Source organism: Sorex fumeus, unplaced genomic scaffold, assembly GCF_029834395.1.
Source record: "Sorex fumeus unplaced genomic scaffold, SorFum_2.1 ptg000035l, whole genome shotgun sequence".
NCBI classification, from domain to species: Eukaryota; Metazoa; Chordata; class Mammalia; order Eulipotyphla; family Soricidae; genus Sorex; species Sorex fumeus.
Genome location: NW_026606092.1, coordinates 9,611,939 through 10,765,371, shown reverse-complemented (window position 1 = coordinate 10,765,371; position 1,153,433 = coordinate 9,611,939). Strand labels below are relative to the sequence as shown.

At 37.9% G+C, this 1,153,433-nt stretch overlaps 1 protein-coding gene, 2 non-coding genes and 1 pseudogene across 3 annotated transcripts; 3 read left to right on the top strand and 1 right to left on the bottom strand.

Moving 5' to 3' along the window:
• Window positions 1-291,767: 291,767 nt before the first annotated feature.
• GALNT13 (polypeptide N-acetylgalactosaminyltransferase 13) lies at window positions 291,768-979,580 on the top strand. The gene is given in 13 exon segments (XM_056117614.1): window positions 291,768-291,840; window positions 349,958-350,203; window positions 544,748-544,916; window positions 679,156-679,322; window positions 680,379-680,566; window positions 680,568-680,590; window positions 685,811-685,981; window positions 697,113-697,230; window positions 728,742-728,922; window positions 894,956-895,095; window positions 923,018-923,116; window positions 962,957-963,091; window positions 979,191-979,580. Coding segments are annotated over 12 exon segments (1,674 nt in total). The 5' UTR covers window positions 291,768-291,840; window positions 349,958-350,061; the 3' UTR covers window positions 979,332-979,580.
• Window positions 339,157-339,260, bottom strand: LOC130027055 (U6 spliceosomal RNA). The gene has a single exon (XR_008792993.1). It is a non-coding gene; the product is annotated as a U6 spliceosomal RNA (small nuclear RNA).
• Window positions 580,551-580,656, top strand: LOC130027057 (U6 spliceosomal RNA). Its single transcript, XR_008792995.1, has one exon. It is a non-coding gene; the product is annotated as a U6 spliceosomal RNA (small nuclear RNA).
• A 41,214-nt stretch (window positions 979,581-1,020,794) lies between the features above and the next one.
• On the top strand, window positions 1,020,795-1,138,601 carry LOC130026839 (polycomb protein eed-like; annotated as a pseudogene).
• The last annotated feature ends 14,832 nt before the right edge of the window (window positions 1,138,602-1,153,433 follow it).

Below are 1,153,433 nucleotides of genomic sequence, written 5' to 3'. Positions count from 1 at the left end.
TCAAAGGCAACAAGAAAGAAATTCCTCTGAGATGCATAAAACAAAATTGGTAAGAGTCAAACCAGCCCACTTGCCACCCAGAGAAGCATGAAAGACCTCAGAAATAAAGAAACTTCAGCAGGAACAAAAGTCTATGATAAGAAAAGGGAAAAGGATCACCAAAAAATTCAAAACTCTCCTCTATGATGATGCCCTAGTTAACTTTATTTTCCATTTTCTCATTTTTATTTATTTTTGTATTAGTGAAACACCATGAGGTACAGTTGTAGACTTACAAACTTTTTTGCTTGGCTTCCAGTTATACAATGATCGAGTACCCATCTCTACACAGTGCCCATTTTCCACCACAAAGGATCCGAGTAGCCCTCCCACCCCCCACACACCATCCACCCCCACCCCACCCTGCCTTTGTGGCAGGGCATTACCTTTTGCTCTCTATTTTCTTTAGGGTGCTGTGGTTTGCAGTAGAGGCATTGAGTGGCCATTGTGTTTGGTCTAGGGTCTACTTTCAGCACGCATTTCACATCCCAAGCAAATCCTCCCAACACCCTTCACTTTGTGCTCCCTTCTCTATCTGAGCTCCCTTTTCTCCTAGCATGTGTGGCTGACCTCCAAGCCGTGGAGTGAACCTCCTGGTACTTATCTTGGCTGTTCTTGGGTGTTAGTCTCCCAATTTGTTACTTTATATTCCCCAGATAAATGCAGTCTTTCTATGTCTGTGCCTCCCTTTCTGACTCATTTCACTTAGAATGATAGTTTCCATGTAGAACCAATTGTATGTAAATTTCATGACTTTATCTTTTCTAACAGCTGCATAGTATTCCATTCTTAGATGTATCAAAGTTTCTTTAATCAGTCATCTGTTCTCGGGCACTGAGGTTTTCTCCAGATTTTGGCTATTGTGAACAGTGCAGCAATGAACATAGAAGTGCAGATGTCATTTCGACTGTACTTCTGTGCCTCTCCGGAATATATGCCCAGGCGTAGTATTACTGGGTTAAATTGGAGCTCAATTTTTAATTTTTTGAGAATCGTCCATACGTTTTCCAAAAGGCTGAACCAGTTGGCATTTCCACCAGCAGTGAAGGAGAGTCCCTTTCTCGCCACATCCGCACCAACACCGGTTGCTTTTGTTCTTTTGGATGTGGGCCAATTTCTGTGGTGTGAGATATCTCATTGTTGTTTTGATCTGCATCTCCCTGATGATTAGTGATATAGAGCATTTCCTCATGAGCCTTTTAGCCATTCGGAATTCTGCTTTGAAAACATTTCTAAAATAAAGAAACTAACACCCAAGAATAGCCGAGATAAGTACCAGGAGGTTCACTCCATGGCTTGGAGTTCAGAGGCACATGATAGGGGAAAAGGCAGCTCAGATAGAGAAGGGAGCATGAAGTAAAGGGTATTGGGAGGAACCTCCCAGGATGGGAGATGCATGCTGAAAGTAGGTTATAGACTGAACATGATTTCCACTCAATGCCTCTTTTGCAAACCACAGCACCCAAAAGGAGAGAAAAAACAAAAGGGAATGCCCTGCCACAGAGGCAGGGTAGAATGGGGGCATGAGGGGGTGGGAAGGGCACTGGGATCAGTGGTGGTAGAAAATGGGCACTGGTGGAGGGATGGGTACTTGAACATTGTATAATTGAAACCCAAGCACAAAAATGTGCAAATATACAACTGTACCTCATTAATAAAAATTTTTTTAAAAATTTCTGTTCATTTCATCACCCCATTTTTGATGGGGTTGGATGTTTTCTTCTTGTGGAGTTCAACAGGTGCTTTGTATATCCTAGATATCAACCCCTTATCAGGTGGGTATTGGGTGAATATCCTTTCCCATTCTGAAGACTGTATTTTGGTCACTGTTTGTTTTGAGGTGCAAAAGCTTCTTAGTTTAAGATAGTCCCAATTGTCTATCTCTGTTTTCACTTGCTTGGTCAGTGGCATGTCCTCTTTGAAGATACCATTCTCTTCAATGCTGTGGAGAATTTTGCCAACCTTGTCTTCAATGTACCTTATCGATTCCGGTCTGATGTTGAGGTCTATAATCCATTTTGATCTTACCTTTGTATATGGCGTTAGGTAGAGATCTCAGCCCATTTTTTGCACGTAGCTGTCCAGTTTTACCAGCACAATTTGTTAAAGAGGCTTTCCTTATTCCACTTCACATTTCATTCTCCCTTATCAAAGATTAGCTGATAATTAATTTGGGGGAGTGTCAGTTTATTCAACCCTGTTCCGTTGTTCTGCAGCTCTGCCTTTGTTCCAGTATCAGGATGTTTTAATTATTACTGCTTTGTAGTAGAGTTTGAGGTTGGGGAGGTTGACACCTTCTATTTTCTTTTTCCCAAAAATTGTTTTAGCTACACGTGGGGGCTTATTGTTCCATATAAATTTAAAGAGAGTTTGCTCCATTTCTTTGAAGAATGTCATGGGTATCCTTTTAGGAATCACATTGAATTTGTACAATTTTGACCATTGAAATTCTCCTTATCCATGAACATGGAATATTTTCCATTTCTTCATGTCCTCTTTTAGTTCCTGAACTAGCGTTTTGTAGTTTACTATGTACAGGTCCTTTATGTTCTTAGTTAAGCTGATTCCCAGGTACTTGATTTTCTGAGGCACGATTGTGAATGGGATTGTTTTCTTCATGACACTTTCTTCTCTCTCATTATTTGCATATAGGAAAGCCATGAACTTTTGGGTCTTGATTTTATAGCCTGCAACTTTACTATACAAGTCTATTGTTTATAGGAATTTCTTGGTAGAAGTTTTAGGGTTCTCTAAGTATAGTATCATATTGTCTGTGAATAGTGAGAGCTTGATTTCTTTCTTTCCTATATAAATACCCTTAATATCTTTTTCTTGCTTAACTGCTAATGCAAGTACTTCCAGTACTATACTGAACAGCAGTGGAGAGATCAATGAAACCTTGTCTCATCCCTGATCTTAGAGAGATGGCTCCTAATTTTTCCCCATTGAGGATGATGCTTGCCGTAGACTTGTGGTAGGTGGCTTTAACTATATTGAGGAAAGTCCCTTCTATACTCATTTTGGTGAAAGTTTTGATCATAAACGGTGCTGGACCTTGTCAAATGCTTTCTCTGCATCTATTGATATGATCATATGTTTTATCTTTTCTTTTGTTGATATGATGAGTTACGTTGATTGATTTCTGAATGTTAAACCATGCAAGCAATCCCCAGGATGAATCCCACTTCATTGTGGTGTATGATCTTTTTGATGAATTGTTGAATTCTATTTGCTAGTGCTTTGTTGAGAATATACACATCCGTATTCATCAGAGATATCGGCCTGTAGTTTTCTTTTCTTGTGGTGTCTTTGTTTCCTTTTTGTATTAGAGAGATATGAGCCTCTTAGAAACTGTTTGGAAGAGTTTGTGTTTCTTCAATTTCCTGGAAAAGCTTGAGAAGAACTTGCCATAGATTCTCTTTAAATGTTTGGAAAAATTCTCTAGTGAATGCATCTGGACCTGGGCTTTTGTTTTTGGGAAGATTTTTTATTACAGTTTCATTTTCCTTGATATTAATAGGTCGAGTCAGGTATTCCAGATCTTCTTGTTTCAACTTTGGAAAATCATAGGAATCCAGGAATTTATATATTTCTTCTAGGTTCTCTTGTTTTGTGGTATACAGACTTTCAAAGTAGTCTCTGACGATCTTTTGAATTTCTTTGGTTTGCGTTGTGATGTCCCCCTTTTCATTCCTTATTCAGTTTATAGAGTTATCTCTCTCTTTTTCTTTGTGAGTTTCACTAGCGGTTTATCAATTTTGTTTATTGTCTCGAAGAACCAGCTCTTGGTTTCATTGATCTTCCAGATTGTTTTTTGGGTTTCCATGTCGTTGATTTCTGCTCTAAGTTTTATTGATCTCTTTTCTTCTTCCTGGTTTTGGCTCCTTCTGTTGTTCCTTTTCTAATATCTTTAGCTGTGAAGTCAAGTTGTCCATGTGGGCTCTTTCTTCCTTCCTGAGAAATGCTTGCGGAGGTATAAATTTTCCCCTTAACACAGCTTTAGCTGCACCCACACGTTCTGGTAGCTCATGTCTTCATTCTCATTTGTTTCCAGGTATCTTTTTATTTCTTCCAGGATTTCTTTCTGATCCACTCGTTGTTCAACATTGAGTTGTTTAATTTCCACATCTTTGATTTGGTTTTCTGTGTCTGAAATGTTTAACTTCTACTTCAGTGCATTGTGGTCTGAAAAGATAGTTAATACAATGTCTATCTTCCTGATTCTTTTTAGGTATGCTTTGTGGCCAAGCACATTATCTATTCTAGAATTTGTTCCATGTGCACTGGAAAAGAATGTATTTGGGGGGGGGGATATAAAGTTCTGTATAGTTCTATTAGCCCTCTTTCTTCTATTTCTTCCTTTGGAGCCATTATTTCTTTGCTGAGTTTTAATCTTCTTGATCTATCCAGAGGTGATAAGCGGTGTTGAAGTCTCCAAGAATTATTGTGTTGCTCGCAATGTCTTTCTTAACCTTTCTTAAGGTCTGTTAGCAGATGTAGGTATTTGGCTGGTCCCTAATTCGGTGCATATACGTATAGAAATGTGATTTCTCTCTACTGTACATATTTTTTGATTAGTAGAAAATGGCCTTAACTGGCCCTTCTAGTCTCTTTCAAATTGAAATCTACGTTGTCCGATACTAGTAAGGCCACCCCAGCTTTTTGAGGGGATTGTTTTCTTGTAAAATTGTTTTCCATTGTTTGAGTTCGAGTCTCTGTTCCAACTGTTCATATGTGTTTCTTATAGGCAGCAGAATGTTGGGTTCTTTCTATGAATCTATTTTGCCACTCTGTGTCTCTTAATTGGTGCATTTAGACCATTGAAGTTGAGAGAGATTATGTTATGGCGTTTTGTGTCATCTTTCTGTAAGGGTTTGTTGTGCTTGTAGAGGTTTTTCTTGTCTTATGTAGTCCCATTAGCCCTTCTTTTAGGTTTGGTTTAGAGTCTATGAAGTTCCTGAGCTGTTGTTTGTCCACAACATAATGTAACATTCCTTCGAGTTTGAGTTAGAGTTTAGCCGGATAAAGTATTCTTGGTGAAGCGTTCATTTCTATATCCCACCATTGCTTTTGGGCTTGGAGGGTTTCCTCTGATAGGTCTACTGTGAATCCAAGGAATGCTCCTTTGTATGTGATTTCCTTTTTTGACCTTGCTGATTGCAGTATTGTGTCTCTATCAGCGGCATCCATCTTTCTAACTATGATATGTCTTGGAATGTTTTTGTTAGGGTCTCTTAGCTGGCACCCTTCGGGCACCTTGAATGTGGATGCCTGCATTGTCCAGCTCTGGAACTTTTCAGCAATGATTTCTTTAACAGTTGCTGAATGACAAATATAAGTTTGTGAGAATTATATTAATCTTAGGTGGTTCACCAAGATTTCCGTTTCTCCCTTGCCTTCAAATTTTAAAGATAAATAGCCTGGAGAAAGTTAGTCCTTGCCCAGCACAAAGATGACCATTTTTCTCTCTTGTGTCCTTCTAATGGAGACCTGATATCTAAACTAGGTCTATCACATTCTAAGATGTGATGAGACCACCCCAATAAGAGGTGGTAAGAAAAACATGCAAGAATGGATAGTGTGCTAACCTGCTTCAGAAAAAGAGTTCACTGTAGACTTACTTACACTGACCAATAAGTGACTTAAAGTGGGCAGTAGAAAGATAACTATAATCAAATTCAAAGTGGGAGTTCTGTGGGTTTGTCAGATGAGAGATGGTCTTTTCTGTAGTGGAAGATGATTATTCAAAAGTAGTGGAGAAAAATGTGAGATTATAAAATATCCAATTATTTTTGAAAAATTATCATATATAGTGAGATAACACAGTGTTATTTCATCTCAGTTCTTTGTAATCTTGATAGTAGACTAAACACTAAAGAAATGCTTATTGTTGGAGACCAAATGGTATCCTTTTATGTATCCTACTGTAAGAAGAAAAGTAAAATGTATGAGAGTAATATTCCAGTAATTACTTCATCAAATGATCATTTTGTATACCTTATCATATATTCAAGTAACCATTTATTACAAACTGAACAATATATACTATAAATAATACTTGCATTAACTCTTAGCTCAATACTGAATTATTGTAGCTGAGAAAGTAAGAATTGGCTGTTTTATAAGTATTATAAGAACAATAACTCTCTTTAATTATTCTACATTTATTATTGTTCGATAATGTCTGCTTGTGTCTTGTAGGTTATTAATAAATATTTGTCAAATTAACACATAATCACACAAACTCACACTTTGACAATCATTACTAAAAAAGTATAAAGTTTTCTATGTAAGCTCACTCAGGACTATAGTTAAAAACAACTAAAATTATTAGCAAGCTGTGTTCAAAATGTATCAATAAACAAGTCCTCACAATAAATTTTAGTTCATCTTAACAATGGAATGACAGTTTGATATTATAAAATTATTTGGTGTTCTTACTATAATTGTTGCACTATTATATTATGCAAATAGTTGCAAAAATGATAAAACTGAAGTCATTAAATATAAAATTTTAGACAAACTGGCAATTATATTTTATTAATTTTATGAGAAATTAAAATTTCAATTTCATAGGCCTTTTAAGTTAATATGCATTTTAATAAAAATCAAGAACAATGATCCCATTACTTTTGTTTAACATTGATAACAAAAGGAAGAGATCAAGAGTGTTTGTGGTCACCATCTTGTTTCAGCATAGTTCTGTAAGGATGCTCCAGCTTATTAGATAAGCAAAGTAATACATGTCATGAAAATTGGAAAACAAGATAAAATAAGGAATTATTAATTATAAATTAATGAATAGGAAACCTGTGTATCTACAAATAAAATCAGTGGGGAACTTTAGTAAGATGATGAATATATTATTACATAAGTCAACTTTTATTTGTATTTCATAAGAAATACAAGTATTTTCTTTAACATTGAAATTATATGATCTATATAATATAAAGATAATGCATTCTGAATGAGAGATCCTTTACATTTTTCTTCCTATGTAATGAGAAAGCATTTGTTTCTGGCATTATGACTGATCAGATTGATTTTATAAAATCCTCCCCTCATCTCTGATGTGTTACAGGTTGCATGAGTTTGTAATACCAGTTCAGTAATCTCCTAGGCTGAGATACATGGAAAGGAAATGAAAGAGGGAAGATAGAAATTTTTCCAGACTTTTGGTTCCTCTTCTGTTACTGCTATTATCCAGACTAAGAGTCATTTTTTGTAATGTACTAGTTTCCACTCTCATAAAATTGCCTGACATGCCCTTCTCAAACGTATCACCACCATCATCTCCAGAAAACCTGCTTTTTTGACTTAAAGATCCAGGGGATACTATTCAACCTTAAGACAAGTCATGCAATTTACTATATTACATGGATGATATGGAGACTATCTTTTGGAATGAATTTAGTCAGTGGCAGAGAGAGAGAGACAGAAACAAAATGATCTCACTCAGATGTGGGATGTAAAGAAACACAGTAGGTGAATGTTCAAAGGCAATGGAAACAAAGAGTATAAGGACCAGTCTTTGGTAGGAAGCTGGTAATTGGGGTGGGGGGATGTAGATTAGGGAAAGGACCACTGCAACAATGGAGGATATAAGTGGTCTCTCTGATGGGGGTGGGTGCTAAAAGGAGGTAAGGTGATGTGCATGATACCCTATCAATATCAGTATTGCACACGCAAGTGCCGAAAAGGAAAAAAGTGTGTGTGTGTGGGGGGGGGGGGGAAGTGCCTGCCATAGAAACAGGCTGGGGAGTGGAAAGCAAACTGGGTACATTGATGGGGGAGAGTATATCTGGTGAATGCATTGGTTGGAGTATTGTACACCTTAAACTCAATTATGAATAATTTCACAGTGATTAAAAACATAGTTTCTAGAGATCAACATTGGCATTTCACATGGTTTATAAATGCCTTTTTTAAGTCCAGGAAAAGTGTATGAAAATTAATTCTACATTCATAGGGGGATCAAGTCTGTGATAGTGCCAATTTGTCACTATTAACGTCTTTGACTTGTTATTGTCTTTGTTATGCTTCCTGAACAAACGTGCCTAAGGGGTAAAATCTGTTTCTATGCTTAGATTTTATTTTTACTATTTAAACCCAGTGGTGAGACATTTGACAGTTTGCTTCTTTTAAATTCATATAAGAGAAAAATCTATATGGCAAGTTTCCAGACCCTCAATATTGAGAAACATTCTTCCTACATAAAAATATTCATAAAATTAACTGTAAAGAGACATTTTTTCCAGATTATATCCTAAGAATATGAAGAATAATATGTGTTTTGTGGTAAAATACTTTGTGCTGAGCAGGAAGCTGATGTGGCTTTGTTCAGAGCTTGAGTTATATACTTAATTTTATACATTAAAATTTAATTAAGTTTTAAATATAATATGCTGACAAATGGAATTTGTTCTTCTTCTCCATTAATGTAATTTCCCAGTCTTGTAGGTTTAATACTGTGGAGCATTCTTTTCTTTCCTAGCATTCAATTTTTAAGACATTTTTATTCACGTCTCATTGGTTTATATAAATTTAAATATATAAACTTAAAATCAAAGAATTTGAATTCAACTTCTGTAGAAATTAAATTATGGTCACTATCAAAAGTTTAGTCTCCACCATACAACTGATCCCTTTTGGTAATTTTACCGATATCACAACACTCTTCTACTCTGGTGAATTACCAGTCTTCTCTGGATATGACTATGTTTCTTTTTCTTTTCTTTTTTTCTTGTTGCCTTGTTTTGTTTACCTGTTGATTTTGCTTCCTTTATGTCTCAAAAGATTGAATCTTTAGGTATTTGTATTTCCCTGACTTAGAAATATGTGAGGAGAGAGAAAGAGAAATACGTGCTCAAAAGAGAACATTGGCAGGTCAGAGGAGTAGTCAGCGGGAAGGGCTGACCAGGGTTTCTTCCACATTATCCCAAGTGTTTCCCCAGCATTCAGCATTGCCAGGGGTAACTCCTGATTACAGAACCAGAAGTAACCCCTGACTCAGGTATGACCCAAAGAGAGACAAACAGAGAGAGAAGGACAGAAAGAGACAGAGAGAGAATGAGAGAGAGAGGGATGAAAGGAGAAAGAAGGAAAGAGACAGAGAGGGAGGGAAGGAGAAAGAGAGAGAGGGAAGGAAGGAAGAGAGAGAGAGAGAGATCCAGAGTGGAAAAAGAAAAAGACACAAAGCAAAAAAAAAAAATAAGAGGGATACACAATTTTGTTTTTTAATAGACGAGTAGTATTTCAATGTGCATGTTTATGAGGCACTCTACATATTGTTATTTCATTGCTAATGGAGACTTAAGTGGTTTAAATATCTTTGCATTTGCAAATGGAGTGACAAGATATAATAATATAAATGAAATTTTAGTTTCCATTGCTTTTAGACACAGAGTCATAAAGATGTGCTAAGGTTGATGTCAAGGAGTTTACCACCTGAGTTCTTCTAGTTTAAAGTTTCATGACTTAAACAAAAGTCTTTAATTCCTTTTGAATTATTAATTAATGTGTTAATTAATGGGCTGTATCTATAGCACAGTGGGTAGGGCATTTGCCTTCCACATGGTCAACCTGCGATGACCCGAGTTTGATTCCTCCGCCCCTCTTGTAGAGCCCGCAATCTACTGAGAGTATCCGTCCGCACGGCAAAGCCAACCGTGACGTATTCAATATGCCAAACACAGTAACAACAAGTCTCACAATGGAGACATCACTAGTGCCTTTTCGAGCAAATTGATGAACAACAGGATGACAGTGCTACGGTGCAGTGTTAATAAATAATTTCATCAAATAAAGTAAATGAATAAATAAAATTTATTACTTTTTGGTGTGAACAATGAGGTAGTGGTCTTGTTTCACTTGCGTTTGTTCAGATTTTTCAATACCATTTAGTCAAGAGACTATTTAAATTTTTGTTTTGTTTTGTGCTTGGGCCACATCCAGCATTACTCATGGATTACTCTTAATTCTGTACTCAAGAATCAGACAGCATTTTGGAGAATATTTTGGAGTATATTTTGGAGTAAAATTCTGCCCATCATCTACATATATGCCATCACACCTACTACCTAAGTACCATAGTCAGTACAACTCAGTTCATTGAATCTCCTCCCCTTTTCAATATTCTCAAACTTCCCTCTCCGGTGACCTCACTTTAGTGATCAGAGTCTGAAGTGTGTGTGTGTGTGTGAGACACATCCTGCAGTGCTTTGAGTTTAATCCTGACTCTATTCGGGTATCACACCTGTCAGTTCTTGAGAGTCTATGGAGAGTTTGGGATTAAACCAGTCAGCCAATGCAAGAAAAATGCCTAAACTTCTGTACTATTTCTCGAGTTGTGGCCCAACCCTTTTTCCCCATGGACCTTCAAAAAACTGTGCTTTCACATTCTCATTGACAGTGAATTACGATTCCCTTTTTTCCACCCTTTGTCAGAACTTGAGAGTTTTGGCCGTTTTATATAGGCTATTTCCACAACTGTGAGAAGATATCTCATTGTTATAATTTGTATGTCTCTGATCATGAGTGATAAACAGAATTTTCATGTGCCTCTTGGTCATTTGTATGTGTTGGCAAAAATTTCGGTTGAGACTTATTCTTGTTTTTTGAAGGATATGTTTACTTTCCTGTTGTTGATTATTGTCAGTTATTTTCAGCTTGAGTATTACTCCTTTGTCAGATGCATGGTCTGTGAGTATGTTCTCCTGTTTAGTGAATATATTATGAACTATGAGTTTGCCATGTTGAAATATATTCCTTTTATACCAATTTTACTAAGAATTCTTTTTTTAAATTTTTATTAGTGAAACACCATGTGGTACAGTTGTAGACTTACAAATTTTTGTGCTTGGGGTTCAGTTATACAATGATCGAATACCCATCCCTCCAACAGTGCCCATTCTCCACCACCACCAGTCCCAATATCCCTCCCATACCCCATACCCCCATCCGACCCTACTTCTGTGGCAGGGCATTCCCTTTTGTTATCTATCTCCTTTTGAGTGCTGTGGTTTGCAAAAGAGACATTGAGTGGCAATCTTGTTCGGTCTATAGTCTACTCTCATCACGCATTTCCCATCCTGAGAGGAACCTCCCAACACCCTTTATTTGGTGCTCCCTTCTCTATCTGAGCTGCCTTTTCCCCTAGCGTGTGCAGCTGTCCTCAAAACCATGGAGTAATCCTCCTGGTACTAATCTCGGCTATTTTTGGATGTTAGTCTCCTATTTTGTTACTTTATGTTCCCCAGATGAATACAATCTTTCTATGTCTGTCCCTTTCTTTCTGACTCATTTCACTTAGCATGATATTTTCCATGTAGCACCACTTGCATATGAATTTCATGTCTTCATCTTTTCTAACAGCTGCATAGTACTCCATTGTATAAATGTACCAAAGTTTCTTTAACCAGTCATCTGTTCTCGGGCACTCAGGTTTTTTCCAGATTCTAGCTATTGTAAAGAGTGCTGCAATGAAAAACAAGTGCAGATGTCACTTTGATTATACTTTTTTGCTTCTCTGGGATATATTTCCAGGAATGGTATTGCTGGGTCAAATGGGAGATCAATTTCTAATTTTCTGAGGATCGTCCATACTGTTTTCCAAAAGGGTGGGACCAGTCGGCATTCCCACCAGCAGTGAAGGAGGGTCCCTTTCTCGCCACATCCCTGCCAGCATCAGTTGCTTTTGTTCTTGTAGGTGTGGGCCAGTCTCTGTGGTGTGAAATGATATCTCATGTTCTTTTGATCTGCATCTCCCTGATGATTAATGATGTAGAGCATTTTCTCATGTGCCTTTTAGCCATTCGGATTTCTTCTTTGAGAAAGTTTCTGTTCATTTTGTTGCTCTATTTTTTGATGGGGTTGGTTGTTTTCTTCTTGTGGAGTTCAACCAGTATTTTGTACATGCTTGATATCAACCCCTTGTCAGATGTGTATTCGGCAAATATCCTTCCCCATTCTGTAGACTCTTTGCAATTTGGTCACTGTTTTTTTTTTTTGAGGTGCAGAAGCTTCTTAATTTAAGATAGTCCCTTTTTCCTATCTCTGTTTTCACTTGCTTGGCCAGTGGCATGACATCTTTGAAGATATCATTAGCTTCAATGCCATGGAGGGTTGTGCCAACTTTTTCTTCAATGTACCTTATAGATTCCGGTCTAATGTTGAGGTCCTTAATCTATTTTGATCTTACTTTTGTACCTGGTGTTAGGGACAGATCTGAGCCTACTTTTTGCATGTAGCCATTCAGTTTTGCCAGCACAATTTGTTAAAGACGCTTTCCTTGCTCCACTTCACATTTCTTGCCCCCTTATCAAAGATTAGATGATCATATGCTTGGAGGGAGATGTCAGTATATTCGACCCTGTTCCATTAGTCTGCAGCTCTGCCTTTGTTCCAGTACCATGCTGTTTCAATTATTACTGCTTTGTAGTAGAGTTTGAAGTTAGGGAAGTTGATTCCTCCTATTTTCCTTTTCCCCAGAATTGTTTTAGCTATTCATGGGGGCTTATTGTTCCATATAAATTTCAGAAGAATTTGCTCCATTTCTTTGAAGAATGTCATGGGTATCATAATAGGGATTGCATTGAATTTGTACAGTGCTTTGGGAAATATTGCCATTTTGACAATGTTAATTCTCCCGATCCATGAACAGGGGATATTTTTCCATTTCCTGGTGTCCTCTTTTATTTCCTGAAGCAGCGTTTTGTAGTTCTCTTTGTACAAGTCCTTTACTTCCTTAGTTCAGCTGATTCCTAGGTACTTGATTTTCTGGGGCACAATTGTGAATGGGACTGTTTTATTCATGACACTTTCTTCTCTTTCACTATTTGCTTATAGTAAAGCCATGGACTTTTGGGTATTGATTTTATAGCCTGCAACTTTGCTATACAAGTCTATTGTTTTTAGGAGTTTCTTGGTAGAGATTTTAGGATTCTCTAAGTATAGTATCATATCATCTGAGAATAGTGAGAGCTTGATTTCTTCCTTTCTACCTGGATGCTCTTAACATCTTTTTCTTGCCTAATCGCTATTGCAAGTACTTCCAGTACTATATTGAACAGCAGTGGAGAGAGTGGACATCCTTGTCTCATGCCTGATCTTAGGGGGAAGGTTCTCAATTTTTCCCCATTGAGGATGATGCTTACTGTAGGCTTGTGGTAGATGGCTTTAACTATATTGAGGAAAGTCCCTTCTATCCCAATTTTGGCGAGGGTTTTTATTATAAACGGGTGCTGGATCTTGTCAAATGCTTTCTCTGCATCTATTGATATGATCTTATGATTTTTATCTTTACTTTTATTGATATGATTGATTATGTTGACTGATTTCCGAGTGTTAAACCATCCTTGCATCCCTGGGATGAATCCCACATGGTCATGGTGTATGATATTTTTGATGAGTAGTTGAATTCTATTTGCTAGTATTTTGTTGAGAATCTTCACATCCTTGTTCATCAGGGATATAGGCCTGTAGTTTTCTTTTCTTGTCGTGTCTTTGTTTCCTTTTGTTATTAGAGAGATATGAGCTTCATAAAAATTGTTTGGGAGAGTTTCTGTTTTTTCAATTTCCTGGAAAAACTTGAGAAGGACTGGCAGTAGGTCTTCTTTAAATGTTTGTTAAAATTCGCTAGTGAATGCATCTGGACCTGGGCTTTGATTTTGGGAAGACTTTTGATTACAGTTTCAATATCCTTGATGTTAATACGTTTATTCAGGTACTCTAGATCTTCTTGATTCTGCTTTGGAAGATGATAGGAATCCAAGAATTTATCCATTTTTTCTAGGTTCTCGTGTTTCATGGCATATAGGCTTTCAAAGTAGTCTCTGTTGATCTTTTGAATTTCTTTGGTTTCTGTTCTGATATCCCCCTTCTCATTTCTGATTCGGTTTATTAGGGTTCTTTCTCTCTGCTTCTTTGTGAGTTTTGCTAGTGGTTTATCTATCTTGTTTATTTTCTCGAAGAACCAGCTCTTGGTTTCATTGATCTTTCAGATTGTTTCTTTGGTTTCCATGTCATTGATTTCTGCTCTAATTTTTATGATCTCTTTCCATCTGCATGATTTGGGCTCTTTCTGTTGATCCTTTTCTAAGGTCTTGAGCTTTGAAGTCAAGTTGTTTATGTGCATCCTTTCTTCTATCCTAAGAAATGTTTGCAGAGCTATAAATTTTCCCCTTAATATGGCTTTTGCTACATCCCATATGTTCTGGTAGCTCATGTCTTCATTCTCATTTGTTTCCAGGTATCTTTTGATTTTGTCCTTGACTTTGTTCCTGACCCACTCATTGTTCAGCATTGACTTGTTTAATTTCCAGATATTTGATCTGGTTCTCCATGTCTGCGTATGATTCACTTTTATCCTCAGTGCAACGTGGTTTGAAAAGATGGTTGATAATATTTCTATTTTCCTGATTCTGTTGAGGTATATTTTGTGGCCAGCACATGGTCTATTTTGGAAAATGTTCAGTGTGAACTGGAGAAGAATGTATATTCTTTCTTTTTTGGATGCAAAGCCCTGTATAGGTCTATTGTATAGGACCATTGACAATGAGAGAGATTACAGTTATGGAGTTTTGTGTCATCTTTTTGTAAGGGTCTTTTTGTAAGGGTTTTGTGTCATCTTTTTTGTAAGGGACTGTTGTGGTTGTAGGGTTTGTCTTATCTTATAGTAGCCCCTTTAGCCGTTGTTTTAGGTTTATTTTATTTTATTTATTTATTTATTTATTTTTATTAGTGAGACACCATGAGGTACAGTTGTAGACTTACAGATTTTTGTGTTTAGGTTTGGTTTTGAGTCTATGAAGTTCCTGAGCTGCTGTTTATCTAGAAAATAGTGTATTGTTCCTTCAAGTTTGAGCGAGAGTTTAGCCGGATAGAGTATTCTTGGTGAAGCATTCATTTCAGTGAGTTTTTTCACTATATTCCCACCATTGCTTTTGGGCTTGGAGGGTTTCCTCTGATAGGTCTGCTGTGAATGTAAGGGGTGCTCCTTTGTATGTGATTTCCTTCTTTGACCTTGTTGCTTGCAGTATTGTGTCTCTATCAGTGGCATCCATCATTCTAACTATGATATGTCTTGGAGTGTTTTTGTTAGGGTCTCTTTTAGCTGGCACCTTTCGGGCTCCTTGAATCTGAATGTCTGCATTGTCAAATTCTGGGAATTTTTCAGCAATGATTTGTTTGACCATGGCTTTTTCATTGGGATTGTTTCCCTGAGCTTCTGGGACTTCTATTATTCTAATGTTGTTCCTCTTGGAATCATCTCCTAGGACTCTGATTTGCTCAGGAGCTATTTTGAGGTCTCTTGCCATTGTTTTCTGTTGCCTTTTGGCTTGATGCAGCTGATCTTTCAGCTCACTGATTCTTTCTTCAGCTGTGGTCATTCTACTTTTGAGGGCACAGAATAAGTTTTTTATTTCATCTATGGAATCTTTGATTCGTGACATTTCTGTGCATAGCTTTCCAATTTCTGCTCTCATTTCTTCCTGTATTTTCTTGATTGTGCAATCCATTGTTTTTTTTATGTCCTCTTTCAATTTACTGGATATCTGTCTGACTGTTTCATTGAGTTCATTGAACATCCTCATGACTTCATATCTGAATTCTATGTCAGAGAGGTCCCTTAGGTGAATAGCACCTACTGAGGCTTCTGGACTCTTTACATTGTCCTCTCCATGTGGTGGGGATTTGCGTTGTTTCTTCATGTTGGTGTGTAGGTATAGAAACTATGATGTGACACTAGATGTCTTGGTATAGTAAAATACCTGCGGCCATGTGAGCGGCTCCCTGCCTAAAATTAAGCCATGCCCACTTCTACCGAAGCCACAGCCCTTCTGAAGAGGCCACATCCCCATGGAAACCAGGTGTGTGTGAGGGGTGAAGGATGGGTTTGGGGGGAGGGGGGAGACCTGCGGAGCAGCATTGGGGGCAGGCGAAGAGGAAGGGGCTCAGGTCTGCATTTGTTCCAGGGTCTGAGAGGATGCCTGGGCCTTTGCAGGGCAAAGCCTAGTCCCAGATTCGAATGCTGGCGGATGGACTGACCTGGGTGGAGAGGAGACTGGCAGAGCAGAGTTGGAAGCTCCTCCTTCTCAGCGGAGCCTGAGAATTCTTATCTCAAGTGGGTAATGAATTCTTGTTGAATGCTTTATCTGCATATGTTAAGAAACTATTTGATCCTTATTCTTCATTTTTAATTTTTGCATTCTTTACCAATTAGCATTATCCCAAAGCATACTGGAGAAGTTAATATCACGGAATATTTTGTTTATGGATTCTTATGTGCATTTTATAGTTTTTTTTAATATCCAAGTGCTTAATCTATTTTGAATTAATTTTGTGCATGGGTTAAGATGGTGATTCAATTTCATTTTCAGCAAAAGGCTATCCAGATTTCCTAGCATCATTTATTGAAGAAAAATTTCTTTCTTAATTTTATGCTTTTGGCTTCTTTATTTAAATTAGATGAGCAAATACAAAAGGACTTTTTTGACGTCTAGATCTCAGTTCTCTGATCTGTGGGTTTATTTTGAATCCAGTACTACACTGATTTTATTTCTATAGCTATGTAATATAATTTGAAGTTAGGTTGATGTCTTTCCCCCCTCTCTTTCTTTTGTATTAGCATTGCTTTGGTTATTTAAGTTCTTTTGAGACTCCATATGAATTCCAACAACATTTTCTGTATTTCTGTGAAGAATGCCATTGGGATTTTGGTAAGAAGTTACATTAAATCATAATGTTTTGGGTAGGTTTCCTTTTTCAAACAGCATTAGCTCTTAAAATTCATGAATATGGAATGTATTCTTTTTTTTCACAAATGTATGAGTTTTAACTTTTTGTTCTTTTTGTTTTTTATTTTGTATATTTTTAGTCATGTACTATAATACACATTCAGTATTGCACAAGGGTTACTCCTGGTTCATGAGCGATAGCACACTGGGTAGGACATTTGCCTTGCACACGGATGACCCAGGTTCGATTCCTTCGTCCCTCTTGGAGAGCCTGGCAAGCTACCAAGAGTATCCTGCCTGCAGTGTGGAGCCTGGCAGGCTCCCTGTGGAGCATTCAAAATGCCAAAAACAGTAATAACAAGTCTCACAATGGAGACATTACTTGTGCCCGTTTGAGCAAATAAATGAACAATGAAGGACAGTGCTACAGTGCTGCTATAGTACACAGGGCTTACTCCTGTCTTCATGCTCAAAGATTAGTCCTGGTGGTATTTGGGAACCAAATGTGGTGCAGGATTTTGAACCTCAGTTGACAGCATGCAAGGCAAACTCTGTACCATCTCCCCCATTTTTGTTCTTTCTTGTTTTGGTTTGATATTTCACTTTGGACCACTCAAGATGGTATTTAGCAGCTGTCCTTGTCTCTGTGCTCAGGTGTTACTCTAGGGTTGTTTCAGCAGAATTATTCAGGGACTTGTAAAAGTACTCAACTTTTATTTGTAGGAGATTTTTTATTATTGTCCTAATTTCCTCAATAGTGATTCTTCTGTTTGGAATTTTGATTTGTTAGCAATATAAGCCTAGAATGTTAGATAATATTAAAAATTTATAGGGTCTGGTTAGTACAGTGGATAGGGATGTTTTCTTCACACATGGCTGAACTGGGCTCTATCCTTAGCACCCCAGATTGTTCCCCAAGTCTATCAGCAGCTATCCCTAACTTGTACATCCATCAGACCCACATCACCAAGTCAAGCATTACAGGAAGTGATACTGAATATACTCCCCCCCCAAACCACACACACACAGACTTGTGTGCATGCGCACGCACAAACACACACACACACCACAGCATATTAGAATGACCCCCTATAACAATTTTTAATTTCTCAAATTTTGTTTGTTGTATCCCCCAAATTTTATGTCATATATTTATTAATGCCCAGTTATAAAAAAATTGTCTGTTGATATGTTTGTTGATTCAGTAGTTGGGTAGGATTTTAGTTACTCTAATATATTTGTATTTTTGCAGCCTTTATCTTAGAATTGATTTCTAGCTTCATGCCACTGTGATAAAAAAATGATATATATTATTTCAGTAATATTAAATTTATTGGGATATTTTATGTCCTATAATATGATCTATCTTTGAGAATATTCTATATGCACTTGAGAAGAATGTATATTCTGCTGCTTTGGAATGGATTTTCTGAAAATGCTTACTAAGCCTACCTGGTCTAAGATGTCATTTAAGACCAATATTTATCTCTTGATACTCTGTCTGGAATTTTTATACTAATGCAAGTGGGATGTCAAAGTCTACATATAATTGTGTTATTGTCAATTTTTTCTTTGGGTTTTATATACTTTGGTGATTTTATTTTGGTGCATATTTCTTAATAACTGTTGTTTCTTGTAATTGTCCATATTTCTTATAAATTGGTACGTTGGTCCTTTTATATAATTCTGCCTCATATCAGTTACTAGCTTCGTTATAATCTATTTTGTCTAATAAGAGTATAACTACCCAGGTTATTTTTCATTTGTGTGGTGCAGCTTCTATATAACCCTCAACTTAAGTCTATGTGTGTTCTCTCATGCTCAGTCTCCTGAAGGCGGTAAAAGGTAAAGGCCCTCCCGTTGTTCGTCGATTTGCTCGAGCGGGCCCAGTAACGTCTCCATTAGAGACTTTGTTTTTACTGTGTTTGGCATATCAAATACATCACGGGGAGCTTGCCAGGCTCTGCCATGCGGGCGAGATACTCTTGGTAGCTTGCCGGGCGGTAGGTACTTGGATTTTTTGCTTTTCAATCCAATCAGTCACTCTATACTTTGATTAGACAATTAACATGGTGTAGTGCTCATTGCACAATATGTCCTTATCTCAGGAAACAGTTAATCATTGACAACGAGGTATTTATGCAATTTTTTATAGCTTTCTTGCTGAATTATTTACTTTTTTTTTTTGGTTTGTTTGTATTTGGTCTACAGCTGGCTGTGTGCTCAGGACTGACTCCTGGCTCTGCTCTCAGGATCATTCTTGGCAGGCTTGGGGCCATACAGGTTGTTGGAGATTGAACCTGGATTTGTCATGTGCATAGCCACCTCCCACCTGCTGTACTTCTCAGACCCCATCTTATTCTGATTCTTCTCTGTTCCTCTATTTCTCTTTTCCCTTGAGATTTGATGATGTTTAATATTGATGAGTTTAGATTTTTTCATTAACTTTTGTTTAATATTGCCCATCTCGTTTTCTTGGAAGTTACTTATGTTTGATTTTTTAAATTAAATTCTTTTTTCTCCCTAGAGAAAGGTATTTTGCTTTATCTTTATCTTTTCTCATGCCTCTTTTTATTTTGGGCCCACACCTGGAGGGCTCAGGGATTACTCATGATTTGTGCTCAGGGAACAATTCTCACAGGACTCTGGATTATATGATGTGCTGGCAATTGACTGGGTTGACTGAGTGCAAAGCAAGCACCTTATCTTCACTGCTATCTCTCCATCCCTCTATCTCTACTCTTTTAATGACTGTTTTACTTAGTCTTGCATTGAACCCCTATGTTGTATTTTGTAATTCTGTTTTTCCCTCCCTCAATCCCCAAATATTTAACATCTGTATGGATCTTTAAATATTCATCTCTGTAAAAATTTTGAGTTATTCCGTTTTCTGAGATGGTGATGAAACTTATAATCATCACCTTGAACTCTTCAACAGGTAGTTTTTCTATTTTTGTTTAAGGGCAGAATATTTGACTTTCTTTTTTCATTTGACTCATAGTCTTGTCTCTCCATTTTGCCTGATCCTTTATTTTTATGTATAAGGCAAGACTATGATAATCTTTAAATTTGAGGCAAAGGCCCTCTGGAAATAATGCACCATTGGAGTCTAGCAGTAGATTCTAAACTGGCAACCATACCTAGGGACTTAATGTGATAAAAGTGAAGTACCTGTCATCACATTCTATGGTAGGTTAATAGCTAATACACAGTGTGTGAAAAGGGATGTTGTATAAGCCAGTTTATGGTACATGGTTATGATGCTGGACTGTGTGGGCTAACCACTGACTCTAGTAGGATTGATGAAACATTCCAATATGATGTCCACCAGTATGTCTTACACCAATTATCACCTCAAAAGTGTCCTCTTTGCTAAATATTTCAACAATAATGAAAAATGGAATTTCTTTACATACTGCTTGGATAATTTTCAAATTTGGTATTTTTCTTATGGGTACTAAGGTAAGTAAATCTACATGTGTCCTCTTTAGGGTAGAGTCTCCCTTTTGGACATTTTTTTTGTTTTGTTTTACTGAGGATATTTCCTGCCAGTTTGCAATTCTAGATATTACTGGGACTTAAATTCACTGGTCAAAATCAAAGAATTTAGATGCCTAGTGCATAGTACAACAATCTTCATCTTCACCTTTAAAAAGTTGCAAACTTTTGATATCTCTCCCCAACTCAAACAATAGTGCCAAAAGAGGGCTTTCTTTCTTGGCTAGAGCATATATGTTCTTCATTGGTGAGGCATCTTGGTTCTCTCCTTTAATACTTTACTGTAGAGACTCTGTTCATCTTTTTCAGAGTTAATTTGTTCCATATGTAATTTTAAATTATCTGTGGGAGGAAAATATTTCACATTTCTCCCATGCTGCTATCTTGACTCCTCCTCTTTCCAACATATATTTAACTAATTTCATTGATTTTTAGAAGTTTTTACTTAATAGTACTGAAATTTATTTCCAAGTCTAACAAAACTTTGAAATATAGTATTTTAAAACACAATAATGTTTTGAAACAAAAAAATGAAATTATGTAATACAATATTTTTATTGAATCAAGTCTATGATCACACAAGCATAAGTAGCTATTCTTTACTCATCAGGATATATATTTCATAAAGTAAGTAGATGTTGAATTAGAGAATGTACACCTTGAAAAAATGTTTCTGGGAACCCAAGTGTGCAGGACCTGAGGCACAGATCTCCAAGCCTGCCCGGATTGGGACTGGGGCGTCCTCCACCCAGATCCCCCATCTTCTAGTATATAAGCGTTACACCCAACAACTGCCCCCAGCGCCGTGTAATACCATCAGCGGCCAAGACCCAGAGACTATAAAACCGGAAGAGAACAGTGCAGAGTCGCCTGCCTCCGCGCCTGACTCTCTTCGCTGGGGCCCCTTGGAGGAGGGTGGGTTGAGTTTCCCTCCCCAACCCGAGCAGAGCCCCAGCAGCTAAAGAACTCTGGTTCCAGCCACAGTCATGCAAAAGACCACTCTCCACTTCGGATGAGCCTCACGCATGAAGGAACCAGCAGAGGAACTCAGGTGTGCAGGACCCAGGGCGTAGATTTCCAAGCCTGCTCAGATTGGAAGTGGGGCCTCCTCCACCCAGATCCCGCATCTTCCAGTATGTCGGCGTTACACCCACCAACTGCCCCCAGCGCTGTGTAATCCCATCAGCAGCCAAGACCCAGATACTATAAAACCCTGCTCCTGGAAGCATGTGGCTGCATTTGAGACCGTGCAACATCTTATTATCTAGTTCTTACTCTGGAGAACCTGACAGGCTACCAAAAGTATCCTGCCCAAACAACAGAGTCTGGCAAACTCCCCGTGGTGTATTCAATATGCCAAAAAACAGTAACAATTATGGGTCTCATTCTTCTGACCCTGAAAAAGCCTCGAATGTGGCACTTTTTAAAATCTCAGGGCTAGGACAAAGGAGACGTTACTGGGGCCTGCTCGAGGAAATCGATGAACAACAGGATGACAGTAATACAGTGATGATCTGGAACAGATAGATTCTGAAAGGATTTTACTGGTGGGACAAAACCTTTCTTCACAATAAACTTCTTTCCAAGCATTTCTGGCAAGACTTTAACAGAATCTTAATTTTACATTCCTTTTCCCTGTGTATTTTTTATTTCACACTCAACAAATGAGGTGTTGAGCAGAGGTTAAAAAGTGGCAGGAAGACTGTTGTTAAACAAGGTAATTAGGCAGCCAGCATAATTTCAATTTAGGGAGAATGCTTAATAACTGAGTAAATGGGTTACCATTTATATGATCTCATTGAATTCTGCCTTGTGAGGTATATGAGGAAAAATATTGAAATTATTTCTATTTTCTGATTAATACAAACTTATGGAATGTATTGAGGGTATTTTATATATCGTAATAAGTGAAGGCAAAACTTGACTCTGAAATTCTTATTCCATATCTTTAGTCTTTCTCACTGTAAATGCAAACTCTTAAATAATTGTTGATGGATAAAATAAGAATATTTTCTTACATCCAAAGTCAATGCAGTTTTATAAAATTATTATTTTATTTTTTATTTATAATTTATTAAATATGGTAGGTGTTGGAGCGATAGCACAGCGGGTAGGGCGTTCACCTTACACGCGGCCGACCCGAGTTCGATTCCTCCGCCCCTCTCGGAGAGCCTGGCAAGCTACTGAGAGTATTCGATATGCCAGACACAGTAACAACAAAGTCTCCAATGGAGATGTTACTGGGCCCGCTCGAGCAAATCAACGATCAACGGGAGGGCCTTTACCTTACAATAGTGTTAAAGTATATAATACTTATGTACAAAATTAATTCACATCACCACGAAGTGCACAAGAACCTTTATCACTGTCATTATATCACTTCTAGTATCATCTTTATTACTATCCTCTGCTCTCCATTGATTGCTAATAAATTTTGTAATTCAAGACCAAGTTTTTTAATTGTTCTATACTGTTTTAATATCCTCCATGAAACAAGATTCACAAATATGATAAATTTAAGATTTTGGAGACACACATTTCAATGGTATTATTTAATCAGTGAAAGATACTATTCAAATAAAAGAATCTTCAAATTGTGTGTGGGCGACCCAATAACAACTCTGAGAAAGAATCAAATTCAGAGTTTCTTAACTGATGAGTTAAGATAAATTGCCTGTTCCACTAAGGCTTAAGAGTTATAAGATTAAAGCCTAGATATGTTGCACATTCATAGCTCCCATAGTTAAGGGATGTATGAGGAATAGAGGCTGACTAGACAGAAGTAATATTATTTATCTGACTGATGTGCAATAATAAAACAAAAGGTTGAAGTCTATCAGAAAAGGGTGGGATTACTATCTTAAAACATTAAAAATAAGTTTGAAAAATTATTAAAGAAACAAAGTTATGAATCAAATTTATACAATGAACTCTCTTTGCAAGGGAGAAGGAGTCGGAGAAGGAGGAGGAGGGGAAAGAGGAGATGGAGGGGGAGTAAGAAAAAGAAGGAGGAAGAAGAAGAAAGAAAGAAGAAGAAGAAGAAGAAGAAGAAGAAGAAGAAGAAGAAGAAGAAGAAGAAGAAGAAGAAGAAGGATAGTAAGCACAATTTGATTATCCTCAATAACAAAAATCAACTGTTGGTGTTTCTCAGTGGATCATTGTAGGATAGCATTGGTTTTCTGTTTCTCCCTTGCCACAGGGAGCTTGGGTTTATCAGGTTACATCCATCACAGTGCTCTCATTCCTTTGCTTAGCTGCAATATCTTTCTTTGTGCTCTTTTTTCCCAACTGCTCTATCACCATTTTCTCCTAATCAGACTCTGTCAACTTGTAAGCTAATATCCTTCTAAGGACACTGGACTTGTATTCATAAGTGAAACATTGCTTTTCTCCTTCTCTTGTGTCCTTTTGCATATTTTACTTTAAAGCAATGTCCTTTTTGTATAGACACTGGAAGACATTAGTATCATGTTTTTTAACTTGGGAATTAATTGACTCCGAATAATATTCAGTCCTGGGCATCTGCTCTCTCGACTTAAGCCTCAGTTGCCCTTAGTTCCTAGCACCTCAAAAGCAGGGTCCTGAAGGAACTGGATAGACCCAGGGCAAGCTGTGAGTTACCCTGGAATCAAAATGGGCCAAACGAAAGCACCACAATACTTAACTATAAGTTAAGAGCATGGTCATAGACAAATTCTGTCATGTTCCAAAAAGTAACGATGAGATTAGGACCCTGCTAGGGTTAGGAAAGACTAACTTGGCCTGAGCACTGTTGTCTGAGATCTATAAGGAGATGGTCCCAGGAGAGCAATCCTATAAGCTTAATGTATCGCTTACTGTGTCCATACAAAATGGCTAATATTATGAATGTTTATGTGTTTGTTGGACTAAGAAAAGAAGAAACACACCCATAGATGGAATTTCACTCTTGGGTGGAAATTTCACTCTTACTGAATAAGTTTGTCCTACAAAAGCTTCCCCTGAGGGAAGAATTTTACCTCTGTTGACTGTACAACCACACCTATGTGTAATCCTCAACCCATCATGATTGGAAATTTAACTAAGACTGTAACAGTGGGCTTGGGGAGGCAGAAGCAGGGAGGAGAAATATGAAGGAGCAGTACCCAGAGGAGAATGAAGGGTATCAGGGAAGGGGAAGATCCAGAGGAGAATCAGAGGAGAATGAAGATGAGGTTGGAATAAACTTCAATTGACACCAACCAGCCTGGCCCTTGTTCCCTCCTTCATCTGCCCATCACCATCAGCCACTCTGGGGGCGGGGAAGCGGTGTGAGATCACCTAATGTGGGTGGGGAGAATGCTAAGAAGCCTTTTGTAATTTATTTTATGCACATACCAGTCATGGTGAATGGATGAAAAGACCTGTTAATAGCACAGGGCAGAATAGACAATACCATGAATAGAATTCTCTCCTTCAATATCTCAGCTGCTACTCCCCTTCCCTAGAAGAGAGTATTTGGCTTACATGCAACCATACTTTTTTTTTTTAAATTGGATCACTATGAGATACACAATTACAAAGTTGTTCATGATTGGGTTCTAGATGTTCAGACACTCCTTCACCAGTGTACATTTCCCACCACCAATGTCCCCAGTTTTCGTCCTGCCAACACCCTACCCTAGGCTGCCTCTATGCAACCTCAATTTTTATTACTCTTAAATCAATAGTATTATCGAAGTAAAAAGTATTTGATATATTAGCATAGTTTGATTATAAGCATTGGAAGTACCATGATACAGGATTAAAATACTGTTTTCAATAATGTAGTCTTTTTCTGCATAACATATTGGCAAAAGTATTATAGCATATGGCACATGCTCACACAAATAGAACAGATAAATGCCATTGGATTGACAACACTTAAAACTTAAAATGTATAAAAGTAGTGCTTTCACAAATTTCAAAAGAGAATGTGTCACCAAAATATTTGTATTTGTATACTTTCTTCTGTTTACTGACACCAACAGAACCCTTGCATAATATACTCCTGAGTGATCAAGATGTAAAGTTTTCAGATATTGTCAATTTTATTGAGTCCCAAGTGGTGAAAAAAAGCCAGTAACAACATCAGAATCAAAGCCATCATTATGTAAAATCCTTTTATCTCCTATTCAAATCTGTCTACATATAATTTTTATTGTATGTGTCAATATAGGTTTTATATATTTGATGTAATTTTTTAAATTTTTCTAATATCTGAAGCTTATATAAAGTTTTATAATAAATTAATACATTCAAATATTTGAACTGTTCTCAAATTTTATTAGAAGTATGTTATAATTAAATTGAAAGTAATAATTTTATAAAATTAATATACTTTTCCAATTAGAAACACCAGTGACTGCTCTGTTCCTCCTTACTCTTGCTAGTAGTCAGAAAGTGTGAAAATGTCATTAATTCTTCCTAATGCAATTAGTCACACATACATTTATAAATACTTTCTAAGTTTTTTACCAACTTAAATTCTGATTCTATTTAAAAACCAAAACTTTTAATATTAAGAATAATACTTCATGTAAAAAAAGCATTTACAGTGCTTTACAAAACTTTGATAGGAAAATATCTGTTCTTCTTTTTTAAAAAATTGGATTTTCGATTAAGAAAAATGACAGTCTATATAGAAGATTTATGCTGAAGTTTGGATAGGTTATACTTGCATTTGGGTCAAGTTGTCAAGGAATTTAAGGCACTACAGACTGGCTATTTAAAAGTTGATACTAATGCAACAGTTGAGTAACATGTTTACTAGAATTTAACATGGGAAGAGCAGGAAAGGAAAGAAGAATTGTATACACAAAACATTTACTGATTCAGGAGCCAGAGAGTAAATACAAAGGGTAGGATGCTTGTCTTGCATGTGGCCAGCCAAGTTCCAGCCTTGGCATCCAATAGGGTCCCCAAAGCATGTCAAGAGTGATCCCTGAGCACAGAACCAGGAGTAAGCCCTGAGCACTGCTGAGTGTGGCACCAAACCAATAAAATCTTCAAAACATTAGCTGATTTATGCTTAATTACATTTTAATTTACTAGAGGGTGTTTTGCCTTATAATTGTTTCTGGTGGAATACTACAATGGGGGAAAATAGCAGGGTCTTTATGAAGTTTGCTCATTCGTTTTTCAGATGTGGGTATTCTTGGAAAAGATATGACTTTAGGTGAAGTTACATTGTTGTTCTAATTATAGTGCTTATGTAAAAACAGAATTCTTAGTTTGTTAAAAAAAAAACACTGATAGTGTTCCAAGACCACCAAATGAAATGCTAGGAATAGAACCAGGGTCACTTGAGTGCAAGGCAAATGCCTTATTCACTGTACTATCTCTTTAACTCAAGTTTAATTCTTTATTTTAATGAAATATGTACATAGATGAATAAATACAATAATTTCTCTAATCCCTAAGCCCTTACTCACTCAAGCTATTTTCTTTATTGTACTGGCAGATTTCTTGTATTTGTTTTTGTTTTTATGGCAGAAAAGTGTTTATTTCTCTTATTCTACTTCTCCACTCATATATCACACAGCGATAGCACAGCGGGTAGGGCGTTCGCCTTACAAGCGGCCAACATGGCCGACCCGAGTTCGATTCCTCCGCCCCTCTCGGAGAGCCCGGCAAGCTACCGAGAGTATTCGATATGCCAGACACAGTAACAACAAAGTCTCCAATGGAGACGTTACTGGGCCCGCTCGAGCAAATCGACGATCAACGGGAGGGCCTTTAATGAAAAACACTTTGATTAATTATTTGGGTCTTTTGATACTATATACACTCCTTTTTTTGTTGCTGTTATGACACAACCTAACCTCATGTCTTAAATTAACACATTTACTGTTACGTCCTATTGGTCAGAATCAAAATAAGCCTCTTTGAGTATAGTCATGTGTGAGCAGGACTCAATTCTATTTCCTTTAGCCCAGCAAAGGTTTAATATTTATTTCTAATTTTCTTTTGATTCAGATATTGATAGTAAGCATATAGTAGGTGCTTAATAAAATTTGTGAAAACTAAAAGTTACTAAAACTGAGGTGTAGATGATAAGCATGTGAGAATTTATCATTCCATTCTATTATGATATAATTGAGAATTTTTATGATTTTTAATATGTTGAACTATTTCATGAGCACATAGCAATTTTATTAACTAGCATACCAAAAATGTCATAAATCACAGAATAAATGTTGAATGGCAAATACATTTCTGAAAGAGACTAACAACTATCATTATAAACAAAATATTAAGAGATAAAATTGAGTACAAACAGATGTCATTCTAAATTATATGAATGAAGGTAAGATTATTAATATGCTATTTGTGGAAAAAGAGATCAGAATATTTTAAATGGATTATGTTGTCTATAACTGAGAATTTTCTTAAACATTAGTTGTAAATAATTAACTTGGTCTATGATCATTTTATTCCCATTGCTTAATAGGCAAGGTGTTTAATTTTGTTGTTTCAGTTATGTAAGAATGGGACTTAGAAACTATTTTTTTCATGCCATCTGAAACATTAAAATTGGGGATAATATAAAAATTACTTTATTTGGTTTTCTTTGGGAGGGCTATAGTTTTCAGCTTATGTGAATCCCTAAAGTTTTATTTAGCTATGTGAATTAAAAAATATATATACATATATATATGCCTCCTTTTAATACAAAGAACAAAAAAACTATTATGGAAATACTAACCATTTGTACCTTTATTCATTTTATCCTATTGGTTTTATGTTAAGACTCAAACTGCGGTTTACAATATATGAATATTGAGACCTATTGTATATTTCTTTTCTATCATTTCAAACCCATATTTGTTTGTTTGTGGAGTTAGGTTTGGACCATACCTGGCAGTGTTCAAGACTCTTTCTGTCCTCCTCTCTGTGCTCAGGGGACCAAATTCAGTACTGGGGATTTATCCAGGGTCAAGCTAAAGTGGTTGCATATAAGCCATGTGTGTTATCTTCTGTGAGACCTCTCTGGCCCTCTAATTCCTATTTATAAAGCTTATTTCAGAACAAGTTAATTGTGGTTTACACTTAATAATTTGTATTTTAATTTTTTTAATTCATGAGAACTTTCTTATCAATATTATGATGTACTGAAGAGTGTCACCAAAATTATAATGCTCTGAGTGGATGCTCAGGAATACATAGAAGACCACATCATCACCGTAGTAACAGTGGCTTAGTAGTGTCCATCATATAAAGGATATTTTAAAATTTAAATACCATGTGTTGGGCGGACCTATTGAGAGCATCTGGTCTGGACAAGGTTGCTCATTGTTGATCTAAATAACTCTGCAGATATTGAGACATAAGCTCCTTGGACAGACAACTTGAATGCAGTGGTACTACTAAATCATGCAGCAATTTTAAGATAAGGAAAGTATATGCCCTACCTCAGTGAAGCTATTCCATGTAGGCAGAACTACATTTTTTTTGTTGCGGTTATGACACAACCTTACCTCATGTCTTAAATTAACACATTTACTGTTACATCCTATTGGTCAGAATCAAAGAACCTAAGACAAAAACTTCCAAATCAGCCCACCTTCTGTCCAGAGTCAGTGATCTTGGTTGCTTGCTATATACCACACCAGCAAGGGATCTAAATTAGCTGCTGGTGTCCAACTTTTAATTGGAAGAACTAACTTTTCCAAGAACCAACTGAAGAAAAGTATACCTCAACTAGAGTTGAATGTTATTTTAGTCATTTCCCCTTTGCCAGTAAGGAAGTTATGTACTCCATCATTGATTTGGGTGTGTGTCTTGTATCAGCTTATTAAGACATTGTCATGTACATTATTTTTAATTTTTTTAAATAATTCTCATAGTGGGTTGGTGTTAAATTATCGGCAATGACAATCTACTCTCTAAGCATAATTTGACATAAAAACATATACAAAAGATCAATATTTTATACTTGCTAGTCAATGTTTATCAAACATGTGTCATTAGTGTAAAATTCTTTGAGATTTTATGAAGACAGAATTTTTTACAAAATGTAATTAAATTAAATAAGCTGTTTTACATAAAATCTCTAAGTAGAAAATTGTTTTACTATTATTAAACTTCCTTTCTTTCGCATTTACAGAACAACTTTGGAACATTTAAATGAGCAAATAAATAACTACATGCTATCTAAAGTTATAAAGTTAAAAAATGAACATACTATTATCTATACAGTACCAGGATTTTTATCTTCTTCACACAAAATGTAAATTCATGATGTCAGATATATTTCATTATTCTACTCTAATCAGCTAGCATACAATTACTTCAGAAAGCACTTAATAAAGACATACTAAATATTTTTATTAAATATATAAAAATATATTTCCTGCCCCTGTGCCTGGCTGTCCTCACCAGGGCCCCTTGGAGGAGGGCGGGTTGAGTTTCCCTCCTCACCCTGAGCAGAGCCCCGGCAGCCGAAGACCTCCAAAACCTGCCACAGCCGTGCTGAGACCACTCTCCACATGTCTAGACAAGCCTCATGCATGAAAGAACCAGCAGAGGAACCCAGGCATGCGGGTCCGGGGCTGGGATCTCCAAGCCTGCTGGGATCGGAACTGGGCCTCTTCCACCCAGATTCCCCATCTTCCAGTAGGTAGGCGTCACACCCACCAGCTGCCACCAGCGCCAAGTGGTCCCATCAACGGCCAAGACCCAGAGACAATAAAACCCAGCTCCCAGAAGTGCGTGGCTGCATGCAACATCTTATTATCTCATTCTTACTTTGGAGAACCTGGTAGGCTACCAAGGGTGTCCTTCCCACACAGCAGAATTTGGCAAACTTCCCATGTCATACTCAATATGCCAAATACTAGTACTGATGGGTCTCATTCTCCTAACCCTGAAAAAGCAGTGAATATACTCTTTTAAAATCTCAGGGCTAGAAAGAAGGAGACATTACTGGTGCATGCTCGAGGCAATCGACGAACAATAGGATGATCATGATCGTGATAAACATAAACTAACTGGTGACACTATGATTTTAAACATTAGTATTATTGACCTGATATATAGGATAGGAGGTAACATACTTGCCCTGATCAGGGCTAATCCTGGTTTGATCCTAACACCATATTTAGTTCCCCAAGCATCTCCAGGAGTAAGCCCCAAACACAGTCATATGTGACTTAAAAACTAAAAACCTAAAAATAAAAATTTAATATTATTATTATCTTTGATAAACTGTTAAAGAGTGGAATATTGAAATAATGTTTTTATACCATATCCTTTGAATGACCTAAACTTGATCGCACAATTTTTCTGATGTCTTCTGATAATAACACTAATAATTTTTATACAAATTGTTTATTCACTACATGTAATTCATCTACCCCATTTTTTTTACTGTTTAAAATACTCCACAGATATCTTTTGTACACAAATTGTGAGGTTGTTTATGAGGGGTTGTTGGACCACATCAGAGATGCTCAGGATCTACAGTATAGAATACCAGGAGTCAAAACAGGGTTACTCTGGAACTATATCTCTGACCCATAAATAGTGTTTTTAAAATTTGGAATTCCCTAATAGCAACTTTTGATTTTTTGACTTAAGATAGCTATAGGGTTTTTTTTACAGCCAAAATGATATCAAAATGCTTTGAAAAGATATTTTACAACAATACTTAGGTATACATCATGAACATGACTGTGTGTTTCAAATCAATTTATATGTATTTTAAAAAATTGCAAACATAAAATTATGAAAAATGTTTCAAAAGCGTATAATGTCACTAGATTATTATACTGTGGGGATCTGGTACTATAGCATTTGTGTACTTATGACCAGGAGGAAACTAAAATATGATTTTAATAGAAGCTAGAAAATATAGACGTTAAGAGCTTCTAAATCTCAATTATATAAGAAAAATATCATGACATTTAAGAAATTCTCACTTATAGTGGTAGGTTTATGATTGAATAGAAGGGGAACAGAAAAACAAAATGAGACTAGAAACTATGTGCTGTGTGAGGACAGAGACTACATCCTCACAAAAGAAAAGTCAACTTTTCTCTTGCAATCCACATTATATCTGGAATGTTATACACTCTCAAGTTTTTGACTCTGACAAAAAAATAAAAGGGAAGTTTTGTTAAAATACTGAGAAGTTTCTCTCCCCCATAGAACCTCAATGTGAATTACATCATAGGCAACATATTTGATCACACTTGCTACCCGTGACGTATTCAATATGCCAAGCACAGTAATGACAAGTCTCACAATGGAGATGTTACTGGGCCCACTCCAGCAAATCCATGAACAACAGGAGGACAGTGACAGTTGTTAAATATCATCTAAGTCATTTTAAAGCTTTTTCTAAGAGGAAAGAAAACCCACGGGGAAAAGAAAATCCACCATGATGAAGGATGTTATTATTTGAATGTATTACTGCAGTTTTTAGGTGACCACGTTAAAACTGAATAGAGAAATACATGTCAAATCATGGGTTGAAACATATGAAGAAGATGAGCAGCAAACTTTAAGATGAACTTTAAGAGGAGAGATCAAAACCTCAGGTGCAGTTGGAATAGGAAGTGTCATCCCAGCTTTAAGAAAGCGATCAGAAAAAAATGGAGCTTTAAGAAGCTTTAAGAAAGAGTTCTAAAAATATCTTGCATTCAGAAAAGCATTTATTTAAAAAGAATATGGCCTGCCATTATTCATTGTAGTACTCAGTACAGCAGCTAAGATTTGGAATAAACCTAATGTCCAAAGACAGATAAATGGATCATGAAAATAAGGTATATATGCACAATGGAATAGTACACAGTTGTAAGGAGTGATAAAATCATGCAATTTACTGCAACATGGATGGAAATGAAAGCTATCATGTTAAATGAAGTAAGCCAGAAGAAGAAGGATAAACTTATATGTAACTGGATGAGGGGATGCAATGTTTTAAAGGGGAAATGACCTGATCAACTTTGGCCCCAGAGTACAGGGAGGAAAAGGAAAGAGTGAAAGAGATGGGAGGAAAAGACAAATGAGAAGCAATGGGGGCCATGTAGAGGATTAAAGTACAAAGGAGGTTAAGGAATAATAGAGTCAAACATCCAAACTGCAGAGTTAACAATACTGAAATCAAAAGATCCAAATTTTAACAACCAAACTTAGGAAAGTATCTGTCAAGAGGGCAGACTGAATGAAGCATGGGGAATATGGGAGGGAACCTGGGATTAGTTGGGGAAGTTGACACTGGTGATGGGATTGGTGCTACAATATCATATGCTGAAAAGTCAGCTATGAATAACTTTGTAAATCACAGTGCTTTAATAAAATATTTTTTTAATTTACTGTATTTTGCTGCAACTTAAATGTAACTAAAGAAAGTCAAACTAAGTGAACTAAGTAAAAACATCAGGACAAATACTAGAAGATTTCACTCAGTTGCAGAATATAAAGAAACAAAATAGGATTGGACATACCCAATGGAAAAAAACTGAGATAGTGATATTAGAACTCTGATCTCAGGATATTATAAGGGCATAAATTGACCTTGGGCTACTGAAGAAGATTCTAGCATTCTGGTGTTTGGCATGTTATAGCAACACTGCAAATATAAAATAATATAATATTGGTACTATTTAAAAGTAATTTTGAATTACAAAAATTTAAAACAAAAAGGAAGGTAGAGGGTTATTGGTTGATATGGTGAGAAAGAAATATTAAGATAACAAGGTCTCAACTTCAACTAGTGAAGTGACTATACATTAAAGAAAATGGCGAGGGCGCTGGAGCAATAGCACAGTGGGTAGGTCATTAGCCTTGCATGTGGCCGACTTAGGCTCAATTCCTAGTATCCCATATGATACCCTGAGCACCACCAGGAGTAATTCCTGAGTGCATGAGCCAGGAGTAACCCCTGTGCAATGCCGGGTGTGACACAAAAAGAAAAAAAACTGGGAAGGAAATGATGACAGGGATGAATTTTACATGAGAATTGCAGGTGGTAATGATCCTTCAAATAGGTCTTATAGAGTTATTATTCACTTGGCAATAGCAAAACCATAGCATATTGAGGAGATGTATATATTTCACTCAGTTGAGTTTCATTCAAAGATTCCAGAACAAAATACACAGCAAAGTTAGGTTTCAGATAGAAAATCCAGAGTAAAGAACAGAAAATGCTTTTGTTTTTGGTTTTCAGTTTTGTCTTTGGGGCCACACCTGGCTGTGATTAGGGCTTACTCTTCATTTTGTGCTCAGGGATCATTCTTGTAGGTATTCAGAGGACCATACATGGTGCCTGGCACCAAACCTGAATTGACTATGTCAAAGGCAAGTACCTTACCCACTATACTATCTTTCTAGCCTGAGGGTAAAAAATTATAAGAAAGAAGACCAGAAGTGTGAAGTATGGCAGTTATCAGAATGAGCAGAAGATGACAATTAATTAAGGTAGCAGTAGGGAACTATAGCTATGCATCATAGAAATGATAACCCTTCATATATGACATACAAATGTTTTGATATACAGTGCAAAACATTTTCTATGTACTACTCAGCCTTACTTTAGTTTTCTAAAGAAGATTGTGATTTACGATAGCACAGAGGTAGGGCATTTGCCTTGTGCACAGCAGCCTTTCAGGCCGAGCCAGGTTCGATTCCTCTGCCCCTCTTGGAAAGCCTGGCAAGCTACCTGTGATGTATTCAATATGCCAAACACAGTAACAACATATCTCACGATGGAGACATTACTGGGCCTGCTCTAGCAAAATCGATGAACAACGGGAAGACAGTGAAAGTGACAGTGACCCCAAAACATGAGCTGCCTGGCTCTGTAGGAAGCAGCCACACCTGTTACAAATCCTATCACCAAATCCTACCTTAGAATTGAAGCCTGGGAGACAAGGTAAATGTCCTAGAAGACAGAAGGCTAAAGATAAAGTCCTAAGTAGTGTCTCTCTGAATATAAAGACCAAGGCCTCAACTACCAAGCCATGTGATCAGCATAAGAACATCCTACATCTGGAATTATATTCATTATACATTTTAGCACAAAATAACTCTGTGAATCAGGTTTTTAAATTTAACTTCTGTTTAAATATCCAATTTGTCTCTAATAGTATAAACCAATTAGGCATATGTTTGAGACAGATTTGGCAGATATCAGTATAATGTAGCAAGTCTGGGCTTTTATTTTTGCCTTCCATGTGTGTTCTCTAGAGCCTCTGGCTGACTTTGGCCAGCCATTTCATTTTACTGCCAACATTCTTCAATTGATTTAGAAACTCCAGGCTGATCTATTAATGTATTTAAGTCTACCTTCTGTGGTATAATTTTAAAATGAATTTTTAAGGTTCATGTTTTCAGGGAACTATGTTACTAGACATTTAACACTAAATTATCAAACACAAGTTCCAAAAAAATAATAGACACCAGTTCATTCCAGATTCATCAAGAATCTGTCTTAAAAACTAGCCACATATTCACCATTAAATATTTTATCTAGTTATTTAATTGTAATGTCTGACCTAACTGTCTTCAATTTTCTTTAAATGGTTGATCTCTATGGATTCCTTTTTCATAAGTTAATTGCTTATATCTATTTCACCCATTCTTTAAAAAACAAGGTCATAATTGACATTTGCTAGTGGCTAGTTATTAATTACTTTCCTACTAGGTATACGTAGTATTGATCAAAAGAGTAGCAAACTTATTAGTAAATTCACTTTTGACTTCTTTATATGATTAATTCTTATTATATGTGACCAAATCGGTCTTAGTTCAATAGCCATTGAAACAACCTAGAAAAAGATCTCAGTATTTCTATTATTTTTAGACCCATTTAAATAATTTTTTATTATTTTTTGGGTAACATGATTATAATAGTGTACATTTTTATGTGTTTAACAAAAGAAGTTGTTGTACCTACATCATCATCAGTGTTCCAAAAACCTCCACTCCATCCTCAGGCCACCTCTATTCTATCTACGCCTTCCTTAATACCACTTGACCCAATGCTTGCTCAGTTTTGCAATAAAAGGACAAGTTTGTCTTAATTTAACATTATGTATTTCCTTGGGTTTTTCTATATATACACAGATGAGTGAGATCATCCACTATTTTTTCTCCTTTGACTTATTTAACATTAAATCCTCTAATTCTATCCAAGTTGCAGCAAACTATAAGATTTCCTCTTATAGCTTCATAGTATTCAATAGTATATATAGACTATAATTTATTTATCCAACATCTGCTAGGCATGAGGGTTATTTTCTATTTTCTGGCTATTCTATTTAGCCTGGCAATTAATGTAGGTGTGCATGCATCCCTCGAATTATTGTTTTTGTGATCTTGGGATAAATATTAAAAGTGGGGTGGTTAAGTCATACAAAAGCTAATTCATAATTTTTAAAATTAAGATTATATAATATTTTCTATCAAGTCTGAACCAGATAACAGTTCATCAGCAGTGAATGAGGGTTCATTTTCTACCACATTCCCACCAACACTGGTAGTTCTTTTATATTTTGTTTTGATATTTTATATACTTGTTCTTGATTTTTTATATCAAGATATATAAATATATTTATAAGCTACTGAGAGTATCCCAATCACATGGCAGAGCCTGGCAAGCTACCCATGGCATATTCAATATGCCACAAACAGTAACAATAATGGGCCTCATTCCCTTGACCCTGAAAGAGCCCCCAATATGCCATTGGATTACGCCAGCTCAAGACAGAGACAAATGGAAATGTTACTGGAACCCTCTCAAGCAAGTCGATGAACAATGGGATGACAAGTGACAAACGATACAAGTGATAACAAGTATATATCTTTTATATACTTGTTCTCAATATTTTCATTCTTACTAGTGTGAAATGTTATCTTCTTCTTTTTAATAATTTGTATTTCCCTGACAACAAATGATGATAAACACAGTTTTATATGCCTGATAACCATGGTCTCAGCCTCTATGTTAATTGTTATATATTATTGTTTTGTACCACAATATTTTCCTATGAATATACAAGATGAGAAAAATCATTAAAGTACTATACATATATTATTATTATTATTATTAGATATAATACCTTATGTATATACTGTTGGGTTCAAAATTCAGGAATAAGGTAGAGAATACCTTAGGAAGTCATTTGGGCACTCATACTCTAAACTGGAAAAGATCACTTTGTATGTAGGGATGCATGAGTAGTACTATCAGATGTTTTATTTCTTAACGACAATCCAGAAATTCCATTTTTAAATAAAATTTCTTCAGTGTTGAATATTTGTTAAAACAAGTTTTAAATACCATGCAAGCAAAAATAAACACATCTGTTGGTCCATCTAATAATCTATATGTTTACACATTCTAAAGCATGTATATAAGTCATTTCAATACACTAAAGCACTGTACTCAAAAGCATATTATCATCATATAACGTATTATTATATACTATCTTCCATACACAGCAGAACATAGCAAAATTAAAAAGTACCTACCACTGCTATAAAATTTAATTACAAATCTATTTCCAGCAATATTTTGTGAAAGATATTTTAAGACACGCAAATGCTCTAGTGATGAAAAATTCAATTGCCAATTTGAGCATATATATTGCTGTTCCATTTAGAGAATTACTAATGTAAACATTAGTACTAATGTAAATATTTGTACAAGTCCATCCCAAATATCACTTGCCAGATTTTATATCTTGAAGAGTCAAACAATTGTTTGAAAACCAATGAAACATAATATTTGCTTTTCATTTGTTTCTTTCTTTTTTCTTGGGGGGGGGGGTGAGGGGACTTATTCTTGGATTTACTCAGGACTTACTCTTGGCTCTTTTTGGACTCAGGGGACCATCTGGGAAGTCGGAGATTCAACCTGACTCAGATGTGTGCAAGCTAAGTGCCCTGCTGTTATATTATCACATTGGCCTAATTTTTCTGTTTTTATTTCTGTTTCATCCCGGTCAACCAACATATACTGAATGTTTATTCTCTACCGAAGATGTTGAAGAGAACATGAGTAAAATGTTTCACCTGGTATATGTCTAGATTCATATCTTTCTATTTACTTACCTATTCTACCTGAAACTATACCTATTTAATCAAAAATTTGAGACAAAGCTTACCTCAAATAATTCCAACTTCTCTTGAGTCTAATTGAGGGGCAAGACAAATAATCAAATTAGTACCATAGATGCTATAATAAATTGTTTTAATGTAGTTCGCTGAATCATTACCTCAGTGTATAAGCATTGCAAGTATTTGAGAATAAAACAGCACAGTGTAATAGAAAGTAGCTTCTAAAAGCTGAAAGAATATTTAAGTTGACTATGCAAATTTATTTGAGGATATTGTATTTGAGCAGAAATATATTAATAAGTAATCGGATGTGTTCATAGAGCCAAACAGATACACAAACTTGGAATAGAATGTGAATAGAATGAAGACAAGCAGGGAAAATATCAGAAAGGAGGAAAAGATAGGATGAGACATAGGAAATAAAATCATATGGGGTCTCGTTGACTTGCATAAAAACATTTAAAAGTCATTTGAAGTGTGACTGAAGGCTTTAAGTGGGAGCAAACATAACTTGATTCAAGTATTAAAAGGTCACTTTGACTTAAGTGTCCTGTAAACAATCAGATGACATAAATTATTGAGACAGAAAATATTGTGGGAATAACAGATATGAAGTATGTTAACTTTTCTGTGCAATAATTTTTTAAAAAATTTTTGAATGGTTTATAGCTTCCTTGTAGTCTGTAAGTCATTAGAGACCAACTGTTGTGGGTAGGCTGTCTTTGTTCATACACAATCAGAGAGGAAGTGGACATGATCCAATCAGGACCTTTTCAAAGCATGAAGAAAAGAGCAGGAAAAATGGAAGAATTTTTGCTGAGAACTTCTATCTAAATAAGATATAGTAACATTTATTTCCACTGATCAGGTCATGACCAAGATAACAATGATATGACACAGTGTTCTTCCAGGAGGCAATGCATATCAAATAGCAATGTAATAGTCCTGTCATCAAAAAGATACTAAAGAAGTAGAAATATTAATTTCTCACAGAGGTAAAATGGAGATGTTTAAATGGTAAAAATATATAAGGTCTTGTTAGGGTCCAGAGTTGGCCACCCCTCTAGGATAGAGAACTGTCACTGTCACTGTCCTCCCATTGTTCATCAATTTGCTCAAGCGGGCCCAGTAACATCTCCTTTGTGACACTTGTTACTGGGTTTGGCATATTGAATACATCACGAGGAGCTTGCCAGGCTTTGCCGTGTGGGCAAGATACTCTCAGTAGATACTCTTCACTCCAAGAGGGGTGAAGGAATCAAAGTCGGGTTGACCATGTTGGCTGCATGCAAGGCAAATGCCCTACCTGCTGTGCTATCACTCCAGCCCAAGGATAGAGAACAGAGCCGATAAAACAAATCACATAGTGAGGTTTATTGTTCCAGCTAGCTGGGGTCCAAGTATCCTCCCAGAGCAGCAGGTTTCAATAAGGACCCAGAGCACAAGATTCAGCAAGTTCTTATACTTTCATTTTGGCAAGTAAGCATTTTTACTCAGAAAATTTCTGTTACCTATAGAGTACATATATTTTGTTGTTGTTGTTTTGGCCTGCAACATCCAGTCCATTTCCTGACAGTTACATTCCAGAGACCTAACCTCATTCTGGGGATGTAATCTTTGACAAAAGCATCTGTTTTTCTGCTTTTCTTGTTCCTGGAAGAGGCCTAAGTCTCTCAGAGTACCCAAAGCCAGTCATGGCAGTTCTCTGGCTAAGTGGGTCCTAACAGTCTAATATCTAAAAAATATTATTAGATTATAGGCACTTGTTAGGTCCCTAGGGACCCTGAGGGAGATTCCAGAGTTGAAACTCTATAAATTAGTAACTCTCCCTTTCCTGCCCTCCTTATCTGTTACCTCCCTTAAGAACTATTCCCTTATCCACCTCCGGAATGCAGGGCTGAGAATCAGAGGAAGCAAGGTGATAACCAAATGTCCAAGTTACCTGATGCCCACTAGTCACAATGCCTATGTACGTAAATGCTGATCTTTGAATCTATAGGCTAAGGAGTGATGTACTTCTACACGGATTGGTTAAGAAAGCATATGTTGTTACAAATCTATTGGCTATGAAATGCGCGGGCTTTGCTGTAACGGCCAGTGAAGGCCTATATAAGATCCCCTTTGAAGAAGTTCGGGGTCTTGCCTCACCTAACTGACCTGCGTGTCTGTGTAGGTGGCTTGACCCTGGCTAGCCAGTCTTACAATAAACCTTGCTTGCTGTTTGCAGTCTCTGGAGTTTCTTTGTCGTTAAAGGGAGATCACGATCCGTGCCCTAACATTTGGAGGCCCCAGCGAGATCTCCCGACGGCAAACGGGCCCAGAGAGCGGGTTTTGAAAAGGCCTTAAAAAAAAAAATTTTTTTTCTGGGGAATATTCCATCTGTTCTGTGGGGGGACGGTGTCCCCTTCTGGACCGCGGCAGGGAAGTAGCTAACCCTGTGAGGACTTGGGGGGACATAGGGTTCCCTTGGGTCCTCTTCTGTTCTGGAGGCCTCGTCTGTTCTGGACCGCGGCAGGGAAGTGGCCAACCCTGTGAGGACTTGGGGGGACATAGGGTTCCCTTGGGTCCTCTTCTGTTCTGGAGGCCTCGTCTGTTCTGGACCGCGGCAGGGAAGTGGCCAACCCTGACTGGGAGGACTTGGGGGGACATAGGGTTTCCTCGGGTCCTCGTCTGTCTGTTCTGGAGGCCTCATCTGTTCTGGAAAATCGGCGCCGGGAGAAGACCTGGAAGAACTAAACCCTCCGGAGGTGAAAATCACGTGCACGCCCTTTGGGCATATTCGGGAGTCCCAGGGTGACTGGTGAGTGTGGTGCGCACCCGTGTGAGAGAGTGGACCGGTCCGAGCGAGTGCAGGAGTGTGATCTGTGCGTGTGTCCTTAGTCTGTGTATTTGTCTTATTATCCTTCTCTTAGTTCTGTTTATTGAGATTGTTTAATATGGATCAGAATCAATCGACCCCCAAAGCTTTAATTCTTGATCACTTCTCTGAGATCCACAGGAAAGCTCAGAATCTGGGCTTGATGATCAAGAAAGGTAAGTTTGCCAATTATTGTTCATCAGAATGGCCTTCCTTTGGTGTGGATTGGCCCCCAGGAGGTTCCTTCTCTCCAAACCTTGTGGCTCGGATAAAGGAGGCAATCTGTGGAAGATCTGCTGTGAAGGTATGCTCCCTTGGAAATCTCTAGGGGGACTGGGGGAGGAAAGTGATAACCTCTGTGTGAATGTGTGTGTGTCTGAGCACCCTGATAGGTCCTCCTATCGGGCGTGATTTTGTAGCTCCACGACCTGGCACTCTTAAAGTCCCTCTAAAGTCACGGAGCTCGAGTGGGCTACCTGCGACTCCACGGAGAACATACGGTCAATGGTGGCACTGGTATAGCTACCGGTCGCAAGTCACAACGCTGAACCACTAAGGCTAAGTTCTCCACCGGGCAGGCAAGCATCTGAATGGTCTCTGCAAAGAGGCACCCCTCCTTTGTCTGTCTCGCGTCACCGTCCACTATGGGAGGAATGGGAGGAGAGCCCACTAGTGAGAAGATCCTGGTAAACTAAGGCAGATCAATTTCTAGTTAGAAATCCCTTTCCCCAAGCATTCTAACCAGCAGAATCAGCTAGAGGTCAATTCAAATGCTAATGGAGGCAGTCAGCAGGTTTAGCCCTAGGCAAAGTGAAGCAGAGAAAAAAAAAGGTAAAAAGACAGACAAGAAGTTTGTGGAAGAAAGCGTCAGCAGGGAACATTGGAATATGTGGCATGCTAAGAAAGGCAGAACTTTTCTCTTCTCCCCTTAATAGGCTTCTTGGAAACCCATGGCACTCTAGGTATGGCTCCACATGTGCAAGCCATGGTTGTGTGGACGCTCGGGAGGCAGGACCCAGGGACTCCTGGGGTGACTCAGAAATCTCTAAAGGAGACATCCTTTAAAGAGAGATTTTTCTGATGGGCTGGCATGCAGTTGTGGTCGTGTCCGCGCTCTCTCTAGAACCACAACACTAGAAACTATTAGGAGAGCTTGCTAAGGAATTATCCTACCCTAGATTTTTCTTTTCCCTCCCTTTCATAGGTTATTGCTGACACTTAGGAGATATGGGAAATTCTACATCAGTACCTAAATATTCTCCTTTGGGTTGCTCGTTAAAACACCAGAAGAGCTTCCAAGTAAGTAGTTTAGATAAGGAATATCTTGTTGACCTCTGTAACACCACGTGGCCTGAGTATAAGTTAGAATATTGGGAAGGATATACAGTGAATGGCAGTTTGCATTACCAGATCATTCTGCAGTCAGATCTTCATAGGTAACAAAAGAAATAGGATTATCAAAGCAGAGGAGGCAGGAAAATGCAAGATCATGATACTAGCTCCCTGCCTCAGATTTAGCCTTGGCCAAAATATGGTAACATCTTTGTCATAGTTTATTTTGCCGGCTTATATCAACAAAAGCGCTTTCTTGACCCATTTTTAACAAGCGGGAGACTGGGAAATGGGGAGCAGAGTTCCCAATCAGCGATAAAGTTTCTTCGCCCTGGGGACAGTCCCTTCCTTTCTCAGTCCATCAGTTTCTCCCTGCCATTTTTTTGAAGGGTCAGATTGATCGATCAACTACAGATATGTGCACATGTATGTGTGGTGTTTTAGTCAGTTCATTGTCTTGTTTATCTGTCTGTCTGTCTGTGTCTGTCTATGTGTCTCTCTATGTGAAACGCTAGAGTGTTGGGACCAGGCTGAAATCAGAAGTAGAAATTCTAGAGAAGTCAGTGATATGCAACTCAGTGATTTAAGAAATGCAGTTGTTTTTGGAACTTGCTAGACAAGGTGGTTTAAACGAAGATTTCTTATCAGAAGTTTGAGCTTACAGAGAAAGCAGAATTCTCAATCTTGATTTCTTATTAGAAGAACGTTAATGATTATGTGATTAACAGTTGAAATCCTTTTGAACTTAAGAATCTTGTACTATCTAGAAGAGCTATGGAACTAGAGCCTGAAACTTAAGTGAAATAAGAGTTCAGAGAAAGCAAGACCTTATCTTATAAGCCTCAGCTAACTTTAATGAAAAATTAGGCCGCTTTTACAAACTACAGAGGTAGAGAAGCCATTAAAATTAAGTTTCCTTGTTTTCCTAAACTGTGGCAATTTATAGGATAACAATTGGACTTGTCCATTCCTCCTTGACAGAAGGAGCTAAGGTTTATCATGTTACACCCATCACAGTGCTCCTGAGTCACTTCCATTCCTTTGTTTTTCTGTAACCACTTCTCTATGCTCTCCTCCCCAACCAGATAATCAGCTTTCACCCTAGTCAGAATCTGTTATTTTGTAAGATCAGATCCTTCCAGGACACTGAACTTGTATTGTAAATTGTGAGTTGATCTGTTAAGTAAGAATCTGTCCTAGAAGAATGTCCTGACTAGTTTGGATGAGGTTAAACATTTTTCCCTTTCAAACTGCCTTCAGTAAATAATTTCAGTATACTGCAAGAGGCAGCTTCCCTTATCTCACAGAGCAGATCTCAGGTGCTAGCCAGGCCTGATCTTTGGGATGTAGATTCCCAGCTCTAGCCAGGCTAGTCTTTGGTACTGGCCTGCAGATGTAAAGAAGCAATGTATGTTTTGCTGCCTCAATGTTCTTTCTCCTTTTTGCCCCTTTAGAAGTACCATGAGATTTTGGGGCTCTCTACTAGGTCTGAGAGAACAGGGGAAAACATGCTTGAGAGAACCTGAGTTCCTTTTATGGGATATAATGAGACTGTAAGAATGGGTGGCTAGGAGAGGCAGGAGAGATACGGGAGTGAATGGAGAGAGGATTGGAATAAACTGCAACTAAGATCAAGCAACCTGGCCATAAGATTTCCTTCCTTTTCTTGCCCATCTCCATCTACCTCCCTGGAGTGGGGGAAACTACCGAACGCGGGCGGTGGGAAAGATAGATTGTTGCCATCCTTTTTGTGCTCACACAGCAATTCAAATATTTTCTTATACTGATATCAAAGTTTGGTTAAAAAAAAAAATCCAAAGGGTTTTTTCTGTGTCTGAAAGCATGTTTGTATTTTTGTGGAATTGTTAAAAATGTCTGGTATAGAGAGCTCATGATTTTAAATAATTAAGGTACAAGAACTATTGAAATTAAGGCAAAGAAAGTTTTATCATGTTCTATAAAAATTGATTGTTTATAGGTCTTTTGCTGTTATGTTAATGTACATATTTGTATCTGGATTGGATTAGAATATTTGACATAGAAGGAGTTAAAATGACACATGAAAACAGGTTCAAAAAATAATGGTTTAGTTTAAACATGAGTTTCTAGAGTTATAAAATTGGTTGCAAAGTTTGTCCTACCAGTGCTCTATGTGATCTCTGAGACTCTTGGTTAACTAAAATTTCTAGAACTACTAAGAGTTATAAAATGGGTTCACCTCAGATGTCAGCCTTCTGTAATAGTTTCTGAGAATGGAGAATTGCATGGAAAATGTGGGAAATTTTACTAATTATGCTGTTAATCAGCCTGTCTATTGCTTAAAAGTGCATGCTATTATTTTGATAATTTTATTTCATGCCAAGCTTTGTCTCCAGGTATCAACCTAGTCCTGACCTTCACAGAACTTTGTACCTAAGTGTGAAATTCTTTCTGTTTCATGGTCATCTATGAGTGTTTTAATCTTTTTGTATTTGTGTTTTCCTAGAAATCAGAATTCTAAGATGTCTCTTGGTTAATTTCTAATGTGAAGTGAACTTCTGCCCAGTGAATGTATGTTGTAAGAACTTTAGTTGTGAGCATCTCTAAAGCCTTTTGCATACCTATAGAACTGATATAATGCTTTTGAAATGGTACTTCAGAGTATTTTTGTCAATGTTAAATGAGATGATTGGTAACTAGTGTCTAAACTTGGAAGATCATGTTTTACTAAGTTCAGTAAAATAAGAGGTTAAACTTGTGGGATGACTATTAGGAATATAGATGTGTGTCTTAAGTCAGAAAGATAATTGATGGAGATATCAGTGGGAAAAAGAAAAGGAATCCAGTTATAGAATGTTTGTAAAAGAAATGTGTATATGAGGTTTGAGGTTGGTTTAAGAAAAGGAACTGATCAAATTGTTTTGTTATAAGAAACTCTTTAAATCACATGCAGAATTGTTCTAATACCTTTTCAGTAAGATCTATGGAAAAGACGATAGGTGGATTATCCGGACTCCTGTTACAGTGCTCTTAGATAATTGAATTTTTCAAAAGTTGCAGAGAATCAAGGGTTTTGACATGGGATTGAAAACATGTTAAATGGTATGCTCTTTCTCTACAGATTTTAGCTTCTTTTGACTAGGACCCACAGCAAACAGGTGTATTACATCTCTGTGAGTAAAGTAAAATGCTTGCTTTTCTCTTCTTTTGCACCTTCAGTATGTTTTTGATGTTTCATGGCTCTATGTTGGTTTGCATAAATCCAGATAAGCCTTTCCTCTCTGTAATAGGGTCTACCCCTCATGCAGACAGGAAAAAAAAAAACAACTGTGGGACCCCAAATCCCTCTTCCAGGGAAACAGTCAGGGGATCTGTCTAAATGACAGGAGTAGGGACTTAACAGGTACTGTTTCAAGTACCCTACAAACCTCAGGGCGACCCTAGAGGCAGGCCGGCTCAAGAAAAGACCAGAAATTATCACTGCTATAGAGAATGAGGAATCTAGGACTCTGCAATGACTAACTCAGTCTGGGCCTACTCTCAGTGTCAAGGAAAAAAACCTGGAAACCAGGATTTCTCCCACCCCTGAAGAAGGGATGGGATGGACTCCTTTCTGCCAGGACATCTCTGTGGAATATGAGGCCTGAAGGCTAGAGGCCATCCAGTTCATCGTGGGACATCTTCTGGCTAGGCCTGGGTAGCTCTGATGTGCCAAATCAGATTAATGCCACTATTGGTGTGTCTCCTGTCTTTAGTCAATCCCCAGGACTTCTCAGTAAATAATGGGGTATCCGAAATGGAGAGTTCTCTAAGCTTACTGTGTTTATGCAAAAGAACAAGCCAGGTTTGTTAAACTATCTTGCAAAGTTTTGAAATGAAGGTGGAGAGAAAACCATGTTTCTGTAACTTGCTTTTTGTAAGAATCAGATTCTAATTCTACAAAGGTGATTGAATAAATGTATTTAATCTTGGTCTAAAAGGTAACCCTCTTTGGGAAATTTAGATAAAACCTGGTTACTCTCTGTAGGAAAACAGCCTAATCTATAAAGGAACTCAATGTTATACATGCTGTCACTAGTCTGATCAGAGCATTGGAAGTCAGAGCTTTACTAGGGTGAAGCTCATCTCAAAGTGCAGAATTGCTTTCCCCCAGTTTGTGAATTGGCAAAAGTGTCAAGAAAGGGCATCTAAACTGGTTAAGTTAGAATGGATTAATAGCTCGTTCTAAAATACTGTGAATTTTCTTTCTATACTTTTTGTATTGCATCTCATTTTCTGTGAACAGTTGTTTGGAGAGAACAAGGATGTTAACAGCTCTTAATTTTTGTTGCATCATGGGATTAACACCAGAGAGTATTTCCTCTAAGCCAGAATGTTCTGCAGAAGAACAGTGGACATAGTGGACATTGGAGGTTTCCAAAAGAAAGTTGGTTGATTTACCAACAAGGAAAGTTGCTAACTCCTGGACCAATGCAGTGGAATATTATTAAAGGGACTCAATAGCAAGTAAGGTAGAAGTAACTCAGAACTGTGCTTTCTGTGCCATTAATGAACCTAGTGGAAATCTTGATCCTTCTCTCCTAACACCTGTTCAGCATCAAGGAACTTAGAGGAGGATCGCAGCTTGGCTTTATGCAAATGATCAAATGCTCATATGTTCAAGGTATAAATATCTGTTGGTTCTTATTGATAGCTTCAGTGTATGGGCAGAAGCTTTTCCAATCTGCACTGAGAAAGCCAGAGAATGGCTTGGTGTTTCTGTGTCCAGTAGAAAAATCTGGACACAGGAAGTCATTTTTCTATCAGCCAAACCTGTGGGTAGAGAACTCTGTCCTTTTTTCATTTCATTTCATTTCATCATCCTGTTAATCGTCGATTGCCTCGAGCAGGCCCCAGTAACATCTCTTTCATCCTAGCCCTGAGATTATATTCAGGGCTCTTTAGGAGAATGAGACCCATCATTGTTACTGGTATTTGGCATATTTGGTAGGCCACGGGGAGTTTGCCAGACTCTGCCCTGTGGGCAGGCTACATTCGACAGCCTGCAAGTTTGTCCAAAGTAGGAATGAGATAATAAGATGTTGCGCGGCCGCGAATGCGGCCGCGCGGTTCCGGGATCTGTATTTTATAGTCTCTGAGTCTTGGCCGCTGATGGGATTACACGGCGCCAGGGGGCCAGGTGGTGGGTGTGACCCCCGCCTACTGGAATTTGGAGGATCTGGGTGGAAGATGCTCGACTCCAATTCGAGTAGGCTTGGAGGTCTCGGCCCCGGAACCCGCGTGGCTTTGTCCCTCTGCCAGTACCTTCAGGTGTGCGGAGAGTGGTCTCAGCATGGTGGTGGCTGGTCCTGGAGGTCTCCGGCTGCCGTAGCCCTGGCCGGGGCGGGGAGGAAAGCTCAACCCGCTCCCCTCCAAGGGACTCCGGGAAGGAACACCGAGGCGCGGGGGCAGAGACTGCACTGCTCTCGTCCGGGATCTGGATTTTATAGTCTCTGAGTCTTGGCCGCTGATGGGATTACACGGCGCCAGGGGGCCAGGTGGTGGGTGTGACCCCCGCCTACTGGAATTTGGAGGATCTGGGTGGAAGATGCTCGACTCCAATTCGAGTAGGCTTGGAGGTCTCGGCCCCGGAACCCGCGTGGCTTTGTCCCTCTGCCAGTACCTTCAGGTGTGCGGAGAGTGGTCTCAGCATGGTGGTGGCTGGTCCTGGAGGTCTCCGGCTGCCGTAGCCCTGGCCGGGGCGGGGAGGAAAGCTCAACCCGCTCCCCTCCAAGGGACTCTGGGAAGGAACACCGAGGCGCGGGGGCAGAGACTGCACTGCTCTCGTCCGGGATCTGGATTTTTTAGTCAGAGACTATAAACTCTGTCCTTACTGGGTCAGAAAGGAACTTCTACTCCTCCAGGGTCTAACCCTTTCAAAGTGATATCCCTCAGTCTAATCGAACTGATCTTTTCTTTCAGATAACTTCAGGAACCCAACCAATTCATTGCTGAGGGCCACTAAAAAGCTGAGGTAGCATGAGATTTCACCCCTTGTGTAGGCAGGGCCAGCGCCCCATTGTCAGCATGAAGCAGCTCCAGAAGATGGACCTTCTGCCATTCTCCCTTAAAGATTCAAGGTGGTGGAATCTCTGGGGGGGTGGGCAATAGGATGTAGGCAGGTAGATAGGGAAGGCCCCCTCCCAAGGCAATGAAGAATGGGGATTTATGTGTGATGTTGGGAGAAAAATGCTGCTACTCTATACTGATCACACAGGGATGGTCTGAGACTTCACGGCCAAGCTCGGGGAGGGCCTTGAACAACGTCGGAGAGAAAGGGAGGCCTGGGAGAATTGGTTTGAGTCTTGAATTTCCTCCTAATTCTGGGTAACAATACTGGACCCTGCCCACTGAGGAAATTACTCCTCTGTATGAAGAGCCCACTGAGGAAGATTCCTCAATATGAAGTAGAGAAAGGGAGGAATGTTAGGTCCCTAGGGACCCTGAGGGAGATTCCAGAGTTGAAACTCTATAAATTAGTAACTCTCCCTTTCCTGCCCTCCTTATCTGTTACCTCCCTTAAGAACTATTCCCTTATCCACCTCCGGAATGCAGGGCTGAGAATCAGAGGAAGCAAGGTGATAACCAAATGTCCAAGTTACCTGATGCCCACTAGTCACAATGCCTATGTACGTAAATGCTGATCTTTGAATCTATAGGCTAAGGAGTGATGTACTTCTACACGGATTGGTTAAGAAAGCATATGTTGTTACAAATCTATTGGCTATGAAATGCGCGGGCTTTGCTGTAACGGCCAGTGAAGGCCTATATAAGATCCCCTTTGAAGAAGTTCGGGGTCTTGCCTCACCTAACTGACCTGCGTGTCTGTGTAGGCGGCTTGACTCTGGCTAGCCAGTCTTACAATAAACCTTGCTTGCTGTTTGCAGTCTCTGGAGTTTCTTTGTCGTTAAAGGGAGATCACGATCCGTGCCCTAACACACTGAGATTCACAGTACTATTAATGGTAAGATTTCATGCATGAAATATCCCCAGACCATATCCTCCACTGTACCCCTGATGCCATGCTATTCTTTCCCTCAGTCCCCTTCCATGGTAAGTTTCTCACGTGTTTTTGTTAGTTTGGTTGGTTTTCTGCTGTGCCCAAATAGGCACAGAGTGTATTTCTCTCTTTATTCTCAAGAGAAACAACAATTATCCAGACAGAGTGGGTTATTTGTGAGAGAATCTAACCCCTGTATGGTGAGGCCGAAGTACCCACTGTACTTCAGTGACAGATTACATTGAACAGGTAGCCAAGAACATCCATAAAAGTCAGAGTGGAGAAAAGTGAGTGAAAAATTGATGTTAAGGTGAGTAATCACAAAATAAATATGAAACTGAGGCCCTCTCTCACTGCCTGTGTTTGGTGGTCTTGGGAAACTTCCCTCACCTAGGATGGCTGATGGCAATGGAAGGACAAAGGAAAAAAAGAGGGCCAGGCTGGTTGGTGATCAGTTGCAGTTTATTCCGTTCTCCTCATGTGCCTGTTCTAGTCTCACTAAGCTCCCCATTCTGGTCACACAATGCCCTTCATTGTCGTCTCCAACTGTCCTCCATGCTAGTCTCTCTGCGCTCCATTTTGCTGCCTTAGTCTCTCCCCCAAACTCAAAGCACTGGGATTAGCAACTATACCTGGGTCAGGTAGCCCAATCAACATATGAAAGCTTCCAAGGGAAGCTCTTCTAAGACAAAGATCTGCAGCCAGGAGATCCCCTCAAGGGCAAAATACCATCTATTGGTGTGTTTCTTCTTTTCTTAGTCCAACAACCATTTAAACATTCATCTAAATTCTACTTCTTAATAATAAGTCATTTTGTATGGACACAGTAAGAGATACGTTAAGCTTGTAGGGTGCCTCTCCTGGAGACATCTCATTATAGATCCCAGACTACACTGTTCAGGCCAGATTAGTGTTTCCTAACCCTAGCAGAGTCCTAATTCAGTTGTTACTCTTTGGATCATGGCAGATTTTGTCCATGATCATACTCTTAACTTACAGTTAAGTATTATGGTGCTTGGCCTGGACCATTTTGATGCCAGGGTAGCTCACAACTTGCCCTAGGTTCATCCAGTCCCTCGTTGGATCCTGCTTTTGGGGTGCTAGGAACTAAGGGAAACTGAAGCTTAAGTCAAAAAAAAGATGGCCAGGAGTAAATATTGGGAGTCAATTAACTCCCAAATTACAAAAGCATAGCATTAACTGTCTTCCTGTGTCTATACCAAAAGGACATTGCTCTGAAGTAAACTATGAAAAAAGACATAATGGAAGGAGAAAAACAATATTTTATTTACCAATACAAATCCAGATTTTTCTGAGGAACTTAATTTTACAAGGTATGGTGGCTGTGGAAAAAAAAAGATGACTGAATTGCCAGTCCAATCAAAGGAATGGGAAGATGAAAGCAGAGATAATATGTGGCCTGCACTTTTGATCCATGTGAATCCCTAGTCAGAGCAGTTGAGAGTCTGTTAGAGTCTGGAGTCGACCACCCCTCAAGAACAGAGAACAGAGCCAATAATGCAAATCAAATAGTGAGGTTTATTGTTCCAGCTGGCTGGGATCCAAGTATCTGCCCAATGAAGTGGATTTCAACAAGGACCCCAAGCACTAGGTTCAGTAAGTTCTTATTCTTTCATTTTGGCAAGTAAGCAATACTCAGCAGCATTCTATTACCTCTAGTGTACATGGGCTGGAGCGATAGCAGAGCGGTAGGGTGTCTGCCTTGCATGCAGTCAGCCCGGCCGAGCCGAGTTTGATTCCTTCGCCCCTCTCAGAGAGCCAGGCAAGCTACCGAGAGTATCTCGCCCGCACGGCAAAGCCTGGCAAGATACCCGTGACATATTCAATATGCCAAACACAGTAACAACAAGTCTCAAATGCTCCCACAAATCTCCAGCGACCAAGGGATAAAAACCAGAAGCCCCACCCTACTCCGCCGTGTCTGATTGCACCAACCTTTGGCAACCCAGGGATTCCACACAAAAGATGCACCCTACCTGTACCAGATAAATACTTCACCGGTAGACCTCTACTACATCCACTACCTCCAATACTCAGCAGCCTCCACTCTCCAGGACACTTTCTGGACCAAGCAGCCGTGACACATCATAAGGCACTTAATACTCACCTTTCAGGATTGCCACACCATATTTGATAGGGTTCAAATACGGTTTGAACCATGGGAACACCTGCAAGTGTGATTAGAGGTCCCACTAAAAGCCTCTAACCTTCTCGGAGAACCTGGCAAGCTACCAACAAATTCCGACCCTCATGGCAGAACCTGGCAAGCTATCCATGGCATATTTGATATGGCAAAAACAGTAAATACAATGGGTCTCATTCCCCTGACCCTGAAAGAGCCACCAATATGGCATTGTTAGAGAAGGATGAGGAAGGAGAGGCTGATAAAATCTCAAGGCTGAACTAGGTTGCCAAAATGGAGAAGGACAAAAATGACTGTCTGTACTTTCAAAACACATACACTGGCATCAGATGCATCCATCGAGGACATTCACAACGCCCACCTGTCCTTCGCCAACTACAAGACCAAGATGACTGCCCTCTCCGACATCCTGATGATTTATCACATCTTCCAGAAGGGCAATGGAGAAGATTATTCATGACTTCTACTCAGATCTCTTTAATAGCCACGTCCAATTGCCCACATACCACATTCCGCACAATGGATATATCGTTCCCAATGTTCTCCCTTCTGAAATTCAACACGCCATCTCGTTGGTAAAGAAACAAAGAGCACCTGGCCCAGACAAGATCAGACCTGAACACCTGAAGAACTTACCATCAGTACTCATCAATACACTGGCTCGGCTCTTCACATGCTACCTGTCTGAATGCAAGTTTTCGTCCCAATGGAAAAACAGCAAGACTGTTCTACTGTACAACAAGGGAGACATCCACGACATTGGCAACTATTGCCGAATCTGTCTGTTGTCTTCCGTCTAAAAGCTGTTCACTCGAGTCTTCCTGATTAGGGTTGGCAGAACACTAGATGAAGGACAACCATGCGAGAAAGCTGAGTTCCAAAAGGATTCAGCATAAATGACCACATCCACATGATAAACAAATCATTGAGGTTTCTTAGGAGCTCAATATGCCACTCTGTCTAACATTTATTGATTTAAAAGAAGGCCTTTGATTTTGTCAAGACTGAAGAAGTCATCCAAGCCCTAGCCAATCAGGGAGTTCAAACTCAATATATCAGGATCCTCCATGAGCTGTATTATGGATTTACTGCCAGTATCTCACCATTCTACAAGGAAGTGATCATCCATATCAAGAGAGGGGTTCAGCAGGGTGATACCATTTCACTGAAACTCTTCAGTGCCACCCTCGAGAACATTATACGATGATTGGAATGAGAAGGAATGGGAGTGAAGTTAGATGGTCAGCACCTACACTACCTCTGCTTCGCTGATAACATCGTTATAACACCAAACATTAGCCAAGCAGCACAAATGCTGGCTGACTTCGACCTTGAGTGTGGAAAGGTCGGACTACAGCTGAATCTCATGAAAACAATGTTTATGAGAAACAGACTCATTCCTGACATTCCATTTGCTCTCAATGGAACAAACATCTCCGAATGCAACAATTATGTGTACATAGGTCGAGAAGTCAACATGATGAACAACCTGGCACCTGAGTTGTGCAGGAGGAAGAGAGTGGCTTGGAATGCCTTCAAGAGTTCAAAGAAATAACTAATAGGACGAAGAACCTCTGGTCCAGGTACATCTCTTCGACTCCACCCTTCTTCCTGCATTAACATATGCCTCAGAGACCTAGGCCCTACAAAAACAGATTGAGAACGCTATTCGGGTTTCCCAAAGAGGAATCAAAAGAGCTATGCTTGGAGTATCATGCTTCACTCAAATGACAGATAGAATCCGGCATTCCGACCTCCTTCGACAGTCAAGAATCATGGATGCTGTCTCATTTGCCAAGGCATTAAAAATAAGAAAATCAGATGGGCTGGACACGTAATGAGATTTGGAGAGACCACTGGACTAGAGCCATTACCAACTGGATTCCAAGGGATTTCAAAAGATTGCATGAACGTCCATCAATGAGGTGGTCATACTTCTTTGTCAAGACCCTGAATGATCAGTTTGAGGCTCTTCATGTTCTTGGAATGAGCAGATGCCATTTGACTACACTAGCATGCGACAAAGATGAATGGAGATGTTATTGGCACCCACTCATGCAAATCAATGAGTAAGGGATGTCAAGTGATCAAGTTGTTTTGGCCTACAACATCCAGCCTACCTCCTTGAAAGTTACATTTCAGAGACCTAATCTTATTCTGGTTATGTAATCTTTGACAAAAGCATTTTTCTGCTTTTCTTGTTCCTGGAAGAGGCATAAGTTATTCAGAGCCTTCATGGCAGTTCTCCAGCTAAGTGGGTCCTAAAAAGTCTCCTGGATCCCAACAAGGGAACAATACTACACCATTTCCCGTGCCCATATGCATAACTCAAGATAGGTACTTGTGCTCTAAAGTATACCAATAATAAATAGTTTCCTGGGTCCCTGATTGATATTCTTACAAAGGAGGGATACCAGTGGGGCCATAAACAAACCAACTTCTCTAGCATATCCATGGTAGCTTTTCCTTCTTTATGTCCTTCTTGTACCTCACAAAATAAGTGCAGGTTATCATTTCCCATTTGCTGGAGTCTATAGTAGTCATTAGTAATATACACACATACATATATATGTATATATCTGTATAGATGAAAAAACAGACAAATAAGTGAAGTCAGCACAACATGATGTAAAAGTAAAAGATAAGAAACGTTTAGATTGCTTATTCAAATTTTTACAAAAACTAAGGATACATTTTTTAATGACAAAAGAGATTAGTTTTTCAGACAAAACAATATCAAGCAACGTGAGTTCTCAAGAAAATATGAAATGAAAAGGAAAGGATGAAAAATTTTCAGAAATCACACTGACAATATGGAAGATTTTAAACTTCTTAGAGAATTCAAACATCTCTCATGAAGTAAGCTTGTATCAATGGCATGTAAGAGAATTCAGGATGTAAATTTTTCAATAATAAGACAGAGTGCTAAAGAAAACATGAAACTATATTAAACCCAAATGAAAAAATAACAATGAGATTGGATATAGATAGATAAATGGAGTTTGGATGTGATAAATGGGGTCAGAGAGATCATACAACCTGGCCATAAATGATTCCTGAGTATATAACTAGGAGAAAGTTCTAAGCACCATTGGGCATGACCCACCCACCCCTCAATATGTATATGTGAAATAAGAGTTATCTCACATCATTAGGAAAAGGAAGATAGAGATTATGGGTTTAGTTGTAAAGAGAGATGATAGAAATTTTATTCAAAATAATAATAGGAAGTTAAAAATTTTCCTAGCCTAACATGTAAATCCACAAGGTAACACATTCATCTATCTATCTACTTATATAATAAAGAGACCTATATCATAAAACATACCAGTGAAATTAGACAAATAATGTAAATGGAATATAAACCTATTTTCCATATAGTTGAAGAAGTTTGCCATCTTTTTATTTTTTTGCTTTTTGGGTCACACCCAGCGATGCTCAGGGCTTACTCCTGACTTTGCACTCAGGAATTACTCCTGGCAGTGCTCTGGGGACCATATGGGCATCTGGGATGCTGAGAATCAAACCTGGGTCAGCCTCGTGCAAGGCAAACGCCCTACCCGCTGTGCTATCACTCCAGCCCCAGTCATCATTTTCTTATAAGGAATGTTAAAAACGCTTAGTCTTTCTGAACTACTTTATACTATGCCCTTTTAAATAGAAGGCTTTTTATTTGACTCAGAGAGTTTAAAATGAACTAAGTATAAGAAAGTATATTACTAATTTTATGGCAGGTGCAGCAGGCAAATCAAGAATACTATTCATAAAAATAGAGAATGTCAACCAAAGCCTGGTGGTTAGGTCATACTAAACACTTGAAAAGCTATATTCCCTTCCAATCTACTACTATCTAAAATGAAAGGGGCCTTTTGAAGTTATCTCAAGCACTCATGGTGCTGTAAAACTTAATAAAATTTGTTCATCTCTCAAGGATAAAATAAGCTTCTTCTACATCATCCAGTGATCAGACTGACAGAAAGCAAATAAAACTATTGCTGTGCCCATCAAGGACTTGAAGCTTCTCTTAAGAAAACCCCACGTTAAAAGCTTCAGTTACATGTATTAACTTTGAACCTGTCTTTAGAGCTGTCCAGTAAAAGCAGAAACTTAATTTCTTTTATAGCAGACTCATCAGAATGCAAATGAAAGTTATAAAAACTTATGCTTTGGCCATTATTTTCTTGTTCTCTAAAACACTCTGCCCTTTCTGGGCCAGGGAAAACCTTTATTCTTCTCTTTCCCCAGGACCTAATATATTTTTAAATGTTATCTAATCTATTTAATTTTTCTTTCAGACTAAAAACTCTGAAATCAAAGAAACTGTTGCCTGGGCCCCATTAATACAAAGTTAGCATGAGCTTCCATACCCTTACATAGGCAGGCTCTGTATCCTTTTGTCAGCATGAACAAAGTACAGAAGATTGGCCTTCACCCAAGTACCCCTTAAAGATTTAGGTGGGTGAAATGTTGCAACAGAGAGGTAGGGGGCCTTAGTAATGAGCTTTAGGAAAAAATAAAACAAAAATAAATTGCCCAACTCTGAAGAGGTCGAAAGGCACATCCCTCTGAGATGCAAAAGGTCACTACCCAGACCCCTGAGGCAAGGAGAAGATAAAGGATATTCTAAAGGCCCTGATAAGACTATGAAAGGACTGTCAAGAGCACAGGCTTTTCCCTGAGACAACACACAGATTAACTTTATTCAGAGAAATCCAGGCCAAGAAAATTTGGAGAAATTTTCTCAAAGTGTCAAAATTCAGTAGATAAGGACTTTTGTCTTGCAAAGAGCCAACCTAAATTCAATCCTTGGGCATCCTATAGGATGCCCAGCCCAAGTACTTCCAAGAGTAATTCCTGAGTGCAGAGCCAGGAGTAAACCCAGACCTAGTGACACCTTGTGAACGCCCCCCTTACCCTCTACCCCCACCCCACAATCCACAAAAAAGAAAAAAAGTCATTACTTTCCATCAAAATTATTCTGCAAAGAGTGTGTGCATGTGAGAGAGAGAGAGAGAGGGAAGGAAGGAAGGAAGGAAGGAAGGAAGGAAGGAAGGAAGGAAGGAAGGAAGAAAGGGAGGGAGGGAGGGAGGGAGGGAAAGAAAAAGAAAGAAAGAAAGAAAGAAAGAAAGAAAGAAAGAAAGAAAGAAAGAAAGAAAGAACAAAATAAAGAAAGCAAAGACATACTGAATGGAGATGGGAGGTCTATTTAAATTGAAAATGAGAAACTACAAATACTAAACAAAGCAATAAATAGAAGCAAAAAAAAAGAGAGAGAAAATGGCAGTAGCAAGACTTCTACCATACCAATAATCATGTTTGATGTTAATGCTATGCTCCAACCTATTAAAAAATACATGGTGAGTTGGATATAAAAACCAACCCCAACTACTCCACTCATATTCATATTATTAAAGTGATGGAATATGGTGCACTAACCCAATGAAAATGCTCAAAAAGAGGATCTACTATAGTTCTAGTGGAAAGGGTTTTAAAAAGAGGGACTACTATACATAAGTTAGATGAGAAAGAGTTTTGGGCCTTGTGGGTAAGGCACAAAGTCAAATGGTTAGATTCCCAGCACCACACATGGCTCCCCAAGTCCCACTAGAAGTGATTCCGGAACAAATAGCCAGAAGTAAGCCCTAGAAGAGAACTCTTGATACCTACACAGTAATATGAGTTACTTAAATTTTAAAAACCATGACAAATTCACAATCATAATAGTGAAAACCCAAAAGATTCTCCTCTAAGATCAAAGGCAAGACAATATGTCCATTAACAACACTATTATTCAATGCAGCAATAAAAACCTTATACAGAACATTAATTTATTTTTATATGCTCCCTTGTTTTTCTTTTGTGACCAGGACTCACACACAATTACAATGGTATGCCAAAGACAACAGACATTTTTGACCACACCTCGCTCACAAACGGTTGGCTGGCTAGGATTGCACTTAGTCTGTGGGGTTTGGACTTCAAACCTTTTACCATAAAACTTCATTTTACTAATGAACTACATTAGCAGCACTCAAAATTTTCATTATTTGAAAATGACACATATAGAAAATATAAGACTCAAAAAAGCTGTTATAAATACAGATGATAAAATTAATATATAAAAATGTTTCTATGTGAAAAATAAAGAGCAAAATACCATAACAATATCATTTACAATTGCATCAAAGTATAAATAAACCTTCTAATGCATTTCACCTAAGAATTTGACAATTTATTATAAAGAAGCAAATTTTATTTATACTTGTGCAATTAAAATATGAAAGGTGTCTAATGCAATAAAGAAATAATCAAAGTGAAAATATATTATATGAATGTAGGAAAATATATTAATTATAAACATTAATTGAAAGAATTGACAGAAGAAAGATATTTACGTTACCTAAAGTAAAAGAACTGTGAGTTACCGTGGATGGGCTTCATTGACATGATGAACTCAGACAGTCTCTCACCCTGTTCATTCCATTCAAGGCCATAGGTCCTGATGTGGAGTTCTTTGGCCCATCTTCTCGGTCCTATCTTGGCATTAAAATCACCGACAATGACCTTATAGATCTTTGTAGAACTTCTTTATAGAACTTCTCAAGGTCCATGTAGAACTTTTCAATTTCTTCTTCATCGTAATTGGATGTTGGTGTGTAGACAAACAAGATAGAAACTGCCAGAAGTGAGCAACATCTATTCAAGTGTAATCATCTGATTCGGGTTGTTAGGTATTCGAATGCATCAATACTCATTGCCAAGTTCATATTGATAAAGACAATGACACCACTGACACCTCTTTTGTCGCATGTCCCGAGGAACAGTTGTTCTTCAGTGTCAAAAATGGCATGATGTGGTTGATTCCTTTTCGCCTCAGTCAGACCAATGCTATTGTACTTGATCTTTCGCACTCTCACCATCAGGTCCTCAGTGGATGCATTGTATGCCAGCGTATGTGCATTGAAAATATAGACAGTCATTTTTGTCCTTCTTCATTTTGGCAGCCTATTTCAGCCTTGAGATTTTATACCCTCTCTTTCCTTATCCCTCTCTAATGCTGCATATTGGTGGCTCTTTCAGGGTCAGGGGAATTAGACCCATTATATTTACTGTTTGGGGCATATCGAATATGCTGAGAAGAGCTTGCCACGCTATGCCGTGTGGGTGGGAATTTCTTGGTGGCTTGCCAGGCTCTCTGAGAGGGATAGAGGCTTTTAGGGCAGACTCTAATCACCCTTGCAATTGTTCCCATGGTTCAAACCATATTTGAACCCCAACAATCTTGGAAGATGGGTATTAAGTGTCTTCTGATGTGTTGCATGGCCACTTCATGGCTGTGCAGTCCAGAAAGTGGCCTGGAGCGTGCCGGCAGCTGGGTAGTAGAGGTAGTGAATAGCCTAATCTAAATGTTGGATGTGGAAGTCCCCTGGTGGATGGTTCCACAACAAAATTGACCATGTTATATTCAATTGACCATTTTGTCTGTCCAATGTCGCTTTTGTCCCAAATTTCCAAACAGGATTTGGCCACCATCTCCTTCATGCAAAATTCTACTTCATGGAGTGTAGAAAAAGGGCTGCAAAGTTTATGAAGAGAAGTCCCAAAATGACCACCAACTGGCACTCTTTGGCACTACTGTGGCAACATGAGAAGATGCCGTCACTGACAACATTAACAAGGAATGCAATCGACTGATTCATAACCTCCATGTTTGTGTGAGGAACTGAGAGAGAGAGAGAGAGAGAGAGAGAGAGAGAGCCACAAAAAAAAACCTGTCTTCAAAAACTCTTGATCTCATTAACCAAGGTGGCTTGGCGTGACTCTAAGGCAACCATAAGCAAATGTCTGAGCTCGCAAAGCAGTGCAGAGAGGCAAGAAATGAAGACCTCAAAGAGAGAAGAGCAGCAATGCTGGCAAATGCGGCAGAAGCCAGGAATAGCATTTGCAATGCCCGCCTGCCCTTCGCCAACTACAATACCAAGATGACTGCCATCTGATGTCCTGATGGATCAATCACATTCTCTAGAAGGGCAATGGAGAAGATTATTCATGACTTCTACTCAGATCTCTTCGATAGCCATGTCCACTGCCCACATACCAAAATCCACAGGATGGATATGTTGTTCCCAGTGTTCTCACTTCCGAAATCCTACACATCATTTCGTCAGTAAGTAAGAGTACAGCACCTGGTCCAGACAAAGTCAGACCCAAAAACCTGAAGAACCTTCCATCAGTACTCATCAATATACTGGCTCATCTCTTCACATGCTACCTGTCTGAATGCAAGTTTCTGTCCCAATGGAAAACCAGTAGGATTGTTCTACTGTACAAGAATGGAGACATTCACAACATGGTAACTATCTCCCGATCTGCCTGTTGTCTGTCGTCTACAAGCTGTTCACTCAAGTCATCCTGAATAGGTTTGGCAGAATACTATATGAAGAACAACCATGCAAGCAAGCTGGGTTCCAAAAAAGATTCAGCATGATCAACCATATCCACACAGTAACCAACTCACTGAGGTTTCTCAGGAGTTCAAGATGCAGCTCGGTCTAATGTTCATTGATTTAATGAAGGCCTTTGATTCTGTCGAAACAAAAGAAGTCATCGAAGCCTTAGCCAAACAGGGTGTTCAAACTCAATACATCAGGATCCTCCATGTATTACGGATTATCCATGAACTGTATTACAGATTCTCACCATTCTACAAGGAAGTGATCATCCATGTCAAGAGAGGGGTTCAGCAGGGTGATACTATTTTACCAAAACTCTTCAGTGCCACCCTCCAGAATGTCATGTGACAACTGGAATGGGAAGGAATGGGAGTGAAGTTAGACTGTCGGCACCTACACCACCTCTGCTTCGCTGATGACAAGAATGATGTCATAACACCAAACTTTAATAACACCAAACTTTAGCGAAGCAGCAGAAATGCTGGCTGACTTCAACCTTGAGTGTGGAAAGGTCGGACTACAGCTGAATCTCATGAAAACAATGCTTATGAGAAACAGACTCGTTCCTGACGTTCCATTCTCTCTCAACAGGACGAATATCTCCGAATGCAACAGTTATGTGAACCAAGGTCAAGAAGTCAACATGACGAACAACCTGGCACCTGAGTTGCACAGGAAGAAGAGAGCGGCTTGAAATGTCTTCAAGAACGTTGAAGAAATAGCTAATAGGATGAAGAACCTCCAGCTTCAGGCACATCTCTTGATTCCACCATTCTTCCTGCATTAACATAAGCCTCAGAGACCTGGGCCCTACAAAAACAGGATGAGAATGCTTTAAGGTCTCCCAAAGAGAAATCGAAAGAGCTATGCTTGGAGTATCATGTTTCACTCAAATGAGAGAAAGAATCCGGAGTTCCGACCTCCTTCAACAGTCAAGAGTCAGGGACGCTGTCTCATTTGTCAAGGCATTGAAAATCAGATGGGCTGGACATGTAATGAGATTTGGAGAGACCACTGGACTAGAACCATTACCGACTGGGTTCATGGGACGACAAAAGATCACATGGCCGCTCACCTATGAGATGGTCAGACTTCTTTGTCAAGACCCTGAACGATCAGTTTGAGGCTGTTCATGTTCCTAGAACGAGCAGACGCCTTTGGGCTATACTAGCATGCGACAGGGACAAATGGAGATGTTACTGGTGCCCGCTTGAGAAAATCGATGAGTAACAGGATGTCAAGTGATCAAGTGACCAAAGTCAAAGAAATTCTACAAAAATAAAGTCATGAAGAAGGAAAAGAACCAAGTGGAAGCATGTTTTTCTGAGACTCAAACTATTCTATTAAGCAACAATAGTGTAGAGAGTAAAGTATATATAAAACAGTTACACTGATTAATGGAAAATAATTGAGAGTCTAAGTAAAATCACATGTGTATGGGCAACTAATTTATGAAAAAGGATCCAAGGGAGTACAATGGAACAAGCAAATTCTGTTCAAGAAATACTATTGACAAAATTAGATATCTACTTCCAAAACAACTAAACTAGATCACTTTCATAATACAGATAAATTAATTTAAATTTTGTTAAAATTTAGCTGAGTAGATAGTATATCTAGTAAGGTGCTTGTTTTGCATGCAGCCAACCTGGTTTGATCGTCAGATACGCATAGAGTCTCCAGTAATGATCCCAGAGCACAGAGTCAGGATAAAACTTGGCCAAAGCCTTGTTTGGCCCAAAAAACAAAAAGAGAGACACAAAAACAAAACAAGATTTAAATGTAAAATCATAAACTATATGAAAGAAATTATAAGTGATATTTTTCTTGACTTCAGTTTCAGAGATTTTCTTTGGGTTGTAGAACAAAAGGGAAATGGGTAACGAAGGAAACAAAAGCAATATGATATAATGAGACTACAGTGAATTTAAAACATACACGTGAAAAGAAATTGTCAGGGAAAAAAAAAGCAACAACATCCACATCCTTTGACTGGAGAGACAGTAGAAAGATTAAGGTTCCTGCCTTGCATGTGACTGACCCCAATGCAGTAACATGATTTAAAAACTTATTTGAAATTTAAACTTTTAGCCTTTTTATGCCACTGTATTTTTGTTCTTCACATATAAAATAATAAAGTTTTACTAGAAATATAATGTTAATTTTGATTCTCATGTGTTTTCTAAATTTAAAAATATATAAAATTTTATCTTGATAGCATACAATCTAGGTATGTTCTTTGAAAATTGCTTGCTCGCCTGATGAAAATTATTGATAGCTGAAGGTTAAAACTAGGAAATTAGTGATTTCAACTTTTATTCAGGCTTAATATTATATATGGATGTGGGTGGAAATGGCGTCCTGTCCATGTATGAGCTGGAGTACTTCTAGGAGGAGCAGTGGGAGCGCTTGGAAGCCATGGGCATTGAGCCCTTGTCGTTCCATGATCTGCTGTGCCAGATGCTTGATTTGGTGAAGCCAGCCAGCAACGGTGAGATTATAAGTAAAGGGGCATTTGTACTGTCCACATAGGTAAGACAATGAAGAATATGATCCTGGCTTTTCTTAAAAAAGGGAACACATTCAGAGTCTTCCATACAAAGACAGGTTTTCCAAAAATAGAAGTGTTCAGGTCTTTCCTTTGCTAATAGTACAGACCCAGGAATCTGTGGGGAACCAGCACGTTGAAGGGTGGAGAGAAAGAAAGGGCATCAAGGCACTTTCCTTGCACACTGCAGACTCTATTTCAAATTTGGGCACAGCCCCTGAGAACTACCAGGGGCCACTCAGCTCAGAGCCAGAAAGAGCCCCTGAATACTACTAGGTGTGACCCAAAACATCCACCTTACCCTCTTCACCCCACCCCAAAATAGGATCTCTATAGAGAGAAAAAGCAGATTACCAGGGCCTGAGATGAGGAGAGAGTGGGGAGGTGATAGTGTGAGGGGAAATAGGGAGAGATTGCTTGATATTTAGTTTCCTTTTCAGGTGATGAAAATATTAGGAACTCTATAATGGTAATGACAGCATAACACTGTGTAGAAAGTAAGAGTCACTTAAAAGTGGATTATATACTTTTATGTAGTGAAATATATGATCAGAGAGATGGTACAATGGAGAGATAGTACAAAGGGCTTGATTATCAGCAGCCCATGTGGTCCCCTGAGCCCCACCAGAGTGATCCCTAAGCATAGAGCCAGGAGTCAGCCCTGAGTACCACCAGGGTTGGCCCCCAAAACAAAAAATATAATAAAATAAGAACTTACAGTAGTAGAACTTGCAGGAAGTTTACTGTGTTTCTTCATTTATTTTTGTAGGCAAAATAACTCTACGAGATTTGAAGAGAGGCAGAATGGCTCACATCTTTTTATGACACTTTGTTTAATTTGGAGAAATACTTAGACCATGAGCAGAGAGATCCCTTTGCAGTCCAGAAGGTCCTTGTGGAATTTTAGTTTCTGTTTATGGGCTATAATATTCAGGGCTGAGTGCTATAGATAGTCTGATATTTGAGGAGGTATGTTTAAAACATGTTATGAGGGGCCAGCTAGAGCAACATTCTCAGAGCATGCTTTGTGTGCAGGAGCCCAGGTTTTATCCCTAGACTTGCCCGGTACCCTGAGCACTACCCAGAGCAGCCTTCAAGCACAGAGCCAAGAGTAACCCATAATCATGACCAAATGTGGCTCAAAACCAAACATGTTATCATATAGTGAAAAAGAAAATTATGGACCCCAGTCATCTCTCTCTCTCTACCCTTCAAGTTTGAGTTACCTATATCTGCCTGCCATTGAATTATTTGGCCTGTGTACTTACATATATTTTAGGCACTAGATATAAAAGTTTTGGGGACGAAGCGATAGTACAGTGGGTAGGGCGTTTGCCTTGAACATGGCCAACCATGGTTCAACCCCCAGCATTCTATTTGGTTCTCCAAGCATCACCAGGAGTAATTCCTGAGAGCAGAGCTAGGAATAACCCCTGAGCATTGCTGAGTGTGACCCAAAAGGAAAAAAGTTTTGAAAAAATTTGTTCTAATTTTAGAAAATATGTCAATGGGTATATCAGTATTAAAAAGTTGGGCTGAATTTAATTTACTATGTATTAATTTCCAGGTAGCATAGTAAAAAAGCTTTCTCCATAATAAATAAATGTTCTCCGTGACAGACAACCTTAGATAATATAACCTTTTTTCAAGTGCTAATAACTTCTGTGCATGGCTAACTATTTGCAGTTGTTCTACAATCTACACTTGGATAGAGAAGAGTACATTTTTTTTTATTTTTCTTTTTTTATTAGTGAAACACCATGAGGTACAGTTGTAGATTTATAATTTTTTGTGCTTGGGTTAGATTATACAATGATCAGATACCCATCCCTCCACCAGTGCCCATTTTCCACCACCATGGATAATATCCCCCCCACCCCCATCCCCTCATCCCCCCCTGCCTCTGTGGCAGGGCAATCCCCTGTGTTCTCTCTCTCCTTTTGGGTGTTGTGGTCTGCAAAGGAGGCATTGAGTGGCAAATATGTTCAGTCCATAGTCTACTTTCGACATGCATCTCCCCTCCTGGGAGGATCCTCCAAACACCCTTTATTTGGTGTTCCCGAGAAGAGTACATTTACCATACACAAAAACCTATAGACTGGAGTCAGAGACATAGTCCAATGGGTAGGGCACTTGTCTTGCATGCAGCTGGCCAGTATTTTTAATTTTTAAAGTTTTCACCTTTACTTGAGAGAGATGCAAATATTCGAAATATGTTTGCATTTTTTTCTTTCATGTAATATACTGTTAATTATACTGCTAATATATACATGAATATATCGCTCCCAATGTTCTCCCTTCCGAAATTCAACACGCCATCTCATCAGTAAAGAAACAAAGAGCACCTGGCCCAGACAAGATCAGACCTGAACACCTGAAGAACTTACCATCAGTACTCACCACTACACTGGCTCGGCTCTTCACACACTACCTGTCTGAATGCAAGGTTCCATCCCAATGGAAAACCAGCAAGACTGTACTACTATACAAGAAGGGAGACATCCACGACATTGGCAACTATCGCCCAATCTGCCTATTGTCTGTCATCTACAAACTGTTCACTCGAGTCATCCTGAATAGGATTAGCAGAACATTACATGAAGAACAATCATGTGAACAAGCCTGTTCCGAAAAGGATTCAGTACCATCGACCATATCCACACGATTACTAAGCTCATTGAGGTTTCTCAGGAGTTCAAGATGCCGCTCTGTTTAATGTTCATTGATTTAAGGAAGCCTTTCATTCTGTTGAGCCGGAAGCGGTCATAGAAGCCCTAGCCAATCAGAGCGTACAAACTCAATACATCAAGATCCTCCGTGAGCTCTATTACGGATTCACTACCAGGATCTCACCATTCTACAAAGAAGTAATCATCCACGTCAAGAGAGGGGTTTGGCAGGGTGATACCATTTCACCAAAACTCTTCAGTGCCACCCTCGAGAACATCATGCGACGACTGGAATGGGAAGGAATGGGAGTCAAGATAGATGGTCCACCTTCACTTTGCTGATGACATCGTTCTAATAACACCAAACATCAGCAAGCGGCACAAATGCTGGCCGACTTCGACCGTGAGTGTGGAAAGGTCAGACTACAGCTGAATCTTATGAAGACAATGTTTATGAGAAACAGCCTTGTTCCTGATGCTCCATTAGCTCGCAATGGAACAACCATCTCCGAATGCAACAGTTATATATACCTAGGTCGAGAAAGCAACATGATGAATGACCTGGCACCTGAGTTACGCAGGAGGAAGAGAGCAGCTTGGAGTGCCTTCAAGAGCATTTAAGAAATAATTAATAGTACAAAGAACTTCCAGCTACGAGCACATCTCTTCGATTCCACTGTTCTTCCTGCATTAACATATGCCTCAGAGACCTAGGCCCTACGAAAACAGGATGAGAACACCTATTCGGGTCTCTCAAAGAGGAATCAAAAGAGCTATGCTTGGAATATCACGCTTCACTCAAATGAGAGATAGAATCTGGAGTTCTGATCTCCGTCAATGCTCAAGAATCAGGGACACTGTCTCATTTGCTGAGGCATCAAAAATCAGATGGGCTGGACATGTAATGAGGTTTACAGACAAGCGCTGGACTAGAGCCATTACTGACTGGATTCCTCGGGACTTCAAAAGATCATGTGGATGCCCACCTACCAGATGGTCAGACTTCTTCGTCAAGACCCTGAATGATCAGTTTGAGGCTCTGCATGTTCCTAGAATGAACAGATGCCATTGGGCTATGCTAGCCGTCAACAGGGATGAAAGGAGACGTTACTGGCACCCGCTCGAGTAAATCAATGAATAATGGGGGATCAAGTAATCAATATACTGTAAAAATTCTTCTGGAGCTACAGATTTGATTAATCATCAGTGGCTTTTTATAATTGACCATGTCAATATATTATAATCCAATGATCATTTACATATTTATGTACATTAAGATTTCTTTCATAACATTTTATCTTTAAAAATGTTGATATATATGTTTGAATATAATTATTTACATTTTACCCACTGTTTCTTTGCCAAGGATATGTGTTCACTAATTTGAATTAATGTGTGCTATGATGCATTGCACAGATTTGCTCCCTAAGGCAATGGAACTTATTTCCCAGCTAATGAGAATGTCGATACCCCCTTCCTCTTATCTTGGTTTCTTTTCAGTCCTTACCTTTAACTAACCAGCACTGATCCCAGAAGTCAGTATTATGGTACAAAATTTAAAGTGTTATGAAAGTTTTTTTCTCTCAATGAGGACTTCCAGATCAATAACTGGTTGATTAAAAGGTGTATGAATATCTACTATTTTCCTCCAAACTGGGGTAAGTCTATAAAGGTATCTGAGTTCTGATACCCCAATATGATTGGCTGCTCCTTTGTTTCAACAAAAATGCACTAGCTTGCTTAACTAGGGTTCCTTCACTTTCTCCCAGGTGCTTATATTGAGATTGTTCTCCAGCAGACTATTATATATTTATCCTACAAATCTTCTGCTCTCTAGGGAATTTAGTTTGTGATGTTGACAGACCAATTTCATAGTCCCTGTTAAGACCTACCTTACAATTAGGAGATCTACTGTATCTGATCTGAGGGAAGGAGTGGAGTTTGGGCCAAAACTAATGGTGCTCAGAGAATATTCCTGACTGTGCTCAGAAATGACCCTCAGTCATGCTGGAAGAGAAAACAAATCTAAATATTGTCATGTAGATTTATGAACAAAGTCTAATGTCTACAGTATGACACATACTATCATCCAGGTTCATTCAGCAAATATTTATCTGAATACAATGAGGCCAGTACTTTGAATGCTTCTTCAGTTACTTTGTTTCAAATAATAATCTCCTATAATCAAATTATTCTGATATACGAGGTTCCCTCAAAGGCTAAAGGCTAATATGCTGCCTCTTACAGTAAAGAGACAACTGTTACCAAAATATTGCAGAGCCATAATTTACATTATTAAGTATACTAAACCCAAATTTACCATTTTTGTGGATATTTTCACTTTTGTTGGAATCCTACCATTTTACCTAAAACAATGTTGCTTTCTGGAGCAATATTAGTAAGGAAGGATCTGTCAAAAATATAGTCTCTTAACACCATTCTCAAGATGCTTTCACATTTTCTATGAAAGCAACAGACAGGGATTGTAAAAGGAAGAATGAAGAAGCATAAAGGAAAGAAAAAAAATTAAAAGAGATTTTAAAATAAACTACAAGATTGCCTTTTCAAGGACAAAAGGAAACAGTGAACTAATGATCTAGTTATCACTTCAAAACATTTACTATTTGTATAGAGATATCTACTTGGATGGAGATGTTTATTTTGAGATATTAAACACATAGCAATTTAATTTTACCTTTAAAGGTACACAGACAAGTAAAAATAAGTCTACGCAGAAGCATAGAAAAAAAATGCTCAGTAAAATCAGCAAAGTTGTAAGATACCCTAATGTTATCATACACAGAAAGCAAAGGGAACACAAAAAAAGCAAAGGTGTGAGTTACTCTATTACTATTAAAAGGTGTAAGTTACTTTAATGTTAAAAATTAGACTTTTCAAGATTTTATCTAAGTAGGTAGGAGGAGAAACAGAAGAATATATTCTGTTGATTACACTTCTTGCATTGAAAATAAATCACAATTTAATTTTGGCCATGTCAGAAGAAAAAAAGGAAAAGTAAACATTTAAATAGCTTAAAAGGTATTCTGTGTGCTGCATAGAAATATTATAGATTGATTTCATTACCTGCAAGTATCTGATTGACATTTTGAATGTCAGTTCAAAATGTGGCTGCCACATATCTCATCCAATTAAAGAATTCCCCCCAAAGAATAATTTTCTGAAGCGCTATACTAAGAAACAGCATTGTATTTAAGATAATAACATAGATGGCCTAGTTGACAGTGTAGTGCTTCTCCTTTATCATCTACATCCTGCCCTGCTAATGAGCTGGAGTTTACCCTCGGGAGAGCTCTCTATTTGCGGATATGGGAAGTTATTCTTTCTCATTTCTCATTGCTAGCTTGCTTCTAATTTCTCCTTGAAAAAAAGTGTCAGTCATACTTAATTACACAAAATTAGGTGTGATAGTTTAAAACAACCCAAGGTCTTATAGTCCTACTTAATCATTCATATTGTCACTTCTTTCTTGAGTCCCAATTTGGGGTTTTATGTCATTTCTGAGAAGTGTAACTGTAGGGAATTGAATGGCATGTGGTCCAACGTCATTCAACTTCATTTTCTGACCACATGTCATAATTGTTGCTAAGACTAATTAATACTACCATATGTATGGAGCTCTCCTAAGAATAAACCAGAACAATGGTGGTCTGGCATTGCCCTTTAGTAGAACTCAAATTAGACAAGTGTACTGATGAATATAATGTCTATATTAATTTGCATTTGATTTATTTTTAATCACTAGTTATTCATGCCCGAGACCATATATCCATATATTAAAGAAAAATTGCTGAGAAGAATGGCAACACAAAGATTTTACAGAGCAAACTTGCCTACATAGAGAAACATGCTTTCAAATATGCAACTATTTATTTTAGCAATAATTTATGTATGTCTTCATTCATTTAAAATTAGTTAAAAGTATTCACTGCTGCCTTCAGTGCTCATAACTGTTTCTTGGCTTTAGAAAATATGTCTTAGTAAGTAAGGAGACACAATTGCATTCTTTAAGAAGATTGTTTTTTATTTAAAACATATATACTTGCTACTAGTAAATGGCTTGAACTAATGATACATACACTTTCACATTTTTTTCTTTGAAAATTTTTTTTTGGGATTTTAAATTTTTGATTTTTCCAATAAAATTCTTAATTTTACCAGTGTAAAGTTCCCAGCACCAGTGTCCACGGTTTCTCTCCTATCACTTCCCACCTGCATGCCTCTATACCAGGCATTTCTCTCTCTGTCTCTGTCTCTGTCTCTGTCTCTGTCTCTGTCTCTGTCTCTCTCTCTCTCTCTCTCTCTCTCTCTGCCTGTCTCTCTCTCTTTCCTTTTGGTCATAGTGGTTTACAGTACAGATACTGAAAGGTTATCCAGTGTATCCCTTTACTATTTTTTTTTTGGCTTCTTGGGCCACACCCAGCGATGCTCAGGGGTTACTCCTGGTTCTACAGTCATAAATTACCCCTGGCGGTGCTTGGGGGATCATATGGAATGCCGGGATGAGGCCTGGGTCGGCTGTGTGCAAGCAAACCTCCTATATGCTGTACTATCTCTCAGACCCCATTTTACCAACATTTAACACTCAGTTCTTGTCCAGCATGATCAGTTCCAGCTATTATTTTCATCTGGTGCCTTCTCTATCTTACCTACCCTTCTGCCCCAAACAAACTTGTGCTTGATTTCAACCACTGACCCGCCCTTCTAGAACCTGTTTTCCCTGGTGGTGGATATGTCTTCTTCTATATAATATATATATATATATGTACATGTATATATATATATATATAAAACGTTAGACATTGGAGTATCCTGGTGGACAGTTCCAGAATGAAATTGGCCACATCATATTCAGTCGACGGTTTTGCCTGATCAATGTCACTGTTGTCCCAAAATTCCAAATGGGATCGAACCACTGTCTCCTTTGTGCAAAACTGTACTTCATAGAGTGAGGAAAAAAGGGTTGTAAAGTTTAAGAAGAGAAGTCCCAAAATGATCACCAACTGGGAGCTCTTTGGCACTATTGCAGCAACATGGGAAGATGCCATCATTGACAACATTGACGAGGAGTACAATCGACTGGTTAAGCACCTACATGATTGTTCAAGGAAAACCAAGAGAGAGAGAGAGCCACAAAAGGACACCTGTCTTCGAAAACTCTAAAGCTCATTCGCCAACGTGGCTTGGCGCGAGCCTCAGGCAACCATAATTGAATGTATGAGCTCGAAAAGCAGTGCAGAGAAGTGATAAAGGAAGATCTCAAAGAGAGAAGAGCAGCAGTGCTGGCAGATGCAGCAGAAGCCGGGAAAAGCATTTGCAACGCCTGCCTGTCCTTCGCCAACTACAAGACCGAGATGACTGCCTTCCCATATCCTGATGGATCTATCACATCTTCCAGAAGGGCAATGGAGAAGATTATCCATGACTTCTACTCGGATATCTTCAATAGCCATGTGCACCTGCCCACATACCTAATTCCGCAGGATGGATATGTCGTTTTCAACATTCTCCCTTCCGAAATCCTACACACCATTTCGTCAGTAAATAAGTGTACAGCACCTGGCAAAGACAAGATCAGACCAGAACACCTTCAGAACACCTTCTTCAGAACCTGCCATTAGTACTCATCAATACACTGGCTCGGCTCTTCACACGCTCCCTGTCTGAATGCAAGTTTCCATCCCAGTGGAAAACCAGCAGGACTCTACTACTGTACAAGAAGGGAGACATCCACAACATTGGCAACTATCACCCGATCTGCCTGTTGGTTTTTGTCTAATATCTGCTCACTCGAGTCATCCTGAATAGGATTGGCATAACACTAGATGAAGGACAACTATGCGAGCAACCCAGTTTCCGAAAAGGATTCAGCACAATCGACCACATCCACACGATAACCAAGTTCATTGAGGTTTCTCGGGAGTTCAAGATGCTGCTTTGTCTAAAATTCATTGATTTAAAGAAGGCCTTTGATTCTGTTGAGATGGAAGTGGTCTTCGAAACCCTAGCCAAAAAGGGCATTCAAACTCAATACATCAGGATCCTCTGTGAGCTATAATGCGAATTCACTACCAGGATCTCACCATTGTACAGGGAGCTGATCATTGATGTTAAGAGAGGGTTTCGGCAGGTTGATACCATTTCACTGAAACTCTTCAGTGTCACCCTCGAGAATGTCATGTGACGACTGGAATTGGAAGGAATAGGAGTGAATATAGATGGTCAGCAACTACACCACCTCCGCTTTGTTGATGACAGACATCCTTCTAATAACACCAAACATCAGCCAAGTGGCACAAATGCTGGCAGACTTCGACCGTGAGTGTGAAAAGGTCAGACGACAGCTGAATCTCACGAAGACAATGTTTATGAGAAATGGTCTCGTTCCTGACGTTCCATTCGCTCCCTTTTTTTTTTATGTATTTATTGAATCACTGTGGGAAAAGTTACAAAGCTTTCAGGTTTAAGTTTCGGTCATGAATCATCAAACACATTTTCCTTCACCAGTACTTATTTTTCACCACCAAGAACCCCAATAACTCCCCTCTCTCAGCCCTCCCAATGCCTGTGAGGCAGATGAATTCTAGTTAACACTCTATCTACTTTGATTAGATTCATTGTTTCAACAAACGATTTACCATTATTATTTAGAGTTTATACCCCAAAATCAGACCTGCTGAAAAGGCATTGTGAAATAATTTGTTTTCTACAGCTGGTTACAAGAACCAAATGATGTCACGATTTTGGATTTCTGGTATTTTACTTATTAAGCCTAGAAGTATTTCTGCTGAGAGTCAGATAATTATGAGACTGGTTTCTGTGGCTCCGGAGCCATGGCCGTGCCAGAAAGCCGCTCATGGGGGGCAACTCATGACCTCGGTAGAGTGTGAAGGACAAGCCAGGAATGCCCTCCTTCCCATGAGGTTTCAGTCGCCCCGTCACAACCAGCTCATACCTGGCTTTCCAAAAAGCTCTGAGGCGGCCACCATCTTACTTTCCAGACGGAAAAAGGCAGAAGGGAGCAACACCCTATCCCATCCGGGCAGGCATGGTGGCGTGGATTAACGCATAGTCCATTCGCTCTTAATGGGATGAACATCTCCGAATAAAACAGTTATGTGTACCTAGGTCGAGAAGTCAACATGACGAATGACCTGGCACCTAGTTGTGCAGAAGGAAGAGAGAGGCTTGGAAAGCTTTCAAGAGCATCAAAGAAATAGCTAATAGGACGAAGAACCTCCAGCTCCAGGCACATCTCTTCGATTCCACCATTCTTCCTGCATTAACATATGCCTCAGAGACCTGGACCCTATGAAAATAGGATGATAATGCTATTCGGGTCTCACAAAGAGGAATTGAAAGAGCTATGCTTGGAGTATCACTTTTCACTCAAATGAGAGAAAGAATCTGGAGTTCCGAACTCCTTCAACAGTCAAGAATCATGGACCCTGTCTCATTTGCCAAGGTGTCGAAAGTCAGATGGGCTGGACACATAATAAGATTTGGAGATAATCGCTGGACTAGAGCCATTACCGACTGGATTCCATGGGATGTCAAAAGATCGCTTGGCCGCCCACCTATGAGATGGTCAGACTTCTTTGTCAAGACCCTGAAGATTCGGTTTGAGGTTGTTCATGTTCCTAGAACGAGCAGATTCCATTGGGCTACAGTAGCACACAACAGGGATGAATGGAAACGTTACTGGTGCCCGCCCGAGCAAATGAATGAGTGACGGGATGTCAAGTGATCAAGTGATATAAACCACAAATGAATGTAGTCATTCTATACCTATTGCTGTCTTTTTGACTCATTTTACTTAGCATGATACTATCCAAGTCCATCCATTTAGAGGCAAATTTTATGACCTTATTTTTCTTAACAGTTGAGTAGTGTTCATTCATTCATTCATTCCCTTGTATAGATGTTTCATCGTTTCCTTATCTATTCATCTGTTCTTGGGCACTCACATTATTTCCAGATTCTGTCTATGGTGAATAGTGCTGCAGTGAACACAGGGGTGCAGATGGTGTTTCTACTGTGTATTTTTGGGCCCCCAAGATATATTCCCAGAAGTGGTAGAGGGATGGGTGTTAGAACACTGTGTGACTGAAACCTAATTATGAACAGATTTTAAAGAACTATCTCACAATAATTCAATAACTAAATCCTAAATAAAATAAATTAAAATACCTAGAGCCAAAACAAATTTGTTTTAAATCAGATGATTCATTCTAGTGATATTAAGCATTTCCTAGAAAGATTATTTATTATTTCATTATCTGAACTTAATATACGTATTAGAAAATTCTGAGATTTAAATATCACAAAATATTTATGAGTATATTGCCATCGATAGTAATGTGTGAACTTTGAGAGCACATTTTATAATACTAGTCACAAAATATGCTTTTTGTTAGTATATATTTACTTATCCAATAAAATTAATTTGAAAAAAAATACCTTATTTAGTATTTTCAGTCAACAAACTGAGTTTAGTTCACAGAAATTTAACAATACATTTACCATAATAGGTCTTTAACTTTCTTGAAATTTTTTTTTTTTTATTTTGTAACCGGGGCTGGAGCCATAACACAGAGTGTAGAGTGTTTGCCTTGCACATGGCCTATCTGGGTTTGATTCCCCAATCCCTTTTGGAGAGCCAGACAAGCTACCAAGAGTATTCTTCCCACGCAGCAGAGCCTGGCAAGCTACCGTGTCATATAACAGTAACAACAATTCTCACAATGGAGATGTTATTGGTGCCTGCTCAAGCAAATTGATGAACAACGGGAGGACAATGTTACAGTGCAATTTTGTAGCTGAGGTTTTCTATTAAGGTCTGCACTTGAGAAAAATACGAATGTCAGGAAGGGTCTATTCCAACATATAATCTCTAAGTTGTTGGTAAAGCTATTTCTTCTAAGTGGGTATTTAAACTACAGCAGGAAATGGGAACCATATTAAAACGTTGCATGATTCCACACATTCACACCAATAAAGAAGGATATTAATTTCTCTAAAATCATTGAAAAGTGAAGTCAGTTAATCCAACTGTTAGGTTGCATAGCTATTTGTCCATCTGCTCATCCAACCAGACATCCAGGAAACCAGCAATACTCAACAACATGTCTTCAATGAATTATCATACGTTTAGGAATAGAAAAATTATATTCACCATATTAAAAGAAATACACTTGGGATAGAGAGGAAATAAATAGAACCAGAAATATAGCTGAAGAAAATTAATTAAAGAATTAAAGAGGGCAATTTGAAATTAATAAATAATTTAATGGTTCAAAGGAAAAATCACACAGGAGGATCACTGTCACTGTCACTGTTCTCCCATTGTTCATCAATTTGCTCGAATGGACCCAGTAACATCTCCATTGTTAGACCTGTTGTTACTGTATTTGGCATATTGAATACGTCACGGGTAGCTTGCCAGGCTTTAGGATGTGGGTGCGATGCTCTCGGTACCTTGCCGGGCTCTCCAAGAGAGGTGGAGGAATCGAACCAGCTCGGCCTTATTCTATGAAATATAAATTACCTTAACAAAGATTTTTTGAATTAGTAAGTTTATTTATAAATAAATGGAATAAAAAATAGTAGACCTTTTTGGGGGTTGGGGCTTATGAGTCAGACCTGGTGATGCACAGGAGATACTCTTGGCTCTGTGCTCAGGGGTCACTCCTGGCAGGGCTCAGGGGTTCATATGTGGTGCTGGGGTTTGAACCCAGGTTGAGTGCATGCAGCATAAACACCTGCCTTCTGTATTCATGTATTATGACCCCCCAATTTTTTAAGTGAAGAAATAGAATCTAAAGGCTATCTTGGAGAAGAAAGCAACATGATCATTATTTTTCATATTCTAGAAAACACAAGGTAATTGGGAGATTGTTGAGTTTACATGAAGCACAAAATAAGAGAGTGTGAAGGAAAATACAGATCTTTAAGATAGTTTTCAAAGAATGGCTTCGAGTTTTTGACATTTTAAATTAAGAATTAAGGGTTTTCATTGAAACAGGGTAGATTTAAGATTGCTTTGGCCGGTAGAGTGAAATTAATGATATGTGAACCCAGATCATAAAATTCCATTCAACTACAGACTAGTTCTTGTAGAATGATAATTCTGATAGATGGCAAAAATCCTGTGAAAAGAATGACCACCTGAGCCTACTATGCTGGTAAGATTATGGATAAGCAGTGAGAGTGATGATCCATTTAAATCCCAGCATCAACTTTGCCCCTAAAATCTTGCCTTTGTTTCTTTTTTTAACAGTTTGTTGCCATACCATCAACAGCTATTTCAAAGTGAGAAATTGTCCAGGTGAGCCTTTCTAATGTTTCCATAAAGAAATTATGAGCAAAGTAAGATACTTGCTGTTTTATGCCATGAAGTTTTAGAGAAAACATTTCAGCAGCAGTAACAACTGAAACATTTTAGCAAACTTAACTAAACAGAAATTCCATACAAATGTGGGATTCAAGCTTGCAAACATATTGGATATCTGGCTTATTTAGACTTCTCAGACCTGTATCTGCACAGGAAAGGAAGAGCTTACTCTATTGGCCAAACTGATTGATTTAGAATTTCAGTGGAGAATTGTGATGCTTTATACAGAGGGAGTGAGAGTGGGAATTTCTGGAATGAGGAATATCCTAAAGTAGCATCTCTTATGTAGATTTTTAAAAGTCAATATTTTTTATGAAAACTTAAGTAGTCTAATATAAGCAATAATGTTGATATCTAATATTTTTAAGACTTTGGTTTTCCTAACTGTAGCCAGGTGAAGTGCTTACTACTAAGGTAAAGGTGTAGAATAAGTAACAGAAAAGAAAACTACTTGACCAGGATTGAGGAAAAAGCTCTGAAGCTTAGAAGTGTTTTTTTTTTTAACATAGGAGTACTAGTATTTATTCAGTCATTGATTAAATTGATTGAATTGTGCATGAACTCCACATTACTTCTTTTCAGAAGTATTTCTTATTGATTTGCCATTTAATATACAAGCATGACATGAATAAATTATCTTCTACAACATCTTCCAACAGAGAATGTGTTAATAGTAACTAAATTTATATCTAATTATTTAACTCTTAATATACAATAAAGAGAATGACTTAGCTAAGAAAAATAAACACATCATTTAAATTTCACTAAAAAGAACTCTCATTGGGGGCTGGAAAGATACTCAGGAGTTAAAGCATTTTTGTGCACATGGCCTACCCCAGAAGGACATATGTTCCTCAGAGCACTGCCAGAAGTGATCCTTGAGTGCATAACCAGGAGAAAACATTGAGCACAGTTGGGTTTATCCTCATAAAAAATAGAACTGATATTATTTAAAGGGTAGGTTTCGGGGGGGGGGGGTTGATTGGTTTGGCATAGTTTTATCAAAACTGAGAGCACAATTTGACTATTGTTATGTCCGTCACACTTCCTTTTACTGCAATTCACTGAACTTCACAGGTACTATATTTTACAAATTGAAGGATTATGGCAACACTCTGTCAAGCAGGACTGCCAGTGCCATTCTCCAAACAGCATGTGCTCACTTTTTTATCTGTTATCCTTTGCCTCTCAAGTCTCAAAATATTTCAGATTGTATATCACTAAACCATATATTATATAATGTACACCTATATAATGTTATATATTATACAAGTCAAATATGCATACATCATTTCACTTAATCACTTAAAAATCACTTAATCCCCGTTATTCATCGATTTATTCGAGCGGGTGCCAGTAACGTCTCCATTCATCCCGGTTGCGTGCTAGCGTAGCCCAATGGTATCTGTTCGTTTTAGGAACATGCAGAGCCTCAAACCGATCATTTAGGGTCTTGACGAAGAAGTCTGACCATCTTATAGGTGGGCGTCCACGTGATCTTTTGATGTCCCGTGGAATCCAATCAGTAATGGCTCTAGTCCAGCGGTTGTCTGTAAACCTCATTACGTGTCCAGCCCATCTGATTTTTGATATCTTGGCAAATGAGACAGCGTCCCTGATTCTTGGGCGTTGACGAAGATCAGAACTCCGGATTCTATCTCTTATTTGAGTGAATCGTGATATTCCAAGCATAGTTCTTTCGATTCCTCTTTGAGAAACCCGAATAGCGTTCTCATCCTGTTTTCATAGGGTCCAGGTCTCTGAGGCATATGTTAATGCAGGAAGAATAGTGGAATCAAAGAGATGTGCTCGTAGCTGGAGGTTCTTTGTCCTTTTAGTTATTTCTTCAATGCTCTTGAAGGCATTCCAAACCACTCTCTTCCTCCTGCGCAACTCAGGTGCCAGGTTATTCATCATGTTGATTTCTCGACCTAGGTATATATAACTGTTGCATTCGGAGATGGTGGTTCCGTTGAGAGCGAATGGAGCGTCAGGAACAAGGCTGTTTCTCATAAACATTGTCTTCGTAAGATTCAGCTGTAGTCCGACCTTTCCACATTCACGGTCAAAGTCGTTCAGCATTTGTGCCGCTTGGTTGATGTTTGGTGTTATTAGAACGATGTCATCAGCAAAGCGGAGGTGGTGTAGTTGCCGACCATCTATCTTCACTCCCATGTTTTCCCATTCCAGTCGCCGCATGATGTTCTCGAGGGTGGCAGTGAAGAGTTTTGGTGAAATGGTATCACCCTGCCGAACCCCTCTCTTGATATGGATGATTACTTCTTTGTAGAATGGTGAGATCTTGGTAGTGAATCCGCAATAGAGCTCATGAAGGATCCTGATGTATTGAGTTTGTACGCCCTGATTGGCTAGGGCTTCCATGACCGCTTCCGTCTCAACAGAATCAAAGGCCTTCTTTAAATCAATGAACGTTAGACAGAGCGGCATCTTGAACTCCCGAGATACCTCAATGAGCTTGGTTATTGTGTGGATATGGTCGATGGTACTGAATCCTTTTCGGAATCCAGCTTGTTCACATGGTTGTCCTTCATCTAGTGTTCTGCTAATCCTATTCAGGATGACTCGAGTGAACAGTTTGTAGATGACAGACAATAGGCAGATTAGGCGATAGTTGCCAATGTCGTGGATGTCCCCTTTCTTGTATAGCAGTACAGTCCTGCTGGTTTTCCATTGGGATGGAACCTTGCATTCAGACAGGTAGTGTGTGAAGAGTCGAGCCAATGTATTGATGAGTACTGATGGTAAGTTCTTCAGGTGTTCAGGTCTGATCTTGTCTGGGCCAGGTTCTCTTTGTTTCTTTACCGACGAGATGGCATGTTGGATTTCGGAAGGGAGAACATTGGGAACGACATATCCATCATGTGGTATGTGGTATGTGGGCAATTGGATGTGGATATTAAAGAGATCTGAGTAGAAGTCATGAATAATCTTCTCCATTGCCCTTCTGGAAGATGTGATAGATCCATCATGATGTCGGAGGGCAGTCATTTTGGTTTTGTAGTTGGTGAAGGACAGGCGGGCATTACGAATGTTTTTCCCAGCTTCTGCTGCATCTACCAGTACTGCTGCTCTCCTGTTTTTGAGGTCATCATATATAGTATATATATATATATATATAAAATATATGGTATATAATTGTATATTCATATTTACAATCACATTTAACTATATAAGAATTCGGAGAGCCCGGCAAGCTACCAAGAGTATTGGATATGCCAGACACAGTAACAACAAAGTCTCCAATGGAGACGTTACTGGGCCCGCTCGAGCATAACAACAAGAATCTGTTACCAGTGATCTTTTTATGTTACTATTGTAATTGTTTTGAAAGGATATAAGCTACACTTAAATAAATTCTAACATTGTCCTCCCATTGTTCATTGATTTGCTCGAGCAAGCCCAGTAACGTCTCCATTTTTTTGAGACTTGTTACTGTTTTTGGGATATTGAATACATCACGGGTAGCTTGCCAGGCTCTGCCGTGTGGGCGAGATACTCTCAGTAGTTTGCCAAGCTCTCCAAGAGGGGCGGAGGAATAGAACCCAGCTCAGCTGGACTAGCTGTGTGCAAGGCAAACGCTCCACCACTGTGCTATCGCTCCAGTCCACACTTAAATAAATTACTTAAATTGTAGCAGCACTGTAGCACTGTCCTCCTGTTGTTCATCAATTTGTTCAAGTGGACAGCAGTAATGTCTCCATTGTGAGACTTGTTGTTACTGTTTTTGGCATATCAAATATGCCAGGGGGATCTTTCCAGGCTCTTCCGTGCAGGTGGGACACTCTTGGTAGCTTGCTGCGCTTTCCGAGAGCGGGGCAGAGGTATCAAAGCTGGGTTGGTTACATGCAAGGCAAACGCCCTACCCATTATGTTCCAGCCTACTTAAATAAATTAGTAAAGTCATTTGTATGTGTGGCTACATTTATTCTGACTGCTGCGCTGACCATCTCTTCTCTCTCTCTCTCTCTCTCTCTCTCTCTCAAACACACACACACACACACACACACACACACACACACATACACACATATACCCAGGCACTCCTATTCAGTGAGACAAAACTATATTGAAATTTAGCCAATTCATAGCTCTATAATATTCGATAAGTATTAAAGTGAGATATTTGAACATTATCACTTTTAATAAAAAACTAGAGAAGATTAAGCTTAATAATAAAGTCAAGTCAAAATCCACAATAGTCTAAAACCTAAGATTTGTTAGCCAAGTTGTGAATAAAAACAAAATATTGTTGAATAAATGATCAATTATATTTCAATATGAAAATGAATAATAATAAGACAAAGGAAACTTATTGCTGATGTGGAGAAAATTTTAGTGAAAAATCAAAGTAATAAGAATATTCCTTTACACCAGATCCTAATTTAGGGGAAAATCCTACATCTCTTCAACTCTGTGAAAGCTTAAAGAAGTGAGGTAATGGTAGAAAAATGTCTGAAGATTGCAGGGTTTTTACATAAAGTTTAAGGAAAGAAACAATTACCAGGGCATAAATTGCAAAGTGTAAAATCAAATTTTAATGATGTAAAAAAAATTTCAGATCCAGCTAAGATAATTATGTTCTATGCCTACTAATGCAACATCTATTCTGCAACCCACTGATCAAAAGAGATTGACTTTAAGGTCTTACTTAAGAAATACATTTTATAAGGTTATAACTGCTTTATATCGTGTTTTCTCTAATAGATGTGGGTAAAGTAAATTGAAGATATTCTGGCAAGAATTCACCAGTTACATTCTATTAAGAAAATTTGTCAACCACAAAATTCACAAGAAGTAAAAATATTACCTTAACAGGACTGTAGAAAAGGTTTATGCTAAGCCTAGGAGATGGCATTGAGAATTTTAAGAATTCACTGGAAAATGGAACTGTAGGTATGGTGAACATAGTAAGATAATTAGAAGTGGAGAGTGGAAGTTACTGAATTGTTCAACCTTATGATAAAACTTGAATTACTAAGAACTTTTTATATGTGGATGACCAAAGAAAGTTGTTTCTTGAAACAAATTATATTCCAGGAATAAAGGCTGTGAACATTGTTGAATGATGACACAGCATTTAGAATATTATGTAGACTCAGTTCATAAGGTGGCAGTTTTTAGAGGGAAATTACCCCAATTTTGAAAGAAGTTTTTCTGTCAAGTAAAGTGCTATAAGACAAAATCATATTTGATAAAGGCATAACATTTTTGAATGGAAAAGTCAATCAGTGTGGCAAACTTATTGTCATAAGCAATTTTCACAGCTACTCCAACATTTAATCACAAATACCTTGATCAGTCAGTGGCCATCAAAATCAAAGCAAGACATCTACCAGGAAAAATGTTATAACTTATTGAAGACTCATACGATGGCTAGAACTTTTTGTAATAAAGTATTCTTTAATGCATGCATATTTGAAAGGAAAGCTATTATGTACTTGCCAGACTACTAAATAGTGAAAGCAACTTTTATATGCACTATAGCACTTAAATCTGTCCTGTTTCAGTTTTCTGGAACTGAAGCGATAGCACAGTGGGTAAGGCATTTGCCTTGCATGCAGCTGACCCGGGTTTGATCCCTTGCCCCCCTTGGAGAACCTGGCAAGCTACCGAGAGTATCTCACCCGCATGGCAAAGCCTGGCAAGCTCCCTGTGACGTATTGGATATGCCGAAAACAGTAACAGCAAGTCTCACAATTTGTTATGAAACGTTACTGGTGCCCGCTCGAGCAAATCAGTGAACAATGGGAGGACAGTGCTACAGTGCTACAGAACTACAAAAATCAGGTTATACCTGTACTTAAAGTTTTAGGTATGATTGAATGAGTTTGATTTTTAATGGTTCAAATAAGGTGCTAAGCTATCAGGAGATACATTGGTTACATTGAACTTTATCAGTTTAGCTAACCTGGAACTACCTTTTTCTATGATTCCTAGTAGTCTTCAAAAGAAATTGCCTAGGGTTTGGGAAATAGCAGCAACTATTTTATTATTTTATGAAGGTCAGGGGCTGGAGCGATAGCACAGCGGTAGGGCATTTGCCTTGCACGCAGCCAACATGGCCGACCCGAGTTCGATTCCTCCGCCCCTCTCGGAGAGCCTGGCAAGCTACCGAGAGTATCTCGCCCGCACGCAGAGCCTGGCAAGCTCCCCGTGATGTATTCGATATGCCAAACACAGTAACAACAACGTCTCCAATGGAGACATTACTGGGCCCGCTCGAGCAAATCGAAGATCAACGGGAGGGCCTTTACTTTACTTTACTATGAAGGTCAGGAGGGATCCAGGCACTTTTGAAACTCATGCACTTTTTTGTCATTTGCTGATTTACATTGTTTGTGTGGGTACAGCATATTCTCAGCTCCACCTTTAGTTTATAATCTGGGCCAGGTGCAAGATAACCTATAGAAAGAAGAAAGTCGATTTAATTCATAACACCCGTATCATCATAGATGGGGCTTGTACAAAGCAGGTGTAGTACCAATTTGTCTTGACTATTCCTCCTTGTATTCACAGACTTCAGCTTTTTCTCCATCCCTCTACATATGTTGACACTTTATATGTAACTTCCAGACACAGTAACTTCAGAAAAATACCATATAGAGAGGCAATAAATATCATAAGGATGACTGGATAAAGTCGAATTCCTATATACATCTCTTATTCTGTATTACTTAGTGATTCTGAATCTTTGATAAAAGCTTGACTGTTACAACTTCTGAAATTTAGTCTAAAAGTATATTTTGGCAAGAAAGTTCTGGTATTACAAAGTTACTGATAGTTGTGTTTCAGTCATACAATAATTCAACACCAATCAGTCGACCAGCGTCAACTTCCCTCCATCAGTGTTCCCAGATCCCCTCCCCATCCCACTCCAGTCAACTTGACAGGCACATTACAAAGTTTTAGTAATTACCACTTAGATCTCATGTTATCAGTTCTGCTGAATCTGTGTTTTTGAAATATGGCCATACTCCTCACTCATATCACTGGTATGACTGAAGTCCTGATGCCTATTAATCCCCTACTTCTTGTTCTCTTCTTTCTTTTTTTCTTCTTCTCTCTTTGATGCCTTTCTTTCCATCTCCTCTCTAAGCTTTCTCTCCTGCTTATATATTTGACCCACTAGCTATATTCGGCTACATTCTAGCAAATATTTTTACCTCAGTTTCATTACTTGGAAAAAAATGTAGTTAAATTCACTCCATCCTGTGTGTACATATTCCATAAGATACATGTGATCTTGGAGCCAGAGTGATAGCACAGCAGGTAGGGGGTTTATCTTGCACGAGGCAAGTTCATTTTCAGCCCATATGGTCCCCCAAGAACCACCAGGCGTGATTCCTGAGTACAAAGCTAGAAGTAACCCCTGAGAATCACTGGGTATGGCCCAAACACAAAATAAAAACATCTTTAATTATTGAAAATATGTACAAATTCAGTCCTTTTCTAAAATTGTCCCCGATCCTCCTTCATACACATAAAGCACAGCATGTCCTAAAATGATTTCAAGAACTTTCTTCTCTCAGGTCAATGTGCTGGAGCTCCTGGACCACATAGTCACCTGAATACTAGTAGGAATCCTGAGCATCATGACAGAAGTGGCCCCTTGCCACAGTCAGTGTTACACGTCCTTATTAAAACCTACCTTCCCATAAATCTTCTTTTTAAAAAAGAAAAACTAGTAATGGTATCACTATATTACTAGTAATCTGTACCTCAGTTTAATTCTGAAAATTACTATGTGTATCCTTTGAACTTGTCAATCTTACTTATATTATCTATTATATTCCTTTGATCATATTCTATCTTTCAATCTCAGTGTAAATTTAGTTTTTTCCCCAACTTTTCTCAGGTATTCTTAAAGTTATAGATTCCTTTCAAATAATTATGCATCAATGCAATTATTCTCTATTTTGACTCATAGCATGGCTTACCCTTTTGTGGGAATTATTACAATTTATGTGGGATTATTACCTTTATGTGGGAATTATTATAATTTTACTTCTGATCTGTACATTTGTGATTTAAACTTCCAGCTTCATTCCACAGGATTGTGGGTATTTATTTAGGATCTTTTTCATTTTCCACCAAAAATATTGTAAGTAAATAAATATCTGTTAAATGAATGAATGAATGAATGAATGAGTGAGTACAGTAAAAGTTGTTTGAAACAACATGTTTAAAAATACGTTGAGTGGAATATATTTTAGTGTCAAGAGAATAAATGTGTCAAAATATGTGATAATTGAAGAGTAGATTTATAGAACGATAACAACTGTTTAAGTTCTAGTTATAGAGTAAATAAAAATGCCTATTTTTACTATCCCAAAGGAAATTTTAAAAAATTTTACCCCCTAATTACAATAAAAATTGTATTAAAAATATAAAACAATAAATAAAAAGTATTAACCTGACACATACATATCTTACACACATGTTTATGTATATATACATATATGCTGACATATAAACTAGGATCATAATAAAGTTTGCACTGAAAAGTGAAAGTATGTTCAAGACATGTACCTTCAAAGAACCAAAAATATAAAATACCCACAAGCTGTGTTAAATTTGAACAGCTATGATTTAAACAAATTAATTACATTTCAGACTGGTATTTACAAAATAGTTTTTGTACTATTTTGTACAAAATACAGAAGTACAAAAGTACAAAAGTAAAAAATACAGAAATAGTTTTTATACTATTCTGTACAAGCTACAAAATATTTTTTATTTACTACCTCTATTTGTTCATTTAATGAGAGGGCTATATAGCTCTGTAGCACTGTAGCACTGTCCTCCCATTTTTCATCGAGAGAGTTGCTCAAGCGGACCCAGTAAGGTCTCCATTGTGAGACTTGTTGTTACTGTGTTTGGCATATCGATTACGCCACCAGTAGCTTGCCAGGCTTTGCTGTGCAGGTGGGATACTCTCGGTAGCGTGCGGGGCTCTCCAAGAGGGGCGGAGGAATTGAATCCGGCTGGCCCAGCCGCGTCCAAGGCAAATGCCAAAGGTATTGTTTTACTATTTTCATTCTAATCTAAATAATTAAAACAATGACTACATAAGCTCCAGATACAATTAATCTTCCAAAAATAGCCTTTATGAAGCTAGATAATTTCTTTTTTTTACCTTCAAAATCTTTCCTCTGACCCTAGAAAGACAAGATTATAATGATAAGTTCTCCAATAAGATGGCTCACTTCTATCAAATTCCCTAAAGATAAACACTCAGTAGTCATTCCTTGATTAAACTAAGAGACATACTCTAAACTATCAGGGATGGCAGTGGAAGTAAAAATCAAGCCTCAGTTCTGCAGGGATTGTATCTGAAATGTATGAGTAAAGTGTCCTTGACAAATAATAGTTTTGGGGGGGTTATAAAAAAATAAGGACATAATGAATCTATAACAAATGTATCTGAGGGGTCAGAAAGAAAACAAAATAGTATAGGAGTTAAGGTGCTTGTCTTGCACATGGCCAACCCTTGTTCATTCTATGTTATCACATGGTTCCCTAAACATCACCACGTACAACCCTGAAGGTCCCACAAAACAACCTTGTAATTCCCAGTGTTGTCATCGGAGGGATGCCAGCAACTTCTCATCTCCAGGATCTTGCATTGAACAGGCGACCTGATTGTTCAAGAATCAGCAGGAAAGACCTCATTCTGCAACATTCCGCCCCACATCTGCATCTCTCGTGAGTCAGAAAAAGAAAAAATTATACTTTGGAATATTTTATAGTAATTTTTGTCCTATAAATAATTGGGGAAATTAAATGAAATTTAGCACTATTTTTTTTGCCAGAATTTTTAACCACTTTTGATTTCTTCTGCAAGAGTACTTCATCTATGAGTTCCCCTTCTTGATTAATCTATTCAGTCCTTGAATCTACAAACAGCCACATATCCTTACTACCCATTATTAAAAAAGACAAAAACAAAATTTTTAAAAGAATAAAAAATATCCATACATTTCCCTGCATAGCACATTCTCAATTTCCTTTTCAAAGTTCTTTCTCAAAATAACCTTTAGTCACTATATATTTTCACATTCTGTTCCTCTGTTCTCTTTGTCAGTTTCCTCTGTTTCTGATTCTCAACTAAAAATATCCTTATCATTCAATGTGATCTTCCTTTCTATGAAATTTAATGGCTGTGTATTGGAACCTTGGACTTTCTCCAAAAGGTTCACATTTCTAAGGTACACACCAAAGGTATAATGTCAGGGTTTTCTTCAAGGAAAAGTGATTTGTCCTTAAAATGCTACCAGAATTTAGGCATCTTACATGAATATCAGTATATGGATATTGATAGAATCTTCAACCTTCTCTCTCTATGCCCTTAGAATTTTGATGTTGGAGGCTCTTTTATGGAGTGAAGTTATCAAATCTCCTTGCTCCAGCAATTAAATATCACAATGAAAGTTTTGAATTACTACTATACACTGCACACTGTGTACCGTTTTTCTTTGGAGAACTGCGTTGAAATCATCAGTGTGTATTTGGTAGCTTGCCAATTATTGTCCCATAAACCTTTATACATATCCTTATCTATTTTGATTTCATGGCACATTTTTAATATTGAAAATAATCCTTGATATCACTTTTAAAAATTATTAGTGAAACACCATGAGGTACAGTTGAAGACTTATAAATTTTTGTGCTTGGGTTTCAGTTATACAATGATCAAGTACCCATACCTCCACCAGTGCCCATTAACCACCACCAATGATCCCAGTATTGCTCCCACCCCCTCATCCCCCCATCCCAACCTGCCTCTGTGGCAGGGCATTCCCTTTTTCTCTCTCTCTCTCCTTTGGGGTGCTGTGGTTTGCAAAAGAGGCATTGAGTGGTCATCCTCTTCAGTCTATAGTCTACTTTTAGCATGCATCTCCCATCCTGGGAGGGTCCTCCCAACACCCTTTACTTCGTGCTCCCTTCTCTATCTGAGCTGCCTTTTCCCCTAACATGTGCGGCTGACCTCCAAGCCATGGAGTGAACCTCCTGGTACTTACCTTGGCTGTTCTTGGGTGTTAGTCTCCCAATTTGTTACTTTATATTTCCCAGATGAATGCAATCTCTCTAAGTCTGTCCCTCTCCTTCTGACTCATTTCACTTTTAGCATGATACTTTTCATGTAGTACCACTTATGTGTAAATCTCATGACTTCATCTTTTCTAACAGCAGCATAGTACTCCATTGTGTAAATGACTGGCTAAAGTCAGTCATCTGTTCTCAGGCACTCGGGTTTTTTCCAGATTTTGGCTCTTGTGGACAGTGCAGCAATGAACATAAAAGTGCAGATGTCATTTCGACTGTACTCTTTTGCCTCGCCAGGATATATTCCCAGGAGTGGTGTTGCTGGGTCAAATGGGAGCTCAATTTCTAATTTTTTGAGAATCGTCCATACGGTTTTCCAAAAGGGCATTCCCACCAGCAGTGAAGGGGAGTGAACCAGTCGGCATTCCCACCAGCAGTGAAGGGGAGTCCCTTTCTCGCCACTTCCACACCAACACTGGTTGCTTTTGTTCTTTTCGATGTGGGCCAGTCTCTGTGATGTGAGATGATATCTCTTTGTTGTTTTGATCTGCGTCTCCCTGATGATCAGTGATGTAGAGCATTTTCTTATGTGCCTTTTAGCCATTCGGATTTTTTCTTTGAGAAAGTTTCTGTTCATTTCATCACCCGATTTTTTGATGGGGTTGGATGTTTTCTTCTTGTGGAGTTCAACCAGTACGTTGTATATCCTTGATATCAACCCCTTATCAGATGGGTACTGGGTGAATATCCTTTCCCATACTGTAGATTTTCTTTGTATTCTGGTCACTGTATCTGTTGAGGTGCAGAAGCTTCTTAATTTAAGATTGTCCCATTTGTTTATCTCTGTTTCCACTTGGTTGGTCGGTGGAGTGTCATCTTTGAAGATTCCGTTAGCCTTTAATATTTTGGAGGGTTTTTCCGACCTTGTCTTCAGTGGACTTTATGGATTTTAGCCTGATCTTTAATTCATTTTGATCTGACTTTTGTGTATGGTGTTAGGTCAAGACCTAAGCCCATTTTTCTTTTTTTCTTTTTTTTTTTTTTGCATGTGGTTGTTCATTTATGCCAGAACCATTTGTCGAAGAGGCTTTTTTTTTGTTCCACTTCACATTTCTTGCTCCCTTATGAAAGATTAGATCTTCATACATTTGGAGTTGTGTGTATGGGTATTCCACCCTGTTCCATTGGTTTGCAGCCCTGCCTTTGTTCCAGTTTCATGCCGTTTTATTTATTATGACTTTGCAGTAGAGTTTGAGGTTGGGGAGGGTAGTGCCTCCCCATGTCTTTTTCCCAAGAATTGCTTAGCTATCCGTGTGTGTTTGTTGTTCCACATGAATTTAAGGAGTGCTTGATCTATTTCTGATCTATTTCTTTGAAGAATTTCATAGGTGTCTTTATAGGGATCGCTTTGAATCTGTATAACGCTTAGGGGAGTATTGCCATTTTGATAATGTTAATTCTTCCTAACCATGAGCAGGGAATATGTTTCCATTTCCTTGTTTCCTCTTTTATTTCATAGAGTAGCATTCTGTAGTTTTCATTGTAGAGGTCTTTTACCTCTTTAGTTAGGCTGATTCTGAGGTATTTGATTTTCTGGGGCACAATTGTGAATGGGGTTGTTTTCTTCATGTCATTTTCCTCTGTCTCATTTATTTGTGTATAGGAAGGCCATGGCTTTTTTGGTATTAATTTTATAGCCTGCAACTTTACTGTACAAGTCTATTGTTTCTAGGAGTGTTTTGGTAGTGGATTTAGGATTCTCGAGATATAGTATCATATCATCCGTGAACAGTGTGAGCTTGATTTCTTCCTTTCCTATCTGGATGCCTTTAATGTCTTTTTCTTGCTTAATCGCCATTCAAGTACTTCCAGAACTATATTGAAGAGAAGTAGTGATAGTGGGCATCCTTGTTTGTCGCTGATCTTAGAGGAAAGGCCCTTAGTTTTTCCCCATTGAAGATAATGCTTGCCATGGGTCTATTATACATGGCTTTGACTATCTTGAGGAAAATTCCCTCAACACCCATTTTGGTGACAGTTTTCATTATGAATGGGTGCTGGATCTTATCAAAAGTTTTCTCTACATCTATTATATGATCATATAGTTTTTATCTTTGCCTTTGTTGATATGATGTATTATGTTGATTGATTTCTGAATATTAAACCATCCTTACATACCCGGGATCAATTCCACTTGGTCGTGGTGTATGATCTTTTTGATGATTTGTTGGATTCTATTTGCTAATATTTTGTTGAGAATCTTCACATCCGTGTTCATCAGAGATAGCTCAAAAAGAGAACTCCCAGAATGACCACAAACTGGGAACTCTTTGGTACTATTGCGGCAACATGGGAAGATGCCATTGTTGACAACATTGACGAGGAATACGATCGACTGGTTCAGCACCTCCATGAATATGCGAGGAACACCAAGAGAGAGATAGCCACAAAAAATCGCCTATCTTCGAAAACTCTTGAGCTAATTCGCCAGCGTGGTTTGCCGCATGCCTCAGGCAACCGCAAGCTAATGTCCGAGCTCGCAAAGCAGTGCAGAGAGGCGATCAAGGAAGACCTCAAAGAGAGAAGAGCAGAAGTACTGGTAGATGCGGCAGAAGCCGGGAAAAGTATTCGTAACGCCCGCCTGTCCTTCGCCAACTACAAGACCAAGATGACTGCCCTCCGACGTCCTGATGGATCCATCACATCCTCCAGAACGGCAATGGAGAAGATTATCCATGACTTCTACTCAAATCTCTTCGACAGCCATGTCCACTTGCCGACATACCAAATTCCACAGGATGGATATGTCGTTCCCAACGTTCTCCCTTTCGAAATCAAACACGCCATTTCGTCAGTAAAGAAACAAACAGCACCCGGCCCAGACAAGGTCAGACCTGAACACCTGAAAAAACCTGCCGTTAGTACTCATCAATACACTGGCTCAGCTCTTCACTCGCTACCTATCTGAATAGGGTATATATTTTTTCACAGCATTATAAAATGACATTGAATAAAATTAATTTATTTGAGGATCCAAGGTTCTTGAAAGGCTTTTAGATAGAGAAGGAAAATGTGAAGCATACTAAGTAATACTCAATGTCTGATGTCAAGCATATCTGAGTTCAAATCTTGGTCACAACATTCCATAATGATTTTAAATTCATTGAACAATTAAGCTTTCCCATTATTATTTTCCACATTTTAAATAGTTGGGAGAATGAAAATGAGGCATACTTGCAATGTCTAGGCAGAGCTCTAGGCTTTCATAATAGCCTTTTCCTCATTGATGGAAGATCTCTCTAAATATAGAAATTATAAATGAGTATAATCTTATATGTGGTAGGTTATAATAAGTTATACTTATCAGTATATAAAAATTAGAAAAGAAAGCTTAACTTTTTCATTGTAAAATAGTGTGTAGGATCCAGAGCATTAGTCTAGTGGTTAAATGCTCGCTGTGCACGTGGCACACCCAGTCTGGATCTGTAGCATCCCATATGGTCTCCTAGACACTGCTAGGTGTGATTTCTAAGCACAGAGGCAGGAATAACCCCTGAGCACAGCCAGTGTGGCCCAAAACAATTTGAAAAAAAGAGAAGTATGTAGGGGCCAGAAGGATAGTACAAAGGATAGTGCTCTTGCCTTGTACACAAGTGACCTGGGATTGATGCCAAGTACCCCATATTGTTCCTCAAGCCCTGCCAGGAGTAGGCCCTGGTACAGTGCCAGGGGTAAGCCAGGTGTACCCCCAAAAAACAAACAAAAATCAATAAAGAATAGTTTGTATATACATAACTTGAATGTTTTAGTTTTATAAATTTGTTTCTGATAGTGTTCAAGATCGGGCTGTAGCTATAGCACAGTGGGTAGGGCATTTGCCTTGCACACGGCTGGCTCAGGTTCGATTCCTCCATCTCTCTTGGAAAGCTCGACAAGCTACAGACAGTACCCGCCCGCATGGCAGAGCCTGGCAAGCTTCCCGTGGCATACTCGATATGCCAAAAACAGTAACAAGTCTCACAATGGAGACATTACTGGTGCCTGCTTGAGCAAATCAATGAACAATGGGAAGACAGTGCTACAGTGCTGCTTTTTGTAAGCGTTTTTGAGAGAATTAATGATTTTTGCCATGGAAAGGCTGTTTTCTAATTCTTTTCTAATTCAAATGTCTTTTTTAATTCTATATGGTCTGACAAATAGTTACCTAAATACTATCTTATTGAAATAAATGAGCAGAAAAATCACAATACTAAGATCAGTGAGATAAATACACTTGGTCTTTCCTGTCACTCAAATTATACCTCTGCTTCAAGGAGACTCTCTGACTCCTGACCAGGGATTTTCCGTATGTGTCAAGTCTGAACTAAATGGCAATACCATTTTCTATCATTTTTATTCTTGTCAGGGTAATTACTTTTTCTGGGATCTGTCTATTGTGAATGACAAATACTTTATTATCTTCTTGGAGCTTTTGTCTTTTCATTTCACATAAAATGGTATAAAGAAGTAAAGAAATAGAAGAGTCAGAGAGATAGTGCAGTGGATCCTAATCCATTTGTCTTGCAGGCTGCTGACCCAGGCTTGATATTTGGCAACCCCTATGATCCCTAAACCCACCAGGAATGATTCCTGTATGCAGAGCCAGGAATAATCCTGAGCACTGCTGGGTGTGACCTACAACCACAATACAATAACAACAAAAAGGTTAAAAAGTATGGAATAGAAACAACCAGCCAATAAAACGTATCCAAATACCTCAGAAGCTCAAAGTCAATATCAATAAAAATCAGTGATGGGAATTTTTGGTGGAATCAGACACTTAAGAAAAGCTCATCGCAATTTTCTCCCTTCATGAGGAAAATACCAAGACATCTCTAACTGGGAAAAAAAGTCATAGTATTCATTTGAAAAATTTGATGTTTTACTTGGGAGAAATTAAAATTTGGCAGGAAAAATACATATGAGCAAGTGAGATTGTTAGAAGCAACAGTATAAAATTTGTTATGACAATTATGTGTGTGATTTTATCACAAATTTTCTTCATTTTGTTTCACATTTTTCACTGTTTCTAGTTTCCATAACATATGTCAGCATTGTTGTGTCTGCATTATGTATTTTCTGACTATTATTATTCATGAACTCTTCATTGCTTTATAGGAAAAACAGTATTTTATACTGAATGAATGCTATAAAAAGGACAATTAACCAATTTTTTTCTGCTTGAAAATCACATTACATTACATATTTAAATATTTGACTTAGGTGCCAGGGAGCTCCATTAAGTATTCACCCATGTGGAATGATAACAAGTGGTGTGAAACATCATTAGAGTCATTTATTTTTGGCCTCAATAATTCCTAAAATTATACATTTACTCTTGATTGATTTCATTGTTGATGATGTCGAAAGAAATGCTTAATTTTTCAGAATTCATTTTATTTCTTTTTTCCTGAATATTATATTTCTATGTAGTCTGACATTTACCCATATCAGCGAACTTTTTTATCTGCCTGCTAATTAAAATAATTTACTAAATCATCTACCTTGATGAAGCTTCTATAATTCAGAGTGCAATAATAAGAATCTGAGTGAAAATCAACCCCATCAAGAACAGATGATGATCTAGCATGTATAGAAGAATTTTCATCAGTTCAAAAAAATGTAAGAACTTTCAGAAAATACCTAACAGAATTTATTGCCATTAAAAGTTATAAAAAATAAGAGTAGGTGAAAAAGACTACTTTTGGTATATTTTTAAGATATATTCTTTTACTTGTCAGCTGATAAAAAATTCTCTTGATTTTCAAGATTTTATGCTTACAGAAAAACAAGGGTACTTAGTTAAATAGTGATATTGTTCAGAAAAGTTGAAAGTATGCCAAAGTAGCAACGCAGATATTTTTGTTGTTAATCTCAATTAAATCCTCATTTTTTTCTAGCTCTTATTTTTATTTAGAGTAATAGGTCAGTGAGCTATGGCCTACTGCCTATTTTTGCAAATAGTTTTATTGGCATATAGCCACATTCATAATTTACATATTGTTTACTAATGTTATAGTGTCAGAGTTAAGAAGTTGCAAGAGGTCATATAGGCTACAAAACCTCAAATATTTATTACCCAGTTCTTTTCAGAAAAAGCTTACTTTTCTTGTATTATCAGAAACTTTTAGTAGTTGAAAATATTTTTTAAGCATAAAAGGCTTTAAGTGCCACCATAATCTCATATCTAAGTAGTTAAATTTCCAATATCCTTAAAGATTTTTACTCTCGTTATATTTTAAAATATGGTTTTCAGTAAACATTTTTCTGAGATATATATATATATATATATATATATATTTAGAAGCCACACACATCACTTAATGTATAGGTTGATGACATTAAAAAGTCACTTTTAAATTGCTTTATAATGTAAAATACAGTTTAAATATAGGTTAAAAGTGATAAAATTTGCTTTTTGCAATCATATGACTTTCAAAATGAATTTCTAAAATATGAGTAAGAAAAATAAATGTTGAACAATTATATAGGAAGTCACTTACTGTCTATGTAATATATAACTTTGTTGGCCTTATCCACATGTAAGCTGACTTCGTTTGCCAGCAGAGATTTAACAAGTTGACAGACATGTTTGGCAACTAAGAAACCACTTATTTGTAAATTGTTGTTTAAAAGAACTTGAACTAACACTCCCTTTTAAAGTTTTGATACATTAGGGGGCTAGAGTGATAGCACAGCTGGTAGGGCGTTTGCCTTGCACGTGGCCAACCCAGGTTCGATTCCCAGCATCCCATATGGTCCCCTGAGCACTGCCAGGAGTAATTCCTGGGTGCAGAACCAGGAGTAACCCCTGAGCATCGCCGGGTGTGACCCAAAAAGCAAAATAAATAAATAAATAAATAAAGTTTTGATACATTAAACAATCATATTAGAACATTATTTGCATTTTTCTGTTCCTTCCTTAGCAAACAGTATCCCAAATTAAGGGTATTTCAATTCCAATTTTTGACTATATATTATAGATAAATAATTAAGTGCAAATGTTGTAGGAACATTTTTCTAGTCGAGCTATTCTCTAAGTGAACATGCCTGGCTATCATGATTTAGAACAGTATGTTGTTGCCATATGAAACTTCTCTCATCCCAGTTATTTACTACCATCCAAAAGCAACACTTTTTATGAAATTCTGTTTCCAAAGAATATCTCTCTGTATCTCTTCTCGCCTCCCCCCCACTCCCACACACATATAAATCCACACACAATACATATAATACTTGATTTACATGAGTTGTGTTTTCTATGAGAATTTGGGATTTTATGTTTTTATTTTACATATTTTGTTTTTGAGCCACACCTGATAATGCTCAGTGCATACTCTTGGTTATGTGCTCAGGGGTAATTCCTGGTAGTGCTCAGAGGAACATATGTGGTGCCAGGGATTGAATTGTGGTCAGTCACGTGTAAGGCATACGTCTTAACTCCTATATTATCTCTCTAGTTCCTATATGAGTTTAAGAACATTACCTTAAAGCAATCATATCTTTGGTGTTTCATAATATCTGATTTAATTTTTTCACAGTATTTGTTATATAATTTGGTTTACTACTCATTAACTTTTTTGTTTACTTTTATTTTCTTGAAGTATTCTATTTTATAAATATAATGATCCTATGTGTTACCTTGTTGATATATGTTTAGATTGTTACGTTTTGTGTGATTACTATAAATACTCTTATTTTATTTATTATTCATTTATTCTATAGTCAATCCAGTTACATTGTGTTGAGTGCATACCAATAAGTAGTAAACTGCTTGCCACTGGCATGTGTGCGCACGTGTGTGTGTGTGTGTGTGTTTATGGTAGAATTGTGTGTGTGTTCGCTGTAGATATGTGTATTTATGGTAGTTTTGGTAGATGTTGCCTGGTTTCCAAGGTGAATTATATATAATTAGCATACATAGATGGTGTATTTAATATCAACATGTCATATTGATCCAATATGATCCAGTTGGATCATATTCAACTGGATCCAATTTATGTCCAATACTAACAATATATTAGCACTAATATGTAAACCAACACTTTGTAATTCCATTTCTATAATGATCTATAGTGACAAATCTCTCAGGTATGTTGTGATTCAGAATCAATTATATAGCAGGATAAGGAAGCAAATTGTAATAGTCCTTGGTCCCTTTCCATATTTTTCTAAAATCTGTAATGGAGACACACATATGAAGGGCTGGGGCTGGAGAAATAGTATAGCAGGTAGGGTGTTTCCCTGGTATGTGGCCAGCTAGGGTTTAATCCCTGGTATTCCATATGACCCACCAAGCACCACCAGAAGTGCTTCCTGAGCACAGGACCAGGGGTTACTCCTGAGTATCACTGGGTGTGGCCCCAAAGAAGACAAACATAGTCATATATATATGTATATATATTAATCTTTCAGACACAGAGAAATAGAAGAATCCAGTAAATTCTCAGTTAAATACACAGGAGGATGATATATGAGGAAAATGTGGTGAAGCAGAGAGAGTATGTTTTATTTCATTTCCAGCACATTTCAGATCCTTCTCAGCACATGCTATATTTGAATTGACAAGTTTCCCATAACTGTGGTATACTAGCCAAATGGAATGCTATAGCAATGAAATTGATAATTTAATGCTATAGCAATGAAATTGATTAATCTGAAAGAGTGGTCAAACTTGTGAATGAATACTTATTCACTGAGATTGTTGAATCAATGAACTCAGAAATGAAAGATTTATAATGTATGTTTTTAGCTATATAAGATATAAAACCAAATAGCATATGTTCTATTGAAATTAGAATAAGTTTAACTTTGAGAGGATAGAGACTCAAAGCAGTGATAGGTGGGTTTTTTCTTTGTTTGTTTGTTTGTTTTTTTTTTACATTGTATGCAGTTGTTGAAAATTTCAGAATATTATATGTACTATATGTCAGTAAAACGTTTCATAACCATTCTTCAACCTTTATTTCTGATAAAATGTTTTGTTGAGAACTCATTAAAATTCATATATATCAATTTTGAAAAGACAGAAAAACATTAGAGAAAATGGGAAAGTATTAACAGAAACTTTCTTATAATGGAGAGTTAATAATCACAAGAAAATTCTTAATTGTATTGGTTATATTAAAAGTACTCTTACATTGTGATAGTACATGCCCTGGAAGGGCTATAAATGAAAAAGTTGACAAAGAGTGGCTAGAATTCTCATAGTCCATAAAAATTAGCAAAGCTACTTTGCAAGAAATATTTGATAATGTAGCACTGTCCTCCCATTGTTCATCAATTTGCTTGAGCAGGCACCAGTAATGTCGCACAACAAATTGTGAGACTTGTTACTGCTTTTGGCATGTTGAATAGACACAGGTAGCTTGCCAGGCTTTGCTGTGTGGGCAAGATATCCTCAGTAGCTTTCCAGGCTCTCCAAAAGGGGTAGATGAATTGAACCCGGGTTGGCCATGTCCTCTGCGTGCAAGGTAAATGCCTTACCCACTGTGCTATTGCTCCAGCCCTTATCTGATAATATCAAGTAAATATAAATATATATTTGCCATATTATGAGTCAGAAACTATTAAAAATACATATATACTCAAGAAAAATGGATACTGATAGTCTTCAATATTAGAGTATTTGTAGCAATACTAAACTAGCCCCAAACTGTAAACAATACAAACATCCATTGTTGGAGTACACAGAGCTTAGGTTTATCAGGTTACACCCATCACAGTGCTCCGAGTCACTCCCATTACTTTGTCTGTCTGTAACCACTTCTATGCTCTCTTCCCCAACGAATTTGTAAGGTCTCATCCTTCTTAGACACTGAAGCTGTACTGTAAGTTAATATTGCCTTTCTCCTCTCCTTATGTCTTTTGAGCAGTTTACTTTAATGCAATGTCCTTTTGTATAGATACAGGAAGACAATTAATTAATATGCTCCGTAACTTAGGAATTGATTGGCTTTGAATATTATTCACTCCTGGGCATCTGCCTTCTCAACTTAAGCCTCAGTTGTCCTCACTTCCTAGCACCCCAAGGGCAGGGTTCCGACGTGGGACTGGATGGAACCAGGGCAAGCCGGTAAGTTATGTGCTACCCTGGCATCGCGATGGGCCAGGCCAAGGTGCCACAATTCTTAACTATAAGTTAAGAAGTTGATCATAGGCAAATGATGTCATGATCCAAAAGTAAAGACGAGACTAGGGCCCTGCTGCTAGGAATAGGAAAGATATCTGGCCTGAGCACTGCAGTCTGAGATTGAGATGGCCCTAGGAGAGCAATTCTATAAGCTCAAAGTATTTCTTACTGTGTCCATACAAAATGATTAATATTATGTATGCTTATATGTTGGTTGGACAAGGAGAGGAGAAACACGTCCTAGAAGCAGTTTTCCTGTGTGTCCTGACAAGCTTGGATGAGACTGCTTTCTCCCCTTCAAACTGCCTTCAGTAAATGATTTCAGTATATTGAGGTAGTTTCTCCTATCTCACAGGAACCTAACTGGCCTTAGGTATACAGATCCCAGGTGCTAAGCCAGGCCTGATCTTTGGGATGTAGATGCCTGGCTCCAGGCTGGCTGATTTTGGAGATGTAGATTCCAAACTCTAGCAGACTGGTCTTTGTTGTGCTAATCTAAGTGCTTGTAGTTTGTAAAAAGGTGAGGCCAGGATTACTGGCCTGCGGATGTAAAGAAACAATGTATGTATGCCACCTCAATGTTCTTTCTGTAACTCCTTTTGATGACATCACTATATTGCGCCCTTTAGAAGTACTATGATCTATTTAAGGGAGATTTCAGGGCTCTCTGGGGGACACATGCATCAGAGAACCTGGGAAGATGGGGCTGAGGACAAGCTGAGAGAACAAAGGTGCACGTGCTTGAGGATTCCTGAGGCCTCCATGACATACATCTCTTCCATGTAATAAACGGCTGCTAAAACCAACCAGCCTGGCCCCGTTTCCTTCCTTCGCCCGACCATAGCCATCGACCTCCGTGGAGTGGGGAAACGGCCTGACCGCCAGCCTTTTTATTTTTTGTGTGTTTACACAATACATCTAGAGTAGCACTGTAGCACTGTACTCCCATTGTTCAATTCACTCGAGCAGGCCCAGTAACATCTCCATTGTGAGACTATTGTTACTGTTTTTGGCATATTGAATACGTCACAGTAACTTGCCAGGGTTTGCCATGCAGGTGAGATACTCTCAGTAGCTTGCCGGGCTCTCAGAGAGAGGTGGAGGAATTGAACCCAGTTCGGCTGGGCTGGCTGCTTGCAAGGCAAATGCCTTACTGCTGTGCTATCCCTTCTCAGAGTAGATTAACCAAATAATGTGTTTAAGTAATGGAATCACATATAAAAATGGAAACCAATGGACTATAACTCTACAGAGTTGTCACCGTCCCATGCTGACTGGCTCTCATGGTGCATTCAGGACCTTTAGTCATTTCCCCAACGGACAGACTGAAAAATTGATCTCAGGCTGAAAACTGATAACAATTTATTGAAGTCAGACTGGTCTAATATAGGGAAAGAGAAACTAATCTCCATAATTGGTGGGGAGATCTGGATTTACAGATAGGGAAAGTAGGAAACAAAGAAGTTAAACATAAACAACAGAGGATTGGGAGTTCCCCTGTGTAACTAACTGGATATGTCCCAGAAACACTATAGTGAATGCAACTCAATTAGCATAAACTCTCTGCCAGGGAGAAAGGGCAATTCAATGTCAAGCCTGAGCTGCTTGGAACTATAGAAGGACAAATAATTAACAGAACTACAGCAATTGCAAATTATGGGGATATGGAATCCCCTTTGGTGCTGTACTTCTCCATCTCCGAAGCAATGTCTCTGAAGCTCTATCATCTCAAGGATTATCCCCAGATGTTTACTCAACAGAGTGGCATCCATCTAGGTGGTTCAGGAAGAGTACTGGCAGGGAATCCAACATAGATAAACATAGATAAATTTTACAAAAAAAAAGAGATAAAGAAGGAAGAGATAAAAGAGTACAGTATGCTTTTTATATAAATTATTTAAACAAGGAAAAACATTCATTTTGTTAGGTATAAGAATAATGTTTACTTTTGGCCTTGGTAGTGAATAGTATTTGCTGAAGTACAATACTATGTTCATTGGCAGCTATTTATATAACTTTTTTGTGCAAGTGCCCAACAATAGACAAATGAATAAAGAAATTGCAGTGTATAATGGAATATTGCACACAATGGAATATTACTCAGCTATAAAAAATAATGAGATCTTATATCTTGATACAACTTGGATGAACTGTAGGGCATCATGTAAAGTCAAGTGAGGGAGAGGAAGAGAAATACCAAATGATCTCACTTATTTGTGCAGTATACAGAAATAAAACAAGAAAATTGAACATGGCAAAAGAAATCAAACTCTAGAAACTACTTAAATAACTAAGACCACCAACCTGCAAGGGGGGGGGGTCAAGAAAATATGTATGACCCGCCCCCCAGCGCCATCTTTACAGCACACAGTCGCAGAGAAGAAAGGCCACTGGGCAGCTCCACAGCTCCCGGAGAGTGCACCAGGTCCCAAAAAGAGCCGAGATCACGGGAAAGTCCCAGATGGGGTAGGTGCCGCATCCTACCTCCTCCAGATGGAACTCCAGTGACCATGAGCCTCTATAAGCATAGCTCAAGTATGCGGGAACCAGGACCTTTAATACAAACCTATATACAAAGTGATCGATGGAAAGTAAATCATCCAACGTTTCTCCCTGAAAATCAGGCTTAACTCTTATACAAACCACAACACCCAATAGGAGAGAGAGAACAAAAGGGAATGCCCTGCCACAGAGACAGGGTGGGATGAGGGGGAGGTGGGGAGTGGGATACTGAGACCCATGGTGGTGGGAAATGGTCACTGGTGGAGGGATGGGTATTCAAAATAAATAAATTAATTAATTTAAAAAAAAGAAAAAAGAGAATATGTATGGTGGAACTCTGATGATGGACATGGTGCAGTAACACTATAAGCCTAAAACATGAATATCCATACTATTGATAGCAAATCTTGATACACCAATAAAATTTGGATTGAAAGTTTTTTTTATAAAATTATAGATTTAGGACATTTTGGTTGTGCATATATATATATATATAGAGAGAGAGAGAGAGAGAGAGAGAGTGAGAGAGAGATGATTCTTCAAAAAGAAAGAATAGTGCTTTTTTGAAGGTAGCAGAGACATTGGGGTCATCTTCTAAGACTTGAAAGTTTTGATTCTTTATGGCCAGTGCAAAAAAAAAGTGTCTTCTAGAATGAAAATGCATTATCATAAACTTAATAGGGACTTTGATTTAAGTTGTTGCTGTTACTTAAGATATTGTTTTTTAAGTTCGAATAAATCAACTCAGACTCTGGCTCCTGATATACAGCTATTGATCTGACAAAAGCTATTTTCTCTATATTGATTGGCAAAGACCACCAGAAGCAATTTGCTTTCATCTAGCAGGGCTGCAGCAGACCTTGATTGCCTCTGTTCTTTGTGGGACTAGTTCCTAGAATCCTTGATTAACTTGCCATTCCACATATATTGAGATCATATGAGTTGTATTCTATATATTGAGTGATATTCTATACATGCTTGTGCCAGAAAGTGGAGAGTTTATGCACTGTTACCACAGGAAGCTTCTAAAGACTGGTTGGCAAGGTTCACTGAGATATCTCTCCATGAAATAAAATGCTGCCTATTGTACACATAACGTAAAAATTGGCACTACTTCCAAATATGAGGCAATATTGAATATATTCATGTGTGTTTAATGATCAAACTTTGGGTTTTAGAGCAATAAAATACTGAATTTTGTCCTAGATGCTCTCATTTTCTGACTCAGAAGATATGGTATTTGAAATTTTGTGATAGCTAAAAGTGTTTCCTGTCATTTTTTAGAAATCCCAATTTTCTTAGAAATTCCATGTGATCTTAATAAAAATACTTTTTATTTGGGTTGGGGGGAGTCAAGCCTTTTGCTTCAAATTAAAAATGTGTGTGTGTGTGTGTGTGTGTGTGTGTGTGTGTGTGTGTGTGTGTGTGTAAGCAGATTTAGGTATATTTTTGTTCCTATGGGATTTGAGAAACTTATCATGGACATTAATAGTTTTGTAAATCATGGTGCCTCAATAAATACTAGAGGAGAAATAAACATCAAACATGACTGATCTATGGGGTTAGAAGTCAGAATAGTGTATGCTTTGGGATAGCATATTAACACAAGAAATTTTCTGAAATATGAATATTTGTTATCTTAATCTGGGTAAATTTCATAGATGCTGCAAAGGTTATTGAGTTAAATGTCTAAGATTGCATATGTTTATTATTTTCAAATAATAATTAGAAATTAAACTGAATAGTTCCAAATATACTATTTATCTATGAAAGGAAAACATCCAATATAGTATAAGTGGACAAAAAGCTTTAATATACTTTTTTGTTTAGTTGTATAATGAAATATATCAGGGGAAACCAAGAAATCTGACAGTTTTCAAGGACACATAAGACACAGCATATAGTTGTATTCTCAAATATGCCCCAACAGTTCAAAAGAATGCAAGAGAAAAATCACCAAAGGGAAAAATGTCATATATGAAATCCTGAGGAAACCAAGATCTGAAGTATTCTTTCTCAGAGAGGTCACACAGGTACATTTAATTTTTCCAGCAATATATTATAAAAAGCAAGTCTAAAACATCTTCTATTCGGGAGTTCAACAGAGATTGTATTTCCAACGTGTTTATGTAACCTTCTAGGCATGTGCCAAAATTTCATACTCCCAAAATGAATGCAGATGTTCAACAAAAGTTGTATCCTTCAAACAAAGAGTTTAATAAGCCATTCATATCAGGAAATGTCAGAACCTCTCCCCATAATCAAATTCCTAGACACTCACGTGTCTTTCAAGGAGGTTTATGTAGGAGAGCAATTCCAGACTTGCAGTTTACTCTTTTGCATAGTGGCACAGGAGCCAAATATGGGCATGTTTAGCAGTGGCTCCAGTACTCAGGCATGATGATTTTATTACGTATGTTAAGTATCAATCAGATCAAATGCATTGTTGAAGGATAAAAAATGTGTGCTGCACTGGGGCTGGAGGAATAGTAGAGTGGGTAGGGCATTTCTTGCACATGGCTGACTCAGATTCGATACCTGGCATCCCATATGGTCCTCTAAGCACCTCCAGGAGTAATTCCTGAGTGCAAAGTCAGAGTAACCACTTAGCATTGCTGGGTGTGACCCAAAAAGCAAAAAAAAAAAAAAAAAAATGCTGAGTATGCTGATCATTGCCAAAACTTAGTTAAAAAGCAGGTGGGGCTCCTCTCACAGAAACAGACTGGTAGGTGGAGACAAATGTGGGTGGGTTGAGGTCACTGGTGGAGGAAAGTGGGCACAAGTGAAAGGATCAGTGATCAGTGTTGAAACATTACATGTCTGGAACTCATTCATGAATAACTTGGCAATTTCTATGTGACTAAGTTAAAAGTATTTAAAAAGAATTTTACAGAGAAAATAAGTGTGTGCTTACATATTCTATGATATTCGATCAAGTACCATTGATGACCCATCTCAAGCTTAGAAGAAAATTAGTAGTTGTAGAAGTCTCTTTCCACCATTATAATATGTATTATTGATTTAATTTATAGATGGAATTTTGAGTTTGACTGAGTGTGGGATAAGACTAAATTGAAAGAAGATAAAAGATAACCTCCTTTTAAAGGAAGTGAGTATATTTTGCACCCTCCAAATCAGTGCTCAGGAAGTCTGGAGGCCCACTTGGTGGCAACAGTAACCATACCACCCCTACAGGTGCCAGAGACTTACTGCTGCCACCAAGTGGGCCTCCTAGGACTGTGCTCAGAGATCACTCTTGCTGGTGTTTAGGGAATCCTATGAGAGCTGGGGATCCAATCCAGGTCTGCTGTGTGCAAGGCAAGCACAAGTACACTTAATTCTGCTTTAGATTTTTGACCTGTGGAGAGGCTAATAAAATAAAAAAATAAAATAATTGACTTTAACAATAAATGCAATAAAGGCATGTAAAATAGAGACATTGTCCATGGAACTGAGCTTACCTGGCAGAGAAAGTGGCTGGGAGAGGCCCAGAGAACACTGGTGGAGGGAGTGTTCAATCTGGTGGTGAGTGTAGTACTGGAACAAAATATTCATGTAAAATGGGGCCGGAGCAATAGTACAGCAGGAAGGGCATTTGCCTTGCATGCAGCCGACCCAGGTTCAATCCTCAGCATTCCATATGGTCCCCAAGCATTGCCAGGAGTAATTCCTGAGTGTAGAGCTAGGAGTAACCCCTGAGCATCGCCAGGTGTGACCCCCCAAAAAAATTCATGGGAAGTATAATTAACAGTATCCCAAGCCTAATTTTAAAACCATAAATAACAATAGTTTTTAAATTGACTTTTATTTATAAGGACCTTGAGAGCTTGTTTGGAGGTTCTAGCAGGGGAGTGCAGCTACTCGTATACTCTTGACCGAAGATCGGTCTGTCTCTATCAGGGAAGGCCGTCCTCTTCTACTGAGCGTGCAGCTTTGGGAGGGACGCACATGGAGCGGTGAGGGAGGAAGGGGACACCCGCCTAGCCAGCCAGATCAGCTGAATCTACCTACCCTGGCGATCAATGGGGTGACAGATGTTGCAGCCAGATAGCACAGCAGTAGGGCCTTGCACGCAGCCAACATGGCCAACCCGAGTTCGATTCTTCCGCCCCTCTCGGAGAGCCAGCAAGCTACCGAGAGTATCTCATCCTCACGGCAGAGTCTGGCAAGCTCCCCGTGACGTATTCGATATGCCAAACACAGTAACAACAAAGTCTCCAATGGAGACATTACTGGGCCCACTCGAGCAAATCGATGATCAACGGGAGGGCCTTTACTTACTTTACCTTACTTATTTATAAGGAATGTTATCTAATGAAAATATAATACCTATAGTATACAAATATTGATATCTATAGTATCCAATTTTCTCATATTAAAGCTTTAGTCTTGATATTAATAAAAATACCAATCAATATCAATTAATAACACTTAATAGCTTGACTTACAGAAGGCAAGTTTTAATTCATTTACAAAAATCTGTGGTTTACTTTGTGACCTTGGACACCAAGCCCAACCGGACCAGGAGCAGAGATACTCCGCTCATTTTCCCTAGTCACGGTGACCCAGCAGTCAAACTCATAAGCCAGCTCTTTCTGGCACCAGATAATCTCGCCATCAGCCACCGTCCAGATCACACAGCTGCTTCTCCCGAAAGGAAGTATAACATGAGGCTCCCATAACCGTGCCACTGGACTCCATGCCAGGCTGTTTCACAAGGGCACTCCAGGGGGGGAGGGTGAGAGCCCTCCCAAACCCCAGGGATCCAGCACCATCAACCAAAAACCTCCACAACTGAACCGCCACCACTATCAAGGCTGCTCCTCACACTTTCAGGCCAAGCCTCACATATGAGTAAACATACTCCTGAACCACATTGCCACAAAAGTGGCTGTGTGACACATCATAAAACACTCCTTATCCATTCCCCATAATTACCACACCACATTTGATGGGGTTCAGATAGTAGGCAACAAATCATAGAAGGAAATATATATATATGCATGTACACATATTTTCAGATATATATACCAAAGCTCACATCACCCAAACTTTAACAACATGTTAGTGATATCCTATAGAATGTCTTAATGGCTCCTGCCAAAATAGAGTAATCTTCATACTGTTTCCTATATGAACACTTTTTTGTAAGCATGTTCAGCAATTCTTTATGACAGATAATACAAAATATATTCTTTAGGTTGTATTTTGGGACAGAGATTTTGGTTTGGGATGGAAACATCCCGAATTTGGTGGTGGGATGGTGTAATGGTGTTTGAATGTTAAATGTAATCAAACATTGTGAACTAACTTAGAAAATTAGCACCCATTGTTCGTGGATTTGCTCAAGTGGGCACCAGCAATGTCTCCATTGTGAGACTTGCTGTTACTGTTTTTTGGCATATTGAATACGCCACGAGGAGCTTGCCACGTTCTGCTGTTCAGGCAGGTTCTGCTGTTCGGTAGCTGGCCGGACTCTTTGAGAGGGAGGGAAGGAATCAAACCCAGGTTGTTCACATGCAAGGAAAACTCCCTACCCACTGTGCTATCACTCGAGCCAAACTTATAAAATTAAAAAATTAACAAAAAAAGTAATGTGTATGGGGGTATGGTGCCACCAGCAGGTCAATCTGTACCTGTGAGGTGAGTGCATCAGCAGCCTGATGGCGCCTTCACACTTCCAGATACCCCAAAATTGCTGCTGTGCCTTTGACTAGAACCCAAAAACTTGGGGCAAAGTTTACCAAGAAAGTAAATGGCCAAAAGTTAGGTATGTGGGAAACACACCCACAAACCACCTCTGGCTCAGCTATATAATTAGAGGCATGGCCTCTGTTGTTCCTTATTGAACTGCCATGATCCCAGAATGAATGGCCATGATCCCAGAGACTCAGAAACAAATCTTGAAACCCAGTGGCTTTTGACAGAAATCACTCTAGATATAAGTGTTAAAATTTCGGAATTTCAAAATCACATGACCCTACTGCAGCCACACAACATCATATGTTATTCATAACCAGCAATAGAACACAAATTGTTTACTGTTGCCTTTTCAGCAGATCTGAGTGTTGGGGTAAAATCTCAAATAATAATGGTGGGTCTGGTGACGAAATATTGAATGTGATCAAAGTAGAGAGAGAGTAATGTAGAAATCATCTGCCCCACAGGTAGGGGGAGGGTGTTGGATGGGGGTATACTGGGGTTTTTGGTGGTGGAGAATGGGCACTGGTGAAAGCATGGGTGTTTCATTGTATGACCGAGACTTAGACCTGAAAGCTTTGTAACTGCTCTCACGGTGATTCAATAAATAAAATTATAAAAAATGAAAAAAAAGAGTAATGTGTAGTTCATGCCCAATTCAATCAGCTTAATCAATGGCTGAATAAATAGCAATGCTCCTATATTATAAAAAATATCTGTGGTTTCAACATCCAAAAGGAGAGAGAGAACAAAAGGGAATGCCCTGTCACAAAGGCAGGGTGGGATGGAGGGAATGGGGGGGGTGGGGGTGGGAGGGTTACTGGGACCCGTGGTGGTTGAAAATGGGCACTGGTGGAGGGATAGGTGCTTGATCATTGTATAACTGAAACCCAAGCACAAAAATTTGTAAGTCTACAACTGTACCTTATGGTGTTTCACTAATAAAAACTTAAAAAAAAAACGTGGTTTAAAACTCACCTATCTATAGACATATTAATTAACTTTTTACCTTTAAAGATTATTATTAAGAAAAATAATTTATTCACTTGATTAACACTAAATACAACTATTTTATTTGACCATCATCTAAACTTTTCCTGAAATACCTCAAAAATAATTTCTAATTTTATTATTTCAGTGTGCAGTGGGCAGCATAATTATAATTTTGTCACTGAAGACAATACAGATCATTCTCATTGTATACATTCATATTTGTTTTCAATAAAGGAGCAAAAATATACTACTCAAAGCTTTGGAGTTTATTTCACTTATAATAAAAGTTAAACTGGCTTTCAATTTAGAGCACATGAAACTTTGGAGAATTGCTTTGGAAAGAATAATTTCCTAATTTTTCTTCTTCTTAAGAGCAGCTACCTACATTTTGAGATATAAATGCCATTTGAAGAAAAATAACTTATTATTTCCACATAGTCGATACAGATTGAAGTCTTGGTCTTGTAGTTAGGTTAATAGGAACCCAAATATTTCCATACAGATGAATAAAACAAGGGATTATTATAGCATGAGAAGAGTATTATCTTTCTAAATTAAATATTTAAATACAATAAACAGATTCCAAAAGTCTTCCACCAAATAAGCTCTTGGATGTACTCACATGTCCTATGATAAGTACCACAGTAAAACTAGAATTATGGAGAAAATTCAAAAATCTCATTTATACCATACTGATTGAGTTAATTTTGGAATGATCATGTCAACTGCTGACCATCGCATGCCTCAGCATTCTTTATAGCAACCAATAATATTAAACTTATTAAACATTTTGCTGCATGTGTAGATTTAGGAGAAGAAGTCAATTTGGTTCAGAAATTTGTTCTTGCACAATCTATCAGCATACATCACGGTCACGGTCACGGTCTTCCCGTTGTTCATCAATTTGCTCGAGCGGGCCCAGTAACGTCTCCATCATGAGACTTGTTGTTACTGTTTTTGGCATATCGAGTACATCACGGGGAGCTTGCCAGGCTCTGCCGTGCGGGCGAGATACTCTCAGGTTTCTCTTCAAATCGTATAAATCAGCATACATATTGATGAAGAATAGGATTTGGAAAAGAGCACTGATTTGGGATATCAAAGTTGCTTTAGAGTTATGAGTCCTGTGCTGACTAGTCAGAATAAGATGGCTGATTTTCTCCCTATAAAGTCAGATTACAATACTATATGCCCTGACTAGTTATTAGGTTTGGAAAAGAGAGCCAGGGAGCACTCCTAGGTGAATTCATAAATAAATTTTTATAAACAGCAGCTCTCAGTTCAAACATCATAATTTAACCTAGCTTGGTGGTTTACGAATACTGATCCAGGAATGACTGCTGGTTGGCAGGCATAAAATCAGTTTGAAATCACTGAGCTAGTCTATCTTAAATGTAATCAGAACATTTACATATTAAAGTACAGGATACCTCAGGTGATATATTGATTACTGAACTGAAATTAGAAGACAGAATCTTAACCATTAATGTACAGTTAAAAGCACACAGGATTTAAAGAACATTTGAAGCATTGACTCTAATTACAGATGATGGATATACTGCAGCAATAGCAGGGAATCTCATAATCATATGACTGACTAAACCATGGCTTGTGGTTTCTGTTGAGTATCGTGAGCGTAGAATTGCAGTCTCTAAGCACCACACAAGTATACTGTAGTTTCTATCAATTATTCACCATTTTTGGACCACCATAAAGCTAAAAAAATCCTAAGTGCAATGCAGCAAATCAGTATATCCATATCTCAAAAGAGATAGTAGAGTCATAGAAGAGTACAGGAATTGGCAACTGGAGGGCTAAACAGAAATTCAGTTGATTATTGCCTCGAATAACAAACTGCCAAACTGCCACACAACTCAGTGGGCTACCATAATATACATTTATGTGTCATGCATGTATCTTGAGTTTGTTTGTGTTCACCTGATGTATACTCTAGTTATTGGACTTAAATTCAAAAAACTACAGGTAAATTGCAAATCTATGCCTTTCAATATCCTTGGTGCAACAACTGTCTGAAAGCCCCTAAGAGGAAAACCAGATGTACAAGAAGACAAGCCCAATTGTAAAAGTGGATCTTAAGTAATTACAGCATAATTTTGAACATTATATTGTCAAATCACATTAACATGGCATAAATCAGGCAAGGGAAATCTATTGCCCTTTGTTGAGGAAAGGGGGTTGGTTTGGGGACAAACCCTGATGCGCTCAGAGCTTACTCCAGGCTCTGTGCTCAGGGATCACTTCTGGTGGGGCTTCGTAGATCACATATGGTATTGGGGATAGAATCCAGGTTGGCTGAAAGCAAGGCAAGAGTCCTGTCAGTTGTACTAGTTCTCTGGCTACTCTCTCTCCTTACAGAAGGAATAGCAGAGTAAGAGGACAAAGGCTACACATTAGAAGATATACCTGTTAACAAAGAACTAATATGCAGATGGCAGTAGTAACAAATCTCTAAGCACTATTCCTCTTAAAACACAGTCATTGTATTTTCCTTTTCAATTTGATTTTATAACATGCATCTTTTTATTACTATATTGTAAATATAACATAAAATATTTCAATTTCAAAAAGTCACTGTCCCGATTCCAGGACAACTATAAAAATAAAAATGTACAAGAAGGTTGTCTTGAAATTAAATGTCCAATATATCACTTGATCACTTGACTTCCCATTAATCGTCGATTTGCTCGAGTGGGCGCCAGTAAAGTCTTTTGTCCCTGTCACGTGCTAGTGTAGCCCAATGGCATCTCTTTGCTCTAGGAACATGAAGAGCCTCAAACTTATATATTATCCAATATATAAGTAAAGATATTTGATTATTTAAATATTATCAAGTGAATTTATTTTAACATTTGATATCTCTGAGATGGACATAACAGGACTCCATTTATTCATCTCTACTAATTATTATATTTATGTGCATGAGTTTATTTGTGCAGGGGCAGATTTAATTTGTAGTATAACAATATAAAGCTTCATATTATTGAACATATATTTCATATGTCTCCATCTAAATCCTTTTCTTGGCATTATGTCCCTTACTTTTGGTCTTTCCCTTTTATTCCATTTCCTGAATATAATTTATACTCAAATTCTTGTTTTCTTCTTAGAATAGTGAAGAGAGGATGGGGTACAGAATTAAGTCCTCTGAACTTTACCACCACTGAATACCACCTAGATCTTACTTGTAAGCACTATTTTTATTGCGAAAAAACTTTGCAAATGTAAGGTTTCCAATGGTTGAATCAATTTATTTATATATTGCAATATGATTCCCATTTGAGCTTAAGCTAACACTTCTTAAACCATAAAATTACCATTCCTTTTTTATAGCAAGAACATTTAAGATCTAGTCTCTTAGCAACTTTGAAGTATGTTTTACAGTGTGACTACAATCATTAAGCTTTGCCATAGATTTGCATAATTTAGTTGTCTCTTAACTGCAAGGTTATACTCTTCCTCCTCCCTAAGTCCCTGAAAACCAGCATTTTAACACTGTTTCTATGCATTTGACATTTTTACATTTTTCATGTTAAGTGATATCATGAAAAATTATCTTACTCTTCTTGTTTAATCTCAGTAATGCCCTTAAACTTTATGCATGCTTTCAAAAATTTTTTTATCATTACTAAGTAACAGCATTTGCACCTATGTAGCACTGTAGCACTGTAGCACTGTCATCCCATTGTTCATCGATTTGCTCAAGTGGGCATCAGTAACATCTCCCAACAAATTATGAGACTTGTTACTGTTTTTGGCATATACAATATGTCACGGGTAGCTTGCCAAGCTTTGCCGTGAGGGCGAGATACTCTTGGTAGCTTGCCAGACGGTCCGAGATGGGCTGAGGAATCGAACCCAGGTCAACTGTGTGCAAGACAAATGCCCTACCCACTATGCTATCACTCCAGCCCTGCATCTATGTATATGTTGAAATACATGGCACATAGATATATGATATGAAGAATGTATGTACATATATACACATATATGATAATGTAGATATATTTTGTTATCCTGTTTTCATTTTATTTATACAAACACACATATATACATATATATAGTGGAACAATAGGGTCATTATGGATGGCAGGTATAACTTTAATCCTTTTTGGGGGGTCACACCCAGCAATGCTCAGGGATTACTCCTAGTACAGGACCCAGGAATTACTCCTGGTGGTGCTCTGGGGACCATATGGGATGCTGGGGATTGAACCCAGGTCAGCCGCATGCTGGGAAAACAGCCTACCCTCTGTACTATCACTCTGGCCCCTAATTTTAATCTCTTAAAGAATACCTGAACTGATTTTCACAATTACACAAATTACACATTCCCACAAGAGTGTACCATCATGTTCCCTTTTTTCATATAATCATTAATACTAATGTCTTTTTGTCACTGAAATTTAATAGCAACGAGGTGATAATCTCATTGTAATTTTGAATTTCCCTCATGAATAGTGAAGTCATTGTATTTTAATGCACGTGATTTGTATATCTTCTTTGGAAAATTATTAAATTCCTTTACATTCCTTTTGATAAGATTTTTATTTCTTTTAAAGTATTATCAGTTCCATATATTTTGTGTTATAATGTCTTTAGAGATAGTTTCCAAATATTTTCCTTGTTTTTTTGGGGAGGTTTGGGCAATATCCTATGGCTCTCAGTCTTACTCCGGTCTCTATGATCATTGATTACATTTGGTGATGCTGCTCAGGAGTCATGTGCGGTGCTGGGAATTACACCCAGGTCAACTGCATGCAAGACAAGCATTCTACCTGTTGTACTATCTCTCCAGCCCTTCTCATTCATTTTTGCAGTTTTCTTTTGCTTATTTGTTATTTTGCTATACAAAAGGTTCTGTAGTTAATGTAATTTACGTGCTGATTTTTATTTTGTTGCGTTTATTTTTTGTATTTTATCCAAGGAAAACCAATTGTCATCTAGGCTATCTTAAATTTTGGTTTCCTTGTCTTTAAAGTACCGTGGATAAATTTTCACTTAGAGTTGAAGATCAGTGGTCTTTACTTCTATCATGTCTGTAATGATCCAAGTACAAATGTCCTATCCCTATCTTAGGTACAGCATTTATTAAAATACTTAAGGAAATAAAATAATCTCAAAGAATTTGTCATACTTTTTGTTGTTATCAAACTTTAATATTTGGAGAAATAAGTTTTTCATTTACACCTGCTCAAACAGAAGCCAGAATTCTACTTCCCCCATTTGTACATAAAGCAGGTAAGTTACCTCAGTTCTACTCAGAGTATGTAGCCGAAGATCTCAAGGTATGTGCTTAGTACATCTGAGCCTCTCTGGCCTCACCCTAGTATACTGATTGCTTGAGAACTAGTTTACTCAAACTTTCAGAGAGATGCTTGTTGTCTTTATGCTTCTCTTTCTCCAACTTTCTTAGTTTTTTTATAAAAATAAAAGTACTATAAATTGCATTTTGTGTCACTGAGAAATAAACAGTATACACTTGTACTGTAACTGAAAAGACCTACCCTTAAAATAACATTCGTTTTAGGAACTTTTCTTTTTGAGTTTTACCATAGGAAATTTGTTGTATAAATTTATTTTTATAAATAAATTTGTTGTATAAATTTATTTTTATAAATAAATTTGTTGTATAAATTTATTTTTTATAATTTGTTGTATAAATTTCAGCTCTAAAATTATCTGTCTTAACTGTCCATTTTAAGTCATCACTAAAGCCAAGTGTTTGGAGGAGTCATTTATTAAAATAGCAAAATGGATTTATAAGAATTACTATTATGGGGGCTGGAGCGATAGTACAGCGGGTAGGTCATATGCCTTGCATGTGACTGACCCAGGTTTGATCCCTGGCCTCCCATATGGTCCCCCAAGCACTGCCAGGAGTAATTCCTGAGTGCAGAGCCAGGAGTAACCCCTGGGCACACTGGGTGTGACCCAAAAAAGAAAAAAAATGAATTACTATTATGATTTGGTCTAGATCTTTAGTTTTGTCTTATTTAGAGAGGACATGGTTTACATTAGTGGAAATATTAACTGAAAATATAACCTAGAGTTTGAACATGTCATCATCATAAGTAACCTAAAATAACTTCAGTTATTATTTTTCCTAAAAAGTAATTACAGCTAAATCTATCATGTATTATGTTTTTCAAAACGATGTAGTACACACTATATCCAGTCCTTCTTATCTCTCCAATTAATCCTTTCCGTCTCATTGTGATCATGTGCTCATTTCATAGATAAGTTTAATGGAAGTTAAAAAAAACTTGGGAATCTTGACAATGTCACCGAATCATAAAGGGACAAAACTAGGGATAGCTTTTTGACATTGAAGCTGTGTTTTCTAATAATTTCTTTAGCACCAAAAAGTTAAAGTAACTATATCAGGCAGGAGAAGTTTGGTTAGTGGTAGCAAAATACACCCCAATTCACAGTGATTCAATGTAACAAAGATATTCTTGCTAACTTAGTCCCATGTTTATCATGAATAAGTCAGGGGCCCTTATTTGTTATTTCCTTACTAGTTGATGCAAGTATACCAAGTCAGCCTTCAAATATTACAAGTTATTCTAACAGAGAAAAACAACATGAGATGGCACAGTTGCTGTGAAAGACTTCCCTTCTGTTCATTTTATTTGCCAAAGAAAATGTCCACACCTATCTTCAGAGGGATGAAGATACAAAATTCTCTTGCATACTAGCAAGAAAGAAGACCTAATCACAGTGGTCATTTTCTGAATAAAAAGTCATTACCTCTCTAAACATCAGTTCTTATATAATAAAGAATAAAATTTCCTTGGTAGTTTGCTACTGTACATTTTTCCTTCTTTAGAATTTTTAATCATGCAATAAAATATTCAGAAATTATCATAAAATGTACAGAAAATAATTGACAATTTTTATACAGCCAACTCTTATTAATAAAGTCAAAATTACCCTACAAGTGCAGTGGTTATATTTATTCACTATGTCAGTGAAACTCTTGAACATGGCATTTTTAGAATTTATGACTTGTCTTCTAAAAGAAGATACCAATGTGTTATAGTTCTTAAAGGAATGAAAAACTTACTAAGATTTAATAAATTCATCTTTTTGCATGTCATCTTTCTCAAGTCCTCACCAAAATCACTACTGTCTGTCTCTAATATACTTCCAGGTTCTTATTACCATGACAAGATGAAATTCTCTTACAATCATAAAAAGGGAATCTCATTATATGTTAGATTGTGACTGCATTCATTTATTCATTGTAATTAGATAATAAAGTATTGGTTGAAGAAAATAAATAGGGAGTTGTGCCAATACAGAAAAGTCTTATGCTTTTTGACTGGAGTTTTCTGGTTCTCTTGTATGCAGAGAAGTGAGGAGGAAGCAAAGGTCTTCCATTCCATCATATAATTATTTCTGAATGCATTCACCTGCAGCTTCATTGTGCACTTTATGGAAATGTTCTCTTGTAAGTGACACAGAGACTGCTTTCATGCCAAGGCCATCTAGTTTACCATCACTTATAAAAACCATCCTCAGTGACAGGTAATCGGTATCTAATCATGGCAGCTAACATTAGAGAATCAGCCCAAGCAGAGTTCTCTGCCCTCCAGAGGTCAAAATGTGTTGGTCACATTCTGCCCCAAAGGAAATACTAAATAAATGGATCCGTTGTAGAAAGGAAGAGAGGAATTTCCAAAACCAGCAGTCTGTGCAGTAAGAACTTGTTGTTCAACTGCCTAGAAGTTTCATCAAGGCCAGCATATGCTTAAGAAGATTCAAGCATTTTATTAATAGAACATCATTTGTGGTGCCTACAAAGCTTAATTATAGAAGTGTATGTGCTAAAGATTTGTTGATAATACAATATTATTCTTGGGGGCAGTAAGATGGCTTAAAATACTGAAATGTATACTTTTTTTGCAGGAGCCCTAGGTTTGATACCCAGAACCATACCATCACCCATGTACCAAACTGGGAGTACCCTAAAACAAAACAAACAAATAACAATACCAGTTAAAATATCATTCTTGAAAGTAAAGTCTCTGTCAGTATTAAATACTTTAATCACTTTGATTAGTTATAAAATCTATCTTATAGGGCCCAGATACAATGGCTAGGGCACTTTCCCAACAGACACTCAACCTAGGTATGATACCCAACATCACATGTTCTCCCAAGCCTTGTTTAGTGTAGCCTTGGTGACTTCAATCATAATCATGTATAGCCCCAGAAGTACTTTGAGCAACACTACATCCTTGGTTCCTAGCACTGAACAGCCAGCCTAATAATTTATCTCTGTATCACATAGAGTAGTGCCAGATTCCTGAACCCCACTGCGGAACCTCTCTCACCCCCCAGTAAGTGCATATTTAACTTTTTTATTATTTCAATCTTTTATGTATTACATATTCTTATATATTATCATTCTGCTTCATAGTAAATAGGTGGTGCTTTAATGTTTATGACTAAAGAGCCAACAAAGTTTGAATGAACATTTCTATGCTGTTTAGGCTCCATTATTCATTCAGGAACATGTTTGATTACCAACATCCCGATTTGAGATTCCCAAACCCTTTGGTGATATCCCTTCATACCACAATCTTACTAAAGTCACCTCTGTTCTACTGATCAAGATACGTATCTTATGATCCTTGGCTTCAGCATAGAAAGACTGGTTTCTTCAATAACCATTGTCAGTGGAAACTCTCTATAATCACAGTAGATCTCAAAGTACGTAGACCACTGAATTTGGTCTCTGTGCTCACCTTTGCCCTAGCTACAGATTGCCAGAACCTCCCAGGAACATCGATACTCCTCTAGAGCCATGATTCCTACAGACATTACCATAGAGAGAATATGAGTTGCATCATAGTTCTGTGTCTGGAGATCAGAAGTGTATCACTGCAGTACTATAGGACCATAGAGAGTGGAATATTTTAAAAGCCAGCACAGTGTCTGGTCTCCAATCAATCTGAAAAATAGGGCTAAAAATCCATTCCTTGGAACATTAATAGACCTTGCTACACTTTCAACTATAAGGACAGAATTATCCATGTATCTAGACAACAACAACAATTTAAAGAGGCATCAGGGGAAAATAATGTGGTAATGTTTGCCTTCTCCAGATGGAATCCTGGCAACCATGAGCTTGTACAAGCATGGCTTCTGTATGTGGGCACCAGGACTATTCTTCCGAACACAATGGAAAGGAGTTCCATCCTGGCTCCTAATCAGACCCTGATCCCGGAAGTCACACCCTCAAGCCCCTTCCAGCAATATCTTGCCGCACAGAGCAGTGAAGAAACCTAGAGGGCAGGCATCACAACACTGGAAGCACTCTCCAGGCCCTATACCAAGTCAATATCACCAAGAGGTTCCAGATGGGATAGGTGCAGTCTACTCACCTTCTCCAGATGGAATCCCGGCGAACATGAGTTTCTACAAACATGGTTTTGGTATGTGGGCACCAGGAATATTCTTCCAAACCACGCAGCTACATAAGGGGCCGCGTGACCTTTCCTCATATGCAAAGTGACCGATGGAAAGTAAGTGATCTAGCTTCTGTCCCTGGAAGGCATACAAATATCAAATCAGTGCATACAAATATCAAATCAGAGATGAAAAGACAACTTAAATGACTTTTGCACAAGCTTTGCATGTTGAAGGCCCAGGTTTGATCCCTGTACATGGTCTCCTCTAAGCAATGCCAACTATGGTCCCCAAACTACCCTCAAAAAAGCCTAATAATTGTGCTGTGTACTTAACACCAAAATACTGTATGTCAGCTACATTTCAACAACAACACAAAGAAATAGAATCAGGGTAATACTGTTTCGAATTTATGCCCTCTCTCTTCCTTTCGTTCAAGTCTTCCTCATTCCACTTTTTCTTAAATGTCAAGAAATGCAAGCAGTGAATATAAATATAAGCAGTAAATGGAGAGTCAAAGTATAAGGAACAAATTGAGAGCTAATATATAAATATAAGCAGTAAATTAAGAGCTAATTAAAGTTTGTTTCCAACTAGAAACTTCACTTTCTTTAATTCTTCAGTTTATGCCTGAATAAAATATGAGCCTGAGGGAATGCAGTGCTCTCTGACTGTGTCTAACATTTTCGACTCTGCCATGGTTTGGGGAGCAAAACTCTGAGGAAATGACCCACTTAGCAAAGAACAGGAGGGCTCAGCATTTCACATAGATTTCACCTCAAATTCTATTGGTTCAGCCACAGAACTCTGTTGTAAATTCACTTGGATGTATGCCGTTGGATTTCAATGAAAAGTAAAGCTCTATTGCAATCAAGGGGATTTTGTGTACCTACTAAGTGTTAACTGCTATACCTTTCACACTAATTGAGTATGGGAATGAAATTTAGAATAAACTGTCATTGGAAATACAGTGTCTCAGTGTCAGTGACAAATTTCTTTGCAGCCCTTCCATCCTGAGCTCTCGAGGGTTTTCGCTGGCTTTAGTACCCCCACGGTCTATCAGCAGCTCTCTCAGCTGTGACTTGTGCACCACCTTTTAACAGATTTAAGTGGTAGATGCTAATGGCTTTGCAGCCCTCCAGAGCTCCCAGCAGGATCTGGGATCTTGTATTTAAACACAATGTACTTGAAAAACCTATATAAATCAAGACTATAATTCCATCTCTAATCTTTGGTGTATGCTGCTTGTCAACTTTTCAAAACACCTAAAAGGCATTTTATCTGGCTTAGATCAAAGTGTTTTATCCAAGGGTTTCCCAATAAGGTCCCAAACTTTATGTTTGAATCCATCGATTGCTCTTTTCCTGTCCTACATTAACAGCCTCAACCATAAATTCAGTTTGGGGTATCTGTTATTTCCCTCTCTTATCTCTAATTTGCTTGATCTGAGTTATGCCTTGAATTTCAGAACTGAGAACGGCAAAGAATTTTGAACTGATACTTTTTTTTTCACTTTTTGTTAATTAGGGAAATGTCTAGAAAGTGGTTTTCTGGGAAAATGACTTTGGGTTACTGATTTTTTTTTAGGGTCTTGGTTTTTGGATCACACCTTGCCATGCTCAGGGGTAACTCTTGGCTCTGAACTTAGGAATTACTCCTGGCAGGGCTCAGGAACCATATGGGATGCTGAACATCAAACCCAGGTAGACCACAAGTAAGGCAAGGGCCCTACTCATTATGCTATTGCTAACTGAAAAACGTTTTTTGTTCACATAATACTAAAGACATTGATAATTGTTGCATTGTTTACAAGATTTTATAACTAACAAAAATAACACCTATTTTGCAACTCTCTACAAAGAAAACCCTTAATCTACTGAGTATCATTTACTTTCTCATCAGCATCAGGACTGCCTAACATTTTGGAAAGGAGCAAGTGGAGACCAAAGAAAAAATGACATGAAACGTAATAGTGTGAATAATTTCTCCAATGCTCTAAATCTCACTCAATGGGGAATGACAGTTCCCAGGGAGCCAAAGCAGCCGGTGATGACATTTAATTCTAAAGTTCAAAAATAATGTACCTTGTTAAAGCTCTGTGAGTAGAAAACAGTCTGTTGAACTCAGTTCAGATAAAATGCTTACATGAGGTGTTCCATTAATGGACACTTCACCATTTTTGCTCTTCACCAAAGATCGGACTTGTATAATGACTAAATTCAGGAACCTTTTAATAGCTCACTAATGAAATCTGAGTTTTGAATTTAATGACCAATGACCATTATTCAATGACCACCTACTTTAATGCTAGAATTTAAAAGACTAACATACTTAATAAAATGACAAGTGGATAATAAAATTCATAAAAAGTAAAATTAAAAAAGTACCTTCAGGGCCTGAGAAAATAGCACAGTGGTGAGGGTACTTGCTTTGCAAGCAACTGACCTGGATCCATCCTTGGCATCCAATATGGTCCCTGAGCCTCACTAGGAGTGATCGTTGAGTACCAAGCCAGGAGTAAGCTCTGAGCACTATTGGTGTGGCCTACAAATAATCAAACAAAAATTATGAACACCTTAACACCACCCACATCTTTTGACCCTAGTACCAAATTGCATCCCAGTTGACCTGATATCACAGGGAGTAGTCCAAGGTCCAAGCACTACTCGAGAGGCCCCAAACACACACAAATAGAATATAATAAGATAAACTTCCAACTATTCTGTTCTTACGTAAGTCAGTCAAAGAGGAGAGCTACCACTCAGCATATAACAAAAGTGTTTTTCATAAGGATCCTGTTCCTTCCCTAATGAATCCCCATTGTTAATGAAATCACTGATTCCAAATAGCATCGGTTTGCCTACATCTCACCTACCATGCTCCTTACACACCTTTTTTACTTCATCAAAGTGTAGCTGTGAAAATTAAGGAATAACAAGAGTTTTAATAACTTTATTCAGGTTTCTGGTGCACTATTTAGGCCTTGAAACTTCCCTGCCTTGGTAGAGTGTAGTTTCCTTGACTTAAAGCATTCCCTAATGAACCTTTCAAAATAATAAACATTCTGCTTTGCCTGTTTTTTTCCCCTTTTGTTTGTTGTTTGTTGTTTCTAATTGCTTGCTATGTTGCCACTTACAGGAAATAAAAACACATATTAGTTCCTTTTAAAAGCACATATTAGTTCTATAGAATGGAATTCCACATCCATTCTATAGGGATTCCTTTCCACTTTAGTATTCTTTCAGAATGAAACTGAATCTTACTTTCAGCTGCAGCTAAGGCATTTTTAGTAGAGATTTAAAAATCTGCAGAAGGGATAACTAATTAACTCTTTAAAGATGTCTGCTTATATTGTAAGTATTGCTCTTAGATCATTTTTTTGGAAAAAATATCTTAAACATGGTGGTAGGCAAAGAAAGAATTCAACCCAAATAATTATTTCCATACCATTATTTACATAATCAGTGGCTCTATTTAATATTTTCAACAATTTAAGTATTTTCTCATACAAAGTTGAAACCTTTTGGCACTGATGGAACAATTCAAAACAAAAAAGGAAGAAGCAGAACAGATGTTTAATATTTCAGTAATATGATGAATATTTAAATACAATGCTTTTGTGATGACTGTTAAATTTACTAATAGCAGTCGCTAGTTACCAACTGGCTTACTTTGAGTAACAATTGAACACATTGAATAGATATCAGCCAGGATCTTATTTAAGCATCAAGTCAAAAGTTTCTTCAATATTTAGCGCTGAGCTATTAATTATTTATGGCTATAGTTTCTTAGAAAATTCTCAAGCCTAGTAAAAGCAAACAAAAAGTTCCTAAAAATTAGTAAATATTTAATTCAAAGCTACATGACATATATTCCTGATTTCTTCAGCATTACTATGATCCAGAATTATTTTAAAATTTGAATACCCCTGACCTCTTTCTTTTTCCAAATATGTCAGTAAAATTTAATTTCATATTTTACTTTCTGAAGTCTCTGATTTTTGAAAAACAATTTTGAGAGTAGGCTGAAATAAATGACGTTTATTATGATTACTACTAATTGCTGTTATCAGAATGCAACCAAAAGTAGATGCCTCAAAATAGATAGAACATTAAAATTATTATATATAGAGAGATTTTTTTTTACTTACTGAAGTCTATGTTTTTTGGAAAACAATTTGGAGTGAGGCTGAAATAAATGATCTTTATTATTATAATTACAAATGACTGTAATTCAAGCCAAAATTAGATATCTTCAAAATTGGCAGGAACATTTATTTGAACTCATGAAAACATTAAATCAAAAGAACTGCACCCTCCTGATCACAGCAACTTTTTTCACTTTAGCTCAAACTGGAACTAACTAAAGTCTATCAGTAGTTGACTGAATAGACATTGGTATAAATGCTGATCCGTTCAATGGACAAACAGTCTGCCAATTTAACATGTAAAATCATGCCTTTTATGACAGTGTGAATTAAAACTTTAAGTGATTATGCTAGGTGAAGCAGTTTGGAAGTGAAAGTCAATTGCCAGATAATTTTGCTCATGTGTATAATATAGATAACCAAAGCAAATGAATTGATAAAAGGCAGTAAAAATCTGGCTCAGAGTTAGTGAAAACTTTGTTAGTGACTGCAATGAAAGGAATTGGGAAGTAGGAGGAATGAATTGATGGGTCCTTTTGAAATGAGAAACCACTAGAATTTAATCAGTGGCTGCCATGAATCTTAAAAAAGGTATTAAATCATACCCTGGTATTCTATAGTATTGTAACTAGTTAATTACAAGTCAATTAAAAATTTTAGTTACATGGACCACGTGAGAAGTGAAGAGTTAGAACTGGTGGACTAAGGTTGAAGCATATTGATACTTTGATGATGGTTATTATGTAGTAACCTATGCTTTGAAGAGGCATGCAACTGTATTCTTAAAGCAAATACAGTCATATAAACCAATGTTATCTCAAAAGAAAAGTCTGGTTAATAGTGAAACTCCAATATTATCTACAAACAATACTTCTTGGCATCTATCTCCAATATACACACACACAGACACACACACACAAACACACACATACAAAATCCATTTGTATTCAGATATCTGTTCTTTTCAGTGATTAGTATTACATTTAGTATATGAAAACAAACTCAAATGCCAAATTATGGATTAAAAGAACCAAGAAGCTATAGTATAACATAGATATATAGATAGATAGATGATAGATAGAAAGATAGATAGATAGATAGATAGATAGATAGAAAGATAGATAGATGATAGATAGATAGATAGAGCAAGCTATAATGGAAATGGAATACTATGCAGCTTGGAGAAGGAAAATACTATCCAATTCTGCTTTGACCTGGGTGGGACTAGAGGGTTTCATGCTGAGTTAAGTCATTCAGAAGGAAAAGGAGAGATGCACACAATCTTATGCATTACATTATGGCATATAATGTTGTTTTCAAGACATTATCATAGTTGGTTATAATAAAGAGATAATAAATCAGAAGGTATGGCTTAATATGGATAGACCAGATGTTATGTTGTTATAAGCATACACTCTTATTCTAGCATATTTCAAAGTAAAAATGAGAGTAATTACTATCTCAAGGCCTATATAGAGGGGGAAATCCATCTTCTATATTGAGATATTTAGGATATTTTTGATTACTCAAGCATTTCTTCCTTAAACTATCAAAATTCTGCTTAATTTAGGTAATATAGTTGAGGAATCAAATTACAAGGAAGGTGAATTTGGCCTCCAAACTGGAGATAAGTGTACTACACAGTATTAGTCATTCTAAGTGATTATCAGTCAGCGGGAACTTCTGTAATCTTTTCTTTCTAATGAAAATACTGAGACAAAGAAGTTGTTTCTTATCTGTTGCTACACACAAATTCCTTCTTCCTTTGAAGATGTTACACTACTTGAATTTCTAAAAGCCATATTGCAACCCTAAGGCAATGAGCCTAAGGATAGAAATTTGATGCATAAAAATAATGAAGAAAAAGAAGAGAATGGGATACTGAATCATTGGAAAAATAAACCACTATTAAATACTATTTATTGCTATTTTTCTTAGAGTGAGACGAAAAATACTATCATTTGATTGAAACATGTGTTGTGAGTCTGTAGCTAGAGTGCAGTATATAGGGTGCTTGCCTTGCATGCTGCTTCTCTGAGTTGATTCCTGGCATCCCACATGGCCCCCAAGCACCCTCCAAGAGTAATTCCCTAGTGCAGAGCCAATCATAAGCCCTGAGTATCACATGCCCCTGGCCCTGAATTTTTGTGTTTAAGAGGACATTTTGTGTGTTTATTTTTAATTTTTGTAAGGTTTAATAAATATATATGGGTATATAAATAGTTTTTTAAAAGTAAAACCCTTTAACAATTGTTTATAGAATAATTTTATGTTTCAGAAAAGCAAGACAGTTTTCTTTTAAATCTTTAAAAATTAGAAATAATAAATAAGACACTGTGATTTTCAAAGTTGTTCTTAGTAGAACTCTACTATGAACATTTAAGCGTATAATGTTCCAACACAAATCCCACCACCAATGTCCACTTCCTTTCACCAGTGCCCCCAATACCCCCAGCCTGTTCCCTTGGCAGGAAGATAACAAATTCAAAGCAAGGTAGTTTTTAGTGAATAAAATATGTTTAGAAAGTCATGAGGGGAGACAAAGAAAATATGTGTTCCAAAGAGAAAGAAAGGAATATGTATTCAAGAGAGAATGCGGTTTTCTCCAGTGTGGAAAAAGCAAGCAAGCAAAGATATGTGCTCAAGGGTGAACACCAGCCGAAAAAGCAAGCTGAATAATTTTCTTTAACCCATAATAACACTGGATACAGCCTCGCTTTTTCCTAATTACCCCCTTCACATCCAGTCCCCACTTGCATATGCATTTGCACATTTGTGTTGCTGTGTTTCACTCTGGGCTTCACATTATTTCAAGGAAACTGTTTTCTGTTCTCTATGTAAAAGCTAATTCTAGTAACTTTGAAATTCTGCCGCTTTCAGTGAAGACTTTTAGAATGAGTATTATTAAGTCTTAAAAGTAGCCTCCTCTCTGTGGAAGGCATTTACAGCTGTGCTGTTGAGCAAATGGCTATGTGCAATAACGTGGTGGTCTGAAAGTGGAGGCCACTTCAGGCATGCAATGGTAAAGTGATCATTTCACTACAGAGAATTTATGGAGTAAGATTTAATATAAATTAAGTCATTTGAGTAACACAAGACCAGGAACTTGGTACCATTCATGGTTTTTCTAGACAACTGTCCACTTATAGAAGTGGAAAAACTTTTCCTGTCAAGGGCCATTTGGCCATACATTATAGGCAGATGGTCCATGGGCTAGTAAGAAGTATACCAGGGCCAGACCACATGATTTCATAGGTCTTATATGACCTAAAAGCCACTCATTTCCTACTCTCAATTTAAAGAAGTCTAAATTCATTCCTCTAATCAATAAAATTAACTTTCTAATTTCTGAATTCAGAAGCATTTTTCCTAAATTTCTTTGATGCTTACACTTTATTACTTATTAAGAAAACAGTTCAGATTTCAATGGCGGCCTTCTTGATAATGGCATGGAATACTAGAGGCCAATTGAGTGTGAGGAGAGATGCCTATATTAGATGTGAGGCCCCCCACCCCAGGCAGGCTTTCCTGGCTAGCATGTATAATGAATAGTTCATTCACTCAGCTACTCAGGATTCAAAGAAAGTAGACCATCAGGAAAACTTTCAAGAAAGAAAGGGGACAGTATTACCATAAAACAAGAATTTTGAAAATTCGGAGAAGGCAGGATCCAGGAAAACATTAGGAAATTGTCTTCACATTTTTAATAATTCATTTTAGGAGTTTTTTATTTTTACCAATTCTATGCTTGCTTGCTTGCTTCATTTCTTGCTTTCTCTTGCTTTCTTCCTTGTTTGCTTTGTTGTTCAGGTTCTTCGAAAGTGGCATCAGGAGGTTTAAGGAGCCCCTCCAAAGATTTTCAGGGTTGCCGTGCTGCTCTGGCCTGTGATGCTGATTATCTGATCATCTGGAGATTCCAGGGGGGTGTCACACCTGATTGTGTTCGGATGCCTCTAGGGGTATCCAGTGACATTCAGTGAATCATATGATGACAGGAACCAAATTGGAGTTGGCGACATGCAAAGCACGGTCTTTAACTACCAGACTAACTCTCTAATTCTTACCTGTTCTGCTCTGATTATCCTTGTAGACACGTGCCCTTTACCAAAATACTGTCTATGCATTTATTTATCTATATTAGGACTTTGTACTTTTTGGTGTCCTAACATATTGTCAGTTTTTGTACATTTATTACACAATTTTCCAACAAACATAGCTTCTGTTTTCATTTTATAAAATTGATAGATTTACATAGATTTTATAAATTATTCATGATATACAGATTTTCTTTTCCTTGAGTTAAAAACTATCAAAGTTTTAGGCATTCAGCTGAAGAGAAGAACAACATGGAGGGCGGGATCCACAGATCCCGAAGAAAGAAAAAAAAAAAACAGGTTCCAAAAAGAGCCGAGAACATCAGGAAGCCCCAGATGGGGTAGGTACCGCATCCCGCCTCCCCCAGATGGAACCCCGGTGACCAGAAGCCTCTACAACCACAGCTCGAGTATGCGGGAACTAGGACTTTTCCTCAAATGTGCCGGGACTGCAACTCCCAGGTAACCTCAGATTCCGGAAATCACGCCCACAGCCCGCCCCGCAGCGCCATATTTGCAGCATTCAGCTGAAGAAAAGAACAACATGGAGGGCGGGATCCACAGATCCCGAAGAAAGAAAAAAAAAAAACAGGTTCCAAAAAGAGCCGAGAACATCGGGAAGCCCCAGATGGGGTAGGTACCGCATCCCGCCTCCGCCAGATGGAACCCCGGTGACCAGAAGCCTCTACAACCACAGCTCGAGTATGCAGGAACTAGGACTTTTCCTCAAAACTGCGTGGCCGCTCACGCGGCCGCGCGACATCTCTCTATATACAAAGTGATCCATGGGAAGTAAACCACCCAACGTTTCTCTCTGAAAATCATAGTTAAGTATGGAGCACGGCCACAGCCCCAGAAACACAAGGACTTAATGCATAACCCAGCAGCTTGGAGCAGAAAAGTGAACGGGCTATGTGTTAATCCAGGCCATCATGACTGTCCGGAGGGGAAAGGGTGTTGCCCCATTCGCCCTCTCCTCTCTGGAAAGAAAGATGGTGGCCACATGGGAGCCTTGTGGACAGCAGGTATGAGCCGGGGGTGTGGGGGCGACTAAAACCTCATGGGAAGGGGGGTGTTCTGGTCCGTCCTTCACGCCCTACCGAGGTCACCAGTTGCCCCCCACTAGCGGCTCTCCAGCATGGCCACGGCCCCAGAAGCACAAGGACTTAATGCAGAACCCGGCAGCTTGGAGCAGAAAAGTGAACGGACTATGCGTTGATCCAGGCCATCAGGTCTGTCCGGAGGGGAAAGGGTGTTGCCCCAGTCGCCTTCTCCTCTCTGGAAAGAAAGATGGCGGCCGCATGGGAGCCTTGTGGACAGCAGGTATGAGCCGGGGGACTGGGGGCGACTAAAACCTCATGGGAAGGGGGGCGTTTCGGTCCGCCCTTCACGCCCTACCGAGGTGACCAGTTGCCCCCCAATAGCGGCTCTCCAGCACGGCCACGACTCCAGGGCACAGAAACCAATTTCTTAACTATCTGACTTTCAGTAGAAATACTTCCAGGGTCAATAAGTAAAATAGCAGAAATCTAAAACCAACATATAATTCTTGAACCCAGCTGTAGAAAGCAAATCACTTCACAATGCTTTGTCAGCATGTCTGATTTGGGGGTGGGGGGGCAAACTCTAAATAATAGTGGTGAATCTTTTATTGAAACAATGAATCTAATCAAAGCAGATAGAGTGTTAACTAGAATTCATCTGCCCCACAGGGACTGGGAGGGGTGGGGGGTGGGGTTTTATTGGGGTTCTTCATGGTAAAAAATAAGTTTTGGTAAAGGGAAATGTGCTTGATATTTGCATGACTGAGACCTAAACCTGAAAGCTTTGTAACCTTTCCCATGGTGATTCAATAAATAAATAAATTAATTAAAAAAAAACTATTAAAGTTTTATATAAAAATTCAATTTCAATTCTCCTTTATATTCAAACAGTCTAATTTACATATTGTGAAGCAACATTATTTAGCACATAAAGCTCCATGAGAATTTCAGAGTGGTTAAGAGCACAGAGTCCAATTTGCCTACTGCATTACTTAATCTTCAGCTCTTTATCTGTAACCTAGAGATATTTGCAACTTCCTCATGAGTTTATTGTTTGCATCCAATAGCTATAAACTTTTCAGAATAATGTCTACTTACTATTCTACATGGTATGTATTATTATAAAAATAAATGAGTTTTGTTTATGGGGTTATATATTTCAAAATATGCTGAACCGTCTTAATTATTATTGCCCTACTTAATTTATTTTATCTTTAATTTCATCATATATTAAGTCTTTTATCTCATTTATTTGTTCTGTTTTCAGACTTATCTTTGTTTCCAGTTTATCTTTGTTCATATTTTAATTAAATATTTTCTAAACTTTTTAATATTCACGAATCACGAATCACGACCATCCTGTTACTCGTCGATTGCCTCGAGCAGGCCCCAGTAACATCTCCTTCATCCTAGCCCTGAGATTATATTCAAGGCTCTTTAGGAGAATGAGACTCATCATTGTTACTGGTATTTGGCATACTGGGTACGCCACGGGGAGTTTGCCAGACTCTGCCGTGTGGGCAGGCTACATTTGGTAGCCTGCCAGTTTGTCCAAAGTAGGAATGAGATGATAAGATGTCATAATAAGATGCCTTGCAGTCGCGAATGTGGCCGCGCGGTTCCAGGAGCTGGTTTTTATAGTCTCTGAGTCTTGGCCCTTGATGAGATTACATGGCGCCAGGGGGCCAGTTGGTGGGTGTGACCCCCGCCTACTGGAATTCGGAGGATCTGGGTGGAGGATGCTCAGCTCCAATCTGAGTAGGCTTGGAGATTCCGGCCCCGGGTCCCACTTGCCTTTGTGTCTCTGCAGGTACCTTCAGGTGTGCGGAGAGTGGTCTCAGCATAGTGGTGGCTGGTCCTGGAGGTCTTCGGCTGCCGGAGCCCTGGTCGGGGCGGGGAGGAAAGCTCAACCCGCTCCCCTCCAAGGGGCGCCGGCAAGGACAGCCAGGCATGGGGGCAGGCTGATTTAATGATTTATTATTATATAAATCATTTAGGTGGGTTTGGTTAGTAATGATTTAAGAACCTCCGACTTTAACAAATGATTAGTATATACCTGTACTGATTTTTATAATAGTTGGTATTTATATTTAGCAAATAATATATCTTTTCTATTTTTCTCTTTACATCCTTTTGTTCTCTATTCAATCTTTTTCTATTTTATATGCTTTCATGAAAATGATGAACAATGAGAGCACAGTGACAGTGACAGTGACATGAAAGCCACCACAGCGACAGGAACAATGTGCAATTCAGTTCTGCTAATTTCACCATAACTTCTAAAATATTACAAAATTGCTTTAGCCTGCATTTTAATAATTTTCTAAATTATTGACTTCCTTATGAATTATTAAGATATATTTTTGTTTTGTTCTTGTAACGGCAGGTAACAAACACAAGGCCTGCACATACATGACTAAGCTGTGTCACCTCAACCACTTTTTAATTCTTAATAACGTGAAAGGAAGCCTTGATTTGCTCTGTTACAAATTGCTCTCATATGTGCAATTGTTTATGTTTCTAATCATACTTCTTACAGTATACTTTATAATTATAAAAGTAGATAAATAGAACTATGAGACTTTAGTTAACAAAATCCATGAGCTATCACTGGAGCAATAGCACAGGGGGTAGGGATTTGCCTTGCACGTTGCTGACCTGGGTTCAATTCCTCCTTCCCTCTTTGGAGAGCCCAGAAAGCTACCAAGAGTATCCTGCCTGCACTGTCCTCCCATTGTTCATCGATTTGCTTGAGTGGGCCCAGTAATGTCTCCATTGTGAGACTTGTTACTGTGTTTGGCATATCAAATACGTCATGGGGAGCTTGCCAGGTTTTGCTATGCAGGTGAGATACTCTCAGTAGCTTGCCAGGATCTCCAAGAGGGGCAGAGAAATCGAACCCAGGTCAGCCAGGTTGGCTCTGTGCAAAGCAAATGCCCTACCCATTAGCTTATGTTGAGAAGACCAATTATCCAAATAAGCATTTTGATTTATTTAAACCAAAAATTAAACTATATTGGTGAAAAAACATTTTATAATCTATGAAAAGAAGTATGTCAAATTAAGTGCTAATATACTCTGATTTGCTTGGTTAAGTAAATCATTTAATGGTGATATACTTGGCTGAATTAATAGTTTCATAAAATAAAATTTTATAGATTTAAAAAGTCATGTGAAATAGTTTTACAAGGTCATAAAACTTCAAAAAGTTTAGACTTATCTCTTTATAGTATTACAATGAATCACATGCTACCTGTTCAATTCTTTTCAAATTTAGTCATGTGAACCTTTATATCTTACCATGAAGATCATTTTTTTTATATTTCAATCATTTATGCTGCTCTCTATTTGTATCTATTATCATTATTATTTTTGCTGTTGCTCCTGTTTTTGTTACCTAGGAAGCCTGATTACAAGAACTAAAGCTCATGGCATTGATGTACAAAGTTACTATGCCCCTCTATCAGCTAAGTGCCCAGGACCAACCTCCAATGACAGTCCCTGTGTCATCTCTAATCAGTTTCCATCCTCTACCATATCTCCTCATTGTTTATCAGCTTTGTAAGTTAAGGTCAAAACTTTTCTTTATCCAATTCTGTCTGTTTCCTTGTGTCTCTATTCTATGTATGAATAATATCATCCTTATCTCTCTGAATTATTTCAATTAAGATGATGCCTTTAATATTCCAGTGAACTGCATGGTTCTATCGTTTCTTGTGGATACATGTTATTTTGTCGTGTATATTATTTCATTTCTTTGTGTATATTTACCACAGCTTATATTGTATGTTATTGGGTATTTCCCCCATATCTTAATTTTTGTAAAAAGTAATGCAATAATAAAAGGCATGAAATATATTTTAAAATTAATATTTTTGTGTTTGGGAGATACCAAGAAGTGGAATTTCTGGATCATTTGATACTTCTTTTTATTTTATTTTATTTATTTATTTTTGAGAAATTATTAAACTGTTTTCATAATGGCTGAAACAAATAACATTCCTACCAATGGGTAGATGAGGAATTATTTTCCCCATACTGCCCAACGTAGACTTTTTTTCAGGCTGTCTAATATAATCATTCATATAAGTGTGAGATGATATCTCATTAGTGCTTTAATTTGTACTTTCCTGATAATAATTGACAATAAATACATTTTTATGTCTTCTGGCCAACCAGATGTCTTCTTTGGGCAATTTTCTGTTAATCTCTCCCCATTGGTTATTGGGTATTTTATTATTGGTTATTTTATTGTAGTTTTTGAAATTAGCTCTTAATCTCACGTATTTATGTGCCCATAATTTCTTTTCTTTTTTTTTCTTTTCTTTATTGAATCGCTGTGGGAAAAGTTACAAAGCTTTCAGGTTTAGGTCTCGGTCATGCAAATATCAATCACATTTCCCTTTACCAATACTTATTTTTCACCATGAAGAACCCTAATAACCGCCCCCCCGCGCCACTCCCCCAATGTCTGTGGGGCAGATGAATTCTAGTTAACACTCTGTCTACTTTGACTAGCTTCATTGTTTAGATAAAAGTTGCACCATTATTATTTAGACTTTACCCCCCCCCTCAAATAAGCCATGCTGAAAAAGCATTGTGAAATGATTTGCTTTCTACAGCTGGGTTCAAGAATTAAATGATGTTGCGGCCGCGCGGTTTTGGATTTCTGCTAATTTATTTATTAACCCTGGAACTATTTCTACTGAGAGTCAGATAATTAAGAGATTGGTTTCTGTGCTTCTGGGGCCGTGGCCGTGCCAGAGAGCTGCTCGTGGGGGGCAACTGGTGACCTCGGTAGGGCGTGAAGGACGGACCGGAACGCCCCCCTTCCCATGAGGCCCCTGCCGCCCCCACCCCCGGCTCAAACCTGCTGTCCATGAGGCTCCCTGGCGGCCGCCATCTTTCTTTCCAGAGAGGAGAGGGCGAATGGAGCAACACCCTTTCCCCTCTGGGCAAGCATGATGGCACGGTTTAACACATAGTCCAATCGCTTTTCTGCTCCAAACGGCTGGTTTTCTGCGTTAAGTCCTTGTGCTTCTGGGGCCGTGGCCTTGCTGGAGAGCCGCTCGTGGGGGGCAACTGGTGACCTCGGTAGGGCGTGAAGGACGGGCCGGAACCACCCCTCCCCATCCCATGAGGTATCCGTTGCGCCCCCACCCCCGGCGCAGACCTGCTCTCCACAGGGCTCCCATGCGGCCACCATCTTTCTTTCCAGAGAGGAGAGGGCGAATGGGGCAACACCCTTTCCCCTCCGGGCAGGCAAGATGGCGCGGATTAATGCATAGTCTGTTTGCTTTTCTGCTCCAAGCTGCTGGTTTTCTGTATTAAGTCCTTGTGCTTCTGGGGCCGTGGCCATGCCCAAAATTTCTTTCATTCATGAAAATTTCTTTTTATTCTAGACAGAGTATCATTTGCCATTAAAGAACATTTAAATTTAATGAACCGTATTTCTTTAATCATTAAGAGTCTGTGGATTACAATGCTATTAATAATGGTTTGTTATGCACATAAAGAATCATTTATTTTTCTTCGTACTGTTATTTCTACTGGAGATAGTTCATTGAATACAACTTTCAAGTCCATATTATGGAGAGTTTTCCCTACATTTCCCTACATAAATTCATAGTGTATTTTATGAATTCTGGTATATTATCGAGGTCTTTAATTCACTTTGAAATAATCTTTGTATAAAGTGTGAGTAGATACAGTCTTCGGTTTGTTTTTTTTGTTGTTGTTGTTTATTTTAGTTATTTTTTGATAACTTAAAAAAATCCAGTTTTTAAAAACTGGAATACTATCCAGATTTCTTTACACCATTTATTGAAGAGGCTTCTCTTCCTTCACTACATGAACCATGCCCTTAGTTATAGATAAATTGTTTACAAATGTTCAATTCTGTTCCACAGCTCTTGGATTCTATCATTATTCAAGCACCACACAGTTTTGATTACTATAACTTTACACGATACTTTAAAGTTGAGAAATGCAATACTTCACATCTTTTTTTTTTCCAAATTGATTGGGCTAGTGTAGGAATCTTATGATTCCATAAAAATTTAAGTGTAATTTGTTCTAAGACCTTGAACAATGTCATCAGAAATTTTTATGGTAATTGCATTAAATCTATATAATTCTTTAGGTATGATTACAATTTTGGCAATTTTGATTCTTTCCATTAATGACTAGCACAGCGGTAGGGCGTTTGCCTTACAAGTGGCCAACATGGCCGACCCAAGTTCGATTCCTCCGCCCCTCTCAGAGAGCACGGCAAGCTCCCGAGAGTATCTTGCCCACGCGGCAAAGCCTGGCAAGCTACCCATGACGTATTCGATATGCCAAACACAGTAACTACAAATCTCATGATGGAGACATTACAGGGCCCACTCAAGCAAATTGATGAACAACAGGAGGACCGTGATACATTCATGACTATGAAAAAATTCATCTACTGGTGTTCTTTAAAATTTGATAGAAGATGAAGCAATTGTAATTTTCTCAGATGGAAAAATCTCTCTTTCTTTTTTGTAAACTTGCTCATGTTAAAATTTATATAAAAATTAAACTCTGGTATTTATCTTCAATCAAATCTTGCAAATGTTCAAACATACTCTCAAAAAGTTGAAGTTGTAAGAATCATATGCCTTTGTTACAGAAGTAGAATAAATTCATCCATTATTTTATATTAATTATATTATTGTTTATTTATATTATCATTTTTTTAATAAATAGAGGAGGATAGAAAAAGTTTCATTTCTTTAAAACTACCAATGTGTTGATAAAATAAAGTCTTGTATATTTACAAAAGAAGTGATTGACCACTACATTCACTCTTCAAGGTGTATTTAGGACATTAATTGAGATACATCAATAGGAATAAAGTCAAGTAATATATTAACACTGCATGTAATTATTGACGTTAGGAAATTATTGACGAATTTACTGTGGCTATTTGTAATTTCGTTTTGTATTCATTTATTTTTTAATAAATTTATTTATTGAGTCGAGCAGGCCCAGTAACGTCTCCATTGGAGACTTTGTTGTTACTGTGTTTGGCATATCAAATACGTCACGGGGAGCTTGCCAGGCTCTGCCTTGCGGCCAAGATACTCTCGGTAGCTTGCCAGGCTCTCCGAGAGGGGCGGAGGAATTGAACTCGGGTCGGCCATGTTGGCTGCGTGCAAGGCAAACGCCCTACCGCTGTGCTATTGCTCCAGCCCCGCTCGAGCATTTATTGAGTCACCGTGAGAGCAGTTACAAAGCTTTTGGTTTAAGTCTCAGTCATACAATGATGAAACACCCGTCCCTTCACCAGTGCACACTTCTCACCACCATAAACACCAATATACTCCCCATCCCACCCCCCCACCTGTGCAGCAGATGGTTTCCACATTACTCACTCTCCACTTTGATTACATTCAATATTTTGACACCAGATCCACCATTATTATTTGGGATTTTACCCCAAAACTCACATCTGCTGACAAAGCAAAATTAGACAATTTGTTGTCTATTGCTGATAATGAATAGCATACAATTTTGGAATAATTTAATTTTGGAATTCCAAAATCTTAATAATTAAATCTGGAAGGATTTCTGCCAAAAGTCGCTGGGTTGCAAGATTTGTTTCTGAGACTCCGAGATCAAGGTTTAACCGCTTGTTGAGTAGTCAGAGGACTCCTTCGTGAGCGGTGACTCAGGGTCTCATTGGGGCTGGGAGGAAAGGGCTGGCCCTGCCCCCATCCCTTGAGTCCCCACATGTCTCTCTCACTGTGAGCTCCTACCCAGTTGTCCATTGGCCTCTGGAAGATGGTTGTCCCTGAGCAGCCAGGGGGAACAGGTGAAGGCACAAAAACTATTCCCACCTGGGGTGGCCCAGGGCGGTTCACCTAATGCGGAGTCCAGACGCATTTCTGCTAAAAGCCACTGGCTTGAGAGATTTTAATTTATTGATTGATAGCACAGCAGATAGGGCATTTGCCTTGCATGTGGCCAACCTGGCCGATCTGGGTTCGATTTCTCTGCCCTTCTAGGAGAATCTGGCAAGCTACTGAAAGTATCTCGCCCGCACAGCAAAGCCTGGCAAGCTCCCAGTGACATATTAGATCTGCCAAACACAGTAACAAGTCTCACAATGGAGATGTTACTGGGCCCACTCAAGCAAATCAATGAACAAATGGAGGACAGTGCTACAGTGCTAGATACATTGATAGAACTGAGGATATTGATTGTGTAATAGCCACACAGTAACCTATTCATTAGTTAATATGTTCTACTGAATTCTTTAATTTCTCCTAAGGGCAAAATTCTGTTATTAATTGGAAAGCAAATGTATTGTCATTTTAACTATTAACTTACAGAGGATAACTAATATTTCCCCCATATAATTTTTCTTTATTTTTCCAAACATGAGTCTACAGGGGAACAAATAGATTGTTTAAAATTGAAGGAAACATGGTCTATTTTTTTCTTGCATCATATATTCAGCTGGTTTCTAGCAGTAAAAATCATATCATTTGGAACCTCAGAGATAAATAGTAGGATGGTCAAAGCACCTGCCCTGCATGTACCCGACCTAGGTTTTATCCCAGGCATGACATATGCATGAGTCCCTGAGAATTTTCAGACCCAGAAGGAATCCCAGAGCAGGAATAAACCATCAGTATCACCGGGTATTCCCCCCCACCCCCAAAAAAAGAAAGAACAGAAAATAATTTATATGTGCTTTCTCTAACACTGCATAATACACTGAATACTATTGAGTGACTAAAGTTCTATGAAGCTAACAACTGAAGTAGCATTATCCTCCTGTTGTTCATCGATTTGCTCAAGTGGGCACCAGTAACGTCTCACAAAAAATTGTGAGACTTGTTATTACTGTTTTTGGCATATCAAATACATCACAGGTAGCTTGTCAGGCTCTTTGAGAGGGGCAGAAGAATCGAATCCTGGTTCGTAGTGTGCACGGCAAACACTCTACCTCTGTGGTATTACTCCAGCATGCACGGCAGAAGCTCGCAAGATCCCAATGGCATCAATATGCCAAAAACTGTAAGAACAAGTCTCCCAATGGAGACATTACTGGTATCCGCTCGAGCAAATCGATGAACAACGGGAGGACAGTGCTATAGTACACGGTATTACATCTACAGTATTACAACTGAATTAAGGAAAATCTTTTTATTCTATTCTAGTCCTTTTCTTATATATCACAATATTCTGACATGGGTATGAATATTATTGAACAATTCAAACAAAAACAGATAATATAATCAGACTTTCTCGAAAGGTGCATTTTAATCTAGGAAAGTGGCTGAGAAATAAATACCTCTAAAGTTTGTATTCAGAAAAAAAAATTAAAAACTCAGGGTGCAAAGAAAAGCAAGTTGTTTTATTCATCACAGCTCATTGTGCATTATGATTATCACACATGGTTAGTATTCCTCCTTTCATTCAGCTTTGAGAGACTATAAATATTTCCTTTGAAATGTACTCTACTGTCTAAAGAACAGGTTTCCTCCCTTTCTCCTCTGCAGAGTCACATCACCCTGTTAGCTTTCACCAAGGACAAAACATCCTTGGTGCTGCTCTGTAGCTATTAAATGACTTTTTGTGGCTCCAAAGTGTCAATTCCAGCAAAGCATTAGCATCCAAGAGAAGACGCTTCTTTCAATTTCTCAATTGCTCTTGTCTTTCATTCCTCATGGTGTCTATCCCAAAGATGTCTGAACTAACTACTGCTAAAGCACACATTTACCAAAAACATTTGTAAAGTGAATGTTATTTTTAAAAAAAGTCTGTCACTCTCCATAAGAATCTTTGCAGCTACTCTTTGCTGTGTAGCCCTGACATTTCAGTAATTACTTCAACCTTAGAGCAGCCAGGTTCTGTACCTTCTGGAGATGAAATGTTTCCTATACTCCTTATTTCAAAAGTTCTCCACTTTGATTACAAAGGCACTAAGGTTCTCCTCTGCCCTGGCCAAGGCAGCTTTTAGCCTGTCAACAGGTCTGAATCAAGATTTTCCTCAGTGAAAATGGAGTACCCACAGTGAAAAGTGGTTTCATAAGAAATCTCCTGTCTTCTTATAAGATCCATTCTGCGTGAGAGAAATTCATTTATAGGTTTTTTTTAAATTTTTGTTTTGTTTTTTCTTTTGTTTTTTTTTTTTTTTAGAAATACACAAGCCTTACTGGCATCATGTAATAACTGCAAAGCTATGGAAAAGATATGTTTATAGCAAATGCATCTAATGTTAGTGGTTTGTTGGCAACCAAGATTATTTCAAATTGAAATAAAATCATGTGAGGAATTCTTAAAAGTTAAGTATTAAGTACTAAAATTAAAATAAAGCATAAGTCATCTTTATTCAGTGTACTAGACACTTTCAATATTGTCTATATGAGAGGGGTAGCAGAAAGGGAAAATTGGGAGAATACAGATATTGTGAATTTCAGGAACAATTTCTGAACTTATAACTTATAAGTTGTCAACATTTTCTTGAGAGTTATATAATATTCTAATTGTGAGCAATAAAATATAGAATTAAGATAGTTAAGCAACGATTAAAGGTGTGGCCATGGCAATTATACTTGGTTTAGAAATTTTGGTTTAGAAATTTTAAAGCTATGGAAATTATTTAAATATTTCATTCATAGTACCTCTTGATTAGGAAATGCCTTCAGAAAGTTGCCAAAAATGTTGTAAACATCAGTATTGTGATGAATTCTTCCATGTTTTTGCTTGATCATTTTCAGTTTCAATCTGTTAAGAATTCTACACCAGAATCCAAGGGTAAAAGGCAACATGAAATGAAAAAGAAAAAGAAATTTATTTTGGAGCCTTGGATTTCAAAACATAAACCGTGGGCAAATATAAAACATTTAGGCTATGATGAAGTACAAATATCCAAAATCTATAACGCATTCAAAAAGCTCAACAAAAAAAAAATGTAATATGAGACCAATACCCAAGGACAGTAAAAATTAGTGCCAGTGCCTGGAGGATTGGTTCACTGCTGGAAGCCTATCTCAACGGAGGAGAAGGCAGGTGGGATAGAGAAGGGAACACCATGACAAAGATAGCTGGAAATGATCACTCTGGATAAGAACTGCATGCTGAAAACAGGTAAAGGAACAAACAAGAAAACCTCTAAGTATCTGTATTTCAAACCATAGTACCTCAAAAAGGGTGAGGGGAGAGAAAGAAAGACGGGGGAGAGAAAGAAGAGAGAGAGAGAGAGAAAGAGAGAGAGAGAGCCTGCCATAGACAGGCTGGAGGAGGGTGGCGAGAAGGAAACTGGGGAATGTACTGTGGTACAGTAGTGGAGAGATGGTGTTGGAACACTGTATGACTAAAACCCGACCATGATCAGCTTTGCAACTCTGTATATCACTTGATCACTTGATATCCCATTACTCATTGATTTGCTAAAGCAGGCACCAGTAACGCCTCCATTCATCCCTGTTGCGTGCTAGCATAGCCCTATGGCATCTGTTCGTTCTAGGAACGTGAAGAACCTCAAACCAATCATTCAGAATCTTGACGAAGAAGTCTGACCATCTTGTAGGTGGGTTTCCACGCGATCTTTTGATGTCCTGTGGAATTCAGTTGGTAATGACTATAGTCCAGCAGTTGTCTCTAAATCTCATTACATGTCCAGCCCATCTGATATTCGATGCCTTGGCAAACGAGACAGTGTCCCTGATTCTTGAGCACTGACGGAGGTCGGAACTCCGGATTCTATCTCTCATTTGAGTGAAGAGTGATACTCCAAGTGGTACTATTTCGATTCCTCTTTAGGTAAAGGTAAGGTAAAGGCCCTCCCGTTGATCGTCGATTTGCTCGAGCGGGCCCAGTAACGTCTCCATTGGAGACTTTGTTGTTACTGTGTCTGGCATATCGAATACTCTCGGTAGCTTGCCGGGCTCTCCGAGAGGGGCGGAGGAATCGAACTCGGGTCGGCCATGTTGGCCGCTTGTAAGGCAAACGCCCTACCCGCTGTACTATCGCTCCAGCCCCTCTTTAAGAGACCCAAATAACATTCTCATCCTGTTTTCGTAGGGCCCAGGTCTCTGAGGCATATGTTAATGCAGGAAGAACAGTGGAATTGAAGAGATGTGCTCAGAGCTTGAGGTTCTTCGTCATTTTAGTTATTTCTTAAATGCTCTTGAAGGCATTCCAAGCTGATCTCTTCCTCCTGCACAACTCAGGTACCAGGTCATTCGCCATATTGACATCTCAACCTAGGTATACATAACTGTAGCATTCGGAGCTGGTCTTTCCTTTGAGAGTGAATGGAACGTCAGGAACAAGACTGTTTCTCTTGAACATTGTTTTTGCGAGATTCAGCTGTAATCCACCTTTCCACACTCATGGTCCAAGTCGGTCAGCATTTGTACAGCATTTGGCAGATATTTGGTGGTATTAGAATGATGTCATCAGCAAAACGAAGGTGGTGTAGTTGCAGACCATCTATCTTCACTCCCATACCTTCCCATTCCAGTCGTCGCATGATGTTCTTGAGGGTGGCACTGAAGAGTTTCGGTGAAATGGTATCACCCTGCCGAACCCCTCTCTTGACATCAATGATTACTTCTTTGTAGAATGGTGAGATACTAGTAGTGAATCTATAATACAGCTCATGGAGGATCCTGAAGTATTAAGTTTGTATGCCCTGATTGGCTAGGGCTTCGATGACCGCTTCCGTCTCAACAGAATCAAAGGCCTTCTTTAAATCAATGAACATTAGACAGAGTGGTGTCTTGAACTCCCGAGAAACGTCAATGAGCTTTGTTATCGTGTGGATATGGTCGATGATGCTAAATCCTTTGCGGATTCTGGCTTGCTCGCATGGTTGTCTTTCATCTAGTGTTCTGCCAATCCTATTCAGGATGACTCAAGTGAACAGCTTGTAGATGACAGATAATAGGCAGATTGGGTGATAGTTTTCACTGGGACAGAACCTTACATTAATACAAGTAGCATGTGAAGAGCCGAGCCAGTGTATTGATGAGTACTGACGACAGGTTCTTCAGGTGTTCAGGTCTGACCTTGTCTGGGCCAGGTGCTCTTTGTTTCTTTACCGGCGAGATGGTGTGTTGAATTTCGGAAGGGAGAACATTGGGAACAACATATCCATTCTGCGGGATTTGGTATATGGGCAAGTGGACATGGCTATTAAAAAGATCTGATTAGAAGTCATGAAGAATCTTCTCTATTTCCCTTCTGGAAGATGTGATAGAGCCATCAGGACGTCGGAGGGCAGTCATCTTGGTCTTGTAGTTGGTATATCATATATACATATATATATATACATATATATATATATACTCTGTCGGCCAGCATTTGTGCCGCTTGGCTGATGTTTGGTGTTATTAAAACAATGTCATCAGCAAAGCGGAGGTGGTGTAGTTGCCGACCATCTATCTTCACTCCCATTCCTTCCCATTCCAGTCGTCGCATGATGTTCTCGAGGGTGGCACTGAAGAGTTTTGGTGAAATGGTATCACCCTGCCGCACCCCTCTCTTGACATCAACGATCACTTCTTTGTAGAATGGTGAGATCCTGGTAGTGAATCCGCAATACAGCTCACGGAGGATCCTGATGTATTGGGCTTGAATGCCCTGATTGGCTAGGGCTTCAATGACCGCTTCCGTCTCAACAGAATCAAAGGCCTTCTTTAAATCAATGAACGTTAAGCAGAGCGGCATCTTGAACTCCCGAGAAACCTCAATGAGCTTGGTTATCGTGTGGATATGGTCGATGGTGCTGAATCCTTTGCGGAACCCTGCTTGCTCACATGGTTGTCCTTCATCTAGTGTTCTGCCAATCCTATTCAGGATGACTCGAGTGAACAACTTGTAGATGACAAGTTAAGTGATTAAGTGATATATACTCTGTATATCATGGTGATTTAATAAATAAATAAATAAAATGATTTTTTAAAAAGTTATGTACAACAAAGCAATCCCCAAATAGGGAAAGATGAACAGACATTATCCCAAATAAAACAAAAGGTTGGCCAATAGGATATGAAAAAGTGCTTAAAGTCATTATCACTTGATCACTTGATCACTTGACTTCCCGTTAATCATCGATTTGCTCGAGCAGGCACCAGTAACATCTCCATTTGTCCCTGTCGCGTGCTAGTGTAGCCCAATGGCATCTGTTCGCTCTATGAACATGAAGAGCCTCAAACCGATCGTTCATGATCTTGATGAAGAAGTCTGACCATCTGGTAGGTGGGCAGCCACGCGGTCTTTTGACATCCCATGGAATCCAGTCGGTAACAGCTCTAGTCCAGCGGTCATCTTTGAATCTCATTACGTGACCAGCCCATCTGATTTTTGACACCTTGGCAAATGAGTGTCAAATCTCAAGGCCAAAAGTCATTACGATAAAGGAAATTCAAGGCAAAACAGCACTCAGATATCATCTCATACCAGTGAGAATTGCATAGTTTGGGAACAACTAGTGTTGGCAGGATTGTTGGCAGAAAGGAATCTTCATTCACTGGTGGTGGGAATGTCACCTGATTCTCTACAGAAAGCAATATTGAGATTGCTACAAAAAAGTACATATAGAACTTCTATGTGACTTTGCAATACCACTTCTTTGCATCTACCTCAAAACACATAAATATTAATTCAAAAATATATGTGCATCTTATGTTCATTTCAGCACTTAGTACAATTGGGAAACAGCACAAATTTCTATGTACAGATGAATTAATCAAGAAGTTGTGGTATATGCACATAGTGGAATATTGTGCAACTTTTTAAAAGGACAAATCATGCAATCTGCCACAACACAGATGAACTAAAAGCTTTTATGGTTAGTAAAGTCACTCAGAGAAAAAGGATAGACACAGAATGAACTTTGTCATGTAAGACTTACAGATATACAGTAAGAGTAAATAGGATCAAAGGCAACAGAACAGAACAGTTGGTCCCCAAACCTAGGATCAGTAAATATAATATTGTGCAGCTCAGGGTAGCACAGAGGAAGTATAGGGTGTTAATCAGTTTGGTTTCATTTCGGACACATGAGGGGATAGAAGCATAGAACATAAAAGGAATGAATCCCAAGTTGTCTTATAGAACCAGTGTCATTGGATGCTGAAGAGAATGGATTCAGAGATTCAGAGATTGATCAGCTCTTTGAACCGGAGTTTTATTCTACTAGTGCACCTTTCGGAACTCCACGCCAGGCTGTTTTCACTTGGGGCACCCCAGAAGGGAGTAGGCGGGAGCCCTCCCTGCTCCAAGGGACCCAGCCGCAGCAGCCGACCTCCACTACCTAACCACTGCCATGCTCCAGGCTGCTTTCCTGGCGATATCCGGCTGAGCCTCATGCAGGAGTGAAGCCCCAGGGAACCCAGGTAATGCTAAACTTTGTGACCTTGAACTCTGGACTCAACCAGGAACAAAGGTTCTCTGCCTGCTTCCCCCAGTCTCTGGTGACTCAGGGCTCACACCCATAAGCCACATCCTGCCAGCACCACATAATCTCCTCATCGACCACCCTCCAGAACTCACGGCTGCTCCTCCCAGATGGGAGTATAAAAGGAGTCTCCCATAGCCATGCCACCGAACTCTGCGCCAGGCTGTTTTCACTCGGGGCACCACAGAGGGGGGCAGGCAAGAGCCCTCCCTGCCCCAAGGAACCCAGCTTCAACAGTCGACCTCCACTACCCAACTGCCTCTAGGCTCCTATTTTCTACCCATTTTCCACAATTACCACACCATGTTTGATGGAGTTCAGACAGTAGGTCACAAATCATAGAGAAAAATATATATATGACTCTCGGAGAGTCTGGCAAGCTACCGAGAATATATTGCCCACACAGGCAGAGCCCAGCAAAGCTCCCCGTGGCATATTCGATATACCAAAACCAGTAACTATAAACATCTCATTCCCCTGACCCTGAAAGAGCCTCCAACTGTTGTTAAAGACGAGTAAGGACAGGCTGCTAAAATCTCAGGGCTGGGATGAATAGAGATGTTATTGGTGCCCGCTCAAGTAAATCGAAGAATAATGAGATGACAGTGATACACTGATACAGTGCGCCTTTCACCTGAAATTCTATGAATTTAGAAATGCCCTGGGTTAAAGGTAGAAATTCTAAAGTGACTTGAATGAGACATGAAAAATTAAATGGCATTTCAGAAAAATAAAGCTATATTTTCTTCTCAAAGTATGATGGCAACACTTTGAATTATTAGCATATGCACGGCAAGCTTTTGTTTATCAAATATAGATCCATTTTTTAAATAATATCTAAAACCCAAATAGAATGATTTTTTTAAAAAATGATTTAAAAAAATTGTTTTAAAATAATCTGATATTAGAAGAAACAAAAAAGTTTTGCAGTAATGTTCAAAACAATTACCAATATTCAATTTCTATTAATCATTGTCCAAACAAAGAAACTATAACTACAATTAAATTTGGGAAACAGTTTTAATTCATATTAGATGAAGTCTAAAACACTCCTTTATACTCCTAATTTTGTTTCCAGTGCTATGAGACTTTGGTAAAAATCTAAAAAAAAAAAAAAATCCATAGTGAGATTCAATTCAGCTTAGGTAAGGGATAATTAAATACTCACATATATTTGGTGAGTGCAAATTGAAGCAACATTTTTGTCAATGTCTATATAAATTTAATGTGTACAAATTCCTTGATTTATTAATTTTAGTTCTAGGAATTTACCTTAAAGAGATATTTAAAAGTTAGTAACAAGCAATTATATGAAGATGAATATCTATCATAATTTATTTGTGGCTTTGTTCATAACATCAAAGCTAGAAACTACTCTAGTAATTGCCAGAAGTTGATGTGTTGAATAAAATATTTGTGATTATTATAAAACTGAAATATGTCCTGATATCAAAAAACTTTTCCAAGATTCTTAATAAAGAAAAATAATCAAGAAATTATGTTTGTGTGGCATTATATCTTTGACAAATTTATATCTAAGGTTAAGTATACAAATGAAGATGAAGAAGAAGGTGCTGAGGAAATTGATGTTAGATAACAAATATATTTTGAAAAATAAAAAATTGGTAACAAAAATTAAGTTCAGTGCAAAAAATGTTTTAATTGTGTGGTCTTATAAACTATCCCAATATTTTAACGTGTACATCATGCTTTTTTTCCCTATCAAAAGAGATTATACAGCTTGGATATAGACTACTTTTATAATTCATATTTTATGCATTAAACAAAACCAAATAAAAAGTAAACAAAATTAAAAATTTCTACCTCATTTATCCGCACTCTATTGCAGAGTTGTTCATATAATCTCATCTGGAGAATTGCCTTTACTTAGGATACATTGATATCAACTGTAATGGTTTTCAATGACTGCTATTCATCACTCTTGTATATTATTTTAATAGCTGTCATTTTGAAGATTCTCAAAGCTCTTATTCTGAGTTGCCAAGGCACTTAAACCAAACTTATGCCTAATATTTACATGAAATTGCTGTTAGCTAAAAACTATCTGATATACATTAAATGAATGGCAAATGATAAACTTTTATGTATCTTCTATCCAAAAGGTTGGTTTTTTTTTTTTTTTTTTTTTTTTTAGATAGCGATATCCTCAGTGATGCTTCAGAGTCCAGCAGTCACTATCAGCAGCTCAGTGCTGGGCCTGAAGTGCAAGTATTTGGCCTATGATCTGCTCAGGTGTACAGGTGCTGGGAGCCACCAACTGTAGTTGCGATCAAATTCAGGGTCACAAACATTCAAAGTGTGTCCTCTGTCCTTTTAAGCCATCCCGTCCCCAAGTGTTTGCATTTTATTTTACTGATTTATTTTTCTGGAGAGGGGGCATGAAGCCACACCTGGCAGTGCTCAGGGAAGCTTTTGTGATGCAAGGATCAAACTAGGGTCAGCAGTGCACAACCCAAGCACCTTTAAGTTCTGTACTAACTCTCTAGCCCCAAGTGTTTGCATTTTAGTGATAAAATTTTATCAATAATCCATAGCATCCACTATAGTAAAATTTCAGATATGATTTATATGTTGAATCAATATGTGTGTATTATAAGAAACTTACTTTCCATGAAATGGGGTTTTATAAAAATGGCATAGCCTGTTTAGGGTAATAATATCCATCAGTTGGGATAGATTAGACTTTGTTATGGCAACAAAATGCAAACAGGTCTGGGAGTTAATAACAAAACTAGCATTTCAAATGAGTTCCCTCTGTAGTAATAGCAGGGAAGACTAGACAGGAGAATTGAGAAAAGACAATTCACTGTGTAAATTTACAGAACTAAGACAGCTCACTTTCTCCTAGTCATATTTCACCGACAAATATAGTGAAGTAGTGAGCCCAACTTTAAGATGTATAGGGATACATTTCTCCCTTCACAGGGGGAACATTTACAAGATAATTGAAACAGTAGAGATAGATACTAAAGAGTCTTTAATCTAACTTACTGGACTTTATGGGAAAACGTTTTAATAGAAGAAATTCTTGCATAGTAAATGTTAAAAAACTATCATAAACATGTTACTTTAACAACAAACAATAAAATATTTTATATAATATATTTTTGCAGCTGAGAGTGACTCAGTGATAAAACACATCCCTTGTATGTGGGAGGATCTGGGCTCAATTCCTAGCATAATTTTTGCAAATTTCAACTGTCCATTCTCTAAATTTCTATTGTAAATTATGTTTCAGCTTTCACTCACTACTTTTTTTTTTCTGAATTCTTCTTTAAGTGCTAAAAGATAATTCAAAGAACAAGGTGAAAATAGAAAATAGTAAGAGAATGACAAAATACTCAAGACTAATACTAGAGTCAAATTCTAGAAATAAAATTGATCAGCTCTTTGGTCTTATCACAATCACAATCACAACCATCCTGTTATTCGTCAATTGCCTCGAGCAGGCCCCAGTAATGTCTCTTCGTCCTAGCCCTGAGATTTTTTTTAGAAAGTGCCAAATTTAAGGCTCTTTCAGAGTTAGGAGAATGAGATCCTTCATTGTTACTGGTATTTGGCATATTGGGTACGCCACGGGGAGTTTGCCAGACTCTGCCGTGTGGGCAGGTTACATTCTGTAGCCTGCCAGTTTATCTAAAGTAGAAATGAGATGATAAGATGTCGCGCGGCCGCGTTTGTGGCCACGTGCTTCCAGGAGCTGGGTTTTTATATCCAACACTTAATCTCCATTAAAATTTATGTGACCTATTGTCATTACTTCATACAGGCCATACAATGTCTTTGAGTTCTTGACCCAGTGCCTAATGCTAGATAAATTGACATGAATGATAGACACATTTAGAGGAATGTATTTGTCCTGGTTTTCTCTTTAAGTAATTTTGTGCATTGAGGTTAAAGGATACAAGTTTATTTCTTGTATTTATTAAAATATTGACTTCTGAATGTTCAAAGAGATAATAAGTACTGGGTAAATGGCTGTGAAATGTGTCATGTTTATATTAAAAATTTAGTCAATGGCACTAACAGAATGTTTAAGTTATAGTTTTGGCACTTATTACAAGACCAAATTCAAGTTCTCAAGATTCTCTTTAAATCTATAAATGTGTTATAATTCTTAACATTCATATACCATGAATAGGAATGTTAATATACTCAAATTAAAAGTTTCAGTAAATTTTAATACAAAATGCAATTGAAATAAACTATCTCTTAAATTCAACTACCATGATATGTAGGAAAAGTTTTTAAAATAGTACAGTCATTCTTTGAACATATTCATATGAGCAGGGATTTTAATGTTAGCTCAAAATGGATTGCTCTCTTCAATTTTTCTACTATAATAGTAATCTTTGTGTTAAATTTGATTTGTGTTTCTCCAGACTCAGAAAAAGAAATTGTGTAATTTCTCATGTGTGATGGCTTTAACAGAGACCATAGCTTTCATAAAACATCTGGATTATAATAGTTAAACTGATTTCAATTTTTCTTCAATGTAAATGCAATATCTATACACAGGACAAGATTGCCTGTTTTTCTTCCTTTTTTTCAATTTCTGTGGACTCTGAATAAATCAAGAACTGTTTTCTTTTTATTCTGTTATTTAGCTTCATTTTCATCTAGCTTAATATGTTTGGTAAATGTAATGCATTCATTTATCAAGAAAGTTCGCTATTCATTTGACACCATGTGTGATTCAGCAAGAAACCAGCAGAGTCAATAATAGCTCCTATGAACTGTTCTTTTATATCAGATGGAGTACCAGAACAGAGTCTTACAGAAGAAGTGATATTTTTTCTCATCCTTGTTCATGAGGGAATGGAATATAATGGTTCCATAGAGTTCCTATCTTAAATCATGTCATCCTTAGTAACATAATCTTCTCTTGGACAGACTCTTAAGATTTATGCATCTAAAGCTATCTCTCTGCACATTTGACCTTCATCTAATTCCTCTGAAACCCCAATATAAGCTACTATTCTAACAACCAAGCAATTTCAGCTATCAAAGAGGGCTACTGATCCTTCAAATGCTGTGCTCTGCACTCACAAAGGGAAGTCCTGCCTTGTAAAGTAAGTATCTATTTCTACAACCCTTGTCTGACTTCAAACTCTCAGTTGTTTGCTCCAAATTTTAATCATAAACCTATATTTTTAGGATTTTCTATGCATCTTTTCTGTTTAGAATATCTCATACATTGCTATCTCTGCATACATCTTCTTGAAACTTAGAGAGTCAAATCCTACAAACTCACTGAATGTTTTCTTTTAGGTATTGATAAGAGATGTATCTCAGTGTAGGAGGATGATGGAACACAAAATTTTCCTTTGAGAGACTTTTTAACTTTTAAAAAAACGTTGTATCCAAAATTATAAGCTTGCCACTCAAAAAAGATTGACTACTCTGTCACTTGTGGTGGTAATTTGAGGACCTGTTGTGTGCCCAGTACTAAACTAAGTACCTTGACTGGTAGAGACATCTCTTCTATCTCCAAAGAACTTAAAGTTCAATGGAAAAGATATATCAAGTAAATATGAGATTTTGATGAAATAACCCTCAAACTTAAAATTTGCTGCTGGTATGAGGAGTGACCATGTCAGATGAATATTTCTAAGATCTGAGAGACCATGGTTTAGTAGAAGTGTGAGCACTTCAAGCAGAGAAAATATCATGTGCAAAGAGACTGAGGAATTTTTTCTTTTTGTTTCCAGCAAATTGAAGCCTTGTAGCATAAAAAATATGAATTATCACTTAGCCTTAATATTAAATTTGCCACTTGATAGTGCAGAATATAGGATTGAAAACAAGTATAGTATCAATAAACTATCAAGTTATTACATTAGGTTAGTCACTGAGCAGGCTCAGGAGTGTGGCATGACTTTCTATTGCTTAATTTTCCTCATCTTCACTCTGCCATTTTGTATCATTACAAGAAAATGCACTTACAGGCTCTGTGATGTCAAGGAATTAGAGTGAACACATCTGTAGAGAATCAATCAGTTTTCTCTCTAGTTGAGATGCACAACATTCACTGGTTGATGAAGCTTTAGTACACATGTCAGGCAAGTATAAGTAGGCAGTTATTCCCCTGGGTATGGATGCCTCCTTTGTAGCTGGGAAAATTCTGCTATTTGTAAAGGAAGCTTCAGCTCAGCCAACATGTAACGGTAAATATTCTTGATTTTTGCAAATCTTAGAAAGAATAATGGAGGTGAACTTTTTCCCCTTAAACAACTGCCTTCAAATTTAAAAATATGTGCATCAGAAAACTAAATGTCACATAATATCTGTCAGATATAACATCATCTGTTGTCCCAGAATTAATCAATATAAAGCAAAGGTGAGACAAAGAAGTGGCAGTTACTTTGAATTCTATACAGAATTACAAACAATTGAGGTCAGACACCTGTTCTTTTTGTTTGGTTGGTTTTGGCTTTGGTTTTTGAGCCACCTGCAGAGATTCTCAGGTACTCCTGATTCTGTTCAGGGATAAATCCTGGAAGAATTCAGGGGATTATTGTATATGGGACCAGGAATTGAACCCAATATAATTATGTGCAAAGAGGGGTTCTACATAGCCTATTACCTTTCTGGCCCTAGACACACTATAGAAGCATTCAGAAGTGATTGGGAATCACTTCCAGGTTACATTAAAAAGAAAAAAAAGACTGGCATCTTTTTTCTTTCTGTCTCCCAACCTTTATCTTTTTCACTATTAGGGGAACTGATACCATATTACGAGTTATGGGAAAAGGTGAAGAGTCTCAGGGACTGGACCAAAAGACAAGGAGCTGGCATTTATGGTCAGTGAAAATTCATTTTTCTCATACTTGCTAGTATGGACTTAATTGTGTTATTTCCCCCTAAAATTTCATAGTTAGTCCTACCCCCAGTAACTTAGAATGTGATTATATTAAGGAAGTGTGTTTCAAGATATCTATGTTAAAATCCCCAGTAAAAATGAAGGTGGGTTGTTGTTCAGTATGGTTTCTGACATTTTTTTTTAAAGGAAATGTGGCCACAAACATATACAGAGGGAAGATCATATTAAAGCATCGGAGAAGATAACTAAGGAGAGAGACCTGAAACAGAACATCCCATGATGGAATAGAGCAATCCTCCAGAACTAGGAGAAAAAGAAAATCTTTGACTGAAGCCAACCAGTGCTTGTTACCTTTTAATGGTAGCCCTAGAAAACTACCATCCTTGCCAACAACCATCTGAGTTTATCTCTGAATCTTTTGAGACCAAAAACAACTAGATGAGTGAGTTTGGAAAAAGATGCTTTCTCAAATTTAGTCTTGAGAAAGAGTTACATAAGATTAAGTAATAGCTAAGTCAGCAAATGGAAAGTAGTGTAGGTAAAAATTTATGGATATACTCAATTTCATGCAAGGGTGACAGTGAAACCACCCAAAATAACTGTGAATATTGGAGTCCAAAATTTAAAATCAAGGCCACTTCAGTTTTATATAAGAAATTTATGACATTACAATATATTATATTTCTAAAATAAAATATGCATAATGAAAAAAATCAAAGTAGCAACAACAAAAGGATTACCTTTCACAAAATAGCATTAGAATGAGAGGATCTAGCGGGAAGGAAAAACAGAAAGAACTTAAAATAAGATGGTTTCGAATGAAAGGACAAGATGAGCAAATCTTGAAATTAACAAAATAAGAGTATTCTGCAAAAAAAAAGAGATTTTTTTCTTTTCCTAGATCAGAATATAAACTGTAAAGATGTCTTACAAATCTGTTTTTCATCACTTTTCTTCTTTAAAAAGTCACATTCATAGCTCCTTATTTTTCTGGGCTTTTATTTAAACCTCCACCTGGATTTTTACTCTTCCTATCTGTCATTTAATGATAGAACTCACATCTAACAAGTGTACCTTGCTTTTCAGGGCAATCCTTCTGCTTTGATGCCTCATATTTCCTATTTTAGGGCCAGCTGCCAATGCTCTAGGCTTACTCCTAGATATATGCTAAGGGATCAGTCCTGGCTCATGGATCATATGTGGTACCGAAGAATGAACCTGGGTCTGCTACATACAAGATAAGCACCCTAACCTCCATACTATTTCTCTATACCTTGAGGTATAATTTTTGAAGGCTGAGAAATAAGACTTTATATTTTCTAGTTTATATACTCTATCTGCTACTATTGATTGTAAAATAGATTTTCCAATATTTAAAAAAATAGCCTTCTTTGTGTCAGACCCTTCAGTAACTCACTGAGAGGCATGTTCTGAAGAAATTTGATTTATACTGTCAATTATCTCATCAGAACAATTATATAATCAATGGGGAAATTTGGCATATTTACTAGCAGAACCACAGTAGTTGTCTTCATCTATTTAATTCAATTTTGAGGCCCTGGAGAAATTTGTATAGATTTTTCATTTTTTTATTGTTATAAATCTTTTATAGATTTAAAAACATTTCTATTGATTAAGCTTCTGTGATATACAATACTATTGTGATGCTTTCTCATGCACATAATTCCATCACCATACCCATCACCATTATGCCTACCTCCATCCTCCAAAGATCCCAAAGTACTTTTCTTCCAACCCCTCTACCTCCATCCCCCCCAAACAACTCAATTGCGCAAATCAGTTTTATCTATTTTGTTGCCTATGACCCTTGTTATTTATTTTATAGATTTTAAAGGATATTTTGTATGTTTTATAAATATACATTTGGTTCTTTTATTGTTGTGTTTTTCTCCTACAGTACAAACTCCAAAAGCATTCTAAGGAACTGGACTGAAATATTTTACAATAAAAAGCTTAACATATTAGAATTTTTTCAGTAGAGATTTGTGGTTTGCTTTACTGTGGAGGACTCGCTCATAAGCAGCCACTGTGTGCCCAGCTGTCACTTCCAGGAATACTTAGTCAACTGGGAATATCACTGATGCTAAGGCCCAATCCCTGTTGTGTGCAGGGGTCTCTATGACCACATCAGGTAGTCTTCAGGAGGTCTTGAAGGATTCACCCAGTGATTCTGTGTATATGTGTGTATCTGGAGGTGTGAATGTGTGGGGGGAAGGATATGGTGGCATGGTTCAAATCAAGGATCTAGTAGGGTAACTTATCTGTTGATTTACTTTCTTGGTTCCAGTTAATGTTTTTTATGTTACAGTTTTCTTTTTTTCCTTTTTTAAATTTTTATTTATTTATTTTTAACATTTTATTGAATCACCGTGACTTAGTTATAAGCTTTCATGTTTGGGTTACAATCACACAATGATCAAACAACCAAACCTCCACCAGTGCACATTCCCCACCACCAATATCCCCGGCATACCCCCCCTTTCCAACCCTCCCCCTGCCTCCATGGCAAACATGATTCCCCATAATCTCTCTATACTTTTGGGCATTATGGTTTGCAATACAGACCTTGAGAGGTCATCATGTTTGGATCTCTATCTACTTTCTGCACACATCTCCCATTCTGACTGATTCCTCCTTCGATCTTTATCTTAGTGATCCCTTCTCTTTTTCAGCTGCCTTCTCCCCTTTGGTCATGAGGCATGCTTCCAGCTATGAGGCAAACTATCTGTCCCGTGTATCTAATATCCTTAGGTGTCAGCCTCATGTTATGTTGTTTTATACTACAGAAATGAGTGCAGTCCTTCTATGTCGGTCCCTCTCTTTCTGACTCATTTCACTTTGCATGCTACTCCCCATGTCTATCCATTTATAAGCAAAGTTTATGACTTCATCTCTCCTGACAGCTGCATAGTATTCCATTATGTAGATGTAACAAATTTTCTTTAACCAGTCACCTGTTCTAGGGCACTTGAGTTTTTTCCAGATTTTGGCTATTATGAACAGTGCTACAATGAACATGGCAGGTACAGATGTCATTTCTACTGTGCTTTTTTTGCATCCTCGGTATATATCCCCAGAAGTGGTATTTCCAGGTCATATGGAAACTCAATTTCTAGTTTTTGAAGGACTTTCCATATTGTTTTCCAGAAAGGCTGGACTAGTGAGCATTCCCACCAACAGTGAAAGAGTGTCCCTTTTCCCACACATCCACACAAGCTCTGGTTGCTTTTGTTCTTTTGAATGTGTGCCAGTCTCTGTGGTGTGAGATGATATCTCATTGTTTTGATTTGCATGTCCCTGATGGCTAGCAATGTGCAGGATTTTTTCAGGTGCCTTTTGGTCATTTGTGTTTTTTTTTTTTTTGAGGAAACTTCTGTTCATTTCTTCTCCCCATTTTGATGATGGGGTTGGAGGTTTTTTCTTGTACAATTCTACTAGTGTCTTGTATATCCTGGATATTAATCCCTTATCAGTTCTTTCCCATTCTGTGGGCTCTTTCTGTATTTTGGTCACTGTTTCTATTGAAGTGCAAAAGCTTCTTAATTTGATGTAGTCCCATTTGTTTATGTTTGCTTCCACTTGCATGGTCAGTGCTGTTTCATCCTTAGAGATGTTTTTAGCATCAGTGTCATGGAGAGTTCTGCCTGCATTTTCTCTATGTACCTTATGGATTCATGTCTGATATTGAGGTCTTTAATCTACTTTGGTCTGACTTTTGTGCCTGGCATTAGACAGAGGTCAGAGTTCATTTATTTGCAGATAGCTATCCAGTTTTCCCTGCACCACTTTTTGAAGAGGCTTTCCTTGTTCTACTTCACATTTCTTGCTCCTTTGCCGAAGATTAAGGTAAAGGTAAAGGCCCTCCCGTTGATCGTCGATTTGCTCGAGTGGGCCCAGTAACATCTCCATTGGAGAATTTGTTGTTACTGTGTCTGGCATATCGAATACTCTCGGTAGCTTGCCGGGCTCTCCGAGAGGGGTGGAGGAACCAAACTCAGGTCGGCCATGTTGGCCGCTTGTAAGGCGAACGCCCTACCCGTTGTGCTATCGCTCCAGCCAATATTTGGGGGTCTGTGACAGAATATACGACTCTGTTCCATTGGTCTGCTGGTCTGTTTCTAGTCAGTGCCATGCTGCCTTAATTACTACTGCTTTGTAGTACAGTTTGAAGTTGGGAAGGGTGATGCCTCCCATCTTTTTATCCCTAAGGATTGTTTTAGCTATTCATGGGGGTTTATTGTTCCATATGAATTTCAGGAGTGTTTTGTCTCCTACTTTGAAAAATGTCATGGGTATCCTGATAGGGACCACATTTAATTTGAATAGTGCTTTGGGCAGTATTGTCATTTTGATAATGTTAATCCTCCCTATCCATGAGCAGGGGATGTGTCTCCATTTCCAGTAGTGTTATGCAATTGAAGTTGTGTTATGCAATTTTTCTTGTATAGGTCCTTCACCACTTAGGTTAAGCGGACCCCGAGGTACTTGATTTTCTAAGGTACTATTGTGAATGGGATTTTTTTTTGTCTATTTCTTCTCTTTCGTTATTTGTATATAAGAAAGCCATGGACTCTTGGGAATTGATTTTGCAGCCTGTCACTTTACTAAACTGACCTGTTTCTAGGGGCTTTTCTGAAGAATCTTTAGGGTTTTCTAAGTATATTACATATCGTCTGCAAATAGTGATAGTTTGACCTCTTCCTTTCCTATCTGTATTCCCTTGATACCGTTCTCTTGCCTAACTGCAATGGCCAGGACTTCCAGTACTATATCAAATAGGAGTGGCGAAAGTGGGCAACCTTGTCTTGTGCCCAATCTTAGAGGGAAGGCTTTTAGTTTTTCCCCATTGAGAATGATACTTGCCGTGGGCTTGTGGTAGATGGCTTTGACTATATTGAGGAAAGTTCCTTCAATGTCTATTTTGCTGAGAGTTTTCATCATCAATGGGTGCTGGATCTTGTCAAATGCTTTCTCTATGTCTATTGATATGACCATATGGTTTTTATCTTTTCTTTTGTTGATATGATGGATTATGGTGATCGATTTTCAAATGGGCTGGAGCCATAGCACAGTGGTAGGGCATTCGCCTTACAAGCGGCCAACATGGCCGACCCGAGTTCAATTCCTCCGCCCCTCTCGTAGAGCCTGGCAAGCTACCGAGAGTATTCGATATGCCAGACACAGTAACAACAAAGTCTCCAATGGAGATGTTACTGGGCCCGCTTGAGCAAATCGACGATCAACGGGAGGGCCTTCAGCACATTGAGGTCTGAGAAGATTGTTTATACAATCTCTATCTTTTTAATTTTATGGAGGTATGTTTTGTGGCTCAGCATGTGGTCTATCTTGGAGAATGTTCCATGCACACTTGAGAAGAATGTATATTCAGCTTTTTGAGGATGAAGTGTCCTGTATATATCTACTAAGTCCCTTTCTTCCATTTCTTCCCTCAGATGAAGTATGTCCTTGCTAAGCTTGAGTCTGGTTGATGTATCAAGAGGTGATAAAGCAGTGTTGAAATCTCCCACTAGTATTGTGTTGCTATCAATGTCTTTCTCCAACTCTACGATTAGTTTTTTCAAGTACTTTGCTGGTCCCTCATTAGGTGCATATACATTTAGTATTGTAAGTTCTTCCTCTTGTACAGATCCTTTGAACAATAAATAAATGAGCTTCACTGTCTTTTGTGACCTTCTTCAGTCTCAAATCTATGTGGTCTGATACTAAGATGGCTACCCCAGCTTTTTTATGGGAGTTGTTTTCCTGTAGGATTGTTTTCTAGCCTCGGACTTAGAGCCTGTGTTGCTCTGACTATTGAGATGTGTTTCTTGCAGACAGCAGAATGTTGGGTTCAATTTTCTAATCCATCCTGCCACTGTGTCTTTTTATTGGTGCGTTCAGCCCATTGAGAGTGAGAGAGATTATTGTTATGGGGTTTTGTCCCATTTTTCTGTTGAAATTTGGTGTATTTGAGGGGCCTGTCTTGTCTTAATGTAGCCCATTTGGTTGTTCTTGTAACCATGGTTTTGAGTCTCTGAAGTTCCTGAGTTTTTGTTTGTCTGTGAAACAGTGTGTTGTTCCTTCTGTTATGAATGAGAGTCTTGCTGGGTAAAGTATACTTTGTGAGGCATTTATTTCATTGAATTTTTTTCACTATATTCCACCACTGTTTTTGGGCCATGAGGGTTTCATCAGACAAATCGGCTGTAAATCTTAAATATGACCCTTTATAGAAAATTTCTTTCTTTGATCTTGCTACTTTCAGAATTTTGTCTCTATCTAAGGTTTTGGTCATTTTGATCAGGATGTGTCTTGAGGTATTTTTATTCGGATTTCTTCTAACTGGTATCCTTCAGGCCTCCTGAATTTGTTCCCATGTTTTCTTCATCTCTGGAAACATCATAGCAATGATGTCTTTGACAGTTTCTTCATCAAGGTTTAGTTCCTGTCCCTCAGGACTCCAATAATTTTTATGTTACTCCTCTTGGCTTCATCAAGATCTTCTCTTGCCATCTGTTCCCAAATTGTGAGTCTCTTTTCCATTTTCTGCTCTTTTCTGGAGAGTCTCTGGACTTCATCTTTGAGCTCACCGATTTTGTTCTCAACAGCTGTTACTCTGATGCTGAGGCCTTCCACTGAGTTTTTCAGTTCTCCTACCAGGTTTTTCAGGTCTGACATTTCCGTTTGTAATTTTGTTTGCATTTTCCTCATTTCTACCTTCAAATCCTCTTGTCTTTTATTGGCATTGATTTCCATTGTTTCTTTTAGCTTCCTAAGCATCCTCAGTAGCTCCCTTCTAAATTCCTTGTCAGAGAGGTTATCTAACACTACAGTACTGTTGGTGTCTTCTGGGCTAGCTTTTTCAATAAGTAAGCTTGGTGGGCTTCTGCATTGCTTAACCATTGTGACCTGTGTGGTTTAGACCTTCAGGCTTACTATTACTGTTCTGCTTATGACGCAGAATTAATTGAGATGGCCTTAATGAAGTATTGGCTAATGTGTTTCTGGTGGCTAAGCTATCCTAGTGAACGTTCCATCTAAGACAGTAACTTATGGTTCCTATGGAATATGTAGGGAGAAAATAACTCTGGGAAGGGACCCTGCCACCAGGAAGATACCTGAATGAGTGAGCAGAGGGTGCCCGAAATGGTTCAGCTTTTAGTGTGCTCTGTATGCTTCAATTCCCAGACTTCGCAGATCAAGAATGAAAACCGGCCATTCTGGGGGTTCTAGTTAGACGCACAGCCCCAGGAAGGGATGCTGCCACCGGGCAGGTACATGAATGCTCTAGTTTTTCAAATTATGTGGCCAAATGATGCTACTTCCTACTGTTCTTATGTTATTTTCTCAAGTCTGAAATAAAAATTTTAAGATAAAATTCTAGTTTAATTAAGAAATTCTTTGATGATTCTTCCAATGTTGGTCAATGTTGAATTGAGTTTCCATTGTTATTTCCCACAAAAGATAACAAATTTTTCTTCACACACTAAAAGTTAAGTACCAAAAGAAAATTTTAAATTTTGGATTTACGAGTAGTTTAACAAGACTGAAAAGAAAAGATAGTGTTCTGGTATTTTATCCCAATAATGTTCATTGCATTTTCATAATAACTGCAATGCAAAAAGGAAAATATGTGTTAAATAGATTAGGGAATATTCAAGGTAGCTTCCTATATTTCATATTTAGATGTTCAATTATAAAAAAGCTAATTCTATTAATATTATCGCCCTTAGATCATTTATTAACATTTTCAGAGGTACAATTAATCTTTTTACTATGAAATACCTGCTTTTATAGTTAATATAAAAATGTTGAGTCTGTTTTAGTTTGGAACAAGAGAAAAAGCAGGTGGGAATTTCTAATTTAAAACTAAAATTTCTCTCTCTCTCTCTCTCTCTCTCTCTCTCTCTCTCTCTCTCTCTCTGCACTGCAGTTTGCAATACTGTTATAGAAAGGGTATCATGTATATCCCTTTGCCTCCTTTCAGCTCTCAGTTCTTGTCCAGAGTGATCATTTTCCATCCTTATTATGAATGACTTTGTTTTCATGTGGAATATGAGTAGCAAAAAAAATAAATAACTGGAAAACAAATCAATTCCTCAACTTAGTGAAACTGATCATGGTCACTGGGGGGGAAATAGAGTAGGTAAAAAGAATTAATAGAGGTAGCTTTTTTGGTGATAAGATGACACTAGAACTCTATTCGTAGATCTAGACACAGTATATTGAGGTATTAAGCTGTGCTGGTGAACTTCATTGCAAAATTAATCATGACTTTTATAGAATTAAAATAATTTTAATAGCTTAACATTAAAACAGAACATTAAAATGGACAAATTTCTTACATTTTATATTTAACAACTTTCACTGAAAGTGTCTTCAAAATGTTTCTTCCTTTTAAATATTTTCTCTTATAATTTTTTAATCAAAGCTTATTTAGAAAGATCACTATTACCATGAAAACATAATTTAATATAGAAAATCACAGAAAAAAACATGCTTAAAAAGTCTAAAAGCAGTACATGTTAGATTTTAGTTTCTGAGAATATATTCTCTTAACTATATTTTTTCCTAAGGTAGTATTTCAGAGTCTTGTTTTTCTAAAGCAGAAATAAGAGCAATTTGATCGGCAAAAAATACTGTAAATTAAGTTTGTTATTCTTATTTCTGGCAACAGAATATTTCATTCACAAATGAAACAGCACTACTGCAGTTTCAATAATTTAGTTGCTTGTCACAATTTAAAAATGCTGACCATACATGAAATTTACATACAAGTGGTACTACATGGAAAGGATCATGCTAAGCGAAATGAGTCAGAAAGAGGGACAAAAATAGAAAGATTGCATTCATCTGGGGAATAGAAAGTAACAAATTGGGAGACTAACACCCAAGAATAGCCAAGATAAGTACCAGGAGGTTCACTCCATGGCTTGGAGGCCAGCCGCATATGCTGAGGGAGAAGGCAGCTCAGATAGAGAGAGGAGCACCAAGTTAAGGGTGTTGGGAGGACCCTCCCGGATGAGAGATGCATGCTGAAAATAGAATATAGACTGAACATGATAGCCACTCAATACCTCTTTTGCAAACCACAGCACCCAAAAGGAGAGAGAGAACAAAAGGGAATGCCCTGCCACAGGGGTGGGGTGGGATGGGGGGGTGGGAGGGATGCTGGGAGCATTGGAGGTGGGGAATGGGCACCGGTGGAGGGATGGGTACTCAATCATTGTATAACTGAAACCCAATCACAAAAATTTGTACATCTACAACTGTACCTCGTAGTGTTTCACTAATATATTTTTTTTAAATGCTGACCATATTTAACTAAAATATTGGGCTAACAAGAAAGTACAGATGCCACATGACACATAAGTTTGACCTTGGTTTTATGCCTGGTAACACAAAGATTCCCACACATCACTGCTTGGGGGCCTGAATCATCCCTGAGCACTGCCAGGGACCCCAGATGCCAAGAGCCTGTGGAGGGTTGAAACAGTATTGATTCAGTTGGCTGATAATCACCAGATTATCAAGCACTCCTTGGGAGCCATCCCAACAATAAATAAATGAGCAAATACATAAATAAATAAGAGAGTTTGGAGGAAAAGTCTAGCAAATATGACTCTTCAACACGGTAATAGCCCATGGCTTAAATATGTTTGCCTGTTTCTCACTGTATTGGCTTTTATTCATTTCCCATTAAGAGAGCTGCACTCAAGGTAATTCACTATTAATTTATAATCTTTTCATAGTACTGTAATTTGTAGACAAAATGATAATCCTCTAATGTTTACTATTTTTTATTTTTTCTAGTGAGATAATGTTAGAGGCTGGAGCGGTAGCACAGTCATAAGGTTTTACCTTGTACACCTCTGACCCAGTTTTGATCTCCAGCATCCCATATGGTTCCCTGAGCCTGCCAGGAATGATCCCTGAATTCAGAGCCAGGAGTGGCCTCAAAACAAACAAACAAAAAGATAAAAATTAATTAATTCAAAATAAATAATGTTAGTTTATAGCACTGTGTATGTGACAGTAGTATTTGACAGTAGTTTCAAACTAGTTTATATGTGTATTACCACCAAGGTAGTAAGCATGATATGTAATATAAATTCCTCCACTACAATACATTAGACACCATCCACTCTGCATTATTTAAATTAAAATAGTTTAAATATTTTGATCTGTTGGAAAATACTTGGTTTGGTTGGGTAATTAACTAAAAATTTAGTTCACTTTTGAAAGTTATAGAATGTTAGTTAATTTTGTAGATGTGTTCTTTGACTATGGAAATGGAAAATGTGTTCTTTGTCTACTGACATCAACGTTCTAGAATTATTCTCCTTGAAAGAGACAGACCTTAATTGCCTGGCTTTGGACTGATTATAAATACCTGTTCATGATTTCATCGACCATCTGATGATCTCTGACACCCAAATGACTCTTTCCATGACAAAATCCAAGTTATCGCCTTTTGAACTATTACCTCTAGCTTTTAGGTTGGCAAGAACATCCTAAGAAATAAATAAAAGTTTAAAGTTTTCTTAATGACTTCTACATAAACTAAATTATAATGAATTTCCTTATACATCTCAATTTAACGTCATACTTGGTTCTTCAAAGAATCAAGTATGGATTACAGATTACTGAGAATATAATTTTTACATTTTTACCATCAGGTCTATTATTTTAGTTGTAAAATGAATCTCATTAATCTCTTAAATTCACTTACTATGTCAAGGATGAGAGAAATATACCAATAATATTTTTTTTTACTTTTTTTATAATTTATTTATTTATTGAATCACTGTAGGAAAAGTTACAGAGCTTTCAGGTTTAGGTCTCAGTCATGTAAATATCAAACACATTTCCCTTTACCAATACTTATTTTTTACCGCGAACCCCAATAGAACCCCACGTCCCCCCCCCCCCCCAATTCCTGTGAGGAAGATGAGTTCTAGTTAACACTCTATCTACTTTGACTAGATTCATTGTTTCGATAAAAGATGCACCATTATTATTTAGAGTTTATGACCCCCCCCAATCAGACATGCTGAAAAAAGCATTGTGAAATGATTTGCTTTCTACAGCTGGGTTCAAGAATTAAATGATGTTGCGTGGCCGCAGTTGCGGCCGCATGGTTTTGGATTTCTGCTATTTTACTTATTAACCCTGGAAGTATTTCTATTAAAAATTAGTTAAGAGATTGGTTTCTGTGCTCTGGAGTCGTGGCCGTGCCGGAGAGCCGCTTGTGGGGGGCAACTGGTGACCTTGGTAGGGCGTGAAGGACGGACCAGAACGCCCCCCTTCCCATGAGGTTTTTTGCTGCCCCCGACCCCCGGCTCAAACCTGCTATCCACAAGGCTCCCATGTGGCCGCCATCTTTCTTTCCAGAGAGGAGAGGGTGAATGGGGCAACACCCTTTCCCCTCCGGGCAGGCATGATGGCGCGGTTTAACACATAGTCCATTCGCTTTTCTGCTCCAAGCTGCTGGTTTTCTGCGTTAAGTCCTTGTGCTTCTGGGGCCGTGGCCGTGCTGGAGAGCCGCTCGTGGTGGGCAATTGGTGACCTCGATAGGGCGTGAAGGACGGACTGGAATGCCCCCCATCCCATGAGGTTTTTGCCGCGCCCGACCCCCAGCTCAAACCTGCTGTCCACAAGGCTCCCATGTGGCCACCATCTTTCTTTCCAGAGAGGAGAGGGCGTACCAATAATATTTTAAATAAATGTAATTTATTTAAAATAAAATAGTTGGTGGCACCCTTCATACCCATAATAGGGTATATAGGTTGGAATACTCCCTTTCAGGCAACTACTGTTTCCTTAATCCACATGCACTGGCAATTGTACCAAACTGCCTGGAAGGAAAGAATCTTCCCTTACAGTTGCAAAATGTTCTTAGTCTAGATCAGAGCATTCAAGTATTCACTTTCAGCTCCCTTCAAATACATGCATTTAGCAATTAGATTTCTTTGGATATGGGGAATTTACATAGATGAAGTATTTAAAGCACAAAAGGACCTATTGCAATACATTGCATTTATAGTGTCCATTTAATTTATTGCTTAGAATCAGACTTCTGGTGTGGCACAGACAGGGACTACGTAGGGTCAAATACTATGGAACAGAGGAGAGGAGAGAGAAGAACGTAGAACATTTTCCCTCCTAGAATTGAATATATCATATCTGTTAGCACTGTCACTGTCCTCCCGTTGTTCATCGATTTGCTCGAGCGGGCCCAGTAACGTCTCCATTGGAGACTTTTGTTGTTACTGTGTTTGGCATATCGAATACATCGTGGCTAATTTGCTAGGCTCTGCCTTGCGGGCGAGATACTCCCGGTAGCTTGCCAGGCTCTCTGAGAGGGGCAGAGGAAACAAACTCGGGTCGGCCATGTTGGCTGCATGCAAGGCAAGCGCCCTACCTAGGGCATTTGCCTTGCACGCAGCCAACATGACCGACCCAAGTTCGATATCATATCAAAAAAGACAAAAAAAAAATTGAGGCAGGGGATATAACTCAAAGGGATGGAGAATACTCCTAGCATGTTCAAACCCAGAGTTTTCTCCCTGGCACTAAATGGTGCCCTAAACATTACTGGGGTGACATCGATCGACAAAGTAAAATATTATTTTTGTTATGACCTCTTCATTCTGTTTATCATGTTTATTATAGCTCAACATTCAGACACTTAACATTCCACAAGCAATCAAGTGACACTGAAATTTTTCATGTTGATATAGCTCATCTGAAGATAAAGTATATCAATTTCATGGCAAATAATATTTTAGATAAATACAGAATATCAATTAAATGTCATCCATTAAACCATGGATTTAATATATTGAAACTAAAATGAAAACATTCATGGCAGTATAAAATGTTTGGAAATCATTGCGTATTTCTAAACAAGCATAGCAAATATTGCTATAAATACATTTTGGAGTAAAATATTCTCTAATATTCTAATATAATGAATTATATATTCATGGAAATTTATATAGAATCTCATGAATGTCAAGTTGCTTGCTTATCAATATTTTCTTTAAAATATATTTCACAAACTCAAAATTCAGTCTTTGGCAGGCCTTATCTGGCCTACTAGAGTCTCTAACCCCTTTCATTATTAATAAAAACTATATTTAGAATTGCACAGCAAAATTGTAAATAGCATAGGGATAAAATTTATTTCTCTGTCATATTTGGTACAATCAATTGAAAGCTTTATTTCTATTGTCAATTTGATTTTAGTCTCATGGTTTTAAGAAATCTTTTAAGCTTTAATTTTGTATTATATGTGCCAGAAAAAAAGGTGTTAATAATGCATTTTATGAGCATTAACATGAAAGCTAAGACTTGAGCCACAGTTAATACTTATCAACAGAGGAGAAAGAGAGGAGAGTAAAAGAGAGCCTGATGGAAAGTTTTTAGATATGCCATGGACAGAAATTTCTTTTTTTCTTTTTTTTTTAACCACACCTGGTGGTGCTTAGGAGTTACTCCTCTTTCTGCACGCAGGAATCACTCCTGGTGGTTCTTGGGGACCATATTGGATGCTGAGAATTGAACCCGGGGCAAGAGGTTATCACTGTACTATCGCTCCAACCCCTAGAAAGATTTGGATTTATATTTTTTATGTCACACCTGGCGATGCACAGGGATTACTCCTGGCTCTGCACTCAGGAATTACCCCTGGTGGTGCTCAGGGGACCATATGAGATGCTGGGAATCAAACCCGGGTTGACCGCGTGCAAGGCAAACGCCCTCCCCACTGTGCTATTGCTCCAGCCCCCCAAAAAAGATTTTTTAAAGCAATAAAACCTTCTAATACTTGGCTCCAAAATGAGAAAGAAAAATGACCAGAAGCACTGCCATTACTCTATAAATAACTAAAATAACAGTTGGGAAGTGCTATTTCCATAAATGATTAGAAAAATGACTAGATAATGCTCTTGTTGTTTGGAAAGGTTGTCACCTGACCAAATGCCCTTTTAGAGACATAACTTAGGCTAACAAAATAACATTCACTCCACACAGGTTACACAGGTTGCAGATTGAACATCTTAAAAATTAATCTTTCTGTTTCAACATGTTTAATCTCAAAGGATCCCTCTAAGACTATTTTTTTAAATTTTGATTACAGTGAGCATAAGTAGAGAGCAAAATCTTTTTTCTCTTGGCTATAACTTTATTTTTTTTAATGACTCACGGTGAGATGAAGTTACAGACTTAGAAACTTTCATTCTTACGTTTCAGTCATACAATGATCGAGTACCCATCCCTCCACCAGTCGCCATTCACCACTACCAATATTCCCAGCATCTCTTCTACCACCCCCAAAAGCCCTGCCTCTGTGGCAGACACATTCCCTTTTACTCTCGCTCTCTCTTTTTGGGTGTTGTGGTTTGAAATACAGATATTAAATGGCCATCATGTTCGGTCTATATTCTATTTTCAGCACGCATCTCCCATCTCAAGTAGGCCCTCCAAGTATCCTTTACTTGGTGGTCCCTGTAGAGAGCAAATTCATAATGTTTCTTCCTGAACAGTCCAACAGATATAGCCTCTGAAAGTGCATTATAAAGAATTTCATTAGCCCCAGCAAGCTCTCTGTGATTAGAATTCATTTCTGTGGAATTTGGTTACTTCTTTTAACAAAAATATTTGAAATTAAATAAAACTACCATAAACACAGACAATGCACATGTCTACTTTTTTACCTTTCAGAGAGCCTTATAAATTTCAATTGTCAACGTACCAATTAACATAACTTATAAACACTTATATTGCCATAACATTAGCTAAAACTATTAAATTCACCAAAACTTTTCCATAAGCAGAGTAGAAATGCAATGACATTTGATTCAAATATGATTGAATATGATATGTTTGAATATGATATGTTATGATACAGTGCCTTTGTGTCCTACTTTGATTTTCTGGAGTGATTCTGGTCTAAATTCTGTGATCACTTAGCAAAAATATCTCTTTAGTGCTTACTCAGTTGTTGTTAAAAGGTTATCGATGAATCCTAGCCCTTCCCAAACCTTCTGATGCAGTAGCTGAATTTTTATTTCTCTAGTATTTTTTGCGGGGGAGAGGTAGGATTTGCCAGGAGCATATCTGGCAGTGTGCAGGGACTTCCAGGACTATTCCCTTGGTGCTTGGGATGTGGGACATGTGAGTGCCAGGAACAGAACCCAAGACCCTGTACATTCCTAATCTTGTATTTTACTTTTGAACTGTATCTCAGTATCAGTAGCTAAATTTTTAAATATATTAATTGTGGGGGCCAGAGTACAGTAGGGAGGGCTTTTACCTTGGCACTGCTGACCTGGGTTTGTTCCCTGGCATCCCATATGGTACCCAAGCACCTCCAGGAATAATTCCTGAGTGTAGAGCCAGGAGTAACCCCTGAGCATCGCTGAATGTGACCAAAAAACCAAACAAAAAAGATTTTCATTGTGTATACTGAAATTTTGGAAGCCCTGCTCTGTGTTATCTTACTTGGTTTATGTCAATATGTAACTTGCTCTGTGCTAGCCAAGAGCTTCTCTTGATCTTACAATCCAATATTCCTTATTATTGTCTTGTTGCCTTTTCACATTTTATGAGATGAAAAGAAAATATTTAATTAGGGAGCAGTTAACAATGAGTAAAACATTTCTTTTTGATGTCTAATTAAGTGTTTGAACGAAGTTTACTGTCTTATGATAATATGCCTAAGATCTTGGTACAGAACTCTCAGAGAAAAAAAATAGAACATGTAGGTGAATTATCTATCTTTGTAAATTTATCGCTGCTTATATAACTCTTCAATCCTGGTATATTTTATGTGAATTCATTTCTGAGATGCATGCAATATTTACTGATGATAAATAAGGTGATAGTCATAAATTGTATATTATTTTCTTTGCTTTTTGGGTCACAGCTCAGGAGTTACTCCTGACTCTGCACTTAGGAATTACTCCTGGTGGTTCTGGGAGAACCATATGGGATGCTGGGAATTGAACCTAGGTCGACCTTGTGCAAGGCAAACACCCAGCCCCACTGTATAAAAATATTTTTAAAGAAATTGGGATTTTAATTACATCCAAAGAAAACAGGGTACATGTAAATAAAAGATTCATCAGAAAAATCACATTTAAGGGGGGAATTCATTATGCTTTTCTATGTGAGGAGATTCCTTAGCCTATGTTCTTGTCACAAGATGTATGTATTTTCAATACAATCTGAAGATTGACTATCATATCTGATGTCTTTAACATGTATGATATAGTTTGTTAATATTTATTTGTTTTTTACTACTTTTACAAAAATAGTAAAAATAATATATGTTTTCATTTTCTTATCTGCATAAGACCTGTTTCACTATTCATATATAGAGAGGTTATTGTTATTAGGGAGCCAAAGAAATAATACAGTGGGTCGGGAATTTGTTTTACCCATGGCAGATGTAACTTAGATGCCCCAAACCCCTTATGGTCCCCCAAGCTCTGCCAGGATTGATCCCTGAGTGCAGAATCAAGGGTAAGTCCTGAGCATAACTGAGTGTAGTTCAAAAGCAAAATAATAATAGTAATAAAATAAGAGGTTATTATTGATATGTAATAAATACAAGTATGTCCCTGAGAAAAATCAGATTATTCCACCATCATATTAGACAAAAATTTTATATTTGTAAACTAATTTTATGCTTGTTTAGTTTTTTATTTTTAAGAAAAAACCCTGGGGTGTTCACACCATACCTTTTTCTAGCTGTGTCCAGTAATCATAACTGCTGGTAACTTAGAAATTTATGGGATCCTGAGATCAAATCTGGTTGGTCAAGTGCATGGCATACCTTACCCATTATACTCTCTCTCCAGGCCCTTGTTAACTAGTTTTAACGGGTTTTAAAAACTGATTTTCCAGGATAAAAAAAAAATCAGTAACCTATTGTGTGGTTTGGGATCCAAAGGGGGAGGGGGGAGAGGAGAGAGAGAGATGGGTGTTTTGGATCCCATAAGTAAAACCAAACACAAATATAGAGTTGAATGCTTTAGGGATAAATTGCTAAAATTCAATATATGGGGTTTTTGTTTTGAATTTTTGTGTGCTTGTGTGTTAAATTTTAAACATCTCTCTTGACATTGCAATAGAAATAAACCTGAATCTGAGTTAGGGAAAATTTAATATTTCAATATTTAAATAAACTGTGGGTGTTTCAAAAAATAAACACCAAATATAGCAAGAGTAAAAAGTTAAACTATCTTGTCTCAATTACCAGGAAAGGATAAAAAGTCCAAAGTATACACTAGAGTTTCTTGGGGTTTCTTAACTCCTTCCTTAGTTTTCTCTGCCAACTCCAACCAGGAAGGCTTCTAGAGTTATTTAAATTCTATCCATCTTCCCTTAACTATATTCAGAAAGTATTTCTATATGATGATAAAATTGAGAGTAATGCTAGGCAGTTGGATAGCTACCAGTAATCAAAACATTCATTAAGTTAAGCCTCAGAGATTAGAAAATCATTTCAAACACAGAAACTGTCAAGTTTATATCCACTTCTTCCTATTCAAAGGACTGTTAGTCTGGAAACTTCTCTGCTGGGTCCCACTACTTACTATTCATTCTTTTGAAAACAATAAAAGCAACAAATATTTTCTTATCTGTTGTGTATCAGATTTTACTATATGATCTAGTTTTACCAATAAAATCTGATCAAAAAGTGACAAATGCTATTTCCAAAAAATCTTTCACTTCTAGAGAGTTAATGTTTTCTGTTTCTTTGAGCTATTGGAGTGTCATGTACCCTTACAGAGACTGTTTTTCCTATCTGCATCCTGCATCCTAATGAAGAAATGGAACAATCAACAAAAGACACATGACTTATGTGACCTACACTGTGAGACAGAAAATTTTAAAAAAATATTTTATTATACATTGAAAGTTTGGGTTGTTGGTATATGTACGCAATGGAATACTATGTATCTGCAGCATCTGCAAGAAATGATGAAATAATGCAATTTGCTGCAATCTGGTGAAACTGGAAGATAGCATGTTGAGTGAAGTAAGCCAGAAGAAAGACAAACCAAGGATGATCTCACCTATCTATGATAACCCAAAGGATTTGGTTAGTAAATGTATTGTAGAAAAGTGGGGATGCCTAGATCACCCTGGCCCCCAGTGTTTAGAGAAGAGGACAGAGGGAAAGGAGTCAGGGTGGTGTGAGGAAGAAGAGAATGGGAAGTAATGGGTAAACAGGCATCAAGGTTTCTGTTACTGGTCATATGGGTGAGTGGTATAGCCATATATCCAAACAACTCTACAACTCTGAAAGCATAAATATAAGCTGCAACCACTGCAATTTTGTAATATATGTCAAGTTGACAGTCAGGTGTGGAAATTGTGTATGGAGGGAATTGGCATAGTGGGCTGGTTGAGAAAGGAGGGTGTGGGGAACACTGATGGATGTAAGTTAACATTGGTGGTGGGATAGATGTTAAAATATTATATGCCTAAAACTCAACTATATATAATTTAGTAAATCATAGTTTTTTAATACAAAAAAAGAAAAATTGGATTGTTATAGTAGCATATACTTGCCTAGAATTATTGATGAAGTACTCAGTGATTGTCAATATCAACTAATTTTTATCCACTTAATGTTTTCACTTTTTCTATTCCTAATTCACTGTTTTTCTGCTTATACAGAAACATATTGATTCATTGTCTTCTTCCATTTTGATTTCAATATTTTGTGTCTCCTATGTTTATTATATTTCTAACACCTGCTACCAATCATTTAAGATTTTCAAAATATAAGTCATTTTATCATTCTTCTTTTACAAAATACATAGACTCAATAAGTTAAGATGTGATCTGGTGACAATTATATTGGTGCATTTGTATATTGATATTTATCATGACTTTGCTGTGTTTTGTCACTGGATCTTTTTGTCAGCAATTTGCTATATTGTAATAGTGCCATAATTCTATAGGCCTTCTTAGAAATACTGAAGAGTATCTGTCTTAAAAGATCATCCAAGGGGCTGGAGCAATAGCACAGTGGGTAGGGCATTTGCCTTGCACACGGCTGACCAAGTTCAATTCCCAGCTTCCCATACAGTCCCCCAAGCACCACCAGGAGTGATTCCTAAGTGCAAAGCCAGGAGTAACCCCTGAGCACCACCAGGTGTGACCCAAAAAGCAAAAAAAAAAAAAACTTCCAAAATGTTTACATATGTGGATGAAGTAATTTTTTCCATGGAATTTATTCAAGGAAATACAATGCAATCATAAGCTACAATAAAATGGATAAGAGAATAATACAAATATTGTGCTATTTTATGAACCATAAGGTAAAGGTAAAGGCCCTCCCGTTGATCGTCGATTTGCTCGAGCGGGCCCAGTAACGTCTCCATTGGAGAATTTGTTGTTACTGTGTTTGGCATATCGAATACTCTCGGTAGCTTGCCAGGCTCTCCGAGAGGGGTGGAGGAATCGAACTCGGGTCGGCCATGTTGGCCGCTTGTAAGGCGAACACCCTACCCGCTGTGCTATTGCTCCAGCCATAATATATATTAATAAAAATCATGTTGATATATGTGTGTTTTGCTCAGTTTGTTCTACTATCAGTCATGATATTAATTACAGAAGAAGAATGCCACTTTAAACATCCATTTTGCTAAAAGATATTTTAAAAGAGTTCATAAAATCTTTCAGAACTGCTCACTCTGCTGTGTTTATTAGTCCATGTATTCTCTATAACCATCTGAAGATTGACAATTCTTAAAACAAGAATACAGACACATCTCAATTTCATGATATGTCTCTGAGAATAATACATCCCGAGTTATTTTTTATAACATAGAATATTCATCCTGCTGAGAAGAAATGGTTTCAAACTTCTTTCATATCCATTCAATCAATTTCTACAAATTCATATTCCTATACCAGTTTATTTCATTTGTTTAGAGCTTTACAGATACAAAAGTTTCTCAAAATATCTCTAAAACTGCAGAATGGAATCAAGTCTAAATAAAAGGTCAGACTTGTGGTTAGCACCCACCTTCAGAAAAATCTGTGATTTTTAACTGAAACAGAGAGGTAGAGGATGACAGTACTGTTCTTGGTCTAGCATATTTCTAGACAGAATTCTGATTCTGCCTCTATTTCTTTGCGGGTATGTGATCTTGACTTCATTGAGTTTCAGTATCTAAACTATTACTTCAACTGGATTCAAAATTTATTATAACCAATTGAAGATTCTCAATTTCCTCATGGTTTGTAGTGTCTCTAATTCAATGTTTATAATTTTTGGCACCTTTGTGATCTGGAAGTTATCCTTAGAATCAGTGTGAGCCTATGGGATGAGCATTATCTAATATTTTTATCTTTCTAAATCATATTTTCTCATGTTCCAAATACATGTGATTATTTTTATTTTCTTCAGATAATGTTTTTCAGTCTAGCAATATGGATTGCATTTTTTCTACAAAAAATTTAGTTGTGGAAGACATAACTCCCAATGAAAGAGTACCTTTTGGAGATAGGATTTATATGGGGTATTCATTGTTAAATAAGTAAGGAGTAAAAGAGTCTGATTAAATTGGTGGCCTCATAAGAAGGAGGAAGACAGATGTCTCTCTGTGATTACAAAGAAATATTGTGAATGAATATATTGCAAGATGCCACAATATGATGATAAAAAAGAGATCTCAGAATAAAATCTAGCTAACTGGCACTTACTAATATTTGTAATTTGCTAATTTACAAAGCTGGAAAGATTGACTTTTTTTTGCAGGGGGCACTAAGTCTATGGTATTTTGTTATGGCAACTGAAGTTAACTAATATAGTTAGCCAGGACTCTTAACTTTCAGCCTGGAATAGACTGGAATACGTGAAGTGAACACGTCTCCATTTCTTAAAAACCCCATATACATCAGAAAGCAAATGTAATAGAATTAAGTGAATGAATGCAATGCTTGAACTAGAACACAAAAAATGAATATAAATTACAGTTAGTATAAAGAAAATTTAAAAAATATATTTATAAGATTCTACAATCAAAGGAGAATGGGTACACAAAAAGGAGTTAAAAATCAAAGTGCTACCTAGTTCACCAGCCAACCTCATTTCTTGATGAAGCAAAGAAAAAATAAACACACATATCCATACATATGAAAAAAAATTATGATCAGTTAAAAAAGATGTGCACTTACATTTTACTTCATTTTAAAAGCAAATGCTTTCACCCAGTCCCAACCAATTTTCTCAGAGTAAAAGATTTGTAAATAAACTTAGAAGAAAAATATAAATGATTTCAAGTAAGTGGGTGATATTAAAGTATAATGACAGAACACATTCTTTGTTATAATGAAGAGAAAGTAAGGAGAAAATGAAATTTACAAAGCATAAAGGTGTAGTAGAAAGAAAAGCTCATATAAAATACTTTTAAAGTTATGTATTATTTCTTTATTCTTTTTTTTTTTTTCTTTTTGGGTCACACCTGGTGATGCACAGAAGTTACTCCTGGCTCTGCACTCAGGAATTACCCCTAGAGGTGCTCAGGGGACCATATGGGATGCTGGAAATTGAACCCAGGTTTGCTGGTGTTTGGCTTAGTGTGCAAGTCAAACACCCTAGCTGCTGTGCTCTTGCTCCAGCCCCAAAGTTATGTTTTATTTCCAAAGGAATTAAACTTTAAAAAGTTACAAAAGAAAAAAAATTTCATAGAATTTTTATAGTTTAAAGCATTACTGACAAAACAGAAAGTACATATAAAAGTAATAGAATTTAAATACTAATTTAAATATAATAGAAACAAACATAAATTATGAAATATAATATGCTTTGTTCTGCTGGCTTTCATTGGGATGGAACTTTGCATTCAGACAGGTAGTGCGTGAAGAGCCGAGCCAGTGTTTTGATGAGTATTGACAGCAGATTCTTCAGTTGTTCGGGTCTGACCTTGTCTGGGCCAGATGCTGCTCACTTATTTACCGATGAAATGGGTGTCAGATTTCAAAAGAAAGAACATTGGGAATGGCATATCCAGCCTGCAGAATTTGGTATGTGGGCAGGTGGATGTGGCTATCGAAGAGATCCGAGTAGAAGTCATGGATAATCTTCTCCATTGCCCTTCTAGAAGATGTGTTAGATACATCAGGACATTGGAGGGCAGTCACCTTGGTTTTGTAGTTGTCAAAGGACATGCAGGCATTGCGAATGCATTTCCTGGCTTCTGCAGCATCTGCCAGCACTACTGCTATTCTCTCTTTGAGGTCTTCCTTTATCACTTCTCTGCACTGCTTTTCGAGCTTGGACATTCATTTGCAGTTGCCTGAGGCTCGCGTCAAGCCACGTTGATGAATGAGCTCGACAGTTTTCAAAGACAGGTGTCTTGGCGTTTCTCGCACAAACATGGAGGTGCTGAACCAGTCAATCATGTTCTTTGTCAATATTGTCAACAACGGTATCTTCTCATGATGCCGCAATAGTGCCAAAGACTCCCAGTTGGTGGTCGTTCTGGGAGTTCTCTTCATAAGCTTTGAAGCCCTTTCTCCCCACTCCTTGAAGTATAATGGTCCGATCCTGTTTGGAATTTTGGGACAACAGTGATATTGGTCAGGCAAAACTGTCGATTGAATATGATGTGGTCAATTTTGTTGTGGAACCGTCCACCAGGAGGCTCCCATGTCCAACGTTTAGATTTAGCCTTCTGGAACTGTGAGCTACCATAGATGGTCTTGTTGGCATCATGAACTCAGACAGTCTCTCGCCCTGTACATTCCATTCTAGGCCATGGGTCCCAATGTGGAATTCTTTGGCTGATCTTCTGGATCCTATCTTGACATTAAAATCACTGACAATGATCTTGTAGAAGGTGTGGTCTTCTTTATAGAACTTCTCCAGCTCCATGTAGAACTTTCGGATTTCTTCTTCATCGTAATTGGATTTTGGTGCATAGACAACGAAGATAAAAACTGCTGGCAGTGAGCCACATCTATTCAAGTGTAATCATCCAATTTGGGTTGTTAGGCATTCAAATGTATCAATGATCATGGCTAAGTTGGTGTTGACAAGGACACCGACACCATCAACTCCCCTTTTGTCTCATGTTCCGAGGAACAGTTTGTCTACAGTGCAGAAAATGGCATGATGTGGTTAATGCCTTCTCATTTCGGTCAGCCAATGATGTCATATTAGATCTTTCACGCTTGTACCATCGGTCCTCAATGGATGCATCCAATGCCAGCTTACATGCATTAAAAGTACAGTCATTTTAGTCCTTCTTCATTTTGGCAGCCTAGTTTAGCCTTGAGATTTTATCAGCTTCTCCTTCTTCATCCTTCTTAGAACTGCCTTATTGGTGGCTCTTTCAGGGTCGGGAATGAGACTCATCGTATGTTCTGTTCTACTGTACAAGAAGGGAGACATTGGCGACATTGGCAGCTATCACCTGATCTGCCTGTTGTCTGTCATCTACAAGCTGTTCAGTTGAGTCATACTGAATATGATTGGCAGAACATGAGAGGAAGGATAACCATGCAAGCAAGCTGGGTTCTGAAAAGTATTCAGTAGTATAGACCTTATCCACATGGTAACCAAGTCCATTGAGGTTTCTCGGGATTCAAGATGCCGCTCTGTCTAACGTTTATTGATGTGAAAAAAGCCTTTGATTCTGTTGAGACTGAAGTAATCATTGAATCATTAGGAAACCGGGCGTTCAAACTCAATATATAATGATCCTCCATAAGCTGTATTACGGATTCACTACCAGGATCTCACGGTTCTATAAGGAAGTGATTATCCATGTCAAGAGATGTCAAGAGAGGGGTTCAGCAGGGTGATACCATTTCATTGAAACTCTTCAGTGCCACCCTCGAGAACGTCTTGCAACGACTGGAATAAGAAGAAATGGGAGTGGAGATAGACGGTTGGCAACTACACCAACTCTGCTTCATTGATGACACCGTTCTAATAACACCAAACATTAGCCAAGTGGCACAAAGGCTGGTCAACTTTGACCGTGAGTCTGGAAAGGTTGGACTACAGCTGAATCTCACAAAGACAGTGTTTGTGATAAACGGTCTCCTTCCTGACGTTCCATTTGCTCTCAATGGAATGAATATCTTCAAATGCAATAGTTATGTGTACCTAGAGGTCAAGAACTCAACATGATGAATGACCTGGCACCTGAGTTATGCAATAGGGAGAGAGCAGCTTGGAATGCCTTCAAGACCGCTGAAGAAATAGCTAAGAGGACAAAGAACCTCAGGCCCAGGGCATATCTCTTTGATTCCATTGTTCTTCCTGCATTAACATAAGCCTCTGAGACCTGGGTCCTATGAAAACAGGATGAGAACACTATTCGCTATTCGCATCTCCCAAAGAGGAATTGAAAGAGCTATGCTTGGAGTATCATGCTTCACTCAAGTTAGAGAAGGAATCCAGAGTTTCGACCTCCACTGATGATTGAGAATTAGGGACAGGGACACTGCCTTGTTTGCCAAGGCATTGAAAATCAGATGGGCTGGGCACGTAATGCGATTTGGAGATGACCACTGGACTAGAGCCATTACTGAGAATGATATATGCAAACATATTTTTGAGAGTTTAGTGAATGTGATGACGTGCCATATTTCACCACATAATTGTTACACCCTGAATTTCCAAAGCAAAAATTTGTGCACAACCTTTTGTTGTATAATTTTAACTATAATGCACAAATCAATAATAACTAATGTGTTCAATTTTTCATACTAGAAAAATATTTGCTAAACTGTCATAAAAATGACATTTATTGATTTGGTTATGCATCTTATCTTATACAAAAAATAGTTCTTTCATCAACTATTTTTAAGTAATAACCAGCACAACTTTTTAAAAAACTTTACATAGTGGTTGCTTCCCACACATTGCAAAAGAAAATGGCATAATATATGTGAAGATTGTGTAGAGCCATATAGTAAATTTTCTAAATATTTATCATGTATTATGTATTAAAAACAAATGGGTATTTGTGAAACTTTCTAATATATATAACTTCTGTGTCCTTTTAAACACGGATTCTGATTTGTTGTATATAATAAATTAAATCCACTTATAATAAAAGAGGTAATATTTTAGATCTTGTAGTATTAAACGTCAATTGAATATAAACAAAAACATATGTATGTGTATATATACATATATATATTCTTGTATAAAGGTATTTATTTTTACCACTGAAGTTTTTAGAAATAGCAGAAAACTCAAAAACTATTTTGAAGTTTTAATTCTTGTATGCACAATTTTGTCTTAAAATATATTTTACCATCAAAAAAAACCTATGTTTTTTAAAGCTTTCCATAGCAGATCTGGGTAAGCACGCATCCAGACTAAGGTGAAAACTGCAACATTAATTGACAATAAAACTATCAAAACTAGGATAATGTTTAAACTGTCCAGGGCTTACCAAATGAGTCAACTTAAAGATGCCTCCACTGACCAAAGACAGGATAATATGTACTTTATAAGAATATTTGAAATTTACCTAAGCCAGTCAATAGATTATCATGAAAATAGATAAAAGAAGAGAAAGAAACAAATACTTATTTTGTACCCTGAGTAAATAAAGATGAGAATAATATCTTTGTAAAACAATATTTCAGGCCATCGAGGCAGTTGAAAGAGCCCATGTATGTAGAAGCTGGTGCCATAATATAGCGGTAAGATGCACGCCTTGCATGTGGCCAACTGGATATATCCCAAGAATCCCATATGGTCCTCAAGCCAGGCAGGAGTAATTCCTAAGTGCAGAGCAAGGAATAACCCCTGAACATCACAGGGTGTGCAGCATGCCTCAAAAAAAGATGATGGGAGGTTCTAGTATACATGTCTGTCAGGCAGAAGTCCCAAATTCAATGTCTGAACAGTACTGAGATGACTGTGGTGACCTTCAAGCATTGAAGTGTCTGGTCAGGGTGACCAATTCTCTCCAAGAATGACCCTGGCCCTGCTAACTTTGCTTTGGAAAACAAAGCAAAACAAAACAAATAATAAACTAACATAAAAATGCATTTTAATGAAAAATAAGCATAGTAATACAATTGGAATATCACTCACTTCATCTCAGTGAATTAGTCAATTCAGGCATTTTACATCAACAAATGTCAAGATCACAAGTCAAAAGGCAGCCATACATCATGTCTCTCTGTGAGAGAAATCAGTACCGTTATAGCATTGACAAAGGGAGTAAATTTGACTCTGGTTAAAACTCTGGAGTTACCTGTCCAATTGTAGAAAATTTTTGAATGAGGATATAATCATCAAATTCTAGAGTTGTTATACTATAGGTCAAAAGCTTCAGATTCTTGCCAGGCTTTGCCGTGCCAGAGAGATAATCATGGTAGCTTGCCGGGCTCCCCTAGAGGGGCGGAGGAATCAAACTCGGGTTGGGCAGGTTGGCTGCGTGCAAGGAAAACACCCTACCCACTCTGCAATCACTCCAGCCCAACAAAGGAATAGATGGAGAAAATATATTAAAGTGACGGTAATTTTATTTTAGTTGAGCTAAAAAATAACATTCAGGGATGCATGCTTTTGTGATTAAAACTATATGAGACCGTAGAGAAATGATTATCATAAAAGTAAAGAGAGTGCTTAAATTGTGTAGATGGAGGGGACAGATTGTGGATGGAAAAAAACTGGGTTCCCTAGGAGACTGGCAAAGTGCTGGACCTGTATTTTTGTGTATTTTTTGACAGTATTAAATATAGTTAACCTGTGCAATGGTGTTCCAAAGTAAAATGTATCTTCTTTTAGCATTAATACTCTGCTCTATATAAACTATCATTATTATCATACTAGTGCATGGTATAACATATGAGTGTAACATAGCATATGATTATAATAGCATATAAGTATGATATAAACATATATATATATGCTTTTGGGGTCACATCCAGCGATTTTCAGAGGTTACTCCTGGCTCTGCACTCAGAAATTACTCTTGGCGGTGCTTGGGGGACCATATGGGATGCCGGGATCAAACCCTGGTCTGCCATGTGCAAGGCAAATGATGAGGCCTTACACACTGTACTATTGCTCCAGCCCCAGTACAATATAGACATATTGAAGTTTCGCATTTTTATAGAAATGAAATCAGCTTATATACAGTGCTCAATCACATAATTTTCTCAATAAAATTATATCTAAGATACTTTCTTTTTAAATGTGTTTTATTTACAATATATGAGGAGAATTTTGTGAAGTATTAGTGTAAACATTCAATTTTTAGATTTTTCTTTATAGAAATGCAGTCATCTGATATACAATGCTCAGTGACATTATTTTCAAAATAAAAATATATCTAAGATACACTTCTTTTAAAAATTGGTTTTATTGGGGCTGGAGTGATAGCACAGTGGGTAGGGCATTTGCCTTGCACACAGCTGATCCAGGTTCGATTCCCAGCATCCCATATGGTTCCCCCAAGCACTGTCAGGAATAATTCCTGAGTGCAAAGCCATGAGTAACCTCTGTGCACTGCCTGGTGTGATCCAAAAAGCAAAATAAATAAATAAAATTGGTAAAAAAAATTGGTTTTATTTATAAAATGTGAGAGTAGAGAGAGAATTCCTTTGGGGTGACACCCAGCAATGTTCAGGGATTAGTCCTGGCTCTGCACTCAGAAATTACTCCTGGAGGTGCTTGGGGGACCATATGGTATGCCACAGATTGAACCCCAGCCCGCTGCATTAAAGGAAAACATCCTACCCACTGTACTATTGCTCCACCCCCAATCTATCATTTTAATAATAGAGATTCCCCTTGTCCTTCTAACTGTAGAATATTTCTTAGAATGACTTCAAATAATCTTTTTAAAATATTTAATTAAGTGCTGCATATTTATAAAACATTACAAAGGATATAGAGAACAGTGTTATATGTGAATAAGATGTTTTCCCATAATGCAGTTTTAGAAATAGATTAATATGGGGCCAGAGAGATAGTACAGCAGGTAGAATATTTGCCTTTCATGCTGCTGACCCGAGTCTGAGTCCAGCACTGCATATTGTCCTCCAATCTGCCAGTAGTGAACTCTGTAAGTGCAGAACCAAGAGTAAGTCCTGAGCACAGCTGGTTGTGACACATAAACAAACAAACAAATAAAAAACCAATAATTTTGAAGTCCTCTAAGTGCCAGCTATTATCCTACTCCATCTTGTGAAATATTTCATAGATAACCTTGATTATTCTCAGTTTCTTGTTCTATGCTCATATCTACTTTTATTATGGTTATAAATAAAATAATAAAGGCCCTTCCCTTGATCATCGATTTGCTCGAGCGGGCCCAGTAACGTCTCCATTGGAGACTTTGTTGTTACTGTGTTTGGCATATCCAATACATCACGGGGAGCTTGCCAGGCTCTGCCGTGCAGGCGAGATACTCTCGGTAGCTTCCCGGGCTGTCCGAGAGGGGCGGAGGAATCGAACTTGGGTTGGCCATGTTGGCTGTGTGCAAGGCAAACGCCCTACTGCTGTGCTATCGCTCCAGCCTTGCACACAGCCAACATGGCCGACCCGAGTTATTATGGTTATTTACATATATTATGAATAGTTATTTTAAAGTCTATGTCTAATAGTTCCAGTATCTGCAGACTTAAAATCTTGAATTATTTTGTTGCATATATTCATTTGTTCATTATATTCTTTTTATACATTTTGCAATTTTTATTATAGAACTTGCATTTTTTAATTAATGACTAAGCTAGTAAATTTCAATTGAAATTGCACTTTCAACTGAAAAAGTACTTTCAACTGAATTGTCAAATTGGAATTTATATGCTTATTTTATGAAAACTTTCTCGCCCACATGCAAAGCCTGGCAAGCTTCCCTTTATGTATTCGATATGCCAAAAACAGTAACAACAAGTCTCACGATTTGTTGTGAGATGTTACTGGTGCCCACTGGAGCAAAGCGATGAACAATGGGAGGACAGTGCTACAGTGCCATTCTATGGAAGAACAAACTCTTTGCCTTCATCTAAATTTTTTAATTCTGAGTGCCAGAGATAGAACTCAGAGTCTTACACATTGATGGCAAGAGTGGAGCATGTGCCTATGCACACTGGCTATGCTTTAATCCTTTACATTGGCCCTGTTGGTTTTTAGCATCATTTGCCCAGCACCTTGCCTTTAGGCATGCGTGACCAGACTAAACGTCTCTGGGAGTGTCCTCCAGGTCTCCGAACACTACGAGAATGATACTTTTAGTTCTACCACTGAGCCACATCTCAGTACAGAAATAAATTTTCTTATTACTCATTCTTTAGTGTATACTTGATATCTGTGTGGGATAGATAGAGGAAAGTTCAATCTGCTAGACACAAGCTTTGTAAACACAAATTCTGGATAGCCCCTTGCTCTACCTGGTCCCCTGAGCACTACAGTGTATGTTCCCCACAAAATAGAAACTTATGTGGAATAAAGTAAACTGTAATATGAATTACCAAAGTTAAGGCACTTACCTTGCGTGTGGCTCAGCCTAGTTTGAATCCCAAACACCAGATATTATTATTCAAGAACTTCCAGGAGATTTCTCTGAGCGTAGAGTCAAGAGTAAATCTGGGTGAGTACCGTCAGCTTCCTCATTAAAATAAATAACTAAACTATTATATTTTTAATAATATTAAAGTGCACATTTTATTCGATACAGTAGGGCATTTGCCTTGTGCGCAGCCAGTCCAGAAGAGCCAGGTTCGATTCCTGGCTGTTACCTGTTGGAGAGCCCGGCAAGCTACTGAGAGTATCTTGCCTGCACGGCAAAGCCTGGCAAGCTACCTGTGATGTATTTAATATGCCAAACACAGTAACAACAAGTCTCAAAATGGAGATGTTACTGGGCCTGAGACGGTGACAGTGATTATCAATTTATTCTTATACTGCTATTATAAAGAGTTAAAATATTAGTAACATTCTGTAGCTAAGGAAACTGAAGTTTTAAAAAATTGGCTTTTTTCCATAATATCAATTTGTGTTTGCTCTATTCTGTCACATTGCACTATTACAGGGTGTCAAGGTGGTGAGATTATTGTTCCTTTTTCTCCCATTACCATTTTGAGCCCATTTCCTTTTTCTTTTGCCATTTTTTAAGGCAGTCATTTCTAGTCCCTGACTTTAGAACAGATTTCCCCTATCAATTCTCTCTCTCCCATTTATTGCTCTCTCTCTGTTTCTCTCTCTCTCTCTCTCTCTCTCTCTCTCTCTCTCTCTCTCTCTGACGTCAACTAACATCTTCAAGAGTCTTCTCTAGCCTGCTAAATGTATTAGTACCTAACTCATTCTAACTTTATTCCTATCATTATTCAGTGTGACTTAACTCCATTTTATTGATGTGTCCAATATTGATTCTCTCTAAAAGTTCACATATAAGCATCCTACTCTGACCACTTATATGTTGTCTTTCTAATACACTTGTTACTTCTCTCCTACAGTTTTTTTCTCTCCATTGAAACATCCAATTCGTTGACCCAACCTATTCTTCACTGTCATCTACCTTATCTTATTCTCAATTTTCTTTTTACCCATGCTACCTCCATGATTAATCACTTTAATCACTCCCTCACAGAAAAGCTCTGGATACTTTGCTTTTTTTCCAGTGCTTTCAAAACTTGCCCGGCAAAATGCCAAACCTGATTAAGCTCATCATTCTGCTTACTCTGTGAATGCATCTGAAATTTTGAATATCCCTTGAGGAAAAAAAAATTGAGACATACCAACTATTTTACAATTTTAAATTGTCATTGCTGATCTTATAGTGGACACTCAGGAGCCATAAACAGTCCTATTATATTTCCCTAGAAAATGTGCTTGCTAGATCATTAAGATGACTCATTTTTCCTTCTTTCAAATATCTTTACTGTCTTCACACTGTCTCCACAGACAAGCTATTCTTACTTCATTTATAATGGGCATCGCCAGAAAAGAATGCCATATCTTTTTATCATACTATGTTTTAATCTCCATTTTTTTAGCTTTTTAGGGTCACACCAGGAAATGCACAGGGGTTACTCCTGGCTCTTCACTCAGGAATTACTCCTGGCGGTGCTTGGGGGGCCATATGGGATGCTGGGAGTAGAACCTTGGTTAGCTGCATACAAGGCAAACACCCTGTGCTATCTCCCCAGCCCCTTTTTTTTTCTTTTCTTTTTTTTTTTTTGAAGTAACAGATTTTATTTGGAGGATTTTTAAGGTGTGGAGGGGAGAGAGACAGAGAGAGAGAGAGAGAGAGAGAGAGAGAGAGAGAGAGAGAGAGTAACGTACTCAAGAGAGAACATAGGCTTCTCCAAGGGCAGAGAGAGAACCCCTACACATATCCTAGTATAGACACGAAAGCATGAAAGTACACATCTCAAGAGGGGAGATGCAGGCGATACATGTGCTCAGCTCACATGTGTTCCGTCACTTGGACGCAAGCAGCACATGGGCTCAGGCAGCATATGTGTACCCTTCCTTTGTTCAACGTGGCCTTTATAGGGTTTCTCCAGCCTGCCCCCACGTGAAGCTTCTTCTTAGGTAAAAGTCTGTTGCTAAGGAGGTTACCAGGGAGGTTGGGAGCAGTGATGGTCTTCTTTGGGCTGAATCACTAAAGTTAATCAGGGAGGTCCAAAAAGAGTAACTTCATGGGGAGGAGGCCTATATCCTCAGGGTCTGCGGATGGTCTTATCAGGTCTTTGTTTTCTGTATCTACAAGGTGGATCAGTCCTAGAATTCTTCTTCCTTGAAACTTTGTTTCATTGCAAAGGGCCTTCCCCTATCTACCTGCCTATATCATATGCCCCCCCACCCCCCCACCCCCCCCCCCGCCCCCCCCCCCCCCCGCCCCAGAGATTTCACCACCTTAAATCTTTAAGGGGAAAATGGCCAGTGGTCCATCTTCTGAAGCTGCTTCATGCTGACAGAGGGGTGCAGACCCTGCCTGTGCAAGGGGGGAAATCTCATGCTACCTTAGTTTATAATGGGTCCCGGGTAAGGAACTGGTTGAGTTCCTGAAGTTATCTGAAAGAAAAGATCAGATTGATTAGACTGAGAGATATCACTTTGAAATGGTTTGACCCTGGGAGAGAAGGTCCTTTCTGACCCAGTAAGGACAGAGTTGTTTACTGTCTTAAAAAACGAGTTAAAGCAACAGAAACCAAAGCAACATAATGCCATACGAATATCTATCATTAAAATAATGAAAAGGAATAACTCTATCCACAGGTTTGGTTGATAGAAAAATGACTTCCTGTGTCTGTATTTTTCTAATGGTGTTTCTAACATGAAACACCAAGCAATTCTCTGGCTTTCTCAGTACAGATTGGAAAAGCTTCTGTCCATACACTGAAGCTATCAATAAGAACCAACAGATATTTATACCTTGAACATATGAGCATATTTGGTCATTTGCATGAGGTCAAGTTGCTGATTCTCTAAGTTCCTTGATGCTGAACAAGTGTTAGAACAGGAGGATCAAGATTTCTACTAGGTTCATTAATGGCACAGAAAGCACAGTTCGGAGTTACTTCTACTTTACTTGCTATTTAGTCCCTTCCCATGGAAGATGGTTTTCAAAGGTGTTGTTAAAGCATAACCCTTTAATAATATTCCACTGCATTGGTCCAGGAGTTAGAAACTTTCCTTGTTGGGTAAATCATCCATCAACTTCCTTTTGGAAACCTCCAATGTCCATAGTTCCTCTTCTGCAGAGCATTTTGGCTTAGAGAAAATATTCTCTGGTGTTAATCCCATGATGCAACAAAAATTTAGAGCTGTTGATATCCTTGTTCTCTCCAAATGACTGTTCACAGAAAATAAGATGCAATACAGAAAATATAGAAAGAAAATTCACAGTATTTTAGAACAAGATATTAATCTATTCTAATTTAACCAGTTTAGATACCCTTTCTTGACACTTTGGCCAATTCACAGGCTCCAGCCCCCTTTTTTAAAAAAAATTAATTTTTATTCCATTATTTATTTATTTATTTATTTTAATTAATTAATTAATTAATTAATTTTGCTTTTTGGGTCACACCCAGTGATGCTCAGGGGTTACTCCTGGCTCATGCACTCAGAAATCACTCCTGGCGGTGCTCGAGGGACCATATGGCATGCTGGGAATCGAACCTGTATCGGCCATGTTGTCTGCGTGCAAGGCAAATGTCCTACCCTCTGTGCTATCGCTTCAGGCCCTATTTTTTAAAAAAAATTTTAACCTCCATTTACATGCTCCGATTACTCATTGAGCCAAGCAGAATGATTTTCCCAGTAAAAAGATACACTACTAGAAAGATACATGTACCAGTAAGAAGATTCATGACTTTTTTTATTATTATTTTTTAATGAGTCACCATGAGATACAGTTACAGACTTAAGAGCTTTCGTGCTTATATTTCAGTATACAATGATTGAGTACCCATGCCTCCACTAGTGCCCATTCTCCACCATCAATGTTCCTAATATCCTTCCCAGCACCACTACAACCACCCCTGCCTCTGTGGCAGGAGTATTCCCTTTTACTCTCTCTCTCTCTCTCTCTCTCTCTCTCTCTCTCTCTTTCTCTCTTTCTCTCTTTCTCTCTCTCTCTCTCTCTCTCTCTCTCTCTCTCTCTCTCTCTCTCTCTCTCTCTCCCCCCTTTAGGGTATGTGGTTTGCAATGCAGGTATTAAGTGGTCATCATGTTCGGTCTATAGTCTACTTTCAGCATCCATCCCCCATCTCAAGGGTCTTCCAAGCATCCTTTACTTGGTGGTCCCTTCTCTGTCTGAGCTGCCTTCTACCCCAGCATGTGAGGCCAGCTTCCAAGCCATGGAGCAATCCTCTTGATCCTTAAGAAGATTCACAACCGACATTAGTTTTAGCACTTGAGATATAGCATAAAAGTTAAGGTGCATTTCTTGTATGCTACTGTCTCTGACTTGATTCCCTTTGCCACATATGGTCTCCTGAGCACTGCTGGGGAGGAAGTGGGAGGTGACTGTTTAGAACAGAGGCAGGAGTAAGCCCTGAGAATCACTGTCTATGTCCCAGAAACAAAATACTAATGGTAATTATAAAATAAAATGAATTTTAAACTAGGTCTAAGTCTTGGCAGATAACTCAAAGGAGTGGGGCACAAGACTTATGCACTCCAGCTATGCTCTAATCCTCCACACAGTACTATCAGGTCTTGATGATTTCCAGCACCATTTTCCCAGCACCTAGTATTCAGGACTCTACGACCAGTCTAAATGCCTCTGGGAGTGCCCCCCAGGCCCCTGAACATCACTGGGAATGATATTCCATCCAAATATGAATTAGATTTTTAATATAACCACCACAAAAAAAGACAGAGATACATGTTTCTGAGTACAGATAAGTCTATGGCTCAAAAATATTAGTACTGGGACCACAGACAGTAGAGGAATTTTCCAAGGTGCTTACCTTGCAAACTCCTTCCCTGTTTTGATGTCCCACATAACTTACAGTTACCTGAGCACTTCCAGGAGTGATCCCTGAGTGCAGATCTAGGAATAATTCCGAACAAATACTAGTGTGGTCTAAATATATACTTATATACATATAATTTATATACATATGATGCATATATAGCAAGGTCGCTTCTCAAAGACATTTTGATCATAAGTATACAACTCCAACATCATATTGAAACATGGGAGCAGAAAATTTCTTAACTATCTCTTTTTAATGAAGCAGAAAAAAATGAATTAAATTTTCTTTTTTTCAGTATTTCGGGGTCATATATTCTTCTCTAAATCAGTTATTATCAAAAAGAAAATATTGTTATTGGCTAGACACAGTTATTGAGTACACTAATTCTAGGCTATTTTTAAATCTAGTTTGGATTAAGTTAGAAAGGATATAGGGGAAAAAACAGCAATTTGCAAGGCAGCCAAAATTATGTGCTGCTTCCTTATATATTTCTTTCTGCCACTGTTAACCATGGATGGTACAGTCTTTCTGCCTGTATTTAATCAACCTTTATACCTCTGCCCTGAATCCCATCTTTTTTTTTGTTTTTCTCAAACTTTTGTTTCTCAACCTCTATTACTTTTTTTTTATTATTTACTTTTAAATTTTATTTTTTTAATAACTGTGAGATACAGTCACAGACTTACAAACTTTCATGATTACATTTCAGCCATACAATGATCAAGCACCCATCCCTCCATCAGTAACAATTCTCCACCACCAATGTCCCCAATATCCCTCCCGCCCCCCTCCCTTTCCCATCCTTTGCCTCTGTGGCAGGCACATTCCCTCTTACTCTCTCTCTCTCCTTTTGGGTATTATGATGTGCAATATAGATACTAAGAGGTCACCATGTTTGGTCCATAGTCTACTTTCAGCACACATCTCCCATCCCAACGATCTCTATTAGTTCTGCATTAACAATTTTTAACCTACTAACCCATGCTTCCTAACCACATAAAAATTTTTCATATTTCTTGTTTAAAGTAATGGGAGACTTACACACAAGAATAGTAGAGATGAGTATCAGGAGGATTACTCCATGGCTTGGAAGCTGGCCTCACATGCTGGGGGGAAAAGGCAGCTCAGTAGAGAAGGGACCATCAAGTAAAGAGTGCTTGGAGGGCCCGCTCAGGATGGGAGATGCGTGCTGAAAGTAGACTATAGACCGATTGATGGCCACTCAATACCTCTATTGCAAGCCACAACACCCAAAAGGAGAGAGAGAGCAAAAGGGAATGCCCTGCCACAGAGGCAGGGTGGGGTGGGGGGATGGCGTGAGGGTGGAGGGAGGGATACTGGGATCACTGGTGATGGAGAATGGGCACTGCTAGAGGGATGATACTCGATCAATGTATGACTGAAACTTAAGCACAAAAGTTTGTAAGTCTGTAACTGTACCTCGCGTTGATTCATTAAAAATAATAAATTTTTAAAAAAGAGGGAAAAAAGCATATGTTTTATTTGTCAGAAGTTATTAAGTTAAAGGTTATATATAAAAAAATTAAAAAGAAAAACAGCTTTTGCTCCTCTGGGGGAGCCTGTGTTCTCTCTCAAATATGTATCTCTCTTAATTTGTTTTCCCCTCACATTTCTCTAAATTTTGCTCAATAAAAACTATTTTGCTTTACTAAAATCTATAAAAACCAAGGTAAATTTAAGTAAAAATAAATAAAAAAAATTTTCTCCTTTTGACCCAAATATATCTAACAATGCCACAGCAAAACTACACTTAAGAATTGTGTTTAGGGCACTAAGATGGCAGTGGTATGAATATTTATGCCAGGGCAGGTAAAGCAGTGGTGGCTCTCGGCATTCTCAACTGCAGAGTGTGATGGCACAGAAACTCTCCATAATTTCGCTGGAATGAGTGTCAGTGTCAAATCTTAAAATAAATAAATAAATAAATAAAGGCACTTTTCAAGCCTAGCCTGACACCTGAAACTGCTGTGGCATCCCAGGTTTCTGTCATGAGTGATCATCTTGGTCAGCTAAGGTGCGTCAGAGACTCAGCAGGCCAGGTGTCTGCTCAGGGCCCAAAAACTGTGCCAAACTAAAACAGTTGCCAGTCTTGTGGCTCATTGAACAGCAGAGTGGCCCCACCACCATTTCTTCTCTGAACAGCCTGTGCCACCAACAGCATATGAGGAAGGAAAACCTCCATGAGTGACATCTGTCTGGAGACACAGGATGAGGGCACATGCCCCCTGGTCAGGGTCTCCTGAACTGGAGGCTGCAGCCCACCCAGAGTGTCCAGACTACAAAAAATAGTAGCCCTGACCCCGGCCCTGGACCCTGTTGGGGCTGTTGCTGCTGTTGCGACTGGGGGTGAGGCACCAACAGGCCAACCTGGACCTGTGGGGCGAGTGGGGTGCCTTCAGGCTTCCTGATACCCCCAAATCAGTACTGTGCCTCTGGTCATACTCCAATAACTCAGGACAAGTTTTCTGAGAAATTAAAGTACGATGGTTTAGGTATGTGGGAGCCACACTGACAAACCACCTCCTGCTCAGCCATGCAATCTCATTTATTAGCTTTGCTTCAAAGACCCATAAATAAATCTCAAAAGAGATCAAAAACTCCAGTGAATGTCAGATCCAAGCAAGATTAAACAGACCTGGTTGGATCGAAGGGGAGCAGGTTAGCCTAATGCCTGCCCAAATAGAACTACACTTGCTCCTACAATGCAAAGTAGTAACCAAAACTGCTGCATGCTCCAGACTTGACTCCACCATCTCAGGATGGATCTCCCAGAAGTATTATCCTGTTAAAATTCGGGTATGTGGGTTTTGTGACTGAAATCTTCAGGTTTTCTCGAGGTTGGGATGGGCTGGCTCCCTTCACTTTCTTGTACCCATGGAAGCCCCAGCAGTCACATCCACACCCCAAAGCCACCACTCAACTAAAAAAAATATATAAAGCTACACCAGCTGTTCCCTCCACATAAAAATACTAAACGTCCTAAACAAACATAATAAGTACCTGTATGAATACCTCTTTGTACCTGTATTACAAAACTATAATGAACAAAAGGAGAGAAAGAGAAAGAGGAAAGGCTTCTGCTATAAAGGCAGGTGAGGGGGCAGGGATGGTGGTAGTGGTGGTCGTAAAGGGGGTGGCAGGAGAGAAATTGTGGACACTGGTGGTGGGAAATGTACATTGGTGGAGGAATGGGCATGTGGGCATGCAGATTTTGAATCTCCAGACTTTCTCAGAATTTAAACCTTGTGTGGCTGAAACCTAATCAAAAATAGCTTTGTAATGGTCTATCTCATAGTGATTCAATTAAAAAATAAAGAATCTTGTTTAATCACTATCTTCACTTTCTCTTTTTATTTGATACTTGATTTAATTATGGATAATATATTACATTTTAGCAACTTTTATATAAAGTTATTATGATTATTGTATCATCATTATGGTATCATCACAAGAGCTGTGAATGTGTTTCTCTAAATTCTAGTGATACCATTTTCTTGATCATATCATCATTTTAAAGTTGTTTCTATTATTTCACTTATTGCTGAAGCGATTGCACAATGAGTAGGGCGTTTGCATGCGGCTGATTCAGGTTCGATTCCTCCGTCCCTCTCAGAGAGGTCAGCAAGCTACAAGAGTATTCAACCTGCATGACAGAGCCTGTCAAGCTATCCATGGCATATTCAATATTCCAAAAACAGTAACAAGTCTCACAATGGAGACGTTACTGGTGCATGCTAGAGTAAAATCAATGAACAATGGGAGGACAGTGCAGTGCTACTGCAAATAGAAATATATGGCAAAAACAGTTAAGAAATAAGGAAGCTATAAAGGGGCCATGAAAAATATCAACAAAACACTGGGGAAAGTACAGGAAGATTGGGTTCAAGTGGAGACAGTCATATCTTGTCATTGGCTTTAAAGTAGTAATCTTTTACTAATTCTAGACAGAGCACCACTACATCTTTACAGACAGCACTTTGTCTTGCAAAATGCCTTGGTAATAAATGGCTAAAAAAATAACTATTTGTCAATTTTATTTTTCAAATGTATTTTTATAAAGACTAATAAAATGTCACATTTGATTTGTACAACTATTTAATGAAGCAGACAATAAAAATTATTACCTTAGGTTTTCTACATGCACAATTTGAAAACAATCTTCAACATGTCTGAGATTAAATTTCATTATCAATGAAATTGGTAACCATATTAATATTTAGTGAGGGTTGAGTGAATTTAATTCTCAGCACATAATAAGCATATTTGTGTTATCTGAAAATATTGCCATAAATATTATTTGAAAGATAAAGAAAGTGGTTTACAAAGATTAGAAATACATAATTGGAGAGTTAAAATTGCTTGATCTTAACCCAGGTCCTTTTATTTTAATTCATTCAATCTCCTTTTATTTTTTCACATTTTTGGAGTATGTTTTCAGCTTGATTTTAAACATAAGTTCAATTCCAGACCAACTTTTATTTCCTTTGAGATATAGATATTTTTCTTCTTTTCCAACAATGAGAACTGAAAAACTTATTAACTTTACCTCTGTTCACTGGCTACAGGGGAAGCTAAATCAAATTTAAAGTGCAATCATAGTAATTATCTACTGTACTGCCTTTATCTCCTTTGCCTTTATTTATGTCTTATTTATATTCTGCTCTTCCCCAGTAATTACTTTTTACATATATTTTCTTATTATCTGTACTTATGAAATTCTTTTGAGTAACCATTGTTGAACAAATAAATCTCTGTTACTTCCATTGCTGGAAATTGTGACATAGAGTTGCCCATGTGAGAAGTAGATAAATTACAAGCCGAAGCCTACAATTTGGAGCTTCTACCCTTGTGGGTCTTTATTTAGTGCTCATAATTAAAACCACTATTGGTTTCCTCTGTCTGTGATGTCTTAATATATGCAGAATGGTTCTTCCAATTGTCAGCTACACAAGCCTCTGTTTGTTTCCAAGGCTCAGCTGTTCTGGAGGACAACAGTCTTTCTTTTGAAGAGCTCACTCCAGGGTTCTCCAAAACTAACACATTTACCACAGAGACCCTAGATTTTTAAAATCTTTTTTTAAATTTAAATATAGTGTATATACATAGTACAATGTGTAAAGTTCAATACTTACTTATAATTTAAGAATTGTCTATCTGTATATCCTGATAACTGCCACCCAGTTCAATATATTTCTAATAGTCCCAAAAATTTCTTTATGTTTCAGCATGTCTACCTCCACCTAGAATTCACCACTATTCTGTCTTCTATCTTAACTAATTAGTTTTGCCTGTCTTTGAATTATCTAAAAAGTCATATTGTACATAAAGCATGAATTTTTATGTATTTGACTTTTTTAAATTTTTATTAGTGAAACACCATGAAGTACAGTTGTAGACTTACAAATTTTTGTGCTTGGGTTTCAGTTATTCAATGATCGAACACCCATCCCTTCACCAGTGCATATTTATGTCACTAATTTATGTTTTTCTTGTGGCCATATTTGTTGGATATTATTTGTTGTTTGTTAGCATACTTTGTCAACAAATGTCTGTAAATTTTAGGAAATAGATTACTATTTACTAGTTATGTCATCTCTTTCATGGCATAAATAGACCTGAATACATACAGGCACTCTTTTTATGGGTGTTTGGATTGTACACGAACTGAAGTGTAAAAGTTATAAAAGCAAGCTATGTTTCTTTTACTCTTGGGTATTTCTTTTACTCGGGGTATTTGATGTGGTCCTCATTACTCTGCTAAAATATGAATATTTTAAAAAGGAACCTCCAAGGAAAAGAAAAAGAAAACCAAAAGTACCAGCTACAGGAAAATTTCAATTGCTATTAAAAACATTTTTCCTACACCATTTTTTCACAATCATAAAACTAGTAATAATTAATTTTGTATTGTTCTTTGTACCCAATTTCCACTCTGATTTGTACTTAAAGCACAAACAAAGGGAAAAAGACTTAGATGTAGCTGCCCCATGGATTACTTTCCTTTCCAGTCCTTATTTATATTCCTTTTCATTCATAGTAAACCTTATTTCATTTTTCATCTGAGGTATAATGTAAGGATGCTTTCCCTCATGCTTTACCTGCTCTGATATTATCTAGAGCACACTGGCAATTTCTCTCTGCATGTATACACTGCTCTCCAATTGCATATAAATTTGTCCCTTATCATGTGTAAATGTTTATTTAAAAGAGCCACACTTTTTTATTCTTATAAGATTATCAACTGTTGTGCATATGTACATACAGCTTTTTTATTAGCTTACCAATATGTTGAAAGGCTACGTTACATAAAAATTTCCAGAATGGGTTTGTCTCATTTTATCTTTTCTCTTTTTATCTATAGGCTGTATCCCTTATCACTTTTAAACAGAAATCCGATTTCTTCTAGTGTTTGTTGTAGCATGATTGTTCCTTATTTACTCTGCATCCTTATGAGTTTTAAATTTTAACTGATGTTCTTTTCAGGATGCAGAATCTAAGCATACATGTATTACAAATGAGTAGGAAAATGTATTCAAGTGCAGGTGGGAGGAGTGAATGTGTCACATACTATTTTTCTAGGAATTTTGAGACCACACATTGATCAAACAAAATTATTAGAATCTAGTATATTTTTTATTAAGTCACTGAAGATAGGGTTATGGAGATAGCTCAAAGGGGTGGAACATACCCTTTTACATGGAAGAGATCTGGAGTCAAATCTGGGCATTGCATGCCCATCTGAGAAAACCTGGAGAGTGGTGACCAGTATCACCTCCAGTCCCAAACTCCAAATTGTGATGCACATAGCTTATCGTCCTTTGGAATAGTCCTTGACTAAGCCTTACTAATGGACAGCACCACTATTAGCGAACACTCCCAAGAGAAACCATATTTAAATATGTAATGGTTATAAGGAACTATACCCTCTGTCCTCATTTATTTGTGATAAATAAATAACCAAAACAAGTAAATGAATATCACAAAAATAAGACAGACTTGTAAAAAGAAAAATAGTGGTAGTGGAAAGGAAAGTAGAGGAAAGAAGGAGAGTAGATAAATTGGATATGACAAGAAGTATGAAACTGATGTAGGCAGGTAGATTAGGGAAGGGCCCACATGGCAATAGAATTTCTGCAGAGTAGTAAAATTACCTAGCCCCATGCCTGTCAGAACTCACCTATGACTACAGTAGCTAACACCTAATAAGACCTTTCCTTTATCTAGAGCTAGCTTAGACCAGAAAAGTCTGGACTCACCCTCCAAGAAAAGAAGCAGCAGGAACAAAGGTCAAGTAAAGGAATTTTCATAGAGCATCCCAACTCTCCCTGTCTTGGCAACCACTCTAGCAACGTTATCTTACCTAGCTAGAGAGCCCCACATGGGGCAGCTTGGAGAAAGTTCTATAAAAACTATCTTGAACAAAGAAAACAGTGCATATGCTTCTCAGGCCCATGCACTGCTTATACCCACTTGGCCAAGCACATGTGGTGCCTGAGCAAATGTATTGTCCACAATTCCCCTTTTGAGCTGTGTTTTGGGGCTCTATCCACCTTTGGAGAAGCTCACATTTTCTCTGGGAGTTAAGAGGGCAGGAGCATTGGGCTAAGTTGGGTGCTTTCAGGTATCACTTCTTTTTTAATTTTTTAAGTTTTTATGGGCTGGAGAGATAGCACAGCAGTAGGGCATTTGCCTTGCATGCAGCCAACATGGCTGACCCGAGTTCAATTTCTCCGCCACTCTCGAAGTGCCCGGCAAGATACCGAGAGTATCTCACCCGCACGGCAGAGCCTGGCAAGCTACCCGTGATGTATTCTATATGCCAAACACAGTAACAACAAAGTCTCCAATGGAGACATTACTGGGCCCGCTCGAGCAAATGAATGAACAACGGGAGGACAGTGACAGTGAAATTTTTATAAAGTTGCTCACAAAAATTTATTACATTCAATATTCTAACACCAATCCTATCACCATTACACCTTTCTACCATCAATATTTTGAATTTTCCCACCACTACCCAAGCCTGCCCCAAAGGCAGACCCGAAACAATTTATTTTGTATTGCTTATTACGAATAATCCACTGAAAATGATCCAAAAATTTTTCTTAGAGGAAAGTGTGTGAAGATTATTGTGTCTCACCCTGAAGACATTAAGCTCTTACATAAGAAATTACTAAAACCTTGTTACAAGTTGAGCCTTATGTACATATATATAATATGTATATTATATATATTTTTAATAGAGATTTTACTTTACACTTCATCAAATGTGGTGTGATACTCTTGGTAAATAAGTGGTTTAGAGAATGAGATGTTGCACAGCCTCATAGCTGCATGCTCCAAGAATTCTAAATTTTTAATAGAGTGAGAGGTCTGGAATTAAATTTTTAACTAGATGGTGACTTTGGAGTCAGGAAGCATCTCTGCAGCTTGTGGCTCTCTTCCAAGATTTATTTGTGATTTTCTGGGTCATGGCCATTAATGAGCTTATATTGTGCCAAAGGCAGTTCATGAGCATCACTGCCAGACGCCTGGAAGAACAGGGAAACGGGTGGAGTCTCACATTTCAGATTCCATGAGAAACTGAAGATTTTGGTCACAGATCCTCATACCTGGATTTTTCAGCAGATTTATTCTCATTTGTGAGGCTTGTTCTGAGCATGTGGAGATTGGTCATGAGCCAGGCAGCGATTGGCTTCTGAAGATTTTCAGCTGCTGAGGCTCTATTGGGACATGTGCGAGGCTCACCTGCTCCCCTCCAAGGCATCCCAGATGAGACTCAGCCTGGTGTGGGGTCTGGAGGCATCACTTGCAACTTGTGGTTTTCTTTCAAGCTGTATTTGTGAGTCTCAGGTATCACCTCTGGTGGTGCTCAGGGTGTCATATGCACTGCAGAAATGAAACCAGGAGTCAACGACATTCAAGTACTTTATCCCTCTACTATTTCTCAGCCCCTTTTCAGTCTTTCTTTCCTTGGGATGTTTCATCCTCAGTCTCTACCTAACACTCCAGAAGGCAAATCTATAACGTATAATTGTATAGCCGCTGACTTCCAAGAGAGAAATTGAAACTTGCTAGAAGTTTAAAACTTGCTAGAAGTTATGTCCATAACATGCACATAATCTTCTACATTCTACCTAGACTGCTTAAAAATTATAATCACGAGCATAAAGGTGACTGGTAACATAAACTCTACTTATCATTTTTTTTATTTAGACCCCCTGGTTTACAACAATTTTAATAGCAGAATTTTGGGAAATGACTGTCCCAAACTTACCACCAATGTCAGTGTGCCTCTACCAATGACTCAAGTGTCCCTCCCTCTCCCCATGCTGCTTTCTTATCATATTTATTTATCTGTATCTACTTGTTATATCTTTGATAACAATCTAGAAATATTGTTGACTTTTAGGATTTTGTTGTACATAGTGACTTCACCTCTAAATTATCAAATAACCAAGACTTTTGGCCAAAGTCCTACCAGTCTATCTCCTCATCCTCTCCTAGAGTTCAGCTCTTCTTTCTTGGTATTTTCATTTCTGTAATCCAGAGTCTATGGTTTTCCATCATTTAGAACCTCTGGTTCCTGATTATAGGAGCCACAGGGTCATCTTGCCAGTTTGTGGGTAGAAAATGTCAATGCAGCCATCTCTGGATACCTTCTACCTTATCCAGAATCTAAGCAGCTAATTTGTCCCTTATCTTCTGCCAATCCATGATCCTGGTCATTTAATTCCATTGTATTCTTTGCTTAGTTTCAAAGATTTTCTGGTCATAAGAGCTCTAATCTTCATATCAAAGTTTAGACCCAATTTAAACTTTTAGTATTTAAAATGTTTTATATTTGTCACCATGGTTTAAAATATTATTAATGATAAGCTTTCATGCCTAACACATTCTAGTACCACACTCTCTTACTAGAATGTCCAGTTCTCTCCATCACTATCATGGGGTTTCCACCTTCTGTAATCCCACACCCCATTTTTTCCCCTGATACAAGTTTCATTCCAAAAAGTGTTTATTGCCTTTGGCTTTTATTATACCCCACGTTGAACCTGAGGTTCCTGGAAGCATAGCTAGAGCTTTATTGCATGTGAGAGAGATTATTCAGTGTCAGCCTATCTCCTGAGTAACTTCACTCAGCTTGATACTCTACAGACTCATTAACATAGCAGAAAATTGCATGATTTCATCTTTTCTTAAAGCTGGCTAGTATTCCATTGTGTATATATGCCACAGTTTCTTTATCCAGTCATCTATTCTTCGATGCTTGGGTAGTTTTTATGCTTTGGTTCTTGTGAATCGTGCTGCAAGAACATATTAATACAGAATCTTTAGAATTAGAGTTTCTGGGGCCCTTTTAAATTCTTTAACAGACATTAAAGAGCATTTTTAGGTTTGTTATAGATAGCAGATTCTTCAGTTCTGTAATATATAATTTTACTGGAGGCTAGAGCACTTCCTCTAAAGTTTACTGGGAAAAGGAACTTGCAGGACAGGGGACACAAATGGAGTGAAAGTTTTCAGGCAATAGAGACTGGTGGAAACATTTACACTAGCTTATCAGCAAAGTTCTTTCCTTCATAGTCATCCATGTTGTCCAATCAGATGCAACCCCTCCACTTCCTCACTATGCGTAAGCATCAGGCATGGCTGTTGGTTTTTTTCTGACTTTGCTCTTGAGTTGTTTTCTTGATAAGGACTGGGAATGGAGGAGTGATAATTTCATCCCAGTCTTCCCATATTAAGGACTTTGGGAAGTCCCTCAGAAGAGTTTGCAAAAAAAACACTTAATGGTTACTATACTTTTTGTCAGAAAAGGGCACTGCTGCCTACTAGTCTGTAGTCTATCTCAGGCTCATCACAAGAGTGGAGGCTGGGGAATGTGGTTCAACTGTAGACCACTATCCTCAGATGCATGAGGCCCAAGTTTCATCCCCAACAATGCCAACAAACTACAAAACAAACACATGACATAATAGGTCCAGAGAGTGATAACTTACCCCATTATCAACATCCTTCACCAAACTGCTCATTTGTTAAACTTGAATCGCTATTAAAATGGTCTCTTCGTTTGGACCCAGAGACATTAGATTTCATACTTGGTGTCTTATTTTTCCCCTTAGTTTTCACACGTTTACAGTGATGCATAGTCACTATTAAAGAATCAAATATCCAACTGAATTTGAGACACAGCTGTACTTTTCTGAAATATAGTTTGCTCATCCTTTTTAACTAAGGTAGAAAAATCCTACATAGCATGAAGGTGAGAAAGCGCTGAGTAGTGTTCTTCAGATCCTGTTATAGAATTATTCACAGAGTAAACTGCAGCTCCACTTCCTAAACATAATTTAAGTGGGTTTTATTTCTTGATATAAGTTCTGTTTAGGTACTAAAGTCATCTATATACTTTGTCTTGATTTTTGCTAAACACTTCCCCTTTTCTACCCTTGTTTCAAAACCTTAACTAGACTAAATATTTTTTTACATCGGCTACATCTGGCTGATACATCTCTTCATGGAAAGAGTTCATTTTCAAAATTTAAACACTATATAATGGCATTGTGCATGCCCTCATTATGGACATTATAAATCTACCAAAATTGTCTTATATTAAATTTGATAATAAATAAAATTTTAAGGCTTTATTCATAATTTTTATTAATCTGTCATTATGATGTTAACATGCTCATCTGTTTGTGTACAAACCCAGTGTATATAGGCTAAAGTGAAAAGTCCAGAAACATTAGGAGATGCAATTAAGAATGTCTATCCAGGGCCAAGGAGATAGCTCAAAGCACTGGAGCTCTAGCTTTGCTTCCAGGAACCCCAGGTTCAATCCCTAGCTCCACACGGTCCCCCAAGCACTAAACCAAAGCACCAGCAGGTGTGGCCCCCAAACCAAAGCAAACAAAAAAATGAATGTCTACTAAAGTGTCAGAGAAAGCACTGAAGTGGTAGAGTATGTGCAAGCATGCATTCCTCGGGCCCATCTTATCACAAGGTGGCCTCTTAGACACCACAGGAAAGGACCCTCATGGTATTCAAGCCTGCCCTAGTTTAAACACAGTCAGGCACTCACCACTGGGAAAGCATCACTGAGACAACTCTCTGGAGCCCCTTTGGACTTTGATCCCCTCCTCGGCATAAGTAAAAAAGAAATTAAATACAAATTGAGCCTGAGAGATAAAAACTGAGTTAAAAACCTTACTCCTGACTCTGCACTCAGCCATTACTCAGGGAGCGATGGGGTGCAGAGGATCACCCCCCCCCCCGGGGGGGGCTAGAGTCATAGTACAGTGTGTAAGGCTCTTGACTTTCATGTGGCTGACCCATATTTTATCTTCAGCATCTAATATGCTCACCTAAACACCAACAGGAGTAATTTCTATTTGCAGATTCAGAAGGAACTCATAAACATCACTGAGAATGCCCCAAAGTCAAAACAGAAAAAGAGAGATTATCTTATTTCAGTTTGATTCTGGCACTGTGTATCGCAGCTAGGAGTGATTGTTGACTTAGCACATTGCCAAGAATGAGCACTCAGATCACCCCGATTTGATCCTCTGCACCCCGTTGTCCCTTGAGTGATGGCTGAGTGCAGAGTCAGGAGTAAGCCCTGACCACCACTGGTTGTGAGTACCCCACACATCCACCCCCCAAAAAAGAAGAAAAAAAAGTCCACTATCCTCATTAACCTCATTACATTCAGTTAGAGCCCAGTAGTCTTTCACAAGTTTAACACTGTCAAAATATTCTTCTTTTACTTACATGTTGGATTATAGTTCTAAACATTTCAGGTTTAACATTGGTTTGTCCTTTCTCTGCTGTTTTTCCTCTGCCACAAGGAGCTTAGTTTTATTGAGTTACACCCATCATAGTGTTCCCGAGGCACTCCCATTCCTCTGTTTTTGTCTTTAACTGCTGCTTTGTGTTCTGTTTCTCCTATCAGTTATATCCCCAGTTAATCAGTTATATCCCCAGATCGCACCCTGTGACTTGGAAGGTCAGATTCTTCTAAGGACTCTGGATCTTATATATGCAAGTGAAATATTGCTTTTCTCTTTTCCTTTTGTCCTTTGCATAGTTTACTTTAGAGCAATGTTCTTTTTGTATAGACACAGGACAACAATTAATGCTATGCTTTTGTATCTTGGGAGTTAATTGACTCCAACTAGTATGTACTCCTAGGCTTCTGTCATATTAACTTGACTTAAGTCTCAGTTGCCCTTAGTTCCTAGCACCCCAAAACAAAGGTCCCAATGAAGGGACTTAGACCCAGGGCAAGCTGTGAACTACCTTGGAATTGAATAGGTACAGGCCAAGTACCATAAAACTTAGAATTAGTTAAGAGCATAGGCATGGACAAACTCTGTCTTGATCCCCAAAGAAGTAATTGGATAAGGACCCTTCTGGGTGTGATTGGAAGGACTAATCTAGCCTGAGGACTATAGTATGGGATATATAGTGAGGCGTCCCCAGAAGAGGCACCCTTTAAACTTAATATATCTTTCACCTAGTTTGTAGAAAATGATTAGAAATATTCACTGTATCACTGTCATCCTGTTGTTCATCAATTTACTTGAGCGGACACCAGTAACATCTCCATTCGTCCCAGATCTGAGACTTTAGCAGCCTCTCCTTACTCGTCTTTCCCAACACTGCCAAGGCTCTTTCAGGGTCAGGGGAATGGAAACCGTTATTGTTACTGTTTTTTGGCATATCAAATATGCTACAGGTAGCTTGCCAGGCTCTGCCATACAAGCAGGATACTCTTGGTAGCTTGCCAGGCTCTCTGATATATATATATGACATATATATATATATATATATACACACAAATCATATATATATACATTTCCCTCTATGATTTGTTGCCTACTGTCTGAACCCCTTTAAATATGGTGTGATAATTATGGAAAATGGGTAGGGAGTGTCTTATGATGTGTCCAGATATATGTTCATTCATATGTGAGGCTCGCCCCGAGTATGTGGAAAGCTGCCTGGAGAGTGACAGCAGTTGGATTGTGAAGGTCAGCTGCTGGGGCTTGGTCCCTTGGGATGGGGAGGGCTGTCACCCGAACCCCTCATGGGTGCCCTGAGTGAAAACAGCCTGGTGTGGAGTCTGTTGGCATGGTTATGAGGGCCTCATTTTATGCTCCTTCTGGGAGAAGCAGCAGTGAGTTCTAGAGGGTGGCCGATGATGAGATTATCTGGTGGCGGCAGGAAGTTAGAAGTATTAAGAAGTAAATTTAAGATGACCATTTAAATGGATATGTGTAAAAAAATATGCACGCTGAAGGTTGTGTGTTCATGGGCTCTCTGGACGGCTCTGTCTCACTGCCCATGTTCAGTGCTCTTGAGCCTCTGTGTGTGGCCTGGATCTGGACGACTGTTGGGCAAGGGCAGATGAAGGAAGAGACGAGGGCCAGCTGGTTGGTCTTAGGAGAAGTTTATTACAAGGAAGTTTATCCCATAGAAGAAGTTTATGTTATGGAGGGCCCAGGTTCTTTCAAGCACGTATTCCATGTTACCCCTGCTAGTCTCTCAATGGTCCATCTTGCTACCCAGCTCTCTCTCTCTTCTCTCCTGCTCTCTTACTTCCAACTTCCCTGCAGTCTGGGCTGACACTGCACCCAGTCAGGTAGCAAAATCAACATAAGAAAGCCCTTCCTGAGGGCCCACCTAATAGGTATTCTAAAACCCTTCCTGACTGCCCCAGGCAAAATACCTTTAAGGTGTTCATCTATTTTCCTGAGTCCAATAACTAGTAATATATCAATACTAGCTATTTTTGTACAGTCACAGTAAGAGATAACATTGAGACTTGCAGGGCAGCTTTCCTGGGAACATCTTGCCACAGACTCAGACTATAGGACTCAGGCCAGATTAATCTTTCCTAACCCTAGCAGGGTCCAAATCTAGTTATTACTTTTTGGATCATGACAGCATTTATCCAATGACCAAGCTCTTAACTTACAGTTAAGCATTATGGCGCATTGGCCAGGCCCATCTCGATGCCAGGGTATCACATAACTAACCACTTGCCCTGGTTCCATCCAGTCCCTCGTTGGGACCCTGCTTTTGGGGACACTAGGAAGTAAAGGCAATTGAGGCTTAGGTGAAAGAACAGATACCCAAGAAGAAATATCACTGAGAGTCACATTATAAAAGCATGTTTTCTTGTGTCCACACAAAAAGGACATTGCTCTGAATAAACTATGCAAAGGGCTTAAGCAGAAGAGAAAAAGCAATATTTACAAGTCAACAGAGCACAAAGAAAGAAGTTACAAATAAACATGGAGGAATGGGAACACTGTGATGAGAGCAACCCAATAAACCTAAACTACCTGAGGCTATGTAGGAAGGACAAAACAGTGTTATCCTACAGATATGGACTAAGAAAGAAGAAACATAAGCCCTCATTGGTATTCTATCATTGAGCAGATCTCCTTGCAGAAGGAGATTTGTCCTGGAAGAAGTTTCCCCTGAGGGATGGGCTTTACATCTGTTGATTCTGTTTGTATTTGCTACCCCAAACTCTGGGGAATTGGCCAAGGAGTAAGGCTGTGGGAGAGGGCAGAATGAGAGGCAGTGGGAGACTGGAATGGGGGGCAGTGTGAGACTGAAACAGGGCACACAGTGAGATTGGAATTGGTGCACAGGGAGATTGGAATAAACAGTTCTATCACCAATCAGCGTGACACTGTTCCCTTCTTCATGCGCCTGGCAGTAGTGGCCAGCAGGAGTCTGGAAGTGGCTCCTGGCTACCTGTTAGGTCTGAATCATGGGGCGGTAAAGAACTTATCAGGAACAGGGAGGTTTGGGCAGAGCAGTCAGTGTGATGCAGGCAGGAAGGTTAGGGAAGGTCCCCTCACATGATGGCAATGAAATTTCTGGGAAGGAAAGTTCTAAGACTGACCCATTTTGTGGATACAGAAAGCAAGACCCAAGATAAGACCTTCAGTAGTGGACCCTAAGAAGATTGGATCCCTGCCCATGAAGGAAATTCTTTGAATACCCTCAGACCTCTCCCTTAATCTGATTAACTTTAGTGATTCAGCCCACAGAAGACTTCAGAACATTCCAGACTAAGACATCCCCAGAAGACACCCTATATAAGCCAACTTGAACAAAAGAGGTGCGAGCATATCTGCTGCCTGAGCCCATGTGCTGCTTGCACCCATATGGCTGAGCACATGTGGCACTTGCATCTCCCCTCTTGAGATGGGTACTTTCATGCTTTCATGTTTAATGCTGGGATATGTGTAGGGGTTCTCTCCACCCTTGGAGAAGCCTCTTTCTTTCTTGAAAGCATCTCTCTCTCTCTGTCTCTCTCTCTGTCTCTATGTCTCTGTCTCTCTTTTTCTCTGTCTGTCTCTCTCTTTCTATCATTACACCTTCCCCCCGCCACATTCAGGATGCTTTCATCCCAAACCCCAATTCTATGTCCCAAAACACATAAGAAAGAATAGATTTTGTATTGTTTGTTATGAAGAACCGCTGAACATGCTTCCAAAATTGTTCATATAGAAAACAGTGTGAAGATTGTTCTATTTTGGCAGGAGCCATTAACACATTCAATAGGATATCACTAACATGTTGTCAAAGTTTGGGTGATGTGAGCTTTGGTATTTATGTCTGAAAATATGTATATATGCATATATATTTCCATCTATTATTGATGGAAGTAATAGTAATATTTAATATTAGTAATATTTAACAGTAAAATGATAATATTTCCATCTATTATTATTTACATTCATATATATATTTCCATCTATTATTTGTTGCCTACTCTCTGAACCACATAAAATAGGGTGTGATAATTATGGAAAATGGGTAGGGAGTGTCCTATGATGTGTCTAGGAATATGTTCACTCATATGTGAGTCTCAGTCCAAGCATGTGGAAAGCGGTCTGGAGCATGGTGACCTGGATTTTGGAGGTCGGCTGCTGGGGCAGGGTCCCTTGGAACAGGGAGGCTCTCACACAGCCCCCTCTGGGGTGCCCCAAGTGAAAACAGCCTGGTGCAGAATCTGGTGACATGGTTATGGCACCCAAGTTCTTAACCTTACACCTATCATACAGTTGTTTATTCCATTAAAATGGCATTTTAGTTATTTCTATAAAACAGCATGAAATGACAGTCCCTGTATTTGATTCACTCACTAATTCAGCAAGTGGCTGAGTTGAAATGCATACACCAGGAAAAAGCCAGGCTTCCAGGCTTCCATGAAGTTTACATTCTTATGAAGGAAATAAATAAGCAAATAAATATGTGATGTACTTTTATAAGTGTTGCAAAGATTGAAATAAGGAGTGTAAGTGAAAGTAATTCAAAGCAAGGAAAACTGAATGGGGTACTGAAAGGCAGAAAAGTGTTCTCTGAATCTGAGGTGGATGGTGTTTAGACAAAGATTTCACTTCTATAAACAGATAATTCAGATCAGAGGCATAGAATTCATAAAGGCCTAAAGATAAATCAGTTTGTATATTCTTGAAGGATAAGAAAGCCATGTTGGGCTAAAGAGATAGTACAATGTCAGGAGTACTTACCTTGCAGAAGACCCAGGCTTGATCCCAGACTCTTCATTCCCTGAACAGAAGAAGTGATCCCTGAGACAGTGTCTGGAGTAAGCCCCTGAGCTGGGTGTGGGGAAGAAAGACAAGCAAAGGAGAAAGGGATGGATGGAGGGAGGGAAGGGAGAGTAGGAGGAAGGAAGGAAGGAAGGAAGGAAGGAAGGAAGGAAGGAAGGAAGGAAGGAAGGAAGGAAGGATGGAAGGAGGGAGGGAGGGTGAGAGGAAGGGAGGGAGGGTGAGAGGGAGGGAGGGAGGGCGGGAGGGAGGGAGGGAGGGAGGGTGAGAGGGAGGCAGGCAACCAGGCCTTGTTGGTGATGGAGTGTGGTAAGATGAGAGTTCTAAGTGAGGAAGGGCAGTGGAGTGATTTTCTTACCATTCATTCAAGTTTTGGTTTCATACTTACAAGTAGTTATCTGACTCCTGCATATATCAGGCTACCTAGACAGTTGTAAATTTTCAGCAGGATTTATAGTGAAAGAAAATTCTATGCAAATTGCATATTGTGGTACATGCAATTGTGAGAGTTAAATTGTATTCTTTAAGTTTTAGAGCTCTACCTGATATCTATGGCAAGATTAATAAAAAGCAGTCAGACATTGTGTCTCAGGCAATTTCAAAGGAATCTGGAAAACAGACTAAGATCTGGAGCAAAGTCAAATATTATGCAAAATAGCAGTCTTCATTGTTCAAAAAGCTATTCTGGCAAGGATTTAGGTCCTGGTAAAGTCCAGTACTCCAGAGTCCAGAGTGATAGTGATGCAGGAGCAGCAATCGGTCTCATTGCTCCAGGCTCTTCAATATTTTCAAGAGTGAAATAGTGAAGATGCTCAAACTCAAAGTTAGAAAATGAACACATTCATTGGAACGTAGAAGAGAAAGTAACTCCCTAGCAGGGGATGAACTTAGTATAGGACTAAGTTAAGTTTGTCTTGTGTGTGTGTGTGTGTGTGTGTGTGTGCGTGTGTTAATGAGTCTTTGTGTTACTTACCAAAGTATCAGAGCATACCTATTAGTTTCCCTGTAATGTCTTGTTAATTTAGGGTCCATTTTTTTCTAAAATAAGACTAACATCTTATTTTCCCCAAAACATCTGGTGGGTACTGTTTCTTTAAGATCTTTCAGGTTATATATTTCATCATAGTTCATCTGATGAACTATGATGAAATATATAACTGAAATATGATTAAATATATAATCCAGGTATTGTTCTGTTATTGAATCTCCTAGTCTCTTGTGAACCCAAGATCTGGGGCAGAATTTATGATCTTGGGAAATTGTAAAATATTCCATTCTCGGGAGAGCCCGGCAAGCTACCGAGAGTATTTGATATGCCAGACACAGTAACAACAAAGTCTCCAATGGAGACGTTACTGGGCCCGCTCGAGCAAGATCAACGAGAGGGCCTTTACCTCGAGCAAATCCATTCTCGGAAAGAACCCAGGAATTTGCAGAAATTTTACAAATGTAGGATGGGGACAGCTAAAATGAAATTTCTTACAACAGCTGCCAATGAGAAACTGAGGCTTCCTTTTTCAATACTACAACAGATTGGTCACTAGTCTTGAATGAAACCCCACATATGGTCCCCCAAATTCTGACTGTGTGTGGTCCATCCATGGAAGAAAGAAAGAAGGAAAGAAGGAAAGAAAGAAAGAAAAAGAAAGGAAGAAAGGAAGGAAGGAAGGAAGGAAGGAAGGAAGGAAGGAAGGAAGGAAGGAAGGAAGGGAAGAAGGGAGGAAGGAAGGAGAAAGAAAGAAAGAAAGAAAGAAAGAAAGAAAGAAAGAAAGAAAGAAAGAAAGAAAGAGAAAAACTGCAAGAAAATTATTGCCTCACCACAGAATAGCCAACATTTATGCAATGTTGAATATTCATAATATTCAACTGTATTTTTCATAATATCTGAGAGGAATGACAACAATCCACTTCATAAATGAAGTACCACATTTGAGAACAGCTCTAAACACATGACTCAGAACATCATAGCATCAATGAAATCAAAGACTGTTTCAGTCTTGCATATAGGGCTATAGGGAATGCTCATTAGTATCATTTGATAGAGAAGGGACAATCTGATATTATTGGTAATATAGAAAAAAAATAGAGAAAAATTTTGATAAATATGAAGTTTTGCTTTGTAAATGACAATAGGAATTACCAAATTATCAAGAAATGAGAGAGAGTAACTCTTCTGATTGTTTGCATAAATTATATATAATGTGGCCAGGGAGAGAGCTGAAATGATTAGAGTGTATGCCTAGTATGTATAAGGATCTGAGTTATATCCCCATGGTGCCCTTGCAACCCGCCCTCCACACCATTATGTGCAGTGGCCTCTGAGTACCTAAATTAGTAGAAAGTCGGTAAAGATGGGCATTTAATGCTTACCGTTCCCAGTCACCGCCCCTCACATGAAAAAGTCTCAAAAAGTGACTAACAGGAACAGAATACTATGCCCATCAAGAGAGAAAACAGGAGGTGCACATTTTATATCAAATTCCAGAATTCCTTCAAAATATTCATCCCAACTTTCTCACAGTGACAACTCTTCTGGTAGTCTTGCATGCAGCTGACCAGAGTTCAATTCTCAGCATCCCATATGGTCCCCCAAGCACCTCCAGGAGTGATTCCTGAGTGCAGAGCCAGGAGTAACCCCTGAGCATTGACTGGGTGTGACTCAAAAAGCAAGAAAAAACAAAAAAAAGAATGAGAGCAGTTGTATCTAAATAATCATTGTAGTTGTTTGATTGCATTGGGAAATTAGGGAGGGTGAGCAATTGTGTTAACAAGTGTTATAGTAGGGATAGCAGAAATGCCTATTTCAGTAGCCTGAGAGCTGCTGGGAACTTTGGACTGAGAGAGTAGCACTGGTGAGAATGTGAACAGGACATATTAAAATTAGGGATAAAGTAAAGGAAGTGTATAATGTTGGCATGAAAAATTAAATATTTAAAAATAAGGAGAGGAAGGCTATTTGATGAAGTGCAAAATATTTAGGATAGGATAGCATAAATAAATTTTCTCTGAGTGTGTTCCCTTGATAAACTCTATGTGTAATTTCAGAGCTTTGATTTTGAAGAGTTAAATTTGTGATTCCAGAACTGAGGGAAGAAGTTAGTATATTAATTTTAAAGTAAAAACTACATGAATGGCATTTAACCTATTACTTAATCTACAAAATAGAATTTCATAGTTGACATTTGGAAAATGTTAGTTTCTAGAAAAAAATATTGTATCTCATTGACTCTTAAAGAACTAGAAGTTAATATTTTAAAAAACTGATTCACTTTATTCTGGTATTTTAGAAGTTTCAGCCTATCTAAATTTGTAAGCGGGGGGGATGAGGAATGCATTAACTCAGAATAATTTCCAAACACCGCATAAATGTTTAGTGTTATAAGTGTTTATATTGCTTAAATAGTAATATGTGGTAAAAATAGATTTAAATCCTTATTTTGTAAATGACAAGATTTAAAATATATTTTACGGTTAAAAATAGGTTGGTTTCCCTTTCTTCTAGACTTCCACAGCCTCCACACTCACTTCCTGCTACCTCTGTTGGCCCACATTCACACCTCAAAACATGTCCTCTAACTTAAAATGTAATTTTCCTTTACACCTTGTATAAAAAAGATGCAATTCCTTGCACTCTATTAAAGCTCAGGGCGGAGGCCAGTTTTAGCCCTTTTGTAAAACAGTATGGACAATTCTTAAAAAATGAGAGAAATTGAGCTCCCATTTGACCCAGCAATACCACTCCTGGGAATATATCCCAGAGAGGTAAAAATGTATAGTCGAAGTGGCATCTTCAATTGTTTGTTCATTGCAGTACTCTTTACAATAGCCAGAATCTGGTAAAAACCTGAGTGCCCTAGAACAGATGACTAGTTAAAGAAATTTTGGTACATTTACACAATGGAGTACTATGTAACTGTTAGAAAGGACAAGTGAAATTTACATACAAGTGGTACTACATGAAAAGTATCATGTTAAGCGAAATGACTCAGAAAGAAAGGGATAGACATAGACAGGTTGCATTCATCTGGGGAACATAAAGTAACAAAATAGGAGACTAACACCCAAGACTGACCAAAATTAGTAACAGGAATTTTACTCCATGGCTTGGAGGCCAACCACACATGCTAGGGGAAAAGGGAGCTAAGATAGAGAAGGGAACACCAAATAAAGGTGTTGGGAGGATCCTCCCAGGATGGGAGAAGCATGCTGAAAGTATACTATAGACCAAACATGATTGTCACCCATTGCCTCTTTTTCAAACCACAACACCCAATAAGAGAGAGAGAACAAAGGGGAATGCCTGCCACAGAGGCAGGGTGGGATGGGGGCGATGGGGGTGGGAGGGATAGTGGGATCCATGGTGGTGGGACATGGCACTGGTGAAGGGATGGGTATTTGATCACTGTATAATTGAAACCCAAGCACAAAAATTTGTAAGTCTACAACTGTACCTCATGATATCTCACTAATAAAAACAAAAATTAAAAAAAAAGATGCAATTCCTCCCTATCTTAAAGAATAGTTCTATGGGATAAAAGGACAATGACATAATGCTATACTATTGGCTTTCTGGTGTGGAGCTTGTGAAGCAGCATTACCATCATAAAATGATATAAAAACCACTATGAACTATGTTCTATCAATAAAAATATGGGGAAAGAAATCTCTATATAATTTGCCCTCTTTGTTAGTAAATATAGATCTTGATTTGCAATGATGTGTACATGAAACATTTATAATGTTATAGTGCAATGCCAAATATGATTTCAATAAATGATTTGGGTTGTTTTTGAGGTTAGGCACATCGGTGGCACATAGGGTTTATTCCTGACGCTGCACTCAGGGATAACTCATGGTAGAGTTTGGGGGACCTATGGGTTACTACAGATTGAATCAGGATTAGCAAATACAAGGCAAATGCCCATCCTCTGTACTCTCTCTCTCTCTGGGCTCCAACAAAATATTTTTAAGTATAAAAACCATCATTTTATTATTCTGGAGCCATTTTATTTTTACTCAATTAGCCTGAAATATTATTTTGCATTTTCTCTCATTTTTAAAATGATTTTTTGTGTACCTTGACTGGTTTCTAAGATTAATGAATTTTTGTTTGCTTGTTTTTGGTTTTTGAGCCATACTAGACAGTGCTCAGGGCTTACTCCTGGCTCTGGTTGTAATAGTTCTTCCCCTTAGGGGACTCTGACTAAGTACCAGAATATTCCATTTCCCCCCTATATTACTTAGGTTGTCTGGAGAAATAGAAGCATTGATGTGCAGGAGGTACACAAGTCTTAATATCTTCAGGGACAGTCAGCAAGATGAAGTGCCAAGAGACTTGATTTAGTACCAATTTGAATGCATAGGTCAAAGAAGCAGAGAGTCAATGTTGTCATAGTTTCCTTCTGAAACAGGCAGACTGAAGACATGGGAAATAACTTTGCTTCAGTTACAGTTCATTAGTTAAGAGACCCACCAGTATTATGAAGAATAATTTTCTTTATCTATTTAAATGTTAATTTCATCCAAAAACATCCTCATGGAACACCCAGAATAATATTTTTAACAATTATCTAGACACTTTGTTCATTGCGAGTCAAGTAGTCACATAAAATTAACTAGCTCAGTCACTTATTTATTTATTAAACAGAAGCTCATACTCTTTGTTTTCTTCCCATCCTTCACTTTTACTGCTATTGTTGCTGTGATGACATGGATGGAGCTCGCTGGGGGTTGCACATCTAGTTGCAGTATTGACACACTCAGCCATGCTGCTCTATGAGCGTCACACACGTTTCAGTTGTAATTCTTACACAGAACTATTGTAATGCTCAAAGCATTGCACACTCTATTATAGCTAGAGCCTTGCTACAGGTACCACCAGGGATTAAGTTCATGGCCTTCAGGGTTACTACTGAGCACCCATATTCACCTTTATTTACTTCACACAATTCTTTATCTATTTGAAAGTAGAGCTGAAATAAAAGAAACGTTTACATTATTAAATTTAATGACATGCGTAATATCTCATACTGTACACCATTGATGTACCAAGAGTAACACACCATATTTGGTGGGGTGTAAAGTAGAAGGCAACCAATCTCAGGGAGAAAAATATATTTGTGTGTATGTGTGTGTGTCTGTGTGTGTGTGTGTGTGTGTGTGTGTGTGTGTAAGCTCACAAGGTTCAAGCTTTAAGAACATGTGAATAATCTTTTGTACAAGGGCTTAATAACTGCTGGGTGAAGTATAACAATCTTTACACACTTTCTTCTAAGGAAATTTTTTTGGATATTTTTTAGTGGATTATCTATAACAAGTAATACAAAATAAACTATTTAGGTCATGCTTTGGGGGACCTAAGTCTGTGGTTTGGGGTGGAAACATTCGAAATATGGCAGTCAGTAGTGTAATGGTGGTCGAATTGGTGTTGACATATTAAATGTAGCAATTTATTGTGAACAACTTTATAACAATAAAATTAAATTGAAAAATTAAAAGTACATAAATAAATTTAACAACACTTTTTTTTTGGATCTGAAATTAGTTAAAGGAGTGCAATCTGTTTTGGAGGGTGATACTGGAGGTGTTTCGAACATATTGTGTGTGAACAGACTATGCTAGTGTAAATTGAACCTGCTTTTCCCACCAGTGCTGGAGGAACCTGATTATTTGGGTGAAGAACAGCATCACAGGGCCTATTTGTGTGGGAAAATCTGGAAACACATAGTGCAGACTACTAAAAACATGAACTGTCACAGTGGGCATTATTAAAAAGGGTAATTATTTCCTAAATAAATATTATTTATGCAGAATTACAAATGTTGGCGTTCTGATCCAGGAAGGCACAATTTTTTTAAAAAATTTTTTCAGTATAAGAGTCTCAATAGGTCAGTTTTGCCACAATCCAAAAAAGTTTTCAAACTAATGGGTTTATTATGGAATTTAAGTTGTTCAGAGAATTCATTATGTACTTGTGAAAGACCTTTATTTTGACTCAAATGCTTATCCGGGTAATGTTATTAACAGGAAATAAAAGTTAGGGGTTTCAAAAACTGTTGTTTGGTAACAGATTTTAGTGTGACTAAATATTACTGATGATATTGTGTTGCTCCTTGTATACTCAAGATCAAAATAGGAGAATTAAATCAATGTCCAGCAGAAATTAGATCAGGTAGAAAGAGTTCCTTAATTAGGTAGATTACTTCATAGTATGTATTAGGTACCAAGCTATGGCTTTCTTGAGGATAGGCAAACTTTTGTAAAGTATCAGATAATACATATTTTCATCTCTATGGGCTAGGCAGTCTTGGTTGTACTTACTCAACACTACCCACAGACACTAGTAAACAATTGAGCATGGCTGTGTTCCAACAAAATTTTTGTTATTAAAACAAATGTAGGCCTGACTTGGGTCAGAAACAGGGTATAGAGTTGGGATGGGAGATGAGTGCAGAAAGTAGATAAAGGGCCAAACATGATAACCTTTCAGTGTCTGTATTGCAAACCATAATGCCCCAAAGTAGAGAGAGTATGGGGAATATTGTCTGCCATGGAGGCAGGAGGAGGGTGGGAAAGGGGCATTATACCAGGGATATTGGTGGTTGGGAATGTGCACTGGTAGAGGGATGGGTGTTTGATCATTGTATGATTGTAACCCAAACATGAAACCTTGTAACTATCACAGAGTGATTCAATAAAATTTTAAAAAAAGGGGTATATATCCTAACTCCAGCTTCAGAAGATTAGAAACATTGTCTGTAAAATTAACTTTCCAGAAGGAAATATTTTTCCAGTTGTTAAATTATGGCAGCTCTCAAAATATGATGAGAACTCAGAGGTTCTGTAGCACTGCAGTTCCTATTGTGTGTGATTGTGTTTTAAGGGCACTAGTGTTGAGCTGATGCTTCAAGCCTCAGAGTTACTCTTAGAAAAGGCATTCATGAGTTTTAGCTAAAAGATGTGAAGAAAAGAATAAGGTTCAATGCTAGAGCTCATGCCTTGCTTGTGTAAGGCCCTGGGTTCCATCCAGGAAATAGAGAGGGAAAAAAACTGCTCTATCAGAAGTGACAGGAAAAAGTTTTTGTTTATTTATTTATTTATTTATTTAATTTTATTTTAATCATTTAAAGGGGCTGGAGAGATAGCACAGCGGTAGGGTGTTTGCCTTGCAAGCTGCTGGCCCAGCTGAGCCAGGTTTGATTCCTCTGCCCCTCTTGGAGAGACGGGCAAGCTACCGAGAGTATCTTGCCTGTACGGAAAAGACTGGCAAGCTACCCGGGATGTATTCGATATGCCAAACACAGTAACAACAAGTCTCACAATGGAGACATTACTGGGCCCGCTCGAGCAAATCAATGAACAACGGGAGGACAGGGCTACAGTGCAACCATTTAAAAAAATATTAAAAATATATAAAATATTGGAAAATATTTTATGGTGGGGCCCAGAATGATAGTACAGTGTGTAGGGGGCTTGCCTTGCATGCAGTGGATCTGGGTTTGATCCCCAGCATATGGTCCCCGAGTCCTACCAAGAGTGATTTCTGAGTGCAGAGCCAGGAGTAAGCCCTAAGCAGTGCCTGGTGTGGTCCCTAGACTTATTTTGATTGCTTATTTTGTATTTTATTTGATTTTGTTTATTATTTCCCTTTTCCCTTCCCTCTATTGCTGCTGTGTGTTGACCAAGGGTCCACCATGCATGCTTGATTATAGTGCTTGCAAGGAATTCTCATAACACTAGAAACGATTCCTTTTTTTTTTAAATTAACTTATTTATTTAGAATACGCATCCCTCCACCAGTAACCATTTCCCACCACTACGGATCCTAGTAACCCTCCCACCTCCAATCCCCCCATCCCACACTGCCTCTGTGGCAGGGCATTCCCTTTTGTTCTATCTTTCCTATTGGGTGTTGTGGTTTGTAAAAGAGTTAAGCCTGATTTTCAGGGAGAAATGTAGGATCATTTAATTTTCATTGATCACTTTATATATAAGGAGATGTCGCGTGACCGCTTATGCGGCCGCACGGTTTGGAGTAAAAGTCCTGGTTCCTGCATAACCGAGCTATGCTTGTAGAGGCTCATGGTCACCGGGGTTCCATCTGGAGGAGGTGGGATGTGGCACCTACCCCATCTGGGACTTCCCAGTGATCTTGGCTCCCTTTTGGACCTGGAGCATTCTCCAGGAGCTGTGTAGCCCCCCTGCGGCCTTTCTTTTCTGTGATTGTGTGCTGTAAAGATGGCGCTTAGGGGCGGGTTGTGGGCATGACTTCCGGAATCAGAGGTTACCTGGGATCCTGGGCAGTTCCAGCAGTTTGGAGTGAAAGTCCTGTTCCGCATGCTCAAGCTGTAGAGGCTCATGGTCACCGGGGTTCCATCTGGAGGAGGCAGGATGCGGCACCTACCCCATCTGGGACTTCCTGGTGATCTCGGCTCTCTTTGGGACCTGGAGCATTCTCCGGGAGCTGTGGAGCCCCCTCGCGGCCTTTCTTCTCTGTGGCTGTGTGCTGTTAGAAACGATTCTTTTATTTAAATATTTCCATGTTTGTGTTATCATATGCAATTAAATAGGTTAATAGGCTGACCTGTATATTCTCACCCCCTTGGAAGGAAAATTACATCCCCTGAAGCTTCTCTTAATCAGTTAGCTATTTTCCCCTGCTTAAATCTGCCCTCTGTTCCTGGGAGCAGATGAGTCTATGTTGTTCTGGGGGTGCTTAATCGCAGGGTAACCACTGTGCTGTGATTAGTTAGTGGACTAAGTTAAGCTATATGCAGAGATGAACACTGGAAAGCTCCCAGAGGGAAGGAAGATGGTGTTCAACACAGAAAAGGGCAAGGATAACAAGTAGTTCATTTCTGTTGCTGAGGGACTCTCCTCTAAATTAAGCAAAGGACAAAGAGATGAGACAAAAGAATCTTAGGTAAGTGTAGGGCATATTTGGCAGAGCCGACAATAGGATAGCATCAAGGCATCAAGTCTAGGGAACAACAGCTAACCAACTCCAAGTAATTACTTTTTATTTTTTAAGGAAAACTGAGGCCAAGGCCAGAGAGATAGTACAGTGAGTATGGCATTTGCCTTGCACACAACTGGTTTGATACCAGCACTCCATGGCCCCCCAGCACCACCAGGAATGATTCCAGAGTGCAGAGTCGAGAGTAAGCCCTGACTTAAACACTGCTTGGTGAGGCCCCAAAGCAAAATCAAACAAAACAAACAAACAAACAAACAAAAAAAACAAAAAAAAAATAGCTGGGACCAGCCTGAGAGAGTACGGCAACTGGGAAGCTGACCCAGGTTTGATCCCTGGTACCACTTAAAGCCTCACCAGGAGTGATCTCTGAGCTCAGAGCCAGGAATAAACCCTGAACATAGCCAGGTTTTTTGTTTTGACCCCAAAACAAAAAATAATAAAAAAAAACTCCAAAAAAAAAGCATCAAAATTATAATTTAGTCTTTGTTTTCTTGTTTCAGGCAATTAAAAAATTAGCAATTTTGTGGGGGTAAAAAATTTTATTTTTAGATGTTGGCTGTTAATTCGACATTTTCAGATCCTGTGAGATTTGACCAGTTTACGTGACAAAAACAAAAACATACCTTGACCAGAGAAATATTACAGTGTTAAATATTACAGGGTTTTCTTGACTTGTGCTTACTCTATTCTAGTTTAATGCCAAGCTTTGCATATGGTCCTCCAACGTCCCCCAGGGATGATCCCTGAGCACAAATCCACTCACACATCAAACACACATACATACACATAGCCCTGAGCACTGCTGAATGTGATCCCAATCTCCACCCTATCTTCTGAAAAATAAAAACTGAAAACAGATTTGAATATTTAAGATGATACATGGATATCTATAATAGAAAATAATTGTCATTTTCTGAGAACTTAAATTTGGAAACAAAAAGAGACATGTAATAGGCTTATGTATACAAGATACATACTCAAAGGAAGGCAGCTGCCAGAAAATGAGTCTTGGAGCCTGAGCAAAATAAATTCTTCTGTGCATAGAACATGATCCATGCCTAGTAAATGATTGCTTTTCAAACTGAATAAATTGAATAAACAAATCTTCAGGTTAAATATTTGAATGATCATAAAGTATGAGTAAGCAGAGTAAGTTAAATGCAAGTAATTTAATTGAGAGAAGAGCAGTAATGACATGAATAGAAAAATAAAGGTTAGAAGAACATCATTTTAGTCCAGGAAAAAGATGCAAGAAAATCTGATATGCAGTTGCCTCTTTTCATATAATTTTTCATTTGTGTTTTAGACCTTTGTGACATATAAACTAATAATAACGTCTTCATACCTCGAGCTAAACATGAATTTCTGTTCTTTGTAATTAAAATCAGCTATGCAGAGGAAGTGGTAAAAGCACATACCTTGCATGTGTGAAACCCTGGGTTTGATTTACCACATGCCCCCCCAAGCACTGCCAAATGAAGGTCCTGGCCTCTGGATACTGCTGGATGTGGGCCCCAAGAGCAGTAAGAACAATAGCAAAATAATAAATAAAGTGAAACAATTGAAAATAAAACATATAACATTATTAAGTATAACCAGTTGTAAAATCAGTGAATACAGGGCTGTGGTAATCAATCTTATTGTCTGAGTCCTGGGAAAACCCATATCCAAAATACAGGCAATTCTTGAGCGTAAGAATTCTTCATCATCCATTGAGGTACATCATTGTTATTTGGTTTAAAATTGTAAAGGATGTTTATCTGTCATTCAGAGATTGGTGCGATTTTTGATATAAATGATACTTTGGGTAATTAGAAAATAAACTGAAGAAAATATGTAGTTCTGAAAAAACTTGCAATTTAGCAAAAAGGGTTTTGATTGCATAATAAAAGAAAAATACCACGCTTTCTGGTAACTGGAATCTTGAGGGCTTTTTCATTTAATTAGATGTTATAATTCTTTCAAATTGAAATTTATAAGTTTGAACCTTGCTTTCAGAAAACATAAATGCCTTGCTAAATGCCTTGCAAAAATTCAATAAGTCTATGCTTCTTAACTAAAGAAAGAGCATTTATTCACCTATCATATATATGCACAGTTATTTTAGTAATGTCATTTTATGCATCTTAAAATATTTTAACATGCATTTCAGGAACAAATTTTTGGTTTATTGAAAGCAGAGAATGAATTATTAGACTTTGATGGGTAATAAAGTCACTTATTCCATACAACTTGAGGCAATTTGGCCACTCTAAGATTCAATATCAGATTAATCTGTGCTAAGTAGCTCGTCTCCATTTTAGCTATGTCAAGTTCTGAATTATAAATTTAGCAACAGCATTGAATTTTCCTTAATGCAATAAATAAAATTAAACAATACCGATTGATCTTTTTTATTGATCTTAGGTTAATATAAAATAATTTTAAATGTTTTAATCTTAGATTCTCATTTCTAGTTGGCAAATTTCCTAAAGCTGGCTAGAGTAGCCATGCCACTTTATGTATGGTTTCAAAATCTGAGTGCACTGAACACAACCAGGAAGGACCCAATATGAACACATACACACATACACACACACACACACATAGGTATAATGCAAAATAGTACTATATGACACATTGTGAAAATGATTAAATTTATAAGCATAGTTGGAAATCAGGTCATTTAGGTAACCTACATAGTAAATCAATAGCTTTCCAAGCAACAACAATTAGATCAAAATAAATAAATAATATAAAATAAAAAGTAGATACTGACTAATGAAATGAACATTTATGAGCTCTCAATTAATTACATGGGTTCTGTGTGCATCAGCTCCAAACAGGAAAAAAGGGGGAAAAAAAAGATGGTGCATACAATTGGCAGTGATGAGGAAACCTTAATAAAGGAAAGACTGCAGACAAACCACCAAGGAGAGTACAATACCCGGAGGCTTGTAGTATTGGCTTTTAACAGCTACAGGATGTGGTATGCCTAGCAGAACATACAACCTTAGGCAAAAAAAGAAAAGTCACCCCAGGATGCAGGATGACACAGAGTAGAGATGATAAAGAGATTATATGCCCTGACCTCTTTCTCCTGCTTCTCTCCATTCCTTGATTCTGGTGGTGGCTGAGCCAAACCAATAGAAACGTTTAGGATAAAAAAAAAAAAAAACCCAGAAAGCTAGAGATTTTAACCAAAGAAGTGAATTATGTTTTCAGCACGGATTCTAATCTAGTATTTATTAGTCTCTTTTTTGTTTGTAGCCTTGGAAAGCAATTTAGACATTCTAGATATCATCATTTTTATCTATTTTTTTTTCTTTTTGGGTCACATACGGCGATGCACAGGGTTTCTCTGGGCTCTGCACTCAGGAATTACTCCTGGTGATGCTCAGCGGACCACATGGGATGCTGGGAATCAAACCTAGTTTAGCAGCGTGCAAGGCAAACATCCCAGTCGCTGTGCTATTGCTTTAATCCCATTTTTATCTTTTAAATAAGATCTCCTAAAATTCTAATCCATCTTGTTTCCTGAAAATGATCTCAGAAGCAGTTGTCTTAATTTAAAAGGTTTTTTATTACTTAATGAAATATGTCTTAAAGTTGCATAAGAATTCAAAGAATTACTTTCAGTTGTTGCTAACTTTCGTGCTGTATGGCCCTCTTATTTACTCTTGTCAATTAACCTAATCTTAAGGATAAAGACTTCATAAAAAAAAAAACTTTTCTTTTTTGTATTTTCTTTCCCATAAAATAATTATTTTGTGTTGGTAAATTGTGTAACTACAGGGAAAAAATGAAACTACATCACTATATCTCACTATGCACAAAAGTTAATTCAAATTTGATAGACAACTGGCATGTAAAAAGATGTTCAATATTACTTATTGTCAATGAAATACAGGTCAAAATGAAATGAAATAACACTTCAAACCTGTGAGAATGATCAACATCAAGGAAGGTTAGAAACTATGTATTTTTTCTAGGACTGTGAGGAAATAGGACCCTTAGTACACTTGGCAGGAATGTGGGTTAATCCATCCTCTATGAAAAGCAGTGTAAAGAACTCTCAAATATTGGAAATGGGTTCATCATATGATCCAGCAATTCTGTTCCCATTTATCTGTCCTGAAAACACAGAGACACACGTTCTTAATGTGGACCCATCCTATGTTCATGAATACTTCTATGCTCATGACACATCCTGTGCATGAACACACCTATATTTATTACAGTTCTATTTGCTATCGCCAATATATGGGCCAAGGTGCGTTACATGCGCACAGTGAAATGCTATTCCACTGTTTGAAGGGATAGAGTGCTGCTATTTGTGACAAGGATGGAACTGGTTCCGAGATTCATTTGTGAGCCTCTGAATCATGGTCATTAATGCGCTTAAACGGAGCCCAGAGGCAGTTCGTTGGTGTGACTGCCAGGACACCTGATGGGTGGTTAGATGGGGAAGGACAGCTTATTCCCATCTCCATGTGGTCTGGAGTTTTCATTCACTGGTCTTGCATACCTGGGTTTTTCTTCTGTAGGTTTGTGGCCCCTGGGGTTCATTTGATGTAGGCAGAGAAAGAACACCTGCTCCATCTGAGGTACCCCAGTGAAATCAGTGCGACAAAGGGGGTTCCAGAGACATCTCTGTGGCATGCTCCTGTCTTTCAAGATTCATTTCTGAGTCTGGACTAGTATTTTTTGTTCTGTGTAAATAAGGTAAGAAAAAATAGCAGATTACTTGAAAAATTTTAGGTATTTGGAAATTAAGCAGCATATTCTAAATAATCCTGATAGAAAGATGCAATTACATTTGAAAATAAGAAATATTTTGAGCTAATTGATAAAATAAACACGATATAAATCAAGTCAGTGTTATGAGCGTAAGCAGTTACTGGAGGGGAAAGTTGTAGTATTTCTTAATTTTATTTCTCCTGGAAGTACTGCTTCAAGGATTTGTCTGGAAACACATAACAAGAAATTTGTATCTTCACCTAGAGCACCACCTGTGGAGAGGTCTAGATATAGAAATGCAGGTCAGTGTGAGTTTCTTCCTAAAACAAGAGTTGGTTTTGTTGGTGTTAGCCAGTAATTCACTGTAGCATGCTTCAAGAAAATGCTCATTTCCAGGCATTCCAAACGAGTCAAATATTCAAGGATTCTCAGATTTTCCAAAGGCAATATTCTGAAGAATGTCAGAAATATAAGCCATACACTAGGAAACAATTCTGAAGGACCCAGTAAAAGGTAAATGGGTATATGTCACACACATGAATATCTGTATGAGTTTCATTACTCAGAGAGTAATTATCTTCTGAGAAAGGTTGTTAGGTATACATTATAGTACATACACAAAGAGCATGATAACAGACCTGGGTAAGCTTTTCTGCGTGGGGCTATTCCAAGTCAATACCTAGTCTGATGATTTGTTTGAGTGTTAGGTGAAGTGCTGTGTAGACCCAAGATGCTGAGTCTTTCAGGGCCACATTAGGGGATTAGGGATGCATGTAAAGTCATATTTCTTCCTTATAAAGAATAAAATATATCTTTTGAGCTATCATCCTGATCCCGGTAGAGGATTTGAGCAAGTCAACAAAGGTGTGGACTAGGTCTTTGTTTCTCAAACTTTTCCCAACCATGACTGCATTCTGACCTTGTGTCCTCTTGTCCTCCCCTGCATTTATTGGTTAGCCTACTTGTGCTGAAACCCCAAGCAGGCATTTTCATCTGTGGCCTCCTTGGAATATCCTGGGGGAGGGGGAGGGCACTGGCCCAGAGGGATAGATGACCCCCTTTTAGAAATATCACCCTAAATAATCAGAGTCTGAAAATCAGCCTCTAAGATTCCATATCGAGAATTCAGATGGCAAGCCCTGGATAAAGAAATTGTGACTTACATACACAATGAAATGCAAGTAGCCATAAGAAAACCTAAATTTTACAATTCATTGTCTTTTGAACAGAACCGGGGAGTGTCATGTTAAGCAAAATAGGTTAGAGGAAGAAGAATAAATGCCTATGTTCCCACTCATTTGTGGAATACAGAAAAGCAAAATAAGGGGCTAGCTAGTATTAAACAATAACAAACCTTTGACCTTGGATTACAAAAGTGAAATTTTGAAGCAATGGTGGGGAGGGGGCAGGAGTAAAGAGGTACGCTAGAATTAACATAAGAGCATATGGAACATTCTGAGGTTGTGAGGTGCAGTAAATGTGTAAACCAGAACCATGAAAATCAACATTATTGTAACCATGTGAACTAAATTATAGTGATAATATTTTAATGGGAAAAGAAGTCATAAAAATAAATTACTTAAATGCAGAGAATGCGGAAAGAACATAACATATGTGAGAGTAGAAATTAATGTCTGGAAGGCAAATATAAAATAAGCAAAGCCAGTAAAGTGATATGTCCCTTTTCGTAAAATACTAATTGATATTAATTTGGTAAAATGATCTGTCAAGAAATTCAAGAAATATAAACTACCAATGCCAGGAATCTTAGGAAAGGTCAATGTCCAGTACTGATTTTACAGGAAATAAAAATGCAATATCAGAAAATAATCTTGAAATATTGAGGCCCACAACTATAAAATGCCAGCGTCACTAGGAGTGGGGCCAACAGCAACAACTTCAACACAATTGAATTCACAACTGGTAAGTGGAGCTAAAGTGTGCAACCCCCAAAGAGTTCCGTGTCCTAGTGTGTGAGCACCACAAACAGATATGTGATTCTGGCAACACAACCAAGTGTTTGATTGCCATACCTAGCAGGTGAGTTTCAATCAGTGCAACAAGAACAAAAGGGAACAAAAGAGCATAACTAATTAAGTCTGCCCCAAAGATAAAAATTAGAGAAATATATTCTTTACATTAAAAATGTGTTTACAAATCATTGTGAAAACTTCATAAATCACAGTCTTTATATAAAGTGTAGGAGGGAAATTTACATATGCATATTTTACCTATTCCATGTAATTTCCAAAATATATTAAAAATGCCTTAAAATATTATTGAATAATAAGTGAGACATTATTATTACCATAATGAGATTCCAGTACAACTACAATTTTATGTTGTGTATTTTAGATTCCAGATTTGAAAAATGCCTTGAGAAGAGGCATTTTATCATATTTTATTAAGTGGTTTAATTTTATTATTTACATAGGTCAAAATCATATAGTAATCACCATTTGGCTCTTACTAATTTATTTTTATGATCATTCTATTTGCCATTTCTTAAAGTTTTGTTGGAATAAGCAATGTAGAGTAGATTTATCATGTGCCTAAAAGGACAGGTTGGGAATGAGAGGTGGAGGGAAGGTCACACTGGTGGTGTTGGAAAAATGAATGTTTGAAACAACTTTTGTAAATGATGATGTTTTTAATAAAAATTAACTTAAACAATAAATTTAAAAAAGCCTTTACCTAAAATAAAAAAATAAAAGAAAATCTGATGTTTTCACAAATTTAAAAAGTAATTAAAACATTATTTGAAAGTCTTCCCACAAAGAAATGACAGGCTTTAGGTTTTACTGGTAAATTCTACAATGTGTATGTGGGGGAAAAATCAAATCAGAGGAAACTCAGATAATAGAGGAATTTACTTCACACCCATCAGCAGCATATTTACAGCAAGAGCCAATTTTATAAGAAAGGAAATGAAAGGTTATTCTCTCTTAATAATGGCATTTAAAATGGTTAAATATGGTTTTAGCAATAAAAAGTCAATAAAATATGGAGGAGTGCTACATAAAAACAAAGAGATATTTTAGGAATGTCAAACTGATTTAGAATTCAACACTGTAATTCATCACATTACAGAATAAACCAAATTTTCACAGTGACCCTTCAACGATGACAGGGTAAGGTGAGCCAAATTCCCATGCAGTCAAAAATCCTTAAATTCTTTATAATTGTCCCTCGGGTCAATTGGTGGCTGAACACCTGAATGTGCAACCCATGGATAGGAGGGAAAAATGATTATAAGAGACTCATGCTGCTCAAACTCATGTTGTTCAGGGTCAATAGTATCACCACAAAATACATTCAGAAAGCACATTTGAAAAAAGTTAAAATGCATTTGTTTAAACTAAGAATAGAAGAAAGTGCTTTAAGAGAAAGAAGATCACAAAATCCTACAAGAAAATTTATACATGAAAGCAAAATGTCAAAAGTTTCCATTGGACAACAAAAGACTAGAGATATCTTCTCTTAAACCTCATACTCAATAATGAACCAACATTGTATTCTTGCTTAGTAGTGAAATGAAACTGGAAAAGTGACTAAAAATAAAAGGATCAGAATTCTGCCTCTAGTAAAATACATGAAACAGCAACTTTCTGACAATGGATGTCGGCAAGAGAAGACAGTGATATCTGAAAAAAGTGTAAATAAGCTAAATCTTACAATGGACCTGGTTTATGACCTTCAGAATGCAGGCAGAAAGGCTCTTATGGCCCCCAGCAGTCAGTCTGAGTTGAAGAGACATATTTAATAGTTCGTTAAGGTCAAAGCTGTAGAATTTGCCAAGCTGAGATCTGGAGTGGAAAGTTGCAATGAGAACTTTTAAAAAACTGAGGTATGTTCCTTTAAATATTCAGCTGAAGATTAATAAGTATATGTGTGGAATAAACTATCTGAAACATGTCAAAGAAAGGATGATGAAAAAAATAAAAGCAGACTGCAGAGCTTGGAGCTCACACAGGTCCATATCATATAGTTTTTGTTCCTACCAGTAGGATACTGACTAGAATAATCTCAATGATTTCATCTCAGCAGTGGGGAAAAAGTCCGAGAACAGATGTCCTTGGCCTTCCTTAAAAAGATTAAAAACTATCCCTGTAAAACTACGTATTACTAAACAAATTTTTAGACTTTTTTTTTTCAGAAGTAGAACAAGAAATTTCATTGAAATCTAAAATTTTCTCTCAAGGTACAAGTCACAACATCTGTCAACCAAACAAAGAATTAGAAAGAAGCAAGCAAATATGATTCATAATGTGATAAGAGAGAAAACATTAAGTTTAAAACTTAAACATAAAATACATGAATAATAATTGTAGGCATGGGCATTAAACCAATGGTTACAAATACCTCACATACTTAAAATTGTTATGATAGATGAGTATTAAGAATTATAAGACTGATGAAAAGGGAATAAAATAGACTAAATAGACTAAATAGATAGAACAATGGTAAAGGTGTTTATTTTGTAATTGGCAAATCCCAGATCAATTCACAAAATCTCTAGCAGTGATCCCTGAGCAGAGTCAGAAGTATGCTGTTAGCACCAGTAGGAGTGTGCCTCTCACTTAAGTAAAGAAATAAATAGCAAAGAGCCAAGTCAAACTTTTAAAAATGGAAACTACAATTAAGGAGATAGGAAATGCACTGGATGAAATTAACTCCAGGTAAGATGTTAAATGTATTACAGAGAAAACTTAAATGATAGTGAGAGAAATTAAAAATAATGACCAGGAGTTAAAAGACAAACCAAAAATAAACATCTCCAAGTATTCTTTGAACAACTAGAGATCCAGGCAAGTATGGGGAGTGGACTGAAAAACTGCTAAGAAAAAATGACAGAAATATTAAGTTTGACAGAGCTATAAATCCTTAGTTGTAAGAATCTCAACCCCAAAGGAATGATAAATAAAAAGACCCATGCTATAACATGTAATAATAAAATTTTTAAAATATTAAATAAAAATATCTTAAAATTTTTCAGAGAAAAGGGACATATTATACATAAAGGAATAAAGATAAAATGGCAACAATTTATTCTAACAGTAATTCAAATTATCAGAATAACTCAATAATCTTAGAAAGGTAAAATAAGGACAATCTCTCTTGATTTATCTTTATCCAATAGAAGGAAGAGTATATATACATATATACGTAAAATTTCATCATAAAGTATATTTAAAAGTTAAGGGTTCTTAGTATTAAAAAATTCATAAGCACTTAAAAAATACAATTGTCACTTTCGCAAATAACATAGTTAAGATCCTAGTGAATCCAAAATTAATAGATAAAATATTCACTGTCACTGTTACTGTCCTCCTGATGTTCACCAATTTGCTCAAGCGGGCCCAGTAACATTATGAGACTTGTTACTGTGTTTGGCATATCGAATACATCATGGGTAAAATATTAGATATGTATATAAACTAAATATATTTCTAGATACAGTAATTCTGCATATAAATCAATAAATGCAAAAATTATCTTTATATATATGAAATAATAAAAAAATATACAAATACAATTTACATTGGGATTTTGGGTTTTGGTTTTTTATTTTCCTTTACTTGAATTTTTTGGGTCACACCCAGAAATGCTCAGAGGTTACTCCCTGTTCTGCTCTCAGTAATTATTTCTTGCTGTGCTTGGGGAATTATATGGGATGCCCACAATCTAACATGGTCAGCAGTATGCAAGGCAAACACCCTCCATCTGAACTGTAGTTCAGACCCCTAATTTACATGTTAGGTAGAATCATATTCTTCAAAATATGATGAATATTATGAAGATATCTTCAAGGTTTTTAAAACTAACTTTCTAAACAAATGAGTCATAATAATAGTCCTGTTCATATTCACTTGATCACTTGACTTCCTGCTAATCATCCATTTGCTCCAGCGGGCACCAGTAACTTCTCCATTTGTCCCTGTCACGTGCTAGTGTAGCCCAATGGCATCTGTTCATTCTAGGAACACAAAGAGCCTCAAACCGATCATGATGAAGGCTCATGATGAAGAAGTGTGACCATCTGGTAGGTGGGCGGCAGCTCCATCTTTTGACGTCCCGAGGAATCCAGTTAGTAACGGCAATAGTCCAGTGGTCATCTCCAAATCTCATTACGTGTCCAGCCCATCTGGTTTTTGATGTCTTTGGCAAATGAGAGTGTCCCTGATTCTTGACCATCTATGGAGGTCGGAACTCCGGATTCTTTCTCTCATTTGAGTGAAACGTGATACTCTAAGCATAGCTCTTTCCATTCTTCTTTGGGAGACCTGAATTGCATTCTCATCCTGTTTTCATAGGGCCCAGGTCTCTGAGGTGTATGTTAATGCAGGAAGAATAGTGAAATCAAAGAGATGTGCCCGGATCTGGAGTTTCTTCGTCTCTTAGCTATTTCTTCGATGCTCTTGAAGGTGTTCCAAGCCACTCTCTTCCTCCTGCACAACTCAGGTGCCAGGTCATCATGTTGACTTCTCGACCTAGATACACATAACTGTTGCATTCGAAGATGGTCATTCCGTTGAGAGTGAATGGAGCATCAGGAACGAGGTTGTTTCTCATAAACATTGTCTTCATGAGATTCAGCTGTAGTCAGACCTTTCCACACTCATGGTCGAAGTTGACCAGCATTTGTGCCACTTGGCTAATGTTTGGTGCTATTAGAACGATGTCATCAGCAAAGCGGTGGTGGTGTAGTTGCCGACCATCTATATTCACTCCCATTCCTTCCCATTCCAGTCATCGCATGATGTCCTCAAGGTGGCACTGAAGAGTTTCGATGAAATGGTATCACCCTGCCGAACCCCTCTCTTTACGTTGATGATTACTTCTTTGTAGAATGGTGAGATCCTGGTAGTGAATCTGTAATACAGCTCACAGAGGATCCTGATGTATTGAGTTTGAATGCCCTGATTGGCTAGGGCTTCAATGACCACTTCCATCTCAACAGAATCAAAGGCCTTCTTTAAATCAATGAACGTTAGACAGAGCAGTATCTTGAACTCCCGAATAACCTCAATGAGCTTGGTAATCATTTGGATATGGTCAATCATGCGGAATCCTTTTCAAAAACCGGCTTGCTCACATGGTTATCCTTCATCTAGTGTTCTGCTTATCCTATTCAGGATGACTCGAGTGAACAGCTTGTAGATGAAGACAATAGTCAGATTGGGCCATAGTTGCCAATGTCGTGGATGTCTCCCTTCTTGTATAGTAGTACAGTCCTGCTGGTTTTCCATTGGGATGGAACCTTGCATTCAGATAGGTAGTGTGTGAAGCACCGAGTCAGTGTATTGATGAGTACTGACGGCAGGTTCTTCAGGTGTTCAGGTCTGACCTTGTCTGGGCCAGGTGCTGTTCGTTTCTTTATCTACGAAATGGCGTGTCAGATTTTGGAAGGGAGAACATTGAGAACGACCTATCCATCCTGCGGAATTTGGTATGTGGGCAAGTGAACAAGGCTATCGAAGAGATCTGAGTAGAAGTCATGAATAATCTTCTCCATTGCCCTTCTGGAAGATGTGATAGATCCATCAGGATGTTGGAGGGCAGTCATCTTGGTCTTGTAGTTGGCAAAGGACAGGCGGGCATTATAAATGCTTTTCCAAGCTTCAGCTGCATCTACCAGCACTTCTGCTCTTCTCTCTTTGAGGTTTTCCTTTCATAGACAATGTGATTCTGGGTCAGGGTTTCGTACGCTCATATTAGATATTTACAATTTTAGAGTAAATATGTTAAAATTCCGGTTTTTCACAAACTAATACATAATTCCAATAGAAAACAAACAATAGCATGGCTATTAGGGAGGAAACTGACACACTCATTCTAAAAATAAATATAAAGATGCAAATTTCTAAGAATAATAAGGGCAGCCTTGAATAAGAGAATGAAAAAAATGCAAAACATCCATTAGAAACGCAAAACTACATTTGTTTTATAATGTGAAATTGTCAGGAAATAGATATTTCAATGGTATAATTCCAGAAAGTCACATATTTAAATAAACATTATATCATTGATAAAGTTTAAATAGTAGAAAAGAAGTTTTTTAAAAAAATAAATGATGCTGACTGAATCTTATCCTCAGGGAATCTTATCCTCAGGGAATTGATCCATATCATCATTAAAATTAATTTCAACATATTCAAATGTCAAAGATAAATAGTAACTCTTCAAAAAAATTAACCTCAGGGAGAGATGATTATATAGTGGTTAGAGCTATTGCCTTTCACCTGGTCGAACAGGGTTCAAAGTCTGGCACCTTCTATGGTCCTCTGAGTGGCAGTAGGAATAATTCCCGAGTGCAGAGACAGGCTTAACTCTTGAGTATCACCAGATGTGCTCCCTTACTCACACCCACCCCACTTTCAACACACACACACACACACACACACACACACACACACACACACACATAACCCCAAACCAATACAAGAAAAAAATTAACATCAAATAGTATCTTCATGACCTAGGAATGGGAAAATAATTTTGATAATGGATATTTGATGTTAAAAACTTAAAGAGTAGAGAATTCTTAGAACTCAGCAATGAATGGAGAAAGAATCCTTTTATTATAGAATGGCAAGGCAAACAAACAAAAATAGACAAAGATATTGAATGGACATTTTAGTAAGGATAATAAACAAATAAAAAAGTTATCAAAAATCCCTGCTATCATGGAAATGCTGATTAGTCAAACTCAACTTGAGTACCACTTCACAAAACAATGACTGTCATCCAAAAGACATAATACTATTGTCATTAAGGTTTGGCTAAGATCAAGTGTAGTATCTGTCATTAATGTGAAAAAATTCTAATATTCATTGCTGGTGGGACAGCAAAATGAGGCAATAATTTTGGAGAAGACTGACATTTCCACAGAATATTAAATATAAACTTACTGTATGGTTCAGGAACTCTGTTCAGATTAAACAAGAAAAATGAAAACTTATATGCACATAACATGTAGATATATATAAATTTTCATAGCCACAGTATTTATAGTAGCAAAACATGTAGAAGCAACTCAAATATGAAATGAATGAACAAATAGAATTTTATATAGCTGTCCAAATGATAATTATTTCATTTAACAAAAGTAACGATTAGGATACCATATGGATGAAACTTGGAAACATCATGAAAAAAAGTTATACAATGTGTAATTTCCACTTACAAAAATTGTAGACTTGATACAGCCAAAAAGATAGGTGGTTGGACATCCTTTTGACACCACCGGGATGAGAGAAAAGGGTGAAGAGAGTTTATTTTGAAGATGGGGTAAAATGTTTGAGAATTTGTTGTGATTATAATTATTAAATTCATGAATATGCTAAATACAAGTGAATTATACTTCTTTCTTTCTTTCTTTCTTTATTTTTTATTTATTTATTGAATCACTGTGGGAGGGGTTACAAAGCTTTCAGGTTTAGGTCTCAGTCATGCAAATATCAAACACATTTCCCTTTACCAATACTTATTTTTTACCATGAAGAACCCCAATAAAACTCCACCCCACCCCTCCCAGTCCCTGTGAGGCAGATGAATTCTAGTTAACACTCTATCTGCTTTGATTAGATTCACTGTTTCAATAAAAGATTCACCACTATTATTTAGAGTTTACCACCCCCCAAATCAGACATGCTGAAAAAGTATTGTGAAGTGATTTGCTTTCTACAGCTGGGTTCAAGAATTAAATGTTGGTTTTGGATTTCTGCTATTTTACCTCTTGACCCTGGAAGTATTTCTACTGAAAGTCAGATAGTTAAGAAATTGGTTTCTGTGTTCTGGAGTCGTGGCCGTGCTGGAGAGCCGCTCATGGGGGGCAACTGGTGGCCTCGGTAGGGTGTGAAGGGCGGACCAAAACGCCCCCGTTCCCATAAGGTTTTAGTCTCCCCCACACCCCCGGCTCATACTTGCTGTCCACAAGGCTCCCATGCGGCCGCCATCTTTCTTTCCAGAGAGGAGAGGGTGAATGGGGCAACACCCTTTCCCCTCCGGACAGACATGATGGCCTGGATTAACACATAGTCCTTTCACTTTTCTGCTCCAAGCTGCTGGTTTCTGCATTAAGTCCTTGTGCTTCTGGGGCTGTGGCCGTGCTGGAGAGCTGCTCGTAGGGGGCAACTGGTGGCCTCGGTAGGGCGTGAAGGACAGACCGGAACGCCCCCCTTCCCATGAGGTTTTAGTCGCCCCCACACCCCCGGCTCATACTTGCTGTCCACAATGCTCCCATGCAGCCGCCATCTTTCTTTCCAGAGAGGAGAGGGAGAATGGGGCAACACCCTTTCCCCTCCGGACAGACACGATGGCCTGGATTAATGCATAGTCCTTTCACTTTTCTGCTCCAAGCTGCCGGGTTTTGCATTTAGTCCTTGTGCTTCTGGGGCCATGGCTGTGCTGGAGAGCCGCTCGCAGGGGGCAACTGGTGACCTCGGTAGGGCGTGAAGGACGGACCGGAACACCCCCCTTCCCATGAGGTTTTAGTCGCCCCCACACCCCCGGCTCATACCTGCTGTCCACAAGGCTCCCATGCGGCCGCCATCCTTCTTTCCAGAGAAGAGAGGGCGAATGGGGCAACACCCTTTCCCCTCCAGGCAGACATGATGGCCTGGATTAACGCATAGTCCGTTCACTTTTCTGCTCCAAGCTGCTGGGTTCTGCATTAAGTCCTTGTGTTTCTGGGACTGTGGCCGTGCTCCAAACTTAACTCTGATTTTCAGGGAGAAAGGTTGGGTGGTTTACTTCCCATTGATCACTTTGTATATAGAGAGATGTCGGTTTTGAGAAAAAGTCCCAGTTCCAGCATACTCGAGCTGTGCTTGTAGAGGCTTCTGGTCACCGGGATTCCATCTAGGGGAGGCGGGATGTGGTACTTACCCCATCTGGGACTTCCCGGTGATCTCAGCTCTTTTTGGAACCTGTTTTTTTTTTTTTCCTCCGGGATCTGTGGTTCCTGCCCTCCATGTGGTCCTTCTCTTGGGCTGTATGTTGTAAAGATGGCGCTGGGGGGCGGGCTGTGGGCGTGACTTCCGGAATCAGAGGTACCTGGGAGCTGTAGTCCCGGCAGATTTGAGAAAAAGTCCCAGTTCCCGCATACTGGAGCTGTGCTTGTAGAGGCTTCTGGTCACCGGGATTCCATCTGGAGGAGGCGGGATGCGGTACCTACCCCATCTGGGACTTCCCGGTGATCTCGGCTCTTTTTGGAACCTGTTTTTTTTTTTTTCTCCGGGATCTGTGGGCTGGAGCAATAGCACAGCGGGTAGGGCGTTCGCCTTACAAGCGGCCAACATGGCCGACCCGAGTTCAATTCCTCCGCCCCTCTCGGAGAGCCCGGCAAGCTACCGAGAGTATTCGATATGCCAGACACAGTAACAACAAAGTCTCCAATGGAGATGTTACTGGGCCCGCTTGAGCAAATCGACGATCAACAGGAGGGCCTTTACCAGGATCTGTGGTTCCTGCCCTCCATGTGGTCCTTCTCTTGGGCTGTATGTTGTAAAGATGGTGCTGGGGGGTGGGCTGTGGGCATGACTTCCGGAATCAGAGGTTACCTGGGAGCTGTAGTCCCGGCAGATTTGAGAAAAAGTCCCAGTTCCCGCATACTCGAGTTGTGCTTGTAGAGGCTTCTGGTCACCGGGGTTCCATCTGGGGGAGGCGTGAATTGTACTTCTTAAGTGGGTGGGTTATGTAGTGTGAGGACTGTGTTTCCAAAAAAATGTGATAGGTAGATAGAGAAAATTATGATAAATGGAAGAAAAAAAAGAGTACAGAGAGAAAAAGGATGAAAAGATTTATTTTGGAACTATGTTCATTGAAAAATTCTATTCAGAGTATCATAACACAAGATGATATTAGAAGATGATATTTTGATATCTGTAATGAATAAGGGTCAAGTTTTTGCTTATTACAAATGTATAAAGAATTATGTAAATCAATGAACAATCTTTTTTAAAGTACCTAAGACTTAAATTAATCATTTGACAAAAGAGAATCTCCAAGTGTTTTGCTGAACCGATGAAAATGTCCCATATCTTACCATACATTAGAAAATGCAAATTCAAATCCAACTGATATATATCATACAAGAAAACATGAAGCTTTGAAAGACTAAAACTTGTCTAGGTGAAAATATGAAGGAAGTGGAATTATCACACTCAAAACAGTATTACAAGTTTATGTAATTCCTGTGGAACCATATTGCTAGTTTCTAGTATATGTGATCTAGCCTCTATATTGTTAAGTTCTTTTAAAAATGTGTAGTGACTTCATCTTTTCTAACAGCTACATACTACTCCACAGCACCCAAAGGGAGAGAGAGAACAAAAGGGAATGCCCTGCCACAGAGGCAGGGTGGGATAAGATGGACGGGGAATGGGAGGGATCAGTAGAATCAGTGGTGGTGGAGAATGAGCATTGGTGGAGGGATGGGTACTCGATCATTGTATAACTGAAACCCAAGCACAAAAATTTGTAAGTCTACAACTGTACCTCATTGTGTTTCACTAACAAAAATTTTTTAAAAATGTGTAGTTAGGAGTGGATGGATAGTACGGCAGGTACGGCATTTGCGTTGCATGCAATCAATAGGGGCATTGATCCCTGGCAACTCATATGGTTGCCTGAGCCCACCTGGAGTAACTCCTGAGTACAGAATAGGAATTATCTTCAAAAGATAATTCAAGGGACATAAGAATAAACTCATTGTAGTTTCAAGCATCTCTATAATATTTACTAACACAAATCTCAGAGAAAGAGTAGGAGAGCTTAGAAAGAAAAGAGCTGTATGAAAAACAAGGCCGATATATTAATGAAAACATGGACTTCTCCATTTTCAACCATCACTTAGGTTAAAAGTTTGATGTTTTCTTTTACAGAGGTCAGATTAATATAAGAGAATAAAAACAGAGTTTTCTTACTGTTCTCACAGGAATGTTCTGAATTTGTACATAGAATCTGTTATTTTACTTGACAATCACACAATTCTTGGTACATTCATAACCTGACAATTAGGAGATCGAGCCCTGGAATCAAACTACAAGTTTTAATATAGGCTTTTTGTTTTTGATCTTGAAAAATATATACATTTCTAGCTGCTAGCTTCCATATTGATACATTTGGAAAAATTGAAATAGCCCATCTATGATTTCAAAGCAATTTAATGGAGTAAGTGTTCCATGTTACATTTTTTAGTGTGAGGGATATAACAAGAATTAAAATACACAATGATACATGATAAAAATTTCATTTTATAAGAGGAGCATGTAATAAATGAGATATGTAAATAAAATCTTTGTAACATAAAAGAAAGTCAATGAGAAAATAGAGATAAGTATACCGACACTATACTGTTCATTTAGGTGGCTATTTTCAATTGCAACAAAGATATTGAAGTAAAGATGAATGAAACGAGAACAAGAGGCAATTGCTGGAAGAAAATGAATGATAGGCAGATGGAACAAAAAGGCAAAGCCCCCAAGGAATAATTATGCCAGAAATATTTGAGAAATAGGAAGGTGGGTAGTGTAATTGGAGCAGAGATCCAAATGAGGTCCGACAGATAAACCATTGAAAGGACTGGATTTTGTCTGAAAATGATAGGCAGGTGAATTGAGTTTTAATCACAATAATGATATGATCAAACTTGAAATTAGTGGTTTCAGTTGAGCTTCTTTCTAGAGAGTACACTGAGGTAAAGTGAGACTGGAGATAGTAGGCTATTATAATCACGAAGAAATGATAGGACTTGGCTTAGAGAAATGATCCATTTATATCTGGCAAAGTTGCTTACATTTTTAGAATTCTAAATAGAAGACAGATATAAGGATTTTTAACAGGAAGTATCATAAATTTACAAAATTTCTTCTTTCTTTTGTAACATGTAAAGGCATGCATAAGCAAAATACATACCTACAGATTTTTTTAAATTTCCCTTTAATTGAATTACTGTGAGATACAGTTACGGGGTTATTTATTATTTATTTCATATATTCAGTTATATAATGTTACAATCTCATTCCTTGACCAATGTAAATTTCTCCCACCAATGTCCCCAGTTTCCTTCTTGCCACCCTCCTCAATTGCACCCACCCTCCACCCCAACCTGCCTCTGTGGCAGGCACTCCTTTCTCTCTCTCTCTCTCTCTCTCTCTCTCTCTCTCTCTCTCTCTCTCTCTCTCTCTCTCTCTCTCTCCTTCTGGGCATTATGGTTTGTAATATAGGTTCTGAGAAGTTATTTTGTCAATCCCTTTACCTCCTTTCAACACAGTTCTTATCCAAGGTGATCATTTCTAACTATTCTAACTATTATCTTTGGGGACCCTGCTCTATACTAATTTCCCTCCTGCTGCCCTTCCACTTGTGGCAAGCTTCCATCTCTGGGCCAGACCTCCTGGCTCTTATTTTTACAGTCTGTGGATATTAGTCTCATATTACATATTTTATATCCCACAGATGAATGTAATTATTCTATGTCTGTGATCTCCTTTTAACTCATTTCACTCAGTATGATACTCTCCATGTTCATCCATTTATAAGCGAATTTCATGGCTTCATTTTTCCTAGTGGCTGTCTCGTATTTTATTGTGTAGATGTGTTTCTTATCCAGTTTCTTTATCCAGTCATTTGTTCTAGAGCAATCAGGTTGTTTCCAGAATCTTGCTAAATCTACAGATTTTTAATGAGAACCATCATAACACTGGAGTATTGACACAAAGGTGTCATGTCACTTGTCCTTTTGACTATTGTTTGTTGCTAGGTTAATACTCTATAAATAGTTAAGTCTTTAGTTGTTTAGAAGTTTTAGTAATTTAGTAGTCTTTAGAAGTTTAGACGCTGTCTTAACTTCTCTCCTCACTTATTATTTGGCTTTTATTTAAACCATGCAGAGACTTGAGATTAAAAAATGTATATTTGAGAAATAAATCCCTTAATCAAAGAAACAAATAGGAAACTGGTTAATGTTTTTATTTAGCATCATTGAGCTTATCTTGCTATTATTTTGTTGAATATTTATTTTTTGAAATGAAACTTTAATAACTGACCAAATAAACAACTTCTACTTAACTTTCAGATTTGCTCTCACCGCTTATGCAGTTATAAAATGCAACCTAGGCAATACTGTTTACATTTTATTAGAATATCCATCTAACTTTATATTCAAACTTTATATATAAAAATTTAGAAATAATCACATCTATACTTTATATACTATGAAGGAAAACTGCAAAGTCTGTTATCTATAAATGCTGTAATAAAACTCAGTGTTAATAGAAAAATTGGTTTAGAATTCTTTTCAAATAATTCTGTAGGATGCGATATCACAGCAAAATGCATAATTCATTTGCTGAAACTGGTTTTTCTTTTCACTCGAATTGACAACAAAAATTTCAATAGTTAAACAGTAGCTAAAAAGTGGGAAAGAGAATATCTAGATAATGCACTTTTCAGTAACGGATTCTCAATTTGCATGTGAATATATGAACTTATTCAGAAATGCTTTAATTTTCTTCTGAAAATTTGGAAATTGTACTGGCAAACAGCAAAACTTATGCTACAATGAGAGTACTCTTCCATAATTACTTACAATAAGGGGAACTTCTGAATTTTCTTAATACTACAATAATTATCAAAAATTATCCTGATATTAGAATAATTATCAAAGTGGTTTCTGATGAATCGATCAACTATCCTACTCAATTCTAAGAGCTATCTACATGCCCCCATGCCATTTTATAACAGCTAGAGTCAGTTAATTAAGCATCGAGTAAAAGTAGGTTTTTCAGATTGAGTTCTTTGAGAATTTATTTAGGACTTGATCACTTGATCACCTGATCCCCCGTTATTCATCGATTTACTCGAGCGGGTGCCAGTAACGTCTCCATTCATCCCTGTTGCATGCTAGCGTAGCCCAATGGCATCTGTTTGTTCTAGGAACATGCAGAGCCTCAAACCGATCATTCAGGGTCTTGACGAAGAAGTCTGACCATCTTGTAGGTGGGAGTCCACGCAATCTTTTGATGTTCCGTGGAATCCAGTCAGTAATGGCTCTAGTCCAGCGGTTGTCTGTAAACCTCATTACGTGTCCAGCCCATCTGATTTTCGATGCCTTGGCAAATGAGACAGCGTCCTTGATTCTTGAGCATTGACAGAGATCAGAACTCCGGATTCTATCTCTCATTTGAGTGAATCGTGACATTCCAAGCATAGCTCTTTCGATTCCTCTTTGAGAGACACGAATAGCGTTCTCATCCTGTTTTCGTAGGGTCCTGGTCTCTGAGGCATATGTTAATGCAGGAAGAACAGTGGAATCAAAGAGATTTGCTCGGAGCTGGAGATTCTTTGTTCTCGTTGCAATTTCTTCAATGCTCTTGAAGGCATTCCAAGCCGCTCTCTTCCTCCTGTGCAATTCAGGTGCCAGGTCATTCATCATGTTGCTTTCTTGACCTAGGTATATATAACTGTTGCATTCGGAGATGGTGGTTCTGTTGAGAGTGAATGGAGTGTCAGGAAGGAGGCTATTTCTCATAAACATTGTCTTCATAAGATTCAGCTCTAGTCCGACCTTTCCACACTCACGGTCGAAGTCGGTCAGCATTTGTGCTGCTTGGCTAATGTTTGGTGTTATTAGAACGATGTCATCAGCAAAGCAGAGGTGGTGGAGTTGCCAACCATCTATCTTCACTCCCATTCTTTCCCATCCCAGTCATCTCATGATGTTCTCGAGGGTAGCACTGAAGAGTTTCGGTGAAATGGTATCACCCTGCCGAACCCCTCTCTTGACATGGATGATTACTTCTTTGTAGAATAGTGAGATCCTGGTAGTGAATCCGTAATAGAGCTCACGAAGGATCCTGATGTATTGAGTTTGTACACTCTAATTGGCTAGGGCTTCTATGACTGCTTCCGGCTCTACAGAATGAAAGACTTCCTTAAATCAATGAACGTTAGACAGAGCAGCATCTTGAACTCCTGAGAAACCTCAATGAGCTTAGTAATCGTGTGGATATGGTCAATGGTACTGAATCCTTTTCGGAATCTGGCTTGTTCACATGGTTGTCCTTCATCTAGTGTTCTGCTTATCCTATTCAGGATGACTCGAGTGAACAGTTTGTAGATGACAGACAATAGGCAGATTGGGCGATAGTTGCCAATGTCATGGATGTCTCCCTTCTTGTATAGTAGTATAGTCCTGCTGGTTTTCCACTGGGATGGAACCTTGCCTTCACACAGGTAGCATGTGAAGAGCCGAGCCAGTGTACTGATGAGTACTGATGGTAAGTTCTTCAGGTGTTCAGGTCTGATCTTGTCTGGGCCAGGTGCTCTTTGTTTCTTTACCAACGAGATGGCATGTTGGATTTTGGAAGGGAGAACATTGGGAACGACATATGCATTATGCGGAATGTGGTATGGGGGCAAGTGGACGTGGCTATTGAAGAGATCTGAGTAGAAGTTATGAATAATCTCCATTGCCCTTCTGGAAGATGTGATAGATCCATCAGGATGTTGGAGGGCAGTCATCTTGGTCTTGTAGTTAGTATCTTAAATATTTGAAGAACTGTTCCTTGGAACATGTGACAAAAGAGGTGTCGGTGGTGTCGGTATCCTTGTCAACACAAACTTAGTCATGAGCATTGATTCATTCGATAGCCTAACAACCCGAATCGGACGATTACACTTGAATAGATGTGGCTCACTGCCGGAAGTTTCTATCTTTGTTGTCTATGCACCAGCATCCAATTATGGTGAAAGAGAAATTGAGAAGTTCTACATGGAGCTGGAGAAGTTCTATAAAGAAGATCACACCTTCTACAAAATCATTGTCGTTGATTTTTATGCCAAGATAAGACCAAGAAGATCAGCCGATGAACTCCACAACGGGACCCATGGCCTAGAATGAAATGAACAGTGTGTGAGACTGAGTTCATCATATCAACCAAGACCTTCCATGGTAACTCACAGTTCCAAAAGGCTGAATCTAAAAGTTGGACATGGGAGTCTCCTGGTGGACGGTTCCACAATGAAATAGACCACATCATATTCAATTAGCGGTTTTGCCTACCCAATGTTGCTGTTGTCCCAAAATTCCAAACGGGATTGGACCACCATCTCCTTCGTGCAAAATTCTACCTCAGAATGAGGAAAAAAGAATGCAAAGTTTAAGAAGAGAACTCCCAGAACGACCACCAACTGGGAGCTCTTTGGCTCTGTTGCGGCAACATGGGAAGATGCCATCATTGACAATGTTGATGAGGAATATGATCAAATGATTCAGCACCTCCATGATTGTGCGAGAAATGCTAAGAGAGAGATAACCACAAAAAACCGCCTTTCTTCCAACGCTCTTGAACTTATTCGCCAACGTGGCATGGCACATGCCTCAGGCAACCGCAAGCGAACATCCGAGCTGGCAAAACAATGCAGAGAAGCCATCAATGATGACCTCAAAGACAGGAGAGCAGTGGTGCTGGTAGATGTGGCAGAAGCTGGGAAAAGCATTCGTAATGCCCTCCTGTCCTTCACCAACTATTTAGGACTAAGTAAGATGAATTTTATTATCTTCTACATGTAAAGTTTATAGAAGTTTGTACAGGTGGTTTTGGGCTAAACAATATGCTTCACAGAGAGAAACACTTATTGCCTAATTAGGAGGGGAAGGCTTATCATAAAGAGATTTGAAAAAGGGCACGTTTTCTTCTTGTGTGAAGTGCCATTTGAGGATAGAAAAACATACAACTGTATTTTATGCATTCTATTCTATGATATTTATGTCTACTAGGGTTTCTATGGCTGATGCAAACAAAGTCCATGGGACTTGCATTTCAAAGTGGGAGCTGAGTATATATGTGTGCTTGTATACATGAAATTTTCCATGTGTCTCTGTCTAAATTACTGACGGATTGACCAGTTCTAGGTCCATCTTTCTAGTATAAATGTGTGTGTTCTGATTCCAACTGAGGGCCATTATTAAGCTTAGAGATTTGAGAAGGAAGAAAACAAAGAAAAAATTTTGGTATGTATAGAGGGCTGAAGTGATAGCACTGTGGGTAGGGCGTTTGCCTTGCACGCAGCCAACATGGCCAACCCAAGTTCGATTCCTATGCCCTTCTCGGAGAGCCCAGCAAGCCACCAAGAGTATGTCGCCTGCAAGGCAAAGCCTGGCAAGCAACCCGTGATGTATTCGATATGCCAAACACAGTAACAACAAAGTCTCATGATGGAGACATTACTGGGCCCACTCAAGAAAATCGATGAACAACGGGAGGACAGTGACAGTGACAGTGACAGTGTTGATTAGTTTGAATTTCACTTCTAAGTTTTCCCTAGAGCATTGGGTAAATCTACCTGTATTTACCAATAACTCAATTGTATCTAAAAATTGACAATAGTAGTCAAAATATATTAATGGAGAATTAATAATACTCACTGGATATTTAATATGATCCAACTACATACACTGTATAATTTAATTATTGATTATTCAAACACAAATTATGCTACATGCTACATAATTATTTTATTTTTAATAAGGTTACTGCTACTCAGAGAGGTGTATGCTTAGGTCACATAACTGCTCTGTATCAGGAGTATAAGTTTTCTTGGAGCAAACAATTTGAAATAAATTTGTTATGTATTTGCTAAAGAGGGGCTGGGGGGTGGGAGGTGAACTGAGGACATCGGTGTTGGGAAGATCACACTGGTGGTGGGTTTGATGTTGGAACATTGTATTCCTGAAACAACCATACTATAAACAATGTTTTAGACCACTGTTTGAATATTTTTTTAAAAAAGTTACAAATTATTTGTGGCCTCTTAACCCAAAGTGCACGATCATATATAAATGAAAATATATACATATGTAGATAGATAGCTATAGATATGATAAGTGTGATTCATGTACAAATATATGAAAGGCCTGCAGTTATACATAAGTTGATTATATACAAGTGACTTTTCTCAGTTTACTAATATTTGTGGTTTGTTTATGATTGAAATCAAAGCATAAATTTTTTAAAAAAAACTCATTCTTATAATCAACTTTTATTCTGCTATCCTTTATTTAACTAGTGCCAGATGCTATGCCAGTAGAATTTTGCTTTTTCTCTTTTTAAATCTTGCAACTTAGGAGATTTGTAGAGAAAAAATTATTGTTTAGTTTTTAGGATTTAGTCACTGAAAATTTTCATCATTGAATACTGAATAATTTTTAAAAGAGCAAATTTAATACCACATATATGTATTAAATTCATATATATATATGAAACCATCATAGCCCCATTACATATTGAATGACGCACTTAGCACTCTAGCACTGTCCTCCCATTGTTCATCGGTTTTCTCAAGGGGGCACCAGTAACGTCTCCATTGTGAGACTGGTTACTTTTTTTGTATATCAAATATGCCACGGGGAGCTTGACAGGCTCTGCCTTTCAGGCGGGATACTCTCGGTGGCTTGCCCGGCTCTTTGAGAGGGATGAAGTAATCAAACCGGGGTCAGCAGCATGCAAGGCAAATGCCCTAACCGCTGTGCTATTGCTCCAGCCCATATTTAATGATAGGTGTTTATAAAGGCTAATTTTTCACATAAAATGTCTTTCAGCAACAAGACACCTATAAAGTTAATTCCTGGCATTTGTGTCAAAGATAAATTTATAATTCACACATATTCACATATTCCTGCATGTAAACACAAACATATAAATAGTATATAAGCTGCTTCTTGTTTAGGGAAACAGCACAAATGTGTCAGTGAAACATATAATTGAAAATCTAGAAATAATACTGAGAGTTCTGCATATCTATGTGGTAAAATTATACTAAGACATTTTTGTTTATTTTTAATTAATTACATTGATGAATTTCATTATATGTTTCAAGTGCACTTGCTTTATAAGTCATCTGTTTCTAAAAATTTTGTTTTGAATTTTGTTTGCCAATAGATACCTAGTTTCCACCGGTAACCAAGTAATTGACTCATTCTAATGCCATATAAAGACTTTCCCACCCTATCTGATTTCTTTCTGCTAACTACTTTGTTCTTATAGTCTATAATTACATTAATTTTGTTAACTCATATAAGTGAAATCACATGGTGCTTGTATTTCTCCATTTGGGATGTCGAGGACAGAACCTGGGTCAGTTTCATGCAAGGTAAGTACCTTTCTTGCTCTGTAAGTACCATTGTTCTGGCACCTACCATCTTTATTTTGCTTGTAGAATACTCTCAAAGTTCATAAATGCTGTTGCAATTGGCCAGATATGTTTTTTATATAGCTGTGTAGCATTCCATTGCATATGGATACATCTTTTACAAAACTTGAACTTTATTTGTTTTTATTGAATCACTCTGAATGACAGTTATCAAGATTTTTGTGACTGCATTTTGAAGTACAATTTTCCAACACCAATTCCTTCACCAGTGTCCATTACCCTTCACCAATGTCCCTAGTTTCCCTTCCATCCCCATTCCTACCTCTGTGAGAAGCAATTTCCTCTCTGTCATTTTACCACACCATTGCCAAGCTTCCTACTAAATACCAGTTCTCCTGCTCTTCATTTTTATTGTCAATAGGCATTTGATATTCCCCTAGGAATTTTCTTTATATACCACATATAAGAGAGATTCTTCTGAGCCTGATCTCCCTTTGAATGATTTCACTCAACATGATGCACTCCAGATCCATCCACATAGCAGCAAATTGCATAACATTGTCTTTTTCATGACCGTGTAGTATTCCATTGTGTATATGTACCATATTTCTTTATCCAGTCAATTTTTTTTGTCATTTAAGTTATTTCCATATTTTGTCCATAGTGCATAGTGCTGCAATGAACATAAGGGAGCAGATATCTGTCTTCTTTTTTCCATTCATCCATCAATGGGCACTTAGGTTGTTTCAAAACATTGGCTTTTGTGAATAATGCTGTACTAATATGGATGGGTGCACACAAATATTTGAATTAGTATTTTTTAATTCTTCTGATAAATAACCTAAAATGGAACTTGAGGATCAAATGAAATTTTTATTCTGCTTGAAGAATTGCTGTCTTTATTTCCACAATGATTATATTATGGAGATATCTCCCCATTCTCCATATTCTCACTAACATTTGATTTTTTTTTATTTTTTCCCCTCTGACCACAGCCATTCTCACAGGTATAAGGTATATATTATTGTTGCTTTGATTTGCATCTTCAATATTACCATCTCAATTGGACATCTCAGTTGGGATATGCTATGGTCGTTTTACTATTTTCTTTGGAGAATTCTTAAATATTTAAAATTTTTTTTTAAAGGAAAGCCAGATTGGCTTATTTGCCAATTTGGGTAATTAATATCTTAAACTACAGAATATGAACGTTTGTTGTTTATAGAATTTTGATCTTTATAATTAATATACTTGACACAAATGTATGTCCCAAGGCAATATCACTCAAATTGTACAGCACATGCTTCACATATTTGAAGTGCTGAGCTTGTTTTCCAGATCTTCATGTAGCACTCCCAGTGTAAGCTGGGTGATCCTGAGCACTCTCAGAGCCACACTGTGAGAACAATCAGGCTCCCACACTGGGCTAAGGATCATTAGGAGTGACACCTAAGAATAAAAACAAAAACAAATTATTATATATTCTCCACTACCAAGTCCTGATTGGTTACTGCTACTTAAGTTTAGAATAATGAAGACTATAGTTTCAATGTTGCATCATTTTTCCTGCTCTTAATAATCTGATGCTTTATTCCTATTTCTTTAATTACTATATTTGACTTTTACAAGAAGACAGATACTTTGATAAATACCTTTATATTTTATATGTACATACTTTTTGTTTTATTTATATGTCATATTTCTGACTTATGTATTATTATGTATTAAAACCCAATGCTAAATATGCTAGTGACATGTTCTTTTTTTATAAAATACATAATAAAATATGCATGTTCAATATTTCAAACATAAGTAAGCTTATTTCTTTTTTGATTAGTTACATTTCATAAATGCCTCACAATTAATTGTCACTTTTTTCTACAAAATTATGCTTATGATACTTCTCTCATTTAATGTTGAAAAAATATGACCCTCACATCAATTTTGCATCAAAAGAGTGAAATAGATTATTATATTATCTAAACCTTAGTATATTATCTAAGCCTTACCCAGATATTCAGACGCATAAAGATAGAAATCTGTGTCATTCCACATAATACTTTCTATCTCCTGTATTCTTCTAAATATTGAAAACACTATGCATAAACTTATCTAAATTTTTCTTGTCTAGAAACCATACATTTTGCTTTATACATTGCATAAAATAATTAATGATATGGTGGAATTAAATCTAATTTTATTCTTAGATTTACTTTATTCACTTTAGGGGGAATATTGAACCACCCAAGTCTGTGCTCAGAACTTATTCCTGGCTCTGTGCTTAGTGATCACTTCTGGTAATGCTTAGGAGAACATATTCAGTTTAGGGGGAAAAGTTGGGTCACCCACATGCAAAGCAACAGCCTTAATCTTATACTATCTTTTGAGCTTTTATTTATTCATTTTTACCCAACTGCAGGGTAAAATTCTCCATTAACTTGTGTCATCTTTTCTTTCTTTCTTTTTTTTTAATATTCATTTATTGAGTCACTGTGGGAAAAGTTACAAAGCTTTCAGGTTTAAGTCTCAGTCATACAATAATCAAATACCTTTCCCTTTTGAGCTTTTAAATATTTAACATTAATTACAGGAGTTTTAAGGCCCAGAAACTCAACAGTAAAGCATTTGCCTGTGTGAGATTCTGGGTTCAATTTCCGGCACCACCACCAGTAAAATAAAAATAGACTCTTCTTTGTTCCATATATCTGACAGACACGAACTACATAATACAATAATTTTTACATTTTGCACTGGTTTGCTACAGGGTTCCCCTTAACATTGCTTTAGCTGTTCCCCACTAATTCTGATAGATCATGTCTTCATTATGACTTGTTTTCAGGTATCTTTTGATTTCTTCCTTGATTTCCTCCATGACCCACTCATTGTTCAACATTGAGTTCTTTAATTTTCAGGTGTTTGATTTGATTCTCCATTTCTTTTTGTGATTAACTTCTATCTTCAATGCATCATGGTCTGAAAAGAGAGTTGACACAATTTCTATCTTTCTGATTCTATTGAGATATTTTTTGTGGCCCAGGATATGGTATACCTTAGAAAACATTCTTTCACTTCTTCCATGTCTCTCCTCTATTTCTTCCTTCAAATCCAGTACTTCCTTGGTGAGTTTTAGTCTTGTTGATCTATCAAGAGGTGATAGGAGAATGTGCACTGGTGGAGGGATGGGTACTCAATCATTATATAACTGAAACTCAAGCACAAAAAATTGTAAGTCTACAACTGTACCTCATGGTGTTTCACTAATAAAAAAATAAAAAAGAGGTGATAGGGCAGTGTTGAAGTCTCCAACTACTATTGTGTTGCTACCATGTCCTCCTTGAAGTCTATTAGCAGTTGTTTTAAGTATTTACTGGCCCCTGATCGGATGTGAATATATTTAGGAGTGTGATTTCTTCCTGATGTACATATCCCTTGATTGTTAAAAAATGGCCTTCGCTGTCCCTTCTAATCTTTCTCAGCCTAAAATCGATGTTGTCAGATAGTATGGCCACCCTGGCTCTTTTGAGGGAGTTGTTTGCTTGAAGGATTGTTTTCCATCCTTTGACTTTGAGTCTGTGTTTGCTCGGACTGTTCAGATGTGTTTCTTATAGGCAGCAGATGGTGGGTTCAGTTTTTTGATCCATTTTTTCACTCTAGTCTCTTAATTGGTGCATTAGTCAATACATTGAGAGAAATTATTGTCGTGTGGTTTTGTGCCATCTTTCTGTAGAGGTTTGTTATGCTCATAGGGGTTTGTCTTTTCTTACAGTAGCCCCTTTAAAACTTCTTTCAAGGTTGGTTTTGAGTCTATGAAGTTCCTGAACTGTTGTTTATCCATGAAATAGTGTATCAATCCTTCGAGTTCGAGTGAGAGTTTAGCAAAGTACTCTTGGTGAGGTGTTCATTTCATTGAGATTTTTTTCACTTTATCCCACTATTGTCTTTGGGCTAAGACGATTTCCTCTGATAACTCTGCTGTAAATCTACGGGGTGCTCCTTTGTACGTGATCCTTCTTTGGCCTTGAAGCTTTCAGTATTGTGTCTCTATCTGTGGTATCCATCATTCTGATTATGATATGTCATGGAGACTTTTTATTAGGGTCTCTTTTAGCTGATATCTTTCAGGATACTTGGATCTGGATGCCTGCATTCTCCAACTCTGGGATCTTCTCAGCAATGATATCTTTAACTGTTACTTTTTCACTGGGATTGCCTCCCTGTCCTTCTGTATTCTGAAGACTCTTATGCTGTTCCTCTTGAATTTACCCCCTAGGTCTCTGATTCACCTTAGAGATATTTTGAGGTCTTTTCCCAGTGAATATTGACCCCTGTGTGCTTTCTGCAGCTCATCTTCAAGGTCGCTGATTCTGTCTTTGGTTGTTGTTATTATACTGTTGAGGACACCCACTGAGATTTTAATTTCATCTACTGAATCCTTTATTAGTGACACTTGTTTGCAGCTTTCTTATTTCTGCTCTCACTTCTTCCTGTATTTTGTTAGCTGTCTGTTCCACTGTCTCTTTCATGTTTTCCTTTAATTTACTGGAAGCCTGTTCCACCATTTATTTGAGCTCATTGAACATCCTCAACATTTCATCTCTGAATTCTTTTCGAGAGATTGTATTTGTGGGTACTCCCTGTAGAGGCTTCAAGGTTCCTTTATTCATCTGCTCCTCGTGGGGGAGATCTGCACTGTTTCTTCATGTTGCTGTGGTAGTATGGAGGTCAGTCCCTCCAGTTCATTACAAGTGTCCCTCTCTTACTGCAAGGGAGGATTCTAGATGGACTCGGTCGATGGTGGTCTCCTTCTTCCCCTTTAAGAATGTTATCTCTTTGGTACTCCTCTGCGCCTTATATATGAGATCACTAGTGCAGCTTCGGGGGATATATTCTTTTACATTAGGCTTGCTCACATTCTTGTGTTCAATGTTATTTTTCGTAAGTTTTTTGGGAGTACTTTGATTGGGCTGGAGCAATAGCACAGCGGTAGGGCGTTTGCCTTGCACGCAGCCAACATGACCGACCCGAGTTCGATTCCTCCGCCCCTCTCGGAGAGCCCGGCAAGCTACCGAGAGTATCTCGCCCGCACGGCAGAGCCTGGCAAGCTCCCCGTGACGTATTCGATATGCCAGACACAGTAACAACAAAGTCTCCAATGGAGACGTTACTGGGCCCGCTCGAGAAAATCGATGAACAACGGGAGGACAGTGACAGTGACAGTGACTTTGATTGGGATAGGCTTGTGGACTATTGTCCTAATGTGTCTGGAACAGCCAGGCTTTCTTCGTCATAATTAGGCAATGGAGCTGAGATATGAGTACAAAAGTGCTGGGAAAGGAAAAAATATCTGTAGCCACCCCCTCCCCCCCGAGGCCACAGCTACCCCACCACTGTACCCATGGGGGGAAGGACTACTTCTGTGCCTGTGAGGGTCTTTCAATTTACTTTCGATGCACTTCTAAGACTTGTGGGTGTGCCCTTTGGCTCAGAGGGCACCTCGGGTGGGAAGGGGACTCTTCGGGTCCCCAGGGTATGGTAGCTGCTACAGAATTATGATTGATCTTTGTTGGCTAATAGATTTTGTTGTTATATTTTGTGTGCTTGAATTATAAATATAAACAATTAAGGATGAGGGATTTTATCACTACAAGAGAGTCATGATTTTGATATAGCTTTAGTATTAAAATATAGTTTACTAGCTATGTAGTTTCTAATAATCATTCACCTTCATTTTTAAAATAGAAATTATTAGATATTTAGATATAAAAGTTTTTCTAATGAATTGATATCAGAATAATGGAATTATTATTACCTATAAGTTTCAATAAGCAATTAAATCTTTACAGATGACTCAATTTATCATATATATATGCTCAGTGAATAAATGACTACCTATTATGTCTAAACATTGGACTCAGTCCTGGAAAGCATTAATATTGTCCCTGTCTCTCAGGGATTTACCATCTAAGAAGAGTTACGTCTATACAGTACATACAATTGAAAATATTTGAGGTTATGGTTGGTTATGTAATTGCTTCATTATTTGATCTGTGATGGCACTTAACATTCTAGTCCATATTTGCTTTTTGGTTTAATGGAGATACAAAGGTTAAGTGACAGCAAAACCACATCTCCTTAGTGAATATCAAAGATTTTTACATTATGTTGTTTCCTATCTATTTACTTCTTTTTGTCATCTCTCTTTATAAATGTTAAATAGTGGTATATTTAGACCTCTAAACTTTGTTATGATTTCTGTCTATTTTCTTATTTCTAAAAAGGTATGCTTATTAATAACATGGTCAGGCTCAAGTGACCACAACAGTGGGCAATATCACTCTTATGAGGAGGAAAGTGATTTCAGCCCACATTGCTGTGGGCTAAAAATTAGTTATTTTTCTTATTTCTTTGACAAAAACTCTACTAACAAAGCAAAAACTCAGAACCTGTAAAGGAAAATATTATTAGGGAAATAAAATATTAAAGATAAAGTTTTATAGAAGAGGCTTAGCTATTCATGACTAGATTGTTGAATTAATTTACTGATTCAATAAAAATATTTTATAAATAATGTGTTAAAAATAAATCTACAACAAATAACTCATTTAACCATTACTTGCATATTATGTGCCCATAATTTTACCATGTTGTGTCTTGTTCTATGTTATACATCAATAATAAGAACACATAATGGAAATTTTTACCTGTAAGGTGCTAAGGATTTACAATTCTATAGTTCATGAAATAAACTAGAACAATATGAATTTAACAATCTGGAATATGTTAGAAAAGTATTCTTTTCATATTGTTAAACTATTATTAGAAAAAAAGTAAAGTGATAAGATTTACCTGATTGTAAATGACTTTGAAATAAAAAATGTTTCAAATATTTTAATAAGAAAGATCTTACCTCTGTAAATTTAACTTTTTGTTTTGTATGGGGTCACATCCAGCAGCACTCAGGAGTTATTCCTGGCTCTGTGCTCAGGGATCACTCCTGGTAGAGTTTAGGGAACCATATTGGGTTCTGCGGATCAAATCTGTATTTGCTAAGTGTAAGACAAGACAAACGTTACAACATCTGTGCTATGCTATCTCACCCGCACCAAATTCAACTACTTAACAACTTTATTTTTATCATTTCAATATGACTTTATTTATTTTGAGATATGAGCCACACCTGGCTCCTGGGGCTCCGGGATTCAAACCTGGCTGAGCAGTATATGAGGCAAGGACTCTAACTACTCTATCTCTCTAGCTCAATATACAATATTTCTTGAACATGGCACATCAAATCAATATATAATCAGTTGGTATATCAAGGATAAACACTTTTTATGTACTAGTAGGTTAAGATTTAAATATTTTTAGTTAAATTTTTTTCTAATCCTGTCACTATGAATTTCAAAAAATTGAAATTCATACCTTCTACAACATCATTGTCAGTGATTTTAATGCCAAGATAGGACCGAGAAGATCAGCCGAAGAACTCCACATCGGGACCCATGACCTAGAATGGAACAAACAGGGTGAGAGACTGAGTTCATCATGTCGACCAAGACCATCCATGATAACTCACAGTTCTAGAAGGCCGAATCTAAAATTGGATATGGGAATCTCCCAATGGACGTTTCCAAAACAAAATTAACCACGTCATATTCAATTGACGGTTTTGCCTGACCAATGTTGCTGTTGTCCCAAAATTCCAAACGGGTTCGGACCTGCATTTCCTTCATGCAAAATTCTACTTCACGGAGCAGGGAGAAAGGGCTGCAAAGTTTAAGAAGAGAATTCCCAGAACAACCACCAACTGGGAGCTCGTCTGCACTATAGCGACAACAATGGGAAGATGCCATCGTTGACAATATTGAAGAGGAATACGATCTACTGGTTCAGCAACTCCATGATTCTGTGAGAAATGCCAAGAGAGAGATAGCCACAAAAAGACGCCTGTCTTCTAAAACTCTTTTTTTTCCCCTTCATTTTTTATTAGTGAAACACCATGAGGTACAATTGTAGACTTACAAATTTTTGGTGCTTGGGTTTCAGTTATACAATGATCGAATACCCATCCCACCACCACTGATCCCAGTATCCCTTCCACCCCCCATCCCCCCACCCCACCCTACCTCTGTGGCAGGGCATTACCTTTTGTTATCTCTCTCCTTTTGAGCGATGTGCTTTGCAAAACATTGAGTGGCAATCATGTTTGGTCTATAGTCTACTCTCATCACGCATCTCCCATCGAGAGAGGAACCTCCCAACAGCCTTTCTTTGGTGCTCCCTTCTCTATCTGAGCTGCCTTCTTCCCTAGAGTGTGTGGCTGGCCTCAAAGCCTTGGAGTAATCCTCCTGGTACTTATCTCGGCTATTCTTGGGTTTTAGTCTCCTATTTTGTTACTTTATGTTCCCCAGATGAATGCAATCTTTCTATGTCTGTCCCATTCTTTCTGGCTCATTTCACTTAGCATGGTACTTTCCATGTAGTACCACTTCAACAACGTGGCTTGGCACAAGCCTCAGGCAACCACAAGGTAACATCTGAGCTCACAAAGCAGTGCAGAGAAGCGATAAAGGAAGACCTCAAAGAGAGAAGAGCAGCAGTGTTGACCAATGCTGCAGAAGCCAGGAAAAGCATTCACAATGCCCGCCTGTCCTTCGCCAATTATAAGACCTAGATGACTGCCCTCTGACATCCTAATGTATCTATCACAGCTTCCAGAAGGGCAATGGAGGAGATTATCCATGACTTCTATACTCGGATCTCTTTGATAGCCACACCCACCTGCCCACAGGATGGATATATCATTCCCAATGTTCTACTTTCCAAAATCTGACAAGCCATTTCATCAGTAAAGAAGCTAAAAGTATCCATCCCAGAAAAGGTCAGACCTGAACACCTGAAGAACCTTCCATCAGGACTCATCAATAAACTGACTCGGCTTTTCACACGCTACCTGTCTAAATGCAAGGTTCCATCCCAGTGGAAAACCAGCAGGACTGTTGTACTCTATAAGAAGGGAGACGTCCATGACATTGGCAACTATCACCCAATCTGCCTGTTGTCTGCCGTCTACAAGCTGTTCATTTGAGTCATCCTGAATAGGATTGGCAGAACATGAGATAAACGACAACCATGCGAACAAGCAAGGTTCTGAAAATGATTCAGCATGATTAACCTTATCCACACGGTAACCAAGCTCCTTGAGGTTTCTCAGGAGTTCAAGATGCCACTCTGTCTAACTTAATTGATTTAAAGAAGGCCTTTGATTCTGTTGAGACTGAAGCTGTCATCAAAGCCCTAGCCAAACAAGGTGTTCAAACTCCATACATTAGGATCCTCTGTGAGCTGTATTACGGATTCACTACCAGGATCTCACCATTCTACTAGGAAGTGATCCTTGACGTCAAGAGAGGGGTTCAGCAGGGTAATACCATTTCACCGAAACTCTTCAGTGCCACCCTCGAGAACATCACGTGACGACTGGAATGGGAAGGAATGGGAGTGAAGATAGACTGTTGGCAACTACACTACCTCCACTTCGCTGATGACATCATTTTAATAACACCAAACATTAGCCAAGCGACACAAATGCTGGCCACTCATGAGTGCAGAAAGGTCAGACTACAGCTGAATCTCGCGAAGACAATGCTTATGAGAAACGGACTCATTCCTGACATTCCATTCACTCTCAGTGGAAGGAACATCGCTGAATGAACAGTTATGTGTACCTAGAGGTCAAGAACTCAACATGATGAAAGACCTGGCACCTGAGTTATGCAGGATGGAGAGAGCAGCTTGGAATGCCTTCAAGACCATTGAAGAAATGGCTAAGAAGACAAAGAACCTCCGGCCCCAAGCATATCTCTTTGATTTTATTGTTCTTCCTGCATTAACATACACCTCAGAGACCTGAGCCCTACAAAAACAGGATGAGAACGCTATTCGGGTCTCCCAAAGAGGAATTGAAAGAACTATGCTTGGAGTATCATGCTTCACTCAAATGAGAGAAAGAATCCGGAGTTTTGACCTCCATCGACGATCCAGAATCAGGGACACTGTCTCGTTTTCCAAGGCGTCAAAAATCAGATGGGCTGGACATGTAATGCAATTTGGAGATGACCTCTGGTCTAGAGCCATTACTGACTGGATTCCATCACTGTGTCACTGTATCGCTGGCATCCTCTTGTTCATCGATTTCCTCGAGCACTCACCAGTAGCATCTCCTTCGTCCTGACCCTGAGATTTTAGAAAGTGCCACCTTCGAGGCTCTTTCAGGGTCAGGAGAATGAGACCCATGATTGTTACTGGTTTTTGGCATATTGAATATGTCACGGGGAGTTTGCCAGACTCTGCAGTGTGGGCAGGATACTTTCGGTAACCTGCCAGGTTCTCCAGAGTAAGAACTATATAATCAGATGTAACACAACTGTGAATGTGGCCACACGCTTTTGGGAGCTGGGTTTTATAGTCTCTGGGTCTTGGCCATTGATGGGATTACATGGCAGCAGGGGTAGTTGGTGAGTGTAATACCTACATACTGGAAGATGGGGGATCTGGGTGGAGGAGGCCCAGTCCCAATCTGAGCAGCCTTGGAGATCAAGCCCCGGGTCCTGCACACCTGGGTTCCTTTGCCAGTTTCTACATGCGTGAGGCTCCTCCAAAGGTGTGGAGAGTGGTCTTAAGCATTGCTGTGGCTGGAACCGGAGGTCTTCAGCTGCCAGAGATCTGCTAGGGATGGGGAGGGAAACTTAACCCACCCTCCTCAAAGGGGACCTGGTGAGGACACCTAGATGCAGAGGCAGGAGACTGCGCTGTTCTCTTCAGGGAGCTGGATTCCATGGGACGTCAAAAGATCGTGTGGCCGCCCACCTATGAGATGGTCAGACTTCTTCATCAAGACTCTGAATGATCGGTTTGAGGCTCTTTGTGTTCCTGGAGCAAGCAGACTCCATTGGGCTACACTAGCATGCAACAGGGATGAATAGAGACATTATTGGTGCCCGCTTGAGCAAATCAATGAGTAACGGGATGTCAGGTGATCAAGTGATGAATTCTAAAGTCATACATGATTGAGTTTCAGGTATATAAAATTCAAAAACCTTTTCTTGATCAGTGTCCACTTTTCCCCACCATTGTCCCCAGATGTCCTCCTGCCTTCCTCCCATAACCTTCCTCTATATCAGCAGGTGCTTTTTCCTTTTTTCCCCCTTTTTATTCACATTTACAATAGTTATTGATAGAGTATTATGCATATTATTTTACCTCCTTTCAGCACCCAGTTCTCATCCCGAGTGACCACTATCCTCCATTTTTGTCTTAGTGACATCTTCCCTGACCTACTCACCCACTCCATATTTGTAAGATTCCAACTATGGACCAATTCTCTCACACTTCATTATAATATTTTTAGGCATCAATTATTTTCCTATTATGTTTCTTTATATCCCATATATGAGCGAGATCATTTTGTGTCTGTCCCTCTCCCTGTGACTCATTTAACTCAGCATAATACTCTAGATCCATCCCTATATTAACAAATTTATGACTTCATCTTTTCTTATAAAAGGTAAAGGTAAAGGCCCTCCCATTGTTCATCGATTTGCTCGAGCGGGCCCAGTAACGTCTCCATTGGAGACTTTGTTGTTACTGTGTTTGGCATATCGAATACATCACGGGGAGCTTGCCAGGCTCTGCCATGCGGGCGAGATACTCTTGGTAGCTTGCCGGGCTCTCCGAGAGGGGCGGAGGAATCGAACTCGGGTCAGCCATGTTGGCTGCTTGTAAGGCAAACACCCTACCCGTTATGCTATCGTTCCAGCCGATAGCACAGCGGTAGGGCTTTTGCCTGCATGCAGCCAACATGGCCGACCCGAGTTCGATTCCTCCGCCCCTCTCGGAGAGCCTGGCAAGCTACTGAGAGTATCTCATCTTTTCTTATAACCAAGTAATATTCCACTGTGTATATGTACTATATGTACTATAGTTTGTTTATCAGTCATCTGTGTTTTGGCACGGGGTTGTTTCTAGATATTTGGCTATTGAAAATAGTGATGCAATAAACAGAAGTGTAGATGTCTTTCATTCATCGTGTTTCTGGACCCTTTGGGTGTATTTCCAGGAGTGGAATTGGTGGCTCATATGGTAGCCCCATGCCTAGTTGTTTTGAGGAATGTCTACATTGTCTTTCATAAAAGCTGTACCAGTTTATATTCCCATCAGCAGTGAATGAGAGTTCCTTTCTGCCCACATCCACACGAACACTGGTTTTTGTTGCTCTTTTTGATGAGTTCCCGTCTCATTTTTTTTTTTTTTGTATGTGCCCATCCAATTTTCCAATCACTTGTTTGTTTGTTTTTTTCCTTTTTGGGTCACACCCGGTGATGCACAGGAGTTACTCCTGGTTCATGAAGTCAGAAATTACTCCTGGCGGTGTTCGGGGGACCATATGGGATGCTGGGAATCAAACCTAGGTCAGCTGCGTGCAAGACAATCACCCTACCCGTTGTGCTATTGCTCCAGCCCACCGATCACTTGTTAAAGAGTTTTTCTTGTTATATTTCATATTGCTTACTATATCAAAGGTGAAAATTTTATGTACAAGTAGGTCAAAAATATTTAAAGTTACATATTTAACCAAATATATTATTTATAGTGTTATTTGAGAATATAAACAAAAGAACATCAAAACTAGTCAAAATCTACCCTTAGAGTCTTCAAAACTGAGCAATGTAGTGCATTGAGAAGAATAATTTTTACTTTCTGCGAGAGAGTTATATATAATATACATTAGAAAAGATGTAAACATGAATTCCTAAAACATACAGTATTGTAAACCAAATTGTCTTAATAAAAGTATGTTTACATTCATGAAATTGTTTAATTAAAAATTTTATTTGAAATATATAAACTCTAATTTCATTAAGAGTTGAAATTGAAAAGTTTGAATTTTAAAAATGAATTTAAATGTATTCAAACCTTCAATAGAATTTAAATAATTATAACGATTAAATTCAAAAACTGTCTTAATATTATTAGAACAGCCAATCTGTAGCTGATAGATCTATCACAAAAATAGCAAATTATATTAAACAGCATACAAAATAGAATTGGATATATTGTTAGAACTTTGAGTCATTAACTGGAGCTGTGATCTCAGTTCAACTCACTTGCTGGAAAAACTACTGATTTCTGTCCAATATACTTGCTCTTCCTTCTTCAACAGGCTACAATATGACTGCATGAGATACTTATTGGGATATGAAATAAATTTTCAGAGTGTTTTATGAGTCATGCCAGTAGTTTTTACCTAAATACTAATGTAAGCTCAGAAAGAAACCTTATCTAAGCCAAATATGGGGAGATTGTCAGCAGTTTTGCCACATTAAGTAGTTTCCCAATGTGTAACAACCAAAAATTAATTCAAAGCTAAACATGTAACAACGCTAAAGTGTCTCTGGCAGTGCATGCAAGTGTTGGATCACTCATCTTAACTGTAGCTGTGGTTGTGAAAGCTCAACATGTGCCCCCAGCTCTGCATATACCATCATGCCACGCAACACCAATGGATTCTGCCAAAGACATCTCGGCTCAGAGACAAGGCCACTGTTATGAATGGCAGTGCTTCTACTGTACAGACAGGGATTCTTCCTCTTACAGAAAGAGCAAATTACGGAAAATAAATACTTAATGTTTTCCTACCATCATTCTCAGCATGTCAGCACCAAATTAGTATATCTTTGGATTATAGTGTGCTAGGATGTTTGATTTTAAAAGTTGTTAGCTCTTCTTACAGAAACATAAAGGCTTAATTTCAGCAAGACTAAAAAGCCCTTTAATAATATGTCTTCTTGTGGCCAGAGGGTTAGTGCAGCAGGAAAGGGATTTTCCTTGCGTGCTGTCAATCTGGTCTGATCACAGGCACCACATATGGTGCCCGGGGCATAGTCAAGAATGATGCCAGAGCAAAGAGCCAGGAATAAACCCTGAGCACTACGTAGCATGGCCCCCACATAAGATAGCAATGCTAATAGTAATATTTCTCCAGCATTGCCATTATGTGTGTGAACATCGGTTTTTTAAAATTAAGTACAATGCAAATTGAGTAAAGCTAGAATTTATTTGAGAAATTGTTAACATGATGATGATGATGATGATGATGATGATTATTCTAGGGAAGAATATGTTTGGGTTTTGGAGAAGTGACTAAATTTTTATCAATGAGGTAAAAATACTGATCAAAGTGCAAAGTGGACAGAGGTTTTGCTTCCTGATTGTAGTACACCTAAATTGAATTACAAATAAAATGCCAAATAATTTTTGCTACACAGATGAACTTTTCTAAGAATAATGGCATGGAAAACCCCCTTTGCTTAGTTTGCAATAAATTTTAGGTGTAGAAAGCATGGATCCAGGCAGACTAAAGTGTTATAAATAATAAGCATGCAGCATACTGCAATAGACTAATGGAATATTCTGAAGATTTTAAAATCTTTTAATAAAGAAAACCAATGTTTGGCAAAATTTGTTACTTTCAATGAGAAGCACTTATTTGCATCTAATGAAACTTCTTATCCAATTGCAAAAACTAAAAATTCCCCAGCAGTAAAATATCTTGTGTTAAATGATGGTATTATCAAGTAAGAAATGGTTCATTAGAGGAGGCCAGAGAGCCAGAACAGTGGGGAGGAGTCTGCACCTGTTTGGCCGTTTTTCAATCTCTTGTACCCCAGGTCCCCTGAGCATCCAGATCCCCTGAGTACCATCAGGAGTGACCCCTTAGTGCAGAACCATGGGTAAGCCCTGCGCACAAAGAAAGGCAAGAAATAGTCCATCAGATAAATTATAGGTTTAAAATGTATAAAAACTCTAATAAAATTGTTTTCAAAAGAAATTCTGAAATTATTTTACCAACCCCATCACCTTATTAGGATTTTGAGCAGCCCAAATTCAGTTAGATGAAAGAACTGCTATTTCTAGCATGACTTAGTTGCTAATTTTTTTTTAGTTGCTAATTTAGGTGATATATGTTTGTAAAGGAAGAATTCATGAGACAAAAACTCCTATGCCACCTTCACAAGGTCACAGAAGAAGGGATGGTATGGATCTTAAAACTGGAGAATTCTTTACCAAATTAAAATTTCCAGTGGAAAAATTGCTGCGGAATCTGTACAGAGGTTAATAAAATGTTGGATTTCTAATGAAAGTTAAGGCACTAAACATACCAATTTTAGTCACTTCATGATCCTTTGGAAGGCACTTATAACCAAAAATATCACCAAACTTATATGTGCTTCATGAGACTAAAAATTATTTGCTTTATTAAAAACCATGCTTTGAACAGTAAAAAATTGTTAAATCTTTCCAAAGACATGGACTCAGATTACCAAAGCTTTTTACTACATTTATAGGTAAGTTCGTTCTCAAGTGGGCAAAGTTCTTTAAACTTTATTTAAAATGCTTATTTAAATGTACTGAAAGTTTATTTAAATTGAAAGATAAAGTTGTTATATTTTGATAGAGCACACATATAATTTTGTTATTTTTTCATTATGACTTTCAGAATTGTGTTATTTCTTGGATATTTAAAAAAACTCATGATGAAAACATGTCACCTTACGTAAATAAACTGTAGCATATTTAGTTAAAAGATAGCACTGTAGCACTGTATGTGTAGAAAGCACTGTATGTGTAGAAATATGTAACTGACTCCAGATTGATATCCAGAACTACATATCTCCCTGAGCATCACCAGGTGTAGCCCTGAAGTCCCCCAAGCACTGCTCGGGAGAACTGAGAATGTTCTGGAACCACAGGTCCTGCTGAAGCAATTCTTGGAAGAACCACCCTAAAAGGATAAAAAGTTCTCTTTTTTTCCATTTTTTAACTATGATTGTATTTTTGAGACCTCCATTACCTCCACTACCTCCACTACCCAGCCGCCGCCATGCTCCAGTACGCTTTCGGGACACTCGGGTCTAGACTCACGCATAAGTGAAGCCCCACAGAACCAGGGAAGCGGAACTCTGTGACCTTGGACTCCAGGCTCAATGGACCTGGGAACAGAGATCCTCTGCCTGCTCCCAGCAGCCCGGCAGACCTCCATTACCTCCACTACCTCCACTACCCAGCCGCCACCATGCTCCAGGATGCTTTCTGGACCACATGGCTGCAAAGCAGCCTTGCAACACATCACAAAACACTTAATACAAGATTACTACACCATACTTGATGGGGAACAAATATGGTGTGAACCATGGTAACACATGTAAGATGATTAGAGGCCACCGTAAAAGTCTGTATCCCTCTTGGAGAGCCTGGCACACTACCGAGAGTGTACCGCCCACACGGTAGAGTCTGGCAAGCTATCCATGGTGTACTCGATATGGTCGAGAAGTCAACATGACAAATGACCTGGCACCTAAGTTGTGCAGGAGGAAGAGAGTGGCTTGGAACACCTTCAAGAGCATCGAAGAAATATCTAAGAGGATGAAGAACCTCTGGCTCCGGACTCGTCTTTTCAATTCCACTGTTCTTCCTGTTTTAACATATGCCTCAGAAACCTGGGCCCTACGAAAATAGGATGAGAATGCTATTCGCATCTCCCAAAGAGGAATCAAAAGAGCTATGCTTGGAATATCACGCTTCACTCAAATAAGAGAAAGAATCCGGAGTTCTGACCTCCGTTGGCAGTCAAGAATCAGGGACGCTGTCTCATTTGCCAAAGCTTTAAAAATGAGATGGGCTGGGTACCTAATGAGATTTGGAAATGACCGCTGGAGTAGAGCCATATTCCAAAGGACGTCAAAAGTTCAAGTGGCCGCACACCTATGAGATGGTCAGACTTCTTTGTCAAGACCCTGAACGATCGGTTTGAGGCTCTTCGTGTTCCTAGAACAGACGCCATTGGGCTACACTTGCACACGGCAGGGACGAATGGAAATGTTACTGGGGCCCTCTCGAGCAAATAGATGAGTAAAGGTATGTCAAGTGATCAAGTGATTGTATTTTTACCACCTAAGTGTTAAATGTTTGTTATTATCTTCTTCCTAAAATACATAATCTTTCTAGAGTCAATTAAATACTACAAAAGGATTAAACCCTTAAAAAAGGATTTGCTGAGCTATCAAGTGGCAGATTTAAAACAAATTTCCTAAAAACAATTTAATTATTAATGAGTTTTGTCTAGGGATTATGTCACTTCCAACAATTTCTGAAATGGTTCTCTACATACTTTTTCCATGTTTTACACTGTCTGCACAGGAAATAGCATTCTCAGCACTGATGATGATAAAAAAAATATCCAACAACTCTGAAAATTGCTGAAGATGCTCTATTCCCTCAGTAGCAAATATTGAGCCAAGCCTTAATGTGAAAATAAACAAGCACTTCATTGTATTGCATACAAATTAACTTTCATTTTTACTATGCGGTAGAATGGTATGTATACCAAATAATTATTTGAAAATGAATTTTATTATTTATATCAGTGCTTAATTTGTATATTTACAAATTACTCATTCCATCTTTCAAAGATCACTGAACAAGCTAGTTATGATCAGTTGCTTTCCTGGGCAAAGACTTGGAAACTTGAGGCTATCTTACTTTGCTACTTTTGATGGGTAAGGCCACTGATGTGTTAGAGATACCTGTAAACCATTTGTGGCAAACATATTGGGAATCTCAGCTCAGCATGCTTTAATTTTCTTTAGGATTTATTATTACTTTCCATAAGTGCACACTTGTTTACTTATTTAAGGCTTACAAAATATATTCTTCAAAGCAGAATCTTAGAATTTTTCTGGTTGGGTCAGTTCCACTGCATAAACAGGACTAGTGCTCTTTATTTTCCATGAGGGCTATTTTTGTTTCCTATCTGGAAATAAGCTTATTTATTTGAATTTAAAAATTTTAGTTTAGGGACTAGAGTTAAAGTAGTGTTAAAGGTCATGATGCTGGGTGGGACGGATACTGGAATCCGTGGTGGTGGAAAATGGGCACTGGTGGAGGGATGGGTACTTGATCATTGTATAACTGAAACCCAAGCACAAAAATTTGTAAGTCTATAACTGTACCTCATGGCGTTTCACTAATAATTAAATAAATAATTTAAAAAGTTCATGATGCTGCTGTACTATACCCACCCCATCATCACCTCAGTGACCCATAACCTTCCATCACTCTGCCTGCATCACCACACTATCTCTCCCTCCACTGCTTGGTAATCAGTTTTGTAGTTCAATGCAATGTTTGTCACGGTTTCAACGTGTCTTTTTCCCAATGATTCACTTATTCTGTTTAACATGATACCCTCCAGTTTTATCCATAATGCGGAAAACTGTATGATTTTATTTTTTTATTATAGTTGAATGATACGCCATCAAACATATGCCATAATATTTTTATCCATTTGTCTGTCCTGGACATTTGGTTGTCATAATTTTCCTCTATATTTTCAGTTCCCAGGCTAGCATTAAGCTTACTGAGAAAAGTATGAAGGTAAGCAGAACTCACATTATAAAAACCATTCTAGAGAAGCTAAAGATTTTAGATAATTTCCTGAAAGCAATAAGAATTCACTGATGTGTTATAATTAGAAACATCACTAGACTTTCAGATCAGATCGGGAACATTTAGGGTAGTATGGCTGTCGTCAGTCACTAGACTTTCAGATACTGGTGTCACTATTCTAAAAGTTACCCAATCCTAAACTCTAAAAATCCTAGAAAGCGTTCTTACATCTCCTTCATTGATAATTGATTCCCAAAACCTGGAAAATCTCTCCTCTTCCCTTTGATGACTGAAATTGGGCACTGACTTTACTTTTTTAAAATTTTTATGTTTTTGTTTTTTGGGTCACACCTGGCAATACACAGGGCTTACTCCTGGCACTAGACTAAGGAATTACTCCTGGCGGTGCTCAGGGGACCATATGGAATGCTGGGAATTGAACCAGGGTCAGCCACCTGCAAGGCAAACACCATACCCATTGTGCTATCACTCCAGCCCCTGGGCACTGACTTTAGTGGTCCTATTGAACACACGTAGCTACTTTGAATGCCATGCACAGTAGTTGGAACACTTTCATTTTGTAGGGACCACACGCAGCAATGCTCTGGGCTAACTCCTGCTCAGGGATCATTCCTGGTGTGAACCATATGGTATGCTGGGGATTAAATTTAGGTAGATATGTGTAACGGAAGTGTCTTACTCTGTGGTGCAGAGTATCACAAATGGTAGTGCTACTGGAAGCCTTCTTATTTAGGCCAGTAGAGTGATGCTAGGTATCAAATCTTGGCTTCAAGCCTGCAAAGCAGTATCCCCCCACAGAGCTCTCCCTGGGCTTCCGAAACCTGACCATTTAATTTCAGCATGATATAAATATGTTATATACATACATATATATACACATACATACATATATAGCTGTCTACCTAGTAATCAATTATTATTTGCCTATATAGCTCCATACACATTAAATATTGGTTCTATTCAACCATTTGTATGGGACATTGTTTTAGCTAAACTCCTATAACTCTCTTTAGTACATTGTTTCTTTAAACCACTCTACGCCTTAGAGTTGATAACTTTTATGTTTGCGATTCCATTTATCTAAACAAAAATTGCATGAATTTTTACTTCAAAGATAAATTTTCCGTGTTCCTTTTGAAAAAATTACTATACAAATTTTATATATTTAAAAACTTCCATAAATTATTGCATTTATTTTTCCTCCTATAAGCCAATGTTATTCTTCCCATGAAGTCAAACTTTAAAAAAAGCAAACAGTGAAATTAATACAAAGGACACCCCCATTCTAATCTATCAATAGTTAAAACGCCACTTTTTCTTCACCACTTTCTCCAAGATATTTCTCAGACATTGTGAAAAAAGTGCATTCTTTTTTCAACCCAACATTTCATGAGAGTAATCAGTGTAAGATGATCAAAGCCAAAGTATTTCATATTCATACAAAACTTCGATTTAACATAAAATACGTCAGATATTGTACATTTAATTTACAATTTTATAGATGCCCCAATAATGTCCTTTATATGTATGTTGCATCTGTGTATATATCTGAGTATAAATGCACATATGTATACATTATATCTCTGATTCCAGTACTCAATTCTATATTCATATCACATCTCTTTAATCTCCTTTATTTTGGAACAGTTCTTCAGTCTTTCTTTGGCTTTCATCACAGTGATATTTTTGAAGTACAGACAAGATATTTTTTGAAGTTTTCTTCAATTTGGATTTGTCTTTTGCTTCCTCATGATTACAGTCAATTATGCATTTTGGTCTAGAATACTAAATAAATTATTTTTTGTTCTTCTTAGTGCCTGATACCAAGTCTTTTGATGTCATATGACTATTGGTTAAGATGATGCACACTAGATTTAGGCTGTTAAATACATTTTTAAATTATCTTTAATCCTTTGTAATTATGAATTAATAGGTTACACAAATGATCTTAAGCAATTTTCACTCGTATATGCACTCTTTGAAATTTCATTTTGAAGTTTCACTTATCAAGATATGGAATATCAGGAAAAGACAGATAGTACAGAGGAGAGGGTACTTGCCATGAACTCAGCCAAATGCTGGCTCCCCAGATAGTCCCCTGAGCCCTGTCAGGAGTGATTCCTGAGCACAGAGCCAGCAGTAAATCCTGAGTACATCTGGGTGTGGCCCCAAACCAAGTAAATAAATAAAAATATGAAACAAAATATGCTTCTTATCTTGTCCTGCTCATGTGACTATTGCACTGGGTAAGGAGGTGATGGCTAATGTGACTTGGCAGTATACTCCATTGTTTTTAGAATCCTGCAATTATCACTCAGAGAATACAGTGCTAGCATAGTGAAAGCTGAAATCCAGGCTCAGCAAAGATGAGGTATCCCAGCAGAGGCCCACCACCAATCAGCTTGCCCACTAGCAGGCACGTGGATTCTAGACCAATCAACCAAACTGAATCAGAAAACTAGCCGGACCACAGAGTACCTTGAGAAATTATAGATGTTGCAAAGTTGCAAAGCTGTGGGATGCTTTGTTACTAAACCATTAGCAAATAGTTCCCGGGTAGACACTTTGAAACTATATTAAGTGTCTTCTATAACGACTACATTGTTGGTTCAATTTATTATTCTTGTCAGCTAATATTACTGAGGTTGCAAAATGGTAAATAAAAGGATGATGGCTGAAGGTCAGTATTTTAGCTGCTAAGTCAATAGCTTTTCTCAGTATGTCACAGAGAAGTGAATAAGTGCTCTAATGGTATAACTGGAACTCAGAAGAAAGAGTAACAGAAATTCCACGGGACCTGCTGCTACCTGACTTCACATATTCACAGTAACTATCTTTGGGAGATGCGCCATTAGTCGGTTAGGGCGATGGGATGGACAGTAGGAACACACTTTCAGTTTCATACAAGTGTCTTCCACGTGGCAGTGGGGAAAAGATGCCACGTCTGCAGGTGCTATTAAAATGACTGAACTCTGTGCCTCTGTGTGAAACACTTCTAAAATCGTGAATATATTTTCATTCATTTAGCACCGTGACTTTCTGCAATACTACGAGTGAAATAACTGTCCCTGAACTTGAGTTTGCGATCAAGGCATCCAGGCACTCTGTGTGACTTTCCACCCCCTCCCCCCGAACCCCATCACCCCCCTATACAAGGTAGCGCTCTGTGTTCCTAGTTATCATATAGCGCACCCCCGGGAAGCAGCTGTCACCAAAGGCTCTGGCCAGTCTGTGTGAACAGTCATGAACACGAGGAGGGCACGCTCGTGCCAGTCCTTTCGGGTTCCTTCCTGGTGCCTAAACCTGCCATCGCCGGCTGCCCGTCTGCCTCTGGAGAGCCTAAGGCAGGGGTGGGGTCCCTGGCGGTTCCCCGAGGGCAGCCCCGGACTGGCAGCCGGACACGCTCCCGGAGGCCTGGAGCGGGACGCGCGGGGCGCACACCCTTGCCGGCACCCTTGTTGGGGGTCGCGATCGATCGTGCCCTCGGGGTGCGGAGAGGCGGGGAGGAGGAAGAGCAGGCAACCCCTTTGGTGGCTCTGGAGGCGCGGGGGTGGGGGGGTGGGGGCCGTGGCGCCAAGTATCGCGGGACTTGTGCACCTCGCACCCGCGGCAGCTCCAGGAGCCGCTGGAGCGCGCTCGGTGCGCAGCGCCCCAGCCCGGGGAGGAGCGGGAGCCGGGGAGGGAGGAGGGCTGGGGTGCGGTTACGTAAATGATACCAGCCCAGTGAGAGGCCTCGGGGCTGGGGCTCGGGGAGGCGGGGGGAGCGCGCGAGGAGGCGGGGCGGGGACGGAGGGGCTGGGGACGGGGAGGGAAGGAGGGAAGGAAGGAGGGAGGGAGGGAGGGGGGTGGTGGGCGGGGGCCGGAGGCGAAGTGACCAGGCGGCGGCGGCAGCGGCTCCGCCGGGGTGACAATGTGCTAGGAAGCAGCGCTCGGGCTCCCGCCGCTCCCCGTCGGCCTGGGCTCCGCTGTCCCCGCGCGCCCGCCGCACCCCGCCGCCGCGCTATGAGGGCGCCTTTCCCGGGCTGGCTGAGGCCGGAGCCGACTCGCGGCGCGCGCGGGCGGGAGTGAAGCGCGAGCCGCGCGGGCGGGAGCCGGGGCTGCGCGGGCTCCAGGTGAGAGCGCGGGCTCGGGACCCACCGGCTCGGAGGCGGCCTCGCGTGCGTGGACGCCGCGCGCTCTTCGCGGGATCCTGGGCCACCGCAGCAGGTCTCCGTCTCTCCTTTGCTCTCCCACCCCTGCTCCTCGCACCTTTTTCTCTTCTTTTTCTTTCTTCATTTCTTTCTTTCTTTCTCCCCCTGTCCCCGAATTGCCCGGGCTGCCCCGCCGGCGCGCGGCCAAGTCCTGCAGCGAGTGGGGCCGGGCTGGGACGCGGGTGCGGTGCGGGCGGACGCGGCGCGGCTCCCTCCGGGGCGCTCGGCGCGCGCTCGGCCGCCGCTGCAGGTGCAGTGGGAGGATCTCGGGGCGCGGAACTTTCTGCCACTGCCCGCCACCCCCCCTCCCCGCTTTCTCTGCTCCGGAGCGAGGGGGTGGCGGTGGATGGGGGCTCGGGCTGGCGTCTGCGTCTTTCTGACTCTTGGCGGCGGGCTGGTTCGGTTCGGCGTCCTGGCCCCGCAACTTTCTCTGGCGCCAGCCGGCGGGGGGCCGAGGGCAGCGGGGCGTGCGCCTTTGCACGCCCAGAAGCCGGGGGACGCTCTAGGTCTAGGGGTGTCGCTGACGGTTGCGCCTTCTGCTCTTTCTTCTTTGCACCTCCACCCCACCTTTAAAAATATATTATTATTTTTAATTTTAGAGTCTCTCTGCCTCTCCCCCTCTCCGTGTCTCTCTCTGTCCCCAGCTCTTGTCTTTGGTTCTCCAGCCCGCACCCGCTTCTCTATCAGCCTTTCCCCGTGGTCTTTCTCGGGATTTCTCCATGTCCCCGATATTCTTCCTTTGCCGTTCCTCTCCCGATCTTATCGTATCTCCTTGCACCGTTTCTGCCTCTCACTGCCTCTCTCCATCACCATTACTCCCTGTCCTGGTCTCAGGCGCCAGTTCCACCTTCTGGGCACCTCCAAGTGAAGAACTCCCCCCATCCCCTCCACCGCAACCTCAGTTCGGGGCCGTCAGGGACATGAGGATGGAAACAGTCCGTTCTTGTCTGGGCTGTGTTGGAACCTAGAGGCTGGATGAGGGGCGCAAAGACCTATTCTCCTTTCCTGGGCTCTTGGGCGCTGCGCTGCAGCCGCCAGAACGCACAGAGACTTGGTTTGGGCACTACTCTGCGTCCCCTGTTCTGTGTGATCAATTGATCCGTTCAGTTTTCTAGTGGAGAGGCCAGCTCTCCCGTGTAAATGGATAATTACTGAAGTGTGGACACTGTCCATAGACTTGGGACCGAGCACCAGATGCTTAGAATTGGGGAGGGGGAACTAACCTGCAAAGGATGGGAGCTCTCCTAGAGCAAAGGTGTTGCTGGCATAGGAATGCACAGGGACTGCCTGCCTGCCTTCAACTGCCATAACACTCAACCCTTGAGCAATTCCTTGCAGGAGACAGCTCAGTCACTTTGCCCAGAAACACAGCATTGAGATTTTTTATATGCAGTGCTAAAAGCACTTGGACATCCCTGAAACCCGGGATTTTATGTTCTCCTGTTGGCTCGCACATCTTCAGCATCACTGAGCAGCTCTCCTGATGCCAACGGGTTTGTGTGTGTGTGTGTGTGTGTGTGTGTGTGTGTGAATGAGAGAGATGATTGTGTCTATGTCTGTGCGTATGTTTCCGTCCATGCCCTCAAGTGTTAAAGAAACCTGATGGTGGTATCAGTCACTGAAAAGTAAGGTCAACCAGCCAGTTACTTACTTTTGGATCGCTCACCTTCCTAGATAAATGTTACCTTTATTATTCTTTCTTAATTTTGACTTTTGTATTGTAATTGATCTTGTCTCCCCCCTCTCATCTTCACAAAATCCTTTCCTGCAGAATTAGAACCTTAATGTTACAATCGTATCATATTTGAGTGACTTCAGAGATGGAATGTTTTGGAGAATTCTCATAGCAAGAGGCAGACTTTGAACATATCATGATCACAATCATCCTGTTGTTCATCAATTGCCTCAAGCAGGCACCAGTAACGTCTCCTTCGCCCTAGCCCTGAGGTTTTCAAAAGTTCCATATTCAAGGCTCTTTCAGGGTTAGGAGAATGAGACCCATCATTGTTACTGGTATTTGGCATATTGGGTATGCCACGGGGAGTTTGCCAGACTCTGCAAACATCTGCAAACATCTTCAGCAGGTTACATTCCATAGCCTGCCAGGTTGTCCAAAGTAAGAATGAGATAGTAAGATATAGTAAGATAGTGAGATGACATGGAATGATTTGGAGAATTTTCATAGCAAGAAGAGACTTTGAACATAGTAAATGTGAATTTCTTCTATTTTCTACAAACCAAGATTTCATGTCTTCTACCCATGCATCTGCCCACCTACAATTCCATTAAGATTTCCCCCCGATTACTGCTGCTTGTGTAAATACTTTTAATTTACCGTTTCTTTGATGCTGAACCCATTTCAGAGTTTAGGCATATTATGCAGAGGCACTGTGCTGGCTTGGGGTAGACATCTTTTTTTTTCTTTTTGGGTCACACCCAGTGTTGCTCAGAGTTTACTCCTGACTCTGCACTCCGAACTTACTCCTGGCAGTGCTCAAGGGACCATATGGGATGCCAGGGATTGAACTCGGATCATCCATGTGCAAGGCAAACGCCCTACCAGATGTGCTATCGCTCCAGCCTCTGGGCTAGACATTTTTTTTTCTGAAGAAAGATTCAACAATGCTGTTATATATTAATCCTGGATCCTTTAATCTAGTGTTCTAGAGTGTGACGATACTGGTATTAGTTATATAGGCCCTTAACAACACTTTTTTTTGGTTGATGGTTCTCTACATATAAAGATTATAAAGACTCAGAGGTTCTCCAGCTTCCCCCCCTTTTTTGGAGGGGTGTTATACCCAGCGATTCTCAGCAGTTACTCCTGGCTCTGCACTCAGGAATTACTCCTGGCAGTGCTTGGGGGACCATATGGGATGCTGGGGATTGAACACGGGTCGGCCACATGCAAGACACATGCCCTGCCTACTGCTCCAGCCCCGTTCGCCAGCTTTGCTAATAAATCTGAGCACAAAATATTAAGTGCTGTCTCCCCCACACCTCCCCCCAACTTGTTTCATTTAGTCTTTTATGAATCGGAATTCAGAACTTGTAAAAGGAATGTTGGAATATGCCTCCTCTGCATCTTTTCAGCCCATTCATTGTGAAATTGCCCCTCTCTGTAAATCTATATCATAGCTGTGTTAGAGTGGATGGGGCATCTAGTGGATGGGGCATCATCTCTCAATCTTCCTCTTTGAAAATAAACTGAGACATGCCATCATTTATGAGAGAACACTTTCATGTAATTTTTAGCAAATGAAAAATTCTCTTTAGTATAAAGAACAACTAAAAAGTGTTTAATACAAATAGTAGAATAGTGGACTAATATAAATTTACCTGTAAACTAACTCACTTAAGTTGAATACTTTCTGTTTTCTTACTTCAGGGAGGTTTATGTGAGAATTTGCCAATGTTTCTGGAAATGGAATGCCACCTAATAAAAGCTACCTGTAGGAATCCATGATTGAAGTATTGCTTTGTTAACATTATGTACTTCTTAAAAATATTAGCAGTTTTTTTTGCTGGAGGTAGAGTACCAGGATTTAAGATCCGAGTTCAATTCCTCCTCCCCTCTTGGAGAGCCCAGCAAGCTACCGAGAGTATCTCACCTTCACAGCAAAGCCTGGCAAGCTATCCGTGACGTATTCGATATGCCAAACACAGTATCAATAAGTCTCACAATGGAGACGTTACTGGGCCCGCTCGAGCGAATCATTGAATGGTGGGAGGACAGTGCAGTGCAGTGCAGTGCAGTGCTACCCTTCTTGTAGGCAGTTCCAGTTCAGTCCCCAGCTTTGTAAATGATCCCCTGAACTCCACCAAGAGAATCCCTGAGCACAGCTGAATATAGCCCCGAAACAAAACAAAATTCGCAGTAAAGTGGGTTAAGGGGCTCCTAAGGGTTGGATCAGTGTTGTGCATTAGGCGTGTTTGGGACAGTTTTGCTTTAAAGATATTATTTGTCAGGTCAGAGAAATAGAGCAGCTGCTTTAGGGTTTGTTTTGCTTGGGGCTGACCTGGGTTGATTCCTGACATCACACATGGCCCCTAAAGCACTCCAGCAGTCACAGGAGTGATTCCTGAGCACAGAGTCATGAGTAAGCCCTGAGCACTGCTGGGTATGACCCCAAAACCAAAAAACAAAAAGAAAAGAAAAGAATATTTAAAACTCATCTGATGCTCAACCCACAATTTGTATTTAAAAGGAGTTAAAATGTATTAAAGGGAAAACTTTTGATATTGGTTGCGGTATATTCTGATATTTTTTACATTATAATATTGAGGCACTTTTCACTTTTTAGATTTATGTGCATTGATTTGAGTTCAAGTAATTATATTAGAGTGAAAGATAGTATTTCCATTTCTCCACTTGACTTTTTGAAGTGTAGTTGCAATAAGAATTTCAGGTAATAGAGCACGTTTCAAAAACTTTGGCATTTTAGGAAGAAAGTGAAAGAGCAGGTGATGCATGACTAATTTTATTCTTTATGGTTAAGCGAGTGAACAGAATTTTGGTGTTTCAGGATAACATGCAAAGTAAAATGAATTAGAGAAAAAAGTATGATTGAATTTTCCACTGTGTGAAATAACGTTTCATGTCTCTTAAAAGTGTTCATTGTACCTTATGAATATGAAGTTTCTATAGTTTTATTCTTTAATTAATAAGCCTTGCTAGTCATCATATTCTCTAGTGAGGCCTCTCGCAATAAACAATACTTTCTTGACTGTGATTTTTAATACATCACCTTTCTTTTGTGTCGCTTTTGTACATGGCAACATGTGGATGCCTTAAATCTGATGGGATCTAAGAATTTTGACTGGGCTTTGGTTCAAAAATCTCCTCACAGTCATCATCAGAATAAAAACATATGAGACATCAAATCAAGATTTAAGCATATTTATTCGTATTGACTCTCTCTGTTGACATTTCTTCATATTACCCCTCTACCCACTCCATATACACATTAGGCATATGTTTGAACACATACATCACATTTAAAGATTCAACAATCTAGTTTAAACCACGTAGCATTTTAACAGATTAGATTTTTATTTTTCATTTTCATCTTAAAATACATTAATTAAGGACTCTGTCATTAACTTAAAGGATTTTTGGAAATAATTTTGTTTTTAAAATAATACATTTTAATTTATTCATGTTTATTATAATTTAGAAATGCTATTTAAATTTTCACAAAAATGTTAAACTTGTAGAATTTTATATTTACAAGGTTAAGAAAAATTTGTGAAAAAGAGGGACTGGCTTAGGACATGTAAGTGGTTAGGACATGTGTCTAACTCGGATTCAGTCCTTGGTACTACATGGTCCTCTGAGCATCATCAGGTGTAACCCAGTAGATCACCAGAGCACTGGAGTGGAGATGGCATGTTTGTGTCGTGTATGGGATGCTGGGGGGATAACCTTGGCAATGCAGAGCCTGAGCAGCCCAGCATCCTCAGGCATTGCATCGAACAACAGGTGTCTAACCAGAATTTCTGAGGCAGAGAGGAAAGCAGGGAGAAGGGATGCCTTCCTGTCCCCAGAAAGGAAATTTGTAAAAATAAATTACACATTCATGATCCATTTGGGCCTTTATAGGCAGATAACTTTTTTTTATAGGCAGAAACCTTTGGTAACAAACTAAACACCTAAAAGACTGTTAATTTGATACCCTTTGTTCTTGATTTAGACATACATCTTTGTTTTCAATTTAGCATATTTATAATTATATGTTTAAATGTTTTAATTTGATTACAAGAATCATTCACAGGTGTGTAAAATTAATCTTGCGATTAATATATGTTCTAATCATTTCCTCTTGTAAATACATTCGCTAAATGCATTTTTAACTATGAGTTTCTCTGTATGGTTTTATAAATCTCTGAATCTATTTCACATGACTTTCTTAATTTTCAAAAGTAATTACTAGAGTGCTGTAGCTTAGCACTGAGTGTAAGCTAGAGTTGAAAAACACACATTGGCCCCTTAAGGACCCAAGATTATGCAGATATTCACACAACTATTGTTGTATGAATATTCCTTCAGTTTGAGGCCCTGAGACACGGAAAGCGAAAGAAATTTATATCATGGAGGGCCCAGGTTTTCTCAGACCTGTGACAAAGGAAGATATCCCTGAAATCTCCTTTTATTAGCATCCTACAGTTCATACTCTAAAGACTGAACGAATATCCACGCAACAAACTATGATCCTTTAAGCTGTCTTGTTCTATTTTAATGTCTACACTACTCTAATCCATAACTTTTAATAATGGCCTTCATTATTAAAAGTAAAGTAAGGTTAGAGATACCAGTTATTTAATAATGGTTAATCACCCCTTTCTATGAAATTATATAGCTTGAGAGAGATGTAGAGAACTTAGTGTTACCAAAATATATATGAATAATTTGAAATCATACTATGTGCTATGTAAAAAAAATTTAAACACACCATCCATGTTAACTAATCTGACTTATTTTCCATTTTTAAAGAAGTGCATAGATTTTGATAGATAGCAACTATCCAAGAAATATTGTATCAGTTTTAAATTTGATATAAAATATACAGTCTTTTTGATACATTAAACTGAACTGAATTTTCACTTAAATCTTATTTAAGTTATGGTAGGACATTTCATAAGAGTATGATCAAGCCATTAATTGGCACTTGGTGAATTTAATATGTATTTGTAGAGTAGCCATTATAAATAGAAAACTTTTTAGTACAGCCTACACATTCAAAATCACCTGAATTACCCTTCTTAAATAGTACTGAGTTTAAAGTTCACCGCCTACCTAAAATTTATTGCCTTATAAGAACAGCATCTTTCTGGTCTTTCATTTGAAGGTGTATTTTAATATATGGAGGGATTATATATCTTCTTGTTGATCACAAGTATAATATTGACTTAATTTCCTCTTGAGATTTTTATTGTATAATTAGTTCCAAAGAGAGGGAAGGATTTATGGGGCTATTAAAACCCATGCAATACTGTCAGTCTAAAGATAGAAAGATAGGGAAAAAACACTGGAAAGCAAATATTACATGAAGATAGAGCCATTCCTATTTATGAAGGTAATAGTTAAAATGGTGAATTGAGTTAGGGATTGAAAAAGCACTAATATTTATTGGATGTTTGCTTTTAACTTCTGCTGGAGGTAAGTAAACATCTGATAGTTTTTACCATGTTTAATCCTCCTCCTCATCATCATGAATACTAAGTAATCTTACTATTCTTTTTGTATAAGGAGGACTCACTTACTCAAAATCGTGCTACAAAATTATTAAGACAAAGTTATTCTACTTAAGTTAGTAAGTAGAAAGGCCAAGATTGCTATTTTGTTTAATTGAAGTAATAATGGTTTTAAACATTATAGAAGTTTCCAGTGCACAGACTTGTAAATTGATCATTGATAATCAGTATATGCTGCACTGTGGTTACCTCCAAAGGTCTGGCTTCCATCTATTACTGCACAATTGACTAATTTACTCATCTGATGCATTTTGCATTTCCCTTCTGTTCTGTTTTGTAATCTAAAAGACTGTTTTTGTTTTACTTTAAAAAAATAACAACTACCACATAGAAATTAAATCATAAGATTTCAAAACTCTACTATTTCAATGAAATGTTTAAAGGTAAAGGTAAAAGGTAAAGGCCCTCCCGTTGTTTGTCGATTTGCTCGAGTGGGCCCAGTAACGTCTCCATTGGAGACTTTGTTGTTACTGTGTTTGGCATATCGAATATGACACGGGGAGCTTGCCAGGGTCTGCCGTGCGGGCGAGATACTCTCAGTAGCTTGCCAGGCTCTCCGAGTGGGGCGGAGGAATCGAACTCGGGTCAGCCATGTTGGCTGCTTGTAAGGCAAATGTCTGAAGAGCACAGGGAAAATGAAAGTTCAATTTCTGTCTTGTTTTCAGTTTGAGGACCATTGGCTTATTTACTTGTTTAAATGAAGGAAGAAAACCTGATCAGATCTTTTTCCTGGGGAAAAAGAAATAATCTTTTAGACATCATAATACTAGCTAAAAAGGAAATTAATTATCAGGAGGACAATAAACATGGAAATATTAGAATAATACTCTCTAAGTAGATTTTTGTGCACTACTGAAATCAAACCTCTTTGCAACCCTCCCCATAAAACCAAAAACAACAGTGAAAACCCCAAGAAATCAAAACACAGAACTGCAGGTAAAATTAAATTTCTAACTAAGTTCTGTTTTTGTTTTCTCTTTTTTTTTCTTTTGGTTTTAGGATTACACCTGTGTACTAGGTCTTACTCCTAACTCTGCTCAGTGAGTTCTCCTGGCGGGCTTGGGGGTCCATATGGGTGGCTGGGATTGAACCCACTTCAGTTCCATGCAAGGCAAGTGACTTACCTGTTGATTATCACTCTGCCTCTGTCAATTTAAAAACTCAGTATCATCTTTTTTTTCCCCCTATAAATTGTCCCTTTTCTGGATCCTCAAGGCTTAGAATCTCATTGAATCTCTTAATCGCTTAATTTCAAAGTGAAACTTTCTTGAACAACCATATTGATTTTCCCTTATCATGGTTTTGATTTACTCCATGTGTTGTAGATTTTACTGTTTTTTAAAAAAATATTTTATTCTTGAGTAAATACAATTTATCATTCCTTAATATTTCTTTCTCCTTGACTTTACTTCCACTTCTCTCATCTTTATGGTGCTCTCTTTGAATGGCCTTTCTTTAATGGCTTGTTCAATATATTCTCATGTAACAGGATAAGTAAATAAAAGAAGCTTTTCATTTCATCCCATGTCTTTGAATAGGTAAGAGACAGATGCTTTAGCTCTTGCATCTGGGTCATTTAGCAGAAGGCTGGGGATGCTAAATTCGCATCTCATTACCTTTGTCTACTTTTAGAATTGTGTACTTGGGCCCTGTGGTCAGTTGGCAGACTCATGCCTCCAAGGGAATGCTGTATTATTTAAGGACATCCCAGTTTTAGTTCTCACCTCATCAAATTTTTCTTATAAAATATCCAATATGTGTTTCATTACTAACTCTAGACTATCGACTATATGTCAGAAATTCATTGTGCTATTAATTAATGGATTGAAACTTCAATAATTTATATTCTCTCATTCCCACTCTGACTTCAGGGTAGTATTCCTACTATTTGCTAAAATTAAATCACAGATTTCATCACAGATTTTTATGGAATTTTGTTGTACACTAAGTTGAGATAAATCCTAGGTAATTGGATGGTGCAGCTGATTTAACACATTGAATTACTACTTATGAGACACTTCATTTGTGGTTGCAGACAGCGAAAGAATCATTTTATTTCTACAGTGCAAACGTTCATGCTTTCTATTCAAATGGGGTAACGTTTGGATGATGTATACCTCATTTTAATTCCTTTTGTAAGACATAAAATTCTAAGATATTTGACACTTTATCATTAAATAATTTTGGACTTTAATATGTTGTTATGAGACCACATACAGTGGTGCTCAGAGTTTACTCCTGTCTCTGTGCTCAGGGATCTCTCCTGGTGATGCTAAGGGACCATATGTTGAACAGGGATTGAACAGAGTCAACTGTGTGCAAGGTAATCACCTAAACCACTGGGCTATCCCTCAGACCTTCATTCATTACTTATTCATTACTTTTTTGGAGACTCTTAATTTTTGTTTCATTTTTCACAGAAAAGTATAAGCATTTCAGTAACAGGAAATCAGTACTTCTACACTCTTGTACCTTAATCTTAACAGATGTGAAATTTGCATTTATTTTGACAGAACCTTCCTTAACTTGTTTTGGTAGCTTTTTTGCCACCATGATGATGGTGATATAAAGTGATATAGCCATTTTTTTTCCTGTCCCCCCCCCCAAATATTGGAGGTGTTTCAAGGATAGCTTCTATAGATCTGTGGAGTTCCTTTAAACAAGTACTCATGTATTTGTACAGGAAGGATTGAGGTCATTCTCTTTTATTTTTTAACCCCATCCCTAGACTTAGTCATTAAGTCATTAGGTAAATAAGGACTCAAGATAAGTAGAACTAGTATACATTACATGGAGTGAATCAAGACACATGTGCCTGCATAAAATGTAAGAGAGGGGTTTCAAATTGAGGAGGGTGACACTGAACAGAATAAGACCCTGGAGACATGAGTCAAGAAATATAATATCAAGAAAAAATAGAAAGCAGAAATTAGACTGGTATAAGATTGGTATGGGGAAAAGAAACAACAGATATAGTTGCAACAGAGAGCCTTTTATTCCCAGATTCTGTTTCCTTTGTAAATATCACTACAGCATTATCCCTCCCAACTGTGACCCCTAACACATATTAATGAAATTACTTAGACTTCTATGGGATAATAAGGGCAAAAGTGGATACATCTTAGACCATTAAATAAAATCCACTTTATTTAGGCACGTAGGGTGTTAAGCGTAATGATCAGTCCCTTATTTACCCTAAAGCAAGTGACCTACTCACGTATAGAGGATTCCACATTTTCAGTGCCTTCATTCTAAAATGCAAAACAATAGCTAAGAATAACCAAATGTTTAAGAAAAAATATAAGAGGAAAAGTTTAGGTAATTTTGTGACATGAAAAATATGAACCAGGATAAAACCAGTAACAATAAAATGACTTTGTTGGAAACTATTAAAAAATCAAAAATTAAATTACTAGATTTTGGAATGAAAGTAAAACTCAAGAAAGCATTAAATTTACTAAAAGTGGAGGTGATATGGAAAAACTAAGCAGAAATTATTTCTGAAAATATTTTCCACTCGATGCTTTATTTTTGTTTGCTTATTTGAATTCTTAAAAATTTTGAGTCCACACGCAGAAGTGCTCAGGGCTTACTTCTGACTCAGTGATCAGGAATCACTTTTGATGAACCTGGATTGACCACTTTTGATGAGCCAGGGGAATGCAAACACCTTACCTACTCTACTATTTCTCTAGCTCCTTTCAATTAATAGTTTAAGATAAATGTGTTACTTCAATTAGAGAAAAATGTGTGAACACTGCAAACAAAAACAAAAAGGTGGAAAATGAGGTATAACAAATCTCTAAATGTCACTTCCTTCTAATTTGATTAAGAAAACACAAAGTTCATTTAGAACACATATTAAATGATTAATAGAGTAATTCTCAAATTTACGAAATTATTAGGGTCCATGATTCGAATACAAGACACCTGGGAGAAGTTTAGAGATTTTATTAAAGAGGGTTGTTACAACCTGACAGGCCAGGATCGTGCCCCGTAGGAAGGCAGTCAGGGTACGGCCCCCTCCAACAGCTGGGAAGGGTTTAAGTACCTCAAAACCACATTCCTGGCTGACTACCAGGTTATTTCCACCCCTAGTCTGATGGTCTAGTACTCATCAATTTTTCAGTTACCGCATCTATTCTTCCTCTAGTCCTATCCCATTCCAGGGTGTGTTCCTGGAGAAAGGAATAGGAATGGTCTAGGGTTCACGCCCAATTCAGCTGTCAGTTACTACACATATAAAGCACAAAATAGCTCCTCACAACTACAATAGTGTACTTTGGTTATAACAAAATCACTAGCATATAAAATTTCATATCCATTTAAAAAATCAAGGGAAAAGGTAGAATAAAGACTTTTTTTCAAACACATATAGAACTAAAGAGAGTTTCCTCACATGTAAAACTCTGTTACAAAATTACTTGAAGTGGAACCAAATCTCAGTGTAATTAAGAGAAAGTGGAAAACATACCATGTAATTGTGAAGTAGTCTTGGAAGACCAACAATCCATATTGCTTCAATCTAGCAATAGTGTAAAATATGGAGTACTTTTTCTGGTGACATGCTCCTGAACATAAAGGGGCCATTAAAGAACATTTACTGTTCAAGAAATATTTGAAAATATAAGGAAATATGACAAAATAAAAAAAAGATATAAACATTAGTGAAAAGAATAAGTAAAGAATTTTAGAACATTGGCAGGAAGATGAGCAATTTTATATTAAATATAAATGGTACTACTAATTCTAAACTTCCAATATCATTTTTACAAAGGTAAGACTGTTATTTTACTTTGAGAATAAAATCAACTCTCTTTTTTCTTATTAGTAGACATCTTTCTTTTCTAGCTCTTTATTATAACAAAGGTGTTAATTGACTTTCTAATGGGAATCCTGGGTTTTTTTTCAATGCCTAGTTTGCCTTGTATCTATTTGAACTGACCACTCAAATCACAATCATTCATCTTTAGTTCTGTTAATATGGAATAATCACTTCCATAATCAGTTGTTTGGATGTAATTTCTTCATTATTCTTGCCCTTGTTTTCTTGCAATTAAAATAAATAGATCTGTCTAAGTGAAAATGCAAAGCATATGAGCAAATGCTTCTTTGAGAGATTGAACCACCATTCTGCTTGTTATCCTAAACATTTAAATAGCACTAAACCATGATTTTAAGCAACTTTTTATTAATGATTTCCAGATAATGATGATAAATATTTATAAACCTTTGATTATTAAACTATGTTTGTTATGTGATTGCCTGATATATCTGCAGAGTCTCAAAAGAACTGGTGAAGGAGGAGCCTTGTGATGTCACAAAGATGTAAGATATTGTAATCTTAAATTGGCAGCTTCCTGTGAAGTTCTACTGCTCATTGTTGAACTAAAACTTTGAATTTTATAACTAATCATAAATAGATGTTTTAAAGTCCCAATTGATTGTGAGCATACAGATGAATCTTGCAAGTTTATAACCTGCTGACTGTTAGAGAATTCTACCTCCATGCCTGGGCTATTAAAAAATATGACATTAGTTCAACCAACTAGAGAGTTATAGTTTTATTCAGAGAAATGCTAATGAGTATACACACACACACACATACACATGTGAGACATAGAGATGAGAAAGTAGAAGAATGAGATTTACCATGTTGTCCCCATCGTTTAGGATATGTACAACAAAAATCTGGAAAATTGAGCCCACAATTAACTTTTTATTTAGCTGATATGATTTCAAAATTAGGTTTTCATCATATGGAAAGAGAGGACATCTTAAAAAAAGTGGGGGGGAAATCTACCAATAAAGAAGGCTTCTTTAAAGCTGTGATTAGTGTATTCTCACTTGGATCACCTTTTGGCCGTTTGCTGAGTAATCTAGATTTTGGACAGTGTCTTTCTGGCAGTCAGAGCCTCCTTGTCTCAGTGCCTCCCCTGGTTTAACAAATCAGGTTTCCATTTAGTTTTGTGATGTAGCACTGTAGCACTGTAGCACTGTCCTCCCATTGTTCATCGATTTGCTCAAGCAAGCCCAGTAACATCTCCACTGTAAGACTTGTTACTGTGTTTGGCATATTGAATACGTCATGGGTAGCTTGCCAGGCTTTGCTGTGCAGGCAAGATGCTCTCGGTAGCTTGCCGGACTCTCTGAGAGGGGCGGAGGAATTGAACCCGGGTCGGCCAGACAAGCTGTGTGCAAGGCAAATGCCCTACCGCTGTGCTGTTGCTTCTGTTGAAAGATAAAGTTCCTATCAATTATTTTCTCTTTACCATAAGGATTTCTCTATGGTTCTAAGAAAATATGGACATGGGTGAGTTCCTTACAATTAAGTTTGTAGGAGGAAGTGGGTCATGTGGTGTTAATGTCATTCACTTTAGATTATAGTACCACATAATATATGCAGGTCAAAACTTTGACTTGCCTAATTCCTAGCAGAATAACTAAAAGTTGTGTTACATTGCTTCTGTGGAATTTGTTTGCCTCATTTTTAAGATGGGGATAACCTTAAAAGCAACTTTTGAACTCCTACAACCTAAGTCTAAAGGGCATAAGGTTCTCTTTTAAGAGCTGATATATTACCTTGTGCAATTCTCACAGTACTAAGAGATCAGTATTTCTTTTCATCCACCTAATAAAAGTTAACTAAAGTATCCTGAGATGTGAAATGAAAGTGCATGGAATATATCCATTATTGGGTTTTGTACTTAGCGGTCCACAACAAATGGTAGTTGTGATGATTAGCTCTTCTCTTGCAGGGTCCTGTACTAGCATTTAGTATGATATGTGTCTAGAAAGACCTACCTGCTTAACGTCTTTTCAGAATAAATTCCCAGACTTGGCAGAGTTAGTAGAAGGAGTAACTGTAAAATTGGATCCCAGTAGATGATAGATACAAAAATATGATAAGATTGAAGTGTGATAAAGACACAGTAAAACTATTAGCAACTAGTTAGATAATTAATAATGTACAAATTGTATGGAGTGTGTGATGCTCAAGTCACTTCATAGAAGAAAATTGTATGCAGTTTAGAAAAAAGGGTGATAATCCTTTTCTATTCCTTTATCTTTGTTTGCAAAATTGTAGTGTCACTGATGATCTTTGTTTGGATTCTTTGGTTAAATTGAGCAGTCATACACTATTTACCCTTAGCTTTTTATTCAGCCTTGGCTATATTATTTTTTTCATGTGGATGATCCTTAGATATATTGAAAGATGAGTGTTGTTTTGCATGTGTAGATATGGAAAATAGTAAAAAAAATTAAATATATTATCATCTCCCTCCTTATTCTGTGAATAAAAATAGAAGCATTATTATTACATTATTCCTTACATAGACTTCATTTTCAGTATGTGATGTATGGTTGTTTTTATTGATTTTTATGAATACGTAATTGAATATTTTATATATTTATTTAGAACATTTAATTGGAAATAACAAATTTTAATTGTTTTCTCATTTAGAAATATTTGAATTTCAATTCTCTTTTCCTATCCTATGAGGAAAATATGTTGTTTTGAATACTGATATGGTTTGTTCCCTCATAATAATTAGTACAAATGATAATTACACATAAATTAATAATCTGCTGGTGGTAATCTAATGATGCACCATGCTGCTTTTTATTTATTTCTGAATCATTTGCAGATGGTTGAAGTGTAAGAAGACTGATTGTTTGATGTAACCCATAACTCTCTTAACACCAAAAACATATTCAGTTAACAGAAAAATAGTTTTTTTTTAATTATAAAAGTTAACTTTTACTGAGTTTATTAGAGAAAAGTATGTGTTATAAGTTTTAAAAATATATGTAATTGTCTGTTTTTAAGAAAACTCTTAAGGGGCTGATCTGATAAGGGGTTGATATCAAGGATATACAAAGCACAGGTTGAACTCTACAAGAAGAAAACATCTAACACAATAAAAAATGGGGTGATGAAATGAACAGAAACTTTCCCAAAGAAGAAATCCTAATGGCTAAAAAGGCACATGAGAAAATTCTCTACATTAATAATCATCAGGAGATGCTGATCAAAACAACAATGAGATATCATTTCACACAACAGAGACTGGCCCGCATCCAAAGGAACAAAAACAACTGGTGTTGGCGTGGATGTAGCGAGAAAGGAACCCTCTTTCACTGCTGGTGGGAATGCCGACTGGTTCAGCCCTTTAGGAAAACAGTATGGACAATTCTCAGAAAATTAGAAATTGACCCAGCAATACCACTCCTGGGAATATATCCCGGAATGGCAAAAAAGTACAGTCAAAATGACATCTGCACTTCTATGTTCATTGCTGCACTATTCACAATAGCCAAAATCTTGAAAAAACTCGAGTGCCCAAGAACAGATGACTGGTTAAAGAAACTTTGGTACATCTACACAATGGAGTACTATGCAGCTTTCAGAAAAGATGAAGTCATGAAATTTACATACAAGTGGTTTTACATGGAAAGTATCATGCTAAGTGTAATGAGTCAGAAAGAAAGGGACAGACATAGAAAGATTGCAATCATCTGGGGAATATAAAGTAACAAAATGGGAGACTAACACCCAAGAATAGCCAAGATAAGTACCAGGAGGTTTACTCCATGGCTTGGAGGCCAGCCACACATGCTAGGGAAAAAGGCAGCTCAGATAGAGAAGGGAACACCAAATAAAGGGTGTTGGGAGGATCCTCCCAGGATGGGAGATGCATACTGAAAGTAGACTATAGACTGAACATGATTGCCACTCAATGCCTCATTTGCAAACCACAGCACCCCAAAGGAGAAAGAAAACAAAAGGAAATGCCCTGCCACAGGGGTGGGGTGGGATGTGGGGGTGGAGGGATGGGAGGGATACTAGAAGCATTGGAGGTGGAGAATGGGTACTGGTGGATGGATGGGTACTCGATCATTGTATAACTGAAACCCAAGCACAAAAATTTGTTAGTCTACAACTGTACCTCATGGTGTTTCACTAATAAAAATTAAACAACAACAACAACAACAACAACAACAAACCCCAAATTGTATTTTGCTGTGATTTGGATGAGACTAGAGGGTATCGTATGCTGTTACTTAAGAATAAAACCTAGGTTCATAAGGATAGAGGACGGGGCCCAGGAAATAGGAAATGATGGGATATCCTGAGTAATAAAAAGACACTAATGGAGGATTGTGACATTTTGGTGTTGTTGGTGGAGCTGCCATAATTTTTTTACAACAACCAATAAACATTAGCTATTTTAAACTGAGTTACCTCAATAATAAAAAATAAATAAATAAAATCCTATTTAGTGAAAAATACACATGAATATTAAATAACATATATGCAGATCACAAAAATTTTCATATTAATGAAAGTAGTTTAGTAACCCACTCCTTGTTCCTCCTTGTGATTAAAATATAGCATTTTCATCTGCACCAGCATAACATTAAAGGTCAAGAATTTTGCTCTGTAGTAAAGCACATGCTTTGAGTTTATGAGACCTTGAGTTTGATCCCTGGAATCACAAAAAATATAGGAGAAAACAAATTAATGGTAATCAACTTTTATTTGATTAATAATCCTATTGCTTCCCATTTTAAAGATTTGTGTGTGATCTGAACCTATTTGAAAATGATCACAAAGAAAAATTTATTAGAAGTTTGGACAGTCTTGTAAAGTACATCTACATAATACATTTTTTAAATGAAGTGATTATTCATAATTTGTGTTAAGAATCATGCATGGGTTTAACCATTCTCTCCCAAGATTGTATTAAGTTGAACAATGGGCTATCTTTTTCTTATACTTTTGTATAAATATGTTAACATATTACATAGTTATTTTATAGTATGACAATATGCTGGTACTTTGCCTTATAAGCTTACTTTTGAAGAGTTATCACTTTATTTAACAAGAACATCAGAAGACACCAACTTCCAAATGGTACTCTTCACCATAATGAATAATAAAACATGCTCTAGAAATATTTAACAATATGATTGATTTTACATGAATTTTGAACTAACAATAAATCACTGAATTAGAGGTATTTGTTGATAGACTATTGTCTGTCTTAGGACAGGACTGATGACTGCTCTTTACTTGTTTGCATTTGTGTGTGCATATGCTTTATGGGTTGGAGCTCAGCGCATATTTTTGTCTCTGTGCGCAGGGATCACTCATGATGAGTTTGAAGGACCATATAGGGTGCCAGAGATTGGACCCAGGTGGGCTGAGAGCAAGGTTAGCTCCCTACCCTGCTGTACTATCTCTCTGGCCGCCATCCTGGATATTTTGAAGTATTTACCTTCAGAATCTTGTGTTTAGATGCCACTAAAGCAAACATGCTATCAATTTAGAATATATTCTTGACTTCTATTTTTTAGTTTTGACTTTTTGTTAGATCAAATTAATATTTTTTGTAAAGGTCCTGTATAAAACCATTTTTAATATACCCTTCTCATCAATTTTAAATCAGAAATTTTGAACTTTTATCATTTCTTTTAATACATCCTTTCACCTATGCCATCTCACCCCTTTCTAAAGCACTCTAAAGCTCCCACATTTAGTGATTTTTGAAATGATGTTATTTCTGGTATGTATATTGTCAGCAATAAAAGTGTCTCATTTATGAAGTACATGTGAGCTAATTTAAAACCTTTATATTTATTATTTGCTTTCATTTACTTTTAGCATCCTGAGCAGTGTAGAGGAGTTTCAGAGACACTCAGCCCTTTTTAGCCATCTGGGCCAAAAGGGACCAAGGATGCAATACTGCTTAGGCCATGCAATACTGTTTAAGTCCTGGGCACTAACACTAGGAACTCAATCCATGAAGTTCTGGGGTAAATCTGGAGTCCAGCTGCACTATTTTACCCAGGACTTATGTACTACCTCCCTGTTTCTTTATTCATTTTAATTTTTTTGAAAGTAAAAGTTTATTGTAAAGTAGAAGAGAAAGGAAAAGGAACTCTCCATGTGAAGAGGAACTTAGAATAGAACTAAGTTATTCTTTGTTCTTAATCATGTGTTTCTGTGTATATTTAATATTTTCCCCTGAAAAGTATTATTTTGTGATTTTAATCAAGTTGTATTGTGTGCATCTACATTTAATTGTAATTCTTTAGTACTCCATAGACTTTAAATGAACAAAAGAGCTACATCCTACAATACCTTAATATATATACATATATATATACACACATACACATATATGTGTGTTTATATATAAATGTATTATATATATAATTGGTGGCCAAAAAAGTCTCCTTATATTTTTATATAAGATGCATTTTACTGTTCTTGAAATGAAGCCCTCTTAAGTAGTCAGTACAGATAATCAGTTAATAATTCTGACCAGTGTTTTTTAGATCTACTTTGTTTAAAGCCTTATTTTAATGGATATCAGGTACTCTGAAATATTTATTGAGAGACAATCACTTGTACAGAGTTTTCAACAATGGGTTCGTGTTTATATTATGTGAGTACTCAATGTGCTTGCAAATATAATATCCTGGCATCTACTTGAAAAAAATCCCTGTCTTTTTGGTGTTATACTTATTTTTACTCTCAAGTTCCTGTCTTACTATCGGTTTTACTATCAAAAATAATTTTTCTTTTCAACTTGCTTCTGAGAAATTTTTTTCTCATTCAGAGATGAATAATCAACATATTTAAATAGAGTTAAATATTTTCACAAGGCCATGTTGTTCAATTAAGAAAGCACATCTTAATCATAAATAAATCTTGAGAGAGATCAAAAAGTTGCAGAGATGCTTCTGGACCCCACTATAGACTCTGTCATCTGGGATATCCAAAGTCACCATCCAGTTAAAAATTTAACTCCAGTTGTATCACCCTATTAAAAAATTTTGAATTCCTGAAGTCTGTAGCCATGTTCATGGCTGCATAGAATCTGAACCACTCAACACAGTAACCAGTAGTACCATACCGCATTGGATGGGATGTAAAGCAGAAGCCAACAAATATTGATTAAGAAAATGTGAACACACAAAGCTTAACCTGGAACAAGATGTTAGTAACCTCTTCTACAAGGGCTTAATGGATCCATGGTGAGATTCAACAATATTCACACTTTCTTCTAAGGATATATATTAATATATATGTGTATATATATTAATGACATCTTAGGAATTACAAAAAGCAATGTAAAATAAATTATTCAGTTATTATGGGAAGGCTTCAAAGATGGTTGGGAAAATTGTAAATATTGGTGGTGGGTAGGTGCAATGGGGTAGGATTCGTGTTGAAATATTAAATTTAATAAATCATGAACAATTAAAAATAAAATAGAAAAAAAGGGCTTTTCAAACTATAAGCAAATATATATATGTATGAACAGTATATAAATCTTCTGAATGATGACTATATTACTACATACAGTTATTTTGTAGGTTTTTTTTTTTTTGCTTTTTTTGGTAAATGTGTTCAGAGAAAAGGAAAATACAGTGCTATGTTATTCATTGCCCTATGTTTTATAGAAAAATTTTTCCTCTAATTCTTCATGTACTGATGTTGTTATGACTTCAAGGACAGTGAGATTCCTTAGCATGACTAGTTCTAATCTGATCACATGCTTGTCCCATTGCCACTAACTAAAGTCATTCAAAGAACCTAGGAAACCTGACATCGCATACCACATTGAGATTTGAGATTTCTGCACACCAGAAATTTTGAGAAATCTGCACACCAATTTGAGATTTCTCAAAGGTTAATTTTGCAGTCCAGGTTCATCTCTTATGTTTTATAAATTTAGTGAATTTCTAACTCTTGGCTGACTTAGATCTAGATATTCTCTGTAAGGCAAAGTGTGGTTGTTGGAATGGTCTATCTCCAACACCAAGACTGAAAGGAAGGGAAAGAAAGGAAAGCTATTTCCCTAGATGACTGGTGTGCTGCGGTTGGTCTGTTTCTTCTATTCAAGCACCTGCAATTCTGTGCCATGCTGTGCTTGGACAGCTTCAGTGACCTTGGATTTTAGTGCTGTTAAAGTTGAGGAGGGTAGAGCTTTCCTTTTCTTTTGTACTGGGTCTCGGGGGTGTGATTTGGTTGTTGGCATTTAGTCACTGACCGAAAATTGCCTTTTCCTTTGAAATGAAACCAAGCAAGGAATCATTTCTCTTATTGATGTTCGTGCAGCATCAATTAAAAATATGTAAATATTTTACTGTTTCTATGAGCTTAATGCACCTCTTTCCTTTTTGCTTGGGTTGGAGATATGTGTGTATGTTTAACTGTCTTTCACAGTTTATCAAATCCAAAAAGGCAGTTTAACACTATCTTTTGTGCTGTACCTAGCAAAATGTCTTACACAATTAAGTCCTACTACATGCATTTAATTAGATTGCACATGTACAGATAGGTCCCCTGTGCTTTCCAGAGCTGTAAGAGACCACTTTGGAAAACGATGCAGTCCAAAAAGGATTTAGGTCAGACAAATTTTTATCTGTCTTTCTTGTTGGAATGGTTGAAAGTGCCTTTCCACTGTTCTATAATAATGGCTTTCTTAAGATTTTTTTTCCTCTCAGATTTTGTTGACAGCTTGTCCAAGATTGTGCACTGTACATATTTCTTGTTAAACTCATCAGGCATTTGAACTAGCGATGATTTTATGACTCCCCCCCCACCAAGTGACCCAAGAGTTTTGCCACCTCTGTAATTTATAAGAATTTGTTTGGAACTTGGTTTCTTTGCAAGCATTTTTAAGTCATAGAATTTAAAATTGAAAGAAAGTTTGAGACTGAAAGTAATCCTATCACCTTACCTCTTCTCAGTCAGGTTGTATCTACCTTAAGTCAAAGACTGACTTGTTTCTTTAAAATTAATTCGCACCCCCTCCACATCCTGAAGTCCATATGTACTTCACTTTAGAAATAGAAGGATCTCTCTAAAGACAATTCTGAGCTTATAACTTCCAGGTGTAAAAATATGACTTCTTAGAAAACTCTAGAGATTGAATTTGAAATTACTTGATTTCTCACTCAAGAATGTAGAAATCTATTGCAAATGATCTTTATCCCCCACCTCTCCTAATTGAATTTTAGAATTCATTGAATTCCTCTCTGTTGCCTTGACATATCATGGGTTTCCATCATTCCTGGTTCTTTGTTCACTCTGCTTGATAACCTTAGAATTGCTCTCTCCTCGTTTCAAGGATCACTTTAATGACTCTTTCTTAAATGCTTTCTCCTATCTCTAAGGGAAAATTATTCTATTATTTTTGTTCCTATATCACTATTCCTGATGATGTTGATAACTTATGTTATCATAGTTAACTGCATTCTCATCTCTCTCCCATTTTAGAGCAGTGTCTTTTTCACAATGGAGACATCACATTTCTCATTGTTCTCCTGTGGCCCACATGAGTCTTTAACATAACTGGCCATTCAATAAATGTCTTGAAAAATGGTTAGATATTGACAGCTTTATCCTATTCAGTAGGATAAAGGGCTATGAATTTAATGATGCTATATAGAATGATTCTTTATATGACTGCTGGTATCTTTCTGTGAATTATGATCGGGTTATAAAAATACTAATATCATATAATGCATTCCAAAGATAATACAATTTATCAGGATAGTATCTTCAAGAGAGTTCTTAAAAACGAGTTCTAGCAACTACCCAATGCTTTAGTGGAGAATGGACATTATACTTTTTTCTTTCTGTTTTATTTAATAAACTTTTAAATTTAAGTAATTGTGATTTACAAAGGTGTCCATAATAGAGTTTCAGGCATACCAATCCATCGCCAATCTCCTTGCCAGGGTCAACTTCTCTTCACAAATAACTCCAGGTTCCATTTTCCCAGGCCCCCAGGGGTATATAAAATTACATGACTAGAGAATGTAAAGCATAAAAGGACAGAAAAGCCATGGACCAATATTATATAAATGAAAAGTTCAGAGAAGGAGAGAAATGAATGTGGGGTAGTAAGAGAAGGTTGATGAAAGGTTCCAAGCATTCTTGGAACGTTGGTGATGTAGAATGTATCAGTGTGGAATGTGTATGTATGTGTTACATATATATATGTATATATACATATATATAATCTACTTAAACACATCCCTTTCTTAAGGCAGCATATTTTTAAAAAAAATTCTTCACAATAACATTACCTTTTTTCCCCTGTGCTGAGCTTATAAATTTGATTTCCTATAACTTTTCTCTTTGGTCTCAATTTGTCTTTGTACTGCTTTGGGGGAGCATAAAAAAGCAGTTAACTGGTTTCTACTTTATCAGTTCTTCCCTTAGAAATAGCATTCAGATTTCAACTATATACTTTATTTCATAGGATGGATGGTCCACTCATTCAGACATATATATATATACACATACTCAGACAAGTATGCTAGCTCTGTTAATATACATATCAGCAACTAAAATTGGAAATCATTATAGAAATAGAGACAGAGACATAAAAATAGAGTTCATTATACAAATTATTCACATTCCGGTTAGTACATGTTCTTATAAGTAACTTCAGATATATCAGTTAATAAAGGATGCCAGATTGCATTTAATTCCAGGTTTAAGCTTCTAGGTGATCATAACTTGTTGGTTTATCTTACTATATGCAGGAAATTATCCTTAATTTAGTGACCTAGAAGAGAAATTTATTATGTTCTCTCATAGTTCTGTGGGGTAACTGCAATCAGCTGAGAAATTCTATTTGGGGAATCTCACATGTCAGGACCATCAGGGACTGCTGGCTCACAGCTACTGAAAATTGGGAGAACTGGTCATCTAGGCAGTTTCACAGTCATATGTGTGAAGCATGGATTGTTCTTTCATAGTAAAGTAGCCCGTGCTTTTTACAGGGCAGCTAAGGGCACTAAGGAGCACAAGAGAGAACGGTGTGGATCAATCAAGTATTCCAGGAACTGGTACAGTTTACTTTGATATCATCTTTTTGGTCACAGTAGTCATGTGATTTACTCAGATTCTAGGAAGTGAAATAGTTGCATCTCTTGATGGAGGAATGTCATGATTACACTGCATAAGAGCATGCTGGATGGGAGAATGTTGTGACCATCTTTGGAAAGTACAGCCTGCCACACCATATATTTGGCTGGAGTACTGAAGAATTCATCTGAACCGAGGTTATTTTATTATCAGAAGAACTGAATGCAATATGGTAAACTTAAATTGGCAAAGACTGGCAAAGATGGCATAAATGGCAAAGATTGCATAAATGACCATAAAGAACGAATCTAATTCGCATCCTCTACTTACATTTAATCGCATACTTACACCATATTTCTAATTTACTCTTAGGATTTAACAGTTTTAGCTTCTGGGAGATAGCTGAAAAGGCTGGAGCAGCACATGCTCTGAATGTGGAAAACTGGATTCCATTCAGGGCACTACATCATATCCTAGACACCAAACATGGACCTCAGAAGTAGCCCCTGAGCATTGTTGGTGTGACCACCCCCCACTCCCACAAAAATGTAGAACAAATATTGTTCTAAATTTAACTTTATGACTAGTACTTTCGTTTTTGTTTTAAATGATGAGTTTCGAAATGACCTTAACTTTTAGGAATTTAATATTAAGATGTATTTTAAAACCATTTTATTATTGAAATTAATTTTTAAAAGTAATCCTCCATACAATTAAGTAATTAAAGTCTAAATTTATCTTTTGATGGAATATAAACTTCTCTACTTGAAGAACACTTAAAATAGCCTATTTCCCAAAGACTAATTATATTTATTCTAAACATCTTTACGTTTTTCTTCATTTTAAATATGATTTAATTAGGGATTCAATATATGGTTTATATATATTTATTATCTATCCATGTAAGTGTATTATTAGCCATACAATCATTAGAAATCATTTTCAGTATGTAACCTCAGTAGTCTAAAGTACTGATTGGTTTTTTCCTGTTAAAGAATATGAAATTTAACATTGTTAGTATAAGTTTGACAAGATACATCTGTAAGGTTATCAGGGTTCTTGGGTTCTTGTAGCTGTCTTAAGATTCATACAATTGAAATTGAGTTCCAGCCATTATTGACCACATTTTTTCACAGACAAAGGCCAAAATCTCTTCAGGGATGAGGGGAGGAGAGAGATATTAGGGAGGTAGTTAGCAAGTTCAGTCACCCTGAAAAAAATTGTTTATTAGTGTGAAAATTCCATATCATTAATTATTCCACAATTTAGTTATATTACGTTACAGCATTTCAGTTAATTTTTGGTGTATAGCATGCCAGCATGCCTTGTGGCTACTTCATGGTTTTCATTGTTTGGTCACTCAGTGGTGCAGGAGATAATGCACTGCTGGGAACTGACTCCTGTATGCAAAGCATGTGCTCATCCTACTGAACTCTCTGGCCCCATAAAATTGACAACTTATTCATTTTTGAGGTTTTTTTGTTTGTTTGTTTTTAGTCATACTGAGCAGTACTTGGGGATCACCTCTAGCAATACTCAGGGGACTGTGATGCCTGAGATTGAACTCGGGGCTCCCACATGCAGAACATGTGTACTAAGTAAGCTTTCACGTTGTTATTTTTGCACCTTGGAGATTTTGTTTTATTGTGTTTTGTTTTTGTAGCCCATTCAGCTCTATAAAAAGAAGCTAATAAATGTTTGGAACATTTTCTTTCTTTGAAAGTTATTTAGATACTAAATGAAAACAATACATTAAAGAAATCAAAGAAGAAGCCTGGTACCTATATGATTAGGAAACTGAGCTCAACTTCTCTACAGTAGACATACATAGAGAAAAGAGATGTGAATAAGTTTTCAGATAAAGAGTGCCACATGCTTATTGTCAAAAACAGGACTAAAGTGTTCATAGGATTATCCATAAGATCTAAGTCAAGGCATTACCTAGTGATGTGATGTATAAGTATATATATATATAGTGATATATACATATGTATGTATTTATATACATATATATCTTACATATATACATGTATATATATTATAGTGATGTGTGAACTGGATACAGAATTATATGATGCAAGTTTGCTAATGAACTCAGGAGGAGTACAGTGTAATAATGTTTGCTATATAGGCGGCCACGATTCTGATTCTTCTTCATGCCCTTCATATTTGAAATGACATAAAATGCATTATAAAATTATATTCAGAGAATTGTCAGTATTGGCAATTAGATTCAGCCTTTATGAAGGCCTGGGGTGGGGAAAGCTAGCAAGACTGGAGGGGAAGGAGTAGAGAGGGGAAGAAGGAGTGGAAGGAAATTGGAGAGAGAGAGGAAGAAGGGAAGAAAGGAGGAAGGAAGAGAATAGGTCATTAGTGGTGACTTTAGCAGTTATAGATCAGCTGGCTTTGATATCTAGGAAAACAAAAGTAAATACAAAAGAATGTTGACTTTTACATTCATACACCTCAAAGAGTAGAAAAATAAGGATATCAACCAACATGACTTGAAAAGACTAAATTCCTGAGTTAATCTAACTTAATATTTGGATACAATGATGATTTAAATATGAGAGCAAGTTTAAGAATTCATGTATATTCAATTGAGTAAAGTTTAGTTTTTGTGTGGACACCCGAGAGCCTGGCAAGCCACCCGTGATGTATTCGATATGCCAAACACAGTAACAACAAAATCTCCAATGGAGACGTTACTGGTCCTGCTCGAGCAAATCGATGAACAATGGGAGGGCCTTTACCTTTACCTTTTAGTTTTTGTATTACATGACATTCCAGTCAGCCAATGAAGACAATTTCATCTTTTGAAACTGAAGCATAACTTGTCATTGAAGCAGCAGCCTGCTCTGTGAAAGTTCAGAAGGGGTTATTGGGTGTTTATACCGCATATTTATATTTATAGTGTTTATTCAATAAAGAACTTACAAACTAGGAGAGTGTGGGGATGTAAAGATTTAAAAAAGTAGATTAGTGGAAAATTTATGAAAATGACTGATATATAATGGTACTTGAAAATAACAGGTAGTGCAATAAAATGTGAGTAATGTATCTAGTATAAAAAAGATGTTCACATCTCAGCATTGTGGTCCATTATAAATTAGAAATGAAACCTCATATAGCCCTTAGGAATATTCAGGGGGATCTATAGTGGGGTGCTCCATTACTTTTTGATAACCAATAACAATTTTGTCTTATAGTCTAGAAATTAGTTTTGTTTAGTGCATTCATGTGTATTTTTCTTTTTCACAAATGACTGAAATACAATTTGCTAGTGATACTTTATAGAATATAGTAAATTTTCAAAAACCTGAATTCTTTCTAGATTCCTTATTATATTTTCCTCTTTTGTTATTTCTGCTAGCTCTTCCTTTTCACAAATATATAGATATGCTTGTTTTTATGTTTGCTTGTTTGTTTGGGGGCCATGCCTGCCAGTGCTCAGTTCCCACTCTTGGGTCTATGCTCAGGGGATCACTCCTGGTGGGACTTGGGGAAACATAATGTGTTGCCAGGGATCAGACCCAGGTTACTGTGTGCAAGGCAAACACCTGTAGTCTCTTTCCAGTCCTTGTATATATATATATATATATATATATATATATATGTATATATATATTTTTTTCATAATGTAGGAGTACTGCTATTTGTTCAGCCATGATTAAGCTGATTGAATTGGGCATGAACTGCACAGCGATAGCACAGCGGGTAGGGTGTTTGCCTTGCACGCAGCCAACATGGCCGACCCGAGTTCGATTCCTCCGCCCCTCTCGGAGAGCCCGGCAAGCTACCGAGAGTATTCGATATGCCAGACACAGTAACAACAAAGTCTCCAATGGAGACGTTACTGGGCCCGCTCGAGCAAATTGATGATCAACAGGAGGGCCTTTTAATTGTATCACCATGAGGTAGAGTTACAAAGCTTTCATGTTTGAGATTCAGCCAAACAATAATGGAACATCGATCCCTCCACCAGTGAACATTTTCCACCACCAATGGACCTAGTGTCTTCTCCTGTGTACTCCCCCCTACACACATCCCAGTCCTCACCCTACCTCTATGGTGGACAATTTCCCCAATACTCTCACTCTAAGTTTGGGCATTATTCTTGGCTCAAAATTTCCCATCACCATTCAAACCTACCTGCCAGGGGCAGATGCTAGATAATTTATTTTCCATTGCTCATTTTGAATATCATGAGAGCTCTCATGGTCCTAATTGTAAATGTAAATTTCTAGATTGTAAATGGTTGGGTTTCAGAGACATCTCTGTATGGCACTAATTCACTTTGGGATTTAGTTGGGAGTCTCTGAGTCAGGGCTGTTGATACACAACAATGGCACGCAGAGGCAAATTGTGAACATGACAGCCATTCTGCTGGGTTGCAGGGATCCGGGGAGGGACAGCCCGGTTCACTGCCACCATGCTGCCTGGAGATTCAGTCTGGAACCCTCAAACCTAGGCCATGCTTGTGGAAGCTCTTGGTCACTGGGATTCCATCTGGAGTAGGTGGGAGACTGTGCCTGCTCCATCTGGAGTGCCCCAGTGAAATTGGCCCTGTATGGGGCCCAGAGATATCTCTGGTACTGTGGTGACTTCCAAGACTCACTGCTGTGTCTCTGGGCCAGGGCTGTTGGTGTGCTAAAATCGCTCTTGGAGGAAAATTGTGGATGACAGGCAGTCTTCTGTGTGAGGACAGCCTGGGTCTGCTGCCATCAAGCGGCCTGGAGATTCAGTCCTGGAACCCGGGCCTTGCTTGTGGAAGCTCTTGTCACTGGGATTCCATCTGGAGTACACGTGCATATATATTCTTGAAGGGAGGAAGAAAACAGTACTTCAGACTACTGTGGTTATATACTGAACATGATTTCTAATAATTATTATTTTTTTCATTTTAATTGCTGTTTTTGTGATATATTGTTGTCCACTTGGTTTTAATGCACCAGTGGTCACTCGTTATGGAGGATTGGGTGGCTGCACCCTGTATTGATAGGGATCACCATTCTGGACACCAAACAAGCCAAGGCAGATTCTTTATTACTGACCAATATCCACAGACCCTAAATTTTAGCTTTATTATAATTATATGCTTTCATTTTCCTATTGTTCCTAATCATACCCGAGTGTTCAAAATGTGAGGTCTCTCCCTATGGGAGTTCAGTGGTCATGAGCTACTTTCCCCACCCCAGACAGCCTACTGCAATGGGCAAGAATAAATGAGGAGGTGGGGGCCAGGCTGGTTGGTGATAGTGGCCATTTGTTCCAATCTCCATCCTGTTCTAGTCTCACTCTCTGACTGTATTCCAGTCTCACCATGCACCCCATTCCAGTTTCCCCCTGCTCTTCATTCCCAAATCCTTGAGTCCCTTCTCACAGCCCTCATTCTCCAGACCATCCCTCAGAGTTGAAAGTAGCAAATACACATAGGTATGGTTGCACAATCAACAGATGTGAAACCCTTCCCTCAGAGGAAGCTTCTAGGATAAACTCTCATCCTGCAAGGAGGTCCACTCTTGGGAATACCATCTAGGGGCATATTACTTTCCCCTTTCCTTAGTCCAGATCTACTTAAATGGCCATCTTAAATTTATTTATTAATGATATTTCTAATCATTTTGTAGGGACATAGTAAGAATATATTAAATTTAAAGGGTAGCTCTTCTGGAGACAAATCACTATATATCCCATGCTATCGTCCTCATGCCAGATTAGTTCTTCCTAAACCTAGCAGGGTTCTTCTCCAGTTACTTCTTTTGGGTCAATGACAGTTGTTGTCCATGACTGTGCTCTTAATTAATTCTAAATTTTATGGTACTTGGTCTGTCCCTATTCGATGTCAGGGTAGTTCACAGCTTGCGCTGGGTCCATCCAAGTTCCTTTGTTGGGACCCTTGTTTGGGGGTGCTTGGAACTAAAGATAACTGAGGCATGTATCAAGTAAATATGACAGATGCTCAGGAGCATATATTAGTCAGAGTCAATTAACTGCCAAGTTACAAAAGCGTAGCATTAACTGTCTTCCTGTGTCTATGTAAAAAGGACAATGCTCTAAAGTAAACTATGCAAAGGACATAAATGAAAGAGAAAAGCAGTATTTCACTTGCATCTAAAAAATCCAGATTCCTTAGAAGAATCCGAACTTGCAAATCACAGGGTCTAATTTGGGAATATAAGTGATTAACAGGGGAACCAGACCATAAAGCAGAAGTTAAAGATAAACAGATTAAGATAAACAGAAGATAAAGATAAAGATATCAAATGGGAGTGCCTAGGGAGCACTGTAATGGGTGTAACTCAATAAACCTAAGCTTCCTGAGGCAGGGGGAAAGGACAAACCAATGTTACTCAACACAGACTTATAAGTTTTTCATGAAACACAAGCCATTTTCTTTTGGCATATCTCCATCACGCTTGAATGCCTCATTCTTTTCTTCCTTTCACCCTGGAGTCCTGTAGCACATTTAGCTTTCTTCCTTATGTCTGTGCTCTAGTAACTCATGATGATTTTTATAGATTTCCATTTTCATTGGGTTTCTTGAGACTGAATTTTGTGTCATTCCTAAAATCTCTCCTTTCTTCTTCTCTAATCCTCACAGTTGGTCCAGACCCTTTAGAACTCTGTAATGCAGAAGTTGGTAGCTCAAAAGATAGTTCTCTTAAAATTGATGATTAATTTTCTGTTTACAAATAATTTGCCATTTTCATATTTCTTTACTTCCCTAACACGCTGAAGGCTTAATATTCTATATTTTTATTTTGGGCTATATTTTCAGACAGAGGATGAAGAACTTCAGATTTAGGTGGCTTCTATTACACAGCTATTCAGAATTAATTCCAGAGTCCGTGTTTTTAAAAAATTCTGTAAAGCATATTGATTTCACAGTTTATTTGCAATATGCTGCAATGTAACCAAGATCTGTGTGTTATATAAGTTCATATGTAGTGGCATGTATTTTTTGAACTGAGTTCACTTAGTTGAAGGCTTTTTTGTTTTTAGTTTTGCTGTACTATTTTATGGCAGAGCCTGATAAACTACCTGTGGCATATTCAATATGCCAAAAACAGTAACAACAACAGGTATCATTCCCCTGAACCTGAAAGAGCCTCCAATATGGTGTTGGGAAAGACACATAGGGAGAGAGGCTGCTAAAATCTAAGGGCTGGGATGAATGGAAACATTACTGGTGCCTGCTCGAGTAAAACAATGAACAATGGGATGACAGTGATACAGTGATACAGTGATATTGTACCATTATAATTACTGTATTAAGTGGAATAGTCCCAGCATTAACTCTGAAAGTTAATACATGGTAGATATAAAATCATCAATTGTGATCATTTGTTTTCTTGATTGTACTAATATGTGTTTAGAAATTTCCCTATTGACTTTATTTTATTTTATTTATTTATTTTTTATTAGTGAAACACCATGAGGTACAGTTGAAATTTTTGTGCTTGGGTTTTGATTATACAATGATCAAATACCCATCCCTCCACCAGTGCCCATTTTCCACCACCATTGGATTCCAGTATCCCTCCCACCCCCATCCCCCTCATCTCACCCTGCCTCTGTGGCAGGGCATTCCCTTTCGTTCTCTCTCTCCTTTTGGGTGTTGTGGTCTGCAAAAGAAGCATTGAGTGGCAATCATGTTCGGTCCATAGTCTACTTTCAACATGCATCTCCCATCCTAGGAGGATCCTCCAAACACCTTTTATTTTGTGCTCCTGTCTCTATCTGAGCTGCCCTTTCCTCTAGAATGCCCGGCTGGCCTCTAAGCCATGGAGTAATCCTCCTGGTACTGATCTCAGCTATTCTTGGGTATTAATCTCCTATTTTGTTACTTTATGTTCCCCAAGTGAATGCAATCTTTCTATGTCTATCCCTTTCTTTTTGACTCATTTCGCTTAGCATGATACTTTCCATGTATGTAAATTTAATGATTTCGTCTTCTCTAACAGCTACATAGTACTCTATTGTGTAGATGTACCAAAGTTTCTTTAACCAGTCATCTGTTCTTGGGCATTCAGGTTTTTTCCAGATTCTGGCTATTGTAAAGAGTGCTGCAATGAACAAACAAGTGCAGATGTCACTTCTACTATACTTTTTTGCCTCTCTGGGATATATTCCCAGGAGTGGTATTGCTGGGTCAAATGGGAGCTCAATTTCTAATTTTTTGAGGATTGTCCATACTGTTTTCCAGAAGGGCTGAACCAGTCGGCATTCCCACCAACAGCGAAGGAGTGTCCCTTTCTCGCCACATCCATGCCAGCATTGGTTGCTTTTGTTCTTTAGGATGTGGGCCAGTCTCTGAGGTGTGAGATGCTATCTCATTGTGGTTTTGATCAGCATCTCCCTGATGATTAATGATGTAGAGCATTTTCTCATGTGCCTTTTAGCCATTCGGATTTCTGTTTTGAGAAAGTTTCTGTTCATTTCACTGCCCTGTTTTTTTATGGGGTTGGATGTTTTCTTCTTGTGGAGTTTAACCAGTACTTTATATATCCTTGATATCAACCCCTTGTCAGGTGTGTATTCGGAAAGGGTCCCTGGAGCTGGGCACCGGGCAGTACCTGTTTGAATGAGGAGAGAATGCCCAGAGCCGTTCAGCTTTGTTTCTGCGATATGTGCCTCAGTTCCCATCCCGTGCAGATCAAGGGTGAAAATTGGCTGGTCTAGGGGATCAAGTTAGCTGCGCATGCCCAGAAAGAGTCTCTGGCACTGGGCGCTGGGCGGTACCTGTTTGAATGAGGAGAGAATGCCCGGAGTCATTCAGCTTTGTTTTCCGCGAGATGTGCCTCAGATCCCGTCCTGCATAGATCAAGCCCCTATTGACTTTAAACTGATCAAATATAGAGTAGTGGAAATGCTCAAAATAAAATGCCTGCCTGCAAATTAAGGTCATGAGTTCAATCCGTGTTGTTGACCCATGTGGTGAACATGATTCTGGCAGCTCTTTTTCAGCCAAGCAGCTGTGATCTTTGGTGCCATAAGACTTCACACAGCCAAATGGAGGTGCATACCACAACCTCAGAGGTATGGCCCTGGTGAGATCACTAAAGGTGGGGAGCACCATATCCAGAAAATGAGACCCTAAAGAGCACTACAAAGAGATGGTGCATGCTCACCACAACTGAAGAGAGCAAGCCATATAAGCATTCAACTGATGAAGTTTCTGACTATAATTCAAGGAACGTTTTTTTCTATGAATTTACAGTGAAGAAATCTGACTCAGGTATGAATTAGGAGCAAAATGTGTCAGTGCTTAGAAATGGCAGAGTAGAAGATAGTTTGCAAAAGTCAATAACTGGTCTTTTTTTTCCCTTTTATGTTTTTTATTTATTGCTTTTTGGGCCACACCTGGCAAAGCACAGGAGTTACTCCTGGCTCATGCAGTCAGGAGTCACTCCTGGCAGTGCTTGGGGGACCATATGGGATGCTGGGAATCGAACCCAGGTCAGTCTTGTGCAAGGCAAACGCCCTACCCCCTGTGCTATTGCTCCAGCCCTCAAGAACTGGTCTTATTCAAGAGGGCTAACCATTTCTCTGTGTTCTAATGGCTGTGAGCCCAGCCTTACAAAACACTCACCCTTTCATAAATTCCGGAGATGAGGACTATTAGAAGAAATTTCCAGGTTTTGAGTATTGTTCAATATCTATGGTGTAAAATAAACAAAACATGTCAGTAAGCCGTTTGCTGATCAAGCCCCAGCTTGCCTTCTTTCCTCAGGAAACAATGAGGCATTGGCACATGTCAGAGTGGGAAGAAATCTAGGACAGAAAAATTCAGAATCTGGGATTATCTCTTATTAGCTGTGTCAAATTAGGCAAGCCTTGTGATTTATTTTAATATGATTTATTTTGCCTAGGAGCATGACTCTGCTAAAGTATGAAGAAAGTTACCAATCCATTAAATTTCAAACTTGTAATCCTGTGGATAGTATGAAGATACATTTGCATCTTCTATTGAAGTCTGCTTTAAATTTAGGGAGATAAAATTTATAGAAATGCAGAGTTTTCATAAGTTTGGTTCAATTGTTAGCTTGCTAATCACATCTAGGTTCCTCTTGTGTGAGGTGTGGGAGGTTTTGTGGTAAACATTAGCAGAATTATTCCCTTGCCAGTCAGAGGCCAGAGACATCCTGTTGTCTTTCACACACTAGAAAAAGATAAATTAGGCTGTCAACTCAAGGTGCTTGTTGTGCTTGTTCAACTGATTTCTCTGCTATTTGGTGAGCACAAAAGTATGCCTCTTGGATTAGTAAACTGGTGTTTCTGTTTAGCACTATAAGAACTAATTTCTCTGGGCACAAATTCTCTTGGTTTCTGAGCACTGTTCTAGAGACACTTGCTTTCTTAGTAGAATTTTTTTATGGGATATTGATGTTATTTCCACATATACTTTTATTATTTTTTTATTTATTTATCTTTTTGCTTTTTGGGTCACACCCGGTGAAGGACAGGGGTTAGTCCTGGTTCTGCACTCAGGAATTACCCTTGGTGGTGCTCAGGGGACCGTATGGGATGCTGGGAATCGAACCCGGGTCGGCCGCATGCAAGGCAAACGCCCTACCCCCTGTGCTATTGCTCCAGCTCCACTTAGTAGAATTTTGATTTGTGTTGTGCACAATATGTTAGATCTGTCTGAAGTAACACTTTGTATTTTCAAGGATTATTTTATTAATGTTTTGTCTTCTGAACAACTCTTTTATAATTAGCAGTGTACCCAATAGTATAAGATTCATTTAAATGGAAATATTCTGAGTTTTGATGTTAATGAGCTCTTCTCAATACTTCCACCCAAATGAAATAATTGATAGAATCTGATGAAATACCTTTTCCTTTTAAATCACACTGAATTTGTGGAAATCATGTTTGTGTCTCTGTGAGGCATGCAAGTGATATAACTGCATTTTCTCAGTGCTTGATATTTAGTTGTAGTTCAAGTGTGATTATAATGGGAATTGCTGCATTCTCTTGATAAATCAAGAAATTCTCTTCTAATTCAGCTAATCTTCATATGTCAGACAAAAAATATTTAAGAACTTGAATTTTAGCGCATATGCTGCCCAAGCCCATGTGCTGCTTGCGTCCACGTGGCCAAGCACATGTGGTGCCTTGAGCACATGTGTCGCCCACATCTCCGCTCTTGAGATGTGTGCTTTCACGCTTTCATGTCTAATGCTGGGATGTGTGTAGGGGCTCTCTCTGCCCTCTGAGAATCCCAAATTCTCTCTTAAGCGTGTTACTCTCTCTCTCTCTTTCTCTCCCCCTCTCACTCATTCTATCCCCTCCACACTTTCAAAAAACTTTCAAATAAAATCTTTTTTATTTCAGAAAAAATGAACTTGAATTTCAATAAACACCTTCAATATTCAATAAAGTTTACTTATGTATATCATATATTAAAGTTAGTTTTTTGTCATCTCTCAGGACCCTTTGTTTCTTTTATATACTTGTAAAGTACATTTATCAGGACGCTCCTTATCTCTTAATGAGTGTTCTGCTTGGTTTATGATTATAGTATCAGCATAACATTGAAGACATTTCTGTTCATTAGCCACACTCATTTTGCTTTGCTATATGCAAGCAATGTCTATATTTTGCAAATCTTATTTATTGTATTAAAGTATATAGAGTTTTAAAAGTGTGTGTAGTGTGGGTTACGTTTTCTGTAACCTTGGCAAGTTGCTTACTTTCAATTTTTTTCTTTTCACAGATGAATTTTGTAGGAGTATTTTGAGATGAATGTTTGCAAATTGTTTTGAAATTGCCAAGCACCACATACAGTAAGTAATATGTATTTTTATTTTTCCATTCAATTTCATTTATACTGAATAAATTTGGCAGTCAGTCATAAAAGACCACATTTTTATTTGCAGTTCTTTCTGTTTGTGAATATTCAAGAAAAATGTGTACAAAAATAAAAATTCTACGGATGATTTGTGTGAATTAAGTTGTATAACTTGAGTTTAATGACTGAGCTTGATATTTTTCCATATATATGCTCACATAATATTCCACACTATTTATGTGAGATTTTTCTATATTAATTATAAGCAAAGAATGAGAATGTAGAAAAATTTTTATTATTCATGGGGCATTTCTAAAGGAGTATTGAATTAAGTACTAAAATTAGCATTCTCTATACTTTAGACAATTAAAATTTTTTTTTGATTGAGTCGCTCTGAGCTTACAAAGCTGTTCTTGATTAGGTTTTAGTCATACAGTTTTCCAACACCCATCCTCCAGCAGTGTACATTGCCCAGCACTAGTGTCTCAAATTTTCCCCCCATCACTCTCACCACCTCCTTGACCTCCAGCCTGCTTATGCCAGGCACTTTTCTTCTCTCTCTCTCTCTCTCTCTCTCTCTCTCTGTATCTCTGTCTCTGTCTCTGTCTCTGTCTCTGTCTCTCTCTCTCCTTTTGGGCATTGTGTTTTTCACCACAGATACTTAAAGGTTATCATGTATATCCCTTTACCTACTTTTAACACTCAGTTCTTGTTTAGACAAGTTGTATGTGTTTCCTTTTTACTATCCCTAAAATATTTTGGAAAAAGAATGTTTTTAGTTCCATATAGTTAATGAAATAACTTATATGCAAGGAGTTTTAATACCTTTCTCTTTTCAGAAAGATAAATCTGTAATTTTACTAAAGGCTTTTTGGAAAGTATTGCCTCCAAGTACTTAAATTAATGATTACTTTTTTTTCTAATTTGGAATGTTTAATAGTTTAAACATGTTCCAATAGCTTATTTGATGTTTTGCTTTGATTAAAATGTGATAGATATTTTTCTTGTACTGTCTATCATATTATTGCTTTTATTTCAAATGATACTTTCCAATTCCTAACATGTACTAGTTTAAATTTGTAGGAAATAAGTGATAATGCAAATTCTGAAAGTGTATAATTTATCTAAATTACTTTTATAAGAAGTATTTAGACTTAGAGTTATGAAATTCTCCAAACTCTTCTTTCATTCATTGAATACACATTTTAACAATGCTATCATATTTTATTTTTGTTGGAAGGGAGCATAGAACCCTAAAGAACTAACTAGCCATAATGTGTTAAAATTCCTTATTTGATAAAGTGAAATCATCTAAAGATCAATTTTATAATGTAATTTCTAAAAAAGCATAAAAACAATGTTAGCAGCATTGAAATTTGTACATTGTCTTCCTCAAAAAGAAAGGGCAGTACAATTTAGTGGTTTATGAATTTGAACTCTGGATTGAGAATATCTGGTCTTAAATCCTAGTATTATTTTGTATTAACTATGCGATTGAACAAATGAATTAATGATCTTTAAAATGAATGAAGAATTACCTCCCCTGAGGTAAATGAGCATGATGTAGAATACAGGGTTTCATGCATTTAGTAAGCTTGGATTTCATTTGCTAGTAAGTAGTGTAACTACAAAATAATGTTATATAAAAAACACACCACAAAGGTACTCAGTAAATACCGTTGATTGAAATGTTTGAAAAGAAACAACTTTAGCCTTATTCATAAATAGGATAAGATGCTTTTAGCAGACATCTTTACTCTGAACTTTCAGTGGAGAGTCAAAACATTTTGTTAAACAGCATGTATATAAAATGAAGCTAAAATACATGTCTTATTGTATATTGGCTTATAGGCTAAAAGTGTGATTTTGTGCTCATTTTTTAAATTTTGAGAAAAGGAGCAATTGTGGAGTCCTTGTGGACTCTGAAATTTTATAGATACAAAATAAATAGTTGATTTTATTGGAAATAATTTGTGAGAATAATCTCACCCAACATTTATTAAACATTTTATGAATATTGAAAGATTATCTAAAAGGAAACACTATTAAAATTAAGCATCTCATATCTTAATGCATTGGTATATTAAATACTTCACCCCAAGCATGCACTTTGGGTCTAACATGTTATTTCTCTACAGTTATATGAGGTGGCTATGTCATCCCCATTTTTCACATAAAATATCATAAAATATGCAGCACAGAACATTGAAGTCCATTTTACATGAAAATAAAACTTGAGACTATTTCTAAGGTTTCTGTGCTTTCTTAACTCAGTGTTAAGTGCTTATATTCTGTGGCTCATTCCGCTTAATTTTATTTACATAGGGACATTTTTGATACCTTGGTTCATACAATTCAATTCCTTAGTAAAGTAGTAGTTGATTTCAACCAGAACATAATGAAAATTACCTCATACTGGGTAAGACCACTTACCACTTACAATAAGATCACTCAGCAATCAAGAAATAATTGCCTTAAAATTCTGAGTAAAGAAAACTTCAAAAGTATAAAAAAGCCAAGTAATATTCTATGCTTTTTTATTATTATTCCCCAGACTTTCAAGTGACTGACCACTCCTTTATTTTATAGTCTTTCAGCTACTTCATGTAATGAGGAGGTTCGAAATAGAAGTTCAGCTTGACCTCATCATTCTCCTCTCTATTTACCATGTCTGGATGTGCACGGTTCAGCCTGTCTTTTCACACACTTGGCACAGTATTGCATTTCCTTTCCAAACTTTGGTGATCTTTATCTTCGGATACTTTATCCATTGAATAATCTCAATGGCTTTTATACTTATTGAAACAACCATCATCGGAATTTGACCTGAGTGATATTTTTCAAACACTGTTATTTTGAATCCACTTTATATGGGATGATCTTTTATATTCTTACCAATACTCTTGATTTTGAGAATAAGGATTTACACAATTCCCATCTCCAGTTTAAAATCTGACCTCTGAAAATTTAAACTTTTGATTATTTTTTAGTAATCATAGTTTATTTACTTCAATAAACACTTTTGTCTTATAATTTAGGGCTGGAGCGATAGCACAGCAGTAGGGCATTTTTGCCTTGCACTGGGCCGGCCTAGGTTTGATTCCTCCGCCCCTCCCGGAGAGCCTGGCAAGCTACTGAGAGTATCTAGCCTGTACGGCAAAGCCTGGCAAGCTGCCCATGATGTATTCAATATGCCAAACCCAGTAATAAGAAGTCTCACAATGAAGGCATTACTAGGCCCACTCGAGCAAACTGATAAACAACAGGAGGAGAGTCTTGTAATTTGAGGGGCACAAGGTTAGTTGAGTTGTAGAGTAAGTGGGAGGGAGAGAGAAAAATGATGCTTTGAGGAAATAAGATATGAATAGTTATAGATAAAGCAGCCATATGATTTTCAGATATTGTATCATAAGCATGATCAAAATCAGCACTTTTCTCTACAGAGCCTATGGTTTCCTGTATGGGTCTCGGAATATTCCAAGGGGGCTACCTGTGACAATTGAATAAATGGAAGGCCATGATCTTAATCGTGGGGAGCAACAAGTAGGACAGGGAGGCTACAGGAAAGAAGAAAAGTCAAAAAAGTCCACATTGTAAATACAAAGAATTCCTGAAATAAATTGACCAAATTAATAAAAATGTCCCAAATATTCTGAGAAAAACAAAAGATGTTTTTATATAAATGGGAAAATTATTAGAAAAGATGGAAGAAAGGATATATAATATTGAAATTTATGCTTCAAGATTTCTTCATGGACATTACATTTAATATACATTTAAATGCACATGGAAAATGCTAACAGTGAAGTGAAATGGCATAGCAAAATTTAGATGTGATGTGGCACCTTCACATTCAATTCATTAGACAACAGAGTAATTTCTTGTTTTGAACTAAAAATAGATTACACTGGAAAATAAGATGAGTTCAGGTGTACAAATACTTATACTCTTATCTAAGATATTTAAATTTAATTTATAGGCATTTTAAAAAGGCATTTAAGAACAATTTTGTGAGATCCAATTCAAAGTATAAGTTTCCTTATTTGGGTATCAGTGAAGAATGAATATTGACTTTGCCTTGAGAATGGATTCCAGTTGAAAAACTTGCAGACAGGAAATGATGTTTAGGGAAATACAGCAGTGTAAGAATGAAGGGATGTGAATAAAGTCTGAGAAGAGAAGGAATGAAGGTCAGAGAGTAATAAGAATAATTAACATTATGTGGCTTTTACTATCTATTAAGCTCTATTTTATTGCCATTTATTATTTAATTTAATTCTCAAACATTCCTGAGAGTATACACTAATGGCTTTCCCATTTTGCCCAAGAGAAAATTAAGGCCATTATCTATTGAATTTTGCAGGTCAAGTAACTAGAAAATAGCAGGATTGATATTTAACCCATTCAGTCATGTTCCAGAGTCTCTGTAGTTAACTAATGTACCTTCATACTTCTGAAAAATAACTCAAATTTCTTGGCTGAATGAACTGAAAAATTATGTTACCAATAGTCAGAGAAACATTTTCAAAAAAAATTAACCCCTTTTTGGGCTACATCTTTGGATAGGGAGAACATTTTTCTGAATTTTAAGGAGAAGTATCTCTTATAGTTAGTGATGAATCTGTTATCTCTATTCACTTCTATGCTGGGAACAGGAACAGTATAATTTATGATATTGCTCAATTATAAATTAGAATAGTAAATATGTCATCTTCATGCAATTTGTCTTCTTAGCAAGGCTTAAAGTGAAACACGGGTATAGTGCTGAATTAAAGATTTAATATCTTTAGTTCATGAAAGAACAGTATTTTAGACTAAGTTTATCTACTGCCCTAAACAGTAATTTTGACAAGGGAAAAGTCTCATGTGCAGCATAGGGACTCTCTCTTTTTATATATTGGAGAAAATTAGTTTGATGTACTATTTCAGGTACACAAGCTCCAGAATCATACTGCTCCAGAATCATACGAACGTAAGGTCCTTTCAACTGTATAAATTTGAGCCAGTTATTTAAGTTCTAGTTTCTTTCAAGGAATAGTGATAACATTTTGTATTCTGGATGATGTAAAGGTTAAATGGGATAAAGCACTTATATACTCTGGTTCCTAACACACTGTAAGTTCTCAATAGATATTAGTTATATTCATTGAACTTTATCTCATATGTCATAAGCTTTAATTTATGAAACTTAATTAGAGAATTGTTGTTCTGAAGCCTTTTATTATGATATTTCATGCGTTTAGAGCAGAAAGCATTTTTACTAGCAAAAATCTATGTAGCCATTATATGGAAATAAAATATTTTCAGTAACCCGGACCTTGCTTTTTGATTGCCAACATTGCCCTTCTCTCAGTTCCCTGACATAATATCTTTATGGCTTTTACAATAATCACTTCTTTGGTTTTAATTAGAGATTTAACATTTAATTGAGCACTACTAGACACAAAATTTCACTTTTGCTTGATTTTTCAATTTTGATGCATGTTAGCTATCACCATGCACTCTTTTGCGGCTGACTTCTTTTCCTGAGCATGACTTTAAAGTTTTAACTAATATTTTAGTGTGGTTCATTAATTTCCACTGCAATGTTTTATTAGTACACTATGTAAAAATGCTAAATAATATTTTCTCATTGTATTTTTAATGTTTTATTTATTTTATTGTTATAGTTTAAGTAGCACAGCGGGTAGGGCGTTCGCCTTACACGCGGCCAACATGGCCGACCCGAGTTCGATTCCTCCGCCCCTCTCGGAGAGCCCGGCAAGCTACCGAGAGTATTCGATATGCCAGACACAGTAACAACAAAGTCTCCAATGGAGACGTTACTGGGCCCGCTCAAGCAAATCGACGATCAACGGGAGGGCCTTTACCTTTACCTTTAACATGTTCACAGTAGTATTAACATTTATTGTCTTGATTTACACAGTTATCACACCTTAGTACCACTAAATTCTCAAGTCCTTCCACCAATGACTCAGTATCATTTCTAATTTTCCTCATCATTTCCCCCAATCCCCCCCTCCCCTATTTTGAGTCTGCTACTTAGCAATCCAAGGCCAAAGGCTGTTGTCATTTGATGCTGTATATTCCCGTGTTTGATTTTACTACATACCACAGATGATAAGGCCATCCACTGTTGTCCTCTGACTTATTTTCAGGAAACATGAACTCTCCTTTTCCATTAATATTGCAGAAAATAGAAAATTTCATCTTTTTTTCTTATAGCTACATAGTAGTCTTTCATGTATATATGCCATGGTTTCTTTATTCACTCAATGGTCATTGTACATTTGAGTTATTTCTATGGCTTGGCTATTATATTAAGTGCTACAGTGAACATGGGTGTGCACGCATTTTTTTGGAATTAATGTTTTTTGGGTTTGGGGTTAGATGCCAGCGGGTGGTCAGATGGAAGTTCATTTCTTAATTTGAGAAATCTCCACATTGTTTTCCATAGAGGCTCAATCGGATATTTCTTCCAACAGTAAATGAAAGTTCTTTTTTCACCACATTCTTGCTATTACACTCTTTTATACATTTCATTCTCACTGGTGGGAGATAATACCTCATTTTTTAATTTTCTTCTTTCTTTCTTCTTTTTTTTTTACTTAAGCTAAATAATTTTTATTGAACAAAACTTAGAAAAAAGCAATTGAGTGGTGGGGTGAGAGAAGGAAAGGGATATGTTCAAGAGAGAACACAAGCTTAATAGAACAAGCAAGCAAGCAATTAAAGAGAGACACAGAGACAAGCAATTGAGATATGTGTTCAAGGGAGAACACAGGCTTGAAAAGTATCCTGTCGGTTTTTTTTTATTTTGATATTTTATTGTCACTGTGCAAAGGTTAGTTATTTTTAGAATGAGAAATACCTTACAATTATACATCTCATTTAACTGAAATACCTATATTTTCAGTATATTTTCTCTTTCTGTGATCTATTAATTTAATGAAGTTTTGATGTGGAAGAATTTCTCATTTTAATTTTCATCATTTTGGCACCTTACATTTAGAACATTCATTGGTAATTGGTACTTGTGAATGGATTGAAATAGAAATCAAGTTCTGTTTTCTTACAAATGACTATTGGGTTGTTACAAAACCAAATCAAGAGTTTCTCCTTTGTCCATTGCTTCTCAACACAATCTTTTAAAAAAATAAAATGTCTATATGTCTTTCAATTGGGCAGATAATTATATTTTTAAATGTATTGGTTAGTTTTGAACACTTTAAACTATGTGTTAAAATTATTCTCACTGTTAAAGCAAGCTCATCTAACAGGTTTATTCATGGAATTTTTATTTGTCTTATTTTATGTGAATTTTAGAATTTATTTGGTTGACACAGTTGTTGCGATTTTGGTTGGTATTGCATTCAATCTATTGTCAAGTGAATTTTAAAGAACTGACATCTGTATATAATGTTGACTGTGAGTATACTTTATGTAGTTGGGTCTTTTTATTTCTCTCAATAATGTGTTATTTTCTTCATAAGTTTGTTAGCTCTTAAATTTCCCTGTCTTCCTGCATTTATCAGAACCAAAGTTTTGAATCTATTATATTTTTAATATTCTTCAAAGAAAATGAGCTGTTGCTACCATAGTTTATTTAACAATTGAATGATGCTAAATGGATTGTGTATAACAAATTTTTATTGGTTTAAACAAAGTAGAGGTCAAGTTTAGTCCTGCAAAAAGGAAGTCTGGTCATTGAAAACTCGAGGCTGAAATTCTGGTAATTTGGTCATTTTGAAAACTAGACCTTTATATAGTTCTGACCCCCGCTTTAGTTATATGACTTCACCCTAAAGGGGCTTTTTCATCGCTGTGAAATAAAACTTGAAACCCAGGAATCGTATTGTATCCAATAAATCAGGAAAAATAGAAATAAAGCAATGACAACTGATCATCACACATTTTTTCAATTGAAACTGTTATTCACAGTGTCTTCCTTATAGCTTTTGAATAGGGCTTTAGGAGATGACAGATATTGGGTAAGCTTTAATGTGTCTAATTCACCATAAGAAAATGGGAATGACCTTTTAGTAGGATTCTGTGGGCTTGAGTGTATACTATCTATTAACAATCAGAGAGGGATTCTTATCTGAGCTCTGTAAATTACTAGTTCTGTGATCTTGAGCCAGAAACTTAGTCAATTTGTTTCTATCTTCTCAGATTTGTTTTTTGGGAAGTAGGGTGCTCAAGTTTTTGGTGACATCCATCTGTGCTCAAGGATTTCTCCTGGCTTTGTACCTGGTGGTATTTAGTTCTAACTGTGGTCAGCTGCATGCAAGGCAATCATTTTACCCTTGGTATTCTTTCCAGCTCTCTTATTTTCTCAGTTTTAAAAAAAAGCACAAGAATAACTGCTTGAAAAATTTTTGTGCATGCTAAGGTCTATCACATAGAAAAAAAGATTACATTGAAAAGGGCCTACTTCATAAAAAAACTTGATATTTTACTTAAACGATGTTAGAGGAACAATTTTGCATTTAAAGAAGAGCAGTCTATTCATGTTTAATACTGATTGATAGAGTAGAAAGGCAAGCTACAGTATTCCTCTTGGGCAATGTTTTGTCTTTCATATAGGACTGAGAGTCTCAGTTGCTGCCCTAGTGCCATGGCATTTCTGTATTTTGAACTGTATGGAACTGTTTTCTCAAAATGTAGTTTTATGACAGTAGCACATTATGTAATATAAAACCAAGAACTGGTGAATTCCAGCTGGAATTCTATCACAAGAAGTTGTGAAACTTATGAAAGTCATTATAGTCCTTTGAAATTCTGCTTCATCATTGACAAATCAATTAGTAGGACATGATGAACTTTATCGCTTATGTATTTAATAGCTTTCTAGCAGCACAATTCATGCATCTTAATATGCCATAGAAAAAGAGTCTCCTCCTAAAGCCATGAACAAAAGTAAGATCAAAGTGGATTAAAGACCTCAACATCAGACCAGAATCTATTAGGTACATTGAAGAAAAAGTTGGCAAAACCCTCCATGACATTGAAGCTAATGGTATCTTCAAAGATGTCACGCCACTGGCCAAGCAAGTGAAAACAGAGATAGACAAATGGGACTATCTTAAACTAAGAAGCTTCTGCACCTCCATAGAAACAGTGACCAAAATACAAAGACAGTCTACAGAATGGGAAAGGATATTCACCGAATACACATCCAACAAAGGGTTGATATCAAGGATATGTAAAGTACTAGTTGAACTCCACAAGAGAAAAACATCCAACCCCATCAAAAAATGGGGTGATTAAATGAATAGAAACTTTCTCAAAGAAGAAATCCGAATGGCTAAAAGGCACATGAGAAAATGCTCCACATCATTAATCATCAGGGAGATGCAGATCAAAACCACAATGAGCTATCATTTCACACCACAGAGACTGGCCCACATCCACAAGAACAAAAGCAACCAGTGCTGGTGCGGATGTGGCGAGAAAGGGACCCTCCTTCACTGCTGGTGGGAATGCCGACTGGTTAAGTCCTTTTGAAAAACGGTATGGACAATTCTCAAAAAATTAAAGGTTTAGCTCCCATTTGACCCAGCAATAACACTCCTGGGAATATATCCCAGAGAGGCAAAAATGTATAGTCAAAGTGACATCTGCACTTGTTTGTTCATTGCAGCACTCTTTACAATAGCCAGACTCTTTAAAAAACCTGAGTGCCCAAGAACAGATGACTGGTTAAAGAAATTTTGGTACATTTACACAATGGAATACTATGTAGCTGTTAGAAAAGATCAAGTCATGAAATTTACATACAAGTGGTACTACATGGAAAGTATTATGTTAAGCAAAATGACTCAGAAAGAAAAGGATAGACATAGAAAGATTGCATTCATCTGGGGAACATAAACAAAAACATAACAAAATAGGAGACTAACACTGAAGAATGGCCGATACTAGTACCAGGGATTTTCCTCCATGGCTTGGAGGCCAGCCACACATGCTAGGGAAAAAGGCAGCTCAGATAGAGACAGGAGCACCAAATAAAGGGTATTGGGAGGATCCTCCCAGGATGGGAGAAGCATACTGAAAGTAGACTATAGACTGAACATGATTGCCTCCCATTGCCTCTTTTGCAAACCACAACACCCAAAAGGAGAGAGAGAACAAAAGGGAGTGCCCTGCCACAGAGGCAGGGTGGGATGGGGGGATGGGGCGTGGGAGGGATACTGGTATCCGTGGTGGTGTGAATGGGCACTGGTGGAGGGATGGGTATTTGATCATTGTATAATTGAAACCCAAGCACAAAAAGTTGTAAGTCTACAACTATACCTCATGGTGTCTCACTAATAAAAATAATTAAAAAAAAGGAAAGAAAAAGAGTCTCCTGTCAAAAGAACTATCATAATGAACAGATAGTAAAGTGGTAAAGACATTTTTAGTTAAAGCCACTTTGAATGTTTACAAGTACTGGATCTATTTAGAGGTTTAACCAGCTCAATTTCAACATTCTGGGGTAAGGAAACAAACTTTAAATTCTGGTTGTGGAGACTGCAGGCTTAGGCAACACCTATTACTTTGGGAAAGTCACGTTTCATCCTCTAAGCTTTAGGTGACATTCATAAAAAGGACGTTACATATTACTGTCATAGAATAAAATAATTCTTAGAAATTTTACATGTTCAGTGCTAAATTCTTTAGAAGGTCCAGTGGGTACAGTATGGAACATTCCCTCACTTCCTGCTGGATTTCACAGTAAAGTTTACTAAATAACATATAATAAAACAAAGTTACTAAAGATTTCTCCTTTAAAGTTAATGTTGGATTTTGCCAATCTATTTACTATGTTATGCTGTAGGAAATTTTGGCCAGTGGGGTCTAGTTGCATGGAACTGAGGTTAGACTAATACTGCTTTTCTTTATGTCTTCTTGTGGGAAATGTCTAGATATAATTTTTCTTGCATGTCTACTTGTGATCTAGTGAGGCTGAAACAAATAGCAAATCATTTGCAGTGTGTGACTTTTAGTGCCGTATGCTCTCCTTTATGTTCTCATTTGAATAGATAGCTAAGACTCCTCTATAAATAGCAAGTTATTAGTAAATGCATGGTGGCCATATGGCAAAATAGTTTTCATTATTAAAATGATTTCATGTAATAGCCCAGCCTTTAAGGACGTGTCATGCTCTGTGATAAAATCCTGTAGATTATTTTTGCTACCAATCTAATATACATCAAACTTACATAGCTTCCATTTTTATACCTGTATGTACATTTACTCATCTTGTTGATTAATAAATAGACCACTTTTTAATAGCACATAAATTATTTCTGTATAAATACAATGCTCTAATATATAGAATAGTTCATTATTACATAGTTATATATGTCAGATAACAATAAAAATATACCTGTTTCCTACATCAAAAAATTTTCTTTGCACCTCTTTCTGTTAGTATTAATTTTTTTTATGAGAATGAGTATTTGAACTGGTATGAAATATCTTGAAGGGAAATTTTAATCTTTGGAATTTTGCTGAAAGTATTAATCATTGTAAAAATAAAAGCCTTTAAGTAATATTGAATAATGACAATGCACTAAAAATAATATTAAAAATAATAAGCTTCATTATATACTGCTATGAAGCAGAATTGAAATTTGGAAACCTCATGAAATTCTGTCCAAATATTCCACCTGCAAACTGAAAAATAAAGCCTACACAGGCGGTGAGTGCTCTACTGGTCAGGTTGCCTGGCAACCCTGGGCAGTATCAGAGATGCCCAATTGAGCAGCACAGAGTCAGACTAGAAGGTATCTTGGAAACGGAAGGGTAAAAGTGGTTGGGAAGAAAGGATGGAAAGAATGAGAAAGAAAAGAGTGTGTCACTTGAGCGATTAGCCATGTTAGTCATAACAACAAACTACCTTGTTTTCCTTCTAGCATTATGCAGCAAGCTTAGGGAAAAATTCTTTGGTTTTCTATTCAATCCCCAAGTTTTCTTCCTTCAATGTGTCTGCAGGTGTGAAAGTGAAGGTTTGGCAAGATACAGCATTTTTAATTTTTTTTCTGTTTTGTTTTTTATTTGTTTGTTTTTGGCTACACTCAATGGTGCTCAGGGCTTATTCCTGGCCTCAGGAATAATCTTAGTGGTGCTCAGTAAACCATATGGGATCCTGGGGATTGAATCTGGTTAGCTGTGTGCAAGGCTGTACTCTTGCTCTGACACATGATATCATTAATTTTTAGGAGAGTAGACATAATGAATTATTTTAAGCATATCTGACCATGTTAACAAAGAGTCATTGAGATTTGAATATAAAAATCCATAATGCACTATATTATTATGTTTAAATGGTTATATTTTGTTAAAGAAAGACTAGAGAGATAGCTCACAAGTAATGTGCATGCTTTGCATATGAGAGGACCTGATTCAACTCCTGGGAAGGCGTGGTTCCTAGAAACCACTCGGAGCCATTCCCAAAGTACTAAATAAATAAAATAAAATAAATCATCAGACAAAATTCCTAATTTCAGTCCATTTCTTGGAAGGTATAAAGGCAGTGAGAGGGAAGTATCCTAAATGCTTCTAGGAGGAACCCAGAGGAGATGATATGCACCAAACAAACTGGAAATCTGGAATGATTACTTCAGCTGAGAACTCTCCTTTGATGTGTAACTTTTACATATTTTTCTAGAAAATCTACTATTTTGTGTACATCCCTTTCTTTTAAAATTTAATTTTATTCTTATAAAGTCATTCATGATGATTTGTTATATTCAGTATTCCAAAATCAATCCCATTACCATTCACCTTCCCACCACCATTATTTTCAATTTTCCCAACCAGCACCCCAGCCTGCTGCAATAGCAGGCCCTAAATGATTTATTTTATATTGTTTGCTAAAAATTATCAAAAAAGATTTCTTTAGAAGAAACTGTGTTGTGTTGAAGAAGATTGTTGTATCTCAGCCTGGAGCCTGGGCTTAATAGCCCTTATGTAAGAGATTACTAACATGTTGTTACAGATTAACCCTTGTGTGTTAATATTTTCTTAGCCAAGTTTGGTTGTCTTCTTGTGTGTTAATATTTTCTTAGCCAAGTTTGGTTGTCTTCTTCTTTACATCCCATCCAATGTGATGTGCTACTCTTGGTATATCAGTGGTGTAGAGTTTGAGGTGTAACGTGGCGATGAACTTCAGGAATTCTAGAAATTTCAATGAGGTGATACAGCTGGAATTAAATTTTTAACTGGATGGTGACTTTGGGGTCCAGAAGCATCTCTGAAGATTGTTGACCTCTTTTTAGATTTATTTATGAGTCTTTGGATAATGGTCAGTTAATGAGCTTATATGGTGCCAGAGGCAGTTCATGGGCATGACCACAAGGCTCCTAGAAGAACTGAGAAATTGGGGAAGGTAACCCACTCCCAACTCCATGAGAACCTGGAGATTTCAGTCACAAAACCCGCATAACTGAGTTTTTTGATAGATCATTTCTGGATGAGGATAGTCCCGAGTCTGTGGAGTCTGGCTGTGAGCATAATGGCAATTGGAATGTGGATGTTTTCGCTGCTAACACTCAGTTTGGACAGGTAGTGGGCTCATCCACCCCCCTCTGAGGTGTCCTGGATATGAGACTTTGCCTGGTGTTGGGTCTGGAGGCATCTCTGCCTATCCCTTTCTTTGGTCTTTTGCTCTATACCACACTGATCTCCCTTCCTCCTTCTCTTTCTTCCACCCTCCCTCCCTCCCACTCCCCCTCTCTCCTTCCCCCCTTCCTTTTTTAATTTTCTCAGCCACCCACCCAACCATGCTCAGGAGTTACTCTTGGTGGTGCTTGAGGGACCTGGATTGGTTACATGCAAGGCAAGTACCCTGCACACAGTACTATCTTTCTGTCACCTATCTGATCTTCTATCTTTGTTCTTAAAATGACTCAGAGAAAATTGCATATGTGAGCTAGTAACCTACTCTGTACTCTGCTCATTTCAAGAATTAGCCCATCATTCCTTTCATTCTTCCTTTTTTTTGGTCTTCCTCCCTCACCTAGTGTCTTCAGACATTGGCTTAAACCTGTATATGAATTCTAATGAATAGTTTTCTTTTCTGTATCTTCATTCTCCTCATTTTCTCATAATTGTGTCCACTGGCATTAAGCGTGCCAGAGTCTTTTGCCCTTTAAAAACTAAAATATACCTACATGCAGACTTTTTTTTTTATCCCAAGTCCATTTTTCAGCCACATGGTAACCTTTATCTCTACCCAAAGGAATTGTTCATATTCTTGGTTAAAATTTATGTTACCTGCTCACACCTCAACATACTTGTTCATTAAAAAATAAATGAAATAGATATATGAATACTTTAATCTTTTTTGAAACATTAAAAAATCTATTTAAGTTTTAATTAATGATAAGGGATTTTCGATTTCTGAGATTTTTTAAATTACTTTGTTTTTTGACCCAGAGTTGTGGCAATGAGTAACACCTACTGGCTAGTTCCTAGTTCAACCAATCCTCTGATTCTCAGATTGCATACATAATCTTTACTGTGCCCCTATAAGTATGTACAGGCCATGTTGTCATTTTTATAACTGCTGTTTAAACAACTTAAATTAACTAGACAAACTAACTTATTATTTCCAATTTATACCAATTTTACAGTTGTCAGTTGGCAGATCAGTTAAAAGCCCAATAACCTCTAAGCACAATACATTTTGCTGAATTGTTTTAGAAAATGCTTTCAATATTTCTGACTCTTTGCTACAAAATTTTTATTGTTCTGATACTTTTACTCATATTTAACTCTTCAGTGTTTTATACTGCTATATGACTATCAGAAGTGTTTCTTCAGTTGTGATTTTGCGTTGGGGCTGGAATGAGGGAAGAAATTGGAGTGTGTGTTCATTCTTTGGGAAGAGAAAGAAGCTTTTGTTAAATGGTAAGCAGAAGTTAAAGAAAAATATTAAAATGATAAGGGACTCAAATGATAGTGCAGCTGGAATAGTAGTGCTAATTCTGGTAAGAAATATTAAGTAAATTGATTTCAGAAATTGATTCAATTGTCAGTGACCAGCATACACACAGCAGACTGGATTTGATATTCAGCACTCTATGTTGTCCTACTAGGACTTATCTGTGAGCACAGAGCCCTGAGCACTTTTGGCTGTGGCCCCAAAATCCAAAAAAAATCAATCAATACAACCCCCCCAAACACACACATATCACACATATATGATATTTTCTCCATGGAAAAGTAATAACAAACATATAGTATAAAACAATTAAAAATTGAAGTGGAATATCCAGATTCAGATTTTTTTCTTATAATTAAAAAAGAAAACATGGCAAGATACTGTCACTGTCACTGTCCTCCCGTTGTTCATCGATTTGCTTGAGTGGGCCCAGTAACATCTCCATTGTGACAATTGTTACTGTGTTTGGCATATCGATGTAAAGGTAGCTTGCCAGGCTTTGCCATGTGGGCAAGATACTCTCTGTAGCTTGCCGGGCTCTCCGAGAGAGGCAGAGGAATCGAACTCGGGTCGGCCATGTTGGCCGCTTGCAAGGCAAACGCCCTACCCGCTGTGCTATCGCTCCAGCCCAAGGCAAGATGAATTTTTAAATAATGAAGAAATATGATGAAGGAAGCTAATTAAATACTATAAGAAAGAAAATTAGTTAAGAAAGGAAGGATTGGGAATAACCAGAAATTAAAAACAACCTAAAGAAAAAAAATCCTATTCATCAATTAATGCATTTCATTGATTCATGATGTTGATTTTATTTAGATGTTTTGTCTATAATGTGAAACAAAAAGAAAAAATAAAATGCTTATTGGTTCCTGCTGGGCTGGAGCTGAATGAACATAGATAAAAGAAATTTGAGAATTTTTATGCTGATTATGTTGTGGATTTTTTGCTGTAGAGGAATCATGCAAGCATTTTCTTTCTCAGTTTGAACACTTTTTCATTCCAAGGAAATTAATAGATAAGAGATTTTGAAATAGAGCATACCTAGTGATTTGTTCTGATGTCAATCAGTGATTCGAATATATTTACTATGCTTATCAAAATCAAAAGAAAATATTATAACCATTCGCCCACATAAATAGTGGAGCTTTCCCTCAGACTAAGCAGATATTATTGATCTTAATGCATCATGTTTTTTTCTATTTGAGCTATAAAACTGTAGGACCTTGGCAGAAAATTTATGAACTGTTTGCTTTAAGAATTTGAACCTTGACTCAAAAATAGCTTCAAGAAGAGAAATTGTCTAATAACTCTAAAAACTATTGTTTCTCACGACAAATTGCAAGAAGATGCCATTTCTAGAAAGAAAATTTAACATTTGGGTAGATTTAAACGAGACAATAATTATTTCCATCCTGCTTCTTACCCCCTGCATCCTAATATTTTCCACTGCTAATTCTGGTAAAAAATATTAAGTAAATTGATTTCAAAAATTGATTCAATTGTCAGTGACCAGTACATTTATGAACATATCAACACACACACACAGACACACATACACCTTGCTCATGCAAGAACCATAGACTGGACCCTGGCAACATATATTTGTCAGTTTTAGTACTAGAAGGAATATCCAAGCATGTTGGCATGACCCTGATGAACCTTCACTCATCATGGGCCTAACGCAATATTTTGGGTCCTGCTACTGATCCTTCTAGCCTAGCTTGCAAGAACCACTGGAAAATGTTCCCAGGCCATCTGAGCACTGTTTGGGAGCTCTTAATAAAACCGATACAGGTGATATTACTTCTGCACAATGCTTTTTTGGGGGATGGTCTTTTTATAAAACAAACTATTGGAGTTTGTGCTTTGAATAGAGTTTTCTAATTATTTTTTTCATTGTAGTATTGATTATACTGCTTTTGTTTTTTGATTTTGTAGGATATTGATAGGAGACCATGTTTGCTTATAACAGCAATCACTCTAGTTCTTGGATTCTTCGATGAACACAGCCAGTTTAACCCAAAAAATACAAAAGGAATTATTTGGCTTCTAGGTACATCCTCAATATATTAAAATTTTCATACTTAAGTGGAATGTAAAATTTATTTTTATTGTCCACTTTTTAAAAACTTAGTTGGATTTGATAAGTGCAGGCTGTACCATGAGAGTTATTAGAAGCCTTTCCAAGTTTTATTACCAATATAAATGGATCCCAATGGTTTTAATCACTTAATCACTTAATCACTTAACTTCCCATTAGTCGTCGATTTGCTCGAGCGGGCGCCAGTAACGTCTCCATTTGTCCCTGTCGCGTGCTAGTGTAGCCCAATGACATCTTTTCGCTCCGGGAACATGAAGGGCCTCAACCGATCGTTCATGATCTTGACGAAGAAGTCTGACCATCTGGAAGGTGGGCGGCCACGCAGTCTTTTGACATCCCGTGGAATCCAGTTGGTAATAGCTCTAGTCAGCGGTCATCTTTAAATCTCATTACGTGACCAGCCCTTCTGATTTTCGACACCTTGGCAAATGAGACAGCGTCCCTGATTCTTGATCATCGACGGATGTCAGAACTCCGGATTCTTTCTCTCATTTGAGTGAAACGTGATATTCCAAGCATAGCTCTTTCTATTCTTCTTTGGGAGACCTGAATAGCGTTCTCATCTTGTTTGCGTAGGGCCCAGGTCTCTGAGGCATATGTTAATGCAGGAAGAACAGTGGAATCAAAGAGATGTGCCTGGAGCCGGAGGTTCTTCGTCCTCTTAGCTATTTCTTCGACGTTCTTGAAGGCGTTCCAAGCCGCTCTCTTCCTCCTGCGCAGCTCGGGTGCCAGGTCATTTGTCATGTTGACCTCTCGACCTAGGTACACATAGCTGTTGCATTCGGAGATGGTCTTCCATTGAGAGCGAATGGGGCGTCAGGAACAAGGCTGTTTCTCATAAACATTGTCTTCGTAAGATTCAGCTGTAGTCCTACCTTTCCACACCCACGGTCAAAGTCGGCCAGCATTTGTGCCGCTTGGCTGATGTTTGGTGTTATTAAAACAATGTCATCAGCAAAGCGTAGGTGGTGTAATTGCCGACCATCTATCTTCACTCCCATTCCTTCCCATTCCAGTCGTCGCTTGATGTTCTCGAGGGTGGCACTGAAGAGTTTCGGTGAAATGGTATCACCCTGCCGCACCCCTCTCTTGACATCAACGATCACTTCTTTGTAGAATGGTGAGATCCTGGTAGTGAATCCGCAATACAGCTCACAGAGGATCCTGATGTATTGGGTTTGAATGCCCTGATTGGCTAGGGCTTCAATGACCGCTTCCGTCTCAACAGAATCAAAGGCCTTCTTTAAATCAATGAACGTTAAACAGAGCGGCAACTTGAACTCCCGAGAAACCTCAATGAGCTTGGTTATCGTGTGGATATAGTCGATGGTGCTGAATCCTTTGCGGAACCCTGCTTGCTCGCATAGTTGTTCTTCATCTAGTGTTCTGCCAGTCCTATTTAGGATGACTCGAGTGAACAACTTGTAGATGACAGACAATAGGCAGATCGGGCAATAGTTGCCAATGTCATGGATGTCTCCCTTCTTGAACAGTAGTACGGTCCTGCTGGTTTTCCATTGGGACGGAACCTTGCATTCAGACAGGTAGTGAGTGAAGAGCCAAGCCAGTGTATTGATGAGTACTGACGGCAGGTTTTTCAGGTGTTCAGGTCTGACCTTGTCTGGGCCGGGTGCTGTTTGTTTCTTTACCGACGAAATGGCGTGTCGGATTTTGGAAGGGAGAACATTGGGAACGACATATCCATCCTGTGGAATTTGGTATGTCGGCAAGTGGACATGGCTATCAAAGAGATTTGAGTAGAAGTCATGGATAATCTCCTCCATTGCCGTTCTGGAGGATGTGATGGATCCATCAGGACGTCGGAGGGCAGTCATCTTGGTCTTATAGTTGGTGAAGGACAGGCGGGCATTACGAATACTTTTCCCAGCTTCTGCCGCATCTACCAGTACTTCTGCTCTTCTCTCTTTGAGATCTTCCTTGATCGCATCTCTGCACTGCTTTGCGAGCTCGGACATTAGCTTGTGGTTGCCTGAGGCATGCGCCAAACCACAAGTAACTACAACTGGTCTCATTCACCTGACCCTGAAGGCTTCACCGACATGGCAGCACTGAGAAGGATGAGAAAGGAGAGGCCGACAAAATCTCAAGGCCGACCTAGGCTGCCACAACGAAGGAAGACAAAAATGATCGTCTGTACTTTCAATGCACATACGCTAGCATCAGAGGCATCCATCGAGGACCTGATGGTACAAGTGCGAATGATCAAGTATGCATCATTGGTCTGACCGAGACAAGAAGGCACGAATCTCACCATGCCATTTTCGACACTGGAGAAGAATTGTTCCTCGGAACATGCGATAAAAGAGGTGTTGGAGGCGTCGGTGTCCTTGTCAACACAAACTTGGCCAAGAGCATTGATTCATTCGAATGCCTAACAACCCGAATCGGACGTTTACAATGGTTTTAAAGAAGAAATTTATTTGTAACAATGTCACAAATATAATCAGAGAAAAAATCATTAATCTTGGGTGAGACTCCAGGTTTGGAAAGTTAAGCACCTTTTTTTATTTTTTTTTTCCTTTTTTTTTTCCCCTTTATTTTATTTTATTTTTTTTAAAGTTGTAGATTTACAATTTTTTGTGCTTTGGTTTCAATTATACAATGATCAGATACCCATCCCTCCACCAGTGCCCATTTTCCACCACCATGGATAATATCCCTCCCACCCCCATCCCCCCATCCCCCCGTCTCTGTGGCAGGGCAATCCCCTGTGTTCTCTCTCTCCTTTTGGGTGTTGTGGTCTGCAAAAGAGGCATTGAGTGGCAAACATGTTCAGTCCATAGTCTACTTTCAACATGCATCTCCCCTCCTGGGAGGATCCTCCAAACATCCTTTATTTGGTGCTCCCTTCTCTATCTGAATAGCCCTTTCCTCTAGGATACCCGGCTGGCCTCTAAGTTATGGAGTAATCCTCCTGGAAGCACCTTTTTTTAAAGGACTGAGAGATTCTAATCAATTTTGACATTGAGAAAAACATTTCATATTTCCAAAGTCATGGAATCTGTAATATTGGAGACTAGTTAAGTAGGGAAATTTGGAAGCAGATGACTTCTCATTTACTCTGTATATAAATTTTGGCAGTCCCTTTGACTTGTTACTCTGCATTTGTTTGAAGTTGTTATACCTATATGAAAGCCCATATATTTATATTTGCAGGTGTAAAGATATAACTTGACTCAGAACTTTATACTTTATTTATAGTTCTGATGATTTTTAAAATTTTATTTAAAAGAAAACAGCTGCTTTTCCAAACGTTCAGCTAATATATGCAAGCTTTATATGATATGGAGATTAACAAAAATAGTAATAGGAATGCAAATAAAAGCCACACATTTCTACCCCTCATCTAATATTTTTATATAAGTAAAGTTAAAAAAACTAAATCAATATAAACCACTACTGTCAGGAGTAGCTCTAAGTCCTCCCAGCAGTACTAGATAAAATCTCTGTTAAAAAAAAAGTGGTGGAAGCCAGCAAGATAGTACAGCTGGAAGAATCCTTGGCTTCCATGCATTTGAGCTGGGTTAGATCCTTGACACCCTATATCATTCTTAGAGCCCACCAGAAATTATACCTAGTGTAGAGCCAAGATAATACTTGAGCAACCCCATTAATATTGTGAACATAGACACATGCTCTGTTGCCTTTATCACAAACTGTGATGTGTGCTTTCATTCTCCTTGGCTCTCCTTATGTTTCTCTAATTAAAAATGCTTACTTCAAAGAAAGTTATGATCATAATTCAAAAGTGACTTTCAACTTACTTAAATGTGTATTACCATGTACTCTTTTGTCATGTTATTAAAACATTTACGCTTTTAACAGTTGCACAATAAGTTTTTAATCAACCATGTCTTACTTTGGGGTCTTAAATTCAGTTTTCTCATCTCTTTGCACTAGGTTCTCTTACATAGAACTTTTAGAAAAGCATTTTTCAGTAAAAGAATTTCTAACTCAAACTTTGTGATTGTTTTTATTTGCCTTTGTTTCTTTGGATCTTATCTGACTGTCCTTAGGAGCCACACACTAGGCTATGTGTGCAGGGGGGCCACACATGGAAGGCTCAGGAGACCATGTGCAATGTAGGGATTTGAATCAGTGTCATGCTAAGTCGGCAGCACCTTATTTTTTGTACTATTTATCTGATCCTAATAATTTTCTTTTTATAGTGGGTGTACTGGCAACACCCAAGTTCGCTTAGGACTTTCTACTGGGGATTAAATTGGTTTTGCTTGGACCAGAGCAATAGTACAACATTTTATGGGCTGGAGCGATAGCACAGCGGGTAGGGCGTTTACCTTGCACGCAGCCAACATGGCCAAGCCGAGTTCAATTCCTCCGCCCCTCTCGGAGAGCCCGGCAAGCTACCGAGAGTATTTGATATGCCAGACACAGTAACAACAAAGTCTCCAATGGAGACGTTACTGGGCCCGCTCGAGCAAATTGATGATCGACGGGAGGGCCTTTATGACCTTTGTCTTGCTCGCAGCTGACCTGGATTTGATCCTCGGCATCCCATATGATTCTCTGAGTACCAGGAGTAATTCTTGAGCATAGAGCCAGGAATAACTTCTAAGCATCACTAAATGTGGCCTCAAGACAAAACAAAGCAAAATGAACAAACAAACAAAAATAAAAAACAACAAGAAATATCAATCTGGAGTTGGTCATGTATTACCCCCTTCACACTATTTCTATGACTGCCAATGTTTATGATTATTTTTAAGAAAACAGATTAACACTATTTTGGGAGGAAAAGATCATTTAAATATTTGTGCTCTTTTTCTCTCTGGTTTTGGACCACAATTGGTTGTGCTCAGAGTGTATTCCAAGCTCTGTGTTGAGGAATCAATCCTGGTGGGGCATAGGGGCCCATAGGAAGTGCCAAGGATTGAACCCAGCTTGACCATATCTATGGCAAGTGCTCTACTGTCTGTACTGACTCACGTTTATACTCTTATAGCATTTGCAGTGATGGTCATAATAGCTAAGATCTGGGAACAACCATGAACAGATGCATAAAGAAACTGGAATATATATATACAATACAATACTGCTCAGCTATACAGAATGGTAAAATCGTGCAATTTGCTGCAACATGGATGAAACTAGAGGATATCTTGCTAAATTGAAGTCAATCAGACAGATATGGAGGGATTCAGATGATCTCCCTCTTATGTGAAATATAAAGGGCCGTAATAAGGGAATAATAATTGGTCAATTGTATCATAGTTGAGAGATGGTTTACAGAACTGAGTCTACAGAGGTGTGGTGCTGGAGAAGAAGAAAGAAACCTTGATATTTGAGGAAACATCCTGACTCTGGTGAGGGTGGTGTTACCTGTATACCTGAAACTCTTTAAACAAAAATTGGAAGAAAAAATAAGAAAGTAGGTTAAGGACCGAATTTATTTTTATTGAACTATATTTCCTAAAAGTTTTTGAAAGTTTGCATTTCCACTCTCAAAATTAAAACGGCAGGTTTCATCTCATCTTCGCTAAAACAGGATCATTTCAAAACAGTATTTAATGTGATTTTATAGTCTCTTCATACAATTTTTAAATTAATTTTTGGTTTTCCCATATGACAGGGAAAATGTTGCATTGTTGTCCAGTTTATAATTACTTAATGTGATTATATATACAATGGTAATCTGTTCAATCTTATTTAAGTCTTGTAAAATGGCATTAATCTTTCCATTTCTCTTATATTTTTGACATATTTCCTTACTTAGTAATATTTATGTTTTTGATTATTGAAGTCGATATTCCATTGTATTAGATTGCTTTGCATTGATTAACAATTTAAAGTCTTTGCCAATATCATAAAATAGCAATTATTCTAATAACAATATAAATTTTATTTCTTAGAGTATAAAATGATGTTTACATATCATTAATTAATTTGGGACTAATATTCTGATTTGTAATTATTTACTTCTTTCCTGTAATTGCCTGTCTTTTTAAGACACTTAACTTATGATTAGTGCATTTTGCAGGAAGCTTTCAGGAAGAAAATTGAAACAGTTAAATCAATCTATAAACAACCTCATATTGCAGTAGCATTGATAAAATGTTTTTATTTTTCAGAGGAGGAAATTTAAATTAAACCTGTTAATACTTTTAAGAACTGGAGCGATAGCACAGCAGGTAGGGCAATTACCTTGCATGCGGCCAACCAGGGTTCAATTCTTCTGCCCCTTTCTGAGAGCCTGGCAAGCTACCGAGAGTATTCCAGCCACAAGGCAAAGCTGACAGGCTCCCTGTGACATATTCGATATGCCAAACACAGTAACAACAAGTCTCAAAATGGAGACATTACTGGTGCCTGCTCCGGCAAATCTATGAACAACGGGAGGACAGTGCTACAGTGCAGTGTAATACTTTTAAAAACTAGTTTTTATAAAGATTTGCATTTATCTTATTGTGAAGGATGTGATATTTTTACCACAGAAGACAAAAGTGGTCAACATGCACCTGAAAAATATGCTTATTGCCATTTGCTTCCAGGGAAATGTAAATAAAAACAACTGCAAGATTAGCATATGTAAAAAAATCCAAAACCATCAAATGTTGATGGGGATATGAACGGAAAGAAATTTCTATATTCTATTAGTAGGAATCTATTGGTTCAGCATCTATAAAAAGCTATATGACAATTTCAAAGTATACCCACAATTTGATCAGCAGTTCCATTATTAGAAATCTAACTTCTGTTCAGAAGTCACCAGGGCTTTAATTTGAAAATATATATGGACACCTGTGTTCATTGCAGTAGTTTTTACAATAGCTGTGATTTGAAAACAATCCATGTCTGACAGCAGATGAACTGGTTTAAAAAACAAAATGTGGTATATGTACTCAATAGAACGCTCTCAGATATTTTAAAAGATAAACTATTTCCTTTGGTCCCAGCATGGATCGATGTATAGGGCATCAGGATAAGCTGGATATGTCATAGGGAAAAGACACAAAACAAATTATCTCACTCATATATGGGTTATAGAGAACCAAAGCAAGGGAACAGACCATGCTCAGAAAAATATAGACCCTTATCATAACTGAAGGACTAGGGAGGGAGGGGAGGTTGTTGTTTGTTTTTTTGTTTGTTTGTTTTTATTTCTTGCTGTTGTTGTTTGGCTCAGGACTTATCCAGTGGTCAGGGTAAGTAGTCTGGGAGGACTACTCCTGGCAAGCATAGGGGTCCATCTGGGGTGCTGGGGATTGAATTTGGGTGAGCCATGTATAAGGCAATCACTTTACCCATTCCATTATTGCTCTGGCCCCAGAACTCTGGCCAGATAACAATAATGATAATAATGATAATAATAATTATCATTTTTGTTACTGGTTTTGGGACCAGTACTCAGGGCTTTTTGCTGGCTGTGCACTCAAGGATCATTGCTGGTGGGCTCTGGGGATCATGAAGGCTCTAGGGATTGAACCTGGGTGAGCTTCACACCAGGCAATCACTATACTGCTCTGGCCTCAGAACTTAGTTTTTTGGAAGGCACATGGAGAGGAGAATTGAAGTGGAATGGAGTCCATTGGACTATGGTGGTGCCATGTTGGTTGGTAGCTGTGGTGTGTATCATGTATTTGTAAGAGGTGTAGAATTATACCCACAAAGGTCTTGTAAACCATGGAGTAAGTCATTTTCAATAATTGAATTGAAATATTCAAACAAAAAAAGCAATTCTATTTTATAAAAATTTAAGATAATTTTTACCCTGGATCTCCTAAAGTTTTTTTTGTAGCCCATTGTGTTTCTAAAGTTGACTGTGTCCAAGTCCTTTGTACAGCATCTCCTATGTACTGCCAGGAGCTCTTTTGTGCCTAGAGTTCTTCAGTTTTCTTTGCATCTATTTGCTTTTGTTTTGCGTACACTAATTGACAGCTGGAGCGGAGTTACTCTGATATAATTTTACAAGATAATTTAATATTATTCTTCATTACAGTCTATTAAAAAAATTACCCCTGTTTTGGAAAGAAAGCCTAGAAAAGAAATAACCACATTACTCTATATTTTCAGTGATGGAACACTTGTAATTCATTCCTCACATTTTTGTCATGAGTAATTCAGAAGCCTTAAGGTCAACCAGAAAACTGAGGTTAAGATTTTCTAATGGTTTGATATCTCAGTGGAAACATTTATTTTCTTTTTAATCATGTGATTTATGGCAGACGATGGCCAGTCTGCTAGTTGATGTCTGTTGAGAACCATCTAAATGTTCTATAGTTGCCTTAAATATCTAAGCTTTATATCTAGTTGTACCTTCGAGTTTTGTATTTTCTTTTTGAACAAACCGAAACCACTGGTGTGCCATCCTATTGAATTAGAGATAAGCAGTCATTATATACCAGAAACAAATAAATAATAAACAGCATTAGTTTGATGATTTTAGTTTTTAACACAACTTAATTTTGTTATTATTGAAGGTCATATATTGCCTTTCTAAAGCTTTCTTGATGAAGACTAGATTCGCTATCTCTTTAATGAATATGTTGTTGAAGTCATTAACATTCATTTAATAAAGTTGCCTTGGCCAGTGGTATCTGCCTTAAAAAATTCTCTGCAGGGGCAGGAGCGATAGTGCAATGGATAGGGCACTTGCTTTGAATGTGGCTGATTCAAGTTCAATCTCTAGCACTACATATTGTTCCCAAATCCCTGCCAGAAGTGATTCCAGAGCACATAGCAAGAAATAATCCCTGAGCACTACCAGGAGCGCCCCCAGTATACCAAACCAAAACTAAAACCGAGTACATTTTCTGCACAGCTTCACGTTTCAATTTATTCATTCCCTTTTTTACTTTATTCTGTTGACATAAATTATTATAGAGAATAGCACTCTGTTAAAAAGAGTTCCCTGTCTTGGAACCATTCCAAATGTTTCATTTGCCTCCTTTCCTTTCCCAATTTGATGTTCATATCTTTCTCTCATTCTGCATCCTAAATCAGAAGACAAGGAGTGTGTACTTTATATTATAACTTTCATGTCTGCAATGTCTAGAACAGTGCTGGCAACTATATAGACACAGTTATATTTGAAGGCAAATGAAAGGTATACTTTAATTCTTACAATTACAGTAATAGTTTTATTCTGAAAGTAATGCATGCTTATACTTAAAATTAAAACTAGGCACTGAGATGATAGTAAAGGGGGTGGGGTGTTTGCCTTCCATGGGGGTAACCTGGGTTCAATTCCAGCACCTGACAGTGTCCCTTGTGTGCTACCAGGAGTAACGCCTAAGTGCAGAGCCAAGAGTAATACCTGAATATTGTTGACTGTGGCTCCCAAACACTGTAGCACTGTAGCACTGCACTCCTGTTGTTCATCAATTTGCTTTAGTGGGCGCCAGTAACGTCTCACAACCAATCGTGAGACTTATTGTTACTGTTTTTGGCATATTGAATACATCACTGGTAGCTTGCCAGGCTTTGCTGTGCGGACGAGATAGCTTCCTGGGCTCTCTGAGGGGGCGGAGTAATCAGAGGAATCAAACCCAGGTTAGCCACGTGCAAGAAAATAAAATAAAATTCAAAATGTCGGAGCACTATATATTAATTCTCAAAGAGTCTTACATTTAGCCAGTGAAACTTTCATGTCTGAAAGTTAACAAAGGCATACAGAAATAGTTCCCCAGTCCTTGGTCTTAGATTTTAAAGTGTCACAATTTTTCTTTCATGCTATTTATAAAAGTTAATCAGTTAGTTTGCTGCTGCTTCATAGATGTTGACAAAAGAGCCTTCTGTGTCCGAGAAAAAAGGACATTTTCATTTATGGCACAGAAAGTAGTACAGAGATCCCCTTATTTGTGCCTATTCTAGTTGTTTCCCAAGTCTCATGGAGGCAAAGTGAGTACCTTCATACATATGAAATAGATTGCATAACAGAAAAAGAATAATAACCTTTCGAAAACCCCTACCCCATTTTATAGCAAACAGAAAGTTTGTTTTTTTTGTTACAAAGATCTCAATGCATGTTTCAGTTGCTCCCAACTTACTCAGTCCTGAGAATTAGCATGAGTGAAGAGGGATTTGGGTCTTTCATCAAATCATACTCAGTATGAAATGTAGGCATGTGAGAGACCCATGGAGAGGGATCACTCTCTCTGTCACTGTCCTCTCCTTGTTCATCAATTTGCTCAAGCAGGCCCAGTAACATCTCTATTTTGAAACTTGTTGTTACTGTGTTTAGCATATTGAATATGTCACGGTTAGCTTGCCAGGCTTTGCCCTGTGGGTGAGATACTCTTGGTAGCTTGCCGGACTCTCCGAGAGGGGCACAGGAATCGAACCTGGCGCGGCCGGGCTGGCTGCATGCAAGGCAAATGCCCTACCTCTGTGCTATCACTCCAGCCCATGGAGAGGGATATTTCCACAATACCTACCCTTGGATTTTTCATTTCCACTTCTGGTGAATTTTCACAGTAGTATATCAATTTATTTATAAATAACTATAAATTATTTATAAACCTTAAAAAACTAACAAAGTCTGGGGCCCAAATCTATTTTTATGTAGTTATTTGTTTAATGTTATTATAACATTTGTTTAATGTTATTATTATTGGTTGCTTAATGTTATATAAGCAACAAGATTCAGGAAACATGCAGAATTGTCTTCAATCATTTCTCCCAGGATTCCCCACTCAGTTACTGTAAATAAGTCTCACAACCTATTAGTAGGGTCAGATTTTATACTGAAAATACGCCACATAAGAACATCGCATTTTACAGTGTTTAGGACTGCCCACATGCCCACATTAGCTTTTCTTTGATGTCCTTTGGATGAAGTGACATACAAAACAGTAGGTTGCCAGCACAGATGCTGCTTCAGTAAGATGGTTAATAAGATTATTTTACCAGGCGCTGATATTGCACCTAGTTTACAAAGAGAGTATTAATTAATTTTCATTCCCCCCACCTCTTTTTATAGGTGTGTGAATGGGGTTGTCATGTGGTGGTACTTGGTGCTATTCCTGGCTCAGTGCTAAGGGCCTACTCCAGTGGTGTTTGGAGGACCCTGAGGTGTGAGGTATTAAACCTGGGACTCCAACATACAAAGCATGTTCTTCAGCTCTTTAATCTGTCTCCCATGGCTTTGCTACACCTCTTGAAATAAATGTGATATATTCCCATAAGTTAGGGTTAGCTACTCTCATTTCATGGCCATGCGATTTTATATGCTTAGGCAGAGCCTGGCAAGCTCCCCGTGATGTATTCGATATGCCAAGCATAGTAACAACAAAATCTCCAATGGAGACGTTACTGGGCCCGCTCGAGCAAATCGATGAACAACGGGAGGGCCTTTACTTACTTTACTTTACTTACTAGTTTAATAATGGAAAACTTGAACTCTTTTAGCAATCACATTTATCTCTGATTTTTCACCTTTTATGTAGAATTACTAAATGTATATGTGACAGGGACATGCCAAAAATTTACAGGTGCCTTCTATATGGTTCATAAGATTTATTATATAAGGACTCAGATAACAGTGTGTATAACCAAAAGGTGATTATTTTAGTGGTCTGGAACTTTGTCAGACAAAAACAATAGAGACTTCATAGAGCTGAATTATAATTCTAAGTTTAAGTACTTTTAGGAGCGCTAGCAGAGCGGGAAGGGCGTTTGCCTTGCATATGGTTGACCCAGATTCTATTCCTCCATCCCTCACGGAGAGCCCGGCAAGCTAGCAAGAGTATCCCGTACACAGGACAGAGCCTGGCAAGCTCCCAGTGGTGTATTTAATATGCCAAAATCAGTAACAACAAGTCTCACAATGGAGATGTTACTGGTGCCCGCTCGAGCAAACCAAGGAACAATGAGAGGACAGTGCTACAGTGCTATACAACCTTTTTACTGGACTATTACCTAGAACTATACAACTAGTCTGACTTAGAGTTGTTTTTAGACAATGAAAAGTACTATAGACAAGAATGAATATGGTAGAACCCTATATATTTTTTTAAACATAGTTATGTACAATTTCTGCCTATTTCATATTGTTGGTTGCTCAATAGGTAGCCAAGATATTAGTGTTTTGTTTGTTTGCTTTTTAGGAAGGAGATATTCAGGGAGCCAATTGCAATTCTAACAGAAAGATCAGAAAATGATTGAAAGGTAGTCAGAGACATTTACAACAAATTTTAAGCCAACTTTTAAGCCTGGCATTAAACAAAAATTTAAAATAGCAAAGACCGTGGGAATTAATGTAAAACTTGACTATCATACCATTATTGAATGGCCTTTGTGACAAAACACCACCATTGTTACACTGCAGATAACTTGAAAATCACAAACAAGGCCCACTTTAGTTTTGTGGGCCCTGCTGGTGTGTTCAGCGTGATTGACTGGACTGTGGAAGTGGCACTGACCTGAGAGACTATGCAGGATGCTAATGGGCACCTATTTCAAACAGGGAAATAATCAAACTGAGCTATGGGTGGAGCCCCGCCCCCACAATTTCCACCTTAGCTCCCTGAATCTTGTTTAGGTAGGGTACATATGCCCTTCAGTTTGCTCTGATGAAGCAACATCTCGATCTCACTTGTTTTTTTTGTTTTTTTGGGCCTCACCAGACAATTCTCAGGGGCTACTCCTGGTTTTGCACTCTGGAATTACTCCTGGCAGTGCTCGGGGAACCATATAGGATGCTGGGGATTGAACCCCAGTCGGCCGCACGCAAGGCAAATGCCCTACCCAGTGTACTATCCCTCCAGCCCCTCGATTTCACTTTTGTGTGTTTTAGAAAAGCACTTGAGACTGGAATAGAGGGTTCAGAAATATCAGGGATCATGGTGGGGCAACTATATGACAGTGAGCATGTTTTTCATTTATTTTTCATACAGTGGCCATCCACTCATGGCTTAACTAAAGGGTATTTAATGTTTTAAGTTTTCATTTCTACTTTCATACTTGTTCAATACTCTCTACATTTTATAAGGTCTCTTAAGTCTCCTTTTTACATTATTTATTTTAAAAAGAATTTTTATTGCCCTTTATATAGAGCTAAAGCAGAGCGGGTAGGGTGTTTGCCTTGCATGCGGGCAACCCGGGTTTGATTCCTCCGCCCCTCTTGGAGAGCCTGGCAAGTTACTGAGAGTATCTTGCCCACATGACAAAGCCTGGCAAGCTTCCCGGGACGTATTGGATATGTCAAAAATAATAACAACAAGTCCTACAAATCAAAGAAAAACCGGTGGACAATGATTGTTTATATAGCACACATTTTGTGGCATAAATATTTTTTCTGGTTTAAGAATAGTGGATGGAGGAAAGGTAAATCAAAGGGCTTTTGAGCACATACTTTGCACGTGGGACGCCTAGCTTTGAACCAAAGTACCACTGATTCTGGGAGTGACTCAAAGCACTGAGTAGGAGTGGTCCTAGAACAGGACAGGGCATATACCCTGCCATATAAAAAGGATTATACTTAGACTATTAGTCTAAGTCATAATTTCATGGGGAATTCGTGAAGAACAAGTTATCATGTATTAATGAAATGCAATCTGAATAAAGTGTGAAAGTATTAGGCATAGGTGATGAATGCCATTTTTTTAATTTAAGTTAATCCAAAAAAGCACTCTAGGGGTTATTTGAGCAGAGACCAGATTAAATGGTGAAGAGCACATCATTTTGCATTTGAGCAAAATAAGGTTCCGGAGGGTACTCAATGTAACATTATAGACCATAATATAATGTAGAGAGAGATAAAAAAGGTGAAAGTAAAGAGGCATACAAGTCCTGATTTGTTTAGGTGTGTATAGGTGGAGACAGGAATTTGGAATTTACCTTAATTGTGTTAAGAATAATGAGTTGACCTTGAAGAGATATGATTGCACTTCAATTTTAACAGGATCAGCTGTTATGCAGCATGGAGAATAGATTATCAGGGAATTGCAGTTAAGAATTGCATATGACTGAATGATCATAATGTTATTTATGTATGTAAGAAAGACAAATGAATACTTGTGTTCATACAAACGATTGTATGTGAATGAATGTACCTGCATTGGCTATGATATCAAAGTGTGGAAACAACCCAGATATGGATCATATAATAAATTGGTGAACCAAAATTTATGTATATATGTGCAATGGAATATTATTTGCAAGAGTTACAAAGTACTGGTATCTGCTATATCATGAAATGATTCTAAACATGTACATGGAGAGATATTCAAATGAACCACATACTGTGTGATTCCATTTATATACAATGTTCAGAATTCAAAACTATATGAGATTACAAAAAAGATTTTGTCATTACCTAGAAGCAGTGGGGCAACTGGGAAATTAAAGCAAAGGATATCTGATTCTTATTTTTTCAATCTTCCAAAATTCCCTATAACCATGCAATTTGGTGCAGTATGTATGGAACTGGAAAGTATCATGCTGAGCGAAGTTCAAGAGAGGACAAATACTGGGTGGTCTTAGTCATCTGTGGGTTATCATGAACAAAATAAGAAAAACGATAGTACCAGGCAGTGAAAATCCATTAACATTGGATTTCAATACTGATTCCCCAAACTCTAGGAGGTAGGGTGGGAGGGAATAGCGACTGTACTAAAGGTGATGTAGGAACAGTAAGACAGTGATGAGGTTCATGTGTGCATTGGGGGTATAGTAAAATTGTACTTCAGTTCTATATACTTCGGTACTAATGTAACCCTCTAACCCATACTTGCAATGATTAAAAACAAGCTCTCTAGGGGCCAGAGCAATAGTTTAACAGGTGGGGTATTTACCTTGCTTCTGGCCCATTCATATTTGATCTGTGTTACTCCCTATGATTCTCCGAGCACTGCCAGGAGTGATCCCTGAGCACAGAGTCACGGGTAAGTCTAAGCACTGCTGGATGTCACCTCAAAACCAAACCCAACCAAAACAAAATTGTTTAACTTCAAAAAGAGTAAGTAAAACTGATTCTGGGAAACACTTTTCAAGAAGATGGTGCTGGAAACCAAGCAGGAAATGTCTACCCTTCTCTACACTGGAGCTGAAGCAAATGTTTTGAAAACCAAGAAAGTAGTGCTGAAAAGTGTCCATAGGCAAAAAAAAAAAATAGAAAAGATAAGAACAGAAATTCCACACCTCATCTACTTTTCAGTGGTCCTACAGTATAGCTCTGCAGGCAGCCCACATCTCAGAAACAAGCTCTTAGCAGAAGCGAGCTTGACTGCTGTGTTGTCATTGACTTTTTTCTGACTCCTGAGTCAGTCGGGCTGATGAGAGAACACAGCAGCACACATGTTCATGGTTGACACCAAGGCCATCAAACACCAAACAATGCAGGTTGTGCAGAAGCTCCAGGGTACTGAGGAGAATCAGGTCAGCCTTTGATCAGACAAAAGAAGACATCTGTTTGGCTGGCTCCTGGCTAAGATGCCTAGGATGTTGTTGGCACAGTTAAGATCATCTAAACTGGGCCTACTTGACTAATTTGCAAGACACTTTTTCTTTCACCATTAAAAATGATTGTGGTGGCTGATAGCACAGCAGGAGGGCGTTTACCTTGCACGCGGCTGACCCGGGTTCAATTCCCAGCATCCCATATGGTTCCCCGAGCACTGCCAGGAGTAATTCCTGAGTGTAAAGCCAGGAGTAACCTCTGTTCATTGCTGGGTGTGACACAAAAAGCCAAAAAAATATGATTGTGGTGTAAGAAGCAAAATTAGCTACAAGTCACTCTTTTAAATTAAATTAGATTAATTTATTTTTGCATTTGGGGGCCCCTCATCATGGTCCTCAATTCTTTCCCCTGACTCTGGACTCAGAGTTCACTCTTGGTCATGCATAGAAGTACCATATATGGTTTCAGATATTAAACCAGGGGTAGCAGTGTGCAAAGCAAATCCCTTAATCTTTGTTCTATATCTCTTGTCCTATATTATACATTATAAAAGGTGAATTTTAGAGTAAGTAAAATATATATTACCAATGTCTTTTTTAAATAATTAAATAATTCAGCAGTTTATTGATGTAGACATACGTTTGTCTTAATATAGATATAACATATAGTGGTACTTGGTGTGTGGAGGGCAGAGTATTCTTAACTGACATGATTGAGGTAGTCTGATAATTTTGTGCTTGAGAGCTATTGGTCAGAGAAAGTGGTATTTACTGGAACTACGGGGCTACACAGAACTGGTGAGCCAACTCAGGCAGTTGCATTTATCAGGTTTTTGATAACCCACTCATGCTGTCTCCTTGTTTCTAGGCAGTACTTCAAGGCAGAGATGCTGGACTGTGTCTAGAATATGATGAGAGGCAGGTCAGATCTATAGATAGAGATTGTGGAATTTGGAGACTTCAGATAATATATGTGCAAGAAAAGATTTGTTAGAAAATAGCACAGTATTTTTTGACCAAGCTTGTTGAAATACTGCCAAGGAAACAGATAAGATAGTAATTAGGGATTAGTTTTGGCATGACTGTATCAAAACCTTGTTTGAAGGAAGCTTTTGATACAGTCATGCCAAAAGGGTTTTCCTAGAGTGGCAGGGTATAAAGCCTGTTGGTTTTAGGAACACCAACATAGGGGTGGTCAGGGGAGAATCAGGAGATAGTACAGTGGTTAGGAAATATTTTAGCATGTGCGCAACCAACATTTGATTTCTGGCACAACTCGGTTCCCTGAGCATCGATTGCTATTTTCATAGAGGCCCCAAGAACACTGTGGTGACCTGGGTATTCCTGGCACCACAGGGCCTGAGAAGAATCACATTCTTGTGCCCTTGCACTTGCTGGTTGGTCAAGAATATGATTCTTGGTGGGGTCTCTGAACTTCCTCAGCACTGCTTAGGAGTCCTCCCTAATAAAAAGAACTGATGGATGTGACTATTGATGTGTGGACAGTTCTACACGTTTCTTTCTATCCTTTTGAATTAAAAGTGAGTAGAAAGCTCAAGTGTTAGCTTAAGGTCAAAGCGAACTGAAGATGCCTATTCATGTAGCATCTCTGTAGATAGCTATGGGTTATTAGAGGAGAAATAGAGGCAGAGAGATAGTGCATTAGTGAGTGTAGGAATATGAGAGCAGAGAGTCCAGAAGGACAGTTTCTCCCTTGTACCATTCATATATGCAGATAGAGAAATGGCAGCAATCAAGTAGCAAGGCATGCGGATTTCCTCTTCTGATTGTTCATATCTTCTCTGGTCCAGGGAGCGGAGAAAGAAGAAATGAGGAGATGCCAGTCTAGGGAAAGGCAATGAGGGCACAAAAGTCTTGTGAGGACTAGAGGAAACTATAACTGGAAACCATTGTTTTCTGGGAGCAATAAAGTCCACTTGTATTGTGAATTGTTAGACTGAATTTGAGGACAGGCAGCAGTGTGAGGGAGGCAGAACCCGTTCCATTCCTGTCAGTCAGCTTCAGTTTAGGAGCGGAGTACTGGAAAGTTAGAATTAACCATTGCATTAGTTTGCTGGGACCTCAATTACAAAATATCACAGGCCAGGTGAATGTAAGCAACATAATTTCATTTTTCTCACATATATTACACTTCAAAATCAATCTGTCCATAATAATGATTTCTTTCTAAGGCCTCTCTCTTTGGTGTATCAGATGACCATCTAATTTGTTTGTACGTGGTCTTTTTTCTCTGTGTGTCTGTATACTAATGACTTTGCCTTTAAAGATTCCACTCATATTGGATTAGGATGCAATCACATGAACTTATTTTACATTAATTTCCTCTTTAAAGTCCCTATCTACAAATAAAATCTGATTTAAAAAAGTACTTGCAGTTAGGACCTCAGAATTTTTTTCCATGTGGGTAGAGGAAGGGGTTGTAGTTCAGCTTCTTAGTATCCAGGGTTGGAGTTTTAAAACTTAAATATATTAGTGCTAGATAAGACCAATGTAAGAGATGTGAGATGCTGTTCTCACAGAGTGTACTGACTATAAAGGAGGAGAATACACTTAAAAAAGAATAGCTTCTAATATATTGTCAGAAGGTAAATGCTAAGAAAGAAGGAGATACAGAGTAGTGAAGGTTTGTGAGGTATTTTATGAAGGTTGATAGCAAGTAAAAATAGTGTATAATTTTGTGCAAAAATCTGTAATGTTTGATATCAGTAATCATTGAGTACAAGAATAAAAAGAAAGCCAATTTAATTGGCTCAAGGATACTTGATATTATTACTTTGAGTCTGTTCCTGTTTTTTTCCCTAGAAAAATATTTATAGAGAGAAATGCCTATGGTCAAAAGAAAAATTAGAAAAGGTGTCATGTCATATTTTCTGATAGAAGGGTTTGTGCTTATTGCAAACTTGGTCATGTTCCATATTACCTTGGCAAGCCAGTGATACTACAGAACATGGATTTGGCCTGAGAAAGAGAGCTATGTTTGCAAATAAATTTTGGCTTACTGAAATAAAAATATAATACAAATGCTGATTTTTTAAATTAAACCTGGGCTACCAACTGTGGTTATGTTGATTGGTGTGGTTGTGTGTTATTCCATATTTGTTTTCATATTAAGGTATATGCAGGAAAGTAACATTAATAGTATTATCACAGTACATCAATCAATAAAAAAGTTTCTTGTAAAAAAATTTTGTAATGATATATAACTTATTTACAAGAGAGAGCAGATAAAATTTGTATGATTGACAAAATTTAGCCTGTTTTTCAGGTGGTCTTAATAAGAGATATAATTGAAAGCATAAATAATTAAGGAAGGACACATAAATAAACATTTAACAGCAACTAATTTTTTTTTTTTTTTTTTTTTTTTTTTTTATAATTTATTTATTTATTGAATCACTGTGGGAAAAGTTACAGAGCTTTCGGGTTTAGGTCTCAGTCATGTAGATACCGAACACATTTCCCTTTACCAATACTCATTTTTAACCCCGAACCCCAATAGACCCCCACCTCCCACCCCTCCCAATTCTTGTGAGGTAGATGAGTTCTAGTTAATACTCTATCTACTTTGACTAGATAGATTATTTCGATAGAAGATGCACAATTATTGTTAAGAGTTTACGACCCACCCCCCCCCCCAATCAGACATGCTGAAACAGCGTTGTGAAATGATTTGCTTTCTACAACTTGGTTTAAGAATAAAATGATGTCGCGCGGCCGCGATATCGGCCGCGCGGTTTTGAATTTCTGCTATTTTACTTATTGACCCTGGAAGAATTTCTATTAAAAGTTAGCTAGTTAAGAGATTGGTTTATGTGTCCTGGAGTCGTGGCCGTGCCGGAGAGCCGCTCGTGGGGGGCAGCTGGCGACCCCGGTGGGGCGTGGGGGACGGCCCACAAAGCCCCCCTTCCCATGAGGTCCCCGCTGCTCCCCCCCCGAGCCCGGCTCAAACCCGCTTTCCACAAGGCTCCCGTGCGGCCGCCATCTTTCTTTCCAGAGAGGAACGGGCGGGCTGGTCAACGCCCTTCCCCCTCCGGGCAGGCTTGGTGGCGCGGATCAACACAAGTCCATTTGCTTTTCTGCTCCAAGCGGCTGGTTCTCTGTGCTAAGTCCTTGTGCCTCCGGGGCCGTGGCCGTGCCGGAGAGCCGCTCGTGGGGGGCAGCTGGCGACCCCGGTGGGGCGTGGGGGACGGCCCACAAAGCCCCCCTTCCCATGAGGTCCCCGCTGCTCCCCCCCCGAGCCCGGCTCAAACCCGCTTTCCACAAGGCTCCCGTGCGGCCGCCATCTTTCTTTCCAGAGAGGAACGGGCGGGCTGGTCAACGCCCTTCCCCCTCCGGGCAGGCTTGGTGGCGCGGATCAACACAAGTCCATTTGCTTTTCTGCTCCAAGCGGCTGGTTCTCTGTGCTAAGTCCTTGTGCCTCCGGGGCCGTGGCCGTGCCGGAGAGCCGCTCGTGGGGGGCAGCTGGCGACCCCGATGGGGCGTGGGGGACGGCCCACAAAGCCCCCCTTCCCATGAGGTCCCCGCTGCTCCCCCCCCCGAGCCCGGCTCAAACCCGCTTTCCACAAGGCTCCCGTGCGGCCGCCATCTTTCTTTCCAGAGAGGAACGGGCGGGCTGGTCAACGCCCTTCCCCCTCCGGGCAGGCTTGGTGGCGCGGATCAACACAAGTCCATTTGCTTTTCTGCTCCAAGCGGCTGGTTCTCTGTGCTAAGTCCTTGTGCCTCCGGGGCCGTGGCCGTGCCGGAGAGCCGCTCGTGGGGGGCAGCTGGCGACCCCGGTGGGGCGTGGGGGACGGCCCACAAAGCCCCCCTTCCCATGAGGTCCCCGCTGCTCCCCCCCCGAGCCCGGCTCAAACCCGCTTTCCACAAGGCTCCCGTGCGGCCGCCATCTTTCTTTCCAGAGAGGAACGGGCGGGCTGGTCAACGCCCTTCCCCCTCCGGGCAGGCTTGGTGGCGCGGATCAACACAAGTCCATTTGCTTTTCTGCTCCAAGCGGCTGGTTCTCTGTGCTAAGTCCTTGTGCCTCCGGGGCCGTGGCCGTGCCGGAGAGCCGCTCGTGGGGGGCAGCTGGCGACCCCGGTGGGGCGTGGGGGACGGCCCACAAAGCCCCCCTTCCCATGAGGTCCCCGCTGCTCCCCCCCCGAGCCCGGCTCAAACCCGCTTTCCACAAGGCTCCCGTGCGGCCGCCATCTTTCTTTCCAGAGAGGAACGGGCGGGCTGGTCAACGCCCTTCCCCCTCCGGGCAGGCTTGGTGGCGCGGATCAACACAAGTCCATTTGCTTTTCTGCTCCAAGCGGCTGGTTCTCTGTGCTAAGTCCTTGTGCCTCCGGGGCCGTGGCCGTGCCGGAGAGCCGCTCGTGGGGGGCAGCTGGCGACCCCGGTGGGGCGTGGGGGACGGCCCACAAAGCCCCCCTTCCCATGAGGTCCCCGCTGCTCCCCCCCCGAGCCCGGCTCAAACCCGCTTTCCACAAGGCTCCCGTGCGGCCGCCATCTTTCTTTCCAGAGAGGAACGGGCGGGCTGGTCAACGCCCTTCCCCCTCCGGGCAGGCTTGGTGGCGCGGATCAACACAAGTCCATTTGCTTTTCTGCTCCAAGCGGCTGGTTCTCTGTGCTAAGTCCTTGTGCCTCCGGGGCCGTGGCCGTGCCGGAGAGCCGCTCGTGGGGGGCAGCTGGCGACCCCGGTGGGGCGTGGGGGACGGCCCACAAAGCCCCCCTTCCCATGAGGTCCCCGCTGCTCCCCCCCCCGAGCCCGGCTCAAACCCGCTTTCCACAAGGCTCCCGTGCGGCCGCCATCTTTCTTTCCAGAGAGGAACGGGCGGGCTGGTCAACGCCCTTCCCCCTCCGGGCAGGCTTGGTGGCGCGGATCAACACAAGTCCATTTGCTTTTCTGCTCCAAGCGGCTGGTTCTCTGTGCTAAGTCCTTGTGCCTCCGGGGCCGTGGCCGTGCCGGAGAGCCGCTCGTGGGGGGCAGCTGGCGACCCCGGTGGGGCGTGGGGGACGGCCCACAAAGCCCCCCTTCCCATGAGGTCCCCGCTGCTCCCCCCCCGAGCCCGGCTCAAACCCGCTTTCCACAAGGCTCCCGTGCGGCCGCCATCTTTCTTTCCAGAGAGGAACGGGCGGGCTGGTCAACGCCCTTCCCCCTCCGGGCAGGCTTGGTGGCGCGGATCAACACAAGTCCATTTGCTTTTCTGCTCCAAGCGGCTGGTTCTCTGTGCTAAGTCCTTGTGCCTCCGGGGCCGTGGCCGTGCCGGAGAGCCGCTCGTGGGGGGCAGCTGGCGACCCCGGTGGGGCGTGGGGGACGGCCCACAAAGCCCCCCTTCCCATGAGGTCCCCGCTGCTCCCCCCCCCGAGCCCGGCTCAAACCCGCTTTCCACAAGGCTCCCGTGCGGCCGCCATCTTTCTTTCCAGAGAGGAACGGGCGGGCTGGTCAACGCCCTTCCCCCTCCGGGCAGGCTTGGTGGCGCGGATCAACACAAGTCCATTTGCTTTTCTGCTCCAAGCGGCTGGTTCTCTGTGCTAAGTCCTTGTGCCTCCGGGGCCGTGGCCGTGCCGGAGAGCCGCTCGTGGGGGGCAGCTGGCGACCCCGGTGGGGCGTGGGGGACGGCCCACAAAGCCCCCCTTCCCATGAGGTCCCCGCTGCTCCCCCCCCCGAGCCCGGCTCAAACCCGCTTTCCACAAGGCTCCCGTGCGGCCGCCATCTTTCTTTCCAGAGAGGAACGGGCGGGCTGGTCAACGCCCTTCCCCCTCCGGGCAGGCTTGGTGGCGCGGATCAACACAAGTCCATTTGCTTTTCTGCTCCAAGCGGCTGGTTCTCTGTGCTAAGTCCTTGTGCCTCCGGGGCCGTGGCCGTGCCGGAGAGCCGCTCGTGGGGGGCAGCTGGCGACCCCGGTGGGGCGTGGGGGATGGCCCACAAAGCCCCCCTTCCCATGAGGTCCCCGCTGCTCCCCCCCCCGAGCCCGGCTCAAACCCGCTTTCCACAAGGCTCCCGTGCGGCCGCCATCTTTCTTTCCAGAGAGGAACGGGCGGGCTGGTCAACGCCCTTCCCCCTCCGGGCAGGCTTGGTGGCGCGGATCAACACAAGTCCATTTGCTTTTCTGCTCCAAGCGGCTGGTTCTCTGTGCTAAGTCCTTGTGCCTCCGGGGCCGTGGCCGTGCCGGAGAGCCGCTCGTGGGGGGCAGCTGGCGACCCCGGTGGGGCGTGGGGGACGGCCCACAAAGCCCCCCTTCCCATGAGGTCCCCGCTGCTCCCCCCCCCGAGCCCGGCTCAAACCCGCTTTCCACAAGGCTCCCGTGCGGCCGCCATCTTTCTTTCCAGAGAGGAACGGGCGGGCTGGTCAACGCCCTTCCCCCTCCGGGCAGGCTTGGTGGCGCGGATCAACACAAGTCCATTTGCTTTTCTGCTCCAAGCGGCTGGTTCTCTGTGCTAAGTCCTTGTGCCTCCGGGGCCGTGGCCGTGCCGGAGAGCCGCTCGTGGGGGGCAGCTGGCGACCCCGGTGGGGCGTGGGGGACGGCCCACAAAGCCCCCCTTCCCATGAGGTCCCCGCTGCTCCCCCCCCCGAGCCCGGCTCAAACCCGCTTTCCACAAGGCTCCCGTGCGGCCGCCATCTTTCTTTCCAGAGAGGAACGGGCGGGCTGGTCAACGCCCTTCCCCCTCCGGGCAGGCTTGGTGGCGCGGATCAACACAAGTCCATTTGCTTTTCTGCTCCAAGCGGCTGGTTCTCTGTGCTAAGTCCTTGTGCCTCCGGGGCCGTGGCCGTGCCGGAGAGCCGCTCGTGGGGGGCAGCTGGCGACCCCGGTGGGGCGTGGGGGACGGCCCACAAAGCCCCCCTTCCCATGAGGTCCCCGCTGCTCCCCCCCCGAGCCCGGCTCAAACCCGCTTTCCACAAGGCTCCCGTGCGGCCGCCATCTTTCTTTCCAGCGCAACTAATTTTTGATCAAATATAATGGTAAGCTTAGACTTTGTTCAATACTAATATCGTTGTATGTAAATCTATCAGGCTATAAAAAATAGAATACTTTGGATAATACTCGAAGTGATTTTCAATTTCTCTTATAAAATTTAGATTAGGATCTCACTAAGATCAATTACTAGACTCTTATTATGTGAGTGATATCAAACATTTTAACATTTCGTATGCGGTGGTTTTACATTTTTATGGTATTCTCATTTTTCTTTAAAAATGTTTTAATTATTTTGCATAAGCCACATATTTTTGTGAGATGAATGGGGAGGGAATATGTTTTAAAGAAAACAAAGCACAGAAAAAAATGTGTCCCTAACTTGTTTTTTTAATCACAGATCTATTGTCCTTTAATTATAGATACTTATGATAAAATATTTCATAATAAGTTATTTGTATGATACATGCATTTGTTACATAGGATCTTTGTTTTTTATTGTATTTCCCTGAGATACTTAGTTATGAAGCTGGTCATGATCCGGGTTCAGGGTTTCAGTTATACAGCGTTCCAATACCCATTCCTCCACCAGTGTACATTGCCCACCGCCAATGTTCCTGGTTATCCCTCCTGCCATACCCTCCCCCAGCCTCCTGTGGCAGGCACTTTGCTTCTCTCTCTCTCTCTCTCTCTCTTTCTCTCTCTCTCTCTCTCTCCTTTTGGGCATTATGATTTGTTATACATTTACTGAGAGATTATCATGCTTGTTCCCTTACCTACTTTCGGCATGCAGTTTTTATCCAGAGTGATTCTTTCCAACTATCTTTGTCATGGTCGTCACTTCTCTATTCTGTCTTCTTCCCCAGCACTTGGGACAGATTTCCAAACATAGACCAATCTTCCTAGCCACTGTTTCCACTAACTTTGGGTATTAGTCTCATATTATGTATTTTTTTATATCCCAATCATTCTATATCTGTCCTCCTCTGACCCATTTCATTCAGCATGATACTCTCCATGTTTATCCATTTATAAACAATATACTTATGAACTGTAGGTATTGTTTTTAAATCTGGGTATAGTCATTTGGAAGGAATTGGTATTACATATACATTTTTTGTTGTTGAACTTGGGTGGAACTTTTTCTAAAATAAACCCAATGAACTTTCTATGGGACCAAAGTAAATGACAGAATTTGTTATCTGGAGCTTTGAAAGATTGGTAGCTTAATTGTCTTATATCCCACATTCAGTACAGTGTACACAAAGTAAGAAAACTATTAATATGTATAGATGCTTTTTTGGTTACCAGGTATATAAACTGAGGTCCAATGTATAATTATTGGTTATAAAGAAAAGTGAGTCAGAATAAGATTTAGTAGGGAATTGACATGTTATTTTTAAAGAAAACAAATGTTGTCCAATACAATATATTCCTAATATTTTTACATTTTTTATCTTTGATTTTGAGAAGGTGTGCTGAATAAATTAAATGTGATGTAGATGTTGAGGGTAGACTCTGTTGTAACATTTTTAAAGTGTCACCTTATGTAAATTTTGTATTTGGAATAGTTTTGATAGGTTACAATAGGCAACAGCATTTGTGTTGCTTCATGATGAAAAGTCAGATGTGATTAATTTCAAAAGCTCTTGCCTCAGGGAACTTAACTTTGATATTTTTATTTTGAGACAAATGTTTATGAAATATTCCAAGAATATTTGTATCTAGTTGCTGTTTTCCCTAATAGCAGTCAATACTTTTTTACACAGCAATAATACATATTATTGATGCATATATTTTACATCAATAATACATGTTATTGATATATATGTACATCAATAGTACATATTATTTATGCATATGTTATCTTACACACATCAATAATCTTATTTAGTTGGTAGTTTTTTTCACTGTGACAATTATATGGAAGTATTTTGATTTGATATATTTACTATATTGTAATAAGTGAATTAACTAGTCAGTTACTGCTGTATACACTATGTAAAAATTATATAGCATGCAGTTCATTAATAGTATGCTTATTTTGAATATCTTTCAATATTACACATATACCTTCATTGTGATTTTTATAATTGTGATTATTCTAATACAATTTATACTAGTATGTCTAATTTGATAATTTTGAAAAAATAATTTTTAATTTTTTTTATGGTATCCATAGTTGAATTTAAGGCATACATGTTCTAGCACCAATCTTACCACCAGCATCAACTTCCCTCTGCTTAGTACCCAGATTCCCCCCAGATCTCCAGCTTGCAGCCTGCCTCTATCCAGGCTTATTTTCAAGTTTGGTGTTACAGTTTAGAATTGGCTCAGTAGTTTAGATATATTTATACACCAAACTTCTACATAATCCATGTGCTAATGGCACCTGACTGCTCCTACTGTTACTATGAGACATTTCCTAATCCCCCATGTGATTTCTTTTCTTCCCAGTCTTTCTCATTTCTATAATATGGAATCAAGGGAAATCTAGATATCCCCACAGTTGGCAAATTGCTTCCCCTCATTCTGTTACTCTATTCCACAGATAAGTGATATCATCCGGTATTTGTCCTGCTTTTGATTATATCCCTTGACATAATATTCTCCAGTTTCGTTCAAATTTCAGCTAATCACATGATTTCATCATTCCTTGCAGCTGCCTGCATTCCATTGTGTATATCTGAAACACAGCTTTGCTGTTATCCATTCATCTGTCCTTACACACCTAAGTTGATTTCATATCCTAGCTATTGTGCTGAGTGCCACAGTGATAATGGTGGTCCTGTAGAATGAACGTTTTTGTGTCCTGATGAGTAGATACCAAATAGAATAGCTGGGTTATATGGTAGATCAGTTCTTACTTTTCTGCTCAAAGTAAGCATACTTTCTTCTATAGGGTTTGAAATAGACAATATTTCTACCAGAAATGGATGAGAGTTCATTTTGTGAACATTTTGCACATCCTTGGAAACACAGATTGTTTCCAGATTTTTTTTCTATTGTTCTGTTTGGAAAACACCTAGGGACATTCAGGGCTTACTTCTATCTCTGCACTTTGGCATCACTCCTGGAAGGCTTTGGATACCATATGAACTCCACAAATTAAACCTAGGTTGGGAGCTTTATAAGGCAAACACCTTAAAAGGTATACTATATCTGTGTCCAGATTATCCCAAGATTGTTGTTGTTGTTTATATATGTGCCATTCTCACTGGTATAAATAATTCACACTGGTACGTAAAAAATTATATAGCATACAATTCATTAATAGTATTCTTATTCTATTTCATTCCATTCTATCACAATGGAATACATGCATACTAGTTGATTCAAAAATAATAATAACTTATTATTTTCCTTATAATAAGTGATGGTGAGTACTTTCCATGTGCCTTTTGGGTATCAATCTCTTCAAAGAAGTGTCTGTTGATTTTCTCTTCTCATTTTTGGAGAGGGTTTTTATAGGGGTGAGGGTTTAGTTGATCTTTGTTAGTACTTTCTGTATCTTTGATATGTAAGCTTTATCTGATGCGCTGAATGTAAATATTTTCTCCCAATCATTTGGATGTTTTTAGTTTTAGTCTGTACTTCTTCAGTTATGCATAAACTTTTTAATTTGATGTGGTCCCATTTGTTTATTTTTGTTTCTGTTGCATTTGCCAATGGAATTATATGATAGAAAATACATTTTTAGATTGAAATTTGGGAGAATTTTGCCTATATTTTTGTCAATTTATAGTAAAGATTCGGATGTAATCTTAAGGTCCTTTATATATTTTGACCTGACTTTTGTAGTAAACTATGAGATATAGATGAACTTCTTTTTCTTTTCTCTTTTCTTTTCTTTTCCTTTTTTTTTGAGAACTTTCTGCCTATGTTTTCCTCAATATATGTTATGGATTCTGCTCTAATCTCAAGGTCTTTGATCCACTCTGAACTGACTTTATGGTAAAGTATGAGATATGAAACTACTTTAATTCTTTTCTTTTTTTTTTTTGGTTAATCAGTTCCTCCAGCATCATTTGTTGCAGAGGTTATTTTACTCCATTACATTTTCCCAGCAACTTTAGGAAATTAGCTGACAGTACATCTAGTGAATTGTGTTTGCACACTAGATTTTAACACATTGGTCAGAATCTATCCTTCTTCCAGTTGCTTGCTATTCTGATCACTTAGCTTTATTGTACAGTTCTCAGTTAGGTAATGAGATACACCCCAATTTCTTTTTTATCAGCATGGCATTGCCTACTTGGGGTTTTTATAGGAATTCATATAATCTTTATTATTGACTGTTATAAACCCTTGAAGAAAATTATCTGAATTTGAATAGGGATTGTGTTCAGTCTATACAGCAATTTAGTCATTTGGACAATATTAATTTTGACAATACTAATTCTTCCAGTTCATGAATATAAAATAGTCTTTCCATTTCCTAAGGTATTCTTTTATCTCTTTCTTAATTTTACAAGATAGAGATTGCTTATTTTTTTTTAAATTGATTCCAAGGTAGCATCGTGTTTTTGGACACTATTTCAATGGAGTAATTCTTTGATATCTTTCTCTTTGAGTTTATTATTTGCAGATAAGAATGTGACAGACTTTTGAATGTTGACTTTGTAGCCAGTTCCATTGCTGTATTGGTTTATTGTCTGTAAGAGGATTTTAGGGGACTCTTTAGAGTCTTCTTTTATTATTAATTAATTAATTAATTAATTGATTTGCTTTTTGGGTCACACCTGGAAATGCACATGGGTTACTCCTGGCTCATGCACTCAGGAATTACTCTTGGCAGTGCTTGGGGGACCATATGGAATGCTGCAAATTGATCCTAGGTCAGCCGTGTGCAAGGCAAACACCCTACTCTCTGTGCTATTGCTCCAGCCCCTAGAATCGTCTTTTATATTAACATGTCATTTACAAATAGAAATAGTTTTTCTTCTTTTACAGTTTGGATTATTTGATTTATTTTTCTTGAATTATTGCTATTACTAAGATTTCTAATACCAGATTGAATGAAAATAGAGGCGGGAGGTTGGAGAGGCAGTTCAGTGGATAGGGTGCATGTCTTTCATGAGGCTGACTTGGTTTGATCCCTGGCACATGGTTTCAACCATGCCCTTCCAGAAATGATCCCTGAGAACAGAGTCAGGTGTAAACCCTGAGCACAACCAAGTATGGCCCCCAAACCAATAATGCCAAACCAAACAACAACAAATGGACACAATGAATTTTCTTATCCCTGTTCTCAGAGGTAATTTGTTCAATTTTTCAGCATTTGAGAATGGTACTGGTCAGGAGTTTTTTTTTTATAGCTGGCCACAGAAATCTTGAGAAAGTTTTTTTCTACCACTATTTTGTTGAGGTTACTTTTTTAATTTTTTAAAAAAAATTTTATTAGTGAGAGACCATGAGGTACAGTTGTAGACTAATAAATTTTTGTGCTTGTGTTTCAGTTATAAAATGATCGAGTACCCATCCATCCACCAGTGCCCATTCTTCACCACCACAGATCCCAGTAACCCTCTCCCCCTCATCCCCCCCCCCATCCCATCCCGCCTCTGTGGCAGGGCATTCCCTTTTGTTCTCTCTCTCCTATTGGGTGTTGTGGTTTGCAAAAGAGGCAATGGGTGGCAATCATGTTTGGTCTATAGTCTACTTTCAGGAGAATCCTCCCAACACCCTTTATTTGGTGCTCCCTTCTCTATCTGAGCTCCCTTTTCCCCAAGCATGTGTGGCTTGCCTCCAAGCCCTGGAGCAAAATTCCTGGTACTAATCTTGGCCATTCTTTCTATATCCCATACTTTCTATATCCCTGACATCAGCCCTTGTCGGATGTGTATTCGGCGAATATCCTTTCCCATTCTGTAGTCTTTGTATTTTGGTCACTGTTTCTTTTGAGGTGGTGCAGAAGCTTCTTAGTTTAAGATAGTCACATTTGTCTATCTCTGTTTTCACTTGCTTGGCCAGTGGTGTGACATCTTTGAAGATACCATTAGTTTCAATGTCATGGAGGGTTTTGCCAACTTTGTCTTCACTGTACCTTATGGATTCTGGTCTGATGTTGAGGTCTTTAATCCATCCACTTTGATCTTACTTTTGTACATGACGTTAGGCAGAGATCTGAGCCCACTTTTTTGAATGTAGCTGTCCAGTTTTGCCAGCACCATTTGTTAAAGAGGCTTTTCTTAGTCCACTTCAGTTTTCTTGCCCCCTTATCAAAGATTAGTTGATCATATGCTTGGGGGGAGATCTCAGTATATTCAATCCTGTTCCATTGGTCTACAGCTCTGCCTTTTTTCCAGTACCATGCTGTTTTAATCATTACTGTTTGTAGTAGAGTTTGAAGTTAGGGAAGTTGATTCCTCCCATTTTCTTTTTCCCATGAATTGCTTTAGCTATTCATGAGGGCATATTGTTCCATATAAATTTCAGGAGTGTTTGCTCCATTTCTTTGAAAAATGCGTGGTATCCTATTAGAGATCATGTTGAATTTGTATAGTGCTTTGAGAAGTATTGCCATTTTGACAATGTTAATTCTCCCCATCCTTGAACAGGGATATTTTTCCATTTCTTTGTGTCCACTTTTATTTCCTGAAGTAGCGTTTTGTAGTTTTCTTTGTATAGGTCCTTTACTTTCTTAGTTAAGCTGATTCCTAGGTACTTGATTTTCTGGGGCACAATTGTGAAAGGGATTGTTTTCTTCATGTCACTTTCTTCTCTTGCACTATTTGTGTATAGGAAAGCCATGGACTTTGGGTATTGATTTTATAGCCTGCAACTTTACTGTGTCTGGCATATTGAATACGTCACGGGGAGCTTGCCAGGCTCTGCCGTGTGGGCGAGATACTCTCGGTAGCTTGCTGGGCTCTCCGAGAGGGGCAGAGGAATCGAACTCGGCTCGGCCATGTTGGCTGCGTGTAAGGCAAACGCCCTACCGCTGTGCTATCGCTCCAAGTTTATTGTTTCTAGGAGTTTTAAAATATGGGATACTTCATGAATTTGTGTGTCATCCTTGCACAGGGGCCATGCTAATCTCTGTATTGTTCCAATTTTAGTATATGTGCTGCCAAAGCGAGCACGAGATTTTTTTAATCACAAATAAGTGTTGCATCTTGTTGAATGCTTTCTTTGCATTGATTGCTATGATCAGAATAATTTTATCCTTCATTTTATTCATGTGATGTATTATGCTCGTTGCTTTGATTTGCTTATGTTGAAAAATCTTTGTATCCCTGGATGAATTCTACTTGATCATGGTATATCTTAAATTCTATTCTCTTACTTCTCTTTTGCTTTTCACTATTATGGATGGCTTTCATTTTGTCTTCAAGTTCACTGATACTGCTCTCAGCATTCTGAATTTTATTGCTGAGGCTTGCTATTGTATTCTTTAGATCCCTCAATTCCATTTGTATGGATTCTTTCATACCCTCAATCAATTCTTCTTTGGGTTTGATTGGATTTCTCTCCCAGGGATTTCTTAATTTCCATTACCACTGGATATGGTGTTGATTTGAGGTCATCATTGGTCAGCCTTGAGAATTTTGATGAACTTAAGTGTTTGAACTAGTGTCTCTGTCTGCCAGTGAAACTTAAATCCTCTGTTTCCCATTGTTCTTATATTTTTGTATGTGCTGACACTTGAGTTTTAGATTCCTGGCTATCTGAGCATTGATCTGATTTGTTATTTTACTCTAATGTGTTACTATTTATACCTTTGTTACTCTATTTTCATTACTGTGTAAAGATATTCCAGTGGTACATGCAAGTGTAGATATAATTCTACCTGTTTATGAGGGCTCTTAGCAGGTTATTCTGGCACTGAATTAGAACTCTATAGTTTTCCCATTTGTTTTTTTGTGTTTGGGAGGTGGAAGAGTAGTTGAGTGGATGTGTGTCTATGTAGTTCTGTAACCTATGGTACTGGGAGATTCTCTCCACTGTGGAGTAAACAGAAAGGGTAATTTTTCAGGTCCCCCCATGTACCATGTTGAACTGAAACTAGACCTTAGGGGATGCAGTCCCCATGGCAGAGAGTGGGGGAATTTGAGGCCCATGGAGGGTCCCCAAAGTCTTGGGCACCTCGGAGAATCTCCTCATGTGATCATCTCTTGAATGTGTACTATCCTTCCTAAAATATACTGAAATTATGGGCAGTTTCTGTGTAGACTTAATGCTTTTTTGTTTTTTTTTGGGGGGGGGGTCACACTTGGTAATGCTCAGAGGATCATTTCTAGCTCAGTATTCAGGGGTCACTTCCAGCAGTGCTCAGGGGATCATGCCATGTCAAGGATTGAATTCTAGGCCTCCTGCAGGCCTTTGATGACAACCCAGGTCCTAGATGTTGTTGCTTTTGTTTCTTTGCTTGGTTTGGTTTTTTGGCCACATCTGACTTTTTTGGTTTTTTTGGCCACATCAGAGCTTTAGGCAACACCTTCCCGCCTATTCTGTATTTCTGCTTCCCTAGATGGTTTTGTAAATTATATATTTTTTGTTTTGACTTTTGTTGTTTTTGTTGTTTTCATCACACCCATGGTGCTCAATGCTTACTTCTGACCAGTACTCAGGAATCACTTTGGCTTAGCTGGAGGGTGGGGTGAGGTGAAAGGACTATATGAGGTGATGATGATTGAAGCTGGGCCTGGCACTTGCAAGATAAATGCCATACCTACCATGCTAAATTCCCCAGGTTGTATTTTCCCCCTCCATCTCTCTCTATCTCTTTTTTAATTGAATAACTGTGAGATTCACTGTTACAAAGTTGTTCACTATTGGGTTTGAATCATACAATGTTCCAATATCCATTCCTTTAGCAGTGTACATTTTCCATCATCAGTGCCCCCAGTTCCCCTCACCCCCATCATGACTTCCCTTTCCCTGCCTCCTCCTGGCAGTCTGCCTCTCTAGCAGACACATATTTTATCTCTTTCCTTTTTATTATATATGAGTTTTCCTCCTTCAGCATTCATTTCTTGTCTAAAGTGACAATTTCCAACTATAAAACTATCATTGTCATGGTGGTTCCTTCTCTGCCCTAAATTCATCCCCCCCCCCTTAATATGTGAAAAGCTTCCAGCCATGAACCAGTTCTCCTAGCATTTGTTTCTACCATGTCTAATGCCCTTGGGTATCGTTTCTTCCTGTGTTTTGGTATCACACAAGTGAGTTCACTCATTCTATGTCTATCTCTTGCTGACTCATTTCACTTACCATGATATCTTCATGTCCATGTATTTATAAGCAAATTTCATGACTTTATTTTTCTTGGTGGCCTTATAGTATTTCATTCTGTAGATGCACCATACTTTATCCAGTAATCTGTTTTTGGGCCTTGGTTATCTCCAGATTCTGGCTATTGTGAATAGTGCTGCAATTAATATAGAAGTGCAGATAGCTTTTCTGCATTGCTTTGGAGCCCCTAGGGTATTGCAGGGTCCCATAGAATCTCAATTTCTCATTTTTTGAGGAATGTCCATATTGTTTTCCAAAATAGTTGAACCACTCAGCATTCCCACCAACAAAGAAGAAGAGTCACTTTTTGCCTGCATCTGCATCAGTACTTGTTGTTCTTACTTTTTTTGATATGTGCCAGTCTCTGTAGTGTAAGATGTCTCATGGTTGTTTGGATTTGCATGCCCTTGATGATTATTGATGAAGGGATTTTTTTTCCATGGACTTTTTGACCATTTATATTTTCTTCTTTGAGGAAAATATATCTATTTATCTACCACTTCCACTTTGAAATATATTTCTACCCTTTCATTATTTGTATATAAGAAGGCCATGGACTGTTGCTTATTGGTTTTCTTTTTTTTTCTTCATTTTTTAAAAAAAATTTTATTAGTGAAATACCATGAGGTACAGTTGTAGACTTACAAATTTTTGTGCTTTGGTTTCAGTTATACAATGATTGAGTACCCATCCCTCCACCAGTGCTCATTCTCCACCACCAATGATCCTAGTATCCCTCCCACCCCCCATCCACCCCCAATCCCATCTCGCCTCTGTGGCAGGGCATTCCCTTATGTTCTCTCTCTCCTTTTGCGTGCTGTGGTTTGAAAAAGAGGCACTGAGTGGCAATCATGTTCAGTCTATAGTCTACTTTCATCATGAATCCCCCATCCTGGGAGTATCCTCCGAACACACTTTACTTGGTGTTCCCTTCTCTATCTGAGCTCCCTTTTCCCCTATTATGTGCGGCTGGCCTCCAAGCCATGGAGTGAAAATTGCAGGCTATAAAACCAGTACCCAAAAATCTATGGCTTTCCTATATGTAAATAGTGAGAGAGAAGAAAGTGACTTAAAAAGAAATCCCGTTCACAATTGTGCCCTATTGATTTTCTCACCTGCCACTTTTGCAGGCAAATCTATTGCTTGTAGAGCTTTTTTGTAGAGACTTCAGGATTTTCTAAATATAGTGTCATGTCATCAGCAAATAGTGAAAGCTTGACTGCTTCCTTTCCTATCTGAATGCATTTGATATTATTTACTTGCATAATCGTTGCGGCAAATAATTCCAGTTTCATATTGAGTGAAAGTTGTGAGAGTGGGCAACCTTATCTCATGCTTTCTCTTTAAAAGAAAGGTATTAGCTTCTCCCCATTGAGAATAATACTTGCTTTGGGCTTGAGGTAAATACCTTTGCATAGCACTGTATAGCATTGTCCTGTTATTCATTGATTTGCTCAAGCGGGCCCAGTAACGTCTCCAGTGTGAGACCTGTTGTTACTGTGTTTGGCATATTGAATGTGTAACGGGTAGCTGGCCAGGCCTTGCCATGCGGGCAAGATAGTCTTGGAGCTTGCCGAAATTTTCCAGAGGGGTGGAGGAATCCAAGCCAGGTCTGGCTGCATAGTGGCAAACACCCTTCCACTGTGCTATAGCTCCAGTCCTTTGCATATATTAAGTAAATTTCTTTCAGTTCCCGTTTAGTTGAGAGGTGTTTTTTATAAACAGGTACTGAATCTTGTAAAATGCTTTCTCTGCATCTATTGATATAACATGCTTTTTTAAAAAAAAATTATATGGCTTGTTGGTTGATTGATTGATTGATTGATTTTGGATTGACTTGTGAATGTTAAACCATCCTGAATCCTTGGAATGAATCCTACTTGGTCATGGTGTTTTATCCTGTTCATGAGCCATTGTATTCTATTTGCTAGTATTTTGTTGAAGATTTTTGCCTTTGTGTTCATCAGAGATATCAAATCAACCTGTCATTTCTTTTGTCGAGGTGTCTCTGTCTGCTTTTAGTATCAGGGTGATGTTTGCTTTATACAAACTATTTGAGAGTATTTCTGTTTCTTCAAATTCCTGGAAAAGTTTGAAACAAATTTGCAGTAGGTACTATTTAAAGGCTTGAAAGAATTTACTACTGAATCCATCTCCTGGGCTTTTGTTCTTGGCAAAACTTTTGATTACCATTTGAATTTTCTCAATAGTCTAATAGATCTGTTCATGAATTCCAAATCATTTTTCATCCCTGGGAGGTTATAGGATGCCAAGAATTTATTGATTTCTGCAAGATTCTTATTTTATGGCATAAAGATTCTCAAAGTAATCTCTGATGATCCTTTGGATTTCTGTGTTTCTGTTGAGATGTCCCTCTATTAATTACTGACTCATTTTTTTCAGGGTTGTCTCTTTTACTTTGTGAGTTTTGTTATTTATTTTGTTTTACCTATCTTGTTTATTTTTTTCACAGAGGCAGCTATTGTTTTCATTGATATTTGGATTTTTTTTAAATTTCAGCTTATTAAGTTTTGCTCTACCTTTTTATTTTTATTTTTTTCCTTTTCTATGCCTGGTTTATGCTCCTTTTTTCCTGGTAATTTTCTAATATCTTGAGTTGTCAAGTTATTTATGTGGACCCTTTCATCCTTCCTAATGAATGCTTGCAGAGTTTTCAACTTTCCTCTTAAAAATACTTTTGCTGTGTGTCACAAGTTCTGGAAGATTATGTCCTCATTCTTGTGATTCATGTTGTTGTGATTCTTGTTGTGATCTATGTTGTGATCAATGTTCTCTTTGACGTCTCCTAGAAGTGTTTATAAGTGTTTTTGGGGTTTCTCATTGTTCACATATGTGTTCAGGAGTGTAATTTCTTCATGATGTACATATCCCTCGATTATTAAGAAATGACCTTTGCTATTTTTTATAAACTTTTCCAGCCTGAGCTCTTGTTGTCCAATACTGGTATGACCACCCTGGCCTTTTTGAAGGAATTGTTTGCTTGAATAATTGTTTTCCAACTTTTGATTTGGAGTCTGTCTTTGTTCTGGCTATTCAAATAGGTTGCTGATAGGCATGTTGGATTCAATTTTTATATCCATTTTGCCACTCCCTGTATGTTAATTGGTATGTTTAGACCATTGACATTGAGAAATACTTTTCTTCTGGGGGTTTTGTGCCATCTTTCTGTAGAATCTTGGTATGTCTGAGAGGTTTGTCTTGCTTTAAAGTTGCTGCTTCAGTTCTTTTTTCAAAATTGATTTTGAGTCTTTGAAGACCGTGAGCTGTTGTTTTTCATGAAATTTTTCTATCATTTCAAATCTGAATGAGAGACTAGCTGGATAAAGTATTCTTAGTGAGTTCTTCATTTCATTAAGTTTTTTTTTTTTAGTATATACCACCACTGACCTCAGAAGGAGGGTCTCACTTGATAGGTCTGCTGTAAAACTTAGGGACACTTCTTTGTATGAATTTCCCTTCTTTTACCTTGCTGCTTTCAGTAGTATATCTCTCTCTATTTTTTTCATCATTCAGACTAGGATATGTGTTGGAGTATTTTTATTAGGGTCTATATTAGTTGACATCTTTGGGGTTCACAGATCTTGACTCATGTATTCTTCAGCTCTGGAAACTTTTCAGCAATGATGTCTGTTACTTTGTCATTGGTTGCCTTCCTCTCCTTCTAGGACTCAGGTGGTTCTTGTCTTATTCCTCTTGAGATCATCCCAAAGTTCCTTATCTGCTATTTGTTTATTTGAGGTTCATTTTCCAACTTCTTCTATTGCTTGAGGGTTTTTTGTATCTCATCTTCAAGCTCACTGATTCTGTCTTAAGCAGCTTTTACTCTGCTGTTGAGAGAATCCTTTAGTTTATCATCTTTCTTGCTGACTTTTAAAATAATGACATTTCTGCTTTTAATTTTCTTATTTCTATTTTTACATCCTCATATTTCTTTGAGGTTAGTAAACAGTCTCACCATTTGGTCTCTGAATTCTTTATCAGAGAGTTTATGTAGATGGATATTCCTTGTTGAGGCTTCAAGGCTCCTATCTTCATCCACTTTTCATGGTAGAGTTCTACACTGTTTTCCCAAGGTTCCTGTGGTAGTCTGGAGGTGATTCTTTCCAGAACTCTAAGAGTCCTTCCCTTCACTGTTAGGGAAAACCTTGGGTGGAACCAGGTGGGTGATGCTTCTTTCTTTTCCTGTCAAAGATAATGCCTTCCAATTGCTATTCCTGTGTATTTGTGTGGAGACTCTTTCACGGATGAGGAAATGCGTTTTTTTGCCTGACCTTCTGCTACTCTATTCTTTGATTAGGGATGTATTATTTCCTGCAGTCACAGCTAGTTTTGTAGGGTTTTTTCCGGAATGTTGATTGGAGTAGGGGCTAATAGACTATTGGTGTAATGTGGTAGTCAGGCTGTCCTGGTGAGTGTTAAGTATAAAAGGCCGAGATGTGGATTTTATGGGTTAGGAAGGCAGAGATTAACTGGTGGCCATGTTAGCTACTACCCAGAAGGTAAACATCATTTACCGCTGTCTGACATGTGGGAGGAGTCAAGCATTAGCAGCATTCAGGATCTCTTATAGAGTTTGTGTTCAAATTCCATGTAGGCATGATTGCTTGCAAGAAAATTCTTTCCCATAGGGCATTCATGTGGGAAGGCTGCCTGTACTAGTGAATTTTCTTCTAGAATGGTCCCAAGGCACTCCTTCACTGTTGGTGGGAATGCCGACTGGTTCAGTCCTTCTGGAAAACAGTATGGATGATTCTCAAAAAATTAGAAATTGAGCTCCAATTTGACCCAGCAATACCACTCCTAGGAATATATCCCAGAGAGGCAAAAATGTATAGTCGAAGTGACATCTGCATTTGTTTATTCATTGCAGCACTCTTTACAAGACCAAGAAACTGGAAGAAACCTGAATGCCCAAGAACATATGCCTGGTTAAAGAAACTTTGGTACATCTACACAATGGAGTACTATGTAGCTGTTAGAAAAGATGAAGTCATAAAATTTGCATACAAGTAGTACAACATGGAAAGAATCATGCTAAGCGAAATGAGTCAGAAAGAGAGGGATAGACATAGAAAGATTGCTTTCATCTGGGGTATATAAAGTAAAAAAATATGAGATTAATACCCAAGAATAGCTGAGATCAGCACCAGGAGGATTACTCCATAGCTTAGAGGCCACCCGGGCATTCTAGGGGAAAGGGCAGCTCAGATAGAGAAGGGAGCACCAAATAAAGGGTGTTTGGAGGATCTTCCCAGGAGGGGAGATGCATGTTGAAAGTAGACTATGGACTGAACATGTTTGCCACTCAATGCCTCTTTTGCAGACCACAACACCCAAAAGGAGAGAGAGAACAAAAAATGGAATGCCCTGCCACAGAGGCAGGGTGGGATGGGGGGGAGGTGGGAGGGATATTATCCATGGTGGTGGAAAGTGGGCACTGATGGAGGAATGGGTATTTGATCATTGTATAATCGAAACCCAAGCACAAAAAATTGTGAATCTACAACTGTGCTTCATGGTGTTTCACTAATAAAAAGAAAAAAAAAAAAGGGTCCCAAGGTGGTTCACATGGAGAGGACACCTGCAGTACCCCTGACTTTTTTTTAAAAGCCTTTCCTGTGTTTTATTTGGTATAATTACCCATTTAAATAATATGACATTTATAAATTTGTTTTATAGATGAAATTTTATAACCATGTATTCTGTAAGGTGCTTTACAAATCTTATATTTTATCCTTATTGCAAATCTCAGCTTTGACATTATTATTCTCTTATCAAAGGTTAAAAAAACACTGAGACTTTGATTACTCTCACAGGAAAGTAGTGATCTGATTCAGGCCTACTTAATCACTTAATCACTTAATCCCCGTTATTCATCAATTTATTCGAGCGGGTGCCAGTAACGTCTCCATTCATCCCAGTTGCGTGCTAGCGTAGCCCAATGGTATCTGTTCGTTCTAGGAACATGCAGAGCCTCAAACCAATCATTTAGGGTCTTGACGAAGAAGTCTGACCATCTTATAGGTGGGCGTCCACGTGATCTTTTGATGTCTCGTGTAATCCAATCAGTAATGGCTCTAGTCCAGCGGTGTCTGTAAACCTCATTACATGTCCAGCCCATCTGATTTTTGATGTCTTGGCAAATGAGACAGCGTCCCTGATTCTTGAGCATTGACGAAGATCAGAACTCCGGATTCTATCTCTCATTTGAGTGAATCGTGATATTCCAAGCATAGTTCTTTCGATTCCTCTTTGAGAGACCCGAATAGTGTTCTCATCCTGTTTTCGTAGGGTCCAGGTCTCTGAGGCATATGTTAATGCAGAAAGAATAGTGGAATCAAAGAGATGTGCTTGTAGCTGGAGGTTCTTTGTCCTTTTAGTTATTTCTTCAATGCTCTTGAAGGCATTCCAAGCCGCTCTCTTCCTCCTGCGCAACTCAGGTGCCAGGTCATTCATCATGTTGATTTCTCGACCTAGGTATATATAACTGTTGCATTCGGAGATGGTGGTTCTGTTGAGAGCGAATGGAGCATCAGGAACAAGGCTGTTTCTCATAAACATTGTCTTTGTAAGATTCAGCTGTAGTCCGACCTTTCCACATTCACGGTCAAAGTCATTCAGCATTTGTGCTGCTTGGCTGATGTTTGGTGTTATTAGAACAATGTCATCAGCAAAGCAGAGGTGGTGTAGTTGCCTACCATCTATCTTCACTCCCATGCTCTCCCATTCCAGTCGTTGCATGATGTTCTTGAGGGTGGCATTGAAGAGTTTTGGTGAAATGGTATCACCCTGCCGAACCCCTCTCTTGATATGGATGATTACTTCTTTGTAGAATGGTGAGATCTTGGTAGTGAATCCGCAATAGAGCTCACGAAGGATCCTGATGTATTGAGTTTGTACGCCTTGTTTGGCCAGGGCTTCTATGACCGCTTCCATCTCAACAGAATCAAAGGCCTTCTTTAAATCAATGAACGTTAAACAGAGCGGCATCTTGAACTCCCGAGAAACCTCAATGAGCTTAGTAATCGTGTGGATATGGTCGATGGTACTGAATCCTTTTTGGAATCCAGCTTGTTCACATGGTTGTCCTTCATCTAGTGTTCTGCTAATCCTATTCAGGATGACTCAAGTGAATAGTTTGTAGATGACAGACAATAGGCAGATTGGGCAATAGTTGCCAATGTCGTGGATGTCTCCCTTCTTGTATAGTAGTACAGTCCTGCTGGTTTTCCACTGGGATGGAACCTTGCATTCAGACAGGTAGCATGTGAAGATCCGAGCCTATGTATTGATGAGAATTGTTGGTAAGTTCTTCAGGTGTTCAGGTCTGATCTTGTCTGGGCCAGGTGCTCTTTGTTTCTTTATCCAGAGATGGCATGTTGGATTTCGAAAGGGAGCACATTGGGAACGACATATCCATCATGTGGTATGTGGTATGTGGGCAAGTGGACGTGGCTATTAAAGAGATCTGAGTAGAAGTCATGAATAATCTTCTCCATTGCCCTTCTGGAAGATGTGATAGATCCATCATGATGTCGGAAGGCAGTCATCTTGGTTTTGTAGTTGGTGAAGGACAGGCGGGCATTACGAATGCTTTTCCCAGCTTCTGCCGCATCTACCAGAACTGCTGCTCTCCTGTTTTTGAGGTCATCCTTGATGGCTTCTCTGCACTGTTTTGCCAGTTCGGATGTTCGCTTGTGGTTGCCTGAGGCATGTGCCAAGCCACGTTGGCGAATAAGTTCAAGAGTGTTCGAAGAAAGGCGTTTTTTTTGTGGTTATCTCTCTCTTGGCATTCCTTGCACAATCATGGAGGTGCTGAATCATTCGATCGTATTCCTCATCAATGTTGTCAATGACGGCATCTTCCCATGTTGCCGCAACAGAGCCAAAGAGCTCCCAGTTGGTGGTTGTTCTGGGAGTCCTCTTCTTAAACCTTGCATTCTTTTCTCCTCGTTCTGTGAGGTAGAATTTTGCACGAAGAAGACGGTGGTCTGATCCCGTTTGGAATTTTGGGACAACAGCAACATCGGTTAGGCAAAACCGCCGATTGAATATGATGTGGTCTATTTCATTGTGGAACCATCTATCGGGAGTCTATCCAGGCCTAGCCATATATAAAAGTTGCTCTTAGTCAATACAGTGTATTGTAGTGGTTTCTATTTTAGCAGCATTCATCCCCAAAAGTGCTGAATTGGGGTAAAATAAGAATTACACTGTTTTGCAATCTGGTGCTGTAGAAACATGGTAACATTTTAAATAAAAGGTACAATTTGAAGAAATCAAAGAGTTGTCAAGGTTAAACTGAATATCATGCATCTACCATTGCTTGGCAGATCTAGGATCAATTATCAGAATTTTGATAACCTTGTATGTTACAGCTTTAAAATTTTAATCTGGAAGCCAGTCATTCATATATGTGAAATCATATATAGCTTGTGTTTCATTCTGTATTTCCTATAGGCAAAAACTAAACAAAAAACACCCAAAACCTGTACAATAAGGATTTTTTTCTTTTTAATTACAGTGTGATGTATCCTGTTTTGATCCTGGAGTTCAACCCTGTGGCTTGGATTTATTTTAGTAGTATCCATCTTTGATCTATGTACTAACTAGACATCAAGAAAAGATATGAGGAGATTTGTTTACTGCAAGGTGGTCTTAGCCACTTCGTTAATGTGGGTTCTGGTTGATGTCTTCTTACTCCTGTACTTCAGTGAATGTAACAGATGTGATGACAAGAAGGAGAGATCTCTGCTACCTGCACTCAGGGGTAAGTGCCTATGAAACAAATATTGCTTTTATAGAGATGAGTATGGTGGAGACTTTTGACAAAAATGAAACCCCAGACCTTTTTTTTTTAAGATTACTGGTTTAAAAAATGAATTTGCCAAATCATTAATATACTTTTTTAAACTGTAGGGAGTTTACATTTTTTGGTCTCAGAAGTCTTGTTGAAAGGAAAAAGTGAGTCTTTAAGGTACTTTTCAATTCTTATAATTCCATTGTGTTGGGAATGTGTCAAAAGGACAGTTTAATAAACATTCAGATTTGACAGAATTGTCAGTTTAGGTCTCCGGAATCATAAGCCCTCAGAGACAAAAGCAAAATATAAAATGGGGAAATAGTAAACTGAGATGGTGAGGATTCTAGCAAAATATAATTACACATTATACCTCTAAAGATTTCCAAGAATAGTACACACACACATATAAAGACACACACAGACACACACACGGACACACACACAGACACACACACATTTCTTTTTTCAAAACAAAGTATGACTGATGGCCAGATACAACTTGTGGACCTCAACAGTGCTTGCCTAGATTAAATGTAAAAGATGTAAAATATACTTTTAAATACATAATAGTCACTTTTTTGTGTGTTTATGTGGGTCTAGAAACAACCAAGGATCTCACACATGTTAGAAACAGTTTTTAATTTTGATTTTTTAAATTTTTTAAATTTTGATCCTCATTCTCAGTCCTAAAATTACTTTAAACTCATTATTTGCCTCTTTATGAACCAGCTTCAAAGACTAGAAAAGAGTAAGTTCTAAAAAATGATAATGATTTGCATTATGGTGATTCATTAAGTCATGAATTTTTATTTTCTACTGATATTCCAAGTAGTTTTCTCAAAGATTTTTGTTGATTTCTAGATCTAGAAATATATTTATAAATTATTTCTAAGAAATGATTGCTCCAAATGAAAGATGTTTGAAATTAATTTTATTCTCTTGGAATTGAACAAATTTTTCTTTGTAATGCAGTTTGTACTGATTCTTTCATTTGTAAAAGTTTGCTTTATTAATATAACAAAATGTGGGCAGGAGCAAGAGTACAATGGGGAAGATGCTAGCTTTCCATTCAGTTGTCCTGAGTTAAATTCCCAGTACCCTACATGGCCAGTTCCTTAAGGAATGATCTCTGAGTGCAGAGCCAGAATTAAGCCTAGAGGACTTCCACAAATGGAATACACACACAAAAAAGAAAACAAAAGATGACAAAATGTAAGCCTTGAGTGCCAGTGTAAATGTTAGAATGTTTTGGTAAATTATTTCTCGAGATGATATTTATATTTATGCACTTTTAATACTATACACATGTTTGATGTTATTTCTTAAAATGCATATAGGAATATAATGTTACTGATACTATCTAAGGGGTTTTCAGAGAACACTAAGGAGAATTTTCAAAATTAATTATGAGAATAATATTTTAGACATTATGAGTTTGCAACATATTGCAGTTCAATTATCTTACTTTTTATGAAGTGTTTCTAATCTTTTACTATATTGTTTGACTAGTAGAAAGATATTTGGAGATGATTGAGACTAAATCTATTATGTAGTTTCTGTGAATTTTGTTTTGTATGCTAGAATTTTTCCGAGAAGAACTTTATGAGTCTATCAGTTTTTAATAAATGAACTTGGGGATGGATTTGCTGATCTTTGGTTAGAATCCCAGACCAAAATAGGCTTTGTCTGTTTCTTTGTTAGGCTTGGTTGAGCTGTTGTTTGACTGAAAGTGGAGATGTAGTTTAATGGATCATGTCAGTTTGGAATGATTGCTTTGTCATTTGTTGAATGGCGACATCTAGATTGGTGACAATGAAAAGTTATAATCTGATTCAGCAAAACTGTGACAAACTTTTATGCAAATAAAAAAAGTATAGTTATGTTGACTTAAATCCTAATGCTTAGTCTTAAATTTTGAAATGTAAAGTTTAATGATACAAGGAAAAATAGTCATTTTATCCTGTACTTGTAAAATTAAATTGCACTTTTTACTTTTAAAGTTTATTAAATATTTTGTGCCAGTATGAATGAATTTTGACAATAGTATAATGTCCTTCAAACCTGATAAAGATCATAATAGTTTTAAAATGCATGTTAAGCCAAGTAAATGTTTAAATTTTTACACGTTTGGAATATATAGAAATGCAACACAACTTCTATTGTCATATAGGCCATTATGAGAATAGGATTTAGGTTGTTTATAATGTGTGTGTTGGGAGATAGGACAGGGGTTGGGAAAGTTTTAATTGAATAGAAGCATCGTAAGGGTCCTAGATATATCTTGGGTGTAGACTTCTTTACTTATTACTTTACAAATAAATACAAATGACTAAGAGCCAATTGATTGATATAAAATTTGGGAAGCTACTGAGTGGGTTTAAAAGACAAAGTGGCACCACCACTTTGTGTTACAAAAGATCACTGTGGATTCTTATGGAAAATTCAATGTATAAGAACCATTTTCTTTGGGAAGTTGTCTCAACATCCATACATTCTGTGCAGAAGATATACCTTCATAAAGCAGTGTAATGATAGGTGTGAGAAAAGTGATCATATTGAGTTATTTCAGTTAAGGGAGTAGAGCTGGATAATTGGCTAGTCTGGGTGATGTGGTAAAGAAGGTGTCAAAGATAAGTCTCAAATTTCATCCAAGGCATTAGTTTGATCCTCTTTCCTGAGAGAGAGAAAATATTAGAGAGGGTTCTTGATGGTGGACCTTGGTTTTAATTTTAAACTTTTATGTTTTATTATGTTTTATGGCTTAGGCAACTAAATAAAATTGTTCAATGGGAAGCTGATTACATTGTTAAACCTAAATATTGAACCATTAGTTTTTTTGTGTTTTATTTTTTATTTTTTGACTCACTCCTGGTGATATTCAAGAGGTTCTTATCACTCTGAATTTAGGAATTAATCCTGACAGTGCTCAGTGAATCATATGAAGAGTTTCTGTCTGGGATCAAACCTGTGTCCATTTCATGCAGGGCAAGCACCCTACCCTCTGTACTATTGCTCTGCCCCCCTCAAACCATCAAATTTATAGGTATTTTTTTCTAAAATAAATCATGGATTATGATTTATATTTTCTACTAAGTCAAGATTTTAATTTTACATATCAATCATTAAATTATGCTTAAAAAGATTATTTCAGGAACTTCATGCAAGCATGTTGATCTGTTTTAATAGCACACTCTTTATTAGCCTACCATTCAATATTGATAAATCATTTCTCTTACCAAATTTTCTCAAGGATTACTTTAGGTGACATAAGTACATTTTAGGTGAGCATATCTATTTTTTTGTTTGTTTTTGATGCCATACCATGCTGTGCTCAGAACTTTCTCCCGACTCTGCTCAGCCATCACTCCTGGTCGAGATTGGGGTACTATATAAGATGAGCTAGGGAATGAACCCAGGTTGGTCACATATGTGAAAGTATCTTTTCATACTGTCTCTCCAGCCCTGCATGTAAATTTTTTATTCCATATTGGATCATCAAGAACTAAAATGCAATGAATGATACGTCTAACTCCTAATGTGTCTGGAATGGTAGCTGATGGTACTTCCAGTTTGAGAAATTCAAATACATGTTTGAAAATAAAAACTTTCTTAAAGAATAGAGTTACCTTAACACACCTGGAAATGTTTGGGATTGTGAAGAAGATTCCATGGGCTCTGTGACATGGTCTATACAGTTGTCTGTCCTACTAAGGGCTATATTTTCAGAGAGATTAGTTAGTCTTTCTTGATCTTCCTTGCCATGTATAAAAGGAAATAAATGAATTATGATTGAAGAATCATGTTAGCTTACAGGTGAAAGAAGCATGATGTTAGTTTACAAGTGAAAGAGTACAAACATTTCTAGCTTTTATTTTCCAATAAAAATATGGAAAGTGAATTATTTAAAAGTAACTAGTTTTCCGCAGACCAAAGGAACAGGGTTGAATATCTTGACACCTTCCCCCAAATATATGATCATCTAATCTTTAATAAGGAAGCAGGAAATGTGAAGTGGAGCAAAGAAAGCCTCTGTAACAAATTGTGCTGCCAAAAATGGACAGCTATATGCAAAAAATAAATGGGTTCAGGTATCTCCCTACAAAGGTAAGATCATGTACAAAAGTAAGATCAAAATGGACTAAAGACCTTAACATCAGACTGGAATCCATAAGGTACATTGAAGACAAGGTTGGCAAAACCCTCCACGACATTGAAGAGCACGGTATCTTCAAAGATAACACGCCACTGGCCAAGCAAGGGAATATAAAGACAGACAAATGGGACTATCTTAAACTAAGAAGCTTCTGCACCTCAAAAGAAACAGTGACCAAAATAGAATGACATTCTACAGAAAGGGAAAGGATATTCACCCAATACCCATCTGACAAGAGGTTGATATCAAGGATATACAAAGCATTGGTTGAACTCCACAAGAAGAAAACATCCAACCCCATCAAAAAATGGGGCAACAAAATGAACAGAAACTTTCTCAAAGAAGAAATCCGGAAGCTCAGATAGAGAAGAGAGTACCAAATGAAGGGTGTTGTGAGGGTCCTCCCAGGGTGGGAGAAGCATGCTAAAAGTAGTCTATAGACCAAACATGATTGCAACTCAAAGCCTCTCTTGCAAAACACAGTACCCAAAAGAAGAGAGAGAGAACAAGGGGGAATACCCTGCCACAGAGGCAGGATGGGACAGGGCGGGGGAAGAGGGTGGGGGGGATGCTGGGACCCATGGGGATGGATGACGGGCACTGGTGGAGGGATGGGCACTTGATCATTGTATAACTGAAACCCAAGCACAAAATTTGTAAGCCTATAACTGTACCTCATGGTTTTTCACTAATAAAAAAAAGAAAAAAAAACTTTCTCAAAGAAGAAATCGGAATGGCTAAAAGGCACATGAGAAAATGCTCTACATCATTAATCATCAGGGAGATGCAGATCAAAACCACAATGAGATACCATCTCACACCTCAGAGACTGGCCCACATCCAAAAGAACAAAAGCAACCGATGCTGGTGCAGATGTGGCGGGAAAGGGATCCTCCTTCACTGCTGATTGGAATGCTGACTGGTTCAGCCCTTTTGAAAAACAGAATGTACGATTCTCAAAAAAATTAGAAATTGAGCTCCCATTTGATCTAGCAATACCACTTCTGGGAATATATCCCGGAGAAGCAAAAAAGTGACATCAGCACTTCTATGTTCATTGCTGTGCTGTTCACAATAGCCAAAACCTAGAAAAAACCCGAGTGCCCGAGAATAGATGACTGGTTAAAGAAACTTTGGTACATCTATACAATGGAGTACTATGCAGCTGTTAGAAAAGATGAAGTCATGAGATTTACATACAAGTGGTTCTACATGGAAAGTATCATACTAAGTGAAATGAGCCAGAAAGAGAGGGTCAGACATAGAAAGACTGCACTCATCTGGGGAATATAAAGTAACAGAATGGGAGTAGAACACCCAAGAATAGTCGAGATAAGTACCAGGAGGTCTGCTCCATGGTTTGGAAGCTGGTAGCACATGCTGGGGGAAAAGGCTGCTCAGATAGAGAAGGGAACACCAAGTAAGGGTGGTTTGGAGGACTTGCTTGGGATGTGAGATGCATGCTGAAAGTAGACTATAAATCGAACACGATAGCCACTCAATACTTCTATTACAAACTACAACACCCTAAAGGAAAGAGTGAGCAAAAGGAGATGCCCTGCTGCAGAGGCGGGATGGGGTATTGGGGATGTGGTGGGGAATAGAAGGGCTACTGGGATCATTAGTGTGGTGAATGGGCACTGGTGGAGGAATGGGTACTCGATCATTGTTTAACTGAAACCCAAGCATGAAAGTTTGTAAGTTTACAGCTGTACTTAATGATGTTTCACTAATAAATAATTTTTTTAAAAAACCTAGTTTTTAGTCAGTCAGTCTATAGATTATGTTTGGTGGGAAGTGGTGATATGGAGATGATATGATACAAAGAAATTCACTTAGAAGTCCCAAAATGACTTCTCATTATTACAGATACAAAGTTATGACAGTTAAGAAGAAAAGGGAGATCATTCCTTGTTAAGGTGAATATATTTTTAGCTTCATTAATAACAGGAAAATCCCATAGATATTAGGCAAGAATGAGATTTTCAGGGTATACATAAGTTGCGTATATATAAAATATATTATCTTATAACATTAAGGTATTAACTATTTTAAATTATTTATAAAAATTGCGAAGAATGAAAAATGCATGCTAATATCTTTAATAATCAAAATTGCAGGCATTCTCGGCAGAGTTACTGTCACTGTCACTGTCCTCCCGTTGTTCATCGATTTGCTTGAGTGGTCTTGCAGAAATAAATGTTTTGCTACGTATTTGTTAAGATTCAATACCCATTATGATTAAAAACAATAAAATAATGATAGAAGTAACATAACTCAACATGATAAAAATTTACATATTATGAAAACTACAGCTAAAGTTATATTCAATGATAAATGCAAAACATTTCCTTTAAGATCAGGAAATTGCTCTCACAACTATTATTTAATAAAGTGCTGGAAAATCCCATAGATATTAGGCAAGAATGAGATTTTCAGGGTATACATATTACATTTGCAGATAACATGAAACTATATTTAGAAAACCCTATAGACTATGCAAAAGAAGCAATGAACTTGTACAGTAAGGTGGAAGACTACAGAAATCTGTGATCTTCATATACACAAAGAGTGAAATCGAATAGACAAAATTAAAAGACACAAATCCATTCAAAATTTCACCTCAAAAATTCAGCTGTCTGGAAATCAACTTTAAAGGTAAGGTGAGGTTTATGTAAAGAAAGCTATATTTTACTAATAAACTAAATAAAATATGATAAAAGGAAATGAAAACACATATGCTATTCACTGAATGGAAAGGTTAATATTTGACAATGACATTCTGACCAAAAATAATGTATATATTTAATGCAGTATCTATAAAAACGCCCATAACATTTTTAAAAGACATAGATTGGATGCTGCTGAAATTTATATGAAGTATTAAAATTCCCAGAACTGCCAAAACTATCCTAGGAAAACATGATGGGAGGATATTTTCTAACTTTAAATTATATTATAAAACCATAGTAACCAAGAGAGTATGGTACTACAATAAGGATAGACTCAGACTCTCAGATCAAGGAAATAGAATTTAAAATCTATATCTAGACCCTAAATTATATAGCCTCTTAATATTTGACAAAAGACCTGTGAGAATGAAATAGATCACGAAAAGTATCTCCAGAAAATCATCATGGGAAAATTGTCAGTTGTTTGTAAAAAGAGGAACTAAGACTCTCTTCCTACACCGCAGACAAAAGTCAATTGAAAATTAATGAAATACCTCAGTAAATACCTTTTACATCCATAAAGTATACTGAGGAAGCTGTAAGCAGAAATCTTCACAACATCAAATCCAGAAATATCTTGAATGATTCAATGCTATTAGCCAAGCAAATGGAAGCAAACATAAATTAAAGGGAAAGCATCAAAAAAAGCTTTTACACCGAAGAAGAAATGATGATCCGAATAAAGACACTCCGCAGACTGGCAGAAAATAATTACCCACCACTCTTCTGCCCCCGTGCCTGGGTGTTCCTTCCCGGGGCCCCTTGGAGGGGAGCGGGTTGAGCTTTCCTCCCCGTCCCGACCAGGGCTCCGGCAGCCGAAGACCTCCAAGACTAGCCACCACCATGCTGAGACCACTCTCCGCACACATGAAGGTACTGGCAGAGGGACAAAGCCACGCGGGTTCCGGGGCTGAGACCTCCAAGCCTACTCGAATTGGAGTCAAGCATCTTCCACCCAGATCCTCCAAATTCCAGTAGGCGGGGGTCACACCCACCACCTGGCCCCCTGGCGCCGTGTAATCCCATCAGCGGCCAAGACTCAGAGACTATAAAATCCAGATCCCGGAACCGCGCGGCCACAAATGCGGCCGCGCAACATCTTATCAAAACTTTTTTTTATGACATTTTATTGTCTCATTCCTACTTTGGACAAACTTGCAGGCTATCGAATGTAGCCTGCCCACAGGGCAGAGTCTGGCAAACTCCCTGTGGTGTACCAAATATGCCAAATACCAGTAACAATGATGGGTCTCATTCTCATTCGCCTTGAATATAATCTCAGGGCTAGGATGAAAGAGACGTTACTGGGGCCTGCTCGAGGCAATCGACTCTTCTGACAATGAGTTAATATCTAAGAGATATAAAGCACTTGTAAAATTGTACAAGAAAAAATCAGCCCCATTAAAATATTAAAATCCAGCTCCTGAACGAGAACAGTGCAGTCTCCTGCCCCCGCGCCTGGCTGTTCCTCGCCGGGGCCCCTTGGAGGGGAGCGGGTTGAGCTTTCCTCCCCGCCCCGACCAGGGCTCCGGCAGCCGAAGACCTCCAAGACCAGCCACCACCATGCTGAGACCACTCTCCGCACACATGAAGGTACTGGCAGAGGGACAAAGCCACGCGGGTTCTGGGGCCGAGACCTCCAAGCCTACTCGAATTGGAGTCGAGCATCTTCCACCCAGATCCTCCAAATTCCAGTAGGCGGGGGTCACACCCACCACCTGGCCCCCTGGCGCCGTGTAATCCCATCAGCGGCCAAGACTCAGAGACTATAAAATCCAGCTCTCGGAACCGTGCGGCCGCATTTGCAGCCGCACGACATCTTATCAGGACATCTTTTTATGACATCTTATTATCTCATTCCTACTTTGAACAAACTTGCAGGCTATTGAATATAGCCTGCCCACAGGGCAGAGTCTGGCAAACTCCCTGTGGTGTACCAAATATGCCAAATACCAGTAACAATCATGGGTCTCATTCTCCTAAAGAGCCTTGAATATAATCTCAGGGCTCGGATGAAAGAGACGTTACTGGGGCCCGCTCGAGGCAATCGACGAATAACAGGATGATGAATGAATGAATGAATGAAAATATTGTGAAAAGAGGTGAATTTTTTCCTTTTAATAATGTAGGACTACTGCTATTTGTTCAGTCATTGATTAGACTAATTGAATTGGACATGAACTCCACATTACATTTTTTTGTTTTTTTGTTTAATTGTATCACTTAGGGCATTTGTCTTGCAAGCAGCCAACATGGCCAACTGGAGTTCGATTCCTCCGCCCCTGTCGGAAAGCCTGGCAAGTTACCGAGAATATCTTGCCCGCATGACAAAGCCTGGCAAGCTACCCGTGACATATTTGATATACTAAATACAGTAACAATAAGTCACAAAATGACGTTACTGGGCCCGCTCAAGCAAATCGATGAATAACAGGAGGACAGTGACAGTGAGAGTGACAGTGAATTGTATAACTGTGAGATAGAGTTACAAAGCTTTTATGTTTGAGATTCAGCCATACAATGATGGAACACCCAACACCAGTGCACATTTTCCTCCACCAATGTTTTCAGTATTTGCCCCCACCCCGTGCGCCCCCCCCCCCCCCCCACATCCCGATCCTTACCTCCCTCTATGACATACAATTTTCCCAATACTCTCTAATTTGGGGCATTATGTTTTGCTCTAAATTTTCCACCGCCATTCAAGCCTACCTGCCAGGGGAAGATGCTTATATAATTTATTTTCCATTGCTCATTTTGAATATCATGAGAGTTTGCATGGCCGTGACTGTAAATGTAAGTTTCTAGATTGTAAATGGCTGGGTTCCAGAGACATCTCTGTATGGCACTAATCCATTTTGGGATTAAGTTGGAAGTCTCTGAGTCAGGGCTGTTGGTGTACTAAAATGGCACCTGGAGGCAAAATTGTGGGCATGACAGCCAATCTGCTGGATGGGCAGGGACCTGGGGAGAGGCAGCCCGGGGTCCTCTGCCACCATGGAGCCTAGAGATTTAGTCCTGAAACCTGCCTAAGAGGGGGAAGACTTGTGGTGGAAGGTCTTGGTCACCAGGATTCCATCTAGAGTAGGCAGGGAGAGCACACCTGCTGCATCTGGGGTGCTCTGGTGAAATTTGCTCAGTATGGGGTCCAGAGAGATCTCCAGCACTCTGATGTCTTCTGCAACTTGCTGCTGTGTCTCTGAGCCAGGGCTGTTGGTGTGCTAAGATGGCGCCCAGAGGCAAATTGTGGGCCTGACAGCCAGTCTGCTAGGTGGACAGCGACCCAGGGAGGGATAGCTCAGGTCCTATATTGTCAATGGCCTGGAGATTCAGTCCTGGAACCTGAATATCTGGGCCTTACTTTTAGAAGCTCTTGGTCACTGGGATTCCATCTGGAGTAAGTGAGGAGACTGTAACTGCTCCACCTGGGGTGCCTCTGTGAAATTGGCCCGGTATGGGAGCCAGAGAGATCTCTGGCACTGTGGTGTCTCCCGGAATCACTGCTGTGTCTCTGGGCAAGGGCTGATGGTTTGCTAAGAGATTAATTTATGCTTACTCAAGGAAGACATACAAATGTCTAATAGGTATATTAAAACAATGCTGTGCATCACTTATCATCAAGAAACAATGAAGTATTACCCCACACTAGTGAGACTGGTACACACACAGAAGAAAAATAACAAGTGATAGTGGAAATATGGAGCAACATTGGACCCTCATCCACTGTTGGTGGAATGCCAACTGATCTAACCATTCTAGAAAACAAAATGGGTACTTCTCAACAAAACTGAGAATTGAGCTTCCTAGTGACCCAGTAATTACTCTTCTGAGCATCTACTCCAAGGACTTCAAACCTCTACTCAGAAAGGTTATTTGTGCTCCTATATTTATTGCAGAGCTACTTACAATATCCAAGATCTGGAAGCAATCCAAGTGTTCAAGAACAGGTAACTCAATAAAGAAACTATGGTATATATACACGGTGGAATACTACTTAGTTTTTAAGAAAAGTGAATTATGCAATTTGCTGTATGTGAATGGAACTGGAAAGTATCATACTGAATGAAGTCAGCCAGAAAGTGAAACAGATGGAGAATTCCCTTCCTCAGATGTGGGGAAGAAACATAGTTTGGTAATAACATATGGCCAAGAGGAACAGAATTAAAAACCAGTCTACAGAAGTAAGCATGTGTGTATTATATATATAATATATATTATATATTATCAGTGTGATGTAGCTGGGTCTTGAGATGGGAGATAGTGAGTGGGTGAGGCAATGGTGGAGTTAAAGAAAAACTTTGGTGAGGGGTATTGTGTGGGATTTGTATTCATAAAATACAATTTTTTATTTTTATTTTTATTAGTGAAACATATTGTAGACTTACAAATTTTTGTGCTTGGGTTTAGATTATACAATGATCAAATATACATCCCTACATCAGTGCCCATTTTCCACCACCATGGATCCCAGTATCCCTCCCACCCGATCCCCCCATCCCACCCTGCCTCTGTGGCAGGACAATCAATTTGTTCTCTCTCCTTTTGGGTGTTGTGGTCTGCAAAAGAAGCAGTGAGTGGCAATCTTGTTCGGTAGATAGTCTACTCTCAACATGCATCTCACATCCTGGGAGGATCCTCCAAACACCTTTTATTTGGTGCTCCTGTCTCTATCTGAGCTGCCCTTTCCCCTAGAATGCCCGGCTGGCCTCTAAGCCATGGAGTAATCCTTCTGGTTATGATCTCGGTTATTATTGGGTATTAATCTCCTATTTTGTTATTTTATGTCCCCCAGATGAATGCAATCTTTTTATGTCTATCACTCTCTTTCTGACTCATTTCGCTTAGCATGATATTTCCCATGTAATACCACTTGTATGTAAAGTTCATGACTTCATCTTTTATACCAGCTACAAAATATTCCATTGTGTAAATGTACCAAAGTTTCTTTAACCAGTCATCTGTTCTTGGGAACTCAGGTTTTTTGCAGATTCTGGCTGTTGTAAAGAGTGCTGCAATGAACAAAGAAGTGCAGATGTCATTTCGACTATACATTTTTGCTTCTCTGGAATATATTCCCAGGAGTGGTATTGCTGGATCAAATGGGAGCTCAATTTCTAATCTTTTTTAGAATCTTCCATACTGTTTTCCAAAAGGGCTGAACCATTCGGCATTCCAATCAGCAGTGAAGGAGGGTCCCTTTCTCGCCACATCCATGCCAGCATTGGTTGCTTTTGTTCTTTTGGATGTGGGCCAGTCTCTGAGGTGTGAGATGGTATCTCATTGTGGTTTTGATCTGCATCTCCCTGATGATTAATGATGTAGAGCATTTTCTCATGTGCCTTTTACCCATTCGGATTTCTTCTTTGAGAAAGTTTCTGTTCATTTTGTTGCCCCATATTTTTGGTAGGATTGGATGTTTTCTTCTTTTGGAGTTCAACCAGTACTTTATATATCCTTGATTGTTTTCCAGCCATTGACTCTGAGCCTGTGTTTGCTTTGACTATTGAGATGTGTTTCTTGCAGGCAGCAGAATGTTGGGTTCAATTTTCTAATCCATCCTGTCACTCTGTGTCTTTTTATTTTTGTGTTTAGCCCATTGACATTGAGAGAGATTATTGTTATGTGGTTTTGTCCCATTTTTCTGTTGAAATTTGGTGTATTTGAGGGGCCTGTTTTGTCTTAATGTATCCCATTTGGTTGTTCTTATAACCATGGTTTTGAGTCTCTGAAGTTCCTGAGCTTTTGTTTGTCTTGTGTTGTTCCTTCTGTTATGAATGAGATTCTCGCTGGGTAAAGTATTTTTGCTGAGGCATTTATTTCATTGAGTTTTTTCACTATATTCCACCACTGTTTTCGGGCAATGAGGGTTTCATCAGACAAATCAGCTGTGAATTTTAAGGATGCTCCTTTGTAGGAAATTTCTTTCTTTGATCTTGCTTCTTTCAGAATTTTGTCTCTATCTAAGGTATGGTCATTTGGTTCAGGATGTGTCTTGGGGTATTTTTATTTGGATTTCTTCTAGCTGGTACCCTTTGTGCCTCCTGAATGTGGTCACAAGTTTTCTTCAGCCTGGAAACGTTGTAGCAATGATGTCTTTGACAGTTTCTTCTTCATCAAGGTTTTTTTCCTGTCCCTCTGGGACTCCAATAATTCTTATGTTACCCCTCTTGGCTTCATCACGATCTTCTCTTGCCATCTGTTCCGGAATTGTGAGTCTCCTTTCCATTTTCTGCTCTTCTCTGAAGTCTCTGAACTTCATCTTTGAGCTCACTGATTCTGTTCTCTGCAGCTGTTACTCTGCTGCCGAGGCCTTTCACTGAATTTTTTGTTTCGCCTACCAGGTTTTTCAGGTCTGACATTTCTGATTTCATTTTCCTCATTTCTGCCTTTAAATCCTCTTGTCTTTTATTGGCATTGCTTTTCACTGTTTTTTTTTTTAGCTCCCTAAGCATCCTAAGTAGCTCCCTTCTGAATTCCTTGTCAGAGAGCTTGTCTAACACTACAGTACTGTTGGTGTCTCTGGGCTAGCCTCTTCAATAAGAAAGTTTGGTGGGCTTTTGCATTGCTTTCCCATTATGGCCAGTGTGGTTCAGACCTTCATGTTCACTGTTACTATTCTGTTTGATAAGCAGAATGAATTGAGATAGGCTTAAGGAATTATTGGCTAATATGTTTCTAGTGGTTGAGCTAACCTAGAGAAGGTTCCGTCTAAGAGGGTAACTTATAGTCCCTGTGGAATATGTAGTGGGAGAATAAATTGCGGCTGCTAATGCGGCCGCAGCTCCGGAAAATTCCCTGGTGCTGGGCACCAGGGGGTACCTCTTTGAATAAGGAGAGAATGCCCAGAGCTTTTCAGCTTTGTTTCTGCAGGATGTGCCTCAGTTCCCGTCCCGCGCAGATCAAGAAAATACTATTATTGACTGAATTGTAAAATTATAAATCACAGTGACAAAATTAAAAAAGAAACCCGAGCATTTGAGGCATTGTTGGAAAAGAGTGACAGAGAATTTCCTGGAAATACACTCATTTGCGATTGATTATTGTGGGTTTTACATATGTTGATGTCATAGAACGGTCACTTAAAATCTGTTTATAGTGTTGTGTATAAATTACCTCGAGATTGAGACGGGAAAAAAATAGTCAGGAACTAAGCAAGGTTATCTATTTTAACTTCTATTTATCTTAGTACTAGTAGTCTGAGACAGAACAATAAAACAAAAGAAAAAACCCAGATTGGAAAGTAAAGAAATAGAACTGTCATTATTTGTATCTGATATAATAATACACATAGAAAAACCTAAAGACTTCACTAAAAATTGTTAGAACAATAAATGGGCACTATTAAAGTGGCAGGCTAGAAAACCATTATATTAAAATCTGTTGTGTTCCAATATATAAAGAACAAGCTAGAATAAAAGTAATTTAGAAAATAATTTCATTCATGATCCCATCAAAAATAACGAAATTCTTAGGAATAAATTTGATAAAATAGGTGAAAGACCTGTACTATGAAAACTGTAAAATATTGTTAAAATCAGTACAACACTTGAAGAAATGAAAAGATATTCTGTGCTCATGGATGGAGAAAATTAATATTTTTAAAGTGGCTATTTTTACCTGTCTACAGATCCAGCAAGAGTCCCATCAAATTTTCAATGAGATATTTCAAATAAAAAGAACAGATAATGTTAAAAATTATATTGAAACACAAACACTCCAAATACCTCAAGCAATCTTAGGAACAAAAGAATAAAGGGAAAGATGCCATATGCTACCTGAATTCAAGTTATAGTTCAAAGTCAGTTATTAACACAATGCGGGTAGGGCGGCGTTCGCCTTACATGCGGCCAACATGGCCGACCCGAGTTTGATTCCTCCGCCCCTCTCGGAGAGCCCGGCAAGCTACCGAGAGTATTCGATATGCCAGACACAGTAACAACAAAGTCTCCAATGGAGACGTTACTGGGCCCGCTCGAGCAAATCAACGATCAATGGGAGGGCCTTTACTTTACTTTACATATTTGAATAGAAATATATACAGATCAATGAAATAAAATTGGAACCCAGAAATAAAACCACTCATATATTAACAATTTAAAACAAAAGATTCATACCCATTCAATAAAGGAAACTACAGCCACGGGCAAAAAAATAAGATAGAACCACTATTTAACACTAGATACAATAATAAATTCAAAATGGATTAAAGACTTGATGTAGAACCATAACCATAAATATATATGGAAGAAAGCATATTGGTGCATCCCATGACATTAGCCTTCAAGAGGTTGTCTTTGGAAATTCAGCCAAAACTTCAATGGAAACAAAAGCAAAAATGAATTAATGGGACTACATAAAATTTAACGTATCTGCATAGAACAGCAGAGAGTTTCCTTGCCCTGTAGGTAACTGACCTGGGTTTAATTCCCTAGTACATATGGTCCCCTGAGCATTACCAGGAGTGATCCCTGAGCACAGAGCAAGGAATAAGTCGTGAGCACTGCTAGCTGTGCCCGCCCCCCCACAACTAAATAAAACAACAAAAAGTTTCTGCAGGGCAAAAGAAAAATAACAGCATAATGAAAAGAACAAGAATAATATTTTTAAACAGCATGCATCTAACAAGGGATTACCCTCCAAGAAATAGTAAGAATTCAAACAGTTCCACAATAACCCAAGCAAGCAACCCAATTAAAAACATTCTTTGAAGATCTGTCTAGAAGCTTTCCAAATAATATGTGCACATAAGCAATAGGGACATGAAAAAATGCTCAATGTTGTTTGTTATTAGGGAATTGTAACCAAACTAATGATTGGACTGCATCTTTATAGACTGGAATTGAGGTTTGATCTCTAGTACTTCATGCTTTCCCTGGCACTTAATGCTGTCCCTAGCATTTCATGTTGTTCCTAACAGACTGAGCACTAATGGGTGTGGCCCCCAAATTAGTAATGGCAGGAAAGCAAAAGCAAGTAAATTTATTCTTTTTTTAAAAAGTTGTTCATAATTTATTACATTCAGTATTCCAACACCAATGTCAGCACCAATGCACCTTCCCACTAGCATTATTTCCAATTTTCCCAAACACCATTCAAGCCTGCTCCTATAGCAAGTACTGAATAATTTATTTTATATTCTTTGTTGTAGTTCACTAGAAATGATCAAAAGATATTTCTTTAGAAGGAGGTGTATCAATATTGTTGTGTATTACTATAGTGCCATTAAAACTTTGTAGAAGAGATTACTAATATTTTGTTACACACTAGGTTAAGCCTTGCGTGTTTATATTTTGTTAATCTAGACTGCTGTTTTCTACTTTACATATCATCCAATGTGGTGTGCTATTCCTGGTTCATCAGTGGTGTAGAATTTGGGATGTCACCCCAGGAAGTCCAGAATTTTAAATTGGTGATAGAGCTAGAGTTAAATTTTTAACTGGACTGTGGTTTTGAGTCCCATGGATTATAGAGCTTGGCACAGTTCCAGAAGCACCTCTGCACCTCTTGATCTCTTTTGATATTTATTCTTGACTCTCTGGATCATGGCTGTTTAATGAGTTTATTTGGCCCAGAGGCAGTTCATGGACATTACTGCCAGGCTTCTGGAAGAACAGGGAGATTAGGCATGGTAGCCATCCCGGATTCAGTGAGAGCCTGAAGATTTCAGTTGCAAAACCTGCATTCCTGAGTTTTCAACAGATCAATATTTGTATGAGGTCCTAACAGACCAGTGGAGTCTGGCCATGAGCAAAGTGGTGATTGTGGATTGTGGAGATTTTTGGCTGCTAGAGCTATGTTTAGGTGGGTGGTGCAAATTTACTCTTTAGAGGCTAAGGAGATGACTCTAGGGTCTGGGGCACACACAGACACACACACACATACACATGCATGCATATATATACATACACACACAAACATATATATATATATGTATATATATATATGCATTTGGGAGACCCTGGTTTAATTCCTGGTATCACATGTCCCTCTAGAACTGCATGGAGTGGCCCCAGCCCCTCCTCTACCAGAAAAAAAAATTCCTAGAGTAAAAGAAAATGACCTATATGAAATAGACTAGAAACAGGGGCTAGAATTATTATAAAACAGCAAAGGCACTTGCCTTGCATGTGACTGAACCAGGTTCAATTCCTGGCATCCCATGTGGTTCTCACCCCACCCCCACCTCAACAAAAATTATTACTGAGCACTAAGCCATGAATAGCATGCCTATTGGTGGCCCGTATTAAGCATGCTTGGTGGTGGTCCAAGCCAAATTTGAAAAAAAAGACTAGAGGCAGCAGTATCAGTGTTAGGGGGTAAATCATTAATCTGAAGAAATATAGGTAAAACTAGTTTATTGTAACACTACTTATAATAGCCAAACAATGAAAATAATTTAAATGTCCAAGGAGGATGACTGGCTTAAAAAGTTGTCAGCTAAATATGCAAGGAGATACTCTTCAGAAAAGATGAAACTTTTCGCATTGCAGCAATGATCACACCTTTATCTGAAAAATAAGGATAAAAAGCAAGTAAGCAGTTAAATTATATAAAGCTAAATGACTAAGAAGTAAGTTTATAAGAAGTGGGATAGGTGGGTAGGAATAAGGATAATAGGGGTCTAGTTGATGGTTTTATTACATTATATTGTAGCACTGTTGCACTGTTCTCCTGTTCATTGATTTGCTCGAGTGGGCACCAGAAATTTCTCTGTTGTAAGACTTGCTACTTACTGTTTTTGGCATATTGAATACACCACAGGGAGCTTGCCAGGCTCTGCTCTGCAGGTGGGATATTCTTGGTAGTTTGCCAGGCTTTCCAAGAGAATCCAACCCAGGTTGGCCGCGTGCCAGGAAAACGCCCTACCCACTGTGCTATCACACCAGCCCTATATATTCTATTCTATTCTATTCTGTTCTGTTCTGTTCTGTTCTGTTCTGTTCTGTTCTATTCTATTATGGGCTGGAGCGATAGCACAGCGGTAGGGCGTTTGCCTTGCACGCAGCCAATATGGCCGACCTGAGTTCAATTCCTCCTCCCCTCCCGGAGGACCCGGCAAGCTACCGAGAGTATCTCGCCTGCACGGCAGAGCCTGGCAAGCTACCCGTGATGTATTCAATATGCCTAACACGGTAACAACAAAGTCTCCAATGGAGACGTTACTGGGCCAGCTCGAGCAAATCGATGAACAATGGGAGGACCGTGACCGAATATTATATTATATTATATTATATTATATTATATTATACTTTTGTGCCACACCTGACAGTGCTCAGGAATTACTCCTGGCTTTATACTCTGTACTCACTTCCTGCAGTCTCTGGGGATTATGTGGAATTCTGAAGATCAAACCCAGGTCATCTGCGTACAAGGAAAGTGCCTTACCTGATGCATTATCACTCTAGCCCCATCTTAATGATATGATTTTATTTTGTATTATTAAAGAAATTCCAAACATCTGTTCATAGCTATTCATCATCCCCCTTTCACAAGATATCCAGGAATCCACCAAGAACAGAGAACTAGTTTAATACACAGGATCTTTGATCTCATTATTAGGAACTAGATCTGAGTTTAAATTATTTTTTTATGTTTAAAAAATGTTTTGTTTATTTTGATAAAGGTAGTACAGGCAGTATCCATTTATTAGAACCCATACTCCAGGACAGAAAATACATGCAAATTAAAACAGCAGTTTTTGTTGTATACGCTTATTGAAAACTAGAACTTTCGGGGACTAGAAAGATAGTGTAGTGAGTAGTTTACTTGCCTTGCATGTGGCTAACCTGGATTTGATCCTGGGAATTCCATATGGTCCCTTGGGCACTATTAACAATGACCCCAGAGCATACAGAGACAGGATTAAGCCTTGAGCACAGCCCGGTATGCCTCTACACCCCCCCCCCCCCGCCCACTTGAAAAAAGAAGAAGAAAAGTATGAGAAGAAGGAAAATTAGAACTCTTCAGAGATCTTCTGACAAGATTTTTTATTAATCTTAAAAGTGCTTTCTCTTCTCTGAAGCCACCTTTGCAGTTAGTCATTACTCTCATCTGATCTGTCATTTCATCTTCAACTTGATATTCTTCTTTTGTTCCAGACCCTCAAATTTTAAAAGTAGCTTCAGGTTAATAAAAGGTCATTTTTTTCATAGTTAAGTTCTGAAAAACTTCCATCTCCTACTGAAAGTCCTAGTCTAGGAGGGAAGCAGTCACATGTTAGATATTAAGGTCCAGAAGGAGAGTCATTATGGACACTTCATATTTATCACAAGGCTACAAATGCAGTCCCTCGAAATGGTCTCTCTGGGACACACGTTATTTTGGGAGGATGGGGTGTTTTTTGACCACACCCAGCTGTGGTCAGGACTTATTCCCAGCTCTGTGCTCAGGAATCACTTCTGGTGGGCTCTGGGGACCACATGAGACCCCAGGGATCAAACCCAAATTTGCTACATGGAAGACAAGAGCCTTACCTGTTATACTATCTCTCTAGCCATCACACATGTCAGTTTTTTAAAAATGAGAGAGCAATATGAAGGTAAGTTTTGATCACCAAAATCCAACAAAATGGACACAAATGACAATGAAAGCATGGCATTGTAATTCAAATTATCAGATGTTTTAAAATAATGTTTTATTCAATTATTTTTTGAATAACACATTCCAAAAGTTAAAAAAAATACGATCTAGAATAAAAGAAAAAAAACTTAAAAAAAGAATAGGGGCTGGAGCGGGTAGGGCGTTTGCTTTGCATGAGGTCGACCTGGGTTCGATTCCCAGCATCCCATATGGTCCCCTAAGCACTGCCAGGAGTGATTCCTGAGTGCAAAGCCAGGAGTATCCCCTGAGCATCGCTGGGTGAGACCCCAAAAAAGCAAAAAAAGCAAAAAAGAATATTTAAACTCTTGAATCACCCCATTTGATTCTGATAAATTTCAGTCACACCTTTTCCCTCCATTCCCAGTTCTTTTGGAGTATGATTATCAGCAGTTCTTTGACCTTCACCAAGAAATTTGAGAGATGAGACTGGAGTGATAGAACAGCAGGTAGGGCATTTACCTTGCATGTGGTTGACCCGGGTTTGATTCCCAGCATCCCATGAGCACTGCCAGGAGTAATTCATGAGTGCATGAGGCAGGAGTAACCCCTGTGGATCTCCGGGTGTGACCCCCCCCCCCAAAAAAACGAGTGACTTCATTGGAACTTCCTGTCTTTGAGAGTAAGATTCTTGAGTTCTTAAGCTGTGTGGTTATTTTCACTTTATAGTGAATCTCACTGCTATTCTACACGATAACTTTGAGCTTTATGTATTGAACACCCTGATACCTCCCAAATTGTCAATGGAAAGTCTTCCCTCCTTAACAGACATATGAATAACATACAGTGTAGGTAATTAATGTTTATATGATTGATTATATGTATTAATGACATATACATATAATATTATATTTTTCAAGGTCCGGTTAATGGGAAGTGCAGAATTTTCACAACTAATAAAAAAATTGGTAATTTTACTGTAAGTTCAATAAAGAAATCTGCCATCATTAAATATCAGTTTGCATTAGAGTTACGTATGATCCATTTATTTAGATTCATATAGGAATATCTACTTTGAAATCTTGGATTGATTTTTTTTCAAGTCTTCACTCTCAGTGTCACCCCGGCCCTATCATATCTCCCTGGTTGGTAGGCTGTATAAATTCAGCCAGAAAAATATTTCCTAGTGATTCATCTTCTGGTTTCATGCTATATATAAAACTATCATTTCATGTGGCAATTTAAGGTTTTACAAAGTTAGACTTACACAACTGTGTTCCTCAGGACCTCCTCACTGCTGCTGTAAATTAGGAGATCTAAAGAAAATGAATAGAATTGCTGACCAGTAATCTCAAATTGATCTCTTCACATCTCCCCTGGTGCTGCCTGGGGAACTAATTGGCTCCTAACCTATAAATCCAGGGACAAAGATAGCCTTGCTCTCCTGAAATTTTGACAGTGGACTCTTGTGTCAGCTCTTTGTAAAAAAAATTTTGACACAGACTTTTTAGTAGCATGAGCACATTAATCATGTACTTGTTATTATGCAGTTTATGTTTGTTAATTTTGTTTGATTAATCTTTGGTCTTCCAAGGGAGAATTTTTTTCATGTAGATGTGAGAAAAGAACTGAACTTAACATGGTAGAAGAATGGCGGATGGGGGTTGTAGGAGGAAAAGGGTGGTATGGAGAGGACAGCTCTTGGAATGTTGTATAAAATCCCCTTATAAATACTGTTGTAAGTCATGTGCCTTAATTAATACAGATATTGAAACTATTAAAGTGTTAATACGAACCAAGGTTTTTTGTTTGTTTTTAAAAGTACACAGCTTTATCTTTTGGGACTGGTTGAAGAGACTGAATTTTTAAATATATGCATTGTCAGTATTGCAGTTGCCCTGAATAAAGTATGATGAGTACTAGAATTTTCAGTTCATAATGTTTATAGTCATATACAAAGGAAGGCATGTAAAGAAATAATAACAAACTCTTAATTTTGTTTAAGAGTATATATGTCCATGATACCTTTTTTTTTTGTTCAATTGAGGTATAGTGTTTCATATTACTGTATATGTCTCAGGGGTACAATTCTACATCTGTTCAAAGTATGTTCTATGATACTAACTTACAAATGTGTTTTTAATGTTTTAAATGTTTTAAAGAGCTCAGAAATTAATAAGCTTAATAAATTTTGACCTTTGATTTGTATTTTGACCTTTCGTACTTTTATTTCTAATTCCCCATTATCCCTTTGCCAGCTCACACACACATAGCAATGAATAAAATTATAATGAATTATAATAATAAATAGTTGTTAAGGTATCTGTTCCTGGAGCTTTACGTATATATTTTAGCACTGTCACTGAAGCACTGTATTGTTGTTCATCAATTTGCTCCAGCCGGTCCAGTAATGTCTCCATTGTGAGATTTGTTGTTACTGTGTTTGGCATATCGAATACGTCACAGGTAGCTTGCCAGGCCTTGCCTTGTGGGCGAGATAGTCTCAGTAGCTTGGCTCTCCAAGAGGGGCAGAGGAATTGAACCCAGGTTGGCCGGGTTGGCCTCATGCAAGGCAAACGTCCTACCTGCTGTACTATCGGTCCAACCCAGATTATTTTTCTTTCCCTCTTTATCACTCTCCGTGTGTGTGTGTGTGTGTGTGTGTGTGTGTGTGAGAGAGAGAGAGAGAGAGAGTGCCCGCCCGTGCATGCTTGTGAACTGAGTGCAGATACAACTCAATGGCTTAACATGAAGGAAAAGCCAAATTCCTGGTCCCTTGATTAAGGTAGCATTCAGGAAGGGACATGTTTCTTTGATTTACTAATGTGGCTTAAAAGTGTTCATTTTTGTTCCCAATTGTAAGAAGGAAGGAAGAGTTCACTCCTGGTTTGCAGGCCGATGAGCCCTGACATGCCCAAACTCCTTTTACGCAAAATAATCATAAAAATTATGTTAGTCAAAGATATTTACTTAAGTAGGGATTTTTGTGGATATGAATGTAAGAATATCCTTTGGGTAAAAATGAATCACATTACATAAGCGCAAAGATTACTCCTTTATCTATGCTCAGGAATTATTTCTGAAGGGGCTAGTGGGACCATATTGGGTGCCAGAGATCAAACCCAGGTCTGTTGTGTGCAAGGCAAGCACTCTGCCGGCTGTACAATCTCTCCAGTGCTCCCGTAAAATTTCTAAATTAGTGGGGTGGAGGGATATTTTATAGAATGCTGTATTGATCCATGAGTGTAGTGTCATTTTACAGAATAATATGACAGAGATATACTTCAAAACAGCAGTCCTGATAAAGCTCGTTCACATGAGATCTAGAGCTTCAACAACATTGAAAACATGAGATACAAACTAGAGCAAACCAAACTTAAAAATGTACCTGTCAGAGGTGGCAGGCTTGGGGGTGGAGGGAACTCAGGAACATTGATAGAGTGAAGTTGACACTTGGTGGTGGAATTGGTGCTAGAATACTTATGTCTAAAACTCAACTCTCAATAACTTTGCAAATCACAATACTTTAATACTTTTTAAAGATAGAAAGAGAAAGAGAAAGCAAAAATCAAGTCCAAACAGAAGCTGTATATCTAATATAAGTCTAAATATATAGGGGTGAAGAAACTGAGGTGTGTATATATAAACATATATATAGATAGATATATATATAGATATATAGATATATAGATATCTATCTATATATATATCACTGTCCTCCCATTGTTCCTCGATTTGCTCGAGCGGGCCCAGTAACGTCTCCATTGGAGACTTTGTTGTTACTGTGTTTGGCATATCGAATACCTCACGGGTAGCTTGCCAGGCTCTGCCGTGCAGGCGAGATACTCTGGGTGATATATATATACATATATATATGTATATATATAGTACATCTCTCTCTCTCTCTATATATATATATATATATAATTTTATTCGACTTTAAGAACTAAAGTCCATGGAATTTACCATGAGATAGATGGAACTGAGTGAAATAAGCCAGGAGACCAATAGATCAAGAGTGAACTCTTAGATGTGGGATGTAAAGAAACTTCGCATCAGAATCAGTGAATGGTTAACCCCAGAACTGATTTATAGAACTGACCTTACCAAAGTCTGGGACTGCGGTGAGAGGGGACTCTGATACAGCAGAAAGCAGATGTTGACAATGTGTTGGGACATTGTAGAAATGAATCCCTGTCATTAAAAGTATTTTAAATCATGGTGATTAAAAGTTTTTAAATAATCATAAGTTTATTCTATGGGGGAGGAATAACAGTTACATTACATGGTTCTAGAAGAAGAGAGAGAGAAATGGCCAGAATCTTTAACATCATTTACCTGAAACTATTATTATAATAAATCAAAATTCTTAATAAAAACGTTAAAAATTATTTTTTTAAAAATAAAAGCAAGTACTAAAAATTAGGTTTTTGAAAGACTCACTTAAAACATAACAATAGATGTTTGAAAATAAAAAGATTAAAAGAAAAAAAAGAAAAATAGAAACAATACCTTAAATCTTCTCCAAACAGAAAATGAATGGAACCAGATTTACAAAGCCCAAAGGAGTCCAAGGAGAACTGAGACAGTAAGAAATACAGAGAGACTGCCTCTTGACTACAAAAACCCAGACAGATATATTCCTGTTTGCAATATACATTATAAGGATTTTATCTTTATTGATATCTAAGCAAACTAAACAAATATATAAACAAACTAAACTAAAATAAATAAAATAAAAATAAAACAAATAAATCAAACTAAACAAATATATATATATATATATATATATATATATATATATATATATAGCACTGTAGCACTGTGCTCCCATTGTTCATCGATTTGCTCGAGCAGACACCAGTAACGATTCCATTGTGAGACTTGTTGTTACTGTTTTTGGCATATAAAATACACCATGAGAAGCTTGCCAGGCTCTGCCCTGCAGGCAGGATACTCTCAGTAGCTTGACCTTGCTGTGCTCTCTGAGAGGGATGGAGGAATTGAACCCGGGTCAGCCATGTGCAAAGCAAATGCCCTACCTGCTGTGCTACTGCTCTAGCCCATATATAAATAAAAATATAAAAATTTAAGAAAAAGACCACTGATTTTATGTTTTAGCTTTTTCACAAAATACTATATATATATATATATATAAAGTATTTTGTGAAAAAAAAAAATATATATCACTATCACGGTCCGGTCACGGTCCCGGTCCTCTGATTGTTCATCGATTTGCTCGAGTGGGCCCAGTAATGTTTCCATCATGAGATTTGTTGTTACTGTGTTTGGCATATCGAATACATCACGGGTATCTTGCCAGGCTCTGCTGTGCAGGCGAGATACTCTTGGTAGCTTGCTGCACTCTCCGAGAGGGGCGGAGGAATTGAACTTGGGTCGGCCATGGGTCAGCAGGTCGGGTTGGCTGCTTGTAAGGCAAACGTCCTACCGCTGTGCTATCGCTCCAGCATATATATATATCCAAACTGCCAGTGCTCAGGAGTTACTTCTAATTCAGCAGCAAATAATTACACCTGGGGGGCTCAGGGCATATATGACGTTTTATATGTAAATATATAAAATTGTATATGTAAATAGAACTGTCTTCCCGTTGTTCATTGATTAGCTCAAGCAGGCACCAGTAACGTCTCCATTGTGAAACTTGTTGTTACTATTTTTGGCATATTTATATATTTATATCACTGTCACTGTCCTCCCATTGTTCATCAATTTGTTCTAGTGGGCCCAGTAACGTCTGCATTGTGATACTTGTTACTGTTTTTGGCATATCAAATACATCACGGGTAGCTTTGCTGTGTGGGCAAGATACTCTTTGTAGCTTGCCTGGCTCTCCGAGAGGTCGCAGAAATCGAACTTGGGTCGGCCATGTTGGCTGCATGCTAGGCAAATGCCCTACTTGCTGTGCTATCGCTCCAGCTCATATTTATATAGTAGCGGTAGGGCATTTGCCCTACACGCAGCCAACCCGACTGACCCCGGTTCGATACCTCCACCCCTCTCGGAGAGCCCGGTAAGCTACCCGAGAGTATCTCACCCACATGGCAAAGACTGGCAAGCTACCCGTGGTGTATTCAATATGCCGAACAGAATAATAACAAGTCTCACAATGGAGATGTTACTGGGCCCACTCGAGCAGATCGATGAACAACTGGAGGACAGTGCTAGTATATAACACTATTATATAATATTATACATATTTATATTGTATTATATTATATATAACGTATTCTATTACATATATTGGCTCTTTCAAGGTCAGGAGAATGAAACCCATTGTATTTACTGTTTTGGGCATATCTAATACACCATGGATAGTTTGCCAGGCTCTCTTTATGAGAAACAGACTCATTCCTGATGTTCCATTCGCTTTCAATGGGACGAACTTCTCCAAATGCAACAGTTATGTGTACCTAGGTCGAGAACTCGACATGATGAATGACCTGGCACCTGAGTTGTGCAGGAGGCAGAGAGTGACTTGGAACGCCTTCAAGAGCATTGAAGAGCTAAGAGAACAAAGAAACTCGCTGTGTGCACATCTCTTCGATTCCACTGTTCCTCCTGCAGTAATAAACACCTCAGATACCTGGGCCCTATGAAAACAGGATGAGAACGCTATTCGGGTCTCCCAAAGAGGAATCAAAAGAGCTATGTTTAGAGTATCATGCTTCACTCAAGTGAGAGAAGGAATCTGAAGTTCCGACCTCCATCAATGATTGAGAATCAGGGACGCTGTCTCATTTCCCAAGGTATCAATAATCAGATGGGCTGGACACATACTGAGATTTGGAGATGACCGCTGGACTAGAACCATTATTGACTGGATTCCATGGGATGTCAAAAGATTGCTTGGCGCCCACCTACAAGATGGTCAGACTTTTTCGTCAAGACCCTGAATTTGATGCTCTTTGTGTTCCTAGAATGAGCAGACACCATTGGGCTACACTAGCACATGTCAGGGACAAATGGAAACATTACTGGTGCCCACTCAAGCAAATCAATGATTAACGGGATGTCATGTGATCAAGCAATCAAGTGATTTTATTATATAATGTTATATACATATTTTTATATAAAATTTATAAAATTTTATATATTTTAAAGTAACTCTTATCATTTTATAAATGCACAGGAAATATTTTCAGGTGCAAATATAGTATTGAAAAACTTGAGGAGGAATAGGAATTGCAAAACAGGGCTTCGTACTATGATAAACATGTTATAAAATTTTATTATGGTTTTTCAACTGTTGAACAATGAGTGAACATTATAAAATGCAAAGAAATGCACTCTGAATACATAAAATCTTTATAATAAGTGAAATATTATTAGCCAGCCGCCGCCACACTCCAGGATGCTTTCCGGACCTGCGCGGCCGCTTTGCGGCCACACGACACATCATAAGACACTAAATACCCAACTTCCGGAATTGCCGTACCATATTTGATAGGGTTCAAATATGGTAACACCTACGAAGGCAATTAGAGGTCGCCCCAAAAGCCTCTATCCCTCTCGGAAAGACTGGCAAGCTACCGAGAGTATTCCACCCGCACGGAAAAGCCTGGCAAGCTATCCATTGTGTATTCGATATGCCAAAACCAGTAACTACAATGGGTCTCATTCACCTGACCCTGAAGGCTTCACTGACATGGCAGCACTGAGAAGGATGAGAAAGGACAGGCCAATAAAATCTCAAGGCTGAACTAGGCTGCCACAACGAAGGAAGACAAAAATGATCGTCTGTACTTTCAATGCACGTACGCTAGCATCACATGCATCCATCGAGGACCTGATGGTACAAGCGCGAATGATTAAGTACGACATCATTGGTCTGACCAAGATGAGACGGCACAAATCTCACCATGCCATTTTCGACACTGGAGAAGAAATGTTCCTCGGAACATGCAATAAAAGAGGTGTCGGAGGTGTCGGTGTCCTTGTCAACACAAACTTGGCCATGAGCATTGATTTACTCGAATGCCTAACAACCCGAATCGGAAGTTTAAATTTGAATAGATGTGGCTCACTGCCGGCTGTTTCTATCTTCATTGTCTACGCACCAACATCACCTTATGATGAAAGAGAAATCGAGAAGTTCTACATGGAGCTGGAGAATTTCTATAAAGAAGACCACACCTTCTGCAAGATCATTGTGGGTGATTTTAATGCCAAGATAGGACCGAGAAGATCAGCTGAAGAACTTCACATGGGGACCCATGGCCTAGAATGGAATGAACAGGGTGAGAGACTGTCTGAGTTCATCATGTTGACCAAGACCATCCATGGTAACTCACAGTTCCAGAAGGCAGAATCTAAACATTGGACATGGGAGTCTCCCGGTGGATGATTCCACAACGAAATAGACCACATCATATTCAATCGACAGTTTTGCCTGATGGATGTTGCTGTTGTCCCAAAATTCTGAACGGGATCGGACCACCATCTCCTTCATGCAAAATTCTACTTCACAGAGTGGGGAGAAAGGGCTGCAAAGTTTAAAAAGAGAACTCCCAGAATGACCACCAACTGGGAGCTCTTTGGCACTATTGTGGCAACATGGGAAGATGACATTGTTGAAAAATTGATGAGGAATACGATCGACTGGTTCAGCACCTCTGTGAATGTGTGAGGAATGCCAAGAGAGAGATAGCCACAAAAAAACACCTGTCTTCGAAAACTCTTGAGCTTATTCGCCAGCGTGGTTTGGCGCATGCCTCAGGCAACCGTAACCTAACGTCCGAGCTCGCAAAGCAGTGCAGAGATGTGATCAAGGAAGACCTCAAAGAGAGAAGAGCAGAAGTGCTGGTAGATGCTGCAGAAGCTGGGAAAAGTATTTGTAATGCCCGCCTGTCCTTCGACAACTACAAGACCAAGATGACTGCCCTCTGAAGTCCTGATGGATCCATCACATCCTCCAGAACACCAATGGAGAAGATTATCCATGACTTCACTCAAATCTCTTCGATAGCCATGTCCACTTGCCGACATACCAAATTCCACAGGATGGATATGTCGTTCCCAATGTTCTCCCTTCCAAAATCTGACACGCCATTTCGTCAGTAAAGAAACAAAAAGCACCCGGCCCAGACAAGGTCAGACCTGAACACCTGAAGAACCTGCCATCAGTACTCATCAATACACTGGCTCGGCTCTTCACACGCTACCTGTCTGAATGCAAGGTTCCATCCCAATGGAAAACCAGCAGGACCGTACGACTGTTCAAGAATGGAGACATCCATGACATTGGCAACTATCACCCGATCTGCCTATTGTCTGTCATCTACACGTTGTTCACTTGAGTCATCCTAAATAGGATTGGCAGAACACTAGATGAAGGACAACCATGCAATCAAGCTGGGTTCCGCAAAGGATTCAGCACCATTGACCATATCCACACGATAACCAAGCTCATTGAGGTTTCTCGAGTTCAAGATGCCGCTCTGTTTAACGTTCATTGATTTAAAGAAGGTCTTTGATTCTGTTGAGACGGAAGCGGTCATTGAAGCCCTAGCCAATCAGGGCATTCAAGCCCAATACATCAAGATTCTCCCTGAGCTGTATTGCAGATTCACTACCAGGATCTCACCATTCTACAAAGAAGTAATCATTGATGTCAAGAGAGGGGTTCTGCAGGGTGATACCATTTCACCGAAACTCTTCAGTGCTTCACCCTCAAGAACATCATGTGACAACTGGAATGGGAAGGAATGGGAGTGAAGATAGATGGTCGGCAACTACACCACCTCCGCTTTGCTGATGACATTGTTTTAATAACACCAGACATCAGCCAAGCAGCACAAATGCTGGCCGACTTTGACCGTGAGTGTGGAAAGGTAGGACTACAGCTGAATCTTACAAAGACAATGTTTATGAGAAACAGCCTCGTTCCTGATGCCCCATTCACTCTCAACAGAATGACCATCTCCGAATGCAACAGCTATGTGTACCTAGGTCGAGAAGTCAACATGACAAATGACCTGGCACCCGAGCTGCACAGGAGGAAGAGAGTGGCTTGGAATGCCTTCAAGAACGTCGAAGAAATAGCTAAGAGGACGAAGAACCTTCGGTTCTGGGCACATCTCTTTGATTCCACCGTTCTTCCTGCATTAACATACGCCTCAGAGACTTGGGCCCTATGCAAACAGTATGAGAATGCTATTCAGGTGTCCCAAAGAAGAATTGAAACAGCAATGCTTGGAATATCACATTTCACTCAAATGAGAGAAAGAATCTGGAGTTCTGACATCCGTTGATGATCAAGAATCAGGGCAACTGGTGCTGGCGTGGATGTGGCGAGAAAGGGACCCTCCTTCACTGCTGGTGGGAATGCCAGCTGGTCCAACCCTTTTGGAAAACAGTATGGACGACTCTCAAAAAATTAGAATTTGATCTGCCATTTGACCCAGCTATAGCACTCCTGGGAATATATCCCAGAGAGGCAAAAAGGTATAGTCGAAGTGGCATCTGCAATTGTTTGTTCATTGCAGCACTCTTTACAATAGCCAGAATCTGGAAAAAACCTGAGTGCCCAAGAACAGATGACTGGTTAAAGAAACTTTGGTACATTTACACAATGGAGTACTATGTAGCTGTTAGAAAAGATGAAGTTATGAAATTTACATACAAGTGGTACTACATGGAAAGTATCATGTTAAGCGAAATGAGTCAGAAAGAGCGGGATAGACAGAGAAATATTGCATTCATCTGGGGAACATAAAGCAACAAAAAGGGAGATTAACACCCAGGAATGGCTGAGATTAGTACCAGGAATTTTGCTCCATGAATGGAAGGCCAGCCACAGGCTCTAGGTGAAAAGGAAGCTCAGATAGAGAAGAGAGTACCAAATGAAGGGTGTTGTGAGGGCCCTCCAGGGTGGGAGAAGCATGCTAAAAGTAGTCGATAGATCAAACATGATTGCCACTCAAAGCCTCTCTTGCAAAACACAGTACCCAAAAGAAGAGAGAGAGAACAAGGGGGAATACCCTGCCACAGAGGCAGGATTGGACGGGGGGGGGGATGAGGGGTGGGGGGGATGCCGGGACCCGTGGGGATGGATGACGGGCAATGGTGGAGGGATGGGCACTTGATCATTGTATAACTGAAACCCAAGCACAAAATTTGTAAGCCTATAACTGTACCTCATGGTTTTTCACTAATAAAAAAAGAAAAAAAAAGAATCAGGGATGCTGTCTCGTTTGCCAAGGTGTCAAAAATCAGATGGGCTGGTCACGTAATGAGATTTAAATACGACTGCTGGACTAAAGCTGTTACCAACTGGATTGCACGGGATGTCAAAAGACCGCGTGGCCGCCCACCTACCAGATGGTCAGACTACTTCATCAAGATCATGAACGATCGGTTTGTCGGTTTGAGGCTGTTCATGTTCCCAGAGCGAACAGATGCCATTGGGCTACACTAGCACATGACAGGGACAAATGGAGACGTTACTGGTGCCCGCTAGAGCAAATCGACGACTATCGGGAAGTTGTGATTAAGTGATAAGTTTAGAAAGTTAAATTAGATTTAATAAAGCTGTTTAAGTGAAAAAAATTAGTATTCAAATGCTTTAATTGGAATTTAATAATCTAAGTCAACTCATGGAAAATGTATTAGAATTTTGATTTCTTTTAGAACAGGGGTTCGAAAATAAAGAACATATTCTTGTATTGTAAAGGAAAGAGGAATTCAGAAGTATTCAAATGAAATATCTGAATATTAGTGCTGTACTATTAAGAGGAGAGAGAATACACAAAACAAAAACAGTTTTCTATCTATGAAGGGGAAGATCTGATTTTCATCTATATAATGCCTTTGAGCAGTGTTAGACAAAAAATATTTACCAAAATAGTTCACTGTTGTTATGGGAATAGGCAAATTTTATTTTATCACGGGCATTCATGGTCACTAAAAGACTCAGCAAAGAAAACTGACAATATAGTAATTTTATTAATTTTGTCTACTTTTATCCTCAGCTTCTTAAATAGTTCCTGTCTCAGAGTGCGTTTATGGTTAAGGATTGAATGAATGCATTATTAGCTTGATCTTTTCCGACTGCTCTTATTATTACAAAGCACTAAATATAAATTGATGACTAAGAAAATATTTTAAGTCAAGTTTCTTTTGCCCTGGAAGCTCCTTTTAGTTTGTTGTAGTGCTATTTGTTTATTTTTGTGATATTTGCCAAAAGTGTCAAATCATGGAAGACACCTGATACTTATGAGGTGCCTATTCTGGAGAGTTCTACCTAAGTTTTTCTCAATGTATCTTATGGATTCTGGCCTAACATAAAAGTCTTCTATCTACTCTTGTTTAACTTTTGTCTATGGTGTGAGATATGGATCCGACTTATATGTGTATTTTTGGCAAGGATTTACAATTCACCCCACCCCAACACACCTTTTGTTAAAATGTTAAAAAGAATTTCCTTAATCCTCATCACATACCTAACTTCTTTGTCATGAATTGTTCCCAAATCTGAGGTTTAACCACTCTATTCGAATCCCTTGATCTCTAATTATTAATTAGTCTCTCATTATTCTAGTACTGTGCTTGTTTGGGGTTTTTGTTTGTTTTATTTCATGAGCTTACTACCAGGAAGTGCGAAGAGTTTACTTACTCTTGGTTCTGTGCTGAAAGATCACTTTTTTAATTTTTTTTTTTTTATTTTTTGGCTATTTGGGTCATAGCCAGCGATACTCAGGTGTTACTCCTGACTCACACTCAGGAATTACTCTTGGTGGTGCTTACGGGACCATATGGAATGCCAGAGATTGAACCCAGGTCTGCCACATGCAAGACAAACACCCTACTGGCTGTACTATTGGCCCAGCCCCACAGGAATGACTCTTAACATGAACCCTTAATGGTGCTCGAGGTAAAGCAATTGTCAACTGCGTGCAAAAGAGGTACTTTACCTGCTATACCATCTCTTTATCCCACTATGCTGTTCTGATTCCTATTAATTTAGATTATATTTAAAAGATAGGAAATGCAATACCTCCCAATATTTTTTTCTTTTCCATTTCTTTTGTTTTCTTTTTTGGGTGAGGGGGTTGTTCAGGCCATCTTGTTGCTCAGGGACTATTCCTCCTGGCTCTGTACTGAACCCCTGTTCAGATCACTTCTGGCAAGACTCTGGAGACCATATGGAGTTATGATGATTGACTCCCCATAGGCCTTGTGCAAGTCCTTATACTCTTTACTGTCTCTCCAGCTTTCATCCCAACTTCTTTATTTCTCAGACTGGCTTTAGATATTTGTAGAGTTTTGATTCCACAACAGTTAGTTGTGTTCATTGTAAGTCTTTGAAGAATTTCATCCATATAATATTTTCTAATCCAGATTTCTTTTGAGACATTTTTGTTTGTTTCTAAATTTTCACATTGGATGATTTGATCTATATGTACTTTTGTATAATAAAATATAAGGGATGTTTTAATTTTCACATTATCATGTGTTACCAATATTGATACATCTTTCTTCTCATTGCTTATTTCATAAGAATTCAAAACTCTTTATATGTATAAAATATCTGATTAAATACTTGACAGGTTATGTATAGTTTTAGGCTGGAGAATAAGTCCATTACTGTTCTAATATTGACTTTACTATTGTTAGTGTATAGAATTTACCACACTGTTTTGATTTGTTAAATGACAGTCTTAATACATGCCTAAATATTTTGTATCCAATATAATGGTTGGTTTTCATGATTAAAGAATGGAATGTATTGTTTTATCACTGAATTTCATCATATTCATGTGTAAATAAAGCTATGAAAGATACCACATTGTTTACCAAAAAATTAAATGATATTACTACAGTTTTCTTAATTTTATTTTGTTTTACTGGAGGGGACTATATTCTATATATTATCTTTACACCTATTATTAGGATTCCATTGGATTAATATGATGAATGGGGTTTGTGTACCTAAAAGAGTATTGTAGGAAAGCATTTGTGATTATCCTAAAATGAAATATGATCAGACTCTTCTTCCATTTTATGGATTAAATAAATATATTAAAATATGCTTTAGGTATTATTAAAAGCTCTGTGAAAAATACTAGTTCACAAAATCCTTAATTTATCTGAGGTTATTAGTTTTAAAAAAACAAATCCCATTACTTTAAGTATGATAGTTTTGAAATATTGCCATAAAAATAACTTCAGTATAATACACAGTTTCCAGTGTGAAAGATTAATTCAGAGATTATTTGCTCTCATTACAGTGGAGCAATGGCAGAGTAGTAGGGAAATTGCCTTGCATGCGACCGGCCCTGCCAAGCCAGATTCGATTCCTCTGCCCCTCTCAGAGAGCCCGGGAAGCTACCAAGAATATCTCTCACACATGGCAAAACCTGGCAAGCTACCCATGACATATTTAATATGCCAAACACAGTAACAACAAGTCTCCCACTGGAGACGCTACTGGGCCTGCTCTAACAAATCGATGAATAATGGCAGGACAGTGCTACAGTGCAATGCGACAGTGAGACCATTTAAAATGTGTTTTTAAAATACTGGAGCGATAGCACAGCGGGTAGGGCGTTCGCCTTACACGCGGCCAACATGGCCGACCCGAGTTCGATTCCTCTGCCCCTCTCGCAGAGCCTGGCAAGCTACCGAGAGTATTCGATATGCCAGACACAGTAACAACAAAGTCTCCAATGGAGACATTACTGGGCCCGCTCGAGCAAATCGACGATCAACGGGAGGGCCTTTACCTTACCTTTACCTTTTAAAAAATATTATTTAACTGTCTAATAAAGATTCTAGCTTATTTCATTTTTATATCTTGTTTCAATTCTTAGAATCTATATTTTGGACATGTCCCTGGATCATCAAATATTCCTTAAAATGATTTTATTGGATGGATATTATGCTATGTCCTACATCATGATTTGTTTAAACATTTTCTTATTGCTTTTAAAAGGGAGAGTAAAATATTAATGTCTTGTTTGCTATCATCATAATTATCCTCATAATGTGCATCATTCTGTTGCAGTTTTTTCTCTGATTTCAGTTGTAATTTATTGATGTACCTGTTCATATTTATTATCTTTTGAAATACAAACTGCATGTCAGATGGTAGTTTCCTTGGGGTGAGAATAGACTTTGAAGCTTTATGTTTGTTGTTATCAAAAATCTCATCTTTATTTTCTCTCTTCATCTATAATCTTAACTCAAAGCACTGTGTGCTAAAACATTCGTTCAGACATCTCTGGAAACATTGAGATAATTTTTGTAGTATTTGAAGTATCTCTCTTGAAAACTTCATTTAAGTTATTCTCTTGTGACTGCACCAAAAATTCTTAAGAAGACCATTTATATTCTCAAGCTTTTTGCATCCAACAGACAAGTCTCAGAATTTATCTTTATGGAATAACATCTAAACTGTTAATCATTTCTTCTCTTTACAATACTTTTGTTACATATCTTAGAGGCTAACACTCTCTTTTTTTTCTGGTTCACTAATTATTCCTCAAGGTCTTTGAAAATTCCATTTTTACCTTTACTCCTAATGTTGAGAAAATCTTTATAATACCTTCTTAATTTTTCTCATCCAGTTGTATCTTATTGTTGATATACCAGCTTACAGTTTTACAACTTCTGATATATATTTTATATATCATATATTTTCTACTATTTTTAATTTATAACCAAAACTTACTTTTGGAGCATAAGAGCCATCTCAAATATACTGAGTTCAAAATAGAACTTCTGATCTCCCTTTTGAAACTTTGCTATCTGAAGTTTTCTTTAACTTCATTTTTATAACTTCTTGCATTCTAGTCTCTAGAACCAGCAATCATAGTCATTCTTTTTATTTTTTGTGAAACATTCTTCAATGAAAATAGTCATTCCTAACTTTTCTCTTTCTCTAAAATTCCATTTAGTAGGTCTTAAACATTCTTCCTTTAAACTATAGTAGAAGTCAAACGTTTCTCATAGTTCACTGATCTCTCTCCTTCTACATTTTCTAACATATAATCAATTCTTAACAGAACAGCCAGGGTGATTTTTTATTTTTATTTTTTATTTGGTAGGAGAGGCTTATAAGTTCTCCGGCGACCCTTGGGGACATTCCCAGACAGTACTCAGTCAGCTGTGCCAGATGTTTTGATGGGCTGCTGCTGAAATCCACCAGTACTGGGACCAATAATGGCTACATTGGGCTTTGCTGGGGCTGTGGCTTGTGGGTTCCAAGGGTTTATTAGGGGGCCCTGTGCATGCAGTACATGCATCCTTACACCATGAGCTATCTGTGGATTCCCAGAATATTTCTAAGTTAGATTTTGTTATTCCTCTGCTCAGATTGGTCAGCTCGGTCACTTGAGTATTAGCTAACACCCTTAAATGGCCTAAGCACTTTTTCTACCGAATCTGTGGCAATCAGTGCCAGCTTAAGTCCTGGTAACCAGGTCATGTTCAGTCTATTCCCTTCATACTTTCTCTTTTGCTAATCTTGAAATATGCCAGGTATCTTACTTCAGAACCTTCCTCATTTTCTTCCTGTTATGTTATCACTTTAATTCCTTCTTTTTTTTTAAAATTAAATGCCTTACCTTGTCCCCTTTCACCTTCTTTGCATCTTTCTTCAAATGTAACTGACTATGGCCTCCTAATCACACTATTTTGAAACTGACAATGAAAATACCAATTGTTCCTTAGCCCAATTCTCCTTACTGTCTCTCTGTTGTTTTCCTCCAGTACATTTCACAACTTAATAAAAAAAGTAATAATATTTGTTAAATAAAGAGAAAAGAAAAAGTTAATATAAAGATAAAAGTAAAATATTTTTATCATTCTATGAACATGTATTTATTTATTGATTGATTCACTAATTTTCTTTTGGGGTCACACCCGGTGATGCACAGGGATTGCTCCTGGCTCTGCACTCAGGAATTACTCCTGATGGTGCTCAGGAGACCATAAGGGATGCTGAGAATCAAAACCTAGTTGGCCGTATGCAAGGCAAATGCCCTACCCACTGTACTATCGCTCCAGCGCCAATATGTAAATATTTATTCAGAAAATTACGCTAGAAATGAAGCTGAAAATTAATGATAGTCTATAAACTTTTACCATCTTATGTAAATAAACTATTAATAAATGGCATGATTGTTTTAATTTATGATTTGGCATTTTCACTTCTCATGACCAAAGGAACTTGCAGAAGAGCTGGAAACTATGCTATCATTTGTGCCTGTAATTAGTGCAGGTAGGAAAAATAGAATTACTAGTATCAGTCACTCCGGGTTTTCTGTAAGGTAGCTTTTTTGCTGCACCAAGGTGAGAGCCCTCCCCGCCCCAAGGGACCCCGCCCCAGCAGCCGACCTCCACTTTCCATTCACCACCAAGACACTTCCTATCCATTTTCCATAATTACCACACCATGTTTGATGGGGTTCAGACAGTAGGCAACAAAACATATAAATATATATATATACATATATATATATTTTATTTAATGTTTCTAAGAATTGGTACCAATGAGTAAATAGAAATAACAATGTGATGATAATAATTGAGTTAGAACAGGCAACGGAAATCTTAAGTATTGAGCTTAATGATTTTCAAATTTCTCATAATTCTCAATGTAATAAGTATACTTTTTAAACATCTCATGTAAATACAGAGTATCTGTCAACATGTTATAGGTAAAAGAAGGGTTAGTGTTCCATTTTTTAAATTAGGAAAATAGTCTAGGGAGTACATCAATTTTCAGAATGAAATAAATGGTCAGAATCAATTACACTACCTATATACCTTGAAATTTCCAACCTCATTTCCTATTTTGAAATTATTTGTGGCCATCAATGGGCCTCTTTGTAACCCTACTTATAAACTCAAAATTTATGTGCCCAATCCTGAAATGCGTCACCACTGTTGTAAATGCTGTACCTAGCATCATTTAGAATTGCTAATGTTTAGCAACAGGGCTGGAGTGATAGAACAGCGGTAGGGCATTTGCCTTGCACTCAGCCAACATGGCCAACCCGAGTTCGATTCCTCCGCCCCTCTCGGAGAGCCCGGCAAGCTACTGAGAGTATCTCGCCCGCACGGCAGAGCCTGGCAAGCTCCCCGTGACGTATTCGATATGCCAAACACAGTAACAACAAAGTCTCCAATGGAGATGTTACTGGACCCGCTCGAGCAAATCGATGATCAACGGGAGGGCCTTTACTTACTTTTAATGTTTAAATAGAATTACCTCAGGTGTACTACTTTACAAAGTAATGCTTTGTAGAATATCTTTTTAAAGTCCAATTATTTAACAATTAATTAAATTCACATGTTGAGTCTCATGTTTAAAATAATCATTTTCTCTTTTCAATTCATATAGTAGCTTGAATGCACTCCTTAAGTCATATCACTTTCATGTTATTGATGTACAGTGTTTTCTATTTTTATCTTAGATAGGCAATTTGTTTTCTAAAATTCATGTACCTGGGAGTCTTTTATAAAGCCGGTACAGTGCCAACATTTGGTGAATGAATAAACTTTAACCTACTTTGGTTATCCCTTTCTACTTTTAATTTAAGTAGTTCTATGATGATCTTTAAGTTGCTTGTTCTGTTCATCCATCCACCAAGTATAACGGGACAAGTATGACCATATATAGATGATCTTGTCTTGTCACTTGACATGAAATATCTGGTGGAGTCTGTTGATGTCTGTTCTCAACACTGCATGACCTCAATAAATATTTGTTGAATGAACATTTGTAATAGGTCCACATTTCAAAGCTGAAGAATAATTTGATTATACCAATGATTTATAAACTTTTACTTTGACTGGTTTCTGAAATTATCTTGACATTGTGTTTTTTCCTTGGAGCTCTCTTGCTGCCGTGATGTTCTGCTTCTTCCAATCTATTCTCCACACTGATGGAAGATAAATCTTTCTGAAACACTGCTTTGATACTTGCCTGCTCAGTGTCCTTCAGTAACTTCCAACTAATGGTGGCTCAAAGTCATAACTCCTTACTCTGGCATACTAGGCTGTCTACAGTGAGACTACAGTGGAAAATACTAGTCTTAGCTTTGCCTAGTCTTAGCTTTACTAAGTATTTACTGTACAGTGATCAAAGTATGGGTTTGTGTGAGAAATGTCTGCATTTTAAGCCTTGTCACTTCCTAATCACGAGTCCTTATACAAATTATTTGCCATTGTGAGACTCGATTTTTCATACTGAAAATATGACTACATTTAGTTTTATCTCTTCCCTCAATGAAAAACAAATGGAATATTTACTGTATGCTGGCTACTTCTAGATATTGAACTATATGTCAACAAGAATAGATTGAATTGTTATGTAGTGGAATCTATAATAATTGGAATAAATGAAAACTCAGCTAGGAAAGTATGTTTGAAAGTATATTGTTATGGTAAAAGAAGTGAGTAAAGTTTTAAGAATGTAGAAGAGGTAACAATGGAGAGAGGATGGAAATGAATCTTCAAACAACTCGAGTATTCTTATTGCCTTGCTTTAAATGAATCATACATCTTACAGAATATGGTGTTTAGAGACAAAATTATTCAGGCTTCCTATTAACAAATTCTTTCGGTAGGTCTGAGGGAGTTAGAGTCTTATGTAAGGAAAGGAAGGTGGTTTTGACAGATTAATCTTACCAAGTATTCATAACATATAACATAAAATATTCTACTCTATGTGGAGAAGTGAAAATTATTTTTTCTTATATGATGAGTATATTCCCTAATATTAGAAAAAAGAAAATATTTTATCATATTCTCAACTTTGCATATTAATATTTTTACTCCATGTTTGTGCAAAAATGTGCAGATTAGGTGCACAAATAAATGCAAGATTTTTGCAGGGTGTCTTCTGAATCTTTGAATTACAATTTACAATTCAAAGACATCAAAGGTTTCCTTGGTAGTAGACTTAACCCAGTTTTTTTTTTCCTACTATGCTTTTTCAAGTATTATCATAGAATGCAAATCAGAATTATATGGAGAACTTGAAAATAAAAGCTTTTGTTTTATTTATTTATTTACTATTTTGTTTTGGGCTTCAACCAGGCAATGTTCAAAGCTTATTCCTGGTTGAGATCAGGGATCACTCCTCCCCCCCCCCTCCCCAGGGATTCAGGGGACCATATAGCTTACTGGAGATAGTATGTTTCAACTAGTGTTAATTCTTACGTTTTTGATATACAAAGTTGCTGCACCTCCACCATCATCAAAGTGATAAAGATATTCTACCATTGTCCTTAATCACTTCTAGTCACCCTGTCTCTTCCATCTCTACCATCTTTTCTACTAGTACCTACTTCCATTCTCACATGGAAACCTCATTTCTGCTATCAGAATATTTAGGTCTCTTTTTATTAACTACTGACTATTCTTTATTTCTTTTTTTTAAAAAAATATATATACATAAAGAGTTATCAGTCTATCGTTTGTCCTCCCTCTGACCTGAATCATTTTTATCTTTAAAAAGATTTTATCATTTCTTATTGCTGAGTATGTTCCATTGTGTCTATACACCACAAACTCTTTTTCAACTTATCTATGGTTGGGCATCTGGGTTTTTTCCAGATACCGTCATTATAAATAGTATTGCAATGAGTATAGCTCTGCATGTACCTTTTCATTTATTTATTTGTGTTTTCTTCGACAAAGTGTCAAGGAGTGTAATTATCGGGTCACATATAGTGCTATTTTAAATGTTTTTAGAAATATCGTACTGTTTTTTATAGAGACTGAGCCAAGGTAATAGGCCAAACAATGTTAAATAAAAGTTTCATTTTTACCACATCCATAACAACACTAATTGTTTCCAGTCTTTTCATTATACTTGACTCCTGCTGTGTGACCTGACACTTCACTGTCACTTCCCTGATGTTTTGTAGGGATGGACATTTTTTTCATATGTCTTTTGGCCATCTGTATATGTTTTGTTTTGTTTTTTTAAAGAAGTGTCTATCAAACTCCTCTTCCCATTTTTTTTTGGATAAGATTGTTTCTGTTGAGCTGTACAAATGCTCTATATATCTGGATATTAGCCCTTTGTCAAATTTATGGTTGCCAATATTTTTATATTTATCAAGGGCTTTATTTTAGCCATAGTTCTTTTCTTTCACAGTGAACCTAAGAAGTTTCACAGAATGTATAGTCTCATTTTCTAATTTTTGCTTCTATTTTATTTACCAAAGGAATTGAGTCATTGTATTTGAATTCAGTGAACCATAGAGACTTCTGCCTGTGTTTTTTCTTTAATATACTTTACAGATTCCTGTTTATTATAAAGGTTTTAAATTACTTTAAATTTTACACAGTGTAGCTTTTTTTATATCTCTTGACTTCTTTTTTATCAATTCTGTTACATTGGTATGAGAGTCTGTTTTTTTCCACTATGACACTATTTTGACTTCTATTATAATTTAAGGTCAGGGAAAGCACTGTTTGCCATCTTTTTTTTTCTCAATATTTCTCTGTCTTCTGATGCAGTTTTATGATTCCATACAAATTTTAGTAGAATTTATTTTATGTCCTTGAAAAATGCTATTGGAATTTTTAGAGAGATTGCATTGAATATGTATCAGGCTTTGGGTAAGATGGTCATTTTAAGGATATTAGTTCTAATCATGATCCTTAGTTTCCAATGCATACCTCTTTCATCCCATGTGTTACATTAATTCCATTGTACTTACTGTTTTTAGATAGAATTTTAAATAGGTTTTAAATTATTTTCTTGATCTTTTTTTTTATGTAGAAGTCATCTGCAAACTGTAGCGATTTAACTTCTTTTCTAATTTGATATCTTTTCTAGCTATGGCTAGGAATTCTAATACTCTGTTGATAATAATAGTGAAAACGGACATTCTTGCCTGATGCCTCATCCTAGAGGAGGGACGCTTTGCAATTTTTCTCCATTGAGTATGATGCTGACTGGGGTTTTGTTATGTGACCTTTAGTATATTGAGGGAAGTTCTATTGAGAATTATCGTGAGTTGGTGTAAATCTTGTCAAATGCTTTCTCTGCACCTGAATGTTATTATATTATTTTGATCTTTCCTTACAGTAATTGACTTGTCTATAGTGAACAATTGCCTATGAAAGAGTATATCTCAGGAATACAAAAGTTCATGTGAATACTTATGAGCAGCTTTATTCTGCTAAACTGAAGAATCTAAAAATGGATAAGAATTTAGAATTATAACAAACTACCAAACTACAAACTATCATGAAAAAATATAAAACCCTTACAGATCAATCACTAGTGAGAAAATAAAACAGCAATAAAAAAATTCCATCAAAACAAAACCCTTTGTCTAGTTCAATTTGCTAGTGAGTTTTCCCAAACCTTCAAAGAGGATCTATTCTTCTTAAAATCTTTCAGAAAATTGAAGAAACACAGTTTTTCCTAATAGATTAAATGAGATAATAATTACCCTAACTCCCAAAGCAGAGAAATTACTAAAGAAGAAAACTATGTCCTCAGATTCTTGATGAAATTAGATAGAAATTCTCAAGTGAAATCATAGTGAATGGAATTCAACAATACATGAAAATGATAACGTACCATAATCCAGTGGATTTATTTCAAGGGTGTATAGATGGATCAATGACTTTTTTGTGGTGGGCAGATTTTCCTGGTCTGTCCTTGTGCTGCTTAAAGAACTGTATTTGCTGTGGGCATTAGAGCCCTTAGTTAGCTGTAAAGTAAGTGTCTTAACCCTTGTAAACTTGTGCCCCAACTCAATAAGTTCTTATTAGTGAATCATCTCTTCTCTTTACTGTGGATAATTTTTTTGAAAAAAGTTAAATATCTTTTTCACCATTCTGCATCTTTTCATTAATGATTCTATATACTGTCAAGTTCTTACATATCTTTTCTAATAATGTCAGGTAAGTAGCTACTATTCTCAAATGACTGTTCTCTAACTCCTTACTCTCCATAACCATATTTCTATCTCTTTTGCTCTCATTTTATTATAAATAAAATTTTTTCTTATTTAGTTATATATTTTCTATGGCTTCCACTTAAAAACATATGCTATATGAATATTAACAACTTGGGGGTTTTATTCAACATTTTATTCTCAGTACCAGAATAGTATTAGCACTTTTATAATATTAGAACATAATAGATTTCCAATAATTAATCAACCAGTTAACAGTATTATGTAGTGTAATGTGGGTTCTTGACTCTCTAATCTTATCCACATGAATAATTTTCATATGATCATGTACAATTTTTAATATTATGAGCTCTATAGAGATCTCCAAAATTAAGTTTTATGTTTAAAACCTAGATATCTTTACAATAGCCAGAAACTGGAAGAAACCTGAATGCCCAAGAACAGATGACTGGTTAAAGAAACTTTGGTACATCTACACAATGGAGTACTATGTAGCTCTTAGAAAAGATGAAGTCATGAAATTTACATACAAGTGGTACAATATGGAAAGTATCATGCTAAGCGAAATGAGTCAGAAAGAGAGGGATAGACATAGAAAGATTGCATTCATCTGGGGGATATAAAGTAACAAAGTATGAGATTAATACCCAAGAATAGCTGAGATCAGCACCAGGAGGATTACTCGATAACTTAGAGGCCAGCCGGGTATCCTAGAGGAGAGGGCAGTTCAGATAGAGAAGGGAGCACCAAATAAAGGATGTTTTGAGGATCCTCCCAGGAGGGGAGATGCATGTCGAAAGTAGACTATGGACTGAACATGTTTGCCACTCAATGCCTCTTTTGCAGACCACAACACCCAAAAGGAGAGAGAGAACACAGGGGATTGCCCTGCCACAGAGACAGGGGGGATGGGGGGATGGGGGTGGGAGGGATATTATCCATGGTGGTGGAAAATGGGCACTGGTGGAGGGATGGGTATCTGATCATTGTATAATTGAAACCAAAGCACAAAAAATTGTAAATCTACAACTGTAAAAAAAATAAAATAAAATAATGGGAAAAAAAAATAAAGTCATCAGACTATGCACTAAAAAATAAATAAATAAATAAATAAAACCTAGATATTCTCCTATAGCTAAACTGTGTTTTCTTCCATACTAATCAGGTATTAATTTATGAGAATCTTATCTGTATTACTATACATACTAAAGTAATTTTGCTTGAAATAACAACATATGTTGAAATTATGTGAGAAGAATAATATAGCATTTTATTTTAGAAAACAAGAAATGTTTATTTTAAAGTTTGTAAAAAACGAATTTATGTCAATTTTTGTTTGGGGCTAAATATATTTAATCTAACCTATTAAGATATTAATGGCTGCATATTATTTGACTTTTGCTCATTTTAGAACATTTTGATTAAAAACATGCAATACAAATTGGCAGTCTTTAATGATAAATCACTGAATTTGTACTTTAAAAATTAATTATTATGAATGTACAGTTAGAATAAATTAGGGTCTGTAGAGATAGTACAGAGTTTACAGTACCTTCCTAGCATAGGGCTGACCTCAGTTTGATCCCCAGAACCACATATGTTCCCTCAAGGATTGACTACTCAGCACAAACCCAGGAGTAATCTCTAAACACTGCTAGTTGTGTTCCCAAATCAAAACTAAACATTAACTAAATATAATAAATCAGAGCTTTAAGTAAAACAAAATATTGGGTCTTGGGTAGGGTGCTTGCTTTGATGCAGCCAAACTGAGTTTTATCCCCAGCACCCCATTTTGACCCTGAGCAAGAAGCTTCAGAATGCAGAGCCAGGAGTTAGCACTGAGCAGTCCCACTGTGGTCCCCAAACAAAAACAAACAAACATGATGAGAACAAACTGTTGAACTTATTTCATCTAAATAGCTTTTTCTAAAGGACATGAACCCTACTTCCTCTAAGCATAGAGGGGACAGTAACTTGAACTAAATTAATAAATATTTTAAAATTGGCTCTTTTAAAAAACATGACTCTTGTCAATTAGAGGAAATCTATTGTATTAGAAATCTTTGAAAACAATGATTGTACTGAAATAAATTATTAGAGTGTTAAATTGTTATTCAAAGCATACCTAAGTTGACCTAAACTTTCTATTACTTAAGTTTCCTACCCCAGTGAGAGACTGCTACTGATTGGCCTAAAACATATAATTTTTTTCTTGCTTTGTGACTTATCAGAATGAAATTTACTCATCCTATTTCTTATGTCTAAATTCATCCTGGCACTCCTACTGTGATTCTTAAACCTGCAATATCAGCATCACTTGGAAGCATGTTAGAAAGCAGAATATTAGGGAACACTTAAACCAGCTAAACCCAAATCTGCATTTTAACAAGCTTCCCAACTCATTTATATATACACTAAAATGTTTGAGATAAGGTGTAATTTTTAAAACTTCACTGTTTCTCTAAGATCTAACTCATACCTATTGAAGTTCCCTTAATTCGGTGGTGGAAAAATCTTTGTAAAGTTGATAATTATTGTTTTTTTTTTTTCATAAAATGCCTTTGCTTTTTTTGTGTATAATCTCCCTTCTTGTAGATACTTTCCAAGGTTAAATCATCCCCAAGAAAAATGAACCTGAGAGAGTTTTAGAGTTTTAAACAATTTTGTCAGTACCATGCTTCTCTGAACAATGCAAATGGTTTGCTGAATTTTGCTGTTGTTTTGGGCTGAATCTGGCAGTGCTCAGGGCCTCCTGCTGGCTCTATGCCCCGGGGATCGCTCCTTGTGGGGACTCTATGGAGTTCCAGGAATAGAACATGGGTCAGCAATGTGCAAGACAAGTCCCCTCCCTACTGGCTCCTGGTGAACCAAATGTGGCACTGTAACACTGTAGCACTGTCCTCCCATTGTTCATAGATTTGCTCCAGTGGGCCCAGTAACATCTCCATTGTGAGACTTGTTGTTACTGTGTTTGGCATATCAAACACACCATGGGGAGCTTGTCAGGCTTTGCCATGGTGGCAAGATTCTCTGGGTAGCTTGCTGGGCTTTCCAAGAGGGGCAGAGGAATCGAACCTCGCTCGGCCAGGCCAGTCGCGTGCAAGGCAAATACCCTACCACTGTGCTTACAAAATGTAAGGCAAAGTAAATCTGAAGTTGGAAGAGAGAATTTTGTCTATGTCTATGCCTGTGTTCTATGTCCTATGTCCTATGCTATTGCTATTGAGTAATCACAGCTTTTATGTCTTCCTCCATGATTCAGATGGTACTGAAGGAACAGGAGACTGAAGAACTACCTACATTTTCATTATAGCTGACACTTTCATAGTTATGTTTGAATCAGTGGCAGTGGGGCTGCCTAGGTTTTAATTCCTGCTTTGTCATCTTGCTTTCTGTGACCTTTAGCAAGATTCTTAGCTTCTTTGTGTTAGTTTCATCATCTGTTAAACAGGGAGAATAACAATGTGGTAATATGCATACTATCTACTTTATACTATAAAATTATTTGTATCAAATTATATTGGCAGAAAATTTTTCTTTATCCTCAGGCTTTTGTTATGACTATTAGTGTAATCTGTTTTATGTGATATTTAAAATGTATGTTACTGTAATGTAGTCTTTTAAGGAGAGTTCATATGATGTATAAGATAAATTTATTTAGCTTGTATCTATCTTTAATGGATAACTAAAATCAATTGTTTGAACCTTAGTTGTGAATATTCTCATGAATATGTTGATAATTGAACTAGTCACACTTATTTAAAAATATGCCATTTGCTGAGAGACAGAGGATCAAAAATTAATGTGGCAATGAAGGCACTCTTGATTTCGAATAGATCAATATCCTTAAGTGAATCAGAAGCACTTACAACTAAAATCCAGGAATGAATTAAAAATAGATTTATTATTGCTGGATGGTGATAGGAATTGAGATTATAGTCTGCCAAAACTTTGTGATCTGCATTTACAGCCAGTCATCTTCTACCCTCCTCCCTTTCTGTAATGCATGACAAGGTATTGCTAAGCCTGCGTGCTTAAAAAGGCATCGAGAAGCCAAGCTCTTAATCACTAATAGCTTTTAAAATATGAGTACAAATCATAATCATGTTCTAGTAGAATTCTTGTACATAAATAATATGTACAAATAAAACATTTGCATTCAAGAATCTAGGCATTTTTCAAATGCCACAACAAGCTGAAAAAGCAGTTTTAACAAAAATTCATCTTTTTCTTGAGAAGAAACTAAAAAGCTCAAAGTTTTAAGTGGTTAAAAGTTGCAAAAATCAAATGAAAGATAGTTTGTAGTCTTTTCTCAGTCCCGTTATTATTCATCAATTAACTGCTAGAGGCTCATGATGTTTTTTGTCCCAGACACTAAGCCTGGAGCTGGGATAGAAGTACAAAAAATATGAAACATATACTTTAAAGTGGAATTGATGTTGCTTTTTAATTATAATAAATGCTTCTATAATTGTATCACAGCATCTTTATGAATGGCTTATATTATTTGTACCAAGGAAGAAAATTTGAGCGACTGAGACAAGGCTAATATTGCTGTAGGAGAGGGACCAGGAGGGCTATCTACATGATCAAACCATTGCAGGCTACACTTAAAAGTTTAACTTCCAATTATAAAGCAGTATTATTTCATGTGAAATTTTTTATTATTTTTTAATTTTTTTATTGAATAACCGTGAGATACAGTTACAAGCTTTCATGTTTGAGTTACAATAATACAATGTTCAAACACCCACCCCTCCACCACTGCACATTTCCCACTATAATCATGTGGAATTTTTGACTGAAAGTTCTAAAATCCAGCTCATTGTTGTATGAGAAAACAGTAGATTTGAAAGCCTGCAAAGTGGGTGAGTTGGGAGGACTTGGCAGGGAATGATTGCAGTGCCTGAAACGAGGCATAGTGACAACTTGAGACATTTTTGTATTGGTAGTGATGAAAAATAGGAAATAGTGGATGGATTTGAGAATAAGGGGATTTAGAAAGAATTATGGGCATTCTAGAGATGTTTGGAATGTTAAATTAAAAAAAAACAATTAAGAACCATGATTTGCAATACTGTTAATAATAAGATTTCATTCATGGCACATTCAAAGTTGTAAAATTTTGGAGACTAGGAAATTTACAGTGATCAAGATGATTTTCAGTTTCTTCCTTGAACTGCTGCATTCAGGGCAGTAAGTTTTGCTAAGTAAAGGAGTTTAGTCCTGAATATGTTCAACTGAAGAGCCCTTGAAACATTCCTGTTGAAATATTCTTAGGAAAATATTGTACATTTTGTTTCGATTGTGTTGTGTTTGGATACATCTTTCTGAAACTTAGAGATTTAAGAAGCGCTTGTAAAGTAAACTTCAAAAATTAAACTTAAAAATGCACTTGTTAAAGAGATAGACTGGGACGGTTGGCGGGGTGCAACGGGAATCTTCGGACTTTTTTTTGAGAGATTGTTATTGTGACATTGTATGCCTGAAAACCTATTATTGACAGTTTTGTAAATTATATATATATTATATTCTACTATATATGCAAATAAAGGATATACATATACTTATATAATCTTTTTTGAAATGTAAGTCTGAGTCAGAAGTCGACCTCCAAAAGATTTAGGTAGATGCAGTAGCTTTCTTATTATGTAGAAATCTTGGAGTACATTGGGTGGTCTTTGTTCAAACACCAACAGTTGCAGATGAAACTAGTACAGGTAAAATTTGTATTAGCTTCCAAACTATTTCTCCAGACTATTGGATTGAAAGAACTCTTTATTTCATCTTATATGAAGGTATTTCTGTTCTGATGATATTGAAGGAAATTTTTCAAGAAAACAATAGGGCAAATGTTGCTTTATTTGTGGTTTATATCATGAGTTTTGTCATCACCTGGAATCACAAATTCATTGAATCAGATTATTTCCTTCACATTTTCATATTTTTCCAGCTTTATGAAATACATTTTACTGTTCTGTCTCTAGTAGTCCTCCCCCTGAGCCAAAATAGTCTTAAATTCATTTTATTTTGTTAGTTTTTCAGCAGTCTTAATTTACCTTATATTTCATTGTGTCTGTTATTATAATGACAGTTGTAGGATTAGTCTTGCCCTTTTTCTTCTTAAGAAGGACAAATAATTGCCACACAGAGAATATTCTTTACTTTAAGAGATGAAAAGGTATAATTTCAACTTTCTGATGTCCTTTCAAACATACATTCTAGTGAATGTCTGCTGGGAGAAATTTACATATTTTTCTCTCATTTCACTACAATCTACAAGAACAAATACATTTCTAACATTGATCATTTTTGGCCAGTGAAATGTTAGGAATCAAAGTGACAGACTAGAGAGAAGTTAAATTTTATGATTCATTTACAAGGATGAAAACACACTTGGCTCATCTTAGTAAGTAAATACCACTAAATTTATTTAAATGTTGATTTATTTTCAGTGGAAGGATTAAATGAATTTCAAAGTATGGAGGTTATAAATGTATGCAAAGCATTTTCTACTGTGATACAAATCCCCTGTGCTGTTTCCCAAGTCTGTAAATAGGTTTGCTGGTAACTGCAAATTCTAAGTTGTAACCAGCATTAATCACCAAGTTCGTATGGTAAAGTCAGTGTTTATACAAGAAAATGGTGACAGGCACATATTAGTTTCTGTATGCATCTGTCAGTGAAGATAGCAACCTCATTTTATAGGTGAAAAGATTAACTATCTTTAGCACACAGTAAGGCACTTTTCTCGGATTCGCTCTCTGTTTTCCTTAACAAATGGCTGATAGAGTTGTTACTTTGCACTTGACTTTCAGAGATAAGTTGATGCTCTTAACCTAGCATTATGTTGCATTCATATTTCAAATGATTTGTGAAGGATCACATAAATGCAGCTTTATTTTTTAAAAAATCCAGATCACTTTAGTTAAATCTACCTTTTCAGTGTGTATAAATGTACGTATTCACTAAATCAACATCTATATATCATGTATTTTGCTCACCACTAAGAGCCTAATTTCATTATTAATTCAATTTGTTTTGATAACACACCTACAAATAAAATATAGGTTATATTTATAAATCTGCTGACTTACAGATACATCCTATAAAAGCAAAGTGTATATTCTTATATGTGGTCATAGATAAATTTTGAGAAATAATTCATGATGTTCATGTTAAAATTTTGGTTAAAAGTACCTATTGAGAAGTAATTTGGAAATTTTTGTACCAGTGTGCTGATAATATCTAACATGTTGGCTGTATTTAGTATGCAGGAATAGTGTTTGAAGATTAAAAAAAAACAAGACTAGACTTCCTTCACAGAGAACTGTTCTTATCTCTGAACACTTGTGGAAATAAGATGATAAGCAATCTTTATGTAAATCAATTCTAGTTATAAGTTGTCCAATTTTCTTTCTTAGAAAGGAGCTAAATATGTTATCATGTAAAGAACTTCGCTATAGTTTCATTTATTTTCTTAAAAAATTTTAAAACAAATGCAAATGCTACCTAATCTTTACCAACTGTCATATAATACCAAAAGAAACCGGATGAAGATCATCAAAGCTTAGAAAAATAAATTTATTTATGGCATCTTGGGCTGGAGTGGGTAGGGCATTTGCCCTGCATGCAGCCAACATGACCGACCCGAGTTTGATTCCTCTGCCTCTCTCAGAGAGCCCGGCAAGCTACCAAGAGTATCTCGCCCACACCACAAAGCCTGGCAAGCTACTCGTGAGGTATTCGATATGCCAAACACAGTAACAAGTCTCACAATGTTACTGGGCCCACTCGAGGAAATCGATGAACAACGGGAGGACAGTGATGGCATCTTAATGTTATTCACAAAATATGTAATTTTAAGCACATGGCCTTCTTTATTTTCCTTTAAAAAGTATTAAAGTATTAATCTGGCTAATATTAATATTTATAAGCTCCTTAAGTATTAGAAACTACGACATATATTTTGCACTTCAGTACTGTAATTCAATTCCCTTTTCCACTTTCCTCCATTAAACTCTGGGTTTATTGACATTAACTTGATGAAATTGACCTTTACCATATACTGAAGTATTCAAGGAATGGTTTCTGTTCATCCAGGAACATTGGAGGTGGAAAATGGGCACTGGTGGAGGCTGGGTACTTAATCATTGTATAACTGAAATCCAAGCACAAAAATCTGTAAGTCTACAATTTTACCTCATGGTGTTTCACTAATAAAAAATAATAATAATAATAAAACTGATTTACCCTAAACATTCACTCACTCTGACTTAAAAATATGATAAAGTAAATTGAGATTTTATTTGCATAATGAAGCAATGAGAATTGTAGCACTGTAGCACTGTCCTCCCATTGTTCATCAATTTACTCAAGCGGGCACCAGTAACATCTCTATTTTGAGACTTGTTGTTATTGTTTTTGGCATATCGAATCTGCCATGGGGAGCTTGCCAGGCTTTTTCTCTGCGGGCGGGATACTCTCTGTAGTTTGCCGGGTTCTCCAAGTGGGACGAAGGAATCTAACCCCGGTCGGCTGCGTGTAAGTCAAACACACTACCCACTGTGCTATCGCTCCAGCTATAAGCATAAGGATAATAATAAGAATAAGAAGCAATAATAATTAGAGTATAAAATATATGTTTACAACCCTTTGTGTTCTTGGAATTCTGTTAAATTTTCAGCACCACTTTATAATGTGACAGTTTTTATGATCTAAATGAAATAATCATCCTTTATTTTCTGCCCTTTGTTGGTGACACAATGACAATTTCAAGAAAGGTTATGCCACTTTGTTCTTTTTAGAGGAAATATTGTGCTTCTTCCTACAAAGGAAAAAATATGTGAAAATAAAATAGGTAAGCATTTAATGGTCTCACAAATCTATAAATTTTAGTCATATTATGGAAAAGTCTAATCATGTCTGAATATACCTGTTTTAATTTCATTGTTATAAATTTATTTTAAATTTTAAATTATTTTTTTAACCAAGCTGGCTCTTGGCTCTATGATCAGGGGTGACTCCTGATAGTGCTCATGGAACTCTATGACGTACCAGATTTTTTACCTGTGTTGGTGTCATTTTTAATTTTAAAGTTTTTCTTTTTATTAAAAATATATTTTTGTGGGGAAAACTCAGGCTATCTGGAGCTCACTCTTGGTGCTACTTTGCAAAATAAGTAGACTGATTTGTTGATCAGGTTCACATGAACTAGTGTGATAACAGTGTCTGAGTCCTGAGTCTCATTTTAAGCTATATGGAGCAATGCTAGGGGCCTGCATGTTTTTAGAGATAGAACTTGCTCATAGAACTTGCAGGTCAGCCATTTGAGTGGTCTTCTTGGTTTTAAATTATGAGGTTTTTTTTTCTTAATAGGAGTTCTAGTTACGTACCAAACTCTCACACATTGTTTTGGAGTCAGGGATTATTTTCAGTAATGATAATGCTTTCTTTCAGTTCTTGTGTTTAAGGTCTTAAGCGGAAACAAAGAACAATGCAGAGTTTCTGAAAACTATTTTTGTAGTTCAGTCCCATAGATATTTCCATCAGTTAGCATACATAAACAATAATAAATGTGCCATCTTAGATATGGAACCACTTCTTGAGGGTTAAAGGGGTATATGTTATATTTACTCCAACAAACTTGATGTGGTTACAGAGAGGTTAATATTCACATATATCATGAAGTAAAATTTAGAGAAAATAGATTTCTATTAAGCTTTAATATTATGCAATTATTGTTTGAATTATATAAATTCCTGGCTGTAGCGATAGCACAGTGGGTAGGGCGTTTGCCTTGCATGTGGCCAACCCATTCGATCTTGGTTTGATTCCTCCGCCCTTCTTGGAGAGCAAGGCAAGCTACAGAGAGTATCTCGCCTGCAGGCAAAGCTGACAAGCTACCTGTGATTTGTTCAATTTGCCAAACAAGTAACAAGTCTCACAATGGAGACATTACTGGGCCCACTCAACTATGAATAACGGGAATACAGTGACAGTGACAGTGACAATGATATAAATTCCAGATTTTTCAGTTCTATACCAGTTTTGTTTAGAATTGTTCACTGTCTTTTCCTTTAAAGTTTATTAAAGTGAAGTTTATTAACCATAACATTAATCATGTGCATTATGATACATTTTGAAAATGTTTATTATTGTGTAATCATTGTTCCCATCCCTCAGCCAAGGATCTGAAAATCAATTTTCTTTTTATAAGTATAGTTTATTGTCTGGACTGGAGTGATAGCACAGCGGATAGGGCATTTGCCTTTCACGCAGCCGACCCAGATGACCTGGGTTTGATTCCTCTGTCCCTCTTGGTGAGCCCAACTAGCTACCAAGAGTATCTCACCTGCACAAGACTGGAAAGCTACTTGTGATGTATTCGATATGCCAAACACAGTAACAAGTCTCACAATGAAGACGTTTCTGGGCCTGCTCGAACAAATCAATGAACAATGGGAGGACAGTGCTACAGTTTATTGTCTAACACATTGCTGACACTTCCTTTCAGTTGGCCAGAAAAAGAAATGCACAATTCTATGACAAAGTTCACCGATAAAAAATATATTTCCTTTGCTTCTAAGTCAATTATCATCAAATCTGGGGAATTCTATCATATCTGATAACATGCCAAGGAAATCGAGGAGGAAATGCTGCTCCTATGATGGTCTATCAGGCCAGGCCTTGGAAGTCATCTTTCAGTCCCTATTTTTTGCTGTAATATCTGAATATAACTGACACTTATAATCTATGTTAGGTGAAGAGCTAACATTTCTCACAGTAAGTACAAGAGTGGGCTATATCCTAGAACCATTAAAACAAATGTATGTATACTAATTGCTCCATCAACGTAAGGCTGTGACTAACAATATTTATCCCATTTTGCTTTATATCCATATTATTCCCATCATTTCCTTGCCAATGGTTTGTCTTGCTTCCAGGGCACAGAAAGCAAAGACCTTCTTTCCTAACCCAGACTTATGTTTTTCAAACACTAACCAAACATTTCCAACCCTTGAATTATTAATCTTTGAAATCTGATAGGTAATGCTATTTTTCTTCCTCAAGAACCCACTTACCTTTTAGTTTTTAACAGTTCCTCTCTGCACAGGTTGCTGATATTTTTAAAAATGACTTTGATATTTATGCACTGAGGTGCCCATTTATGTTCTTGGCCTTATCTTTGATTTTTTAAATATTTTTCTTTATTTGGGGGAAGTAGGGGGTGGGCCACATATGACTGTGCTCTGTGCTTATTCCTGGTTCCATGTTCAAGAATTACTGTTAGTGGAGTTTGAAGTTCTGTGTTCAAGGATTATGCTTGGTGGAGTTTTGGATTCTGTCTTCAAAGATAACAGTTGAATTTGGAGATTGAACTAGTGCAGGCAGCATACAGCACACACACCTTGCCTGCTGTACTATTTCTCTGATACCATTTCTGTAATTTTAATACTATCGAGAAAATTATCTTTTTTCTGCAATATCAATCTATTTTATGACTAACCAGTTTATTTTCCATTTTCATTATTTTACTATGCAACTCTATAAGAATTTCTGCAATAAATATTAAATACCTTTTCAAATAACTCTTCTAAATCAGTTTCTCATTTTGATGATTAAATTTGGGCTTTTTTCCTATGTGAAATGAAAAAACAACTTTGTGTACCTTATAGATTAAGAGACATTATCTGTGTACTGCTCTTAACCACAAATATTCATAAATTAATGCTATCTATTAATTTTAATACCACTTGATATTTGTGAATTTTCTATATGCCATTTCTCAGTTAAGAAAATATGCTCATTATTTCAGTTTATTAGGATCGAATTCCTAAAGAAAAGGTCCACTTACTCCTTGTTAACTCTTATCTCCAGAATAAGTGTGAGTATCTGTTTCTATCCATCTCATATACCCCTTTTCAATTTTTGCTACTTGAATTCTTTGAATACTCCCTTTTATGTTTATTTGATATTCCTCTTAAACATGAATAGTTACATTCCTCTTAAACATGAATATTACAGATCTATTTGTGAATTACTTTCTTTAGACTAGAAGCTCCTGGAGGAAATAGGTACACATTTGATCTGTGAGTTCAGTACCAAAACACCTTATGTAGCGTAGTAATAATATTTTAAGGTTATTATGAAATTTAATAGAATATAGAAAAAAAGGTGCATTTTCACATGTGTCTCAGTCTCATTTTAGCAATTCTAATGGACTTTTCTGCTCCACTATTAAAGGCCTTCGTGTTAGCTACCTTTACAGATTGTAGACAATTAAAAGATTATTTAGTAATAGTTTGACAAGACATAAAAGCATATTCTGGCTGATTGTCTCCATTCTTCCAAGGCTGTGTGTCTAGTGCATTTTCTTGTTTCATTATTTATTAAAATGCTATTCAGGAAGCTGAATTTGGTCATGATTTGCTGTGCTGTATTTTTATTGGAAATCTTTAGCTGTATTTAGTTTCCTGAGAGTAAGTTATTATGTGATCTCAGCACAATTGTCCAGGTCAGAGCACTTTTGTACTTTTGTGGTAGTTCTAAAACTGACCTTCTTACAGATTATCGAGCATTATCTATAAGCAATGTGGAGTTTTTACATAGCTTTCTCAATGATAAGAAAACATTAAGTATGAGTACCCTGGATCAAGCTTTCTCCTATTTGGTTCTGACAATAAACTAATCAGTATCTAACTTTACCTTTTTGCTAAAACATTAATTTGTATATATTTTCATAGTAAATAGTTGGCTCTGAATATCAAGGGCTGCATTTATTTGTGTGCAGTTAATACACCAGTATGCCGGCTGGTTTATTGTGCAAATGTGACACTAACAGATTATACTTTTTTTATGACTTTGGGATTCAAAATTAGAGGAGAAACATGCCATACTAAAAATGTATATATTGTATAATAGAATGGAAGTGAAAAATTTTAGTATTGCAAATGAAATATTCTCATTTTATTGAGTAGTAGATGGTATAATGAAACCAATAACTTCTAGGATTCTAGAATTTGACAAATATTTGTCATAGATACCAAAAGCAGTGGTAACATATTTCAAAATCTCTAACCTGGAGATATGCACTTTACAGCATTTTTTGATTTTTGAATTCATGACAGTTTACAATTATATTTTAACTTTGAGCATGTTTCTTTATCTCATTTACTTATTTGTGGGGTCTCTTAAGGAGTACACAGGGATATCATGGATACCTCCAGTGATTTTTACACCAACTTTACCAGTGGTTGAATTCAAGGGCTTGAGGAAGCAAAGCTGCTTGGGTCTTATGATTTGGGAATCAACATGGTTGTGCTCAGTGCACACTGCAGCTACCCCTGTCAGTGCTCAGGCATCTAGAGATGACACCTGGCAATGCTTGGGCACCCATGTGAGGAAGAGGATCAAACCCTGTTCTGTGAATGAATAACTTGAACCTTGGAACCCTGTGCTATTTCCACTCCCCCAGAGAATAAAAAAAAAAGTTCTACTGTATTTATTGAGGAACCTGAATTTATAATACTTCTAATTATACTTTTTATTCACATGTCATTCCAATACAACTTTCATCACCAGAAAATCTAATTCCCACTACCAGTGCTCCATAGGCGCATCCTAGCCATCACCTTCCAAAGTGATACCAGTTTTGAAGACAAAATCTCCACTTCCAGTAACTTTGGCCATTTGTTGTTCCTTTACTATGTTTTTATTTCACATTTGAGAGAGAATTAAAAAAAAATATTGTGGAGGAGGTGACACTTACACACATGTAGATGTATAAAACTGAACTCCTGCAGTTCCACAAAGTATATAAATAGTAAACTCATATTTTAAAAGATCTTCTCTTTTAATAGGTATATCAATTAAAAATTTCCATGAATAGATCTATTACAATATTTAAAAATTTACATGAAAAAGTAAATCCTGCAAATATATAATTTAAGAAGACTAATGAGAGGAGAATTAAGAACATTTTAAGGGAAAATTAAAGGAAAATCTGAATAGTCTATAAAAGTTCAGAAATGTGTTTTTTCCTAAAAAGTGAAATGAATTTATGTTAGATAATGTATTATAGATAATGCTTGAATATCTGCATTGAGCAAGGGTAAAATTAAAATAAAAATATATATAGGTGTTTGAAAATTATCTGAATGTGTACATATAACATTCAATATAAAGGAAAGTTAATTCACTATTGAAAATGTATAAAATCCCTTAGGTAGTTAGGAATAAATAGACCTTAACCTAATAGCAGGCAACCATAAGTACCATGAGTGCTGAGAAATTTGTCTTGTTTTTTAAAGAAGCTGTTTTAATACTTGCAAAAATGGTTTCAAAACTATGAATTCCCTAAGCAGTTGCCTGCCTATGAAAGTCTGATTGTTCTTTCAATTCTGAATGATAGCGTAGACTGATAGAGTATCCATGGTGATGTGTTTGTTTCATTGAGTTTTTGTACTTTGTCCTTCCATTGTCCTCTTCCTTGTAAAGTATCATTTGACAGATCTTTGAATCTTATGGTCTTTCCTTTGTATGTAAATTCTGTTTTTGATCTTGCTGATTTCAATAGTCTGACTCTATCTTTCATCATTGTGATTTTAATGTGTCTTGGAATTTTTCTGTTTATGGTCTGTTTTTGCTGGCACCCATTTGGCCTTTTGGATCTTGGTGCTTCACTCCTCAGCTGTAGAAAATAAATTCTTATGATTTCTTTAACTAGTAGATCTTCATTGAGTTGGCTTTCCTATTTTTCCGGGATTCTGCTGTTTCTTTTTCTTTCTTTCTTTCTTTCTTTCTTTCTTTCTTTCTTTCTTTCTTTCTTTCTTTCTTTCGTTTGCTTTTTGGATCACACCTGGCGATGCAAAGGAGTTTCTCCTGGCTCATGCACTCAGGAATTACTCCTGGTGGTGCTTGGGGGACCATATGAGATGCTGGGAATCCAAGCTGTGTCAGCCGCTTCGCAAGGCAAATGCCCTACCAGCTGTGCTATCGCTCCAGCCCCCATGTGCTTCTTCTTATATTGTTATCTTGAACTCATTCCATGGTTTTCTGTTGTCTTATTTATTTTATTTTTAATTAATTTATTTCATTGAATCATCATGAGATAGAGGTTTACAAAATTGCTCATAATGGCATTTCTGTCATACAGTGTTCCAACACCTATCACTTCACCAGTATAATTTTTCATCACTAGTGTCTCCAGTTTCCCTCCCACCCCTTCAAGTCACACTCCCACACCCCAGCCTACCTCTCTGGCAGACCCCTCTCTTCTCTCTCTCTCTCTCTCTCTCTCTCTCTCTCTCTCTCTCTCATTTTAAGCATTATGGTTTACAATACAGATGCTGAAAGGTTATCATATATATCCCACTACCTATTTTCAACATCAGTTCTAGTCCAGAGTGATCATTTCCAACTAATATTGTTTATTTCTTTTTAGGTTTTCCTCCCATCTTCTATTATTTTCTAAGATTTACTGGAACTCATCGATCTTCCACTACAGCCTTAATTCCTCCGCTCCAAATGCTTTTATCTCATATTGTCTCAAATTCACATAAGACGCTTCTATTTTAACTTATGTTTTTGGCTTTGGGACCATACCTAGCAGTGTTTGGGGATTGGACTGAAGTTGAGAGGGTACAAGTCAAGTCCCTTAACCCCTGTACTATCTTTCCTTCTTTTGAGTAGATTTTCATCTCACAGTGAAAGAATCAATGTTTTGTATTAGTGTTTTCAAAAGTAAAATGTCCATTAGCTGTGGAAAGTCTCTGAAGAGAGCTCAACATACCCAAGAAATTAAAGCCATATTGATATTAGTCAAATGAACAAAGTAGAGAATAATTTGAGATATCTATGTAAATTTAGGTAAAGGGAAGTTAATGTAGAGTTTCCTCTATTCTCATCACTTTGGCTTTTACCTGAAGTATAGTGGAAGATATCTGGGGAAAATTAACAATAGAGGATGGGAATAAGAAGAAAATGACTTATATTTATTTTTTAATATATATAGTATGTATATTATGGTAGATACAATAGGAGAAACAGGAGGATCAATATCTTAAGTATTCCATGGGGAGAAAATAATTGGTTTGAAATTAGAATAGGGGATAAAAATGAAGAGAAATGCATGGAGTTTACAATGCACATAATGAGTATACCTCATTGATTGACTATAAAGATTTAGGTGCTAGAAAAATTAGGATGATGTCTTGATCTATGACATTATCAGTTTATAATTACTGAAGTAATTTAGATAACTTTGAACATATGTTTGGATATAAACTGTTTAGTACAAAAAGGTAAGTGTGTTTTTGTGAAAAATAAAGCTAGTATAGGATATTAGTTTTGAGAGACTATTAATCCATGGGGTTGTTAGGTAATTGCCTGAAAACATTAGTCTGGGGGTTGGAAAGAGGGTCTTTGCTGTTTCAACCCTAGAAACAAGACAACCCCTTGGGAAGGAAATAGTATAGATATAAAACAAGTGAGGGAATAAATATTATTAGACATGTTAATATTTATGTTGTTTTTAAAGATTTCATTTTAAATGGAATGATTTAATATACATCAGTTATATATAAACCTCCAATTTTTTGTTATTGTGAGGAATTTGGTCATATTATAGCTTGACAGAGCAAGAAATTAGGAATCTTGATAGTGGAAGGCATTTCAGAGGAATTATACAACAAAAATAAGTGTTGAAGAGCTGGAGTGGTAGTGCTACAGGTCCCAGGGTGCTTGTTGGAGGCAGGTTCAATTCCCGGTACATCATGTGGTTTCCTGAGTCCTGCCAAGAGCAAGCTCTTAATACTGAATCAGGAGTAAGCATTGGGCACATCTAGGTGTGGCTCCCAAATCAACCAACTAACCAAACAAAAGCAAAAAAAGACATTAAAAAAGGGAAGGAGTGCTAAAAGCTGAAATCCAAGGTCTCATCTCATAGACAAACAAACATAAGGATAACATTTTCCCCTTGATTAGGGGATGATGCTAGATGAGCTTTAACTTTCCCCTGAATTTTTTAATAACTGATTCAAATCAAAGAAAATTTAGATTTTGAAAGGAAAGTTGTAGAATCAATTTTTAAACCAAAATTCTTGTATATTTTGTAGTTGACTCATATGGAAAAGGTTTGTATAACAAAAAGAATTCTGGTAATAGTAGCTTGTTAGAAGTCCATACAGTCAACAATTAGCTCCTTCAATATATTGTCACCTGAACCACTTGATCACTTGATATCCCATTACTCATCAATTTGCTCGAGCCAGTAATGTCTCCATTCGTCCCTGCCATGTGCTAATGTAGCCCAATGCCACCTGCTTGATTTAGGAACACGAATTGCTTCAAACCGAACGTTCAGGGTCCTGACGAAGAAGTCTGACCATCTCGTAGGTGGGCGGCCATGCAAACTTTTGATGTCCCGTGGAATCCAGTCTGTAATCGTTCTAGTGCAGCAGTCGTCTTCATTCATTTTCATTTCATTTCATCATCCTGTTAATCGTCGATTGCCTCGAGCAGGCCCCAGTAACGTCTCTTTCATCCTAGCCCTGAGATTATATTCAGGGCTCTTTAGGAGAATGAGACCCATCATTGTTACTGGTATTTGGCATATTTGGTAGGCCACGGGGAGTTTGCCAGACTCTGCCCTGTGGGCAGGCTACATTCGACAGCCTGCAAATCTCATTATGTGTCCAGCCCATCTGATTTTTGATGCCTTGGCAGATGAGACAGCGTCCCTGATTTGCGATTGTCGATGGAGGTCAGAACTCTAAATTCTTTCTCTCATTTGAGTGAAGCATGATACTCCAAGCATAGACCTTTCGATTCCTCTTTGTGAGACGCAAATAGCCTTCTCATCCTGTTTTCATAGGGCCCAGATCTCTGAGGCGTATATTGATGCAGAAAGAACAGTGGAATCAAAGAGATGTGCGCAGAGCCAGAGGTTCTTCATCCTCTTAGCTATTTCTTCAATGCTCTTAAAGGCCTTCCAAGCCACTCTCTTCCTCCTGTGCAACTCAGGTGCCAGGTCATTCATCATGTTGAATTCTCAACCTAACTGTTGCATTCGGAGATGTTCATTCTTTTGGGAGCAAATGGAACTTCAGGAATGAGACCTTTTCTCAGAAACATTGTCTTCGTGAGATTCAGCTGTAGTCTGATCTTTCCACACTCACGGACAAAGTCGGCCAGCATTTGTGCCCCTTGGCTAATGTTTGGTGTTAATAGAACGATGTCATCAGCAAAGAGGAGGTGGTGTAGTTGCCGACCATCTGTCTATCTTCACTCCCATTCCTTCCCATTCCAGTCATTTGATGGCATTCTCAAGGGTGGCACTGAAGCGTTTCAGTGAAATGGTATTACCCTGCTGAACCCCTCTCTTGACATGGATGATCACTTCCTTGTAGAGATCCTGGTAGTGAATTCATAATACAGCTCACGGATGATCCTGATGTATTGAGTTTGAATGCCCTGTTTGGCTAGGGCTTCGATGACCACTTTGATCTCAACAGAATCAAAGGCCTTCTTTAATTCAATGAATGTTAGACAGAGTGGCATCTTGAACTCCCGAGAAACTTCAATGAGCTTGGTTATTGTGTGGATATGGTCGATGGTGCTGAATCCTTTTTGGAACCTTGCTTGCTCACATGATTGTCCTTCATCTAGTGTTCTGCCAATCCTATTCAGAATGACTGGAGTGAACAGCTTCTAGACGACAGAAAACAGGCAGATCAGGCAATAGTTGCCAATGTCATAGATATTTCCTTTCTTGTATAGTAGTACAGTCCTGCTGGTTTCCATTGGGATGGAACCTTGCATTCAGACAGGTAGCATGTGAAGAGCTGAGCCAGTGTATTGATGAGTACTGACAGCAGGTTCTTCAGGTGTTCGGGTCTGACCTTGTCTGGGCCGGGTGCTGTTTGCTTCCTTACTGACTAAATAGCATGTTGAATTTCGGAAGTGAGAACATTGGAAACAACATATCCATCCTGTGGAATTTGGTATGTGGGCAGGTGGATGTGGCTATCAAAGAGATCCGAGTAGAAGTCATAAATAGTCTTCTCCAATGCCCTTCTGGAAGATGTGGTAGATCCATCAGGATGTCGAAGGACAGTCACATTGGTCTAGCAGTTGCTGAATGACAGGTGCGCATTGCAAATGCTTTTCCAAGCTTCTGCTGCATCTGCCAGCACTGCTGCTCTTCTCTCTGAGGTCTTCCTTTATCGCTTTTCTGCACTACTTTGTGAGCTCAAATATTCACTTGCAGTTTCCTGAGGCTTGCGCTAAGCCACCTTAGCGAATAAGCTCGAGAGTTTTCGAAAACAGGCATCTTTTTGTGGCTATCGCTCTCTGGGTGTTCCTCACACAATCATAGAGGTGCTGAACCAGTCGATGATGTAAGCAGACTGGAATAAAGCACTGGCAATGAATTTGAAGTCAGCTGAGATAATGTGATTATAGGAAACCAGGGTATGTGTAGTGTATTTACCTACTTTTCTTCCTAAAATGGTGCAATTTCTTAGGAGATTGAGAAGTTGAAGTCTTAATATGTAGTAAAATCTGCATATATAATTTTGAATAATTTTTAAAAATTCTTTGTATTGGGATTTTGGATTTACATTTATAGGTGCACAGGGCTTACTTTTGACTGTGTACTCAGGGATTGTTTTTGACAGTACTCATGGAACCATATGTTGTGCCAGGGATTGAACCAGGGTCAACTGCATGCAGTGTCTTAACTTGTACTCACTGATGGATTCAAATGGATCTTAAAAGGTAGAAAAATTTATGTCAAAATTTTAATTTTGATGTGCATATCTTACTAATAATAAATGATGTACAATTATAGAGGAGTAATAGTGAAATATTGTTGTAATGACATGATGATCATAGCAACCAGAATACCTTATCCTATAATGATAAAATTTTGTAAGGAATTTTTTTCCCATTTTTTTATTAGTGAAACACCATGAGGTACAGTTGTAGATTTACAAATTTTTGTGCTTGGGTTTCGGTTATACAATGATCAAATACCCATCCCTCCAGTGCCCATTTTCCACCACCATGGATAATATCCTTCCCCCCCTCATCTCCCACATCCCACCCTGCCTCGGTGGCAGGGCATTCCCATTTGTTCTCTCTCTCCTTTTGGGTGTTGTGGTCTGCAAAAGAGGCATTGAGTGGCAAAAATATTCAGTCCATAGTATACTTTCTACATGGATTTCCCCTCCTGGGAGTATCCTCCAAACACCCTTTATTTGGTGCTCCCTTGTCTATCTGAACTACCCTTTCCCCTAGAATACCCAGCTGGCCCCTAAGCTATGGAGTAATCTTCCTGGTGTTGATCTCAGCTATTCTTGGGTATTAATCTCATATTGTGTTACTTTATATGCCCCAGATGAATGCAATCTTTCTATGTCTATCCCTCTCTTTCTGACTCATTTCACTTAGCATGATACTTTCCATATTGCACCACTTGTATGTAAATTTCATGACTTCATCTTTTCTAAGAGCTACATAGTAATCCATTGTGTAGATGTGCCAAAGTTTCTTTAACCAGTCATCTGTTCTCAGGTACTCAGGTTTTTTCCATATTCTGGCTATTGTAAAGAGTGCTGCAATGAACAAACAAGTGCTGATGTCACTTCGACTATACTTTTTGCCTCTCTGGTGTATATTCCCAGGAGTGGTATTGCTGGGTCAAATGGGAGCTCAATTTCTAATTTTTTGAGAATGGTCCATACTGTTCTCCAAAAGGGCTGAACCAGTCGGCATTCTCACCAACAGTGAAGGAGTGTCCCTTTCTCGCCACATCCAAGGCAGCATCAGTTACATTTGTTCTTTTGAATTTGGGCCAGTCTCTGGGGTGTGAGATGGTATCTCATTGTGATTTTGATCTGCATCTCCCTGTTGATTAATGATGTAGAGCATTTTCTCATGTGCTTTTTGGCCATTCGGATTTCTTCTTTGAGAAAGTTTCTGTTCATTTCATTGCCCCATTTTTTGATAGGGTTGGATGTTTTCTTCTTGTGGAGTTCAACCAGTACTTTGTATATCCTTGATATCAACCCCTTGTCAGATGTGTATTCGGCGAATATCCTTTCCCATTCTATAGACTGCCTTTGTATTTTGGTCACTGTTTCTTTGGAGGTGGAGAAGCTTCTTAGTTTAAGATAGTCCCGTTTATCTATCTCTGTTTTCACTTGCTTGGCCAGTGGCGTGGCATCTTTGAAAATGCCATTAGCTTCAATGTCATGGAGGGTTTTACCAACTTTGTCTTCAATGTACCTTATGATTTCTGGTCTGATGTTGAGGTCTTTAATCCATTTTGATCTTACTTTTGTACATGGTGTTAGGCAGAGTTCTGAGCCCATTTTTTTCCCTATAGCCGTCCAGTGATGCCAGCACAATTTTTTAAAGAGGATTTCCTTACTCCTCTTCACATTTCTTGCACCTTTATCAAAGATTAGATGATCATATAATTGAGGGGAGATGTCAGTGTATTAAACTCTGTTCCATTGGTCTGCAGTTCTGCCTTTGTTCCAGTATCATGCTGTTTTAATTATTACTGCTTTGTAGTAGAGTTTAAAGTTAGGGAGGTTGATTCCTCCCATTTTCTTTTTCCCAAGAATTGCTTTAGCTATTCGTGGGGGCTTATTATTCCATATAAATTTCAGAAGTGTTTGCTCAATTTCTTTGATGAATGCCATGGGTACCCTTATAGGGATTGCGTTGAATTTATACAATGCTTTTGGTAGTATTGCCATTTTGAAAATGTTAAGTCTCCAGACCCATGAGCAAGGGATATCTTTCCATTTCCTTATGTCCTCTTTTATTTCCTGAAGTAGCGTTTTGTAGTTTTCTTTGTACAGGTACTTTACTGCCTTAGTTTACTGATTCCTACGTACTTGATTTTCTGGGGCACAAATGTGAACGGGATTGTTTTTTTCACGTAGCTTTCCTCTCTCTCACTGTTTGCGTATAGGAAAGCCATGGACTTTTGGGTATTAATTTTACAGACTGCAAATTTACTATACAAGTCTATTGTTTCTAAGAGTTTTTTGGTGGAGGTTATTGGGTTTTCTAAGTATAGAATCATATCATCTGCAAATAGTGAGAGCTTGATTTCTTCCTTTCGTACCTGAATGCCCTTAATATCTTTTTCTTGCCTAATAGCTATTGCAAGTACTTCCAGTACTATATTGATCAGCAGTGGAGAGAGTGGGCGTCCTTGTCTAGTCCCTGATCTTAGAGGAAAGGCTCTCAGTTTTTCCTCATTGAGGATGATGCTTGCTGAAGGCTTGTGGTAGATGGCTTTAACTATGTTGAGGAAAGTCCCCTCTATACCCATTTTGGCTAGGGTTTTCATCATAAAGGGGTGCTGGATCTTGTCAAATGTTTTCTCTGCATCTATTGATATGATCATATGCTTTTTATCTTTTCTTTTGTTGATATGATGGATTATGTTGATTGATTTCCGAACGTTAAACCATCCTTGCATCCCTGGGATGAATCCTACTTGGTCATGGTGTATGATCTTTTTGATGAGTAGTTGGATTCTACTTGCTAGTAGTTTGTTGAGGATCTTTGCATCTGTGTTCGTCAGGGATATCGGCCTGTAATTCTCTTTCTTTGTGGTATCTCTGTCTGCTTTTGGTATAAGTGTGATATTTGCTTCGTAGAAACTGTTCGGAAGTTTTTTTGATATTTCAATTTCGTGGAAAAGCTTAAAGAGGATTGGGAGTAAGTCCTCTTTAAAGATTTGGAAGAATTCACTAGTGAATCCATCCGGGCCAGGACTTTTGTGCTTGGGGAGATTTTTATTACCATTTCAATTTCCTTGATGGTGATAGGTCTGTTCAGGTAGTCTACGTCTTCTTGGTTCAGTCTTGGGAGTCTGTATAAGTCTAGACATTTATCCATTTCCTCCAGGTTTTGATGTTCTGTGGCATAAAGCTTCTCAAAGTACTCCCTGACGATCCTTTGAATTTCTGTAGTTTCTGTTGTAATGACCCCTTTTTCATTTCTGATTCTGTTTTTTGGGGTTTTCTCTCTCCCTTTCTTTGTGAGTTCTGCTAGAGGCTTATTGATCTTGTTAATTTTCTCGAAGAACCAGCTCTTGGTTTCATTGATCTTTCAGATTGTTTTTTTGGGTTTCCATCTCATTAATCTCTGCTCTGAGTTTTATTATTTCCTTCCTCCTGTTCGGGTTGTGCACCTTTTGTTGTTCCTTCTCCAAGGTCTTAAGCTGTGAGGTTAGTTTATTTATGTGGGCTCGCTCCTCCTTTCTGAGGAATTCTTGTAGAGCTATAAACTTTCCTCTTAAGACAGCTTTTGCTGTGTTCCATAAGTTTTGGTAACTTGTGTCTTTATTTTCATTCGTTTCTAGGAATCTTTTGATTTCCTTTCTGAGCCTCTCATTTTTCAATAGCGTGCTGTTTAATTTTCAGGTGTTTGATTTAGTTTTCTGTTTTTGTGTGTGATTTACTTCTAATTTCCGCATTATGGTCTGAGAAGATTGTTGATACAATCTCTACCTTCTTAATTTTATGGAGGCATGTTTTGTGGCTCAGCATGTGGTCTATCTTGGAGAATGTTCCATGTATGCTTGAGAAGAATTTGTATTCAGATTTTTGAGGATGAAGTGTCCTGTATATATCTACTAAGTCCTTTTCTTCCATTGTTTCCCTCAGATGAAGTATGTCCTTGCTAAGCTTGAGTCTGGTTGATCTATCAAGAGGTGACAAAGCAGTGTTGAAGTCTCCCACTATTACTGTGTTGCTAATGATGTCTTTTTCCAAATCTATGAGTAGTTGTTTTATGTACTTTGCTGGTCTCTCATTAGGTGCATTTTCATTTATTATTGTAAGTTCTTCCTGTTGTACAGATCCTTTGATCACTAAGAAATGACCTTCACTGTCTCTTATGACCTTCTTCACTCTGAAATCGATGTGGTCTAATATTAGGATGGCTACCCCAGCTTTTTTATGGGAGCTGTTTGCCTGTAGGATTGTTTTCCAGCCTTTGACTCTGAGTCTGTGTTTGCTTTGACTATTGAGATGTGTTTCTTGAAGGCAGCATAATGTTGGTTCAATTTTCTAATCCATCCTGCCACTCTATGTCTTTTAATTGGTGCGTTTAGCCCATTGACATTGAGAGAGATTATTGTTGTGGGATTTTTGTCCCATTGTTCTGTTGAAATTTGGTGTATTTGACGGGCCTATCTTGCCTTTAAGTAGCCCATTTAGTTGTTCTTGTAACCATGTTTTTGAGTCTATGAAGTTCCTGAACTGTTGTTTGTCTGTGAAACTGTGTGTTGTTCCTTCTATTATGAATGAGAGTCTTGCTGGGTAAAGTATTTTTGGAGAGGCATTTATTTCATTGAGTTTTTTCACTATATCTCACCACCTTTTTCGGGCCATGAGGGTTTCAACAGAAAAATCAGCTGTGAATTTTAAGGATGCTCCTTTGTAAGAGATTTCTTTCTTCGATCTTGCTGCTTTCAGAATTTTGTCTCTGTCTAAGGTTTTGGTCATTTTGATCAGGATGTGTCTTGGGATATTTTTATTCGGATTTCTTCTAGGTAGTACCCTTCGGGCCTCCTGAATGTGGTCACAAGTTTTCTTCAGCTCTGGAAAGGTTGTAGCAATGATATCTTTGACAGTTTCTTCTTCATCAAGGTTTTCTTCCTGTCCCTCTGGGACTCCAATAATTCTTATGCTAGCCCTCTTAGCTTCATCACGATATTCTCTTGCCATCTGTTCCTGAACTGTGAGTCTCTTTTCCATTTTCTGCTCTTTTCTGGAGAGTCTCTGAACTTCATCTTCGAGCTCACTGATTCTGTTCTCAGCCGCTGTTACTCTGCTGCTGAGGACTTCCACTGAGTTTTTTAATTCGCCTACCAGGTTTTTCAGGTCTGACATTTCCAATTGCATTTTCCTCATTTCTGCCTTCAAATCCTCTTGTCTTTTCTTGGCATTGCTTTCCATTGTTTCTTTTAGTTCCCTAAGCATCCTAAGTTGCTCCCTTCTGAATTCCTTGTCAGAGAGGTTGTCTAACACTACAACACTGTTGTAGTCTTCTGGACTAGCCTCTTCAATAAGAAAGTTTGGTGGGCTTTTGCATTACTTTACCATTGTGACCAGTGTGTTTTAGTCCTTCATGTTCACTGTTACTATTCTGGTTGAATGAGGAGAGAGTTCCTGGAGTTGTTCAGCTTTGTTGCTGTGAGATGGGCCTCAGTTCCCCTCCCACGCAGATCAAGGGGAAAAACTGGCTGTTCTAGGGGATTGAGCTAGCTGAGCATGCCCACAGAGAGTCCCAAGCCCTGGGGGCAGGCTCTACCTGGTTGAATGAGGAGAGACTGCCAGGAGCAGTTCAGGTTTGTTGCTGCAAGATGGACCTCATTTCCAGTCCCGCCCAGATTATATGTGCTCGGAGTGAGGGATATATCTGTGGCCTAGGGTAAGGCCACGCCCACTTTGGGATACCACGCCCCCTTCCTGGTGGCCACGCCCCTACCCTATCCCAGGCCACCTCCACCCAGGATCCTGGAATGTAGGAAGGGTGGTGGACAGTCTCCGGCTGGGTTTGGGCGGGAATCGACAGCCAGGATGGGGGCAGAAGCAGCTCCTGGCTGGGCTCCCCCTACCCACCTGGAGGGGAGGGGCCATCAACTGGTGGGCGGGTCCCATTGGGCTGGACCCGCGGGGGACTCTCCCCACCGGGTTTGGGCGGGAATCTGCAGCGTGGCTGGGGGCTGTAAGGAATTTTTTAAAGAATTAATACTTATTAAAAATAAAGCAAATTAAATACTTAACTGTAAATTAAAATTTAATCAAGCATAAATGAATTTAAAGCTGTATTTGCTCAAGTTAAAAACTTTAAGTTTTGAATCCATATTATTGAGGTATAATGATATGTCTGCACTGTTTATTTCAAACTATTAGCATAAATATTTATTAGTGATGCCATTCTATTGCTTGAAAAGACCACATCCTATAGGGCTGGAAGAAGCAAGAAAGCAGACATTGCAGAGTGCCTATGTTTCCCCTGATTATTTATATGCCTTTCCCTAAGACATCAGTTATTAAAAGTATGTGACCCAATTATGATGATATAAAGCCAGTGCATTTAATTTTCTCATCTGGGGTAGTGTGCATAGAAGCATGGCAAACAAGAAGACCTCTCTTGAAGGCAGACTAATGGGTAGATTTCTGTAAAGCAGAGGGAAGTTATTCTTGGCAAGGTGAAGTTTGTGAAAGAAGATATACAAGTATGGCAAATCCCTGGGAAATTTGAGACAGAGTGAATATCAGAGAGAAATTTGTCAAGCACTTCGCATATTTATTCAGACAACCTAATACTATACTAGTAAAAAGACATATATATTCCCTTTTCTGCCTTCAGATCTCTTAGGAATTTAGAAATGGTGGGTAGTAAATGATATTGGGTGGAAATGGTATTTCAAGAAATGGTAATATGATCTGAGAATGCATGAATTTTGGACAAAGAAAAGTCTTGAGATAAATTAACTTGTCAGGAGACAGTGGTATTAGTTCAAATATGAGAAAGATGGTATTTACCTGCAGATATTGAAAAAATAGTATCAATAATATATCAAAATATTCTCACTGAAGTAGAACAATACATCATAAGGTAACCCTTTCTCGGTCTAGAGGGAATATACTATTAATAGAAAAATCTATAGTATTTATTGAAGATTTAAAGCTATTAATCTATAGATTGTTTCAGTTTCCCCCTTTTAATGTATGTGTGTGCCTGTGTGTGTATGTATAAATAAGACACACTGAACTTAAAGTTATTCAAGATTGCACAGTTAGTAAATGATAGAAATGTAATTCCAAGAGACCAAAACCTTAGCAACTAAGCTTAGAAAGGTACCTGTCAAGAGGTCAGGCAGGACATAAGGGAGGGAATATGCAAGAGAACCTGGAAACATTGGTGGAGGGAAGTTGACACTGGTAGTGGGTTGGTGCTGTAATATTTTATATCTAAAACTCAACCCTGGATAACTTTGTAAATCACATTTTAATAAAACATGTGGAAAAATAAAATACAAAGAGAAAATTGAAATATTTAAGAAAGGTGACAAGTTTTCATAGGAGAGAAAAAAGAAGATATATTTATAACAGCTTGTTCTTTGTGTCAGGATTTATCTTGAAATCTTCGTTATATGGATTACTTGTTAGTGCTAGAAATCTCAATTTCCACTGGGTAAGGTATACTTGTAATAAATAAATGAGCAAATAATTTGCACTTTCAGTTTCTTAGAAAAAAAGCCTTTCCTGAAATAGTTTAAAAATTACAGTGAGTTATTAAAGAATTAAAAAAAAATGAAACCTGGAGTAGGGCAAGGATAATTTGGAGACCCTTGTTATGAGGAAATTAGGTTTACTTGATATTTTAAATATATGTCACATTCAGTGCAATATTCAATATATGCAGTACTGTTCTATTACATTGAGTAATAGGAAAAAAGAGCATATTTGAGAATTTAAAATGATAAATGTTCCCATGTAGCACTAAAAATTAATCCAAATGAATTACCTAATGTGCACTTTTCTAACCAGACAACTTAAAAACTGAAAACGTATTTCCTGAAACTTTGAGAAATTTCATACTAATATTTTGGAAACTAGCTGTACAAAATGTGATGCCTATTGTCTCAACATTGGATGAGAGACCTAAAGACAAAACTGGCTTTTGGCCTAAAACTTAAGTGCTTTGTAGGAAGAGAAAAACATCTGAAGCTGGCAAATTGACTTCTGTTGGGATGAGTGCCCAGAGTGCTGACTAAATTCTCTTGTGGCAACTTTCAAATCTGTGTGTCTATATGTTCCATTGACCTTTAAGGGACAGAGCAAAGAGAAGCAGGCAACTTATGCAAAATTGCCCATGGTGTTTCACCTAAGGAAATCCTGCCTAAGATACTCAATGGGAACAAATCATCATAGAAAGTGAAGTCAAACTGGAAAGGAAGCAGAACTATACCTTTGTAGTATTGGATATAGTGCGCAATTTATTTCAAGAAAGTCTTACCACTGACTGAATAAAGAACTCTAGAGGAATTTAGGAACTCTTGGGTCAAGAATATTGAGAATAAGCCTGGACTGGTAGATAGAGAGAGTTTCAGTGTCAGAAAGCCAGTTCACATCACTCATATGTGAGGCAGCACTCAAGGATATATGATTCAGAGGGGAAAGGATGACATGTATCCTGAGGTTCAAATCAGAGAGGAGACAATGGACAAGGGAATATAGGGATCACTAGATCTATAAGGCTGAACTTTAGTGTTTTAAATAATGAACTATCCTAACAAACCCAAGCACAAAAATTTGTAAGTCTACAACTGTACCTCATGGTGTTTGACTAATAAAAATTAAAAAATGTAAAAAAATAAAAACAAATAAATAAATAATGAACTATCCTTAAAGCAAGTAAATTAATTTTGTGTGGTTTATAGTACTGAGGTGCTTAGTAATGGATTTATACCAATAAACAAATAATTATCATATAATGAGATAGGAAGAGATAGTATTATGCAGAGATGGAAGGTGTGGGATTGACTTAACTTGGTTTACATTCCTGCCACCCTTAACAGTATTAAACATAGGAGCTTATTAAAATTTTAAATTTCCATTCCTTCCTTCATAAAAGGTGGTAATATATTACTGTTATAAAACTGTTGTTTTGGATCAATACGTCAAGATAAGCAAACATTTCTATTTTACTAGGGACATGATTGGGCTTAATGCCAATAATAATAGCAGGAACATAATATGTATACTTCAATGATAGTAGTAATGGGACGATGAAATAATTTTAATAAAATCTTAATTTGAATATGATTACCCTATTTGGACCCAAATCTTGGAGCATATAATAACATCTACATATTTTGTTTTGGAATTTGGGAAATGAGTGAAATACCATTGTTTTATTTATATGTCATGCTTTAAATCCATGAGATTAAATAAAGTAATTCAACCTCTGAGTTTATTCAAATGTTTGAATATCCTGGAGTAAAGGAATTCAAAATGAAGTGGTAATTCAGTGGTAGTTCAGTATATTTTAATATCTCATCTGTTTGTTTCTAATTGTTGTGCCGAGGATATATATACTTGTTTACTTGACTAAGGAAAAATTTTAGGCACGGACTCCAGTTTGATGAAAATAAAATAATAGTGAATGTCAGGAAGGTTTAATGCTATTTAGAATGCATGTTGGAACTTACTTTCCTATGTGAAAACATATCTGGAATGAAAATAGAATAGAATTAGAGAAGTAAACACTAAATTATTCATTTTATACACAATTCATTGAAGATGTACACATAGACAAAGTTGGAGACAGTGTGAAGGCCAGTGATCTGATTGTGTAACATGTTCTGGGTTCCTTGGGTCACTATTTCTCTTGTAATTGCAGCATGTAATTATGGGATAGGAGTACCAGTAATTTCTGAAAAACAAAGATATATGTATTATCTATTGTCAGGTTTATTATGCTGGTTTCAGTAAAACATAATTTTTTTTAAAAAAAGGATCGTGAAATAAAAAAAGCAGAACTCTCATTCTTAGCTCTACGAGGAAACAAGTTAGTGTTTTCTATGTGATGTCTCCTCCTCCACACCTATCTGGAAAATTTACTACTTTCCTGAGGCCCAAAGAGGTGAACAAATTTTCATGATTGTTTTTCTTCCATGTCTTCTGGCTTTCCCTACTCTTCCTTTTTTCCTAGATTTAAAACTTTGGAAATGTATAAATCACAAGAAATCAGTGAAACCAGTCTTTAAGAACCATACACTCGATTAGTAGAGATTAGTATGAATTTCTATTAATTAAATAAGTAATTAATTTTCTCATTCATTCTTTTATTCACTTATGGTTTTTAGACTATACTTCACTCAGGGCTCACTCCTGGCTCTGTGCTCAGGAAACATCATTGTATGTGCTTGGGGGTATCATCTGTGGTAGTAGGGATCAAATCCAGATCAGCTTTGTGCAAAGCAGTGCTTTACCCTTGGTGCTACTTCTTTGTCCTCCGGGTTTAAAAATAAAATAAAAAATGAAAAGAAATCAGAGTTTACAGACATCTGCAGTGAAATAATTACCAAGTTAGGACAAATAAGTTCCTAGGAAAGCAGAAAAATGGAAAATCAGCACTCTCTACAGATTTCTTTATTTTTTTCTGGCAATTAACAGTTTGATAGTGATAGTTCTAGTTTCAGAATCCTAGTACAGCATGCATGTTTGAGGAATACACAATGAACATATGTCACATTACAGAAAATGGCAGAGAAGTGTCATCAGAGGTGTGTTTTTCTTGTGGTAAAGAAGAGAGAGGCTAGAGGTAGAGAAAGGTTTGACTACAAAGTTTCCAGTAGTTTGTATAGTGTAACCCTGTTAATGGAATCCTCATTAGTGCAAAGTGTTTTAAATTTCTGCTTCTGTCCACTCAGAGCCAACAGACTACAATGGGAAATTTCCCTCAGACAGAGGCTGTCAAACTATCCAAACATTAAGACTTAGACCAGTCTGCTTTAGCTTTTCCTGACTACTGTAAATCCCTGCAGATTTTGAGGGGGAAGGTTGTAAAATGGTGAGGTTGCAATACATTTTGACAGTATCTTGATATCAACTCTCATCTAACAGTACAATATTATTTCCATGTATATTTTGTAGTGCAAGATTCCTTATTGATAGTCCTTTATTCTCTTTATTTTTTATTTTGTTTGTGGAGGGAAGGGGATGGTAAATTGCTGTGTTCAAGAATTATTGCATAATAGCTTAGGGAAACATTGGTTCCTGGAGATCTAATGTTGACTGGCTACGTCCAAGGCAAATGCCCTATGCACTGTATTGCCTACCCTCTATGTATATTTTAAGGAAGTCATTTTCCCAGGAGAGTTTCATCTTTAATCTATCTGTATTTGGTGAGTTAGAGACCTTATGTTCCCAATCTTTCCCATGTCTACCCCTCCCTTGCTATATCTAGGCCCATGATCATAATATTTTGGTCGCCAGATAATCCAACCTCAGTTTTCAAGAAAATTCAGCATGTCATATTAGAATCTAACTTTAGTCCCTAAGGTAATCCAAAATCTTTCTGTCTCAAGGACAGGAAATTAAGGTTTTAATTCTCTTTTAAAGACTTAAATTGTCTGGGCTGGAATGATAGCACAGCAGGTAGGGTGTTTGCCTTGCATGTGGCCGACCCAAGTTCGAGTCCCAGCATCCCATATGGTCCCCTGAGCACCACCAGGAGTAATTCCTAAATGCAGAGCCAAGAATAACCCCTGTGCATGATCAGGTGTGACCCAAAAAGCAAATAAAAGCAAAAAAAAGAAAGACTGAAATTGTCCATGATATTGACATTAATTTTATGTGATTTTCCTATTTTAGTATATTTTTATTTGTACAAATAACATCTTTCTGTTTGGAGCAGTTATCTGTGTTTTTTTTCCCTTGAAATTCATATCTTTTAAATAAGTTTCATGACTCTAAATAGTAAAGAAAATATTTAATTTTCCCTTAGTAACACATATATGAAAATTACAGAAAGCAGAGTATGCTGTCTACAGAAAAAAATATCCAATATTTATTACTAGACTGACGAAACAAAAAACTTACATGTTGGCACAAAAATAGAGAATGGACTGATATTGTTTTTCAAAAATTAATGTTTCAAATCTTATGCTCATTTAAGATTTGCCATAATAAATTAAAATATAAATTATTGCATTAGGAGAAAACTAATTTTTCAGAATAACTAGATTTTGAATTGTGAGTGAAGCATATGAAAAAAGAGATCACAAATCTAGTTACATCTTTATTCTGAATAAGATTTAAGGTCTGGCATTACTGATGAATTTTCTAGAAAACTTTTTAGCTTGAATATAAATTCAATAGATAAGATTCTAACATTGGCTTAATAAAATATATGTGATACCACTCTCCTCTCTTCTCCAGAGTAGTCCGTGGTTGCTTAGCCTTCCTTGATGAGAAAAAAATGCTCTTAGTGAATAACTTCCTATTTAATTCAAGATTTTAAATGTTTTTCCCTGTATTTCAACATGAAAACATATGTTACACATTCCCTTCTCCTACGCTAGCTACCCTATGGCTTGGTGGAAATGAACAAAAGTTCAACTTTTAACAGATAATATCCAAGGGGAATTTTACTTAAGATGTTTTGAATTTTCTTACTTGCCCTCTGTTTTTTCTCTCTACTAGAAACTATTGGCTCACTAAAGAAATGGTTTTCTATTCTTCTACCAAAATAAAAGAACCCTATCTTTTCCCTTTAATTTAAAGTCTTTATTATCCCCCTAAACCTTTTCATAAGAAAGAACAAATAGTGCAACATTTGAGTAGTGATGTGTAAATGTGAAGTTTGATCCTGGAGAGATGGTTTAGGTAGGGCTCTTGCCTTGAATGCATTTGACCCTGTTTCTATCTCTGGCCCCTGGTATGATACTTCAAGCTCTAATAAGACACATCCCTGAATACAAAGCCAGGGCTATACCCTGAGCAGATACAGTTGTGGCCCTAAAACAAAAACAAAAAGAAAACATGAAGATTTTAGGTTACAGTTTCAAAGAAACAAGCCAAAATGCAACAAAAAGTAAATTTAATTTACCTTAACTAGCAAGATGGTAGGTAGTGAATTACTTATTCTTTGACTTGAAACATACACACAGACACACACAGATATGCACAGACACACACAAACACACACAGACACACACACCCCGATGTGCCCTCTTCTGGGAAAATAATGAGAGGTGGACATGGATTATTTTACAAATTACATGCCTTTGGTTGGTAATGGAATGGAACAATTTTAACTACCAATTACTTTAAAGCTTTCTTAATAAATTTAGATGGCTTTATGTCTCTATTTACTATGAGCAGTTAACCTTTTCAAAATTGGAAGCTGGGATAAGTGAACAAAACAGAAATCAGCATGCTTATTGTGTGTACAATTGCCACATTTCATTGTTTATTCCTCAACAGCAGGCATTTTCTACAGACTTGGTTTTGAAATTTAAGTTTTGATGGTTGAAATCTGGTCTCAGAAGCCGGATTTTAATAACCAACCATGCCAAATGGATTGTTAGTTTTCTCATCTTACATACTGTAATTGTAATATATTTTGCTATCCCTTGTCATTTAGTGAGTGTTAGTGCTAAGGGCCCTTTGGGGGGCCGAGGCCAATTCTGTGGTTTAACTTCCTTATTCATGCCAGAAGCCACAGAGTGGGAAGCCCAATGAGAAGCTTTACCCAAATTCTGCCCATTGCTCTCCTTCCCTGACCCAAGGAAGGAAACTGAACAGGAGCTTTCGAATTTAGTGGTTTCCATTAACACCCCCAACTACCTCTTAGAATAATAGGTCAAGGCATTGCCCTATATTATCATGTGGACCAGTTCTTGGTTAAGAAATTCTCAGGGCTTGAAGAAATAACATTAAATATTAAACTAAACTTAGTCACATATAGCCTTTCACATCAGAGAACAAGAACCCATCAGCCATGTGAAATTTCCCCGCTAATGGGATTTAAGTGACTTACATGTAGCAATTAGAAAAATGAGTTTAAATAGTTTGTGTCTTTGAACCAGATATGAAGTTAATAATTGAATGCTAAATAAGTACAATTGTAGATTATCATTATTGGAAGAAGAGAGTGAACTCTCTGTCTAGGGCAAGATTTTGTTTTCTTAAGTACTAGAATTCAAGAAGAAATATTTGGGAATTCAAAATACAGTCTTCACTGTGACATAAAAAGGTACAAGCAGGGCAGGAGCAATAGCACAGCACATAGGGTGTTTGCCTTGCACGCAACCGACCCGGATTTGAGCCCCAGCATTGCATATGGTTCTCCTGAGCACTGCCAGGAGTAATTTCTGAGTGCAAACCCAGGAGTAACCCCTGTGCATCACTAGTGTGACACAAAAAGCCAGAAAAAAAGAAGGTACAAGAAAAAAATAAAGAATAGTATAATGGTCATGGGAAAAAAATCTTTTTTTTTTCCTCACAGAATTAGGATGTTCTATCACATAGGTAATAGAACAGTGGGGAATCTGTGATCTTGGTAAGAACAAAGAACATGTATCTATGGGAATGAGGCATCCAAAAAAGAATCCTAGGCAAAAAACTTCAGATGACCACTTAATCTATCAAATTGAAGTGTTAATTCTGCTTATTCTGAATGATATGACTTTTGTGAGGGAAGTTTTGTGGCTCAGGTTGTTTGTTTGTTGTACCACACCCAAAGAGTGTGGTACCTTCTACAATTTTGTTTCAGAGACCCTGTTGTGACAGGAGTTTAACCTGATATTCCTGTACACAAACCACGTGCCCCAACCCTTTGAAAAAATATCCTGAACATCAGTGTGTTTTTATTTAATTCCCCATTTTTAATTTTAATATCACTTGATCACTTGACTTCCCGCTAATCTTCGATTAGCTCAAGCAGGCACCAGTAACGTCTCCATTTGTCCCTGTCGCGTGCTAGTGTAGTCCAATGGCGTCTGTTTGCTCTAGGAACACGAAGAGCCTCAAACTGATCTTTCATGATCTTGATGAAGAAGTCTGACCATATGGTAGGTGGGTGACCACGTGGTCTTTTGGCATCCCGTGGAATCCAGTCGGTAGCAGCTCTAGTCAAGCGGTCGTCTTTAAATCTCATTACATGACTAACCCATCTGATTTTTGATACCTTGGCAAACGAGACAGCAACCCTGATTCTTGATCGTCGATGGAGGTAGGAACTCCGGATTCTTTCTCTCATTTGAGTGAAACGTGATATTCCAAGCATAGCTCTTTCAATTCCTCTTTGGGAGACCCAAATAGTGTTCTCATCCTGTTTGCATAGGGCCCAGGTATCTGAGGCATATGTTAATGCAGGAAGAACAGTGGAATCAAAGAGATGTGCCCAGAGCTGGAGGTTCTTTGTCCTCTTAGCTATTTCTTCGACTCTCTTGAAGGCATTCCAAGCCACTCTCTTCCTCCTGCGCAGCTCGGATGCCAGGTCATTTGTCATGTTGACTTCTCGACCTAGGTACACATAGCTGTTGTATCCAGAGATGGTTGTTCTGTTGAGAGCGAATGAAGCTGTTTCTCATAAACATTGTCTTCATAAGATTCAGCTGTAGTCTGACCTTTCCACACTCACGGTGGAACTCCGTCAGCATTTGTGCCGTTTGGCTAATGTTTGATGTTATTAAAACAATGTCATCAGCACAGCGGAGGTGGTGTAGTTGCCGACCATCTATCTTCACTCCCATTCCTTCCCATTCCAATCATCGCATGATGTTCTTGAGTTTGGCACTGAAGAGTTTCAGTGAAATGGTATCATCCTGCCGAACCCCTCTCTTGACATCAATGATTACTTCTTTGTAGAATGGTGAGATCCTGGTAGTGAATCTGTAATACATCCGTAATACAAGATCCTCACGGAGGATCTTGATATATTGAGTTTGAATGCTCTGATTGGCTAGGGCTTCAATGATCGCTTCTGTCTCAACAGAATCAAAGGCCTTCTTTAAATCAATGAACATTAGACAGAGCGGTATCTTGAACTCCCGAGAAACCTCAATGAGTTTTGTTATCGTGTGGATATGGTCAATGGTGCTGAATCCTTTGCGGAATCCGGCTTGCTCGCATGGTTGTCCTTCATCTAGTGTTCTGCCAATCCTATTTAGGATGACTCGAGTGAACAACTTGTAGATGACAGACAATAGGCAGATCAGGCGATAGTTGCCAATGTCATGGATGTCTCCCTTCTTGTACAGTAGTACAGTCCTGCTGGTTTTCCATTGGGACGGAACCTTGCATTCAGACAGGTAGCATGTGAATGTTTTTAATATGGATCTTTTAAATTTAACATGGATGTTATAATTGGATTTATTACTAAAAATTAAGTGTAAAGTTAAATTATAACTAAATTGGCTCTGTATAAGTGAGAATGGAGACTAAAATGCTAGTTTTGGAATGTTAATTTTAATAAGCTCTTTTTTAAAATTTCTGTTTATTTTTAAAAAAAAATATTAGTGAAAAACCATGTGGTACAGTTATAGACTTACAAACTTTTGTGCTTGGGTTTCAGTTATACAATGATCGAGTACCCATCCCTCCACCAGTGCCCATTCTCCACCACCAATGACCCTAGTAACCCTCCCACCCCCTCAACCTATCCAACCTCGCCTCTGCGGCAGGACATTCCCTTTTGCTCTCTCTTTCCTTTAGATAGTTGTGGTTTGCAATAGAGGTATTGAATGGCCGTCGTGTTTGGTCTATAGTCAGTTTTCAGCACGCGTCTTCCATCCCGAGCAGATCCTCCAAACACCCTTTACTTGGTGTTCCCTTCTCTGTCTGAGCTATTTTTTCCCCAAAAATGTGCTGCAGGCTTCCAAAATGGGATCAAACCTCCTAGTACTTATCTCAACTGTTCTTGGGTTAGTCTCCCATCTTGTTACTTTATATTCCACAAATGAGTGCAACCTTTCTATGTCTATCACTCTTTTTCTGACTCATTTCATTTTGCATGGTACTTTCCATGTAGATCCACTTGTAAGGAAATTTCATGATGTCATCTTTTCTAACAGCTGCATATGTATACCAAAATTTCTTTAATCAGTCATCTGATCTCGGACACTCATGTTTTTTTTCCAGATTTTGGGTATTGTAAATAGTGCTGCAATGAACATACAAGCGCAGATGACATTTCTACTATACTTTATTTGCCTTTCCAGGATATATTCCCAGGAGTGGTATTGCTGGGTCAAATGGCAGCTCAATTTCTAAATTTTTGAGAACCATCCATACTGTTTTCCAAAATGGCTGAACCAGTTGGCATTCCCACTAGCAGTGAAGGAGATCCGTTTCTCCCCAGATCCACACCAACACCAGTTTCTTTTGTTCTTTTGGATTTGGGCCAGTCTCTGTGGTGTGAGATGGTATCTCATTATTGTTTTGATCTGCATCTCCCTGATGATTAGTGATGTAGAGCATTTTCTCATGTGCCATTTAGCCTTTTGCATTTTTTTTGAGAAAGTTTCTGTTCATTTCATCACTCCATTTTTTGATGATGTTGGATGTTTTCTTCTTGTGGGGTTCAACCTTGTATATCCTTGATATACACCCCTTATTGTATGGGTCTTGGGTGAATATCCTTTTCCATTCTGTAGTAGCACTGTAGCAATGTCCTCCTGTTGTTCATTGATTTGCTCGCACAGGCCCAGTAGCATGTCCATTGTGAGACTTGATGTTATATGTGTTTGGCATATCTAATATGTCAGGGGTAGCTTGCCAGGCTTTGCCCTGCAGGTAAGATACTCTCAGTAGCTTGCCGGGCTCTCCAAGAGGGGCAAAGGAATTGAATATGGTTCTGCCATGCCAGAGGCTTGCAAGGCAAATGCCCTACCCGCTGTGGTATGGCTCCAGCCCCATAGCACAGTGGGTAGGGCATTTGCCTTGCAAGCGGCCAACATGGCCGATGAAGTTTGATTCCTCTGCCCCTCTCGAAGAGCCCAGCAAGCTACCTAGAGTATCTCGCCTGCATGACAGTGCCTGGCAAGCTACATGTGACATATTCAATATGCCAAACACCAAACACAATAATAATTGTCACAATGGTCCGCTCAAGCAAATCCTATTCTGTAGTAGTAAGTTCTTTTCTTATGTAACTAATTTCTTTGATTTGGGGGGGGGGGAGAGATTACAAACAATTCTAAAGCTTTTACCTAAAGTTTTATGATTTAAAATTCACTCCAGTGCTATTTATAATTAATATAGTAGTAATGTTCAGCAATCTAGTTTTCATGTACATTGGAGAGAATATGATGACTGATTTTTTTTGGACTGACAAAGATACTGAGATTTCTTTTCTGGTATGAACAGTATTATCCATTTATGAAATATGAGGTTCCCTGCTACTCCCCAGCACCTTGGACTCAGCTCATTCAAACTAGTACAATCAAATTATCTTAGAAATTAGACCTTGACATTTATAAATGTTTATTTCTGTACTTGCTATAGGTAATATAAATTCAGGTTGATAGATTTTAGCCTTGGTGGTCTCTGGATATGAAAAGTGGAGAAAGCCAAGTCGCAAAGGGTAGAGGAAAAGAGACTATCACTGTCATTGTCACTGTCTTCCCGTTGTTCATCGATTTGCTCCAGCAGGCCCAGTAACATTGTGAGACTTGTTACTGTATTTGGCATATCGAATACATCATAGGTAGCTTGCCAGGCTTTGCTGTGCGGGTGAGATACTCTCAGTAGCTTTCCGAGCTCTCTGAGAGGGGCAGAGAAATCAAACTGGGGTTGGCTGTGTTGGCTGTGTGCAAGGCAAATGCTCTTCCCCCTGTTTTATCACTCCAGCCCAAGGAAAAGAGACATAAACCAAAAAAAAAAAAATAGAATATACACTGAAAGACCTGGAGAAAGAGTTTAGGCATTCAAATAAATTAAGATCCAGGTCACAAATATCTTTGTATTCTCCGATCCACTTGTCATAATTTTGACTGTTCTCCTTGCTCTTGGCATTCTTGAACCCCACCTGTAATTTTCATTTATTCTCCTTCAATAGCTGAATTCTCCTTCAGTAGCTTAGTGCCTTGACTAAGATGCAAAAAAAAAAGCTTTATGGATTTCATCTGTCCAATATCTATGATTATTTATTAAGCATTTAACTGTACTTGATATTTTATTTTGTTATAGAGATGATAATCTTATTGTGATTTGAAAAACACACATATTTAACAAAAATAAAATAAAATTTACCTTTTACCTCGCCATCTGGAAGTAGTATCTGTTAATATTTTGATATATTTTCTTGTAATCTTCTGTGTTTGCAAGTATGCATACACATACTGATTCTTACTGAATCATGATAAATAATATGAAAAGGTTTATGTTCTGCTATTTTTATTTAACAAAATGTTTTTGAGGCAGTTTTTATTTTCCATAATATTTAATAATTTTATATTTATGATTATTGTTTCTTAACTTACAAAGTATAAATTACAATCTCATTAGAGCACTTTTATTCCTCCTTTCATTCGATAAATATTTATTCAACATACATTTTAATGAATAATTTGATAAAACTAACATATATACATGTATATATATTAATTACTTTTAAGGGGAGAGGAGAAAAAGGGGACGAGATTTGTTATGATTTAGGTCAGTCAATAATTTAAGTTAAGATTGTTATAACAAAGAGTTCTGTTAGGGGAAAACTATGTCCTATTTTAGTTTTCACATATGAATAAGTGATTGGAGAGAAGAGTACATGTGAATAAAAAAGAGATAAATTTAAAAGTAAACAAGACCCAAATCTTGGCCTTGGTCTTAGTGAGGAATTTTTTTGCCTTTATTCAAACAATAAGTCAGAATGTTTTAAGGTGGAGAGCCCTAGGTTTATTTGCATTTTTAGTTGGTGTATGTGACAGTAAAATATGAACAGCTGAGCTGTAAAATTTGAAGAAGCCTCATGTTATGTTGCTTTATACTCCACAAATGAGTGCAGTCCTTCTATGTCTGTCCCTCTCTTTCTGACTCATTTCACTTAGCATGATACTCTCCATGTCTATCCATTTATAAGCAAAGTTCATGACTTCATCTCTCCTGACAGCTGCATAGTATTCCATTGTGTAGATGTACCAAAGTTTCCTTAACCAGTCATCTGTTCTAGGGCACTTGGGTTATTTCCAGATTTTGGCTATTGTGAACGGTGCTGCAATGAACATGTAGGTACAGATGTCATTTCTACCGTGCTTTTTTTGCATCCTCAGGGATATATTCCCAGAAGTAGTATTGCAGGGTCATATGGAAGCTCAGAGGGAGGGTGGGAAAGGCGGAGTATACCGAGGATATTGGTGTGTGGAATGTGCACTGGTGGAGGGATGGGTGATTGATCATTGTGTGATTGTAACCCAAAACTGAAAGCTTGTAACTATCTCACAGTGATTCAATAAATTTTTTCTTAAAAAAAAAAAAAATTTGAAGAAGCAACTTGATGTGAGAAATACATTAAAATAGTTCATTCAAAAATGATATTCAATATGACAGCAATATAGATTGTTATTTCCATATTCAAAATATAATAAAAATATTGGCGAGGAGATTGGCTATTGGAAGGTGAAGGTTGCGGAAAACCTCAGATTGTTCTCTGATTTCTAACTTGTTGCTATTACATGACATATAGAATATAAGCAGAGTTGCAGGTAAAAATAATGCTATTCATTTAGTATGAAAATAATTCTGTTAATTTAGACATACTTGGCTTGTTTTTCTATTAGCTACTCAGATTAAAAACTGAATGATCAGCTCAGATTATTAGCTTAGGTATGATGAACCATAGTCTACCAGGTTTAAACAATATAAATTAATTTTTCTTGAATATTTGGCTTAGGACACTTGGATGAGGATGCCTTGCATGTTAAGTTTCTGGTGAAAACCCTCCTCCTGATTTTTATTGGATGCTTTCTTTAAAAAAAATTATTGACTCATGGTGCGATACAGTTACAAAGCTTTCACGTATAAATTTCAGTCATACAATGATTGAACATCCATCCCTCCACCAGTGCACATTTTCCACCACCTATGTCCCCAGTATCCCTCCCCAATACCATCTCTCCCTCTGCCTCTATGGCAATTTCCCCCATACTCTCTCTCTACTTTTGGGCATTATAGTTTGCTGATGCCAAAAACAGATACTGAGGCTATCATGTTTGAACCTTTATCTACTTTCAGCACACATCTCCTATCCCAAACAATCCCTCAAGCCATCATTCACTTAGTGATCTCTTCTCTATTCCAGTGGCCTTCTGCCCTAGTTCATGAGGCAGGCTACCAACCATGGAGCAATATTCCTGGCCCTTGTCTCTATTGTCCTTGGGTGTCAATCTTATATTGTCATTTTATATTCCACAAATGAGTGCAGTCCTTCTATGTCTTTCCTTCTCTTTTTGACCCACTTCACTTAGCATGATACTCTCCATGACCATCCACTTATAAGCAAATTTAATGACTTAATAATCTTTCTTAACAGCTGCATAGTATTCCATCGTGTAGATATACCACAGTTTCTTTAATCAGTCGTCTGTTGTCAATTACTCGGATTGTTTCCAGATACCAGCTATTGTGAACGGTGCTGCAATGAACATATAGGTGCAGAGGTCATTTCTATTATGCTTTTTTGCACCCTTGGGACATATTCCCAGAAGTGGTATTGCGGGGTCATATGGAAGCTCAATTTTTAGTTTTTGAAGGAACGCCGATATTGTTTTCCAAAAAGGCTGGACCAGTTGGAATTCCCACCAACTGGATGCTTTCTCTCTGCCTTCAAATGTTGGAGAAAAGAAAATTAATTCTCTCTTCCTCTTGTAAGAAATGCAAGAGCTATTGGAGTAGGGTCCAGCTGCTATCAAGCCTCTTAAAACAAATTTCTTCTTAAAAAAACTATCCCTCCATATAGTCAATTATGTTTCTCATATGGAAACCATATAACTTTTATGGAATTCAGTATATTTGAAAAGTGTAAACATGGCAAGAGGTGTCAGGGCAGATAAGATATGTCCCTGCATAGCAGGTAAGACCTGTTCCTGCATAGCGACCCAGTAAGGAGTATCTGGGTGCATTTGACAAGCACCAGGTATCCAGCCTTGGGTCTCACTTAAGCCCCCAAGAATTATCACCTATGTGTAGAGAGTCATTCCTAACTGCAGCATCTAGCCCCAATTGGGATTGGGCTGGGGCAAAGCAGCAGATAGGTCAGTACTGCTAAACTCCATGTGGCTGGACCATCCTCTTAAACCGAGAGCCTCTATAAAGTATGTGTGTAGTTGGCAATAAAGTGAACAGCCATCGGTGTCTCCCAGAGTAGTTTCTCTGTGCACCCATTATCCTTGACTCGACGTCTGCTAGGACCCAGTGCACAACGTGGTTGAATACATTGGGGGAAAACTGTTCCTCAACAGAAAAGGGCTACATGTGAAATAATGTGTCACAACCTGAGACTAGCAGGCAAGAATAGGGTGTCTCAGGAAGTAAAAAAGGTAGGAAGTGAACATGGGTCAAAAAAAAAAAGTTTGAGAATCACTGATTTAATAGATTGGATAATTCTAGATGGGAATCTTAATGTATGAGTTTGGGGAGGAAACAATTCAATTTATTGATGCTATGTGTATGAACATATATGCATCTGAATATATATGAACTCATATGCATATCTACACACATATAAATATATAAATCTTTAATTATGTGACATTTGAGGATATTATTTTTATGCTATGTCAAGAGAAATAGATGATTATAATTAAATTTACAATCAAGATTAAAAAGAAAAAAATATGTACCAGAAGAACTCAGGCATAACTTGCTCTGAGAAATATAGGGAGATAACAAATGTGAATGAAAAGTGAAGTCAGTATAGTAGAAAGTAGCTCTGACTGAATGTAAGGAATAATGTTGTATTCAGAGTGAAATAGAAGTTTAAAATGATATGTAGAGGTTTACTGGGCCCGCTCGAGCAAATCGATGAACAACGGGAAGACAGTGACAGTGACATGTAGAGGTTAAAGGAAGTGACCCAAAGATCATTCAATCTATCAAAACAAATTGTTAGCTCATAAGCAGAATGTGGTATTAGTAACATCCTTCTTTTTCTCTCCTCTTCTGAATTTCTTATTTCTCTTCAATTGGTTTTATTGGTCCTATTGTAACACTATTCTACATTTCATTGTTTGTAATGAAAAAATATAATACTTTATAAATACAGACCATATAAAAGTTGTTTGATTCTCCTCCTTCATATTCATTTAAAGTCATAATTGTTAATATTTAATCTTAAAAATGATCTAACTTGTTTGCCTTATATTAGCAAGGACTGATAAATAGTTAAAATAGTCAAAATATCTAACTGAAGAATAATAATTCCCCCTTCAGTACTAAACCATGATGGTTTTCTATTTTTTGGAATAATTGGAATGATTAGGAGGTATATAAGCTAATCTCAAATTATATAACTGTTTGTATATTTTGCACATTTAAATTTGTGTATTTACATCTCAAAATTATTTTTAAATACTTATGATTAATTCTCATATATTTTCATTTATCAACACATTCAGTATGTATATATCACATATCTGATGGGTAAAAAATATAATCCTTTTCATTGATACATAGTTTCCTGGCAGTCAAATGAAAATTCAAATTATTTTAAATTGGCCTCAGATGATTTTAAATTACTATGGGCAAAATATATTTTACCTGTAGTATTTAGTATCACTGAAAATTATTTCTCTGTTAGTGAACTACGCATAATAGTACTTAGAAAATTAGCATTTATCTAATATGCTATGATTAAAAATTCTTTTTTTATTAGAAAATTATTTGGAAGTGATGTAAACCATGGTTTGATTTTTAGTTAAACAATACATTAGAAACTTAAAAACGAAGATATTTTAATAAACTATGTTAATGACTAAACAATGGTTGAAACAGTAAGTAATATGCTGGTTGAGAAATTTTTGAAATGCATTAGCTCTCAACTAGAGTACATAATAACTAAAAATGAAATTACTTAAGGTATATAAGTTAGCAAAATTTAGAATATATGTGAAAACATATAGGCAGGAGCGATAGCATAGCAGGTAGGGCATTTGCCTTGAACGCGGCCAACCTGGGTTCAATTCCTCTGCCCCTCTCTGAGAGCCTGGCAGGCTACCAAGAGTATTCAGCCCACATGGCAAAGTTTGGCAAGCTCCCCGTGAAGTATTCAATATGCCAAAAACAGTAGCAACAAGTCTCACAATGGAGACATTACTGGTGCCTGCTCGAGCAAACCAATGAACAATGGGAGAACAGTGCTACAGTGCTACAGTGAAAATATATATATGCATGCATATATATGATGTCTCTCTTGAGCAGTTACAGTATTTTAGCATAATGATATTATCAATATGAATTTAACCTTAGTTACATTTGGGAGGGGGTAGAATGTAGAGTATAGATCTTTAAAATGAAGATCTATATATGTGCCTAATACTGTAAATAAGTAATAAATATTTTCTATCAATTTCATGCTGTTTTCTAAAGGTTTCCTTATTCTTTTATTTTTAAAATGCAGTTGATTGGCAATTTCTCCTTAAATTATATGTATAGAAACACATATATACATACATATGTATGTATATAAACAAATTCTGAAGTTACTACAAAATTAAATTTTTATTTCATTTATTCATGCAATTTATAGCAAATTGACCTCCAACTTTAGAAATATTGCCAGAGCAGCAATGACTTCCCTGGAGCCTTTCTTTAATCACAAGCAAAATTTTTTCATTTTATAGCTCCTTTGTTTAAATGTATCCGTTCTGAAAATAGAAAAAGTGATCCCTTGATATATTTGATATATTCTAATTGCCTAGATTGTGAACCACAGATTTTGCATTGCAGATATTATCGTAGCAGATACTGTTTAACTTATGCAAAATTTATAGAATCATGACAAAACAAAAGATTCTCAGTGAATAATTGTTTCACCACAAAGCAATTTATACATCTCAGACTCAGTTAAATTAATCTTGATTTAACAGTGCTTTATTTGGTTTACATAAATAGTGCCAAGAAAATGTGTAATTTTCAAATATAGACTTTGTGGTCAATGTGTATTTGTTTATGTGTGTGATGTGTGCACAAACATCATTCCCCATGCACTTTATTCTTTATTTTATGGGGGAAAGTTGTTGGGGCTACACTCGGCAGTGCACAGGGGTTATTTCTGGCTCTGTTCTCAGGAGTGACCCGTGGCTCTGCTTGGAGAACAATATCTGGTACCAGGGTTTTGAACTGGGTTGGCAGAATGCCAAGAAAGCACCTTAACATTTATTCTACTTCTCCAGCCCACACTTTATGCTTTTCATGACAATATCCATTATGATTTATACCATTATTGTTATAGTGACCTATACAATCTGACTAAAGTCTATTCTCTAATTCAGTCAAGAGGCTAAATAAAACATTTTAATATTCTAGGAAAGCTCAAATGTATGATCCACACAAAATTGACTGCACAGTTTAAACTTGCAGAGTTTTAATTAAATTTTGATGTCTTAACTCCAATATGATAAATTCTGTATAAAATTTATTCATGAACACTAATTATTGGGATTTTTAAAAAACTCCGCAGATGATACCAATATGTCTAATGTTTGAGAACCACTGTTCTATAAGATATATAGAAGTGCCTCAAAAACATATTTTTGTGTATTTTAAAATAACAAGCAATTATCTCTTTACCATTTTATGAGTTTACAAATATAAAGAAGTTATAATGAATTTATGGTAATTTGATAATCCGTACAAATTTTTTAGCAAGAAGTATAAATCAAGAAATAATTGAATGTGATTAAGTCACTTTTTAAATTTATGCAATGAAAAATGACCCATCTTAAGACTTAGATTTGAGTGGTGATTTTGCTGCATTAAAAAAATTTTGCCTGTCGCGGATGGTTAAGAACCTTACTTTCTTTATGTTACAAAAAAATAACAATAGTGTAACCATATACTGTTTTATATATTTTATTTTCATAAAAGTAGTTCACGATAGTTCGTTACAGATGATATTCAAATACCAATCCCACCACCAAGCACCTTCCCACCACAATAAGAAGGAAGTGTGTGAAGGTTGTTGTATTTCATTCTGGAAACATTTAAGCCCATTGATGAGATCATGCAGGCAAGTATGTTAAAACCAAACAAATGTGTGCTACTTTTGATAAGTAAGTGAGATAGAGTTTAAGAGGCCCTATTCTCCAAGAAGTTTTGTGTTGTTTGTGGGTGTGACTGCCAAGCTACTGGAAAACTGGAGAGCTGGGGGGAGGAGGCCCGGTCCTGATCCGAGTGGGCTTGGAGATCTCAGTCAAGGGTTCCCGCATACCTGTTTTTTTCTGTCAGTCCCCTCTTGGGTGAGGGTCGTCCCAGCATGTGGAGAGTGGCCTTGGGCATGGTGGCAGCTGGGTTCTGGAGGTTTTCAGCTGCCAGAATTCTGCTTGGGGGGGGGGGGGGTGCGTGGCGGATCTCAATCCACCCCCCTTCGAGGCAACCAGGTAGAGACAGTCTGGTGCAGGGTCAGTGCTTTTGTATGCTATTTTGAAAATTAAAATATATGTGAATGAAGTAAATTTCAGGTATGATCATTCACTGTTTTCTGTAGCTTACTTTGAACTTCATGTATAAATAAAATGTGTTTTTTGAGGAAAAACTTTTTACTGAATAATATATTCACTGTTAACTTATTAATGTTTATTAATGTTCTGCTTTCATTACATACTTGTTCATTTGTACATCTACTGTTGGTTTTTTAACACTTGCGAGTTGTTGGAGACACACAGCCACACCAAGTTCATATCTCAGTCAAATTGCTATATAATAGCTAATACAAACAAAAAGTATATACAAACTGTAACATATATTGAGTGGGAGTGGTGGGGTAGAGATTAGTATGTTCATAACTGAAATAACAAAAATGCAAACCAAAAGGAGTTTTAGTAGTTTGTTTAAATTAATTTAATTATATTCAAATTAGATATTTGCTCGGATCGGGGCTGAGCATTCTCCACTCAGATCTACCATCTTCCAGTAGGCAGGGGCCACACTCACTATCTGACCCCCAGCGTCATGTAATCCCATCAACGGACAAGACCCAGAGACTATAAAACCCAGCTCCCGGAAGAGAACAGCACAGAGTCTCCTGCCCCCGCACCTGCCTGTCCTCGCTGGGGCCCCTTGGAGGGGACTGGGTTGAGTTTCGCTCCCCACCCCGAACAGAGCTCCGGCAGCAGAAGACCTCCAGAACCAGCCACCACCATGCTGAGACCACTCTCCACACGCATGAAGGTACTGGCAGAGGAACAAAGGCATGTGGGTCCCGGGGCTGAGTTCTCCAAGCATGCTCGGATTGGGGCTGAGCATCCTGCGCCCAGTTCTTCCATCTAACAGTAGGCAGGGGTCACACCCCCCCAGCGCCGTGTAATCCCATCAACGGCCAAGACACAGAGACTATAAAACCCAGCTCCCGGAAGCACACGGCCGCATTTGCAGCTGGGTGACATCTTATTATCTTATTCTTACTTTGGACAACCTGACAGGTTACCAAATGTTACCTGCCCACACGGCAGAGTCTGGCAAATTCTCCGTGGTGTACCCAATATGCCAAATACCAGTAACAATGATGGGTCTCATTCTCATAACCCTGAAAGAGCCTTAAATATGGCATTTTTAAAAATCTCAGGGCTAGGACGAATAGACGTTACTGGGGCCTGCTCCAGGCAATTGACGAACAACAGGATGATTGTGATTGTGATTGTGATCAAATTTTCAAATTGTTTTTTTTGAATTGCTGGAGCTCTCGCATTGCCCCAATGTAGTGGATACATTTTGACTTCCATATATTACTCTCCATGTACCTAAAATAGGTAATAAGAGTAATAATTCTCTTGGAGTTTCAAAAATTAATGAGTAATAGCTCTAAAATTCTTTGAATAAGGTGTGACTGCCTAGAAATGGTCAATATTCATAATTTTTTGACCATTCTTATTGAGATACAGAGAACACAATATTTCTAATCATATTTTCATGCATATATAATTTCACCACACCTATCACCAGAGTGCCATCTTTCCACCACCATGTCCCAGAGACCCTGGCAGCCCCCCAAGGTCCTATATAGTTTGGTTCGAAAGACAAAATCTCCAGTTCAATGCCTTGGGCCATTTGTTGTTCTTTTGCTATGTTTCTTTATATCCCACATATGAAGAAGATCTTTATTTTGTTCTGTTTTGGGGTTGTACCTGGTAGTGCTCAGAGCTTACTCCTGATTTTCCACTTACTCCTGGCAGTCTTGTACGTAGTGCCAGAGATCAAAACATTTGTATCATGACAAATGTCCTACCTGCTGTAGTGATTTCTCCATCCCCATGAAGGAGATCTTTATATATATATATATATATATATATATATATATATATATATATGAGGTGATATACATAAAACTCCAGAAATCCCTCAAAATTGTATATTAATGGCAAATTAAAATTGTTTTAAGAAACTATCCCTTTTATAGGTATATAAATTAAAGCATTTAATATTTTGAATAAAAAGGTAAAGGTAAAGGCCCTCCCGTTGATCGTCGATTTGCTCGAGCGGGCCCAGTAACGTCTCCATTGGAGACCTTGTTGTTACTGTGTCTGGCATATCGAATACTCTCGGTAGCTTGCCGGGCTCTCCGAGAGGGGCGGAGGAATCGAACTCGGGTCGGCCGTGTTGGCCGCTTGTCAGGCGAACGCCCTACCGCTGTGTTATCGCTCCAGCCCCCTATGCTAATACATTTTAAAGTTAACCAAAAAAATTCCATCATCTCCAATTTAGTAAGAGTGAGCAAAGAGTCAAGAATTTCTTTTTTTTTCTTTTGGGCCATGCCCAGTGATGCACAGGGGTTACTCTCAGCACTCAGGAATTACTCCTGGTGGTACTCGGGTGAACAAATGGGATGCTGGGAATAGAAATAGGGTCGGCTGCATGCAAGGCAAAGGTCCTACCCACTGTACTATTGCTCCAGCTCAGAATCAAGAAATTTTTAAGGGAAAATTCAAGTAGTATAAAGATGTGTTTTAGCCTAGAAGATGAAAATATGGTTTTATGTTATAAAGTCTTATAGATTATGATTGAGTATCTGAATCAATCAGTAAAAGATTATAATAATCTCTGTAGAAGTTGGAGTGGGTAGGGTGCTCACCTTGCCCATAGTCCCATTTGGTCCCTGAATTCTGCTAGAAGTGGTTTCTGAGTGAAGCCACTCAGGAAAACAGACTATATGACCCAAACAAAAATCTCTGTAGATATATTAAAATTGCCTGAATATATATATATATATATATATATATATATATATATAAATATGTCTGATGGGCTGGAGCTATAGCACAGCGGTAGGGCGTTTGCCTTACAAGCAGCCAACATGGCCGACCCGAGTTCAATTCCTCCGCCCCTCTCGGAGAGACTGGAAAGCTACTGAGAGTATCTCGCCCACATGGCAGAGCCTGGCAAGCTACCCGTGATGTATTCGATATACCAAACACAGTAGCAACAACTCTCTTGCTCTCATCCCATAGTTTTCTGATGTACTGTTCATTTCCTTTAGAAACTTTTTTGCATAATTTTTTGTTTGCTAGGGGTTTCTTCATTTCTTTCTTTTTTTTTTCTTTTTGGGTAACACCTAGTAATGCTCAGGGGTTACTCCTGGCTCTGCCTTCAGGACTCATTCCTGACATTGCTCAGGCGACCACATGGGATGTAAGGGGATTGACCCGGGTCAAACACATGCAAGGCAAATGCCTTCCCCGCTATACTATTGCTCTGGCTCCTGTTAAAGGTTTTTTGAGTGCCTCAATATTTCTCTCAGGCACTTTGCTGTTTAGACCTTCTATTATGTTTGTTTTTTTATGTATATATTCGCCTGCCATACTTTTCATTTCAGTCCCTTCTGTCTATAGTTTTCTCATTTCTGCTCTCACTTTTGAGCTTGGCTGACCACCTGTGCCATTGTTTTTCTGATTTCATTATACATCCTCAAAACGATATCACTAAAATGAAATCTGAAAGTTCACATAATTGGTTGGTACTGGTAGAACCTTCCATATTATTATTTTTCACTAATTAAGTCCCACGGGCTTCGGAACATCTTCCTTACTGATTTTGCTGTGCATCTGCTGTGCTGAGGGTGAATCTTTGTAGGTATTTCTAAGGGAGTCTCTGAAGGATTAGGGTTGGTGACCTGCTTTCTTTCTTTTTTTTTTTAAATTTTTATTAGTGAAACACCATGCGGTATAGTTGTAGACTTACAAATTTTCGTGCTTGGGTTTCAATTATACAATGATCAAATACCCATCCCTCCACCAGTGCCCATTTTCCACCACCACAGGTCCCAGTATCTCTCCCACCCCCTATCCTCCCCATCCCATCCTGCCTCTGTGGAAGGGCATTCCATTTTGTTCTCTCTCTCCTTTTGGGTGTTGTGGTTTGCTTTTGCTTTTTGGGTTACACCCGGCAATGCACAGGGGTTACTCCTGGCTTTGCACTCAGGAATTACTCCTGGCGGTGCTCAGGGGACTATATAAAATGCTGGGAATTGAACCTAGGTCGTCTGCGTGCAAGGCAAACCCCCTACACACTGGACAATCACTTCAGCCCCCTGATGTGCTTTTCTTTTCCTATCTTTTTTTCCCCCCAGTGAGAACATTTAGGTGTGAGCCAGTGAGGTGTGATAAGAGCATTGGAGGTGGGCCTGCTGATATGGCAGAGGCTGCCTGTGGAGACTGGCCTGGGTCTGCCTGAGGGGAGGGAGATCTGTGCCTGGTTTTGAGGCCTGATTGATGTCAGTCAGGAGGTTAACCTTACCTGGAGTGTTGGAGGAAACAAGCAGTGTTTCTACACTGCTGAAGCAGTTTCATAGCTTAAAAATTTTATGCTCTTGTTCCCTTAGGGAGTATTTATTTTCCCATGCATAAAACAGTTTATTGGAAACATTTTTTTAAGGTAGATGCTAATAATTAGTCAGCTGGAGAGAAACATGACTTTGTAATCAAGATTATAGGTAAAACTTGGCAAAGTAAAATAGTTTAATTTGAAATAAATACATTAATGTTTTTTTTCCTGCCTTTTGGCTCAAATATATTCATTATTATTCTATGACACACAGCTTCATTTTAATACCCCGTGGTAACTTTATCGAGAGCAGCTGTTTTGGTAGAAAGAGCTGAGAAAATGGATCAAATTCATATAGAAGTTTAGGCCTGCAGGTAAAGTATGACACTATTTTTGGTTTGGCTGTTCATTACATACCGGACCCAATTATAGGATAAATCACACTTTTCAGATATATTGATATTATAAATGCAAAAGATATCTAGTTCTATGATAAAATTCTTTGTTTTTTAGATTTAGAAATCTTTAGAAATTCAGGTCTATAAAAAATTTATGAAATGTGACTTCATCTTTCATGGCTCAGTGCTTTTGGTATTAAGTTAGCTTAAAAGGGACATTTTGAACAAAACATCAGTAATTTAAATTAAAAAAATAATTGCATTGTTATTTTTAGGCATTAAGATAATGCCTAAAGGAAATGAGATATCACAACTCTCCTTTTAAGAGAATCTCTTCCTAGATCTGAGAATTCAAAATGTTCAATGCTTATCATATATATATATATATATATATATGCTTGTTGGGTCACACCCAGCAATGCACAGGGGCTACTCCTGGCTCTGCACTCAGGAATTACCACTGGTAATGCTCAGGGGACCATATGGGTTGCTGGGAATCGAACCTGGGTTGGCCGCGTGCAAGGCAAACGCCCTACCTGTTGTGCTATCACTCCAGCCCCTTATCAGTTATATTTTTAATCTTAGAAAATGTGTCATTATGTGAAACTATCAATACTATAGTAAACACAGCATTAAGTTTATACTGAATAAGATAGTTACATGATTGATATATGTATAAATCATTAAGCAGCCATTAAATCTATTGACAAATGAGGTGGAACTCTTTCAACCTGGCGTATGCAGCTGAGAATATTTTAAAAATATATAACATTTGGGGCTGGAATGATAGCGCGTCAGGTAGGGCGTTTGCCTTTCACATGGCCAACCCCGGTTTGATTCCCTGCATCCCATATGGTCCCCTGAGCATCACCAGAAGTAATTCATGTGTGCATGAGCCAGAAGTAACCCCTGTGCATCACCAGGTGTGACCCAAAAAGTAATTATATATAGATATATAGATAGATAGATAGCATTTATATAAGTACTTTAGAAAATTTCTCTTATGAAAGAAAACATAAATTTTGTAGTTATTGCTAACATAGGACATTGTAATACTTTCTAAATGACCAAGATGCTAAAGATGAGGTTCTCAATGCATATCTAATTCAAAATAGGTTTCACAGCATTTTCCTGTTTATAATCTGTTGCAGCAACTAAGGGCTGGAGCAATAGCACAGCAGGTAGGGTGTTTGCCTTGCATGTGGCCAACCTGGGTTTGATTCCTCCGCCCCTCTTGGAGAGCCCCGCAAGCCGCTGAGAGTATCTTGGCCACATGGCAAAGTCTTGCAAGCTGCCCATGATGTATTTGATATGCTAAAAACAGTAACAACAAGTCTCACAATGAAGATGTTACTGGTGCTCGCTCGAGCAAATTGATGAACAATGGGAGGACAGTGCTACAGTGCTACGGCAACTAAACATAAAGTTCAATTATTATTTTTTATCTTTACAATAAAGAAAATATGGTTTTCTTTATTAATAAGAACGTTTTATTAGAAATAATATATTTTCTCATTAGAAGACCATTTATAAACATTTATAGTAATTACTATAATAATCTGCAAGCCACAAATCAACTGCTATTTTTTCCAGATTTATAACAAAGAAAAAGAAAAATTCAGTCATTGAAATGTTCAGTTTTTAAGAAACACCACATTTATTTAAACATAGCATTGATGCATGTTTTATGTTTGATTGTAAATTTCTCTAAGATTAGAAAAAAATGTTTTTCCTTTTGAATCATAAACAGTCTCTAAACATTATATTGTGCTTTCTCTATTTTTATTGGAAAATTTATACCTTATAGTATGGTTTGCAATTACATTTTTATTTTTTCAATTTTATTTTCCTAACTGCTATGTAAGCCTTGTGATAGTAAAGAATATGACTGAACAATATATGTTTTCAAGGCCTTCTACAAACAAAGTCTCAAGAAAATTTATTGAATGTAGTAAAATCTATGTGTTTAAAATTATTTTAAATTGAGATGCATTACAAATTATTTCCAAGTGGGACATTATTTGTATACAAAAATTATGTCATGGTTTAAATAAGTATTTCACTGCTGGATATCACAGTTCTTTGTTGAAAACATTTATTTATTTACTTATATTAAATCACCGTGAGATAGAGCATTACAAAGCTCTTCATGATTGGGTTTCAGTCCTACAATGTTCCAATACCCACCCCTCCAGCAGTGTAATTTCCCACCACCAGTGTGCCCAGTTTCCCCACCACCCCACTTTCTCCCCATCCTAGCCTGCCCCTGCCTCTATTCTTCCTCTTCCCCCCTCCTCCTCCTGCTCCTCCTCTTCCTCTTTCTCCTGCTCCTACTCCACCTCTTTCTCCTCCTCCTTCTTTTCTTTCCTTCTTCTTCCTCCTCTTCCTCTTCTCTTTCTCTCCTCCTTCTCCTCCTCCCCTCTATCATTCTCTCCTTTAGGGCATTGTCATAAAGTTTACTCCTCTATCTTAACTACCCTCTCCCACACACACACTTGTCATAATTTCCAACCATTGACCAGTCCTCCTGGCCCCTGTCTTCCCCAGCTTTGAGCATTAGTATTATACTATTTTTTTAAAAAAGGCATCAAAATAAATTTTTAAAAAAACAAGACAATAGTAGAACTTGACTAGGAAAAAACATCCAACCCCATCAAAAAATGGAGAGAAGAAATGAACAGAAACATCCTCATCCTGCTCCAGTGTCTCATAGTTCTTAAAACAATCAGGAGGATCATAATTTCCATAGGTGGAAGGGCATTGGAGGAGAAAGTTAAGTAAACCTCAGCTTTGACTCTAACCATCCTTTGTTTTTTTAACTTATCTGAATTTGTTATTTTGAACACCAGTAGGAAAGTATGACATTATTTTCTCCATTAGTTATTTTTTCAGTTTATCTAAGTAATGTATACTGAATAATTATTATATATATATATGAGTCTAAGAACCAAGTGTTTTTACACTCCATTCCAAAAAAGGATGTTACAGTGTGTGGTTTAGATATATCAGTGCGCTTACACTACAGGGCAGTATGTTATGACATTATTGAGTCATTTCTTGGTTATAGCTTAAATGTCACCACCTCAGAGAGTAGTTCTCTTAACCTCCTAATCTGAAGCAGTCTCCTAAGAAACATCACTATCGGTTTTAGAATGGAAAATATTCTATATCCATCTGCTATCTAGTTATCTGTCAATCATAAATCTTTCCCTCTCTTGCCATTTGAAATATCAGTGCTATGACTACAGAAAACATCTTATTTTATACACTGTTTACTGTAGGTATTAGAAATATGATTTTCATATGTTGTTTTTTCCTTGAATGTCTATTGAATACGTGAATGAAGAGATATTTACAAGTGTTTATGCCATAGCATAGAATCACAGAAAAAAATTTATCCTATAGATCTGTATGATATACTATATTTTAGAGGCAAAATACTGCTTCTATAAATCTTAGTTTGGTGGTATAACAGACATTTACTAGCTGTATAATTACAAACAATTTTAAATTCTAAGAGTAGTACAATAAGAACCTTAATCTAATATGAAGACATTTGAGGAAGTTCCATTTGAGCTAACATCTAAATGATATGATTAACTATGCAAAAGGAATGAGGCTATTGTAACAAAATTCATTGTGGTGATAACAGCAGGGGTCTGTTAAGAAGGTGAAAGACTGTAAGTGTTGATAAACTTTAGGAAGCACTTGGTGTAGTGATAGAGATGTGGCAGAAATGCTGAACCCAGAAATTATAAAGCACTGTGCTCCATACTCATAGTTGTCAAAGCATGTAGAAGCAATAGAATAAGCAAAGGGGAAAAAAAGGAAATGTTGTTAGAGATGCAGAGAGTCTTTTATTAAAGTATAAATGGCTTACCTTGAAAGGCCAAAATTGTAAAGAAATATCTTTCACACATGTGTGCGCGTGCGCGCGCGCGTACACACACACACACACACACACACAGAGCACGGAGAAGATCATGATAATATTATGTTATTTACTGATCATTTTTTAAGGGTAACAGGTGTTTAGAGAATAAAATTTACTTTTTCAGCCTAAGCAAATAAACTGGAAACTATGTCTAGAGAAGAAAGAGAGAAAGTATTATCAAAGCACTTATAATCAAATAAAACATTTATTGACTACTTTGAAGATAGTTTAGCTGATTTTAAAGAGTCAGCTGAGAATTAAAACATTTGCATATAATATTATAGCACAACCACAGATATTGAGAGTATTGCACCCACATGTCTGGCAAGCTACCCATGACGTATTCAATATGCCAAACACAGTAATGACAAGTTTCACAATGGAGACGTTATTGGGCCCACTCGAGCAAATCGATGAACAATGGGAGGACAGTGATAGTGTTTTAAGAGAAGAAATGAGTAAGATCTGGGCTTAGTTAAATATGTCAGACTCTAAGGGAATCAGTTTCAGTTGTTTGTGAAAGAAAAAATATGGATATTTAATAGGTGGAGAGGCTAGAAAAGATGTTAATTAAAAAATCATGAAGGACATAAAATTAAGAATTAGCAAGGGCCAGAGAGATAGTATAGCCAGTAAGGTGTTATCCTTGAATGAAGCTGACTCTGGTTTGCTTCCTGGCACAGCATATGGTCCTCAACCCTGCCAAAAAATGATTCCTGACTGTAAAGTCAGGTGTTCGCTCTGAACACATTGCTGTGTGACCCAAAGGCCAAGACAAACAAACAAAAAGAATGGGAAAGTTAAAAGTTTTAATGATGATGGGTCAGAGAGATAGTAAAATGGCTATACAGCTTGTCATGCACCAGGTTGACCTGAATTTGATTCTTTTTAAAAATTTTTTGTATTTAATCACAGTGAGATACAGATACTATACAAGAAAGGAGACATCCACGACATTGGCAACTATCGCCCAATCTGCCTATTGTTTGTCATCTACAAACTATTCACTCGAGTCATCCTGAATAGGATTAGCAGAACACTAGATGAAGGACAACCATGTGAACAAGCTGGATTCCGAAAAGGATTCAGTACCATCGACCATATCCACATAATAACCAAGCTCATTGAGGTATCTCGGGAGTTCAAGATGCCGCTCTGTCTAATGTTCATTGATTTAAAGAAGGCCTTTGATTCTGTTGAGACGGAAGCGGTCATGGAAGCCCTAGCCAATCAGGGCGTACAAACTCAATACATCAGGATCCTTCGTGAGCTCTATTGCGGATTCACTACCAAAATCTCACCATTCTACAAAGAAGTAATCATCCATATCAAGAGAGGGGTTCGGCAGGGTGATACCATTTCACCAAAACTCTTCAGTGCCACCCTCGAGAACATCATGCGACGACTGGAATGGGAAAACATGGGAGTGAAGATAGATGGTCGGCAACTACACCACCTCCGCTTCGCTGATGACATCGTTCTAATAACACCAAACATCAACCAAGCGGCACAAATGCTGAACGACTTTGACCGTGAATGTGGAAAGGTCGGACTGCAGCTGAATCTTACGAAGACAATGTTTATGAGAAACAGCCTTGTTCCTGACGCTCCATTCACTCTCAATGGAACCACCATCTCCGAATGCAACAGTTATATATACCTAGGTCGAGAAATCAACATGATGAATGACCTGGCACCTGAGTTGCGCAGGAGGAAGAGAGCGGCTTGGAATGCCTTCAAGAGCATTGAAGAAATAACTAAAAGGACAAAGAACCTCCAGCTACAAGCACATCTCTTTGATTCCACTATTCTTTCTGCATTAACATATGCCTCAGAGACCTGGACCCTACGAAAACAGGATGAGAACACTATTTGGGTCTCTCAAAGAGGAATCGAAAGAACTATGCTTGGAATATCACGATTCACTCAAATGAGAGATAGAATCCGGAGTTCTGATCTTCGTCAACGCTCAAGAATCAGGGACGCTGTCTCATTTGCCAAGACATCAAAAATCAGATGGGCTGGACATGTAATGAGGTTTACAGACAACCGCTGGACTAGAGCCATTACTGATTGGATTCCACGAGACATCAAAAGATCACGTGGACGCCCACCTATAAGATGGTCAGACTTCTTCGTCAAGACCCTAAATGATCGGTTTGAGGCTCTACATGTTCCTAAAACAAACAGATACCATTGGGCTACGCTAGCACGCAACCGGGATGAATGGAGATGTTACTGGCACCCGCTCAAATAAATCGATGAATAACGGGGATGAAGTGATTAAGTGATTAAGAGATACAGTTATAGGCTTTCATGTGTGACTTTTAATCATACAATGATCAAACACCATCCCAATAGTACAGCATTCTCAACGACCAATGTCCCCAGTATACTCCCCCATCCAACCCTCCCTCTTCCTACATGACAAACAATTTCCCCTACACTCTCTCTCTACTTTGGGACATTATGATTTTCAATACAGATTATGAGAGGTTATCACATTTTGTCCTTAATCTACTTTCAGCATACATTGCCCATCCTGAACTATTCCTCCAACCATCATTGTCTTAGTGATCCCTTCTCTATTCTAGCTGCCTTTTCCCCCAACTCATGAGGAAGATTTCCAACTATGGGACAAAATTCCTGACCCTAGTGTCTACTGTCCTTGGGTGTTCGTCTCATATTACATTATTTTATATTCCAGAAATGAGTGCAGTCCTTCTATGTCTATCCCTCTCTTTCTGACTCATTTCACATAGCATGATACTCTCCATTTTCATTCACGTATAAGCAAAATGAATGACTTCATTTTTAATGGCTGCATAGTATTCCATTGTGTAGATGTACCAAGTTTCTTTAACCAGTCGTCTGTTCTCAGGCACTCAGGTTGTTTCCAAATTCTGGCTATTGTGAACAATGCTGCAATGAACATATATGTGCAGAGTCATTTCTATTGTGCTTTTTTGCACCCTCAGGATATATTCCCGGAAGTGGTATTGTGGGGTCATATGGAGATTCAATTTCTAGTTTTTGAAGGACTTTTCATATTGTTTTCCAATAAGGCATTTGGAAATGCATGTCGACATTCCAACAAACAGTAAAAGAGCATGCCTTTTTCCCCCAGATCTGTGCCAGTACTGGTTGCTTTTATTCTTTTGAATGTGTGCCAGTCTCTGTGGTGTGAGATGATAATTTCATTGTTGTTTTGATTTGCATCTGCCTGATGATTAGCAATGTGAAGCATTTTTTTCATGTGCTTTTTGGCCATTTGTATTTCTTTTTTTGAGAAAGATTCTGTTAATTTCTTCTCCCCATTTTTTGATGGGGTGGTAGGTATTTTTTCTTGTACAATTCTATGAGTGTCTTGCATATATGGATATTAATTCCTTATCATATGAGTGTTGGGTAAATATTCTTTCCCTTTCTATGAGCTCTCTCTGTATTTTGGTCTCTGTTTCTTTTGAGATGTAGAAGCTTCTTAGTTTGATGTAATCCCATTTATTTGTGTTTGTTTCCACTTTCTTGGTCAGTAGTGTTTCATCCTTAGAGACACTTTTAGTTTCAATGTTATGGAGGGTTTTGCCTACGTTTTCCTCTATGTACCTAATGGATTCAGGTATACCATTGAGGTCTTTAATCCACTTTGATTTGACTTTTGTGCCTGGCACTAGACAGATGTCAGAGTTTATTTTTTGCAGGTATCTATTCAGTTTTCCCAGAACCACTTGTTGAAGAGGCTTTCCTTGTTCCACTTCACATTCCTCACCCCTTTGTCAAAGATTAAGTGATCATATATTTGAGAGTCTGTGACAGAATATTCAACTCTGTTCCATTTTTCTGAGGGTCTGTTTCTAGGCCAATACCAAGCTGCTTTGTAGTAAAGTTTGAAATTGGGGAAGGTGATGCCACCCATCTTATTTTCCCCAAGGATTGTTTTAGCTTCTTGTGGGGGTTTATTGTTCCATATGAATTTCAGGAGTGTTTTGTCTATTTCTTTGAAAAATTTCATAGGTATCCTATATGGGCTGGAGCGATAGCACAGCGGGTAGGGCGTCGGCCTTGCATGCAGCCAACATGGCCGACCCGAGTTCGATTCCTCCGCCCTTCTCGGAGAGCCCGGCAAGCTACCGAGAGTATTCGATATGACAGACACAGTAACAACAAAGTCTCCAATGGAGATGTTACTGGGCCCGCTTGAGCAAATCGACGATCAACGGGAGGGCCTTTTATCCTATATGGACCACATTAAATCTGTATAGTGCTTCGGGGAGTATTGCCATTTTGATAATATTAATCCTCCCTATCCATGAGCAGAGTATGTGTCTCCATTTCCTTGTGTCTTCATTTATTTCTTGAAATAGTTTATTGTAATTTTCCTTTTATAGGTCCTCAGACAGGAGGAAGGAAATAATAAAACTTAGAACCCCCCACCCCCACCCCACAAATCTGAAAGACCAATGAACCCGAGAGATGGTTCTATGAGAAAATAAAAGAGATAAACCTCTAGCAAGACTCACAAAGGGAAAGAGAAAACCCTAATAAGCCAAATCAGAAATTAAAAGGAAGACATCACAAGAGAAACTACAGAAAATCAAAGGATCCTCAGAGATTACTTTGAGACTCTTTATGCCACAAAGCAAGGAAACCTTGAGGAAATGGTTAAATTCCTGGATTCCTATAGCCTCCTGAGACTGAAACAAGAAGACATGGAATACCTGAACAGACCAACCACCACTGAGTTTGATTCTTGACACCACATAATAGTCCCCCAAGAACCTCCAGGAGTGATTCCAGAGCATTGATCCAAGAGTAAACCTGACCACTGCTGAATGTGTTCCCCAAAATTAAATCTATTAAAACAACTTTGAATAAGCCAATTAAGATATAGATACCTAAAAAAGATATCTATTTTTAAAGAAGAATTTCATGGGGTTTATAGATATAGTACAGCAGTTAGGGTGCTTATCCTCCACGTTGCCAACCCAGCTTCAATCTCACACCCTTCATGGTCCCCACCCCTGCAAGGAGTCATTCCTGACCTCAGAGTAAAGACTAAGAACAGAGCACTGCTTGGGTATGGTCCCTAAACCAAATTATGAAGAGGATTTCCTATTTTCAACCCAAATCAATTTTTACATGAATTGCTTTTTGAATCCTAAATTCATCAAATTGTGATTAATGACAATACTTAATATGTTTATTGAAATAAACATAAAATTGATAATTTTCTAAGGCCAAAAAGATTTAACTACAGGGCACAGACTATTTGTTTAATTGACCTTCACTGTTCGCTGTCCTCCCGTTGTTCATCGATTTGCTCAAGTGGGCCCAGTAACGTCTCCATTGGAGACTTTGTTGTTACTGTGTTTGGCATATTGAATACATCACGGGTAGCTTGCCAGGCTCTGCCGTGCTGGCGAGATACTCTCCGTAGCTTGCCGGGCTCTCTGAGAGGGGTGGAGGAATTGAACTCGGGTCGGCCATGTTGGCTGTGTGCAAGGCAGACGCCCTATCGCTGTGCTATTGCTCCAGCCGTAATTGACCTTATTATAAACTATTTATTGACTTGTATAATATATATTATTTTATTGAATGTCAATTTCCACCTCATATAATAGTAATATATTTTCTTGTTTTCTAGAATTTTTATGAACATTTTTGTCACTGTCACTGTCCACTGTCCTCCCATTGTTCATCGATTTGCTCAAGCGGGCCCAGTAACATTGTGAGATTTGTTATTGATGTGTTTGGCATATCGAAGGCATCATGGGTAGCTTACCGGGCTTTGCCATGCAGGCGGAATACGCTCAGTATTGAGAAAGCTTGCCGGGCTCTTTGAGAGGGGTGGAGGAATCAAAGACGGAGGAATCAAACTCGGGCCGGCCAGGTTGGCTGAGTGCAAGGCAAAAGCCCTACCCACTGTACTTTCGCTCCAGCCCATTTTATATATAAATTATTTTATTTGATATATTATTTATTTATTTAGTTAGTTTTTGCTTTTTGGGTCACACCTGAAGATGCACAGGGGTTATTCCTGGCTTTTCACTCAGAAATTACTCCTGGCGGTACTCAGGGGAGCATATTGGATGCTGGGGATAGAACCTGGGTCACCTCTGTGCAGGGCAAATGCCCTACCCTCTGTACTATCACTCCAGCCCCTATTATTTTAATAATGTTATTAACATACTCTAGCTGATTTGATAAACATTACAATAATTCAAAACTTACCATTTTATTAAATATCAGAAGTTGTATAATATTAATGTGAATAAGTAAAATAATTTACCATATCTCTAAGATGAGTTTGTGTTTTACTGTTTTTATTCTTCCAACTAATATGTTATTACATATGTATTAGATAATCTTTCTTGGTTGAATCCTTTACCATGCACCTATGAAAAACTTTGTGAAATTATGAGCAATTTCAGTGTATATAAAGGAAAAATTCATATGTAAAACTTCAAATTACTCACTGACTATCCACAGTAATGAGTACAAGTAGTATGTATTCTAAGAATTACCTGGGGAAGTTGTGCCGTATTCTTCCAGGTGAAATTTGCAGTGTTTATTCAATAATTGCAAATTAATGTTTTTAAAGTTTGTGTATCAATTCTCTGAAGAATGATGGGTAACTGTGCATTTCAGAGAAAGAGTTCCTTGTGTAAAATCTTGAGACTTTCAGTATCAGTCATGTGCCAAAATAATATTGCTGTTGGGGGTGTGTAAGATAACATTGTTTTGTCCTTCCCGCATAGCCTCAGGTAGCTTAGGTTTATTGGGTTACTCCCATCACAGTGCTCCCATTCCTCTGTGTTTATTTGTAACTTCTTTCTTTGTGCTCTGTTGATGTATAAATATTTTTTTCTCTTTTCCTTAACTCCTTTACATAGTGATATTTTCTCAGTGGTATTTTTCAGTGATATTTTCCTCCTGGGTATCTGTTAACTAGACTTAAGCCTCAGCTGTCCTTACTTCCTAGCACCTCCAAAGGCAGGGTCCCAAAGGACTGGATGGGCCCAGGGCAAGCGGTGAGCTATGTGCTACCCTGGCATTGAGATGGGCCTGGCCAAAGTGCCTAATGCTTAACTCTAAGTTAAGAGCATGGTCATGGGAAAATTCTGTCATGATCCAAAAAATAGTAACTAGATTTGGACCTTGGGAGGGCTAAGAATGATTAATCCAGCCTGAGCATGGTAGTCTGAATCTGTGGTGAGATATCCCTAGGAGAGTTGCCCTACAGGCCTAAATGTATCTGTTGCAGTGTTCATACAGAATGGCCAATATTAGGAAGTAGAATTAAGATGTTAATTAAGTTACTGGTCTAAGGAGAAGATAAACACACCTTAAGTGCTGTTTTGCCCTTGTGGACAGCAGGTCATCAGGAAGCCTTGATAAACATGTTGATTGCACTTCCCAGATTGGGGGGGGGGAGGGGGTTGGGAGGTTTGGTTAGAGAAGAAGTGGTTAAGGTGGTGGCTGGGCCAGAGTGGGGGACAGAGTGAGAGATGAAAAGGCTGGGGAAGAAAGAGAGAGTCAAAGAGAGTAGTGTAGAAAGTTGTGGAGCGAGTTAGAGCGAGGGTTGGAGAGAGGCAGAGACAGTTGTGGTAGAGTTGGAGAAAGTGGTGGAGTGAGTTGGGGAGAGAGAGGGAAGAGAGTTGTGGAGCAAATTTGGGAGACACAAGAGAAGGAATAAATGGCAACTGATCACCAACCAGCTTGGCCCTTATTCCTCCTTCATCTACCCACGACAATGGCTGTCCTGAGTGGGGAAGAGGTTCAAGAGCACGGAACTCGGGCAGCGAGAGAGAGCTGCCTGAGAGCCCTCAAGCATCCATTAATATGTGATCACTCATAGAGTCTTCTGAGCTAAAGGTGTTTACAAAATAACAAAGCTCAGACTTTAATTTAAAAAATGAAATAATTAACATGTGTCAGTACTTCATAGGTCTGAAGAGAAATATCTTTGATGAAAATAATTGATTTTCCCCATATTTCCATTATGCTTGAGATCATTAAGACCCTTTCAAAATTATGAATAGTGGTTACTAAGGTTGCATAATATAAAGACCAATTTCTATTGTTTTCTTATTGGTAAAGTCCCAGGAACTAAAATTTTAACTGCTTAAATTTTCACCTTATTTAATTTTAGGGTTTACTTTTTTTTTTGCTTTCTCAAAAGTGTTTTTCAAGTACATAATAATTATGATACTGAATGATTTAAAAATTACAGTTTTGTAAATCATTCACAGTATTACTATTATAGGTATTATACAGTGATAAATTCTCTTTTGAAGTTCTTATGGAAAGTTTGGTCTTCCTTAAAGATGTAAATGTTCAAATTTTCTAAAATAAAAATTCGTTAATGCTTTTGAGGGCTGGAGTGATAGCATAGCTGGTAGGGCGTTTGCCTTGCACGTGGCTGACCCAGATTAGAATCGTCCGCCCCTCTCGGGGTGCCCAGCAAGCTACTGAGAGTATCTCACCCACACGGCAAAGCCTGGCAGCTACCCATGACGTATTCGATATGCCAAACACAGTAACATCAAGTCTCACAATGGGGACGTTACTGGGCCTGCTCGAGCAAAACGATGAACAACAAGAGGCCAGATTTGGATCCTGCTAGGGTTAGAAATGATTAATCTGTAGTCTGAGTCTGTGGCAAGATGTTCCCAGGAGAGCCTCCCTATAAGCCTCAATGTATCTCTTACTGTGTTCATATAAAAATAACTAATATTAAGATGTTGATTGAGTTATTGGACTGAGGAAAGAAGAAAAACATCTTAATAGGTATTTTGCCCTTGGGCAGTCAGGAAGGACTTTGGAATACCCCAAGGTGAGGTGGTGTTTCTGCCCTTGAGTCTGGCAGTCAGGAAGGGCTTTCTTATATTGATTTTACAGACTGGGTGTAGCTTGGGCCCAGAGGGCAAACTGTAGAGAGACTAATTGGGGTGGAGAGATGAGTTGGGGAGAGGCAGAATCCAGAGAGCTGGGATCTAGAAATGAGGGTCTAAGAAGCAAGAGTGCCGTGAGATGAGCGAGACGAGAGAAATGAGAGAAAGAGCAGGGAAGCAAGATGGGGCACGAAGAGACTAGCCAGGGGGACAGAGGGAGAAGAATGTAGAAGATTGCAGAGCAGGTGTGTGAAGAGAGAGAGCCCAGTCTGCGAGATGAAGCATGGAGAGGTAAGGGAAGAGACAGCAGGAGATGGGAATGAGATCAGAATGGGTGGCTCAGAGAGACTGGGGCAGGCGCATGGGGAGAATGGAATAAACAGTATTTGACAACCAGCATGACCCTCATTTCCTCCTCCATTTGCCCCATGGCCTGGGCTGTCCTTGTTGAGAGAGGAGCCCAGGGCCCACCCCGAATGTGGATGGCTAGAGGAGAGACGTTGGGACTTCCCTGGCCATCCCTGGAGTTTATACAGGGGTGTGTGCTGATGGTCTGCATTGATCACTTCTCTAGACTATGTATCAAACTGGCCCGGGTTGTATTCTACAGAACGCTCATGTGGTACATTGAGAATGAATGGAATAAGGAGAGAAACGAATGAAGTAAGGTAGGTGGGAAATGATGCAAAATAAAGGATAAGCAAAAGGAAATATGAGATGTGTGAAGCTTTAAATAGTTTGGGAGGAGTTAGTGACTCACTGAAGAATGGGAGAAGAGGTTGCAAGTCAGGGGCTCTCAGGTCTCCTGGATACATTGTATATGCTGGGAACCATGGGGGTACAGAACTTTTTTTTATAATTGCTTCAGTATGTCCCTTTAGTCTGAAATAACTGTCGAAGATGCAGGCTAAGATCTCCAGAGGGGAACTGGATCAAAAATTTGTCCACAGTATGTCCCATTTAGAAGCCATGGCTAAAAATGGATTGGATATTAGCGGGGCTTCAGAAGAGGAGCTATGTGTTCCACTCCATGCAGTGAGGTGGGGAGGAGATTCTGGGCAAGTGATTGACATGTTCTTAGAATAATGAGGAGGCAGGCCACATTAGTTTCACTTAGCACAATATTCTGGAATTCTACCCATGCAGTTGTGAATTACATGCTCTCGTGTTTTCTTATTGCTGAGTAGTTTTTATTATGTGTGTGTAATTTATTTATTTATTTATTTATATGTTCTTGCATTTTTTTGTTGTTTCTGTATCTTATCTATTGTGAATAGTGCTGTAGTGAACATAGGGCTACAAATGTCTTTTCAAAATAATATTTTTGAGTTCCTAGGGTAGAAGCAAAGAAGTGGAGTTTTGGGTCCTATAGAAACTCAAATATTATTATTCTTGAGGAGGAGTGGACTGGGCCACATCAAATACTGACTAGGGTTTACTGTTAGCTCTCTGCTAAGGGATCACTTCTAGCAATTCCAGGGATTGAACCAGTATTGACAGCACACACAGCAGGGGCTGTAACCTTTGTGCTATACCTCCTAACACTCAATTCTGAATTTCTCTAGGAGTTTCTGTACTGTTTTCCTTAAATACTGACCCAAAAGACATTCCTACCAACAGTGGATGAAGGTTCTTTTATCGGTACCTCGGTGCTTGCTTCTCCTCTTTGTGATGTGTGCCAGTCTCAGCAGTGGTAGGTGATGACTCATTGTTGTTTTGACTGACATTTCTCTGATAATAAATGATGAGAATTAATTTGTCATCTACCTATTGGTCATCAGTATTTTATGGGGACCTCTGGACTTTCACTGCTGGGTTAAAAGAGGTAGAAGGGGCTGACAGAGTTCAGAGGAGAGAGTAGAGAGCGTTCAGAGGATGGTTGAGTAAGTTCTTCCCTCCCAGGCACTTGCAGGTGGTAGGGAACACCACCAGGAATGATCCTTCAGCAAACCCTGAGCACCTTCGAATCTGGTCCCAATACCAACACCAATAGGGTAGAAGAATAAATAATTATAACATAAAAGAGTGAGAAAATTATATTCAAATAATTTTATACTGATTTTCTTACTTTTATTTTTATTATTACCATTCTGACCCTTAGTTTACTTATCATTATTATTATTACTATTCCTGTTATTATTATTAGCTAAAAAATCTATCTCTGAGAACCTTGCTACAGCCATCTTGCCATTGGGTCTTTTCCTGGTGTTCTACCTAGCTCTGAATTTTACTCATTTTTTTGTTGCCCTGCTGAGCTGAGTAGACAGGAAGTCTTTGAGGTAGCTTGTGTTGCTTCAAATGTAGAGAAGGGAAAAAAACATGTCCTGCAGTTATTTTGCTCTCTTGGCAAGCACAGGGAGCACTTTTAAATTCTAGTTAAAACTGCCTTAGATTCAAAGCTGCTCCTCCTGTAAGTGAAGAGGTTAAAAAAAAAGAAAGAAAGAAAATAAAAGCTATAACAAACAGCTGAAGAATGCAATATTGAGCTTATCATTTTGTCTTTCTGATAAAGTCATACTCGTGGTGTCACTTAGGGATAAAGCTATTTATTCCCATAATTATTTTACACTTGTGACCTGATATCTAACAAAATTTCTGTTCTGTTCCTCTGTTCCTGTGAAAGTGTATTTAACCCTGAGCTTGTGGGTTTTAGAAAATTGGATGAAAGATTTGCACACAAAATGTGGAAGCTTCAGTACTTCAATTTTTTTTTACAGTTCAAGTACTTGTGTAGTACCCATGTATGATGCCACTTGTTACATCACTGGTGCCCAGTCCTGCTACCAAGACACTAATACTGTCACTTACCATTTGCTTACCTCAAGGATGACTTGGTCTTGCCCCTATACTATGTTCTTGTTCCTTGTGTATTTACTAAAGGTCCGCGGTGCTCTACTTCTCTGCCATCCGTTTGGTAGTCTCAGGCCGCATCCCCTACCCTGGAGAGGCTAATGGTGATGGGCAGACAAAGGAAGGAATGAGGGCCAGGCTGGTTGGTGTCAGTTGCAGTTTATTCCAATCCCATATCCATTCTCTTCTGATTTTCCTCCTGCTTCTTCCTCCCCCATGCTACTTCATTCTATTTCTGGATCCCCCTTCATTCTTTCTCCACCCCCAGCCCCCTCATACAGTCTTAGTTAAATACCAAAAACATTAGGGGTTGGGGCTTACACACAGGTGTGGTCACAACAAATAGGGTAAAACTTTCCCTCAGGGGAAGCTTCTTCTAGGACAGATTCTCATCCAGCAAGATGACTTTCCCAAGACTGAAATTCCAATTATAGTTGTATTTCTCTTTTCCTTAGCCCAACAAACATACATTCATAATATTAGTCATTTTGTATGGACACAGTAAGAGACACATTAAGCTTATAGAATTGCTCTCATGGGGCCATCTCGATCTCAGACTACAGTGCTCAGGCCAGATATGTCTTTCCTGTCCCTAGCAGGGTCCTAACGTCATTGTTACTCTTGGATTATGACAGCATTTGTCCATGACCACGTTCTTAACTTATAGTTGAGTATTGTGGTGCTTTCACCTGGCCCATTTTGATGCCAGGGTAGCTCACAGCTTGCCATGGGTCCATTCAGTCCCTCGTTGGGACCCTACTTTGGGAGTGCTAGGAACTAAGGACAACTGAGAGAGCAGATGCCCAGGAGTGAATATTATTTGGTGTCAATTAATTCCTAAGTTACAGAAGCATAATATTAACTGTCTTCCTGTGTCTATACAAAAAGGACATTGCTTTAAAGTAAACTATGCAAAAGACATAAGGAGAGAAGAAAGGCAATACATGAATACAAGTCAAGTGTCCTTACAAGTTAATGAATTCTGATTAGGGAAAGGGGTGATATATAGGTTGGGGAAGAGCACGGAGAAGACTTTACAGATAAGCAAAGGAATGGGAGTGACTCTGGGGCAATGTGTAACGTGATAAACCTAAGCTCCTTGTGCAAGGGAGAAAGGACAAACCAATGTTATCCAATGGTTCCCAGTCTGAAATACGCACAAAAACTATTCCCTGTCTCCCATTGCTTGGGATTGCTGCTCTCTGGCTTCTCTAGCACTATACCTCACCGTGACTCCCTGTCATCCTGGCCTTCGCCCCAGCTATGTTGGGTGGGCAGATTGCTGATGTCCTAACATCTATCTGAGAATGGGTTAGGAGGAAAAAATGAGAGATTTCCTGTCTGGGGTCTTCCTTTCATCTTCTCCCATCCCCAGCCATCCACATCACCATCATCTACTTTGATTAGATACCTTTGAGGTGAGATTTATCCACTAGATCAACTTGTCCACCTAGCTGTCCTCACTTCCACTCTTCCTGTATCACTTAAAGAAAATATTCTGTTTAGGTTACATCCCATGTTTGCTTAGGATCTGTCTTTGCCATTTGTTTGGTGGAATGACGTGCCTATCTGCAAATTTTAATTCTGGTGTTCCCTAATTCTCCATACTTCAGTATTTACTGTATCTGGAAATCAGAAATTTTTAGAGGTGAGTAGGTTAAAATGAGCATATTTTGGCAGAGAGATTGTACAGCAGATAGGGGTTTTCCTTGCATGGTCTTCCCAGGTGTGATTGCTGGCACCTGATATGGTCGCTTAAACTGCCCTGGCAGTGATCTCTAAGCACAAATTCAGGAGTAAGCCCTGAGCAGTGACAGATGTGCCCTCCCAAAATCAAATAAAAATAACGATATTAAGGTCAAATCATTGTTCAGTACACTTGATTTCCAAATAATAAGAGAGCCCAGAGGAACACAGTAGATGTCAGGACATGTGAGTGCACACTCAGTAGAAAGCCATCAGAAACCAAGGCTGTTGGCATCAGAAGAAACCAAACATGCCAATACTGTGATACTGGATTTCTACTTTCCAGAACTATGAGAAAATAAATTTAAGTTAAGCAGCCTGTGGTATTTTGTTCAGACAGTCCTTGTAAATGGATACTGCAGACTTCCCAGTTAGCAAGTTGTGTTTCCTGAATGAGATTTTGGTGACTATAACTTGTCTTTACTATACTGAAGATAGCAGATCTTTGATGCTTCGGTGAGCTTTTTTTTCTAACTTGCTTTTACATTTGTAACATCGCACTAAAGCTAAGTGATTTCTGTTCTCATTTTCTTGTTAGTGTGATACGTTTCACTTAGTTGCATTTTTCATTTTTCTAGACATTTTGAGTGCGTTTGCTAAAATTGAAATATGAAACTTAGTAAATGAATAAATAATGATTTGCGACATCTGCTGTATGGTTGAACTTTTATTGATCTTTAAGAATGAGATATGTCAGTAGAAAATAATAAATCAGGGATTTCTATAGGTCTTATTAAATATGATGCAATTTAAAAACCTGTATCAAAAATACATTCTCTGATCATCATGAAGAATGATAGCGTGATATAGTCAAGATAATAACACCTGGTTTAAATGCTACCTCTCCTCTTGGAAGCCAGGTAATATTGAAAAACTAATTATATTTATAATTATATTTAATGTTCCTTTTTCTAATCTAAACAGTAAGAATAATAATGGTGGTATACAGTTTATAATGCTGTGAATACTTAATAAGTTAGTTAATAGCACAGCACAGGACTTAAGATAAATACCCTTACATCTAAACCTGTATTATTGTATTCCTTAGTCCTATTTATTACTGATTTAAAAAAACATTTGAATTAGTATTCTTTCTATGGAAGACTTATTGTAATATTAATTACAATAGGCATTCTGTCCATGGACTCTACAGACATTCTGATAGTTATTTGTTGAGAGAGCCATTCTTTTTATACAGGATATTTAGCAAATCTTTTGTCTCTGTATCTTAGATGCTATTCACATTCTTTATAATGGCAACTTAAGAACAATCCAGATAATGCAAATGTCTTCTTGGAGGCAAGCATGACCCCAGTGAAAGAATTTGAATGACAAAAATTTGTTTGGATAAATAACTGTATCTGTTTTCTGCTTTTTAAGCATGACCTTCCCCCAGCTTTGGGATTGATTTTGTTGTTGTTTGGTTTATTTTTCTGCTCATAAGTTTTTTGGTTTGACATGTCCCCTTTGTTTATGTTTGCTTTAGTTTCCTTTGCCAGCGGAGTTGAGTCTTCAAAAGTTGTGTTGCAATGAAACATAGGAGCACAAATGTTCTGAATAGAGTTTTGGGGTCCTTATCGTAGAGGTCTAGAACTGGAATTGCTGGATCATGTGGTAGTTTAATTCTTTTTTTTTTTTTAATCAGAAGTGTCCCTATTGTTTTTCAGAATCTCTTAAGTAGTGTAAATTTTCATCAGCAGTGGATGAGGGTTCATTTTATTCCTCTACATCCATACCATCCATACTAATTCCATTATTTTAGAAGTCAGTCCCATTGTTGTGAGGTTTTAACTCATTATTTTGATTTGAATTTCTTTGACTATCAATGCTATGGTTCATTTTTATATATGCCTATTAGCCACCTATGAGTTTTATTTAAAGAAATTTTTGTTAAACTTTTCTCCAAAATTTTTGGTGGAGTTTTTGGTGGAATATTTTCTTGTTGAGTTTTTCTAGTGCTTTAACAAACACCCTTGTCAGAGGAATAGTCAGCAATATATTCTGAGTCTTTGTTGTCTTTGTTTTATTTTTATACTGCTTACTGTATTTTTTGTGGTAGGGTGTTTCTTGGTTTGTTATAGTCTTACTTGTTTAACTTCGAATCTATTTGCTTATAAGGTGACACTGAATCATTGAAGATACCTCCAGATTCACTGACTAAATTTTCCTCAATGTAATTTATGAATTCAGGTCTGATACTGAGGTTTTTCATGAATTTAGAATTGACTTTTGTGCATGGTAAGAGATTGGGGTCAGAACTCATTTTATATGTGATTTAAAAGTTTTCCAAACTCCATTTATTGAAGAGGCTTTCCTTGCTTCACATCATGCTTTTCACTTCTTTCTGCAAGAATCACTATACCTGAGGATCTATAATGAAACTTAAAATTCTGTGTCATTGATCTGAGAGTTTGTTTTTATTCCAGCTACAGGCTTTCTTAATTACTGAAGTTTTATAATTTAAATTTATGAAAAAAAACTCCCATAATTTTTTTCAATTTTTATTAGTGAAACACAATGAGGTACACTTGTAGACTTACATTTTTGTGCTTGGGTTTCAGTTATACAGTGATAGAGTACCCATCCCTACACCAGTGCACATTCTTCACCACCAATGATTCCAACACCCTTTGTTTGGTGTTCAATTCTCTATCTGAGCTGCCCTTTTCCCTAGCATGTGCGGCTGGCCTTCAAGCCATGGAGTGAACCTCCTGGTATTTATATTGACTATTCTTGGATGTTAGTTTCCTATTTTGTTACTTTACATTCCCCAGATGAATGCAATTTTTCTATGTCTGTCCCTCCCTTTCTGACTCATTTCACTTAGCATGATACTTTCCATGTAGTACCAATTGTATGTAAATTTCATAACTTCATCTTTTCTAACAGCTGTGTAGTATTCCATTGTATAGATGTACCAAATTTCTTTAACCACTCATCTGTTCTTGGGCACTTGGTTTTTTCCAAATGTTGCCTATTGTCAACAGTGCTGCAATGAATATAGAAGTGCAGATGTCATTTTGACTATACATTTTTGCCTCTCTGGGATATATTTCCAGGAGTGGTATTGCTGGATCAAATGTGAGTTCAATTTCTAATTTTTTGAGAATGGTCCATACTGTTTTCCAAAAGGGCTGAACCAGTCAGCATTCCCACCAGCCGTGAAGGACAGTCCCTTTCTCGACACATCCACACCAACAATGGTTACTTTTGTTCTTTTGGATGTAGGACAGTCTCTCTGGTGTGAGATGGTATCTCATTGTTGTTATGATCTGCATATCCCTGGTGATTAATGGTGTAGAGCATTTTCTCATGTGCCTTTTTGCCATTTTGATTTCTTCTTTGAGAAATTTTCTGTTCATTTAATCGCCCCATTTTTTGATGGGGTTGGATGTTTTCTTCTTGTGGAGTTCAATCAGTGCTTTGCATATCCTTGTCGGATATGTATTTGGTGAATATCCTTTCCCATTCTGTAGACTGTTTTGTATTTTGATCACTGGGTCTTTTTTTTTCCATTGCCACTAGCTTTTTTCTTTTTTTTTTTTATTAGTGAGACATCATGAGCTACAGTTGTAGACTTACAAATTTGTGCTTGGGTTTCAATTATACAATGGTCAAATACCCACCTCTCCACCAGTGCCCATTTCCCACCACCATGGATCCCAGTATTCCTCCCACCCCCCATCTCCCCCATTCCACCCTGCCTCTGTGGCAGGGCATTCCCCTCTGTTCTCTCTCTCCTTTTGGGTGTTGTGGTTTGCAAAAGAGGCATTGAGTGGCAATCATGTTTGATCCATAATCTACTTTCAACATGCTTCTGCAATCCTGAGAGGATCCTCCCAACATCCTTTATTTGGTGCTCCCTTCTGTGTCTGAGCTCCCTTTTCCCATAGCACGTGTGGTTGGCCTCCAAGTCATGGAGCAAAATTCCTGGTACTAATTCCGGCCACTCTTGGGTGTTATTCTCTTATTTTGTTACATGATGTTCCCTAGATGAATGTAATCTTTCTATGTCTATCCCTCTCTTTCTGAGTCATTTCGCTTAACATGGTGCTTTCCAGATAGTACGACTTGTATGTAAATTTCATGACTTTATTCTTTTGAGGTGCAGAAGCTCCTTAGTTTAAGATATTCCCATTTGTCTATTGCTGTTTTTGAAGATACCAATCGTTTCAATGTCGTGGAGGGTTTTACCAACCTTGTCTTCAATGTACCTTATGGATTCCGGTCTGATATTGAAGTATTTAATCCATTTTGATCTTACTTTTGTACATGGTGTTAGGCAGAGATCTGAGCACACTTTTTTGCATGTATCTGTCAAGTTTTTCCATCCCAATTTGTTAAAGAGGCTTTCCTTGCTCCACTTCACATTTCTTATTCCCTTCTTAAAGATTAGATGATCATATGTATGGGGGGATCAGTATATTCAACCCTGTTCCACTGGTCTGCAGCTCTGGCTTTGTTCCAGTACCATGCTGTTTTAATTATCACTGCTTTGTAGTAGAGATTGAAGTTAGGTTGATTCGCCCCACTTTCCTTTTCCCAAGGATTACTTTAGCTATTCGTGGGGGCTTATTGTTCCATATGAATTTCAGGAGTGTTTGCTAATTGTTTGGAAAAAATCGCTAGTGAATCCATTTGGACCTGGGCTTTTTTGGGGGGAAAGACTTTTGATTACAGTTTCAATTTCCTTGCTGTTAATAGGACTGTTAAGATATTCTAGATCTTCTTGATTCAGCCTTGGGAGATTATAGGAATCCAGGGATTTGTCCATTTCGTTTAGATTCTCTTGTTTCATGGAATACAGACTTTCAAAGTAGTCCTTGACGATCTATTGAATTTCTTTGTTTTTTGTTGTGATATCCCCCTTCTCATTTCTGATTCGGTTTATTAGGGTTCTCTCTCTCTCTTCTTTTGTGAGTCTTGCCAGTGCTTTTTGTTTATCTTGTTTATTTTTTCGATGAAACAGCTCTTGGTTTCATTGATTTTTCAGATTGTTTTTTGGGTTTTCTTGTCGTTGATTTCTGCCCTAAGTTTTATGATCTCTTTCCTTCTGACTGGTTTGGGCTCCTTTGTTTGATTTTTTTCTAAGATCTTGATTGCGAATTCAAGTTGTTTATGTGGGCCCTTTCTTCCTTCCTGAGAAATGGTTGCCGAACTATAAATTTTCTCCTTAAAACTGCTTTAGCTGCAACCCATAGGTTCTTGTAGCTCGTGTCTTCATTCTCATTTATTTCCAGGTATCTTTTGATTTCATCCTTGACTTCCTTCCTGACCCACTCATTGTTCAACATTGAGTTGTTTAATTTCCAGGTGCTTGATTTTGTTCTTTGTATCTTTGTGTGATTAGCTTCTTTCTTCAGTGCATTATAGTCTGAAAAAAATTGATGTAATTTCTATCTTCCTGATTCCTGTGAGGTATGTTTTGTGGACTAGCACAAGCCTATTTTGGAAAATGTTCCCTGTGCACTGGAGAAGAATGTGTATTCTTTCTTTTGGGGTATAAAGCCCTGTATAGGTCTATAAGCCCTCTCTCTTCTATTTCTTTCTTTGAAGCCAATCTTTCCTTGCTGAGTTTTTTTCTTGATCTATCCAGAGGTCATAAGGTGATGTTAAAGTCTCTGGCTACTATTGTATTGCTAGCAGTGTCCTTAAAATCTGTTAGCAGTTGTTTTAAATATTTAGCTGTTCACTCATTAGGTGCATATACATTTAAGAGTGTGATTTCTTCCTGTTGTACGTATTACTTGATGAATAGAAAATGACCTTTGCTGTCCCTTCTAATCTTTTTTAACCTGAAGTGTATGCTTTTGGATACTAGTGTGGCCAACTCAGCTTTTTTGAGGGAGCTCTTAGCTTGCAAGATTGTTTTTTCATCCTTTAACTCTGAGTCTGTGTGTGCTTTGACTGTTCAGATGAGTTTCCTGTAGGCAGCAGAATGTTGGGTTCTGTCTCCGAATCCATTTTAACACTCTGTGTCCCTTAATGGGTAATTTAGACTGTTGATGTGGAGAGAGATTATTGTTTTAGTTTTCTGTCATCTCTCTGTAAGGGTCTGTTGTGTTTGTATGGTTTGTATTGTCTTACAGTAGCCCCTTTAGCCCTTGTTTTAGGTTTGGTTTTGAGTCTATGAAGTTCCTGATCTGCTGTTTATCCAGAAAATAGTGTACTATTCCTTCGCGTTTGAGTGAGTTTAGCCGGATAGAGTATTCTTGGTGAGCGTTCATTTCAGTGAGTTTTTTCACTATTTCCCGCTATTGCCTTCGGGCTTGGAGGGTTCCCTCTGATAGGTCTGCTGTGAATCTAAGGGGTGCTCCTTTGTATGTAAGTTCCTTCTTTGACCTTGCTGCTTGCAGTATTGTGTCTATATCCACAGCATTCCTCATTCTAACTATGATATATCTTGGAGTGTTTTTGTTAGGGTCTTTTTTAGCTGACACCCTTCGGGCTCCTGGAATCTGAATGGCTGCATTGTCGAGCTCTGGGAATTTTTCAGCAATGATTTGTTTAACCGTGGCATTTTCATTGGTATTGTTTCCCTGACCTTCTGGTACTCCAATGATTCTGATGTTGTTCCTCTTGGAATCATTTCCTAGGACTCTGATTCGCTCTGGAGCTGTTTTGAGGTCTCTTGCCATTGTTTGTTGTTGTCTGTTGGCTTGGTGCAGCTGATCTTTCAGCTCACTGATTCTCTTTTCAGCTGTGGCCGTTCTACTGTTGAGGGCATAGACTGAGTTTTTTATTTCATCTACAGAATGTTTTATTCATGACATTTCTGTGCATAGCTTTCCATTTTTTTCTCTCATTTCTTCCTGTAATTTCTTGATTATCCGAGCCATTGTTTCTTTCTTGTCTTCCTTTAGTATATTGGATAACTGTGTCACTCTTTCTTTGAGTTCATTAAACATCTTCATTACTTCATATCTGAATTCTTTATCAGAGAGGTTCCTTAGGTGAGTAACACTAATGAAGCTTCTGGACTGTTTTCATTGTGCTTTCCTCGTGGTGGGGATTTGTGCTGTTTCTTCATGTTGGTTTGGTGGTATGGAGACTGAGAGTTACATGAGATTGCTGGGTATGATTGATTTACCTGCAGCCAGGGGAGCGTTTGCCAGCCCCAAATTAGGCCATGCCCACTTCTGCAGAGGCCACTCCTACTTCTGAAGAGGCCATGCCCCCTATGGGTACCTGGTGTGTGTGGAGGGTAGAACCTGAGGGAGGGAGAGATCAGGTGCAGTGTTGGGGACGAACAGGAAGAGCTCAAGGATAGTGGGCGGCCCAGGGTCCTAGAGAAGACCTGGGGTGCGTACACAGCAAGGGCGAAGTCCCAGGTTCAAATCAAACTCCCATAAATTTTTCTGAAATCTCTTTGGCTTTTTGGTGGAACTTTATTATGCCATATAAATTCCAACAACATTTTATCCTTGCCTTTAAAAATGTCTTGGGAAAAGCAGAGATCATGTGTGAGATGACTGAATGAGTATACTCTAGTAGGGTGATTTAAAACATAACTTCATAAATAACCCAGATGAAACTTGATTTACAGGTGGCAGTAACCTATTTCATGAAGAGATTAGAAAAGTTGCTTACTTAGAAAGAAAGAAAGAAAGAAAGAAAGAAAGAAAGAAAGAAAGAAAGAAAAAAAGAAAGAAAGAAAGAAAAGGGGAGCTGGAGTGATTGCACAGTGGGTTTGGCATTTGTCTTGCATGTGGCTGACCCATGTTCGATTTCCAGCATCCCAAGCACCTACAGGAGTAATTTCTGAGTGCATAGCCAAGAGGAACCCGTGAGCATCGCTGTCGCTGAGTGTGACCCAAAAGACAAAAAAAAAAAAATAAAGGAAAAATTGCTTATGCTCTTTGAGTCTGAAAAAATATAGGAAAAAATAAGAAAAACCAAAGTCTTTCAAAGGGGCACATCAGCTCAAAAAGTATAATTATAATTAATTGCTGTACCCTTAGCCTGCTAGTTGGCTTAAGGACTTAGGTTAAACATATATACTGATCCTAAATGTTTTCATAGTGTCACATGCTCATGCCATAATATGTAAAGCAAGGCGATATTTAAAAGTTGAAACTATTCAATAAAACATGGAGAAGCAATTTTTAAGTTATTGGATGCTTTAGGAACCTACCCAGGGGAAGACTGGCAACTTGACTCCACACAACTGCCTAAGTATTTAGGTACAAATATTTTTTTCTTTTGTTTTTCTTTGGTGGGGGTATGGTTATTAACAGTTTTAATTAAAGTAGAAGCTTTGTCTATGATACTCAGAAAGCCAGAGAAGTGTCTCAAATCTTAAGGAAATAATTCCTAGATTTGGCTTAACCAGATCACTGCAGAAGGAAAATGGAATTTCTTTCACTTCTCAAGTCACGAAGATTTTGTCTCTGTTTTAAAATGAAATTATAAATCCCTTACAGCTTGGAACCCCCCAACTATCAAGAAATATTTAGAAGTTTAATTACTCCCTAAAAAAGGTATTAGGGAAATTATGTCAAGAAAACACTTGAGTCTCTTGCATGTAGCCCTTCTCAGGTTCAGGATAGCTCCTAAGGCAAAATTCAGTTTAGTCCCTTCGAACTGCTATGTGGTAGTTGAGAGTTCAAAATGAGCTCACTGTGTTATAAATTTAGGACAGATTCATCAGGCAGATTCAAAATATGGAAATACTGTTTTATCTCACTTAGATAGAATTATTCCAACCAAAATTCAGCCTTGTATTTTAGTATTACTAAACCTGGGCAAACAGGATTACTTTCCCATTAACTACTTCCAGAGTAGAAGGGACCTCATTCAGCTTGCTATTTTGGAACTACTACACCCACAGAAACTGGATCACCTTCTGACCAACTACTACCTAAATGGAAGTTATACTAAGCACTTAAGGATGTTTGGAGGATCCTCCCAGGAGGGGAGATGCATGTCGAAAGTAGACTATGGACTGAACATGTTTGCCACTCAATGCCTCTTTTGCAGACCACAACACCCAAAAGGAGAGAGAGAACACAGGGGATTGCCCTGCCACAGAGACAGGGGGGATGGGGGGATGGGGGTGGGAGGGATATTATCCATGGTGGTGGAAAATGGGCACTGGTGGAGGGATGGGTATCTGATCATTGTATAATTGAAACCAAAGCACAAAAAATTGTAAATCTACAACTTTAAAAAAAATAAAATACAATAAAGGGAAAAAAAAAGTGCCATAATACTGAATGGAATTGGTAATTGGGTTTATCTCCAGAATAAAAACAATGCCATCTATGTCATCCAGTGACCAAAATCTGGAATGAGCAAATCAAACTATTGATATGAACCTACTCAGGTCTTGAAACTCCATTTTAAGAGTAACTAGACTTCACTTTTCTGTAATAGCTAAGTAACATTTTATTGTACAAAAGGTCAGCAGAAACAGGAACGAACACTTTGAAACTCGTAAGAACAAAATAAAGTAAGGAAGTCTCATTCTCTGTCTATTGTTTTCCTCTTCTGTTAATTCTACTATCTCTGGGCCAGGGAAAGAAAACCTTTTATTCTTCTCCAGGGCCAAATATTTTTTTTTAAAAAAAAAGATCCTCTCTAATCGATTTGATTCTTCAGGCTGACAAGACTGACAGCCGAAAACCCTATAAGCCATCTCCTCACCTCTTTAATACCAAGTAAACATGAGATTTTATTCCCTTACAGAGGTAGGTCATTGCTCTTTGCCATCCAGAAGCAGTTACAGAAGATTTCACTCATGAACCCCCTAAACTTTTGAGGGGGTGAAATCTCCAGGGGCAGGAAATGTTGGAAACAGATAAATATCATTATAACCATAGTACCTAAACTACAATGATTTCTTAAAGAATAGAAAAGAGGCCAGAATTAATGAAGAAAACAAGGCACAATGATACAGCTCCAGTAGCAGAGCACATGCATTTGTTATTCAAGGTCTGAGTATGATCAGAGGCATTTTTTAATTTACCAAACAACACCAACCTAAGTAACATTTATAGCAGCAGGCCAAAGCATTAACTATTACACTTGTCCAAACTATATGCCACTAAAATGCCCCAAGACTCCTGAGAAACACCACTGTGTTCAGTATAAAATATGATAAAGACAAGGGGAGATTAATAGGACATGATGAAGATGAACAGTTGCATCACAAAGCCTACAAGAGAAGAAAGGAAAGAAACAGAAATCTTAAAAAAAAAAAGAAAGAAAAAGAAAAACCAACAGATAAGAACTTCCCAAAACTAAGGAGGGAGAAATTAACTCTTGCTTTAAGAACTCACACAACATGTCATTTATTTTATTATTACATAAGACCAAAGTATCTGGTGTATTCCCTCTCTCCAACAAATTAGTATTTTGTAGCAGTAGAAATACATTTTTAGCAAAAACTGCCCATGTGCATTTTATAGACAAAACAATTTTCACATCTCTCTTATCTGAGTGAGTTCAGAAGTTATCAGAGATGGAAGTAATCATTATCTGATATCTCTCCCATAAAAACACTTTTCCTAAAATAGCACTGGGGATAGAAGAAAGAAATTTCAAATATTCGTCAAAGTTTCTTGACACATTTCATGGTTAAAAGTATGAAAAGAAGATGCTTGTGGGGGAATTAAAAAGGTACTCTTGAAAAGAAAAGGAACATTAAGTATATGTGTACAAAAACTTACATTCCTTCTAAATTAAGGAATCATTGTATATTTTGTAATTTAAGAATTTACTTAAAGGGTGTAGGAGAGGACTCAAAGGTCTATAGCATATGCTTTGTATGCTAGGATCCTGGGTTGCATCCCTGCACTGCAAGATCCCTGAACACTTCCCAAAAAAGACCTCTAGCACAGAGCTGAGAATTGTGCCAAACATCATGTGGTTTGAAACTCATACAAAAACAAACAGAAACAAAAGATGGAACAGGTACAGTGGATATGTGTGAATGGCAATGAATAATGGTATAGTGATTCGTGTGACTGCTTTCTCTTGGGGATTATTTAAAATTATTAATATCTACTAATTGTCATCCATTGTTTTGCTGCTGCAAGTGGGGTACATCATTATTGGCAGGGAAATTCCTCAAATAATGTTAAAAATATGTACAGCTTTCAAATAAAACAATGCATGTGTGTTTATGTTTTATTTGACTATACAATATAAATAAAGGTATTAATAAAATACTATAAAGTTGAAGAAAATGCTATTGAAGGGATTCAGAGTTCAGAATTTACTAGATATAATAAAATATGACCATGTTTCTTCAATAAAGAGCAATATAAACTAATACATTTCCCCACATAGGTGGTTCTTAATATGTGATGTTTTCTCATAAATTTTAGATAAACCTTACTAGCAAGATAGCCAAATAGAAAAAATGGGTTACTTCCTTATTGTTTACTTGTATATAGGGAAAAGTTGTTGTTGTTGTCACTGTATGGCACCATATAGGTTTTGTAATTTTGAGATATTAAAAAATTGTTTTAATTTATTTCAGTATAAGCACAGTAGGTGTCTAAGCTTATTTAAACCAAATTTCTTTTGTAAGTTATACTACATTTTTATTACCAATTGAATTAATTTTTGTTAATATATACAAATAGCTATCTAAAGAGAATTGTTTAGATTTTCTAGTTCTGCCTTTTCCCCTATTCTTATTTTTGCCCAAATGGAGTCTATATTAGAGTCAAGACTATGGAGAACGTGGAACAAGAAATTTAGCCTTTTTGTAACTTTTCCATACATCTCTGCTTAAAAAGTTTTTGTTAATAATAGGGTGACTGACACAGATGAACTACTTGAATTGGGGAAAAGTGAACCTGTGGGTGGAAGAGGGCTTGGCAGGTGGAGCAGTAAGTTGCAGAGATGGTGTTTGATCATACTCTCTCTTGCTTCAGTGCAGTGCTCTTTGCTCCAGTACTGCAGCTGCTGAGTAACATATCTCCCTAGCAGAGAAAATGAACATAAGTTCTTTATTGTGATGTATTTATTCCCAGTGGCAGAATCTCTGAAATACTTTTAATGACAGCTAAATATTTCAGAGAGTAGTTAAACATCAGTTGCTTCCCAGCATTTTTATTTTTTTCATTTTATAAAACTTTAAGGAATTCCTCTTTTGGTGCTGAAAAATCTCTACCAATTTAGTAAGAGAATGTAATTGAAGTATTAAAGAGTTAAGTATCAGACATGTAGAAGTGTTCAAAGAGGAAATATGTAAATAGGAGGCTGATTTCTATTTGAGACTTAACAGTAATAACACCATATGCATGCATGCATGATATTAACTATATATTAGGTGCATTTAGGAGATATGACAGAAAAAACGAGATTTTTTTATGAGAGCAAACAAAATTTTTTGCTAAATTAGTTTTTGTTATTCTCTTTTTTCCTATATACTCATCATCTTCGAGATCAATTAACTGTCATTTAGAATACTTGTGTTTATACCATAGCCTACTGGAAAATACCCGAGTATAGTATAAAACAAATCACGTGTGGTTTGGTTCAGTACAGAAAGTTGATTTTTATGTCTATTTTTATGGCACAGACAGTATTTGTTGTCTCCAATATGACCGAGCATATAGGACATTACAGACTCTGGAATAGAGTGTCATCTTGGAAACTTTGGGAGCATTATGTCAGACTTGGAGGTGGTTCTGAAATGAAAGAGAGCAGTATTTCTATCTCGCAGTAAGAATATCTGTCCTTTCACCTCATGAATCAGACATGTCTAGCTGGAAATAAGAAGATAATACCAAGGTCATCAGATGTGCACAATGTTCTGTAGACTAAAATTGTTAAATTTCACTCCTATTGAAGCTCAATTACTGAAAGGAGTAGGTGGTGAAAAATGATCTCATTCTTTCTTGAATTTAATGCCTTTGACAATTTTTAATTAGTGTTTAAATCAATTAAAGGTTCTCTTTCATTTAGCCTTTTCCTTTTAAACAGAGTACACAAATTTGTTGATGCAAGTTAGTGTTAAATAGATGCATGTCTTTAAGATGTATGGGTTGAAGATCCCTATCTAGGTAAATACCAATTTACTGAACTTGTGAATCATTTGTTGTTTATTTTTTTATGTAAACCATGTCACTCTCTGAATTAGGAAAATAGTTTATTCTGGGAGACAATCTATCCTAACTTTAGTCTTTCAGAAGACTACTTAGAAATAATATTCATCCATAAATACTGTATATTTCTCAGTGTTCACACCTTTTAGCTAAATCTGTTAGGATGCAGTTAGTTTGAATGTAGTAACTTTTACTTTTTTTATGGTTATACTAACACTCTACCAACTTACTGTGCTTGTTTGATGGTAATGAACACATAAAAAACTAAATTTGTAAAAGACTAAATGTCGTAGCAAGACACTGACCTCAACCTCTGTAGATTGTCCCGTAACTCATCTATTCATGTTCTGCTTTACCTGACTGAGTTTGTTTTTCCTCTTCCCTTCACATAACCCCACTTCTCCATGTTTTTATGTGCTTCTCATCTTTAATGTGGCATGCTGTCATATCTGTTCGTTCTGCTTTGCATATGATATTAAAAAAACTGCCAATTCAAATGTCTTCTTATCCTCTAATTTGTCTTACAGTCTCATCTAGTTATATTTTTTATCTTTATAAAACTCCCCTAAACAGAAATAAAGGTAACTTAAGAATAATCTGAGTTCAGATTTAGTTTTTCTTTTGTTTTCTACTGGGCTTGCTTACAGGTCCTAATGTGTACCAAATTCTCTGATGTTCTAGTTCCTTATATAAAATTGGGTAGCATTTCCATATAACATGCACACATTCTCCTCTATTATTTGTTTTAAAAACTAATACAACAAAAATTCTGTAATGTTTAGGGAACAGTGATGAGGAAATACAATTTTACTTTTTCAGCAGAACTCAGCTTCCATCACCTTAGTGTGTATTTTTTATCTATAGTTACTTGCATATGCAGATGCAGATCCTTTGGATATGGAGGTTTATATTTGTTGTGTTTAATAAAAAAAGAATATTTTACTGGGAGAAAGAATATTGACAGTTATAACTGGCTTCTCTATGAACGGGTTGAATCAATAAGATCCAAATTCATAATTCAATTCAAATGACACTGTGCAAATTCATCTAATATGGCACAACACTAGAGATTCAACAAATGCTCCTTGATGCTGGGGACATAGCTCAGTAGTCATGGACATAAAGCACTGTGCCAGATTCAAACCCTGGCATAAAATGGCATCACAAGGGTGTGACCTTGGTAGATTCTGACACTTGCAAGGCCCAACGAGTTCTCCATCATCTTTAGGGACTACCACTGAACTGCACTGTGAGTTGCCTTGAGCCCTCTGGTGACTGTTTAGAAGGCAAAACAAACAAACCAAACCCACATCATTTCCCTCACTCCCTTTTCCATTCGTCTCCTCTTTTATTTCTTGTCCTGCTCTTTTGAAGAGTAATTTCATTTTTGTGGAGAGAAGGTATATTTCTATGCATGCTCAAAAATCCCAGGGACCCAGGTGGTGATTCTCTACCCACCTAGTAGGTGAGTAGATCAATACAAGACCCTGAGATTGCAGTACTGCCTCCACCTCTTTTTGTTTGGACTCCATAGGTCAACCTGGCAGTTCTGGGGCTCTCCAGGACATGCCTGGTGGTGCTTGAGGGACTCCAAGGCTACATGAGCAAAGCTCAGTTGATCATGAGTTACCAAGATTCTCCTCCAGATCAGGAGCATGCTAAGCATGTGGCCTAATTACTATAATATCTTTCTATCTCCCAAAGAATAAATTTCTTTGTGTGGAAGGTGGGTCACACCCAGTTGTGCTCAGGGCTTACTCCTTTCTTTGTGCTCAGGGATCAGTCCTGGTGGACTCAGGGGACCATATGGGTTCCTGGGGATTGAACTTGACTAGGCTTAACACAAGACATATGACTTCCCTGGTGTACTATCTCGTGTCCCCCTGTAGAGTAAATTTCTTAATACATAAAATGTATTCTTAGATTAGTACTGTTGTCCAAATTTATTTGTAAATCAATCAGCGATTTGTTAGTTGATTCATATTCTCTTCTGTTACCAGGATGTCTAAGGAATAAATGACAATGGTTTAAGCTTTTTTAAAAAAAGAATTAAATATATATATATATATAGAGAGAGAGAGAGAGAGAGATAGAGAGAGAGATAATATTATAGGATTTTGATCAAAAATCAAATTATCACTTGATTTTCAAATTTAATTTTGATGCCTTTAGTTTCACATATGAAAAATGAAGGAGAGCACAATTTGTTTTATTGAAAACCATAAGATTAATGACAAAAATGTAGTACCTAATGCTCCTAGGATATTCATATATATATGTATATATATACATTATTACTAAAAACCGTATTAGGACACTTTATTATGTTATTTCCATTACCCTGCTAAATCCACTTCAGAATGAATTGCTGATGTATGTAAGCCAAATGTAGATCCACATATTTATGGCCAATTGATTAGGTAGGGGGTGGTTTAAAAGCAAGGTACTTCAGTGGAAGGATCACAGTACCACTGTTACTGCCATCCTATTGTTCATCAGTTTCCTTGAGTAGGCACCAGTAATGTCTCCATTCGTCCTAGCCCTGAGAGTTTTAGCAAGTGCCATATTGGAGGCTCCTTCAGAGTCAAGGGAATGAGACCCATCATTGTTACTGGGTTTTGGCATATCAAATATGCCACGGGGAGCTTACCAATTCTGCCATGTGGGCAGGATACACTCTGTAGCCTGTCAGGTTCTCCAAGAGTAAGAACTAGACAATAAGAGGTCACACAGCCACATTGGCAGCCATGCACTTCTGGGAGCTGGATTTTATAGTCCCTGGGTCTTGGCCATTGATGGAATAACACAGCGCCAGGGGCAGTTGGTGGGTGTAATGCCTAGCTACAGGAGGATGGGGGATCTGGGTGAAGGGGACCCAGTCCAGATCCAAGCAGGCTTGGAGATCTCAGCCTTGGGTCCTGCACACCTGGGTACCTCTGCTGGTTCCTTGATGCATGAGGCTTGTTCTGAACATGTGGAGAGTGGTCTGAAGCATGGCTTCAGGTTGAGTTTTCCTCCCCGCCGCAAACAGAGCCCCTCCAGCTAAATTCCTCCAGAACCAGCCGCAGCCATGACCACTCTCCACACGCTCAAAGGAGCTTCACACATGAAGCTATCCATCAACAACCAAGACCCAGAGATTGTAAAATTCAGCTCCCAGAAAAGAACAGCGCAGAGTCTCCTGCGCTGCACGTGGCTGTCCAGTGGAAGGATAGTATTTTAAAATATGATGCGGAATGATTAAATATTATATGCAGAAACAATGAAACTTATTTCATACCTGATGCGAATATTAACTCAGAACCTGGTCACAGACCTATATATAAAACCTTAAGCTAAAAAGTTTAATAGTAAAGCATTGTAAACAAAACAGTGTTTCTATTTTAGTCAAAGTTTCTTAGAAATAACACCAAAGCATATTACATAAAATGAAGTAACAGAATCACCTTCAAAATAAGCATCTGCTCATCAAGACACTGTCAGGAGAGTAAAAATACAATCAGCCAACTTGTAGAAAGAAATCGAAAGTAATTTCAAACCTTATATACCTGACACAATTATTTTATCTGGATTGTATAGAATTGTCACAACTCAATTAAAAAACCCAATTAAAAAAGAACAAAATACTTGACTAGAAATTTTACCAAGAAGATACATATCCAATAAATACATGCAAATATTCTCACATCCTTAGTCATTAAAGGAACACAAATTAAAACACAATCTAATGCTATGCACCAATTAAAGTGATTAACAATAACAAAATTAACATGTGCTAGTAATCATGTAGAGCAACTTAGATATTCTTGAACAACCCATTACTGCTGGTAAGAATATGAAATGGTCTAGAAAGGAGAGGAGAACACTCTTTTTTCCTTTTTTGTTCGTGGGACACATCCAGTGATGCTCAGGGCATTCACTTGGCTTAGTGTTTGGGAGTCACTAATAAGAGTGTTCAGGACAAGGTCAGAATAAAATTATTTTATAACCCCAGCATTTTCATTGATATTTATTTATCTAGGGGAAATAAACACTTAGGTGAAGTGATAATTGGATAAACAACTTTTGTAATCCATATGTGCAATTCTCAACAAATTGATATAAAGTAACTATTGATAAGTAAAGCAATGTGAATAAACCTAAAAACCTTTTTATACTAGAAGCAAAGATAAATGATTCTTTTAGTATATATTATTGTGGAACAAAGCCTTCTTACAGAGAATGAAATCATCAGTGGTTTTCAGAATGTGATATTACCCATAGAGGGTCAGATTTATACAAAATGGTGCAAGGCAATCTGTCATACCATGGAACTGGTCAATATTTTGATGCTTGTGTGTTTTCAGAAACCATGGAAGTTCAATATAAAAAAAAGTGATTTGAAAATGATAAAAGTATTTTATATCTGCCTTTTGACATGTGTGGGAGGGGGATATCACCTATGCTAACCTTGGGGCCAAAGTGACAGGAATTAAAGTTAAGCAGATTCAGTTTTAAATTTGGTAAATCCTCATTTGCTAAGGATGATCGAGAAGTGGGTGTTTCTGATTAGATTTAAAGAAGTTACTGGAAAAAGGAACTCACTGCAGAACCGTGCAGGAAAGGTCTTTAGCTAATGAAAATTTTCTTTTCTCCTATACTTTTACTTTTCCATTGTAAAGAACCAAAGTTAGGTCTTGCATGCCTTCTTTCTCTTTAAAAATGTAAAGATACAGAGAAGGAGCTTTCTTTCATTTTCTCATAGACAAGTATCTGTTGGTATATATTGGGTTTAAAAAAGATCTCTTCATACTATTCATTGTGTATCTGTATCTATTTATCTATCTGTCTATCTATCTATTTATATTTTTTTCTACATCTACTGGGGCCAGAGCAATAATACAGTAATACAACGAGTAGGGCATTTGTCTTACAAGTGGCCAACCTGGAATAGATCGTGGGCATTCTATATGGTCCCCAGAGGCCACCAGAAATGATCCCTGAGTGCAAAACTAGGAGTGTGCCCTGAGCACTGCCAGATGTGGCTGAAAAACCAAAATAAATAAAACAAATAAGATAAAAGAAAAAAAACAATAGAAATGAAATCTCCTACATCTAGATAGATCATATGTTCTCTGTATACTACAATATGTATGTGTGTATGTATGCTATAGTGTAGTTCCATAACTTTCTGCTCTGAAACTATACTACACAGTTATACATAATAATACATTATGTATATAGGTGTGCATATAAACTCAAAGGCTAACTCACTAAGTTATTGAACTTAAATCATTTTTATTTGTAACCTAGAGAATTTAACTAGGCTAAAAGATATGTGAAACAAATTCTACAACTAAGGAAAATTATGGCATGGTCAGAAAGCTTAAATGATTTTTTGATAGTTACATGGGTAGTTTCCACCCATCCTTTGTTCTGGGATGCTTAATGACTTAAAATTAAAAGTGAGTTTGTTCATGTCAATTTATATTACCACCTTTCCAATCTATATCCTTGGACAAATTTCTTTCTGTACCAGTTACTGAAAATAGTAGTTATGCTATAGCCTATTTAACAGGATAATTATAATTTTTTAAAAGAATGTAAATAACATTGATATATGAGTACTCATGAAGTATAGCCTGATTTTCTTTGTTAGATTTTGTTTGGAGATCAGACTTGGTGGTGCTCACAGCTCACTCCTGACACTGTGCTCAGGGCTCACTCCTGTTGATGTGTGGGGAGAGGGCCCATATGAAGTGCCAAAAACCAAACCAGAGTCAGACTGGTACAAGGGAAGCACCTTAACCCAAGATCTATATCTCTCCAGCCCTGAGTTTAGCTTTCTTTGATCGTTCAAAAAAGCAGCACATACTCTGTTTACAGGATCCCTGAGCTCAGCACTCCCAGGAGTAACCCCTGAGAACCAGAAGTAGCCCCTAAGCATTGCAGGTTATGGCTACAAATCAAATCCAAACAAATCAAGACAGAAATAACATTGAACAAAGTCCTGGGGTTTGAATCTGGGTGACAATGAATGAAACCTCACTGTTTAAAGTATCTGAAGGCAAATAGATCTAAATAACAAAATGCCCCTCATTTGCTTCTTTTTCTAAATTTCCTTTTTTTTTTACAAAACCTGAGAGTACATTTCTCCCACAGTGTTTGGGGTGATAAAAAGCACATTTAATGGAATAGATTTTCCTACTAATGTATGACAAATAAACATCAGGCTTTGACACCTCTCTATCTCCATTTATCATTTTCTTGCATGCAGTAATACGACATGTTCATACTCTATATATTTTACTAACAATATTATTTCCCTTTTACTCTTTGCATATGGGCACAATACATTGCTTTTGCCTAGATTTTATTTCTTTTCTTTCTTTTGCTTTATGACAAACACATTGACCATTTTACTATGTAATAACCATTAGAAACTCTTTTTCCTAGTCTGTACTGTTATCCAAAGGAAGTGACTTTATTTTATTCATTTACTTTCTAAATAATCATTATTATATTATTGTTATTACACTACTATATTGGGCTGGAGCAACAGCATAGCAGACAGGGCATTTGCTTTGCATACGGCCGACCCAGGTTCAATTCCTCAATCCCTCATGGAGAGCTCAGCAAGTTACCGAGAATATCCTGCCCACATGGCAGAGCCTGGCAAGCTCCCTGTGAGGTATTCGATATGCCAAAAACAGTAACAATACATCTCACAATGGAAACATTACTGGTGCCCACTTGAGGAAATCTATAAACAATGGGAGAACAGTGCTACAGTGCTATAATACTATATTATTCTATTATTATTATTATACTATTCTTATTATTTTTATAATAGTGAGCTGTACTGCAGATTCACTACAAGGATCTCACCATTCTACAAGGAAGTGATCATCTGTTTCAAGAGAGGGGTTCGGCAGGAGGATACCATTTCACCGAAACTCTTCAGTACCACCCTCAAGAACATCGTGCAATGACTGAAATGGGAAGGAATTGGAGTGAAGATCCACTGTCGACAACTACACCACCTTCGCTTTGCTGATGACATCATTCTAATAACACCAAACATTAGCCAAGCGGCACAAATGCTGGCCAACTTTGACCATCAGTATGGAAATGTCGGACTACAGCTGAATCTCAAGAAGATGTTTATGAGAAATGGACTAGTTCTTGATGCTCTATTCACTCCCAATGGAACAAATATCTCCGAATGCAGAGGTTATGTATACCTAGGTTGAGAACTCAACATGATGAACAACCATGCACCCTGAGTTGCGCAGGAGGAAGAAAGTGGCATGGAACGCCTTCAAGAGCATCGAAGAAATAGCTAAGAGAACAAAGAACCTTTGGCTCTGGGCACATCTTTTTGAATCCACTATTTTTTTGTCCGTTAACATATGCCTCAGAGACCTGGGCTCCACGAAAACAGGATGAGAATGCTAGTCAGGTCACCCAGAGAGGAATCAAAAGAGCTTTGCTTTGAGTATCACGCTTCACTCAAGTGAGAGAAAAACTACGGAGTTACGACCTCCATGGACGATTGAGAATCAGGGACACTGTCTCATTTGCCAAGGTGTCGAAAATCAGATGAGCTTGACACATAATAAGATTTGGAGATGACTGCTGGACTAGAGCCATTACTGAATGGATTCCATGGAACATCAAAAGATGGCATGGCCACCCACCTACGAGATGGTTAGACTTCTTTGTCAAGAACCTGAATGATCGGTTTGAGGCTCTTCATGTTCCTGGAGCGAGCAGACACCATTGGGCTACGCTAGCATGCAGTAGGAATGAATGGAGATGTTACTGGTGCTCACTTGAGCATGTCGATGAGTAAGGGGATGTCAAGTGATCAAGTGATAATTTTTATAATTTTACTTTTCTCAAGGCATAGAGATATGAGTCTCTCAGAGACCCCGGCAAGCTACTGAAGGATCGGGAGGTGTGAAGACTTTCTTGGTTTCCTTGTTTATATCATACTCTGCCCTCCTACCCCTGTATGATTTTTATGCTAGTTTTCCATGAGTTTTTCCAGAATCTTTTCTGAGCAAGTGTGTTTTGAATATCAAAGAATCCATTTTTTATCTTTGAGCTCTGAAGTGACAGTCTCTGTCTCTGCTATCACATCTATTTGAGGAACAAAGATGTAAGAATCATAAAGGAATGTAAATTCCACCGAGAAGTCACTGCCTGTTGATTAGTCAAGTATTAGAATATTTATTAGTAAAATACTTTGCATGGTGTCACTGTAAAGCAACTCCTAATCAGAACGTTTTTCACTGCATGCAAGACATGTGTCTTAACCTCTGTACTATTACTCTAGATTTAAGAATATTGAATTTTAAAGAAAGGCTTTGTGAAATTTGTGGTCTAACCAGAAGTGTGGTATTAGGGTAAAGAAGTGTGTAACTGTTGCTTTACAATTTTGGTTTTGTTAGTTTGTTTTGGGACCATATCAGGGGTGCTCAGAGATTATTCCTAGCTTGGCATTCAGGGGCTATTCTGGCAGGGCTCAGGGGGACCATAAGGGAGCCAGGTTTCAAAGTCAGGTCAGCTGTGTGCAAAGCAAGTGCCTTATCCTATGCACTATCTCTCTGGCTCCTTTTTTCCATATTTAAAGCATAGTTTATGTCTGTATATACAATATATGTGACTGTTCAAGAATTAGATCTTTTCTCAAAAACGTGGATGCTAACTGAAATCCAATATAGTTTAAAATACACCAATAAGAAGTTTTATTTTTATAATTAGAATCTTATGATTGGACTTATTTTGAGTCACATTTCTTATCACCTATAAAGTTAAAAGCTCAGGTTAAAATTTTATGCATATATGTTATATGTTATGTATATGTTAAGCTGATTTTGTTGTACATCTTATGTTGTCATGTTGAAGAGAAAACTAATGAGTGATTTTTTTGGGATAAAAATTAAGTTGGAAATGTCAGCTGGAAGTAGTGTTGAATTTGGCATTTTCCAAATACATCCTCTAGCTTGATTTTAAAAATATTTAAGTAAATGGAATATTTTTTCACCTCTAATGCTTTAAATATTACCAGATGTCTATTCATCATAAAAATATCTTAGTGTCATCCTTATAATTTTAATCTAAGACAAAATATTGATCAGTCAGTGCAAGGATACAGTTTATACATTAGCTAATAAATTAAAGTGCTCTGATAGCTTTAGTTTCATAGATCAAAAGCCTTTTATAGTACTTTTAAAAACTGAGTTTTTAGTTTTGTGATTGAATTAAATTTCATTCTTCTTACTCTACTTAAAATTATTGATGGTAGAATCCTATTAAATAAATAGGAACATGAAATCAAACATATTGTTTATGCTGCCAATAATAAAATTTTAAGCTTTTGAGCTTAAATTTAAATTTTATTAGCTTTTAAATGGCTTTGTTTAAAGTACGATGACCTAGGTTATCTGAATTTCTTAAAAACTTATATTTTTATGATACTCCAATGATAGTAAAGATCATGAAGACAAAAGTATTAGAATATATATGTATATGTATATACATATATATGAATATTTTTTAAACCATTGTTGGGGCTGGAGCAATAGAACAGTGGGTAGGGTGTTTGTCTTGCATGCAGCCGACCAGGGTTCAACCCCTGGCATCCTATATGGCCCCCCAAGTACTACCAGGAGTAATTCCTGAGTGCTCAGCCAGGAGTAACCCCTGTACATCTCTGCGTGTAACCTAAAAAGCATGCATGCATATATATATATATATATATATATATATATATATATATATATATATTCGACTGGATCATGTTGTAAAGTGTTATATTGGAAAATATTCAATTGACTACACATATTAAAGCTTCAACATGAGGAATTATATATGGGTTAATTTATTTCAGTGTTATACTGTCCTTTCATGACTGGAATTTCTAATACAGGCCTTTTATCTTACTGAAATTGAAGAAAATGTTTTTGAAAAGGAAAGGAAGTTATTTTCTAAATTCTACAACAATTAAACATGGTCAAGAGTTTTAAGAGTACCCATCCGTTAGTGTTCTTTCTTATTTTCTCTTATTCTCTTTTTCATTCTTTAGGTGTTTATACAGCACTGACTGTACGTGCTAGTAAATTAAGATGGATACATAATAGGCAGAAAAATTTTCTAAGTGATTGTGCAATAGACACACACTAATGGATAATACTTATTGAATATATTTTCAGCTCCATGGGGGAGCAAAGGAAGTCAGATGACTTCATTCAGCCTAGGGCTGAATGGAAATACCAGGAGGCATAAATTGAATCAATGACAAAAAATATTTGCATATATTTGAAATCTAAATGTATAGGAAATACATGTATTATATGTATTACATATGCTTATATATTTTTTAAATTTACCGATTAGAAATTTTTTTACTTTTTCTATTGGGACATTGTGATTTATGATACTTGCTGATAATTTCATACCACTATAGTGCCCACTAAACTCACTATTGTCCCGAAGGACCCCCGCTATTCCACCAGTAAACTCACTTTTGGGGACAAACTCTCCAGCTGTTTCCTTTTCATATTTGATGCTTCCTTCCTTACTACATTGTTTTATAGCGCACATATGACAGAAATTATTTCGTGGCCCCTTTTCCCTACTCACTGACTTCACTTAGCATAGTATCCTCTAGTTTCATTCATGTAATGGCAGATTACATAATTTCATCCTTTCTTCCAGCTACATGTAATTCTCATGTATATATATATATATATATATATATATATATATATATATATCTCACAAATTCTTAATCTATTTATCTGGAGTTGGAGATTTGGATTGTTTTTATATTTTGTATATTGCAGTTACTATTGTAATGAACATAAGTGTGCTTATATTATTTTGAATCAATGTTTTTTAATAAGGGGTGTAGGATAACACTGTTTTGTCCTTCCTCAGGTAAGCTTAGGTTTATCGGGTCACACCCATCCCAGTGCTTAACTCTGTTCATACATTTTTTGGAAATTTCCATTCTGTTTTTCATAAATACTTCCATATAATACTTCCACCGACAATTTTACTGTATTCCTGCCAAGAGTGGTTATTTCCAGACTAAAAAGGAAATACATATCAAAAATATATATGCTGTCCTTACTGGTGTGAGATAATATCTCATAGTTGTTTTAATAATGAGAAAGAGCACTTTTTTTATATTCCTATAAGTCTTCTGCATGTCTATTCATGTACTCTTCCTATTTTGAAAAGTTGTTGAATTTTTTGTTAGTAATATTTGTGTGTCATAAGCCATGGGTATTAGCCCATTATCTGATATATGTGTCCAGATCTTTTCTTCCTTACAGTAGGGTGTATTTTTCTTTAATTTTAACATTAAACACCTTTTGCAATGCAATAGCTTTTTATTTAAGTCCTGTTTGCTTATTGAAGAAACCTCTGAAGTTCATTTCCTCCAGTGTTTTGCATATGTTTTCTTAAATTGTTTATGGATTTATTCTGGTCTAATCTCAAATTCTTGAATCTACCTTGAATTAACTTTTAAGAATTTCCTGGAGAGTTCTGCATATGTTTTCTCCAAAATACATTATGAATTTTAGTCTAATCTCAAATTTTTGAATCCGCTTTGAATTAAATTTTGAAAATTTTCTGGATAATTATGTATGTGTTTTCTTCAATTTTTATGGATTCTTGACTAATCTTAAACTCTTGAATCCACTTAAAATTAACTTTTGAGAATGCTGTGAAACATGGTTCCAATTTTTTTTTAACATATGGTTATTCAGTTTTCCCAGCACAGTTTGTTGAATAGATATTCCTTGCCCCACTTCATGTAATTAGTGTTTTTGTCATAGATTAATTGACCATGAGTTTTTTTGTATCTTTATGTTTTTTTAATCCCAATATGCTAAATTTTATTCTATTGGTCTGCAGTCTATTTTATTCCAGTACTATGAAGCTTTGAATTGTAGTACAATTCAAATAATGCTGTTTCATAATTTCCCTCTCTTAGAATTGTTTTGAGTATTCCCAAATAGTATTTGCTAACTATTTTATAGTTCCATACAAATTCTAGTAGTTTGTTTCAAGTGTTTGAAGTAAGACTTTAGAGTTTTAATGGGGATTTTGTTGAATATAATATTTGTGGTAGTAAGATCAATTTTACAATATTGATTCTTTCAATCCATGGGCAGGAATTTTTTTCCTGGTGTCTTCTATTTCTTTCAACAGTCACTTGTACTTTTTACTGTATAAGTCTTTCTCCTCTTTTGCTAAGTTGATTTCTAGATACTTGACATTATGGCACCATTTTGAAGGGAGTTTTCTTTATTATTTCTTTTCAGTCTAGTTCATTATATGCATATAGAAATGATAAAGCACATATTTTTGCGTGTTATTTTGTAATCGGCTAACTAGATGTAGTAGGTTATTGTTTCTAAGAGGGTTTGTGTGTGTATATGTGTGTGAAGTCTTAGGATATACTTTGAATACTATCATGTTTACAAATAGTGATAGTTTAACTCATTTTTATTTTATTTTTTTATATTTTATTTTATTTATTTATTTATTTATTTATTTATTTATTGAATCACTGTGGGAAAGGTTACAAAGCTTTCAGGTTTAGGTCTCAGTCATGCAAATATCAAACACATTTCTCTTTACCAATACTTATTTTTTACCATGAAGAACCCCAATAAAACCCCACCCCCCACCCCTCCCAGTCCCTGTGAGGCAGATGAATTCTAGTTAACACTCTATCTGCCTTGATTAGATTCATTGTTTCAGTAAATGATTCACCACTATTATTTAGAGTTTACCCCCCCCCCCCCCCAAATCAGACATGCTGAAAAAGCATTGTGAAGTGATTTGCTTTCTACAGCTGGGTTAAAGAATTAAATGTTGGTTTTGGATTTCTGCTATTTTACTTATTGACCCTGGAAGTATTTCTACTGAAAGTCAGATAGTTAAGAAATTGGTTTCTGTGCTCTGGAATCGTGGCCATGCTGGAGAGCCGCTCGTGGGGGGCAACTGGTGGCCTCCATAGGGCATGAAGGGCGGACCGAAACACCCCCCTTCCCATGTTAACTCATTTTAAAATTGTAGTCCATTTAATATATTTTCCTTGTAGCTGTGATGAAGAGTTCCAAAACTATGATGAATAGAGCACTGAGAATGGGCATACTTGCCTGTGTGTGAGTTTTTAGTTCTTCAGTGTTGAATATAATATTGGCTATAGGTTTTTTTAATAGATGGTTGTAACTATCTTGAAGTATGCTTCTTCTATTACTAATTTTTGAAGGCATTTGTTATGAATGGTTGTTGTATCTTCTCAAATTCCTTCTGTGACAACTGACATAACTTCATGAATTTCATCTTTCCTTTTGTTGATATGGTGTATTTCATTAATTGATTTGCATATATAAAAACCTTGCACTATTGGCATGAAACCCACTTGATTATGGTATATAATACTTTTGATATTTAAAAAATTTGGTTTGCTAAGATTTTGCTGATAATCTTTGTGTCAATGATATCTTTCATCAGAGATATTGTTCTATGCTTATTTATTTTTGTAGTATTGTCTCTGTTTCGCTGTCAGTGTAATATTGGCTTCATTCAAGGTTTCTAGGTGGAATTCCTGTTTTTTTCAGCATTGTGGAGTATGAAACTAAATTTTTTGAAGTTTTGGTTGAACTTACTAGTAAACCCATATGGGCCAGGGTTATTGTTCCTAGGGAATTTTAAATTACTTTTCCAGTTTACAAACTCATGATTGGTCTGTTCAGATTTTCTATTTCATTTCCTTCTTGTAAGAATTGGTCCATTTCTTTTTAGATTCTCAAGTTTGGTGGCATAGACTTGTTCATAGTAACCTCTTAAGAGTTTTAATCTATATCTGAAGTGTACTGTAATTTCTCCTTTTTCAGTCTGATGCAATTTATTTGGGTCTTCTCTCCTTTTTAGTGTAATATAGCTAAGGGTTTGTCAGAGTTGTTTATTCTTTCAAAGAATAAGCTTCTGGTTTTACCAACCTTTTGTATTGCTTTTTGTACCATTGATTTTCACTCAAATGTTTATTATCTTTTGCCTTCTACTTACTTTGGGATTTATTCTTTGTTTGTTTGTTTGTTTGCAGTTGTGAGATTGGGCTGTTGATTTGAGCTTCTGTTTTTTTTCCTGGTGGGATCTTGTATAGTTCTGAACTGCTCCCTTACACACTCTCCTTGTTGAAGCCTATGTAGGTTATGATAAACTTTTTCTTTATTTTCATTTATTTCATGGAATATTTTTTCTTTGACATGATTGTTTAATATAATTTTGCTCAGTTTCCAAATATAAGATCTTTTTCCACTCTTTTATCATATTGATTATATAATCACAAACACTCTAATTATGATTGATATCTTCCATTGTGGCTTTGTGAAAAGGTACTTGCTATGATTTCTATCTTTTTCTTTGCTTGCTTTTGGGCTACATCCACTGATGCTCAGGGCTTATTCCTGGTTCTGCACTCAGGGATCACTCTGGTTTGACCATTTGCTGTACTATTGCTCCAAACACTGATTTTTATTCTCATGATTTTATGGGTATTAGGCATCAGCCAAGTTCGATCCTAGATGCTGGTCAATATGGTATGTACCTGGGGCAATGAGAAAATTAAAAAATTCGGAGGTGTCAAAAAAGTTTGGGAAGGGGAGGGTTTCTGAAGGACTTCAGACCTCTATAATCTGTCTGAAAAAGTCTTTAGGACAGCTATCAGAGGGATGCTTTCTGTCTCTGTGCATAGGGATCACTATTGGCTCTGCTCAGGGGACCACATATGGTTCTAGGATCAAACTCTAATTAGTTGTGTGTAAGACAAGTGCCTTAGCCCCTGTATCATCAGGCTGAGCTTTCTAATTTTTTCATTCTTTGTGGGGGAGGGGTTGAGGTTAGGGGATGGGTTGGGCCATATCTGGCAGAGCTCAATCCTTGCACCTGACTTTGTGCTCAGGGATCACTCCTGGCAGGGCTTGGGGGACCATAAAGGCTTGGGATTAAACTTGGGTTGGCTGTGTGCAATGCAAGTGCCTCACCCTACTATCATTTTAGTCCTTTCATGATGCTTTCTTAACATATTTAGGTTCAAATATTTTCATCTGTGAAACAACTCATGTAGATATTTCAAAATAATAGACTTTGCATATTTTACAAACTCTACTAATAGTTGCATTCATGTAGAGCACACTTTTCAAATTATTTTATTATTTAAAAGCGATAGCACAGTAGTAGGGCATTTGCCTTGCTCGCAGCCAGCCCGGCCCAGCCTAGTTCATTTCCTCCACCCCTCTTGGAGAGCCCGGCAAGCTACCAAGAGTATCCCGCCCGCATGGCAAAGCCTGGCAAGCTACTTGTGATATATTCAATATGCCAAACACAGTAACAAGGCTCAAAATGGAGATGTTACTGGGCCTGCTTGAGCAAATCGATGAACAGATGAAGGACAGTGACAGTTCATAACTTTAATTTTATTTTTTGCTCTTATATTCCATTAGTATTATGTGCTAGGATAAAACCTTTTAAGAGAGTGTGACTGATGAAAATTTAATCGAGGAAATTTTTACAAATGTGTGCAGTATTAAAAAGAAACTAAGCAAGGAATAATGAAGCTTGTGGAGTAGGCTTAGAAATTCAAGATTGCTATTATGCCTCTTAAGCACAGAGAGAAAGCAATTTTGGGATGCCTGTAATAAAAGAGGTAGCTTGAATTATAGCTGAGTTTGTATGAGAGAGCCACTTGGAAGAGAAAGCAAATTTTGTAGAGAGTCAAAGCCTAGAACAGAGCAAGTTGATATGACCTCTCTCAAATAGGCTGGTCCTGCTTGTATTTTAAATTGGCTACACACAAGAGATTACTTTAGAACATGGGAGCCATTTAATTCAGTGCAGAAAAGTCAGTCTTCAGGGGGGCTTAAAAAACTCTAGAGAGACAAATTGTAAATTTGGAGGAACAAAGATAGAAATATAGCCAATGTGAAATTATATTTTAAGAAATACATTGATTTATATTTAATTTCACTGAGATACCAAGTATTATAAGCCAATAGTTCTGTTTATATTCACAATTAGATGCATTTTGCGAACAATTTCTAAGTTTTGTGTTTTCTGACATTGTATAAGAAAATAGTTTCAAACTCACAGAAAGAATTGCAAAAGAATATTACAAAGGGAATCCATACATCCTTGAACTAGATTTATCTTTTTCTTTTTTTAGCATTTTACTTCATTTGTTTTTATCTGCACATTCTCTATCTATATTTTATATTAGTTTTTTGAAAGAGTGTTGTTGATCAATAGAATCTTTCTGAATCTTTTACCTCAAACACAGTTAGGTATGAACCAAGTCTGGGATATCAGCTTTTTCCAATCACACCTGTCAGCTAAAGCCGTTGTCCATAGTTAGGCATGAAAAAATCACACACTGGATTTTGACAGGAGCCCAGGTGTTCAATACTTTGACACAGACTGAATTTCATGTATGGTATTGTTCTATCCTTGATTCTTCTAAAAGTGAACATTAAATTCCTTTAGAATTCCTTGATATTCTTTTAAAATTCCAAGATTTGCTAGAAATGTTCCAGTTTATTGTTCTGGGTTAGTTTAAATGAAACATGTATTATTAAATTTTTGAACTGTTTTATTTACTATAGCTAAAATGTTGGCATATTCATTTTATTGTTTTGTTTCTTACAATGGACACAGCATTTGTTATGCTTCTTGCGTCTGTCTTCAATCTTCAATTCAGAAACTTTTTATTGTTCTTTTAGTTCTTCTAATATTTTGTATTATTGATTTTGCATCTTTTATACAATGCCCCTAATGAAAATTTTACATGAATTCATCTTCTAGTTTGGGGAGTATATTTCAAAAAATAAATGGCATATACGTGTGTGTAATATATATAAGAAAACAAAAAACAAAACAAAAGGAGGAAAATAAGGATGTGCCTATAATACATATATTAATCAATAGCAGCAAATTATAGAAATTTATGTGTTTTTAATAAAATGTTATCAGTTTTATTCTTATAAATGCTCGAGCAGGCCCAGTAACGTCTCCATTGGAGACTTTGTTGTTACTGTGTCTGGCATATCAAATACTCTCGGTAGCTTGCCGGCTCTCCGATTCTTATAAATACTGCTTGTGAAATGAAAAATTTGGTTTCAAAAACATTTGTTATGAAATACATATTTTGACTCATAAATAACAGAGCAATGTAAACTTTATATTCATTAACTTAACATAAACGTAAAAAGGGAATTCTTTCTAGATTTTGATATTCTGATGTATTAAATACACATATATACACATATATGTCTATATATCTATATACATGTCTATATATCTATATGCACATGTGATATCTATATATATACATGTGTATATAATATAGGCTAATGTTGTTCAACAGATATACTTCACAATAACATTTAGAAAAAGTGCCTGATCACCTGCGTGTATTTACATATTTCTGAGAAATTGTGTTTCTAAAACAGTTGAGCCACTTGCTGTTTTGACTAACTTGACAGAGCAAAGTAGTTATCCTACCTATATATAAATATTTGATATAATTGACCACATTTTTGAATAGCATAATTATATTTTAGAGATTAGAATTTAGGAAGATATAATTTCAATGATATCAAACACAAGTTTGTATAGGATATTTCTGACTTGAAAAAAGAAGTCAGATTAATGTTCACATAAATTACCACTTCTGAGTAAAATGGCAATGACTGCAGCAAGCAAACTTAATTCTCCACTGAAATAAGTTAGAAACAAATAGAAAATAATATTATAAAAATTTTATCTTGGGACTGGAGCAATAGCACAGTGGGTAGGGCGTTTGCCTTGCACGTGGCTGACCTGAGTTCGATTCCCAGCATCCCCTATGGTCCCTTGAGCACCACCAGAAGTAATTCCTAAGTGCATGAGCCAGGAGTCAACCCTGTGCAACGCCAGGCGTGACCCCCACCCCCAGAAAAATAACCAAAATCCAAAAAACAACAAAAAAATTTATCTTAAGAAATTTAATTTTGTTATAGTTTTGGGAACATGTTTCCAATAATGCTAAAGTTTATGGCATTGGAGGATAAAGTTACTGTACCCCTCACCACCAAAATGCCAATGATGTTTCACTACTGTCCCATATGTCACTTGTAGCCTGATCATTAGTACTCTGATCATTTTCCTACTGCTCAGCAACTAAATTTATTGGTTATTAAATTCAGATCAGGCAAAAAAATGGCATGTAAACTTAAACACAAGACTGATAATGTAGGAGAGATATCCTGTGCAATTAAAAGATAAAGTAAAAAATAATTAAAATCTTAGAAAGAGAAGAAAGAATAAGACTAAATCAGTCTTAGAAAAATAATGCCTGAGACATTTCCAGATGTGATTAAATATATTAACCTACAGTTGTAAGAAATTTGTTTATTCCCTGATGTGCGATTATAAACATAATCCCACCAGGAACAACACAGTCAAATATCTGAAATCAAACATAACGAGAAAATAGCCAGAGCAAAATTATCAGAATAAAAACTATTTCAGATTTCTGAAGACCAATAATTGACTCTTATTGAAACCAATTTTTAAAAAGAGACATTGAATGAATTTATTTTTAAAGAACAGCAAGAAGAAGTGTCAAAAATGTTCAAATTTATGGGGCCTGAGAAATAGTACAGCAGGTAAGGCAGTTGTCTTGCATATAGCTGACCCAGGTTTGATCCCAGACATCCCATATGGTCCTCCAAACTCTCCAGTAGTGATTCCTGAAAGTAGAGTCTGAAGTAGCCCCTGAGCACTGCTGGGTGTGGTCCATCATCTGTATCACTGTCCTCCCGTTGTTCATCCATATGCTCGAGCAGGCACCAGTAGCGTCTCCATTCATCCCAGCCTGAGATTTATGCAGCCTCTCCTTACTTTCTTTCCAAGGACAAAGAGAAAAGACAACTTAATAAAACTCTCTGTGTTTAAATGAATTAGGGAGCAATACCACTTTTGTTCACATTGTTTTAACCAAAAGAATTCAGATGGACTAGGTTAAGTAATAGGATAATCAGTAGGATTATCCTATTACTTAATTGAATACTTGCCTTGCATGTATTCAATTTAGGTTCAATTCTGAAACCTCATATGGTCCCTTGAACCCTGCTTAAAGTAATTCCCAAGTACAGAGCCAGTAGTAACCCCTGGAACATTGCTGAGTGTGATCCCAGAACAGAACAAATGCAAAAATATTTCATATGGGCAACCTGATTTGGTTTTTGTTTTTTTGTTTGTTTTGTTGGGGTGGATTATTTTGGGTCCACAACTGGGTGTTTCAGGCATAACTTCTGACATCATGCTCAGAGATCATTCCTCGTGCAGCCCTGGGGACCATATGTGGTACCAGGAATTGAACAGCATTGGCGATATGCAAGACAAGCACCACATCTCTATATAATCTTTGAAGCCCAATCATGCCTTAATTAGGTGAGGTCATCCCGGACTTAATGGGGAAGGGACTGAATTAACTTCTCATAAGGAGAGATGACTATCTTACTACATTGAATAGTATTATTTTCTGCATTACATAGATAAGGAAACATAACATCCTCAGCACTGTGGCACAGTCCTCAATTGTTCATCAATTTGCTCAAGCAGGCACCAGTAATGTCTCCATTGTGAGACTTATTGTTAATATTTTTGACATATCAAATACATCATGAGGAGCTTGCCAGGCTCTGCCAGCATCCTCAGAGATTTAATTAAAGCTTTGACTGGCCCATGTAAGCTTAATCACTGTGGTTTCAGAGACTTTGTTCTTGTGAAAGATTAGGAAGGCATTTTTACCCAATAGATATCAACTGGTACTTTTTTTATAGTATTTTGTTTTTTCAGTTATTTTTTTACTGGTGGTGTTGGAGGGCAGGAGAGTGTAAACTTTCCCAGCAGTGCTCAGGGGCACTTTGACCACTTTTGTTCATTTAAAGCCACGAGTATGAGACTGATGCCTTTATGCTTGGGCTCAGTCATGTGATATGGCTTTAACCTGGAGTGCTAAGAGGCCACACCTGGCAGTGCTCCAGGGATCACTCCAGATTGGGCACCCTGTGATGCAGGGGTGAAGTCAGGGTTTTGCATATAGAACACAAGTTCCTTACCCCTGTGAGCCATCTTCCACTGCTCATAATATTTTCTAAATTTGACAACTCAAATTCATTCTCCAACTTGGGCTGTATCTCTGATGAATGCTAAGCTAAAAGGGATGCATGGATTAGATGTAACCTGGGACTATCACAAAGAAGCCACAGGAGTGGTTAACCTAGAAGTAAATTTCTGTTAACATTGCTATTGAGCGTAAGAGTGAAGCAAGTTTGTGGGAAGAATACTAATCATGTAAACAGTTACAGAAGCTTCACTGCAAAATACATGAAGTAATGTCCTCCACTGCAAAATACATGAAGTAATGCCCTCGAAGGCATAGTAAATTTCTAAGTTAGTTTTTGCCTCTTTGCTGTATAAGTGAACCTTATTAATGTTTGTGGTACTTCCCAAGATGGTCTCCAAAATATTTCTATTTTAGTTACTTTGAACTGCCATACCAAGTAATTCATAGGGATTCCAAAAGAGATTTTTTTTAAGTTTTCATAGCTATATTAAAACGGCTATTTGAATTTACAGGAAAAAAATCGATTACCATGGACATTAAAAGAAGCAAAAGTTTACAAGCTGAGATTTTTTGCCAATTGTTCTGTGTCCTTAGTGAAGGAATTTATAAATTCAACTGAGTATACAAACTACAAAACCTCATTAATTTTAACATTCCTTATTCATGTACTAGAAACCTGTAGGGGAGATTTGCTTTGCAAGCCTTTAAAGATTTCCCAGACTCATTAATTGCCCTAGTATGACTTGTTTACGAGATTCCTTTAGTTTTGCCTAACATTTGAAATTGGATGACTTAAAAGTAAAAGAAATCCTGCATAGAAAACCGATCACTGGATCTTAAATAAGCAGGCAAGTCACCAAAGGTATAAATAATAGTAAGCCAATAATAACTGTTTTCCACTATTTGTGAAAGAGAAAATAAAAAATATTAAATTAAAAATGTTATATTACATTATTACATTATAATATTATATTATGATGTGGTCAAAGAACTAGCTGGTATGTTGTCAATGAAATTGTAAATTAACTAGCTTTGGTGAAAAGTAAGCTGAAATAATAAAGTAAGACATTGTAAATACATCTAACATTAATAATGGGTAATTCAAACTTTGGAAAATTAATAAATTTTAATGAAATATTTATTTTCCAGTCCACTATTATTTCTAATATTAAACAACCTCACTATTATTTCTAATATTAAACAACCTGAGTAAATGAAATTTTAAGTAAACTATGTTTCTTATAGAGACATCTAATATAATAATTTTAATTTACTAACAAAAAATGAATAACTGGAAATATTAATGTGGAAGGAGGGGTGAGTAACATCTGGTTGTGTTCAGGGGATTATACATGGTGCTGAATATCAAACATAGATTAGCTGTGTGCAAGGCAAATATCTTACCTGCTGTACTGTAGTATTTGTCCTGCCCATAGTTGTATATATGTGTGTGTATGTGTGTGTATTTGTGTGTGTCTATCTGTGTGTGTATGTGTGAGATTTTGAGAGTCACACCCAGTGGTACTGAGGGATGTAGATACTACTCCTAAATTTTCGTATTATTTGTCATGCCCATATTTGTGTGTGTGCATGTGTATGTGTGTGTGTGAGAGAGAGAGAGTGTGTGTGAGAGAGAAAGACACAGAGAGTTTGGGGGTCATACCCAGTGCACTTAGGGATTTAAAGACTGCTCCTGAATTTCTCCTCATGAATCACTTGGAGAACTTTACCTAAAACTCAACTCTTAGACCCTGAAATGCTTTTTAATACATGGTCAATAGTCCCATTCACCTCCACTCCACTTTTTTAATATATATATTTATTTATTGAATCACTGTGGGAAAAGTTACAAAGCTTTCAGGTTTAAGTCTCGGTCATGCAATGATCAAACACATTTCCCTTCACCAGTACTTATTTTTCACCACCAAGAACCCCAATATACCCCCCTCCCACCCCTCTCAATGCCTGTGAGGCAGATGAATTCTACTTAACACTGTATCTACTTTTGATTACATTCATTATTTCGACAAAAGATGCACCATTATTGTTTAGAGTTTATACCCAACAATCAGAACTGCTGAAAAGGCATTGTGAAATAATTTGTTTTCTTTCGCGACAGCGCGATTTTGGATTTCTGATATTTTACTTATTAAGCCTGGATGTATTTCTGCCAAGAGCCAGATAATTATGAAATTGGTTTCTGTGGCTCTGGAGCCATGGCCATGCCAGAGAGCCACTCGTGGGGGGAAACTCGTGACCTCAGTAGGGCGTGAAGGACTAGCTGGGAACACCCCCCTTCCCATGAGGTTTCAGCTGCCCCATCACCACCGGCTCATACCTGGCTTTCTTAAAAGCACCAAGGAAGCCTCCATCTGGCTGCCCAGGGGGAAAAAGGCAGAAGGGAGCGACACCCCATCCCTCCCGGACAGACATGTTACTGTGGATTAACGCATAGTCCATTGACTTTTCTGCCTCAAGCTGCCGGGCTCTGCATTAAGTCCTTGTGCTTCTGGAGCCATGGCCGTGCAGGAGAGCCATTTGTGGGGGGCAACTCATGACCTTAATAGGGCGTGAAGGATGAGCCGGTACTGCCCCCGCTTCCCATGAGACTACTGTTGCCCCATCACCGCTGGCTCATACCTGGCTTTTCCCCGGCCCCCTATTTCAGTTATTTCTTTCTCCTGCTCATATTTTCATAAGTTTTGAATGGTATTGGACATCCAAATGTTCGCTGTGAAGTTAAGCATTAGTTAAAAGACAATACTTATTGCTTTGATATAAAACTGGTGTTTGTAATAGGAAATAGATATATACCTAGTGTTTGCAATAATGGTCACTTGTGGTTGAACCACAATCAAGTGATGTACTTGTGCCTTGGGTTTTCTTAGTCTCTTGTTGACTCTAATTCAAGAAACTTCTTGTTAATGCAACAATGATGTTAATGCAACAATTCTGTCACTCGAATATGACTTATTTCTTCTAAAATAGTATAGTTTAATTATATCTAGATTTTAAGTAAAAAACCTAGATACTGGCTTAGTATTTTCTTTGGAGCTGGTAGTGCTCAGTGAGACAATATGTAGAAAATTAAGGGATTTAACTTAGGGTCAGTCACATGCAAGACAAACACCTTAACTGCTGTGCTGTGTATCTACCATTTCAGGATTGTTCTTAGCTTTTAGGCATTATTTATAAACACAGATGAGAATAAAGAGGAATCAAGCTTTATCACAGTTCTGTAATATGTTTATTGTTGATTTTGTTAAAATTTTTATAGCTCCATTTTATTATTAATTCAGGCTGTTGAAAAAATGGTGCCTAAAATTCTTCAGTGGTCTCACTTTCTATATTAGTATGATTGCTTTGATCATATCTTCAACTAATGCAATGTGGTTTGGATAAGTATAATGACATTAAAAAAATTTCTTCCCTCAAAGGAGTAAATGATAAATACCTAGTGGCTGATTCAAGAAATAAATATCATTGCTGTAAACTAGAGACTGAACATGCTCTCTTATGAAGTGATTTTGAAAGAGAACTTGAAAGATGAGAAAAATACCTTCTGCTCTCTGATTTCTGAATATTTCTGCTTAAGAATCCCCTATCTATAATGACTTGCATGACTGATAATTGAGCTGTGCCTCTGAGTCCTCTCATTTTATTTTTTTTATTTTTTAAATTGCTGTGCTTGAACTAAAACGTCCAGACATGTGGGACGTGGACTGTATTTGTGAGCTGAGTACCTGGCATCTCCTCTAATCTGCTAAATACACATCTGCTTGCAGTTTCCCTTCACATGGCATTAGCAATAATTCTATCTAGTTCAATCCCTGGCAAAGTGAAGGAGATAGAAGAAATACTGATTTGGGCAAACTTGTGACTGTGCCAGACTCCAATATTAAGAGGAATGTGCCAGTACTTAGCTTAAAGAGTCTTGGAAAAATAAGTCATAAAGAATAGCTCAACTTTAATGTTTCCATAGAAGTAGCACTGTCTGAGAACTGTCTTCCCATTGTTCATCGATTTGCTTGAGCAGGCACCAGTAACACCTCCATTGTGAGACTTGATATTACTGTTTTTGGCACATAGATATGCCAGGGGAGCTTGCCGTGCTCCACCGTGCAGGTGGGATACTCTCAGTAGACTGCCAGTCTCTCTGAGAGGGACGGAGAAAGTGAACCCGGGTCGGCTGTGTGCAAGGCAAACACCCTATCTGCTGTGCTATCGCTCCAGCCTGCCTTAGAAGTAGGAAAGGAAATACAATTTACAATTTCATAATCCAATCAGTGAAGGATTTTATATATGCACCGTTCCACATTCCCACAAGCATAAACCTTTCCTTCCACCCTGTCCCCAGACTACTCAGGCAATATTCCCCTCCTCCCACGTACTCACAGCTCAATATCCAGGTATTCTTTTTATTTTGATTGCAAGTACTAAAGGGGAAGGTAATTTAAAACTTACTATCTGTGTGGAGTGGAGAAAAGTTTGAAAAATGACAACTACAAGTACTAACAACCTCTGAAATACAAAACAAACCAACTTTTAAATTTTTATAAGGATAATATAGTATAGAAACATTATGTGATTTTGATTTTCAGTGTCCCAAGCAGTGATAGTTTCAAAGTAATATTTCAATTGACATCTTACTATTTATTGTAATAGATTAAAGAATGTCAAAATATATATGCATACATATGTATATATAAACACATATATGTATTATCTGTATTGGTGGGACCGTGTTCAAGATTTATTCCTGGTTCCATCCTGAGGGATCTCCTGATGAGCTTGCAGACCATATAGGATAACCTAGATTGAACCGGGTTAGTTGCATACAATGCAAGTGCCTTACCTGCTGTACTATTGCTTCAGCCCAGAAAATAATTTTTGGGCTGTACTCTCTTGAAGATTGTCCCTAAATTAATTTAATTTTACATCTATAATATGGAATCTGTGAAAAATTAGATTTTTGGTTTATATAGTTTCTGTCATATGAATAAAAATCTGATTTTGTTGTGTTTTTATTAATTTGTTTGCATGGATCACTCCTGGTGATGCTCAGGAGTGCCAGGCAGTGAGCCGGGCTTCGCTATGAGTAAAACCAGACTCCCTATCCACAGCACACTCCCTGATTTTTATAATAATTAGGTTGATATATGTTGCATAATAGAAAGACTGTTAAAATAAATTGTGATAAATAAAATTATTCTGCAAATTGGGTGAGATAAATACTTTTTTAAATGATTTTTATTAGTGAAACACCATGAGGTACAGTTGTAGACTTACAAATTTTTGTGCGTGGGTTTTCATTATACAATGATCTAATACCATCCCTCCACCAGTGCCCATTTTCCACCACCATGGATCCCAGTATCCCTCCCACCCCAATCCCGCCCATCCCACCCTGCCTCTGTGGCAGGGCACTCCCTTTTGTTCTCTCTCTCCTTTTGGGTGTTGTGGTCTGCAAAAGAGGTATTGAGTGGCAATCATGTTCGGTCCATAGTCTACTTTCAACATGCATCTCCCATCCTGGGAGGATCCTCCAAACACCCTTTATTTGGTGCTCCCTTCTCTATCTGAGCTGCCCTTTCCCCTAGAATGCCCGGCTGGCCTCTAAGCCCTGGAGTAATCCTCCTGGTACTTATCTCGGCTATTCTTGGGAATTAATCTCCTATTTTGTTACTTTATGTCCCCCAGATGAATGCAATATTTTTATGTCTATCCCTCTCTTTCTGACTCATTTTGCTTAGCATGATACTTTCCATGTAGTAAAGGTAAAGGTAAAGGCCCTCCCGTTGATCATCGATTTGCTCGAGCGGGCCCAGTAACATCTCCATTGGAGACTTTGTTGTTACTGTGTTTGGCATATCGAATACGTCACAGAGAGCTTGCCAGGCTCTGCCGTGCGGGCGAGATACTCTCGGTAGCTTGCTGGGCTCTCCGAGAGGGGCGGAGGAATCAAACAATTGTATATAAATTTCATAACTTCATCTTTTCTAACAGCTACATAGTACTCCATTGTGTAGATGTACCAAAGTTGCTTTAACCAGTCATCTGTTCATGGGCACTCAGGTTTTTTCCAGATTCTGGCTATTGTAAAGAGTTCTACAATGAACAAACAAGTGCAGATGTCACTTCGACTATACATTTTTGCCTCTCTGGGATATATTTCCAGAAGTGGTATTGCTGGGTCAAATAGGAGCTCAATATCTAATTTTTTGAGAATTGTCCATACTGTTTTCCAGAAGGGCTGAACCAGTCAGCATTCCCACCAACAATGAAGGAGTGTCCCTTTCTCGCCCGATCCACGCCAGTGCCGGTTGCTTTTGTTCTTTTGGATATGGGCCAGTCTCTGAGGTGTGAGATGGTATCTCATTGTGGTTTTGATCTGCATCTCCCTGATGATTAATGATATAGAGCATTTTCTCATGTGCTTTTTTGCCATTCAGATTTCTTCTTTGAAAAAGTTTCTGTTCATTTCATTGCCCCATTTCTTTATGGGGTTGGATGTTTTCTTCTTGTGGAGTTCAACCAGTACTTTATACATCCTTGATATCAACCCCTTGTCAGATGTGTATTCGGCGAATACCTTTCCCATTCTGGTGACTGTCTTTGTATTTTGGTCACTGTTTCTTTTGTGGTGCAGAAACTTCTTAGTTTAAGATAGTCCCATTTATCCATCTCTGTTTTCACAAGCTCGGCCAGTGGTGTGACATCTTTGAATATACCATTAGCTTCAATGTCATGGAGGGTTTTGCCAACTTTGTCTTCAATGTACCTTATAGTTTCCGGTCTGATCTTGAGGTCTTTAGTCCATTTTGATCTTTATTTTGTACAAGGTGTTAGGCAGAGTTCTGAGCCCATTTTTCCCACATAACCATTAGTTTTGCCAGCACAATTTGTTAAAAAGGCTTTCCTTACTCCACTTCACATTTCTTGCACCTTTATCAAAGATTAGATGATCATATAGTTGAGGGAAAATGTCAGTGTATTCAACCCTGTTCCACTGGTCTGAAGCTCTGCCTTTTTTCCAGTACCATGCTATTTTAATTATTACTGCTTTGTAGTAGAGTTTGAAGTTAGGGAGGTTGATTCCTCCCATTTTCTTTTTCCCAAGAATTGCTTTAGCTATTCGTGGGGGCTTATTGTTCCATAAGAATTTCAGGAGTGTTTGCTTCATTTCTTTGAAGAATGTCATGGGTAACCTTATAGGGATTGCACTGAATTTGTACAATACTTTGGGGGAGTATTGCCATTTTGACAACGTTAATTCTCCCGACCCATGAGCAGGTGATATCTTTCCATTTTCTCATGTCCACTTTTATTTCCTGAAGTAGTGTTTTGTAGTTTTCTTTGTACAGATCCTTTAATCCCTTTGTTAAGTTGATTCCTAGGTACTTGATTTTCTGGGGCACAATTGTGAACGGGATATTAGGATGGCTATCCCAGCTTTTTTATGGGAGCTTTTTGCCTGTAGGATTATTTTCCAGCCTTTGACTCTAAGCCTGTGTTTGCCTTGACTATTGAGATGTGTTTCTTGCAGGCAGCAGAATGTTGGGTTCGATTTTCTAATCCATCCTGCCACTCTGTGTCTTTTAATTGGTGCATTTATCCCATTAACATTGAGAGAGATTAATGTTGTGGGGTTTTGTCCCATTTTTCTGTTAAAATTTGGTGTATTTTAGGGGCCTGTCTTGTCTTAAAGTAGCCCATTTAGTTGTTCTTGTAACCATGGTTTTGAGTCTATGAAGTTCCTGAGCTGTTGTTTGTCTGTGAAACTGTGTGTTGTTCCTTCTGTAATGAATGAGAGTCTCGCTGGGTAAAGTATTTTTGGTGAGGCTTTTATTTCATTGAGGTTTTTTCATAATATTCCACCACTGTTTTTGGGCCATGAGGGTTTCATCAGAAAAATCAGCTGTGAATTTTAAGGATGCTCCTTTGTAGGAAATTTCTATCTTTGATCTTGCTGCTTTCAGAAATTTGGCTCTATCTAAGGTCTTGGTCATGTGGATCAGGATGTGTCTTGGGGTATTTTTATTCGGATTTCTTCTACCTGCTACCCTTCGTGCCTCCTGAATGTGGTCACAAGTTTTCTTCAGCTCTGGAAACGTTGTAGCAATGATGTCTTTGACAGTTTCTTCTTCATCAGGGTTTTCTTCCTGTCCCTCCCTGACAAGGAATTCAGAAGGGAGCTACTTAGGATACGTAGGGAGCTAAAAGAAACAATGGAAAACAATGCCAAGAAAAGACAAGAGGATTTGAAGGCAGAAATGAGGAAAATGCAAATGGAAATGTCAGACCTGAGAAACCTGGTAGGCGAATTGAAAAACTCAGTGGAAGGCTGCTACTCTGAGGCAGCAAAGTAACAGCTGATGAGAACAGAATCAGTGAGCTCGAAGATGAAGTTCAGAGACTCTACAGAAAAGAGCAGAAAATGGAAAAGAGACTCAAAATTCGGGAACAGATGGCAAGAGAAGATCGTGATGAAGCCAAGAGGGGTAACATAAGAATTATTGGCTAATGTGTTTCTAGTGGTTGAGCTAACCTAGAGAAGGCTCCATCTAAGAGGGTAACTTATGGTTCCTATGGGTATGTAGTGGGAGACCCAGAAAGGGTCCATGGCGCTGGGCGCTGGGCAATGCCTGTTTGAATGAGGAGAGAATGCCCAGAGCGGTTCAGCTTTGTTTCCACGAGATGTGCCTCAGTTCCCGTCCCGCACAGATCAAGGGGGAAAACCGGCTGTTCTAGGGGATCAAGCTAGCTGTGCATGTCCAGAAAGAGTCCCCGTCGCTGGGTGCCGGGCAGTACCTGTTGGAATGAGGAGAGAATGCCCAGAGCCATTCAGCTTTGTTTCTGGGAGATGTGCCTCAGTTCCCGTCCCACGCAGATCATGTTGAGTTCTGTACCAAGGCCCACATAACTGCTGCATTTGGAGATGTTCATTCCGTTGAGAGTGAATGGAATGTCCGGAACTAGTCTGTTTTTCATAAACATTGTCTTTGTGAGATTCAGCTGTAGTACAACCTTTCCACACTCATGGTTAAAGTTTGCCAGCATTTGTGCTGCTTCGCTAATGTTTGGTGTTATTAAAACAATTTCATCAGTGAAGCGGAAGTTATGTAGTTGCCAGCCATTTCTTCCCATCCCAGTCATTGCATGACATCCTCGAGGGTGGCACTGAAGAGTTTTGGTGAAACTCTGCCGAACCCCTCTCTTGACATCGATGATCACTTCCTTATAGAATGGTGATATCCTGGTAGTGTATCTGTAATACAGCTCACAGAGGATCCTGATGTACTGAGTTTGAACGTCCTGTTTGTTTAGGTCTTCGATGACTGACTCAGTCTCAACAGAATCAAAGGTCTTCTTTAAATTGATGAAAGTTAGACAGAGTAGCATCTTAAACTCCCGGGAAACCTCAATGAGCTTGGTCACCATGTGGATATGGTCAATTGTGCTGAATACATTTCATCTAGTGTTCTGCCAATCCTATTCAGGATGACTTGAATGAACAGCCTGTAGACAAAAGAAAACAGGCAGATCGGGTGATAGTTGCCAAAGTCGTGTATGGCTCCCTTCTTGTATAGTAGAACAGTCCTGCTGGTTTTCTGTTGGGATGGAACCTTGCATTCAGACATGTAGGGTGTGAAGAGTTGAGACAGTGTATTGACGAGTACTGGCCACAGATTCTTCAGGTGTTCGGGTCTGACCTTGTTTGGGCCAGGTGCTGTTCACTTACCAATGAAATGGCATGTTGGATTTCCGGAGTTAGAACTTTGGGAACGACATATGCAATCTTCAGAATTTGGTATGTGGGCAGGTGGATGTGGCTATCAAAGAGATCTAAATGGGAGTCATGGATAATCTTCTTTATTGCACTTCTAGAAGATGTAATAGATCCATCAGGACGTCGGAGGGCAGTCATCTTGTTCTTGTAGTTAGCAAAGGAAAGGCAGGTGTTGTGAATGCTTTTCCTGGCTTCTGCCACATCAGCCAGCACTGCTGCTCTTCTCTCTTTGGAGTCTTCCTTTATCACTTCTCTGCACTGCTTCACGAATGCGAACGTTTGCTTGTGGTTGCCTGAGGCTTGCAACAAGCCACTCTGATGAATGAGCTCGAGTGTTTTCGAAGACAGGTGTCTTTCTCTCGGTGTTCTTCGCCCAATCATTGATGTGCTGAACCAGTCGACCATATTCCTTGTCGATGTCATCAACGAAGGCATCTTTCCATGTTGCCAAAATAGTGCCAAAGAGCTCCCAGCTGGTGGTCATTCTAGAAGTTCTCTTCTTAAACTTTGCAGTCTTTTCTCCCTGCTCCATGAAGTAGAATTTTGCACACGGAAGATGGTGGTCTGATCCCATTTGGAATTTTGGGACAACAGAAACATCAGTCAGGCAAAACCATTGATTGAATATGATATTGACCACATCATAGTAGGATACTTATTTAAATATACTGAAGAGATTGCAATGTATTCTAAAATTGCTTACTATAACACTAGTGCTTTCATTTTTCTCAGCCACCAATTTCGAAATATTCAGACATTAAAGCAAGTCCATCCTTTATGGCAAATACAGCACACGAGTATATAGCTATATTTGGTGTTGTATAGTTAAATAATCTTAACATTCAGATGAGATTTAATCAGTGGGGACTAGAAATACTACAGCGGGTAAGTTGCTTGCCTTGCACTTGCCCAACCACAATTCCTTAAGTCCCACCAGGACTGGTCTCTGAGTGTAGAGCTAGGCCTAAGGCTTGAGAGCTACTGGGTGTGGCAAAAATCAAAAAAAGTCAATACTATTAAAGCAAGACTTAATGTATTACAATGATTCCAACTTTACTATAAATGATATTTTTTCACACATCAACAAAGTTAGATTGATTTTGTAATTATTAGTAGCATTTATTATAAACACTGAATTTGGGATATTTTATAAACCTTTCCTACATTTTGTGAAATTGAAAAACATTAATTTTGAGCATTCATATCATAAATTTAAGATTGAAATGCACCTATTTCCTGCCACAGATTATTTAAGTCAGTTTAATTGCTGTCAAGTAATTTCAAGGTCATGCTTTGTTTGATCTTATACGTGTTCTTTCAGAAGAATTTGTATATTGAAAATGCCAGAAAGCCCAATTCCACACAATTGATCTATATTTATGTTCCTACTGAGCTATTAGTTCCCCATCTTTCTCCTCCCCTGCCCAGGAAATAGAAATATTTGGCAGGATTAATTTTCAACAGATAAAAATACCCTAAGTGAAAAAAAGTGCCAATTAAGTTATTTTTAAGGAATAAAATTGTCATGTATTTTTCTGTGTAGTTTTGAAATTATGTCAACTGAAAATTTGAATTATCACTAATTGCTGATTTAAGCAAAGTAGAATTATTATTTTTCAGGATTTGTGATAGCCTGTGAGTGTTTTTTTTTTTTTTAGCAAAATCCTTGTTTTCAGGTCCAGCTTGGGCTCACCAAAGCTAGTTGTAAAAATAATTGCAGCCTAATGCAAAATTGGGTAAAACATAGATAGAGACTTTTTTAAAATTCAGCAACTTGAGAAGATAGAAGAGGGTGGAAAGCAGACTTTGATATCTAACTCACGGGTCTCCTTCTAAAGGAGACCAAAAGACCTTTGAGAGTCTCAAAGTCTTGGGTTCCATGCCTATTTTTATCATTTAACTGAAAGAGTTTTCAGACACGTTAGCTAAACTGTGAGCCTCAGTATCCTGATTGTTCACAACATGACTCCTGTGAGGATTAATTTTATAGTGTATTTGAAATTTTACTGACAAATGTAGTTTATTTTCCACTTTCCAATTTTATAAAATGTAAATTAATTGATGGAAAATTAATTATCTTAAGTATTTGTTGGGCTGGAGCCATAGCACAGCAGGTAGGGCGTTTGCCTCGCACACGGCTGATCCATGTTCGATTCCTCCACCCTTCTCATAGAGCCTGGCAAGCTACTGATAGTATCCTGCCCGCATGACAAAGCCTGGAAAGCTTCCTGTGACATATTCGCTATGCCTAACACAGTAACAACAAATCTCACAATGGACACATTACTGGTGCATGCTAGAGCAAATCAATAAACAATGAGAGGGCAGTGCTACAGTGCAGTGCTAGGTATTTGTTACTTGGCTTATTAAATATTTTAGTGCTATTAGTAATGTAAGTTGGAAAATTTGTCTGAATTTGCTGCTCATTATCAGTAAACACATATATAAGCCTTTTTGCCTTTATCAGTGATTTATATGTATTTCTATACATAAAATATTATGTATTTTACATACATATTTTCTAAACTATTGTGGTTTTTTCTTAATTATACATATGGGCAACTTTGAATTTATAAATAGAATCATTATTCTATCTAGTCATTTCTATAAATTTGTGAATGTATGTACCTTTATTCGAAATGCTGATTGTTTTTTCATCCAATAATTGTAACTTTCTGTGCACAGAAGATTCATTCTTAGACTTATTTTTGGATATGACTACATTAACATAGGGGTTAACTTTTAGAAAGCCCATGATTGAATTGTAGCTTGGAATCTAAATATTTGAAAAGGCAAGGCACACCCAGTAATGCTCATGGCTTTATCTTGGCTCTGTGCAAGGCAAGGCACACCCAGAAGTGATCTGCTCATGACCCACACTTGCCAAAGCTTGTGGGATCATATGTGGTGTTGAGGAAGATTAGTACTATGCAAGGTAGTCACCCTACCTGCTGTACTATCGTGCCAGCTCTCTTATTCACATTTTTAACTTTAATAAATGTAAAAGGATCTGACAAGTGATGAATTAAAGAAGGTAAATAACATAAGTTTCAATTGTACATATATTGTTCTATAAAGTGGAATCATTTCTGTGGATTAAAAAAAACAAATCTATCATATGATTAGATTGAATTTAATTCATCTCATGTACTCTCTTCACCTGTTTTTTTAAGTGCTGTTATTATTTATGTTGGCTATTTGCAGGTGTGAAATTCAGATTCTTGTCAAGAAAAAGAAAAATCTTTATCTTTTGAAAGGGATTATTGAGGGATATTTTGAGAGGGATTATTGATATTTTACACATTTTATGCCACTGTGGAGCCTTGCCCTACCCCCACAATAAATGCATTTCTAACAAGGTTAGTTATACTGTTGTTCTGGTTGTTAGATAAAACTTCAGACTATTTACATATTAGTCCCCTCTTAGGTAACGACAATGGTATTTGATTTTGTAACTCCCCTCTGAAATTTTTCCTTACAAGGACAGTGGTGGAGGGACATGGCACTTTGGTGGTGAATGCAGTAACTTTGTTTATCAATACTATACATGTAACATTATTGTAGCCATGTTACTTAAACCATATAAAAAAAATAAAATGTTTTGGATATTAGCTAAAGGAATTGATGTGTGCGACGAACAGTGCATCTTAACTTTAACTTTTACAAGTACCTCTTAGGATTTCTTCAAATCAATTTTATTTAAATAGGACTCTAATTTGACATTATAATTCCTTTTAAAGTTTTGTTGTATAGGTCTTAATTCTTAGAATCAGTTCTTGATTCTAAATAAAACAAAGTATTTTTTGAAAGATTCCTTGGGGGTACCACACTCATTGGTGGTCAGGTTTGACTGTTTTCTGCAATTATTCCTGGCAGTACTCCAGAAACATACATGATGCTAGCGATTAAACAAGGCAGGTCATTTGCAAGGTCCTACCTCCTGGACTATATCTACAGCCACAATTGAAATGCCTTTATTTCTCTACATTTGGATTATTTTGTGTAGTTGGTGGAGTATATACCTGAATGAGGGCTGGGAGAGTTTGCAGGAACTCCTAACTGACACGGACACTGAGGAACTTCCAGCCTCACCATTGCAGCTTTCAAGCTACATCTGAGCTTGACTCGATTCACATGACTTGGTTTCTGGCCCCTCTCACCCAGACTTGGGCGAAACTGTGGTTCTCAGGCAATGATGACAAGGCTGTGGTGCTCAAAAGAAAGCAGTAAGTCAGTTCCTGTCTCCACTAGTTCTGGGTTCTTCTTTTTGATCAAGAGAAATATTTTCAAGAGAAGACAGAGTTGCACAATAGATTATGGGTGAACATTAGTTCAAAGGAGAATGGATCTTGTCTGGGGAGATGGAAGTGCCCCTAAAGTACAAAAGAAAGAGGAAGTGATGTCTAGAATGGCATACACTAAGGTGAAAGAAAGAGATTGAGTACCCAGAGTAGGAGTAAGGGCAAACCTGGAATAGAGTGCCCTGAACTACTTTAGGATGCTGACTACAGATTCCCCACCCCCCCCACATACACACACTCTCTCTCTCTGAATTCAGCTTGGAATAATGGTGGGATTCACTGAGAAGGTTGTTTAGTTCTGGTGGTCTTTTTAGTCTTATTAGGGCATTATATTTCTGTGAATATCTCCAAATACGGTTCGGCCATCATGTTGAATTGACAGCAGTATGATGCCCTTTCAGAATATTTTATCTCTCCCAACAGTTTTTAGTCTTATAGCTTTTGTCTCTTCAATCCTTAGTGTTATTTATTTTTGTCTCTCTGGATATTTCTTAATCTTAATGTTTCCCTGAAATTTTCTGCCCAGAGACACCCTACCTGACTACTCACCCCAATCTTCAAATAAATTCACTTATGTATTCTCTAAACCATTTGAAAACTGGTATAAAATTGATAATTTTTAAATTTTTAATAAAAAGTTATTCTAGGGTGCCATTATTCATTTGGTCCAGTTTAGTTTTCTATAATTTCTCAAAAGGTACAGAATGAGGATAGAGGGGAATAGGTTTCTTCTTGATGCTAGAATAGTTGAGCCTTCAGAGAAACTGTCCAATTTTTTAGTTTTTATTTTTAGCTCACATCAGGCAATACACAGAGGTTACTTGTGGCTTTGCACTCAAGAATTACTCCAGGCAGTGCTCAGGGGACCATATGGGATGCGGGGAATCGAACCCTGGTTGACCGTGTGCAAGGCAAACACCCCATCCACTGTGCTATCGCTCCAGCTGGAAACTGTGCAATTTTGAGGGGGAGGGGATGAATACGTTGACCTACAGCTTTTCATTGCTTTCACTTTGTCAAAAAATTATAACCAAATATTTAGCTGAATATTATAACTGTGCCTAATTTTAGAAATTTTTTTTCTAGGTTTGGGGGCAACAGGTGGCAGTGCTCATGGAACTTACTCCTCTGTGCTCAGGTTTTCACTCCTGATGGACCTTAGTTGTGGTAGCTTCTTTACTGACTCAGCACTATGTGGTGTTGAGTATGGAAGTTGGTTTGTTACTTGCAAAGCAAGGATGCTGCCCACTGCACTTTCTCTCAGTCCCTTCATTTTATAGCACCTTTGTAGAAGTTATTCAAAGATTTATACTATTGACTCTTTCTATTTATGTTTGATATTTCCTTGGTGGGATGGAGTTGGGACACACCCAGTGATTTTCAGGGCTTATTACTGACTCTGCACTCAGAAATTACTCCTGGGGAGGCACAGGGCCCATATGGGATGTTGGGAATTGAACTCAAATTGGACATTGCAAGACACTCACCCCACCTGCTGTACTATCTCTCCTGCCCATGTTTTTTTTCTTTTTCTCCGGGGGGGATCACACCCAGCGATTATCAGGGGTTACTCCTGGCTCTGCGCTCAGGAATTACTCCTGGCAGTGCTTGGGGAACGATATGGGATGCCAGGAATTGAACTCAGGTCTGCCACATGCAAGGCAAATGTCCAACCCACTGTACTATCACTCTGGCCCCCTGTTTTTCCTTTTGATCTAGAATTCTATTTATGTTTTGTCTCTCAAACCAAAACAAATAGAAACATGGGGATGTAATGATATTATAGCAGGTAGTGTATTTCTTTGCACAGAGCTGACCCTGGTTCGATCCCAGGCATTCCATATGGTCACCTGAGCCTGTCAGGTGTAATTCTTGGGGCTAGAGCCTGAAATAACCCTTGAGCATGCCAGGTGTGGCCCCTAAACAAAAAAAAAACAAAAGCAGAAATTTTCACTGGCACACTACTCCAATTTTAACCCTCAATTATTTATTTTTGCATATTTGACAATGCTTTCTGGGAAAGTGCTCTATATGCAGTTAATTATTTCTATATATAATGTAGAAAGTAGAAGTGTTTGTTTTAACATAAAATGTCAGAACAATTTTGGATAGCACTTTTGCGCAAGAGTGACAGAACTGTTTATATCCTTCAATACCAATTACCAACTGATTGCTCTATTGTTTTTAAACATGCCTGGGAATATAAATTGCTACAATCTGATTCAATTAAACTCAGAATATCTTTGCAATGGTGATGTTTAGAGTCCAGTCTTTGAAATGTGTTCTGAACCCAGGAGAATTCTTCTTGATTGGTTTTTTACCTAGTTCTCTTTTAATGTGTTACTTTGAAAGAACCATCGGTATCTTAATGCACTCTTTCAAACTTCCCACAACTGTAAAGAAATTATGCTTGGTCTTTTCTCCTTTTTCTCCCAAAAGTGTTTCCTTTGGGGAGAAAAGTGGGATCTTCTTTTCTTTTGACCCGCCATCCCTCCTGAAAAACATCTCTGTGCCTCGTTGTTCTGTAGCAAGAAAAGGGCATGGTTTTCTTCTTTCAAGCAGGATGGCAAATTTAGAAAGTCACTTCATTCTCCTTTTTTTGTTTTTGACCCACACCAGATCGTGTTTAGGGCTTCCTCCTGCTTCTGTGATCAGGAACTACTTCTGGCATGATGCAAGGGAACATAGGGGGTATCAGAATCAGTCATTCTCAAGGTAAATGCTCTACTCCCTCTAAAATCTTCTCCAGGGCCTGGAGCGATAGTATAGTGGGTAGGGTGTTTGATTTGCACACAACCGACCTGGGTTCAATTTCCAGCATCCCATATAGTCCTCCCTGCATCACCAGAATTAATGCCTCAGTGTAGAGCCAGGATAATCCCTGTGTATCTCCAGGTGTGACTCAAAAAGCAAAAATTGAATAAATAAATAATAAATAAATAAATAAAACATAAAAAATAAAAAATAAAATCATCTCCAGCCCCAGATAGTCACTTCTTGTCTCTCAGTTTACCTCTCCTAGCACAAACCCTTTGTCATATAAATGGATAAGGGTTTCTATAAGGAGTCCCCAACTGTTTTTGCCTTTCATGTGTTATTGTTCCCTTTCTGAGCTAGGCCTTTCAGTGGAGACTTGACAAGGAAGAAACTTCAGACCTTAAGCCAGGAAGAACTTTCACAAATAACATCTGGGGGACGCAGGTGAGACTTGGTGGCCTCTTGCAATTTTACATTTATCAACACAAGTTTCAAATAGAAACCTGTTAAAATATGAAACCTAATTTACTCATTCTGTCCTTTGAGAGCCTGAATTTCCTGCCCTATAAAGTGTACCTTCAGCACTTTTTTAGCTTTGTTCTAAAATAATCTTCCCCTGTCTCAGGAAACTGGTCCATAATCCATTTATTGTTCAAACTCAAAAACTTACTCTAGTTATTCAACTCAGATTTTTTCACTTTATTATTAAAGTAACTTCTCTCAATACAAATATCTTGTATTTGTCCAACTCCATCTTATACCCTTGATTTTCCCCACTTGACATGAACAAATATTTCACAATTTACAACAAAACTATCTAGATCTTGGACTATTTTTGCTATTGTGCTGCAGTGTTAGAGATTGTACCTGGTGCTACTTACAGATCTGGAGATAATTACTCTGCATTGTCTGCAGTATTATGGATCAATCTCAGAACTGCACACACATATTTGAGCTACATTCCTCACTGCATCAGCTTTTTGTAAAGTACAGGAAAGAAAACAAACAAAAACAAGGAAAAAGCAAAAACTATAATGGTCCATTTAAAAAGTTATTCACCATGCTGGAGAAATAATACAGCAGGTAGGGTGGTTACCTTGCATGAAGCCAACTTGAGTTTGATCCCAGCACCCTGAGCTCCACCATGAATAATTCTTGAGCACAGAGCCAGAAGTAATCCCTGAGCATTTGGGTGTGGCTCACAAACTAAGAAAGAAAAGCAAAAAGCAAAAAGTCATTCCCTGTATTTGGTAAGATTTATTTTGCATAGAAGAAAATAATAAATGTTTCCATTGCAACCATTTGCATAATAGTTTGGGGTTCTTGTTCTGGAATAATTATTAAATAGAGAAAAATTAATGTTATTAGCAGGGTTGAAAAATAGCAGTTTAATGAGATAACGTGTTTGCAGTAATTTTTTTTTTCTTTTTGGGTCACACCTGGCGATGCACAGGAGTTACACCTGGTTCATGCACTCAGGAATTACTCTTGGTGGTGCTCGGGGGACCACATGGGATGCTGGGAATTGAACCTAGATCGGCTGCATGCAAGCAAACGCCCTACCCGCTGTGCTATTGCTCCAGCCCTGCAGTAAACATTTTTTAAAAATACCTAAAAAATACCTAGACTATAAATAGTGCATAATATTTTAATGTTCTGCAGGAACCTTTTTCTTGTTTACAGCTAAGCCAGTACTTGAAGTCTAGTCTTACAGATAACTAAATTTATGTTGAAAAAAAAATCTCTATTTGGGGTGGAAAAAATGCACTTATGTACATAATATGTTTATATAGTTATTTTAAAATAAAAATGTATACTCTATTAATTATGTGGATTTTAATTTTACCAATATATGTTTAAAGATGCATATATTTAATTAATGTTCAAGATTTTTATTTTGTTTTGGGACCACACCCAGTTAGGACCAGGGCTTTGTCCTGGCTCTGTACTCAGGAATCACTCCTGGTGGGGTTCAGGGACCGATTGTGGCACTGGGATGAAAGGTCTGCTGTAGGCAAGGCAAGTGCCCTATCCACAGTACTATTGCTCTAGTTCCTCAACTGAAAATTTTCTGTTTTCATTTTGGTGCTATGATGATTTTAAATACCTATTGATATTTAATTAAAAACCTGATAAGATTTACCAAATGACTACCATAAGGCTTTATTTTCAATAACTGAATGAATCATTTAGATTACTAAGCTGCTTTGAGTTAATCAAATATTTTATGCTGCTTTGAGAGTTTATTATCAAATATAGATAGGGAACAAACCTTTTTGTGACACTGTTACCAAGAGAAATTCTTGGTTCTTTTGGAGGAATTTCATGCTTCATATATGATTTTAAAAAAATAGGAAATGTGATTTAGTTGTGTATGGTTGCTCAGATGGTTTCAAATTGGTTCTTTGACAGCATAAGTTCCAGTTGCTCAGGCCCATGTCCACTTGTAAAAAATTGTAAACTCCCAGCCAAGTTAACTGCAGTGATTTTTGACAGATCTCATTTATTATTGGTAGGAATTACTTTACACTGCTCTCTTTAAAACTGATTTGGTTCTAAAATAAGAAGTAATTAAAATTATTAAGAAGATCTGAGGCAAGTGTTTGACATTTTGTACATTAGAAAGCTCTGTCATTTCTGTAAAGGTGTTTTGCTAGACCAAATGAGATATGCAAAACGTTTGTTATATTAGAAGTCTTTGGGAGTTTAAAAGCAGCTGCCCAATTTGAAATGCATGATCCAGGTAGACTATATCTCCTGGAATGATCAAAATACATGGCTAATTAACATCATTAACTGAAAACTGTCACTGTCGGAATTACACTTAGCATAGGCAAGTACTGGAAATATACAATTACTCTTATTAGAATCTGGGGTTACTTTTAGAGTACCTGAGAATGTACTTAGTGACTAGTTTGTGGTATGAAAACTAAGAAATTGTGATTGTACTGAAACATTGTTTATTCCAAGATCAACACTAACAATAGTGGCTGTTGTATGATCAGCTTAATCAGCCTATATAGTTGATAAGATACAAACTATAAGGAAAGGGAATTCAGAGTGGTGTTGATAGTGGGGAGCACATATTTGCTTTAAGGACTGCATGTTAAGAAGATCATTGTAATCAGTATACCCTAACCCAAAATGTATATGTTTTATGCCCCAATGTGTGCTCAAAATTAAAAAAATGCAAAATGCTCAACAATCTATTTTAAGAATCTAAGTAGAAAAAGTTAAGATAAAAATTCAAGGGTTTTCTCCTAAAAAGTCAAAAATTTTTTATATCTTTAACTGAAAATGTAGTTATATTTGGTCCCAACAGAAATCTCAATTGTAGAAGAAGAAAAATAGTATGGGTAAAAATGAAATTTAAAAGAGAACATAACTGATGAATATTTATTTAAAATATTATTTATTTATTGTGTATTTATTAAGTTATTTGATGATAAGGTTTTTTAAATTTTCTTTTTAAAAGTGGTATCTCTGTTAGGAGTGACTACAGAGTTTAAGAGAAGACAAAGTATGATTAACATTTGTCCATGATAAATATTAATTGATGCACTTACACATTATGATTATGTGTTCTGCATCAAGATTCGTGGAACCTGAGTATCACTCTTGGACAATGGTTCAGTGCTCATCTCAGTAACATGGGACTGCCTTATCTAGTGGTTCTAAAAGTCAATAAGGCTGTACTCAGGAGTGTTCAGGGTTCTGTGTATTGTTAGTTTGAACTCAGATCTCTGCTCACACTTGAGCACTCAATGCTGAGCTACCTGCACAGTCCTGAGTAATTTTATTTTTTAACTATATTTTTTGTACAGTGTATTGTAATTGTTTAGGAAATTTGATATTCTAAAAGTAGACTGTATTGAGACTGAGTTTAATGGAGGCTTTCTTTGGAAAAGTTGCCGCATTAAAGATAAAATGTGCAGATGAAAGTAAAAATTTAAAATTATTTATAGAATAGTTTTATATGATTAAAACATATGGAGTGGTTATATGTGATGAAAACATTTTGCCAGACTTTGTTTTATTTAAATCTAAGGAGGATTGTTAAAATGAGCTTAGTCCTTTTCCTCATTTTGAAAATGAGAATTTTTTTTTAATTTTATTGAATCGCTTTGAGATAGTTATAAGCTTTCATGTTTGGGTTACAATCACACAATAATCAAACACCCATACCTCCACCAGTGCACATTTCCCCACCACCAATGTTCTCGGTATACACCCCCATTCCAATCTTCCCCCTGCCCCCATGGCAGACATGATTCCCAATAATCTCTCTCTACTTTTGGACATTATGGTTTGCAATACAGACACTGAGAGGTTTATCATGTTTGGGCCTTTATCAGCTTTCTGTGCACATCTCCCATCCCGACTGAGTCCTCCAGCTATCATTTTCTTAGTGATCCCTTCTCTACTCCAGCTGCCTTCTCCCCTTTGCTCATGAGGCAGGCTTCCAGCTATGGAGCAATCTACCTGTCCCATGTATCTATTAACCCTAGGTGTGAGCCTCATGTTATATGTTTTGTACTCCACAAATGAGTGCATCCTTCTATGTCTGTTTCTCTTTTTCTGACTCATTTCAATTTTCATGATTCTCTACATGTCTATCCATTTATAAGCAAAGTTCATGACTTCATCTCTACTGACAGCTGCAGAGTATTCCATTGTGTAGATGTACCAAAGTTTCTTGAACCAGTCATCTGTTCTAGGGCACTTGGGTTGTTTCCATATTTTGACTGTTGTAAACAGTGCTGCAATGAACATATAAGTACAGATGTTATTTCTACTGTGCTTTTTTGCATCCTTGGGATATATTCCCAGAAGTGGCATTGTGGGGTCATATGGAAACTCAATTTCTAGTTTTGAAAGATTGTCCATATTGTTTTCCAGAAAGGCTGGACTAGTGGACATTCCCACCAACAGTGAAAGAGTGTCCCTTTTCCCCCACATCCACACCAGCACTGGTTGCTTTTGTTCTTTAGAATGTGTCCCATTCTCTGTGGTGTGAGATAATATCTCATTATTGTTTTGATTTGCATCTCCCTGATGGCTAGTGAAATGGAGCATTTTTTCATGTGCCTTTTGACCATTTGTGTTTTTTTTTTTTTTGAGGAAACTTCTGTTCATTTCTTCTCCCCATTTTATGGAGTTGGAGGTTTTTTTTCTTATACAATTTACTAGTGTATTGTATATCCTGGATGTTAATCCCTAATCAGGTGGGCATTGGGTAAATATTCTTTCCCATTCTGTGGGCTCTTTCTATATTTTGGTCACTGTTTCTTTTGAAGTGCAGAAGCTTCTTACTTCGATGTAGTCCCATTTGTTTATGTTTGATTCCACTTGCATGGTCAGTGGTGTTTCATCCTTCAAGATTCTTTTAGTTTCAGTGTCGTGGAGAGTTCTGCCTACATTTTCCTCTATGTACCTTATGGATTCATGTCTGATATTGAGGTCTTTAATCCACTTTGATCTGACTTTTGTGCCTGGCATTAGAGGTCAGAGTTCATTTTTTTGCAGGTAGCTATCCAGTTTTCCCAGCACCACTTGTTGAAGAGGCTTTCCTTGTTCCACTTCGCATTTCTTGCTCCTTTGTCAAAGATTAAGTGGTCATATGTTTTGGAGTCTGTGACACAGTATTCAACTCTGTTCCATTGGTCTGCAGGTCTTTTTCTAGCCCACTACCATGCTGTCTTCATTATTACTGCTTTGTAGTACAGTTTGAAGTTGCGGAGGGTGATGCCACCCATCTTTTTTTTCTTAAGGTTTGCTTTAGCTATTCATGGGGGTTTATTGTTCCATATGAATTTCAGGAGTGTTTTGTCTATTTCTTTGAAAAAATATCATGGGTATCCGGATAGAGACTGAGTTAAATTTGTATAGTCCTTTGGGCAGTATTGTCTATTTTGATAATGTTAATCCTCCCTATCCATGAATAGGGGATGTGTCTCCATTTACTATGTCTTTTTTTATTTCTTGAAGTAGTGTTTTGTAATTTTTCTTTTATAGATCTTTCACCACTTTGTTTAAGATAATTCTGAGGTACTTGATTTTCTTAAGTACTACTTTGAATGGAATTTTTTTTTAATGTCTCGTTCTTCTTTTTCATTATTTGTACATAAGAAAGCCATGGAATTTTGGGTGTTGATTTTGTAGCCTGCCACTTTACTAAACTGACCTATTGTTTCTAGGAGCTTTTCTGTAGAGTCTTTAGAATTTTTTAAGTTTAGTATCATATCATTTACAAATGGTGGTACCTTGACCTCTTCCTTTCCTATCTGTATGCCCTTGGTACCTCTCTCTTGCCTAACAGCAATGGCCATGACTTCCAGTACTAAATTGAATAGGAGTGGAGAAAGTGGTCAACCTTGTCTTCTGCCCATTCTTAGAGGGAAGGCTTTTAGTTTTTCCCCATTGAGAATGATACTTGCCATGGGCTTGTAGTAGATGGCTTTGACTATTTTGAGGAACTTCCTTCAATTCCTATTTTGCTGAGAGTTTTTTTCATAAACATGTGCTGGATCTTTCAAATGTCTTCTCCGCATCTATTAATATGATAATATTTTCTTATATTTTCTTCTGTTGATATTATGGATTATGTTGATCAATTTCTGAATGTTAAACCATTCTTACATCCCTGAGATGAATCCTACTTGGTTATGGTATATGATCTTTTTGATGAGTCGTTGGATTCTATTTGCTAATAGTTTGTTGAGGATCTTTGCGTCTGTGTTCATCAGGGATATTGGTCTGTAATGCTCTTTCTTTGTGGCATCTGTCTACTTTTGGTATAAGGGTGATATTTGCTCCATAGAAACTGTTAAGAAGTGTTTTTGATACTTCAATTTTGTGAAAAACCTTAAAGAGTATTGGGAGAAAATCCTTTTAAACATTTGGAAGAATTCACTAGTGAATCTATCTGGGCCAGTACTTTTGTACTTGGGGAGACTGTTTATTACCATTTCAATTTCTTTGATGGTGATAAATCTGTTCAGCTATTCCAGGTTTTCTTGGTTCAGTCTTGGAAGGCTATAGAAATCTAGGAATTTATCCATTTCCTCAAGGCTTTCCTGTTTCATGGCATAAAGCTTCTCAAACTACTGTCTGAGGATCTTTTAAATTTTTGTAGTTTCAGTTGTGATGTCCCCCTTTTCATTGCCACTCAATGCCTCTCTTGCAAACCACAACACCCAAAAGGAGAGAGAGAGAACAAAAAGGAATGCCCTGCCACAGAGGCAGGGTGGGATGGAGGGCATGGGGGGTGGGACCTGTGGTGGTTGAAAATGTGCACTGGTGGAAGGATGGGTACTTGATCACTGAAACCCAAGCACAAAAATTTGTAAGTCTATAACTGTACCTCATGGTGCTTCACTAATAAAAAAAAAGGAAGGCTAAAAAAATGATTCAGTTTATTAGGGTTTTCTCTCTCCCTTTTTTTGTGAGTCTTTCTAGAGGCTTATCGATCGTGTTTATTTTCTCGAAGAAGCAGCTCTTGGTTTCATTGATCTTTCAAATTGTTTTTTGGGTTTCCATCTCGTGAATTTCTGCTCTGAGTTTTATTATTTCCTTCCTCCTATTTAGATTGGGCTCCTTTTGTTGGTTATTCTTCAAGCTCTTAAACTGTGAGGTTAGGTTACTTTTTTAGCCTCAATCCTTCCTGAGGAGTGCTTGTAGAGCTATAAACTTTCCTCTTAACACAACTTTTGCTGTGTCCCATAAGATTTGGTAACTCGTGTTCTTATTTTTGTTTGTTTCCAGGAATATTTGAATTTCCTCTTTGATTTCCTTTCTAAGCCACCTGTTGTCCAATAGTTAGCTATTTAATTTCCAGGTGTTTGATTTAGGTTTCTGTTTGTGTGTGATTTACTCCTTTTTAAGCGCATCATAGTCTGAGAAGATTGTTGATATCTTCTCAGTTTTATGAAGGTATGTTTTGTGGCTCAGCATGTGGTCTATCTTGGAGAATGTTCCATGCACACTTGAGAAGAATGTGTGTTCAGTTTTTTGAGTATGAAGTGTCCTGTATATATCTACTAAGCCCTTTTCTTCCATTTCTTCCCTCAGATGAAGTATGTCCTTGTTAAGCTTGAGTCTGGTTGAACTATGAAGAGGTGATAAAGCGTTGTTGAAGTCTCACACTAGTATTTTATTTCTATGTTTTTCTTCGAGTCTATGAGTAGTTGTTTTAAGTACTTTGCTGGTCCCTCATTAGGTGCATATACACTTAGTATCGTAAGTTCTTCCTGTTGTACAGATCCCTTGATCAATACGAAATGACCTTCACTGTCTCATGTGACCTTCTTCAGTCTGAAATCAATGTGGTCTGATACTAGGATGGCTACCCCAGCATTTTATGTGAGTTGATTTCCTGTAGGATTGTTTTCCAGCCTTTGACTTTGAGCCTGTGTTTGCTCTGGCTGTTGAGATGTGTTTCTTGTGTTTCTTGCAGGCAGCAGAATGTTGGGTTCAATTTTCTAATCCATCCTACCACTTAGTGTCTTTTAATTGGTGCCTTTAGCCCATTGATGCTGAGAGAAATTATTGTTATGGGGTTTTGTTCCATTTTTCTGATGAAATTTGGTGTATTTGAGGGGCCTGTCTTATCTTAATGTAGCCCATGTAGTTGTTCTTGTAACCATGTTTTTTTAACCTTTCTTTTAAATTTTTTTTATTGTTATTGAAACACCATGAGGTACAAACTTTCCTTCTTGCATTCCAGTTGCACAATTATCAAGTACCCATCCCTCCACCAGTGCCCATTCCCCACCACCAATGATCCCAGTACCTCCGATAACTCCCATTCCATCCCCCCTCCATCCCACTCCACCTCTGTGCCAGGGCATTTTGCTCTCTCTCTCTATCTCTCTCTCTTTCTCTCTTTCCTTTTGAGTGTTGTAGTTTGGAATAGAGATATTACGTGGCTATCATGTTCAGTCTATAGTCCACTTTTAGCCCGCATATCCCATCCCAAGCGGGTCCTTCTAGCACCCTTTACTTGGTGGTCCCTTATCTATCTGAGCTGCCTTTTCCCCCATCATGTGAAGCTGGCTTCTAGGCTGTGGAATAATCCTTTGGTACTTATCTGTACTATTCTTGGATGTGCAAAAAGGTATACCAGAATTGACATCTGTACTTATATGTTCATTGCAGCACCATTTACAATATCAGGATCTGGGAAAAACCTGAGTGCCCGAGAACAGATAACAGGTTAAGGAAACTTTGGTACATCTACAGAATGGAATAATATGCAGCTTAGAAAGGATGAAGTTATGGAATTTGCATATGGTTGGTTCAACATGGAAAGTATCATGTTGAGTGAAGTGAGTCAGAAAGAGGACAGATATAGAAGATTGCACTCATTTGTGTAATATAAGGTAACAGAATGGGAGAATAACCATGGTTTTGAGACTATGAAGTTCCTGAGCTGTTGTTTGTCTGTGAAACTGTGTGTTATTCCTTCTTTTGCCATCTGTTCTCAGATTGTGAGTTTCTTTTCTATTTTCTGCTCTTTTCTGGAGAGTCTCTGGATTTCATCTTCGAGCTCACTGATTCTGTTCTCAGCAGCTGCTACTCTGCTGCTGAGGCCTTCCACTGAGATTTTTAATTCGCCTACCAGGTTTTTCAGGTCTGACATTTCCGTTTGTAATTTTGTTTGCATTTTCCTCATTTCTGCCTTCAAATCCTCTTATATTTTTATTGGCATTGTTTTCCATTGTTTCTTTTAGCTCCCTAAGCATCCCCAGTATCTCCCTTCTAAACTCCTTGTCAGAGGTTGTCTAGTACTTCATTACTGTTGGGGTCTTCTGGGATAGCCTCTTCAATAAGTAAGCTTGGTGGTCTTCTGCCTTGCTTTATCATTCAAACTGTGTGGTTTAGCCCTTCTTCACACTCACTATTACTATTCAATTTATGATGCAGTATTAATTGAGGTGGGCTTAATGAATCATTGGCTAACGTGTTTCTGGTGCTTAAGCTAACCTTGTAAAGGTTCAGCTACGAGCGTAACTTATGGTTCTTATGGGATATGGAGGGGAGAATAACTTCGGGAAGGAGCCCTGCCCCTGGGCGGGTACCTGGGTGAGATGAGTAGAGGGTGCCTGAAACGGTTCAGCTTTCGTTGTGGGTGGTGTGCCTCAATTCCCGCACCCCCTGCAGATCAAGAATGAAAACCGGCCACTCTGGGGTCTAGTTAGACCCACAGCTCTGGGAAGGAGTCCTGCCACTGGGTGGGTACCTGGGTGAATGAGCAGAGGGTACCCTGAAAGGTTCACTTTTGTTTGCACATGGTGTGCCTCAATTCCCGCCTCCTGAAGATCAAGGATGAAAACCGGCTGCCCTAGGGTCTAGTTAGATGTGCAGCTCTGGAAAGGAGCCCTGACACTGGGCAGGTACCTGGGTGAGATGAGCCCTTGATGAATTTTTAAGAGGTGTTCACTGAAACTTTTACGTCACTGGTAGTCTTACGTTGCGTTTTTTTTATAAAGCTTTTAAATTTTAGAATTGCCATATTTCTTGAGCACATATAGCATGTGCTCACAAAATGAGTATAAAGGTTTATGTATTTTGCATGGTTGAATTTCTTGCATCTCTATACCTGAAAACCAGCAAGAGTATTGAAAGTTGGATTTCTGAAACTTTAATGATTTTTTTTATTATTAGCTCAGCACATTAAATTAATCTTTTTGATTGTTAAGTAGAATCTCTCATATTACAGCATGCTGCCAGTATCTTCATTGTTTTATTATTATTAAGCAACAGAAAAAGCCCAAAGGAAATGAAAACCCAAAACCTAGTATAAATTAATGATAAGCAATAAATTTATAATTGCTGTGAGTAAATACGAATATCAGCAGCTGCTTCATACAGATGGCCAATACAGTGTTGGAATACCGAGAACATAAACATAAGCATAAACATATGAGGCAGGTAGTGATAGGATATGTGATCTCTGAGGTTAGCTTTTATTTTGAATATAAAACTCAGCTTGTTTTCTTGATCAAAAATTTTGTTCATGGAAAAATAATTATCAAATTGTAAAATACAGTAAAATATATACATATACTTTCCTAGTACTTTGTGTCTAACAGCCCACTTGCTTCTAGGCTTTTATTGTTTAATTCTTTAATAACTTGTTATTAAAGCCTTCCCAACATATTATAGCTGTGAGTGAGTCTACCCTCAATAATCCCACAGAGAGACAAGTAGAGAAATAAATCTCTCAACCTCATTAATCTCTTGTGCCATGGCGTATTTCTTTTACTTTGCAGACTGGAAGTATAAGTAGCCATGATGTCCAGAACCTAAGACACAAAGCAGGTTGAAGATGGAACAGAGTGATGCCTGATTGAATAAACAAGATAATCAACATGACCACCATCCCAAAGATCTGCCATCTATCACTGATTTGATTTTATGATCCAAAATATTTTAGGATACTTAGGAAAATTCATATTTCTACTCACACCGAATTCAGTATGATTTTTGAGAATTCAATTGTAAAATTAAAGATTTCTTATTTTATTTTATTTCTAATTTTTAGGCTATACCTAGAGCTGTTTCTGGCTCTGTTCTTGGGAGATGCTACCAGTGGTGTTTGGGAAAACATGTGGGGCAGGGATGGAACCTGAGATGCCCTCAAGCCCAGCTTGTTGAGCTCTCACTAGCTCTCCTTTGTGCTTATTTTAATTTGATATGCACCCATAACAACTTCTGTAATAATATTGTTCCCACATTTTCTGTGACTAATACGAATGAGTGAAATATAACAAATTTCAAGGGTTAATTAGATATTTTATGCATCTTCATAATAAAATTGTATATCAGAAATTATTTTAAGGTATATATCTTCAATGAGATGTGTAGTCAATGAATGCACTGCTTTATTTTTAAAAGTGGGTCTATTGTTGCCATCCTAATGAATCATATGCATGATGATGTATTCTACACCAGGTTAATATTATGTATCTTAGGAACAACTTGTAATACTGGGCTATGTAAGAGGCTTCATTAAAATGACTATTGTTTCTCTTGGGATTGTTTTCTACAAAGAACTTATCAGAGCATTCTGGCAGCCAAAATAAGTGCTTTTGTTCCAAAATAATTCATATGTTTTTATTTGATGTTTTCTTTTTTAGTGTCTAAGTAGAGGCAGGAAGATGGAAATTATTTCCTCTTAAAGATGGAACTAATGGCACTACGAATGATTGCAAGATGGGGCCCATTTAAATAGTTTTGTTGAGGAGACATTCTAAAAGCAAAAGGAAATAAGTTCACAGTTTTGCATTATTTAATCACCTTAGTGAGCACTTTAAAAATTGTGCCGCATGTTTCTAAGAAACAGTTATGACTGTGCTGTGTGCCAAACAGCCTCTGTATAAGAGAAACAGTGACAAGGGGCAGGGACAAGATCGCTGCAAAGGAAGGATTTTCCATGGCACCAGCAAAAAGAACATTACAAACCAGAGTTAAACTCAGAATCCCACATGAGGCACCACTGAGTAGAGCAAACCACTGTAGGGTCCAGCCCCTTTCTCCGGCACATGAGCGTTGCTGGAACAGAGTTGCAACCAAGTTTCACAGCTCGTGAGGACAGCTGTGAAAGGACAGGGGTGGGTGCTGAAGCAGAGATTGAAAGCTCAGAACTGTGCCCAAGAAAGACACAGGACAGCCCCAAATTGCCATTCAGACTTAAAGCTCCATAGAGTATTGGAGACAACATGTAAAGCTGGCAAAAAAAAATTCCTTACCATCTGCCATCAGAGCCCCTTGCAAATTGAACTCTTCTAGAGCAGGAGGTACTCAAGGACAATTCCACCATCAAATACCATAGTCCTGTGGCCTTCACCAGAGTAGGGAAATCTCACAGCCCCTCTCTGGGTAATTGTAGACAGGAGAGTGAAATAGGCAAAAGGAGACTTTCACCATAGACTAAGGAGAGCTGATAGCAGTTCTTCCTCTGATTTTTCAAATATTCTGAACCCCATTCAGACAAACAGGATAGAATCACAGGATGCTCTCCAGGTTGTTTAAACTTGGTAATAAATGTGGTCCACGCGATAGTTTAGGGGTAAGATGCTTGCTTTGCACGTGGCTGATCAGGATTGGATCTCTGGCACTCTAAATGGTCCACCAAGTCCCTCCAGGAGTGATACCTAAACAAAGGGCAAGAGTAAGCCCTGAGTAGAGCTGAGTGTGGCCCCCAAACCAAAAACAATTATTTAAAAAGAGAGATTTTTAAAACAACTATAGCAATTGGATATTTTCTTTTAAACTATCACACATTGTTTTTTTATTGTGTTGAACTACTATAGCACAGAGGTAGGGCATTTGCCTTGCACGCAGCCAACATGGCCGACCTGAGTTTGATTCCTCCGCCCCTCTCAGAGAGCCCGGCAAGCTACCGAGAGTATCTCGCCCGCATGGCAGAACCTGGCAAGCCCCCCGTGACGTATTCAATATGCCAAACACAGTAACAACAAAGTCTCCAATGGAGACATTACTGGGCCCGCTTAAGCAAATCGATGAACAACGGGAGAACAGTGACAGTGACAGCGATTTTAAAGGGTAGCGAAGTTTCTGGGAGGAACAGTCTTGAAAAATAAACTTTGGGGCTGGAGCGATAGTACAGCAAGTAGGGCATTGCCTTGCAACGCGGCCAACCTGGGTTAGATTTCCAGCATCCCTTATGGTCCCCTGTACCACCAGGAGTAATTCCTGAGTGCAGAGTCAGGAGTAACCCTTGTGCATCACCAGGTGTGACCCCAAAAGCAAAAATAAATAAACTTTAATTCTTTAATGGAGATTATGCCTGATTATTATAAATTATACATTTATTAGTATGTTTTTTTTAACTCAACACCTCTCAATATTCATTGCTTCTTTGGCTGCCCTGACGTACTGACTTCACCTTTACTTCCACAATAAAATCATAATATACCTTTATTCACTGACAAAAATTTGGATTAATATATAACCAAAGATAACCTAATTAGTGTTGAATTGACTTAAAAAGTACACATAAAGAAAGAACGCAACGTTTTCTTTAATCTGGCAAACCACTGCTATTTTTATTTGGTGATATATATATATATATTATTTAACTTTATTTCATATATGAATACACTGCTTCTTGACCCCTTTTCTATATAAACAGAATATGGACAGCTTCCACATCATTAAATATTTTGTATAACATAACTGGGCTGGAGCAATAGCACAGCAGTAGGGCATTTGCCTTGCATGCAGCCAACATGGCCAACCCGAGTTCGATTCCTCCACCCCTCTCAGAGAGCCCAGCAAGCTACCGAGAGTATTTCACCCACACGGCAGAGCCTGGCAAGCTACCCGTGATGTATTCGATATGCCAAACACAGTAACAACAAAGTCTCCAGTGGAAACGTTACTGGGCCCGCTCGAGCAAATAGATGAATAACGGGAGGACAGTGACAGTGACGGTATAACATAACTGTAGTTGCATTATTAGCACAGGTTTTTATTATATAAATGAAGCCGTTTCTATTATATGTACATATGTATGTGTGTAGATAGAATGAGAAAAAATACATTTTTCTTGCATTTTTCAAATGCCATGATCACGATCACGATCATCGTTTTGTTCGTCGATTGCCTCAAGCAGGCACCAGTAATGTCTCCTTCGTCCTAGCCCTGAGATTTTAAGAAGTGCCATATTCAAGGCTCTTTCAGGATTAGGAGAATTAGACCCTATCATTGTTATGGTATTTGGCATATTGGGTACGCCACAGGGAGTTGCCAAACACTCCCGTTTGGGCAGGTTACATTCGGTAGCCTGTCAGATTGTCCAAAGTAAGAATGAGATAGTAAGATGTTGTGCGGCCGCATTTGCGGCCACACACTTCTGGAAGCCGGATTTTATATTCTCTGGGTCTTGGCCACTGATGGGATTACACAGTGCAGGGGGCCAGTTGGTGGGTGTGACCCCAGAAGATGGAGGATCTGGGTGGAGGATGCTCAGCCCCGATCCAAGCAGACTTGGAGATCTCAGACCCGGGACCCGCATGCCTTTGTTCCTCTTCCGGTACCTTCATGCGTGTGGAGAGTGGTCTCAGCATGGTTGTGGCTGGTCGGCTGCCGGAGCTCTGCTCGGGACAGGGAGGGAAACTCAACCCACCCCTCTCCAAGGGACCCCGATGAGGATAGCCAGGCGTGGGGGCAGGAGACTCTGCCATATTTTTCAAATATATAATCTTACTTTAGTAATATATAAATGTAAACTTTCTATCATTATCTGTGCCATATTTTTTTAGACTGTGTTTTTATTAACTTTATTTTTTGATGCACACCCTGTGGTCCTTAGGGGTTACTCCTGGCTCTGTGCTAAGGTATTACTCCTGGTGATGCTTGGGGTATTTTAAAAATTAATAATTTATGAACTACCTTTATTGTATAGCACATTATATTGAAGGTGTTATTTGGGCATAGTATATGTTTATTTGATGTATGACATATCAAATCAGTAACACTGTGAAGTTCTTTAAATAGTTTAAAGAATTTTCTTCTTTAAAAGAAGAAAATTTGGACAAAAATGGGACATAGGAACTGGCCTGTGGAGCTGATAGCTGCTGATATTCAATTACATAATTTATATTGAGTTATTATTAGAAATCATTTGTCATAGTTATAGAAGCAATTATATTTATTAAAAATGCCCATTGGGGATTGAAAATAGATTAGGCACATAGTTACTTTATTGAATTGGTGGTTTCTCTAACTATCTGCTTAGGATCTGATTTGTGATCTAATTAAAATGCTTTAGGGTAATAGTCTTCATATTTTTAATCGTGTGCCATTATCAGTAGAAAATTTTGAGTTTGTGGACATGCATATAATTTTAGAATGGTGTATTTATTTTTCTCAATCCAAATATTAACTGCTCTCATTTACTAATTTTAACATACAAAGTAGTCTAGTTTTAAGTACTTTTATATATTTATAAATGCCACAACTGATAATTTTACAATGCATCTCTGAGATGGGTAAAAACCTCTGTATTAATTTTACATTGCATCTCTGAGATGGATAAAAGACTATATTAAAAACCTTGTTCTTTAGTTTTTTCCTTTTTTTAAATTTTATTTTAGGCACAATGATTCATAACACTGTTAATGAATAATGCAAAAAAAAAGTTTCACGATCAGCATGTCTACTTTCATCTACAATCATCAGTGTCCTTCCTTCATCCTGTTCCTTCAACATCTCTGTACCTTGGTAAACTTCCTGTTAAAGACCAGTTCTTAGTTTCTGTTATAGTTAGCAATTTGTTATTTCTTTACTATGTTTCTTTATACCCACATATGAGAGAGATCATTCTGTCTGTCCCTCTCTTTTGGGTTAACTAAGCTTGATACACTTCAGGTCCATCCATGAACCAAAGCAAATTGCATGGATTTAGTTTGTTTTTTCTTATACTCTTATCATATTCCTTTGTGAATATGTACCACAATTTATTTATCTGGTTAGCTGTTATTGGACTTGTGGGTTGTTTCCAGATCTTGGCTATTGTGAATAGAGCCATAATGATCATATGAGTTCAGTTATTTTGTAAATAGATTTTGGTCTTTGCAGTAGATGCAAATTGGTATTACTGAGTCATATGGAAGATGACTTCCTAGTTACTTGAGAAGTGTCCACATTGTTTTCCAAAAACATTGGACCAATAGACATTGCCGCCAGCAGTGATTTCTCCCCCTCCCCCCTCACATTTTCACCAGCACTGGTTGTCTTTGTGATGTGTGCCTGTCTCACTGGTGTGAGATTATATTTAATTGTTGTTTTAATTTGCATTTTCTGTATGATAATGGTATGAAGCATTTTTATATCTCTCCATCAGCTTTAAGGTAGAAATTAAGTTGTCTTCAGTTTTGTTTTAATGAAAGAATTAGACTTTCTATTTTTATTTATTTATTTTTTTATGTAGGAGTACTGCTATTTATTCAGCCACTGATTAGCTGATTGAATTGGGCATGGACTCCATCTTACTTTTTTTTTCATAATTTTATTTATTTTTTTCTTCTTATATTTATTTATTGAATCACTGTGGGAAAAGTTACTAAGCTTTCAGGTTTGTCTCAGTCATACAATGATCAAACACCTTTCCCTTCACCAGTAATTATTTTTCACCACCAGGAACCCCAATATACCCCCCACCCTCCCAATGCCTGTGAGGATGATTTCTACTTAACTCTTCTCTACATTGATTACATTATTATTTCGACAAAAGATGCAGCATTACTTTTTTAAATTCCCCCCCCCCCCAAAATCAGAATTGCTGAAAAGGGATTGTGAGATATTTGTTTTCTATAGCTGGTTATGAGAATCATATAATGTCATGCGGCCGTGATTTTGGATTTCTGCAAAGAGCCAGATAATTATGAGATTGTTTTCTGTGCGTCTGGTGTTATGGCTGTGCTGGAGAGCTGGTCGTGGGGGGCAACTCGTGACCTTGGTAGGGTGTGAAGGACGAGCCGGTATAGTTCCCCTTCCCATGAGACTGCAGTTGCCCCATCACGGCCGGCTCATATCTGGCCTTTCTATAAGTTCTGAGGCGGCAGCCACCTTGTATTTGGTCCAGATGCACCTCTGCCAAAAGCCGCTGGGTTTCGAGATTTGTTTCTGAGTCGCTGGGATCATGGCCGTTAATCAGCTTGATCAGGAGCCAGAGAGGCCGTTTGTAGGCGGCAGTTCGGGGTCTCGCTGGGATGGGGAGGAAAGGGCCAGTTCCAACCCCATCCCGTGAGGCCCCACGTGTCCCGTCACTGCAGACCCAAACCTGACTGTCCAGTGGCCTCTGGAGGATGACGGTCACCAGGTTGTCAGGAGAAACAGGACAAGGCACAAAACCTATTCCAACCTGGAGTGGCCCAGCACCAGCAATCTACTGCAGGATCAGGACACATTTCTGCCAAAAGCCTTTGAGTTCCAAGATTCATTTCTGAGTCTCTGGGATCATGGCCGTTAAGCAGTTCGATCAGGAATCAGAGAGGCCATGCCTCCAATTATAGGTGGTTTGTGGGTGTGTCTCCCACATACCTAACTTTTGGCTGTTTACTTTCTTGGTAAACTTTGCCCCAAGTTTTTGGGGTCTGGCCAAAGGCACAGGAGCAATTTTGGGGTATCTGAAAGTCTGATAGTGCCATCAGGCTGCTGATGTACTCGCCTCATAGGTACAGTTTGACCTACTGGCGGCACAATACCCCCAAGAATTAGACTTTTTAAATAAAGTTGTTCATGATTACTTATTACATTTAGTATTCTAACACCAATTCCATCACCATCGCAAATTCCCACCACCACCCAAGTCTGCCCCAATAGCAAGCTCTATATATTTTTTTATATTACTTGTTATGAATAATTTGCTAAATTTGAACAAAAAAGGTTTCCTTAGAAGAAAGTGTGTAAAGATTGTTGTTTCTCGCCCTGGAATTATTAAACCCTGGGCTGGAGCGATAGCACAGTGGGTAGGGCGTTCGCCTTACACGTGGCCAACATGGCCTACCCGAGTTCGATTCCTCCGCCCCTCTCGGAGAGCCTGGCAAGCTACCGAGAGTATTCGATATGCCAGACACATTAACAACAAATTCTCCAATGGAGACGTTACTGGGCCCGCTCGAGCAAATCGACGATCAACGGGAGGGCCTTTACCTTTACCTTTATAAGAAATTACTATCATATCTTAGTTAAGCCTTGTGTGTCAATATTTTCTTAACTGAAATTGATTCCCTTCTACTTTATATCTCATTCAATGTGGTGTGCTACTCCTAGTTTATCAGTGGTGTAGAGTTTGTGATGCTCCAGGAATTCTAAAATTTTGAAAGGGGCGATACAGCTGGAGTTAAAATATTTTACTAAATGGTGACTTTGAAGTCCGGCAGCATCTCTGCAGCTTGTTGATCTCTTTTGAGATTTATTTATGAGTATCTGGATCATGACTGGTTAATGAGGTTATATGGCAGCAGAGACAGTTTATGGGCGCGACTGTCCAAGTCCCTAAAGAAGAGGAAGAAGTAGATTGTCTCAAAGTGACCTGGAATTGTTTTTAGCTTATGCCCTAAGCTGAGTGTAAATTTAGCTAGATAATAATCATGAAACTTCACAGACTAAAGGGGGAGTTTATTAGAGGATTAAAAAAAACTATAAGATATGACAACCCTAAAATGCTTTATACATTTATGCTTGCTTTATCTGATCGTCTTGATTAAGCCTTTCTCCAAATAGTGATAAAGATACCCATATTACTATCTTAACACCCATAGTTAACTGCAAGAGAAGCAGTGATTTTTTTTTGTTTCTGTGTTCCTTCAATAATTAAACTGCCTGCTATAATGCATAATTTGATCATAATAATAGTGCTTTAAAACCAAGAGTCTTAAACTCTGGGTCATGACACCTTATAGGATCAATTTAATAAAATTGTTTTACAATGCATTTATTGTTCATTTTCAATGAATATTTGATTTGTATACCTACTTTATATAGCGTATTCCCAGAGTCTCATAAAATCTTCTCAGGCAAATAGGGGTCATAACTAGAAAAAAGTTTAAGAAGCACTATTTTCAAATATGCAAGGAAGTAAAGTAAAAATACTAGGAAATAGGTATTGATAAAAAGCTTTAGTAAATATGAAATAAAATATTTTATATAATAAACAAAAAATTGTCTTCATAGCACATGGTATGGGGCTGGAGCAATAGCACAGGGGGTAGGGCATTTGCCTTGCATGCAGCCGGCCCAGGTTTGATTCCTCCGCCCCTCTTGGAGAGCCAGGCAAGCTACCGAGAATATCCCACCCACATGGCAAAGCCTGGCAAGCTCCCCCTGGCGTATTCAATATGCTCAAAACAGTAACAACAAGGCTCACAATGGAGATGTTACTGGTGCTCACTCGAGCAAATCGATGAACAATGGGAGGACAGTGGGACAGTTTCTACAGTGCTACAGCACATGGTATAATTGAGGTAAATTTCTCTGGAACCACAGTCTCAGTTTGCATATTTGTTTCCATATGTCTTTGACAATTTTTTGATGATAAAAACAAGCATATATGGTGTTAAGAAAATAATAAAATTTATCCTATATGAGGTATACTTTGTTAAATTAGAAGTACATATTAAAATTAATCATTTAACATAATTTTGTCGATTTTTCCTCTTCTTACATAGAAATCATCTACTTATTTTTTCTCTTCTTAAAATCCCCTCGCATTAATGTGATTTATCATAAAACAATGATTTATTTTTATTTAAAACTGAAAGAAAGACAGTTTCAGAAATCTGTGCTTCTTTGGTTCTGTAGATGATTTTTCACTTAGCTAACTGGCAGAAGTAGCTTCCTTTATGATTTCTGAAAGAAGGCACCTTCCTGAGAAGCTGTAGTTAATGTCAGTTATACTATATCTAATTGGGGCTTCACAAAAATCACAAATTATCCTGTTAATCGTCGATTGCCTCGAGCAGGCCCCAGTAACATCTCCTTCATCCTAGCCCTGAGATTATATTCAAGGCTCTTTAGGAGAATGAGACCCATCATTGTTACTGGTATTTGGCATATTGGGTATGACACAGGGAGTTTGCCAGACTCTGCCGTGTGGGCAGGCTACATTCGGTAGCCTGTCAGTTTGTCCAAAGTAGGAATAAGATAATAAGATGTCATAATAGGATGTCCGGCCGCGCGGTTCCGGGAGCTGGTTTTTATAGTCTCTGAGTCTTGGCCGTTGATGGGATTACACGGCGCCAGGGGGCCCGTTGGTGGGTGTGACCCCCGCCTACTGGAATTTGGAGGATCCGGGTGGAGGATGCTCGGCCCAAATCCGAGTAGGCTTGGAGATCTCGGCCCCGGAATCCCCGTGACTTTGTCCCTCTGCCAGTACCTTCATGTGTGCGGAGAGTGGTCTCAGCATGGTGGTGGCTGGTCCTGGAGGTCTTAGCTGCTGGAGCCCTGGTCGGGGCGGGGAGGAAAGCTCAACCCGCTTCCCTCCAAGGGGCCCCAGCGGCGAGGACAGTCAGGCGCGGGGGCAGGAGACTGCACTGTTCTTCCGGGAGCTAGTTTTTATAGTCTCTGAGTCTTGGCCGTTGATGGGATTACACGGCGCCAGGGGGCCAGTTGGTGGGTGTGACCCCTGCCTACTGGAATTTGGAGGATCTGGGTGGAGAATGCTCAGCCCAAATCCGAGTAGGCTTGGAGATCGCGGCCCCGGAACCCGCATGACTTTGTTCCTCTGCCAGTACCTTCATGTGTAATTGGGGCTTGCTGCTTGTAAATTTATTGCCAAATAAAAATCTAGTTACTGAAATTTCATGAATGAAGTTCAAAACTCCATGAATGACTATGATAAAAAAGGAACAAAGTTATACCGTCAGGCTGGAAATATTACACGCAACAGACGAGGGTTTGATCCCTGCACCATATAAGATCCCACAAGCCCTGCCAGAAGAGATCCCTGAGTACAGTATTGTCAGGCTGGAGATATTACACGCAACAGATGAGGGTTTGATCCCTGGCACCATATAAGGTCCCGCAAGCCCTGCCAGAAGAGATCCCTGTGTACAGTTCTAATATCAAATTATCTTAAAATATTATATATCTAATACATAAAAACATCTATAATGGTTCTGATTTTATTTTATTTTATTTTGCTTTGGGGGTCACACCTGGCTATGCACAGGGGCTACTCCTGGCTCTGCACGCAGGAATTACTCATGGCAGTACTTGGGGGACCATGTAGGATGCTGGGAATTGAATCTGGGTCAGCCGAGTGCAAGGCAAACACCCTACACGTGCCATCACTCCAGCCCCATGATTTTATTTTTTAATTATTTTATTCTATTTATATCTATATCTGTCTATCTAGGTATTGGATTTGGTGCCATACCTGGCAGTGTTCAGGGTTTACTTCCTTGCTCAAGGATCACTTTTCTTAGGGCTCAGTATACTCAGAAGCTGTGGATAGAATCTGGGATAGTGCATGCAAGTAAAATGTTCTCCTTGAGCGATAGCACAGCGGGTAGGGCGTCTGCCTTGCATGCAGCCAACATGGCCGACCCAAGTTCGATTCCTCCGCCCCTCTCGGAGACCCTGGCAAGCTACCGAGAGTATTCTATATGCCAGACACAGTAACAACAAAGTCTCCAATGGAGACGTTACTGGGCCCGCTCGAGCAAATCGATGATCAACGGGAGGGTCTTTACTTTACTAACCTTTACCATCTTTACAGCCCTTAGTTTGATATTGCTCAAGATTTTTGGGGGGATCACACCCAGCGATGCTCAGGGATTACTCCTGGCTCTGCACTCAGGAATTACTCCTGGTGGTGCTCAGGGGACCATGTTTGATGCTGGTTTGGCAGCGTGCAAGGCAAATGCCCTACCCGCTGTGCTATCACAACACCCAAAAGAAGAGAGAAAGCAAAGGGGAATTAATGCCATGCCACAGAGACGGGTTGGACAGGGGGGAATGGGGTAGGGGTAGTGGGAGGGATGCTGGGACCATTGGTGATGGAAAATGGGCACTGGTGGAGGGATGGGTACTCGACCATTTCATGACTGAAATGCAAGCACGAAAGTTCGTAAGTCTGTAACTGTACTTCACAGTGATTCACTTAATCACTTAATCACTTAACTTCCCGTTAGTCGTCGATTTGCTCTAACGGGCCCCAGTAACGTCTCCATTTGTCCCTGTCGCGTGCTAGTGTAGCCCAATGGCATCTGTTCGCTCCGGAACCATGAAGGGCCTCAAACCGATCGTTCATGATCTTGACGAAGAAGTCTGACCATGTGGTAGGTGGGCGGCCACGCAGTCTTTTGACATCCTGTGGAATCCAGTCGGTAACAGCTCTAGTGATTCACTAATAGTTTTTTTCTTTTTAAAATGGAAAGTGGGACCACAAAGATAGTACTGCAGGCAGGCCACTTGCCTGCGCTGACCCCATTTTGATATTGGGCACCATGTATGGCCTGACAGCAGTGTCCCCTGAGTATAGAGCGTGGAGTAAGACCTGAGCACCACCAGGTGTAACCCAAAATAAAGAAATTACACTATTTTTGATGATTTTATTTTTGTTTTTAATACAATAACATGATCGGTATCCTTGTCAACACAAACTTAGTCACAAGCATTGATTCATTTGAATGCCTAACAACCCGAATCGGACGATTACACTTGAATAGGTGTGGCTCACTGACGGCAGTTTCTATCTTTGTTGTCAATGCACCAGCATCCAGTTATGGTGAAAAAGAAACTGAAAAATTCTACATGGAGCTGGAGAAATTCTATAAAGAAGACCACACCTTCTACAAGATCATTGTCGGTGATTTTAATGCCAAGATAGGACCAAGAAGATCAGTCGATGAACTCCACATCGGAACCCATGGCCTGGAATGGAATGAACAGGGTGACAGACTGTCTGAGTTCATCATGTCAACCAAAACCTTCCATGGTAACTCACAATTCCAAAAGGCTGAGTCTAAACGTTGGACATGGGAGTCTCCCGATGGACGGTTCCACAATGAAATAGACCACATCATATTCAATCGGCGGTTTTGCCTAACCGATGTTGCTGTTGTCCCAAAATTCCAAACGGGATCAGACCACCGTCTTCTTCGTGCAAAATTCTACCTCACAGAACGAGGAGAAAAGAATGCAAGGTTTAAGAAGAGGACTCCCAGAACAACCACCAACTGGGAACTCTTTGGCTCTGTTGCAGCAACATGGGAAGATGCCATCATTGACAACATTGATGAGGAATACGATCGAATGATTCATCACCTCCATGATTGTGCAAGGAATGCCAAGAGAGAGATAACCACAAAAAACCGTCTTTCTTCGAACACTCTTGAAATTATTCGCCAACGTGGCGTGGCACGTGCCTCAGGCAACCACAAGCAAACGTCCGAACTGGCAAAACAGTGCAGAAAAGCCATCAAGGATGACCTCAAAAACAGGAGAGCAGCAGTACTGGTAGATGCAGCAGAAGCTGGGAAAAACATTCGTAATGCCCGCCTGTCCTTCACCAACTACAAAACCAAGATGACTGCCCTCCGACATCATGATGGATCTATCACATCTTCCAGAAGGGCAATGGAGAAGATTATTCATGACTTCTACTCAGATCTCTTTAATAGCCACATCCATATGCCCACATACCACATACCACATGATGGATATGTCGTTCCCAATGTTCTCCCTTCCGAAATCCAACATGCCAACTCGTCGGTAAAGAAACAAAAAGCACCTGGCCCAGACAAGATCAGACCTGAACACCTGAAGAACTTACCATCAGTACTCGTCAATACATTAGCTCGACTCTTCACATGCTACCTGTCTGAATGCAAGGTTCCATCCCAATGGAAAACCAGCAAGACTGTACTACTATACAAGAAAGGAGACATCCACGACATTGGCAACTATCGCCCAATCTGCCTATTGTCTGTCATCTACAAACTATTCACTCGAGTCATCCTGAATAGGATTAGCAGAACACTAGATGAAGAACAACCATGTGAACAAGCTGGATTCCGAAAAGGATTCAGTACCATTGACCATATCCACACAATAACTAAGCTCATTGAGGTATCTCGGGAGTTCAAGATGCCGCTCTGTCTAACGTTCATTGATTTAAAGAAGGCCTTTGATTCTGTTGAGACGGAAGCGGTCATGGAAGCCCTAGCCAATCAGGGCGTACAAACTCAATACATCAGGATCCTTCGTGAACTCTATTGCGGATTCACTACCAAGATCTCACCATTCTACAAAGAAGTAATCATCCATATCAAGAGAGGGGTTCGGCAGGGTGATACCATTTCACCAAAACTCTTCAGTGCCACCCTCGAGAACATCATGCGACGACTAGAATGGGAAAACATGGGAGTGAAGATAGATGGTCGGCAACTACACCACCTCCGCTTTGCTGATGACATCGTTCTAATAACACCAAACATCAGCCAAGCGGCACAAATGCTTGCGGACTTTGACCGTGAGTGTGGAAAGGTCGGACTACAACTGAATCTTACGAAGACAATGTTTATGAGAAACAGCCTTGTTCCTGACGCTCCATTCGCTCTCAACGGAACCACCATCTCCGAATGCAACAGTTATATATACTTAGGTCGAGAAATCAACATGATGAATGACCTGGCACCTGAGTTACGCAGGAGGAAGAGAGCGGCTTGGAATGCCTTCAAGAGCATTGAAGAAATAACTAAAAGGACAAAGAACCTCCAGCTACGAGCACATCTCTTTGATTCCACTATTCTTCCTGCATTAACATATGCCTCAGAGACCTGGACCCTACAAAAACAGGATGAGAACACTATTCGGGTCTCTCAAAGAGGAATCGAAAGAACTATGCTTGGAATATCACGATTCACTCAAATGAGAGATAGAATCCAGAGTTCTGATCTTCGTCAACGCTCAAGAATCAGGGACGCTGTCTCATTTGCCAAGACATTAAAAATCAGATGGGCTGGACATGTAATGAGGTTTACAGACAACCGCTGGACTAGAGCCATTACTGATTGGATTCCACGAGACATCAAAAGATCACGTGGACGCCCACCTATAAGATGGTCAGACTTCTTCGTCAAGACCCTAAATGATCGGTTTGAGGCTCTACATGTTCCTAAAACGAACAGATACCATTGGGCTACGCTAGCACGCAACCGGGATGAATGGAGACGTTACTGGCACCCGCTCGAATAAATCGATGAATAACGGGGATTAAGTGATTAAGTGAAGTGAACATGATCTTATAATTTTGTTTATAATACATAACTATAATCTTTTTTTAAATGTCAAGCAAAGGACAGCCATGCCTTTGTAAACATTACAAAATAAAATACTTTTCTGTAGTTTTACCTACCTTTATTTATTATAATATATACTTAAAATGTCCTGGCCCTTTTCCACATAGAGTGAAAATAAATCCCTTCTATTTTGTAGTAATATGTTCATTACACTATTCTTTTCCTACAGTGTAATGCATTTTTGTCAGTGTTTATAAGTGACATTTTAATTAACTGTGAATGATGAATGCACTCTTAATTTCTAAAAAGAATTCCATCTAAAGATTCTGTAATGTTTATTTACTGAATACAAATCTCAAATAAACATTCAAGGGAAAAATCATATTTTCTCAGAAATTAAGTTTACAGACGAAAATCTGCAAAATAGTACATTATAAATAATTATACATAAAGAATAGTTTATAAAATATTTCAGTTAAGAGAAGGAATCATTTGACCTCTTCTTAAGTTACTTGAGAAGTAGAGTACTTCCGAAGTCATTATAGAATTTTTTTCAATACTTTCAGTAGCATAAAAACTGAAAGAAAATAAATTCATAGGAATGGAAGGTACCTTAATGCCTAATTACAACATCTTAACAAATATACAGATTTTTCACCCCCAGCTATATTCATCTTATGCTTCTAATGTTAGGGATAATTTGCTTACTATCCCTAAGATATGGATAGAATTTGGTTTTAGATAAAATGTTAGCAATTATTATTGTTTTTGTTTCCTAAAGAAAATAAGACTTCATAAAGTTACTTTGGACAATAAATGTTTAAGTAGTTTTCATGCTCTAAACATTAATATATTTTGTAGTTTTCCAAATATTTTCTACATATGAGGGCATTTTTAGATTAATCACTTTCCTGACATCTTTATATCTATATATAAAATTACCTGTTATTTTTCATTTGTTTCAAAGTCTGGTAAACGTTTAATGAGAGTAATCAACTTAAAGACCAACTGTATACTAATACTAGTATTATTAGGTTCAATGTGCTATAAAATGAAAGGAAATTTAGAGTTCTTCTGTTCTAAACTAGTTTTGAATATATTTTTATAAAATGTTATAGTAGAAAACTGTTTTCACATGCATCATTTTGCAGTATTTTACTGTAGTCTGTATAAAAATATTTGAATTTTGAAGTATCTGGAAGTTACATTCAGAAGGATGAATTTTTAAAGTATGATAAAACATTAAAAATTATTTTCTCGAACCCGGAACTTGTATTTCACCATGCAAGACTCGGGACGTCCCCCAGACGCCGGGAGACAAAGCAGATCTGAGCCTCTCTGCATCTCCCTTTCCACCGCCCAAGCCGAGCTGGTCTCTTTTCCCCACCCAGTCTTTACTCCCCGACACACACCAGGTATCCGTGGGTTTGTGGCCACTTGAGAAGTGGGCGTTGCTTTTAAAAAGTGGGCGTGGCCTAATTTTGGGCCAGACAACGCTTACTCAGTTGCAAGTAGTTTACTCAAACCAAGAAATCTAACCCCTACACCTTCACAACAACATGAAGAAACAGCACAAATCCCCGCAACAGGGAGACTACGAGGAAACAAGTCCAGAAGCCTCAGTAGGTGCTAGCCACGTTAGGGACTTCTCTGACAAGGAATTCAGATATGAAGTCATTAAGATGTTCAATCAACTCAATGAAACAGTCAGACAGATATCCACTAAATTGAAAGAGGACATGAAAGAAACAATCGATCGCACAATTGACAAAATACAGGAAGAAATGAGAGCAGAAATTGGAAAGCTTCTCACAGAAATGGCATGAATCAGAGATTCCATAGATGAAATAAAAAACTCAGTCTGTGCCCTCAAAAATAGAATGACTACAGCTGAGGAAAGAATCAGTGAGCTGGAAGATCAGCTACACCAATCCAACACACAACAACAAACAATGGCAAAGGACCTCAAAATAGCTCTACAGAGAACAAGAGTCCCAGGAGACGATTCCAAAAGAAACAACATTAGAACCACTGGACTACCAAAAGCTCAGGGAAACAATCCCAATGAAAAAACCATGGATAAACAAATCATCACCGAGAAATTCCCAGAGCTCCTCAATACAGCCAATCAGATTCAAGAAGCCCAAAGGGTGCCAGATAAAAGAGACCCTAACAGAAACAGTCCAAGACATATTATAGTTAGAATGATCGATGCTGCCGATAGAGACACAATACTACAAGCACCAGGGCAAAAAAGGAAATCACATACAAAGGAGCACCCATGAGATTCACAGCAGACCTCTCAGAGGAAACCCTACAAGCCCGAAGACAGTGGCGAGATATAGTCAAAAAACTCACTGAAATGAATGCTTCACCAAGAATACTCTATCCGGCTAAACTCTCACTCCAAATAGATGGAAATCTACACTATTTTCTAGATAAACAGTATCTCAGGAACTTCATAGACTCAAAACCAAACCTAAAACAAGGGCAAAAGGGGCTACTATAAGACAAGACAAACCCTACAACCACAACACACCCTTACAGAAAGATGACACAAAATCCCATAACCATACTCTCTCTCAATGTCAACGGTCTAAATTCACCATTTAAGAGACACAGAGTGGCAAAATGGATACAGAGACAGAACCCAACATTCTGCTGCCTACAAGAAACTCATCTCAACACTCAGAGCAAACACAGACTCAAAGTCAAAAGATGGAAAACAACCCTGCAAGCAAATAGGTCCTGCAAAAAAGATGGGGTGGCCATACTAGTATCCGACATTAATTTCACCTTGAAAAAGACTAGAAGGGACAGTGAAGGGTATTTTCTCTTCATCGAGGGATACGTACAACAGAAAGAAATCACACTCTTAAATGTATTCCACACCTAATGGGGGAACAGCTAAATATTTAAAACAACTGCTAGCAGATTTTAAGGAGGACATTGCAAGCAACACAATAGTACTTGGAGACTTCAACATCCCCCTATCACCTCTGGACAGATCGACAAGAACAAAACCCAGCAAGGAATCATTGACTTTGAAAGAAGAAATAGAAGAGAGAGGGCTTATAGACCTATACAGGGCTTTACACCCCAAAAAGAAAGAATACACATTCTTCTCCAGTGCACACGAAACATTTTCCAAAATAGACCATGTGCTAGGACACAAAACATTCCTCAACATAATTAGGAAGACAGAAATAGTATCAGCCATCTTTTCAGACCATGATGCACTGAGGATAGAAATGAATCACACACAGACACGGAGAACCAAATCAAACACCTGGAAATTAAACAACTCAATGCTGAACAACGAGTGGGTCAGGAACGAAGTCAAGGATGAAATCAAAAGATACCTGGAAACAAATGAGGATGAATACACGAGCTACCAGAACCTATGGGATGCAGCAAAATCTGTATTAAGGGGAAATTTTATAGCTCTGCAAGCATATCTCAGAACAGAAGAAAGGATGCACATAAACAACTTGACCTCACAGCTCCAAACCTTAGAAAAGGATCAACAGAAAGAGCCTGAATCAGGCAGAAGGAAAGAGATCATAAAACTTAGAGCAGAAATCCATGACATGGAAACCAAAGAAACAATCTGAAAGATCGATGAAACCAAGAGCTGCTTCTTTGAGAAAATAAACGAGATAGATAAACCACTAGCAACACTCACAAAGAAACAGAGAGAGAGAACCCTAATAAATCGAATCAGAAATAAGAAGGGGGATATCACATCAGAAATCAAAGAAATCCAAAAGATCACCAGAGACTACTTTGAAAGTCTTTATGCCATGAAACAAGAGAACCTAGAAGAAATGTACAAACTCCTGGACTCCTATACTCTCCCAAAGCTGAATCAAGAAGATCTGGAGTATCTGAATAGACCTATTAACATCAACAAAATAGAAACTGTAATCAAAAGTCTTCCCAAAAACAAAAGCCCAGGTCCAGATGGATTCACTAGCGAATTTTTCCAAACACTTAAAGATGACCTACTGCCAGTCCTTCTCAAGCTTTTCCAGGAAATTGAAAAAACGGAAACTCTCCCAAACAGTTTCTATGAAGCCTATATCTCTCTAATACCAAAAGGAAACAAAGACACCACGAGAAAAGAAAACTACAGGCCGATATCCCTGATGAACAAGGATGCGAAGATTCTCAACAAAATACTAGCAGATAGAATTCAACTACTCATCAAAAAGATCATACACCATGACCAATTAGGATTCATCCCTGGGATGCAAGGCTGTTTAACACTCGGAAATCAATCAACATAGTCCACCATATCAACAAAAGAAAAGATAAAAATCATATGATCATATCAATAGATGCAGAGAAAGCATTTGACATGATCCAGTACCCATTTATGATGAAAACCCTAGCCAAAATGGGGATAGAGGGGACTTTCCTCAAAAGTTAAAGCCATCTACCACAAGCCTACAGCAAACATCGTCCTCAATGGCGAAAAACTGAGAGCCTTTTCTCTAAGATCAGGGAAGAGACAAGGATGTCCACTCTCTCCACAGCTGTTCAATATAGTACTGGAAGTACTTGCAATAGCGATTAGGCAAGAAAAAGATATTAGGGGCATCCAGGTAGGAAAGGAAGAAATCAAACTCTCACTATTCGCAGATGATATGATACTATACTTAGAGAATTCTAAAACCTCTACCAAGAAACTGCTAGAAACAATAGGCTTGTATAGTAAAGTTGCAGGCCATAAAATTAATACCCAAAGTCCATGACTTTCATATATGCAAATAGCGAGAGAGAAGAAATTAACATGAAGAAAACAATCCCATTTACAATTGTGCCCAGAAAATCAAGTACCGAGGAATCAGCTTTCTAAGGAAGTAAAGGACCTGTACAAAGAAAACTACAAAATGCTACTTCAGGAAATAAAAGAGGATACGAGGAAATGGAAAAATATCCCCTGTTCATGAATTGGGAGAATTAACATTGTCAAAATGGCAATACTTCCCATAGCACTGTATAAATTCAATGTGATGCCTATTAGGATACCCATGACATTCTTCAAAGAAGTGGAGCAAACACTCCTGAAATTTATATGGAACAATAAGCCCCCTTGAATAGCTAAAGCAATTCTTGGGAAAAAGAAAATGGAAGGAATCAACCTCCCTAACTTCAAACTCTACTACAAGGCAGTAATAATTAAAAAGCATGGTACTGGAACAAAGGCAGAGCTGTAGACCAATGGAACATGATTCAATATACTGACATCTTCTCCAAAGCATCCGAGCATCTAATCTTCGAGAAGGGGGCAAGAAAAGTGAAGTGGAATAGGGAAGGCCTCTTTACCAAATTGTGCTGGCAAAACTGGACTGCTGCATGCAAAAAAATGCGCTCTAATCTCTGCCCAACACCATATACAAAAGTAAGATCTAAGTGGATTAAAGACCTCAACATCAGACCGGAATCTATAAGGTGCATTGAGGAAAATGTTGGCAAAACCCTCCATGACATAGAAGCTAATGGTGTCTTCAAAGATGTCACACCACTGGCCAAGCAAGTGAAAACAGAGATAGACAAATGGGACTATTTTAAACTAAGAAGCTTCTGCACCTCAAAAGAAACAGTGACCAAAATACAAAGACAGTCTACAGAATGGGAAATGATATTCGCCAAATACACATCTGATAAGGGATTAATGTCAGGGATATACAAACTACTGGTTGAACTCCACAAAAAGAAAACTTTCAACCCCATAAAAAATAAGGAGATGAAATGAATAGAACCTTTCACAAAGAAGAAATCCGCATGGCTAAAAGGCACATGAGAAAATGTTCCACATCATTAATCATCAGGGAGATGCAGACCAAAGCCACAATGGGATATCATTTCACACCACAGAGACTGGCCTATATCCACAAGAAGAAAAGCAACCGGTGCTTCCGCGGATGTGGTGAGAAAGGGACACTCCTTCACTGTTGGTGGGAATGCCGACTGGTTCAGCCCTTTTGGAAAACAGTATGGACGATTCTCAAAAAATTAAAAATTGAGCTCCCATTTGATCCAGCAATACCACTCCTGGGAATATATCCCAGAGAGGCAAAAAAGTATAGTCGAAGTGACATCTGCAATTGTCTGTTTATTGCAGCCAGAATCTGGAAAAAACCCGAGTGCCCGAGAACAGATGACTGGTTAAAGAAACTTTGGTACATTTACACAATGGAGTAGTATGTAGCTATTAGAAAAGACGAAGTCACGAAATTTACATCCCAGTGGTACTACATGGAAAGTATCATGTTAAGCGAAATGACTCAGAAAGAAAGGGATAGACATAGAAAGATTGCATTCATCTGGGGAACATAAAGTAACAAAATAGGAGACCAACACCCAAGAATGGCTGAGATTAGTACCAGGAATTTTACTCCATGACTTAGAGGCCAACCACATATACTAGGGGGAAAGGGAGCTCAGATAAAGACGGGAACACCAAATAAAGGTGTTGGGAGGATCCTCCCAGGATGGGAGAAGCATGCGGAAAGTAGACTATAGACTAAACATGATTGTGACCCATTGCCTCTTTTGCAAACCACAAACCCAATAAGAGAAAGAGAACAAAAGGGAATGCCCTGCCACAGAGGCAGGGTGGGATGGGGGGGGATGATTAAGTTAAGATTATACTAGTACATATATGGTTTATATATATATGTGTGTGTGTGTGTGTGTGTGTGTGTGTGTGTGTGTAAGACACTAATCTTATTGCATTATTAATTTTAAATAGTCACATAAGTATATTCATATGCAGCCACACATACATATCACAGACATACAATCACACACTCTCTCACACGCACACACACACGAGACAAATAGAGAGAGATTTTACAATTTAAAAGGTCATTAGTGATAATCTAGAGGAAATGGCAAGAACATTAAACTTTATATTGAATGATCAGTTCTTGTATAAAATAGTCAAGTCTAGGATGTTGTTACAAAATTCCCATTCAACATCCAAATCCAACATGGCTTTTGAAAAATTACGTATCACCCCTCTGAAAGTTCTTTTAACTTATTAGAATATGCTTTGACAGGAAAATCAAATTGTGATATGAAGAAAAAATTATCAACCTGGCTTACTTTTATTAAAATGTAATCACTGTCATTGTCACTGTCCTCCCGTTGTTCATCAATTTGCTCGAACGGGCCCAGTAACATTGTGAGACTTGTTACTGTGTTTGGCATATCAAATATGTCACGGGTAGTTTGCCAGGCTTTGCCATGTGGGCGAGATACTCTCAGTAGTTTGCCAGGCTCTCCAAGAGGAGTGGAGGAATCGAACTCGGGTCGACCCTGTTGGCTGCGTGCAAGGCAAACACCCTACCCGCTGTGCTATTCCTCCAGCCCTAAAATGTAATAATGGTAGATATGTGAAATAAAATTAGTTATGAAAATAATTTTATCTTGGTTTATTTTGAAAGCTCTTTAAGCTTGATTTGCACTTGCTCAGCTCTATCTTTTAAAATTATATTTATAAGCATGCCGTATGTTTAACTTTAAGTATTTGGTACTGCTTATTGGAGTAATGATTTGTCAAATCATATGCCTAGACCGAAAAGACACTATCCAGACTTGAATTACTGTGTAAATTATTTCAGGGGCTGGAGTGATAGATAGTGCAGCAGACGGTGTGCTTTACTTACACGTGGCCGACCCAGGCAAGTTCATTGAGCCCTGCCATATGTGATCCCTGTGTGCAAAGCTAGGAATGATCTCTGAGAACTGCTGAGTGTGACCCTAAAGACAAAATCCAAACAAATAAAAGCAAATAATTTGAGCTATTTAGTTTATGATTTGTAAGTAATAAAATGAAATATTGTTATTTGTTCAGTATATAATATACTTTAGGATCTAAACTGACACTTTTCCCCCTTCTATTACCTGTATGTTTGTACGTATGTGTGTATCTGTCTGTATTTTACAGCTGTCATTTCTCGAAACCAAGAAGGGCCAGGAGAAATGGGAAAGGCTGTGCTGATTCCTAAAGACGACCAAGAGAAAATGAAAGAACTATTTAAAATCAATCAGTTTAATCTTATGGCGAGCGATTTGATTGCCCTTAACAGAAGTCTGCCAGATGTAAGATTGGAAGGGTGAGTTTACATGTGTTATACAACCTTATGTATTAATGTGCATACTAATCTGTAATTTCAATACTTGTGAACTGCAGTTAACTCAAATTATTTTTGTTTTAGAACTATATGGTTCAGAATAACTTTCCTATCTAAGGAATTTACTGCTTATCCATGTGATATTTTCTTCTCTGACAGAGCAAAGTATGTTTCTTACACAGAATATGTTGAATAAAAAAGTAACAGGTTTTACTTCATGAGGTGCTTTTTGGTTTAGCTTTGCTTTATCTTGCCAAATACAGCGTAAACAGGTTCTTAGATTATTTGCTTCCCTTATACTTTGCTTTGTAAAACTATATGCTTTGATATTCCAACTTAAAAATATCTAGTTGCCTGAATGAATCTTTGGCCTTTTAAAATATTTATTATGTATTCAGGCAGTTTATGCTGCTATATATTACTTGAATGTGCAGTTATCAGCCATGGAAGAAATAATCTCTTGAAAAGGATAAAGCATGGACAGTGGTATTGAAAATTCATCTTGTATGTAATGAACTGTAAGCTATGTTCTTAATAGTTGAACATATTTTTAAAAAATAATAGAAATAGAATATTTAGCTGCATTAATTGTTGCAATATAAGGTGCTGATGGAAATCCTCTTGCATATTAAAGACATGCTTTTTTTTCAGAAATATCTGAGATTACATATATCCTCAAAATGCACTATTTAAAAGTAGATGTTCTCACAGACATGAAATTACTTTACCTATATACAATAAAAATATGGTTAGTGAAAATGAAATTGTTCCAATAATGTACTATGTTATGTTAGCAATGTAGTTTTATATTTACTGATAATGAGTTTTCCTTTTGACTTACATCATTTAAGACTTACATTAATTAAGACTTATATAGAGTAATCAAAACATTGTTGAGAAGTGGCACACAGTTATCAAAAGTTTCATTTGGAAGCTTAGTGTCATTAGTTTAATTTATATCTCACATACTTTTAAAAATGCCTCTCTTAAGGAAACCACAATAATTAAATATTATGAACATTTTTGGTCATTACCAATAGGCCTCAGAAAGGCCTGGGCTGGAGCGATAGCACAGCGGTAGGGCGTTTGCCTTGCACGCAGCCAACATGGCCGACCCGAGTTCGATTCCTCCGCCCCTCTCGGAGAACCCGGCAAGCTACCGAGAGTATCTTGCCCGCAAGGCAGAGCCTGGCAAGCTCCCTGTGACATATTCAATATGTCAAACACAGTAACAACAAAGTCTCCAATGGAGACGTTACTGGGCCCACTCGAGCAAATCGACGAACAACAGGAGGGCATTTACCTTTACCTTTACCAATAGGCCAAAATTCCCAACATTTATGTATTTCACACACTAAATAATTTTTACATGACATTTCAATATTCATATATATATATTATATTTCTTTACATATTATAGATAGATACACTTGCTTTTTTTTTTTTTTTGCTTTTTGGGTCACACCTGGCGATACACAAGGGTTACTTATGGCTCTGCACTCAGGAGTTATTCCTGGCAGTGCTCAGGAGACCATATGGGATGCTGGGAATCGAACCTGGGTCGGCTGCATGCAAGGCAAACGCCCTACCTGCTGTGCTATCTCTCCAGCCCCTACACTTGCTTTTTTAAATATGCCATAAACAAATTGTACTAAATAATTTCAGTCATTTTTGATACTGTTAACATGCTGAGATATTGCATTATAATAAAATAAGTCTTTTATAGTTATGTATTCAAAAATAATATAAACAGCATTTTATTTTTATTTTATTTTATTACATTTTATTTATTTATTTTTATTGAATAACCATGAGATACAGTTACAGAATTACAAACTTTCATGATTATATTTCACTCATACAATGATTGACACCCATCCCTCTACCAGTGCCCATTCTCCACCACCAATGTCCCCAGTACCCCTCCTGCCACCCCGCCTCTCCCCACCACCTATCTCTGTGGCAGGCACATTTCCTCTTACTCTCTCTCTTCTTTTGGGTCTTCTGGTTTGCAATGCAGGTACTAAGAGGCCGACATGTTTGGTTCATAGTCTACTTTCAGCACACATATCCCATCTCGAGCGATCCTTTTAAACATCATTTACTTAGTGGTCCCTTCTCTATCCCAGTTGCCTTTTCCCCCAGTATGTGAGGCTGTAAACAGCATTTTTTTTTATAATTTATTTATTTATTGAATCACTGTGGGAAAAGTTACAGAGCTTTCGGGTTTAGGTCTCAGTCATGTAAATATCAAACACATTTCCCTTTACCAATACTTATTTTTAACCCCGAACCCCAATAGAACCCCACCTCCCACCCCTCCCAATTCCTGTGAGGCAGATGAGTTCTAGTTAATACTCTATCTGCTTTGACTAGATACCTTGTTTCGATAGAAGATGCACAATTATTGTTTAGAGTTTACGACCCACCCCCCACAATCAGACATGCTGAAACAGCGTTGTGAAATGATTTGCTTTCTACAACTTGGTTCAAGAATAAAATGATGTCGCGCAGCCATGATAGCGGCCGCGCGGTTTTGGATTTCTGCTATTTTACTTATTGACCCTGGAAGAATTTCTATTAAAAGTTAGATAGTTAAGAGATTGGTTTCTGTGCCCTGGAGTCGTGGCCGTGCCGGAGAGCCGCTCGTGGGGGGCAGCTGGCGACCTCGGTCGGGCGTGAGGGACGGCCCACAACGCCCCCCTTCCCATGAGGTCCCTGCCGCTCCCACCAACCCCGGCTCAGACCTGCTGTCCACAAGGCTCCCGTGCGGTCGCCATCTTTCTTTCCAGAGAGGAGCGGGCGAGCCGGTCTGTAAACAGCATTTTAAATCTCTTAAAATCTTGACTTTCAACTAGTAGAGCATAAATAAACTAAATTTTATATCACATGATATATCGATTTTCTCGAGCGGGCCCAGTAACGTCTCCATTGGAGACTTTGTTGTTACTGTGTCTGGCATATCGAATACGTCACCGGGAGCTTGCCAGGCTCTGCCGTGCGGGCGAGATACTCTCGGTAGCTTGCCGGGCTCTCCGAGAGGGGCAGAGGAATCGAACTCGGGTCGGCCATGTTGGCTGCGTGCAAGGCAAATGCCCTACCGCTGTGCTATATATTCCTTGAGTACTGAACTTTTTTTTATTGAATTGCTGCGAGAAACAGAGATACACAGTTGTTCATGGTCAGGTTTCAGTCAAACAATATTCCAACACCGATCCCTACACCACTGTGCATTTTCCACTACCAGTGCCCCCAGTGTCTCTCTCACCACCTTCCTTCCCCTCCACATCCAGCCTTTCTCTATGAGAGAGAGAGAAGGAACCATTTTTTAAATAAAAAATGAAGTAACAAGCTAATTTAAGATGTTTGTGGTAAAAGATATTTTAAGAGTCATTTATCATAATGAATACTTGAATGATTAAGCCCTAAACTATGGGAAAATCCAACATTTGACTAAATGAAGAATTCAAATTGATACAATGGGATACTTTTCATCTATTAAAAGATTAATTCTTATTCACTAGTTATATTATGAGTGAATTTGTGGCATTGTGCAACTTAAATAAATACAATTGTTAAAGGAAAATGCTATATTCAATCATAGATGGAAGAGAGCTAAGCAAAAGATACGTTAAACTAAACAAAAGCAGTCCTTTATATTCTGACAGTCTCAAAATGGCAGTTGCCAGAGGGGAAAAGTAATTGGAGGTGGATAAAATGGGGCAGGCAGGTCAAATGTGAGGGTGGAGCAGTAATACAATGGTTCTGGTGTGTGCACTCTGCATGGTACCCTGAACACCATCAGGAGTGATGACTGATCGCAAAGTTAGGAGTAAGTTCTGAACATTACGGGATGTTTCCCAAACAGCAACAATGACAACAAAAACAGAAATGGGTCAATTGTACGGCTGTTGGGGGAAACTAGACTTTTGAATGTGTTCATATTATAATGTATACACATGTGGACATGCATTTTTTACAATATTAAACTATTAGTTAAAAAGATATTATAGTACAAGAACAGCAAATATTATCAGTTATATATATTATATGGTTAAAGAGGGAATAAAAGATTTTATACAGTATTAGCAGCTTAGGGCAGGACCACTGTAGCAATATAGCACAGTCCTCCCTTTGTTCATCGATGTGCTCAAGCAGGCACCAGTAATGTCTCCATTGTGAAACTTGTTGTTAATGTTTTTGACATGTCCAATATATCACAGGCAGCTTCCCAGGCTTTGCCATGGAGGCAGAATACTCTCGGTAGCTTGCTGAGCTCTCCGAGAGAGGTGGAGGAATTGAACCTGAGTTGGCCGCCTGTAAGCAAATGCCCTACCTGGTATGCCCTACCCACTTCGGCCCAGGGCAGGACCAAGATGGGAAAATTGAAATACCCATGTTAACATTTTACTGCAATCATAGACCAGAAGTCCTACACTAGAATGAACAGACTTTCCACTGCATCATGTCAATAGAAGACACTCGAACTCCAAAGATAAACACTGGCTTGAAATTAAAATTTGGAAATAATCACACAGGTAAATTGTAACCGAATCCATATATAGCTTTTTCTTTTAAGATGGGATGAGCCCATTAATAAAATTTTTCTTAACAACATGCAACAAATGAAGAATAAAACATATAACTCAACTATTAATACCCTTAGTTCAAGATATCTATATCTACTATAAATAGCAGAAACAGTAGGGAACTTTAACACCCCATACTTCCAATAGCCAGAAGAGCTAGTAAGAAAATTACCAGTGAATTTATTCACTTATAACATCACATTTTACTAGAATATACACCTAAACTGGCTTGACTAAATTTAGAAAATTGTCCAAATAGTTTAATGTGTCATCCTTCATATCGATCTATAAATATTTGAATATGTGTTCAGAGGAATACAGTTAAGTAAACATTCATTGTTTTCAAAGATAAGAGACTGGGTAAACAGTTATCTTAGAGACAATTTTGATGAAACTTCAGGACAAATTTGACTTAATGTCTTCCTCTAGAGATGTCAAAGTGTTATTTTCTCAGTTATTTACTTTATTCAAATGCATAATAACCATATATTGTGCATTTGAATATATTATATAATATACTTTAATTATTTGGAGGATATAAAATGACAATGTTACATATAATTATAGTCCTTTGTTATTTTAGATTCAGTTGAGGCTAAATATCTAACTAATATTCTTTCTTTTCTTAGTCTATTTCTATTTCTTTGATTCTCTGATAATCTTTCTCTTTGTGTATATATATGCATATATTTAATTGAATTGAATTGAAATTAAATCAATTGTAATTATAATCCTCTAAGATAATTGCCCAACCAGAATTCTGATTCAATTACTGTAACTGCAACTAACCCTCCAGATATTTGCCCAGTCAAAATTCTGATACAAATTTAAAAAAACTTTTGCATTAATTTCAGTGTTTATAACTGTCTTAAATGTGTTATATTTATCATAAATTTTATTCTAATAATTTTTAAATTTATATAATTTGGATTTAACAATAGGAAGTAAATAAATACATATGACTTTTAGGAGCAAATCTCTGGGAGGCCGAAGAGATAGTATAGCAGATAAAGTGCTTTCTTGTTTATGGCCAACTCAGTTCGATTCCTGGCACTCTGTAAGCACCCCCACCCTGCGCAGTCCTGTGAGGCGTGATCCCTGAGCACAGAGCCAAGAGCAATCCATGAGCACTGCCAGGTCTGACCCCCAAAACAAACAAAAAGATGTTATTTTGTTATCATATAGTATGCTATTATTTGAACAGAGAAAACATACTAAAGAAACCATTAAAGTAATTATACTATTTTAAGCACAATAAGTGATAAGTACTGTTCATGTGCTAAAGATATCAGTAAAAGTCGAATTCTGTTTTATGGAATTTAGGAAAAAGAACAAAGAATAATCAGGTGTAAAAAAATTATAGTAGTGAAGAGAGATCTCTTGGAGAAGTTTGCATTTGAATGAATGAACTTTAGCAACCTAGGTATTGTAAGTTTTTATTAATATATAGCTTATGCAGAGCTGTTTAGACTTTAAAGGTTTCCTGGAACGTATAGTATTAAAAACATAAAAGACTTTTATATGTATATATATATGAGTCATATACATATATGGAATGGAACAAGTATTAAGCTAATGCATGTGTGAATATGTGAGTGTAAGTTGTATTATTTTAAAAGTGCTGTTTAAAATTTATTTTCATGAAAGTTAGAAACAATCATATTTGGTGTGTAAAGACTTTTTTTCAAAGTTACCTTATTCCTGTAAGTTTTCTGGAAATATTTAAAAGAAAATTAACTATGATCTCAATTAATGAGCTATGAATGTGACTCTATTATATGCCAAACAGATAGGGGGAATAACAAATAATTACAGATTTTTCAATAAATTTTGGGCAAAATATGGAACTACACGACATCAATTTCAAGATTTGAATTTCTAAAATGATTTTGGATCTCGGATATCATTAAATTTCTAAGTAGCAATTTTGTTTCACTGATTAAAACAAATAGTCCCTATTATTTTTTATTTGAGTTGCATGCTTTTGAAAACAATAGTAACAAATGGGCATAATAAGCACAGATGAGTAAATTGAATATACTTATATAAACAGCTCATTGCAGTATTATAATACACCTATAGGTTGTAAAAATGACAAAGAAAAGAATTGAGCTTAGTATCTGGTAGTCTTTTAAGTTTACCATAACTAACATCCTGTGAAAATCTATTCCCTGTAGCTTTATTCCTTTCTTGTTTTGGGGATAAAGTGAGGAAATGTTTAAAGTAATTGGCTTCTCTATGGATTATGCAGTTCTTTTTAATATAAAATTAACAGTGATTATTGGATACATATGTGTGGAAGCATTACGGGAAATTAAAACAAAATTCTAAGGTTCTTTGGCATTTCCTTGTATTCAGATACTTAATAACCTTTCAAGTTCTGGTATTGAGCTGTTTCAAGGTTACAATGCGGCTGGTGTTTAAATCTATTCCATCAGGAAAAAATGAAGAAATAGAAAATTTATTTCAGCTATTTATATCCAAGACCAAATAACTGCTTCTTACATATGCAAACTTGCGAACTGATTAAAAAAATACAACAGAATGCATTATTAGTAAAAGAATTGTAGCCTACAAAGTCTAAAAAGTTGTTCTCAAAAGTACAAAAGGTTTACATACTATGTAAAATAAAAATAAAACAGCATTTTTTCTGTGCTTAATTTTTTCAGTATACCTGTCCAGTTATATGAATTTCCTTTCCCAGGAATTAAAATTTGACAAATGTAACATTGCTTTTAAAATAGAGAAATAGAAAATGAGAATATTAATTGGATTTTTGATCTCTGTTCCACATCTTTTCTTTCTAATTTGAGAATTAACACAACTTTCATTTGCTGGAAAAAATTTTGTCTGTGAAGATGCTAATAATTTTTAAAATGCTTTGATTTATGTAATGTGCTCATGTGTAGAATTAATTTTGCCACTGAAGTCAAAGTAGGGTATAAAATGTGTATATGTGTTTATTCATGCATGTAAATATAAGTATATTTAAAGAAGATGTAGATCATTGGTATTATTCTCTTTAATATAATGTAATAATAGTGTTCTCTTAACTTTCTTAAAACAAGAAAATTGGCTAAAATATTTTTAGAGTATTATTTTAAAGGATACATTCGTTTACTAATTTAGGCAGCAGGAATTAGTTGCCTAACTATTGATACTTGAACTACTGATATTGAAATAGGCTTTTGAAGCTAATTTTTTATTACTTTTAAGTTTAAATATATGACAAATATACACGGTCACGGTCCTCCTGTTGTTCATCGATTTGTTCCAGTGGGCCCAGTAACTTCTCCATCGTGAGACTTGTTACTGTGTTTGGCATATCGCATATGTCACGGGGAGCTTGCCAGGCTTTGCTATGCGGGCGAGATACTCTCAGTAGCTTGCCAGGCTCTCCGAGAGGGGAGGAGGAATCGAACCCGGCTCAGCCGGACCAGCTGCACGCAAGGCAAATGCCCTACCGCTGTGCTATCGCTCCAGCCCGACAAATATACAAAACAAAAAAATGACCATCTTCACTGTTTTCTTTTTTTTTTTTTCCCTTTATTTTATTTTATTTTTTTTTAAAGTTGTAGATTTACAATTTTTTGTGCTTTGGTTTCAATTATACAATGATCAGATACCCATCCCTCCACCAGTGCCCATTTTCCACCACCATGGATAATATCCCTCCCACCCCCATCCCCCCAACCCCCCGTCTCTGTGGCAGGGCAATCCCCTGTGTTCTCTCTCTCCTTTTGGGTGTTGTGGTCTGCAAAAGAGGCATTGAGTGGCAAACATGTTCAGTCCATAGTCTACTTTCGACATGCATCTCCCCTCCTGGGAGGATCCTCCAAACATCCTTTATTTGGTGCTCCCTTCTCTATCTGAATAGCCCTTTCCTCCAGGATACCCAGCTGGCCTCTAAGTTATGGAGTAATCCTCCTGGTGCTGATCTCAGCTATTCTTGGGTATTAATCTCATACTTTGTTACTTTATATCCCCCAGATGAATGCAATCTTTCTATGTCTATCCCTCTCTTTCTGACTCATTTCGCTTAGCATGATACTTTCCATATTGTACCACTTGTATGTAAATTTCATGACTTCATCTTTTCTAAGAGCTACATAGTACTCCATTGTGTAGATGTACCAAAGTTTCTTTAACCAGTCATCTGTTCTTGGGCATTCAGGTTTCTTCCAGTTTCTGGCTATTGTAAAGAGGGCTGCAATGAACAAACAAGTGCAGATGTCACTTCGACTATACATTTTTGCCTCTCTGGGATATATTCCCAGGAGTGGTATTGCTGGGTCAAATGGGAGCTCAATTTCTAATTTTTTGAGAATCGTCCATACTGTTTTCCAGAAGGGCTGAACCAGTGGACATTCCCACCAACAGTGAAGGAGTGTCCCTTTCTCGCCACATCCACGCCAGCATCGGTTGCTTTTGTTCTTTTGAATGTGGGCCAGTCTCTGAGGTGTGAGATGGTATCTCATTGTGGTTTTGATCTGCATCTCCCTGATGATTAATGATGTAGAGCATTTTCTCATGTGCTTTTTTGCCATTCGGATTTCTTCTTTGAGAAAGTTTCTGTTCATTTCATTGCCCCATTTTTGGATGGGGTTGGATGTTTTCTTCTTGTGGAGTTTAACCAGTATTTTGTATATCCTGGATATCAACCCCTTGTCAGATGTGTATTCGGTGAATATCCTTTCCCATTCTGTAGACTGTCTTTGTACTTTGGTCACTGTTTCTTTGGAGGTGCAGAAGCTTCTTAGTTTAAGATAGTCCCATTTATCTATCTCTGTTTTCACTTGCTCGGCCAGTGGCGTGGCATCTTTGAAGATACCATTAGCTTCAATGTCATGGAGGGTTTTGCCAACTTTATCTTCAATGTACCTTATGGTTTCTGGTCTGATGTTGAGGTCTTTAATCCATTTTGATCTTACTTTTGTACATGGTGTTAGGCAGAGTTCTGAGCCTATTTTTTTGCATGTAGCCGTCCAGTGATGCCAACACAATTTATTAAAGAGGCTTTCCTTACTCCACTTCACATTACTTGCACCTTTATCAAAGATTAGATGAGCATATGATTGAGGAGAGATGTCAGTGTATTCAACCCTGTTCCATTGGTCTGCAGTTCTACCTTTGTTCCAGTACCATGCTGTTTTAATTATTACTGCTTTGTAGTACAGTTTGAAGTTTGGGAGGTTGATTCCTCCCATTTTCTTTTTCCCAAGAATTGCTTTAGCTATTCGTGGGGGCTTATTGTTCCATATAAATTTCAAGAGTGTTTGCTCCATTTCTTTGAAGAATGTCATGGGTATCCTTATAGGGATTGCATTGAATTTATACAATGCTTTCGGTAGTATTGCCATTTTGACAATGTTAAGTCTCCCGACCCATGAGCAGGGGATATCTTTCCATTTCCTCATGTCCTCTTTTATTTCCTGAAGTAGCGTTTTGTAGTTTTCTTTGTACAGGTCCTTTACTTCCTTAGTTAAGCTGATTCCTAGGTACTTGATTTTCTGGGGCACAATTGTGAATGGGATTGTTTTTTTCATGTTGCTTTCTTCTCTCTCACTGTTTGCGTATAGGAAAGCCATGGACTTTTGGGTATTGATTTTATAACCTGCAACTTTACTATACGAGTCTATTGTTTCTAAGAGTTTTTTGGTGGAAGTTATTGGGTTCTCTAAGTAGAGTATCATATCATCTGCGAATAGTGAGAGCTTGATTTCTTCCTTTCCTACCTGAATGCCCTTAATATCTTTTTCCTGCCTAATCGCTATTGCAAGTACTTCCAGTACTATATTGAACAGCAGTGGAGAGAGTGGGCATCCCTGTCTCGTCCCTGATCTTAGAGGGAAGGCTCTCAGTTTTTCCCCATTGAGGATGATGCTTGCTGTAGGCTTGTGGTAGATGGCTTTAATTATGTTGAGGAAGGTCCCCTCTATACCCATTTTGGCTAGGGTTTTCATCATAAAGGGGTGCTGGATCTTATCAAATGCTTTCTCTGCATCTATTGATATGATCATATGCTTTTTATCTTTTCTTTTGTTGATATGGTGGATTATGTTGATTGATTTCCGAATGTTGAACCATCCTTGCATCCCTGGGATGAATCCTACTTGGTCATGGTGTATGATCTTTTTGATGAGTAGTTGGATTCTATTTGCTAGTAGTTTGTTGAGGATCTTTGCATCTGTGTTCATCAGGGATATCGGCCTGTAATTCTCTTTCTTTGTGGTATCTCTGTCTGCTTTTGGTATCAGTGTGATATTTGCTTCGTAGAAACTGTTCGGAAGTGTTTTTGATATTTCAATTTCGTGGAAAAGCTTAAAGAGCATTGGGAGTAAGTCCTCTTTAAAGGTTTGGAAGAATTCACTAGTGAATCCATCCGGGCCAGGACTTTTGTGCTTGGGGAGACTTTTTATTACCATTTCAATTTCCTTGATGGTGATAGGTCTGTTCAGGTATTCCAGGTCTTCTTGGTTCAGCCTTGGGAGTCTGTAGGAGTCTAGGAATTTATCCATTTCCTCGAGGTTTTGATGTTCCGTGGCATAAAGCTTCTCAAAGTACTCCCTGAGGATCCTCTGAATTTCTGTGGTTTCTGTTGTAATGACCCCCTTTTCATTTCTGATTCGGTTTATTAGGGTTTTCTCTCTCCCTTTCTTTGTGAGTTTTGCTAGAGGCTTATCGATCTTGTTAATTTTCTCAAAGAACCAGCTCTTGGTTTCATTGATCTTTCGGATTGTTTTTTGGGTTTCCATCTCGTTAATCTCTGCTCTGAGTTTTATTATTTCCTTTCTCCTGTTCGGGTTGTGCTCCTTTTTTTGGTCCTTCTCCAAGCTCTTAAGCTGTGAGGTTAGGTTACTTATGTGTGCTCGCTCCTCCTTCCTGAGGAATGCTTGTAGAGCTATAAACTTTCCTCTTAACACAGCCTTTGCTGTGTCCCATAAGTTTTGGTAACTCGTGTTCTCATTTTCATTCGTTTCTAGGAATCTTTTGATTTCCTCTTTGATTTCCTGTCTAATCCACTCGTTGTTCAATAGTGCACTGTTTAATTTCCAGGTGTTTGATTTAGTTTTCTGTTTTTGTGTGTGATTTACTTCTAATTTCAGCGCATTATGGTCTGAGAAGATTGTTGATACAATCTCTACCTTCTTAATTTTATGGAGGCATGTTTTGTGGCTCAGCATGTGGTCTATCTTGGAGAATGTTCCATGTACGCTTGAGAAGAATGTGTATTCAGCTTTTTGTGGATGAAGTGTCCTGTATATATCTACTAAGTCCCTTTCTTCCATTGTTTCCCTCAAATGAAGTATGTCCTTGCTAAGCTTGAGTCTGGTTGATCTATCAAGAGGTGACAAAGCAGTGTTGAAGTCTCCCACTAGTATTGTGTTGCTATTGATGTCTTTTTCCAAATCTATGAGTAGTTGTTTTAAGTACTTTGCTGGTCTCTCATTAGGTGCATATACATTTATTATTGTAAGTTCTTCCTGTTGTACAGATCCTCTGATCAATAAGTAATGGCCTTCACTGTCTCTTATGACCTTCCTCACTCTGAAATCAATGTGGTCTGATATAAGGATGGCTACCCCAGCTTTTTTATGGGAGCTGTTTGCCTGTAGGATTGTTTTCCAGCCTTTGACTCTGAGTCTGTGTTTGCTTTGACTATTGAGATGCGTTTCTTGCAGGCAGCAGAATGTTGGGTTCAATTTTCTAATCCATCCTGCCACTCTATGTCTTTTAATTGGTGCGTTTAGCCCATTGACATTGAGAGAGATTATTGTTATGGGATTTTGTCCCATTGTTCTGTTAAAATTGGGTGTATTTGAGGGGCCTTTCTTGCCTTAAAGTAGCCCATTTAGTTGTTCTTGTAACCATGGTTTTGAGTCTATGAAGTTCCTGAGCTGTTGTTTGTCTGTGAAACTGTGTGTTGTTCCTTCTATTATGAATGAGAGTCTTGCTGGGAAAAGTATTTTGGGGGAGGCATTTATTTCATTGAGTTTTTTTACTATGTCCCACCACTGTTTTCGGGCCATGAGGGTTTCATCAGAAAAATCAGCTGTGAATTTTAAGGATGCTCCTTTGTAAGAGATTTCTTTCTTCGATCTTGCTGCTTTCAGAATTTTGTCTCTGTCTAAGGTTTTGGTCATTTTGATCAGAATGTGTCTTGGGGTATTTTTATTCGGATTTCTTCTAGCTGGTACCCTTCGGGCCTCCTGAATGTGGTCACAAGTTTTCTTCAGCTCTGGAAATGTTGTAGCAATGATGTCTTTGACAGTTTCTTCTTCATCGAGGTTTTCTTCCTGTCCCTCTGGGACTCCAATAATTCTTATGTTACCCCTCTTGGCTTCATCACGATCTTCTCTTGCCATCTGTTCCCGAATTGTGAGTCTCTTTTCCATTTTCTGCTCTTTTCGGGAGAGTCTCTGAACTTCATCCTCGAGCTCACTGATTCTGTTCTCAGCCGCTGTTACTCTGCTGCTGAGGCCTTCCACTGAGCTTTTCAATTCGCCTACGAGATTTTTCAGGTCTGACATTTCTGATTGCATTTTCCTCATTTCTGCCTTCAGATCCTCTTGTCTTCTATTGGCATTGCTTTCCATTGTTTCTTTTAATTCCCTAAGCATCCTAAGTAGCTCCCTTCTGAATTCCTTGTCAGAGAGGTTGTCTAACACTACAGTACTGTTGGTGTCATCTGGGCTAGACTCTTCAATATGAATGTTTGGTGGGCTTTTGCGTTGCTTTACCATTGTGAGAAGTGTGGTTTAGGCCTTCACGTTCAGTGTTACTATTCTGCTTGATATGCAGTGTGAGTTAAGATAGGCTTATGAGTTATTGGCAACTGTATTTCTAGTGGCTGAGCTAAAATAGAGAAGTTTCCATCTAAGAAGTTAGCTTATGGTTCCTATGACATATGTAGTGGGAAAATATTTCGCGGCCGCGTCAGCGGCCGCGGCTCCGGAAAGAGTCCCTGGCACTGGGCGAGGAGTTGGGAATGTCTCCTGTTTGGAATTGGAGCCGTTCAGCTTTGTTGCCCAGAGCTGGGCCTCTGTGCCCGTCCCACGCGGCTCAGGGGTTGAAAACCGGCTGTCTCGGGGCTGTTTCTAGCTGCACGTGCCCAGAGAGGAACCCAGGCCCTTGGGGGCGGGCTGTACCTGTTGGAATTGGAGCCGTTCAGCTTTGTTGCCCAGAGCTGGGCCTCTGTGCCCGTCCCACGCGGCTCAGGGGTTGAAAACCGGCTGTCTCGGGGCTGTTTCTAGCTGCGCGTGCCCAGAGAGGAACCCAGGCCCTTGGGGGCGGGCTGTACCTGTTGGACTTGGAGCCGTTCAGCTTTGTTGCCCAGAGCTGGGCCTCTGTGCCCGTCCCACGCGGCTCAGGGGTTGAAAACCGGCTGTCTCGGGGCTGTTTCTAGCTGCACGTGCCCAGAGAGGAACCCAGGCCCTTGGGGGCGGGCTGTACCTGTTGGAATTGGAGCCGTTCAGCTTTGTTGCCCAGAGCTGGGCCTCTGTGCCCGTCCCACGCGGCTCAGGGGTTGAAAACCGGCTGTCTCGGGGCTGTTTCTAGCTGCGCGTGCCCAGAGAGGAACCCAGGCCCTTGGGGGCGGGCTGTACCTGTTGGACTTGGAGCCGTTCAGCTTTGTTGCCCAGAGCTGGGCCTCTGTGCCCGTCCCACGCGGCTCAGGGGTTGAAAACCGGCTGTCTCGGGGCTGTTTCTAGCTGCGCGTGCCCAGAGAGGAACCCAGGCCCTTGGGGGCGGGCTGTACCTGTTGGAATTGGAGCCGTTCAGCTTTGTTGCCCAGAGCTGGGCCTCTGTGCCCGTCCCACGCGGCTCAGGGGTTGAAAACCGGCTGTCTCGGGGCTGTTTCTAGCTGCGCGTGCCCAGAGAGGAACCCAGGCCCTTGGGGGCGGGCTGTACCTGTTGGAATTGGAGCCGTTCAGCTTTGTTGCCCAGAGCTGGGCCTCCGTGCCCGTCCCACGCGGCTCAGGGGTTGAAAACCGGCTGTCTCGGGGCTGTTTCTAGCTGCGCGTGCCCAGAGAGGAACCCAGGCCCTTGGGGGCGGGCTGTACCTGTTGGACTTGGAGCCGTTCAGCTTTGTTGCCCAGAGCTGGGCCTCTGTGCCCGTCCCACGCGGCTCAGGGGTTGAAAACCGGCTGTCTCGGGGCTGTTTCTAGCTGCGCGTGCCCAGAGAGGAACCCAGGCCCTTGGGGGCGGGCTGTACCTGTTGGAATTGGAGCCGTTCAGCTTTGTTGCCCAGAGCTGGGCCTCTGTGCCCGTCCCACGCGGCTCAGGGGTTGAAAACCGGCTGTCTCGGGGCTGTTTCTAGCTGCGCGTGCCCAGAGAGGAACCCAGGCCCTTGGGGGCGGGCTGTACCTGTTGGAATTGGAGCCGTTCAGCTTTGTTGCCCAGAGCTGGGCCTCTGTGCCCGTCCCACGCGGCTCAGGGGTTGAAAACCGGCTGTCTCGGGGCTGTTTCTAGCTGCGCGTGCCCAGAGAGGAACCCAGGCCCTTGGGGGCGGGCTGTACCTGTTGGACTTGGAGCCGTTCAGCTTTGTTGCCCAGAGCTGGGCCTCTGTGCCCGTCCCACGCGGCTCAGGGGTTGAAAACCGGCTGTCTCGGGGCTGTTTCTAGCTGCGCGTGCCCAGAGAGGAACCCAGGCCCTTGGGGGCGGGCTGTACCTGTTGGAATTGGAGCCGTTCAGCTTTGTTGCCCAGAGCTGGGCCTCTGTGCCCGTCCCACGCGGCTCAGGGGTTGAAAACCGGCTGTCTCGGGGCTGTTTCTAGCTGCGCGTGCCCAGAGAGGAACCCAGGCCCTTGGGGGCGGGCTGTACCTGTTGGAATTGGAGCCGTTCAGCTTTGTTGCCCAGAGCTGGGCCTCTGTGCCCGTCCCACGCGGCTCAGGGGTTGAAAACCGGCTGTCTCGGGGCTGTTTCTAGCTGCGCGTGCCCAGAGAGGAACCCAGGCCCTTGGGGGCGGGCTGTACCTGTTGGAATTAGAGCCGTTCAGCTTTGTTGCCCAGAGCTGGGCCTCCGTGCCCGTCCCACGCGGCTCAGGGGTTGAAAACCGGCTGTCTCGGGGCTGTTTCTAGCTGCGCGTGCCCAGAGAGGAACCCAGGCCCTTGGGGGCGGGCTGTACCTGTTGGAATTGGAGCCGTTCAGCTTTGTTGCCCAGAGCTGGGCCTCTGTGCCCGTCCCACGCGGCTCAGGGGTTGAAAACCGGCTGTCTCGGGGCTGTTTCTAGCTGCGCGTGCCCAGAGAGGAACCCAGGCCCTTGGGGGCGGGCTGTACCTGTTGGAATTGGAGCCGTTCAGCTTTGTTGCCCAGAGCTGGGCCTCCGTGCCCGTCCCACGCGGCTCAGGGGTTGAAAACCGGCTGTCTCGGGGCTGTTTCTAGCTGCGCGTGCCCAGAGAGGAACCCAGGCCCTTGGGGGCGGGCTGTACCTGTTGGAATTGGAGCCGTTCAGCTTTGTTGCCCATCTTCACTGTTTTCAAGTGCATAGTTTCATAGTGTTATATATGAAGTGGGAACAGAATATGCTATCACTAAAATATATTACTTGGGCATTACACTTATTTTTAACTTAACGCATTTGAGAAAAAGCAGAAACAAGGCAGCTTTTTCCCTCCTTTTTGTCTAAAAGTAAAACGTAAGTTTTCCTTTCTCTTGAGTTGGGAAGAATGAACTTTATCACTGAAGATGGAGTTTGTGCAGAGATAATTGCATAAATGCAACCCTTCTAAATAACCATCATCTTTCATTTGTTCCCCTGAAAATTTTCCTAGCTACAGATTTGCATTCCTAGAAGCCAAAATGCTTTATATTTAGTCTGTGACTTCACGATTTGTCACTTTGTTAAAATGATAAAATCATGTTAGAATTAACCACTCCTTTGGCTAAATCTTCATATCTTTTTAAAAAGTCTTTCAAACATTTAAGAAGCAAACCTGGAAATAGTAATATCAAATAGCGTTTGTATTCCTTTACTCTAATGATTCTTTCTATTTTGGAACTCTGAGCTATCAGGTAAAAATTCACTGTCCTCCCCTTATTAATCGATTTACTCAAGCGGGTCCAGTAATGCCTCCATTGTGAGACTTGTTACTGTGTTTGGCATATCGAATACATCATGGTAGCTTGCCAGACTTTGCCGTGAGGGTGAGATACTCTCTGTAGCTTATTTATCTTATTCTTTCTGGTTTTGTCTTTTGGACCACAGCAGCAGTGTTTAGGCCTTACTCCTACTTCTGTGCTTATATGTTGCCCCTAGAGGTAGGTGTGGAGGGACCATAAGTGTTACCAGAAATCAAACTGGCATTGACCACACACAAGGACTTACTGCCTGTACTTTTTCTCAGACCTCTCACATCATTTTTGTTAGTAATTTTTCTGCATTTGAGAGTGTTTTATATACTTTGGCTAATTCCATTTTGTCTGATGGGTGAGTTGTGAATATTTTTTCCTATTCAGTGGAGTGTCATTTTATTTTAGGCATCATTTGTTTTATAGTGTTAAAGCTTTTAAGTTTGAAGCTGTCCCGTTTATTTCTGCCTTTTTATGTGTGTGTGTGGCCATGGTCATATCATTGAAGTTCCTCTGGTGGTCAGGATCTTGGAGAAACTTCCTCCTATGAATTTTTCTCAATGATTTTTATAGACAACAGGCTTATTATTAATCTCTTTAAACCATTTTAGAATTTTGTTATTCCTCTTTGTTTATGGGCCACACCTGGAAGTGCCCTGGGCTTACTTCTCTGGTTTTGTACACTCCCCAGAACTAACCTAATTGTGACAATGTGCACAATTTCATTTTTGCTTGTTTATCAGAGAGGGCCTTGGTGGATCTAATGGGATGATAGGAATTGAACTAGGGTCAGCCTTGTGCAAGTCAAGTGCTTTACCTACTGTCTTATCTCTCTAGCCACTTTAATCCATTTTTTAGTGACCTTTGTATGTCGTATGAGATAGGAATTTGATTTCAGTTTTTAGCATGTGATTAACCAATTTACCTAGGAACATTAGAAGAAGCTCTTTTTTGCTCCAATTCATACCTAGCCTCTTTGTCATAAATTACCTATCCATACATTTAAGTGTTTATCCTATTACATTGAATGAGTCCTCTTTATTCTAGTCTCTGTAGTTTTAATTACTATAGTTTTGTAGTACAACTTAAAGTCTGGGAATGCAATGCCTCCCATCCTTTTTTTTTTTTTTTTTGAAGAATTGCTTTGATTATTCTGGGAGTTTTATGGTTCCATTCAAATTTCAGATACTTTCTGTGTCCTTGACTGCCTTGGGAATTCTGTTAGGATTGTGCTGCATATATAAATTACTTTGAAGGATGGTAACTTTACCAATGTAGATTCTTCCAACTCATAAACCAGGAATATAATTTTATATCCTTGTGTTCTCTTTTATTACTTTCAAAAATCAGTCTAATCAAAGAGGTAAAATACATTTAGTTTAAACTATAAATTACTCCTTGAAATATTTGAGTGTGTTTTACGCAGAATTTCAAGTAATGTTTTCATTTACAGCCTCAGTATTTTTAAAATGGCTGGAGCGATAGCACAGAGGTAGGGCGTTTGCCTTGCACGCAGCCAACATGGCCGACCCGAGTTCAATTCCTCCGCCCCTCTCGGAGAGCCCGGCAAGCTACCGAGAGTATCTCGCCCGCACAGCAGAGCCTGGCAAGCTCCCCGTCACATATTCGATATGCCAAACACAGTAACAACAAACTCTCCAATGGAGACGTTACTGGGCCTGCTCGAGCAAATCGATGATCAACAGGAGGGATTTTACCTTTACCTTTACCTATTGTTTATATACTTGTTATTTTCAGTTATAATCATGCACCCATGACAACTAAGTGACACAATTTTCTAATAATAGAACATTATGACTGTGAAATATAAAATATCTCCCAAAGTATAGTAAATGGAATATGGATTTAGAATATCCATTATTGTGAAAATGAGGTGAACAAAAACTTTTAATTGTTTGATTTATAGGGTCAGTGGATATAGTTCCATGCTTAGACAATAAGGAGAATACTTTCCATTTGGAAGACAGGAATATTGGAAAGAAAGGTAGCTCTATTTTGAACAGGTACATCTTATGAACCTGATATATATTTTGGTTTATCACTGATAAACCATCCTAGACAAGTTCCTTATCTTGGACCCTGATAAGAATGTGGTCAGAATATTATATCTAAAATACAGTACTGAATACTGTTGAATTCAGGTTTCTTCTACCTGTAATATATTCTATACAAAACTGCAGGAATATATCTTCCATACACCATGTTTTTGAGAGTTTTCATTGTTATAGGCATATGATCCATAATGAACAAGTAAAGTATTCCAAGGGTTTGTTTTCATTATTATTTTGTTTTCACTATTATTAGTAGTAAATTTCACTAATATTATTCATTATTGGGCTGGAGCAATAGCACAGAGGTAGGGTGTTTGCCTTGCGTGCGGCTAGCCCTCTTGGAGAGCCCAGCAAGCTACCGAGAGTATCTCACCAGCATGGCAAAGCCTGGCAAGCTACCTGTGACGTATTCAATATGCCAAACACAGCAACAAGAAGTCTCACAATGAAGACATTACTGGGCCCACTTGAGCAAATCGATGAACAACAGGAGGACAGTGCTACAGTGGTATTCATTATTATTGGACATTATTTCTTACCTGGAATTATTTTCTTTATAAACCATGTATCTATGAGATCATTTGGTATTTGTTTTTATCCTGATAACTTGCTTTTGACTTTTTTGAAAATAATTTTAGAACAGAATCTACCACATTTTATTTCTATGGATCTTTTTACAATTAAAAATAATTATTTCTGATACAAATAAAAAAATCAAAATATGAGTAACATAAAATGGAAATATAATGAAACAGCAATCATGACAGTATATACAGAAATATATAGTATATAGGATTGTTATATGCTAAATTATTTGAGTAGAAAAATTAAAGATGATTTCCATAGTGATTTTATATTAAAATTATATTTGCCTTATTTATTAGAAACTGCAAAGGACAAACTCTTATTTAACTTAAATGTAAATTCTTAAGAAGGCAAATGAATAATGAAAACAAACCCTTGGAATACTTTACTTGTTCATTATGGATCATATGCCTATAACAATGAAAACTCTCAAAAACATGGTGTATGGAAGATGTATTCCTGCAGTTTTGTATAGAATATATTACAGGTAGAAGAATCCTGAATTCAACAGTATTCAGTACTGTACTTTAGATATAATATTCTGACCACATTCTTATCAGGGTCCAAGATAAGGAACTTGTCTAGGATGGTTGCCATAGAAATATAAAGCAATGAGTGGTGATAAATTAAGATGAAGTGGAAGATAGACAACAAATTCAGGATCATGTCAGGATGTATAAGCATGTGCTTAGATTTTCAAATATAACTGTGTGGGTTAATGTGTGTGAATATTTTTTGTAAATGTGAATCAAATAAGCAGGAGTAAAACAATCTAGAGATAATCCAGAGATAAAACAATCTAGACATAAAAAAAACTAGAGATATTTTGAAATGACATTTCAGAATTGATAATTAATGAAGAGTAAATAGGAATAAAATGATGATAAAAGTTTCCAGTGGGGCTGGATGGGACTGGAGAAAGGGTTAAAGTGCTTGCCTTACATGCAACTGATTCCAGTTCCAGCCTTGGCTTGATCCCTCAAGCACTACTAGGAGTGATCCCTGACAAGGTACTAGATTTTGAGTAATGGCAAGGGTAAACTAACCGCCCCCCCATATACATACATATTATATATGTATATATACATATATGTGTGTATATATATGTATATATATATTGGTGATGGGTGATGTGGAGATTATTGACATTTCTAATTGCATAGACACACATGCATATACACACATACTTAAATACTTTAATTCAGATATTAAAATCATTTCCTTTCATAAGCACATTAGACAAATCAAAGTGTAGAAATCTATTGCTATCTTCATAGGCAAAGCTTTCTCTAGCATATACAAATTATCATAATTATAAAAGCAAAAATATGTAATAGTGATAAGAAATTCAATTAGTATACATATTTTATATTATATTTGGAATCTACATTTATCTTCACCATGTGAACATATTTGGAAAAAACAAATTAAAAATTAAAGGGGAAATATTGAGCCACAACTAGTGGTACTTTGGGATTATTTCAAGCTCTGTACTTAGGGGTTTGATCCAGGCAGTACTTGGGGAATCATGCAATTCCAGGACTCCAGCTGGAGTTGGCAGCATGCAAGACAAGCATTCTTGCCCTTATATTCTCTCCGTAGAATTATGCCATACTCATAATTCTACAATTGGACCTTGATATTTAGCTCTCTTATTAAAATGGCTAGTTGTTTTCTAACTCATCAAAGGAATGAAAATCTCATTTAAAAAGTAAAGTTTTTAAACAAATATTTGAAAACAAATTCAAGTACTATATAATTTTAAAATATATCCAATTGTGATATATTAGAGTCTCCTACCCTGTGCCTGACTGTTCTCACCAGGGCCCAACAGCTGAAGACCTCCAGGCCCCAGCCAAGGCCATGCTGGGACCACTCTCCACACACTTGGATGAGTCTCATGCATAAAAGAACTGGCAGAGGAACCCAGGTGTGTGGGACCCAGGGCTGAGATCTCCAAGCCTGCACAGTTTGGGACTGGACCTGTCAGTAGCTAGACAGTTACACCCATCAACTGCCGTGTAACCCCAACAACGACCAGGATCCAGAGATTATCACACCAAGCTCCCGGGAGAGCACAAGGCAGAGTCTCCTACCCTGTGCCTGATTGTCCGCACCAGGGCCCAACAGCTGAAGACCTCCAGGCCCCAGACAAAGCCATGCTGGGACCACTCTCCACACACTTGGATGAGCCTCACGCATAAAAGAACTGACAGAGGAACCCAGGTGTGTGGGACCCGGGGCTGAGATCTCCAAGCTTGCACGGTTTGGGACTGGACCTGTCAGTAGCTAGACAGTTACACCCACCAACTGCCATGTAACCCCAACAACGGCCAGGATCCAGAGATTATCACACCAAGTTCCTGGGAGCGCGCAGTCGCATTTGCAGCCGCGCAACTATTTATTTACATTTCTCTAAGTTTTCAGGGTACCTTAAATATCCCACCCACAAGGCAGAGCCTGGCAAGCTATCCGTGGTCTATGCCAAATAGACCAAATTGATATGCCAAATCCAGTAAAAAAAATGGATCTCATTCCCCTGACCCTGAATACGGCAGAGTCGAGAAGGATGTGGAAGAAGAGGCTGATAAAATCCCAAGGCAGAAATACGCTGCCAAAACGAAGAAAGACAAAAATGATTGTCTGTACTTTTAATGCTCGTATGCTGGCATCTGATGCATCCATTAAGGACCTGATGGTACAAGCGCGAAAGATCAAGTACAACATCATTGGTCTGACCGAAACGAGAAGACATCAATCACATCACGCCATTTTTGACACTGGAGTAGAACTGTTCCTTGGAACATGTGATAAAAGAGGCGTCAGTGGTGTCGGTATCCTTGTCAACACAAACTTAGCCATGAGCATTGATTCATTCGAATGCCTAACAACCCGAATCGGACGATTACACTTGAATAGGTGTGGCTCACTGACGGCAGTTTCTATCTTTGTTGTCTATGCACCAACTACCAGTTATGGTGAAAGAGAAATTGAGAAGTTCTGCATGGAGCTGGAGAAGTTCTATAAAGAAGATCACACCTTCTACAAAATCATCGTCGGTGATTTTAATGCCAAGATAGGACCAAGAAGATCAGCCAATGAACTCCACATCGGGACCCATGGCCTAGAATGGAACGAACAGGGTGACAGACTGTCTGAGTTCATCATGTCAACCAAGACTTTCCATGGTAACTCACAGTTCCAAAAGGCTGAATCTAAACGTTGGACATGGGAGTCTCCCGGTGGACGGTTCCACAATGAAATAGACCACATCATATTCAATCGGCAGTTTTGCCTAACCGATGTTGCTGTTGTCCCAAAGTTCCAAACGGGATCAGACCACTGTCTCCTTCGTCCAAAATTCTACCTCACAGAATGAGGAGAAAAGAATGCAAAGTTTAAGAAGAGGATTCCCAGAACGACCACCAACTGGGAGCTCTTTGGCTCTGTTGCGGCAACATGGGAAGATGCTGTCATTGACGTTGATGAGGAATACGATCGAATGATTCAGCACCTCCATGATTGTGTGAGGAATGCCAAGAGAGAGATAACCACAAAAAACCACCTTTCTTCGAACACTCTTGAACTTACTCGCCAACGTGGCTTGGCACATGCCTCAGGCAACCACAAGTGAACGTCTGAGCTGGCAAAAAAATGCAGAGAAGCCATCAAGGATGACCTCAAAAACAGGAGTGCAGCAGTGCTGGTAGATGCGGCAGAAGCTGGGAAAAGCATTCGCAATAACTGCCTGTCCTTCACCAACTACAAGACCAAGATGACTGCCCTCTGACATCCTGATGGATCTATCACATCTTCCAGGAGGGCAGTGGAGAAGATTATTCATGACTTCTACTCAGATATCTTTAATATCCACGTCCACTTGCCCACATCCCACATTCCACATGATGGGTATGTCGTTCCCAATGTTCTCCCTTCCGAAATCCAACATGCCATCTCGTTGGTAAAGAAACAAAGAGCACCTGCCCCAGACAAGATCAGACCTGAATACCTGAAGAACTTACCATTAGTACTCATCAATACACTGGCTCAGCTCTTCACACGCTACCTGTCTGAATGCAAGGTTCCATCCCAGTGGAAAACCAGCAGGACTGTACTACTATACAAGAAGGGAGAAATCCTCAACATTGGCAACTAACGCCCAATCTGCCTATTGTCTGTCATCTACAAACTGTTCACTAGAGTCATCCTGAATAGGATCAGCAGAACACTAGTTGAAGGACAACCATGTGAACAAGCCGGATTCCAAAAAGGATTCAGTACCATCGACCATATCCACACGATTACTAAGCTCATTGAGGTTTCTCAGGAGTTCAAGATGCCGCTCTGTCTAACGTTCATTGATTTAAAGAAGGCCTTTGATTCTGTTGAGACAGAAGCTGTCATAGAAGCCCTAGCCAATCAGGGCCTACACACTCAATACATCAGGATCCTTCATAAGCTCTATTACGAATTCACTACCAGCATCTCACCATTCTACAAAGAAGTAATCATCCATGTCAAGAGAGGGATTCGGCAGGGTGATACCATTTCACCAAAACTCTTCAGTGCCACCCTCGAGAACATCATGTGATGACTGGAATGGGAAAGCATGGGAGTGAAGATAAATGGTCGGCGACTAAACCACCTCCGCTTTGCTGATGACATCGTTCTAATAACAGCAAACATCAGCCAAGCAGCACAAATGCTGACTGACTTCGACCGTGAATGTGGAAAGGTCAGACTACAGCTGAACCTTACGAAGACAATGTTTATGAGAAACAGCCTTGTTCCTGATGCTCCATTAGCTCTCAATGGAACCACTATCTCTGAATGCAACAGTTATGTGTACCTAGGTCAAGAAGTCAACATGATGAATGACCTGGCACCTGAGTTGGGCAGGAGAAAGAGAGTGGCTTGGAATGCCTTCAAGAGCGTTGAAGAAATAACTAAGAGGACAAAGAACCTCCAGCTACGAGCACATCTCTTTGATTCCACTGTTCTTCCTGCATTAACATATGCCTCAGAAACCTGGGCCCTACGAAAACAGGATGAGAACGCTATTCGGGTCTCTCAAAGAGGAATCGAAAGAGTTATGCTTGGAATATCACGATTCACTCAAATGAGAGACAGAATCCGGAGTTCTGATCTCCGTCAATTGTCAAGAATCAGGGACTCTGTCTCATTTGCCAAGGCATCAAAAATCAGATGGGCTGGACACGTAATGAGGTTTACAGATAACCGCTGGACTAGAGCCATTACTGATTGGATTCCACGGGACATCAAAAGATCACGTGGTCGCCCACCTACAAGATGGTCAGACTTCTTCATCAAGACCCTGAATGATCGGTTTGAGGCTCTGCATGTTCCTAGAACGAACAGATGCCATTGGGCTACGCTAGCACACAACCGGGATGAATGGAGACGTTACTGGTACCCGCTCGAGTAAATCAATGAATAACGGGGAGTAAGTGATTAAGTGATTAAGTGATCTAATTGTGGAAGAAAAACTTGACTCTGTATGCAGTTCTCCTTCACTGTTCTTTCCTAGGACAAACATAATGTGTGCACATATGAATATTAAGTCAGGAAAGCTAAATCTCTTAATGCCAACTTATGTTATTTTGCTAAGAAAATTTTTATTGTTAATATACTGAATTTGTAGATGGGGATGACGTGCCTAAAATTCTCCTTTTTATGGTAATTAATTTTCTTATGAAAATGCAAAGTAATTATGTGGAAGTTTTTACATTTTCTAAATAGTATTTGTAACATAAATGATAAAAGTTTCAGATGTGAATTTTAATATATAATATGGCTGTATTACTATATAATATAGTTACTTTGAAATCTATTAAATACAATAGTTAAAATATGTTAATATTATTGTGTTTACTGAATTTCAAGCTGAAATATATAAAACATATATGGAAGTAATTTTAGGAAAATATCTGTGTGCATAACTAAATCTATATGTACGTGTATATTTTATACTGAATACATTATTTGACTTTATATAGTTGCATATAAATATATAGCACATATAAATTTGTAACTATACGTATAATATTTTTTCATAAGTTCTTATAATCTTGCATTATTTTTCTCCTAATGAGGAATTTGTTTTGCCCCTTCTATGTGCTTCTCCTTGTGTGTTATAACAAAGTACAGATCTAGATAGAGTCATTTTTACTAAAATATCATATGGAATTATTTGATTATATTTAATGGGAGTCAATTTTCTAAAATGGGTGTTAAGAAAATTAAATGAAAAGATTCAACATTATATGATTATTTTAACATTTACCATGTAAAGCGTTAATTTTTACAATTTTATTTCATAAAATTTAGTTTTATATTCATTCATGTATTTTGTGAAAAATTCGAAAACAAAACTATCCTTCCATTTGTGCCCTTAATTGGCTTATATAAATAACATACTTATTAGAGAAAGATTTCCCCCGTGAACAAATCATAAGATACTTGATTAATAATTCCCATAATTAGAGTAAATATAACTAGTAATCAACATTTGTTGAAATTTTTTTTGTCTGTTTGTGGATCACAGATAGTATTCTCAGGACTTAATCCTCACTCTGTACTCAGGGATCATTCTGGGTGGGTCTGGGGTACCATATGGGATGCCCAGGATCAAATCCCAGTTAGCTGCAAGGTAAGTGCTGCCGCTCTGGTTCCTGAACTTTTAATATGCACCAGTCATTAAATTAATATATCTACATGACCTATGGACTTCTCAATAAAACTACCTCTTCTAGCCATTTTCTCACCACAGAATTAAGCTATATTCTGTAGACTAGTTCTCACGTTCTTTGCCATTTCTTTTTCCCTTACTGTGTTTCTTTATAGCCCCTATATGAGAGAGATTCTCTTATCTGGCCTGCTCCCTCTGGCTAACTTCATGCAGCAGGACACCATCCATAGCTATTTATATAGCAGCAAATTTTTATTTTATTTTATTTTTGTTTTTATTTTATTGTTAACAATATTGAGATTCTATAGATTTTAGCACGTTGATTTTGTAGCCTTCCACTTTACCGTGCACATTGCTCCTCAAAGCTTTTTTTGATAGTCAGGATTTTCTTAAGTGTAGACCTCTTTTCCTATCTTAAGATCTCTGTTTTGTTGTGTTAAAAATGTCCAATACTACATTGAGTACCAGTGGCATGAGTGGACAGCCTTGTCTTGTGCTGATCTTAGAAGAAATCTTAAGAGTTGACTACGCTTACTCAATGGGCATACTCTCCTCCTCTGAATTGTCTTACCTTTCGCTCTCCACCCATACCAACAAAAATTCTCTTGCCTCATAATTCATGCTCATCTTATTACATTAAATACTCAGTTTTCAGATTTACTGAGCTATTGGTGTAATCTTTTAAATCAGTATTAAATTTTTTAATAAAATATTTCACTTGTTCACTACTTCACAAGGTACTTTGTTTCCAAAGCACACACTTCTATTGCAAGTTTCCTTTCTTTTGCTGTTCTTTTTGTGTCCTTTCTTCTCACTAAACTCAAGAATATATATACGTATATATACATGTCATATACATATATATCTTTATGTACATTATATGGGCTGGAGCAATAGCAAAGCGGGTAGAGCATTTGCCTTGCACAGAGCCAACCTGAGTTCGATTCCTTCATCCCTCTCTGAGAGCTCAGAAACCTACCAAGAGTATCGTGCCCACACGGCAGACCCTGGCAAGCTCCCTGTGGTATATTTGATATGCCAAACATAGTAACAATGAGTCTCAAAATGGAGATGTTACTGGTGCCCGCTTGAACAAATCAATGAACAATGGGAGGACAGTACTACAGTGCTACAGTACATTACATAAATGCATAATACATATACATATTATAACAATATGCATATTATATGTGTGTATATAATTCCCAGTGTATTTCTATTTGCATTCACTTATTTGATCATATTATGTTGTCTCCTTTTTTTTTTTTTTGCTTTTTGGGTCACACCCAGCAATGCACAGGGATTACGCCTGGCTCTGCACTCAGGAATTACTCCTGGGGGTCCTCAGGGGACCATATGGGATGCTGGGAATGGAACCTGAGTTGGCCACGTGCAAGGCAAATGCCCTACCCACTGTGCTATCACTCCAGCCCTTGTCTCCTCATATTAAGTATTTTCTTAATCTTTAGATGAGACCTGGAGCGATAGCACAGCGGGTAGGGCGTTCGCCTTACAAGCGGCCAACATGGCCGACACGAGTTCGATTCCTCCGCCCCTCTCCGAGAGCCCGGCAAGCTACCGAGAGTATTCGATATGCCAGACACAGTAACAACAAAGTCTCCAACGGAGACGTTACTGGGCCTGCTCGAGCAAATCGATGATCAACGGGAGGGCCTTTACTTACTTTACTTACTTAACTTAGATGAGACCATGTTTTTTGATATTCAATATTGAATATCTTATGGTATTCTTAATATGTTCATTTGGATGTCTAACACTTGCCTGAAATATAAACAATTCAAAACTCAATAGCAGTTAGTTCCCATAAAGCAATCTGTTTTTTGTAGCTCTTTAGAAAGTGGAAACTCCATCTTCCTTGTTCTCATGGGAGACCTTGGCGTCTCAGTGGATCCATGCAATTCACATCTGACATATCCGTGAAATGAAAATATTTGCATCTCTCATCATCAACCACTGCAATATTAATTAAAGCTACCAACATTTTCATCTGAAGTATATTACATTAACCTACTGAGCATTTTTACTTAATTTTGTGTCATATTCTTGGTTTTTATTTGGTATTCTCCCATTTCTGATCAATGTTGCAGCCAGGATGACTGTATTAGAATGTCAGTTTGTGCTGAAGTTTGTTTCTCTTTCCCTTTAAGAGCCCAGATCCCTTTAAAGCTATCCAAAGCTCTATATGATCTATCATCCCATAGCCTTTCCATCACTCATTGTTATTGCTTACCTCCTTTTTCAGTTTCAGGTATAGGTCATCACTGGAGTGCAATAATAGTTCTGTCGTTTTAGGGAGGTGACTTCTGCACTTCCCTTTTCTTGGGTTGTTTCTTCCCACCTCAGTAGTTTGTGGGTATTCATCATTAAATATTCACAAGAATTGTTCCCTTACCTTGAAGGTCATTACTCAGATGCCACTTTCTCTTTAATTTCATCCGTAAGAGGAATTTCCCACATTATATAAAGTTATAGACATCTGTATGATACATTCTTTCTTTTATCTCTGCATTATGTTTTTTTATTATTATTTTTAAAAGCTTTAAGACTTACTCAAGACTTACTCCTGGCTCTACACTCAAGGATCACTTCTGGTGGGCTTCAATGGACTGTATGGGGTGCCAAGAATTGAATCCAGGTAGGCTATATGCAAGCCAAACACCTTAGCTACTGTACTATCACTTCATCGCTATGTTTTCTTTTTAAAACTAAATATCATGCCTGTTTTCTTATTTATCTTTAGCAGATTTCCCCAGTAGATTATGTTTCATTGAATACATATCTCTATACGTTTTGTTCATTGTTGTATCTTCAACTCTTAGGAGCATTGTTTTGGGGTATTTTTGTTTGTTTTGGGGAAACACCAGGCTGTGCTCAGTGCTCACTCATGACTCTGTGCTGAAGGATTTGTTCTGAAAGTGCTCAGGGAACCATAGTGGTGTAAGATATCCAACCTGGTTTAGCCACATGCAAGACATGTGTCTTACCTTCTAATGGGCTAAAGATAATTGGATCAGTTGAGAGTGTTGGAATCTCTCCAGCTCCCTAGAAGAGTATTTCATGGGATGGAACATCAGTGCAAGTGTCTAGGACACTTTCCTTGTACTAGCTAACCACAGATTTGATGGTTCTCTGAGCCTTCAAGGAGTTATCCTTGAGCACAGAGTCTTGAGTAAGCCCTGAGCACTGTGGAGTGTGACCCACCTCCCTTTCTCCCCTCAAGAAAAAGAAGAAAGTTTGATATATAATGATTACTCAATACATATTTTTGGTGAACTTATATTGATGATGATCTATATTCTAATTATGTACAGTACATAGAACAGGCAGAAAAGCTAGACTTTGATTTTATAATCAGATGAAAGCTATTATTGATTTTCAGAAAGATTCTGACATGATGAAAGAATTGTATATATGTGTATATATATATATATATATATATATATAATGAACTAAGATAACAATTTTGTCATTGTTTTTCTTTAGCAGGACAGTTAAACCTGAAACAGAATAAATAAAAATTAAATTGGAAAGAGTCCAGTGTTGGGAATTATTGCAGTGTGCTCTGTAAAAGCAGAAAAGAACAATACAATACTTAGATTTAAGAGATAACAAAGAGAGTGTTAATAAATTATTATATATAAATGTAGGGTCCTTTCTTTTATGTTCAGTTACTTAGAAACCACTAAGTGCAGTTCACCAAGCTAGGTGCTAACAAATTCTCAGTCTTTAGTACTTCACTCCAATATTCAAATTAGGCTTAAAAATAAATGGCACTTTTATCATTTTACAATTAAAGACATTCAAAAGACAAGAGACAGTTTTGTTTTTTTTGCAGAACTCTTTTGAGATTTCTTTCTTCCATAATTTCTTCAATACTTGCTGCCAGATCTCCCTTCCCAGAGTTTGATTTATCTGAAATTTTCTGGCCCTTTTAAAAAACCTAATACAAAAAAGTCCCATTTTTAAATAGGAATTAATCCAGTCCAGTTTTTGGCAGATACTCTCTGGCTGTCCTTCTGTCCACTGTGCAGACACTCATATTTTCCTGTGAAGTGAGAATGCTATAGAAATTTCCTCACTAAACGGTTACAATTTAGAGCAGATGACTTCATTCAATTTCCCTCTCTTCACTCTTTCTGCTTAAAACTGCCCATTAACCCATGTTGTTGCCTTGGCTTTCTTGTCTCAACAAACAATACTTTAAATTAGAGTTTCAAAAAGTTACTGCGAGCACAGCTGCTCTTTACCATTCTACCTCAAAGGTAAAAGATTCTGGCTTCTGGTCAAATGTAAGTACCAAAACACATTTATACATTCAGGTTTATTTTTCTTCCCCAACCTTTATACACTCTTTACACTCTCAAGGATGCTTTCTCTTTTGAATTTTTCAATCACCAAGAAATTAAGTTACCTGCCTTAAGTTATTCTGTAGTTTTAATTAAAGTGGTTATGATAGTGTTATATTTTATGGTTTGAATGAACTGGAATATTGCACTTTCACCACTACCCTAAGTGACCAAGGCCCAAACCCCACCAATCTTCTTATTTTATTTCTAGTTACCTCTTCCTTCATGCCCCTTGAACTGCTTGGTGATTTCAGTTCTGAAACTGAAGGCCAAAGATTTGCCCTTATTTATTACTGTTTTTTATTTTAGTTGTTTATGCATATGCCATAGACTGGGAACTTCTGCTTTTTGCTTTTTTATTTCTTATTTCACTTAACATAATTCACTCTAGTTCCAACTAAGTTGCAGTAAAATTCAAGATTTTTTTAATGAAACACTGTGGGACACAGTTACAAAGCTTTCATGATTGAATTTCAGCCTTTCAATGATCAAGCACCTTCCCTCCACCAGTGTGCATTTTCCACCACCAATGTCCCAGTATCCCTCTTACCACCCACCCCACCTCACCTCCTATATCTATGACAGACAAATTCCTTCTTATTCTCTCTACTTTGGGGGATAATTGTTTGCAATACATATACCGAGAGACCATCATGTTTGGTTCTTTATCTGTTTTCAGCACACATCTTCCATCCCGAGTGATCCCTCCAACCATCATAGACTTAGTGATCCCTTCTCTATCCCAACTGCCTTTTTCATCAGCTCAAGAGGCAGGCTTCCAACCATGGAGCAATCATCCTGGCCCTTGTCTCTACTGACTTTAGGTGTTAAACTCATATTATATTATTTTATATTCCACAAATGAGTGCAGTCATCCTATGTCTGTCCCTCTCTTCCTTACTCCTTTTGCTTAGCATGATATTTTTCATGTCCATTCACTTATAAACAAATTTCATTACTTCATCTTTCTTAACAGCTGCTTAGAATTCCATTGTATAGATGTGACAAAATTTCTTTAATGCAAGTCATCTGTTCTTGGGCAAAGATTGTTTCCAAATTCTGACTATTGTAAACAGTACTGCAATGACATACAAGTACAGATGTCATTGGGACTGTGCTTTTGCATTTGCAATCCCAGGATATATTCCCCGAAGTTCTATTTCTGGATCATATAGAAGCTCAATTTCTAGTTTTTTAATGAATGTCCATATTATTTTCCAAAAAGGCTGAACTATTGTCATTTTTCCCAACAACAAGAGTCCCTTTCTCCCCACATTCATGCCAGCAATGATTGTTCTTCTTCTTTTGGATGTGTGCCAGTCTCTGTGGCGATATCTCATTGTTGTTTTGTTTTGCAACTCCCTATGATTATTGGTGTAGAGTATTTTTCATGTTTATTTTTGCTATTTGTATTTCTTTTTTGAGGAAGATTTTGTTCATTTCTTCTCCCCATTTTTTGATGGGATTGGAGTTTTTCTGGTACCATTCTACTAACATTTTATATATCCTAAATATTAACCCCTTATCTGATGGGTACTGGGTAAATACTATTCAGTACAGTACTGGAAGTTTTTGCCATAGCAGTCAGGCAAGAAAAATGATAACAAGAACTTCCAGATAGAAAAGGAATATGTCAAGCTATCACTATTTGCGAATGACATGATACTATACTTAAAAAATCCTAAAGTCTACAATAGAGCTCCTTGAAACAATAGGTTTTTATAGTAAAATACAGCTTACAAAATCAACACTCCAACATCCATGGCTTTTCTATATATAAATAATGAAAGAGAAGAAAGACACATTAAAAAAAATCCCATTCACAATAGTGTCTCAGAAAATCAAGTACTTTGGAATTAGCTTAGCTAAAGAAGTGAAGGCTGGGGTATGGTGCCACCAGCAGGTCAATCTGTACCTGTGAGGTGAGTGCATGAGAAGACTGATGGTTCCTTCAGACTTCTAGATACCCCAAAATTGCTGCTATGCCTTTGGGCAGACCCCAACAACTTGGGATCCAGTTTACCAAGAAAGTAAATGGCCAAAAGTTAGGTATGTGAGACACACACCCACAAACCACCTCTGGCTCATCTATATAAATGGAGGCAAGACCTCTCTGTTTCCTGATCAAATTGATTACCATGATCCCAGAGACTCAGAAACAAATCTCAGAACCCAGTGGGTTTTGGCAGAAATGTGTCTGGTCCCAACAGTAGGTTACCAGTGCCAGGCCACCCAAAGTGGGAATACGTTTTGTGCCTTGGCCTTCCCCCTGGTGGCTCAGTGGCCACCATCCTCCAGAGGCAATTGGACAGTCAGGTTTGCACCCACAGTGACGTGACATGTGGGGCCTCATGGGATGGAGGTGGAGCTGGCACTTTCTTACTCGCCCCAATGAGACCCTGAGTTGCCACCCATGAATGGCTCCTGATCAAGCGGCTTAACAGCCATGATCCCAAAGACTCAGAAACAAATCTTGGAATCCTGTGGATTTTGGCACAAATACCTTCAGATTTAATTGTTAAAATTTTGAAATTCCAAAATTGCGTGACCACTACTGCGGCCATGTGACATCATATGTTACTCATAACTAGCAATAGTAAACAAATTGTCTATGGTTGCCTTTTTGGCAGATCTGAGTGTTGGTGTAAAATCCCAAATAATAATGGTGGGTATGGTGTTAGAAATATTGAATGTAATCAAAGTAGAGAGAGAGTAATGTTGAAATCATCTGTCCCACAGGTAGGGGGAGGGTGTGGGATGGGGATATACTGGGGGTTTTGGTGTTGGAAAATGGGCACTGGTGAAGGGACAGGTGTTTCATCATTTTATGACTGAGACTTAAACCTGAAAGCTTTGTAACTACTCTCACAGTGATTCAATAAATACATTTATAGAAAAGGAAAAAAAGTAAGATGGAGTTCATGCCCAGTTCAATCAGCCTAATCAATGGCTGAACAATTAGCAATACTCCTACATTAAGAAATAAGACGTGAAGGACCTATACAAAGGAAATTACAAAACACTACTTCAAGAAATAAAGAAGGACACTAGGAAATGGAGACACATCCCCTGCGCAAGTTTCAGGAGGATTAACATAGTCAAAATGGCAATGCTCTCCAAAGCATTATACAAATTTAATGTGGTCCCCATAAGAATTCAAAGACATTTTTCAAATAAATAAACAAAACACTCCTGAAATTCATATGGAACAATAAACCCCCAAGGATAGCTAGCTAAAGCAATACTTGGGAAAAAGAAGGTGGGTAGTACCACCTTCCCCAACTTCAAACTAGTACAAAGCAGTAATAAAATAACATGGTCTTGGACTAGAAACAGCTCCCACAGACCCAATAGAACAGAGTGAATATTCTCACATATTCTCAAACATATGATTGCTTAATCTTTGATAAAGGCGCAAGAAATGTGAAGTGGAATAAGGAAAAGCCTCTTCAACAGGTAGTGCTGGGGAAACTGGTCAGCTACTTGAAAAAAATTTAACTCAGACCTCTGTCTAACACTAGGCACTAAAGTCAGATCAAAGTGAATTAAAGACCTCAATATCAGACCTGAATTCATAAGTTACATGAAGGAAAATGTGGGCTGAACCCTCTATGACATTGAAACTAAAGTCATCTTTAAGGATGAAACACCACTCACCAAGCAAGTTGAAACAAACATAAACAAATGGAACATGGGACTATATTAAACTAAGAAGCTTCTGCACCTAAAAAGATACAGTGAGCAAAATATAAAGAGACCACTGAATGGGAATAATCATTTACCCAATACCCATCAAGATTTTATATTCTCTCTTTGTCTCTCTCTGTCTCTCTGTCTCTCTGTCTGTCTCTCTGTCTCTCTCTCTCTCTCTCTCTCTCTCTCTCTCTCTATCTCTTTCTCTCTGTAGCTTCACAGCCAGCAATGCTCAGGCCTTAACTACTAATTCTGTGTTCAGATATTCCTCCTGGCAGTACTCAGGTGGCCATATGCGGCATCATAGATCAAACCTGGATAAATAATATGCAAAGCAAATACATTACCTTCTGTTCAATCTTTCTGGCCCAAGATATCATCATTTCTTTCTAGGTATACATTTAATTATGTGTATACACAATATATTATAAATATATATAATAATTTAATTGATAAATAATTATATATAAGTATATAAATATATATATATAATATTTTCCATGTTCTGGCTAATGTATTTTAGGGCTTCTATGAACATATTTGTTCATACATATTTTTTAAATTTAACTTTTAGTGTTAGAATTAATTTCGGGCTGGAGCAATAGCACAGCAGTTAAGGCATTTGCCTTGCATGCGGCCAACCCGGCTTTGATTCCTCCACCCCTCTCGGAGAGCCCTGCAAGCTACCGAGAGTATCCTGCCCGCAAGACAAAGCCTGGCAAGCTACCCGTGACTTATTTGATATGCCAAAAACAGTAACAGCAAGTCCCACAATGAAGACGTTACTGGTGTCTGCTCAAACAAATCAATGAACAATGGGAGGAAAGTGCTATAGTGCAGAATAAATGCCGAGTGGAGTTAATAGGCTATATAGGAGTTCTGTACTCATTTTTTGAAAAGTCTCCATACTACTTTCCAGAGAGGGTCAATCCAATTTTCCCACTTGTAGGTAGGGATGCATTTTCACCACGAGTGTTTCTTTCCAGGTTTTTTTCCCCCTTACATTTCATTCTCACCTTTGTCAGATGATATCTCATTGTTTTCATTTGCATTATCCTTGTTATTGGTGAGGATAAACGTTTAAATATTTCTTGTACGTCCATTGGCCATCTCAGTGTCCTCTTTGGGAAAGTATCTGTTCATCTCCTTTCCTCATTCTTTGATGGGGTTATATGTTTGTTGTCATTTTAATTAATTAATTTTTTAAATTAATTAATTTTTTATTTTAGTTTTGGTGCCACATTGGATGGTGCTCTGGTCTTACTCCTGGATTATTACTAGCTCTGCTCAGATATAATTCCTAGTTGGGCTTCAGAGACCATATAGCGTCCTGGAGATAGAACTAGGCCAGCTGTGTGCAAGGCAAACACTCTATCCACTTACTCTCTGTAACCCTGAGATAATAGGGTGTTTTTTTTTATCATTCTGTTGTTGATATTTGTGAGTGAGTTATACATCTTGGATATTAGCCCTCATACCATGTATGCAAATGCTTTTTCCCTCAGTAGGCATTTTTAAAAACTATAACTCGAGTGATTGCTTCAACAGCACATAAACTAAAATTGGAAGATATATAGAAGATTAGCATGGCCCCTGTGCAAGGATGACATGCAAATCCGTGAAACATTCCATATTTTTTAAAAATCTAAATTAAAAACATTATAGCTCAAGTTCCTTTCTCTGAAATTTTTTTTCAGTTTTTTATAATCTTATTGATTATTTTAATTTTAGTTTTCTATGTCAATGGAGTCAAATCATTAAAAGCACCTCTGAGGACTGTATCCAAAGATATGCCTTCAGATTCCATGTCAAGAAGCCTTCTTCCTATATTTTCCTCATTTAAAACAAAAATACTGCCCCCACGCCTGGCTGTCCTCGCCAAGCCCCTTGGAGGGGAGCGGGTTGAGTTTCCCACCTGCCCCGACCAAGGCTCCGGCAGCCGAAGACCTCCAGAACCAGCCACCACCATGCTGAGACCACTCTCCACACACATGAAGGTACTGGCAGAAGAACAAAGGCATGTGGGTCCCAGGACTGAGATCTCCAAGCCTGCTCGGATTGGGGCTGAGCATCCTCCACCCAGATCCTCCAAATTCCAGTAGGCAGGGGTCACACTCACCAACTGGCCTCCTGACGCCATGTAATCCCATCAACGGCCAAGACCCAGAGACTATAAAACCCAGCTCCTGGAAGCGCGCAGCTGTATTTGCGTCCACACGACTTCTTATTACCTCATTCCTACTTTGGACAAACCGGCAGGCTACCGAATGTAACCTGCCCACACGGCAGAGTCTGGCAAACTCCCCATGGCGTACCCAATATGCCAAATACCAGTAACAATGATGGGTCTCATTCTCCTAACTCTGAAAGAGCCTTGAATATGGCACTTTTTTAAAAAATCTCAGGGCTAGGACAAAGGAGACATTACTGGGGCCTGCTCAAGGCAATCGACGAATACCAGGATGGTCGTGATAGTGAAAACAAAAATAAGTATGTTATCAGACTCTTAAGTGCATTTTTAACTGACTTTACTTCATTTCCAGTTAATTTCTACTCTCATTTTATTGTGGTTGAAAAGCTCCTTGACATCATTTATATATTCTTGACTTTATGGCCACTCAAATGGTAATCAAGTGTGATCTAAATCCTGTTGAATGATCTCTGTGTCCTGTATAAGAATGTGTATTTTGCTCGTTGGAATGAAGTGTTCTGTACATGTCTACTAACTCCATGTTTTCCTGACTCCTAGTCTAGGGCTTTCCTTCTGTGTTGTTGATTTGTTCAATCACAAGTGGTACCATTGATATTATCTCAGAACTGTTAACACGTATGTGTGTGTATGGTGTTTTTACGAGTATCAACTAGAATCAATATTTATGAATATAAGGAACCTGAAAGTTCATGTCAAATTCAAACTATGCCCAGACAATTGAAGGAGAGTTCATTAAAACACATATTATTTTTCATATTTTAAAATATTAAATATTTTAATTTTGGATATTATTTTACGTTTTATTTTAGATATACAGTATTTTAATGTATTGTGTTGAGTAAGGACAGGAAGGAACATGAATGTTTAAGTGGGCGATTGAACTAGTTGTATTAGGCTTAAAGTAAATAAAGTGGCAGGTAATTAATAATGAAAGTAGAATGTGAGAATAAAAAAAATTCAACAGTCTCATTTTAAAAATTCAAGGAAGTCGGTTTGACAAAAGCCATAAATGCTTATTATTCCTGATGATGAAGATATAACAACAAATACAAGTTTGAAGAAACTGTTTTTGAGTTTTTAGTTACTTTTTATTACAACTGTAATTGTCTACATAATAATTTTAAGCAACATATAAAAACCAAGTGCATTTCTTTTTTGTGTGGCTTTCCATTCACACATTAGAGTCTGTACTAGGAATAAACAAAAAACTATGCAGGTGAGAAAAACTGTCATACACTAGATTTCATAATAAAGACATTTTATTTGTAGAAGAACGATTAATGTTGGTCAGTTTTGCTGTTAAATTTTGTGTCATATACTATTCCAAAATAACATAATAACTCTTAAAAAGACATTTGGTACCTTACATGTCTGGGTCTGGTCATCTGAGTCAGCTCAGCTATGAGTGATTTTAACTGAAGTAAATTGCTTTAAATGTGTGTTTAATAGACTGTGACGCAAAACTGCAGCTATCCCTGATACAGTAGCCTGTAAGACATGAGGTAGATGCATGAGGTGCCTGGGTTTTAGTAATAGACTGTCTGGTGATGATGTTTTATGGGAGAAATTGATAGGGGCATCACAATTTGCTTTTTTCATATTTCATATTTATGTCTGATGATGTAGGGGCCAGAGAATGACAGGGGCTTAATAACAAACATTTATTTATTTTTTTAGATAAATGGAGTATTGAAGTCTTACAGAGAACATTGTTAGATAAGGAGATAAGACAAAAGAGAAAAGAACTCATACTCTTTATTTCTTAAATGGCAACCCAAATATTTTTGGACATATTTTTTGACACAAGCTACTTTCACCTTCATGAAATTATAATGATGTCTGGTTTGATGGCATTTTTAAATGTGTGAATGGATTTCACATTATCCTTGTAATATGTTCTTGCAGTATACAATTGATCCTTGTATACAATTACTGTGACCTTTGCTATGACATATTTTTCACTTAAGTGCTTTTATTATTTTCAATGCATAAAATGTCAAATGACAGCATCATTGTTATCACTTACAGTGTTTCTCTATTTACAAAATAATTTATAGAATGGACAAAGCTCTGTCTCAACCCACATTCTTTTATTAAATGAGTGTTTCAATATTCATTTCACTGCTGCTTTCCATTTGACTCTCACATGGTATTGACTGTAATCATTGAAGAAATTTTCCACTTGATTACTAGTACTTGGAGTGACTTACTCTTTGGTCCAACAGTGCTTGTGATACTTATACGTACTTGGGTGGCTGCTTCATTTGAAGATGGAATTCTTTAAATTATTTTCCTCTCATTGCTGTAACTTCTTTTTATAAAGGTTTTTAAAGAGCAGTTATAATTTCATAGAAAAATTGTCAGCAAGGCAACTGAGTCTCAAACATTTATCATACAAGTGATATATTTGTTACAACTGATGAATATCCATTGATACATTGTAATTACTCAAAGTCCATTATTTATTTTAGGATTCACTCTGAGATTATAAATTCTATATGTATACATGTATATAATGACATATATGCAATGCTATGATATCATCTAGTATAGTTTCACTGTCTTAAAATTTGTTTAAACTCTCCCCATTCACTCAATCCCTCTAATAATTGATCACTTAACTTCGCAGTTTTGCATCCTCCAGGTTATTGTATAATTGCAAAGTATGCTATGTAACCTTTTTTAAAAAGGCAATTTTTCTATGAAACTATAACTTCTCATTAAAAACCTTTTTAAAAAGTTTTCTTTCACTTAAAAATGTGCATAAATCTTTTCATGAATTGATAGCTCTATCTATTTTAACATTGAGTAATATTCCATTGTCCAGATTCACCAGAGTTTATTCATTAACCTACTAACGGACATGTGGTTTCTGCTGGTTTTTGCTCATGAATAAATTATACTCTCATATTCTCATCATCTCAATTTTTAAATTATATCTATACAATAATAATCCTGTAGGTGTTAAAAGAGCACTGTAGCACTGTAACACTGTCATCCCATTGTTCATCGATTTGCTCGAGCGGGCCCAGTAACGTCTCCATTGTGAGACTTGTTGTTACTATGTTTGGCATATCGAATATGTCACGGGGAGCTTGCCAGGCTTTGCTGTGTGGGCGAGATACTCCTGGTAGCTTGCCATGCTCTCCGAGAGGGGCGGAGGAATCGAACTCGGGTCGGCCATGTTGGCCGCATGCAAAGCAAATAGTTAAAAGAGCATAAATAATGAATATAAACAAGTATCTTAATGACAAAGACAATGGGAAAATAGTAGAAATGATGGAGTTACACAGATTGCCTATTAATACCTGTTTAAAACTTTTTTAAGCAACATTGGGCAATATTTATTTTTATATGGACCTTGTCAGGCCCATGATAGAGATTATCCTGGTAGAAACAAGAAGTGCTTGGGCCAGTGGTCATCAGGACTCACCAGGGCCACCAGAGCCATATCCAGTTTCTGTCCTGATTGTGATTAGGGGCAGTTAAGGCAATAGTTGGAGTTATTCAGGAAGTCAGGGATCAATTTCAGAACAGCCATGTGTTCAATTACTTTATCTCCTAGTCCCCAGGAATTTAGTTTTAAAAATCTCTTCTAACACTAGCTGACTACACCTCATTGGCAGCATTATTCTCATTATTCTCATTATAGACCATGGTTTTGTATTTATGAAATAAGAATGCTTTCCTTGATGTCATCCAGGATTACTCCCTACCCTAAGATGCCTTCTTGAAATGCTATTTTGTTAAGCTTTAGCTTCTGCCTAAGGAAAACAACTGGAACAGTGTTGTATGCTGTTTATTGCAAAGTCTTTATAGGGCTCTGAGTTACAAATGCTGGGTGTTTATAAAAGCCTTCGATTAGGCAGCAAAACAGACAGTGAGACAGTGTATGCATTATGTAGAATTATTCTACTAGCCCAATAAGTAAGGCAGGAAAAAGATGCCTAAGATTTATATATTGGAAAAGGAAAAGGTAGGAATGTATAAATTTATAATATTTTAAAATCAAATCTGGTAATATTGGTACATTATCATAAAAATGGCTCAGAGTCATTTAGGTGATTGTTGCCTCAAAAAGTAAATGAAATATTCATAGAAAATTATAGCATTCTGTTTCAGTGCTATATTGTTTACATTTGAGATTTGTAGTTATAGCTTAACTGTGTAAACTATGAATTTATTAACTAAAATATTTTAAAGCAAAATCAAAGAGAGGCAGGCATGAGATACTTGCAAATCACAGAAGATATGTTAAATTCAGTAAAAGATGCAATAAAACCTAAAGTTGCCATATGGAAATTAATATATTAGTTTTGGAGTTCAATAGTATGACTTGTATTGCTAAATCAAAAGTGTTATATATAATAAACATTTTTATTCACTTTATCTACTTTATTCTCAATTGAGTTCATCATTTTTTATTAAATAAAATGATTTATATAATTTCAACATAAAAACTTAGTCAAGATTATGAGAAAGCACATGTTTTGCTAGACTCATATTTTAAATTCAGAATTGAGTAAGGCATAAATATATTTGAAGTAGAATAGATATACAAATAAGCATCATATACAGACAAAAATATCTAAATTAAGAATCTAAATTAATAATTAATCAATAAAATATTTGATAAAATTTAACCATCAAACTTAAAATCACAAAACACTGAGACTGAAATATGATTTATTATGAACATTTGACTTAAGTAAGGCAGAAGCTGTTACTTTTTATTATTATTATTCTGATCTAGTTGATAATAGCTGAAAATATCTGGTTAATATTGTATGTTGAATAAACTGCTAGTTACACTGTTTTAAACAAAAATATCTAAGTAAATATAGCATACCAAGTGAAAATTGTGTCTACTCTTCAAAGAGTCTCAGATAATTCAAAGAAAGAAAAACAAATCAACAGAGTTGATTTTATGATTTCTTTATCCTCTTTTATATCAATGTTTATGAGAAGGAAAGATCACTGAAAGTATTACATCAGATATCCATGAAAATTTTGATATTTTGGGGGATGTTTTTGCCTTCGAAAACAATAAATTAGAAGGAATTTACTCACAAGTCTGTTTTCTGTTGACCCCCCCCCCAAAAAAAAAACAAAAAAACAATCCTTCGTATGGAGTAGAACTGTGGTTATGCTAAGTGCAATAAATCAGATACATAAAGACTGATACTGATGTTCTCCCTTACACATGAGATACAGAGATATTAAACCTGGGAACTAAAAGCATAAGAAGGCACATGCTGAATACTGTACGACTGAGATAACAAGAAGTAGAGGGAAAAGGGAAATTTGCATTTGTGATTGTATTTATATTGCATTTGGATTACTATAGGAAAAAATATATTTGCCTACATTCCTCATGACCAGGTGTATGGCATGCCCCTCTGAATAATCAAAGAATAGCACAAGTGATGTGAGATTGTGATAAAATCCAATGTTTATCATTTGTTCACGGCAGTGGCACCTATTGTTCTGGTAATTTGTCAATAATTTTGCGTGTGAAACTCTTTCTTTTGAAATTAGTTCAGTATTCCAGTGCTATTCAATAATAGTCTATGCATTCATTTACTCATTGCTATTTAGGCTCATAGGCTATTTCCCCTTAATCCATTAATATCTCTATTTAGTTGATAATAACTTTTCCCAAGTTTGATATTTAGAGTCTCTCAAACCCTCCTTTGTCCTCTAAAGTTTTCAATACATTCCTTCTTAGGGAACTCCAATGTCATTTGTATACCAGGCTTATAATTTCTGTATAACAGGCTAACGATCTAAGAGGGTTATTTCTCTAATAATTTGTTTTTATTTTTGTTTGAGAAGTCCAAGATTTAAGTGCCAGGTATGCTATTACAGGGACTGCATTATTTTTCTTTTCTCCCACTATATAATTGTACATGTGGGCACTCATTTGAAATATATACACATGCATCCAAATGCACACTTTGCTGTTTTTCAATTGTTTTACCTCCTGCTTTTATATTGAAATCTAGAAATTAACAGTGATACCTTCTGTTCCATCCCAATGTGATAGGGAGAAATTTTTTTCCCTTTCAAGTTTTTGATCTCATTTTTTCCACAGTAAGAGGTTTGAAAATTGGATCAATCACACCATATGCCTACTTGCAGTTCATCTCCCATCATATCTGTTGTTTTTTCCCCCCCACACATGGGCTCTGAAACTTGGAATAGGGCATAACCCCAACCCTCTGTGATTCTTCTTTCTCAGTCAATGTATGCATTGGATGTGACTGCTGACTAACTTGATGTTCCCACCAATGCCCCTGCTCCCAAAACCCTCCCTGCCTATTGTCCTGGATTAGCCCCTGCATGTGCAGACTCTTCATGTTCCCTGGGATTACAGCTTCTCTTACTGAATGCTTCACAACTGCCAATATCTTGTGCACCTCACTTGGTTTTGAGATCATTAACTGGCCATTTCCCCAGATAAAGGTATTCATCATCTCACCCAGTCTATAAAAACCCTCTTTTAAGGCTGCCGTCCTTATGCTCTTGAGGTTCCAACAGGCCAGACCAAGTAAGCTCTTACTGATTGCCGTCCTTGACATGCAATAGGTTCTGATGCTTTGTACTAGGCCACCTTTCTAGATGGACTATCTCTGCTTCTGTCTTGCTCTCAGAGGCACTTGTAATTGTCCTTTTATATGCCCGGAATCATCCAAGTGCCTCCTTATCTTATGTGCTTAAAGTCCAAATCTATGATGGGTTAAAAAAAAACCCATACCTTGTTTAGCTATACCCAGTGATTTTGGACTGAAATATTGAAGATGATATATGGAATAGAAAGGAAATGGCAAAGGGAAAAATACAATTTTTTTTGCTTGATTTTCAAAATAGCGGAAAAGTTTGCTGCTGTGATTAGCTCCAAAGCTCACTTATAGAAAATACTGTTTTGTCAATTTTTACGTTTCTTTCTTTTAAACTGGTTGTTGGAAAGTTTCAGAATTATTAAAAGCTCAATTAAGAGCCAAAATTCTTCTCCCAGCTCTAAAAGCTCTGTGGGTTATGGGGAAGAAGGAAGGAGATGAAAATCCACTGACCATCCTAACTTTTAATATACAGAATGTTTCTAGTTTTTTTTAATTTCCCTCAACAAGAGAGCACATCCCACAAACACAGGAGCTATGTTTAATTCATATTTGCAATCACAGGATCTGGCAAAATTCCCAGCATCTGGTAGGCTCTAGCAATATTTATTTAGTGAATGGGTTAATCAAGATCCTCTAGACCAGTCTTTCGGAACAAATAGAAAGCTATTTGGTTTAGGCTTGTGAGGCTTTCTGAGAATGTAACCTGCATCAAAGACTTAGGTCATGACATGCAAATATCTTCATTTTAAGTAACAACTGCTCTGTGCCCAGCGATACCAAGCAATCTCTGTCCATTACTCCTAAATTCATAGTCAAGTGAAAATATGCCACCTGTGAGTTTGAACCAGCGATATTATTCCAGCAATTTCTACTCATTCCTTTTCCTTTGTATAATTGTCTTCTTAATTTGGAGCCAAAGCCATGGTTTAATTTCATTTTCTCTTGGCAGAAACTATCCTCGGTCCTTATAGTGTTGGTAGCATTATATATTTTTTACTGTCTCTTTATCTACCAAGATAATACAGAATACTCCTTGTTTTTCCTCATTATAAGGAGTTTGAACCTTATGTAACATATTAACTCAGTAGGTTATATTTCAGTAATTCTACATTATCATAAAACTGAATTTAAACACCATAAATAAGTATCAATAAATATTCAATATTCTCGGCTCTCTAATTTAAATTCCCTTTTTTGGGGGGTGGAGGGCGAGCAGGAGAAGGCACACCTGACGATGTCACCTTATTACTGGTCCTGTACTCAGGAAATACTCCTGCCAGTGGTCATCAACCATATAGGATGCCGGGAATTGAACCTGAATGAAGCATGTGCAAGTCAAGCATACTACTCACTGTAGTACCGTTCAAGCCCCCTAAATTAACTTTCTTTACTTGAAATATTTGTCTTATTAGCCACACCTAACAGTGGATAGGGGCTACAAATAGTTGCCTTTTCAGGGATCACTCATATGTCATATGATGCTTAGGGGACCTCGTGGTTCTGGGAGTTTAACCCAGATCTTCTTCTTGCAAAGCATGAATCCAACCCAATCAGCTATCTCTCAGGCCAGTCAAATTTCAACAACTTATAAATACCCAAATCAGCATTTCACCATTTCTCAAGGAAAACCAGGTTTATTTTATTTTACTGATACATCGAGGCTATGTATCTTATATGTGTTGTTAATTTCTAATCCTTAGAAAATGTGTTAATTCCTTAATGTGTTTCAAAAAAGAAAATGGAAGAAAAGAAACTCAAAGAACTTTTTGTCATTGCAAAAACACTCTTTTACTTTTTCCAATGGCTAAGTAGTATTTCACTCTGCATATATTCTACATTTTCATTTTCCACTTAAGGTGTTGCAGACCATAAATTGAACAGGAGTCTTCTGCTGTAAAAGCATTACTGGAGGGGCTGGAGCAATAGCACAGCGGATAGGGTGTTTGCCTTGCACGCAGCCGACCTAAAGGTTCGATTCCCAGAATCCCATATGGTCCCCTGAGCACCGTCAGAAGTAATTCCTGAGTGCAGGAACTAGGAGTAACTCATGTGCATCACCAGGTATGACCCAAAAGGCAAAATAATAATAATAATAATAATAATAATAATAATAATAATAATAAAAACATTACTGGAAAGAGTTGAGGTAATTTTAATAGTATCTGATAATTAAATTGTAATATTAGCCAGAATCATGGTATAGGAGATAAGGTGCTTCTCTTGCATACAGCTTAAACCCTGTTCAATACAGAGTATTGCATATGGACCTTTGAACATATGGGCATTTGAATTGATTCTGAATGGAGACTTCAGTCAAATCTTGGAAAATTATTGAGAATGAAATGATCCTTCAAATCTGTCACCGAACCATCATAATTTGGTTTAAGTAGATCAGATCAGTCTACACCTGAATTAACTAATCTTTGGAATAAGACACTCTGGAAAGCTGCTATGGTTATGAAATATGTGACCCTGCTCAGTCTTGTACATTTCAGGAGTTTCTTTTTCCTTCATGAGAATCTGGGTAGTTCTTATAACACTCATATGTTCAGGGAAGAATCCCTGAATTTGAATTCAGTGATTTATGATATTAGGTTTTTCACACACATATTCTTGTTAATATTTTGGTCATAGTTTTTCAGTTTTAATATTTGTTAAAAAAGAATATCATAGTAAGTGTTGAGCTAAAGAATTTTACTCAGGATTGCCTTTATGACACATTGCTTCTCCTAAAGTGATAGATTCCAAGAACCAAGATGCCAAGTGAAAACTTTATTTTGCATTTGGGGAGATATTCTACTTTTCGGGAAACTCTTCATTTCTAACTCACCTGTCTGCTTATACCACATCACGAAATCTGATCATTTGCATTTAAAAATCTTAACTTTGTACAATAGTCAGTAGTCAGGATGTGGAAACAATTTAAATATTTAAGTAAAGATGTATGTATAAAGAAGTTGTGGTATATATACACAATGGAATATTGTGCAACTGTAAGAAAAGATCTTCCAGATTGCTGCAACATGAACGGAACTGAAGTACCAGAGGATACCATGTTAAGTAAAATAAGTTATAGTGAGAGTGACAAATACCAGATGATCTCAACAAGGGGAATGGCCAGTATACAATGATGACAACCCTTTGTCACAGAAGTACTGGGGTGGGGATTTAAGAATGAAATTGCCAGAGTTCAGTAAATTTGGAAAACAATTCCTTAGACATTGCTGTAACCATGTTACCCAAATGATAATTACACACATAATTACAAAAATTATCAACTGTGCTGCATTAAAAAAATTTGAAACCAAATGTCATAAATATACACATTCTAAAACTTTAAATGTTTTAATAAATACAATGGCACGTGTACATGCAAAAAAATTATCCACCCTCTTTGGATGTAGCTTTTGCCTAGATTATTCATCTTTTATTATAGGTAGCACTGTAGCACTGCCCTCCCTTTGTTCATTGATTTGCTTGAGTGGGCACCAGTAACATCTTCATTGGTAGACTTGTTACTGTTTTTGGCATATTGAATATGCCACAGGGAGCTTGTCTGGCTCTGCTTTGCAGGCCGGATAATCTTGGTAGCTTGCCCAGCTCTTCGAGAGGGGCAGAGGAACTGAACCCCGGTTGGCTGTGTGGAAAACAAACGCCCTACCCACTGTGCTCCAGAAAGATGGTGAACTATGCCTGGGCAGGGCGATGCCAGAGGAAACTCTGGTGGAGGTCCTTAGTGGTCCTGACTTACAAATCTGTTGTCCAAAAGACTAATCGAACCATCTAGTATCTGACTCCCTAGCTCTCCCATTGCCACCTACACAGTTTTCTTGTGTAAAACAAATGATTAGAGATCTTGGGGCTGAAACAATCTCACCCAATACTCAAACTTCCTATAGGTATTTCCCATAAAAATTAAATTGTTAACTTCGGAAGACTTCATGTCATTATTGCCCACTCCCATTATCCATCAACATTTGTATTTCCTCACACCTAGAACAAAGGGCAATTCTATTCAATGAAGTCTATGAAATGGGAAATCATATTGTCTTGTGTGCATGGGCAATGAAACCACAGGGTTCTTTTCTTTTTGTTTTTTTTTTTGGTAGGAATATTGCAATTTATTCAGTCATTGATTAAGCTGGTTGAATTGAGCATGAACTCCACATAACTTTTTTTTAATCACCATGAAATACATTTACACAGCTTCCATGCTCGAGATTTAGTCGTACAATGATCAAACACCTATCCCTCCACCAGTGCACACTTTCCACCACCATTGTCCCCAGTATATCCCCCCCTGCCCATCCCAGTCCTGATCCTGCCTCTAGGCAATTGGCAGAAAATTTCCCCCAAACTCTCTTCTTTTGTGCATTATGTTTTGCTCGAATTTTCCCACCACCATTGAAGCCTGTCTGCCAGGGGCAAATGCTAGATCATTTATTGTCTATTGCTCATTTTGGTTATCTTGGCTGCTGCAGTCGCACACTTTTGGAATCCTAGATTGTAAATGGTTGGATTCTGGAGACATTTCTGTAGGATACTAATCTATTTTGGGATTCAATTGGGCATCTCTGGAGCAGGACTGTTAGTATGCTAAGATGGCGCCCAGAGACACATTGTGGGGGTGACAGCCAGCAATGAGCAGGCGGGGAGCAAGGGAAGGACAGCCAGGCACCTCTGCCACCAAGCGGCATGGAGATTTAATCCTGGAACCCGCATACCTGGGCCTTGCTTGTGGAAGCTCTTGATCATCAGGATTCCATCTGGAGTAGGCATGGAGACTGCACCTGCCTCACCTGGGGTGCCACAGTAAAATTGGCTCAGTATGGGGCCTAGAGAGATCTCTGCCTCTGTGGTGTCTACCAGGATGCATTGCTCTGTCTCTGGACCAGGGCTGTTGGTGCGCTAATTGGCACCCAGAGGCACATTGTGGGGGTGACAGCCAGGCCAATGACCAGGTGGGGAGCTGGGGAGGGACAGCCCAGCACATCTGCTGTCCTGTGGTATGGAGATTTAGTCCTGGAACCCGCGTACCTGGGCCTTGCTTGTGGAAGCTCTTGGTTGCCGGTATACCCTCTGGAGTAGGCGGGAAAAGTGTACCTGCTCCATCTGGGATGCCCCGGTGAAATTGGCTCAGTATGAGGCCTGGAAAGATATCCACCTCTGAATCACAGGGTTTTTATTAGAGATGTTGGGTGGAGAAAAAATCTTAGGACCATGTGCCAAGTGAAAGCTGAGACTGCAGTGATACAAGAAGAATAATATAGGAAGAAACTCAAAAACTGCAGCAATGTCTCCAAGCTAGACAAGGAAATTAGTTCTCCAGTCAGAGCCTGAAGAAGGAATGAACCCTACTTATGCATTGATGCTAGCCTAGTGAAGTTTATTTTAGGCTTATGATTTCCAATATTATAAAATGATATGTCTGTGCTTTATAGCATCATGTTTTTGGTAACCTTTGATAGTAGACATAAGGAAATAATGAATAGCCCAACCCCCTAGCTGAATCCCAGCTTAATGTGCTCTAGGTCTCTCATACAAATTTATTTAAAATTTAGAGGTCTTCAAACTGATTTATGAAGCTGATAAACAACTTTTTTATGACATGTACAGTCATGTTGATTCATCTTTGGTTTCAAGAATGACAATCTCCAACAGGCAAGCAAAATAAATTAGTCCATCTTTCTTGTATGAGTTAAGACAAAATGCAAGAGAAAGAAAGTAAATATTAATTTGCCTAATAGCCAGTCGGTCTGGAAATCTAAGGAATAGGAGGTCAGTTTCTTTTCTGCTTGTCATTTTGTAGGTTTTTGGCAGACTAAGGCTCAAATCCCCAGTAGATATATTGTTTCCTGGAATTAGCTCTTAACCACAGAAAGAGTATAACACTGTAGCACTGTCCTCCCATTGTTCCTCTATTTGCTTGAGCAGGCACCAGTAACATCTCCATTGTGAGACTTGTTACTTTTTTGGCATATGGAACCTACCACGGGGAGCTTGACAGGCTCTGCTGTGTGGGTGGGATACTCTTGGGGTTTGCCAGGCTCTCGGAGAGGGATGGAGGAATTGAACCCGGGTTGGCCATATGCAAGGCAAACACCCCACCTACAGTGTTATTGCTCCGGCCCACAGAAAGAGTATAACCAGATACAGTGAAAATTTAGCTAATAGGCATCAGAATGCTATAGCCAGTGGGAAAAAGTAGGAAACAGGATTCTGCATGTTCTTCACCTTGTTCATGCTTGCCATATATTTGATTTACTCAGGCTTACATAAACTCATTTCCTGGCATAATTATTAATTATGACACGTCTACTGTGAATAACAAACCACATTTCATCCTAAATCTATAGTTCTTCTGGAAAGCATTACCTAGTGATTTTTTCACGGATTTCTCTTGGATAATCTGATTACTATTACATTTTCCTTGACATGTCATTTTATATTTCCTCCAAATGAATAAATACTAAAATAATGAAATGAGCCTCCAATATCATTCCACTATGAAAACATCCAGCCCTGGTGATGAAAAGAAGAAAACATTGCTTTCAAAAATGAATCCTGTGGAGCCACTTTCACAGTTTGATGAAAAAGCTTTGGATTCAGAAGGCTGGAGGCAACTCCAGAATCAAATAAGCAGTAGTTATGTTTGAGGTAATTTGTTTATACTCTCTTAGTTTTACCTTTCTCAGCTACTGTGTTTTAAATGATTGAAAGGGTATCTTGAAAGTATCTGCCTGGCCTTGAACACTCAGCATTGTTAATTCTTACGCTAGAAACAAGTGGCCAACGTTAGAAACATTTTTTTTGTGACTGAGCAATGTAGTGGAGTATTGGGAGGGGGGTTCCAAATATATTTCCTCAGGTATAATTTTCCATCAAAAACTACTTTTTATTACATTATTAAATTTTCACTCATAACATAGAGTGGAAAAGGATTAACACTACTTTCTACTTTCCAAACTTGCCTTTGGTTCCACTTGTCAACCACGTAGTCTCCTTTCCTTGTATCTTGAAGTATAATACATAGAACTAAATTGTATTTTTGTGTATTTTAATCTCTAAAATGGCATCTTATAAACATCTAGCTCAAGTTGGAAAGTCAGGCAATTATCCCATTTCACATAGAGAAAATGCAAAATTCTGAGAGGTTAATTGGCTTGTCCTAGACAATGAGGTTAGTAATTGGCAGAGACATGTAGAAGACACACATACCAGTTTCGTCTCCAAATTGTCTGTCTACTTTGGACACTCTGAAGTCCTTGACTTTAAAACGCAGTCTCCTGGATGTCTGATTAAAGCAAGCACCAGCGAAGTAGGGACACATTAAGTGCTAAACTGTTTTCGGCTTCACAGCTTGTTTTATCAGCTATTTCAAGATTATTCCACTTGAGAGTTTGTATTTCTAGCCTGCTGTGAGTCACTAATGATATAACCCATTTGTGGAAGTAGTGGTAAATACTGGGTTATAACTGTTATGAGTTTCTTATTAATTCTTTGTCCTCACTTTCAACTTGTTTAGTAGATGCAATATTTGTTTCCAATATAAGAACTGTTTTGTTTTGTACAAACATGGTGTAAACTACGCAATTTTTGTTTTACTTTTTCTTCACCTTGAGTTTGAACATTAAATAGAAATATTGACATCTGAGAAACTGAGAATGTTTATTTTTATAAACTATTAAATAAAGAGAAGTTGTTAGGGGGCCACAACGTGGATACTCAGAGGAGCCTTCTCTTGACTCTTTCTTTGTTCAGTGTTAGGTTCTTGGGGAACAAGACATGATCCCCAGAATCTAACAAGAATCAGCAGTATTCAAAGCAAGCACCTTTACTACTGTACTACTTCTCTGATCCCTCAAATAAAGACAGCTTTAAAAGTTTATTTTATTTCTGGTAATTTTTTTCTTTTGAATAAAGTATGTAATGAACTGAATTCTGTCCCTCTAAAATTCATCTTAAAGCCCTAAAGCAATAGTACTAATCTCCTACAAGAAAGACAAGGGCCACTAGTTCCCACAGAAAGTTGCTATGAGTACATATCAAGCTAGTGTTCAACACATCAGAGAGGTCGCAGGGGCAAACTCATACTACTAACCTCTTGATCTGGAATCTCCAGCCTCCAGAACTGTGAAAAATAAATATATATTGCTTATTTAACAGTCTCTGATACTTTATTACAGTACCCCAGAGACGCTAAACAACATGTATACGGTGTGATCTAAGGGTGTGTTACAGAAAATAAAGGTTTTTCTGTGCTCTACATTGCTGCTAACATTTATTTCTTATTTGATTGAAATCGATTATTCTTGTGTGATGTCTCATCCTTCCTTTGATATGCATTTCCATGATAATAAGTGAAAATACAAAATTTTCCCTTTGTCTGTTGGCCATCTCTGTTTTCTTTGCTGAAAAGCTGTTCAGTTCTCCCCCGCCCCACTCTTTTTTATGATGGAGCTATTTATTTGACTTTTCTAAATGATATATATATATATATTAGATATTAGCCATTTGAAAGGTGTATAGTGTGTACTTGTTTTCTCCATTCAGTGGCTTATTCTTTCATTTCTGTGCAAAAGATTTTGAGTTTTTTTGCAATCTTATTTTTTGTATTTTAAATTCCTTGCCAATGAAGTCGTGTCTCCACATGGTACTAAAGCCAATATTATGATAGTGAGCTCTGCCCCTGTTTTCTTCTATATTACTTATGGTTTCAGGTATAATGTCTATCTTAATCATTTTAAATTTAATTTTGTATATGGCATAAGATAGGAGTCAAAATTTATTAATTTGTATCTAGACTAACCAGTTTCCCCAGCACCATTTGTTGAAAAGACTTCACTTTCTGTACTTTAAGTGCTTGTACATATGTATAATATGAGGTGTTTCTTTCTAGACTTAGTACTAATTCATTGGTCTGAGTATCTTCATTTATACCAGTACTACTCTGACTGGATTTCTGTTGGTTCATAGCATGAATTTAAGTAAAGAAATGTGATGCCCCTTCTCTTGTTTTTTCATAAGATTACTTTGCTATTTGTGATCTCTTGTGATTCCATGCAAATTTAAGTAATATGTATATATATATATATATATATATATATTTGAAGAATGCCATTGGAATCTGATAGGGACTGACTGTTGAATCTGCATACTTATTAATATATATACATATGTATATATATATATATATATATATATATATTTAGGTGCACCCATTTTGCGAGGGTCTCAGAAGTCACCCATGCCAATACTCAACTCAGTGGTGCTGGCCCACTTACATAGTGCTGCATAAGGCCAGTGGTTATGGGAGCCATTAGGGACACACTGAGTTGTGATAGGAGATCAGTTAGGTGTCTAGGATGAAATTGGTCCTTGTGCATGTAGTTCGTCTCCTTTTTGAATTCCCTCCATACTCCCAGGATGATCTTTTAACCATTTTATTTCTAATCTATAATCATGAAATATCTTTTCACTTCTTTTTGTATTCTGTTCATTTTAATCGTGGGTTTTAATGATTAAAGTTTTCACCTCATTTGTTGAGTTCTAGATGCTGCATTCTTTTTATTTCAGCTGTCACGGTCACGGTCATCGATTTGCTCGAGCGGGCCCAGTAACGTCTCCATCGTGAGACTTGTTGTTACTGTGTTTTGGCATATCACATACATCACGGGTAGGTTGCCAGGCTCTGCCGTGCGGGCGAGATACTCTCGGTAGCTTGCCAGGCTCTCCGAGAGGGGCGGAGGAATCGAACTGGGGTCGGCCATGTTGGCTGCGTGCAAGGCAAACGCCCTACCGCTGTGCTATCGCTCCAGCCCATTTCAGCTGTAAATGAGATTATTTTCCTCATCTTTCTTTTTCTAGTTTATTATTTAGATATAAAAATAAAACAGATTTTTGTACATTCATTTTGTTTGATTTGAAAAATTTCGTTTCCTTATTCATACTTTAAAGTATTTGTTGCATTGAAATATATTAATATAAATTCTTATTAGTTCTATTTCACAGTTAAAATTACTTGAAATAGTGATGTGTAGATGATGATACCAGATATCTACAACTGTAATTTATTTATAAAATATCTATGATTACTAGTGGTGTCAATATCCTAGGAGCTCATGATTTGCTGCCTACATGTATAATTAAAGTAAATTTATTTCTCATTTACATATGAATGATATATATTTTCCATCTAAGCTCATGAACACCTTATTTTTATCCATGGATCACCTCTGAGATAGCAGAAAGCAGGATAAAAATCTTACCTTAATGATACCTCTCAAAGTTAAAAATGATTACAGCTTTGAACCCTACAATTTGTATTCCACACACACAGATGGGAAAAATAAACATTTCTTAGTTCTCATTAGAACTTTTCTTTCTTTCTTTCTTGAAGTTGGCATGATGCAAAGTATTTTTCCAAGTTCTAGTAAGAGTGCACATAATTTATAATGGTAACTATAATAATTGAAGAGACCATGATATAAAAAACATGAAAAGAAATATACCAAGTTTAAGGTAAAATTCTACTATAACTAATGGTATGGATATCTGCTATATGAGACAGAAAAGAGGAAAAATCATGCTGAATATACCCCTTTATTCTGTAGGGTATCTGCTAAGGTTTATATTTATTCTGTCTCATTGAACATAGGGATGAAAAGAAAAATTCATTCTATAGGCAACTGGGTACATTTTCTGCCTACAAGGGGTTAGGATTTAGTTCCTGACACTACATGGTCACCCACGTAATACAGGGAATGACCCTTAAGTACAGAGCCAAGAGTAACCACAGAAGCACTGCTGGTGTGTCACAATCTCTTCCCCCAAAACTTATTTGTTGAGATGGGGCTCAGCAGTATACCCTTTGTCTTGCATATGGTGGACCATGTATTCAATCCCCAACAACAACAAAAAAATGAAAAGTGTAATCTAACTTTAACTCAAAACTCTTCCTACATGGAATAAAACAATTTAATATCTTTTAAAATATATATTAAAGAGCCATGATTTACAAAGTTGCTGAGAGTTGTGTTTTAGGCACATAATAATTCAACACTAATCCCTCCTTGAGTGCCAATTTCCCTCCACCAGTGTTCCCAGATTCCTTCCCCATCACTCTAATTGTCAGCCAGAGACACATCCTCAGCACAACGTTAAGATTCTCATATTTATGAACCCTCATCTGATCTGTTGAGTCACAATATGTAGCTGAACATCCAAAGGATCATGTGATATAGACAAAATATAAAGAAATAACAACCTGAATTGGTTGCTAATGTTTTGACACCAAATGTTTTCTTTCACATTGAAAGAATTTTAAAATTATAGGGACTGGATAGATAGTATAGTGGACTGGGCACTTGCAGGTTCAAACCTCAGCACTCCATACAGTGCTGCCTCCACACACCACAGCCCACTCCCTGCCTGTACCTCCAGAAATGATCCCAAGTGTTAAGACTCAGGAGTAAGCTTAGCTCTGTGGGTATGACCGAAAGTGAACCAAACAAAAAATCTTCATTTTTAATTTTTCCCAAATTTTATTTTCTTAAAGCACTGTAAGTTTCAAAAGTTATTCGTAGATGAATTTTTGACATACAATATTCTATCACCGACCTTGCTGGATATAGCGATGAAAAGGGAAGAGATAGAGAGATGGGGAAGGGGACAAGAGATTGATGAGAAACAAAAGAGGTCAGGGTCAAGGAGATTTAGATAAACAAAAAAGATTTAAGAGTGAGGGTGGTGGGTTGGATCCTGGGAACAAAGGTGGTGGAAAATGTGCCCTGGTGGAGGGATGGGTGCTCAAGCATAGTTTGAATGAAACACAATCATGCAAGTTTGTAACTGTACCTCACGGTGATCCAAAAAAAATTTTTATTTAAAATAAAATAAATATAGTCAGAGCACTATGATTAAAGTTAAAAGACTTAAATTATAGTTTCATTTAAGAAAAGAAAAATATGTAGAAAGCTATCTTCTGAGCTACATTCAGGCATAAAGTTTTATTAGCAACATGAGAACAAACACTCAAAATAATAATAGACAAGGAGGAACTGTAACTGTATATTTCAAAGTGAAATAAAGCAGTCCAAACAGAACACATGCTATATTATTCAAACTACATTGCATCATTGAAAAGGAAAGAGTAGGTGACAGTGGAAAATAAATGACTGCCAGAGGTTAGGAGATAGGATTATGGATGAATAAGTGGATCAGAGAGAATTTTTATGGCAATGAAACTGCTGTGCACACTATAATGTTTTCATATTCATTGCACATTCCTTTAAATTCATACGTTGTTCAATACAGAGTAAATGCTAATGGAAATGTTCGGACTTAGTTAATAATTATGTTCATCTAGTGGTTTAGGTACTATAATAAAGTACCAAACTAATGCAAAATGGTAGCAGTGAAGGGCACTTCTAGGAGAGTGGGAGGGGTGAGAAGGAAAGGGATGGTAAAAGAAAGGGAACCCTATTTTCTGTTGATCTTTTCTGGAAACATATTAAATCCTGTAGAAATAACATGTCTTAAGTATCTATATAGAGACACTTACAGCTACATATCTCATTCCCTCAAAAATCCAGCAAGATGGGGAATGGATTTATTTTTATTATTTTTTTTAATTTTTATTTTTATTAGTGAGACACCATGAGGTATAGCTGTAGACTTACAAATTTTTGTGCTTGGATTTCAATTATACAATGATCAAATACCCATCCCTCCACCAGTTCCCATTTCCCACCACCAAGTATCCCAGTATCCCTCCCACCCCCCATCCCCCGCTCCCACCCTGCCTCTGTGGCAGGGCATGCCCTTTTGTTCTCTCTCTCCTATTGGTTGTTGTGGTTTGCAAAAGAGGCATTGAGTGGCAATCACGTTTGGACTATACTCTAATTTCAGCATGCTTCTCCCATCCTGGAAGTATCCTCCCAACACCCTTTATTTGGTGCTCCCTTCTCTATCTGAGCTCCCTTTTCCCCTAGCATGTGTGGCTGATCTCCAAGCCATGGAGTAAGATTCCTGGTACTAATTTCGGCCATTCTTGAGTGTTAGTCTCCTATTTTGTTACTTTATGTTCCCCAGATGAATGCAATCTTTCTATGTCTATCCCTTTCTTTCTGAGTCATTTCGCTTAACATGATACTTTCCATGTAGTACCACTTGTATGTAAATTTCATGACTTAGTCTTTTCTAACAACTACAAAGTACTACATTGTGTAGATGTACCAAAGTTTCTTTAACCAGTCATCTTTTCTCCAACACTCAGGTTTTTTCCAGATTCTGGCTATTGTAAAGAGTGTTGCAATGAACAAACAAGTGCAGATGTCACTTCGACTATACTTTTTTGCTTCTCTGGGATATATTCCCAGGAGCGGTATTGCTGGATCAAATGGGAGCTCAATTTCTAGTTTTTTGAGTATCGTCCATACTGTTTTCCAAAAGGGCTGAACCAGTCAGCATTCCCACCAGCAGTGAAGGAGGGTCTCTTTCTTGCCACATCTACAGCAGCACCGGTTGCTTTTGTTCTTGTGAATGTGGGCCAGTCTCTGTGGTGTGAATGATATTTCATTGTGGATTAGATCTGCATCTCCCTGATGATTAATGATGTGGAGCATTTTCTCATGTGCCTTTTAGCCATTCAGATTTCTTCTTTGAGAAAGTTTCTATTCATTTCATCGCCCCATTTTTTGATGGGGTTGGATGTTTTCTTCCTGTGGAGTTCAACCAGTACTTTGTCTATCCTTGATATCAACCTCTTGTCAGATGTGTATAGGGCGAATATCCTTTCCCATTCTGTAGACTGTCTTTGTATTTTGGTTACTGTTTATTTTGAGGTGCAGAAGCTTCTTAGTTTAAGATATTCTCATTTGTTTATCTCTGTTTTCACTTGTTTGGCCAGTGGCGTGACATCTTTGAAGATACCATAAGCTTCAATGTCGTGGAGGGTTTTGCCAACTTTTTCTTAAATATACCTTATGGATTCCGGTCTGATGTTGAGGTTTTTAATCCACTTTGATCTTACTTTTGTACATGGCGTTGGGCAGAGATCTGAGTCCACTTTTTTGCATGTAGATGTCCAGTTTTGCCAGCACAATTTGTTAAAGAGCTTTTCTTACTCCACTTTGCTTTTCTTTGCCCCCTTATCAAAGATTAGATGGTCGTTGCTTGGGGGAAGATGTCAGTATATTAAATCCTGTTCCATTGGTCTACAGCTCTGCCTTTGTTCCAGTACCATGCTGTTTTAATTAGTACTGCTTTGTAGTAGAGTTTGAGGTTCGGGACGTTAATTCCTCCCATTTTCTTTTTCCCAAGAATTGCTTTAGCTATTCGAGGGGGCTTATTGTTCCATATAAATTTCAGGAGTGTTTGCTCCATTTCTTTGAAGAATGTCATGGGTATCCTAATAGGCATCACATTGAATTTGTACAGTGCTTTGGGAAATATTGCCATTTTGACAATGTTAATTCTCCCCATCCATGAACAGGGGATATTTTTCCATTTCCTTGTGTCTTCTTTTATTTTCTGAAGTAGCGTTTTGTAGTTTTCTTTGTACAGGTCCTTTACTTTCTTAGTTAAGCTGATTCCTAGGTGCTTGATTTTCTTGGGGCACAATTGTGAACGAGATTGTTTTCTTCATGTCACTTTCTTCTCCTTGACTCTTTTCATATAGGAAAGATATGTACTTTTGGGTATTGATTTTATAGCCTGCAACTTTACTATACAAGTCTATTGTTTCTAGGAGTTTCTTGGTAGAGGTTTTAGGGTTCTCTAAGTATAGTAACATATCATCTATGAATAGTGAGAGCTTGATTTCTTCCTTTCCTACCTGGATGCCCTTAATAACTTTCTCTTGCCTAATCACTATTGCAAGTACTTCCAGTACTATATTGAACAGCAGTGGAGAGAGTGGACATCCTTGTCTTGTCCCTGATCTTAGAGGGAAGGCTCTCAGTTTTTCCCCCATTGAGAATGATGCTTGCTGTAGGCTGTGGTAGATGGCTTTAATTATGTTGAGGAAAGCCTCCTCTATCCTCATTTTGGTGAGGGTTTTCATCATAAACAGGTGCTGGATCTTGTCAAATGCTTTCTCTGCATCTATTGATTTGATTATATGATTTTTACCTTTTTATATTGATATTATGGATTATATTGATTGATTTTCGAGTGTTAAACCAGGGGATGGATTTTTTTATCTTTTTATGCTTGCTTCTGAATAGTAGTTATTTTTTTTATTAGTGAAACATCATGAGGTACAGTTGTAGGCTAACAAATTTTTGTGCTTGGGTTTCAGTTATAGAATGATTGAGTACCCATCCCTCCACCAGTGCCCATTCTCCATCTCCAGTGTTCCTAGTATCCCTCCCACCCCCCATCCCCTCCATCCCATCCCATCCCTGTGGCAGAGCATTCCCTTTTGTTTTCTCTCTCCTTTTGGGTGCTGTGGTTTGCAAAAGAGGCATCGAGTGGCAATCATGTTCATTCTATAGTCTACTTTCAGCATGCATCTCTCATCCTGGGAGGATCTTCGAAACACACTTTATTTGGTGCTCCCTTTTCTATCTGAGCTGCCTTTTCCCCTTGCATGTGTGGCTGGCCTCCCAGCTGTGGAGTGAACCTCCTGGTACTTATAGTTACTGTCTTTTGAAGGTCATCCTAGATGTCCCAATGGCAATTTGCCATTTTGTATATTTAATGTTTGTAGTGTGAAACTTGAAAGAGAGAACCATCCAAATGTAAGTTTTAAGAACAAATTCTTCATAAACTCACTGAGTAATTTAAGTACTATACTCTTATCACCTTTGGGTGACAAAGTTCTTTAACTGTGTTATCTAGAAATTCCTAGCTATGATCAGTCCTTGGAGAGACTAAGTACTGAGCTAACTGCCTGAAATTCTAGCTCAAACATCTTGGTTCCCCTTTATGATATAGGTGCTAAAAATGGAATTAAATATCTTGGTTCATACAAACATTTAAAGAAAAGGGTCACCGTTGTGTACTTGCTCAATACCTTAAAAAGCTCAAGGTTTTGCAATTTCACAAAACCAGCCTATAGCAAAATACCTCTAATCATATATTTGCATTCGAGAGATTTGAACAGGAATGTTTCAAATTTGATTGAATTTAGAATAAAGAAACAAATGAAATTGGGGGGAAATGTGGAGATTTTTCTAAGTGAGAATATAGCTCTATTTTTTCTGACTTCTCCATCACTCACCATGTGTATTGAGATGATGACTTCCTTCTTATAAATTCTCAGTGCCTCTCCAAGCTCTTTTTCACTCTATCCTCATCATTTGTTGCTTGAGGGTTTGCAGTAGCTGCTTATTTTATCCTCCTGTCCTCACCTTTGAGGAGGTCTTCCTTTACCATCCAGCCAACTCCAATTTCTTTCACAAGTCCTTCAGCCTGATCTTCTAAATGCAAATATGATCATATGGTTTGTCTCCTAGCCTCTGCTGCTGGCATCCTAGTTTAAATGCCTTGGTATTATTTAAAATTCCTTCACATGGCCTTTCTAAGTGCAAATATAGCCATTGTCCAAATGGCTACTTAGGATCCAGCCATTAAAAACAAAATAACTAATGAGTTTTTCAGGCACAATCTCTTACTGACATAGTCTTTATTCATTCTTTTCTCTTCTCCCTAATTTGCAAGTTGACCTCCAATGCCCTCAGTCACCCTTCCTTCATGATCCAAAAAAAGTAATTTTCTTGTTAGACACTTTTTCTAATTCCTTCTACCCAAATTTCTGTCTAAGGAATGGCTAAAAAGTTCCCTCACTAGAGCAATCTTTTTAACTCCTTTCATAGCATTTATTACATAGTTTATTATTTACTCACATATTTCCCAACTCTAGCATACAATTCAGGAACTTTATTTCTTTTGACTCTTTTCAAAGCTTATTTTAATCAGTTGGTAAATGTTCACCGAGCAAATCAGTAAATCAATAAGTGGATGAATATGTCTACATGTAAAATATGCTATTTTTAGACTGATTTCATTAACATAAATATTTTAAGAAGGCAAATATGGTGATAAATTGTATATATTTAACTTCTTATTAATTTTCTCATAATTATTTAAAAGTGTGTATGGAGTTTCTCAAACCGAAGGCAAGAACAGGGACAAGTCTCTTAAAACTAATTTATTTATTTTTTCAGAATTGTAACAATGAGTGTCAAAGGACTTTCCGAATGTTCACTGTAATATAAAAGGTCTGTTTTAATTTTTTTTTCAATTCTGAAATAGGCCACCAAGGCATATTAAATGCTAATTTTTAGGGAATGTTCCTTTCCTCTGACATTTATAGCTAGTAGGCTTCAGCTACACTTACTTATGCAGGCAAAAGAGCTCTCCGGGAAAGGACTTTAACTGTCCATGTTTGGAGATCCACTTTTATAATGTAAATCTTGAAGATTTTTGTTTGTTTGCTTGTTTTATTAGCTGACATAATTCTATTTGTTACTTGACTGCATATCCAATTAGATACTTTGGAAGGCAGATGTTTTTGTGCACACACTTCTAAAGCTGACTTAGAGTGCATTTTATTATGTGCTTGATTTGAAAACAAATTTCACAGCAAAATTTGCAGAAATATGCTACTTAGTTGTAGTGCAATTTACATACTCAGCATGAATATCAATTTATGAAGGTGTCATCAAGTTGTTTAAACCAACCCAAACACACATAATACAGATGGCACTGAAGGCATCAGTGACTGAAAAATAATTTGTGACATCTGTAGCCTCATCATTGTGAGTTTTGTGCTTTTTGTTTTGTAACTATTTTAAGTTATTTCAAAATATGCATAGGAACATGGAAATTGCTTTTCTGAGCATTAAAAATAAGCAGCTGATTGTATATAATCATTGTTCTTTAATCTCCTATTACTTTAGTATAACTAGAACGTTAAATATGTTTTTCTTATATCATTTTCTTTTCTTGATTTCTTTTTTGGATTTGATTTTCTCAGTCAGTTCAAAAAGCCACTGACTTAGGTCAGTGTAATCATTGCTTTCGAATATTTATATTTGAATTTTAATGAAATTATGTATTTTTTGCATTTTCTGAAGCAAGTAGATTAAATTTTTCTCTTATTATATATAACTATATATAATTATATATATAATTTTATATATAATCTTTATATAAATATAATTTTGCACTTATTATCTATAAATGCATTGGGGAAACTTTCCAAAAAATAAAGAATGTATATATCAGCACTCCTAATAAACACAGCTAGAATTTTTCCTGGGGTCAGATAGTACTAGTCAGGTGGTACCACATTTACAGCCTGGTTGAATAATTCTGGGCTCAGAGCACTACTGCTGAGACGCAAAAACAGACCCAAAGAATGCTTATTTGTAATTCCAAACTCCATTTTTAAAAAGTAAAATTTTTTATGATTTTATACCCACACCTAGAGTTCCTTAAGACTCTTAAGAGTTTCTTTCTTTCTTTCTTTCTTTCTTTCTTTCTTTCTTTCTTTCTTTCTTTCATGTTGTTGGGGCCAAACTCAGAAATGCTCAGGTTTAATCCTGGCTCTGTACACAGTGCTCACTCCTGGAAGTCCTCAGGGGACCATTTGTGACTTTGGGTATGAATTTAGGTTGCTGTGTGCAACCTAAACTCAACTCACTTTAAGATCGCTCCAGCCCTTCTGTGGCCTCTCGATGTTGTTTAGGGAGCATTCAGTGCTGGATTTATTGAATCTGCATTTCACACATGGGAAATGAGCACTCAGCCAATTTTGCCATCTTTCTGGGCCTTTATTCTATTTTTTGACATATTTATTATTGCTTAACAATGCTAGAGAATTTCAGGGTTAGAGCATTACCCCTCTCTCTTCACAAGACTCATCACTCTTACCAAAGTTCTAGTACTATTTCAACACCAAAAAGGCCCCTTTGTGTACTGAAGGATGGACACTTAAAAAAAAAACTTCATTGTATTCAATTTCATGGCAATTTTGATGCCAATATCTTTACATATTTATAAATGTTATTAATACACATATGCCATGGATATTCTCTTTCAATAAGCCCTTCATTGTTATATTAAATGAATTCCATTTATGTCTGTGCACCTTTAGTTGCAGAAGATTACAGTAGTAGCACCTAGTGGTAAGTTTTTATCGGCATATGGAGTAAATATTTAAGATGTTGGAAAGTTCTCAACACATTCTTATTTTCCATGATTGAAACTAGTCAAGAACTTCAAAACCCTGCCTTTCAGGTACAGTGTGTGAATTCAATTTAGGGTTCATAAGTATCTTTCTTCCCTATCCTCTTTGTGAAGCAATAAACCAACCATTTTCAAACTTTAATATTGAAAATTACTGAGGGAACCTCAAATTATATATAGTTGTATGTTATAGCAATTGATATTTGTTGTAATAGAAACCAAAACAGAAAAGTAAATGTACATTTATTAATTAATTTAAAATGAAAATAATCACCCAAAGATAAATAGATAGATAGATAGACAGACAGACAGACAGACAGACAGATAGATAGATAGATGGATGGATAGATAGTGCTTGTGTTCCTACAAGGGACTTACACAAACCTTTAAGACATGCTCACAGTGCTGAGACACACACACACAGCTCAAATCATGAAAGCTATATTTTCCAAGTTTAGATACTGATGGTGGATAATTAAATTTGTAATATTTTAGAAAATGGCTCAAGTTTAAAATCCACATGTGCACCCAACATATTGAAAATATTTCTTTGATTTTAAATATATCAAGAATCTTATACTTCCTAGAGATCTGCTTTGGGGAGACATATGTTTTAATCACCCTTTATTTATTATGGATATTTTTATTTGATGCATTGTTAAAACTCAGTTTTGATACTTTATTTCTAAATTGTTAATTTGATATTTTGTTTATTTTGAAGGGCAAGGGATTGAGCCAAGGGCTTAAATATGCAAATGACACTGAGCTATGTCCCAGCCTCAGTGATATTTTTTTGAAGATCACCTTTGACCCAATTTGAGGAAGCAACTATGAACTTTAATTGTTTTCTATATGTTTTTGCTCATGCAAAATTTGGTAACATCATTCGCTATTCATTTGCATATATTTGGTCGCTGTATTTTGCTTATATTTTTTAATTTAATATAGTTCTTAGCACACAATTTGACAGATTTTCAGTATTCAAGAAATTCACAAAGTTACCATCACAATCAATATTACATGAGAACTTTAACATAGCTGTCAGACTCTTTATAAAGACCCCAAGCTCAGCTGAAGGATACGGGTTTTCCAAATTTGGACGTTTTGTTTTAAGTTTTAACATTTTATCTTTGGCATAAAATTAGTTGTCAGTTGTCTTCCCTGAAGTGACATAATCATTTTTGTTAATTTTGAAGAAAATGTCAGACAAATTCCCAGTTGCTAAATGATAAATGAGTTTGTTAAATTGTTAAATGAGTTTGTTAGGCAATTTTTCTTTTAGGTTATAGTGGCATTTAATGTAACAAGTAAGTAGTTTGGTTTGCAGCTCTGGTAGTGTCCCAAGTGCTTCTCTTTTTTTAAATTTAATTTTATTTTTATTGCGGTAACATGGTTTACAATAAGACTGTTGTAACACAATAATAGTGCCAGCAATATTGCTTTCGATAGAGGCTGAACCCGTCAACAATCCACCAGCAGTGACCATTGGCTCCTTTCTTGACTGCATCCATACCAACAGTAGCAGTTTCGAGCTTTTTGATATATATCATTTTTACTGGAGTGTGGCAGTATCTCATTGTGGTTTTGATTTTCATCTTCATGATAACCAATGATAATCAACACTTTTCCTTAAGCCCTTTAGTCCCCTGTATGTCTTCATTTAAGACGTGTTCATGTAGCTCCTCCTCTATGTACTAGATTATCAGTGTAGTAGAATTTGGAGACACATGTGGTTTCATTCATGGTCACGCACTACAGAAAATCCAGTCTTTTAAATTTGGATGTACTGGGCGACACTGCTGGAGTTAAATTTTTAACTGGGTGGCACCTTTGGGGTGTGGATGTGACTGCCAGTCCTTCTGGAAGGTGGGAGGTGGTACATCCCCAATATTTGACGAATTTTTTGCTGTTGAGTTTTGTGTTTTATTTATAGGAGATACTTGTCATTTGTCAGATATATGGTGTGAATATATCTCCCCTCTTCGTCAAACATTTGGTGTACAGATATTTTCTCTCATTCAGTAGTGTGTCGTTTGGTTTTAGTGATATTTTCTTTTGCAGTGCTCAAGGTTTTCACATGGTTATGATCGTCTCTTAGATTTTTGTTTTGTTTTGTTTTGTTTTTGTTTTCTTTGCTATGGTTTTGAGTCATTTAGGATAACTTTGAAGTCAGTATTATGAACACTGCCTATGATTTCTTTTGATTTCTTTTACAGATTTTAAACTGATATCAAAGTATTTTTAAATTAATTTGCATTTGGGGCGATTTAGTGTGAGCCCAATTCCAATTTCATTATTTTCATGTGCCTAGCAAACTTTCTCAGCAACATTTGTTACAGAGACATCCCTTCTTTTATTTATTCCATTTGTACATTTTTCTGTAATCTGTCAGTGTATTATAGGGTGTGAGGACCTTTAGTTCTATTTAGTTCTATACAGATCCATTTATCTGAAAATATGCTTTTATTTCAAATTCATACTCTTTTTAATTATTCACACTGTATCACTGTCATCCCATTGTGCATCGATTTCCTCAAGCAGGCACCAGTAACATCTCCATTCGTCCTAGCCCTGAGATTTTAGCAAGTTCCACATTGGAGACTCTTTCAGAGTCAGGGGAATGACACCCATCCTTATTACTGGGTTTTGGCATATCGAATATGCCATGGGGAGCTTGCCAGACTCTGCCAGACTGTCATCACCGGGGCCCCTTGGAAGGGGGTCGGTTGAGTTTCCCTCCCTACCCGGAGCAGAGCCCTGGCAACTGAAGACCTCTGGAACCAGCCACAGCCATGCTTAAGACCATTCTCCACATGTTTGGACAGGCCTCATGCATGAAGGAACCAGCAGAGGAACCCAGGCATGCAGGACCTGGGGCTGGGATCTCCAAGCCTGCTTGGATCAGGAATAGGCCTCCTCCACACCCAGATCCCTCATCTTCCAGTAGGTAGGCGTTACACCCACCAACTGCCCCCCGGAAACATGTTATCTCAACAATGGCCAAAACCCATAGAGTATAAAAGCCAGCTTCCAGAAGACTCTGCCATGTGGGAAGGATACTCTGGGTAGCTTGCTGGGTTCTCCAAGAGTGAGAACTAGACAATAAGAGGTTTTAATTATTATAATTTTATAATGCAGTTCAAGGTTAGAAAATACAATGCTTCTATCTTCTTTTTACACAGTTGCTTTCACTAGTTCAGAAAAGTGCATGATTTCAAATACAGTGTTCTAGTAATTATTCTATATCTTTAAAGAAGTAGGAATTTTGATAGATATTGCATTAAATATGCAGTGCCTCATGCAGAATGGTCATTTTAACTATGTGACGTCTTCCAATACACGAACATGAGATTTTTTTCTATTTTCTTATATTTTCTTATATTTAATGATGACTCACTGTTTTCAATGTATAGGTATTACTTTTGCTATTGTTTAAATAACCATCATAAAAGGAATACAGCATATGTGCTTTAAAGGAGTTATATTAGCACTGTAGCACTGTTCATCAATTTGCTCTAGCAAGCAACCAGTAGAGTCTCCATTGTGAGACTTGTTACTGTTTTTGGCATATAGAATATGCCACGGTGAGCTTGCTGGTCTCTGTCTTGTGGGCAGAATATTCTCGGTAGCTTGCCAGACTCTCGAATAGGGGTGGAGGAATTGACCCTGGGTCAGCCGCATGCAAGGCAAATGCTTATCCTCTGTGCTCTTGCTCCAAAGGAGTTATATTAGACAAAATTATCCCGAGAAACAGAAGCAGTAAGTGATAGACAGATAGATTATAAGAAAAAATTCACTCAGTTTTTAAGGCTGAGAAGTTCCCTCCTCTGCTATATGCAAATTGGAGAATGAGGGAATGCTGGTGGTGTACTACATTTGAATCTGAAAGACTGATGTTGTTGGAAAGGATGTTGAAGTGATTAGTATAAACCCAATGATTCCAAGAGACTTAAAATCAAGAGCATTTTAAAGGGAAAGGATAGATATATAACTTTTAGAAAAGGAAGAGAGACACACAGAGAGACAGAGAAAGAGAGAGACAGAGAGAAACGGAGAGACAGAGAGAGAGACAGCGAGTAGCTAGAGAGAGAGCACAAATTTACTTTTCTCTACTTTTGTGTTCAGTTTGGTTTCGCAACAGATTGGATATGTTTATCCATTTTTGAAAGGGTCAGCTGTTTTACTCAGTTCAAACTCAAATACCAATACAAATACTAATGATTTCTCTTGGAAATATCCTCACAGATAGATGAGAAAGTATTCACCAATTCTCTGGGCATCCCTTACCCAGTCAAACTTACACATAAATTTAACTATCACAGATATACTTATTCCACGTCTTTACACAGAATATTGAAAAAGCATTTGTCGTTGAGTACATTTTTTACTAGAGATGTGTTTTTGTTGCTTTTCAATCTAGTACAGTTTGGTGCTGAAGCCCCAGCTCATGCTAAGGGGCCAGTAATTTGCCCACCATTGATTTTATATCATCAGTGCAAATGTCAGTTCTGAGACAAAAGAAAAATAACATCTCAGTTTTTTTGTTTCTCAAACTAAGAAACTCTTCAGGATTCCATTTACATTTCTTTGATCCTTCATTTAATTGTTTACCTGGTTAAGCAAAGTTATAAATTACTTTTTCAAGTTTGAGGAGATGTTTTAATGAAAATCATAATTGTGTACACAATTTTTGAATAATGTATTGCATTGATTAAGATTACTTCTTTGTCCTCAGACAAAACTATTTAGGAAGCCAGCTATTGAAGTGTTTTAATACCTCTTTACATTTATTTATGATAATAAATTATATATTGGGACATTATCTCTGTTTATTATCATCAGCCTGACAAAAGAAATAGACCTAGTCTAATAAGAGAATAAGTAATAATAATTTTCATCTAAGTAATCTTTGATAATTCTAGTTATATATCTTACAATACTCTGAATAAGTTGATTTATTTCATTGCAGAAAGCTGTCATGGTTTTATGCTTATAGAGAACTCTAGATTTCTCGTTTCACTTACTTAATGAAAACCTTATAAATCTCTTTGAACCTAATGTTTTGTACAAAATATAATCTCCACATCTTTTATTTGGTTTTGGCTTTTTTATTTTTTTCAATGACTGTTTGAATCTTCGTGTTCAAGGTCACCACCAGTACTGCTTGGGGGACCGAAAGGTACCAGGGATCAAACCTTAAATGCAGAGCATATTATACTCTACCCCATTGAGCTGTCTCTAGCACCTTTTGTGGACAATATGATTCTCCACAAAAAGGTCTTACTGATCATTTAAAATATGATATTAGTAACATTGTCTAAGTACTCTCCAGAAACCTCTTAAAAATATATGAAAGAATAAGGATAGTCTAGGTGAAATTTTAAGAACATTTCAAAATCACTGATGGAATCAATGCTAAGAGACCTGAGCCAGAACAACATTAATATTTTATTGCTCACCTCTTGATTACATTATCATCTCCCTATTTTGAACAAGTCAATTTGAATTAGTGAGTTCAGTGGTACATTCAGAAATGTTTGAATTTAGGTTATCTCTCCTTGATATTGATTATAGTATATAACACTCGACATTGTTAGGGGCACCTGAACAAACACCTGAGCTCACACTTGGAAATTCAGAGTTTAGGCATGGGCAAAGATAACTTGAAAAGTTCAGTAATACAGATTGCTGTTTGTTCATGTTCCAATTAAAAATAAAACATATGTGTTAAAAAAGAACATTGGTGCCACCTGGAATGAGGCATCTTTCTTTCATTCTGTTCTGCTTTTCTCTTTGTATCAGCATTGCTATATAATACTGTTGTAGAAATTGCTACAAATTGTACAAAACATGAACTTTTGAATTCTCATCCTATAGTGATTTGGCTCCCCTGGACAAATGTCCAGAAATCACAAAGGAGGAACTCACTGGTCTTGCTGGACCAGGTAGGATATGGCCACGAGCTGAGAATTCTGGCAGTTCACACTATGTAAATGATGTATAGAATGATAATACCCCCAAATAAAGTTTTATTGTTTTCCCTAAAGAATGAAGTAATTACTAGGCAGAAAAAATAATGCAGAAACTCACTCTTATAAGATTTTAAAAATTATGTCTATTAAAGTTCATTAAAAATTACAGTTATAAAATATAGCCACGGTGAGTAAAAATAAAATCCATTACTAGGCTGACTGCCAGCTGGGGAAAACAAAGTACAAAAAGATGCTACCATTATGAGCCCAACTGAAGCTTTGCATGTAAGTTAATTAGTATTTATTAATGTTAAGGCAGAGGAAGATAAGCATATTAATCTCCTAACAGCAAAGAATATTTGATAAATAGCAGTCTGTTTCTAAATTAGATCAGTGAATATTTCATTTGTGCTTGTATATAACAAACTGAATAAGACATGACTATTTTTTTTTTTTGCTACGATGCTAGAAACAAAAATCATCAAGGGAAGACCACATAGATGCTGTTTATTTTGGAGGATGTGGAGATGCAGACCCTGTGGTACTCAAGGGCTACTGGTTGACTTTGTACTCAGGGGACCATACCTGGTACCATGAAAGGAAACAATTGTCCCATACAGCCACATGCAAAGCAAGAGCTCTACTTCTTCTACCATCTCTCTGGTCCCTTATTCTTAATAAGGTCCCTTATTCTCATATTCAAAAGATGACCTTTAGTATACACTGAAAAAACATTGAGTCTTTTTTCTCTACCTTTCTAACTGTAATATTTTTGTAATATTTGAACTCAGTGTACCTCTGTTTTTCCAAAATTAGATTTAATAATCCTACATTATAGGACTGGGCTGGAGCAAAAGCAGAGTGGGTAGAGCGTTTACCTTGCAAGCAGCTGACCCAGCTGTCCCAGGTTTGATTCCTCCGCCCCTCTTGGAGAGCCTGGTAAGCTACCAAGAGTATCTCGCCCACAGGGCAAAGCCTGGCAAGCTCTCTGTGGCGTATTTGATATGCCAAACACAGTAACAAGTGTCACAATGAAGACGTTACTGAGCCAGCTTGAGAAAATCGATGAACAACGGGAGGACAGTGACAGTGACAGTAGGATTAAAACTTTGAGTAATTTAATGCAAGGGGAATAATAAAGTTGTACAATAAAAATGTTTTTCTTATTTATGTTGTTTTTATTTTCTGAACTTCCATACAAATGAATATAAAGAATCGACTCATGCTAAGTTTGAAAAGGTCATGAAACTAAAATGTTAAGAAGAAATTAGATGTTAATTATTTAAGAAAATATATTAGAAATTATTTATAAATATTCTGGCTGGAGCAATAGCACAGCGGGTAGGGCATTTGCCTTGCACGCAACCAACCCAGGTTCAATTCCTCCGCCCCTCTCAGAGAGCCCAGCAAGCTACTGAGTGTAACCCGCCTGCATGGCAGAGCCTGGGTAAGCTCCCTGTGGAGTATTCGATATGTCAAAAACAGTAACAAGTCTCACAATGGAGACGTTGCTGGTGCCCGCTCGAGCAAATAGATGTACAATAGGGGGACAGTGGGATGAACAATGGGATGAACAATTGGGATGAACAATGGAAGGACAACAAATAATAAACAATTTATTATTTATAAATTAATATTTATAAGAGTATAAATTAATATTTTATAAACATTCATTTATAAATATGTTGAGTTGGATGATATGTTGAAATATGGATGATACAACTTCCATCTCAACATATTATTAGCTACATTTAGCTCTGCCACTTACTCCAAGCAAGGTAGCAAGTAATGATAATGCTTTTGGGATAAGTAAAGCTGGTAGAACATATCACTTCACCCCTAGAAAAAAATAAAGATTCTAATTTTTATTTCTATACCTGTGTGAAGTTTTCTATCATTAGAGTTAATCTGTAAAATGTGTGACAATTACAAATTTTAATGTGACATGTCTAATCATAGATGACACCTTCTTTGGTTTTCCTCTTGTGAGTACTTTTTTTTCACTGTCTTGTTCTCAGAATTTCCTCCGACCTTCCTGAGAGTCAGGGTTGCTTGCAGCAAAGTTTCATGATGTCAGAGAACTGTAACTCAATTTTCTGATTTAATAGTGCAGCGTTATTCAAGCATGAAATTACCTTCTTCATGTAGAGCAATCCCCTTTGCTTGGCAAGTCAAGGCTCAAAAACTTGATGTCTACTGTGATTACAGCTGTTGACCCAACCAATTGTTGCTGGAATCAGAGTTAAGCTTCTGTGTATAACCCCACTGAAGAGAAATATGTCTTTTCAGACAGGTAAAATGTGAAAATAGGTATGTGGTATTTCTTAGAATCTCAGCACTGCGTGATTAACACGCTGAGTTTAAAAGAAGCAGATACAATTGTAGCACAGATGGAAATGTTATATTTTTAAAATAGACTAGTATTGCTTCCTTGAGAAATAGCATGTTACTTTTAAGAAAGTGACCTTGGTTTAAGTATTACAGAGGGGCAAAGTCCAGCTTAGTATTGTCTTGACCATCTGCAATGCAGGAGATAATGGATTTATTTTTTCCTCATTAACTTAAACAAACATCTTAAGTACTATTGTTTTGCATTGTATCCTCCAGACTCTGAAACAGTAGTAGACTACAACAATGCTTGGTTGAAGTCTAATAAAAGTGAGACCTAATTTATTTAGAGCAGTCACTTCTAAAAAGGTAAAAGGAAACAGATGAAACTAATTTCAACACAGGTGTTTTATTTTTGAAATCTGGAATATATTTTACATTTACAGCGTATCTCCATGTCAAGTATCCAGACTGAGAGAAAAGGCTATCAGCCTTAATATCTTAGACTATTCTGAACTTGGGGGTTTTGTGATGTCCTTTAATAGGTGTCAAACATCCAAGGTGTGACATGATTGAGAATACTAGACAAAGATGCTTCTTAGTTGTACAAAGGAAAAGAGTGAATTTCACACTTAACATACTCATCCACTTTTCTTGTCCTGAGAAAGTATGGATTAAGAATTTTAGATGTATTTATACTTTAAAGGCTTAGAAAGGTACTTTTGTTTGTTTTTGGTTTGTTTTGGGGCCACACCTGGCTGGGCTCAGGGCTTATTCCTGATTTAAATCATGGATCACTCCTGGGTGGGTTGGGGGACCATACAGGGTGCTGGGGATCTACCCTGGATCTGCCACGGGCAAGACAAACACTCTCCCTGCTGCACTTGGCTCCAGTTCCTAGAAAGCTACTTTTGAAGGAAAAGATAAACAGGAGCAGACTTGTTTGGAAGCAATAATAGTGTCACTGTGGATCGATATTTAGGATGTGACTTGGATGTATTGGAAACCTCCAACTATAGGAAGAGAAATACAGAAAGCAAGAATTTTCTTTGTGAGATATGAATGAAATTCTCTTTTGAATACCTGTGTTTTGACAAATGTTTAAATAATTATTGACTCTAGGGATGGGATAGGGGATCAGAGGTTCTCCATTTGTTACTCAAAAATAAAACCTAGGATCTGACACATGCAAAACTCTAAAATCACATGACTGAATCCATTTCTCAACTTGAAGAGTTGTTAAATAGATGAATTTTAGAATATGACATGATGCCTCGCTGCATCATTGAACTAGCTAAGCTTATACAGATAGCATTTATAATCCTATGGGATAAGTGGCCACCAATATAATTTTTAAAAGGACATTTAATCTGCTTGCCATCTATTGAATGGTGAACACATTCTATACTTTCCAGAAAACTGAATTAAAAATCACATGTTTGTTTTAGTGTCTACATGTGTCAACAAACATAACACTTTACATTTATCTTTGTGAAATTTCCATTTCCACTAGCCTTTTTTTAGTCAACAGTTAGTGCATTGTCATAGATGTTTCTAATTATTTTCATTTTAGACAATTAAGAATTTATTAGAAATGTTTTTATAAATTATCAAGCAGAATATATAAACAATAATTATGACAGCAAATTATGTATTAAATTGCACCACCAATTTCTGATTTTGATGTTAATGGGGTGCATCTCCCTTATAAAATATTTCTTGATTAATAAAATTTTGTTACTTCTCACTTTGTTTTTCCATTAAACCCATAATTCTAAAATCATACAGATTTTACAGTAACTCCTGAGGATTGTAGTGGTGCAGTTATAGAATTTAAAAAACAATTTTGGTCCATACCCAATGATAGCACAGCAGTAGGGCGTTCGCCTTACAAGCGGCCAACATGGCCTACCCGAGTTCGATTCCTCCGCCCCTCTTGGAGAGCCCGGCAAGCTACCGAGAGTATTCGATATGCCAGACACAGTAACAACAAAGTCTCCAATGGAGACGTTACTGGGCCCGCTCGAGCAAATTGACGATCAACGGGAGGGCCTTTACCTTTACCTTTACCTTACCCAATGATGCTCAGGAGCTACTCCCTGTACAGTGTTCAGGGGTCACAGCTGGAGTTGCTCAGGGAGAGGTGTCATGTGATGTTAGTGATTGAATCCAGGGTTCCAGCATGCAAAGCATGCATTCCAGTCTTTGATCCATCTCCCTGAAGTGTCCCCAAATAACTCTAAGTTAGAAATTTTTGAAGCAAAAGCTAAACATCTTGAGTTTATTTGTAATTTACTTAAAATTTAGGTATAATTTTAATAGTATGTGCAAATAGCTTTGCAACCAACATCTGGTTTAATTGTTATAGATACAATCACTTAAAATTTTGGATTAGTAATTCTCATTACAGTCATATGATCACTTGATCACTTGATGTCCCATTACTCATCGATTTTCTCAAGTGGGCGCCAGTCACGTCTCCATTCGTCCCTGTCACGTGCTAGTGTAGCCCAATGGCATCTGCTCATTCTAGGAACACGAAGAGTCTCAAAATGATTGTTCAGGGTCTTGACGAAGAAGTCTGACCATCTCATAGGTGGACGGCCACACGATCTTTTGATGTCCCGTGGAATCCAGTGGGCAATGGCTCTAGTCCGGCGGTCATCTCTAAATCTCATTACATGTCCAGCCCATCTGATTTTTGATGCCTTGGCAAATGAGGCAGCGTCCCTGATTCTTGAGCACTGATGGAGATCGTAACTCCGGATTCTTTCTCTCATTTGAGTGAAGCGTGATGCTCCAAGCATAGCTCTTTCAATTCCTCTTTGAGAGACCCAAATAGCATTCTTATTCTGTTTTCGTAGGGCCCAGGTCTCCGAGGAGTATGTTAATGCAGAAAAAACAGTGGAATCGAAGAGATGTGCCTGGAGCTGGAGGTTCTTCCTCCTCTTAACTATTTCTTCGACACTCTTGAAGGCATTCCAACCCGCTCTCTTCCTCTTGCGCAACTCAGGTGCCAGGTCATTTGTCATGTTGACTTCTCAACCTAGGTACACATAACTGTTGCATTCGGATATGGTCATTCTATTGAGAGCGAATGGAATGTCAGGAACAAGACTGTTTCTCATTAAAAAAATAAAGACTTTCTCATGAACATTGTCTTTGTGAGATTCAGCTGTAATATGACCTATCCACATTCACAGTCGAAGTCAGTGAGCATTTGTATTGCTTGGCTAATGTTTGGTGTTACTAGAACAATGTCATCAGCACAGCAGAGGTGGTGTAGTTGCCGACCATCTATCTTCACTCCCATTCCAGTCGTTTCATGATTTTCTCGAGGGTGGCACTGAAGAGTTTCAGTGAAATGGTATCACCCTTCCGAACCCCTCTCTTGACATCGATGATCACTTCTTTGTAGAATGGTGAGATCGTGGTATTGAATCTGTAATATAGCTCACAGATGATCCTTATGTATTGAGTTTGAACGCCCTGATTGACTAGGACTTCGATGACTGCTTCTGTCTCAACAGAATCAAAGGCCTTCTTTAAATCAATGTACGTTAGACAGAGCAGCATCTTGAGTTCCCAAGAAACGTCAATTACCTTGGTTATTGTGTGGATATGGTCAATCGTGCTGAATCCTTTGCGGAAACTTGCTTGCTTGCATGGTTGTCCTTCATCTAGTGTCCTGTCAATCCTATTTAGTATGATTTGAGTGAACAGCTTGTAGATGACAGACAATAGACAGATCAGGCGATAGTTGCTTCATCATGGATGATTCATCATCATATGATGAATTTTGAAATATTTTGAGTTATTTTAATTGGCTAAAAGTTTGATTTATTGATTAAAAGATTATTCACAGGGGGAGCAAGAGATGATACAGCAGGTAGGACACTTGCCTTTCATGCAGTACACCCAGATTTGGTCCTTGGCATCCCTTATGGTCCCTTGAGCGCTGCCAGTTGTGATCCCTCAATACAAAGTCAGGAGTAACCCTTGAGAGAACCACTGACTGTGGCACACATACAAAGTAAATACAAACAAAATTAAACAGAACAAAAAGATTTATTGACAGGGTTGGAGAGATACTATAATGAACAGGACATTTGCCTCTGATGTAGCTGACCCTGGTTCAATTCCTGGCATCCCACATGGTCCCCAGAGCACTGCTAGGAGTAATTCCTGAATGCAGAGCTACGAGTAACCCCTGCCAGGTTTGGCCCCAAAACCAAAAAGTGTAAAACACAAAAAACTGTTGACAGATACTAAAATAGTTGAAGAGTTAATACATGTCCACAATTTTTTATAAAATAGGAGACCATGCTTACATAAGCATTTATAATAATATATAAGCATATAATAAATATATATATTATTCACATATTTTTCTTCAGATTAGGAAAGGAAAATATGTCTAATTACTTCTGAACAATGACAACTATAAATTTGAAAATATATAGAATAAATTTAAAAATAGAGTCAAATAAGCATTATTTGTGTATCCCATATGAATCGGCCTCTTTGCTCTCCTATAAACTTAGTGTTGATATTCTCTAGTACTGACACTTGCTATTACACTTTTCATTATGTATTTATTATCTGGTCTGGAGCAATAGCACAGAAGTAGGGCATTTGCCTTGCATGCGGCTGGCCTGGCCAAGCCGGGTTCGATTCCACCACCCCTCTCAGAGGGTCCGGCAAGCTACTGAGAGTATCTCGCCTGCATGGCAAAGCCTGGCAAGCTACCCATAACATATTCAATATGCCAAACATAGTAATAGCAAGTCTCAAAATGGAGACGTCACTGGGCCCGCTCAAGCAAATCAATGAACAACGGGAGGACAGTGCTACAGTGCTATTTATTATCTGGGGTTCAGGGCTTTGGGCCATACCCAGCTGTCTCAGGGTTTACTGCTGGCTCTGCACAATAGGATTACTCCAATCTGAGCTTCAGTGACTATATGGGATTCCAATACTAGAATCCAGGTCATCCAATGCAAGGCAAGTAACTTACGAGCTATACTATTTCTTTAACCCCATAATTATTCAATAAAACCTTTGGAATTAGTCTGGGAAGCATCCAAATTTATATCTTTCTCTCATATCTGCAGCATTACAGGTATTCTTTTGAGGGAAAAGTAGGTGACTTTCTGAGGGATGACCTGTCTGCTACTAGCAGTTAGTTCCTGAAGAACCATGACCGTAACTAAATACCTCTTTTGGGTCATGGTATTTGGGTTTGCCACACCTGGTAGTACTATGGGTTTATTTATTTGTGACTCACTCTGTGTCAGGGATTACTCCTGGCAGGGCTGGGGACCACATGGGGTGCCAGGAAGTAAACCCCCCATTGGCCTTGTGCAATGCAAATGCCTTTGCAGCTGTACTATCCCTCCAGCGACATTCTCTTGAATATTGGAACTGTCACTTAGACTTTCCTTCATAGCCTGATATTCTCCAGACACTGGACCTGTAGCCAGTTCAGTATTGATCCAACAAAGTATGATAGAAATACCAGGATGCTAACAACCATAGTGCTGCCCAGAATTCTCCTTTTGTCAAAAGAATCGTAACTAACAATAAGTTTTCTTTTTTTAATTTATCCCCACTTATTTCTTGAGAAAAAATGTCAAATATTTTCTTTACTCTCTAATACTTACACAATCATTAATCTCTGGATTCAGGCATCCTGGGTTCAATCTAAGATCTGCCTTCTACCTGCTTTGCAGCCATATCAAGATATTGAGTCCCCCTGTGCCTTGATTTACTGATATATGAAATGGAAAAACTTAAAGCAGCATACCTTATAATATGATGAGTAGATCAAACAAATTATATTGCCAAGTATTTTACATTTGGTAAATAACAAGCCTCAAGTATTCTCAATATAGGATCGCATATTCTTAAGCAGTAGTTCAATGATACATGTCAGAACTACTTAAACTTGTGAAGATCAGGATTCCTGATCCCCAATCTAGACTTGCTGAATTAAAAACTTGAATGGTGAAATATATGGGGAGTTAATTTATGGAAAATCAATCAATAATAGAAGAGAGATAGAAATGTCTCTTTAATAAATGGTTCTGGGGAAACTGGTTAGCCACAGGGAAAAGACTGAAATTGAACCACTATAAAACAGATGCATAAAAGGTTAACCCAAAATGAATTGAAGACTTAGATATTGGAGCCAACTCCTGACATTATACTGAGAAAAAATAGGAAAAAAATCCATTATATCAGATTCAGTTATCTCTAGTGATTCCATTCCAGTGGCAAGGAAAATAATGGAATCAAAACAACATGAAAAGCTTATGAACTGCCAAAACAACAGCAACAAAAACCTTTTTCTATAATTTGGCCAGAGAGATGGTATATGGTTTAAGTTTCTTGTCTTGTGCCTGGATGGCTCCATTTCAATCACTGGCACTGCAATAGTTCCCCTGAGCAGGAGTTAGCTCTGAACACATTACCAGGAGTAAATGATAAACACTCCTGGTCATGACCCTCAAACCAACAAAAAAGGTAAATAAATAGACATCCTATAGAATGGGCAAAAATATTCACACACATTACACTGAAGAGTGTGAATAAAGGTTAATATCCAAGATATATACACATAATAAGCAGCAACAGTAGGAAATTAAAACAACTGCACACACAAAAAAGTTGGGGTGAGAAGCTGAACAAACCCTTCTTCAATAAATACAGTCAGACAGCAAACAGGCACATTAAAAACTTATCATCACTGATTATCAGCCAAATGCAAATCAGGAAAATAATGAGATACCACCTCATGTCCATGAAAATGGCCTATATCTAAAAGATAGGAAATAGTCAGTGTTGGGTTGAGATGTGAAGAAAAATTAATTTTCATTCACAGCTGGTAAAAATATAAACTGATTTGGCTTCTGTGGAAAGAATAGAGAGATATCTCAAAAATTTAAAATAGGTTCATCATACAATTTAGCAGTTCCTCTTTTAGGTATCTTTGCAAATACAAAATATTTCAAGTGATATATGCACATCTGTGTTCAATATAGTAGTATTTGTAATAACGCAAATCTGTAAACAACCTTAATGGCTGAAATATGTGAACAGACAAAGAAATTGTGCTATATATATAACATGGGAGAAATGATGAAATTGTGTATTTTACTGCAACCTAGATGGAATTGGAGGGTGTTGTGCTGAGAAACATATCAGAAGTAGAAAGAAGAGTATTGATGGTTCTTCTTGTGGGTAATATATTAAAAAAAAACAATGGAATGGTCAACGGAATGGACATTAAAACAAACGCTTTCATTCTGGAGGCAGAACTGAATTTTCCCTAACTGGGTTTGGAACGTTGGGAGGTAAAGAGATAGCAAGAAGGGTCTGGTGAACTATGGTAGAGAGTTAATGGATTTTGGAAATTAGCATGTTGTGGTAACCTTGTACTTCTAAAGCTATAGCAATTTATACTCTGTGTGTGTGCATGTAAAGCAAGATAGCTTTGACAGAATGGAATTTGCTTAGCGTCTAGGTGGAGGGGAGAGAAAGGCAGCAAAAGAGGGGTATGTGTTCAGGAGAGATCACAGGCTTCTCCAGAGTGGAGAAAGCAAAAACACGTAGAGACAAGCAAGATGTGTGTTTAAGGGAGAACATGGGTTTGAGAAGAAAGGCAAGCATTTATACTTTTATAAATTAATTTTACCTCAACATTTTGACAGTAAAACAATATGGATTTCACTTTGAGCTGAGCAGCAATGCCCGTGTTTTCCATTTGTGAGTTCCTATATTTGCTCTCTGCCACCATAACTTCCAAAAAAAAACTCTTAAGAGGAAATTCCACTATACATCTTTAAAAATAAATAAATGGAAGTTCCTTGGGGGTGCTGTAGCATTAAATCAGATGACTAGTGTGCATCCTTGGCATGCAGGAGTCTCATTTTAATCCCTTGCAACATACATTCAATCCCTTGAACATTGCCAGAGTTAGTACTTAAGGACCAAACTTGTAGTATTACTATGAGTTTCACTGGGAGTGCCTGTTTCCATTCAAGTCCCATAGATGTTTACCATAGGCAGCCCATTTGATGCTAATGCTATAATATATTATCAGTCTAATTGGTATATATTTTTGATTAGGTATAAACTAATCGTATATTCACAGTAGCCATCCTGCTTTTTTTAATTGACTATAAACCACTATTCAATGCCAGTATTCACCTGAAGATCTCAAATAAAGAGGCCAAAAGGATATTATATTTATGGCATAAATATAGCTGTGAAAAAGTGGAGTTGAAAAACAGACCTAAAATATCAAAATTTATTTATAAAAATAAATATAGACCAAGAAATAAATTGACATGTCTATTAAGTTTCTGTAGCATACAGTCATTTGCTTTGGGATTGCTTGTAGATGTCTTGGGCCTGTTTGAGCCAGATGGTGCACCTGCAATTTTTGTACTTTAGTTTTTCCCCAAGGATGCTATCGATTCTTCTAAAGCAAGATACTAAAACATTCTATTCAGGAAAAACTTTCAAGTTATACCCAATATTGTTGTTAACCAGCATTTATTAAAGGACCTTTGAGTCAAACACTTCTATGCTATTATCTCAGCAAAGCAATGAATTGAGAACTATTACTGTCACCATTTTACCTATGAAGGAATTGTCATGAAAGAGATTAAGCAACTTGCCTAGAGCCACATAGTTTATTAATGGTAGGTCCAGAATTTTAAGCATTTTTACCTTTATGAGTCTACTTCAGAGCCACATTCTTTATCCACAGGACTGTGCTGCTCCTTCCATTAACTCTAGCACTTTGGGCACATCCCTTTATATAGAATACTGCCTTTGGGAAATAGAACTGCACTTACCTTGGCATATCTGACTGTCATCTGACTTTGATAGTGAACATATTTGGTCTAAACCATGCTTCTTTAGATGGGATTATTGTATTTATCATTTAAATTGTGAATACTAAGGAGAACTGTATCCATGTTCACCCAAGAACTTTCCATGAGACCAAATGCGCCCACTACTCCTCCAAAGTTCTTTCCTTTGGACACAGTTAAATACTTGATACCCATATGTGTACTCAACCAGGTAAAACGTTTTCTAAAAAATCATCCTATTTACACATTTTAATGACTATTGATCTCTTAAAATTGTTCAGATAAAATGCTTTATATAAAATTCAGCTCTAGTCATATAATCTTGATTTTTCTCTAACATTCATATTTCTCTGAGTTTCAGTGCTTAGGTAGGATAAAGACCTGTCTTTTCTTCTTTTTCTTTTATTTATATTCTTCTTTTATTGAATCACTGTGAGATAGACCCTTACAAAGCTGTTCTTGATTAGATTTCAATCAGTCAGCCACCTACCCCTCCACCAGTGTACATTTTCCAGAACCAGTGTCCCCAGTATCGTCCTATCACCCCCATCCCCTCACCCCCAGCCTGTCTCTGTGGCAGGTATTTTTCTGCTCGCTCTCTCTCTCTTTCTCTCTCTCTCTCTCTCTCTGCATTGTGTCTGCAATACAGATACTGAAAGGTTATCAGGTATATCCCTTTTACCTACTTTAACACTCAGTTCCAGCATGATAATTGTTTCCAGCTTTTATTGCTTTGCTTGTCTCTTCTCTATTTTACCTACCCTCCAACTCACAAACACTTGTGGTACATTTCAACCATTGACTATTAACCAATCTTCCTAGCCCTCTGACCAAGAGTATAAGTCTTCTACTGTATACGGTATAACATATATACATATGTTTATACATAATGTATATATACACACATATAATACACATATATGTATTTACACAGCAAAAATGAATGCAGTAATTTCATCTATCCCTCTCCTTCTGACTAATTTCACTCAAAATGATACTCTCCATGTTCATCCATTTGTAAGCATTTTCATGATTTTTCCTAACTGCATAGTATTCCATTGTGTAGATGTGCCATAGTTTCCTTATTCATATGTCTGTTCTGGGGCATTCAGGTTGTTTCCAGCTTGTGGCTATTGTGAATTGTTCTACAATGAACATAGGAGTTCAGATGCTGTTTCTAATGTGTGTTTTTGGACCCCTGGGGTACATCCTCAGAAGTGGTATTTCTGGGTCAAATGAAAACTCAATTTTAGGGTTCTTTTTTTGTCTTTTCTTCTTTTAATATTCAAGGATTTTTTTATACAGAATTGATTGTTCACAGCTTCTTAGTGGGAAATAAACATGAACTTGAACTTTTTGATTGTTGTAGCTATAGGATGTAAACTAAGTAATTTGCCTCATTGTTCAAATGAATGTGGATACCAGTCTGACAGTACTAAGCTTTTATAGTGAAATGAATTTGCCATTGGGCGTCATCCTTACTAATGTCTCACTTTACTTCAAGGTAGCAGGTCCCAAATTTTCTGTGATGAACTCTACTTCTCCTATTTATCAATATATATCTAGATACTATTTACTCAGGCTAAACATTGAATTTGTAAGGTCTGTTCTATGGCCACATTCATTTAATCAGCCCGAGGCCTGTGAAATAGTGTGAACTAATTGCACAATACGAATACTTGCTGGTGTTTGCTGAGTAAAAAGCTACCATTTTTCCAGAAAAGTTTGGGGAAATATAGTATATTTTTTCTTGACTTTAGGATATGAAATGGCAAAGAATAAAATGGTTATAGCTATGTCTTATAGAACCAAATGTCAGTCTTGGGATATGACTGTCAGAAAACAAACAAACAACTAAAAATGACCAAATCAAAAAGCTGTATTACACTGTGAGAATTCAAATTGGACCACATATACAGTCAGAGAACTCTGAAATTTTAAAGTTCTTCACCAGAATTCTGATCATCTACAACATGAACATCGTAATGATACTTCAATGACAAAGTTTTTCTTGAGTTATAAAACTTTCCAGTTATTTTATTTCATGTTCAGTCTACAGATACAGATCATAGCTAAGAAAGAGAGATGAATCCTTTAACTACTGCCATAGGTAACATAAATTTTTTCTGAGTTTTAATTTTGATTAACTCAAGCCAGAGTGATATAGTACAGTGGTAGGGCATTTGCCTCAAATGTGGCCAAACCAGGTTCAATCCCCCACATTCCGTATCATCCCCTGAGCATCATGAGAGATGATTCCTGAGTGCAAAGCATTTCCGGTGTGGTCCCAAAAGAATAACAGCAGAAATTGTATTAACTCTTTTATTTTCTGCTTCTTTCTTGCATCCCTTACCTCTGTTGATGATTTTTTAATAACGTACTTTGCTTTCACTACTCGAACCCCTCAGTTGTGGTGCTCATTAAGGCTTGCATTCTTAGATGTTTTGCTTACCCGCTCGTGGTTGTGATTTGCTGAAGATCTCACACTTCCTATTCTATGGATATCCATGATAAAGGCCCCCAGATGTGCCATGGGGAATCACACTTGGTCTGTGCTATGTTGCTAAGAATCAAATTTGGGACACTTAAGGCAAAAACTCTACTACTAAAGTATCTTGTGGCCTTATATTCTATCTTTTCAAGCAAAACATGAGTTGTTTCTATTGTTATCTCATCAGCGTAATAAAGAAATTGGTTTCCAGGGAACAACCTTTGAAACAATTTATATGTAGCCTAATAGTTCTGTTATTTTATTTCAACAATAGCACCATTATTATTTTATAACCATATACTAAAAACACAACATGCCCACGAAAAGAATTATCCCATTATCTGGAGATCATTTTCCTTTCTGCCCCCTCCTCCCCACCCCCGGCCTTAGCACCCTCCAATATCTCAGGTTTTTTTCTTTGGGGATTATCTAATATTTTCCTTTTTGTCTTTAGACTGCTTATAGGTGAGATCTTCTGGTGTTTTTCTTTTGCTTATTCACATAAACTAGCATAACTTTTGGACCGGAGTGATAACACAATGGGTAGGGCATTTGCCTTGCACTTGGTTGACCCAGGTTCAATCCCAGGCATACCATATGGCCCCTCAAGCACCGCCAGGAGTAATTCCTGAGTGCAAAGCCAGAAGTAACCGGAGCACCGCCAAGTGTGACCCCCCAAAAATAGCTTGACTTTCACCAGTTCCATCCAAATTTCAGAAAACTGGCAGATTTCACAGTTTCTCATAGTTGAGTAGTACTGTACTATAGATTTATACCACACTTTCTTCAACCACTCACTCAATTGTCAGGCATTAGGGTTGTTTCCAGATCTTGTTATTGTAAATGCAGTGATGAGCATATATATATATATGCATATATGTATATATATGCATATATATATATATATCTTCCTTCAGATGATAAAATCTGAACCAAGCAACAGTCACACAGGCAGGTAATGAGAATTTTTTTGATTAAATTCCCATCAGCAATTGTTGTGTCTGAAATTTTTGAGACAAACTTTTCTCCTTGACTCATTAATTAGCATAACTTTCACCAGTTTCATCCAAGTTGCCTAAAACTGGCAGATTTCGTAGTTTCTCATAGTTGGGTAGTGCTTTAGTGTTGATTTAGGTTGACATCTCATTGTTTTATTTGCATTTCCTTGACAATCAGTGATGATAAGCTTAATTTTTCATGACTTTATGACATCTTTTTCTTTGAGAAACTGTTTTCCAATGAGTGTTTTTGTTTGTTTTGTTGCTATTGTTCTTGCACTATGATTATGTTTTATTTTTCTTGGATGATGTGAAAATATTTTTTTCAATCTGTGGTGTGTCTTTTTATTTTATGCTCTATTTCGTTCACAGTAAAGAAACTTTTTGATTGATGTAGTTTCATTTGTGTTTTTCTGTCTTTTTTTTGCCAATGGATTCATATTCTTATAGACTCCTCTGAGGTTAAGATCTTAGTGACTCTTATGTTTTTCTTAATATAGAAATAGGTTTGATATCAAGGCCTTTAGGGGTTGGCCTAGGTAATGTAACATTTTGTGTAATTGTGCTTTCCTAAGAAAATACTATTTACTAACAACTAATTGTACTTTTAAAAAGGTATTTTGAGAACACATTTTACAAAACAAAAACAAATATTGAAAAAGAAATATTTTACATGTGTGCACATGTGTTTATGAGTGTGCAGTCATATCTGGTGCTGTGTGAATAATAAATATTAGTTTTTTAGAGTTGTTATCACTTTCAGCTGTCAAATTTAAGGAATCATAGTCACCCTATGAAGAAAAGTTGTCAGAAATATTAATAATGTAATTTGAATGACTGCACAGTGAGGAAATAATAATGTCAGTAGTTAATAAAGACAATGGAACATCTTGCATGAATTTATATTGATGATATTGTGGGACAATAATTCTCTGTAGGTGCACTTTGAAATCCTGGCATATCATAGAAGCTTTGTCAGATTTGCTGCTGTTGCTTTTTTGACAGATATTCAATTTAGGAAGGAAGCCCTGAGACCAATGCATCTGTTACCTGCTTTGTGAAGCATAGCATTGAAAACTGTCTCACACCTATTAGCAGTCAGAATGAGAAGATGGTACTGATGATACACACGTGTGTATTATCACCCTCTACCTTTATTTTAAGTGCCTTGGGATTGGGCCCTTGACATAGCTTTTTTCAACGGGGCTTAGATTATTTGCCACGTAGACATACTGAAACAATTAAAATTATTGATCATGAAATGTTCTCTAGACCACTCTTTAAAAGTAAAAGCATGTTTTAGAGAGATACTACACCAGGTAAGCTTTTTGCTTTGCACATGGATGACTTGGGTTTGATTCCCAGCATCACATACAGTCCAGTCTAGACAGTACCAGAAGTGATTTCTGAGTGCAAAGTCAGGAGTAAACCTTGAGCATTGGTGAGTGTGCGCCCAACCCCCAAATAAAAGACAAACAAACAACTTAGCATCCTTTATTATCTGGTCCTTTTACATGCTTATTTTATCTTTATTTGTACTGTCAGCATCTATCCTAAATGTTGTATTTTTTTCCCTGTAAGTACAAGAATTGGAGAATTCTTTATTTCTCACTACAGAATTGGCACCGAGTTGAACAGATATGTCCAAAAGATTGATCTGTTTGGCAGTGCTTTCTATTCACCTAAGTTCCTGTTCTGTTGGAATAGATCTTGTTGATGGATATTTGGTGCCATCTGTGATTTGTCTTTGATATCTGAGAAATTCTGATTCACCTACCTCTTGTATTGCTGTCTACACATATTCACCTGACAATCACATTTTTACAACTAAGCAGTATTGACTAAAGAAACTATTTACTGTTTTTGTGGCTTATAGTATTTGTCTTTACATTGACTTCTATGCAGTATATGTTATGAAACACTGTATGTCCATCTGCTTAAGTTATTTTTGTGTAAAATTGAAAACAAATAACAGGGCAGAGAGAGAGAGAGACAGAGATAGAGAGATGGAGAACAAGAGCTCTAAAACAAAAGAATAATGAAGATTATTAATGAAGAATAATAATAAAGAAGAAAAGTATCAGAATACTTTTAGTGATGATCATGAAAACTTGGCCTTTCATTGCAGAAAAGTGGATAGGTTAGTTAGGGAAATATTAGTTAGGTAACATTTGATCTAGAATTTGAAAGACATTAATACCATAATGTAAGTATACCATTTTTCCTGATCTCTTTTTAGGAAGAAATGTTTCTTTGATTATTCTTGAATACACAATTCTGTTCCTGTATTAGTGGAGCATGAGAGGTGATAGCATTTTTGAAAACACACGTCCTTCAGATATACTATTTATAATTAGAGCTATGACTATCATAATATTCTGTCTTCAACCACAGTACCGATGATCCAGAATAATTTAAAACTAATTGACAGTACAATGGGTAGGGTACATACCCTAAACATGGTTGAACCAAATTTGTTTCCCAGCACCTCAAATGATTTACCAAGTTCCACCAGAGGTGATACCTGAGTGCACTGCCAGGAGTAAGCCCTGAGCAACTCTGAGTGTGAGTTCAAAAATAAGGAATAAAGAAAACAAAACAAACACCTAGATAATAAAATAATTGATTCTTGGAGAAAATTTCAAAGTTTTAATGACGACCTGATGGACAATACCAAGTTTTCATCATTATGAAGGTTTTACAAACTGAAATATTTACTACTCTCCTCATAATTATATTTATCTTTCAGGTCCAAGGTATCTTATTACAATATTTTAAGAATATTTCTTTTTTGTTGTATTTTATTTTATTTATTCATTTTTTGCTTTTTGGGTAAGATCCGGTGATGTACAGAGGTTACTCCTAGCTCTGCACTCAGGAATTACTCCTGGCAGTGCTCAGGGTACCATATAGGATGCTGGAAACCAAACCTGGGTCTGATGCACACAAGGCAAATGCCCTAGCCGCTGTGCTATTGCTCCAGCCCCCTTAAGAACATTTCTACAATAATTTTCTTAATAGAATCTAATCTGTGTTCCAGGTAAGGGAGTATATTTTCTTAGAACTTCAAGATATTTGACAATGATGCAAATTTATTATCATCAGTGTCTTCAAACTAATCGTGTGTCATATATACACAGGGACACTCATGAAAAGTACTGATGCCTAGGCTAACATTCTATATTTTGGTCTCTTTTGTACAGTGAAGAAAAATAGAACTTTTACTATGTTAAATTTAGGTGATTGTGAATGAATCAATAAAACAATTTCTGGAAGATACCGATTTAGATTTTGAATACAATCAGTAGAAATATATGTTAGATAAATTTTCTTTTCTTCAGTTACCCTGGTCATAAACTGACCATGAAGAAGAGAATACTAGGTCTTAAAGCTTATGTTAACCCAATTCAAAATGGGTTGATACATAAGAATAAAATTTATTTAAGAACTCAAAATCAGCCAATTCTTTTTTTCTTTTTTTTTTTTTGGCATGAGATAATGTGGAATAACGATTAGTCCTTATATTCCTTCTTGTACAGTTCTAATTCTATGTTCATCTGGATAATTAATAAGCTATTAAGATTCTGCAGTAGAAAGCTCTCAGGATGTCAAGCTTGAAAGCTTTACTGTCAAGTGTCAGGTTTGGCACGCCATGTGTAATTGTCTTTTCTATGATATGTCTCATGTCAGGCTTATGTAGATATAAATATGTGATTTACATCTATATAATGCAGTATATGCATATACACAAGTGTGTATGTAATCTTCCTCTCTTTCTAAAGTCTCCTCCTAGTCTTATATGTCCTTTTCAAAAAAATCTATCAGAAACCTGGAGGTTCACTCTAGCTTGTAATTCCCAAAGGACTCCCTTCACTTGTCTCTTGTAAGACCTTTCCTGCATCAGTCAGTGAGAGTTTTCACTCAGTGTTTTCAAGAAAACTCCATGAGTCTTCATTTCTTTTACACTATTATTTCAGCCTAAATTCCAGCTTTCTCAAAGACTCACCTATCCAGCACTGTAATGTATTTTAAACCAGTTTATTTATCTTCACCTCCTACATCACTGCCCTTGACCGTGTTTCCACTGTCAACACCTCGAAAAAATGAAGATGACACTCTCTGCCCTGCTGTGGCTGTCTGATAGGTTCTGATTGCTTCGAAGTGAAAAATTTTACCTTAGCTTTAGATAATCTAGAATAGATCTTCTCTACACCTCTTGGGATCCACTTATCATATTACACTGCCATGAAACATTTTGGTCCACAGTCTGAGAACTTCTCTGGCATTGTATAGCTAAGTATCCATCCTTATTTTTAACCTTCATTTTGGGTTATTTCCTTCTTTTTAACTCTGTTATCCAACCATGTGAAAGTGATGGTCATAATTCTGTTCTTTAGACATTCCGCCTTTCCTCTGGATTATTGCTCTTTGATTATTGCTCTTTAGATCCTCTGAGTCACGTTAGCTGTAACTAATTTTCATTGACCAAGTTTAAATTCAAACATCAACTACTCCAGACAGATATTCTTCAGTCATGTCTAACTCTAAAGTCACTATTCAATTTCCTCTCCTAGCATTGTACCCAGTTTTATTATATCATGGAAAAAAATGTTTTTAATTGTAAATTGATAAAATTAAAATTTAGTATGTCAAATATGTCACTGTCACTGTCCTCCCATTGTTCACCGATTTGCTCGAGCGAGCCTAGTAACATTGTGAGACTTGTTACTGTGTTTGGCATATTGAATACATAAGGGGTAGCTTTCCAGGCTTTGCTGTACAGGTGAGATACTCTCGGTAGCTTACTAGGCTCTCTGAGAGGGGCGGAGGAATCAAACTTGGTTCGGCCATGTTGGCTGCATGCAAGGCATGCATGCCCTACCCACTGTGCTATCGCTCCAGACCATCAAAATATGATTTTTGCCTATTGTGGTAGCAACTCTGGTAATCGACATATTTATCACCCTGAAAAGTACCTTACATATTATAGGTGTGCTGTAATTAGTCCTTGAACAAATAAATTACCCCTTTCAATGTATGATAGCTTTAATTCTTCACTTGATTTGCTTGGTGGTTTGTGCTTGGGTCATACCCAGTGGTTCTTGAGGTTTATTCCTAGGTCGGTTTCCAGTGATCACTTTCGTGGGGCTTAACAGTGCTGGGAATTGAACCTGAATTGGTCGCCAGGCAGGTGCCTATCTGCCATACTGTCTCTCCATGTGATTTTCTTTAATTAAAATTGTTCCTGGATGGTGAGTCTAGTAAGATTTATTTTTCCAAACTACAAATTATAATAGTTTAAATTTTATCTTTCCCTTTTTGATCTCACTGAAATCCACTTTTTATAGTTTCCAGAGTTAAATTTTTGAACCAATAAAATTATGGAATCTTATAATTATCCAAATTTATAAGCTGAGATAAGGAGTTGTTAACAAGTCATAAAGGCACTATATAGTTTATATTCCACCTTTATAACTTCATTTTGAAGTGATTCCCTCTTATTAACCCTTCTATTCAATTGCATAAAACTAACCTTGTCTTTGCCCCTGATAGTTTTTTTTACACAAAAGTTTATCATTGTTAGTTCTCCTTTTTCTTCCAATGTGGCTTTACCACATTTCTATTTTAATATTTATCACACCATACATAGGGCTGGAGCCAACATGGCCGAACCGAGTTCTATTCCTCCGTCCCTCTCGGAGAGCCTGGCAAGCTACCGAGAGTATCTCGTCCGCATGGCAAAGCCTGGAAAGCTACCCGTAATGTATTAGATATGCCAAACACAGAAACAATTGTCACAATGAAGAGGTTACTGGGACCGCCCGAGCAAATCGATGGACAACAGGAGGACAGTGACAGTGACATGATACCATACATAAATTATTTATCCCTTTGTTATGTTTGTGAAAAACAAACATAGTGACAAGTATATGCTTCATCTTTGAAAATTCATGAAGGAGAGGTAGAAGGACAAATGTCTACATGAGTAGATGAATTGAAGATGCCATCTTATCCATAATCATTCAGCAAAAAGATCCTTTGTAAAGTGCCTTATTATTCTCCTGACACAGGACTGTAAACAGGTTTTTTCCATAATACCTTTTAAAAAATAATTGAAAACTAACTAAGCACCACTAAATTAATGGATGAACTTAGTATCCTCAGACTGAGATAACATTCATAACTAAAATGTGTCTTAAGTATAAATTATCTACCTAGACTTAATAGAAAATAAAGTGTAAAATATCTAGGTGAAATTCTGAATGGATTTAAGAATTAAAACTTGAAACACATTAATTAAGTCAAGCATAATATATAATTAAAACTAATTAATCAGTGTCTGTACTGTTTTGTTTTGACAACTAAATAATTTAGAATTACACATGTTGTTATTTTATTTTTTTAAAACAATTATGGTTGTCTTGAGGCTGGAGTGACAGTGACAATGTAAAAGTTAGGGCATTTACATTATATTTGGCCAACCTGGGTTTGATCCAGGGCACCCTATGTGGTCACCTGAGCCCCAGTAGGAGTGATTCTTGAGCACAGAGCTGGTTGTAAGTCCTAAGCACTACCAAGCGTGCCCTTTGCCCAAGACATATCAGTAATAGTTGTCTAGTTTTTTTCTTGTCTATTATTGTGAACGGCGTTGTTTCTACCCACACAATGTTTAAGAAATTGTCACAATGAAGACGTTACTGGACCCGCTCGAGCAAATCGATGAACAACAGGAGGACAGTGTTATGTTTGTGAAAAACAAACATAGTGACAATTATATGCTTCATCTTTGAAAATTCATGAAGGAGAGGCAGAAGGACAAATGTCTACATCAGTAGATGAATTTCAGTCTCATTCCCATTCTGATTCTTGGTCTTTTCATCACAGTTTAGTATTTAAAATTAGCAATAGCCAGTTGGTAGGGCGTTGGCCTTGCACGCCACCAACCCAGTCGATGCGGGTGCAATTCCTCTGCCTCTCTCAGAGAACCCAGGAAGCTACCGTAGTATCCCGCCCTCACGGCGAAGCCTGGCAAGCTTCTTGTGATATATTCAATATGCCAAACACAGTAACAACAAGTCTCACAAAGGAGACATTAGTGGGCCCACTTGAGCAAATCGATGAACAATGTAACAATGTAACAGTGACAGCGACAATTTATAAGTTTATTTAATATAAGTAGATATATTTGTGTATAAATATGCACACACTTACACATGCATATATATGTCATTTTAAAATGCTTTTTTGGGTGGTATGGTGCCACCAGCATGTCAACCTGTACCTGTGGGGCAAGTGCACCAACAGTCTGATGGTGCTTTCAGACTCCAGGTACCCCCAAATTGCTGCTGTGCCTTTGGCCAGACCCCAACAACTTGAGGTCAAGTTTACCAAGAAATTAAATGGCCAAAAGTTAGGTATGGTATGTGGGAGGCACACCTACAAAACACCTCCGGCTCAGCTATATAAACTCATTTATTGGCTGTATTCAGAAACCCATAGATCTCAAAAGAGATCAAAAGACAAAGTTAGGGCCTGTAGTGAAGAGGTAGGTGGGAACCCATGACTAAGAGCTCCAGGCCCTCTTGAGTTGGGACTGGGGCTTCTCTCCTCAGCTCCTCAGTCTTCTAGTAGCTTGGCAGTCATACCCACAAACTGCCCCCGGTGCTATGTAATCTCATCAATAGCCAAGACTCAGGGACTATAAACTAAAACTCCTGAAATAGAGCACCACAGAATACCCTGACCCCTCAGCAGGCTATATTCACCTGGGTGCCCCAGAGGGGGTGGGTGATAACCCTCCCTGCCACAAGGAACCCAGATTCAGCAGCCCCAAACCCCCACAACCCAACTGCCACCACGCTCAAGGCCGCACCTATGCACTCAGACCAAGCCTCACACATGAGTGAAGAACTACGGAACTCAGGTAATGCAGACCTTTGTGACCTTGGACTCTGGACTCAACGGGACCAGGAGCATAGATACTCTGCCTGCTTTCCCCAGTCTCTGATGACCCAAGGGTTACACCCATAAGCCACCCATAAGCCACAATCAAAGAGATGTGCCAGAACCAGAGGTTCTTCATCCTATTAGCTATTTCTATGACGCTCTTTAAGGCGTTCCAAGCCACTCTCTTCCTCCTGTGCAACTCAGGTGCCAGGTCATTCATCATGTTGACTTCTCGACCTAGGTATACATAACTGTTGCAATAGAATATGTTCGTTCCATTGAGAGTGAATGGAGCATCAGTAACAAGACCATTTCTCATAAACATTGTCTTCATGAGATTCAGCTGTAGTCTGACATTTCCACACTCATGGTCGAAGTTGACCAGCATTTGTGCTGTTTGGCTAATGTTTGCTGTTATTAGAATGATGTCATCAGTGAAGTGGAAGTGTGGTATAGTTGATGGCCGTCTAATTCACTCCCATTCCTTCCCATACTAGTCATCGCATGACATTCGTGAGAGTGGCACTGAAGAGTTTCAGTGAAATGGTATCAACCTGCCAAACCCCTCTCTTGACATGGATGATCACAGTCACAGTCACAGTCCTCCCGTTGTTCATCGATTTGCTCAAGCGGGCCCAGTAACGTCTCCATTGGAGACTTTGTTGTTACTGTGTCTGGCATATTGAATACGTCACGGGGAGCTTGCCAGGCTCTGCCGTGCGGGCGAGATACTCTCGGTAGCTTGCTGGGCTCTCCGAGAGGGGACGAGGAATCGAACCCGGGTCGGCCATGTTGGCTGCGTGCAAGGCAAACGCCCTACCGATCACTTCCTTTAAAAATGGTATATCTTGGTAGTGAATCTGTAATACAGCTCACAGAAGATCCTGATATATTGACTTTGAATGCCCTGTTTGGTTAGAGCTTTGATGATTGCTTCAGTCCCAAAAGAATCAAAAGCCTTCTTTAAATCAACTGAACATTAGACAGAATGGCATCTTGAACTCCCGAGAAACCTGAACAAACTTGGTTATTGTGTGGATATGGTCGATCGTGCTGAATTCTTTTCTCACACAGTTGTCCTTCATCTAGTTTTCTGCTAATCCTATTCTTGATGACTCAAGTGGACACCTTGTAGATGACAGACAACAAGCAGATCAGGCAATAGTTGCCAATGTCGTGGATGTGTCCCTTCTTGAACAGTAGTATAGTCCTGCTGGTTTTCCATTGAGATGGGACTTTGCACTCAGACAGGTAGTGCTTGAAGAGCTGAGTCAGCGTATTGATAAGAACTGACAGCAGGTTGTTTAGGTTTTCAGGTCTCACTTTGTCTGGGCCAGGTGCTGTTTGCTTCTTTACCAACTAAATGGTGTGTTGGATTTTGGAAGGGAGAATGTTGGGAACGATATATCAATTCTGTGGAATTTGATATGTGGGCAGGTGGACCTGACTAACGAAGAGATCCAAGTAGAAGTCATAGATAATCTTCTCCATTGCCCTCCTGGACGATGTGATAGACCCATCAGGATGTCGGAAGGCTGTCAGTCATCTTAGTCTTGTAGTTGTGAAGGACAGGCGGGCATTGCAAATGCTTTTCCTGTCTTCTGCCTCATCTGCCAGCACTGTTGAAAAAACTCTCTTTGAGGTTTTCATTTATCACTTCTCTGTACCGCTTTGTGAGCTCGGACGTTTGCTTGTGGTTGACTGAGGCTTGCACCAAGCCATGTTGGTGAATGAGCTCAAGAGTTTTCAAAGACAGGCATCTTTTTGTGGCTATCTCTCTCTCGGCATTCCTAACACAATCATAGAGGTGCTGAACCAGTCAATCGTATTCTTCGTCAATGTTGTCAATGATGACATCTTCCCATGTTGCTGCAATAGTGCCAAAGATCTCCCAGTTAGTGGTCTTTCTAGGACATCTCTTCTTAAACTTCGCAACCCTTTCTCCCTGCTCCGTGAAGTAGAATTTTGCATGAAGGAGACGGTTGTCTGAACCCATTTGGAATTTTGGAACAACAGCGATATCGGTCAGGCAAAATCATTGGTTGAATATGATGTGGTCAGTTTTGTTGTGGACCTGTCCACTGGGAGACTCCCATATCCAATGTTTAGATTCGGCCTTCTGAACAGTGAGTTTCCATGGGTGGTCTTGGTTGACGTGATGAACTCAGATAGTCTCTCACCCTGTTTGTTCCATTCTATGCCATGGGTCCCGATGTGGAGTTCTTTGGCTGATCTTCTTGGTCTTATCTTGGCATTTATATCACCAACAATGATCTTGTAGAAGGTGTCGTCTTCTTTATAGTACTTCTCCAGCACTAATTAGAACTTCTTAATTTCTTCTTCATAATTGGATGTTGGTGCGTAGACAATGAAGATAGAAACTGCAGCAGTGAGCCACATCTATTCAAGTGTAATCCTCCGATTCAGGTTGATAGGCATTGGAATGAATCAGTGCTCATTGCCAAGTTCTTGTTGACAAGGACACCAAAACCACTGACGCCTCTTTTTTTGCATGTTCCGATGAACAGTTCTTCTCCAGTGTCAAAAACGGCATGATGTAATTGATGCCTTCTCATCTCAGACAGAGCAATGATGTCATACTTGATCTTTCACGCTTGCATTATCAGGTCCTTGGTGGATGCATCCAATGCCAGCATACGTGCATTGAAAGTATAGACAGTCATTTTTGTCCTTCTTCGTTTTGGCAACATAGTTCTGCCTTGAGATTTTATCAGCCTCTCCTTCCTCATCCTTCTTAATGCTGCCATTTTGATGGCTCTTTCAGGGTCAGGGGAATGAAACCCATTGTATTTACTGGTTTTGATATATCAAATATGCCACGGATAGCTTTCCAGGCTCTGCCATGCAGGTGGGATACTCTTGGTAGCTTGCCAGGCTCTCCAAGAGGGATAGAGGCTTTTACAGTGGCCTCTAATGATTCTTGCAGATGTTCCCATGGTTCAAACCATATGTGCACCCCATCAAATATGGTATGATAATCTTGGAAGATGGGCATTAAGTATCTTATCATGTGTCACGTGGCAATGCATAGCAGTGGCTGGGTAGTGGAGGTAGTGGAAGTAGTGGAGGTCTGCAGATGAGGTATTTATCTGGTACTGGTAGGGTGGGGCTTCTGGGTGTAAATCTGGATCACCAGAGATTGGTGGAAACAGGCAGGACAGGGTAGCGTGGGGCTTCTGGATTTAATCCCTGGGTCACCGGAGATTGGTGGGAGCAGGCAGAGGATCTCTGTTTCTGGATCCCATTGAGCCTGGAGTCCAAGGTCCACTACCCTCCACTACCAGCCGCTGCCACGCTCCAGGCCACTTTCCGTATGCTCAGGCTTAGACTTATGCACGAGTAAAGCCCCACAGAACCAGGTAAGCAGAAATCTGCTACATAAAAATATGTCATTTTATTTCAAATTCTCTCTAGCTTTTTAGTCTTTCCAAAATTACTTTTGTTTTTCTACTTCTGATCTTTTATTTTATGAGATATGTGAATAGTGAACTTTAAAGTTCAAAGTGAAGAATTTGTGTTTAAACTAATTTTGTGTCTTTTGTGCTGCAATGATATTCAAATATGTACACCTAATACATAAAAATTTGATGGATTAGGGCCAAGGTGATAGTTCTGCAGGTAAGGTTTTTCCCTTGCATAAACCAACCCAGGTTCAGTCCTTGGCATCCTGTATGGTCTTCTGGGTCCTGCCATGAGTGATCTTTGAATTCAAAGCCAGGATTAAGCCCTGAGCAAAGCCAGGTGTGATCCTTCTCTTTGGCCCCCATACACAAAGAATTTGATGAGTAATTTCACATATTCATTTAATAATATCTTTATGAAGAACTTTATCAACATTGATCAAATTTATTTAAACCTATCCTGATGTGTAGTCAGAGATAGTATTTGGATATACCAACACATCTAGGAAGAATGTGCTTTTAAAAAATAAAGTAAAGGAAATTAAAAAGGTATTGTGAAAGCTCAAAAAAATTCAAGAATATCAAGACATGGGAATAAATTGTATTTCCACCTGGATAAAATGAAAATGCTCAAATCCTTAAAACCTCAGAATATATGGAATTGTGATAATATACTATTGTTGATTTATATTCATATCACAAACCTCTAAAGAGAATTAATGAAAGCTGAGATAATATTCTTCCAAACAAAATGCATGCATTGAAATAAATTCTAACTTTCCCGTATATAATTTCAAGGAGGAAGACCCTGAGGATGGGCCTTAGGCTAATAACATCTGACCAAATCTTCACATTAGATGTATTTATTGAATTTCATTCAGTTTTAACTATTTTCTTTAGTGATTTTTGTCTCCTATGCTCTACATTTTCTGTTTTTATTTTAAAGTGTTTTAGCACTTTAACACCTTTTATCATTAAAATAATCCTTATACTTTTAACTCTCTTAGTATCCAGTTTTAGAAAATAGACACTTTTGCTAGTGTTATTCTGTCTACCCAGTATACATTGCTTCATTTTGTCTCAAAGTGACCATTTCATGTTTCATGTTCCCAGTATTCCAGCCATATATGTCTGTATATCTCTATTGGTGAACTCAGAAATGTAATAGTAAATGTAAAACTTCCTGAAGAATGTTCAATTTTAGACTTCCAATTTTTACCATTGAATTAATAGTCTTTCCTTATTTTAAATTTCTCAAATGTTCATGAAAATATTTAGACTGTTGGAATTTGTGGGATATATATATATATCTTGACATATATTTATAGTTGAATCTATTCATACTCTAACAGTTCACATAGACATGATTCACATATTGTTCATAGTTTTTCCCCTGTTTTCAGGTTTTCCAGCATTTTATGATTGTTTTTGAAAAATGCCAACAAAATTTGGTGTGATGCATGCACTGCTTTTTAAATGATAAAATTTCATGTTTTTATTGCTAATATGTGAACTAATAAGTATCTTACAAGTTGTTGCTCACCATTATAGTACACTGCTATTGATTTAGAAGGGATTCTTACTCAATAAAACCTAGTTTAGAAAACAAGCAAACCAACAAGCCAACAAACCACAAAATGGTCTTGTGATTATAATAGCAATAAGTGTAGGGAAAACATGAACTATAAATTAGAATAATCTGTGAAGGGTCATAATTCTTAAGAAATTGTAATTCTTTGGCATATTTATGACATTTTGGAAAATATTTATATTTTAGCTGAGAATAAAAGAAACAGCTAACGTCTGGCCAACTAAATATACAGAATAAAATCCTCATTGAACATAAAAATGTGATGAAACTTAAGAATTTTGACACACAGGGCCAGGAAGATCATTCAGAGGGATGATTGTTACAGACCTTACATGTAAAAATCCATGAGTTTGATTCTGATAACCACTCAGATTAGAGCTTGTCTGAGCACCTAATGGTCCACTCCTATCCACTGGAGTGAATATTTCCAGCAGTATCCCTTAGGGAAACAATCATGATCACGATCATCCTATTGTTCATCTATTTCCTCGAGCAGGGACCAGTAACGTCTCCTTCTTTCTAGCCCTGAGATTTTAAAAGAGCCATTTCAGTGCTCTTTCAGGATTAGGAGAATGAGACCCATAATTGTTACTGGTATTTGGCATACTGAATACAACACGGGAAGTTTGCCAGACTCTGCTGTGCAGGCAGGATACTTTTGGTAGCCTGCCAGGTTCTCTAAAAGAGAAATAAGATAATAAGATGTCGCGCAGCCACGAATGCAGCCGTGTGTTTCCAGGAGCTGGGTTTTATAGTTTCTGCGTCTTGGCCGTTGATGGGACCAACCAGTCGCTGGCAGCAGCTGGTGGGTGTGACGCCTACCTACTGGAAGATGGAGGGTTCAGGTGGAGAAGACCCAGTCCCAATCCCAGTCCCAATTGGAGACTCAGCCCTGGGACCCACATGCCTGGGTTCCTCTGCCAGTTCTTTCATATGCATGAGGCCTGTCCCAACGTGTGGAGAGTGGTCCCAGCATGGCCCTGGCTGGCTCTGGAGGTCCTCAGCTGCTGGGGAAACATCTAGAAAAAAAATCTAGAACATCTAGAAACATCTAGAAAAAAAAGATACTTGCATATTTAACAGCTGCATGAAGATTATTGTTCCTATTATAGTTATTGAGAGAAAGGCAGGTAGTGTAGTAGGATTGGCTCATATTACGTTAAGTTTTAAAGGACCATATTAAGGAGTTTGCAATTCATTCACATGTAGTGAGGAGCATTTGAGGCTTTACTACAGGGGTAGTATTATGTGGTTGTAATTCCATTTCATTTTGAATCATTTGTGAAAAAAGGACAATTGGAGAAATATGTTGTCAAAAAATATTACAATTTTTTTATGGTTTTAGCAAGAGAATTGCTGTGCCTTTACCTAGGAAGATATAGTGAGAATACGTAAGAGTTGGGATCAAGATATTTTTAGTGAGTAGACAGACTGAAAGTGGAGGCAGTATTTGAAATGACTTCTAGAAGTCTAGTTTAAATAACTTGATGGATATGGGTATCATTTTTAGAGATGTTGAGAACTAAAAGAGTGGCAGTTTTGATAGTTCAATTTTGGGTACATTAATTTTGAGATTTTGGGGAGGCATTCAAGTAGAAATACCAAGTTGATGGCCTAGAGAAAAGATAGGGACTTGATGTAGAACTATATGATTCATCTTTATATAAATGGCATTAAAGTCGCGGTCCTAGATGATAATTATTTAGGTAATAGTATGAAAAACTGAAAGAAGATTCAGAAGTAGTCTTGAGGATATTTAAAGACGTCAAGTAAAATAATTCAAAAAAGTAAGCTGAAGGGATGTGGTGAGAGAACAGGATAACACAGGGAAAGGGTATTTAAAAAAACTGAGGAAAAGGAATTATAATCTATGAAAGTTATAACAAGGTGAAAAGTGTAATGTATTCTTCTAGCTTGAAAAATTCATGTTATTGGTGAGTGCTAACCTAGAAGAATTGGGTTGAATAGAGAATGAGAAATGAAGACACATATACTACAAGTATAGACAACTTTGTTATTCTTTATAAACCTTTGCCTATGGAAGAGTTTAAAAAAAGGCATTCAAAAGAGGGAAATATTGTAAAGTTACTTGATCAAACAAACACCTAAATTGGAAATATACTTGGTGGGCTGGAGCGATAGCACAGCGGGTAGGGTGTCTGCCTTGCACGCAACCAACATGGCCGACCCGAGTTTGATTCCTCCGCCCCTCTTGGAGAGCCCGGCAAGCTACCGAGAGTATTCCATATGCCAGACACAGTAACAACAAAGTCTCCAATGGAGACGTTACTGGGCCCGCTCGAGTAAATCGATGATCAACGGGAGGGACTTTACTTTACTTTACTTTTACTTGGTGGACAAGCAGAAAGCAAGTTCTAGATACATATTTACAAATTCCACTCATGATGTTAATGTCAAATTGCAAGACCTACCAGAACAGACTGCAAAATAGAAATTAATAGTCAGTTGTATGTAGGAAATGAGAAATTTGTTTAGTGGGAAGGGAAATGAAAAAAGGCACAAGAAAGATAATAAAAAATTAGGTGTTGATATTCTGCCAAGAGCTAGTGACTGAACCAAAATATCGGAAATCCTTTTTATAAAAGAAGGGATTCAAATATCATGTTCTTCAGAAGGAAGCATAATTTGGGAGTAGGTAGGACTGGAGGCCAGGATAAGGGGACACGGGGATAATGGTGGAGGAAAGTGGATACCCTGGTGAAGTGTGTGGTGCTGGAATGTTTTATGCATGATACCCTACTAAAAGTGCTGTAGACCACAGTGCTTAAAATGAAATAAATAATTTGAAAAAAATTTATAACAAAATGTGTCATCTTTCAATAATGAGATTCTTAGAACAAAATTCATTATTTATTTTCTACGTTTTAAAATTCTCATATATTTTATTTGTTCATAGTGCATTGAGCTATAACAATATTCTCACGAAGCTTCTTATTTATTCCCTCCTCATTTTTTCTCTATAGCTGTAGAAATTGTTCTTTATTTTCTCATTTAAAGTTTTAACTATTGGGGGCTGGAGATATAATACAGTGGATAGGGCATTTGCCTTGCACGTGGCCGACCCAGGTTCAATCCCTGACATGCCATATGGTCCCCCTAGCACTGCCAGGAGTCATTCCTAAATGCAGAGCCAGGGGAATCCAGAGCATCGCTAGGTGTAACCCAAAAAGAAAAAAAAAGGGGTTTTAACTACCACTTTTCCAGTTTATTCTCCTTTTTAAACTTTTTATTTTAATTTTATTTATTTATGTTTATTTATTTAACTATTATTTTTCTTTTTTGGGTCACACCCAGCGATGCTCAGGGGTTACTCCTGGCTCTGCATTCAGGAATCACTCCTGGCGGTGCTGAGTGGCCACATGAGATAACAGAGATTGAATCATTGGCCACATGCAAGGCAAATGCCCTACCCACTGTACTGTTGCTCCAGTCCCTTTACTTTATTTTTAACAGTTCATCTATGTGTTAGGATATTCACTGATATCATTACATAATTTATTATTTTTTACTTTAAATTATGAATTCACAGCTGGAATTGGTGAGTTTTTTTTCTGTTTTGGTCAGTGATCCTACTATTCAGGCTACTCGCTAAGTCTATGCAGAAGAATTTAAAATTTTCTTTTCTTTCTCATACCACTACTTAGTCATTGTCCTAAGCTTGTTTTGAATCCAGTTCTAATTTTCTCATTATTTATTGTATATGGTTCATTATTGTTTATTCTACCTATTCTTGCAGCATGTTACTCTTTTTGTTCTACTACTGTTTTCCTCATCCTTGGTCCTATCTTATTTAAATAAAATTATTCTCATTGGTAATTGGGGGAACCAGCCTCTCCTACTCTCAGTAGATGTCAGTCATATGGATCAGTCAACATTAAACTTTGTTGGGTAGGCTTGTGGTTGGTATACCATGAGGAGCAGCCTATTGCCCCAATTATAGTATTGGATTCAGAAGTGGCATATGACTGAAGATGACCTATGGGAACTCTCAGTTTAATTTGGTATGTTTGGGGAAATGTCATATTTTTCATATATATTTCTGATGTGGAGAGAATATATAATCCAAATTTTCTGTTGCTGATTCTGCAGAAAATTGTGAAAAGAAAAGTTAACAGGGAAAGAAAATTCAACCCAGATGGAGGAGAGGTTACACCTTTGAGTTCCAACAATCAAATTCTTTGGAAGGAAAAGGGGTGAATATTGAATTCAGTGCCCAATGGCTAGTTGTTTGATAAACCATGATTGTTTAATGAAGACTTCATAAAAGCTCAAAAGATGGTGTCCAGAGAACTTCTTTGTCAATTTACACATGGAAGAAAGGAAGTTTCTTTTGTTCCCTGCATTTTGTTCTTTCCTTCCCCTACATCTAGCTGTTTTTATGTTATATTCTTTTATTTAAAAAAAAACCCTGGTAATTCAGTAAATAAACTCTTATCTAAATGCTATAAGTCTCTATAGTACACAGAGTTTAAGGAAACCAGTTTATAGCTAGTAAGAAACATGGATTGACATCTGAAGTGGGGTGAGGCAGGCAGTTTTGTGAAAAGAAGCCCTTGATCTGTACAGTTTGACAAAACTTTAAGTAGATAGCATCAGAATTTGAGGTAAATTATAAAACAAACAAGCTTTGTTCCAATTGTATGACATAAAAACTATTCCACATTTGCTGATTGGAAGTGAAAAGGCATAATTAAATATTTAGTAAGGAGGACACAGAAGAGGAATATTTGTTCTTTATAATTTAATAGTCAAGACTAGAATAAGAACTTGATCACTTGATAACTTGATCCCTTGACATCCTGTTACTCAACGATTTGCTCCTGTGGGTGTCAGTAACGTCTCCATTCGTCCCTGTAGCGTACTAGTATAACTCAATGTGTCTGCTCATTTTAGAAACACGAAGAGCCTCAAACCTATTGTTCAGGGTCTTGAGGAGGAAGTCTGACCATCTCGTAAATGGGCAGCCACACAATCTTTTAACGTCCCATTAAATCCAGTCAGTAATGACTCTAGTCCAGCAGTTGTCTCCAAATTTCGTTACATGCCCAGCCTATCTGATTTTCGATGCCTTCGCAAACGAGACAGTGTCCCTGATTCTTGATTGTAGACGGAGGTTGAAACTCCGGATTCTTTCTCTCACTTGAGTGAAGTGTGATATTCCAAGCATTACTCTTTCAATTCCTCTTTGGGAGACACAAATAGCATTCTCATCCTGTTCTCGTAGGGCCAAGTTCTCTGAGGCGTATATTAATGCAGGAAGAACGGTGGAATCAGACAGATGTGCTGGAGCTGGAGGTTCTTCGTCCTCTTAGTTATTTCTACAATGCTCTTGAAGGCATTCCAAACCTCTCTCTTCTTCCTGTTGAACTCAGGTGCCAGGTCATTCGTCATACTGACTTCTCGACGAAGGTACACAAAACTGTTTTACTCGGAGATGTTCGTTTCATTGAGAGCGAATGGAAAGTCAGGAACGGGACCATTTCTCATAAACACTGTCTTCATGAGATTCAGCTGCAGTCCAACCTTTGCACACTCACAGTCGAAGTTGGCAAACATTTGTGCTGCTTGGCTAATGTTTGGTGTTATTAGAACAATGTCATCAGTGAAGCGGAGATGGTGTAGTTGCTGACAGTCTATCTTCACTCCCATTCCTTCCCATTCCAGTTGTCCAGTTGATGTTCTCAAGGGTGGCACTGAAGAGTTTTTGTGAGATGGTATCACCCTGCCGCCTCTCTTGACATGAATGATCACGTCCTTGTAAAATAGTGAGATCCTGGTAGTGAATCTGTAATACAGATCACAGAGGATCCTGATGTATTGAGTTTGAATGCCCTATTTGGCTAGGGCTTCGATGACCACTTCTGTCCCAACAGAATCAAAGGGCTTCTTTAAATCAATGAACATTAGACAGAGCAGCATCTTGAACTCCGAGAAACCTCAAGATCTTGGTTGTCGTGTGGATATGGTCGATTGTGCTGAATTATTTTCAGAACCCAGCTTGCTCACATGGTTGTCCTTAACCTAGTGTTCTGCCAATCCTATTCAGGATAACTGGAGTAAATAGCTTATAGACAACAAACAATTTATAGACAACAAACAACTATCAGATCAGGTGATAGTTGGCAATGTCATAGATATCTCCCTTCTTGTACAGTAGTGTAGTCTTGCTGGTTTTTCACTGGTATGGAAACTTGAATTCAGACAGGTAGTGTGTGAAGAGTCAAGTCAGTTTATTGATGAGAACTGACGGCAGGTTCTTCAGATGCTCAGGTCTGACCTTGTCTGGGCCAGGTGCCGTTTGCTTCTTTACCGACGAAATGGCATGTCGGATTTCGGAAGAGAGAACATTGGGAACGATATATCCATCCTGAAGAATTTGATATGTGGGCAGGTAGACGTGGCTATTGAGGAGATCTGAATAGAAGTCATGGATAATCTTCTACATTACCCTTTTGGAAGATGTGATATATCGATCAGGATGTCAGAGGGCAGTCATCTTGGTCTTGTAGTTGGCAAAGGACAGGCGGGCGTTGCGAATGCTTTTCCTGGCTTCTGTCGCATATGCCAGAGGTCTTCCTTTTTCACTTCTCTGTCTTTGATGTCTTCCTTTATCGCTTCTCTGCACCGCTTTGCAAGCTCAGATGTTCGCTTGAAGTTGCCTGAGGCTTGTGCCAATCCACGTTGGCAAATGAGCTCAAGAATTTTCAAAGACAGGCGTCTTCTTGTGGCTATCTCTCTCTCTCGGTATTCCTCGCATAATCATGGAGGTGCTGAACAATTCGATCATATTTCTCGTCAACGTTGTCAACTATGACATCTTCCCATATTGCTGCAATAGAGCCAAAGAGCTTGCAGCCGGTGTTCATTATAGGAGTTCTTTTCTTAAACTTTGCAGCCTTTTCTCCCTGCTCTGTGAAGTAGAATTTTGCATGATGGAGACGGTGGTTTGATCCCATTTGAAATTTTGGGACAATAGCAACATCGGTCAGGCAAAACCATCGATTGAATATGATGTGGTCAATTTTGTTGTGGAACCTTCCACTGGGAGACTCCCATGTCCAACGTTTAGATTCAGCCTTCTGAACTGTGAGTTTCCGTGGATGCTCTTGGTCAACATGATTAATTCAGATGATAGTCTCTCATCCTGTTCATTCCATTCTAGGCCATGGGTCCCAATATGGAGTTATTTGACAGATCTCGGTCCTATCTTGGCATTTATATCACCGACAATGATCTTGTAGAAGGTGTGGTCTTCTTTATAGAACTTGTCCATCTTCATGTAGAACTTCTCAATTTCTCCTTCATTATAATTGGATGTTAAGCACAGCAGTAGGGTGTTGGCCTTACAAGCGGCCAACATGACCGATCCGAGTTTGATTCCTCCACCCCTCTCAGAGAGCCCTGCAAGCTACCGAGAGTATCTCACCCGCACGGCAGAGCCTGGCAAGCTACCCGTGATGTATTCGATATGCCAAACACAGTAACAACAGGTCTCATGATGGAGATGTTACTGGGCCCACTCGAGCAAATCGATGAACAATGGGAGGACCATGACCGTGACCGTGATAATTGGATGTTGGTGCATAGAATAAGAACCTGTCTTCATTATGAATAGTAGAAGCTGAAGGTGTGACTTGAAGGTCTTTGCTCTTAGAGACTAAACCCATATTTATATGGCACCTGTGGGAGACATTTTTCTTACATATTTTTATAGCCATAATTTCCTAGGCGAAACTTAATTTGCGAATATTTGAGTCAATAAAATTCAAAAAGTTGGTAAAATAATAGAGCCACTATCCACATAAATCTCACAGATGCCTGATATGTGACTAGTCATACTGCAATAAACTATAATGCAGAATAAATATTGATTTTGAAAGATGTATATTAAAAAGACAGTATGCCACCTTAAGAGTTTCTATTTTTTTAATAAACTATGTGAGTATTTTGTGGTATGTATATGGTGATATTTACGATATATTGGATTAAGTAAAAAGATTAACACTAAAAAAGAAATTTGTTAAAGATGTAATTATCTTACTGACTGTATTTCCTTTATATTATGCATACTTTTGCATTGCTTCCTGTGTATTATAACAAATTATGAATTTGGAATACAAATTGTTTCCATTTTAAAATCTGTATAAATATTACCTATAATTCTAGATGGCCCAGAATGTTAAAATAGGATTTCTCTTTCTTTGTATTTATTTCTTTGCAATTTGTCTAGCTATAAGTCTCATGAGAATCATTTTCCATCATTTTCATGCTTGATTTCACATAGAGTTAATAAGAGGTAAAAGACAACTACAATTTTATTCCCCTTTAAAATCCTCTGAAATGGAATCTATATTAAATACCACCCATTAATTCCCTCTTTGTCATTTTCAGCTGTTCACATTGCCTCTGTCACTTATCTACTTGTGTATTTGATATTAGTAGAGCTTTTAAAAAGTTCCTTATCATTTGCCTTACCTTTTGGGAGTAGCATCATTAAAGAGCATGGTAAATAACATGCTCTTTAATGATGGTATTTAAACTTTAAACTTTACCTCACAGTGGTGAAAGTCTCAAATTTTAATACAGTACTCATGTGTAACTTCCTATTTTGAAACATAAAATTTAACAAAGAACTATTTCTAGAGAGGTTATATCTGGCCATGCATTTGGAAATCAGCCTAATGTATTTGAAGGGCAAATATAATTGTCTAATTTAGTGGGAAGAAAGATTATCAACTGCAGTTGAGGTTTATTTTTAATTTTGTAAGTTCTGTCCTAATTCATATGCCTCTGATTTCAGTGACATTAAATTATATTAAACACATGTTCTGGCAGTTGTTAGCTTCATGAATTTTATAAACCATACTGATTCTGATGATTCCCTTAGGTTTATAAAGATTTCCAAGTATCTTCAAAAAACAATCTCTTGCTGGAGGATTAACAAAATAAAAAAGTCATTTAATATTCAAATTAAAAACTTAATTTTTATATTCTAAAAGGAAAAACATGTGTATACCATAGGAAAACACAAGTTCTAAAATATGTTGAATTGTTTAAGTAAAAAAAATGTTTTTTTCTTTCTTTTTGCGATTTTTTGAGGCACACCTAGCAATGTTCAGAATTTACTTATGGCTTTGTATTCAGAAATTACTCTGGGCAATGCTCAGGGGACCATATGGAGTGCTGGGGATTCATCCTGTGTTGGCCATGTGCAAGGCAAGCGCCCTACACTTTGTACTATTTCTCTGGTCCCCCCAAAATGTTTTAAAAAATCCCCTTTAGAAAAAATATTTCTAGGAAGATTTTTAATTTTTAAGGGAGACTATAAATAGAATTTGTATACATTAATCACCACTGAACATAATTTATAATATCCAAAATTATCATTAAGTGATAGGTATATTATCACATATTAGGAATAGTTTTTATTGCTAGAAGAGAACCAAAATATATATTAAAACAAAGAATATTTAACAACAATATAGTATGAGGTCATGGAGAGATTTCAGTTTTTGTTCAGTATATCTCAATAGCTATAAGATATTTATATAATATTGCAATGCAATATTACTTCAGTGAAAAGGAAGAACAACCATAATAAAAAAATTAAATATTTTACTCTCTCCATTACAGTATACTAAATTGTCTTATGCTTAAGTTGCTTTCGGTTTATACATCTGCCTCATGCAATTCATTAACTAGAATCATGTTGACTCAACACTCATGTGAATGTTCCCATATGTGAATGGGAACATGACTGAATGTTCCCATATGTTGTGAGCAAATTTTTGTCCGTAAGTTGTTAATAGAAACTTAAAATGTATAGTAGAAAAGGGTAGTTCAAGTGATTTAAAAGTATTGTAAGGTACAATAAGTAGTTGAAAATAAATATTAGAATTAGCGAAATTTTGAAACAGAGAACTGAAGAAGGGAGTGTATATCCTTAATGCTGTGCTGAAAAAAGGAATGCCTACTTTGCGGTATTTATCATCCCTCAGAAATTTTAGGATCATTTTTCTCTAGATTTCGAGCACTTAAATTATTTCTCCTTTTTTTCTTGTTATTCTCATTCTTGTAAAAAGGTGTGTAAGTCATACTTGTACATATTCATGTACATGGCAAACAAAAAAAAACAAACACTGTCCTCCTGCTGTTCATAGATTTGCTTGAGCGGGCCCAGTAACATCTCCATTGTGAGACTTCTTGTTACTGTGTTTGGCATATTGAATACTCTCGGTAGCTTGCCAGGCCTTTGCCAGGATGTACATGGCAAACATACATATTTCTGAAGGATCTAATATTATTTTAGCTTGATATTAACAATATGACTTTGTGGTGGTATAGCTATATATCCAAACCACAGAGTCAACAAGACTGAGAACATGAACTCCAAACTAGAACAACCAAAATTTAACATGTGCCTGTCAAGGACTGTAGGGGGCAGAGGGCGTTGGGAGATAGGACAGAATTTGTAAACACTGGTGGAATGTAGTTGACAATGGTGGGAGGAATAATGATAGATCATTTTAAGTCTAAAACTCAAGTATCAATAACATTATAAATCATGATTATTTAATAATGTTTTAGAAAATTTAAAAACTCTTAGGGAACAGGCAGGGTGCTTGCTTTTTTGTATTTGCCTGGCTCTGGTTAAATCCCCAGCACTATATAGTCCCCTAACCCACTGCAAGAGGGACACGTGAGTACAGATCAGGAATAAACCCTGAGCACCCCTGGGCATGGCAAGAAAACAAATAAATACCTCTAAAATTATATTTTATATTGACAATTTTATTATTTTGGTATGCATTACACTAATAAAGCAAACTGTAATATCAGCAAATAATAATCATTCTCCAACTGTTTTAAACAAGCAGTTAGAATTGTTTTAAAACTTCTTTCTTTAATAGGTACTTAATTTTGCTTTGTTCAGGTATGATTGTATGTGTGGTTTTATTTTCACAATTAGTTTCAGATTGATTTTATTCCCTAAAATTTGAATGTATTTTACTACTTAAGATCTTAGAGGGTGATGATCCAGAATATAAAATGATTTGACAATTACACTCGCAGCCATACTTCTTATGGTGTGAAAATATTCCTTTTTGTAACATAAAATATCATTAAAATTATATCTCTCATATATGAGGTATAAAGAATCAAAACAAAGGAATAAGAAATGACCGCAAACAAGGGAATCTAAGAATGGTGTAAAGAATGAAGCTTATTAAGGCAGTTTGCTCTGGGGAAAGGTGGGGTGGGGGGTGCGATTATAAGATCATGGTGGAGGGAAACAGAGATTCTGGTGCCGATTGTGGTATGGAATTGCAATGTAGTATCCATTGACAATATTATAAAATTGTAAGTCACAGTGACTAAATAAAATGTAAAGAGTGATAAAAAATGGTATTTATTCTTGTCCTGGATTGAAAAGAAAAAGAAAATGAAAATATCTTCTTTCTCTTATGATACTGTGTCATTTTTTAAAATATATTTTTTATATTTTATGTAGTAGGGCTACAATAGTGTTCAAGTTTCTGCACTCTGCATACAAAGTTGAAAATCTTACCTCTGTTAGCACTATCCACTTACTCAAGACCCTTCACTTATGTTTCTGTGTTCTTTCTGTCAACCTATTTGTTCGTACCCATTTACCCAAACCTGAAACTCCCAGGTCTGTATCTTGTGCCCAAGTTTTTTTTTTGTTTGTTTTTTGTTTTTTACTGTAGCATTGTAGCACTGTCCTCCCTTTGTTCATCAATTTGCTCAAGTGGGCACCGGTAACGTCTCGATTATGAGACTTGTTACTGTTTTTGGTATATCGAATATGCCACAGGGAGCTTGCCAGGCCCTGCCATGAGGGCTGGATATTCTAGGTAGCTTGCCGGAATCTCTGAGAGGAATGGAGGAATTGAACCTGGGTCAAACCACGTGAATGGCAAATGCCCTACCCACTGTGCTGTTGTTCCCTAAATACAAACAACAAACAAAAACTGTCCTCCCGTTTTTCATAGATTTTGCTCGAGCGGGCCCAGTAACATCTCCATTTTGAGACTTGTTGTTACTGTGCTTGGCATGTCAAATACATCACGAGGGGCTTGCCAGGCTTTGCCGTGTGGGCAAGATACTCTCGGTAGCTTGCCAGACTCTCCGAGACGGGCAGAGGAATCAAACCCAGCTCGACCGGACTGGCTGCGTGTAAGGCAAACGCCCTACCACTGTGCTATTGCTCCAGTTTGTTCCCTAAATAATATTATCCATTTCATTGATTTGTTTCTCCACTGTTTTACTTTTTTGATGTTGGGGATACACAAAGTGTCCTTGTTTTTTTCTCAAAAATCAATAGTCTGTAGTCATCCAAGAAATGAAATTTATATATACATATATTTTAATAAATGTATACATATAAATATATATTTATATACAGACACACAACATGTTATATATTGCATGAGTGTTTAGAATTCTATATTTGTTTCAACTCAATCTTTGTTTGTTACTTTGGGAAAAGCTTAAAATGCCCTTTTCTGAAATGACAGGAAAGGGTATTTTATGTATATTTACATAAATGTTACTGCTCGAGCGGGCCCAGTAACGTCTCCATTGGAGACTTTGTTGTTACTGTGTTTGGCATATCGAATACGTCACGGGGAGCTTGCCAGGCTTTGCCATGGGGGCGAGATACTCTCGGTAGCTTGCCGGGCTTTCCGAGAGGGGCGGAGGAATCGAACTCGGGTCGGCCATGTTGGATGTGTGCAAGGCAAACGCCCTACCGCTGTGCTAACGCTCCAGCCCAAAATTTTCCTTTTCTTTTTTATTTTTATTCTCTTCCAATTTATATCTATTCTTCTCTTTCATTTTTATTTTCTTTACCACGTGTACATTCATTACATTTTGGTTTATTTTGTATAGATTTATAGCTTTATTCTATTCTCCCTAAAGAAGAAATCAATGGGTATTTATTTCCTTTTTTGTCAGTGAATTCCACATGTGAAATTTGAGTAAAATGAAATAATTATTCTAGGTAAAATTTCAAATTTATAATTATATTATAAATATACAATTTACAATATATTCTAAAATTGAGTATATAAATTATAATTCAATGAAAATAATCTTTAACTATTTTGCAGCTTTGCTTTCATCATTATTCCATTGTTTCAAGGAAATGGTCTTTTATAGCCATGTCAGGAAATGTAAAGATGTTTAATACTAAGAAATCCAGCTAAAGATAGACTACATTAAAAAAAAGAAAAAGTGCTTTAGACTTTATTAAGCTCTAAAATATGTTTGATAAACCACTAAGTGAACTTTGACCTAGCCTACTTTGTAATCTTTTATAAAACATTTCAAAAGAGTTGAAACATCAAGTATTTTATGAGGAAATTACTACAGTAGCTCCTGGATGTACTCAAGGTCAATATTCACAAAATTCAAAACATCAATTCTGGCCACAGCATAGCCATCACACATTTGTGGCAGTTTTGTCAGATTTTCTTATCTGTCTCCCTATCCATTATTAAAAGGAATTAGATAGACCCCGAGGCATCTCAATTATTATAAATTCTATGAATTCTACTATAAATAAATTGTGAAGTAAGATAAGGTCATTCCTGACTGAGTTCCAGCCATAGAGTGTTCCAACACCAGTCCCTTCACCAGTATTCACGTTCCTCTGCCAAAGTCCCCAACTTCCCTCCTGTTTTTCAGACCTGTCTCTGTGGCAGGTATTTTCCCTTCCCACCTCCCTTTTTCAGCATTGTGGTTTATAATATAGCTGCCTATTGGGTATTGTGTACATCATTTACCTACTTTCAGTAACCATCATCTTTCAGGATGACCACTTCCCTCCAACATTGTCCTATTGTATTGTTCCTCCTACAGTCATTTGTTTGGTTGGTTGTGTTTTTGCAATGCCATATTCAAAATCTGTCAAAAATCTAGTCTTCCCCAAAGTTGGTAAAACCCTCCATGACATTGAAGCTAATGGTATCTTTAAAGATGCCACACCACTGGCCGAGCAAGTGAAAACATAGATAGATAAATGGGACTATCTTAAACTAAGAAGCTTCTGCACCTCCAAAGAAACAGTGACCAAAATACAAAGACAGTCTACAGAATGGGAAAGGATATTCGCCGAATACACATCTGACAAGGGGTTGATATCAAGGATATACAAAGTACTGGTTGAACTCCACAAGAAGAAAACATCCAACCCCATCAAAAAATGGGGCAATGAAATGAACAGAAACTTTCTCAAAGAAGAAATCCAAATGGCAAAAAAGCACATGAGAATATGCTCTACATCATTAATCATCAGGGAGATGCAGATCAAAACCACAATGAGATACCATCTCACACCTCAGATACTGGCCCACATTCAAAAGAACAAAAGCAACCTATGCTGGCGCGGATGTGGTGAGAAAGGGACACTCCTTCACTGTTGGTGGGAATGTCGACTGGTTCAGCCCTTCTGGAAAACAGTATGGAAGATGCTAAAAAAGATTAGAAATTGAGCTCCCATTTGACCCAGAAATACCACTCCTGGGAATATATCCCAGAGAGGCAAAAATGTGTAGTCGAAGTGACATCTGCACTTGTTTGTTCATTGCAGCACTCTTTACAATAGCCAGAAACTGGAAGAAGCCTGAATGCCAAAGAACAGATGACAGGTTAAAGAAACTTTGGTACATCTACACAATGGAGTACTATGTAGCTGTTAGAAAAGATGAAGTCATGAAATTTACATACAAGTGGTACAACATGGAAAGTATCATGCTAAGCGAAATGAGTCAGAAAGAGAGGGATAGACATAGAAAGATTGCATTCATCTGGGGGATATAAAGTAACAAAGTATGAGATTAATACCCAAGAATAGCTGAGATCAGCACCAGGAGGATTACTCCATAGCTTAGAGGCCAGCCGGGCATTCTAGGGGAAAGGGCAGCTCAGATAGAGAAGGGAGTACCAAATAAAGCATGTTTGGAGGATCCTCCCAGGAGGGGAGATGCATGTCGAAAGTAGACTATGGACTGAACATGTTTGCCACTCAATGCCTCTTTTGCAGACCACAACACCCAAAACGAGAGAGAGAACACAGGGGATTGCCCTGCCACAGAGGCAGGGGGGCATGGGGGATGGGAGTGGGGAGGATATTATCCATGGTGGTGGAAAATGGGCACTGGTGGAGGGATGGGTATCTGATCATTGTATAATCGAAACCCAAGCACAAAAAATTGTAAATCTACAACTGTACCTCATGGTGTTTCACTAATAATAATAATAAAAAAAAATCTAGTCTTCCCTCAGAACTGCACCACAGGTAGGAGAGGGGACCCAGCTTGCTGATTGGTTCCCAGGTACAGGCACCTTGTCCATGGTGTCCATTTCCTTAAAGATAGATTTGAAGCTGAACTTTGCATCAGCCTAGCTTCCTTTCCCTAGCCTCCAAGTTTCTTAGTGAAGACCAGCCTCTTTGTTGCCTTTGGGCATTTGTTGCTCCCCAATCTAGGTTTCATGTTTTTGTTTGATTGATTTTTAAGGGTCATAGTTCTTAGTTTTATCCCGGACACTATAAAAGTTCTTTCTGCCTTATATTTTCCTGACTTCAACCTCCCTACTTCATGTCATGGTACTTTCTGTTTCATGGCCATGATTATCTAGAGAAGAAATTGGGTTAACAGTTCCATAGAGTAAATTCCAGTGCTGGCACCAGGAGTCTAAGCCATCTGGAAAATAATGAAATGGTTCGCAATGAGGAAATAGAAGCTAAATCTCCCTAATATGCCTGTCTTTCAGGAAGAGAAATTGTGAATCACTTTACATATGCTGCCTTCCTTTGTCAGCAAGTGAGTGCAGGCAGAAGGTGAATTAGCATGGCAACATCAATAAAGTGGTAGTTACTTGGGATGTGAACAAAAGGGAACAACCTTCTTCTTATCTCACATTGTCCCAAATGAATATGAAAATCAAGAGATTTTATAGGTGTAGTCCACTTTACATCTGACAAACTAGTGCTAATTAGTTTCCACTATTTTCTATTTTTATGACGTCACTAGTGTATAAAAATACAGGAGAATCAACCTTTCGCATTTAGGTGATCTTAAAGTTAAATGTAATTTTAAAGAGGACACAATTATACTGATACCCAACTTATTTTACTGTCTTTTTTTTGTAGTTGATGAATCTGAGAATTTTAGGTAATGATATTATGAAAAAAATACTCTGTTTTGGGTAACTCTGAATAATAAATATTAGGAATATATAAAGATTCATCAATAAAGATGGATAAATCTATTTGAAATAATTATATTCACTATTTATTTGGGCTGGAGCGATAGCACAGTGGGTAGGGCGTTTGTTTTTCTTGCACACAGCTGACCCCGGTTTGTTTCCTCATCCCTCTCAAAGAGTCTGGCAAGCTACCGGGAGTATTCCGCCCACATGGCAGAGCCTGGCAAGCTCCTTATGGAGTATTCAGTATGCCAAAAAACAATAAAAAGTCTCATAATTGAGACGTTACTGGTGCCCTCTCGAGCAAATAGATGAACAATGAGAGCACAGTGCTACAGTGCTTGTTGCTTTATTTCTAATGAAGTGCATGGATATTATATTATTGTACTTGAAATTATGACCCGGGTTTTCAGACTTCAGTAGTAGTGTCTGCTCCTAACTAACATTACATTGAAATTAAGAATAGAGATCTCTGACATTTTTATATTCCTAATAGTTATTGAAGCACTGTATTTTATGTTACTTTTAACAGTACAATTGAGACTCAGCATTTATGAGATGTTAATGATGGAAAAGGAAGAGTTGGTAAATGGAGATTTTGTGATCTAGATTGCTTTGGCTTCAGTTTTTAATTACAATAAGTAAAAGTTCTTCAGATTTTTTAGCTGGAAAACTTTCATTTTTGACTGTATGTGGAGGGAAAAACGAGAGAAATTATATCTTATACAAAAGGATGTAAAGTATATGATTTGGCAAAATAACCATAGCTTAAAAGCAGATAAGTGGTTGATTTGAGGGCAAATAATTTCTTGTGCAGAAATTTTCTGCAATTATCATAATTTTCATATATTTTAACAGTCTAGGTTAATCTGATGCATTCATTCATTAAAGCTTAAGAACTCTATGCTTAATATTTTATAATTAATTCTATTTAAATTTTGTGATAAAAACCACAAACACTGATTAAGAATTTAATTCTAGTAATAAGCTTGCTACCAGATAGGAATGGGGTGTGTGTGAGTTCCAGCTTGTTACCAGATAGGAATGGTGTGTGTGTGTGTTTGTGGTGGGGTATGCCAACTCTTTGTAGTACTAGAACAATATCGATGGTCTCACATGGGGAGAAAGCCAGAGTAGCAAGAAAAATAAAGAAAAAAAAGTCTAAGAGAGAACAATAGTCTCACAAGACATTAAAACATTGCATATAGGTGAAGAGGTTCAAAGGGTACAAACTTCTCATTACAAAATATCATGGACATATACTGTATGGAATGCTTATCATAGCAAATAGAAGCTGTGCTGTACTTTTGTAAAAAGTATTTATTTAGAAAATAAGTCTCAAAAATTCTCATCACAAAATCATGCAGTTTGCTGCTATATGATATGTCTGGAGAGTGTCATGCTGAGGGAAGTTAAAAGGAGAAAGATAGACACGGAATGATCTCTCCCATATGTGGGATAGAAAGAAAGAAGGAGTATAACAAATACCCAAAGGCATAAAAAAAAGAGAAACTGGTTTTGGTAGGAAGCTTACCACAGGGCACAGAAGGGGGCTTTGAGGTGCTGGGGAGGCACTGGGACAACAGTGAAGGGAAGCGGACATTCTGGGGAAGACTGTGATGAGGGATTATGTGACACATGAAACCTTAACTTTAACAGTATTTTAAACTACATGCTTATTTTTTTTAATTAAAAGAGATAATATTACCTGGAACGTGGGAGATGGGAATGGGGGATTCTAATCATGGGGGCCAGATAGATAGTACAGTGGGTAGGGGGCTTACTTTTCATGTACCCTGCTTACTTTGCACATACCCCGTATGATCTCTCACGCGTTGCTAGGAGTGATTCTTGAGCACAGAGCTAGGGAAAGCCCTGAAGACTGATGCGTGTGGCCCAAGAACAAAACAAAGAATTCTTATAATAAAAAGCTACATATGAGAACAAAAGATAAGTAAACTTACTGTGGTGATCATTCCACAATGAAAATTATATTGTATAAAGTTCAATAATCAAAACAGTTTAATCATAGATTATAGGTAATAGACAAGTGGAATGAAAATTAAAGTACAGAAATACGTACAAGAATACATAGAAGTATAGTACAATTAGAATCTCAAATCACTGTCCCAGTGCTAGTAACTGAATTAGGACAACTGGTTAGTTATTTGGGAAATACACAATTGAATCTATTCCTTACAGCATTCACTAGAATAAGCACTACAATAATCCACAATAAAAATGAACAAAATATGCTCAATTTCTTTGTAACTAGAGAAAGGAGAGTGTTCTCCATTAGTATAATAAGAGAATAATTCAATTAAAATTAATGTGTATATTCAATATGAATTATCAATAATATTAATATCAAAATGATAGAAATCATTGGTCAATGATATTTTTAAAATACTATTAGTCTGTATTGTAAACCATAAGACCCAAAAGGGAATAGAGAGAGAGAGAGAGAGAGGAGAGCGCCAGAGAGAGAGAATGAGAGAGTGAGAGAGAGAGAAAGAGAGAGAGAAGTGCCTGCCATAGAGGCAAGGGCTGGGTGCAGGAGGGAAACTGGGGACATTGGTGGTGGGAAATGTACACTGGCAAAGGGACAGGTGTTGGAACATTATATGACTGAAACCCAATCATGAACAACTTTGTAAGTAAAAAAATAAATAAAATATTATCTATAAAAGTAATAATGATAATATTTTGACATATACTTAAATGACCTTTGAAAAACCTGAATCCACAGCATAAAGTGAAGGAACAGAAAAGAAGAAGAAAAACACTCTGCTAGAGAAATTAATTTTAAAAATTGGAGACACATACACAGACATAAAGTTGAAAAACATGTTAAGCATGTAAAAGGTCTTTCACTCCATTTAAAATTAGTAAAATGTCATTTTAAACTTTTTTGGATTAACTTTATTCATCTATAAAACTGGTAAAAATTTAAAATTTGATAACATGTTCTGGAAAATGTAAGTCTGGAAAATGCAAACTCAGGCAATAATGATGGGAAAGCAAATTGCTACTACCATTACGGTTATATATTTGTCAATATATAATAAAATTATGCTTGCACTTAGGTTACTAGCAATACCATTTTTAATAGTTTTACCTGAGAATGCTTCTTCTAAGTGCAACACACACACACACACACACACGGCAAACTTCATTAATGAATACTCTGACATTACATTTTTGATAAAAGAGGTTTCAAAATCTCAATTGAGATAACACAATGCTATGTACTGGGTAAATCTAACTAACATGACTCTATTAAAGTGATTAACATCGATAGTAATGTCATAGGCTGTTGTCATGTGACTTCTGTTCTGATACACAGAGGACATGGTACCACTTCAATTATATTCATAACACACACATGCACGGAGTTATTGGACTCTAATGTGGAAACATCAGAATAATCACCCTTTCCCCAAAATTATGTGTTCGTGCTTACCATTGATTGTAATGTGTGAACTTTCTGGGAAATAATGTGGAGAGAAAAGCATTCTTTATAAAGCTGAGTGTAGAGAAATATAAGTGAGATGTTGATGGATAGTCCTTTAATTTACACTTAATTTAGCACCAATTGGTTGTTGCAATTACTAGTTAGTATTTTAAATTATATTTTAGTAGGAAATACACCATGATTTCTATGCTTTAATTTCTTCCCCTATTTCAGATATGAGACTTTAATCTTACTTCTGTACACATTTGTGGATTTAAAATACTTTAAGTACACGTGTAACATTTGGATTTTAAGTTCTATGCAAGGGGAACAAAGGAGAGTTTTATTCTTAATGCTAGAAATCCATTTCATCTTTAGTCTCAGAAATGTATTACATTAATTTCATAGGTTAGCATTGGTTAGCATTTTTATGTAAGCATGGTGCAACTAGGTATGCAAATGTAGATACTTAGTTTTGTACAGTTTTTAAAGCTAGAAGTAATGATAATATTTTCTGAATCAAAAAGGAAAAAGGGAAACATTCTCACAGAAACTGTGGACTTGACTCCATAGAGTCAACACTCTACCTCCATTCAAATTAACTGCATTGATCTCCCTAAATTTCTTGCCCCGTTATTCATTCTCTTCCTAGTTCTTTATCAAAAGATATAACAGTGCCTCTGGGAACAGAATTGTGTCTTTGTTGTGAGGCTGGTTCAGTACCAAGCTTAAAATTAATTGTAGGTTTAGAATTTCTTCAGTCATCTAATGTGTGCTCTGAGAGAAGACAGCAAAGGTGTAAGGTGAGAGTGAGTGCATGATGGAAAGGGATGGGTCTTGCTAGAAGAAAGAATAATTTCCAGTAGTTTACAGTGAGCAGAGGACCACCTCTGCTAGTGATGGTTTGTACCTTGGTGTGGGCCTATAGGTTCATGCTCAGGAACAAGCAGGGCCACATTCAGCAAAGTTTGAGGAGTGTGTGTGACAGAGGGAGAGAGGAGTCCTATGGTGCTGAAGATACAGCTAACCTGGTAACAGGATTACAAGGTAATAGGATTCCACTGTTCAAAAAGGATACTTTTGGGCAGGAGAGATATTACAGCAGGTTGGACTTTGGGCTTACATGAAGCTGGTCCAGGTTCAACTTCCCACAAGGTATCCCTGAGTGCAGAGCCAGGAGTAAGCCTTGAGCATCATCAGATGTGTCTTGTCTCTGCAACACCCCCACCCGAAAAAAATGAGGTTAGAAAGATGATGGTCTTATCTCTGGTTCAATAAATGCTTTTTTTTTTAATGTCTTACTTGATACTGTGCCTAATCTTATGCATGATTCTCTCTCTCTCTCTCTCTCTCTCTCTCTCTCTCTCTCTGAGCGGAGGATGGCGGGGTTGTGTGCATGTGTGTGTGACCTCCTCCCTTCTCAATCTCACTCCTGGTGTTCTCAGGATGCCTAGAGGATTGAACCTCAAGGATTGAACCTGGGGCTCCTGTATGCAAATGTTTCATTTCAGCCCTTTAGGTTATCTCTCTAGCTCTGTGTCTGTTTCATTTTTATTTTGATTGTAAGAACTAATTTTCATAACCTCCTATGATCCATGAATGGATTGTTCCCTGGGCTGGAGCGATAGCACAGCAGATAGGGCAGTTGACTTGCACCAGGCCCATGCAGCCGACCCAGGTTTGATTCCTCTGCCCCTCTCTAAGTACCTGGAAAGCTACTGGGAGTATCTCGCCCACACAGCAAAGCCTGGCAAGCTACCTGTGACATATTCGATATGCCAAACTCAGTAACAAGTCTCACAATGGAGACTTACTGGGCCCGCTCGAGCAAATCAATGAACAATGGGAGGACAGTGCTACAGTGCTATATCCTATCTTTGATCCAATAAAAATAGAACCTCAATTTTATTAAGATGGAATATTTTTATTTCTTTGACCTTTCAGTGAATGCTGTATTCTATAAACGAATTCGTCCTCTGGGTTTTGTTTCTCTTACCTAATACTAGGTCTTGCAAATGTCACCAATACCTCTGTTGTTTAGTTTAATTTTGTTGCTAGGCACCCAGTGGCAATACTCTTACCAAAACCAAACTGTTCCTAACTGGGGCTTTTACTTTGTGACTTTGTGTTTTGCCCTAACCATTCTAAACACAGAGCTATCTTTGAACAATTGAATTTACTTTCATTCTCTTCTACTTCCCCTTCCCTTGAAAATGCATGTTTTATAATCAGTGCCATTGTCAGGGTGTCTCAACGGTGTCACGGGGTTACAAAACTTTTACCAATGGCTGAAGTTAAGGCAGTAAAATACATTTATTGAGAAAACTTTCACTGCTAGAAGATAGTCTGAGATTAAGGAGAATCATCTCTATCAGAAATAGTAGTTCCAGCCCTTATATGGCCTTAGAGCAGAGGCCCTTCTTGCAGTCAGTATTGTTTTGAAGCAAAGATGTAACAATTTTGCAAGAATGTCTTCCTGATATAGTTTTCCACTGGTGGTTATGTTTCCTTATGTCCCCAAAGATAGTGGTTTTCTTCTAGAAGAGGACAAAGTTGTTTTTCATTAGAGAGATGGTTTTCACTACAGAGGCTATTTTACATGGATAGCAAGAGTCCTAGTCATCAGGCCTATATGTGTTTGTTCTCAAAATATGATAATGGGAATTATAAAATTTCTCCTTCTGATACATGAGAGTGACTGTTTCGAACTGGGGTTGGTGGTTTGTCTTCTAAAACTGCTTCAATTTGACTTAATCTGTCCCTACCTATGCCATTGCCATGTTGTATTAGGAAGATAACGATGAGAAAACAGGTTTATGGGTCAGAATTATTGGTTAACTCTGAGGTTGGAGCGATAGCACAGTGGGTAGGGCATTTGCCTTGTGCACAGCTGACCTGGGTTTGATTCCCAGCATCCCATACGGTCCCCTGAGCACCACCAGGAGTAATTCCTGAGTGCAGAGCCAGGAGTAACCCCTGTGCATTGCCGAGTGTGACCCAAAAAGCAAAATAAATAAATAAAAATTTTTAAAAAAGAAAAAGAATTGTTGGTTAGCTGATCTAGTACTTGGAGGTTGAGGGGGTGGAGGTATAAAGAAACAGATTTTGCCAGTAGCATGAGCCCAATTGAATCTCTATGTTGAATCTCAAGTGCTGGGAGATTATTACTGACTGAGAATTTCCAGGAGATCACCACTGAGACTTCCTTTGAAGGATGAGAGCGAGGCAGAGGCATCGAAGCAATGGACAACAAATATACGTTAGCCTGAGCATGGTGCTCCTTTGTTGCACAATTGAGGAACAGAGATTGGAAAGAGATAAATAGAGGAACGGGTTTCCATGCAGGCAACCAGATGCCTTGGCAGGGGCTTTGGAAGTGCCAGTAGATCCAAAAACTAGTGGAAAGGTGGGTAAGCAAACATTTATTGAGCAAACAAAGAGGGCAGCATCAGATGAGACTGAGAACAGTCTGTGCTGGGGATAGAGAATAGTGACATTATCTAGCCTAAAAGCAGGGGGACATTGCTCGCAGGTGGTGGGAATGAACCTGCAGCACATTTTTCTGATGTTGTTTACCACAGGAGACAGTGTTGCCCCTGGTGAAGAGCAGCAAGGTATTCTTCACTACAAGTTGGTGTAGGGGAGTTTTTCACTAGAGGAAATGTTTTCCACCATGCAAAGACCTGTGGTCAACCTCCCTGCATGGCTGTGCTCCAAAAAATTTTTTGGCAGCCCACAGCACCCAACATATTGTTCAGTACCCACAAAATTTCTTAAATGTTCTATTAGTAAATAACTGTTTATATCTGAAGAAAATTGATATCTGGAAATTTTCATTAATGGCCATGGACACAGGGAGAGAAAGGCAGTATTTTTAGAGAAACTTTTAGACTTTTTCCTAAAACCAGTAGTTGCAATATTTTCACACACATCACAGAGATTACATTGTTTGGGCACACTGAGTTACAAAGAACCTATTTCTATGAGAAGGAAATATAGATAAATACATTATACATACTGAATATTGGGATAGTTCTATAGCCTAGAGAAAACTACAGTTGCCTGAAGAAAGTGATGCCTATATCTCTGGGTTCTCTTAGAGAACTCATTCTAGAGAAAGAGGTAAAGTTACAAGAAAGCTTTGCTTTCTGAAGAACTTTAAAACGCTGAATATGACTGCTGTGTTTAATTCTCTACAGGGAGGATAGGGTAAGAGTAGTGGGACTGTGTCCAGTCCAGAACAGCCTTTAAATTATCACTAGGTAATAGAGAGCTCAAAAATGTTTCATTAAGAAAAAGTGTGTAGGGGATGGGTGAGATAGTATAGTAGATAAGGCGTTCACCTTGCCTGTGGCAGACCTGAGTTCCCTCCCCTGCCTCCCTTGTGGTTTCCTGAGTATTTATTGCTCAGGAGTGATTCCTGAATGTAAACCAGGAGTAACTCCTGATTATTGCCTGTTGTGGCCTCAAAACAAAACAAATAACAAAACAAAAAAAGGAGGGGGGTAAAGAAGAGAAAGATTTTGAAGACCTATGTTTTTTCCTGAGTAGAATGTATTTTAGTCATCAATCAGTCATCAAATAAGATCCAAAAAAGCACAGCAATATAACACAAATGCAGTAACCTATAGAACTGGTGATTGTCAAACTTAAAGATACACAGTATCAGAGAAGGAAAACAAAGAAACAGAGAGAGCAGTCATTGTGAATTGGTGAGTCATTATGTCAACATCATTGTCTTGATGCCAGTATGACAGTTTATGGCATTGAACCTGTTTTATGGTGATTTCATTATTTCTAAATATTAAAAAAAGCAACAAAATCTTGAGGCCCCTGGAAGTTAGTTGCCTTTGCTCAGGCCATAAATCAGGATATTAGCTAAGCTTGGTCAAGACTCCAGACCTCAAGATAAAAAATTCAGTGTTATTTTCACTATAAAAATCTAACATAAACTATCCATGGCAGTAGTGAGTAATTGTGCTGAAAAGTCGCTTTAATTATAGTTATTGCATTCAGTAAACACATTTGTTTGAGACAACTCATTGTTAAGTACTCTCAATATTATAAAAAAAGTTATATTCAGAGGTCACCAGAAATGGAACAATCCATTAAATTCATTTTATAAAACAACAAAGGCCACAGCATGTATCTGAATGATATTCTTTCACTTTTTGCTACAGAGTTGAATATGGTTTATTTACAAAACTCAGAAGTGTTGCTCACAATAGAAAGATTTACTTGTACATTGATTTTTAAAATCTCCTTTTAAAAAATGATTATTAACTGATGATATCATGATAGTAAATCCAGTCTGATTATCTGGATATCTGATCAAGATGATTATCTGGATATCTGATCAAGATGAATTCAGCTTAAATTCCCAAGGAATTATCTGTGAAGATCTAGAGCTCTTCTCAAGATTTAGTAAATTTGCTGATGGACTTAAATTTTTTGATTGTTTGTGACTGAGTTCGTTGTTCCTCACTGTGGAATCCAGAAACTAAACCTGGCTTCATTCTCAATTAACAGTATAATCATGTACCCATCAATGCAATGTGTTTGTAAGTACGTAAATGTGATGCACAAAAAAGAGTAGTCGTGAGTGTACATTGCCGTATGGTAGCCAAACATGAGCTTTACTTATAACTCATCTTTAAAATATCTCCTAGCTATCACTTTATAATGGAGAGATCATCAGAAAATTATAACACGAAATAAATTTACTTCATTTATTCCCCTTAATTAATTAAAATAGTGAGTTAATATTGCTCATAGGAACAATTCTCTGAGCAATAAGACGACTTCAAGAAGGGTAAAGTAACAACTTATAAAATCAGTTTTCTAGGATTTGAAATCTAGTCACCTTTTTACATTGCTGACAAACAAGCACTTTACTGAACATCCATTCTTTATTTGTCAAATGAGGATAGCATTATACTAATTTATGAGGAGTATGGGCTGGAGCGATAGCACAGCAGGTAGGGCATTTACCTTGTGCTCAGTCCACCCAGGTTCGATTCCTCCACCCCTTTCAGAGAGCCCGGCAAGCTACTTGCTGTCCGCATGGCAGAACCTGGCAAGTTCACTGTGGAGTATTCAATATGCCAAAAACAGTAACAAGTCTCACGATGGAAATCGATGAACAACAGGACTATAGTGCTACAGTGCTATGAGGAGTATGACAAGAATTATTTACTTTTGAGACCATAACAAATAACGAAAATAAGGTTTACCTTAATAGTCTTGATAGTCTTAGAAAAAGATCAAAGTGGATGATTATAAAGATGGTTTCTTGGGTCTAGGAAGTTCATTAAGAATCTTACTAGGACTGATAACATATACAATTGTTCCTGATAATGAGAATTAGAATTGGCTCTTTGAGGACAATTGAGAATAAAACTATTTGTTTAGTATAAATATTACATGAGTAGACTTCCTAAGATTTCCTAAGTGACCAATTTTATTTTTTGGAAGAACACTGGGTTGCTAAAGGCATGGCCTAACCTTGGCTGATGAATGTAAAATTTGATAATTACCTGACCCCTAAGGTTGTTATTGTAAGAAAAAGCACAATTTGACTGATAGTTAGACCATGGATATTCTAGAGCAGAGGAAAAGCAGAAATAGCAAGCAGGCAGATATGATCCATTGAGATCTTATAGCAGTAAATAATAGGAAGATAAAATGGCAGGTAACCATAGCCAGAGGAATATCCAATTAAGGAATAGGTGATTTTGGACTAAAAAGGCCAGAGTCAGGACCCTCATTGCACACAGCTAAATTTAACAAACAAGCAAAGCAATTCTCAAGCCAGGATGGTCTAGATATCAGATCTATTACTGAAACTGTATTGGTAGTGGGGAATACATTGTAAACTTGACCACAGAAACTAAATGTAAAATTAGACCATGGGTGGTATGGGCCAGTCGTGATGGGGCTACTAAAACCTCATGGGAAGGGGGACATTCCCGGCTCGTCCTTCATGCCCTACCGAGGTCACGAGTTTTCCCCCACGAGTGGCTCTCTGACATGGCCACGGCTCCAGAAGCACAAGGACTTAATGCAGAGCCCGGCAGCTTGCAGCAGAAAAGTGAATGGACTATGCGTTAATCCACGCCGCCATGCCTGCCCGGAGGAAAAAGGGTGTTGGTCCCTTCCGCCTTTTTCCCTCTGGAAAGAAAGATGGCAGCCGCTTGGGAGCTTTGTGGAAAGCCAGGTATGAGCCGGTCGTGATGGGGCGACTAAAACCTCATGGGAAGGGGGGCATTCCTGGCTCGTCCTTCACGTCCTACGGAGGTCACGAGTTGCCCCCCACGAGCGGTTCTCCAGCACGGCCATGGCTCCAGAGCACAGAAACCAATCTCATAATTATCTGATTCTCAGCAGAAATACTTCCAGGATCAATACATAAAATACCAGAAATCCAAAATAGCATGGCTGCTATCATGGCCACGCAACATTGTTTGATTCTTGTGACCAGCTGTAGAAAACAAATTCACAATGTCTTTTCAGCATGTTTGATTTGTGGGTGTAAAGTCTAAATAATAATGGTGCATCTTTTGTCGAAACAATGAATCTAGTCAAAGTAGATAGAGTGTTAACTAGAATTCATCTGCCTCACAGGCATTGGAAGGGTTAGGGGGGTTATTGGGGTTCTTTGCGGTGAAAAATAAGTATTGGTAAAGGGAAATGTGTTTGATATTTGCATAATCGAGACTTAAACCTGAAAGCTTTGTAACTTTACCCACAGCGACTCAATACATAAATAAATAAATAAATAAAAATTAGATCATGGGTATTGGCAAAATCCTTTCAGTAGCAGGACAAACTAAAATAATAATGCAGACTTTATAATATTTTATATTATGCTTTATAAAATGAGTATAACAATAGGCTACATTTATATATACCCTTCATAATTCATTTGTTGTCCTCAGAAGTCCTACAACATAGGTATAAGGGTGATTTTACTGCAATTTAAATGATAAAAAAAGCTGTGTATTTGTATGTTTGTTTTATTTGCAGTGACAAAAAAAACTCAGGGCCTCACACATGTAAGGGAAATGCTCTACTGCTGAGCTACATCCCTGTCCTCCCATAAAATGAAATGCAAAAGATTTTTTTCAGAGATCCCAAATGGTGAAATCAGAAGACAAGACTAGTTTTATATGAAGCTTTTTCCAAAATGTACAAATAGGAATGACATTATTTAGGTTTGAGAGGAGTGTGTCATAATATATGAACTTAAAAATATATTTTTCATTTCATATCACTGCTTCATTTATTTGCCCTGATTCTAGATGCATAGAAAATAAAACCAATGGAATACATTTAAAGTGTGGAAAATTGTGGGCTGGAGATACAAAAGAGGGGCTAAAGCGTATGTCTTGCATCTCCCAGGCTGAAATCCCAGCATCATATTTGGTCCCTGAGCATCACAAGAGATTTCCTCTGAGCACAGAACAAGAATAGACTCTGAGAATTCTGGTTGTAACCCCAAAACAGAGCAAAAATTGGAATATTGGTAAAATAGAAATGAGGCAAAAGGAAAAATGAAGCCGTGAGGTCATGACATTTGCTAATCCATGAGTAGACATGGATAGTATCATGCTGAGTGAAATGAGTCAGAGGGAAAGGGCCAAACATAGAATCACACTCATTTGTGGGATACAAAAAGAAAAAAAAATAAAAAACATATTATGTCATACCCAAAGCATTAGAAGGAAGGGTTAGGACTTCTGGTGCATGTTAGAAACTTGCCACAAATGTGAGGTGGTAGTTAGGACAGAAAAAAAACCTCTATGGCAATGATAATTGGAAATGAACCCTCTGGACAAGAACTGAGTATTGAAAGGGGGTGAAATTGTATACATGATGCCCTTTTGGTAATGTATTGCAAATACAGTGCCTAAGGGAAAAAAGAGAATGAGAGCGAGAGGTGGGGGGTGAGAGAAAGGGGGAGAGAGAGAGAGCCATAGAGACTGTCTTTGGGGGAGGGGGAGGGAGGATAGGAGGAAAACTGAAAACACTGATGGCAGAAAACACTGGTGCAGTGATGTGTGTTGGACCATTGTGTAAAAAACTATGCACGCTGAAGGTTGTGTGTTCACGGGCTCTCTGGACAGCTCTATCTCACCACCCGCGTTCGGTGCCCTAGAGCCGCTGTGTGTGGCCTGGATCAGGACCGCTGTTGGCCAAGGGCAGATAGGAAGAGATGAGGGCCAGGCCGGTTGATCTTTGTAGCAGTTTATTACAAGGACGTTTATCCCATAGAAGAAATTTATGTTAAGGAGGGCCTAGGTTCTCTCAAGCACAAGTTCTCCTTGCTAGTCTCTCAGTAGTCCATCTTTCAGCCCTGCTTTCTCATTCTCCAGCTCTTTCTAGTCTGGGCTGACACTTCACCCAGTCAGGTAGCCAAATCAACATAAGAAAGCCCTTCCTACTGCCCAAGGGCCAAATACCTCTTAAGGTGTTTTTCTCTTTTCCTCAGTCCAATACATTATCAATTATTCCTGAGGTTATGCAGGAAGGACAGAACAGTGTTATCCTACACCATTGTATGACTGACTAAAACTCAATCATGAACAACTTTATAACTGTATCTCATGGTGGTTCAATTAGAAAAAAAAATTAAAATTTCGCTGTCACAAATAATTACGACTAAGAAATTTTGGGGTGATTTAACGCAATGTAAATATAAACAGATATATAGAAGTCAATTAAAAATTTAATGTGTTATTTTACTTGAGGTTTTAAGCTGCATAATTATTATGACAGGACCACATTTTATTGGACAAGGTTATATTTTGCATGGATTCATTAGTAAATCATGAGATTCCTCTCTGTAGATATGAATTTTAATAACTGAGAAAGAGAAACAACATATAATTCTACAAGGTTCAATGCAATTCCCATAGCTCTTAAAAATAAGAAGTATGTAGAAGATTTGTATTGTTATTTTTAATTACTGTTATTAATCTTCTTTGATTGAGGCAGTCAGAGGTAACCACTGACTCAGTGAGCAGTAATCCAGCAAGTCAAGCGAACTTCAGTGTTGACAGCCGTTGTTTGGCTCAGTCCTAAATAGATTGTGTCTAAACCACTGTGTAATTATGGATCCTTTGTGATTTCACATTCTCATCTTATAGTCATTTTTTTCTCTTTGATGTGTTGTGTTCAGCAGCTCATCTGAAAACATCAGTGTGCTTTTGAAAGGGATAAAATCAAATTATAAAAGTCTATGTTCCGATAGTGTGTGGATAGCCAAGAGGAAAGATGTAAATAGGTACCCTGTCTCTCTGTTTTTTTTATGGTCCTGACATTGCAAATATGATTCTACTCTCATAATCTCTCCAAATTGTCCAAAAGAGAGCAGCTGGGTTTATTTCTCATATGTTTGTAAATCCACAGCTGATACACTAAAAGCTGGACCAACATTATTGTACATCCACAGTATAGATCAGCTTATAAATGAACTGGAAAACACTTTCTTACTCCAGCGTTTACAAATACAGGAAATTATGTTTTATCAATTTTGTCTGATACAGACACCAAGGAATGTAACTATATGTATTTTATTTTAAAATATTGATTGACAAAATAAAATATTGATTGAGGCAAAAGAAGTTCTTAACACATAAACATCTGTGCTTCTCTAAAATTTTATGAGACAGTTCTCAGCTTGGGCTGCATATTTAAAGTCTCCATCATTACATATATGTATGGTATTGCAAACATTATATATATAAATTCAGCACCCTATGCCTGCAACTCAGAACCCTAAGCTGAAATTTTTGTGACTGAAATACCAGCATTTCTTAAGTTCATGTGATGATTCCACTGTGAAACCAAAATTAAGATTTATTTTGAAATAGTACAGATCAAAATAAAATAATCTTTTAGGGGCTCGGAGCGAAGTACAGCAGGTTGGGTGTTTGCCTTGCACATGGCTGACCTGGGTTTCGTCCCCTGCATCCCATATGGTTCCCTGTGCACCACCAGGAATAATTCCTGAGTGTAGAGCCAGGAGTAACACCTGAGCATAGGTGGGTGTGACCCAAAAACCCGTCAAGAAAATATAATAATTTTTTTCAAATATTAGAGATTTAGCAGTCAGAATTGGGCTGGAGCAATAACACAGCGGTAGGGCGTTTTCCTTTCACGGAGCCAACATGGCCGACCAGAGTTCGATTCCTCCGCCCCTCTCGGAGAGCCTGGCAAGCTCCCCGTGATGTATTAGATATGCCAAACACAGTAACAACAAAGTCTCCAATGGAGACGTTACTGGGCCCGCTGGAGCAAATCGATGAACAACGGGAGGACAGTGACAGTGACAGTGAACACAGCAGTCAGAATAACAGAATTAATATGTGGTATGCTAAAGATGTGATAAAGCATACAATTTTACTGGACCCATTTCTGTTTTTGTGGGCCCCACCTGGCAATGCTCAGGGATTACTCCTGCCTCTGCACTTAGGAATTAGAACTGGTAGTGCTCATATAGAATGCTAGGGATTGAACACACAGGTCAGTTGCGTTCAAGGTAAACACTCTACCTATGATACTATTGCAACCAGATAATTTTATTTAAAGAACTTAACTTTGAGTGAATAATAAAGATCTCCCCTTCAAGTGACTAAAAGCAACTGTTCTGCCATATTCACTATCAAAGTTAATTATATATATTTCCGTGAATAATTACATATATTATATTCCTGTGAAAAGTGACAACTTTTGTCAAACTTTTGATGTCACCACAAGTAAGACAAACAATGTCTTCAACAGATTACTAAAGGAACAATAGGTATATAGCAATGGAAGGTGACTTTCTACATTCAGTTTTCACAGATGGCTATTTCCTCTATTTGGTTTTTAAAGAGATATGTATTTAAAATTAGAGCATGTTCTTAAGAGTTTTCAAGAAATGCATTTTCCTTAGAATTCTTCATGTGACATTTAATTGTTTGCTACAGTGTCATTCACTAGTTTGCAGGTTTTAAATGTAGAGTAGCCAGAAAAATCTTATTGTTAAATATTCATGCACATTTCATATATGTTTAGGACAAAAACATATTTTTCCTGAAAAATATTCCAACAAATGTAACTCTTCAATTCCAAAAACATTACATACCAAAAAAACCCAGTATGTGTTTATAGCATACTGCATGACATAATTTTTAAGATGGTGACTAAGAGCAAAATTTACAAGGGTTTTAGTTTTTAATATTTTTTAAAAATAACCATGATTTCAACTCTAAGGTTACAGTCCATAAGGAATGTCCTACTTAATTCAGCAAATAAGAGGACAAAAGTCAATTTTTGTCATTGTTATCCAGGACACCAAAATACAATTTTTTCCATTTCCTATTAAAGGTCATGGAGATTTAGGTGGAATGGAACCTCAGATTGAACAAAGAATTTAAAGTACTCTGTTAAATGACCATGAAACAAGCAAGGGTTTTTCACTTGTAGATAAAAATGCATTCTCTTGAAAACCAAGACTAGGTTACTTAGAGACCTGGTGACAAAGCTCACATGAGATAAAGTTATTTTAATAATAACATCCATGTACTAGGCAGACCAACTAACAGTACAGTCTGTGAGAGCTGATTTCCACACTTTTTTCTGTCCAGTGTTTTTTTGCAGTAGCCAATAAAGTCAATGGACACTTTCTAGCAGTTGCATTTTATAAGGTGATCCATTTTGTCCCATTCAATCTGTTTCAGCAACTTCATTAGCAAACAGTCTATACTTTTTTCTGGGCTGTCTGCTTTCTCCTGGAAGAGGAGTGAGAGCTAGAAGAGCAGCTCTTCAGCCCTGCCTTGAGCCTGAGGCATTAGCCCATCTGTGCCTTTCCCAAGCATCCTTTGGGGAAGTATTTAGGAACCAAGCCTGAACTTCCTGTGACTATGCATCCTTACTAGCAGCAGCCTCCAAAGAGGTAAGAAACCAAGAACAGGGTGTTCTGACACTCTCATTCCCAGGCTGGTCTCTAATTTTTCTTCTCTCACAGATTTTAGACCCTTCTGACTCATTTCTTAGTCCCTTAGGACTCAAGTTCCCAGTGATGGCTGTAAAAATAATTGTTAAAATGTGCAAATGTGGACACCATCTTATGGCCAGCCGTAAGGAATTCCTAAATTGCAGGAGGGGATGCCACCCCTGGAGGTTTGACCTGGCTTCCTTCCAGTATGGTCACTCTGTGTGTGTAAAGCTGTTTTTTTATGAGCCCTGGCTTTACGAAAGCCAGGTCACTGGGTTCAGGGAGAGATTACTGCTCTGATGCAACGTGCATCTGTCACACTGCATCTGTCACACTAGATTATGCTGCCTGCACTCATTTTTGCTCAGTAGCTTATGTTGCCTTTGTTTATATTCCATCTAGAACTACACCAGTGTTCTGGCCTCAGTAACATCCCAATTCCTACCTGTATATAGGTAGCTGCTTACTTTACTGAGGGAAACTTAAGAGAAAACATGTTTCATACTGCCTTGAGGGCAAAAATTCTCATAAAAACGAAATAAAGACTTGCCCAGGAGAGTAAACCTATGCTGCAGATTTTCACTGGGTCCCTTTCATATCCTGGAGATTTTTTCCTGTATTTTCTTCACTTTTCCTCCTGGCTGGCTGGAAGGTTACTTGTGACTTAGTAAAGAGTCAAGAGTTGGAGGTAGCCTTGAGAAAAACAGCGCTTCCACCTATCTTATGTCCCTCTGGCTACCTGGGTTAGGACTTCATCAAGTCTAGTCACCCGTGCCACATGGACGCTCACACCCCACCAGCCCCCCAAGGCAGCCATCAAGCTGCCTTGTAAATCCACTTGTTCTGCATGGAGAATAATCCCCACCATCCAAGTTTTGGGGGAACCATGGACTCAAGTAGCAGAGGGAAATTGCCCTTTGCAGTAAAGGAGTCAGTCCTCACTTCTGCATGGGCATTTCAGTCTGTCACCTTTCCTTGCAGGAAAGAATTTCAGAAGGAGGACAAATAGTGAAGCAAAAATATTTTTACTTTGTTTTTTTAGGGGCTACACTGGGGTCTGCTTAGGCTCTGTGCCATTCAGGGATTCCACTGGCTAGTTTAGGAGAGCATATGGGGTGCTCAGTATCGAAAGCCAGAAAGTCAGTTTGCAAGGCAAGTGGCTTTCACACTATATTGTTGCTCAGATATATATTTTTATATATATATATATATATACATATATATATTCCTAAGATAACCACATATATATTACAGAGGGAACCACATGTAATGTCTCGGAATGCATCAAAATATGAAACATGCAAGACATGGCTTAGCACCTGTACTATCTCTATGTAACTGAAACCAAGATGAATTTGACCTTCAATTACTGATTATATTTAAGTGTCAATAAGCTATGAGCTGTCTTATAAGCATGTTTATTAAGCTTGTAGAAATATGTTTTTTAATCACATGGTCATCCCTTCAACTGAGTTATGGACAATGATTATAGAATGTTCTGTATCCATCATTTAATTATTCCTTAGAAAGATAACAATTTTTTTGTGTTAATGAAATTTAGCATTAACACAAAAATGTTATTATCTTGAAGGAAGATAAGGAATTGGTAGTAAGAATCACATTTCAAATGCTAAATCTAATATTTATTTGTTGGAACAATTACTACAGCTCTATTTTCTTCCATAAGAACTGCTATTGTTTTTTTTTTTTATAGCTGTTCTTCTTATAATGTCAACTAGAGATCAACTGAGTGAACATCAACAGAGATCTGTTTAGAATTGTCGGGCCATCCGAGATTTAGTGAAGAATAATATTAATTGCATCAAGATCTCCATGAAATTTCTTTGCACTTTAAAGCACGGTTTTATAGTTTTAAGCAAAGTACCCAATAACTTGAAGCTGTTTAATATTTTTCTTATTGAGCTATTTGCTGAATCTATGCCTCTCATGTGCTAGGCAAAGCAATTTATACTGGAGAAGGTAACTTAGAATAGATTAAAAAACTTCACAGCAACAAGAAATTGTGTTACTGATTCCTAAGATAACCACATTGATTAATAATCTAAATCTTTAAGAATTTTAAAAATATCTTCAATAATCTTTAATAAACAGTATATTTCAGTGATAATATATATATACTTACTTTAACAATTAATTTTATTTTTCAGGGCCATATAAATTACAGTTGTCTTACCATAGGTAGAACGTTGGCCTTGATGATATATAGGCAATAATACAAGCTTGGGTTCATAAATCCATCAGAGACAATGAGTACCATAGCTCTTATACATTCATGTATCTGTGCATGAAATAACTGTGTGAAGTGACGCAGGAAATAACTGATTCATAGAATTTAAATTTTTTCATAGGGGATAGTTCAGTGGCTATCTCAATGACATTTCAGAAGAAGTCCTTCTCACAATCTCACCCCTCAAAAAACAACCCTTATTTTAACTTTATTCTGCATAGTTTTCTTAAATAATGGTTTACTTATGAAGAAGAGGAATAGTTGATAAAAAATATTGTTGTTCTTTTGTTTGGGGGCCCTACCTGGCTGCGCTCCTGGTTTACTCCTGGTTCTGCACTCAGGGATCACTCCTGAAGAGACTCAGAGGGACCATATGGGGTGCTTGGATTTGAACTTGAGTTGACTGTGTGCAAAGGCAAGCGTTCTGGCCCTAGTTGATAAAAATGTTGAGTCTCATTTTTTTTTGGTGCTACATTAAATCATGAAGCAGTAGTAGTTTTCTCTAAGTAAACAATAACTACATTAATAGTAAATTACTTTAATATAGTTTTGTCACCTAGAATGAATGCAACAAATGCAAATGAACATTTGTGAGTGGATTAACTCAGCCACAACAATAATACATGAGAAAAATTTAAGAATCTGTATCGAAATATCTGCTTTTATCTTCACATTTTCATTATCAAAATTAATCACTGTCACTGTCACTGACATCCCATTGTTCATCAATTTACTCAAGTGGGTGCCAGTGACATCTCCATTTGTCCCAGCCCTGAGATTTTAGCAGCCTCTCCTTACTCGTCTTTCCCAATGTATTGAAGGCTCTTTCAGGGTCAGGGTAATGAGACCGTTATTGTTACTGTTTTTGGCCTATTGAACACGCCACGGTTAGCTTGCCAGGCCCTTCCATGTGGGCAGGATACTCTCGGTAGCTTGCCGGGATCTCCAAGAGAAATATATTTATATATATGTATTTATATATATATATTCACATATATGTATGCCATATATGTGTATGTATATATGCATATATGTATGTGTATATATATATGTATCTATAAGATCTGTTGCCAAAATTAATATCTCACCAATTTTCCTTTGTTAATATTTAGTATATCATTCAACAATTTTGATCTAAAATTAATTACTCTCAGGGCCTGAATGACAGTACAGCTTGTAGAGCAATTGCCTTGTGCACAGCCAACCAGGGTTTGATCCCTGGCATCTCATATGGTCCCCTGAGCCTCACCTGGAGTGTTCTGAGTACAGAGCCATAAGTAAGTCATGAGCACCTGCCAAATATAGTCCCAAATTAAAAAATAAATAATAAAATTAATCAATCTTTTCCAAAAGAGACTAGGTAAACTTTGTAGATGGATCCTCTAGCCAAAATATTAATGATTATTGGGTAGCTTTCACCTGTTTTGCGAGTTTTACTTCTTTATTGATGGTGACTATTTTACCATACATTTTGCCTACCATGCTCAAAGTGAAGCTCTATTTTTATTAAATAGAATTGAAGGTGGAAATCATTCTAAATTCATATAATGCTGACCTGCAAGTAAAATGATGATGAAACGCATAAAAACTATTTGAATTTCAAAAACAGAATAGAATGTTATGATGCAACCAAACTGCTGTTACTCTCTTATATTTTGCTTTTCATATATATAAATATTTTATAGATGTAGATGCTTAGTGGAGTGATAGCACAGTGGGTAGGGCGTTCGCCTTACAAGCGGCCAACATGGCCGACCCGAGTTCGATTCCTCCGCCCCTCTCGGAGAGCCCGGCAAGCTACCGAGAGTATTTGGTATGCCAGACACAGTAACAACAAAGTCTCCAATGGAGACGTTACTGGGCCCGCTCGAGCAAATCGACGATCAACGGGAGGGCCTTTACCTTTACCTTTACCTTTAGATGCTTAGTGGATATTTTTCAAATTAATATATGCTGACAAAATGTTGGGGTTCAATCCCATATACATTAATTTTAGCAGATGATTAAAATATCAATAGGCAATCGGTATTTATTTCTCTTATATTTCTTCCTATAACACCCAGATTCTGAATTGTTTTACTTGCTTTGAGTAAGAGTAAAACATTAATTTTAGAATGTTGAATTCATGTCATGTGCTATATTGTTCATGAGTGGTCGGGAACATTTGATGAATTTTTATATTGAGAAATAATTTTCATTTTCTTATTGTTCAAAATAGTTTACATGAAAAAGTAACCCAATAAAGTTATATTCCCGAGGTTGAAGTGAGAAATAGTACAGGGGGTAGGGCATTTGCCTTGAGCACAGCCGACCTGGGTTGAATCTCTGGATTCAATATAGCTTCCAGAGCAACAGAAGTACTAAATTCCTAAGTGCAAAGCCAGGAGTAATCCCTGAGTATTGCTGCATGTGGCCGAAAAACAAACAAAGGAAAAGAAAAATCCAAATTTATAATGCTCTTTTGGCATTAAAAAAATTCCTGATGAACTTTATTTCTGCTCACAATGTACAGTTATTATCGTCTATTGTCATAATGGCTTAAAACTACACAAGAACAAAAAAATCACACCTTGACTGAAGGAAGCACTATGAATAACAAACTTCGAGTGAGCACCTAGATTAATATGCAAATTACATTCCTAAAGGTTTCCCATTGGATTAATTGCTTGAAAACTGAAACCTGGACTCTTTGGATCCACAAACAAGGTGAAAAGTATTTCTGAAAATGAGTCCTAAAAAGAAAAGTCAGTTATTCTATCGAACCTCACCAGTGTGCTCAAAAAAACCTGAGCAGCTGAGTCACTGGAAACCTTTTTTCAAAAAAAAAAAATTAGATTCTCATGCTGCACCCTGAAGCTTCTGAGTTCCATTCTTCATGGTAATAAATTCTTAGGCACATTTTAAAGTTGGAGGAGTACTGGGATCCTATTTCCAATCCTGAACTCTGATTCTGATTGTATAGTACCATTTGAGATTCTGCAAAATGCATCGTGACCCCTATACCTTTTCTTCATAGTAGACACGATTCATAGAATTCTCAAAAAGAATGAATTGCATACATGACTAGAATTTAGAACAGAAAGTAAATCTCGGCTTTACATACTTTAAACCCCCATGAACATGTCACTTTATGTTTTTATGAATTTCTGAGTTCCACAGTTTCTTTTTTTTTCCCCTACACAAAGGATGAAATTACGTGCACTAAATGAATACATCCATCCCTTTTGTACCCAGTCTTCAACTGACAGTTTCTCAATGTTATTTTTGTTTTTACAGACTTGCAGGGATCATGCTGCTTTGTTCCCTACAGGAGTTAAAATAAAATATTAGTAATTATGCATATTTAATTTTGAAAATGCCAAGTGATTATTCACAGCATTTATAAAAATGGAAATTATTTTAGATATTCACAAAATGTTTTCTTAGTATAAGAGTTTCAGGTCTAAAGTTGCATTATTATTATAGATAATTTCATTACAATGATAATTGTGAATAGGGAATTCATTAACATGTCTTTTCTTTTTCCTCTTTTCCAGATGCAAGACAAAGGTTTACCCTGATGAACTTCCAAACACAAGTGTAGTCATTGTGTTTCATAATGAAGCTTGGAGTACTCTTCTCAGAACTGTTTACAGTGTTATAAATCGTTCCCCACACTATCTACTCTCTGAAGTCATTTTGGTAGATGATGCCAGTGAAAGAGGTATACATATTATCTGTGGTGTGTGCGAGTGAGTGAGTGTGTGTGTGTGTGTGTGTGCGTGTGTGTGTGTGTGTGTGTGTTTGTAGGAGAGTTTGAGCTATACCCAGTTTTGCTTGGTGCTTACTCCTGCTCTTTTATCAGGGATTGGTCTTGGCAATGCTGGAGTATATAAGATACATCAAAGGAGTGTCTCCTCAAATCAAAGGAGTGTCTGTGCATACAAAGCCAGAACCTTACCCCAGTACTATCCAGCCCTACTTGTCTATATTTTTAATTAGAAAACTTCATTTTAGTCAAACAGGTAGCTGGGAAATATTTTGTAGTGTCCTTATAAACTGTATGCACCCAGAAAATTCCATGGATTTATCATCAACATTTACTTACCCAATCAATGACCACCTCAGAAACATGTAGCCAGTTTTTTGAGGTTCTTTTTGTTTGGTTGGTTGGTTGGTCGATTTGTGAGCACATCTGACAGTGCTCAGAGTTTACTCCTACTTATGCACTTAGATTTCATAACTAGAGGGGTTGGGAAACATAGAGGGTGCCACAAATTGGCTACATAATACGCAAGCATCCCACCCACTATACTGTGAAATTCTTGATACCATTTGGCTCTTACTAATCAGCACATAAAAATAATTGACGTTCAAAACTGTTTTTTTTTTTTAAAATATCAACTCAGTAGTGCATGTGATTGACAGTTCTATGACTTCAAGGATACTTGTCTCCTTTCACCCCATTTAGTTCAGATATTCATAAAAATAGCTTCACTCACCTATGTATCCATTATCTAAATTAGGGTCTGGTATATGTCCTATTTATCCTTATCCTATGTATCCTCATCCTTGTCAGCAGAGGTTATAATATACTGTACTTTAGTAGTGGATGAAATTTCCGTCTTTTGTTTGTTTATTTTTTATCAAATGCAAAAACAAAATAAAAAATCTTACAAAATTGGTTATCATTTGTTGAAGTCCATCTGGGCAGAGGTTTCAGTAATAGTTTTTAAAACAGTTTAAACATGTTCTCATAAATTCTTGTTGCATATTACAGATTTTCTCAAGTTGACATTAGAGAATTATGTGAAAAATCTAGAAGTACCAGTGAAAATTATTAGAATGGAAGAGCGCTCTGGGTTAATACGCGCCCGCCTTCGAGGAGCAGCTGCTTCAAAAGGGCAGGTCATCACTTTTCTTGATGCACACTGTGAATGCACATTAGGATGGCTGGAGCCCTTGCTGGCTGGCAAGAATAAAAGAAGACAGGTGAGAATTCATGCGCTATGTTTATGTAGGTTAGGGCTGAGCCCTTTTAGGCCTGTTCCCAATTTTCCATCAGAAGTTTTCTTTCATACTGCTGTTTTCAGGATGCTTATTTCCTGAGTGAAAAAGTAAAGCTATCTACCTCAGGTCTCTCACTGTTACTTAACAAAGACCTTGGTTTATTCGTGCTGATCATAAATATTTGATTAATAAATGCAATAGAAGGAGTTGGAGAGATTGTCTAGCAGGCTGGGTGCTGGCCTTGCACGTAGCCTATCCAGGTTTGATCCCTGCACACATAGGGTTCCGTGATCTCTGCCAAGAGTGAGCCCTGAGGGCAGAGACAGGAGTAAACCCTGAGCACTGACAAATATGGCACAAAAGAAAAAAAGAACCAACCCCTACCCCCCCTAAATTAAAGAAAACAGATATAGTAGATTTGTGTTGAATATTTACTTTCATGTGAACTAGATCAGTCCAATATGAATTAGTAAATTCTTATAGCGTATATATTCAATACTTCTTCTAGTATTCTCACAATCATCCTGTGAGATAGGAGATACAGATGTTCTGAGTTATAACTAATAAATAGGGAGGAACAAAGAAATAATTGCACTTTGTTATTGGAAGTGATGGAAGCAAACCAATTTTTCTATTCCCACAACAGTATTGTTTGTATGAGTGCATTGCCTTTTGAGGATCCTAAAAATAAATACACAGTCCTATACCCCACTAAAATGAAATCTTGATCTGAAATATAAGAGCTCAACCATAAGACTGTTCAATTATTTAAACAGTAATGTCACCTTGCATTTACAAATCATGATATCTGCAGAACTGAATAACACTGTTGAAATTAGGAGCGCTCATAGCAGCATGCAGTTTTTTTCTAATGATGATGCTATAAAGAAAATGGTATTTTGCAGAAACTCATAAGCATTGTCCATAAATAACTATAATTCCTAAGCACCTAATGAAGACAGCTAATATTGAGCTTGGCCTGATAAAATAACAGAGCATTGCCCACCACCTCTCTTGCATGGTCATTTCACTTACACTAGAAACGTCTTTTAGTATTGATGTTTTTAATTAAGCATCCATGACAAGGGCTGCTTAGTGTGAGCTGATTCAACTCTGTCAAATAAGTGGCAGGATTTAGTACTTGCCAGGAAGATGGATGGAAGCTGTCAGTAAAATTAGCCATAGCTTGTAAAGAAAGCAGTAGGAATCTTTTAGTCAGTTGAGTGTAGTAAACAGAAAATAGCATTTTTCCCACCCTGTATATTTTTTCAGTACCCACAGGAGGGTCAGATTGGCAAAAGCAAAATGAACTTAGAGCATACTAAATGCATTTACTGGCAAGCTTTTATACATTATGCCACTGGTTTAAATATGTATATCTAATATAACAGAATATTTTAATATAGCATTTTTTCAATATTGGCGTGCTTAGATCATTTATTTCTTTCTATGCCAGCATATTTAGATTGCGTTTGCAGTATAAACAGTTGTAATATCTTGTCCTGGTTATAAGTTCTAAAGTTGCCCAAACTAGACAATAAAATCCTCTTCAGAGTAATTAGATCTAATTTCATCTCCTAGCAAATGAAATCATTAAATTAAATGAATATGTTGATTTTGTTGGGAACAGAGCCACCAAGAAGCTTATGTAATGGTATTTGTTTATGGGAAGGAGACAAAACCAGGAAGCAGAAGTCATAGTCCCATCTAGAGAGTGTTACTGGCCCCTCCTTCTTGACCCCTTTGACCTCACAAATGAACCCAGGACATTGGGACTATTGAAAGTTTGCACAAATACCTATACAGTGTGGACACTATACCCCAAAATGCAGTGAGAAAGCTATGACTAATCTGTACTTTGTGGGAATTCACCCCAACCATTGGAATATTCAGGACGAACTGTGCTTTCTGAGTCTGGAGCAAGGGTTTTGCTCTTCACATGGAAGTTATATTAACAGGGGTAAAAGAAAAGCATTCAAAGGGAAATACAGAGATTTCCAGAGTGAGAAGAGAGCCCCAATTGAAAGCAAGGGATTACACATTTAGAGTTGGGATGTTAGGATCCCATCCAGAATGGGAGTGCATGATATTTGCTTTTGCAAAGTTGACTTTATAGTTTTTCCACACTGCTCTCTACCTAGGGGATTTTGTTGAAAGTAATCTTCACTAGGACTTTGGCAACAGAAATGGGCTTTGAAATTTGGTCTTTTTTTTTCAGTATGATCAAAGATCAAAGTCTTTTACTATTCCTAAAGTTTCTCTTAGGGAATTCAGTCTCCCTGTTGGGCTGTTGTTATTCAGTTCTTATGGGGCTCTGTTCCTGTGATACATCTCTAGAGGAGGTACAGCCTTTGTGACTTTGAGGACAGCCAGAGGGCAAGGGACAATAACTTCTTTTCAGATCATATCTTGATTTTATTACTTCCTAAAATTCACTGCCAAGCACCTTCTTAGCTAATGACCTACTTCAGTTAGAAAATCCTGTTGATATCAGAGAAGACAACTTTGCTGGATATCATGTGCTCATCTTGTGATTATATATGTCCTTGTGATTCTTACTATAATTCTAAGTTGCTCTTCTTAGTAATTATCAGGAAACTTGGGGAGAAAGTGTTTTAAGTACTTGCAAGTCTTGGAAAATACACATACATGCACACTGAGGGTTCCCATAGTAACTATTGGTGAATTTAACACAAAAGAGCATGAAATTAAAGCTCGGGAAGAGAACATCTTAAGTGGCCTAAATGATTAATTGCTGAAAACAATCAAGAAGGTTGAGTCCTTGAGGGGAGATTCTTAATTGACATTGTGTTTCCTCAAGATAACTGTGTTTAGTCATATAAGGGAGGGTTGAGGTGTCTCCCAAGCAGTGCTCAAGAGGCTCTCACCCAGAATCTCAGGACCACTCCCTAGCATATTCAGCCAATTGAACTGGAATGTTCAACGCAATGTTGTCAGTCCCTGTGGTGCTGGGGACTATTGGGCCCATCCACTGTAACAGTTCCTGGGGTCCATGTGTACCTCCTGATCCCCATGCTGACACCCTAAGCTCTTACGCAATCATTTTAAGGTGTTCAAAGTGGATGCCTCTTTGAAGTAGATATGTGGTCAAAGCTTAAGTAACTCACTTATATTAAAAAAACAAAAAAGAAAAATAATAAAACTTCTCAGGGTTTACACAAAATAAAATATTAGAAATGTTGGTGTTAGGGAACCAGAATAAATAATGTTCTTTTGTTTTCTTTATCTGTAGGTTTTTAACTGCATATTTGTATATTTACCTTTATCAAATACAAAAAAAAGAGTCCTGATTTTAAAACTTAGCTACAATGAATACAAAGTTGGATAGATTTGAATATTTACTTTGAGATGGCAGAAGTTAAATCCTAGAATAAAATACATAAAACAGTAATGAGGGGAACTGGAGAAAGAATAACATGAATTAAAAACAGTACAGATAATTACACTTTCACATTTGTGTATACTACGTTGTAAACCTCACCAAAAGTCTTAATTATTTTATTGCACTGCTCTATAATTGACCCTCTTTACCCATTTCACCCACCATCTCACATCCTTCCCTTCTACTGACCATTGAGTTGACTTCCTGTCTGTTTTGTTTTTCATTAGCTCTGTTTTATTTTCAACATGAGTAAAATAGATCTTTCTCCTGCTTGACTCATTTCAGTTAACTAAAATGAACATTTTCCTTACACTAAATAAATAAATAGATAAAAAAAAAAGCATGTACTGATCTCTCATGTGCTCTATCAAGATTAGCAGATCTTCTCGTTCTTTCCCTTATTAAGAAAAATGAATATAAGTATAATAATCTGGAATTTGAAGTTACTGATTGTTTCCCTATTTGAAATATATAGTTCATATTATAAATACGGGTGGAGCAATAGCACAAAGGGTAGGGTGTTTGCCTTGCACACGGCTGACCCCTGTACGATTCCTCTGTCCCTCTCAGAGAGCCCAGCAAGAGAGTATCCCGCCCACATGGCAGAGCCTAGCAAGCTACCATGGTGTATTTGATATGCCAAAAACAGTAACAACAAGTCTCACAATGGAGACGTTACTGGTGCCCGCTCGAGCAAATAGATGAACAACAGGAGGACAATGCTACAGTGCTACTATAAATACATGCTGAGTTCTTTTTTTTTTTTAATTAGTGAATCACCATGAGGTACTGTTACATACTTACAAACGTTCGTGTTTGCCTTTCAGTCAATGATCGGTTACCCATCCCTCCACCAGTGCCCATTCTCCACCACCAATGATCTCAGTATCCCTCACATGCCGCCACCCACTGCCCCTCCCCACCCCGCCTCTGTGGCAGGGCATTCCCTTTTGTTCTCTCTTTCCTTTTGGGTATTGTGGTTTGCGTTAGCGGTATTGAGTGAGTGGCCATTGTGTTCAGTCTATAGTCTATATCCAGCAGATCCCAATCTGACTGGGTCCTCCAAACACCCATTACTTGATGTTTCCTTCTCTGTTTGAGCTCATGACAGTTCACATAGAAATTTATTTCATAGGAAACATACCTATTCTTACGAGCATGGTTTTTATTGATCGTTTTGAGTTTTTGTTGTTCGTTTTGGGGCACACCTAGTGTGTCCCAGGGTCTCTCCTGACTCTGCACTTAGGAATTACTCCTGGCTGTATGTGTAGGAAACCAGCTGGGGTGCCGGGGTAGAATCTAAGTCCCCAGCATGCAAAGCAGTGGCTCCGGACTTTTTAATTTATTGTAAAGTTTTATTTATTTTTCCTGGTAGGTATTTTTCTTCATGGAATTTGTTTCAAAACTAGCTCTTACAACTGAGACAGTTTAAAGTTGGGACACAAATTACCATACGTATTTACCATTATCCATTTTCTAATTCCTTCATTGTATTGCTTTCCAGTGGACTATAATCAAAATGATGCTTAATATGAGTTCCTATTACTAACCATGCTGTGGATAGAAGTTTTGTGAATTACAGACTATATTTATCCTGCTGAGCTAATACTTAGAACTCATTTGAAAATCAGCTTAAAGATCAATTAGTGCATTTGATTTGATTTTATGTGTGAAAGTATAAAATAGACTGTAGGAAGTAGTTACTGGTGCCCGCTAGAGGAAATAATTTTATAGAAAAAACGAATGAATGAAAATTTTAAAAAAGCATTTGTATAAACTGCTTTTAAATTTTCCTGCAGGAAAACAGTTGTATGTCCCATCATTGATGTGATTAGTGATGATACCTTTGAATATATGGCTGGGTCAGACATGACTTACGGGGGTTTTAACTGGAAACTGAATTTTCGTTGGTACCCTGTTCCCCAAAGAGAAATGGATAGACGGAAAGGAGACAGAACATTACCTGTCAGGTATGTGGATCAAATCTTCTGAAAGATATAATTTCTATTTATTTATAATTTAAAGGTTAAAAAAGTTACATTGTTTTTAATAAATCTTTAAAGCCATATACATTTTATTATATTCACAAGTATAATACCTTCTGCTTGATTCTCTAAGAAATAATGACAAAGCTAAATCTACTTGAAATTAGCAGAGGCAAATTTAAGTATTGTCAGTGTGACAAATTTTTTTTTGAAAATTTGTGTTTGAATATTTAAAGTACATTTATTTTAAATCTTCTATGTAATCTGTATATTCTAATCTTGGCAATTGAGGTAGATGGTTATCTAAATGTATGTGTGTTATAATAGAGCTATTTATAGACCAAAATAACTAGAAGAATTTTTGATAAATATTATAAATTTACAAAACTTAAATAAGTGTATTCTTTGTAAATGAAAAGATCCATTTGTAAAATCAAAATCTGCTAGCAATTATGAAGAATTTATCATTTACTTTATTTACTTATTAAACACACAACTCAGAGCATACGCCTCGCATATGTGAGTCCCTGGTCTCTATTTCTGCATCAAAGAAGACAAAATTAACCCTTTACTTTAATAAACCATTTGTATGTCATTTGCCTGCAACCCAAAATCGGTGTATTTCACAGTTCCTAAAACTGTAACTATTTTTCGACCCAGTTTGCTCTTTAAAGATAAATTTAGCAAATAGATTTTTGGAATAATGACTCTAACATTCTAGTTTTGGGGATTTGGAGTGGCCTCTCAGTTAGTGCTCTATTTCCACTCCCTGCAGTACCCAGCCAACAAACATGGAGGTTCAGTGCTTGAACTCAGAGATTGGTGCTGTTTGGGTGTTAACTTCAACAATGCTGCTCAGGCCTCCCTCATGGCCATGTCAGGCAATCCTGGATTGAGGGGGCATGTGATGCCTGCCCAGTATGTAACTTGCATTCAGGTGCAAGCAAGGCATGAACCTTTAACTACCGTGATCTTCTGTGCCTAAGATCCTAAATTTCTAAAGCAACGTACCTAACTAAAAAATCTACATAAGAATGTCTCCTAAAATTCTGATGTAATGATATTCCTTGTCAAGTCTAATTTTTATGTTGGATTAATAAAATCTAGTTCTAAAAGTCAGTTAATCATTGTAAGCAGTTATAATTGTTATTAAATAGTTGAAAATTGAAGTTTTAACATTGCTTAAGTATATATTATAAAGAGAAAGATAAAATGTCATTCTAGACAGTTGCATAAAACAGCTGAAATTGTGATATTAGTAATTAAGGTGTAAATTAGGAGCTTTTTTTTAAAATCTTACTATAACCTACACTTTCAGCAACTCTTCTTGATTCTTGCATTAACAAGAATGCTGAATCTCAATATTATAATTGTTTTTAGGAGACCCCTAGATCATTGTTTCATTTCACATTCCCTGAATTTTAAGCTTCATGTGCCAATTTAATGAATCTCTAAATATTTGTGAATACACAAAATAAAGATAATGTTTATTTATTTGAAGATAAAGTGTAAAAGGATGTCTTAGTATTCATTTTTAGTGACACTGGCAAAAGATATGCTAAATTTAACTTTATTTTCTCACTGAGTCAGAAGGTAATTAAGAGGGACATTTATAGTAATACATTTCTGATCTCATTTATAAACATAAGATCTAAATAGAAATTGAGTGCTATTTTTAATCTTTCATTAAACAAAGCAAAAAGTAAACTGTGAAATTTCCAGTTATCCAATTTGCTCAAAAGATTTTTTTTTTTACACAGGACTACACACATCCAAAGTGAGGGTTCTGCCACTGAGTTACATCCCTGGTCCCAAAGTGCTCTATTTTAATCAGATGTTTGCGGTTTATAAAAGTTCAATGGAGAGCTAATAAAATTCTAAGGATATTTTATTTTTTTCTCTTAATAATTGTTCAGTACTATACTTTTGAAAATGTTGATGGAAATGGAGTTCGAGAAACCTCAGTCTTTGCTGAAGTTTCGAGATTTTTATGGCAAAAGGTTAATTAATTCACTGACTGTGTTGTAATAGCCTGCAGGTAATTTTCATCAGCAGAGCTGTAATGTGACTTTCTTTGTACTTTTAATCTATTACGCGAAGATGTGATCATTTTTTCTCACATTCGTACAAACAGATAAATCATTCTAGGTGTTGAAGACATTTTTTTTCCAACTTGATTAGCAGAATTCTGAGTAGCTAAAGTGATTAAAATTAGTTTGAAATTTCTGTTTCCGTGGCCATATGCTTGATTTTAAATGTCAAAGATAGAACTTTCTAGTAACTGTAATTGGATAGTTATCATTTAAAAATATAATTGTGCATCTGCATACGTAGTGATCAATGTGAAATTGTGATCTGACTATAGATAAAACATATTTAAAGTTTAAAATGGTTTTACATATTATACTGTTGTTGACTTTTGGACTTAACATGAGCTTGTGAAATACCTTGTTAAGTTACAAATACGGAAAGTAGTGCACATAATCCAGAGTCTTTCCAGAGTTTTCTTTAATCAGTAAACTAACCTTGACATCTTAGTGGTGAATTTATATGACTTTTCAGAAATATCTTAATTATATGTGTGACAAAAGAATAATCAAATTGTTAAGCCAGAGAACTATGTCTCAAATTTGTTGTATAGATGTTTTGACTGCATATTATTTTACATTAAAATTATGAATATTAAAATTTATGTGTTTTCAATTAAAATTGTTTCTAATGAATTTTGAGAATGTATAGATCTCTCTACAATGGTCTAGTATTTTTAATTGGCACAATCAGGTAGAGTTGAGTAGAAATTGCCATTAGATGTCAGATTAAAGTTGAATTCCATTTACCACCCTTTTGTACATTTCCTTGACTCAAGACCAAAGATTATTTACTATTGCTAATTATTCTTCCACTGGGAGAAATAGCACTTTGTACCTGTCCCAAACAAAAGTGAGAGAAATAATGCATATCTCAACTCATTAATTTTATATAATTATTTTACTTCCCTGACTATCTCTAAAATTTGTGGCCCTTAGCTTATAAGCTACTCCCTGGGAAATGGCTTGGTTTGAATCTCATCAGACGTAATAGTTTTGGACAAGGGCATACATATTTTACCTAGTGAGGTTAGCAATAGGTAATATAAATTATCTAGTTATGTATATTATGCATATATTATCTTCTGAATTCTTTCATTAGATGAATATTATTATGAAATTTTCAAAAACATATAACTTTTAGATTGCTTTGGTTTATGATATTGAAATGAATTTGATCCCATATGCAAAATAATATACATATATACTGTAAATAAATGAGCACTACTATTTTCTGCACATACAATGTTTAATAAAATGCACTCTACTCTAAAATTTCTTACTGTTTGCTGGACAAGGGAAAGAGGCTAGTATTAAATAACCAGAATGTGAATACATGAGCTGAACTGCTAGTTAGTGCAGAGCTAGTTAGTGCTAATTAGTTAGGGGAGATAATATAGGATGTAAAGTGCTTGCTTTTACATAACGTACGTATGTACGTAACCCTGATCCTAATGCAACAACTTAGTTTTTCAAGCACCTCCAGTGATCACTCCTGAGCACTGATCCAGAAATGTTCCATAACACCACCTGGAGTAGCCCCCAAACATAAATATATGAATAAACAATAGAATGTTAAAAATGACTAGTGCTCGTGATGACTCTGGGGTAAAAAATACCTGTCTTTAATTGAGTTCCTCTCTAAATTACTCCATGTAAATATCCTTCAATAGTTACAAAAATAATGATTTCCAATTTAAATTCTTAATACTAATAAAATAGATTCTTTATAAGCTTTATTATAAACTATTTTTCCAATATACATTTTAACTTAACTTTCTTTACCCATTATATTTTATCTCATGAACTCAATTGAATTTAGTCATTATTCTTAGGATAACTGACTCCATAATTCCTTGTTGTACCATACTCAATGTCTTTCTAAAGTAAAACTGCAAAGTATTAGACTTTTTTTTCTAATCTTGCTATTATAATAAATATAACACGTATGTAAGTTTTTATTCCTGACACATTTTGCTACTTTGGTATTCGTTTGTATTAACATATGACAGACATATACATTTATTTTTCTCTTACTAATTGCTAAAAGTTTATAGATAAGATCAAATGACACAATACCATCTTAAGATCAAATGGCACCATGTTATCTGATAAAACCATATAACTCCCTAACATCTCAAATTACCATTGTTCTGCATTTATTATCAATGCCTCATAGAATGTTCATGTATATTTGTTCCCTTCTACTACAAATGTAATTTCATAGAAGAAACAATGAAGCTGATTTGGGAGGATCTATGTTTTATTTCAAGGCTTTGTAATTAGGATATTACCCAATCTTATCAATTATAAAGTGGAAAATTATATCCCACTCTTGATTAACGCATGAATTACTCTAAAATGTTAAATGAGAAATGAATTTAAAAGGAGTTATTTTAAATTACTCTTTGACTATGTAAGTAACATATAGTCATTGTGAAACAATGTGCAAGTGCCTAAGATTATAAAGAAACAGGACACCAATGAACCACCTTTTAACCATTTGAAATATTTCTTTACAGATGCATTTTTCTTTACTTAAATATTGAAAGCCAAGTATTTTCTATTCCATTCAAAGTTTTAAAAATAAAAATTGTCAGTGAAACTGATCACTGTATCACTGTATTCCCATTGTTCATCGATTTGCTTGAGCGGGTACCAGTAATGTCTCCATTCGTTCCAGCCCTGAGATTTTAGCAGCCTCTCCTTACTCGTGCTTCCCAACAGTTCGAATGAGTAACGAGTATTGTTACTGTTTTTGGCATATCAAAAACACCACAGGGAGTTTGCCAGGTTTTGCCATGCGGGCGGGATACTCTCAGTAGCATGCTGGGCTCTCTGAGAGGGACAGAGAATGTATATAAGAGAATACAAGCAAGTAAATAAAACATGTTTCAATATTTCCTTTGTCTATTTTTATAATCTAATATCATTTAATAACTTCTTAGTTTTTATTTGGGAGGAAGAGAAATAATTCCTTAACAAGAATTAAGGTGCATTTTTGCATGTAAGTGATTCCTGGTTCATCCCCAGCACCAAACTGTCCGCTAAGTATTGCTGAGTGCACCTCTGGTGACCCCTGAACAACTATTGGTGTGGCCCTGCCCTAACATGGGTGTTCTGCATGATCCCCAAAACCCGGCTATAATAGACTGCATCCAAGATCTTTTGCATTTAAATACAGATTTAGTAAGCCAAAAATCTTGGGAAATGACCCTGGACCACTTTGAAATAAAGAGCTGAACTTTGCAATGTTCACTTCTTCAACATCGTTGCCTACCCATGTTTAAATTTACTGCATATTAATTATGTGAGTGTCTGTCAGTTTACAATCTTTGGAAAGAATTGAGTATTTGTATGACCTTCCTTCCTAGTGCTCTAGAGAATAATTTCCAAGGCTTTTATAAAGCCTGCTGGGATCGAAGAAAATTGGAGGTAAGATAGAATATATGTACTGTAGCACTGCCCTGTCCTCCTGTTGTTCATCGATTTGCTCAAGTGGGCACCAGTAACATCTGACAACAAATTGTGAGACTTGTTGTTATTGTGTTTGGCATATCGAATATACCACGGGTACCTTGCCAGGCTTTGCCGTGTGGGTGAGATACTCTCGGTAGCTTGCCAGGCTCTCCAAGAGGGGCAGAGGAATCAAACCTTGGGTAGGCTGCCTGTAAGGCAAATGCCCTACCTGCTGTGCTATTGCTCCAGCCCAAGATAGAAAGTATGATGCTTTAATATCACATTTATGCACTGAACTAACTTACTGACTTAATAAATTTTTTTCAAGTGTCTGATTCCAGCTGACACCCCCATAGTGGTTTTTGATTCTTCTTAAACAGGAAATGAAGGTGAAAGGAAAGTTGAAATTTACACAGAGATACCTACCTCAGAGGTATACAGGCTTATGTTGAGTGATATATAGCACACACGAGTGCTCAGGTGGTATTTCTGCCTCAGTGCTTAGGGGCTACTCGACAGCATTATGCAGTATGGAAGACCAAGCTTGGGGCTCACTGGGCCAGAGAGCGACAGTGGCGTAGGTGGTTGTCCTGCGTGTAGCTGACTCATGTTCAATACTCTTGACCCTGTATTATTCCCCAAGCTCAACCAGGAGTGATCCCTTTGCCCAGAAACAAGAGTAAACCCTGAGCATAGCTGGGTGTGGCCCCAAAACAACAACAAAAATGCGGATTCCCCCTGCGGCAGATATGTTTCAGCCCATTGGGCCACATGCCTAAAAGGCTAACTTTGTAAGTTTTGCAAAGTTATGACTATTATGGAAAATAGATAAAATAAAATCAAAGGTAACAAATCAAAAGTAACAAATATCAAGAGTAAAGGATTACGTTTAATAACTTTGAAATAAATTTGAGAACAGCTAAAAAATACAGGAAAGCATGGTGTATAAATTTGAGCTTAAAACTCAGTAAAGGTATATTCCAAGTTAACTGTTTCAACTACTTAAGTAAGTTTAGTTCTGACTTGTTATGTATGGGAGAAGTGAGAGATATTAATAGAATTTCTTAAAAAGTCACTAAGTGCTTTGGGGTATTTGAATAGCAATTAAAATTTAAACATATAATTCAATTAGCCTGACCAAATTTGTAGGGATTTTAAAACTCTAAAATAATTAAAATATTTAAATTTTTATTCTAAAATCAAAACTCACTTCTTGGGGAAAATAAAACTTTTCTTCTCCTTTGGAGGGGCTGGGGCACACCTGGTGATGCAAAGGTTTTACTTAGGAAGGACTTCTGGTGGACTCGGGGAACTGTTTGGGATGCAGGGGATAGAAACCAGGTTGGAAAGGCCAGCGCCCTATCTCTCTAGCCCCCTGTTAAATTTTTCCTTTTAAAATTAAAACTGAAAATGTATAGCAGTTGTTATGAACTGATACTGCTCTATGAATATTACATTCAGCAACGCATAGTAGGATTCATTGATAATGACATTGAGACATTGAGTTTAAGTGACTTGCTAAAGATCACTGTGGGCTTGAGATTTTAGTTTTGTCAGTTGAAGTAAAATCATATTCTTAAAGACTAAACTTGACTATACCTAGTGTATCTTTATTCTCTACCTGATTTTTACATACATGGCATGTATCTCATATGAAATATAGGTTGCATTGTCTTTATGACAAAACAGGGATTCTCTTAGAATTTCTCAATAATCTAATGGATTCATAATTGTCTTTATTAACTTTTCAATTTCTGCTGAAAAAAATCATTGTTTGCCCAAATCAGATATTTATTTTTGGAGTTCTTTGTAATATGATGCATCTTTGTTTTTTAAATTTTATCAAACACAGGCTGGAGCGATAGCACAGCGGTAGGGCGTTTGCCTTACATGCAGCCAACATGGCCAACCGGAGTTCGATTCCTCCGCCCCTCTCGGAGAGCCTGGCAAGCTACCGAGAGTATCTCGCCCCCACGGCAGAGCCTGGCAAGCTCCCCGTGACGTATTCGATATGCCAAACACAGTAACAACAAAAAGTCTCCAATGGAGATGTTACTGGGCCCGCTAGAGCAAATCGATGATCAACGGGAGGGCCTTTACTTTTACTTACTTTATCAAACACAATTACCAAATTCCTCCTTTCTCCCAACAGACTGAATTCTGTGTCTTGACATTGTATAAATGAAACCTTCAAAAACAAATAATATCATCCATCTAATTTAACTTTAATCAAGTTTTTTTTTCATTTTCTAAGCATTGTAAACACTTAAGATCCATACATAAGCATATGTAAATAGTTCATTAGGGGTGTACAGAGCACTTAACTCAGAACTCAGAACATGTTCCTTAACAGTGGCCTTACCTCACACACACACACACACACACACACACACACACACACACACACACACACTTGTAACAGTAGGAAGGGGAGATACAGTGATACTTCTGGCTCTGTGCATAGGGATCACTCCTGGTGATACTCGGAGAACAGTATGTAGTGTTATGGATCAAATTCAGGTGAGCTTTATGAAAGTCAATAGCCTTACCTGCTATCATTCCATCCCTAGGTATTAGAGCACCATCTTCTGAATATCTGGGAGAAATCCCTGACATTGCAAATACAAAACAAAAATAATCTTTCTAGGATCATCTCTTTCAGAAAACACTTTCTAGTTTTTCTTTGTCTAAGGGCCACACCCAACTGTATTCAGGACTTACTCCTGGTTCTGCATTTAAGGATCACTCCTGGTAGTCTTGAGGAACCATATGGAGTTTCTGGGATTGAACCTGGGTCAGTTTAATGCAAGGCAACTGCCCTACCACCAATAGGCTTAGTAGTCAATTTTTTTTTATTTCAATTTTTATTTTTTAAAATTGAGTTACTGTAAGATACACAGTAACAAAGGTGTTCATGATCAGGCTTCAGTCATACAATAATTCAAAACCCATCTCTCTGCCAGCATCCATTTCCCTCCCCCAACCTGCCTCTATGGCTCTATAGGAGGCACTTTTATTATTATTATTATTATTATTAGTGAAACACCATGAGGTACAGTTGTAGATTTACAAATTTTTGTGCTTGGATTTCGGTCATACCATAATCAAATACCCATCCCTCCACCAGTGCCCATTTTCCACCACCATGGATAATATCCCTCCCCTCCACCCCCCCATCCCCCCCTGCCACTGTGTCAGGGCATTCCCTTTTGTTCTCTCTCTCCTTTTGGGTGTTGTGATCAGCAAAAGAGACATTGAGTGGCAAACATGTTCAGTCCAGTCTACTTTCAACCTGCATCTCCCCTCCTGGGAGAATCCTCCAAACACCCTCCATTTGGTGTTCCCTTTTCTATCTGAACTGTCCTTTATAGGAGGCACTTTTCTTCTCTCCCTCTGTTAAATAAAACCAAAGTATTTTCTCAAAAAATATTGACTACTCTCTTCTCCCAGAGTATTCAATATTTTTTTAAAAAAAATGTTGCTTTTATTTATCACTTTTCAGGTACAAATGATATATATGCAAATTATTCTTATAATAATTTAAGCCGTTTATATCATACATTTCAATGTATTTGTAGAGATAATAGTCAATTGCAATATGGACTTCAATATGTATTAAATATATATTAAATATATGTTAAAAGCATTATTACTTTATTAGTAAATAGGTAAGTGGTTATCACTTTGAACTGATTATTAAAAATGCATCACTTAACATTCTTAACCACTTGCTTGATTTGTGATAGGATAATTGCAGCAATTTTTGTTCCTCATTTTATTTAATAGCCGATCTAACACTGTAATACCTTATAGAGTTATTGCAACAGAGTAACAAAAGCTCAATCAGGAAAGGGTTGTGGCCATTCCATAATTACCATCTGTTTTGCTTTGTTAGTACTTCTCATTATAACTGAGAAGGTCAATGATACTGTACATGACAGGAGCCCAGCAAGGGTAGAAGTAATAAAACAGCTTGGAGACCAAGTGAGGCTCTGTACTCCAAGTGATGGACAGTTAATTACCTGAGTTTTAAACAGTGAGAGCACAGGGAGAAATTGAGAACTTTGCAATATGGTACTTATCCAAGTACATATTACTTGGTGGTTTTTCAGTGAACTGTACTTTTCAATTAGAAGACATGAGTATGCCCTGTGGCAGAAGAGCATGTAATTTTGAGAAAAGCAGAACATTTTTACAATCTAGGGCACTTAGGCATTCCAAATTTCAGTTCTTAGTGCAGACTTTCCCATCTTTAGCATCACTTTAGAATCATCTGGGAATTTTATCCAATACCAAATATCAGGGCCTCACCGGTCCATATTAAATTCTAATCTGTAGAGAATAGTACCGAAGCATGAAAAAGGACTTTTACAGGGATGAAGATGTATTGATGTGCTTCACAGATTGAAAATAATTATTCTAAAACTAACATCCAAAAATAACTACTGTTGGTATGGATAAAACTACTACTGGACTACAAGAATTTTCTTTTTCATGGTGATTGTTTGTTTGTTTGTTTGATTTTCTTTGGGGCCACATTTGTCTTTGCTCAAGGTTTCTGGTTCTGTGCTTAGGGATCACTATTGGAACTGTTCAAGGGACCATATGGGATGCTGAGACCAAACCCAGGTCAGCCGCATGCAGGACAAGTGACTTACCCCGCTGTGTTATCACCACAGCACCTTTTTTTCCAGTTTTAATCTATATCCCATATGTGGAAAGATAGCAATTTACACATTGATCTTTTGATCTTTTTGTATTTACACATGGATTCTTTGATCTTTTCATTTTTAATTAATAATTATTTTGAAGCTTACATCTGATTTAGTCTATAGGGATAATTTTAAATGTGTGAAAAGGGCATTTATTCCAAGAAGAATCTGCACAGATATCTTTGAAATCTTTGAAGAACACATGGACTTGTTTACCCATATGGTTATATGGGTCACCTCATAATTTTTATTCGGCAAAGAAGAGAATAAACAATTAAATACAGAGTTCTGATGTGAAAATATTTATGTAACTTTCATAAAATGCATATAGTGGATAAGCATTTTATACTATTTAATGGTTTCATATTTAGAATCTGGATCTTTTAATAGATAAATTATGTCTACATATTTCTAGAATTCAAATTAAGATGTATGTAATTAGATAATAAACTATAATCACTTGTATTTTAAGGATGTAATGTACTGATTGGTAATGACCAATTCTTTTTTCAGGGCAGTGACTAGAGCACTAATATCTTTTCACTGTGTCTTTAAGAAGGAAGGTGGAAGTCCCTGTGTTCTGTGGCCAGTCTATTTGTCTGTCTAATAGTTTTGTCTATTTGTCGAATCACCTGTACGAAAAATATAGGTCAATATAAGCTTAATGTTATAGAAAATGTAAAATGAAAATGCTATTTATTAACTTGAAAATCTTGACTTTTGTGGTTTCCAGTAGAGATTTTCTGAGTATTGTTTCTTTTTTTTAATTTTAAATGTCTCAAAAATATTTGCTGCATTTTTATTAAACTCCATACATTGTTTTCAAGATATTCTTTTGTTTTTGTGTTTTTCAACTAGGACCCCTACTATGGCTGGTGGCCTATTTTCTATTGACAGAAACTACTTTGAAGAGATAGGAACATACGATGCAGGAATGGATATCTGGGGTGGAGAGAATCTTGAAATGTCTTTTAGGGTAATTCCATTTTACTATATTTTTTTGATGCCAAACATATTATGTTGTAGAATGCAGAGATAGACCCCATAATATATTGTCAAACATATTTGTGAAGATAACAAATTGCTGATTAGTTTAATATGTATTTAGAAGCTTTTCTAGAGTCCTTTTGCATGCAATACTTAATGCTTAATGGGAAATTATTGTTTTTCTTAAAGTTTACAAAATAATTTCTTTTAGTATAAAATATTAGAAATTTCAGTCTTTTAATAAAGAAAGTTGTATTTTTAGTAAAGATTATCTTATAAAGATCCTTTTTCTTTTGAATAAAACTTGGAAGTATTTGTATTATAAGAATTTGCAAGCGTTGCCTGAGGGTATTTTCAAATAACTCTAAGAATAACCTGTTATTCAAAGGAATTCTAAATAATTCTTTAAGTAACATGGATTTCTACAAAATAGACATTATTATTTGATAAATCTGTTTGAATACATAAGTTCACTTTTTTGGCATTCAAAGTAAATGAAAATTAAGAACTCTTCAAAATATGATGCTAAAAAGCATATGAATTTTTAATATTTTGCATATATATAAATATGCTTATTTCTAAGAAATAAATTCTGGGGCTGGATAGATAGTACAAGGGTCAAGAAGCTTGCCTTGAATGAAGCTGACCTTGTTTTAATCACTGAGGCTTGCATATGGGGCTCTGAGCACTTTAGAACTTAATCCTGAGGACAGAGCTGGGGTAATCCCTAAGCACTACTACGTGTCATCCAAAACTCCTCATCCCACAAAAAAAGAAATAAAGAATAGTAGCATACAATTTTTCCTAATATCACAGATAATAATGTTTATTTAATGAATTGCATGCTTTCTTCCTAAAATGAAACTTAAACAAAATTCGCTTTTTTTTAAGATTGAACTTAAAATAACCAAAATTCAATATTTTTCAAAAATTATTTTCTGATAAACTTACTTGTCCTTGAATATTTTGTCACCATGTTCAAGAATGATGTGTCTCAACTTTTCATTTAGAAAGTAAAGTTTGTTTTTCACTAAATGGTATATAAATATTTTTGATGTCACTCATGTACAATAATAGAGAAGTAATTAAGGGAAAAGATAAAACCTAATGAAAATAAACTAATAGATCAAACAATGGAGCTTAGGTGATTAGACTAGGAGGAAGGAAATGAGAAGCTCCATAGGTTGATGTTACAGAAATATTGGTGGATAAATTAGTAGTGGTTATGGTATGATTTATACGATCTGAAGAGAGCCCGGCAAGCTACCGAGAGTATTCGATATGCCAGACACAGTAACAACAAAGTCTCCAATGGAGACGTTACTGGGCCCGCTCGAGCAAATCGACGATCAACGGGAGGGCCTTTACCTTTACCTATGGTATGATAACATATTTTTAAAGAAGTGTGAAACATGCCATTAAAGCATATAGTTGTGTAAACTATAATTACTAAAATAAAATTAATTTCTTAAAAAAGAAAATTTGAGAATTTGAGAATGAGAGCTAATTTGAATGTATATTATGTAGCATTTGGAGGATTTGGGATAATGTGAATTATTTGAACAATTACTAGAATGTTCTTGTTCAGTTTTTGCCTGTAAACATTCTAATTGCCAGATGTCTGAAATTATTTGTTAATGAATTTTAACTTTCCTCATATTTGCTTATATACTTCTAGTTTGTAATTTGTACCATAAGACTCAGTTTAATACTCTAGAATGCCCTTTTGTCATTTGACATCTAGATTCAAACTTTGTGCAAACTGGGGACAGGTGAACCCACAAATAATTACTTGTTTAACTTCCAAATGAATAAAATAAGAGATTACAGCTTAAACAAAAAGGAAAAAATGGGGATTGAGGACAATATATCTAAAAAAATATAATTTTTCTTACCCTTAGATATAATGTGAGCATATTTATATATACAATAATCGATATTAATTTAATGTTGCTCTGAGGTCAATTTTTTTTATTAACATAGAAATATTGTCATTAGCTGTGATCCTTTTGCAAGCATTTCCCTTCTTTTCTGAGATTCCAATTCACTTCACTCTCCACCCATTAAAATTTATTTTCTGCCAATAGCCTGCCCTTACTTTTGTCATATTGCTCTCAGATTTCACTGGTACTCTTCAGCTGACTAATTGCGAGCATGCTGGGAAACCAGAGATGTAGCCCTCTGATGGAGCACATGCTCACAAATGTGAAATGCTGGCTGATACCTGATACCACACACAAAAATAAAATAAAAAAAAAAAACCATAACAGAATAATTTATGGCGAAGTAATAGAAAATGGCCTGAAAATAAAAATAGAGATAAAAATGTTTGAAAGATTAGAAAATTTGGTGGTTGGTGTTTGAGATCATTAAGAATATTTTGCTTCTGAAATATATAAGTAATTGCATCATCATTACTGTCACTGTCACTGTCCTCCCATTGTTCATTGATTTGCTGGAACGGGCCCAGTAACGTCTCCATTGTGATACTTGTTACAAGGTTTGGCATATCGAATACGTCAAGGGTAGCTTGCCAGGCTTTGCCATTAGGGCAAGATACTCTCGGTAGCTTGCAGGGATCTATCTCCAAGAGGGGTGGAGGAATCAAACTTGGGTCGGACCAGTCAGCTGCATGCAAGGCAAACATCCTACCCGCTGTGCTATCACTCCAGCCCATGAAATATTATAACATGAATTTTTCAAAAACATGTCAGTCTTTTTGGTTTCAATATTTTTCAATAGAAACAATATATTTTGCTTCTATTTAATTATTTCATACATCTTACTCTGTTTCCATAATATGAATATAAACATTTTCTTACCCATGTCCTACTTGAGGAAGATAAGCATGAAAAAATATACTAGAACAGAAATTAGCAATTAGTATTCATATCTCAGATTAAGTTGTAAAGACTTTAGATTAATATCCTACTTACACATGAACATATATTTAGTATGTAATGTAGGTGTGGTTTGACTTCCAAATACTGAGGCTACAAAATTGAAGGATATATCATATTTTTATTCTCAAAATACCACAATCCTGTGAGAGATTAACATAGGTACTATTGACCTTGTAAATTGTAGAAAAGGTCCTCAATCTAAAAAATTCCTTGTATGAAAAAGACCTACATTATATGTATTGTTTTAAAGAGAACATTCTTATTCCCCTATGATTAGGATAAGATAAAAATATTCTCTTTTCCTACTTATAATTGATATTATCATGGAATTTTTAGTCAGTGTAATACCTTAGGAACAATTAATAGAAAGACATCCATATTGTAAAGAAGAACATAAGACTGTCGTTACAGATTAAAATAATGTCTATGACATTTATTTGAATTAATGTAAAATGATACTAAAACAAGTATTCTTGCCATGTTTGCATGATATAGGAATAGTACTCAAAAGATCAATAAATATTTGTAAAAGTACACAATAATATTCAAAAATTAACTTTATTTCTACTGCAGTAATTAATGCCTGAACATTTTACTTTGAGCAATTAAAAGTCATTAAAGTTTAATGCATTCCTAAAAACCCAAATAAATGTACATACATTTTTATGTTTTATGATGCAATGTGATATTGTTAAGGTGTCAGTTATGCCCATATCAGTATAAATTCTGTGCAACATTAATCGATACCTTAGCAGGTCTTTTTAAAGTAGAAATTGCTGTTGGTTCTAATGTTAACTGAAAAAGATAAAGGTGGAGAACAACCAAAAATTTTTTTGAGAAAGGAAAAGTTTAGAGAACTAATGCTTACGTATTCGAATTAGTTTGTAGAGCTGGAGAGATAACCCAACAGGCTCAACGGATGCTTTTGCAGCAGGAGGTTCCGGTTAATTCTCAGCATCACAGGGTTCTTTAAGCACTCCTGGGAGTGACTACTGAAGTACAGAACTAGGATTATCCCCTGAGTGCTCCCAAAATAGAAAAATAATTACAGATGTATAATAGTCAAAACTGGGTGGTGTTGGCAGAACAATGGACAGTAGAACAAAGTAATAGAAAAATGGTGGTATTTTAAATAAATAAGCCTGGAAAAAATTGAATTGGGCATTTGCTTGGAGCAAAATATTTTAGATTATGTAAAAACTATTTCAAAGTATAAAACCTAACATTGAAAAATCAAACATCAGAGAAAAGGTTCATGTCCAATAATTAGGCAAAAGACAAAAGCTTGAAGTGATGAATTATACTTCATAAAATTATGAAGTGATCAGAAAAGCAAATCACCTCCATGAGGAAGCTGTTAGCAAATGATAAATTTTATAATCATCTTGTATCCAAACAACAGCAATGTCAAAACCTTTGGTAACAAGAAAATAACCAGTAAAAGCAAAGCGCTCAAATGTTTTAGCAGATGAACAGGCATTTCACTAAGGAATACAGTGAATAAACATATGAGAAAGCATTAACATTATTAGTTTTTTTAAGTTAAAGCAGAATCATAATGAGATAACTATATGTGTTATATGACCTAAATGAAAAGGAACATGTTGATAAATATGAAGATAAAATGTACAATAACTCTAGAAAACAGTTTTATTACATCTCAAATAATACCTAGTTATTTAGCTTAGGGAAAAAGAAAGCATAGCATTGTACAAAAGTTATAATTTAATGATATTTATTTATGATAACCAGAAGCAAGGTGAATAGCTATCACAAAGAGGGTAAATGATCTGTGGTTTGTGCATATAGATTGCTACTTTAGAAATATTGATATTTGTTTCTGGTACCATATGCAGTGCCAGGGATAGAAACAGGGTTAGCAGAATGCAAGACAAATGCCTTAGACCCTGATCTATTGCTCAGGTCCCTAGAATAATGAATGTATATTGGCATTCCCTATATTATTGTGAATATTGAAATTACACTGTATGAAATAGCAAGGACAAAAGATTATACAGTGTAGAAAATGTTAATAAATAAAATGCAATCTATAAGTAGACAAAGATAAATTATCTTTGGACAGTTAGGGTGAGAGAAGAGAGTTAGAGGAAGGATAATCAAGGGTCATATAAAAGGTTTGCTGGTTAACAGATTTAGATACCCATTGCCTTGATTGTAGTGATGAAAGCTTACGGTGTCAAATATTCTAAAACTTACCCAGTGATAGAATTAAAACATTGACAATAAAGTGTATGTAATTGATATTTGAACAATATTTAAGATATTTGAAAATACACACACCACAGACATCTTCCAAAGTTAAAAAAATAATATTTGATGATATCTAGTAAACTATTGACCTTTTAGACCTGGTCTAAAGGTTCTGTTATCTAACTGGACAGGTAAAGGACTTAGTATAACAAAAATAAAAAATGTGTTTTGACAGAGAAAACTTTAGATAACTAATAGCATATGACTGTAAAGTAGTTTATAGATCTGGAGAGATATGGTATTAATTAGACCAACTACTGATATTATGCAATTATTGATATAATTCTCTTTTTCAATCAGGAATAGAATTTGACTTTTGTCAAGTATTTTTCTTTCAAGTATTTAAACAACGCTTTGATTTTCTTGTTTAGTTAGCACCATGATGAACTACATTAAATTGTTGTTATTGTTGTTTCTGGGCCATACCCAGCAGTGATAGGGACTTATTCCTGGTGCTATGCTTAGGGATCTCCCCTGGTGGGGTTGGGGGACTGTATAGGATACTGGGCTAGAACTCGGGTAGCATGTGTGCTAGTGGAAAAAAAAAACCCTATATGATCACTTGAGTCCCATTAAACTAATTCTTGCATGCTTAACCAACAGTTTAACTCTGAAGATAACTGTGTGAATTAAATTAAATAACAAAACTTTTGTTTGTTTACTTTCATATTTTGGTCCACATCTGGTAGTTCTCAGGGTTCTATGTTCAGAGATTACTACAGATGGGATGAGCGGACTCTTTTAAAAAATAAACTGTACCACACTGTGGAAATATCAACCTTAAAAACAGAAAATTTGTCAATGTAAATATTTTAATTAACAAGATTATAATACCCCTATTTTTTGCCTGCCAAGTCACAATCAAAGTAGCAGTATGTTTATTCAAAGACCATAACAATATAAATTTTTTAGAATGTTAAATTCATTCAGTGTCAAAATGCACAAACAATGGGAAAGTAAATGGGAGAATAGTACTACATATAAGGTAATGAAGTCATAGACTGTTGGAAGATTGCACAATCCACACTTTAGAAAGTAAAGAGCTTTTTCAAAGATTGGAGATATAATACAGGACTTAAGAGGCGTACCTTGCATATAACGCAAACCAGTTCTGTTCCTAGCATTGGTCTCTCAAGAACTGCCAGAAGTGATCTCTGAGCACAGAAACAGGAGTAAGCTGGAAGCACCACCACAAGGTACGGTCCAACAAAATTCCTACCCCACCTCACCCTCAAAAGAAAAATTAAATAAAAGCTTTTATTGAGAATATGAGCATAGTGTCCTTGCCAACTATAGAAATAAGACAATAATAGAAATATTTAACTTAATTTAATGAAATCTAACTTTATTTGTTAACTACAGTCTTGGTAGTCAGTTTTTATAGGATATTTACCCTAAAGTATAATAAAGGACTATCTTCATGATAAAACAGATATTTCAATCATGGGAAATATAGAATCATATTTAGTTAAAATGTGTATAGAGAACTATATTTTTTCAAAATCAAAATGCTAATAGTTATTTTGAATGTTCACTACAATAAATATCCAGTTGTATGTGCTCCCATATAAAAAGTAATGAAGAGCAGTATTGGCACTTTGGTGGTGGAAATAATTTGGTAACATCGTATCACTAAGGCATATGAGTGTTTGAACTCTTGGAAACAATCATTTCATTAAAAATAGAACATCTATAAAACCATGTAAATAAAATTCAAATGAGCAACAGGTAAATCTTATATTAATAAATCTGCAGAGCTTTAGCAGACTAAAAGAAATTGTTTTTGTTCTTAAATTATAGCTTAAGATTTTATAATTTTGATTACTATTTCTCTTCATTAAACTTTCTGGCACAAAACTAAAATACAGCAATAGATTTATACTGAATTGTCTATGATGTGAATCACAACTTACACTACATAGAGACTAAAATGTTTAGTACTATAAGGCATTGTAAGAAAAGTAGGTACTCTACCATTTAATGTTAAAAATTTTATTTGTCAGTGCAATCACAATTTATACCTCCTTGAAATAATATTACTTATTATCTTTTGATTATTTCAAAATATCTTATCACATTAGTGTTTCTACAAAAAGTATAATATATGCATCAACCTACAAATATATTCAATTTAATCCTTAGACTGCTCTGTCTGTTCTCAATTTTGTCAATCTATATGTCTACCTGTCATCTATCTAGATTTGTGTGTATGTAAGTGTATTTGAGTATTACTGATCAAATAATCATGAAGACCCATTTGTACATTTCTAGTTGCAATTATTATAAAATATATAGTAGGGCAATTAATATATAACTTTAAAACTTTACAACACAAATCGTATTTAGTGCAAATGAGTGCCTAGTGATAATTATCAGATATCTAAAGGATTGGGCTGCTGGTAGAGAATTCTAGGAGGATAGAAATTAAATATATAAAATAGAAATAAAATTATCACTGTAACAGTCCTCCTGTTATTCATCAATTTGCTCGAGCGGGCCCAGTAACGTCTCCATCGTGAGACTTGTTGTTACTGTGTTTGGCAAATCGAATATATCACGGGTAGCTTGCCAGGCTTTGCCATGAGAGCGAAATACTCTTGGTAGCTTGCCGGGCTCTCCAAGAGGGGCGGAGGAACCGAACCGGATTGGCCGGGTCGGCTGCACACAAGGCAAAGGCCCTACCACTGTGCTATCACTCCAGCCCCCAGAAATGGAATTACAAAGGTAAAATGATATTGTGTAAATTTTGCTGTTAAATTTCCATAAAGGCAGATCTGAATGAATTTTACAGGTGTTTTTAGGATATACATATTGAAATCAATTTTATTGAAAGATCACGGAAGTTTGTATTGTGTTATTGAATTAAGTCACTTAAGGCAATAAAGTATACAGAGGGAAATAAAATACTAATTTCTGATAAAAAGCAACATTTTTTGCACTGTATTTCTTTAACAAACACAAGTATACATCGAAGAAGCTAAGTAGAATTTTTATGATGTGCCAATAAGCCAGGTGTATCTGCCATTTTAGTGAGTTTTGGTACATTAAGAAACCAACCATCCTTATTAGGGACAAATATCTGAAATGTCACCTTAGGGTAACACTCTAATACTGTGATAGTTTTTTGAACCTTCTCTTGCTAATACATCTATTTCTCTACACACCCACATCAGCTATAAAAATCTTTACGATTCTTCTGATCCTAAGTATGAAAGACTACAAATTAACTCTTTGAATTTATGACTTAAAAAGTGCTATATTAAGAATGTTAATGTGCTCAGATCAGAATGATTGCATAGGAATGTCTGACTCCTTCTGTTATTAACCAGATTTTACCAGTCTTGCTCTGAAATTATTAATCACAGAAAACAGCAATAAGAATTAAGGAGTAATCCTGTCGATTTACATTTGAAATAAACCTAAACTATTCTAATAATTGAATGTTTAACTTTTCTTTTGTATCTAAATACGTACTAGAAGGAATTTTTATCATGTTACAAGAGCCTCCCAAATCATGTCAGGAGTGAGTTGACTGACCAAGCTAGGCTGTGCTCTCTGGCACTTATGGTGCCAGCATTTGCCTGCACCAATGAGCTCTCCCATTAGCCCATGATGACATAAAACAAATTTGAACGGTTTATTTTACAAATTAAATTTTCCTTTTTGTTTCCTTTGTGGAAAAATAAAAGCAAATTATGTTTGAGATACTTTTATTTTTTAAATTTTAAGAATGTTTATATATATCACTGTCCTCCCGTTGTTCATCAATTTGCTCGAGCGGGCCCAGTAACATCTCCATTGGAGACTTTGTTGTTACTGTGTTTGGCATATCGAATACAGCACGGGTAGCTTGCCAGGCTCTGCCATGCGGGCGAGATACTCTCGGTAGCTTGCCAGGCTCTCCAAGAGGGGCGGAGGAATCGAACTTGGGTGGCCATGTTGGCTGCATGCAAGGCAAATGCCCTACCACTGTGCTATTGCTCCAGACCTTTTATATATATATATATATATATATATATATATATATAGAGAGAGAGAGAGAGAGAGAGAGAGAGAGAGAGAGAGAGAGAGAGAGAGAACTGTAACACTGTCATCCTGTTGTTCCTTGATTTTTCCAGAGTGGACACCAGTGACGTCTCCATTGTAAGACTTGTTGTTATTGTTTTCGGCATATCGAATACGCCACCAGGAGCTTGCCAGGCTCTGCCCTGCAAGTGGGATACTCTCTGTAGCTTGCCATGCTCTCTCAGAGGGATGGAGGAATCAAACCCGGGTCAGCTGTATGCAAGGCAAATATCGTACCCCGCTTCAGCAGGGGCTGGAGTGATAGCACAGTAGGTAGGGCATTTGCCTTGCTTGCGGCCAACCCAGGTTCAATTCCCAGCATTCCATATGGTCTCCCAGCTCCACCAGGAGTTATTCCTAAGTGAAGAGCCAGGAGTAACATCTGAGCATCGCTGGGTGGACCCAAAAATAAAACAAAACAAAACAAAATATTTATACACACATACATGCATACAAACACATCTATGTATATATACATACAAATATAGGTTTTGATGAAATAAGATAAACCGGCCAACAAATCACTTAAATTTTGCATGTAAATTTAATTTAGAAAATTGAAAAACTAATTTTAAAATATTTGCTAGTTGCTTGACAGACAGACCTATTTTTTCCCACTTGATTTAAACACAATGGTTTACAAAATTGTTCATGAAGCATTTGTTACAGGCATTCAACATTCCAATCCCAATCCCACCATCACAGTCACCTATCCTCCACCATGGTCCTCATTTGCCCCACCACCGCTCAAGCTTGCCGTTATAACAGACCCAAAATAATTTATTTCACATTGCTTGTTACCAATTAATAACTAATGGAATTATCAAAAAATACTAAGGTGAAAGAAAAGTTATGAAATGTGTTATACCTCACCATTGGGACATTATATCCTTGTCTGAGGATTTACTAAACTGTTAATGGTTTTTGGGTCTTCTGTGTTGTTTTTGTTACTCGATCTTAGTTGGTTTCTACATTAAATTCCCATCAATCTGGTGGGCTACTACTAGGATGCTAGTGTTGTAGAGATTTAATCATGAGTCTCGGGAGCAGGGATGATAGGTTAGATTACATGGTGGAAGTGGTGGATACCTGTGTGACTGCAGGAGCTTCCAGAAGCACTGGCTAGTGGGGGAGGTCACCCACCCCAATTGAGAAGGCCCAGAGTTTTCAGTAAATATATCCCTGGTGGGGCTGAAGCAATAACACAGCAGGTAAGGAGTTTGCCTTGCACCCAGCCAACCTGGGTTTGATTCGCAGCATCCCATATGGTCCCCTAAGCACCGCCAGGAGTAATTTCTGAGTGCAGAACCAGGAGTAACCACTGTGCATTGCCGGGTGAGACCCCCCAAAACCCCAAATATATATATACATCCATATACATATATATATATATATATATATATCCCTGGTGTATCTGAAAATTTTAGTAGTTTGGCATCTCTGTGGAGCTCCGTTCTAGGCAGTGGAGTCTGACCATAGGCAATGTGACAACTGTTGTGGTGTGAGTGAGTGTGGCTACAGAAACTTTGGCAAGGTGAGGATTGGCACTCCCCACTATTAAGATCATCCAAGGTCTTGGCTAGAACCTGAGTATCTGAGAAGGTTTTAGAGCTAGCTGATATCTTCCAAGATTTAATCAGGAGTCTCTGGAGCAGAGGTGGTAGATTAGCTTACTTAGCGGTGGTGGTGCTGGTGGTACTGGGTGTGGTTGTGGTAGTGAAGAAATTTGGGTGTCTTTCATACAGACTATTGGCAATGGACATAGACCAAATAGAGAAAGAATGCAAGAGTCAGAAAAAATAAATGAGAGAAAATATATGAGTGAACAGGTAAACTGGTTGTTAATTTCATATGAAAAATTCTTTAAGAAAGGAAAAGTGAAGACATTAATTCTCTGGTTGGAAGTCTGTAGATTCGCAAATATCCTGAAACTTTTGGGGAAGAAAAGATTTCTTATTCTATTAAATAGGGAATGATTGAATATTGCTGGTAAAAGTTTTGCTGGTGAAATTTTCATTTATTTTAAGTTAAAAATTGCAAATTTTGATTTATGATTATGTGCATCTGGAACTTGCAGAATATTGAAATGCAGTACTATGTCAATAATATAAAAAAGGAACAATTTATATTTTCCAAAATAGTTTGGCTAGCTAGTCATAAATAAAACATCTGTTTATTTAACTAATAGCTAATACATATTTCTAATATGCCAACCCCTCCATTAGATATTAGAATGTAGACATGAATGAAACAGGATGTACCCTCTGGGAGTTCATTTTATCATGAAATTATATACCTTAATACCATTTTTAAAGATTATTGTATGCTTATTATTGCAATCTATAGCAGCATGATTAAATATATGGAAAGCTTTGTATACCTGTAAATTTCTTTTACCTTAAGGCATTTTTTAGAGTTTCCTTGCATATTTAGATTACCCTGGTAGCAGTTATCAATCTGTGTGCCAGGAGTCAGCCCTGAGCACTTTTTTGGTGTGGTCCCCAAACAAAACTTCAAAATAAAATTATTAAAACTCAAAATATATTCAAAAAAAGACCCCAAAATTGAACCTGAAATTTATGCTTTATTAGGGAGAGACACTTAATTCTAATAATCATTATAAAGAGCATTGCCATGGCAAGTTGGATAGAGAAGGACAAAAGAGAAGGAAGAGTGAGTCTGAGGATGCTCAGAGAGGACAGACCCCAAAAGTCACTGCTTGATATGTGTAAAACTTACACTGAAGTTATGGCTCAGAGTTAGAGAGATTCCTAAACTCTCCCATAATGTATGTTAAGTTGTTAATAAACTAATAAAAGTTGATCTCACAACTGGAAAAATTGCTGATGTTCATCTAGATAAAAGAAGGCTTCGAAGGTATACTTGTAAAGGCCTGAGAGATAGTACAGTAGGTGGGGCGTTTGCCTTGCACCCAGTGATTCAGGTTCAGTCCCTGGCATTCCATATTATCCCCCAAACACCACCAGGAGATACCTGAGTGCAGAGCCTGGAATAACCCCTGAACACTACCAGGCGTGACCTCCTCTACAAATAAGGTACACTTGCTTCAAAATATCTAACTATAAAAATTAGAATAATCTGGTATATGAGATTGAACAAATAGTTCTGTAGTAGAAGAAAAATATGTGTGGAAAATCTTACTTTCTCTTCCTCTCTTCTCACTTTTATCTACATAAATAAAAATATTTGGCTTTAAATAAAACTGTTTTGCTTCACTAATAAATTAAAATGCACACTATGTAAAAAGAAAACTTAAAACCAAATAAAATGCCAAAGAACTTCTGTATTTCTACTGTTACAAATCACATTTATATCTTCCTTGCTCCCCAAAAAGAATGTACATTTATTTCTTGTTTCTTACCTTAATATTTAATTTACTATTATATAACCATCAAGATATCTATGGCTATAATGCCGATACTTTCAACTTTTTGGTATCTCACATTTCCAGAACTCAACCTTACTCAAAACTAATTACCTCAGGTTTTGTATTTATTTAGCACAGCGGGTAGGGCGTTCGCCTTACAAGCGGCCAACATGGCCGACCCGAGTTCGATTCCTCCGCCCCTCTCGGAGAGCCCGGCAAGCTACCGAGAGTATTGGATATGCCAGACACAGTAACAACAAAGTCTCCAATGGAGACGTTACTGGGCCCGCTCGAGCAAATCGACGATCAACGGGAGGGCCTTTACTTTACTTTACTTTGTATTTATTATATTTTTTATAAAAAATATATATTGTCATCTATTTGTATGTGCTTAACGAATATGCTCCTTTATCAAACCTGCTTAAATATTTATACAAATGACACCATGTTATATATAGAATACTTGTTTCATAGACAGCAGTTCAAGAGGCTCAATGGCTAGAAATGGGAGAGCTCTTAATTTACAATATACTCTTTCATGGCCTTAGTTGCTTTAAGTCATATATCTTTATATAATCAGATCTTTAGGCTAAAAGATCTGATTCCCAATCTATCATTTTCCTTCTTGAAAATTACATGAAGGTATATTATAAACCATTAAAAATATATTCTGCAGAATTTGATTTATTTAATTTTATATATATAGTCATACTCGATCACTTACAGATTTTGAGAAAAAAATCCCAACCTGATTGTTCTATGAATATGCATTCTGTGAGGAAATGTAGTGCACCTTGCTAGTCAAAATTAATGCATTCAAAATAAAATGCATGTACTTTTTTATTAAAGAGCCAAATTTAAATCTCTATGGTAACTACTGCAGTAAACGTGCAACATCTCAGGCTATGCTTTTATTGTCACTCTTAGCGATCTCTACCTCAAGTACTTGACTGTCATTCACTCTGCTGTTGTTCTTTCTAGTCAACCAGAAGTGCATTTATAAAAGAAAACCAATTATGATATTTATATAAATAAGGCTGAATGACTTCAGCAATAATAGATTACAAATACAAGAAAGGAATCTTTAGAGGATGTGAGGTAATGTTAAAGACTTTGATCCAATTGTTCAGAATTTAAGAATTAAATATCAATATAGCTGCACTTTTAGTAGCATCAAAATTCAATTACATACATTTAATAGGTTTTGTGAAATCACACTTAAAAATAAATCTAACAAGTTTTCACTACATTTTTATAATTCAAACCTGATTAATGAAAAAGTATTTAAATATTTTATTATCACACCAGTAACTGATTTAAACTACAAATTTGCTAAAGTTGAAATAAAATTTTTGCATAGTTATTAGCACATCTCCATTGTCAGTGAATACTATAAATGCCCTATAATCAGTATACACTTCTGAATATATCACAACATTTTCAGAAATCACAGACTGTTTTATCTCATTTTATTACTTGGCAATACTCCATTGTACAATCCTGTTCTCACATTTTTTCTATTTTAATTGAGTGACTAAATTATTTACATTTTTAATTCTATATTTTAATTAGTCAATAAACTTTAGTGTCTGTTTTAACTGGTTAAAGCTATTTGTGGTGAACATAAATTCTGGAATTTCTGATTAAAAGTCTATTTTATAGACATAAATTGTTAAAATGCCAAGCATTTCACAATAATCTTGTGATGATTTATTTGAGTAGTAATTATACCTGAAAATGTTTTGGCACTGCAAGACCTAAAATAAACAACTTTTTTTTCCGAGTGTTAGTGAAACAGAATAGAAACTTGGTACTTTTTTGGGTCATGGAAAGATGTGCTTGATGAGATTAGGTGTGTATTGTGGAGTGATTGCAAAATATAAGGAAAGTGGCAGAGTTGAGAGCTCTCTTTCCAGAATTTATAATTAATGAGCATATTGAATTGATGAATTTGTCAGGAAAGAAAATATGGAGCACAGAAGAGCAAGAGATGTCCTTGGGGGCATCAACATTTAGAAATAGAAGAAGAAAGTTGTGAATGGTAAGTCAAAACTGTCAGGGAATAATAAAGATACGTCACAAAAGTTTATAAATCAGTGGTGATTATTTACAGAGTCAAAGCTTATAAAGAACTCCATGAGAACCTTTAGATGCCTTAAACAAGACAGTAGTATAAACAATATTTAAAAAATTAGACTGTGGGATCAGATATGGTGCAGTGGGTAAGGCGTTTGTCTTGCGTATGTATAACCTGGGTTTTTAATCCCTAGCACCTCATGCGGTCCACCGGGCCTGCTAGGAATGAAACCTGAGTGCATGGATCAGTAGTAAGCCTTGAGCACAACTGAGCATTCCCCCAAACAAACAAATAAACAAAAAGTTGGACTGAGAAGACTTACAGAAGAAAAATAAAAGCTTTAATACATAACACTTCAAATAGGAAAGAGACACAATAGTTATTTAATGGGCAAATATGACCAAAGCAACTATTACACATTTGTTGTTATTTTATCATTTGGGGAAAAATAAAATAATTAATGATTGAAAGGATTAAAACATCTACATAAGGGGCCAAGAGATAATATTAAGGTTTAGCTGCTTACCCTCCATGCAGCAGACCCCAATTTCATTCCTGGCACTGCATATAATCTCTTGAACAATACAAGCAGCAATCCTTGAGCACAGAGAGAAGAGTAAACTTTGAGACCATAAGATGTGGCCCAACCACTTACCCCATCTGAAATCTAGGTAACGTTGAAAAAGAAAGAGGAAGGGAGCAATAAGTTACAGCAGAGAGTTTCCAAGAAAATAAAGAATGTGGGTACAGTATTTTTTAATTTGCAGCACAATATTACACTAGTCTTTTCACTATTTTTAATCAGAACCCTGTGAATTAATTCCTATTATCTCATATGAGTGGTCTCAGCATGGTGGTGGCTGGTCCTGGAGGTCTTCGGCTGCCGTAGCCCTGGTCGGGGCGGGGAGGAAAGCTCAAACCGCTCCCCTCCAAGGGACTCCGGGAAGGAACACCCAGGCGCGGGGGCAGAGACTGCACTGTTCTCGTCCGGGATCTGGATTTTATAGTCTCTGAGTCTTGGAGGGGAGCGGGTTGAGCTTTCCTCCCCGCCCCGACCAGGGCTACAGCAGCCGAAGACCTCCAGGACCAGCCACCACCATGCTGAGACCACTCTCCGCACACATGAAGGTACTGGCAGAGGGACAAAGCCACGCGGGTTCCGGGGCCGAGACCTCCAAGCCTACTCGAATTGGAGTCGAGCATCTTCCACCCAGATCCTCCAAATTCCAGTAGGCGGGGGTCACACCCACCACCTGGCCCCCTGGCGCCGTGTAATCCCATCAGCGGCCAAGACTCAGAGACTATAAAATCCAGATCCCGGAACCGCGCGGCCGCATTTGCGGCCGCGTGACATCTTATTATCTCATTCCTACTTTGGACAAACTTGCAGGCTGTCGAATGTAGCCTGCCCACAGGGCAGAGTCTGGCAAACTCCCCGTGGCCTACCAAATATGCCAAATACCAGTAACAATGATGGGTCTCATTCTCCTAAAGAGCCCTGAATATAATCTCAGGGCTAGGATGAAAGAGACGTTACTGGGGCCTGCTCGAGGCAATCGACGATTAACAGGATGATGAAATGAAAAAATGAAAAAATCTCATATGACTGAAGGAATTAATTCTTTTATTTTTTTAACTAAGAACCATCTCTTTATTTTAAATGACTGTAGGTGGGGGGAAACCAATAAAGAATAATACATTGTGTCACATGAAATGGTAATTTGTGTTGATACACAGCGTTTTTTTTTAAACTCAGCAATCAACTCATGACTATTCATGACTACATCCATCCCTTCACTAGTGCACATTCTTCACCACCAAGAACCCCAATAAACCCCCTTTCCCACCCCTCCCGATGCCTGTGAGGCAGATGATTTCTACTTAACTCTCTCTCTACTTTGATCACATTCTCTATTTCGACAAAATATGCATCATCATTATTTGGAATTTCCTCCCAACAATCAGAACTGCTGAAAAGGCATTGTAAAATAAGTTCTTTTCTATTGCTGGTTATGCAAACCATATGATGGTGCGTGGCAATTTTGGATTTCTGATATTTTACTAATTAAGTCTGGAGGGATTTCTGCCAAAAGCCGGATAATTATGAGATTGGTTTGTGTTCCTCTGGGGCCATGACTGTGCCAGAGAGCCGCTTGTGGGGGACAACTCATGGCCTCAGCAGGGCATGAAGGATGTGCCAGTTCTGCCCCCCATCCGTGAGGCTGCAGTTGCCCCATCATCGTCACTGCCAGCTCATACCTGGCTGTCCAATTAGCTCTGAGGTGGAAGATACCGTGCTGCTTGGGGGGAGGGGGGATGGAGGTGGAAGAGACAGAGACCCTTTCCCTCCCCGAGGAACACAGCACCATATTTTAATGCATAGTCCATTCGCATTTCTGCCACAAGCTGCTGAGTTCTGAATTAGGTCCGTGTGCCTCTGGGGTTGAAGGTATTGATTCTTGAAAAAATTGACATATGACTAGAAAATGTCAGATACTTCTTTCCCACTCTTTGATTCTTAGTTCAAGAACCCAGCCACCAGACTTAACATTAGAAGGGACAACTGACTCTCTTCCCAAAAATAGAAACAGGAAACTAAGCCAATCTGAAATATTTCAACAGAGTGGTAGGTTAGCCATTCTTTAGCTCTAGAAAAGAGGAAAGTAAGAGATAATAGGTAGAGGAGGTGGACTTGATATTTGAGTTTGATATGAGAAAAGAGTTTGGATTAAATACTGCTTCTTTAGCAGGAATTTAAATGAACATTGAAACTGTCTATGGAATAAACTTTAAATGTCACAAGGATGGCATTTTGTAATTCTAATAAAACAGAAGAGAAAAAACATGGTGCTTAAAACAAACTTTAAGTAAACTTTGTACAGCACTCTTCTTATTTGTAACTAATGAGTGGGCAAAGGAACATTCTAGGTGGTACCTTTCTATGGCTATGTACTTAATCTTTTTCTAAAGTATAATATTATGTGCACTGACATCTACTACAAATGTATTACTTTTTATGTAGGAGTACTGCTATTTATTTAGTCATTGATTAAGTTGATTGAATTGGCCATGAACTCCACATTACTTTTTTTAATTTTTTAATTGAATATCTTTGAGATAGATGATTGCGATTGGGGTTCAATCATACAATGATCCAGCACACATCATTGCACCAGTGTACGTTTCCCACCACCTATGTCCCCTGTTTCCCTACTACCATACCCAACACCCTACTCCCTACCCCAGTCTCCCTCTATGGGAGGCACTTTCCTTCTCTCTCTCTCTCTCTCTCTCTCTCTCTCTCTCTCTCTCTCTCTCTCTCCTTCTCCTTTTGTGCATTATGGTTTGCAATACAGGTTATAAGAGGTCATGGTGTTTATTCAGGGCATTCTGTATTTTTTTTTTCCCCTTTATTTTATTTTATTTTTTTTAAAGTTGTAGATTTACAATTTTTTGTGCTTTGGTTTCAATTATACAATGATCAGATACCCATCCCTCCACCAGTGCCCATTTTCCACCACCATGGATAATATCCCTCCCACCCCCATCCCCCCATCCCCCCGTCTCTGTGGCAGGGCAATCCCCTGTGTTCTCTCTCTCCTTTTGGGTGTTGTGGTCTGCAAAAGAGGCATTGAGTGGCAAACATGTTCAGTCCATAGTCTACTTTCGACATGCATCTCCCCTCCTGGGAGGATCCTCCAAACATCCTTTATTTGGTGCTCCCTTCTCTATCTGAATAGCCCTTTCCTCTAGGATACCCGGCTGGCCTCTAAGTTATGGAGTAATCCTCCGGGTGCTGATCTCAGCTATTCTTGGGTATTAATCTCATACTTTGTTACTTTATATCCCCCAGATGAATGCAATCTTTCTATGTCTATACCGCTCTTTCTGACTCATTTCGCTTAGCATGATACTTTCCATATTGTACCACTTGTATGTAAATTTCATGACTTCATCTTTTCTAAGAGCTACATAGTACTCCATTGTGTAGATGTACCAAAGTTTCTTTAACCAGTCATCTGTTCTTGGGCATTCAGGTTTCTTCCAGTTTCTGGCTATTGTAAAGAGGGCTGCAATGAACAAACAAGTGCAGATGTCACTTCGACTATACATTTTTGCCTCTCTGGGATATATTCCCAGGAGTGGTATTGCTGGGTCAAATGGGAGCTCAATTTCTAATTTTTTGAGAATCGTCCATACTGTTTTCCAGAAGGGCTGAACCAGTCGGCATTCCCACCAACAGTGAAGGAGTGTCCCTTTCTCGCCACAACCACGCCAGCATCGGTTGCTTTTGTTCTTTTGAATGTGGGCCAGTCTCTGAGGTGTGAGATGGTATCTCATTGTGGTTTTGATCTGCATCTCCCTGATGATTAATGATGTAGAGCATTTTCTCATGTGCTTTTTTGCAGGGCATTCTGTATTTTTATTTGGGATGGTAAGGCTGGAGTAGATTTTTAACTGGGTGGCAGCTTTTGGGGTGTGGATGTGCTGCCAAGACTTCCAGAAGTACAGGGATGTGAGGGGTGGTAGCCTGTCCCGACCCACAGAAAGCCTGGAGATTTCAGTCACAAAACCCATACACTAGAATTTTCAGCAGATTATGTCTCTGTGAGACCCATCCTGCTACAGTGGAGTCAGGCCAGGGGTGGAGTGGCGATTGTGGATTCTGGAAGAAAGCAGCTGACAGGAACTCTGCTTTGGTGGGCCCCAGGCCAATCTGCCCCATTCTGATTTGCCCTGATCTGTTCAGCCATGTGCAGGTCTGAGATTAACTATAGCTCTTTTTGTTAAATCTCTTTAAAGATTCATTTATGGGTCTCTGAAGCAAGACCAGTAGTAGTAGAGGTGGTGGTGGTGGTGCTAGAGTTGTTTCATGGGGGTGATTGCCAGTGTTTACAGGAGTGTTGGGAAGTGGGGTGGTAGCTCATTTGAACTCTGAGAAACCCTGGAGCTTTCATTCACAAAACCTGCATACCCGAAGTTTCAGCATATTATATCTTGGTGAGGACCTTCCTGAGATGGTGGAGTCAGGGCAGGGGTATGGTGGCGATTTTGGATTGTGGAAGCAAGCAGCCGCTGGGTGTTCTGCTTGGGCAGGCTCTAGATTGACCATACTGCTCCAATTTACCCTTCTTTTCAGCTATGCACGGTCTGAGATTAATTGTTGCTTTTGATCTCTTTTAAGATTTATTTGTAAATCTCTGAAATAAGGTCAAGCAATAAGTTTTTATAGCTGAGCTGGAGGTGGGTGATTTGTAGGCGTGGCTCCCACATACCTAACTTTTGGCAGTTTAATTTCTTGGTAAACTTGGTACCAAGTTGTTGGGGTCTGGCCAAAGGCACAGCAACAATTTTGGGGTATCAGGAAGCCTGAAAGGCACAATCAAGCTGCTGATGTATTCAACTCCCAGGTTCAGGTTGACCTGATGGAGGTACCATAATCCCAACAACTTTATTTTTTAAAACAAAAAACCTGTAAAAGTACAGTACCCCATTCATTAAAAGTAGATTTATTGATATTTGTGGTGTCTAGGAGTGCATTGATATAAATTTATGTTTCATTTTTTATTACACATTTCACCACACAAACACAAACATGCACATACACACATGTGCAAACACATTTAAGATGATTTATAAAAAGGCATCATAGTTGTCTATGGCTGGCATTTAAGTTTTATATGTATTCCTTAGAAAAAGTGTTTATCTGAAGCAAAACTTATACATTCCTATAAAAATGTCTCAGGTTCCTGGCAAGAAATAAAATAGTTCTATCTGATTAAAAACTAGGTAAAAAAAAAAAGGACCAGGGATGTGAAACAGCAGTAGAGCACTTTCCTTGCATGTCAGAGACTGCATAAACAAACCAAACAGCAAAAGAAAATTCTGTCTATGATAAAGATTATAGTTGAGTGAATAGCCATTAAAACAGTCCTTTTCTTATGGACATGAGAAACTACTTTTAAACTGTCAGTGCACACTGTTCTAACACTCATTACTAAATTGATATAAAAGCTATTTGAAGAGAGAGACATGTTTTTCTTTTCTTTGTCTGTGTCCCAGAGGCCAGAATTGTGCTTGACAAAAAGTCAGTGGCTAAGAGATTTGTTGGACAGAGGCCATCTAGGTCTTGAGGGAAAATGCTTTGAAAGGAGAGAGGTTCTTGCCTTTACTCAAATTTATCATAGAGGTTTCATTTGAAAAGCACTTGACCACTTTCAAGTTGGAGAGCAAATTTCATTTCAACCAAAATGCTATACCCACAATCAGCTGAGATAGCTGAATAACAGATGATAAAACTGAATAACTGAAGAATATTTTTTTTCTGAGATACCATATTTTCTTCCCCTCACCCATCCAAGTTATTTTAAGTGTTTCTGGCATTCAAACAGAGCAGGAGATGTCACTCACTGCAGCTGGGAACCAGGTGGTCTACCAATATTCAAAGGGGACTGTTCTGGCATCAATTCAGGGCAACAGCACACAGCTGTTATGAGCTGTTCGGTGGTTAGAAGCTGCAGATGTTAGAACTATCTAACAGGCAGTCGGCTCACCAGATGTGGAAGGACACCAATATAAATGCAAACGACTTGACCCAAAATCTTTTGAGAAATCAAAGAACTGTTCTCAAAAATCTCATCTACAAATAAATTTTACAGTTGTCATTTATTCATAGGCTTAAATGTTCAAAGGAAGAAACTACAAATTCCAATAATTCTGTTTCTATCTTAGCATTCATTCCCCTGACAGGGACTAAAAATATTTACAAACCCTCCATAACTTATCATATTTCTAATATTGTTGGTTTGTGACTATGAACAAATGTGATTTCCTGTTATTTTGTTCATGTGCTATCTGTTTGCAACAGTATAGTTAAAATAAAGGACAATGCTTTTTCATAAATGTAAAAAAGCTCTAGACACTAATTTTCTTAAAAGATAAACTATAAATTTCATGGGGTTTTGAATATTTGAAAGATTTTATAGTCTTCATTTCTTACTCTTTTCATACATGCCATTAAAGCAAAAAATAGAAGACTTAAAACAATAAACACAGAGAGGATGTTCCTCTATTAATCTAAATAAAAATTGAGCATTTATGCAATGATCCTAATAAAATGTGCAATCATGAGAAATAGCAGTGGAATACCCAAACTGGGTCTAAAGGTCACAAAGCAGCATGGTGATGAACAGCAAAAGTGATAGTAAACTATATCTTGAAAGCTTTGGCATATATACATATTAAAGCTATCTTCATTACATATTTCAATGACAAGGAATAGTTTGGAAGAAGTTTGTGTTTGGAAGAAGTAAGCAATGAGGTTGAAAGATTACATTCGTGACCACAACCTCTTCATTATACTTCTGATAAACATTGCTTCATGCACATAGCAACTTAGTTCCATTTGAAAAGTTTCTCTGCTTAACACCTAGTAAAGGCACATTTTTCGCTGCTTCTGTTCTATTTTCTTTCTTCTCTTTATCCCTCCCATCGTATACCTCCAGTATCACTTTGCTAAGTCATTCAATAGCAAATAAAAATAGTAAAATGACTTTGAGACTTGTTAAAGAACTTTAGATTAGTGTGTGTTCTTTTGAAGAGGAACAGATATAAAAGGGTTCTTTTTGAATGTTCTCAGAGATAGTACAGAGATTAAGGCACTTACCTTTCCTATGGACAACTCTGGTTCAATTTCTGAGGCTGAGAACCTCCAAAAGTGAGTCATGAGCACAGAGTCAGGAGTAAGCCCTGAGCATCACCATATATGCCCTCCAAAAGAGTTCTTTTTGAATTTTAAAATTTTCAAGTTCATTTGTAAAAAATTAGAAAATTACTTTATAAGGAAAAGAGAAGTAATAGAATTTTAGATGAAAATATATATGAAATGTAAACATTCATTTCAGAATCATCTACATAAAATTGCTATAAATATACTATAAAATATAATCTTTCTATTTCTCTAATATATTATTGTTTCTTGCAAATCTCTTGAATAACAAAGATACTCTTAAGGTTTTCCTCTTTTGGACCTGAGTGTGACATTGGGGTTGCTCCGGGCTCTGTGCTCTGCTATCACTATCGGTGGTGCTCAGGGACTCATGTGTGGTGCAGGGGAGCAAACTGCAGTCTATCGTGTGCAACACAAGCAACCTAACCACTGCGCTGCCTCTCCTTGCCATTCTCTGTATTGTTTATGTTTTATACATTTTATTTTCATAAAGCAGTTCATTACAGATAATATTCAAACACCCCCCCCAACCAGTGAGCACCTTCCCACCACAACAAGAGGGAAGTGTGTGAATGTTGTTGTGTTTCATTCCAGGGCCATTTAATCCCATATATAACAGAATACAAACAAGTATGTTGAACCCAAACCCAAGTCTGCTACTTTAGATACATCAGTGGGCTAGATATAAGAGGCACTCCAGGAAATACTGCATCACTCTCTTCCGGGAGCTTTGTTTTGTAATCTCTGGATCTTGGACATTAATGATATTACATGGCTCTTGAGGCAGTTTGTGGGGGTGACTGCCAAGCTACTGGAAAACTGGGGATCTAGGTGGAGGAGTCCCAGTCCCGAATGGAGCAGGCGTGGAGATCTAGCCTCGGGTCCCACATGCCTGTGTTCCTCTGCAGGTTCCTTCATGCATGAGGCTCATCTGAGCATGTGGAAAGTGGCCTTGAGCATCACTGCATCTGGGTTCTGAAAGGTTTTCGGCTGTCGGTGTTCTGCTTGGGGTGGGGAGCGAAACTTAACCTGCCCTTCTCCTAGTGGCCCGTTGAAGACAGCTTGGTGGGGGGGCAGGCATTCTTCTTATTTTTATAATACTTTCTACCTTTCTAAATTCGAAGGAAATCTGAAGGGGGGAACTTGTGTATGTATAGCTTCATGATTAGTTATATAGTGTACATCATTTTATACTTTCTTGTACTCCAACAATGTACAGCTAATTTTTTCCATGTACTTCTAACAAATAGCTAAGGTAAAGATAGTGTGCCAACGTTAATAAGTGTTGGTCATAACTTAGAAGATTTTGTTATTCCTACTAAAAAAATCATCTCTAAATGTGGTTTACCTCATTCAAAAAGATTTATGTGAATCCTAGAATTCTGAAAGAAAACTTAGATGTCATCAACCTTGCTTCCTCTTCTTTTACATATATGAATATTCTGAAGTCTAAGTGACTTGTTCCAAATTTTGCAATCAATTTTGTACTCCTTGCAAGAGCAAAAATTCAGCTTTCCATTGTTAGGTCTGATGCTTGCTTTTTTTCTACAAATAATAATTCTGTTTTTAAAAACTCTCACAAGACCTTGCTATATTTCTTACTCATACTAATGGTTGTGATCAGCTAACTCTGGTGAGCACAATAAGACCATATCAGCTTGATAGACAAGAATCTTCATATTGAGATGCTATGTTATCAGGATATTACTCTCACTGCCAAGAGTTCTTCCAGATTACATAAATCTTAAAAGCACCGTAATGTGAATATTAAGCCGAGAAGACTGGAGTGATGGTATAGCAATAGCTCACTTGCTTTGTGCCAGACTCACCTGGGTTCCATTCCCAGTATCTCATATGATCCCTGAGTGCAGAGCCAGAATTAAGTTCTGAGCACAGGGAGGAGTTGCAGAAAAGAAAAGAAAATTTATCCAAGAGTTAAACCAACCATTAAACAAGACATTCTTCCAGTCAAAATGACCATAAGGAATAACTGGTAGTTTAATGTATGAACTGGCTGGAGCGATAGCACAGCGGTAGGGCGTTTGCCTTGCATGCAGCCAACATGGCCGCCCCGAGTTCGATTCCTCCGCCCCTCTCGGAGAGCCCGGCAAGCTACCGAGAGTATCTCGCCCGCACGGCAGAGCCTGGCAAGCTCCCCGTGACGTGTTCGATATGCCAAACACAGTAACAACAAAGTCTCCAACGGAGACATTAATGGGCCCGCTCCAGCAAATCGATGATCAACAGGAGGGCCTTTACCTTTTTTAATGTATGAACAGACAATGCTTACTTACTCACTCATCTCTGCCTTATACATTATGGACTTTTATGCCTCTTGAGTTTGTGGCAATTTGTCAAGAATTATAGAGCCTTTAGGATTTCAGTGACAACTTGTTTACATCTTGTTTTAATTGTAAGGAGAAAGGGGATTTGTCATCAGTCTACTTGAGTATGTATAAGTAAAGTGGAAAGTTGAAGTGCTGACAGGGATAATTTGAAGTAAACAATGACTATAAAAGGAAATATTTTGAGAGCTGAGTCAAAAGTATCTTGTTTTAGTATCCCTTCGCCAGAGCTAAGGAAACAATAACTTTCATTCTTAATTCTATTTCATTTCATTCTTAATTCTATTAAATGTAAGGCAGATGCACTTTTTTGTGTTTGTATAATTTCCCTGATCCTCCAAGGCAGTATAAGTGAACCAATTTATAAGTAAGTGTTGACCACCATTATAAATCACTAAATATCTTTCAGTCTATAAACGCTGACTTAATGGTATATTTAATTGTTTTTCACTATGTACAAATATAACTCCATTTCATAAAATGAAAAAAACAATGCTTGGGGAAGATTTCTTTTGAGACTTGTTTACAAGAGATAAGATACAAATTTTAACTTGTGAGAAGTCTAAAAATAGCATGTAGATATGTTTAAATTAGTGCAAAGTAATTTAGACATCTATGTCTCCGTAAATAAAATGTTTTATTCAGTTTTTACTATTTTCTCAGACACTATACAATAATTTTATGAAGTAACTGCAGTTTTTCAATTGTACATATTTATGTATACATATAAGCATACATATACACTATACATAAGCACATGTAAATAAACATTAGCAAGATGCCACATTATTGAACTTAGAGGTAAATAATATTAAATCATGTAGTGGCAGAGTAAATACTGTTTGTCAGCTATAAATATAAATACTAAATTAGAACACATTTTATTTTATTTTATTTTTGAAATTGAATTTTTTTAGAAGACATTTTTAATACTAAATATTTAAAGCTATTTTCTGGAAGAAAACGTGAGTTGGACCAAATGGATAGAGTTATTATTGCTAAGAAAAAAACAACATTAACATTTCATTGTAATGTCTTCAGAGTATATCAATAGCAAATATTCATTTCTAATTCCTATGTCATAGCTGTAGTCCAAGTCATTATCATCTATACCTTAGACTATTGCATGCACCCCTTAATAGATATCTCCTACTTCAATTTAATTTGTTATTTCACCTTAAAATGAAGTGTCTATATGTGCTGATTTGTTTTCATCCTCACAACAGTAATCTAAGATTCATCTATTTTCATACCTATAACCTAAAGTTTTGAAAAAAGATAGTAACAGTTAACATGCTAGACAGTGGCAGAGTGAGGCTCTGATCTCACTGCAAAGAGTCCATTCTCAGTGTTTGCCACTTTGCTACATGGTCTCCATGGAAGAGTCTTAATTAAGGCCACATTAAATAATAACTTTGTGTCAGAAATGTTCATGTGTGGAATTCAGTTGGAGGGATAATGATCAAAACAAGCAGCCACATGAATTTGGCATACTAACTGTAAGTTAGAAATAGTAGTAGCATGAACTGAGATTTTCAAAGTTGAAGCATATGAAGTTTATGAATCTTAATTAAAATCCACTGTCAAAACACATGCAAAGGATAATGTGTATTGCTTGTCTTATAGTTGAAGGATAGAAAATCAAAGATGATCAGATGAGCAATAGTGTTTTACTTTGTGATTAATAAATTTGCCATCATCAAAGGGTTCATTAAAAAATCTGGGAACAAAGAGAAGTAATCTGCTAGCTCTTATCCTCTGTGAATCAAAAGACTGTTTGCTTTTTTTTTTTTACATATTCAGATTGACATGCTGGATATAAACACAAAATTAATCTGTTGGAAGTCTATAAAATAATAGATACAATCATTGGTGGTACATCAGGGATTTATGTGAAAGAAACATCATGTTTTGTTATTTTTATGTTGCGGTTTTTTATAGGTTACAATTTTCAGAAAATGAAAGGTATTCTTTTTTTTTTTTGGGGAAAAGTGTCTTTTTTTTTATTAGTAATATAATTTTTTTTTAAATTAGTGAAACACCATGAGGTACAGTTGTAGATTTACAATTTTTTGTGCTTGGGTTTCGATTATACAATGATCAGATACCCATCCCTCCACCAGTGCCCATTTTCCACCAGAAAGGTAGTCTTTTAATTGGAAATTTGTTGGCTATTATTTGACTCACTCACAGTGTATCTAAACCCTTAGACATTAATATTATAATTACCTAAAAGACAAAATTCATGAACTTAAATGAAATGTTTTTTAAAACAAGTACAAATTTACAAGGGTCCAGAGAGATAGTTCATGAATTAAGATATGCCTGACTTGTGGTCGACCCTTATATGATCTCCAGTTGATTAAACCTGGCAAACAAAATCTCTCCCTACACACTCACACTCATAACATAAAGGTATAATTAAACTGAAAAAAAAAAAAACCTCCCTTCTGCAGCTAGTTCTCACCCCAGTCAACAGCAAAAGAGCTAAATAGTAGACAATTGACATTTTAACACTTCATGTACAAAATCCCAAATATGATATTTGATACAAACAAACTCATGAGGGTCTTAGAAGATAGTTATTATTGTTCCGTTTTTCCAGTGGAAAAAGGAAGAACTTGAAGGCATAATATTTCTTTTTGCTGTTTGAGACACTCCTAGCAGTGTTCAGGAGACCACCTGGTGTTGCTGATTCTACCCAAAGGTTTCACGTGCAAGCATGTGTTCATCACTCTTACCATATCACTGATCCTTCATAAAAATAATTTATAAGTATACATAGATAATAAGTGACAGTCATAAAAATAATTTTCTGGAGCGATAGCACAGCTGTAGGGCATTTGCCTTACAAGCAACCAATATGGTTGACCCTAATTCGATTCCTCTGCCCCTCTTGGAGAGCCTGGGAAGCTCCCGAGAGTATCTTGCCCATACAGCAGAGCCTGGCAAGCTACCCCTGATGTATTCTATATGTCAAACACAGTAACAACAAAGTCTCCAATGGAGACGTTACTGGGCCTGCTCGAGCAAATGGATGAACAACGGGAGGACCAACAGCTCCTTATTTTATTTATTTATTTATTTATTTATTTTTGCTTTTTTGGTCACACCCGGCAATGCGCAGGGGTTACTCCTGGCTCTGCACTCAGGAGTTACTCCTGGCGGTGCTCAGGGGACCATATGGGATGCTGGGAATCGAACCCGGGTTGGCCGCTTGCAAGGCAAATGCCCTACCCACTGTGCTATCTCTCCCGTCCCAGTGGTGTTAAGGAGTGACAGGCACTGTCACTGTCACTGTCCTCCCGTTGTTCATCAATTTGCTCAAGCGGGCCCAGTAACGTCTCCATTGGAGACTTTGTTGTTACTGTGTTTGGCATATCGAATACATTACGGGTAGCTTGCCAGGCTCTGCCGTGTGGGCGAGATACTCCCGGTAGTTTGCCGGGCTTTCTGAGAGGGGCAGAGGAATAGAACTCGGGTCAGCCATGTTGGCTGCGTGCAAGGCAAACGCCCTACCGCGGTGCTATCGCTCCAGCCCTCCTTATTTAAACTCAAATTCCTAATTGCAATTTCATAATTGTTCTTCCCTCTTACTTTTCTTCTTTCATAATATTTATTGAAAGTACACTAAGGGATCACTGCCAGAGGTTTAATGCAAGGGCCCAGGATGTATTTCTGCTTGAACGCTGTGGAGTCTAGGATACTCAGGACACCCTGAACATAGTAAAAGATTTAAGTACCATACCCAGAAGTGTCCTGGAGCTCCAGGGTTGTCTCTGATGATGTTTGAGTGTATGTCTAGCTCTACTCTCCCTTAGCTCCTCAACCAACATATTTTGTTGTCTTCTATGTACCAGGCACTAGATTTGGATCTGGAGATAAAACTATAACCTGACATTTCCTTTGCTTCTTTAGTGAATACATTTTTGTTGTAGAAAAAAATGTACAAAGGCCAACAAGTTGATTGATGCAATAAATAATAAACATGATTCCAGTAGAGAAAATAGCTATTGTGAGGATTTTAAATATGGCCATAGAGAAAATATCTCTGATGTGGTACTTTAGGAACAGAAATATGGGAAAGAGGCAGTTAGTGAAGTAGAGTGCACTACACTGTAGCACTGTTGCCCCATTCATTGATTTGCTCGAGCGGGCACCATTACTGGTGCCAAGTGAAACTCCATTGTGAGACTTGTTGTTACTGTTTTTGGCATATCAAATACGTCACTGGTAGCTTGCCAGGCTTTGCCACGTGGGAGGGATACTCTCAGTAGCTTGCGGGGATCTCCGAGAGGGGCAGAGTAATCAAACCCGGTATTCCCAGGTTGGCCTCATGCAAGGCAAACACCCTACCCTTTGTGTTATCACTCCAGTCCAGGTAAAGGACAAATGCTTTTATTCCCTGTGTAAGGAAAGCTAATGTTCAATCTTTTATTATTTGAAAGTGTTCAAGATACATTATTCTAGCATCAATACTGTTGTTTATTGATGTGGAGAGAGAATCATATAGGATATAAGACCATACTCAAGAATTTTGTTTTTATTCACAGTACAAAGAGAAACATTGAAGTATTTAAGGAGGCAAGTAAGATGAAGTGACTGATACTCCATACCGCTCTTTTTTAGCATAAAACAAATTATAGAAATTTGTTTTACAGTAAAACATTGAAAGCGGCAAGAGAGTTTACTACAATTGCAAATAGCAGATGTTGGAGATAGATACTCTGGAAATTATTATACAGAAAGTAATGCCAAGATTTATTAGTGGATTGAGTATAAGTGATAAAAGAAAAGGAAAAGCAAATCAATGATACTCCTGAGGTTTGAGGTGTTTTTGTGGTGGTGGGTCTTAAATGAACACCTGAGTGAAGAATGTTAAAAAATATCTAAGATTTTTTTTTAAGAGTGATTGGAAAACAAAAGCAAAGATATGGCTGAGACATTTTTCCATTTTGTATATGGTGACTGAGCAATCTTTAATTCATGGAAGAAGAGGTATCAAATATGTATCTGGAAACCTAAGACTGGTCCTAGAGGATCTGAACTGAGAAATATTTGAGGGGACCCATATACAGAGAGTATGTAAACATGTACATATCAGAAGCTTAAGTACACATGAAATAGGATACCAAGAAATACAAGTAATATGTTTTCTGAGAGTTCATGCTTTTAAAGAAGATCTAGTGATATAAATGCTTATAATAGAGAATGATTATATGTTCATAAAATAATGTTTAAAGTATAAAAGTGATAAGATACTAAATCGTCCACAGAGTTTCCTAAAAGCAAAGGTTTTGTAGACAGACTTTGAAGGAGGCATAAATGTTAAGCAGATGCAAAGGAGTTCTAACTCATTTTTTTTTTTTTGGTTCTGGTTTTGGTTTTGAGCCAGCGGTGCTCAGAGGTTACTCCTGGCTTTGCGCTCAAAAGTAACTCCTGGCAGGCTTGGAGGACCAGATGGGATGTGGCCGTGGAGGGTGGGGTGGGACTTTGAATCCCAGTCGGCTATGTGCAAGTCAAGAATATGCCCCACTGTGCTATTGCTCCAGCCTGCAGCTCAGTGTTTAATAGGCAAAACTCATGTGTACAATATCACTTCCACAGACGTTTGACCTGGCAGTGCAGATAGGTGGTTCAATGCACAGTCCAAAGGTGCTCTGGGACTATGATAGCTACCCTAGTGTTCCTCAAATCCCCTAACTAGTGTTAAGGATCAAGCTCCAGATCTTAGTCACACAAGGTATAGTACCAGCTCTTTGAGCTTTCTCTGTGGCCCCTATAATTAAGAGTATAGGAGCGATAGCACAGCGGGTAGGGCGTTCGCCTTACAAGCGGCCAACATGGCCGACCCGAGTTCGATTCCTCCGCCCCTCTCGGAGAGCCCGGCAAGCTACCGAGAGTATTCGATATGCCAGACACAGTAACAACAAAGTCTCCAATGGAGACGTTACTGGGCCCGCTCGAGCAAATCGACGATCAACGGGAGGGCCTTTAATCTATCTATCTATCTATCTATCTATCTATCTATCTATCTATCTATTTGTGTGTGGTTGGTAAATAAAGTAAGAGGTTGATCATATGCCTCATACGTGGGCCACCTTGAATTTGATCTGTTGGACTGCATGAACCCTGGTGCACTGCTGGGCATGGTACTGGTATCCCTGATATTTGAGCATCACTCAGGTGGAACTAGAGACCTGGTCTTTACCAGTCATCACAGCATTGAACCTATAGGCCTACTCATAAAAATCATGGATAGCTGGAAGTGGTGACCTGGGTTATCCTAAGGTCTAAATTGCAGGAGATATGGACATCAAGACAGAATTGGTCATTTAAAATTCCACATAAATATAATATGACAGATGGGTTTTTCCACAAAGAAACTTTAGTTACTGGTCATGAGATCAACATGCACAAATTCATTCTTTCATAACAGATTTTGGATATCAAATGACTATTGACTAAGATCAAATAAAAATCATTCTATCTTGCTTCCATTATTCTAATGCTGTAATATGAAATATTTCAAACTATTCCAAATTAGTATCATTGGCCAAACATTAATATCAGAAAAATAGTTTTCTGATATTAAATCTCAGTGTCCATCAGATGTTTGCTTGAACCGTATGAGATCCAATAGTTTTGCCTCACATGTTTCTCATAAAATGGTACTGCAGTGTATATAACAAAGGTTTTATCTCAAATGCTCTGTTCCCTAGATTTGGCAATGTGGAGGCTCCCTGGAGATTGTGACCTGCTCACATGTTGGTCATGTTTTCCGGAAGGCAACTCCATACACCTTCCCTGGGGGAACTGGTCATGTCATCAATAAGAACAACAGGAGACTGGCAGAAGTTTGGATGGATGAGTTCAAAGATTTCTTCTACATCATATCTCCAGGTAAACAATTCTGACTTTTCTTTCTGAAGAAGGAAATAAAAATGTGAAAGTCTGGACTATACGTTTTAATGTTTCTTCTATTCTATTAATTGAAATAAAATGTAGATTACCATAAAATTACAGAAAACATTGTTTAATAAGGTTGTACTGTGAAGTCAATTTTGGCCTAAAATGTGACAGACTATACTGACCTCGTTGCCTAAGTGTGCCTGCATTTTTTTCCTTGGCACAAATGCCATGCCAGACAAATGAAGTAAACTGTATACAGAGATCCAGATTTAATTAATATGCCTCATCCTTATCTATGAAATAGTTTAATGTTTAAACAGAGATGCCTCATTTTCAAAACTAAATGGAAAGGAATACACAACTACAAACATAGGCTGGAAAATTATGGAAATATTGAAATTTATATTTAAAGAGTAATGAAATAGTAGTTATTGCACCACAAAGTATGTTAAAAATCACAGTATGGAACAATGAATAGCCTACTTTAGTTACAGATCATAGATATAGAAATAGAGTAAGTATAGCATATCACATATTGGTGGGATTACAGTAATTTTATTATTTTACCCACAATTATCAATAGTTTCAATGTTCTTGATTAAATAATATTTAATGGCCTTACAATGCCTTAATCACTGTACCAGTGTCCTACTGTTGTTCATCGATTTGCTCTATCAGACACCAGCAACATCTCCATTGTGAGATTTGTTACTGTTTTTGGCATATCGAATACACCTCGGGGAGCTTGCCAGGCTCTACTGTGTGGGCGAGACACACTCAGTAGCTTGTCGGGCTCTCTGAGGGATGGAGGAATTGAACCCGGTCTGCTGCATACAAGGTATACGCGCTACCCGCTGTGCTAATACCTTAATATAAAACAAATTTTTATTACTGAGATATAAAAACATTTTAATTAAAAGATTAAGATAAAATACCATTATTATATGCTATAAGTATAAATGATTTTCTAGAATTGTTCCAACAGACATCTAACTTATTTCCAAAAAAATTCTCTGAGATATTAATGATAAAAACAAGATGAGACATTTTGAGGAAAGAAACAAGAGTAAGAGAAGGAATTGCTTTTAAGATCTCAAATATAGAAAAAGTTAGTGATATGAATTTATTGAAACAGTAATTACATTGTACTGATAAAGTAAGTCTTCTAGTTTGGAAGTTTATGTTTAGCCTGTTTTGGTAGTTTATGTTATAATACTATATGTGGTCATCAATGTTGTTAAGTAATTTATCAGAACAACAAAAACCCACAACCACATTCTCTTTTCTACATTATTATCTATCAAATGTTTTCAAAAAGTCAGTTTAGATTTTAACTGAGATGCTCTGATGTTTTAAAGCATGTAAAATATTGTAAAAACCTTACATAAAGTAAAATATGGAAATGTCTCTTGCCTTGCAAGTGGCCAACCTGGTTTGAGTCTCAGCATCCCATATTGTCCCTGAAGCCCGACAGGAGTGATTGAGTGAGGAGTCAGGAACAATCCCTGAGCACCACTGGGTGTAGCACAAAACCCAAATAAATAAACAAATAAATAAATAGTATGTACTTTTTTGTAATTTTCCAGAATTATTCTTTAGAGGAAAATGATAGCAATGCAGGTTCAAATGTGTGAGTAGGAAAATAATTTTTTTTACACATTTCCAAATGAGTTCTATGTCAAGAAGGTATTGCTAGGAAACAACATTTCATGCTCAGATGTATTTCTCTTCTCAGTAGTGATTCGGTCCAGATGTTCATAGAGTTGAGTTCAGCAAGACCATGTAAAATTCACAGAAAGGCAGTGACATTTATATAACCTTTCATTTTTCTTTGTTGGTGCTTCTTGAATTTAAATAATTATTTTAGAAATATAGAGTTTCACATTGGAAGAAAGGAGAAATTGAGTAACAATAGGTTTTGTGTGTGATAATATATAACATAATTCAGGGATATAAGTAATTGAAAATAATTGTAACCAAAATTATTCTGTTTCCTCCTGATGAATACTATTTGCAAAATATAATGTGCTATTCTTTGAATAACATTCTATTGTTTCTCAGATTTCAATGAATGACAGGCTTTGGACTTCAGAACAAAAATTAAAATTTAAACTAACTGGATCTAATGATTATATATACTTAAAATTTATATATACTTCACTGTCGGGTTGGAGTGATAGCACAGCAGGTAGGGCATTTGCCTTGCAAACAGCCAACATGGCCGACCCGAGTTTGATTCTTTCGCCCCTCTCAGAGAGCCTGGCAACCTACCAATAGTATCTCGTCTGCACGGCAAAGCCTGGCAAGCTACCCGTAATGTATTTGATATGCGGAACACAGTAACAAGTGTCAAAATGGAGACATTACTGGGCTTGCTCAGGTAAATCGATGAACAACGGAAGGACAGTGACAGTGACTTCACTGTAGCATTGTCCTCCTGTTGTTCATTAATTTGCTCAAGCGGGCATCAGTAACGTCTCACAAGAAATTGTGAGACATGTTGTTACTGTTTTTGGCATATCAAATAGGTCATGGTAGCTTGCCAGGCTTGGCTGGACGTGCAAGATACTCTCCATAGCTTGCCAGGCTCTCCAAGAGGGGCGGATGAATTGAACCTGGGTCGGCCACGTGCAAGGCAAATGCCCTACCTGCTATACTATCGCTCCAGCCCTTATATATAAAATATAAATATATTTCTAGTATATTTTAGAAAGTAGTTTTTGTATAACAATAAACATTAATCGAAAGATTTTTGTTCTTTTAAAACAGGCTACTTTTAATCCAGAAAGATACTTTGGAAACATAGAAAAGAACATAGCTGAAATGCTGAAAATATCTAAGAACTTTCTAAGGGACCTTTATGCTTTATGTCTCACAGCTAGTATTGCTAAGCATGGGACCCACCTGCAAGATGGGGCCAAATAGGAAATATCAGAAGTGCAAAACACAGAATTGCTTCTCAGTGGACCAGCAGTAGGAAAGTAAGCTAGAAAATAGAGTTTTATACCTAAAAAATAGTATCACCTGAAGAGATAAAGCGATTCATATTAAGGAAGTCAGGGTGTCACTTGTATAGTTTCGAGTCTTCTTTTTAGAATGGATAACTATTTTAGTCTTTATGGGTACTGTGTATTATGCTTAAAGTCAAATTCTGTATTTATCAACACTTATTGGGTTCCTATTGTACGTATCCTTGGATAATGGATAAAGGTATAAAGAGAAATTTCTGTGTGCTGGGGAGAATTAGGTGATAGAGATGTTTGCCTGCACTTTCACCCTTAGATTCTCATCTTTTACTATAATGTACATGAAAAGACAATTATTAAAAGTTCTAAACTGTTGTTTGAATCTTTGTAAACTGTTTTAGTTTTAATAATCTAAGATGATTGTTATCATTATTTCTACAGGTTCCTTGCATGTATGTTTATTTGTTTAAGATATCTTATGGACGAATTCCCTATTTCACTCCAATGCCTTTGTTACCAAAGCTAATTCCCCCTTCATGTAGTATTTCTTTAAAAAGGCTAAGTACTGAACTTTTTTAAAATTGAAATCTGACAGCTTTGCTTCTTTCCAATATGCTTTATAAGTACTTGTTGTTTTCTCTATTATTTTACTTCAGGGATACTTCTTCCCTGCTTTGAAGTAACTGGATATTCTGTGTCAGATGGTACTCCTGTAGTTTTGATAGCATGCCCAATTCATTTTAACGGCATATTATATTGATTTTATTGTATTGCATTTTTCTACTCCAGATTCGTATTTATAGTGCTTACCCACTCTCCTGTAGCTTTGAAGCTCTTGAAAAAACATTATATTTATTGAAAAATTGGAAAGAATAACTAAATGAATGAAAGACTTAACGGGTTTACATTTGTTTCATGGTTTCTACTCAATTCTCCATGGATGTCTGAACTACACCAGAAAAATTCTTCTCAAGAGCTGCAGAACATTGGGAGTCTTTGTTCACCTCTAAATCAACCCTGGTTAAGGACCCACTGACTTTAAGATCAGAAATGACATTTATGATAAGATGTGAAGATATTTTGTGAAGATATATATAAAGGCATATATAAAGATATAAAGATATATAAAGATATTTCAGCTCTTTATCTAGCTGAAATATCTTCCTCTGAGGTTCTATGAAAAAATAAGAATGTTGGTTTACCACTGTGTTCATATGTTCATACATTCCAAGACTAATAGAAAGGTATAACATTCAAAGTTTAGTAAGACAATACTATTCTTTAACATATATACATACAACATATAATTCTTTAACGTATAACATACAACAGAGAGCCTCCAAATTTAAAGTAAAATTATTTTTACACATATTGATTTTAAATTTATTTTTCAATTCCATAAATACAAAGTTAAAATGTGGTATATCCATTGCTACATGTGCTAATACTTTCATTTGTTTTATAGTATTTACTATGTCTTCATTGATTTGACCTTTTTATAGCCATTGGAAATATTGATGAGTTGATAATATATAATTATGTCTCTTAAATAAGTTTATGAGTGAGGAGTTGAAATACTTTCAAAGCAGTATTACAGAATAGACTTCAACTTTTGTTGAGTTTACTTTGAGGCAGTCTTCTAAAGAATGCAAATACTAAAACATCATAGTTATCTAAAGCCCATTGGCTCTTTAAGCCTGAGGCAGTTTTTGCTAGTAATTGGATTGTTTCAGTTTGAGCCAATCTGATTGTCCTAGAAAATCCTTTGATATGAGGTGCTGTAAGCAGAAACCACTATTCACAGAACACCCAATTATAAATAACAACATTTCCCCCTCTTTTGGTTACAGGAAAAATTTTGAAAACTTTAAGACAGAGTGTAGTCATAACACTGCCCAAATATTTGAAATTCCATTAGTTCTATAAACATTGATTTTCTTTCTCTGGGGAGATTTCTGTGTGTCAATTGACAAGGTGATTAGAGGTGCTGTCCTTGTATCACCTCTGCTCATTCTTGCTTTTCTTTATGGACAGCCTGTGCTTCTGATTTTGAGCAGAAACAAACTGAAAAAGTTTAAAGACTCCACAAACATACCGTTAATGGTATGTATATGAAACTGGGACAGTAGGTTACTTTTCTTAGGCTTTATCTTGTTTTGATCTGTATTCCATCTAAAGAGAAACCATTTAGAGAACTTATTTTGAAGGTTAAATCACTATTTGTTGACTTATTTGTTGACTTATTATTTGTTGAGTCTTAATCTTTTAAAAAATGCTTTAGAAAAATCAGCTCATCAAGGGTAACCTTTATTAGCAACTTGTTTGGAAAGCTAAGGTCTATAGTCATTTGTACCTCTTTACATTTTTATTTTTTAAATAAAAATATTTTCCAGCATATTTATTTTTTAAGATGCAATATTTAATAACCAGACCTTTTAGTGTAGGGCTTAATTTATTTTGTAAGTCATAGAAATGTGGTTCCAGGCTGATTTCATAAGCTTTTGATGTTTCCAGCAAAATGTGTAGCATGCATTTTTTTTAATAATCCAGGGATATCAGCTTTTGGTTGGATTAACATCAACTCATCTAAAAAGAATACAGCATTTCTGAAAGCAAAGTACATTTGTCCCAGTGAATTTTAAATTTGTTATTTAATAAACGCTTCTTCAGCAGCGTAGCTATGGAATCACTGAATGAATATGATCCCAGAGGAGGAAAATCTAAATAATTTTAATGGGCTTTATTCTAATAAGCTATAATTTTTATCCATTCAACACCTTGAAATGCCAAATTTTGAAATATGGAATAATGGCTATAGTCAATATTGATGTTACAGTCGACAGGTTGCTACTTTTCTCTGCTATGGTCAATCAAAAATCTTCTAAATTCTTTTGTTCTTTGAAATATCAGATCACTTTTTATGGTTGATATTTTATTGTTATTTATGGGCATTTGTTTTATGCTCATATAGTAACTTTCTTCTGGCTTCATTTCACAAGTATTTATTGTTCTTGATCTATACAAGGTCAGAGAGAGGAGGGTGGGGGGAGAAACATAAAATGTTGCCTTTAAAATCAGAAATGACATTGGGACAGTGGTAGAGGGCTTAAGCAGAAATATTAATCTATCATATGCATGTTGCCTCAACTACAATTTGAAACATTAAGAAAAGCGGAAGCTGCCTTTGCCTGCAATGAACTAACTTTCTACATTACCACATTATCATAATTTAGAGAAAAATAAAACAAAAATTTCTTATTCTCCCATCCAAGTACTAACCAGGCCTGATTCTTTATGGTTCCTTAATTGAATTTGTAAAAATTTGAAAATTAAACCTTTGTGGGGAGGACCAGAGAAATAGTACAGTGGAAAAGGTGCTTCCTTTGCACTGAGTAGACCGTTTAATCCCTGAACCAAGGATGTTACAAGAAATAAGCCCTAAGCATTCTGTTTGTGACCCCCAAACCAAATATGTATGTATAGGTAGAGATGTGTATATCACTGTCCTCCAGTTGTTCATCAGTTTGCTCTAGCAGGCCCAGTAATGTCTCTATTGTGACAATTGTTACTGTGTTTGGCATATTGAATCCATCGCGGGTAGCTTGCCGGGCTCTCTGAGAGTTGCGGAGGAATCAAACTCTGGTCTGCCGGGTTGGCCGCGTGCAAGGCAAACACCCTACCTGCTGTGCTATCTCTCCAGCCCAGAGATGTGTGTGTGTGTGTTATATGTGTGTGTGTATGTGTGTGTGTATTTTCTCAACACACTTCTGGCATCCTAAACTTTTTCTGGGTCTTCCTAGTTCAAGGGCTCGACCACTATTTACCCACTTTGAGCTGCTGGAGGGCTCATCGATACTCTCACTTGATCTTTTGTTTTAAGACCCTTTTAATCACAACACAAACATTCAGGGTATGGCCCAAGCAACCCTGTGTTATCTGTCCCCTTGCCCACCTTTTCTGCTCCACTTTGATGCCCAGCATTCTGCATGCCCTATGGAATGACACTGAAGTTCAAGTTTCAGTGTGTTTCTTCCTGCTTTCAGATTTTTTCATGTTTGAAACAATATTTGATAAGTTAATGAACTCTGTGGAGTGTGAATAAAGTAGCATCATAATCTACCTGTACTCATCATTTTTGGGTTAGCTTTGACAGCATTTCCCTAGGAACTACTGTGGCTTTCTAAACTTAACCCATTTTCATGTCTATACATATTTTATAAAAGATTTCCCTCCTCTATGAAACTTCATAACTACAGGGTCTATGTCTGTATTTTATTTGTTTAGTTTGCTATTAGAATTCTCAGGTTCAAATATTTTCTTTATTTATAGAATATTATTATGTCAGAGACAAATAATATGTATCAGTTACCACTGATGTAACCTTTCTTTCCTCAATACCCTGTGATAAGAGTATTAATCTTCAAATCTTCAAATCCTTTCCTATGCATTAACATATGTATACACATATGTATAAAATGTATATAGATACTATTTTTATTTCTTTTAATTTAGCATGTCCTGCAGTATTTTGCATCTTATTGCAGGAGGATTTGCCATTTTACTTAGGAGCTAAATAGCTTTATGCCTCAGAAATATATCAAAACTTAGTTTAAGCATACTGACTTTGACATGAATTAATCAGGTTTCAGTTGTTAGGTCTCACTAAAAGATTTTTATAATCATTTTTGTAACTGACTTTACATAAACCTGATCTCTCTGAAAATTGTAATAGCATTAGGAGAGTGGGATGAAGCTTGTACTCCTGAAATTTTATAATATTGTAAGTTCTGGTTCATCAAAAAATGTTTTAAAATAAAAACAAATAAAAATTTTTAATCAAAAAATAAATAAAATATTGGTGGCAGACTACCTGGATTAAGTTCAACCTGTGGATCTATTTACCTTTTGATACTTGAACCTCTCTGTTCTTTGTTTTCCTGCTGCAAAATGGAAAATATAATAATTAAGTCTTGCACATGATTTTTAGAGACTCAACTGAAAAAATATATAAATCATTTAAAACAATAACGGACAGATATTTAATATCTAATTATTCATAGAAATAGACTTATTGGCTCAGAGGATATGCACGTATGTTCTCTGGTGATTTTATCAAAATTTTACTCAACTAGACATTAAACACTATCACTCCCACCAATAATACGTAGATACTTATGTATACTATCAGCATGCTACATATTATCATTCCTCTAAGTTTTACTCATCTCTATGTTTTTTGTTTACATATACGAATATTTAAATATATAGTTTCATGTAATCAGCAATTTACATCTTATTCTTTTGTGATTTCCTTTTTGTTCATATATCCTCTGTTCAGTTGACCTCGATATTTTGGGTCCTTTTAATGTGTTTGGAGATTTTATGTATTCTTATTATTGATCTTTTTTCTGCTATATACATTGCAAAGCTTTTCTCACAGACATATTTAAAATCACCTTAAATAAGTTAATTATTAAAGGAAAATCAATCTCAAGTTTTATGGTTGTTTTGAATTATATTTTCTCCCAATATAATACAATTTAGGTGTTTCAGAAATATTCTTTGGATGTTTTTAGTTTGTGTTGATTAAATTTCACAGGGCTTAGTTTTGTGTCTTATTTTCAATAATTAGTGGTCTCTAACTTATTTACAAAACAATAAATACCTTCTAGAGTTTAATACCCATTTACCTCTACTTTTGCTTTTACCTGAAGCAAACCATGTATAATTCTTGTCTAATTATTGGAGTGCATGTCCCTATGTGTGTAAAACTAATGTAAGATTCCAAAATTTCTAGTTAATAAAATTAACCAGTTATATTGGCAATGCCATGATTATATTTTATTCCCTAGGGCTTTTGAACTAGTAGATGTAGGAATTTTCAAAAGTGTTTGATTGATGCTACTTATCAAAAACACTTATAAAATGCATGGATTTACTTTTTATTAGGGGCTGGCTGGGAGTTTTTATTATTTGGAATATTATTAAATGTGAATCAGTCATGATTTTGGTGCACACAGAAAATTTTTGCAACTGTAAGATCATCAATTATTTTTGGAAGTACCACAGTTTTATTATTTGATTTTACCATAATTCTGAACATCCTTGGATTATGTAATTAATTATATTGGTTTTAAGCCCTAATTCTTGGTTTACTCTTTAAGTTTGTTTTCTTCCTTGAACCATTATAGTGCTTGCATTTTCAAAAAAATTGGCATAATCAAGAATAATTTTTAGAAAAATTGGGAAATGCAGTGTTTTCTAGATATAAAACTTTGCAAATGCACTAAACTTACCAAAAGCGCAAAGTTGTGGTTCTTTAATATGGTCTCTTGCAAAAACATTAAACTAAAGAAAAACAACCACCATCTCACATATAGTTGCCTGCCAAATATAACCTCTTAATGTTCTGAATCGTTGTGGGGGCCACATCTGGTACCAGTGTTTGAGGATCCTGGTGTTAGTCTGTGTTAGTGTTTCTGCCTGCCAGTGCTGGAAGGGCATGTGGTTCTGGGGATAGAACTTAGGACTCACACTAAAAAATATGTGCTCTACTAGTTGGAACACATCCTCAGCCCAAATAGTCACTTCGTTACAGATTACTTAGGCTTCTTAATAACTCTCAGTTTCTTAAAGTAATTCTTTTATGACGTTAACACAATTTTACAAAAAGAACATTTTTCTTTTTTGGTAGTAACTGTCTTTATTTTGTGAAGCCTATGTATTGAGCATAGTTTTCTAGCAAGTCTTTGTTAGGAAGAAATGCTGAAACAATGAATATAGGCCAGAATTAAATGGTTCATCAGGTAGAAAGGACAAAAACTTTGCAATTGGAGGGGCTGAGAATATATCACAGTGGGGGCGGGGGGGCACTTGCCTTGCACGCAATCAACCTGGGATTCTATCTCCAGCACCTCATATGGTCCCTTGAGCTCTGCCAGGTATAATCCCAGAGAACAGACTCAGAAATAAGCCCTGAACACTGTCTGGTGTTGTCCAATAACAAAAACGCAAGAAAACAAAAAAATTACAACAGGAATATGGGAAACATTTTTGAAAAGGTAGATTGATTATTTAGCACATAAGCGCTCCTTGTAATTTTATTAGAATAAGCATAAGGAGGTAAAGGCCCTCCCATTGATCGTCGATTTGCTAGAGCGGGCCCAGTAACGTCTCCATTGGAGACTTTGTTGTTACTGTGTCTGGCATATTGAATACTCTCGGTAGCTTGCCGGGCTCTCTGAGAGGGGCGGAGGAATCAAACTTGGGTCGGCCATGTTGGCCGCTTGTAAGGCAAACGCCCTACCCGCTGTGCTATCGCTCCAGCCAGCATAAGGAGTAATTATTCTTAATACGGAATTGACAATGCTGAAAAGCAGGTGGCCTCCTAATTGAATACTTGGTCTCTGCCTGCTAATGTGAAAGCTTTACTTTAGACCATATGTACAAATACACATGGATTCATTAACACAGGTGAGTAAGGTATTATTTCAATATTAACTGCCTAGAAACTTTTCTGTTTTGTTGTGGAATTTATAATCAGCAGTTGTTATATTTTAAAGACAGATTTAAAATAAAAGTTAGCCCTTTTTGGTTAATTTGGTTCAGCTGATGCATTTAAAATTATATATGATATTAGCAAATGTAAATGTCCGATTCGGGCATTTGAATGAATCAATGCTCATGGCCAAGTTTGTGTTGACAAGGACACCGACGCTTCTGACACCTCTTTTATCTCATGTTCCGAGGAACAATTCTTCTCCAGTGTCGAAAACAGCATGAAGAGTTTGGTGCCTTCTTGTCTCGGTCAGACCAATAATGTCATACTTGATCTTTCGTGCTTGTACCATCAGGTCCTCAGATGGATGCATCTGATTCTAGCGTACGTGCATTGAAAGTATAGACGATCATTTTTGTCTTCCTTCGTTGTGGCAGCCTAGTTTGGCCTTGAGATGTTATCGGCCTCTCCTTTCTCATTCTTCTCAATGCTGCCATATTGCTGACGCCTTCAGGGTCAGGGGAATGAGACCCATTGTAATTACTGGTTTTGGCATATGGAATACACAACGGATAGCTTGCGAGGCTCTGCCACGTGGGCGGAATACTCTCGGTAGATTGCCAGGCTCTCCGAGAGGGATAGAGGCTTTTGGGGCGGCCTCTAATCGCCCTTGTAGGTGTTACCATATTTGAACCCTATCAAATATGGTAGGAGAATTCTGGAAGATGGGTATTTAGTGTCTTATAACCCAAATCGGATGTTTATATTTGAATAGATGTGACTCACTGCCGGCACTTTCTATCTTCGTTGTCTACGCACCAACATCCAATTATGATGAAGGAGAAATTGAGAAGTTCTACATGGAGCTGGAGAAGTACTATAATGAAGAACACACCTTCTACAAGATCATTGTGGGTGATTCTAATGCCAAGATAGGACCCAGAAGATCAGTCGAAGAACTTCACATTGGGACCCATAGCCAAGAATGGAACGAACAGGGTGAGAGACTCTCTGAATTCATCATATCAACCAAGTCCATCCACGGTAACTCAAGGTTCCAGAAGGCCGAATCTAAACGTTGCACATTGGAGTCTCCTGGTGGACGATTCCACAACGAAATAGACCACATCATATTCAATTGTCAGTTTTGCCTGACCAATGTCGCTGTTGTCCCAAAATTCCAAACAAGATTGGACCTTCGTGCAAAATTATACTTCACAGAGCGGGAGAAAGGGTTGCAAAGTTTAAGAAGAGAACTCCCAGAACGACCACCAACTGGGAGCTCTTTGGCACTATTGCGGCAACATGGGAAGATGCCATTGTTGACAACATTGACGAGGAATATGATCCACTGGTTCAGCACCTCTATCATTGTGCGAGGAACGCCAAAAGATAGATAGTCACAAAAAACGCCTATCTTCGAAAACTCTTGAGCTTATTCGCCAACATGGCTTGGCGCATGCCTCAGGCAACCGCAAGTGAACATCTGAGCTCGCAAAGCAGTGCAGAGATGTGATCAAGGAAAAAGACCTCAAAGAGAGAAGAGGAGAAGTGCTGGTAGATGTGGCAGAAGCTGGGAAAAGTATCTGTTAACACTTGACTGTCCTTTGCCAACTACAAGACCAAGATGACTGATCTCCAATGTCCTGATGGATCTATCACATCTTCCAGAAGGGCAATGGAGAAGATTATCCATTACTTCTACTCAAATCTCTTCGATAGCCATGTCCACCTGCCGACATACCAAATTTCACAGGATGGATATGCCATTTCCAATGTTCTCCCTTCCGAAATCCGACACGCCATTTTGTCAGTAAAGAAATGAACAGCACCCGGCCCAGACAAGGTCAGACCTGAACACCTGAAGAACCTGCCATCAGTACTCATCAATACACTGGCTCGGCTCTTCACACGCTACGTGTCTGAATGCAAGGTTCCATCCCAATGGAAAACCAGCAGGACTGTACTACTGTACATGAAGGAAGACATCCACGACATTGGCAACTATCACCTGATCTGCCTATTGTCTGTCATCTACAAGCTGTTCACTTGAGTCATCCTGAATAGGATTGGCAGAACACTTGATATAGGACAACCATGCGATCAAGCCGGGTTCCACAAAGAATTCAGCACCATTGACCATATCCACATGATAACCAAGCTCATCAAGGTTTCTTGGGAGTTCAAGATGCCACACTATCTAACATTCATTGATTTAAAGAAGGCCTTTGATTCTGCTGAGACGGAAGCGGTCATTGAAGCCCTAGCCAATCAGGGCATTCAAACTCAATACATCAGGATCCTCCGTGAGCTGTATTATGGATTCACTACCAGGATCTCACCATTCTACAAAGAACTAATCATTGATGTTAAGAGAGGGGTTCGGCAGGGTGATACCATTTCACCTAAACTCTTCAGTGCCACCCTCGAGAACATCATGCAACAACTGGAATGGGAAGGAATGGGAGTGAAGATAGATGGTCGGCAACTACACCACCTCTGCTTTGCTGATGACATTGTTTTAATAAAACCAAACATTAGCCAAGCAGCACAAATGCTGGCCGACTTTGACCATGAGTGTGGAAAGGTTGGACTACAGCTGAATCTTACGAAGAGAATGTTTATGAGAAACAGCCTCATTCCTGACGCTCCATTCGCTTTCAACGGAATGACCACCTCCAAATGCAACAGTTATGTGTACCTTGGTCGAGAAGTCAACATGACAAATGACCTGGCACCTGAGCCACGCAGGAGGAAGAGAGCGGTTTGAAACGCCTTCAAGAGCGTCAAAGAAATAGATAAGAGGATGAAGAACCTCAGGCTCTGGGCACATCTCTTTGATTCCACTGCTCTTCCTGCATTAACATATGCCTCAGAGACCTGGGCCCTATGCAAACAGGATGAGAACGTTATTCGGGTCTCCCAAAGAGGAATTGAAGGAGCTATGCTTGGAGTATCACATTTCACTCAAATGAGAGAAAGAATCTGGAGTTCCGACCTCCATCGACAATCAAGAACCAGGGACGCTGTCTCATTTGCCAAGGCGTCAAAAATCAGATGGGCTGGTCACATAATGAGATTTAGAGACGACTGCTGGACTAGAGCCGTTACCGACTGGATTCCACAGGATGTCAAAAGAGGGCGTGGCCACCCACCTACCAGATGGTCACACTTCTTCATCAAGATCATGAACGATCGGTTTGAGGCTCTTCATGTTCCTAGAATGAACAGACGCCATTGGGCACACTAGCACGAGGCAGGGACAAATGGAGACATTACTGGCGCCTGCTCGAGCAAATTGACTGTTAACGGAAAGTCAAGTGATCAAGTGATGATATTAGCCATTTGAAAATGTAAAAGTGCATTCTAAATGCAGATAAAATTCACTAAGAAGTTATATCTTTATCTGGTAGAGAATAATATAAACAAAATTGTGGTGATAGTATTGTGGTTACTGGAAGTTTTTCATTCAGAATTGTCATTACTAAATAAACTTCATTATACAATCTGTAGCATTGTAGCACTGTTCTCCAGTTGTTTATCGATTTACACTAGAGGACCCAGTAACATCTCCATTGTGAGACTTGTTTTTGGCATATCAAATACACCACGGGTAGCTTGACAGGCTCTACCATGCAGGCGGTATACCCTCGGTCGCTTTCTGGGCTCTCAGAGAGGGGAAGAGGAATCAAACCTGGGTCGCCTGTGTTGGCCATGTGCAAGGAGTATGCCCTACCCGCTGTCCTATCACTCCTGCGTGTTATACGATCATTTAAATTCTTTAGCTGTTTGTGTTATAATTTTTGAGGAGACATATATGAGTTTAAAATTTGAAACCTGCAATCAATTTGTGATTTTCAGTAATAATAATAGGAAACATTATTTCATAACAAGATAATTATGTTTTGAATAAAAACTCTTATTGGATAAAAGTATGTAGTAACCAAACTATGAATATGTTTTAATTGATTAAAACTCCACTAATATTAGCACTGTACACTGTAGCACTGTCCTCCCTTTGCTCACCGATTTTCTTGAGCAGGCACCAGTAATGTCTCCACTGTGAGACTTATTGTTACTGTTTTTGGCATATCGTATACACCACAGGGAGCTTGCCAGGATCTGTCATGAGGGAGGAGTGCTCTCAGAAGCTTCTCTTCGAGAGGGACAGAGGAATCGAACTTGGGTCCAAGATGTGAGTTATAAACATACAAAATGACCTTCAGAATAATCCGGTTTCAGAACTGTATATACTCTCTTCTCTTCATTCAATTAAGTTGGGAAACTTGTCATACTAATATTAAATACTCATATTATTCAACTAATATTTTTAATTATCTTATATTTTCTTGGTTAACTAATAGTTTAATAAAATATTAATCAACTAGTATTTAAAGAATAAGTGAAATACAACTATATATACATGTTGGGCTGGAGTGATAGCACAGCGGGTAGGACATTTGCCTTGCACGAGACCGACCCAGGTTTGATTCCTCCGTCTCTCTTGGAGAGGCTGGCAAGCTACCGAGAGTATCCTGCCTACACGGCAGAGCCTAGCAAGCTCCCCGTGCATATTCAATATGCAAAAAGCAGTAACAACAAGTCTCACAATGGAGACGTTACTGGTGCTTACTTGAGCAAATCGATGAACAAGGGTAGGACAGTGCTACAGTGCTTATACTGATAGACTCAGTTAAAATCGAAAGGAAATAGATTCCAACTTAACGTAAGAAGCCTTGAAGAATCTACTCACCTATGCAACAAGAATCCTTTATTTGATTCAGACAGTCATACTTTTTATTTGGAAATATCTTCATAGTGTGTCCTTTTACTCAAAACACTGTCCTGATTTTTAGCATTGTGTATATTGTATTGAAAGTGACTGCTAGTGGAAGGAGCAAAGTGAACCAACAGGGATAGCAATCATTCTGGCACTGAGTAGGAAGTATCACTGCTTCTACTCAGACTCAGTTTTGTGCAACCTAAAGCTTCAGAAATCCACAAGTCATTTAAGCTTTTGTACAATTAGTTTGCAAATGATGTCTCTAATTTATTGAACTGTCTGTCACCAAACATGTATGTCCTTTCTTAAAATTCAAATATCAAAGAAAATTAACTTTTGATTCATTTGGTAATACATTTACCACCATTGTAAGTGGTGATTGATTATTTAAAACTTATAATAATGACACTATGCAATATACAATGCCAACTTCATAATAATAATAATAATAATAATAGAAAGATAAGTTCTAAATTTCTTAATCTTTGATGCCTCAAAATAATCTCCATACATTTGTACAAGTATGTAAATATTTTCTCAAACAACTTTTCCTGCTTAATGAATACTACAGCACAATTTAGTTCTTAATGTTTAGTTGGCAAGTAAGAGAAAGTGATGGATTAACAATTTTATGTGTTTAGCCACAAATTGTGGTAAGTTCAAAAGATTGAAAGTTTTCAATTAAAATAAGACCTAAAAAATTGAGAAACTTTAAAGATTGGTGGATTCAGGTTTCAAGAGTTACTCAATATTTAAATTTGGTCCATATAGTTATGCTTCAAATATATGCTAAAATAAATTAAATTGAAAACAGAGTGCTAACTAGAATTCATCTGCCTCACAGGGACTGGGAGGGGCGGGGGGTGGGGTTTTATTGGGGTTCTTCATGGTAAAAAATAAGTATTGGTAAAGGGAAATGTGTTTGATATTTGCATTACTGAGACCTAAACCTGAAAGCTTTGTAGCTTTTCCCACAGTGATTCAATAAATAAATAAATTTTTTAAAAAAAGATTGCCGAATCTGTACACTTATAAAAGGTTGTGATATAAATTTCAAAAAAAAATTGCATACTCAAATTTAAATGTATATTTAAACTTACATATATAAAAACAGGGAAATTAAAAAAGTAGAATTATACAATTGCAAAGTCAAAAGTACATAAAATATAGTTTAAACAAATATGGAAATAGCAAATGCTAGCATCTAAAAGCATAGGAAAAATTGAGTACTAATGCAAAATTCCTACAAATGACTATTTAAATCACTAAACAAACATTTGAATGCTGCTAGAAAATTTGCTGTATATTCGCCAATGTGACCATCCAGAATAATGGGCTTCCATTTTTACTAAAAGTTGTTTTATTGACATTCTATAAATATTAATTAAACTGAATATTAGTTCAACAGTATTTATTGAACTGAAAATTTTGTTTCAGTAAGTTATTTTTACATTATTTTCTACATATTTTACATTATTTTTAAACCTTTGTTTATAAAATGGAGTGTAAGCCTTTGCTCTATAGGTCCTAAAAGAAAAACTGTGGGAAGACTAAGTAAAGTGCTCTGTGTATGAAGTGCTATTATATCTATATTCATATATACATATCAAAGACAAATAAGCTCATATGTTTATTCCACATACGATAAAAATTATTTGAGGGGAGAGTAGCGGACAGTAAAGTGGTTAGTCAAGATATGTGTCCAATCCGGGTTAGGTTTCTAAGACCATATGGCCTCCTGAGCAGCTGGGTGAAGCCCTGGAGGCCCCACCATAATCAGGGGTGGTTCAGATGTTCGCCTATTCCTGGCTCACTGCTCAGGGATCACCATGGCAGGTTTGGGGGACCATATGGGGTGCCCGGGATCAAATGCAGGTCAACTGCATGCAAGGCAAATGCCCTACCCCCGTATTATTGCTCCAGCATCAGAACTGTGTTTTTTTTTTTATCTTATATCATCTTGTATTATTTTTATCTTTGGTTCCTGTCTTAGCATCTGTCCTGATTGGGGTATCATTAAATGTTTGTCTTTATATGTTAAAACAAATAAAAAATTTCATAGGCACAATAATAATAGATTTAATATATAATGATAATATATTTGCCTACATGTTTGGTGAACTAAAGAGGTCATAGCAATAGTATTTACTAGTCCCTTTTATACAAAATTCAAAAGTGCAATCATAAAACATGAAAACTATTATCAGCTATAAAATGCTGCTTCTGTATTACCTGGACCAGACATTCATAACCTTCCTCACTCCTGACAATTAATTCTCATGCCATCTTTTAGAGTTCATAGCCAATAAAGCCTCATATTCTGAAATAATGTTTTTTATTTTTGTTTAATTGTCCTTCATTCAGTAACATTAAAGTATACATATTAATAAGTTTTAGCAGAATGATGGTATTACAGTGTAACACTGTACCAATAAACTTTACTCCTGTTCATAGGACCTTTTCATTCTGCTGGTCTTCCTCTTGGTAAACTCAACTTTTGTTGTATTCTGTTTTTGCGGGGTTAAAATCATTGTACCACAGCCAGTAGTGCTTCTGGAGTTGTACTGGCTTTTTACTCAGGGCTCACTCCTGGTGATATTTAATTGATTAGATGTGATGTTAAGGATTGAATGGTGGTTGCCAGCATTCAAGACAAGTAACTTAATTCTTGTATTATTCTCTGGCCTCTACCATTACAGTTTATTTGCTCTTATTGCACATTATTTCTTCACTTGCTGTTTCTCATATTCCGCATTATTAGTGCGTTCACTCACTTAGTGCTTTTTCTCACTTATTCTGACTTATTTTGCTTAGCATAAGTTCCATCCATGGTATCAAAATGAAATAGCCTCTGTTTTTCAGAACTAAGTAACATTTCATTCTGTATTGTGTGCTGTGGGGTGCTGTGGGATCTCGAACTGCAGGACTCCACTTGTGAGGGATATCCTGGGAAAGGGGGCTCCCGAATGAGAAGGAATGGACGCATGTCTTGGATGGAAAGTATGCAACTAGCTTTATTGTCTGCAAGGCACTTATATACCCTAATGTGGCACGCGAAACAGAAAGGGCTGATCTCTGTCGTAGCTAACGCTCAGTGGACGGACAGTCAAGACATTTGTATAAGGAGTGGAGAGTTACAGAGGGGCTAGCCAGATTGCATCATCCAAGGGCCGCGTGATGGGATTCCATGTGCTTGTGAGGAATGTAAGACGTACAGGCCCATAAACCAAGATGGAGGCCGCTGGCTCTCCACAGTGTATATTTACCACAACTTTATCCCCTTACCTTTAGGGCTAGAGCAACAGCATAGCAGGTAAGGCATTTGCCTTGCACGCAGCCAACCCGGGTTTGATTCCTCTGTCCCTCTCGGAGAGCTCAGCAAGCTACCAAGAATATCACACCCTCGTGGAAGAGCCTGGCAAGCTCCCCTGGTGTATTTAATATGCCAAAAACAGTAACAACAAGTCTCACAATGAAGATGTTACTGGTGCCCGCTCAAGCAAATCAATCTACAACAGGACTACAGTGCTACCTTTAGATATGGGTTTTCTTTAGATCAGAACACTTATGAATAATTCTATTATGAATATAAGTATGCATTTATCTTCTTGAATTAGTGATTTTGTGTTCTGAGGACAGACATTTAGGTGAAGTCTGAATAATATTTTTATTGAGTTGAACCACTTTATATTCCTTTCACCAGTGAATGGACGTTCCTATTTCTCCACATTCCCATCAGCATGCATTGCTTTTGATATATGCAATTCTCTCTACTGTAAGGTGGTTTCTAAGTGATGTTTTGATTTGCTTTTCACTGATAAAAAGTGATGCTAAACCTCTTTGCCAGCCATATGTCTTTCTTGAAGAAGTGAGTGTTCAGCTTTTCATCCCATTTTCTGATGGGAATTATTTTGTTAAGTTTTTAGAATATTTAAAAAATTTTGAATATTAATCCTTGTCAGATGTATGAAACAGGTTTTTTCTTGCAATTTCTCATTTTCTTAGGTATTAGGTTCATAATAGACAAGGGTTGGACTGATGCTGTTATTGTTCATATGGTAAACTTCGGGCTTGTGCTGCTACCTGAAAGATACTAGAAACTTTGTTCTATGGCAGTGTGCTTAGTTCCCATGTTCTACTATTACTGGAATATAGCTCTGTATCTGTGCAAATAACTGCTCAGTTTGACAGGGGAACACTAAATGTCACCAAAAAAAAACATCCCTGGGAGCTGCAGTTGAGCTTCTAAAAGCTGCCCATACTGCGCCACAGAGAATCTGAGGACTGGAATAGGGAATGTGGGCAGAGTTGGACTGGCCCGTGCTGATACTGGGAAAAGTGCTCCTTAGAGAGACAGTACAGTGGGTAAGGAGCTTGCTTGCCATTTAGTCAACCTAGGTTCAGCCCTGGCACTTCGTTTAGTACTCAAGTCCCACCAGGAGTGATCCCCGAGCACAGAGTCAGGAGTAATCCTTGAGAACAACCAGCTGTGACTTTGCCTTTAAAATAAATAAATAAAAGCATTGTGTCTTATGGGAAGAAATAATAAACTACTTAAAAAGGTAATGAAGAACATAAAATAATTCTCAGTCAATGTCATATATACAAAACTATATTCATTTAGAGTTTCTATTTATAAAAAAAATCGTTCTCATTTTTAAAAATTCTAGGAACCCAGAACTCTAACGAGGCCTTCGACTCCAGTTTTTGAAAGTAAGAAAGAAAATTAGAAACTTGACTTGAAACTTGACATGCATATCTTTAATTCTATGGCTTACATAAAATACTGTGCAAATTTTCTGTGCACAATAAGTGATCAGATACATTAATACATTGTCATATGCTCAATAACTAGATTTGGTTTATATTCTATTATGGCCATATTAATTTTTTTGTGGTAAGAACATTTATAATATAGGCTCATCAGTTATGAAGTATTCAGTTCAATTCCCAAGGCTGTGTCATAGATCTCCATAACTTCTTTATGGTAATTACTGTCATTTAACAATATTTGGAGCTAGCACAGTATTGTGGGTAGTGCACTTACTTTGCACATGCGGCACTCACAGATTGGAGATAGATGGTCTCCTGTGCCCCACCAAGAATGTTCATGAGCACAGATCCAGGAGTAAATCCTGAATACCACTGGGTGTAGTAAGTAAAAACAAAACAAGATAAAACACAATATCTCATCATTTTCCTAGACCCTAGTGATTTTTCTCTTTTTAAATATGCTCCTCTTTTACCAGATTCCACATGTAGGTGAAATAACAGAACATTTATCTTTCTCTGTCTGACTTATTCCAAGACCCATTCACTGTCACAAATGACATAATATTCTTCTTTTTCAAGATTAATTATATTCACACATATATATGTATATATATGCATATACATATATATATTCCACACATAAGTTATTTCCCTATTTTCTATTATAAATAATTGACAATAAATATGGTGATGCAAATATGATGTTTTTCACTTATTTTGCGTAGCACTGTAGCACTGACCTCCTGTTGTTCATCGTTTTGCTTGAGCGGGCCCAGTAATGTCTCCATTGTGAGACTTGTAACTGTGTTTGTTATATTGAATACATCACAAGTAGCTTGCCAGGCCTTGCTGTGCGGGCAAGATACTCTCTGTAACTTGCCAGGCTCTCTGAGAGGGGCGGAGGAATCAAACCCAGCTCCTCCGAGCCATCCATGTGCAAAGCAAATGCCCTACCACTGTGCTATGACTCCAGCCCTTGTTTCGGGTATCTACTCAAAAGTAGGATCCTTTGGTCACGTAACTGCATGGAATATATTAGTTTTATTTTACAGTTGACTACGATTGGCTCATTAATGAGCTCAGAGGTCAAGAGCATATACCTTGGATGCATGAGGACCTAAATTCAATCTCCAGCAGTATCTGGCTCCCAGAACATAGCCAGCAGTGACTTCTGGGCCCTCTAAGCACTGTTTGGGAGTCCTCCAAAAATTAATTAAAACAAGAAAGAAAATGACAATCTCCAATTTTCACTTTAATGTTCTATATTCTTATGAAATAATTTGTTCTCAAGTTCTTTTGAAATGAGACCAGTTCTTGTCATCTGATTATGCAGATTTATGAATGGAATGATTCACTTGCTCACTATATTAGGAATATAAACTTAGAATAAATACTAAGAAAGCATATTTTGTTCTGACTCAAGTCTTCTAAATTGGGACAAAACACAGAGGGCAAGAGTCAAAAACAAGAGCTATTGAATGAGACTATGTATGACTGGGCAATTAGAAGCAGCCTTAGTCTGAGGATTCTGACTCATGCTAGAAAGCAGCAGTTTTAGAATTCAATTGGAGACTTAGTGATAAATTTAATATGGAATATTCAGATGCTGATTTATAATAATGCACACTCGAAGCTTATATTATATAAAATTTCTTCAGTAAACATTGAGAAAAATAATTTATAATAATACCATTTTCTTCACCATTGTCTTTTCTCTCTTGAGCCTTTAAAGTTGGTTTCAGGTTGTGTTATTGCTTGTCACGGTTCTAAATCTCTGTCAGTGAATAACAAGTCATCACAAAAATGTAGCTTTACTGGAACATTTATTGTAGCTTATAAATGTGTGGGTCCGGAGTTCTGATGAGTTCTGGCAGAGTTCTGTAGTGTGACTCGCTGTTCCCTTTAGTATTGACTAGTCGCTGAGCCGTTCTCAGCTGGTTCATGACTGATTTGGAAGGCCTAAGAAAACTTATCTTCAGACCTTACTATGATGTCTTAAAGACTATGTGCACTAGAATGGCCAGCTTATGTGCTTATCTGCAATCTCTCTAGCATAGAGCCCTCTGGATACCAAACAATTTTTTGTTCTTGTTTGTTTGGTTGGTTATTTGTTTCGGGGCCACACCCAAGTGTGTTCAGGGCTTACTCCTAACTCTTCATTCTGCGATCGCTGCTAGGGGGCTCAAGAGATCATTTCCCTTGTATTTGGCCAACCAGAGATCAAACCTGGTAAAAGGCCCTACCTGTACTATTTCTCTGACCCCAAGGGTACTGTGTAATTTTCAGTGAAGTCAGCTTCCACCTAAATATATGATAACTTTTGAGCAGAAACTGAAAAGATTTTTCTTTTCAGGGCTGGGATTCCCAGAATAGCAAATCAGCCATATTCCCATGTTCAGACATTAAGGAAGCATACAACCAAATAGAATGATTTCATCCTCTATGTCTCAGTGAAAAGAGTCACAACATATGTGTGCCACCTTATTACTCCACTCCACTAGGTACAGATGCTAGTTAATCATATTTTGCTATTTTAATAAAATAATTACATAATTTTAATAAAATAATTACATATTTTCTCTCATCTATTTTTTATTTTCTTTACCCAGCATTATTGGCAACCATTTCAATTTGTTTAAAATGTGCATTTTACTTGAGTGTTATGTTAACAAAGTATAGTTTGGAATTAATTTATTTTTGATTAACATAAATATTATCTAGTTATAGACCTTTCTCTTTTTCTTATTATAACACAAACATTGTAGTCATTAGATGTGTTAATGTTTTCTAAATATATATCTACGGGGATCTGTGAGATAGCAGCTGACCCAGAGTCCATCTCTGGCACAGCGTCAGGTTCACTGAGCATCCATCAGAAGTGATTCCTGAGCACAGAATCAGGTGTAAGCCCTGAGCACACCAGGTGTGACACTCCTCCCAACCCCCAAATAAATAAAATAAATGTGCATCTATTTTTTTATTAGTGAATCAACATGCAGTGGTTACAAACTTATAAACTTTTGTGTTTGCATTACAGTCATACAATGATCATTTACCCGTGCCTCCACCAATGCCTATCCCCTCCCCACAATGTCCTGAGCATCTCTCCCACCACCCCCATCTCATCCCCCACCACCCCACCCTACCTCAGTGGCAGGGCATTCCCTTTTATTCTCTCTCCTTTTAGGTGTTGTGGTTTGCAATAGAGGTATTGAGCGGCCATTGTGTTGGGTCTATAGTCTACTTTTGGCATGCATCTTTCAACCCAAATGGGTCCTTCCAACATCTTTACTTGGTGTTCCTTTCTCTATCTCAGCTGCCTTTTCCCCTAGTAAGCAAGGCCGGTTTCCAAGCTGTGGAACAGAACTCCTGGTCCTTATCTCTACTACTCTTGGGTTTTAGTCTCCCATTCTGTTACTTTATATTCCACAGATGAGTGCAATCTTTCTATGCCTGTCCCTCTCTTTCTGACTCATTTCACTTAATATGATACTTTCCATGTTGATCCACTTATATGCAAATTTCATGACTTCATCTTTACTAACAACTGCATAGTAGTCCATTGTGTAGATGTACCAAAGTTTCTTTAGCCATCTGTTCGGGCACTCGGGTTTTTTTCCATATTCTGGCTATTGTAAACAGTCCTGCAATGAATAAACAAGTTCAGATGTCACTTGGACTATACTTTTTAGACTCTCTGGGATATATTCCCAGTAGTGGTATTGCTGGGTCAAATGGGAGCTCAATTTCTAATTTTTTGAGAATTGTCCATGCTGTTTTCCAAAAGGGCTGAACCAGTTGGCATTCCCACCAGCAGTGGAGTAGATTCCCTTCCTCCCCACATCCACGTCAATTTTGTTCTTTTGGATGTGGGCCAGGTTCTGTGGTGTGAGATCATATCTCATTTTTGTTTTGATCTGCATCTCCCTGATGATCAGTGATGTAGAGCATTTTCTCACGTGCCTTTTAGCCATTTGAATTTCTTCTTTGAGAAAGTTTCTGTTCATTTCACTGCCCCATTTTCTCATGGGGTTGGATGTTTTCTTCTTGTGAAGTTGAACCAGTGCCTTGATATCAGCCCCTTATCAGATGGGTATTGGGTGAATATCCTTTCCCATTCTGTAGAGTCATGCATCTATTTTAAGTGCTAAAAAAACACCTAATGGAAGGAATCCATTCTACTTGATTGATTCACACTCTCTGTGATCAAGAGCAACTCATACGTCCTGTCATTATTGTTTATTTATAGAACAACTAATGTCAAATATTTTTTGTGTGTCAGGAATGGTTCTAAGTCCTAACATCCCATGTTTCTTAGGCAGGTATTAAGAAAGGGGAGAAGAATTATACACAAAAACAAACATTGTGTGTCACAAAATTTTGTCATATGATTTTGCAAAAATCCAAACAGGTATCTTATTTCAGGTAGCTATTAACTTTGATCATATATTACTCAAAAATAAAAACAATTCAATACACTTAACATGCAGAAGTCTTGACCCAACCACATTTTCATCGACTCCTTTCCAAAATTTTATATTTATTTCTCATATATTTCTAATGATAAGTGATATCATCAGAAACACTATCATTAAATTTGGTGATATAAAAGTTATATTTTTATTTTTGTTTATTTTAAATAATTTAAATGTTTTATATTATAAATGCTTTCCATATCAATTATAATTTTGTTTATTACTAAATTTAAATACATAATGAATGGAGCTACTTCTGGTAGTGCCAGCACTTCTCGGGCAAAAAGGGATTGCAAGCAGAAAGAGTTTAAGAACCTCTGTACTAGAGCTGAAGAGATTGTTCAACAGAGAAGTACACACCATTCCTGGAACCACAAGGTCCCTCACCTCACCCCAACACCAAATGGTATAACCCCTGAGAAAAGAGGCAAAGTCTCTGATCACCTCTGGGTTTAGACCAATACCAACTTTACCAGAAAGATCAATGGCCCTGGGCCAGAGAGACAGAAGGGTAGGTAAAGGCTTTGCACACAGCAGACCCAGTTTCAATCCCTGGCACAATCGAGAGTCCAAGCCCTGTCAAGAGTGATCCCTGGAGCCAGAGCTAGTGTAGCAGGTAGGGTGCTTGCCTTGAACACGGCTAACCCAAGGTTCCATTCCAGACATCCTGTATGGTTCCCCATGCCTGCCAGGAGTCAACCCTAAGCTCACAGCCAGAAGTATGCCCTGAAAACCACTGGGTATGACCTATCAAAACAAAAGAAAAAAGCAGCAGCCTTGGAATTCTTGAGGGTAGTGTCTGCATATTATTAGGATTTGCAGGGAGAGTGCTGGGCATTAAACGCAAGCCCTCACACACACAAGGCAAGTGCTCCCCTATTAAGCTACAACCCCAATGTCTTGTTTTTATCACCCGACTTTATATTTTAAAAGTACATATCATACATGTACTTATGCATTTAATTAAAATTTTCAGATATAGTGGACTTCTCTATTCAACTCCCCCATCACACATTCCCACATATGTATATGTACACAAGACACCTTCTCAGTGACTGTTTGGAGTGGACAGGATCACTTCATTCAGAGAAAGGTGGCTTTTATTCTAAGATGAGCTAGAGGTGAGTTATATAGCCTTGGGCTAGTTACTTACTTTTTAAAAACTGAGACCCAAATTCCATGTACTTTGGGCCAGCGAACTCAATGAACTATCATTGTGCCTTCAGAAACCTTTTACTCATGCCAGTTTCTTCGTGACCCACATACTCAGTGCTGAGCCGCACGCAGTTTAAGAACCCACGGTCCAGTCAGTACCTCATAGCAGCTCAATCAGAGCATTGTCCATGATAAAAGCTACATCTGTGTTGTCCAGTATGATAGGTACTGACCACGTAGCTATTTTTTCATTTGTTTTTTGGCTACATGCAGTGGTGCTCAGCACTTACTCATGGCTCTGTGGTCAGGGATCACTCCTGGTGGAGATCAGGGGGCCATATATGAGGTGACAGGAAATAAAACCTGGGTTGGCATGTGCAAGGCAAGTACAGTACCTTCTGTACTGTCTCTCAGGACCCCTCACTTGAATACTGAGTACTTTATTATGTACTATCGGGACTACTGTAACAACAACAACAAAAAAAAAAACAGTGATTCTAATTTGATACAAATATTAGTAATTACATGTATAATATTAGTAATTACATGTGATATAGGTGCTGCTGGGCTTGAGCGATAACACAGTGGTAGGGCCTTGCATGAGGCCGGCCCGGCTGACCTGGGTTTGATTCCTCCGCCCCTCTCGGAGAGCCTGGCAAGCTACTGAGAGTATCTTGCCCACACGGCAAAGTCTGTCAAGCTACCCGTGGCGCATTCGATATGCCAAACACAGTAACAACAAGTCTCACAATGGAGACATTACTGGGCTCACTCGAGCAAATCGATGAACAATGGGAGGACAGTGCTACAGTGCTATTACTAAATATTTTGTTCTCCTTAATATTCACGGTCATGGTCTTCCCATTGTTCATCAATTTGCTCGAGCAGGCCCAGTAACATCTCCATCAGGAGACTTTGTTGTTACTGTGTTTGGCATAGTGAACACATCACGGGTAGCTTGCCAGGCTTTGCCATGCAAGCGAGAGATTCTCGGTAGCTTGCCAGGCTCTCCGAGAGGGGTGGAGGAATTGAACTTGGGTCAGCCATGTTGGCTGGTGCAAGGCAAATGCCCTACCCACTGTGATATCGCTCCTTAATATTATCAAATATATATTAGTCTTATGAACTTTAAAGTTATAAAGTGGATGATTCAATTTTGTTTTTCAGTTTTTTTAAAGATAGGAACTAATATTTGGAGATCATCAAGCAATGCATGAAGATTTATATTTTTGGTGTTTTATATTTAAATGACATATTTGAAGAAGCTTTCACAAATGCATCTGGCAAATGCATCTTTTATGCAGCATTGATCTTTTAAGATAAAGTATATTGTTTTGCATGAAGAACCATTCCACATTTAAGGGTTTAAATCCAGGTGGTAAAGACAGAAAGGAAGTTGAAGAGATGATAAGGAGAACCTCTGAAGCTACTCCTGACTTTGAATTTGAAAAAGTGGGAAGGGATGTAATAACTTTGTTTCACATAGAACAGATGAGACCACCAACCATTTAACACAGCTCATTGGGTTCCTTGCTCCCAGCAATAATGTGGCCACTTGGGACTGGCAGATAGTATTAATAAGCAGAAATTTGTATCTCACACGGTGCTCTGGAAACTGCTGCTGGAAACAGTGATTTCCAATGAAGAGGTTACACCTTATTTGTGAGTGTTCTATCAGATTAAAAGTGTTCCATCATTTTAACTTGTCTTTTTGTTTTGTTTTGTTTTGTTTTGTGAACACACCCAGCAATGTTCAGGAATTGCTCCTAACTCTGCTTTAAGGAATCACCCCAGCAGTGCTTAAAGGATCATATGGGATGCCAGAGATTGAACCCAGGTCTGCTGCAATCAAGGCAAGAACCTTACCTGCAGTACTATCACTTAGTACCCTAATTAGTCTCTTCATAGGCAACCCAATCACCATTCTGCCTTGATGCTGAGCCCAGTGGCATTGTTCCAATGTAGTTAGTATCTCCCGTAGACCATTTCTATGAGGTCATATCCTGAGTTCATTGTAGAAGTGGCTGAGTGAGGAAATCCAACTTGCTTCCTCTTAGAAGATCTGAGTTAATTTGAACAAAAACATCCTACTTCCCACGCCTATATCTGAAAAATGAGATAGGCTAGCTTCACAGGAGAGCAAGATACCACCTCAGGGATTATGGCCCTCCGAGCAAGGAAACTTTTAATCCTACTCTCATTTTAACACACAATTATTCAAGGACAAATTGAAGTACCAGCCCATGGTACTTTATTATTGCAACCTGAACCAATGCAGCATAGTATCAGAATCTGCTTTTAATAAGGTCCCTGGTGACTCTTGATCATATTAACATTTAAGAACATCATTAAGTCTCATTGCCATCTTCTGGTTTTTCTTTTGATTACACACTAGCCCTTGCGCTAGATGTGTGGGTGTTTGCCACATAGAAATTCATTCTAAGTACACTAAGATTTGTGATATAATTGTTCAATGTCAATATTAATCTAAGCCAAAATGTGTAACACTATAAGACAATAGAAATGTCCTGTTAAATGTTAGTGTCAGAATATTAACCAGAATTCTCAATCAACCCCACATTAAAGAACTAGAATGGACTCCTTCAGACATAAGAACTCAAAAAAATTAAGTATCAAAGGCATATAACCTGAAGTTTTGGAGGAAAAACATATTGCTACTACTCTCTCTCGAGGGCTTACACTTTACCAACTGAGTTACACCTTTTGTACCCAAACTGTGAATCTTTTAGCATATAGAAATATTTCTATTAACCTTTTGACACTAGTAAATTACATTTAATTATGCGTAATGATGATCTGTTGCCATTTAGCTGTTTTATTTTTTCAGTATGGCATATAAATAACGTTTGCATGGAAAAATTATCTCTGAGGTGATTTTAACCCTGTGGTTTTTGTGTGATGGGACACCTAATGAGATTAGAAACACTTGAATTGGCTACAGTGTAAACAGGAGAGTATATGAAGATTCCCAGGAAAGAAAATACAAATAGAAATTATATTTGATCCATTTACCTCAATCTTGTATATTGATAGCCCCAAATAAATATTATCTATTCAAATGAATAACACACGTGTACACATCTGAACATATATACATATTACATACAGTAGTATATATGTGTGCATGTTTGCATATATACTACTATGTGTAATATTAACTCCCGTGATCATCACATCATTCAAAGTAGCCAGAAATGGGAAACGAATTTATGCTCATAGGCAGATAATTGGATAAAGAAATGGTATCACTACACCATATAATACAACTTTTATTACATAGATATAGAGATTAAATTATGCCACTTACAACTGTATCACTGTATCACTGTCCTCCTGTTGTTCATCCATTTACTCGAGCAGGCCCAGTAACATTGTGAGACTTGTTACTGTGTTTGGCATATCAAATACATCACTTGGCAGGCTTTGCCAAGTGGGCAAGATACTCTCAGTAGCTTGCCGGGCTCTCTGACAGGGGCAGAGGAATTGAACTCTGGTCGGCCATGTTGGCTGCATGCAAGGCAAACACCCTACCTGCTGTGCTATCACTCCAGCAAGGCAATAGACTGCCACTTATAACATGAATAAACTGAAAAAAATTGTGTTTAAGGTGAACTATGTCAAAACTACAACACCATATAATTGTACTCATGTGTTGCATAAATAAATAATAGCAATTGGTGAACTAAACAAACAGTCAAAAATAAAACCTTGTAAACTGTAGGACCAAATTAGTTGTAACCAGAACAAAGGAGGTAGAGGATGGGCAAAGGGAGCTAGTTATATGGAAACTGTCCTCCCATTGTTCATCGATTTGCTTGAGCAGGCCCAATAATGTCTCCATCGTGAGACTTGTTGCTACGTGTTTGGCATATTAAATACATCACGGGTAGCTTGCCAGGCTTTGCTGTGCAGACGAAATACTCTCGATAGCTTGCCGGGCTCTCTGAGAGGGGCAGAGGAATCGAACCCGGCTTGGCCTGGCTGGTTGCGTGCAAGACAAATGCCCTGTCGCTATGGAAAATGAAAAAAATAAATAAATACAATTCATATAAAGATCTTGACTTTTAATTATGTATGCCTGAAAATTGAAACTGTAATCACAAGTCTTCCCAAAAATAAAAGCCCAGGTCCAGATGGATTCACTAGCGAATTTTTCCAAACATTTAAAGAAGACCTATTACCAATTCTTTTCAAGCTTTTCCAGGAAATTAAAAAAAACAGAAATCCTCCCGAACAGTTTCTATGAAGCCCATATTTCCCTAATACCAAAAGGAAATAAAGACACCACAAAAAAAGAAAACTACAGGCCTGTATCCCTGATGAACACGGATGCAAGGATTCTCAACAAAATACTAGCAAATAGAATTCAACAACTCATCAAAAAGATCATAAACCATGACCAAGTGGGATTCATCCCGGGGATGCAAGGATGGTTTAACATTCGGAAATCAATCAACATATTCCATCATATCAAAAAAAGAAAAGATAAAAATCATATGATCATATCAATAGATGCAGAGAAAGCATTTGACAAGATCCAGCACCCACTTATGATGAAAACCCTCGCCAAATTGGAGATAGAGGAGACTTTCCTCAATATAGTTAAAGCCATCTGTCATAAGCCTACAGTATCATCCTCAATGGGGAAAAACTAAGAGCCTTCCCCTTAAGATCAGGGACCAGACAAGGATGCCCACTCTCTCCACTACCGTTCAATATAGTACTGGATGTACTTGCAATAGCGATTAGACAAGAAAAAGAGAGTAAGGGCATGCAAGTAGGAAAGGAAGAAATAAAGCTCTCACTATTCGCAGATGATATGATACTATACTTAGAGAACTCTAAAACCTCTACCAAGAAACTCCTAGAAACAATAGATCTGTATAGTAAAGTTGCAGGCTATAAAATCAATACCCAAAAGTTCATGGCTTTTGTTTACGCAAATAGTGAGAGAGAAGAAAACGACATGAAGAAAACAATCCCATTCACAACTGTGCCCCAGAAATTCAGCTACCTAGGAATTAGCTTAACTAAAGAAGTAAAGGACCTGTACAAAGAAAACGACAAAACCCTGCTTCAGGAAATAAAAGAGGACACAAGGAAATGGAAAAATATCCCCTGTTCATGGATCGGGAGGATTAACATTGTCAAAATGGCAATACTTCCCAAAGCACTGTACAAATTCAATGTGATCCCTATTAGAATACCCATGACATTCTTCAAAGAACTGGAGCAAACACTCCTGAAATTCATATGGAACAATAAGCCCCCACGTATAGCTAAAGCAATTCTTGGGAAAAAGAAAATGGGAGGAATCAACCTCCCTAACTTCCTACAAAGCAATAATAATTAAAACAGCATGGTACTGGAACAAAGGCAAAACAGCAGACCAGTGGAACAGAGTTGAATATACTGACATCTTCCCCCAAACATATGATCACCTAATCTTTGATAAAGGAGCAAGAAATGTGAAGTGGAGTGAGGAAAGCCTTTTTAACAAATGGTGCTGGCAAAACTGGACAGTTACATGCAAAAAAATGGGCTCTGATCTCTTCCTAACACCATGTACAAAAGTAAGATCAAAATCAATTAAAGACCTCAACATCAGACCGGAATCCATAAGGTACATTGAAGACAAAGTTGGCAAAACCCTCCATGATATTGAAGCTAATGGTGTCTTCAAAGATGTCACACCACTGGCTAAGCAAGTGAAAACAGAGATAGACAAATGGGACTATCTTAAACTAAGAAGCTTCTGCACCTCAAAAGAAACAGTGACCAAAATACAAAAGACAGTCCACAGAATGGGAAAGGATATTCACCAAATACACATCCGACAAGGGGTTGATATCAAGGATATACAAAATACTGGTTGAACTCCACAAGAAGAAAACATCCAACCCTATCAGAAAATGGGGCGACAAAATGAACAGAAACTTCATTAAAGATGAAATTCGAATGGATAAAAGCACCTGAGAAAATGCTCTATATCATTAATCATCAGGGAGATGCAGATCCAAACAACAATGAGATATCATCTCACACCACAGAGACTGGCCCACATCCAAAAGAACAAAAGCAACTGGTGCTGGTGCAGATGTGGCAAGAAAGGGACCCTCCTTCACTGCTGGTTCAGCCTTTCTGGAAAACAGTATGGACGATTCTCAAAAAACTAGAAATTGAGCTCCCATTTGAACCAGCAATACCACTCCTAGGAATATACCTCGGAGAGGAAAAAAAGTATAGTCGAAGCGACATCTGCAGTTGTCTGTTCATTGCAGCACTGTTTACAATAGCTAGAATCTGGAAAAAACCTGAGTGCCCAAGAACAGATGACTGGTTAAAGAAGCTTTGGTACATCTACACAATGGAATACTATGTAGCTGTCAGAAAAGATGAAGTCATGAAATTTACATACAAGTGGTACTACATGGAAAATATCATGCCAAGTGAAATGAGTCAGAAAGACAGGGATAGACATAGAAATATTGCATTCATCTGGGTAACATAAAGTAACAAAATAGGAGACTAACACCCAAGAATAGCCCAGATAAGTACCAGGCAGATTACTCCATGGCTATGAGGACAACCGCACAAGCAAGGGGAAAAGGCAGCTCACACAGAGAAGGGAGCACCAAATAAAGGGTGTTGGGAGGTTCTTCTCAGGATGGGAAGTGCGTGATGAGAGTAGACTATAGTCCGAACAAGATTGCCACTCAATATCTCTTTCGCAAACCACAGCACTCAAAAGGAGAGAGATAACAAAAGTGAATACCCTGCCACAGTGGTAGGGTGGGATGAGGATGGGGAGAAGGGGGGGTGGGAGGGAAAATGGGACTGGTGGTAGTGGAGAATGGGCACTGGTGGAGGGATGGGTATTCGATCATTGTATAACTGAAACCCAAGCACAAAAATTTGTAAGTCTACCACTGTACCTCATAGTGTTTCACTAAGAAAAATTTAAGGAAAAAAACATAAAAAATTATGTATACCTGAAACTAATATTAATATTATGATGCAATGTCACTTTAAATTAAAAAAATAATTTAAAAAGAGACAAACTTTCTATAGGAAAGTACCACAAATCTGTGATTAATAACCAAATAATTCTCATGAGTACTAAAGCTGTAAAAAACCTGTTCAAGCCCCTTTTGGCTCAATAGGCTTCTGATATCAGTAATATTATTTTCATCTGGTTTGTTTATTCTGCACAGCCTCAGACCCTAGGACAGACCCCATTGTTTATGAGACGAAATGGTTGCATCTTCCAAAATGTTGAAACCTTAGTGAGGTATTTGAAGATGGGACATTTGAGAAATAATTAAGTTATGAGGGTTGGACCTTCAATGATGAGAATAGGTTCCTTAAAAATAGAACCCAGAGAGTTTCTATCTTTTCTATTCTTTTTCTGTCATGTGAAGATGCAATGAGAAATAGACACTCTACAATGCAGAAGAAAACAATCAATCTTAACTCAAGCATGCTATCCCTCTGTCCTTGATCTTCAAGTCTTGACAATACAAATAGAACCAAACAAAAAGAACCTTAGCCTATGGATTTTGATTCCCTTTATCTGATTCTATGGAATAGTTCTAAGCCCAAGACCATTGCATAATCTTGATTGGAACAAGATCTGTGCCAACAGGTATGCGTGCTAAAGTTTCAGGAACTTTACAAATGATTTAGAATTTTAGAAATTATTCTAGGAAGAATTATTTAGAGTGAATCTTATTTTCTCTGCTGGGTCTCATTTCTTTTTGGTATTGTAACATGCATGTGAAAAGACGCACATACTTTTCTATCATTGAACCTTAATTCTAAAAGAAAATCATTGATCTTTATGTTGTGATAACTGTAGGGCTTATACTTCTCTTTCTTTTTTCAAAATACAATGTTCTCAGCTCAATCTCAATGTCATATCAACAATCAAAACTATTCATCATATTGTATAATATTTTATACCTGTAAAATATTTGTACTAAGAAATTACTCATCTGAAATCCACATATAATTAGTTTCTTATATTTTTGCTACACCTGAAAACCATATATAGGTCAAAATTTGAACTCCCTCCTTGTAGAATGTATTATTTTTACCACTGTCAATAGGAAAATATTTGCTAAAACAGCCATATTTTTAAATATAACATATTTGGTTACTTTTAGAATATCCAGAAAAGAAACCCCATTTTCTATCAATATTAAGTGAAGATTGGTTTGCTTTTATATACCTTTATATGCTATATACTTTTATGTATATATATAAACCTTTATATACCATATATATCATATTATTGGACACATATTTTATATTATATATCTTATTATTGGACACCTGTTCTAATTATTAAAAAGGGGCTAGACTTGAGATACAAAACAATGGTAATTGCCCCAAGGGCCTGGGTTCCTCTCTGGGCACGCGCAGCTAGAAACAGCCCCGAGACAGCCGGTTTTCAACCCCTGAGCCGCGTGGGACGGGCACAGAGGCCCAGCTCTGGGCAACAAAGCTGAACGGCTCCAATTCCAACAGGTACAGCCCGCCCCCAAGGGCCTGGGTTCCTCTCTGGGCACGCGCAGCTAGAAACAGCCCCGAGACAGCCGGTTTTCAACCCCTGAGCCGCGTGGGACGGGCACAGAGGCCCAGCTCTGGGCAACAAAGCTGAACGGCTCCAATTCCAACAGGTACAGCCCGCCCCCAAGGGCCTGGGTTCCTCTCTGGGCACGCGCAGCTAGAAACAGCCCCGAGACAGCCGGTTTTCAACCCCTGAGCCGCGTGGGACGGGCACAGAGGCCCAGCTCTGGGCAACAAAGCTGAACGGCTCCAATTCCAACAGGTACAGCCCGCCCCCAAGGGCCTGGGTTCCTCTCTGGGCACGCGCAGCTAGAAACAGCCCCGAGACAGCCGGTTTTCAACCCCTGAGCCGCGTGGGACGGGCACAGAGGCCCAGCTCTGGGCAACAAAGCTGAACGGCTCCAATTCCAACAGGTACAGCCCGCCCCCAAGGGCCTGGGTTCCTCTCTGGGCACGCGCAGCTAGAAACAGCCCCGAGACAGCCGGTTTTCAACCCCTGAGCCGCGTGGGACGGGCACAGAGGCCCAGCTCTGGGCAACAAAGCTGAACGGCTCCAATTCCAACAGGTACAGCCCGCCCCCAAGGGCCTGGGTTCCTCTCTGGGCACGCGCAGCTAGAAACAGCCCCGAGACAGCCGGTTTTCAACCCCTGAGCCGCGTGGGACGGGCACAGAGGCCCAGCTCTGGGCAACAAAGCTGAACGGCTCCAATTCCAACAGGTACAGCCCGCCCCCAAGGGCCTGGGTTCCTCTCTGGGCACGCGCAGCTAGAAACAGCCCCGAGACAGCCGGTTTTCAACCCCTGAGCCGCGTGGGACGGGCACAGAGGCCCAGCTCTGGGCAACAAAGCTGAACGGCTCCAATTCCAACAGGTACAGCCCGCCCCCAAGGGCCTGGGTTCCTCTCTGGGCACGCGCAGCTAGAAACAGCCCCGAGACAGCCGGTTTTCAACCCCTGAGCCGCGTGGGACGGGCACAGAGGCCCAGCTCTGGGCAACAAAGCTGAACGGCTCCAATTCCAACAGGTACAGCCCGCCCCCAAGGGCCTGGGTTCCTCTCTGGGCACGCGCAGCTAGAAACAGCCCCGAGACAGCCGGTTTTCAACCCCTGAGCCGCGTGGGACGGGCACAGAGGCCCAGCTCTGGGCAACAAAGCTGAACGGCTCCAATTCCAACAGGTACAGCCCGCCCCCAAGGGCCTGGGTTCCTCTCTGGGCACGCGCAGCTAGAAACAGCCCCGAGACAGCCGGTTTTCAACCCCTGAGCCGCGTGGGACGGGCACAGAGGCCCAGCTCTGGGCAACAAAGCTGAACGGCTCCAATTCCAACAGGTACAGCCCGCCCCCAAGGGCCTGGGTTCCTCTCTGGGCACGCGCAGCTAGAAACAGCCCCGAGACAGCCGGTTTTCAACCCCTGAGCCGCGTGGGACGGGCACAGAGGCCCAGCTCTGGGCAACAAAGCTGAACGGCTCCAATTCCAACAGGTACAGCCCGCCCCCAAGGGCCTGGGTTCCTCTCTGGGCACGCGCAGCTAGAAACAGCCCCGAGACAGCCGGTTTTCAACCCCTGAGCCGCGTGGGACGGGCACAGAGGCCCAGCTCTGGGCAACAAAGCTGAACGGCTCCAATTCCAACAGGTACAGCCCGCCCCCAAGGGCCTGGGTTCCTCTCTGGGCACGCGCAGCTAGAAACAGCCCCGAGACAGCCGGTTTTCAACCCCTGAGCCGCGTGGGACGGGCACAGAGGCCCAGCTCTGGGCAACAAAGCTGAACGGCTCCAATTCCAACAGGTACAGCCCGCCCCCAAGGGCCTGGGTTCCTCTCTGGGCACGCGCAGCTAGAAACAGCCCCGAGACAGCCGGTTTTCAACCCCTGAGCCGCGTGGGACGGGCACAGAGGCCCAGCTCTGGGCAACAAAGCTGAACGGCTCCAATTCCAACAGGTACAGCCCGCCCCCAAGGGCCTGGGTTCCTCTCTGGGCACGCGCAGCTAGAAACAGCCCCGAGACAGCCGGTTTTCAACCCCTGAGCCGCGTGGGACGGGCACAGAGGCCCAGCTCTGGGCAACAAAGCTGAACGGCTCCAAGTCCAACAGGTACAGCCCGCCCCCAAGGGCCTGGGTTCCTCTCTGGGCACGCGCAGCTAGAAACAGCCCCGAGACAGCCGGTTTTCAACCCCTGAGCCGCGTGGGACGGGCATGGAGGCCCAGCTCTGGGCAACAAAGCTGAACGGCTCCAATTCCAACAGGTACAGCCCGCCCCCAAGGGCCTGGGTTCCTCTCTGGGCACGCGCAGCTAGAAACAGCCCCGAGACAGCCGGTTTTCAACCCCTGAGCCGCGTGGGACGGGAACAGAGGCCCAGCTCTGGGCAACAAAGCTGAACGGCTCCAATTCCAAACAGGAGACATTCCCAACTCCTCGCCCAGTGCCAGGGACTCTTTCCGGAGCCGCGGCCGCTAACGCGGCCGCGAAATATTTTCCCACTGCATATGCCATAGGAACCATAAGCTAACTTCTTAGATGGAAACTTCTCTATTTTAGCTCAGCCACTAGAAATACAGTTGCCAATAACTCATAAGCCTATCTTAACTCACACTGCATATCAAGCAGAATAGTAACACTGAACGTGAAGGACTAAACCACACCTCTCACAATGGTAAAGCAACGCAAAAGCCCACCAAACATTCATATTGAAGAGTCTAGCCCAGATGACACCAACAGTACTGTAGTGTTAGACAACCTCTCTGACAAGGAATTCAGAAGGGAGCTACTTAGGATGCTTAGGGAATTAAAAGAAACAATGGAAACCAATGCCAATAGAAGACAAGAGGATCTGAAGGCAGAAATGAGGAAAATGCAATCAGAAATGTCAGACCTGAAAAATCTCGTAGGCGAATTGAAAAGCTCAGTGGAAGGCCTCAGCAGCAGAGTAACAGCGGCTGAGAACAGAATCAGTGAGCTCGAAGATGAAGTTCAGAGACTCTCCCGAAAAGAGCAGAAAATGGAAAAGAGACTCACAATTCGGGAACAGATGGCAAGAGAAGATCGTGATGAAGCCAAGAGGGGTAACATAAGAATTATTGGAGTCCCAGAGGGACAGGAAGAAAACCTCGATGAAGAAGAAACTGTCAAAGACATCATTGCTACAACATTTCCAGAGCTGAAGAAAACTTGTGACCACATTCAGGAGGCCCGAAGGGTACCAGCTAGAAGAAATCCGAATAAAAATACCCCAAGACACATTCTGATCAAAATGACCAAAACCTTAGACAGAGACAAAATTCTGAAAGCAGCAAGATCGAAGAAAGAAATCTCTTACAAAGGAGCATCCTTAAAATTCACAGCTGATTTTTCTGATGAAACCCTCATGGCCCGAAAACAGTGGTGGGACATAGTAAAAAAACTCAATGAAATAAATGCCTCCCCCAAAATACTTTTCCCAGCAAGACTCTCATTCATAATAGAAGGAACAACACACAGTTTCACAGACAAACAACAGCTCAGGAACTTCATAGACTCAAAACCATGGTTACAAGAACAACTAAATGGGCTACTTTAAGGCAAGAAAGGCCCCTCAAATACACCCAATTTTAACAGAACCATGGGACAAAATCCCATAACAATAATCTCTCTCAATGTCAATGGGCTAAACGCACCAATTAAAAGACATAGAGTGGCAGGATGGATTAGAAAATTGAACCCAACATTCTGCTGCCTGCAAGAAACGCATCTCAATAGTCAAAGCAAACACAGACTCAGAGTCAAAGGCTGGAAAACAATCCTACAGGCAAACAGCTCCCATAAAAAAGCTGGGGTAGCCATCCTTATATCAGACCACATTGATTTCAGAGTGAGGAAGATCATAAGAGACAGTGAAGGCCATTACTTATTGATCAGAGGATCTGTACAACAGGAAGATCTTACAATAATAAATGTATATGCACCTAATGAGAGACCAGCAAAGTACTTAAAACAACTACTCATAGATTTGGAAAAAGACATCAATAGCAACACAATACTAGTGGGAGACTTCAACACTGCTTTGTCACCTCTTGATAGATCAACCAGACTCAAGCTTAGCAAGGACATACTTCATTTGAGGGAAACAATGGAAGAAAGGGACTTAGTAGATATATACAGGACACTTCATCCACAAAAAGCTGAATACACATTCTTCTCAAGCGTACATGGAACATTCTCCAAGATAGACCACATGCTGAGCCACAAAACATGCCTCCATAAAATTAAGAAGGTAGAGATTGTATCAACAATCTTCTCAGACCATAATGCGCTGAAATTAGAAGTAATTCACACACAAAAACAGAAAACTAAATCAAACACCTGGAAATTAAACAGTGCCCTATTGAACAACGAGTGGATTAGACAGGAAATCAAAGAGGAAATCAAAAGATTCCTAGAAACGAATGAAAATGAGAACACGAGTTACCAAAACTTATGGGACACAGCAAAGGCTGTGTTAAGAGGAAAGTTTATAGCTCTACAAGCATTCCTCAGGAAGGAGGAGCGAGCACACATAAGTAACCTAACCTCACAGCTTAAGAGCTTGGAGAAGGACCAAAAAAAGGAGCACAACCCGAACAGGAGAAAGGAAATAATAAAACTCAGAGCAGAGATTAACGAGATGGAAACCCAAAAAACAATCCGAAAGATCAATGAAACCAAGAGCTGGTTCTTTGAGAAAATTAACAAGATCGATAAGCCTCTAGCAAAACTCACAAAGAAAGGGAGAGAGAAAACCCTAATAAACCGAATCAGAAATGAAAAGGGGGTCATTACAACAGAAACCACAGAAATTCAGAGGATCCTCAGGGAGTACTTTGAGAAGCTTTATGCCACGGAACATCAAAACCTCGAGGAAATGGATAAATTCCTAGACTCCTACAGACTCCCAAGGCTGAACCAAGAAGACCTGGAATACCTGAACAGACCTATCACCATCAAGGAAATTGAAATGGTAATAAAAAGTCTCCCCAAGCACAAAAGTCCTGGCCCGGATGGATTCACTAGTGAATTCTTCCAAATCTTTAAAGAGGACTTACTCCCAATACTCTTTAAGCTTTTCCACGAAATTGAAATATCAAAAACACTTCCAAACAGTTTCTACGAAGCAAATATCACACTGATACCAAAAGCAGACAGAGATACCACAAAGAAAGAGAATTACAGGCCGATATCCCTGATGAACACAGATGCAAAGATCCTCAACAAACTACTAGCAAATAGAATCCAACTACTCATCAAAAAGATCATACACCATGACCAAGTAGGATTCATCCCAGGGATGCAAGGATGGTTCAACATTCGGAAATCAATCAACATAATCCACCATATCAACAAAAGAAAAGATAAAAAGCATATGATCATATCAATAGATGCAGAGAAAGCATTTGATAAGATCCAGCACCCCTTTATGATGAAAACCCTAGCCAAAATGGGTATAGAGGGGACCTTCCTCAACATAATTAAAGCCATCTACCACAAGCCTACAGCAAGCATCATCCTCAATGGGGAAAAACTGAGAGCCTTCCCTCTAAGATCAGGGACGAGACAGGGATGCCCACTCTCTCCACTGCTGTTCAATATAGTACTGGAAGTACTTGCAATAGCGATTAGGCAGGAAAAAGATATTAAGGGCATTCAGGTAGGAAAGGAAGAAATCAAGCTCTCACTATTCGCAGATGATATGATACTCTACTTAGAGAACCCAATAACTTCCACCAAAAAACTCTTAGAAACAATGGACTCGTATAGTAAAGTTGCAGGTTATAAAATCAATACGCAAAAGTCCATGGCTTTCCTATACGCAAACAGCGAGAGAGAAGAAAGCAACATGAAAAAAACAATCCCATTCACAATTGTGCCCCAGAAAATCAAGTACCTAGGAATCAGCTTAACTAAGGAAGTAAAGGACCTGTACAAAGAAAACTACAAAACGCTACTTCAGGAAATAAAAGAGGACATGAGGAAATGGAAAGATATCCCCTGCTCATGGGTCGGGAGACTTAACATTGTCAAAATGGCAATACTACCGAAAGCATTGTATAAATTCAATGCAATCCCTATAAGGATACCCATGACATTCTTCAAAGAAATGGAGCAAACACTCTTGAAATTTATATGGAACAATAAGCCCCCACGAATAGCTAAAGCAATTCTTGGGAAAAAGAAAATGGGAGGAATCAACCTCCCGAACTTCAAACTGTACTACAAAGCAGTAATAATTAAAACAGCATGGTACTGGAACAAAGGCAGAACTGCAGACCAATGGAACAGGGTTGAATACACTGACATCTCTCCTCAATCATATGCTCATCTAATCTTTGATAAAGGTGCAAGTAATGTGAAGTGGAGTAAGGAAAGCCTCTTTAATAAATTGTGTTGGCATCACTGGACGGCTACATGCAAAAAAATAGGCTCAGAACTCTGCCTAACACCATGTACAAAAGTAAGATCAAAATGGATTAAAGACCTCAACATCAGACCAGAAACCATAAGGTACATTGAAGATAAAGTTGGCAAAACCCTCCATGACATTGAAGCTAATGGTATCTTCAAAGATGCCACGCCACTGGCCGAGCAAGTGAAAACAGAGATAGATAAATGGGACTATCTTAAACTAAGAAGCTTCTGCACCTCCAAAGAAACAGTGACCAAAATACAAAGACAGTCTACAGAATGGGAAAGGATATTCACCAAATACACATCTGACAAGGGGTTGATATCCAGGATATACAAAATACTGGTTAAACTCCACAAGAAGAAAACATCCAACCCCATCCAAAAATGGGGCAATGAAATGAACAGAAACTTTCTCAAAGAAGAAATCCGAATGGCAAAAAAGCACATGAGAAAATGCTCTACATCATTAATCATCAGGGAGATGCAGATCAAAACCACAATGAGATACCATCTCACACCTCAGAGACTGGCCCACATTCAAAAGAACAAAAGCAACCGATGCTGGCGTGGATGTGGCGAGAAAGGGACACTCCTTCACTGTTGGTGGGAATGTCCACTGGTTCAGCCCTTCTGGAAAACAGTATGGACGATTCTCAAAAAATTAGAAATTGAGCTCCCATTTGACCCAGCAATACCACTCCTGGGAATATATCCCAGAGAGGCAAAAATGTATAGTCGAAGTGACATCTGCACTTGTTTGTTCATTGCAGCCCTCTTTACAATAGCCAGAAACTGGAAGAAACCTGAATGCCCAAGAACAGATGACTGGTTAAAGAAACTTTGGTACATCTACACAATGGAGTACTATGTAGCTTTTAGAAAAGATGAAGTCATGAAATTTACATACAAGTGGTACAATATGGAAAGTATCATGCTAAGCGAAATGAGTCAGAAAGAGAGGGATAGACATAGAAAGATTGCATTCATCTGGGGGATATAAAGTAACAAAGTATGAGATTAATACCCAAGAATAGCTGAGATCAGCACCAGGAGGATTACTCCATAACTTAGAGGCCAGTCGGGTATCCTAGAGGAAAGGGCTATTCAGATAGAGAAGGGAGCACCAAATAAAGGATGTTTGGAGTATCCTCCCAGGAGGGGAGATGCATGTCGAAAGTAGACTATGGACTGAACATGTTTGCCACTCAATGCCTCTTTTGCAGACCACAACACCCAAAAGGAGAGAGAGAACACAGGGGATTGCCCTGCCACAGAGACGGGGGGATGGGGGGATGGGGGTGGGAGGGATATTATCCATGGTGGTGGAAAATGGGCACTGGTGGAGGGATGGGTATCTGATCATTGTATAATTGAAACCAAAGCACAAAAAATTGTAAATCTACAACTTTAAAAAAAATAAAATAAAATAAAGGGGAAAAAAAAAAAAAAAAACAATGGTAATTAACATCAGAAGGAATATTTTAAAATTATGAATAGCTTTTGAATGTATTGTCTAACATACAAAAAACCCTATTGACTAATCCCCTTCTGTACATTAAATCTTTCAAGAGCCAAGGGCACATTTGGTGCCTAAATCTTTCTGGCTTTCCCATCAGTATTCCCTGTTGTTTAAAATTTAATATTTTCTCTTGCTGTGTCACTGCTAAAGTTCCATCTTGTTTTGGAGGATAGTTAACTAGTGATGTCTGATTTGGCAGGAAAAATTTTTTGATTAAAACTGTGCCTCCTATAATCCATAATGACAGTTTTCAGTAGGTAATAGTTTCAATGTCATAGGAAAAATAACACTTTCTTGACAAAATCTCATACTCATAACCTTTGGACACTTTTTGGGGGGCTTTAGGCTTTTGGGTCACACCCGGAGATGCTCAGGGCTGACTACTGGCTCTGCACTCAGGAATCAGTCTTGGCAGTGCTCAGGGGAATATCTGGGATGCTGGGAATTGAACCCAGATGACCATGTGTGAGACAAGTGCCCTACCTGCTGTACTATTGTCCAGACCCTGGGCACAACTTCTGGTTGGAGATGAAATGCACTTTTATTTTAATGAGAAGACTGGATGAAAGTGCTCTTAAATTTCAGTAATATACTAGAAAGTTTATCCTGTTCACCCAGTTTTCAGAACTTACATAAGTGACTGTAGTCAAAGATACCATTACTAGAATTTATGATCTTACTCTAATAATACTATTGGGTTATAATCTGTAGTTACTACAAAATTTCATATAAAAATAGTTTAAGGGGTTTGTCAGGCACAACCAGTTTCTATGTATTTTAGTCAATTATTGGTCCTATTTTCTATTTTCTGAGTCAAGGAGAGTCGTGGCTCAGCCAGACCTATTATATTTACCTTAAAACACACTAACTCAGTTTGGTCATACAGCTCAGTTTCTGCCAGGAGCACTTTATTTTATACTGATGAGGGTGTTCGGCACTATAATACCCACCGTCTCTGTCTGCATTGGGTTAGGTTGACAGACAGTAGAGGAGGCTGCTGGTACTGCATGACATACAGCAAATGCCTTCTCTTTGACACTTTGTTTTCATGCTCTTCAGTCACCAACCTTCCAAAAACCAGATGCATGTGTTCCTTAGGCAAGCCAGACTGTGAGAAGGTGAGTCCTTGCTATAGTTTATAGCTCATGTTTTCTTTGTAGTAGAAGACAGCATTATTACTGTAGTCTATTACACATTATCTCTGAAAATCTGTAATTCTTTTTCCTACCAAGTTCCCCTGTTTCTATCATTTTCAATCATATTCACCAATAATGATACTGCCATAGTTTAAGAGAGAATAACACAGAAAATTTTAAATTGAAACAACACATTTTTTCTCATTATCAATATTATATATAAATTCAATTGATGCCTCAATATACGTCTTCAGTGCAATCATCTTGTTATGAAAATTGAGCCTAAATTTGTTGCCATTAAACATATTCCCTTGAACTACTCATGATTCTGTTCATATTTTAAATTTGGCCCGGCAAGCTACCGGGAGTATTTGATATGCCAGACACAGTAACAACAAAGTCTCCAATGGAGACGTTACTGGGCCCGCTCGAGCAAATCGACGATCAACGGGAGGGCCTTTACCTTTATTATTGCTTTATTTATTTTTAAATATTTTGAAAATGTTTTGTTTTGTTTTGGGGCCACACCTTCTGGTACTTGGACCTTACTCCTAGTACTGTGTTCAGGGCTCACTCCTGGCTGTGTTCATATGAGGAGCTGGGGATCAAACTAGAATTGTAGCCAAAAACAGCTGTGTGCAAGGCAAGTTCCCTACTTCCTGGGCTATCCCTTCTGCCTCAGGTCTATAGTATTTTTTATTTTTAGCATTCTTAATGTACTCTGTTGCTCCATTGCCAGTAATAGGTAATTCCACTAAATCTGTGGACTTGCAATTTTCTTCTCTTTATGAGGCTGATAAAAATTATAATAAAAATAAAAATAAAGCAGAGCCCTGACAGCTGAAGACCTCCAGGACCCAGCCACAGCCATGCTGAGACCACTCTCCAAATGCTGGGATGATCCTGACACATGAAGGAACTGACAGAGGAACCCAGGTGTGCGGGACCGGGGGCTGAGATCTCCAAGCCTGCTCGAATCGGGACTGGGCCTCCTCCACCCAGATCCTCCATCTTCCAGTAGCTAGACAGTAACATCCACCAACCGATGTGTAACCCCATCAATGGCCAAGATCCAGAGACTATAAAACCAAGCTCCGGGAAGGGCTCGGCCTCTTACTGTCTAGTTCTCACTCTCAGAGAGCCCGGCAGGTTACAGAGAGTATCTTGCCTGCATACATGCCTGACTGGGAACACCTGTAAAGGTGATTAGAGGCTGTCCCAAAATCTTCCATCCCTCTCGAAGGGCCTGGCAAGCCACAGACAGTATTCCGCCCTCACGGCAGAGCCTGGAAAGCTACCCGTGGTGTATTCGATATGCCAAAAACAGTAATAACAATGATGGTCCTCATTCCCCTGACCCTGAAAGAGCCCCCAACATGTCATCAGGTTACACTAGCACATGACAGGGATGAATGGAGACATTACTGGTGCCCACTTAAGGAAATCAATGAACAACGGGGTGATAGTGATAGTGATAGTGATAATGATAGTGATAGTGATGAGGTTGATGTATCATTGAAATTATTATTTCTAATATAGTCAAATTATCCCAGGTGTGTGGGACTCGGGACTGAGATCTCTAAGCCTGCACGGTTTGGGACTGGACCTGTCAGTAGCTAAACAGTTACACCCTCCAACTGCCGTGTAACCCCAACAAAGGCCAGGATCCAAAGATTATCACAACAAGCTCCCGGGAGCGCGCGGCCGCATTTGCGGCCGTGCGACTATTTATTTAATAATTTTCAGGATACCTTAAATATCCTTAAATATCCAACCCACACGGCAGAGCCTGGCAAGCTATCCGTGATCTATGCCAAATAGACCATATTGATATGCCAAATCCAGTAATAAATGGATCTCATTCCCCTAGCCCTGATTATGCAGAGTCGAGAAGGATATGGAAGGAGAAGCTGATAAAACACCAAGGCAGACATGGGCTACCAAAACGCAGAAAAACAAAAATGATTGTCTGTACTTTTAATGCTCGTATGCTGGCATCTGCTGCATCCATTGAAGACCTTATGGTACAAGCACGAAAGATCAAGTACGACATCATTGGCCTGACCGAAACGAGAAGACATCAATCCCATCATGCTGTTTTCGACACTGGAGAAGAACTGTTCCTTGGAACATGTGATAAAAGAGGCGTCGGTGGTGTCGGTATCCTTGTCAACACAAACTTAGTCACAAGCATTGATTCATTTGAATGCCTAACAACCCGAATCGGACGATTACACTTGAATAAATGTGGCTCACTACCGGCAGTTTCTATCTTTGTTGTCTACGCACCAACATCCAGTTATGGTGAAAAAGAAACTGAGAAATTCTACATGGAGCTGGAGAAATTCTATAAAGAAGATCACACCTTCTACAAGATCATTGTCGGTGATTTTAATGCCAAGATAGGACCAAGAAGATCAGTCGATGAACTCCACATCGGAACCCATGGCCTGGAATGGAACGAACAAGGTGACAGACTGTCTGAGTTCATCATGTCAACCAAAACCTTCCATGGTAACTCACAATTCCAAAAGGCTGAATCTAAACGTTGGACATGGGAGTCTCCCGATGGACGGTTCCACAATGAAATAGACCACATCATATTCAATCGGCGGTTTTGCCTAACCGATGTTGCTGTTGTCCCAAAATTCCAAACGGGATCAGACCACCGTCTTCTTCGTGCAAAATTCTACCTCACAGAACGAGGAGAAAAGAATGCAAGGTTTAAGAAGAAGACTCCCAGAACAACCACCAACTGGGAACTCTTTGGCTCTGTTGCAGCAACATGGGAAGATGCCGTCATTGACAACATTGATGAGGAATACGATCGAATGATTCAGCACCTCCATGATTGTGCAAGGAATGCCAAGAGAGAGATAACCACAAAAAACCGTCTTTCTTCGAACACTCTTGAACTTATTCGCCAAACGTGGTGTGGCACGTGCCTCAGGCAACCACAAGCAAACGTCCGAACTGGCAAAACAGTGCAGAAAAGCCATCAAGGATGACCTCAAAAACAGGAGAGCAGCAGTACTGGTAGATGCAGCAGAAGCTGGGAAAAACATTCGTAATGCCCGCCTGTCCTTCACCAACTACAAAACCAAGATGACTGCCCTCCGACATCATGATGGATCTATCACATCTTCCAGAAGGGCAATGGAGAAGATTATTCATGAATTCTACTCAGATCTCTTTAATAGCCACATCCACTTGCCCACATACCACATACCAAATGATGGATATGTCGTTCCCAACGTTCTCCCTTCCGAAATCCAACATGCCATCTCGTCGGTAAAGAAACAAAAAGCACCTGGCCCAGACAAGATCAGACCTGAACACCTGAAGAACTTACCATCAGTACTCATCAATACATTAGCTCGACTCTTCACACGCTACCTGTCTGAATGCAAGGTTCCATCCCAATGGAAAACCAGCAAGACTGTACTACTATACAAGAAAGGAGACATCCACGACATTGGCAACTATCGCCCAATCTGCCTATTGTCTGTCATCTACAAACTATTCACTCGAGTCATCCTGAATAGGATTAGCAGAACACTAGATGAAGGACAACCATGTGAACAAGCTGGATTCCGAAAAGGATTCAGTACCATCGACCATATCCACACAATAACCAAGCTCATTGAGGTATCTTGGGAGTTCAAGATGCCGCTCTGTCTAACGTTCATTGATTTAAAGAAGGCCTTTGATTCTGTTGAGACGGAAGCGGTCATGGAAGCCCTAGCCAATCAGGGCGTACAAACTCAATACATCAGGATCCTTCGTGAGCTCTATTGCGGATTCACTACCAAGATCTCACCATTCTACAAAGAAGTAATCATCCATATCAAGAGAGGGGTTCGGCAGGGTGATACCATTTCACCAAAACTCTTCAGTGCCACCCTCGAGAACATCATGCGACGACTAGAATGGGAAAACATGGGAGTGAAGATAGATGGTCGGCAACTACACCACCTCCGCTTTGCTGATGACATCGTTCTAATAACACCAAACATCAGCCAAGCGGCACAAATGCTTGCGGACTTTGACCGTGAGTGTGGAAAGGTTGGACTACAGCTGAATCTTACGAAGACAATGTTTATGAGAAACAGCCTTGTTCCTGACGCTCCATTCGCTCTCAACGGAACCACCATCTCCGAATGCAACAGTTATATATACTTAGGTCGAGAAATCAACATGATGAATGACCTGGCACCTGAGTTACGCAGGAGGAAGAGAGCGGCTTGGAATGCCTTCAAGAGCATTGAAGAAATAACTAAAAGGACAAAGAACCTCCAACTACGTGCACATCTCTTTGATTCCACTATTCTTCCTGCATTAACATATGCCTCAGAGACCTGGACCCTACGAAAACAGGATGAGAACACTATTCGGGTCTCTCAAAGAGGAATCGAAAGAACTATGCTTGGAATATCACGATTCACTCAAATGAGAGATAGAATCCGGAGTTCTGATCTTCGTCAACGCTCAAGAATCAGAGACGCTGTCTCATTTGCCAAGACATCAAAAATCAGATGGGCTGGACATGTAATGAGGTTTACAGACAACCGCTGGACTAGAGCCATTACTGATTGGATTCCACGAGACATCAAAAGATCACGTGGACGCCCACCTATAAGATGGTCAGACTTCTTCGTCAAGACCCTAAATGATCGGTTTGAGGCTCTACATGTTCCTAAAACGAACAGATACCATTGGGCTACGCTAGCACGCAACCGGGATGAATGGAGACGTTACTGGCACCCGCTCGAATAAATCGATGAATAACGGGGATTAAGTGATTAAGTGATAAGTGAATATAGTCAAATATATCAATCTTGCTTTTTACTGATTACCAAGGGGCTTTAATATTATCCTTCTATTTTGGTTTCTCTATATAGCTGATGCTCTATTGTTTTGAAATCAGAAGCCATAGTAAACTATTGTACCTGATTAGATTTTGAAGGTTAGGCTCACCAAAAAATGTACAGACAAAAGTGGAAAAGTATTCAAATGGAATAGTCGAATCTCTTATTAAAACAAGGCATAGGATAAGCACCAACTTCAAAGCGAGATCCAGAGGGAAAGCTGTTTTACTGAAGAAACCTAGAAGAAATTGAAGCATACATATACACAGTTTATCTTATGTTAAGTGCAGTGAAAGTGACCATCACATATTTGTTGATCACAAGGAAACAGGAAGTGCTCAACAAGTCACATCTCCTTTTTCCCTATTCCTTCCTGTGGGACCATAGAAAGGCAGTGCTGAGCCTAATAAAATCTACAGTGCCTCATTCCACATCTATGGGGAGAGAGCCTCAAATGTGATAAGAACATGAAATCTTTGAGTTGCTCAAAGTTAAATATGATAAAAGGAGATAAGCATTAATTTTCCTTTTCTACACATGAAAAATGCTCTACTTTGCTAATCAGGGAGTTACAAATCAAATCATAAGATGATGATATATCACCTTATACCACAGAGACTCACACACATCAAAAAGTACAAGATCATCCAGTGCTGGTTTGGATGTGGGGAAACAAAGTCTCTCCTTCATCGTTGGTGGAAATAGCTAGTGTTCCAACCTTTCTGGATAACCATTATGGGCATTCCTCAAAATGCTAGAAATTGAGCTTCCATATGACCCTGCAATTCCACTACTGAGAATATACCCCAGGGTCCTCAAAACACACTGCATAAATGGCATCTGCACTTCTATGTTTATAGCAGCACTATTCACAATAGCTAGAATCCGGGGAAAAAGCATATGCCTGAGAACAAATGAATGGTTAAAATCTATGGTATAGCTACACAATAGTATACTATGCAGCAGGTAGGAAAAATGAAGTTATGATATTTGCTTATAAATGGTTGTACATGGAGAGTATCATTTTGACTGAAATGAGTCAGAAGGAGAAGGACAGACATAAAATGACTGCACTCGCTTGTGGAATAAATTCATATATATATGTATATAAAACATAATAAGAACTTAATTGCCAAGGATAGTAGAAACAAGGCTAAGAAGTAATAATATATGTTGGAAGCTGCCTCGAGTGCTAGGGGAGAAGGCAATTGCAATACAGAAGGCACCGTTATGACAAAGATAGTTGGAAATGATCACTCTGGATAGGAAGTGCTTGCTGAAAGTAGGTAAAGGAACAAACAGGGTAACTTCTCAGTGTCTGTGTTACAGACCATAGTGCTCAGGAGAGAGAGATGGGGAAGGGGGAGAGGAAAGGAGGGGTAAGGGAGGAGGAGGGAGGCAAGGTTTGGGGAGAGAAGGAGGGAGGTAGGCAGAGAAGGAAAGTGCCTGCCACATAGGCAGGTTGGTGGTGACAGGTGGCTGTAGAAAACGGGTCATGGTGGTGGCCAGTAATGTACACTGTTAGAGGCTGGTGTTGGATCATTGTATGATTGAAACCTGATCATGGACTGCTTGGTAACTATGTATCTAGCGGTGACTCAACTAAAAAATTTAAAGTAAAAAAAATTATTTTCCCCCAACATACAGGAAAACAATATTCTCCCCGCCCAACATTTATTTTCCAACTTCTCTATTAGTCCAATGGACTAGGGTCAGCTAAAAGTGAAATGTGTATAACTTCAAGATTCCTAATCTCTGCCTGTTTGGCTATCTTTTTTTTCTGAATACACTGGGACCAACTTAGGATTTTTTGGTTTTTGGTTCTTTTTTGTTTTTTGGATCACACCTGGCAATGGCGATACACAGGAGTTACTCCTGGCTCTGCACACAGGAATTACTCCAGGGGACCATATGGGATGCTGGGAATCGAACACTGGTCAACTGCATGAGAGGCAAATGCCCTGCCCACTGTGCTATCGCTTCAGTCTCAATTTAGGATTTTTTTGAAGCAGATTTCATACGATTTTAAAGTCCATGATGTAGTACAGGTAAGAGAAAACTTTTAATAGATATACTGAGTCAATAAAACCCATGCCTCTTCTAAGTTAATATTTTTAAAATACTTTCTTTTTCATAATGTAAGTTCAAAGTAACTACTTTATTAATTTTTTCTTCCAAAATTATTTTTTTCTTATTTCAGCTGAAAAAGTAAAATTGCAATATGACTGAAGATCAGTTGAGGTAATTAATATGCCTGGTTACATTATATTTCTTGCCATCACAAGCATTGTGAAGATTTAAAGAAAACCAGAATTAATCATAAATTTTCCTTAATGTTATTTATTTGTCTTATTAAAATACAATGTAAGAAAAAATAATCAGGACATTGGTTAAATATGAAAATTTTGAAGCTCTGAAAAAAAAACAGTCCTCCCATTGTTCATTGATTTGCTCGAGTGGGCCCAGTAACGTCTCCATCTTGAGACTTGTTGTTACTGTGTTTGGCATATTGAATATGTCATGGGGAGCTTGCCAGGCTTTTCCTTGCAGGTGAGATACTCTCGGTAGCTTGGCGGGCTCTCCAAGGGGGCAGAGGAATCGAACCCAGCTCAGCTGGGTTGGCTGTGTTCAAGGCAAACGCCCTACCGCTGTGCTATTGCTGCAGCCAGAAGCTCTGAAAATGGAAAAAAATTATGACAAATATTTCACAAGATCATCTCTTGAAATGCTATCCATGATAGAAAAATATATTATTATATTTATTTACTTTAAAATTTTACTATTATCCTTGAGCATTCAGCTGAAGAGAAGAACAACATGGAGGGCGGGATCCACAGATCCCGAAGAAAGAAAAAAAAAACAGGTTCCAAAAAGAGCCGAAATCATCGGGAAGCCCCAGATGGGGTAGGTACCGCATCCCGCCTCCCCCAGATGGAACCCCGGTGACCAGAAGCCTCTACAACCACAGCTCAAGTATGCGGGAACTAGGATTTTTTCTCAAAACCGCGCGGCCGCGTTAGCGGCCGCGCGACATCTCTCTATATACAAAGTGATCCAAGGGAAGTAAATGACCCAACATTTCTCTCTGAAAATCATAGTTAAGTTTGGAGCACTGCCACAGCCCCAGAAACACAAGGACTTAATGCATAACCCAGCAGCTTGGAGCAGAAAAGTGAACGGGCTATGCGTTAATTCAGGCCATCATGACTGTCCGGAGGGGAAAGGGTGTTGCCCCATTCGCCCTCTCCTCTCTGGAAAGAAAGATGGCGGCCACATGGGAGCCTTGTGGACAGCAGGTATGAGCTGGGGGTGTGGGGGCGACTAAAACCTCATGGGAAAGGGGGCGTTCTGGTCCATCCTTCACGCCCTAACGAGGTCACCAGTTGCCCCCCCACGAGCGGCTCTCCAGCACAGCCACGGCCCCAGAAGCACAAGGACTTAATGCAGAACCCAGCAGCTTGGAGCAGAAAAGTGAAAGGACTATGCGTTAATCCAGGCCATCATGTCTGCCCGGAGGGGAAAGGGTGTTGGTACCTTCCACCCTCCTCCCTCTGGAAAGAAAGATGGCGACCACATGGGAGCCTTGTGGACAGCAGTTATGAGCCGGGGGTGTGGGGGCAACTAAAACCTCATGGGAAGGGGGGTGTTCCGGTCCGTCCTTCACGCCCTACCGAGGTCACCAGTTGCCCCCCACTAGCGGCTCTCCAGCACGGCCACGGCCCCAGAAGCACAAGGACTTAATGCAGAACCCAGCAGCTTGGAGCAGAAAAGTGAACGGACTATGCGTTAATCCAGGCCATCAGGTCTGTCCGGAGGGGAAAGGGTGTTGCCCCAGTCGCCTTCTCCTCTCTGGAAAGAAAGATGGCGGCCACACGGGAGCCTTGTGGACAGCAGGTATGAGCCGGGGGAGTGGGGGCGACTAAAACCTCATGGGAAGGGGGGCGCCCCCACACCCCCAGCTCATACCTGCTGTCCACAAGTTGCCCCCCAATAGCGGCTCTCCAGCACGGCCACGACTCCAGAGCACAGAAACCAATTTCTTAACTATCTGACTTTCAGTAGAAATACTTCCAGGGTCAATAAGTAAAATAGCAGAAATCCAAAACCAACATATAATTCTTGAACCCAGCTGTAGAAAGCAAATCACTTCACAATGCTTTGTCAGCATGTCTGATTCGGGGTGGGGGGGTAAACTCTAAATAATAGTGGTGAATCTTATTGAAACAATGAATCTAATCAAAGCAGATAGAGTGTTAACTAGAATTCATCTGCCCCACAGGGACTGGGAGGGGTGGGGGGTGGGGTTTTATTGGGGTTCTTCATGGTAAAAAATAAGTTTTGGTAAAGGGAAATGTGCTTGATATTTGCATGACTGAGACCTAAACCTGAAAGCTTTGTAACCTTTCCCATGGTGATTCAATAAATAAATAAATAAATTAAAAAAAAAAAAAGAAAAAAAGAAAAAAAGAAAAAGTTAGAAGGGAAACTGGGGACATCAGTGGTGGGAAATGTACATTGGTGAAGGGACGGGTGTTTGAATACTATATAAAACTCAATCATGTTCAACTTTGTAACTGTGTCTTTCACTGTGATTCAATTAAAAAAAGTAAAGAAAAAAATAAAATAAAATTTTACTATTATCCTTTTAGAAAATATTCTTAAAAGAGTGGTCTGCTCCTAAAATTTTAATGAAAAGAATTTCTAGGAAGCTTAAAGAAAAATGAATATATTCTTTATTCACAAGATAATAATTTTTTTAGTATATGTATTTTGAACAATATCTTTCTTATAAGTGGTCAGCTCTCATGCAAGGGCATCTCTCTGAGTAGTGATATTATTAAAATATCTTAATTCTTATTTTTTCTCAAACCATAACATATAGTTTTTAAAATAAGTTGATAGATGCTTCTTGTTATAAAAATAGAGAAGGATAAATGTGTTACTTGTGAAAGAGACAAGAGCTGTGGAGGCAAATGCCCAAGGCAATTTTAATTAAGGAAGAAATTCATTTGAATGGTTTGAGCAATTTGAACATCAGCTATATATTTTCTCTGTGATCTATTTTGAGTTTGAATGCAGTTACCATGGGTTGCATAATTTCTTTTATCTTCTGGAAAATACTTTAATATATTTTGGACTCATCATTCAAAATTCCAGCCTTTAACTTTGGGATAGCCATCCAGACAGATTATCCCCACTTCCTTTATCCTCCTATTTCATTCTAGAAGCATCTTATCTTTTATTTATCTGAAAAAAAAAGCCTCAAGATCTTGTTAGCTATATTTTTTGTTTGTTTTTTGAGTCTTTCCCCATGACACTTTATCTGCATCACTAAAATAACTTTTGTAATTATGTGTTTTTATTTACATATTGAACTCAATTGAAGTTTCTCAAGGGAAGGGGCTTTGATTTCTTCGTATATCTTTGTCCATTTCCTGGTATAACTGCATAAGGGAATGGGCCAAGTGGTGAAAGAGTAAATAAATATCTAAGAGCTTATCTTTTCAAGGACATTTGAACACTATGAATTTATAATTTGTGCCTAATTGTCTTAACTGTATAGCATGTTAATTGCTTCAGCCATGAGATCTCTGAGATTAAACAACATTCACAGTTTTATAGAAGAAAATAGAAGAATTGAAGTTATTGCTGAGTGTATACAAATATGAATGTTGTAGATGTCTATGCATGTTAAGTAACAAAATTAGAAAAGCTGGAGGAACGGTTGTTTGAGGGTCTTATTTGCTTGCTTTGGATTTTGGTTTGGGAGTTCAAGAGTTCAAGGTCTTATCCTGAATTTGTGCTGAGGGGTCACTCTTGATGGTACTGATGATTGGACTGGGGTTTGCTGTATAAGGTAAGCACTCTACCCACTGCCCTATGCTATCGTTCTGGCCCAGAAATACTGGATTTTATCTCTTCCAACTCTATAAGTAAGAAGCACGAACTTTTGACTTTGTAGTCATATGGCTTAAAATCTGGTTTTAGAAGACTTTTCTAGTTTTGATAATCTGACTGAGCCTCAGCAACTCATTTATAAAATTGGAATTATAAATTCTGTTCTAGCTACTCCACAACAATCTTAGCATGTGACCAAGTGAAATATTAGAATAAAGAAGATATGCCATTTATATTATTCAAGGGGCTGGAAAGATAGGATGTGAGTTAAAGGTCTTTCTTGCATGCAATTGACCCCAAGTGAAATATTAGAATAAAGAATATGTGCCATTAAATTATTCAAGGGGCTGGAAAGATAGGATGGGGGTAAAAGGTCTTCCTTGCATACAATTGACCCTGGTATGTTCCCTGTACCATACTGATCACCTGATCACCACTAAGAGTGATCGTTGAGCACATGGCCAGGAGTAAGCATTGTGCACTGCCAGTTGCGTCCCAGCCCAAACCCTATCTCAATAAGTAATTAAAGCCCTAGTTCAGGCTTGTAAATAAGATGCTTTTTATAAAGGCAACTGTGTGTGAAACCTAGCTTTCTAGCTGGTAAGCACTCAAACAGACAAACCAAGGGGCCCATTGAGTCACTTAAGTGATCAGACTGTTATAAAAGAATAGGTGTCAGGAGCTGGTTCCACAGCCAAGTGGCAGACTCACCAAAGACATAGTAGAAAATTAATTTTGGGGGGACTGGAGTGATTGCATAGCGGATAGGGCATTTGCCTTGCATGCAACTGACCCAGATTCGATACCCAGCATCCCTTATGTCCCCCCAGCACCGCCAGGAGTAATTCCTTAATGCAAAGCCAGGAGTAACCCTTGTGCATCGCTGGATGTGACCGAAAAAGAAAAAAAAAACAAAAAGTAATTTTTTGTTGTTGTTTGCTTTTGGGAAAAAATATTTTTTGACGTTACTTTACATTCTTGTTTGTGCTGTCACTGTTCTATTGTATGATTTAATGTTATAGTTGTCAATATGCTATTAGATCTGGTCATTTACTCCAGTATCAAAACTGTTTTGGACATAGAATGTTGCTTTGCCACTGCAGTGCCTGAGTGATTTAGCCACAGGGTGAGAATACCAATACATACATACACACACACACACACACACACACACACACACACACACACACACATATATGACTTACCCTTTCCTTGTTCCCCCAGGTTAGGATAACTGAGTTGGGGACATTTTTCACCTCAGCAGTTCAATTGTTCACCCGTGGCTCACTCCAGACGAAACGCCTGTGTCACCCTTTAGACAGACTCTGAGAGAAGGTAGAAAATCCCTGTGAAGGCCACCCTATATCATCTGACTGAACCATGGTCTGTATTTGTCCTGTTCAAACATTTATATACTCTCTAGCTTGGAGAAATAAAAAACACCGTTCAAAGACCAACTCCAGTCAAGGAATTCTGCATCATGTAAGAACCCGCTGGCTAGGGAATTTTTCCATTAATATTATGGTGTTCTAACTCTCAGGTGTGTATCATTTTAAATTAATGTGCCTGTACTCTTTGTCTTGATTTATCCTCCACCTGTCCATTCTATTTTGGTGTATAGTTCAAAGTTTATTTTTGCTTTACTTCAGTCATTTTGTATTATCAGTCTTTTTTGGTCTTTTTGTTTTTTCCACATTTCACATGGGTGAAATTTTGTCGTGGTTGTCTTTCTCTGCCTGACTTATTTCACTAAACCTATTACTCTCTAGCCTATCCATGGCAAATGGCAAAATTTCATGTTTCTTTATAGCTGAAAAGTGTTCCATTCTCTATATCACACTACATCTTCATTCTGTCATCATTGGACAAGCACATCCTTTGATTGTTTTCAGTCCTTGGCTATTGTAACTAATGCTGAATTATGTACATGGGGCAGGAGGTTGGTGTTTTGTGGTCTGCCTCTCCTTGCTGGTTCTGGCTGCTTTGTCCCGCCAGCTTTTTTCTGTTCTCTATGAAAACTGCTCGTTTCCTGCCTATCTACATGGGATCAAGGAGGAAGTCACCTGACCTGTACTTCCTTTTATGTATTAACTCTTTATGCCCATTATCCATTATCATACTTATGCCCAATGCCATAGTTTTTTCCATTACACATTATCAGTTCAACTGACTCTACTTCAAGCAGCTGAATTTTAAAATGACAACTGGTTTCATTGTCCCTTGGCAATTGGTGTCACTTGTCACCAATTGGTGTCACTAGGTGTCACTTAGCACCCATCTCCCTCCACTTCCATAGTAACATAATTATGAAAATATATTAATGCAATCCTATAAAAATTCCAAAAATTCTTGGGGCACCCCTGGTAGTGCTCAGGGTTATGATGCCAGGATGGTGGTGCTGTAAATCATCAGGGATTAAACCCAGTGACTCACAAGGATTTACATATATGCTACCATTAGAGCCATAGCCCATCATTAGCCCTCTTATCTGATAGTAAATGAAAAAGAGCAGAAGCAATTTCAGGATCATATAGCTAGTATAGCAAGCAGGGCACTTGCTTTACATGCTGCTGACCCAGGTTTGATCCCTGGCCCTCATTATGGTTCCCCAAGCACTATTAGGAGTTAGCCTGAGGAAGAATTAATAAAACCACTCTTAGTTCTGTAAATTTACTCAAATCTGGGTTTTAAAATGTTGCCTCTCATGTCTGAGCAATAGTATAGTGGTAGGGATATACTCACATTTAGCTGACCGAGGTTCTATCCCTGGCATCCCATATGTTTCCCTGAACCCACCAGGGGTGATCCCTGAGTACAAGGCTAGGAATAAGCCCTGAGCACAGCCAGGTATGACACCCAAACTAACAAACTATATTTACTTTTTTTTTGGAATGCTCTATTTGAATAGGTTTCTCTCTGTGATCACTGTCTCTCCCCCTTCTTTAACATCATATTTAAATTGACTATAAGATAGGAGCAGGAGAAAATACATATTTCATACTTGGGGGTCTCAAATATGAACTCAAAATATGAACTAAAATGGCAGGTTTTATTCCTTTTGGACAAAAAAATACATTGACTTTGAGAGCTGGAGCCATAGCACAGTGGGTAGGGCATTTGGCTTGCACACAGCCAACCCATGTTCGATTCCCAGCATGCCATATGGTCTCCTGAGAACCACCAGGAGTAATTCCTGAGTGCATGAGCCAGGAGTAACCCCTGTGCATCGCTGGGTGTGACCCCAAAAAAGCAAAAAAAAAAACAAACCTAAAAAATAATAATGAATTTGTGATGAGTAGATAAGACAAAGTTGTAAATTGATTTGTTAAAAATATAACATATTTGGGGGAGGCTTAGCAAAAGCATAGGCATTGGGGTTTTTGCTTGCATCTCCCTGACAACGAAAAAAAAAAAAACCTCAAATGTTTACCACAGTTTCAGCCTTAAATCCCTTTTTCAGTGTTGGGAAAGTTGTCTTTTATCTTGTTATAATAGAAAGAGTAGCTTTCTCTTGGAGAATTTTATTTTCTTTTATGGACACATAAGGAGAGTCAATTTTTTTTATTTTTTGTAATAACTGATAAATTATTAATTTAAAAATAATCATTATGCCAAGTGCCATATTTTTAGGAGGCCCAATTTCCTCTGCTTTACCCCAAACAAGGATGTATTTTTAGGATGCCTCTCTTTTCCCCTTTGTGTTATTATTTCCACCTAGGGCCTTCTTCAGTAGGAGCCCTCAAATCTTACTCCTAAAAATGATAAATTTTTAAACTTTTCTTCCAAAACTATTGTATTAAATATTCAGTGAAAGAAGCAAAGAAGGAAAATAATTTGAGTATATGGCTGGAGATATAGAGGTTAAGAAAAGAAAATTCCATGATTTTCTTTTACAGAAGCCTTACTGATCCTGATAGGCTTTTACCCACTTCAGCTTAGTCATCAGCTAATGCATCCTCCACTTTTAGCTCCTTTTCGTGGGTACATTTATTGAAAGCTACTGCAACAAAGGGGTTTTCTGAAAAAGGGTTCTAGAAATCTGTTTTTAAAATTAAGCCTCTGGAGCTAGAGAGATTGCAAATATGCAATTTAAGGGAGTTTTTTTTAATATTGTTCCATTTATTTTTCTTTCCTTTCATGGGGTTCCTGAAACTCACTAGGAATGATCCCTTAACACAAAGCCAGGAATTAGTTCTAAGCACCAAGAAGTATGACCCAAGGCAAACAAAAATGGCCTAGAGCACAGGCTTGTATGCAGTACACCTAGTTTGATCTCTAGAATCACATGTGGTCCCCTGAGCACTACCAGGAGTGATGCCTGTACAATAAGCTGAGGGTATCTTCTGAGTACTGCCATGTGTGGCCCCAAAAGAAATCTAATATGGCACTTGTCCTGTACAGTGCCAACCCAGGTTTGATCCCAGCCCTATTCATGGGGTTCCTGAATTCCACCAGAACTGATTCTGGAACACAGAGCCAGGAGTAAGCTCTGAGCACCATCAAGTATGGCCAAAACAAACAACAGAATAATAAATTAATACAATTTCATTCTTGTATTAATAATAATAAATTAGTACAGTTTAATTCTCAGTGTTTTGACATCATAGAGACTTACTCTAAGGATTATTTTAACTAAAGATAAAACTTGTTTTTTATTGAGAAAAATGACATCTATTTGTACAGAAAGTAGAAAAAACTCATTCTTTAAAATGAATGAAAAATAAATGAGGTAATATTAAAATATTGTCACTTGAATGACATTATTTTGGGTGATTGAGGTTTATAAGTACTTATAGCTCTAAACAGAACATTAGGAGGTTCTATTAGGTTGGGGTTAAATTTGAGTAACAATAAAATGTATATGGATTATATTATTTGCTGTTTTACAACTTTAATCTTTTTTTTGATCACATACTGAAGAACATACTTTCAGTCCTCATTAACGGTATCACATGAAGATAAATGAAAGCAATATGATAAGCAATTAAGTTTCTGCTGCAAAATAGGCTGACGGTGGGAAAATTTCTAAAAATAATTGTGGAAGGTCAGTATAGTGATTCCTAAGCTGAGACATAAATGGTAAGTTAAGGGGAAACAATACTGATAGGAAAATGGAGTTTTTCTGACAACAATCAAAGTTTGCCAGAAAATAAAGAAACTGCATGAAGTTTTCTAGAGCTTGAAAGTGAGAGATCTGCTATGGTTCATAGAGTTAAGAAGTAGCATGGAATTTATCTCAAGTGAATTTGGAACCACAAAAGAACATAAGTAGAATGTGAATTGACTTTATCTTGCGAGAGCATTTTGGCTATTGTGTGGTGGTATTAGCGCAAAGCCATTTTTAGTTCCTGAGTGGTTCCTTAAATGTTTTTTTTTTTATAAAATTAGCATACAATGCTCCCAATGCTAACAAACTTAAAGTTTGTTCATTTAACAGCTTTAAGAAGGTAGTTTTGGACCCTGCAGCGTTCTTTATTCAGGACTAATACTGATTCCTAAATGATCCCTGTTACCACCCTTGGTCCACACTGATACTTCTCTGGTTCTATCCCTTGAAATGCACGCTGTTTTCTCCCTAGTTCTTGCTCATGAATTTGGTCTCCTGGGCTATGATGCTCTGCAATCTGTCCTTGGGGCTTTGAGGTCCCTCTCAAGATCTGTCACTCAGTGAAAGAGGCATAAAGAGCCTTTGAATTTCTTCTGTTCTCAGGCCACTTGCTATGGGTCAGAGCTGCTGCTTTTCTGTCACCTGGCAGAAGAAGTTCCCTGGCTTGTTTCCCTTTCAAAGATTGCGATCCCCACCCCTCAGCCATTTTCATAATTTTAAAACCAGTTATCCTTCAAGTTGGCAAGAATTAAAATGACCGATTATTTTTACTAGAACAACCCAGTGTCCCTTCCCCACCTTCTCCATAGTAACATTGAGATGACAGAAGTGATCAGAGACTGAGACTTGGAGTTCTAGCCTCTTAAACTGTTGTATGTGTTAAAATCATACAATGATCAAACACCCATCCCTCCACCAGTACACATTCCCCACCACCAAATATCCCCGGTATACACCCCCTTTCCCACCCCCACCCCCCGCCTCCATGGCAGACAATATTATACTATACTCTCGCTCTACTTTTGGGCATTATGGTTTTCAATGCAGATACTGAGAGGTAATCATGCTTGGTCCATTATCTACTTTCAGCATACATCTCCCATCCTGACCAGTTGCCCCAGCTATCATTTTCTTAATGATCCCTTGTGTGATTGTAACCCAAATATGAAAACTTGTAACTATCTCACGGTGAGTCAATAAAATTAACAACAACAACAACAAAGCCTGTAGTTTGTGTCCCCAAATGAGATCATATAACTGAATGTGAGGACCATGAAAATCTTTAAAAATGTTGTTTAAAAATAAATTTCTTTGTGATTGTTATCAGTAAATGTTTAATATTTATGTTTGTTTTAATTCCCTATATGCCTAGGGTAGTTTAAAAACCTCTCCTGAAAAATAAAGGGTCATGAGTGGAAAGAGTCTAAGAAGACATTTTCTAAACCTGTTCTAAAATGTTTGTGAGGGCAGGAGAGATATTACAGTGTGTAGGGCACTTGCCTTGCATGCAGACCAGCCCAGTCCAATCTATGATATTGATGCATTTTAGTGATGGTAGATGTTATGTGAATGCATAAAGAACTTGTGTAAGAATGCTCTGCTATCCTATGTTCTTATGTCAATGTGGACAAAACAAGAATTCCCAAGATAAAAGTGAAAATGGTGATTCAGGGGTCATTTAATAGACTAGATTAGATGCCCTGCTTGTAGGACCCCAAGATTCAATCCCTGGGACCATATATCCTCCAAGAATCATCAAGAGTGACCCTTGACGATTGAGCACTCAACAAGGAGTTACCCACAGCACCACAATATGTGGCCTAAATAACCTTCCCACTAAAAGCAAATGATTTCAAAATTTTTGAGAGTAGTTTGATCAAACAAACCTTGATAGTGGAATGAGAGAAAAAATCATGATTCTCTGCGAAGAGAATATTGTGGGAATCTTCAACAATATTATTTGTTAAAAGATAGAATGGAATGTTAAAACAGCCTCTGAAAGAAAATAAAAAGGAAACATTCATGAGGAAGCATAAAAATAAGAATTCAAAGCTATATAAATGACTAGAGATGTGATTGGCAGCTCCAACATAATGAACTCAGCTGCATATGAAATATACAATTGTAAATAAAGTCCTCTCTGATATGTTCCATGATTAGTATCCAAGAAAAGATCAGTTGATTTTTTTTTCCTTGAAACAAAAGCCTAATTTGAAATTAAACATCAGCTGCCATTTGCAAATTTGGTGTGAGAACAACTCACTTTAGCCAGGAGAAGTAGTCATCATATTTTTCCCCCTACGGGATAATCTACTGGTTGTTTTAGAAAGTAGGGGCTATTAGTTTATGGCTATTTTTAATCATTATTCAGTGTGGATATTTTGACAAATTTGGAATTTTTCTAGTTAAGCATCGATATAAAACTCATTAATATTTAAAATGAGTTCAATTTATATAACTTTGAGGAAATAATGCAATGTTATAGATGCATGTACAATGAATGTTGTGAAAATGTCTTTTTTTTTCAAAAAAATCCGTCAAAATATGAAAAATGCCAAACATCATTTTTTGAATCTGATAATATAATTGGATTTATTACTGTTGTTAAAAATCACAAGGACAACTGAATATAAAAAAGGAACTTTATTGGGAAGAAAACAACTTTAGTAGGTAAGTATATCTGCCCATCAGAGACTCCAGTCAAGCTTCTCCAGAGCAAGTTTCAGAGAGAATTAGGGATCTGGTTTTACACCTAGTAGAGTTAGGATAATGTAACAATTGTACATATTAAATAGCTTTTCAGAACAAAAGCATACCTATTCATGAGGGAGAAAAATCAGGCATGCACAACTGAGGAAAATACAATGGATATATATAATAATACATCATGTGTACAAAAAACAAAGACAAAGAAACGTTGCCATGTGTCTACATGTTTCTTACTATGGTGATGAGAAAGGTGAGTGTAGACTGAGGAGAGTTCCTTCGCAAAATTTAATTGACTCTTAATGTCCAACAGGGATCTGGGTTCCTTAGTAATACCAAAGTATTTGTAAGGCTTTTTCTGGGTCCAGTTAAAAACAAAAGAATATAACAATATGCTTCTGTCAGAGAGGAATAGTCACATCCTGTATAAACTACAAGCCTTAGACGTGACTGCTGGTCACTTTCTTATTCCCTGAGAGTCCTCAGATTCCTTTGGGGGGATAAGGGTAACTTGATTTGTTGATTATTTAGCATTACTTTCAACAAATAAAATTTTCTAGATTAAAAAATGTTTTTCCAACACAGATCTAGAGCAACCAAAGTCAGTTTTCACTATTGACCACTAAATTTAATAAAAATTTGTATTTCTGTTATAAAGTGATTCTATCAAAAATCACTGTCACTGTCACTGTCCTCCCGTTGTTCATCGATTTTCTCGAGTGGGTCCAGTAACATTGTGAGACTTGTTACTGTGTTTGGCATATAGAATACATCACGGGTAGTTTGCTAGGCTTTGTCGTGTGGGCAATATACTCTCAGTCGCGTGCTGGGATCTCCGAGGGGGGCAGAGGAATCGAACTCCGGTCAGCCATGTTGGCCGCATACAAGGCAAATGCCCTACCCACTGTGCTGTTGGTCCAGCCCCTATCAAAAATATTAATTGAAATATATTTTAAAAGGTAATGAGACAACTTATTCTAATATCAGTGATAATCAACCCTAACATTTTTGTGTACATTCCAAGGAAGCAAGAAGTACAGCATATATCTTGAACATTTTCCCATTTATAAATCATGCTTATAATTCATTAATTATGACTAAATTACATTAATTAGTTTAAATTATTTAAAGAATAATTACTATGATTCTAGGTCATCTAACATATACTATAAACAATATTGTAATGAATGTTCTTGGAATTAAATATCTGTCTATCCTTTATATAAAATATTGGATGGTACAACATTAAAAAGTAAAATAAACAAAAGAAGTAAGCTTCCTTGTAGTTAAAAATCCTTATCTTCTATTTTTCCCTTAAGTTTGAATGTATGTTCTTTTAATGTATATTCATTATGTATCTATTTAAATTTTAATTTGCTAGAAATGCTTAGGGATTCTTGGATGAATAATGTATATACAGTGACTGTGAAAGATCATGTATCTATCAGAGTGAATGATAGACACAGAATAATACCAAAGGGTTGAACAGAAGATTATAGATAAAAGAAGGAACTGAATGCCACCTGTATATAGAACTATCAAGCATATTTAGAACTCTGATGATTAAATGTGTTTATACTATTTGGGACAGCTAAAATAATTAATGATAGGGATATTTTAAATAACAGGTGGAAAAAGAAAGTGATATAGTTTTTTATAGGGTTTTTTTGTTGTTTTGTTTTATTTCTTTTTAAAAATTTATTTTCATACATTTTTTTGGTCCTTATTTAAAGGTATCTCTCGGGCCAGTGAGGTAGCTCACAGGGATGGAATACATGCTTGGAATGTTTGATTCCTGGCACTGCAAAGGGTCCCAGTCACCACCTGGTATAGCCAAGTGGCCCGAGCATCATGGGAACTGACCCTGGTGACACTCAGCATTCCTAAACTCCTAAACCCCAAACACTGCTGTATGGTGTTTAATTTTTCACTGTAAAAAATAAAATAAAATAAGCAGAAGTGTCCCTTGCCTAGCAAACCTAATGAACATCAGGAAAACCAGAAAGCTTTCCCTACCTAAGCAATGAGAGACCATCTATTTGGTGATAATTAGTATCTCATCAATGATAATTTGGGCTCCTAACTCTTGTAAGACCACAGGGGTTAATTTTAATTTCAAATTATCAGTTGGCTTTATTTCATTTTTAGACTCTATTAAACGCCAAAGAAATGCCAAGTTACTCCTTAGCTAGAACATTTTGTGTGGTTATATTTAAAAGAGTAATTTCAAATTCAAAAATCCGATCAATTTATTTTGTCTAAGAAAATTTAATAATATGATAGTCTATTTCATTATAATTATAACATTAGTTTGAAGATGGTCAATTTCTTAGAATTAAAAGCCTTTGTTAGTAACTATTACTTTACAATTAGCTCTTGAAATTTTTAATTTTCTGGTATTTATTAGCAAAGGAAGCTACCGTGAAATTACTTCTATTTAAATGAGCAGGCTCCGCAGTGGGACTTCTTGCTACAGGACCTTTTGATATTCCTAACTGGATAAATCTCTGGGGCAAAAACCCTAATTGGTCCAGGATATTAAAGTTCTGTTTCTGGTTCAGTGCTCCATGTGACACCTGAGCAAAAAATTGTGCATATACAGAGAAACTTTGTAGGTGCTTGAGTTCTAATTATTGATAAATAAATAATTAAAATGATATTTATTTAAAAAAATCAAGGGCTCCCAAAACATGATAGCCTCTGGAGTGCCAAGTTCTGCATAATTAGCATCTAAACTAAGGTTTTAGTGGAATAGCCACGTTTAAAAATGATTAGTACCAGGAATTTTACTCAATGACCCGGAGGACAACCACACATGTTAAGGGAAGGGGGAGCTCAGAAAGAGAAGGGAACACCAAATAAAGGGTGTTGGGAGGATCCGCCCACGATGGGAGAGCATGCTGAGGGTAGACTGTCGACCAAGCATGATTGCCACTCAATGCCTCTTTTGCAGACCATGGCACTCAAAAGGAGAGAGAGGGAAATGCCCTGTCACAGAGGCAGGGTGGGATGGGGGCTGGGGGAGGAGGGGATGCTGGGATCCGTGGTGGTGGGAAATGCTCACTGGTGGAGGGATGGGTGTTTGATCATTGTATAATCGAAACCCAAGCACAAAAATGTGTAAGTCTACAACTGTACCTCATGGTGCCTCACTATTAAAAAATAAATAAAAAATAAATAAATAAAAATAAAAATAATGGCATAACTTGAAAAAAATGTAAATAGTGAGAAGGATAAATTTAATTTTGTCTTTCTAATTACAAAATGGCATTCACTTCAGAAACAGTCCTTAAAAGACCATATTGAAAATAATTGCTTAATAGGTAAATTTGGGGAGGAGTTTTTAGCTGTATTTAATTTTTTTTAATTTTAAAAATATATCTTAAATCTGGTAAGCCTTTGTCTTTTTCTTGCTCCCAGATTGTTGCTACATATTTCCTTCAGCTTTTAAATATTTACAAGTTGAAAATCAAACAATCTAAAACTCACCTAAGAGTACTAACTGGTTTTCTTTCAGCATTTTAGTGTTAAACTTTCTAATCTTTGTCACATGCAAATCCAGATAAATGGTTTGTAATAAATGTGAAGTTATGGTTTTAGTTTTCCTTAAACAGTGCACAGTTTTCACATAATAGATATTACCTGTCATATTAATATTTAACATAACAGTATTTTATTATTTTAGTTTTTATACTTTTATTTCCCTCACAAATCAATTGTTGTTATATTGATTCAATTACTATTTGAATTCAATTACTATGTCTTAGAGAGAGCTGGAGAGATAGCACAGTGGGTAGGGTGTTTGCCTTGCACGCGGCTGACCTGGATTCAATTCCCAGCATCCCATATGGTCCCCTGAGCACCTCCAGGAGTAACACCTGAGTGCAGAGCCAGGAGTAACCCCTGTGCATCACCAGGTGTGACCAAGAAAGCAAAATAAATAAATAAATATAAAATAAATGTCTTAGAGGAAGTTTCTAACAAATTATACTTAAGAATGACAAATGAAAAAATCTCTGTCATTTTTAAATTAAAGACACAGTACAGGGCTTAAGACACTTGCCTTTCACATGCTTGACTCATGTTCAATCCTCAGCACGATATGTGGTTCCCCCAGAACACCACCAGAAATGACTCTTGAGATCATGGCACTGTATATTGTCATACAAGTCTGCAAAGTAAAAAAACCACCCAAGTTCACGATCACGATCACGACCACCCTGTTGTTCGTCGAATGCCTCGAGCAGGTGCCAGTAACGTCTTCTTCGTCCTAGCCCTGAGATTTTTTTTTTTAAAGTGCCATATTCAAGGCTTTTTCAGGGTTAGGAGAATGAGACCCATCATTGTTACTGGTATTTGGCATATTGGGTATACCACGGGGAGTTTGCCAGACTCTGCCGTGTGCGCATGTTACATTTGGTAGCCTGCCAGTTTGACCAAATTAGGAATGAGATGATAAGCTTCCAGGAGCTGAGTGTGATGATCTCTGGATCCTGGCCGTTGTTGGAGTTACACGGCAGTTGGTGGGTGTAACTGTCTAGTTACTGGCAGGTCCAGTCCCAAACTGTGCAGGCTTGGAGATCTCAGCCCCGGGTCCCACACACCTGGGTTCCTCTGTCAGTTCTTTTATGCGTGAGGCTCATCCAAGTGTGTGGAGAGTGGTCCCAGCATGGCCTTGGCTGGGCCTCGATGGTCTTCAGCTGTTGGGCCCTGGTGGAGACAGTCAGGCATAGGGTAGGAGACTCTGTCTTGTTCTCTCCCAGGAGCTGAGTGTGATGATCTCTGGATCCTGGCCGTTGTTGGAGTTACACGGCAGTTGGTGGGTGTAACTGTCTAGTTACTGGCAGGTCCAGTCCCAAACTGTGCAGGCTTGGAGATCTCAGCCCCGGGTCCCACACACCTGGGTTCCTCTGTCAGTTCTTTTATGCGTGAGGCTCATCCAAGTGTGTGGAGAGTGCTCCCAGCATGGCCTTGGCTGGGCCTCGATGGTCTTCAGCTGTTGGGCCCTAGTGGAGACAGTCAGGCATAGGGTAGGAGACTCTGTCTTGTTCTCTCCCAGGAGCTGAGTGTGATGATCTCTGGATCCTGGCCGTTGTTGGAGTTACACGGCAGTTGGTGGGTGTAACTGTCTAGTTACTGGCAGGTCCAGTCCCAAACTGTGCAGGCTTGGAGATCTCAGCCCCGGGTCCCACACACCTGGGTTCCTCTGTCAGTTCTTTTATGCGTGAGGCTCATCCAAGTGTGTGGAGAGTGCTCCCAGCATGGCCTTGGCTGGGCCTCGATGGTCTTCAGCTGTTGGGCCCTGGTGGAGACAGTCAGGCATAGGGTAGGAGACTCTGTCTTGTTCTCTCCCAGGAGCTGAGTGAGCACATATACCCAAGTTCACTGGTGAAAATTCTTTAATTGCTTTTATAAACATTTTTTTCACCCAAAATGTGGAGGTTTCATTTGCTAACAGTATAAATAGCAATGCTTTCTACATAATTTTGTTTTAGAATACCTGGGATTTATATTAAGTAGGTATGGTAAGACTTGACGACGTGAAAATGAAGGTCCTGAAATAATTTGGTTATACCATCAATCCCAAGAAAGGTGTACTGCATGGTGCCATACATGGCGCTCACAGGTCAGTCAGGAGGCAGTAGGAATGGAGAAAATGAGAACAAGAATTTCTATTATGGTTACTATGAGAAGGAACAAGATTTGAACTAACTAATTAAATCACCTCAGTTCTGATATGCAAAGGCCAGTTGTCTGGTACCTGGCCCTGCAATTGTTGGTGCAAGTAGAGAGTGGTCAAGTGTAGGAGCCCCTGGATTTTTTTAAATTTATGTTTTATAGACACATTCTATTTAGCTTACAACCTTTAGGAGATACTTAAAGCTGGGAGTGATGGTCAGCAGGACCTTGAATGTCCTTTTTAGAATATAGGAATAAAAAACATTGAGTTACATAGGATGATTTTCTATAATAAGGATGGATGTATAATGCACTTGAAGAATAAAGGAATTCAATAAAATATTTTTAAGTGTAAAAATTATTTATTCTCTCATCTTTTAGACAAGTACTTAAGCACCTACTACATGTTATATATTTGGTAATGAGAAAATAAGACACACACTCTGCTTTCTACTTTTTAAATTTTCATTTAGTTATTTTGGATTCTATAATTTACAATATGTTACCAATAGGGTTTTATGATTACAGTGTCCCAATACCACATCCTTCATCAGAGCGTCCACTTCCAACTATCATTGCATTAAAGTCCCCCAGACCTCAACTTACCCTCCACTGTCCAAATATGGTGGTGATACAGTCACTTCTGTAGAAAAGTTCTCAAATTCGGTTGTCCTTGCTCATATCTTTAATTTCTTTGCTCTGTATCTGTATCTTCGGAGAGCCCGGCAAGCTACCGAGAGTATTCGATATGCCAGACACAGTAACAACAAAGTCTCCAATGGAGACGTTACTGGGCCCGCTCGAGCAAATCGATGATCAACGGGAGGGCCTTTACCTTTTTACCTTTACCTGTATCTTAATATCCCCAATACAGGAGAGATCACTCTGTATTTATCCCTCTTCTTCTAACTCGCTGGTCTCCCCATCTATACACATAGCAGCAAATCCATGAATTCTTCTTTTCTTGTGGCTGAGTAGTAGTCTATGGTGTATATATACACCCCAATTTCTTTATCCAATCTGTTCTTGAATACATGGGTTGTTTCATGTTTTGTCTTTTGTTCATATGGAAACGTAAAAATTGTTTCTTTAAGCAGTATACATTCCCACCAGTGGAGGAGAGTTCCTTTCTAACACACCCAATATTGGTTGTTTTTGTTCCTTTGGATATATACAGTCTGGAACTCTCCTACACTGGTGGAAATGTCTACTGCTTAAAAACAAAAAAGGTAAAGGCCCTCCCGTTATTCATCGATTTGCTCGAACGGGCCCAGTAACGTCTCCATTGGAGACTTTGTTGTTACTGTGTTTGGCATATCGAATACGTCACGGGAGCTTGACAGTAAAGAATTATGTTTCCATATGACCCAGTGATCTCACTTCTTGGCATCTATCCCATGGGCCCAAAGATACTATTCAGAAAAGACATTTTTATTCAATATGCCAAACACAGTAACAAGTCTCATGATGGAGACGTTACTGGGACCGCTCGAACAAATAGATGAACAACGGGAGGACAGTGTTTGTTTGGATATATACAGTCTTACTGGAGTGAAATATCTCACTGTTGTTTTCATTTGCATTCCCCTCATGATGAGCTATGTAGTGAATTGTTTTCATGTCTCTATTAGCCATCTGTATATGTCTTTTTTGAGGGAGTTTTACTCGTTTTTCCTCATTTTTTGACATATTTGATGTGGAATGTCTTTTCTTTCTGGTTATCACTTCCTTTTCAGTATAAGAAGTCTAAATGTTATGTACCATTTATTTATTTTGGTTCTAATCTGTTTATATCTTATATATAATAGAGTATATGTTCCAAAACCAAGAATAGCATGTAGTTGATCAACTTGCATTATCTCTATTCTATATGAGATGGCTTCTCCAGAATTTCATGTTTACCTTATCAGAGACAATGCTTTATATAATTTCCCAATCAACATTTTTATAATGGTTCATTAAAACTATTATAGGCTAGAGTTGAGATGTTGCTGTGTACTTCTGATCCTTTGTTCAGAAGTCAAGAGGTGGTCTGACAAAATATGGTATTATATATTACCATTGTTGCAGTGAGATCACAGATGTATATTCATAAGTATAGGTTTTCTTATAAGGATATACTTTAAAGTAATAAAATGAATTAAGGTAAAGGCCCTCCCGTTGTTCATCGATTTGCTCGAGCAGGCCCAGTAACGTCTCCATTGGAGATTTTGTTGTTACTGTGTTTGGCATATCGAATACATCACGGGGAGCTTGCCAGGCTCTGCCGTGCGGGGGAGATACTCTCGGTAGCTTGCCGGGCTCTCCGAGAGGGGCGGAGGAATCGAACTCGGGTTGGCCTTGTTGGCTGCGTGCGAGGCAAATGCCCTACCACTGTGCTATGTACAGTGAGGTCTTTAGATTCTTTGCCTTGATTTTTGGATTTCCAACTCGGAAATGGATTTCCACTTTAGAGATAATGTATAGATTTTGCTACTTACTCTTTAAATTCTTATTTATATGGAATGATTTAACCTGTTTGGTTGTAAAAAAAAAATCTCTACTTAATGTCTGACTTTTCTCTCCATGTGCACACCATATGTTCTTGGATAAATGACTTATTTCCCAAAGGCTGAAAGTGATATTTGTGATCAACCCATTATAAGTTTTTTGATGATAAAATGTACTTCCTGTTATAATACAGCCTTGAAAACATGTACTACAGATGCAGCCAGAAATATTTTGTTGGAACATTAGGTGATATTATACAACTAATTTTAAAATACACCATCCTATTTGTGCTTAAATGACAGACATTCAAAAATTTGAGAATATATATTTGACTTTGGATTTAGAATTGTGGTACACTTTAAAAGCCAGCCAGGCAGAATAGTACTTTATTTCTATTGCCAGTCAGCTCTTCAGCAGATCTCAATTGCCTCAAATTTCTAGCCTAAGAGATCAAGGCTTCTTTATCTTATGTTCTGCTTCCAATTCCCTGATGTTCTGTTCTCATTCAGCTTTCAAATCTTGGGCTTAATTCTCATCTAGATTATACACATATGTTCATCAAAGGTACTGTACACACTTATTTAGCATTTAATGCCTCTTTCCACTATTTCATCAATGACTTCTCTTTTTTTTTGCTCGAGGCCCTCCCGTTGATCGTCGATTTGCTCGAGCGGGCCCAGTAACGTCTCCATTGGAGACTGTTGTTACTGTGTTTGGCATATCGAATACTCTCGGTAGCTTGCCGGGCTGCTTTTTTAGGGAATGCCCTGCCACTGAGGCAGGGTGGAATGGGGGGATGGGGGGTGGGAGGGATACTGGGACCCGTGGTGGTGGAAAATAGGCACTGGTGGAGGGATGGGTACTCAATCATTGTATGACTGAAACCCAAGCACAAAAATTTGTAAGTCTACAACTGTACCTCATGGTGTTTTACTAATAAAAATTTTTAAAAAATATTGAATTTAATCAAAGCAGAGAGAGAGTAATGTGGAAATCATCTGCCCCACAGGTAGGGGGAGGGTGTGGGATGGGAGTATACTAGGGATTTTGGTGGTGGAGAATGGGCACTGGTGAAGTTACAGGTGTTTCATTGTATGACCGAGACTTAAACCTGAAAGCTTTGTAACTGCTTTCACGGTGATTCAATAAATAAAATTATTTTTATATAAATGAAAAAAAGGCTTTTTTGCATCATTTCTTTTGCTTCATTGACATTGATGGTAGACTTGATTCGTTGTCAACATTGCTCTTTTCTTCCATAATTAAAGAAAAATTACTGAATTGCAAGTCAATCTGAAGTTATATACCAAACTAATATTTCATTATCAAGAGTTTTTTATGGTGCAAATATAAATATTAACAAGTCTATATCTTATCCTATCATTGGTATAAAATATGCAAAAATTTTTCTTTATAATCTTTTTTAAACTGTAAAATCATTTAATGTTTAAGCATTAAATGTTGTTAGGCAGCATTTAGTCTGCAAACCATTTTCAAAAATACTTATTAAATTTCATCCTTACAGTTAAAAATAAAGACTATATTTAATTACATATGAATAACTATGAATATGTTGTTTACATACATATATCTGTGTATATATTTTCATATTTTTATTCATATAGCTAAAGATTCAGGTGATAGACTTTTGACAGATGTTAAAATACATGTGGAGTGACCCAGCCAAGTTTACATTTGATGAAGAGTACATTTATATTTCTTTATCTAAATAATGTTATTACTCTTTTTTTTCTTTCTAATTCATAATATAGGCATACCCGGGAGATTTTCGACAATTTCCACCTACACGGGTATTTCAAATATTCAGCCAATAAACTTGAATGTTTATTGTATTATTCTGTAGTATTAGCACAGCAGTAAGGCGTTTGTCTTACAAGCGGCCAACATGGACAACCTGAGTTCTATTCCTCCACCCATCTCGGAGAGCCCGGCAAGCTACCGAGAGTATCTCACCCGCATGGCAGAGCCTGGCAAGCTCCCCGTGATGTATTTGATATGCCAAACACAGTAACAACAAGTCTCATGATGGAGACGTTACTGGGCCCGCTCAAGCAAATCGATGAACAACGGGAGGACCGTGACCGTGACCGATAGAAACTCTAGTGAAAGAAGTAAAAAATTCTTATCCCTATAGAGATTACATTCTACAGCGGTGATTTAAATACAGTGTCAATATTTGTTGAATGGTAGAAGTGCTGGGGAGAAAAGTGAAATAGAAAAATTCTGGGTGGGGCCTGGAGTGATAGCACAGCGGGTAGGGCGTTTGCCTTGCATGCAGCCAACCCAGGTCCGATTCCCAGCATCCCATATGGTTCCCTGAGCACCACCAGGAGTAATTTCTGAGTGCAGAGCCAGGAGTAACCCCTGTGTAATGCCGGGTGTGACCCAAAAAGCAAAAAAAAATTCTGGGGGGACAGAGAGATAGTACAGAGATAGTATAGAAAGATATGCCCTCCTGTGGGGAGGGCATTTGCTTTGCATGTGGAAGACCTAGGTTCAATTCCCAGCATCCCATATGGTTCCCCACACACCGCCAGGAGTAATTTCTGGGTGCAGAGCCAGGATTAACACCTAAGCATCACTGGGTGTGACCCCCAAAAAACAATTGAAAAAAGAAAAATTCTGGGAATAGAGGAATGGGGTAGTTCATGTAAATCTATCATTAGTAAGGCACTCCTTCATTCAGAAGGCACTGTGAAAGTAATATTTGAGCTCAATCATGTATTATCAGCATTAGTTTGGTATTCCACATGGAAGTGTGACTAATATGTTTAAGGTATAGCAATGAGACCAAAATGGCCACTTCAAAGCGACCAACTTCAACAGTTGAAAAGATGAGGCCAAAGACTCTGGTCTTCAGAAGATTTTAGTCTATAAGTGACATGGTCTAACAAATTGTTACTTCAGATCATTCCATTTTGTATTGAAAATAGATCAGAAATCAGTGGGAGCAAGTGGGAACTCCTTTTAATAACTTGGGGCAGAGAGGTTAGTAATTGCAAGAGAAGTGATTACATAAAGTGATTGTAGCTCCAAGAAATTCTGCTAATTAGCTTGGCTGTTGCCTGGATGTTTGTTTCAAGATAAAGAAGAGAAACTAAGTTAAACTTAATCTCTGGTTTTAAAAGGCATAAAATACTGTCATTAGTTAGAAAAATTGTGAGAGAAACAGGAATAGCGATGCCATTCCTGAAAGGGAGAAGATCATGAGCAGAGCTTTGAACATATTATATTTGAGTGAACTTTATTCATCCAAATAGAGATATGAATTGAGTTTATAAGATAAGAGTTTATCATTCCAGAAAAAAAGTTCATACTGAAGATATGAACTTGGAAGATGTTATTTTGTAATTGATCTTTCAATCAAAATATTTGAATAGCTAACCAGGAGAGCTGTTACTGAGAAAGAGGTTCTAATCATAGCTCAGTGCTAAGGTATTTCAAAGACATTTATAATAAGTTAATTCACCTTTCAGAACATGAATGAATTGATTTAACACATAAGGAAAATAAGATAGTAAACATTGTTTTTTGAAAAATTTTTGTCATACATACATATTTATCAGTATTTATGACACTTTATGCCTGAGATTAGTGAATTATGGTCATGGAACAAATCCAACCTGTTCCGTGTATGTATATGTGTATGGGTGTGTATTTGTATCCTGTGAATTATGAATAAATTTACATTTATAAATTCATGCATATATTTCTAAGAGACATTCATGTGCCATAAAAATATTTCATTGAGTGCCTAGAACAATAGTATAGAGGATAAGGAAAGACTTGCCTTGCAAGTTGCTGACCCGGGTTGGATACCTGGCTTCCCATATGGTCTCCCAAGTACTGGCTGGTGTTACTTCTGTGTGTTAAAGCCAGGAATAATCCCTGAGCATCGCTGTGTGTGGCCCAAAAACAAAAAATAAAGAGAAACAGATTTTATGGCATATGAAATTTCTATGCATTTTAGATGTCAGCTTTCATAAGTAAATTTTCAGTACAGTATCACCAGATTCATTTTTTGTGCATTATTTAGGATTTTTTAGCTCTTTAATAGCAGAACAAATAGTTGTAACAGCTATTATATGTACCACTGATTCCAAACTATTTTCTTTACAGAGAAATGTTGATTTATACAGTCTGATTTATACAGTTATATTCAATTTTATTTACATAAGTAAAGTGCATTGTATAATAGAGTGTGTGTATGCATATGTACAATATATTTTATTAGTTTTCTTGGAAATTAGAAAGGGAGGTCAGTTTTGATCACATTCATTATTGGTCAGGGCTTATTCCTGGCTCTTACTCTTGAATCACCCTTTGCAGTGTTCTGGGGAAAATGAACAATACTGAGGATTGAACTGGGGTTGGCCACATGCAGGGCAAGTGCCTTATCTCCTGTAATATCTCCCTTTCCCTGTTTTAAATTTTAAATATATATTATTTATATATGTACAAACATAGAATGGTTGCACTCATCTGCAGGATATAAAAAGATGTAATATAAGACTAATACGCATAGACATTTAGAACAAGGGAGAAGAAGACTCGTCCATGAATGGAAGCTTGCTGCAATTGGAAGGGTGGGGGCAGGGCAGTTGGGATAGAGAAAGGACAAGTATGACAGTGATAGAAATGATCACTCTAAACAAGAACTGAGCGCTGAAAGTAAGTAAAGGGATATACATGATAAGTTTTCAGTAACCGTATTGCAAATCATTATGTCCAGAAGCAGGGAGAGAGAGAGAAAGGTAGAGAGAGGGAGAGAACACAAAAGGAAAGAAGGAAGGAAGGAAGGAAGGAAGGAAGGAAGGAAGGAAGGAAGGAAGGAAAGAAGGAAGGAGAGAAAGAGATAGAGAGAAAGAAAGAAAGAAACAAACAAACAAACATAGAGAGGGAGAAAGAAAGAGAGAGAAAGAGAGAAAGAAAGAAAGGACCTACCATAGAGGAAGGCTGTGTTGGGGTAGGGGGAAAGACCAAGTGGGGAGGGTGGCAGGAGGGAAACTGGTAATATTGACAGTGGGAAATGTACACTGGTGAAAGATTGGTAGTGGAAAATTGTATGAATGAAACCTAGTAATAAACAACCTTGTAACTGTGTACGTCACGGTAACTCAATAACAAAAAAGTAAAAAAAATACATGTGTGTATATGTACATGTGTGTATATATATGTATATATATTATATATTTGAAACCTATTATGGAGAATTTATAATTTAATTTGCTTGAGGTAAGCTTGCTATATTTACAATAACATCTTGGACATCTGCCATATACCAAGTGGACATCTTCCATATACTAAGTGCTTTGAAAGCGCTATCACCTTTAGTATCAAATTGCTATCATAGCAGGAAGACAAGGAAATTTACATTGAGCAAGATCATACAGTTCATTAGAATACAAACTTGGGATGTCAGTGTTTTAAGTTTGGACTCCTTTTGGCAAGACCACAACCCTACCAGGTAGAGTCAATATAGTATTGGCCATTACCCCTGAAAAACTGTATGCAGCTCCACTAGGGCCACTCAAAAAAAATCTGGAGGTATTAATAATAAGGTAAGGTAAGGTAAAGGTAAAGGCCCTCCCGTTGTTCGTTAATAATAAAAGATTTTATTATTAGAATAAAAAAGAATTTATTATTATTATTAGAAAAATATTTTTATTATTAGAATTAAAAAGAAGCATAGTATAAATATATTTATAAATATATATTATAGGTATGTTTATATTTTTATAAATATATTTATATAAAATATAAATATATAATATAAAAGAAAACCAGAGCAATAGTGCAGTGAGCACGGCATAGCACTTGCCTTGCACATGGCCGAACTGGATTTGGTTCCCAGCATCCCATATTATTCCCTAAGCCTGCCAGGAGTAATCCCTGAGCTTGGAGCTAGGAGTAAGCCCTGATCAATGACAGGTGTGGCAAAATAAATAAAATATTTTTTAAAGTGAATGAAATGATATTTAAGATATGATACTTAAAGACTGTTACCATCATTTGACTACTAAAACTTTATGTTGTATGGGGATTTGAGTTATATCCATACATACAGATGTTCACCTATTAATTTGTTTAATGCAGAGAGAGGAGAGAGAGAGAGAGAGAGAGAGAGAGAGAGAAAGAGAGAGAGAGAGAGAGAGAGAGAGAGAGAAAGTGCCTGCCTTGGAGGCAGGTTGGGATGGGGGTGGGGAATGATGGTGGTGGTGGGAGAGAAATGGGGGAATTTGGTGGTGGGAAATGCATACTGGTGGAGAGATGGTTATTGAAATATCCTATGACTGAAACACAAATCATGAAAAATTTTATAACTGTATATCTCATGGTGATACAATTTTTAAAAATTATAAAGCAAAAAATAGTGATTTTAATATATTTCATTAGCTTTTTCTGGGGTTTGTAGGAAGAAAAGAATAAATGGCATATTCTTTGAGAAATTTTTTGATCAGTATACTAGATACGCAAGCAGGTAACTCTGTTAGTGTAGAATATCATGGGACAGATACATTAGAAGGCAAAATATGTTATTATTTTTAAAGAAAAATATTTATAGCACAGCGGTAGGGCGTTTGCCTTGCACGCAGCCAACATGGCCGACCCGAGTTTGATTCCTCCGCCCCTCTCGGAGAGCCCAGCAAGCTACCGAGAGTATCTTGCCCGCATGACAGAGCCTGGCGAGCTCCCCGTGATGTATTCGATATGCCAAACACAGTAACAACAAAGTCTCCAGTGGAGACGTTACTGGGCTCGGACTCGAGCAAATCGATGAACAACAGGAGGGCCTTTACCTTTACCTTTACCTTAAAGTAAAATATTTGATACAGCATATGCCTTGCATGCTCAAGGCCCCAAGTGCAATTCCTGGCACAGCAAATTCCCTGACAGGTATGTTCCTTCTATTCAACAGAAGAAGGGACTTAGGTGTCCATTCCATTGAAATTTATATCAAGAAATCAATCAAAAAATTGCTGCTAGGGCTGGAGCGATAGCACAGCGGGTAGGGCGTTCGTCTTGCAAGCGGCCAACATGGCCGACCCGAGTTCGATTCCTCCACCCCTCTCGGAGAGCCAGGCAAGCTACCGAGAGTATTCGATATGCCAAACACAGTAACAAAGTCTCCAATGGAGACGTTACTGGGCCCGCTCGAGCAAATCGATGATCAACGGGAGGGCTTTTATACACTCTTTACAATAGCCAGAAACTGGAAGAAACCTGAATGCCCAAGAACAGATGACTGGTTAAAGAAACTTTGGTACATCTACACAATGGGGTACTATGTAGCTCTTAGAAAAGATGAAGTCATGAAATTTACATACAAGTGGTACAACATGGAAAGTATCATGCTAAGCGAAATGAGTCACAAAGAGAGGGATAGACATAGAAAGATTGCATTCATCTGGGGGATATAAAGTAACAAAATATGAGATTAATACCCAAGAATAGCTGAGATCAGCACCAGGAGGATTACTCCATAGCTTAGTGGCCAGTCGGGCATTCTAGAGGAAAGGGCAGTTCAGATAGAGAACGGAGCACCAAATAAAGGGTGTTTGGAGGACCCTCTCAGGAGGGGAGATGCATGTCGAAAGTGGACTATGGACTGAACATGTTTGCCACTCAATGCCTCTTTTGCAGACCACAACACCCAAAAGGAGAGAGAGAACACAGGGGATTGTCCTGCCACAGAGGCAGGGGGGGATGGGGGGGATGGGGGTGGGGGGGATATTATCCATGGTGGTGGAAAATGGGTACTGGTGGAGGGATGGGTATCTGATCATTGTATAATCAAACCCAAGCACAAAAAATTGTAAATCTACAACTGTACCTCATGGTGTTTCACTAATAAAAAAAAATTAAAAAAAAAAGAAAACAAAAAAAGAAAAAAAATTGCTGCTTTTCTCCAACATGACTATTGCTCCATCTGTCACTGTCTTTTTGACTTCAATGAAACTTACATTTGATGGACTTATAGAACTCCTTAGACATCTCCAATATGCTCTGCCAAATCATGGTTGCAACAAGGTGTGCAGTGAAATACATTCACTCATAATTACTGGTATAATTAGTAATGGACAGGAGTCACATCAAAGAATTTGTTTGCATGAAATAAGAGTTTATGAAATTATTTTGAAAAATAGTTTGAGTTATTTAAGCTTGGAAAGGTAGCTGTTTTTAATTGTTGCTACTATGCATAATTGAACCCCTGAGAAGAGCATTTGCATGTTGAGCAGACATGTGATTCTGTCACTTGTCTATTTATAGACAGCGGATTTCAGTGTTTTGAGTGGCACCTTAGTGGTTTGAAAATTGAATATGGCTCTAAATATACACTATTTTCTCTCCTCTTTCTAAGTCTCATAACCCATTAAAATATGTTGATAGAATGGATTTCTGTGTTTCTAAAGGAGGGTTTTATCCATTCTGCCTCTTTAATCTTTTCAAATTTTATATCAGTTAGTGACAATAGTCTCAGATCTGAAATTTTCTGCTTTTTGAACAAAAAGGACTACACACACACTGCATAATTACATGGTGTAAATTTTCAATATTTAAAACAAATTAAATCATATTACAACGTTCACAAATAGAAGTTCTTACTTGTTGACTGGCCTGAGGAAGACTTAACAAAAAATTATGTCGTTGCTACTTTCATCTTTTAATCTTTCAACTAACAAATAACATTCTGACAGTGTTAAAGGACATCAGAATTTTTTTGCATAATGTTTTAAAAACATCCTGAGCTGTTGTCAATGCTTTTACAAAGGAATAAAATAAATTTGGCAAAGATCTTAGCTTGGCATTATGAGGAAAATGTTTAAGTGAATTTATACTCAAAGCATTATCCCATTTAAGCTTCTCAAAACTAGGTAGTATTGACATCTTTTTATCAGTTAGATTCCTGCTCAAAATAGTTGAATACTCCCCCTGTAAGCACATAATAAAAAAATAGCAGACGAAGAACCAAATCCTGGTCTTAATTTCTGGTTCTGTTATTTTAATGTAAGTGTGAAGTGACATCACTAATGCTTAAAAAAAGGTATAAAATTTCTACAGTGTTCTCATCACTATAAATCATTACACTTGATCACTTGATATCCCATTACACATCAATTTGCTTGAGCAGGCAACAGTAACGTCTCCATTTTTTCCTGTCGCATGCTAGTGTAGCCCAATGGCATCTGCTCGCTCAAGGAGCACAAGAGCCTCAAACCGATTGTTCAGGGTCTCGACAAAAAAGTCTGACCATTTCGTAGGTGGGTGGCCACTTGATCTTTTGACAACCCATGAAATCCAGTCAGTAATGGCTATAGTTCAGGTAAAGGTAAAGGTAAAGGCCCTCCCGTTGATCGTCGATTTGCTCGAGCGGGCCCAGTAACGTCTCCATTGGAGACTTTGTTGTTACTGTGTCTGGCATATCCAATACGTCACGGGGAGCTTGCCAGGCTCTGCCGTGCGGGCAAGATACTCTCGGTAGCTTGCCGGGCTCTCCGAGAGGGGCGGAGGAATCGAACTCGGGTCGGCCATGTTGACCACTTATAAGGCGAACGCCCTACCGCTGTGCTATCACTCCAGCCCAGATAGTTCAGCAGTCGTCCCCAAATCTCATTACGTGTCCAGTCCATCTGATTTTTGATGCCTTGGCAAAGGAGACAGCATCCCTGATTCTCGATTTTCGATGGAGGTCGGAACTCCTGATTCCTTCTCTCACTTGAGTGAAGCGTGATACTCCAAGAATAGCTCTTTCAGTTCTTCTTTGGGAGACCCAAATAGCGTTCTCATCCTGTTTTCGTAGGGCCCAGGTGTCTGAGGCATATATTAATGCAGAAAGAATGGTGGAGTCGAAGAGATGTGACCGGAGCCGGAGGTTCTTTGTCCTCTTAGCTATTACTTCAACGCTCTTGAAGGCATTCCAAGCCATTCTCTTCCTCCTGCCAACTCAGTTGCCAGGTCATTCATCACATTGAGTTCTAGACCTAGGTCCTCATAACTGCTGCATTCAGAGATGTTCGTTCCATTCAGAGCAAATGGAATGTCAGGAACGAGTCCATTTCTCATAAACATTGTTTTCGTGAGATTCAGCTGTAATTTGACCTTTCCACACTCACAGTCGAAGTTGGCCAGCATTTATGCCACTGGGCGAATAGTTGGTGTTAATAGAACAATGTTATCAGTGAAGCGGAGGTGTTGTAATTGCGGATCATCTATCTTCACTCCCATTCCTTCCCATTCCAGTTGTCTCATGACATTTTTGAGGGTGTCACTGAAGAGTTTCCGTGAAATGGTATCACCCTGCTGAACCCCTCTCTTGACACGGATGACCACTTCCTTGTAGAATGGTGAGGTCCTGGTAGTGAATCCATAATACAGCTCATGGAGGATCCTGATGTATTGAGTTTGAATGCCTTGTTTGGTTAGGGCTTCAATGACCGCTTCAGTCTCAGCAGAATCAAAGGCTTTCTTTAAATCTGTGAACATTAGACAGAGCGGCATCTTGAACTCCCGAGAAACCTGAGCTTGGTTTCCATGTGGGTATGATCAGTTGTGCTGAATACTTTTCAGAACCTGGCTTGCTCACATGGTTGTCCTTCATCTAGTGTTCTGCCAATCCTATCCAGGATGACTCGAGTGAAAATCTTGTAGATGACAGACAACAGGAAGATTGGGGGATAATGGCCAATGTCATAGATGTCTCCCTTCTTGTATAGTAGAACAGTCCTGCTGGTTTTCCACTGGGATGGAACTTTGCATTCAGAAAGGTAGCGTGTGAAGAGCTGAGCCAGTGTATTGCTGAGTGCTGATGGCAGGTTCCTCAGGTATTCGGGTCTGACCTTGTCTGGGGCGGGTGCTGTTCGCTTTTTTACCAACAAAATCGTGTGTCAGATTTCAGAAGGGAGAATGTTGGGAACCCCATATCCATTCTGCAGTATTTGGTATGTGGGCAGGTGTACGTGGCTATTGAAGAGATTCGAGTAACAGTCATGGAGAAGATTTTCTCCATTGCCCTTCTGGAAGATGTGATAGATCCATCAGGATGTTGGAGGGCAGTTATCTTGGTGTTGTAGTTGGCAAAGAACAGGCAGGTGTTGTGAAATCATTACACATAGATAAAAATTCATTCAAAAGAAAGAACTTCAGAAATAATTGTTTTGTTGGAAGCTGGGGGGATTGGTAATGCTGGACAAAATTTAAATCTGGGAAGATCTTGGCTAGGTTATAATGATGATTCTAGGCTCTTGGGAGAATAGCTTTAAAGAACTACAATATTACTGTGCTTAAAAATATTGGAGAACAGAGATTTGTTATAATATGTTATTGTTGTTAAATACAAGTTTTAAGTAATATTCAACTTTTCACCATACTGGAAATATATTAGGGAAAAATTAAGTAACCAGGCATAAGATTACCCACAAACAACTTGAATATGACCTTCATTCTCCAAGTGACCTTAAGAAATGTAATATACTTCACTACAAAGAATACTATTTATCGAAAAGTGATTCCTTCTCACTTTTCTTATTTTTTCTGATATCCAAATCTACAGCAAGTATATATATATATATATACATATATATATATACATATATAATGCTCCATACACTGAGTATAAGACAGTGGCCCATGATTTAAGAAAAAAACTCACAGGGCTTGTAGGGACTTTCTCACTTGGGACGGCGTCCGTGCCTTGTGCGGGCGAGTACCGGGGATTCAGGGCACCTTGGGGGTCCCGGCCTCCGGGACTGGAGACTGGGATGTGGCCTGGACTGGGTAGAGCAGGAAGAGAGTGAGTAAAAAACCCTGCTGTTAACATTTATTTGAACTGTGAACGTGCCAGAGGGACAAGACTCCTGAAGAAGTACCGGCCACTGTGAGGAGACTAGGACCAAGGACGTGGTACTTTACTAAGGTACAGCCAGCACCCAAGGGCCTGGGTCCCTCTCTGGGCATGCGCAGTTAGAAACAGCCCCTAGACAGCCGGTTTTCAACCCCTGATCTGCGTGGGACGGGCAAAGAGGCCCAGCTCTGGGCAACAAAGCTGACCGGCTCCAATTCCAACAGGTACAGCCCGCCCCCAAGGGCCTGGGTCCCTCTCTGGGCACGCGCAGCTAGAAACAGCCCCTAGACAGCCAGTTTTCAACCCCTGATCTGCGTGGGACGGGCACAGAGGCCCAGCTCTGGGCAACAAAGCTGACCGGCTCCAATTCCAACAGGTACAGCCCGCCCCCAAGGGCCTGGGTCCCTCTCTGGGCACGCGCAGCTAGAAACAGCCCCTAGACAGCCGGTTTTCAACCCCTGATCTGCGTGGGATGGGCACAGAGGCCCAGCTCTGGGCAACAAAGCTGAACGGCTCCAATTCCAAACAGGAGGCGTTCCCAACTCCTCGCCAAGTGCCAGGGACTCTTTACGGAGCCGCGGCCGCTGACGCGGCCGCGAAATATTTTCCCACTGCATATGCCATAGGAACCATAAGCTAACTTCTTAGATGGAAACTTCTCTATTTTAGTTCAGCCACTAGAAACACAGTAGCCAATAACTCATAAGCCTATCTTAACTCACACTGCATATCAAGCAGAATAGTAACAATGAACGTGAAGGACTAAACCACACCTCTCACAATGGTAAAGCAACGCAAAAGCCCACCAAACTTTCATATTGAAGAGTCTAGCCCAGATGACACCAACAGTACTGTAGTGTTAGACAACCTCTCTGACAAGGAATTCAGAAGGGAGCTACTTAGGATGCTTAGGGAATTAAAAGAAACAATGGAAACCAATGCCAATAGAAGACAAGAGGATCTGAAGGCAGAAATGAGGAAAATGCAATCAGAAATGTCAGACCTGAAAAATCTCGTAGGCGAATTGAAAAGCTCAGTGGAAGGCCTCAGCAGCAGAGTAAGAGCGGCTGAGAACAGAATCAGTGAGCTCGAAGATGAAGCTCAGAGACTCTCCAGAAAAGAGCAGAAAATGGAAAAGAGACTCACAATTCGGGAACAGATGGCAAGAGAAGATCGTGATGAAGCCAAGAGGGGTAACATAAGAATTATTGGAGTCCCAGAGGGACAGGAAGAAAACCTCGATGAAGAAGAAACTGTCAAAGAAATCATTGCTACAACATTTCCAGAGCTGAAGAAAACTTGTGACCACATTCAGGAGGCCCGAAGGGTACCAGCTAGAAGAAATCCGAATAAAAATACCCCAAGACACATTCTGATCAAAATGACCAAAACCTTAGACAGAGACAAAATTCTGAAAGTAGCAAGATCGAAGAAAGAAATCTCTTACAAAGGAGCATCCTTAAAATTCACAGCTGATTTTTCTGATGAAACCCTCATGGCCCGAAAACAGTGGTGGGACATAGTAAAAAAACTCAATGAAATAAATGCCTCCCCAAAAATACTTTTCCCAGCAAGACTCTCATTCATAATAGAAGGACCAACACACAGTTTCACAGACAAACAACAGCTCAGGAACTTCATAGACTCAAAACCATGGTTACAAGAACAACTAAATGGGCTACTTTAAGGCAAGAAAGGCCCCTCAAATACACCAAATTTTAACAGAACAATGGGACAAAATCCCATAACAATAATCTCTCTCAATGTCAATGGGCTAAACGCACCAATTAAAAGACATAGAGTGGCAGGATGGATTAGAAAATTGAACCCAACATTCTGCTGCCTGCAAGAAACGCATCTCAATAGTCAAAGCAAACACAGACTCAGAGTCAAAGGCTGGAAAACAATCCTACAGGCAAACAGCTCCCATAAAAAAGCTGGGGTAGCCATCCTTATATCAGACCACATCTATTTCATAGTGAGGAAGGTCATAAGAGACAGTGAAGGCCATTTCTTATTGATCAGAGGATCTGTACAACAGGAAGAACTTACAATAATAAATGTATATGCACCTAATGAGAGACCAGCAAAGTACTTAAAACAACTACTCATAGATTTGGAAAAAGACATCAATAGCAACACAATACTAGTGGGAGACTTCAACACTGCTTTGTCACCTCTTGATAGATCAACCAGACTCAAGCTTAGCAAGGACATACTTCATTTGAGGGAAACAATGGAAGAAAGGGGCTTAGTAGATATATACAGGACACTTCATCCACAAAAAGCTGAATACACATTCTTCTCAAGCGTACATGGAACATTCTCCAAGATAGACCACATGCTGAGCCACAAAACATGCCTCCATAAAATTAAGAAGGTAGAGATTGTATCAACAATCTTCTCAGACCATAATGCGCTGAAATTAGAAGTAAATCACACACAAAAACAGAAAACTAAATCAAAAACCTGGAAATTAAACAGTGCACTATTGAACAACGAGTGGATTAGACAGGAAATCAAAGAGGAAATCAAAAGATTCCTAGAAACGAATGAAAATGAGAACACGAGTTACCAAAACTTATGGGACACAGCAAAGGCTGTGTTAAGAGGAAAGTTTATAGCTCTACAAGCATTCCTCAGGAAGGAGGAGCGAGCACACATAAGTAACCTAACTTCACAGCTTAAGAGCTTGGAGAAGGACCAAAAAAAGGAGCACAACCCGAACAGGAGAAAGGAAATAATAAAACTCAGAGCAGAGATTAACGAGATGGAAACCCAAAAAACAATCCGAAAGATCAATGAAACCAAAAGCCGGTTCTTCGAGAAAATTAACAAGATCGATAAGCCTCTAGCAAAACTCACAAAGAAAGGGAGAGAGAAAACCCTAATAAGCCGAATCAGAAATGAAAAGGGGGTCATTACAACAGAAACCACAGAAATTCAGAGGATCCTCAGGGAGTACTTTGAGAAGCTTTATGCCACGGAACATCAAAACCTCGAGGAAATGGATAAATTCCTAGACTCCTACAGACTCCCAAGGCTGAACCAAGAAGACCTGGAATACCTGAACAGACCTATCACCATCAAGGAAATTGAAATGGTAATAAAAAGTCTCCCCAAGCACAAAAGTCCTGGCCCGGATGGATTCACTAGTGAATTCTTCCAAATCTTTAAAGAGGACTTACTTCCGATGCTCTTTAAGCTTTTCCACGAAATTGAAAAATCAAAAATACTTCCGAACAGTTTCTACGAAGCAAATATCACACTGATACCAAAAGCAGACAGAGATACCACAAAGAAAGAGAATTACAGGCCGATATCCCTGATGAACACAGATGCAAAGATCCTCAACAAACTACTAGTAAATAGAATCCAACTACTCATCAAAAAGATCATACACCATGACCAAGTAGGATTCATCCCAGGGATGCAAGGATGGTTTAACATTCGGAAATCAATCAACATAATCCACCATATCAACAAAAGAAAAGATAAAAAGCATATGATCATATCAATAGATGCAGAGAAAGCATTTGATAAGATCCAGCACCCCTTTATGATGAAAACCCTAGCCAAAATGGGTATAGAGGGGACCTTCCTCAACATAATTAAAGCCATCTACCACAAGCCTACAGCAAGCATCATCCTCAATGGGGAAAAACTGAGAGCCTTCCCTCTAAAATCAGGGACGAGACAGGGATGCCCACTCTCTCCACTGCTGTTCAATATAGTACTGGAAGAACTTGCAATAGCGATTAGGCAGGAAAAAGATATTAAGGGCATTCAGGTAGGAAAGGAAGAAATCAAGCTCTCACTATTCGCAGATGATATGATACTCTACTTAGAGAACCCAATAACTTCCACCAAAAAACTCCTAGAAACAATAGACTCGTATAGTAAAGTTGCAGGTTATAAAATCAATACCCAAAAGTCCATGGCTTTCCTATACGCAAACAGTGAGAGAGAAGAAAGCAACATGAAAAAAACAATCCCATTCACAATTGTGCCCCAGAAAATCAAGTACCTAGGAATCAGCTTAACTAAGGAAGTAAAGGACCTGTACAAAGAAAACTACAAAACGCTACTTCAGGAAATAAAAGAGGACATGAGGAAATGGAAAGATATCCCCTGCTCATGGGTCGGGAGACTTAACATTGTCAAAATGGCAATACTACCGAAAGCATTGTATAAATTCAATGCAATCCCTATAAGGATACCCATGACATTCTTCAAAGAAATGGAGCAAACACTCTTGAAATTTATATGGAACAATAAGCCCCCACGAATAGCTAAAGCAATTCTTGGGAAAAAGAAAATGGGAGGAATCAACCTCCCGAACTTCAAACTGTACTACAAAGCAGTAATAATTAAAACAGCATGGTACTGGAACAAAGGCAGAACTGCAGACCAATGGAACAGGGTTGAATACACTGACATCTCTCCTCAATCATATGCTCATCTAATCTTTGATAAAGGTGCAAGTAATGTGAAGTGGAGTAAGGAAAGCCTCTTTAATAAGTTGTGTTGGCATCACTGGATGGCTACATGCAAAAAAATAGGCTCAGAACTCTGCCTAACACCATGTACAAAAGTAAGATCAAAATGGATTAAAGACCTCAACATCAGACCAGAAACCATAAGGTACATTGAAGATAAAGTTGGCAAAACCCTCCATGACATTGAAGCTAATGGTATCTTCAAAGATGCCACGCCACTGGCCGAGCAAGTGAAAACAGAGATAGATAAATGGGACTATCTTAAACTAAGAAGCTTCTGCACCTCCAAAGAAACAGTGACCAAAATACAAAGACAGTCTACAGAATGGGAAAGGATATTCACCGAATACACATCTGACAAGGGGTTGATATCCAGGATATACAAAATACTGGTTAAACTCCACAAGAAGAAAACATCCAACCCCATCCAAAAATGGGGCAATGAAATGAACAGAAACTTTCTCAAAGAAGAAATCCGAATGGCAAAAAAGCACATGAGAAAATGCTCTACATCATTAATCATGAGGGAGATGCAGATCAAAACCACAATGAGATACCATCTCACACCTCAGAGACTGGCCCACATTCAAAAGAACAAAAGCAACCGATGCTGGCGTGGATGTGGCGAGAAAGGGACACTCCTTCACTGTTGGTGGGAATGTCCACTGGTTCAGTCCTTCTGGAAAACAGTATGGACGATTCTCAAAAAATTAGAAATTGAGCTCCCATTTGACCCAGCAATACCACTCCTGGGAATATATCCCAGAGAGGCAAAAATGTATAGTCGAAGTGACATCTGCACTTGTTTGTTCATTGCAGCACTCTTTACAATAGCCAGAAACTGGAAGAAACCTGAATGCCCAAGAACAGATGACTGGTTAAAGAAACTTTGGTACATCTACACAATGGAGTACTATGTAGCTGTTAGAAAAGATGAAGTCATGAAATTTACATACAAGTAGTACAATATGGAAAGTATCATGCTAAGCGAAATGAGTCAGAAAGAGAGGGATAGACATAGAAAGATTGCATTCATCTGGGGGATATAAAGTAACAAAATATGAGATTAATACCCAAGAATAGCTGAGATCAGCACCAGGAGGATTACTCCATAACTTAGAGGCCAGCCGGGTATCCTAGAGGAAAGGGCAGTTCAGATAGAGAAGGGAGCACCAAATAAAGGATGTTTGGAGGATCCTCCCAGGAGGGGAGATGCATGTCGAAAGTAGACTATGGACTGAGCATGTTTGCCACTCAATGTCTCTTTTGCAGACCACAACACCCAAAAGGAGAGAGAGAACACAGGGGATTGCCCTGCCACAGAGACAGGGGGGATGGGGGGATGGGGGTGGGAGGGATATTATCCATGGTGGTGGAAAATGGGCACTGGTGGAGGGATGGGTATCTGATCATTGTATAATTGAAACCAAAGCACAAAAAATTGTAAATCTACAGCTTTAAAAAAAATAAAATGAAATAAAGGGGAAAAAAAAAACTCACAGGAAGAATACAAGTCCATAAAGTGATTCCGCCACTTCCCACTTTCCCTAAGTTGAGTTTTTCTCTCATAAAATAAAATGAGGAAGTTAGTTTTGTAATGGGATATTCTGTACTGTGATGAAATTTTTTTTATAATTTTGTTCGACTCAGTATAGCTATGAACTATGTATACCTAAAATGGTGAGGGAGATAATTTTCTCTTTTTACTTCATTTGAATTAGTTTAAATTTAATTTTGTTTACAGCTTAGCTATAGAAACATAGAGGATAATTCTTGAGCCCAAATAAGAACCATAAAATTGTATTGATTTTGAGACTTATCAAAGAATATTAAGAGTGGCACAAGCTTCTTATAATTACAGACGTTCAGTCAATTCTTCAGTTTTCACAAGTGGAGCAGAGACTTCAGAGGTAACTTATGACTGCTGACATGACATCAGGAGCAATACCTGACTTGTTCCTTCTAAAGATTTTCAGTCAACATCTCATGGTATCAGGCCTGACCTTCACATTCCTTTAGCACTTTAGAGGACCTCTTACTCCAGTGTTCTCAAAACAGAAAATGATCCAAAAAGTTCTTTTCTCATCTTTTCACCTTATATTCTCTGTATTTTTGTGTTGTAATATCTTCTATCCTCCAGCAAATCACACTGCTGTTAAATCTTTTTTTTTCAGTACTTTGACCTCCAGTTGGGTGCAGTCGAAAGTATAGAAAGTAAACCCAGGTTGAAAATGTGTGAAAGTCTTTATTGACCAACTGTTAATAAAGTAGGGGAAGGATTCTCTTAACTGCTTCCAGTCACAGTATCCTCATTCAATTTGTGAAAGTGATAGATGTTTTACAGAACTGTTGAAAGTGTTAGATGTGAGAACTATATGTGACAGTGCTGTCTCAATTGTAAATGAATAAAATGCTAGAAAGCGCCCAAAGTTATAATTACATTGTCAATTATCTGTCTTCTTTTTTTTCACAGACTTTCAGTTCTCAAGTTACATCCCCAATATCATATATTAAAAATGGATCTTTTCTACCTGTTTTAAAATGTAGGGGTTGGGGAGGGTGCTGAAGAGAGAGTACAGCAGGCAAGACTCTTGCTTTGCACATGGCTATCCCAGGTCCAATTCTCAACACCGGTGTGATCCACCATGCCCCACCAGGAGTAATCTCTAAGTGCTGAGTTAGAGAATATTCCCTAGAACTCCTAAATATCACTTGGGAGGCCTCTAAAGCAACAAAAACTAAAAATTAAATAAAAGTTGACATAAAACTACATGAATTTACTATCTATGTGGAAACTTTCCCTTCGACTGTACGTGGTTTCCAGTACATTATGTTGTTGCCAGCAACCCTCTGTGAACAACTGAGTTCCATGTGGCTCACTCTATATGAATTTTGTGTATGCGTCCTGGTAATCTCATCTCCTTTTATAGTAAGGAATGATATAACCTAGGGTTGGTATGTGTGAGAGCCTTTGTGCAATCCCTGGAAATGCGGGTGTTATTCCTAGCACTGTGAAAGTTTTTTTAAAAAATGAGGGTTGGAGAGATAATATAGGGATTATGATTCTTGCCTTGCTATGGCCAAATTGGGTCCCATATTGTATTCCAGCTCTGCATATGGTCCCTTGAGCAATGCCAGGAGTGATCTCTGAGCACAGAGCCAGGAGTAAGTTCTGAGAAAAATAAAAATGAAAAATGGATCACGTTGACTTTTTTATAAATTTTTAAATGGAAATTCAGTATGGGGGTTTTATTAGGTAATATAATTAGCAGTAATTATCTTTATTTTAAAGTAGGAAATGTTTTAAAATTTAGAATATAAAGTGACTAATTTTATCTTAATATTTTAGTTTATAAGCTTATATTAATAAATTTTCTCAAAGTTTTAACTTGTATTTATTTAATGTTAATTTATTGATTGCATAGTCTGCCCTTGCTTTTTCAATTTATGGATCAGGATCTTCATATGTACATAACATTATCAACTATCTCTCACAGACTTTCTCCTCCCAATTATCAAGTAACATCCCTAATATCATGTATTCATAATAGGCATTATATTTTCAACCTGTTTTAAAATGTGTGGGGGATAGGTTGTGCTGGAGAGATAGTATAGCAGGCAAGATTCTGCAGGAATATTAATTGCCAATCTACATAAGCACATACTATGTAAATAATAATAAACCATGTTTGTTCATGCTTGCCCAACCTGCAGGACTAGTCAACGTGGATAACTGGGAGAGAGTGTGCAAATGGGAATAGAGACTGAATAATGGGAGCAAGACAAGACTCTGATCAAGCTCCAAATTTATTTCTCCGAAGCTAGCCTTTTATAATTGATTACATGAGGAACTAGGCAAAATGGGGAATTAACAAAGCATGCAGATTTTCAGTGAATCAGGGTGTGAGCCCTAACAGCAGGCTCATGGCAGTTATCTCGGGAGTAGCTCAGAAACTTACACAACGTATTTTAACATTTTTCCCAGAAGAAATTAGTTCCTAAATTGAATGTCAGGCTGTACTGACCTTTTGGCTCCTGGCACATGCTTACTATAAGCATGCCATTTGATTCCATGTGTATTTTACTTCTTATTTTGGCTGCAGTATAGTTTTTATGCAACTCAAACCTTCAATTACTCTGCTATATTTTTATTTTCTCAACTTTGTGAAGCAGCCATAAATTTCCCCATACCAATCAATTGCCTATATTATTATTTTTAATTGTTCTCACTCCAGTATTGAAGTAAATACAATTGACGGGTCATATAACTGGATAAAAGTCAGGAAAATTAAACATTTGTTTGTTTTTCTGTTCTACCCAAATGAAGTACTTAACAAATATCACAGACAAATAGCACTAGCAGATTACTGCAGTAGTTACTAGACTTAGGAACCTTTCATGTTCATCACGGCACTTAGAAGTAGGTGTTTGGTCTAGAGGTAGTACCGGGGAAAGGAGCTTGCCATGTCTGAGTCTGGCTCAATCCGTAGTATTACATATGGTCCCCTAACCCTGAGAACCTCCAGGAGTGATCCCTGAACATAGTGGGAGGAGTAAGACATGAACAACAAAAAAACTGTAAAAAAAAAACAGAATAAATATATACAGAGGAAGCAATTTAGACGAGAAGCTAAACAAAGTAACAAGAGTATACAGCTGACTCCCTGGTACAAATCTAGCCAACTCTGTATTCTACTCAACAACAGACTGATAGACTGAGAGTTCTGAGACCAATAACCTGTGGGCTAAAATAATTACTGATGTGATAGAAAAATGGTTAATAAAGGCATGTCAGGGTCAAAAGTGAGATCTGGGCCTGGAGGTTAGTAGAAAACTGGCAGGGGTGGAGGAGGGCAAGTTAGGGGAAACCAACTCCAGAAAGTGTTCATCAGTACCCACTCTTCGGAAATCATATACCATTGTGAAGAAATGGACTATATATAATAGAAAAATCACAATAAATATTGTATAACAAGGTATGTATTTTTGAAGTGGTTATCTAGTGATTTTCTACTATTCTCACATCAAGAAAATAAGCGAATACACTGAATACATTTTAGAGATTGTTATCTATAACAATCAGATGTAATCTATACAAGAAGAGCAGGATTATAAAACCTTTACCTTAAAAAATGCCTCTTGCGGACATATGTGTTCTGCTTAAACATTTGTGGTTTTTTTAATCTTTAGTTTTTTTTAAATATATTTTTAATTTAAGGTACCATAACTTACAAAGGTATTCATAGTAGAGTTTCAGGCAGAAAATGCTCCAAAATCAATCAGACCATCCACTGTGACCTTTCTTCTATCAGGTTCCCTCCTACCTTATAGACGGTCTTCATGGCAGACACATTTTTAAGTTTTATTTATTGAAGCTTGGAACTCCTGGTTGCATGTTGTTGGCTCTGTGGTTTAGAAGATAACATTACACACCTCTACACCACTGATATCCCTGAGGCCCCTGTTACCACTTATTTGTCTCTTCTTGCTTTCTTCTTTGATATCTTTCCTTCCATGTTCTTAGAATTTCCATAATCCAGAGTCCAGGATAGTCTAGGTATATCCACTTGATTACTTGTATTCTCTTGTTCTGTTGGTCAACATAGCACAGATAGATGAGATCATCCATATTTTTCCTTTTGACTTACTTCGTTTAACATGGTATTTCCTTCAGTCCCATTCAAGTTGTACCAAATTGCATTATTTCATCATTCCATGAATCTACATACTATTCCGTTATTATACACACACACAGTATATATATATATATCGATCACGATCACGACCACCCTGTTGTTCGTCGATTGCCTCGAGCAGGTGCCAGTAACGTCTTCTTCGTCCTAGCCCTGAGATTTTTTTTTTTTAAAGTGCCATATTCAAGGCTTTTTCAGGGTTAGGAGAATGAGACCCATCATTGTTACTGGTATTTGGCATATTGGGTATACCACGGGGAGTTTGCCAGACTCTGCCGTGTAGGCAGGTTACATTTGGTAGCCTGCCAGTTTGACCAAATTAGGAGTGAGATGATAAGATGTTGCGCGGCCGCGCGCGCACTTCCGGGAGCTGAGTGTGATAATCTCTGGATCCTGGCCATTGTTGGAGTTACACGGCAGTTGGTGGGTGTAACTGTCTAGTTACTGGCAGGTCCAGTCCCAAACCGTGCAGGCTTGGAGATCTCAGCCCCGGGTCCCACACACCTGGGTTCCTCTGCCAGTTCTTCTATGCGTGAGGCTCATCCAAGTGTGTGGAGAGTGGTCCCAGCATGGCCTTGGCTGGGCCCCGGTGGTCTTCAGCTGTTGGGCCCTGGTGGAGACAGTCAGGCATAGGGTAGGAGACTCTGCCTTGTACTCTCCCAGGAGCTGAGTGTGACAATCTCTGGATCCTGGCCATTGTTGGAGTTACACGGCAGTTGGTGGGTGTAACTGTCTAGTTACTGGCCGGTCCAGTCCCAAACCGTGCAGGCTTGGAGATCTCAGCCCCGGGTCCCACACACCTGGGTTCCTCTGCCAGTTCTTCTATGCGTGAGGCTCATCCAAGTGTGTGGAGAGTGGTCCCAGCATGGCCTTGGCTGGGCCCCGGTGGTCTTCAGCTGTTGGGCCCTGGTGGAGACAGTCAGGCATAGGGTAGGAGACTCTGCCTTGTACTCTCCCAGGAGCTGAGTGTGACAATCTCTGGATCCTGGCCATTGTTGGAGTTACACGGCAGTTGGTGGGTGTAACTGTCTAGTTACTGGCAGGTCCAGTCCCAAACCGTGCAGGCTTGGAGATCTCAGCCCCAGGTCCCACACACCTGGGTTCCTCTGCCAGTTCTTCTATGCGTGAGGCTCATCCAAGTGTGTGGAGAGTGGTCCCAGCATGGCCTTGGCTGGGCCCCGGTGGTCTTCAGCTGATGGGCCCTGGTGGAGACAGTCAGGCATAGGGTAGGAGACTCTGCCTTGTTCTCTCCCAGGAGCTGAGTGTGATAATCTCTGGATCCTGGCCGTTGTTGGAGTTACACGGCAGTTGGTGGGTGTAACTGTCTAGTTACTGGCAGGTCCAGTCCCAAACCGTGCAGGTTTGGAGATCTCAGCCCCGGGTCCCACGCACCTGGGTTCCTCTGCCAGTTCTTCTATGCGTGAGGCTTATCCAAGTGTGTGGAGAGTGGTCCCAGCATGGCCTTGGCTGGGCCCCGGTGGTCTTCAGCTGTTGGGCCCTGGTGGAGACAGTCAGGCATAGGGTAGGAGACTCTGCCTTGTTCTCTCCCAGGAGCTGAGTGTGACAATCTCTGGATCCTGGCCATTGTTGGAGTTACACGGCAGTTGGTGGGTGTAACTGTCTAGTTACTGGCAGGTCCAATCCCAAACCGTGCAGGCTTGGAGATCTCAGCCCCGGATATATATATATATATATATATATATATATATATATATATATATATAGGCTGGAGTGATAGCACAGGAGTAGGGCATTAGCCTTCTAGGTATGTATTCTTGTAGGTAGCCGACCGGACCGACCCGGGTTCAATTCCTCCGCCCCTCTTGGAGAGCCCAGCAAGAGGCAAGCTACGGAGAGTATCTCGTCCGCACAGCAAAGCCTGGCAAGCTCCCCGTGACGTATTCAATATGCCAAACACAGTAACAAGAAGTCTTAAAATGGAGACTTTACTGGGCCTGCTCAAGCAAATCGATGAACAACGGAGGACAGTGACAGTGATATATATACCTTCATTTTCTACTCATCTGTCATTGGACAACTGGTCTGAGTCCATTACCTAGCAGTGGTTGTCTATATGTTCTATTGCATTAATGTTGGATCTTGGGGGTAGATACTAGGAAGCAGAATTTTCTTGTGTGGCAGTTGCTATTCTTACTTTTCAGAGGATATTCCATATTGTTTTTCATGGGGCTGAAGCAGACATTCCCACATGCAGTAGATGAGAATTCATTTTTTAAACACATTTTACTCTCAGTTCTTTTTTCTTTCATTTCTTTCTCTTTTTTTGATATGTGCCATTCTTACTCCTGTGAGACAATATCTTATTATTGTAGTAATTTTAATTACTCTGATAAATGATAAGATGATAAGAACTTATTCATGTGTCTTTTGGTTTTCAGTCTGTCTTTTTTCAGAGAAGTGCCTGTTTATTTTTTTTCCCACTTTTTGATATTTCTTAAAAATATTTTTTGTTCTTGATGTTTATGAGTACATATCTCAGATACATAAGATATATAAGATATATATCAAGATATATAACACATATCTTATGTGTCTTATTCGATATGCCAGACACAGTAACAACAAAGTCTCCAATGGAGACATTACTGGACCCGCTCGAGCAAATCGACGATCAACGGGAGGGCCTTTACCTTTACCTATCTTATAATCTTATCATTAAAAATTTCTTAGAGGTCAAAATGTTGAAGAAGTTTGCCTATATTTTCCTTAATGGATTTTATGGGTTCTGTTTACTTATCTTAATGCACTTTGAATTGACTTTTCTGTAGTGTAAGATCTGGAGTCAGTTTCATTAGTTTACAAGTGGTTATCCAGTTTTCCAGCACTATCTGTTGAAGATGCTATCTTTACTTTATTATAGGTACCTAACTCCTTTGTCAAAAATTAGTTGTTCAGACACAATAAGAGAGAGAACAAAAGGGAATGCCCTGTCACAGAGGCAGGGTGGGATGGGGGAGATGGGGGGTGGGAGGGATACTGGGATCCGTGGTGGTGGGAAATGGGCACTGGTGGAGGGATGGGTACTCAATCATTGTATGACTGAAACCCAAGCACAAAAATTTGTAAGTCTGCAACTGTACCTCATGATGTCTCACTATTAAAAAAAAATTTAATTAAAAAATATTAATTGTTCATTATTCTGGGAGTTTGTCTTTGGGTATTCAACTCAATTATGACCCATTTTTCAGAGAGTCTGTTCTTATTCCAGTACCATGATGTTTTGGTTGCTATAGATTTGCAGTTTAGTTTCAGGTTAGGTAAATGAGATACATTCTAATTTCTTATTTTTCTGTGTGGGTTTGGCTATTTGGGGTATTTTATGACTCCATGCAAAATATATCATAAACTGTTTTAAGTTCTTAAATAATGTCATTGGGATTTGGATGTGTATTGTAATGAAATTGTTATAATAATTTAGATAGGATGGTCATTTTGGAAGTATTCATTTTTCATTAAAAATGGAATGTTTTCCCATTCCCTAAAGTCTTTTATTTCTTTCTTAAGTGACCTATAGTTTTCATAGTATATATTTCTCACTTCTTTTATTAAGTGGATTCCTTATAATCCACTTGGTACTTCTGGGCATTGTTTTGAATGGAGTAAAATTTTTCATCTGTTGTCTTCTTCCATTGAACTTACTGGTTCTTTTCTGTTTATCTGGTTTAATGATCCAGAAACTGCTGATAATTACTGGCATCTCCTAAGAAGCAGGCACAATATTCTTTTTATGTTTTATCTTTTTTGGGGTGTTGATCACAATTTTACAGAGATATACAGTATTTCTTATTGTCTAGTTCTTATTGACCTCTTATTGTCTAGTTCTCGCTCTCAGAGAACTTGGCAGACTACTGACAGTATCCTGCCCACATGCATGGCAGAGTCTGGCAAGCTCCCCATGGCATATTTGATATGCCAAAACCCAGTGACAATGATGGGTCTCATTTCCCTGACCCTGAAAGAGCCTCCAACGTGGCACTTACTAAAATTTCAAGGCTAGGACAAATGAAGACGTTACTGGTGCCTGCTCGAGCAAATCGATGAACAGGATGACAGTGATACAGTGATACGATATTTAAATTAGAGAAATTAAAATCAAGTATTAGAGAAAGAGTTACACATTGGTGTTTATTTTCACCCTCTGATCTTTTATTTCATAATGCTCATTTAAAGACTCTAGATGATGTTTAGATGACTTTCAGTCATTTGAAAACAGATAGACCTACACTAAAAGGAGGATGTGGGGAACACTTGTAGAGGGAAGTGGTACTTAACAAAACTCTAAATTCAACAGTATTGTATAACATAGTTCATTTACAAAATGAAGATAAATAAATAAGAATCACTACTCAAATTCAGAGTTTATTTTTCTTTTGGGCCACAACTGGTGGTGGTTCTCTGAAGTTACTTCTTACTCAGGAATTACAACTGTTGGGTGGTGCTCCTGGACCCATATGGAATGAGAGGGATGGAACTCAGGCCAAATGAAGACAAGCACATTTACCACCATTCTATCTGTCTGGTCCCTAGATCAAAGATTTTGACTAGATACTCAATATGGTGTCTGCATAGTTAGTAGTGTTCATGATGCTTAATAGCATTAATTTTAAAATGTGCTTTCAGTGTTTTAGCTTACTTGTTTGGTTAGTTTTGTTATGTTCTGTTTTGTGGCCACACTTGGAAATGCTCAGGGCTTACTCCTGGTTCTACACTTAGGAATTATTCCTGGCAGTGCTCATATGGGTTGCCAAGGATTGGACCTGGATTGGTAGCCACATGCAAGGCAAATACCCTATCTGCTGTATTGATTCTCTGTCCACCACTTTGTTTGCTTTCAAATATTCTTTCTATTCTGAAGAATTTAGAGTCAAAGGCGGGGAATGCTTCTCAAGAGTAAGTATCCAATCCTGTCTTCTAGCTCCTTTGAAAACCTTCTCTTCTGACAGGAATGTTGGCACTGAATCTGTCATGTTTATACAAAGCCATGGCATCTGTTTGGGCCTTGCCTGTCTCTGATGTGCTGTGATGTGCTTCCCGACTGTGTGTTTCAGAAGGGAATGTATTTGAGGAAGTCCCAATAGTCCCAATACTGTTCTATACTAGACAGTCAGAAAGCCTTCACAAAGCTTCTCTGGCATTGAAATTCACTTGGATATCTGACTTTCTGGAGTTTCATGTTATACATGTGTAAGCACTGAGGAACAAAGGACATAGTATCAAAAGGAGTGTTTTGGTTTGTGTTTTGGTGCCATACTTGACAATGTTGAAGGGTTTCTCCTATCTCTGTCCTCAGGGTTCATTCCTGGAGAGAACCTGAGGACCTTGTGATCCCAGAGATTGAACTCAGGCATCATGAAAGCAAAGCATGCACTCAGCCCATTGATTCATCTCTGGTGCCTCACAGTCTTTGCAGTACTTTAGAAAAGGTCATAGAAATATAAAAGTCCTTGCAATATTAAATTCATTCTGCATTCCTGAGAATTGTATCAAAGATTTGCATACAAAAAACTAGAGGCTTAAGAAATTCAAGGTTATCGTTAGTTTAAGTGGATGGGTCTGGGTCCAGGTCTTTTCTTTTTCCTGTGTATGATGTCATTTATCCTATCCCTTGATACCTGGTCTAGATTATCGTTTTGTTCTTAGGCTGTCTGCCTAGTATATACTTTCTTAGTCTGAAATCTCCAGCTAGAACCATGTCACCCATGTCCCCCTGTTGGGGGCTTGTTGCTCTTTAAACTATCTCTGAATATCTCTAGGACTGAAGCCCAGTGGCTCCCTGTCTCTTTGGCCTTCTATGATTTCTGGTGAGCAATCTCTGCTCTGCTGCCATCCATCTGGTCATAAATCAGGGGAGAAGAGGATGTTGCATGGCTGGGGACTGACTTTTATTAGAAAAAACTTACACATTGATGCTATTTTAACTGGATACTTTTACAGAGAGGGAAAGATTTGAAATTATGAATTTAGTTAATTATTTCACCTTGTGCTCTGCCCTTCCACTCTTACTGTAACAAAATGACTGACTAATGAATCCTTTCTAACAATTCTGCCTTCTCTGCTCTATCACTGTGTGTTTAGAAATGAAAATTATTACTTAAATATTGCCTTTGTTATTAACATATTCAAAATACTAAATTATTATAAATTATCATTATATTTTAAATGATGTAACTTATATTTCTTTAGTAACTCGAGTTTAATTCTAGAGAATACTAAGAACATCATAAATATTGCTTACAGAAGTAATTGTCAGTGAATAAGCTTATGTAATCCAAGAAAAAAAGGATAAAGTAGGTTTTTCAAAAGATCATCAAGGGGCTGGAGTGAAAGTATAGCAGGTAGAGCGTTTGTCTTCACATGGCCGACCTGGGTTTGATCCCCAGCATCCCATATGGTCCCCTGAGCACCGTCAGGAGTAGTTCCTGAGTGCAGAGTCAGGAGTAACCCCTGAGTAATGCCAGTTGTGACCCAAAAGGCCAAAAAAAAAGTCATCAAAAGATCACCAAAAATATCATGAAGAATTAGGCCCAGAAAGAAAAGCCCTTATCAGTAAACTTATCCTGTTATAATTTTTATTCATGAAACATAGATAAAAGACAACCATCTTATCTTGCTTACAGAAAAACTGCAAAGATCTACATTTAAGTATCATGTTAAAGAGTTTTGATCAATTTTAACAAAAGGAAGTCTCCAGTTTATCTCCTTATTGGTCAAAATATAGATGATATGATAAAAACTTTTAATTCAAAAATCTTTTTCTTAGAAGATGAAGAAATGAAAATGATCTTTGCCTGAAATCAAATTACTCAGGAAAAGTAATGCTATGAGATTTAACTTTACAGCTATTTCAAGTCATTTTGTGACTGACCATGACTTAATCTACTGTAAAACCATTCAGAATAGGAAAGATCTAGTCACTCGTGGAAACCTTAAGCCTCGGGTGACACAGTGTAGAAAACTAGTCAGGAGGAAAGAAAATGGGAATTACCAGAAGCTGATGTCCAATCTAGCAAATGGACCTAGTATTTATAATCCATAGATACTAGTAATAGGTAGCCATAAGACCCACAGGCAACATAGAATGTATCCAGTGTTAAGTAACTGTGACTTGTGCACAACCTTGCTTAGCATGGCAGTGCTGTATGAAAAGCAGAACTGTGACAGCTTTGAATCTGCTGGAAATGTAAGGGCGCTACCCATTGTATTGTGCACACATAAGAAATACAGATCACTTTTGTATATGTTATCAGGTGCAAAAGAAAAACTAAGTAACTTATGAGACTTGGGACAAAATAATAAAAATGAAACAAATGCATTAAAACTTCATTCAGTCAGTAGAGCTGAAGGATCATTTTAATTTACTCACTTATCCATTAAAAAGTTAATCACTGGTCCTGGAGCAGGTAGGGGTATAATGTAATTATAAATTATATAACCTTTAGGGATTATTTTTTTCTCTTAGTCTAATTTGCTGGAGTTTCTTACAGGACTTTGTATGAATGATGCATTCTTTATTATTGTTTCATAGTATATCATGGTTTGGGATGTATCAGAGTCTGTGTATCTGTTGACCAATTGAGAGACATCATGATTCTACTTGTGACTATTGTGAATAAAGTGTCTATAAATATTTGCATCTGGAATGGGAGAATCACAAAATAGGTTAAACATGGAATCCTATGTGAGGCCTTCTGCGAAACTGGAGAGCCCAACCACGGTCTTCAGGAAATTTTCCTCTGTGTAACAAGGAGCACTGGCTCAATGAGAAGTCCTCAGTCCCAGGAAAGGGTTTTGGGCAGAGAAGAGATTGCAAAGGCATGGAATTTATCCTTAGGGAAAGAGAGAAGGAAGTCAAAAATAAATGTTCTTGCCTTAAAATTCTGCTCTTACAGAACCTGATCTGGAAGCAAGAACTAACTACACATGTTATTCAGGGCTGGCACTTATAGCTGGCACAGTCTATGGCCCCTACAGGATAATAGGAGCTGAACTCTCTCTGAACCCTTTCAGGACTGGAAGCATGTTGGCAGGGATTAAGGGTTAGGCTTGGAGTGAAGGGAGGAGGGGGAGAAAACCCCCAATCACTGTTGAGTAGTATATAATTTGATTTATCCTCTATGGAAAACATTATGGAGACCCCCTTCAACAATAAAAATAGAACTACCATATGATTCAATAATTCCATTCCTTGAGTTCTATCAAGAACATAACCACTGTTCTAAGCTAAATTAATTGAATTAAGGTAAAAACGTTTAAGGAAAGAGCAGTGTCAAGGAAAGCAGGAAGCTTTGGCGGAGTAACATGGGTGATAGGTTTGGAGTTGGGATATTGTTTACCAGAAACTCCATTGTAAGTCACAGAGCCTAAATAAAAATTTAATTGAAAAAAGATATATACGTGCATATGTTCATTGAAGCAGTACTTATTATTGTTGTTATTGGCATTCCAAGGGCCAGCAATGTGATACTTCTAATGTATTCTGGAATATTTTGTTTCACTATAGCTGGGATGGAACTAGAGAATGTCATGTTAAGCAAAGGAAACAGAATTAGAGGGACAAATATCAGTGATCTCACTAGTGTGTGGCATATAAAGAAAGAAAGCAAGGGAATAAACAACGGCCAATGAACACCAACAGATTCTGCAAACAGAATAGAATTTTTCAACCAAGGAGGAAGGGAATGGGTAAGAACGGACCTAGGGCCAATGATGGGCATTTTAGTGGGCATTGTGGTGTAATAACATTGTATGCCTAAAAATAAATATCAACACTGTTGTAAAACATGTTACTTCAGTAACAAAAAACCTTAACATATATGAATCAATGCTCTGATATCTGCAAGCGTAATGTTCTCAGGAATGTAATTTGAGGTGACTGATATAATCTTTCAGGGGTATTTACTAAAAAATGGTAAGTATCATAATAGCTCTGAAATGCTCAGGTTTTCTAGAGGAGGCAGGTTAAAAAAAGACATCTTGTGTCTGGAAGCACATATGGAGCGGAAGACTGGGAGAGGAGGAAATATCAGATAACTTTATGCTTGATTCGTATCCTAAATGACAGATAAAAATCAGTAAGACTATTTTGGGAAAATATTTTATAACGTGTGTGTCTATAAAGTCGTGTTTACTGGAGAACAGCGAATAGTTTGATATGACTAAGAACTGGTAAGTGTATATGGGAAATAGGGTTGAAGCTGAAGCAGAGGTGGTAGGGATAACATGTGCGAAGCACAAGAGATAGTACAATTCGTAGGGCATTTGCCTTGCATAGGGCTGATCCATGTTTGATCCCCAGAGCACCCCAAAGGTCCTCTGAGCCATAAGTCATCCCTGGGCAAGAGCCAGAACCAAGCCATAAGCACCACTGAGTATTGCCAAAATATATGTAGGGGAAGTTTTATAGCTTCATGGAGATTCATTTATGTGCACAAAGATCTCTAGTCTTTGTCCTGAGCATAGAAAGGCATTAAGGAGCTTTTAATCACAGGAATAATAGCACAGTTTAGTTCTGACTCAGTCTAAGTTTTATTGGCAAGGTTATGGAATATCTTTTAAAAATAATGCCATTAAACACGATTTCATTATTTTTAGAGATTTCAGATTCAATAAAGCTGAAAGAATTTCATTTCGAAACATGAGTTAGAATTATAATCTTCTTGCAGTTTATAAAGGTTTGCTCTTGTGAACTTCGAGAGCTGAATTGAAAAAAATTCAATAAATACCAGAGCTCTGTTTTATGAGATCACTCAGTCACTAATACATAAATAAATCTCTTATAAGATCATATTGATCCATGTGTTTCTATCACAAGAAAATAATATAGATTTCAAACATTTTAATCAATAAAGGTTACCTATATAAGCATATAAAAGAGAATAAATTAATTATGCAAGTGAAACAGCTTATTTTCATTTTTTCCCTTCCTTTATTTGCTTATTATTCTTTCTTTTTTTTAAATTTTTATTAGTGAGACACCATGAGGTACAGTTGTAAACTTATAAATTTTTATGCTTGGGTTTCAATTATACAATGCTCAAATACCCATCCCTCCACCAGTGCCCATTTTCTACCACCACGGATCCCAGTATCCCTCCCAACCCCCATCCCCCAACCCCACCATGTCTCTGTCTCAGGGCATACTCTTTTGTCCTCTCTCTCCTTTTGGGTGTTGTGATTTGCAAAAGAGGCATTGAGTGGCAATCATGTTTGGTATATAGTCTACTTTCACCATGCTTCTCCCATCCTGGGAGGATCATCCCAACAACCTTTAATTGGTGCTCCCTTCTCTATCTGAGCTCCCTTTCCCCCTAGCATGTGTAGCTGACCTCCAGGTCATGGAGCAAAATTCCTGGTACTAATCTCGGCCATTCTTGGGTGTTAGTCTCCTTTTTTGTTACGTTATGTTCCCCAGATGAATGCAACCTTTCTATGTCTATCCCTCTCTTTCTGACTCATTTCGCTTAACATGATACTTTCCATGTAGTACCACTTGTATGTAAATTTCATGACTTCATTTTTTCTAACAGCTATGTAGTACTCCATTGTGTAAATGTACCAAAGGTTCTTTAACCAGTCATCTGTTTTTTGGCATTCAGGTTTTTTCCAGATTCTTGCTGTTTAAAGAGTTCTGCAGTGAACAAACAAGTGCAGATGTCACTTCGACTATACTTTTTTGCCTCTCTGGGATATATTCCCAAGAATTGTACTGCTGGATCAAATGGGATCTCAATTTCTAATTTTTTGAGAATCGTCCATACTGTTTTCCAAAAGGGCTGAACCAGTCGGCATTCCCACCAGCAGTGAAGGAGGGTCCCTTTCTTGCCACCTCCGCACCAGCACTGGTTGCTTTTGTTTTTGTGGGTGTGGGCCAGTCTCTGTGGTGTGAAATGATATATCATTGTGGTTTTGAGCTGCATCTCCCTTATGATTAATGATGTGGAGCATTTTCTCATGTGCCTTTTAGCCTTTCAGATTTCTTTTTTGAGAAAGTTTCTGTTCATTTCATCACCCCATTTTTTGATGAGGTTGGATGTTTTCTTCTTGTTGAGTTCAGCCGGTACTTTGTATATCCTTGATATCAACCCCTTGTTGGATGGAAACAGCTCATTTTAAATACTTCATCTTAAAGCAAGTTTTTCTTTAAAAACACATTAAATATCTTTTGAAAACGATTTTGTGGAAATTTTTCTCTATGTCAGTTCTATGAGGCAATTATTTCTTTTTTTACTTTACTTTGCATATTCTTTCAACTTAGGGAATGTACTTACACAATGTCATGAAATATCACTACCTTTTTTATGAATAAATTGCAGGTCAAGGAGGAGATTTATTCAGTATCTCTAAAACAGCCTGTTCTTTAAGAGTTAATGAAATGAACAGTGAATATGCCATTGCAACAGCTCTGTGCAATATTCTTCTGATCTGAACCAGTCTATATATAATTTAATGCCAAGGTTTGTCTCCCAAATTTGTCTTTAATTCTCAAGTAAAAGAAGGTGTTCATTTTTGCACAGGTTCTTAAAAATAAAATGTAGATCCTTCTAATAAGAATTGTAGTATATATTGTTTTCAACTATTATTAGTCAGACATAGTTCAAATACTATTTGTGAGTTATCTCTTTTCAAATAGACCATTGAGACTTACGGCACTTCCCAAAGGTATCCACAAAGGAAATGAAGGTATGAAGCTTGAATTATTTCCAAGTAGGTCTAGTTCAGTGCCTCATCACTTTATCAATACTGTACTGTTCCCCTTTCTCCCATGACCACTATTATTTGAAATGGTACCCACAACTACCTACTCAGTTCCCATCATTATATCTCTTACTCAGTGTTCCCACTCACTCCCAGGTTAAAACTAATTTATCCTGGCACTTAGAACTTGACAGAGGAGGATGGAGTCCTCTGTGGAAACATCTCTAGGTTAGGCAAGTTGTCTTTCTGCTAGACTCTTACTAATCTTGTTGCTCTATCCTCCAGAAATGAAAAGTGTAACTGAATGGTAGTCCCACAATAATTGAACATTGACCCTTTTCTCTGGTGATAGGTATTATGGAAAGTATGGGAACGTTAAGTTTTAAACGTAGCCATTCACTCATTCTACAGCCTTTCTCAAGTGACTTAAACTATTTAGTCTTCATTTTACCATTGATATCATAAATATTATGAAGCATGCCTCATTAACCTTATTGTCAATTCAAGTTAAATAATTAATATAAAGGACATTAACACAGTGTCTTCTATATAATTACCATTTTATAAAACCAACTTTGTGCTATACTTTTTAAAGCCCATTTCTGCACATCAGCTCTCTATTAAGAATTCCATACATCTTCATGTCTGGCTTCCATTTCTTTAATACTTGTATTTCTGTGTATGGGACTTCCACTTTTTTTAATAATACCATTTTTTGCCTGAATCTCTGTCATAATATTTGCTAATGATTAGAACGTAGTTAATTTTGTATTTAAACCTTTCAAGGGTTAGTCTCTCATTCACATGCCCATAAAATGAGGCACCAACACTTGCACCTTCAACCATCTTTAAATGTCTTTTCTCAAATACAGGATGTATTTTGTGCAATTAATATTACACAATGTACTAAGTGCAATAATTTATGCAACCTCCTTTGATTCTTGAAGTAACTCAGATCCTTGAAGTAAACAGAAAAGATTAAATTCAAAATAAAATTAGTCGCTTATCTACAAAAACAATAATTTATTCTGATTAAAAATATTTTCTTAAATGTGATATGGGTTCATTTGTTGGGGTAAGTATTGGATGGCACTCGGCAGGGCTAGGGCTCCTCCTGACTCAGTTCTCAGGGATCACTGCTGGCAGTGCTTAGAGAACATAGTGGCTGGGATTCAAACAGGGGTAGACCAAATGTGTTTGAGCACTTTAACCCCTATGCTATCTCTCCAGCCCTATTATATGAGGTTTTTTTTCTTACAGTAAATCATCTTAGCTCTTAAAGTGCACCAGCACACCTTCCAGCCTAAGTTGTAACCTTATTCTGACATTATGGTATTTCCCACACTGAATCAAGTAAAATCATCTTTGAGTTTTCCTTTTTGGTACAAAGTACAGGATTCCAGCGATAGCCACAGTCTTGATGTCATTGACCGATAAAACATGAAACCCTCGTCAGCTCATATTGTCCCTTCTAAGATTCAAAAAATTCATTTCTGGTCACACTTAAAAAGTAATTTAGAAATTCTTTTCTAATCTTACTGCCATTATCAGTGCTTATGTGTTCAGTACGAGAAGTTCTGTTAACATTTTGTGCAAACATAAAACAATATTTATCATAATATACATCTCAACATAGTTCCTGGCAAATAGTAGCTGCTTAATACATATTCATCAATTTAATTGTAAGGAAAATAGGTTATTTAAATTACTAAGTAGGTACTATTTAATAGAAGGTGTATATGAGCAAAACTTTCATTGTGTAATCTAGTTTTATATCTTTTTTATTTTAAAAGAATCCCAAAGTCAAGATTTCTAAACTCCATTCTAAGCTATTCTTTTTATATGAAACTAGCTAAATCACATTATCTAGAACATTAATTTTCTCAAAATAGATGAAACAACAAGTATATTAATGAGACATTGTGCCTTGGGCACTTACAAGATTTTAAATGTTTCACAATTTTATATTATGAACACTTCTTGGTACCACTTAAAAATTCTTATGTGTCTCAAAGATCCCTTTATATAAGTACAAGAATACTTATAATTATATTTTAATTAAATTCAACACTTTTAAAATAAAAGTAAAAAGTAGTTTGGATATGAATAGCCTATCACTGAGTTTTTAATCAAAGAAGCATGGAAAAATAATACAAAACTACTGATTAAGAATTAGTTTACAAAATCCACAAGTTGTTCTCTACGGCAACAAATTTGTTTGTTTCTTTGTTTGACTTTGGTCCATACCCAGAGGTGCTCAGAATTCACTTCTGACTATGTGCTCAATGATCATCTTGACATGGTTATTGGAAAATATTATGGTAATAGAAAGTGAACTTGGTCCTAATTACTGTATTTTGTCTCTGGTCTTTAAGCTCTTTTGGGGGTAATACATAATCCAACTGGTAATTTTTAGTATTATGCTGTTTAATGAAGAAAATAAGTGTTTCATCTGCACCAGCTTTAATCCTACTTTAAGGAATCATAGCCCAAATAATTTTGTTTGGAAAAACATATTATTTGTGGGGATATATTTCCTACATACTTTAATGCCATAACAGTGATATCATCTATTATTCTAGCTTTATGTAAATTGATATATTTGTGTAAGTTTAGTAACATTTAGTAAAATTGTCAGGATATTACAGAGAATGATTATATAATCAATTATAATGTTTGCTAAATTTTGTGGCACAATATAATCATCTAAGTCTTACTATTTTTTCTTTTTTATTGATTGAGATTCTGTGATTTATGATATTTATAATAGTGAGAGGTTACTGTGTACATAATTTCAACAACACCCATCATGAGTGTACCCACCTTTTCCCCCCATGACTCAATGTCCCTTTCTTTCAGACCTTCCTTCCCTGCCTCATTTGTGAGGGCCTATTCTCGCTTTGTGTTGTCCCCCTCTTTCTGTAACTGCCCGGCACTCTCTTTATGTCCCATATAGATCATTCTGTATCTATTCATTTTCTACTTTTTTATTTACTTCACTTAAAAAATTATTAAATCACTGTGAAATAAACAGTTACAAAGTTGTTCATACTTGGGGTCTTAGTCATACAATGTTGAAATATCCATCCCTTAACCAGTGTCCACCACCACCATTTCCCACGACCAATGTCCCCAGTTTTCCTCCTTCCACCCCCTACTCCCAGGCTGCCTCTATGGCAGGCACTTTTCTGTGGTCTCTCCCCCACCCTTTTCGGTCATTATGAATATTTTCTACCTTCTTTCAGCACTCAGTTCTTGTTTAAAATGATCATTTCCAACTGTCATTGGCATAGTGATCCCTGGTCTAACCTAACTGCCCTCTACCCCTTCCCACTACTAGTGACAAGCTTCCAACTCTAGGCCAGTCCTCCGGGCTCTCATTTCTATTGTCCTTGACTATCCCTTTTCTTCTTACTGATTTCACTTAGCACAATATCCTCTCATTTCCATCCATGTTGGTACAAACCACACACATGATTTTCATCTCTTTTAAGCCATTTAATATTTCATTGTGTGTATGAATTATATAGAGCAATAGCACAGCAGTAGGGCATTTGCTTTGCATGCAGCCAGCCCGGCCAAGTGGGGTTCGATTTCTCTGCCTCTCTCGGAGAGCCCAGCAAGCTACTGAGATTATCTCGCTCACACAGCAAAGCCTGGCAAGTTACCAATGATGTATTCAATATGCCAAACACAGTAACAGTAAGTCTCAAAATGAAGATGTTACTGAGCCTGCTCGAGCAAATCGATTAACGATGGGAAAAAAGTGTTTGCTTTTGATATATATATATATATATATATATATATATACACATCCATTCATCATAGTTGAGCATTTATTATTTTTCTATATCTTGGCTATGGTTCTAAATGCTACTGTAAACATAGGTGTGCATGTATCCTTTGGAATTAATTTTTTGTGTGTTTGGTGGATAGATGCCAAGAAGTGATACGCTGGGGTATATGGGAGTTCTATCCTAGTTTGGGAAGAGATCTTCCTATGGCTTTTCATCAAAGCTGAACCAGACAATGATCTCATCAATAATGGATGAGCATTTCTTTTCTTTCTTCCTCTTTTTTTTAACGTAGGAGTATTGCTATTTATTCAGCCATTGATTAGGCTGATTGAAGTGGGCATGAACTCCACCTTACTTTTTTTTCTTTTTTACAATTTTATTTATTGAATCACCATGAGAGCAGTTACAAAGCTTTCTGGTTTAAGTCTCAATCATATAATGAAACACCCATCGCTTCACCAGTGCCCATTTTCCACCACCAAAAACCCCAGTATAACCCCCATCCCTAACCCTCCCCCTGCCTGTGGGGCAGATGATTGCCACATTACTCTCTCTCTACTTTGATTACATTTAATATTTCGACCTCAGGCCCACTATTATTATTTGGGATTTTACCCCAACACGTAGATCTGCCACAGTAGACGATTTGTTTTCTATTGCTGGTTATGAATAACATATGATGTCACACAACCACAGTAGTGGCTGCGTGATTTTGGAATTCTGAAATTTTAATAATTAAATCTGGAGGGATTTCTGCCAAAACACACTGGGTTGCAAGATTTGTTCATGAGTCTCTTGGATCCTGGCTATTAAGCAGCTTGATCAGGAGCCAGAGAGTTCATTTGTGGGAGGTAACTCAGGAACTCATTGGGGTGGGAAGGAAAGGGCCGGCTGCACCCACATACCGTGAGACCCCGGGTGTCTCATCACTGCGGGCACAAGCCTCTGGAGTATGGCAGCCACCGAGCTGTCAAGGGGGAGCAGGCAGAGAGGCAGCACCCTTTCCCCCTGGGGTGGCCCAGTGACATTAACCTACTGCAGTGACCGAACACATTTCTACCAAAAGCTGCTGGGTTCCAAGTTTTGTTTCTGAGTCTCTGGGATCATGGCCATTAAGCAGCTTGATCAGGAGCCAGAGGGGCCATTCGTGGACAGCGACTCAGGGTCTCACTGGGGTGGGGAGGAAAGGGCCGGCTCCACCCCCATCCCGTGAGGCCCCTTGTGTCTAGTCACTGCGGGCCCAAACCTAACTGTCCAGTGGCCTCTGGAAGATGGCAGCCACCAAGCTGCCTAGGGAGTACAGGAGGAGGGACAGCACCCTTTCCCCCATGGGGTGGCCTGGCAACAGTAACCTACTGTGGGGACCAGATGCATTTCTGTCAAAAGCCTCTGGATTCTGAGATTTGTTTCTAAATCTCTTGGATCATGGCTGTTAAGCAGTTCGATCAGGAACCAGAGAGGCCTTGCCTCCAATTATATAGCTGAGCTGGAGGTGGTTTGTGGGTGTTCTCCCACATACCTAACTTTTGGCCATTTACTTCCTTGGTAAATTTTGCCCCACGTTTTTGGAGTCTGGCCAAAGGCACAACAGCAATTTTGGGGTATCTGGAAGTCTGGAGGTGCCATCAGGCTGCAGGTGCACCGCCTCACAAGTACAGATTGTCTTGCTGGTGGCACCATACCCCCATCCTTCCTCTTTTTTTAAAACACAACCCTGCCCAAAGCCAGTCAAATAAAATTTGCTTCCAGACATTTAATTTTATTGGTTTGGGGTTACACCTCGCAGTGCTCAGGACTTACTCTAACTCAGTGCTCATGGATTATCAGGTTCTGGAGATTGATACCAGATGGTCATATGCAATACAATTGCCCTATCCACTGAAATATATATATATAGACATATAATTTTAATTAATACATAATTACATATACTATTTTATTTATATATATATATATATATATATATTGATTATATATCCAGCTCCTGTTCCCAGAATTTAGGATATATGTTATTCTCACTGGAATAAGATGAAATGTCAGTGGTTTTTTTATTTGAATTTCCCTAATCATGAGTGATGATGAGTACTTTCATAGACCAATTGGTCATTCATACTTCGTCTTTGAGAAGACATCTGTTCACATCCTCAATCTGGTTTTGGAAGTGGTTATTGGATATTTTGTAGTTGAGTTTGTGAGTGCTTTAGCCTTTTACCTGATGTATTGTGGGTGAATATGTTTCCTCATGCAGTAGAGTATATTTCTATTATTATAGCTGGATTTTCTTTTGCTGTGCACAAACTTCTTAATTTTATGTAATCCCATTTTTCAATATTTGTTTTTGCTATCACTGTCTCTATGGCCAACTCACTGAAGACACCTCTCCGTCAGTTTCCTGGATAGCTCAACCAGTATTTTCTTTGATGTATTTATTGGAGTCTGATCTCATCTCAAGGTCTTTGAGTTTATTTTTGTGAATGATGTGAGGTACAATTCTTATTTAATTTTTTACAATGGCTATTCAGTTTTGCCAGCACCATTTGCTGAAGAGAATTTCTTCATATATTTATATATAAAGTATATACTTATACTTCACTTTACGTACTTAAGTCCTTTGTCATAGATTAACTGTTGGTATATCTGGGGGCTTAACTCAGGACTCTCGGTTCTGTTCCACGAATCTATATAGCTTTATTCCAGTATTATGTGCTTTGTTTTATTTTTAATTGAATCACTGTGTTACCAAAATAAACATAAAACAAAGTTACAAAAATATTTATGATTGAGTTTCAGGATTACCTTGTGCCAACACCAATCCCTACACCCGGCCTACTACCCTCCACCAATATCCCCAGTTTACCTCTGATCCTCTAAGACTGCCTCTTTGGAAGCACTTTTCTCCTCCCCCATTGTCCATTGCCCTATTCCCTGCCCTGATTTATCCCTCTCACGTTTGCCACAGTGAATAGTTTAGGGTATTATAATTCAAAGGTGGAAACTTTAATGCTTTCCACCCCCCCCCCCCTTAGGATTGCTTTAGGTATTTGGGAAATTATATGGTTCAATACAAATTTTAGTAGAGTTAGCTCTCAGTTTGGAGTAGGTAAAGTAATCATTGGAATTTAAAGAGTATTATACTGAATCTGTGTAATACTTTAGATAGGACATTCAAGTTGACAGTGTCGATTCTTTGATTCCATGAACAGGGAATGCCTTTCAGTTTCCTTGTGCTCTCTTCTTTCTTCTAGTTCTCTTAGAAGGTCTTGATAGTTTTCACTGCCTAAGACTTTAAACTGCATGTTAGGTTTATTACTAAGCTTTTGATGTTTTGGGAAACTATTTTAAAAGGGATAAACTTTTTAATTTCTTTTTCTTCTTGGTCATTATTTTTTCTAACTCATTATGTGTACTAGTATGTCATGGGTTATTATATATTAATTTTGTAACATTAATTTTGTAACTGTACTTATTTATTGATTCATAGTGCTTTGTGGCATTGTCAGTAACTTCCCATACATTCTCTTTCTTTGTTTTCTTACTGTATTTCCTATTTCCTTTTTTTTTTAATTAGTGAAACACCTTGAGGTACAGTCGTAGACTTAAAAACTTCATCCTTGGGTTTCAGTTGTACAATGATCGAGTAGCCATCCCTTCACCAGTGTCCATTCTCCACCATCAATGAACACAATAGCCCTTCCATCCCCCTACCACATCCCCTCCCACCCTGCCCCTCCTCTGTGGCAGGGCATTCTCTTTTGCTCTCTCTTTTATTTAGGGTCTTGTGGTTTGCAATAGAGGTATTAAGTAGCCATAGTGTTTTTTCTATAGTCTACTTTCAGCACACATCTCGCATCCAGAGCGAATCCTCCAAATGCCCTTTACTTGGTGTTCCCTTCTCTATCTAAGCTGCCTTTCCCCCCAGTATCTGCTGCTGGCTTCCAAGCGGTGTAGCAGACCTCCTGGTACTTGTCTCAGCTATTCTTGGGTGTTCGTCTCCCATTCTGTTTATATTCCCCACATGAATTCAGTCATTCTATGTCTGTCCCTCTCTTTCTGACTCATTTCACTTAGCATGATACTTTCCTTGTAGAACAACTTGTATGCAAATTTCATGACTTCATCTTTTCTAATAGCTGCATAGTATTCCACTGTGTAGATTTAACAAATTTCTTTAACCAGTCATCTGTTCTTGGGCCTCAGGTTTTTTCCAGATTTTGTCTATTGTGAACAGTCCAGCAATGAACATAGAAGTGCAGATCATTTCAACTATACTTTTTTGCCTCTCTGAGATATATTCCCAGGAATGGTATTGCTGGATCAAATGAGATCAATTTCTAATTTTTTGAGAATCGTTTATGCTCTTTTTCTAAAGGGCTGAACCAGTCGGCATTCCCACCAGCAGTGAAGGAGGGTCTCTTTCTCGTCACATCCACGCCAGCACCGGTTGCTTTTGTTCTTTTGCATGCAGGCCAGTCTCTGTGGTGTGAGATTATATCTCATTGTTGTTCTGATCTTCATCTCCCTGATGATTAGTGATGAAGAGCATTTTCTTATGTGCCGTTTAGCCAATTGATTTCTTCTTTGAGAAAGTTTCTGTTCATTTCATCACCCCATTTTTTGATGCGGTTGGATGTCTTCGTCTTGTGGAGTTCAATCAGTGCTTTGTATACGCTTGATGTCAACCCCTTATCAGATGGGTGTTAGGTGAATATCCTTTCCCATTCTGCAGATTCACGGTCACGGTCCTCCCATTTTTCATCAATTTTCTCGAGCGGGCCCAGTAACGTCTCCATCGTGAGACTTGTTGTTGCTGTTTTTGGCATATTGAATACGACATGGGTAGCTTGCCAGGCTTTGCTGTGTGGGCGAGATACTCTTGGCAGCTTGCCAGGCTCTCCGAGAGGGGTGGAGGAATTGAACTCCCCTTGCAAGGGGAACGCTTGCAAGGTAAACGCCCCACCGCTGTTCTATTGTCTTTGAATTTTGGTCACTGTATCTTTTGCAGTGAAGAAGCTTCTTAGTTTAATATAGTCCCATTTGTTTACCTCTGTATCCACTTGGTTGGTCTGTGGCATGTCATCTTTGAAGATACCATTAGCCTCAATATCATGGAGGGTTTTGGCGACCTTGTCTTCAATGTACCTTATGGATTTTGATCTGATGTTGAGGTCTTTAATGAATTTTGATCTGACTTTTGTGCATCATGTTAATTCGAGGTCTAAGCCCATTTTTTTGCATGTGGTTGTCAAGTTATATCAGCACCATTTGTTAAAGAGGCTTTATTGCTCCACTTCACATTTCTTACTCCCTTATCAAAGATTAGGTGTTCGTATATTTGGGATTGTGTGCAGGGATATTCTACCCTGTTCCATTGGTCTGTGGCTCTGCCTTTGATCCAGTACCATCCTGTTCTAATTGATCCCACTTTGTGGTAGAGTTTGAGGTTGGGGAGGGTGATGCCTCCATCGTCTTTTTTCCCAAGAATTGCTTTAGCTATTTGTGGGCATTTGCTTTTCCAAATGAATTTTAGGAGTGCTTGATCCATTTCTTTGAAGAGTTTCACAGGTATCTTTATAGGGATTGCATTGAATCTTGGGAAGTATTACCATTTTGACAATGTTAATTCTTCCTATCCATGAGCAATGGATATGTTTCCATTTCCTCATGTCCTCTTTTATTTCATGGAGTAGCATTTTGTAGTTTTCTTTGTAGAGGTCCTTTATCCTTAGTTAGGCTGATTCCAAGGTACTTAATTTTTCTGGGGCATGATTGTGAACGGGATTGCTTTTTTATGTGTTTTCCTCTGTTTCATTATTTGCATATAGGAAGACCATGGATTTTTGGGTATTTATTTTATAACCTGATACTTTACTATACAAGACAATTGTTTCTAGATATTTCTTGGTAGAGGCTTTAGGATTCTCTAGATATTGTATCATGTAATATGCAAATAGTGAGAGCTTGATTTCTTTCTTTTCTATCTGGATGCCCTTAATATTTTTTTACTTGCCTAACATCTATTGCAAGTAGTTCCAGTACTTTACTGGACAGAAGTGGTGAGAGTGGGCATCCTTGTCTTGTCCCTGTTCTTAGATGGAAGGCTCTTAGTTTTTCCCCATTAGAGATAATGTTTGCAGAGGTTTGTCATAGATGGCTTTGACTATTTTGAGGAAAGTTCCTTCTAAGCCCATTTTTTGTGAGAGTTTTCATCAAAAATGAGTGTTGGACCTTATCAAATGCTTTCTCTGCATCTATTGATATGAACATATGGTTTTCGTCCTTGCTTTTGTTGATATGGTGGATTATGGTGATTGATTTCTGAATGTTAAATCATCCTTGCTTACCCAGGATGAATTCTACTTGGTCGTAGTATATCATCTTTTTGATGAATTGTTGGATTTTTTTCTAATATTTTGTTGACGATCTTCATATCCGTGTTCAGCAGAGATATTGGCCTATAATTTTCTTTGTTAGTGGTATCTTTGTTTGCTTTTGGTATTTAAGGAGTTATGTGCCTAATAGAAACTGTTAGGGAGAGTTCCAGGTTTTTCAATTTCCTGGAAAAACTTGAGGAGAACTGGCAGCAGGTCTTCTTTAAATGTTTGGAAGAATTCGTTAGTGAATCCATCTGGGACTGGGCTTTTGTTTTAGGGAAGAATTTTGATTATGGTTTGAATTTCCTTGATATAAATGGGTCTATTCAGGTATTCCAAGTCTTCTTGGTTCAGTCTTGGGAGATTTTAGGAATCCAGGAATTCCTCCATTTTTTCTTGTTTCTCTTAATTCATGGCATACAGACTCTCAAAGTTGTCTCTGATGATCTTTTGAATTTCATTGGTTTCTGTTGTGATGTCCCTTTTTTCATTTCTGATTCAGTTTATTAGGGTTTTCTCTCTCTCTTTCCTTGTGAGATTTGCTAGTGGTTTATCTATCTTGTTAATTTTTTCAAAGAACCAGTTCTTGGTTTCATTGACCTTTAGGATTGTTTTTTGGGTTTTAATGTCATTAATTTCTGCTCTATGTTTTATTATTTCTTTCCTTCAGACGGTTTGGGTTTCTTTTGTTGGTCTTTTTCTAAGATCTTGAGCTGTATAGTCAAGTTGTCTATGTAGGCACTTTCTTTCTTCCTGAGGAATGCTTGCAAAGCTATAAAGTGTCCTCTTAACATGGCTTTATCTGTGTCCTATAGGTTCTGGAAGCTAGTGTCTTCATTCTCATTTGTTTCCAGATATATTTTTATTTCTTCCTTGACTTCCGTCCTGACCCACTCATTGTTCAATATTGAGTTGTGTAATTTCCAGGTGTTTGATTTGGTTCTCCTCGTCTGTGTGTGATTCGCTTCTATCTTCAGCGTATCATGGTCTGAAAAGTTACCTGATACAATTTTTATCTTCCTAATTCTATTGATGTATCTTTTGTGACCCAGTGTGTAAACACACACAAAAGGGCAGGCCAGGGGAGGGCGGCGGCCTATCTCTCCCGCCACCCATGTTCTGTAGTCTCAGGTCCTTTCCCCACTCCAGGGAGGTCGATGGCGATGGTCCGGCGAAGGAAGGAAATGAGGGCCAGGCTGGTTGGTCTTAGTAGCAATTTATTACATGGAAGAGATGTATGTCATGGAGGCTCCAGGATCTTTCAAGCACATGCACCTTTGTTCTCTCAGCTTCTGTCAGCGGCCCCATATTCCCAGGTTCTCTGACGCACGTGTCTCCCCCCCCCCAGCCCTGAAATTCCCCTTATATAGATCATAGTACCTCTAAAGGGTGCAATATAGTGATGTCCTCAAAAGGAGTTACAGAAAGAACATTGAGGCAAAACATACATTGTTTCCTTACATATGCAGGCCAGTAATCCTGGCCTCACCTTTTACAAGCTACAAGCACTTGGATTAGCATAACAAAGACCAGTCTGCTAGAGCTTGGAATCTACAGCTCCAAGATCAGCCTGCCTGGAGCCAGGCATCTACATCCCAAAGTTCAGGCCTGGTTTAGCACCTGGGATCTGCATAACTAAGACCAGCTAGGTTCCTGTGACATAAGGGAAACTGCCTCAATATACTGAAATCATTTACTGAAGGCAGTTTGAAGGGGACAAAGTTCAGTCTCATCCAAGCTAGTCAGGACACATAGGAAAACTGCTTCTAGGACAGATTCTCATTTAGCAGATCAACCCACCCTAGAACAGATTTTCCTGGATGTGTTTCTCTTCTCCTTGTCCGACCAACATATAAGCATACATAATATAAATCATTTTGTATGGACACAGTAAGAAATACTTTGAGCTTATAGAATTGCTCTCCTAGGGCCATCTTGATCTCAGACTCGTGCTCAGGCCAGATATCTTTCCTATTCCTAGCAGCAGGTTCCTAGTCTCGTCATTAATTTTGGATCATGACAGCATTTGCCTATGATCAAACTCTTAACCAATAGTTAAGAATTGTGGCACCTTGGCCTGGCCCATCGCGATGCCAGGGTAGCACATAACTTACCGGCTTGCCCTGGTTCCATCCAGTCCCATGTCAGGACTCTGCCCTTGGGGTGCTAGGAAGTGCGGGCAACTGAGGCTTAAGTTGAGAAAGCAGATGCCCGGGAGTGAATTATATTCAAAGCCAATTAAGTCCTAAGTTATAAAGCCTAATATTAATTGTCTTCCTGTATCTATACAAAAAGGACATTGCATTAAACTATTCAAGAGACATAAGGAGAGGAGAAAGGCAATATTAACTTACAGTACAAGTTCAGTGTCCTAGAAGGATGAGACCTTACAAAATGGTTGGGGAAAAGAGCACAAAGAAGTAGTTACAGACAAACGTAGTAATGGGAATGACTCGGGAGCACTGTGATGGGTGCAACCTGATAAACCTAAGCTCCTTGTACTCCAACAACCCAGCACGTGGTCTATTTTTAAAAATGTTCCGTGTGCACTGGAAAATAATGTGTATTCTTTGTTTTGGGAGTGTAAAGCCCTAGATAGGTCTGTTAGCCCTCTCTCTTCTATTTCTTCTCTCAAAGCCAGTGTTTCCTTGCTGAGTTTTGTTCTTGTTGATCTATCCAGAGGTGATTAGGTGATGTTGACATCTCCAACTACTATTTTATTGCTAGCAATATCCTCCTTAAAATCTGTTAGTAATTGTTTTAAGTATTTAGCTGATTCCTTATTAGGTGCATATACATTTAAAAGTGTGATTTCTTCCTGTTGTATATATCCTTTGATAAATAGAAAATGGCCTTCACTGTCCCTTCTAATCTTCTTCAATCTGAAATCTATGTTGTTGGGTACTATTCTGGCCACCCCAGCTTTTCTGGGGCAGTGGTTTGCTTGCAGGATTGTTTTCCATCTTTAACTTTGAGTCTGTATTTGCTCTTACTATTCAGATGAGTTTCTTGTAGGCAGCAGAATGTTGGTTTCAGTTTCTGGAACCATTTTGCCACTGTGTCTCTTGATTGGTTCATTAGGCCATTGACATTGTGAGAGATTATTGTCATGTAGTTTTGCGCCATCTTTCTGTAAGGGTTTGTTGTGCTTATGGGTGTTTTTCTTCTTGAATTACAGGAGCCCTTTTAGTCCTTCTTTTAGGTTTTGTTTTGAGTCTATGAAGTTCCTTAGTTGTTGTTTATCTATAAAATGGTGTATTGTTCCATCATGTTTGCGTGAGAGTTTAGTTGGATAAAGTATTCTTGGTGAGGCTTTCATTTCATTGAGTGTTTTCACTATATCCCACCATTGTCTTCGATCTTGGAGGGTTTCCTCTGATATGTCTGCTGTAAATCTAAGGGGTGCTCCTTTGTATGTGAATCCCTTCTTTGACCTTGCTGCTTGCAGTATTATATCTCTATTCATGGCATCCGTCATTCTGACTATGATACGTCTTGGAGTGTTTGTATTAGGGTCTCTTTTAGCTGGCACCCTTCTGGCTCCTTGATCTGGATGCCTGCATTTTCTAACTCTGGGAACTTTTCAGCAATGATTTCTTTCACTGTGGCTTTTTCATTGGGGTTGCCTCCTTGACCTTCTTGTACTCTGATGATTATAATGTTGTTCCTCTTGGAGTCACTCCCTAGTTCTCTGATTCGCCTTAGAGCTATTTTGAGGTCTTTTCCCATTGTTCATTGTTGCCTTTATGATTTCCACTGCTCATCTTCAAGCTCAATAATTCTGTCTTCAGCTGTAGTCATTCTACTGTTGAGTGCACCCAGAGTTTTTAATTTCATCTACCGAATCTTTTATTTGTGACCCTTCATTTTGTAACTTTCTTATTTTTGCTCTCATTTCTTCCTGTATTTTCTCAGCTATTCATTCCACTGTTTCTTTCATTTATTCCTTTAATTTTCTGGATGTCTGTTCCAATTATTCTTTGAGTTCCTTGAACATTCTCAGCTTTTCATCTCTCATATTTGTGGGTAACCCCAATTGAGGATTCGGACTCTTTTCTTCATCCTCTCCTCATAGTGGAGATTTGCGCTATTTCCTCATATTGCTGTGGTTGTAGAGAGGTAAAACCTTCAAGTTCATTAGCACTGTTCCCTCATATTGTGGGAAAGGATTCTGAATAAAGTCAGTCGATGGTGGTCACTCTTCTCCTTTTCTAGAATACATCCTTCCTCTCAGACATTATTCTGTGGCTTATGATAGGCATCTAGTGAAGCATTGGAGGTGGTGCTCTTTTATAATGGGCTTGTACCGTTTCTTGCATACACCGGTCTTTTGTTGGAATTGGAGTAGGCTGGTGGATTATTGTCCTATTGTGTTTGAGGTGGCCAGGATGTTTTGCACAGAATTAGGTAATGAAGGTTGGGCTGTGAGTCGAGAGTGCTGGGAGTGGGAAAAATAACTGCCACTGCTGCAGCACTGGCCTCACAGAAGGCCAGGCCCACTTTTGAAGAGGCCATGCCCCCTACCTTGGAAGACTCACCCTCAGCCTTTCCGAATGCAAGTTCACAGTCCTGTTTGGAGGGTCAGCCGCTAGTTGTACTGGTACTGGTGGCAGAAGTGAGGCAGGAGCCGGCAGGCTGGGGTCCAGCTGCTGGTGTTGAGGGGTGCACAGAAGCAGACACAGACCTGTTGGGAGGGATGGCAACTCATTCAACCAGCACTCTCAGAGGAAGTGAAGGCCTATTTCCTCTTCTTTCTTGACTGTATTTTCAAGTGTTTTTTGTTTGTGTTTTTGGCTTCACCTACATTGCTTCTAAGACTTAAGTCATGATACTTCCATTTGGGCAATTTCTTTCATTGGTTTCACTCAGTTCATAGATTCTTTGCTAGAATATCATATTGAGATCATTGAGCTTTGATATGATTGTTGTCTTAAAGACTTTTTCAGGTGGATTACAGAGGTCTGATATTTTAATCACCCTAGATTTTTGTTTTCTTGGTTGCTCTGTGTCCTTTAGATTTTCCCATTGTCTTGGGTATTACATTCACCATTGATGAGGATGAGGCTGGATCAATGCTGTTAATATCCAGGTGGTATTCTTTTTGCCCACTAGGTGTGGGCAGGTGCCTGGAAGATTATGGGCATATGTGCTTAGGTTCCAATTTTAATGTTGTTGGAATAGAGTTGGTCTGAGGTTTGGAAGTAACACACAAATTCTCTTGGGAAAACTGAAGCACTGAAAAAACCCTTTCAAGTCACCTTGGGCAAAGTGTGGGGATCTAGATTGAGAACAGGTGAGTAAAGCTATACTGAACCCCATAGATATCTGGTAAAAGTGTCTAATAGAGTTTTGTTCCCTAATGTCTCCTCGGAGCTCTAAAAACTCCTTACAAACTATACCTCTATGTCATTTATGTATTAACCATCTTGAAATGCATGTCAATGCAACTTGTAGACATCTGTACACTTTCCACATACACCTAAAAGTAATACTTTAAGCATAGAAATATTCATATATATTCACTACTTAAATTGAATACTAAGTACTTAAAAAGCACCAATAAAAATCAGGATTTGGCTAATTTTTGAGGTGAAATTTATGTATAATGTCAAATTATGCACTGTTGTATAACTCAAGGCATTTCAAAACACATGTAGTACATTAGCTTCACTACAAAAAAATTTTGCTTTGTCTTTTACCTGTCAGTTTTTCCCTCACATACTTTAGCACTTTGAAATTAGGGTTTTGTTTTTAGTGGGGGTTTGTGTGTGTGTGTGTGTGTGTGTATGTGTGTGTGTGTGTGTGTGTGTGTGAATCTGGAATGTTGTATATTATCTATTATTATGTAATATGTTTTCTGTTGAGTATAAGACTGTTATTCTATCATTGTTTTATATTTACTTGCAATATTGCATATATCAGTAGTTTCTTTCTACCAGCTAAGTAGAAAGTGACTTTCCCAGCATTCATTTCTTTATCTATTCTCTACTTAATGCGTGCTCAGGTAGTTTGTAGTTCTTTCTCTTTTCTTGTGATATGAATCAAGATACAATTTAAGAGTATTGAAGTACTATAAAAATGATCCCTGGTGGAGGGATGGGTACTTGATCATTTTATAACTGAAACACAAGCACGAAAGTTTGTAAGTCTGTAACTGTACCTCACGGTTATTCACTAATAAAAAATTTTAAAAAGTTTATAGAATTGTTAAATGAATTAAACCAGGAGGCCTTGAAACTGAATAAAAAAAAAAGAGTAATGAAGAAGCAGTTGGGGGGCCATATTTCATATAATTTGCATAAATACTTAGAAGTGAAATGTCTTAATCATAGAACAGGTGTACATTTAGTTTTATGCAAAAAGACCATATTAAAATTCTACTAACAATGTACAAAGATATAGTTGCTCACACCACCATAGAAATTAATGCTGCTATTTAATTTTTTTCCCTCACTGCTCGAGTTTGTATGGTGACATTGTGGTTTTAATTTTCACTTTCCTGATGAATAATGATGCTAATTACTTTTGTGCCTAGTGGACCTTTGAATATCTTTATTTGAAATTGCTCACTTAAGTGTTTATAATAATTGACTTTTTATATTATTGATTTGTACAAGGACTTTATACATTTTCTTTGAAGTGTTTTGTTGTATATTTAAAATACTGTTTCTTAAAATATATTTGAGTCACACCCATGGTGTTTGCGGGGCGTCTTTGGTGCTCACGTGCCCAGACAATGCAGGGGATAGAACCCAGAAATCCCACATGCAAGGCACATACTTATTCTCAGAGCTATATCCCTGTCCTTGTATATCCTTTAGATGTCTCCCAAAGACACTCAGGATCAAAAGGCTACACCAGATTTGTGGTGGGAGGATAGATTATAATCTTCCCCATAATTTATATTTGGATCTTTGTTGAGACTCAAATACTCATTTAAATGTTTGTTTATCTATCTATATAAGTGTATATATATGTATATATATGCATACACATTCTAGTATATGTGTGTGTTTATTCTGATATACATATGTATACATATATGTATATGTGTATATGTAATTTGTCTATATCACACTGCCTGATTACTGTAGCTTTGTAAGTTTTGAAGTTCAGGTTTAATATATCTTCTGAATTATCTTCTTTCCAAGAATGCATTCACTATCATTTTTACGGCTTGTACAAAAATAATTATATGCTATTTTATACTGCAGAAAAATACAGCAGGATCTTGATCAGAATAAATACCTCTTTATGTGCATGAATGCTTTTCCAAAATAACTGTTTTTAATGTACATAAGTATTTATATAGTTAAATTAAAAGTTTAAAAGTTCTGGCACTCGGCAATTATGGATCAATTACACTAGTAAAATAAAATAGGTTGTCTGAGATCCCAGGTCTGTTCCTAATTTTTTATTTGGTTTCATGTTAAAGTAGGAAGTAGAGTGCTGCTGATATTTAAGAAGCACAAATTATTGTTAGTTGAGTGTAGTCACTAACAGGAAGTAATCATGAGCCATTGTACTTGGTAAATAATAAATGGAAAGAAACTTGACTTCAGTATTCTCCATAACATACCTCCATAATATTTGGCAAGGCATCATAAGCTACTAAAAATCTGATTTTTAATGCTCTCAACTGTAACAAAGCTACTGCCATAAAAGTATTGGTCAAGGAATTGCTGCTCACTCAGTACGATGCTCATGATACTCTTGAATACCCCAATTATCAGTCACATATGACATTTGGCTGGAACAGTATATTTGAGAAATATATCTATTATTATGATAAATTAAAAGGATTATATTAAATAGAAAATGAAAAATTAATATAAATAAATCATGAATACTGTCATTTTCTTCTTTATATAATATAGCAGTTGTTCTATTTATAAATAGAATACCAATGTGCTTATTCATGTTACCATAGTAGACTACGCCCTTCTAAGCTTCTAAATATGCCCTTATTATAATTCTTTAGACTAAAACCTTTTTCATATTTCCTATACACTCTCGAATTCTTAAATTTTCCCCCCTGATGTTACATATTACATATTGCTTTAAGTATATTACCCCAGTAGCAATTTCTGTTACCATGAAAGAGTTAACCGGTATTTCTCTGATAATCGCCTTCTGTATAATCTCTTTCAGTGTGGCCAGGGAGGGCCCAATGGCTCTCCCCCTTGCCACCCGCATTTGGGGTGGGCCACGGCCACTCACCCAGCCAGGGCGGCCCGGGGCCATGGAGTAGAAGGCAGAGGAGAGGAGGGCGAAGCGGTTGATTGATCAGTTGCCATTTATTCCATTCTCCCTACATTCCTGCCCCAATCTCTCTGAGCCTCCCATTCTAGTCTCACACTGCTCCTCATTCCCTTCTTCTTCAGTCTCTCCCACTCATCTCTCCGTGCCCCATCTTGCAGCCTGGGCTCTCTCCCTCTCTCTCCACGTGCCTGCTCCTGTATTCTTCTATATTCTTCTCTCTGTGTCCCCCTTGCTAACCTCTCCAAAGTCCATCATGCTGCCCTGCTCTCTCTCTCTCCAGCTCTCTTGCCTTCCAAACTCCTCTGCATTCTGGGTGCTGACACTGTACCCAGTCTGGTAGCAAAATCAACATAAGAAAGCCCTTCCTGAGGGTCCACCTAAAAGGTATTCTAAAGCCCTTCCTGACTGTCCCAGGCAAAATAACCCCTAAGGTGTTTTTCTCCTTTCCTCAGTCCAATAACTATCAACATCTTAATACTAGTTATTTTTGTATGCACACAGTAAGAGATACCATTGAGGTTTGTAGGGCAGCTCTCCAGGGAACATCTTGCCACAGACTAAGACAACAGCACTCAGGACAGACTAATCATTCCTAACCCTAGCAGGGTCCAAATCTAGTTATTACTTTTTGGATCATGACAGCATTTGTCCATGACCAAGCTCTTATAGTGAAGGATTATGGCGCTTTGACCAGGCCCATCTTGATGCCAGGGTAGAACATAGCTCACCGCCTACCCTGGTTCTATCCAGTCCCTTGTCTGGACCCTGCTTTGGGGGGCGCTAAGAAGTAAAGACAGCTGAGGCTTAGTGAGAGAACAGATGCCCAAGAGGGAAATATCACTGAAAGTCACATTACAAAAGCATGTCTCCTTGTGTCCATATAAAAAGGACATTGCTCTGAATAAACTATTCAAAGGACTCAGGGAGAAGAGAAAAACAATATCTACAGGTCAACAGAGCACAAAGAAAGAAGTTACAAATAAACACAGAGGAATGGGAGCACTGTGATGAGAGCAACCCAATATACCTAAACTACCTGAGGTTATGCAGGAAGGATAAAGAAGTTTTATCCTACATTCTTCTATCTTTTTTACTTTTAGAAAATCATTCCTCTTAGAAGTTTTCATTTTTTCATAGTTGATTTGGTTTGGTTAAATTTTGGTAATTCAATTTCTTCTCTTTATTTGTTATTATTTGACCCCATAGTTGGTTATGCTTCACTAGATTTTTTGGTTTGGTTTGGTTTGGTTGGCTTGGGGTTCTCACCCAACTGTACTCAAGGCTTATTCCTGACTCTGCACTTAGGGATCACTTCTAGTGGGGTTTAAGGGACCATATACAACTCGGGGGATTAAACCTGAATTGAGTACATTCAAGGCAAGTATCTTATCTGCTGCACTATCTGTTCAGTCACTGGATGTTAAAGATCAACAAACTAGTGTTTGAGAACAGATGACTGGTTAAAGAAACTTCGGTACATCTATACAGCAGCTGTTAGAAAAGATGAAGTCATGAAATTTACATACAAGTGGTACTACATGGAAAGTATCATGCTAAGTGAAATGAGTCAGAAAGAGAGTGACAGACGTAGAAAGATTGCATTCATCTGTGGAATATAAAGTAACAAAATAAGAGATTAACACCCAAGAATAGTCGAGATAAGTACCAGGAGGTTCACTCCATGGCTTGGAGGCCAGCCTCACATGGTGGGGGAAAAGGCAGCTCAGATAGAGAGGGGAGCACCAAGTAAAGGATGTTGGGAGGACTGGCCTAGGATGGAAAATGCATGCTGAAAGTAGACTATAAATCGAACATGATTGCCACTCAATGCCTCTTTTGCAAACCACAGCACCCAAAATGAGCGAGAGAACAAAAGGGAATGCCCTGCCACAGAAGTGGGGTTGGATAGAGGGGGGAAATACTGGAATCAGTGGTGGTGAAAAATGGGCACCGGTGGAGGGATGGGTACTCGATCACTTTATAACTGAAACCCGAGCACAAAAATTTGTAAGTCTACAACTGTACCTCATGGTGTTTCACTAATAAAAATTAAAAATAAATAAATAAATAAAGATAAACAAACGAAGGTCACATATCCGAACTAATTTAAAGTGCATTCATAAGCTTAAATCTACTTTTTGATAATAATTTACTCTTCTTTCTATATTAAGATAATATTGAGCTCCAAACAACTTTATTCAACAATTTAATGTAATGTAATTTATTACAAACAATGTAAAGATTACATAAAATTTAAAGTTATTATCATATTGATTCTGTATGGTTTAGTTTGAACTGGAGCGATAGCACAGCAGGTAGGACATTTGCCTTGCATGTGGCTGACCCAGGTTAGATTCTTTCATCCCTCTCGGAGAGCCAGGCAAGCTACCAAGAATATCCTGCCCTCACAGCAGAACCTGACAAGCTCTCTGTGGTATATTCAATATGCCAAAACAGTAACAAATTTCACAATGGAGATGTTAATGGTGGCCATTTGAGCAAATCAATGAACAATGGGAGGACAGTGGACAGTGCAGTGCTATGGTTTAGTTTGGCCTTGTGTTTTTTGTAGGAAGGAAAAATCTTACTAAAAATATAGAGATGTTAGTTTGATTCATAAGTGTGCATGATCCTTAAATAGGGCCCTTAGTTTATTTACATCCTTCCAATTTTTATGTATTTAACTTCAGGACTTCCTTTTCAAATGCAGGCTCCACCTTTTTAGTCTGAAACAGGCTACAATGAGAGAAATATGTGACCCGCATTCATGGTAGTGTGACTTTTTCAACTCATTGAGATTCACTAAAAAGAAACCTATTTTGGGTCATTCCTTATTTCAGTTGACATTCCTTGCCTGAATAACCGTAATGGAATAGGACAAAACAAAATTTGACGGGCAATTTCATCTCAGCCCATCTGTTCACTTATGCTCTGCAGCAGGAACCAGGGTTTATCTGCCCTGCTGCCCCTCTGACTTCAGCTAAACAGTGGAGAGTTGGGACAAGGTATTTTATTTATTTCTATTTCTATTTCTTTTGCTGTTTGCTATCTCCCTCCCTTCACAGTAACAAGTGGTGCCAAAGATGAGAATCCAAATGGAGTTGGAACTTGACTAGGTGTCCTATTCTAGGTAGTGTTGACAACAGAGAATCAGTGTGAAAAGTTCAAGTGATAATCTTATAGGATGAAATGAGAGTCACACACTGGAAAGAACTTATAGTCTAAGTTCAAACAACACGGATAATGACAGTGAAGGTTCATAGCTGAGTGGGCAAATAAGATTTCCCACGTGTTCCAAAACTATGCTTTGCCATCTGGAACATTCCTAGGATTAAAATATGGTGGAAGTCTTGAGGGCTGAAACTCAGTAGAGGTGACATTTATAACCTTCTCCCTACTGTCCTGATAACGTCTTTAGATTTTCTGCTTCATTTGAATGACTATAAAAGAACACAATCAGCTATTAATTTATGGGTCACTTGTTCTTCTTACAAAAAAGCCTTGCACATTTCATTGTATTTTATTTGAATTGTAAACACAATTACTGAGCAGTAAATAACAATTTTCCTTACCCATTGATTACTTGGTACGTGTTGATACTAGAGATGCATTGACTTATACAAGCCCAGTTTAAAATGGAGCATATGGGTATGTAAAGGTTTACTCAAAATCAATGTGAATTAGATTTCTGCTCCCCTATAAAATAGATTATAAGTTAGGATGGTCGTTTCCTTAAATCTAATCTGATAGAATGCTGTCTATAGCAATCTGTTAAGGTGGACCGACTTGGTCTCAATAAGTACGGCAAAGACAACTTGTGATTCAATGAACAGAGATATGAATATTATGTGAAAGGATCATACTGTGTCTCTGAAGATGCAGGTAATGAATTTTAGCTGAGCAATAAATTTTGCAAAATAATAAAAATGATCATATTCTTTTTGAATTGTACAGTATTACATCAGCTGCTTTCCCTATAGATTTATTGCATGCAAATATTAACATATACATATATTACAGCATATTAAACTTCTCTGAATACAGGAGTGTTGACTATATGGTTCTAGTTTAGGGAAATAATTAACGTTTATGTCCTTGTTTATTGCTGTTGCTACAATATAAAGAAAACGATCATCTGTATCCAGTTCATTGGCTATCTATTGAGGCTTCCGCTTTCCTTTTATGCAAAAATTGTTCGGAGAATATAAAGGTAATACCCTCTATCTAGCTTTCTCTTGGCACTTTGGGCAAGCCAGGCTGGGGAGGAAGGTGCCAGAGCAGGTATAGCAGGTTGGATTTTTTCCCAGTACAAGCTGTTCTTCCCTTGGATGAAAAGTGAAACACATTCTACAATGACTGTAGACTTTTGATTCTCTATTGTAAACTCTCATCAGATAGCTAGTGCTTATGATTGGACGTGGGCATTCTTTTTTCAGAGTGACGCAGATTTGTAAATTCATGATTATATGTGGATAGACATCTTATCTAATGTCTATTTTCATAAATAAGTCTGCTCAATAAGTAGATTGTATACAACTGACACACATATGTGTGTCATATATTATTTGTAAGGGAGTACATTTGGCATCACTGGTATACTATTACCAGAGACTTAAAACATACAACAGAGTTCCTGCTGTAAGAAACTTTACACTTTTAGTGATAGGTTGGATAAAAAAGTATCAGGTAGTGTACAATTTGCGTAAACTTGTAAATACCATTCTCAAAAAACTCAAAGGAGAGATGATGACATTCATTCATTCAAAGGGCTTGGTGCTTTTGAGTTGGGACATAAAGATGGATCATATTTTGGAGGATCAAAATATCATAGAAAATATGGAATTTGTGAAATGTCATGGAATTTTAAAAAGTATTAAAATGAAAATACAATGCATAATTTATAAGGGTTGATTATGTAAAACAATTAAATTATAGATCTCTTCATGGGAAAGAAAAGGAGAGGTGTTATGAGTTAGATTGTCTTTTTGTTTTGCTTTAGTGTTTTTCCTCCCAGGCTAAAAAAACCCTAAAAGAACTTTAAGACTTATATTTATTTCTGTCTATAACTTTAAGTTTAAGAGATTCAAACTCTGACATTAGTATGTTAGTTTGCATTATCAGCTCTTTTGAAATGTACCTATATTATCTATAATATTTTTACATCTGTAGCCTTCTCTGAAGTAACCCTTTAATTTTGTTGTTTAAAGAAGAATCTTTGTTATTTGACAGTCTAATTCAAATTCTAGTTGTGGTACTTACCAATTGTGCAAATATTCTCAATTTTCTGTACTACATATACTTGCTAACCCTCAAATTCCTCATCAAAATAGAAGTCAAAAAGTGTGCTTCACAGGATTGCCTTTGGGTTGATTGTAAAGTATACAGTTCGCTTTATGTAAAATAGTGATTGCTTAATAGGTATTATTATTCTAATCATTATTATGATTAATTATCATGATAATTATGATTATTATGATTGTTATTGTGATTCATTAGTAGAACAATGATGTCCACTAAATTTCCTGGCCTTTAAATGTAGAAAATCATTCATTTTTAGATCAACATTATTCTTCCTGGCTTTGGGCAATCCGGGACTGAATGTTCATCAGACTTGAATATTCTTTCTGGATTTCGTATGATTTCATAGATTTTTCTTCTGCTAATCCCCTGGTTCCCTAAGGTCCTATTTCTTTTTGGAAAATTAATTAAATTCACTTATTAAGGTTTCTCTCCCTTAACTACCAAACTTGATTTAGTTTGTGCACCATTCTGGGTAAGAGATGCTGCTACTACTAAGCATTATCACATAAAATTGACACCAAGGAGCCAATCACTTCAGAACAAGGACATAAGGAATAAATTTGGCATTGAACATAAAAGAATTGAAAAAGCATAGAAAAAAGATACATCATATTGTTTTCATGGAAACATAGTAAAAATTAGGATGATTCTTAAAAGTTTTTACACCAGCATACATTTTGGAATATTGAAGGAGATGGGTTTCATATGCCTTACCAGGTTTGATTTTGGCATCACTTGGTCACCCAAGTATCACCAGATATGATCTGGAAACCCTTGAGTACTCAGGTTGTGGCCTTGAGATCTCCAGTATCTCAGTGGTTGCAGGGCAATTCCTAAGTATCATGACATCCATACTTGGGCCCTTGCAACTGGCTCTGTTAGCTGAGAATTGAGAATCAGGGTGGTGGACACCCTGAATATCACTTGGGAGAAGAAAAAAAAGAAAGAAAGAAATCCACAAATTCTTATATGACATGTAAGAATTACATGACAAAGTAAGCTGGTAACCTCTGAAAGATCACTTAGGTAAGAAAAACCAAAGACAAATTACTATTTGAATCAGGATTTGTCTTTGGTTTTTCTTACCTTACATTCTGGACCCAGGATTGAAGAGGTTTATAGGCTTCATCTTTCTGTCTTGATAGAAAGATAGAAATATGTCTTGGCAAGCAAGCAAGCAAGATTAAGCTATTTAGAGAGTAAGAGATCATGTGAAGAAGTTTACTTCACCCTAGCATTCCCAACCAAACCCATCATAAATAAGTCATTCCTAAAATCCTAGCAATATTTTGTAGATGTAAAATAAAACGTGAACCAGAGAAGAAAAATATAGTCAGCTAACTCCAGGCAATGGCTGATCTACAGAATTGTGAGCTTAAAACTGTTTATTGTTTTAGTCATTGAGCTTGAGGTGATTTGTCTATAATGGGAGATAACTGTTCCCCTTACCAATGCATAAGTCACATTTAAGATATCTTTCAGAGGTTACCAGCTGGCTTTGATGTCAATAAAGATATTTCTTCCTCCTTCCCATATTTGCTTTTATGAATATGGCAAGCTACCCATGACATATTAGGTATGACAAACACAGTAAGAACAAGTCTCAAAATGGAGACATTACTGAGCCTGCTTGAGCAAATCGATGAACAACTGGAGGACAGTGTTTGTTTGTTTTATTTTAAAGCAGTATTTTTTTCTAGGTTTAAATCAATTCAACGTTTTTAATGTTCATCCCCCTCAATCAGCACAGATCTCAGGTTTGCTAACATTCTTATGACTTTTTTATTTTTTTCTATTTAGCAATATAGTACCTTACGGTATGTAAAGAAAAAAAAAAGATGATTGGTAAGCCAAATTATGTTCCTATCCAACCAGTTCATCCTGTTCAAATCACACACCTTCCATTATTCCTGTCCTCCTGTTATGATTTATACTTACTCAGACTTCCCTCCATCTTTTCAGAAAGGTGGACTGAATTACATCTGTGATGTTTGTTTAATTCCTTGGAAGAGTAAATGCCCTGATCATTTATTCTATGAATTTCTGTGATGAGCCTAGCAAGAATTCTGCCAGCAATAGTTATCTCCATCAATCCATCAGCTAATTGCTTGACCTTTTCTTAAAAATGCAATTTTGTCGCAATCACTGTTCTGCACACTCTGTCCCATTATAATAATGAAAGGAAATTAAACCATACTTCCAAATATTTAAAACAGCAAAGAACAGCGTTATGAAATAAAATGGCTATGTCTATAGCCTGAAATTTAAATATGAGCAAACTGTCTGTAGGGAATTTTTCTGTGAAATTCTTTTAGAATAAATATTAAAGGCAAAGACTAGTGTTAAATATTGGGTTGAATTGACTCCCAAGACCTGTACCTTCCACATCATGTTTATACAATTGTGATTTTAAGTCAATGTCTTTATTCATCTGAAAATACCACCCAAGTGCTTTATCCCATCTACAAATGAATCAAACAAGCACTGCTCAGTGACTTGGCATAAAAGTTTTAATCCCATTATAGTCATCAGATGAAACTAACTGGAGAGAGGTGTAAAATGTGAAACAGTCTCAGTCATTTGCCTTTTAATAACTATTTTCTCGTATAAAGTGCGTTTAAAATCTACCATCCCTGAGCTGCAAATGCATAAGCCAAAACTCACACTGGTTAGACATTGAATAGAATACAATGAAAATTATATATATATATACATATACATATATATAGCAAACTTGTCTCTCCTCATAGTATTTTTATTATATTATATTTTTATTATAGCATAGAATTTATAGACAATTGATATTGCACTGAGAGACAAAACAGTTAATTAAAAAACACATCATTAAGAAAAAGATATTTTTGATTTTTCCACATGGTTTAAAATAATTAATTATTTTAATTTTAATTTTCATCCATATAACTTTCCAATGCCTATCTCTTGACTCAATCATGAACAACTATGTACCTGTCTATTTCAATGAGATTCAATGAAAAACAAATTAATAAATATTTTAAAATTTTATAAAAAGGAACTTTTTTTTTCAGTTGACCCCAGTTCTGGATTCATACCAATATAGTCTCTGTGTTGCTAACAAGGTGTTAAACCAAACCTCACAAAACATTAACGTATCGGTTTGTATTCACCTGTCCTGTGGGAAATCAGCAAAATGTGCTGATTATGGAGGAGTGGGCTTAGAGAGCAAAAGAACTTACCCTTTCCAGGGAATTTCATCCAGAGTCTGAGAATAGCATGGTAGCAATTAGAAAGAATTATAAATTGATTTCTTTAAAAAGACTACATTAGGCCCAATGAAATCAGATGCAAAATGCAATATTTTTCATGTGTTTTGGAAGAAATTAATGTTTAATCAATTTTCTACTATCATTAATTATTGGTATTCTGACACTTTTGTGTACAATTTTGTTTTTATTTTTTTCTGAAAAAATTTAAGTGCTAATTTAGTACCTCCTAGTACTCGTACCTCCTAGTTCAACTCTCTTATGAGAAATACAACCCCTTTTAGTTGGGATAATTTTATTATTAACTGCTACTTTTTTTGTAGGAATAGGATGCACTCTTTATTTTATCTAGACCTTATTTATTAATTTACCAATTCACTAACCACTCTCATTCAGACTCAGAATCTTAAGCTTTAGGGATATAAGAATATACACTTATTTCCCTAGACTAATAAGTTTCTGGACAGAAATGGTTTTTATATAAATCATTACAAATTGTAACTCCAATCCAAAAACAAAAGTATTTCTATCAACAAAAGAGAGAAAATGCAGTTTAGTTGTTCTGCTTATAAACTTCCAGGAGTAAAATGAACAAAAGAACAAGAACCTTTCACCATATGTCAAAACCTGCCATTTATATTATATAAAGTTCCCTGTTTTATTTCTATATATTTTTTGAAAACAGTCACAAAATAGTTTCGCTTGTAATACATACTATAAAAAATTTAATCGCATTTCCATTAATCAGTCATTTAATTTGTTTTTAACTTTATTAAAGAACTGTGATTAACGAAGTATCCCAAGTTCCCTCCTGTTTCCCCAAATTTCCACCTTGACAGGTACCTTGTAAAGTTTAGTTTTGTAACATTGACCACCCACTTTCAATATTGATAACTTTGAGTTTTGTATGTACAGCTATACCACTCCCCAACATTACTGATGTCCCAGAGATCCCTGACCCCTACTCTCTCATCACTTCCCTTTCTCATCGTCTTCCTTTCCCCTCTCAAGTTATTTTTTTCCCTGTCCATTTCTACATTTTTATAGTTACTTGCACTAACAGTGCTTAAGAGGTAACTGTTCTCAATAAATTTAAGATCAAACATGCAAAGAAGCACATCTGTTTTGTAAAATAATGGGAAATGTATGATAAGAACATCTTGTAAGTGTATTAAGAGTTGCCATCCTATAAATGGAAAAGGACTTGCTATTCCCCACCACAAAAGTAAGGAAATGCATGCCTACACTGATTTTGTTTTCAGAGTAATAGCAGCCATAAGATTACAATTACATCGTCTGCATTCTCTCCTGTTAAATACTAGTAACTGAAATCAGATCGATTGACTGACTAGCCAGTCTTATTTACTGCATGGAAGGAATGAGCTCTATAAAAAGAAAATCATTCTTTGTTATCAAACCTTCTGAAGATGTCTTTAATGCAAAGAGTAATAAGTATTTCACTTAAAAAAAACTGATCTAGTTTCAACTTAGTTAAGAGAGGTAAACCTATGTCCATTAGTATAAAGTTCATGCTATTGACAATCAAATGCATTTATCTTTTCCACTGGAGTACTTAAGAAATAAATATCAGTTATGAGTACTGAAGTTGACTGATGTGTTCCTGTAATTAATCTTAATTAATAATGCATTAAATATTTTCCTGATTGTGTGCACATACATCATTTAACATTGATTTATATCAAAACCATTAGGAAGGATTTAATAGCATATAAGAACTAAGGTTATTATTTTCTTTACTTTTGTTCTTCCTTGCTTCTTAAAAGAAGAAAAAAAATGTGCCATTTTCCAAAAATGAATTAAACTAATATTCTTTTTTGAAACAAAGTAAGATTTTTATTTTTGTTTTAAATGCATCTTTAAAATTCTGTCATTGTCAAAAATATGTAGAGAATATCACATTGTATAAATACACACTACAATTCCTATATATCAAAGAATGCACATCTCTATATATTAGTCAAGAGATTTTATAAACACACATAAATTTATATACGTACACATATATTTATGTGACAGAATTTAATCATGAGCACTATGCCTGTCATACATACATAGGCTTTGACATAAGTCATGCTAGATTCATTTCCTAAATCCAGGAATGTAATAACAACAGCCGGAATGCAGTAGGAAGACTGGGTAAATCAACTGATGTCTCCTCCCTTTTGGCCTAATAAAATATGAGACACAGTAAGTTGAGTTGTTAAAATAAATTCAGTTTGCACCAAGCCAGCATTAATTTCCAAAATGCATTACATATCACATCAAGATTTCTGAACAGTAGTAACTGAAAGTGATCAGGCAAAAATTAAGGTGCTCTGTCAAGGAATTAGGCAGTCATTGGTGTACAATGGGAAGAATTCACTCTTGAGGTGCATTGAGACTTGGGGTGAGATCAACAGTATCTGTCTAGCTAATGAAAGGAAATCACAAGGGATTCAAAAATGGAAGGAAAATAAAGATAGGCTGCAAAAGCAAGTCTAAGTGTGAGGTCAAATGGTCAAAAATAAGCCAATATTTTAGAGAAAACCTAAATTTTGAGATTCACATGACATTTACGTGTAACTTTGATGAATTTCAATTTTCTTAATAAAAATGAAATCAGAACTGAATTTATGCAAGCTTTTTATATTCCAAATCTGGTGACTAGTAGGGACCACATGGCCTCCTCAAAAGTTTGTGCTGTAGTCCTTCAGACCTGCAGATCCCCAAGAACTGCCTAGATGACCCTGGTGTTTCCTATACAGCAGGGTCATAGCAGTAGCCAACAGCTTTGCACCTTAGTGCTGAAGGTGGTTGTCAGGGTAGTTGGTTGAGTATCATCAGAAGTGGCTCCTGGGAATGATGATGACTCCCTAGGAGCCCCTCCTAAAAATTTAACCAGCCAGTACCGCAGGGGCCTTAATTAATTAGCATATGTTTCCAGATATTTAATTAATACCTTATGCAGACCTTTTAAACCATTTCAATATTCATTTACAGAAGTCACTTGACTGTTTTAATTATTATTATTACATGTCTAACTATTCATTCAACAAACATCTGTGAACTTATTTCTATGTGCCAAGAACTGTTCTAAATGCTGGCCTTATCACAGTGAAGAGGACAGACACAGTTCCATTTCTCCTATCAGTGGAACTGCAGAAAAAAATGACAAATAAACAGGACAAGTTCAAAGACAAGTACAAGAGGCATTTTTTAAATGGAATGGCTTGGGAAGATCTCACCATAAAAGTAGATTCAGTAAGGGTAAAGGTCCAAGTGAATAAATACTGTCATATCTTTGAGACTATTCATGGTAAATACAGGAAAAACACACATGCTAGAGATAAGCTTGATATTCCTGAGCCAAAGAAAGAAAATTTGTATGCGTTTCTTCAGATTACTGTTACAGAACACTGTAGACTGGGTGACCAGACAATGTTTCACATCACCACTGAAAAGACTTAATAGTCCAAGATTAAAGTATAATGCCAGATAGTTTTCCTTTTGAGATTCTTTTCTTTTCTCAAAGCATCTGCCATATCACTATGCTGTAGAACCTCTTCCTTGTAGTTTTTTTTTAATTTTTATTAGTGAGATATCATGAGGTACAGTTGTAGACTTAGAAATTTTTGTGCATGAGTTTCAATTATACAATGATCAAATGCCCATCCCTCCACCAGTGCCCATTTCCCACCACCACGTATCCCAGTATCCCTCCCACCCCCCAATCTCCCCCATCCCACCCTGCCTCCATGGCAGGGCATTCCCTTTTGTTCTCTCTCTCTCTCTTATTGGGTGTTATGGTTTGCAAAAGAGGCAATAGGTGACAATCATGTTTGATTTATAGTCTACTTTCAGCATGCTTCTCCCATCCTGGGAGGATCCTCCCAACACCTTTTGTTTGGTATTTCCTTCTCTATTTGAGCTTCCTTTTCCCCTAGCATGTGTAGTTGGTCTCCTTGTAGTTTTGAGGTGATTTCTCTCTCCATGTCTTCTGCTTCCTCCCTTTACTTAAACCACCAATCCTACTCACTCAATAACAAATTTTAAACATTTAATTATATCCTAAAGATCTTCATACATGGTCATAGCTATGATTAAGTGCTATACTATCTATTATAGTATCTGCTTAGGCATAATTAATGACAAAGTAATTATTTAAAAAAAAACTTTTGAGAGGGGCTGGAGCAATAGTACTGCAAGCAGGGCACTTGCCTTCATGTGGTGAACCTGGGTTTGATCTTTGTCATTTCATATGGTCCCCTGAGCACTGCCAGGAATATTTCCTGAGTGTAGAGTCATGAGTAAACACTGAGCACAGTCTCCTGTAATCCCCTCATACCACTCCCCCTAAAATTTAATAACAAAGGGAGAAGTATAAAGGAACTATATAAAAGGTCTTCTAGACTATACTAGATAGTTTGATTTTATGGAATTTTATAAAATTTCTAAAAAAATAAGAACTCATTGGAGGGGTCATAAATTATATTTTAAAAAATGAATTTATATTTAGCAATGACTTTGGTGACTGTAAAATTCACTAACTACAAAAAAGAAAAGGTTTAAGAAAACCAGATGGATAATTTCAAAATCAAAAAAGGGATCTCAATGGTAGAATTAGTTAGAAATATAGTAATATGTATGGCATATATGATTCAATCTCCATTGTAGATAAGGAGTCCGCAGAGTTTGCTAATGGAGGAAGGTAGTAGAAAGTATGAAATTTCACTTTTGAGCTACTGGGTAATTGAAATACTTCCAATTGTTTGTAAAATGGCAAGAATGAAGACTAGTTTGTGGTTGGATTGGAGAAAATTAAATGCAGGATTTTATTTTTTATTTGTTGAGATCACCTCCTCGTTGCACATAAGCGTCACATAGGCAGTTTTGTTTATATCTTCAGTTTTCAGGAGTGGTACAAACAATTTGAAAGTCATTGCGCATACATAAAAATAAGTCATTGGGAAAATGGAAGTTTTGACCTAGAAGATATACTGAATAAGAAAGGTTAGGTTAAAAGAGCTGAGGAGATCTTCCAAAGGGCTGGAGCACATACCTGATATGCAGGACATCCGCACCCTGACACTAAACAGCCTCCAGCACTGGTTGCTCCCCACAACTCCTTGCTGAATGTACAGCATCATAGGGCCAGAGCCTTTGAAAACCATCATGTCTGCACTGCTAGTTCAGTATCACCAACAGTTACCCTTAAATCCCCAAGCACCACTGGAGACTAACCCCAAATCAAGAGAGTCTTTAGAAAATGAGCACAAAAAGGGGAATCTTAAGAATCTAGGATCGTTTTTGAGATGGAAAGAAAAACCAGGAGAGGGTGGGGTGTGGAAGCAAAGACTAGGTTGTTTTGTGGGAAGGAGCAGACATTTGTGAGAAATGCTCCTGAAAAACGTAAGAACCAAAAACAAGCCCAGTACTTGGTAACATTAGTGATGCTGACTTAGCTTAGCAAACTTTCACTATAGTAGTGTGATGGAAGCCCCCTTACAATTGACTGAAGAGAGACCAGAAGTGGAGAAATGAAAACAGGGTATTATACCTTTATTTCCAAGTCTGAGTTCATCTGAGAATCACCTGTGAAACTCTGGAAATTAGTCAGATACTGCACCAGTCTAATCTCAGATCATTGAAACAGGTAGGAATTGGGCACGATTGTTTGGTAGTATTTTTTTTTTTTTTTTTCTTTTTAAAAAATTTTTATTAGTGAAACACCATGAAGTGCAGTAGTAGACTTATAAATTTTTGTGCTTGGTTTCAGTTATACAATGACGGGTACCCATCTCTCCACCAGTGCCCATTCTCCACCCACAATGATCCCAATATCCCTCCGACCCCATCCCACTGAGGATCTTTGGCAGGGCATTCCCTTTTGTTCTCTCTCTCTACTTTTGGGTGCTATGGTATGCAAAAGAGGCATTGAGTGGCAATCATGTTCAGTCTATAGTCTACTTTCAGCATGTTTTTCCAGTCCTGGGAGGACCTTCCCAACACCCTTTATTTGGTGCTCCCTTGTCTAAGATGCCTTTTCCCCCAGCATGTGCGGCTGGCCTCCAAGTCATGGAGTGAACCTCCTGGTACTTATCTCGACTATTCTTGGGTGTTAGTCTCCTATTTTGTTACTTTATATTCCCCAGATGAAAACACTCTATGTTTATCCCTCTCTTTCTGATTCATTTCACTTAGCATGATACTATGTTTATCCCTCTCTTTCTGACTCATTCCACTTAGCATGATAGTACTACTTGCATGTAAATTTCATGACTTCATCTTTTCTAACAGCTACATAGTACTCCATTATTTAGGTGTACCAAGTCATCTTTTCTCAGGCACTCAGGTTTTTTCCAGATTTTGGCTATTGTGAACAGTGCAGCAATGAACATAGAAGTGCAGATCTCATTTTGGCTATACTTTTGGGTCTTAGAGTTTCCCCTAGTCTTTATATTTATCAGTCTGCACTTAGGTTCACGTTTTTCTTTTTTTTTTTCTTTTATTTTTCTGAATTGAGACAAGATACTTTTGAAGAGAAAGAGAAAAAAAAGGCAGGTAGCCTTCCACGGGAGAGGGGGTCTCCTAAGCAGAATTCTCTGCACAAATAATCCCTTTTATTTATTTTATTTTATTTCCAGGAAATCTGTGTCTGTTTGTGGGAGGTGTTGGAGGTGGGTAAAAAAAGAGAGAGCGAGAGTGAGCGAGAGAGTGAGAAAGATCACAGAGTGTCAATATGCTGGGAAAATGTATTCTTGTTGTCATATGTTATAGTGTGATTATGTTTTGTAGGAAATGCTATAACTTATTTATGTACTCAAGAGAGAGAGAAATTGAAGATTCTGGAGAAAGATAAGTAGCTGAAGGAAAGACATTGAAGAGATCACGGCAAAAAGAAACTGTTTAATTTCAGATCTCAGATCTATTAGCAGGGGAAGGATTTTTTTTTATTTTCCAATGCTCAAAGAATTCATTTTATCTGATTTGCAGCTGAGCAGGGAAGAGCTATGAGACAAGGTTTTAAATTTAAAACAGTGCATTTAATTTTTTTTAAAACTGCCCCTTACTTTTTTTTAATGTATTTTAGTAATGAAAAGATGTCAGAACAAGTTATTAAATCTTAAATATCATGGAAACATTACTCTTTGAAGCCATCATAATTAGAAACCTGGACAATATGTACAGAAGTACACACCAGTGCTATATTTAAATAGGAATCACTCTTTAATCCAGAGCCTTTCAGAGTATAAGAGTACTGAATCTTAAGCACTTTAAGAAACTTAAGCACTTATATGAAGTCAATACATAAGGGAAATGGAAATGTATTGCCTAAAGTCATAGGCAATAATTTATTATTACGTGTTAGAATGGAAAAGATGCTTTCATCAAGATTGGAAAACATGAAAGACTTGATTTTGTTGAGAAGTTCAACTTTATTTATTACAAACTGAAAGACTTTATTTTTTTTAAGAAAAAGGACTTACAAGAGAGTTACTTAGAAATTGATAGTTTAATTCAAGAATGAAGAGTTCTAAAGTGAGTTAGATTCTATTGTTATGCTAACTCAAAGTTTGTCTAGTTGGAAAGAAGAGTAGAAGTTGCTAAGATTAATATCCTTCAGATGTTAAGTTGTGGAAGAATTCGCATTCACTCTGCATGGCAAATTTGTTTGCTAGCACTTTTGCCTAGTTACTAAGGCAGAAAAAAAACAACCCACAAAAAAATAGTTTTAGTCCCTGGGTCCCTATTAAGGATTTAGAGGTTATTTACAGGTTATTTTAGAATTTACGCAAACGATTTTACACAAGTACTCTTATTCCTGTTTCATTTGTGACATTCTACAAGGATAAGATCTGACAATCACTAGCTGGGGACTGAGTAAATAATGATTCTTAAAATGCTGTATCCAAAAGATTATCGTGCAGCTATTAAAATATTTAGTATTTTTAATTCGGGATTGCTTAAGAGAAGCAGGTTTATTATTTTTTAAAGCAAAATTAGAAAATACAATATGTTTTCAACTGGATAAAAAATACTCATAAAATAAATACTGAAGGCCAGAGAGACAGTATAGGGGATGTCGCAGGTGCCTTGCATGCAAGTGAACCCAGTTCTATCCCTGGTACCACATGGTCTTTGAGCATTGCCTGATGCAACCATGCAGAACTCTGAGCATTGTCAGGTTGGGCCAGGTAATCTGAGGTCCATAACTGCAATGAAGCCTTAGGCTCTGGTGACCTCTGGTGCAGTTGACCAAGGATCATCTCTCGGAGACCAGGTTCTCTTGAGCACAAGTTGAAAGAACATCGATTCTCCCATGCCCCAATACACACACACACACACACACACACACACACACACACACACACATTCCTCCAAAAAAGCAGCATAGCACTGTCCTTTCATTGTTCATCAATTTATTCCAATGGGCCCAGTAATGTCTCCATTGTGAGACTTATTGTTACCGTGTTTGGCATATTAAATACACCACGGGTAGGTTGCCAGGCTCTGCCATGGGGGCCGGATACACTTGGTAGCTTTCCTGGCTCTCCAAGAGGGGCGGAGGAATCGAACTTGGGTCGGCCAGGTAGGCTGCATGCAAGGCAAACGCCCTCCCCACTGAATTTTTTCTTTTTCTTTCTTTTTCCTCTTTGAAACTTTTTATAAATAATATTCCAAAAGATTTTATTGAACTCTACCCTTCTAAGAGTATAACTATATTTTTAAGTCATGCTTTTGGGTTTTTTATTTTTTAATAATGTAGAAGTATTGCTATTTGTTCAACCATTGATTAAGGTGATTGAATTGGGCTTGAACTCCAATTACTTTTTTTTTAAAATTGTATCACCGTGAGATAGAATTACAAAGCTTTCACGTTTGAGATTCAGCCATACAGTGATGAAACACCCATCCCCCCACCATTGCACATTTTCCACCACCCACATCCCAGTCCTTACTCTGCTTCTGTGGCAGTCAATTTCTCCAATACTCTCTCAAATTTTGGACATTATGTTTTGCTCGAAATTTCCCACCACCATTCAAGCCTACCTGCCAGGGGCAGATGCTAGATATAAGAGTATAAGAGTACTGAATCTTAAGCACTTTAAGAAACTTAAGCACTTATACGAAGCCAATACATAAGGGAAATGGAAATGTATTGCCTAAAGTCATAGGCAATAATTTATTATTACGTGTTAGAATGAAAAGATGCTTTCATCAAGATTGGAAAACATGAAAGACTTGATTTTGGAGAAGTTCAACTTTATTACAAACTGAAAGACTTTATTTTTTTTTAAGAAAAAGGACTTACAAGAGAGTTACTTAGATATTGATAGTTTAATTCAAGATTGAAGAGTTCTAAAGTGAGTTATATTCTATTGTTATGCTAACTCGAAGTTTGTCTAGTTGGAAAGAAGAGTAGAAGTTGCTAAGATTAATAACTTATTAATAAGATAATTTATTTTCCATTGCTCATTTTGAATATCATGAGAGCTCTCTCGGCCACAATTGTAAATGAAAATTTCTAGACTGAAAATGGGTGGGTTCCAGAGACTTCTCTGTGTGGCACTAATCCATTTTGGGATTCAATCGGGAGTCTCTGGGCTAGGGCTGTTGGTGCGCTAAGATGAAACCCAGAGTCAAATTGTGGGTGTGACAGCCAGTCTATTGGGCAGGCAGGGACCTGGAGATTTAGTCCTGGAACTTGTGGGGGATGGGTAGGGCTTGCTTGTGGAAGCTCTTGGTTGCTGGGATTTCATCTGGAGTAGGCCGGGAGAGCACACCTTCTCCATCTGGGGTGCCCCAGTGAAATTGGCCTATTATGGTGCCCGGAAAGATCTCCAGCACTGTGGTGTCTTCTGGGACTCGTTTCTGTGTGTCTGAGCCATGGCTATTGGTGCGCTAAGATGGTGCCTGGACATAAATTGTGGCATGACAGCCAGTCTTCTGGGTGGGAAGGGACCTGGGGAGGGACAGCCCGGGTCCTCTGCCACCACGGGAACTGGAGATTCAGTCCTAGAACCCGCATACACTGGCCTTGCTTGTGGAAGCTCTTGGTCACCGGGATTCTATCTGGAGTAGGCTTTTTGTAAGTGGACTCAAGTAAAAAAAAATCATAAACTTCCTAAATTTCTTTAGAGTAAATATAAAAATTAGTAAAAGATGGACTTGCTTTTATGAATCACTACTGTGGAACAAATTTGGTTGTTGGTGCTGGAGAGAGTGAGAAGATAGGGCCTTACATGCAGTCAACCCTGGTTCAATCAGTGGCACTGCATATAGACTCTTGAGCACAGCCAGGAGTGATTCCTGTGTACAGAGCCACAAGTAAGCTCTAAGCACTTCTAAGGAGTGTGAGCCCCCCACCAAAAAATTAATAAATTTAGTTGCTTATAATCTGTACTTTTCAAGACACTGTTGCTAAAAACTAAAATAAGTGGAAATTAAATGTTTCTTAAAAATCAAAACATTTTACTAATAATTTAATGGAAAGTTAACTAGAGTCATGGCAACATGATGAAAAATTAATAATGTGCAAAAAAGAATTCCTCAGTTTATAACAAGGCATCAGCACTTCATTGGGCATAATATATGAGGAAACACACTAATTAAAAGTAAAGAAAAAGAAATTGTACTTAGCTGTCTTAGTAATCAAAATAAATATAGGAATGTTATTTTTAAAATGAAGTTATACTAAGGTCTATGTACTAGAGTTTCTAATTAAGATTTGAATCTCAATGACACCATCTGTTTTCTTTCCCATTCTTTTTTATTCTGTCTGATTATAGCTTTGACAGTAATTTTACAATCCTGTAGTCCAGTTCCCTAACTTGTTAAGAATAAAAGTAGTGTCTGTAAACGTATATTGCTTGATAAAAATCACAATGACAGTAAGGGACAAAGCAAAGAAAAACCCCATGGACCTCCTTTACCCTCCCAAATCATACATAAAAATATCATTTTAAATAAATCATTATTGTAATGTGTAAATTAAAAATTAACTTTGAAAAAGAAAACAGTAGCTCACAATGTAACTTAGGCAAATCACTAAACAGAAAGGTAGCAACAAAAGCTTTTCAGTCTCATCTATAAATCTTCCCTTGGCCTTATAACAGTAGTTTACAAGTGTGGCAGGAGAACTATTTATAAGACTCTCAAGGATTTTTAAATGGAGTTTGAGAACTAATAAAGATACCCAGGGATACCCAGAATACTCAGAGCGCTCTCTCTCTCTCTCTCTCTCTCTCTCTCTCTCTCTCTCTCTCACACACACACACACACACACACACACACACATATATACATATACATATATATGTATATACATGGGGCTGGAGCGATAACTCAGAGGGTAGGGTATTTGCCTTGCACGAGGCTGACCCAGGTTCGATTCCTTCGCCCCTCGCAGAAAGCCTGGCAAGCCACTGAAAGTATTCCGTCCTCACAGCAAAGCTTGGCGAGCTCCCTGCGGTGTATTCAATATGCCAAACACAGTAACAACAAGTCTCACAATGGAGATGTTACTGGTGCCCACTTGATGAACAACGGGAGGACAGAGCTCTACACACAAACACACACACACACACACACACACACACACACTTGGGTTTAGGACAGATTTTATGCTCCCAAGTGCCATTTTTGATCCTGTGTTGTGAGACTAAAGTTATGTTCACAAGTGAGTATAACTATTTAAAGTCTTATTATTTTAGTGAAGCAGAATTATTTTGGTTTTTTTTTTTATTAGTGAAACACCATGAGGTACAGTTGTAGATTTACAATTTTTTGTGCTTGGGTTTCAATTATACAACGATCAGATACCCATCCCTCCACCAGTGCCCATTTTCCACCACCATGGATAATATCGTCCCCCACCCCCATCCCCCCATCCCCCCCTGCCTCTGTGGCAGGGCAATCCCCTGTGTTCTCTCTCTCCTTTTGGGTGTTGTGGTCTGCAAAAGAGGCATTGAGTGGCAAACATGTTCAGTCCATAGTCTACTTTTGACATGCATCTCCCCTCCTTGGAGGATCCTCCAAACACCCTTTATTTGGTGCTCCCTTCTCTATCTGAGTTGCCCTTTCCTCTAGAATGCCCGGCTGGCCACTAAGCTATGGAGTAATCCTCCTGGTGCTGATCTCAGCTATTCTTGGGTATTAATCTCATATTTTGTTACTTTATATCCCCCAGATGAAGGCAATCTTTCTATGTCTGTCCCTCTCTTTCTGACTCATTTCCCTTAGCATGATACTTTCCATGTTGTATCACTTGTATGTAAATTTCATGACTTCATCTTTTCTACAGCTACATAGTACTCCATTGTGTAGATGTACCAAAGTTGCAGAATTATTTTGTTTAAAGAAGTTTACATTGAGATTTGTGGGGGTGGTGGAGAGAGAGAGAGAGAGAGAGAGAGAGAGAGAGGCGTGGAAATAAAGCTTCTTGAGGTCTTTTGTGAATTCCTCCTTCACTCTTGTCTGCTGAGAGGTTTCATGCATTATAACAGCATACCATTTCTTGGACAGTTTTGAAATTGGGACTGTTCCTGAGAGATAATTTCCCATTTTGCAAATTGAGATATTATTTAACTGTTTTGCTAGAAGCCATTTAGATCTGTGATGAATTTCCAGTATTCAGAAAATACTTTCTTCACATCTCCGTCTACAAAAAAGAGAATTCTTAGAGGCTTTTCACCTAAAGAGGTGGATGTAGCTGCTGTTTGTTAAGTCTTAATTAAGTATATTGCCTTTTTGTCCTTAAATGCATATGGGAATTGGTGTAATGAGTTTTCAATGAAATGTGAGCTGATGACTCTTGCTTAGTGTGAGGAAAACTGATGAGCAGTTAGAGCTTTAGGAGCCATTACCAGAGATAAGACTCTAAATTAAAGCTTAACTGTAAACTTCATGGGAACAAAACTCAATCACCTCTTTTTAGATTTAAAGAAAACTTTGGTTTTCCTGCCAAAATTTTGATTCCATATTAGAATTTGGACTCAAAAAATTAATTTTGCATCATTACATTGAAATGTTTTACCTTGGAATGTTTTTTTAGCTACCATGGACGTATATTTCACAGAGATAGAGCCTAATGAATAAATGTCAATCTAATTCATCTTAATGGTTCAGGATGAAATAATCTCTTTACTGAACAGTTAAATATAAGAAAAAAACTTGGGAGTTCTCAAGGAATATTCAGGACTCAAGGAAGCAAAAGTAACTAGTTTAAAAGATGATAGAGTGGGGAGACAGATCAATGGGCTGGAGATGTATGTTTCATTTGAGAGAGATCCAGATTCAACCCCCAGAACTACCTGGTCACTGAAACACAGCACCACTTGTGGCCCAAAAAACAAATGAAAGGAGACAGAGGCTTGCACAAAACAAAGTGAAACAGTTAGGAGAAACTCTTTGTTCAACTAGGGAGAGCCTGACTCAGAATGTCCTTTTCTGTCCCTGAGAAACTTGCTCCTCAAGAACTGCAAGGTAAGGAAACAGATGGAACCATTAGCCTAGGGAATTGATCACTGAGAAAGGGCAATAAGAATGCAGACATTAATGCAGAAAGACAAACAAAACGTTGCAGTCACCAAGAGCCTAGCTTCAGGAATCAATCAATTCATTTATTCTTCCCTTTCTCATTTACCTCATGGGGGTCAAAACAACTAGATTTTGATAATGCAATTTTCAAACTACTTACAAAGCAAGTAAATTGTGGTCCTTCTGATGTGCTTTTAGGAGAGCGGGGGTATGTTTTATTGTTTGTTGTTTTATTCCCCCCCCCCCTGCTATTTCAAGTTCTGCTTTTATCAAGAATAGCAAATCCAGCCTCAGGGTTTCAAAGAGAAAGGTTTCCATCTGCTGGAGTCTTTCAGTAATAAAGAATGAGAGTGCACGTTAGATTTACTTTCCGTGTTGGCAATGCATCACCTGCCATGTCCACTTATAGGCTTCATAATTATTCAGAATTGCATTTTAGTTCAAGAATTTTGTCATTCATAAGCATATCCACGTTTACAAAAATATATAATTCACATTATGTCATAAAGGAATTCAAAAGGAACGTATAGCTTTCCTTCTATTCATTTGGAAAAGCAATACAGAGCTGTACCTATTTCTAAGAAAATATCTATTTACAAAGAAATGCAAATAAAAGTATTTTACTCATGCTGGAGATATAGTAGAGTAGGTAGTGCCCTTGCCTTGCATACAGCCAACATGGGTTCAATCCCTATACCATATGTGTTTCCTTAAGCATTGCCAGGAGTAATTTCTGAGCGCAAAGTAAGGAGTTAACCCTGACCACTGCTGGGTGTGACCTTCCCACAAAGCTAACAGGAAAAGAAAACAACAGAATAGCTTACTGGTTTGCTGTGGCCCCAAACTCGATCAAACTAAAATAAAAATAAATTTTCTGGAATGTCAAAATAATTAATAGAAATGGGTCTACATTTTATTTATATAACTACTCCATTTTTTAAATTTTCTGAGCATCATACTTGCCATGAATAAACACATCTTCCTCAGAGTGCCCAATTTTCAGTTTAGCTTATGATACTTTATGACATATTTTCTTTTTTGGTATGCTATATTATCTATATAATAGCAAGGATCTTTGGGAACACATTTTGTATGATCCTAGATATGTACAATATATATATCAAACACACACACACAAACACACACACATATACTAGGTGTCTATACTGATTAATTTATAACTATCTTTCTTTTCTATAGTTTTCACTGAGAATTAATTGGCAGAAAGAAGCCATTTTTTTCCCTCAGCACAGTGGACATGTGGTATATCTGAACCTAGCATCATAAGCAAGCTTTAGCACTAATTATTTATCTTTTTAAAATTTCTCTACATACCATGATATATCCTATATTAAGAGGTCTATAAAATATAGATTTTTATCTACTCTATGAAGTTCTGTCAGAGTTTCACAAAGTGACTGATACCACTTCCTGGGGAAACTGAAAAGATCTGAACCACAGAACGAATAGAACTGAAAGCAGAAGATCCAAACTACAACACTCAAACTTAAAATGGGCCTGTCAAGGAGGAAGGCCGGGGGTGGGAGGAAATACGCAAATATTGGTGGAGGGAATTAATTGACACTGGTGAATGGATAAGTGTAGTAAAACGATATGATTTAAGCTCAACTGTGAAGAACTTTGCAAATCACATAACTCAGAAAAATATTTAATAACAAATAAAACAAAACCCGCACATATAAGAAAACATATAATATCAAAATAAAAAGAAAAACAGAACTAAATGTAAGAATGTAAGAATTTTATTAAACTCAGCTAAGAGAATGTTGACTGGGGGCTGGAGCGATAGTACAGCAGGTAGGGCTTTTGCCTTGCACACAGTAGTTCTGGGTTCAATTCCCAGCATCCCATATGGTCTCCTGAGCACTGCCAGGGGTAATTCCTGAGTGCAAAGCCAGGAGTAACTCCTGTGCATCGCCGGGTGTGACCCAAAAAGCCATAAATAAATAAATAAATAAATAAATAAAGAGAATGTTGACAGTTTTTAGGCATCTATATCGTATTGAGCTCTCTTTGATTTTAATCCCAATTTCTGTCATAAACATTTAATTTCTTTGAGTGAATAAAGAGAAAACAGTGGCCTGCTACACCAGAGACTACTACCATTTGCCTGTTCCCAGGAAATAGTATCAACCACTTTGGGAAACACTAACAGAACTTCTTAGAGTAAATAGAAATCCGTATTTTATAGACTTGGTAAAGTAGAATATGTCTTGGTATGTAGACAGATTTTAAAAAGATAAATAATATTACTGCTAAGATTTGCATATGATGTTAGGTAAGAAAATTAGCAGGTAGTGAACAGGAGTGGGTGAAGTGACGAGGAGCTTTCAATTAGAGTATCAAAGAATATACTTGGCTTTGTCCTCATGAACTAAATCTTCCTCATGAACAAACTTTAGTAGTTTAAAATACTAGTGGAACAAGACATGTGGGTGAAGGGGAGACTGAGAATATACCATCATTTGGGAATGCAACCCATTTTCAGCTGGTATTATCCTGAACTACTACATCTTTGTTGCTGTATTCAGGAACCCCATTATGTAGTACTCTTTTACCCAATTAGATAGTAAAATTCCAGTCCCACTGACCAGGCATTTCCAGTTTCTCACCCAGAGAATGGTCACAGGAAGTGTCGTTCACTATAGAAAGATCTGTCCTAGACGATGCATTCAGTCCCCATTCAAGAAAACCCCAGAGATTTGAGCAGATTAGTGCTCTGTTCGACTTACTCCATCTTCAGAGTAAGGTCAGGTCAATTATCTGGTCGGGGAGATGGTTTTAAAGACTGGAGTACTTGCTTCATTTGTAATAACCTAGGGTCAATTTGCAGCTCTGCCTAGTTCTCCAAGCATCACTCGGAGTGGCCCAAAAGAAAAGAAAATAATTAATCACTTATCATTTCTTTGATTTAAGATTTCTCAATTCAATCCAAGATATGCAGCTTTGTATTTCTATTGGGACATTGAATAAGTATACCATTAATATTTTGTTAGGAAGAAGTACTTCTCCCTTAGTCCTACTTCTAATAAAAAAAAAGCTGTGTGAATTCTGCGAAATTTAACCAACCATCATCAACCCTGCTATTGTAGATGCCTATCCTACAAGCATTTACACACATATAAAATTGAATTTTATTTTCTCTTAGTATTATTTCTTATTAAAATATTTCTGAATTGCAAAACTATGCATTGAAAGTCACATAAAATAAAATGTTGTTTCCCTTGCATTAGATCTGTACAACTTTGTTAGTGTATCTCTAAGTATAATTAAGAGTCTTCTCTTGAGGGGCCAGACAGGCAGCTTCCTGGCATGTGACTGGCTCGGCTTCAATCCTCAGCACCCATATGGCTCCCTGACCACCACCAAGAGTGATACCAGAGTGCAGAACCAGGCAGGAATAAGCCCAGAGCACTGCTGGTAGGAACCAAAACTAAAACAAAAGAAGTATCTTCTCTTGATACTTAAAATGCAATTAGCTGTGACCATGAAAACATGTTGAAGACTCAGTCTCAGTAACATTTCTTACAGTGACAGTTATTATACTATATAAAATAATGTCATGATAAATAACAGCAGCAATTATAGAAAACATATTGTATGTCTGTAAATGCTTAATATATGCTTAATATCTTTAAAACAAAAAAATAAATATGTCTTGAGAAATTCATTAAATTTCATTTTTACCCTACCATATTAAAATATATGAAACATTTTTATTTACATATAATAAAAAGAAAATATTGGCTTTAAAACTAATACTATATTTTAATAAAATGAATCTACTAAGTAATATACCATTCAACTTTTTCTCTTTCTTTTAAAAAATTGAGAAATGATTTTTTATTAATCCAAGTTTTATCATAACATGTTTTTTTAGTATGGGACATTTTTAGTGTAGAAATTTTGGTTATTAAACTTTGAGTGATTCTGGGCTGGAAAGAGAGTACAGTAGGTGAGGTACTTGCCTTGCATATGGCCGGTTAAGTTTGATTCCCAGAACTACATATGGTTCCCTGACTACCACCAAGAATAATCCCTGAGCACAGAACCAGGAATAAATCCTGATCATTGCCACATGTTGCCTTTTAACAAATAAAACAAACAAGCAAGAAAGAAACTTGTGTAAAAAGTGAATATATTACTTTAATGTGAATGATTTTTAATTTTCAGTCTATTACTATTATCAGATATTCTCTCACATATTCAGTTCCTTAAAAGTTTGTTTAACTCTCAGGTTGTGTGTCTAAATTAAACTGTAGGAACTAATTTCTAGAAATAACTTAAAATATAAAATCATGCTGAAGTATTAATTAATGACTACTAATTAAATCCTGTAGTGTCATAAACTGTTAGTTTCTGCCAAGCAGAAATCTATAATTATACTATATAAAAATCATGCAATTTAATCAGTGCTAAAAATTTGCAATGCACTCTATAGCACAGACTTTCAGACAATGCAGTAAACATTCAACATTTGGCAGGAAAAAAAATTATGATTAAGCACTACACAAATATTAAAAGTATTAAACGTATTAAACATTATAAAACATTAATAAACACTCATTTAATTACTATTATATTTTGCATAAGAATGGATAAAACTGTTGCGCTTTAACTTTGCTAATGACTCATGCATAAATCCACTTATTTCCTCTCAGTTCTCCTATGAAATACTTGCAGCTGTTATTACTTTTCTATGTACCACAAGTAGTTTGTTTAATGAGCTACTCTAAAGTTAAGTTCAAATTACTGTTGTCAGAATTTAGTTCTTTGCAGATGTCAAACTGAGATCTTCAGGTCTTTGCTTGCCTGTGGGCCTCTCCATATGGGCAACTTAAAATATGGTCACTAAGGACAACAACAGAGAGTTAAGCAATGGCAGGAAGATGTACGTTACAATCTCATATGAAATCACACTTGTGACAATCTCTTACTTGTATTTTTCGGGTTAGAGAGCAGTGATAGACTCTGCTCACATACAAGAAAAAGAGACTTATACAAGCATGAGTATCAATTAATGAGGACATATTACAGCCATCATAAGTTGTCGTCATAGAAAATGATGCAAAAATAAAACAGTGGGAAATCCTTGGAAATATCCTGAGAAAATATAAAATGTATTCTCGAACAATAAAGCAAGTTGGCATTTTTCCTTTCATACTCCACCTCATTTTGTTCACCATTGTCTAAGTTTCAGTCCAATGATCACTTTCTCTGAGATGCCTTCTCTGACCTACCAGCGTCCCTCTGCCAAGCGCTAGTGGGTAATTGCTTGCCCTATGAATTTACATCCTGAACGTTTCTCAACTATATTTTTAACTTTATATTTAGTGATCTCTCTTGTGCTCAACGTCTATCTAAGCTGTGAGAGAAGAAACTCAGTTTAGATTTTGTTCAGCATTTTAGCTCTATTATCTTAAAGGGGAAAAAAGCATAATATAAGCAGGGAAACATTTGTGGGAAATAAAGAAAAGAGATTAAGGACATTGATCTACAAGTCAAGAGACCAGATTACACTACAAATTCTTTTATTTAGCAGTTGTGGTACTTCAAACAGGTCAAATCAACTTTCTGACCTTTAGGTTTTTTCATCTGTGAAACATAAATTCTAACTCAGTTACAATTTTGATGCAGTTTTATGATTTTACTATGTGGATGAGCACACTTTTACAATATCAAAATCTTCCCCAGAGTTTTCAGTAATTATCTACATCTTTTCACCAGTTGTTTAGGTAACCTATTTGTAACAAGAATAGTTAGAGGACAGGAGAAATGTTGAGACAGCATTTGCAAAACTATTTTTCAGAAACACTTCTGGTTTCTTAAAACAGCTATGATATAATTCAAATGGTTTTCTTTCCCCTAGACAAATCAAGCAAACACTCACTAGAAAAGAGAAAACCACATTATACACATAATATTTTCTTTTAAGATGTTGGAAACCTGTCTTCCCCTTCCATTATGCACTCACCTCTCTGGACCCAAGGGTTTGTTGAATTAAATGAAGTCAGTGACATTCTGAGAAAAATTGAAAGCTCAGAGAAAGAAAAAAAAGACATTAGAATTGTCTACATAATATATTGCAAAACAATTGTGTAAATGGGCATTTTAGTGTTATAATAGCATAGCTGACATACTTGACCTATCATCACTGTTGTGTACATGAATAATGCCTTAATAACTATAGTGAAGGTCTCATACCAAAGAGCATTAAATCTGGTTTGTGAACTAAATCTTATATATGTGGTAAACAAACTCTTCCTAGTTTTCTGCTCAAGTCTTTGACATCACTATTGCTAAATAAGATAAATATTGCATGGGAATCCCAGGAGCAACACATTGCTTTACCATTCTCTAAAATCATAAGTCAGAATCTTGCTTTTGAAAGTTTTGTCATTGGTTATTCCATGGTAACACTGCACAGTGTCCCAGGAGTGACTAATGGTTTTACTAGCTCACTCATTTACAGTAGTTCAGGGAAGAAGGGAGGAACTACTTGACAATACCAGTTGGACATATTTTTTTTACATGTTTTCATTCTAATATGAAATCAACATCTTTTCAGGTTTTTTGTTTGTTACCTCATTTTGAAAACCTACTATGTTTAGTAACATATCTTAAATGAAAGGTAATCATTACAAAATGTGTGCTTTTCATATGTGTTAAAATCATATCAGTGCACAAACGTGGAGGGTGAATGTCGAGTGCAGAAATATGTGAAGCTTCAGCTTCAGTTTATTAGCACTTTGAGTTTCAAAAATGCTTGGGCTGAGACCTTAAATGAAACCTGTAGGAGAACAAATTCTGGGGCCTCTTGAAAGTGATATATGATATGCTTCTCACTGAAAGGACATCTGGGCCAAAGCAAGAGACGTTGATTTCCCACTGTGTGCATCTGATATACAACAGAAAAACATGAGGCTCAGAAAATTACTAGTCTCTTTAACTCTTGGGGGCTATTATGCCCCTTGAGATCCACATCCACATTAAAAGAAGAATATTATTATTTATAATTAATATTTTTGTAACAATAAATAATATTGAATGAGTATTCACCATACATTATGCACTTTGTTTTTTAGGTTATTTTAATAATCATCAACACAGATAAAGATACTTTTTATGTCCATTTCATATAGAGGATTAAGCTGGTTATTTAAATGTTCAATATAATACATCCAGATTCAAACCAGGCAGTGTGAACTAGCATCTAAGTGAATTTCTGGTTTCTTGATCACTGTTAGTCATATGTACACATATGTGTACACATACACATATTCAGCATTTTTTCACCTTGCCATTGAAATAAAATATCTTGAATGATATATGTATCATTCCTATTGAAAAATATAACCCTAGGTTTTTATTCAATCAGAGAAAATAATCAAGAATTGACTCTGTCTGTATTTAGCATTCCTTGTTTGAATTAAGGTTTTTCCATAATATAATTTCAGCAGCACCTGAATTAATAAGCTATGACAACCAATTCACAGTAGTCTTCCTGTGCTGTATTAGGTGTTTTTAAATAACTCATAATTCAAAAATATAATTAGATTTCTTATTGGCTTTGCAAGGGAAAAAAGTGCTGACCAAATAGAGATAGTGAAAATGGTTTTAATCATAATTAAAAGGTGTTCTTAATAATTCCTTTGTTAACAAAACCAAGTAATACTCTGGAGCCAAATTTTGCATTTGTCTTCTTATCTACAATAGTATAATTTACAGAAATATATAAAATTTATACCCAATCAAGCAAGACCATTATAAAATATTCTAAGTCTAAAACATCTTAAGTATAAAATTGTAATTATAATACAATTGTAATTCTAAGACTTGAAGGCAAATGTTGAAACATTTTCCCTAGTCCCTACCTTTTCTCCTTCCCACTTCCTTTGTTCTGTTACATTTGTAATATTTGGAATATTTGGAATTACATCTGAACCCCCAGCACTTACTAAAACTTGGTGGCAGTCCTCACCTGGGGTCTTAAACTTGTGTGGTGTTTGCTGGAGGTCATACAACTGCCATGGTGCTCTCACAATTTGTCCATTATGCAGTGGAGAGCCACCAGAGATTTTATTCGTGGGAAGATTCTGGAGATAAATCTGGGCTCCAGTACACAGCCCCAAGCCCCATGCCTCCACAATGGTGCATCCCCAATGAGTTACATTCCCAGACCAATGATACACTTCTTACACAAGAGAAGGAGACAGAGACGGAGACCAAGTAAGCAATAGACAGAGAATAGAATGTGCTATTTAAATATTTAACTAACACTTAAAGAATATTGGCTAATGCCAAGTACTTTTTAAAGAACTGAACATAAACACATCACTCACAGTACTCTTTATGTTTTTGTTTGCTACTTTACTGCCATTGTCTTTTTCAAGTTAAATCTTGCAATGGACATTATGACATAATTTTCAGAAAAATACTGTCTCATAGCCTTTCGTCTACCTTCAGTTTGTTTCTGCAGTATTGGGAATTGAATCCACGGCTTAATGCAAAAGCATAAGCTTCATCAGTGAGCAGCATTCCCAGCCCAAATATAAGTATGTTTTTTCCCAAGGCTAGAAAGAGATAACTCAACCAGCTGAGCTTGTGTTTTGCATGGTTGAGGGCCAGGTTTGATGCCAGCACAAAATGGTCCCTTGAGCAGCAACGGACAGCAACCCCAACACCAAGCCAAGAGACATGCTAGAGCTCCCCAGTGTGACACAGCAAACACCTGCACGCACATTTCTTTTTTACTTGCAAAGGTTGTTATCTAATGGGACAAATTCATGTCCTGTGTTTTAGTTTAGGAATAGAACATTCAAGCAAAGCTGTTTTTAGTTGTTGAGTTTTAAGGGGGCAGTAGCACTGTAGCACTGTCCTTCCATTGTTCGTTGATTTGCTCTTGAGCAGGCACCAGTAATGTCTCGATTGTAAGACTTTTGTTACTGTTTTTGGCATATTGAATACATCACAGGTAACTTTCCAGGCCTTGGCGTGCGAACAGAATACTTGCAGTAGCTTGCCGGGCTCTTCGAGAGGGGCGGAAGAATCAAACCCGGGTCAGCTGCATGCAAGGCAAACTCCCTACCCACTATGCTACTCTTAGCCCAAGGGCAGTATTGTCTCAAAATTTAAGAGAAGAGCAATCAATTTTCAGGTGTATTACCTACCTTGGCAACACAAGATGCCTAGTAAAAATTCTGAGAAGTCCTGTTGTGAATACAGGACTCTGTTTCTTTTAAAATATGACTAGATACTAAACAAAACAAACAAAAATCTGGGGCTGGAGAGATAGTAGGTGGGGTGTTCCAGGCTCAATCTCAGCATCTGATGTGTTTGCCCCAAACATCACCAGAAGTAGTTCCTGAGTGCAGATCCAGGAATAAATCATGTACAGCACAAGGTGTGGCCCAAAAGAACAAACAAAATAAAATATGACCAGATGATCAGTGTTTAAGAACTGCCTTTAATATCCTTTAAGATGCTATCAGCTTTGGGGCCAGAGAGAGTACAACAGGTCAGGCACCCTACGTGGTTGCTGAGCACAAAGCTAGGAGTAAAATCTGAGCATCGCCATGTGTGGTCAAAAAATAACAAACAAAAATACATTAAGATGCTATCAGTTTAAAATATACCATTTTATTATATACCTCTAAAAACTGGGCTGGATTGATAGCACAGTGGGTAGGGTGTTTGCCTTGCACGTGGTCATCCAGGATTTGATTCCTCTGTCCCTCTCAAAGAGCCTACTGAGCTACTGGGAGTATCCTGCCTGCATGGCAGAGCCTGGCAAGGTCCCCGTGGCATATTCGATATGCCAAAAACAGTAACAACAAGTCTCATAATGGAGACGTTACTGGTGACTGCTTGAGCAAATTGATGAACAATGGGAGGACAGTGCTACAGTGCTACCTCTAAAAACTACTTTCTTCTTATGTGAAATTATTTTGTGACTATTTAATGGACTTTTTAAATATTACATGTATAATTTTTTTTAATAAGCTAAATAAGTGGCTCAAGAACTTTTTCAGAGGTGGAAGCTGATTATTGTGGTTTGCGTTTTGATTTGGCTATACTGGTGTGTGTGTGTATATGTGTGTGTGTGTGTGTGTGTGTTTTCTACCCACTGCCATGCTTAATGCTATCAAGATGATTGATGGTGTAGGCCTTCTTCAAAGACTATTATCCAAAGGGTTTTCTCAAAGTCTCTGAAAGCATTTAGCAAATTTTCATATCGGTACTATCTTGATTTTGTCAAAAGTAACAAAGAAGAGTTTCTCAGATAATACATAGGATGTGTTTAAATGACCATTTTATTTATATGTCTGTTGATTAATTACTGAAGCTATAATTGGCTTGTTACTCCCACCCCTCAAAAAGAAAAAAGCAAGATTATATATTTTCAGGCAAGAACAACTACAATGCAATTATCTTCTCTTCAGTAGCAATAGTAAGATTCCATTGAATAGAATTTTAAAGATAGTACAAGATGATTTGTATCAGAATACTGAATAGTTAAATCTAATATTCTACAGCACTAGCATTGAATAGGACATGTCGTAGATAATTTTGTGAAAATATTTTGAATCAACTGCATGCTGGCGTCAGTACAAAAATGTGTCAATGATGTCATTGCTGTTGAATTTATTCTTTGAAATCAAGTTTGTTCAGACAATTGAGTTTCATCAAATTGTCAGGACTCGGGAACTTTCCAAGTGGATGCTATGCTTCTAGAAGTGATCAATACTATGTTTTGTGTCACAACCTGGGTGGAAATATATCTGTTGAATTTGTTCAAATTCTGTTAGAATTATCTTAGAATGGGAGTCTTTAAGAAAATGGGCTTTGCTGCTAGGTGAACATGGGAGACTTTTAATTCTCAATTTGTTGTTTTTGAAATGAGAATTATTAGCAAGTCATAATAATGGTAGAAGCATCTGTTAGTTATTTCAGCCTGAAAAGAATAAATAGGTATGTTATGTAGATCTACTGTGAAAGTATATGCACAAGTATAGATTGTGTGTTTTAACACACCAAGTCCCTAATATAATCTATCTGTTCTTCGAGTGTTGCTGGCTCCTAACTGATTTATTTTATATGTTTTTATCTTGTTTTGTGTTATGTTTATAGTTTGGAGGCTGAACTTCGTAGTGCCCAGAGGTTGGTTCTAACTCTGTGTTCAAGGTGTACTCCTAGCACTGCTAGACCGCTCTTGCAATACCAAGGATCAAAACCAAGCCTCCTGCCTCTACTCAGTTGTATGAGCTTTCCCTTGTGCCTATTCCTCTCTTTCTGAGATAGAAAGTTAGCATTGTTTGCAATAAATCAGTTGCAGTGAAAACCATTTCATGAAGCGAATCCTCATTTAGCTTTCACAAGGACCAGATCATCTAACTCTACATGTATGTGTGTTTTTCTTAGTTTATTTTAGATAAAGGAAGGGAGAGAGTGCTTGTTTTGAGGTCTCTTTAAGTTTTTTGTTTTTGCTGTTTTCAAATCGAGCTAATCTTATGCATGTTGATTACATGGAGTAACACGTTTCTCTTCGTATTTGAATTAGGGTTTCTGTGATATATAATCCCCAATATCAGGCTATTTACATTGGCCTTTAAAAATGTCTTATGAATACTATCCTTTATAATTGTAGTAATGCTTATAATGTACAAATATTTCTTCTATTTTTAGGAGCGGAAGCGATAATGCAGGAGGTAGGGTTTTTGTCTTGCATGCAGCTGACCCAGGTTCAATCTCCAGCATCCCACATGGTCCTTCAAGCAATCCAAGAATAATTTCTGAGTGCAGAGCCAGGAGTAACCCTGACCATTGCCAGGTGTGATCCAAAAAGCCAAGATATGTGTGTGTGTGTGTGTGTGTGTGTGTGTGTGTGTGTGTGTGTAGCTACAGATAGATAGATAGGTTTCTTCTATTGTTATACATAATTAGGGTTAGAGAACAAAAGAACTGTATCAGGGTCAGATAGCTCAATGAGCTAAGCAGATGCAAAGCATGTTTTGCATACAGGAGGCATGGGTTTGATCTCCATGATATGGTTTCTCCTAAGCACAGGCAGGAGTGGCCCCTGAGTACTGCTAGGTGTGGCCCCAAATATAAAAGTTGAAAAAATATGAAGCTATATATCACCTGGCTAGTTTTTTTGTTGTTGTTCTTGTTGTGTTGTTTTTTGGCTTTTTGGGTCACACCTGGTGATGCTCAGGGGTTTCTCCTGGCTCTGCATTCAGGGGTTACTCCTGGCGGTGCTCAGGGGACCATGTGGGATGCTGGGAATCGAACCCAGGTCAGCCGCTTGCAAAGAAAACTCCCTACCCGCTGTGCTATCACTCCAACCCCTTATGCTTTTATTTTGTACTATACATGGTATTCATACTAAGGATTTTTGAGACTTCTGCCTTCCTACTTCATAGTGACTAACTCTGAATTTCCTATGTTATTTCAGTTTTGATCCTGAAAGTCTTAGATCCTTAGAAATCTCTCAATCTTGGAAAAATCTGGGCAATTGGTCACCGATGCTAAACACAGTGTTAAACACTGCATCTAATTTAATTCTTCATCATCCTATAAAAGGAGCACTCATCTCACTTTTACATATAAGGTGCTAAGACTTTGAGATGCTGAGACAGACACATAGAATCTATAGTGCCCATGAAATGTCTTTTTTGCCTCTCCGGGGTATATTCCCAGAAGTGGAAATGCAGGGTCAAATGGGAGCTCAATTTCTAGTTTTTGAGAATTGTCCATACTGTTTTCCAGAAGGGCTGTACAAGTCGGCATTCCCACCAGCAGTGAAGGAGGTTCCCTTTCTCGCCACATCCGCGCCAGCACCGGTTGCTTTAGTTCTTGTGGATGTGGGCCAGTCTCTGTGGTGTGAAATGATATCTCATTGTTGTTTTGATCTGCATCTCCCTGATGATTAATGATGTAGAGCATTTTCTCATGTGTCTTTTAGCCATTCGAATTTCATCTTTGATGAAGTTTCTGTTCATTCCGTCACCCCATTTTCTGATAGCGTTGGATGTTTTCTTCTTGTGGAGTTCAACCAGTATTTTGTATATCCTTGATATCAACCTCTTGTCGGATGTGTATTTGGAGAATATCCATTCCCATTCTGTGAACTGTCTTTGTATTTTGGTCACTGTTTCTTTTGAGGTGCAAAAGCTTCTTAGTTTAAGATAGTCCCATTTGTCTATCTCTGTTTTCACTTGCTTAGCCAGTGGTGTGACATCTTTGAAGACACCATTAGTTTCTATGTCATGGAGGGTTTTGCTGACTTCGTCTTCAATGTACCTTATGGATTCTGGTCTAATGTTGAGGTCTTTAATCCATTTTGATCTTACTGTTGTACATGGTGTTAGGCAGAGATCTGAGCCCATTTTTTTGCATGTAGCCATCCAGTTTTTCCAGCACTATTTGTTAAAAAGGCTTTCCTTACTCTACTTCACATTTCTTGCTCCTTTATCAAAAATTAGGTGATCATATTTTTGGGGGGAGATGTCAGTATATTCAACTCTGTTCCATTGGTCTGCTGTTCTGGTTTTGTTCCAGTACCATGCTGTTTTAATTATTACTGCTTTGTAGTAGAGTTTGAAGTTAGGGAGGTTGATTCCTCCCATTTTCTTTTTCCCAAGAATTGCTTTAGTTATACGTGGGGGCTTATTGTTCCATATAAATTTCAGGACCAGTTCTTTGAAGAATGTCATGGGTATCCTAATAGAGATCGAGTTGAATTTGTACAGTGCTTTGGGAAGTATTGCCATTTTGACAATGTTAATTCTCCCGGTCCATGAACAGGGGATATTTTTCCATTTCCTTGTGTCCTCTTTTATTTCCTGAAGCAGTTTTTATTTGTACATGTCCTTTACTTCTTTTGTTAAGCTAATTCCTAGGTACTTGATTTTCTGGGGTACAGTTGTGAACGGGATTGTTTTCATCATGTTGTTTTCTTCTCTCTCACTATTTACTTGATCTGTTCATTGCAGCACTGTTTACAATAGCTAGAATCTAGAAAAACCTGAATGCCCAAGAACAGATGACTGGTTAAAGAAGCTTTGGTACATCTACACAATAGAATACTATGTAGCAGAAAGAATGAAGTCATGAAATTTACATACAAGTGGTACTACATGGAAAGTATCATGCTAAGTGAAATGAGTCAGAAAGAGAGGGATAGACATAGAAAGATTGCATTCATCTGGGGAACATAAAGTAAAAAAATAGGAGACTAACACCCAAGAATAGCCGAGATAAGTACCAGGAGGATTGCTCCATGGCTTTGAGGACAACTGCACACGCTACGGAAAAAGGCAGCTCAGATAGAGAAGGGAGAACCAAATAAAGGGTGTTGGGAGGTTCCTCTCAGGATGGGAAATGCGTGATGAGAGTAGACTATAGTCCGAACAAGATTGTCACTCAATGTCTCCTTTGCAAACCACAGCACTCAAAAGGAGAGAGATAACAAAAGGGAATGCCTTGCCACAGTGGTAGAGTGGGATGGGGGAAGAGAGGTGGGAGGGATACTGGGACTGGTGGTGGTGGAGAATGGGCACTGGTGGAGGGATGGGTACTCAATCACTGTATAACTGAAACCCAAGCACAAAAATTTGTAAGTCTACAACTGTACCTCATGGTGTTTCACTAATAAAAATGTAAGAAAAAAAAAGAAATGTCTTTTTGTATGCCTTATTTTCATGTCTCCTGCCCTCACACCTGGCTGTCCTTCCCAGGGCCCCATGGAGGGAGTTGGGAGCTGGTTGAGTTTCCCTCCCTGCCCCGAGTAGAGCTTCAGCAGTCCAAGACCTCCAGAACCAGCCACAAGCATGCTGAGACCACTTTCCACACGCATGAAGGTACCGGCAGAGGAACAAAGGCATTCGGGTCCCGGGGCTGAGATCTCCAAGCCTGCTCGGATCGGGGCTGAGCATCCTCCACCCAGATCCTCCACCTTCCAGTAGGCGGGGGTCACACCCACCAACTGCCCCCCTTCCCAGTGCTGTGTAATCCCATCAACAGCCAAGACCCAGAGACTATAAAACCCAGCTCCCGGAAGCTGGGTTCTTATTATCTATCTCATTCTTGCTTTGAACAACCTGGCAGGCTACCAAATGTAACCTGCCCACACCGCAGAGTCTGGCAAACTCCCTGTGGCATACCCAATATGCCAAATACCAGTAACAATGGTGGGTCTCATTCTCCTAACCCTGAAAGAGCCTTGAATGTGGCACTTTTTAGAATCTCAGGGCTAGGGCAAAGGAGACGTTTACTGGTGCCGGCTCGAGGCAATCGATGAGCAACAGGATGATCGTGATTGTGATCGTGATCTTAGATAAAATTCAATTTCAGGCATGAATGTGGCCTAAAGATTGTCCAAGCAATAGTACACAATAGGTTACAGTAGATCATTGTCTTAAATTAAAACAGACATGAGCACATGAAAGAAACAAGATGGTTTGAGATATTCTAGAATAACATTCAGTGACTAATAAGTTTTAAAATGAAATAAAATCTAGAAGAATGAAATACTGATGAAGACATAGCAGGGTTTTTTTTATATTTCTCAGTCTAGTGACTGCATTTCTAAGGTTAATGGGGTTGAAAACAAAACTAGAAATATTTTTATTAATTTTGAATTGCCTAAAACTTAAAAAGATTTCGACTTATTTTCCAAATATACTTGTATGAATTTCTGTCACTGATATCCTATGGTTCATCAATTTCCTCGAGCAGACACCAGTAATGTCTCCTTTGTCCTAGCCCTGAGATTTTAGAAAGTGCCACATTCGAGGCTCTTTCAGGGTCAGGAGAATGAGACCCATCATTGTTACTGGTTTTGGGCATATTGAATACTCCACGGTGAGTTTGCCAGACTCTGCCGTGTGGGCAGGATACTTTTGGTAGCCTGCCAGGTTCTCCAGAGTAAGAACTAGATAATAAGTTCTGAGAGCTGAGTTTTATAGTCTCTGGGTCTTGGCCATTGATGGGATTACACAGTGCCAGGGGCAGTTGGTGGGTATAATGCCTACATACGGGAAGATTGGAGATCTGAGTGTGGGAGGCCTAGTCCCAGTCTGAGCAGGCTTGGAGATCTATACCCCAGGACCCGCACACCTGGGTTCCTCTGCAGGTTCTTTCATGCGTGAGGCTCGTCCAAATATGTGGAGAGTAGTCTTAAGCATGGCTGTGGCTGGAACCAGAGATCTTCAGCTCCCGGACTCTGCTAGTGGTGGGGAGGGAGGAAAATTCAACCCACCCTCCTCCAAGGGGTCCCAGTAAGGACAACCAGGTGCAGAGGCTGGAGACTGTATCAATAGTCTTTATAAATGAAACAATGGGCACTTTACTAAAAAAGTGACATAGGAAAATGATAATTTGTGAGAAGTTTTAGTAAAAATGAGGCAAGAATTATCTATTGTAAGTAAGTAAGTAAGTAAAGGCCCTCCCGTATCTATTGTAGTTCATTACAAATATGAGATGACTATCCCCGTACAACAAAATTGTTAAATTAAAAAGTAAATTAATGCAGAGAGCTAAAGGGAAATTGCTTTCTCACACCATTTCAGAGTAGATATATTTAAACTTCCTGTGTGGAGAGAAGTATAGTAATAGCTACAATTTTTTAAAATAAATACTTTCCTAGGTACCATGATTACAAATGTTTTCATAACAGTTTCAGACACACTATGTTCCAATACCAGTCCCATCGCCAGGTTCAACTTCCCTCCCGCAATGTCCCCAGATTTCTTCCCACATCCAGCCTGCCTCCTTAATAGGCACATTTTTATGTTTCATTATTGAAGTTGGGTCTCCTGCTTACAGAATTGCTGACTCTGAAGTTTACATATACTACACATCTAGCCTTCTAATGTGTCCAAACTCTTGATTATTGCTTCATTACTTTTCATCTACCTCTTCTGTCTTTTTCCCTCCACTTGTCTCTTTTCCTGGCCTTTATTTCTTTAATCTTAAAGCCTGTAATAAATTAGCATGTGATTATACAAACAATATTTCTTTTAGACTTTATCTTAATAAAGCAACTAAGGACATAGAAAGAAAGAATATTTCTGTTATTGTTAAGGTCTAAAATTAGAAATGAACTGAAGGTCAAACTTTAGGGATCCAATTACATTACAAACAATGTATAAAGTGGAAAACCACAGAAGAAGTAAAAGTAAAACACAGTTACAGGACAATTTACTGAATATAATTCACAACCACAATGTTAGAGGGAGAGCAAGTTCCAAATGTGTTCTACAAAATAAAACAATTTTGGCAAGAAAATATGATTCTAGATATTTCACATTATCAGTGAAAGTATAAAAACCGTTTCTGTAATTTAAATAGTCATAAATGACTCTTATTTTACTTCTATTTATCTATGTCTCTAAATTATCTGCAATTAAAACATCTCATTACTCTAAGACATTTTTATAGAGAATGATAAACGGTTTTAAATATTTCCATAATGGTGAGTAGAAAATCAAAACAAAACACGAGGCACATATATGACATTAATAATTTTACTGGCTCAATATATTCATAGCATTTCCTATGAAATATGTGAGCCGTGGAGCAAATGACTTCTTCCTGTGCCTGCTCAAACTTCTAAAGGGAGATAAACACTGTCTTAAGGATCTTTACTGAAAACTTTCCTAGAAATAATAGATTCATGCTTTATGTCTCAATTGATATTAAATTCACGTCAATTTTCTTAATTTTGATTTTTATGATAGTATATCCTGGATGTATTTTAAATTTAATTTTATTGATAACCATCAGCTTATACTATTGTAGATTTCCGTAGTTGTTAGCTTTGTAATTCTATAGTTCCTTAACTGTCACTACTACACCCACCAGCAAAATTCTAGAGCCAACACAGTATAAAAATCATCTCTATGCCCACTCCACCACTATCCCCCTTTCCCACTGGTAATCATCATGTTTTACACAGAGTGAGGTTTGCCTTATCTCTGTGAGGTTTGCCAATTGATTTGCTTGGGTTATTTATTTTCTTCATATGAGTTAAATTATGTAGTAGTCATTGTTTAATGTATGATTTATTTTGTTTAGCAAAATCATCTCAATTCCATCCATGTTGTCTCAAAAGATAAGGAAGACTTCGTATTTTTTAATAGATGAGTTTTATTGAATACATATGCAACCATTTATTTATCCAACAGAGCAGTTCCTTCCTTTTGGTGTGTGTTGTTGGCTTAAGTTTTCAGCCTTCTGTTATGAGTCTATGTTTACTTTAGATCTGATGTAAAGTTTCTTGTACACATAATAGAGATGGATTTACTTTATTTATACAAACGCTTTATCTTTTGATTGATGAGTAAATTAAGACTACTTATTCCTACAATGATGGTTACTAATCCTTGAAATATAGACACATGGAATAGAGTAAATTTGAAAATCAAGGAGACTTTTTTGGAAATGTCAAGTTTGTGATGCCAATTAGATATGTCAGTAAAATGTTTGGCAAGCCAACTGAATAAACTACTGAGGAGGTTTGGAAATGAGTGTTTGGGAAACAAGTCAGTAGCATTTCAAGCCTTGAATTAGAATGTTCTAACTCAGGGTCTAATATTTGTCATTAATAATTTGAATTTTAAAAAACTGTTTTTAATATATTGTAGTTTCACTTACTGAGACTTCCTTAGTCCCTGTAGTAGAGAAAAAGAGAGCTGGAAGTTCTCATACCTGTTCTTCTGTCTTTAAGAGCAGAAATAACAGATGTCTCTCCTTGACAATTCACTAGCCCTGCTTAGCTGCAGGGACTTGAAAAATGTGTAGGAGAAGATGCAATATTTGGTGAGCCTAGTTCTCTTACACACTAGCTCACTTATAAGTAGGAAAATAAGATAGAGAGGAAGAAAAGTCATTTTACCAAAACATTATCATATGCCCATCCTATTTTATGCATTCCTAAATATAATTTAACACATTACCTTAAACTAGAATTAAACCCAAGTTTCAATGTCAGTGCCAAGAGGTGACTTGGAGGTGATAGTGGAAAGATTTAGCTTTCCTGTACTAACTCTGTCATGCTCCACCAACCACCCTTTCTCAAATTTGATGTAGACAATTAGCACTGTATCTTACCTAAAGCAAAATAGTATGTAAGTAAAATTTCAAACTTCATTTTATTTAGAAAACTAACTGGTAATAAAACCTTGTAGAAAAAACCTGGAAGGCAAGAATATTTAGTCCTAGCATGATGACAAAGAGAGGATACTAACATAAAAGGCACCAATTTAATTTTACTACCTAGACTATGAAATAGAACAATGAAACTACTAAACTAAGTTCTGTGATGGCCTAGTGTCCTTTTTCTTCTGAAAACAGTGGCATCTATTTACATGAGTTTGGAGACAATGAATATGATTGGTGCAACACTTAAAATGATGAGAAATTATGTTAGGGCTTTCTTTTAATAAATAGTATTTGGGATTTTTTCTTTTGAAATTTGCTCTCCAGATTGAGAGTCAAGGATAGAACTATTTTGGTCTCTCTCTCCTTTTGGGTGCTGTGGTTTGCAAAAGAGGCATTGAGTGGCAATCATGTTCGGTCTATAGTCTACTTTTAGCATGTATCTCCCTTCCTGGGAGGATCCTCCCAACACCCTTTATTTGGTGCTCCCTTCTCCATCTGATCTGCCTTTTCCCCTAGCATGTGCGGCTGGCCTCCAAGCCATGGAGTGAACCTCCTGGTACTTATCTCTGCTATTCTTGGTTGTTAGTCTCCTGTTTTGTTACTTTATATTCCCCAGATGAATGCAATCTTCATATGTCTGTACCTTTCTTTCTGACTCATTTCGTTTAGCATGATACTTTCCATGTGGTACCACTTGTACGTAAAATTCATGACTTCATCTTTTCTAACAGCTACATAGTACTCCATTGTGTAGATGTACCAAAGTTTCTTTAACCAGTCTCTGTTCTCGGGCACTCGGGTTTTTTCCAGATTCTGGCTATTGTAAACAGTGCTGCAATGAACAAACAGGTGCAGATGTCACTTTGACTATACTTTTTTGGCACAGAGGCAGGGTGGGATGGGGGAGATGGGGAGGTGCGAGGGATACTGAGATCATTGGTGGTGGAGAATGGGCACTGGTGGAGGGATGGGTACTCGATCATTGTATAACTGAAAACCCAAGCACAAAAATTTGTAAGTCTACAACTGTACCTCATGGTGTTTCACTAATAAAAAATAAATTAAAATAAATAATAAAAAAGGATAGAACAATTTTGAAGGAAAATTTTTATCTGACTATAAAGTCCAAAGATTTTGTTGTTTTCTGTTCAAACATCAGCTAGAAAAATCAATATTTTCTTCTGGAAGGAACTTGTTTGACTGCTTAAGAATGCCTTCTAGCTTTGTTAAGGCATTGAATTTTTGAAAAACTAAAATTCTGAAGAAACAAGACAGAAAGAGATAAATAGTAAGTGATGATCTTCAAGAATATTGCCACTCTTGAAGATAGTGACCCATACAATGGTATTGTTTATAAACATTTAGATTGTCTAAAAAATCTCTCATGATCTTAGAGGATAATTAACTGGCTTTGCTGTTTGAACATGATAAACTATTCTCAATGCTTGACCCTTTTAAAAATATACAGTTTGGTTGCTTAATGGTCTTATATAAATACAGAAAATTTTTCAAAATTATTTAAGAAACACAACTGCTATTTTATCATGACTATTTCACATTAAATGTGGTTTTCTTTTTAATAATAAACAGATCATGTGACCATGGGTATGTTATATAAATATTAGTAGCAATGTTTTGTTTTCTAAGATAAGGCATCTTTACATAAGATTATTGCGAATGTTTTAATTTTATATGTTTCGCTGCTTAGAAATCAAGCTAAACAATTTTAATAGATACATGTAAATATTTTCAATTTGGTTATATTAGTTTATTAGTTTACTTATCCAAGAAATTGCAAGTTATTTTAGGCAAATCATGCTGACTCATACAATAAGGTAGGGAGAAATAAACTCAAAAGAAATCAAGGGCAAGAAATATAGCTCAGAAGTAAAGTGTTTGCCTTGTCTGTATAAAGCCCTGGGTTTGATTCCTCACTACCATCATCACACACAAAAGAATCTGGTTTATGATAACAGATAGAATAATAGTTCAGTGGAAGAATGTAAAATCAAAACACAGGTTTGCTATCTATGGTAAGGCTCATATTTTTATTAAAGTATCATGAAATCTACAAGTGGCTAAAAAAAGAAAAGAGAGGAAAATATGAACATTATGAAAGATATTAATGCTATAAAAGTTTTTTATTGTAGAGAAGTGTCAAATTATTGCACAGCTCAGTCAAGCTCTGATTATGAGATGTTAAATTAATATTAATTTATACTTAATAGATTAATTGCTCCACCTAAGAATTACAAGAATGTGATAATAAATATTTTCATTTGAAAAGTCATAATGAGTAGAACTTTTTAAAAAACTGTTTAATGTAGTAATTGAATGCTAGTAAGTAGAAAATCAGTGTAGTGGCATTTGTATATGCAAAGGAATTTGATGGAATTTTCATTATAGATCTCCAAAAAGACTGATGGCAAAGTAAACAGAGTGGAAAAGTACTAAAACTAAAATAGCACAAACTGATTTGTGTATTTTTCTGAAACATTTCAGGTGTTGTCAAAGTGGATTATGGAGATGTGTCAGTCAGAAAAACACTAAGAGAAAATCTGAACTGTAAACCCTTTTCTTGGTACCTAGAAAACATCTATCCGGACTCCCAGATCCCAAGGCGTTATTACTCACTTGGTGAGGTATGAATTATTTATTTTGGCTAAGTTATAAATATATTTTGCAAAGGGAGCAAATTTTAAGGAGCCCACATTTTTCATGTTTAGAATAAAATGCTTCAAGGGTTTTAAACTAGATTTATTTTAAATGACTTCTCATATTTTATAAGGACTATTAAGGTCTTTATCACAGAGATTTATAACAGTAAAGGGCAGGGGTAAAATTGAATAAATAGTGCTTTCTTTTTTTTAACACAGTACTAAGCTTTTTGATCATAGGACCCTATACTCACTCTCAAAGTTTATTTGTGAACCCCAAAGAGCTTTTTTAAATGAAAATTATAACTATTAATATGTATTGAAACTAAAACTGAGAGCTTTGAAACATTTGTATTCATGTATTAAAAAATAATGAAGAGCACAGTTATATTTATAGCTCAAATACTAGAGCACATGTTTAGCTTATATGAGGCCCTTAATTTGATGCCCTGTCACACATGTTCCCCTAGCATCTAAGTGTAGTTCTGATTGCCCCAGCATGCAGATTGATCACCCAAATTCTCAGGTGCACAAGCGCTGGACCCACATCTCTAGGGGTACAATCCTAAACACTGCTGGGGTATTATTTAAAAAGATAATTTTTAATGTAGTTATCATTGCATGCTAATATAAGTAAAAGGTAAAGGTAAAGGTAAAGGCTCTCCCGTTGATCGTCGATTTGCTCGAGCGGGCCCAGTAACGTCTCCATTGGAGACTTTGTTGTTACTGTGTTTGGCATATCGAATACTCTCAGTAGCTTGCCGGGCTCTCTGAGAGGGGCGGAGAAATCGAACTCGGGTCGGCCATGTTGGCCGCTTGTAAGGCGAACGCCCAACAATAAGTTAAATGCTTCTATTTTTAATTGTTTAAATCTTTTTTTATTGTTTGAGGTTCTGTGACTTAAAAGACAGTTAATGGTGGTTTCTTATGCATGCTTTCCAAAATAAATTAAATGGAGATTTTAGTTTAATTGATACCTCTATAAAGTCCATTTATGACTGTTTTAATAATTAGCTGTGTTTTTATATGTCATATTCAATCTGTTATAATATCACACACCACTTAGCTCCTGCGGAATCCTAATACATTTATACAAAGCGAAAATAAAAATTACCAGTGATATCATAGTAACATTACTACTAAATTCTCATTGAGTTCACAAAGTCCCATTTTGTGAGAAATTATCCTTTTGAGATGCAGGTTTCAGGTAAGTAAATTTTCACTTAATAGGGAATAAGTCTGGAAATCAAAACCAAGGAATCACGTTTCAAGGCCTGGTAGACAAGCAATAACACCCCTTGAAATTATGAACATAGTTTCCCATTCCTCTGTTGGCTCTGCAAACAGCAACAAAAAGTTCCCTTACCCGGCAAACAAATGCAGAATTGCTCCCTTGATAGGTTACTTCTCTGAAGTGCTCAGGAGTACTTTGCAGGTAAAGTTTGAAGAACAAGTTGAGGAGCAGTTGTCCGGTAGTGAAAATGGAGGAATTCCAGGTTAGAATCTGGATGTCCAGAAGTGGGTGACCTGCTGAGATGGCAGGGAGACAGGGGAAAATGACTCTGAAAAAAATGACTCTCCCAGGGAACCCGAGAGATACTACAGGGTTAAAGTGCTTACCTTATAGATTTGATACCCAGCACCTCATATGATCTCTTCAACACTTCCAGGTGCGATCCTGAGTGCAGAGCCAGGAGTAACCCCTGAGCATCGTCAGATGTGGTCCCAAAACAAGAAAACAAATTAAAACAAATTCACTATCACTATCACTATCACTATCACTATCACTATCACTATCAATCACCCTGTTGTTCATCTATTTGTTCAAGTGGACACCAGTAACGTCTCCATTCATCCCTGTCACGTGCTAGTGTAGCCCGATGGCATAACAGGGGCTCTTTCAGGGTGAGGGGAATGAGGAACATCAATGTTACTGTTTTTGACATATCAAGTACACCACGGGTAGCTTGCCAGATTCTGCCATGCAGACAGGATATTCCTGGTAGCTTTTTATGTCTCCGGGAGGGATGGAGACTTTTGGGGCAGCCTGTAATCACCTTTACAGGTGCTCCCAGACAGGCATATATGCAAACAGGATACTCTCAGTAGCCTGCCTGGTTCTCTGAGAGTGAGAACTAGACAATAAGAGGTCGTGTGACCACAAATGCGGGAGCTTCCAGGAGCTTGGTTTTATAGTCTCTGGATCTTGGCCATCAATGGGGTTATACAGCAGTTGGTGGGTGTAACTGTCTAGGTACTGGAAGATGGAAGATCTGAGTGGAGGAGGCCCAGTCCCGAAGTGAGCAGCCTTGGAGATCTCAGCCCCGGGTCCTGCACAACTGGGTTCCTCTGCCAGTTCCTTCATGCATGAGGCTTGTCTGAGTGTGTGGAGAGTGGTCTCAGCATGGCTGTTTTAATTAATTAATTAATTAAATTTATTATTTATCTAAATAATAAAATTAATTTATATTAAATTAACTTAAAACAAATTACATTAAAAAAAACAAGAACAAGAAAAAACAAGAAGCAGGTCCCAGCATTGACTGCCCCTCCTAGCTTTTTCAGAAGGCTGCAGTGGTGCTTCTAGAAGAGTGTGCGGAAATAGAAGCCACCTTAGAATAATGGATGACCCACCTGTACCTCTCTTCCAAGCCCAGAAATATAAATATCTCCAGGTTGAGCAAGTCAATAGTGACTTGGAAGAGATAGCTAGTAATCTAAGGTTTTCCAGATGAAAAGACTCCTTTCCCGGTGATTAGAAAGAGGGAACAAGAAAGAATTTTTTTTTAATTAAAGAATAAACAGGAATTATTTTTGCAAGGATGAGCCACTCAGCAACAACCCTAAAAAAGGCTGCTGGTAGCAAGAGCAGCAGATGGGGAGGAGGTTCCAAAAGTAATCCCAGAGATGTTAGAATGAACATTCTTCTTAATGCCGTGGAATCCATAGTGACTTGGATTCACATGCTGGAATGAATTCCAGTCCATTTCCTGTGCACCCAATAAAAACAAGTACATATATACACACACATGCACACATTTAAATGGCAGGGCTCGAGTACCTTCTGTGAGACCCCAAGTTCCCACCTTAGCATCAGGATACTGCCCACTCACCTGCACATCCAGCACAGGGGTTTGACCCCGGTGGTCCCAGCATGGAGCACTGTGGAACTGAGCAGTCTCAGATGGATCTTCTGCGAGGACACACAACCTACAGGAATGGACGCCACATGAACAATGCCAGTGAGCTACGCCTTGACTCCCCCACCATGCATGAATAGGTTATAATCCAGAAACATTAAAACCACTAATATAAACATAATGTTTTAATTAAAAACCTTAATTAACTGGGGACTGGAGCAATAGCACAGTGGGTAGGAAGTTTGCCTTGCACGTGTCCAACGTGGGTTTGATTCCCAGCATCCCATATGGTCCCCCGAGTTCCAACAGGAGTAATTCCTGAGTGCATGAGCCAGTAGTAACCCCTGTGCATTCCCGGTGTGACCCAAAAAGCAGCCCCCCCCAAAAAACATTAATTAACTTTGATCTTGGGTTGCAATTGCCATTTTGTAGATCATAATGGAATAATATCTGAAAATTCAGAGAGTTCATATTAAAACTTTTCTCTTCATTTTCCAAAAGTGAATCAGTTCTGCCACTGAGTAACTGTGCTGTCTGAAAGTTTACTACATAAGCATATTCTTCAAAGTAACTGGAAAATAATTTCAAAAGAACTCAAACTAAATATGTCACTAGTTGGATTTGGTTTTATTTGTGTGTGGGGGGGGTGGGAGTGGAGGGGTCTCCCAAAACCAGTGCTTACAGGATCTAAGACCACGCCAGACTCTGCAGGTTGAATAATGCATTGCTTGAGATCTGGCTGGGAAGCAGTGTTTTGGAGGCTATGCAGAGCCCTGGATGTAACTCAAGGCTAGCACAGCCCTTTCAGCTAGCTCCCCAGCCCCCAAAACTGTAAAGACCTATTCTTAGTGCTGTGTCAATCCCCTGCTTATCAAATCTCCAATTCCTCAGTGGCCATGTAGCATTCCTTGTAGAAAGTCTGTTTCCAGAAATTTGAGATTAATCTAATTTCTTGTTATGCCAGATATAGAAAGTGAAATCATACGTTTTTTTTTTTTTTGCTTTTTGGGTCACACCCGGCATGCACAGGGGTTATTCCTGACTCTGCACTCAGGAATTACCCCTGGCGATGCTCAGGGGACCATATGGGATGCTGGGAATCAAAGCCAGGTTGGCCACATGCAAGGCAATAAAAAAAAAAAGCATCAACTTCACTACCAATGCATTCAGGTTCCCTCCCATTCTAATTCTCATCTATAACAGCACATTTTAAATTTTGTTTATTATAGTTTGAATCACATACTTCAGTGTTGTTGGCTCTGTGTTTAGATATATGTATATATCACACCTCTACACTACTGATGTGCCTTCGGTTTCAGTTCCATGCCTCAGTTACCTCCCATCAGCCTCTTCTTTTCCCTGACTTCTTCCTGCTGATTACTCTCCTAATTTGTCCTTGTTTTTATAAACTAAGGTTAAGGGTGATCTAAGTATACCCCCTTAGATTTCTTGCATTACTTTGTCTTACTAATCTATATAACACAGATAGGTAAGATTATCCAGTATTCATCCTTCTTCTTCTGGCTTACTTCACTTAGCATAATATCCTCCAGTTCCATCCAAATTGCAGCAAATTGCATTCCTTTTTTATTCTTTGCAACTTTATAGTGCTCCATTGTGTATGTAAATAGACCACACCTCCACTATCTACACACCTATCTTTGAACACCTGGGTTGACTCTATCCTGAGCTAGCTAACTATTAAAGTCAAGATTAAGATTTATATTAGTAGCATTACATTACACTAAAGCTCACATTTTTCTAATAACTAGAAGGAGAAATTGTTAATTCAGTTTTATTCACTCAAAATACCTTTAGTAAATAAGAGCTGAACATGGGACCATATTGTATATGAAATAGTTACAGTAAAACCAAAAAAGACCTATTCACTCTTTAGTCATTCTACTAAAAATTGGTGATAAGTGAGTGTAAGAAAAAAAATCAAAGTCAAGAAACTCATTACAAATAAAGGTGGCTTTATAAGACATTGAGGTGGATTATGAACTATTTCAAAAGCACTATAAATCAAAATATCTGAAATATATTGAGTTTTAAAATTTCTGGGGTATTAATGTACCAGAATTTTCTACTCTAAAGTCAGCCTTAAAAAGATTTAATCCAACATCTGTTTCCATGGAAATAGAAGGACAAGTTCACCAAGCAATATTTCCAATTCAATTTTGAATAGTCATGTATGCATAATTTAAAAGCAAACATTTATAAGTTTGGAATGTGCTATTAGTGGACAACATTTATTTAAGACTTTCTCTTTATTATTGACATAATAAAGGTAAAGGTAAAGGCCCTCCCGTTGATCATCGATTTGCTCGAGCGGCCCAGTAACGTCTCCATTGGAGACTTTATAATTATAATTGACATAATTATAATCATAAAAATATTTAATATGTAAAGGCAATATCTCTCAAACAGTGCCTAAAGCAATATCAATACCCAAGCTACTATTATAATTAAGACCAAATTGTATATCTAATTTGCAATTTTTTGTATATCTAATTTGCAATTTTTTAACTTTCACTGTCTTCATACCCTATATTTCACTATTATAGTTTGTCAAGTAATAAATAATATATATAAAGATTTCTCTATCATTTTCTATGCATGGTATTTCCAGTTATATTAGAAAAGAAAGGCAAATACGGCATTCACTTTCTTAATTGTTGTATACCACCAAAATAATTATCTGTAGTTATTGATATCAGATAATTACATCTTCGTATTTACATCATACTCCTGTAATTAAAATATATTTTTATCCAGCCCATGAATTACATGTAATTTTCAATGGGGAATTAAAAGCTGTGCAATTGCTTTGAACTAAAACCTTTAAGTAGCTTAATGAAGCGTGTGCCTTTTAAACACAGCAAACGGATCATAATTGAATAAGGAAATCAAACGCTTTACAATGTTAAATTCCCTCTTACTTAGCCCTCTAGCTTTCATATATTCATCATGAAAGTTTTGATTTTGTGAACCTGAAGGTTAATTCAAGTATAAAATTGCAAAATTGCATTTTACAATATTAATGACCCTAAATTCTGGCCTATGACAGGCGAGAGCTGGGATGGGAGGTGGGAGCAGAAGTGTATTGTGAACTCCATAGACCCAAGTCATATCAGAGGGCGAAAGAAAGAAGGGGATTTTAGGAGCTAAGTGACTTAACTCTTGGGTTTTGGTATTGGCTTTGATGACGTTTTGACATTCATCTCGGAGTTTGGGATTGCTGGTTTGACCTCAGCTCTTCCTGTTTCTCTCTCTCCTTTGACCTTAACAGTCAGCTCAGGTCTCTGAATACACTGGCATTTTATTTCTTAAATATTGTTGAAGAGTAGAAGTAAGTAACTGAACACAGACATCTGTAAAGCTTTTAGGCCACAGGGCTTAGAGGTAAAATCCGTTAGTGCCAAATGCAGAGCTAAAACGCTTAAAGTTTTAGCCCCTGCTAGTAATCAGAAAGTATATTTATAACTTTACAGTCTTCTTGACCCTTCAGTAGGATAACTAATAAGAGATCTTCATTTCAGGTGACTTGCACAAATAGGGGACATTCTCTCTGGAAATTTTATTTCCAAAACTTTTTGATATCCAGTCACTAATTTTCATCTTAGGGTAATAGAATTTGCATATGTACAGGCAAAATGTTGCTGTTTATCAGATGTTAATCTTGTCCTCATGAAAAGCACAAAAGCATCTGAACAGAAAAAATACTTAATTTACGTTGTAACAACTTGAAACTGGAGAAATGGTACAAGTGTTAAGACACTTGCCTTGTATGTGGTTAATTCTGATTAGAGTCCCAGCACTGTATATACGCCCCTCAATACGGCCAGAAGTGACCTCAGAGCAATCGGGACTTAGTCCTGGATATTACCCCAAAAACCTAACTGACAGATGAACTTAAGTTGGATGTATGCCTAATGAACACAGACTGAAGAATAAGTTTGGAAGAGTGGATGTTGACATCAGGTTCTATCCTCTGCAACGGTAGACTAATGAATGAAACAAACAAACAAACGCTGTCATCCCGTTGTTCATCGATTTGCTTGAGCGGGCCCAGTAACGTCTCCATTTTTTTTGAGACTTGTTGTTACTGTGTTTGGCATATTGAATATGTCACGGGGAGCTTGCCAGGCTTTTCCACACGGGCGGTAGCTTGCTGGGCTCTCCAAGAGGGGCAGAGGAATTGAACCCGGCTTGGCCAGTCTGGCTGCTCGAAAGGCCTACCACTGTTATTGCTCCAGCCCAATGAATGAAACAGTTTATACATATTCTAGTAGAATTTTTCAGAAACATGCATAGGGGGAAACATGCAATTGTACAATGCATATACATCACATGTACAGAAAATGGAAGAGGAGCTTCATCAGGCTGTGATTTTAGGATGGAAGAAAGGGTTAGAGGTAGAGGACTTTACTGAGCAGTTTCCACTGATTGGTATCCCCCGGCTGGGATTTCAGAGGCCTTATCAACACAAGTGAATTCTTAAGGTTCTGTCTTGGCTCAATCGGAGTCCAAAGAATGTAATGAAGTGGCTTCTCCCAGCTGGTATCACAGCTTCCAAATTACAAGGCTTCAGCTGCTTCTACTTTGCTTTTTCTAACCCCACAGAGTCCTTCTGCGTTCTCAAAGGTAAAATAATAGAGAAACAGCAAAGTTACAGAAAAATTTGGCAATCTTTAAGAATGCTGTGCTGAGCATGCTCTCTTGTAAACGAAATCAGCAAGCTTTATTGTCTGAAAAAATACTTCTTCACATTGCTGGTCTAGAACCAGCTCTAATTTAACTGCTCAAATAGGCACAACTAGGTTTTAAAACAAATAAGTGCAACAAGCTACATGCTAGTTTCATGCTTACTGAAATCTTCCAAGATTTCTGTTGTGTTTATGATCCTACAAAATTCATAAACTCTTCTTTTTTCATGTCCTTTGCATTTTTAGGGTTTGTGTAGGGAAGCCTAATTCCAGTTCCTGATTTATGAGACCTATTCTTGTTTTCTTGAGAAAGGTTTAATTCTGGCAAAGGGATGCCTGTCACTTGTTTCCCGTTACTGCTCATTACCTTTATGACTGGAAGCCTGATTCTTGGTGCTGCTTATGCCGTATTTGTGTACCGTATCACCTTGACATGTTTGTGTGTTATATCACCTTGTCATGTGTAATTCTGTTTTCCCCTGTGGCAAGTCCCTAGGATAGACCATTTCCCAGTTCTTGAGCCCTTTGCAAATGGAACCTGAATTTTGTGAGGAGGCTCAGCTGGAACTGGGTAGTACCGAGGCTAAATCAATTTTTTTTCCTGTTCCTCTAATGTGTATCTTTGTCTGTTCCCTTTTCCAAGTTACACAACAACAGGTTAAGATAATACTTATTAATAACTTTTAAATAATATACTATCCAATAAAGGCATTCTAAAGCCAGGTCTACAAAACCTCAGACTAAGTTTGGTAAAGATGAAGATTTTGTACTTATCCCTCTGATTTATTCACAATTGCACAGCGGGTAGGGCGTTTGCCTTGCACACAGCCAACATGGCCAACACTTAAATAGTGACATAAAATTCAGAAATTCACTGCAAATATTCCTCTTACATTCGGTACAAGTTGGAGAGAAACCAAATGAAGCTGACATATGTAAAACAATGATAATGAATAATTTAATATGCAATTGAAGAATAAATATTCGAGTAATTAAAATCACTCCACCTCAAAAAACTAGTGTAAGTTTAAGCTCAACTTTAGAATAGATTTTATATACTAGTTTTGAAAAATAATGATTTGGAGTGACCAGGCTGTAAAGTACCTTGTTTTGTGTTTTATTTTGTTAATTTTTTTTTCAAATGGGAGTTCTTATTCTTTTTTACTCTAACAATCCAGCAGAGGGCGCAAAAGCTAATGAATCAATTACATAGACCTTAAGTATAACTGAAACCCAAGCACAAAATTTGTAAGTCTGTAACTGTACCTCATGGTGTTTCACTAATAAAAAAAGAAAAAAAAAGAATTTTACCAATAGTGCGCTGATGAGTAGAAACATTTAGGAAAAGGTTTGTTGATTTCAGGCATCAAAAGACAAGTGAGAAAGGATACTCTAAACTTTGTCGGAATGGTTTCCAAACATGAAAATATCAGTAAACAAAACTATTTTACAGCCAATAACAGATTTAAAAGCATTGTTGGATGTGGCTCTGTAAATTGGAGCTGCGTCTGAAACCCACTTGTTCTTTCTGGGCCAGGGACTCCTTATTCACCGCCCCCCACTCCCCCCACCCCCCGCCCGGCCACGTCAGTTCCCAGGGAACCATGGGCTATACAACTGGAGAGAGGAATTGCTCTTTGCAGAAAAGAGATAATCAGTCCCCACTTCAGCACAGGCATTCCGGGTCTGTTACTTTCCCTTGGAGGAAAGAATTTAATTACAGGAACAGCGAAATAGTGAATCAAAAAGTTTTTATTGAAAGAAATTGAGATACAGGAGGGAGTTTCCGGAAAGAGAGAGGGAAAAAAGAGAGGAGAGAATGGGGTTCAAAGTCGAAAAAGGGCTTCTCCAGAAGAGAAAAAGTAGAGAATGGCTTTGCAGATGTTAGGTAGGATTTCTCCAGATTGTGTGTTCTCTGCACACACGAAAATTACGCCGGTGGGTGTCTTACAAGGAAAGCTTTGCTGGTCCTACACTCTTACTAAATCCTTTAGATTATGCTGCAGTTTCTTCTTTGGGGGGTGGGACGCTCACCTTTCTCTGGGCGGGGCCTGCGTGTTTGTGTTTGTATGTGTGTACGTGGTGTATGTGCGCCCCAGGACGTAGCCTCAGCTTCCCCAGCTCCAAAGAGATCAGGATTTGCATCTTCATGTGTGCGATGCAAAGTGTGTTATCTTCATGCCTTTGGACTACTTAAAAGGGCTATTCCACCTCTTAAATTGTATTCTTTGCCGAAAGTACTTTGGGGCTAGGGGTCCCAGCCTTTCCACCTGCAATTGCAGAAAGGCAGGGCGAGGCCGAACAGAATTCAAAAGCTTTCCCAATGCGAACCATTAAAAAAAAACTATTAGCTCAAAATGAAATAGTAAAGTCACTAACACCAAGATACCAAGATACTCACTAATTTCCTCTGTGTGTGTGTGTGTGTGTGTGTGTGTGTGTGTGTGTGTGTGTGTGTCCAGCTCCAAAGAAGTCAGGACTTGCATACTTGCATCTCAAAAGTATGTGCTCTTCATGCCTTTGGACTACTTAAAAAGGCTATTCCACCTCTCAAGTTTTATTCTTTCCCAAAAGTATGTTGGCATTGGGGGGAGGAGAAGGCAGCAGTTATCCAAAAGCCCTACAGAAGAACAATTCAAAAGTATTCCAGGATAGAACCACTAAAAACATGTTTACTCAAAATAAAAATAATTGTAAGGTAATTAAAATCAAGATTTCCTAAGGAATGGTAGATGCCAAACGGTAGATACCAAACTTTGCTACACATTAAAAAAATCTGACAAGATTTTAAAACTGATGTCTGTATTGCATCCTATATCAAATGCATAGGATGAGCATAGGATCTAGGTACCAAAATAACCTGAAGATTCCAGGCAAGGGAGGTGTATTGCAGGGAGACATGGGGAGGTGTAAGAAATGTGTCTCCTGATTGAATCTTCCTTTTTCAAAGACCAGCAGGAACTTTTCAAATGCAAAACAAAAGGAAAACAGGGACCAATACTATGACAATGTAAGGAACATCAGGAATAGAATAGGCAGTGGATGGTTTTAAGTAGAATAACTGTTCAAAGATACACAAGGAAACACTGTTGAACCAATGATTTCAGATTTTCAAGTATAAAAGCATCAGTGTGGTTATCAATAATGATAATTCAATATCTCAGAATCTCATTCCCAGTAAATGGAAACATTATTACTCTATTTGTACAGTCTACAATCTTGGAATACTAACGAATCTCTTTTGTTTCTGAACTCTCATATCCAATATCCAATTCAATTCCCCACTGACTTTATTTTAGTAATAATCTGAATTTAACCTCTCTACCTCCTATTAACTCAAGTATCCATCATGTTTTGCTGCCATGCTGTAGAAGTCTCCTTACTTATTTCCCTGGTTCTACTCTTTGCCTACTTTAAATCTGTCCTCACACACTAGCAGAAAGCTACTAATTATGCCACCCTCATGCTCAAATTTTTATGATTGCTTATACTATTTAGTCTTAGATGCTTCTCCAATAATACTCCCCACTCCCCGCATCCTGTATTTTGCTGAGTTTTCTTAGATACATCCATTTGTTTTTCTCTTGTTTGAATTCATTTCCATAGTTAAGGAATACTTCTGTTCTCCCACTTTGAGAAAGTAAATTCAAAGAGGCCTTTACAAACCATTTATCCAAAATCATCCACATTCGATCACTTTATTTTCACTTACTGTCCTTTAATCTTCTTTAAATAATTTCTATTTCTAGATTCCTGCGTCTATGTTTGTCATTGACAATACTCCCACCACCAATGTATATGATTTTTTTATCTTTTGACTCAAGACAAATGTATTTTTGTATCAAGCCTTTGACTTTTAAAATTAAGCTCAGTAAAGGAAGGTGCTATTTACTTTGCTCATTTCTGTGTCCCTAGAACTTTCAATAATGCTTGGGATTAATTTGCGTAACTCTCTAATATTTGTTGAAGAAACAAAGGACTGAATGAGTGAATTCATTACAGATCTTACAAACCCAGAAAAAAGTATATTTATTATATGAAATAAATCAATAATAGGTTGTTAATAGGGGCAAGATTTTTTTGAAACTCACTTAAAGATGCTTAATTTACCAGAACAGAATGAAAGACATGTACTCAATATATATCCCTTTTGAGTGTTATTGAATGTGAATCCTCCATCATCAAGAAAAGAGAAAAAAATAAATCTTATAAATGGTACCATCAGTAGTTCTTGTGGTTATTAACTAATTCAATTTAAATACAATATACCTGAAGTGATCCTTTAAATGAAGTCGATAAATTAATCATTTTCAAGAGACTTATTCTTATACTACATGATTCTACAACTTTTAGGATGACAACAAGATGAATTATATTTTTTCTTAAGTAGTCTGCCTTTAAGAATTTTTTAAAAGTTTGTAAAATACATCAGTTTATGTTGTATGCTAATCAATAGATAAACAGTAAAGGCCCTCCCGTTGATCATCGATTTGCTTGAGCAGGCCCAGTAACGTCTCCATTGGAGACTTTGTTGTTACTGTGTCTGGCATATCGAATACTCTCGGTAGCTTGCCGGGCTCTCCGAGAGGGGCGGAGGAATCGAACTCGGGTCGACCATGTTGGCTATGTGCAAGGCAGACGCCCTACCCGCTGTGCTAACATCATTGGTCAATTATTATTTTCTACAGTCATGTTAAGTTACAAGTCATAAAAAAATCCTATAAACTCAGTTTGTTCTAGTTCCTAAACCTACCAAACCAAACCCAATATGTATTTAAGCCCTAAATCCATAAGTATGGGACTTGAATATGATTTTGCTAATTGAAAACAATTTTTTAAACTTTCTTTTCCCTCTTTGATTAGAATGTATTGTCCTTTCTAAAAATTTGCTATCCAGATTTCTTTTTTTTTCAATTTTATTGAATCACCAGGAGATAGTTACAAGCTTTCATGTTTGGGTTACAATCACACAATGATCAAACACCCATCCCTCCACCAATGCACATTCCCCACCACCAATATCCCCGGTATACTCCCCTTTCCCATCCTCCCCCTGCCTCCATGGCAGACAATATTCCCCATACCCTCTCTCTACTTTTGGGCATTATGGTTTGCAATACAGACACTGAGAGGTTATCATGTTTGGTCCTTTGTCTACTTTCTGTACACATCTCCAATTCCGACTGGTCCCTCAAGCCATCTTTTTCTTAGTGATCCCTTCTCTGTTCCAGCTGCCTTCTCCTCTTTGCTCATGAGTAAGGCTTCCAGCTATGGAGCAATATATCTGTGTCATGTATCTACTATTCTTAGGTGTTAGCCTCATGTTATGTTGTTTCATACTCCACAAGTGAGTATAGTCCATCTATTCTGTCGCTCTCTTTCTGACTCATTTCACTTAACATAATACTCTCCATGCCTATCCATTTATAAGCAAAGTAGATGTACCAAAGTCTCTTGAACTAGTCATCTGTTCTAGGGCACTTACGTTGTTTCCAGATTTTTGCTGTTGTGAACAGTGCTGCAAAGAACATATAGGTACAGATGTCATTTCTACTGTACTTTTTTGCATCCTTGGAATATATTCCTACGTATTGCGGGGTCATATGGAAGCTCAATTTCTAGTTTTTGAAGGACTGTCCATATTGTTTTCTAGAAAGGTTGGACTAGTGGGCATTACCACCAACAGTGAAAGAGTGTCCCTTTTTCCCCACATCCACGCCAGCACCGGTTGCTTTTGTTCTTTTGAATGTGTGCCAGTCTCTGTGTGGTGGGATGATATCTCATTGTTCTTTTGATTTGCATGTCCCCGATGGCTAGCGATGTGAAGCTTTTTTACACGTGCATTTTGGCCATTTGTATTTCTTTTTGGAGGAACTTCTGTTCATTTTTCTCCCAATTTTTTTAAGGGGCTGGAGGTTTTTTTCTTGTACAATTCTCTACTAGTGTCTTCTATAACCTGGATATTAATCCCTTATCAGATGGGTATTGGGTAAATATTCTTTCCCATTCTGTGGGCTCTTTCTGTATTTTGGTCACTGTTTTTTTTGAAGTGCAGAAGCTTCTTAGTTTGATGTAGTCCCATTTGTTTATGTTTGCTTCCACTTGCATGTTCCGTGCTGTTTCATCCTTAAAGATGCTTTTAGCTTCAATGCCGTGGAGTGTTCTGCCTACATTTACCTCTATGTTCCTTATGGATTCATGTCTGATATTGGGGTCTTTAAACCAATTTGATCTGGCATTAGACAGACGTCAGAGTTCATTTTTTTTTGCAGGTAGCTTTCCAGTTTTCCCAGCACCACTTGTTGAAGAGGCTTTCCTTGTTCCATTTCACATTTCTTGCTCCTTTGTCAAAGATTAAGTGGTCATATATTTGGGGGTCTGAGACAGAATATTCAATTTTGTTCCATTGGTCTTCAGGTTTGTTTCTAGCCTAGTACCATACTGTCTTAATTACTACTTCCTTGTAGTACAATTTGAGGTTGGGGAGGGTGATGTCACCCATCTTCTTTTTCCCGAGGATTGTTTTAGCTATTTGTGGGGGTTTATTGTTCAATATGAATTTCTGGAGTGTTTTGTCTATTTCTTTGAAAAATGTCATGGGTATCCTGATAGGGACTGCATTGAATTTGTATAGTGCTTTGGGAAGTATTGCCATTTTGATAATGTTAATCCTACCAAGCCATGAGCAGTAGATATGTCTCCGTTTCCTTGTGTCATGTTTCATTTCTTGAAGTTGTGTTTTGTAATTTTCCTTGTATAGGTCCTTCACCTCTTTGATTAAGCTGATTTTTAGGTACTTGATTTTTTGAGGTACATCTGTGAATGGGATTTTTTTTTATGGAACGTTCTTCTCTTTCATTATTTTTATATAAGAAAGTCATGGACTTTTGGGTGTTGATTTTGTAGCCTGCATTTTACTAAACTAACCTATTGTTCCCAGGAGCTTTTCTGTAGAGTCTTTAGGATTTTCTAAGTATAGTATCATATTGTCTGCAAATAGTGATAGCTTGACTTCTTCCTTTTCTATCTGTATGCCCTTGATACCTTTCTCTTGACTAACTGCAATAGCCAGAACTTCAGGTACATTATTGAATAGGAGTGGGAAGAGTGGTCAACCTTGTCTTTTGTCCAATCTTAGAGCTAAGGCTTTTAATTTTTCTCCATTGAGAATGACACTTTCCATGGTATCAGAGTGATATTTGCTTCATAGAAATTGTTCGGAAGTGTTTTTGATACTTCAATTTTGTGGAGTAAGTCATCTTTAACGATTTGGAAGAATTCACTAGAGAATCCATCTGGGCCAGGACTTTTGTGTTTGGGGAGACTTTTTATTTCCGTTTAAATTTCTTTGAAGGTGATAGGCCTGTTCAGGTATATTCCAGGTCTTCTTGGTTCAGCCCTGGGAGGCTATAGGAATCTAGGAATTTATCCATTTCCTCAAGGTTTTCATGTTCTGTGTCATCAAGTTTCTCAAAATATCCCCTCAGGATCCTTTCAATTTCTGTAATTTCTATTGTAAAATCCCCCTTTTTATTTCTGATTCAGTTTATTAGAGTTTTCTTTCTCCTTTTCTTTGTGAGTCTTGCTAGATGCTTATCGATCTTGTTTATTTTCTTAAAGAACCAGCTCTTGGTTTCATTGATCTTTCAGATTGTTTTTGGGGTTTCCATCCCGTTTATCTCTGCTCTGAGTTTTATTATTTCCTTCCTCTTATTCAGACTGGGCTCCTTTCGTCGGTCATTCTCTGAGCTCTTAAGTTGTGAGGTTAGGTAACTTATGTGGGCTCACTCCTCCTTACTGAGGAATGCTTGTAGAGCTATAAACTTTCCTCTTAACACAGCTTTTGCTGTGTCCCATAGGTTTTGGTAACTTGTTTCCTCATTTTTGTTCATTTCCAGGAATCTTTTGATTTTCCTCTTTGATTTTCTTTCTAAGCCACTCATTGTCCAGTAGTGAACTGTATAATTTCCAGGTGTTTGATTTTGTTTTTTGTTTGTGTGTGTAATTTACTTCTAATTTCAGCACATTGTGGTCTGAAAAGATTATTGATACAATCTCTGTCTTCTTAATTTTATGAAGGTATGTTTTGTGGTTCATCATGTGGTCTATCTTAAAGAATGTTCCATTCACACTTGAGTAAAATATGTATTCAGCTTTTTGAAGATGAAGTGTCCTGTATATATCTACTAAGCCCTTTTTTCCATTTTTCCCTCAATGAAGTATGTCTTTGCTAAGCTTGATTCTGGTTGGTATATCAAAGGTGTTAAAGCGGTGTTGAAGTCTCCGACTAGTATTGTTTTCTTATCGATGTCTTTCTTCAACTCTATGAGTAGTTGTCTTAAGTACTTTGCTGGTCCCTCATTCGGTGCATATACATTTAGTATTGTAAGTTCTTCCTTGTGTAAAGATCCCTTGATCAATAAGAAATGGCTTCATTGTCTCTTATGACTTTCTTCAGTCTGAAATCAATGTGGTCTAATACTAGGATGGCTATCCCAGCTTTTTAAAATAATTTTTATTAGTGAAACACCATGGGGTACAGTTGTAGACTTACAGATTTTTGTGCTTGGGTTTCAGTTATACAAAGGTCAGGTACCCATCTCTCCACAAGGGCCCATTCCCCTCCACCACTGATCCCAGTATCCCTCCCCCCCCCCAACTCTGTGGTAGGACATGTGCTTTTGTTCTCTCTCTCCTTTTGGGTGCTGTGGTTTGCAAAAGAGGCATTGAGTGAAAATCATGTTCATTCTATAGTCTATTTTCAGCATGCATCTCCCATCCTGGGAGGATCCTCCCAACACCCTTCATTTGGTGCTCTAGCTGCCTTTTACCCTAACATGTGTGACCTGTCTCCAAGTCATGGAATAAACCTTCTGATACTTATCTCGGCTCTTCTTGGGTGTTAGCCTCCTATTTTGTTACTTTATGTTCCCCAGGGGCTGGAGCGATAGTACAGCGGTAGGGCATTTGCCTTGCATGCAGCCAACATGGTGGACCCGAGTTCGATTCCTCCACCCCTTTCGGAGAGCCCAGCAAGCTACCGAGACTATCTCACCCTCAAGGCAAAGCCTGGCAAGCTACCCATCGCGTATTCGATATGCCAAACACAGTAACAACAAAGTCTCCAATGGAGACGTTACTGGGCCCGCTAGAGCAAATCGGTGAACAACGGGAGGACAGGACAGGACAGGACAGGATGTTCCCCAGATGAATGCAATCTTTCTATGTCTGTCCCTCTCTTTCTGACTCATTTTGCTTACCATGATACTTTCCATGTAGTACCACTTGTATGTAAATTTCATGAATTTATCTTTTCTAACAGCTACATAGTACTCCATTGTGTAGATGTACCAAAGTTTCTTTAACCAGTCATCTATTCTCGGGCACTCAGTTTTTTTTCCAGATTCTAGCTTTTGTAAACAGTGCTGCAATGAACAAACAAGTGCAGATATAACTTCAACTATACTTTTTTGCCTCTCTGGGATATAGTCTCAGGAGTGGTATTGCTGGGTCAAATGGGAGCTCATTTCTTATATTTTGAGACTCGTCTATATTGTTTTCCGAAAGGGCTGGACCAGTCAGCATTCCCACCAGCAGTAGAGGAGGGTCCCTTTCTAGCCACATTTGAGCCAACACTGGTTGCTTTTGTTCTTTTGTATGTGGGCCAGTCTCTGTGGTGTGAGATGATATCTCATTGATGTTTTGATATGCATCTCCCTGTTGATTAATGATGTGGAGCATTTTCTCATGTGCCATTTAGTCATTCAGATTTCTTCTTTGAGAAAGTTTCTGTTCATTTCATTGCCCTATTTTTTGATGTGGTTGGATGTCTTCTTCTCGTGGAGTTCAACCAGTACTTTGTATATCCTTGATATCAACTTCTTGACGGATGGGTACTGGGCGAATATCCTTTCCCATTCACAGACTGTCTTTGTATTTTGGTCACTGTTTTTTTTTTTGAGGTGCAGAAGCTTCTTAGTTTAAGATATTCCCATTTGTCTATCTCTGATTTCACTTGCTTGGCCAGTGGTGTGACATCTTTGAAGATACCATTAGCTTTAATGTCATGTAGGGTTTTGCCCACTTTGTCTTCAGTGTACCTTATGGATTCCGGTCTGATGTTGAGGTCTTTAATCCACTTATGCAGAGATCAGAGCCCATTTTTTGCATGTAGCTGTCCAGTTTTGCCAGCACAATTTGTTACAGAGGCTTTCCTTGCTCCACTTTACATTTCTTGCTCCTTTATCAAAAATTAGACGATCACATGTTTGGGGGGAGAAGTCAGTATATTCAACCCTGTTTCATTGATCTGCAGCTCTGCCTTTGTGCCAGTACCATGCTGTTTTAATTATTACTGCTTTGTAGTAGAGTTTGAAGTTAGGGAGGTTGATTCTTTCCATTTTATTTTTCCCAAGAATTGTTTTACCTATTCATGTGGGCTTATTGTTCCATATGAATTTCAGGAGTGTTTGCTCCATTTCTTTGAAAAATGTCATGGGTATTGTTATAGGGATCGTATTGAATTTGTACAATGCCTTAGGAAGTATTGCTATTTTGACAATGTTAATTCTCCCTATCCATGAGCAGGAAATATCTTTCCATTTTCTCGAGTCCTCTTTTATTTCCCGAAGTAGTGTTTTGTAGTTTTCTTTGTACAGGTCCTTTACTTCCTTAGTTAAGCTGATTCCTAGGTACTTGATTTTCTGGGGCACAATTGTGAACCGGATTGTTTTTTTTCATGTCACTTTCTGCTCTCTCACTATTTGCGTATAGGAAAGCCATGGACTTTTGGGTATTGATTTTATAGCCTGCAACTTTACTGTAGAAGTCTATTGTATCTAGGAGTTTCTTGGTTGAGGTTTTAGGTTCTCTAAGTATAGTATCATATCATCTGCGAATAGTGAGAGCCTAATTTCTTCCTTTCCTATCTGAACGCCCTTGATATATTTTTCTTGTCTAACTGCTATTGCACGTACTTCCAGTACTATATTGAACAGCAGTGGAGAGAGTGAGCATCCTTGTCTCATCCCTGATCTTAGACGGAAGGCTCTCAGTTTTTCTCCATTGAGGATGATGCTTGTGTAGGTTTGTGGTAGATGGCTTTAAGTATATTAAGTATTTTGATTGATTTCCGAATGTTAAGCCATACTTGCATCCCCAGGATGAATCCCACTTGGTCATGGTGTATGATCTTTTTGATGAGTTGTTGAATTCTATTTGCTAGTATTTTGTTGAGAATCTTCGTATCTGTGTTTATCAGGGATATCGGCCTGTAGTTTTCTTTTCTTGTGGTGTCTTTGTTTCCTCTTGGTATTAGAGAGATATGGGCTTCATAGATACTGTTTGGGAGAGTTTCTGCTTTGTGCAGCTGATCTTCCAGCTCACTGATTCTGTCTTCAGCTCTGGCCATTCTTCTGTTGAGGGCACAGACTGAGTTTTTTATTTCATATATGGAATATTTTATTTGTGACATTTCTGTGCATAGCTTTCCAATTTCTGTTCTCATTTCTTCCCATAATTTCTCAATTGTTTCTCTCATGTTACTGTTTGTCTTTCTATTTCATTGAGTTCATTGAATATCTTCATTATTTCATCTCTCTCTCTCTCTCTCTCTCTCTCTCTCTCTCTGTGTGTGTGTGTGTGTGTGTGTGTGTGTGTGTGGTGCCAGGGATGAACCCAGGGCCTCACGTGTACAAAGCAGGTGCTATTACACTGACCTACATCTCTGAGCCCCTCAATCTGGCTGCCCCTCAGGTCCCAATGTTTCTCGGTTACATGTCCCTGTGCATGCCTAGTGTTCTGGTTTGTTCTGTTTGACCTTTGCACCATGGACTGAAGGGTCTGGTTTGTTGAAGGGAGGGGGAGGGAGTTGCCAGGGTCGATGCAGCCTCCTCTCAGGGAAATTTTGTGAGACCAGGAGAGGTCTCACAAATATTTTTGAGGGGAGGGTGAGGTGGAGGGACTCCTGTAGCTGTGCTCACCAAGAGACAGAGCTGGTGCAAAGACAGGAGACTGGCCTGAGGGCTTCTTATTTGGAGGTCAGAGACCAGAGGCTTCGGCTCAGATCTTGGAGCAATGGCTGCTTGCTGGCTGCAGGGCCTGGCAGGGACGTGAGAGGAGGGAAGACCTGAAGGCCCCATACCTGCCACGCACATCCCCGGAGGCTGTGTTGTTCCAGTAGGAGCAAGGGGTGAGAGAAGGAGGCCCTGGAGGGAGCAGGCCTGTTCTGGACCAGGCCTGGAGCTGGGGGGGCGGGGCTTGCAGGCCATTTGAACAGTTTAGACTTTTTTTTTAAAGTGTGTGTGTGTGTGTGTGTGTGTATGTGTGTGTGTTTGTGTGCTTTTTGCTTTTGGGTGACACCGTTTGGGCCACTCAGGGCTTACTCCTAGCTCTGTGCTCTGGAATTAATCCTGGCAGGCTCAGGAGACGATAAGGATAGATGCCTTGTGCAAGGCAAGCGCCTGCCTGCTCTACTCTCTCTCCACCCTTGGACTTTTCTTTTGATTCGGGCTGCAGATGTGGCACATGCAGAAGTGCTCAGGGGTCACACCTGGCGGCACGTTGCGGATCCTGTACCATCGGGATTCGAACCTCGATCACAACCACAGTCACATACCAGGCAAGGACTGTAGCCGCTGTCACTATCCCTCTGATCCCCAGGAGAGGGAGTGAAGAGCCAGCTGTGAGGAGAGGGGCAGTCCCAGGCTGTGGGTGGAAGGAGAGGGCGAGAGGAGGAGAGGGAGACGCTGGGCAGCATGGGGTCCTGGGGAAGGTTTGCGCGGAGGGAGACTGGCTGTGGCGCTGACTTTAGGTCAGACTCAGCTTCCGCTTCTGCGCTGAGACCCCAGGAGCCCCCTGCCCCTCAGCGAGACTAGCCAGCCGGTGCTCAGGGAGTATGGGAGCCCGCGGGCCTCAGTGAGATTTCGCTCAAGGCATTGGCCAATTCAGGGGTCTCCAGGCAGCGCTGCCCCCTCACCTTCAGCTGATTGACCCCCACCCCCCACTCGGCCCTCCAAGACTCAGTGGTGGGGCTGGAGCCATAGTTCACCAGGTCGGGCATTTGCCTCTCACGCAGCCAATCTCACCCAGCCAATCCAGGATCGATCCTCAGCATCCCAGGTGATCCCCCGAGCACTGCCAGGATCCCTGAAGATCCAGGAGGAAGCCCTGAGCACCGCCAGGTGTGCTGGCACAAAAACAAAAGACTAGACTCAGCTCCTGGGGGACAGAACAATCCCCCCCACACCACTCCGCATTTCACCAGGGGATACCTGCAACCAGCTCACCCCGTGAGCCCCAGAAGGTGCAGTGTCCCCAGAGAGCGGGAAGTAGGAAGGGCCTTTGCTGCTGGCACCGGGAGCACCCTGAGCTCTGCTGTGCCCTCGACATCCCAAGTGCCTGGAGCTCAGTTCAAAACCCGCCTTTTTTCTCTGGGGCTTGGGAATTCTGAGTTGTGCCACAAGGGGGCACCGGTGACCAGTGACCCACTTCAGGCCTGTGGTCCATCACCCAGGGCGAGTGGGGAGGGAGGGTGCTGTGTGGTGCTGCCCACAAGTGAGGTTACTCAAGAGTGTTGCAATTTTGTTCTTTGGGGCTGATGCTCATCACGAAATCCTGTTTACTTGGTGTTTTTACTTGGGAACGTGGTGAGCGTTAGTGTCAGGGTTTGGAGTAGGTGGAGTTATGGGGCATCATTCCCGAGAAGGTGCTGCTGCTGGACCGTGAGTCTGGACAGAGTTGAGTTTGCTCTCATGGGCATCCCTGTAGGGATGCAGGGGGAATATCCTTCAGCTGTGAGGCTTGGGTTAGCAGAGGCCCTTTTGCTTAGCAAATGCATAATATTAGCTGTCATTGTTGTTGGGGCTGAGATCTTCTAGCCTGCTCAGATCAGGGCTGAGCATTCTCCACCCAGATCCTCCATCTTCCAGTAGGCGGGGGTCACACCCACCAACTGCCCCCCCCCCCCCCCCCCCCAGCGCAGTGTAATCCCATTAATGGTCAAGATCCAGAGACTACAAAACCCAGCTCCTGGAAGCACACGCATTCGTGTCTGCACGACATCTTATTATCTCATTCTTGCTTTGGACAACTTGGCAGTCTACCAAATGTAACCTGCCCACACGGCAGAGTCTGGCAAACTCCCCGTGGCGTACCCAATATGCCAAATACCAGTAACAATGATCGGTCTCATTCTCCTAACCCTGAAAGAGCCTTGAATGTGGCACTTTTTAGAATCTCAGGGCTAGGACGAAGGAGATGTTACTGGTGCCTGCTTGAGGCAATCGACGAACAAAAGGATGATCATGATCGTGATTGTGATCCCCACATGGTGGGGATTTGTGTTGTTTCTTCATGATGGTGTGGAGATATGGGGACTGAGATGTTACACTAGATATCTTGGTATGACTAAACTACTTTGGGCCATGTGAGCATTGGCCAGCCCCAAATTAGACTACACCCACTTCTATGGAAGCCACGCTCACTTCTGAAAAGGCCACATCCCCACGGGTACTTGGGGTGTGTGTGTGGGGGGGATACTAGCTGGGAGGGGAAGAAGACTGGCACAGTGTTGGGGACAAAGAGGAAGAGGCTCAGGGATGCTGTGATCCCAGGGTCCTAGAGGATGCCTGGGATGCTTGCGCGGAGAAATCCGAGTCCCGGGTTCGAATACTGGTGGAGTTAACTGACTTGGGAGGGGAAGAAGACAGGCATAGCATTTAGGATTAACAGGAGGAGGCCTACCCCAGCTTTTTTATGGGAGTTTTTTGCCTGTAGGATTGTTTTCCAGCCTTTGACTTTCAGCCTGTGTTTGCTCTGGCTATTGAGATGTGTTTCTTGCAAGGCAGCAGAATGTTGGGTTCAATTTTCTAATCCATCCTGACACTCTGTGTCTTTTAATCAGTGTGTTTAGCCCATTGACATTGAGAGAGATTATTTTTATGGTGTTTTGCCCCATTTTTCTTTAAATTTGGTGTATTTGAGGGGCCTGTCTTGTCTTAAAGTAGCCCAATTAGCTGTTCTAGTAACCATGTTTTGAGCCTATGAACTTCCTGATCTGTTGTTTGTCTGTGAAACTGTGTGTTGTTCCTTCTGTTATGAATGAGAATCTCGCTGGGTAAAGTATTTTTGGCGAGGCATTTATTTCATTGAGTTTTTTTCACTATATACCACGACTGTTTTCAGGCCGTAAGGGTTTCATCAGACAAGTTCTCTGTGAATCTTAAGGATGCTCCTTTAGAGGAAATTTCTTCCTTTAATCTTGCTGCTTTCAGAATTTTGTCTCTATCGAAGCTTTTGGTCATTTGGATCGGGATGTGTCTTGGGGTATTTTTATTCGGATTTCTTCTAGCTAGTACCCTTCAGGCCTCCTGATTGTGGTAACATGTTTTCTTCAGCTCTATGAACGTTGTAGCAATGATGTCTTTGACAGTTTCTTCTTCACCGGGGTTTTCTTCCTGTCCCTCTGGGACTTTAATAATTCTTATGTTATCCTCTTGGCTTCATCACGATCTTCTCTTGCCATCTGTTCCCGAATTGTGAGTCTCTTTTCCATGTTCTGCTCTTTTCTGGAGAGTCTCTGGGCTTCGTCTTTGAGCTCAATGATTCTGTCCTCAGCAGCTGTTACTCTGTTGCTGAGGCCTTCCACTGAGTTTTTCAATTTGCCTACCAGATTTTTCAGGTCTGATATTTCCATTTGTAATTTTGTTTGTATTTTCCTCATTTCTACCTTCAAATCCTCTTATCTTTTATTGGAATTACTTTTGATTGTTTCTTTTAGCTCCCTAAGTATCCTCAGTAGCTCCCTTCTAAATTTCTTGTCAGAGAGGTTGTCTAGCACTTCATTACTGTTGGGGTCTACTGGGCTAGCTTCTTCAATAAGTAAGCCTGGTGGGCTTCTACCTTGCTTTACTATTGTGACCTGTGTGATTTAGCTCTTCACGATCACTGTTGCTATTCAACTTATGATGCAATATTGAGATGGGCTTAATGAATTATTGGCTTAATGAATTATTGGTGGTTAAGCTAACCTAGTGAAAGTTCCATCTAAGAGGGTAACTTATGGTTTATATGGGATATGGAGGGGGAGAATAACTTGACCGCTGCTCTGGGAAGGAGTCCTGCCACCGGGCGGGTACCTGGGTGAGATTAGCAGAGGGTGCCCGGAACGGTTCAGCTTTGGTTGTGTGTGGTGTGCTTCAATTTCTGACCCCCACAGATCAAGAATGAAAACAGGCCACTCTCTGGGGATCTAGGTAGATGGCAACCCCAGGAAGAAGCCCTTCCATGGGGCAGGTACCTGGGTAAAAAGAGCTGCTATTCAAATTTATTAATGAATGTTTCAATCCACTGAAATGGAGTTGGAACACTTTGCTCAATTCTTTCTATCCTTACCAAGAGTGAATTCTAATCCTCACTATTCTCTGTTGCTTATTTGGCCCTTAAGGGGAGGAATATATTTAAAAACTTGGTATAAATACACAATGGAATACTATGCAGCTACGAGGAATGATGTAATCCTGTAATTTGCTGCGACATGGATAGAACTGGAAGATGACATGTTAAATTAAATTAGCCAGGAGAAGAGAAAACACAGAATGATAACTTATATGTGGTACTTAGAGTAATTGGATGAGAAAATGCAATAATTCAAAAAAAAGGGATGAGATATCATCCCTTGGCACCAGAGTATACGAAGAACTAAAGAGATAGAGTGCAGGGGAAGGTTAGAAGAGACAGATAAGATGCAACAGGGTGGAGATCAAGGGCCACCAGATACATTGGTGGTATTAAGGAATAATAGAACTAAATATCCAAACTACAGAGTCAGAGTCATGAGACAAAAACAACACTGAAATCATGAAACACAAACTTTAGTAACCAAAATTAAAACCCCAGCTGGGATCTGGGGTTGGAGTGGGAGTAGAAGAGGAAAACTAGGAACTTTGGTGGAGGGAAGTTGATAATGGCAGTGGAATTGATAATGGAACATTGTATGTCAAAAATCCAGTGAATAATTTTGTAATCATGGGGCATTAAAAGGTAAAGGCCCTCCCGTTGATCGTCGATTTGCTCGAGCGGGCCCAGTAACGTCTCCATTGGAGACTTTGTTGTTACTGTGTCTGGCATATCGAATACTCTCGGTAGCTTGCCGGGCCATGGGGCATTAATAAAATAAAATTTTGGAAAAAAATATTTAGGCAAATAGAGTATTTTCCATGTCAAAAAGTTCACATTCCATCTATTAAAATAGTTTGCCTTCTCTTTTGAGCCATTCTTTTTGCACTCAATTTAGGAATTTTAGCAACTTAACTCTTTTTTTTTCAAAAGAAGGGAATTTACAGAAACAAATAAAGGCATCCAAGAAAAACACACAGTTGACAACATATCATCAGGGTAAGGGACAAGTACTTCCCTGGTAAGATCAGGAACGAGATAAGGATATTCACTTCATCTATGTTGTACTGGGTGCTCTACCTAGGGTAGTGAGGCAAGAAACAAATAAAAGGCATCCAGATTGGAAAGGAAAAAATAAAAACAATCTACTTATAAATAACAAAAAAATTTACATTTAAAATCCCAAGGATTTCTTTCTTTTTTTTAAATGTAGGAGTGCTGCTATTTATTCAGCCACTGACTAGCTGATTAAATTGGGCATGAATTCCACCTTACTTTTTTTATAATTTTATTTATTTTTTCTTATATTTATTTATTGAATCACTGTGGGAAAAGTTATCAAGCTTTCAGGCTTAAGTCTCAGTCATGCAATGATCAAACACCTTTCCCTTCATCAGTACTCATTTTTCACCACCAAGAACCCCAATATACCCCCTCCCGCCCCTCCCAATGCCTGTGAGGCAGATGATTTCCACTCAACTCTTCTCTACATTGATTACATTCATCATTTCAATAAAAGATGCACCATTATTGTTTAGAATTTTCCCCCCCAACAATCAGAATTGCTGAAAAGGCATTGTGAAGTACTTTGTTTTCTATATCTGGTTACGAGAATCATATAATCTCGCGTGGCCACAATAGCAGCCTTGTGATTTTGGATTTCTGCAAAGAGCCAGATAGTTACGAGATTGGTTTCTGTGTGTCTGGTGTTTTGGCTGTGCCAGAGAGCCGCTCGTGGGGGGCAACTCGTGACCTCGGTAGGGTGTGAAGGACATGCCGGTACTGACCCCCTTTCCATGAGACTGCAGTTGCCCCGTCAATGCCAGCTCATACCTGGCTTTTCAATATGCTCTGAGGCTGTGGCCACCTTGCTGCTGGGCGGGAAAAAGGTGGAAGGGAGCAACACCTTTTCCCTCCCGGGGAGTCATGAAGCTATAGTTTAATGCATGGTCCATTCACTTTTCTGCCACAAGCTTCCAGGCTCTGGATTAAGTCCTTTTGCCTCTGGAGCCATGGCAATGCCAGAGAGTCGCTCGTGGGGGGGCAACTCATGACCTTGGTAGGGTGTGAAGGACATGCCAGTACCGCCCCCCTTTCCATGAGATTGCAGTTGCCTGGTCAATGCTGGCTCATACCTGGCTTTTCAATAAGCTCTGAGGTGGTGGTCACCTTGCTGCTGGGAGAGAAAAAGGCTCTCCTTCCCATGAGACTGCCCCCCCTTCCCATGAGACTGCAGTTGTCCCGTCACCGCCGGCTCATTCCTGGCTTTCCAAGAAGCTCTGAGGCAGCAGCCACCTTGTATGCGGTCCAGATGCATTTCTGCCAAAAGTCCCTGGTTTTCGAGATTTGTTTCTGAGTCTCTGGGATCATGGCCGTTAATTAGCTTGATCAGGAGCCAGAGAGGCCATTTGTGGGCAGCGACTCGGGGTCTCGCTGGGATGGGGAGGAAAGGACTGGTTCCACCCCCATCTGGTGAGGCCCCGCATGTCTCATCACTGTAGGCCCAAACCTAACTGTCCAGTAGCCTCTGGAGGATGGTGGTCACTGGGCCGCCAAGGGGAACAGGCCAAGGCAAGAAACCTATTCCCATCTTGATTGGCCCAGAGCCAGTAACCTACTGCAGGAACAGGACGCATTTCTGCCAAAAGCCCTTGGGTTCCAAGATTCATTTCTGAGTCTCTGGGATCATGGCCATTAATTAGTTCGATCAGGAACCAGAGAGGCCATGCCTCCAATTATATAGCTGAACCAGAGGTGGTTTGTGGGTGTGTCTCCCACATACTTAACTTTTGGCCATTTACTTTCTTGGTAAACTTTGCCCCAAGTTTCTGGGGTCTGACCAAAGACACAGCAGCAATTTTGGGGTATCTGAAGGCCTGACGGTGCCATCAGGCTGCTGATGCACTCGCCTCACAGGTACAAATTGACCTGCTGGCGGCATCATATCCCCTGCAATTTAAATCTTAATGAATGGCTTTTGTAATTACATTTAAGTTGAATATGAATTAGCTTTATATAAAGTTTGAGACTAATGCAGTGTTTTAGTGTAAACCAGACATCATCGTTTGTATTTGGCAATTTAATGGTGTTTTTGCTAAATGTTTAAGGTGAAATCACCAATTAGCTTTATACTGAATTTTCTTAGAGTCAACAATTTTCCATTAAGTTTAGCATTGTCAGTGAATCAAGATATGTGAAACTGCTTTTGGTTAGAGAAATATACAATATGATTAATCTATATCAATATACTTACTGGAAATCTAGTAATAAAGCAATCTAAGAAATAGTGAATTATTTATATTCTTTTTTTGTGATAGTATAGAAGTTCTAGAATAGATTAATTTTTGAGTAAAATTTACAAAGTATCATAAACTTAAAAGAATTTCGGGAAAAATTCCTTTTACATCTTATAGAATCTTCTTTTCAAATACTATACTGTAAACTGTTATCTTAATTAGATACTAATGACAGTTACAGTGTTATTAAAATTTACTTCTGTATAAATTTACAATCTTATACATATCTAAGAACTGACAAAATATTTAAAACAGCGTGTTATTGGAGAAATTTTAATGTATTATTCTTTTCAATATACAATTTGATAATATAAATTACTTTCTGACTGAAATGACTATCCAACTTATATTTTTATGCATCCTTTAGATAAGAAATGTTGAAACCAATCAGTGTTTAGACAACATGGGCCGCAAAGAAAATGAAAAAGTGGGTATATTCAACTGCCATGGCATGGGAGGAAATCAGGTAAGCTCCTTTTTAATAAACTTCATATTTGGGAGGATTCTTTTGTGAAAGAATGTAGCAAGACTATTAAGCATTTGATCCAAAAATTAACATTACTGTTTTATTCTAAATATCTTGAGATAACCCTGGATAATTTTAATTGAAAGGGAAACATCTAATGAGCTTATAGTTGAGGATAGTTAATTATTTAAAATCGTCTTATTTTACAATGTCTGAACGGACAAATGAGGATTATATGTAATTCTGTTACTAACTCCGTGTCGGAGCTATAACACAGTGAGTAGGGTGTTTGCCTTGCACGAGGCCAACCTGGGTTAGATTCCTCTGTCCCTCTCAAAGAGCCGGGCAAGCTACTGAGAGTATCCTACCTGCACGGCAAAGCCTGGCAAGCTCCCTGTGGCGTATTCGATATGCCAAAACCAGTAATAAAAAATCTCACAATGGAGACATTACTGGTTCCCACTCTAGCAAATCGATGAACAATGGGAAGACAGTGCTACAGTGCTACTAACTCAATAATATAAAATTATACAAGAGTTAAATACATCCTCATTAGCATTAGTCTAAATTTCTTTGCAAATGTTTGTGTGTGTCAACTTTTTGAGATTCAATAAAAGTTTTAAATGCATGGCTGTTTTATTTTGATTTATCTGTCTAAAGATTTCCTTTGAATAAGGCAGAGCTGAAAATTTAGAAGAAATATTGATGACTGATAAAAAGTATAAGATAAATTTTTATTTGTGATCCAACTCATTTATCAGAGACTCATCAGAATATTACAGGAATTCTCATGTAATTTTTAAGCATTGGAAAGAAGCTTGTCAAAGTTTACCATTAGGCTACTTGACTTTGAACCCTGACAAAGCATCCCTGCTTCCTTGAGTTGAGTAAGTTTGGAACTCATGGGATATTATAACGAAACAGAATTTTAGGAAGCTGATCCTCCGTGAGCAAGTTGTCTATAAAAATTTAGGAGATACACAACAGTGATTTCTTCACCCAATGCAGTAGATTTAATTAAGAAAGCAAATATTCTATCACTCAGCACAGCAGTATGGATTTATCCGTGACAAAACTAAATGAATCGAGTTTCATTAATGACCTTTATGAGTGTTGGTACAACATTTCTGATAAGACCTGTGTGAATCAATGGAGATAATAAGAAAATTTCTTTTTGGGGGTTGGGGGGCGGGGGGCTCACATTCAGCGATGCTCAGGGATTACTCCTGGCTCCGCACTCAGGAATTACTCCTGGCAGTGCTTCGGGGAACATATGGGATGCTGATGATCGAACCCAGGTTGGCCACATGCAGGGAAAACACCCTACCTGCTGTACTCTGGCCCGGGAAGTTTCTTTTTAATTAAAAATAAAAACTTGGAAACAATAAATTTATACTATATTTAGCATTGGAGTTCTACAGACAGTGTACGTGTTTTTGTTTCCTGATTTATCTGTGTGCCTTTTGATTGGTGAATTTAGGACATTAGACATTTAGTGAAAATTTAAAATTTCTAAGAAAGTATTTCCAGGATTGAAGCAATAATACAGTTGGTATTTACCTTGCAAATGTCAGATCCAGATTTGATTCCCAGATTTGATTCATGGACTTGATTTCCAGATTTGATTGTCCCTGATATGGTCTCCTGACCCCCACCAGGAGGACAGAGCCAGGAATAAACACTGAGTTACACTGGGTGTAGCAAAAAAACCCATATTTTCCATATAAATTGCCATGTGTATAGGATTCTGAGTATCACTGTCTTTTGTATCTGTTCATTTTACCCTATACTTTGAGATATACTTGCCTATTTTTATTTTTCTAAGTATATTTGTTTTGATATAACATTTTGATATTTGAGGTTTTTATCTAAAATTCTAAGCTAGCATCTCATTTTAAATTGAAAGCAATTTGGTTTCTTTCTAAATGATAATTTTATTACACATTTTTATGTTCTTTCGTACCATACAGAATCCAAGTGGGTTTTTTTATTTATAGACTAATGTTAAAAAATTTCTTGAAGATTTATTTAATAGTCATGACTATACTTTAAATATCTTTGAGGAAGGGCCTTTTTATCATTATTTCAAGTCTGAAAACCCAGTTGAACATAGTATTCTAGGTTGGGGGTCTTCTTCATTCAATAATTAGTATCGTGCCAATTCCTCATGGCCTAAAGAGTTACTATTGAGAAATCCGCTGATAACCATATTGGGATCGCCTTATATGCAAGTCTTTGTTTGACTCCTACTGTTTTTAAAATTATCTGTTTTATTGTGCCATTTATAATTTTAAGATATTTTTATGAAAAACACCATGATTTATGAAGTTGTTCATTATACAGTTGTTTATTATACATTTAGTGTCCCAACACTACTAGTGTAATCTTCACTCCACCAATATCCACAATTTCCCTCATAATTTCAGCCTGCCCACTTTGGCACATAAAAAAATTACTTTATATTGTTTATTCCAACAATAATTTATTTTTTTAAATTTTTATTAGTGAGGTACATTTGTAGACTTACAAATTTTGTGCTTGGGTTTCAATTATACAATGATCAAATACCCATCCTTCCACCAGTGCCCATTTTCCACCACCATGGATGATATCCCTCCCACCCCCATCCCCCCATCCCTCCCTGCCTCTGTGGCAGGGCATTCACTTTTGTTCTCTCTCTCCTATTGGGTTCCAACAACACTTTAAGAACTGTCAAATAGAATGAACAGAAAATAGTATTTGAGTACTCTTCAGTTGTGGGGGAAAATCCCACACTGACAACCTTGGTGAGTCACATGGTTTATTTGTAGCTGTTGACTCTTCACTATTTTATAATTAGACTTCAATGTAAATTTAAGTTTTTCAGCTTTTATTCAAGTTGATGTCATTAAATATAATTTCATTTGAACATAATTGTTGTCATAGATTTCAAAAATAATACAGATTTATATAAAAAACAACAACAAAAATAATACAGAGGTACTAAGTGCTTTGCTATGTGCCTGGCACTATTGAACCATCACATATTAATATTAACTTATTTCAATCTTCTGGAGTTGTGTGGGGTGGTTTGCTCTCCCCCATGATTGTCTGCGGTGAGAAAAGATTTGTCATTTGTCAAAGTTACTAAGTTATTATGGCGGGGATTTTAGATCCTGAGCTTACACTTGAAATATTTCCTCTATTCAGTTAACGGACTTTGTCTTTTCCCTGAATTTATTACAATATCACTGTTATTCTCCCTAGTGTAAGGGGAGGAAAATGTAGAGAAGTGAAGCTTCTTACTGAGAGTCACTTTAGTAATAGTTTCTGCTCACAGAGCTGACCCTAATAGTTAGTGATATAGGTGAGACTCAGATTATCGGAGGCAGATGAGAGCTGGGCTCCCTGCCTTTAAATAGTCTGAGCATTGAGCAGTGACTGGTTTGACTTTGGTTAATTTTTGCCACCTGTATATTTAACCTGTGTGATGTTTCCATCAGCTTTGTGGTTTTAAAAAACTTTAGCCAAACAATTCACAAGAAATTGTGTATTTTTAAAGATTATAAGGGGGTTGGAGAGATACTATAGCAAGGAGGGAAATTGCTTTGCATATAGTTGACCTTGGCAGAATCCCCAGCATGCCATTGGGTACCCCAAGTACTGCCAGAAATGATCCCTGAGCACAGAGCCAGGAGTGTTCCCTGATCAGCACTGCTGAGTGTGATCCCAAAACAAAACAAAAGAAAGTGAAGATAACAAGAAACCAGAATTCTACTCTTTAGAGCATTGTATTTGCTTTAACAACTCTATGGAAAGTTCCATGTCTCACTCTGTTTCCATTGTTGGCTTGATTAATTTTTTATTTTACTTTCCCCTTACACGTTATCGAAACACTGTGGTTTACAAGGTTGTCCATGACAATTTGTTCAGATATTCAATATATCAACACCAGTTCTACCACCATTGCATCTTCTCACCACCAATTTTCCCAACCACCTTTTAAACCTGCCCCTATAGCAGGTCCTCAATAATTTATTTTATATTGCTTCTTATAATTTCCTAAAAGAATGATCAAAAAAATTTCCTCAGAAGAAAGTTAGTTAAGATTGTGAATCTCACCACCAAGTTAATAAGCCCTTGTAAAAGAGATTACTAGGATGTTCTTACGGGTTGTATCTTCTATGTTGACATTTTGTTAATCAAGATTGGATGCCTATATTACATCCCATTCAATCTGGTGTGTTACTCCTGGTTTATCAGTGTTGTAAGGTTTGAGTCTGGCTTCATGCTCCAGAAAGTTCAAATTATTAACAAGGTGATAGAGCTAGAGTTATATTTTTAAGTGGGTGGTGTTTTATAGCATTTGCGTGGATACCAGGGTTTTGAGAAGTACAGAGAGAGTGAGGGAGGTAGCCCATCCCCCATCCCCAACTCCGTGAAAATTTGGAGATATCAGTCACTAAAACCTGCTCACTTAAGTCTTTTAACAGGTTAATCTCTGCATGAAATTATTGGACATTGCAAGCAGTAGATTCTGGCCAGGAACATGACAGCATTGCGGAGTGTGGAGGTTTTCGGTTACTAGGAGCTCTGTTGGAGCTGGTAATGGGCTCACCTGCCCCCTCTCCAGGGTACCCTGGACAACTCAGTCTTATCCAGGGTTTGGCAGAATCTCTGCTACTTGATATCTCTCAGGATTTATTTCTGAGTCTCTGGATCATGGCCGGGAAAAAAAACTTACATGGTTCGGGATTTAGTTCATAAGTGTGATTGCTAAGGCTTCATGAAGTACAGGGAGATGAGGGAAGGTAGCCCATCCATGACTCAGTAAAAGTCTGGAAGATTTTAGTAGATTGTGTCATTTAAAAATGCTTATTTTTAATTAGTGTTGTTCTTTTAATATAAATATATGTTTATATGCATATAGCCCCCATATATATGTGTGATATATATATATATACACTTACAATAGAATTCACAGGGTTCTATTTTTATATGATTATGTAGAATTTCTCTTTTTAATTTTTAAAGAAATATTCATACTTTATTCCATAGAGGTCTTTATACTTTATTCTGTAGTACAATTTACACTTCTGTCAACAGTGTTTGAAAGTTTCATTATTTTTATACTCCTATCAGTATTTGTTATTTCTGACATTTTTGATATATGACATCATTCATACCCCCATCAATAATTGTTGTTTCTGAATTTTTTGATATAAGACATTCTCATAGGTGTGAGTTGATATCTCTTATTTCTCTCAAAATTAGTGATAATAAGAATTTCTTTTATGTGTCTATTTGGCATCTGTATATCTTTATCAGGAGTTTCTATTTGGGTTTTCTCCACATTTTTAATAGGATTATTTGTATGCTGTTGCTGTTATTGCGTTGTTGAATTTTGTGAGGTTTTGGGATGAGAGTCTGTATAAAACAGGACAGGGCACAAACCAAGGGTTTACAATTGTCCTTTAAAGAACAACTAAACTTATATCCAACATATCAAAGTCTGGAAATGCTATTGTTTGCAGGGTTGTGGTGAGTAAGAAGTCCTCATACACTATTGGTGGAATGTCATCTGGTTCATCCTCCATGGAAAACAATATGGAGATCTATCAATAAAAACCTATCTATAACAATGCTCCCTGTTAATATTTCTATTAAAATATGTGAACATTCCCTTTTCCTTTAGGGTGTTGTGGTTTGCAATAGAGGTATTGAGTGGTCATCGTGTTCAGTCTATAGTCTACTTTCAGCACGCATCTCTCATCCAGAGTGAATCCTCCAAACATCCTTTACTTCCCTTCTCTATCTGAGCTGCTTTTTCCCCCCACCATGTGCTGCCTTGCATGCGGCCCCATTCCATATAGTCCCTCAAGCAACCAGAAATAACTCCTGAGAACCACCAGATGTGACCCGAAAAGTCAAATAAATGAATAAACAAACAATTAAAAAAAAGAATGCAGCTTAATGAAATAGAGATGTGACAAAAAAGGGAAACAACCTAAGGAAATGACTATACACAATAATAGCACATACATTACAATAGCACTGTATAGTACTGTCCTCCCATTGTTCACTGATTTGCTCGAGTGGGCACCAGTAATGACATCTCCATTGTAAGACTTGTTACTGTTTTTGGCATACATTCTAATAGTCATTTAAAATATTGGTTGTTGGTGACTTGCTAATATAATAATTAATAATAAAATGCTAAAATAATTTAAAAATATGTGAACATTTTTCTATGTATGATATATATAATATCTATATTTTTATACAAATTATGTATGCATTTGAAACATATAGTGTATTTGAAACATAAGAAATCTATCTGGAATATAAATTAATTATATGATGATTAGGATTTTTTTTAAATGTTATATTTTTTGGAAGCTACACCCTGTGCTGCTCAGGGCTCACTCCTGGCTCTGTGCTCAAGAAGTGCTCAAGGATCTGTATATAGTACCAGGATTCAAACTCAGACTTTGCACATGCAAGAAAGTTTCTTGTGCACTGTATTATCTCTCTGGCCCAGAAGAATGAGTTTAATAGGAAATTTTACTTTATCCCACACTTTTGAAATATTCATTACTTTCATAATTTAAAAAAATGTGGAAATCAAACTATTAAGAATAAAAGATATCTTTTATAGCGTGAGTCTAACTTGATTAATTGCTTAGCTTATGGCAAGTTACTTAATTTTCTAAGTTTTGTTATTATACAATCCATAAAATCATAATTTTTCCTTAATTTTTTCTCAGTGATAAACAAAATATACAACAGTGGCTTATAATAATTACTTAGTGCATTTAATTCTGTTGCCATTAATCATTCTCTGTAACTCAGCTGTCATTCATTTATGCTCCAAATTTTTAGCATTTCACTTCTAAAGACAAAAATATTGAATGTTCTTTCACTGAATACTGCTCATGGCAAGAGTGCAAACTTATTATGATTGTTAAGGATATTAAGAAGGAAATTGCTTCTCTTGTTGTTCTAAGATATATAAATTTTAAAAAACTGAATAATCACATGACAACCTATTACAATTTATTTTTCATTATTTTAAGGTAATTAACATTAAGAATATGTTACATTTCTGAATTCTTTTTAAAATATGATTTTAGGATTTCATTCTCAGAGCTACCTCACTGTTTTTAATGCTACTCTTTCATGTTACCATGGAAACTGAATCTATTTTTATGGTTGGTTATTTAGTTTTGAGTTTTTTAAGTATCCCCAACATATAAAAATGTTCTAATTTGGCTCCCTTGTTTTTACACAAAATTCACAGTAAATAGTAATATTGTTTTTAATCTCCTAAAAAAAGTTTCTTGACATTTGTGGACATTTATACCTTAGCCATTTATTTTTGCACAGGATATTGGCAGGTTTCATGTGTTGGTTTAAATTCTAAGAGATATCAGAAAGAAACTTACCTTTCCCTTTTGTCTGTTGAAAAAATAGTTTTTAAACACTCAGACATTCAGCATATTCTTTTCTCTTTATCTCTAGCAACAGGTATAGGGATTGAGATATGCTAGTCACCTACTATGCTGAAGTCAAGGAAATGCCTGAAAGAATAGAAAGATTTTTGTGATGAGAATACTGTGAAAATAATACAGCTAGTGGATGACTACTGTTTAATTCAACATTTGGTATATATGCATATATGGGCAGGAGAGTGGGGGTTGGGCCACATCAAGCAATGCTCCTGTCACTCCTGACGCTGAGCTCAGGAATTACTCCTGGCAGACTTAGTCTGAGCTGCCAAGGATGGAACCCTAGTAGCTCAGATGCAAACGCCTTACCCTCTGTTCTATTCAGTGAAAGAACATTTTATATATTTGTCTTTAGAAATAAAATGATAAAAATTTGGAGCATAAATGAATGAAAACTGAGTTACAGGGAATGATTAATGGCAACAGAATTATATTGCTCTAGCCGCTCAACATTTGATTATCTTGATGTGTTCTTTAAAACACCTTAGCAGTGGGATCAGAGCAATAGTGCAATGGGTGGGTCACTTGCCTTGCACACTGCTGACCTGTGTTCAGTCGCAACCCATAAGGTCCTTTGAGCCTGCCATGCGTAATTCCTCAGTGCAGAGCTAAGTAGCACCACCGGTGTGGCCCAAGAAATGTAAAATAATATAATTCATTAAAAATACCACAAAAAGTAAATAAAATAAAAACTTTAGTAGTAATGTTTTCTTCTGTTTTAAAGAATAATAACAAATATAGGATCTATTTATAATTCAGTCTCAAAATGCTTTTCTTTCATTAGTAATATTACAATAATCATTAAGTATCTAAAGAAAGAAAGTGAAATAATTTGATCAGAATTTGAATATAAAATTTTTGCAAGTGAAATAAGGAAATTTCTTTAGTGGTAGTAAGTGTGTTGTGAGAAGATTGGATTGTGACAGTAATTCCTAGAAGCAGCTCCATGTCCTTTATAATACTAATGACTCATTTCTTTATTCACCCCAGCCTCTCCTGAGATCTGGAATTTGCTGTGGATTATTGTCAATTGTTAATTATTGTCAATCTCTACCTGCATCCAACAACAGCTGTATTCAAAGTGGTCACTATTTCACTTTCCTTTCACTCTGTCACCCAAAAATGATACTCAGAGCAGAAAATTTACTTCTGAAGATTTATGGGCCATAAGTTCTGGTATCTCTATTGAAAAACGTCTGTTGACACCTTCCTCTAGAGTTTTTATAACAAGTGACCCAAACTTTGTCCTAGTCTTTATCTTCTTTTACCTAGGTTTAAAACCTGTTTCTATGATTACACCATTTATGATATATCAGAATGAAAGTCTCCAGCAATTCACCACAATAAAAAAAAATGCAAAATCCTTCATTATGTACAGAGCCTCTTATAATTCAGCATATCTGGCTTTTCACTTTAGTTTCCTTTGGTGGTTTTTTTACTATTGATAGTTTTATAATTTACCATTCTCTGTTTATTTTGTTGTGTTTCCATTTCTCTAAAGTTCTTTTAAAGTTCTCTATTGGCCACATATTGCTCCAGTCACTAACTTAAGACATACTCACTATTTTAAAATCCAAATAACTTAGCGTCTTTTCTACTATTAAACAACAACATCTTATTTTGAACAGAACACACTTTAACTGACAAATTTAATTTAACTATCTCCTTATTAACAATATAATCTCTGAATTTTCATTGTTATAGGCTCATTTCATTGTTATATCAGGCTCATAAATGTCATTGTAGCTAAAATTTGGAGAATATCCATATTCAATTCTTTAGAAAATATATCTAGAAGTAAATTTGCCAGATCAAAGATTATGCAAGATCATACAGTGTAAATATATAATGATTAATTCACTTGATCACTTGACATACCGTTATTCAGCGATTTGCTCGAGCGGGCACCATTAATGTCTCCATTTGTCCTTCCGTGTCCTAGTGTAGCCCAATGGCATCTGCTCATTCTAGGAACATGAAGAGCCTCAAACCAATCGTTCAGGGTCTTGACGAAGAAGTCTGACCATCTCGTAGGTGGGCAGCCATGCGATCTTATGATGTTCCATGGAATCCAGTCAGTAATGGCTCTAGTCCAGCGGTAGTCTCCAAATCTCATTAGGTGTCCAGCCTATCTGATTTTCAATGCCTTGGCAAATGATACAGTATCTCTGATTCTTGATCGTTAACAAAGTTTGGAACTCCAGATTCTTTCTCTCCTTTGAGTGAAGCTCAAAGTGATACTCCAAGCATAGCTCTTTCAATTCCTCTTTGGGAGACCCGAATAGCATTCTCAACTGTTTCCGTAGAGCCCAGGTCTCTGAGGTGTATGTTAATGCAGGAAGGACAGTGGAATCGAAGAGATGTGCCTAGAGCCGGATGTTCTTCGTCCTCTTAGCTATTTCTTTAACATTCTTGAAGGAATTCCAAGCCACTCTCTTCTTTCTGCGCAACTCAGGTGCCAGATCATTTGTCATGTTGACTTCTTGGCATAGATACACATAACTGTTGCATTCAGAGATATTCGTTCCATTGAGAACAAACGGAACATCAGGAATGAGACCATTTCTCATAAACATTGTCTTCATGAGATTCAGCTGTAGTCTGACCTTTCCACACTCATGGTCAGAGTCAGCCAGCATTTGTGCTGCATAGCTAAGAAGGCCTTTGATTCTCTTGAGACTGAAGCAGTCATCAAAGCCCTAGCCAAACAGGGTGTTCACACTCAATACATCAGGATCCTACGTGAGCTGTATTATGGATTCACTACCAGAATTTCACCAATCTACAAGGAAGTGATCATTCATGTCAAGAGAGAGGTTCGGCAGGGTGATACCATTTCACCAAAACTCTTCAGTGCCACCCTCAAGAATGTCATGCAATGACTAGAATGGGAAGCAGTGGGAGTGAAAATAGTCGGTCGACAACTATACCACCTCTGCTTTGCTGATGACATCATTCTAATAACACCAAACATTAGCCAAGCAGCACAAATGATTAATTATCCCTTTAAATGTCAAATTAAATAGCCAATATAGGAATATATTGGAATATATTAGCCAATATTGGAAATATAGCGATATTTTAGGAATATAGGAAACAAGCACTAACAGTTATTATACATTGTCTTCTTTGGTTGTTACAATAGTCTATAAACAACACAGTGTTACTACGATCATTTTACTCATGAGTTTAATGGTAGCCTTGAGAGATTAGTAACATCATTGAGATGCAAAGCTAATTTTCACCTAGTTGATGAAATTGTTGATTGCACACCAAGTTTATATTCACTGCATTTGTACTGATTCCTAGTTACACTCCTCCAGGACTTGGATTAGAGAGGTATATTAGAGAGGCCAATTATGTTTTGTTTACTTTTTATTTTTTGCTAGTTTAGTATGAAAAATATTAAAATGCTAAAACCTTGAACTCTAGATTCAACAGGACCTGGGAGCAGAGAGCATCTGCAGGCTTCCCCCAGTCTCTGGTGACCCAGGGGTCACACCCATAAACCACACCCTGCTGGCACCAGATAATCTCCTCATCGGCCATCCTCCAGAACTCATAAATGCTCCTCCCAGATGGGAATATAAAAGGAGGCACCCATAACCATGCCACCGGACTTGCATCAGGCTGTTTTCACTCAGGGTGCCCCAGAGAGGGGCAGGTGAGAACCATCTCCGCCCCAAGGGATCCAGTCCCGGAGCCGACCTCCACTACCCACCAATGTCCCGCTCCAGACAGCTTTCCACACACTCGGGTTAAGCCTCACATATCACTTGATTGATCACTTGACTTCCCATTAATCATCGATTTGCTTGAGCCGGTGCCAGTAATGTCTCCATTTGTTCCTGTCACATGCTAGTGTAGCCCAATGGCATCTGTTCATTCTAGGAACACGAAGAGCCTCAAATCATTCATTCAGGGTCTTGACGAAGAAGTCTGACTATCTTATAGGTGGGCGGCCACCCGGTCTTTTGACATCCCATAGAATCCAATCAGTAACAGCTCTAGTTCAGCACTCATCTCCAAATCTCATTAAGTGTCCAGCCCATCTAATTTTTGATGCCTTGGCAAATGAGACAGTGTCCCTGATTCTTGACCATTAACACAGGTCAGAACTCCGGATTCATCCCTCTCGGAGAGCCTTGCAAGCTACCGAGAGTATTCTGCCCGTACGGCAGAGTCTGACAAGCTATCCATTGTGTATTCGATATACCCAAACCAGTAATTACAATGGGTCTCATTCCCCTGACCCTGAAGGTGTCACCAATATGGCAGCGTTAAGAAGGATGAGGAAGGAGAGGCTGATAAAATCTCAAGACTGAACTAGGCTGCCAAAACGAAGAAAGACAAAAATGATTGTCTGTACTTTCAATGCACATATGCTGGCATCAGATGCAACTATCAAGGACCTGATGGTACAAGCGCAAAAAGATCAAGTATGACATCATTGGTCTGACTGAGACAAGAAGGCATCAATCACATCACGCTGTTTTCGACACTGGAGAAGAAATATTCCTCGGAACATGCGACAAAAGAGGCGTCAGAGGCATCGGTGTCCTTGTCAACACGAACTTGGCCATGAGCATTGATTCATTCGAATGCCTAACAACCTGAATCAGATGATTACACTTGAATAGATGTGGCTCATTGCTGGCAGTTTCTATCTTTGTTTGTCTACGCACCAACATCCAATTATGATGAAGGAGAAATTGAGAAGTTCTACATGGAGCTGGAGAAGTTCTATAAAGAAGACCACAACTTCTACAAGATCATTGTCGGTGATTTTCGTGCCAAGATAAGACCAAAACATCAGCCGAAGAAATCCACATCAGGACCCATGGCCTAGAATGGAATGAACAGGGTGAGATACTGTCTGAGTTCATCATGTTGACCAAGACCATCCATGGTAACTCACGGTTCTAGAAGGCTGAATCTAAACATTGGAAATGGGAGTCTCCCGGTGGACGGTTCCACAGTGAAACTAACCACATCATATTCAATCTATGGTTTTGCCTGACCGATGTCGCTGTTGTCCCAAAATTCCGAACAAATTCTACTTCACAGAGCGGGGAGCCTCACATATGAGTGAACAGATTCCTGGACTGCTTGGCTGCAAAAGCCTCACGTCATAAGACACTCCTTACCCATTTTCCATAATTACCACACCATATATGATAGAAATATATATATATGTATATATATATATATATGCCTATCGGAGAGCCTGGCAAGCTACCAAGAGTATCCCGCTTGCATGGCAGCCCACATGGCAGAGCCTGGCAACCTAGCTGTGGTGTATTTGATATGCCAAAAACAGTAATAATAACGGGTCTCATTCCCCTGACCCTGAAAAAGCCTCCAATACGAGGATGGAGAGATTGCTAAAATCTCAAGGCTGTGACGAATAGAGATGTTACTGGCACCTGCTCGAGTAAATTGAAGAACAACAGGATGACAGTGATACAGTGATACAGTGATAGTATGATTAAAAACATCTTATCTAATTTAAAATATTTCCCTATATTAGTGCACTTAAGTATTTTGTAAAGTTCCATTACTGTTAAGTGAATCTCACAGCCATATTTTCCTTGTATTTTTTTCTGGGGATCAAAGAAGTATTTTTTTTTGTTTTGACTGATTATCAGACTTTTTAAATTAATATAATTTTGAAATTAACATATCACAAAGAAACTTCTGACTCGATTCTCTGTCTACCATGTGCTTTAACATAGAGATTTTAAAGCAGTTTGTGCATTCCATTTGATGTTTCTTCTTATTCTTTCTCTCTATGAGTTGTAATTACAAACCTGTTTCAATAACATGCTTTCAAATTTTAAAGAAGCCAATATCAAAATTAATAACTAGGTGATTTGGTTTTGGTTTTGGTGCAGGGTGTGGCATACTAGGTTGTGCTCAGGGATTACTTCTGGTCTTTGTACTCGGGGGATCATTCCTGGCATGGCATAGAGAACCATATGTGGTGTCAAGGGTTGAACCAAGTTAGCCACTTGCAAGACAAGCACCCTACCCACTCTACTATTGCTCCAGCACGAATAACTGAATGTTAATTTTATTGGACATTTATGTTTTCCCAAACATTGACACAAAATTTTACTTAAAATACACATACAATATAAGTGCATGCAAATTATATCATCTATTTATTTTCTTGTATATCATCAATATAATTTTAATGGTATTTACATTTTAATTGCAGTACATATATAGTCAAAAATGGGGGAAATCGCTTCCAAATGATTCTCTCTTCTTCTAAAGATAAAAGTAAAGTGATGGAAAAATGATGACATTTCAATAAATGCATTTGCAATCTTTCTTTCTCCCTGGAGCCACTCATTTCAAGAGAGCTAAAATCACATAAAAATATTCTTGTAACTTATTATTATAAATGATTCAGAGCCATTTTTTCAGGTTTCAAGCTTTTAGGGATATTACTAACCATTTGTAAAATCGTGGCTTTGGCATGATAGATAAATGATTATTAGGTCTTATCTATACTTTTATATAAATGTCTCTTCCACCTCTAAAAATGTGATTATATGTACAAGGAATCCAACATTTTGACCGGTGCTTTATATATTTTGAGAGAAAACAACTACTTTTTCTCCTCATTACCAACTTTCTCTAGAGAAAACTTAATTATTTTAGTAATGTATTCCAATGTAGTCACAGATTGTAATGAATATATTCATTCAACAGATATGTATTCATTTTAAAGTTTGCATTTTTATAAGTACTGTAGTTACTTAGAAGCCATTTCTACACTAATTTGTTCCCCACTTAGTAGCTTACACAATGGAATTAAAATTCATCAGGGATTTCACAAAGTAAATTTGCAAGTGAAATGTAATAGTCTATGAGGAAAGAAGGAGCATGTACCATTCATCAAATGTTTAAATGAGTTGGATGCATGCAAGCTAAAACAGAGCAGAGTTATTATAACTTTTATAGAAATAGGAATTATTTTAAGGGCCTTTCAATCTTATTATGCTTGGCTTGGAGAACTTCCCTAACGGGAGATGCATTTAGGTTGGTAACCTGGCTGATCCATTCATCAGGATAAAAAGAGCCTTATTATTCTTGTCTATAACAAATAGACACTATGATATTAGTTTATGATGTCAGTAGGAGAAGAATGCCTATAAAAGACAAATATTTTTATATTGTTCAACTTCTTCAAAGGCTTGTGAGGTGTCTGCTTATCCTCAAGTCCATCTGTCCAAGAGTTAATTTCCCATCAACTAAACCTAAGCAGAACCTACTCTACTCTCCTGGGATCTGCTTGTCATCAACAAAGTCTCTGGATACATGTGCAAGTCAGTAAGTCATTTACTTCCATATTTCTCTATTTATTCTTATTTTCACCTCGCTGAGCATCACTGATTTACTGTAGCACATTCAGTGGTACTGGAATTAAACTCTCAGATCCACCTTTAACAACCAACTTTTTAAAAAACTGTGATATTTTCCAGGTCCCCAAACATTCATGGATCTTTGCATTTAAATTTTCTAGGAAATCAATTACTTCAAGTTTGTCTATAAGAAAATTCCAAAGGCATATACCAATTCCTGGCTTCTATCCATGCTTTCAAACTGACTCATACACTTTACTATTTAAATAACCAAATGTAGCCTCAAAATCAGTGTGCCTATAGACTTATACTTCCATCCAGAGACTTTATTTCCTTCTAATATCTATGTCCATCCATCCTTTGCACTTTCTTGTCTTTTTTTACTACTGTCTCCCCAATCTAGAGTTCTAGGTCCTAAGGTTATCTTATTTTCTCTTATTAACTATTTTTTCTAGGAATTTTGCTTTCCACTTCTGGAATTTGAGTACCATATATTTGATTTGTCACCTTGTTTTTTAATATAGTTTCCCCATAGTTCCATCTTGTTCTTGCTTCACTTTATCCTCAGTAATAAAACAAGCATTTCTTCCCAATCAGCTGGAAATTCAAAGACAAATTGAACGGTGCTCCACCCATTATTAAAAGATAATGTTAATAATCTTTACAAACCAACTACATATTCTGACCCCTTATCTTTGTAGTACTATCCCTTGGAGCTGAAGAGACAGCTCACTGGACTGAATACATTCTTTGTATGCAGGAAACCCTGGTTTAAACTTTGTAAAAACATGGTCCCCCGAGCACAGAACTAAGGGTAGCACATGACACTGCCAGTTGTGTCCCTGAAACAAAACAAAAGATGTAATAGTATCTTTTATCACTCATTTACACAGTTGCTCAGTTCTAGCAATTCTATTGAGTGTAGACTGAACAGGTGTTTTAAAAATTTGTACGATAGATTTCTCTTTTTACTGGTCAGTTTTACATCACTTAAGTGTTCTCAGGGAAATTCATTCTCCCTAAGGCAAACAACATTCATGTATTAGTTTACAGGAGAAAGATTTATGCCCTACATCAATCCTACAAGCACTTATAGCCTACTTTTTCTAGAAGGTTCTCTCTAACTTTCCTATTTATTTATTTTTTGCCATTTCTTATACTCACCTGCATTGATATTTCTCAACTTTTAAAAAATTTGTAAATTTTACTAAGCATTGTTCCATAATTTAAGTAGTCCATCTAGTTACATTTCAAAATTCACCCTCCTCCATATAATAATTGTAGTTTTCTGCTTTCCAATCCATGTTAATATGTTCTTCTTCTGATATATCATCCTATTTTTTCTCTGTTTAAAAATTACTTATGTATTTTTCCCTCTTACTCAGATCCTTCCTCTGGTATTCATCTAAGTCTATGCATTTGTCTTATTTCTAAGAAACAAATTCTACAAGTTATTTTGAAAGAAAAAAATTATCTTTTTTTCCATTTCCCATGGAAATCAGTACTAATGGAAAGAATGAACACACATTATCCATACAAAGGTTTCAAAGTTTCTGTAGAACCTTCTGTTATAGTATAAATGATTTCAATATTTTTGGATAAAGGAAAATTTAGGAAATACACATAAAGGAAAATTTCCTGGCCACATAAGGAGAATATATACCCAAACTAGTGCTTGGAACCCATGAAAGTGAAAAACAAGCTTTCCAGATGGGGTTGATTGAGGACCTGTAAAAGGGACTATGATCCTGAATAACTGTTCCTAATTGTACTTGAACCATAATAAAGGGGAATTAAAAAGCTAGAGAGATAGTACAGCGGGTACAGTACTTACCTTGCATGCAATAGATCAAGATTAGATTCCTGGCACCGCATATGGCTTAAGAAGAACCAGGAGTTGGGGCTTGAGCGGGTAGTGGGGCACAGCGCGTAGTGCGTTTGCCTTGCATGCAGCTGACCCAGGTTCGATTCCCAGCATCCCATATGGTCCTCTGAGCACCGCCAGGAGTAATTTCTGAGTTTATGAGTCAGGAGTAACCCCTGTGCATCACCAGCTGTACCCCAAAAGGAAAAAAATAAGAACCAGAAGTAATTTCTGGGTGTAGAGCTGGAGTAAGCCTGAACACAGCAGGACACAACCCAAAGATTCCCCTGAAAAGTAGGGAAAGAGATTGAGCAGATGGAATAGAAACCATGTGACCATGTGGATAGAGATAAAAGGAATGCATGCACAAGTAAAGCAAATGAACAGTTCTCAGAAGCAAGAAAAGTCAAGAGTCAGTTGTACCCAGTGCCTGCACAGGGAGGCTACCCTGATGGGACCATAATTTGAATACAATGAAATTAATTTTGAATTTCTAGCCTCTGTAACAGTGAGAGGATAATACATGCGGTTTTACTGTGAGACAGTAACGCATTTATATTGTTATAAACCAAGTTGTGGTAATTTGTTTCAGCATCCACAAGGGGCTGAAGATATTAAAGCTTCCTCAGGATTAGAATCACATGTTTCATTTTGCTACTCCAAGAAATGAAGTGGAAGATATAAGGACTGACTTTAAATTACAGAAGCTATGTACAATGTTTTAATTTGGGAATATTTTTTGGTTTGGGAGCCACTATTAAGTGTGCATTCTTTTTGCTAGTTTAGTTTAAGTGAAGCGAATATCCTCTCTCTCTTTCTCTCTTTTCCCACCCCATCTCTCTCTCTCTCTCTCTCTCTCTCTCTCTCTCTCTCTCTCTCTCTGTGGTATTTTGGCCTCAACCACAGGCTCAGGGGTTACTCTTCTCTCTGCACTCAGGAATCTCTCCTGGCAGTGCTTGAGGAATCACATGGAATGCTGGAGACTGAACTCTGTTTAGCCACATGCAAGGCATATACCTACCTGCTGCATTATCTATCTCTCAGGTCATTAAAACAAATAATATTATTAATAAGCTCTACATTCTATATTAATTAATATTTAAAATATAAAATAAAGTTAATGTGTAAACTGCTAAATGATATTGACCTTTTCAATGTATAATTATCAATTCTATACAAGAGTATTTATAGTAGTTTATATATAGTATCTAATTCTGTCCATGTTTTTCTAGCCAGATCACTTCCCGAATAAAACAAAACGTCAGATCTGCTGCGCTCAATTCTTTCATTTCCATGTTAGGAGTTACTTAGAGTTGAAATCATTATCAATTTTAAAATGAGCAACAATATTGACTGTTTCTTAGATGTATTTTTCTGTGCTGTATGTTATGATAGTATATATGTGTGCATAATAGTAGTAAATACCTATCATTGCCTGAGACATTTTTACTAAAAGCTATGGGAAAATTGGAACATCAGTCAACCTAGAAAGCACTTCTAGTTTTAAATGCTTTATATTAGCTTTCACATTAAGGATTTAAAATCATTTTTTTTCTGAAATCAGTATTCACTTGAAAGTGCTACAATTTTTAAGGTTTCTAGCCATAGTCAAAATTGAACATATGATAGATTATGTCATCATGAAAGTTAGGCAGCTTCTAAAGGTTCAGTTTTGCTATGTTTGGAGATGGTGCACATCTACAGTTCTGATAAAGAAAGCAACCTGTCAGACAGGAAGGACAAATAGCAGATGGTCTCACTCCTCTGTCGAACCATACATAAAGACAAACAAGGAGGTAGGCAATATCAAACAATCACGACCCTTGGCCATGACTAACAAGTAGGGAGTGAGAGGGGTTTAATGAATCTTGGACCAAATGTTACATAGGGACAGTGATGGAGGTTCATGGTCAATTTGCTGGTAATAGGTTGGAGTACCTTTACACATTAGTACCATTAACTTTAACAATATTGTAACCATATTACCTAAACAATAATTGTAAAATCTTAATTAAAAGCAAGATTAAGTAAAGAAATTACATGAGGAAGGAAGGAAGGAAGGAAGGAAGGAAGGAAGGAAGGAAGGAAGGAAGGGAGGGAGGGAGGGAGGGAGGGAGGGAGGGAGGGAGCTACATATTCTCTACGTATTCTGACCTTTTACCTTTGTAGTATTATCCCTTGGCGCTGAAGAGATAGCTCACTGGGCTGAGTACATTCTTCGTATGCAGGAAACCCTGGTTCAAGCTTTGTCAAAACATGGTCCCTTGAGTGCAAAACTATGGGTAACCCATGAGCACTGCCAGTTGTGTCCCTGAAACAAAACAAAAGTTGTAATAGTATCTTTTATCACTCATTTATACAGTTGTTCATTTCTACCAAATCTATTGAGTGTAGAATTACCTAGCAGGTACAGGGGGCCATACAGGGTGCTGAGGATTGAACCCCAATTGATCTCATGCAAGGCAAGCACCGTACCCATTTTACTATTATCCTATACTATCTTTTGTTAGAAATTTTAATTAAGGCAAAATTGTATCATAAAACTATATAGATTTTAGATCTGTGTCATTGAAAAATCATTGACAATGTTCATTCTCTTTGTCTACAATAAAGTCCCCTTTCCCTCTGCCCCCTTTCCTTCTGCCTTTCCTTCCACAGTCAGCCTCTTAAGTCTGTGTCCTTAAATGAAATAGCTAGAGGGAGCTGGGATACCATCCTCTTCCTGTAAGAGCACTAATGCCTCATGGAAGCTCCACCCATATGAACTTCTTTAAACCCAATCTTTCCTCTAAGTACCGATCTTACTACTGGGAGATCACTCAAAGAGAAGGCAGCTGGAATAGAGAAGGGGTCACTAAGAAAATGATGACTGAAGGAATCAGTCGGGATGGGAGATGTGTGCAGAAAGCAGATAAAGGACCAAACATGATGACCTCTCAGTGTTTGTACTGCAAACCATAATGCCCAAAAGTAGAGAGAGAGTATGGGGAATATTGTCTGCCATGGAGGTGCGGGGGAGGGGTATACTGTGGAGATTGGTGGTGGGGAATGTGAACTGGTGGAGGGATGGGTGTTTGATCATTTTGATCATTGTGTGATTGTAACCCAAACATGAAAGCATGTAACTTTCTCACGGTGGTTCAGTAAAATTAAAAAAAAAATGATGCATGTGTACTTTACATGCAGGAATTCCACATTCAATCCCCAGCAATATATGGTTGTGTGAGCATTGAACTGGAGTGATCCCTTTCTAAGTACTGAGCTAGGAATAGCCCCTGAATACCGCCAGTATTGATACCAAACCAATACAGTAACAAGAACAACAAAGCAAGAATGTATCTCCAAATGCCACTAAATTGGTAGCTAGGTGTCAAAGTATGAAGTATTGAGGCTAGCAAAATCACAAAATTCATAGATGTGGCACTGCTCTTTTGGCTGGCAATTTCTAATACCATAAACTGTAACCTGTATCTCTATTATTAGATAAACCATCCTCCAGTGTAACAAGTTCCAATGACTTCCTGAAATATAGAATCCAGTCACAAGGAATAAGAAGGTAGAGAAAAAGCCAATTTTAGAAAAAATGATTTTAAGAAATGTCCTTGTGTCCTCTTTTATTTCGTGAAATAGTGTTCTGTAATTCTGTAATTTTCCTCGTATAGGTCTTTTACCTCTTTGGTGAAGCTGATTCTGAGGCACTTGATTTTCTGAGGTACTATTGTGAATGGGATTGATTTTTTAATATTTATTTCTTGTCTTTCATTATTTGTATATAGGAAAGCCATGGACTTTTGGGTGTTGATTTTGTATCCTGCCAATTTACTAAACCAACCTATTGTTTCTAGTAGCTTTTTTATAGAGTCTTTAGGATTTTCTAATTATAACATCATATCGTCTCCAAATAGTTATAGTATGACCTCTTCCTTTCCTATCTGTATTCCCTTGATAACTTTCTCAAGCCTAACTGCAATGGCAAGGACTTCCAGTACATTATTGAATAGAAGTGGTGAAAGTGGGCAACCTTATCTTATGGCCGATCTTAAAGAGAAGGCTTTTAGTTTTTGCCCATTAAGAATGATACTTGTTGTGGGCTTGTGGTAGATGGCTTTGACTATATTGAAGAAAATTCCTTCAATGCCTCTTTTGCTGAGAATTTTTATCATAAACGGATGCTGGATCTTGTCAAATGCTTTTGCTGCATCTATTAATATGGTCATATGGTTTTTATCTTTTCTTTTGTTGATATGATGGCTTGTGTTGATTGATTTCTGAATGTTAAACCATCCTTGAATCCCTGGGATGAATCCTACTTGGTCATGGTGTATTATCTTTTTGATTCTATTTGCTAATATTTTGTTGAGGGTCTTTGCGTCTGTATTCATCAGGGATATAGGCCTGTAATTCTCTTTCTTTGTGGTATCTCTGTCTGTTTTTGTTGTTGGGGTGGTATTTGCTTCATAGAAACTGTTCGGAAGTGATTTTGATACTTTAATTTCATGGAAAAAAAAGAGATTTGGGGGTAAGTCCTCTTAAAAGATTTGGAAGAATTCACTAGTGAATCCACCTGGGCCAGGACTTTTGTGCTTGGGGGGACTTTTTATTTCCGTTTCAATTTCTTTGATGGTGATAGGTCTGTTCAGGTATTCCAGGTCTTCTTGGTTCAGCCTTGGGAGGCTATAGGAATCTAGGAATGTATCCATTTCCTCAAGGTTTTCATATTCTGTGGAATCAAGCTTCTCAAAGTATCACCTGAGGATCCTTTGAATTTCTGTAGTTTCTGTTGTAATACTCCCCTTTTCATTTTTTATTCAGGTTTTAGGGTTTCCCTCTCCCTTTCTTTGTGAGTCTTGCTAGAGGCTGATTTTGTCAAAGAACCAGCTTTTAGTTTCATTGGTCTTTTGGTTTTTTTTTTTTGGGGGGGGGGGGGCTTCCATCTCAATAATCTCTGCTCTGAGTTTTATTATTTTCTTCCTCCTGTTCAGATTGGGCTCCTTTTGCTCGTCATTCTACAAGCTCTTAAGCCATGAGGTTAGGTTATTTATGTGGGTGCGCTCCTCCTTCCTGAAGAATGCTTGTAGAGCTATAAACTTTCCTCTTAACACAGTTTTGATGTGTTCCATAGTTTTTGGTAACTCGGATCCTCATTTTTGTTCATTTCAAATGTAGACATATCCCCTGCTCATGGCAAGGGAGGATTAACATTACCAAAATGCCAATACTTCCCAAAGCACTATACAAATTCTATGAGGTCCCTGCCAGGGTACTCATGACATTTTTCAAAGAAATAGACAAAGCACTCCTGAAATTTATATGGAACAATAAACCCCCATGAATAGCGAAAACAATCCATGGGATAAAGAAGATAGGTGGCATCACCCTCCACAACCTCAAACTGTACTACCAAGCAGCATGGTACTGGGCTAGAAACAGACCTGCAGACCAATGGAACAAAGTTGAATATTCTATCTCAGACCCCCAAATATATGACCACTTAATCTTTGACAAAGGAGCAAGAAATGTGAAGTGGAACAAGGAAAGCCTCTTCAACAAGTAGTGCTGGGAAAACTGGATAACTACCTGCAAAAAAAAAAAAAAGTGAATTCTGACCTCTGTCTAATGCCAGGCACAAAAGTCAGATCAAAGTGGATTAAAGACCTTAATATCATACATGGATCCATAAGGTACATAGAGGTAAATGTAGGCAGAACTCTCCACGACATTGAAGCTAAAAGCATCTTTAAGGATGAAACAGCACTGACCATGCAAGTGGAAGCAAACATAAACAAATGGGACTACATCAAACTAAGAAGCTTCTGCACTTCAAAAGAAACAGTGACCAAAATACAGAAAGAGCCCACAGAATGGGAAAGAATATTTACCCAATACCCATATGAGATAAGAGATTAATATCCAGGATATACAAGACACTAGTACAATTGTACAAGAAAAAACCCTCCAGCCCCATCAAAAAATGGGGAGAAGAAATGAACATAAGTTTCCTCCAAAAAGAAATACAATGGTCAAAAGGCACATAAAAAAGCCCACATCGCTAGCCATTAGGGAGATGCAAATCAAAAGAACAATGAGACATCATCCCACAACACAGAGACTGGCACACATTAAAAAGAACAAAAACAACCAGTGCTGGCATGAATGTGGGGAAAAGGGGACACTCTTTCCACTGTTGGTGGTAATGCCCACTAGTCCAGCCTTTCTAGAAAACAATATGGACAGTCCTTCAAAAACTAGAAATTGAGCTTTCATATGTCCCCGCAATATCTAGGAATATATTCCAAGGATGCAAAAAAGTACAGTAGCAATGACATCTGTACTTATATGTTCATTACAGCACTGTTCATAACAGCAAAAATCTGGAAACCACCCAAGTGCCCTAGAACAGATGACTGGTTCAAGAAACTTTGGTACATCTTCACAATGGAATACCATGCAGCTGTCAGGAGAGATGAAGTCATAAACTTTGCTTATAAATGGATAGACATAGAGAGTATCATGTTAAGTGAAATGAGTCAGAAAGAGAGGGACAGACATAGAAGGACTGCACTCATTTGTGGAGTATAAAACAACATAACATGAGGCTGACATCTAAGGATAGTAGATACATGTGACATGTAGATTGATCCATAGCTGGAAGCCTGCCTCATGAGAAAAGGGGAGAAGGCAGCTGGAATTGAGAAGGGATCACTAGAAAATGATGGCTGGAGGAATCAATCGGGATGGAAGATGCGTGCAGAAAGCAGATAAAGGACCAAACATGATAACCTCTCAATGTCTGTATTGCAAACCATAATGCCCAAAAGTAGAGAGAGATTATGGGGAATAATGTCTGCCATGCAGGCAGGAAGAGGGTGAGGAAGGGAAGGTATACCGGGGATATTGGTGTTGGGAAATGTGCACAGGTGGAGGAATGGTTGTTTGATCATTGTGTGATTATAACCCAAACATTAAGGCTTGTAACTATCTCATTGTCACTCAATAAAATTTTAAAAAAAGAAATGTCCTTAAATAATATGAAAAAATTGAGCAGCCTGCTGGTCACCATAATCTAATTATTTTTAAGAAGGAAAATAAAACTGTGAATCACTAACTCCCTGAAAGACATTTACATAACAAGCAATATGTGGGTCCCTAAAGTAACATGGAAATATACTTAAAACACAAAGTTGTTTTTTCTTATACATAAATTGCTGAAGATTCTGTTAATTTATTTACATGACATCAAAATTTTCCCATTGGTGCACAAGTTAATTTCTTACTGCATTGAAGTGTTGTTTTTCTCTCATTCTTTTAAATTCCATTACATGGGACAGAGAACAGGAAGATGATGACTTAATGGAATGCTGCTTTGAATGTGTTCTGCAAGTTTGAAACCTTATACCACATACCCCCCTGAACATTTCCTGGAGAAATACCTGAAGACCAATCCCAAGTAGCCCTTGAGCATCGTATAGAGTGGACTCATGACAACAAGAAAGAAAAAAAAAAAGAAATCAGACCAAAATGCTGATTTACCCAGAGAAAACCAATAATATTCTACTAGCAGATATTTATTGTTAACTTCACACTTGAATTTCTTTTATTATTTTATCATGTTTAGATCCTTTTTTCTTATTTCTTCCCTAATAGATAGATATGATTATATTTGTTGAAATCTACTTTCACTTTTAACAATTGAATCCAAAATAAGTTGACACACACTGGTTGTACTCAAACTCAGTGGGGTTATAAAAATCTGGAGACAAAAATGGTCTGTGTCACCATAGGAGTCATCATTGAAAATGGCCAGATAAGGACGGGAGTAAGTCTGAAGGACTTCATAAAGCTGTCACCAAGCAGAGAGCAGATGTGCAAGAACAGCAGGGATAAAGAGTAGAAGGCCTGGATTAGAAAAATAGAGCTTTATTTGTAGATAACTAAAGAGTAAAGCTTAATACAAATGTTAGAATAAAGGCAGGAAAGATATTTCATACTGCAAAGGTGGTCAAAGTGTAGCTATAAATGAATTATAATTCTAGCACAATATCAGGAAAATACTTAGGTCTTGCCCTTTTGTTATTAAAAAAGTTAAGGCAGAGGCTAGAGAGGTAGTCCAAAGCGCTGAAAATGTAATTTCCATGCAGTATACCTGCAGACCTCTCCAGAGCACTAGTGAGAGTGGCTGCCAACACAGAGCTAGGAGTAACTCCTGAACACCACTGGATATGGCCCCTTTAAAATAAAAAAGACATTACTGACATGGAAAATACATCCAAAATAAAAAAGAAATTTTATTTTTGTTATTTAGTCCACAAGTATAATTTAACCAAAATCAGGAACAGGCCAGAGGAACATTTTTGTCATTTAATTTCTATTTTTCTCTTATCAAAGGACTTGACTGTATAGAACATGAAGCTACTTGTGGTTTATACAGAAATGATTCTTTTCCATTAAAGGACAAAAAAATCCTGCAGTATGTTACCGTGGAAACAGTCTATTGTCGATTCTGATGTCTAATAAAGCATGTTGGTCCTCTACTGAAAACCTACCAGATAATCATATTTCTTCTTTTCGTTGTTGTCATTGTTTTCTGCTCGTTGAGTCGTGTTCAGGGCTTACGCATGTCTTTTGCTCAAGGATCAGTCCGTGAAGGGTTTAGAGGACCATATGGGATGCCAGATAGGCAATTAGCCACATGTAACGCAAGCACTCTGCCTGCAATACTGTCTCTCCAGCACCAAGATAGATATGTTTCTATACCAATTCTAGTTGCTAGATTCTAAATAGATTTAAGGATCATTTTTTTTATTTAAAAGAAGTAAAATACAATTAATCATTGTATTTTACTTCTTGGTCATTGTATAATTGAAACCCTAGCACAGAATTTGTAAGTCTACAACTGTACCTCATGGTGTCTCACTAATAAAAATAAATAAATAAATAAAAAGTAAAATACATATACTTAGTTGCGCTCATCTAATTTTGTTGTTGTTATTAAAGCAGTAATACTTTTGCTCAAAGGATTATTAAACATTATCTGACGTGGTCTGTACTACATCATGTCAATAAACAATTTACAGGGACTATTGACTTGTTAAACCCATCGCAATTTCTCCCCAAGCCATTTATTTTCTATTGCCTCTACACAACATTTTTTTGAAATGCAACATTTTTCTTTTTTGTATTGCTTTTAAATTTTTACTGTTTTATTTTTGTCTGAGGTACCATGATTTATGGGCTGGAGTGATAGCACAGTAGGTAGGGCAGTAGCCTTGCACTTGGCCAACCCAGGTTCAATTCCTTTGTCCCTCTCAGTGAGCCCAGCAAGCTACAGAGAGTATACCACCTGCACAGCAGAGCCTGGCAAGCTCCCCATGGCGTATTCGATATGCCAAAAACAGTAACAATAATGGAAACGTTACTGGTGCCTGCTTGAGCACATCGATGAACAATGGAGGACAGTGCTTCAGTGCTACCATGATTTACAATAGTGTTCTTGATCGTTTCATGTGTACATAATTCCAATACCGGTAAGAGATCATTCAGTATCTATCCCTTTCTTCTGACTGACTTTACTCAACATATCTACTAATTCATGCGAATCATAGCAACTTGCATGACTTTGTTTTTTCATACAACCGGTCGTTGGGACTATGGGTTGTTTCCATATCTTGGCCATATTGTACTAAGCAATGAGATGAACATAGGCACACATATATTCTTTTGAATGGATTTTGTGTTTTGTTTTCTTTTTTGCTTTTTGGGTCACACCCAGCAATGCTCAGGGATTACTCCTGGCTCTGCACTCAGGAATTACTCCTGGTAGTGCTTGGGGGACCATATGGTATGCCAGGGATCAAACCCAGGTCGACCACATGCAAGTCAAACACCCTACCCGCCGTGCTTTTGCTCTGGCCCTGGATTTTGTGTTTTGGGAGCAGATGCCAGGAAGTAATATCAGTGGATCATATGATAGTTCCATTTCTAATTTTTTTGGAGAGATATCCTTATTGTTTTCCATAAAGGTTTAACCAGATAATATTCCCACCAACAGTGAATGAGTGTTCCTTTTTCACCACAACATCACCAACAATGGCTTTTCCAGACTTTTTGGTATGTGCTGTTTTCACTAGTATGATATGGTATCACAGTGTCATTTTGATTTGCATTTCCTTAATCATGAGCAATTACAAGCACTTTTTTCATGAGCCTATTGTCCATCCATATGTCTTTGTGGAAGTGTCTTTATCTATTCTTCACATTTTTATATGAAGTTGTTGGGTTTATTTATTTATTTATTTTTGGATTTATTTAGGTTTTTTTTTGGGGGGGGGGCTCCAGTCCTTTAAACCTTCTCCTTACCTTCCTCTTAACCTCCTCAGATTAAATCTTTTCATCAGAAGGAATAGGGGGCTAGAAAAATAACGCAGTGGGTAGGGCACTTGTATTACATGTGGCCAACCCAGGTTTGATCCCCAGAACCGCATGTATTTCCCCAAGCACCTCCAGGAATCATCCCTGAATAGAACTGGGTATAATAAACATAGTTAGGACCCTCCACTCCCCTCTCTCCCCACAAATGAAAATACACTTTCTTTTCTACTGCTACTGGGACATTCTTCAGGATAAATTACAAGCTGGGGCAGAATTTAGACATCTCAACATCACAAAAATAGAAATCATTCAAAGTGTCTTCTCAGACCGCAAAGTCACAAAAGTAGAAGTTAAGCATAAAAAGAAAGTTGGGGATTTGTTGTTCTTGAAAACCATCTTTAAAAAGAAGAGAAGCTGCTCCAGGACTGAGATGAGTACCCGGAGTGTGCTCTTAAAGGAGTTCAAGAGAGTAGGAGGATAGGAAGATGAAGTCTCAGACTGTCAGGGAAAGGATTATACAGGTATACCTTGCTTTATATATCTGGCTTTATTGCACTTAGTGTAAACTGCATTTTTAAAAGAAAAGAAAATGGGAAAATGTAGGTATCTAGTTAGATGTTTGTATATCAAATTCAAAGGTCATGTTCAACTACTTTCATCTTTTATCTAAATATTTTAAGAAAAAATAATATATGTGTGTATGGACAGAAAAGGATGGTATAGAATCTTTTAATATTAACTTGTGGCTAAAAAACTCTAAAATAAATACTATATATAGATATAATGTAAATTATGCAGTTTATATTTGTGAAGACCAATTCTTCAAAGGGCAAATATTTAAAAAATGATGTAACATAGGGAAGAGAAAACCATCACAAGAAAGATAATTTGTTATAGAAAATTGTTACATTGAGAACCAAAAGTCAAACAGGTTTAAAAATTGGAGGAAACCCTTACAGAAATATAGGCATATAATTAGATGTTTGTGTGTCAAATTCAAAGGGTATTGATATATTGGATAAAGCCTGAAATACACAACATGTTCAAAAATATCAATTCAGCAAATGAACAAACAAGAATGAAGAAATAAGATAATGAACAAATAAGATTCAGAATGAACAAATAAGTGATTGGGGACCTGAAAGTTAATGTTTACACATGCTGAAAAAAATGGGTTTTGTGGGTATTCATTTTTCTAATAGTCATGATATTGGTTTTGTTTTGTTGTGTAATTGCTACACATTAGTGACACAGGGTTCTTATTATCATGTCATTGTATAGGTAAAAAATTTAGGCTCCTTATGACTAATAAGCTTTCGCGGCCAAGCGACCTCTTATTATCTAGTTCTTACTGTTGGAGTACCTGGCCAACTACTGAGAGTATCCTACCTGCACGGCAGAGTCTGGCAAGCTCCCTGTGGCATATTCAATATGCCAAAACCCCGTAAAAATGATGGGTCTCATTCCCCTGACCCTGAAAGAGCCTCGAATGTGGCACTTCTAAAATCTTGGGGCTAGGATGAAGGAGACATTACTGGTGCCTGCTAGAGGAAATCGATGAACAACAGGATGACAATGATACAGTGATACATTACGACTAAGTTTTCTGCTTCAGGTCTTAGAGGACTGAAATAAAAGTATTGACAAGAGCTTTAAGTTCACTGCAGAATGGGATCCTCTTTGAAGCTTCCTGATTAGTGACAGAATTCAGTATCTTACAGTTGGAACATTTAAGGCCCATTTTTCTTTTGTTTGTTTTCTTAGTGATTTTCTGTCTCTTTTGGCAGCTGGGATGAGTCTCATTTCCCTGTATATGAATCTTACTAAAACATGGGAGTTTACACCTTCCAGGCCAGTCAAATTTCTCTTTTTGTCTGCTGAAGATAGTCCTTCTAGAACATGACAGCTTTATTGAATGGCTTCCCTGTCATAGTCGATGTCTACTTACATCAAGTGAAGTTCTGCATGAGATATAGATCAGAGGACAACACTCTTGGGTCAATCAGGTTATTTACCCACAGTAAGATAAAGGACAACATCAACACATGCAAGCCATCCAATGGAGTATCTTTTGCATGGATTCCAAATGGGCTACATTTCTTATTTCAAATCTTTATTAATCCAATAGTAAACTAATTCTGGATAGTACTTTATATATACATATATAATCATATATATATAAGATTTCTCAAATTGCAGACTTTCTTTGATATGCTTTAGGCAGAGTCAAGTATTAAATGTTAACATCATGTTTAGCAGGATTTAACAAAGTTGTAGAAAGCAAATGGAAATAGCACTCATTTTGTTATTGCTTTAGTGTACCCTGCTTATTAGATTATCTTATTCTCTTGCTTTGTTTTTCACTAAGTGAACTAGGGAATTTTGAAAACAAATTGTTTCCATTTCAATTCAATAAGTAATTACTGGACACATCCTCTTTTCCTGGAATTGTTTTCTTAGTGTTTAAAATACATTCACACGATTGTAACTGAGGCAAAAAGTTTTTCATAAATAAAATATAAACCAAACATGAAATGCATGTATTCAGATGTAAATAAATGTGATCAAGGTAAAGGTAAAGGTAAAGGCCCTCCCGTTGATCGTCGATTTGCTCGAGCGGGCCCAGTAACGTCTCCATTGGAGACTTTGTTGTTACTGTGTCTGGCATATCGAATACTCTCGGTAGCTTGCCGGGCTCTCCGAGAGGGGCGGAGGAATCGAACTCGGGTCGGCCATGTTGGCCGCTTGTAAGGCAAACGCCCTACCCGCTGTGCTAAATGTGATCAAATGTAAAATATTTCTGTATTATTCACAGGTAATAATTAATTATGATACATTTTTGCAGGAAATATTGTGATAGGCTTTATATAAAATAGAGCTCTGAGGAGCCAGAGTCACTGTACAAAAAATAGAGCATTTGCCTTGCATGCATGCAGCTGATCCAGGTTCGATTCCAGGCATTCCTCCAAACAGTGCCAGGAGTGATTTCTGTATGTAGAGCCAGGAGCAACCCTTGAGCATCACCAGGAGTGACCTTACAACAAATAAATGAAAAATAGAGCTCCTAAATAGATCAGGAAACATGAGACAATTTTCCCAGATGAAGACAAGATTTTTTGACAAAGCCTCACAGTAAATCTTACTTCATAGGATGCATTTTGGAAAAGGCTCTGAAATTGTGGTTAGTATCATTTTCCACTGTCCCTTCTTTAGGTCTCTGGTACTCCAAAGATATAAAAAAATGTTGCCATCTTTGATAAACAATATAAAATAGTTATCTAACTTGTATGGTTACTTATTGGGTGGTTACAAAACACTACCTGAAGCAGGTAATCAGTCTTCTAAGACGCTAAGGAGGGTACATTTTTTTCTGGGCAAAATGGCAATGCTGACATACAGCAAAAGCTAGAATAATATAGCTCATAATCAAAAATTACTACTGCAATGATAATTATGATTTAATATTTTGACTGTAATCAGTTCATAGCAAATCAAGAACAGAAAAAAGGCATTCTCAGCAGTAACTAAGAAACCTTGAATTGTCACATATCTCAGCAGGAGGGAATGGAGTTATGGCTTCACATACTTTAAAGACAGAGCAGGAATATAGAATATGTGATTCAGTTAGTCCTCAATATTATAGATGGCTTCTTATAAGCTATAACTTTAAGTAAATTGTTGTATTGCCATAACTATCTAACTAATAACCCCAAATATCACGAGCTAATTGATATCAACAAGAATTAGGTTCCAATGTTTTGGAACCCCCTTTTGAACCCACATTTTAGGGATCATAGGTGACAAGCACTTTCCCAGCTGCTCTAGTGACAGATGGGTCAAACCCTGAACAAGATCTCTTTCCATGACAATATACAGCCACACTCACTTAAATGGAGACAGTTGAGACACTCCCATTGAACTTTCTGCTCATGTCTTTGCAGTTTCCTTCTTTGTAGGAGGAAACCAGAGCACCCAGGTTTAAAAGAAAAAAAAAACACAGCAAAAAACTGGGAAAGTCTTGCAAACGCACATAGTCTAGTCAGATAAATATTTTTTTCTTGCATCAATTTAATATTGAAACAAAAATGATATTAATCCAGAGTTCTGCTGAACATACTCACATCCTGGTTTTAGTGATAGAGGTTAGGACATTAAAACTGTAAGAGACTATTGGTATCATCTAAACATGTTACAGTTACTAGTACACTGCCAACTATGTCACTTACCCTTACTTTACAAATCACTAAGCCAGCAGGAAATATATGAAGCCTGAAATCAATCCATAAAGAAGAAGGTAAGCTCTGGGAGCAGAGAAGTTTCTCTGCTCAACAATTTCATTGATGAGTTCAAACCTATCTTTACTTTCTCAAAATGAATTTTAGGATGCTGTAACACAGAGTAAGTAAAAACATTTTTGAGTAATAAATCACATTACTAAAGATCTAATTTTTGGTGCCGAACAATTTCCTTGTTGTTACTGAATTAATTTTCCTGACTATTTTAACACATAAGAAAGAAAACTGTTAAGATATTATTTTCTTATAATTATACCCTTATGAATGGTTAGCTGTTGATGCATTTCTCAAATTTGCTACTTTTCAAGTAGTTAAAATGCTTCCTAGACTGCCTAAAGTTCCAAAATGAGTGCAATGAGGGTATGAAATGCAGTGCAATCAAATGGAAGAGAAGTGGCAATAGGCTTGGGGCCAGGAGAGTCACTGCCACTTAACAGATCTGCAAACTGGCTGACTTTTATAATTCAGTTGGCCTCAATTTCTTCAATTTCTTTCTAGTCAAGAAAATGAAGTGATTGGCATAAAGTGATCTCATAAAGTTCATTCAAATTTGAAGTCTTATGGTAATGATTTTCTGAAGGAGCTGATCGTGGAGCCCATTTTATGAATTCTAAACTAAATCTAGAGAAATCTCAATTTAGTATCATAAAACTGAATCAAACTTGTATTTTCAATGGAGAGAAGCCTTGCGGCAAGACAGCCAGCAGAGGGCGTTCGGTTCCTGAGCCCTTTCCGGGAGAAGGCAAGACTCAGCTCTCAGTTACAAAATTCTTGCTTTGCAATTGCAATATTTAATAAAAATTTGGCTAACAATTGTTTATGCTATAGATATGAGAAAACCCTGTTTTTAATTTTCAGATGAGTATATATTTTAAAGAAGTAGCTATTCATTGTCATTAAGATTTTAAACACTATACAATTTTTTTTCAAAGAAGTATAGATAATTATCTTTGTTTGTTTTTGTTTGGGGGCCACACCAGGTGGTGCTCAGGGGTTACTCCCGCTGCAACATCAAGAATTAAACTTGGTGGTTCTCAGGAAATCATGTGGAATGCCAGGCATAGAGCCCAGTTTGACCGTGTTCAAAGCAAGCACCCTAATACTCTCTCCAGATCCTAGGATTTATCTTTCATTTAAGTGTAAAGCAGAGCCTGAATTGAATGTGGAATATTTTAGACAGTTAATCTAAAGAAATTCTTGAAAGATGTTTAAACATTTAATTGTTATCTGAAGAATCATAAAATGCCTTTAAACCTACCTCCCCTCAAAGAAAAAAAAATCTGGAACAAACCACAAGTTTGCCTGAAGTAATAAAGATGCTTACATTCTCTAAAAATAAATATTAACATTGAATGAAATTGAGATTGGAGTTGACTGTCACCCTTTATATGTTGGATATTATTCCTAAACTCATCTGAGCATATCAGTTAATACAGAGGTAGAAACTAATCTGATCTCAATAAAGAATACATAAAAGCACAAGGTAAATCATCTACTTACTATGAAGAACCATTCTATGAAAGTATTTTTAATCTAAAAATGATTATGAAAAGATTGATCTGATGTTTTGAAAAGTATAATGGATGTAACCATTTTCAGCTCAGGCAATAAGGCCTAAGAGATGTGAAATCTAAGCCCAGACCTTACAATAGAAAATTTACGGTGACAATTTGGAAAGTGAACTTTGTTTGTTCAACCAGCATAACAAGTAAAAGAAGGTGTATTAGCCTTCAAGGACCACCTTAATGAACTCCCACAATCTGGATGGCTCTAAGCAACAGAAATTTATTGTCTCACAGCTCCCCAGGGTTACATGTTGAAGACAAAGGTGTGAACAGAGCTATATTTCTTCCCAAACATGTTGGGGAAAATCATTTTTTGATTACTCTAGCGTCTGGTGAATGCCAGACTGCTTAGTACATCATGATTTATAGATTCATTGATTAAAACTTTGCCTTCACAATCACAGGACCATATTTTCACTCTCTTCTAAGGCCACCCACCTGCCATTTAGGATAAGAGGCATGCTGTACTCCAGTAATGACTTTTCCATAACTAAGAACTTAACCTTGTTTTCAAGAAGGCAAAGGATGTTTGGAGGACACGCTCGTGATGTGAGATGCATGCTGAAAGTAGACTATAGACCAAACATGATGGCCACTCAACACCTCTATTGCAAACTACAATACCCTAAAGGAAAGAGTGAGCAAAAGGGAATGCCCTGCTACAGAAGCAGGGTGGGGTGGGGGAATGGGATTTGGATGTGGGAGGATTACTAGGATCATTGGTGGTGGAGAATGAGCACTGATGGAGGGCTGGGCACTTGATCATTGTATAAATGAAACCCACGCATGAAAGTTTGTAAGTCTACAACTGTACTTCATGGTGTTTCACTAATAAAAAAAAAGAGGCACACATTATCAGATGCTAGGGCATTAGAATTTCAAGATCTATTCTTGGAAGCATAAAAAATCTATAATAGGAGATATCAAAAGTGTAGAAAGATTGTAAAATTTTCCATGGAGAGAGGACTTGCCTTCCTTTAGTAGAAAGGGGCCTGGAAATTAGCTTTTGTGGCAAATCTGAGAAGATTCTTGGCAGGGAAAGAGTAATGGGTGTGCAACTCATGTCATTGAATGGACGTCTGTAATCTTAAAGCCCTAATATTTTTAAACAATAGATCCAAAATTTTCATTTGACACTGGGCCCTGCAAATTGTGTTTGACATCACTCTGAGCTTGCTATGCGCTTCTTGTTCTTCAGAAGTATTAAGGACAGTGACAACTAAATTGAAAGGACTGCATCATCTAGATTAGCTTCCTTTACGCATATAGAGTGACCTCTTTTATAAAAGCAATCTGTTTTCATCCTATTATCAGTATCAAGTTATTAGGAATTTTGAATGAACCACAAAGAATTTCAGGAAAGGGAGCTTTACAGCTCTGGCAGGCTAGAGAATAAAAAGGAGTTATGAAGAGATCCTTGTAGAGAGAGATATCCTCTACCTTTTTCTTGTGGAAAAATGGAGACCTGGATTAGCAGCTGGAGCATATTTGGGATTAGGTGGGTGAGGCGAAAAAGTAAAGATACTTAAGAGAGGAAAGTGGAGACGAGTCCATTGTAGGCTTACAGCTTGAAGCATTCAATTTATAAAAGGGGGATGGTTTTCTATTATATTACATTTGGAGTTTTGGATGATGTTATTAAACAGACCATCTAATTTCTGATTTGGATCTGGGCCAATCTATACAAGTACTTAGAACCAGCATTAAATACATTAAGATATTTAAATAAGAAAAATGATTATCTTTTAGTAATTTTTAAAGGGTTGGTAGGTATTAGGGGCTGAACTGTGACTCATTCTGTAAACTCCACTCATTAATTGAAGACTTAATCCTGGTTCTTTAGAGTGTGACTATATTTGGTGATGCAATATTTAAAGAGATAATTAAGCTAAAATGAGATCATTAGGGTGATCCTGAGTCTAATAGAACTGTTGTCCTTGTAGGAATAAGTGATAAGAATACAAATAAGCTTTGAGTTAAATAAGTAGAAGGCGAAGAAGAAAATGATATATACCAGTCAAGAAGAGAAGCCGTCATACTGATGGCAGCTTAATCTTGGACTTTAACCTTATTTGTTAAATCCACAGTAGTTGGTTATCACATTCCTATGAGCTAGTAAGATAGGAAACAATGTAAACTAAGTTGTTATAGTGGTCAGAGAGTTGTGAAAGACATAATTAGCAGGTCCATGTAATGGAACAAAAGATCCATAACTTATACAACAACAGAACTTAAAAATTATAGCATGAAAATGATCTCTTTAGTGTGGTTTGTGGAACCAGAGTGATCAACAGTACCATGAAGGGAGATTATAATGCTAACATCTCACAATTTTATGTGTTTTAAGGTTAAAGAGCAGAAATGTTATAATAAGGTAGCATGGCATCAATATTTATACTTAGACACGTATATGTAGGTATGCAATGTTACTACACCACAACTATCACCAAAATGCCAATATTTTCCACTATATTCACCACAATCAGACTTTTCTCATGCAGGAATTTCTTTTGCACAGTCACACATGTGATAATTTAAGTAAAATCCTTTATATGTTTTCATGATTCAAGTACTTTATCTTAACTTAAAGTCTGACACGGTTTTAACCACAGCAGATCAGACTGAGCAGTTATCTATTAGGACTTACACATACAATGTTGAGCGCACCTTATGCAGGATAATGACATAAGCAATAGGCAAAAGCCAGAACAAGCAGTCGCTTAGCAAATCTCGTAAAAGATGTAAGAGAGCTCCTGATATCATAAGGAATTGGTAAGAAGTAATTCCAGAGAGCGATAGCACAGCGGGTAGGGCGTTCGCCTTACAAGCGGCCAACATGGCCGACCCGAGTTCGATTCCTCTCTCCCTCTCTGAGAGCCCGGCAAGCTACCGAGAGTATTTGATATGCCAGACACAGTAACAACAAAGTCTCCAATGGAGACGTTACTGGGCCCGCTCGAGCAAATCGACGATCAACGGGAGGGCCTTTACCTTTACCTTTTAATTCCAGGGAATAATTGCATTGCCAGGGCACAGACTGGTAAATAGCTAACTATGCAGGAGACTATTGGGAAGAGATTAAAATCAAAAGAATGTTTAAGAATGTCTGTCTCCTGTAGAAATTGGAGAGACCCACTAAGACTGAGTAACTCACCCACACCTAGAGCTTCAGGTCCCACCTAAGTTATCTCAGCTCAGACAAAAGAACTGGAGCAGAGAGGAAGGACAAGTATGGGACGTTACCATGGAAGCCCCAGTAAGCAAAAGGGATGACAGCTCTTCAAATTCAGTTCGCTGTCTCCACTGAAAAGGCATTAGGAATCCCCAATAGAGTGAGAGAGACATCTTTATAACAAGTCTGCCTTTTATTCTTATGTTTTTTCAAGGCAAATGGCCCAGCCTCCATATACCTTGCTATGAAAATAAACGTTTTGTCAAAGAAATTTTTGGTTTCCTGCTGCAATACACTGAAAGTGTCAGGGAAGTCTGTCATCAAGTATCAGTTCCCTCCCTGGGATTTGGGCAGGGCAAACAAGGTGGACACAAAGTCAAGAGCAAATCCTACTGTGCTCCTGTCTGAAAAGTCTTTGGGTATTGACTATATACCTATTATTATTAGGCAATAATCCTACATATGAAGCTGCAACCTGGTATTTACATCAACCATGATATTACTAACCTGAATATCAGTTACAGAAAACTTTCTTGGTACTTACTTCTCTATAAAGCAATCTTTTGGGGTGGAGGTGGGGGCACACTCTGTGGAGCTCAGGGCTCGCTCCTGTTAGTGCACTCAGGGATTAGACCTGGTGGCCTTGGAGGATGATATAAGTGCCAGGGGTTGAACCTAGGTCAGTCACATGCAAGGAAGATTTCTTACTCCCATGCTATCTCTCCAGCCTCGTTTACAAAGTTTTGTTCATAATAGTCCAAAGTGAATTTTATTAACCTCTTACAATAGGATATAAGAAAAAGCACAAAGATGTAATTATGGGTAAAAGGTGATAAAAAGGATTAACAATTGTTGTCACACCTAATAACACCTAATAACTACTAGATAATATCAAGAAAGTTGTATGTGCTAACATGCCTGAATTATTGGTTACATTATTATTTTAAATGTTCTAGAAACTTAAACTTTAAGATGGGGGAAGCTAAACATAGTCCAGCATATAGGGCACTGCCTTGCCCCAGGAAGACCTTGGTTTGATATCCATCATCCCAATGATACTGCTAGCCCTGCCAGGGCTGATTCCTGAGCATAGAGCCAGGAATAAGCCGTCAGTACTGCTGGGTGTGACCAAAAAACAAGAGAGAGAGAGAGAGAGGGAGAGAGAGAGAGAGAGAGAGAGAGAGAGAGAGAGAGAGAGAGAGAGCGCAAGAGAGATTTTTAGGCATGAAATTAAAAAAAAGGCACCACATCCTTCTTTTGCAGTCATGATCACGATCACGATCATCCTGTTGTTTGTCTGTTTCCTTGAGCAGGCACCAGTAACGTCTCCTTCTTCCTGGCCCTGAGATTTTAAAAGAGCCATTTCAATGCTCTTTCAGGATTAGGAGAATGAGACCCATCATTGTTACTGGTATTTGGCATATTGAGTACAACACTGGAAGTTTGCCAGACTCTGCTGTGTGGGCAGGATACTTTTGGTAGCCTGCCAGGTTCTCCAAAGGAAAAAATAAGATAATAAGAAGTCGCGTGGCCGCAAATGTGGCTGCGTGCTTCCGGGAGCTGGATTTTATAGTCTCTGCATCTTGGCCATTGATGGGACCAACCTGGCGCTGGTGGCAGCTGGTGGGTGTAATGCCTACCTATTGGAAGATGGGGGGTCTGGTTGGAGAAGGCCCAGTCCCAATCCAAGTAGACTTGGAGGCCTCAGCCTCGGGCCCTGCATGCCTGGGTTCCTCTGCCAGTTCTTTCATGCATGAGGCCCATCCGGACATGTGGAGAGTGGTCCCAGCATGGACATGGCTGGCTCCGGAGGTCCTCAGCTGCTGGGGCTCTGCTCTGGGAGGGGGGCAGAAAAACTCAACCCTCCTCCCTCCAAGGGGCCCGGTGAGGACAGCCAGGCGTGGGGGCAGGAAACTCCATGCTGTTCTCTGGGAGTTGATTTTTATAGTTTCTGCGTCTTAGCCATTGATGGGACCAACTTGGTGCTGGCAGCAGCTGGTGGGTGTGACACCTACTTACTGGAAGATGGGGGGTCTGGTTGGAGAAGGTTCTTTTACAGTAATGACAGAAAATAAGATTATATAAATTATTTTTCAAGAAATAATATCTGTATATCAAATATTTCCTATTTGGTTATGTTTTTAAGTGCAAAAGCAAAAGATAATTTCTGATATGCAAATATAGCTTAACTAATCAAGTGTCTGTTAAAGAAGCAATTTCAATAGAAATTTTTTCCTTCAGTACTGAAATATCTTTACAATTGGGAAAGATATTTCTCTAGAAATTTCCATCCCTCAGATTTTACAATCTGATTTGTTCATTTAATTGTGTTGGTAATTATTTTAAAAATATGAACCATAATTGAGGAAGATGTAAATACCTATATTTGTTATTTCTATAAAAGAAATAGGAATTTGGTTACTTGTCCTTTTACTTAAAAATATAAATATAAAGTGTTAACCTAGCATTTTTTTTTCTGAATTCTATATGTAAAGTCTATACGTGTATCCCCTACAGTTCAATTAAATGAACCATAAATATGTCTGAGACTTTATAGTATTGAGTAGAATGTATAATGTGAAGAAATGTCTTCTGAGATAATAACTTGAGGGTATATGGATTCCATTATTGACTTTGCAACTTATTCTTAAGCTCCTTCTGTGATTTTCTTCAGAGTCCTATATAGAAGTGCTGTAAAGGCAACATTTTCACAGCCTGAATTGTTCTGTTTACAGAGCATCACTGCAAAGTTTATAAGTAACTTATAAAAATTACTACCTCAGCTTTCACCAGACTGTTTCTGTTTTGTTTTGTTTGGGGATCACACCTTGTGATGCTCATGAATTACCCCGAACTCTGTTCAGACATTAACTCCTTGCTTGAGGGACCATAGATCCAACCCAGGTTGGCTGTGTGCAAAAGCACCTTATCCCCCTATAGTCTCTCTGGCCCTTTCACCAGACTGCTTTAGGGAAACAAAATAAATATTGAAAATCTTCTGTCTTGACTCTGCAAGAGAAAATCAGATAGCCACAGAATACTTAACTACCATAGCTAACAGAAGGGAATAATTTCTATAATTATTCACTTGATAATGTTATTACATTTTTAATAATCAATGTTATAGATAAATTCAAACCAGGAACAAAAACCAGATATTATTAAAGTATCAGTTTGAATTAATGAAACTTTTGAGAATGAATATAGTCAAATTCAGTCAAAACCATAATAAAAAGCCTACCTTTATTTAATGAGCTTTCTAGAGAAGATAATTTCTACAACCCCGAAAATCCCACTATCTGTATTTAATAATCTTTTTAATGTGCTTGTGAAAAGAAATATATAGACTGTTTTATGACAAATATCAGTTGTTAGCTTTGGGATTGGTTACAAAGCAGCCAGAATAAGCACTTCCCCTTTTCTGAGCCTCGTGCAGCTTCAACATTTTATTGACCCAGATCTATTCTCAGCTTTATAAATTAAGTACATCGTGGGAGATGTAGTACCCACAAATAATGAGAACTTAATTTGTTATACTGAGTCTTCACCAAAACATTATGAAACATGATTCTGACCTTATCTTTTAGCTAAGGAAAGGCCCTCAGAGAAATAAAGTCACAAAAGAGCAATGATCAAGGAAAACACAAGTTTGTCTGATATGAGAATTTCCATGAATAAATCTGATTGACTGTGACTTTTTAAAAACATATTTTCAGGTATTTTCATATACTGCCGACAAAGAAATCCGAACCGATGACTTGTGCTTGGATGTTTCCAGACTTAATGGACCTGTAATCATGTTAAAATGCCACCATATGAGAGGAAATCAGTTATGGGAATATGATGCTGAGGTATAGTATTTTCCTTAACTTACTAATTTTACTGCCTAACCTCACATATATATATATATATATATATATATATATATATATTTGAAATGCATTGAAGTCCTAAGTGATTTTTTTGCATGCTAAGAAGTGTATGTTTAAGCATGCATGTGCTTATATCATGATTAGAATAGGATATATTTTGCAGAGTTATTTAGTAAAATCTATTGCTAAACATTTTATTGAATTAGTATAAAAAAGACAATGGCTAATAAAAATAATTTTATATACTTAAATTTAGTATCACAAGACAAATGCTCAACACAAATTAGTGAAGGGACAATCCAACTTATTTAGGAGGTAGGTATGTATAAAAATAGACATTAAAGGAAATTGCACAATAATTTCAAATTTTAAAGTTTGAATTATAGTTGTGGAAATTATGCATTTCACTTAAAGAGAAGAAAGCTAGCAAGATCTATATGAATGATCTTTACAAAAAATTTTTTTCCAAATTAAATTAACAAAGTGCACATATAATGAGTTAAGCAGTTTCTACTCTATAGCAGTGTGTCTAATAGAAAAGAGGAAGAGAAAACAATACAATTTCTAATAGGGATTTATAGCCAGGCAGGGAGTGTGTAAAAAGCTGAACAACCATCAGATGGAGCTAATAAAAAAGAAATCTTTTTCTCCGCTTTAGGAAGTTGCCCTGAAATAGCTTTATTTCTTTCAGTTCTCTTTGCTTAGCAAATTCTTTGGACATCGTGGTTTTATTTTCCTCATTATTAAATGGTTGATGACTTATTGAAGATAAGATAAAGATGTAAATTGAATTCCTACTGTATATATAATGTTAGTAATAAATTAATTTCACAATAGCAATCTTCCGTGTAAGTCTTAAATAATAATTAAAGGTATCATTTTAGAAACTATTACTAATAATTTACTAGGCTTTTTTTAAAAAATAAACTTTTTGAATCCCACTTTAAATTGCATGATATTATAGTTTCTGAACTATAATATAAGGAATATGAGTTTATTATGTATTTAATTCTTACATTACTTGAAACTGGTGTTAAAATTTTACAATGAAAATTTATAAAGTATCCCCACCTCTTTGGACACTAATATTCTTCTTCTGGGTCGTAGTAATGACTAGCACCTTCTAGTAGAATCCAGTTACCATTATTTAATAACCTTTTCCCTTCTATTTAGCTATTACCTATTATTGTCACTCTTTATATGAAGCATACAAAGGAGATTGTCTCTAAGAATACATCTGGGTAATTCTGAATGTTTAGGCTTCTCATTTGTATAAGAAAGAAATGACAGTTAAATGTATTGTCATAAAGAAAGAAATCCTGAATTTAACAATATATACTTATATTTTAAAAGTAATATTTTAAGTAAAATTTTGTCATTCTTTAGTTTTCACCAAGAACCCAGAGCTTTACTGAGCTTCTCTTAAGAATGGTAAATAGAGCATATATTTACAAAAAAAATAGAGAAAGAGAAATTAGTATACATTGTGTTTTTCATAAGAAGATGTAATCTTGGCCATATAAATAGTTCAGTGGGTAGGGCCCTTGCCTTGTAGGTGGCCAACTTGGTTTAATCCCCTGCACCACATATGGTCCCTGACCCTGCCAGGAGTGATCCCTGATTGCACAGCCAGGAGTAAGCCCTGAGCACTGCTGAATGTGGCCCCAAGACAAAACAAAAGAAGAATGATGTGCTGGAGCCACAGCAATAGTACAGTAGGTAGAGCATGTATCTTACACATTTCCAACCTGGGTTCGAAATCCAGCATCCTGTATAGTCCCCCAAGCACCACCAGTAGTGATTCCTGAGTACAGAGCCTAGAGTAACCCTTGAGCATTGCTGGGTGTGCCCCTGCTTCCTCCAAAATAAAAAAAATGCAATGTTGAATTTAAATACCACTTTTAATTTCTAAACTTACCTAAGAATTTTAGTGGACAAGGGTTTCTACAGTCATAATTTAAATCCATTCACTACTGTTGGTAATTAGACATAATTTTTATCAGTCAGCAGTAATATTATTGAATACCGAAAGCCTTTGAAAAAATAAAAGTGTGTAGCTTTCTCTAAGACAAAAAGGAATTTTTTTGGTAAATTTGCTATTTTGAATAACAAGTGGTTCTTACTGCATTATCTTAGAACACTGTGATTTTTGTGCATTGTAAACACACAGAAGTTCATAATGTTCTATAAATATTCAGATTTTAATAAAAATTTTATCATCTTAATAATTAGAGATCACTGTTTAATTTTATTTTCTTGTGTTTTTGTACTTTCGTTCTGAAAGTACTTTTGTACGAAAGTACAAAAACACATTGTCTAAATTTAACATTTTAAATCCCCATTACAAATTGCCAAATAAGAGAAATATGAATCACAGAGTAAGAAGTGAAATGAGAAAATAATTATGCATATTTTATATAATAATTGTTCACAGTTGACTGAGAATGTTAGTCCTTAAAGAATTAATTTTGGGAAAGTTTCAGTAAATATATGAATGAAATTACCTTTTATATGTTTTAAAGTTAGGGTTACTTTAATTTGTAGCCAACTCCAATCATTGCTATCCAAAAGGCTAGTAGTAACAGCTGGAACTTTGTTAGAAATTGGGAATAGAGCTTGGAGAGAGAAATCAATGAACTGATTACAAGCTTTAAGTGGGCAGTAGGTGAGTTCAATCCCCGCACTGTGTGGTCCAGAGGAGTGATCTCATGCATAGAGCTGAGAGTAATTCCTGAGCACTGTTGGTATGACCCCAAAACAAAAAAGAAAAAATAATAAATTAAGAATAAATCCACTGCAGGAGTGGGGGGGGGGCATGGGATGATAGTACAGCGGATAGGGTGTTTGCCTTGCATGCGGCTGACCACAGTTCGATTCCCAGCATCCCATATGGTCCCCTGAGCACCGTCAGAAACAATTCATGAGTGCAGAGCCAGGAGTAATGCTTGTGCATCGCTGGGTGTGACCCAAAAAGCAAAGAAAAAAGACCTAAAATATTAACTCACCATTCTAGAGCCAATAAATTCTAGACGGAAAAGTCCTTTATGAATACATTAACTTCAAGATAAACAGGTCTAAATAGCCAGTTATAGAAGGAATAAGGATATTCTTTTTAAACATTTGAAAAATATCTTTAATTTAGGAAAAGGTATAAATATATTTTGGAAAAGGACAAGGATGGGGGGGTGGAGGGGGAGGGGCAGGAAATAGAGCCCAGATGAGAAGTGCTGCAAGAGGAAAAGAGAAGTAATTAATTTCCGGGTTCTCATATTCCAACCAGTGCAAAGCTGGCAAATGCTGCTTACTGCTTCTTCAGTTCAATTTTCTCTGTCCTTCTCTTTAAAATTCTGCACTTTTGGTAACAAGGGCAAAATTATTCTTCTCTGTGAAACCTCTGAATTGCTGCTGTTTCAAAGCAGAATAGAATTTGGTAGAGTTCACAGAATTACAGAGCTAAATGTTCCTTGCAGTTCCCTCCTTTCAACCTTTTGCTGGAGGAATCTAAGCACAAAGATCACACTGCCAGTGGCAGAGGCAAGATTTAGTTCCTAATAAAGTAATCAAAGAAAGCTTGTTATCACTTCTATTGTAGATTTCACAGTGTGAATAGCTGAAATAGTCCATCACCTTTCTCCCAGTGTCTTTATAGCCTTAGAGAAGCAAATCACAAATAGAGCAGGATTGTTAGAATATCCAAAGGAAAACTGTGACAATATACTAAAAATCTCAAAACATGGATTATATTCATGTACTTTGGTTTATTTTCTTAGGTAAGTGAAAGAAAGAGAAGAGCATAAAGTTCAGTGAGCTTCTGTACTTCCATTTTATTTTCTCACGCAAATCATTTTTAACAGTTCCATATGATAAGATTATTATATGTAGTCTGAACATTAGGTAATAAAAATGTCAGAGTCTAGATAATATTTAACACAGAATATCTTTATTACTAAATAATATTTAAGAGTAACAATGAAATAATTATTTTAGAAAAAATATTTTATTATTAAATGAAAAATATTCAATAAAAGAATAATGATTATTATTAATAATAATTTTTAATGAAACAGTATTATTTCAGAGTCTTTAATGCCTTTAATAATGCCTTTAATAAAGGCTTTCATACTCCAGGTTTCTGGTATTAAAGCAATCTTTCCACCACGGTCTTTCCTCTATACCACATTATCTATCATATGAAGTAATTAAATATCCAACATAATTTTTTTAAAATTTATTTTTATTAGTGAAACACCATGAGGTACAGTTGTAGATTTACAAATTTTTGTGTTTGGATCTAGGTCATACCACGATCAAATACCCATCCCTCCACCAGTGCCCATTTTCCACCACCAGGATAATATCCCTCCCCCCCCGCATCCTCCCATCCCCCCATCCCCCCCCTGCCACTGTGGCAGGGCATTCCCTTTTGTTTTCTCTCTCCTCCTAAATATCCAACATAATTTGATGCTTACAAGAATGGTGGTATGATAAGCTAAATGTATTATTTTATATATTAGATAAATCCTTAAATAGTAATGATTGTGTTGATTAGACTTCAATTAAGTTAACACTTTTTCACATAAATATTTTTCTTATATTTAGTAATAAAGATATTCTGTGTTCAACATTATCTAGATAAGCAGGTGATTATGGTTTATCTGATTATGAACTCTAGATATACTTATTCTTATAGAAATTAATGCCAATTGTTTCTCCTTTAATTTGGATGAAACTAAGCAGGTTAGTAATTAATACAATACACAACCATACATTTGACTTGGTAACATTTTGTAATGTAATTAATTAATTGTGTTCAACTTGGAAAGAATGTAGGCATCATTAGCAAAACTTAAAAATACCTACCTTGTCTACAATCGCTTGAATAAATTAATGAAGACTCCAGTGCTATAAAAACGCATTGCCCGGGCTAAAACGATAATACAGTGGGTAGAATGTTTGCTTTGCATGCACCAGACCCATGTTCCATCTTCAGGATCGAATATGGTCCCACAAGTAGCATCAGGAGTAATTCCTGAGTGCAGTATTAGGAGTAAGCCATGACCATGGCCAGGTGACACCCAAAAACAGAGAACGAGAGTCAGACAGACAGACAGAGAGAGAGAAACAGAGACAAAGAGAGAAGCTCATTGCCACTGCGTTCAATCAAAAGAAAAAATTCTTACATTTTATCACTCTAAATTTTTTTAATTTATGAAAGTCTGAAATCTATTCAGTCTAATTATTCAGAACTCTATATTCCATTTGAACATTACAATTGTGTTCCAATCAATTCAAAATTTATATTTTTCTTGCAATAAGTGCACATAATCACACTTCTTTTTTAACAGAGAGACAGCTGCATACAGTGTGAAAATCTAATTTTAGATCAGATCACTTATGCTTAACAAACACTATGCAACAAAAAGGAGTAAAATAAGATGCTAAAATAAATCTTGTTTTTCATGTGACTGAGCAAGTTGACTGAGAAAATACTTATTATGAAGTTGAAAACCATCTATATCAAGTATTCCCTAGAATCATAATAAAAGGCTTTTCTTCAACAGGTAAATATGATGAATTAGTATTTACAGAAAACACAGAAACTTCTATTTAGGTTTACTTAATCCTACCTCTTTTATTTATACCAGAAGGCAGGTAAATGGGAATATAATTTCAAGGTAAGTGATAGAAAACTAGCAAAATAGCCCCTTTTCTGTATAGTATTCCCAATAGAAACCATAGGCTTAATTTCCCTTTTGGTATCTGTGTACATCAGACTGTTTACTACCTCTGCATATTCCCACTGGTACATAGCTGTGATTCCTTGTGTAGAATTAATTAGTGAATAGGACTTTCTGCTGTTTAGTACTGCATTTTGTTAATTGTTTGTGAAATACACTTTTTATTTTTTATAATGACCATTTTCTATTCTACCAAATGCACAGATAACCTTGGCAAGACATATACTTTTGGATAGCAATTTTCAATATTAATATTTAAATAATTATTGTTCTAGATTTAATCAATAGATGAAATCTATTGTCTTGCTACTAAATTAGAATAGTCAGTTTATTTTCACTTTGTTTATCATACATATAATAACCTTAGTTTCATTTAAAAATTCTTATGCAATCTTCTAAACCTGTATTATTTACTCCTCAATAAATCATACATCATCTTTACTTGTTCATTAAGATATGTTTTTAGCTTGGTACTTTTTAATTTGAACAAAGATATGATCTATTATTCTATAGTTCTTCTTTTGCTTTCAGAAATATTCCACCTGAAATTTGCTTTCAATAATAGTAATATTCTAGTTAAAGTTAAGGATATATCATGACCCATCTTTCATCAGAAAAACATATAGATATGATTAAGTATGTTAATATCCTTACATTTTTTCCTATGTAGCACTGTCCTCCCCTTGTTCATCTATTTGCTCAAGTGGGTACCAGTAACATCTTCATTGTGAGACTTGTTGTTACTGTTTTTGGCATATTGAAATGTCACGGGTAGCTTGTCAGGCTCCACTGTGCGAGCAGGATACTCTCAATAGCTTGCCCGGCTCTCCGAGAGGGGCAGAGGAATCAAACATGGGTCAGCTGCATGCAAGTCCAACATCCTACCTGCAGTGCTATCGTGTCAGCCCACCACACATTTACACACACACAATTAAAAAGAAACCACAATCTGTTTTTAATGCCCGTATAATATATATATATATATATATATATATATATATATATAATGTGGAAGAAAATTAAATCCTGGCTGTTGGATTTCTCAAATTATTCTTTCTTTAAATTTTTTTATTCTTTCAAAGTGGATTTAAATAAGCGTGAAGGCTTTGTGGTTTCCTGGGGTGCTGCTTATATTTGGGATCCCTCTGAGTAGCAGGTTTTGGGACTTGTATTCCCACTAGAAAGGCAGAATGATGCTGCATCTGAGAGTTAACACCTGGGAACCATACATGCCATGAGAGGATTTTTTTTTAAATTTTTTATTATTATTAGTGAGATATCATGAGGTACAGTTGCAGACTTACACATTTTTGTACTTGTGTTTCAATTATACAATGATCAAATACCCATCCCTCCACCAGTGCCCATTTCTACCACCACGGATCCCAGTATCTCTCCCACCTCCCATTCCCCCATCCCACCCTGCCTCTGTGGCAGGGCATTCCCTTTTGTTCTCTCTCTCTCAACATCAGACCGGAATCCATAAGGTACATTGATGAAGAAGTTGGCAAAACTCTCCATGACATAGAAGCTAATGGTGTTTGCTCCATTTCTTTGAAGAATGTCATGGGTATCCTAATAGGGACGACGTTGAATTTATACAGTCCTTTGGGAAATATTGTCATTTTGACAATGTTAATTCTCCCGATCCATGAGCAGGAAATATCTTTCCATTTCTTCGTATCCTCTTTTGTTTCCTGAAGTAGCATTTTGTAGTTTTCTTTGTACAGGTTCTTTACTTCCTTAGTTAAGCTGATTCCTAGGTACTTGATTTTCTGGGGCACAATTATAAACGGGATTGTTTTCTTCATGTCACTTTCTTCTCTTTCACTATTTGCATATAGGAAAGCCATGGACTTTTGGGTATTGATTTTATATCCTGAAACTTTACTATACAAGCCTATTGTTTCTAGAAGTTTCTTGGTAGAGGTTTTAGGGTTCTCTAAGTATAGTATCATATCATCTGCGAATAGTGAGAGCTTGATTTCTTCCTTTCCTACCTGAATGCCCTTAATATCTTTTTCCTGCCTAATTGGTATTACAAGTACTTCAAGTACTATATTGAACAGCAGTGGAGAGAGTGGACATCCTTGTCTCGTCCCTGATCTTAGAGGGAAGGCTCATGAGAGGAATTTTTAAATGTTTGAACACTTGAGTAACAAAGACCAGAGCTGTGCCCTGATATTTTCATTTCTGAGAGTCATGCTTCAAATTTTTAAAAAAATTAATTTAATTTTGAATTTTTTCTATATAATTTTTAATGGAATTACTATGAGATACACTATGAGATACAGCTACAAAGTTATTCATGATTTGGTTTCAATCATACATTATTCCAACAGCTAACCTTCAACAGTGTACATTTCCCATCACCAATATCACCAGTTTCCCTCCTGCCCCCACGAGGCTGCCTCTATGGCAGACACTTTTATTTTCTCTCTTTCTCTCTCTCTCTCTTTCTTTTTCACTCTCACTTTTTTCCCTTTTTTCCCATATAATTTGTACAAATCGAAACATGCTGTCATAGTTTATCAAATGCCTGCTGCCACATTACAAATAAAACTAATAATACTTAGGGTTCATATCACCCTATTTTTTAGTCAAAGTTTATTAAAGGTCTATGAAAGATACTTGGAGATCTGCTGTATGTTAGCTCTATGTCACAGTGTCTTCAAAACTGAGTTGACATGATAACTACCTGAAGTTGTGAAATACTTAATGCAAACAAGTGGTTTGCAATGACAGCAAAGAACACCAGAAAGAAAAATAATATACAACTAATATAAAATATGCAAATTTTGAATGAAGACTATAGAATAATATAGCTGCCAATAAAAATGAAAAAGTTCATTTACATTAATGAAGGGGCTGGAGCGATAGCACAGTGGGTAGGGCGTTTGCCTTGCATGTAGCCAACAGGACCAACCTGAGTTCGATTCCTCCGCTCCTCTCAGAGAGCCTGACAAGTTATCTAGAGTATCTCACCCACACAGCAAAGCCTGGCAAGCTACCTGTGATGTATTTGATATGCCAAATACAGTAACAAGTCTCACAATGTTACTGGGCCTGCTCAAGCAAATCGATGAACAATGGGAGGACAATGACAGTGGCACAAAGGAAAACACAAATGTTTTATGAGTATTTTTAATGAAAAATACTTATCTCAAGAGGGTTACTTAAAACTATCATATTTTCTGGTTTATGAATCTTTAGAATTTCTTAGAAAATAAACTTCTTTGCCTTCTATGATCATTTATGTGAAACATTTTTGGGGCAGTATGACAGCAGTATTTTTAAAGAAAAAATGTTTTATGTTCTGAAAGTACATTTCTTAAGAATAAGCAAAAGTGAGTTTTGTTTATAGTTACATGGAAGGAAAATCAAATTTTATTTTTCTTTTTAATATCAAATCAAATTCAAAAGCAGTGGGACCTATGATGTTAATATGGCATTAACCAAGTACAACTTAAGAAAAAGAAAAATCACTAGATGTAGAGGATAACTGAAAATAGAGAATCATCAAACCTAAAAATTTTAGAGTGAAGATAGAAAATTCAACTGTGGTTTAAATGTATGGAAAATAGGTCTGCAAGTGGTAGAGAACTTGCCTCACATATGTGAGCTGTGAATTCAATCCCTAGCAACACACACACACACACACACACACACACACACACACACACTAAACAAAACATTTTTTAAAAAATCTCCTTAACAAATCAAGCTACATAATGGTTTCATTTTAAAAATAAAATTTTATATGTTAGCTTTCCTACTCCAGTTTGCTGTAGAACATATATCCTTGAAAGGTAATTCCAGTGATTTGTATCCATTAAGCTGTCCAAAAGATGTCATTTAGTGTCCAAATTTATTTTCTGCATTGGACTTCACTAAAAGTTCAAATCAATAAAGTTATAAAGTGCCTTTAGTTGGCAGGGAACAGTCTTAATTTTATAGATGGCCATGGTCCCAGAAGTTAAGTCAATGGGAAAGATAAGAAACACAACATTAAGAGGAAATGGAAATAAAATTATAAATGAATTAAGAAATACATTTAGAGATTTAGGTAAGATAAAACCCTACATGGAGTTCAAATTTTCTTAAGTTTCCTCTTTCTTAACCTTCTAATCCACATTAAGATAACTATCTCGATCATCACGACCACCCTGTTGTTCGTCGATTACCTCGAGCAGGTGCCAGTAACGTCTTCTTCGTCCTAGCCCTGAGATTTTTTTTTTAAAGTGCCATATTCAAGGCTTTTTCAGGGTTAGGAGAATGAGACCCATCATTGTTACTGGTATTTGGCATATTGGGTATACCACGGGGAGTTTGCCAGACTCTGCCGTGTGGGCAGGTTACATTTGGTAGCCTGCCAGTTTGTCCAAAATAGGAATGAGATGATAAGATGTCGCGCGGCCGCTTCCGGGAGCTGAGTGTGATAATCTCTGGATCCTGGCCGTTGTTGGAGTTACACGGCAGTTGGTGGGTGTAACTGTCTAGTTATTGGCAGGTCCAGTCCCAAACAGTGCAGGCTTGGAGATCTCAGCCCCGGGTCCCACACACCTGGGTTCCTCTGCCGGTTCTTTTATGCGTGAGGCTCATCCAAGTATGTGGAGAGTGGTCCCAGTATGGCCTTGGCTGGACCCCGGAGGTCTTCAGCTGTTGGGCCCTGGTGGAGACAGTCAGGCACAGGGTAGGAGACTCTGCCTTGTTCTCTCCCGGGAGCTGAGTGTGATAATCTCTGGATCCTGGCCATTGTTGGAGTTACACGGCAGTTGGTGGGTGTAACTGTCTAGTTATTGGCAGGTCCAGTCCCAAACCGTGCAGGCTTGGAGATCTCAGCCCCGGGTCCCACACACCTGGGTTCCTCTGCCAGTTCTTTTATGCGTGAGGCTCATCCAAGTGTGTGGAGAGTGGTCCCAGTATGGCCTTGGCTGGGCCCCGGAGGTCTTCAGCTGTTGGGCCCTGGTGGAGACAGTCAGGCACAGGGTAGGAGACTCTGCCTTGTTCTCTCCCGGGAGCTGATAACTATAGCAGTACATATAAGGAATCCTTTTAACACCACTCAAAAAACTGTGAAAATAGTTTGAGTACCATATCATAAAAATTAAAGCAATATCTTTTATTTTTTGTGACTCCTGATTACTCTTTTTTAAAAATTTTTATTAGTGAGACACCATGAGTTATAGTTGGAGGCCAGCCACACATGATAGGGTAAAAGGTAGCTTAGGTAGAGAAGGGTGTTGGGAGGATTATCCCAGGATGGGAGAAGCATGCTGAAAGTAGATTATAGACCAAAAATTATTGCCACTCAATGCCTCTTTTAAAACAATATCTTAAAGCTAATTTATCCTGGATTGGTTTCTGGTTCTCAGTTAAATTTAAGGCATAGGGCTGGAGCAATAGTACAGGAGTAAGGTGCTTGCCTTGCATGGAACTACCCTGGGTTCAATCCTCTACACTCAATATGGTCCCCTGAACACTAGGACTGATCTCGGAGTGCAGAGCCTGGGTATGGTCTAAAACAACAACAAAACCCCAAAAATGTGGAGCTTAAGAGTGAAGAAACCAAAGAACATAATTAAAAACCCTTGAATCAATTGAACAACTCCACTCATCAAATAACTCATTTAGCACTAAAAAAGTTTTACCAATAGAATGAACACTTGGGAATGTAACTTTTTCTATCACCAAAATTATTTTCTGTCCAAATTATGTCATCATTTGATCTCAATGCCTTCTCCATATTCTCAGCATTGGCTTCATTTGCTCCTACAAAATATAGTTGATATTGAAGTCACAAAAAGATGCAGCTCACAGCTTCATGGATACAATTATTGTGACTTGTGCCTTTCATCCTTATCCAGTAGAAATAGTATGTTGCCAAGAATGATTGATTGATTACTGCCTTTGTACTTCATTTTGTCATTATTCATTATTTTCTTTGTCAAACAGACCCACACTCTTCTTCATTTAATCACCCAGTCCTGTCTCTCAATAAGCAAAGTAGCTCATGGCTCCCAACATCCTGCAGTGGAAACGTGCAATGAGAGCCCTTTGCAAAAATGGATACTAAGAAACTATTCAAGAATGGAAGTTATTAGAAATGTTTTTGCAAATTCTACTGATTATATTCTCTAATTATCTTTAGAGGAATGTGCTGCAGATTTTTATTAAATTTGTTATATTCTATTGTTGAAATATGTGAACGGCTTCAATTTATTTTTTTATTTTTTTATCTCTTGGCTCATTTAGAGGCTGTGGATATTAAATGGTGTTTAGTCTGTTATTAATAAAATTTTCAGTTTTATATTTGTTTCTGATATGTATAAAGAAAAATATATTTTATGGAAAATATTATGACATTGGTTCATTTTTAGGCTGACAGTAGTCATAGCTATATGACAATAGGTTTTGCTTTACGTTTATTTGATTTCCACTTTGCTATAAAAATAATATAGCTAAGATATGATTGAGGGCTATTTATAAAATTTTCTAGCATTTACTCAAATACTTTATGTTAATATTGTGTATTCTTTCTAGAATTTATTATTTAGACTTGAAACTTTATGCAAATGTATTGGTGAATTTCAACTTATATGTAATTTTCAGAAGTCTTTGAAGTAAATTATTTCTAAGAATTTATGGTTGGTTAAGTAGTATGATTATTATAATATTTTTTCAATTGTTGCTTTTTCTTTAACACTTGGACAATTTGTACATATCTTATCAATAATAAGAAAGAAGGAAATCTGACAGTGAGGGGCTTTGGCATGGCTTAGTGGCAAAGTACCCGTTTTACAAGCATGAAGTCAGGAGTTAGATCCCTGGTGCAACCTGCATATGACCATAAAGGTCCTGGCATTACTGCTGCTTGAAACCCCAGGTGCTACAATGTTTTTTGCTCTTTATTACACCACTGCCAAGTGTGTGCAAATATCACAGCTAAAGCATCTAACTTTCACCAAATATCAAAACTAAAAAATGTTCAAGCACTCAGCACCTAAGCCAACTGTGTGACCTTCTACACGTGACTCTTAAGTGCGTGATCCTTTGTGAACCCTCCAATCAGAATGTGTACAAGCATCACAATTAAAGAGGACACTGCACATGTGCAAATGCCACAGCAAAAGTGTGCCACCCTCAGCGAGCATCTCGACCAAGTGTGTCAGCACAACAAACACATGGGAGAGTGTGATCCCAAGCTATCACCACAAACAACAACCAAAATAACAACAAATGGAATGGGAGGGAGAAAGAATGAGATTTCTTAGAATCAGTTTGTAATTTGAACATGTATTCCATTGTATTTAGTGGGGGAGCAAAAATTCACACTCAGGTTTATTAGCATTTCTAGTGAACAACATCTTAAAGTAGAGATTTTTTTGGTGGTTATCTTTGCCACAGTTACTTTGGGCTATTAATAAATATATTCAAAGAAAATATTTATGAAGAGTCAGAGAGACAGCAGCATGGGTTGAGCACATCCTTGGATACTTAGCATGTGGGAGATCCAGATTTAACATCCAACACCACATGATTTCCAAATAGTACTGGGGGGTTACTCCTGAGTATGAAACTGGTAGTAGCCCCTGAGCACTGTCAGGTGTGGCCCAAAAATGGAGGGGAGGGAAAAAAGGCAGGAAGGCAGAAAGGCAGGAAGACAGGATGGCAGGAAGGCAGGAAGGCAGGAAGGCAGGAAGGAAGGAGAAGGAAGGAAGGAAGGAAGGAAGGAAGGAAGGAAGGAAGGAAGGAAGGAAGGAAGGAAGGAAATATTTTTTAAGAAAATGTGGCTGATATTTTAAAATTATTATTTATGTAGTTGATAATCAATATTCAATCTGTCCTTAAATGCGTGTACGTCTCTTTACAATATCTAACAGAAGTAAAGAAGGGTAAGTAGTTTTTTTGAAGGACATTTAAGAACCAGGGAGATAGCTCACCATTCAAGAGTGCATATAATGTGAGTTCAGCCTCCAAAATGTATCCACTCTTCAAGGCAATCAGGTGTCCCGAATCATCAGTACTCATAACTAGGCCCAAGAAGCAACCCATTGAATCATGGGCCTGGTTGACTTATGTGTCACATAGAGTTGCCTGGGGCACTGATTGGGGACCTCCATCCCCTTATCAGTCAAAAAAAAATCAAGGATAGAAACAGAAATGAATTGTTTGTTAATTTGAGTACTTTCTTTAGAAAATGTTTTTGTTTTGAACCTGCTTAAATTTTGCAGTTGATCTGTAGTCAACCATATGAAATTTGGCACCATTTATATAGATCAGCGGCCAAAACTCAGAGACTATAAGAACCAGCTCCCGGAAGAGAACAGTGCAGTCTCCTGCCCCCGTGCCTGGCTGTCCTCGCTGGGACCCCTTGGACGGGAGTGGGTTGAGCTTTCCTCCCCGCCCCGACTAGGGCTCCGCCTGCCGAAGACCTCCAGAACCAGCCACCACCATGCTGAGACCACTCTCCGCACACATGAAGGTACTGGCAAAGGGACAAAGACACACGGGTTCCAGGGCCGAGATCTCCAAGCCTATTCGGATTGGGGCTGAGCATCCTCCACCCAGATCCTCCAATTCCAGTAAGAATTTGGAGACTCAGAGACTATAAAAACCAGCTCCCGGAACCGCGCGGCCGCGACAGCTTATTTTGACATCTTATTCCTACTTTGGACAAACTGGCAGGCTACCGAATGTAGCCTGCCCACACGGCAGAGTCGAGCAAACTCCCCATGGCATACCGAATATGCCAAATACCAGTAACAATGATGGGTCTCATTCTCCTAAAGAGCCTTGAATATAATCTCAGGGCTAGGATGAAGGAGACGTTACTGGGGCCTGCTCAAGGCAATCGACGAATAACAGGATGATTTGTGTTGTGTTTGTGTGATTATATAAATCAATTCCTTTCTTGTCTTTCTTTGGCTATTTCTTCTTTTTACCATATGCTCGTTGGTTCTATGTATTGAAAAAAAGCACAAAAAAGGCTTTAATCTTTACATCTCTTTAGTATCTAATAACTTTACTCTTTTAATATCCTGCTTGTTGTCTGTTTACGCATCATCTATCTCTTCTCAGGATGATGCAGCCCAGGGTGTTTGCTATCCTAATTCAAATAAGCAGCATTTCTCCATTATGTTTATTGATGCTCCCCACCCTGTTATTCACATTCTAATGTAATATAATTTTAGAAGCCAAAGAAAGAGTTTCCTACATTTAATTTTATTATTTTACAACAAAAAGTGTATGTGATATGTTTCGTTTTTGTTTTCCGTTTTTCAACATATAGTAGCAAATACAACCTTCCATATATTTGAACAATTCTGCTTGAAGACTCTTTTATAAAGACTGGTTATACGGTTTCCTATAAAGCTTCACAAAATTACTTTTGTGTAAATGCATATATCTAATCAGTGTGTATAAATTTTTCTGCATAAAGCATGTAGACTTAAACTTCACCGAATTACATTTGTGTAAATGCATACATCAAATCAGTGTGCATAAATTCCTCTGCATAAAGCATGTAGACTTAAAGTTTTGATCAGAAAAATCCAAAATTTGTGACTTAGAAATGTTAGTGTGAATTAATAATAGAAGGCTTGGAATTGCTTGCTAACAGGATGCATTGATTGGAATTTTATTAAGAATTTGGGTGCTAAGAGAATGTTTATTACTTGTTGCTATCATAAAGTAACTAAAGTATAGAATCAGTGCTTGTAAATACGATCACACTATCCCTGTTTTCATTTTTTATATTTATGTCAATATATATTTAGTATTTCTAAAACTCAAGCCACAATATGGCGAGCACAGTGAAGACAAATCCTGTTTCTCTGAGAATGACTCTTGCACTGAATGTCTCAGTCACTCATAGCTGCTAAAGCTTCTCCTTTATTTTTTAAAGCAGGAACAGTTTTGTTCATTTGGGTCACAGCTGTGACATCTCTCTGCATGTTTACTAAATGGTTACTGAATAACATATGCCTAAGAAAACTAAGCTTTTGTCAGAGATTGCTAATATTTATATCCCACAAATGAAGTTCAAAAACGGGCTTTTTTTTTTTTGCAGAGTAACCTAAAATCTTGGCAATGTACAATGAATGTCAGCCAATTCCTCTAACCATCTGTAAATAAAGGGATACTAACAATGCATCAAAATAATAGTGAAAAATGTTTCATAATTGATTCTGTTACCTGTGGATAGTTCCTCTTACAAACAGAATACCAAGTTAATACTAAAAGGAAACAGCTGAATTTTTAAAGAGGAGAGTTCATGATTTGTGCTAGGAAAGAAAAAGATGAAATAGATTGCACTGACTCTTGGCTATCTTTTATAGAGACTCACGTTGAAACATGTGAACAGTAACCAGTGTCTGGATGAACCTTCTGAAGAAGACAAAATGGTGCCTACTATGCAGGACTGTAGTGGAAACAGATCACAACAATGGCTGCTAAGGAACATGACTTTGGGGGCATGAAGACCATTTCTCTCCAGTCATGAAAATTTCTACATTTCTGATTTTCCCATGATTTCACTTAGGGAAAAGCATTGAATTTGCTAAATTTAAGAAAAACGTTTGAAAATTCTTTTAATATTCTAAAACACAGCTGTTTATAATTCATTTTTAGGAATATTTGCTTACTTCCCTACCAAATTTTTATCTCATCAAAAAAGCACATAAAATATAAAGTAACATCAAACTGTTATTAAATATCAGAACAACTTGAAAAAAAATGTTTGCTTAAAAAAATTCCTTATTGTCCTCATCTCATAGGATTAGTTGTGGGTGGGGTAATTTTTAATTTTCTTGTTATAGTAATTAAAAGAAGACAATGTAAAGGCCTTAGAAAATACCTTCATTATGAAATATTATTATTGTTTTATAAGCTCACTGTTTCTACCAGATCTTCATGTAAACATGTTGGAATTCTGTGTCAAGAAAACACATTGAATTATGCCTTAGCAGTGAATTTATCATTCAAAATAAGTTCCCAGTTTTGTACAAGGAAAAAAATTAAATTTGATACTGACTTCTTAGAGTCCTTATAAAAGCATCATACTTGAATAAAGAAAAGAGTATTTGAAAATTAAATTAGATATACTTAAACCCAGAAGAACTTTGCTAGGAGTTGATGAGAACAAGATGAAGCTAAATTACTAAGTTAGATGACTTTTAAAGATAACATGTATTCTTCTCAATCACTGCTAACACATCAAGGCTAACAGTTACCTTGGTCCCTGAGTTGATATCCAAAATTCAAACTTTAACCTCTGTCTTTGTCTCACGTAAACTGGAAAGTCCTTATTCATTCTGGAAACTGACTTGCCACATAAGTTGCAGAAAATTATTGGTGAAAGGTGAATTATTAACTTAATTTTCATGCTCCTGCATTTAAATATTTTATTCAGCTTATTTTTACCATTTAAGTTTTGTATTTAAAAAATGTTGCATTGCTACCACTTGTTCATTGCTATGATGCAATATCTAAAGTTTTCATCACCAGGGGACCGAATCCATCCACAAATATTAAAATTATCTTTTAACTAAACTGCTGGATACCACTTGCTTCAAATTATAGTTTTAATAACACAATTTGTATTTCAGCTTACTTCACATATTAAAACTCTTGTGTTTGATGCATAGGAGTATAGTCATGAAAAGAAAAATTTATCAATGAAATTTGATAATAAATTTTAATATTTAGCACCATTTCAATTAGCATAATTTGCTCTAAATGTATAATTTATTTATTATGGTTATACTTAGCAATTAGGAAATATTTGAGGGGGGAGTGGAAATAAGCATTCTCTTCTGTAATAGAAGATACCAAGTGTTTGGTCCTTAGAAAGTTACAAAAAATATGAAAAAGCTATGATAAAAAATATGAAACATTTTGACCACACTCAGTCTAGAAAAACTTTGGCTCTCTGTCTGTGCCTATGTCTGTCTTTCTCTTTTCCTTTCTTCCCCTTACATGTGCACGCACACACACACACATGTGTACCCCCAACACACACGCATTACCCCCAGCACACACACACATGCACACACATGTACCCCCAACACACACACATGTATCCCCCAACACACACACACACACACACACACACGACTTCTTAAAAATGAAAAGAAAGGAGGGTACTTTATCAAATTCAGTACAATCCTTTAGATTTTTCCAGTGATACCACTCCTTCTTTTGGATTCTTCTAATTCACCTCTAAAATAAAGATTTATATAGCTTGAAGCATTTTAGGCTTACTTCTTAAGATATCCATCCCCATAAGCGAAAGTTTGACTGTAAAGTCATTTATTTTTCTGAGGAGAGAATCCATGGCTTAGAGCAAACTTTAAAGAAAGTTATAACTTTCCAAAATCATTGAACCATTGCCTTGAATTGCTAATAGTCTCTGAGGCCCTACTTACGAATCACATTTTCCACTTGTACTCCCATTTTCTCGCCATCACTCTTGCCTGACCAAAATATGATAAAACGTCCCTGCACCTCACAGTTCTTTAAACTTAAAAGTTTACATACAGTCATCCATACTTCTTATGAACTAATCCAGCAAAACACTTACCAGTGACAAATTTTTCAAAATAGAACTACTTCATTATAGCTGAATTTCAGCACTTATTTTAAATATTGACATTTTCTGATGGTATAGTAAAAGTATACAAACAGCAGTGATTCCTTAAATATTAATGCAGCTGTGTTCATTCTCATGGTTCTCCAGGGACATCCATAAACAAATTTCTTGGAGCAATTGTTAAGTCCTTGCAATCATGAACAACAGCCATAAACACAGGCAGGTACACACATATACAACCATGCTCACACACTCACAGTCACTCAGATGTGCATGTGTGTTTCTGACTCCATCCCTTACCACTGTCTGCCAAACTTTCTCCCCTCCGGCTGCTAAGCAAGTTTCTGCCTTAATGTTTTGTTTCTTCTGCTCCACAGAGCCCTGTCACTCACTTTTCTTTTACCTTTTTTCATGATCTTATCATTCAGGCAAACCATTCTCTCTACAATTCCTGTGCAAGCTCTGGCAAACTATAATTTTTTTTGTCAACCCTGCTACTTTCCCATCTGCCACCTGTTCCACTACATACCCTAGACTGTAAGCCTCATGAGGTCAGGATGTGGCCGGTTTTGTTCACTGTGGTATCTCCACTATTTTGAGTAGTTCTTCATAAATAGTGATTTTTCTTTAAATATATCTTAAAGAACTGGAAAAAAATGTGTGTTAAATTTGCTAAGTGCTACTGTACCATATCTTTTTCTTCATAGTGCTTTAAATTTTAAAATAAAACTTAGTATTATATTTAGACAGGAGTTACATAACTTTATCTTCAAATGATTATTTTCCTCCTAATAGTCTTCATACTAAAGTATGAACTATATATTTTTCCTCTATGGCAAAATATCCTATCTTATTGAAATGAAATATTTCGTTTTATAAACATGCTGCTTTACTATATAATTTGCTTCATATCTAATGGCCACCCAAAGATAAGATTTTTACTTCTAAAAGTGAGACATTCTCTTAAAAAGCACATCTATTTTCATGGTTTCATAAGGGTTATTCCTAAATGTATTTTCTAAGTACAATTTTATCAGCAAAACACAATTATAGAAGCATTGAAAGGACTGGACAGATGACTTGTGTTACTGTTGTTATTTGTAGATAATAAAACTGAGTCCCACATATGTAAAGTGACTTGCCCAAGTATTACATGGATATAAACACAGTTGTCAGGACTCATCTTTGTTAATATTCTTAATAACAGCTTCAATTAGAAGGCATTTAAAAATATAATAGAAAGGATACAATAATGCAAAAAGTCATTAAATATTTGTGCAAGAGCATTGATTCTTTAGATATTTATGACTTGTTACTATCTTTTACAGTTCTATAAAATCACAACACACATGATAAATTACTATCTGGCAGCACAACTAAAGAAATCAATAGGAAAGGGGATAGCTAGAGGACAGTATGAGAGGGGACTGAGCATAGTACAGCGGGTCAGATGTTTTCCTTGTACACAGGCAACCCGGATTCCATCCCCAGCATCCCATATGGTTCCCTGAGCACTGCCAGGAGTAATTTCTTAGTGCAGAGCCAGGAGTAACCTCTCAGTATTGCTGGGTGTGACTCAAAAAGAAAACAAAGAAAAAAAAAGAACATTATGAGGCAAAATATATTTCAGAGGAGCGAAGTTTCTTCAGTACTAACTAATGGAGTATGCTCTCCTTTCACACCCATTTCTCTTATAATTATGGAGAAGTTAAAAAGCACCATGGGTCCAGAGATAGCACAGGGATTAAGGTACTTGCCTTGTATACCTTGGACTCTGGTTTGAATTCCTAGCACCACATGTGATCCATAAGCACCGCATTGGGTCACCCCTAAGCACAGAGCCAGGAGAGGCAGGCTCCCGAGTACCAAGCTCCTTCTCCCACCCAATCATCAAATTGAAATAAAAATAAAAGTACCATGGCCTATAGCTTGCAGAGAATATCATGCTAACTAGTACTATGAATATTGGGTAGGTTCTAGGTTCTGTAGCTTCAAACAGTCTGGGAGGTAATTAGCAGAGATAAGCTGAACATTAATCAGCTCAACGGGCTGCCAATGGAGTTTCTTAATTTCGCCAATGGAGCTTCTTAATTTCCAGACAAAACCTAAACTTCCGATTTTGCCATGGTGCTTAGAAATAGCCTCACAAATAAAACAGAACAAGAGTAAAGGAGACCAGTGAGACAGAGAAAACTACAAACACAATATAGCAGGAAAGTTTCTACCATTTTGTTTAATTTTTGAGGAAGGTTTTAATAAGTATAGTAGAAATTACTGAGTAAACCTAAAACTACTGGCTCCTTCCCTACATTGTATCAGCCACTTAAGAAATGATCTTCCTTGAACAGAACCATTTTGCTTGTTTCTTATTTGCAAATAAATGGTAAATCTAGTCTCAGTGGAGACAGCACTTGTGTGCATTCTGAAGTCAAATTATACTAATTAAATAAATATGCAGAATCTAAAAGCATCAAGATTTTAAGATTTTCATGAATCTATAGTATATATTTCTCTAAGTGCTATATCCCTGGATTTCTTGAATAACTGTCCAATTCAGTCAGTCAGCAAAAATTTAAGTTTTAAAGGCAGCTTGGGTTTCCTAATTCAGTCACTATCTTGTTCCCCACCCCTGCCACCCCATATCTCCCACTATGTCAAATTCATGTCCTCTCTATTCAGTACATGGTCATATCTGGTATTATTACACCATATTCCATCTGCTATGAAATATTAGCTGCTGTATGAATTTACGGTGTTGAATGAAAACCAGCAATGTGTTTTAATAGCTTGTGTAAATCTGTGTCAAGTTTTTGTTTTATATTGTTCAATAAATTCTAAAGGCAGTTTAATTTGTATTCATTTAAACAAATTCTTCTGGAATACCATTGATATGAGACAGTTTTTTTGTTAACTTTCTTTAAGATAAAGATCACTTCTATAATACTTATATCATCATTATCTTAAGTTCCATTTTATTTTTGTCTTTAGCAAGGGAGAACAAAATCCATAATATTCTGTTTCTAATGAGTAAGAATGAGCATGGGCTATCAGATGATTAAAGCTCTATAACTATTTTTTAAAATAGGATTTTTATCATTGCATTTAATTTGTTTAATATCTGGCTTGATTTTACTTTCAGCTAAATATAGCTCATGTGGGGAAAAAAAGGATTTGATGATAATATTATTTGGTTCCTGGAGCTTTTATTTTTTTTTGTCAGCATAGCCACAACTAAGAAGAAATGGTTTCAAAAACAATTTAGATATGTGCTTCACATATTTAGATATTTAACAGTTATAAAATCAGTGCATAAGAGATTACATATTTCAAATATTGTGAGTATTACTAAATGGTATCATTGTTTTTATTATGAAGTTTAATATATACAGTTTTAGAGAATTAAAATATACCAATTTAGTTTTCCTTTTATATATGTTGTCTTTTCAAAATTTTTGTGAGTACATCACATAAACAATTTCAGTATTTTATGCTTTTGTTACATTTTTTAGGTTATTTAAATAAATTATTAAGTGCCTATGTATATCTCTTAGCAACAAGAAAATATTGCGAGCCGAGTGCAATTCTGATACCAAAATACATAAAAAAGCAACATTAAAGTGAGAATGATTCCAAATAACTTAATTAATGCATGTTTTTCTAGAATGGTTTAAGATTGACATTATCTTCTTCCTATTTTATAAAAAATACTCTGAAATAGACATTTTTAAATGTTTCATATGACATGACAAAAGTTATGTTTCAACATACTATGACTCATATCTTGGATTCTGTGGCAGGTTATCTTAGAGGACAGTCTGTCATGAGTGGGACGGACGGATGGAGGAGGCAACCAGTCTGTGGTACACTGATTCTGAGGAGCAGAATAGCAATCCTAGCCACAACCCAAATCAGGAGAAAATAATAAAAAGACATCTCATTTCCTGGATTAAAATAAAGAAGAAAGTGTCTGGAACTATAGTCCATTGAATAGGGCACTTGCCTTGCATGCTGTTGACCCAGGCACCCGCTGTGGTATCCTGGGACCCGCCAGAAATGATCCTTGAGTGCAGAGCCAGGAGTAAGTCACTGGGTGTACAGAAACAAAATAAATGAGGAGGAGGAGGAGGTTTCTTTCTCCTCTATTTCCTCCTCCTCCTCCTCCTCCTCCTCCTCCTCCTCCTCCTCCTCCTCCTCTTCCTCCTCTTCCTCCTCCTCCTCCTCCTCCTCCTCCTCCTCCTCCTCCTCCTCCTCTTCCTAAGAGCACCACGTAGGAGGAAGAGGAAGAGGAAGAAGAAAAACAAAGGAAGAAAGTATTGTAAATATATATCAATATCCATTGTCTTTCTTTTGTTCTAAAGGAAACTCCCCTAAAATAAACAGATTTTCAGGGATCAAAAACTCATTGTTTTACACACTTCACAAATTCCCCACTACTTTTCCCAAACTTTGTGTGTGACTATGAGAATAAAAAATATTGTTTAGATATTGTGCCTAGCACACACTAAGTCCTCTGACACCTTGTAACCAGACAGACTCCATGTCCCACCTACTGATTTTTCAGGTACTTCTATCCAGGGTTACAATTTTGCATTTTAGATAATAACCAACAACTCATTTTAACTCAGAAAGCATCTCCCTCACAGTACTTTTGGGGAGACTTGTTTTGCTTTTCTTCCCCCTCTGGTAGAAACAAAGAAGTAAGCTGTGTTCTTACCTCCATCCCAGTCTAAGAGCTACTTGGTGGCCTTTTATGCTAATTCACTCTTTTCTGACATAATGATCATTTTTTCCCCACATGACAGAACACATTAATTACCAATCCACCAGAGAAAGTTGGCAGATACAGAGTTGACGAAATTTGTGCTGACAAATCTCTTCACCACTTTTGTGGAATAAAAATTTAAATAAACACACAAACATCTGTTTCATAGTTTCCTCTATTAATGAAACATATGAACCTGACATTCTAAGCCCCCTCCATTTACCACGTGGTGACACACAGAGCAGAGATTGAGAGAGCAACAGCGCCTAAGCAGTTAAGGTCAAAATAAACTCTCAAAAATATCAAGGGCACTCAACTTCCCACTACTGACCTTGAGCTCTATATTGATGCTGAACATTTGGCCTTTAGAGGATGATGAAGAATTTAATCACATATAAAAAATGATTCGTATCTTTTCCAATTATATAAGCCAAAAGTGAATGGTGAATCCATTTTTTCCCACCATAGCAGCTTTTGAAATAAATTTTCTGCTACCAGAATTAACACAAAGCATTAGACTTTGAAAGATCAGATTGCCTTTTCTTACTATGGATATGCTTTGTTTCTCCCCAAGTTTTCCTTCTATTTCACTATTTTCTCCATTTTCAAGGCTTTCCTCATTTTTCTCTTAATAGTGGACAGCTCCATATGAAATCCTGGTCTCTTCTATACTTACTCCAACTCCCTATGTGATGCCAGAACCCTGGATGTTAGTGTCTCATTGTGCTGCTCACTGCCTGCCCAAGGTTACAAGTTCATACATCTTTGAAATTTAACTGATTATTGAGAATCTCTCCCTACATGATTACAGTAGTCCTCTTAAATTTAATAAGACCAAGGATAGGTTCCTACCTTACCCTAGAAATCTTTCATTTCAAAAAGTTTTTCATCTGAGAGATGGCAATTCCATTTTGTCAATTGTACAGCACAAAATTCTTAGTGTTCTTGACATCTCTCTACATTAGGAAATTATGTTTATTTCACACACACACACACACACACACACACACATATATATATATATTTCTAAATTTGAGCATCTCTCAAGACCTCTTTAACTCTCCAAGCCACTATTTGAATTGCTATAGTATCCTCTAAATTGTTGCACTCTTGCCTCCTCCATAATCTATTTTCAACAGAGCACCAGAATGAGTTTATAAAATGTAACCTAGATATATCCCTCCTCTGCTCAAACCCCTCCGAAAATAGCTTTCTATTTTTCAGAGTAAAAAGCTGTGTCCTTACAAGGGCTAAAAAGACCACATATGGTTGAATTTCTGTTAATTATCCAACATTCCTTCCCTACAATGCCGCCCCTTGTTCCCTTAATCCCAATCATTTTGCCATTTTTTTAAACAAACTAGCAGGATCTTGGTTTCTGGTTTCTTTCTAGAATATTTTTCATAAGCTAATTCTTTCACCTTTATGATTATGAACATTCCCAACAAGATCCTTTACGCTTTTAACATCAGTTTTCCTTCTGTCTCTCCTCTAGATATACTAATCCATAACTCTGTTCTTTTATTCTATAGAATTTATTTCCTGCTAACATATTATATAACTTGATTTGGGGAGGTAGTTATTTACTTTTAATAAAATAGTGTAACGGTTATTTACTTATAACTTTAATTATAACTTAATTTGGGGAGGTAGTGTAATGGTTATTTACTTATTGCCTCTTTCCTCCCTCCACAACTGCCAAGCACCCAGAAACATAAAGATATAAAAGAGTCAGAATCTTCATTTCACTGCGATCATGCATACAGCCAATAGTTATTTGTTGAGTGATAACAGAATTTCCACTTTTTTTTAAATTTTTTTTTATTAGTGAAACACCATGAGGTACAGTTGTAGATTTACAATTTTTTGTGCTTGGGTTTGATTATACAATGATCAGATACCCATTCCACCACCATGGATAATATTCCCCCCCCCACCCCCCTTCCCCCATCCCCCCTTGTCTCTGTGGCAGGGCAATCCCCTGTGTTCTCTCTCTCCTTTTGGGTGTTGTGGTCTGCAAAAGAGGCATTGAGTGGCAAACATGTTCAGTCCATAGTCCACTTTCGACATGCATCTCCCCTCCTGGGAGGATCCTCCAAACACCCTTTATTTGGTGTTCCCTTCTCTATCTGAGCTGCCCTTTCCTCTAGAATGCCCGACTGGCCACTAAACTATGGAGTAATCCTCCTGGTGCTGATCTCAGCTATTCTTGGGTATTAATCTCATATTTTGTTACTTTATATCCCCCAGATGAATGCAATCTTTCTATGTCTAGCCCTCTCTTTCTGACTCATTTCGCTTAACATGATACTTTCCATATTGTACCACTTGTATGTAAATTTCATGACTTCATCTTTTCTAACAGCTACATAGTACTCCATTGTGTAGATGTACCAAAGTTTCTTTAACCAGTCATCTGTTCTTGGGCATTCAGGTTGCTTCCAGTTTCTGGCTATTGTAAAGAGTGCTGCAATGAACAAACAAGTGCAGATGTCACTTCGACTATACATTTTTGCCTCTCTGGGATATATTCCCAGGAGTGGTATTGCTGGGTCAAATGGGAGCTCAATTTCTAATTTTTTGAGAATCGTCCATACTGTTGTCCAGAAGGGCTGAACCAGTGGACATTCCCACCAACAGTGAAGGAGTGTCCCTTTCTCGCCACATCCACGCCAGCATCGGTTGCTTTTGTTCTTTTGAATGTGGGCCAGTCTCTGAGGTGTGAGATGGTATCTCGTTGTTTTGATCTGCATCTCCCTGATGATTAATGATATAGAGCATTTTCTCAGAATTTCCACCTTTTTTCCCTCTGCTGATGTTTCCTATTCGATCCCTGGGATTAGAGGAGTCAGAGATAAATGACTTTAATTTTTTTCTGGTTTTGTAGGGACATTTTAACCTCTGAGTTGCTTTGTCACTGTCTTCTTACTTAAAGGCTTACATAGTCTCTCTTCATTACAAAAGTGTTAATCTTATTGATGGGATGAATGCTTTTGAAACTCAAGACAACTCCATGAATTTAAAGCATTAGAGAAAATAAATGTTATAACCCAGAAAAGGAACTTAACCTATCACAAAAGATCATGCTTCTATTAGAGGAAATAAGAGAAGCATGGTCTTACATGATAGGTTAATGCAATGTTAGGATGAAAAGGCAGCAATAGATGCAGCCACATCACTTGAATCATTAACTAACACTTCTACCACACACTAAAGTTATTTGTACTAATTAATTATAATTTAACTCAAGGTATATTTCTGAAAACTGTTCATTCTACTTATACATTATAAGTATATAGTCACTTCAATGTATAATAAACTTACAAATTTTAAAAATACTAAAAATTAAAGTTTCCCCACCATGTGTGTATTTTTTAGACCATTTAGAGTGAAGGAATGGGGTTCTCTGTTTTGTGTTGCTAATGTGATGTAGTGTCTGTTCTATACTCAGTTCAATACTATTTTATCTGATCTGTCGTGGTTTTAATAAATGCTATGGAACAAAACTATGATCCAGATACATAGTTTACTAAAGATTGTGCATAATCAACTAAACTGAGTACACAAATGTGAATTTGGTGTGTTAACATTAATACTTATGCTTTAGATGTTAACATTTTATGGTTAAAAATAATCTACAGATTCTGAGACAATCTGCACAAAATAAATCTAACTTCTGACTAATGCTCTATGACTAGATTTTTGCCTAAAGATGAAAATGAAACAGGCAGATTGACCCAGACATTTGCAATTACAGTGGCTTATTTTTATGGCATTCTGCTTATTTTAACTAGTACTAATATAGTTTGTACTGTTTCAAAAGTCTCTCTCTCCTATGTTGAACTGCATATTGAGAGAGAATGCCTGTAATGTTCCCCAAAGCAAATATAATTCAATTTTAATCTGAAACCTCTATAGATATAGTAAATGTGTTTTTACAATAACTTGGAATATAGGAAAATAGCAGTGAAGGTAGTAAACATTTTTATAATAATATGGAATATGGAAAAATAGCAACTAACAATTGCAGCACTAAAAATGTGCCCATATTTTGGGCGCCTGAGTGATAGTAGCAGGTAGGACACTTGCATGGCATGTAGCCAACCCGTATTTGACTCCTGGCATCCCATATGATCCCCTAAGCATTGATAGGAATAATTCCTGAGTGAAGGGCCAGGAGTAATCCTGAGCATTTCTGAGTTTGAACTCCAAAACTCCTTTTGATCAGAAATCCCAACCCAGGCCATGGGAATAAGCACATGGTCTAGTCAGTTATGGAGCCCTTTGCCCCTAACCAGATAGGCCTGTGATAGCAGGATAGCAGGAGGCCAATTGTGTATGTGTATGTGGGTATGTGTGTGTGTGTGTGTGTGTACATGCACTTGTACTTGTACATGTGTTCTATGTGAAGCTGCTTGTATCAAATATTTTTATTTATCTCAGGATCAACAAAACGAAAGAGCATATTGTCTAGGGCCAGAGTGATAGTACAATGGTTTGGGTCTTGCCTTATGGCAAGTCCACCTGGATTCAATCAGCAGCATCACATAATGTTTTCCAAACCTCTGGAAGTGTGATCCCTGAGTGCAGAACAGGTCTAAGTCCTGAGCAGAGCAGGGTGTTGACCTGAAAACCAAAACAAAATAAAACAAAAAGAAAAAAAAAGAAAATGGAAAAGAAAGTGTCTATCTTCTATGCTCAAGCAAAAATTATTTAAAAGAAGTCCCATGAGTATAGGAAGTAATGATAAAGATAGTCTACAGAATTTAGGTTCCTAGACCCAGACATCCCTGAATCCAATTCTACTCTCATCCTTGTTTTGGTTTTGTTGGCTAATGCATCAATAAATTCCTTTCTTACTTAAACTAGTTTTGATTGGATTTTAGGCATATGCAAATAAAATTAGTCTGGCTGAACTGTTATATTACCTAGGCGATTCTTCTGTTTCATTATTTGTAAAATATAAATGAAAAAATGCATATCATATTATTCTTATAAATTGTTGTGTGTGCAAAGCATCTAGTGATACTTGAGTTAAAAGTCTGCACAAAAGTAAGTAGCTGTATCTATCCATTTGTATTTCCATCACACTAAGAAAATAAGCATTAACAGAGCTTATTATAAATCCAAGCAAAATACTGAAGTACCTAGAGTTTAAGCTAAATGACTATGGATTTTTTCAATGTTCAGTAATGTTCAATAAAAGAAAAAGATGACCAGTGACTCAACTAAGATTACATTTAAGAGTTCTTTGTTTTATGGGTGGGAGGTTTTTTGTTTGTTTAATTTTAGGATCATGCCCAGCAGTGCTAAGACTTACTCCTGGCCTTCTGCTCAGGGATCAGTCCTGGTGAGACTTGGGGGACCATATGCCATGGATAGAACCCAGGTCAGCTGCATGCAAGGAAAGCGCTGTACCTGCTATACTATTGCTCTGGTCCAGTTTTTGTCAAGAAAATATGTTTTGCTTTCTACTTATTTTTGCTTGGGGGATTATCACATGTGCATGTCCCAGGAACTGCTCTGGTGTGGTGCTCTGCAGCAGATTCCTTCTCTTCCCCAGGGACCATATGATGCCAGGATCATACTGGGCCTCCTAGAAGCAAATCATGCATTTCAAGTCCTTAAGCTATCCTCCGCAAGTAATATATATCCTCCCCAAGTTATATATATATATATATATGCATATATATGCAATATATATGCATATATATGCTAAATATATATATATGCACTGTAGCACTGTCCTCCCATTGTTCACCGATTTGCCCAAGTGGGCACCAGTAACATCACCATTGTGAGACTTGTTGTTACTGTTTTTGGCATATTGGATACACCGTGGGGAGCTTGCCAGGTTCTGTTGTGTGGGCAGGATACTCCCGGTAGCTTGCCAGGCTCTCCGAGGGGGATGAAAGAGTCAAAACCGGGTCGGCCACATGCAAGGTAAATGCCTTACCCGCTGTGCTATTGCTCCAGCCCCTATGTATATATGTATATATGTGTGTGTGTGTGTATATATGTATGTATAATCGTATATTAATATATATTAAATAAAATGTTTATGATATGTAATAGATTGAAATAGAAAAATGTAATTCTTAAATTGCATCTAAGGTACAGTGATTATATATTATAATTCTGCAGGTTTTATAACCACAGCTTTGTTTCCCTAAGAAGGATGATCTTGACTAAGGAATATATTCTAAAACTGCCTGTGGTGGAATAGCTTCTCCAAAGTAGAATATATAAAGGAAAAATAGAACTTGTCTAAGGCAGGATACAGCTAGAAATAAGTTGAAATAATGACTGTCAACATATATGATTGAATAAGTGATAAATGAAATTTATACTTGTAAAGAATTAACTACACACATTGTATTTCATTAAAATGGAATGTCATTATTGAAATCAAAATTATTTCATTAAGGTAAAATTGACATCAAACATCTAATCAGTTTCAGATATCCAATACAGCAGATCAATATTTGTTTATATTGCGTGAGTTTATGATTTAAGATGGCAACATGATGAAATTTTGAAAGTAAATAAACACCTAGTCACCTTTTCCTTTCTATTTATGCTCTCTGACAATTATGTTAATTCTGTTATTTTTAGATAATAGGTATTATATTGTAGTATATGTACTATTTAATTATATTATAGTAATATATTATTTAATTATTTGGAGGAAAGACATGATACTCGGTTGGTATTTGTATTCTTCTTCACATTAGATTTTGATAAAATTTTATAGCATCATTGAGAGACCACACAGCAGAGAAACTGTTCTAACTCACTTGCTTTTCAATTTGCAGAACTCTCCTCCATGACCCTTTACTCCCCTCTCCCTGAGCTCCTCTTCTCTATCCCCATAGACTTAGCATCACCAATAGTAGGGCGTTTGCCTTGCATGCTGCCGACCTGGGTTTGATTCCTCCATCCCTCTCAGAGAGCCCGGCAAGCTACTGAGAGTATCCAGTCGACACACAGAGCCTGGCAAGCTCCCTGTGACACATTTGATATGCCAAAAACAGTAACAAGTCTCACAATGGAGACGTTACTTGTGCCTGCTCGAGCAAGTCGATGAATAACGGGTGGACAGTGCTACAGTGCGACTCTTTGACCACCTTTCTCTGTTATGAATAGGTGTTTCAACTATCCAATGAAAGTAATTTGCTGGTAACAAGAACAAAATATAAAAGAGAACCCAAGTCATTTCTATAACTCTTTTTCCCAGTGAAGATTTAAAAATCAAACTTTCTATTGTTATGAACTATTGGTAGACTTAAATTATAGATGTAATTTATAATTTGTTGCATCTTTATAATCCTTCCTTGGGTCTTCCAGCTTCCAGTGTTTGCTAGTAATATAATGTATTACTTCTACTGAATAAAATCCTTTCAAATAATTTCTCAATTACTTTGTGCATTTACATGTGTTTGTAACTCTCTGTCTCTCTCTCTCTCTCTCTCTCTCTCTCTCTCTCTCTCTCTCTCTCTCTGAAGTACAAGCATCTCAAAGGCTTCAAACCAATCTAAAAAAAATACCTTGTTATGCCCCCTGGAAGTTTCAGGAAGAGGTTTGGAGCTTGGGATTGGGTGATACGGATTAGCTTCTGCTAAATTCACTTCAGAAATTAAGGCTTCAAGAAGCTTTACCATTTTCTATGAGTAGGTCAGAAGTTGAAAGTACAGTGGTACTTGCTATAAATAGATCCTCTTGGACTTGATCCAACCCTTTTCTGTTCCAAGATTGCATTCTGCTTCAAGCAGTCTTAATACTTTTTGTATTGGAGTCCTGGAGCTATAGTAATAAAGTACCAAAACGTGGGTGACTAGCAAAGTAGAAATGTATTCACTCACAGTGCTGGAAACAGAGTCACATGTTTGAAGGCTCTGTATGAAGGCTCTGTGAGAGAATCCTTCCTTGCATCTTCCTCCTAGTTTTCTTTCACTTATACAGCTGCGCTGCTCCAGTCATGTGATCACCTTCTATGTTTACATTTTGCCTTCCTAGAAGTTCACCTGTCTCTAGAAGGGAACACCAAGTAAAGGGTGTTGGGAGAATTCTCCCAGGATGGGAGATGCATGCTGAAAGTAGAATACAGACTGAATGTGTTTGACACTCAGTGCCTCTTTTGCAGACCTTAGCAACCAAAAGGAGAGAGAGAACAAAAGGGAACGCCCTGCCACAGAGGAGGGATGGGATGGGGGTATGGAGGGGTTGGAGGGTTACTGGGATTAATGGTGGTAGAGAATGGGCACTGGTGGAGGGATGGGTACTCAGTCATTGTGTGACTGAAACTTGAGTACAAAAACTTGTAAGATCACTGTACCACATGGTGTTTCACTAATAAAAACATTTTTTTTAAAAAAAGAAGTTTACCTGTCTCTGCTTTCAAGTCCCCTGCCCGCCGTTTTTTTATTTTCATTTTTTTAAATCCAGGTTGGTCATATATGTTTGGGATATATCTTAATGGCATCATTTTAATTCTGGAAAAACTATTTCAAATGAGGCCACACTATGAGGTATTGGGGCTTAATATTCCAATGTGTTTCTTTGAGGGATCACAAGTCAATTTTTGGAATTTGTTTCTTCCTTTAAAAACAACACACAAAATATACTATGAATTTTTTTGTTTGTTTGTTTTAATAATAGTAGCACTGCTATTTATTCAGCCATTGATTAAGCTGATTGAATTGGGCATGAACTCCACAAAAATATACCACATTAAGAGATTATGGAAATGTTAGTCATTCTTACTTCTATCCTTTTTTTATGCTTTGGTTCTGATACATTCTTCATGTTTCTAACTCCACTGTCCCACTCTCCCATTCCTTATAAAACCAGAGCTTGGCTTTATATTCAAATATCTTCTCTGCCATACTCCTTTCTACTTCTCTCTTCCTTTGTAGAAATACCGATGACCAGATAACCATTAATTAAAACATCTTCCTCTTATTTTTTATTATTATTATTATTATCATTTTATGGGTCTTCCAAGTGGTACTCAGGGGACATTGGGTCCCTCTGAGAGGCATTTTGTCTATTGGCCTCTGAGATCAGTAGTTCTGCAAGGGTTCAAGGAAGTGATGCGAGGAGGCGAGGCTGCCCAAGTGCTGCAGTGTTTCAGTCACCCCTTTATTACTAGACGCTTCCAGTGCTGCACCCAGTTATTCTCTTGAGAACATGTTGTGCCAAGAATTGAACTTGGGTCTAGGCATAAAAAGCATACACCTAAAACCCTGTATTATCTCTCTGGTCGAGATCAGAACTTCTTGCAAGAAAAGGTTAAATGTGCATAATGGTATTTTGGGTCTCTTTATTCTCACTTCTCACTTATGGTGAGTCCAACTTACACATGGACAGAATTTCTCTTCCATGCCAGCTATGCCGTGTAAAAATCATTGCAATTAGACGCCAGAGCAATTGTACAAGGGTAGAGTATTTGCTTTGCATGCCAATGATCCGAGTTCAATTCCCAGCATTCCAGATGGTCCCCCAAGCATCGCCAGGAATAATTCCAGAGTGTAGAGCCAGGAGTAACCCCTGAGCATCTCTGAATGTGACCTAAAAAGAAAAACAAACAAACAAACAAAATTGCAATAGCGTTGCAGTATGAAAATCTCTCTAAAAATATGGTCATAAGAAGAGAGCAATCCCTTTCACTCCTTGATCTGTTTGTAGATTAATCACACGAAGAAGGAAGATAAGGGTTAAGAAAAAAGACAGGGGTTAAGGTGCTTGCCTTGAATGTAATTGACCATAGTCCAATCTCCAGTAGCACATATTATCCTATAAACCCTGTCTGGAGTGATCCTTAAATGCAGAGCCAGTATTAAACCTTGGGCACCACCGATGTGGCCCCAGAACAAACAAATAAAATGAGAAGATAATATTAAGTGAAATAATAAATTCTTAGCTTTAAAAGTCAAAACTTGATAATAATGAGTAATGTATTTTTATAAATGTTTTTATATAATTTTATATTTTATTATTTATTATTAATTTAATTTTTATTTATTATTTAATTTTTATATAAATGTATTTTTTATAAATAAGAGTTCTGATTAAGGTTTTTATTTGAGTGATGATAGTTGTCAAAGTTCATCTTTTCTTACCTTGTTATCATGTGCCTTAAATCTCCTACTTTTTTCTTTTTTTTTACCTTTTTTAAAAACAAATGCTTGGATTATTTTTTTAAGTTGGAAAACCATATTACTTTCTATTAAACCCTCCATATTGCTAACTCTATCCCCTATTCTAATCATACCATAACTCCTAGTAGACCTAATATCTAGTGAGGCCCAAAAACATAGCAAATTTCCAGAGTTTAATGATCTCTATACATTTAACCTTCACTTTTCTCAAATAACAATGAAACAACTTACACCACCAGAAGTAATTCCTGAGTGCATGAGCTAGGAGTAACCCCTGTGCATTGCCAGGTGTGACCCAAAAAGAAAAAAAAAGTTCTTTAAGAATAATAACAATAATAATATTGTTCTTTAACAATAATAAAAAGTGAGAAACTCAGTAAACTGACAACTTATTATTTATTAAAGGTCAACCATACAGAGAAGTCAATGTGATTGGAAGACAGGGAAATACAAAATCAACATAGAATATTCTCACCATGTTCAAATCCACCCAGCATTTACTTCCAGTGAAATTTCTAATACCACCACAGACTGATGTGTATCAATATCTATAGCACAACATTTTAACTTAGTGTTCCTAGGAAAGTGTCTTTACATTTTTTACTTGTTTCTTTTCAACATTTTCTCATCCAGACTTCTGTATCTCACACCTTCATTCATTCTCCATGTCTCAATCCTCTTTCTATTATTAATGATCAAAATATTTTTTAAAAATTCAGCTTCTTTTATGTTAACTTCAATGTATCTCTGTATCACTGTCATCCTGTTGTTCATTAATTTGCTTGAGTGGGTGCCGGTAGTCTCCAGTCCTCCCAACCCTGAGATTTTAGCAGCCTATCCTTACTCATCCTTCCCAAGGGTGCAGTATTGAAGGCTTTTTCATGGTCAAGGGAATGAGACCTGTTATTGTTACTGTTTTTGGCATATTGATTATGCCACGGGTACCTTGCCGGGCTCTCTCAAGAGAGACAGAGAATGTATATAAGAGAATACAAGCAGCTCTGATAGAGAAGGGAACACCAAGTAAAGGATGTTTTGAGGACTTGCTCAGGATGTGAGATGCATGCTGAAAGTAGACTATAGACTGAACATGATGGCTACTCAATACCTCTATTGCAAACTACAAGATCTTAAAGGAAAGAGTGAGCAAAAGGGAATACCCTGCTCAGAGGCGGGGTAGGATGGGAAGGGAAGTGGTATAGGGGTGGGAGGGCTACTAGGATCGTTGGTGGTAGAGAATGGGCACTGGTGGAGGGATGGGTATTTCATCATTGTATAACTGAAACCCAAGCATGAAAGTTTGTAAGTTTACAACTGTACTTCATGATGTTTCACTAATAAAGAAGAGAGAGAGAGAGAGAGAGAGAGAGAGAGAGAGAGAGAGAGAGAGAGAGAGAGAGAATACAAGCAAGTATGTTAAAACCAAACACACGTGTGCTGGTTCAGGAACATTTTAGCTTAAGAGACCTTTACTTCAAAGACCGCAAGCTGTTTTGACTACCTAATATCTTAAAGCAGAGATGAAGGCCTGAAAGTCATATTCTGGTCTATGAAATTATGTGCTCTGGTCCTCTTACATTAGGGAAGACATATATATTTCTCATCAACTATGCACAGCGCCTGTCTGCCTGCATTGTATGGCCTGAAAATGATGCTATAAACATTCAAATAGTACTTGATAGAAAAAATTTCCCCTATCTTTGCCTAAGAATCACCATCACTGTCACTGTCCTCCCGTTGCTCATTGATTTGCTCACTCAGGCCCAGTAACATCTCCATTATTTTTCTTTTTGTTACTGTGTTTGGCATATTGAATACATCGCGGGTAGCTTGCCAGGCTTTGCCCTGCATGCGAGATACTCTTGGTAGCTTGCTAGGCTCTCTGACAGGGGCTTAGGAATCAAACCCGGCTCAGCTGAGCTGGCTGCACACAAGGCAAACACCCTACCTCTGTGCTATCACTCCAGCCAAAGAATAAAAACAAGAAAAGTAATCAGTTTTAGCCTTTATCACAGAATTAGCTTTTGCAAATGTGATGTTTTTTCAGTGAAACGTCCAATAAAAGTGGAACATATAAGCATAGATTTGATGTGTTGAATCAGTTTTTAACTTGAGTGAAAGAAAAAGACTCATTTTTGTTGAAGATTATGTACGTCATAGGATACCTTAGGGACTTCATTGGATTAAAATTGAATTCTTCTTTTAAATAAATCTAAAACTATATTAAAACTACATATATGTATACATAGTTTGTACATACATATATATTTCACTGATGTGTATAACATCCCACATCATAAATTTTATGCTGTATGCCTTGCACACAGCCAATATGGCCAACCCGAGTTCAATTCCACCACCCCTCTCGGAGAGCCCGGCAAGCTACCGAGAGTATCTTGCCCGCGTGGTAGAGCCCGGCAAGCTACCTGTGACATATTCGATATGCCAAACACAGTAACAACAAGTCTCACGATAGAGACGTTACTGGACCCTCTCCAGCAAATCGATGAACAACGGGAGGACTGTGACCGTGATCTAATAGATTAATGAAACTTACTTTTGGGGGACTGGAGTAATAGTACAGTGGGTAGAGTGCTTGTCTTGCATGCAGTTAACCTGGGTTCAACCCCAGGATCCCATATGGTCCCCCAAATCCACCAAAAGTAATCCCTGAGTGCAAAGCCAAGAGTAAGCACTGAGCACTCCTGAGTCTGGCTCAAAAACCAATAAGTAAATAAATAGCTCTCCTTAAAAAGAAGTACTGGGGGTGGGGGAGATGGTGGCAACGAAATGTGGAGCAATAGTACAGTGTATAAAACATTTTAGTTTTCATGCAGCCAACCAAGGGGTTTGATCGGTGGTATTCCTTATGGTTCCCTGAGAGAGCAGAAGTAAGTTGTGACCACAATTAGGTGTGGCGTAAGGGCAACAATACTCTTTTTGTCGATTTGTTTCAGCATTTAGAGGAATTAATTTGTTTTCCCATCTAGGCACAGAAAACACAAGGCCACAGAATGAGCATTCTAATCTGTTCAAGAGTTGCTACTTTTTATGCAATATTTCAAAATATAGCTAAGATACTATTATATTTCCATTGTATAATGTTAATTTATAGTCCAAAACTGCATTTCTCTAGAACCAGTGAACAAAAGGGGCTCATCTTAAGAAAATAACAACAGCAGTTTCAGAAAATACAATGTTACATTTTTTTTAGGAATTATGCAGCATATTTTTTTCTCCAACCGTGTTCATCAGAATCCTGCTAAGGAGGTGAAGCTTATATAAATCACTCCCTTTGACAATTAGAAGACATTTTCATCATCTCAATGAATAAAGAGGAAGAAGTGACATTAGGCTACTAATAAGGCCAGGTTATAAATTGTGATTAACTTCTGCCAGTAATCAAGTTGGTTACTTACATAATGGATGGGATAGTACTATCTTTTTATTGCAAGAAACACTAATTTAGGATGTAAGTATGCTTTTTGTGTGTGAGACACTTCTTCCAATGTACCATTCTTGGATTTAAAGCATGCTTTCTTGGCATTATGATATTTTGCCACAGCATTGCTTCCGAGACATTTATTTTGCTTTTGTGAAGGTGTGGCAATAGGTTCATATTTATGGGTGGATTGACTGTATAATCAGTTGTGGAGTTAGATGCTTTGTAAAACTTTTTGGAACGGGAAGAGTTTTTACAATGAAGTGAATATTCTAAATAAGTAGGTTAATTTCAAGTTTCTAGCTTAATATTTGTTTAAACCTGGATTTCTCCCATAGGATTTATGGTTCCTAGAATCAAAAGATTGAAATAGGAGTAGTCTCTCTCTTACCCTAGAGATTTTATATTTGCTTCCTATGTCTATAACACTGGTACAGGGATAGATTATAAGGTAGAAATACTTTCAACAGGGATGCAACAATGAATCATTGAATTATAATCAACAGACACAAAGCACATTTACTTTTCTTGCTAGATATATTGATTCTGAATACAATGTGAAAGTCCTGTTATCATGCACAGTTTGTGTAAGGAAAGAAAATGACAAAATTCTGTATTTTGTCTAGGATAGCACAGAGAGTTCTCATGCATTAACATTAAAGTTCCTTGGCATTTATGATAGCCATACATTCAAGGATGAAGATTTAGGTAACAACACCAAGCAAGAAACCATCATTCATCAAGATGTTTGCCAAAGCCAAAGGAAATATGGAAGATGTATGGAAGATAACAGCTATAAATATCAGTTATGGCTATCTGTTAAGTTGAAGAATGAATTAATAAATGTTTTCTATTTCATATGAATATGTATAGCACTGTAGCACTGTCCTCCCATTGTTCATCGATTTGTTCAAGGGGGCACCAGTAACATCTCACAACAAATTGTGAGACATGTTGTTAATGTTTTTTGGCATATTTAATACGTCATGGGTAGCTTTCCGGGCTTTGCCATGTGGGTGAGATTCTCTAGGTAGCTTGCCAGGCTCTCCAAGAGGGGCAGAGGGATTGAACCTGAGTCAGCCGCGTGCAAGGCAAACGCTCTACCCTCTGTGCTATCACTCCAGCCCATGAATATGCATATATATATACATATATATGTGAATACACATATAGAAGTCATATTTTTTCTTTTTTATGCTATCCTTGGCCATCTATTTTCTGCTATTAATATAATATCTATAGGGGCTGGAGTGATAGCATAGCAGGTAGGGCATTTGTCTTGCACGTGGCTGACCCCGGTTCGATTCCCACATCCCATATGGTCCCCCAGCACCACCAGGAGTAATTCCTGAGTGCATGAGCCAGGAGTGACCCCTGTGCATCGCCGGGTATGACCCAAAAAAAGCAAAAAAAAATATATATATATAAAACATCTATACTAATAATAGAATCATGTAACCAAATTTAAGTTACAGAAAACTAAAAGGGGCATGTTTTCATCAAGAAATGTGCTGCAGCTGCTTGAGATCAAATGAGTTCTACAACCTTGTCCAGCAGGGCTGCTAATATAGAATGAAAGAAACTTAGTGATTGTCTTGCTTGCTAGCCTTCTCCGCTCCTGAAAAGAACAGGGAATTTTTTGTTTTGTTTTGTTAAGAAGTCATGTCCAATCGTGTTCAGGGCTTACCCCAAGCTTACTCTTAGTTCTGTGATCTGGAATCACTGCTGGGTGGGGCTTGGAGGAGCATATGTGATGCTAGGAGTGAACCCTGGTTGGCCTATGCAAAGTAAGCACCATACTCACTGTACTGTAGCTCCATTGTCTGGAAGGACAATTCTTTATGAGTTTTCATGCATGCTAAGTAAAAAGGCTGGACTATTTACATTGTTGTAGTTATAGGAAAATAACTAATCAGTATGTACCTTTAATTATACCAATTAAGTCAAGGTAATATATTCTGTTTCAGCAGGAAACAGAGTGCTTGGGCATATATTTGTAGCCCTTTTCTTATGAAGAAGAATATCCAAACCACCTTATTCTTTCACAAAACATTCTATGAGTATCATAGGATAATAGATGAAATTGCTTTCTTTATTGTACTTTTTGGAGACAGTTAAGAGTGATTAAAAGACAAATATATATATATGATATATGCATATCTACATATACAATAAAATGGTGACAAAGAATGCAGTAGTTTTTTTTATTGTATCAGCTAATATTCCCCCATATTGTCTCCCTGGCATAGTTCTACGTAAGGGTTGGCCATGAGCACAATTTTCACAGGATTTAAAAAATTATTGTATTCCACTTCCCTGTTTATTTAGGTTAGCATGAAGTTGGGCAATAAATTTATGATATATATTATAGTAGATATGCATATAGAGCAGCTTGAGATGAGCGATACGTGAATTCCAGTGATTTTTACAGTTTTGGTTTTGGTTTTGACTGTGCCCTCCTCACTTCATCCCTTCCCAACTGCTGATCCTAATATATCTAGCCTGGTAGCATATACGGGTGCCTGATTAACATAGCTTAACCAACTCTCCTGATTGCATAATATGTAATTCCTACCAAAATGTATTTATATATCACTCATAGTAGCTCTGTTTTCTGATCAAATTTAAAAGAATCAAGAGTTTTCTAATATGTTGAAGAGAAAAAGTAAAAGACTATAGAGAAAAATGAAATTATTTTTGGGATAAAAAATAAAAAGAAGAGTAGGCAAAGTTGGTAACTAAAAGTGTCTGTGTTTATAACTTTAACTTTGGAATCATGTTAGTCTTACTCAGAATTGAAATGAAACCTATAAGTAAATAAATAAAACAAGGTCCTAAAATGAAAACAAGTCAAAAATAAATTTATTCATATGTAAGTGAGATGTAATGTTGGTGGAATAATAATGAAAAATAACTCGGAAGTTGTGATTCTAAGTTTCTACTTTGAATAACATCGGATAGTTGCATTATGAAACTATATGGTACAGAGCAAAGAACTTAAGCACTCATTTAAGCATGTTTTGAGACCAAGCTCTGGTCTCAAAATGACAAAGTAAAAATGGAAACTTCATCCAATCTTTTGAATGCTCACAATTAAAGATTTTTCAGCACAATGGGCAGGGATGGTTGCTCCATTCTGTGACATAAAATTCCCTAAAATGCTCCCACCAGCCCAGTCTTTCTGTGTACAATCCCAGCCCATTTTCCATTCTGCACCATCTACCTCAGAACGGGACAAGCAGAAATGCAAGTGCCAATGCAAGTGCACCTGAAGAGAGGTTCTTACCTCTATCCTTTCCTTGTTGGTCAATCTCAGGATTCTTTCCATTAAATCAACTTTTTGCCAAGAGGGCAGAATAACTTTGCTCACTTTTATTGCCTACAAAAAATTATTCTCCTCTCCTTTATCAAAAATGAAATAGCAACAACAAAAACCCATTGGTAGTGGTTACTTAATTTTTTCGAGTGCATATTTTTTTAAAAATTTTTATTAGTGAGATACTATGAGGTACAGTTGTAGATTTACAAATTTTTGTGCTTGGGTTTCAATTATACAATGATCAAATACCCATCCCTCCACCAGTGCCCATTTCCCACCACCACGGATCCCAGTATCCCTAATTTTTATTCATTTTTTTCCAGCCACCAGTGCAGATTTTGACTCTTTTTTTAATCATTTCTTCTGACCTTTCATTGGCTAGAGCATGTCCTTTCATTGTCAATTAAAAAAAAACTTTCTTCTTAGGAGTTTGGAATAGCAGATATACTATAGCACTAGTATAATTTCAAGGTTAAATGGATGTGGGAAACAGTTTTCTGTGATTTAAAGTTCCCAGATTCCTTCTGATAAATGATGACCAAGTATTAGCTTTTCAACCGATCCAAGATCAGCTTAGATTGTTTGCAAATCCCTTTCACTCAAAAGAAAATGTTGGTGAAATGAGGGCCTAGGGAAATCAGGACTGGTAAATCTCCATGAGCTCCTCTAATGAGATCTTGCAAACTGCACAAAACTAAGTGTAAGTCTGCACCAGAGACCTATGTCTCTGCATGGCATGGGAATTGGTCTCTACCACCCAAATATTTGGGAAGCCATGGTGGTCCAGCTGAGGTGAGATTATGTTCCTTACAGGCAAAGGAATTTGTACCAATGTCTGCCCAGGTTTAGACATTTGTCTTTTGTGATAGGGGGAAAAAGATTCAGAGAAGACAAATTTTGAAGTAAAATAGTTTTAAAGAAGACACTAATTTAAGGGAATGTTGACTTGGGAAAGGGGAAATGAGGGGAGAGAAAGAGGAAGAAAAAGAGGGAGAAGAAGGAGGAGATGAAAGTAGAGGAAAGCTATGCCCCAAAGAAAGACATGGTTGACCTGACCCCCAAAGATATAATGCTATAAAGTAGAAGAGATACTATAGGTCCAGAGTTAGCATTATACATCCAGAGTCTCTGACTGCACTTTCAAATTAGAATGATCTGAACTGCTTTGGGAAGCTGATTTCATAGGATCTTTCCTTTAAAATTGTTTCAGCTTGAACCAATGGTTGTTGCTAGGGAGTTATCAAGGAGAAGGAACTTTAGCTATGATGATCTGCATTAAGAGTCGTATTAGAATGGGGCGGGCTGGAGCAATAGCACAGTGGGTAGGGCGTTTGTCTTGCAAGTGGCCAATATGGCCGACCCGAGTTCAATTCCTCCACCCCTCTCAGAGAGCCCAGCAAGCTACTGAGAGTATCTCACCTGCACGGCAGAGCCTGGCAAGATACTCGTGATGTATTCGATATGCCAAACACAGTAACACGTCTCCCAATGTTACTGGGCCCGCTCGAGCAAATTGATGAACAACAGGAGGACAGTGATACAGTGATACAGTGATTAGAATGGGGATAGAGGAGCAATAATATAGCAGGGTAGGGTGCTTGCCTTGCCTGCAGCTGACCCAGGTTCAATCCCCAGCATCCCATATGATCCCCTGAGCTAGCCAGAAGTGATCCCTGAACTCAAAGCTGGGAATAAGCCCTGAGCATAGCCAGTTGAGGCCTGAAAACAAAACAAAAAGAGTTATCTAGACTGGAACAACAGTACAGCGTGTAGGGTATTTGCCTTTTGTGCAGCCGACACAGGTTTGATCCCAGACAACACATATGGTCCCCTACGCACTAACAGGAGTGATTCCTGAGTGCTGAGGCAGTAGTAAGTCCTGAACACCACAGGTCATGCCCCCCCCCCCCCGCCCCCGCCCGCCAAATGTCTTATTAGGATCTTAATTTCTGCTGAGTTTTCTGTCTTCAGTGCGAGTAGGAGGGGTGGCTATTGAGTGTGGTCTGGGTCCAGGGTCATCTTGATTAATTTCTTAGGCAGCTCTTCATTCTGGGCCAAGTCATTTAGTAGTCGTGAGGTTAAGACTGGAGCAAGGTAGCAAAATTCCTTTTCAGATCACATCTGTGTTTTATAATTTTTTTCTGAAATTCTTTGCCAAGGAAATGTCCTGACTCCCTCCTTCAAAAATATCCTGACGTTTTCCTTTCAGGAGTAGAAGTTGTACGGAGAGCTTGCTCTCTTTGTTCTCTTTCCCACCTGGAAACATTGTGCTTAAGGATTTGGCAATGGCTAAAAGGATGAATGACTCCAGGAGAAATTAAAAATAAGAATGCCCAGACAAGCTCTGAGAGGTCCAGCAACCCACAGAAAGAAAAGAAAGAGCTGCTGAAAGACTGAGGAGAGGCACATTAGAGCCCCATCAGGGGATGTTTTCTGAAGTAGCTACACAAATATACTCACAATTGGAAGGCAGTTTTTACCCTGCGGATGTATAGGAAATGCATCCTCTAGGATTTCACCTCCTGCTATAGATCCATAGGGTAGATTAATGACTGGTAAACAGTCACATGCTGTGCCTGATTGCTCAGGGCATTATTTTTCCCCCTAAACTTTCCATTGGGTTACTTTTCAAAATGATTCTAAAGGTCATTTTTGAATCTTCTTAAAACTAAAAAAATAACGAGATACCTGCAAAAGTTGAGACACTTTATTTCAAACTGATAGCTGAAAACATGATCAGTCTGCGTGTATAAATCACGATGAAGACAGCACTCATTTTCTGCAGAGAAGCTTTCTCTCCTGAGGGAAGCAACATGACTGAAACTGACAGTGTTCAGGATAATAAGTGCTGAAATTCACTAAACACCTATCCCAAAATGTTTTGCATATTTCCAAGCATATAACAATTCATGCCCCAAATAGGTGTTAATAATTAAGGTTCCAAAAATGTAGACTAGCAAAATTTTTACAGAAATAGAACAGACGATTCCCCCAATGTTCACTTGAACATGAGTCATGAATACTATCACCATCCAATGAATAGCAATAACATTTTTTAAAAAGTGCTGTGCAAGCAATGTTTTTTAGAAACACAGAGGTTATGGCACATGCCTTGATGTGACCAGCCCCTGAGAACATATCACAGGGTCACACAAGCATCATCAAGTGTAGCCATGGAGTTTCACGAGCACTGCTGGGGTGGCCCAGGTAATTCCCTGTATCTCAAGACCAGAGCAGCACTGCATCCTTGGGACCCTGGGCATGTAATTTCAGCCCATTTGACTGAAGATCACTGGGAACAAACCCAGGCTTCCTGAATATTTCTGGAGCCTTCCATCCCAAACCAATAATGAAGATGTTGATGACTAAAATAAGCATAGTGGTTGATGTTACTATACTTTCATCTAGGCTCGTTATAGTGAGTAAGTAGCTGATATTTATTGCTTACACATTATGACAAAATTTAATTACTGTTAAGGTTGCAATTTTTGATTGAAAATTTTTACTTGGTAATGTTTGCACTACGAATAATCACCTCAAAATAATGAGCTGGCATGTAGTTGTGTGGAGGCCCTTTGGCGATGAGTTTCATGAAATAATAAAACAAAGATCTTGTGGAAGGCAAATAGGGGCTGGGGGGTGGAGGGTGGGAATTGTCCCAGAAATGAATAATTCCTGAGTGCAGAGTCAGAGCCATGAGTAAGCCTTGAGCACTGCTGGGTTTGGCCCAAAATTTTAAATGAATAGATAAATAAATAGATAAATAAATAGATAAAAGAATTTCACCTTTTCCTGAAACTCTTTCCTGCAGGGAAAGTTATGCTCCTGAAACACTCCTGCTGACGTTAGGATAGACTTTCCCTTTTCTCCAAAGTGCAATTCCTTGCTCCATCCTAGTCTACATTCATCTACTGATCTACGAGAACTCAGGTAGAGGGGGCCTTTTCCTACCTGTGCAGAATGAGTGGGCTTCAGGCATAGCTTGGCAGCTGCCTCATGTAACGGGTGGGACATGAATATTCCTAATGTGTAGATGCTCAAAGCAGACTTTCCCGATCTTGGCAACACCAGGCATGGTGGTAGGTGGCCGAGGTGGGTCAAACAGAGAGGTGGAAGCTCTGTTTTCTTGAGAAAATCTCCCAAGCTCCCCACTTTGTCAAGTCACCAGCAAGAGTCTGAATAAAAGGTGTTCCTCTGTCAAGAGGTCACTTGCCAGTCTAAAAGTGCTCAAACTGGAATCTGATAAGACTTTGAAAGTTACCAGCACTAGCTCAAAGAAGGCTCCATCCCCCTCAGGATAAGGAAACTTATAAAAACAAAAGGATCTAATTTAAATATAAAAAAAATTGAGAGTCCTTCACCTTTGACTATACCCTGGCAACATTTCTCAGCAGAAAACTCCAGTCCTGAGCAATTGGTGAAAATCCGCATTCAATTCCCTCTCAGAAGCCTTTTGGGACTCCTTTCTCCAGAGAAGCCCATGATTTATCATGAACATATTTTGCTTCCTCTCTCAACTTTTAGCAACAATCTTCACTTAATTACTGTCTCCTCCAGAAATTTTTCTTTAAGAGTAGATTTCAAACTTAGGAGGATGTCAGGTCTGATTTTTTTTTCTTGCCCAGAACTAGCACTTGTCCCTTTAAGAGGTCATAACTCTCTGAACACTTTGGTGGTAGAAACCAATTCCCATGCTATAGGTAGATCTAGTGGACTTTATTTGCAGTTAAATGGCTGCCTCATTGTGTTGGTGGGATCTTAGGAATCATGCCTGGCTGTTGCTCTTGATCTATTACCATTCCTAATCCCCCCTTCCCCAGGCACTTCCTGGTGAAACTGAGTTAAGTCATTGGGAAGGTAAAGCAATCTCTCTGGAGGCGGTTGCCTCTCTGGCCTCCATGATACATACCAACAGTAATTTATTCCAACGAGGGAACTGGAAGGGCAATTTACTATGTCACGCAATAGAACCAAATAAAATCATTTCAATCAACCTCTTATTTCTTTTCCCAAAAGAACCACAAAGTTAGAGGGAAGAAGCTTTTTACCCAAAATGACCCATGTCAGTACTGAGATGAGAAATTGTACTCTACCTCAAGTTCAGTTTAGTAAAGCAGCAAGGAGGTAGGCAAATTTTCTTTTACAGCACACACGATTTCTTCCAACTTGGGAAGAGCAGTCAGTGGTCCATCCCTCCCTTGTGATTTGTATTGCTTCCTTCTCTCTGTGTTTATTCTGTACGCAGTTCAAAATATATAAGAAACACAGGGAAAGAAAAGGTCAGGAGAGGAAGATTTAAGTCAAATATTAACAAGTGATTTGGGGTTGATCTGGTCTCTTGGTACCCACGATAACTTCTGATTCACCTGTATACACGTGTAAGTTCTCAGGACACCAGATGTCTCTGTCCATCACTATGCCAGTGGGAGTTAACACAACATCTTCTGGGGATTGAGCAATAGCACAGCAGGTAGGGCATTTTCCTTGCATGCAGCCAACCTGGCTTCAATTCCCAGAATCCCATATAGTCCCACCCATGAGTACTGCCAGAGTGATTCCTGAGTACAGAACCAGGAGTAACCCCTGAGCATCACCAGGTGTCACACACACACACACACACACACACACACACACACGCACACAAAGATTCCATCTTCTCCTCCACTTATATACTTTTTATACCATTTCACCCGCTTTTAAATTTTTCTCTGTCTTCCAACACTGAGAAATGTTCTTATGCATTCTATGTTTAATGTTAACTAGGTTCAGTAACAACTAGAATAAAGCAAATACCTGGCTCTTACAAAGAGATTCCTGAAGGCTGTCATGTAGGTCTCTAGTGGAAGATACTGTTTAACAAGATTTTTATCATAATTGTACATGGAATAGACCATAAACTGGCTCATAATGCATTCAATCATGTCAGCCAAATGGCTGCAAGGGTTCAATACTTCTCTCCCTCTAACCTGCTATTTATATTTTTACTTCAACATTCCCAACCATGTCTATATAACCACCTATACCTCAATTTATGAGTTCGAATGTTTGTTCTTTCTTTTTTTTTTTTTTTTTTTTTTGCTTGGGAGAGGAGAGGTTGGATAGTGTTTGGTTTGTGCCTGACTGTTCTTGGGATTTCTCCTCTAGTCTTTGTGCTCAGTGATCACTTTTAATGATGCTCAGGGGGCCATATGAAGTACTAGGGTTAAACTGGAGTCAGTTGCATGCAAGGCAAGCATCTATCTGGTCTAAATAGTTGTTTCTTTTTTTAGAGACTATCTTCTCAGGTACTGTCACCTAAGTCTCTCTCTCCATTACCTTTCATCTACCAATATTTTGGCTCTTAAATATTAGTTTTCCAGTAATGAGAAACAAATGATTTGATTCAGTAACAAATAAAATATGTAGTAAATATAATATATAATTAATAACAATATAGTAAAAGTAAGTAAGTAAAGGCCCTTCAGTTGATCATCGATTTGCTCGAGCGGGCCCAGTAACGTCTCCATTGGAGACTTTGTTGTTACTGTGTTTGGCATATCGAATACATCACGGGGAGCTTGCCAGGCTCTGCTGTGCAGGCGAGATACTCTGGGTAGTTTGCCGGTCTCTCTGAGAGGGGCGGAGGAATCGAACTCGGGTTGGCCATGTTGGCTGCGTGCAAGGCAAACGCCCTACCGCTGTGCTATCACTTCAGCTGACCCTGGTTTGATTCTTGTCACTATATGATTTCCTGAGCATAAAGCCTAGAGGAGCCCCTGAGTACTGCTCATTGAGGCCCTTACCTTCTCCTCAAAATAAAGTAAAATAAAAAGAAGAAAATATCACCAATAGGATTTTAATTCTTTTGTCTTATTGAGAGAGAGTGATGTTTATAGAAATGAAATTCACGAGACAAGTAAATACATTATGTTTACTTTGTTTATTATCCATGGAAAAAAGGAAAGAAAGAGATGTGCAGGAAAAAAATGTACTTTAAAAACATTTTTAAAAACTCAGAATTCTAACCTATATCACCTATGATAGATTTTTTAAAAAATGTTTACACATCCTTTTTAAAACAAGTATAAGAGATGGTGACTTGATTGAATAAAAGGGGATACATTTTTGTATTTTCTGCCTGTTGAAATATAAACATATTACTCTGAAAGATAATGGTATTTGAAAATAATAAAGATCCCCATCTTCCAATATTGATTATAGGAAAGACCAAAGGTTTTTTTAAAGGTATTGACTTTCTTAAAATATTTTACTGGGGACAAGTTAAGAGCAGAAGAACATTGTTTTTTCTTTAGCTCAAAAGAATATCTTACCCATTTTTCCTCATTTGTATTGAATTGACAATGAAAAAGGCCAGGAGAATTTTCTAAAACACTGTTATACACATGCTGAAAGAAGATTATACCATATTTGTAAAGGAACACAAAAGATATTAATATTAATACCTTGTAGAACATTTCCATATATAAAAGTGTCCCCCCACCAGTGGTAAATCAGAATGATCAACAGAAAAACGAATTTTTCTGATATTTTAATAAGGAAAAGCAATAAATTTAGGAATGATTTTATTTCTCTCTCTTTCTTAGCCCAGTATATTCCTTGATCAAAAATGGAACCAAAAAACTTTATCCCCATATGCATACAAATCTGATTGAATTCTTCTGCACTATTTTACCACCAAAGGCAAGTGTCTTCATATTAAAATGTTAGTAGATTTAAAAATCTGTTGCATTAATTATCTATGTCCTAAAAAATGCATATCATATCACTGGTCATTTAATGAAAGCTTGCTAGTCAGGTGACTTATTTTCAGATGTGTCTGTTTCCAAAGATAGTGCATAACAATTATTTTTAAAAAAGTGGTTATCATCTTAGTTGATGCCTGTTTTAATATCAATTCTTAAAAATGTCAAAGGTTTTCTTTCTAATGGGTCATTGGGGCTGATCCCTTAATTTAATCCTTGTAAAATGAAACTTTCTCTAAGGTTTTCAAGTGCATTTATCTTTTCTATTTAATCAATATACTGGGTAAATCCTTAAAAAGTAGATCATCCCAAGATATTCAGAAAAGACCTCTCAGAGATGTGATTCTTTTGCATAAAGATAATTTTGAACAGATCAGGTGAGGTTCTGTAGATAGGAGAATATCTTTCCTCTTTCTTAACTTCCTAAAAGAATTAAAATTGGAGTCTTACTCCAGAAATATGATGATTATCGGAATTAATCTGTCAGAGAAAATTTTGTATGTGGCAAAACAAACATTCAATAACAAAGCATCTGATCTTTATGATAGAAGTCCTTTCTAGTCATCTTATGGGATGCCCTCTTCTCTCTTTGGCGTCCCAGAACGATTTATTTTTTAGCTCAGGTTGTGTATCCCAACTTCATCTCTTTGTCTTTGGAATTCACAGATCTGTATAGATTATATATATATATATATATATATATATGTGTGTGTGTGTGTGTGTGTGTGTGTGTGTGTGTGTGTGTAATTAAATTTTGTTCTTTCCTCCTACTGAATTATCTAATACTTACTTTTATTTCTTGACCAGCCTAAGAAGATCCCAGAAGGATAGTGGAAAATTTCCTCTTCTCTTTGAAACTCCTACTATTTTTTAACATAGTGAATGTCATATGCAATTTTTTTCATTTAGCAGTAATTCCTGTAGCTATTCAACATAATTTTTTGTTTAATAAAGAAATGAATCACTTTCAGTTGCACAGTTCAAAAGCACCTCCATCAAAATGAAATAGTAACGGGCTGGAATCTAGTGAACCTTCACATGGACAGAGAGATGAATGGAGCAACTTAAGGTCCATCAAATTGGGAAGGGAAAGTTCCAAAGATAAAGTGTCTGATGAACAGTTTCATTTAATATCTTGGATAAAACTAAACTATGTGTGCACCTTATAAATCGAAATTATTGGGTAATGATGCTTATATGGTTATTTTTTAAACGGGAATTGTGTCAATTGACATTGCTTTGTGGATAATACTAATGAATAACCAGAAATGGCATTTTATGCTTTGGAGGAAAAAAATGTTAGAAATCCTGTATTTCAGGCATTGCAGTAGATACAAGTAAATATATGGTGAGAGTTCCCACTCTGTATGAAACACATTATCTAATATTATGATAAGGAATGCATTTTATTTGTCTTTATGTTACAGATACAAAAATGAAACCCAAGTTGACCACTGAGTTTACTTGATCCTGACATATTCAGTGCCAAATAAATTGCAAGAGACTTAACTGAAATTAGACAAAGGACTTATTTCTTTTTGGTGTTGTTTTTGTTTGTGGGTCTTTTGGAAGAAGAAACCTAGAAAAGTTCAGGGATGTCTTCAGGATATGTGCTTGGGGAAGTCAGTCCTGGTGATAATTGAGGGGAATGTGGGTGCAGTGAATTGAACCTAGACATCCCTCATGCAAAGCATCATATGTTTTTTCATTCATTTTCTATTCTGGAAACCTAAAGTGGAAGATAGTGTATAGTAAGTGAGCAGTGCTCATTGAAAGTCAGCAAGATAGAGAGAAATTATGTACCATATGATGTAAATTTGCTAGTGAAAGAGAAACCCATATTACACACAATTTTATTATTTTATGTAGGACAACATTGGTTTGTACTTTTTCCTCTGCCACAGGGAGCTTAGGTTTACTGAGTAATACCTATCACAATGTTCCCCAAGCATTCCCATTTCCTTGGTATTCATCTTTAACTTCTCCTTTGTGTTCAGCTTCCCCTGTTTGGTAATCACTTATTTCTCCTAAACAGTACCTGTGACTTGTAAAGTCAAGCTCGTCATAAATCTCTGGATTTGCATTTGTAAGTGAAATATCACTTTTCTCCTTACCTCATGTGTCCATGATCATGGTCTCAACTGAGTACTGTGGCGCTTTGGCCTGGTCCATTTTGATGCCAAGGTAGCTCACAGCTTGCCCTGGGTCCATTCAGTCCCTCATTGGGACCCTGCTTTTTGGGTGCTAGGAACTAGGGGCAACTGAGTCCAGAAAGCAGATGCCCAGGAGTAAATATTATTCAGAGTCAATCAACTCCCAAGTACAAGAGCATAATATTAACTGTCTTTCTGTGTCCATACAAAAAGGGCAATGCTTTAAGATAAACTAGATTCCCTGCAGCAAGGCTGAAAGGACAAACCCAATGTTATCCTACACTCATGCCTTTTACATAGTTTACTTTAGAGTTTCTGAGTGAAAAACTTCAAACCAAAAATCGTGAGAAAAAATAATAATTTTCTAATTTGACCTTAAACAATTTACTCTGGTTGTTAGAATTTGAAGATGTTATGATAAAGCCATGTGCTTCAAATTTAACAAAATATTAGAGAATAGAAGCAGTCAATTAATGAAACTAGCAAAACAAGAAGCAGGGTAATGACAGCATTCTTATGGCACTACCTCATTAATATAAAATTATGTAATCACAAAATAATTGTGATTATGTAATCACAAAATAAATTATGTAATCACAAAATATGATTGGTGTGGTCTCTCCCACCATGTGCATTCCATGACCTTGATCTTCTTCCCCACCTGGGCCTGCAGTCACCCCCAACAGATGCATGAAGGAGGGAACAGATCTGCCAGGCTGGTTGGAGATCAGTTGCCATTTATTCCACTCTTGTCTCCCTCTGCCTTCTTCCAGTCTCACCCATTCCTCTATCTCATGCTCATCTTTGTATGCACTCTGTCTTGACACCTTAATCTAGACCCCTCCACCTCCAAGCATTGGGGGTAGCAACTACACACAGGTGAGGTAGCACAATCAACATATATAAAGCCTTTCCTTCTTGGGAAGCTTTTTTAAGATAAAGATCTCCTCCCAGGAGATCCATTCAAGAGCCTAATTTCATCTAAGGCCATATTTCTTCTTTCCTTTGTCCATAAATGATCATTTTAGATTTATTTAATTCTTAATAACCTTTCTACTCATTTTGTATGGACACAGTAAGTGATACATTAAGCTTGTAGGGTGACTCTCCTTGGGGCATCTTGCTATAGATTCCAGACTATAGTTCTCAGGCCAGATAGTTCTTTCCCAACCCTAGCAGGGTTCTTACCCAGTTGTTACTCTTTGATCATGACAGAGTTTGTCCATGACCATGCTCTTAATTTATAGTTAAGTGTTATGGCACTTGGCCTGTCCTGTTTCAATGCCAGGGTAACTCACAGTTTGCCCTTTCCCTTCACCTGGACCCTCTTTTTGGGGTGCTAGGAACTAAGGGCAACTGAGGTTTAATTAGAGTACATATGAAAGATGCCCAGAAGTTATTTGGAGTCAATTAACTCCCATCTTACAAAATCATAGCATAACTGTCTGTGTCTATACAAAAAGGAGAGTTGCACAACAATGAGAAATGCAGTCTTTTTAAAAGGAAAAATGAAGAGATTGCATTTCAGCATACTGAATGTTCTCAAGGGTTATTCATTTTCCCCCGAACAAGTTGAAGCTGGTTTTAAATGCTCTTGAGTGTATTTTTTAAAAAGTATGGAAATGGGTTTAGTCTATTTTTGTTCCTCTCTAGAAATTCTCTATGGTTTCACACATAGAAGTGCTGGAAAGGACGGTGCTACTAATTAATTTCTTCTTAGTTTACTTATTTACAGCCGTATGCTACTTCATTAACTATATTGGGAGACTGCAATGTTTTTCTCATCTAAGAGACATGTGAATAACATCATAGAGATTCTCGATTATCTGGTTGGCCTGATGCACTGATGCAGAAATATTGGTGTCTCCTTTAAATTGCTTCATGATACTTGGTAAAATGATGGCATTGAAGAATGTTGCCTGGAAGTTTTTTATTGTTAAACATTGAATTTATAAATAAATGTAAAGAGTACACTGAAAATTTACTTTGTAATGCATCATATTAATTTTAAGCTTCTATAAATAGTTACATAATCTGTGATGAAGAGGCATTCAAGTTTTAAAAAATCACTTCTATCATTAGTTCTTCTATCATAAGAATTCAGTTTTTTCAAAGTTTTGGGGTTTTTTGTTTGTTTGTTTGTTTGTTTTCTTTGGGCAACACAGCTGGTAGTTCTCAGGGCTTAATCTGTTTCAGCCCTCAGGAATCAACCCAGGTCAACCTCAAACATGGAAGTACTTTACCTACTGTACAATCACATTGGCCCCTAGCCTGTTTTTTATAGGTACAATGGTGACAGTAATACTATTATACATGGTTAGATGGGAGCCATGAAGGAGGAGAGCAAGCTGGAAAGGAAAATATAGAAAAACACTACCTGAGCTCCAAATCATTGTGACACTAAAACAGCTGAAGCAAACTAGTCCGTTGGCCAAAAATGTTTTGTTTTGCAGTGAAACTGTGGTTATGTATCTTGCTGCACACTGACAAAGGTTACAGTTGATACTATATGAACTTCCACTGGCAGGGCTAGACCAGTGAAGGTTTCATCAGCATCCAGACACATGCCCAATCACTCAGCTGTCACTGTCACTGTCCTCCCGTTGTTCATCGATTTGCTCAAGCGGACCCAGTAACATCACTCAACTATAGGCATCAAATTGTTACAGTGAAGGTGAAGGGAAAAGGTGATTTAAAAAATTACTCAAAGTTTTTTTTTTTATTTATTTTTTTACAGTTGTAGATTTACAATTTTTTTTGTGCTTGGGTTTCAATTATACAATGATCAGATACCCATCCCTCCACCAGTGCCCGTTTTTCACCACCATGGATAATATCCCTCCCACCCCCATCCCCCCATCCCCCCCTGCCTCTGTGGCAGGACAATCCCCTGTGTTCTCTCTCTCCGTTTGGGTGTTGTGGTCTGCAAAAGAGGCATTCAGTGGCAAACATGTTCAGTCCATAGTCTACTTTCGACATGCATCTCCCCTCCTGGGAGGATCCTCCAAACATCCTTTATTTGGTGCTCCCTTCTCTATCTGAACTGCCCTTTCCTCTAGGATACCCGGCTGGCCTCTAAGTTATGGAGTAATCCTCCTGGTGCTGATCTCAGCTATTCTTGGGTATTAATCTCATACTTTGTTACTTTATATCCCCCAGATGAATGCAATCTTTCTATGTCTATCCCTCTCTTTCTGACTCATTTCGCTTAGCATGATACTTTCCATATTGTACCACTTGTATGTAAATTTTATGACTTCATCTTTTCTAACAGCTACATAGTACTCCATTGTGTAGATGTACCAAAGTTTCTTTAACCAGTCATCTGTTCTTGGGCATTCAGGTTTCTTCCAGTTTCTGGCTATTGTAAAGAGTGCTGCAATGAACAAACAAGTGCAGATGTCACTTCGACTATACATTTTTGCTTCTCTGGGATATATTCCCAGGAGTGGTATTGCTGGGTCAAATGGGAGCTCAATTTCTAATTTTTTGAGAATCGTCCATACTGTTGTCCAGAAGGGCTGAACCAGTCGACATTCCCACCAACAGTGAAGGAGTGTCCCTTTCTCGCCACATCCACACCAGCATTGGTTGCTTTTGTTCTTTTGAATGTGGGCCAGTCTCTGAGGTGTGAGATGGTATCTCATTGTGGTTTTGATCTGCATCTCTCTGATGATTAATGATGTAGAGCATTTTCTCATGTGCTTTTTTGCCATTCGGATTTCTTCTTATGACTCAAAGTTTTTGGAGAACATGTGTTGCTTGCTTTGAGCCTTCGGTTTAATTTTTGCAACTACATGTACATAAGGGCTAGAACGATAGCATAGCAGGTAGGGCATTTGCCCTGCAAAAGGCCGACCTGGGTTTGATTCCTCCATTCCTCTCAGAGAGTATCCCGCCCTCACAGCAGAGCCTGGCAAGATTCCCGTGGCATATTTCACATGCCAAAAACAGTAACAAGCAGTCTCACAATAGAGCCACTACAGGTGCCCGCTCGAACAAATCAATGAAAAATGGGAGGACAGTGCTACAATGCTACAGTGCTACATGTATATGAAAGTACCACTCATAGCTCATGACACTGGTACAAATGACCACCTCTCAAAAATTTCTAAAAAGAGCATAGAAAAAATAACTTTTGTTGACAAGTCGAAGAGATGGTATAAGGATTAAGACACTTGCCTTGCATGTGACCAATTTTGGTTCAACCCCATGCACTGCAAAATCCCTAAATCGAGAACCAAGGGTAGTCCCCTAGCATCGCTGTGTATATCAACACCCATCCTCAAAAAAAGGGTTTTTTGATTTGATGCATTCAAACTGAAAGCATTCTCTTGAAAGCTAAAGAAAGAATAAATATAATAAAATCATACTAACACCATTATAAATACTTAGTTGCCTTATAAGTGGTCAACATGGTCGACCTGAGTTCGATTCCTCCGCCCCTCTCAAAGAGTCCACCAAGCTACCGAGAGGTATTTGATATGCCAAACACAGTAACAATTGTCCCAGTGGAGACATTACTGGGCCCTCTCGACCAAATCGATGAACAACGGGAAGACAGTGACAGTGACAGACTGAGTAGAAATGACTTACTCAGGATCAGAGAGTAAAATAGTCACACAGATGGAGGTAAGAAAAGCTTTACAAATTAAATATCCACATCTATGTCTGCATCTTTTCTGGTTTTGCTTTCTCTACTTCGTGACAATGGCATATTTAAAGCACAAATCAAATGAAAAGGCTAAGATTATTTCAAATTTTACTATATAACGTATTACCTTCCTTGAAAAGATAATGACTACGCAAATGAGGTTTTTTGGTAGTTACTGCTCTGTAGAGAATCGCAGGGAATGGAGTTGGAACGCACATACACGGAGTGGTAGTATAAGTATGAATGAAAGATTGACTTAACTAGAGGAGGGAAAAAAGCATATTAATATCCCTATTGTTGACTATAAGCAAATTCCCTAAGTTTATGTTTTCCAGATTATCAACTTTCTACTTCTCCTTGTTTTTATAATTCTAATCTTTCACATTACAAGTGATTATAAAGATCCAAATGTGGCTAAAGGTTGAAGTGCATTTCTTGTCAGAGTTCTTTGTTTCAAACTTACAGAGATTTGGCTGTATTTAGTAACAATTAAACTTACCTTTGAGGCTGGAATGGTACATTAAATAGGGTGCTTTCCTTGAATATGATCTACTTGGGTTCTATACTTGGCACTCAGTATGATCCTCTGAACCTCACCAGGAGTAATCACAGTAAGCACAGAACCAGAAGCTAACCCTGAGCACTGCCAGGTGTGGCACAAAAGCAAACAAACAAACAAACAAACAAACAAAAATCCTACAATTAGCCTTACCTTTTTAAAGATATTGTTTTAATGACTGCTATATTCCTAAGGATAATCATAGGGAGTTTATACGTATGGATTAAGTTTCAAGGTATTTCTAAGAATAGTGAGTATGTTCAGTCAGTGCATTCTATGAATACCATGATATTCGGAATGAACACTTAAGCATCATAATTAAAGGCTGTTGGACTTTCTGCATAAAATTTTAAGTCCCTAAGATTATCTGTAGACTCTGACAACAGACTGGAGCTGGATCAGAGCTTGCAGTGACTTGTCAGAAAATGGTAACCGCAGGGCTCTGGATGATTGTTGTGCAAGTTAACTCTGTGGGATGCTATTCTTGCTAATCTTGTAGAAATCTAACAACTTGGACCATAAGAGAGTGCAAATTGTGAAGGTGCCTTTTGTTTATTTAGGTGAAAATAACATAACATGTGATGATTTCCCTCTTTTCATAAAAGGGATGAAGTATTGGTGATACTCGGCAAGTAAACCAGTAAGTGCCACAAGTTCAAGTATCAGGTGGGTGTATGACTCTTAACATATAGTGAAGTTTAAAAATGTATGTGGTGTCTAAAAATGTTGCCCCATGAAATCGTTGTATAATGTCAGGCATAACAGTCTGATTCTTCTTTAAGGTACTCTGATCACAATTCCATGGCAAACAAATTGAAGACTATTCTAGGCATGAGAGACAGGGAGAGAGGGAGACTCTGAGAGAGAGATAGACAGACAGAGACAGAGACAGATTTTAGTTTTGGGATAAAATAGTCTTTCCCTTTCTAAGAAAGGTTAACCATTAATAGCTTTGCTTTTCTGGGCTTACTTTTTTATTTTTTATTTTTTGGTGAGGGCATAATTTCTTCTAGCTTTGACCTTGAGTCTGCTGACATGATAATTCCTCACTCAGGACTTCAGGGCCCCTATAGGGACTCAGTTGTTTCTAGGCATTGCAAAGGAGAAACTCAACTATATCTTCCAGTACTTCTGCCAGCCTCAGTACCAGTTAGCTTCTTCTTATCCTGCTTTGACTCTCTTTTAAATCTCTCACCCCCTATCAAAGAAATTGTGCCATTTTTCATACACACATGGCATGTAAATACCCTGTCTCTCTCATTCAATGAAATAGAAATTAGAGTATTGGAACAGTGTTAATTTCCATTCAGGAAGAGGAGGAAAATTCTCCCCATCTAAACCAAAGGCTCCCAGATTTGTTTGGATATCTCTCCCTTTCAGAAAAGAGTAACCAAAGAGCCCTTTGTGCCCCCAAATCTAGTTTTGTTAAGCAAACTGAAAGTACCCCCTAATGATAACTGATACTCTTTTCTCTACCCCTTTATCCTTTATTTCTCTTCATGAAACTGTAGAGCTGATGCTCTTCAACTTCTACACTTGTATTTTTCTGTTTGTTGATACAGCTCCATATTGTTGCTTATCTTTCTAAAACAAAACCAACTTCTGTTACATAATTTCCCAACAAGTTTAGTGTTTTCCTGTTAATAATAATTCATAATAAGAACATAATAATGGGCAATGAACAATAAGAGATTACAAGTACCATAAGAAATATTTTCATTTAAAATATTTAACATCCTATAATATCCAAGGTATAAAAAATGGACAGAATCCACGATAAAACAGCACTATCAAAAAAAGGAGAGAATATCTGAATAAACACTCTCATCTAAGAAGACATTAAGATGGACAATTGACACCTTTTAAAAAATACTCAGTATCATTGATAGCAAAAGGATAATCAGACCAAAATGACAATGATATGTCTCCTCTCATCAGTGATAATAACCTATTTTACAAAGTACAGAAACAAATGCTGATGGGCAATGTGGAGACAAAGGAATACACCCCATTCATTATTGGTGGGAATGCAAATGAGTTCATTCATTCTCTTTGGAAAAAGAATTTGGAGGGTCTTTTAAAAATGAAAAATAGATCTCAGCAGGCCTGCCTCCACATCTCAGACCTCCTGCTTGCTTCTCCAAATTTCCAGGGTGTGTGTGTGGGGGGGGGGGGGGGGGGCGTGGTTAACCTCCCAGATGATATTCCTTGGTTGTTTGAGGACCTGGAAGTAGATTCCCCTTCCTCCATCTGGGTGTCAGTAGACTCCACCCCTGATTTCCACTACCTCAGCAAGTTGACCTCCACATCTCCTAAACCATATGGCTGCCTATGAGACATGTGACAGTTCTACTCATCACATCTCACATAGAATACACTTATACCTCCTGTCACAAGGTGTATTCTTCAAAGAAGGAAAGGAGCAACAATCAGCCTCATCCCTCAGAGACTCCAAAAGAAAATAACAATATAGATTCATCTCCAGCACAGCAGGGACAGACAACAAATACAATGAAGAAGCCATGTAGAATTCCACTAAACTAATGAGTAAAAATTATAACATGGGAGGTTTTACCAGTGCCAACGGACTCTGCAAATTTTTAGAGAATAATCTTAGTGACACCATCTTGAGGGTACGTAATAAGCATAAAGAAATGATGACACAGAAAGTCAGCAAAGCACAGGTGTGAAAGATGAAAAGAGAAAACTGCAATCACAAGTGAAATAAATGAAGATATTATAGGTGATATTTAAAGCTCAATAAAAAGTCTTAGTAGCAGAATGACTGTTGAGGAATAGATCAGTAAGCTTCAAAATGAAATGTAAGACACCTCTAAGAAAAATATTTAAAAATAAATGAACAGCACACCAAAGAACAATGGGATAAGTTCATGAAGAGCAGCATAAGACTCACCAGGGTCCCTTAAAACAAGAAGGCAAATACAGTGAAGAACCTTTCATTGATGAAATCATAGATAAGAACTTTCCAGAATTGAATTGTACAGACTCAAGTAGAAATCAGGGGTGGAGTCTCCAGATTCAAGAGGCCAGAAGAGTTACAGCAAAGATAGACTCAAGTAGAAAACCTCAAGACACTGTGCTTAGAACAACATTTCTTTTCTTAAGGAATTCTAGGGGACTGGAGTGATAGCACAGTGGGTAGGGTGTTTGCTTTGCACGCAGCCGACCCGTGTTCGATTCCCAGCATCCCATATGGTCCCCCGAGCACTGCCAGGAGTGATTCCTGAGTGCATGAGCCAGGAGTGTGTCACCGGGTGTGACCCAATAAGAAAAAAAAAAGAATTATATAGGCAGAAAAAAAATTTCTTGACAAATTAATTTGTCTTACTCTGATATATATATATATATATCTATTATCTATCTATCTATCTATCTATCTATCTATCTATGTGTGTGTGTGCCTGTCTGTCTGTGTGTCTGTGTGTCTGTGTCTCTGTGTGTGTAAACATCAGTTCAAAATATAGCTAGTCATGGCATCAAGTATAATCACAATGGGGCAGGCTGAGAGAAGGAAAACCCAGGTGAGAGGCAGACCACAGTAGAATCTTTTAGCCAGGCACCTGGAACACAGTCAAGAGTTTAGCACAGTTTTTAATCTGATTTGGCAATTTCCTTCATGAATATCTAAAAAGAGTATTTTATCCTGTTGTCAAATAACAAATAATCCTAGGAATAGCCCAAAATTCAATTAAGCTGTTAGTTTAGGCAATTGGTTTTATAAAATATTTACTTCATATTTTAATGAAATTGAAGAGGTCCAGGTACATTCAATACATAATTTAAAATATGTCAGCCTGGAAAAACATAAAATACACTAATCTTAGCACTTTCAGGTTGGGAATTTTTCCCAATGCCTTCAAATTACTACCTACTTAAATTTTGAAAACTACTTCTTTTAGTTCCCAATTTATACAATTACTTACATTCCATAGCACAGCGGGTAGGGCATTTGCCTTGCATGCAGCCGACCTGGGTTCAATTTCCAGCATCTCATATGGTGCCCCAAGCACTGCCAGGAGTAACTCCTGAGTGCAGAGTCAGGAGTAACCCCTGCGCATCACCAGTTGTGATGCAAAAAAAAAAAAATGGCTTTGGGCTGGAGCGATAGCACAGCGGTGGGGCGTTTTCCTTGCACGCAGCCAACATGGCCGACCCGAGTTCGATTCCTCCGCCCCTCTCAGAGAGACCGGCAAGCTACCCAGAGTATCTCGCCCGCATGGCAGAGCCTGGCAAGCTCCCCGTGACGTATTTGATATGCCAAACACAGTAACAACAAAGTCTCCAATGGAGACGTTACTGGGCCCGCTGGAGCAAATCGATGATCAACGGGAGGGCCTTTACTTACTTTACTTTACTTTCATGTAGGGGTTATGATGTTCAAATGAGATAATACAAACAGTACCACACTTAAAGTTAAATGTTGAAAATAAATTTAGAAAAAGAGAAAGAAAAAAGGAAAGAAGGAAGGAAGGAAAGAAGGAAGGAAGGAAGGAAGGAAGGAAGGAAGGAAGGAAGGAAGGAAGGATGAGGGAGGGAGGGAGGGAGGGAGGGAGGGAGGGAGGAAGGAAGGAAGGAAGGAAGGAAGGAAGGAAGGAAGGAAGAGAAAGACAGGGACAGGAGGAGAGGAAAGGATGGGAGAGGAGAGGAGGGGAGAGGAAAGAAGGAAAGGGAAGGGGAGGGGAAAAAGGAGAGGAGAGGAGAGGAGAGGAGAGGAGAGGAGAGGAGAGGAGAGGAGAGGAGAGGAGAGGAGAGGAGAGGAGAGGAGAGGAGAGGAGAGGAGAGGAGAGGAGAGGAGAGGAGAAAGGAAGGGGAGAGGAGAGGAAGGGGAGGGGAGAGGAAGGGGAGGGGAGAGGACAGGGAGGGGAGGGGAATGGAGCGGAGGGGAGCAGAGAGTTCAGCATTAGTAATTGTGATGGTGTTATCAATGGGCTTTGTGGGGAGCAACAGAATAAGAGGAAATTTTCTGGCCACAATATAAAAAAGTGTTGCACCTTCTTACTTGGTTCACCATGTTCTCATTAGTTAAGTACCCAGGGAAATAAGGACTCATGTAAGTCTTCATGAGGTCCTGCACAGCATGGACATTAAAGTCCTTCCAGCCATACTCCGGCAGTCATCAAGTTGCACCTGAGACCCACTTGATATGCATGGCATGGGAACTGATTCATAGCCACAAAATGTTCTGGAGACCATGATGCTCATGTTAAGGTGAGAAAATTCAGTCTTTGCCTCTGCATAATGTAAGTTAGTTGTCTTTCAGGATAAGAAAAACCGAGAAATAGAAATTTTATTTTAAAAGGAGTGAGGAAGTAGAAATGCATCCGAGAGAACCTTTGGTTTTGGGAAAAGATTAGATACACATAGCACATTGGCACACAATCACATTACTAATACTGAACCCTCCCCTCTCCTCTCTTCATCTCTCCTCTCCTCCCCCCTCCTCTCTTCTCCCCTCCTCTCTCCTCTCTTCTCCCCTCTTCTCTTCTCCCCTCCCCTCTCCTTTCCTTTCCTCCCCTCCTTTCCCCTCACTTCTCCACTCCTCCCCCTCCCCCCTTTCCTTTCCTCTCTTCTAATTTGCCTTATTTTGTGGTCTTCTGTGCATTGAAGTGTCATTACTAGGGTGTAACCAAGAGTAAGGACTTTGAAATTTGGTGAGCTTCTTTCATATTTTCATAAGGCTTTTCTTTTTGCATGGGCTCCATTTGGGCTGACATCATTCAAAGTTTTATCAGACTTTCTGTGGAAATCAACTCTAAAGGGAGCGTCTTCTTTGCCCTTCATACATTCAGGGTGTTAACAGAGTAATTCTTTCTGACATCATGTATAGGTTTTATGGCTTCCTGAAACTCATCCCAAGATTCTTCTCCAACAGTTGCCTGCCTATCTCAATAGGAAGCTCACAGTGTGGAACAAGGGATAACCACAGAAAGAATTAGGCTGAATAATCAGATTGAGAAAGGTAGTTTAACAAGCCATAATGAACAAGATGTTCTCTATGAACATTCTCTTGTTGAATAGAGAGATTCATACAAGTCTATAGTGATATAACATTTCTCTAAAATGCAAATTAACTTTCCATCCTGTCTATAGCAACTCTGTTTTTTTTAAATTGTAGTCACAACCTAATTTGTTTCTAATAATATTCCATATGGGGTAAAATCATTTTCTGGAAGATTTAACTTACAAATAGGTGAAGAAAACAATGCAGGACTGTATATACAGAAATATAGATAGTAATGGTATCAAGGTACTTCACTTAATCACTTAATCACTTAATCCCCGTTATTCATCGATTTACTCGAGCGGGTGCCAGTAACGTCTCCATTCATCCTGGTTGCGTGCTAGCGTAGCCCAATGGTATCTGTTCGTTCTAGGAACATGCAGAGCCTCAAACCGATCATTCAGGGTCTTGACAAAGAAGTCTGACCATCTTGTAGGTGGGCATCCACATGATCTTTTGATGTCCCATGGAATCCAATCAGTAATGGCTCTAGTCCAGCGGTTGTCTGTAAACCTCATTACGTGTCCAGCCCATCTGATTTTTGATGTCTTGGCAAATGAGACAGTGTCCCTGATTCTTGAGCGTTGACGAAGATCAGAACTCCGGATTCTATCTCTCATTTGAGTGAATCGTGATATTCCAAGCATAGCTCTTTCGATTCCTCTTTGAGAGACCCGAATAGTGTTCTCATCCTGTTTTCATAGGGTCCAGGTCTCTGAGGCATATGTTAATGCAGGAAGAACAGTGAAATCAAAGAGTTGTGCTCATAGCTGGAGGTTCTTTGTCCTTTTAGTTATTTCTTCAACGCTCTTGAAGGCATTGCAAGCCGCTCTCTTCCTCCTGCGCAACTCAGGTGCCAGGTCATTTATCATGTTGATTTCTCAACCTAGGTATATATAACTGTTGCATTCGGAGATGGTGGTTCCGTTGAGAGCGAATGGAGCGTCAGGAACAAGGCTGTTTCTCATAAACATTGTCTTCGTAAGATTCAGCTGTAGTCCGACCTTTGCACATTCACGGTCAAAGTCGTTCAGCATTTGTGCCACTTGGTTAATGTTTGGTGTTATTAGAACGATGTCATCAGCAAAGCGGAGGTGGTGTAGTTGCCGACCATCTATCTTCACTCCCATGCTTTCCCATTCCAGTCATCACATGATGTTCTCGAGGGTGGCACTGAAGAGTTTTGGTGAAATGGTATCATCCTGCCGAACCCCTCTCTTGATATGGATGATTACTTCTTTATAGAATGGTGAGATCTTGGTAGTGAATCCGCAATAGAGCTCACGAAGGATCCTGATGTATTGAGTTTGTACGCCCTGATTGGCTAGGGCTTCCATAACCGCTTCCGTCTCAACAGAATCAAAGGCCTTCTTTAAATCAATGAACGTTAGACAGACCGGCATCTTGAACTCCCGAGAAACCTCAATGAGCTTAGTAATCGTGTGAATATGGTCGATGGTACTGAATCCTTTTCAGAATTCGGCTTGTTCACATGGTTGTCCTTCATCTAGTGTTCTGCTAATCCTATTCAGGATGACTCGAGTGAACAGTTTGTAGATGACAGACAATAGGCAGATTGGGCGATAGTTGCCAATGTCGTGGATGTCTCCCTTCTTGTCTAGTAGTACAGTCCTGCTGGTTTTCCATTGGAATGGAACCTTGCATTCAGACAGGTAGCGTGTGAAGAGCCGAGCCAATGTATTGATGAGTACTGATGGTAAGTTCTTCAGGTGTTCAGGTCTGATCTTGTCTGGGCCAGGTGCTCTTTGTTTCTTTACCAACGAGATGGCATGCTGGATTTCGGAAGGGAGAACATTGGGAACGACATATCCATCATGTGGTATGTGGTATGTGGGCAAGTGGACGTGGCTATTAAAGAGATCTGAGTAGAAGTCATGAATAATCTTCTCCATTGCCCTTCTGGAAGATGTGATAGATCCATCATGATGTCGGAGGGCAGTCATCTTGGTTTTGTAGTTGGTGAAGGACAGGCGGGCATTACGAATGCTTTTCCCAGCTTCTGCCGCATCTACCAGTACTGCAAGTACTACCAGTACTTGCCAGCAGAGCCTGGCAAGCTATCCGTGGTCTATGCCAAATAGACCAAATTGACATGCCAAATCCAGTAATAAATGGATCTCATTCCCCTAACCAGTAATAATCAAGGTACACAGCATAAAATTTATCTTCTTAACAAAATTTTAAGTGATGATATAATATCATTAACTACATAAACAATAGTGTAAATAGATATTTAGAACTCTTTCATTTTTCCTGACTACGAATCTAACCCATCAGAAATTTTAGAGAAGTAAAGTTTCTATGATAATGGAGAAGGGAGTACTATAATATCCTATACTATTAACCTTGACAGGTTGATAGTCCCTGTTATATTTATATTGAAAATGATAGTTATAGATTTGATGGTGATATAATAACATGTATTTTGGAGGTGATATAGACTGTGTGTCTTTAGTTGTATGAGTGTGTTTTGCAGAAAATGTTGATTACTGGCTGTTCTTTTCTTCTATTTATGCACTCTCAATTTTATGTGAGCAGCTACTTATTCAGGAAAAAAAACTGACCCTCCACGGATTTGGGAACTGAATTATGATTGACCAAAGACATATGAAATGAGTGTTTCACCTTCAGACATAGACATGACTCAGTACTGGCAAATAACATGTAAGTAAAATGTCTTGGGAAGCTACTGGATTTATTTCCCTGCTATAAAGAAATAGTGAGAACTATTTTCCTTTCTCCTTAGTTTGAATTATACTGCAAGTGACAATTTAAAAGTAGCCTTCTTGCAATCGGGAGAGAATAACAATATAGGAAAAAAATCTGTTATTAAAGATATAAGAATTAAATTAGAGTTTGGGTCCTTAATGTTACTGTATCCCACTTAGAACCCTCTTCCAGGACTGGAGCAATGTCACAGCAGGTAGAGTGCCTGCCTTGCACGCAGGCTACCTGGGTTGAATCCCTTCCCTTTCTCCTCCTCCCGTTTCCTTTCCTCCTTAACCTCCCTCCACCTTCTCAGTTCCTCCATCCATTTCTTCTCCCTCCCTCCCTCCCTCCCTCCCTCCCTCCCTCCCTTCCTTCCTTCCTTCCTTCCTTCCTTCCTTCCTTCCTTCCTTCCTTCCTTCCTTCCTTTCTTCCTTTCCTTCATTCTTTCTAAACTAGGAAGTCCTCAGGCCTCAGTGCTGGCTCTCTGTTCAGAGATTACAGTGGCTCTGTTCTGAAAACTCTATACAGTGGTGGGGATTGAAACTGCCTTGGCCACATGCAATGCAAGCACGTTAACCTCTGTCCCTATCCTCTCTCCCTAACCTTTTAGCTTATATACTCACCAATCTGAAATTAGTTAACTACTATTGTATTGAAATTTGAAGCATTCTGATTAAGCTGAAGAGAAAGTTCAATTAGCTGAGAACATGTTTTGCATGCTGGAGATGCCAGGTTTGATCCCAAGCACTGTATAGTCCCCAGCACTGCTGGGAATGACCCTAGAACATGGAACTAGGAGTAGCCCTGAGCATCACCATAGGTACTCCCCCAATAAACAAACAAAAGATAAAATCCCCTCAAAACTGAGTTTTATGAGAGCTTTTAGAATTCATCAATGTGAGAGAACTCATTTTCCAATTTTGAACACCGCCAGAATTCATCTCTTTAACCAAAATCTAATAGCATAAACTCTTGTCAGAGATTCTCTTGTTTTAAAATAACTGATGTGTGTGTGTGTCTTCCTGTTGGTCTGTGGTCCCCTGGAGGGTGAAAAATATGTTATACTTGTCTTGGAATTTCTGTCAACACTAATTCAATGCTTTGTTTGTGTTACATATACAGTAATTATCGAATTGAGTGAATTAAAGTTGTTAGAAAAATTTCTGCACAGATATAAAAGATATTTTTAAGATTAAAAAATTTTATAAACACTATTAAATGTAAGTCAAGATCTCTTCTTAAATTGTTCTTTGTACTTTCAACACATCTAATTATCAATTTAATTACAAGGTTTAGGTAAAGTCTAGAAAGCTGCTTTAATTTTTTGTTTGCTACAGCGATAATTATCTGTTATTCGCAATAAAGTTCACTAACATGACTTTTTTCTTCAATTTAATTTTGATTGCTATTCTTTTTGATGAATTTTACAATCCTAGATAAAAAAATATGTGAAATTACTGGCTGCACCTCAATCACTCTCATCTCAGCAATAGAAGCCACATATCAGCTTGGAACACTATTTCTGAGAGGACAGTCATGTGCAGTGATATTAAAGTTAAATATAACTATTTAGAATTCAAGACTGGTAGGAAACTCATCAGCCTCCCAGGCCATAGTCTTCAGAAACTGCCAACTGTCATTCAAGGGACATAGCATAGCTGCAAGGCATTTTAATACCAAATATTCTACCCACAGCCTAAAATGCTTAAGATTGTGCAGGAGGCATTGAATAACTTAAGGACATCTACTTAAGTTGTCTCTATTATTAAACTCATGTGAATTCTCATTTAGCATTATTATTTAATTTCATGTATAGTTTTGATTATAGTAATAATCACTAGTGCCTGACAGCCATTGATCTAGGTAGGTCAGTGACTCTAACACCTATCACAAATCATTAGTTCTTCAGTTTTCAATGATACCCAGAGATTTTACTATCATTGACCCAAACCTGATCTGATATTAATCAGTATTAGAATACAGAGACAATTTCATCTGGTCAATTTAAATCTTGATACATGAATAAATAAGTGAACACCTGACCTTGGCAAGTGAGTATCTATAGATGTTTTATATCAGTCTAAAATTAAATTTTGAACTTCACCACTAGGAATTTAATTATTATTGATACAACGTCTTCCTGAGTTTTTTTCTCAATCTGATTACCAGTATCATCTTAAATACTTCACATGCAGGTCTCTTCTCCTACCTATCATTTCCACTTTTAGCATATATACATAGCAACATAAATGATAGCTTTGTTTAGAGAAGTTTATTGGACTATTATATATATGCATATGTTTTTCTGTCTATTTAAATATTTGAGTAAACAATGAGCATGGTATCTTAAATAACTAAAAAAACAACAAGAAAAACGAGGAAGATGGCAAGGATGTGACTCAGTGGTAGAAAGTATGTCTGTCAAATGTAAGACCCTGTGTTAGTTGCCTGGCTTGAAAGAAAGAGAGAAAGAAAGAAGGAAAGATGGAAGGAAGGAAGGAAGGAAGGAAGGGAGGGAGGGAGGGAGGGAGGGAGAGAGGGAGGAAAGAAAGAAAGAAAGAAAGAAAGAAAGAAAGAAAGAAAGAAAGAAAGAAAGAAGAGAGGAGAGAGGAGAGAGGAAGGAGAAAGAAATACTTAAAATATTTTCATAAAAAGAAAAGAAACCCCACTGAGAAGAAACAAGATGCTGAAAAACATAAAATGTGAGAGAGAAGGAAAGTAACTTAGAAAACTTAAGAAAGGACTTAGAAAAAATTAAAGATTAACTTAATTTAAAATAGGTGATAAGCCTAAAACCCTAGATGAAAACTTCAAGCAAAAACACTTAAAATCAACTACAAAACAGAGACAAATGAAAGCCAGTTACTACGTAGATTTCAAGGTATAAGGGTAAAGAGTAAGAGAAGTATAAAGCAAAACTGAAATAACCAGAATTCACATAGAAAGCGACAACAAATTAATTTATCTCAAGAATTTCACTAAAACTTGTGGTCTAGAGCCAGAGTATAGTACAATGGGTAGGGTGCTTGTTTTGCACTTGTTGACCTGGGTTTAATCCCACCCATCTGATCCCCTGATCCCCTTTAAGAATAATTTCTTAGTGCAGAGGCAGGAAATCTGACCACCACTGAGTATGCCTCCCCACAGGAAAAAAAAATGCTTGTGGCCTAAAATCACCAACCCAAAAAGTCACAGAATGGCAGGTTGGATCCAAAAACCAAAAGCCTTCCGTTTGCTCTTTAGAAAAGATGAACTTGCATTCCAATACTAAGCAGGTTCAGAGTAAAAGACTGAAAAAATTGGTAAATGACAGCCTATAAAAGACCAGAATAGTCATATTTATATGGTGAAATGATAAAGATACCAATCCAGTGATAAGACTTAATAGTTATTTACACATATGTATGAAACAAATGAACATTAAGCTATGAAAGGAAATGTTAACAGACCTAAAGAGATGATAGCAACAGCAACAGGATAGGGACATTAATGCACACAATGGGACATTAAAACCTATTGTTTTCAATGGACAGATCAACCAGATAAAAATAGCAAGAAAACAGTAGCCTTAATTGATAATTGGACTAGATGTTCTTAGTAAACATTTAAAGAGATCTTCATCCCTCCAGAAGTTGAAAGCATATTCTTCTCAGAAGGCTATGGAACATTCTCCAGGATATACCATAAATTAGGGCACTAAACAAGGGACAATAAATCCATAAAGATTGATCATATCAGTACCTTTTCAGATCTTCATGTCTAGAAAACTTTAGAAAACAGCTATAAAAAGAAAGTTAGAAAAACATCAATTATATCATGATTAAACAACATGTGACTGAAGAAACAGTTTGGTTACAAAGAAAACAAGGGGAATTTAAAAAATATATCCTGTTAACAACCCTATAAAATGCAAACATCCTGTAAAAAATAATGATATGAGCTATCATATCATAAGGTACACAGGGGAGACATTACTAAGAGAGATTAATAGCCATAAGTCAGAAAGAAGAAAATAAAAATCAATAATGGAAATTAAATTAAAAAAAGCAAGGAGACAATCTGATTTACAATGACATTGAAAAAATATTCTTTATTTAGCATCAACTTAACAAAGAGATGAAAGACTTCTGTATCAAAAACTCGAGTCTGCAACAGAGTGGCATCAATGTTCTCATGATTTTCAATGAGGTATTTTAGAGGAATGAGGAGCAGTGTAAGAAAATTGAAAAATGGTACAGTGGAGTTTTTATTCTTGAGCATTTCCACAGAGAGAGCTCTAAAAATATATAAATGATACAAATTGTGAGAATATAAAATAATATAATATAAATAAATATATAAGATATAAATATAAAAATGATATAAGTATTAAAAATATGTTAGCACTGCACTGTCCACCCGTTGTTCACTGATTTGCTCGAGTGGGTCCAGTAACGTCTCCATTGTGAGATTTGTTGTTACTGTGTTTGGCGTATCAAATATGTCGCGGGTAGCTTGCCAGGCTTTGCCATGCGGGCGAAATACTTTTGGTAGTTTGCCAAGCTCTCCGAGAGGTGCAGAGAAATCGAACCCAGGTCAGCTAGGCCAGCTGCGTACAAGGCAAATGCCCTACCACTGTGCGATCACTCCAGCACAATATTTGGAGTATATAATAGAAATACTCATCTTTGCATAATTTATTTAGCAAAGATAAATGTGGAACACATAACTGAATAATCTTTAGCATTAAAATGAAGAAAATTATACAAGGTATAACAATAAATAAATCTTGAAGACATTATACTGAGTCTGTATAAATAGGAAACACTTGGTAGCATTTGATTTCAATGGACATTTATTAATTTTTATATGGGGGTACCTGGAAGCCCACACCCAGTATCACTTGGGAATCTCTCTTGGCTCTGTATTTAGGGGACCACCCACATTATGGTACTCATGATACCTACAGTGCTGGGTTCAAAGAGAGTGCAGCCACATGTAAGGTAAAGGTCTTAACTCTTTTCCTATTTTTGTTTTCTTATTTGTTCTTTATTTATCTTAACTTATTTTTTTATTGAATTACCACGATATACAGTTACAAAGCTTTAATGATAGCCCTTTCCTATTTTTTGCTCTGGTATATGGCTTTAAAGAAAATGGCAACAACAGTATGATTTTTGTATCTTAAAATGAGCTTGGGTTGTAAAACTAATCTTTTGCTTTAAAATCTTGCAATAGAATTGTTAATTTATTTTCATGCTGGAAAAATCTACTTGTTCACACTGATAGTATTAAGAAATACAAATAATTAAAAGCATTATTCAGGTTAATACATCATTTCACAAAAGCCTCTTTATGTAGGTAGCTTCAGTGCAATTTCACAAAACCAAGTGTAAATCTATCATGTATTATTGCCCTCAACAAATCCAGTTTAGTAGACAAACTGATGCTTTAGGATGCTCAACATTAGTGTCACAGAGACAGTTCCAAGAAGAGTTAGAGTAGAACAATGTCCATTTGCAGACTTCTGTTGATCTTCAACTCTCACAACAGCCTTGGATTCCTGTGACTTTCCTGTCAGGAGACAAGTATAGCTTAAATTATGGTACAGTTACTGAACACTAGGACAGCTTTAAAAACATGGCATAAGAATATTCACTGTGTCCTTGGTATTAGTGTCATTTCTGCAATGCATTTGAAAGGGGTTACTGCACAGCAATTACCAAGAAGTTAAACAGTCTCATTATCTTACAGAAAAGGCCTGTCAATATTCCTTTGAAACAGATCTGTGGATTACAAGCTAAGAGAGATAGAGAAAGTTAGAGGGTAATGATCACTCCTCATGAATAAAAGGAGCTATCAGAAGGATTGCTAGAGAAATCTGTTTGAGACCTCACACTTAACATCTTTCACACATTTCTCCCCCCAAAGAAGGTAGACATACATTAATTAAAGCTGCAGATGGTAAACCCATTGTTAACTCCTGTGAACAACAGTATTTTCATAAAGGGACTCTAAGTTGGAAGATAAAATCATAAAAATGCTTATGTGAAATGAGATTGTATATCCACATTTATGAGGATTTAATATATTTTTCAATAGAAAACAATGTCTATATTTCTATTCCTGTTCATTCTTGATGTTAGTTATAAACAAAATTGAAAGCACACAATTTTTTAAACATAAATATTAGCAATCATTAACATTTTGGTTTATATTTTCAGGCAGTTTTTTCTTTCATTTTTTTTTGCTTTTTAGGGGTCACATCTAGAAATGCACAGGGGATACTCCTGGCTCTGCACTCAGGAATAACTCCTGGCGGTGCTCAGGGGACCATATGGGGTGCTTGGAATTGAACCTGGGTCGGACAAGTGCAAAGCAAACACCCTAACTCACTGTGCTATTGCTCCAGCCCTGGTAGTTTTTCCTTTCTTTATGGAGATAACATATTCACAGGCATGTTTTGAAAGGAATTTGCTTCTCTATTTTTTTTTCTTTTTTAAATTTTTTTAGTGAAACACCATGAGGTACAGTTATATACTTACAAGTTTTTGTGCTTGGGTTTCAGTTATACAATGATAGAGTACCCATCCTCCATCAGTGCCCATTCTCCACCATCACTGGTTCCAGTATCCCTCCCACCCCTCATCCCCCCCATCCCGCCCTGCCTCTGTGGCAGGGCATTTCCTTTTGTTCTCTCTCTCTCTTATTGAATGTTGTGGTTTGCAAAAGAGGCAATGGGTGACAATCATGTTTGGTCTATAGTCTACTTTTAGCATGCATCTTCCATCCTGGGCAGATGTTCCCAATACCCTTTATTTGGTTCTCCCTTCTCTATCTGAGCTGCATTTACCCCTAGAGTGTGCGGCTGGCCTCCAAGCCATGGCGTAGACCTCCTGGTATTTATCTTGGCTATTCTTGGGTGTTAGTCTCCTATTTTGTTACTTTATGTTCCCTGATGAATGCAATCTTTCTACGTCTGTCCTTCTTTTTCTGACTCATTTCACTTTGCATGATACTTTCCATGTAGTACCACTTGTATGTAAATTTCATGACTTCATCTTTTCTAACAGCTACATAGTACTCCATGGTTTAGATGTACCAAAGTTTCTTTAACCAGTCATCTGTTCTAGGGCACTCAGGTTTTTTCCATATTCTGGCTATTGTAGACAGTGCTGCAATGAACAAACAAGATGTCACTTCGACTATACTTTTTTGCGTCTCCGGGGTATATTCCCAGGAGTGGTATTGCTGTGTCAAATGGGAGCTCATTTCTAATTTTTGGAGAATCGTCCATACTGTTTTCCAAAAGGGCTGAACCAGTCGGCATTCCCACCAGCAGTGAAGGAGAATTCCATTCTTGCCACATCCGCACCAATACCAGTTGCTTTTGTTCTTCTGGATGTGGGCCAGTCACTGTGGTGTGAAATGATATCTCATTGTTGTTTTGATCTGCATCTCCCTGACAATTAATGACACAGAGCATTTTCTCATGTGATTTTAGCAATTCATATTTCTTCTTTGAGAAAGTTTCTCTTCATTTCGTTGCCCCATTTTTTGATGGGGTTGGAAGTTTTCTTCTTGTGGAATTCAATCAGTATTTTGTATATCTTTGTTGGATGTGTATTCGGCGAATATCCTTTCCCATCCTATAGACTGTCTTTGTATTTTGGTCACTGTTTCTTTTGAGGTGCAGAAGCTTCTTAGTTTAAGATATTCCCATTTGTCTATCTCTGTTTTCACTGCTTGGCCAGTTGCATGACATCTTTGAAGATACCATTAGCTTCAATGTCACAGAGGGTTTTGCCAACTTTTTCTTCAATGTATCTTAAGGAATTCGGTTTGATGTTGAGGTCTTTAATCCATTTTGATCTAACTTTTTTACATGGTGTTAGGCAGAGATCTGAGCCCACATTTTTTGCACGTAGCCATCCAGTTTTGACAATACAATTTGTTAAAGAGGCTTTCCTTGCTCCACTTCACTTTTCTTGCTACCTCATCAAAGATTAGATGATCATATGCTTGGGGGGAGATGTCAGTATATTCAACCCTGTTCCATTGATCTGCAGCTCTGCCTTTGTTCCAGGACCATGCTGTTTTAATTATTACTGCTTTGCAGTACAGTTTGAAGTTAGAGAGGTTGAATCCCCCCATTTTCTTTTTCCCAAGAATTGCTTTAGCTATTCGTGGGGGCTTATTGTTCCATATAAATTTCAGGAGTGCTTGCTCCATTTCTTTGAAGAATGTCATGGGTATCCTAATAGGGATTACATTGAATTTGTACAATGCTTTGGGAAGTATTGCAATTTTGACAATGTTCATTCTTCCAATCCATGAACAGGGGATCATTTTCCATTTCCTCCTATCCTCTTTTATTTCCTGAAGTAGCGTTTTGTGTTTCCTTTGTACAGGTCCTTTACTTCGTTAGTTAAGCTTATCCTTAGGTATTTGATTTTCCAGGCACAATTGTGAACGGGATTGTTTTCTTCATGTCACATTTTTCTCTCTCACTATTTGCGTATAGGAAAGCCATGGACTCTTGGGTATTGATTTTATAGCCTGCAAATATATTATACAAGTCTATTGTATCTAGGGATTCTTTTTCATTTCATTTCATTTCATCATCCTGTTATTCGTCGATTGCCTTGAGCAGGCCCCAGTAACGTCTCTTTCATCCTAGCCCTGAGATAATATTCAAGGCTCTTTAGGAGAATGAGACCCATCATTGTTACTGGTATTTGGCATATTTGGTACGCCATGGGGAGTTTGCCAGACTCTGCCCTGTGGGCAGGCTACATTCGACAGCCTGCAAGTTTGTCCAAAGTAGGAATGAGATAATAAGATGTCATAAAAAGGTGTCCTGATAAGATGTTGCGCGGCCGCAAATGCAGCCGTGCGGATCCGGGAGCTTGATTTTATAGTCTCTGAGCCTTGGCCGTTGATGGGATTACATGGCGCCAGGGGGCCAGGGGGCCAGGTGGTCGGTGTGACCCCCGCCTACTGGAATTTGGAGGATCTGGGTGGAGGATGCTCGACTCCAATCTGTGTAGGCTTGGAGATCTCGGCCCCGGAACCCACGTGGCTTTGTCCCTCTGCCAAGGGCCCCCGGCGAGGAACAGCCAGGCGCAGTGGCAGAAGACTGCACTGTTCTCGTCCAGGAGCTGGATTTTATAGTCTCTGAGGTTTTATAGTCTAGAGATTTTATAGTCTCTAGGGGTTCTTGGTGGAGGTTTTATGGTTCTCTATGTATAGTATCATAACATCTGCGAATAGTGAGAGCTTGATTTCTTCCATTCCTACCTGGATATCCTTAATATCGTTTTCTTGCCTAATCGCTACTGCAAGTACTTCCAGTACTATATTGAACAGTAGTGGAGAGAGTGGGCATCCTTTTCTCATCCCTGATCTTAGAGGGAAGGCTCTCAGTTTTTCCCCTTTGAGAATGATGCTTTCTGTAGGCTTGCAGTAGATGGCTTTAACTATATAGAGGAAAGTCTCCTCTAAACCCATTTTGGTGAGGATTTTCATCATAAACCGGTGCTCCATCTTGCAAATGCTTTCTCTGAATCTATTGATATGATCATATGGATTTTATCTTTTCTTTTGTTGATATGATACATTATGTTGATTGATTTCCAAATGTTAAGCCATCCTTGCATCCAGGGGATGAATCCTACTTGGTCATGGTTTATGATCTTTTTAATGAGTTGTTGAATTCTATTTGCTAGTATTTGGTTGAGAATTTTCACATCCGTGTTCATCAGGGATATTGGCTTGTAGTTTTCTTGTCTTGTGGTGTTTTTGTTTCCTTTTGGTATTAGAGAGATATGGGCTTCATAGAAACTGTTTGAGAGGGTTTCTATTTTTTTAATTTCCTTGAAAAGCTTGAGAATAACTGGCAATAGGTCCTCTTTAAATGCTTGGAAAAATTCGCTAGTGAATCCATCTGGACCTGGGCTTTTGTTTTTGGGAAGACTATTGATTACAGTTTCAATTTCCGTGATGTGAATAGGTCTATTCAGGTACTCTAGATCTTCTTGATTCAGCTTTGGGAAATTATATGAATCCAGGAATTTATCCATTTCTTCTAGGTTCTCTTGTTTCATGGTATACAGAAATTCAAGTAGTCTCTGATGATCTTTTGAATTTTTTTGGTTTCTGTTGTGATATCCCCATTCTTTTTTCTGATTCGATTTATTAAGGTTCTCTCTCTGTTTCTTTATGAGTGTTGCTAGTGGTTTATGTATCTTATTTATTTTCTCGAAGAGCCAACTCTTGGTTTCATTGATCTTTCAGATTGTTTCTTTGGTTTCCATGCCGTTGATTTCTGCTCTAAGTTTTATGATCTCTTTCCTTCTGCCTGATTTGGGCTGCTTCTGATGATGCTTTTCTAAGATCTTGAGCTATGAAGTCAAGTTGTTTATGTGCATCCTTTCTTCTGTCCTGAGATATGCTTGTCGAGCTATAAATTTTCCCCTTAATACGGCAAGATATGCTTGCCGAGCTATAATTTTTCCCCTTAATAGAACTTCATCCCGTAAGTTCTAGTAGCTTGTGTCTTCATTCTCATTTGTTTCTAGGTATCTTTTGATTTCGTCCTTGACTTCCTTCCTGACTCACTTGTTCACCATTGAGTTGTTTGATTTCCAGGTGTTTGATTTGGTTCTTTGTGTCTGTGTGTGATTCACTTCTATTCTCATTGCATCATGGTCTGAAAAGATTGTTGATACTATTTCTATCTTTCTGATTCTATTAAGGTATGTGTTGTGGCCTAGCACATACTCTATTTTGGAAAATGTTCCGTATACCCTGGAGAAGAATGTATATTCTTTCTTTTGGGGGTGTAAAGCCATGTATAGGTCTATGAGCCCTTTCTCTTCTATTTCTTCTTTCAGAGCCAATGTTTCCTTGCTGATTTTTGTTCTTGTTGATCTATCCAGAGGTGATAAGGCGATTTTGAAGTCTCCTGCTACTATAGTGTTGCTCGCAATGTCCTCCTTAAGATCCCTTAGTAGTTGTTTTAAATATTTAGCTGTTCCCTTATTAGTGCATATACATTTAAGCATGCTTTTTCTTCCTGTTGTCCGTATCCTTCGATGAAGAGAGAATGGCCTTAGCTGTCCCTTCTAATCTGTTTAAACCTGAAATTAATGTTGTCGGATACTAGTATGGCCACCCCAGCTTTTTTTGAGGGAGCTTTTTGCTTGCAGGATTGTTTTCTTTTTTCTTTTTTTTTTTTAACTTTGCAAATCAAGGTTTTTAATAAAACAAAATTTTGGAGAAAATGGACTTTTCTAAGGGAGCAATGTGGGGTTGGTGGGAGGAAAATTTGGGATTTTGGTGGAAGGATGCTGACAGTGATGGTGGCTGAGAAGCAAGAACATGGCATGGCTGAAACCTTATTAATAACAATATCATAAATCACAGCATCAAAACCATAATGGGAAAAATAGAAATTGATGATACTTTCTTATATTTGTATATGCATTTCCTTTAAAGTCAGATTTTGTCATTTGTTGTCATTAATGCCACATCATATTGCTATTAAGATGGAATGAAGTTCGCCTATCTATACATCAACAGTATGTCATCTTTTAGTTGGTCAATAAAATTATTACTTTAAATTTCATGATATGTTAAGACATTTTATCATCACATCAAAAAATAATATGATGCTTTGTTTTCCCGAAAGCTAAGGAGATGAATTTTTTATTTTATTTTGTATTTTTGTGCACGTGTTCTTTCTTCATATTTGCCTTACTTTAGGTTATCACTGTTCTCTTCCTAAGGATTTATAAAAATCAGTTCATTTTGGATAAATCTTCATCTTCTAAACATAAAACACTAATAATTAAACATTAAAAGCATTAACAAATAATGCTTTTCCCCTCTTGGTTTTTAAAATTTTGTTTATAATATCATTTATTGTTTATTATAACTTACTTTGAAGCTCCAGTCGTTTCCATTTCTTTTCAATTGTAAATCTGATATCATAAGCTCTTTCCCCAAATTTTGTGCCCTTTTACTACTTAGGCCTTTGATGTACATACTTTTGTTTTTGCACATTCTATGTAAAAATATCCTAATTTTCCTCATTTAACTAGCCAATCAGTTTTTTCTTTGCTGACGACATCATTCATCCTTCACTTTAATACATTTCCTCTAACCATACATTAATTGCTACAATGCAAACAGTATTTATTTTTTAGGATTCTTTATGTTCATTGAATCTCTTCTCTTCTCTTCTCTTTCTTTATTTCTTTGTTTTTAGTAGCTTCCTAGTTTTTAGTAAGTTTTCTACTCACAGGAATTATTTTTCATTTTTTTCCATTTAGTTCTTTTTTTTAATTTTATTTATTTTTTTTATTTATTTATTTTTTTACAGTTGTAGATTTACAATTTTTTTTGTGCTTGGGTTTCAATTGTACAATGATCAGATACCCATCCCTCCACCAGTGCCCGTTTTTCACCACCATGGATAATATCCCTACCACCCCCATCCCCCCATCCCCCCCTGCCTCTGTGGCAGGACAATCCCCTGTGTTCTCTCTCTCCGTTTGGGTGTTGTGGTCTGCAAAAGAGGCATTCAGTGGCAAACATGTTCAGTCCATAGTCTACTTTCGACATGCATCTCCCCTCCTGGGAGGATCCTCCAAACATCCTTTATTTGGTGCTCCCTTCTCTATCTGAACTGCCCTTTCCTCTAGGATACCCGGCTGGCCTCTAAGTTATGGAGTAATCCTCCTGGTGCTGATCTCAGCTATTCTTGGGTATTAATCTCATACTTTGTTACTTTATATCCCCCAGATGAATGCAATCTTTCTATGTCTATCCCTCTCTTTCTGACTCATTTCGCTTAGCATGATACTTTCCATATTGTACCACTTGTATGTAAATTTCATGACTTCATCTTTTCTAACAGCTACATAGTACTCCATTGTGTAGATGTACCAAAGTTTCTTTAACCAGTCATCTGTTCTTGGGCATTCAGGTTGCTTCCAGTTTCTGGCTATTGTAAAGAGTGCTGCAATGAACAAACAAGTGCAGATGTCACTTCGACTATACATTTTTGCCTCTCTGGGATATATTCCCAGGAGTGGTATTGCTGGGTCAAATGGGAGCTCAATTTCTAATTTTTTGAGAATCATCCATACTGTTGTCCAGAAGGGTTGAACCAGTGGACATTCCCACCAACAGTGAAGGAGTGTCCCTTTCTCGCCACATCCACGCCAGCATCGGTTGCTTTTGTTCTTTTGAATGTGGGCCAGTCTCTGAGGTGTGAGATGGTATCTCATTGTGGTTTTGATCTGCATCTCTCTGATGATTAATGATGTAGAGCATTTTCTCATGTGCTTTTTTGCCATTCGGATTTCTTCTTTAAGAAAGTTTCTGTTCATTTCATTGCCCCATTTTTGGATGGGATTGGATGTTTTCTTCTTGTGGAGTTTAACCAGTATTTTGTATATCCTGGATATCAACCCCTTGTCAGATGTGTATTCGGCGAATATCCTTTCCCATTCTGTAGACTGTCTTTGTATTTTGGTCACTGTTTCTTTGGAGGTGCAGAAGCTTCTTAGTTTAAGATAGTCCCATTTATCTATCTCTGTTTTCACTTGCTTGGCCAGTGGCGTGGCATCTTTGAAGATACCATTAGCTTCAATGTCATGGAGGGTTTTGCCTACTTTATCTTCAATGTACCTTCTGGTTTCTGGTCTGATGTTGAGGTCTTTAATCCATTTTGATCTTACTTTTGTACATGGTGTTAGGCAGAGTTCTGAGCCTATTTTTTTGCATGTAGCCATCCAATGATGCCAACATAATTTATTAAAGAGGCTTTCCTTACTCCACTTCACATTACTTGCACCTTTATCAAAGATTAGATGATCATATGATTGAGGGGAGATGTCAGTGTATTCAACCCTGTTCCATTGGTCTGCAGTTCTGCCTTTGTTCCAGTACCATGCTGTTTTAATTATTACTGCTTTGTAGTACAGTTTGAAGTTAGGGAGGTTGATTCCCCCCATTTTCTTTTTCCTAAGAATTGCTTTAGCTATTCGTGGGGGCTTATTGTTCCATATAAATTTCAGGAGTGTTTGCTCCATTTCTTTGCAGAATGTCATGGGTATCCTTATAGGGATTGCATTGAATTTATACAATGCTTTCGGTAGTATTGCCATTTTGACAATGTTAAGTCTCCCGACCCATGAGCAGGGGATATCTTTCCATTTCCTCATGTCCTCTTTTATTTCCTGAAGTAGCGTTTTGTAGTTTTCTTTGTACAGGTCCTTTACTTCCTTAGTTAAGCTGATTCCTAGGTACTTGATTTTCTGGGGCACAATTGTGAACGGGATTGTTTTTTTCATGTTGCTTTCTTCTCTCTCACTGTTTGCGTATAGGAAAGCCATGGACTTTTGGGTATTGATTTTATAACCTGCAACTTTACTATACGAGTCTATTGTTTCTAGGAGTTTTTTGGTGGAGGTTATTGGGTTCTCTAAGTAGAGTATCATATCATCTGCGAATAGTGAGAGCTTGATTTCTTCCTTTCCTACCTGAATGCCCTTAATATCTTTTTCTTTCCTAATCGCTATGGCAAGTACTTCCAGTACTATATTGAACAGAAGTGGAGAGAGTGGGCATCCCTGTCTCGTCCCTGATCTTAGAGGGAAGGCTCTCAGTTTTTCCCCATTGAGGATGATGCTGGCTGTAGGCTTGTGGTAGATGGCTTTAATTATGTTGAGGAAGGTCCCCTCTATACCCATTTTGGCTAGGGTTTTCATCATAAAGGGGTGCTGGATCTTGTCAAATGCTTTCTCTGCATCTATTGATATAATCATATGCTTTTTATCTTTTCTTTTGTTGATATGATGGATTATGTTGATTGATTTTCGAATGTTAAACCATCCTTGCATCCCTGGGATGAATCCTACTTGGTCATGGTGTATGATCTTTTTGATGAGTAGTTGGATTCTATTTGCTAGTAGTTTGTTGAGGATCTTTGCATCTGTGTTCATCAGGGATATCGGCCTTAATTCTCTTTCTTTGTGGTATCTCTGTCTGCTTTTGGTATCAGTGTGATATTCGCTTCGTAGAAACTGTTCGGAAGTGTTTTTGATATTTCAATTTCGTGGAAAAGCTTAAAGAGCATTGGGAGTAAGTCCTCTTTAAAGATTTGGAAGAATTCACTAGTGAATCCATCCGGGCCAGGACTTTTGTGCTTGGGGAGACTTTTTATTACCAGTTCAATTTCCTTGATGGTGATAGGTCTGTTCAGGTATTCCAGGTCTTCTTGGTTCAGCCTTGGGAGTCTGTAGGAGTCTAGGAATTTATCCATTTCCTCGAGGTTTTGATGTTCTGTGGCATAAAGCTTCTCAAAGTACTCCCTGAGGATCCTCTGAATTTCTGTGGTTTCTGTTGTAATGACCCCCTTTTCATTTCTGATTCGGTTTATTAGGGTTTTTTCTCTCCCTTTCTTTGTCAGTTTTGCTAGCGGCTTATCGATCTTGTTAATTTTCTCAAAGAACCAGCTTTTGGTTTCATTGATCTTTCGGATTGTTTTTTGGGTTTCCATCTCATTAATCTCTGCTCTGAGTTTTATTATTTCCTTTCTCCTGTTCGGGTTGTGCTCCTTTTTTTGGTCCTTCTCCAAGCTCTTAAGCTGTGAGGTTAGGTTACTTATGTGTGTTCGCTGCTCCTTCCTGAGGAATGCTTGTAGAGCTATAAACTTTCCTCTTAACACAGCCTTTGCTGTGTCCCATAAGTTTTGGTAACTCGTGTTCTCATTTTCATTCGTTTCTAGGAATCTTTTGATTTCCTCTTTGATTTCCTGTCTAATCCACTCGTTGTTCAATAGTGCACTGTTTAATTTCCAGGTGTTTGATTTAGTTTTCTGTTTTTGTGTGTGATTTACTTCTAATTTCAGCGCATTATGGTCTGAGAAGATGGTTGATACAATCTCTATCTTCTTAATTTTATGGAGGCATGTTTTGTGGCTCAGCATGTGGTCTATCTTGGAGAATGTTCCATGGACGCTTGAGAAGAATGTGTATTCAGCTTTTTGTGGATGAAGTGTCCTGTATATATCTACTAAGTCCCTTTCTTCCATTGTTTCCCTCAAATGAAGTATGTCCTTGCTAAGCTTGAGTCTGGTTGATCTATCAAGAGGTGACAAAGCAGTGTTGAATCTCCCACTAGGATTGTGTTGCTATTGATGTCTTTTTCCAAATCTATGAGTAGTTGTTTTAAGTACTTTGCTGGTCTCTCATTAGGTGCATATACATTTATTATTGTAAGTTCTTCCTGTTGTACAGATCCTTTGATCAATAAGAAATGGCCTTCACTGTCTCTTATGACCTTCCTCACTCTGAAATCGATGTGGTCTGATATAGGGATGGCTACCCCAGCTTTTTTATGGGAGCTGTTTGCCTGTAGGATTGTTTTCCAGCCTTTGACTCTGAGTCTGTGTTTGCTTTGACTATTGAGATGCGTTTCTTGCAGGCAGCAGAATGTTGGGTTCAATTTTCTAATCCACCCTGCCACTCTATGTCTTTTCATTGGTGCATTTAGCCCATTGACATTGAGAGAGATTATTGTTATGGGATTTTGTCCCATTGTTCTGTTAAAATTTGGTGTATTTGAGGGGCCTTTCTTGCCTTAAAGTAGCCCATTTAGTTGTTCTTGTAACCATGGTTTTGAGTCTATGAAGTTCCTGAGCTGTTGTTTGTCTGTGAAACTGTGTGTTGTTCCTTCTATTATGAATGAGAGTCTCGCTGGGTAAAGTATTTTTGGAGAGGCATTTATTTCATTGAGTTTTTTCACTATGTCCCACCACTGTTTTCGGGCCATGAGGGTTTCATCAGAAAAATCAGCTGTGAATTTTAAGGATGCTCCTTTGTAAGAGATTTCTTTCTTCGATCTTGCTGCTTTCAGAATTTTGTCTCTGTCTAAGGTTTTGGTCATTTTGATCAGAATGTGTCTTGGGGTATTTTTATTCGGATTTCTTCTAGCTGGTACCCTTCGGGCCTCCTGAATGTGGTCACAAGTTTTCTTCAGCTCTGGAAATGTTGTAGCAATGATTTCTTTGACAGTTTCTTCTTCATCGAGGTTTTCTTCCTGTCCCTCTGGGACTCCAATAATTCTTATGTTACCCCTCTTGGCTTCATCACGATCTTCTCTTGCCATCTGTTCCCGAATTGTGAGTCTCTTTTCCATTTTCTGCTCTTTTCTGGAGAGTCTCTGAACTTCATCTTCGAGTTCACTGATTCTGTTCTCAGCAGCTGTTACTCTGCTGCTGAGGCCTTCCACTGAGCTTTTCAATTCGCCTACGAGATTTTTCAGGTCTGATATTTCTGATTGCATTTTCCTCATTTCTGCCTTCAGATCCTCTTGTCTTCTATTGGCATTGCTTTCCATTGTTTCTTTAAATTCCCTAAGCATCCTAAGTAGCTCCCTCCTGAATTCCTTGTCAGAGAGGTTGTCTAACACTACAGTACTGTTGGTGTCATCTGGGCTAGACTCTTCAATATGAAAGTTTGGTGGGCTTTTGCGTTGCTTTACCATTGTGAGAGGTGTGGTTTAGTCCTTCACGTTCACTGTTACTATTCTGCTTGATATGCAGTGTGAGTTAAGATAGGCTTATGAGTTATTGGCTACTGTGTTTCTAGTGGCTGAGCTAAAATAGAGAAGTTTCCATCTAAGAAGGTAGCTTATGGTTGCTAAGGCATATGTACTGGGAAAATATTTTGCGGCCGCTTTAGCGGCCGTGGCTCCGGAAAGAGTCCCTGGCACTGGTGAGGAGTTGGGAACGTCTCCTGTTTGAAATTGGAGCCGTTCAGCTTTGTTGCCCAGAGCTCGGCCTCTGTGCCCGTCCCACGCAGCTCAGGGGTTGAAAACCGGCTGTCTAGGGGCTGGATCTACGTGCGCATGCCCAGAAAGGGTCCCAGGCCCTTGGAGGCGGGCTGTACCTGTTTGAAATTGGAGCCGTTCAGCTTTGTTGCCCAGAGCTGGGCCTCCATGCCCGTCCCACACAGCTCAGGCAGGATTGTTTTCTATCCATTAACTTTGAGTCTGTGTTTGCTCTGACTGTTGAGATGAGTTTCTGGTAGGCAGCAGAATGTTGTGTTCTGTCTCTGAATCCATTTTGCCACTCTGTGTCTCTTGAGTGGTGAATTTATATCATTGATGTTGAGAGAGCTTATTGTTATGGGGTTTTGTGGCATCTTTCTGTACAGGTGTGCTGTGCTTTTAGGGTTTGTCTTGTCTTATAGTAGCCCTTTTAGCCCTTCTTTTATGTTTGGTATTGAGACTATGAAGTTCCTGAGCTGCTGTTTATGTAGAAAATAGTGTACTGTTCCTTTGAGTTTCAGTGAGAGTTTAGCCGGATAGAGTATTCTTGGGGAAGCACTCATTTCAGTGAGTTTTTTCATTATATTCCACCATTGCCTTTGGGCTTGGATGGTTTCCTCTGATAGGTCTGCCGTGAATCTAAGGGGTGCCTTTTTGTATGTGATTTCTTTCCTTGACCTTGCTGCTTGCAGTTATGTGTCTCTATCCGCAGCATCGATCATTCTAACTATGATAGGTCTTGGAGTGTTTTTTGTTAGGGTCTCTTTTAGCTGGCACAACTTCAGGCTCCTTGAATCTAAATGGCTGCATTGTCGAGCTCTGGGAGTTTTTCAGCAGTGATTTGTTTAATTGTGTTTTTTTCATTGGGATTGTTTACCGGAACTTCTGGTACTCCAATGATTCTAATGTTGTTCCCCTTGGAATCATCTCCTAGGACTCTGATTTGTTCTAGTGATATTTTGTGATGTCTTGTCATTATTTGTTGTTGCCTGTTGGCTTGGTGCAACTGATCTTCCAGCTCACTGAATTTGTCTTCAGCTGTGGTCATTCTAGTGTTGAGGGCACAGACTGAGTTTTTTATTTCATCTTCAGAGTCTCTTATTCATGACATTTCTGCTCTCATTTCTTCCTGTAATTTGTCGATTTTTTCTGTCGTGTTATAGATATCTGTCTGATTGTTTCACTGAGTACATTGAATATTTTCATGACTTCATATCTGAATTCTTTGTCAGAGAGGTCCCTTAGGTGAGTAGCACCTACAGAGGATTCTGAATTCTTTTCATCGTCCTCCCCACAAGGTGGGGATTTGCGTTGTTTCTTCATGTTGTTGTGTAGATGTGGTAACTAGATTTCTTGGCATGACTAAATTAAAATTAGGCCACACCCACTTCCACTGAAGCCACCCACTTCTGGAGAGGTCATGGAGACCTGGAGTGTGTGGGCGGGGTAAAGACTGGGTGGGAAGAAGAACAGCACGGCTTGGGGAATGAAGAGGAAGAGGAAGAGGCTCAGGGCTGCTTTTGTCCAAAGGTCTGAGAGGACACCTGGGGTGCTTGCATGGAGAAAGCCAAGTCCCGGGTTCGAATACCAGCTTATAAACTGACCTGGGTGGGGAAGAAGATCAGCACAGCTTGGGGGACGAAGAGGAAGAGTGTTTCTCTAATTTTAACTTTGTTTTAGATTTTAACATTAACACATGCGTCTTTATTTAATTTTTGATTTAGGTTTTCTTTGAGGGCCACATCCAGCAATGCTCAGGGATTACCCCTGACTCTGCACTCAGAAATTACCTGTGGTGGTGCTTGAGAGAACCATATGGGATGTCAAGAATAGAACCAGGGTAGTCCTTGTGCAAGACAAGCTCCCTACCTGCTCCAGCGCCAAATTTTACTTTTTATATATTCACCATCATTTGCAAAGCTGTTCTTACCATAGTTTCAAGCAATATCGGAACTCCATACCCTCCATGTGTTGAAGTCCCCTCCTCCAATGACCCAAGGCTCAATCCCCCTCCCCACCCAACCTCTTTAACAAAGATATATATATATATATATATATATATATATATATATATATATATGATACTCTGAGTCACATTTTTCAATCTATTGTGTTTTTATTTTGGTGTTTCAATTTGGGGTCATCCAGGGTAATGTTCAGTGCTTATTACCGGCTCTGTGCTTGGTGTTTACATCTGGTGTTGCTGGGGCTCAAACTCTGCTTGACACATTTGACACATTCAAGACCAACTCCTTACCCCTGTACGCTCTCCTGCCAACTCTTGTGATATTGTAATGTCCCATGGGACCCCAAGAGAAATTCCAGAGCTAAACTCTGCTAATTAGTAACTCTTCCTTACCTGTCCCCCTCCTGGTAAAGCCTTGAGATGTAAATCCTGTCTCCACTGTTGACTTTTCCTAATTGGGATGTAAATCTTGCCTCCACTGTTGGCTCTTATCTGCCCCTCTGCTAGTAACTCTCCCCTCATCCCCTCCACCAGAATGCAGGTGCCCTGAGCTGTAAATCACAGGGTGCCATGTAGACATAGAAGATAACCAGATGTCTGAGTTATGAGATACCCGCTAGCCACAATGCCCATGTACGTAAATGCTGATCTTTGAATCTATAGGCTAAGGAGTGTTGTACTTTTAAATGGATTGGTTAAGAAAGTATATGTTGTTACAAATCTATTGGCTATTAAAATTTGCGGGCTTTGCTGTAATGGACGGTGAAGGCCTATATAAGATCCCCTTTGAAGAATTTCAGGGTCTTGCCTAACCTATCAGAGCAGCGTGTCTGTGAAGGCGGCTCAATCCTGGTTAGCCAGTCTTACAATAAACCTTGCTTGCTCTTTGCAATCTCTGGAGTCTCTTTGACGTAAAAGGGAGATTATGATCTGCATCCTAACAATATGACGTTCTTACTTCACCTCCACATTCTGAAGTGATCAAGATCCTTGATGAATACCTTAGTATTATCACCAATCAGATGCCTTTAGTAATGGTTATACTTTAACTATGTGTTTCCTATTTTTTAAAAGTCAACAGTTATAATTTATCTAAACATTTCGAACAAGAAAATTAAATTTGAGTTCCAGTGTCATTTCTATTTCCCACTTCCACTCTCTGACTATAACCTCTGTTCTAAACGACTGTGGGAAACTTTGTTCAGGAATCCCACCTGCTTTTATTTAATTACTATGTTTATTTGGAGGCCAAACCCAGGGGTACTTAGTGCTTACTGTATTCTATGTACTCAGGAATTATTCCTGGAGGATTCGGGGACCATGGGGTACCAAGGATGGAACCGAGATTGGTCACATGCAAGGTAAATGACCTTTGTTATACTGTAGGTAGTATATAATATATCAAAATATTATATCTCCAACTCCCAAGCCTGCCTTTATATTTAAGGAAACAACATAGCCACTCGCAAGGTAGATACTCATAGAAGCAGACTCTCTCTCTCTCTCTCCCTCTCTTTCCCTCCACACCCCCCCTACCCATTACACCCAGGTTCTCCAGGTTTCCACCTTAGTCTGTGCTCGAAATCACATTTTCTATGCCTGGAATCAACAGGAATTTGTTGTGTGGAATGCAAGCACCTTAACCTCTGTATTATTTTCTAGCCCTGGATTTCTCATTTTGGTTGTATTCATATGGTGTTCAGTGGTTTCAGTTGAAAGATAGATCTTTGTTTTTTAAAAAACATACTATGGAAAGCATTTTTATTTTTTATAATTGATTTTTGCCTTGTGTGCAGCCAGCCTGGCTAAGCCGGGTTTGATTCCTCCACCCCTCTCGGAGGGCCCGGCAAGCTACCGAGAGTATCTCACCCATACGTCAAAGCCTCAAAAGCTACCCATGACGTATTCAATATACCAAACATAGTAACAATTCTCACGATGGAGACATTAATGGGCCCGCTTGAGTAAATCGATGAACAACGGGAGAACATTGCTACAGTGCAGTGCTATAGTTAATGTAGAAAATCACTTAATTTTCTGCATAGACATAAGAAATTTGTAGAGAATTTAGAGTAAAAAAGATACATGTGCTGAAAGTAAAGATGCCCAACTACATGGGAGAAATGAATTGCACTCAACATATCAAAGAAAAGTTTTGATATCCAAGATATATAAAGAACAGACAAAGATGAACAACAGCAACAACAAAAATCTCAAAATCCCTTACAAAATTTTAGGAGAGGAAATAAACAGATATTTATCTGAAAACAGGCAAATGGCTGTTAGGCATGTGGAAACAATGTTCACCATCACTTACTATCAGGAAAAAAAAAGAAACAAGACAATGAGATATCATCTCTCACCAGTGAGAATGGAACATAATGAATAAACTAAATAATCTGTGCTGGAGTGGCTATGAAGGAAAATGGAACTCTCATCTACTACTGATCAGAGTGTTGTCTGGTTTAACCCTTGCGGAAAACAGAATAAAGATGTCTCAGAAAAGTAAGAGTGAAGTTACCCCAGGACCCACTTCTGAGTATTTACCCCTAGGACAAAAAGTATTCCTTCAAAAGGACATATATATGCCATTGTTCATTGTAGCAATTGGCACTATGGTTAGGATATGGAATCAACCTAAGTGTCCAAAAACACACGAGGGAATAATGAAGGTGCAATATATGTGTGTGTATCACATATTTATCACATATTTTCCCTGTTTGGGAGCCACAACTGTTGGTGCTCAGGGCTCTCTCCTGGCTCTACTCTCAGTAATTGATCCTGGCAGGGTATTGAGGGTCCCTATGGGTTGCCAGGGATTAATATAATAAATTATTATATATCATATATAATAAACCTTTATAATATATATATACATCTATACATATATACCATCTATTGGAGGCTCTATATGTATGTAAGTGTATGTGTGTGTGTGTGTGTGTGTGTGTGTGTGTATATATATATATATATATATATATATATATATATATATATATGAGGGATACCATGTTGAGAGAAGTCAGAGAAAAGAAAGACAAATACCAGATTATCTCATTTATCTGTGAAATATAGAATAACAGGATGTGGAAACGCAGCATATCAAAGCCTGGTCCCTGGATTATATAACTAGGAACAGAGAAGGAAATAAATTGAAGAGGAGGAAATAAGATGAGACTGAAGGTGATAGGGTCAGGAAACAGAGACTGCAGGCACATACATTGGTGGTGTGGAGGCATTGCACAACTCTATATTTAAACCACAGAAGCAGCAAATTTGAAAGCAGGAGATTCAAACTAAGACAACCAAACATAAAAATAAGCCTGTCTAGGAGGTAAGCTGGGGGCCAGGAGAGAAACTGAGAATATTGGTAGAGATAAAGTTGACATTGGTGATTGGATAAGTGTTAGAAAATTGTATTCCTGAAAGTCAGCTAAGAATACTTTTATAATAACTGAGTCTCAGTAAAATAAGAACATAGCATTAGCAAGACATCTCAACTGATCAATGTTACATTGCTACCATTTGACTTAGTATTTTCTTGTCATGAGTCTACCAAAAATATCCCTGATGATTCTGTCCACATTTTGGATTATGAAAATTCCTTATGTTTGTGTTGAACCACACTCAGGCATTACTCCTGGTTCTGCACTCAGGGATCACTTTGGCGGGGCTCGAAGGACCATATGTGGTGCCAGGGATTGAACCTACAATGTCTGTGTGCAAGGCAAGAGCCCTACCTGCTGTACTATTGCTTCAGCCTAGGTCTTGAAGGTTCTTAATTGAATATTTTAAAATATTCGAGGAACTCATAGAGGGTAAAAGAGATAATTCAAAGAGCTGAAGTTCATGCTTTAAATGTGAGAGATTTGTGCTGTATTCCATCTACTACATGCATGGTCCCCAACAAGCCAAGTAAATAAATAAATAATTCATTGGACTTTTATTTATAAAATGTCCTATGATACATATCCTTTTCTTATTGTCAGAAAAAGAAATCAATTATTAACTAGAAAAACATAACTTGTTAAAGCTGCTATTTTGATTCAATTATTCTAGAACTACATATAAGCACAATCACCTCTCAACTACTTAAATATCTCTTTATTTAACATTGTTAATAATAACCTTACACACTAGTGCCAAGACTGATTGCATGCTAAAGAAAAAAGAATTAAAGAGAAACTTGGTCTGATGTTTTTTTACCTAGTACACATATTATTTTAAATCATTTAATTTATTGGAGAGACAGAATTAGTATGGTGTAACATTATAAGATTGTCAAACACTCAAAATCTTTCATTTTTGTGGTCATGAGCCATCTTAAACGATGTATATAATTGCTTAAATCAAAATACAAAGGAGATAAATGATACCAAAGTAGGAAAGGTCTAAAGAGAGCTGTCAACAATAGAAAGATTGCATTCATCTGGGGAACATAAAGTAACAAAGTAGGAGACTAACACACAAGAATAGCAAAGATAAGTACTAGGAGGTTTACTCCATAGCTTGGAGGCCAGCCACACACTCTAGGGGTAAAGGCAGCTCAGATAGAGAAGGGAGCACCAAATAAAGGGTGTTGGGAAGATCCACCCAGGATGAAAGATGCATGCTGAAAGTAGACTATAGACAGAACATGATTGCCATTCAATTCCTCTTTTGCAAACCACAGCACCCAAAAGGAGAGAGATAATAAAAGGGAATGCCATGACACAGAGTCAGGGTGAGATGGGGGTATGGGGGATGGGAGGGATACTCAGATTAATGTGTGGTGGAGAATGGGCACTGGTGGAGGGATGGGTACTCTATCATTGTATAACTGAAACCCAAGCACAAAAATTTGTAAGTCTACAACTGCACCCCATGGTGTTTCACTAATAAAAATTTAAAAATAAATTTAAAAAATTAATAAAAAAGAAAAAAGCACTGTCATCAATTAATACAGCAATAAAATACAAATACAATTTCTGATTCTCCAATTACTGGTTACAGTTAAGGAGACTTTAAAAATGTTTTGCATTTGATTCTTTTTTTTAATTTTTCTTATTTTTTATTAGTGAAACACTATGAGTTACAGTTATAGACTTATAAATTTTTGTGCTTGGGTTTCAGTTATACAATGATCAAGTACCCATCCCTCCACCAGTGCCCATCCTCCACCACCACGGGTCCCAGCATCTCCCTCACCCCCCATCCCCCCGTCCCACCCTGCCTCTGTGGCAGGGTATTCCCTCTTGTTCTCTCTCTCTTCTTTTAGATACTGTGTTTTGCAAGACAGGCATTGAGTGGCAATCATGTTTGGTCTATAGACTACTTTTAGCATTTGATTCTTACCTAAAATATGATGTTTTGGATTGATTTATCTAATGGTCTTCACACAAATCTCTCAAATCAGGATTAAATCATAGGTTTCTTGTTTGGTCTATATTGGGACCTACATATGTAGAGATTGTGGGATTTATAAATAATGTGTTCTGATAAACCAATAGACTCAATGCTAGCTTAATTGGTTCAAGTATCATTTGTTCTTTAATAAAGATTCGTTAATGAAATTGTTGTAAAAAAGGAAGAATACATTAGAACAGATGAGGAAGTGTCAAGATGGGGAAATTTTCCTCTAATTATGATTTTCAATACTGAGGTAGAAGGATATTATTTGACGAAACAATCGAGAAAGATTATTTATAAAGTTCTGAACCACCCTCTAATTGCTCAGCTCTTCATTCTATTTTCCTTAAATAATGCAATCTTCACCTTTGGATTTGAGAAAGTAAATGACAACATTTGCCCTTTAACCAAATAAATACTCTGATTAATGCCAAAATGTTGTGGTTTTGCCACAATATTTGTGCGTATGTGTTGAAAATTCTAAAGAGCAAAAGGGAAAATAAAGCTAAAAGTTCAGAACGCTATATTTAAAATCTTAAACGTGAATAGAACTAAATAGCTGGATTTGTAAAACGTAATGTGAATAACTTCTTTTTGACTTCCACATTTTTTATATTATTTATTTATTGAATCACTATGAGAACAGTTACAAAGCTTTCAGGTTTAAGTTTCGGTCATACAATGATTAAACACCCATCCCTTCACCAGTGCACATTTTCCACCCCTGAGAACCCCAATATACCCTCCATCACACCCTTCCCCTGCTTGTGAGGCAGATGATTTACACTTAACTCTCTCTAATTTGATTACATTCAGTATTTCAACAAAAGATGCACCATTATTATTTGGAATTTTCCCCCAACATCAGACCTGCTGAAAAGGCATCATTAAATATTTTTTTTCTATTGCTGGTTATGAAGGGGCTGGAGTGATAGCACAGTGGCTAAGGCATTTTCCTTGCATGCAGCTGGCACGACCGAGCTGGGTACGTTTCCTCCACCCCTCTCGGAGAGCCTGGCAAGTTACTGAGAGTATCTCACCTTCACGGCAAAGCCTGGCAAGCTACCCATGTCACATTCAATATGCCAAACACAGTAACAACAAATCTCACAATGGAGATGTTACTGGGCCCGTTCAAGCAACTCGATGAACAATGGGAGGATAGTGCTACAGTGCTGGTTATGAAGAGCATACACGGTCACACGACTTTGGATTTCTGATATTTCACTAATTAATTCTGGAGGGATTTCTGCCAAAAGTGGCTGGGCTCCAAATTTGATCCGTGTGCCTCTGGGGCCATGACCGCTCATGGGAGGGAACTTGTGGTCTCAGAGGGGCAGGAAGGATGGGCTGGTTCCACCTCCCATCCCATGAGGCCACAGTTGCCTGGTTACGGTCAGTTCATACCTGGCTGATCAATAGGCTCTGAGGCAGTGGCCACTGTGCCATGGGGGGTGGGGGGGGAGAAAGCCAGAGGGACAGAGACCCTTCCCCACCCAGTAGGGCATGATACCATAGCTTAATGCATAGATCAGTCACATTTCTGCCAAAAGCCACTGGGTTCTGAACTGGGTTTGTTGTGCCTCTGGGGCCATGGCCATTGTGGAGAGCTGCTGGGGTGGGGGGGGCTACATGTGGTCTTGGTGGGATAGGAAGCTCCACATTTGTTTTTATAACTACAAATCTATATTAGAATATGCATCTCTATATCTCTCTCGAAAAATTACTTTAGAAATAATTGGTGTATTACACCAATAAAGTGTACTTTTGGATTAACCTAATATTTTTTAACTTATCATTTGCCTTTTTGTTCTTTTCCACTTTAAGAATATAGATAGCACTGTAGCACTGTCCTCTCATTGTTCATTGATTTGCTCGAGCAGGCCCAGTACTGTCTCCATTTTGAGACTTGTTGTTACTGTGTTTGGCATATTGAATACATCACAGGTAGCTTGCCAGGCTTTGCCATGCAGGCGAGATACTCTCAGTAGCTTGCCAGGCTCTCCGAGATGGGAGAAGGAATCGAACCCGGCTCGGCTGGGCTGACTGAGTGCAAGGCAGACGCACTACCTGCTGTATCATTGCTCCAGCCCAAGAATACAGATAATACTCTTAATTTTTGTATTGGTGTAGCTTTTAAAACTCACCTAACCAATAAACTGGGAAGATGACACAGCAGGTAGGGCACTTGCCTTGAATGTGAACAACACAGGGTTAATCCCTGGCAATCCATATGGACCCCAATATCCTGCCAGGAGCAATTACTGAGAGCAGAGCTAGGAGAAAGCCCTGAGGACCAACAGTTGTGGCACCCAAACAGGAAAAAACAAACCTCACATAAGCAAGCGACTGGAAAAGGTGATTATGTAGGGGTTTTTAAATCAAACTAAATTAAGGTACTGCTGACATTTTATGTAAAAATTTGTGAATGCTTTTCTTATAAAACTATCTTTAGGATTCATTCTATTAGCATAAAATCAGACTATTTAAGTACAACTAAGATAGGAATGCATCATTTAAAAATACTTTCTAAATATTTTTCTGCAAATAGTCCTAGAACAGACAAATACAGTCAATGCAGATATGAATTGACTTACTGGTGTGGCAGATAGATGCATTTGGATTTCTATAGCAGATGCTGGTGTTCTACTTAACTTTTCCCTTTTGCTGTCTATGGAATTCTTTGTCTAGCCATACATGATAATTCATTAAAAGACATTCCTATCATTTTTTCATCTGTTCCTTAACATTTTTGAGCAATACTAAGCATTGTAAAAAATGTTCCATAAATTATTCTTTTTCCTTCTCCCCTTTGTTGTTGAAATGTTCAGTGCTTGAGTACTCAGTGGCAGTGCTAACACACTGGGTTGGAAGTGCATTCTTGTGGTACTTGGGGGTCACAACAGCAGGATAGGGGAAAGAACTCAGTGATATGGGGCAGTGCCCAGGTTTACATTCACCATCTCTTACTAAGTCACATCTCAGAGTGCTTAGAATCGATTAACTGAAGACATTGCACTGAGAGTAATTTGAGATCAATCTCTTAAAAATTGGTGTGCTTGTTTGAGAATTTTGAAATTTTTATGTACAATTAAAGAGCTGAAGTGATGACGGGCACTGGTGGAGGTATGGGGACTTGATCACTGTATAACTGAAACCCAAGCACAAAATTTGTAAGCCTATAACTGTACCTCATGGTTTTTCACTAATAAAAAAAAAAAAAATAAAAAAAAAAATAAAGAGCTGAAGTGATAGCACAGCAGGTAGGGCATTTGCCTTGCACGCAGCCAACATGGCCGACCCAAGTTCGATTCCTCCTCCCCTCTCGGAGAGCCCAGCAAGCTACCACCGAGAGTATTTTGCCTGCTTAGCAAAGCCTGACAAGCTACACATGATGTATTTGATATGCCAAACACAGTAAAAACAAGTCTCACAATGTTACTGGGCCCGCTCGAGCAAATCGATGAACAATGGGAGGACAGTAACAGTGATGTACAATTAAAAAGGCAGTGGAGAATTCCTACCCAGACATAGAAATATAGAAATTTGAATTTATAATATGTTATTGTGGCAAAAGGAAGAAAGATGAATGTGAAACAGAAAGGGATGTAAGTAAAAGTAAATTTTTTTAAAAAAGCTTGCTTTGCTACGTGAAAGCTGGAAACTACAATTTAGAAATGATTTAGATGAATTTGGAAATATTTAGAAGACTCAAAATTCACAAACTAAAAATCTACTTGGCCAAAAATTGTGACATAAATATAAGAAACAACTTTAGGATAAAATAAAGATTTCTGATTGAATTTTGTTTTGGTTTGCTTAATATTTAATACCCAGCTTTGAAAACTGTACTACAGATATCTGAATACATTTTAATTTGAAGACAAGTTTGTGACTTAAAAAGATATCTATCTAAACAGTCATCAATTGCTTAAGATAAGCTAACCAATTTTAAAAAAGAGTGGATTAAGACTATAAATACTGACAGAAGAATATTATTTTATGAATTATTTACTCAGTATTAAGACAGTGTCCAGAACTTTGTTTGCCTCTTTCAAAAGACTTGACCAATTGCATTAAAAGTCAACTGGGGCTATTGAGAAGTACAGACAATAAGTCGCTTCCCTTGCACACAGCTGACCCAGATTTGCACTAATGCACCCTCTATGGTCCCCAGAGCCTGCAAGGAGTGATTCCTGAGCATAAAGCCAGAAATAAGCTCTGAGGAAAGCCACATGTGGTCCCAAAACAAGCAAACACAAAACTTGGGGGAATGACTGGGAATGTGGATATCGCTCAGTAGTAGATGAAACTTGCCTCGCATGGTCTGAGACCATCCTTTGATGCTCAACATTGTGAAAAAAAATTCAACAAACTTCAGACTTCTAACTTCAAATGAAAAATTATTTTATTACTATTAGGCTATTTTCATCTTAGATGAGGAGTAAAACCAGTCTAATGTTTGTCTAGTGTTACATATTCTGTATTTCTAAGATTATGTTCAATAGCTGAAAAGCAATTATGACACACTCAATAAGATATTTAATAGCATTGTAGTATTTTCCATGGATATATAGTGTATGGTTTTCGCTTTATATTAATAGAACAGGGAGGCTTTTGTCTCACCTGCAGAAGCCAGTTCTGGGAGTAAGGAAGCCTAAGGAACAGATTACCTTATAGGATACAGTTGCTTTGATCAAGGGAAATTCTAGGGAGAAAAACTCCCAACATTGGGAGAATTAGTGTTAGCACTGTGAAGGGTGGGAATTCCTGCGCACCAGCACCCAGATTCATATCAGAACCTGGCATAGTTCAACTGACTGCACTAAATGTTAACTGGTTGCATTAAGTGTTTGAAGGAAAAAAAATTTCTTACAACTACAAGACTACTTATTACACATCTACTTAACCCTTCATCAGCTTGTACAAGACTTCTGGTGCTCTCGTTTTGTGTTCCCCAAACTTGTGTTCCTCCAGGCCTGAAAATAAAACATTCTTTTACCTATCATTCATGTCTATACCCAAATACATAATAGTTGTTCCACAGTTTACTAATCAAAATAAAGTGTCACTGCCTAGAGTATCTTTCTCTACTTAAAAGTTTTCTCTGGAGTCAGAGCAATAGTACACAGCAGCTAGGGTTTGATCCTTAGCATTACACAGGGTCTGGATATCCTCCAGGAATGATTCCTGAACATAGATCCAAGAGTAATAATCCCTGAGCTCCGTCAGGTATGGCCCAAAAATAAAACAAAGAAATAAAGAATTTTGCCCTGTTTTCTGTTTAATACTGTTTAATACTCATCTGGAACTGCATGACTTCACTAAAAGGGTTAATTATAAAGGAACTAGGCTCAGACTTGGTTACCGAGAAACTGTCTCTTCCACAGGCCTGTAGCTGCACAAGAGAGAAGGATAATTTTTCTTTGTTCACCATGTTGTCCCAGAAGTTAGTCATTTGGGAAGTGATAGGATTTTAATAAAGGAATGAGTAAAACACTGCTAATAAACATTAAGAAGTAAAATGATCCTATATAATGCATAAAATAATACCTATATTAGATGTTTTTGCAGATAAAATTTTATGGATGCAGATTATTCAAATTACTATTCTCAGGGTTTCCTATTTCAATCCAAAGTTTTACTGTAGTAAACATGAATTTAAGGAGATAGAGGTAGTTCAACGCATTATAGCACATGCTGTGCATATAGGAACAACTGGCTTTATTTTTTACTTCATCTCCAACAACATATGGTTCCTTGAGCATGGAACAAGTTGTCTCCAAGAACTTCTGAGTGTGGCATAATCATCCTAATTTAATTAATATAAATTTCCACTTATGTACTAGATATGGGCTGGACCGATAGCACAGAGGAAAGGGCATTTGCCTTGCACACGGCTGACCTGGCTTTGGTTCCTCCATCTCTCTCAGAGAGCCCAGCAAGATACTGAGAGTATCCCACCAACATGTCAGAGCCTGGCAAGCTCCCCATGATGTATTTGATATGCCAAAAACAGTAACAACAAGTCTCACAATGGAGCCATTACTGGTGCCAGCTTGAGCAAATTGGTGAACAATGGGAGGACAGTACTACAGTGCTACAGTGCTATATTAGACATAGGGCACCAATCCCAATTTGATTTGGTTTACACTACAAAAAAAATGTCTTTAATAAACTAGAGCTTCCTTTAAACAGCAGTTGCTCAAATGACCAAAGGAACAGAACTGGAAAATTTGTCCATGCAACTGAGTTTAGTGAGAGGATGATGCAGATGAGAGCAATATCCAGACACTGGTGTAGGCAAGTAGACATGCTGGTGGAGGGTTGTAAAAAACTCTGAGGGCGGCTAGGGGGTAACCCCGATGACTCTTCCCTTGGTCGCCCAGATTCTGGGGGTCCCGGGCCGCCCTGACTTGGGGAGAGGCCTGGGCCCTGGGGCAGACAGCGGGCGAAAAGAGGGCCAAACCAGTTGATTGATCAAACGCCATTTATTTCATTCTCATCCCCATTCATTCCTGTCTCTCTCTCTCTCTCTCTCTCTCTCTCTCTCTCTCTCTCTCTCCTTCTCTCCTAAGCACCAAGCTGGAACCCTTTTCTCCTTCTGGCTCTGAATCCGGATCTCGATCTTGATCTTCAACCCCCATCCCTCTCTTACAGTCCAGTTAAATCCCCAAGCCATGAAGGCTGGGCTTATACATAGTTGTGGTCACAATCAATAGGGGTAAAGTTCTTTCCCTCGGGGATGCTACTTCTAGGACAGATTCTCTTTCAGCAGGAATCCCATGGGTGTGTTTCTCTTCTCAATGTCCAACAAACATATAAGTATTCATAATATTAATCATTTTGTATGATCACTTGATCACCTGAGCATCACCTCCCACCTGTCACTGTCACTGTCCTCCTGTTGTTCATCGATTTGCTCGAGTGGGCCCAGTAACATCTCCATTGGAGACTTTGTTGTTACTGTGTTTGGCATATCGAACACGTCACAGGTAGCTTGCCAGGCTCTGCGTGCAGGTGAGATACTCTCGGTAGCTTGCCGGGCTCTCCGAGAGGGGTGGAGGAATCGAACTCCGGTCGGCCATGTTGGCTGCGTGCAAGGCAAATACCCTATCCGCTGTGCTGTTGCTCCAGCCCATCATTTTGTATGGACACAGTAAAAGATGCATTAAGCTTATAGAATTGCTTTCCTGGGGTCATCTTGATCTCAGACTACAGTGCTCAAGCCATATTAGTCTTTCCTATCCCTAGCAGGGCCCTAGTCTCGTCAGAACAATGTCTGCATGAAACTATAATGATCCATATTGGAAATCACAGTACTTCAACTGAAAAAGTCAAATAAGATCTGTGCGGGACAGGAACTGAGACACATCTCGCAGAAACAAAGCTAAAGGGCTCCTGGCACTCTCTCCTCATTCAACCGGGTACAGCCTGGCACACAAGGCTTGGGACTCTTTATGAGCATGCGCAGCTAGCTTGATCCCCTAGAACAGCCAGTTTGCCCCCTCTATCTGCATGGGACAGGAACTGAGACACATCTCGCGGAAACAAAGCTGAAGTGCTCCAGGCACTCTCTCCTCATTCAACCAGGTACTGCCCTTCACCCAGCACCAGGGACCCTTTCTAGAGCCGCCTCTGTGAATTATTCTCCCACTACATATCCCATAGGAACCATAAGTTACCCTCTTAGGTGGAATCTTCTCTAGGTTAGCTCAACCACTAGAAACACATTAGCCAACAACTCGTTAAGCCTATCTCAATTCATTCTGCATATCAAGCAGAATAGTAACAGTGAACGTGAAGGTCTAAACCAAACTGGTTACAATGGTAAAGCAACGCAAAAGCCCACCAAACTTTCTTATTGAAGAGGCTATCCCAGAAGATACCAACAATACTGTGGTGTTAGAAAACCTCTCTGACAAGGAATTTAGAACGGAGCTACTGAGGACGCTTAGGGAGCTAAAAGAAACAATGGAAAGCAATGCCAATAAAAGACAAGAGGATTTGAAGGCAGAAATGAGGAAAATGCAAACAGAAATGTCAGACCTGAAAAATCTGTAGGCAAATTGAAAAACTCAGTGGAAGGCCTCAGCAGCAGAATAACAGCTGCTGAGAACAGAATCAGTGAGCTTGAAGATGAAGTTCAGAGACTCTTCAGAAAAGAGCAGAAAATGGAAAAGAGACTCACAATTCAGGAACAGAGGGCAAGAGAAAATCGTGATGAAGCCAAGAGGGGTAACATAAGAATTATTGGAGTCCCAGAGTGACAGGAAGAAAACCTTGATGAAGAAGAAACTGTCAAAGACATCAACGCTACATTTCCAGAGTTGAAGAAAACTTGTGACCACATTCAGAAGGCCAGAAGGGTACCACCTAGGAGAAATCCGAATAAAAATACCCCAAGACACATCCTGATCAAAATGCCCAAAACCTTGATCACTTGATCACTTGACTTCCCGTGAATCGTCGATTTGCTCGAGCGGGTGCCAGTAACGTCTACATTTGTCCCTGTCACATGCTAATGTAGCTCAATGGCGTCTGTTCGCTCTAGGAACATGAAGAGCCTCAAACCGATCATTCATGATCTTGATGAAGAAGTCTGACCATCTGGTAGGTGGGCGGCCACGCCGTATTTTGACATCCCGTGGAATCCAGCTCTAGTCCAGCGGTCATCTTTAAATCTCATTACGTGACCAGCCCATCTGATTTTTGACACCTTGGCAAACGAGACAGCGTCCCTGATTCTTGATTGTCGTCGACGGATGTTGAAACTCCGAATTCTTTCTCTCATTTGAGTGAAACATAATATTCCAAGCATAGCTCTTTCAATTCCTCTTTGGGAGACCCGAATAGCATTCTGATCTTGTTTGCATAGGGCCCAGGTCTCTGAGGCATATGTTAATGCAGGAAGAGCAGTGGAATCAAAGAGATGTGCCCGGAGCCGGAGTTTATTCGTCCTCTTAGCTATTTCTTCAACGCTCTTGAAGGTGTTCCAAGCCACTCTCTTCCTACTGCATAGCTCGGGTGCCAGGTCATATGTCATGTTGACTTATTTTCCTAGGTACACATAACTGTTGCATTCGGAGATGGTCATTTCGTTGAGAGTGAACGGGGCATCAGGAACGAGGTTATTTCTCATAAACATTGTCTTTGTAAGATTCAGCTGTAGTTCGGCCTTTCCACACTCACGGTCGAAGTCGGCCAGCATTTTTGCCGCTTGGCTGATGTTTGGTGTTATTAAAACAATATCATCAGCAAAGCAGAGGTGGTGTAGTTGCTGACCATCTATCTTGATTCCCATTCCTTCCCATTCCAGTCATCGCATGATGTTCTCGAGGGTGGCACTGAAGAGTTTCTGTGAAATGGTATCACCCTGCCAAACCCCTCTCTTGACACCAATGATTACTTCTTTGTAGAATGGTGAGATCCTGACCAAAACCTTAGATAGAGACAAAATTCTGAAAGCAGCAAGATTGAAGAAAGAAATTTCCTACAAAGGAGCATCCTTAAAATTTACAGCTGATTTGCCTGATGAAACCCTCATGGCCCGAAAACAGTGGTGGGATATAGTGAAAAAACTCAATGAAATAAATGCCTCACCAAAAATACTTTACCCAGCGAGACTCTCATTCATAACAGACGGAACAACACACAGTTTCACAGACAAACAACAGCTCAGGAACTTCATAAACTCGAAACCATGGTTACAAGAACAACTAAATGGGCTACTTTAAGGCAAAACAGGCCCCTCAAATAACCGAAATTTCAACAGAAAAATGGGACAAAACCCCATAACAATAATCTCTCTCAATGTCAATGGGCTAAATGCACCAATTAAAAGATACAGAGTGGCAAGATGTATTAGAAAATTGAACCCAACATTCTGCTGCCTGCAGGAAACAAATCTCAATAGTCAAAGCAATCACAGGCTCAGAGTCAAATCCTACAGGCAAACAGCTCCCATAAAAAAGCTGGGGTAGCCATCCTAATATCAGACCACATCGATTTCAGAGTGAAGAGGGTCACAAGAGACAGTGAAGGTCATTTCTTATTGATCAAAGGATCTGTACAACAGGAAGAACTTACAATGCTAAATGTATATGCACCTAATGAGGGACTAGCAAAGTACTTAAAACAACTACTCATAGATTTGGAGAAAGACATCAATAGCAACACAATACTAGTGGGAGACTTCAACACTGCTCTATCACCTCTTGATAAATCAACCAGACTCAAGCTTAGCAAGGACATACTTCATCTGAGGGAAACAATGGAAGAAAAGGACTTAGTAGATATATATAGGACACTTTATCCTCAAAAAGCTGAATACGCATTCTTCTCAAGCCTACATGGAACATTCTCCAAGATAGACCACATGCTGAGTCACAAAACATACCTCCAAAAAATTAAGAAGATAGAGATTGTATCAACAATCTTCTCAGACCATAATGAACTGAAATTAGAAGTAAATCACACACAAAAACAGAAAACTAAATCAAACACCTGGAAATTAAACAGTGTGCTATTGAACAATGAGTGGCTTAGAAAGGAAATCAAAGAGGAAATCAAAAGATTCCTGGAAATGAATGAAAATGAGGACACGAGTTACCAAAACTTATGGGACACAGCAAAAGCTGTGTTTATAGCTCAAGAGGCATTCCTCAGAAAGGAGGAGCGAGCCCACATAAATAACCTAACCTCACAGCTTAAGAGCTTGGAGAAGAACCAACAAAAGGATAACAACCCAAACAGGAGGAAGGAAATAATAAAACTCAGAGCAGAGATTAACGAGATGGAAAACCAAAAAACAATCCGAAAGATCAATGAAACCAAGAGTTGGTTCTTCGAGGATATTAACAAGATAGATAAGCCTCTAGCAAAACTCACAAAGAAAGGGAGAGAGAAAAGCCTAATAAACCCAATCAGAAATGAAAAGGGGGTCATTACAACAGAAACTACAGAAATTCAAAGGATTCTCAGGGAGTACTTTGAGAAGCTTTATGCCACGAAACATGAAAACCACGAAGAAATGGATACATTCCTAGATTCCGATAGACTCCCAAGGCTGAACCAAGAAGAACTGGAATACCTGAACAGACCTATCACCATGAAGGAAATTAAAATAGTAATAAAAATTCTCCCCAAGCACAAAAATCCTGGCCCGGATGGATTCACTAGTGAATTCTTCCAAATCTTTAAAGGGGACTTACTCCCAATTATCTTTAAGCTTTTCCACGAAATTGAAATATCAAAAACACTTTTGAACAGTTTTTACGAAGCAAATATCACCCTGATACCAAAAACAGACAGAGATACCACAAAGAAAGAGAATTACAGGCCGATATCCCTGATGAACACAGATGCAAAGATCCTCAACAAACTACTAGCAAATAGAATTCTACTACTCATCAGAAAGATCATACACCATGACCAAGTAGGATTCATCCCAGGGATGCAAGGATGGTTGAACATTAGGAAATCAATCAACGTAATCCATCATATCAACTAAAACAGATAAAAAGCATATGATCATATCAATAGATGCAGAGAAAGCATTTGACAAGATCCAGCATCCCTTTAAGATGAAAACCCTAGCCAAAATGGGTATAGAGGGGACTTTCATTAACATAGTTAAAGCCATATACCACAAGCCTACAGCAAGCATCATCCTCAATAGGGAAAGACTGAGAGCCTTCCCTCTAAGATCAGGGACGAGAAAAGGATGCCCACTATCTCCACTGCTGTTCAATATAGTACTGGAAGTACTAACAATAGCGATTAGGCAAGAAAAAGATATTAAGGGCATTCAGGTCGGAAAGGAAGAAATCAAGCTCTCACTATTCGCAGATGATATGATATTATACTTAGAGAACCCAATAACCTCCACCAAAAAACTCCTAGAAACAATAGACTTGTATAGTAAAGTTGCAGGCTATAAAATCAATACTCAAAATTCCATGGCTTTCCTAAACACAAACAGAGAGAGAGAAGAAATTGACATGAAAAAAACAATCCCGTTCACATTGTGCACCAGAAATTCAAGTACCTAGGAATCAGCTTAACTAAGGAAGTAAAGAACCTGTACAAAGAAAACTACAAAACATTACTTCAGGAAATAAAAGAGAACTCGAGAAAATGGAAAGATATTTCCTTCTCATGGATCGGGAGAATTAACATTGTCAAAATGGCAATACTTCCTAAGGCATTGTACAAATTCAAGGTGATCCCTATAACAATACCCACGACATTTTTCAAAGAAATGGAGCAAACACTCCTGAAATTCATATGGAACAATAAGCCCACATGAGTAGCTAAAGCAATTCTGGGGAAAAAGAAAATGGGAGGAATCAAACTCCCTGACTTCAAACTCTACTACAAAGCAGTAATAATTAAAACAGCACGGTACTGGAACAAAGGCAGAGTTGCAGACCACTGGAACAGGGTTGAATACACTGACATCTCCCCTCAATCATATGATCATCTAATCTTTGATAAAAGTGAAGAAATGTGAAGTGGAGTAAGGACAGCCTCTTTAACAAATGGTGCTGGCAAAACTGGACGGCTACATGCAAAAAATGGGCTTAGAACTCTGCCTAACACCATGTACAAAAGTAAGATCAAAATGGATTAAAGACTTCAACATCAGACCAGAATCCATAAGGTACATTGAAGACAAAGTTGGCAAAACCCTCCATGACATTGAAGCTTATGGTATCTTCAAAGATGTCACACCACTCTCCGAGAAAGTTTAAACAGAGATAGATAAATGGGACTTTCTTAAACTAAAAAGCTTCTGCACCTGAAAAGAAACAGTGACCAAAATACTAAGACAATCTACGGAGTGGGGAAGGATATTCGCAGAATACACATCTGAGAAGGGGTTGATATCAAAGATATATAAATTACTGGTTGGACTCCACAAGAAGAAAACATCCAACCCCGTCAAAAAATGGGGCAATGAAATGAACAGAAACTTTCTCAAAGAAGAAATCCAAATGGCAAAAAAGCACATGAGAAAATGCTCTACATCATTAATTATCAGGGAGATGCAGATCAAAACCACAATGAGATACCATCTCACACCTCAGAGACTGGCCCACATTCAAAAGAACAAAAGCAACCGATGCTGGCGTGGATGTGGCGAGAAAGGGACACTCCTTCACTGTTGGTGGGAATGCCCACTAGTTCAGCCCTTTTGGAAAACAGTATGGACTATTCTCAAGAAATTAGAAATTGAGCTCCCATTTGACTCAGCAGTATAATTCTTGGGAATATATCCCAGAGGCAAAAATGTATAGTCAAAGTGATATCTGCACTTGTTTTTTCATTGCAGCACTCTTTACAATAGCCAGAATCTGGAAAAAACCTGAGTGCCCAATAACAGATGACTGGTTAAAGAAACTTTGTACATAGCACAATGGAGTACTATGTAGCTGTTAGAAAAAGATGAAGTCATTAAATTTACATACAACTGGTACTACATGGAAAGTATCATGCTAAGCGAAATTTTTCAGAAAGAGAGGGATAGACATAGAAAGATTGCATTCATCTGGGGGATATAAAGTAACAAAATAGGAGATTAATACCCAAGAATAGCTGAGATCAGTACCAGAAGGATTACTCCATAGCTTAGAGGCCAGCTGGGCATTCTAGGGGAAAGGGCAGCTCAGATAGAGAAGGGAGCACCAAATAAAGGGTGTTTGGAGGATCCTTCCAGGAGGGGAGATGCATGTTGAAAGTAGACTATGGACTGAACATGATTGCCACTCAATGCCTCTTTTGCAGACCACAACACCCAAAAGGAGAGAGAGAACAAAAGGGAATGCCCTGCCACAGAGGCAGGGTGAGATGGGGGGGATGGGGGTGGGAGGGATATTATCCATGGTGGTGGAAAATGGGCACTGGTGGAGGGATGGGTATTTGATCATTGTATAATCGAAATCCTAGCACAAATATTTGTAAATCTACAACTGTACCTCATGGTGTTTCACTAATAAAAAATAGCGGGGGGAGTAAAATAAATAGCAGTTAAAATTTATGTTTTGCATTTCTGTTTCTGTCACTGTCCTCCCGTTGTTCATCGATTTGCTCGAGCGGGCCCAGCCTGCAGCTGAAAGTAGGTGACTTGCATATTCAGCTATATTCCAGATCACTGCAAAATTGTCTTTTCTTGTTAAAAATTTGTATCTCCATACTTGAAAACATTTCTCTAAGATAAATATTCCCCCTTATCCCATTTTACTGAAAATCAAAAAGCTCAATTTAAACTAAGTCTATATTTCCAATTACAGCTAAGTTTTTGTGTTAAAATTTGCCTATTACACAGAAGGTTCTCACTAATTAAATGAATAAGCTGGAAATGCTGCTCCTGTGAAAGAGATTTCAGACTCTACCAGGGAGCACATTCAGCTGCCTTCTAGAGTCAAAATTGTTAGCAATATAATTGAAATTTCCATGAATGTCCTGATCCTTCTGCCTTGAGTTTCCTAATATAGGGATTAAAACTTTCAATCAACTGGAGATTTTGTTAAAAGTAAAGTTTCAGCCCTTGATGCAGGCACTTCATTTGGTTGCCTTGCCAAGCAGCTAAAATTCTGGTAAAGTGAGGTGTTCAATGTGCTAGATCTGAAATACTAGTCCAAGGGTCTTATATTTCAGCTGCTCAGAAAAAATGAAAGGAGATCTATGATGATCTCTGACTAAAAATTTCAATCTGTCACTTACCCACTTTTCTGTCCAACCTACTTTCTAGTTATAGGAAGTACTAAAGAAACACAAACTGTTTTATAATGTCTGCCTTTTTTGATACATTTCCCTCTGCCGTGATGTACTTTATCACATTCTCCTTATTTAGGTCCAGTTTTCAAGTCTCTTCACAGATGTCAACTTGCCTTCAAAATGTCAGCACATCGCCTTTCATTTGCACTCCTATTTTATACCATACAACAGAGACAGACACTAAACAACATGCAAACTGATTTCTCCATTACACACACACACACATACAACATATAAATATATTTATATGAGAAATAGAAAAATGCTTTATTTGGTATCAGTTTCTATATTCAAACCAGGCACAAAGTAGGCTTTTGATAAATGTTGGATTAATTCATAAATGAACGATTGACTCTGCTTTATTAAGGCACATAATATATATTATCTATATCCACCTACCTTTTATAAATACCTTTTTATCCTTTATGGAAGGTATTTGTAAAATATAGGTGGACATAGTTGTTCATTGATTTGCTCATGTGGGCACCAGCAACATCTCCATTGTGAGATTTCATGTTACTGACTTTGACATACTGAATACGCCACGGGGAGCTTGCCAGGCTCTGTCGTGCGGGCGGGAAACTCTCGGTAGCTTGCCGGGCTCTCTGAGAGGGACAGATGAATTAAACCTGGGTCGGCTGCATGCAAGGCAAATGCCCTACCCATTGTGCTATCGCTCCAGCCCATAGGCAGAGTCTCCTGCGCCTAGGTTTCCTCACCCAGGCCCCTCGGAGAGGGATGGGTTGAGTCTCCCTCCTGGCCCTGAGCAGAGCTTCGGCAGCTGAGCTCTGGAACCAGCCACAACCATGCTTAAGACCACTCTCCACACCCTTGAATGAGCCTCACTCATGAAGAAACCCGGCAGGGGAACCCAGGTGTGCAGGACCCGGGGCAGAGTTCTCTAAGCCTGCTCGGATCAGGACTGGGCCCCTTCCACCCAGATTCCCCATCTTCCAGTAGCTAGGTGTTACACTCACCAACTGCCCCCAGTGCCGTGTATTCCCATCAACGGCAAAGACACAGAGACTATAAAACCAGGCTCCCAGAACACCTCTTATTTTCTAGTTCTCACTCTCGGAGAACCCGGCAGGCTACAAAGAGTATCCTTCCTTCATGGGAGAGTCTGACAAGCACCTGTGGTGTATTCCATATGCCAAAACCCAGTTTTGGTGCGTCTCATTCCCCTGACACTGAAAGAGCCTCCAATGTGGCACTTCCTAAAATCTCAGGCTAGGATGAATGGAGACATTACTGGCGCCTGCTCGAGGAAATCAATGAAAAATGGGATGACAGTCACAGTGATACAGTGATGTGGACATAGCTTATATTTTTACTTAATGAATACCTTCATAATAATTCAAGGGCAAACAGAGATGTTAATTAGTCTATATGAGAAATAATTTATTATAACATTTATGTGCTATTAAGATCTCTAAACCTATATATATGACAAATATGTATTTATAACAAACTTTTTTCACTGATTCTTTGAATAAAGAATGGTAGGCTGTTCAATCTATGTTCATCAGGAATGAGTAGAAAATGAGAAATTTAAGGTTAAAATCTCCTCTCAATTTATACTTATCTTCAGCAAATGTCATTTTAGAATCATCACAGCAGTAGAATTTACTGATATCACTAAGCCTATGAGTTTAATATATAAGGGCTTCACTCTAATGACCTGTCCCTAAAGGACTTTAATAAAGCTTATTCTTTTTAATTTGGTAATATAAGATTAAATTAGGATAATATTGGTATAATTTGGCTGGAGTGATAGCACAGAGGTAGGGTGTTTGCCTTGCGCACAGCCAGCCCAGCCAAGCCAGGTTCAATTCCTCCTCCCCTCTCGGGCAGCCTGGCAAGCTACCGAGAATATTCAATATGCCAAACACAGTAACAAGAAGTCTCATAATGGAGACGTTACTGGGTCCGCTCCAGCAAATCGATGAACAACGGGAGGACAAGTTTCGTATAATTAGAAGGAGGTCAGGAGTAATAAACATGATGAAGACATATTATTAATAAGTTTCTTCAAAACAAAAGAAGTAAATTTTCTAGTGTTACTCTCAATAACATTAACAGAATCATTCATAAAATCACTTTAGTCTTACATACATTCTACACCCTGAATAAAATTTACTGATGTAGTATAGTTTTATGATTAAATACTCCAAATAAGCAATTAATATGGATCAGAAAGAAATACAACGGGTTTATCCGATTGCCCTAGTTTTCAGTACTCCTCAAAGTATAGCTAACCATCAGAAAAACGTTTGAAAGAAAATTAGCTAGCAATATACTTCTGTGATATTTTAGTTTAAGTCACCAGAAATTTATTTTAAAAAGCGGTTCTTCATGGCTGTTCTTTACACAGTAGTCTTCAATTCTTTTGATTTTGTCCTTATTTCTAATATTATCTCTCACTCATACCATTGTCTTAAGGTAAAAGGTAAAGGTAAAGGCCCTCCCATTGTTCGTCGATTTGCTCGAGTGGGCCCAGTAACGTCTCCATTGAAGACTTTGTTGTTACTGTGTTTGGCATATTGGATACTTCACGGGTAGTTTGCCAGGCTCTGCTGTGCGGGCGAGATACTCTCGGTAGCTTGCTGGGCTCTCCGAGAGGGGCAGAGGAATCGAACTCAGGTCGGCCATGTTGGCTGCGTGCAAGGCAAATGCACTACCGCTGTGCTAACAAATGCTAAGTTTAACATTTGTGATTGGGCTCTCATGTGTAATGGGAAATGCTACAAGAGACATTTGCATAAAGATACATTTGCATATCTCAAAATGTTCTTGCTTTAAACTTTTTATCTCAGTTGGGGCACAGATCCAAGAGGTCCATGTAAACTCAAACAGAACAATACCAAAAGTCTCATATACAAGAAAAATTAAATAAGAATCACTCCAAAGTTCTCTAATGAAACTCTATGAATAAGTAGAGAATGGGATGCTATACCCAAAATATTAAAAGAGCCTCCAGTTAAGATTCAATCCAGTAGGTATAGGATTCTTTTTTTATTATTAATTTTTTAAATCATGTCACTGTGAGATATAATTACAAAGTTTTCATGATTCAGTTTCAGTCATACAATGCTCCAACCCTCCACCAGTATACTGGATATTTCTCACCAATAACCCTGTATGCCTCCTGCCACCTCACCCCACCCCAGCTTACCTCTATTGCAGACACTTTCCTTCTCTCACTCTCACTCTCATTTTTTCTCTCTCTCTCTTTCTCTCTCTCCTTTTGGGAACTATAGTTTGCAATATAAATACTGAGAGGTCATCATGTTTGGTCATTTGCACACGTGCTAAGTCAAGGAGATGGAGAAGGACAGACATAGAATGACTATACTCATGTGCGATATGAAAAACAGAAAGAAATGAACAAAACATAGTAAGAGACTAACATCCAAGTACAGTAGAAACAAGGGTCAGGATGAAAGGTCCACTGTTGGAAGTCTGCCACAAGAGCTGGGAGAGAGGGTAGTTGGGTCAGAGAAAGGACCATTATGACAATAATGGTTGGAAGGGATTGCTCCAGATTGGAGATGTGTGCTGAAAGGTATAGGATTATTTTTTACTTATTTTTTTATTAAAAAGCTTTACTTTACAAAGTTATTCAAAATACATTTGTTTCAAGCATAAAATTTTCCAAACTAATTCCACCACCAGTGTGACCTTTCCTCCACCAATGCCCAATACCTTTCCCATTCCTAAACCTGTCCCCTCAACAGGCAAATAACAAGTATACATTGTATTGCTTGCTCCAAGAAAACTACAAGGAATACCAAATGGAAAAATCAGAAAATAAATCAATAAAAGTCTATTTGTGATTATTGATTGTGATATGATTTTAGCCTATATAAATAAGTTAAAATTATTTAATACAATAGAATGCTTATTATATTTTACATAATAAGTTTTCAACTATGGCATCTAAATGTATTGCATTAAACTTATTTTGTATTTATCTCATTATGGTAATAATCATTTTTTCTGTCATTAATAGAACTACTTTTTAAAATTCTGTGCTAATATTCAGTGACAGCACAGAATCACTGTCACTGTCAGTGACTCACTGACTTCCCGTTGTTCATCAATTTGCTCAAGTGGGCCCAGCAACGTCTTCATTTTGAGACTTGCTGTTATGGTGTTTGGCATATTGAATATGTGATGGGTAGCTTGCCAGGCTGTGCCATGTGGTAAGATACTCTCAGTAGCTTGCGAGGCTCTCTTGAGAGGGGTGAAGGAATCGAACCCGGCTTGGCCAGGCTGGTTGCGTGCAAGGCAAATGCCCTACCACTATGCTATCACTGCAGCCCTAGCACAGAATAGGCTATATGTATTAGCACATAATAGGCTAGGCTGCCAAAACAAAGAAGGACAAAAATGACTGTACTTTCAATGCATGTACGCTGGTATCAGATGCATCCACCAAGGACCTGATGGTACAAGTGTGAAAGATCAAGTACGACATCACTGGTCTGACTGAGATGAGAAGGCACCAACCACATCATACCATTTTTGATACTGGAGAAGAACTGTTCCTCATAACATGCGTCAAAAGAGGCGTTGGTAGTGTTGTTGTCCTTGTCAACATGAACTTGGCCGTGAGCATTGATTCATTTGAATGCATAACAACCTGAATCATATGATTACACTTGAATAGAATGTCTCACTGCTGGTAGTTTCTATCTTCATTGTCTACGCACCAACATCCGATTATGATGAAGGAGAAATTGAGAAATTCTACATGGAGCCGGAGAAGTTCTGTAAAGAAGACTACACCTTCTACAAGATCATTGTCTGTGATTTTGATGCCAATATAGGACCAAGATGATCAGCTGAAGAACATTGGGACCTATGGCCTAGAATGGAATGAACAGGGTGAGAGACTGTCTGAGTTCATCATGTTGACCAAGACCATCTATTGTAACTCACAGTTCCAGAAGGCCAAATCTAAATGTTGGACATGGGAGTCTCCCGGTGGATGGTTCCACAACAAAACTGACCACATCATAATAAATTGACAGTTTTGCCTGATCGATGTCACTGTTGTCCCAAAATTCCAAATGGGATAGGACCACTGTCTCCTCGTGTGAAATTCTACTTCACGGAGCAGAGAGAAAGGACTCCAAAGTTTAAGAAGAGAACTCCCACAATGAGCACCAACTGGCATCTCTTTGGCACTATTGTGGCAACATGAGAAGATGCTGTCGTTGGCAATATTCATGAAGAATAAGACTGACTGGTTCAGCACCTCCGTGATTGAGTGAGGAACGCGGAGAGAGAGATAGTCACAAGAAGACACCTCTCTTCAAAAACTCTTGAGCTCATTCGCCAACGTGGCTTGGAGCAAGACTCAGGCAACCACAAGTGAATGTCTTAGCTCGCAAAGCACTGCAGAGAAGCGATAAAGAAAGAACTCAAAGAGAGAAGAGCAGCAGTGCTGGCTGATGCGCAAAAGCTGGGAAAAGCATTGGCAATGCCCACCTGTCCTTCGCCAACTACAAGACCAAGATCACTACCCTCTGACGTCCTGATATATCTATCACATCTTCCAGAAAGGCAATGGAGAAAATTATCCAAGACGTCTACTCGGATCTCTTCAATAGCCATGTCCACCTGCCCACATACCAAATTCTTCAGGATGGATATGTCATTCCCAACATTCTCCCTTCCAAAATCCGACAGGCCATTTTGTTGGTAAAGAAGGGAACAGCAATTGGCCCAGACAAGTTCAAATCCAAACACCTGAAGAACCTGCCATCAGTACTCATCAATACACTGGTTCGACTCTTCATATGCTACCTGTCTGAATGCAAGGTCCCATCCCAGTGTAAAACCAGCAGGACTGTACTACTGTAAAAGAAGGGAGACATCCATGACATTGGCAACTATTACCCGATCTGCCTGCTGTCTGTCATCTACAAACTGTTCACTCAAGTCATCCTGAATAGGACTGGCAGAACACTATATGAAGGAAAACCATGCAAGCAAGCCGGGTTCTGCAGAGGATTCAGCACCATCGACCACATCCACACGATAACCAAGCTCATTGAGGTTTTTCAGGAGTTCAAGATGCCACTCTATCTAATGTACATTGATTTAAAGAAAGCTTTTGATTCTGTTGAGATGGAAGGGGTCATTAAAGCCCTAGCTAATCAGGGTATTCAAACTCAATACATCAGGATCCCCTGTGAACTGTATTATGGATTAACTACCAGGATCTCACCATTCTACAAAGAAGTGATCATCCATGTCAAGAGAGGGGTTTGGCAAGGTGATACCATTTCACCAAAACTCTTCAGTTCCACACTCGAGAACATCATGTGACGACTGAATTGGGAGGAATGGGAGTGAAGATAGACGGTCAACAACTATACCACCTCCTCTTTACTGATGACATCATTCTAATAACACCAAACATTAGCCAAGCAGCATAAATGCTGGCCGACTTCCACCATGAGTGTGGAAAGGTCAAACTACAGCTGAATCTTACGAAGAAAATGTTTATGAGAAACGGTCTCATTTCTCATGTTCCATTTGCTCTCAATGGAATGAACATCTCTGACTGCAACAGTTATGTGTACCTAGGTAGAGAATTCAACATGACCAATGCTCTGGCATCTGAGTTGTTAGGAGGAAGAAAGTGGCTTGGAATGCCTCCAAGAACATCGCAGAAATAGCTAAGAGGATGAAGAAACTCTGGCTCTGTGCACATCAATTTGATTTCACTGTTCTTCCTGCATTAACATATACCTCAGAGACCTGGGCCTTACAAAAACAGGATAAGAACACTATTTGGGTCTCCCAAAGAAAGAGCTATGCTTGGAGTATCACGCTTTACTCAAGTGAGAGAAAGAATCCAGAGTTCCAACTTCTGTCAATGATCAAGAATCAGGGATGCTGTCTTGTTTGCCAAGACATCAAAAATCAGATGGGCAGGACATGTAATGAGATATAGAGATGACCACTGAACTAGAGCCATTTTCAACTGGATTCCACGGGACGTCAAAAGATCACATGGCTGCCCACCTACAAGGTGGTCAGACTTCTTCGTCAAGACCCTGAATGGTTGGTGTGAGGTTCTTCTTGTTCCTGCAACGAGCAGATGCTTGTGGGCTACACTGGCATGCGACAGGGATGAATGGAGACATTAATGACGCCTATTTGACCAAATTGATGAGTAACGGGATGTCAAGTGATCAAGTGAATACATTTTTGAGTTGACATGAAATAGATAAAGTCTATAAATGTAAAATTCCATAAGAATTAAGAGAATTAAGAAAACTTCAAGGGAAAATCTGAGTGAGCCTATAAAAGTACAAGATATTTCATCCTAAGAAAGCGAATATTTGTTTTATATTAAAGAACATATTGTAGGGGCTGGAGCAATAGCATAACAGGTAGGGTATTTGCCTTGCACATGGCCAACCCAGGTTTGATTCCCAGCATCCCATATGGTTTCCTGAGCACCGCTAGGGGTAATTGCTGAGTGCAGAGCCAGGAGTAATCCCTGTGCATTGCTGGGTGTGACCCAAAAAGAAAAATCAAAAACAGAAACAAAACAAAAAAAATATTGTAGATACTGCTTAATTGTCTGCTAATGCCAACAAGTAAGAGATTGCGATAAAATTTTCCATGAATGCAAAAAAATTTCATTATCCATACAACATTCAGTATAGATGAAGTATTAATTCATTATTGAAAACATACGAAATCACTTAACAAACTAGAAGTAAAACATACCTTTCTTAATCCAGTAGAGGACAATTATAAGAGCCATGAGAAAGTGTCATACTCAATGCCACATGCTCAGAAGTTGGTGCTGTCCTTTAAAGAAATTTCTTTAATGCTTCTGGTAAAATTTGTTTTAAGGCTGACCCAAATATCTAAGGACAAATGAATGGATTAAAAGGTTTTGTGATATGTTTATTTGTGATGTATTTGTATAACAGAATACTATGCAACAAAAGAATAAAAGAAATCATGCAGTTCAGTATTCTAGGGTATTATGTCAAACATAACCAGTTAGGAAGAAACAACAAACAGTGGATGATATGATTCATCTGTGGAAAATAGGGAAATATAACAAGAAAATACACAATACTCAACAATGACAAACCCTTGGTCCTGGAATATAAAATCAATTATCAAGTAGATCAGGGACTGAGGGAAATGAAATTCAGCCAGATGGGACACAAGCATAGCTGTGGAGTGTTGTGGGCACTTGGTGGTTGTCAGTTACAGTTGCTTTGCACATCAATACCATATACTTTAACACTAATGTAGCCTTATTACTTAAACCAGACAAAAATTAAATATTAATCTGTATATACATATCACTACCTCCACTGTATATACATATCACTACCTCCACTACCTCCACTACCCAGCCACTGCCACGCTCCAGGACACTTTCCGGACCGCGTGACACATTATAAGACACTAAATACCCGTCTTCCAGAATGCTGTACCATATTTGATAGGGTTCAAATATGGTAACACCTACAAGGATGATTAGAGGTTGCTCCAAAGGCCTCTATCCCTCTCCGAGAGTCTGGCAAGCTACTGAGAGTATTCCACCCGCATGGCAGAGCCTCGCAAGCTATCCGTTGTGTATTCAATATGCCAAAACGAGTAATTACAATGGGTCTCATTCCCCTGACCCTGAAGGCGTCACCAATATGGCAGCATTGAGAAGGATGAGAAAGGAGAGGCCGATAAAATCTCAAGGCCAAACTAGGCTGCCACAATGAAGGAAGACAAAAATGACTGTCTGTACTTCCAATGCACATATGCTAGCATCAGATGCATCCATCGAGGACCTGATGGCACAAGTGGGAAAGATAATGTACGACATCATTGGTCTGACTGAGACAAGAAGGCACCAAACTCATCACACTGTTTTTGACACTGGAGAAGAATTGTTCCTCCGAACATGTGATAAAAGAGGTGTCGGAGGCGTCGGTGTCCTTGTCAACACAAACTTGGCCATGAGCATTGATTCATTTGAATGCCTAAAAACCCAAATCAGACATTTACATTTCAATAGATGTGGTTCACTGCTTGCAGTTTCTATCTTCGTTGTCTACGCACCAACATCCAATTATGACGAAGGATAAATTGAGAAGTTCTACATGGAGACGGAGAAGTTCTATAAAGAAGACCACACCTACAAGATCATTATGGGTGATTTTAATGCCAAGATAGGACAAAGAAGATCAGTTGAAGAACTTCACATCGGGACACATGGCCTAGAATGGAACGAACAGGGTGAGAGACTCTCTGAATTCATCATGTCGACCAAGACCGTCCATGATAACTCAAGGTTCCAGAAGGCCGAATCTAAACGTTGGACATTGGAATCTCCCGGTGAACGATTCCACAATGAAAGAGACCACAACACATTCAATCAACAGTTTTGCCTGACCGATGTCACAGGATTAGACCACAGTCTCCTTCGTGCAAAATTCTACTTCACAGAGCAGGGAGAAAGCGCTGCAAAAGTTTAAGAAAAGAAGTCCCAGAACGACCACCAACTGGGAGCTCTTTGGCACTATTGCGGCAACATGGGAAGATCCATTGTTGATAACATTGACGAGGACTATGATGGACTGGTTCAGCACGTCCATGATTGTGCAAGGAATGCCAAGAGAGAGATAGCCACAAAAAAACGCCTGTCTTCAAAAACTCTTGAGCTTATTCACCAACGTGGTTTGGCGCTTGCCTCAGGCAACCACAAGGGAACATCTGAACTCGCAAAGGAAGACCTCAAAGAGAGAAGAGCAGAAGTGCTAGTAGATGCGGCAGAAGCAGGAAAAAGTATTCCTAAGGCCCGCCTGTCCTTCGCTAACTACAAGACCAAGATGACTGCCCTCCGACGTCCTGATGGATCTATCACATCTTCCAGAAGGGCAATGGAGAAGATTATCCATGACTTCTACTCAAATATCTTCGATAGCCATGTCCACCTACCGATATACCAAATTCCACAGGATGGATATGTCATTCCCAATGTTCTCCCTTCTGAAATCTGACATGCTATTTCATCAGTAAAGAAATGAACAGCATCCAGCCCAGACAAGGTCAGACCTGAACACCTGAAGAACCTGCCATCAGTACTCATCAATACTCTGGCTCGACTCTTCACACGCTACCTGTCTGAGTGCAAGGTTCCATCCCAATGGAAAACCGGCAGGACTGTACTACTGTACAAGAAGGGAGACATCCACAACATTGGCAACTATTACGTGATCTGCCTGTTGTCATCTACAAGTTGTTCACTCGAGTGATCCTGATTAGGATTGGCAGAACACTAGATGAAGGACAAACATGCGAGCAAGTCGGGTTCTGCAAAGGATTCAGCACCATCGACCATATCCACATGATAACCAAGCTCATCAAGGTTCCTCAGGAGTTCAAGATGCCGCTCTGTCTAACATTCATTGATTTAAAGAAGGCCTTTGATTCTGTTGAGATGGAAGGGGTCATTGAAGCCCTAGCCAATAAGGGCATTCAAACTCTATACATTAGGATCCTCCATGAGCTGTATTGAGGATTCACTACCAGGATCTCACCATTCTACAAAGAAGTAATGATTGATGTCAAAAGAGGAGTTCGGCAGGGTGATACTAATTCATCAAAACACTTCAGTGCCGTCCTTGAGAACATCATGCGACGACTGAAATGGGAAGGAATGGGAGTGAAGATAGATGGTCGGCAACTACACCACCTCCACTTTGCTGATGACATTGTTTTAATAACACCAAACATTAGCCAAGCGGCACAAATGCTGGCCGACTTTGACTGTGAGTGTGAAAAAGTTGGACTACATCTGAATCTTACGAAGACAATGTTTATGAAATATAGCCTCGTTCCTTATGCTCCATTCGCTCTCAACGGAACGACCATCTCCGAATGCAACAGCTATGTGTACCTAGGTCGAGAAGTCAACATGACAAATCACCTGGCACCCGAGCTGCGCAGGAGGAAGAGAGCAGCTTGGAACGCCTTCAAGAGCGTCGAAGAAATAACTAAGAGGATGAAGAACCTCTGGCTCCGGGCACATCTCTTTGATTCCACTGTTCTTCCTGCATTAACATACTCCTCAGAGACCTGGGCCCTACGCAAACAGGATGAGAACGGTACTCAGGTCTCCCAAAGAGGAATTGATGAGAGAAAGAATCCGGAGTTCTGACCTCCGTCGATGATCAAGAATCAGGGACGCTGTCTCATTTGCCAAGGAGTCAAAAATCAAATGGGCTGGTCACGTAATGAGATTTAGAGACAACTGCTGGACTAGAGCCATTACCGACTGGATTCCACGGGATGTCAAAAGACCGTGTGGCCGCCCACCTACCAGATGGTCAGACTTCTTCATCAAGATCATGAACGATCAGTTGAGGCTTTTCATGTTCCTAGAACGAACAGTCACTATTGGGCTACACTTGCACGCGACAGGGACAAATAGAGACATTACTGGCACCCGCTCTAGCAAATCGATGACTATCAGGAAGTCAAGTGATCAAGTGATACATATATCTCAGAATAGTAATGCTAGAAATGATTTGGACCATTCAGAGATGAAGAAGCATGATGTACGGATTGGACTGAAGGGTTCAGGAGAAATGCCCAATCACTTAAGAACACATTAATAATTGTAGCACTGACTGGTTCTAATAGCAAGCAAGTGGGAATAATCAAAATGCCATCAACAGTGTAATGGATAATTAGTATGTATCTATATAAAATACAGTCACTGTCACTGTCCCTGTCCTCCCATTGTTCATAGGTTTGCTCAAGCGGGCACCAGTTAGATCTCACAACAAATTTTGAGACTTGTTGTTACTTTTTTTGGCATATCTAATACATCATGGGTAGCTTGCCAGGCTTTGTCGTGCAGGCAAGATACTCTTGGTAGCTTGCTGGGCTCTCCAAGAGGGGCAGGGGAATTGAACCCGGGCCGGTCACATGCAAGGCAAAAACCCTATCCGCTGTGTTTTCGCTCCAGCCCATAAACACAGTACCCCAATAAAATTTTTTAAAGATTTAAAAAATACATGGGTGAAAACAAGAGTACAGCAGGTATGCTGCTTGCCTTGAATGCAGCCAACCAGGTTCGATCCCCAGCACCCTATGTGGTCCCACAACCCCTCCATAAGTGATTCCTGAGAACACAGCCAGGAGTAAGCCCTAAACACAGAGGAGTATAGCCTATAAAGCCAATAAATAAAGATTATGTAGATATAAAAAACAAAATATCCATAGATATTTTGAGAAGAACTTACATAGAGTAAGTTCTTCCTCTTCAGACATATATTTAAAATTAGTAACTTTTTAAACAAAAATTGATTAATACAGATATTATTTGGCAGTTCATGTTTAAAATTGTGATTGTAAAACCATTTAAAAAATACTAGTTAAATTATAAATAAAAGTATTGTACCTCTTGGTGTCTCACTACTAAAAATTTAAATAAAATAAAATAAATATTAACATTTGTGTATTATTTTTATATACATTGGCTTTTTAAAATAAACTTATAAGAAAAAAGTTTAAAAAAGTATTGGGTTGAAATATGAAATTAAAATAGTACCTGCTACACATCCTCTAAGAAGTTGTAAGTGGGTAGTACATGAAATGCATTTACTAACATTATACCACTCAATAAATGATACCACTCAATAAATGATACCATTATTATTGTAACTTATAATATCCCATTGTGCTCATTTGCTTTGTGTAATGAACTGTTTTTTTTTTTTTCAAAAATTACTGGAGTTGGGGCTGGAGCAATAGCACAGAGCGGGTAAGGCATTTTCCTTGCATGTAGCTGACCCCGATTCAGTTCCCAGCATCCCATAGAGTCCCCCTAGCACCGCTGGGAGTAATTCCTGAGTGCATGAGCCAGGAGTAACCCCTGCGCATCACCCGGTGTGATCCAAAAAAGCAAAACCCAGCAACAACAACAACAAAATGACTGGAATTCTTGGAGTTCTATTTGGGTCAATGTGAAGTATTTTCTACTTCCCACCATATAGGACAATTAGAAAGAAGATAGAAAAGAAAGAGAATGTTCTTTATTTTGAATTTTAAAGTGTTAAAAGAGTTCTACGGTGACTTTGTATGCTTTTATATGAGATTTCCCACTCAATGAACTTTCAATCTTGAAGGCTTCAAGGGGCCTTCTACTTGCTCCATTTTTTATCATTTTCCCTAATCTCTGACTTCACATTTTATTTCTTATTCCTTAATTTCAGTAAGTTGCCATGTTTAAACAAATTAGACCTGCCTTGTTTAGAAACTAGGTGCTCTAAATTCTTAAACTCTCTAAGCATCAAGTTATTTTAGGAAAGATATTTTGCTGACTTTTCCTTTTTTTCTGTCTTTTTAAAGGATAAAATTAGATTGCCAGTGTGAAAAGCCTGGCTCACATTAAATTTCCCCTTTCCTTTCCAGGAACCATTCTAATTCTCACTGAGTCTGTAATTAGTTCTTTTTAATAGTTTTTTTTTAAATTTTTGTCTTCTTCGCAGCATCTTTATCATCCCCACATGCCACTTTTCTACAAACTTAAGGAAAGTCAGATATTTCTAGGATTAACGCTTGGCAGTTCTGTTACCAGTAATGAAGAGATAAAGAAGAAATTAGACAAACCAGAAGTTAACCTTTAGATATTGTTCATTATATTTGCATGTTCATTTTCTCCAGGGTACAATAAATACGTCTTAAAGAAACAATCATTTTCATATTAATTTGTTTTCTTCAGGGCAATTTTACTCTCAAATAACAGGTCCTCAAAGGACTGTTAATTTTTCATTGTAAGTAGGTGAATTTGAAAGTTTTTTATTTTTATAAAATGTAGCCTCAAATATGCATCTTTCTATTTAAGTGAAGGGAGACAAGGCTGAAAACAGGTATCTTGCTATAATTTGTGGTTTATATAAAAAGATTACAAATAGTCATGGATAACTGAACATTTCACAAAATGTACTTTTGAATAGGGTCTAATTGTGTGATGTGAGATCTTAGGTAACTGTAGAGGAGTCAGTTGTGTGTTTTGGCTTTTTTATACTCTATAAACTGTTCACATTAATTCGTATTTTTCAAGAGACAGATAAAGAAGGTAGGATGTGCAGACAGTTGGGGGCAGAAATGACTAGGAAGAGAACATGTAACCATGAGAAGACTATCATGTGTGAAGGACAGGGAACAGGAATGTTGAGGCAAAGGAATTTCTGAATGTAGCACAGTTCTGAGACTAGACCTGCCAGGTTTGACAAGGAATTCTTCAAAGTTCTAAGTTAATTCCCGGGGTTCACAATAATGGGGTTGTATTAGCACATCTTTCAAACTGTTTATTGGCTAGGAGCTCCTAGAGGAAAACATGATTTTACAGGGGACCCAGGTTGGATTCACTTTGACAGCTAAAATTATTTCATTTAAATCTCTATTTTGGGTTAGGTTTTGTGTGGGTTTAAGACAACTATTCAAGTTTGTCCTTTACATGTAAATATATAACTCTCCCAGCAGTGTCTACTAAATAGACTATGTTTCCCCCAGAGAGTATGCTTGGCTTCCTTGTTAAATATTAGTTGACTATATAGAATTAGTTGAGTACATAGGATTATACTTATTTCTTATAGCTCTTTACTGTCCTATTGGTCTGTTTTAATATTAGCACCTTGCTGTTTTGATGAATACAGCTTTATTGTATAGCTTGAAACCAGGAAGTATAAACACCCTCCCCCCCACACACACGTTTGATCTTCCCCAGGATTTTTTTACAATTTGGAGATTATCTGCAGTTTTATATAAATTTTAGGAATTCCTTTTTTAGTTCTGTAAAAAAAATTCCATTGAAATTTTGAAAGGAATTTCATTTATTTGGTTTTTGGTCCCGATGCTTTAAAAAGTTTAATTATTCTAACCTATATTTTTATTTATTTATGACTTCTTAAATTTATTCATTATTTATTGTAGTTTTAAAAATATAAATATTTTGCCTTTTTAAATTAAATTTTATATAATTAAATTATAATTTATTTATATTTATCTTATATCTAATTTCTAGTTTTTTCAGTGCTATTGTAAATAGAATATATTCTTTTTTTTCAGAAACATCTTCATCAGCTCACAAGCTTTAATCTTTAAAGTAAAATATTACTCAATAATTATCACTGATTTTATTTTTATTGCACTACAATTTCTGTAACCAATTAAATTTATGAAAATGGAAATACCAAAAATAATTGCTATAATCAAAAATATTTACAAACTACAGAACATATATAAATATACACACTATATTAAGAAGAGAATCAATCTAGTTGAAAAGTTTAGTCCCTTACAAAGAGACATTTGACAAGTTTTAAAAACTGTAGTTTTCAAATACAAACTATAGTATTTCTGTAGTTTACTACATTAAAATTTATTTTTATTCTCACTGTATGTTCAGCTTCTACCATTTCAGATTCTGTGGGGCTTCACTCATGCGTGAGGCTCGGCTGAATATCTGGAAAACAGCCTGGAGCACGGCGGCGGCTGGGTAGTGGAGGTAGTGGAGGTAATGGAGATAGGCTGATGAGGTATTTATCTGGCACCTGCAATGTGGGTCTTCTGAGTGTGGTCTCTGGGTCATAGGGTATTGGTGGAAGCAGGCAAAGGATCTCTGTTTCAGGGTCCCATTGAACCTGGAGTCCAAGGTCACAAAGTTCCACTTTACCTGGTTCTGTGGGATTTCATTCATGTGTGAGGCTCAGGTGAGCATCCACAAAGTGGCCTGGAGCGATGCGGGAGCTGGGTCCATATGGCTGACATGGTAGATATGGTCGATATGGTTGATATGGGTCGATATGGTCGACATTACCTCCACTACCAAGCCACCACACTCCAGGCTGTTTTCCAGATGTTCAGCCGAGCCTCACGCATGAGTGAAGTGCCACAGAACCAGGTAAAGTGGAACTTTGTGACCTTGGACTCCAGGCTAAAACAAGACTCAGAAACAGAGATCCTCTGCCCCTTTCTGGACCGCATGCCTTAAGTTGCCACACATCATAAGGCAACTTAATATCCATTTTCTGCACCATATTTGATGAGGCTCAAATATGATGTGAACCATGGAATCACCTGTAAGGGCAATTAGAGGCTGCCATAAAGGCCTCCATCCCTTTCAGAGTGCCCAGCAAGCTATGGAGAGTATCCTGCCCACATGGCAGGGACTGGTAAGCTACCCGTGGAGTATTTAATATGCCAAAAACAGAAAATACAATGGGCATCATTCCTCCTGACCCTGAAAGAGATCCAATAAGGCAGCGTTAAGAAGGATGTGCAAGGAGAGGCTGATAAAATCTCAGGGCCAAACTAGGTTGCCAAAACAAAGAAGGGCTAAAATGACTGTCTATTTTCAACGCGTGTATGCTGGCATTGGAAGCATCCATTGAGACCTGATGGAGCAAGCACGAAAGATTAAGTATGACATCATTGTTCTGACTGAGATGAGAAAGCATCGACCACATCATGCCATCTTTGACACTAGAGAAGAACTGTTCCTCAGAACATGCGACGATAGAGGCATTGGTGGTGCCAGTGTCCTTGTCAACACGAACTTGGCTGTGAACTTTGATTCATTTGAATGCCTAACAACCCGAATAGACGATTATGCTTGAATAGATGTAGCTCACTGCTGGCAGTTTCTATCTTTGTCGTCTACACACCAACATTCAACTACAATGAAGAAGAAACTGAGAAGTTCTACATGGAGCTGGAGAAGTTCTATAAAGAAGACCACACCTTCTACAATATCATTGTTGGTGATTTTAATGGCAAGATAGGACTGAGAACATTGCCCAAAGATCTCCCTATCGGGACCCATGGCCTAGAATGGAATGAATAGGGTGAGAGACTATCTTGAGTTCATCATGCCGACCGTTGTTGACATCGATGAGGAATATGATTGACTGGTTCAGCACCTCCATGGCTGTACGAGGAACGCCAAGAATGGTAAAGCCAAAAAAAAAAAAAAAAGACACCTGCCTTCAGAAACTCTCGAGCCCATTCAACAACATAGCTTGGCGTGAGCCTCAGGCACCGACAAGCTAATGTCCGAGCTCACAAAGCTGTGCAGAGAAGCGATAAAGAAAGACCTCAAAGAGAGAAGAGAAGCAGTGTTGGCCGATGAAGCAGAAGCTGGGAAAAGTATTTGCAATGCTCATCTGTCCTTAGGCAACTACAAGACCATGATGACTGCCCTCCAACATCCTTATGGATCTATCACATCTTCCATAAGGGCGATGGAGAAGATTATCCATGATTTCTACTCATATCTCTTCAATAGCCATGTCCACCTGCCCACATACCAAATTATGCAGGATGGATATGTCATTCCCAACATTCTCCCTTCCAAAATCTGACACACCATTTCATCGGTAAAGAAGCACTGCACCCGGTTCCAGACAATGTCAGACCCGAACACCTGAAGAATCTGTCTCCAGTACTTGCCAATATATTGCTCAATTCTTCACATGCTACCTGTTTGAATGCAAATTTCTGCCCCACTGGAAAACCAGCAGGACCATTCTGTTGTACAAGAAAGGAGACAACCGCAACATCAGCAACTAAAACCCAATACACCTGTTGTCTGTCATCTACAAGTTGTTCACTTGTAGAAGGACAACTATGTGAGCAAGCCAGGTAGAATAGACAGAACACTAATTGCAGCACTCTTTACAATAGCCAGAATCTGGAAAAAACCTGAGTGCCCGAGAACAGATGACTGGTTAAAGAAACTTTGGTACATTTACACAATGGAGTACTATGTAGCTGTTAGAAAAGATGAAGTTATGAAATTTACATACAAGTGGTACTACATGAAAAGTATGATGTTAAGCGAAATGAGTCAGAAAGAGTGGGATAGACACAGAAAGATTGCATTCATCTGGGGAACATAAAGCAACAAAATGGGAGACTAACACCCAGGAATGACTGAGATTAGTACCAGGAATTTTGCTCTATGACCTGGAGGGCAGACACACGTGCCAGGGGAAAAGGAAGCTCAGATAGAGAAGAGAGCACCAAATAAAGGGTGTTGTGAGGATCCTCCAAGGGTGGGAGAATCATGCTGAAAGTAGACTATAGACCAAACATGATTGCCACTCAGTGCCTCTCTTGCAAAACACAGGACCCAAAAGAAGAGAGAGAGAACAAGGGGGAATGCCCTGCCACAGAGGCAGGGTGGGGCGGGGGTATGAGGGGTGGGAGGGATGCTGGGACCTGTGGTGGTGGAGGATCGGCACTGGTGGAGGGATGGGTACTTGATCATTGTATAACTGAAACCCAAGCACAAAAATTTATAAGTCTATAACTGTACCTTCATGGTGTTTCACTAATTAAATAAAAAAGAATAGGCAGAACACTAGATGAAGCAACTATGCGAGCAAGCCAGGTTCCAAAAAGGATTCAGCACAATCAACCATATCTACACAGTAACCAAGCTCATTGAGGTTTGCCAGAGTTCAAGATGCTGCTCTGTCTAACGTTCATCGATTTAAAAAAGGCTTTGATTCTGTTTAGATGGAAGCGGTCATAGAAGGTCTAGCCAAACAGGGCATTCAAACTCAGTACTTCAGGATCCCCTATGAGTTGTAGTATGGATTCACCACCAGGATCCCACCATTTTACAAGGAAGTGGTCATCCATGTCAAGAGAGGGGTTTGGCAGGGTGATACCATTTCACCGAAACTCTTCAGTGCCACCCTCGAGAATGTCATGCAATGACTGGTATGGGATGAAATGGGAATGAAGATAAACAGTCAGCAACTACACCACCTCTGCTTCATTGATAACATCATTCTAATAACACAGAACTTTAGCCAAGCAGCACAAATGCTGGCTGACTTTGACCATGAATGTGGAAAGGTCGGACTGCAGCTGAATCTCACCAATACAATGTTCATGAAAAATGAACCAGTCCCTGATGTTCCGTTTGCTCTCAACGGAACAAATATCTCCTAATGCAGAAGCTATGCGTACCTGGGTCTAGAAATCAACATAAGGAACAACTTCGCGCCAGAACTGCATAGGACAAAGAGAGTGGCATGGAGCACCTTCAAGAGTGTCAAAGAAGTTGTTATGAGAACGAAGAACCTCTGGCTCTGGGCACATCTTTTTGACTCTACCAGTCTTCCTGCACTAACATATGCCTCAGAGACCTGGGCCCTATGAAAACAGGATGAGAATGCTATTCCCATATTTCCCAAAGGAATCAAAAGAGCTATGCTTGAAGTATCATGCTTAACTCATTGAGAGAAGAAATCAGAAGTTCTGACCTCCATCGACAATCAAGAATCAGGGACGGTGTCTTGCTTGCCAAGGCATCAAAAATCAGATGGGCTGGTCACTTAATGTAATTTAGAGACGACCACTTGACTAGATCTGTTACCCACTGTATTCCACAGGATGTCAAAAGATTGCGTGGCTACCCACCTACAAGATGGTCAGACTTCTTCATCAAAACCCTGAACAAATGGTCTGAGGCTCTTTGTGTTCCTGGAATGAGCAGATATCTTTGGGTATACAAGCACATGACAGGGTCAAATGGAGAGTTTACTGGCACCTGCTCAAGCAAATCAACAATCAACGGGATGACAAGTAACACAAGTGAAGTGATACCATTTCAGAAATTTGCCCTATTGTGTCATTTGAGGGAATCAGGCAAATGTAATTCACATTTTTGTACTGCACCTGCTATTATACACACAGTCTTCGACTACAAAAATGAGCTGGAAAGTTCAGATCCAGTTCTTCCAGACATTTACTCAAAAGTGGCACATGTCATTTATATCACAACCTGTTAGCCAGAACTAGTCACATGGCCCTACCATAATTGGAAAGAGGCTGGAGAATGTAAAAGAAAAGATGAAATGTTTGACGAGGTCAACTTACTCTGCTATGGAGAAGGAATAAATATGAAAAATGGAAATCAACGAAATATAGCACTGCACTGTAGCACTGTCCTCCCGTTTTTCATAAATTTGCTTGAGCTGGCAACAGTAATGTCTCACAATTTGTTGTGAGACTTCTTATTACTGTTTTTGGCATATTGAATACATCACGTGTAGCTTGCCAGGCTTTGCCGTGCAGGCGAGATCCTCTCGGTAGCTTGCCGGGCTCTCTGAGAATATAGTAAAATAAAAATAAATAAAGAATAAAGTAAAAATTTAAAAGTTTTTGACAAAAGAAATTATTTAATTAATTGATTGGTATTACTACCTCAATACTTCTTGAAAAATAAAAAGCATTGTAGCAAAGAATATGTTGAGTATCAATAAGTTTCTTGTAAGAAAATGATGGTAGAGGTTGATGATCAAATGTTATATTAAATATTGAAAACTTAGTTAAAGGCTTGCTTACCTGTTAAAACAGTAACAACACGATATTTAAAATCTTAATAGAGAATGAAGCTTGGATGGTTAATGACAAACTTTAAAAGCATATGTTAAAATGTTGAAACTGCAGATTTAAAAATTCCTGGGGTGAGGGTGGATTGTCAGAAAGATAATAAATGGGCTGGAGTGGAGGTTTTATATGAGAGGGTTTGTGTGGAGGGAGTCTAGGTTTGATTTGCCATACCAACAGGAGTAACCCTGAGCTACAGCACAACCAGGAATAACCCTGAGCTATAATGGTTCCTAAACACAGCTGGATGTGATCATGCTTCCTGAAAATTCCCTGGGCATTCTGGCATGTTACACATTTCAAAACATTTTAAGGAATGAATTTAGTGCATGGGTTTGGGATGTGGCTTAATGATAGAGTCTGTGTCTTGCAGGTGTGACGTCCTGGTTCTGATCCTTAGAAATGCAGGAAAAATAAATATTAAAAAAGGGGGCTGGAGCGATAGCACAGCGGTAGGGCGTTTGCCTTGCACGCAGCCAATATGGCCGACCGGAGTTCGATTCTTCCGCCCCTCTCTGAGAGCCCAGCAAGCAAGAGTATCTCGCCCGCACGGCAGAGCCTGGCAAGCTACCCAATGACGTATTGTATATGCCAAACACAGTAACAACAAGTCTCACGATGGAGACGTTACAGGGACCGCTCAAGCAAATCGATGAACAACGGGAGGACCGTGACCGTGATTAAAAAAGAAGGAAGGAAAAAAGGAAGGGAGTGAAAAATTAATAATTTATTCTCGTCACCATTTAAAAAACAGATTTAAAAAAGAGTTGACAGTCATAGCCATTGATATGTCCTTACTACATATGAAAATTCCATACCTTGTAAAAAGCAGTTTTCTTTTATCCTGGAAGCTTATTTTATTCTGAAACTGTCTATTGGGTTATGTTCCTGGGTTATATTATATCATCTGTGTTTTCTGTCAAATGCTTCTTTGAACAATCAGCTAAGACGTTTTATGTTAGTGTGGGTGGTTTCAGTTCTGTAACTGAATAATATTTTTATGAAGGTGGTTTCAAATACTGCAAGGAATAGAAAAATAATTCAATTTAGCTGAGAATTAACAGCAGAGTTTTTGAAGAAGCGGTCTAGATTGACTTCAGGGTTGTGACAAAGGGACCAGTGATATAGTACAGCAGGAAAAGTAAGGCACTTGATTTACATACAGCCTACCCAGTTCAATCCTGGCACTGCTATGCTTCTCCCAACTCTAACAGAAGTGATCTCTGAATGTAGAATCAAGATTGAGTATCTCTGGAACCATGGAAATAAGAAAATATTTCACAATTAAGACCCATGAAGTCAATTGCTAATATAAATAACTTTAAAAATAACTTGACTGAATATTATCTAATGAGAATGAAATTTTTGTATTATATATCAATTAATTGGTAGTTAAAGGTTTATGCATAAGTGAATATAGATAAAAATAAATTTTAGATTAATATTAAAAGAGTAAAGAATGTTTAAAAAATCAATGTGATGATAGTATCTAATAGAATTTTTTAAAAAATTAATATCAGAAAATTGAGAAAAAATATTAAAATTATGTAAGTTATGTGTGATAGGTAAATTCATAGGCATAGAACTAAAAGCTTAAAATTTGATTGAAGTCTATGCCAAAAGTTATTTTTCATAAATTAATGATTTAGGGACTAAAAAGGTAGTACAGGAGGTTAAGACACTTGCCTTTTGGTTAAGGGACTTGCCCACCAGGTTTGATCCCTGGCATATATGGTACCCAGAAATGACCCCTGAGCACAGAACCAAAACTAGTCCATGAACCCTACCAGGTGAGGTTTCAAAGCAAAAACAAACAAAAAAAACTGTTGTGCTTTGGACAAGATTTTACAACTGGTTTCTAACAGATTTTAAGATCTTCATAATTCTGGTTGGCCTCTATAACACATTAATTCATGGCTAGCATGGGCTTTCATGCAAATGAGATATGAAGTTATATAAGCACTTGGAAGAGAGCATTTGCTTTCCCCTAGAAGGATGAAGTCAATTCACTAAAATCATGACAAAATAGTTCTACGCTGTCATGAAGAGTGCAAATGATAGGAGAGCAAAGACGAGCAGTTTAAGATGATCTTTTTACAAGGCTTTAAGAGCCCTGGGGAGTGGTTATTAAGAAATGTTTGTGTTTAGGATTTTTGAGTCAAATTAAGGCTTACACTTGTTTTAAATTACAAATTGTACTTCATATTTTTAGAACTTTGCACTTTTATTTCTTTTAGATTTCCTTGTGGCATAGCCTGTCCCAATATTCAACCTTTAAAAGGTCAAGTCTATTAAAAAGCAAAAGTGCCTGAAAATTTTCCCGTTCTTTTATATATTTTGCTTAATTCTGCATGGTTTATTGGAAACATGCTTCAATTTTAAATGTTCAGTTGTATGAAGACAATAATGCTTGTGCTTGTAGCCCTGGATTTCTGACTGTTAGCTCTCCTCTATTAAGCCATGTCCTCCTTCATCTGGGGAAGCTTGATTTAACCAGAGATCATCAGTCTACCAGCAGAAGGGAGAGAAATCAGACTTTTAGCTTTACTATCAGTAAAGCAAATAGGATACAGTATTTTCCTGTAACACAGTGTTTTCCAACCATTTCTGATCATGGTGTTTTTTCCCTTCCCGTGATCCCTCTGTCCTAATGGTTGCTCCCCTAAACCCTTAAGCCCTCCATTTGGAATATTCTGAGTGTCCACTGTGGACCATATTAACCTAGCTGAGAAATGATGTTTTAATAGTTAGCACCATTGGTGTTAAAAAAAAATCCTTTCAGTTCATGCGCTGCTTTATATGTTAGTTGTAAGGGTCCCTTCTTTTCAGTTACTAAATAAACCAAAATATATTTTTCTAGTAGGTATGAAAAGTATGCAGGTAGGCATCCAACAGTTTTTTTATGCATATTTATAACTTCTTTTCGGATAAAAGTAGTATTGTTCTTAAATAGAAAATTTCTTGCCCTATCTGCCCTATCTTGCCCTAAAAATTCTTTCACTATCTGTCCTTAAAAGAGCTTCTAGGCTTCACTTTCCTCAATATTAATATAAGGCAGTAATTAGACTTATAATGCAAAATTAACACTTGTGAAGCCTTTAGTATACTGTCTTAAGATATTTAATAGTTTGGATTAAGCTCTGAAACTAATAGGTAGTAGAATTTAGATTTAAATACACTTCTACATATAACTTTCTACACAGGAAAATTCTGATGTTCCATTCAAAAATATGATTATTATTATCATGTTCAAGAATAGATACTATTTCCAGATGTTAGTGGAGCTGCCAAAGTAGAATTACCAAAATTATGTAACTTTTATTGTTTCTCTATTTCCTTAATGCAATATGGTTAAATAAATGACACATTTATAAATGTTGCAAGCATTATTCAATGATCTGTAATATACCAAGGATAGAAAACATTAGCCATGAAGATTTGATTAAAAGTTAGATGCTTAAGGATGATGAAAAAAGGCCAACTTCATACAGAATATATTTCATCTAGTCTTTGAAGTATCAGCTGAGTATTAAAAAGCAGAATGGAAAAGAAAAGTATTAAAAGCAGGCATTAAATGAACAGACATACAAGTAATATGGATGAAGAATGACTAGCAATTTGACTGCTGGAGTAATAAGTGTACAAAAATAATAGAAAATAAGTGAAAAGAAATGGGCAGAGATGAGCACTAGAACACTCTGAGTATAAAGCTGGTTTGTTGTTCGTTTTTATGGACTGGTAAAGGCTTAAAATATTTGCATAAATATATGTTTGCAGAGGTCATTGGGTCACATCCAGCAATATTCTGGGCTTAGGCCTGGTCTGTACTCAGGGCACCATGGGATACTGGGCATCTTATCAGAGGTTGGCCATATGCAATATAAGATCCTGCCTTGTATATGCATTCTAAAATTAATTGTAAAAACATATAAAATAGATATTTTAAAATATTTTTAAATCTTATTTCAATAATTTTAATTAATCTGAAGGTAATAATGGCTAACCAGAATACAATTGTTAATTGTATTTAGAGGTCCAATGTTGCCACACTTGTACACTGTCATTGTACCCATATATGTCCACCACAGTGGACTGGATGCTATCAGTCCATTCTTCTCCCACCCTTTCCTTGGGATGCTGGTGGGGTCTCTGGGTGACTTATGTGAAGCAGAGAGGAGAAAAGCAGCAGCCTTGATAAGGAATCTGACACTTTCTGCTGATCCACCTCTACCACCCTGGGAACAGTTGGTAAATCTCTTCCTAATAAGGTGCAATGAACCATTGCACAGCATGAACCTTGAGTCCTGCCAGCCCCACTAGTTATCTGTCAAGCTACACCTGATGTCCACTTGTTCTGTGTGGATGAGGACAGGAGTTAATCCCCACCACCTAATTTCTCCAGGAGCATGGACTCAGATTGGAGTAAGGAATCTCTCTTTGCAGGAAAGGAAAGTCATTCCTAGACCATACCCAGGCCTTTTGAGTCTTTCACCTTTCTCTCAGAAAAGAATTTCAGGAGGAGACAGAAGTGAATAAAAAAAAAAAGTAAAAATAAAAACATTTTATTTGGAGGTTTTGAGGAAGTGGAAGGAAGAGAGAGAGAGAGAAAGCGAGAGAGAGAGAGAGTAAAGCAGTCAAGAGGGAATGCGGGCTTCTCCAAGGTGTAGAGAGCCCTGAAATGGCCGTTTAGACCAGCTTTTATATGAATATTCTTCAGGTTGCATTGGCCTGGAGATTTCTGCTAATGTGAGAGTTTATCAGGTATTTTCACAAAGGAAGAGTTTTGAAGTTTTTGGTGAATATAATACATATTTTTATGGCAGGCTTTCATCTCTGCTAAAGTTTGTCCCATCTGCAGCCATCTCTGGGTCTGCAGTGTATCAAAGTGAAAGTCTTCTCAGGCTTTAATTCCTGCACTCACAGGAGCTTCCGCAGCCTTGAGACTATTGGTTTTATCATTTCCCAGGAATTCATTATAGAGAAGGCCAGGAGGGTCCTTTCCTACCTACCTGTCAAGTATGACTTGGTTGAGGGATGGTTCACAGAACCATTGTCCCCTTGCTGTGCTTCACCATTTGTGAGTGAAATCATTCAATGTTTGTCATTTTCCTTCATGATTTATCCATTTTACAAATCATGACACTTTCCAGTTCTATCTATGAGGTTGCAAAAGGCAGAATTTAATCTGTTCAGTTAGCTGAGTAGTATTCCAATGTGTGTCTATATCACTCTATATCTTCGTCTGTCAATGGCACAGTTTATTTTCAAATCAAGGCTATTGTAAATGGTGTTTATGCAATGAACATAACAGAGGTATATCATATACCTTTTGTAATTAGTGCTTTTGTGTTCTGAATGTAGATATCTGAAAGTGGAATCATTGCATCCTTTATTATTTCAAGTTTTATTTTACTGATAAATGTCCATAATATTTTCCACCAAGGCTGAATCAGTTAACATCCATAACAGTAAATAAGGTTTCCTTTTTTCTCCGTCTTCACCAGCACTTGTTGCTGTTGATCTTTTTCATAGAAACTTTTTCTCCTGATGTGAAATGATACCATATTTGTATTTTAATTTAAATAGGAGTACAGAAAGAAGTGGGGCTCCCTTGCTAAGTGATATCCTTTGAATGTCTGCAGGGTGCTGTCTCTTTGTCAGGATATAGCTTGCTTGCTAGCAGTCAGATATGTACTGGAGGGGCAGGATTCTTTGCTAGGCTTACCCAAGTGTTTCTCAGTTCCTAGTTAGCATAACTACTAGTTTGGGATAGGTGGAACTCATTGAGAGTTATTCCTAAGGAAAGAGACTATTTGAAGTCTGGAGAGATAGTACAGAAATCTGTCCCCTTGCACACAGCTGACCAATGTTTGCTCCCTGTATGGTTCTCTAAACCCCCCTTCGAGTGATTCATGAGCACAGAGGCAAGAGTAAGCCCTAATTTCCTTTTTTCCCCGGAATAAAACTCTACCCATTGGAGTCTCTACCCAATTATAGTTTGTTACTCTACCAGTTTTTTTTTCTTGAGGAGAGTGCCCCTCTCTCTGTCATCCATTCAGGAGCTTTTCTTCTGTTGCTTGTGAAGACAGTGTCTCCACAGGTGGCTTATGTGAGGAGAGAGATAGTTACTTTCTCCCGATCTACCTCTGCCACCCATGGACCAGCTGGAAAGGCTAGTAATAATAAAGTCTATGGGTGAGCCCCTGAATGGCATGGGCCAGAGCCTTCCAGCTCCACCAGGTGACAGTCAAGCCATACTCGACAGATACTTGATCTTCTCCTTGGCACAGGAGTTGATCTCAACACTCCATCCTTTGGGGATCCATGAACTCAGGCTGGAACGAGGAATTGTTCTTTCATGAAAGGAAAGTAAGTCTTAGGCCTTACCCAGGGTATCCAAGTCCTTGTCTTTCTCACAGAAAAGATTTTCAGGAGTAGATGAGCAGTGAAGTAAAAACAGATTTTATCTGAAGGTTTTGAGAAAGGGAAAGGAGAGAGAGCAAAGAGAAAGGGTAATGTACTCAAGAGAGGGCTTCTCTAGAGAGATACAGAGAAAGCCACAGTACATAATTCAAGAGGGGAGATGTGAGCGACACACGTACACGGACACCACATGTGCTCAGCCGTGTGGGCACAAGTAGCACATGGGCATGGGCAGCTTATGCACACCCTTCCTTTGTTCAAAGTGGCTTTTTATAGGGTTTCTCCAATCTGCCTCATATGGGGCTTTCTAGCTAGGTAAGAGCTCACTGCTAAAGTGGTTGCCAAAGTGGTAGAGTTCAGAGTGGTTGATGATCCTCTTTGAAATTCCTTTCCTGGCCTTTGTTCCTGCTGGAGTTTCTCTCAGAGCAGGGGTCCAGCTTGCCTGGGTTTCTTGGTGCCAGATGAAATCTCATCAGGTCTTAATTCTATGTCCTCAAGGTGGGCTACTTCCCAGGAATTCCATTGCCATGGGCCCTTCTCCTTCTACTTTGCTACATCACTTGTTCATGGGGGAGTGGGGGCAGGAGGAATGGGTTTAGAGGGGATGATTAATCTAATTTTGGGTTCAATTGTGCTGTAAAAACAGATTTTCCATATTCAGTCATCTTGGAATTCCTTTAATCCCATTATATGATATTTTATCTTTTGGTCAAATTTGCTTTAAAAAGTCATTTGAAATTATTCCATGTTCTCCCTTAACATTGACTCAAATCTCATTAATTTCATAAGAATTTCAATTTTTCTTAGATTAGTAAAATCTTTTTAAAAGTGAAAGCAGAGTTCAAAAGTATGTTTGAAGCTCCCTGAAAAATACAAAAGAAAACAAAACATATTAATTTCTTTGTGTGAGTCTGTGGTGGTGAGGGGGGAGGGGGTTGTGCTGTTGGGCCACACCTAGCAGTGATCAAGTGCTACTTCTGACTCTGTTCTCAAGGGCACTTTTGGCAGTCCTCAAGGATTGAACAGGATTGCTACATGTAAGACAAGAGACTTTTTTTTTTTTTGCTTTTTGAGTCACACCCGGAAATGCACAGGGTTACTCCTGGCAGTGTTCAGAGGACCATATGGGATGCTGGAAATCGAACCCGGGTTGGCCGTGTGCAAGGCAAATGCCCTATCTGCTGTGCTACCTCTCCAGCCACTAGAGAGATTATCTCTATTACTTGAAAAACATGTGAATTTATCATACAGAAAGTTTTTCAGTGGAAAAACTAAAACAAATTTCTATTTATGAAATAAATTGAAAGCCATTGTATCTATTATAGCCAACATTATTTTGAATGTGAGTATATCTATTCTAAAACTTAGAAACATACTTATTTTCAAAGTCACAGAGGAAGCTGATTGGTATAGAAACTAATGCTCTATAGAATCATCTTTTGGGTCTTTCTTCTCTAGTTCTCTAGTCTCTGCCTTTGTTAGTGTAGTAGTTTATTGATGAAACTTACCATAAAAATTACTTGATCAAACAAAACCAAAGAATACTCCTACATCCATCAAACCATCTCTCTTATGTTCTATCATACTTTTCTGGTGTTACAGGTTTTAGCAAATAGGACAATAATCTAAGAATTTTAGTCTAGAAGTGTTTACAAAAACAAATCTCTATATTAAAACATTACCACCATTTCCCTGTATAAATATCTGTCTTTAGATATTTACAGTTAAGTTAGTTCTACAAATACCATCATGGTTTAAAACTAGATATATACAAATTCTGGTGTTCACATAACGTTTTTCTCTTTAAAAACTTAACATGTCATTTTAGACAAGCTGTTTTGAATAGTTCTTCATTCGACATAAGTCAGCTTAAGAAGAGAGATTGTCATTTTTATACTTACTCTGTCACAGTTACAAAATCGGCTCCATTAAATTGAATAAAACTGTTTCATCTCACTACACACTGATGTGGAAGAAATTCTAGTAGTATAACAAGAGGTTGACCCCTAAATGGAGTTAAATTCTGAACATTGTTGATTGACTACTAAATGTATACAATAGCATTTAAATAGAATCATTTCTTTAGAGGATTAATGCCTTAGTTTTTACAATCTCAGTATTTTTTTTAAAATACACTAAGCTCATCTTTTTGGAGTTACGTGTTTTAATACGTTTTAGTCTTTAATTAAAAAAAATTCTCCTCACCTCTACCATCTCTTTATTGTAGTTAAATGACTAAGAGATACCTATGTAACTAGCTTTGGCGCTTGCCCCATTTTATCTATGATGCCCGTCTGGGCTTCCATGTCAGATTGTGGTACCTGCACATTTAGTCACAAGGTACATCAAAGCTTTCCACTTCTTTAGTTTTCTTCTCACATACATGTTCATGGAGAGTCACATTTCTTAGTTACATTATTCCCTTATCTTTAGTGACAGAGCTATTGGGGAATTTCAGCCTTTTGTGTGTTGCTTACACACACTTAGTTGTGGGGTAGTTGGAAATTACTTGCAGTACCAAGGATCAAGGGTAGCATATGTGCCAGGCATAAAGAACAGAACTGTCAGGATCATGCTCTGTGTATCTTGGGGATTTCACTGCACCCTTCCTCTGGGTCTCAATACAACTCATCTTTTTATTCATATGTATGTATTGAAATTCACTAGAAGTATGTAGTTTCAGTCTCAAATGTAAATTCTATTGCTCACAAGGGAGAAATAACAGTGTCAAAATCACAGTAAAAATTGTTTATTTGAAAATTATAGGTACTTGGTCATTTGAATTCATAAATAGAAATTCCTATTTATATCTCTTTGGATTCATAATTTCAACTGCTCATGGCTGTCATTATTGTGAAATCAGGGGGCATTTCTGGAGACACATTTGCATTGCCCTATCTGGTATCAATAGTTAGCTATGCCTTTTCACCAACAAGTCCCAAATTAATTGAAGAATATGGCTGAAATTTTCATCTCTGTCTTGCTGTCCTCCGTAGTTAAGAGAACGGGTGGCCTAAAACAGTAAGAAACAGTAAGTGGGAGCTGCTCTAGTATTTAGTTTGCTCTTCCTCTTTTGTGTAAACTAGCTTTCTGGGTTAATGTCTAATTTCAAATCCCTTCGATTTTCTCCCCACCTTACTACCTTTCTGTCCACTTCTAAACTATCTGATAGTACTGAGAGCACAGAAACATTTGTCAGTCTGAAATCATAGGTTTTGTTTGTATGTGCATAATACTGCTGCAGTGGTTGTTATAGTAACCGATTCTCCTCAACAGAAGGAGTAGGGCATTTGACAGTACTTTATATTTAACAGGCAAAGTTTTGAGATTTCATATTTCATTAAATGATTAAAAGAGAATACTGTATATATAGTATTCTCTTTTTATATATTGCAGTTTTATATATATACTGCTATATATATGTGTGTATATGTGTGTATATATATATATAATATATAGTCCTAGGGTTGACCCAGGAAGGGCCCCACACATGGGAAATACACTTTAAAATATGACCAGAGAAATAACACAGCAGGTAGAGCATTTTCCTTGCATGTAGCTACCTAGGTTTGATCCCCCAGCACCCCATACAGTCCTCAGCATTTTCAGAAGTGATTCCTGAGTGGAGTGGCAGGAGTAAGCCCTGAGTAGTACCAGGTGTGACTTCAAAACCAAATATAATATATATATTATATATTTTGACTCAAGGGACCATATGGGGTGCTGGGGAATGGAAATCCAAGTTGGCTGTGTGCAAGACAAATGCCCTACCCATTTTACTATCACTGGGACCCCTCTTTAATGTACTTTTAAAGAGTAAAGTAGATACAGGTAATATCTTCCTATTTCTCTGAATAAATTAAGATAAATTTTCTCCATCAAGCACTTCAATTTGTTTCAGTAGCATTCCCTTGGTACATACCAGAGATGTCTAGACCAGAGTGACTGACCTACCCAGAAATATAAGCAAATTACATCATTTTGTATGATATGGCCACAGGTAGCAGGCACTGTGCAGAGGACATCTAGGTTCTCAAAAATCACTTGTCGTTGATTTTCTGTCTTATTTCACTCAGTGTTTTATTTGTTCTTTAGTTCAAAGGTACTTTGTTGGCTTGAAACTATTCCTTATTTTGCTTATTTATTCTTACTTACTTCCCAGCAGTGCTGTCACTAACATCTATTTTTTTGTGTGAATTACTAGCATATTAACCTCTCTAGTCATTTCTTGCTTAAATTGATGTCTACATTTATATGTGTGATTTGAAATACATCAATTTATAAGACATCTGAGTTATATTTATTCACATATGCTACTGAATGCTCTCCAAGTTTATACATAAAGGTGTGCCTTTAAAATTGCAAAGGTACACAGTCAAATTTACCATGCTCTATTACAAAGTGTCCAATATGAACAGCTAAATACTTTTAATTCTCTGTCTTGATTAGTCAGCACTGGAATAATCAGTGGTCTCATTTACAGATTAATTATTACTAAATGGGCATTGCTTCTTCAAGACCAGGAACATTTTATTTTATAAGTTTTGCCAAACTGTCATCCAACTGGATTTCACAATAAACAGTTCAATTAATGATATATATATGTATATATATATATATATATATATATATGTCAGCATCTTTCCATCCTTACCAATGACAGAAACAATTTCTCTTTTAAAACTATTCTGGTACTCTGATAGACTAAGATATGGCATTATGTAAGTATCTATGTTGAAGAAAAAGGGTAGTTAAGACTTAATAATTTAAATATATTCCTTAAAGATATTTTCAGAAATAAAAATGTATGTATGTAATTTTTAATATATAAAATTGAGAGGTATTGGGCCATACCTAAGGGTGCTCAGGTCTTGCTCCTGGCTCTGTGTTCATTGTAACTCCTGATGGTACTTGGGGATTATATGTAGTACTGGGGTCAAACTGGTGTTGGACACATAAAAGGCAAGCACCTTCACCCTTTTACTATCTCTCTGGTACCAATATATTTTGTTTAATAATATATTCTTATATAAAATTTAATATATGTTGTTCTTGAATCCAAATAAATTTCTAAATTACCATGTTAGGTCTCTTTGCCAGGTGGGCATTCTTCTTATATTTGCCATTTAATCAGGCTTTAAGATAAGTTTCTATAGAGCACCTTTTACCAAGCTAAGCAAGTGTTCTTTTATTTAAATACTTAAAATTTGGTCACTGTCACTGTCACTCTCCTCCCATTGTTCATCGATTTGCTCGAGCGGGACCAGTAACATCTCCATTGGAGACTTTGTTGTTACTGTGTTTGGCATATCGAATACGTCACGGGGAGCTTGCCAGGCTCTGCCCTGCGGGCGAGATACTCTCGGTAGCTTGCCGAGCTCTCCGAGAGGGGCAGAGGAATCGAACTCAGGTCAGCCATGTTGGCTGCATGCAAGGCAAACGCCCTACAGCTGTGCTATCGCTCCATCCCTAAAATTTGGTGTTAAATATATTTGTTGTTAAATGTTTAATTACAGGAACTTCTTTCTAAGAAGAAGCTTATTGCATCTTGGAAAATGTTATTTATAAAAATCCTGTCTCTAGTGGAGAAATTGAATAATAAAATTATTGAATAATTTTCCTACATACAGAAAAGTATAAGCTCCAGATTTTTATTTAAAAACATTATTTCAAAGATAATAAACAACACAAAACATGAAGAAGTTGAAATGATTTTAATTTTTAAAAAATGGAAAGTGCAATTAGCGAGATCTTCTGCGGCAATTCCATGATACAGTTCAGTCTGTTAAAAAGTAAGAGTTAAAAAAAATTGGTGTTTAACTTATCCCTGAATGCACACGTGGGCGAGTCTCTAAGGAGATCAACAGAAAGCAGTAGTCTGAAGATGAAAGAGCTGGATCTATATCCCACATTCTGAATAATGAAAAACAATAGAATTTGAAGTATAATTATAGTCAAGTTAGATGATATATGTAAGGATCTTACTTCTCTTATGGAAACTTAATAACATACACTATGTTACAGAACTAGAAGATTTTTCTTGATCAAAAGACGAAACTGAAAAAGTCCGTAACTAATTTTGTCCACAACTTTGGGGTGATCCATTTATATCTTATCTGAGAAATGGAACAAAATAAATATTCATCAGAGCATTATAATACTTGGACTGTATGATGTATTGTCTGCTATATTTAGTGTACAAGGGGAAATAATTACATATGTGAGAAACAAGAATATGTGACGACTACTCAAGGAAAAAGTTATGAATAAAAGTACATCCAAAATGACAAGAATTGCATTGGCAAATAGAGAAGGAAGAAAAGATAGATTATTAAGTAAACAAGAAGGATAGATAAATCTTAGAAGTAGAAATTATATACAAATAAAATGGAAGTTTATCATAGAAAAATACATTACCTGTAATTAGAAAAAGTACAAAATATTTAGTAACTTGAAAGAAGATTGTTAGATTTTTTTATTCAGCTTAGTGAAAAAAGTTGGGGGAGCAGTTTAAATAATATGAGGAACAAAAAATTCAACATCAATACAATTTGAATTCTATGAGTAAAAGTATAAAATAATGGTAAAAATATATGACTTACTCAAATTCCCAAAGTTGCTGAAAGAAGAGGAAGAAAGAGGAAGAGAAGAAGATAAGAGAAGGAATAAGCTGTTCAAGAAGCCTCAGTGAATCTCTATAAATGATTATATATATAAATTATATGTATATGCATATTATATATCACCAGATATATGTATATGGCAAAACTATATATAATTATATATACATATAACATATGTATATAACTATACAGATTTATATAACATAGCTATAAGTTATATACATATATCTAGGTGATTCAATGGCAGTTAAAAATCAAAGAAAAAGAAACTTCCATTTTCCATTGCTTGTATATTTTGGGAATACACCTGGCAATGCTCAGGGTTCCTCCTGGCACTGGACTCAGGAATAACTCCTGAAGATACTCAGGGGACCACGTGGGATGCCAAGGATTGAACCCAGGTCTGCCTTATATAAGGCAGGCACCCTACCTTCTGTACTATCTCTCCAGCCCTGAAACTCTTTAAAATAATCGCAAGCAAAACATAGTACATGTAGGGCAAAAACTGCATGAATGTAATTGACTTTCAATAAAACTAACTAACTAACTAACATAGCCAGGGAGAAAGTACAGAAAATATGCCCTTGGTTTGAATGCAAACTGTGCAACTGTGGCTCAATACCTGGTAAAGCATATAGTCCCCTGTACTTCCCAGAGAGAGCCCTGCACACAGAGCAAGAAGTTAGCCCTAAGCACTGCTGGGTGTGGCACAAAAGCAATTAAGAGAAGTACTAGAAATTATATAATGGTGTTAATGAAGGGTCTTTGGCACTTTGGTGTGAGGTATGATAACTATGCACATTAAAATCATGTTAGCTTTATATATGATAGCACTACTGAAAGCATGTGACCTAAAATATGGTAAACAATTTTTAATATAAATGTTAGACAAGCCTGAACTTCTAATTCAGTTTTATACTTAAAGTGAGTATACCCAAAGAATATGTATGAAATGATGTTTTATTCAGGCCAGAGATACAGCATGTAAGATATTTGTCTTGCCTATGGCCAATTTGAGTTTCATCCCTGGCACCACTTACAGTCCATTAAACCCCACCAGTAGTCATCTCTAAGCACAGCACCAGGAGTAAGTCATTCCATGCATCAATTAAATATAAAATAATATCATATATCACATATATCATTTATCAGCACTATCTAATGGTATATTTAATATTATTTATGATAAATTTCTCGTTTCAAATTGGAAGGCAGTAATAGAATATCTCCATACGTAATAGATTAGTAATATATGAGAAATATTACTGGCACCTTCTAGAGCAAACCGATGAGTAGCAAGATGTCAAGTGATCAAGTGATATGACAAACATAATATTTAATCTCACTGTTGATTATTTTTGTATTTACTCACAGTGATGGGCATACCCGGAGGTATTTAGGTCTTAATTCTAATTTGTGCTCAGGGATACTCCTGGCAGTGTTAGGGGGACCATATGTGGTGTCAAGGATCTACCTTGAATCATCCCTATGCAAGGAAAGCAATTTAAATTTTATACTATGTCTCTGGCCTAGAGGAACTTTTAAAGAGCTTGATACAGTATTACTAATCCTCGGCATTTATCTAAAGATATGAAAGCACTAATATTTGCATTTCTAAGTGCATAGCAGCATTATTCATAGTAAACAGAATATATAATCAACCTAAATGCCATGAATAGATGAAAGCATAAGGAAACGTATGGGATATTACTCTAGTACTCCACACAAAGGAACTACAAAGCAATCTTTGTCTATTTTTACACAAATGTGGAATACAGGTGATTAAAACAAAATTGAAAATAACAATCAAATCAACTTTCAGACTCAGTAGAAAGTCTAGTGGTGACCATAGGGAAAGGGAAGCAGAGAGGAAGGAGTGAGTAGAGGGATCTTTTGGATGGTAGAATGGAACTACGCATTTAGTGATGCTTCATCATGAATATTACATAACCCAGAACTATGAAGGAAACCTGAGAAACTCCTTAATACTGATGACCAATGATGTCATTATAAAATAAAATCAATCAAAAGTTTAGAAAACTATCTGGAGGTCCAAATTATTTTAGTATGCCAAGAAAATATAGAAGATGTAGCTTTCATACTGCACCCTCAAGTTTAATATCCATAAGTATTTAAATATGTGTGAATATATGGTTTCTCTATATACATACATTTATAATTTTATCACATATTTTATTATGTGTATATATATTTATTACAATAATATAATATTATAATAAATGTTATAATAAATGTAATAAACATATACACATGTACATATTCCCTCACACACAAATGATCTATCTAATCTAAATATTTCTTTGATTAGCCTATTTTGTTATACATAAATCTGGGATATAAATACACCACAAGATAGTATTCATGTTCTTTAGAAATTGTCTGTTTCCGAATAAAGCAAGATCTTGGATCAAAAAGCAATTTCTAATTAAGACTGTGTTCTAACTGAAGACTTTAATGGAATTAATCAGCAGTAGTTTATATTACAGGTTCTATTTGTGCCTGTAGCAATCCCAACTCTAACAGTGATAAAATATCTCATCTGTTGAATGAGTGCTGTTACACATTTGCTCATGGCCTTGTTTTCTGATTTTAATAACTAAAACTCTTTTAACTTAAAATAAAAGCTGATGAAAGAACCTGGGAATTCATCTACAGCAACCCAATTCTAAGAGTGCTCATCAGAACCCTACTTGGTGTACAGATGACTCAACACTTCTGATGACAGCATTAGAAGTGACCACACCTTTCCAATTATAGGTATTAATTATCACTATTAAATACCTTAATGCAATAGTTCAGGTCACCTTAGCAGTGTTGCATATGCAAATGTATCCAATATTTGAGTTTATTTTATCACTCTGTCCTATGCTATAGGTTAGAAACCCAAAATTATATATTTTGAACTCCCAGCTGATTGCTAGATAGATTCTGCCCAAGTGAGACACTAGCACTAGACTGGGAACTAAAGAAAGAGGATGCCATATTATAGTTGCTCTCCCACAGAGCAGACTGCGGAAGGTGACTATGGACTATAGCAGTCCTGGTGAGGGTCAGCATTTCAGGCAGAAGGTTTGAGGCTCCTACAGTATCAGTATGTGGCTTAGCTGCCTATGTGTTTGTGTTATAGGCTCTGGGTAAAATTACTGTTTCTTTCACTCCCTGACCTTCCAGAGATATGTATAACCAATTCATCTATTAACTACACTGTTTCTGAAATGCCTAGTGTAGTTTTGAGAGACAGTAATGTCTCTCAAAATATAATATGAAGCTGATATAATTAAAGATATAAGAGAATTATAGAAGATAGGGGCTGATGAGATAAATATGTGAGAACCACAGAATTAAAGATGCAAGAGAATAATAGAAGATACGAAGCTCATGAGATCAGGGTAAGAATACTTGGAAGAGGCCAATTTAGATTCAATACCTGACACCATATATGGTTCCCCTAGTACCACTAGGAGTGATCCCTTAGTACAGTCAGGAGTAAAGCCTGAGCAATGCCAGGAGGGCGAGGGGGAAGAGAAAAAGAATAAGGCGAAGGTGAAGGCGAAGGCGAAGGCGAAGGAGGAGAAGGAGGAGGAGGAGGAGGAGGAGGAGGAGGAGGAGGAGGAGGAAGAGGAGAAGGAGGAGGAGGAGGAGCAGGAGGAGGAGGAAGAGGAGGAGGAGGAGAAGGAGAAGGAGAAGGAGAAGGAGAAGGAGAAGGAGAAGGAGAAGGAGGAGAAGGAGGAGAAGGGGAAGGAGAAGGAGAAGGAGAGGGAGGAGAAGGGGAAGGAGAAGGAGAGGGAGGAGAAGAAGGAGAAGAAGCAAAAGCAGAAGAAGGAAAATGAAAAGGAGAAGGACAGGAAGAGGAGGAGGAGGAGGAGGAGGAGGAGAAGAAGGAGCAGGAGCAGGAGCAGGAAGAGGAGAAGGAAGAGGAGGAGGAAGAGGAGGAGGAGGAAGACAGTGGAGTAAGCATGATCTTTTGCAGCTATTTTAGCATCCTTCCTCAGAACATAAGATAAAATAGCAATGTTGACTATACATATGTTTTCTTTGATTAAGTATCTGTTCAGCTCTTCTGTCCATTTCTTGAAGGGGTTTTTTATAGTTCTTAAAATTTCTGCATTCTTAAATATTAGGCAGATATTCCTATATATTTGTCAGATATGTGGCTTGTGAACATGTTTTCCTATTTAGTTTTCCTATTTATTTCCTATTTTCCTCTTTTATTTCAATAATGTCTTTCATTATTTCTTTGAGAAGAAGCATTTTAGTTTAAAATAATCCCATTTGTTTACTTTTGGTTTTGTTTCCCTTGCCATTAGAATCAAATTCCTCAACATCTCAGAATTCAATATAATGGAGGTGATTTTTTCTGTTTTCTTTGATATATTTTCTAATTTTAGGTCTTATAGTGAAATTTTGAAGAGCCTGGCAAGCTAGCCATGGTGTATGTGATATGCCAAAAACAGTAAAAATAATTGGTCTCATTCCCCTGATCCTGAAAGAGCCTCCAATATGTTGAGGAAGACGAGTAAGGATAGGCTGCTAAAATCTCAGGACTGGGACGAATGGACATGTTACTAGCACCCACTCAAGTAAAATGGATGAACAATGGGATGATAGTGATACAGTGATACAGTGATATTGAAGTCTTAAGATTTTAAGTTTTAATGCTTTATGTGCGATAGTTATTATTTAATTATTTTGTACGTGACTCTCCAAACTTCCAAACGCCATTTATTGAAAGGACCTTCTTTGCTCTATTTTATTCTTTTAGCTTCTTTATAAAGAATTAGCTTCCTATATATGTAAGGATTAAATTTTGGACCTCAATTCTATTTCAGTAGTTGTCTATTTTAAGTCCAATACTAGATTGATTTGATTGTGATATCTCTGTAGTATAGTTTGAAATTACAGTGTCCAAGACCAACAGACCGTCATAGGCATGAGTATCTGTCTGCTACTTATGAACCATTGTCATACAGGCCTGCCCAGTCACTGGAAGACATGTTCCAGTAGTACTTAGAGAACACAGGGTCTTCATCATCTGGCAACTTAGCATACACAGGGAATGGCAAAAAGTCATGCTGTATGACATCAGAAAGTACAAGAAGTTGGTGAAGACCAGAGTATTGCTGTTGCAAGTGGCCTGGGGCACCTGTGAACCAACATAAAATAAGCCTAAATAGAAACCAGATATATGCGCTCATGATTTCTCTGGGTCATTGTGTATCAAGTTCAGAAGGATGTGGAGATAAGCAGTGGTTTCTTGGTTGCAAATATTCATCAGTCACTAAACTGCTAAAGTCACAGAAACTTGGTGGTAGGACAGAAATATATGCCAAAGGTAAACTTATGAATGTCAAGAGCAGTTATATACTGAGTTCAGTGATAGGGAATGTTTTAGATCATGAGGATTCAGTCTCATTCTATAATATTAGACTGTAATGATCCCAGAGACCTGGAAAATAATCAATGAGATTTTTGTAGATTTTTTTAGTACTTAACTTGTAATGAATGCAACTAGTCCCAGATCTGAATAATAAGACATCAACCACAAAAGATAAATATAATGGCAGCTAAAAATAGGTAATTTCTCCTTTATGTGCACCCTGATAAGAGTGTCACATCTTACCAGGGTGAATGAGATAACTGGTTAAAGTATGAAAAAAATTGGTGACCAAGATAAAAATTTAGAATTATAAATGTACCTAATCTGTCTAAAATCAGAAGCAATAATAGACAAGCATATTTATCTTTGTTTTCTTTCTTTTTTTAATTAGTGAAACACCATGAGGTACAGTTGTAGACTTACAAACTTTTGTGCTTGGGTTTCAGTTATACAATGATCAACTACCCATCCCTCCACCATTACCTATTCTCTACCACCAATGATACTAGTAGCCCTCCCATCCCTATACCCCAGCCTGCCTCTGTGGCAGGGCATTCCCTTTTGCTCACTCTTTCCTTTAGGGTGTTGTAGTTTGCAATAGAGGTTTTGAGTGGCCATCTTTTTTGGTCTGTAGTCTACTTTCAGCACGAATCTCGCATCCCAAGCGAGTCCTCCAAACATACTTTACTTGGTGTTCCATTCTCTATCTGAACAGCCTTTTCCCCCAGCATGTGCTACTGGTCTCCAAGCCCTGGAGCAGACTTCCTGGTACTTATCTCAATTATTCTTGGGTGTTCGACTCCTATTCTGTTACTTATATTCCCCAGATGAGTGCACTTTCTATGTCTGTCCCTCTCTTTCTTGCTCATTTCACTTAGCATAATTCTTACCATGTAGAACCACTTGTATATAAATTTCATGACTTCATCTTTTCTAACAGCTGTGTAGTATTCCATTGTGTAGATGTACCAAAGTTTCTTTAACCAGTCATCTATTTTTGGGCACTCGGGTTTTTTTCAAATTTTGGCTATTGTGAACAGTGCAGCAATGAACATAGAAGTGCAGATGTCATTTAGACTGTACTTTTTTGCCTTTCTAAAATATATTCCCAGAAGTGGTATTGCTGGGTCAAATGGGAGCTCAATTTCTAATTTTTTGAAAATTGTCCATACTCTTTTCCAAAAGGGCTGAACCAGTCGGCATTCCCACCAGCAGTGAAGGAGGGTCGCTTTGTTGCCACATCTGTGCCAACACCAGTTGCTTTTGTTCTTCTGGATGTGGGCCAGTCTCTGTGGTGTGAATGATATCCCATTGTGGTTTTGATCTGCATCTCCCTGATGATTAATGATGTAGAGCATTTTCTAATGTGCCTTTTAGCCATTCGTATTTCTTCTTTGAGAAAGTTTCTGTGCATTTTATCGCTCCATTTTTTGATGGGGTTGGATGTTTTCTTCTTGTGGAGTTCAACCAGTACTTTGTATATCTTTGATATCAACCCCTTGTCGGATGTGTATTCGGCGAATATCCTTTCCCATTCTGTACACTGTCTTTGTATTTTGATCACTGTTTCTTTTTGAGGTGCAGAAACTTCTTAGTTTAAGATAGTCCATGGCTTTAATTTTTGCAAATAATGAGAGAGAAGAAAGGGACATGAAAAAGACAATCCCGTTCGCAGTTGTGCCCGAGAAAATCAAGTACCTAGTAATTAGCTTAACTAAGGAGTAAAAGACCTGTACAAAGAAAACTACAAAACACTACTTTAGGAAATAAAAGAGGACACGAGAAAATGGAAAAATATCCCCTGTTCATGGATGGGGAGAATCAACATTGTCAAAATGGCAATACTTCCCAAAGCCTTGTACAAATTCAATGTGATCCCTATAATGATACCCATAACATTCTTCAGAGAAATGCAGCAAACACTCCTGAAATTCATATGGAACAATAAACCCCCACGAATAGCTAAAGCAATTCTTGGGAAAAAGAAAATGGGAGGAATCAACTTCCCTACCTTCAAACTCTACTACAAAGTGGTAATAATTAAAACAGCATGGTACTGGAACAAAGGCAGAGCCTCAGACCAATGAAACAGGGTTGAATATACTGACATCTTCTCCCAAACATATGATCATCTAATCTTTGATAAGGGAGCAAGAAATGTGTAGTGAAGTAAGGAAATCCTCTTTAACAAATTCTGCTGGCAAACGTGGACAGATATATGCAAAAATATGGGCTCATATCTCTACCTAACACCATGTACAAAAGTAAGATCAATATAGATTAAAGACCTCAACGTCAAACCAGAATCCATAAGGTACATTGAAGACAAGGTTAGCAAAACCCTCCACGACATTGAAACTAATGGTATCTTCAAAGATGACATGCCACTGTCCAAGCAAGTGAAAACAGAGATATCTTTGTTGCCTTTCTTTAAACGTTTATAATATATTCTGTGACTTAAAAATAACAACAAACTCAAATGATAATTGTGCTCCAAAAAGGAAATTAGGGAGGGCCAGGGCCAAGATGACTAATGAGAGAGAACCTGTATTTACCTCTTCCTGAGATCACTGCAATTCTAAACAAAATGGAACAGTGCAAAGACACATACCTGAAATATGACTAAGCGAAATCTCAGCAGCAAGTTTAAAAGAACAGCACCCTGATGGACTGAAATTGAGAACTCCTTGGAGAAAAACAGCGAGCAATCCAAAAAATGATATACTTTTGATATAGATTGTTATAAGCTAGGGAACCAGGGTAGACTCAAATCCACAGTGCTGTACTTAGAATTTGGAGTCGGGAGGTAAGAAACGATAGGACATAAAGGTTGGAGTCTTAGGCAGCCCACTTCACAATTGGTAGTTAACAGAACTGGTGGACCATTTCAGATATCACTCTCCATAGCAACGGACCTTAAGGGTAAATCCCCCAAGAGAGCTTCAAGGACTTTTAGCATATAGCTGAGAAAACTGGAGGCAAAGAGAAAGTTAGCAAGACTGCTTATGCCTGGCAGGAAAATCTGAGCCGATGTCTGCCTGTTAGCTAGCTAGCCATATGCCTATAGCAGAAAGCACAATTGGATCTCCTAAAGAAAGTTAAATTTTGAAAGAAAAGGACAGTTGCAGCTAACATTAAGTCTCAACTAGGCCTCAGTTTTTGTTTTGCCAAAGCAGGACTTGGAGTTTCTGGTAAACTCCCAGTTGAGTAATTAGCCTAGATAAGGAATTGGGCAGTTGGGTCTGACCGGTCATGAGGGGTCACTGTACCATTCTTACAAACTGTTACTAACCATTGTCTAATTGCTGACCACTGTTGTAATAGGACCGATGCTAAAAATAGACTAGTATATAAATTGCTTCCTAACACTGAGCCCTATATAAACCACTTGTGATTTGGAGAGGGGGGTCTTTGTCAAGACTCCACTGCACTGGATGAGACTTGGACTCTAGCTCGAGCTATCCATGGCTCGAACTAGTAATACAGTTTCTTTGATCTTGCATTATCATGTGTGGACTTGGTGTCTCCGCAACTGGGAATTGGAAACTCGGGCACATTGACACTTTCAGTTTTTATTTTTTCATAGAATTAAGTATATGGATTATTTCTTTAGCAAATTTAGTTTTCAAAATCAACACTTTTAACTTTTCATTAAGATTTATAATTATAATATTTACTGCAACAGTAAGATAAAATGATCACAAATTTAAAAGTAATTGCATTTTGTAAAATACAGCGGGTAGGGCGTTTGCTTTGCATGTGGCCGACCCGGGTTCAATTCCTCCGCCCCTCTTGGAGAGCCCCCACAAGTTAATGAAAGTATCTCGCCCACAGGGCAAAGCCTGGCAAGCTAACCCTGATGTATTTGATATGCCAAACAAAGCAATAAGTCTCACAATGGATACGGTACTGGCACCTGCTCCAGCAAATCAAGGAACAATGGGAGGACAGTGCTACAGTGCTACAGTCTTAAACTGTTATTCATAAAATTTGTGCTGTATCAATCTATTAGCTTCCTATCTATTTTGCAACTTTCTGTCAAAGGATTACATTTTGATTTAAATAATTCAGTGGTTTATAGGAGGCCTAATCACATAGTCAAAATTTGGTATTGCTAAACTTTTTATACTTTTTTGGTAATATGATATTCAAGTGAATTTTTCTCATAAAGAAAGAAATGTGATAGGGAGTTGAATTACCACTTCACTTCAAATTGAAAATCTTAAGCTTTAAAGAAGAGAAGCAAACTGAATATTTCAGGATACAAGAAAAAACTGAAAAAAACTGAAAGATGTATGACATGCATTATATAATATTTATGTCATAAAATATTGGTGATATATTAATATTTTGTGTATCAGTATCTATATTCTGTAATTCCCATTATAGAGTAGAAAGAACTTGACATCAGAAAATCTATAGTTCAAATTCTGCTATATTTCTACTTGGACATATTTATTTTTCTCAGTTTCATTTTTGCTTTCTGTAAAATGGGGGAGGAAATTAATTAACTGGCACAAATCTTTTAGGAAATTCTGAAATAGTGCATGCAAATAAATAAAAGTTAATAACACTATACCATTATAAACACGCATAAGGATATACATAGTCCTTTTTTAATAGGGACCGAAATATCTAAAATTCTTTATGCAGATTGTCTTATTCTCCCTACTTTATAACAATGAGAGGAAGATATTGAAGTACTGTGAACATAAACATATGATTTGAAGTCACACCACTTATGTAACCAAGAACCCAAAACCAAATTAGTCTGACTTACATCGAGTTCCTTCTAATACGCATTAGCACACAGAGCTAGGCATACAGCTGTTCAAGAAATTTTGTCCATTCTTTCTTAAGATGAATAGCCCAAGAGAGTGATTTCATTTGATGTTCAGGAAGACATATCCATGTTTGCTATAGAATCAGGATACAAATGGTGAGTAATATAAAATCTTCCCACTTTCAATGTTTAAAAATAGAAACAAAGTTGTGGTGAAGGGAGTGGAGTGATAGCACAGCGGGTAGGGCGTTTGTCTTGCACATGGCTGACCCAGGTTTGATTCCTAGCATCCCATATGGTCCCCTGAGCACTGCCAGGAGTAATTCCTGAGTACAGAGCCAGGGGTAACCCCTGTGCATCACCGGGTGGGATGCAAAAAAAAAGTTGTGGGGAAAAACAGACAATTTAGAGGGAAGTTTTTCTGTAACCTCTATACTTTATTTTATACCTGAGACACATGTTTATTGGACTGCAGTTTTCCTGCCAGCGTTTCTCCCCAGGGCAGGGTCAATGCTCTTTTTCTCTCAGTAGTCTTTCATTGGGTTGAATTTGCTGCAGAGGCAAAAGACTCATTGTCAAGTTAGGAGTGTAAGTTCTAGATCAGTCTAGTCAGCAAATACGTGCTCGGCTTTACTTTTGACCCCACCAGTCCCTCGTAGGAGCACTGTATCTCAAACAATAGTGAGATTCTTTAGCTGACTCTTCTGAGAAGCCATGCACATTGTTCATTGTGACTAGTTTTACTTGTGATCCTCCTTTTTGTTTAGGTTTCTTCATTTATTCTCATCTCAGTCTCTAATGAGTCTGTTTTTGAATTGAGGGCAAAGTATTCAAGACTGTAAAGGCTCCATTTCCTTTCCATCAGTCTTCTATTTGTTCTATGAGTGCATACTTATATACGGGTAATCTGAGGCTGTAATTTTTTGGGCCAGGTAAGGTAAGGTAAAAGGTAAAGGCCCTCCCGTTGATCATCGATTTGCTCGAGCGGGCCCAGTAACGTCTCCATTGGAGACTTTGTTGTTACTGTGTCTGGCATATTGAATACTCTCGGTAGCTTGCCGGGCTCTCCGAGAGGGGCGGAGGAATCGAACTCGGGTTGGCCATGTTGGCTGCATGCGAGGCAGACGCCCTACCCACTGTGCCCGGGCAAATAGCACAGTGGGAAGGGCGCTTGCCTTGCACGGGGTCGACTCAGGTTCAATCTGCGGTATCCCATGTGGTTACTCCTCCCCCCACTCAGTCCTCCCATCCCCGCCGTGCACCGCCAGGAGTAACAGAGTCAGGAGTAACCCCAGAGGTCGCCAGGTGTGACTCAAAAAAAGAAAAAAAAAGGACTTCGTTTTGCCAGGATGAGAGGTTATGTGCCTACCTTAAGCCTTACACTTGGGAGCATTTACATGAGAGTTGTTATTAATGATAGTACTTTTCTACATAGCCAGAGTACTTTGCAACCCAGTAGCTATAAGTAATAGTACAGCAGGGAGGGCTCTTGCCTTGCACGCTGTCGACCCGAGTTAAATTCCTGGCACCATATGGTCCTCCAAGCTCAGAGCTATGATGGATCCCTGAGCATTGCCGTTGTGCCCCAAAACAAAACAAAAGAAAACAAAAATAATAAAGTACTTTGCAACCCAAGTTTAAAACTTCCACATTCTCTTTCATGCTCCTAACTACATATAATTTTGAAAAGCAAATAATAGCATCCAAATTCACATATCAACAGAATTGAGAATGAACCCTTTGTGAAGATATTTATGAATAATTTTGTAGATTATGGTGCCTCAGTTAAAAATAAAAGATAACTAATAATTAAATAATCACGTTCAAACCCAAGTATTTGAACATCTAGATTCAGTGCTTTTGTCAATAAATAACAAAAAATAAAATGAAATTTTTGAGTCATTTATTGTGAGTCACATTCAATAAATAAAATAACACTAACATATTTTAAAATATGATTTTCTGGATATTGCCTAAAAATCATGAGTCAACAATTTGTATCTTTTTTATATTACATTTAAATAAAAATGAAAGCACATGGCACTGTATGAATGAACTGTCTGCCACCCCACTCCTAGTCTGAACACAAATTCTCATAAAAAGAAACTTTTTAGGGTAATTCTGTTCAATCTGGAAGCTACTGCAAGTATTTTAAGCTTGTCAGGAGACTAAATCTGTAGAACGATTAAAAATAGATTGTCAACTTCAGATTTCAATTTTGAAGACGTGTATTAAGTTTAGAAGACATCACTTCTTTCCCTGAAACACAAGCTGAACAAAATGAAAATCAGAAACTTTTCTTGGATCCATTAACAAACTGTGGTCACAAGAAAGTTGCTGCCTTCCATCTGGAGACACAGAGGACGTTTTGTGTATGTGAAATCAGACTCAGGAGCCATGTATTAATTATGTCTTTTATTTTCTGTCTGCTCATGTTTGGTTGATAGCTGAGGACTGTCTTACCTTGCAGGAACCAAGAAAGACCCTAACTGTTAATTATTTCCTAGAAAGTTCAAGACATAGGATAGGAATTTTTTCCTTTTGTATGCAGAACTAACCAATCCAGAATCCAAAACCCAACCACTTTTATTAGGCCCTTAGAGGAATTAAAGAAATGGAGCCTAGATTTTTAATTTTCCAAAACATAAAACAATGAGGCTCAAATTGTTTCTCTGGTGAATCTTACCATCTATTTAAGGGATAACTGATACCAGTTTAAAATTTCTTCCAGAAAAGAAAAGCAGAGTAAACACATATCAGTTTATTTAGTGAATGTCCCCGTTACCCAAACTAGACAAAATCATTGAAGTGATCTAGCTGTAGCTCCCTTAAATGTGCCTAACTTGACTCCTATATCTAAGTGTCTGACATGCTAAGAGAGACTAAGGTGTGTCCTGGCTCACATCCTCAGCTGTGCCCAGGAGACTCTGTGAGGCCCCATTGTCCATCAGTTTTGCTGCTCAGTTTTCAGAATTTGCAGTCACTTGATTCTCAGGATATATTCGAATTATTTTGTAGCATCTCACTCTCTTCACTTGATTGAGTCAGAGCACTTTATATATAACTGATTCCTTTCTAGAATTGGCAATGGGTCTCCTGCTTGCTCATTTCCCAGAACTAACTAATCTAGAGAAAGTAGAGATTTCCTTCCAAAGCAGCTCAGAGACATGCAATGAAAAACTCCCGAAATGTGTTTAGGAGATCTCAACCTGTCAGTAAGACCAGTGGTCTATCTTTTCATGAACTCACTTTAATCTCACTTAAACCATGTTGCTCTCTGAGTAAATTATTTTACCATTTCACTGCTTGGACCCAGCAGGACCTGGGTTCAAACTGCTCTTCCTGGAACTGGAGTTCAGCAGGTAGGGTGTTTGCCTTGCACGCAGCTGACCCAGGTTGGATTCCCAGCATCCCATACGGTCCCCTGAGCACCACCAGGAGAATTCTTGAGTGCAAAGCCAGAAGTATCCCCTGAGCATCATCAGATGTGACACAAAATGCAAAAAACAAAAAAAGTCTTTCTTCAAATATTGCTAAAATTTAAAACAAATAATAAATTACCACTATGGAAAAATCATCAAAAAGATTAGAAGAAAAAATTAGCAAATCAAACCTAGCATAGTACAAGGTAAACTATATATCATTTATATTCTGGACAGGTGGAATTTTTTTCATTAACATGCACAGTTTGAGTAGCATAATACTCGTTAAATATTTTTTTAATCTTACAGCTACAGAATGCAGAGGAGAATTGTGTGACCATCTAAATTGAGACAAAATAAACAAAATCCAAAATCCACTTATTATAATAATAAATCTCAACAACTTAGGAGCAGAGAGGAATTTGCTCAACTTGATGAAAATTATATCTATAAAAATTCTTACATTCCTCTTCATAAAATGTACCTTGGAGCAACAGCACAACGGGTAGGGTGTTTGCCTTGCACACTGCCTGAACCCAGGTTCAATTTCTCTGTCCCTTTCGGAGAGCCCGGCAAACTACCAAGAGTATCCCACCCCTATGGCAGAACCTGATAAGTTCCCTGTGGCATATTTGATATGTCAAAAGCAGTAACAACAAATCTCACAATGGAGACGTTACTGGTGCCCACTCGAGCAAATTGATGAACAATGGGAGAACAGTACCACAGTGCTACCTTTTATATCATGTGACTTTTTACTGCTGTCTTTTCTCCCCAAACTTATGTCCTAGAACTAATTAGTAGTAAAATGCTGGTTAACTCATAATTAAAAAACAATTTAAACAAATACCTAGTCAATAGCCTTCAAACTTTTCAAATTAATTCAGACACAAAATGTCTGAGAAAGTATTTCATAACCTAAAGGAGCCTAAGACTTCTCCATGACTAAATCCCATGTAGAGTACAGTGGAGATTTGGATTTACAAAAGGACATTAGCTAAAAGCTTGAATAAATTCAAATAAAGTATAGACTTTAGACTTTTGTTAATATATATCGATATTAGTTGTATAATTTTGTAAATGTTTGTCTAAGAATTTTAATATAGAAGTAATTTGTAGGTATATATGAATTTTATTATATTTACATTTCTTTTATAAATCCGTACATATATAAAGCTATTCTAAAAATAGAGTTCATTTATAAAAGTATATTAGAGAGATAAGGTGTCAGTCTAAGCATCTCCTAAACATTTGGTCCATATTGAAGGATGCTCAGTGTTTGCTGAGCTATGGATCCTTACATATATCCTATTTTGTGTGTGTATGTGTGTGTGTGTGTGTGTGTGTGTGTGTGTGTGTGTGTGTGCATTAATCTCTCTTGGGCTCTTAGGTTGTTTTCAGTTCTTGGGTACTGTAAATAAAACTGCCATTAACATTGACATAAAAACATCTCTTTTAATTTGTTTCTTTATTTTTGGTAAATACCCAGAAGCTACATATTTGTATTTTATAGCATTTTCAATTTTTCATTTGAGAAATATCCATACTACTTCCCAGAAAGGTCACACCAATTTATATTCCTACCAACATTATTTTATAAGGGTTCCTTTCTCTTCAGATCCTCTCTAAATCAGTTTCTTAGCTTTTGAATGTTAGTCTTTCTCACAGGTGTGAGGTGATATTTCATTGTTGCTTTGCTTTATATTTCCTAACAAAATGTCACATGCCTATAGGGCAGATCTATGAGTGTGTGTGTGTGTTTGCATGTGTGTGTATGTATGTGCATGTATTTAGGTCATCACACAACTGTGCTCAGAGTTTGCTCCTGGCTCTGTACTCAGGGATCACTCCTGTGGTGCTCAGGGGACCAAACGGGGTGCTTGGGTTCGAACCTAGGTTGGTTGCATGCAAGACAAGTATTCTACCCACTGCATTATTTCTCTACCCCATTAACTTTTATTTTTAATTTAATTTAATTTTAGGCACAATGGTTTATGAAATTGGTAATGGTAGGGTTTCCCTCACACAACATTCCAGCACCACATCATCCACCAAGTGTCCCTGTGCTCCCCCAATATCCCGTCCCATGATAAACTTCATACTGTCCACCAGATATCAGCGTCTGTTGCCTTTGGGAATTTGTTATTCACCACTATGTTTCCACTAAAGAGAGAGATTATTTGGTGTATATTCTTCTCATTATTCTTTTGCATTCTATCAAATAGTTTGCTTTTCTGATTTGTATTTTCTTTCATTATCTGCATATAGAAACCTGGAGAGGTATTAAATATTTTTTCACACTGCCACTTATTTCTATTTATTATTTCTAATAAATTATTACTGGAGTCTTTGGAAATTTCTGAGTAAATTATGCAATCTGCATAGAGATATAGTTTTAATTTTTCTTTCCCTAGTTATCTTTTATATATATTTTTTTACTATCTAATTGCTCTTGCTAGGATTTCTAACACCAAATTTAATGAGAGTGGTAAGAATGCACATCCTTTCTTATTCTTAATTTAATTTTGCTTTTTAATTTTAATGCTCGAGCGGGCCCAGTAACGTCTCCATTGGAGACTTTGTTGTTACTGTGTCTGGCATATCAAATACTCTCGGTAGCTTGCCGGGCTCTCCGAGAGGGGCGGAGGAATCGAACTCCGGTCGGCCATGTTGGCCACTTGTAAGGCAAACGCCCTACCCGCTGTGCTATCGCTCCAGCCATGGCTTAGGAACCATACCAAGAGTAGTGTTCAGGACTTACTCCTGGTTCTGCACTCAAGGATCACTCCTGGTGGGTCTCGCAGAACCATATGAGATGCCAGGGTTCCAACCCAGTTGACACATGCAAAGTGAGTGCCCTACACAATGTACTATTTCTTCAGTTCTTATTCCAAAATTTAAAAGAAAACTCTGAATGTTTTTTTTTTTTTATTAGTGAAGCACCATGAGGTACAGTTGTAGATTTACAAATCTTTGTGCTTGGGTTTTGGTCATACAATGATCAAATACCCATCCCTCCACCACTGCCCATTTTCCACCACCATGGATAATACCCCCCACCCCCCCTCCCACCCTGCCTCTGTGGCAGGTCATTCCCCTTTGTTCTCTCCCTCCTTTTGGGTGTTGTGGTCTGCAAAAGAGGCATTGAGTGGCAAACATGTTCAGTCCATAGTCTACTTTCAACATGCATTTCCCCTCCTGGGAGGATCCTCCAAACACCCTTTATTTGGTGCTCCCTTCTCTATCTGAACTGCCCTTTCCCCTAGAATACCCGGCTGGCCTCTAAGCTATGGAGTAATCCTTCTGGTGTTGATCTCAGCTATACTTATGTATTAATCTCATATTTTGTTGCTTTATATCCCCCAGATGAATGCAATCTTTCTATGTCTATCCCTCTCTTTCTGAAAAGTTTCGCTTAGCATGATACTTTCCATATTGTACCACTTGTATGTAAATTTCATGACTTCATCTTTTCTAAGAGCTACATAGTACTCCATAGTGTAGATGTACCAAAGTTTCTTTAAACAGTCATCTGTTCTTGGGCACTCAGTTTTCTTCCAGGTTCTGGCTATTGTAAAGAGTGCTGCAATGAACAAACAAGTGCAGATGTCACTTCGACTGCACATTTTTGCCTCTCTGGGGTATACTCCCAGGAGTGGTATTGCTGGGTCAAATGGGAGCTCAATTTCTAATTTTTTGAGAAACGTCCATACTGTTTTCCAGAAGGGCTGAACTAGTCGGCATTCCCACCAACAGTGAAGGAGTGTCCCTTTCTCGCCACATCCGTGCCAGCATCGGCTGCTTTTGTTCTTTTGAATGTGGGCCAGTCTCTGAGGTGTGAGATGGTATCTCATTGTGGTTTTGATCTGCATCTCCCTGATGATTAATGATGTAGAGCATTTTCTCATGTGCTTTTTTGCCATTCAGATTTTTTCTTTGAGAAAGTTTCTGTTCATTTCATTGCCCCATTTTTTGATGGGGTTGGATGTTTTCTTCCTGTGGAGTTCAACCAGTACTTTGTATATCCTTGATATCAACCCCTTGTCAGATGTGTATTCGGTGAATATACTTTCCCATTCTGTAGACTGTCTTTGTATTTTGGTCACTGTTCCTTTGGAGGTGCAGAAGCTTCTTAGTTTAAGATAGTCCCATTTATCTATCTCTGTTTTTACTTGCTCGGCCAGTGGCGTGGCATCTTTGAAAGTACCATTAGCCTCAATGTCATGGAGGGTTTTGCCAACTTTGTCTTCAGTGTACCTTATGGTGTCTGGTCTGATGTTGAGGTCTTTAATCCATTTTGATCTTGCTTTTGTACATGGTGTTAGGCAGAGTTCTGAGCCCATTTTTTTGCATGTAGCCGTCCAGTGATACCAGCACAATTTGTTAAAGAGGCTTTCCTTACTCCACTTCACATTTCTTGCACCTTTATCAAAGATTAGATGATCATTTGATTGAGGAGAGATGTCAGTGTATTCAACCCTGTTCCATTGGTCTGCAGTTCTGCTTTTGTTCCAGTACCACGCTGTTTTAATTATTACTGCTTTGTAGTAGAGTTTGAAGTTCAGGAAGGTTGATTCCTCCCATTTTCTTTTTCCCAAGAATTGCTTTAGCTATTCGTGGGGGCTTATTGTTCCATATAAATTTCAGGAGTGTTTGCTCCATTTCTTTGAAGAATGTCATGGGTATCCTTATAGGCATAGCATTGAATTTATACAATGCTTTTAGTAGTATTGCCATTTTGACAATATTAAGTCTCCCGACCCATGAGCAGGGGATATTTTTCCATTTCCTCATGTCCTCTTTTATTTCCTGAAGTAGCGTTTTGTAGTTTTCTTTGTACAGGTCCTTTACTTCCTTAGTTAAGCTGATTCCTAGGTACTTGATTTTCTGGGGCACAATTGTGAACGGGATTGTTTTTTTCATGTTGCTTTCTTCTCTCTCACTGTTTGCGTATAGGAAAACCATGGACTTTTGGGTATTGATTTTATAGCCTGCAACTTTACTATACGAGTCTATTGTTTCTAGGAGTTTTTTGGTGGAGGTTATTGGGTTCTCTAAGTATAGTAACATATCATCTGTGAATAGTGAGAGCTTGATTTCTTCCTTTCCTACCTGAATGCCCTTAGTATCTTTTTCTTGCCTAATCGCTATTGCAAGTACTACCAGTACTATATTGAACAGCAGTGGAGAGAGTGGGCATCCTTGTTTCGTCCCTGATCTTAGAGGGAAGGCTCTCAGTTTTTCCCCATTGAGGATGATGCTTGCTGTAGGATTGTGGTAGAAGGCTTTAACTATGTTGAGGAAAGTCCCCTCTATACCCATTTTGGCTAGGGTTTTCATCATAAAGGGGTGCTGGATCTTGTCAAATGCTTTCTCTGCATCTATTGATATGGTCATATGCTTTTTATCTTTTCTTTTGTTGATACGGTGGATTATGTTGATTGATTTCCGAATGTTAAACTATCCTTGCATCCCTGGGATGAATCCTACTTGGTCATGGTGTATGATCTTTTTGATGAGTTGTTGGATTCTATTTGCTAGTAGTTTGTTGAGGATCTTTGCATCTGTGTTCATCAGGGATATCGGTCTGTAATTCTCTTTCTTTGTGGTATCTCTGTCTGCTTTTGGTATCAGTGTGATATTCGCTTCATAGAAACTATTTGGAAGTGTTTTTGATATTTCAATTTCGTGGAAAAGCTTAAAGACTATTGGGAGTAAGTCTTCTTTAAAGATTTGGAAGAATTCACTAGTGAATCCATCCGGGCCAGGGTTTTTGTGCTTGGGGAGACTTTTTATTACCATTTCAATTTCCTTGGTGGTGATAGGTCTGTTCAGGTATTCCAGGTCTTCTTGGTTCAGCCTTGGGAGTCTGTAGGAGTCTAGGAATTTATCCATTTCCTCGAGGTTTTGATGTTCCGTGGCATAAAGCTTCTCAAAGTACTCCCTGAGGATCCTTTGAATTTCTGTAGTTTCTGTTGTGATGACCGCCTTTTCATTTCTGATTCGGTTTATTAGGGTTTTCTCTCTCCCCTTCGTTGTGAGTTTTGCTAGAGGCTTATCGATCTTGTTAATTTTCTCAAAGAACCAGCTCTTGGTTTCATTGATCTTTCGGATTGGAAAACTCTGAATGGTTTTATTTGTGGTTTGAGATATATGGCCTTATTAAGTTGAAGCATATTTCCTCAATACCTAGCCGATGAGTTGTAGGGTATTTTTTAATCATGACAATCTCTATCATCTTGTAAGTGCTTTTTTTTTTCCCCCTTTATTTTATTTTATTTTTTTTAAAGTTGTAGATTTACAATTTTTTGTGCTTTGGTTTCAATTATACAATGATCAGATACCCATCCCTCCACCAGTGCCCATTTTCCACCACCATGGATAATATCCCTCCCACCCCCATCCCCCCATCCCCCCGTCTCTGTGGCAGGGCAATCCCCTGTGTTCTCTCTCTCCTTTTGGGTGTTGTGGTCTGCAAAAGAGGCATTGAGTGGCAAACATGTTCAGTCCATAGTCTACTTTCGACATGCATCTCCCCTCCTGGGAGGATCCTCCAAACATCCTTTATTTGGTGCTCCCTTCTCTATCTGAATAGCCCTTTCCTCTAGGATACCCGGCTGGCCTCTAAGTTATGGAGTAATCCTCCTGGTGCTGATCTCAGCTATTCTTGGGTATTAATCTCATACTTTGTTACTTTATATCCCCCAGGTGAATGCAATCTTTCTATGTCTATCCCTCTCTTTCTGACTCATTTCGCTTAGCATGATACTTTCCATATTGTACCACTTGTATGTAAATTTCATGACTTCATCTTTTCTAAGAGCTACATAGTACTCCATTGTGTAGATGTACAAAAGTTTCTTTAACCAGTCATCTGTTCTTGGGCATTCAGGTTTCTTCCAGTTTCTGGCTATTGTAAAGAGGGCTGCAATGAACAAACAAGTGCAGATGTCACTTCGACTATACATTTTTGCCTCTCTGGGATATATTCCCAGGAGTGGTATTGCTGGGTCAAATGGGAGCTCAATTTCTAATTTTTTGAGAATCGTCCATACTGTTTTCCAGAAGGGCTGAACCAGTGGACATTCCCACCAACAGTGAAGGAGTGTCCCTTTCTCGCCACATCCACGCCAGCATCGGTTGCTTTTGTTCTTTTGAATTTGGGCCAGTCTCTGAGGTGTGAGATGGTATCTCATTGTGGTTTTGATCTGCATCTCCCTGATGATTAATGATGTAGAGCATTTTCTCATGTGCTTTTTTGCCATTCGGATTTCTTCTTTGAGAAAGTTTCTGTTCATTTCATTGCCCCATTTTTGGATGGGGTTGGATGTTTTCTTCTTGTGGAGTTTAACCAGTATTTTGTATATCCTGGATATCAACCCCTTGTCAGATGTGTATTCGGTGAATATCCTTTCCCATTCTGTAGACTGTCTTTGTATTTTGGTCACTGTTTCTTTGGAGGTGCAGAAGCTTCTTAGTTTAAGATAGTCCCATTTATCTATCTCTGTTTTCACTTGCTCGGCCAGTGGCGTGGCATTTTTGAAGATACCATTAGCTTCAATGTCATGGAGGGTTTTGCCAACTTTATCTTCAATGTACCTTATGGTTTCTGGTCTGATGTTGAGGTCTTTAATCCATTTTGATCTTACTTTTGTACATGGTGTTAGGCAGAGTTCTGAGCCTATTTTTTTGCATGTAGCCGTCCAGTGATGCCAACACAATTTATTAAAGAGGCTTTCCTTACTCCACTTCACATTACTTGCACCTTTATCAAAGATTAGATGAGCATATGATTGAGGAGAGATGTCAGTGTATTCAACCCTGTTCCATTGGTCTGCAGTTCTGCTTTTGTTCCAGTACCATGCTGTTTTAATTATTACTGCTTTGTAGTACAGTTTGAAGTTCGGGAGGTTGATTCCTCCCATTTTCTTTTTCCCAAGAATTGCTTTAGCTATTCGTGGGGGCTTATTGTTCCATATAAATTTCAAGAATGTTTGCTCCATTTCTTTGAAGAATGTCATGGGTATCCTTATAGGGATTGCATTGAATTTATACAATGCTTTCGGTAGTATTGCCATTTTGACAATGTTAAGTCTCCCGACCCATGAGCAGGGGATATCTTTCCATTTCCTCATGTCCTCTTTTATTTCCTGAAGTAGCGTTTTGTAGTTTTCTTTGTACAGGTCCTTTACTTCCTTAGTTAAGCTGATTCCTAGGTACTTGATTTTCTGGGGCACAATTGTGAATGGGATTGTTTTTTTCATGTTGCTTTCTTCTCTCTCACTGTTTGCGTATAGGAAAGCCATGGACTTTTGGGTATTGATTTTATAACCTGCAACTTTACTATACGAGTCTATTGTTTCTAAGAGTTTTTTGGTGGAAGTTATTGGGTTCTCTAAGTAGAGTATCATATCATCTGCGAATAGTGAGAGCTTGATTTCTTCCTTTCCTACCTGAATGCCCTTAATATCTTTTTCCTGCCTAATCGCTATTGCAAGTACTTCCAGTACTATATTGAACAGCAGTGGAGAGAGTGGGCATCCCTGTCTCGTCCCTGATCTTAGAGGGAAGGCTCTCAGTTTTTCCCCATTGAGGATGATGCTTGCTGTAGGCTTGTGGTAGATGGCTTTAATTATGTTGAGGAAGGTCCCCTCTATACCCATTTTGGCTAGGGTTTTCATCATAAAGGGGTGCTGGATCTTGTCAAATGCTTTCTCTGCATCTATTGATATGATCATATGCTTTTTATCTTTTCTTTTGTTGATATGGTGGATTATGTTGATTGATTTCCGAATGTTGAACCATCCTTGCATCCCTGGGATGAATCCTACTTGGTCATGGTGTATGATCTTTTTGATGAGTAGTTGGATTCTATTTGCTAGTAGTTTGTTGAGGATCTTTGCATCTGTGTTCATCAGGGATATCGGCCTGTAATTCTCTTTCTTTGTGGTATCTCTGTCTGCTTTTGGTATCAGTGTGATATTTGCTTTGTAGAAACTGTTTGGAAGTGTTTTTGATATTTCAATTTCGTGGAAAAGCTTAAAGAGTATTGGGAGTAAGTCCTCTTTAAAGATTTGGAAGAATTCACTAGTGAATCCATCCGGGCCAGGACTTTTGTGCTTGGGGAGACTTTTTATTACCATTTCAATTTCCTTGATGGTGATAGGTCTGTTCAGGTATTCCAGGTCTTCTTGGTTCAGCCTTGGGAGTCTGTAGGAGTCTAGGAATTTTTCCATTTCCTCGAGGTTTTGATGTTCCGTGGCATAAAGCTTCTCAAAGTACTCCCTGAGGATCCTCTGAATTTCTGTGGTTTCTGTTGTAATGACCCCCTTTTCATTTCTGATTCGGTTTATTAGGGTTTTCTCTCTCCCTTTCTTTGTGAGTTTTGCTAGAGGCTTATCGATCTTGTTAATTTTCTCAAAGAACCAGCTCTTGGTTTCATTGATCTTTCGGATTGTTTTTTGGGTTTCCATCTCGTTAATCTCTGCTCTGAGTTTTATTATTTCCTTTCTCCTGTTCGGGTTGTGCTCCTTTTTTTGGTCCTTCTCCAAGCTCTTAAGCTGTGACGTTAGGTTACTTATGTGTGCTCGCTCCTCCTTCCTGAGGAATGCTTGTAGAGCTATAAACTTTCCTCTTAACACAGCCTTTGCTGTGTCCCATAAGTTTTGGTAACTCGTGTTCTCATTTTCATTCGTTTCTAGGAATCTTTTGATTTCCTCTTTGATTTCCTGCCTAATCCACTCGTTGTTCAATAGTGCACTGTTTAATTTCCAGGTGTTTGATTTAGTTTTCTGTTTTTGTGTGTGATTTACTTCTAATTTCAGCGCATTATGGTCTGAGAAGATTGTTGATACAATCTCTACCTTCTTAATTTTATGGAGGCATGTTTTGTGGCTCAGCATGTGGTCTATCTTGGAGAATGTTCCATGTACGCTTGAGAAGAATGTGTATTCAGCTTTTTGTGGATGAAGTGTCCTGTATATATCTACTAAGTCCCTTTCTTCCATTGTTTCCCTCAAATGAAGTATGTCCTTGCTAAGCTTGAGTCTGGTTGATCTATCAAGAGGTGACAAAGCAGTGTTGAAGTCTCCCACTAGTATTCTGTTGCTATTGATGTCTTTTTCCAAATCTATGAGTAGTTGTTTTAAGTACTTTGCTGGTCTCTCATTAGGTGCATATACATTTATTATTGTAAGTTCTTCCTGTTGTACAGATCCTCTGATCAATAAGTAATGGCCTTCACTGTCTCTTATGACCTTCCTCACTCTGAAATCAATGTGGTCTGATATAAGGATGGCTACCCCAGCTTTTTTATGGGAGCTGTTTGCCTGTAGGATTGTTTTCCAGCCTTTGACTCTGAGTCTGTGTTTGCTTTGACTATTGAGATGCGTTTCTTGCAGGCAGCAGAATGTTGGGTTCAATTTTCTAATCCATCCTGCCACTCTATGTCTTTTAATTGGTGCGTTTAGCCCATTGACATTGAGAGAGATTATTGTTATGGGATTTTGTCCCATTGTTATGTTAAAATTGGGTGTATTTGAGGGGCCTTTCTTGCCTTAAAGTAGCCCATTTAGTTGTTCTTGTAACCATGGTTTTGAGTCTATGAAGTTCCTGAGCTGTTGTTTGTCTGTGAAACTGTGTGTTGTTCCTTCTATTATGAATGAGAGTCTTGCTGGGAAAAGTATTTTGGGGGAGGCATTTATTTCATTGAGTTTTTTTACTATGTCCCACCACTGTTTTCGGGCCATGAGGGTTTCATCAGAAAAATCAGCTGTGAATTTTAAGGATGCTCCTTTGTAAGAGATTTCTTTCTTCGATCTTGCTGCTTTCAGAATTTTGTCTCTGTCTAAGGTTTTGGTCATTTTGATCAGAATGTGTCTTGGGGTATTTTTATTCGGATTTCTTCTAGCTGGTACCCTTCGGGCCTCCTGAATGTGGTCACAAGTTTTCTTCAGCTCTGGAAATGTTGTAGCAATGATGTCTTTGACAGTTTCTTCTTCATCGAGGTTTTCTTCCTGTCCCTCTGGGACTCCAATAATTCTTATGTTACCCCTCTTGGCTTCATCACGATCTTCTCTTGCCATCTGTTCCCGAATTGTGAGTCTCTTTTCCATTTTCTGCTCTTTTCGGGAGAGTCTCTGAACTTCATCTTCGAGCTCACTGATTCTGTTCTCAGCCGCTGTTACTCTGCTGCTGAGGCCTTCCACTGAGCTTTTCAATTCGCCTACGAGATTTTTCAGGTCTGACATTTCTGATTGCATTTTCCTCATTTCTGCCTTTAGATCCTCTTGTCTTCTATTGGCATTGCTTTCCATTGTTTCTTTTAATTCCCTAAGCATCCTAAGTAGCTCCCTTCTGAATTCCTTGTCAGAGACGTTGTCTAACACTACAGTACTGTTGGTGTCATCTGGGCTAGACTCTTCAATATGAATGTTTGGTGGGCTTTTGCGTTGCTTTACCATTGTGAGAGGTGTGGTTTAGTCCTTCACGTTCAGTGTTACTATTCTGCTTGATATGCAGTGTGAGTTAAGATAGGCTTATGAGTTATTGGCAACTGTATTTCTAGTGGCTGAGCTAAAATAGAGAAGTTTCCATCTAAGAAGTTAGCTTATGGTTCCTATGGCATATGTAGCGGGAAAATATTTCGCGGCCGCGTTAGCGGCCGCGGCTCCGGAAAGAGTCCCTGGCACTGGGCGAGGAGTTGGGAATGTCTCCTGTTTGGAATTGGAGCCGTTCAGCTTTGTTGCCCAGAGCTGGGCCTCTGTGCCCGTCCCACGCGGCTCAGGGGTTGAAAACCGGCTGTCTCGGGGCTGTTTCTAGCTGCGCGTGCCCAGAGAGGAACCCAGGCCCTTGGGGGCGGGCTGTACCTGTTGGAATTGGAGCCCTTCAGCTTTGTTGCCCAGAGCTGGGCCTCTGTGCCCGTCCCACGCGGCTCAGGGGTTGAAAACCGGCTGTCTCGGGGCTGTTTCTAGCTGCGCGTGCCCAGAGAGGAACCCAGGCCCTTGGGGGCGGGCTGTACCTGTTGGAATTGGAGCCGTTCAGCTTTGTTGCCCAGAGCTGGGCCTCTGTCGTAAGTGCTTTTTATAATGCCTATTCACTATTGCTATCACCCCATTGTTCACCAATTCGCTCAAGCGGGCTCAGTAATGTCTCCATTCGACCCTGTCACGTGCTAGTGTAGCCTGATGACATATTGGGGGCTCCTTCAGGATTAGGAGAATGAGGACCATTCATTGTTACTGTTTTTGACATAACTAGTACGCCATAGTTAGCTTGTCAGGTTCTGCCTTGTGGGTGGGATACTCTCGGTAGCTTGCCAGGCTCTGCGAGAGGGATGGAAACTTTTGGGGCAGCCTCTAATCACCTTTACAGGTGTTCATAGTCATATAGGTGGGTATGATACTAGCTGTAGCCTTCCGGGTTCTCTGAGAGTGAGAACTAGAGAATAAGAGGTTGCACTTCCGGAAGCTTGGTTTTAGAGTCTCTGGATCCTGGCTATTGATGGGGTTACATGGTAGTTGGTGGGTGTAACTGCCTAGCTACTGGAAGGTGGGGGAGCTGGGTGGAGGAGGCTAGTCCCAAACCGAGCAGGCTTGGAGATCTTAGCCCCGGGTTCCGCACACGTGGGTTCCTCTCCCATTTCCTCCTCCAAGCGTGTGGAGAGTGGTCTCAGCATCGCTTTGGCTGGGTTCCTGAGGTCTTCAGCCGTCGGGGCTCTGCTAAAGGCGCAGAGGGAAACTCAATCTGCCCTCCTCCAAGGGGCCCCGGAGAGTATAGCCAGGCCTGGGGACAGGAGACTCTGACTTGTTCTCTTCCGGGAGCTTGATTTTAGAGTCTCTGGATCCTGGCCGTTGATGGGGTTACACAGCAGTTGGTGGGCGTAACTGTCTAGCTACTGGAAGTATGTACTGTTTATGCCTATTAATATCATCATATCATCTTTCTCATTTTTGTTAATTTGTTATATCACTTTTATTGATTTACATGCATTGATTAATCCTTGCATTTCTGCAGCAAATGTCATTTGATTATGGTATACAATTCTTTTAATGTATAGCTGAATTCAGCTTGCCAGCGTTTTGTTGAGGATTTCTGTGTCTGTGCTCATCAGAAATGCTGATCTAAAATTTTCTTTTTTTATGATGCATTCAACTGGTTTCAGAGAAGAGTTGACTTCGTATATATGCTTGAAAGTTTTACCTCCTTTTTAATTTATAAAAGAGTTTGAAAAAGATAGGTATTAATTCTTTGAAAGTTTGGTAGAATTCACTATTGAAGCCATCTGGTTCTGAGTTTTTTTGTATGGGGAGACTTGATTACTGTTTTGATTTCTGTACTTGTGATGAATCTCTTTGAGTTTTCTATTTCAGTCTGGTTCTATTTCAGTCTTCGAATGTTATATGTTTCTAAGAATGTCTCCATTTATGCTGGTTTGTCCAATTTGTTTTCATATATTAATTGTTCATAGTACTCTCTTATGATATTTTTATTTTTCTATGTAGTTGTTGTTGCATTCCTTTTTTTATAATGCTGTGTTTCAATCTTTATTTTGCTAATTTCTGCTTTATATTTATTAATCTTTTGCATCTACTGACTTCTTTTTTTTTCTTTAGTATAAAACAAACTTTTTAAAATAAGTGATTCTTCTTATTTGCCTAAAGGCCTGTTTTCCTATAAATATCTCTTCTAGCATTGATTTTTATCTGTCCTATATAATTGATTATCTTTATTTATGTTAGTTTAATATGAGGTTTATGTAGTTTAAATATAATTAGTTTAATATGAGTCCATAGGTGATGCTATGGATTAAACCCAGATTGGCAGCATGGAAGAAAAGAGCCCTACCCACTTTACTATCTCTTTGGCCTTTAATCTTTATTAGTATGAATACCTGTTTTGTTTTTAACCAATCCCTAGGGCTTCTCAGTAAATAATGGCATATTTAAAATTGCAAAAAATTCATCTCTAATCTTTCTCTGATAATGAAAAATAACTTGCTCAATTTATTAAAAGTAAAGCATTTGTTAAAGTAAAGGTGGATAAGAAACCATGTTTTGGTAATATGCCTTTCTATAGAAAGAAAGGTGATGGAACAAGTATATTCTGAAACATTTCTAAATTGCACCTTTGACTTTCTCATTGACCCAATATTCGTTCAGCAACATGTTGTTTATCTTCTACTGTAAGAAGGTTACAATTGTAATTGTAGGTTAATTTCTAGGTCCATATAATTATAATCTGAAAACATCCTTATTATTTCAATTTTCATAAGCTCATTGAAACTTACTTTGTATACAAAACATGGCAAATCCTTGAGAAAGCTTCACAAGTACATGAAAAGTGTGTGTTCTAGAGTTTTATATTGAATAATACAAAAATCTTTATGCAGTCTATACCATCTAGTTTGTCATATAGGGAACTTGTTTTCTTGATGGCTTTCTATTTGGGTGATCTTTCCATTGTAGTTAGTGATGTGTTAACTTTTCCCACAGTGATGATGCTGCCATCAATTACTTGATTTAGGTCTTTGATATACTTTGAGCTATTCTGCTTGGTGTGTCTATTTTAATATATGTATTATATTACGCTTATCATATCATTGCTTTGCTTTGGTACACTATCCTTGTCTCTTGCTGACAATTGTAGTAGAGGTTTCTTGTATCTAAGTATAGTATTTCCTACCTTTTAAATTTTTCCATTGGTTTGGTGTAGAAGTTTTTATTCTACACTTTAAATCTAAACAGAGTTAGATTCACTAAATCTATTATTTGTATTTTAACTTGAATAAGCAACTTTAAGCAGCATATCATTTAGTTTTGCTTTTTTTAGTCCATTTTTCCTCCTTAGCCTTTTTGTTTAGTGAATTCAGTCTGTTTACAATAAGCGGGTTTACTTGCTATTGCACTTAGTCTTCACATTTATGCTTCGATTTATACCTTTATTCAATTATTTTGTGGACTTTTAAGTTTCAGAAATAGTTCTTTCCAACATTTCTTATAAGGGAGATCTAGTCTTGATAAATCCATTTATTTATTTATTCCTTTTTGTTTGTTTGTTTGTTTGTTTTTGAGTAATGCCTGGTGATGCCCAGGGCTTACTCCTGGCACTGCTCAGGAGACCATATGGGATGCCTGAGACTGAAACCTGGTTGGCTGCATGCAAGGCAAACATCACATCCTCTCTACTATTGCTTCAGCCCTGATAAACACTCTTAGTGTTCATTTATCTGGGGACACCTTTATTTCTTCGTCATATCTGATAGAGCATTTTAAACAATATAGTATCTTTGTATGACAATTTTATCTTTGGCTCTTATCAACATCATTCCATTATTTATTGGCCTACAGAGTTCCTGCTGAGAAATACAATAGAAGCCTAATGGGAGTATTTTTAAAAAATTTCTTGGTTTTTATGCACTTACACTTTCAATCTTCTTTTTGGGACTTGACCATCCAGTCGTGGTGCTTGAACACACTTGAAAGGGGTTGGGCATATGATCACTGTGGTACTGCTACAGGTTCTGGTTGAATTGCTCATGAGAGGTCATCATGGTGTTCACACAGTGCTGCCCAGGGCGTGTACTCTAAGAGTGTTTCTCATACATACCTGGCAATACTCCAGATATGTCACACTCAGTTGCAGTGTCTGGGATGGGGTAGGGTATTTCTCAAACAGCAAAATAATGGTTGTTCTTGGTGTATGTCAGTGATAATAGGAATCAAACTTGTGACTTCATGCTTGAAAATGAGGTTCTTTTAGCCACTGAGCCAAACCCAAGCCCATAAGTCAACATTAGTCAGAGAATGACTCTCTGAGCAGGATTGCAGATAAGGAACTGTATCCATTTTTCACATTGGAACCTGATAACCTTCAAGCTCCATCTCTCCTTCCACCACTCAACCCATCTCAAGCAAAGCTGGGAGGAAAATTGTGCACTGTCTTCCTTGGTCCTGGAAGAAAGCTCAAACTTCGTAAACTTTACCCAAGCCCAAGCCCTAAGGAACATAAAAGCCAATGCCAATCACCTCATTTGTTCTTTCAAGTCATTGTGGGAGCCACTTGGGGGCTTGCCTTACTCTCCCTGAAAGCATTCATCGACAAGAAATATCCTCCAACACCATTCATGTGTATATGGTGGTACTAACCTTAACATAAGAACCAAATTTTCTATGAGAGATTGACTACTCAACCTGGGCACCTGCAAGATCATGATAATCGTCACTGAGACCTAAATAAAGAGAAGGGAAAATGGAAGAAGGAAGAAGGAGTTGGTCCTTAATTCTCTTTAAATAGGAAGAAATCATTTTGTACGGGGAATTCCAGTGAATGTGGAATGAACATATTACTCATTTATTAGCTATCATTAAATAAATCTCTATACAAAATAGATACAAATGTAAGTAGATGCATTACAAAAGTAAACCCTCTCAGAACACATAAACAAAAAACAATCAAACACATCATTATAGTCAAGATATGCCACACATGAGGCAATGAATGTATGTTATCCTGACACACTTTGTTTTATAATCCAGTATATTCTCCACCCTCATCCAGCTAATTAGTACTGTGGTAACATTCTAGAACTTCTTTACTCTACTTATCCTTCCAATGGAATCTTATGTATATCATATGCTTTCTCCATTTATTTCAACATCTTGTTCTTTTTCCTTTTATAGGTGTCACTGATGCAATTTGATCTTCAAGCTCAGATACTCTTTCTATCATGAGATTGAGTCTACTTGATTACCTTTCCAAGTTAGATTAAATTTTATTCAGTCTCATCATACATGTCATCTGTGTTTGAAATTATTTAGTATTTTCAATCAATCCATTTGATGAACCATTACTTATTTTCTCCTCTGTCTTTGGTAAGAATTCCCATGTTTGGGTTGGAGACATAGTACAGGAGTTAAGACACTTTCCTTAAAGACAACCAACCCAGTTCAAGTTCTGGCCCTTTATAAGGTCCCCGGAATACCATCAGTAGTGATCCCTGAGACTAGCCTGGTATACCTCCCCCAAGCCCTCTACCACACATACAAAAAATTCCTAAATTCAATAAGTTTTGTTACTCTTTCTTCCTTTGTCTGTTGTTGCTTCCAATTCTGAATCTTTATGCAGTTTGTTGGAGTTTTTGTTTGTTTGTTTGTTTTGCTTTATTTGGGAATTCCATCTTATTTTTGCAATAATTAACTGCAATTTTTTCTTGAGACCTCTGAGCTAGCTTCTCTTGTTTTCCTGCAGGTGGCACTAAGTATTTAGTGTAAGTTTCCTTTGTTTTTGTAGCTATGCCAGGAAGGAAAAGACAGTCATATCAAAACCTGAATGGATAGTTTTTTTTGTAGAGGTCCTTTACCTCCTTAGTTAGGCTGATTCCAAGGTACTTGATTTTCTGGGGTACGATTGTGAATGGGATTGCTTTTTTTTAATGTCTCTTTCCTCTGTCTCATTATTTGCATATAGGAAGGCCATGGATTTTTGGGTATTGATTTTACTTGTGACTTTACTATACAAGTCTATTGTCTCTAGGAGTTTCTTAATAGAGGCTTTGGGATTCTTTAGATATAGTATCATATCATCTGTGAATAGTGAGAGCTTGATTTCTTCCTTTCCTATCTGGATGCCCTTAATATTGTTTTACTGCCTAACCGCTATTGCAAGTACTTCCAGTACTATATTGAACATAAGTGGTGAGAATAGGCATCCTTGTCTTGTCCCTGACCTTAAAGGAAAGGCCCTTAGTCTTTTCCCCATTGAGGATAATGCTTGCCATAGGTTTGTCATGGATGGCTTTGACTATCTTGAGGAAAGTTACTTCAAAACCCATTTTGGTGAGAGTTTTTATCATAAACGGGTTTGGATCATGTCAAATGCTTTCTCTGCGTCTATTGACATGATCATATGGTTTTTATTTTTACTTTTGTTGATATGATGGATTATGTTGATTGATTTCTGAGTATTAAACCATCCTTGCATCCCCGGGATGAATCCCACTTGGTTGTGGTATATGATCTTTTTGCTGAGTTGTTGGATTCTATTTGCTAATATTTTGTTGAGGATCTTTGCATCCGTGTTCATCAAGGATATTGGCCTATAGTTTTCTTTGTTAGTGTTGTCTTTGTTTGATTTCGGTATAGGAAGATATGTGCCTCATAGAAACTAATTGGAAGGATTCCTGTTTTTGCAATTTCCTGGAAAGTCTTGAGAAGAACTGGCAACAGGTTTTCTTTAAATGTGTGCAAGAATTCACTAGTGAATTCATCTGGGCCTGGGCTTTGGTTTTTGGGAAGACTTTTATTTACAGTTTCAATTTTCTTGATACTAATGGGTCTATCTGGGGGGGAGTGGGATGGACACGTATCATATCATGGTGGGGAATGGGCACTGGTGGAGGGATGGGTGGATGGGTACTCAAGCATTGTATGATTGAAACACAAGCACCAAAGTTTGCAAGTCTCTAACTGTACTTCACAGTGATTCACTAATAAAAAAAACTGTATGAATTATTAGTGGGGGACGGGTGGGGACAGCCCAAAAGAGAGCTCCATGATGCCTCTGATGTGGCTGTTTCAGTTTCTTGTTCCTGCTGATAAATGGTTTCAGAGTCTCTAAATCTAGCACAGGGCTGGCTGGCTGGCTGGCTTTACTATTTCCTGATGGTCCTGAATCCAGTAGCTTCTTTTGCTTCCTCCCATAGTTCAAGTTACCAAAGTACAGACTCTCCCTTTTGTTCAAATTCAGAATAGATTTTATTTAAGAGAATGAAAGAAAGAAGGGAAAGGGCAGAATGCCTTCAATACTACAGGGGGTGTCTCATAAATAGATTTTCCCTGAATAGCTTTTTACCTCTGATTGAAAGATGGAACATTTTCCTTCTGTTTCAATTTTCTACCTCTTTTGTCATGAGCCAATACCCAAGACTTCTCAGTAAACAATGGAGTATTCCAAATTGGAAAAAATCCCTAATATTTCTGTGTTTATAGATAACAACTACCAAACTTATTAAAAACAAACGATTTAATAAAGAAAGCATGGAGAGAAAACTATGCTAAAGGTAGTATGCCTTATCATAAAAATAAGATCCTAGTTACACAAAGATGAATGAACAAGTATATTTAAGTTGGTTTGATTTAGCAAATAAGCCCCCAGCATGATCCAGACAAAAATTGGTTTATTGATTGCAGTAGCGTCGTTCACGAAGAGACTTGAAAAACAACTTATGCTGTTAGCCTGACCAGCAAAACGGAAACCAGAATCTGGCCAGAGTAAACTTGAACTCAAATGATGAAAATAGTTGCTCTAACTCAAGCCTGTAAATTGGTTTAAAGGAAGCTAAGTGTTAGAGTAAATTTTTGTACTGATTCTAAATATGTTTTCTTAGTCTTACATGCTCATGCTGCAGTATGGAAGGAAGTGATATTGAAGAGCTAAAAATAGTCCAATAACGAATGAAATTTTAAAGCATTCGAGGTAGCACAGGCCTCCAAAGAAATAACAATTATGCATTGCAGGGGCCATCATGAAAGAAGATATTGAGATAAATGAGGAAAAAAGCTAAGTGGATGCCATAGCTAGGAGGATGCCCCTTAATTATTGTTCAATTATGGGACTTATACTCTATCTAGAGAATATATTAAGGGAGAAAACTTTGAAGGAGAGGAACAAAGAGCATTGCAACAAGGTTTCCAAAAGGAAATTAAGGGATGGTTTATTAAATAAGAGAAATTATTATTCCATATCCAAATGCATTGGAAAGTAACTAATGAGTTTCATGAGGCATTCCTACTAGGTAAAGAAGTTATCACTATTTGGTATTATACATAGATGATCCTACAACCTCCACTAAAAACTATTAGAAACAATAAACCAAAACAGTAGATTATCAGGCTACAAAATCAAGAAAAAAAATGGGTTACACAAAAAAATGGGTTACAATTGTCTATGAAAATAATGAAACAGCAAAGAAAAAATTTAAGAGCCGCCTCCTTATAATAGAGCCCCCAAACATTTAAAAAAAAGAATGAATTTACCAATGAATGTGAAATTTTATGTATATATATATCGATGGTCACAATGGTCACGATCCTCCCATTATTCATCGATTTGCTCGAGCGGGCCCAGTAACATCTCCATCGTGAGACTTGTTGTTACTGTGTTTGGCATATCGAATATGTCACGTGCGGGGCGAGATATATAAAGTTATGTCATTATTTTAAAAAAATAGAGGAGGACACCAGGAAATGAAAAATATTCTATGTCCATAAATTGGAAGAATTGACATTGTGAATAAAAAAAACTTTAACTAAAAACATTATTCAGATTAACCCTATGAAAGTTCCAAAGCCATTGTTTAAGAATTTAGAATAAATGATGCTTAAATTTTTATGGAACAATAAAATTCCACAAAAACCCAAGCAATGCTTAGAAAAACAGAAAATATGATGCATCACACTCTTTGACATTAAATTACATTATAAAGCAAGTAATGAATAATGAAAAAAAGAGACTTTCAGACAAATGGACTGCTATTGAGAGTGCAGAAGGAAACCCATAGATGTATGGGTAGTTAATTAATGACAAATGTATCAAGTACAGGGAGACACTTTCTTCAACAAATGGTGTTATGAAAACAGGATATCTACATGCAAAAAAAAGTGTTAAATTTGACTCCTGTGCCACACTATGTACAAAAACACAGTCACTGTCACAGTCGCTGTCCTCCCATTGTTCATCAATTTGCTCTAGTGGGCCCAGTAACATAGTTACATAGTGACGCTAGTTACTGTGTTTGGCACATCAGATACGTCATGGGTAGCTTGCCAGGCTTTGCCATGTGGGCGAGATACTCTCAGTAGCTCATGGGGATCTCTGAGAGGGGCAGAGGAATCGAACCCGGGTCGGCCCGGTCAGTCACATGCAACGCAAACGCCTTACCCTCTGTGCTATTGATCCAGCCCATGTACAAAAATATAATTCAAAAATTCAAAAACTCAAAAAAAGATCTCAGTATTCATTCAGAATCCATCAGATTCATAGAGAAAAACAAAGGCAGAACTTTCCATGTTATCAGTCTCAGAAGTGTTTTTGAATAGTTTTCATTGGCAAAGAAATCACAAACAAAATGAAACAAACAGATCTACATAAAAGTAAAATATTTTTTTCCTGAAAAAGAAATGTGACTGAAATAAAAGAACACACTACTGAATGGAAGAAATGTTTGCATACAGCGGGTAGGGCGTTCGCCTTCCAAGCGGCCAACGTGGCCGAACCGAGTTCGATTCCTCCGCCCCTCTCGGAGAGCCCGGTAAGCTACCAAGAGTATTCGATATGCCAGACACAGTAACAACAAAGTCTCCAATGGAGACGTTACTGGGCCCGCTCGAGCAAATCGACGATCAACGGGAGGGCCATTTATGTGACAAAGAACTAATATCCAAGATACAAAAATCACATAGCTTAGCAGCAAAAAAAAAAATTAAAATTAAAAAAAGAACAAAAATGGAGAGAGAAGATGATCAGACATTTTCTCAAAGACACATATGTAAAATGAAAAGACAAACATATGAAAAAGTATTGAGCACACTATATATCATAGAAAATGTCAATGAAAATAACCATCAAATATCTTCTCATTCCAATGCAAATGGTTATACCACAAAGAATGGAAAAGACTGACGTAGACTGAGGTGAAAATGAATATTTCATTCATTATTATAGGAATGTTCTTTGGTTCAGCCTTTATGGAAAACAGAGTGGAGCTCAAAAAAATTTTAAAAATAGCCCAGAACTTCTGTTCCTTGACACCTATAACAAAAAATCACTGCTTTGAATAGATATATGCACATCTGTCTTTATTTCAGTGCTATTAATAATAGCCAAATACTGAAGAAACCCAAATGCCCAATGACTAGATGAAAGATAAATAAATATATATTAAAGATTATCTCTAAATATTATATATTAAATATAGAGAGATAAAGATATATTTACACATGGAGTACTGATCAACTATAATAAAATATTGCCTATTTATTACATGGGTGGACTTATAGTGATTATGTTAAACAAAATAAATTTGGAAGCAAGGAAAAGTGCCAGCAGAATTCTCCCATATGTAATATCTTAAAAAGAAAAAACAGTTGGTTTGGAGTGATAGTACAGAGGGGCTACACCAGGGAAAGAGGGAATGTAAGAATGGGGAGAGGGGTCTATTGCTGAAGGGATGACACTATATTTTGTTGGCTGGTTTGATGATTACTATCATATCTGGAACTATGAACCTAATTCTTGATATTATATAATGTTATAAACCAATGATAAATCATTTAAAAATTATAAAATGCAGGCATTCCCCCAAAGTTACATATAATTTCAAGTTCTATGAAAATTCTTTGTTACTATTAAATATATATAGCAAACATTACTTAAATTAACAAAAAAGAGAAAATTATTTGAATATTCAGAGAAACTCTGAGAAAAATGAAGGATAAAGACATTACACTTTTGTCTTCACACTGTACAACAGAGCTTTAATAACCCAAACTGTATTGTTAGGGAACTGGTAGGGATGGAGGAATATGTCTGAGAGGAAAGTGTTGGCAGCTCTGGCGCTAACCAACATAACTCTGGTCAAGAAGCAGAAACTGAGTTGTAATAAGAATAACTTTTCAGATTTTTCTGGAGATAAGAGCAATGATGAAAGGCAGCTCAGATAGAGAAGGGAGCACCAAATAAAGGGGTGTTGGGAGGATCCTCCCAGGATGGGACAAGCATGCTGAAAGTAGACTATAGACCAAACATGATTGCCACTCAATGCCTCTCTTGCAAACCACATCACCCAAAAGGAGAGAGAGAGAGAACAAAAAGGAATGCCCTGCCACAGAGGCAGGGTGGGATGGGGGGGATGGGAGATGGGAGGGATACTGGGACCCGTGGTGGTGGAAAATGGTCACTGGTGCAGAGATGGGTACTTGATCATTGTATAACTGAAACCCAAGCACAAAAATTTGTAAGTCTATAACTGTACCTCATGGTGTTTCACTAACAAAAATTTAAAAAAAAAGAGTGATGATAGGCTGGAGCAATACCACAGCAGGTAGGGCATTTGCCTTGCTACACGGCTAACATGGGTTCAATTCCTCTGCCCTTTCAGAGAGCTCGGCAAGCTACAGAGAGTATCCTGCCCACACGGCAGAGCCTGGTAAGCTCCCCATGGCGTATTCAATATGCCAAAAACAGTAACAACAAGTCTCACAGTGGAGACATTACTGGTGCCCACCCAAGAATGATGATACAGTCAATATAGAAAATGTTACAAACACTGAACACCAGGAAGCACCCACAAATATTTACTATACCAATACACCTGGAAGAAAAATGGGGATGAGAGGCAAAATGTAAGTCAAACAAAAGATTTTTTGAATGTGTAAATAATTTCAAGGAAAATCCTAACTAAACATTTAAATGTCACAGTAAACAAAAAAATCAATTACTGTTTACAACCTTACAACATAACAGAGTTACCTTATATGAATGTCACTCACAAAAATAAATCTGATATGATGCAGATTTTGATAAAAACTTTTGTACTTGTGCATAAATATATGACATTAATCAAGTCATCCTCTGATGGTGGTGGATGAATCTAGGATTATCAATTCCATAATGATATAGTGTATTAAAAACTATGTTGTTCACCCAAAAGGAGAGAGAGAACAAAAGGGAATGCCCTGCCACAGTGGCAAGGGGGGATGGGGGGATGGGGGGGAGGGATATTATCCAGGGTGGTGGAAAATGGGCACTGGTGGAGGGATGGGTATTTGATCATGGTATGACCGAAACCCAAGCACAAAAATTTGTAAATCTACAACTGTACCTTATGGTGTTTCACTAATAAAAAATAAATTAAAAAAATATGTTGCTATTGAAATACTATCAATAAGATGGTATTTCAATAATATCAATAATCATTGATATCAGTTATTCTTGATTATTGATATCAATAATTATTGATGTTTCAAAAATCTCAATACTATCAATAAAATGGGCTGGAGTGATAGCACAGCTGGTAGGGTGTTTGCCTTGCATTTGGCCAACCCAGGTTCGATTCCTCTGTCCCTCTCAGAGAGCCCAGCAAGCTACCGAGAATATCCAGCCTGCACAGCAGAGCCTGACAAGCTCCCAGTGACGTATTCAATATGCCAAAAACAGTAACAACAAGTCTCACAATAGAGACATTACTGGTGCCTGCTCGAGCAAATCAATGAACAATGGGAGGACAGTGCTACAGTGCTACAATGCTATCAATAAGATGAAATTCCACCAAGAAATTCAACTCTTCTCTTTCTAGTAAGTAAATATCAGGCTTTGCAACTATAAAATACTCACACCTCTGGAGCAATATTTGTAGGCCTAGAAATGCACAAAAATGAAGTGCTAAGTGCTTATCATGAGACTTTGGGTGAAAATAATGTTCTATGGACCATTATTAGTTTGGAGGATCAATTCAAAGAGAATGATAAAAACACTTTAGAAATCCCTTGATTGCAATCTAAATGAATCTTTTAGATAATTTTTTTCCTTTGACTTTTCTACCAGAGACATAATAGGGATTTTTATACGGACCGCATGCAATAGTTTGTTGATTTTATGTTTGCCAATTATTATAAAAAGGGTTTATTGGTGCTGGAGCAATAGCACAGTGGGTGGGGCATTTGTCTTGCATGCAGCCAACCTGGGTTTGATTCTCAGCATCCCATGTGGTTCCCTTGAGCACCACCAGGAGTAATTCCTGAGTGCGGAGCCAGGAGTAACCCTGAGCATCTCCAGTTGTGACCCAAAAAGAAAGAAAAAAAAAAAGGTCTGGAAAATGGAGAATGGTATGGGCAATATTAAACCCAGTAAGTCTAATGTGACTATTCTTAGGTGATTTGATTACAGTTAATGTGACATTTGTTACTTGAAATTTTTCCATGTATATCTGGCCAAAGATGCTTGCACTGAGCAATTAGGTTGGCAAACTATGCTTGTGATCTAGAAGTAGAAGATTCTCTTGAAGCCAAATGCACAGTGCTGACTCATGTGAATGTGATGCTGCTATTTGAAAAACCAGTTTTGGAAGAGATAACAGCATTGTTGCAATTGTTTGTGATGATGCAGGCATTTGATGGTAGCCCAAACTATATTCAAAATTGAGGTGTGTAAAACAGATTTAATGTATCTTCTTAGTAAGTGTACATAGAACATTTAGTTATCTACAGCATTCAAGTAGGCAGAATTGAGTACTGTCTTCTGATCAGGCCATACAGGTTTAAATTTAAAAAATTAATAACATAACTGTATGGAAATAAAATTGAAAGTCCAGACATAAGAACTCATACATAGGGACACTTAATTATAGCAAAGGAGCTAAAAGCATAAAATGGAAAAAGAAGTTCTTTGATCAAAGGCAGAGAAAACTAGACAGCTCACATGCAACAGAATAAAATGATCATTATTCTACATTACACACAAAATCTAACTCAAAACAGATTAATGATTTGAATATTAGACCTAAACTCATACAATATGCAATATAAAAACAAAAAGTAGCCATGATGCACTGTTGATTTGAATGATAACTTTGGTAATTTTACATCAATGGCAAGAGAAACAAAAGCAAAGTTAAACAAGTGCAATTACATCAAATATCCCACACTTAAAAACTTCTGTGCTACGGAACATCAAAACCTCGAGGAAATGGATAAATTCCTAGACTCCTACAGACTCCCAAGGCTGAACCAAGAAGACCTGGAATACCTGAACAGACCTATCACCATCAAGGAAATTGAAATGGTAATAAAAAGTCTCCCCAAGCACAAAAGTCCTGGCCCGGATGGATTCACTAGTGAATTCTTCCAAATCTTTAAAGAGGACTTACTCCCGATGCTCTTTAAGCTTTTCCACGAAATTGAAATATCAAAAACACTTCCGAACAGTTTCTACGAAGCAAATATCACACTGATACCAAAAGCAGACGGAGATACCACAAAGAAAGAGAATTGCAGGCCGATATCCCTGATGAACACAGATGCAAAGATCCTCAACAAACTACTAGCAAATAGAATCCAACTACTCATCAAAAAGATCATACACCATGAACAAGTAGGATTCATCCCAGGGATGCAAGGATGGTTTAACATTCGGAAATCAATCAACATAATCCACCATATCAACAAAAGAAAAGATAAAAAGCATATGATCATATCAATAGATGCAGAGAAAGCATTTGATAAGATCCAGCACCCCTTTATGATGAAAACCCTAGCCAAAATGGGTATAGAGGGGACCTTCCTCAACATAATTAAAGCCATCTACCACAAGCCTACAGCAAGCATCATCCTCAATGGGGAAAAACTGAGAGCCTTCCCTCTAAGATCAGGGACGAGACAGGGATGCCCACTCTCTCCACTGCTGTTCAATATAGTACTGGAAGTACTTGCAATAGCGATTAGGCAGGAAAAAGATATTAAGGGCATTCAGGTAGGAAAGGAAGAAATCAAGCTCTCACTATTCGCAGATGATATGATACTCTACTTAGAGAACCCAATAACTTCCACCAAAAAACTCCTAGAAACAATAGACTCGTATAGTAAAGTTGCAGGTTATAAAATCAATACCCAAAAGTCCATGGCTTTCCTATACGCAAACAGTGAGAGAGAAGAAAGCAACATGAAAAAAACAATCCCGTTCACAATTGTGCCCCAGAAAATCAAGTACCTAGGAATCAGCATAACTAAGGAAGTAAAGGACCTGTACAAAGAAAACTACAAAACGCTACTTCAGGAAATAAAAGAGGACATGAGGAAATGGAAAGATATCCACTGCTTATGGGTCGGGAGACTTAACATTGTCAAAATGGCAATACTACCAAAAGCATTGTATAAATTCAATGCAATCCCTATAAGGATACCCATGACATTCTTCAAAGAAATGGAGCAAACACTCCTGAAATTTATATGGAACAATAAGCCCCCACGAATAGCTAAAGCAATTCTTGGGAAAAAGAAAATGGGAGGAATCAACCTCCCGAACTTCAAACTGTACTACAAAGCAGTAATAATTAAAACAGCATGGTACTGGAGCAAAGGCAGAACTGCAGACCAATGGAACAGGGTTGAATACACTGACATCTCTCCTCAATCATATGCTCATCTAATCTTTGATAAAGGTGCAAGTAATGTGAAGTGGAGTAAGGAAAGCCTCTTTAATAAATTGTGTTGGCATCACTGGACAGCTACATGCAAAAAACTAGGCTCAGAACTCTGCCTAACACCATGTACAAAAGTAAGATCAAAATGGATTAAAGACCTCAACATCAGACCAGAAACCATAAGGTTCATTGAAGATAAAATTGGCAAAACCCTCCATGACATTGAAGCTAATGGTATCTTCAAAGATGCCACGCCACTGGCCGAGCAAGTGAAAACAGAGATAGATAAATGGGACTATCTTAAACTAAGAAGCTTCTGCACCTCCAAAGAAACAGTGACCAAAATACAAAGACAGTCTACAGAATGGGAAAGGATATTCACCGAATAAACATCTGACAAGGGGTTGATATCCAGGATATACAAAATACTGGTTAAACTCCACAAGAAGAAAACATCCAACCCCATCCAAAAATGGGGCAATGAAATGAACAGAAACTTTCTCAAAGAAGAAATCTGAATGGCAAAAAAGCACATGAGAAAATGCTCTACATCATTAATCATCAGGGAGATGCAGATCAAAACCACAATGAGATACCATCTCACACCTCAGAGACTAGCCCACATTCAAAAGAACAAAAGCAACCGATGCTGGCTTGGATGTGGCGAGAAAGGGACACTCCTTCACTGTTGGTGGGAATGTCCACTGGTTCAGCCCTTCTGGAAAACAGTATGGATGATTCTCAAAAAATTAGAAATTGAGCTCCCATTTGACCCAGCAATACCACTCCTGGGAATATATCCCAGAGAGGCAAAAATGTATAGTCGAAGTGACATCTGCACTTGTTTGTTCATTGCAGCACTCTTTACAATAGCCAGAAACTGGAAGAAACCTGAGTGCCCAAGAACAGATGACTGGTTAAAGAAACTTTGGTACATCTACACAATGGAGTACTATGTAGCGCTTAGAAAAGATGAAGTCATGAAATTTACATACAAGTGGTACAATATGGAAAGTATCATGCTAAGCGAAATTTTTCAGAAAGAGAGGGATAGACATAGAAAGATTGCATTCATCTGGGGGATATAAAGTAACAAAGTATGAGATTAATACCCAAGAATAGCTGAGATCAGCACCAGGAGGATTACTCCATAACTTAGAGGCCAGCCGGGTATCCTAGAGGAAAGGGCAGTTCAGATAGAGAAGGGAGCACCAAATAAAGGATGTTTGGAGGATCCTCCCAGGAGGGGAGATGCATGTCGAAAGTAGACTATGGACTGAACATGTTTGCCACTCAATGCCTCTTTTGCAGACCACAACACCCAAAAGGAGAGAGAGAACACAGGGGATTGCCCTGCCACAGAGACAGGGGGGATGGGGGGATGGGGGTGGGAGGGATATTATCCATGGTGGTGGAAAATGGGCACTGGTGGAGGGATGGGTATCTGATCATTGTATAATTGAAACCAAAACACAAAAAATTGTAAAAAAAAAAAAAAAAAACTTCTGTGCTAAAAAAAAAAAACTACCATTATGATAAAAGGACATCATACTGATTGACAGAAAATATTCATATGCCACATATTTGATCGGGAAAAAATCTAAGGAGCTCACAAGACTCAACAGTAAGAAAACAACCTCCTTAAAAAAATGCAGAGAATAACTAAACTGATACTTTATCAGATAAAACATCCACGTAGTCAGCAAGCACATGAAAAAAAATGTTTACTGACACTCATTATCAAGAAAGTGAAAATCTGGAGGACATTGATTATCACCTCATATCTGTAAGAGTGGTCTTTATCAAAAGGATGAGATACTATAATTGCTGACAAGAGTGCAAAATAATATGAGTGTTCAGATAGTGTTGATGAGGTGGAACTGACATTCATTCTGCCTCCATGGAAAACATGGTGGTTTCTCAAAATTTCACAAATAGATCTACCATGTAGCACTGTAGCACTGTCCTCCCATTGTTCATCGATTTGCTCAAGGAGGCCCATTAACGTCTCCATTGTGAGACTTGTTACTGCATTTGGCATATCGAATACGTCACGGGTAGCTTGCCAGGCTTTACCGTGCGGGTGAGATACTCTCAGCAGCTTGCCAGGCTCTCCGAGAGGGGTGGAGGAATCCAATTCAGGCTGACCATGTCGGCCTGTGCAAGGCAAATAAATGCCCCACCTGCTGTGCTATCGCTCCAGCCCTGTATGATCCAGCAATTTCACTCTTAGCATTTCTCTGTTGAACATTAAAAAAAATCAAGGAAAAATATAAGTACATCTATGTCCATTGCATTTTTATTTACAACTAGGATATGAAAAAATTACAAGTGCTTAAGCACAGATAATTGAATGAAGATGTGGCAAGCACATACACACATACAGAGAGAGAGAGAGAGAGAGGAGAGAGAGAGAGCAGTACTCAGCTAAGTAAAGTCTTGCCATTACAAAAACATTGATGGAACATTGATGAAGGCATATATTTTAATAAATAGAGTAAGGAGTACAAGTGCTAGATTGATTACTCAGCCATGCGGGACAGAATTAAAGCAAGGGAACAGTCAAAGCCTTGGATTCTCACAACTAATATGAGGTTTCCTGAGCCAGGTGGGAGTAAGGGATCAAAAAGGTTGGGTGGGGAAGGCTGAAGCAATAGTACAGAAGGGACTGTGTGGAGTAATTCCTGAGTACATAGTCAAGAAAACCCTGAGCTTCGTCAGGTGTGACCCAACAAGCAAGAAAAAAAAATAGTTTTGTGTATCCAGTGAACTGTGTTATCAGTGACTTGGGACTTTATTGGTAGGCAGGGTGTGGTATTATACATTCTAAGATGTCTGCCTGTACTCTTATAATATTTTAAATCCTATAAATCAATGTTGCCTTTATAATTTAAAATGTATAAATACATAAGCAAAGAAAAAACTGCAACAGATTGAAAAAATGAATGAAAAATGCATAAACTGAGGAGACTGTATAGATTATGAGAATTCCAACTTGCCGCCAGGAGAAGATTTGTATGTAAGGAAGCCATAGTGTGTGCAGGGTTTAGGGAATGAGGGAGAAGGGTGGGGATTTCACTTGATTCGTATTTACTCTGCAAGTGTAGATTTTCTTAGATGAAAGAAGTCACATTTCAAAGATAATCCCACAACTTTATAAAACACCCATTTTCTTTTTTGTTTGTATGTTTGTTTTGTTTGGGAGTCACACCCAGCCCCCAGTCCCATGGTTCTCAGGACATACTCGAGGCTTACTGCTGGCTCTGCACTCAGGAATAATTCTTGTCAGATTCCAGGGACCACATAGAATGCTAGAGATCTAAATCCAGTCCTCTGAATGTGAGACAAACTCCCTACTCACACCCTCACATAAAATACCCATTTTCATTCTTTTTCTAAAGAGTTAAGGGAATGACAATCATTTTTCTAATCAAAGGAAGGGAATGAGTTATATATTCTTTTAGCATACGGTTCACAATTAACTTCAGCTCATAGTACTCTGCATGCCAGAGAGAAGAAAGCCTGAGCAATTCAGTTTGGTTCTGAGAATCTTGGAGAGCACTGTTCTGAGCAATGTCAACAACCACTTTTTATTTATTTATTTATTTATTTATTTATTTAATTTTTGCTTTTTGGGTCACACCTGGCGATGCTCAGGGGTTACTCCTGGCTTTGCACTCAGGAATCACTCCTGGCAGTGCTCAGGGGTCCATATGGAATGCTGGGAAACGAACCCGGGTTGGCCGCGTGCAAGGCAAATGCCCTACCTGCTGTGCTATCACTCCAGCTCCCAACACCACTTTTTAAAATTAAATGCAAAGTGTCTTGGATTGCCTCCTATCAGAAACACTTTCTTTATTCTACAACCGACTTTCTAATAATTCTGTTTAGTTTTGTTGACAATATTCTTAATATCATAAAACATTGTAACTACTTAATTCATATCAAATGTTAAATTCCAGGACTGAAATACTGAGATATTTTAGGTATGATGAGTTAGAAGAGAAGGAAGCCTAAATACCCGACTATCTTCTGCTTTGTCATTAATTACTTGCATGTGTTCTGACAGGTCATATGACCTTTATTTCTTTATCTGTAAAATGAAAGTCTTGAACTAAGTCTAATTGATTCCTATGTTCTAATCCTGGTATGGACAATTCACGCTTGTGTGCCAACAGTCTCCCATGAGGGACCAGATTAGAAGACCTACTGCAGAGCCTTTTTATGATGTTGCAATGATGCCCATGGATTTCTTGTTACTAAAAAGAAGGAAATAAAAGAGAACCTTGCTAACATCTACTAATCATGAATCTATGCAATGGTGACAGTTAATCTTCTCTTCCTATTAATAGATGCAGATGCCTAGGGGCTTAACATTTTCCTACTAGCTTAATAAGGAGAAAAAGATTGAAGGGGAGGCAGACAGAGAAGCCTAATTGCATAGTTAGCAGCAAATGCAGTGTGGCTCAAAGGGACAAACTCAAAAAGATGAGAAAGGCAAAATGGCAATTCAGCATTGCCCATGCCAGCAAGTTGTCCCCACAGGAAATTAAAAGGAAGTCATTTTTGATGTGTTTTGGTGCATTTCTAGAAGTGCATTTGATTATAAACCTGGAGGGGTTAAGGCATATGTTGCTTTCAATACTAGTTTGAGCTCCTGTACTACATAAACCCCCGCACCAACAGTTTTGGCCCTGGAAACCCTGAGCTGGCACTACAGAAGCTAAGCAGAACCTTGAGCTCTTTCATTAAACTACATACCCAGTTGGCCAAGATTTTCTTGGTGTGGCCCGGGATTTTTTGAGAACCACTTGGACAAGTAAAACTATAAAAAATCCTAAGAACCCTTTCACGCCAATGACTTGCCCAGCGATACAAAACAAAGTTAAACATATGTTGAGTTCCCTGAATGCACCATATAAGGCTTTCTTCAAGAAGGCAATAAAAGGCCCTCCCGTTGATCATCAATTTGCTCGAGCAGGCCCAGTAATGTCTCCATTGGAGACTTTGTTGTTACTGTGTCTGGCATATCGAATACTCTCGGTAGCTTGCCGGGCTCTCCGAGAGGGGCAGAGGAATATATACATATATACATAAATTCAAATCTTTGGCTTTGGGAAACCATTAACATTTCCAATTCAAAAAGTTATCAGTTGTTACTACATATGTCATTTGATAGAGACCCCGAAGCAATAGCACAGTAGGTAGGGCATCTGTCTTGCATGGTGGTGGGCCCAGTTTGACCCTTAGCATCCCATATGGGCCCCTGAGCCCACCAGGAGTGATCCCTAATCCCAGAGCTAGAATTAAGCCCTTAACATCACCAGGTGTGGCCCTGTCCCAGGCAATAAGGAGTTTGATAGCTATTTAAAAACAGAAATCCTGAGTCATAAATGTTTGCTAAATGGAAAATCATTATGTATATAGGTGACATTTTGTATTGTTTGCTAGTTTCATTTCTGAATTAAATGGATTTCTATAACATCTAATGTAACAATTTCCCTAACAGTTTCCTTGACTTCCTCAAATAATTTGGTTTAGTACGGAAAAACAATCCTTGAAAATAGTGCATAAATTAAGAAGAAAGAGTAAGTGTATGTAATGGACTAATTCTTGAACATTGAATGAATTCATATTTTTACAAATATTTCCTTAACAAACAGTTAAAATGGTTGGTAATTTATCACTGAAAAGGCTGGAGTTTATGCTTTGCATGCACCAGGCAAAGGGTTTGATTCCCCTATACTGCACAGTCTCCTGAACACCTCCAGGATAGCCCTTGGGGTCAGTTCAGAGTCCAGAAAACCCAAAACTAAAGAACATTCACCAAACCAATCAATGTTATAATGAACCACATTGTTTGGAATGATATTTTTACTCAGGAACTACTCAATAATTAAAAATTAAACAGTCTCATGTGAGTGCGTTCTCTGAGCAAGAATTTCTAGTAGATATTGAACACACTGGGTATGAAAAGTTAATTGCCTTGGCCCTAGTAAGTTTGGAAAGCAAAGGAGTTATTTACAGATAAGAAAACCTCTGGTGAACTTTTTGTATTTCCCCAATTGGCAAAGTGTGTGCTAGGATTCTGGGAAGCCTGAGGAAACTAATGTCTACTGTTACTTTAATGAAAGTTAGAGTTAGAAAGTTAACTCTCAAGAAAGTTATATAATTTAAAATAAATATGAGAGCTTTGCCTCAGGCTGTTTGGAGAGTCAGGAAAGGGCTCATAGCAGACACAGTATTTATGTTTAAGATGCAGTTTTGTGCTCTTTCAATTTTGTGGACCATTGCCAGATTGTTCTCTGAAGCGGCTGTGTCAACCAATCACGTATGAATTACTATTGCTCCACTTTCTTGACAACCAGATGACATCATCAGCTATTTAAATCTCTTCTAGGCATAGAACTATAAAGCATTATGGTTTTGTTTTGGACCTATGGACCATTTTATTTCACCATAAGGTTGAATATATTATTTTAAAATTTTTATTAACAAAGTGTGATTTAAAAAGTTGATAGTTGAGTTTTAGACATAACACTCTTGCACCGATCCCACCACCAGTGTCAACTTCCCTCCACCAGTGTTCTTAGGTTCTCTCTTACCTTCCAAGCCTGACACCTTGACAGTTTAAAGTTTGGCTGCTGTAGTTTGGATCCACTGTTTTCAGTGCTGTTGACTCTGCCACTCTCCACATTACTGATGTACCCCAGGCCCTGGACTCCTCCACATTACCTTTCTTCCTCATTTTCTGAATCATTCCCTTGATTTCTTTCTTTCTCTGTCCTTCCTATCCCTATTCTCTAGAGTCAAAGGTGAGCTAAGCATCCCCCCTTTACTACATTGCATTCCCTCATTGAGATTTTCCATATACCACAAATAATAAGTTCATACTGTGTTTATCCTTCTTGATATCTTGAACTTGGTATCTTCCAGTTCCATCCATGTTGCAGTGAATTGCATATTTCATTGCTCCTTACCACTGCACACTTGGAAATCTTTCTTATGTTTCCTTCATATTCAGATTATTTATTTCGATCTTACCTTCTTTGTTGTTTGTTTCTGTCTTTTACCTATTATTTTTTCCATTTATAGTTTACCCATTGAGTTATAAATCAGGTTCATTATGAATTCTGACTATGAATCCAGTGTGTGTATTACTGGGGATAAGCAGGCAATGATTCACTAATAAATAACTTCAAAAATCTTAGTGAATTGACACATCAGCAGTTTGTTTCTGGCTTGACAGAAATCCTACTTCAGTCTGTTGAACTCCTTAGGGACTTAAGTTCTTTTAAATTGTGACATATTTTTTACCAAGTCAGTGAGAGAAAATTGGAAAAATGTCCTTAAACTACTCCAATTCATTAAGCACGGGTAGGCAATTGGTTCTGGTATGCTACAAAGGAACTGGGAAATTTAGAGCAAAATGAATCATTTAACAACCATGCTGTGTTGTAAGAATATTTTAATAAAGAGGTTTTTAAAAAGCACTTTAATAGAGCTGGGGAAGTATCTCAAGTGACAGAACGCATGCCTCTCATGTAAAGCCATGGAATTTAAGCCCCAGCACTGCAATCCCCAAAGAGTTGGGTATAGCCTTGGTAGCCCAGAGGCCACCCTGACCTAAATTCAATTCCCAGCACCCCAGTTAGTTCATAGAGCCAGTAGGAGTGAATCCTGAGTGAAGAACCAGGTGTAAGCTAGAGCCCCACTGGGTGTGGTCCCCATAATGAACAAATAAATCCTTTTATCTTATGTTTGTAACTAGTGTACTAATGATACTTATTATGAATGAGTTATTAAATTATTCTGCTTAATTACTGAGAAATTTCAATGATTTTCTATTTTAATATATCAGTGTGATTAATTCTATTAATCAATATTTCATTGCTAAGTCATCCTGATATTAGTGGTAAAGACATAAATTATCCAGGACCTACTCAATTTTTATATGTTGAATATATATCATGTTTATATATATGTTATATAATATATGTTTATATATATCAGGCTTTTAATATTTTGCTTAGAATTTTGTCTTACTAATTTCATATTTCAGTTTACCATTATTGTCATTTCTTTCCCTAAATTTATCATGAAGCTTATGCTGGCTTTCTACAAAGCATAATCTATTTCCTCAAATACCTGTAATTAAAATGAATTTTCCTTATATATTCTGTTGTTTAATTTTCCTCAGAGAAGGTGGATCAGTAAATGGATGTAGAGAATTATTTATCTACTTATTTGACTTGTCTTTTTTTGTTCATCTCTTTTTATATTTTAAGTATTCTTTTATTACCTAATGTCTAATGTTGAAGCTTCACTTTAAAATTGTGTTTCTTCTCTTTTATTATAAGCTTTCAGAAAACAAATTTTCATTAAATTCTGGAACGTAAGTGTCACACTTTGATCTGCGGTATTTTCTTTTAATTCACTTCTTTATATTTTTCACAAAGAAATGGTTTACATAATAAATGGTTGCTATTTTTTGCCAATACGTTATTTTGAAGTGGCATATGAGTTTTATCGTGGGCATATGCATCTTATTAATCTAATTTTTGAAAATATATTTCTAAATTAGTAACACTGCACTTTACATGAAACAATAAAATGTTTTTGAGATTTTTACACTTGAAATATTACATTTTAGTTATTATAATCTTCAAACTACTGTAATTTTGACAGCAGATAAATAAAATTGATGTCATATTATTAAAGTATGCTGTAAATTTGTGTCAGCTTGAGATATCAATTAGTAAAAAGTTAAAGTCATCATCTCACAAAGAATGCCTCTTTATGAGGTCATCTGGAAATAGACTTTCGAAGTTAGATATGTAAAACACTTCTGATGAAATAAACCATTTGTCCTTAAGCAGTAAACATTTTGGTATGACAATACTTATTTTCAAAGTAACACAGCAGCAACATTATTCTAGTTATATTACACTAGGCATTTTGCTTTTATAAATGTGTGATTTGGCTTTTTATATACTTTATTTTAATTATAACATTTATTTCCTGGAGCCCTATTTAATATTCTTTCAAATCTGCCTATAATTTTAAAATTTTACCATGTTTCTTAACCATATTCTTATTTCTCTTATTAACAATTAAATGCATGTCATCAATTTAATTAATTCACTTAAAACCTTCTCAGCCTTTCTCTTTAATATTCTTACTTTGTACATGTCATTATTTAAAAGTATATAACATTCTGTATAAATTGTGTGTATTGTTTCTGCCACATATTGCTGTTAACAATTTTTGCTTAGTATTTATTTTATAATTTTTTGTGAGATTATATTAACCTGTTTTAAATCCATGAAAGTATAAGGAGTGTGTTGTGAGTAAATTCCCTAAAGGCATGATTTATATTTACTTCTGCAAAGTGCTTTTCATACTCAAATCTTTTTTCTTAATTTGAGATAATTACAAATTTGCTCATAATTGTGTTTCAACTATACCTTGTTCCAACACCCATCTCTTCACTAGTGTACAATTTTCACCACAGATGTCCCCAGCTTCCTTCTCACCTCCTGCTTCCAGCCTGCCCACAGCAGACACTTTTCTTCTCTCCTTTCTCTTTCTTCTCTCTTTCTCTCTCTCTTTAGATAGATAGATAGATAGATAGATAGATAGATAGATAGATAGATAGATATACATATATATATTTACATATATATGTGGGAGGCATTTGGTTTGTAAAAACAGATCGTGAAAGTTAGCATGCATATCTTTTTACCTACTTTCAGCACTCAGTTTTGGCCAGAGTGATCATTTCCAATCATCATAGTGGTCCCTTCTCTATCTTAATTGTCCCCCTCAACTCCTGCAAGCTTCCTGCTTGAACAAGTTCTTCTGGTCATACTCAAATCTTGATTATTTGAATTATTCATTTGATAAGGGTTTCTTTATACCTGTTGTCCAGGTATAAATCTGTACATCATACCATAGGTCAATACAGTGATCATGAATTTGAGAGACTTTGTCTCTCCTAAAAATCTGCCAGTAGAAAAGTAGTATCAACCTATTATCTTCACAGATCAGTAAATATTTCTAGATCCTGTGTTTTTGTTTGCTTTATTGAGTTTTGTTTTGTTTCTAGGTCACACCCAGTGATGCTCAGGGGTTACTCCTGGCTCTGCGCTCAGGAAATATTTCTGGAGGGGCTCTGAGGACCATATAGGATGCCAAGAATCCAACCTATGCTGACCGTGTGCAAGGCAAGCACCTTACCAGCTGTACCTGGCTCTGGCTCCCTACACTCAGTATTTTAAGTATTGAGTGTTTTAAGAAGCATACTAGATCCCCATCTCACTTGGATTTAGACTTATCTCCTTTTCATGTTGTACTTCTTAAGTCACAAGTGTCTCAACTATGAAGATTAGCATATCCTTAGCAATTCTTCTATTACCTTGGAGTTTTTAGATCCTATGCACCTAGCTTAATTTGGGGAATATTTGATATATTTATTTTGATATTTTGAGATATTTAGTAGGAGGAAGCCTTTTTAGGCAAATTCAACTCTTAGGCTACTAAAATAGATACAAGTTTTATGTTCTTTTTTTTAAGTAATTACATTAAGAACTGCTTCATTCTGTGTCTAAATGTGGAAATGTTCACAGGCAGCAGAATGTACTATGTCTGGTACCATACTGCCCAGATTCTCATTCTGAATCCATCATTTAGTTTTATAAACTTGGATAAGTTGTCTAACCTTTCTCTGCCTTGGCTCCTCATCTGTAAAATGAGGATGATGCCTTATGGATTTCTTTGGAAAATAAATGAGTCAGTATGCACAGCAGTGCCTGTCTGTGTGAATTAAGTCTCCAAGACATAAAAATACTTTCGCAAAACCTAAAATATAATTACATCTACTATACTGCTGGTATACATGGTTACTGTATAATATAACCTTCACAAGTTTGTAGTGCATGCCTGTATTTTTTGTTCTTTTCCTACCTATAAAGGGAGATATTTTCCTGAACTTTCAAATATACTTTTTTCACCCTCCTTTTGTGGGGAGATAAATTATGATTTTAAATTCATACAGCTTCTGCATGGTGGAAGCAAAAATTGAATCTAGGCATTTCTTGTTCCAAAATCCAAATGTGGCACGCAAAGACTTAAATTTAAGCTTAAAATCCTCAGTTATTCATTTCATAATAATATTCAATATTTACATTGCACTTCCTATGTACTAAACATTATTCTAGCCTTAGCTCATTTACTTGTCAGAATAGCCTTTGATAAAAGTGCAAACCATTATTTTCATTAAACCATTTTATAGATGAGAAAACTAAGAGTTTTAGTAATTTGCACAAGGTCACCCAATAGAAAAGTTAAATTATGAATGTTTAGCTCTAAAATTCAGTTTTTCATTCATCTTGTACACCCGAATTGGTATAACTTCTATTTTTCTTCATATATGTTTTGTTTGCTTAGTTTTTTTTATTGTTGTCATTTTGTGTTTTGGGCTCACCCAGCAGTACTCAAGGCATACTCCTGGCTCTGAGCTTAGGTATCACTCCTGGCAAGCTCAGGGAACTAAACGATTCAAATCTTCATTAGTCTTGTGCAAAGCAAGCACTATTCTATTCACTGTATTATCTCTCTAGCCCTCCCTATATTTCTTATGTTTTAAATGAAAATTACATAATTCACTTTAAGAAAATTTAATGATAGTTAAATATCACAACACAGGTAAAAGATTGTTATGATTTTTTTTCTTAAACAAAACATCTTTAAATGAAGGTATTTTTACAGAAATATTGTTGTATTATGGTCAATAATTTAAGCTCAGAGATGAATAAATTATAATCCTTATAGTTTAATATTTTTGATTGTGTTATATCAAAGAGAAATTGTCAACACTGAAATAATTATTTCATCATCTTATATGGTGGAATAAATTGCATCAGAAGAAACACATCTTGACTATATAAATATTTACTTACATATTTTTCATTCATTGGAACAATGACTAATCAAGCCCCATCTAATCTTGATTGAGTGATTTAAGGAACATCAAATTAATTTACATGATTCTGAGTTTGTATTTATACAGTGTTAAAAATTGTTAAAAAGGGGCACCTGCAAATAGGTGAAATTAGAAATTTTATTGTTGAAGCTTGAAATGTGGGTGCCTTATATATACTTATACCCATATATATATATATATA